General features: G+C 44.9%; 6 protein-coding genes and 1 pseudogene across 20 annotated transcripts; all 7 read left to right on the top strand.

Annotated features, from left to right (window-relative positions):
- The first annotated feature begins 57591 nt into the window (after positions 1-57591).
- Positions 57592-83460, top strand: LPL (lipoprotein lipase). Its single transcript, XM_074952154.1, has 10 exons — positions 57592-57820; positions 67101-67276; positions 68332-68511; positions 71504-71615; positions 74672-74905; positions 75432-75674; positions 77360-77480; positions 78250-78432; positions 80428-80529; positions 81301-83460. Exons 1-10 carry the CDS (start codon positions 57724-57726, stop codon positions 81317-81319), a joined length of 1467 nt encoding a protein of 488 aa, XP_074808255.1. The 5' UTR covers positions 57592-57723; the 3' UTR covers positions 81320-83460.
- Positions 83461-163985: 80525 nt separating this feature from the next.
- Positions 163986-168392, top strand: LOC141988017 (ameloblastin-like). Its single transcript, XM_074953837.1, is given in 5 exon segments — positions 163986-164192; positions 166299-166538; positions 167437-167475; positions 168046-168091; positions 168352-168392. Coding segments are annotated over 5 exon segments (573 nt in total).
- A 4733-nt stretch (positions 168393-173125) lies between these two features.
- Positions 173126-173774, top strand: LOC141988016 (ameloblastin-like). The gene is given in 4 exon segments (XM_074953836.1): positions 173126-173158; positions 173241-173681; positions 173683-173731; positions 173734-173774. Coding segments are annotated over 4 exon segments (564 nt in total).
- Positions 173775-189240: 15466 nt separating this feature from the next.
- On the top strand, positions 189241-190497 carry LOC141988015 (enamelin-like). The gene is given in 4 exon segments (XM_074953835.1): positions 189241-189251; positions 189636-189964; positions 189967-190397; positions 190399-190497. Coding segments are annotated over 4 exon segments (870 nt in total).
- Positions 190498-190657: 160 nt separating this feature from the next.
- On the top strand, positions 190658-191601 carry LOC141988014 (enamelin-like; annotated as a pseudogene).
- Positions 191602-342951: 151350 nt separating this feature from the next.
- Positions 342952-1090249, top strand: NRG1 (neuregulin 1). Of its 15 annotated transcripts, XM_074953642.1 has the most exons (15): positions 343440-343495; positions 672065-672139; positions 806155-806282; positions 900416-900593; positions 910388-910512; positions 921519-921569; positions 925442-925492; positions 1052036-1052165; positions 1060660-1060718; positions 1067370-1067393; positions 1073496-1073598; positions 1077280-1077406; positions 1077990-1078120; positions 1078924-1079127; positions 1085181-1090249. In XM_074953642.1, exons 3-15 carry the CDS (start codon positions 806159-806161, stop codon positions 1085830-1085832), a joined length of 1959 nt encoding a protein of 652 aa, XP_074809743.1. In that variant the 5' UTR covers positions 343440-343495; positions 672065-672139; positions 806155-806158; the 3' UTR covers positions 1085833-1090249. The 15 variants fall into 15 exon arrangements, with proteins under 15 accessions (XP_074809736.1, XP_074809741.1, XP_074809744.1 ...); XM_074953640.1 differs by lacking the exon at positions 806155-806282 and having other exon boundaries at positions 343270-343495; XM_074953646.1 differs by lacking the exon at positions 806155-806282 and having other exon boundaries at positions 343380-343495; positions 672069-672139.
- On the top strand, positions 961131-961535 carry LOC141987844 (uncharacterized). Its single transcript, XM_074953650.1, has one exon. It carries the CDS (start codon positions 961226-961228, stop codon positions 961397-961399), a length of 174 nt encoding a protein of 57 aa, XP_074809751.1. The 5' UTR covers positions 961131-961225; the 3' UTR covers positions 961400-961535.
- Positions 1090250-1099030: the final 8781 nt, after the last annotated feature.

Below are 1099030 nucleotides of genomic sequence, written 5' to 3'. Positions count from 1 at the left end.
GAGCCCCATTGTGGTAGGTGCTATACAGACGCAAAGCATATGACCATCCTTGCCCCAAAGATCTCACGATCTAAACTGAATGCTGTAGCAGGTGGATGAGACAACAAGGGGTCTGGAGTGGAGCAGGATGCACACAGTTCTTAGCCAGCTGGCAGCAGTAACCACAGTATTCACAACTCACCACCTTGCCTCTCGCTGATCAGTGGCATTGTTCCAGATGTACAGCCGCAAAGGTGAAGTTTGAGGGGTGACTTGAAGGAGAATACGATGGTGGCTTTACAGACTGGCACTGGGAGCTTTTCCCAGGCGTGAGGGGTGGCCTGGAAGAAGTGTGCAATCAAGGCTCGTGTCGTTGGCTCAGCAGAAAGGAGTGGTTTCAGAATTGCCTGGTCATTTTCTCTCTCAAAACACATTCTAACGTCCAAAGTCATGTGCAGCCACTGGCTGGGCTCGTAATCCCCGTCTACCTCATCCTTGTGAAGTGACAGCTATAGTAAACTGCTCTGCTGCTGGCTACACGTGCCTGCTGCTGCAGCTGTTGGGCAGAATTGAGGGCATGGGCAGGGAGGGTAGGAGGAAAGGGGGCAAACACAGAGGCCAGAGTGGGTAAGAAACTGGGAGGGGTATGGGCTGAGGTCAGGGGACACCAGAACCACATGGAGGGGGGCTGGCATTGTGCTCCCAGATCGTGGAATGGGAGAACCTCTTAGGGAAGAAAGAGGGGGGAGGTCACATGGAGTGGGGAAGGAGAGTGGTGGGGCATGCAGGAGGTATACAAGGAGGACATAAGGGGCACAGAGTATGCAGGGGTCCAGAACGGGTGCAGGAGGCATGGAGGACTCTTTAAATTAGGGGTGTGAAATGTGCAGAGGCAATAATAGCAAACATGCATGCCCTTTTTAAAAAACCACACCACTGTACTAGGAAGATTTCTCTGCATCTTTGTCCATGTTGAGGTTTTTGTCTGCGGGAATTCCCTCAAGCTAGAGATGAGGCACTTGTAGTTAGACAAGTAAGACCAGTCTTATTCAGTATTTGTATTAATGACCTTGCACAAAAACAGGAGTATACTAATGAAATGTGCTGATGATACAAAGTCGGGAGGCATTGTCAATACAGAGCAGGATTGGACTATCATACCAAAATATCTGGATAACCGTGAAGACTACAGTGACAGAAATGGCATGAAATTTAATAATACAAACTGCAAGATCATGCACTTAGGGTCTAATAATAAGAATTTCTGCTGCAAGCGGGGGGCTTATCCGCTGGAAGCAACAGGGGAGGAGAGAGACCTGGGTGTGTGGGTATGAGCCACCAAGGTAATGCAGTTGTGGAAAAGGGAAATGCAATCTTAGGATGTATTAGGTGAGGTATTTCCAGTAGAGATAGGGAAGTATTAAAGCCATTGTCCAAGGCATTGGTAAAACCTCATCTGGAATCTGTGTACAATTCTGGTCACCCATGTTAACAATTAATTTAAACTGGAACAGGTGCAGAGAAGAACTACTCGGATGATCAGAGGAACAGAAGGCCTATTTTATGAGACGAGAAGAGCTTGGCGTGTTTAGTCTAGCAAAAAGAAGGGGTTCTGATTACCTTCCTAATTTATTTATAGAGAGCAAATTCCCAGGAGGATGAAGAGCCGTTTAAGCTAAAGGACAATGCTGGTACAAGAACAAACAGATGACCTGGCCGTGAACAAATTCAGGTTGGAAATAAGGAGAAGCTTTCTAACCATCATAGGGGTGAGGTTCTGGAACAGCCTCTATGATGGGTTCGGTCACAGAGACCCCCTTGAGACTGTCACCTGATGTGCTGAAATTACCTGAGCCCCTTTTCTCTGCCAGTTTGGGCCTCCAGAACCCTGCCTTGTTGAGCCAGACATACCAGCCTGCTCCAACACAGAGCAGGGTCTGACCCACATGCCCCAAATCTGCAGACTTAACTGAAAACAGCTTAAGAAGTGTTCCTGTCTCCAGCACCCAGTATTCAGTCTTTCTGGGAGCCTAAACCCCAAATAAATCCGTTTTACTCTCTATAAAGCGTATACGGGGTAAACTCATAAATTGTCCGCTCTCAATAACACTGATAGAGAGAGATGCACAGCTGTTTGCTCCCCCAGGTATCAATTACTTACTCTAGGTCAATTAATAAGAAAAAGTGATTTTATCACGTATAAAAAGTAGGATTTAAGTGGTTCCAAGTAATAACAGACAGAAAAAAGTAAGTTACTAAACGAAATAAAAAAAATGTGCAAGTTTAAGCCTAATACAATAGGAAACTGAATATAGGTAAATCTCAGCCTCAGAGGTGTCCCAATAAGCTAGTCTGGGTCCAGCAATCACTCACACCACCGCAGTTACTGTCCTTTGTTCAAGTTACTTTCAGGCATCTCTTGGGGGTGGATAGGCCATCTCTTGAGCCAGCTGAAGACAAAATGGAGAGGTTTCCTGGGCCTTTTATATTCTTTCTCTTGTGGGCGGAAACCCCTTTGTTCTCCTGTGAAAAATCAAGCAACAAGATGGAGTTTGTAGCTACCTGGGCAAGTCACATGTCCATGAATGATTCAGCTTTTTGCAGGCTGATGGCATTGCTTACATGTTAGTTTGAACATTCCCAGGAAAGCTCAGATGTGGATTGACGTCTCTCAGAGTTCATTGTCAGTTAAGTGTTTCTTGATTGGGTACTTACTGAGAATAGTCCTTTCTCAAGGAGCTGACCAAATGCTTCACTGAGGCTAGTTAGAATCAAACACACTGAGATACAAGTACATAGCCAATATTCATAACTTCAAATACAAAAATGATACACACATACAGACAGCATAATCATAACCAGCAGACTGCAACCTTTCATAGACACCCCACTTGATCTCCTCTGTGCAAGATCTGGTGCAACCATAGGACCCTGGTTGCAACAATGATCTATATGGTCACAGTTCACGTCAATAACGTCACAGCCTCCCAATAGAAGTTGTGGGTGCAAACAACTTAATTAGTTGTAAGAGAGAGCTGGGTAAATTTATGAGTGCAATTGCATGATGAGGTTGCTTGTGATGGTAGGAGGCAGGGCTCAGCAGGCCTGGGGCTCACTTACAGTTTGTCTCTGATGTTCCTAAAGCTCATGTTTCAGGGTTTTAGCCTGCCACTATCAGGGATCAGGAAGGGATTTTCCCCCTGCAGTGTATTCTGGGAGGGGGTTTTTATGTCCTTCCTCTGAAACATCAGGGATGTCCACAACTGGAGATGAGATGTGGGGGAGGGCAAGGTGGGGCTCTGAGGTGGCACCGAGCATTCTCTCAGGTGCTTGGCTCGCTGGTTCTTGCTCACATGTCCAGGGTCTAAGCATCCTATGTGGGGTCGGGAAGAAATTTTCCCCCAGATCAGGCTGGCAGTGACCTGGGTGGGCGGGGTTTGCCTTCCTCTGCAGCGTGTGGATGTGGGTCACTTACCAGGGTCATCTGGGTATATCTCACTTGATCATTTCCCTGCCATTGTGGGGGCCTCAGGCACTGGTGCACCTCAGTCCGTCCTATTCCCTGCCTACGGCTGCCTTCCTCTAGTCTCCTTTGGGCTGTAATAGTTTGATCTCATTTTGATTGTTGGGTTTAGTGTGTTGGTGCTGGGTGGTATTGGTCTGACATACAGGAGATCAGACCAGAGGATCTAGTGCCCCCTCCAGGCCTTAAAGTCTACAACTCTGTAAGTATTACAGTTCAAATGGATGTTCACATTTTCTTAGGATCATCGTTAGTGTTCGGAATTGAGGACTGTTGCACTCTGCTACGATATTCCCAATTCCCATTCAGGGAGGAGCTGATGACTTGAAAATAAGCAGATTGTTAATTCTAGCACATGGTATGTTGATTTATTCTAATATAAAGGACCAAATATGGTGTGTATGCGGAAGCCCATAGAGAAAATCTATTAAGTGTCTCACATGAGCACAAGTTAATTTAACTCTGCCTGAAAATATTCTCCTCACTTATGAACGTTACTCTCAGGGCTATTCACAGCTCCTTTCATTTTGTTTTTCCTGCTGACGCAGGCTACTCTGATAAGCATTTTCAGTCCGTAATCAAAACACATGTTCACAATGCTTTAAACTATAACGAAATGTCAAAACAGCAGCTTCCACCTGCAAACTGGAAAACAGACGCATTTACATTCACTGGCATTGTCCTGAGACACACCACAGTAGGAGATGCTGGAAAGGGTTCGGTTGTGTATGCAGGTGGAAACCCAAAGGCCACTGCTGCATCGGGGCCCCAGTTGCTCCAGATCTGTTCAGCCCGTATATAAAGAATCCAGTGAGGGGGTGGTGATTTAAGCAGGAGGTGATCATATGCCTGCAGCTAAATCCATGTTATTATGTGTATTGTGCTTTAGCACCCAGGAGCTGTAGTTATGGACCATGTGACAGGGTGCTGGGCAAAGGGTTGCTGATTCAGCCCTCTGTCATGCCAGCACCCATTTAGGGGGATAGATTAGAGCTGGCTGGAGATTGCCTCCCCAATTAGGGCCAGGTTGAGACAGCTGCTGCACAATTAGCCTGGGGGGGTATAAAAGCCTCAGGGCAAAGAAGCTAGGGGAAGAGCAGAAAGAAAGGGAAAAGTCAGGGAGTGGAAGCAGGGAGGTAGCTCTTCTGTCCCTCCCTCCCTCCCTGCAGATGGTGAAGGGCCAACTGTGCATGGTGAGATGGCGATGAGAACAAGTCTGTGAATAAACTGCACCAGTGGATACTAACCCCAGGGTCTCAGAGTGACTTTGTGGACTTAGTAGAGGCAGGAGCCACGGGGGCTCTGCCATGCTCTGCTACAGACCAGGACTCCATTGTGCTAGGTGCTGTACAAACACAGGACAAAAAGATGGTCCATGCCCTAAAGAGCTTAAATCTCTAATGAAATAAGGTTAGTAACCACACAGAGGTACACAGGCCAACCTGGCATGGTGGTGTGTAATAGTATGTCCTCATCTAGCAACTCAAAGGTGGAAACAGCAGTTTGAGGTACTATAAAGTTCTACATGCAGGATGGCTGCTGCTAAGATTCACTGTCATTGTCATGTTTCCTTGCAGTTATCGCATGAGTTACTCCTGACCTCATTTTGGACCTGATCCAAAGCACACTGCAGTTAATGGAGAGACTCCCGTTGATTTTAATGGGCTTTGGTTCAGGTTCTTAACTGGTCATAAGACAAACTCCTTTTTGTGATGACCTCCAAAGCAGCCTTCCTCCTTAGCACCGAAATCATTGTTATTGCTGCTTTGCATGGGGAGACCGGCTCAACAGCAAGATAACTTCCATCCCTCTCCAGAGAAACTTAAGCAACAATAAGGTTAATGATGACCAGTAATGGAACATGCCTCAGGCCAACCACAAAAGGAGAATGTACCCATGTGCAGAAGCTAGAGACCACTGATCACAGGCTATAATAAAGGGATGAGTTTAGAGAATGCAAAAATAACAGGAAAGAAGACACTCTAGAAAAACAAGTATTGTGGAATTAGAATGCCAGGAGTAGTATTTTACAACGCACATGTGCAAAAGTGCTTGTGTATGCCCCTCACTAAGGGACAAAAATACCCAACCTGTTACATGCAGGCTGGGGTCTGCAAACGCATGTACCTATTCATGTGCATCCACGAGCTTGAATGCACATAGGGTATTTGGGCAACTAGGTCAGGCAGAGGGAAAAATGCATGAGTACTTCAGCATGCATGGATTTGAAAATGCAACCCTTCAGAGGATGTATTGAAATCCACTGGTATAGAAAGCCGGGGGATTCTAAAAGAAATCAGAAATATGGCTCAACATACTAGATTTCCTCTGCAAAAAAGACTGCAAGGAACAAGGCTCATTCCAATGTGAGTGCAATGAGGCTGGAGGAGAAGAAACACAACATAGCCATACTGTAAATGACAAGCATGGGAGACAAGTTACACAGTCAGTGAAGACTTGGAAAAAAACAGAATTAGTTAATGCTAGCCCAGGGGGAATCAGAAAGGCTTTTCGTAGGGGCAGGGGGCAGCAGCCAGCCTTGTCTGAAAGTTGCCTAGCGCTTTCTATTGTAAAAATTCTTCTGACCACATTTTGAAGATCTCTGATGCCTCCATGTTTTGCTGCAGAGCTTTGAAAATTGGCAGGGCAGACCTGAGGTCCGGGAGGTGCCTTTTGTTGGCCATTCAGATTGAGCCAAGTTAAGAGCAGTCCATTTTTCCCCTTATTTGTGTTGCATCTGAGCAGTGTTGTCTGGAAGAGTGAACTACCTGGAGCTGAGCATTGTCACCATAACATGGAGCAGTTTGTTCGGAAGGAAGTCTGTACAGTCCAAAGGGCTACAGATATCATTGAAAAAAACCTAAATCTCCATGTCTGAAGAAAATGTCATTCCCAGAAAACATCTTTTCAATCTCCCCCTGATGCTCAGAACTGCTGTACTAGCAGCATTCATCCCCCTTGTCCTCTGATGTTTTTCATGTTCGGTCTCCGCTGGAAGCTGAATATTTTTAGAACGATTGAGCCAATTCCACTGTTCAGAGGTTCGGCAAAGGTGCAAAGAGCACCCGTGTGCCTTTCACAACCATTCTAACGACGCTTTGTCAGAGAAAGCACAGCAAAGGCAGCTGACAGCTGTAACTGGAGACGCCGTGTAGATACAGCCCTTGAGGGAGATGAGCGCCTCTGCTATGAGAAGCATTGGTTTTGGTTTAGGTAAGTTAGGAGAGTAGGAAAGCTGCTGTCTGAGCACATGTAGAGAATATCGCTGTCAATCTGATAAGCGTGCAGATCACAAGCTACATGCTGAGCATGGCTCCTGGAATGGATTCCCCTTGTGTCTCATCTCAACGGCTGATCGCTGTTGGGCATCTTGGGACTGTACTGCCCTGATGCTGGGTAGATGGGGCCAGCTCCATCAGGTCTAGCTACTGCTTTCCCTCAGCCGCTTCCAAATGGATTTTCATGAAGGGAGGGAGGAGTGTTTCAGGGACACTGCCAGAGAGGAGGGCTTGGGCTAACTCATTAGCTAGGGCAGGGGGTTGGACTGTTCCCTGGAGGCTTGAACTTTGAAACTGGCTGATAGGAGGAAGGGTGAAGAAGTGAATGCCAGTTACCACAGCAATACCCACGTCACGTTTCTCGGGCAACTGAGATCCCTGAGGTGTGGGCGGCAGTTAGCGATTGTAATTGTTTCTGAAAAACAAAAAATGCTCTTTCTCTTGAGCTACCGTTTGCAACGACACTTAAGACAAACTGGCAGAGTCCAATTCCGGCTGGCAGGAAGCCGGGTGCTGTGGCAGGCTGATTAGGCTGTGGGCACAAAGAGGCGTGGGACTGAAATGCAGGTAGAGTGAAACCGCTTGGGGGCTGGTTTGCTTTGCTGCTTTTCTATAATTTCTCTTTAGACTGAGTGGAACGAGGCCCATGGTTGGGTCAACTGTGGGGACTGAACCTGCGACCTGTGGATTTAAACTCAGGAGTGGCTACTGCTTGAACTAAATGACCCAGCGCCGGGGGGAAGCGGGGGGGCTATAAGACAGCTGCTTGTTAGTCAGTCTGCCGTTGGAAGCATACAGAGACAAGGTGGGTGAGGTAATATCTTTTACTGGCCAACTTCAGTTGGTGAGAGAGACAAGCTTTTGAGCCACAAAGAGCTCTTCTGCAGGGCTGGGAAAGGCACTCGGAGTGGCACAGCTAAATAAAGGTGGAACAGATTGTTTAGCATAAGTATTTAACACATATTTCAAAGGGACCGTTCAAGGTGAAGTGGCCCATTAACCCCTCTCCAGTCATATTTCAGTCAAATACCCCCTGTTATTTGGGACAAATTGCCCTAGAGAACCTGCTTTGGTACAGAAATGCCCCCTGCCCCCCACCAATCGCCCACCCCTAGTTGTCCCCACATCGGAACCCGTATGGGGTATCATCAAACAATGGGGACCCCATCCTGAAAGAAATATTTCCTGAACCCCCTCTTCTGGCCTGCAAACAATCGCCCAGCCTCTCCAAGCTGATCATCAGAAGCAAGCTCCCCACAGACCAGGAAACACCAACTCAAAGAGGCACCAGATCTTGCCAGAAACAACAGATGCAAAACCTGGAGACAGATCTCCACTGCTACAACTATCAACACCCCCGCAACACACTCTTCAGGATCCATGGGTCCTACACATGCCTGTCACAACATGTGGTGTACCTCCTCCAGTGCACTAAATGCCCCAACAACAACCACGTGGGTGAAACGAGACATCACTACGCTCTCGAACGACCTCACACAGGAAAATGATAAAAGACAAAAACACCCTGTCACCTGGGGGGGAACACTTCTCACAAAGTGATCACTCTATGTCTGAGCTCTCAGTCCTCATCCTCAAAGGAACCCCACCCCCCGTTTCTTCCCCCCACCACTTCCTTCCTATGACTGGAGCGGGTTAACAGGCCACTTCACCTTGAATGGTCCTTTGAAATATGTTAACTACTTATACTAAACAATCTGATCTATCTTGTGTTTGGCTGACACTCTGGGGCCAGATCTACACCACCAATTTGCATCAGTATGACTATGCTGCTCAGGGGCATGAAAAATCCACATCCCTGAGCACCATAGTTAGACTGACCTAACCCCCAGTGTAGACTGTGCTATGCCAGTGGGAGAGCTCCTCCTGTCGACATAGCTACAACCTCTTGCAAAGTTGGATTAATTACATCGAGGGGAGAAGCTCTCCCCTCGATGTAGTAGCATTTTTCACTAAAGCGTAAGTGTAAACCTGCCCTCTGTAAGCTTCCTGCCCTGAAGAAGAGCTCTGTGCGGCTCGAACGCTCGTCTCTCTCACCAATATAAAAGATATTACCTCACTGTGATGAAATAGGCCCCTGTATTCACACCCTACCCACGATTGTAGTAATGTTTGTACAAAATATGCCTTGTAAGGTATCATCTGAAAACTAATAACTCACTGGTCAATAAGATCGTGGTGCAATGTATGTAATAACATTATATGTAAAGTTATGAACATAAGCTGACATCATGACTGAAGTCTGTTTACCAGGTAAGTCTGGGACGTGAGTAAACCTGTTTCTCAAAGACAAAGGACAAGTGGACGCCCCAGCCAGGTGTCATCAAAGCTGATGGGCCATCACCTATCAAGTGGCCATTCTTTGGCATGGAATGGGGAAAGCAAGAGATAAGGCATACACGGGTGAAAAAAACCAGCGTGAAACTTCTCTCCCACCAGACTCCATGTCTCCTTGTTCTTTCCATCTGAGAGCTTTATCTAGGGGTCACTCTCAGGAAAATGCCTTTCAAAGGGTGACTGAACTATAAAAGTGAGGGGCAAAAACACCCCAAGTTCTCTCTCCCTACCCGCCTCTCTCTTTTCACCTAAAAGGATGAAAGAAACAGCCATTTGACTTCAGGAGCAGATCCTGGCCTGAGAGTTTGGGCAGCAGTGTTGCTGAAAACATGTGGGAAGGGACTTCACCTTGAACCAATCCTAGTTTGTTAAGTTTAGAAAGTATTTTATATTTATTTTACTTGTAACCATTTCTGACTTCTGACCTCATTACTTCTACTCACTTGAAACCCACCTCTTTATAGTTAAATACATTTGTTTTATTCTGTAATCAAAACTAATCCAATGTTGTGAACTGTGTGGGTTAGTCCATTTAGGGTGGCAAATTGTTGCATCTTGAGCCCCTTAGTGGTGCAATGGACCTAATATATCTGGACTGTCCAGGAGAGGGCTGGACAGTGCAGAACACGATTTGGGGATAAGATCTGGGAGTGGGCTGGCGTCACCCTGCACGTAATAACTCAGGCTGGTGGAAGCCAGAGTGTGACTGGCGTGTTGCTGACAGGCTGATGGCCCATGGCTGGGGCTATACACAGACACTCAGGGTGACCTGCAGGCTGTTTGTGAGGGGCCCAGGTTGGGAGCTACAGCAGAAAACCATTGCGAGGCAACCAACGTCGCAGGGCAGGGGTGACCCAGCCCCTCACTGGTCTGGATTGCACCCCAGAATCTCGTACTCACCCACCTTGTCTCTAAAATATCCTGGGACCCACAGGGCTCCGACAACACTGCATAGAATTTGAAGCTTACAGCAATCTTTCTAGGGAAGCTTTCCCCCTCAGCCCCCATGAAGATATAGGGCAGTTGCTTCATTCTCAAGGCATGTACCTGCCCCTCAGTGTTGGCAGCAGTTGCTCTATAATGTCTGCGCATAGCTTGTTAATCTTTGCCCTTGTTTTTGTTAGGGCTTGTCTACATAGGGTTGCTCAGGGAAGTTAAGACAAATTAACGAAAGATGTAAAGTTACCCCTGTGTGAATGCTCTCATTCAGGAGCAAAGTGGTGTGACTTCACTTAAGCTTCCCAGTATGGGCTTGTCTTCAAGTATCAACGAGAGCTTAAGGCACAGCAACCTTAGGCCGCTCTACTTCTGAAGGAGAGCGTCCACATGGGTATGGTGTGCTTTAACTTTGCACCTTTAGCTCATTCATCTTCACTTCCCTGAGTGTGCTGGTGTAGATGAGCCCTTAGCGGAACCGGCTGCTTTCAGCCTCCACCCTGCCTGTGCTTCACCGGAGAGCGCTTGAGTGTCCCGAGTGTACCACGGGAAACAGCAGACCCCCTTTCCCACGGTCACCACACCATTGGCCTTGCTGATACTGGCTCCCCTGCCTCAGCCTAGCAGAAGGCTCTAGAAGTGGGACACCGGATGGCCATGACAGGCCATTGACCTCAAAAAGAGCCTGAGCACTTGGCCCAAGAAGGACGTGGGCGCTTTGGAGGGACAGGGAGCTGGGCCCTGACATTCAGCACGTGGGTGTTGGGTGGGAGGGCAGAATGGTACATGGAGAGCGGAGAATCGATTGATCTGTGCCGGGTAGGGGGAAGGAGCTCTGGCACCGGTGCCTGGCAGGCGCAGGTACTTCAGCACTGGCATTGGCATCCAGGGCTTGGGCCATTCACCTGCCTCCAAGGTCTGCTGCCTCAGCAAGGTGTGAAGCCTAGCAGTGTGGTGAATCTGTCTTGGCACTTAGTTGATCTCTAAAGCTAGTCACCCCAGAGCACTGGGCCCTTCCCAGATGAAGGTCATTACAAGTTCCAGGTGGGCTTTCCAACATAGCCAGAGTCGGCCTCTTTCTTTTCCCACTGAAGTCAGTGGGAGTTTTACTTTTGATTTCTTTGGGCTCGGAGTTAGGGCACCTTGAGTGTTTAGATTGTAAACTCTCCTGGGTAGGGACCTTGTCTACACATTCATCTGGATCAATTAAATAGTAATAAATAATAATCTGTGAGCTGCAGGGCTTTTGGGAACCAGTATCTTTTTCATGCAAAACATCAGGGCCTATTTTATGAGCCCTGGGGATGGCTTTACTTGCATTTGTACTTGGCTTTGAATCACAAATGTGATCAATTCAAGGAGTTGTGTCTGACTCATGAAAGCTGTCTAATGACTTGAAACTGACGGGTTTAAATATCAGCTTGAATTTCTATCTCTTGATTCAAGTATTTAGAAGTCTAAAAAAACCCTGAGACCAGGGTCTCAGCTGGTGTAAAAAACTCTCGCTCCAGTGGTCAGATGAAGGACATGAAAGTCAGTGGAGCTATGCCAGTTCATACCAGCTGATTAAGAATAGGCTCATTTCTGTGCCAGGTCTGGAAACACTCCCCAATATTTTTGTGCTGCTCCCCTTCTTTTCTAAGTGGATTGTATTTTGCAAGAGCCCCCAGAAAGGATTGCTGTCCAATTGCTAACAGGTCTGATTTTTCTGTAGGACGGATCTAACATAAATAATTCTTTCTCCTCTTTGTCCGTTCAGGTCGCTTCCAATTAAAGGGTAATCTTCCTTCTGTCTTTCCCCAGCAAGTACCCTTAGGCCCAAATGCATTTCTGCAATTCCAGACACATCACATCTCAAAGTAGAAGGCTGGCATCATTGTTATCATTCTTGCCAAGGTCTATGAGAGAGATGAAGAAATTGTAAAATTCTTTAGTTACTGGTATTTCTAGCTCATTGTTAGCAGGGTCATACTATCAGACCGTGGTGAGGTAGGAATCAATTATCTCACTTCACTTATCAGTAGTAATTACAGCCATCACTGTTGCTGTATCTGAATGCATAATGCTCCTCAGTGCTCCTAGCCTCCTAACGCTCTGTGCAGTAGGGAAGTGCTATTATTCCCATGGTACAACAGGGAAACTGAGGCACAGCTAGGCTAAGTCACTTGCCAATGGTAACATAGGAAGTCTGTCGCAGAGCAGAGAATTGACCCTCACCCTACCAAACCCCACGTTAACACCCTAATCACTGGACCATCCTTCCTCTTTAGCTGAAATTTTCAAAGCCACCTAACATAGCTGGGGGCCCACTTCTCACTGATAGATTGGGTATTCATAGATATTAAGGTCAGAAGGGACCATTATGATCATCTAGTCTGACCTCCTGCACAATGCAGGCCACTGAATCTCACCCACCCACCCCTGCAATAAACTTCTCACCTATGTCTGAGCTATTGAAGTCCTCAAATCATGGTTTAAAGACTTCAAGGTGCAGAGAATCCTCCAGCAAGTGACCCGTGCCCCATGCTGCAGAGGAAGGCGAAAACCCCCCAGGGCCTCTTCCAATCTGCCCTGGAGGAAAATTCCTTCCCAACCCCAAATATGGCGATCAGCTGAACCCTGAGCATGTGGGCAAGATTCACCAGCCAGATACCCAGGAATGAATTCTCTGTAGTAACTCAGATCCCACCCATCTAACATCCCATCACAGGCCATTGGGACTATTTACCATGAATAGTTAAAGATCAATTAATTGCCAAAATCATCTTATTCCATCATACCTTCTCCTCCATAAACTTATTGAGTTTAATCTTGAAGCCAGATAGGTCTTTTGCCCCCACTGCTTCCCTTGGAAGGCTGTTCCAGAACTTTACTCCTCTGATGGTTAGAAACCTTCATCGAATTTTCAAGTCTAAACTTCCTGATGGCCAGTTTATATCCATTTGTTTTTGTGTCCACATTGGTACTGAGTTTAAATAATTCCTCTCCCTCTCTGGTATTTATCTCTCTGATATATTTATAGAGAGCAATCATAGCTCCCTTCAACCTTCTTTCGGTTAGGCTAAACAAGCCAAGCTGTTTGAGTCTCCTTTCATAAGACAGGTTTTCCATTCCTGGGATCATCCTAGTAGCCCTTCTCTGTACCTGTTCCAGTTTGAATTCATCCTTCTTACACATGGGAGACCAGAACTGCGCCCAGTATTCCAGGTGAGGTCTCACCAGTGCCTTGTATAACGGTACTAAAACCTCCTTATCCCTACTGGAAATACCTCTCCTGATGCATCCCAAGACCGCCTTAACTTTTTTCACAGCCATATCACATTGGCGGCTCATAGTCATATTCAGATCCTCCAGGCAGTTTTGAATATCTCCGACTAAACTAACAACATTTGGTGTTTGAGCCATGGATTCCTGATTGGTGCCTGAGGCTTGCTGAGTTCTGAACGGTTACTAGCTGAGATATGTCGCGTGGCCGTCTCCGTGCAAAAATGACAAATGCATTTCACTGCAAGTGGCACACCAGTATTGTTCCATTATAATAGCGGTTTGTATTATGTATTGCTTAAAGGCGCAGCCAAGATCCAAGCCCCATTGTGCTAGACGCTGTGCAAACACACAGGGAGAGACAGCCCAGGCCCCAAAGAGCTTTCAGTCTGGACTCTGCTCAGTGAAGATTTAGGTATGTGCTTAACTTTATCCACGTGTTATGTCTCATCGGGTGAAATTCTGACCCCACTGAGATCAATGGGAGTTTTGCCATTGATTCCAATTTCACCCCTTGACTTCAGTGCGACTACTTGCAGTGCATAAAGTTAAGCATATGCACAAATCTTTGCAAGACCAGGACTAAATAGGCCGGACAGATAATGACAGGGAGGGGAAACAGGCACAGAGAATTAAAGTGATGCCTGAGCAGTATTATCTGTATTTCTTCAATCGTCTTTCTACTTGGACCAAGAGTTCTTCCCTCTAAATGCACTCCTGTATTGGGAAGGGGAGTTGGGCATAGCATGCCAAGCTTCTTACCCTGGCCAGCTGAGAACAGGGGAACATTGCTCAGGAGATGTGAGCACCAGCCCTGGTTTTTCCAGTGTAAATAATAGCTCGACATTTGCCAAACCTCCCTATTAATTTTACTTTGTATCCCCATTTGGTTTCAATATAAAATAGTGAAGTCATTCTGTGATGCATTTTGAAACTTTTATATATATGTTTAAAGATAAAAGTCATTAAGGATAGAGATACCCTGATTGTAAAATATCTAAAGAGGGGGGTTTCAGTGATAGAAGGAAACAAGTAGTAGTTACAGATTTTTAAAGCCAAAAGGGAGCAGTCTGGTCAGCAATTGGAAGCAGCATGGCCTACTGGATAGTGCTTGGAACTGGAACGTAGGAGCCGTGGGGCTCTATTCCCTCTGCTGCCACTGGCCTGCTGGGTGACTTTGTATGACTCATTTCACCTCTCTGTGCCTCAGTTTCTCCACCTGCAATATGGGAATAATGTTCCCGACCTCCTGGGTCAAGTGCTTGGAGGCCCCTAACTGGACAGTGCTGTGTAAGAGCTATGGAGGATTATCTAGTCTGACTTCCTCTTGGTGCAGGCTACAGAATTTTTACCTAGTGATTCCTCTGTCCAGCCTAGTAGCTTGTGCTTGACCTACAGCTTCTTTCAGAAATGCCTGAGCAATCTTGATTTGAAGGCTCCAAATGATGGAGAATCCACCACACTTCTAGGTAAGTTATTTCCATGGTTAATTATCCTTGCTGTTAAACATTCATGCTTTATTTCCAGCTACATTACATCTGCCAGCAATGTCCCAGTGAAGAAACGCCCATGATATAAATAAGCCATTAGTCCTGTTACCAAAACTAGCATCAGAATTCAAAACCAAATGGAAGTTTAGTGAAAGAGCCCAATGCCATGGCCCTGTAATTCATTCCGGGAAGAGCTGGGGTGAATCTAATGGTTCTCTATAAATATGTTTCAGAGTAGCAGCCGTGTTAGTCTGTATTCGCAAAAAGAAAAGGAGGACTTGTGGCACCTTAGAGACTAACCAATTTATTTGAGCATAAGCTTTCGTGAGCTACAGCTAAATAACTAGAGGGGGGCATCTTCTGGGTTTAGGACCTGGTCCTGCAAGCAGAAAGGCATGCACATGTGAGTAGTCCTGTTAGGTCCAAGAGGACAACCTTGCCTCAGTAAGCTGTGCACGTCCTTAAATGCTGCAGGGTTGGAGCCCTACTGTATGCTCCCGCCATGCTGGATCTTCCTTCTGGCTGGGCCCACTATCTGCAGTACTTCTGCTACAGCAGCCGTTTATGATCATTGTTATTTCTATTATAGCGGTGCCCTGAGGCCACAGACAGGGAGCAGGGCCCCCTTGGACAAACGTAGCCAAGAGCCCTGCCCTCAAAATCTTACTCTCCAGGTTGCAAGGCTGTGCTCCATTTAAGGGAGACTTGGAGGATGGTTTTCCTGCTTTAGGCCCCTCTTTTTGCAGAGCTTAGCCTCTCTGGGAGCCACGGATCTCTCTTCTACAGATGTCTGCCTTCTGTGGCTCTCGGTCCCACAATGCCTCTCTTGCCCCAGGGCTCAATTTGTGATTAGACTCAAGCTCTCCCCCCGTGAATTCTCGATGCAGGGTCCTACTGCCTACAACCTTCTAGCTGCTTTGTGGGTGTTAGTTTCCCAGTCAGGACCCCCTGCTTCTTGTCCCAGCTGTCCTGGAGGCAGAACCTGGCCTTGGTCCTTTTCCTGGCCTCTCACCGTCCAGTTTCTCCTGCCCACTGTAGCTGCTGTCCCCTAACCTATTCACGGGTATATATCTGGTTCTCCACTAATCTTCTGGCTCCTGCCCACAGCACAGTCCTGCCCTTTGGATTATTCCATTGGAGTACAGGTTGTTCAGGGATGAATCTCTTCCAGATTTGACTCCTTCCAAAACCCCATTCCTGATTCCCAGTTCCCTCCAAAATCCTGTTCCCCACCACCACACAGCTGCCTCAGCATCCCTTCCAACAGCTTGCTTCTGAGGAGGAGTATGAGAAATTCCCTCACTCCTGCTCCCACTGCTTGGGACTATTTCTTACTGTGTAGAAATGTCCCCCGCTGGAGCTGCTCAATCCTCTGCAGCTCTGCTCTACAGATCACACTGAATTCAGACCAGGCCTGGGAGAGTGAGTGAGAGGACTCTGAGTCCCAGGTCCCCAGAGGTATTTTGGCTCCTAACTCACATTGATTTCAATAGGAGTTAGGCACCTAAATAACCTGTGAAGCTCTGGGCCTGAGTGATCAAACGTAAGGGAGACAGTACAGGGGAGTGATGACTGAGCGGGGTGAATGGGCTGGTAGTGAGAAGAGTTGGGCTAGAATCAGGGGAATGGGGGCAGCAGGAGAATGCCAATGAGAACAAACGAGGGCCTCACCTGATAGCTGTTAAAAGTCTGTGACTCACCTTTCTGAGCCCATCGCAAATTACCAGCATCAGTAACACTAAAGCCGACGTCCTGGGAAATGCCATTCATGACAGAGAAATGAATCCCACAGCCTTATAAGTTTCCCACATTATTGTTTTAGTTTTATTGTGGAGTATTGAGGAGGAGAAGAAGCAGCCCGATGCAACTTGATGTTATTTTGGGGGAAATTGTGGCTTTTGTTGCTATCCAGCCACTGCTTTTGAGTCTGACCCGTCATTAGGCTTTGGGAGGTGTTGTAGGGTCAGATCTCAGACGTGCTTAGCACCACAGTCCGAGCCTGATTCTCCAAAGAGCTCAGCTCCCATTTAGGCACAGAAAGAAGACCCAGCAGTTCCCTTTATTCCCAATGGGAAGCAAGCACTTCCGGAAGAGTGGCCCATTGTTCCTTCCTTTGGATTGGAGATCTGCAGGTGGAGCCAGGACAGTGGCGGGAGCTGAGAACTCCCGTTATGCATTGGCTTTCACACGAGTTAGCAGCCGGCTCTGCTCAGGAGCACAGGGAGCCATTTTTGCCATGTGGCACAGCAGAGAAGAAAGACGGGTATATGTGGAGCTCCAAACTAACGTCAGCCGCTTCACATGAAATCTTAATTCCTTCTTCCCTGACAGGGTTTCTGTTTAAGGGGGAACTGAAAGAAATAGTGGCCACCTTGTATTAGGAATGCAATTCTTGATCTTGGAGGAAGGGGGGCCCCTTGTGAAATGGGTAGCATTCATGCCCTGTGTTTGCGCCACAGAAAAATTGAGAATTGAACATTCTTTCCAAGGAAATGAGTGGGGGGCGTGCGGGGAACCACAATGCATTTTACACCGTTCTAATCCTGAGCTGCAGCTTTAAGCTAAATACCTTGCTTCATCGCTATTTATTTTGTTAAGCAGTGAGCAAGCAAAAGTCTAACAGCTGAACTGATGTGCCTGAAAGACTCCTGGCAGGCAATCCATCAAGCAAGTATTGATTAGAGCTGCCGCAGCAGCCATTTTGCACAGTAAGCCCTTTATTCTTTACTCTGATAAATGCTCGCTCAGAGGTAAATTAGCTGAAGGTGTCCTTCCCTTCATGTGGTGGGGCTGAATGAGACTCTGATTCCCCAACAACAGAATTAAAGCCAATGAGTGGAACCACAGCCAAAGCTTCTAGTGCTCCAGAAAAGAGGAAGGGACCCAAGAAATAAAACCTACACAAATGCCTTGGCATTGTATGACTGAGCAATTCCCGGATGAGACTGAAAGCTCCTAAGGGGAATAGCCAAGGGATGCATTGATGGAGGTGGTTCTCTCCCAAGCTCCACAGACAAACCAATCCCCTTCCACTTTCATAGCTTCCTAGGTTTTAAGGCCAGCATGACCCATTCGCTCATGTAGTCTGACCTGCATAACACTGGCCATTACATTTCAATTACCCCTGTGCTGAGCCCAATAATGTGCGTTTGGCTAAAGAATATCTTCCCAAAAGACATCTAGTCTTGGATACCTCTGCTGGATTCCGGGAGCTTGGCTCCTCCTTAGTGGGCATGGATGGTCTATTTGGCTCACTGGGGTTGGCTTCTATCTCCCAATCACCACTCATCCCCCCCAACTCCTGGCACCAAAATGAGACATCGCTTGCAGTGGAGTGAGCGCATCTGCAAGCTGTGATACTTCCTCTCTTCCTTGCTTTTCTGAGCAGGGAACTAGGCAACATTTAAACTGTTATCACTGGACAGCTGACTTTTCACCTTGGTGACATGAATGAGGCACTCACATCCTCAAACTACATTTTCAGGCTCTCCACCGACCTGCACAACCGCGAAGGCTCAGATTCTGGAGGCCATGGCAGCTGCATGGAAGAGATGCTAGAGTGCTTTTTCACTACACATCCCCCAGTTACAGCCTCGGGGGCGGCTATGAGACGGTGGATACAAAAGAGTATTCTATTTTTATTAACATCCCCTGCAGATAGAGAAAAAGAAACCAACGTCAGGCCTGCTTTCTTCTTCTTCTTGTGGCCCTTCAATTGCAAAAGGGACCTCAGGCGAATGGGATTGGGAATACTGCCAAATTAATAACACACGGTCACTTCCCAGTGTCAATGAGTGGGAGAGCTGCATCTCGCTTTATTGTTGTCAGGTTTTCCTGGGTAGCTGGAGTTGGGGTTCCCTTATTTCCTCCAGGCCAGGGGGGCAAAGTGGGAAATTCTTTGTTGATGATTTGATCATTAAAAACAATGAGTTACGGGGCCGTAGGGGCAGGGGAGCGAGGGAACTAGCAGGGAAACATGAAGGGGGTTGTTTCGGTGAAACAAACAAGAGGTGGAAGCTAAGTACTCTACAATTAGTCTCCAGGGCCTACGTGGGATAGCTCAGATGGGAGTCCTGCTCAAAGTCAAGCCCTGTAATAAATCCGGCTGGTTGAAAAGAGTAATAATCATCTAACTTGGTATTGTCAAACTGTTAATGGGTTTTTCAGGAGAAGCGGCACCATGTGTTTGGATGCCTAAGAAGACGTCTGAGTTACTTCTGCCCTGCTTCATTTCGCTGAATGAAATGGGTTGATGGCCCTTATTTCCCGTGCTACAGTTGTCGCCACGGGACATGACCCATTGCCTCAGTGTCAACCCATGTCTAGTTACTTTTCTCAAGGTCCAGTGCTTGCACCAGAATTAAACCTTTTTTATGTCCCCTGTGGCACAAAATACCAAGCATGCGTGGTGGGAAATGATCAGTGGAGCTGACATTTGGTTATGTGCAATGGACAGGTGCGTTACTATCTAGTTGTATTACAGTGGCAGCCACAGGCCCCAACCAAAATCAGGTTATAATAGAAATATCTCTAGTGCGGCGGTTCTCAAACTGTGGGTCGTGACCCCATTTGAATGGGGTCACCAAGGTTGGCTTAGACTTGCTGGGGCCCAGGGCTGAAGCTCCAGGGGCTTCAGCCCTGGGTGGTGGGGCTCAGGCTACAGGCCCCTTGCCTGGGGCTGAAGCCCTTGGGCTTAATCTTTGCCCCCCTCACTCCCACCTGAAGTGGTGGAGCTTGGGCTTTGGCCCCTGCACCTGGGTTGGCGGGACTCAGGCGGTCTCAGGCTTTGGTTCTCCCTCCTGGGGTCGTACAGTAATTTTTGTTGTCATAAGGGGGTCACGATGCAATTAAGTTTGAGAACCCCTGCTCCTGTGTAAGGTCTGTCAGTGATAGAAGGAAGCAAGAATTATTCATTGATTTAAGGCCAGAAGGGACAATTCTGACGCAGTCTGAGAGGCAGTGTGGTCTAGTAGCTCTCTGGAAAGACACTCAGCAGACCTGGATTCTATTCCTAGCTCTGCCACTGGCCTGCTGGCCTACCTTGTGCAAGTTCTTTCACTGCTATGTTCCTCAGTTTCCCTATCTGTAAGACGGGGGAAATGATACGACCCTCCTCTGTAAAGCACTTTGAGCTCTATGAAAGAAAAGTGCTATTATAATTATTTATTACTGCGCTGGACAATGTATATACACGTAGTAAGAGACAGTCCCTGCCCCAGAGAAAGGGAGAAACTGAGGCACACAGAGGTGAAGTGACTTGCCCGATGTCACACAGCATGTCAGCGGCAGAGCTCTGAAAAGAACCAAAGTGACCTGAGTCCCAGTCCAGTGCCCTATTCACTGTCTTAGGCTTTTCTATTTATGGGCAGCATATCCTTGATATGTAGCAATTAATTCTTCCCCCGTCTCCATTAAAATTAGTTAAACGCTGGCAAATCAATAGCACGTTCCTAAACTGGGCAAGCTTATCAAGCGTTTCTCTATGTGCAGTGCTGTATTTGGCTATGTTGGAAGATGTAGCGATTCAACACACTAAGAGGCTACCAAATAAAGTGACACACCAAAAAACTTTCCCTATGGACCAGGGCCAGCTGTACTGTGACCAACTCATACTCTGAGCCAGTCGCAGGGAAGAATTGCCAACAGACGGCTGGCAGGAGGCATGGTTTAAAAGACACAGGAGAAGTTCTGCGCTTGAGCTAGACAGCAGCGTGGTCTTGGGGGTACAAATGGGCGGAATACAGCAAACAGTGCCATAAATATCCATGGCATATTGCAGAACACGGATAAGATTTATTCCCTGCCTTAAGGGACATACAAGCCAAATAAATCAACACCCAGCTTGGTTATTTATTCTGAATATCAGGACCTATTGTAATTCAGACAAATAGCCTCATTATGTTCTGATTAAAACATGTCCAGTGGAAAGCTGGTTCCTCCCAGCCTGCAGAAAGGTCCCTTATTACAACATGGGGAAATATATGACTCTTTCTAGAGCACGTCTCTGCCCATAGAAGCCTCAGTTTAGGAAGTGATCCAAGGTCCAAGTCTGGCCCTCACGACCATGTCTTTCATGTCACAGCAGCCCTGGGAGGTGGGGAAGTGCTGTTATCCCTGTTGTACAGATGGGGAACTGAGACACATGAAGGCAAAGTGACTTCCCCGACGAAGTCTGTGGCAGAGCAAAGAATTGAACCCAAATCTGCCAAGTCCTAGCCTCTCCCGCTCACCATTGGGCCAGCCTGCCTCTCTTTAAAAGCCCCCTTAAGCATGTGCTTCAGTTCCAGTGATGTCAATAAAATAAGTGCCACTGGCTTCAGTGGTTCTTGAGCCTCTGTTTAAGGCCGAGATCTGCCAAGATATTTGGTGCCTAACTCCCATTGCCTAAATGCATTTTGAGGATCTGCGTCGAAGTGCTGTCCTGCATCAAGGCCAGAATGAAATATAGTTTTACGGTTAGAAATGTCCACGCTTTCTTTTTGTTGTTGTTGTTTTTTCCTTCTGTAATTAATGATCCCAGGAACAGGGGGTGGAGAGAGTGCAAATGCACCTGTAAAGATGTTCTGAATCTCTGAGCCATTTAAAGTACCGATAACAGCAATCTCTCCTACCTTATTAATGTCTGCAGTGTCTGGTCTCACCAAATAGTAATGGGGACTTCACCTGTCTACGTTAATTGAATTAAATGGTCGGTTTACTAACCTGCAATGACGAATGCCTGAATTTAAAGGCTCTGGACCAGAACCTCAGCTGATGTAAGTCAGTGGCCCAAATGACTTTAATGCTGATTTACACCAGCTGAGGATCTGCCCCCTCCTTCCTTATCCTGTTATAAACTCCAGGATTGGCTTCATCTTTATCCAGTGAAGCAACATTTTGAGTGCACGCTCTGCGGGATACTTGTGCATTGAGACCTCTCAATAGGGCCAGATGAAGGAAACCCAGGACCTGGGACCCCAGGGCTCTGCCCAGTGCTGTGATCCCACCCCTGTGCCGTGGCCCTGCTTCTTTTTGGGGTGCTAGTTGGCAGGGGCGACCTACACATCAGCTGTTTGCTGGGCAGATTGGGGCCCACCACCACTGCTTTGTGGGCATGCTGGGACCCATCCTTCCTGCACCGACACCCCTGGCCTTTAGGCCGGGTCACAGTGGGTCCCAGAGGAGGGAAGCTTCACCACCCATCCACCCACATAGAGGACTCTGCCAGGGTGTGTGTGAGGGGGACTCTGCTGACCGCACCTGTGATAAATGATGGGGGCAGGTACCTCCCTTTTATGGACACCCAGCCAGCCAGTAGCTATAAAATCCCTCTTAGTAGCTGTTCTCTAATTGCTCTACCTGTGAAGGGTTAAAAAGTCTCACTGCTATCCACAGGTAAAAGGAAGTGAGTGGGCACCTGGCCAAAAGAGCCAATGGGAAGGCTAGAACTTTTTAAAATTGAAACAAGACTCCCCTTTTGTCTGTCTGTTATTGTTCTCTGGGGCGAGGTGGACAGGACAGAGCTATGCTGTAAGAGCTTGGGCCAGGTATGAAAAAATCATCAGTATGATACCTAGAAACTACTCATTTAAAACCCCAGATATGTAAGTAGTACAGGAAATGTCTAGAAAGATGCGATTAGCTTTATTCTTTTTATTTCTTTATGGCTTGTGGATTCCTCTGTGCTAACCCCAGGTGAAGGGTTCATGTAAAGTTCATGCACCTGAAAACATTCAGGGCACACCCTGAGTGTTGTGTAGGAGCAGTGCACACACTGCTCCATCCAAGGACATGGACTATGGGAAGTCGCCCAGAGGACATGAACCGTGGGAAGCTTCCTTGGACTGGGCTCAAGGCCTGAGAGCAAGGACGGTACTAAATAAAGGCTGGTAAATAAAAATATTAATCAAAGTCATATTATTTCCTTTGTTGTGTCCTTTTGCGGTTGAAGTATGTAATGCGCAGGGGGGAGAGAAATAAAAGGGGAAGGTGGAAAGCTGACAGGGAGAAGCCCGTTAGCAGACCAGCTTGCTTGCTTGCAGCTTTGTCCTGTCTTGTCATTGAACCGCAACACACAGGTGCTTTTGTTTTGCTTGTAACCTTTGAGCTGGACCTCAAGAAAGCTATTCAGGGTGCTTAATCCTTATAGTTGCTCTTTTAAAATCTAGCAATAGCCTGGATTCCCAGATATATTTTCTTTCTCTTTTTTTTAAATAAAATTTACCTTTTTTAAAGAACAGAATTGGATGTTTGTGTCTTAAGAGGTTTGTGCAGATGATGTTTAATTAGCTGGTAGCAACAGCTGAGTTCTTTCTTTTTTTTCCCCTTCTTCTTCTTTCTCAGCTCTCCCCTGGAGGGGTGGGGGGTGAGAGGGCTTGAGGGTGCCCCACAGGAAGGAATTCCCAAGTGTGCCTTCCTGGGCTCTCAAGGGGGTTCTGCACTTGGGTGGTGGCAGCATCTACCCATCCAAGGTCAGAGAGAAGCTGTAACCTTGGGAGTTTAATACCAGCCTGGCATGGCCAGAATTAATTTTTAGAATCCTTGCGGCCCCCATCTTCTGCACTCGAAGTGCCAGAGTGGGGAATCAGCCTGGACAGCGCCCCAGCAGGGTCACAAAAGGTAGGTGGCAGCAAGGGCCCTGCTGTGCCAGTTCAGGCCGTGCAATGAAAGTGGGTAAGAGGTGGCAAACGCTGAGGCAGCGGTTTACAAATTGGGCGATGAAAAGGCTGGCCCAGGCTGGGCTCTCCAGGAGTAAAGAGGCCTCCTGCTATGAGCTCCCTCTGCAAGGACTCCTGTGAAGTCACAGGCTGGCATAACAGTGAGCACAAACGTGGCCGTTCCCTGCCCAGTCTGAAACACTGGTGCCTTTGTAACCCGCATAGGAGTGTGTGTGTCAGGCCCACTCCGGGCGTCTGAGCTCAGGCAACGGCAGCTCATGCTTTTAGCCCTCAGTCAGTCCCTGCTGCATCAGCCACGATGGCGGCCATCACACCATCCCCAGGCTGGCCGCACATTATTACGTGCGCTGGAGAAAATCAACAGGTGGCTGGTAAGTACCTTACCAGCAGCCACAGGATACCAGCAGCATTCAGTGCCCTAACCCCATAAGTTTTCAGGGCTCATTGTGCCCAGGGTCTTTTCCTTTCTGAAGAGTCCATGGTCTCTTTAAGGAGGTAAGCCCCAGCCTGGGTGCCCAGCGTCTCAAATCCAGCACCTTCTCCCCAGCCCCCCTTCATACAGCCAGCATGCTCTGCCCAGGAGCTAGCACTCCTTGCGTGGCACAACTTTCCCTCACGCTGGCTGCGTTCCAAGAGCGTGTGTTTTATAAGGCTGCAGACTCCTCCCATTCCCAGCATGCTTTGCTAATGGATACTTACAGCCAGCACATCCCTCCCTGACTGCCAGTGCGATCAGCAGGATTATGCTCTACCCTGAAGCAGACACGCACACACTTTCTATGTGTCTATTTTCTGGTAAGTTCAGTTTCTCAAAGGGCTTGGGTTTTTCCTTTCTTTTCCCCAGGATCGTTCACTCTGTTACATCCTTTATTGGCTCCTCTTCAGACCCCTTGGAGACATGGCCCTAAAAGGAGACCGCAACGGTACCCCCACAAAGTGGGCTGGTCCTTGTGCACATTGCTCCCTTGGGCAGGTGATATGTTACCCACGGAGTGCCTCTCTATCAACCCATTTCTCCAGATACTGCATTGAAGCAGGTGCACGTGGCTGATTAGCATATGTTGATGGACAAGTGGGGGTTGAATGGGGTGGTTATTTGCAGAAAAACCTTCCCCAAAGCCTGTTGGTTTGTCTAACCCAGGAGGAAAGCAGCATCCCCAGCATACTAGCTGCAGCCTTCTGAGTATGGGACCCCAATGCGGAGGGAAGGTTGCAAGCCCAGACAGACTGACAAGCTCTCTGAATGGAAATTGAGCCAGCGAGGCGAGCTGCTGCTGCAGCACTGTGGTGCCTCTGGTTTCCATTGTTACCAGGTAATATCTGTGATCCAGAAACAACAGGCAGAGGGAGGTGAGTGTATCAGGATCCCTGTGGCGAACCAAAGGACATAATTAGGATGAGGAGCACTGGTGCTGTGTGGCAGTCACTGCTGAGCGTGTGGCTCTGTCCGAGACTGGAAAGAGACAAATCGGTGCAGCCTGTCCTTTTGGGTGGGGCAATGTCTTTGATTGGCTCTGGAACTGCCCCAAAAGTGTCCTGACACTCATATCACCCTCCTCTCCAGCCCTGTGTCTGGCACAGATGGGCCTCCTAGCAAGTAGGGGGAAAGCAGTGCTGGGCATCCTGAACTCCGAGTCTGCCATGGTGTGACAATATACGCCTATATGCCCAGCCGACATACTATTGTAATTATCTTTGTATGAAGTAGGCCTTGTAAGATATCATTTGAAAACTTGTAATTTGCTGATCATTATTGTCCTGGCAAAATATGTGTGGCAACAGTGTGTGTGACATTATACAGTAATAACCCTGTATGGTGGTGTTAACACATGTTCCAAACCCCACAGCCCTGCCCAAACAGAAGTTGTCAAACAGGTCTGTCCTAAACAAAGGAATGTGTGCTGTGCTTAGTTTGTATTTAAGCAGTAAACCGAGTCATGAATCAGGAAGGAAAGACAAAGGAAGTTCAAACAGGTGAAAAAACCAGCAGGGAGTATCCTTCCACAAAGACTCTCTGGCTCCTGGGTCTCAGATGGAAATGGTTTTCAAGAAGATGACTGAAAAGGATGGACATCACCCTCCAGGCACCTGCCTATTGCATTCCCTGCACCTGAAGAGACAAAGGAAGCAGCCATTGGACTCTAAGAGTATGGTCAGTAATCTGCTGGAGCATGTGGTGAGAAACTCTGCTTGAATCTAATATAATTTGTTAAGTTAGACATTAGTAAATGTTTTATCTTTATTTTTCTTTTATTTCTGACTTTTATGCCTTATTACTTGTACTCACTTAAAATTTCTCACTTTCTAGTTAATAAACTTGTTTTACTGTTTTATCTAATCCAGTGTGTTTAAATTGAAGTGTCTAAATAACTATTTGAGATAATAAACTGGCATCTTTTTCCCTTAAAGGAATAATGGACTTAAAATAGCTGTACTGTCCAGTAGAGGGCTGGGCAGTACAGGAGATACATTTCTTGGGGAAATCCAGGACTGGGAGTGTGTTGCAATCATCCTGCAGTGTAACCCAGGCTGGTAAGAGCCAGAGCATAACCCAGGCTGCAGTTAGACACAGACACTCAGGTGTGGCTTGCATGCTGGAAGGCTGTTTGTGAGCAGCCCAGGTGGGAGCTACTTCAGTAAGGCATTATAAGGCACTCAAGGGTGCAGGGCAGGGGTGACACAACCCCCCACTAGTCTGAACTGTGCATCCCTGAACTTCCAGTCTGCCAGAGTATGTGCTCGAATCCATTAGCAGGAGCAAAACTACTGCATAGTGACACAGAACACAGGAGGGCAAAGACCGAGGAGTGCGGCTTCTCCTGGGAGCTGAGGGGCGGCTCTTCCGGCAGCGAATAAGCTCTCTCCCCAGGGTTGGTGTTGGAAGAAGAAATTCATTTCCCACCTTATCTTCCTTGAATTTAAAATGGTTAAAAACCTACATTTCCTCACATAGCCACGTCAGCAGAGCTGATTTAATGAAAATTAGGAACATAGGAATTACCAGACTGGATCAAACCTCAGGTCCATCTAGCCCAGTATCTTGTCTCTGACAGTGGCCAGCACCAGATGCACCAGAGGAAGGTGTAAGGACCCTTCTGTAGGCAGAGGTAAGATAATTTGCCCCCAACATTAGAAATCAGGATGAGACCAAATAGTTAGAGATTGACTTAAGCCTTGAAGCACGAGCTTTAATAGCCCTTCCAAAATTTTGGTGTCATTAATTATAACTACGGATGGTTTTGTTATCCATATAAATGGCCAATCCCTTTTGTGACTCTTGCTGTTCTTGGCCTCAATGACTTCCTGTGGCAGTGAGTTCCACAGTCTAATTACATGTTGTGTGAAAAAGTATTGCCTTTTATCAATTTGGAATTTGCCCTCTTTTAATTAATTTCATTGACTGCCCCTTTGTTCTTGTGTTATGAGACAGGGCGAACAGAAGCTCCTGAGCTACCCTCTCTAGAACATTCATTATCTTATATACTTTTATCATATCCCTTCCTATTCTTCTCTTTTTAAAATTAAAATGTCCCAATCTTTTAATTCTCTCTTAAATAGTTTTTTTCCAGGCTCTTGATCATTGTCATTGCTCTTTTCTGAGCCCTACCATGGTTCTGTGGAAGACTTTTTGACCTCCCCTCCCTCCAGAAAAGCTTCTTGGGAGGGTAGAGGAGCCATCGATACCAACAGGTTTGGTGTAGCATCTACATGCCAGGTTTTGGGCTAATGAATGGTTCTGTTAGCCAGCTGGATAATGTTGATTAAAATATACCCCCCCACACACACAAAATTAACAGAAAATGTGGAGAAATGGGTCCTGCTTCAAACACTTTGAAATGAAAACACCAAAAATCAGCATTTTTCATGAAAATAGGTTTTCATTTTCTGAGCAGCTGTATTCTGAGCTAAATAGCAGATCCAGTATGCTGGCATGTCTGTACCGCAGGCACCGTGATGCCAGTCCAGGTGCAAGCCTGCCTCCAGAAGACACTTAGTAAAGACAGGACTGTGGCCGATGGGCGAGGACAAAGGCCTTCTGTGGAGAAGGGGCAAACAAAGCCTTCAAACCAGGCAAAACTCGACTGGCTTCTGACCTGGTTAGAAAGTTCCTGTGGCTTAACAAAATGTTGGCCGCACTTCAGTAACTTTCACTTAGCTCTGATGTGGTCCCATAAATCCCTGCTCCAACCAGTGCTGGAAAAAATACCACACAGCCAGCATCCTGACCTGCTTCCTCTAGAGTTAGGTTTGACAGAATTCAATTTTTATTTTATAATTTTGACAGACAATATCAACATTTAGTTTTAAGCACTTTTAAAAAAAAATCTATTTTAAATTTTCACAGTTGCACAAAATTATGGAGTTTCAGCATATTTTTCTATTTTTACCTATTTAAATTTTCATAGTTGCAGGAAATGATGAGGGGGTCAGATAATTATTTAACCATGGTGGATGCTGAGACTCAAAAAGTTAAAAGCTTTGTAAACTGTTAAACCACAAATTGTCAGCATCACATGTCAAAATATACAAAGTAAATATCCACAAAGTAAATATCTGCAATATCCATTTTTACTATTCATTTGCTCGTCTATTGGTAACAAGTCTGATTCAAAAATATACATCCCTGGATTTTGGCTCTAAGAAGTTTCCAGGCAGCATATTTCTTACTTTGCCTGTCTGTACATTTCAATTATTATCAGTAGAAATAGTTTTCCATTGGTTTGTGTGGGGTGAAACTGACATTTACTGATAAAAGCCTAATCCTTCTAAGCCTTTCTAAGCTTGTGGATCCTTTGGTGCGGCTTCCAAGGTCTTCAGCAACAACCATCCTTAACATAGTATTTATGTCCTTGATGTAGTACCATCTGCCACACTGAACTGGGCCAACGCACTATCCAATCTGGCACCCATTTGCACAGCCTGAACTGTACTGGATGCAGGCGATACAGCAAACACAGCCCAACCTGGCACACTTTGCAGGTCTATACCAAATGGAGGAATCTCTTTCTACGCGTAGCTGGTTGACCCCCTTGTGGCCTGAAGCATGAGAGCTCATAGGAGTCGGAGTTGGAAAAGCAAACTGTGCTAGCCTAGCTCTGCGCCTGTTGAAGTCAGTGGTAAAAAACTCCGAGCTAGACTAATGCTGAGTACCTTTGAAATCCTGCCTTTTGTGTTTTGCCCTGCCTAATGCAGGCACTGACCTCCTTTCACATAAATGTATCGTCTTTGGGGGACAAATGTACGGCGCTACTTGCCTCAATAATCTCCTGTAACTGCGACTTCCTGGCTTAGTTATACAGCTGATTAAAGTCTTCCTTGTATCCATCTTTAGTTTAGTGCTTGCAAATGAGTTAATTTATCCTGTCATCTGTGAACGGGCTAATAGAGTTACTCACCTGTACAGCTCCAGGCCTTTCATTATTTTATAGATGCCCATCAAACCTCTACTTCCGATTCCCCTTTCTAAAACAAAGGCCTGCTCCTGCAGTCACTTACTCACATGATGTGCTGGCTTTACTCAGGCTAGTTGTGTTTCTGAAGTGTAGGGGGCTGCCGGCATGAGTCAGGTTTACACACATGGGTAACATCTTCAGGGTCAGGCCCTCAGCCATCCTAATCTTTTGGTGTCCCCCTCCTAAGGAGGCCCCTCAAGTGGTTCTCATTACCAAATGCACTTTGGATGTCTGGGCTCTGAGTCTGTAGCTGATCGCCTGTATGTTCCTGCCATTCAGCATCCCTGCGGAAAAATGGGAAGGATGGTGCTGTGGGAGACCCGGGGTTAGTTCCCTGCTCTGCTGCACGCTTCCCAGGTGGCCATGGGCAAGTCACTGGCGTGGGGGTGCAGCAACGCTGCAGGGGGGAGGTTGCATCCGCAGAGCAGGTAGCCAGACATGAGCTAAATTAACTAGCAGTGTGGCTGCAGCAGCACCGACAGTGGCTCAGGCTAGCTGCTGAGACCAAACCTGCCTGCCCCCCTGGCTACATACGCGGGCGGCTAGCCCAAGACAATGTGGTCAGGCTATTTTTAGCGCATCTGTCCATCCACATTAAGGAAGCACCCTCCCCGCTGCTGTGCAGAGATACCCTTAGTCTGGCTGGGCCTCAGTTCCCTGTCTGTACAATGGGGATAATATCACTTCACACCTCACAGGGGTTGGTGAGAATAGGTACGTAACAGATCAGGCAGCACTCAGACACTACAGTAATGGCGGTTAGCTAAGTACCGCAGCAAGACTAAGGCCGTGTCTACACTAGCACTTATGTCAGGGGTGTGAAAAAAACACACATGCCCCTAGCGACATATGTTTTGCCAGCATACGCGCTTGTGGGCACAGTGCTATGTCGGCGGGAGACGCTCTCCCACTGACAGAGCTGCCGCTGCTCGTGAGCTGGTTTTATGATGTCGATGGGCGCGCGCTCTCCCATCAGCACAGCACGGCTGCCCGGGCGCTCTTACAGAAGGGCAGCCACCTTGTCACAGCTGTGCTGCTGTAAGTGTAGACATGGCCTAAGTCAATGCCAAGCCTTAAAGTGTTTCCAGTAAAGACAGCTTGAGCTGCTAATACTCACAAGGAGAGACAGCATTTACTTCCAAGGTGTTCGCATTTCACATAAAACACACTAGCATCATCTAAGAGCACGCTGACAGCATTTCCTTTGGGACCTTTATTAGTGAGTATCTGTTCAATGGTTTGTTGGAGCAGGCTAATAAAATATATAATCCTTCCCTTTGGTGCCAGCAGGTGGCACTGTTTACTCTTTTACTGCTGTGATGTTCTCTGTAGGAAGCTAGACCCCTCTCTGTCTAGCAAAGAGCATATTAAACGGTCTTACAAACTTCCCCAGGATTGCAGCTGTGTCCAGCTCACACACAGTATCTCAGCTACTATGATGAGACGTGCAGTATAAGAACCCTATATGTAACAGAACAGAATAACTCCGGTGATGCTGAGGAGCTGCATTGGGCTGGCGCAGAAGGTTGCGGTAATACCCTAAGCTGTGGGTGACAGAGAGCTGCCAAAGATGTTTACTGGAATAACCCTTCTTCACAGTTAACACTGTCTCCTCTCTGTGATATATTAAAAACAATGGACATGTAAGACCGTCCCCAGCTATAAGACATAAGAACGGCCATCCTGGGTCAGACCAATGGTCCATCTAGCCCAGTATCTTGTCTTCTGACGGTGGCCAATGCCAGGTGCTTCAGAGGGAATGAACAGAACAGGGCAATTATCATGCGATCTATCTCCTGTTGACTTCTCCCAGCTTCTGGCTAGGAACATCTAGAGCATGGGGTTATGTCCTTGATGATCTTGGCTAATGGCCATTGATGGACCTACCCTCCATTAAATTATCTAATTGTTTTTTGAACCCCATTATAGTCTTGGCCTTCACAACATCCCCTGGCAATGAGTGTCGCAGGTTGACTGTGTGTTGTGTGAAGAAATACTTTCTTTTCTTCGTTTTAAACCTGCAGCCTATTAACTTCATTGGGTGACTCCCCACCCGGTTCTTGTGTTATGTGAAGGGGTAAATAACACTTCCCTTTACACTTTCTCCACACCAGTCATAATTTTATAGACCTCTATCATATCCCCCCCTTAGTCATCTTCTTTCCAAGCTGGAAAAGCCCAGTTTTATTAATCTCCCCTCACATGGAATCTGTTTCATACTCTGAATCATATTTGTTGCCCCTTTCTGTACCTTTTCCAATTCTAATAGATCTTTTTGAGATGGGATGAGCAGAACTGCAAACAGAATTCAAGGTGTGCGTGTACCATGGACTTTTATATTGGCATGATAATATTTTCTGTCTTATTAGCTAGCCCTTTCCAAATGGTTCCAGATATACTGTTAGCTTTGTTGACTGCTGCTGCATATTGAGCGTATGTTTTCAGAGAACTATCCACAGTGACGCCAAGATCTCTTTCTTCAGTGTTAACAGTTAATTTAGAGCCCATCATTTTGTATGTATAGTTGTGTTTATGTTTTCCAGTATGCGTTACTTTGCATTTATCAACATTGAATTTCATTTGCCATTTGTTCTCCAGTCACCCAGTTTTGAGAGATTGCTTTGTAGCTCTTCGCAGTCTGCTTTGGATTTAACGATCTTGAATAACTTTGTATTGTCTGCAAATTTTATCACCTCACTCTTTACCCCTTTTCCCCCATCATTTATGAATAAGTTGAACAGAACAGAGCCCTGGGGGACACCACTATGTACCTCTCTCCGAAAACTGAGCATTTATTCTTATCCTTTGTTTCCTGTCTTTTTAACCAGTTACTGATCCATGAGAGAACCTTCCCGCTTATCCCATGACAGCTTACTTTGCTTAAGAGCCTTTGGTGAGGGACCTTGTCAACAGCTTTCTGAAAGTCCAAGTTCGCTATATCCACTGGATCACCCTTGTTCACATATTTGTTGACCCCCTCACAGAATTCTAATAGATTGGTGAGGCATGATTTCCCTTTACAAAACCCAGGTTGCCGCTTCCCCAACAAATCGTGTTCATAGAATCATAGAATATCAGGGCTGGAAGGGACGTCAGGAGGTCATCTAGTCCAACCCCCTGCTCAAAGCAGGACCAATTAAATCATCCCAGCCAGGGCTTTGTCAAGCCTGACCTTAAAAACTTCTAAGGAAGGAGATTCTACCACCTCCCTAGGTAACGCATTCCAGTGTTTCACCACCCTCCTAGTGAAAATATTTTTCCTAATATCCAACCTAAACCTCCCCCACTGCAACTTGAGACCATCACTCCTTGTCCTGTCCTCTTCTACCACTGAGAATAGTCTAGAACCATCCTCTCTGGAACCACCTCTCAGGTAGTTGAAAGCAGCTATCAAATCCCCCCTCATTCTTCTCTTCTGCAGACTAAACAATCCCAGTTCCCTCAGCCTCTCCTCATAAGTTATGTGTTCCAGACCCCTAATCATTTTTGTTGCCCTTCGCTGGACTCTCTCCAATTTATCCACATCCTTCTTGTAGTGTGGGGCCCAAAACTGGACACAGTACTCCAGATGAGGCCTCACCAATGTCGAATAGAGGGGGACGATCACATCCCTCGATCTGCTCGCTACGCCCCTACTTATACATCCCAAAATGCCATTGGCCTTCTTGGCAACAAGGGCACACTGCTGACTCATATCCAGCTTCTCGTCCACTGTCACCGCTAGGTCCTTTTCCGCAGAACTGCTGCCTAGCCATTCGGTCCCTAGTCTGTAGCGGTGCATTGGGTTCTTCTGTCCTAAGTGCAGGACCCTGCACTTATCCTTATTGAACCTCATCAGATTTCTTTTGGCCCAATCCTCCAATTTGTCTAGGTCCCTCTGTATCCTATCCCTACCCTCCAGCATATCTACCACTCCTCCCAGTTTAGTATCATCCACAAATTTGCTGAGAGTGCAATCCACACCATCCTCCAGATCATTTATGAAGATATTGAACAAAACTGGCCCCAGGACCGACCCCTGGGGCACTCCACTTGACACCGGCTGCCAACTAGACATGGAGCCATTGTGTGCTCATCTGTGTGTCTGAATGTTCTGTTCATTACTATAGTTTCAGATAATTTTCCTGGTACTGAAATTAGGCTTATCAGCCTGTAATTGCCAGGATCACCTCTGGAGCCTTTTTAAAAAATTGCATCACATTAGCTATCCTGCAGTCATCTGGTACAGAAGCTGATTTAAGTGATATGTTACATACCCCAGCTAGTAGGTCTGTGATTTCATATCTGAGTTCCTTCAAAACTCATGGGTGAATCCCATCTGGTCCTGGTGACTTATTACTGTTTATCAATTTGTTCCAAAACCTCCTCTACTGACACCTCCATCTGGCACAGTTCCTCAGATTTGTCACCTAAAAAGAATGGCTGAGGCGTGGGAATCTCCCTCATATCCTCTGCAATGAAGACTGATGCAAAGAATCCATTTAGCTTATCTGCAATGGCCTTGTCTTCTTTGAATGCGCCTTTAGCACCTCGATTGTCCAGTAACCCCGCTGATTGTTTGGCAGGCTTCCTGCTTCTTCTGTACTTAAACAAAGTATTGGTGTTAGTTTTTGACACTTTTGCTAGTTGCTCTTCAAATTCATTTTTGGCCTGCCTAATTATACTTTTACACTTGACATGGAGATATAGGAGACATTTCTCTAACAGACATTGAAAGCTTTTACTACTGGCATCTCAAATATATCTAAATTTATCTTGTTTACCTAGAATTAGTAAGTCCAGAATCTGAACTTGGCATGCTATATGCAATTGCCTTTCCACTGCTAATAATAGATGTTACATTTTTATTGACCTGTAACTGGGAGCAGAGGTAATCCTAAATATGAGAGCAAAGGTAAGCAGCACAAAGGTAAACCACAAATAAATATCTAAAACCTTTTCAACTGACATCATCAAATTGTATATAACAAATACAAATCAGAGCATTCTCAGGGAGACAGAAGGGAAAAGTCTTCTCTAATAGCACTGATGGGAGTCTCTGGATATACTTGTATAGCCCGCATTGTCATGCAGTCTGAGCTCTGAGACAGAGAATACTGCCCCCGTTTTACAGGTGTGACTTGGGAGGAAATCTGTAGTTGAGCCAGGAATTAAGCTCAGGTCTTCTGACTTCAAGTCCCAAGTGGCTTATCCACGAGACCATTCTTCGAACCCTAGATAGATGCAAATTCAGCTGTCTGAGCCAGTTATCTCTGCAACACCAAGGACACTTTATCTGTTTTGAGACACAATTCAGTTTTTATAAACCTGTTATTTTCAAGGGCTGGGTCTCTTCAGATGGGCTAATAGCATAGAATCATAGAAGATTAGGGTTGGAAGAGGCTTCAGGAGGTCATCTAGTCCAACCCCCTGCTCAAAGCAGGACCAACACCAACTAAATCATCCCAGCCAGGGCTCTGTCAAGCCAGGCCTTAAAAACCTCTAAGGATGCAGATTCCACCACCTCCCTAGGGAACCCATTCCAGTGCTTCACCAACCTCCTAGTGAAATAGTGTTTCCTAATATCCAACCTAGACCTCCCCCACTGCAACTTAAGACCATTGTTCCTTGTTCTGTCATCTGCCACCACTGAGAACAGCCGAGCTCCATCCTCTTTGGAACCCCCCTTCAGGTAGTTGAAGGCTGCTATCGAATCCCCCCTCACTCTTCTGCAGACTAAATAAGCCCAGTTCCCTCAGCCTCTCCTCATAAGTCATGTGCTCCAGCCCCCTGATCATTTTTGTTGCTCTCCACTGGACTCTCTCCAATTTGTCCACGTCCCTTCTGTAGTGGGGGGCCCAAAACTGGATGCAGTAATCCAGATGTGGCCTCACCAGTGCCGAATAGAGGGAAATAATCACTTCTCTCGATCTGCTGGCAATGCTCTTACTAATACAGGCCAATATGCTGTTAGCCTTCTTGGCAACAAGGGCACATTGATGACTCATATCCAGCTTCTCATCCACTGTAATCCCCAGGACCTTTTCTGCAGAACTGCTGCTTAGCCAGTCAGTCCCCAGCCTGTAGCGGTGCATGGGATTCTTCCTTCCTAAATGCAGGACTCTGCACTTGTCCTTGTTGAACCTCATCAGATTTCTTCTGGCCCAATCCTCCAATTTGTCTCTATCACGTTGGACCCTATCCCTACTCTCCAGCGTCTCTACCTCTCCGCCCAGCTTAGTGTCATCTGTGAATTTGCTGAGGGTGCAATCCATCCCATCATCCAGATCATTAATGAAGATGTTGAACAAAACTGGCCCCAGGACTGACTCCTGGGGCAGTCCACTTGATACCGGCTGCCAACTAGGCATTGAGCCGTTTATCACTGCCCGTTGAGCCCGACGATCTAGCTAGCTTTCTATCCACCTTATAGTCCATTCATCCAATCCATACTTTTTCAACCTGCTGGCAAGAATACTGTGGGAGACCGTATCAAAAGCTTTGCTAAAGTGAAGATATATCATGCCCACTGCTTTCCCCATATCCACAGAGACAGTTATCTCATCATAGAAGACAATCAGGTTGGTCAGGCATGACTTGCCCTTGGTGAATCCATGTTGACTGTTCCTGATAACCTTCCTCTCCTCCAAGTGCTTCAAAATGGTTTCCTTGAGGACCTGCACCATGATTTTTCCAGGGACTGAGGTGAGTTTGATGATCCAGAGTTTTTCACGTGAGATGACCCAAGGGACAAATGGCTGTTTTTTGAAGAAAGCTGAGCAGCTAACTAAAATTCAGCCCAGGAAAACTAGAGGCGAAGCTGGCAGGAGGAAAGGAAGTTGATCACAGGAGGATTTCATCCAATAGTAAGGATTGTTATTTGTTACCTGTGGTTCTGTCTCAGTACAGAGTATCAGGGACACATGCACTGCTAGAAAAATTCTCTCTCTTGTTTGTGGGGCATCTGCTTAGGTATGGTTAGAGTTCAAGTTCTAAGAACAATTGCAAGGATCCCTACGGCTCAGACTCTCTCTCCTTCTGCCTCCTCACAGTGTCTGCAGACAAACCAGTACGGGGGCCTGTAAAAATGAATGAGGAGCCTGAAATTTGCCTACTCACCTAGCCTGGTTACATGAAAGGTGCCAAGGACATAGTGAACTCACCACACACTGGGCCAACGGGGATGGACCAATCACTGTGAGTCCAAGAGACCGCGCCCCCTCACCCTTGCTGCGCATGCTACAAGTAGAAGGGACAGATAAAAGGAGGAAGCCCATCTCAGTGTTGGCTGGCTGAGGAGGAAGACGGATGTGTGTTGCAAGCTCCTGCAGAGATGCCTGAGACTCTCCAATTGGTGGGAATCGTCGACCCGGACTACGCTGGGGACGACCAGATGACTGCAGAGATTTATGGGGACGCCAAGCTGCTGCCAGCCAGGGAGATGCCTGAGATGCACCTTGCGGAAGGAAGTGACCCAGGGAATGTAGTAGAAGTCGGTGCTTAAAACCTGACTGGAGAATCCCCTGGCTTCATAGGGCCCTGGGTTTGAACCCAGTGGAGCAGGGTGGGCCTGGGTTCCCCTACCCCACCCTACTTGCTACTAGGTGTGGCTACTGTTTGTTTGCCTGCCCCAGCCAGGAGGCTGAGGGTCCATAGACTGTTTGTTTACTCTGCCCTGCCTGGGGGCTACAACTTGACCATTTGTTCTGCTCTGCCCAGAGGGTCAGAACCCCCTCCCCAGTTGTTGTTGCCTTCCCCAGCCATGAGGCTCGGGGGCCATAGTCAGCTTGTTTACCCAGCCCCACTCAGGGGGTGCAAACTGACTGTTGGTCCTGCCCTGCCCAGACCCACAACTGCTGTTGCTTGCCCCAACCAGGAGGCTTGGAGGCTACAAACTGATGGTTCTACCTTGCCTAGGGGCCACAGGTGGATTATTTGCTTGGCCCCACCAGTGGTCCTGAGACCACCTTGTTACAATTTTTTGATCCCACAGGGAGTCCAGATGACTGTGTGATGGGATGTACCAACCCTGCACTGGGCCCGGCCCCATTCAACAAACAGGGCCCTCGTCACAACCTCCTCATCCCTGCTTTTCTCTTGGGGCTCAGTTTCCTCGTGTTCTCCTCTCTGAACTCTCTCTCTCTTTCTGAGAGAGTGACATTCTGCTGCCATTTTACTGGTGGAAACACCACTAAGAGGCTGTAGGAAAAGTGTTTTAGTGTTGGCCTAGCTGCTCCTAAGCTCTCATTGACTTCAGTGAGAGCAGCGTTAGGCCAGTGCTGAGTGCTTTTGAAAAATCTTCCCCTTACTGGCCCAAAGCAGGAACAGAACCTGCACCTGTGGAACCAAAAGCATATGTACCACATTTAAGCTCAAGATATAAAGCGCTGATAAAATCTCCACCAAGACATGGCTACTAATGCTATGCTGGGACATTCCCAGAGTCCAGGGAAAAGGTGCCATCGGCTGAATTATCAAGGCTGCTTTTGGCACAAGCTCAGTTTTCCTTGGAGGTCTCTCAGTTAACTATTGAGTAAATCTAGCGCTACCTAATCTATGAAATCTGACAAAATTGCAGCCCAGGCTTGTTTGGCTGCCGGTGAAATATAATTTCACAACCATGTAACACCCACAGGCATCTTGGAATTGTTTTGTTGCAGCATAAGATGCCTTTTATTTGGGACTGAAACTCACTTGATTGCACTAGCAAAATGGGAGTGGACCTTCTTTAATCACTTTTGATGAAAGAGGGCAACAGACCAAATTTAGGGACAGCTTTTGGTCAAACACCATGTTTGCAAGAGCCAGGTTATGGTGCCATTCAATGTAACAAAATATTGGGAACAAATTCATCTGTAGCTACAGTGGCACCCCCTCGTGCTTTCTGTGCCCAGCATTCCAGGTGTTGCAACCCAAAGGCTGGTTCTCTTTATAAGACAGCAAAACTATCTAATAGTTGAGCAATTAATATACTATTAGGCCAAAGGACATTTCCCCCATGTTAGGAGAGGAAATTAGGGAGGGAATTAGGCTGATTTAGGGGTCTGTACTTTTTTTGATGCAAGCATGTGTAATGAGCTGTATCTGTAAACCTTTTGCGGGGGCTAGCCCCTGGAAGGAGACTGGCTCACATGCATTAAACCAGCATATTACATACATGTGAATGCAGCAGGGCTTGCAATGCATGTCATTCTCCAGTGAGAACGATCCCAAAGTAACAACTAGGGGCTGTAGCTCGGCAGTAACTCAGAAATGAGTACAAATAAAAATAAGGCACCAGAGAATTAAGCTACAATGGATGTGATGCTCCAACGTTCACAATTAACGAAGTCTGATCATTATCCGATGCCAATTGTATTCTTCATCCAAACGCCCTCAGTGGAGGACAAAAGAATATTAGGATACCGGTATTTAGTAACTGTCACCTGATCAAGCATCATCCAGCCGGGGCGATGTATATTCTTCAGCCCTCCCTCTAACTGCATGGGGTAAGGCTACAAGGCCCAGCACCTCCCCAGCCCTTCTCAGCAGGGGCACATCACCGGGCCACGCTGCTGTTGTCCCAGCACGAAGGTGTGCCCTCAAGGGGCTATGGTTGGAGCCCATTCTGAGGGGACGATTTGCTCATACGGAGGCCCTGCTGCCCAAAAGCCCCACTCCTACTCCCTGGGACCCTTGCCCTGTGCTCTATCTGCTGTAGAGCTCCCAGCTGTACAGACCAGAGACGCTCTGGGAGACAGACAAGGCCTGGGCCATTGAGGGCTTTGTGCATTAATCCCATGGTCCAGCTGCTGTCCTCACCCTGCACAGGAAGCCCCGTGGAACCCGCAGCAGCAGAGGAATGTAAGCGGGTTAGCCTTTCCCGCTTATAAGGTGGGCCACAGCACGCTGTGCGAGGTGTCCGGCCTTTGTAGCCCCAGGCACAGCAGGGCTGTTTGCTTAGCTTTCCCCACCAACTCCCCCCTCCCCCCCCCCCCCCCGGCGCCCCAGACCACCAAGTGCCCTTTGCGTACAGTTATAAACACAGCAAAGAAGAGCAGGGCCAGCTGGAGGAGGCAAGGCTAATCCAGCCTTTCCTGGCAGAAAGACTCAGGCACAAATCATTCTCCTCTTCAGCGCTACGATTTCATTTCAATAAGGAAAAAAATTAACAAGGACTTGAAATGTTGTTTAATACTGTACTGGGCTGTACTGGAGCCTTTCCACTATCTGTACACTAAGGATGAATGACACAGTTCTGCATCCTGTCTGGTTTCCTTAATTACATGATTAATACTGTTCCTTCCTGCATTTCCATAAAGCTTGATGCACCTTGCTAGCCCAGCATCTAGCTGCGGCATGGTTATTTTTTGTTTCTTCTTTTGTGATCTGCTGAGTTTCGCCAGCTCTCACCCATTGGTGCTGATGCTGTTGTTTATACAGGAATAACCAAGTCATCTGCATTTTGTACTTTCACCATCTCTCTGCAACAGCAGCAAGAAATTTGCTCCTTACCATATCAGAGAACCAGAGGGTTAGAAAGGCCCACAAAGGTCATCTTGTCTAACCCCCTGCCAAGATGCAGGGTTTGTTGTGTCTAAGCCATCCAAGACCAATGGCTATCCTGCCTTTGCTGCATCTCTGGTGATACATGGTTTTGTGCTGCAAAGACTTCTTTTCTTTGTCAGTGTTTACACCAGCCTCAGTCAAAGCAGCAGAGATGTCCTTGGGCTTCTTGCCTAGGGCATGCAATCGAATGTTCAAAACGGGGTGTCCTTTTAATGCCATGTACTTAGATCTTGCACAAGCTGGAGAATAAAAAACAACTTGTTGTGTGGCTCTGCTGCAGGAGACTCCAGCCAGTTCATGCTGAAATTTCTCTGCCATGCTGTCAGAGTGGCTCACAGCTGAGAGTGCCAACCTCAGGGCAGCCTGGCAAAAGCAAGGCAGACACCCCAAACTGGGGCTATATTCTATCATTCGATTTCACCAACCCAGCAACAAATGTGAACTCCTAGAACACTGTAACTGTCTTACCATGGAGTCACAGACAGTCCCCTTGGGCACACAGTCTAGCTTGCCACCCAGGCAAGCTGGACTTAGTCACTTACTCCAAAAATATTCAAGTTGCTGCCAGTCCAAAGAGACCAATCACTTACCCCAGATCAATTTGTATCTTAGATCGCATATCAGCGACAACGCCAGTAGCCAATCCTGTAATAAACTAACTAAAGGTTTATTAACCAGGAAAAGGAAATGTGAGTTATTTACAGGTTAAAGCAAGCAAGCATATATACACAAACGAGTTTCCATCTGTGATTCGAAGAGATGGAGTAATCTGTCAGCACTGAATGTCTTTTTAGGGCTTAACCCGGTCGGCCTGGGAATCTCTGTTTTTTTTGTTTCTTAGCGTTAGCCCTAGTGCAGGTCCAAACAGCAAAGAGATGAAAAAGCTTTATGTTAGCTATTTTTATTTCCCCCTTCCAGCATTTAAACTGGTGGGACAAGTCCTTCTGCCCATACTTCTCCTTTGGTGGATGGGGCAGCCAACAAAGCTTTTGTCTTACAATGGCCCATTTAATTTTTGATAGTACCCCTGGATAGCTGGGGAGCCACTCTTCCCATCTGGGTTCACAAGTTCAGAGCAGGTGTTTTTACGATTATAAAACAAACATATTTTACCAGGTGACATGGGCTACAGACATTACCAGTAAGATTAATGCAGGCAGCCACTTACATGTCTTTCACTGTGTAAACACTTAATACATTCTTATAAGACTGATAGTTTTGTTCAAAACAGGTAACATAGAGGTGAGCTGGTTTGGTTTCCAGCGATGAGTTTGTCAGTTCTTAGCTAATGCCTATGGCCCTGGCCCGAGCTGGCACTTGGTTTACCAGTGTCACAGTAACGTGTTGTGGAAGAGCAAGGCTTCGCTTTTCCAAGTTGCCTAAGGGATTTGGATGCTCAATCCCTATTCATTTGTGAGCTGGGCGTCCGATCGTGTCAGTTTTACTCAGGCAGCACTCAGGGGGTAGTCTGAGGGGCAGCCGCCCCATAATCATGCCGTCTATTTGATTGTTGCGCCATGCCACTTCATTAGATCCTGTTAGTTTTCCAAGGGAAACAACTGATCGTCTCTCTTGCAGTGTTAATTGGTGCACTATTTGAGTCTGCATTTGACGATGATTGAGGGCCAAATTCTGCCCTGGAGAGGAGGAACTATGCAAGTGCCTGCCAAAAGTTGCTGGTGTGTGGGTGGATGTGTGGGGGGATTGCATGGGTCTAGCATTCTCGTCTCCCCCCCGGAGAGCCGCAGCGGGATTTGCGGTGCTGAGCTTGGAGGTAGCAAGGCAGTGAAGCTTCTTGCTCTCCCTGGCACTGCCTGGCTCTGGAAGCTGCTGAGATTCCTGAGCACAAGTTCCCCAAGGAGGGGAGGGTGCAAGTCAGGGAGATTGCATGGCTCTCTCTTTGTGCTGGTCCCTTAATGAGCCCCAGCGTGCGTATAGTGTCTATGGCCTTGATTGAGCAACTCACTTTAAGCATCTGCTCAACTTTAAGTGAACAGATGTAGCCCATGCTCAAGTGCTTTGATGACTAGACCTAGGCTGAAGCATGTGCTTAGGTGTTGTGCGGCAGTGGGGGCCTTTCTTTGTAAGACCCTGATGCAGATCACAATGGTAGAGCTCAGCTTGGAGCCCTGGCTTTGAATCCAAAACACGGATTCGTGGGAAAGGATCAGATAAAGAGAGAGCTGCTTTCTTGTATAACATCCTCTTTATTGCTTTATATAATGGAGAACAAAAACAAAAAGTCCTGACCAAAATCAACAGTGCAAAGAGTCAGACTAATAAATAACAGGTCTCACAAGATGCTGGAAATGTACCACCCCCCTATTTAAGCACTTATTCCCCAACAGGGGGCTTAAATCACGGGCATGCACATAAATGAAGTGATGCTTGCTCGGAGCGGGGGAAAGACCTCACTGAATCAAGTAGCTAGGCCCAAAGCGCCAAACCCCGTGCTACATGGAAAAAACCCTTCTCCAGTCTTACTGCACTTCGCACTCACTGTGTCTGCTTGCCGAGGGAGTCCAGCCCGCACCCCACATCCCAGACCCACGTGCCCTCCGTGGGGCTGTGCCAGAAACACGACGCGTATTGTCGCGGTGTTTAATTAGGGCACCAGTGGGCTCCCAAAGAACTCAGGCGGGGCTGTTCTGCTTCTTCACTTGTGGAATAAGCGAAGGAACGCGAGCAAGGATGGTGCAAGGACTTGGGACAAAAAAATAGCTGCACTCCAAGAGCACACGCAGCTGAGGATGGAAGGGAAAGGGCCGTAGTCACCTCTCAGCTGCTGCAGCTTCACATGGCTTTAGCTCCATTGACTTTGATGGCATGATTCCCAACTACCTGCCCTGGAGCCAGCAAAGCACTTAAGGGCACATTCAGCTTGAAGTGTCTGAGTAGTCTCATTGTATTCAGTGTCTAACAGACAAAATACTGAGTCAGCAGAAAGGGGTGGGGAGAGCTGGGATCTTAGCACATCCTAGACAGACCAATAGGTGGTGGAAGGGAAAATGGGGGTGGGGGGGGGAGCGTGACTTACTGCATGAGATTTTGGTACTGTACAAAACCGAGCACCTTCAGTCTTAATTTAGTAGTACAGTTCGCCAGCACCGAGCCCACCGTGGGTAGCAGTGTGACAATAATACTACCATTAAAAATTAGAGCTGGTTGAAAAAAAAATTTAAATTTACGACAGCAATAGGGGCCACTGGGATTTTCAATTTTAACAGAAAGGGGAACAACATTTTCATGAAAACAAACCTTCCCTGGCCATCGCTGCTGAATGTTTTAATGGCTGGCAGCCTTTACATCTTGGTCTGTGCTCACGACAGATCACGGGAAGCTGCTTCAGGTTGTCTCGACTCTGCTGGCTGGAGCGCCTGCTGGGGCTGCGCGGGCGCTGCACGAGTTATTCACCACAGTAGGTAGTACTCCTTTATCTGACTCAGGTCTGCACCAAGGCCCCTGCACCACGTTAGCAGCCCCTGAGCTGCTCAAGCTGCCATGTCACAGCTGAGGTGCACAGTTCAACCCAAGATCTTGAGCCTGGCCCTGTTCGCACGGCTAGGGATTGGTGTCTTGGTTGAATTCCAGTTTGGGAGACATGGAATTAGGGGTGCCAACTTTCTAATTGCACAAAACTGAGCACCTTTGCCCCACCCCTTGCCCTGAGGGCCCCCCCCAACTCACTCGCTCTCCCCCACCCTCACTCACTTTCACTGGGCGGGGGCAGGGGATTGGGGTGTGAGGGGGAGGTGAGGGCTCCAGCTGGGGGTGTGGGCTCCGGGGTGGGGCTGGGGATGAGGGGTTTGGGCTGTGGAAGAGGGTTCAGGGCTTGGGTACGGGACTGGGGTGTGGAAGGGAGTGCAGGGTGTGGGCTCCGGGCGGGAGTTTGGATGCAGGAGGGGGTTCCGACCTGGGTTAGGGGGTTGGGGTGTGGGCTCTGGGAGGGAGTTAGGGTGCAGGAGGAGTTCCAACCTGGGTTAGGGGGTTGGGGTGTGGGCTCTGGGAGGGAGTTAGGGTGCAGGAGGAGTTCCAACCTGGGGTAGGGGGTTTGGGTGGGTGTGCGGGGTCTGGGAGGGAGTTTGGGTGCGGGAGGGGGTTCTGACCTGGGGCAGGGGGGTTGGGGTGCGGGAGGGGGTGTGGGGTTTGAGAGGGAGTTAGGGTGCAGGAGGGGGTTCCGACCTGGAGCAGGGGGTTTGGGGTGTGGGCTCCAGTGCTTACCTCAAGTGGCTCCTGGTCGGTGGCGCAGTAGGACTAAGGCAGGCTCCCTGCCTGCCCTGGCTCTGCGCTGTTTCCAGAAGCGACTGGCACGTCTGGCCCCTAGGCAGAGGTGCGTGGCCAGGCGCCTCTGCGTGGTATGTGCTGCCCATGCCCACAGGCACTGCCCCCACAGCTCCTATTGGCTGTGGTTCCCAGCCAATGGGAGCTGCGGAGCTGGCATTGGGGGCAGGGGCAGCACATGGAGCTTCCCTGATTGCCCCTGCCCTGGCCACTTATGGGGAGCTGTGCAAACCTAGGGCAGGCAGAGAGCTTGCCTTAGCCCTGCTGTGCCGCCCACTGGACTTTTAATGGCCCGGTCCACAGTGCTGACCAGAGCCGCCAGGGTCCCTTTTCGACTGGGCGTACCAGTCGAAAACTGGACGCCTGGCAACCCTACATGGAGTGCTCTATACAAGACCAGAGACCAGAACTGTGCATGTGTGTCTGTGTCCATAGTCAGATCACCATCTGCTGGCACAAAAGAATACGTAGTTTGTTCATAACAATAAAGTTGTTGTTCTACCGTGCAAGTGGCTTCCCGAGCCCACCTCTTATCGAGGTTCTACCTGTATAAATTCCACCTGCAGTTTCAGTTGGAGACAATATTCTCCTTCCTCTAAACTACTGAGTAGTGTTGTGTTCTACACCAGAGGTGGTTGCATTTCTCTAATGGGTGGAGTGACCCGTAGATATCCCTGACCTAACTCACGGCAGCATTTGAGGCTTAATTTGTGGTTGCAAAACACTTTTAGATCAGCAGAATGACAGCAGAACAGGCTAAAGCACTATGCTTGCTCCACAACCTGTTGCTCTCTGAACCAATGCCACAACCCTTGTGGAAAAGGGTATTGCTTACTGCATGTGAAAGCCCAGCATCATCTCTGGAGGTAGGCAGAGCTGTACAGCAACATACATGGTGACACAGACTGATTGGTCGCAGGGAGGAAGCTCACACTGGTGCCACTCAGGCCAGAACAACTAGTCCTTTACTTTTATGAGCATTAAAATTCATTTACAGACTTGGAGGAAATTGTGGGAGGAGCAATACAGTTCCCTTGAGTACTTAGCTGGATGGACAGTGAGTTTCTTCTACAAGGAAGTGTTGTTTTATTTTGTTGCCATACAAATTAACCCATCACTATAAAACGGGCTTCATTCCACTAGGAGAGGGGCCATCTGACAGCAGATTTCATTTTGTCTTAGGGCGTGTTGGCTCTTCACTGCTGCAGTTCCAAGGGGGGCACTGGCAGATGGTTAGAACTGATAGAAAAAAATTGGAATTAGAAGAGAAACTAGCCAAAGACTCAAAAACTATCAGCAAATTTCACTGAGCAGTAGGAAGCCTGCCAAACAATTAGTGGGGCCACTGGACGGCCGAGGTGGTAAATGAGAACTGAAGGACGATAAGGCCATTGTGGAGAAGTGAAATGAATTCTTTGCATCAGCCTTCACTGAAGAGGATGTGAGGGAGATTCCCCCACCTAAGCCATTTGTTTCCAGCGACAAATCTGAGGAACTGTCCCAGACTGAGGTGTCAGTAGAGGAGGTTTTGAAACAAACTGATAAATTAAACGGTAATAAGTCACCAGGACCAGATGGGATTCACCCAACAGTTCTGAAGGAAATCAGATATGAAATGGCAGAACTACTAACTGGTATGTATCTTAGCACTTAAATTAGCTTATGTACCAGATGACTGGAGGATAGCTAATGTGACAGAATATTTTAAAAAGTCTCCAGAGGTGATTCTGGCAATTACAGGCTGGTAAGCCTAACTTCAGTACCAGGCAAATTCGTTGAAACTATAGTAATGAACAGAATTATCAAACACATAGATGAACACGATTTATGGCTTCTGTAAAGGGAAATCATGCCCTACCAATCTACTAGATTTCTTTGATGGGGTCAACAAACATATGGACAATGCCGATCCTGTTGATATACTGTACTTGGACTTTCAGAAAACCTTTGACAAGGTCCCTCACCAAAGGCTCTTAAACAAAGTAAACTGTCATGGAATAAAAGGGAAAGTCCTCTCATGGATCATTACATGGTTAAAACAAGGAAACAAAGGATAGGAATAAACGCTCAGTTTTCAGAATGGAAAGAGGTAAATGGTGTCCCCACCAGGGATCTGTACTGGGACCAGTGCTATTCAACATATCCATAAATGATCTGGGAAAAGGGGTAAACAGTGAGGTGGCAAAATTTGCAGATGACACAAAACCATTGAAGGTAATTAAGTCCAGAGCAGACTGTAAAGTGTTACTAACGGATCTCACAAAACTGGGTGACTGGACAACAAAGTGGCCGATGAAATTCAATGTTGATAAATGCAAAGTAATGCACATTGGAAAACATAATCCCAGCTATACATACAAAATGATGGGGTCTAAATTACCACTCAAGAAAGAGATCTTAGAGTTGTGGGTAGTTCTCTGAAAACATCCACTCAATGTGCAGCAGCAGTCAAAAAAGCGAACAGAATGTTGGGAATCATTCGGAAAGGGCTAGCTAATAAGACGGAAAATATTATAATGCCACTCTATAAATCAATGGTTCACGCACACCTTGAATACTGTGTGCAGTTCTTCTCATCCCATCTCAAAAATTATCTATTAGAATTGTAAAAGGTTCAGAGAAGGGCAACAAAATTAATGCCGGGTATGGAAAAGCTTCAGTTTGAGGAGAAATTAAAAACACTGGGGCTTTTCAATGTGGAAAAGAGAGGACTAAGGGGTGATATGATAGAGGTCTATAAAATCATGACTGGTGTGGAGAAAGTGAATAAGGAAGTGTTATTTACCCTGTCATATAACACAAGAACCAGGGGTCACTCAATGAAATTAACAGGCAGCAGATTTGAAACAAACATAAAGAAGTACTTCTTCACACAATGCAGAGTCAACCTGTGGAACTCATTGCCAGGGGATGCTGTCAAGGCCAAAACTATAACAGGGTTCATAAAAGAACTAGATAAGTTGATGGAGGATAGGTCTGTCAATGGCTATTAGCCAAGATGGTCAGGGATGCAACCCCATGCTCTGGGTGTCCCTAGCCTCTGACTGCAAGAAGCTGGGAGTGGATCACTGTGGATGGATCACTTGATGATTGGCCTGTTCTGTTCATTCCCTCTGAAGCATCTGGCAATGGCCACTGTCGGAAGACAGGATACTGGGCTAGATGGACCCAATGGTCTGGCCTAGTATGGCCCCTCTTGTGTTCTTACAGAGCTGGAACAGAGCTAGTAGGCCCCATCCTGACACTCTCCTAGGAGCCGATGCACACGTGCTCTCCAAGGTACATTATCCAGGGTTTGTCCAGGCTAGATTGAAATATCCCAGGTGATGGTGCTCTCATCAGTCCCACGGGAGAGATGATTCAACAGATCTCACTGTCAGGGCGTTAACCTGATAATCAGCTTCTATTTTCCCATCTTTAACTCTTTCCCTTCACAGTTGGTTATGGCCCCTCATTCCACCCTAAACCATTCTTCTCCCTTCTTGTTTACGACCCAAGGCCTGGGCTCTTATCCTGTCTCACATCTCCTGAGGCGCCCCTTGGTCAAGCTAGACTTGTTTCCTGGAGCTCTTTTCATCTCCCCTGATGACTCAGTCCCTCTATTTCTGTTTCCCTTCTCTGGCCAGCCTCCAGTTTTCCCTGATCTTTCCCTCTGCCTAGCCCTGGGCTCAATAATTCAGGTGCTATAAACCCAGACTCTTGTAGCCAAGGCACTTCATATTTCAGAGAAAGCTGGAGCTGATTTCCCCCCATTCCCAGGCACTCGAGTGCAGCAGATGGAAGTGCATTTTAATTAAAAAAGCAGCAGGTTGAGGAATTCAATCTGATCATGACTAATACAATCAGTACAGTAGCTCCCTTTGCAATTTGTTATGCAGTAAATTCCTCTCTGAGGGGAAACTGAAATAGTTCAGCCAAAAACTGAACACTTTGGGGTTTTGGACATTTGGATTTTCGATGAAATATCGAAATTGGCTGCAAAATGCAGACACTTTTCTCACACACAAAAAAATTGTTCCATCAAAACCTCAATTTTCCATCGAAAACCAACTTGGAGGGGAAATTTCTAACCCGTCATAGTTTTCCGTTTGAGTTATCAGCTTGTATTTACAACCTGGACTCCATCTTAGTGCATTTGTTGTTTAGGGCTGGGAATTTCCTTAGTTCTTTGCTATAGACGTCAGGGAAAAAGCCTGGTTCCCACGCTGAGTCTGGCTCTCCTCTCTCAACTCCTCCACTGACCTGGCATGAGGGTGGGAGGGATGGCACACTCCTGCTACACACAGCAGCACTTGGGGGAATTGGCCTCTCTTGACCCCTCGGAGGTCTCAAAACCGGAGAGGAGTCAGATATTGTGGTTCTCCATGGCCTGGCGATGGGCAAGCATCTCTGCCCCCTGTACTGCTTGTCATGGTGCTCATCTTGTTCTTTCCTCTGTGGAAGATGCTAACAGACATTTGCCTTTCTTAGGTTTGGCTGCAGAAGGAGAGCCAATTGACAACAATATTTCTTGCATTTCTTCCGTTTCCTCCTCTAATCTTAACCCCTTGCAATCCTAAGGATGCTGCTTCTGCGAGAACAGAAATGGATGGTTCCTAACGCTGAAAAGGCTAGATTTGGCATCCATGCGTTGCTAGAAGCAACACTAAAATATTTGTTTGTTCTTTCTCTCACTCCCAATTCTATCAATCTGCAGAGGGAACAATTTAATGGCTGGTCGAGGGATGGCAGCCAAGCCATTTTGCCTTCCTGCTCCTTTTATGGAGATGTAAATTACAAAGTACATGTCGGCTTGATGGTTAGACTGATAGATTTTAAGGTCAGAAGGGACCATCATGATCATCTGGTCTGACCTAGTCCTTTTCCTGCTGGTAGAAAGAACCCTCTGTGGTAATAACTGGGTTTACGAATTGACCCTGATTGTAAGCTCAACTGTAAAAGTAAGTAAAAGTTTATAAAATGTTACCCTAACTGACAACAATAAATGTTGGAAAAAGGTACAAAAGGAAAACAAACAAACAAAAAAAGAGCCACTTATATAATTCAAGAACTGTATTAAAATCATGCCTGGTAAAGAAGGGACATATGAGAGCAGAAATCAATGGACCAAAATTGGTGTGGCAAAAATGAAGCCTAATTGGTAAACCAAATAATAAGGCGATTCCACCCATCACTCCCTTCTGGGGTCTTTAAAAGAAAAGACGTTGGGGGAAAAATGAGGGGGGAAATGAACGCAACAATTGCTGACTGAAAGAAGGGAAGGAATGAGATTAGCCATTATGACTGCCACCCCCACTGGGTCCTAGGTTCTACTATAACTCGGCCTTTGATCCCGAAAAATGTCCTGACCAGGCCAGGCCAAAAGAAGGGACCCAGATGACATCGCTACCTCCACCTGCTTTGACTAAATCCCAAGCATCACCTGGGACGTAACATTTTGTGTCCTTTTCCTTCCCTGCCTTATTTCTTCTCTTTCCTATCCCTCTCCTTTTTCCTTCTGTCTAATCAGAATCTGGCTTAGCCAGCCAAGACTGCCTCTCTGGTCACAGGCTTACATCAGTGTTGTAAAATATGCAAAGAAAAGTAATGACCAAAACAGCCCGATGCTGGTAGAAGGTTGCCAGGTCTTGGAGTGGCTGATAAGAAGGCGTGCTATGGCTGTGTTTTTCCAACACTGAGGTTGCAAGTAAAAATCAGCAAGAGACACAGAAGCTGCATTTTCTATCTTTGCAGTTCTTTTCTCTCCTCTCTTGTGTATGTATTGTTCTCTCTTCTAGAAAATGGGATCAGACTTGAACAGCAGCAGCAAGAATGACAGCTCCAGTCCAGTTCAATAATTTTTTTCTTTTCCACAAAAACCAACAGTTTTTACTTCCTAGTACCATCTCAAAGACTGTCAAATGGGGAAGGGGGGTTTCTTTTAAAAATTTTCTCTAGCTAAAGGGAAAAGGAACAAGAGATGTTGTTAAAACACTCAAATCTCACTTAATACTTTATATTTCAAATGCTTTAACTATTTTCCTTCATTTCTGTTTCTTTAATAAAAGGTTAAAAAACAATAAAGTATTTGCCATGGTATTAAGCAGGCTGAGGTCTCTGAATACCAAATCCTGAACCTTGCTTAAATCTGTTTAATGTTGGACAGTTTCAGAGTCATTTTAACACTCTTGGGGCCCATTTATTCCATCTAAATTAAAACACCACCACTACCCCTTTCAAATTGTCTCACTGCAATTTCAGCATATCCCACCCCTTGAAACAGTTCAAGAGCTAAAGGCTTTTTCCCCACTTTAGTCAGCTTTTATTTCCCTAAGATTTTTGGGTCAGAGACCATCTTTTTTGTTATATTCTTGTACAACCCCTATCACAATGGGGTGTTGGGACTCTAGGCGCCACTGTAATAAATATTAAAACTGCTCCATTGTCTTTATTAAAGATTATGATCCTGGAAAACTTTGGGGAAATATTTTTTAAAACAAAAACCTAGATTGCTTACGAAGCAGCTTTCCCAGAATTCTTATGACGTCAGAAAAACTAGAGTCAAACTCATGTGTCCCTGATTATCTAACTAGAATTCTTGAAATCCCCCCAGGAATAATAATTTGAAACAAACCAAACTATTTGCCTGTTTCCTCAGTCATATTTATGTCACAGTTTGGTTAGTTACAATGTTATCAGCCGCCACACAAACCAGACTACCCAAATACGACTATTATCTAACTCACTCCCGGAGTTTGAGCTTCACAGAATTCTAAGCCTCTTAGTGAGTCTTTGAATGGGCTCTTTATGAACACAGGGCCGGTTATTACCTTAGCTGCACTGGATATTAAGTAAACAGGAAGATTTGCAAGAATAGCCATTTTCATTCATCAACCTCCCATCTACGCAGCTTCAGATTCATGTATAAACACAAATGACGGACCCCTAGACACGTGAGCACAATTCCCATGGACTTTAAGCATGCAATAGGAGCTGTATACATGCAGGAGAAGGTAAAGTTGGGCACTATGAAATAAGCCTAAGACCACGGTCACTGCTACAAGATGACTGACAACCCTCAGTAGCAGAACTGAGCTCTCGGAGACTTAAAAATCAAGTGAAAGTTGCCAAAGATTTGGTGACTGCAGAGTGATGACAAAGATGCCTGAATCTGAACTCTCTACCAATAGAGTGCAGAGCGTACAGTCATACCTCTTACTTCAAATGCCCTTCCTGAACAGACTCATGACAAAAAAACATTTTTGATACATTTCTTTTCCATCTTAAGGATGCATTTGATGCAACCTATTTATTGTACATGTAGCCCTCCTGGCATAGGTTGAAATGAATCTGGTCAGTAGTTTTAAAGTTAGGAACACGTGAGTTCTCCCATCATGTGTATTTTGAATTGGGATAAATTTAGTAAACCGTGCAGTCTTATTACTGAAATTCTTGTCCATCCTCTTCCCTTCCCCTATGGTCTATGTATATTCCTCATTTGCTATCATCTCTGAATTTGGACAGCACTCTCTTTGGGGCAGGGTCTGTAACTTTAAGTGATCCCATTATGTGATCAAAACTGACACCTAATAATTATATTCATAATAAAACTGGACAGAAAAAATTCTACTGAACAAGTGCAAATGTTTCCATGATTATAGCTTTCAAACTGCTTGGCTGATTTAATTCAATCTTTGCTTGAACCTTAGATCTTAAGGGCTACAAGACAAGGTGGACATATCTGGCTTCATTCATGTTTTAGCTGTGGGCCAGACTGAGCTCGAGTTCTAAATCTTGAGTAAGGGTTGGCATATCATCATGCCAAGCTGGGAGGAGTCCAGAAAAGGAATAGCATAATAAGAGCACCCAGCTATTATCAAATGCTTTTCCATGAGCAGATCTCAAAGTACTTCATTTTACAGATGGGGAAACTGATGTACAGAGGGAAAGTGACATGCCCAAGGACACCCAGAGGCAGAGTCAGAAACAGAAGCCATGTCTCCTGCGCCCCAGCCTAGTGCTCTGTCTGCTAGCCACATTCCTCCCAAGCGTCACTATGCTCTCCTCCTTGCAGCTTAATTCTCTCCCTCAACTAATGCTGCTGGCTCAGCTCTGCTAGCCAACGCTTGGGGGTGGAGCACGTTCTGTTCACAACCTACTCTTCTCTCTCTGTCTCACCTTGACCATTTGTTTCGTAAAGAAGTATTGCAGAGGCAGCTGTTGCTGTTCCCTTTGTACCTGAACTGGGATGCAGGAAGCCCTAACATGGACAGCTGATTTAAGGCAAGTCTCTCTCTGGCTCTGTATGAGCACAATATGTCCACTCAAAACATGGGGGGCGGAGAAGGCTTTATTTCTGCTTGAATAACTCCAAAATGGCTGTGCCAACTTGGCCCAAAAGTCTTTAAAAACTCACCTTTGAGCTGAGTCCGAGTATAGAAAATGTCAGCCCAAGAGGTCTTTTTCAAGAAAGTCACAGACACTTGAAAGAAAGGTGTGTGTGTGTGTGTGTGTGTGTGTGGTGGGGGGGGGGGGGGAGAGGGACGGACACACACACACTAGGAGTTGAAATTCAGCCTGACCTGCAGCATGCACCACTCACCATCTGTTAGAATTTTACTGGAAAATAAAGGGTAAGCAGAATGTGCATGATTTCTGGCCCCAGCCGGAGAGCCCAAAGATGAAGGAATGTGGCTCATCTTTCTGGGGTGTTTCTTAATAAAGAAATGATAAATACATTTCCCCACATGCACTGCTCCGGCTCATCCTACTCCCTCTTTCCTTGGCAAGCAGGGATTCATATTGGCAAGCAGGACCCAGAGCACGGAGGCTCTGTTCCCATTGCTAAAATTATGCGTTTAATAAATATAGGAAGCAGACAAAAGGGAGTGGGAACCGCCTCATTTCCCTAGCTCTGATCCTGCTGGCATGATGAAGAAACTTGAAGCTCGTTGTAACTGCTAGGATGAAATTCTATCATTTAGACAAAGACCCCTCCTGCCTCACTCTTTCTCTTGCATATTTTCCTAACCTTGCACAAGTTTCAAACAGTGGCATCTTTGACCTACTGCAGCAATAAGGTAGGAATCTATCATCTGACTTCAACTTCAGCGGATCAGCACCTGATCATCATACCAGCAAAACAACCAATGGGAGAGGCGATTTGGCCTCCACACCCACCACCCACCCCCTCCAGAAGGGAGCCCTATCAGCAATGTCTGTGCTATTGCATTGCATTTTGAAAGCAGTGTCTGGCTGGAGGATTAGATAACTCCGGCGGGCAGTATCTGCAGCGTGATTATTAATTAGAGCACAGTTACCAACACCGCAGTGTAAGCTATTTTAAACCCAAAGCCTGCAGTTTACTGGTGCAGAGGAGAGTTTCTGTCTATTGTCCAATTCTATTTGCTTGAATAAACAAGAGGATCCCATTTAGCATTAAAAATAAGGCGGTGGGAGGGTGTGGGGGGGGCGAGGAAGAGTGAAGTGAAACTGTTGCAGGTATTTATTGGTGACAATCACAAAGACAGGATGTGGGCTGCAATGGGAGACTACAAAAGGAGAATCTCAGCACTGTAGCACAGGACTAATTTGAACAATATTTAATTTGAGTTTTACAGCAGCTATTTACTAAGGATCAGATCACGCATGCAGGGAAACAAGGGGACAAAAGGAGCCACATTACTCCTTTGTCATTGTTCCCCATACTGCAGGTAGCAGCATGAGTATAAGGGGGAAAATAGATTCCTGGGCTGCTACTGCCCCTATTGACAGGTGGGCAGGGAGTGGCTCTGCCCCTCATTATCTGCCAGTCTCCCCAATTTAGCTAGAATTTAGGATAAGTAGTGTGTGCTAGGAAAAGGGCTGGTGCAGATTACTTTCCCCATGGATCAAGCAGAGAGCTAAAGGACCACACGAATGGAATGATAATGTAGTCCCTTCCTTTGCTCCTGGGGCAGGCCAACAATGCGTTGCTCCTTACTCAGGGCAGATCACAAGGTTACAGTCCCTCTTTCCTTGGCAAGCAGGACCCAGAGCCAGGAGACTCTGTTCTAAGAAATCGAATTTGTATGATGCTGTTGCAGTAAAACAAATTTGGTACAGAACTAGGGACTAGGCTGGTAAAAATCTTTTAGCCAAAAAATGGAATTTCATTAAAAAAATTTTTTCAGGAAAAAAGATCAATTTCAATAAAAAATATGTTTTTGAACAAATTTCAAAATGAAAAATTTTGATTTTTTTAAATTGAAACTTTTGTCTTCAAATAGTGGGGGAAAAATTCCACTTTCTTTTCATTTCTTTTTTTTTAAACTACCCCCTCTTCCAGTGGACAAAAAGGAAAAAAGCTGGAGAAAGTGAAGAAAAACACTTCTTCTTTCATTTACTTTTTCTCAGTAGAAAAAGTTGGGGGAAAGTTTTGTTAAAAAGTGAGAGAAAGTGTGTGTATGAATGGGCAGCAGGGGGATAACACATTATGACACTTTCAAAATATTTCCCCTGGAAAAGTGTGAAAATATTAAAAAGTGAGAGTGTTACTTTTTCTCAATTTTTTAAACTTCACCGTTAGTGTCCCTGCTAGATCAGAGTACAAGTGAAATATTTGAATCTGATTCTCCCCTCAGTTGCAGTGGTGTAAATTAGGAGTACTGCTATTGGAGTTAATGTACTTACGCCAAAGTGAGGGGTGAATACAACCCTTTTGTCTTTGGGAACCATGACATTTCTGCTGGCTTGTTTTGACGTTAACCTTCTACATTGTCTTTTGGCGCAATTAACAGCATCATTTTGCAACTCCAGTGTCTGCTAAATTCCATTCCACTAGACTTTTTTTTTCTTGTTAGCAATAACATTATCTATATTTTGGAGAACTTTATTACCTTCCACCCATTTCTATCTTTGCCAGTACTATAAATCAGTTTGTGTTTTATTGATTTAACTATGCTTTCCCCCATAACATTATTTAAGAGGTTCCAAGATTCAAATCTGAATAATAGTTGGACTGAGTATATTTAGATCTACATATGAAGATTCTTCTCAATCTGATGACAATTATCTGCAGCTGAAAGGAAAACTTGGAAGTACTGGGAAACGTACACATTGAGAAGAGCACAACTGCAAACCATTAGAGTTAAGGGATTCATTCTTCCTTTATCACATCCCACATATCTCAGATTTTCTTGTAATTGGGTGACTCATTTGTTCAAGTTACAAGAAGCTGGTATTCTTCCCCCTTGAATTTCATAAGCAGGAGGGGATTTTGTATGGCATTGGAGGGGCTGCAGAAAAAGGGAGAATTGATTCCAGTAACAATTTCTTGGTAACACACTTGATTGTACTCAAGTTTGAGGAGCGACATCCTACCCCGTGCAACTGGTATTTACAAGATGTGCAAGCAAGTGACTGCACAAACCAGAGAGCCCCAGTATTAATTCTGTTCTGGAGATTGCTGCTTGTCTGTACAACACTTGCTGATGGTCTCTAAAGAGCTGGCTCATTACGCGGTACTGGCTCCGCCTCCTCATTTCTATTTGCTAAATCACATTAAAAGGCAGCTAAAATATATTAAACACCTTCCTTTACAACACAAGTAATTGCTGGAGTCACAGATGTGAGAAGAGGTAGGTGCCCATCAGACAAGCTCTCTGTTCTAGACGGAGCTGGTAGCACCACCTGTCGGATGACTGCCTGATGTTTTCCATGTGAACAGCTTTTTTAAGTTCCTTATCATTTTGCCAAGCTTTACCATTTGGGCTGAAATGTTCTGTGCCAGATATCTGCCTCAGGCTGACGTTTTTTGGCGGGGGAAAGTTGTATCTAAAACAGTTCAGCTCTTTGCAAGAATTAGATGAGGGACAAATATGTTGTTTTGTCCATATTACAAAAAATAATCATCTTACAATTGTTTTGCTGAGAAGCTCTAGCACCTCCTTGCTTTACAGCAGGGACTTGAAATTTGGCAGAGTGGTCACTCTGGTGCCAGGGATGCACCTTTGGCTGTTCCCGTTAAATGCCACTCAAATTTGGCCACCTTATGTAAGCCTTTGAAAAAATCTCAGTTTGCACATACTTGGTAAAGGCTATTTGGAGCTTAACAGCCAAATTCTCCAAAGATTCTGTCCACAATGAGCAAGCTGCAGCCGAGGACTGCAGGGACTGAGCAGGATTTTCCTTGCAATTGCTGTTGCAAGCTGCTGTAGTGCCAGGCACTGGAACTGAGAGCAGGGAGACCGTCTCTCCTATGTTCTCAGGGCTCCCCCTGAAGGCATCCAGGCAGCATTAAGGCCTTGGAGGAGAGCCCTCATTCATTGCAGAGGGGGCAAGGAATGGAGGCAAGAAAGGGACATCGGTGCTGGAACTAGGAAAGCACCCTCTGGCTTGAATGGTTTCCATTACATGCAGGGTTTACAATTTGGTTCAATGGCTCTCAGCACCCCCACTATAAAAATTGTTCCAGCACCCCTGGAAAGGGATGCAAAAGTATCACTAGGAAAAGGGAGCTTGACTAAAATGCCGAGGGGACAAGAGCTGGACCAAGAAGAGGGGGCAGAAGGAGTAGATTGAGACAATGTGCCGTCAGGGAAGACTGGTACTGGGCGCCAGGGATGGAGATGAGATTGGAATGAGGAGCCAGGGAAAGCTGGAGGAGACATGGACAGAAATTTGCCAGGCTTCAAGAAAGAGAGTCTGTGTTCATGAGAGAACACTCTCGTTTGGAACCCAAAATGGAATCCAAGGTTCCGGAGTCCCAGCAGTCCTCCTCTGTCAGCAAATATCTCTTGAAACCCACTGGCAAAGCGTGTCACTTTCCCCTCTGGTGCCTGGCCCACACAGAGGGTGACAACCTGCTACTACAGTCACTCTTTTAGCTCAAGGGGCGGAGGTCTGTGCAGAGGATCTAAAGATTCCAATCCTGCTGGTGGGCCAAGTGGGTATCAAAATGGTCCCACATGATGGGACTTCTGTTTTCCCAGTTTGCCTAGGAAATTACGCACAAACCTCCTACATTTAAGGTTGCAAACTCAAGCACTCAGAAGTTAGGAAATGCCAGCATTGGCCTTCACTCATACTCAGAGCACGGTCCAGCCCGTGCATTGAATGAGTCCGGCATCTTGGGGGAAAAAAAAAGAGTATGTGATTATGTAATTAAAGATTGCATCATAATGCACACACACAAGGAGGCTGAACAACGGTTTCACAGGCAACCTCAATTTTAACATTTCCTAATTTATGAGTCCTTGACTTTGCAACCTTAATGTTCTTTTCATGCAGTTTTGCATGTGTAAGGGCTTACCTACGCATGGAGTTATTCAGGAATAGCTATTTGAAAAAGCTTTGGAAGTGGATTAAACTACAGGAACACAGCACTCTTGTTCCAGAATAAGAATGTCCACACATGGCATTAATCAGGCATTATTAATCCAAATTAACTCAAGGGTAGACAAGCCCTAATTCTATATAGATTCTTATGCTGTACTGAGTGCTTTCCAGAAGTGCATGCCTGAGCTGGAGGATCCTTCTGTAAAGGTTTTTAAAACTGGGCTCCCTGGCTGACAGAAGAGCTCAATTAGAGGATCTGGGTTTACAAAATAAAGGTGCTGGAGGAGTAATCATCAGCCACTGCTCCTTGTGCAGGAGACTCCCCAGCAAACTGCTTAAGCAAAGGCAGAGCAAACTGCAGCTGAACTCCAGCTCTGTAAGGACGCTCATGCTTCCCACCTTCTTGCAGGGAGAGACTGAGCGCTGGTATTTGGAACTGAGCATGGGGCCCCTCCTCCGCCCTCACTTATGATTTTATAGCCAATAGGTGGTGAGGGTTATTTGCATATTTCCATTCACATAAGGAGCCTGAAGCAGTGACAGAAAAGGGTCCCTCCTACTCCAGGAGACCTGCTGGCACTTTTTGCACTTAACTTTAGGGAAACTTTGCACAGAGCTGCAGGCTGCACAAACTGCACTCACTTGATTTCCTCTGGACACTGGAAAAGGGAGACCTCTCCAGTGATGGCAAGGGGAGCACGGCTGGCAGCCCTGGGCCTGTGGATCCACTACCTCGCTGCTCTCTGCACAGCTACTGCCACGACACAAGCCACTGTCCCAAGTAAGTCTGCGTCCGTGGAGCGGGAGAAACCCTGGAAGCTGCAAGACAATATCGCTTGTGCAAACATCAACTGAACTTCTGTTTGTGACTTTATACTAAAGGGATGGGGGGGCTGCTGGGGATGTGCACAGGGGAAAGGGGGGCTGCTGGGGATGTGCACAGGGGAAAGGGGGGCTGCTGGGGACGTGCACAGGTGGGTATCAGAGCATGCATGGGGGAGACAAGATTGAGGTGATGGGGGCATGTACAGGTGGCTGTTGGGGATGTGCATGTCAGAAAGAGAGGCAGTGTTGGGGGCGCGCATAGTGGAGCCCAGGGATATGACTAGTGAGATGCAGGGTGATGTTGGGTGGATGCACAGGAAGGAAAAGAGGCATCGGGGCATGCACAGGGGAGATGTGTGGGGCATACATGGGGGAAGTTGTAGAGCGGGCAGGAGGCATGCACAGAGGAGGGTGTGGGGCAGGTAGGAGGCTGTTTGGGGGAGACACAGGGAAGGTTTTTGTGGGGCAGGCAGGGAAGGTTTTTGTGGGGCAGCCCCAGGAGGGGGCTGGGGCCATGCAGAGAGGAGGGTGTGGGGCAGGCAGGAGGTTGTTTGGGGGAGACTGTGGGGCAGGCAGGAGGGGGCTGGGGCCATGCACAGAGGAGGGTGTGGGGCAGGCAGGAGGGGGCTGGGCCCGTGCACAGAGGAGGGTGTGGGGCAGGCAGGAGGTTGTTTGGGGGAGACTGTGGGGCAGGCAGGAGGGGGCTGGGGGCATGCACAGAGGAGGGTGTGGGGCAGGCAGGAGGTTGTTTGGGGGAGACTGTGGGGCAGGCAGGAGGGGGCTGGGCCCGTGCACAGAGGAGGGTGTGGGGCAGGCAGGAGGTTGTCTGGGGGAGACTATGGGGCAGGCACAGGGGAGGTTGTAGGGCAGACAGGGGGCGGCTGTGGGGCGGGCCACGCACGGCGGTGGGGGCCGAAGAAGAGGGCCCCGGGGCTCGCAGGGGGCCGGTCGCTCCGCTCCCCAGCCGGCGGCGGGCGGCGCAGCCGGGCGCGGGGCGGGGCGGGGCGGGGGGCGCGCCGGGGGCGTGTGCGGGGCGGGGCGGGGCGGCCCGCCCGTGGCGCGCGGCGCGGCGCGCTGGAATGCCCGGCACGCGGGCCAAGGTCACCCGGGCGCGGGGCCGGGCGGGGAGTCCCTGCGGGCTGCTCCGCTCCTCCCCGCCCGGCGCTGCCGGCGTGCCCAGCCGCGTGCCGCGGGCCCGGCGCTGCCCCTGCCCCTGCCCCTCACCGCTCCTCGTCCCGGGCGCTGCGGAGCCGAGCCGCCGGCGCCGCGCTCTCCGGCCCTCCCGGCACCTCCCTGGTGGCGCTGGGGTCCCGCCTGCTCTGCCCCGGGGAGGCGAGGGTCAGGCCCCCAGCCCTGGGCAGGGCACCTGGCTACTGGCCCAAGTGGCTTCTCCATCGCTGAGGTGCGGGTACTGACTGCAAGGAGATGCCTCCAGGGAACAAGCCGGGGGGACTGGGTTATTTTTTGTCAGGAGCAATGTGGCATCTGACTGCCCCGTTAGTGATCATGGCATCTCCTGGGTGGCAGTCGGTGCTGGTTACCGCACAGGAGCTGGGCCCTAGTCGTGTGTACTATTTATTTTTGTGGGTCAAGTGGCCTGCCCAGTTGCACAATAGACGTAGCTGGAACATCTTGAGCATTCATGTAAAAACAAAACCTAGTTGCAACATGGATTGGTGTTGTAACGAATGCCTTTCAAGAAGATGAAGCAATTAGAGTAAAGTTGGAAGATGAATATTCTAATCCCACAGTGGATATACATATAGAGCACACACAGAACATGGAATAGAGGAATATATCACCTAGAGAATAGTCGACTTTCACTAATTTTCACTTTGCTAATCCACAAAACTAATACACTTTCAACAAAGAAACTTTCAACCGACTTTTCATCAAAGGTGGGAGAGAGACTAATGTTTTTAAAAGTCTGCACAGTTAGAAAAAAGTTTGGACACATCTGTTGCAAACCACCAAGTGAAACTAAGGTGGTAACTAACTATGGCCCAGATTCTTAGCGGTACTTAGATGCCTAACTGCCTTTGAGGATCTGGGTCTACATTTTTTTTTCTCATTATTTTTCTTATAGCTGGCCTGAGCCTTCCCACACATCTCCCACCCGCCGATCAGGTTGGCAAGAGCAAACAGGACAAATGCCCACTTTTGCCAAAAAAGTCGGGACGGCCGGGACAGGGCATAAAAAAGGGACTGTCCCGGCCGAAACATGACATATGGTCACCCTAGGCCACAGTGAAAGGAATATATTCTCACCTTTAATCTTATTCTATCAATGGTAATTCTAGAGCACCCATCACAATAATAGTTTAGTGGCATAAAATGAGAATTCTCTTCCCTCCCAGAGCAAACTTATAAACGTCGTTTTCATTCCTTGCTTTGAAGCCTTTCTACTTAATGTGTTAGTTCTCCCTAATAATAGATGATGTGGGAACCACCTGTAAGAACAACTCAGATCTAGCCATGCCATGAACTCTCACTGAAGTCAATGCGTGTTTTAGGAGCAGGGGAAAGCAGGATCTGGGCCGCAGGAAACAACGTCTGAATCCTTAATAAACAGTGCACGGTATAATCAAAGGAAGATTATATTTATAGGGCTAAATTCTCAGTTTAACCAGTGTAAATCTGGAGTAATTCCATCTAAATCAAAGGAGTTACACCAGTTTACATTAGTGTAAACGATTAAAAATTTGGCCCCCAGCTTTTAATATTCCTTGTAAATGCTGTGTTTGGGATAGCTCTGCCAGAGCTGCTACTGTAACAACTTTCCAACAGAATCTTTGGCACTTCTGAGAGGGTATATTGGAGAACTAACAGCATAGTGCAATCATAGGATCCTGCTGGATTTATAATGTGTGAGAAGATCTCGTATTTGGGAAACTGGCCTGTACATATACTCCCTTGGGCATCAATATAAAAAGGGACCTTGTATTTATTATTGTAGAAGTCGGCCCACAGCTGCACTTTATCATCTTAACACTGTTTTAAAGAGTGATTCTTTACAGTGTTTTAGGATGCTAGGACCACTGAGCTTTGTGGACGGTCCTAAAATGTAGGAGAGATTCTCCAGGGCGTCTAAAGGATGGGAAAGTACTCCCAGTGTATCATTTTACAAGCATACCAAATGCACTTGAGGGACGCAGTCATTCCGCAGGGAATGACTCAGGTTTGGAGCCAGCATGTGTGCCGACATTTGTGCCCACATGGAGTCCTGCTGAGTCCTGTGGAGCTCTGTGCAAGTGCAGCAGTTAGCCCCTGTAATATTTATTGCAGGATTAAGGCCACCGAGTTCTTTCCTCACGTGTGGGATAAACAAACTAAGTTGAAGCTCTTGCACAGAGTAGTTAAACAATAGCCTGCTTTATGGGTTGTGTTGTGGAGCTGTAACAAACAGTGTGATTTTATTGTATTGTTTAAACCACTCAAATCAAATCAAGATTGATTGTTTCTGTAATTTAGCCCTTGCAAAGGCATTTCACTTGTCTGAGTTACAAAACTTTACTTTGTTAGGGAACATGGGCTAATATAAGAAACTTGGTGGGGTATTCAAGGTGACTGATACGTGATGTTCTATTGCGCTTTATCAGCTGTAGGACTAGTTATCTCAACAGAACTCTCACTGTTGTTTGTGTAAATATTTGAGCATGTGTGTGTTGATTTCAGTGGAGCTGTGCCAGCTGAGGATCTATCCCATGATGTTTTTATGTATCTAACAATTTGAATTTCCACATCCGTGTACAAATGATGAAATTCTTGTTTATCCAAGATTCCTTCCTTAATCCACAGTTCAAATCCATTGATCCATAGTGAATAATTATTTAGATCTTATGATACTTTATATCCTGCACCTAGATGGGGTAGTTCAACTTGCTCAAAATTCAGTTCTCAACCCACCTGACAATAACGATAAATTCAATGAAGGGCACAGTCTTGCTGCATTGAAGTCAATGGTAATTTTGCCATTGACTTCAGTCGGAACAGGATCGGGTCCATAATGCTTGATTCTCCTCTTATTGATACTATCCTTCTACTTGAGTCAGGAGCCATTTCAATGTCTAGAGAAGTCAATGGGAGTCTTTTCATTGGCTTCAGTGGGCAACGGATCAGGCCGTAGCGGGACTGGAGTTCCTTCTGATTTTCACAGCTGCAGTACTGCCAACATCACGTGGTCAAAAATCACAAGTGAAGCCTCAAAAAATCATGAGAATGACTTAAAAATCACAAGGATTTTTTTAAAAAAATAAATATTTATTTTACTTATGGGTACTTATGGGCACACTTGTTTCACTTGTAGATTTCCCGCCCCCTTCCCTCCACCCTCCCAACCAAGAGGGCAAGAAAAGTTTCCTTTTTAACAAAAGGAAGGTGAAGATTCTCTTGTCGCCTCCTGATTCCAGCACCAGGGCTTTAAGAAAAACACCAAATACTGTGAGACTTGGGATGAAATCGCGAGAATGGGCAACATAGCTAGGGCAGGATCAGAAAAGCAAGTTCTTTCAGAGCAGAGTCTGTACTTGGCCTGTTACTCATAACTCTTCTACTTCCTTCAATTACAAAAATAAAATAAGCCAAGCATTGTAGATTGCATTATTTTGACTGGCTCCCAGACAAATATTATGGTTAAAATGTGTACAATAAAAAACCCAGAGTGAATTTCATGGCAAGAAAATGGAGTTTCTTTATAGTGCATCATCCCTACACAGATGACAAAGGCCAGAAAATTATACTTTGTATTTAAAAGTATGCATCTGAAAGGTATTGCAACACTGACTACAATGATATTATTCATGTGCTTAAAGCAACATACATGCTTTTGTACCTTGCTGAATCAGGACCAGAGCAAATACTAATTTTTAAAAAGGAATAATTTTGCTCTTAAAGAGCACTTAAGTCACCATTCTCTGAGGCTTTGTCTAAACACAAAGTTGCACCATCTTACCCAAAATTAGTTGAAAACCTCTGTGTGGATACTCTTCATTTGATTGAAACCTGACTTCTATCAATTTTAGCTTATGTCCATTCTGTGCCAAATTCAGCTAAATTAATACGAGCCATTTTAAATCAATAAATGATTAGAGGGGGGATGCAGCAGTTTCACTAAATTGTTTGTTTTTAAAACCCACCTTTAGTTAAACTGACGTGAGTTTGTGTATAGACCCTACATTTCTTTGGCTCTATGTAAGAACTCAACGGTTAAAACCCTGCATCAGAATTTCCTTGCAGCTAGTTTACAAATATTAAACTAAAGTTGTGTGATGAGATTTTCTTCTCATTATGGTCGCTACAATCATTATGCCTTCAGGAAAAGGTAGTATTATTCGAACTAATTTGTGCTGGTACAACAAAAGACATTGCGTTTATACTTTGAACAGGGGCACAAATTGAACTGGCAAATTTTAGTTTTCTGAGTGGCTGTACATGGCTGTTTAATAATGTGTCTTAGCTGGGCCTACTTTTAGCCCATAGAACCTCTTTGTTATTTTAAAGCAGTATGTAGTCCACATGTATGTAAGCACAGCTCACAGGGAGATCTAGGTTAGATATTAGAAAAGATTTTCCTAACTGTAAGGATAGTTAAGTACTGGAATAGGTCACCAAGGAAGGTTGGGGAATCCCCTTCATTGGAGGTTTTTAAGGATAAGTTAGACAAACACCTGTCAGAGATGGTCTAGATATACTTGGTCCTGTCTCAGTATGGGGTGAGGGACTAGATGACCTCTTGAGGTCCTTTGCAGCCTATATTCAGTGTGTGTGAGATATGTATACGAATGAATGTGTACGTACACACACACACACACACACATGCCCTCCCCCCCACTGAAATTGCAGATTCTAAATAGAAGGGGGAAAGAATTGTAATTGTAGTGAATTCTAGTTTTAAGATGTGAGATGCAGCCAAATCATCTTATTCTGTGATCTAATCAGATTTGGCATGCCAATGGGAGGTCAGGACAGTACTTGAGGAAGACCTCCAATGAACACCTCAGAACAGCAGGAAGTAATTATTGGTGACTCGCATATACATAATGTACTCTGAGTAAGTAACTACCTGGTGTACTTTGCTGCTGGAGATGCTGCCCTTCAGCTGAATCCCTGACCATTTGTGGCCACTGAAGAGTCCATGGCACTTATTGTAAGTATAGGGGTGCTAATCCTGGCAGTCTAGATGAATCGCTATTCATTTTGACCTCCTAGCTCTCCCCTGCGATTTCAGCTGGACACAGTAACCACCTTCGCTTCCTCTAACCATGCATGTGGCTTTGCATGGTTACATGATTGATGTGGTCGCAGAGGTGACTGCATTTCAGTGGTGGATGAAATGGTCCCTATGTATAAAGGTGTTTTATGAGGCTGAGTTAATGAATATTTGTAAAGCACTTTGAGCTCCTCCAGTGAAAAGTGCTGTAGAAATGCAAGCTCTTCTCGTTAATAATCACATACACTTCAACGTAAGAGCATCCCTGGGAGTTAAGTTATTACAAACTAGAGGGTCTATTCCATACAGTGCTGTAGCTGTGTCAGCCCCAACATATTAGAGAGAAGGTGGATGAGGTAATATCTTTATCTTTTAGAGGGTATACTCTCAGCTACTCAGAAATAATAGCCTATGTATTGGAATGGACACACTATTAAGCAGATGCCAGTTTAGTCTATATTTTGGATGATTATCAAATAGTTTTAATGCAGTGGGGAATTGCCATGTAGTAGCTAAATACAAAGAAAATAGTATAAAGGGAATGCAGGTGGAGTATTCTTGTTTGTCTTCCTGTATGAAAAAGGAACTTACATATGCAAAGTCTTTATGAGGTTCTGTGTATTTCATAGTTGAAAGCTGCTTTTATTCCTTTTTAAGACTTTATTGAGTCATCAGTGAGTGGAAAGTTTAACAGTTTGATGTTTAACTAAGAACTAGTCAGCCTCCAGGGCTTTCTTTTTCTGGGTGGAAGAAAAATGATCCTAGTTACACTCAGACCATTTTTCAGAAAGAAGGTAATGGACTGAAGAGATAATTAACACTTGTGGTGAGAGTGAGAAGTTCTGAATGGGTTGTACATGGTGGGGAGGGGGGGAAGGAAATCCCCAAAGGGGGTAATTTATAAGGAATAGATAAAAGCCAGGTCTACACTAGAAACTTTTACTGGCATTGCAATGTCAGTTAGGGGGTGTGACTTTTCTTTCTTGCCAGTATACAAATGCCCTAGTGTAGACAGTTCTATTGGCATGAAAGTGCTTTTGCATGTATAGCTAATATTGCTGTATCACTGTTTATTTGTGATGCTGGATGCTAACACCCCCAGTAACAGCAGTGTTTTGTTTCCAGGACTTCAGGGCACATGCAAATACTAACAGTTTAGGCCTCAGTTCAAGAAGGTAGTTTAAGCACAGGTATAACTGTAAGCACGTAAGGAATCCCATTAACTTCAGTGCAGCTACTCAAGTGCTTAAAGTTAGGCATTGCTTAATTACCTTGCTGAATAAGGCAATTTAACTGAACACAAAAGGTTGGGTTTTAAATCAATTAAGATATATAATACATGAAATTTACAGAATGACAGTATTGAAAAATATAGATACCAGGCAGGAAATATTCTCTCATTCTTAACATCTTCCTTCCAGAAAATCAACTTTTTGTCATGGAAAAAAATCAAGCAAAAATGGCTATTATTTGTGTGTCTCTTGCAAAAATGCCATACTTTGTATCTTTGTGTTCCCTGCTTTGGGTCTGAGCATTTAATAATTATATTTAGTGATGAGCTGCCAGAAGCTGAAGAACCGGTTCCTTCAGTTGCTCCGGGTCTTCGGCGGCACTGAAGGACCCACTGCTGAAGTGCCGCCGAAGGCCCGGAGCGAGTGAAGAACCTGCCGCTGAAGGCGCACAGTGCCACCAGGTGAGTAAAAATTCACAGGGGAGCCTCACCAACCAAGAGCTCAGGTGGGACAGGCAGGATGGATGGACAGGACAGGAGTTTGCCCACCCCTTTAACAACCGGTTCTAAACCAGCTGCAAAATTTAACAACCGGTTCGCGTGAACCAGTGCGAACCGGCTCCAGCCCACCACTGATTATATTCCCAGAACTCTGTGAAATCCTGCCGCAAATGGTGCCAATAAACATAACTGGTAAACAGAACTGAGAAGTATTGGCTTTTGCTGGGTGGAGAAGAGGAGAAATCAGTACTTGTTAAAAGGAAATCTGCCAACTAAGGCCCCAGTTCAGCAAAGCATTTATGCACATGTCTACATACATCTCCGTTCAGCAAAGCCTGTAGTTAATCACAAGCTGAAGTACTTTGCTGAGAGTAAGGATGGCCTGGATACATCAGGGCCTAAAAAGGGGGAGAAATATTGGTTTCCAGTTTTTAGGAGCGTATTCCAAACAACGGAGGAAATTACTGTTATAAAAGTGTATACTTTTTATACTGCACTGAGTGTGAAACCACTCTCCTCCTTCCTCTTGTCATAAAAATGAAAAGCAATTTATATTTTTATTTTGAAAGCAGAGAAATTTCTCCAAGGAAGAACTGCTCATTGCAGGCATAGCATACCACATGCGGTGTCATTACTAATATGCCCTTTCTCCTTCACTAGGATGGATAGAGAGCAGCTTTTCTTAGAAAGTTGGTTATCAGATCGTCTGACGCAATATTGCCTTTGAAACATGGGCTTCTGTTTTGTTAGCTCAGTTTTAATCCCCAAGGCTGGCTTTTGACCTTCCCACTTGCTTTTTTTTTTTTTTTTTTAGTCAGAACAAACCTAGACACCCACATTGCATAAAAGCAGGGATGAGTTTGCTGCTGCTAATGAATTACTGAAGAATCTGTTTGTTATTGCTTAAGTTATTTTCATTAAAGCTGAAATTATGGGGAAGACACCTCAATAATATGAAGCTTATCAGTGATTTCTCCCTCTTCCCCAACCCCCTAATTTGAAACACTTGGGCATTTCTCCACAATGCAGTGCTAATTGCTTTTCAGATGCACCAGTTTTATATCTTTTCCATTACCAGATTAAAATAAACGCCTAAAATAAACATACTCCTATAATTGGCCAGATTTTACTGTCCTTATTCTGGCAGGGAAATGGGCCTTAGAGCAGGGTGAAATTGATTTTACTTTGTCTTCTGACCTCTTTAGATCTGTGACTATCAAAATGCTTGGTTTTTTTATTATGCATCTTCCTAAACCTGTTTTAATACTTGTTTCCAATATGCTGCCTCTACTATAGAAAGCACCAGAGAAACAAAGAGAGACTTTGAGGGGATCGAGAGCAAATTTTCTTTAAGGACAGCTGACGAACCTGACGATGACATCTGCTACTTGGTCCCTGGTCAGGAAGACACCGTGGCACGATGCAACTTCAACCATACCAGTAAAACCTTTGTGGTGATCCATGGATGGACGGTAAGAGGAAACTTCTCCCGGAGCTGAGCTGCACCCAGAACTCCTATTGTTGTCAGTGGGAGCTCCACACACAACGAGCAATTGCAGTGTCCGGCCCTGCAGTGGGTTACTTAGAAGCATAGAAGATTAGGGCTGGAAGAGACCTCAGGAGGTCATCTAGTCCAACCCCCTGCTCAAAGCAGGACCAACCCCAACTAAATCATCCCAGCCAGGGCTTTGTCAAGCCAGGCCTTAAAAACCTCTAAAGAAGGAGATTCCACCACCTCCCTAGGTAACCCATTCCAGTTCTTCACCACCCTCCTAGTGAAATAGTGTTTCCTAATATCCAACCTAGACCTCCCCCACTGCAACTTGAGACCATTGCTGCTGCTTCTGTCATCTGCCACCACTGAGAACAGCCAAGCTCCATCCTCTTTGGAACCCCCCTTCAGGTAGTTGAAGGTTGCTATCAAATCCCCCCTCACTCTTCTCTTCTTCAGACTAAATAACCCCAGTTCCCCCAGCCTCTCCTCGTAAGTCATGTGCCCCAGCCCCCGGATCATTTTCATTGCCCTCCACTGGACTCTCTCCAATTTGTCCGCATCCCTTCTGTAGTCGAGGGACCAAAACTGGACGCAATACTCCAGGTGTGGACTCACCAGTGCCAAAATAGAGAGGAATAATCACTTCCCTCGATCTGCTGGCAATGCTCCTACTAATCCAGGCCAATATGCTGTTAGCCTTCTTGGCAACAAGGGCACTCTGCTGACTCATATCCAGCTTCTCATCCACTGTAATCCCTAGGTTCATTTCTGCAGAACTGCTGCATAAACCTGGTGCATTTCAGTGCCATCCAGTGAAATACATTACTGAAACTTGAGCCCATGACAGAAGTATGTTTACAGTAAAAAAGGTTTTACTTTCCTCATTATATGGCTCCTTCAGCATCTGGGGTGGGGGCGGTGACTCTCTCTCACGATGTGTCTGTGCAGCATCTAACCCAGTGAGGCTCCAATCTCAACCGAGGCTTCAGGGTGTTACTGCAATACAAATAATAATGCGAAATCTCTTTTCAGGTAACTGGAATGTATGAGAGCTGGGTCCCAAAGCTGGTGGATGCTCTGTATAAGAGAGAACCTGACTCTAATGTCGTCGTTGTAGATTGGCTAAGCCGTGCCCAGCAGCATTATCCAGTATCTGCTGCCTACACTAAACTGGTGGGAAAGGATGTAGCAGTATTTATTGACTGGATGGAGGTAAGCACTTGTACAGAGGGCTAGATGACATGGATTGTGTAGGTGCTCAGAGTTAGAATAGTTTAACAGTACAGTTTAGTTTGTTCTATCTCCATTCTAGATTTCTTTCAAGAGGAAGTTCAGGCCATTCAGAAAGTGTGTGTGTGTGTGTGAGTGATTTTTCTAGCCAAAGATTTAATAATAGAGGCAAAACTAGGTAAATGTTCTATGTGGCCCACACACACACATCTGAATTGCTTTGGAGAGATCACAACTGGAAGAGTTTGTGTTCATTTGTAGTCGTTTCAATAGCAGAAAGATTCTGATGAACCAGAGGGAATTCAGAGAGGAATGGAAAGGGATGGAGGGGTTGAATGATCAGGAAAAGTTAAAAGAATTGAAATATAGCTTTCCTTGAAGACAATGAAGGCCGGGCACATGGTAAGAGAAACTGACATTGAAGCAGACCAATGGTCTAAAGTTAGGTGCCTACATCTGTACTTAGGACTGATTTCATAGATGCTGAGCAACCCCAGTACACAACAAAGTCCACAAAGTTCGGCTGGTGCAAGAAGGAGAATGCTGTCCCTTTCGGGGGTGGTGGTGGGGAAACAGGACAAATTAGCCTCCCGCTAGTCTCCTTGCCATCTGCCCAGCCGCTGCTCACCTCCTCACGCCCTGTGCCGGCCCACCCGCTGCTCTCCTCCTCACCACTCTCCCACCCGCTGCTCGCCTCCCTGCTAGTCTCCTCGGTGTCCATCCGGTCCCGTCCCCCCGCAGCGTCTGCCCCCCACTCTCCTCCCTCCTCCTCGCCGTCTGCCTGCTCGCCTGCTCACCCCCTCCCGCCTGCCACTCGCCTTCCCGTTCGCCTCCTCATCCCGCTCGCCCTCCTGTCTCATCTCGCCGCCCACCTCCTCACCTGAATATCGGGACAAATATCAGGACCAATCGTACATCGGTCGGGTCACAGGACAAAGGGCTAGATATTGAGACAGTCCCAATTTTTATCAAAGCGTGGGGCCCAGGGCGGCTGCCCCGATTTGCCCTACCCAAGGGATGGCTCTGAATGGGGCACATTGATTCCCTGAGCAATATTGATCTACTGCTCAGCATCTTGTTTGATGGAGGCCAATACCACATGTCTCGGGAGAAGGTGAAAGAAACCCCATAGTTGGATAATTAAGGAATAACTTGCCCTTAGGAAAATCTCTTCCTAAATCCCATGTGTCAGTGATATGCTTCAGGACATACGTTCAAGTGTTTATATGCATAAAATGTCTTAATCCTCTCTGCAACTTTGGATGTTCTCATTATCTATCTAAATGTCTAAGGCCATGGCTTCACTGGGGAAAAGGGGTGTTCTTAAATCACATTATCTAACACAAGATAAAATCCTAGTAAAAAGGCAGTTCGGAGTCTTCACACGAGTTAGCAGGTCAGGTTCAGAACCCCGCGTCCCCGTAGGCTAATTCCACTCCTTGCAGGGAGGGGTTTCAGAAGCACTCAATGCTCAAAAGCTGGCCTGCTCTCCTCCCACTGATGTCAGTGGCCAATGCCAAGTGCTTTTGAAAATCCCCCCTACACCGTTTTTAAACCCCATTAAGAGCTTAGACTCAGCAATCCATTGTTCTTCTATTATAAGAATAGTCTACCAATATCTGAATGGCAGAAGGAGAGGGTTTTTTTTATTTTAGGGTGGTACTAGGGGACAAGGCTAAGAAAAGGAAGATACAGGCTAAAAAGCAGGAGACCTTTCTTAGTGGTGAAATCTCTTAAACCAGGGGTGGGCAAACTATGGTCCAGGGGCTGCATCCAGCCCTCCAGATGTTTTAATCCAGCCCTCGAGCTCCTGCCAGGGAGCGGGATCCGGGACTTGTTCTGCTTCGGCGCTCCAGCCAGGGAGCGGGGTCAGGGGCTTGCCCCACTCCGCATGGCTCCCGGAAGCAGCAGCATGTCCCCCCTCTGTCTCCTACATGTAGGGGCAGCCAGGGGGCTTTGTACACTGCCCCTGCCCCAAGCGCCAGAGGGCAGGGCAGCATACAGAGCCACCTGGCTGTGTGCATCCATGTAGGAGCCGGAGGGGGGACATGCCGCTGCTTCTGGGAGCTGCTTGAGCTAAGTGCCACCCAGAGCCTGCACCCCAACCCCCTGCCCCAGCCCTGATCCCCCTCCCACCCTCCAAACCCCTTGGTCCCAGTCTGGATCACCCTCCTGCACCCCCAACCCCTCATCCCCAGCCCCACCCCAGAGTCTGCCCCCTCCTGCACCCTGAACTCCTCATTTCTGGCCCCAGAGCCTGCACCCCCAGCCACACCCCAACCCCCAATATCGTGAGCATTCATGGCCCGCCATACAATTTCCATACCCAGATATGGCCCTTGGGCCACAAAGTTTGCCAACCCCTGTCTTAAAATGTGCAATAGCCTCCCAAGTGCCAAGTGGAAACCCCGTGCCTGGGACCCGTTAAACTTGACTGGACAAAGCACCAGAAAACATAGTACAGGGAACAATGTTTCTATGGTAGCAGGGTAGTGCTGTGATTGGTATGAAAATCAATGATGGGATATGTGCACAGCTCACCCCTCTCTGAGATGGGCAGTGATGAGAGCAGCATATATGAGGTCAGCCTATGATTCTATGATTCTATAGCCTTGCTTGACATTAATTTTCTTTAGGAGAAGATTTTCAAAAGCACAAATGGGAGTGAAGTGCCCAACTCCCAATGGCTTTCAGTGGGAGTCTATCTGCCCTTTGTGCCTTTGAACTATAGAACCACAGGGTTAGGAGGGATCGCAAGGGTCATCTTGTCAAGCCCCCCAAATCTGCCCTTAATCTTTTACATGGCACCTAATCCTGTCCCCACTGAAATAAACGTCAAACCCTATTGTCTTCAGTCAGGGACTGAGTGGGTTTACAGTAAATTGCAATTTTCCAGATACTTTTTTTGTCTTAATTGTTTTGGTTTTGCACCCTTGGAATTTAATTTTTTTTTTTTTTTTTAAATCTTCCATAGGAGCAATTCAATTACCCACTCGACAACCTCCATTTGCTGGGCTATAGTCTTGGTGCGCATGCTGCTGGGATTGCTGGAAGTCTGACCAAAAATAAGATTAACAGGATCACTGGTAAGAAACACCCTGCTGTTTATCTGTTTGTGTGCTCACAAAGAGAGAATGGGGGACTCTGTTTCTCCCCTGGCTTCTTTCTCTCCTACCTTCGTCTTGACATTTGGTTTGGTTTTAGTTAGGGCTGTTGATTAATCAAAGTTAACTCATGAGATTAACTCAAAAATTAATTGTGATTAATTGCAGTTTTAATCGCACTGTTTAACAATAGAATACCAATTGAAGTTTATTAAATATTTTGGATGTTTTTCTACATTTTCATATATATTGTGTTCTGTGTTGTAATTGAAATCAGTGTATATTTCTGATAAACAAAAGAAATAGTATTTTTCAGTTCACCTCATACAAGCACAAGTAGTGCAATCTCTTTGTCATGAAAGTGCAACTTACAAATGTAGATTTTTTTTTGTTACATAACTGCACTCAAAAACAAAACCATGTAAAACTTCAGAGCCTACAAGTCCACTCAGTCCTACTTCTTGTTCAGCCAATTGCTCAGGCAAACAAGTTTGTTTACATTTGCAGGAGATAATGCTGCCCATTTCTTATTTACAATGCCACCAGAAAGTGAGAACAGGCATTTTCATGGCACTTTTGTAGCTGGCGTTGCAAGGTATTTACGTGCCAGATATGCTAAACATTTGTATGCCCCTTTATTGTTCGGCACCATTCCAGAGGACATGCTTTCATGCTGATGACGGTCGTGAAAAAAATGTGTTAATTAAACTTGCGACTGACCTCCTTGGGGGAGAATTGTATGTCTCCTGCTCTGTTTTACCCACATTCTGCCATATATTTCATGCTATAGCAGTCTCTGATGATGACCCAGCACATGTTCATTTTAAGAACACTTCCACTCCAGATTTGACAAAATGCAAAGAAGGTGCCAATGTGAGATTTCTAAAGATAGCTACAGCACTCGACCCAGGTTTAAGAATCTGAAGTGCCTTCCAAAATCTGAGAGGGACGAGGTGTGGATCATGCTTTCAGAATTCTTAGAAGAGCAACACTCCGGTGTGGAAACTACAGAACCTGAACCACCAAAAAAGAAAATCAACCTTCTGCTGGTAGCATCTGACTCAGATAATGAAAATGAACATGCGTCGATCCGCACTGTTTGGGATTGTTGTTGAGCAGAATCTGTCATCAGCATGGACTCATGTCCCCTGGAATGGTGGTTGAAGCATGAAGGGACATGTGACTCTTTTGCGCATCTGGCACATAAATATCTTGCGACGCCAGCTACAACAGTGCCAGGAGAACGCCAGTTCTCACTTTCAGGTGACATTGTAAACAAGAAGCGGGCAGCATTATCTCCTGCAAATTGTAACCAAACTTGTTTGTCTGAGCAACTGGCTGAACAAGAAGTACGACTGAGTGGACTTCGAGGCTCTAAAATTTTACATTGTTTTGTTTTCAAATGCAGTTACTTTTTGTACATAATTCTACATTTGTAAGTTCAACTTTCATGATAAAGCGATTGCACTACAGTACTTTTTACAGTGCAAATACTTGTAATCAAAAATAAATATAAAGTGAGCACTGTACACTTTGTATTCAGTGTGGTAATTGAAATCAATATATTTTAAAATGTAGAAAACATCCACAAATATTTAAAGAAATGGTATTCTATTATTGTTTAACAGTGCGATTAATCACACAATTAATAGCGATTAATTTTTTTAATCTCTTGATAGCCCTAGTTTTAGCAATGGTGATTGTGCCTATGTTTTATGCCTTTTATTGTTGACTTGCTTGGCCTATTGTGATTATTGATTTGTGTGATGATGGGCCCTAGAGGTCTGAACCCACTGTGCTAGGCACGGTATGTTTGACCTATAAAGCAAGGAAAACCCCCAGTTTGTCTGTGGGTCTGTCTTCACTGCAGAGCTAGCTCAGGTTGTTACTCTGATATTGCCTCTAACCTCCTTCCTGTCCACCCGCAGAGTTTTGTGTTGCTTTAAACCCAGGTTGGTTGGCCCTGCTGGGGCTATTGGCTAGATCACAAGTGCTGCTTTGACTTGGGTTGGTAATCCATCCACTTTGCAGTGAGGACACAGGCTAACTCACTTGAGTGCTGATAGTCCTCCAGTTCCTTCCCACAATTTCGTTCCCCTCTTCCCCCACTTATGCCCAGAAAGACAGAACAAGACTTCACAATTCACTAGGACTTCTAGGAGAGAATTGTAGAGCAGCTCAATTCACTGCAACACAAGAGTCATGGATATGCCCCCAGAACCCCTAGTGTTCCCCCCAGATGAGTGCAGCACTGTACCAGTGAGGACAGAGTAACTTGGGTAGGGTATTGCAGTGTCGATGCTCACAACCAGGTGAAACTAACCCCGGTGTTCAAACCCAGGTGCTGAGCCCCTGAGTTAAACTTAGAACTGTCCTAGCAAGGTTAACAATCTGTTTTAGACCCGTTTTGCCATTTTGGTATGGGAATTTGCACAGTAAGGGAAGTGGATGCAAGTGCCACAATTGAAACTTTTATTTACTATTAGAGCAGGTCACTTTTTTGACTTTGATGCAATTTTGAAATTAGAACTTTCTTTAAAAATCAGGAACACTGACAATGATCTTTTTCCCCCATTATTCATCTCCCGTTCTCCCCCCCAACACACACACACACACACACACACACACACACACACACACACACACTTGTTTTTGTACCAGCAGTTGAGCTGGTTGAAATATTTCAATTTTTTGACATTTTGAATTTAAAAAACTTCAAATTTTCAAAATCGTGGAAAAATGGGAAAACATTTTGAGAAAAGTCATTTTTTTTCACTGGCTATAAATACTGCAAACATGTAAGAGTTAAACTGCCTCTTTTATGTACACCATATTCTGTGTATTAATAATAATAATTAATGAAGCTTTAATGTCTATTTAATGCTTTAGCATACATGAATGTGTGCTTTCATTAATGTATTTAAGGAGGTGACAATGCAAACAAAACAACTTTTAAACTAAGGCTCCCAAACTTGGGGCCTGTAGCACAGATTACATCAGTTTCATCTATTGATTTGGATTTTTTTACTCCCATGAAGGTTTAGATCCAGCTGGACCTAACTTTGAATATGCTGAAGCAACCACACGCCTCTCCCCAGATGATGCTGATTTTGTCGATGTCCTACACACCTACACCAGGGGGTCTCCAGATCGCAGCATTGGGATACAGAAGCCCGTTGGGCATATTGACATCTACCCAAATGGAGGAGGCTTCCAGCCAGGCTGTAATCTAGGTGAAGCTCTGCGCCTGATTGCAGAAAAAGGCCTTGGAGGTAAGGCTAGTTGGGAAAGAGAAGGCTAACACCTGCCCAAGTGATCGTGGGGTGGGGGGGGACTTTCAACAGCACCTAAGGGCTGGGCTACACTGCAGCTGGAAGTGAGTTCCAGCTCAGGTAGACGTACGTAGGCCAGCTTTGATTGAGCTAGCATGCTAAAAACAGCAGTGTAGCCATGTCTGTGTGGGCCCTGGGTGGTCTAGCTGGCCCAAGCAAGGACCTAGGGCCCTGGATGGGACTGTACTTGGGCACTCGTCTGTCCCGCCCCCTGCGCCGCTGCAGCTGTGCTGCTATTTTTATCGAGCAAGCTTAATCAAAGCTAGCATGCTGCATCTACCCAAGCTGCTCCTTGCTCCTCTAGCTCCAGCCGAGGTGGACCCTGGGCTACTTAGGAGCACTGCAAGTCAATGGGGCTGGTGCGCCCTAGGCACTTGTGACAATCTCCCCATAAAGCCCTCATCTCAAATGGATTGTTTTATCACTGATCACTCTGACTGGGGAATCTGATTATCTTCCTTCAAAGATGTGGATCAGCTGGTGAAGTGCTCTCACGAACGCTCCATCCACCTCTTCATCGACTCCCTCCTGTACGAAGACAAGCCAAGCCTGGCCTATCGCTGCAACACAAGGGAAACCTTTGAGAAGGGGCTGTGTCTGAGCTGCAGGAAGAACCGTTGCAACAATCTGGGCTATAAGGTCAACAAAGTGAGAGCCAAGAGAAACAGCAAAATGTATTTGAAGACTCGCTCTCAGATGCCCTATAAAGGTAGGTGGCAACCGTTTCATTGTGGAAAAGATATTTTGTTCACACTGCATTGTGTGGGAGGAGAATGATGATCTTGCCTCTCTGCAAACTGATGTCAGGAGACGCTGAGCTCCTGAAGATCTTGGAGGTTTTTCCGTTAAGGAGAAGAGGGTGGGGAAGTTGATGTAACAAAATGTTAAGAGATCCAAAGGGAAAAGGACCTATCTTGTCCAGTGTAGTCAGTAACTCTGCTTGGAATAGTCTGACTCTTTGAATTTTTCCATCTCTTTCTTTTCCAAACCAATTCTTACTGTTGCTGGAAAAACTAAAAGCAAACCCAAGTGTGGTGAGTGACTTATTCTGAGATGTGCAGTCATCAGACTCAAACTCGATACAGTAATGCCTGTGCCGGAGCCTGTCACTGCAAGACATACACTTTTTTTTCCTGATTGCCACAGTGGCTATTGGTCTGAAAGGAAAATTTCTGGAAAGAATCTGAAAGCTTTCAGCTAGGGAAGGAACTGTTAAGGTAGATGGCTGGCTAGGTCAGCCTAGTAGCATTGACAGTAACATATGAAGGACCCAATTATCCAATTATGGCTTTGCCACAAGCACTGAGTAAGGAGCAACAAGAAGCTGCACTACTCCAGAAGTAAGCCGAGGACAAGCAGTACTCCAAGTTTCTCTGGTGCGGCCAGTGTTGGAACAGTGGCCAGACTGGAGTTTGTGGGTGTTTACAGTGCAGTGGTGATTCGCTGAACCAGTTACAACAGGGGTGGGCAAACTTTTTGGCCCAAGGGCCATATCGGGGTTGCAAAACCGTATGGAGGGCCGGTAGGGAAGACTGTGCCTCTGCAAACAGCCTGGCCCCCGCCCCCTATCCACCCCCTGACTGGCCCCCTCAGAATCCCCGACCCATCCAACCCCCCCCGCTCCTTGTCCCCTGACTGGCCCGTCCTCGGACCCCCCCCCCCGCCCCTAACCGCCCCCTCTGGGACCCCACCCCCTATCCAACCCCCCTGCTCTCTGTCCCTGCCCCCCGTTCCCCCTGACTGCCCCCCAGGACCTCCTGCCCCTTAGCCAACCCCCCGCCACCATGCCGCTCAGAGCGGGAGGACAGGCTTATTGGAAAGCCTGGGAGGTGGGTGGGTGCAAGCCACACTACACGCGCAGCGGCGTCCCTGCTGGGGAGGGGGCACAGCTGTGGAGGGGCTGGGGGCTAGCTTCCCCAGCCAGGAGCTCAGGGGCCGGGCAGGATGGTCCCGCGGGCCAGATGTGCTCCATGGGCCGTCGTTTGCCCACCTCTGAGTTACAATCAACTTCACAGGGACTCTTTGCATGAGAAAGAACTACTCCTTTGAGTCTGGGTGTGCAAGGTTAGCCCCAGCACGGAGACACTTGAACCTTTCCCATGAAATGATACCAAGCCAGTACTGAAGCCCAAGCGAACAGTTTATATTGCCATTCCAATGCCAAGCGCAGATAACCCTGAAGTATTTGATTCGGCTATCCTTGCTCCTGTTAAGTAGTCCTTAACACACGAGAGTCCCCTTGATGTCTGTGGAACTACTCACATAACAAAGGGCTAGTCGGCTTGAGCAAGGGTGGCAGATCCAGGGTTGTCAGGTTTGCTAGTTTCTTTCTCTCTCTGTCTGCAGGCTGTTTGTAATGATGAATTTTCCTTTTCTGTTCCTTCCTCCACCCAGTCTTTCATTACCAGGTCAAGGTCCATTTTTTTGGCAAGGTGAATGTGACCAAGACAAATCAGCCGTTCCTGGTCTCTTTGTATGGCACGGCCGATGAGAGCAAGAACATTGCTTTGATACTGTGAGTATCAATGGAAATCCAGACAAGCACAAGTACAACCCACTGCTCACAGAGTCTCCTGCTAGGCCTCAGTCACAGAGAGTATGAATCTATTGCAGCCCCAACTAAAGAACCTGGCTCTCTAGCACAAACAGTAGAGACTTCTGCTTTGAGCTCTCGTGGTTCAAATGTGGCTAAGATAGCAGCTGTGAGCCGTGCAGTACTGAGGCTTAGCATATAGGCTCCCTAAGGGCCACTTTGATCCAACAGAGATTTGAAAAAGAAACATCAAGTCAGGCTTGTGGCTCGTCATAACCAAAATTCTCCAAGCCAAAAAAATTCAAGACCTTATTGTGTCCTCAGTCTCTTCAAGCAGAGCTCCCTGTTGAAAGCAGTGGAGAGTTCTGCTTACACTACGATAGCTTGGATTTGCTGTTATGCAAGAGTGGTGCTCTTCCCCCCACCCCGCCCACTGTAGAGCCTTAATGTCATGTTCCCATTGAGTTAAAGGCAAAGACTTACATGTAACTTAACATAGAGTTTTGTTCAACATGGGTCTGCCACAAGCCACACAGATGGGGGGAGAGGGGGAGGCGCGTAGGAGCTGACTAGCAACAGATTGACTCAGAGATGGGAGCTAGGGTGGGTTGTAAGGGCCTGAGCTGAAGTCAGTGGAAAGATGCCCATTAACTACAGTGGACCTTGGATCAGGCCTGGAGTGAGACACTTGCCCATCTCTGAAAATACACAAAGGCCCACTCACAGATTGTAACTTATTTTTTTTCCACAGACCTGAAATTTCCACAAACAAGACCTACTCCTTCTTGGTTTACACCGAAGTCAATATTGGAGACCTCCTCATGCTGACATTGCAGTGGGAGAAGGAATCCATTTTCAGCTGGTTGGACTGGTGGACCTCCTACGCTTTTGACATCCAGAGGGTCAGAGTGAAGGCAGGAGAAACTCAGAAAAAGTAATTCAGTTTAAATTGATTACAGTAAAAGTTGAAGATTGGATTTCATTGCCAGTGTGTCAGGACTCTCAAGATACCTGGTGGGGGTGGAAAGTGATTAGGAGCATTTGTTTGAATAAAAGCCAGGGGTCAGATTCAGGGATACATGCTGGTTGTTTTGTGCTGCTGTAGTGATGCAAAGAGCCATGAACCTGGCTCAAGCAGCTAATTAGGTTAGGTTTACAGATGTTTCACATCACCATAGCAGCTAGAGCATCTCCGTGATTCTGGTCCCATAAATTCCACTCAGCACCAGTCAGCCATGCACTTAAGTATGTGGCTAACATTAAGGATATGAATAATCCTGTGGACTTTAGTGGAACTATTCTTGTGCGTAAGAACCTTGCTGAATCAGCGACTTTGATCGTATTTGCAGCCCCTCTCACCTGCCTCCTTCTGAGCATTTGTGTAAATAACATTTTCATCACAAAGAATGCTCATGAGAAGGGAGGGATTCCTGAACACCGTTCCACATTTGTATTCCCACAGGAAGTGTGTGTGTGGCCATCTTGGAAGTTCTTTATCCGTTTGGGAATCCTCCAATCAGGAGGGCAGCAACGGCAGCATGTGACTTTGTTGCGCATGAATACCGCATACCCAAAGCAGCACTCATCAGTAGTTCAGAAACAGAAATACATTCACATAAACCAAATTTAGAACAGTGACCATATTCATAAAGCTTGAAATCTGTTGGCAGAAAATCTGAACTGAAAAAGGGACTTAAATCTGTCTAATTGTTTGTAGTGTAATACATCCAGCTCTGAATTTTGTACAGTAGTAAGTTTATCAAAATACACAGTAATGATAGCTGGACAAATATGGAAAATATAATCAACAAGTAGCTTTGGCCAATAAAAGCAGCTGCTGGATTTGGGTGAAATTGGCAGCATGCTCCCCTGAACCTTTGTGAATGAAGTAAGGTTTTTAACCAAGAATGTTCAGAGAAAGCAAAAGTCACATGAATATTCATGTGTGTAAACTCCTGGGCCAGAATTTGCACTTGAAGTGAGGTTCTTCCAGCCATTTAAAAAACATGTCATTAATCACAAAGGGTGAAATTTGGTGCAGAGGGCCTGCAAAAAGTCAAATTTACCTCCTTTCCCAAATTTCTTTCTGCTTGTATAGAAGTGCTTTCCTGAATCAGGTTCCAAGAGCCTGATTGCTCAGCACCTTGCACTATGACCCTTTAGGAGTTGAGGTCATTCAGCACTTTGCAGAATTGGGCCAATAAATGACAGTTTGGGAGCATGCAGAGTTGTCACTCTAAGTGGAGTAGCCATTTGTCCATAACAATGCACTGGAACAAGTCAGTGTCTTTTTAAAATCTCTTACCAATGAAGTTTCATTGTACCTAAGTTCACTAGAAACTGCCTGGGCTGTTTGAAATGTTACAAATGACACTACGGGAATGTTTAAAAACAAATACTGGTTTTATTTTTCAGATAGGGTATCTTAATGTTCTTTTTAGCACTGTATAAATAGGTTTTTTTGGTTTGTTGGCATTTTTAAAATTTTTTTAGTTTGGACAAAAATGTTTTGTTTTGGTAAAATAGTTTGTTTAGACTTTTAAAGGAAATTCTGAAATGGAAAGTTGTTGCAAAGCAAAATTTAAATATTTTGTTAAGAAAGTGTCAAAACAAAATTTTCAAAGTGTGTTCTTTTGGGGGGGGGGAGTGAGGGGGAAGCGTAGGGTTGAAACTAAAAACTTGGCCAAATTGACACAAATTGGTGAAATGTTTCAGTGTTGCCAAACCCACTTTTTTTGCTTGGAAAAAAATTTCAGCTGAAAAGTTTCTCCCAGCTCTAGCCGTTCCTTAGCCAATTGCTCCTGCATTTAAGAAAGAAACGATACCATCCTTGACAAAGGCACACTGGTTCTGGGCATTGATTGCTTTCTAAGAGCTAAAACGGCTGTCCCTGCTCAGCTGTGTGAACAGTCTTACGTTTGATCTGCAGGATGGTGTTCTGCTCTCAGGATGGGATCTCTCACCTCAGAAGAGGGAAGAAGGCTGTGATGTTTGTGAAATGTGCTGATAAGCCCAACAAAACAGACAAAGGGTAAGAGCTCTCCTGCAACATATGATGCCACACAGACAAATCAATGAATGTAGAACATTGCTTTAAGGATGTTCTCAGTATTGGCTGAAACCAGGCAGTACCAAAAGTCTGGTGAGAAAACTGACTTCCATGGTAACGCTGGTCAGTGCTTGGTGAGCTTTGGGGAAGCATATGAACTTTGCCAAGGTTATCAAAACTCAAGTGACTGAATATTTGGGCCTGGTTCTCTGCTACCCTGTATAGTCATTGACCCCTGTGCAAAGGGAGGGCAGAGGGGGCGTAAATCCCTACCAGCCTTACATCCATGCTTTGCACATGAGGGGCCAGGTCGGGTATAAAGTGATGCCTTCTAACTCATCAGGAAGCAAGCACACTTTTTTGTCTTCAGGACTGTTTGCGGTTTCTTTTAAAACATGTGCATCTTTGTTTGGGCTTTACAGCTAGGTTTCAGGCCATCAGTGGTGGGGCAGTATTTGATATAGTAGCTCTTTTTAGGTCTCATGGGTGCACCTGTCTATTTAGGTCTCAGTTCTGCATAGTGATGTACCAGACCCTCGCTCCAGGGCTAAATTCCAGTGAAGTCAGTGGGAACTGCTGGTGCTCAGGACTCCTCTAAAAATCAGGGGTGTGTGTGTGTGATAATTAGTGACCAACAGCCCTCAAAGAGTTGAGCAGCTAACATATTGTCCCACAAAACAATTGTTTAGACTTCTTACAAATCCCACAAATAAGGCTAATATAGGTTATAAACTGCTCCTATTTCTCTTTTAGAGACCAGTCAAGACCTTAAAGAAAGATCAGCTCTTGAATTTTCTGAAGAATGAAGTGAATGAAACATTTCTGCTTTGGATGGAAAAATAATCCCCATTATGCTGGGTGTTCAGAACTGAATGTATTGAAATATTTAGCAGCTGTAATATTGCTGGCCTTTTAGTCTGCTATTCCTAGCTATTCTAGGAGACGCTTTTGTTCAGTGTCTCAGAACACACAAAGTGGTTACTTAACTATAAAGAACACATTAGCCAAGTAGTTTAAAATACTTCTACAGAAAGTGTAACATCTTGATTACCGGGAAGAATTAAGAGTTATTTTGCCTCAAAATACCACCTTGTAACAAGGTTTCTTGATATAATGTACTGTATAGCAAATTCCTAGTATTTATTGAAAAGTCTCATTTCTGGGCCTGTATTTTGGCTTTTTTAATTTGATTTCTTAATTTTTAAAGACTTTTCTAAAACTGGACAGATGTCTGTTTTTGTGGTTGGGCAACTACCATTCAGCTAATTAATGAGTTTAAAGACCCTTCGCTGACCCTAGCTCAAGGTGGTCAAATACATATTTAGCATGTATTCCTCATTTAGCATTTCCTCATTCGGGAAAGCATACACCTGCTCTTGCTAAGGCTAGTACTCAAAAGATGCCCAGGACTGAATGAATATGGAAAGAGAAAATTCTGGATAATAACGAATCGTACTTGAGGTAAACTCCAGTGCTGTGAGTACCGATTTAGCCTTAGGTATGACCTGTTCATCTCTACTCTGTTAAATAGTTCATCCTGCAATACCTTTCCAATCATGGGAGATGCTGGCATTTTCTTTGTCCTGTGATGATATTTTAACATTAATGGGTAACCTCTTTTTCAAATAAAGCCATCTAAACTCTGACATTGCTCTAGGTTAGGGGCTTCAAAAGAAGCAACAAACTGGAAACTGCAGGAAACTTATTTTCATCACCTGTTTACAACAGCAATGCAAAATGAGGTGAAAACCAGGCCATTCTGCTCTGACGCGGAGTTTCAGTCATTCGAGCCACAGCTGTGCTAGCCTCGTGTTCACTTGTATTTTCCAGACATGAAAATGGATCGGCTGTGTGATCATCATTCCCTTTGCTGATAGTCTTGTTTCCAAAGACCACTGTCTATTTCTTGCCTATGACATAGGGGTAGAAGCTGTGAGCTGCAAGATTGTCTGTCTGAAATGTCACAAATTTCAGTAAGGTGCAGGATCTAGGCCATTTAAGGAGCCTGAGTGTATTGTTCACAAAACACAATGCTCTGAGATCACTTGAATTAGAAGTGTCACAAACACACACACAAGTACTGTAAAACCAAAGGGTTGGCTTTTTAAAAAAATAAATAATGTACATTTATTCTAATGCCATGAAAAGTTCAGTAGCTTTCTTTTATTAAATCATAAATCAAAAACTGGGGAGGAAATCCTGAGCTAGAATATGATTACATAGCCGTGTTTTATAATCCTTGCATTTATTACAAAGCATATGGTGAAGGTAGCATTTGTGCTAAGTCATCCAGAACAAAAACCTACGCCTGTCTGTATGTTGTTTTTTTCAGTCCGCATACCATTCATTAGCTGATGAGGTGAACAAAGAGCTAACCCAGTGCAATAGGTTGGAATGCCCACAATTCAAAAGGTGCTAAAAATGTGATGTCTTAACCCAGTGAAGTATGGCTGAGAGGATAAGAGAGCTGCTTGGGATTTGGAGCATGTCACTCAAGTCCTCTAAAAGTGACAAAACAAAGTGATTCATGTTTCCAGTTGACGTTGCTTTTACTTGCATTTTCCTGAAAGATGAGCTCTTTGGAAGGAAGACCTGTGAGGACATGTATACTTTTAATACAGGATGTAATAAAACACCTACAGCACTTGAATGCCCGATGGTGAAAGGTTTCTATACATGAGGACACATGATTTAGCTTGAAATGTTATTTATTACCTGTAAATATATATATTTTTATGTGTGTAAAGGTAGTTTGTATATATTGCTGAGATTATCAAGACTATCTCCATTTATACAGCTGTGTGCTATTAATCCTGTATATAGCTTTCAAAGACCTACTTAACCATGCTTATAAAATAATGCAGTGTAATATACATTTTCTAAAGAAAGCATCTCAATTTTGTACAGAATGGAAACCCTAGACTTTAATAAAATTGTCAAATTAATTCCCTAGTTAAACTAGTTTTGTTTTGCAGAAATAAGCATTGAAACATTAGTGGTATTTTAAAACTGACAAAATTTGCTGGACTCTGGGAACAGATAGAGGGAGACATATTTTCAAAAGCAGCTAGTGATTTTCAGTGCTTCCAGTTTTGGTTGCCCTGCTTGAGATGCCTTAAAGGGGCCTGATTTTAAGGAAAAGGCAGAAAAAATCAGAACCTTCTAAGATGGGCACCCCCAAATCAAGGCTCCTCAAATTGCTAGCCATTCCTGAAAATCTTGGCCCGAAGGAAAAAAGTAGTTAATCAAATATTGGGCCTTCCAAACTTGACACTGTCCATTTCTATAATGTTGAAAGTCTTCTTTCGTTTTTTTGCATATGGCATAATTACATTTCTAGGGCTACCAAACACATGACTAGAAACTTGCTTATGGCTGAGGTGTGCTTGGTGCAGCTAGAGGGATGGGTGGCTGTGTGGAGGACAAAGATAGATGTAATCCACTTCACTTTTCTATCACTACCTCCTGCTGTTGGGGTCGTTCTGCACCATAATAATTCACCCAGCACAAGCTAGAGCAGCCTGCAGGTGGCTGTAATTTTATGATGTATTGTACCACAATAGACAGTGATAGCTAGAAAGCAGAAGAGCCCTGGCTACACTCATCAAGTGAAGACAGAAGGGGTGATCTAGGAGCCATTAAAGCAGCCCTGGTTTAGCTGAGGCTCTCCTTGCACAGGGCAATGCTTGAGTGACTGAGCTGGGACACTGGTGGGGAATGAAGATAGGCTTATGGATGTAGAGGTAGGTGAACTTTTTCACAAATAGTTTATTCACTGAAAAATGCAGTTTTGGTGCAACTGAAGCTATTTGTGAATTCAGGCCTTGTCTACACTTGCAAGTTGGAGTGCATTAAATCAGCCCCGGGCGCCCTAACTCCTGAGGTGTCCACACTGGCAAGGCATGTAAAGTGCCCGGACTCCGCGGCTGGAGCTGCCTGGTAATCCACCTCCACAAGAAGCATAGAGCTTGCTGCACCCTGGCTGGAGCGCCGTGGTGCCAGTGTGGATGCCCTGGTCTATTAATGCGCTCTGATCGGCCTCCAGGAAGTGTCCCACAATGCCTGTTCTAGCCATTCTGGTCATCACTTTGAAGTCTACTGCCCTGCCCTCAGGTGACCACCTGTCAGACCCGCCCTTTAAATTCTCTGGGAATTTTGAAAGTCCCCTTCCTCTTTGCTCAGCCCAGCGTGGAGTGCTCTCAGCGAATCTTTCCAGGTGATCATGCCCCCCCGTGCCAGGCGATCCCCAGTACGGAACAATGGCGAGATGCTGGACTCATCCGTGTTTGGGGGGAGGAAGCTGTCCAGTCCCAGCTGCGCTCCAGCCCTAGGAATTACAGTACCTACAGGCAGATATCAAAGGACATGATGGAAAGGGGCCATGAGCGGGACGCAGTACAGTGCAGGGTTAAAGTGAAGGAGCTGCGGAATGCCTACCGCAAAGCCCGTGAGGCAAACAGCCACTCCGGTGCTGCCCCCGTGACCTGCCGTTTCTACAAAGAGCTGGATGTGATACTTGGGGGCGACCCCAACTCCACTCCGAAGACCAGATGGACACTTCAGAGGCCATGGCAGCCCAGAGTGCAACAAGGCAGCAGGAGAAGGAAAGCGGGAGCGAGGGTGCTGAGAAGGAGCGGGGGCCAGAGCCAGAGGACGGCCCAGCATCCCTAGATGCATGCAACCAGGAGCTGTTTTCAAGCCAGGAGGAAGGTAGTCAGATGCAGCAGACAGTGCTTGGGGAAGAACAAAGAGCAGATGAGGTGCCTGGTAAGCGGCTTTGATTTTGTGAAGGGAGTTGTTGGGTGCGGGCCGTCGGGGCGAGGAGGGTGACAGAAAGAAAGGTTAGGGCTGCATGCATGCCTAGATGCGGAATAGGGCTTTGATGTGTTCTCTCACATCGCGGTAATCGACCTCAGTGATCTCTTCAAAGGTCTCATGCAGAAGCTGGGCAAGCCACTTGCACAGGTTCCTTGGGAGAGCTACTGTGCTCCTTGTCCCAGTCAGGCTAACATGTCCGCGCCACCGTGCTGTGAGGTGCAGGGGGACCACTGCAGCACACAGGCAAGCTGCATAAGGGCCAGGGCAGAAGCCGCATTGTAGTAAAGACCTTCCCTTGCTTCCCAGGTCACCCTCAGCAGCGAGAGAGCTTCCAGGATGAACTCATCCTGTGGAAAATGAGGGGACAGTGTTGAGTATAGGGGCCCCAAGCAGCTGTTGGCTCTCCCCAAGGCACAAGATCCCAGAAGACAGTACGGCCCTGGAACAATCAGTCCCCCCTGCCCCTGTGGTTACTCATCATTTCAGGGTTCTTGTGGGTTATGCGCGTTCACTGTGGGACAGTTTGTTCTATTGTGTACACTGTGCTTGTCTATAAGTTCGGCCAAATCATTACTCTGTCTGGTGTGAACAATGCTGCCTCTGTTAAATGTTGCATTTTGGCTTTACAGATGCAACCTTGAGATCCCAGCTGTCCTTGTTATCAACGGCCAAAAGGCTGCACAGGCTCAGGAAGTGGCTGCGAAGAAGCAAAGAGGACATGCTACATGAAGTCATGCAGCAGTCTCTTTCTGAAAATCAAAAAGACAGAGCAGATCCGCGCCCACCCCCCCTGCAGCCCTTGTTCCAAAACTCTTTCCCTTGCGCCCCCATGTCACCACCAACCCACTTTCCCCACCATCCGGGTTCTTTTCGCCACCAGCTGCCTCCAACACCTTTAGCTTCATCACCCAGCCCTGCCAACTACGACCCTGACCCACTGCACTCAGCCCCCATCACCCTGCATTTTAGCCAGCCTGAAGTGCAGCATTCATTGCACAGCCCTCCAGACAGGAAGGCTGAATATGGTAACAGGACATATGCAAATCTGTGATTGTTCCATTTCCCCACCCCACCCCCTTCCTTCCTCCCATACAGCACAGATGTGTCATGCCATGTGCGTTTCCTCAGCAGTTGTGTTTCTTTTCAATAAATGAATTTTTTGGTTTTGGAACATTCTTTATTGCATTAAGTAAAAGATAGCATAGCCCAGGAAAGCAACAGGCACCGCTAGTCAGTGCATCATACGTAGCAAATACAGATGCCTGCTAGCATTAGAACCACTGCACTTCACTCCCGTGCAGGGCACCAGACGTTACTGGTGGCTTTCAGCATCAAATTGCTCCCTCAACGCATCCCAAATCCTTACAGCCCTGTGCTGGGCCCCTCACATAGCCCTGGTCTCTGGCTGTTCAAATTCAGCCTCCAGGTGTTGAACCTCCATGGTCCATGCCTGAGTGAAGCTTTCACCCTTCCCTTCACAAATGTTATGGAGGGTACAGCACGCGGCTATAACTATTGGGATGTTGTCATGGGCCAGGTCCAGCTTCCCATACAGACAGCACCAGCAGCCCTTTAAACAGCCAAAAGCACACTCAATGGGTATTCTGCATCGACTCAGCCTGTTGTTGAACTGCTTCTTGCTGCTGTCAAGGCTCCCTGTGTACGGTTTCATGAGCCATGGCATTAAGGGTTAGGTGGGGTCTCCAAGGATCACAATGGACATTTTGACTTCCCCTATGGCGATCTTCTGTCAGGGAAGAAAGTCCCGGCTTGTAACTTCCTGAACAGGCCTGTGTTCCGAAAGATGTGTGCGTCACGCACCTTTTCAGACCAGCCTGCGTTAATGTCCATGAAACGCCCATGGTGATCCACAGGCACCTGGAGAACCATTGAGAAATACCCCTACTGATTTATATACTCAGAGGCTAGGTGGTCTGGTGCCTGAATTGGAATATGCACGCCCCTCCACAGTTAGGGAAACCCATTTGTGCAAAGCCAGCCACAATGTCACGCACATTGCTCAGAGTCGTGGTTCTTCTGAGCAGGATGCGATTAATGGCCCTGCACACTTGCATCAACACGATTCCAACGGTCGACTTGCCCACTCTGAACTGGTTAGCGGCCGATCGGTAGCTGTCTGGAGTAGCCAGCTTCCAGATTGCAATAGCCACCCGCTTCTCTACCATCAGGGCAGCTCTCAGTCTCGTGTCCTTGCGCCACAGGGTGGGGCCGAGCTCTTCACACAGTCCCATGAAAGTGGTTTTCCTCATCCGAAAGTTCTGCAGCCACTGCTCGTCATCCCAGATGTGCCTGACGATGTGATCCCACCGCTCAGGGCTTGTTTCCTGAGCCCAAAAGCGGCGTTCCACGGTGGTGAGCATGTCCGTGAATGCCACAAGCAATCTCGTGTCGTATGCGTTACTCCAGTCGACATCATCGTCGGACTCCTCGCTGCCACTTTGTAGCTTAAGGAGTAACTTGACTGCAATTCGTGACATGCTGGCGAGACCCATTAGCATATTCCTCAGCAGTTCGGGATCCATTCCCGCAGACCGAAAGTACAAAAAACATTGAAAGATGGCGGCAAATGTGGACAGAAGCACAGGGATTGCTGGGATGCAAAGCGATGCATCACGGGGCATGAGGACAGGACCCAGGATACCCCGTGCCCCCCATCCTCCTTCCCACAAGCCTCAGCGCCAGAATGGGAAGAGGTGCTCTGTGGGATAGCTGCCCATAATGCACCGTTCCAAATGCCGCAGCAAGTGCCGCAAATGTGGCCACGCCACTGTGCTTGCACCTGACAGTGTGAACACACTCCAGCGCTTTCCCTACTGCGCTCTCCGAGGGCTGGTTTAACTCCCGGCGCTCTACATCTGCAAGTGTAGCCAAGCCCTCAGTGAATAGTTTCAGCCACATGCACCAGGGGAAAAAAATCAAAAGTTGAAATCAATTTCAACTTTCCATTTTGAAACAACGTTTCATTCTGAAATTTAGCTAAATTTGTTTAAAAAAATTAAGGGTGAAAATCCCCTGAAAATATGACAACTCTCCACAACAAAACTTCAAGTCAAGCAAAATGTTTTGTTCAAACCAAAACTATTTTTTTTTTCAGTTTGGCCAGTGAAGTGAAAAAAATTTATCCTCTCAGCTCTAGCTGGATGGTCAGAGGCACAAACTTAGGAACCAGGTCTGAAGTCCTGAGATGAGCCATAAGAGAGGTTTGGTTTGAGGGATGGGTTAAAGCTGACCTCACTCTTATTGTAGCTGACCCAGTTCTCCTTTCTTGATGGGGGAGAGGCTGCATTGGCTGTTCATATCAAACTTTTGCCATTTCATAGGAAAGTCACAGCAGGGCACATCTCCCTAATTCAGGGGTGGGCAAACTTTTTGTTTGTGGCCGAGGGCCACATCTGGGTGGGAAAATTGCATGCAGGGCCATGAATGTAGGGCTGGGGCAGAGGGTTGGGGTGTGGGAGGGAGTGTGGGTGGGTGGTGTACAGGAAGGGACTCAGGGCAGGGGGTTGGGGTGCAGGAAGGGTTCGTGGTGTGGCTCCAGGGTGGCAGCAGCACGCAGTGGGGCTAAGGAAGGCTCCCTGCCTCCCCTGGCCCCGCACTGCGCCATGCTGCTCCCAGAAGCAGCTGGCACCACGTCCCTGGGGCCCCTGAAGAAGGAGGGGGGCAGAGGGCTCCGTGCACTGCCCTTACCTGCAGGTACCTCCCCCGAAGTTCCCATTGGCCGCAGTTCCCCGTTCCCAGCCGGGGGTCGGGGCAGTGCTTACAGGTGAGGGCAGCGCGTGGAGCCCTCTGTTCCTCCCCACAACGGGCTGCAGGGCTGTGGTGCCAGCTGCTTCAGGGAGCGGTGCGGGGCCTGCAGCGCCACGGGGGTGGCAATCCCGTGGGCCAGATCCAAAGCCCTGATGGGCCAGATCTGGCCCATGGGCCGTAGTTTGCCCACCCCTGCCCTAATCTCATAGCAGTGCTTATCTGACCCTGTAATGCTCTCCAGAATGTTGCAAGAAGGAAAGGAGACAAGAGATTTCCAAAGAAAAGTGTGGAAGGGAAGATGGGAGAGGGTGGGTCAGCTGGGAAAGTGAAATGAGAAGTAGAGAAGGGGCAGGAGAGAAGGAGCATTTAATGTGAATATAGGATGCAAGAGAAAGTGATGACCTCAACATTTTTGTTGCAGTCCCTCTGTTGGATGTTTGTTTTTCCATCAGCACTAAGAGAATCTCACAAAACAAGAGCCAGGGGAGATTCTCCTGCCCATGTGTCTTACTTCTCCTCCCGCACACTGAAGGAACTCAGGGCTGCCAGCTTTCACTATAACTATATGAAATCTCACAAAATCTGGTGTAGTCTTAAAGCACCCAGGTCCTGGAGTCATGGATTAAGTGAGGCCCTGTTACTAAAATTAGTATGTAGCCCTCAACGTTGCAGAGAAAACCTCGGGAATGTGACACTGAAAGACTCAAAATCCCAGACCCACAAGTTAAAAGAAATGCACAATTTTAAGCCAATCTCATGAATTTTTGAGGTCCTCACTCTTGATTTCTGAATGTTTGGGATGGGCAATACTGAGAATTGAAATATCAGGAAAACCACAGGGCCAAATTCTGCCCTCTGATCCTATCCATCTAGCATCTGAGCACTTCACTGTAGCACGAGTGGAAATGGGTTTCAACCAACTTGGAGAAATAGTAGACAAGGTCCCACGGAGAGACCAGTTAGGAAGAAAAGGAGTCAAAGGGGGCTGGCAGTTCCTAAAAGATGTAATACTAGAGGCTTAAAATCAAACTATTCCGATGCAGAAGAACGATAAGAGCTGCCACAGGAGCTTTTTGGCTATCTGAAACCCAAAGGGGATACATACAGGAAATGGAACTAAGGAAGTACACATGGGAATAGCACGAGCGTGTAGGGACAGCCAGGAAAGCCAAGGCAAGGAATGAGCTACAACTGGCAAGAAATGTTAGAAAAAAAAGAAGGGGTTCTACAAATATGTCAGACAAAAAAAGAATGGCGTGGGTCTGCTGCTCAACGGAGAAGAGCTGATAACGAAAGATAGGAAGGCAGAGCTGCTCAATGCCTACTTTGCTTCAGTCTACGCACACAAAATAACATGTGACCGGATGACTACTGAGCTATGATAGACAAAGGGGAGGAATGCAGATGAGGATAAATAAAGAACACGTCAGAGATCCTGTGACTAATTTGAATGAATTCAAATCAGCAGGGCCTGATGCTAATTCACCGAAGGATACTGAAGGAATTAGCTGTAGAAATCTCAGAGCCACCTGCAATAATATTTGCAAACTCCCGGATGACAGGAGAAGTCCCAGAAGACTGGAGAAGGGCTAACATAGTGACCATCTTTACGAAGGGGCAAAAAGGAGAAAAAAAGCAACATATAAAATATTCAATTTGCAAATACCTGGGAGGATGAAGGGGTGATCCCTAGCAGCCAAGAATGTACCAAGAACAAGTCATGCCAAACCAGCCTGATTTCCTTCTTTGACAGGGTAAGTGGTTTGCTGGATAGGGGGAATGCAGTGGATGTCATATACCTGGACTTGAGCAAGGCTTTTGACACAGTTCCACATGAGAGTCTCATAGGTAAGCTGGAGAAATGCAGGCTCGGTAGAACTATCATTAAGTGGGTACATAATTGGTTTTGTGAAATACTGCACGCATTCTGCTGCTTTGGGTGAATGAGGCATTATCTGAATGGTATTGTTTCTGTAGACATGGATGACATCCAAAAATGTGGTCCAAATGTATTTTTAATAAAAAGAAAGACTGAAGAATAAGCTTAAATAAAATATTTATGCTTTTACATTTTAAGTAGAGACACCTATCTAAGGCTTTAGATGCCCTAACGTCATTAATTAATTAAACTAAACCTCAGCAGCATTAAAAATCATCTCTGCTCAGGAACTCAGCCAGCCATCTACATCTTTATCCTCTAGGAAGCTCGCCCACAGCCCTCTTCCCCAAACCCTCCAAACAGATGCCTTTTGCAGAAAGTCACAAATAAATGAAGGAGGGATTTTGAGTTCACAAGGTACACAAAGGGAACATGGGAATGGGAACTGGCAGGGGAGGGAGAATGTCTTTTGCCAGGGTCCAGTTCAGCAATGCTCTCAAGAACATGCTTAGCTTTGAGACTGTGCTTCTCACCACTATTCAGCAAACCTCACTGCTGAATAGGGACGCTTCCTTGAACGGAGGACATAGCGCTCTCAAAGTTAACCCAGCTAGAACAATGTGTACAAATCAGGAGAGCAGATGCTCCAGAACTGGATACAAACTTTGTTGGCTCCTTTAGATAATATAATCAAAAAGTCATTTGCGTCACATAAACTCTGCGTTCTTAGAATTTCACAGGAACTTCTCATATAACATGCAATTGTAACTTGATACCTTTTTCTTCCTTTACTCAGATTGACTCTGGATCAATTATTATTACTAGGGCCCTACCAAAGTCACGGTCCCCATTTTGGTCAATTTCATGGTCATAGGATTTAAAAAATAATAAATTTCACAATTTCAGATATTTAAATCTGAAATGCCAAGGTGTTGTAACCGTGGGGTTCCTGACCCAAACGGGAGTCCTGGGGGTGGGTGTCACAGTATCGCCACCCTTAATTCTGCGCTGCTGCTGGTGGCGGCGCTGCCTTCAGAGCTGGGCTCCTAGCCAGCAGCTGTGGAACTGCCTGCAGCTAGGGGAGGTTACTGAAGATGGGTCTGACCCAACCATAAGAGCGGCCCTTGCAGGGGAAGAGGAAGTCCCGTCCCGCCCCAACCCAGCTGGGACTAGCATCTGGAGACCAACACATGGTAAGAGCCCCCAGCGCTGCCTCTCCCCTACACTAGCCAGATTTCACGGGTGAGTCCGGATTTCATGGTCCATGACACGTTTTTCATCGCAGTGAATTTGGTAGGGCCCTAACTATCACCAACCCACCAAATCAAACCTGTCGCTGAGCAGCGAGGAAGCCTGGCTGGCTTGTGTGTCCATTCTCAACAAGCCACAGAAAGTTAGGAAGCAGCACCCCTGCTAAAGATAGTTACCCACAATTATCCTAGAACCCGAAACACTCTAAATAGGGGAGCTATGAAAACCACGAATGACATTGCTTAATGACAACCTTATTTCTACAAATGCAACCTGCCCAGAAGCTTCTAATGAGATTTAACTAGCTGGAAAGCATGAAAGCAGTCCTAGGGTGCATCAGGTGAGGTATTTCCAGTAGAGACAGGGAAGCGTTAGTACCATTGTACATGGCACGGGTGAGCTCTCATCTAGAATAGTGTGTGCAGTTCTGGCCTCCCATATTTAACAAAGATAAATTCAAACTGGAACCAGTGCAGAAAGGAGCTACTAGGATGGAATGGAGAACCTACCTTAAGGAGCTTGGTTTGTTCATCTTAACCAAACAAAGGGTGAGGGGAGATAGGATTGCTCTCTATAAATACATCAGAAGGATAAACAGCAGGGAGGGAGAGGAGGTAGTTAAGGACCAATGTTGGCCCAAAAACAGAGATATAAACTGGCCATCAACAAGTTTAGGCTTGAAGTTAGACAAAGGTTTCTAACCACCAGAGGAGTGAAGTTGAGGAACAGCCTTCCAAGGGGAGCAGTGGGGGCAGAAAACCTAACTGGTTTCAAGACTGAACTTGATAAGTTTCTTGAGGGGATGGGATGAGGAGACGGGCCATATTTTAGGCAATCCTCAACTGCTATTGGCAAATATCTCCAATGGCTGGTGCTCGGACACAGATGGGGAGGGCTCTTAGTTACTACAGAGAATTCTATCCCAAGTGTCTGGGGGGTGGGTCTTGTCCACATGATTGGGGTCTAATAATTGCCATATTTGGGGTCAGAAAGGAATTTCCCCCCAGGTCAGATCGGTAAAGACTCGGGGCGGGGGTGAGGGTTCACCTTCACATGCAGCATGGGGCACAGGTCACTTGCTGGTTTGAACTGGGGAATAAATGGTCGATCCTCTGTAACTTGAAGTCTTTAAATCAACCTCAGCCAGAGGTTATGGATAAGGCTCTGAGTTTGTCACGGAAATCATGGAAGTCATGGATTCCGTGACTTTTCGTGACCTCCGTGACTTCTGCAGCAGCCCAGGCAACCCCTGGGTCAGTTGCACCGGCTGCTGCTGGGGCAGTATCAGGTCCCGCCAGCCCCCAGCAGCAAGAGTTTTGGGGAGAGGGGGCTCAGGGCCGGGGATTGGGGTGCGGGACCTGGAGGAGGAGGGTGTTCCTGGAAGGGCGACAGGAACTCCCCTCCCTCAGCTTCTAGCTCCACGTGCTGCCTCCACCCGCAGGTACCGCCCCCGCAGCTCCCATTGGCCAATAGGAGCTGCAGAACCAGGGCTGGGGGCGGAGCAGAGGAAGCACTGGAGCTAGGAGCTGGAGGTCGCTGCACCCGCAACCCTCCCAGTACCCTTGGCACCCCCCAGACCGCCCCCCCCAGCACCCCCTGGGCCGCCCCCACCCCACAGGGTTTAGTCAGGGATATATAGTAAAGGTCACGGACAGGTCACTGGCCATGAATTTTTGTTTACTGCGTGTGACCTGTCCATGACTTTTACTAAAAATACTTGTGACTGAAATGTAGCCTTAGTTATGGGCCTACTACAGGAGTGGGTGCGTGAGGTTCTGTGGCCGGTGAAGTATAGGTCAGACTAGATCAGTGGTTCCCAAATTTTAACAACCAGTGAACCCCTTGTGAGGTTGCACTCCAGATGATTTTATGAAAATATGCTAATGAGTGTGAATATAATGTAACTGGAATATGCTTCATGCAAAAGGTCTCTTGTAAGTATCATTATAAAGCTTATAATCTACTGAGGGTGGTCATCCTATTTGTATAAATGTATCACTCTTGTATCTGAAACTAGAAATATGAAATATAACTCTGAGGTCCTATTGTAATTATGCAAAGTGTGGACCATTAATGGTCGTTTGGAATCTTGCTGGTTCCAATTAACCAGGACAATTGACTGTAGATGGCTCTGTTTACTTGCAAGCTGTCAGGATTCCTTTCCCACTCTGATCACTGGGGTACAGATGTAGGGACGCGCATGGAAGACCCCCTAAGGTTATTCTTACCAGCTTAGGTTAAAACTTCCCCAAGGCACAGATTCCCTTCTTGCCTTGGGATCGGTGCCACCACCAAGTGATTTAACAAACAATCAGAGAAAGGATCACTTGGAGTCTTATTCCCCTAAAATATTCCCTCAAGCCTATACACCCCCTTTCCTGGGGAGGCTTGAGAATAATATCCTAACCAATTGGTTACAAAATGATCAAAGACCCAAACCCCTAGGTCTTGAAACAGTGAAAAAATCAGTCAGGTTCTTAAAAAGAAGGATTTTATTTAAAGAGAAAGAGGTAAAAGAATCACCTCTGTAAACTTAGGCTGATAGTTAACCTTACAGAGTAGCAGAAAATTGAAAGAGCACAGAGGAACCCCCTCTAGCCTTAGATTCAAAGTTACAACAAAACAGGGATAAACCTCCCTCTAGCAAAGGGAAAATTCACAATTTGAGAAAACAAAGATAAACTAATATTCCTTGCCTGGCTATTACTTACAAGTGTGAAATATGAGAGACTTGTTCAGAAAGATTTGGAGAACATGGATTGATGTTCGGTCCCTCTTAGTCCCAAGAGCGAACGGCCACAGAAACAAAGAACCCAAAACAAAACCTCTCTCCCCTTCCAGATTGGAAAGTATCTTTTGTCCCCATTGGTTCCTTTGGCCAGGTGCCAACCAGGTTACTTGAGCTTCTTAACCCCTTACAGGTAAGGAGGAATTTAAGCTACCCCTATGGTTATGACACAAGCCTTCCTGTGAGTCAGGATGAATGAAGGGTTGGGGTTTCACAGGACTTGTGACCATGTCACCTGGTACTGGAATCCATCTTAAACCTGGTGCTTTTCCATTTAGAAGGAGGGGTGGGGACCCAGAGAGACAAAAGATTCCCGCCTTGTGCCAAAGCTATACAAGGGGGGTGGAACAGAACAAAGGAGGCTGCAGTCACTAGAAATCCCCTAGCTACCACCTGAGCTGGAACAAGGACTGTACCAGGGGAAAGGATTGGGCCCAGACTAGAAAGGAGTCTAGTCTGTGAAAGAAGCTTATTGGAACATCTCTGAGGGTGAGATTTCATCTGTAATCAGTTTCTTAATGTATTAGGCTTAGATTTGCGTGTTTTTGTTCTATTTTGCTTGGTAATTTACTTTGTTCTGTCTGTTATTACTTGGAACCACTTAAATCCTACTTTTTATATTTAATAAAATCACTTTTTGCTTATAAATTAACCCAGAGTAAGTAATTAATTCCTGGGGGAGCAAACAGCTGTGCATATCTCTCTATCAGTGTTATAGAGGGCAGACAATTTATGAGTTTACCCGGTACAAGCTTTATGCAGAGTAAAATGATTTATTTGGGGTTTGGATCCCATTGGAAACTGGGTATCTGGGTGCTAGAGACAAGAGCACTTTCTTAGCCATTTTCAGTTAAGTCTGCAGTTTTGGGGGGATGTGGTTCAGACCCTGGGTCTGTGTTGGAGCAGACTGGCATGTCTGGCTCAACAAGGCAGGGTTCTGAAGTTCCAAGCTGCCAGGGAAAATGGGCTCAGAGGTAGCCTCAGGACATCAGGTGGCAGTCCCAAGGGGGTCTCTGTGACCCAACCCATCACACCCCTTTCACTAGAATGTCAAGTCTCGTGAACCCCCTCCTAAAAATGAATATTTCCAGCGATTTTCTCCTTTACCTGAGTATAAATTATAAAAGCAGTGATCTTGGAAATATAAAGTTTGTTTTTATGACATGTTTATTACACACTATTTATTATTAATTATTATTTATCATTACAGTATTTTTATTACATCACGAAAATGGCAACACTTTTCCAAGATATACTTTTGTAGCTTGTATTACTTGGAATAAGCCTGTTACAAGACAAGGCTCCTCTGTTTCATCAAGGAGTATCAGATGTGAAACAGCATGAAGGTATTTAAGAAGCCAACTCAAAGAGTTCCTCCTACACAAGCATTCAGGTCTTGAGCAGTCCAGGCAAGCAACGCACATTACAACAAAGCTTAAACTTGTTCTTCATAATAATTTTAAAAACAATAAAGCTGCCTATTTAATTTTAAAAACAGCAAAAAATATCCACCTCTCTTTCCATTTCTTATAAGGAGTCTTGAAGTTTAAATCTCCTCAGTGTGATAGATATGCTTGCTTTGATCTGCTTAGCTCTTGGAAGTCCAAGGGCTCCGTGCTGCTGGCCCCATGCTGCCCAGTGTCCCTAGGGACAGCTCTGTCCACCATTAGGGAATTTTTTCCCGAGAACCCCCTGTAACATTTCATGAACCCCCAGGGGTTCACGAACCGCAGTTTGAGAACCACTGGACTAGATGATCCTGATGCTCACTTCTGGCCTTAAAGTCTAGGAGCCTATTTCAAAGCTAGTAATGAGCTATTTTTGAGCTAGAGAGAGCCCTGAAGAAATGTTAAGAGATCCCATCCATTTTAAAAAGAAGCAATTTTAATTCTTTAGAGCTCCTAGATATTTTGAAGTATTTCCTTGTAACTTTCCCCGAAATTCCATCTCTACCCTACCAGTGAACATGTGAATTTCAATTAGGCTGGGAGGTGGGGGTATTCCTTATTGAGGGACTGATCCAAAGCCCAGGGAGGTCAATGGGAGTCTTTTCATTGATTTCAGTGGATCAGGCCATAACAGACAGAATAGTATCCCACTTTAACAGGAAAACTCAACTCACCCTTACCTATGGCAAAAAAAAAGTATGCAGCTACTGAATTTGCTTCTCTCGCTCACAGGTATATTTTAGCAGGAAGTGGCTGTGAATGCTGTGGGACACCCACCCCTTAGGATCTAGATTCACAAATGTATTTAGGCACCAAACTCCCATTCAGAGGCCCCGGAGGTGGGGACTATCTGGGCCGTGGACTGATCACTTTTTGGCCAGGTCAAACCTGAGACCTGGTCTACACTGGGGGGGGGATCGATCTAAGTTACTCAACTTCAGCTACGAAAATAGCGTAGCTAAAGTCGACATACTTAGGGCTACTTACCACGGTGTCTTCACTGCGGTAGGTCGACTGCTGACACTCCCCCGTCAACTCTGCCTACATGTCTCACTCCGGTGGAGTACCGGAGTCAATGGGAGAGCGCTTGGGGGTTGATTTATCACGTCTTCACTAGACACGATAAATTGATCCCTGGTGGATCGATCACTATGGAGGTAAGTGTAGACATGCCCTGAGGGGCGTTACAACCCAGTGTGCCAGGTTGCAATGCCACTCACTCAGATTTGGAAGGAGTGGGTGTAGGGGTCAGGCTGATGGTGGGGGGGATGCCTGAGAGGGGGGAGAGGGGGGTCTGGCGGGGGGAGAAAATCTATAGTGCTCCCCTTTAAATGGTGTGCTGCAGCCCCCAGCTCCATTGAAAGTCAAGGAAGTTAAACACATGCTTAAGTTCCACTGACTTCAATGGTATTTAAGCCCACACTTAAACACATGCTTAAGCACTTTGCCAGATGGGGCCATATTGTGGTGAATTTTATTAATTATTGCAAAGCAAATAAATATATATATAAATACTAAGGAAAAGTGATGAGTCAAACTATTGTATAAAGATCACCCAGACGACACAATAACAGAGTAAGATACACATCAGATAGAAATAAAGAGTAAATGAGTAGAGGCTACATTTGCAGTTCATTAATTATTAGGTGTGTGAAATGAAGGTATGGGAAAGTAGAGAAGGAGTGTTTTGGATGAAATATTTTGCTAAGGCAGAACACCCACCCACATATTTTGGAATGTAATCAAAATTATTTATATATGCACTAATTTTTAAAAAATAATGTTTTTAGTCCAGACACAAAATTAAGCCAGATTTCCTCGTTAATTTTGGTAAAGTTCTGTCTGCAGTTTAAAGGAGTTTGGCTTATTTTCTTTGCCCTGCAATCTTAATTTCTTTGAAAAAAGGGACATAGGCCAAAGCTGGGCCCAGGAAAAACATGGCCCCATATCAATCCTATTTTAAGTTTTCAGAGCAGAGAGAAGTCATGGAATATGGTGGATGTAAAAATGTAAGCACAATGACTTGCTCAGGATTTGGGAGATAGCTTGCTTTTTCATTACACAACTTGGGCAGTAATTCTTTGTTTCTCTTTTTAACTTCAGCACATTAAAAGACCCACTGACACCTCATGAAGAACCAAAGTTTTACACAACATTTTTATATATTAATCATTTAGATTTAAATTTGAAAAAAAAGGGGACTTTTTGAGGCTGGCATTTAAAGAAGCTATGCACCCAAATCCCACTGAAATTCAATAAAAGTTGAGGGCTTGCTCTTTTGAAAACCCCACTCTGAATTTCCACTATGTGCTTCAGAACTGTTAGGTGTTACTCCTTTCTCACCAAGGTTTAACTAGTGTGGCGCACACCCTCATGTCCAGTATAGGATGACTACTATGTGAAAAAGTCTCTCCTTTTTCATTATATTTTTGTTGTCTCAGCAAATAGGAGAGACCTTGTAGTCAGACTCTTTCCTGCATTATTGGATGGCGTTTTCAGCAATTTTGACACAATGAATGTCCTGTGGTTTTCTTGTCTGACATCTTACTTAATGCTATTGAGCATAACACATTTTCCCCTGTATTGATGTATGCAGCTATTATTGGGTCATGTCTCTTATCTGACCAACCATCATGTATTAATATCAGGGTAGATACTTTTAGTTCTTCCTTGAATTTTTCCTCTCTTCCTTCATTTTCACCACCTAGAAATGGGCTTGTGAGATAGGCTATGTCCCTCCAGACAGATTTAGAGGGCTTCAATTGTTCCTTTAAATCACTCAGTGTGTGCTACATTGAAGGTAAGGTTGTTTGCAGAACAGAAGATTGAGACTTGTTCATCAAGTTCATGTCTCCCTTTCCATTGTTTTCATGGTCTCATTGCAGACTGGTTGTTGCCATTTTTTGGATGTTGAAGATGAATGGACTGTTTCCAAATGAAAATGATATGGAAGAGCAACTGGATGGTCTGGAACAAGGAATTAAGTCATCATGGCTTTATTAGATAATGATTATAAAACACTGAAAATGTCTCACTAACAGTACAGTCGTCAGAAGACTTATCAGTATTCTGCTCCTTCCACTTCAATGGACAAGGCTTCATTCAATGGCACATTTGATCTTGAAGAACCCAAAGAAATCAATTTTCTACATAAATCCTTTGCATATCATTGCTTAAATACATTTCACTTCAGAGGAATTATCTACTTTCATTTCTTCAGTCCCTTTGAGTTTGTCTCCTACCACTTCCTTCAGCGTCAGCTATGCTGGGTCCCAGATTCACACACCGAGGGTCAGTGATCTGTAAATATTAATCACACATTTGTGGTATTTATCAGCAGCTTTTACAGACAGAACGAGGAAAAAAAGCCTCCTAGTGAATTCAACATCCTGAAGACCGAAGCCTAGACATAAGCTAGTCATCTTCAAATATAACCAGGATATCACATGTCCTACTCACTCTCCAGGGGCGATTCCACAGTCTAGCCAATCAAGTCCTATTTATCACTTTCTGACTCCACCCACTCTCCTCTCCTACTACCAATGACAGTTCATACAACCTACCAGCCACACCCTTCCCTCCAATCACCAGCGTCTCCAACCATTCCCCTTCTCCTCTAGACGTCTAGAACCGTCTCATTCCCTCACAGGCCTGAAGGGAATAACAAGAACTGCAGTGGTCTCATCCTTTCCTGTTTAACTTTTCAGAACGTAGTTTTCATTCACAAACTGAAATCCGAGCTGAATGTTTCTAGCCTCGGAAACTTTTCATCTTTTTGTTTAAGTTCATTGTAAACACTACAGAACGACTTGAGAACTAAAAATTGAACAGATCTGGAAAAATCCTAAAATATCTTTTAAAAAATACAAAATACGATGTTGTTTTCTGTTCTGGAAAAAAGAGAAAAAACAGGCAGAAGGCAAGAGGTCATTCCACAACCCTGATTGCCAGTGTGACTGAGCCATCCTAAAAGACAACTTGTTAAGTAAGGGCTGGGAGGTGGTGGTGAAACCAACTGGCTCTTACCCACAGCACAGAGCACTCTGGCAGGTATAAATAGAGGACAACCCTTACTAGAAATCAGGAAAGCTGGCACTCACTCTTTCTTCCCCTCCCTATGAATTTGAGGGGAAATCTTGATTTATGGATTGCAGGCTCACAGCCTTTTGCTGGCTATCCTGTAGGCAGGGACTAGCTTCACGGGTTTGCCCACTGCATCGCTGCCGTATTTGCTACTGATTTTATTATAATTACTATTTTCTACCAGCTTTGAACAAAATGATTGTCCAGGAGTGCAACACCACTGCTCCATGCCATGCAGCGTGCTCCAGCTTCCACCTGAATCACTTCTCCTGGGCCAGCTCCTGTGCTCTCTCCTTCTCCCACTTCCCTGCAAGGAGGGGTTAGAGGCCTTGGAGGGAATATCTACACTGCAGTTAGACACCCTGGGCTGGCCTGTGCCAGCTGCCTCAGGTTTGTGGGGATCGGGCTGCAGGGTTGTTTAATTGCACTCTACACATTCTGCTGCAGCCGAGCTCTGGGACCCTCCCACCTTGCAGGGTCCTGCAGCCTGGGCTCCAACCTGAGCGTCTACACTGCAATTAAACAGCCCTGGAACCCTGCGAGCCTGAGTCAGCTGGCACGAGCCAGCCGTGGGTTTTTAATGGCAGGATAGACTGAGGGGGCTAATGGAGTGACCCAGGAGCCTTTGGTTGGTTTTGAGGGATGGCGTGGCTCCATCCTATATTGCTCACATGGAGCAAAGCAGGCTTTGAGTGGCCCTGTGATTTTCACAGGCAGGGTGTCGGGAGGGGAGCAGCGCCTCAGGCTGCCAGGCTTCATGCCTGACCCCACCAGATGTTAAACATGCAGTGGCTCTGCTCCCATCTCCAGAAAGCACTGCAGCTCTGAGGCCACAGACAGCTGCGGGGCTGAGGGCCTTCTGGGAACCACGAGGGGATCCGGGGCAGGACAGCAGTGAAGAAGCCCTGCATTGGTACAGCCAACACTAAACGATTTGACTGAGGAAAGCATCTACTGTACCTTGCGGCAGTGGATGGTTGGAGGGGGAGAGCAGCATACATTGCACTTTTGAGGGGAGGGAGAGCATTTTTACCTTTTTGTAAACATTTTAGATGACTTCTTCCACAACTGCCTCTGGTGAAACAGGGCTACTGCGCTGCGTGGTGCATTCCTATACATGTCTGAGGTCCCCATTACTGCCAGCCTCAAATGTTCAAAAATCAATGAGTCAGCTGCCTTCCCTCCCCACAAGACATTTTAAAGTAGTAATACACTATTGTTTGCTTCTAGTTTCTGAGCCTTTAGATGCCAGCAGGCAGGGAGGCAGGGGCAGGGAGTGAGTGGAATTCTGATTCTAGGGCTTAATTTGTAATGAAAGAGGTGCTGGGGCTCAAGCAATGTTTTTACTTTATAACTGACGCAGCAAGCTCAGAGGTGCCAGGGCTGTGAGCTGCCAAGCCTAGAGGTACCGGGACTCAGCCCTGGCAAGCCCTGGAACAAAGTAAGTACTGCTTGACTCCATCTTTCCAGTCCATTAGCCGGTGGAGCGGCTATAAAAAGGGATGCAATCTGCAACTGATATAGACCAGTAGCAGATGACATCCCACTGGAACAAGGTGGGAGAACTGGGAAATGAACTCTCAGCACCCCAGCTCATTCCTTGGCCCTCTCTGTGCCACCCCTTATCAGGGGGGTTGGTAAATCACAAACTAGCTGCAGCGTGGTGTGCAATTCCGTTCCCATGGGAACTTTCACAAAACAGAGGGTGTGGTCAGGGAAGTGCACAAGGGGGCAAGTACCCCCCCCCCCAGTAACCAGTGAGGGCACAGAACTCCTCCAGCCCCAGTGCTGTGGAGGGGGCACAGAACATGCCCCTCCAAAAGCAGTGAGATTTAAATTCCTGCACACCCCCCTGGGCATAGTAAATAGCAAAGAGAGGTACATGAAGGTGTACACCAAGGAACCCCGTTCAAGTCAACTCCTTAAAGAAAATTAAGGCTTCTGCTGCCTTAAGGAGAAAGCAGTGGCTGGTTAGCATGAAGCACTATTGATTTCTGAAAAAGGAATAATACCAACTTCCCTTACAAAAATAAATTAAGTTGTGTCGAAATACTGAGTTCCTTTTCCTACTTGATTTTTACTCGGGAATCGTCTGTCCTGACAGCTCACCATGATGTTAACTTTGAGATCTGCGTTAAAACAATCCGACTGCTTCAGGGAAGAAAGGTTACTATAGGGCAAATTCCTGCTGAGGCTGCAGGACTGTTACTCCCATGTGACTATTGCTGGCATGGGAACAAACATAAGGTCTGACATTTGGAAGGCCTCTGTGTACTTCTTTTTGCTATTTTTGCGATTTTATTTAAAGTGCACAGAGCCAGAAGTGCAGTGGATAGGCATAAAGAGTAGACGCCTTGAAAGACTCTTAGTCCTAGTCTCCAAGAAAATACCAGTGAGCATGGCTTGGAACTAGCATACTTAAAAAACAACTATTAGTATCCAGGTATTACATGGCACTTATCACCTTAGCACCTGATCACCTGGCAGTCATTCCTGGGTGGTGGGTGGCTTGAGAACACACTGTGAGATAGGGGGATATTATTCGTGCTCCTGGAGACGAGAGAAATACAGGGTAGATAAAATGACTCATCCAAAATCTGTGGCTGAACTCCTAAATCATAGCTCAGCACCCCATCTACTAGTTTATTCTCCCTCCCTAAGGGCTTCATACTTTCAGCCTAATTAAGAGCAGACCGGAGCCTGGTGGATCAAGGTGCAACGAAATTATGCCCTTGGGGGTCATAATGAGAAAGCAAGCACATGATCTGGGCTATAACAATTCATTAAGCAGGTATATTCCCAACTACACAACCACTGCAAACTAGAGTCATGAGCCACAGATTAGCAAAAACTGAGACCCTCAGTCCCTGGGTTGGAGCCTTAGTGACACAGGCCCAGATCTTCAAAGGTATTTAGGCACCCAACTCCCATTGATAGAGGTGCCTAAATGCCTTTGAGAATGTGGGCCACAGTCCATAGGCCCATGAACTTTGGAGGTCCAGTGCACATCCATCCCACCATCAACCTCAGCCTAGACCAATCCACACAAGCGGTCCATTTCCTGGACACTACTGTGCTAATAAGTGATGGTCACATAAACACCACCCTATACCGGAAACCTACTGACCACTATACTTACCTACATGCCTCCAGCTTCCATCCAGGACACACCACATGATCCATTGTCTACAGCCAAGCTCTAAGATACAACCGCATTTGCTCCAATCCCTCAGACAGAGACAAACACCTACAAGATCTCTATCAAGCATTCTTACAACTACAATACTCACCTGCTGAAGTGAAAAAAACAGATTGATAGAGCCAGAAGAGTACCCAGAAGTCACCTACTACAGGACAGGCCCAACAAAGAAAATAACAGAACGCCACTAGCTGTCACCTTCAGCCCCCAACTAAAACCTCTCCAGCGCATCATCAAAGATTTACAACCTATTCTGAAAAATGATCCCTCACTCTCACAGATCTTGGGAGACAGACCAGTCCTCGCTTACAGACAGCCCCTCCAACCTGAAGCAAATACTTACCAGCAACCACACACCACACAACAGAACCACTAACCCAGGAACCTACCCTTGCAACAAAGCCCGATGCCAACTGTGTCCAAATATTTATTCAAGTGACACCATCATAGGACCTAATCACATTAGCCACGCCATCAGGAGCTCGTTCACCTGCACATCTACCAATGTGATATATGCCATCATGTGCCAGCAATGCCCCTCTGGCATGTACATCGGCCAAACCAGACAGTCTCTACACAAAAGAATAAATGGACACAAATCTGATATCAGGAATCATAACATTCAAAAACCAGTAGGAGAACCCGTCAACCTCTCTGGCCACTCAGTAAAAGATTTAAGGGTGGCAATTTTGCAACAGAAAAGCTTCAAAAACAGACTCCAATGAGAAACTGCCGAGCTTGAATTAATATGCAAACTAGATACCATTAACTTGGGTTTGAATAGAGACTGGGAGTGGCTGGGTCATTACCCATATTGAATCTATTTCCCCTTGTTGAGTATCCTCACATCTTCTTGTCAACTGTCTAAATGGGCCATCTTGATTATCACGACAAAAGTTTTTTTCTCCTGCTGATAATAGCTCATCTTAACTAATTAGCCACTCACAGTCTGTATGGTAACTTCCAACTTATCTGTAGGCATATATCTATCTATCTATCTATCTTACTATATGTTCCATTCTATGCAGCCAATGAAGTGGGCTGTAGCCCACAAAAGCTTATGCTCTAATAAATTTGTTAGTCTCTAAGGTGCCACAAGTCCTCCTGTTCTTTTATCCTGAAGCTGCAGCTGGGCCTTTCCAGTGAGAGCCTTACTTCTTGATGCACCAACAACCAGACTGGTCAGCTAGACCCGTGATCAGTCCTCCCGCCGGAGGCAGGTGCTATAAAGCAGAACAGGTAGTTAGACTACTCCCTGCTCATGCCTGGCGTTCCTCCATATGGGATTCCAAGCCTTCCTTCCACCAGACTGCTAGGCTAATGGTAGAGCTCACTGAGGCCAACCCTCTGAGGGATGGCTCTCCCAGCCTTTCCCTGGCCCACGTGGGGACCTCAGCTTCTAACTCCAGCCGTGGTGGGGAGAGCGGGGGCTGCTCACTCATGTGCCCAAGTGGGTAGGGATGGGGCACAGACAGGAGGGGACCCCAGGCTCTAAAGCTAAATTGGTCTCATCACTCTGGGATGAGGAAATTAGAGACAGCTGCTTTGTAAGGGCTTTGGAATGCCTTGGTAGTCACAGCAATGTGACGTAAAATGAAGATCCTGAGGTTTCGCGGCTTGCGCCTGAGTGGGAGGACTTGCCAGCATGTCTGTCTGCATTAGGCTTGGAGAGGATGCCATGAGAAATGTCAGTTGCTCCTGAGGCAAATCCAACTTAGTATGAGAGCCTGGAAATAGCTGGCAAAGAAAAAAAATACTTCCAGAGCCAAATGATAGGTGCCGTAACGGGAAAGGTGCCACCAACTCCTGGGGCTAGATTACAGATTTGCCAATAGTCCCAAGTAAAGGCCAGTACATAGCTATGCTAGCCCAGCCACAGGGCAGGGACTGAATTGTGCCCCTGGCTCCCGAGGGACAGTAATCTGTACCAAAGCTTTTACCAGCTGTAGATTGCTCCTGGGACCGGGTATACCCTCTGCATGCACAGACAGCTTGGAGACGCACTGCTTGGAAACCCCGGGGGTGGGTTATTGACAGCGTTCCCCCCCGCCCCGTCACAGCATGCCCAGCACCTTGCTGACAACAACAGCACAGAGTTCCTCAGCCTTCTGTACCAAGGCTGGGAGGGGGAGAAGATCTCTCTTGGCTCTGGTTCACACAGCCTGGTTCGCTTTCTCTACTTCCCCGTCCCCCTTCCACTCCTTGCGCTCATGGGCTAATTAGGGCTTTAATGCTGCCCAGTCCCTTCGAATCTGCCCCTTAGGCAGAGCTCTGTCCCTCGGGCTTACTCCGCAGCAGTGTAGTTGGCCATACAGTGACCAGGGTGCGGATGCAGGTGTGATGCCCGGTGCCCTGGCACAGCAGCCAATGCACTGTGTGGGTGAGGAGTCAAGGCTGCACCCACTCCACACCCACCTGGGCGGGATGGGGAGTAGCAGCCCTGCAGAGAGCTCTCTCGCCTGGATTGTGACTCATGATACGGGTAGCCGGGTAAGAGGGCACCCAACCCCCACTCTCTCCCCTGAGCGGGCTCGCAGGGCAAGCCGTAGTCTTGTCCATAATTAACAGCCATAACGTGGAGTGATGCTTGCCGCTATCTCAGAGGAGGCACGTTAGTGCAAGCACATACCAGCAAATGCTGGCAGGGGTGCAAAGGCTACACCCACTGGGAGAGGCAGCCAGACTCAGTGTGCTCCCCCTAAGGCCCTTGGAGACATCACCTGGGCTCTTCAGCTGCTCCTTGCAAGTGTTCCAGAGAGGCTGCATTTGCAGAAGCCAGAGACAGCTGTCACAGAGCAAGTCAGAGAAAAGCTGTATGTTACTACATGGTTAACAGGGTTAAGGGAGCCGCCTGGGGAGGGAAGTGCACCACCGCCTCCTGCAGGGTGAGTTAGATTTCTAATGTACTCATTAGCCTTTCAGCCAGTGCTGCACTTTGACAGTTATACCCTGCCGGGACCTGATTCTGGCCCCTGCCAATCAGGAGTCACTCCACTGAAATCAGTGGAGTTCCAGCATGGAGAACCAGGCACCCATGGACCAGATCCACAAATGCGTCAGGGGAACCAAACGGAGGAAGTGAATAGTAAGACATCTCAGACGACATTAGGGATGAGAGAGTTGGGCTGTACATGCACGTCATAAAAGCCACCAGGGTGACCTCCAACAAGCCGCTGCTTGTTCACGTCATCTGGCCAAAGGTCCCTGGGTTCAGACGGAGCAGTCCCGATGATTACCCCTGTTACGTGTGTCACTGTGTACAAAAGAGGAGTGTGGGCACTTTGTTTTCTTTTTGCTCTCTCAGAGGTTTCTCTTGTGAGTTTTCGGATGTTTTTCCTTCCAACGGGTAAGGCGGTAAATGAGAAACTACTGCCTCTGGCAAAACTAAGAGAAGGCCTGACAAGGAGAGAAAGCTGTGGCTTGTACGTCCTCTTCTGTCTGGCTCCAGCAAACACCTTCTGAACGAATGGTTTTTCAGTGCGGTGATGCTATGGCAGATGAGTGGCCATATCAGCAAATATTTGCTTTGCTGATTGCAGGATCTTGGAACTGATTTGCAATAGAAGGCCAAGTAGGAGCAATGGTGATCTGTGAGAAAAAACAGACAGATTGCTTTGTCAGCCATCAGCTTTAGACTCAGACAGTCCCTTTCTTGTCGCTTCTATCTCATTAGACTCTGACCTGGATCACAATTTGTCCCTATCGGTTGTTGCCTCTTTCCCGCTGTGTCAGAGGCTGCCCCATTATTTCGTTCCTTCCTGACCTCAATCTGTCCCTCTCTCATTGGCTGCAACTTCAAGACATCTATGAAATGAGTGAAGACTCGGGCCATTGTCTGAACACGGCCTCTGAGCAGAGCAAACCACAGCATCACAGCCTCTCTGAGCAGAAGACTGGAAGAATGCGAGGGCAACTGGTGATTTGCACCCCGCCTCTGAACCGGTACTCAGAGGTTTGTGAGAAGGTCGCTAATCCTTCGGACAGCTCGTAGCAGGGAAGGTGGGAGATGGAGGCCACCTGCTCTATAAATGGCGTTGCTCCCGATCTCCAGATTCAAGCCCCTTAAATTGGTTTGCAGGCCAGTGGCACTGAGACAGCAAAGGGGGAAAGTGCCAGAGACCCCTTGAAGCCTACTAGGCTTTTCTATTGCCAATCTAATCACCGTGGCAAGTGCTCAAAGCTCTGAGGGCCAGACTGTGAGGCCCTTCCTTCCTAGTGGTGAATAGGATCTTACTCCATGGGCATGCTCATTGACCGGAATGGGACTAGCTATGGGTAAGGTGCCACTTGCGGGGAGTTAGGCTCCTAATAAAAGAGATGGCTGGACAGCACACTCCAGGGTGGTCTGTATTCCCCTCTCCCCACCCCCCATTCAGTATTCAGGACAAAGTAACATTTTCTTTTGGCTGCTGCCCGGCATGCCTGGTCCCACCATACAGAGAGCAGACCTTGAAGCGGGAGCCGGGGAGAGTTTATATGCGGAGGAGGGATGGGGTGCTAGTGAGCTGTCGATTTCACCTAATAAAGGCCTTGGCTGCAATGGCTGGTGTTAACCCAGCTCGCTGCGCCCTTCTCCCAAGCATGCCCACACAAATCTCCCAAAGACCCGGGTCCTTGGGGAGGGGACAGAAGGAACCATGGGGAAAGGTGAGGCTCTTGCCAAGGGAAGCTAACTACCCCAAAGCTGCGCCGGTTTTCTGTCTGGCAGAATGGATTGAAATTCTTCCCACCTCTGACCCAGTCAGTTGTATTAATCATCAGCAGAGTGATTTGAACAGCGTCGTGAGAGTTCCCTCTAGAGGAGCAAAGGGACAATCTACATGCCAATGTTTCCCTACTCTCCACCGGAGCCGTTATTCTGCACGTCTGGCAGCAGGCGCACGTGGCGAGGCTCAAGTGCTGACGGCCAGGCGTGGCGTGGCACGTGGAGCGGTGGGGCCGCTGGAGTCCCTCAGCAGCAGCGGTACAAAGGCACACCTCTTGGCGAAAGGAGCAACAGACAAGATGCTTCGGCCGACGCTGAGCTCAGCGTAACGTGGTCCTTCAGTTAGCGTAATCCACATACTGTACAGATGATTAATATCACAATCACACCGAGGGGCACAGCTGAGATCCTGACATCATTGCGCTAGGCACTGTACAGACACAGGGAGAGGCAGGCCCTCCCACAAAGCGTTTACCATCTAAATAGGCAGAGACTAGGCAGGGAAACAGAGGCACACAGAGGTGAAGTGACTTGCCTAGGGTCACACAGCAGGTCAGTGGCATGAACAGAACCCAAGTATGGCAGGGACCAGTCCAGTACAGTATCCACTAGCCCACGCTACCCCTCCTTTCCCCATAATTATATACTCAATCCAACTTCAAGGAGATACGCTACACACTCTGTAAATGTTGTACAAGTGTCAGTTTTTAAAAGAGGTGTATGCTACTATGTAAAGGCTGAAATACTATAAAATGCCTCTTATTTACTCACTTCTCCCTCAGATTCCTAACTGCGGTGGAAAGCTCTGACAGCAGAAGGTCTGTCACTCCTGCAGACAAGCACGAATGTTTCCTGTTTTAGTAATAGGTGTCAAGAAATCTCGACTCCCTAAGACAAAGGATTAAAATTGTCTGTAAAAACGCACATACACAAATACAGTGGGGACACTGAGCACACTAAATAGACTAGGTGTAGGGACCAAGAGGGCAATCAGTACAAGAACAGGAGGAAAAGGAATATTCCTAAAGGAATTTCACACTGTGACAGACTGCTTTACACAAAAACTGGGAGTTAGGTGCTAAAATCCCACTTCGTGCCTTTGGAAATTTCAGCCTTTTTTTAAAGCAAACTAAAGTTCAGTGGCTTCCCCCATGTGGAAATATCTTAAGTATAACAACTTGCATTCACATAGTGCTTTTCAACCCTCCCTCCCCCTCCCCAAATATCACAGCACTTTACACATGTGGGTAAACATTATGGTTGACATTTTACAGATGGGGAAACTGAGGCACAAAGAGATTCAGGGTAACACTGTCAAAAGCGCTAAAGGCACTGTGCTGCTTTCGAACATTTCACTCTTAGTAACTTGCCCATGGCCAAACAACATATCCAGGGCAGATCTGGGACTAGAATGCTATTGCGTTTGTGTGATAAAAGAAATGTTAATACATACACAGTATAGAGAAAAAGAAACCCACCAAAAAGGGAACTTCTGTTTCAGAACTTAAACCAAAAAAGTCAGTGGAAAATGTGAGACTTCACAGGAAACTCTTGAAGGATGATATTCTGGAATCCCTGGGAATCACTTTTCAGTTGTGAATGAGAAGATGCAGCAGCATGCAGAGCCCAGATGACCTTTCCGTCTGTTTATCAAAGTGCTTCCAGCTCCCTTGTCAAGGCAGGTGAAACAATAATAGATGTGAAAGCGAAGACAGTTCAGCTGCATCCAGAACACTTTGTTACATAAAAAACCCTCTCAAAAGGTCAGTGTGGACCTGATGGCTCCTGTCAACTCGTATTTGTTGTGGCTGTGAGTGCAGAACAGTGATAACCAATTTATGAATTAAGATAAGATGTTACAGTAGCACCAGAACCTGCCCCATCCAATCTGGGTTTTGGTGAATCAGTTCTAAGTGGTATTTAATTTCCTTACATAGAAAAGGAAAATATAAGGCAAGGTTGATCCTGACAATGAAAAGAGGATGGGAAAGCTGGTTAAGACCCTTGACTGGGCCTTATGAGATCTGGGTTCAGCTCTCTGCTCTGCTACAGACACTCCTTATGACCTTGGGCAAATCTTTGAATTTCTCTGTGCCTCAGGAAAAACAGGGTTAAATCTTGCCCCACTGGAGTGTGGTGAGGGTAAATTAATTCCTGGGAGGTGCTCAGATGTAATGACAACGGGGGCGATATAAAATCTAGCTAGAGAGAAAAGCCAAATACTGTGATTCTAAGCACAAAGAGGCCTCAGAAAAAAATGAACGCAAAATTATAACATCGGGCCAGCTTCTCAGCTGATGTAAATGGTGTCGCTCCATTGACTTCAGTGGAGCACTGTCTAGTTACACCGGCTGAGGATCTGGCCCACTCTTTTCCTCTTGCTGAATACATTACCTCTGTAGAATATATTTCATATTAGGCCAATTTACTGTTAAATTAGACAGTGAAGATCTTAAGAGATAATAATATTTGAAAGAAAGCCCACCCCTTTCTTACTCTAATACATCGAATTTATACTGTGCACGCCAAAGAAATCAGTCTTGTCTGGAGTACTCTAGTATTGTGAGCCTATGCACAAAATTAGGATGTTGCTAAGAAACCTGTTACTTTAGCAACATTATCCCTAGAACGATGGGAAAATGGCTAATTGTGAGAAACAAACATTGTTTCAGTCTATTGTATGTCGTTGAATTATTACTGTTGGATTGATCGCTAATTGTGGAAAATACTTAATATTTCAGATTGTTTCACTGTATTTGTCTACTTCTCCATGATTTCTTCTATGCTGCCCCTTATTGCATGAGAAAAGCTCCCCATCAATATTAATTAAGTAGGCACTTTATGTTTTAAATCCATCCTTAAAGCCTACCTCTGCCTAGACTTCTGTCTGGTATTTGTTAGGCAAGTGGCGAATTCTGATTTCTGCTTTTAATAGGTCCCAGCAGGAAGCAACTCTGCCTCAAGAACTGACTCGAATGAGAGCCCAAGGCAGAGAGCAAACCCTCCTGTTGCCTGCACAACTCCCTTTCAAGGACCACTGCCTCTACCAGAATACATTAAAACTCATAACACAGCATGTCTTCCCTAGGCTCAACATTTGCTGTCATGCCATGAATTTGGAAGACGCTGTAGCAACACCACCTGGCAATGCCTGTCAATGTCATGAATGCCTGTCATAACTAAATGCATTTTTTTTTTTGCATCGGTCTTCACTGCAGAGGATGTAAGGGAGATTCCCACATCTGAGCCATTCTTTTTAGGTGACAGATCTGAGGAATTATTCCAGATTGAGGTGTCAAGAGAGGAGGTTTTGGAACAAATTAATAAACTAAACAGTAATAAGTCACCAGGACAAGATGGGATTCACCCAAGAGACCTGAGGGAACTCAAATTTGAAAATGGAGAACTACTAACTATGGTATGTAACCTATTCCTTAAATCAGCTTCTGTATCAGATGACTGGAGGATAGCTTATGTAACACCAATTTTTTAAAAAGGCCCCAGAGGTGACCCTGGCAATTACAGGCCAGTAAGCCTGACTTCAGTACCAGGCAAATTGGTTGAAACTATCATAAAGAATAGAATTCTCAGATACATAGATGAACACGATTTGTTGAGGGAAGAGTCAACATGGCTTTTGTAAAGGGAAATCGTGCCTCACCAATCTACTAGAATTCTTTGAGGGGGACAACAAACGTGAACAAGGGTGATCCAGTGGATATAGTGTACTTGGACTTTCAGAAAGCCTTTGATGACGTCCCTCACCAAAAGCTCTTAAGCAAAGTAAGCTTTCATGGGATAAGAGGGAAGGTTTTCTCATGGGTCAGTAACTGGTTAAAAGACAGGAAACAAAGGGTAGGAATAAATGCTCAGTTTTAAGAATGGAGAGAGGTAAATAGTGGGGTCCCCCGGGGGTCTGTACTGGGACCGGTACTATTCAACATATTCATAAATGATCTGAGAAAAGGGGTACACATTGATATGGCAAAATTTGCAGATGCTACAAAACTATCCAGGCTAGTTAAGTCCAAAGCAGACTGTGATGAGTTACAACAGGGATCTCTCAAAACTGGGTGACTGGGCAACAAAATGGCCGATGAAATTCTGTGTTGATAAATGCAAAGTAATGCGCATTGGAAAACATCATCCCAACTCTACATCTAAAATGATGGGGTCTAAATTAGCTGTTACCACTCAAGAAAGAGATCTTGGAGTCATTGTGGATAGTACTCTGAAAATATCCCCTCTATGGGTAGTGGCAGTCAAAAAATCTAACAACGTTAGAAACCATTAGGAAAAGGATAGATAATAAGACAGAAAATATCAAAATGCCACTATATAAATCCATGGTATGCCCACACCTTGAATACTGTGTGCAGTTCTGGTCACCCCATCTAAAAAAAGATGTATTAGAATTGGAAAAGATACAGAGAAAGGCAACACAAATGATTAGGGGTATGGTACAACTTCCATATGAGGAGAGATTAAAAAGATGGGGATATTTGCACTTTGAAAAGACATGACTAAGGGGGGATATGATAGAGGTCTATAAAATTGTGACTGGTGTGGAGAAAGTGAATAAGGAAGTGTTTACTTACTACTTCACATACCACAAGAACCAGGGGTCATCCAATGAAATTAATAGGCAGCAGCTTTAAAACAAAACAAAAGGAAGTTCTACTTCACACAACACGTAGTCAACCTGTGGAACTCGTTGCCAGGGGATGTTGTGAAGGCCAAAACTATAACTGGGTTCAAAAAAGAACAATATAAATTCATGGAGGACAGGTCCATCAATGGGCATTAGCCAAGATGGTCAGGGATGCAACCCATGCTCTGAGTGTCCCTAGTCTCAGACTGCTAGGAGTTGGGAGTGGACATCAGGGGATGGATCCCTTAACGATTGCCTGGTCTGTTCATTCCCTTTGAAGCACCTGCATTGGCCACTGTTGGAAGACAGGATACTGAGCTACATGGACCATTGGTCTGACCCAGTGTGGCCGTTCTTATGTTCTTCTTATTATATGTACATAAAAGAAAGATAGCTATACAAGAGCTCTAGGAGCCTTGCCATGACATTTAACAAGCAGGGAGCGAGGACTGAGCTGTGCAGGATTTCACAAGTGTGTGAGAGCCTGTGTATGAAAAGGAACTGTCTGTTCGAAGTGCCACAGAGTTAGAAGCTTTCTGAACGCGGCAAGAGCCCCAAACTGGGTAGGAGGACGTATATCTGAAGACTCTCCAGTGAGTAATCTGAGAGTGTCAAGGGAGCCTGAATCAGCAGGAAGTGGTGGTGATGGTGGGGGTGGGGAGAGAATGAAGTTTGCGGGACAGTAAACAAAAAAGCGAAAAACAAGTAAAGTTGAACCTCAGACTTATGAACACCTCAGGAATGGAGCTTGTTCATAACTCTGAACAAAAAAATTATGGTTGTTCTTTCAAAAAAGGTCACAACTGAACATTGACTTAATACAGCTTTGAAACTTTACTACGCAGAAGAAAAATGCTGCTTTTAACCATCTTAATTTTTTTTTAAACTTCCCCCCTTTTTTTAGTAGTTTACATTTAACACAGTACTGTACTGGATTTGCTCCCCCCTCCACTCCCCATCTCTGCTGCTGCCTGATTGCACGCTTCTGGTTCCAAATGAGGTGTGGGGTTGACCGGTCAGTTTGTAACTCTGGTGTTCGTAACTCTGAGGTTCTGCTGTAACCTGCTCTCCAGCAAAGCACGCCTGGTCACGGAATAGCGTGCTTGGAAGTTTCCCAGAACGTTGGAGGTTTCCATTCTTAGACAATGACTGAAAAATATTAGGTGAGGTGTTTTTTTTTTTAAGCTACAGAACGTAAGCAGTGGGTCTCAACCACTTCCCAGGGCACCTTTTATTTACTGCAAACAATCATTTGCAGCCCCTCCCCCCTCCCCCTTTTCCAAGCACGATAAAAACAAATTATTAAAAGCATCTTGTAATAAGCTGTGATGAAGTCCTAGCTGACAAAGCTTGGTCCAGTCAGGATTCTGCCAAGTGAGAAAGGAGAGACTGGAGAATCCTGAGGGATACTTCAGTTCAGCCCCCTCACTTAGGCCAAGTGAGGTTTGGTTTCCTCTCCCAGCTTTTGCTGCAGAAGCCCCTTGGAGGCTGACTTATTGGGGTCCTCAGCCCCTGCTTTCCACACTGTGGAATTATTCCCTCTTGAGGGCACATCCCCTCTGCTTCTGGGCAATGGCATTACCTTCAGGGCAGCCGGCCTCAGGCTTTGAGCAAGAAGCATGGGTCTAGCAGATAGAGGTTACTTGGCTACAGGAACCCTTTCCCTCTGATATTGTTGATGCCGCAAAAGCCACACTCTTGCCCATAGCCCTGGGGCCATTTTCGAAGCAGTCGACGGCCATGAGGGAAGGTGCACCGAAGGGTTCTTGTTTGGCGGCCATTACTTTGGCCTTGGCAGTAGCTCCTCTTATAATACAATCCCCAGGCAAGGTGGTTTTTACACCTCACCCCAAATTCCTGTTTTGGGAGAAACATGGAGAGGTCAAGCCAGCTCATCTCACAAACTCAAGACCAGGTCCTCAGCCGCTTAAACGGATGGAACTGTGTCAACAGGGGAGCTCAGCCCCCCGGGCTTGTTCTCACAAGCCGAAGGGGTGGCTATAAAAGCAGTTATGAACTACGGATATTCCTGTGGCTGAACGCCTCAGGACCCTCTCAGAAAGGGGGTAACAGTGGCCTCTATGGCCTATTTCTGCACTACGCCAGTATCTGGAATCCGTAGGCATGTTCAGTGGCGCTCCCCCTCACAAATCATGGCTTGCTCAACACGGCACAGGGAGGGATGGCAGCGCTTCCGTCACTGGTCCCCTAGCAGGACCCTCAGTGTCAGCCCACCGCCCCAGGGAGTTCCCGCCTAGCTCCTCTCCCGCAGTGTGACCCCCTGGAGGCAGGGTCAGGAAGGGGAAGAGGGCATTCCTGGCAGTGGTGGGTATTTGTGTCATGTTACAGCAGCAGGGCTGCTCACTAGGCAGACAGCCAGAAACATCAAGAAACCCTTACATTAGAAAGCAAGGAAACATCTTAAGAGAGAGAGAGAGCGAGCGAGCAAGACCAGATGCAACCTCACAAAGGAGTCAGTAGGCTCAGAATACACACAGCCTACGAAACAATCCCCTCCCCACCGTCCCCACCCAGTTTGTCCTGCAGAAAGTCAGCCAGCGAGTCAGCTTTTCTTTTTTCAGTCTTTTCCCCATAAGCCCGGGGAGTGTTCTCTGCTGCCGGGTCAAAGAGCAAAGAGTGCCCTTCTTTTACTGCGTTTCTAAAAGCAAGCCACATTTGCAGCTCCAGATCTGCTTTGTCGATATTCACCATTCATTCTGAATGCAAGCTTTCCAGGCCTACACACAGCAAACTTGCTGATATGACTCAACAGCCATCCTGCTTCCAGGGAGAGGTTCTGCACTGAAGGGGGCCCTCAGAAAAAAAAAATCCTCCATATGTGAAATCAATGGCACCGCATTCAGGGGCAGCAGCCTCTGGCCCTATGCATTGAGTTGCTGGATTCGGGCCATGCAAGGGCAGAAAGCAATCATTCATTCATCGATAATTTGCCACATTGGTATCAGTGATGGGTTTTGTAAAGCACCTAAGGTATAGATGAGGCATAATAAATGCCATGGGCTTGGTTCTTATTGACACTCTGGCAATGTACAGGGGCCCTGAAATGGGTCTACATTTAATTCCTTTTTGCATACATTTACACTCTCTTAAAGGATCCTGTCCAGAGTGGTGTAAAGGGGCCTTAGCATCAACAACAATCAGAACCCACATCTTTTCCTCTTTTAAAATAAAGACCTGCATGTATATTTAATCTCAGAAATGTAAGGGAAGGCATTCACCTTTTTTTTTTTTTTTTTACAAGAGTTTTCTAGTCTTCACGATCAAGTTTCTCCTAACATAACCTGTTCCTGTGCTGGGCAGCACAGAGGCATGCCCAGAGAGTTGTCACCGGCAGTGCTGAATTGCAGCACGGAGATGTGGGAAGGCAAAGTTAAGGTCCACCATCGCTTCCTCCAAAGATGCACATGTTCAGAAGGGTGAAAAACTGGCACCAAAAACTGGAAAAAATAAGAAGCAAAATGTACAGGTTTTATTACTGACATGAAACCACCCAGTCTCACAACATGCCTTTGAATAGTGCTTTCAACTGGAGAAGCAGAGCAGAGACCCCATTTACTATCATTGCATGACCAAGAAACTTGATTAATATGGCTCTAAGAGTGCTGATTTGGTGGGCTATAGATGTCAGTGCCTATTAAAGAACAGTGGGGGATTCTTATTTTAAACTACAATTTTTCAATAATTTGATCTCTTCTTTTTCATTCACTCAAATCTAGGGTGGCCTTGTGGCCGGTTTTCGACAAGAAAGTCCGGTCAAAAAGGGGGTCTGACAGTGTCCAGTCAGATCTAGTGACCAGACACCCAAAGTCCAGGTGGAGAGGCGCTGGGTCATCATCACATGCACCAGCCCCTACTCAGCTTCCTACCTGCATGGGTGGCTGCAGCTCCAGCCCCGGCTCTGCAGGCAAGTCCCTCCTGACCTGGGGGGTGGGGGCGGGGGGAGAGGGGACAAAGCAGTTAGTGACAGGAGGAGGAGGGAAGAGGTGGGGCTGGGGCGGGGAGGTTCCGACACTCCTGCTGGAGCATCCAGTTTTTAAATATTACAAAGTTGGCAACCCTACAAATCAAGTGTATTAATTCAGATTTAAAACAAGTCCAGGAAATATCTGAAGAATTTCTATGGATTTCTATGAATTTCTAATGGATTCTGCCCCTCCACAACCCAAATTCTAATCTAGCCAATGCTGACCCTTGCACTTCCTCAACATCAAGACTTTCCAGAAATAAAGAGAGCAGATTTTTCTTTTTATTATATGGATTTTAACATTAACACTTCAGTAACTTTTTTGCCAACAGTAGTAGTTTTGATTGTCCTGGCCCCCCAGACTGGGATTTTCAAAGGAGTCTAAAGAGCCACAAATCTCACTCTGAATAGATACAGTCATATAATCTCCAATTACTTCTCTACCAGAAGCAAAAGAGAAATATAAGTTGGTTCCTATGCTGCAATCAGATAGTTCCATTCCCCAAACTGTAATTCCCCCTAGATAATAGAAGACCCAGGTCACTCTTTAAAAAAAACCCTCTGATTTATCACACATGCATTTATTGTTCAAAGATTGAAAAATCAGCGTTTCCTGATCTTCTTTATTCTCTCGTGAATCTCACTGCATTTCACTTCTGCTTAATTCAAAGCCTAATAAGAGGAAATTAAAAAAACCCCAAACTTAGGTCGCTTTCTCTCCTGCCGCTCTCCACCGACCAGGTCACAACCTGTTTGGATGTCTCTATAATCCCCAATTAAAGAGTTTTCTCGTGTGCTAAAAATTTAGGCCTCTGTTCAGCACAGTGTATAAATCACATGAGTAGGGCCCTGTGCAGATCACAATTTCTTTTTAGAAATTAGAATATTTTTTAGAACATTCATGACCATGTAATGGGCAAAACAGTTAATTTCAAGGAGTATGCATCGAAGTAATTTTAAAACTAAAAGCAGCAGTAATCAAGCATATGCAGTGTTCAGTTATTTGTTTATATTTTTAAATTAAAGTTAAGCCTCATTAGTTGGTTGGTTTGTTCTGGACCAGATCTGAGTAAGTTGCATTGCAACCTAGCACACAAGGTCGATGAACTACTCACCTTTGGCCCAGCTACCCTTCCGCCAGGGGCCGGGTCAAACCTTAGTGGTGCTGCTACCCTGTGTGTCAGGTTGCAACACCCAGAGTGGGGAGCCAGGCCCAGCCCTTAGACCGGAGCCACCTTTGTACAGTGAGCGCAAAATGGGCTCACTCTCCATCCCTGTCTGCACCACGCTGGGATTATGGTTAGGGTGCCAGGATGGAGGGTGTTGCTGTGAGTGGGTAGTGGCCCGTGGGCAATCTAGTGTAGTGCCCCCATTGAATCAGGAGGCTATATCTGCCCCCGGTAGTGGTATATGCTCTTTTAGGCCTCAACCCTGCAATACTTATACACGTGCTTAGTTTTACTACCATGAGCTAAGCACATGCAGAAGGTTTTGCAGGCTCAGGCCATACATGGTCAGACAAGTCTATAGGATGCTGCTTCTTGAGTGGTATGAAATCAGCAGTGGTTCTCAACCTGTGGCCCAATCACACACAGCTGCGGCCCACGTGACATCCTCAGGGCCATACAGGTAGTATTGGATGCGGCCCACAATGGTAAATATGTTGAGAACCACTGTGGTGGGGCCTTGAGGCCCCATTGGAGATCAGGGCCCCATTGTGCTAGGCGCTGTATAAACACACAGTAAGAGAGTCCCTACCCCAAAGTGCTCACAACCTACAAAGATAAGATAGACAACAGGTGGTAAGAGAAAAGGAGGCACAGTGAAGGGGAGTGAGTTGGTCAAGGTTACACAGTAGGTCAGTAGCAGAGGTAGGAACAAACTCCAGGTCCCCTGAGTCATGCCTTACCCACTGGACCACATTGCTTCTCAAGAATTATAGCGCTAATGTGTCAGCTAAGCAATATCTAAGTTCTGACCACATGCAGTTTACACTCAATTATCTCTAATTTATCTCCAGATTAAGTTATCTCCCATTATGACCTTTTTTTTTTTGCAGACAAATCCAAACAGACCTTGCCTATTATCAGGGCTATGCTCACAGATTCTTCTTTGTTCCCAAGAAGAAAAACATTTCAATTTGAATATCCCATCAGAGAAAAAAAAAAAGCTTTTAAGTAGGTGAAAAACTAATGAAAAATCATGCTAATTTAAGAATCACACAATCTGATTCACTAATATAAAGGATATTAACTCTTTGGATGTGGTGGTTCAAAGTGCATGCTGGAGTAGCACAAACCCCTGTTGTGCTGGCAGGCTGTCTCTTGCTTGACACATAGAATCAAAGTCCTGCTCTCTTGGGGTAACTGAAAATGCAATAGCTCTTTCTGTAAGCGGAACGTTTGTTAGTCCGAGAGTCTTGCCAGGAGCTATATGTCAACCGTAGTGGGTACACAAGTTTACTAGGAGATTTATAGATTCATAAGGTGTCTACATGGCAGCTGGGAGTGCGCTGCCCAGCTGCTTGGGTAGACAGACACATGATAGCTCTGGTCACCCAGCTATTCTTTTACTATGTTCTAGCTCAGCAGTTCTCAGCCGGCCCGTACAAAGCCCCTAGCTACCCCCTACCTGCGCCCTGACCTACCCCCTGCCCATACACAGAACATAGTTCCCCCCGCCTGCACCCTGAGCTCGCCCCTGCCTGCACACAGAACCTAGCTACCCCCTGCTTGCACCCTGAGCTCCCTCCTGCCCGCACCTTGAGCTACTCCCCTCACTTCACACAGCCCCTAGATACCCCCTGCCTGCACACAGACCTAACTACCCCCTTCCTCTACCCTGAGCAGTTTTCAAACTTTTTGAACTGAGTCCGCCCTTTGAGTTATATTTTTTGGTATATTTCAGACAGGCCGGGTGGCTCCAGAGTGAGTCAGAGGGTGGCTGTGGGGCTACCTCCATGGACCCCGCTGTGCGGCGCTGGCTCAAGTCCCACCAGCTCTTGCCCCCCTCAAAAATAGAAGTAAAACTACTCCTATGCCCAAGGGTCCCGCTCCGCCCTGGAGCCCCGAGCTCCCCCACCCCATTGGGCCCTGGCATTTTTGTAGCATGTTGAGGGGGCCTCAGCCAGAAAAAGATTGAGACCCCCTGCTCTAGCTCAACCAGAAATTAAGAGCTCTTTCTTAGCAAGTTACCCAGTCTCGATTTAAAGACTTCCAGTGATAGAGAATCCACCACACCCTAGATATAGTGTTCCAAAAGTTAATTATCCTCATTGTTAAAAATGTGCACCTTATTTCTAGTCTGAGTTATCTAGTGCCAGCTTCCAGCCATTGGATCTTGTTAGATCTTTGTCTGCTACGTTCAGAATCTCTTAGAGAGCTTTTCCCTCCTACAGGTACTTATAGACCTTGATAGTCACACCTTTAACCGTCCCTTCCTTAAGCTAAATAGACCAAGCTTCTACTATATATGGACAGTTTGAATTGGCAGCAACAGGCAGCTTTTGAGCTAAAGGGAGACAAACACACAGTTGATAAAAGTCAAAATATAAATGAAGGTAATTTCTTAATACCTGGTGACCCAAAAACTGTAGCTGAATCTTCTTCAAACTTCTCTGTTGCCTTCACAGTGAGCCTGGCATTTTTCAGACCATGTCAATTCTTCATACCAAAATTATAGGGTGTCTAAATAGAGCTTTACAGAGGAAGCCATTGGCAACCTGAACTTTGGAAGGGCACCGGCCTTTTCACAATATCGTTGGAGAGGAGCATGAGCTTTTCAGTAGTGAAGGACTTCGAGCCTTCATCTTGCACCAGGATTTAAAGTGACAGGTGGTTACCCAATAATGAAAATAATGGTGGCTTTATTGCTTCTTTGGAGATGCAATTATTGCTTCTAACACATGATGATATCATTACAAGTGAGAATTCACTTCCAAATCAAGAATCTTCCAGTTACCTGCACACTTGGGCTGAGATTCCTCAGACTGGTGCTCAGTCCAGAGACGACTAGTTTTTAAGTTTCACCACATTCTGTTATTATTTGAGACATCTGCGTGTCACAGACATAGTTTAACAGAGGGAATGACGGGAAAGCTAGGGCAGGAAGTGTTACTGACATTAAACTACACGTGGGTGATTTTTGGGTCAGTGCCCAAGACGTGATAGAGAGGCGAGGGAGTGCTGGCATCTCCATCAGGCAGACAAGTCCGCAAATTTTGCTGCAAAGACCATGGCCAGGATCCAACAGAAGCTGTTTGGATTTTTGCTTTGCAAGATTACAGAAGAAGAGGCTGAACTGACATTTTTCCCAGAAATGTTCAGATACTGTTCTATTCCATTGCCCATTTCTCCCTCAAGCTGGATTGTTATTTCTTGTACAACAATAGCACCCGGGGTTCCCAACAGAGACTAGGGCCCTGTGGTGGTCAGGGCTGTACATACACATAGTAAATGAATCATAGAATCATAAAATATCAGGGTTGGAAGGGACCCCAGAAGGTCATCTAGTCCAACCCCCTGCTCGAAGCAGGACCAATTCCCAGTTAAATCATCCCAGCCAGGCTTTGTCAAGCCTGACCTTAAAAACCTCTAAGGAAGGAGATTCTACCACCTCCCTAGGTAACGCATTCCAGTGTTTCACCACCCTCTTAGTGAAAAAGTTTTTCCTAATATCCAATCTAAACCTCCCCCATTGCAACTTGAGACCATTACTCCTCGTTCTGTCATCTGCTACCATTGAGAACAGTCTAGAGCCATCCTCTTTGGAACCCCCTTTCAGGTAGTTGAAAGCAGCTATCAAATCCCCCCTCATTCTTCTCTTCTGCAGACTAAACAATCCCAGCTCCCTCAGCCTCTCCTCATAAGTCATGTGCTCTAGACCCCTAATCATTTTTGTTGCCCTTCGCTGGACTCTCTCTAATTTATCCACATCCTTCTTGTAGTGTGGGGCCCAAAACTGGACACAGTACTCCAGATGAGGCCTCACCAATGTCGAATAGAGGGGAACGATCACGTCCCTCGATCTGCTCGCTATGCCCCTACTTATACATCCCAAAATGCCATTGCCCCTCTTGGCAACAAGGGCACACTGCTGACTCATATCCAGCTTCTCGTCCACTGTCACCCCTAGGTCCTTTTCCGCAGAACTGCTGCCTAGCCATTCGGTCCCTAGTCTGTAGCGGTGCATTGGATTCTTCCATCCTAAGTGTAGGACCCTGCACTTATCCTTATTGAACCTCATCAGATTTCTTTTGGCCCAATCCTCCAATTTGTCTAGGTCCTTCTGTATCCTATCCCTCCCCTCCAGCGTATCTACCACTCCTCCCAGTTTAGTATCATCCGCAAATTTGCTGAGAGTGCAATCCACACCATCCTCCAGATCATTTATGAAGATATTGAACAAAACCGGCCCCAGGACTGACCCCTGGGGCACTCCACTTGACACCGGCTGCCAACTAGACATGGAGCCATTGATCACTACCCGTTGAGCCCGACAATCTAGCCAGCTTTCTACCCACCTTATAGTGCATTCATCCAGCCCATACTTCCTTAACTTGCTGACAAGAATACTGTGGGAGACCGTGTCAAAAGCTTTGCTAAAGTCAAGAAACAATACATCCACTGCTTTCCCTTCATCCACAGAACAAGTAATCTCATCATAAAAGGCGATTAGATTAGTCAGGCATGACCTTCCCTTGGTGAATCCATGCTGACTGTTCCTGATCACTTTCCTCTCATGTAAGTGCTTCAGGATTGATTCTTTGAGGACCTGCTCCATGATTTTTCCAGGGACTGAGGTGAGGCTGAGTGGCCTGTAGTTCCCAGGATCCTCCTTCTTCCCTTTTTTAAAGATGGGCACTACATTAGCCTTTTTCCAGTCATCCGGGACTTCCCCCGTTCGCCACGAGTTTTCAAAGATAATGGCCAAGGGCTCTGCAATCACAGCCGCCAATTCCTTCAGCACTCTCGGATGCAACTCGTCCGGCCCCATGGACTTGTGCATGTCCAGCTTTTCTAAATAGTCCCTAACCACCTCTATCTCCACAGAGGGCTGGCCATCTCTTCCCCATTTTGTGATGCCCAGCGCAGCAGTCTGGGAGCTGACCTTGTTAGTGAAAACAGAGGCAAAAAAAGCATTGAGTACATTAGCTTTTTCCACATCCTCTGTCACTAGGCTGCCTCCCTCATTCAGTAAGGGGCCCACACTTTCCTTGGCTTTCTTCTTGTTGCCAATATACCTGAAGAAACCCTTCTTGTTACTCTTGACATCTCTTGCTAGCTGCAGCTCCAGGTGCGATTTGGCCCTCCTGATATCTTTCCTACATGCCCGAGCAATATTTTTATACTCTTCCCTGGTCATATGTCCGACCTTCCACTTCTTGTAAGCTTCTTTTTTATGTTTAAGATCCGCTAGGATTTCACCATTAAGCCAAGCTGGTTGCCTGCCATGTTTACTATTTTTTCGACTCATCGGGATGGTTTGTCCCTGTAACCTCAACAGGGATTCCTTGAAATACAGCCAGCTCTCCTGGACTCCCTTCCCCTTCATGTTAGTCCCCCAGGGGATCCTGGCCATCTGTTCCCTGAGGGAGTCGAAGTCTGCTTTCCTGAAGTACAGGGTCCATATCCTGCTGCTTACCTTTCTTCCCTGCGTCAGGATCCTGAACTCAACCAACTCATGGTCACTGCCTCCCAGATTCCCATCCACTTTTGCTTCCCCTACTAATTCTTCCTGGTTTGTGAGCAGCAGGTCAAGAAAAGCGCCCCCCCCTAGTTGGCTCCCCTAGCACTTGCGCCAGGAAATTGTCCCCTACGCTTTCCAAAAACTTCCTGGATTGTCTATGCACCGCTGTATTGCTCTCCCAGCAGATATCAGGAAAATTAAAGTCACCCATGAGAATCAGGGCATGCGATCTAGTAGCTTCCGTGAGTTGCCGGAAGAAAGCCTCATCCACCTCATCCCCCTGGTCCGGTGGTCTATAGCAGACTCCCACCACTACATCACTCTTGTTGCACACACTTCTAAACTTAATCCAGAGACACTCAGGTTTTTCCACAGTTTCGTACCGGAGCTCTGAGCAGTCATACTGCTCCCTTACATACAGTGCTACTCCCCCACCTTTTCTGCCCTGCCTGTCCTTCCTGAACAGTTTATAACCATCCATGACTGTACTCCAGTCATGTGAGTTATCCCACCAAGTCTCTGTTATTCCAATCACGTCATAGTTCCTTGACATCACCAGGACCTCCAGTTCTCCCTGCTTGTTTCCAAGGCTTTGTGCATTTGTATATAAGCACTTGAGATAACCTGTTGATCGCCCCTCATTCCCAGTATGAGGCAGGAGCCCTCCCCTCACAGACATTCCTGCCTGTGCTTCCTCCCGGTATCCCGCTTTCCCACTTACCTCAGGGCTTTTGTCTCCTTCCCCCGGTGAACCTAGTTTAAAGCCCTCCTCACTAGGTTAGCCAGCCTGCTGGCAAAGATGCTCTTCCCTCTCTTCGTAAGATGGAGCCCGTCTCTGCCCAGCACTCCTCCTTCATGGAACACCATCCCATGGTCAAAGAATCCAAAGCCTTCTCTCCGACACCACCTGCGTAGCCATTCGTTGACTTCCACGATTCGACAGTCCCTACCCAGAGACAATGAGACAATAGACAAGACTGACTCAGACTTTAAGGCCAGAAGGGACCATCAGGATCATCTAGTCTCACCTCCTGGCCATCGCAGGCCACAAAGGGTGGGAGAAAGGAAGCATTACTGAATAAAGACAATACCAATTTAGCAGATGGCAAGGGTATTATCATCAGTGGCCATCTTTAAACATTCACTCGAGCAGTCCATCCCTACTCAACAGAGCACTTAAGCATGTGCTTAACTTTAAGGATACACTTCAATGGGACTTACATGCGTGTGTGTGCTTAAGTGCTTTGCTTAAATGCCTTGCTGAATCAGCCCCTACACCAGTCCTTATCACTTCACTGGAAAGACCCACCACCACCATCGGCCATGCAGAAAAGAAAAATTTCCCATTTGCTTGTTATGAAGGTGGGGGGGAAAGTCACTCTTTCCATTAACCGGACTGCTTCCTGCGATAAGGAGAACAGATCTAACGACAGACAGCAGGATGGAATGAGCAGGTCCTTACGTAAACGTACCTTTGTGTGGATTGTGAGTACAAGTTCCAATTTATACTCCATCCCTGAAGATATTTCGCCACTAACCTTTCTGTCCCTGCCATTGTCTCTTGCTGCTGTCCTTATCTCATCAATTCTACCTTTATCGTTAAAGGTCTGAAATAGAACATTCAGACACCATCCCAGCCATGTCGAAGCCACAGACAAAGATCATCGTTATAAAGAAAAACTGTAAAGTTTTCATTTGTATTAATCTGCGCACATTGTGACATCGCTGATCTGTCATGAAAGATTGGACTCTTGCTTTGCTTTGCAGTGGTAACACGCTTATCTGAAAAAAGAAAAAGGGATGGATTTTCAGAAGTGCTCCGCTCCCAGGTAGGTACCTATTATTATTTATTTGTATTTCAGGAGCTAGGAGCTCTAGCCCTCCCCCCACCCACCCCACCGCCATGAAAATTCCTGCAAGAGCAAGTCCCTATTTTCTGACCAGCTCTAGTCTTCACTGACATATTTGAAGAAACCGATGGAGACCATGGCCTCTGTCTCCATCCCCAGTCAGTTGGCCTTATGAAGGAAAGGTGGGGGTGGGGGAGAATACAAAGTTAACAAGGAGCTGGTTCTATGGTTGTACGGTGTAACACTTAGAAGTAATTAATATAAGTCTAAGTGGACCTGCTGGTGGCTCCAGGCTGGGTTGAGCCACAGGCAAGGGGTGTGGATGTGGGCAAAGGGCCCACGAGAAATGGAGATGGCCACGAGGCATAGAAGGGGCACAAGGCTAAAGGCTTGTCTACACCTGAACTGCGACAACAGCATAGCCGCAGCTGCACTGCTTCAGTGTAGACATTGCCTAGACCAGTGGGAGGGGTTCTCCCGTCAGCCCAGGTAATCCGTCTCCCCAAGGTGCAGGAGCCAGGAAGACTGTGCACCTGCTCAAGGGAGCAAGAATCCCCTCTTACATCCTTACCCCTTGGTCCTGGACCCACAGGGGTAAGCAAGCCTCAGACAGTGCAAGGGGAGCAGAGACTGGCCACATTCCCCTCGTTGGGGAATCTTCTGACATGAGGCAGAGCCCTACACTGTCCTCCCTACACCCCCTGGCAGGAGGGAGTGGGTTGGGGGCTGGGAGAGGTGGGGAGGAGGTGTGGCCTGGGTGTGGTGCACTCCAGCAATCCTAAGGCAGCGGATGCTTTGTTGGGAACCATCGCCAGCTGGTGCAGGCTAGAGGAGCCCGTAGGGAGCTGTAATGTGTGCTTAGGCTGGGTAGAAAAACCAGAGAGCTGTAATAGCTCTGGGGCCTCCCATAACGTCTGTGAAGCAGTGGCCCCAAGGGACAGATTTTCCAGACAGCTCATTTTCTAGGGTGCTCAGATCTTTCGAAACTCCAGCCATGTGTCACAACAGGACCTGCTAGATGCTGAGCTCATTTGAAAAAAAACATGGGCCCAGCTGAGGGTATTGATGAACTGGAAACCTGGTCCTTGCGTGTCTGATGTGAGTGCCTAAATACAGTGTGCCCAGCTCTGGGAAACCCAGTTTAAAAACCCTGTCCACAGCAGCCTGTTGCTAACTTGAGGCACCACTGTCATTCAGCACCTTTTCATATTGTAAAATAAAGGATGGATCACTTGGTGGGCTGGGTCTGGCCTTGTCCTTTCCAGCAACGATATGTTTTCTTGGGCAAAACAAAAAGTACATGCTCTGACAGGAACTCGGGGGGGGGGGGGGAGGGAGAAAAGGGGAGGAGGAGAGGGGCGGGATACAAGCAAGGGAAATTCTCAGTTAAAGCTGCTGTAACCACCTTGGTTTACTGTAGCCAAGTTGTTCCTATGCATCCCAGACCAAGCCATCCATCTGGTGTTCTCACCCCATCTTCTGAGCTTTCTGGTTGCATGTGCAGCCTTAAAATTATGTTCTTCCTTCACCGAGTTTAGCTCAGGCTGACCGTTATTCTAACCAGGGGCTGGCAATTCGGTTTGAACAGCAAACAGGTTGGCAGGGACGTACAATGTCTGTGCTTATGTATCATGGGGTCCCTCCAGACCTGTATTGAAATGGGTAGAACGCTACTGTGTGTTATAACGAAGTTCCCCTTGGGGATTGGTTGGACCCATTTAGATGAAAATGAAATGAAATCTGAAATGTTCTTGGAGGTAGGGGAGAGCAAGAGTGCAATTGTTCTGCATCCTGCTGTCTCGCCGTGGCTGAAATGTGTGTGTGTGGGGGGGAGGCCAGTCTCCTGGCATTTCTCAGGCTGTGTCTACATTAAGGACATTCTCACCAGTATGATCAATACCAGCCCCATTAGAACGTGGTGCTCTGGCACGAAGCAGGGCTTACACAGCGCAGCTTCGTTGAACGGCATCCAGGACTCAGCAAAGCATTTCATCACGTGCTGAGTATGTTACTATTCAGCAAAGCACTTAAGCATGTGCTTAACTCCCACTGACTGCAGCCTGGACCGGTCCGGCCATCCTCATCACCTGAGCACCTCACAATCATTAGAGGGCCAGGGAAGTCTGATCCACCTTGGAAACGGAGGCACCAGGCGGATTAAGTGACTTTCCGAAGGTCACACGGGCAATCTGTGGCTGAGTTCAGGAACTGAACCCTGTCTACCATGTCCTAGGGAACACCGGCATGAATTTCTTCAATGTAGACAGGGCTTAAATGCAGCCATACCAGGAACTATTGCTAACCCGACCTCACAAGACATCGAGCTCTGTCTTTGCCTGTGTTTTAACACCAGCTTCTTGTCTCAGCCTCATCTCTGAGGAATGGGAGCAGAGGTGCTCTGGCAGCTGTGGGCGGTCGCCCGCCAGAGACACAGCAAGAGACCCTAGTAGCTGACTGAAAGGAACGCTCACCCGTAGACAGCTGTTCCACTTGAGCATGATTGTTTCAAAGCAACTGCTGCTCTAACAACAATGCCGTGGTGCTTCAATAATTACAGCCCGGCTCACTGTATTTAACATTTTGGGACAGCAAATTTGGCTGCCAATCATAAAATAAATACCTTCCCCTTTGCAGGAGCTCAAGAAACAATCAACTCAATTCAAAAGCTCGTTCCTCTCGCAAGTACTACCAAGATGGGCTCCGATGAAGCAGAATGACTGTAGTGACTATGTCCAGTGTGATTTGGGTCATATGCAGAATCCTCCAGGGCTACCTCTTTAGCTAAGGACGAGGACAAATTCCACTCTACCAATGTTGCTTACCAAGGTGAAAGAGAGGGGGGAGGAATCAAAGGAAGGGTGAAGAGACATGGTTGAGGGAAGGAAGAATGAAACTCCTGTAGGGAAGCAGGAGACTGGGGCAGAAGCGCTGAGAGAGATTGATGGGAGATTGAGGAGAAAGAGGAGGGATACAGATGGATTTTGGTAAGGGGGAGAGCAGAAGATGGAGGAACTATAGTGAAAGAGAGAAATGGGAGAGATCTAGAAAGGAGGAAATAGAAGGAAATGAGACCCAGGAATTGGAGAGGGAATAGTAAAGAGAAGAGGGAAAACAACAGAAAGAAAGTGGGGAAACAACAGCAGAAAGATGATAAGGTCAGATGGAGGAAGAGAGGATGAACTGGAGTGAGAGAAGCAAACTAAATGAGGAAATGGAACGAGAAACAGGCCCCTAAGTAGCTGAATAGTAGTAGCTAAACACATTCTTTACTTCAATTAAATTGGAAGGGCATAAATCTGAAACCGAGACCATTTCACACAATGACTAATGGGACTGTGGAATTCACGGCCACAAGATATCCTTGAGGCCAAGAACTCAGTAAGATTCAAAGAGGGACTGGGCATTTATATGGATCAAAGCATATCTAGAATTATCACAGGTCAAGGAAAATACAGTCTGAGGTTTAAGGCAATCTTTAACTGTTTTGGGTGAGATGAGTCCCCTAGCAGATTATCCCATCTTTACTTACTGTGGGGTTCTTGCTCCTTCCTCTGAAACAGCTTGTAATGGCCACTGCTGCAGTCAGGACAAGATGGACTACAGGTCTGAGCCATTATGGCAATTCCTATATAACGTTTGGTACATAGTTAAGTCCTGAGGACTTCAGTGCTTAAGTGCTTTGTGGAATTGGGGTCAGAGGAAGGACACGCACAGAGATACCCCTAACAGATAAATTCTTTTAGAGATTTTATTGTATTTCCCCTGGGAGGAGAAGCCCAGGTTAAATCTCCAGAGGTCAGGGACTCTTTGGGGAAACATCAGGTCTGGGGGAAAGAGGACATTTTCTGGTTGATGGGGCTTCAGGAACCATTTCAACAGCCTTCCCCCACCCCCATCCCCCTGCCACATACACTTTATTTGGCATGTTAATTTGACATACATCTGTAATGATTGCCACATCTATTTGTTCCCAGCATTTCTTGTTCCTGTAGTGATCGCTCTCTCGGGACATGTGATTATGGAGTTTTTCTCCCATTCAGGAGATTCCTATAAAATGATGTTTCTTCTGTGCATTCTTTTTTCTATGGACATCTGGAAATGCTCAGAGAAGTACATTCCCAGGAACAATGCCCCAGGAGTGTTATGACATATCTGCCTCTAGATGTATGGCTGTTCGGAGCCAATCCAACCTCCAGACTTTCCTGATAACATTTATTTGCAGGGCTCTGACCCAAAGATCTGTTTCAGGAGGCAGGGAAGAATCCACATTTCGAGCCCAGCTATGCAACTCTTTCGCATGTTGATAAGCTCCGATGCGTCCTCGTTAGCACTATTCAAGTCAGCTAGAGGCGAGTAGGGAACTAGTGTGTCAGTCAGTACAGCTGGGCTCTGTTCCCAGCTCCGCCCCTGACCTGCTGTGTGACCTAGGCAAGTCCCTTTCCCGCTCTCTATTAATATGATCATCATAGCCTCCAGGAGGCCTACTCATGGCCGAGGGCCCCATGGCGCTAGGTGCTGTGCAAACACAGAAGAAAAAGACAATCCCTCCTGCAAAGGGATTATTTCGTCTGCATGCTCTTCAGGACAGAGACTCTCTCTTACTGTGTGCATAGCCTGGGCCAGCCCTGACCCCCACACGCCCCACCCCCCAAGGGTGGTAGAGCCCCTTATTCCTCCTTCTTCAGGGATCTGGTGATCCACCTTCTGACCAATGGCTTCTGGGTTCTTTATGCACAGTGCTGCCACTAGGTGGCCAGGTGCATAAACTAATGCACAGCCCCTATGATCTCTTGGCAGTTACGTCAGGGAATCAAGGACCAACAACTCACAACACAAAACAGCATGGATTCACCAAGGGAAGGTCATGCCTGACTAATCTAATCACCTTCTATGATGAGATTACTGATTCTGTGGATGAAGGGAAAGCAGTGGATGTATTGTTTCTTGACTTTAGCAAAGCTTTTGACACGGTCTCCCACAGTATTCTTGTCAGCAAGTTAAAGAAGTATGGGCTGGATGAATGTACTATAAGGTGGGTAGAAAGTTGGCTAGATTGTCGGGCTCAACAGGTAGTGATCAATGGCTCCATGTCTAGTTGGCAGCCGGTGTCAAGTGGAGTGCCCCAAGGGTCGGTCCTGGGGCCGGTTTTGTTCAATATCTTCATAAATGATCTGGAGGATGGTGTGGATTGCGCTCTCAGCAAATTTGCGGATGATACTAAACTGGGAGGAGTGGTAGATACGTTGGAGGGCAGAGATAGGATACAGAGGGACCTAGACAAATTGGAGGATTGGGCCAAAAGAAACCTGATGAGGTTCAATAAGGATAAGTGCAGGGTCCTGCACTTAGGACGGAAGAACCCAATGCACAGCTACAGACTAGGGACCGAATGGCTAGGCAGCAGTTCTGCGGAAAAGGACCTAGGGGTTACAGTGGACGAGAAGCTAGATATGAGTCAGCAGTGTGCCCTTGTTGCCAAGAAGGCCAATGGCATTTTGGGATGTATAAGTAGGGGCATAGCGAGCAGATCGAGGGACGTGCTCGTTCCCCTCTATTCGACATTGGTGAGGCCTCATCTGGAGTACTGTGTCCAGTTTTGGGCCCCACACTACAAGAAGGATGTGGATAAATTGGAGAGAGTCCAGCGAAGGGCAACAAAAATGATTAGGGGTCTGGAACACATGACTTATGAGGAGAGGCTGAGGGAACTGGGATTGTTTAGTCTGCAGAAGAGAAGAATGAGGGGGGATTTGATAGCTGCTTTCAACTACCTGAGAGGTGGTTCCAAAGAGGATGGTTCTAGACTATTCTCAGTGGTAGAAGATGACAGGACAAGGAGTGATGGTCTCAAGTTGCAGTGGGGGAGGTTTAGGTTGGATATTAGGAAAAACTTTTTCACTAGGAGGGTGGTGAAACACTGGAATGCGTTACCTAGGGAGGTGGTAGAATCTCCTTCCTTAGAAGTTTTTAAGGTCAGGCTTGACAAAGCCCTGGCTGGGATGATTTAATTGGGGATAGGTCCTGCTTTGAGCAGGGGGTTGGACTAGATGACCTCCTGAGGTCCCTTCCAACCCTGATATTCTATGATTCTATGATTCTATGATTCTAACTCACAATAAACAGCATATGGGCCCCCCCACCCCCTGAAATGACAGCGGTACCCTGAACAAGGGAGAAGGGGACAGGCAAAGGAATCTCATCCTTATCGCACAGCAACAAACACTAGATGCCCATGAACTAAGTGACTATAATGGAAGCAACCCGCCAAACTCTCCCCCAAGGCCCTACCTGGGTGGTGGGGTTGGAGCTTGGTGTCAAGCACTGGTGTCTCTTGCTGGGAAGCCAACAGCTGTCTTTCGGCTACAGTGAGGTCAAGCCCTGGCTCCTGGTGCAAGGGAAGCACCACCTCCACCCCCAGCCCCAGCACTGCAGGCAGCCAGTCTTCCCTGGCCAAATGGAGTCTCCAGTCCTCTGCAACAGAGAGCAACTGCATCCTCTCCAGTTACTCTAACCCACCTCCCTATGGCCAGAGCTCTGTCTACACACACTGCTTCCACCTGGGCTCAGCTCACACCTCAGGGCAGTCCCAGCCACGGGCAGGCCCCCTGGGGCCTGAAGTAGGTCATCTTGACTGTCAGTCAGGCTCCTGGTCCAGCCCCTATAAGCTGGGTGTGTCCCTCAAGTACATGTGAGACAGGCAGACTCAGTGGCAGGTCTAGTCTCCGCCTCCAGGCAGAGACTGCATCTTGCTGCGAAGGGGGCTGTGTATATACAGAGCATAGCACAATGGGGTTTTGATCTAGGCTGGGGCTTCTGCACGAGGGATGCCAGCATCCCCAAGGAGCTACACTCTCAAAACTCACAAAACTGTTACCTGTAGAGAGTTTTCTAGGTGAGCTATTGTAGTGTCTTCAGTAACAGAAGAGAAATGGTATTTGTGGGTTTAAGGCCAGATTGAGTTATTGATTTTTCCTTTCAAAAGACTTTGTGCCTTTCTTTGCATCATTGAAAGATTTTTGTAAAGGGTTTCTTCAGTTTCTTTTTGTTAACCTTCAAAATATGAGGGATGTCCAGTCTGGTCTTCCCTAGTTTTGCACTTCTTGGGGATTTGAGAGCTGTGTATTGCAAACTCTCAGATATCCGTTGATATGAACTGTTAACAAAGACATTATTTCTCACAAGTGTTCTTCAGGCAATTGAGTTAAATAGGCATTAACAAACAACCAAGGATCAGGGACATGATCCAGCAAAGCTGCTTAAGCATCTCCCAGGAGAAGCAAGTGTGCTTGGCACAGTGCTTAATTAGCTCCTGCTCCTGCACAAGGCAGTACAGTTACGCAGCAACACCTTGCACAGCGACCCAGCGAATCTGCCGTTGCTAGCCCTGCTGCGAAAGTGACAGGGTACAAAACTCAGGGGAGCCAGTGTTACCGCAGCTCTACGCAGTCTACACAGTAACCTGAGATTTGTTTAGTGACACAATCTCTTGCATGCAGCTTGAATATTAACTGCAAGGAAAATTACAAGGGAAAATAATGCACTTTTGGAGATTGTGTCTGGTGTGATCTCAGCAGCCAGCCCCCGCTTTCACCGCACGTCTTACTAATCACACCCACAAACACCAGCAAACATACCCCTATATTCTGGGAGGCATTACACTGGTTAGCAGTGGGAATGGGTTATGTGCACTGTTTGCCTTGAGAAGTTGCAGCTGGCTTATCTTTCCCGAATGGCTACGTCCTACTGCTGAGACCATTTGCCTGAGAAGTTACACCCCCTTGGGGCCAGCAGTGACATTTTTTAATGGCAAAATGACATAAGCACCCTCTTTCTTTCCCTGTGGATTGTATGCATGAAGCACATGGAAACAAGGAGATTAGGATTCCTCCCCTCTGGTGCCCTACTGTGAGCGGAGTTAAACTTCCTCCTGCGTGTGCGGCTGCTTAGATTGAGATGGACCCATTCTAGGCACTCTGAAGTAGGAGTGGACTCTCAGACGAGGCTTGCCCCAGGTTCTGGTCTGCACATGTTATGCTCTGACTGTTACAGCAGAGTTATTATGGAAGATGGAAAATCATTAAGATTATTATTAGATCTCTAATTTCTGGACCCCTAATTTTTGTCAAGAAATCCCCCTTGGGCAAACAAACCAATTGCTTTGCATAAGCGGTAGCTCTGAAATGCTACAGTGGCACAGCGGGATGATTCCATGTTGGGATGTGGATCAGAGCGAGACAGGTTGGGGGGGTCACATGCCCCCCCCATATTTGTGGCTTGGCTTGTACTGAGTACAACATCTGCTGAAGCCACGGCCCTCACTCTGTCCCCCTACCCCCCCACTATGAGCAGGTAGGGGTCATCGCTGGTGTGGGAGGTCATGTGCTTACTTCCTCATCAACCCTAGCGTACGAGGTATAAGTAAAGAGTCTTTCCAATTCCCATCAAATGTGTCTCATTTTAAACAGGAGTTTGGTGCCCAACTTGGATACGTGCTCTTGAAAGTGCCACTACACACCTGTCTGCATGTTTAGACACCTTCTGAAATCTACCCTTTTGGGGCCTAAATCCCTTAGACACTTATGAACCTCAGTGTCTAAGCCATTTTTGAAAATGGCACTTAGGCCTTACAAACACTCAGCAGAGCAATGCCTAAAATACCTTTCAGAATATGGGTCTCAGCACACCATTTGAAAATGAGACAAAGGCTCCTAAATCCCTCAAGCACTATTGAAAATTTTAATCTACATGGGCTGTATGCAGTGGTGGGGTAGCCATGTCTTTTCCGGGATATTAGAGTGACAAGGTGGGTGAGGTCATATCTTTTATTGGACCAATTTCTGTTGGTTGGACAAACTTTCGGATGAAGAGCTCGGTGTAAGCTGGAAAGCTCGTCTCTCTCTCAGCAGCAGAAGCCGGTCCAATAAAAGATATGACCTCACCTCCCCTGTCGCTCCAATCTTCATGGAGTGAGTATTCAGGCCGTGCTTTGAGGGCAATTGTGAATGTCAGAAATTGGATCTCGACGGCTTTGGGCGAGACTTGAAAAGGCGAGAACTGTGAAGTTGCCAAGTCTGTGATGGTGTTTAGGGGTGAGGCATGAGAAATGAGGTGGGTGTGGACATTAATGTCAGCTTAACTGGTGCTTCCCTTGGTCCTCAGTGATTTGTTTGATAGGAAATACATTAGAGTAGCCTTAATTCGGAGTCAATAACAGTTTATGTGTGGGTGTAGAAGTGACGGTGTAAATCTGTCATTCCACTGAAGGCAAGAGGAGCTACCCCTGTTTGCACCAGCAGCGGATCTGGCCCCAAAAGCATGTTTCCTTTGTGAGAGCAAAGTGTTAGTGCAGCAAGATAATATTCAAGGTTTGTTTGAATTCTTCCCCAAACGAAGAGACACAGCACAACACGGCATACACTGTACTGGTGGTGATTTAAAGTTAACCTTAGAACATCAAATCACATCCCTCAAATAAACAGATTTTAAGATATAAAGTCAAAGTCCTGCCTGACCTGAAAGTTATTCTCATTGTTCCTCTTAATACAGCGCCTTTATCAGCCAGCTTGGAAAACGGCATCCTCTAGGCAATGTAATGGGTTGTGCCCACCTGCCGGCCTAGGTTCAGCTGCATTCATGAGTAAGGTTAAGATTTTCTCATGGGGCTTTTTATTAAAATTCACGGGCAGAATGTGGGCAATAAACAACAAATCACAGAAGCTCTAGCCCCACGCCGCAGGGCTGATGGCTGGAGCTCACTGCCTGAGGCTGACAGCCTGAGCCCCGCTCCTGCACGGGGCTGACTGCTGGGAGCCCTGCTGCTATGGTGGGCTGACTGCTCAAGCCCGAGCCCTGTCACCTAGGGCTGAAGCAGAATCTGGAAGTCACGGAGGTTTCCACAATTGTATCCTTAGTCATGAGTAATTCAACAGGCATTGAGCAGGCCATACAGCCGTACCGAACAGCTGATAGCAGAAGCCAGACACATTTATATTGAAATACACGTGAAACTGGCCAGCTTTACAACACTGATTTCTACTTGGTCACTCCCCGCTCCCAGTCTGGTGCCTGACCGCTAAAACTCTCCAGCAGGACAGGTGTGTGACCTTTATTCCTTATGAAATGGCAATGTACTCCTCTGAGCAGAATTCCCTTGCCCGCTGTCTCTGTTTCTTTCCCAGTCCCCCTCCCCACCATGCTCTAAGGCCATAATTCATTGCAATAACTCTCCAGGTCCTAATCCTGCTCCCACTGACGTCTGTGACTCAGCTCCCATTGATTCTGTCAGATCGGGACTGGACCTTTTGATTGTCACCCCCTCAAGGCAGGGACCTCCTTTTTCTATGGTTGTCTGACAAGCGCTATGCGCACCAGTCAAGCCCAGTGATATGCCAGGATAACTGAAGGGAGTTCAATGGGCTATGGGTGGGACTGGAGATGTAGGTAGAAGCACAGATGCACAGAGCTCCCCCTAGAGGTTTCTGATGCTACTGGCTATAAATCTACAGCTTTGCCTGGCCACCCCAGGCCCTTGGCATGGAGCAAAGTTCTGTTCCTATGAAATGTAAGAGCTCCATGGGTCTGGCACTAACTCCCAAGGGGCTCCAGGAGCAGAGCTCCCAGCTTCTCTGGTCATCTGAAGGTTTCAGGAGTCCACCCCAACCTTGGATGAGCTGGGGGTTAATCCAATGTTAATACACAGGAGCAGACTACCTGAGAGCAGGATGGGATGAACAGTACGAAAGAAGAAAATAGTTCCAAGGATGGGCTGGATTTGATGTAGTGACTTTTCCAGCACTCAGAGTTTTTAAATTGAGAATGAATCTCTTTCAAAAACACATGCCGTAACACAACCACCCCTATGGACTTGATGCACGAGTCACTGGGTGACAATGTCTGGCCTGTGATATGCAGGAGGTCACAAGAGATATGTCCATAAGGGTCCCTTCTGGCCTTAAAATCTCTTCAGGGAGGCTGCAAGGGGTGCTGGAGGAGCTCTGTGTCATGCTTTCCAATGCAGAAGACAGTGCAGGATTTTTGATCAAAGAAAGATGTATTGAGTTAGGGGACCTGTGGAGGTCACGAACATTCTGTCCCAAAATTCTGAGCTCATCCATTTGCACGCACAAATCAGACCCCATACATGGGCATCTAGCTGCCCAGTCTGCATGCACAGGTGTCTCATTTGAACGCACAAATACGGGTGGGCCCCGAATTCACAGATATGTCTGAGACAGTGTTTGAAACTTAAGTCCTCCCTGCCTGCCTCAGACAGTCATGCTGCTTAGGTGCTCTGTGCCAGTTACAGAAAACATGCACTTGTGTACTATATTTTAAATGGCACAACGAGTAGCTACAGTAGATTAGCCTTTCCCACAGCATGGCAGGCTCCCAAAATAAAGACTAGGCCTTGCTTTGTGCATTACAAAACCTCCTTCAATTGGAGGAGAAAACCTTTAAGCAGCATTGGCTGCTGTATACTGTGCTCCATAGGGTGAGGATTATGAAAGTGGAGATAGACATTTGGGAGTCTGGAAGCAGAGCAAAGGGTGTGAAGAAACTGACATGCAGTTTGTACCTCTTGTGCCATCTAGTGCCCAGTTACAGAACTGCGACAACGTTTATTTTCTACAGCAACATCTAAGTCAAAAGCCAAGTGCTCTCCAAAAACAAATGTGTTCAAACAAGGCTGTGAAACATAACGGAGGATTTGGGCTCTGCTGTACGCATTCTGCAGCCAGGGAGGACAAAGATTCAAGGCCACAGGGAGGCTACAGACATAAGGACAATCAAGGACAGGCACAGAACATAATCCTGCTATGTGCTCAACCGCTCACTCGTCACAAAAACGGTTCAGCCACTGACTCAGTAGTGACCAGGTGAGGTCAGCAACCTGACGGCCTGTGAAGCCACAAGATGTACCATCCAAAAATGTTCCTGCTACTTACTGCGTTGCCGCTGACTGTTTTTCATTGAGTTGTTAACGTCACATGGAGGGTTGCCAATTTTGGTTGGACGTATTACTGGAGGTTTTGTCACATGGCATAATCTTTAATTAAAGATTAATCTCTAATTCCTGGAGGCTCCAGGACAATTGGCAACCCTAGAGTCACATGTCCTGGCTTAGGGGTTATTTCCTCAGATTCACAGAGCCTGCTGTACACAGATTTCCACCAAGAGTGATTGTTAGGTGCTCTCCAAATACTCTAGAAAGAGCTCATAGTCTCAGGACAGACAAACAGACAGAGGTTAGCAGAGGTGAACAACAAATAGGCCATTTATATACATACCTATTCTCAGATAAACAAGGCTGGTGAAAAACATAACGTGGCCCTAATATTTTGCCCAAGCAACGGGTATATAATTCAACCCTAACATCTGAATGCTTTCCAGTGGGGAAAGTTCTGTTTTTAACCTCCTAGATGAGAAACAAACATTACCATGTTCAAATTCTGGACCCCATTACTTGCCTCCATCAGGAGTGTTGCCAATCCTCACGATTTTATTGGAAGTCTCATGATATTTGGTGGTGTTCTTTAAGCCCCCTCCCCCCCTCCTGGAATCAAGTGATTGTGTGAAAATCTCAGCTTTCATTAAGCCTTCGCCCCCGAGTTTCTAGCCCTGATGTCGTGTTTTCAAGCTTTTCTCTACAAACCCAAGTGCACCCTGAAGGCTCAGAAGCCAGAAGACAAATAAAAGGAAAGCCCATTTATTCTTTTGTAAAATCTCTTGATTTTGGTGGGCCTGGCTCATGATTTTTAAATGCTCAGGATGGGCAGTATGTCAGTTGTTTCAGGGAGTTTAATGTCATGACTTTGTGACAAGTCAAAGTCAGTGCGATTACCCAGACACCTTTCTGGGGCAACCTCCAGGGTTAAATAGGACAGTTGGCTAATCAGAGGGCCGCAGAATACTGTCACTCTGGCTCTGTTGGGCGGTACTTCCTGCAGCACCTCCGCTCCACAGTGCTCCCTGGCTGTAGCTCTGCATGACCTCCCAGAGGCACTGTGGGAACGTCAACCATCCCAGGTGCTAGTCCAGGGATGCTTACAGGGCCTTTTCCCCAGACTTAGGTGCCCATGCCTTGGGTTTGGGTACCTAAGTCCCAGTTTAGGTTTCACTGTGATCCATAAAACCTCTGCCAAACCCTGTAGGTGCCTAAATTCACTCAGTACCTAAGTTTTCAGGGTGAAAGTCCCCTTGGTGCCGACATTTCTACCTCTGAGCATGTGCACTGCTGCCTCCGCCGTGCGTCCGGACACCTGGTTCCCACCTGAGCCTCAGAGTGATTCACGAAGTAGGGGAAGACAGGTGTGTTCGTGTGCAGGACCCGATCCCATAGGCATGCTCAGAGGCTGCCTAATGGATTGGGTCCCATCCAAAATCTGGCTGGAGGAGGTGGGCGGTGCCACCCACTTTATAACTTTTAGCCCAGTGGTTAGACCCTCACTTGGGATGCAGGAGATGCAGGTTCAATCCCCCCTTTGCCAGAGGGGGAGATGTCCCACCTCCCCGGAGGGTGCCCTAAACGTTGAACTCGGGGATTGTGTGGCTTCCTCCGTCTCTCCTGTTGAAGCTGTTCCACTGTAAATAAATACTAAATAATACAGACAGCAGGAATGACTCTGCACTCCAGTGAGGAGGGCTCCCAATGGGGAGACCCAGAGCCCAGGCCCCCTGCTCCAGTCACTCCTTCATTAGCTATCCACAGTGAATCAGCTTCCACAGCAGAGCCCCAGGGAACCCCACAGCTGACTATCCCATAGCTCAGTGGTCAGAGCGCTCCCTCAGTGGTGGGAGAGCCCTGTCCAAACAATGGCAGAGGAAGGGATTGAACCTGGGTCTCTCGCATCCCAGGTGATTGCGCTAACCGCTGGGCTAAACATTATAAACTGGGCACCTCCCCCTCCCCTGGATGTTTTGTGTGGGCTGAGGCAGGATCCTAACTTGTTCCCACAAGACATGCCGTAGCTTCTAAGCCACCTGATTCCAGGCGACAGGTTCCCATTCACGGGTAGCCAGCAGAGATATGTGCCTCCCTGCAGCCTGGACTTAGGCGCTTACTTCCCAGAGAAGGGTGGTGCCTAGCACATGCCCCTCATGTAGGCAGCTCCCAATGGTTACCTTAGGCAGCTCCTCACCTAGCGTGCTGGCTTTTATGGATCACATTCTAAGGGCTTGTCTACAAAATTAAGTTAACTTAAGTTAAGTCGCCCTACAGCCAGTGCTGTAATTAAAGCGGTGGGTCATGTCCACACTATGCTCCTGTCAGCAGTGCGCATCCTCACCTGGAGCGCTTCCACTGACTGGAGTGAGTCACTGCCAAACACTGACAGCTGAAGCCCAGCAGCCCGAGCTGGCAGCCCTGCGCAGGGCTCACAGCTGAAGCCCACCCGCCCCCGCCTGGGGACTGACAACCCAGGCTGGCAGCCCTGGGGGCAACAGTGGGGCTCCAGCTGTCAGCCCCATGGGCTGACAGTCAACAGACACAGTGTCGCCCTAATTACTTTGACCTAAGCTCTGCGCCCCTCACGGCGGTGGAGTTATTAAGTCGATGTAGTGAGCGACTTACATTGGCAGGAGCACCATTGCAGCATAGACACCTAGAGAGTTAGGGTGATGTAAGCTGTAGCGCAGACCAGGCCTAAGATGCTTAGATTGTACAGGCACCTAACTGGGCTTTGCGGACCGCAGTGCTGTTCCTGTGATATTCTAGGCCCCTAAACATTAGACACTGTGCTGCTCAGCATTGTAACGCCTAATTCCCTGTAGGGATCCAGGCCCAAGTATTGAAATCTCTTCTGAAAATGAGAGAGGCTCCTAAATCACTTAAGCATTGCTGCACTCAGCGTTGCAACGCCCAACTACCTTTAAAAATCTGGGTCTAGATGATTTGCCCGACGTCACACAGGAAGTCTGTGGCACAGCAAGGAATCCAGCCTGGGTCCTAGGTTAACAGCCCAACCACTGGACCATTCTTCTTTGATGGCCACTATCTCGGTCTCACTGAAGAGTCATGCCTTTGACATATTTGAAAGAATTATGGTTAAAAATCACTGTCGTTGCTGTTTGAAAGCTGTACGTGGAGCATGTGCAGTACGTTAATTTCCAATCACTAACTCAAGTGGGTTTGGAAGAAATGTCCCCTCTGGGTGTTATTCCATAAGTGACCACCACAGGCTTCTTACCAAGGCATCTATTAATGGCCTTGCACAAGCTGGAGTAGATGCACCATTGGTTTAATTGGGTGTGGCCTTTCCTATGTTCCTTAACGTTTTATGCATGTGCTAAATACAGTACCTGACACATGTAGTTTGCACTAAACAGCACAGGATGGATAAAGTGGATCTTTCAGCCTTTACATGATTTCATTGTCCCAGATCTTAGCATGTCCTAGGACTGCTGTGAAGGGAACCCAAGACTCTGTGTTCTGGATCCCAAGGGTGGTACAGGTTCCTAGAGCCTCAGCAAGTTGCAGCACAGGTCCCTCCCTAGGCCCCTCTGGCACATTCCCTGGGCTCGGACTCTCAGCCTGTTACTTCCCAGCCCCAGTGCTGAGCCCCAACATATGCCCACCCCTCTCCTGAACTCCACCCCAAAGGTGTGATGCTTCTGGCAACAGTTGAATTCTCTCAGGGGCACGCAGCAGTTGTGAAGCGGACAACACACACACACTTGGCATAGTGTCTAAAACCTTCCCACTCTTATATATTTAATCACGTAAAGCCCAAGAGAGTACATCTCACACAAAACAACCGACACTAAACCTATGTCCCTGCCTCAGTTTCCTCACCACTCCCGTCAGATGAGTCAGCAAACTGGTTTGTGAAAAATCTTTTCTGCTGTGTTTGAGAGTTGGAAAACAATACCTTTGAGACCTGGTGTGCCTAGGGCAGCCCTTATTGGAAATGCCAAGATCAGAGCAGGCTGCAAAAGGGAGAGCAGATACCCACCAGTCTTGAGAGTAACACTGAAGTTAAACTCCCCAACCAGTCACAAACTGTGCCTCCGATCCCCCACACTCATTATCAAGAAGCAAAAAATTAAATACAAAAATTAAAACAAATCACACAAGCCCCCTCATTGCATTCCAGTTCTCTGGCTCCCAATCAGCACCTAGGTCCAGTACAGTGAGAACTTATTTTAAAACTCTGCTCACATATACAAAATGTTCTTCTGCCCAAAGGGTCAGCCATGTTACCAGGTCAATAGGAGTTTGTACCTAACCGAAAATACCACACTGCCAGCTAATCCTTTAGCATCTAAAACTAATGGTTTACTATAAAGAAAAAGAGAACAAACAAGAAGAGAGTTTGTTAAATGGTAAAGCAATCACAAACATACAAAGACTTCAAAGTCCATATATCAGGTTCTTAGCAGTATTGGTGAGTTTTCTGGCTTGAAAGTCCGTTTGAAATATATCCACAACTTTGATGGGTCATTCAGTCCTTTGTTCAGAGCTTCAGTTTGTAGCATAGTTCCTCCAGGGGTAAGAAGACAAAATGGAGACGATGCAGCTGGCCAATGCCAACCGATTTGGCTCACCAGGCTTGGGCTGCAGGGCTGTTTCTCTGCTGTGTAGACTTCCGGGCTCAGGCTCTAGGATCCTGTGGCATGGGAAGTCCCAGATCTGGCCTCCATATAACAGATGAGGCAAGGGGCCCTACAGAACCCTTGACGCTGGATGCACATCTCGCAGCACTGAAAACTTTGTATGCTGGGCACTTAAACTTTCTAGAAAACTCTCTGTACGTGCAACGTAACTGTTTCAGTGTTGCCAGCAAATGAGACAGATTCCACTTCCAGCAGACATGCCTAATCCTGCTTTACCAAGGTGAGCCCAGAGCTAAAAGCTGCCAGGGGCCTCTTGGATTAGTGTTGATTGTTATTTTCTGTAGTCATGAATATTGTGTCAATTTTAACCATAGGCGACAAACAAAAGACAGAAAAAGTCCGTTTACAGAGATATTCTAGCAGGAGGTAAACAGCTTTGCACTTGGAGACAAATACGCACTCTTGTCTCTATCCTCCACAACTTGTGCTTCTTACTATTGAAAAGATAAATGGGGAGGAAGGAAAGCTGCAGAAATTCAGATAATCACCTAGTGATAGTCAACTCCCTTTTTGTAACACAGACATCTGTTAATCCATTGATGAGAAGATTGGAATAGGAAGGCCCAGGTCTCACGGAGATCTTATCTAGTCATAAGCTTCTTCCTAGCGTAGACCAGTTTCTCCTCCCTCCATTTTTAATACTAGTTGTTACACTGAATGAAAAGCGATCGTTATGCTGGTTCATTGAATCACTGTCTTAGGGTAACTAAGAACATGATGGAGAAAGTGTGTAACCTGTTTTATTTGCACAGACCTATGGACCCATATTATTTGAGGTTGCCAGCGTTTTCTAGATCGCTATCCTTATGGCACGGTTTTGATTCCCATCTCTAAGCCCCTGATGACCACTACTACTGCATCTCCTACAGTGGCTGCAACTCGAGCAGCTGGTAGTGGAGGAGGAGGTGGTGGTAATGGAGAAGGAGAACCCACAAGATGACCAATCATAATGAGCCAGCTGTTCTGAGGATAATGAGGGTTTTAAGAGAAATGTAATGCAAAGCGCACTGGAAGTCAACAATGCTCTGAGATTTCACTCTACTCTGCCCCCCTCCCGCGACACGAACATTTGACAAAGCCAACCCGAATTGAGGAATGTTTTGATGCTGATGAGTACATATTTAAGTGAAAAAGTTTCAGACATATTTTACCCTGCTCTGGTGCAGAGCACTTTTGCAAGCCTGACCCTGTGTGTCAAATTGTACATGAAAAACAATACATTCCTCCCCACCCCCCAATTACTACTAGTTAACTTGGGTTTTTGCAGAGGACACAGATGACTGCAGCAAGACGACAAAACGCCTCCAGAAACATGGTCCATACTCTCTTCTGGTGCAACTCCACTGAAATCAAAGGAATTACGCTCATATGAGCAGTAATGTTGGCAACAGATGTCATTAAATAGCACTTGCTTTTCTGCCTGTGAACCTTTTCTGAAAAAAAAATTCAGAGCAGTTTAAATTCCATTCAATCAATCTTTTTGTGCATCATCATTTGCCAATAAGACTACAGGAGAGAACTGAAGATATTAGATATGGAAAGGTGCACTGAGCTCGCTAGCTGTGTACAGATTTCTATTGCACCCGTGTATTAGCTACCCCGAAAAATGCTGCATTGTTCCCTAGGGTATATTTGCCAAAGTATTGTCCAGTCTAATATTAAAATGGTTTCTTCAGATAAGGATTTACATGTAATCCAATCCAAAGTCTCATTTTAGTAACAAATTGTTATAGGCTCCCGGCTCCTCAGTCTTCTCTTCTCTTGGGTAGAGAACCAGGTCTATCTCTCCATCCTGACTGGGGATTTTTTCAGGCTGCACAATCCCCTGCCTACACTGTGATATCCCCAGCAAGCCAGACTGCCTAACATGGCCAGTGTCTGCACGTTGCTTTCTCCCCAGAGGCTATGAATAGCATTTTTGCCGACAGTTATGAGTTACCACACACCGCTTTCTAAGCGAGCACACCTACTCTGAAGCATTACAGAGAACACATATTCAAAACAGTTAAAGAACCCACACACATGCTAATAAAGCTTACCAGAGCGCACCCCAACTCCAACAAGGGCTCAGGTAGGAGTCAGTCCTTCAAATCCCACCAAGGGGGTTTTCTGGCCTCACAAGTTCAGAACAAGCACCCCCACACATAGTCTTTCCTTTATACAGCCGAGGCCTTTGATCTTCAGACTCTGAGAACAGCAGACAATGGTTCCCTCCCCAGGGAACCATCGTGGCAGATGTAGCGTCAGAAGGCTGGGCTTTTGCAGAACCTTTCCAAACGTTTCCTCAAAACCGGCATGTTCTCATGAAATATTTCAGTTCTGACAAATGAACCTTTTCTGGCAAAAAAAAAAATTGAATGACTAATAGCCAGCTTTTCAAAAGGGCTCAGTACCCTCACTGAGACCCTGATCTCTGCTGGGGCCTCTAATCGCTACTGTAACACAAATAATAAGTTTATGGCTGTGGTATGTTCCTCTTCCCTACTATTCTCCTTTGTAATAAAAATAATTTAAAGCAAAGCAGTCCAACAGTGTTTAAACACCACAGCTATATTGATTTTTCCCACACAAATATTTGCCCCAAATGAGGCCCAGGCTGCCATTATCACTGATTTTCATCATCATCATTTTCCCCGGTAAGTACTGTGAGCATTAAGTACCCTATAGAGGCCATTAAAGGTTCTACTACACTCTTGCTCGGAGATACAATGCCACCACCTGTGAAGTCCAATCCTCACTGCTTAAAAAAATTCTCCTTGGTGCTTGTAGGCTTGGGCTAAGATTTTGAGAAGCGTGGAATTCAAGTTAGGCTCCTAAATGCATAATTAGGTATCTAATTATTTGACCTAATGCCTGACAGAGGGGCACTCAGAGCTCAGAGAAGGGTCCAAAGTGCAGGTCGCCAAAGTATCGTCCAGTCTAATATTTAAATTGTTTCTTCAGATGAGGATTTACATGTAATCCAACCCAAAGTCTCATTTTAGTAATAAATCATTTGGGGCTAAATTCTTCACAAACATTGGAATTTCCTGAAATGTAGGGCTGGAAGGGACCTCGAGAAGTTATCAAGTCCAGCCCTGTGCACCAAGGCAGGACCAAATAAACCTAGACCATCCCTGACAGGTTTGTCCATCTAACCTCTTCTTAAAAGCCTCCAATGAGGGGGACTCCACAACCTCCCTTGGAAGCCTATTTCAGAATTTAACTGTTCTTACAGTTAGAAAGTTTTTCTTAATATCTAACCTAAATCTCCTTTGCTGCAGATTAAGCCCATTGCTTTGTCCTAAACTCAGTGGACATGGAGAATAATTGATCACCATCCTCTTTCTAACAGCCAATAACATATTTGAAGACTGTTATCAGGTCCCACCTCAGTCTTCTTTCCTCAAGACTAAACATGCCCAGTTTTTTAACCTTTCCTCATAGGTCAGGTTTTCTAAAACAGTTATTTTTGCTGCTCTCCTCTGAACTCTACAATTTATCCACATCTTACCTAAAGTAAAGTGTCCAGAACTGGACACAGTACACCAGCTGAGGCCTCAGCAGTGCCGAGTAGTGCAGGACAAGCACCTTCCATGTCTTACAGACAACACTCCTGTTAATATACCCCAGAGAAAAAAACAGTTTTAAGTAAAAACAAAAAACATTGATAACTATTTTGCTAAAAACTGATTATACATTTTTTTAAACAATTTTTCGTTATTTTTAGTTTTGATTATTTTTTAAAAGTTCTATTCACAAAAAAGAAGGGGACGGATATTACAGTTCTGCAATCACAGTGTAATAAAACACATCTGATAAACTGGAGAGATCTTGCGGTTTTACAGGTACAAGATGCGCCACTTCAGAACAGAAAGCAGGACTACTGATTACATTTTGCAAAACAGACAAAAGCCATAACCAAGATTTCCGGGGCTCTTTAAGCTGAGTGTAAAGGCAGTTATAACTATCCAGGTGAACAAAAAGAAGTGAAAGGAAAATGTCTCCTATAAAACGAGTATTGAGTGAAACAGTTTCAACTATTTTAGTGCCAAAAAGATAGAAAATCTCTAGATAGAACAGGTGGGATTTTCAAAGGTGGTCTAACTGTGCTCCCACTGAATTCAATGGTAAAACTCTGACCTCAGTGGGAGAAGAGTTGTGCCAATATTGAGTGCATTGGAAACTTCCAGCTAATTCAGATCATTTGGACGTGCAGCCAAGTGCTTGAATGCTTTTCTGCAGGGTCCTTCTCAGTCTTCTCAGATTTTTCTGTCAAACAAATGACCTAGCACTTGTTTATTTGGGATAGAATTTGTCAAGCTGTCTGGAGTGGATCACTACCGTGAGAGCCAACCTCAGGGAAGATTGTGCCCTGGTTTGTAACAAACGCCAAGCAGGTTATGAGTTCTATACTTAGATTTCTCCAACCAAGTATCAAGTGAGAGCTCCTTACTCACTGTAACTGATTTAACAGGGAGTCACAGACAGTCCCCTGGGTACTCTGGTCTATCTTACCACCCAGGCAAGCTTGCCTTTGTGATAAATAGTCCTTTAAATTAAAAAAAAAATCACAACATTCACAACAGACAGTTCCTTCTGGTCAGAGATTTTTATTCCCTTTCCCCAGAGTTGGAACTGATGGGACAAGTGTTGGCACCTGTGTCCTCTTCATGGTTGCGGGCAATCAAAGTCTTTGTCCTTTGAAGTTTCACAATGGCCCATTTGGATTCAATGGACATTCTTGTGTGCAGGCGCAGCACTTCACATTAATTAATGCCTGTTTCCTGTTGGTAAGTTACACAGTTACAGAGGTTTACAATGCAAACGCTCAGGCCTTGTCTACACTGCCACTTTACAGCATTGAAACTTTCTTGCTCAGGGATGTGAAAACACACACACCCCCGGAACGATGCAAGTTCAGCGCTGTAAAGTGGCCATGTAAACAGCGCTGGGAGCTACTCCCCTTGTGTGGGTGGAGTTTTTACAATGCTGGGTGTGCTGTCTCCCAGTGTTGGTGCCGCGACTACAAAGCCATGTTCAAATGCTGCTACGGCTGCGCTAGGGTGACCAGACAGCAAGTGTGAAAAATCGGGATGGGGGTGGGGGGTAATAGGAGCCTACATAAGAAAAAGACCCCAAAATCAGGACTGTCCCTATAAAATCGGGACAGCTGGTCACCCTAGGCAGTGCTTTAACATTGGTAGTGAAGACATATCCTAAGCATAACTTTATACCATGGGTTACAGATTGTATAAGTGAGATCAATACGTTCAGCTTCCTTTCAACTTTCTTATCAACTTAGGATCTATTTTAACCATGCTAACACACAGGTGAGCCAGCCTGGTTCCCAGATGTGAATTTGTCCGTGTTCAGTGAGGCCTGGGGCCTTGGCATGAGCTGGTGCCTGGTCTGCCAGCGTCGCAGAATTCTCAAAACTCCGTACTACAGCCAGATTTCTAACTCCCTTTAATTGCCACTGGGGGTATGTCTACACTACGAAATTAGCTCGAATTTATAGAAGTCGGTTTTTTAGAAATCGTTTTTATATAGTCGATTGTGTGTGTCCCCACACAAAATGCTCTAAGTGCATTAAGTGCATTAACTCGGCGGAGTGCTTCCACAGTACCGAGGCAAGCGTTGACTTCCGGAGCGTTGCACTGTGGGTAGCTATCCCACAGTTCCCGCAGTCTCCGCTGCCCATTGGAACTCTGGGTTGAGATCCCAATGCCTAATGGGGCAAAAACATTGTTGCGGGTGGTTCTGGGTACATGTCGTCAGGCCTCTCTCCCCCCCTCCCATGAAAGCAAGGGCAGACAATCGTTTCGTGCCTTTTTTTCTGAGTTACCTGTGCAGACGCCATACCACGGCAAGCATGGAGTCCACTCAGCTCACTGTCACCGTATGTCTCCTGGGTGCTGGCAGACGGGGTACTGCATTGCTACACAGCAGCAGCAACCCATTGCCTTGTGGCAGAAGATGGTGCAATAGGCCTGAAATCCATCGTCATCGAGTCTGAGGTGCTCCTGGCTGCCTCGGTAAGGTCGATCAGGAGCGTCTGGGCAGACATGGGCGCAGGGACTAAATTAGGAGTGACTCGACCAGGTCATTCTCTTTAGTCCTGCAGGCAATCCTATCATACCATCTTATGGTGAGCAGGCAGGAGATGAGGATGGCTTGCAGTCCTACTGCACCGTCTGCTGCCAGCCAAAGATGTAAAAGATAGATGGAGTGGATCAAAACAAGAAATAGACCAGATTTGTTTTGTATTCATTTGCTCCCCCCTCCCTCCCTTCATGAAATCAATGGCCGACAATCATTTTGGTGAGGTCTGTCAGGGGCACCTTGAAAACTTTAATGGAGATTCAGTCCTGCCTGAAATACCAGAGGGAGGGATAGTTTAGTGGGTTGAGCATTGGCCTGCTAACCTTAGGGTTTTGAGTTCAATCCTTGAGGGGGCCATTCTATGTGACAGTTGTTTTTGTTTCTCATTGATGTAAAGCCACCCCCTTTGTTGATTTTAATTCCCTGTAAGCCAACCCTGTAAGCCATGTCGTCTGTCGCCCCTCCCTCCGTCAGGGCAACGGCAGACAATCGTTCCGCGCCTTTTTTCTGTGCAGATGCCATATCACGGCAAGCATGGAGCCCACTCAGATCACTTCGGCAATTAGGAGCACATTAAACACCAAGCGCATTATCTAGCAGTATATGCAGCACCAGAATCTGGCAAAGCGAAACCGGGCGAATAGGCGACGTCAGCGCGGTGACGAGAGTGATGAGGATACGGACACAGACTTCTCTCAAAGCACGTGCCATGGCAATGCGGGCATCATGGTGCTAATGGGGCAGGTTCATGCGGTGGAACGCCGGTTCTGGGCCTGGGAAACAAGTACAGACTGGTGGGACCACATAATGTTGCAGGTCTGGGACGGTTCCCAATGGTTGCGAAACTTTCACATGCTTAAGGGCACTTTCATGGAACTTTGTGACTTGCTTTCTCCTGCCCTGAAGCGCACGAATACCAAGATGAGAGCAGCCCTCACAGTTGAGAAGCGAGTGGCAATAGCCCTGTGGAAGCTTGCAACACCAGACAGCTACCAGTCAGTCGGGAATCAATTTGGAGTGGGCAAATCTACTGTGAGGGCTGCTGTGATGCAAGTATCCAACGCAATCAAAGATCTGCTGATATCAAAGGTAGTGACCCTGGGAAATTTGCAGATTATAGTGGATGGCTTTGCTGCAATGGGATTCCCTAACTGTGGTGGGGCCATAGACGGAACCCATATCCCTATCTTGGCACCGGAGCACCAAGCCTGCGAGTACATAAACCGCAAGGGGTACTTTTCAATAGTGCTGCAAGCACTGGTGGATCACAAGGGACGTTTCACCAACATCAACGTGGGATGGCCGGGAAAGGTTCATGACGCTCACATCTTCAGGAACTCTGGTCTGTTTCAAAAGCTGAAGGAAGGGACTTTATTCCCAGACCATAAAATAACCATTGGGAATGTTGAAATGCCTATAGTTATCCTTGGGGACCCAGCCTACCCCTTAATGCCATGGCTCATGAAGCCATACACAGGCAGCCTGGACAGTAGTCAGGAGCTGTTCAACTGCAGGCTGAGCAAGTGCAGAATGGTGGTAGAATGTGTATTTGGATGTTTAAAAGTGCGCTGGTGCAGTTTACTGACTTGGTTAGACCTCAGTGATACCAATATTCCCACGTCTTCTGTATTTTCCACAGTATGCATCCGATGAAGTGAGCTGTAGCTCATGAAAGCTTATGCTCAAATAAATTGGTTAGTCTCTAAGGTGCCACAAGTACTCCTTTTCTTTTTGCAAATACAGACTAACACGGCTGTTACTCTGAAACCTGTCAATATTCCCACTGTTATTACTGCTTGCTGTGCGCTCCACAATATCTGTGAGAGTAAGGGGGAGACGTTTATGGCGGGGTGGGAGGTTGAGGCAAATCGCCTGGCCGCTGGTTACGTGCAGCCAGACACCAGGGCGGTTAGAAGAGCACAGGAGGGCGTGGTGCGCATCCAAGAAGCTTTGAAAACCAGTTTCATGACTGGCCAGGCTACGGTGTGAAAGTTCTGTTTGTTTCTCCTTGATGAAACCCCCCACCCCTTGGTTCACTCTACTTCCCTGTAAGCTAACCACCCTCCCCTCCTCCCTTCGATCACCACTTGCAGAGGCAATAAAGTCATTGTTGCTTCACATTCATGCATTCTTTATTAATTCATCACACAAATAGGGGGATAACTGCCAAGGTAGCCCAGGAGGGGTGGTGGAGGAGGGAAGGACAAGGCCACACAGCACTTTATTAGTTTAAAACTTTAAAACTTATTGAATGCCAGCCTTCTGTTGCTTGGGAAATCCTCTGGGGTGGAGTGGCTGCGTGGCCGGAGGCCCCCCCACCACGTTCTTGGGCATCTGAGTGAGGAGACTATGGAACTTGGGGAGGAGGCCAGTTGGTTACACAGGGGCTGTAGTGGCGGTCTGTGCTCCAGCTGCCTTTCCTGAAGCTCAGACATATGCTGGAGCATGTTAGTTCGATACTCCAGCAGCCTCAGCATTGAATCCTGTCTCCTCTCATCATGCTGCTGCCATCTTTCAACTTCAGCTCTCTCTTCAGCCCGCCACCTCTCCTCCCGGTCATTTTGTGCTAGCCCTCCCTCCTCCCCATGGCTAACAGCGGGGAACTTTTCTGTTCAGCCACAGGCAAACAGCCCAGCAGGAACGGGCACCTCTGAATGTCCCCTTAAGAAAAGCACCCTATTTCAACCAGGTGACCATGAATGATATCACTCTCCTGAGGATAACACAGAGAGATAAAAAACAGATGTTGTTTGAATGCCAGCAAACATACACTGCAATGCTTTGCTCTACAATGATTCCCGAGCATGTGCTACTGGCCTGGCGTCCTACCATGGTGGACGGAATAAGGCTGCTCTCCCCAGAGACCTTTTGCAAAGGCTTTGGGAGTACAGCCAGGGCAAATTAATCATTAAACATGCTTGCTTTTAAACCATGTATAGTATTTTAAAAGGTACACTCACCTTCTCCCTTCTCCACCTGGCGGGTCTGGGAGGCAGCCTTGGGCGGTTTCGGAGGGTACTGGCTCCAGGTCCAGGGTGAGAAACAGTTCCTGGCTGTTGGGAAAACCAGTTTCTCCGCTTGCTTGCTGTGAGCTATCTAAAACCTCCTCCTCATCATCTTCCTTGTCCCCAAAACCTGCTTCCATGTTGCCTCCATCTCCATTAAAGGAGTCAAACAACATGGCTGGGGTTGTGGTGGCTGAACTCCTTAAAATGGCATGCAGCTCATCATAGAAGCGGAATGTTTTGGGCTCTGACCCGGAGCAGCCGTTTGCCTCTCTGGTTTTCTGGTTGGCTTGCCTCAGTTCTTTAAGTTTCACATGGCACTGCTTTGGGTCCCTGTTATGGCCTCTGTCCTTCATGCCCTGGGAGATTTTGACAAATGTTTTGGCATTCTGAAAACTGGAACAGAGTTCTGATAGCACGGATTCCGCTCCCCATACAGTGATCAGATCCCGTACCTCCTGTTTGGTCCATGCTGGAGCTCTTTTGCGATTCTGGGACTCCATCATGGTCACCTCTGCTGATGAGCTCTGCATGGTCACCTCTGCTGATGAGCTCTGCACTCACCTGCAGCTTGCCACGCTGGCCAAACAGGAAATTGAAATTCAAAAGTTCATGGGCCTTTTCCTGTCTACCTGGCCAGTGCTTCTGAGTTGAGAGTGCTGTCCAGAGTGGTCACAATGGAGTACTCTGGGATAGCTCCTGGAGGCCAATACTGTCTAATTGCGTCCACAGTACCCCAAATTTGACCCAGCAAGGCTGATTTCAGTGCGAATCCCCTTGTCGGGGGTGGAGTAAGGAAATCGATTTTAAGAGGCCTTTAAGTCGAAAAAAGGGCTTTGTCGTCTGGATGGGTGCAGGGTTAAATCGATTTAACGCTGCTAAATTCAACCTCAACTCCTAGTGTAGACCAAGGCTGGGAGTTGTGTGGCTAACTCCCTTCAGCAGTTTTGAGAGTCCCATCATTGTTAAAAGGCTAATTTGTAGGGAAAAGAGGTAGCCTCATGGCCCCACAGTAAAGTTTCCATTGCATTTTCCATTTAAAACAGGGGCACATTCCCTTCAACACAAATCTTTCCCCAAATAATATCCCTTTCACGCTGAATTTTTCTAACTCAGTCTTGGACTCCAACCAGCCCTGGTTTTTAAAGAAGGAAGAATTTAAAAGTCAGTTGATTTTGAAATGTCTTATACACTTATTTTTTGATCCCCTCAACATTCATAATGGAAACATTTATGAATCTGACATTTCATACAATATTTTAGGCTGCAAGATGCAATATTAAAGCAGCTAGGAAGCATTTTAAAATTGGTGAGAGTTGTCTTCACCTTCCCCCTTTTCTTTTTGCTACAGAGGTCAGTAGAGCACTGCATCTTTACAGACGGCTTCTGCTCTCCCATGCTGCTTGCCCAACGCACTCTATCTCTGGCCCTGTATCACTCCAGACTCTTAGCGACAAATTCTCATGTTAGCGGCCTCTAGGCCTCCCCTATGGGACAAGGTATCAGATTGGCCCTTGGATGAGGCCCTAAAAGAAGGCTTCTGTCTGTAGAACTGCCAGTGATCCAAAGGTCCATTGACTTCAACAGGCGTTAGACTAGGCTCTTTGTGCTGCATAGGCACCAGCAATTGAAAATGTCCTTCACTACCCCACTGACGCACCTCAACCTTATTCCTGAAGATTGACCTGAACAGGCAAATTGAGCTGGGTTCAACCAGAACGTCTCATTTCTCACTGCATGGTACCACCCATAAGAGTTCCAAGCCAGGACTCTTTTAGGAGGTGCACGTAAGATACAGTCTCACCTTATGAATCAAAAGTATTTAGTGATTTTTGCCCTTTATTACAGAGTATCATGTGAATGTTATGTTACCTTATCAATTATTTCTACAGGACATACCCATGATACATGGTAAGCCACGACTCTGGTTCCTTTGCTCCCAGATAGCGTGACAAAATTGCTGGAGGTAGTTAATACAGTTAGACACAAACATTCAAATCCTCTTCTGAGTCATTACAAACTAATTAAATGAGTTTGCTGCTTTGCTGATGCTGTGGATTTTGTTTTAGTCTCCTGTTCTCCAGGCAGCTAATTACACTATTACAGCTGGTTAACTAATTCCAGAATTTGGTGGATTTTGTCTGACAAATGACTCATTTGCCTAAAAATCTCACTTGTTTATTGCAGCATGATCAATAGAGAGGACACTGAGCTGCAGGGAGTACTACATGGTGCCTGCAGATAGTTGAAGGAACATCAGCACAAAGTTAAACAAGTTCCTCCTTTAATTTTTAAAGTGAGTTAGTGCTCACGAAAAAGGCTGGCCTATCTGAGAAAGGGACAACTCATGAAGGTTACTGGCCCAAGAGATCTAGAGTGGTCCAATTCAGTTTGAGTAATGGTGGCAGAATCTACCTTATAATATTAGAAATGTTTCTATTGATCTGTGTATTTCTCGGATCCTTTTTAATCAGGCTGCAGAAAATTCAGGGTGTGTCATATTTTGACTATGAGGACTGGCTCCATGGATCACATTCTGGGCAGAACTGTTGTAAAGTGGAGCTGCTCAAAGCATGGCAAGATACTACAGAAATGACTTTCTACACCAAAGAGGAACAAAAAGTCACACGATCAAATTTTTTCATGAAACAAGTAATTCTGAAAAAATTCAAACTGGAAATGTTGAAAACAGAAATTTGACAGTTTTGACTGAAAGAAAACAATGCAGCATGTTAAAATGCCATTTCAAAAGAAAAATGTCGTATACATATATATGGATACTACAATTTATGTGAGATCATTCCAAAGCCTAATCTATAGACACAGATGTCACTTTTCATTTTGATTCTTCCAATCTGAAAATTGAATAATTTAATAAGCTGAACATTTTCCCACAGCAAGATTCAATTCTGCCTAACCCATGTATTCCAACAGGGAAAAAAGGTCTTGCAAAACTTTTTGCCCCGCTCTAGTGTAAGTGTGGGGTGAGTCTGGCCTTTCACAGTCTATCCCTTGTCAGTGCTGGGGGATGCAGGCTTGATTTTGTTTAGGTCATGATTTTTTTTTGGTCTGTTTCATTCAGAAGAGATTTTCCTAAATACCCACTGATGCTATGGGGCATAATGGCATCTGCGGCTAATAAGACAACTAATGAAGCATTTGGCAATGAATGAAACCCAAATGACTTCATGTGGGTTCCTCTCTTCTAACTGGTTTCTCAGAGCAGTGTTTAAATTGAAGTAGGAATCTCAAAGGCCCAGGGATATTGAGAGAAGCGCATCAGAAATCATTGGGGCCTGGTGAATCTGTTCATTGGTATGGTGCTGCTTGAGAACACAGAGGTTGAACTAAGTTTCTTCACCAAGGCAGAGATCACATTAGGCTACGTTATAGGCTATGTTATTCAGAAATCAAACAAGAGAGAAAGAGTAACACTGGTTTCTTGGCACAGGTATCAATTCTTAATACCGGTAAGTGTGTTTACTCTGTCTTCTTCGTTAACCATGGTAATCCACTTGCTTGATTTGGTAAGCAAAGCAAAATTTAGGTTGAGTATTTTTTTCAAAAAATCTCCCCAACAGTGAGAAGTGTTAGGCTTTGAAATAATCTCCCTAGGGAAGAGCTAAGGGCCTCAGCATTTGGCATAGTTAAAACCAGCTCACATGCAGCCACATAGTACTGTAGGAGCAATCGTACCTAGGCAGAGAGATGATCTGCTCATAGAACTCTACCATCCGTAAGCGCTGTGGTTCAGTAATGTGTCAGACAGCTGACAACTGAGAGGCAGAGCGGTGAAGTGGATAGAATAATGGACTGGAACTTAGATCTGGATTCTCCATTAACTTCCAGAAGAAGGATCCTGAACCTGATAGCTTAGCTGACATATTCATTGTAGCAACTACTGTGTTCCTAGCTGAATTACATAAGTGATGCTGTCTATTAGGTTTCAGAGTAGCAGCTGTGTTAGTCTGTATCTGCAAAAAGAAAAGGAGGACTTGTGGCACTTTAGAGACTAACAAATTTATTTGAGCATAAGCTTTCATGGGCTAAAACCCACTTCCTCGGATGCATGCAGTGGAAAATACAGTAGGAAGATATATATATATATACAGAGAGAACATGAAACAATGGGTGTTACCATACACACTATAACGAGAGGTTTCAGAGTAGCAGCTGTGTTAGTCTGTATTCGCAAAAAGAAAAGGAGGACTTGTGGCACCTTAGAGACTAACCAATTTATTTGAGCATGAGCTTTCGTGAGCTACAGCTCACTTCATCGGATGCATTCAGTGGAAAAAAAATGAATGCATCCAATGAAGTGAGCTGTAGCTCACGAAAGCTTATGCTCAAATAAATTGGTTAGTCTCTAAGGTGCCACAAGTACTCCTGTCCTTTTTACTATAACGAGAGTGATCAGTTAAGGTGAGCTATTACCAACAGGAGAGAAAAAAAAAACCCTTTTGCAGTGATAATGAAGATGGGCCATTTCCAGCAGTTGACAAGAACATGTGAGGAACAGTAGGGGGAAAAATAAATATGGGGAAATAGTTTTACTTTGTGTAATGACCCATCCACTCCCAGTCTTTATTCAAGCCTAAGTTAATGGTGTCCAGTTTGCAAATTAATTCCAATTCAGCAGTCTCTCGTTGGAGTCTGTTTTTGAAGTGTTTTTGCTGAAGAATTGCCACTTTTAGGTCTGTAATTGAGTGACTAGGGAGATTGAAGTGTTCTCCGACTGGTTTTTAAATGTTATAATTCTTGATGTCTGATTTGTGTCCATTTATTCTTTTACTCACTCCCAGTTAGGCTACAAAAATATGTCAGCTTTAGTTAAAATATATATTGTGTTTCATTGCTCGTCTGTGCTGTGGAAATTCAGTGTAATTTTGCAGTCTAAATTATACCCAAATGGGAGCTGTCTTTGAGTTGAAGCGTCTGTGTCATGAAAACAGCTCCAATAATGACACACATGAGAAGAAACTGACTGAGCCCGGAAAATACAGCCTACCTAAAACTATAGCTCTGGTTCAAGTGGATTGTTTCTTTTAATTCATGAGGAGTAGTTAGAGAATGTATCATAAAGCCATATTGTCTGAAAATCTCATCTCCAATTCCTAGATGCTGCAACTCTACAACATTCCCCAAACACAGGTATTGTGCACTAGCTCTATTTTGCATTGGAGTTCAATCGGATATAGAAGATTAGCTTCTGGTGCTCAGCACATGACAGGAGCCTTTAGCCAACAGCAGGATGAGAGAACAAGCCTCATCCTCCATCTGTTTATACTAGTTTTGTGCCACTATAATAGAGAGAAAATCAGAAAATGTCATATTTCCTTCTACAGTTCAGTTAGCTTATATTATAGCAGTCCCAGAGTCCCCAGCTGAGAGCAGGACCCTATTGTGCTAAGTGCCACACACACACACGCACCCACACCCACACACAGCGTAAGGTTCCTGACCCAGAGGGCTAACACGCAACACAGACATAGTGAAGGAGAAAGGAAATACCATAAAATCCTATTTTACAGAAAGGGAACTGAGTACTGCTCCGCCAAAACTGTATTTTATTTACAATGAAAAACAAAAAACTTTCCAAAATTTCTCACTGAATATTTCAGTGTTTTGACAAATACCTGAAAAATTTCAGCAAGACCAGCAATGTTTGAAAACCAAATCGAGAGAAACAAGGTGGGTGAGGTAATATCTTTTATTGGTCCAACTTCTATCGGTGAGAGAGACCAGCTTCCGAGCTCCATATCAGGTCTGATGAAGAGCTCTGTGGGGCCCAAAAGTTTGTCTCTTTCATGGACAGCAGTTGGTCCAGTAAAAGATATTACCTCATCCACCTTGTCTGTCTCCTTTCCTCGGACCAACACGGCTATAACAAGACTGCAAAAAAAAACCAAAAAAAACCCCCCAAAACCCCAGACCAACTCTATACATGAGACACAGAGAGGTTAGATGACTTGACCAAAATTTCACATCAAGCCTATGAGAGGTCCTGGGAATTGGACCCCAAAAGTCTATACTTTACTTCAGTGGTTTAACCACAATCCCTGGTGCTTACTGATACCTAGTGAAGTTTTCATCTGTAGATCAGAAAGCTCTTTACAAAGGAGGTCATATCATTATCTATTGTTTTACTGACGAGGAAGCGGGGCCCTGGGCGGGGAGCAGGGGAGGATGACTGGCCCAGGGGACCCCCGCAGGCCAATGTCATGCTGAGCATGGAACCCAAGTCTCCTGAGTCGCATCCTATCCACTACACGACACTGTCATCCACCCACCCCAGCCCCAGACCACCCTTCCTCGGCTACAGGCCAGGTGGAAGTCTGTCAATATAACGTTTATTCAAAATATCGCTAGCTGCAGACTAATGAAATGTGTCTTTAATTACTGCTTGTATTCCTTACGGACTCAGGAAGTGTGGGTGGCACTAGCTTAATTTTAGGAAGAAAGCATGTAATATAAAAATTCAAAGATGGGATTTTTTTCCCGCTTGCAGTCAATTTTTTTATTTTCATGTTCACTCATTTATTGCAAAAGGTTCAGTTAATAGCAGAGATACTGCTCCAGTTCCAGTGTACAATGAGCAAGACAAAGAATTATGCAACGTTCGGCATGTAAAAGGGAGTGTGTGTTCTACAGAAGGGTAAGGGTAACTGGCCTAGTCTTTCAGATTGCAAGCCTCTCATTTGTGTACTGGCAGGGGTGAATGAGATAACATGTTTTTTCCACCTGTAATTTCTGGGTCTGGGATTAAAACTCTAGGAATCTGGTTGGATTTTTAGCTGAAATTTAAACAAACTTCTACTTTGTGTAGCATGTGTTTCTTCACTTCTGCGTGAGGTTGCTTCTAACCGTTAGAAGCATCTCTTTCCCCATCACGTAGCTTATGGCTGCAACAGGAATGGTGCCAGTGACAGGCACCGCCGAGAGCAGGAAATGGGGTGAATGTGCAACAGCAGCTGCTGCCACAACAATCAGTAAGCTCAGTCACAATTTCCCTGACACCTTCACGAAGGCAGCTCTGTGTATTGCTCATGCTCAGGTCTATAATCACAGTCACACTGTGCTAACAGCCCTCCTGGCTGCTGACTGTGTACAGAAGATCTTGAGAACAGCCAGCCCCAGGAGTAAGAGTACTGCTGCTAGCCTGGCCCGCTAAGGCTCCTAGGCATGCATGAGCTAAGCATTGCAGTGAAAATCCACCCGGCACTCGAGCGGGGTAGGGTTGCCAGGCATCCATTTTTTGACTGGAACGCCCTGTCAAAAAGGGACCCTGGCGGCTCCAGTCAGCCGTTAAAAGTCCGGTCGGCAGTGCTGTGGGGTCTAAGGCAGGCTAGTCCCTATCTGTCCTGGCACTGCGCTGCACCCAGGAAGCGGCCAGCAGGTCCGGCTCCTAGGCGGAGAGGGGGTGTACCCACTGGGCTCTGTGCGCTGCCCCCGCCCCAAGCACCAGCTCCACACTCCCATTGGCCCAACCCTGAGCCCCTGCCCCAGCCCTGAGCCCCCTCCTGCACCCCCAACCCCTCATCCCTGGTCCTACCCCAGAGCCTGCACCCCCAGCCCAGAGCCCATACCCCCTCCTGTACCCCAATCCCCTGCCTCAACCTGCAGCCCCCTTCCACACTCCAAATCCCTCACCCCACCCCGCAGCCTGGAGCCCCCTCCTGCACCCCGAACCCCTCATCCCGGCCCCACCCCAGAGCTGGCACCCCCACTTAGAGTTCTCACCTCCTCCTGCACCCTAACCCCCTGCCCTAGCCCAGGGAAAGTGAGCCACTGAGTGACGGGGAATGCAGTGAGTGGGGGCGGGGCCTGGGGGAAGGGGCGTGGCTATGGTGTTCCGTTTTGTGCGATTAGAAAGTTGGCAGCCCTAGAGCTGGGCAATTTTTTCCCCAGCGAATAGTAAATTCACTGGTCGATGATTTTTTCAGGCCACCAAAACTATTTGCAAATTGAGAACAAATTCAGCCAATAGGTTTGGCTGAAAATTTTTTTTTTAGGAATTTGAAATGGTTCCTTTTGAAATGACTGGCTTGACTTTTCATTTTGAAATGATGCTTTGTTTTGCAATTGAATTATATTTATATTAAAAAAGGGTAAACGCTTCCCTCTCCCCCGCTCTGATATAATGAAACACTGAAAAAAAACTGCTTAGACCTAAAGCAAAATTTTGTTCTTTTGTTTCAGAAAAAAAAAATCAGTTTTGGTTCATTAAACTGAATTTTTTTTAATAGACTTTTCGGTTTGTCCCCGGGAAAAAAGCAAACCAAAAATTAAATCAATTATTAACTTGCACTAAAGAGCACTTTAAAAGTCAAGGGGTTCTGTTTCCTTGTCTCCCCAACAATGCTTTTTGCTGGTGGGGCAGGAATACTGAGAGAGAGAGAGAGAGATCAAAATTTCAGCCACGTTTTTTCTCTATTACAGTTTATCGTTGTTTTTTATATAATCAAAATATTGTGATGCCCTAAAAGTCCACATATGTTCACATGTTTTTACTGAGTCAATGAAATACTTTTCCTATTCCTTAGTCAAATACATTGCAGCCATGTGGCTAAATGAATGTGAAGTGCTTTGTCTACCCAGTCCGTCTCTCCACTCTTAGTCTTGTACAGATTTAACTGAATTTGGCTCAACAACCTCAGTTTAATTATTTATCTATTTTTATGCAGATGTTTCCAATTATAGTAGCACAAATGGGGCCACAGGTAAGGAGGATGCGTTATGTCCTATAATATAGAATATCCTTGTTGTTTGTGCTATTGAAATTGAGAGTGTGTGCTTTACCATCATTTCTAGTTCTTTACAACGTATGCTTGAAAGTTCCCATCTAAGAAACAGGCATCATGAGAATGGGCAAAGTAGCATGATTTCTAGGATAAAGATCAAATGACCTTTCCTGTGACATTCAGGTCCCAACAATCTCTGAACTGTGTGTGTGAGAACGCATCACGCACAGCACTTCTGGCAGAGTGCCCAGTAAACACCCATATTCATCAGATAACCTTGTTTGCACGAGAATACATGTATTTTCACAAACATCAGCCAATCCAGGTGTTTATACTGACAAAAACCTGCTTCAGGTAGATGTATGTAGCTGAGTAAACCAAGAGGAGCACGAAAGGAACAAGTCAGAGATGAACTGAGAAACTGCAATTAGTAGATCACTTTTCTGGCTGCTTGCCCAGCTCTAGTTTAAATATACAATTCTGCAGCGGTTCCGCTTTCTCCTAAAGATGGACAACGGATAATACCAGTAAGTTCCAGTAAGTTCCAAGGCTACTGAGAAGAGAGAATTCAGGGCTAACTAAATCTTCTGATGCCAATAAAGGCTTATCTGCTAGAAAAATTGCACCCCATTTAAAGATATTGATTTCAAAGTCAATCACGTTAAACCAGTACAAACCCCTAATGTAGATGCCATTAAACTGTTTTATCTCTTGTTGTAATTGATATAACATTTGCAGGAAAGTCACAGAATTAAGTTAAATTGATTTAATCAGTTTAAGTGCAGCAGCACTAGGGAGTTGCATTAGTTTAACAAGATCAATTTCAAACTGACGTAGTTAAACCAGTGCAATTTTTCTAATGTACACCTACCTCGTCCTAAGGTCCCGATTTTAATTCTGAATGTCTTTCTGGCCCATATGGTCAAAAGGAAGAATCCATTGCATCTCACTTAGTGGACCTGTTAAGATTTTCACGTCTTTTAAAGGTGAAAAGAAAATGTCTATACCTTAATCCCAATTTTTGCTAACTCCGATTTTGTGTTTCTTGGTTGGGTTCTAGGGAGCTGTGCCGGGCTCTGAGGACATGGTAAATAACCACTTTATTTTAGAATATGTGCTGATAAGAAAACTCAGTGCAGCATATAAACAGGGGAACTGCTGGACTGGATGACATGGCATCTTGTCTCGGACAGTGGCCAGCACGAGCTGCTTCAGAGAACTGCAAGAAGCTCCACAGCGGACAATAATGGAATAACCACAGAGGACATTTCTCTCTAGGCTTTAGAGATTGGATGCATAAGGGTTTGTCTCCCTTTTAAAAACAACTGGCATCCTCACAACTGGGGATGTTCTCAGTAGCCTTAGAATTGTTTCATCTTTTATAAAAGAGTCCTTTTAAACTTCAGTGATCTCTTATGGCTGAGAGTTCCAGAGGCTAGTTAGGTGTTGTAAAGAAGTATTGCTTTTCATCTGCTTTACATTAACTGCCTTGCAATTTCATTGAAAACCCCTGTGTTCTGCAACAAAACATGAAGTCTTTATCTCGTGAAGCTTTCTCTACTTCCATCACCAGATTCTGGAAAAGCAGTTCACGTACCATTCATCAGTGATGTTAACGTTCATTTTACTGACCTAGCGTAGACATGGTTGGATGTTGATTCATTAGGGCTACTGTTTTCACTTAGTGCACTAAGCTGGCCCAAACCGGCTTCTGCTGTCAGCAAATTTTCCCTCAGCTTGGGACATAACATCAGTGATCACCTCTCCTTTGGGGAATTAAAATTTGTGGGACTGCATGTCTACTGTTCACCAGATAGAGTAAACAAAAATAATCAGAGCCTTCATTTTGAAGGTACATAGGAAAACGATCACCATGAGTATAGATAGAGCTCTGGTTTACTTAGATAGTCTCCTTACTGTGAAAACCTGTAGCTATAATTGGATTAATCTGTACCTTCCATGACGCTTAAATGTTTGAAGACAAAAAAAGCAGAGTAGAGTATTAGTGATAAAAATAATTCTGTAAACAGCACATAGGCACATTTTATTATCAGTCAGCAAACACTGAAATTTCATGTTTTACCGTATGTTCCCTTGAGTGTTTCAGTATAAACCAAATTATACCTGCGTTCCCATAAAAAATGCATTACAGCTTGTAATCTCACAGTGTATTTCAGCACTCCACAGAATTTCAGTGATTGGAAATGAAGAGGATTTTCAAGGAATATGGCACTCATATTGAATATGTTGTTGATTCACTGCACACTATTTCATTTCCAGGAGCTAAAACTAATTAGCAATTCTCCCAACATATTTCTGTTCCAGATAGAGCTCTGAAATTTAAATGACTGGAGGCTGATTATATGCCTCCTAGACACAGATTTTGCTCTGCCAGTAAGTCATATCTGTCTATCAAACTATAAGTTGTTCATTAGCATAAGACATCAAAAAACAATCTGTCATTCTCTTTGGATTCCATGCATGGTATCCGGTGTGATTATGCTGCACAAGTTGTACAGCTGGGATTATACTGACAAGATAACAGCTGTCTACGGTCAAGATCTAGGACCAGATTTTCAGAAGTGCTCAGCATCCTGAAGCTCCTATTGTTCTCAGTAGGAGCTACCAGGTGCTGAACTGTTTGGCAAGTCTGGCTCCTCGTGGCTTTATTTCTCTAAAATTCAGATAATTTCAAGATATTGTATAGGTGGTATAGCAGTTTATTCCTTGTTAACAAAGTATGTTCATTTAAGAAATATATCTGTATCCTTTGCATTTTAAAAGTATATAACCCTCAGAAGAAAAATTGCAAGGATCGCAAGCGTTTCCTACACTAGTTGCATGTTTTTTTCCATTTTGTTTATCTAGTCACACCCATTCCGTTGAGTGAACAATATCTAAAGAGTCCAAAAGCTGAAACTGAAGAAATCAGTCAAACCACAGACACACTTTCCTGCAATGTACGTGTTCTTCATTACACAGATTGCGTGTGCGCTCTCTCTCATAGGACAATACCTTTAGTGGCATTTGATTGAGCAAATTAGCACAGGCTAGAGTAGCTATAACCACAGAAGTTCACAGGATCAACCACCATGCTGTTAAGACGTGTAGGGTGAGATCCAAGCCTCACTGAAGTCAATGGCAAAACTCCAATTGACTTCAGTGGAATGAGGCTTTCACCTGTAATTTTGCCATGACACACCTAAAACACAAAGGCATATAGAAAACACAGAAGCCACACTAAGTATTAATGACTATTATTGTTGTTTGAAATATATTACACACAAGGGGTGGGATTTTCAAAGGTACTCAGTGTTGGCCTAACTATTTCCATGGATATCAATGAAAGTTTTGCTTGTTATCTTGAGAGCCACAGCTGAAATCATTCACCACAGTGGTTCAGGGGCATTTTCAACAACCCAGGACCCAAATGACAGCAGTGCTGCCTTGACCCAACTTCCTTCATAAATCTTCCCCAGCAACAAATGAAGGCTATTGAGTAAGAGCTTAGCTGCTACCCAGCTAAGTGAAGAGAGCCTCCTGTACTCCTCTAAGGACTTCTCATTCTCCGTCATCAGTAGGTCTGATGATACACAATAGAGTCACCAATACAGACATACCTACTTATCTGGCCTCCACCTGAATAGTATCAAATGCTTCCCGAGCATCAGACAATAGACATAAGAATAGCAATCTCTCCATTCTTTCACAGCCAGCAGGATAATAAGTTTGATATTAGGGAGGATTTATTGTGTGCTTATGGTCTTGATGAAGGAAAACCAAGCCAAGGTGTCAGTACATTTTCTTACATTCCCTGATCCTTAAATTATTGATACATATTTGCAACCTGAACTCCATCAAGTTTTAGTCGAGGGGAATCATAACATGGTGCTGAGCATCACTTCTTACATAGATCTGTTAGTGTCAGAAATGAGCATAGTACTACAGAAAACAAATCCTCTGCTTTTGCTATTCACTGAGTATACTCGGTACAACTATGGTGAACCATGTAATTAATTTTGGCTGCCTGGGTTCCTGCCACCACACTCTTCGTCTCCGTGGTTGCAACGAAGACCACATGAGACCCAACAGGTGAGCTCTTCATGCCATTGCCATCTGGACAGGACTCCAGAAACTGTACTCAGTGACTCAACCAGGGCTCAGGAAGGTTAGGTGCATTATGGGCCTTACTTTGAAGCATCCAAAATGAGTCACTCACAGAGGCATGGTAGCACACATAAGGGACTAAAGGTGCGCTATGTTCCAATGAATGTCATTAAGTCACCCACAGGAAACTGACTATGAAGGCACATTTTAACAAGGATAGCTGGGATCTTCAAAAAATGCCTAAGGGAGTTAGGTGACCAAATCCCTTTGAACTGGACACCAAACTTCTCTGAGCCCTTTGAAAGATCCAGAAGATACTGGAGGGGAAGGAATATCCAGTGGCTAGAGTTAGTGGTTAGTCCAGTCCCTATTCTCAGACTCAGGGCACTCAGGTTCAATTCCCTGAACGACCTTGGCCGAGTCACTTAGCTGCTCTGTGCCTCAGTTTCCCATCTGTACAATAGGGATAATAGCACTGCCCTGCCTTAGAGGGGTGTTGTGAGGATAAATGCATTAAAGATTGTGAGGTGCTCAGATACTATGGTAATGGGCAGGCACAGAAATACCTCAGATGGATAAGACTTTTTATAGAGAAATAAGGATTTTTCTTTTCAATGTAATTGTAAAACAGGACATGTGAATTCAGTGTTAAGGATGCAGAATTAAACAGCTGAAATCAGGAAATGGGAAACTGGGGGCTGAACACGCAGTTCTGACTCTGCCATTATGTGTTCACAGTTTATCTTATATATAGGCTTGGCTGAATTGGATTTTTTAAAATCATTTTGGTGCATGCTATCTATGTTTATTTTTAAGCCATTTAGATTTGCACAGTTGTGGGAAATTGTGTGTGTGTGTGTGTGGGGGGGGAGACAATGGGGGATCAGATAATTATTTAATGACCCTAGATGTGAGACTCAAAAAGTTAAAGCTTTATAACCATGGAAACACAAAGTGCCACCATCACATCAACATATACAGCGTAAGTAGCCTTAAATCAAACGCTAATAAGTTTGCAAGCAGCATTTTGCTTACTTTGCCGATCTGTACATACCAACGATCATCTATGGAAATATTGATTTTATCCTGTGTAAAGTGAAATCGGCATTTACGGACAAAAGTCTAATCCTTCCAACCCTACTCATATATAAATGTGAATCTAAGATTGTAGAAAACAGTGATTACGTTCTGTCACATTATTTGACAGACAGGGTGTTATCACATAGACTCTGGAAGGGATCTTGTCAGGCCACCTAGTCCAACCCCCTGCGCTGAAGCAGGACCAAGACTTTAAAGTCTGCATTGTAATGATGCATGGGAATAGGGATTAGCGTAATTACTCTAATACAGAGTAAGTGTAGCACAATTCAATGCTATAAACCATAGATTGTCCATCTGTGGGCCTGTGACCACACATTTTCTCCGTGGCTAGTTGAGAGTGGGATCCTGAACTCTATAGCAAGAGAGGCCCAACATTGTACTCTGTTGTCATAAAGGATCACGGTATGGAGAAGCTAAGGACCACAGCTATAAACATTGAGAAATGCAATCAACGACCTTGGAAGAATTCTCGACATGACCACTCCAGGCAGCATTGCTGAGCTCTCATTTTTTCATATGCTGACGCCATGATATTTCTTTAATGATGCTCTTGATTTAGAAGAAAGAAAAGGAGTACTTGTGGCACCTTAGAGACTAACCAATTTATTTGAGCATAAGCTTTTGTGAGCTTATGTAAAGTGATCATTTTACATAAGCTATTACCAGCAGGAGAGTGGGGTGGGGGGAGAGAAAACCTTTTGTAGTGATAAACACCCATTTTTTCATGATTTGTGTGTATAAAAACAAACATCTTCTGTATTTTCCACAGTATGCATCCGATGAAGTGAGCTGTAGCTCACGAAAGCTTATGCTCAAATAAACTGGTTAGTCTCTAAGGTGCCGCAAGTACTCCTTTTCTTTTTGCGAATACAGACTAACACGGCTGTTACTCTGAAACTTGATTTAGAAGAATGCTCCATCTGTGACATAATTTATTAACACTCCCTCGTCCTTCCCAACATGGCTACATCTCCTTCCATCTCTCTGCAGTACTATGAATATGCCTTGCCCCTGCACCCTCCACCTCTGCTATCACAGCAGACGGCTCTTCAACTGCAACGACCTCGATTACAAGCACAAAATCCTTTCCCACAACCAACTCAGATGCCTGCAGGGCAAGGCCGCAGAATGAAGTGCACCAACCATGTCCAGCAGGGACAGCCATCACTGCAGTTAGGAGAACTGCTGGGAGTCCAAGAACAGCTGGTTCTAGCTAGCAGACAACAACAGGCCATTTCCATCTGCATCTACTCCCTGATCCAAAGCCTACTGAAGTCAACAGGAGTCTTTCCATTGACTGCAGTAGGCTTTGGATAGGGCCTGTACAGTATTTAATCATTTGGATGTACCTACATAAAATGAAACCAGTCAATATTTATTTCCAACTGTACGGGGAGCAGTTGGAGACTCAGCACCACTGAAAATCAGGCTACTTGTTATGTGCCTACATTGGGAGAGATAAAGTAGGCAGGCTGGGCATGAAGGGTATATGGGGGGACTGGAGGAATCCATTGGCATAACCTGATACAAAGGTGCCAGTCCCCTTCTTTGCGGGCAGAAGATTTGAAATGCTCTTCTACATAGCCTAATAAAAACACTTTACAGTCACTCAACTTTGGAAAAAATATGTGTGTCTATAACCGTAACAGGGCCGGCTTCTCAGCCACAGAACATCAGTGTGGCTCCATTGACTTTTATAGACCATGCTGACTTACACCAGCTCAGGTGGCAGCCTGTAAATTGGAGAAGGGCCAGATTGAAATTCCTGTTTCTCCAAAAGTCAGAGGTTTTTGCCTCCAGAGGACAGGACTTCTGATAATGACGTCACAGCACAGGCTGATCTCTTCCCAGGATATATTTCTGGAAATGACGTTATCACCTTATTTCAGGGAATAAAGGAATACAAGATGACAGAAGCTCATAGTGTGGAGGAAGGTCAGGTAGCAAAACTCCTATCCCTATAGGCAGAGGTTCTCTAGCCAGGCCAAACTTATTTGGCTGGTGTAATGTATAGTGGAAACCTTTCTTCTTTTTCATTGCCTTGGTCAGCTTAGTTCAATCCTTATTAGCTCTTAGCATTTAAGGTCTGTTTTATTTATTGTGCAATTTTTGTATTATTATATTGCAGTTACCAGCACTAGAGTATTCAGAGCAACTGGATCAGGCTGTAAGTAGAGATATTTATTTTATATCTTGCCTGTTAACCAGAACATGATTATCTATGTACCACAGACTTACAGTCAGACCCTTAACTGGTGTAAATTGCCATGCTGCTGTTTGGGAGCTATAACCAACTGGAGAGCTGCCTCTTTCTGTACTATATCTCTAACAGCAAAACAGAAATTCAAAAGAGCATGTGCAAAATATCCATTTTCAATGCGGGACATAAATTCCCTTCTGTTTGCTACAAGAGTCCGAATGTTTGTTTGTTTGTTACTAAGGTATCTATGATATATTCATCATTCTTTGTGTATCTTTCTTGCATTTATCAGAGCAATTGTGTTATCTACCATTTTGTCTTGTGTTGCACTGCAATATTGTTTCCCTTTTTTCGTTTCTAAATGTACCCAGGTATAGATCAAGTAGCTCAGCAAGACCCGATAGAACAGCCACCAAGAAGCTTCTTCCTATCGCCACCCCACAATTCATTCTTTGCTCTTGTGCCACTGTCTGATTTTAACATTTTTTTCTTAAAGCAGACAACTTTTTTTAAACGATTACTTTCTTTTATGTCCAGCTTTACCCTGGGCTGTATTATGCGCCCTCTATAGCAAACCAAGGAGCAAGTCTCTCTCTTTTTTTCCTCAATCCAAGAAAAATATTAATTGAACTATTACAGTTGAAACACATATAAATGAAAGGCTGAGATTTTCAAAGCCATTAAAGGGATCTGGGTCCCCAATTCCACCTAATATTTAACGGCAACTGGGCAGTTAACTCCCTTACGCAGCTTTGAAAATCTCAGCCAAAGTTTTAACAACAGCAGAGTATTGTGTGCACTAGTCTAGATTGATCCAGGCTTTGATATGTTTCCTGTAGGGTCCTCCTGTTAGACTTGGCATCACAAGCTCCGAAGAAATGTGATAAAAACGGGTTCACATTGATAAATCTATTGCCACTAATAGACACCACACTCTTCCTCCAAACCTTATAATAAAGTAGAATCATAGAATCATAGAATATCAGGGTTGGAAGGGACCTCAGAAGGTCATCTAGTCCAACCCCCTGCTCAAAGCAGGACCAATCCCCAATTAAATCATCCCAGCCAGGGCTTTGTCAAGCCTGACCTTAAAAACTTCTAAGGAAGGAGATTCTACCACCTCCCTAGGTAACGCATTCCAGTGTTTCACCACCCTCCTAGTGAAAAAGTTTTTCCTAATATCCAACCTAAACCTCCCCCACTGCAACTTGAGACCATTACTCCTTGTCCTGTCATCTTCTACCACTGAGAATAGTCTAGAACCATCCTCTTTGGAACCACCTCTCAGGTAGTTGAAAGCAGCTATCAAATCCCCCCTCATTCTTCTCTTCTGCAGACTAAACAATCCCAGTTCCCTCAGCCTCTCCTCATAAGTCATGTGTTCCAGACCCCTAATCATTTTTGTTGCCCTTCGCTGGACTCTCTCCAATTTATCCACATCCTTCTTGTAGTGTGGGGCCCAAAACTGGACACAGTACTCCAGATGAGGCCTCACCAATGTCGAATAGAGGGGAACGATCACGTCCCTCGATCTGCTCGCTATGCCCCTACTTATACATCCCAAAATGCCATTGGCCTTCTTGGCAACAAGGGCACACTGCTGACTCATATCCAGCTTCTCGTCCACTGTAACCCCTAGGTCCTTTTCCGCAGAACTGCTGCCTAGCCATTCGGTCCCTAGTCTGTAGCGGTGCATTGGGTTCTTCCGTCCTAAGTGCAGGACCCTGCATTTATCCTTATTGAAACTCATCAGGTTTCTTTTGGCCGAATCCTCCAATTTGTCCAGGTCCCTCTGTATCCTATCTCTGCCCTCCAACGTATCTACCACTCCTCCCAGTTTAGTATCATCCGCAAATTTGCTAAGAGTGCACACCATCCTCCAGATCATTTATGAAGATATTGAACAAAACCGGCCCCAGGACCGACCCTTGGGGCACTCCACTTGACACCGGCTAACAACTAGACATGGAGCCATTGATCACTACCTGTTGAGCCCGACAATCTAGCCAACTTTCTACCCACCTTATAGTACATTCATCCAGCCCATACTTCTTTAACTTGCTGACAAGAATACCGTGGGAGACAGTGTCAAAAGCTTTGCTAAAGTCAAGAAACAATACATCCACTGCTTTCCCTTCATCCACAGAATCAGTAATCTCATCATAGAAGGCGATTAGATTAGTCAGGCATGACTTTCCCTTGGTGAATCCATGCTGACTGTTCCTGATCACTTTCCTCTCGTGTAAGTGCTTCAGGATTGATTCCTTGAGGACCTGCTCCATGATTTTTCCGGGGACTGAGGTGAGGCTGACTGGCCTGTAGTTCCCAGGATCCTCCTTCTTCCCTTTTTTAAAGATTGGCACTACATTAGCCTTTTTCCAGTCATCTGGGACTTCCCCCGTTCGCCACGAGTTTTCAAAGATAATGGACAATGGCTCTGCAATCACATCCGCCAATTCCTTTAGCACTCTCGGATGCAACTCGTCCGGCCCCATGGACTTGTGCACGTCCAGCTTTTCTAAATAGTCCCTAACCACCTCTTTCTCCACAGAGGGCTGGCCATCTACTCCCCATGTTGCGATGCCCAGCGCAGCAGTCTGGGAGCTGTCCTTGTTAGTGAAGACAGAGGCAAAAAAAGCATTGAGCACATTAGCTTTTTCCACATCCTCTGTCACTAGGTTGCCTCCCTCATTCAGTAAGGGGCCCACACTTTCCTTGGCTTTCTTCTTGTGGCCAACATACCTGAAGAAACCCTTCTTGTTACTCTTGACATCTCTTGCTAGCTGCAGCTCCAGGTGCGATTTGGCCCTCCTGATTTCATTCCTACATGCCCGAGCAATATTTTTATACTCTTCCCTGGTCATATGTCCAACCTTCCACTTCTTGTAAGCTTCTTTTTTATGTTTAAGATCCGCTAGGATTTCACCATTAAGCCAAGCTGGTCGCCTGCCATATTTACTATTCTTTCGACTCATCGGGATGGTTTGTCCCTGTAACCTCAACAGGGATTCCTTGAAATACAGCCAGCTCTCCTGGACTCCTTTCCCCTTCATGTTAGTCCCCCAGGGGATCCTACCCATCTGCTCCCTGAGGGAGTCAAAGTCTGCTTTCCTGAAGTCCAGGGTCCGTATCCTGCTGTTTACCTTTCTTCCCTGTGTCAGGATCCTGAACTCGACCATCTCATGGTCACTGCCTCCCAGATTCCCATCCACTTTTGCTTCCCCCACTAATTCTTCCCTGTTTGTGAGCAGGAGGTCAAGAAAAGCTCCCCCCCTAGTTGGCTCGTCAAGCACTTGCACCAGGAAATTGTCCCCTACGCTTTCCAAAAACTTCCTGGATTGTCTATGCACCGCTGTATTGCTCTCCCAGCAAATATCAGGAAAATTAAAGTCACCCATGAGAACCAAGGCGTGCGATCTAGTAGCTTCTGCGAGTTGCCGGAAGAAAGCCTCATCCACCTCATCCCCCTGATCTGGTGGTCTATAGCAGACTCCCACCACTACATCACTCTTGTTGCTCACACTTCTAAACTTAGTCCAGAGACACTCAGGTTTTTCTGCAGTTTCGTACCGGAGCTCTGAGCAGTCATACTGCTCCCTTACATACAGTGCTACTCCCCCACCTTTTCTGCCCTGCCTGTCCTTCCTGAACAGTTTATAACCATCCATGACAGTACTCCAGTCATGTGAGTTATCCCACCAAGTCTCTGTTATTCCAATCACGTCATAATTCCCTGACATCACCAGGACCTCCAGTTCTCCCTGCTTGTTTCCAAGGCTTTGTGCATTCGTATATAAGCACTTGAGAGAACCTGCTGATCGCCCCTCATTCTCAGTATGAGGCAGGAGCCCTCCCCTCACAGACGTTCCTGCCTGTCCTTCCTCCCGGTATCCCGTTTTCCCACTTACCTCAGGGCTTTGGTCTCCTTCCCCCGGTGAACCTAGTTTAAAGCCCTCCTTACTAGGTTAGCCAGCCTGCTCGCAAAGATGCTCTTCCCTCTCTTCGTAAGATGGAGCCCGTCTCTGCCCAGCACTCCTCCTTCATGGAACACCATCCCATGGTCAAAGAATCCAAAGCCTTCTCTCCGACACCACCTGCGTAGCCATTCGTTGACTTCCACGATTCGACGGTCCCTGCCCTGGCCTTTTCCTTCCACGGGGAGGATGGACGAGAACACCACTTGTGCCTCAAACTCCTTTATCCTTCTTCCCAGAGCCACGTAGTCCTCAGTGATCCGCTCACGGTCATTCTTGGCAGTATCATTGGTGCCCACGTGGAGAAGCAGGAAGGGGTAGCAATCTGAGGGCTTGATGAGTCTCGGCAGTCTCTCCGTCACATCGCGAATCTTAGCCCCTGGCAAGCAGCAGACTTCTCGGTTTTCCCGGTCAGGGCGGCAGATAGATGACTCAGTCCCCCGGAGGAGAGAGTCCCCGACCAACACCACCCGCCTTCTCCTCTTGGGAGTGGTGGTCGTGGAACCCCCAACCTCAGGACATCGCATCTCATGCCTTCCAACCGTACTCATCTCCATTCCCGTTATAGCTTATGATCTCTTAGCAGATCGAACACCACAGGCCTCCCAGATTATCTGGGATTTTGAAGATGTATTTATGTGTATTTTGGGGGAAGAGTTACACATTTTCCCACCTGTCTTTTTAATCCAGTGTTAAGCAAAAGCTCCATGAACCTTGTGCCAAAAAGCTTGCTCTGCCAGAGTGTATATACAGGGCTTACTTCAAACTTTACACAACTTAAATTATTACAATTTATATGTCATTGACAGCCACTTTACACACCTGAGCAGTGTAAAGGGGCCTTAGTGTAAATGCGAATCAGGCTTTAAGGCCCAGATCCTCAAAGGTTGATCTCACAATGATTTCAAAGGGAATTTAGGCACCTAAATACCACTGATGATTTTGGCTCTGGTGTCCCATCAATGACAAAACCAGAGGTGAAAGTAAGCCCTTACAGTCTGGTGCGTTGTACCGGCAAGGGCCGGTACACAGCCGACCCTATTGGCAGGGGGCAGCTTCCCCAGGCCAGCAATTTAAAAGGGCCCTGGGCTCCGGCCGCTGCCCCGGGCCCTTTAAATCGCCGCCAGAGACCCAGGGCTCCCGGCCACCACCACAGCTACCACTACCATGGGATTCCAGTGGTGATTTAAAGGGCCCTGCCCCTTCTGGTTGAGGCCTCACCCCTTCCAGTTGCGGCCCCACCCCCCTGTTCAGGACCCCGGCCCTGCGTACCGGTAAGTCCCTTAGGTTACTTTCACCCCTGGACAAAACAGATAGGATGACCTGAAAACCCTGAATAGAATTTTAATGTCCTTCAATAGCTAAAGTAGTAGTTTGGGGTTTTTGGTTTTTTTTAAAGAAAAATGGAGCAAAAATCTGTAAACAGATCTGATTAGGAGTATAGGAAGATGGAAAATACTCCTTTCCCATACCTTAATGCAAAAGCCACAGAAACATTTTCTTTCATTAACAAGTGTGAAGAATTAGTAGACAGAAGACAGACAGACAGACAGATACCCCTGTGGCTGCGTGAGAAAGGTTTCTATTGCTTCTGCCTGCTCTGTGATTAGAGGGCTGTCAAGCCAGCAGCTTTCATCAATTGCATGAAAACCACAGATACCGAGGCTTTTGTCCAAGTACGGCTGCTTTCTGCACCGCTGGAGCAAGTCTGACTAACCAGGATGATGGGAATGTGGTGGAACAACATGGGTTTTTCAGAGAGGCGGAAGAGGCACTCCTGCCTATGGGGCCATGGCTCCTGGTTTTATAGGCATGGGCGCTGGATTTGGGGGGATGCCACAAAACCCAGCCCTGCAGGGAGATTTTACTGTTGAGGATGATTCACCAGCCACAGCACTCAAACCAGCAGTCCAAGGAGGGTTCAGCTTGGTTCCCCAAGGAGTCTCCCCACTTCCTGGAGTTAATCCATCAGGTCCTGGAACTGCTGTCATCCTTCCAGAGGGGACCCCGGTGGGCCAAGAAAACAACAACAATTTGCCAAGCCCGGGTGGTGAACCTGCAGCTCAGAGCAGAGGATCTTCAGGGGCTACTCCAGCGGCTGCCACCCCTGAATTAACTCAAGTGCTCTCTGATAGTTTCATGCCCTTTGGTGGCGAGAGCATGCTGCCTCTGGATGTCCAGCAAGGAGCTGCTGTGGATCCCTACCATGCCCCCTGATACTCAACATATGCTCGTGGCAGGGAATGAGGCCAACAGTTCATACAAGATGCCTGGCATTTCCAAGAGCCCTGAGTGTATTGAAGAAACACACCACTTCTGTAGTGTTCATGTATCTGCTATCCCTGACGCACTGGCAAAAAGATCTAGAGTCTGCTTCTGTGGAGTGAGGAACAGCGCATTAAATATGCTAATCAATGTAGACAGCCATGGAAATGCTGGTGCAACCTTTAGCTTTTTAATCTTAGCTGGAAAAAAACTCACCGACCTAAACAGGTTAATGGTCAATACACTAAATTCTGCTGTTCATTACTGTCAGTGTTCTTTTCTTTATATCAGCACAATTTCAGGTGCTAGGGGAGTGCTCATGTGTATAAAACCGACACGGTGTCTGTTAATCATTATTATTCATTAAACCCCCGACTTTAGAGAACGGAAAGGCATTCAGAACCACAAACTGTTTCATTAAAATTGTGAGTGTGTGTAACCCAGGCCCCAGCTCTCACTAGATGTCTTGGTCTATTCTATTGCATTGATAATTAGGTGGCGTGTAACAAACTTTTAATGAATCATGTAAGTGTTTGTTACTTTTTAAATAAAAATAACTCAAATAAAGCATTGTTCTCATGGACTGAAGGGATGGCATGTGGAGGGAGCTCCCTGTCATCCGAAATGCACCCAGCCAAACTCTCACCTTGCATCAGAAAGGTGCATAAAGACAATTTCAGCCTGGCCCTGACTAGGATAATAGAATTTCTGCCCTATGATTTTCATTTGCTGTTCAGGGTTGCAGTGTCACCAAACACGATCAGTGACTAATACAGTTACACACATGCGAATACACTTAAGAAAAGGCCACAACATAGTGAGATGTGTGCTGTATTTACAATCTGGCATCAAGTTCTAAAGAAATTGTAAAATGACTCCAGCGATGTCCCCAGTTTGAACTTTAATCCGTCACCCCAGGCGGCCAGCATCTCTTGAGGGCAGGCTGTGTCAAGAATTGGAGATTTAAAACTTTTCTGACACCCTGGTCAAACAATGTGTGTGTTGGGGGGGTACCATTGCCTGGGACCCCGCTCTATTTCTATTTACAGCTGTAACCTATCCCGTTGCAAGGAGCGCTGCTCTTGAGGTGTGTTATGTTAAGGAGTTGTGCTGGCTGGACGTTGCACTGGGGGACAGCAGATTCATTACACAGCTTAGACATTCAAATAAAGTTCCCAGAGGCAGTGATCTGTGCCCACCTAATCCCCATGCTCTGAGTGCACAGAGAATCTCCAGCAGAGACTGTCTCTCTCCATGCTGTCCCTGCACATGGCAGTATCTTGGGTTGGTAGAGTGGCAAGGAATCAAACGCAGGAGGATGATGTGGGTGAGGTAGAAAGAGGCTGAAAGTCGAGGGCTGCTGAGAGAGGCAGACAGAAAAAATGTCAATCAAAATGGAAAGGGAAATGGGGAGACTGTATTTAGAAAGAGAGACAAAAATGGTAAAGAGAACAGCAATGGGAAGGGGGCAGTAGGAGAGAACATGGATACAATCCTGAGCAGAGAGAGATGCCAGCCCTCATTATAGAAGCAGGGACATTGGGGTGGGGGGCCCTCAGGTACATCCCAAATGGAGAACTGATGCTTCCAACAGTAAAAGGTCTCCCACCCCTGCTTGGATCAAAAGAGACATTCAATCTGAGAGCAGTGCCTTGGGGATGCACTGTCACATTTTGAACAAAAGACTTGCTCCAAACTGTTCTGCCTCAGACAGTGATATGTGATATAGCCTTTGTACGACGTGCTTTCCCTACCCCTAAAATTCCACCAAATCCATCCAACCCCCCTGAAAAGCCATCCGTCCTTCCACACTCCCGCCCACACCCTTCAGACTTTCTACCCTTGCCTGAGTGAACACCCTCCAGCTCAGCCCCGCCTCAGAAAGGGCTGAAAATGCTAGGAAACAAAGCCAGCCCTAGCATTCTAGGGGTGCTTCTGCGAGGCATATTTTTGTTGCTGTCCTTCTCCCCTTTCTCAAAGAGAAACCAGTTCCTGTACCACACGATCATCCCATTAGGCACAGGCCCAGCCTAAGAGGCATGAGGAAGGTCAGCAAGAGAAGTGTTTGGGATTAGAAGTGCACAAAAATACTGTTGGTTTTTTTGGTTCGCTGGCTGTTCTTGAAAACGGGTAGGGGGGGCGACGGGACTCCTTGTGGGTCAACTTAAAAATGATTTTTTTCAGTATTTCTGGCAAATTGAAAAACCAGAAAAAAGTTCACTTGGGGTCAAATGAAGCATTCAGGACGTTTCACTTCAGAGGACTCCCCCAGCATTCCCCACTGTATTTTCCACTGTATTTTATTAAACCCAGTTTTTGCAATTTCTAACTGGGGTGGGGCAAGAAATCATGCATATCTCTCTTCACATTGAGGAAGAGGGCGGATTTACATAAGAACAAAAGAATGGCCCTACTGGGTCAGATCAAAGGTCCATCTAACCCAGTATCCTGTCTTCCGACAGTGGCCAATGCCAGGTGCCCCAGAGGGAATGAACAAAACAGGGAATCATCAAGTGATCCATCGCATGTCGTTCATTCCCAGCTTCTGGCAAAAAAATTATGAGCTTATGCTGTGCAGATTTTTCTCTGCAGCGCAAGACAGTATTATTCGGGGTTTACCTCCCAAAAGGGGTGTGCACGTGAGTGCTGGGGGAGTCCTCTGACACCGAGCTGACTTCAGTCTGTGTCTGCAGCGGGGTGTGGCCCCTACCTGCGTGTGTGCTGCAAGAGGCCGGAGAGCCTAATCCAGCAAAGTGGAGAGAGGGAACCCAGACTGGTTGAGCAGGAGAGACTCAGTGAAATCCCAGTAGATCAGGTGGCATCCCAGAAGGGGGGTCCAACCTGTTACAACATAGACTTGGGTGTTGCAAATTTGTGTCTATTTTGTCAAATTGTCTCATTTGAAGGAGAAAAACAAATTGGAAATGCTGAAATGGTTCATTTCAATATTTCTGAAGTGAAATGTCTTGAATGCTTCATTTGACCCAAAGTGAATTTTTTTCTGGTTTTTCAATTTGCCAGAAATACTGAAAAAAATCATTTTTAAATTGATTTATATAAATCTCTCCACTGTATTTTCCACTGAATGCATCCGATGAAGTGAGCTGTAGCTCACGAAAGCTTATGATCAAATAAATTTGTTAGTCTCTAAGGTGCCACACATACTCCTTTTCTTTTTGCAGATGCAGACTAACATGGCTGCTACTCTGAAACCTGTCATTATGCTTGTGTGCAATTCTTCAATAAGCCACTAACATTGTTTGGCATCATCTAATGTAGCTCATATGGTCAATATTCCCAGCTTCAGATACACAAATGATACATGCATACAAATTGGATATTCACATTCAGTAAAGCATAACCTTTCCAATGATACCTTACATGAGCCATCTTGAATAAAATACATCTCAGTTCTGTTATAAACATATTTCCATAAAGAATATGGAGTGTAATGTTACATATGGTTTTCAGCCAAAAAGAATTTCAGCACAAAAAGTTTCTCCCAGTTCCATTCAAGACATATCCCCAAATGTAACTGTCTCATTTACATTGCTGGTGTGGGTTCTTCATGTTCCATCCCAAAGCTGCCTGATGCAGAAATGGAACCCAGCTGCCAGTTCCCTTCAACCCCGAGCAGATACCCCCAAACTAATTATATTTTCTATAATTAGATCTCACCACTCCAGTAACAAATATGAATGCCCAAAGTACTACAATAGTCTTATAATGGAGTCACAGACAAGTCCCCTTCCACATGTCTATCTTGACAACCAGGCAAGTTGAACTATGTGATGAATGGTCACTTACACCAAAAATCACAAAATATTCAGGTTACACCCAGTCCCAAGAGACCAGTCACTCATCCAGGTCAATTTGCATCCTAGATCTCACACCAAAGACCATGCTGGTAGCCAATTCTATAGTAATCTAACTAAAGGTTTATTAGCTAGGAAAAAGGAATGAGAGATATTGAGAGGTTAAAGCAGATAAAAATATATGTACAGGCGAGTCACAGTCCATAATGTCAAAAAGTAGCAGAGAGGTAGTAATCTGCCAGTTTCCCAAAAGTCTTTTAGGGCTACCCAGAAAGATAATGGAACAAATAACTATGCAATCAATTTGCAAACATCTAGAAGATAATAACGTGATAAGTAACAGTCAGCATGGATTTGTCAAGAACAAATCGTGTCAAATCAACCTGATGGCTTTCTTTGACAGGGTAACAAGCCTTGCGGATGGGGGGAAGCAGTAGATGTGGTAGATTTTGACTTCAGTAAAGCTTTTGATACTGTCTTGCATGACCTTCTCATAAACGAACTCGGAAAATACAACCTAGAGCTACTATGGAGCTACTATGAGGTAGGTGCATAACTGGTTGGAAAACCGTTCCCAGAGAGTAGTTATCAGTAGATCACCGTCAGGCTGGAAGGGCATAATGAGTGGGGTCCCACAGGGATCAGATCTGGGTCCGGTTCTGTTCAATATCTTCATCAATGATTTAGATAATGACATAAAGAGTTTCGGACGATACCAAACTAGGAGGGGTTGCAAGTGCTTTGGAGGATAGGATTAAAATTCAAGATGATCTGGACAAACTGGAGAAATGATCTGAAGTAAATAGGATGAAATTCAATAAGGACAAATGCAAAGTACTTCACTTAGAAAGGAACAATCAGTTGCACACATATAAAATGGGAAACGACAGCCTAGGAAGGAGTACTGCGGAAAGGATCTGGGGGTCATAGTGGACCACACGCTAAATATGAGTCAACAGTGTAACGCTATTGCAAAAAAAGCGAATATAATTCTGGGATGTATTAGCAGGAGTGTTGTAAGCAAGACAAGAGAAGTAATTCTTCTGCTCTACTCCATGCTGATTAGGCCTCAACAGGAGTATTGCGTCCCGTTCTGGGCACCACATTTCAGGAAGGACGTGGACAAATTGGAGAAAATCCAGAGAAGAGCAACAAAAACAATTAAAGGTCTAGAAAACATGACCTACAAGGGAAGATTGAAAAAATTAGGTTTGTTTAGTCTGGAAAAGAGAGGACTGAGGGGGGACATGATAACAGTTTTCAAGTATGTAAAAGGTTGTTACAAGGACGAGGGAGAAAAATTGTTCTTCTTAACCTCTGAGGACAGGAAGCAATGGGCTTAAATTGCAGCAAGGGAGGTTTAGGTTGGACATTAGGAAAAACTTCCTAACTGTCAGGGTGGTTAAGCACTGGAATAAATTGCCTAGGGAGGTTGGGGAATCTCCATCATTGGAGGTTTTTAAGAGCAGGTTAGTCAAACCGCTGTCAGGGATGGTCTAGATAATACTTAGTTCTGTCATGCGTGCAGGGGACTGAATTAGATGCCCTCTCAAGGTTCCTTCCAGTCCTAATGATTCTGCAATTCTATGATGCTAAATCTGGGACTCCCCGCAGTGTTCCCTCCAATTTTTTACATCCATGTGCAGAATGAATTTTGTTATGTGCACCAATATGGAGGTGATGTGTGCTGGGTGTGGGGCTGAGGCGTTCGGCATGTGGGAGGGGGATCAGGCTGGAGCAGAGAGTTGGTGTGTGGGGGGGGTGAGGGCGCAGGCTCTGGGGTGCAGGCTCTGGGGTGGGGTGCAGGGGCTTGGGGTGCAGGCTGCCCCCGGACAGCTCGGGACTGGGTGAGAGCCACGACAGCTCCGGCAGGCCTGGGCTGGGTCAGGGGAGGGGCTTCTCTCTCTGGCAGCTCTGGCTGGGCTGCGCCAGGCTGTGCTGGGTGAGGGGCGCCTCTTCCTGGCAGCTCTGGTGGGGCTGGGCTGGGCCGGGCTGGGTGAGGGGCACCTCTCCCAACCTGCGTGGCCCTTGAGACCCTACTGCACAGCCACGCGGCCACATTGCTTACAGGGAACTTAGGCTCCCCGTCTTCTTGTTTAGTTATTCTAGGCTGTTAGAATCCAAACAGTCCAGGGATAAAGCATTTTTCCTCTTCTCCGTATTTATAGCTTCTTGTCACAGAAACCAAGCTGACAGCAGCAGTTCCCACACAGGTCCCTTCATGGAGTGCGGGGGGAGGAATGCGCGTAACAAAGTCTTTGATCCTTGATCTTCCACAATGGCCCATATGCATTTAACGAACAGGATTTAACATCTTCTGGTTAGAGCCCATTTGTAGTACACAAGGCTTTTCCCCTGCTTGATGAGTTACATAGTCACAGAGGTTTACAAAGCAAATGCTTTCTCTCGCTTTCTAACATGGGGTATAGCTGAATGAGAATAATACATGCAGCGTCCTACAGCCATATCTTAAAACACCAAACACATTCTTATCAGTTCAACATCTAGTATCTATTTTGATAATGCTAACACACAGGTAAGCCAGACTGGCTCCCAGCTAAGCATTTGTAAGCATTCAGTGAGGCCGGGGGCCTTGGCATGAGCTGGCGCCTAGTCTGCCAGCGTCACGGAGCAATTGCATAGAACATAAGGAGAGGTGTAAAGTTAGGGGATCCCCGGTGCTTAATTTGGGCCAGGGCAGAGCCCCCGCACTTCCAGGGTTGGCAGTTCATAGCCTCGGCACCTCTGGGCTTGCTGCATCAGTTATGAATGTAAAAAAAATTTCTTGACCCCTGGTACCTCTTTCATTACAAATTAAGTACCAGGGACCCCATACTGTGGTGAAGTGCATGGCATAAGGACCTGAATGGAACAGAAATGAGTTAGAGAACAGGAAAGGCAGTGTGGGCCAGGTGATTGGATTGGGAGTCATAGAATCATAGAATCATAGAATATCAGGGTTGGAAGGGACCTCAGGAGGTCATCTAGTCCAACCCCCTGCTCAAAGCAGGACGGATCCCCAATTAAATTGATCTATTACTGGATCTACTGTGGGATTTTGAGGAAGTCATTTGATTGGATTGGGAGTCAGGAGACTTGTAATCTATTACTGGATCTACCATAGGATCTACTGGATCGACTCTGATCTACTGTGGGATCTGCTGGTTCTACTGTGGGATCTTGGGCAAGTCATTTGCCACTGAGCATCCCTAGAACACCAGACATTCCGGTACTTCTGGGAACGGCATGGACTCCCCGCTGCCTGCGTGACCCTGCCCTCCCCAGCATGATCTTGCACGCCTGGTGCATATGAGCTCATGCTGCCTAGAGGATGCCATTGTGAAGAGCTCAGCAGTGCACTCTTCAAGATGGCATCCCATGTCCATGATGGCTGACAAAGCCACATCTAGTTTTCTCTCAGTACCAGACGGGGACAACCATAGACAAAGAGCTTAAACCAGACGAATGGCCTGCCTGGGTGCACTGTAAAAATAATACTATTCTGCACAGACTGGATTGAGCCATATGAGCAGAGAAGAAGAACTGGGCACAGATTGGCCCCTTTATTTATCGGAGGCATTACAGTAATGCAAGGAACGAACTGGGAGCTTCGTGCATGGTATCTGGAACTGCTGGGCTGTTCAGATGCTCCTTGTGGGGGCCAAGCATCCCGGAGAGATAGTGGCTATATAAGAACCTGTTCATCTGGGGACTTTAATAGTCTGTCTGAACTGGATTCAGAAAGATATAAAGTCAAATATACTGCAGTTGCATGAAAGTAGCTAGCAACTGTCTTATTCCTGGCCCTTCTTATTAGGCATGAGCGTGAGACACCTCCCTGATTGGTGCCTCTGTGATAGAGATGGGCCTCAACCACAGAATTCACACCAGCCTCTGGATCCAAAATTCATCACCGGAACTAGTCTTTTCAGAGTGTGAATCAAATTGCCAAACCCAAACAACATGTGACCCGGGTCATTGCACAGACCTGGCCAGTAGAGAAATTTGGATTCACACCCAGGTTTGGTTTCTGAATCTCTGCTATATTTGGGGTGTTAGGATCCTGGATTTTGATTTGCAACATTTACTGCAGAATTTCTGGTGTTCAGAAAGTAGCAACGAGAATGATCTAGGGTCTAGACAGCCTCTTACTATGAAGAGAGATTGAAAAGGTTGGAACTGTTTACCTTACAGCAGTGGTTTTCAATTTTTTTTTCATCTGCAAACCCCTAAAAATTTTCAAATGGAGGCGTGGCCCTCTTTGGAAATCTCAGCCATAGTCTGTGGACCCCCAGGGGTCCATGGACCACAAGTTGAAAATCACTGCCTTACAGGAGAGAAATAAGAGGGGACATATTAAAATTATATAAAGTAGTGAATGGTCTAGGAAAGGTAGATCAGGAGCTTCTATTTAACCTGTCTTGTAACACAGGAACAAAGGGATGTTCAAGGTGGGACATTTCTAACCCGATAAAAGGCAGGACTTTTTCACACAGTGTGTAATTAGACTGTGGACAATAGGGACCAGATCCCTGGGTCCAACCAAGCTGTACTTGCTGTGGGACCTGAGGTTGGGGAAGTAACCTTACCCTTGAGCCTGCTCTAAATTACCCCTGTTAATATAGTCCCTGGGAGATTGCACCCTCAGCTGGGGATAGCCAGAGCACATTGCCCTCTAGCTCCACACCAGCAACGCCTCCAGGTGTCTGGACATAGTGTCGGCGACGCAGCAGGAGGTAGACCCTTGGGGGGTCACCCTGCACACCAGGAACGCCCAGCAGATCTGTTAAAGCAGTTCTCCAGCCCACTGGGGAAGCACAAAGGGAACCGACCCCGGCAGGGCCACAGGCACGGGGCTACTCTGTGGGTTAGCTACATACCCAATGTATAAAGCTGCCGAGTGTACCAGGTGTCACCAGAAGTGCACTGAGCAGTTGCACAAATCGAATAATACTGCAGTACCACTGGTCCTGCCATATAGCTGGCCCAACAACACATGGGCTGTATGAGAAATTTCACCAGAAAGTCTGCTCTGCCTAAATTTGCAGCCCAGTTTGCAGCTTGAATGGAGGCATACATTTACCAGCCACACGGAAAACTGTGCTAATCTAGTCTGACTCTTGAATAAACACAGGCCACAGACTCTCACCAGGCCATTCCTGCACTGGTGAGAATTATTCTTCCCTATTAAATAAGTAAAAGAGTCCTCTTAGCATCCATAGATTATAAGGCCACAGGGAACAATTATGATAATTTATTCTGATCTCTTGCATAACACAGGCCACAGAACTCCCATAAATTCATGCTCTACTTTGAACAGGAATAGCTTTTAGGAAAACTTCTGACCCTAATTTTAAAGTAGCCAGCGATGGACAATCCACCAGAACGCTGGTGAATGGTTCCAATGGTTAATTACCCTCCCTGTTAAAAATCTGCCCCTGATTTCCAGTCTGAATTTGTCTAGCTTCAGTTTCCAGCCATTGGCTCTTGTTACACCCATGGACTTATCTGCATAGAATCAATCCTCTATCTTTGGAGGATAATTACCCGTAATTAATTAGGAGTATTAGCAAACTGTGTGCCGTGCTACCAGCTTACTAATAAATGTCGGTGTTTGTAAACTATATAACCAGCGCAGCTGTTTTACGGACTGATTAAATAAGGTCAGCTGCCATAAAAGCAGAGAGCTTTGCACTGTTACCTCTTTTAGCTAGAGGAGCAGCCTGAGAATGTTACTGTTCTAAGCTGATTTTTTTGAACTTGTTATTAAACCTAATAAGAGACTTTCATCTGGCAGTTCACATAACACCACATTCTAAACCATACACTGCCAGATGTTGGGTCGAAACCTCGAATGATAAGAGGATCATGTTCCTGACCGCTGATTGGTCCTGCAAATTTGGAACAGCATTTAAATGTTGCCCTGCTAATAGCTTTTAAACAGAAATAAAATTATCTCACCCATCCCAGCTACGGTCCCAAGAGAACTTTCTAAGATTTATAGGTGATTCATTTATTTTTCACAATTCCTTCAAACTTTTGAAATTTAGAAATCCGTTTTTCCCCAGGTCCAAAAGAAAATAGTTAATTATAGAACAATTAAAATTAAGGCATTATATATACTGCTAGTTCAGATTTGGGTTATTAGGCTTTACTGTGGAATGTCATTTAAGAGAAAATATGGGTTTAACTGAGAAATGAATATCCAATAACATTTTGGGATCCAGCTGAAATTTGGCAATTTTGGACGTAGAGGAGTACTGGTGAATTTGAAAGGAAAATCTCTCTTCTAGCAGTACAACTTGTGATTTTGTGTCCATTACAAACAGTGAAGACAGACAGATTGGAGATTCAGAAATTCCTGGAATGCCGGCAGGTAGTATTTGTCAAAATAAAAAAACTGCAAAATTGTCTCTGAAAATAAATTCTGTCCTGTTCACACCTCTCTGAATAAGTTTATTTAAACTCCACATTATCCTTAGTCAAAAACATACAGGTAGAATAATTCTTTAAAGAACACATAGATTCTAAGCAGTTTTTATTTGCTTGCTTTACTTACACTTTTTTGCTTATTAGGTCAATTGAAAGCTCAGTTGATTCCAGAGCCTTCCACAGCAGAAACAGACACTCTGTGCCACCACCGCACTGCAAACCCCCTTTCAAAGTTTATTTTAAAAAAAAAATCTTTCTTAGGTGTCCCACAGTTCTGAGCGAATGTGATTTTACCCCTTTTATTACTGAGGCTCTCTGGTAAAGGACCAATTGTCTAGAGTAACTAGGCATAGCCAGGTGAGTTGTGTCTAAATGACCATTTAAACCTGTCTCAGCTTCAGCCAATCTATCAGCCTGTTTTTCTACGTCTCATATAAATTTCCTGGAGGAGACTTGTGGAATGATGCCCTTCTAGATCTCAAAGCATGAAACTAAAGAACTACTCTATTAGCATGGGGCTGTGGGAGACTCAAAGTTCTTATTTGAGTCGGCCACTAGAGGGGGACAAAGAGCCTGCGGGGTTACAGTGAACCGTTCACTTTTGTCATTTCTTCCCAAGTGCAAAGGTGAAGGATGTTCTTCCAGTTCCTGTTCCTCTTGCTGTGCCGGTGAGAATTGCAGTGTTTCGCCCGCATGATGCTATTTTTCTTGATTTCTAGAGTTACTTGGATACGTTCAGCATTTCTCTCCCCCACCCTGATAGAAAATGTCTGATTTTTTTTCTTTTCAAAATGTTCCATTTTAGATGAAAATTTTCAAATGAAAAGTCTTTTTTAAATGCCGTTTCAGTGACGGGGGGGGAAGAGATTGTCTTGCATTTGTTTTATTCCCCCTTTTTACTTCCAATGGAAAAACAGTACAGCGAGAGAAAGTGGTTCTTATCCCACTGAAACAAAACACTTTTTGAACAAGATGTTTTTAATTTTTGTCAAAAAATGAAAAAAAATTGAGGAAAAATTTCAAATGGAATGAAAAATTTCTTTTGATTATTTTGCAAAATAGGTTTGTTTGTTTTTTCAACCAGCTCGAACAATTTTTTTTAAACAACCTGTTTGTGTTAATTCTGCAATGATGTATTTTTATTATCCTAGATGCGCCTGCCTCATAAGGCTGGATTTGGAAGCAAAAGAGAAGCGGTAACTACATGTCCCACTTTCTTTGGTCCTGCTTTGAGCAGGGGGTTGGACTAGGTGACCTCTTGAGGTCCCTTCCAACCCTGATATTCTATGATTCTTTCATTACAATTGCCTCCAATAAACACTGAGGGCAAATTAGAAGGCCTCATCCAAATCCCATTGTAATCGGTGGGTGTCTTTCCACTGACTTCATCAACCAGCTTTGGATCAGGCCCAGAGATCGGTGTAGTGAAGAATTTTGTTTCTTCAGATATACTGTTCAAGCTGAAGTACAGGGCTGGTGATGGCAGTGCTTATTCCTCAAGCCTACCCTGAAGGACAGGGGTCAAACTGGGAAAAAAGCGTGGCGGTACTCTTCTATGCTCCGCCTACAAAACCAAACTCCACCCACAAAAGCTCCACCCCTGTGAGTTGCAAAAAATGAGATTAGGTGATGCCAACAGTCAAATGAGGATTTCTCTCTGGGGTTGGCTCCCCTGGGGTTCAGCTCTGCTCATGAGGGTCTGCTGTTGGGTTTTAGTGCAGGGGTTCGCAAAGTGAAACACATGGTACGACCAGATTTCCATGCTAAGAGATGAAAATCGGACGGTGGCTTATTTTTAGGCAAAGGGGATCGGATGGAATTTTCAAAGGACCACACGTTTCATTGGAAGAGCGTTAGTGAATTAAGAGCAAGAGTCCCATCCATGGCCAGGGGATTTCTGCTGCTAAATGATCCTGCACCTTGGAAAGTCCCTCCCTTAATCAAAATACATATTTTACGTTTAAACTGGATTATTTTAAATCCCACTTGTTTAAAATTGTGAGGATGAAACCCTCGCTCCCACAGCATAAACTCACTATCAACTATCATGAATAATAAATTAGGGGGGGCAATTAGCTCAGCTGACAGTATTGGGTCACACGCCCTGTTGACGATTGCATAGCTATGCAGTGCACAACAGGACTCACGACACATGAAGTGATCCACACTACAGCCTTGTAGCTGGGCTGTTACCCTGCTCCTGGGATAAAAGGAGTGAGAGCAGCTGAGGGAGGCTGGCTGAGTAGCTGGCCCCAGGTGTGGCCAGCTCAATCAGGGCACAGCTGGCCCTGATAAGGGGGCTGTGAGTCAAGAGCTGGGACAGTCTCACTCCAGCTTGGAGTGGGAAGAACCTGGCTGCCTGGGAGCACAGGGTCCTTTGGGCAGAGCAGTGCTGGGGAAGGGCAAGAGGAGCTGGGGAGCTCCTGCCTGGCAACTCCCCAGGCTGAGGCCTTGTTAAAGGCCTAAGGAGGTACTGGGGCTGTAGAGGTGCGGCCCAGGGATAGGCAGAGGCAGCCGGTCCAACCCCTTTCCGATGATGAGTGGCCACTACAGACTGCAGTTTGCCCCAGAGAAAGGGGTCTAGATGAAGACTGGTAGTAGCCACTGAGTCAAAGTGGGTATGGGGGGGTTGGGGTTCCCCTGAGGAGGGGAGACCCTGAGTGTGGGGGCACTGCTGTTGGGCAGCACCCCAAGGTAAGGGGCACCGGGTGTGGGAGAGACACAGGGCCAGAGGTGGTGGAGACAACAGGGCTGGTAACCAAGGGAGAGAAACTGACCAGCTGGAGGTGCTCTGAGGCTGGAAGGAGCTAATTCTCGGACTGACCAGCAGGAGGCGCCATGGCGCTGAGTGCACACAGTGCTACAAGCCTATTAAACAGAATAAATAAAACTGGATTTAGAAATCTGGATTGTGGAGTAGTTATTAATGGAGCTGGTCAAATAGTTTTTTAAAAATAAATATTTTAGAAACAAGGGAAAGTTTGAACTGGAGCCTAAAGGGAAGAGAGAGCTAGTGGGACAGGGGGTGATGCAGTCAGAGTTCTTTGAACGTCAGACACCAAAGCACAATGTTCTGAACATGCTGGAGTCTGGAGAGGAGGGACGTGGTAGCCCACTGGGAAGCGAGATGCATTCAATGAGGAAGGCGAGACACACATGGAGGAGGCCTCTCGGCAGAAGTGGCCCTGAGAGGGTGGAGTGCAGATGCAATATGGCGCTGGGGATAATAGGCAGAGCTGTAGGAGATATGAGAGGAGCTGCAGAGTTCAAAGTCAACAATTACCAGAGCCAGATTAAAGCTATCCAAGTCTCTAGGCACACCCTCCAAAGGGGAACCCCAAGGCCCTGCCCCCACATGGGGTGGTAGCAGTACACACTGCTCCACATAACAGCCACCTGCAGGTCTGGTAGGAGTTCACCACCTCACCTCTCCTCCAGGATCACCAACCCAAAGCAACCTCCAGGACCACCTCTTCTTGTCTGAGACAGGCGTCAGGCTGCCCGGAAAGGAGAGAGGATTCAGCCCCCATTCACCTGACCAGAGGGCTGCGTGCGTGATGAATCCTGCCCACACCACACTGCATTCATGAGGGGATAGTGGCAGCAGGGGCCTACCACGTTCACAGTCTTCTCCTGGGGTGGTGTCAGTTCGGGAACCTTGTGCAGTGGGTCTTGGAGTAAAACACCCCTTTACAATGAACGGGGCAGCGCATACTTGACTAAGCTATTGTTTTAAGCTGTCTGCTTGGGTCATAAATGAGGACAAGAAACATAATATTTTTTAATAAGTGAAAGTTTCTGTTCTGCTGTCACGTGGGACACCAGGAGCAGCCCTAGGCTTGAGCTTCTAGTGGCCATGTCTGAATCTGGGCCTGATAATTAGAGGAAGCTTATGGAGAATGGATGAAAATGGAAGGCCAAAGTCAAGAAATTTGTTCTACTAGCCACACACTATGCTGTGAACATAGAAATGTAACCCCCATTTGGTGCTAGGTTAGTGCTTAATGGGCACATCTCAGTTAAACACAGAATTTATTTGATCCGGATGGTGCAGTGTGGCCAATCTGCCTAGCTGAACTCACCCCAAGTAAGTTTTTCCTTTACTTGGTTCTAATATTATTGCACATATCAAATTCTGAGGCATCTATTGTTCATCCTTGGTGTCACATAAGCTGCCAAATAGATGTCGAATGATAATGAATTTGGTCCCCACCAACCTGAGCTAGAGGCAGAAGATCTTATCTAATTACACCATGCAGTGCCCTCTGACAAGGAGTTAGTTATAAAGCAATTCATCTTCCTGGCAGAGACTGGTGGAATTCTGAAGGTTAACCCTGGAGTTTCTTCCTTTTCCATAATATCTATGGGGGCGGAGGGGTTCCTCAGGGCAAGTTAGTTCACTTTTGAATACATAGCACTAGGGCACTGCAGAAGAGCAATGCACCAGCCAGCATGCCCCCTCATGGCTGGTCGTGGCATAGCAGACTGTCCTTCTCCAGTACCTGGAGTGATCTGCTTCTTGCCAATTTGCACTTCGGACAGGTCCGCCACCCCTTTGTGGGGTAACAGAGCTCTGCCAAACAAATAATCCAGCAGCTTCACACCAAGTCTTGGGCCTGATTCTGGACTCAACACCCTCTGTATCAGGGAGTTTCATGCCATCCTCCTTGGGGTGTGGTTGGGGAACCCAGCCCCCCTCTCTGGGTTCCAGTTCAGGAACACTGGAGCAAGCCTCTAAGCAAGCCTTTACTTCCTCAGACTCCTGGCTGTCTTCTTGGACTACTTCCTAACTGATCCGGTCTCTAGGCCCTTTCCCTCAGCTCCTTCCTAGGCTCTTACAGGCCTCCAATAGCTTTGTCCGTGGCGATCCAACACTCCTCTGTCTCGCCTCAGGCTCTCTGTGTGTTTGTGTCTCTCTATTGACCCTTTGGTAGAACTTCTTTCTCAGGAGATCATCCCCAGGCCCTTCTGCCATGAAGTCCTTCCTATATCAGTCACGCAACTCCTCCCCAGTTGGGCCTAATACTAAATTAGGCCTGGCCCACCCTACGGGTGCAACCAGGTGCACTAACTGGTCTGCACCAGTTAACCCTTTGACTGCCAATGTGGGGGTATACACTCCACCACAGACACGACTAGCATGAAAGATAAATCCACACCAGTTTCCCCAAGTTTATACTGTATCATGTCTTCTTGCAAGAAATTAGACGTCGAAAACTGGTGTCAGTAGAAAGCATATACCAGGCATGGGCGGCACGTAATGGAGGCTGGGGGAGGGGCAATGGCGGATTACTGCATCGTCTCACGGGGCCCTTGCCCAGGGGCCCTGGCCACTTAGGGGCCCCCAGAAAAATCTCCCCCAGCCACGGCCCTGGGGCTGGAGGAGCTCTTGCTCCCCAATGCAGCCCCGGGGCCATGGTGGGGGCACAAAACTTGTCCGGTCTCAGGGCCACAGTGGAGTGGGGGAGGGCAGAAAGGAGTGAACAGGGGACCGGGCCTTGGGGGAAAGAGATGGAGTGGGGGCAGAAAAGGGGTGCTGAAGGGAGTTCTCCAGATCCCAGCTTTACTACCTTAGAGCAAACTGAAGTGAGCTGTAGCTCACGAAAGCTTATGCTCAAATAAAAATTTGTTAGTCTCTAAGGTGCGACAAGTACTCCTTTTCTTTTGACAACTTCTGTCATCCAAGGGAAGATACTGGTTGAATCCCAGGTTCTGGGACACAACTGACAAGCCAGCCGTCCCTTCAGGGTGCCTTTTTAGATACAAGGAGACATCTGTCTGAGCCGGTAACCAGTCAGCATGACTGGGAGAGACAGACAGTTAACCCTTCCTATCCTGAAAGAGAAGGTTTTCCCTGTCCAGAAGGTGAGGTGTGGCATCACCAGCAAAACTCCCTGGTCTTTGAAGCAGGCACAATGGGGCAGTGCGAAGGCTCGGTGTACCCATCAGGTACCTCGTTGGGCCAGAGGGGAGCATTTCCTACCCTGACAGTTATTCCTATGGTCAAAGGGGAGATGTGCTTTACTCTAGGGGCAGATTTTGGGATGGGAGAAAAAACTCTCCTGGCATCAGCCCAGGAGGGCAACTGGGAAATCCCTTATATCCTCCAGATTCTCCTTCAAGTCAGAGGCAAGGAAGCTGCTATTATCAAAGCGAACTCTTTGATCAGCTAGGGCATGAGTCTTACCCTGGACAAAGAAAATGGGGCCATGAGCAGCCCTTGCCTGAGGGCAGCCCAGCTGGACAACATGGGAACCCACAGTACATCCCATGTGATCTAACAGAGCAGCAGGTCTATTTCCAGTACTCTACAGACAATCCATCCAGCCTTGGGGGAGATTTACCGTATAATGAAATTAACCCCTGGGCTCCTGAAGAGAATTTTCCAGCTTATGACATGCCCCTCCCTCCCAAAGCAAACGGGAAATATTCCATTTCATTCTAGTGGTGTGTTTGGAAGGAGAGAGCACCCCCTTGGGCAATTCGTGGGACTAGGAGTATAATTCCCAGCTACAGAGCCTTCCGTCTCACCAAGGCAGATCGCGATATTCAGAATGATATTCCTGGGGCCCTGAAATAGGTTTATTAGGACAGACAGAGACTGCACTGTACCCCAATAGTTTCCCAGCTGGGTTTAGAGAGAACCCAAAGCATCTGGCTGGTATGGCCTCAAAGTACGGGTGTGTCCAGATGAGAGGGTTTGGTTCACTGGAGCAAGGACACCAGAACGTCACCATGTCAGTCCCAGATGGCAACCCAGCAGATCACAGAGGGAATGCAGCGTATCCTTCCTCTGGCCGTTTGTGCTGTGCAGGGAATTCTCCAGCACCAAAAGAAAATCCCTTTTTCCGCTAGACTTTCCCCCGGTCAGATTCTCTTCCTGGGAAGAAAGAGAAAGCTCACAATATCCTGAATGTAGTAACTCAGAGCATGCCAGGCATGTCTGATACCCAGCTGGTATTCAGACTAGTCAAAGGACCAGCTCACTGGTGCTTGGAAACCGCCCCCTCCCCCTCCCCCCGCACCTAGTCCACAAGAAAATGGAGATGGAACATCAGATCAGAAAAGGAATACGCCATACTCTAAAATCACATTAGGGCAGAAAGAGAGACATGGATTCTACCCTGGAGCAGGTGCAGATCCAATTAGAAATGCCGTAAAGGGGATGGACACAATGTCCTTGCACAAATCTTTGGAGCAAGTCAGTTCAGTAGGAAAAATGGTGAAGCGGTGCCTGAAAAGCTTGTGATGGGGCCATTAAATGTTCCCGAAGAAGGGCCATTGCAGGAAGGACTCCAAAGTGCAGCTCTGGGTAGCGAAGGTGATAGGAAACAAAACCATGCAGCACATGGCTTCGGAAGGATACCATGCTTGGGAAACAGGTTACCGGAGTATTTGGCCAGCACTGTAGCACCACCTGGTGACAAGACACGAGAACAAATAATGCCCCCTAGAAAAGCAAACACTTCGCTTTGGAAACCAAGGCACTGCTAAAGGCTGAGCTATCAAATGGAGAAGAAAATCCTTCTCCATCCATTTCTCTAACAGGAGATATGACAAATGATCCAGAGGAAAGGATGCCAGACTGTCTACTATTGCAAAACTAACAAGTGCAAACTGGCCTTTAAGATCAGAGAAATAAAACTGGAAGATACCTTTCTGCTGATGTTGCAATAAAAGTGATGCTATTATCTTTAATCTCATTAGAAACATACAGGCAGAGTGTGTGTGTGTGTGTGTAGTTTTCATGCATGCTCTTGTCTGCTAATTTTCAATACGTGTAAAATTTCATTAGTATAAATCTAATACCATCCTATCCCTTTAGAACGGATTTGTGCTTCGCACCAATTGCTTTTGGAACAACAGCAATGTCAGCTCTGCACCAAGGGTCCCCCTGGTTTTGAAATGTACATATTCTTTCCCTTGAGGGACCATGTGACACGAGCATACAACATGAATGGGATGAATTCTCAGCTCTGATACTTGGATCCTTCTCTGCTTGCACCAGATGCCAATGGTGCTGAGATGCAGTGTGTGGATCTGAGAGGGGAACCCTTAGGAGAGCAGAGCAGTAAAAGCATTGTCACTCTCCCTGGAAACAAATCTTTAGCATTCCTTGTGCTACACAATGGCATCCCTGAATGGAGGCCCTGACTCAGCAAAGCACTTACTGCACTGCATTAAAATCAATAGGACTTACGCACATGCTTAAAGTTAATCATATGCTTGACTGCTTGGCTGAGAGGGGCTGGTTTGCTGAATTAGGGCCACAGAGCAAGGGTCTGTGTTGTGCAGAAGGTCAGACGGGATAATTATAGTGGTCCCTTCTGGCCCTAAAATCTATTGAGTAACTTTCACATAGGACATCCAATAGTCGTGAGAGGATGATAGCTAGCAGCCGCTGGGCTTGACTTCACAGAACCTTGCTAATGAACATATTGCTAGCGGTACTATTGACACCATGGCACTGATCGGGATAATGCTTGGTAAGCATTCGTGGGATTAAGCCTCTGGGCTGGCTTGAAACAGGCAGTCTAGGGGGGAAATCTGTATGGCCAACTGACCTCCTTCTAATAATTCTACCTTCAGACAACCCAGAGAGTAGGTCAGAAACGCCCCAGTAACATCCCCAGACACTGCACCCTACAATAGTGTTTCTACAGGGGTTTGAGGCCAGCACTGTTGAATTGTTTTAATTAGAAAAGTAACAAGTTTAACAGAATTTGGAGTTTGACTAGATAAGCTAGATACTGCAAGGCGTTTTATTTCTATTAACCTACTGCCAGTGCTGCCTATTCCCAAACAAAAGTTGTCGAGACAAAAACCCTAAAAGGATGTCTGCTGCTAGGAATCAACGCTCCTTTTAAAACCAGTGCTTAACCCCCTGTGAAACAGGGCAACTTTGCATATCAGCTGCATTTGTTGCACTCAGCATAAGTGCAATCAGTCCTTTTGATAACGAATGGATTTTCTAGCACTTTCAGTGATATGCACTGTGGCTGCAGAAGCTAACAAGCTTGAAATACAATCAGTTAAAGGTTCACGGGAGGTTTTTTCCATTGATATACAACACAAAGACTTTCTCTTGCAAGAGAGCAGTTGATGCACTTGTAACAAGTGAATCCATAAAAGATATATACTAGAATAATGAGAATGGTTTGGAAGGATGGAGATAAAACTCTCTATTTCTGTTTGTAAAAGGCAGTTCCTCTACTACAGAGGTGGGCAAACTACGGTCCACGGGCCACATCCGGCCTGCGGGACCGTCCTGCCTGGCCCCACGAGCTCCCGGCCAGGGAGGCTGTCCCCAGCCCCTCCCCTGCAGCCGCAGCGTGACGTGAGGCCAGTGCTCTGCAGTGCTGGGCAGTGCGGCGGCAGCGTGACGGGCTCTGGCCAGGTGGCGGGGCTTTGCTGCTCTGAGCACCACGGTAAGGGGGGTATTGGATAAGGGGCAAGGGGTCCCCAGGGGCAGTCAGGGGACAGGGAGCCCGGGGGGGGGTTGGATAGGCATGGGAGTCCCGGGGGGGGCCTGTCTGGGGGCGGGGGTGTGAATGGGGGTTGGGGCAGTCGGGGACAGGGAGAAGAGGGGGTTGGATAGGGGGTGGGGTCCTGGGGGGTGGTTAGGGGCCGGGGTCCCGGGAGGGGGTGGACAGGGGACAAGGAGCGTTGGATGGGTCGGAGGTTCTGAAGGGGGAGGGAAGTGGGAGGGGACAGATGGGGGTGGGGGCCAGGCTCTTTGGAGAGGCAGAGCCTTCCCTACCCAACCCTCCATACAGTTTTGCAACCCTGATGTGGCCCTCGGGCCAAAAAGTTTGCCCACCCCTGCTCTATTATGATATCACCACACTACTGTTATACTTCTAGGGTGAAACTCACTCATATGCAGAGGATCAACACTGGACTATACCCCATTTAAGTCCCAATTAAAAGCCCTCGAGCTTATGCATCACTTAAATCCTATGTTAGCTTTGTGCTGGCCCACTGCACAGGGAGAATTTCACCCTCTGTCCTCCAGTGGAGCTAACGTGGAAGGATCAGTTAGATTGGATCGATTAGAGCTGGGCAAATGCAACAGAAGAAGCCGTAGTTTGTAACAGGAGTGGAAGGTGGCACTTCACCCACTGAGGAGATCTGTAATCTAGTCCCTCTCAGCAGAGGGGTAAGAGATGGCTCTTGACTCATTCTGACACGATTGCCAAAGCAATGCCATCCTCCCAGATACCCATAGCAATGGGCCTTTCACAAATCAAGCCATGAAGATATTGAAGGGAACATGCCTTCCCCCCCACACACACACAAAAAAACCCCCAACAGGTTGTAAAGTAAAACTACTGCAAAGAAAATCAAAACAGTTTAGGACTTCCAGCTATGGGGCTAGATTATGGTTTTACTGATATGATAGACATCATATCAGATGGTATGATCTGGCTCTCAGTATCTGAATGGGAGAGAATGCCCGGCACTGCCTTGGTCCATTAGATAGCAAATTCATATTTAATATAAAAATTACAGCTCACTTTTCAAAGCCGTTGCTAAGAGATTTGGATGCCCTTTCCCATTAAAATTAACGGGCATCAATGTTTGCTCTCCCCAGGAGAATGGCCGTGAGTTCCCGCCGCTCTTTGAAGTGCAGTGTGTGCATTTCTCTCTAATTTGCACACTGCCCACACGGGAGCTTCAGAAGTTCAAGGAAAACACTTCATTGCAAATGTCTGTGTTACCGCTGTGTCTCAGCGCTGCTTGCAGGAGAGGAAGCGGGGCTTCCCGACAGGTCTTCAGCCAAATCTGCAACGTTGCCAGGATCTGCAGATAAATAAAAGGAGAGGCAAGGGTTCTTGTTTGACCCTGTCAAATACTCACAGCACGGTTATGTGTTTCTCACAGAGGTCCGCATACAATAACTCCTGAACGGATCAAACAGATACTGCCATTCATTTCATTACAACAGTCTCCAGCATCCCCAACTAATCAGTGCTGATTCTACACACAGGGCAGGCTATTCGATAAGGTATTAGTAATCATAGTATTAGTTACAGTAGACACAATACTCAGTTGGGGTCAGGGCTTCATTATGCTGGGCACTCTACACACACTTTTCAGGAGGACTTCATCCCTGCCCCAAAGAACTTACAATTTAAAACAGAAATGATCCAAATTAAGTGCTCACTTTTTCCATTGGTGTTTGGTTTTTACCTGGCTCTTCGCATCCAAATGCTTGCGCTCCAGACAGGAGCAGTCCTTCTCCAAAAGGCCCAGGTTGTTTGCTAAGAGCTTCCAGTCTCTGTGCTTAAGGGACATCTCCACTGCAACCCTCAGGAGCTGCTTGTCATCCAACCCTGATCGGTCCTTGAAATCGACAGCTGCCTTCGAAAACAGTGGGAAAGAGGTTGCACCTTCTCGCTAACTGAAAGGGGTTGTCATAAAGTTAGCAGACCCCTTACAATGCACTTAGGGCCTCATCCAAACCCACTGAAGTCAATGGGGTTCTTTCCTGATGGACTTCAATGGACTATGGATCAGGTTCCTAGTCCGATGTGCACCATCCCTGCTGGGAGCACTGGCAAAGGTTCAGCAATGTGAGCTATTATAATTCCACATGTAATTCTTTTGAGACTCACCTTGGCTTGTAAAGAGGTTCTATAATGTACCCCAGCACTGAGTTCATGATTTGGCTGGAGGGCTAAATCATTTGGAGACCCTCAAATTGGCCTATGGAAGAGCAGGAGATGGAAGTGTCCAGAACCAGGAGAATGGGCACGGAGCACCAAGCAGGGTAAGGGGATCTCTTTCCAATCAACTCCCGGCTGCTCCCTGGGCAGCCACAGCTAGTTCTTAGCACTGCTTCTGCAGGAGGCAGACGATTTCCCTATTGCTAATACCCTTGTAAGCCCTCTGACAGGGCCAGGCTCATGTGGAGAGGGGGCACATGCGAGTTACTGTTTCCTGTCTCTGTAATTTGCTTGCGGTTGCCCCATGGATTTGGTAGGGCAGAGGAATTTGGCAGAAATTCTCTGGCACCGTAGCCTGGCTTCCCTCCCAGAAGCCTCTGTGAGGGTGGGGGAAGAGGGAAGTATGCCACAGAGTCAGTTGTAGGTCCTCTTGGCTCACAGCAAGTTAAGCATGTTTCCCTCGTTCTTTAATTTCACAGAGTGACAGAAACAGCATGGTAGATCTACTGCGGATTAAAGGTGGGATTTTCCAAGGGAATCAAGGAAGTTGGGGACTTAACTCCCGTTGGCTCCTTGTAGGTTTGATTTTTCTCAGGAAACCCCAACCCCAGAAAACGCTCCGTAAATCAGAGATGGCGATTAATGCTCTCATAATGCTACTGGGGTTCAGGGCCTACCCTTGCAAGGGCTGCTTTCTCTGATGAAAGAGAGGCTACTTCAGCAGTAAATCACAAGAGGCCGCCTCTTGTGGGGTGTTATATGGACGTTTATAGTTCCACAGTAATTCCCTTAGTGAAAACCCACATCAGTTATGAACTGACACCAAGGTTTTCAACCATGACTAGTGATTCAGGGGCATCCATCTCTGAGTGCACAACCTGCGACATCTGAACTGGCCCAGATTTTTCAGAAAGTGTCAAGCCCTCTGAGTCTGGCTCCTTTATGGTGCCTCAGGCTGGGTGCCTGAAATCACTAGTCACTTTTAAAAATCTTGGCCTGCTACTGTTGGGATTTCCCCCCCCAGAGCCAAAAGGTTAAAGTTTTATTTAAAATGAAACTTTTTGCATTAAAAATCTTGAATTTAGAGATCACAGAAATATAGGGATGGAAAAGGGATCTTGAGAGGTCATTGAGCTCATCCCCCCATCCTGAGGCAGGACCAAGTGAACCTAGAGCATCCCAGCCAGGTGTTGGGCCAATCTCTTCTTAAAAACGTCCAGTGAGGGGGATTCCACAACCTCCCTTGGAAGCCTATTCCAGAGCTAAACTATCTTCATAGTTAGAAAATTGTTCCCAATAGCTAACTTAAATCTCCCTTGCTGCAGACTAAGCTGTTACTTCTTGTCCTACCTTCAGTGGACATGGAGAATTGATCACTGTCCTCTTCCTGACAGCTCTTAACATATTTGAAGATTGTTATGTCTCCATTCAGCCTTCCCGTCTCTAGTTGAAACATGCCCAGTTCTTTCAACCTTTCCTCAGAGGCTATAGTTTTTAAACCTCTCATTTTTGTTGCTCTTCTCTTGATTTTCTCCTACTTGTCCATATCTTTCTTAAAGTGTTGTACCCAAAACTGGACACAACTCTTTAGCTGAGGCCTCACCAGTGCCAGGTAGAGTGGAACTTGTTTGCTGCCTTCTCTAACCTATCACATGGGTGTTGAAAAATTAAAAATTTACGTACAGGAGGAAAAGATGGCTGTGAGTCCTTAAGAAGAGCGATGTTTGATGGTATTACTGGAAAATGCATCGCTGATGTCAGCATATGTTGTGGAAGGATCCGCATCCAAGCAACAAACTGATCTTCATCAATATAACCTAATCACATATTAATACAATCTAAGAACACAGATATACGGTTTTTGTTCTTCAAGGTTGTATGCCGCCAACTGGAGGTATGCAAATTTCAGAGATAAACAATGCAATCCGAAAGCCATTATTCACTAGCAGTGGTCAAAATTGTTTGCTAAGTCAAACTTGGAATTACACTGCACTGTACAGTATTTGGATTTCATTTTCCCCCTTCATTCCCTGGGAAGTATCTTAAGCGATAGGACTATATCATGAAAAACTGTTCACATGACAGGTTTCAGAGTAACAGCCGTGTTAGTCTGTATTCGCAAAAAGAAAAGGAGTACTTGTGGCACCTTAGAGACTAACTAATTTATTTGAGCATAAGCTTTCGTGAGCTACAGTTGCATCTGATGAAGTGAGCTGTAGCTCACGAAAGCTTATGCTCAAATAAATTGGTTAGTCTCTAAGGTGCCACAAGTACTCCTTTTCTTTTTGTTCACATGACAATCTTTCCAGTTTCAAACATGACAGTATCACACTGTAAGAAAAAAAAAGATCAGTAAGTTTTGGCACTGCTTTGCTACTATTGAGGAATCATACACTTGCAGCCATAGTTAAGGTTGTACCTACTTTACATCATAAATGTAACTGTGACCCCAATACAGCATTCTCATTCTCTCGCTTTCAAAGGACAACGATGAATTTGACCCCGAAAGCTCATTATCAGAGTCCAACTCACACGTCCTTGACTCTCCATCTATTAGCATGCGAGATCCTGACTCCCTGCTGCTGTGCGCCGTGGGCAGTCACTTACACCTGCCCAGTGTGAAGGTAGCCAGGGGGTAAAATGCTTCCCAATCAGAACAGTATTTCTTGTATCATGCACGTTCTCACAGAGATAAGTGAACACACAAGGCTCAGAGCAATGGGGAATCAGGCATCTCTCCTCTGCTGCCTTCTACTCTGGCTCACCTCTGAACTGTGACGGTACTTTCAGAAAGTCCTCCTGCAGGGGAGAGGGTAATGTCAGTAATAGGAACCAGAGGGAGTCAGTGTGGTGACTGGCACCAGCTGGTGGAATTGACAGGCTGTAATTATGGGTTTCTTGTAATATGCACAGGGGAGGAGGGAGCTTCAGCTGTCAGTAAAATGTCTTGAGCTAACAATTACATCAGCAACATGGCTGGAACTAGGCCTCTGTCTTATCCAGGGAACCCCTAAATTCCATCTGCCTCAGTTTCTCTCAGGCCTGGATACCGGCAGGGTCCACAAGATAGCACTGTGCTATATCCCTGAGGGAACAACAGATGTTTTCTTCCAGTTTCCCAGGCTGTCCCATCTCTCTCATTCTCTGAAAGCAGACAGCTCCTGCAGCTGCTATCAAGCCAATAACTCTTCATAATCATGATGTATTCCCTCCCAAACATGGCAAATCATTAACTCAGCAGCTGCCAAATTACCTTGATTGCTTTTATCCACTTCACTGAGGTAAAGAGTGGCAAGTTCATGAATGGTCTTTGGGTCTTCTCTGGGGTACAGGTTCTGCAGCAGAGTCAGCAGCTGGTCCTTGCCGATGGTGCCAGAAGTTATGGTCTGAAATAATCCTGCATAAGAAGGATCAGAATAAAGCTGTCTGTTACATTCTGATTGGCTTAAACTATTAACAAGTTCTTGACATGGTGCTATGTAAAGTTGGTTTGTCCCATTGATTCTGCCTCTGTAACTGCCATGGGATGGGTTGAGGCTAATTCTTGCCAAATGGTTTGATCAGGAGACACAGGACACGGGAAAGCAGCCAGCATCAATGTTTCTCTAATTTCTGAGAAATACTTCTGATGTCCCCAGATTGTCTCAGAGTGCCCTCTCTGTTCCAGTGCACCCGGCTCTCCTGTGAGCAGCCAAGCTAAAGACACAGCATGCTTCTGGCCATTCATAACTCATGACACTCTTCCCAAAAGCAAGGGACATTAGCCCTGGAATCCTGGCTAAATATCTTGAGTCACTGCATTTTGCTTATCTAAATTACCTTGTGCTTCTAGCTGGACATGGTGTTTTCTTCCTGTCCTAAAACCATTTGTGTTGATGGTACTGTTATAACGGCTGATAAAAAACCCCTCCAGAGGTGGCTGCATTTTAATAAGGGATCAAATGAGGAGAGCCCTATAATAGCATTCTGAGTAGTGAATGCTGGGACTAAGATGGTCCACGAACTTCTGTTCTATAAATGCATGTTTGCATTTATCCAGCTCTCAGGACAAGCAAACTATCTGTGGTGAATAATGTATTTGGTGAATGACTCAAAATCTCTGGGGGAAAAGCTGATCTACAAGATCATAGAATATCAGGGTTGGAAGGGACCTCAGGAGGTCATCTAGTCCAACCCCCTGCTCAAAGCAAGACCAAGCCCCAATTTTTGCCCCAGATCCCTAAATGGCCCCCTCAAGGATTGAACTCACAACCCTGGGTTTAGCAGGCCAATGCTCAAACTACTGAGCTATCCCTCCCCCCAGTTTAATAACAGAGCCAAATGCAGTCTCTCGGGCAAACCCTTGGTCTGCAGGTGTTATAACTTTCTAAGCCCGATATTCTGATTTGAAAAAGGGAACACAGGAGGCCGTGCGGTCCAGGGGATAGAGCCCTGGATTGCAACTCAGGAGACTTGGGCTCTATTCCTGGCCCTTCTGTGTGAGCTCAGGCAAATCATTTCCTTCCCCCCTCCCCTTTGTCCTGTCCATTTAGACTGTAAACACTTCAAGGCAGGGCCTTTCCCCAGGTAGGTACAGACACACACATATCTCTGCGGGTCCTCCGGCTGCTACTGTAATACCTATAGAGGACCGAACGATAAACTAGCACAGAACTGCCTCACAGTGAATATAAACTGGCCTAATACACAGGGACCACTGCAGGGCACTAATGTTTCTGTCTCACTCATAATTCCCTTCTCAAAATCAAGTACCAGGCTTATTAATTATAACACCTGCAGGCAAATGATTTGCATGAGAGACTGAATTTGGCTCCATTACTAAACTGATCTCATAGCTCAGCTTTTTCCCCCCAGAGGCGGAGTCACTGAAGTTACATCTGTCTTACTTACATTGGATTAAACCATTTTTTTGCACTGACTCTGCGTTGGAGATACATCTTACAATACCATTATGATCTGTGGAATAGCTGTGGATGTAATGCCTGTATAAACAGCTCCGGAATACAGAGGAAATATTTTACTTAGATTGTAAACTCTTTTGTTCCCTGCTTGTACAGAGCTTAGCACAATGGGATGCTATTCCCTGAGTGGGGCTCACAGGCACCACAGCAATACAAATAATAATACTAGGTCTGAATGGACTTTGCTGTATTCTCAAGGAGACTCGGGTTCCAGCAACATGCCTTTATGTAACTATCACATCAGCAGCATAACAGATGTGTAATGTCACCAGTTTGGTATCAGACACTGAAGCAGCTAACAGACACAATGAAGGCGGCTCGAACGAACAGAGTTGTCATCTCCTGTCATCTCATCTTCATTGTCATCTCCTGGAGAACACACTGGCTATGCCCCAACTGAGTATTTCCATTAGCCATTTCACTTCCCGCAGCTCTCAAAGACCGATGGCACTACAGCTTGAAACTAGACTCAGGGCCGGACCCTCAGCTAGTGTAAGTCTACGTGGTTCCATTTAAGTGAATGGAGTTATACTGATATGTACCAGCTGAGGGTCTGGTCTGCAGGATCTGAAAGATTGTAGCCCAGATGGATGGGAGCTAATGGTGGCTTTTTAAGCACCTGCCAGATCCTGGACTGCAGAGGCCCAAGGCATAACTTAGACAGCTCTGAGGCCCGTCTACATTATAGCAACCTCCCAGGGTGATGGTGCTGCCCAGAATGTCAGCAGTGCTGTGTGCGGTAGCTCCACCCCCCAGTGCTCCCCTCCCAGGCTGGCCTAGCATGTCCCTGTGCTAGGACTTCTGATAGAATCCCTGGGCGGCAGCTTTAAACCTGGCTTCTGCACCACTGCACTTGGCTGGATGTAGAGTTTTTCAGGTCCTTTGACGCTGCCCTGGCTCTTCTATGTGGAATAAAGGGGCCAGAGTGCAGTGTGAGGCTCTCACCCTGTACATCTTCATCTCTCTCTCTAGTCTACATCCTCCTGCCTCTACACTTCCAAATAGGTGTTTGCTGTGTCCACAAGATGGCAGTACGCCACAATCCTCCCTTTGGTTTTATTTATCTCACATAAACATATCAATACATCTATTAGGTCTTCTGACAATTCTTCCATTTCTACTAATAGTGCGAACACAAGGATCTCCTGTATTTAGAACTCAAACCCTAGCTGCTGAATTCGAACGAGACAGAATTCCAGCCTGGCTGGGGATTCTCCTCTCCATTAGAATTAGAATCTGGAGCGGAGTCTGAAGCCACTTGTGAGGAGTCGTAAGCAAGGTCTGGCAGTGCTCATCTGAATACCTGGCATTGTGCCTCAAGGTGCATCCATCCTTTGTTCATCAGAAACAAGTGGTCTGACAAATTTCTAATGATGACACATTGCTCCAGTCTTTGAGGTCGATTCCAGATTTCCCAGCCCTGTTGCACTGCCAACATAAAACTCAATCTCCAAACTGGAAATCACAGCTCAGGAATTTAAAAAATGGTTAGTGATTTTAGGTGCCTCAATTTTGGGGTCTCCAACTTGAAGAGAATTTAAAGGTGCCTGACTTAATAGCCACCCCCTCTGAAAATTGGACCCCTTTAAGGTGTCTCATATTTAGCATGCAAACACAGAGCACTAGCCAAAATCACTAGCCACTTTCTGAAAAATGAAACCATGCTCTCTAGCCCTATGTATTTGATCAGCATCTTATGTTTTCTCTTTATACCCTTGCTGGAGTTCATGGACACGGCCCTTAGCTGCGCTATTGGACGTTGGGCAGGAAGGAGAGTGGGTTTCACCTGAGAAATAGCTGAGCAGGGGTTTCCTCTGACGCTCTATTTACAGTTGAGCCATGTGCCCCTGGGACTTTTGGCAGCTCTGTTTTCCGGACCTTTCCTTCACCGTTAGCTGCTTTGTACCATTCGCAGTGAAAAAGCTCCTTCCCTCAGGCTTCGGCTAGCGCGGGGCAGCTCTGATGTCTTGGAGCCCATAGTCTTTAAAGAATTTTCCCGTGAAGCCCCTCACGCCCTGCTGCTGCGACAGACACAGCTGGAGGTGATTAGTAAGGGGGAGATTAAAGCTGGCAGGCGGCTAGAGGTCAGTCAGACAGTTCTAGAGGCAGAGCGATACGCCGACCCCAGCCAAGCGGGCTCTGTAGTAAAGTGACTTGCTGCTGCGGGGTTCGATCTGGGGAGAGAGATGGCCTCTGCCTAATAGTGCGTCTAACACCCTTGCAAATAAAAACTTAGCTACTGCCGGGCCCAAGCAGTTTGACTGGCAAATCTTTCCTTCATTATTTTAAACGCATCGTTTTTGGACAAAGTGCACAAAGACTCAGCTGAGCTCTCCAAATATGCCGATAGTGAAGCATCTGGAACCCTTCTGCAGAAATATCCAACAGCTGGAATAAATGTTTAAGGAACTTGGATCAATTCTATTTTATAAACTCACCCTCCTTAACTAATTCACATGGCAGTTCAGAGGGCTAAAAGCATGACTCAGGCCACTTAGAATCATAGACACGTAGGTCTGGAAGGGACCTTGAGAGGTCATCCAGTCCAGTCCCCTGTGGTGTGACAGAACTAGGTATTAGCTAGACCATCTCTGATGGCTATTTGCCTAGCTTATTCTTAGAAACCTCCAATGACAGAGATTCCACAACCTCCCTAGGTAGTTTGTTTCAGGGCTTAACTATACTCACAATTAGGAAGTTTTTTTCAGAATGTCTAATCTAAATCTCCCTTGCTGCAATTTAAGCTTATTACTTCTTGACCCATCCTCAGCAGATAAGGAGAACAATTTACCACCCCCCTCTTTACAACAACCTTTTACATACTTGAAAACTGTTATCTTGTCCCCCCTCAGTCTTCTCTTCTTCAGAAGAAACAAACCCAATTTTTCCAATCTATCCTCATAAGTCACATTTTCTGGACCTTTAACCATTTTTGTTTTTCTGCTCTGGACTTTCTCCTAGGTGTCCACATCTTTCCCAATGTGTGGTGCCCAGAAATGGACACAATTCTCCTGTTGAGGCCTTATCAGTGCGGAGTAGAGTGGAACAATTACTTCTCGTGTCTTGCCTACAACACTCCTGCTAATACATCCCAGAATGATGTTTGGTTTTTTTGCAACAGAGTTACACTGTTGACTCTCATTTAGTTTGTGATCCATTATGAGACAGTCATGTGAAACTGTGTCAAAAGCCTTACTAAAAATCAAGATACATCATGTCTACAGCTTCGCTCCATCCACTAGGCCACTCACCATATCAAAGGCCCCTTAGGTCCCTCTGAAAATTCTGTATACAGGGGACCAGATTTAGAAGACATGACTGGAAAAAGAGCTTGTTAAAAGAGTCTAAGATTTCTACCAAATGAGGCAATTAGCAAGGATGGTGTCACTATGGCAGGGTCTTAAGTAAGGTAAACTGGTTTCTAAAGAAAGACAGGAATAGCTGCCTGTTAGGTAATGGTATAATTACAGAAGAGACTAAGCATTTAAAACACTATCACTTCCACAAAGCGAATACACCTTCTAGGCATGGAATCAATGCAAAAGTCCTGAGCACTTCTTGCATTTGCAATTATTAGCGCTCTTAAAAATAATCAGACATTTGGGAAATCAGTAAATCTTTAGCTGTACATCATTATCATTTTTATGAGGCGTTCGATGAAATCACAGATGCTCCACCCTGTTTGTTTAGCGTAATTGCACTGTTTGCATGCAGCCAGGAAATTGGAGCATAATAAGCCTAATTTATTGATTTTTAAAATGAAAGACTAGGGACTTGTGTGTTAAACGAGATTTTAAAAAATCAGCAGGTTGAACAGCCAGATGTGGCCAAAGCCCTTGTCAGTCACTGGATTTTGCTTTAGAACACTTAGATGGGAGTAAAAGTATTGATCTGCTAAAGTGGATATACTTTTCTAGGATTTTTTGTCCTATCTTTAGGGGAAAAAAATATAATCCTCCGTAGGGGTCTCGACGCTGAAAGGTTCTGAGCATGCTGGCACCAATCCAGCAAAGCACTTTAGGGCCAGGTTTTCAAAGGTATTTAGACCCAGAAGATGAGGACAGATGCCTAATGGGATTTTCGAAAGCACCCAAGCAATAGACCTTCCACAAATTAGGCACCTAAGCTGCTTAGGCACTTTTGAAAATCCTAGTTGGTGCCTATCTGCATCTTTAGGCACCTAAATACCTTTGAAAATCTGTCCCTTAACTCCTTGCCTAACGCTAAGCACAGAAAGTAACTGAAATCAATGGAACTACTCACGTGTGTAAAGTTGGCTGCTGCTGCTCCAGCCTGCGTCAGGGCCCTAAGGGTCGGTCTACACAGCATTCTGGAGCAGGCTAGCAGGGCTCACACTAGCGCGCTACAAATAGCTGTGTAAACAGTGCTTTGAAGTTGTGGCTTGGGCTGAAGCTTGGGCTCTGAAGCTGAGGGAGGTGGGTGGGCTTAAGATCCCGAGCCACAGAGTCAAAGTGCCACCAGCATGGCTATTTTTAGAGCACCAGGGCGGGTCCTGCTAACCCAAGTCTATCGATGCAGGCTGGGAGGCTCCCTCCAAAATGCCGATTAGACATCAGCGTCGTGTCCGCTGAGTCAGTGGGAGGGCCAGCAGAACGAGCAACCCACCCAGCAAGGATGCTCGTTTCACTCCCTTTTGCTAATTCTCTCCCATGTTTCCTTAAACTCAGCTGTAAGCAGAGTAGCCTAAGGTCTAGAGATGAGCAACTTCCACTGAACTTCTGCGGGAGCTGGCTGCTACCAACTCCATTGGGCTCCTTTGAAAAGGCCAGCCATGCCTGCTGGGACCATTACAATGAGCATATTTCCCTTTTCATAATACAACCAGCTTGAGCTAAGTCACAGAATAATAGCTTTTTTAGAATATTGCCGTGGAAAGATCCATCTCTTTGTGACATTTCTGGTCACCCCTGTTTTCTGTGAAGAGTGGCACCTACCGACCCATGAGAGTGTGGGCCAGTGTGCTGTAGCAGAGGGGGACAGCAGCATACTTCCCATTACCAAACTTACTTGGGACGGGGGGGCTGGCTTGTGTGGCTTTAATGATCTCCTCTCAAAGCTTTTTTGTCTTTTCTAACAGCAGGAGAGCTCAACTGAGTGCGCCTGTGTACTGAGCAAAACATGCAGCCGTGAATGCATCGACCAACCTGCATTCTTTCTATGCCTTGGAGAGGTGTACGCCATTTCATCTCCCACTTACTCCTCACTAGTGTCAGTCCACAAGACAAGGAACAGGAAAAGGCATGGTCATTGTTTTGCAATTTGGCCATATTGGGCACTAATTTCATTTTCACTGCACAACGTTACACACGCTTAACCAGCTGTTGAGGCGACATGGTAAATCTTTAAAAGCATTCTGTTCAGGGAACCTTTGCTAATGAGTGAGTCATGCTTTCTGTAGTCCTCTTCCCTTTTCAGCAAGCATATCTAGAGAGGAACAGGATAGCTGTGGATTTTTTGCCTTTCAATTAAAACCTCAAAAATTGCAGGATCACAAAGTAAATTCCAAATGCATAAGAAAGGAGGTGGCAATTACAAGGTTAGGGGACAAATATAAGAACAATTTAAGGTAAATTCTCAGGTTCCTGCAGCTGAAGGTAAAGGATAAACCTGCATTAGAGGGAAGAAAAGAATATAGACAACACTTTGCAGATCAATCTTGTCTAACAGGAAGACTTGATATAACATTCTAGATTCAAGCATAAATTATTAAATACACACAACCCCCACCTAACCTGAGGCTAGAAAGGCTGGGTGACAACCAGTTACTTCAAAGAGTCTCAGATAAGTGGAGACTGGATCACTTAAGGGTAACGGAATACAGAGCCTTTCCCGTCTGAGTCACAGCTTCATATCCAGCCCATAATTGGTAGTGACTGAAAAGTCATCACCGTCCCATGGATTATTCAGTAGTTTATGTAAAATATTGGCGATTTCAATCTAATGCTTAATAATACCTAGACAATCCTTTTCATCAGATCGCAAAGTGCCTTACCAACAAGGACAGTATCATTACTGCTATTGTACAGATGGTGAAACTGAGGCGCAGAGAGGCAAAGCGATGTGCCCAGAGTCACCCAACAGGCCAATGGCAGAGTGGGAATAGAACCCAGGGCTCCTGAGCCCCAGTCTAAGGCTCTGTCCACAGCCTCCTTAGAGACAAAGGTCTGCATTACAAGAGCTCCGGCTGTTTGGCTCCTTAGTGGAAGGTGGAGATGCCAAGAGCAGAATGGGCACAAGGACTGAACTACCCCCAAGGTGGGCCCACCAGGACAGCGTGGAGGTACGTCTGCAGGGCAGGGCATTGTCCCCACCACTCCGGTTGCACTTTCAGTGCTGTGATCAGCTTCCATGAGCACAGCTGGGATTGCTCTAGCTCAGGGGCTCCAGGCACAGCCCTGCGTATACTGCAGCAAATAAGACCTAAATGTTGGCCAAGACCCCCTCGACTGTGCAGCAGGCTGGAGAATATGTGGCACCTTCAAGGAAGAGGAGTAAAGCAATCAGCATGTTATTCTGATAACTAAAGCCAACTTACTCTGTTACCACATTTTCTGTTGTTAATTTTTCCACTGATCACACCAAATGGCGTCATTAGAAACCATCAGAGACCCAATGGAGGATTTGGCTGGGGGAAATTGGGGACATTAGCCCGCATGATGGTGTGACTTTGGCCTGTTCCCAAAGAAGTTAATAGCAATCATAGGACTCAATGAAAGCAGGGTTAAGCCATCTCTGAAGGCTTGATTCTCATTTTCCCAATTTACACTTTCGGAGTGGTGCAAAGGGGTCACAGTGTAAATGAGAATCAGACCAAAATGTTTTAGAAAATCCTACCCCGAAATTAGGTTTCAGATTTATCAACCCACTGAGATGAATGCGTCAATTTCCAGCTCTCAGAGCTCTAGTTTCAGGCAGGGCTATTAGGGCTTAAAATAAAGATAAAATAAAGAGTTAGATACTGGATCACAATGCTATGGGAAGGGGAATTTTGTGCCTGTCGATTCACAGAATAAGTGGGGCCCTGTCACCCTGATCACGGTTCTGCAGTCTTTGCTGTATAGCAGGTTTGTACCAGATGAAGTGAGAAGGAAGGTGGATATCATGTGAGGGACAGAGGTCTTCCATATGCCTCCTTGCAGTGCAAGGATCATTCAAAATCCTATGCTATGACCATTCAAGAGGCAAAGAAATCTCCTTTAGTATTGATAGAGTCTTGACTAGCAGAGCTGTGAACTGAAAACAGCCGGGTTATTCTGGCTCGTCTCCACTTGGCTACAAACTAGGACTCTTCTCGCGGAGAGCAATATTCAGCTCACTTTGCAGGTAATGGTGCAGCTGAGTGATATAGTCAGTGCCTGGTTGAGGCACCCAGAGCAGCTGACTGGAGCTATATTTGTCTCCCTGGATCCAGTTAGTCCTCTCAGTGCTATGGAATAAAGGAGTTAATAACCAAAGAGTTTGTGTATTTGAAACGTTAGAGGCCCACTGCTATGTCCTTGGTAAGAACAGTGGATGGGGGAAGGCTGCACTTGAATCTTTGGAGCCACCTTCAGCATCTCCTCTTCCCACTGTCCACACACGCCCTGCCAAAAACAGGTACAAAGGCTGCCTCACCTTGAAGATGTTTCCAGGCAGCGGGTGAAACCCTGGCCCCAGTGAAAATGACACAAGCTCCCATTGACTGCAATGGGGGCAGGATTTCACCCAGAGAGGAAGGAAGGCCCAGTAGTTAAGGGGTTAGCCTGGGCTGGGGGCTCTGGGTTCAAGTCCCAGTTTTGGCACAGACTTCCTGTGTGAAGTTACACAAGTCACTTTGGTTCAGATCCTCAAACATATTCAGGCTCCTAACTTCCACTGAAATTACCTACGGTTGGTCTACTCTGGCACAGACTAACGCACCATGCAGACATGCCTGAAGTGATTTTACTTAGGAGTTCCTTAGTGCACATTCACTAGCGCATGTTAATGTAGTCCCATTTCACACAGTACAACGATAATACACAGTAGGGGACTTTTAGTGCATGTCGCCAGGGTCCACGTGGGCCAGGTAGTATGTGACACATGGGGGCTAACTAAAGCTTACATCGCACCAGTACAGACTAACACAGTATGCAGGTGAGCCCCTGACTTTCTGTGCCTCGCTTCTCCACCTCTAAAAGGGAGATTGCACTTCCCTTCCACACAGGGGTGTTATGAGGATAAATACATTAACAGATGGTGAGGCCCCCACCTGCTATGGGCCATATAAGTATTTCGTCTAGATGGAGAAGTTTCAGATGGCCACTCAGTGCACTAATAGATGGGCAGAACTTCTTTGGTAGTTACAGTACTTCAGAGGAGACTTGTCATTGCACGTGTCCAGAGTGGGTTCTCATGGAGTAACGTGGACAGAGGACATAACAGGCAAAGGATAGGGTAAGCACTATCTGATGATCAGATGCCTTTAAAAGGCAGAGCACCAAAAAAGCTTGACACCTGATCATAACCCCCTAGAAGTCAATGGTAAGACTCCCATTGGCTTCTGAAGGGAGAGGGGGGAAGGGTTGATTCTGGCCACTTCAGCTAGGTTGTCAAGAGAACTCAGTCCCCATTTAGTTGCCTAAATAAGAACCAGAGCATCTCCAGTGCTCCACACCCAGCACTGCTGAGCTGTCTGGAAAATCTGGTTCTGATTTAGGTGATTTAAATGAGAGCTGAGCTCTCTTGTGGGTCCGGATCACATATGAAAATGTAGCCCTTAGCGTCCAAACCTCTAATCATCAGGTAGTAAGCAGGAAGAGGTGATATGTAGCGTTTCTTGCCTCAGTTACCCAATGTTTCAAGGGAACAGGATCAACCTAGACATGCTCCCTGTGGCCTTACTGATGGATCAGTGACTGGTTATTAACACTGATTAACTGATTAGCCTCTTTGACTGTAGTGGTCAATAAGGGTTCGGTGCCCTGCAGGCTATAGCATCAGGAATATCATCAGCAGTATCATTAGAATGAGAGACCTTAGATGCGTACGAGAAATAATTTCCATTTTTCTCAAGTCCCTTTATTAACAAATCCACTGATGATGGGTGATCACTCGTTACCGAGTATGATCATCTTCCATGGGAGTTATGGGTCCTCAGGTGGCTAATAAGGCCAATCCTTGAACCACAAGTTCTATTACAATGAGGGCAGATGTTTTCAGGCTCAGCAGGAGGGTGTTGACCATGACTGGAAGACAGTCTCTCCTTCCTCCTGCAACTCTTGTCCTCTTTGGCTTGTCAGCGAGCAAGTTTAAAATGCAGGGGACCATCACGTAGGACTTCACTCCATTTTAAACAATCCTGGGCAAGTGTCTCCCAAGTGTCAATGTCAATATTACACTTTTTTAGGTTGTCCTTCAGCAAGTCCTTATAACGCTTCTGTTGTCGACCCATGTTACGGTACCCTTCTTTCAGATGAGAGAACAGGACCTGTTTTGAGAGGCAATGGTCTGGCATCCGGACAACATGACCAGTCCAGCGGAATTGCTGACGGATGATCATTGCCTCGATACTGGTGGTCTTTGCCTCTTCCAGAACACTAATATTGGTGCTCCTGTCTTCCCATTTGATCTTCAGAATCTTACGAAGGCAGCATTGATGGTGCCTCTCAAGGACTTTCAAGTGGTGTCTATAGTTTTGTCCAAGTTTTGGACCCATACAACAGTGCTGGGAGCATAACGGCTTGATAAACGAGAAGCTTGGTGTCTGTTCGAATGTCGTGATCTTCAAAAACCCTGTGCCATGAACAAGACAAAGCTAGACTGGCACAGCTCAGGTGATGTTAAATTTCTGCATCAACATCTGCCTTGGATGAGAGATGACTTCCAAGGTAGAGGAAATGATCGACATTCTCCAGTGCCACACCCTTGATTTTGATAAATGGGGCATGTAATACCTCATTTGAAGAGGGTTGATAGAGCACTTTAGTCTTCTTGATATTAAGAGTGAAACCAAGACATGAGTAAGCATCGGCAAACACATTCAAGATAGTTTGAAGATCTTTCTCAGAGTGGGCAAAGATTGCGTTGTCATCAGCATACTGGGGTTCCACCAGAGATGTTGTGGAGATCTTACTCTTGGCTTTCAGCCTGCTAAACCTGAACAACTTTCCGTCCATTCTGTAAATGATTTCAACCCCAGCTGTAAACTTCCCAGCAATTAGGTAAAGAATGACGGCAATAAAAACCGCAAACATGGCTGGAGCAATGATATAGCCCCGTTTGACTCCTGTTTGTACTTTGAAAGGTTCACTCTGGGAGCCAGTGCTGCTCAGAACAGTCGCTTTCATGTTATCATGAAGCAATTTTAGTCGCTTCAGGACATCCAATCTTAAATTGATGTATTTATCAGGACACCCAATCTTAGAGAGTACAGTCCAGAGGGCACAGCAAGTCACTGAGTCAAAGGCTTCAGTTAGATCAATAAAAGCCATGTACAGGGGTTGGTTTTGCTCCTGACACTTTTCTTGCAGCTGCCGTGCTGTGAAGATCTTCACACATCCACTAAGCAGATAAACAATCCCACCCACACTGAAATACAATAGCAGATAGAGAGAGTATGCAAAGCATTCAGCCCTAGGACAGGCATCACTCACATCTCCTGCTGGGGGACCCTGGAGCATCAGTCATTCTCTTCCTCAGCACCATCGCCACCCATGGTTGTCACCTGGCGTCCCCCCGTGGGTCCCTGTGTCCCGCCCCCCAGCACACAGGCCAGGTAATACCTTTTTATCCTGAGTTATGCTTACATCTACTAAGGCTCATACATATGCATAAGTGTTCCAAGCCCTTTTTTCTTACCTGTACTTCCACACCCCACTAATGTAGGGGTGTCCCATTTCTCACTGGCTAACCCCTCAGTACCCATTAAGATCTACATCAATGAATTACCATAGCAACTTGAAGATATTACAAAATCCCTCGAAGTCATAAAAATGTAGGACTAGAAGGGACCTCGATAGGTCATCTTAGTCCAGTCCCCTACAATGAGGCAAGACTAAGGGCTTGTCTACGCCGGCACTTTACGGCACTGCAACTTTCTCGCTCAAGGGTATGAAAAAAACCACCCCCCTGAGCGCAGTAAGTTCCAGCGCTGTGAAGTGCCATGTACACAGTGCCCCAGCGCTGGGAGCTACGCCCCTCGTGGAGGTGGTTTCTTTAGAGCGCTGGGAGAGCTCTCCCCCAGTGCTGTGCCACGACTACACAGCGTTGCCAGTGTAGACAAGCCCTTAGTATTATCTGTGTGATGCTGGCAGACCAGCTGCCAACTCATGCTGAAGCCCCAGGACCATTCACTTGTGTATTAGTACAGATCAAAGTGATTGTTACATGTATCAGAGTGTATTAGGTATTTACACTTCATAAAAACTAGTGGGATGTTACTTGCATTGTTTTCACTTATCGGTATCCTATTATAACATAGTAGCAAACATTTACATTGTGAATACCCCGGTAATGAAATAACTCGCCAAAGGAGAAAGAAGCCTTGTGGAATGCAAATGAAGAGCTATCAGAAAAGTGCTAATTTCAAAGCAAACGATCATTGTGTGTGATGATCGGAGGCCAAAGACTCACAATGCGTTCCTCACGCTCTGTCATCAAAGGAAAAGCCGATGTGGGTAGTGACCCTGTCAGCTTGTTTTCTGTGAGAAGAAGCTATAAGTATGGATTCAAGGAAAGAGCCTTCATCTCTGGACTGTTTGAACTCTTACAGGGAAGTGTACCAAATGCAAAGTGGAGATTCCCAGAGACAAACTGAGTACCCTGAAAAAACTTCTGGGAAACTGGCAGTTTATTACATCACTGCCACCATTTGGAATTACAAAAACTGTGACTCACCTCTACATACATTTTATCTGCTGTAACCTCTCAATAACTTCCTTTTCCTTTTCTTAGCTAATAAACTTTCTGTTAGTTTACCATAGAATTGGTAAGATCTGGAGTACCAATTGATCTGGGGTAAGTGACTGGTCTCTTGGGACTGGAAGCAACCTAAATGTGGTGTGATTTTTGTGTGTGTAAGAGAGCATTTTATCACAAACTCCAGTTTGTCTAGGTGACAAGATAGACTGGAGAGTCTAAGGGGACTGCCTGTGACTCATGGTCAGACTGTTATAGTGATCCAGGAGTTCACATTTGTTACTGGCTTGGGGAAATCTAATTATAGAACATACCACCAGCTTGTGGCATCTGCGTTTTCTGACAGTCTGCCCTGAGGTAGGCACTCACAGCTGTGAGCCACTCTAGACGCTATGTCAATCTAAACCATACCTGACAGGTGTTTGTCTAACCTATTTTTAAAAATCTCCAATGACAGAGATCCCATGCATCCGATGAAGTGAGCTGTAGCTCACGAAAGCTTATGCTCAAATAAATTTGTTAGTCTCTAAGGTGCAACAAGTCCTCCTTTTCTTTTTTTAGAGATCCCTAGGTAATTTGTTCCAGTGCTTAACTACACTTTCAGTTAGGAAGGTTTTCCAAATGTCTAACCTAAATTTTCCTTGCTACAATTTAAGCCCATTGCTTCTTGTCCCATGCTCAGTGCATAAGGAGAGCAATTTATCACTCTCTTCTTTATAACAATCCCCCCCGCAAGCTTTTGTTCACCAGACTCAACAAACCCAATTTTTTCAATCGTTCCTCATAGGTCATTTTCTCAAGACCTTCAATCATTTTTTTGTTGCTCTTCTCTGGACTTTCTCCAATTTGTCCACATCCTTTTTCAACATGTGGTGCCCAGAACTGGACACAATACTCCAGATGAGGCCTTATCAGCACTGAGTAAAGTGAAGAATTACTTCTTGTGTCTTGCTTGCAACACTCATGCTAATACATCCCAGAATGATGTTTGCTTTTTTTTTGGCGACAGTATTCTATTATGGACTCATATTTAGCTTGTGATCCACTAGAACGCCCAGATCATTTTGAATTCTAATCCTGTCTTCCAAAGTGCTTGCAACCCATTCCAGCTTCGTATCATCCACAAACTTTATAAGTGGATACCTCTGCCATTATTCAAATCATTTATGAAGATATTGAATAGAACCAGATCCAGGACAGGTCTCTGTAGGATTCCCAGGGGGGAGGGATAGTTCAGTGGTTTGAGCATTGGCCTGCTAAACGCAGGGTTGTGAGCTCAATCCCTGAGGGGGCCATTTAGGGATCTGGGGCAAAAATTGGGGCTTGGTCCTGCTTTGAGCAGGGGGTTGGACTCGATGACCTCCTGAGGTCCCTTCCAACCCTGATAGTCTATGCCCTTCCAGTTTGATCGTGAACCATTGATAACTACTCTCCAAGTACCCTTTGTCAACCAATTGTGCACCCACCTCATAATAGGGTAATTTTAGGCTATATTTCTCTAGCTTGTTCAAGAGAAGGTCACGTGAGATAATATCAAAAGCCTTACTATTAGACATTTTACAGTATTAACTAGCATGTTGGAAAATATACTGCAATCTACTGCCGCATAGTTTCTGGAACGTAGGCACTTCACACATCTTTTACTGTAAAATGTAGCTTTAGAGATGCATGGTTCTCTTTTGGTCAACTAGTCACGCCAGCCTGTTTCAGGTCTAAGGCAGTGTGTGGCTAAGCTGAATATCATAGAGACTGTAGACCATGTGTTACAACATAATTCATACTTCTATTTCACCTCTTAACTTTTATTACATACCCTGCAACTCTCCTTTATTGCATAGTCTAGAAATAATGGGAGGGAAACCTATTCATGGGGGAAAAATTAGCACTCACAATTTTAATTGGAATGATGGGGAGATGACAACCTCACAGAGAATGTTGCAAAGCAAGAAAGGAATTGTGCTTGGCAGCTTTTATTTAATGGACAAACTCAACAACAAACTCATAAAAAATGGAGACTATTTTTCCTATGACATGCTCATGCAGGAAAGAAAATAGGACTTTTAATGCTTATTTTTTAAACAAAGAGGTTTAACAGCAACAGTAATTCCAGCAAAGCTTGGTTTGAAAAGCAGCTGGGATTAATAGTCTGAGATTTTTTTTTTCTGTGCCCATCAGCTTTCCCCATCTGGTCATTAGTGTGCAGGAAATGCACTATGCGCTGTAATTGTTTAATTAATCAAATGAACTCTGGACTTCAAAAATGGTATTGTTGGACTTCTCATTTCAGGCGGTTAATCCTACTGGGCATTTCAACAAAGCCTTTCTTACTTCAGTCCTTGCTAATTAAGCACTAATTTTGTTTTGACTTCAGTGAAGTAAGGTAGGTGATTGATTTACATCTACAGTTAAGTGATGCCTCAGCATAATGTTATCGAACACGTTTCTTGTATCTCTCAGTCACGCTAATCCAATACGATTTATAGTTTACCAATTACGGAACCAACCTGAATATAGAAATGTGTGATTTGATTTGAGAAACGACAAATTAGAAATAACATGCCTACACACGTATCATTCAGGGGGTGGTGAGGGTGTGATGTTGGCAGACCCAGTGCAGCTCTTGCCAAGGCGTTAGGCGTCAGCTGAGCACTGACAAATTCATTGCTGGAAACCAGTCTGTTAGTATGGTTCAGATGGGGACTGGGATTATAATAATGTGTTTATGACTTTATGAAATGCTTGTAAGTTGCTGCATGCATTAATCACATGTATAATTTCTTTATCATTTGCTATAGAGCAATATTTAAGTATTTGCTTTGTAACTGAAAAAAAAAAAAGTTTGCTCTGAAACTGTGAACCCGGTCAGGAGGGATCGTCTCCTGCCCCTCAAGAAGGCCTAATCAAAACTAAATGGACCACTGTGGAACATCACAATAGAAAGACTTTGTTAATTGCCTCCTTGGGCCCATGAAGACTCTACATGCAAAAGGGCTCATCCCATCAGCTTGAGTTCTGGAAGAAGGAAATAAAAATAACTGAGAAGAACATTTTTCATTTCTTTTGCTGTGTGCGCTCTCACAGGGCTCAAGCTAGGAAACAGAAGCAGAGATCTCCAGGGTCAACCTGGGTTAGCCCTGAAAGACATTCAGAGCTGACAGATTACTAGGACTGTCGCCTTTCGGAACCATGGACTGTAACTCATTTGTGCCTGTATGCTTGCCTGCTTTAGCCTCGTAATAACGTTCATTTCTTTTCTTAGCGAATAAATCCTTACATAGTTTACTATAGGACTGACTAAAACCATTGTCTGCGGTGTGAGATCTAAGGTGCAAACTGATCCAGAGTAAGTGACTGGTCCTCTGGGAGTGGGAGTAACCTGAAGATTGTTGCGATTTTTGGTGTAAGGGACTATCTATCACTAAGTCCAGCTTGCCTGATTGGTGAGAAAGACTGCAATGCCCAAGGGGCCTGCCTGTGATTTTATGGTAAAACAGTTTGGGGTCTCTGCCCTGCTTCTTGACAGGCTGCCTGAGGTTGCCACTCACTGCTGTGAGCCACTCCAGACAGCGTGACAGAGGGTACCAGAGCAACTCAGTCAGAACTAGATACGTCTTCTGCAGTGCCCGCTCTAACACTCCTCTTCCCGGCTGTTTCTCAATCTCCTGCTGAGGAGCAGAGGGAGAAAACGGCAGCTGCAGAAGCTAAAGAGAAGTCATGTCACTGCACAGGGCTTCAAGGAGTTCTCATGGTGAGCCACATTGAGCTGCTGCTTTTTCAAGGGTTGGAAGTGCTTTGGTGGATGCTGTGGGGCAAATTTATCACAAGGGTAAGTGGGCAGAACTGACACTGTCTTCAAAGGGAGTTGTGTCTTCCTATACCTGAGCTCAGTTTGGCCTAGTGATAGATCCTCACGTGATTACATTTGTTGCTAGGGGTAGGCAACTTGCATGACACTGGTATATTTGCCAAATATGAGCCATATTTGGTCATCCTAAGTTAGCTTACCATCCTAAGTTAGCTATCCTGGCTGCCAGCTGACATGCCCAATGTCAAGTCACTCCTATTGGAAGTGACTGTGCCATATCCCTGAAGCAGAGATGGAATTGGGGAGAGAGAGGGAAAAGTGAGTACTCTGCCAAGCCCTGCCCACAAAGAGTGCCCACCTCCTTGAGACTAAGTGAGACACCATTCACTGTAAACTGTGCAGTTCTTTGTAACACGGACCATCTCTATTCCATGCTTGGATCAGCAGTGAAATAGTTAATATTGACATTTTAACATGTCATGGAGACTGTGAGCTCCCTGGGAAGAATGGAGCAGGTCATACCTCCAGAGGCAGGAGTCACAGAGACATGTGGCAACAATCTAAGGGTTAATATGATCAGTTTTGTTTTCTACAACTCTAGGCTATTTTATAGTTAGGAAGTGAAGTCCACCTCTCTCTAGGTAACTCACTGATTGTATTCAAGAGTCCTGCTGTTACTGAACTTCACCAGCCTTCTCATTCAAAATTCAGCCAGACAGGGCAATTTCCTGTAATATTTTACTGTACAAGTTTATGTATCTGGGGGAAAGGGGGGTCCCGGGGATTGCATGTATGTGACCACAGTTCCTCCAGGAACTAAGAACAGAGAGGGTGATTAGGCAAATTCACTCAGGTTGTTTCACCTTCAGAAACATGCCCCCTCCTGGAGTCGCTTGCATATACTGGCTCAAAGTGGATGCCCCGGAGACCACCAGACAAAGAAAGGATTTTTGGATAAATAGCCTGAGTTTAAAGGGACTCAGGGCCTTCTTTCTGATCCACCAAATTGCCAGAGCCTTCTGTCCCAGGGGGTCCTCAATTCTTCCTGGGAAATAGTGGAAGGAATTTAGCCTAGTGGGACCCCACACAACTGAGAGTGGACCTTGAGTAAGCTTTTTAGCATGTGTATAGGAACTGTCAAAAACCGGTTCTCTCTCTATGCTTTCACCTTATAAGCAAGTCTCTTTAAGAATAAATATCTAGGGTCTCTGAGGAGCTGGGAGCCTAGAGTAGGTGTCCTCAAGGAACCCTGCCAGTGTGGATGCCCTGAACTGTGACAAATAGCTTAGTTCAAACCAAACCCACCACACTAATGGAAGACAGGCATTTAAAACAAACAGTGTTTGCAGTGTCTCTTCATTTTCCAATTTGATGTACTCAGCTGGGAATATAGTAAGAGCTGCTTCAAGCCTTCAGGTAGCTTTTATGACTGGTTTCCTTTCTGGCATTTTCCTAATTTCCCTGATGACACAGCTGTTTGGCAATATCCACAATACAGTACGGATGCCCCTCAACTCCATGCTAGCTCGCATTTTATTTTTCTGATTCCCAATACACTTCAAATAATTATGTAGGTTTCTGGAGAATTCTTAGATGATATCAGTGCTGTAGGACTCACACAGTCCCATTGCCATCATTGGCTCTCCAAGCACAGCTCAGCTAGAGAGAAGGTTCCCCATTCACAATGCAAATTTTCCTTCGGGGGTTTTAGCTACCATGGGTGGGGCAACCCCCTAGTCAACTTCAACTCCAGGCTGGCCTGTTTGAAAAACGAGACCAACTATTTGGCAAAGGTGGCACTTTCATTCTATCCCTCTTACTAAGGGCCACAGCTGTACAGGAGCAGGGGAGGAAAACAGGCCTCATACAAGCTGTCACAGGCCAGTATATATGGAAGGGGTGGGGCAGATGAGGCCGAGGGGAATCTCCCCTTCCCATCCAAAAATAGGGGCGGGTGGAGGTGGACATGGACCAGAGTCTGTGGCATTGTAACCTACTTCGTGTGGTGCTCTGTCCCCCTCTATTGGTAGCTGGGCCGGCTTTAGCTTTGACTAACGGAGCTGGGTCTTTTTTGCTTAGACAGAAGCTCGTGTAGAAGTCCCAGGTTCCATCCTTGCTACAGATGACCCACCACGTGTGTTGTGGTATTAAGCCAGAGGGGGCTACATGATACAAAGTGATGTTGAACTTCAGCATGATCACAGACTATCAGGGTTGGAAGGGACCTCAGGAGGTCATCTAGTCCAACCCCCTGCTCAAAGCAGGACCAAGCCCCAATTTTTGCCCCAAATCCCTAAATGGCCCCCTCAAGGATTGAACTCACAACCCTGGGTTTAGCAGGCCAATGCTCAAACCACTGAGTTTGCATGGAGCCTCGAGCCCTGCTTCTGGTGGTTCCGACTGCCTTGCTGCACCAGTATTACAGTGCCCTGCTCATGGGCTACTGCAGGATAGCTCCGATGCCAGCTTCGCCGCCCCGCACGTGTACAGATGAAAAGTCTGCTCTCTCTGACTGGATCTTTCCAAGAATGCTGTAGGCCTCCAGGGCCTGTTTTAAGCCACCTTGCCAGCACCCTCTGCAAGGGCTGTAACTCTGACTCAGTGATTCTCTACCTATTTATCATTGTGGGCTGCATATGCAGCTCTCTACGTGTTATGTGGGCCACATCCACACAATATATATTCTACCTGTATGGACCTGAGGATGTCACATGGGCCACAGCTGTGTGCTGATTGGGTCATGGGTTGAGAACCACTGCTCTGACTGGATGCGGCTGCAGAAACTGCACCGACTCAAAGTCAGCATTTTCCGCCTATCTTCCACTGTCCCCCAGTAATGCCGGAGGGCATGATTTATCCTCATCACACGCCATCTGGCAAAGGCCTTTGTTTAGTAATTAATGGGAAAGGAACTGATCCCCAACAGACAAGGAGAAGAACCTAAACAGTAGCTGTGTGAGGAGTGATTTACTTGGGTCACCCTGCCATTCCCCTTTCCAGGCTGTCACAATGCTTATTGCTGGACCTGGAAGGTGTAGTCCCAGCTGAGGCAACATGCCCTCACCTTTGCTAAATGTGCTTATGGCCTCACTGACTTTATCTGCAGTGCTAGGACTTATTGCAATAAAAACACATTCTCACCAGGAAGAAAAGGAGGACTTGTGGCACCTTAGAGACTAACCAATTTATTTGAGCTACACGAAAGCTTATGCTCAAATAAATTGGTTAGTCTCTAAGGTGCCACAAGTACTCCTTTTCTTTTTGCGGATACAGACTAACACGGCTGCTACTCTGAAATTCTCACCAGGATAGCCATAAAAACCAGACATGGCCGAAACTTGGCCCACAATGCAGAATACTCTTACCTGCCCCAGAATTGGAAGGAACCAGGCATACTGCTCTCCTTGCTGCAGCAGCAGAGGCTTATAATTAAGCATAGCATAAAAGGAATTCAAGCTGTTCTTAAAAAAAACCAAAAAGTAAGGCCACCAACTCCCACCAGTAAATTCAACACATGACTCATTAAACAGCAAGTGCACCCAGCAGGATCCTTTATTGCGTCACTGGCAGCAGCGGGTGGGGGAAGCAGCACTGCAGTCCCTCATAAAGGATAACAGCCTCAGCCTGGGAGCAAGTTCCCATCCAGCTCTTAGCTACCGGAGTTTAACTCTTGGGGTCTTCTACTACTCATGTCTAGCGTCAGTGTAACCACCACCACGACGCTAGTTCTCCCTCAGTGCTAGCTCGTATCCCACCAGATGCTTCACCTTCAGCAGTGGGCAGGGCAGGGACAGGCCTTCCCACGATTCATATTATGCCAGTCTCTGTTCTGACATCCCCGATAGAATTCAACTTGCACCAAGACAATAGCAGCTACCAGCACTTCCCATCTAGAACAATGCAGAATATCCTTCCCCCACTCCCTCAACCCCACTGAGAACAAAGGGAAGTGCTTGGCTCAAGCACTCTTGAAAATCTGTCATGTCATCTGGGTGCCTAAATAGGTGCTGAGCACTTGCTGCAAGTCAGTTGGGCCAGATCTGTAGCATAACAAAACTTTTTGCAAGGTCCCACTCAAAGGGGGGGAGGGATAGCTCAGTGGTTTGAGCATTGGCCTGCTAAACCCAGGGTTGTGAGTTCAATCCTTGAGGGGGCCATTTAGGGATCTGGGGCAAAAATTGGGGCTTGGTCTTGCTTTGAGCAGGGGGTTGGACTAGATGACCTCCTGAGGTCCCTTCCAATCCTGATATTCTATGATTCTAATTCTATAAAGTAAAAGTCAATCAGGAAGACACTCCACCATGAACAAAGTTACATTTTTGATGGAACATGTTTTTGGACATTTTGTCTGGAATGTCTTAGAAAACCATCCTTCTTTGAAATAAGGGACTGGAGTCACACTAATCTACCCCAGCAAAGGATATGAGCCAAGTCAGTGAAGCAGATCCCCCACGAGGATCTGACGTAACAATCCCACCCTTCTTTATATTTTTTAACTACAAAAAAATCCCTTTAAAATCATAATTCTTGGTGGCTATTCAACTAACCATGAGGTCATCCACATCAGATTGTGATTTAGGGTTAGGAATAAAGCTGCAGAAACCAAATCAGTTCTAAACAAAGGAATAGGGCCAGACCCACAGCTGGTGTCAACTGATAGAGCGCCGTTAACTTCAATGGAGCTATGCTGATTTGTACCAGCTGAGGATCTGACCCACACCAGAAGTGGGGAGGAGGATTCTGGGAATTGGGTCCAGCTCAATTTTTAGGAAAAGCTGCTGAGTATAATTCTGTGATGTGAATATCAAATTGCTCTTACCTGTGGGTGGACAGCCTGTGCCTTTATTCCACGCTACCTGCCATGGAACAAAGAATTCTACAACATAGGTTTCTGTCGAGGGTATTGGCGTTGCAGTGCGGTGAAGTCAGATAACACTGAGTGCAGATGTGTTATTGAAGGAACTAAAACACCTTTGTGTTACCTTTAAGCCTGGTTTCCAGAGGGCTCTTCGACAGCCAGCACACAGCATTGCAGTAGGCTTGGAATGTTACCTGGTCTTCATCTGCAAGAGGAATTTGATCCAGCAACTGAAATAAATAAGTAGCACCAGCCAATGAGCTGCAGGTAGGAACACTGAGGAGAGGCAAGACTTCCCCCTCAAATCTAACTTGCCTTTTCCAATCTAATCCAACCTCCCCCTCTTCCTTTCATCTCTATCCTTAGGCCTCAGGGATCCTTCCCATTTGCAAGAGGCTCTTCTGGGACTAGTGCCTGCCTGCATCTTCTGATGGTCTCTTAAACTGTCAGATTCACAGCCTGAATCTTCAAAACCATACCATTAGGGGTGAGCCAGCAGGAGAGTGGCCAGAAAAGACGTCTGAGTGCAGACACTAGAAAGGCTGCATTTCCATGTATCCACTTCATTTTGCACCTGGAACCAAAGTGCCATCTCCTCTAACTCGATCAGATTTTATCAACGAAGCAGCCGTGGGCCCAGATAGCTCTTGGCTAGGAAGCCTGTAAGAAAAACCCAGAATATGGTAGCTAATTAAGAAGCTCCCCCCCTCCCCCCACCCCAAAGCAGTGTCCTACCAGGGCACTGTTGTGTGGAAGGGACCATATTTTAGCTGAGGCATAAAAGAGAGGTGCTGATTGTGGCAAGAATGCTGTACAAAAGAGGTGCCTGTGTGCATGCCAAGAGAAGATTTGCCAGTAGATGGCATTCAAGGATATGCAACATTATTCAGAGGTTTTGTAGGACCGATAAGAGTTGCTGGGCACTGCACACAGATCTTCACGTGCACCTAACACTCATGACTTGTCATTAACGATCCTGTGGTAATTGGAGCACTAGTCTGAGTGTTAGCCAAGCTGACGGTTGCTCCAGAAAAGGAGGGCTAGCTACATTCTGCCTACCTAAACTGCCCATCATTCCAAATTAATGTGGTACTTTTAAAATCCCGCCTTAGCTGTTGACTAGAGCTGCTGTTCTAGGCTCTCAGAGAGCAGATTCCTGGCTACACAGGTACATGTGAGCAGTGGTTGAATTGGCTCATATGCTCATTCCCTGGAAGTAAGTCATGGGCAATCAAAAACAAAGCCTCTCTACCTAGGTGACAGGTGTGCACCCTCTGCTTTGTGCACAAGGGATTGCCCCTGATTTTAGGTGTCAGGTGAGCTACAAAACTACCTCTGCTAACTTAGTTGCCTCTGCTTAGGCTAATGGTCTCCAAGTACCCCAGTGTATAATCCACCTCTATGTGAAGGAGACTGTGTGCTTTTTAACACTAGTGCTTGCTGCTAAATGCCTGCAACACTTACGGGTCATATGAATAAACTGTGGTGCACTATAGGGTTATTAGGAGAGGAGGACTTGTGGCCCCTTAGAGACTAACAAATATATTTGAGCATAAGCTTTCGTGAGCTACAGCTCACTTCATCAGCTGCTGTAGGTCACGAAAGCTTATGCTCAAATAAATTTGTTAGTCTCTAAGGGGCCACAAGTCCTCCTTTTCTTTTTGCGGATACAGACTAACACGGCTGCTACTCTGAAACCTGTCATTATATAGGGTTATTGCAATTTTCCAAAATAAACCTGTTATCTCCAAGGGCTGTCGGGCCATAAATCTTGTTTGAGATGGAGAATCAGAGGGGCACGGACTACTCCAGCTGAAGTCAGCGGGAGCCGTGGGTACTAGCACCCCTGGAAGTCCTGCCCAGTTTTATTCCTCTTTATTTTTACAATCCTAAATTACTCTTAAGGGTTGGGCTATACAGAGGGCACAGAGAGGGGTTACCCACTAATCAGTGCACCCCCTTAGAGCAAGGCATCCCAGAAGCCACTCCAAGGCTGCAGTGATTTGCACCTTCTCATCACTCAGCCCTCCAGCCAGGTTGCCTATGGTCCCATCCCTCCCAGGGTGATAGAGGCCAACAAGGACCTTATGACCCATCTTCAGCCCCATGCTGGGCTCAATTGTCCCTATCTCTTGCATCAGGAGGGCTTTATATCCCCTTCCTTAGAGGCAGATATGGGAACCCAGACCCACCCATCCTCCTTCCCCTCCGGGTTCCATCCTAGGGACCCTGAATCAAGCAGCTAAGGTCAACTTTCTGCTACTTCCCCAGGCCACTTCCTACCTTCATCAACCTCCAGGCCCCCAGCTCCTTCCAGTGCTTGGTATTTCTAGTGCCTTACACCACTTCCTCCCAGCTTGCCGCCAATGCAAAGTCCTCCTCAGGTATCCCAGGAAGAACAGTCTCTGCCCTAACTGTTGCTGGTCAAATAATGAGCCACAGGTGGGGAAGTAGCAGCTCTGTCCATTAACCCCTTGGTGGCTGTTGAAACATAGGGTCTATATACCCCATCGCAGGGCATTGCAGTGTATGTTCCCTCTAATTGTTTACATCCATGTGCGGAATGAATTTTGTTATGTGCACCAACATGGAGGAGTTGTGTGGCGGGGGTGGGGCCGAGGGGTTCATTGTGTAGGAGGGGGCTCAGGGCTGGGGCACAGGGTTGGGGTGCGGGGGTGGGATCTGGCTGGGGATGCAGGCTCTGGGGTGGGGCCGGGGATGAGGGGATTGGGGTGTGGGAGGGGGCTCAGGGCTGGGGCAAAGGGTTGGGTGCAGGGGGTGAGGGCTCTGGCTTGGGGTGCGGGCTCTGGGGTGGAGCAAGGGATGAGGGGTTTGGGGTACAGGAGGGGGCTCAGGAGTGGGGCAGAGGGTTGGAGTGCAGGGGGTTAGGACTCTGGCTGGGGATGCAGGCTCTAGGGTGGGGCCGGGAATTAGAAGGTTGGGGTGTAGGCTGCCCCAGGGCTGCGGCAGGGAGAGAGGACTCCCCCCAGCCCTCTCTCGCCGCAGTAGCCCAGGGCTGGGGGAGAGGTGCCTCCCTCTGGCCGCGACAGCTCCGCGCCTCTCCCCGCCTGCACGGCCCTCGACAGCCTGCTGCACGGCCACACAGCTTAGAGGGCGTTTAGAGTGTTGTATGTTGCTGTCATTAGCTTTCCTGAGAGCTGGGATCAGAAATATTTTTATTTGTCTTGTCTGGGGCTTGTAACCATGACAGCAATTCAAATAATAAATCTTAAATTATGAGCACTAATCTGTCTGACTATTTGTTCCATAATTTTCTGAGAATAAATGGTGTTTCATCAAATTGCAGACTCTAAGACGGACACGTCACCAGATCTGCTCCATGCTGCTTTAACAGAGCTTCCTGCTGAGGAAGGAAACCTTTTCAGCTTTTCACCTCTTGCCTTTCCTGTGTCATTATGATTAAGTGAGGAGGAAGAGCAGAGTGACGAACCCTGGTTATGCAGCCTGCAAGCAGAGTGTGGAAGATTTCAACCTGGTGGGTGGGAGAGAGGAAGTAAGTGGCTGCAATAGCTACAAAGAAAGGAGAACCAAGCACCCTCAGAAAAAATCTAGGGCCAGATTCTGATGTAAATCAGTAGAGCTCTATTAAGTCAATGGATTGATTTATAGTATCTGGCAATTTGTTTTCAGGAGAGTTAATATGGACAGTACTCCTCTGATGCTGTATGACACCCATTAATAACACTTGTGGCACCTTAGAGACTAACCAATTTATTTGAGCATAAGCTTTCGTGAGCTACAGCCCACTTCATCGGATGCATACTGTGGAAAGTACAGAAGATCTTTTTATACACACAAACCATGAAAAAATGGGTGTTTACCACTACAAAATGTTTTCTCTCCCCCCACCCCACTCTCCTGCTGGTAATAGCTTATGTAAAGTGATCACTCTCCTTACAATGTGTATGATAATCAAGTTGGGCCATTTCCAGCACAAATCCAGGTTTTCTCCCCCCCCCACCCCCCCCAAACCCACTCTCCTGCTGGTAATAGCTTATCTAAAGTGATCACTCTCCTTACAATGTGTATGATAATCAAGGTGGGCCATTTCCAGCACAAATCCAGGTGAGCTGTAGCTCACGAAAGCTTATGCTCATATAAATTGGTTAGTCTCTAGGGTGCCACAAGTACTCCTTTTCTTTTTGCGAATACAGACTAACCCGGCTGTTACTCTGAAACCTGTCATTAATAACACTGAGTAGTGAAAACGTGAAATTGTGCTGTACATTGTGTTTTTCTCCTGAAACTATTGCTTTCAGTGATTGGTAAAAGCTTTATTTTATAAGGTGTTTTTTTAAAGGCTTTTAATATTCAGTCACCCCATATGATTCTGGTCACCATGCAGAATGTTTAATGAGTCTTTGTATCTGCCACAGTGGAAGAGGAATAGTACGACCCGTGTGTAACGCGTTGCTGCTTGTGGGGTGCTAGGATTGAACCTCGAATCTCTACATCAAAAGGCACACCACAATTGCATGAGCTAACAGACCGAGATCTAGACAAAGCTCAGCGTGGAAGACAGAGAGCCACACCATATGGGTTACATATATAATGATGATGATGCATGGCCACCCCTAATGTAACTGTACATTTACTTTTTCTCTCTGTAATGTTCTAGCAAAGCTGTACTGTCGGCAGAGGATAGATTCTCACTTTAGGTTTTATATTTATTCATTTTCTAACATACAAGCCTTGGAAGTTTTTGAAGTTTGAAATTCACTTGTTTTGTTTTTTGGGGGTTTTTGGTTTTTTGCAGGAAAATGCAACATCTATCAGTGTCCACGATTAAGACATTCTGACAGTCTGTGTTTGCTTCATCTTCTATTCCGCATAGAAAGAGCACTTCAGAAAGAATCTCATTAAAGGAGATGGAATAAATTGTCAATACAACACAGGTGGCCATATAGAATACCTGTAATAATATGTGCTAAGAGTGATTGTTTGACGTTATTTACATTGTTTCCAGCCTTGACTCCTTTGCATTGCACTGAAAGGGTAATGCAGCTTTCCAATGTAAAGCACCTCGCTGAATCAGGCTCTTACCTTTATCACGATTCCAGCCCACACACTCGTCTCCTTTCCAACAGATTGGTCGATTGTTCCCTGCAGCACTCGACCTGCCAGTGCCTGGGAACCACTAATAAAACTCCTTCTCTAGGCAACAGTCCAGCCATGTGCTATTTCCCCCATTTTCAAACTAATACAGAATCTATTAGAAGTGAATCTAATCATGTGCAGAAAATAGTTTTTTCCCCAATTCTAATTAATGTGATCCTCTGAGCTACCCCAAATGAGCACACTCTGCCTCGCTGTGTAAAGAAACTGCATCAGAATCCAGACCAAGAGGTTATTTACAAGCCCACACAGAGCAGCGGGAAAGTGGAGATGGTAACCTGGCAGGCAAACTAAGTGGTGCTGACAGATACAGACACAGCTGGACAGCAGAGAACACGAGCCAGAGGCATAAGTTGTCTTCTCATTTGCAATGCCTACAGCATGTGTCTTTGATTATGCTCCCGTTGACTTCAGTGGGAGCAAGATCAGGGATTACTCACATGCTTAAAGTTAGGTACGTGCTTACACACCTTGCTGAATCAGGGCCTTAATCAAGTACAGTGAGTCATCACCACTCATTGCCCACCTGAGTACTTTGATTACTTGACACAAAACTCCTTTAGCCCTAGGAACTGGTCTTCTTGTCTGGCTTCCTTGATTCCAGCACAAAAACTCATCTCCTTCCCAACAGATTGGTCTATTGTTCCGTGCAGCACTCGACCTGCCAGTGCCTGGGAAACACTAATAAAACACCTGTGCTAGACAACAGTCCAGTCATGTGATATTTCCCCTGTGATGAGAGTGCTGGAAACAATGACATAATGAAATATTTGTTCATCAAGGAAAGTAAATAGTAGAATGGTCTGTTAAATAATTTTCTAATCTATTGGACAGACTCATACAAGTAGACTGAGGAACATCAAACATTCAGCAAGTCCAGTAACCTGGGAATGGGTGACAGGGGATGGATCACTTGATGATTCCCTGTTCTGTTCATTCCCTCGGGGGCCCCTGGCACTGGCCACTGTCGGAAGACAGGACCCCGGGTTAGACGGACCTTTGGTCTGACCCAGTAGGGCTGTTCTTATGTTCTTATATTCTTAACTCTTTCATGAATGATTTTTGAAAGCTATGACATTTGGGGACTTAGTTTGATTTATGGCTAATTGTAATGTGAGTTCTTTAATTTTTGAACAGTACAATGTTCATTTTTCAGAAAAAAGGGAGGGGGCACCTTTCCCATGTGCCTCATGATACAAGGGTACAAATAATAGTATGGTACAAGAACTATCTATTCACCTCTTCTCAAAATCTATCAACAAGGGACAAATTCACGATGTATGGATGAACAAATGAAGGACAGCAAATTCAAATGACACTTTAGGAGTGTGAGTGTTCAGTGGAACAGGGGCTGGACGCTGCAGAGAACCCTGAGAGGACCAGGGCCGGATTAACTCTCCTGTGGGCCCAGAGCTATTAGATTTTGTGGGGCCCCTGTATACAAGTCTTTTTCCTGGGAGGGAGTTTGGTGCAGGAGGGGGCTAAGGGAGGGGATTGGGATGCAGGAGGGGCTGCAGGGTCTGGGAGGGAGTTTGGGTTCAGGAGGGGGATTCTGACCTGGGGCAGGGGGTTGCGGTGCAGGAATGAGGGGTGCAGGGTCTGGGAGGGAGTTTGGGTGCAGGAGGGGGCTCCGGGCTGGGGGGAGGGAGGGGATACGAGGTGTAGGCTCTGGCCAGGAGGCGCTTACCACAGGTGGCTCCTGGCCGGTGGTGCAGCAGGGCTCAGGCAGGCTTCCTGCATGCCGTGACCCACGCCGCTCCCAGAAGTGGCTGGCTGCTGGCGCATCTCTGTGTGCCCCTGGGGGAGGACAACGTGTCTCCGTGCATTGCCCGCGCCCGTAAGCGCCGCCCCCACAGCTCCCATTGGCCGGACTGCGAGGATGGTGCTGGGCCTGGGGGCAGTGTCCAGACCTACCTCTCCACCCCGCCAGGGGCCGCAAAGACATGCCAGCAGCCAGCTGCTTCCGGGGCAGGCAGGCAGTCTGAGCGCCCCTTTTAGCAGCCCAGGGATCACTGCCTCTGATCTATTTTTGCGGGGCCCCCCTTGTGCCGGGGCTCCAGGCTGCAGCTCCTAAAGCCCCTGCCTTCATCCAGCCCTGGTGAGGACTAGGGGGTTGATGTATGGCTATCACTACCTGTACAGAGAAAGGGAGGCCTGCAGAGGGCTGAAAGGCAGTGCTGGTGCAGCCAGAGGCTGGTGGTTTCAGGGATCTGATCCCAGCAGACACAGCCAAGACTTAATTTTCTAGCACAGACCAGGTCTAAGTGTCTAAAGTTCCTTTGTCCCCCTCTTTCTTCCCAGTGAAATTATATTGTGACACCATGTTGGAAACTCAGGGAGGTTTTGACAATGGCTCCAACAAGGGGCGCTCTTCAAGGTGCAGGAGTTTAAAACATTGGCATTATTTGAAAACTAGACAAGACTGTCTGTCAATTAAGCTGATGGAAGAAAAAACCTGGCCCCAGAGACTATCTTCATCATCTACCTTTGAACGGGCTGAGGAGGCTACATCTCAAAAATAAAAGGAAAGCCCAGGGCCTTGTAAAACTCCTCCTCTTGCATCCCTCACCAAAATGCCCCATGGCCTAGACCAGGGGTGGGCAAACTTTTTGGCCCTAGGGCCACATCGGGTACAGAAATTGTATGGAGGGCTGGGTAGGGAAGGCTGGGGGAGGCTATGCCTCCCAAAACAGTGAGGCGTGGCCTGGCCCCCGCCCCCATTCCAGCCCCCCGCAACTCCCACTCCTATCCAGCCCCCCCTGCTCCCCACCCAACTGCCCCCTGGGACTCCTGCATCCTATCCAATCCCCCCTGCTCCCCACCCCCTGACCACCCCTCCTGGGCCCCCCCCACCCCATCCAACGCTCCCTGCCCCACGTTACCTGTGGGGTGGGGACAAGGGGGGCTTAGTCCTTTCCCTGTGTGTTTCCCCTGCTCCTTTGGCTGCTCTCCCTGGCAGTCGGGCAGGGCTCGCTCCCTGTCTGGGCTTGGCTGACGGGGACAGGGGCCAAGCATGCTGGAGGTGGCTTGCTCTGCCCCTGTCCCCGGCAGCAGGGCCCAGGCCCCGCAACCCAACTCCCCCTGACTGCGCCGCCCTGGAGCACCAGGTCTGGTGGCGCTATAGCCGTGCCGCTTGGCCGGCGCTGCAGCCATGCTGCCCAGGTGCTGGGGGAACTGTGACTGCGAGAGAGGCAGGGAAGGAGGGAAGCAGAAGGGGAGGGGCCAGGGGTTAAGCTCCGCCCCGCTCACCGGTCTGTCGAGGAGTTGGGCTGGCTCCTCTGCAAGCCTGTCCTGACCCCGCACCCTGGCAGGAGCTCAGGGGCCAGAGGGAAGGGTCCTGCGGGTAGATGTGGCCCGCGGGCCGCAGTTTGCCCCCCTCTGGCCTAGACATTGGTGCACTGACCCATTTTCCAGACAGATGCCTGGACTTTGTGGCAAAGAATTCAAGTGCCAAGCTGAATAGTAAGGGGAGAGAGGGCATCTTCGTCTGGTGCCCTTCCCCAAGCAAAGGCAAAAGAATACTGGCTGTTGGCAGTAATAATCAGCGCTGGTTTAGTATACTGGGACACACTCCAGGGGTAGCCAGGGTTGGGAGGTACCTCCATCCTCAATGTACTGCTAAGCTGCTAATAGGTAGGTACTTTTCTGCTGCTTTAACTGGTTTTTTGTTTCTCCGGTGTTTGCTTTGCAGCTGTCCAACCCCCACATGCGCACTGTGCTTTCCTCCACAGGTGCTACACTTCAATTGTGTCCCATCCAAATAATTATCATAGGCGGGCTCCCCTCCACATTTCAGCATCTGATCTTCCCTTTCCATATATTCACCACACGTCTAAACCTTCGGCATCTGTAGCAAGTCACCGGGAATGGGACATATGGTTTTGTCCAAAAAATGTGGTATACTATTGTTACCCTATCCGGAAGGGTTTCTCCCTTAAATGCAATTAGCACAGGTGTTGGTAGCTTCCCCCCCGCCCCCACCTTTGCTAAATTAGCTGCTTAGCACAGAGTAGTAGCACATCACCCCTATGCCTTTATCTTTAGTCATGTGGATTGTAACCCCCTATACAACTTCTTTTGTCTCGGTTGGATACTTAGGCAGTTGGCAGCTTACTTTCAGTTTTCCTAATAATTTAATCTTTATCATTTCCCCACTTGTTTGTTGTTGTTACACTCAAAGCTCTTTCTAGGTCTCCAGCACTTTTTTAATCCACTCAGCCACTTTCAGAGGGTTTCTATCCCCTATCTCCACATCCTTAACTAGTGATTTTATGATGATTGCATTTATATTTTTTTCTTTATTCTTTTCTGTCTTTTGGCCTGTTGTTTCTTCTTCGAGCTCTGGCACGTCCACCCCTTTCTTTTTCCTAAGTTGTGGACCAGGCTTCTCCTCTGCTGTCTCCTTCAACTTTCAGTATTCTCCATTATGCCGTCCATCTCCCACAAAGAAGAGCTCAGCCAGCCAGGCCAGGCCAGGCCAGACCAGCCAGGCCAGGCCACCCAGTCAGCACCTGGAGAGACTGCAGCTTCCCTTGGGAGCCTAAATATACCTGCCTTTGGATCCCCTGGATGAGTCCTTGCCTATGGCTTGGCAAAACCCTGACTGAATGACATGGGGCCTATCACAAGCCCAGCAGGTAATTGCCTCTGAGGACTCTCACCAGAGATCCTAGAAATCTGTTTGCCCTGGAAAAACACGGAATTTGCTTTTTTACAAAGACTCTTTAGTTTTTACATTTTGCAAAAAAATAAAAACATATACAGTGGAACCCCAATTATCTGATCTAATTGGGACTAGAGCCAGATTGGATCATCAGAAGAATGGGCAGGGCTCGGGGCAGTGTCTGCTCAAAAATGGTAAACATCTCAGTAAAACATTGTGTTCCGCCGATACCTCTCTGTGGTGTGGCTAGAGAAACTAAAGGTCAGTGTTTCGTTTTAATTGTGGAAAAACGTGGCTTTGTATGTTTTTTCATCTGATCATTTGTGGTTTTTTATCACGGAAAACTAGGAACCCTGCTCATCACAATCTCTGGCTCAGGGATGACTCATCAGGCATAAACAGGCTCAGAAGTAAGTGGGATGACTCAGCACACAATGGGGCCTGGCGTGCAGGCACTACCACAGTATAAACAATAATAAGGTATCTCTCTATTCGTTATTACCTACAGAATGCCCCTTACCTCCTTTCTAAGTTACGAGCTGAGACAAGGTAACAGACACTCACACATAGTGCCTGATCCTTTCCTCGCCAACATCAAAGAGCAAATACTCCCACCGACACCAATGGGGAAAAGACTGGCCCCATCATTCCGACTGGAATCAGTGAGAGAGGATGTGGACCCAAAGACATATGCAAAATAACTCACAGTTTTGCTGAATTACAACTGATTTTCTTAAAAAACATGCATCCCCAGTCAGATTTATTTATATGGAAAGTTTGAAGAGGTCACAAGAAGTTGTGATTGAACTATGGAGATACAAAGCAGGTGTTGGACTCAAGAAGAGAAGCTATAGAGTTACGGGAGGCAAAAATATGTACTTAATGTAAGCTGGTCAGAGCTTTAGGCATGGAACAAGAGTAATCTCTTTATTTTTCTGTAAGAACACCACAGCCATTTGGACAGAAGCCAGCTCTTGTTTGATTTCCCCTAACAAACTGAAATTTACAGAGAGTAGTACCAATAACGGATACATCCTCTTGGTTACAATATCTTTAAAATAGTGTTTTCCATTGTTGCCATAGTTATGTTATATATTTACATGCACATGTCCCTTTGGCCACAGGAGGGGGTACTAGGACCAAATTTAAACCAAATGCTCCCTTCCTTAGTGAAAATGCAGCTACTGTAATTTAGAAGCACCATGTTAAATGTGTTAACTAATGCCGGGAAGCACCAAGAAGTGGGTATTAAATTATAACAAAGCATTCTAGCTTGATGGCTCACCGTTCATATTCTGGTACACACGCTCCTTTTTTTTTTTCTTTTTAAATGAGGATTTTGTTCTATTTCAATCAGCACCATGTTCCAACTTGGCTAATGCAATGCACTCACAAAAGGCAGCCCATTAAGCTAAATACAAATGTCTCTGAGTCACTCTAATTCCTTGGATCAGGGACTTTGTCTTGCTACATGCCTGTGAAACAATACGTAGTCCCCTGGTGCTAGATGAGTAACGAGGCCAAGATTTCCCTACGTTCACAATTGGGCACCTAAATAAGTGGAATGATTTTGAAAAGTGCTCAGAACCCCCCGCTGCCATTTCCGTGAGTGCCAGATGCTGGCTGCTCAGTGCCATGGACAATCAAGACACTTTACACAGGTGCATAAATAAGCTAACTTCCCACCTCCATTTTTTTAAAAAATGTAGGTGTAACTTTTTCTTCCCTTTTTTTTAGACCCAAATGTAATTCATGCCACTGCATCCTGCTTCCCAGGGAGCTCTGAACACAGCAACATTTCAACACAACTTTAGCACTGAAATAAGCCAACAAATTCTATTTCCCGGGCACTTGCAGCAAGAAGGGTTTGTTCCCAACTTGTGACTTACATTAATGTCGTGTAGCCGAACAGAAAAGCTAGGGGAGGCAGTGTGGTTTATTAGATAGGTTTCCTGACTTCCAGTCTTGTGCCCTGGGTTCTTGTTCCTTCCTTTGCTGTTTGACCTGGTGCAAGTTACTCCACTTCTGTTTCTCCTTGTATCCTTGATCTTCTCCATTTAGGATTCAAGCTCTTTGGGAGAGAGACTATTTTGCTAGGTGTTTATACACTGCCACATACAACACAGGCCAATCTTTGTTGGGGCATCCATATAAATGATAATAAATGACATGCTGTGACACATAGGGATAGAGGAATTTCAGCAAACATTTTGACCATCAACTTTCCTCGCTCAGCATGCACCCTATTTAGGCTGATGAGAAAACTACCCCGTTGGCGGCTAAGGTCCTGGCTATACTAGAAATTCCCTTTCCCATTCTTACCAAGTGGCAGCAGTTAAAATGATGGCATCTGGTCTACAGTAGCACTTCCAAAGGTGCTACAACCAGAGATTATCCCCTGGTAATAGTCAAACTTCTTCATTGGGCTGACACAGTTAAGGCACACAAGTTTTATAGCCGACGGCACACAGGGCATTGGCTAGCATCACACCTGATCACCTTTGACTGCCCTAACCCGACGGATCAGGTACCCAGTTTGCAGCTGGGTGAACTGGAAGTGGCCTCTCAGTTTGCGATCAAGTGAGATATACACTCGCAACTTTCAGGATTGTAGTCATGCACCTTAACCATTCAGCCACTGCACCTGGTAACGCTGGCCGAGATCATTTCTAGTGCTCTGTGCAGAAGAAGCCCTGCGGGGCTTGGAGGATGTGATTAGGGCAGGAGGGGAGAGGTGCTTTACAAAGGAGAGCAGTATCATCAACCCCATTTCACAGATGGGGAAACTGAGGCACAAAGCAGGGCCTGCCCAAGGTTACCCAGCAGGCCTTGACAGAGCCAAGAATAGAACTGAGGTCTCCTGAGTCCAAGGAGTGCTCAGGAGAAGTAGGCAACATTGCCTTGATTTTAACAATATATGACAAATATAGTTGGCAAATATGGCAGATGATACAAAACTACTCAAGATAGTTAAGTCCCAAGCAGACTGCGAAGAGCTATAGAAGGATCACTCAAAACTGGGCAACAAAATGGCAAATGAAATTCAGTGTTGATAAATGCAAAGTAATGCACATTGGAAAACACTGGGATCTAAATTAGCTGTTTCCACTCAAGAAGGAGATCTTGGAGTCATTGTGGATAGTTCTCTGAAAACATCCACTCAATGTGCAGCGGCAGTCAACAAAGCAAACTGAATATTGGGAATCGTTAAGAAAGGGATAGATAATAGGACAGAAAATATCATATTGCCTCTATATAAAGCCATGGTAGACCCACATCTTGAATACTGCGTGCAGATGTGGTCGCCCCATCTAAAAAAAGATATACATGTATTGGAATTGGAAAAGATTCAGAAAAGGGCAACAAAAATGATTAGGGGTATGGAATGGCTTCTGTATGAGGAGAGATTATAGGACTGGGACTTTTCAGCTTGGAAAAGAGCCGACTAAGGTGGGGATATGACAGAGGTCTATAAAATTATGACAGGTGTGGGGAAAGTAAATAAGGAAATGTTATTTACTCCTTCTCATAACACAAGAACTAGGGGTCACCAAATGAAATTAATAACAGCAGGTTTAAAACAAACAAAAGGAAGTATTTTTTCACACAATGCACAGTCAACCTGTGGAACTCTTTGCCAGAGGATGGTGTGAAGGCCAAGACTATAACAGGGTTCAAAAAAGAACTAGATAAGTTCATGGAGGATAGATCCATCAACGGCTATTAGCCAGGATGGGCAGGAATGGTGTCCCTAGCTTCTGTTTGCCAGAAGCTGGGAATGGGTGACAGGGGATGGATCACTTGATGATTACCTGTTCTGTTCATTCCCTCGGGGGCCCCTGGCACTGGCCACTGTTGGAAGACAGGATACTGGGCTAGATGGACCTTTGGTCTGACCCAGTATGGCCGTTCTTATGTTCTGGTTCACCTAAACAAGACCTCTGGCCTCCTGTGACTGAAACAAGTGCAGCGCCTCTGTGCCAGAACAGGTGTTCTCAGTTGAGCCAGTTAAGGGGACAGGGCTCCTCCTGAGCTATAAAGGGTCGGGGAAAATCAGTGAGGGCAGAGCTGGAAGGAGAACTGCAGAGTGAAGCTGCAGGGAGAGCTGACTGTTCAGATAGCAGGAAGGGCTGTGCCCAGCTTCAGGCTGGGTGGTAGATTTATTTCTGTTTGTACTTGTTTGGAACTTTCTGTTAATAAAGAAACCAGATTGAGAGTGGTGAGCAAGACTGAATGAAGCATGGTCTCAAGAACCCTGAAGAAGGGGAAAGCAGGGGCAGGGCACTGCAAAGGCAGCCCAGGCCACAGGGGGAGGCTTGGGTGGCAGCCATCGTGTTACATATCCCATGAAAATACAGATCTGACCCTTTCCAAAGATCTCATCCCCGAGAAATTCAATTCATTTCTCTGCAGTGCTGCTCGTGGAGATGACTCAGAAGCTGAGCAGTAGATCACGACTTCATCAGAAATGGCGCCTGTGAAACTCCACCCATTTTCTTCTTCGTACAGCAGCCCCAGGCCACTCACTATCATGGGTCTTTTCTTTCTCTCTAGAAAAAGAAGGCTGCTTGGCTCCACTGACAAGGAAGCAATTATGAATTCCTGAGACTCCAATTAAAAAGTGGATTGGTTTCCAAAACGCTATTAAAAACACACTGGGGGATAAGGATTTCAATTTATTGTCATGAAATATAAAGCTTGCCGCCTTATTAGCAGCAGAACAATGAAGAGTAAGTGTTACAGAGGCAAATCTTTCTCTTTAACAATGTAAACTAAAAGTACCCCCAAACTCCAAAATGGTGGTTGCAATTAAAGCTTTGTTTCACTTGTAATATATCTAGATGAAATGAATCAGCACTAAGGAGAAATGCGAACCAGCAGGAAATGTTATCTTCTTAACCAGCTAGCAAATTTCGCATACTGCTTTTGTTTGGATTGTTTAACTGGATTTCTGGGGCTTGATTTTTCAAAAAAGCCCAGCACCCAACTCCCCAATTAAATGGCTAGTTTTCCAGAAGTGCTCAGTAAACAGAAGCTCTCATTGTTCTCTATAGAAGCTACTCTTGAGAACATCCAGCCCTTGGTCAATTAAAAAAAATGTTTTTTTTAACACTTTTGAAAATCCCACCCTAAAGCCTCTTCCTTTCTTGGCTGTGAGTAGATGGGCCACGCCCTCTTCAGAAGGTCATGCAGAGAGGGATCCTGCTGGAGCAGCAGTGGTTCAAATAATAGCAACGTCCGCTTCTTCTTGCTGTTATTCATTAAGACCCCGATTCAGCAAAGCACTTCAATACATGCTTAAAGTTAAACACATACTTATGTGACTTGCTGAATCAGGGCCCAAGGCCCCAGACCGACCCCGGGATCCTATCATGTGGATCTTTAATCTGTATGGAGGTCAATAGGACTCCACACAGGGGTCCTGCTAGCAGATCCTCATGCATAACAGGGGCCCAAAGGTCCAACCTTGGTCCCCTGTACAAAACCTAAGTACAAAGACTTTGCATAAGGAATAGAATCCTCCTCCATTTGGCTCAAGGGCACAGTGCAAGGCAGCTGGTACGACAGCCCCTGGTGAATGGAAAGGCGAGAGGATAGTGAATAGGAACTACACTAACGTAAGGTCTGCTTCCTTGATTTCTCCCTACTGTGCACATCCTTTGCCAGCTAAGTGAACAGGGTGAAGTCCCAAAGTTCACACTAGAGTTTGGGCAGCCTCGTTCCAGAGACAGCTTCACAAAGAGCGAGGGATGGACTTGGTGCTTGTTCTCAGTCGTTATTTTACCTTGTGGCCAAATGCATCTGTCACATTGGCAAGCTGAGCTCGAGACAGGTTTCCCTTCAGATCCGGCCGCAGCATGAGGAATCGGCTCCAGCATCTCTGCACCTCTGGGACCGTCACTGGGCAGAAGGAAGGAAGGAGAACATACAGGGTTTCAGAATGGTCTGCAGCCAAAGGGGGGATGCTACATTGGGAGCTCAAAGCCATCATCTTTCGGTGTTCATGTTTTTATTAGAGGATTTTTGAGAGAATGAAGGAAGAGAATAGTTACTGAGGAACAAGACACCATATAAGGATCGGGCAAAGAGGAACGTGATCATTTGTGCATATACTAATAAAAACAGCGAAACTGGTATGATGAGTCAGTGTGAAAATCCCCATTGATTTTGATGGGTGCAGAGTTAAGCCAATGTTCAGTGCTTTGGAAGAATCTCCCCCTTCCACATACTGACTCCTAGAAGTAGGACTGGATGACAAGAATCCATCCAAGTCTCCACCACGCCACCTCTGCTGTGGAGAAGAGCAAAGCTCACAACAAGAAAACTATTAAATAGCAAAGGAAAACATTAGCATTTCCACGGCAACTGCTTGGATGATAAAGAGTTTTTTTTTAACAACAAATCTAACATGTCAGCACCATGGACATTTTGGTTAGACTGTCGAGGCCAGAAAAATTCTGACTCAGCTGTAAGAAGAAAATGACTTGTTCAAGAATCAGCTTAAAGAGGCAGTTCTGAGTCACTGAAGCTTTACCTATTACTTGTTTGAGAGCCTTCTAGTACAACCAAGAAAAAGAAGAGATCCTGTGCAGAACCGCATTGAGAAGAGCAAGCTAGGAAAGACAGATGCTGACTTCTCTTCCACCCGCAGGAATCCTACTGCCAGTTTTATTGCTGAATTCTGCCCATCTAAAACAGTATGTCAAAAGTGCTGACAGAAATTTCAACCCTGGGAGGCCTCTTAAAAATCTTCCTCTGTGAAACTGAATATACTTGGAAAGCAAAAAACACAATGTGGCAATCACTCACCGGGACCAGGCTGCCTTCTAGCTAGCTTTACCTTCCGTAGTCTCCAAACATTTGGAAAGAAAAGTGAGTGAGTTCAAGGTGTTGCCTGAACTGGCTCCAAAATGTAGACTGGACACCATGCCTTCCCATAGCGACCATGATTCCCCCAAAAGACAAAGCCAAGGTTTTCAAAAGCAAGGTGCCTCAGTGTTGAGATGCCTGACTTGAGACACGTTATAAGGTCTGACTTTCAGAAGGCAGGCGCTCAACACCTGCTGAAAATCTTAAATGGGGCAGCTAAACATTAAATGGCTAGTCACTTTTGAAAACCTTGGCCTTCATTTTTGGAGCATCCCACAGTGCAAAAGCCATGAGCACCCTGGAAGGGGCTTTTGGGGTACACAGGGAGCCCCTTGTTAAAATGTTGTCCCTAAATGGAAGAAGATCTGCGGTGATTTCCTTGATAATGATGTTCACCTGCCCTGCAGATGCTGCTAAATCATGCACGGCAGAAAGTATTCATCCTTTAGCTCCTAAATATACTTCCCAAGAGCTCCAGGTTGCACCAAATCTTGGGAATTGTCCCAGCAGAGGGCAATGCCAGGATCTCTTGCAACCTCTTTATCTCAGTGCATGTCTTATTGCATAAGCTGAGCACCATGCTAAGTAGTCAGTACATATTTCCAGGATCAAAGTATAAATCTTTCCAGCAACGTCCACATGATATGGTTTTCAATACATGATGGTTCCTCCTCTTTGTCCAGGGGAATGAGAAAGTACTGTGGTTGTAATGGGAAAACGAATGGAGAGAGTCCTCAGTTGCTCACCCCTCCTCTCCTCAAGCTCAAGCACACTGCGCATACACTTAGAAGACAGGCTCCAGGGACGAATTTTGGGGACCCCTTTATCAAAATGTTGGTGGCACATTGCTAGAACAACAGCAGCCACAGCAGCAATAATAAAAATGGTCAAGTATTTCCCCATAAGCTGAAATCTTCACAAACATTGCAGGAGAGACACCCTAAAAGAACACCCTAGAATCTGGAGAGCTTCCTTATTGGTCTGGAAGTGCTTGAGCAGAGCCTATGAACACAGGGAGACAGACGTTTTGTCACCAGCTCACAGAAGGGAAACAAATTCCAGTTACAACCCTATCTGTGACCATATTAAAAGCAGATTTTTCATGGAAGATCTGTAGGTATCCCTTCAGGGTGGGACCTTCAGCTGGCTCCCTGCCACACATAATTCCTTCCTGCATGCACTGGGAATTAAGAATTCAGTGACACCAATTTCTGCTTTATTCTACCCACTGGCCTGGGTGTACTCCAAGCTTGCATTCATTAGCAGTGGATTTAAACCATGGCATCTGGGGACAGAAGGCCAGGCTGGGGGGTCCTTGTTTGGGCCCAATTTAGAAAAGGGTTCTAGCAACAAAATTCAGATCCCAACCTGGAACCAGATCCAAAGCTCCCCAGAATTCAGACTGTTGGGATTTGTTCAGGCCCATTTCTGATACTCACAACATAATACAGAACATGAATGATGAGCTGATGCTTCCTCCATTACCACACCACACTCTTAACCTGTGCTCAGGTCAACCCTGCACATCTGCAGCTGTAGCTGGGGCTGTAGTTGCGGTTTTGCATTATATGTGTACCTTATTTTAGGAACTTGTACAATAGGGTTGCCAACCCTCTAGGATTGGCCTGTAGTCTTCTGGAATCAGCATCAATCTCCCGGTGACTACTGAAAGCAATCCAGGAGATTTTAATAGGCTATTTTAAGAAAATGACATTACATCATGTTGGGGAACAAAAATCTCCCAGAATAGCTTCAGTCAGAATTGGCAACTCTATTGTACAGGCCCCATCACCACAGTATCTGAGTACCTCCCAGTCTCTAATGCATTTATCCTCACAACACCCCTGCTGAAGTAGGGAAGTGCGATTATCCCATGGTACAGGTGGGGAACGGAGGCACACAGAAGCTAAGTGACTTGCCCAAGATCACAGAGAGAGTCAGAGGCAAAGCAGGGAAGTCAAATCACAGGCTAACACCCTAACTCATGGCAATCGGGGGAGGTCCCGGATGACTGGAAAAAGGCTAATGTAGTGCCCATCTTTAAAAAAGGGAAGAAGGAGGATCTGGGGAACTACAGGCCAGTCAGCCTCACCTCAGTCCCTGGAAATATCATAGAGCAGGTCTTCAAGGAATCAATTCTGAAGCACTTAGAGGAGAGGAAAGTGATCAGGAACAGTCAGCATGGATTCACCCAGGGCAAGTCATGCCTGACCAACCTGATTGCCTTCTATGACAAGATAACTGGCTCTGTGGATGAGGGGAAAGCAGTGGACATGTTATTCCATGACTTTAGCAAAGCTTTTGACACGGTCTCCCACAGTTTTCTTGCCAGCAAGTTAAAGAAGTATGGGCTGGATGAATGGACTATAAGGTGGATAGAAAGCCGGCTAGATTGTTGGGCTTGACGGGTAGTGATCAATGGCTCCATGTCTAGTTGGCAGCCCGTATCAAGCGGAGTGCCCCAAGGGTCGGTCCTCGGGCCAGTTTTGTTCAGTATCTTCATTAATGATCTGGAGGATGGTGTGGATTGCACCCTCAGCAAGTTTGCAGATAACATGAAACTGGGAGGAGAGGTAGATTCGCTGGAGGGTTGGGATAGGATACAGAGGGCCCTAGACAAATTAGAGGATTGGGCCAAAAGAAATCTGATGAGGTTCAACAAGGACAAGTGCAGAGTCCTGCACTTAAGACAGAAGAATCCCATGTAGCGCTACAGACTAGGGACCGAATGGCTTGGCAGCAGTTCTGCAGAAAAGGACCTAGGGGTTACAGTGGACGAGAAGCTGGATATGAGTCAATGGCATTTTGGGATGTATAAGTAGGGGCAGATCGAGGGACATGATCATTCCCCTCTATTCGACATTGGTGAGGCCTCTTCTGGAGTACTGTGTACAGTTTTGGGCCCCACACTACAAGAAGGATGTGGAAAAATTGGAAAGCGTCCAGCGGAGGGCAACAAAAATGATTAGGAGACTGGAACACATGACTTCTGAGAAGAGGCTGAGGGAACTGGGATTGTTTAGTCTGCGGAAGAGAAGAATGAGGGGGGATATGATAGCTGCTTTCAACTACCTAAAAGGGGGTTCCAAAGAGGATGGCTCTAGACTGTTCTCAGTGGTAGCAGATGACAGAACAAGGAGCAATGGTCTCAAGTTGCAGTGGGGGAGGTTTAGGTTGGATATTAGGAAAAACTTTTTCACTAGGAGGGTGGTGAAGCACTGGAATGCGTTACCTAGGGAGGTGGTGGAATCTCCTTCGTTTGAGGTTTTTAAGGTCAGGCTTGACAAAGTCCTGGCTGGGATGGTTTAGTTGGGAATTGGTCCTGCTTTGAGCAGGGGGTTGGACTAGATGACCTCCTCAGGTCCCTTCCAACCCTGAGATTCTATGATTCTAACCAATAGCTCATCCATCCAGGCACGTGAACACAATGCATGCAGTATATTTTCCTGTCTGCTGGATGGCAGAAGTAACTTGACATGGTGACATTAACATTGTGACATTGTGGAGGCATCATGACATTGTGAAGGCTATCACTGCCCGTGGAAACGTGCTGCATGGGCATTATAGGGCAAAGTTATGAGTCCTCATATAACTTGGTATTTGCTTGCTTTCTAGGGCTGTGTTGGCAGAAATGTCACTCTTAACCAAACTTGAGCCCTTTTCAGTGACAAGTTATAGAAATACAATTCTGTTTGATTTCATTGGTGCATCTCTTGTTAGAAGTGCAGCTCACATTCTGCATGGGAGCAGATTTTTTGATGCACCAATTAAGATAAATTTCTTGCCAGTTGAAGAACTGTTGATGATATTTTTATTAAACAAATCTGTTGAAGAGGTGACTTTCCCTCTGACATGGCTTTGCCATTTCATTGTGGTCAGACATATACAAGACCTTTTATAACCTTCACTGCTTACTGGTTCAAGATACTTATAATTTGATTCCAGTGAAGTGCATCACTAGAAAGCAGAGGCAAAGACATAAAACCATTGATTTACATCAGGCCATATGAACTGAGATTGTTTTCTCTATCCCTCTCCTTTCCTCTCATGAGCACGGATTGTGTGAGAACACCATCTGCTGTCTTTATGGCCTAAAATGCCTCATATACTTACAGGGATTTTGTGCTGTGTAAGTTCCACTGAATCACCTTCCATTCCTTTTAAAAAGGCACTTGTTTCCTTCAACAAAAACTGAATTTTCCAGAACAGATCAATTTAAGAAGGGGTTGGGTTACTTAACGTTTATGCACTGGGTACAGCTAGTTGAAATTTTTTGTTCCAGACATTTCTGATGAAAGAGACTTTCAGAAATTTCCATTAGAAAATGTCCATTTTTATTTGTTTCAGGTTTTCATGAAAAAATTGAATAATTGAGTCCAAAAGTTGATTCCTGCCCCCTGGTTTTTCGCAACTATAAATTAGAAAGTTTTAGCCAAAAACTGAAAAAAATCAGTTTTGTGGTTTTTCTTTTTTTTTAAAAATCCCAAAAAGTTTGAAGGAAAATGTTAATGAACACAAAACCAAATTTCTTTAGCAAACATTTTCACAGGGACAAAACACATTTTCCAAACAGCTAAAACATTCCAAACAGTTGAGAACTTGGTCAAAACTTTTGGTTAAAATGTTAATCCTTTCTTTTGTCAAAATTTGTGAAATGTCTATGAAACATCTGGTTGAATTTCAAACATTTTCAACCTGTCTCCACAGCCACACTGTTCACACCAGCATTTGGTATTTTGGGGATTTGCACGGCAGCCTATTCTTTGGTGCAGAAGTGCATTTGGAGCTGAAACAGACAAGCACCATTTGAGTAATGGGTAGCAAATTTCTTTGCTAACTAAAGCAAATTAAGGGTATTATTAAGGGATAAACATTGCTAAATAAATACAAATGCACATGAAGGGGAAGGATTATATCACAAGTAGCTTGTAGATTGATAGCCCAGGTGCAACAGAAACAAGCTTTGATGATGTCATTTGCTACTTTGTTCACTGATGGTTTGAAATATGTGCATATGTATGTCTGTGTTGTGCAGAATAATATTGTGGTGGATTTAATGCTTATAACACCATGGTCTACAGAGTGCAAATTATTCCCAAAACTCATCAGTCTGGAATGGGAACTTCAGAGTAAAGCTCTAAACTGAAGCATGATTCTGTAAAACTCACGTTGTGAGGCCCTCCTCATTCAGTGAGGTAATTAACTTTATGACTGTGAGTCTGAAGCAGACTCTGAAAGGTTACTGTATCTACTTCCCTGTCAGTCAATTCAAAAGAATTTGCCCCAAACAGTTCAATCAAGAAAACCACATTAACCTGAGATCTCAAGCCTTCATTGCAAGCTTTTTAGAGAATGCATTCCCTCCTTTAGTCATTTCCTTGTTGATGTGGAGAGGTTACATCACCAGCTATGAACATTCCAGCGCTGTACTTTTTCATGATCAGCAGGCCTAAAACAAAGGTGGGAGGAGAATGTGGCCTGTTTTTCCCTCCCTTCACAGATGCAGCAAGAGTTAAGCATGCCCATTCAAGGAGAACGGGCTTCTCTGTGTTTATAAGGCTACTGAGAACTCGTGTTTTAATCTCCTGTTGTTTCTCCTGAGCTGAAGAGTCACATTCAAGCTGCTGTTAGATAATGCTGCTCTTTGGCGGATTTGCTATTTATTTCGCTCTAGGAAGAACAATCAGTGGAATTCCACATTACGTACCCAGCGTATAGCGGTGGTCGATTACAGAGCACCCCCTCGTGGCCAGGGGTTGCTTTGCAGGCACACTGCCACTGTTAGCCCCCTCTTGTCTGGCACCCAGTCTCCCTTGTGGCTAACAGCACCCCCACCCGGCATCTGGGTTAATAACTCAAACAAGCCGCAGGGAGTCCCCCAGATAAGTCTGTAAAAATAACACTGAAGTTCACACTCAGCCCTCATTCTCCTGCCACATTGTGATGGGGTGCCTACCCCACACAAGGCCTGAAGGGGTGAATTAGGCCAGTTAACTTAAAGGCTGAACCTGGAGGAAAGCCAGGGAGTGCTAAGGCCTTATTTGCTGATGAAGTCCAGCTGAGGGAGTAGCTGGCTGGGCTTATACAGCCAGGAAGCTGGCAATAGAGAGGGACTGCATGGAAGTAGGCTGGGAGTAGGGAGTTTGAGCTGGGACACCCCGGGGGAAGGGGGGAGGTTGTGCGGGGACGATGACAACAGCTGTAGGATGAAGCCCAGAGAAGAAGCAGCAGGGTCTGAGCTAAAGTGGACCATGATTGCCAGATACAGGATCCCTGGACTGGAACCTGGAGTAGAGGCAGGCCTGAGTTCCCCTACCAGCCACTGGGGAAGTGGCACCATCAGGGCAGAGCTGGAAAAGATGGCCCAGACAGGTCGCGCAGAAGGTCTCTTGTCCCCCAGAAGGGGGAGTGACCTGTCTAGAGGGCCGAGTCACGAAGAGGAGGCTGCAGTCCCTGAAGCAAGAGGGGTCTGCAGGTCGAAAGAGACAGAGCGTGGTGGAGTGCAACCACAGGAAGGGGCGTTGGCTGCCCAGAGCTAATCCCCAGAACAGTCAAGACGGAGGGAAACGTGTGGTTAGTACAATGCCCTGTCACACATGCAGAACTCTTCCTTTGGGGGTCTGTTCCACCTGAGGCCACCAGTCCCTGCCCTTTCTGGTTGGAAATCAGCCCTCTGCCCCTGGCTTCTTTCTCCTGTCAGTGTCTCCCCTGTTCTGACTTGAGGGAGAAGGCTGTCTATATATTGCCCTCCTCCACAGGCTCCTCCTTATTGGCTGGAAGAAAAGGAGCCCCGCCCCACCCTACAGGGCTCTTGATCCTGGGCCCTTAAAGGAACAATGTCCTAGGGTTCCCCCCTGTACCTCATCCCACTCCTCATTCCCCGAGACTGTTCCCTCTCTTTTACTGCCTGGCCATTTCCTGAGTCTGTGTTCAATCCGACTCCCTGGAATGGGGCCCTCTGGCTCCCTCCACTCTTAAAGGGGCACTATACCTCATTGCAGATGGTCTACTATCTGTAGATGGACAGGAGTCACCACAAGCTCACACTATCCCAGTTCCTACGTACGCTTAGTTAGTGTGCCATTCTTCATGTTAAAGCCATGAGAGCTTGCACTGAACAATTCTATTATTTGTATTCAAGCATCACACCACGCGGAACCCAGAGTGTGCTGTAAGCTGCAACCTGCCGCTCTCAGATCTGCATTCTGCACCCAGAGCCCTGCCTCCCACAATGCCCTCTGCAAACGCACCCCACCTCCTTACACACCACAGCTGCTCCACCCAGGTAGATTACATTTTCCCATTTCCCCTGCTTGTCAGTTACGAAGCTGCCTGACTAGAGGAGAGCCTGCTCTGCGCTGTCAGTCAGGGAAACTTCTCAAGCTCTAGAGATGGACCATGGGTCCCTCTGGGACAAAAAAACCTCAGTAGATCTGCTTGCCAGTTACTCCCCAAGGCGATTCTGAGTGACAAAGAGAAGGAGGCTTATGTAAATTGAAGCGAGTCTCTCATCCGAATGATTGAAAAGGACAGTGGCACATTTTGCCCCTGCTGAGCATGGCATATCGTTTTGCAATTCTTTTCTTCATGGAGGTTTCTTTTTTACTGCTTTGTTGAAGTGACAAATTCGCTGCCTACCAAGGACATCAAGTGTCTTGCTGTTTCAGCCCACCCCAGGAATCTGCAGCAGGACTGTGGAGTGGCATGTGTGTCAGCCTGTCTCCAAGGCCACACTGTTCACACCAACATTTGGCATTTTGGGGATTTGCACGGCAGCCTGTTCTTTGGTGCGGAAGTGCATCTGGAGCTGAAACAGACGAGCACCATTTGAGTAACGGGTAGCAAATTGCTTTGCTAATGAAAGCAAATTAGGGATATTAAGGGATAAACATTGCTAAATAAATACAAATGCACATCAAAACAAAATGTTAGTTCCTTAATTACTGAAAACACATCCTGAAATGAGTGCACAGGCATAGAGTTATCAGTCTCCATGGAGACCATTGCAGTCTCTTCTAGTGATAATCCACACCCAATGCAACCTATCTTTCCATTTGCTCTCATCCCTCTTAAGGGCCTCCCTTCCCAAAGGCCACTTCTCCCCATGAGCAGGCCTAGAACCTGCTACAGCTAGAGCCCATCTTTGCTGATCCTAAGACAGCTAAAGTCGTCATAGGAGACAGATATAAGGTAGTCCCTCCACCCTGAGACTGAGATGCTGGCTTCCACAGCAAACTGCAAGAAAGATTAATTCATTTAACCAAGTAACATTTGAGGGGAGGTCTGGCCTTGTTGAAAGCACAGGACGGAGACTCTGGGGATCTGGGATGGGATTTTCAAATGCACCTACATCACTTAGGAGCCCATCAGTGGGTTCACGTCTCAGGAAGTTGTGATATTTTGTGGCACTTTGAGTATATCACTTAATCTTGCTGTGCCTCAGACCCCTTCTGTAAAATGGGAACAATACTTCCCTACCTCACAGAGTCAAGGTGGACGAGGCAATCTCTTTTATTGGACCAACGTCTGTTGGCAAAAGGGACAAGCTTTCAAGCTACACAGAGCTTTTCTTACCTGAAGATGATGTCACCTCACCCACCTCGTCTCCCTAATATCCTGGGACCAACCCAGCTACAACAATGCTCCTCACAGGGGCACTATGAAGCTAAATTCACGTTGAGAACTACGAGGCTATGCATCCATTTCAGAAGCCCCCCATTGAGATGCATGAGCAAAGTGCACCCCTCCTACATCTTTCATTTCCAGCTGTCTGGCTACTATAGATTTAACACACCATGTATTGGCACTTGGATCACATTTGGATGGACTTCTTCCAGAGGCATATTTGGTTTTTAAACTAAAGCTTCAACTTTACAAATGCTGTTCAATTTCACTGGGACATCCGCTACCCCCCTCTTTGGTAGGAGATAAATGGCATCCCATACCAGGAAAACGGGTCGATAATTTTGGAATCATTTCTTTCATCTCCCTGTTCATTCATTAGGCCCCAAATCAGAATCAGCTAGGTACCTGGCCAGATGCTTAACTTTAAGTATGTGAGCAACCCCACTGAAATCAAAGTGCTTAAAATTCATAGAATCACAGAATGCCAGGGACCTCAGGAGGTCATCTAGTCCAACCCCCTGCTCAAAGCAGGACGAATCCCCAATTTTTGCCCCAGATCACCCCCTCAAGGATTGAACTCACAACTCTGGGTTTAGCAGGCCAATGCTCAAACCACTGAGCTATCCCTCCCCCCAAAATTAGCCACATGCCTAAGTACTGTGCTCAATTGGCTCTTATATGGGCACACGCTATAGTGCTTTTTCCTACCTTTCCCACTGAGACCTGTCAAAGCCCATGTTTTTGAATTTACTCTGCCTCGTTTCTCCCCATTATCTTTCCCTGAAAGGCAACATCTGTATATTTTTGTATGGCTCCATTTTTGAGTACAGGTATCTACAGGGAGGTCAATGAGCACCAGACCAGAAGCCAGGAATACCTGACTCGGCCACTGACTCATAAGGAGGGACTCTGGCAAGTCCGTTATCTTTTCTGGGTCTCTGTTTCTAACCATCTGGAAAATGGGGCTAGAATATTTATCTAACTCAGATGTTGTAAACCTGAGTTAATATCTGTACATTTTTTAAAAGACATAATGCTCTGTAAAAGTGCTAAGTATTATTCAGGGACTGAATTGAAGTGACTCATGGTGGCTTAACAAGCTGGTATTTTTGGGAGACAGTTCCCATCTTGTACTCAAAAATCTAAGCTTTAGTTTTAAAAAACAACAACTCTAGTCCTTGTAGTAGCAAAGATAACCTTGGAAACATGAACCAAGTAGAAACTGATGCAGTGCTGACTCCCTGAGTCTGCAGACATCCTGAAATAATAACTGAAGTGGGAACTGCCTCCTTTCACCGCTGAGGCTGTTACTACTGAAGTCTAATGATGATCTCTTAAATGTCAACATTGTGAACTTTGCTGCTTTGAACAGCAGTGAAATACCAAGAAAAAAGAAGGGAAATCATGTTATGAAGATCTGTACAATCTACTTTGTGTGCCCTGTCATGTTGGGTGTGTGAAGCTTGGACTGTGAGCAGAAGACATTGCGAGGTGAGCCCCGCACAGGAGGCCCTTAGAATCAAGCTTAAAAAAAAATCATCTTACTTTTACAGGTCTCCGCATGTGCTGTAATCCAGTTTGCCTGAGAAGGATCTGTCAGGTCTATAAGCATTTGTCCTTCGCTCTTGTGGAAATAACTTGCATAGACACACATAGTCCAAACCTTGCAACCTGAAACACCCTTTGAAGACAAGAGACTGTTTCATTCTGGGACATGATTATTGAAAAGAAAAATAGCTTTAAATTGATTTAAAAGATTTAAACTGAATCTTTATTTAAAGATTTCCAGCCTTCATAGTGATTTTACAAAAATAATTCTGTAAATGAAATCACATCCAATTAGAGTTGGGAAGGTACTAAAATAAATGGCAATGTTTGATTTTGTTTTTTTATAGCTTCAAAGAAAACTTGATCCACTAGTTTGTTTCAATCACCCACTATGTCTAGTCTTTTGAACTGGAATATCTTTGGGGCAGGAACCGTAATTTACTATGTGCGTGTATAGCAGCCAGCAAAACATGGCCCTGAACTGTGTAAGGTCGATAGATGTTGATTTAGTATAAATGTTAAATAATAATAAGAATAAAATGAGTGATATTTCCATTCTCAGCATGGGGAATACCTTCTTATATCATTAATGCCTTGCATAATGATAAAAAGATTAAAGGAAACTTTTTAAAGATACACAGTGTAAGTCACGTATACAATTTTTTATATACAGGTCAGATGAAAGAATTTATATCTGGAGAAAACAAAAGGAAGGCAAAGTATCAAAGGAATCTTTCTTCCTGTAAAATCTGTTGTAATTAGTTTGATTTCAAATATTATTCAGGTGATATTGATGAAATAACATTATTTGGAATACAAAGTCGTGTTCTTTGTTTGACCTTTTTCAGAACTACAGCTGCTAATTCTGTAACGGTGATACATGGGCTCATTTACTATTGTGTGGGGAGTTTTCCCATTGCATTTTAAACTGGTCAGAGGACATTTACTGGATTTTTTTTAACCTTTATAGCTCTAACTACAGGGGCTGAAAAGTGAAAAAGCACAAGAAAAAACTTCTTCAAATTAACAAAAATTGTATATACAAGATTTTCAAAAATGGGTGCCTAAAGTTAGGGCTAAATATGGCTTTGGGAGACTAAATAAATGACTTGATTTTCAGAAATGCTGAACACTGAGCAACTAGCACTGAAGTCGATGCAATTAGTCTGGAGTTGCAACAGAGGCCCGGTTTACATGCTGAAATTGCACCAACTGAAATAAATCAATTTCTAAACTGATTAGTTAAGTCCCTGCAAGCCCCTCGTGTGGATATAGAATCTTTAGTTCAGTTTGTTACCAAGTTAAACTAAATCAAGATCACTCACTCTGACACTGATTTATGAGGTTACACAAGGGGGCACACTGATATAACTAAATCAATTAAGAAACTGATTTATCAAATGGGTGCAATTTGTGTGTGGACGCTAGCCCTAAGGTACGACATGGAGCCAGTATACAGTCGTCTCACTTTGGCCTCTAGAAAATGTCTCTTGCTGTTAATGGACTAAGCAAGTGCTGAAAAACATCCAGGAAGAAAAGAACTAGCCTTGCTTAGAAAGGCCACGGGCTCCGAAATCAAAACTGGTGAACAAGGGAAATGAGAAGATGATGGAAAGGCAATAAAACTCTTACCTTCCTCTCACTGTGTCTCTCTTGAGTCTGTGTGACAGACCTGGAGTGTGGTATCCAGGAAAAACAGCTCTCTGCTTCTCCATTGGACTGAAGTTGCCAAGACTTTACTCTGTCTAGGACAGTGGTGTGGGAGGGAAAGAGAAATCAGCATGTGACTAGAAGCTGCCTGAGCTCTCCCTTCTTTCTCCCACAGCCACCGGCACTGGTGGGGGAGGTTGAAAGGGAACTGTACTGCATGTGCTATACAGTGTTGTTGTAGCCATGTCGGTCGCAGGATGTTAGAAGGACAAAGACACAGAGCTCTTCAGGTCACCCCGAAAGCTTGTCTCTTTCACCAGCAGAAGTTGGTCCAGTACGAGATATTACCTCACGCACCGTGTCTCTCTTGCACAGCCGCCGACTTTCATTTTTTTGGGTGGGTGCTCCACCCTGAGGCCACAGCCCCACTCCACCCATTTCCCCAAGGCCTCACCCCTGCTCCACCTCTTCACACACCCCCATTCCACCCCCTCACCCAGCACCTCCTGCCCACTGCCAAACAGCTGATCAGCAGGTGGCTGGTGGGGGCTGAGCACCCACAATTTTTCTCCCATGGGTGCTCCAGCCCCGGCAAAGGCATGCTGGGTGCCTCAGACAGCAGAGAAACAGCACATGGTCCCTGCCCCACATTGCTTATCATCTAGGGGCCAGATTTGCCCAAAAAATAAATGCTCAGCACCCACCGATGGGGCTAAACTGGCAAAAAAAGCTCAGTTACCTCTTAGATGTCAACATAAATGACCAGAATTTGAAACGTGCTCATCATGTTGGACGCCAGGTTTAGAGACAGAAACAGAGCTTGGGAGATCCCAGGCACCCAAATCCACGTGAGAGGAAGGGGGGACTTGTGACGAAGGCGCTGGCCGGGAACTGGCCAAATGATGTATTTCTTTCAGTTTGCTGGAAATTCTGACTCTGCCATGCACTTCCTGCGTGAGCATGGACAAGTCCCTTAATCAATCTGCGCCTTAGTCCCTCTTCTTTAAAATGGGGACAGCAGCATTTTCCTACCTGACAGGAAGCTGTGAAGATGCAGTAATTGAGGTGAGTGAGGTGCTCAGATTGACTGCTGACCAAGGGCCATATAAGTACCTAGCTAGACCACCTCCCTCAGGAAGGGACCTGGGGGAGGGAAAAGGTGCAAAACAACTTGAGAGGCAACATTAACATTAAGGAGTGCTGCAAAGTGAATGAAAATAATGATGAAGAAAGGCAAATGTTCAGGAAGCTTCTCACAACAGCAGACTGAAGAGTAAGTACTCCAGGGGAATGCTGTCTGGTGCCTGACCCTGCCAATCCTCACCATTTTTGCTAGGAGGAGTCACTCATAGTAATCCTTGGGTAGCATTTTAAAAGCATAGCTGCCACTGATCTCAAGCACTGCTTTTCTAATGCCACACAGAGTTTTGTAACGGATTTCACTTGGATTTAGGCAATAGATGCATAATACACTGCCTCAAAGTCAACAATCATTTACATTAATCAATTATGTTAATTAATCAACACAGAGCAGCTTCGAGCTTATGCAGTTACAAGCTTGACCAGATGATGTCTTCCTTTTATTAGTCTGTGATTTATAGAACAGACAAGAATGTTGTGCTACAAGCAACTGAAAATGAGGGGAGGGATAGCTCAGTGCTTTGAGCATTGGCCTGTTAAACCCAGGGTTGTGAGTTCAATCCTTGAGGAGGCTATTTAGGGAGCTGGGGCAAAAATTGGGGAATGGTCTTGTTTTGAGCTGGGGGTTGGACTAGATGACCTCCTGAGGTCCCTTCCAACCCTGATAGTCTATGATTCTATGAAATAGCTCTGAGTTGCAAGGTATCTTTTCATTTGTTTAAGTGTATAATATAGTGTGCTAGCAGCAGGTCCTTAGAATGTGTGAGTGAAAACACTCTGTCTGGGATTCAAAGGAACCTAAGGAGATTAGGTACCCAAATTCCATTGATTTTTCAATATAATTTGGGCACTTAAATCCCATAGCCTCCTTTGCAAATCCCAGCCTTAAACACTCTCGACCAGATCCTTAGCTGGTGTAAATAAGCACAGCTCAGCGGAAGTCAATGGAACTATGAAGTTCATACCAGCTGAGAACCCGATCTTTAGAACCCGATTCTACTTCCACTGAAGTCAACATCAGCTGGCTCACCTTCAGTGGGAGAAAGCTTGGGCCCTTAATCTCTTGACTGCTCTTTTAATGTACCTGGTATGTCTTTGACTGAGGCTAAAGCTGTGCAAATTAACTGATTTTTAGTTTTCTGGCCACACAAGGAGGAAATAAAACTATTTTTGGGTCAACACCAAATGAACGTTTTATGCGTTTTTTGATGAATGACAAAGGTAAAAAAAGAGAAGCATTCATTGTAGATCAAACAAAATGTTTTGTTTGACCCCAAATGGACTGTTTTTATTTTAGAGAGGGGTTTTTCTTTTTTACTTTTATTTTTATAACATTGAAGTCAATTTTGAAATGGTTGTGAATCAAAAATTCAAAATGTTTCTTTTCAAAATGAAACAATTGGATTGTTTTTGATTGAAACAATTCAGTCAATTCCATACAAAATCATGTAAATGGTTCCATTTAATCCAAATCTGCATTTTTTCCATGAAAAAAAATTTAATTTGAAAAATTTCGCTCAACTTTCATTGCAGCACATCGCTGTGTTAATACACTAGCCACAGCCCTAGGTCCTTGCTTTATTGTGCTTCATTATCTTTTCCTTTATATTGCTTCCACTGGACTTCTTCAGCCACGATGGCCAGGGCCGTCCCTACCCATATGCAAAGTACGCAGCTGCGTAGGGCACCAGGAAATTTGGTGCCCCAAATTTCCTGATGCCCTGCACAGCTGCGTACTGCTCCAGCCCCTGCCCCGCTTCTTCCCCATGGCCCCCACCCCTGCTCTGCCCCAGCCCCACCTCTTCCCACTCCTGCTTTGCCCCAGCCCCACCCCACTCCTTTGAGGACTGAAGCAGGGCCGAGCCTGCACTCACTGGTGGCAGGAAGTGCAGCAACCCAGCTGCAGCTGCGGCACCGGTGAGTGTTGGGAGGTGGTTCCCCCCTGCCCCTCAAGCCAGCCCTGCCCCCCCACCCGCAGAGGCCTGGGGCCACACACAGCCCCCCGGTGGGGGGGGCTGCATAGGGCCCCAGAATAGCTAGGGACGGCCCTGATGACACCATCACAAACCTGTAAAGTCAATGGGCACTTGGATAACTGTTCATTTCTTTCTACTCCCCACATTATTTTGTTGTGCGTTCCAGAGAATTCTAGCAAGAATTTCTGTCCTAGTGACTCCTCTTGAGGGAAGAAGTCATTGTGTGTTACAGTGATAAGCGCAGCAAGAATGTGATGAGGCATCAGTAGTAGGAAAGCCTTTTGAATCTTGGCATGGTTGGCTGGTCCCAGTAATCTCTCAAGGGTATTAGTGTTTCTTCTTTTATGACAGCGGTTGGTGCCAATGCCACCACTGTTTGCAATGGAATAACAAACCCAACTAAATTACAAGCTTTGCAAGAACTGTACAGCTTGTATGGGATCCAAGAGCTTGTCCAGAAATGTCCCCTCACTGAACACCTGGTATAGAGTGACCACATTTCCCAATGCTGAATATGGGACGCCTGGTAAAATCACTCATGTTCAAGTGAGTTCAACGGCAATCAATCAGTACTATGTAGTACAAACGTTAAAATTAACATCAAGTTGAGTGAGCCCCCGTTAAAAAGAAATACTGCATAGCTGGATTCTTTTTATTTACTGTCTTATCTTCAAGGCTTTAGGGTTCAGACGGGGAGGGATGACAAACACAAGGAGAGATTACACACACACACTCCCATACACCTCTCTCATACATGGGGGGTGACCGACCGACTGGACCCTCCCTGCCTGGTGCTCTACGCCCTCCATGACTGGCTGGGCCCCTGGGACGGACCCGACTCTCCTGGTACCTTCCTGAGGCAACACGTGAGAGGGGCGCGCGGGGTCACATGTCCCCCCCACACAATTTCTGCCAGGGTTCACATCAGAATGTGGCCAGCAGCAGACTTTCGGCACTGTGTGGGAGGGAAGGGATGGGAGCTGGGGGTTGGGGAAGGGGTGACTTGGCTCATGTCTTTGCAGAGCTCATCTCTCTCCCTCTCCCCTCCCTCCCCCCCCCCCACTCCCCTGTGGGTGGAAGCAGCTTGTCCCTGTTGAAAGGCAGCTAACACCTCCAGGCTGCTGCTGGCCACTGACATAACCCAGCCACCTTCTGTTCCCTGGCTACAGCGGGGGCAGGAAGGGGTTAAGCCCCAAGGCTGCATTGTGCAGCAGGGCCCAGGGAACCGGACTGCAGGGGCTTCAGCGAACCTGGCCACAGAAGTGGCTCAGCAGGGGAGGGTGCCTAGGGGAAGGAGCAGCCCCACGCTCCCTGGGGGCAGGACGCAGGGTGGGGTGGGGGTGGGTGAGTGAAGAGGGTGCTAAGCCCCTGCCCGGGGGGCTGCTGTGGAGCCTGCAGGGTTGGGGTGTGAACAGGCTGGAAATCGCTTTCCCGCCGCCACTCCAGAGCTTAGCTGAGGGGCAGAGAGGCTTCCCCTGCCAGCGCTGTGCGGGGCTTTGGCACATGCAGGGTGGCTCCTCCTGGCCAGCGCCCCAGGCCGGAGGGTCTTGGGCTTTCCTGGGGCGCGGGCCCAGCCAGAGGCGGTGGGGGAAGGACGGAGCCTGCCGGCCAGGCTGTTGGTGAGATGAGCGCTCGGACCAGGGGCTGGTTCTCCGCACAGTGCTGGGAGCGGGACGTGCCCCGCCGGGGGGATATGGAGGAGCAGCGGGGCTGCGGGGCTCGGAGGGGGTGAAGGGGAAAAGCAGGGAGAGGACAGTGCTAGGGGGAGCATGTAAAGGGCAGACGGGTGGACAGCAGAGGTGACACTTAACCGGCTGCCGCCTGGCGCCTGCCCACACTCACCGGCCACCGCAGCTTGCAGCTCACAGCCAGTGCCGGCCAGAAACGGGATGGGGGCAGGGCCCGGCTGGTCGAGAGCCGGCACGTAGCAGGGGCTGCGCTGATGGACCAGCACGGGGAGCGGCCGGCCCTGAATGCTGCAGCTTGGCCCAGCCACCAGCCTTGCACACCCACCCCCATCATCGGCCACTGGACCCCTCCACTCACTGCCGATGGGTGGATGGATGGTGAGCAGGGTTCCCGCCAGCAGCAGGACCCACCAGTACCGATGTGGCGGGGGGGGGGGGGGGAGGAGTCAGAAAATATGGGACAATTTGCCCGTTTTTAAGAAAAAGTCGGGACACCTGCAGGAGGGCATAAACACAGGACTGTCCCTTTAAAACAGGTCGTCTGGTCACCCTAACCTGATGTAGAGATTGTTCTCCTCCTACCCCCATATGTCCACTAAGGAGACCAAAAGGCTAGTTTCTGCAGAAGATCATTTCTAAACTGTAGAGCCATAACACTGTGCATACAGCTTAACTCACCTGCTGTGACCCAGTTCTATTGGGGTCGGCTGAGTGAAGAAAACAAGCAGCAGTGCACTCCCTCATGTTTCCACCGGGGTCAAGCAGCTATAAATGTGTGGTTGATGCTCCTGTAATGGTTGTCACAGGTTGGCTGTCCCTTCAATTGGAGCTGGGCCTACCTAGCCTCCTCCTGTGACTAATCAGCTACCTTGCACCTGACGATGCGGGGCTAGGGATCAGGTAATAGCTTGAAGATCCCCTGGTCCTCATAGAAACCAGCATGAGCTCAGTTGCTGGGCAGGTAGACAGGCTCCTGTGGAAATCTCAGGGTCAGCAGAAAAAAACCCAGGCCCAGAAATTTAAGGCCAGATTTGTAAAGGTACATAGGTAACAAACTCCCATTAATTTTAATGGGAGTTAGTGCCTAAATATCTTTAAAAATCTGGAACTAGGCCTAACTTCTAGGCACAAGAATCCACAAACCTCGGCTCTCTATACAACCCCTGGGGAGTGAGAGGCACCTGAGAATGGGATGCACAAAAGGGAATCTGCCCGTAGTGGCTCATCTCTGAAAGCTTGTGTGACATGTGGGCTTTATTAACAGAGAGTGTTCGATTGCCATAATGTAACCCACACACCTGCTGGGTGTGGTGTTCTGTCCCATCTAGTGGCACCGACACCACTTACAGAGAGAGATAAAATGAGTTTGCTCTACAGCCTTAGCTAACAGCCAGTTGGCTTTTAGCTCATGCTGCAGAGGCTTATGTACTAAACTCTAGAGGTCCCTGGTTCAATCCTACCCTCCGAGGACTGGGGTCTGTCAGTGTTACAATGGCAACAGGAATCATGCGGTGATTTCCTGAATGGAATACAATGACATCACAGTGGTTGTTTGGGAGCAGCTTCTCTGTTGGGGGTTCAGTTCTAGGATTTCACCTGTGTGATGGAAGCTTGCCCTGATGTCTATCTTCTGACACTCTTCCAGAGATTATCCCATTCATCCGATTCTCTTGTTGGCTCTGGAGCAGAAATTGTGGCTGAAGTGAGTGGAATTTCCTGTTCCTAACTTGAAAGCTGCCATTATGACAATGAATCATACTGGCCCCTCTTCTGTTAGTGGTGAGACAGGAGGGCTGACATGGACCTAGTAACCCCCTCATGATAATGGTACAATGGGCTCCTGGGGGCAAGAGTGTTAGTGCAGGATGGTGCTTGTTGATACTCCCCTGTAGCTGGAAAGGACAGGAGTGCCCAGAGATGCGGGGGGGGGGGGGGGGCAGGGGGAATGAGGGGCAGGAGGAGAGGAACAGATAGAGAGATTGCTCAAGGGCTCCCAGAATACCAAGCTGCAGATGTGATATCTCAGTCTTACCCAGCTGGTTCCTGCTGTGCTGATGCCAAGTAACAAGCTTCACTGATGTTCTGACCTTATCCAGATTTACCCTACAGGACTTGCACCAAGCCATAGCCATTTCATAGAATCATAGAATATCAGGGTTGGAAGGGACCTCAGGAGGTCATCTAGTCCAACCCCCTGCTCAAAGCAGGACCAATCCTCAACTAAATCATCCCAGCCAGGGCTTTGTCAAGCCTGACCTTAAAAACTTCTAAGGAAGGAGATTCCACCACCTCCCTAGGTAACGCATTCCAGTGCTTCACCACCCTCCTAGTGAAAAAGTTTTTCCTAATATCCAACCTAAACCTCCCCCACTGCAACTTGAGACCATTACTTCTTGTTCTGTCATCAGCTACCACTGAAAACAGTGTAGATCCATCCCCTTTGGAACTCCCTTTCAAGTAGTTGAAAGCAGCTATCAAATCCCCCCTCATTCTTCTCTTCCGTAGACTAAACAATCCCAGTTCCCTCAGCCTCTCCTCATAAGTCATGTGCTCCAGTCCCCTAATCATTTTTGTTGCCCTCCGCTGGACTCTTTCCAATTTTTCCACATCCTTCTTGAAGTATGGGGCCCAAAACTGGACAGAGTACTCCAGATGAGGCCTCACCAATGTCGAATAGAGGGGAACCATCACGTCCCTCGATCTGCTGGCAATGCCCCTACATATACATCCCAAAAGGCCATTGGCATTCTTGGCAACAAGGGCACACTGTTGACTCATATCCAGCTTCTCTTCCACTGTAACCCCAGGTCCTTTTCTACAGAACTGCTGCCTAGCCATTCGGTCCCTACTCTGTAGCGGTGCATGGGATTCTTCCGTCCTAAGTGCAGGACTCTGCACTTGTCCTTGTTGAACCTCGTCAGATTTCTTTTGGCCCAATCCTGTAATTTGTCTAGGGCCCTCTGTATCCTATCCCTACCCTCCAGAGTATCTACCACTCTTCCCAGTTTAGTGTCATCTGCAAACTTGCTGAGGGTGCAATCCACACCATCCTCCAGATCATTTATGAAGATATTGAACAAAACCGGCCCCAGGACCGACCCTTGGGGCACTCCACTTGATACTGGCTGCCAACTAGACATGGAGCCATTGATCGCTACCTGTTGAGTCCGACAATCTAGACAACTTTCTATCCACCTTATAGTCCATTCATCCAGCCCATACTTCTTTAACTTGCTGGCAAGAATACTGTGGGAGACCATGTCAAAAGCTTTGCTAAAGTCAAGGAACAACACGTCCACCACTTTCGCCTCATCCACAGAGGCAGTTATATCGTCATAGAAGGCAATTAGATTAGTCAGGCATGACTTGCCCTTGGTGAATCCATGCTGACTGTTTCTGATCACTTTCCTCTCATGTAAGTGCTTCAGGATTGATTCTTTGAGGACCTGCTCCATGATTTTTTGGGGGACTGAGGTGAGGCTGACTGGCCTGTAGTTCCCAGGATCCTCCTTCTTCCCTTTTTTAAAAATTGGCACTACATTAGCCTTTTTCCAGTCATCTGGGACTTCCCCCGTTCGCCACGAGTTTTCAAAGATAATGGCCAATGGCTCTGCAATCACATCCACCAACTCCTTTAGCACTCTTGGATGCAGTGCATCCGGCCCCATGGACTTGTGCTCGTCCAGCTTTTCAAAATAGTCCCGAACCACTTCTCTCTCCACAGAGGGCTGGTCACCTCCTCCCCATGCTGTGCTGCCCAGTGCAGTAGCCTGGGAGCTGACCTTGTTCGTGAAGACAGAGGCACAAAAAGCATTGAGTACATTAGCTTTTTCCACATCCTCTGTCACTAGGTTGCCTCCCTCATTCAGTCAGGGGCCCACACTTTCCTTGACTTTCTTCTTGTTGCTAACATACCTGAAGAAACCCTTCTTGTTACTCTTAACATCTCTTGTTAGCTGCACCTCCAGGTGTGATTTGGCTTTCCTGATTTCACTCCTGCATCCCCGAGCAATATTTTTATACTCTTCCCTGGTCATTTGTCCAATCTTCCGCTTCTTGTAAACTTCTTTTTTGTGCTTAAGATCAGCAAGGATTTCACTGTTAAGCCAAGCTGGTCGCCTGCCATATTTACTATTCTTTCTACACATCGGGATGGTTTGTCCCTGTAACCTCAATAAGGATTCTTTAAAATACAGCCAGCTCTCCTGGACTCCTTTCCCCCTCATGTTATTCTCCCAGGGGATCCTGCCCATCAGTTCCCTGAGAGAGTCAAAGTCTGGTTTTCTGAAGTCCAGGGTCCGTATTCTGCTGCTCTCCTTTCTTCCCTGCGTCAGGATCCTGAACTCGACCATCTCATGGTCACTGCCTCCCAGGTTCCCATCCACTTTAGCTTCCCCTACTAATTCTTCCTGGTTTGTGAGTGGCAGGTCAAGAAGAGCTCTGCCCCTAGTTGGTTCCTCCAGCACTTGCACCAGGAAATTGTCCCCTACAGTTTCCAAAAACTTCCTGGATTGTCTGTGCACCGCTGTATTGCTCTCTCAGCAGATATCAGGGTGATTGAAGTCTCCCATGAGAACCAGGGCCTGCGATCTAGTAACTTCCGTGAGTTGCCGGAAGAAAGCCTCGTCCACCTCATCCCCCTGGTCCGGTGGTCTATAGCAGACTCCCACCACAACATCACCCTTGTTGCTCACACTTCTAAACTTAATCCGGAGACTCTCAGGTTTTTCTGCAGTTTCATACTTGAGCTCTGAGCAGTCATACTGCTCCCTTACATACAGTAAAAAGAAAAGGAGTACTTGTGGCACCTTAGAGACTAACCAATTTATTTGAGCATGAGCTTTCGTGAGCTACAGCTCACTTCATCGGATGCATCCGATGAAGTGAGCTGTAGCTCACGAAAGCTCATGCTCAAATAATTTGGTTAGTCTCTAAGGTGCCACAAGTACTCCTTTTCTTTTTGCGAATACAGACTAACACGGCTGTTACTCTGAAACCTTACATACAGTGCAACTCCCCCACCTTTTCTGCCCTGCCTGTCCTTCCTCAACAGTTTATATCCATCCATGACAGTACTCCAGTCATGTGAGTTATCCCACCAAGTCTCTGTTATTCCAATCACATCATAATTCCTTGACTGTGCCAGGACTTCCAGTTCTCCCTGCTTGTTTCCCAGGTTTCTTGGATTTGTGTATAGGCACTTGAGATAACTCGCTGATTGTCCCTCTTTCTCAGTATTAGGCAGGACCCGTGCCCTCTCGCGCCCTCCTGCTCGTGCTTCCTCCCGGTATCCCACTTCCCCACTTACCTCAGGGCTTTGGTCTCCTTCCCCCGGTGAACCTAGTTTAAATCCCTCCTCACTAGGTTAGCCAGCCTGCTTGTGAAGATGCTCTTCCCTCTCTTCGTTAGATGGAGCCCGTCTCTGCCTAGCACTCCTCCTTCTTGGAACACCATCCCATGGTCAAAGAATCCAAAGCCTTCTCTCCGACACCACCTGCATAGCCATTCGTTGACTTCCACGATTCGACGGTCTCTACCCAGGCCTTTTCATTCCACGGGGAGGATGGACGAGAACACCACATGCGCCTCAAACTCCTTTATCCTTCTTCCCAGAGCCACGTAGTCTGCAGTGATCTGCTCAGGGTCATTCTTGGCAGTATCATTGGTGCCCACATGGAGAAGCAGGAAGGGGTAGCGATCCGAGGGCTTGATGAGTCTCGGCAGTCTCTCCGTCACATCGTGAATCCTAGCTCCTGGCAAGCAGCAGACTTCTCGGTTTTCCCGGTCGGGGCGGCAGATAGATGACTCAGTCCCCCTGAGGAGAGAGTCCCCGACCACCACCACCCGCCTCCTTCTCTTGGGAGCGGTGGTTGTGGAACCCTCAACCCTAGGACAGTGCATCTCATGCCTTCCAATCAGCAGAGTCTCCTTCTGTTCCCTTCCTTCAGATGTATCATCTAGTCCACTCTCCGCATTAGTACCTGTGGAGAGAACATGAAAACGGTTACTTACCTGTATCTGCACTGCTGGTACATGGATGCTCCCCTTTCTTCTTCTGGAGGTCACATGCTGCCAAATTTCTTCACCATCCTCCTGTCCCCGCTGTGCAGCCTGCTCTGAATCTTCAGGACGTTGTGTCCGTAGAAGCATATCCTGACGTCTGTCCAGGAAATCTTCAGTTTCTCTTATGCAACGCAGGGTCGATACCTGTTTCTCCAGACCTTGAACCTTCTCTTCCAATATGGAGACCAGATTGCACTTTGTACAGACAAAGTCGCTTCTGTCCTGTGGAAGAAAGTCAAACATGCACAAACAGTGCAGGTCACAACAGCTGAACACTCCCCATCCATATTACCTTCCTCCTACGAGCTTCCTCAGGAGTTGTAGTAACTACTCAGAGAAGCCGACAAGATGTAAGCCTCAGCAGGCTCTCCCCAGGCGAACTCCCAGGCAAACTCCCTCTGTTAGCCGCTCTGCTGTTTGCTGCTCAGCTGGTTCGCAGCTGACTGGATTTTTATACAGTCAGGCCCACTCAAGGTTCACCAACACAGCCTCCTTAATGCAGCCCTTAGCATACCTCCTCTCATTTCTGATATCCCATCCTTACCCAGCTCTGGTAGACAGTCGCCATGTCAACCAAGAGGCCTCTGTGCTGTCCTTCCCTTGGTTAGCTGCGCCCGGTAGGACTGAAGTCACGTCACAGGTGTTTGCACTATTAACCACTGCATTACAGGGCTGGCATTATGCCTCTGTGATGTCCCAGCCATACTCACCTCTGCCCTGCACAGCCGATGTCTAACAATAAGCTTCTAATGCCCTGGCCTTGTCCATCTGCTCCCTGCAGAGCTAATGTCAAGCCCAGGCCCTTTTCCTCTGCCAACCTTATTCAGCTTGGCCCTGCAGTGCGGATGTTAACCAAGAGGCCTCTGAGTTCTTGGCCTCACACAGCTGTAACATAGCATGGATGTCAAACCACAGGGTTTGTAATGCATTTTTCTTACCTGTAGGTCTGATGTCAAGCCACAGCCTTTTGTGAGGTTCCAACTTTACCCAGCCATGCCTTGAGTATCTGGTGCAAATCAGCAGGCCTCGGTGATAGCCTAGGCTTACTCAGCTTTCCCATGCAGGGCTGATGTAAAGAAATAGGCCTTTGATGTCTTGGTCTTACCCAGATGTGTTCTGTAGGGCTTATGTCAAGCCAAAAGCATTTGTACTATTGCCTCAACGGCCTTACCATCTCTGCCCTGCAGTGCTGATGTCAAATAACAGGCCTCTTCAATGTCCTGGCTGTTCAGTGTTCAAGCATAAAGAGAGAAACTGCTTTATTCCTTCCTCTTTATATACCATCCTCCTTCATGAAGCACTTCCTCACAGCAGAGTTCTCTAACATCTTTTAATGCAATGGCTGATGTCAGGAACCAGGCCTTTGGGATGTCCTGCTTTGCCCCACAGGGCTGATGTAAGGCAACAAGCCTTGAATGTCCTATGGTTACCCACTACTGGTCTGCATGCCACATGTCAAGCAACAGGACTTTGATTCTCTGGCCTTCCCCATGTGTGGTCTGCAGGATGGATGTCCTCTCTCCGTAGCCAGGCCCCTACACACACCCTCGGCTAGCAGCTGTGAACCAAGTGTAGTTAAACCGGTTCTAGATTACAAGAGGATTTCCCTACACCAGTCAATACTCTCCTGGCAGGTTAGGTCAGCCTAGTGGCCCGTTTATATTGGCAGAACGACACAAAGCAGCTGGAATATCAGTCCTGTTGCCTCTTCCAGGCTCCTTCTCACAACTGCATGATCTCACCACTTAGCTGGGGGTTACCGTCTGTCACTCCCCTGTGCTATTCTCAGTGCAGTCAAAGGCTGCTGTCTTTACTGTTTTACCATTAAAAATTCTGCCCATGCCACCAGCACTTTCTTCCTTGTCCCCTTCCTGCCAGCCCAGTTACATGATTGACTCACTGGGTAGAAGGGAATATAGACTGTCACTCAAATCCCATTTGTCCTCACAACCCCACCTTTCTCCACTTTGAAGAGACAGCAAGATAAATTGACTCTTAACCTCCAAAGACTCATTTGCAATAGGTTGCAGCATCTTAATGGGTTTGAACATCTCCAAAAATTCAGTCTTTTGGCCAAGTCCTGTACAGTAAATAAATCTGTTGTACGTTTAGTGCTGCAGATAGAAGAAAGTCACCCAAATTACAGAAGAATGAAATGATCTTTCTCTCTCTGGGGAGGATTTTGCATTTCCTCTTTCTAGCGGCAGAACAAATTGCTTAGATGTATTTGTTGGGGTACTTGACTGAAGTACTGTAGGGTTGGTAATATAAGAGGAATAGAGAACATGCTAGTGACTTAACTCTTTGCCCTGAGGCTGGTTTTGCCTTTTGCACAATTAGATTGATCCCTGCTAGACACAAATGAACAGGGAAGGGGCTCTCAGAGGCTCAGGGAGCCCCTTGTTAAAATACTGTCAGCACAGGAAAGGCAAGGTTGGGGTGATTTCTCTGCCTCTGGTAGAATACTACCAACCAGCCAGACATTCAAGCTGTGGGGCTCATAAAAATACCAAAGAGCAATTTTTTGGTGTGGGTCTTTCCGCTAGGTCTCAGGTATTTTCAAAAGAGTTTCCCACCAGAAGGTAATCTCAGGACCCCTCTTATAAAGAGACCAGATCCTCAGCTACTGGAAACCAGCATAGCTCTGAAGTCAATGGAGCTACACTGATTTACACCAATTGAGGATCTGGCCCAGAGCCTATAATTGGCAAAGAATCAGGTCATAACCAAAAATCTCAGCTTTCCTAGACTGGCCCCATGAATCAGTATATAATGCAAAAGAAAAACAGCTGCTTTATAGCTGAGTCTTGAAAGGGGCTGAGCAATTAATGGAAGGTACAGGAGCAGAGGAACATTCAGGATTGTTCCCAATATAGTACGCTACTTCAGCACGTTCCTTCAGTAACGAAGCGCGTGGGTTCAGTGGAACTACTCACATGCTTGAAGTTAGGTATGTGTTTAAGAAGCTTGCTGAACTGATGTCTTAGGCTTTGCTGCTCACTACATCATATCAAGTAGCCTTGCAGGGCATTTCCTCTGATGACACAAATGATTAAAAGCCTCAGAACTAGATGCTTTGCAGTTTTGAAAACTATACAGAAGAGAGATTTCAAAGACTGTCCTCTGAGAAAAAAGGATAAAATGCATTTATTGGGCAGCTTCCATACTCGAAGGTGCTAAGTGTGACACTTCCTGATCTTTTGGGTCACATGAGTCCCCCAGTGGCAGCAAAGATGAAGTCCCAAAAGCTACAAGAAAAAGACATCTTCGTAGGGTAATCATATGTCCCATTTTGGCCGGGACGGTCCCTTTTTTAAGCCCTGACTTTCTTTTGGCAAAACTGGGCATTTGTCCCATTTGCTCTTGCCAACTGATCATCAGGGGCATGGAGGAATGTGTGTGTGTGTGGGGGGGGAGGCAACACCAGCCCCGCATGGGGGGAGGGCTCAGGAGAGCGGCTTGGGCTGGGCTGGCCATGAGCAGGCGGCAGGGGGACTCAGGCTGCCCCGTGCGTGGGGAGGTGAGGGGAGCCTCAGGCTGGCCCTGCGTGGGCAGGCGGTAGGGTGACCAGATAGCAAGTGTGAAAAATCGGGACGGGGGTAGGGGGTAGTAGGCACCCATTTAAGGAAAAGCCCCAAATATTGGGGCGGTCCCTATAAAATCAGGACATCTGGTCACCCTAGCAGGCAGCACGGAGGGCTGGGGCCGGCCCTGCGCTGGGAGGGGGGTATTGGACCGACTTCTGGGGTGTCCCGTTTTCCCTTGGGAAAATATGGTCACCTGATCTTTGAGGCACTGAAGTACTCTTTACTCATAAGTGACTTTCTCTTGATTATTCTGTTTTCAAGACATGCACAGGGCTTGCAATGATCTTGCTATGTCTATCTGTAATGACCTCACATACCTGCGTGATGCCACGTACTTTAACTGTTCATGTTTTTCCTTTTCAAATGGATTCTTTGGGGTTTTAATAATCAGGTAACTGCTTTTCAGGAAAAATGACTAGCATTGGAGCATGGCAAGTGGCTGCCTTGGAAACATTCAGCACTTATTGAAATACAGCAGCACACCAATACTTCAGTCACTTGGTTCCCCACTCGTTTGTTTTCTCCTTGGAGCGCCTCTGTCTTTACTGATTTCAACAACAAATTCTCTCTCTGTCTATTCTGCAGAGCATTCAATCAATCTGCCCACTCTCAGTGAGAGAGATGTTGCTCCCAACTTGTTTGCTTGGAAGGGAAGTAATGCTTTTAGAATCCCATTAAAATTTGGAATGCTGGGCTGTATCAGAAAACAAAACAGCCAAACTGATTATTTTCCTTGTGAAGTCTCTCGAGATTAAACATCTTGTTAGACAAAGAGGGAAATAATGAAACCTGAGTATTTAAAGAGCAGCACGCAGGATTAGGACTCACTTGTAAATCCTTTAATACAAGTCCTCTTTTCCTCCAGTCAATGACATTGGTAAGCAAAAGTCTTTTTAAATTATGTTGCAGCAGATCTGTTTTTTTGCTGTGCCTGCCCCCACAGCTGATGGAGAAATCGCTGAGCTAAGCTTGTGATTATGTTCTAAACCAGAGTCAGGGAGGAACCCTGCTGTAACTGCTGCTGTTTTAAAGGAATATTGGGTCACAAAAATATGATTTCCAGGTAGCAAATAGGCTTGTGCAGCTGCCTGCTGTGTGCAGACACACTCAGCAGGATTTCCCCGGCTGACATCATGCACAGAAGACCATCTGATTCCCTGGAATATTTACCAGTCTTCATTTTGCTGCAGATACTGAGCGGGTGAGGGGTTGTCCAATGTGTAACATTTTCTTACCTTACGTTCAAAGTTTAATAAAACAATCTACATCATCGTCTATTGATTAAATCTATCCACAGTCTGCATTTAAAGACACTTTATTTGAAGCACTCTCCTAGAACTTTCTCTGATTATTCTGTATATTACAGTAGCACTCAGACGTCTCTCAAGACCCAGCTGGGCTGGGCACTGAATGAACGCATCTGGTCTATACTTAAACGTTTCACTGAAGTAGCTATGCTGGTTAGGAGTGCAATTTTTTTTTTACCAAAATTGCTATGCCAGTGAGAGCCCTAGTGTAGATGCACTTATACCAGTATAACTGTGCTTATACAGGTAGAGTTTATGCCAGCTGGGGGGAATTAGCATAAGCTATAGTCCTGGTTTACACTTAAACGTTTTGCTGGCAGAGCTATGTCAGTTAGGAGTAAAAGAATCACAACACCCTCACTGACATAGTTATGCCAGTAAAAACCCTACGTTAGATACAGTGACCCCGGCAAAACAGTGCTTTTGCCCCTATGGCTTATTTTATTCAGCTAAAATAAAAGCTATACCAGCAAAAGGAGGTCTGCCAGCATAAGCTGTATCTCCACGAAGTGGGTGTACCAGTACAGTTATACCAGTGTCACTAGGTCAGCAAATCCTTTGTAATCTAGACAAGGCTGTACGGATATAAGCACTCCTACTCTACTATGTCTGCATTCACACTAGAGTGCTTTCCCAGTTTAACTGTGCTGGCAAAACTGTCCTCATGTAGACAAGGCCACAGTAAGTGACACTCACTGCCCCAAGGGGCTAACAATCTATACAGACAACAGATGGGACAGGAGAACAGGTTCAGAGAGGGGAAGTGACTTGCCTAAGATCACACAACAGGTCAACGAAAGAGCTCTGAGCAGAACCAAGGTCTCCTGACTCCCAGCCCATTGCACCACACTGCCTGTCTCTCTGACAAGAGTTTTAACCATATGGTTTTGATAACTTTCATGGTGTGATAGTTAGCAGTTTGTACTAGAGAACACACATCAGTTGATGCCATACATTTACCCTAAGCATTGAGACAGAAACACAAAAGTAAAGTAACTTCTCCAGTTTTAAATGCATAAGAACATCTTGGTTTTATTGATCAATGAGATTAGAAAGGCAACACGTGTTAACAGAGAGGCAATTAATCCTGACACATTTTTGAGGTAATTATTTTCTTTAAATTTAATTTAGAAATTTTGAGTGGCATTTTCAAAAATGTGCTCAGTATTACCTAACCCTGCTCTTATGGGAGTCAGTGGGAGTTTTACCACTGACTATCATGGAAACAACACGGAGCACTCAGGAAAATTCCACCTTTTCTGTGGAAAGCTGGGCTAAAATGTATAGGCTTGGATGCCTAAAGTTAGACAGCAAAATACAAGTAGCCTGTGTGACGGTGCCCCCAATAAGGCTTTATGGAAACATGCTTATGAATATATATGACATAACTGGAATATGTTCTGTGCTACATATGCCATGTAACATCTCTATGTAAAGGTTATGATCTACTGAATCTATTCATCCTATTTGTATGCATGCATCATTTTTGTATTTGAAGTTATGAATATTGGTCGTGTAGTGGCTTGATTTCTAAATAACCTTAGTAGAGCATTTGGTCAGTTCCTAGAGAAAGGAATTCGCAAAGTTAAGTGCCCAATCGAGAAGCACTTAAGGAACAATGCATCTTGGAAGGCTCCAGTCCACATAAGATGTCTTCCTGGAGACATTGAAAAATACCATGTGGGCAATGGCTTCCGCCTGTAAAAACTGTGTGTCATGCATGGACCTGTGACTGGCCCAGGTGACTCCAGAACTCCATCTTGGAGCTGGACTTTGCATAGGCGAGAGGAGGGGGTCTCCACCCACAAGAGAAAGTCTATTTAAGCCCGTGGGAGACCTTCCATTTTGTCTTCACCTGGCTAAAGAGAGAGCCTCTCCACCCGCAAGAAAGAAACTGGAACAAAGGACAATAACCCCAGGGGGTGTGAGTGATTGCTGGACCTGAACGAGAAGGAGATCAGTCTGTAAAAGGAAGCTTACTGGAACTTACTGGAAGCTTACTGGAACTGGTGAGGTTTTGTCTATATTCAGTTTTATTAGACATAGGCTTGTGGGTTTTATTTTATTTTGCTTGGTAATTCACTTTGTTCTATCTGTTACTACTTGGAACCACTTAAATCCTACTTTTTATTAAATACAGAATCACTTTTTATTTAGTAATTAACCCAGAGTATGTATTAATACTTGGAAGGGCAAACAGTTGTGCATCTCTCTCTATCAGTGTGGTAGAGAGTGAACAATGTATGAGTTTACCCCGTATAAGCTTTATACAGGGTAAAATGGATTTATTTGGGGTTTGGACCCCACTGGGAGTTGGGCATCTGAGTGTCAGGGACAGGAACACTTCTGTAAGTTGCTTTCAGTTAAGCCTACAGCTGTTAGGGGATGTGGTTCAGACCTAGGTCTGGGTTTGCAGCAGGCTAGTGGGTCTGGCTCAAACCAGGCAGGGCACTGAAGTCCTAAGCTGACTGGGCAGGAAAGCAGGAGCAGGAGCAGGAGTTGTCTTGGCACATCAGGTGGCAGCTCACAGGGGGTTTCTGTGATCCAACCCGTCACAGCCTGATCTTCAGAAGTGCTGAGCATCTGCCATTCCCGATTAAGTCAAGGGGAGTTGCAAGTACTCCGCAGTTCTAAGTATTAGGTTGCTTTTATTTCGGTATCTAACTGTGGATTTAGGTGCTTAACTTTAGGCCCCCAACTCTGAGCATTTTGGCATTGGGTTTCTGTGTATAGCAACACAATACTCTTTCACCCCACAGCTACAGTGAGTATTTATTTATTCACTCCTGCTGATATTTCCCAATTCCAAGGCCACACAACTCCCTTTGGAATCAATGGAAGTTATATGGCTAAATTACCAGAGTCACTCTAAAAATCTCAGCCTCTACTAGGACATTGTGGCTCAGGATTGCTGACAGTAGGGGAGGGTTTCTAAGCAAGACGAGTGAGTGGTAAACTACCATAAAACATTTCAAATCCACCCACAATGAACAATCAGTACTTGTACAGGGCTTTTTTTTTTTTAATTCAGAAGACAAATATTGCTTAAGGAAGAGGCAGAAAAAACTCAAGATTTGTCTGTGTGTGTGTGTGTGTGTGTGTGTGTGTGTGTGTGTGTGTGTGTGTGTGTATGCGTGTGTGTGTGTGTATACACGCATAATTTTTCATAGAATAGTAAAATTAATGCTGGAAAGACTCTTACCAGGTCATCCTCTCTTCCCTTGTGACAGTAAAGGTCTTTTCTAACAAACAGTAAATATCTATTTCAAGCCAATTATTTATTCTAAATCATTGCACTGAAAAACCTGCAGAACTGGAAAGATTTTTGCCCAAATAATTGTACAAGGACATTGATCCAACTCAAATTAATGTTTTATCAATAGCTCCCTGCGTATTTCAGATGTCACCAGTTATTAGCACCACATAATGGTTAATTAGACGATGCATTGTTTGCAATGGGGAGAAGTGAATATTGAAACTAGACTAACTCTGCTCCCGTAGAAGACAATGGGAAGTCTGAGCAAGAAGGCAGCTGATCTGGGTGTCAAGGAACATTCTAAGGCCTGATCTCTACCACAAAGTTAGGTTGACACAAGGCAACTTATGTCAACCAAGTTATGCATGTCTCTTCACTTCAACTGGGCTACCGCAGACATAAGTGCCCCATTATGCCAATTTACTAACACCACTTCCCCAAGCAGTGTAGAACCAAGGTTGGTGTGTTTAGGTCAACACAGTGCGAGTGTAGACACTGCATTATTTATGTCGACTGTTACTGACCTCCAGCAGTTGTCCCACAATGGCCCACACTGACCACTCTGGTCATCATTGTGAACTCTGCTGCCCAGGTCTCACCTAGACCGAAAGCCCCCCTTTCACCTATAAAGCCACATGAATTTTGAAATTCCTTTTCCTGCTTGCCCAGCTTGGCAAAAACACCTAGCAGCTCTCCACTGTTGAGTGCAACTGCCCAACTGACCATGCTAGCTACATGCTCCAGACACACTTCTGCCTGGAGTAGACAGGAGGGGGTGGCTCTCCTGGGCCTGTGTGAAAAGAGGGTTTGCAGACACAGCTCCAAACAGTCACAGAAACTTGAACATCTACAAGCAGATTGCTTGGGGGTTGCAGGAGAAGGGCTATGAGAGGGACCAACGGCAGTGCCGCGTGAAAGAAAAAGAGCTGTGGTGCGTGTACCAGAATGCCAGGGAGGCCAACAATCATAGAATATCAGGATTGGAAGGGACCTCAGGAGGTCATCTAGTCCAACCCCCTGCTCAAAGCAGGACCAATCCCCAATTTTTGCCCCAGATCCCTAAATGGCCCCCTCAAGGATTGAGCTCACAACCCTGGGGTTAGCAGGCCAATGCTCAAACCACTGAGCTATCCTTCTCCCCCCACACCCTAATTGATCTGGTACAGAACTGCAGACCTGCCACTTTTAGAAACAGCTGCATACTATCCTCAGCAGAGACCCCACCACCATCCCCAACAGCACCCTGGATACCTCCGAGAAGCCCGAGTCACTGGCCCCTGCCGTGAATAGCGAGGGGGAGGAGTATATGGGATAGGTGACCAGGGGATCCAGCTGCAGAGTGAACCAGGACCCTGTGGTTGATGCCACTGTGCTCCAGCCAGTCCTGCCAGTGGAGCACGGGTGAACCCAATGCAGGGGAGGAACGTCGGGTAAGTGTGCAGTATCATTTTCAATTACAGGGATGGCCCCCCCGAAGTAACAGGACACATCTTTTGACTTATCATTAATTGACGTGTGCTAGAAGAGGTGGTGGTACAACCAAGAGGGATAGCGTTGCTATCTGCTTTTCATTCCCCTCTAGAGTTAGGTAGTGGGGCGGCCACGGGGGCAGTTTGCTTATGTTCACAGGGATGTCTCGTGAATCCTCCTAAATAGCTCAATGCAACTTTCCATGCAGGTACTCTGCAATCCTCTGCTGAAGGTTTCTAGGGAGGGCTGCCTTATTTGATATGTGAAATTGGTTAATTAAAAGCATCTTAACTAGGCCTGTATTACCATATGTCCTCAATTCTTATAAGAGAAATGTACATATATAATGTAGTCAGCAGCACTGAGATTGTGCAGTATCTTCTCTGTTATGAGTCATCTCCAGTATACACTTGGTCGTTACACGTCATATACACATCTTAAAAATAGGAGCACAGATCCACTACTACACTGCGTACCACCCTAGTAATGCAAAGCCGCACTTAGCCAGCCAGCTAAGCCTCATTTATAGTTGTCTGGGGTCACCAGAACAGTGCAAAGCAAGGAGAACTTCTTGGTGGATGTGGGTAACATAACATTTTATTTTGCCATTAGCACTTCAAAGTTTGTGTTATTTGGGGAAAGATGCACTGACTTTGTCAAACAAGAGCAAGGCTGTTAAGCCAGGGAGTCCCACAAAGCCAACTGGCAGAGGGGCCACCATACTGTAAGACATATCAAACCTGACACACTCATTACCCCCAACACACTGATGTCATAATACGTAGCTGAAAGGTGTCTTGTAAGGTATTGGATGTAAACTGGTGACACCCTGATCCTGGAAATCAGTGCACGATGTATGTAGGGATTGTGTACAAAATTATAGATGGGTACTGGAAATATGTCCTTAGACTGTGTTTGGGGGGCAGTGCATGAATCTAGCCTGCCCTAGAGAAAGGAATGTAGATTTACCTGTCTGACTGGCTTGATTGCTAGCAAGAGGATAATGAAAGTACATTTACAGAAATGGTAAATAAAGCCATCAAGCTAACAAGCAGCAGCTTAGTGAGCACACTAGGGGACAGAGTTTGCACCCCAGGAATCATTCCTGGTTCTTGAGGCAGACACAATGGACTTTGGGTCATATAAGGGGAGCAAAAAGCCATTTTAGTTATCCATCACTTAGGGAACAAAGGGGACAGCAGCCTTGGATTCTGTGAACCTTGGGTACTAGCCTGGAGAGCTGGAGATGCCCGTAACTTGAGGTGAGTAAGAAAACTGCTTAGTCAGATTGCAACTTGCTAAGATTAAGTTTGAGTCACTAGAAAGTATGTTTTGTTTTGTTTGTGTCCATACCTGCCTCTTTCTTATTTAATATCACTTACATCTCTGTTCTTGGTTAATAAACTTATTCTTGTTTTATTACCAAACCATCTCAGTGCTGTGTATTAAAGTGAGTCTGAGTCTTCAGCTAACCTAATAGGCTGCTGTGGGCTCCATCTCTTTGGAGACAGCAAACCTAACTTCTGTGAGCATCCAGTGAGAGGGAGTGGACACTGCAGAGAGACGTCTTGGGGGAATTCAGGAACTGGGGTTCACTGATTGCCAGTCTAAACCTTGCTTGCAGGTAACAGGAGTTTGCAGGCAAGGCAGACAGGCTGGTGCATCAGGGAGCTGACACAGAGCTCAGCACAGCAAAGCTCTCACACAGGGGCTTACAGCTCTGGGTGCCTTGAGCAGGACCTGACAGTATTTTTGCACTTCTTAGAGTCCTTTCTAGAGAGCCACACTATTTATATATCTGCAGAAAGGCTATCACAGGGCGTCTGCTGTTCTAACCTTTTCTTTGTTATGCTGGGGCCACAGATACCATTTATTTATCCCCTCGTTGACGTGAAGCTGTTACCTCCTGGTGACTCAGTGCTGAAAGGTAGAAAAGAAAAGAATAAAAGCCATTCTGAAACATATCCCCTGATGCGTTTAGCTAGGGAATCAGGTGAAAAATATCAGACTGTGCTCTTCAAAACCACATTTTCCTGCACTCTACAGAAGATATTTTAGGAGGAGACTTTTAAAGGCACAGAGGGTAGTTCCCATTGGCTTTCAATGGGAGTTGGGCATTTAATATTCAGCTGTGCCTTTGGAAAATCTTCCTCTATTTTTTATTTTGAAATAAGCTCTTAAGTTTTAAACCAGCCCATTTGTCCTCTTCTGGACAGTTCCACCCACTTTTCTATGTAGCGTATGATCACAGCACCTGTTGGATTAGACTTTAAGGGTAGGGCCTATTTATCAGAATTTGACTTGTATAGGCCTATCATTTAGGTCTTCCCTGGGACTGGAAGTACAGGACAGCATTTCAAAAAGTATAAAGAAGAAGCTGGGTTTGAACAAGACTTGCAAACATGGATCCATGAAGAGACTTCCTTTTCTCTGCATAACGCTCCTGGATAAATGAAGCTGTGTGATAACTTGGTTAGCCCAAAGGAAGGTTCCTGATTTCTATCGCAGCTAAATCAATGCTCCCTTTTAATTCTATTAATCCCTTTGGAAAACTTCAGGAATCAGGACTCTCACTAAAAATCTGATGTGTCATCTGAGTTGAACGTGGTAACTCAGGAGTGTCAAGATCTAAAGATGGCCACATTTTGCATTATTGTCACGGTATATACATTTAGCACCACCCCTTTGACTCAGTCCACAGCAGACCTACGACTGCTGTCAAAGGGGAGGTTTGCACACAGATCAAGCTACAGAGTGGTCTTTATTTCATTAAAAACATGGCTTTAACCATCATCGCTATGCTGATGACTCACAAGTCTGAGTCTACTCCAGCTGTGTCTCCTTCCATCCAGACTAAAATCTCAGGCTCTCTTTGGTGGCTGGATGCCTAGGAGGAAACATTCCAGTTAACTCCATACATGGTCAAAATGGAGCTCCTGATCCTTTTCCCCTCCTTCCTTTCTTAGTCACTAAAGCTCTTCTTTTTCAGCTTTTATTTTTTATTTCCTGGGAATGTTTTGGATTTTACTTAAAAAACATTTAAAATGGGAGGAAATGGTAAAAACCAAAAATGAAGGGCAGCAGGCCAGGGGAGCGGGCTCGCTGGTACCCATGGGGATGGACGGATACCCACTGCATGGCAGTTGAAGAAGCCTTCCACTCCTTGCAGTGGTCAGGTGGTCTCTGCTGCCAGGACCCAACTTCCTGCCTCTCTCGCTTCCCCAATGTGCAGGGAAAGGAAACACGGCTGGGGTCAGAAGGGAAGTGGAAGGCTGCACCCCATGTGCACTGACCCCCTGACTGACAGAGCCCCCTCCTGACCCCATAAGCCCTTCAGGGCAGCCCTGTTTGCTTCCTCTGCAAAAGAAATTCCTCCATCTCGAGAAATCAAAATTTGGATGAAAAACGGATAAAACCCAAACACTGGCTTTTGTAAAAACCCAGGGACTTTGGGAGGAATACAAAACAACAAATACTGAGAATGATGGGCCTTAGTCACTGTGGACAGTATCCTGCTCCCTGTTGCTCAGGCCCATAAACTGGTTGTCATCTTTGATGCAGACCTCTCCCTAGACCCGCACATTCAAGGGGTATTGAAATCTGCCTGCTTCAGCGTTCATCCAGGCTCTCATCTCGTGTCCCAGTTTCTGCAACCTTCCTCCTCCCTAGCCTAGAGAAATGCCATTCTCACATCCCCTTTCAATCCATTCAAAATGCTGCTGTAAAGACTGGGCATCCCCACCTTGATGCTCCAGCCACCTCTCGGCATCCCTACACTAGCTCCCTCACTGCCACGATAGTCACCTCCTGGCGATGGGGGAGGTGGGGATGACTACTTGCCTTGCCTTTCAAAATCCTTCATGGCCTATGCCTGCTCCATTTTTCTCTTATACTCTGTCAAGCTGATGACTCTGGTTGCACTCTGTCCACAACACCAGGCTTTATTGCTCATGAGGCAAATGGAGAGGTTGGTTTGGGCTCTTCTGCTATCACACAGCTCAGGTTTTTGAATGCCAAGAAGGGCAACGTGAACATTAGATCACAAGAGGTACAGTTAAATGTATCAGGAAGATTTGCAAAGCAAGAGGTTACTGAGCCAATATCACAAATCAGAGCATGCTTGAGCAGAGGAATGGCAATCTCTTTAGGACCGAATCCAGCAAAGCACTGATTGGAGCATGTAGGGTTACCATACGTCCGTATTTTCCCGGACATGTCCGGCATTTTGGTTCTTAAATCACCGTCCGGTAGGAATTTTTAAATATCTAAAAACGTCCAGGATTTTGCCATTATTATTTTTCCCCAAAGAAGAGTTGATCATTCAAGAAAGAAAGTGAATGTTGATCACTCGAGAGAGTGCCCGTTTCCCCCGCCTAGCTCCCAGCGCTTGTGCTGCGAAACAGCTGTTTCGCGTGGCTGGGAGGGAGGAGGGAGAATGCGGCACACTCAGGGGAGGAGGTTGGGCCAGGGCAGGGATTTGGGGAAGGGGTCTGTGATGTTATGAGTGTAATACAATATATCATTGAAAGGTGACAGGGCCAGAAAGAGTTAATTAACTCACAGACTGACCTGACCCATGGCCGAACTTTAGAGACTGGTTAGGAAGATATGTAAATGAATAGAGCTTTGAAATGCAAGCCTGTATTATTAGCAATAGAAGAGTAGATGTTTGCTCAGGTCTTGTGATGTAAGCAAACAAGTCTTGTCTATTGCTATAGCTTTGATTCAAAGATCAAAAGAGGAATATTAACATTTAGGAAGACACTTGAGTGAAATAGTATTATTGTCAATATGTCTCTTTGAAGGTTGTGATAACCTGTAGCTAAACTGTTTAATGGATAAATTATCCTGTGCTAATTGCCAGGATGTTTAGGAGAAGGAAAGTTAAGCCTGTTATTTTCTCAGGCCAAAAGGCTGCTGGAAATGTATAAAAACCCTGGGATATGATCCTTCTTCATCTCAGATCTGCTTTGGGTTTCAAGGGAAAACCCTAAGCCATAAGGATTGAGATCCCCAGTCACTGACTGGAGTCACCCTGAATATGGACATTGGACTATAACCTATGGACTATTTGTAAAAGAACTTTTGGCAACTACAAGCTCATCTCTGCTGTGTATCTGAACCTCAAGAATTGAATTCAAGTCTGTCTGTATATTGATCTTTTAACCAACACTCTCTCTCTTTTCTTTTTTTAATAAATTTTAGTTTAGTTAATAAGAATGGACTATAAGTATGTATTTGGGATAAGATCTAAGTTATCATTTGACCTGGGTCTGGGGCTTGGTCCTTTGTGGTCAGGAGAACCTTTTCTTTTATAGGATGAAATAAGATCTTCAGAATTTATTGTCCTGTGTTTGACAGGTGTGTCTGGATGGAGGCCTGAGGGTGGGCACTTTAAGGGAACTGCATTATTTGGGCATCTGAGTACCCAGGGAGGTGCTGTAGAAGCTGCTTTGGGCTGGCTGGGTAAATCTAAGTATAGGAATATCCACCAGCGTGTGGGGTTTGTTTGCCCTGTTCTGTTTGCAGTTCACCCCGATTGAGTGATCTTCACTGGCTCCCACAGGCAGGGTCACAGGGTCCAATGGGGCAGAGAGGGGGCGGAGACTTTGGGGAAGGGGTTGGATCCAACTGCCCAAACTGCTACTTGCTGTAGTTCTTTAATCACTGCAACTAACCTAGCAATAGGACCGTTTAGGAAAGGAGGGCTATCCAGTAGCATGTTATGGGGAAGGATTGATTTTTATGCACATACAGCTCACACCGCTCAAATTTCCAAAACAAACAAGTCACCTCCAGGTTGAGGCCAAGCAAAGAGAATTTCAGATTTAAAGGAATTTGTCTGAGAAAGTTGGAAGGAAGTGGAAAAGGGAGGGCTGGAGTGGCAATTGGAACATCCCATTCTCTGTAGTTTGTGTTACTTTGACTGGCTGTAATAGTGTTTAACAGCCAGATGTTTTTAAAAGATCAGCACTGTTGACGTTTGATCCCAGACCTGATTGTGGGACGCATGTATTTATAAGCAGGCTATAGTTTATATAGTCCATATGCTAAGAAATGCTAAAACTATTGATAAGGAAACCAATTAAGCTGTAATCCAAGAAGGGGAAACAAATATTTATATTAATATTTAAGATAAGCTTTGCAACAAGTGTGAGGCCTAGTAAGGGCTGACAGGTTGCATGAGGTTAAGTAGCAGTTAGCATAAGTGTTCGACTTAGATTACAAAGTTACAGGGGCTTTTTGCCATATGTATCTTGTAAAAAACAAGCAAAACCACAAAAGAACTAAAACCGATTTCTAGGGGATTTTTGGTACATGTAACCATGAGGTTCATCACATTGACATGCTGGAAATATTGGGAAATGTACTAACCCAAATAACTTATGTCAACAAACAGAACCCCGCTTCTGGTTCTCTGGAATGCCACACATGGACAGAGGGCTGGTAGGCAATCTAAATATGGTCACGGGACATGTGTGGGTGTACGGGGGAAAATATGTATAAAAAGGGGTGTTATATCCAATCTCTAGGGGGCATATCAGAGTGACAGGATGGCAGAAGCCTGGGTCGCCACCTGCCACTTATGATGTTCTCCACTTTCTGTTTTCTTCTGTCTTTGTTTTCAACAGTCTCCATGGTGCCATGAGTCTGTCAGCACTGGGAGTTTTTACATTCTGGGTATCTGTTTTTTCTCAGCTAGTGGTCAAACTCGGGGTAGCCTGAGGTCTTGTCTCTCTCACCCTCAGAAGTTGGTCCAATAAAAGATATTACCTCACCCACCTTGTATGATGAAGTGGGGGATTTTCTTGGTTTTTTTCTTGGTTATTTTCAATGGTTTGCATGCAGAGGGGATGGGACTCAGTTTCCCTGTGTGTTACAGGTTTAACGAGGGGATGGGAGAGGGCATTTGTTGTTACAGAGGACCAGCGATGGAACTTGGGACCCTGGCCAATGGCCGGGAGAATGGAGACCCCAGTGACTGGTGACTTGGTGACCGGGAGGCCCAGCTCGGACGTCACAGCCAGTTCTGGCCAGTTGGAGGACAATGGGCTGCAGAGAGAGGATCCCAGTGACCTGACCAGCTGGACAGATGAGAGAAGAGGCTGAGAGGAGAGGAGGCCCAGGCAACGCTGTTTACCTAGGACAGAAGACAAAGGACAGAGGCAGGATTTGGGGGCAGGTGATATCGGATGCCCAGCTGGAAAGCGCGGGGTCTCTGGACTGGAGAAAGAGAGCAGGCAGCACCCATCTGGATGCAGGAGAGACTTAGATGTACTGTGCTGAGGGAGGACAGGCCTGAGGGCTCTGAGAGTTTCCTGTGCTGTGTTCAGATGCTCAATAAACCCTCCTGTTTTACGCTGGCCGAGAGTCGCTCGGGTCTAGAGATGAAGGTTGCATTATTCCCTCTAGGTGTGGAGGCCCCAGGGGTCCAGAGCGAGTGGACTCCCTGAGGGGACCCACAGCAGACAGGCGTGCTGAAGGCTCAGAGAGGTGCGGTTCCAGGAGGCAGAGGGGCCTATGGCTTAACCCCCGAGAGAGAGTGGACCCCCGAGAAGGGCTGTACGAAGCCAAGAGAGAGCATGAGTCCTGTGAGCCTGTGACACCTTGTCTCTCTAATATCCTGGGACCAGCACTGCTACAACACCACCACATAATGCTTATGTTTGGAACTATTTGGATGGTAAGTAAAGTTTTCATATTTCTATGTGTGACCCACCAATCTCAATCTTAATAATAAATGTACATAGCTGCCCGAGTAAAGAACCTGGAATCAATGATTTGTGCAATTGTCACTCAAAATTAATCAAAGGCTACAGCACCTAAATGAAACACCCAAGTTTTCAAAAGTGCAACAACATACTGCATGTGTGGCTAATCTCAATAAGAAGAAGAGGTGCGAGGAGAAGCAGTGATTCATGATCAGAAGATGGAGAGCTAATGGGAAAGAATTTCAAAATTGCTCAAGTGACTTAGGAGTCTAAGCCTCACTGAAAGTCAACAATACTTAGGACTCCAAGTCCCATCATTTCAAAGGAGTTAAGTACTTAAATACCTTTAAAGGATCTGGTTCTTAGGCAGTTTGAGAATTTTACCTAATGTCTCCTCACTGACAACACAGATGTCACTGCACCTTGGATGGGTCTCAAGAGTCTGACGCAAAATTAAACACACAAATATATCTATTTTTGTTTTTACTATTATGGAAGAGATAAGGCCCTCCCCAATGCACCATTATTTGGCCAGCAAGGATCAGAAGTCCCTTAGCAAATAACTATGGCTACTGGTCCTTCTTGCACTAATAAAGGACCAATGTGTCAGACCGTTTCCCATAATTATTTCTCTAGGACTTCCCTGCTTGTTAGATCCCAGAAGTTCAAGTTTCTTATTGTTTTGCATTTGTTATGATAACACAAGAGTTTCTGATTTGTTAAGATATACAACCTGTGTTTTCCAAGTGTCTAGTGATTTTGGGACCTTGAGACACTTTAAAGGCAACTGATTGCAGAGGGTAGGTGCTCAATGCTTTCCAAAAATCCAGAGTGGTGTCAGACATACTTATTTTTTAATTCTTATTCAACAAGTATTAAGATTTAAGTCAAATGTGGTTTCCCCCCTCCCTGCTTATGATCCCCTGCTTCAATTCCTTATTTGACTTTATCCAAGCTTAAACTCTGAAGTGCCAAGCAGTTAAAATGTGGGACCTACCAACCTGGATGGTGTTTCTTTAATATGTTGGGCATAAGGGCCCCACGTGGTATCTCAAATGATTTTTCCCACACAGTCTGTATTTCTAGTTGTTATCTGCTTTTCAAAGTGTTCATTAACCCTGAAAATGTTTTCCTTTAAATATACCAGTTATTAGAACCAGCAGAGGACAGACCAACATTTTGGCCTGAAATCTCACTTACCCGTAGTGTGTCTACACTGCAATCAGCTGGCATGACTGCAGCACATATAGACTTCTAGATTTAGCTAGACCAAAGCTAGCTTGTCTACACATGCGGTAATCGCACCCTCTGACTCCTTTTCACCATCCTGGCAATGCACAGGGGCCATAGTAGGGTAAATGAGATCAGGCTTCCACTGGATATACAGTGCTTGGTGAAGAACCTTTCAAGTTCTTTCCCAGATAGAGGCAAAACCTGAAGAAGCCTACATTCCAGCAGACAAAATACAAGCCAAGGTCCATGGATCTGGAAAGCACCCATTCCAATGCCTCGCTTTCTGAAGATATAAGGTACAGTTGCTCTATTATTAACAGGAAACCTCTGATTGATTGCCATGAGAATGGCAAAGATTGAATGATGCCAACTCTCCATTCTGCCTTGGGAAGTCCAAATGTCTGAAGCCAATAAGGTATCCCTTATCCTCTCCCACTGTATCTTATGGTGCCAAGGGCCAATTGCTTTAGCTCTTTCTGGACAGCTTGTATAGACCATGAGCCTGACTACCCTATGATGTATCGTATCTGCTGCCTTATGCTATAAAACTGCAGATGGAAGCTTCATGCAGCAAGAAGACTAACCGAATACTAAGGATGTGAGAAACAAAAGCAAGAATAATTCAATGGAGTGTCCTGCAGCTTAGCACACATGGAATCCCCAACTATATCCTTCCTTTCTGTACTCTGCTGTAGATAAGTACTTAGGGCAAGATTTTGATCTCTGCGACCTTTGTGTGAATCTAATAACACTCCAATGATTTTAATGATGTTACTCTTCATTGATAGTGGTGTAATTGAGATTAGGTTCAGGCCCCTAGTTCTATAATAATGTACATTTTCCCAGCATTGTGGATTTGCCTCAACATATGAAAAAAAGTTTCAGCATCATTTTTACTGAGTGAACTTCCTATTTTAATGACAATTTTAGTATATTTACACTAAGAAAGTGTGTCTGTTCACCATTAATTACAGTAAAGAGAAACATAGGACTTGCCAGACTGGATCAGACCAGCTGTTGGCTTCATCTAGCCCAGTATCGTGTCCCTGACAGCGTCCACTACTAGCTACTTTGGAGGAAGGTTCAAGAAACGACTGGACTTTTTTGAGTAACTTGCCCAGAGGGGAAGTTCCTTCTAACCCCCTCAGGTAAAAGGTTGGTGTAAAGGATTCAAGGAAGGGGAAGCTAAAATAAATACATCCTCTCAGGGAAGGAGCAATCTTAAGAAAGTTCATAAGGCCCTTAACTCAGGGCTCTGGTTCAGAACTCCTAACCTTAGCAAATAAAAGTATCTGGGGCCAGTCCCGCTGATCCCCTGGAGCCTCAGGCCAGCCTGCAGTGGTTCATTCCATGCTAGGCTCAGGCTCTCTCCCCTGATCAGCAGCCTCTTCCTGTTTAAGCAGCCCAGGGCAAGGGGATCCTTGACTGAACCCATTTATTTCAGATTCAAGCTCCAGACTGTTTTCTTAAATTCTTGCCATCAATGCTCTCTCTTCGCAATAAGTTCCCCAGGTTAATTGTGCATTGCGCAAGAAACGATTTCCTTTTACCAGCTTTACATTTACTGTCTTTACATTTGCTGTCTTTCAATTTCATTGAATAGCCCTTTGTTCTTCTATGATGAGAAAGGGCAAAGATGAGCCCTTGTTTTCCCTTGTCTATATCACTATTATCCTCTCTCTCTTTATTATATCCCCTCTTATTCATCTCCCCAAATTAAAACTTTACAATCCCTCTTTATAGTGAATCCTCTGGTCATCTCCATTGTCCTCTCTGAACTCCCCTCTACCTGAGAAAGGGTAAGGAGAACCCAGTACTCCAGGGCAGGGCTACTACCGTTCTCAGAATGTTTCCCCCCATTCTATTTGTTAGGCATCCTAACCTTGGGAAATCAAGGGTTTTTAGTGGTCCATCATTTCTCAGATTGCCTTTTCTCTATTCCACTAACTAATTCAGCTTCCTGCCCTCCCTCAGCACCAAACTTCCTGTCTATCTCCCTATGTATAAGGCCCTCATCACCATAGTGCCTGAGCACCTCATAATCAATTAGAGGGAAGGACCACCCACATTTTACAAAGGGGGGACTAAGACACAGATATGAGCATTAAACAATTTGCTCAATATGGCTGTACTAAAGCCAGGATTTGAACCCAGATCTCTAATCCCAAAACAGTACCCTAGCTACGAGGCTTCCCAAGACAGTACCCTACCCTAGCTACAAGACAGTACTGTAGCTTCCTCTGTAGCAGTCTTTGCAGGCCAGTAAGGACTGGCCATGTGTTAAACGACTGAGTTCAGACGGGGCTGATAATAGTTCGTTAGGGAAGGCCTTACAGCTATCATAGCAGTATTGCTTCATTGTCAACATTTTACCTTGAAGCAGGTGCTTTCTTTTTACGCCTTGTCTCCTGGACCTGGCGCAGCTGTGCACGCTGCAATTGTTGTACCTCAGAGCTTACAGCGCGTTTGAAATTGGGACTAGACAAAGTACACAAACCATCAGTAGTAAAAAGCATCAGAACAACTTCATCTATCGATATAACTTGCTATGTTTTCTTCTGCAACTTTACAAAACTGCAGCAGTCTTAATCACACAGGCACAGCCGCTCCATTTTAAAGAAATGCACGGGGAAGAGTTCTGAAGGATGGGAATGTCCACAAACAGCCTCCTATGGCAGGGGTGGGCAAACTATGGCCCGAGGGCTGCATCTGGCCCTCCAGATGTTTTAATCTGGCCCTCAAGCTCTCGCTGGGGAGTGGGGTCAGGGGCTTGCCCCGCTCTGGCGCTTCTACGCATAGGGGCAGCCGGGGGGTCCGCACACTGCCCCTGCACCAAGTGCTACCCCCGCAGCTCCCATTGGCCAGGAACCATGGCCAATGGGAGCTGCAAGGACAGCGTCTGCAGACAGGGCAGTGCGCAGAGGTGCCTGGCTGTGCCTCTGCATAGAAGCCAGATGGGGGACATGCCTCTGCTTCTGGGAGCTGCTTGAGGTAAGTGCCACCAGGAGCCTGCACCCCTGACCCTCTCCCATGCCCCAACTCCCTGCCCCAGCCCTGATCCCCTTCCCACCCTCCGAACCCCTCAGTCCCAGCCTGGAGCACCCTCTTGCACCCCCAACCTTTCATCCCCAGCCCCACCCCAGAGCCCACACCCTCAGCCAGAGCCCTCACCCCCTCGCACACCCCAACCCCTAATTTCGTGAGCATTCATGGCCCGTCATACAATTTCCATACCCAGATGTAACCCTTGGGCCAAAAAGTTTGTCCACCCCTACCCTATGGTGATATTCCTGGATTATTACATTGGTAGGGTTGGATTTGGATAGTATATTAGAATAGGGGAATATCCCTTTAAAGATTTTGTTAGCCTTCCAGAGATGCTTGCTGTGTTCAATGTTGTAGAAGCTGCCTGAAAGCAGCCAAGGCAGAAGTGCGTACATAACTTGGCCTTGCATGTTTCTTCCTGCTTAGTAAACATGGTGATTTGGGGCCCAACTGTACCAATGAGGTGTCTTTGTATTGTTTTTATTTTGCAAATAAAACTTTACTTTACTTTACACTTTACTCCCCTCCTCTTCCCTCCCTGGGTCTACCCCCTGTCGGGGATTCTGGCCTGCAGACAAAGATTAAAGCCATAGGTCTACTGACTAAATAAGTTCTGTGTTTAAACCATTTTCTCAGCTTGTTTGTGTCTCACCAAACTATGCCTTTCATCTTGCTAAAGACATTTGAAGATATACGTTGGCAACAAGGTTTGACTTTGAAAACACGGTCTGGGACAAGATGGACCCTGGAAACTGATGACACAAAAGCTCTAAGAAGGGAATATTGAGCAGCTCAAAATTCCTGACACTCCTGGCATCTGAAAGACACCAGCAGTCAGACTACAATCTGGGTCATTTCACTCAAAGTGGAGGAAACTGTAAGATAGGCGTGATGGTAGTTTTGTAGGATAAAATTCTGCAGAGCTATAAAAGGATCAGCAAAACGTTGCAAGCAAGTACTGGGACTCTCTCAACAGTCCCCTCAAACAGATCATTCAGCTGAACTGCGCTATATTACGGAGTTCATTAGGGCTGACATTGAAGCTGTAAATCCCCAAAAGAATTGCACAAAGGCATGGAATACTGGATAATTTTGTCGATATACAGCATAGGACAGATTTCCAGCACCCACAATTGGAGTGAGAGTTTCAAAAGAGCTTAGTTCTGGATCCTAAATCAAGGCCAGGTTTTCAAAGGTTTTGCTCATCTTCCAAAATGCCAAACAGCTGCAGAGAAACCCGCTCCCATAGAAGCATCCTGCTTCAGCTTTTACCTTCACAAAAATTGCACTACAGAGAGACGCAGGCTAAATTGCCCACAACTAGCACCAAAACAGCTTGTTGATCTAGAAGTGTGAACCTCATGTTGTGTGTGAGGGCAGCTGGGTTCAAAACCCAGACAAGCCCTACTTTCTGGGATGGACCTATTAGGACCATTCCATCTCTCACAACTTCCATGGCAATTTATTTGGAAACTGACTTTTTAGACTTTTTCCATCCCCATGCCAGCACTAGAGACCTGTAACCAGTGCAGTGGAAACACTAGGTAACAAGAGGAAGTTAATTTCGAACACCCCGGGCCAAATCCTCAAATGGTGAAAATTGCCATAGCTCCATCCACTCTCTTCTATACACCAGCTGAGGATCTGGCCAACTTCCTCAGATATAATGCTTTTTACATATCCTGTTACTTGACATAGACAATTGCACATGTAAACTTACATTTCTGTGTTAAAGTCACATAGTTCAGTGATAAATCAAAGGAAATCAGCAGCTCTGGTTGCTTGGTGCACCGAAGGAGAAATGACTGCAGCCTTGGCACATAAGAGTTTGATACTTTTGCTTCCGTACAAACCAGGAGAAAACCTCTTTAAATAACGTATTTCCCAGAATTGTCACCTTTCAATGCCAGATCAAGTCCAGTGGCTGTGTAACTTTGGGATAATTATTATTTGAATTTTCAAGTCACCTACAGCAGTGTGTCCTTCGAAGCGGGGTGGAGTCTAATGAGCCACAGCTGCCCTAATGAAGCAGAAGTAATTAGCCAGCATGATTCCATCACCTGGAGCAAGAGGTGACTCCTATCACTCCATTACAGGCATATGCCACTTGATCACAATGAGCTTAATCGGCAAATTTGCTTCACTGGGACATCTCCTAGGGAGCTAATTAAACCCAGTGATAATGAACAACTACTGTTTGACTGTGACAATATTAACAAAAGTTCTGCTAAGACACAGAGGAGAGAACACCCTCTAATGAACCACCAATAGCCATTTAGCAGCAGCATGCCTCCTAAAATCACAGTGGGATACTGGGAGCAGTGCACTTGTAGAGGGAATAGCTGCACAACTTCCTGCAGCCCCCTCCATGCTCCTTGGAGGTCTCCCATGCCGACACTGACCAAGCTTGACCATTCTTAGTTCTTGACAGGAGCATACTTAGAAACATTTTGAGATGCTGGCAAATGTCATGAGTGCCAGCAACTGGGACATGGGCAGTCTTACCTAGTGGTTAGAGCCAGAAACAGGACCCTAGAGTCAGAACTAAGAGTCAGGAACCAGGAGACAAGCACAGGATCACAGTCAGAAGCCAGCCAAGGGAGCAGGGCTAGTTATGTATTAATTACCAAAGGGAAAACGGCCACTTTGGAGCCTTGGTCTGTGGCATCCTCCAGGCTGCAGAGCAACGGCAACGGCAGTACTGAGTGCACTGCAAAGGCTGTGAACTATGTTCTGCTCTGGTTTTCTAACAGTTCAGCAAGCAGGAAAACATAGCGAACCAAAGGGCTCCATCCTCAGATTGCAGTAGAGCTCCACTTGCAGCTAGGGAGAGAGGTTGGGGCAGAGGACAGAAATCTTTGGGGTTCCCCAATCTTAGGATTGCCTGGAGAGTGACTCAGCCTCTGGTGCCACTTACAGCAGCCACATGGAAACTGAGCCAAGGGGCCTCGATGCCAGCCACAGTGGTGCTCCAGCCATGCTACTTTTCACTAGCCATACCCCTGATATGGCCTCTGTGCCAGGAGCTATGAAGCAGGGGCAATATAGAGCTGCCTACATCTTCTCAATACCAACCAGATATTCCCTTCCACCCACGGAAACTTCAGCTGCCTTGTTGGCCGGTCTGTATGGTCCCTTTGCATTGCTGGAGCAGCACAATGGGGAATTCGTTGTCCCAAGTGCCCAGACCCTCAAAAGGTATTGATTTCAATGGGAGTTAGGCGCCTGGAGACTTTTAAGGATCCAGAACACAATGGTTAATTTGTAGACAGTAAGGAGGTTCTCCATCCGTATGAGATCCATCCAAAAGCCACGGCATTCCCCAAACACCCCTGCCATTCTCCCCAAACAACCTAGTACAACCTGATATCACAAAACTGTCTCTGTCTAGCTCACTCACAAGAAAGGGCTAGATGTAGGAATTCCTGTGTAAAGTCCTATGGCCGGTGTCATGCAGGAGCTCAGACTAGATGCTCTGAATGGTCTCAGAAGTCTGAGAGTGTTGCAAGTGATTACAAACATTGGGCACTGCTGTAGTAGTCGCTTGTCAGAGGCTGAAATGGGGAGGAATGCAGGTAACCTAGTTAAACTAGACAGGTTTGCTTTGTAGGGTGCAGCACAGTAAGCAAAGGGGAGCTAATCCTCTTGAATGTTTCCCACTGCAGCCCTGTGAGCAGTGCCTGTTAGATTCCAGCCTGTCTCATGCCACCTCCAGTGGATAGCCTCTCCCCCTTGCAAGCCTTTTTTCCCTTCCAGGCTGAAGCTGGAGGAATAGTAAGTGCCATTTATTCAACTCTTAAGGGGATGGAATTCGAACGCGACTCCCTTGTGAATATATTTATACGTTCCATCATGGCTTTTATGCTCTGTGAATGGCTGGAGGAAAAGGATTCCCCCCCCCCAGTCTGAGTGAGTAAAGAGAATATAGGCTCTTAGCAAAGCACTTATGTTCAACTTAATTTTAAAAAGGGTTAATAAATGCAGCTGCTGTACGCTGCAGGCCTTGGCAGGAGTAGACTTACTTCAGCAGGGCTGCAAGTGCGGGAGGTAATCCCAGGTCTGGAAAGAGGAAAAAAATCTCCACTAATAAAGGATAATGGGGATAATATGCATGAACTATTTAAGGCACAATCCTACACCCTCAGGCAGGAGAGTAAGAGAGTGTAAAGCATCCCCCTACTCCCCTGCGTGGACTCCTGAGGGTATGTCTCCCCTAAGGTCAGAGGTGTAAGTACAGCACAGGGAGACATAATCCAGCTAGCTCATGTCCCACAGCAGGGAAGCCAGGGCAGCATGGGCTGGCCCCTGAGTAAGCACCCAGTGCCGCGGGCAGGCTTATATAGGCTGCACGGAGCCTGCGCTGCCATGCTACCATGCTGCCTACACGGGCTGCAGTCACACCTCTGATGGCAGCGTAGGCATCCCCTTTGTTTGTAACCTCTTCAGGACTGGGACGCTGTCTCACTGTGTGCTTGTCCAGTACCTCGCCCAATGGGTCCTTGACTCAAGGGCCCCCCCCACCTCCTTCAGAACTGACACATCTCACCCCTGGGAGCATCGCCTCACACGTGACAGATCTGCTCGGACCTTCCCTTCGCCTGGAAATACAGGGAGTCCATTGAGGAAACAAGTGGATAAAACCCCATGGATCAGTTCTGGCGGGAGAATCATTGACCTGCGTCCGCGCCTTACTCCAGAACTGCATGGGACCTCTCCCCTCCCCCACTTTGCGGTGTCTTTAGGAAACTCGCTTGCCATGTGCATACTATTTAGATCATGAGGTCCTCAGAGCAGTCACTTATTTCTGAGGCTCCTTTTGAGCTTCCATTGCTTCTTGTCCTTTCCTCATAGGTTAAAGAGAGCATTTTTTCTCCTTCCTCCTTGTAACAACTTTTTATGTACTTTCTTCTCTTCTCCAGACTAAACAAATCCAATTTTTTCAATCTTCCTTCATAAGTCATGTTTTCTAGACCTTGAATCATTTTAATTGCTCTCCTCTGGACTTTCTTTAATTTGTCCACATCTTTCCTGAAATGTGGCGCCCAGAGCTGGACACAATACTCCAGTTGAGGCCTAATCGGCGCAGAGTAGAGCAGAAGAATTCCTTCTCATGTCTTGCTTACAACACTCCTGCTAACACATCCCAGAATGTAGGCAGGCAGACCCTACTCCTTGGGAAAAGACACCTGGTTTCCAAAAATCACACCATTTTCCTGTTTTCTGTTGAGCATGAATTTCATTGACAAACCAGAGTCCGCTGGCCACACAGTCAGGATGACCCTCACCCAACACATAACCTCATAATAATAATCTCCTTTCACCCCTATAAAGGGAGCGGACAGCTCCAGCCCCCTGAGTCTTTTGGCCCTGCAGCTTATAAAACCAACAGGCTTGTGTGGTGTTCCGGCTTTAGCCCTGTGACCATAGGCACCCCTGCATTCACACCCTATACACTACCATGGAATCATAGGATATCAGGGTCGGAAGAGACCTCAGATGGTCATCTAGTCCAGCCCCCTGCTCAAAGCAGGACCAATCCCCAACTAAATCATCCCAGCCAGGGCTTTGTCAAGCCTGACCTTAAAAACCTCTAAGGAAGGAGATTCCACCACCTCCCCAGGTAAAGGTGATAAACAGTTCTATCCTAAACAAAGGAAAGTGGGTTTACTTCAATTTACATATTAGCTGCAAGCAAAGTCAAAGCCATCAGATTAAACCAGGAGGGGTTATACTGAGCTTGAACTCAGAGATTTAACAAGGCTCATGCAGTCCAGAGACACACAGGAGTTGCTAAGACTGTAATTTCATTACACCAGTATTACAGTTGTCATTAAATGAGTAAAATTATATTTATTACAGTAGTGCCTAAGGACTAGCCAAGAATGGGCCCCCATTGCGCCCTTCCCTGTACAAAAAGAGGAGCAGATGGTCCCTGCTCCAAGGAGCGTGCCATCTAAACAGACAAGACAAACGCAGGGCAGGGCGCAGGGTGTAACACACAGAGTACGCAGTGGGATGGTAGCAAGAATCATTTTAGTTCTGGGGGTGGTGGAAAGAAAAGTGCAGGGAGACGGGACATTGAAAGGAAGGCAGGCGAAGGGGGGAGGGCAGAAAGGGTAAAAAGGGCAGGTGTGCGGTGAAGCTGAAGTGAAGAGACCAGGGGAGAGGGAGGGTTGGAACAAACAGCCAATCAGCACAGGGCCGAGAAAGTCCAGTCAAAACTGCAGAAAGTTCTCTGAAGGTCTCTGCTCCTGTCCCTACTGGCTGGAATCTCCGCTCTCTGGCTGGTTCCTCCTTACACTTTTCCCTCAAGGCTATACGAAGGGGGCAGAACCCCCTGGGTCCTTGTGCCCCACAATGGGGAAGGTCTCCTCTCACAATTCTCATTCCAGAGGCTACTAGAAAGAGGGGTGGCCTCCCCCCAGTGCAGCAGTCCCTGCAATGGCTGCATCTGCAAAATAAATAAAGTAGTATTGGAAGGGTGGAGTTACGGCTGTACAATGCAGTGTGCGCTGTTGGTTTCTCTGATGTGTGCATTGAGGGGGGCTAGTAGCAGTGACTGGAAAGTGAGCATGATGTAGAATGTATTTAGTGCCCTAGTGCTGGTTTATTTCACAGTCAGTCCAGGTCAGGATATACATGCTGTTTCTTTATAATTGCAGCCAGAAGTCTGGCAAAGTGGGGGGTGGGGGGTGGGGAAGGTACTGGAGTAAAGCTCTGCAGTGAAACAGATAGCTTTACGGGTAATGCTTGTTTTTCCTTAGAGCGTCTCGTTCGTGTTAGAGGGAACTGACTCTTCGGTCTCTGGGGTTCTCTACCATTGTCATAACAGTGCCTGGAGACTGGTATTGCGTCGGGTGTGAATATTGCCTTCACTTATGCTTTAAAGTGTTTGCTGTGGTGTGGGGAAATAAAGTTTCCCCAGTGTAACGCCATATCAATTAAGTGTTTTGTGTGAGAACAGAAATTAGAAATGGAAGAGACCCCTTAGGCCACAACCCGCTTATTCACCTATCCGTTAAGTCTGGCTTCTTGCTGCTATTCTGCCAAGCTGAAATGTAAATTGGCAACAATTACCACAGGTAGGCTTGAAACATTCAGGCCCTGTTACTGTGCTGGGGGGAGTGTTTACCTCTGCAAACGTTTTGAATAAGTATCTAAGACCCCTTAAAGTGAACAGGGTGCTGCTTTTAATGGGACTTTTCCTAGTAGGTCCAAGCCATCGTGCTGTGTAGTATTGCCTGGAAAAGCATTTCAGTGCGGGAATCATGCCATTATGGTTGTGCCTTATGTCTGTAGGATAACAGACATAAGCAATGACTCCGTGGGTGCTCTGGGCCTAGAGCACCCAAATGGTAAAAAATGATGGGTGCTGAGCACCCACTGGCAGGCCCCCATCAGCACCAACCCCTCCCCCCAGTGCCTCCTGCCCATCATGATCAGCTGTTTTGCAGAATGCAGGAGGCTCTGGGGGGTATGAGGGAGGAGCAAGGATATGGCACACTCAGGGGAGGGGGCAGAACGGGGCAGGAAGAGGCAGGGCGGGGGTGGAGAGGGTGTGGGAAGAGGGGGTGGGGCCTTGGGGGAAGCGGTGGGGCCTGGGGCAGAGCCAAGTGTCAAGCACCCCCCGGCACATTGGAAACTTGGCGCCTGTGATAACAGGGCTTTTGGTTTAACAGTTTTGTGATTATTTTTATTTGGTGCAGTCTAATAAAGCCTTAGTAAGGATCAGGTACAGAAATATTATTGTGAAAGTAGCATCTAGAGGCCCCAGCTGGGATCAGAGTGCCATTGTGCTGAACACAGAGACAGTCCCAGCAGCACAGAGTTTACAATCGAATGAAACAAGATGGACAAAGAATAGGGAGGAGGGGAAACAGAGTGAAAGGACTTGCCTGGGGCTGAGCCAGAAAGAAGAATCCAGGTCTCCCAAGTCACAGCCCAGCGTCTTATCCACTACCTCCCACCTATGTAACACTGTCTAGAATACTACTGAATAGTAAGCAAAGTAAGAGCATGAGTCTGGTGGTTTGAATTGTGCCTGGCTTTGCACAGGTGCTCAGTGAAGGAAAGGGTGAAAGGAACCTCCTTCCAGACTCGTGGTGCTGCTAAGGGGACAGACACACTGACAGTACTTCTGTTCACGTGAGCAACGAGGACTGCTGCAGTTAGCATGGCCAGTTGTTGTCTATAATTCTACTAGATGATCTCTCATTCCTCTGTCCAGCTTGCAGGCCAATGCTGCAAAGCAACTGAGTTAAGAGGTTTTCTCATGCTGCTGCTGAGAAAGAGACCACGAATGAAACCTTTACTATGTTCACGGTTAGGGACTGTCCCATGCCAGTCCTGGTGAAGAGAGAAAGTCACGGAAAGGTAGTTTAAAAATTCAGCTGAAGGTCACAAGAATTGCTTTATACCCAAAATAACTTCTGTCTTTCCATAGCTGGTGATAACAGTGACCTATAAGGGTTGCTAGATCAGAGCCAATCCTTTACTATCTAACTGCATTGCATTCTCCCACTGTAATGATCTCTGTATATGTCTGGAGGAGGGGAGGAGATCTGAGTTCTAACCAGGAGGCCACAGGGTTGGTCCTTGCTATGGCTGCAGTTTTGTTCTTAAGTTGTTTTGTCCTGCTCGCTGTGCTTTCTGTGCAGTCCAGCTTTTAGGGAACCTCTCCTGAAGCTCACATGGCACACTCTTCAACCACTAGTGTCCTACCTATTCACAGCATGTCCCAAAAGTTTCATGTCATGGGGTGAAACCCTGGCCCTATCAAGCCAAGGGGAGTTTTGCCATTGACTTCAAACAGGGCCAAGCACTCTGTAGTGGTGTGGCCACTCATTGAGCATCCCCTTGTGGCCAGGGGTTGCTTTACAGGCCCCCTGCCCTAAAAACCTCTTCTTACAGGCCCCTTAAGCACTCCTGATGGTCACAGCACTCCTTCATCAGGGTGGTTTAATGGCAGACAAGGTTCACACAAACCTCAGTCCTTAATAGCAAAATCACCCAAATAGTGCTCAACACAAAGTCCAGCACCTTAAGCAGTTTTGCTAAGGTTGCCAACTTTCTAATTGCACAAAACCGAACACCCTTGCCCTGTCCCACTCCTTCCCCAAGGCCTCGCCTCTGCCTCGTCCCTTCTCTGAGGCTGTCAAGGCTGATTCCCCACTCTGGCACTTCGAGTGCAGAAGATGGGGGCCCACAAGGATTCTAAAAATTAATACTGGCCACTCCAGGCTGGTATTAAACTCCCAAGGTCACAGCTTTTCTCTGACCGTGGATGGACAGATGCTGCCACTACCCAAGTGCAAAAAACCCCTTTGGACCCAGGAAGGCAGATTTGGGAATTCCTCCCTGTGGGGTGCCCTCAAGCCCTTTCACCCCCGCCTCAGGGGAAGAGCTGAGAAAGAAAACAAATGAAATCAGCTCTTGCCGCCAGCTAATTAAACAACATCTGCACAAACCTTTAGGACAGAAAAAACCCAATCCTGTTCTTTAAAAAAAGGTACATTTTATTAAAAACAAAAAGAAAGAAAATACATCTGGAACTTAGGCTATTACTAGATTTAAAAAGAGGAAATATAATAATTAAGCATCAAGAATGGTTTTCTTGAGGTCCAGCTTAAAGGTTACAAGCAAAACAAAAGCATTTGGGCGTTAGCACAGGGGAGTCCACAAGCCCTAAAGAAATAAAAGAAATAACCCTAACCGTGTCTTTCTAGACATTTCCTGGTCTACTTGCATGTCTGGGGTTTCAAATAAGTCAGTTTTAATATGATTTAATGATTTTTCAGACCTGGCTTAAAGCTTTTTGCAGCATAGTTCCAGCCCGGTCCTGCCCTGTCCCCTCTCTCCAGAGAACAACAACAGACAGACCAAAGGGGAGTCTTGTTTCAATTTTAAAAAGTTCTAGCCTTCCCATTGGCTCTTTTGACCAGGTGCCCACTCAATTCCTTTTACCTATGCATGCAGTCAGACTTTTTAACCCTTTACAGTTAAAGGAAGTAGAGAACAGCTACCAAGAGGGATTTTCTAGCTAACTGGCTGTCTGGGTGTCCATAAAAGGGAGCTCCCCCCAGCCTTCAATTATCACAGAGTCCCTGCCTCCCACTCACTCCAGCCCCCTTCCCTCCATCACTCGCTCTGCCCCGCCCTCACTCACTTTCACTGGCGTGGGGCAGGGGGTTGGGATGCAAGAGGGGGTGAGGGGTCCAACGGGGGTGTGGGCTCTGCGGTGGGGCTGGGGATGAGGAGTTTGGGGTGTAGGAGGGGGCTCAGGGCTGGGGCAGAGGCTTGGGGTGCAGGTGGGGGTGCGGGGTCTGGGAGGGAGTTAGGGTGTGGGAGGGGGTTCTGACCTGGGGCAGGGGGTTGGGGTGCAGGTGGGGGTTCGAGCTCCGGCCAGGCAGCGCTTACCTCAGGAAGCTCCCAATCATTGGCACAGTGGGGCTAAAGCAGGCTCCCTGCCTGCCCTGGCTGCACACTGCTCCTAGAAACAGCTGGCATGTCTGGCCCTAGGCGGAGGCGCAGCCAGGTGGCTCTGCACTGTTCGCACTGCCCACACCCACAGGCGCTGCCCCCGCAGCTCCCATTGGCCACAGTTCCTGGCCAATGGGAGCTGCATTTCTGGCACTGGGGGCAGCACATGGAGCTACCCTGATCGACCCTGAACTTAGAGGCCGGACATGCTGTCCACTTCTATGGAGCTGCGCAGAGCCAGGGCAGGCAGGGAGACTGCCTTAGCACTGCTGCACTGCCAACTAGACTTCGAATAGCCCGGTCAGAGGTGCTGACTGGAGCCACCAGGGTCCTTTTTCGACCGGACATTCTGGTCAAAGAACAGACGCCTGGTGATCCTAAGCTCTGCCTGAAGCTGCCAGGCCACACCCCTCTCTGTGCTGCCATACACACTCTCCCCCTCAGCTAGACCCCCCACTTCCGCTTCCTGCTGCCTTTTATATTAGCTCACCTGATTCAACCCAGGTGTAGCTTGTCCTGCAGTCAGGGCTGGCTTAGCCCCAGGCTCTTCCACCCATGGGCAAACCACCCTGTTACACAAAGAAGCATGAGAGGTGTGCCATTTGTGATTGCCCTAATCATGAGAAGAGTCCAGACTTAGGTGCCAGTCCAACACCACACTTAAGGACATGCTTAAAGTTAACCCTGGGAATAGTCCCACTAGCTGTATGGCATCCAACATTTATACTTATATTAAGTTCAGTTGAAGTCATATGTGACAAATAATTTATAAAGAGAGGCCATGTTTCAAGAGAGAACAAGGGGGCCGAATTCAGGTTCAGCTTATAGCCTGCAATGAGCTTGATCCCTGACAGATGTGCTATACAAGGTCAAAGGTCCTACTGCACCAAACAAACAATTTTAACCAGAAAAACGAAAGGAATGATTTCTCTCTCTCCACTTTTATGGTGTTTGTCTAGTAACGTGTAGTTCATACATTAGCAATACTATTCTAGATACAAAATTACTAGTTTTCATATAATTACATTTTAAGATTAAAAAATATTCAAAAGCCACTTGCTGTTCCTATAAGCCTTTGACTATATTACAGCAGGCACAGAATCATTGTGACGTTACACTCCATATTCTTCATAGAAATATTGTTAGGATATGAATATGACACAACTCAGGTATGTTTTATGCAAGATTGGACATGAGATATCATTGGAAAGGTTATGATTTACTGAAAATGTTCATTCAATTTGTATACATGTATCATTTCTGTATCTGAAGTTAGGAATATTGTCTATGTAACAACTACAACTGTGTGGGTACGTGCTTGGGAAACGCCCATCAGACAGTAAGCAATCAGCCTTAATGGGCCATTAGGAAAAGACAATGAGTCTTCGAAGATGTGGATCTCCCATCTTCCCAGGAGTTCCTTCCTGTGGACCTTGCAAATAAACCTTGTTTCATGGTTGCCCTGACACTGCAAGATCATGTGATAATGTCACCTGGTACAAAATACCACCATGGACACTGCTGGTACTTTTCCACTGGAAACAAAGGCTTCCCACCTTATGTAAATTCTATTTAAGGCTGGTAAGGAAGGCATTCAGGACTTTCCTCCATTGCCTGTCCAGGAAGGAAGACTACTAAAAACACCTGAAGGGAAAGGCAGGATGGAGTCCAGGCTGAGACAGGGGTCCAGTCTCTAAAGAGAAATAACTGGAACTCTGAGCTACAGAAACTCTGCAACTTGCCTAAAACAACATCTAGGGTGAGAAATTAAATTTTGTAACCTGTTTCTTGAGTGTATTAAGCTTAGCTTGTGTGTTTTGTTTTATTTGCTCAGTAATCTGCTTTGTTCTGGTTGCTATCCCTTATAATCACTTAAAATTTACCTTTTGTAGTTAATAAACTTATTTCTTATAACACTAAGGCTGTTACTCCATTAAGGGAATAATATAAACATAACTTGCCACCCTACATGAAGTTACTCAGACACTTTAGCTTAAACACACTGGATTAGATAAAACAATAAAACAAATTTATTAACTACAAAGATAGATTTTAAGTGAGTACAAGCAATGTGGCATAAAAGTGAGAAGAAAAAAGTTAAAGAAAGTTACAAGAAAATAAAGACAAAAATGCTTTCTAGTGCCTCGTTTAACAAACTATATTAGATTCAAAGTAAAGTTTCTCAGCACATGCTTCCATCAGCATTACTGACCAAACTTTCAGGTCAGGACCCCTCCCACACAGTGCAGGGCTGCTTCCTTGGTCTTCTCAAGTGCAAGGAGTGAGAGAAAGAGAGAGAGCGAGAGGAGGGGTGTCTTGGGGTGTTTTCCCCTCCTTTTTTATAGTTTCAGTCCCTCTTTGAAAAGCATTTCCAGCTGAGAACCAAGAGACAGTGGGTCTGGAGGAGGAAGGAGACCTCATGCTGTTTCTTTGCTAACATGCAAATCTTTGTCCCTTCCCCTCTTCCATGCCAAAGAATGGCCACTAGGTAGGTGATGGCCCATCAACTTTGACACCTGGCTGGGGCATCAGCTTGCCCTTTGTCATTGAGAAACTGGTTTAGCCACTCCCCAGACTTGTCTGGTAAACACACTTCAGTCATGATTTCAGCTCATGTCCATAACTTTACCCCTAATGTTGCTACTTGCATTTTACCATGATATTACTGATCAGCAAGTTACAGGTTTTCAGATGGTACCGCACAAGGCATGCCTTGTACAACAATTACTACCATAGGGTGCGAATACAGGGTGCGTCACAGTATGTTTCCACTACAGGGACTATACCGGCATAGCTATGGCACCATATAGTTATGCCAGCATAACCCTGTCATGTAGCCACAGTCTACACCAACAAAAGGGGCTTTTCTGTCTGTGAAGGAACACCACCTCACTGAGCAAGAGTAGCTAGGTCACCAGAAGCATTCTTCCATTGAGCTAGCTGCAGCTATGATGGGGTTTAGGTTGTCATAGCTACAGTGCTCAAAAGTGGTGAATTTTGACACCTCAGTGATGTAGTCATGTCAACCTCAATTTTAAGTGTAGTCTAGGCCTTAGATCCAAAGCAGGGAGCATTAGTCAAGTCAAGCCAGAGGTATATGCAAACCCCATTTTTTGGTGGAATGTAATAAATGAGCAAAGAGAGCATGTGCATGGGTTTAAATAAGATTCTAAGAGGATGAGTGTGTGGCTCCATCATTGTACAAATTAGCCCATGATAACTTTGCTTTTGCTTGCATGGTCTGATTATAAAGCTTCCATGATTTTATCTCTGCACCAACCAATAAGGTAGCCATCCACCTTTAACAACTTCAGAAAAAAAAACAGTCTCCAGGAGGCATTCATACCCTCCTTATTATGTAAATACTGCACTTGGCTGAGACTTTGCTCCAGGGAAATTCATTCAGAATGAAGTGGTTCACAAAAGAGGATATGAGCTTGCAGAAGTATAAAAACACAATCACCAACATTTGCTTCCATATGTATTCAAACAGCAGCTGCAGATTTGTCATGGCACAAAACTATGCTACATATATCCGTCAACAATGGTTGCAAATTCTAATCTTTGCTGGCATATTCTAGTGATTGAAAACAAAAAGTTGTTTTAAATGGCTGAGATAAGACATAAAAATTGGAGCTCTCACTGACACATTCAGATCACAGAGGGATTATTACAAAGCCAAATTGTTCTTCCAAACCACCATTTCCTTACAAACAACACATTTGCAAATACGACACTTTTGTGCCTCGGCTTTAATGCTAAAAAAGGGTCTATTTCTGATTTCTTTTTCTTCTTCTACTTTAGATTGCTTCTTTAACAAAGCAGATTGTCTTGGATATAATTTTGCTACCTTTTCATCTGGTTATTTTAGAGCGTTACTGTCATTTTAGCTTTTCCTTACACGCTTATGTCATTTAATTCTTAGGTGTGTTAATGTAACATGTAACAGCCCTGAGGTTCGAGTACCATTGTCCATACCATAATATGTTTGGATTTCTTGTAAATATAACCTTAGACCTATGTTTCCTGAATGCTCGTATTTGGAATATTTTTTATCCTAATGTACTTAACATTAATAACTGTCTTAAGTTTCTGTCTGGCCCCTTAGATTTTTTAAATTATTACTGATTTCATACATGAACAAGAAACCCAAAGAGACTGTTTCTAATGCTCTGTAGATGTGAAAACATGTTAACTTGTAGTAGGGTCATATTCAGTGGTAGGCTATGGCTGCTTTCTGTCCCACTGCAGCAGGGCAAAGCAGCCGGAGCACACTGGCCAGTTAAGCTGGGTTTACTGCTACTTTACATTGCCAGATCAGTTTGAAGAGTCTATGCTATTCCATTACTGAGATTAGTCCAGACAAAAAGGTTTGGCACAGGGCAAAAGATCCCATTTTTAAAATTAATTTTAATGCATAAATCAGTTAATGGATTTACTTGTAAGCTTTCAGAGTGTTCATTCCAAGCCTAAAAAAAAAGGGCTGTAGTTTTGGGGAGGAGATGCCGTATTCTTTCTCCATAACCGTGAGATTGAATCTCTGCTTCAAGAGGGAGCTCCCTAAGCCACAAAGAGGAAGCACTGCAACTCCTAGAGCATGAGGGGCCACAGTGTGAACCAGAGACAGAAGGGGATGTCAAACTAGGTGGAGCTATTCCCCAGAGGCAGCCACAAGGCCATGCCCCAGCCGTGAGCTGTGACAGGTTCCCTAGCCTGCAATTTCCCAGATCACCCTTACAGCCTTTTTCAAAAGGCTAGAAAATTCTGTACAAAACTCCAGTTCTCTGGAATAGTGAGTGATTGTGTAACACCGACAGACCCCAGTCAGCAGCAGGTGGGATTGAACCTGGAACCTCAATGCATAGCCTCTACTGCATGAGCTAAAAGCCACGTGTCTCTTAGCTAAGGCTGTAGCAGACTCATTAATCTCTAAGTGGTCTCGGTGCCACTAGAGGGGCTGGAATACCACACCCAGGAGGTGTGGGGGTTACAATTACACAGCTCCTTCCACGAACACACGGCAACAACCTCACTCACTCAGAGGCAATAGCTGTGAATCCTCCCAGGGCCCTGGCTCATTCTCTAACCAAAGGGGTGGACTCACCCCTTGCCTTGTCTTGTGTTTGCCCTTTCATCTGGTGTTTTGCATCTACCCTCCCCTATTTCTTTTCCCCCTCCTTTCCCACTGTTTTCATTCCTCGTTTTTGTTTTTCTCTCCCCATCTTGGTACTTTTCTGCTCTGAGGCCTTGTGGGAACACCAAGCCTGGTTTCAAGACAACATTATCTCCTTGTTTCCAGAGGTGAAAGTAAGCCGGTACGCCCTGGTACGGTGTACCGGTAAGAGCTGGTGCGCCGTACCAGGACCGGCTTTCCCAGAGGGCAATTTAAAGCCCTGGGGTAGTGGTGGCAGGGCTGCGGCAGGGATTTAAAGGGCCCTGGAGCACCAGCCGCTGCTACTGCCCCAGCCTTTTAAATCTCCACCTGAGCCCTGCTGCCGAAGCCCTGGGGTAGTGGCGGCGGGGCTCTGGCGGGGATTTAAAGGGCCCTGGGGAAGTAGCAGCGGCTGGAGCTCCGGGGCCCTTTAAATCCCCGCCAGAGCCCCGCCGCCGCTATCCCAGGGCTCAGGCAGCAGGGCTCAGGCGGGGATTTAAAGGGCCATGGGAAAGTAGCAGCGGCTGGAGCTCCGGGGCCCTTTAAATCCCCGCCAGAGCCCCGCCACCACCACTACCCCAGGGCTCAGGCATCAGGGCTCAGGCAGGGATTTAAAGGGCCCCGGGGAGGTAGCGGTGGCTGGAGCTCCGGGGCCCTTTAAATCCCCGCCTGAGCCCTGCTGCCCGAACCCTGGGGTAGTGGTGGTGGCGGGGCTCTGGCAGGGATATAAAGGGCCCTGAAGCTCCAGCCCCCACTACCCCACCCCCGGGGCCCTTTAAATCCCCGCCTCAGCCCTGCTGCCGAAGCCCTGGGGCAGTGGTGGCGGGGATCCGGAGTGGATTTAAAGGGCCAGGACAGTAGCGGCGGCTGGAGACCCAGGGCCCTTTAAATCCCTGATGGAGCCCGGCTGCTGCTACCCCAGGGCTTGGGCAGCAGGGCTCAGGCAGGGATTTAAAGGGCTCGGGGCTCCGGCAGCCGCTACTACAGCTTAGCCCCAGGCCCTTTAAAGCTGTGCAAGAGCCCAGAGCCCCGGGGTAGCGGTGCAGCCGGGAGCCCCCAGGGCTCAGGGGTGATTTAAAGGGCCCAGGGCTCCGCTGCGGTAGCGGCAGCTGGAGCCCTGGGCCCTTTAAATCACCCCTGAGCCCTGAGGTTCCCAGCCACCTCTGCAGCTGGTAGCTCGGGGGTGATTTAAAGGGCCCCGAGTGCCCAGCTGCCACTACCGCAACTGGAGCCCTGGCCCTTTAAATCAAGATTTAAAGGGCCCAGGGATTTAAGGCCCTGCCTCTTCCGGTCACGCCACGCCTCTTCCGGTTGAGGCCACGCCCCCTGCTCAGGACTCCAGCGTACCGGTAAGTCCTCTAATTTACTTTCACCCTGCTTGTTTCCCACTTCCACACTTGTGACTTGGGCCAAAAGAGCATGAATTTGGACTATCACATTCCCAACAAATGCTGCAATACAACCAGCCAAAAACTATTCACAGAAACAAGTAGAGCTGTGTGAAGAATGGAAATTCCATTTCAGGATTCTGATTGGGAATGAAACCTGGAAACTTGGAAATTCTCCACGAAAGAAGATTCTGGAAAAAAATTCAGGTCAAAACCTTTTGTTTTCAAGTTTTATAAGAGTTAATACTTTTCAGTTTGCTTTTTACATTTTGTCATTCTGAAAGGAAAAAATAGAAACGTTTTGTTCCAACAATCTAAACTTCTTGTTTCAATAGGGTTGAACATTCATTCCCCTGCTTCCCCGCCACACACACACACTTTTCCCCTCTAAAACAAGATTTCAGTAAACTTGACATGAATTCACAAAGTGTTTCAATGTCGGTGGAGTTGCAGTCTGACAGAAAACGCCTGTTAACGTTTTTCCAACCAGCCCTAGAAATGAACTGGTAAATAACTAAGTCTTTAAAACAAAAATCATATTCTGTTTTGGATCACTTGTGAAGAGGAAAAAAAAGATACAGAATTCATCTGACAAACTGTTTATTATGAACCCTTCACCCAGACATACAGAGGGGAAATTACAAGGATATTGTGACTGGCAGGAGGGAGGAAAGAAGTGCACCTACTGGGCCCAAATGGGTAGTTATTCCCTGGTAGGTTATTGTTAAGGAGTGGTATAGATGAAACAATAGCAAGGAAGCAAAGTTCAACAGCTGCAATGGGGTTGGAAGAATTAGGACCAGGAGAATTGGAGAGTTACCTAGTGGCAGCAGCTGTTGTTCCCTACATGGTCTGTCATAAATATAAAGGGAAGGGTAAACACCTTTAAAATCCCTCCTGGCCAGAGGAAAAACCCTTTCACCTGTAAAGGGTTATGAAGCTAGGATAACCTTGCTGGCACCTGACCACAATGACCAATGAGGAGACAAGATACTTTCAAAGCTGGAGGGGGGGAAAAAAACCAAAGGGTCTGGGTCTGTCTGGGTGATGCTTTTGCCAGGGACAGAACAGGAATGGAGTCTTAGAACTTAGTAAATAATCTAGCTAGATATGCATTAGATTATGATTTCTTTAAATGGCTGAGAAAATAAGCTGTGCTGAAAGGAATGGATATTCCTGTCTTTGTGTCTTTTTGTAACTTAAGGTTTTGCCTAGAGGGATTCTCTATGTTTTGAATCTAATTACCCTGTAAGGTATTTACCAACCTGATTTTACAGAGGTGATTCTTTTTATTTCTATTAAAATTCTTCTTTTCAGGAACTGAATGCTTTTTCATTGTTCTTAAGATCCAAGGGTTTGGGTCTGTGGTCACCTATGCAAATTGGTGAGGATTTTTACCAAACCTTCCCCAGGACGTGGGGTGCAAGGGTTGGGAGGATTTTGGGGGGAAAGACGTTTCCAAACAACTCTTTCCCAGAAACCCGGTTAGACGTTTGGTGGTGGCAGGGAAAGTCCAAGGGCAAAGGGTAAAATAGTTTGTACCTTGGGGAAGTTTTAACCTAAGCTGGTAAAAGTGAGCTCAGGAGGTTTTCATGCAGGTCCCCACATCTGTACCCTAGAGTTCAGACTGGGGAAGGAACCTCCACCGCTGCCACCATGTTAAGGTTCCTTCCCCAGTTCCAAAGAGGATGGATCTAGACTGTTCTCAGTGGTAGCTGATGACAGAACAAGGAGTAATGGTCTCAAGTTGCAGTGGGGGAGGTTTAGGTTGGATAGTAGGAAAAACGTTTTCACTAGGAGGGTGGTGAAGCACTGGAATGCGTTACCTAGGGAGGTGGTGGAATCTCCTTCCTTAGAAGTTTTTAAGGTCAGGCTTGACAGAGCCCTGGCTGGGATGATTTAGTTGGGGATTGGTCCTGCTCTGGGCAGGGGGTTGGACTAGATGACCTCCTGAGGTCCCTTCCAACCCTGATATTCTATGATTCTATGATTCTATGAATGGAAGATAAGACAGCAGAGCTCCTCAATGCCTACTTTGCTTCAGTCTTCTCACAAAAAACGTGACTGGACGACTAGCAAAGTTACTATAGACAATGAAGGGGAGGGCCTGCTGATCAGGATAAGTAACGAACACGTCAGAGATCTTCTGACTAATTTGAATGAATTCAAGTCATCAGGGCCTGATGTTCTTCATCCTTGAGGGCTGAAGGAATCAGCTGAAGAAATAGCAGAGCCACTGGCAATAATATTTCCAAATTCATGGATGACAGGAGAGGTCCTAGAAGACTGGCAAAGAGCTCACATTATGCTCATCTTTAAAAAGAGGGGAAAGGAGGAGCCGGGGAACTCTAGACCAGTCAGCCTGAGCTTGATACCTGGGGAGCTACTAGAGCAATGTATAAAACATTCAGTTTGTGTATGCCTGGAGGCTGAAGGGGTGATCACTAGCATCCAGCATGGATTTACCAAGAACAAGTCGTGCCAGTCCAGCTTGATTTCCTTCTTTGACAAGGTAAGTGGTTTGGTGGATAGGGGGAATGCAGTGGACGTAATATACCTGGACTTGAGCAAGGCTTTTGACATAGTCCCACATGACATTCTGATAAGGAAGCTGGAGAAACGCAGGCTTAGAGAACTACGATTAAGTGGATACATAATTGGTTAAACAAACAACCACCAACAGAGAGTAACCATTAATGGAAAGATATCAGATTGGAAGGAGGTCTCAAGTGGGGTTCCACAGGGATTTGTTTTGGATCCGATGTCATTTAACATCTTCATAATTGACCTAGATGTAGGACTAGAGAGCATATTGATCAAATTTGCAGATGATCGGGGGTGGGGCGGGGTGGGGAGAGGCAGGGAGAGGTTGGATAGAGCGAAAATTCAAAGGGGTCTTGATAAATTGGAGAACTGGGCATAAACAACAAAATGAAATTCAAGAAAGACAAATGTGAGGTGCTACACTTAGGGAAAAAAAAACAAATGCACAAATACAGACCTGTCAGATCAACAAAAGGCTTAATGCTCAGCATTCTAACCTGTCCTGTTGCCCTAAAACACCTTTCCTCCCAGTGCACAGGAGCCTGGTCGCTTTCTGGGGCCCCTGTGCTAAACAAAGTAAGAGTAAAATAAGACGTTGGGCCTGAATCCCCTCTCACATACAACACAGTCAGTCACTGGGAAGTGCATTCAAGTTGATGGATTTCCATCAGTAAATTTACTAGCTTAAATCTTTTCTGGCAGCTGGTGGGATAATTTTATCAAAGTGGGAAAGAAAACAAATATCAGCCAGAGAGAATGTTTTACTTAATGCAATTGGTTTTCAGGCAAATTATTTCTCCTCTCTGGGGAAAATGCTTTATTGTTGATGGCATGAAGGAATCAAAACATCGCACAGGAAATAAGCTGAACTATATGTCAACATGGTGTGGAGACATGACAAATGATCAAGATTTATCTTCAGATATTGTATTTGTTGCTATATTGGGGGGGAGGGGAGGGCAGGGGATGAGAAGTAGCCTGAAGTGTCAATGGAAACCAAAGTGATTTCCAGCAAAAGTCAATTATGTTCTTATCGGACACCTCATCAATTCAGTTTTCTATATCAAGAAAACCACTGCTTGTGCAGTTTGTTTCTACAGCGTCTGTAGCGAATGGATTTCCAAACGTCAGTGTGACACAGGAGTGTTACGAAAGCCTCATGTTTCAGAAAGTGTCCTATGCACAGCAAGGTAGCACCTGAGCTAAGTGCAGAGACGTTTTTCAAAACTGGTTCTGCTGGTTCTGCTGATTGTACCTCTGATTTGTACTGTCTGCTTTGTACCTCTGGGTTCATGATGCTGGAGCTGCGTCCAAACGCCTGGCAGGGGTGCTGAAGTGGTCGCTCTGGTCTTGTGGTTGGCTGAGACGTTGAGGGAGATCCTATTTAACCGCTTTGACACATCTGATTTGATACAATCAGTTAAATTTGTTAGCACCTAGGGCCAGATTGTCACCCTGGTTACATGCCCATGCAGTGGCAGTAGGGAAAAAGCACGCCTTTGCTTAACTAGATCCCAGGTTGTGGGGAGGAGAGGACAGCATGATCTGTAGGGGCTGTTACACCCCTTCCTACACAGGTTGGCAGGAAGGGGAAGTAAGCAGAGACTTGGTATCACACTCCAGGGGATGTAGTCTGCACCAGGTATAGGACTGTGGAGTGGAGTGGTCGCCCTGCTCCGGCCCTGAAGAGGTTAAAACAGCCCTGGGAGAGGGCTGCCCTGGGGAGCCAATAGTTAAAGCAGCCCTGGAGAGGGCTGCGGCTGGGAAAAGGAGTTAAAACAGCCAAGCTAGGCTGATTGGAGTAGCAGCCACAGCTGTGGCCAGCTCAGTCAGGGCCCAGCTGACCCTTATAGGAGAGCTGGTGGGCCAGAAGTTAGAGGAGTCTCACTCTAGCCCTGGAGTGGGAAGGGCTAGCTATCTGGGAGCTGTGCCAGCAAAAAGGCAGCTCCAGCCCCAGCCTGGTGAAGGCCCAAAAAGATATTGGGGCAGCCTGGGGATAGGCAAAGGCAGCTGGTCCTAACCCCTTGCCAATGATGAGTGGCCATGACATTGCAGTCTGCCCCAGTGAGTGGGAGCTAGATGATGACTGGCAGTAGCCATTGAGGCAAGGTGGGTTTAGAGGGTTGGGGGTTCCCCTGGGAGGGGCTACCCAGAGCATGGGGGGTACTGCTGGGGCAGAACCCTGAGGTAAAGGGGCACCAGGGTCCAGGAGGGACATAGGGGCCAGTGGCAGGTGAGACGCTGGCCTGCAGAGGGTGCTCCGATGGCTGGAAAGAGCTAATTCCCAGACAACCAGCAGGAGGTGCTGTGCCGGTGAGTCTTTGCCTTGCTACAGGCTGGTACAGCTTGCTACCCACCTACAGCAAAGGAGTCTGCTCTGTGGCGAAATGCACTGCCACACTGCCCCTTGCTCAGGACTTGTGGCAACACCACCACTGAGAGATTACTGCTAGGTACAACAAATCACCATTAGTATACATACATACATATACATATACTACCACAGTTGGTCCACCAGTGCTATAAACACTAGGGTTGCCAGGTGTCTGGTCTTCAGCCAGAATACCAGGTTGAAAAGGGATCCTGGGGGGCTCTGGTCAGCACTGCTAACCAGGCCACTAAAAGTTCCATCAGCAGGGCTAAGTCATGGCTCCCAGAAGCAGCAGCATGTCCCGGCTCCTATGTGTAGGGACAGCCAGGGGTCTCTGCACACTGCCCCAAGCATGGGCTCCACAGCTCCCATTGGCTGGGAACCATGGCCAATGGGAGCTGCGGGGGCGGCACACAGCCACCTGCCCGTGCCTCTACATAGGCGCCAGAGGGGGTACATGCTGCTGCTTCTGGAAGCTGCTTGAGGTAAGCGCCATCTGCAGTCTAGACCCCTGATCCCCCCTCCCATGCTCCAGCCCCCTGCTGCATCCATGATCCTCCTCCAAACCCCTCAGGCTCAGCCTGGAGCACCCTCCTGCATGCCAAACCCCTCATCCCCAGTCCCATACCAGAGCCTGCACCCCCAGCCAGAGCCCTCTCCCTCCCCCTGCATTCCAACCCCCTGCCCCACCCGGAGCCACCTCCAGCACCCTGAACCCCTCATTTCTGGCCCCATCCCAGAGCCCAACCCCCTGCCTCAGCCCGAAGCCCCCTACCATACTCTGAATCCCTCAGCTCCACCCCCCAGCCTGGAGCCCTCTCCGGCACCCCAAATCCTTCATCCCTGCCATCCCTCCCACATCCCAACCCCTTGAGCCAGCCTGGTGAAAGTAAGTGAGTGAGAGTTGGGAGAGCGAGCGGCAGAGGAAGCAGGGATGGAGTGAGCAGGGGCGGGGCCTCGGAGAAGGGGCGGGGCAAGGGTGTTCAATTTTGTGCGAGTAGAAAGGCAACCCTAATAAACACACACAGATTTAAACCAAACGAAGCTTACAATGCAGCTGCTGGGGGATACTATACTTCTATTCTTTTACAATTCTCCCCCACCCAGCTCTGTGTGCACGACCCCCAAGAACCCTGGAAATACAATCTCTTACCCTACTACCTCTCCCATTCTGCTACAGCACAAGTCAGTGTGGCTTGCCTCCATTCATCTTTTTCTTGTCATCCATCTCGGGAGCCAGATTGTACCACATGTGGCTGGATTCTGACACCCCGACTCCTCAGCTCAGCAGTACTTTATCCCAGGGATGTCCCACTGAAGGCAACAGAATGCTCGTGGAGGCAGGTGCTCCTCTGAGTAAGGGTGTCGGAATCTGGCCCTTGGCGAACAGCTTTCGGTGGGCAGCTCCACGCTGCCCCCATCTCAGTGGGAGCACCAGGAGGCACTGTTCCTCTGGGAGGCACAGGCCTACCCCAGCATCCAGTGGGAATACCCCTGTTGTAAGCCCTTGGCAGGGCCCCAAATATGCTCCCCTCAGCAGCCAGCCTTCTCCACTGACCATTGTGGAAGAAGGCAGGGTCATGGCCCTGCCTCCTTCTTGCACCCCTATTCCTTTTAAGGTAACTTGCAAGCCTGGGGCTGCTACCAAGCAGCATGTAGGCTCTGGTATAGCAAGATACTTAACAGGAATAACTTCAAGCATTTGAGAGGTCCTACTGGCTTTGATAGGATTACACACCTGTTTAAAATAAAGCACATGCTTAAATATCTGGCTGAACCAGGACATTGGAACCTATTATGGAAATGTTTCTGTTGATGTGCTAAAGGTAATGTTAACATAATACTAAAGGCCTAGCTCCTCTGTACTGCTTTATAGCCATAGATCTCAAAGCACTTTACAAAGGAGGTCAGTATTTTACAGCTGTGGAAACTGAGGCATTGAGCAGTGACATGGCTTGCAAGCCGTTGAACCAATTGTATGTTTGTTACAGAGAAAACTATGGCATTTTTATAGCCCCTTTTGAAATTATTTAATAACAAATGGTAAGACTCCATTGTTCTGTCCACTTTAGTTCAATAGACAAATGGATAGTCTGGAAGAGCTATAATATCCTACAGGAACCTACTTCTCCATAATGAAAAAAACAATTGTTTTAATGGCTGTGTATGTATTTGATAATTATATAACGTGTATTGAACTATTTCATATACAGATAGAGTATTGCTAACAGTAAAATTTGCTTGCATTATAAACTGGTAAAACACTACTGAACCAAGGCCCCAATGCTGTAATGTCCTGCCTTCAAATGGACTGTTATGTGTGCACTAATCCCCATTGTCTTAAAAGTTTTGTCCGTCCTCATGTTTTCCATTTCAGTGAGAAGGGAGAAACAAAGGGGGAAAATCTGTTCTTACGCAATGTAACGGGTGCTTAAAAATGAATGTTTATAATGTTTGCATAATAATACATAGCACTTTTCATTCTCAAAGTACTTTGGAAACTTGAATTCATCTTTAACAACCCAGGGAGATAGCAAAGTATGTTGTATTATCCCCATTTTTGCAGATGGTGAAACAGAGGCAGCGAACTGCAGTATTAAAGCCAGCAGTGGGAGTCCGGTTGAGAACTAAGTTCTGATTCCTAGACTGTTACCTGCAAAAAAAATTCTGTTACTCACACACTGTAGGACACCCACCTTACCCAGTTCCTTGGGCTCCAGGCGAAAGGCACCTAACTTTACCCCTCCTTGGGCTCCAGGCTCTAGTCCTCCTTGGGCTCAGGGCAAACACCCTTTCCCTGTGGACTCAGGGCTTAATCTTTTGCGGGTTTATGGGGTCTTTTACCAGTGAAAGAGTCTTACATGGTAATATACTACGTAACCTCTATTTATTAACGATCTCCAAAAACCAGAAGGCACATGCTACACACAGGGCTGGCTCTACCGTTTTTGCCGCCCCAAGCAGTGAAAAAACCTGTCGCTGCCACGGATGGCAGAAGAGAGAGAAGCTGCTGCCGAATTGCCACCGTGGTTGACCGAACAGAGAAGCTGCCATCGAATTGCCGCCGCGGCGGAAACTCTTCCTCCGCGTTCTGACTGCCGCCTCAAGCATCTGCTTGGAACCTGGTGCCTGGAGCCGGTCCTGGCTACACATACGGTGCTCACCACTCCCAATAAGACAGATGAAATTTCCTTGATGGCCAGTCGGGATCAGGTCCATTTGGGGGACTCCAGTTTCTGCATGGTGTCATTGGCAGAGTGTTGAGGTCAGGCAGCTCTGATCTTGGAGCTGTGTCCTGCAGCTAGTTCCCAAAGAACTTCCTTTTGGACACCAATTTATATAGTGAAACTTGAGTCCTGATTAGCTATACCATAACCAATCATTCTACTAAAATTTTGCTAACGAATCCAACATATTGTAACAAAATTCTCTAACCAATCCTATCCCACCACCTTAATTAATTTTGCAAGGTGTAAATTAATTATGTAACTGACAGAAACAATCAAAGAACCAAACAGAGATCATACAAACAATAGGGAAGTGATGAAATCTGATGAGGTTCAACAAGGACAAGTGCAGAGTCCTGCACTTAGGACGGAAGAATCCCATGCACCGCTACAGACTAGGGACCGAATGGCTAGGCAACAGTTCTGCAGAAAAGGACCTAGGGCTTACAGTGGACGAGAAGCTGGATATGAGTCAACAGTGTGCCCTTGTTGCCAAGAATAGGGGCATTGCCAGCAGATCAAGGGACGTGATCGTTCCCCTCTATTCAACATTGGTGAGGCCTCATCTGGAGTACTGTGTCCAGTTTTGGGCCCCACACTACAAGAAGGATGTGAAAAAATTGGAAAGTGTCCAGTGGAGGGCAACAAAAATGATTAGGGGACTGGAACATATGACTTCTGAGGAGAGGCTGAGGGAACTGGGATTGTTTAGTCTGCAGAAGAGAAGAATGAGGGGGGATTTGATAGCTGCTTTCAACTACCTGAAAGGGGGTTCCAAAGAGGACGGATCTAGACTGTTCTTAGTGGTAGCAAATGACAGAACAAGGAGTAATGGTCTGAAGTTGCAGTGGGGGAGGTTTAGGTTGGATATTAGGAAAAACTTTTTCACTAGGAGGGTGGTGAAACACTGGAATGCATTACTTAGGGAGGTGGTGGAATCTCCATCCTTAGAGCATATTAAGGTCAGGCTTGACAAAGCCCTGGCTGGGATGATTTAGTTGGGGATTGGTCCTCCTTTGAGCAGGGGGTTGGACTAGATGACCTCCTGAGGTCCCTTCCAACCCTGATATTCTATCATCATCCAAAGAGGTTGCACAGAACGAGCACATGGCCGGTATGAAAATGCGTAGTAAACAATTGACATATGTCTCTCAGGAGGTGCAGTTACAGCTGGTCCCAGAGCCAGATGCTTGGATGGCCCTGGGGTCAGCCACACTGGCCGCTGCAGAAGTCACAGAAGTCGTGGATGTTGTTAGACAATTTTGTCACGTGTTGTCTTAACCATTTAACAGCCATGGTTATAGTTTGCAGTATTTACATTTTAAGGCCACAATTTTAGCTTTCAGAAAAGGAGTACTTGTAGCACCTTAGAGACTAACCAATTTATTTGAGCATAAGCTTTCGTGAGCTACAGCTCACTTCATCGGATGCATTCAGTGGAAAATACAGTGAGGAGATTTATATACACACAGACCATGTAAAAATGGATGTTTACCATACACATTGTAAGGAGAGTGATCACTTAAGATGAGCTATTACCAGCAGGAGAGTGGGGTGGGAGGCCTAATCACATCAGCCACGCTATCAGAGGCTTGTTCACCTGCACATCTACCAATGCAATATATGCCATAATGTGCCAGCAATGCCCCTCTGCCATGTACATTGGCCAAACTGGACAGTCTCTGCACAAAAGAATAAATGGACACAAATCAGACGTCAAGAATTGTAACATTCAAAAACCAGTCAGAGAACACTTCAGTCTCTTTGGTCACTCGATTACAGACCTAAAAGTGACTATTCTTCAACAAAAAAATTTCGAAAACAGACTCTAACGAGAGACTGCTGAATTGGAATTGATTTGCAAATTGGATACAATTAACTTAGGCTTGAATAGAGACTGGGAGTGGTTGAGTTATTATACAAAGTAAAACTATTTCCCCATGTTTATTCCTTCCCACCCCCCACCCCCGACTGTTCCTCAGACGTTCTTGTTAACTCCTGGAAATGGCCCACCTTGATTATCACTTCAAAAGGTTTTCTCTCCCCTCACCCCACTCTCCTGCTGGTAATAGCTCATCTTAAGTGATCACTCTCCTTACAATGTGTATGGTAAACATCCATTTTTACATGGTCTGTGTGTATATAAATCTCCTCACTGTATTTTCCACTGAATGCATCCGATGAAGTGAGCTGTAGCTCATGAAAGCTCATGCTCAAATAAATTGGTTAGTCTCTAAGGTGCCACAAGTCCTCCTTTTCTTTTTGCGAATACAGACTAACATGGCTGCTACTCTGAAACCTGTCAACTTTTGCTTTACAGATTTTATTTTATGGTGTTTTTATTATGTTTTTAATTTATATGGGCTCTTTTTGCTAGCAACACAGCTTGTTTATATTCTATTAAACTTTGTGGGGATTTACTGGGAGGAGTTAAGGGAGTTTTTCAGCTTGTGGTTTTTTGTTATGTTAGATCACGATTCCTACAGAGGACAGCTCATTTACTCACCAGATTAGTGGTGGGGATCACCGATATCATCAGATGTTCAGCTGCATGTGTATGTTCTCTCTATGTGCTGCACAGGCTCTGGCCAGATAGCCCATACAGCAGGCTCCGATCGAACTGCCCAGTAAGACCACAAGACTTGGTTTAGTAGCGAAGGCGCCCGGCCGGGTTTGTTGCTGACAAAGCACGGTAAGAGCCCCTGGCAGACTCTACGAGGAGACTAAGACATGTAGGCTCGTGACAATGGAGCTCAGTGAGTGGTGGGATTTTCCACTGCTCCCTAGGCTGGCCAAAGACACTTCCTCTGAGATACGTTTTTATACACCAATACAAAAAAGTGACATATCACCCTTGACATATCAGGGTGCCACCCTCTGATGTATTAGGGTGCCACCCATTACCTTGTACATGTTTCAATTAAAACGTTTTTATTCATTGTGCTGTCGTCCTGACCTTATCCTTAAGAGGGATCAGTGTGTTTCTGTTATTTTGGGGGAATGTGTTTAGTAGTAAGATGTTCTGGTACCACCTTTCTGGAATGTATTTGCGTGTATATTCTTATGCCTAGCACCACTTAGAAATGTGTGTTCTTGTCATATTCTGTGAGCAGGGCCTGCCTCTTGCTCACAGCTTCACTTTGCTTTATAGCAGCAGAGTTTTGACTACTTTAGCCCAGGCCTCAAGCCTCATACCAGGCCTCTAATCCGTGGGTTTATGTTTCAGGCCCTCTTCCTATTACTGTGGAAAGTCAAAGAATCCATGACTTCCGTGACCTCCGTTACAGACACTGAGCCCTACTAATAGCTAATTTAGACCCCATCATTTTGTATGTACAGTGGGATTGTTTTCCAATGCGCATTACTCTGCATTTATTAACATTGAATTTCATCTGCCATTTTGTTGCCCAGTCAACCAGTTTTGTGAGATCCCTTTGTAACTCTTCAGTCTCCTTCGGACTTAACTATCTTGAGTAATTTTGTGGTGTCTGCAAATTTTTCCACCTCTGTGTTTACCCCTTTTTTCCAGATCATTTATGAATATGTTGAATAGGACTGGTCCCAGTACAGACCCTTGGGGAAACCAGTATTTACCTCTCTCCATTCTGAAAACTGACCATTTATTCCTATCCTTTGTTTTCTGTCTTTTAACAAGTTACTGATTAGTGATGGGACCTTCCCTCTTATCCCATGACAGCTTACTTTGCTTAAAAACCTTTGGTGAGGGACCTTGTCAAAGGCTTTCTGAAATCCAAGTACACTATATCCACTGGATCCCCCTTGTTCACATGCTTGTTGACCCCCTCAAATAATTCTAGTAGATTGGTGAGGCATGATTTCCCTTTACAAAAACCATGTTGATTCTTCCCCAACAAATCGTGTTCATCTATGTGTTTGATAATGCTGTTCATTACTATAGTTCAGGGGTTCTCAAACTTCATTGCATCATAACCCTCTTCTGACAACAAACATTGCTACACGACCCCACAATGGGGGACCAAAGCCTGAGCACACCCAAGCCCTGCCACCCAAGCCCTGCCACCCAAGCAGGGGTGGGGACGGGGAAGGCAAAGCCCAAGGGCTTCAGCCCCAGGTAAGGGGCCTGTAACCTGAGCCCCACCACCCAAGGCTGAAGGCTTTGGGCTTTGGCTTCAGCCCCAGTCGGTGGGGCTCGGGCTTCGGCTTCAGCCCCCAGGCCACAGCAAATCTAATACCAGCCCTGGCAACTCCATTAAAACAGGGTCGTGACTCACTCTGGGGTCCCAACCCACAGTTTGAGATCTGCTGCTATAGTTTCAACCTTTTTGCCTGGTACTGAAGTTAGGCTTACCAGCCTGCAATTGCTGGGATCAATTCTGGAGCCTTTTTAAAAAATTGATGTCACATTAGCTATCCTCCAGTCATAGAATCATAGAATATCAGGGTTGGAAGGGACCTCAGGAGGTCATCTAGTCCAACCCCCTGCTCAAAGCAGAACCAACTAAATCATCCCAGCCAGGGCTTTGTCAAGCCTGACCTTAAAAACCTCTAAGGAAGGAGATTCCATCACCTCCCTAGGTAACCCATTCCAGTGCTTCACCACCCTCCTAGTGAAAAAGTTTTCCTAATATCCTACCTAAACCTCCCCCACTGCAACTTCAGACCATTACTCCTCGTTCTGTCATCTGCCACCCCTGAGAACAGTCTAGATCCATTCTCTTTGGAACCCCCTTTCAGGTAGTTGAAAGCAGCTATCAAATCTCCCCTCATTCGTCTCTTCTGAAGACTAAACATCTCCAGTTCCCTCAGCCTCTCCTCAGAACTCATGTGTTCCAGTCCCCTAATCATTTTTGTTGCCCTCTGCTGGACTCTTTCCAATTTTTCCACATCCTTCTTGTAGTGTGGGGCCCAAAACTGGACACAGCTCTCCATATGAGGCCTCACCAATGTCAAATAGAGGGGAACCATCATGTCCCTCGATCTGCTGGCAATGCCCCTACATATACATCCCAAAATGTCATTGGCCTTCTTGGCAACAAGGGCACACTGTTGACTCATATCCAGCTTCTCGTCCACTGTAACCCCTAGGTCCTTTTCTGCAGAACTGTTGCCTAGCCATTCGGTCCCTACTCTGTAGTGGTGCATGGGATTCTTCCGTCCTAAGTGCAGGACTCTGCACTTGTCCTTGTTGAACCTCATCAGATTTCTTTTGGCCCAATCCTCTAATTTGTCTCGGTCCCTCTGTATCCTATCCCTACCCTCCAGCGTATCTACCAGTCCTCCCAGTTTAGTGTCATCTGCAAACTTGCTGAGGGTGCAATCCACGCCATCCTCCAGATCATTAATGAAGATATTGAACAAAACCAGCCCCAGGACCAACCCTTGGGGCACTCCATTTGCTACCGGCTGCCAACTAGACATGGAGCCATTGATCACTACCCATTGAGCCCGACAATCTAGCCAGCTTTCTATCCACCTTATAGTCCATTCATCCAACCCATACTTCTTTAACTTGCTGGCAAGAATACTGTGGGAGACCGTGTCAAAAGCTTTGCTAAAGTCAAGGAACAACACGTCCACTGCTTTCCCCTCATCCACAGAACCAGTTATCTCATCATAGAAGGCAATTAGATTAGTCGGGCATGACTTGCCCTTGTTGAATCCATGCCGACTGTTCCTGATCACTTTCCTCTCCTCTAAGTGCTTCAGAATTGATTCCTTGAGGACCTGCTCCATGATTTTTCCAGGGACTGAGGTTAGGCTGACTGGCCTGTAGTTCCCAGGATCCTCCTCCTTCCCTCTTTTAAAATCACCAGGTACAGAAGCTGCTACAAGCAACAGATTACATACCACAGTTAGTAGTTCTGAAATTTCACAGCTCAGTTCCTCCAGTACTCTTGGGTGAATCTCATCAGGTTCAGGTGACTTATTACTGTTTAGTTTATGTCAAAGTCAGATTCAGGACTCACATCATTTGTTAGACCACTCTGTTTATTAGCAAAGTGCTTTGCCAATGCACCCAGATGTGAGCCCCTCTCTGAGGCTCATGATAACTTATTTATACAGCTAAGCCAAAGCCAATTTAACATAAGAGACAAGAGGAAGCAGAAACTGACAAATATACATCCATATCTTATTTGCATACTAACGTTTACCAATCTCCTCGCTCAGTAGGAGCTCTAAGTTAATTAGTTTGAGGACCCATTGTCTCACACTCCTTAACGTTTCTCTTCCTGACAACTATATTTCAACAAACCCTTCAAGTAATATTTCTTTAATGAATTATAATTTCAATATAATTCATTCTACTTTCACATTTATCAATTTGTTCTAAAACCTCCTCTAATGCCACCTCAGTCTGGGACAGTTCCTCAGATTTGTCACCTAAAAAGAATGTCTCCGGTGTGGGAATTGCTCCCACATCCTTTGCAGTGAAGACCGATACAAAGAATTAATTTAGTTTCTCCGCAATGGCCTTATCGTCCTTGAGTGCTCCTTTAGCATCTCAATCGCTCAATGGCCCCACTGGTTGTTTAGCAGGCTTCCTGATTCTGATGTACTTAAACATTTTTTTGCTGTTTTTGAGTCTTTGGCTAGCTGCTCTTCAAATTCTTTTTTGGCCTGTCTAATTATACTTTTACTTTGATTTGCCAGAGTTTATTACCTTTCTATTTTCCTCAGCAGGATTTAACTTCTAATTTTTAAAATGCCTTTTTCCCTCTAACTGCTTCTTTTACTTTGTTTAGCCATGGTGGCACTTTTTTGGGCCTCTTACTATGAATTTGGGGCATACATTTAATTTGAGCCTCTATTATGGTGTTTTTTAAAAGTTTCCATGCAGCTTGCAGGCTTTTCACTTTTGGAACTGTACCTTTTAATTTCCATTTAACTAGCTTCCTCATTTTTTGTGTAGTTCCATTTTCTGAAATTAAATGCTACTGTGGTGGGCTTCTTTGGTGTTTTTCCCCCCACAGGGATTTACATTTAATTATATTAAGGTAGATATTACCAAGCAGTTCAGCTATATTCACCTCTTGGACATGATCCTGTGCTCCACTTAGGACTAAATCAAGAACTGCCTCTTGCCTTGTGGGTTCTAGGACTAGTTGCTCCAAGAAGCAGTCATTTAAGGTGTCAAGAAACTTTATCTCTGCATCCCATCCTGAGGTGACATGTATCCAGTCAATAGGGTGATTGTTGAAATCTCCCACTATTATCGAGTTTTCTATTTTTATAGCCTCTGTAATCTCCCTGAGCATTTCAGTCACTATCACCACCCTGCTCAGGTAGTCAGTATACCCCTACCACTATATTCTTATTATTCAAGAATGGAATTTCTAGCTATAGAGATTCTGTGGTACAGTTTAGTTCATTGAAGATTTTTAGTATTTTTGACTGTATGCTTTCTTTCACATATTGGGCCACTGCCCCCTCAGCATGACCTGTTCTGTCCTTCTGATATATTTTGTACCCTGGTATTACTGTTGATTGTCCATTGATTATCCTCATTCCACCAAATTTCTATGATGCCTATTAGATCAATATCCTCACTTACTACAAGGCATTCAAGTTCATCCATTTTAGTATTTAAACTTTTGGCATTTTTATAGATCCACTTGTAAAATGTCCCTTTTTAGCTGTCTGCCATTGTGCCTTTCATTTAACTGCATCACGTCAGATTCTACCTGCACTTTATCATCTTCCAGTCTGTCCTCCCTACTAGGGTCCAGAGAATCCCCATTAACAGATTCTCCCCTGAGGGATGTCTCTGTCTGAGCCATGTGCTCCTCCACACCTGTCAGCTTTCCCCCAGCCCTTCATTGAAAAACTCATTTATGGCCTAAATGAAATCTGGTTCTGTTTTGCTTTAGGTGGAGCCCATCCTTCCTGTATAGGCTCCCCCTTTCCCAAAAGTTTCCCAGTTCCTAATAAATCTAAACCCCTGCTCCCTACACCATTGTCTCATCGACACATTGAAACCTTGCTTTTCTGCCTGTCTAACTAGCCCTGCACGTGGAACTGGAAGCATTTCAGAGAAGCTGCCATGGAGGTCCTGGACTTCAGTCTCTTACCTAGCAGCCTAAATTTGGCCTCAGAACCTCTCTCCTACCTTTCCTATGTCATTGGTACCTACATGTACCACAACCACTGGCTCCTCCCCTGCACTGTGCATAAGTCTGTCTAGATGTCCTGAGAGATCTGCAACTGTCACACCCAGCAGGCAATTCACCATGCGGTTCTCCCTCTTATCACACACCCAGCTGTCTATATTTCTAATGATCAAATCCCCCATTACTATTACCTGTTTCTTCCTAATAACTGGGGTTCCCTCTAACTTTTTACAAACGTGCAGACTGAATTTTATGTGCACCAATATGGAGGTGATGTGTGGCGGGGGTGGGGTTGGAGCGTAGGGGGCTCTGGACTGGGGATGAGGGGTTTGGGGTGCAGTGGGTGAGGGTTCCAGCTGGAGGTGTGGGCTCTGGGGTGGGGCAAGGGATGAGGGGCTTGGGGTGCAGACTACCCCAGGGCTGTGGCAGGGAGAGAGATCCTCAGTGTGAGAGGATACCATGATATCATCTGGAGGGAGGGTTCCTATTATGGGAGAGTTTCCCTCCACTACACTTTAATGGTCTCCTTCTCTGAGACTTTCTTCCTCCTCAACAGCAGAGAGGCTGTCAGACTGGGGGTGGGACCGCACTCCTGTCTCCCTTAGCTCCTCCAGTTCAGCCACTCTCATCTCCAGAGTATGTACTGTCTGAGGGCCATGAGCTCCTAGGTCTGAATATACACATACACCACCAGCCCATAAAGCAGGTAATCGTACATGCTGCGATCAGTACAACAACTGGATAGCCCCCTGCTCTGTTGCTGGACTTCTGCCAGCATTCTTTTTACTCCCGCAGCCTTGGTTGTAGTTGGGTTTTGTTTCTCTTTTTTTTTTTAAATGGGGGGCAGGGGTATTGCCTTAAATTTAGAGAATGTTTCTTTGTACAAAGAAACATTGTCATCAGAGTACACTCTGACTGTAGGTAGTGCTAACACTCACTAATCCAGTGGGTCTTTATCCTCTTCCATTGGTTGCACCATAAAGAGGTTAGTGAGCCTGCTACTGCCTTTAAACTGAGAGATGGCCTTTGTCTAGAGCCATGAAGTCTCATGCTTTTAGATTCAGAGGTTCAGTCTCCACAGATAATCCCATTTGTCTTTGTCCCCTGGTTGGGTTATCATAGCTGACATACTCTCACTGGCTGGGGAAGCTCCTCCTAATCATCAGTGACCCCCTGCAGTTCAAAACCCTCATATCTGTGGCTGCTTTTAACGATACCAGTAGCTGGGTCACCTTTAAGGACTGAACCCTCGAGAGCTGGTTCTGAAAGCACAAGTATCTGCTGATTAAGCTAAAGGGCCAGCTTTATTAGCTCAAGGGCAATTGTAGATCCATAAATTTGTATCTGTGGTCTAGCCACTATAGGGAGACAAAGTCATACAGGTTACAGTGGCATCTTCTGAGGTCCTTTAGGGCCATGGTACCCTGTATGTCTGCTGTGTTGTGTCAAAATAGTTCCTATGAAAAATCGTATTCTGTCATGATATAACATGTCATCAGTAAACATGGTTATTGAAATTTATGCATAGTTAACACATTTAATGTAGGTTGTAGATCCTATCCTGAAGGATGACCCAACACTCTCACAAATCTTGGGAGACAGGCCAGTCCTTGCCTACAGACAGCCCCCCAACCTGAAGCGAATACTCACCAGCAACCACATACCACACAACAGAACCACTAACCCAGGAACCTATCCTTGCAACAAAGCCCGTTGCCAACTGTGCCCACATATCTATTCAGGGGACACCATCACAGGGCCTAATAACATCAGCCACACTATCAAAGGCTCATTCACCTGCACATCCACCAATGTGATATATGCCATCATGTGCCAGCAATGCCCCTCTGCCATGTACATTGGTCAAACTGGACAGTCTCTACGTAACAGAATAAATGGACACAAATCAGATGTCAAGAATTATAACATTCATAAACCAGTCGGAGAACACTTCAATCTCTCTGGTCACTCGATTTCTGATCTCAAAGTGACCATCCTTCATTAAAAAACTTTGAAAACAGACTCCAGCGAGAGACTGCTGAATTGGAATTAATTTGCAAATTGGATACAATTAACTTAGGCTTGAATAGAGACTGGGAATGGTTGATTCATTACAAAAAGTAACCTATTTCCCCTTGTTTATTATTCCCCCCCACCGCACTGTTCCTCAGACGTTTTTGTTAAACCCTGGATTTGTGCTGGAATGGCCCACCTTGATTATCATACACATTGTAAGGAGAGTGATCACTTTAGATAAGCTATTACCAGCAGAAGAGTAGGGTGGGGGGAGAAAAAACCTTTTGTAGTGATAAACACCCATTTTTTCATGGTTTGTGTGTATAAAAACATCTTCTGTATTTTCCACAGTATGCATACGATGAAGTGAGCTGTAGCTCACGAAAGCTTATGCTCAAATAAATTGGTTAGTCTCTAAGGTGCCACACGTACTCCTTTTCTTTTTGCGAATATAAATAAACCAACTCAAACTGACTGGAGAAATGAAATTTCTGTCTCTGGAGAAATTCCTATATTTTGACATTTGTTTTCATCCCAAATCAGGATGAAATGTCAAAATAGCAAAGCTTTTTGTGGGACAAAGAGTTCAAAAAATCGATTCTAAAATGTTGAAATATTTTGTTTTTAACATTTCACATCAAAATTAAACATTTTGACATTCCTGAATCATAATGGTTCTTTTCAGGTGAGGTCAGCATTCATCTCTGCATTTGCCTGAACCACAGCAGTGTCCTGTGGGAGTTTTAGTTCCAGGTCCCCCCATTCTCCCCACTGGGGCCTGCTCCCTAGCTGGCCTACTTCTCCCATGACACATCACCATCTTTCCCTGTGGCAGAGGGAAGGCCTCCTGGAACTCCCGTTGGGAAGAATGAGCCATCAGAGGGCTGGAGCTAGAACTCTGGAGGCATGACAGCAGCTCAGATGGACACAGATCCATGTTGACCCAAAACACAGTACTGACTAGATTGTCCTGATGGAAAATTGAGCCAAAATATCTTTTTATATATATATATATATATATATATATATATAGCAGAAAATATTGTTTTGAAATATTAAAAGACCCTTTTTGTTCAAAAGGTTTTAGCTAGCACTAATAATAACCTTAGCTATGATAGTAGGCAGAATTTGTGAACTCCACACGTTTGGTGGAAGGTTTGTCTGACCAGTCCACTCAAACGTCAAGGAACCTGGGATTGCTCTGCAATGATACAAGCATTTGTAAACTAAGGAAGACGTTTAACAACATACAGAGTAGGGCAGCAGCGGGGCAGAATCCTACCTACCACTTTCCCTGAGCTCCATACATTTAAACATTGTTAGGAGGGACTGTCACAGGGCATGGCTCCTCTCCTGGTGAATATTACACAGATTCCAATGGTTGTGCCTTCACCATGCCTTTTTATTTCATGTTCCTGCCATCAGTCTCAAACAGTGCCTATGCAACTGCTTATTTAGAATATTCAGCTTGCTTTTGGCCCTCTCACCAGGGCCTGAGGATAACAGAGACCTCCCTGTTCCGTTCCGTTCCGAGCCGAGCCGAGCCCTGCCCTGCCCTCTCCCCTCCCTTCTTGTGCCACCTCTTATTAGCCCATGGCTGATGGGGTAATTGGCTCAGCTGGGCAGCCTGATTGGGTAGTTACCCCCATCAGCTTCCTCCTGGGGAACTAATTAACATTAGAGTGATCAGAGTATGGGGCTCACCTGTTTGCACTCTGTCACAGGGCCTCACAGATAAATTGTTGCTTTTCCTGGGGGTAACCTGGCCCTTCCCTTCCTTACTCATTTAATTTTTTCCAGCTGCTTTTCAAATTTCCCCAAGGGATTATGTGCTATTTGATCTCCTTTCATGCCATAGTTATGGCATGGCACACGCACTGAATGGGACAGTAATGTCACCTAGTTTTTTATTCCAGAAAAACCGCCAGCTTTTGTGCCACTTTTTAACCCTCATTCTAAATGGTGACCGATGGCATCAGTTTATTTTTCTTTCATGGCAGCGTGCATGAAACCGCCAGTTTTTGTGCCAGAGACATTTTAACTCCCAGCCCTGCCGGACATTAATCATATATTGTTGGAACTAGGCCTTCCCTTATTTTTCTTCAGCTGAGAAGTATTCCCGCTCATAAATGTCCTCAAATTAACATATATGCAATTTAGCTGTAGCCATGTCAGCCCCCGGATATTAGCGAGACCCGGGGGGGTGAGGTCATACCTTCATTCAATAAAATATATTATTTCATCCAGCTTGTCTGTCAAATCAACGTGCCACAGAGATCCAGACCAGAAGACGAAGATGCCACTGAACACAAGCTAGGGGCTAGATTTTGTCTGTACCCCCTGCTGCCAGCAGGCTTGCCCCAGAAAACCCCCTACACCAGGGCTTGCAGAAGGGAGGGGCAGGCACCCTAGGGCTGCTTAAATTGACTATGCTGAGACTGCACTAGTGGAGTTCTTCTCTGGCTCTTTGTGGATCCTGTGTGGCCCTTATACAGCTCCAGAGCAGCATATAGAGAATAGCATCAGACCCCTAATCTGTATGTAAGCAGTGTCAGGATGAGTTCCACCCTGACATCTGGTGGTGAGGTGTGGCAAGTTGTGGAAAAGAACTTCAGGGGCTGATCTCATTTGCATAGGCACACCCACCCCGCCTAGCATGAGGCCATAGCTGCCCAAATGGTCACTTTGGCTGCTGTGGGATCCCCAGTGTCTCTGTTATTGGGGCAGGAAGAATAAATTGTTATTACCCTGATTATGGGAACTGTGCTGGGAACTGTACTTGGCCTTTTGTTATGATGGAGGGACTACCCATCAACTAAGGAGCACTCGCTAGGCAAGGGTCATGGGTTCCAAAACCCTATGAATAGAGAGAGGCTGGGGACAAGTATTAATACTTGGTGTCATGGGCCCCTGGGTGAGGGCCTTACATGCTAATTGCACTTCCTCCTCTCTCCATTGTGGAATATCAGAGCTAATTTTGATTCTATTAGGAATCTAGTTACAGGCTGCTTGAGCTCACTTTGGGCTAATGTGCACCAGCACTGAGGCTTCCCTACTACAAGCTGAATTCACCAAAGAGCTGAACTGACTAAGAGCTGAAATCACCGAGCATTGTGTTAAGTAGTTGGGGAGCCTGAAGATATATTGTGGAGCAGTTTGTGGGATGGCTGGAGTGCCTTGTGGACAGACTGATGGAGCAGTTCATAGGATGGCAGGAGCTGCTTGTGGGACACGGAGCAGTTCGTGGACTGGCTGGTGGAGCAGTTTGTGGGACGGCGGGAGCTGCTTGTGGGGAGCGGAGCAGAGCGGAGCGAAGCAGTTTGTGGGATGGCTTGCGGAGCGGAGCGAAGGCCTGTGGAGCTGTGGAGCGGTCAGCTTCAGATCATGTAAGGTGCCCCTTACCTCTCTTCCCCCCCATCTCCACCCAGGTTGGGAGGTAAAGCTCTGCAGATAAACTTTCGAACTCTGGGGCTGCCCTGACTAGGGACAGAGACTTTTGGTCATTGGACTTTTGGGACTTTGGGTGATTTCAGGTTGCTGGACTCAAGAACCAAAGGGAAAGGGCATGCCCCAATTTGCTTGGGGTGGGTTTTTTGCTCATGGGTTGTGTTACGAATCCTGTTGGTGGTGTTTCCCCAACCTAATGCCCCATTGTTTCTCTCTGTTATTAAAAGGCTTTTTGCTACACTCAGACTATGTGCTTGCGAGAGGGGAAGTATTGCCTCTTGGAGGCGCCCAGCGCGGGTGGTATATATTTGTCCCAGGTCACTGGGTGGGGGCTTGAGCCGGTTTGCATTGTGTTATTGGAATGAATCCCCTAGATATTGAACCCGGCCCTTGTTGCTGCCAACTCTGATGGGCAGAAGGGTTACATTTTGATTTTGTCATATAACTATAAAGGTCATTAGCGGAGAGACTATATTCAAAACACAGGACATCCTTTAATGATGGCTCACATTCAATTAGAGGAGACAGTCATGAAGAAAAGTCATTGCTCCATATTTCTGCAACAGTCATGTCATTCACAAACACAAGGAAACATGAGGAAGATCTAGTACATGAGATTATTTGGGATAGTTTGTCTGATCCACATTGGCTGGCACACAATGCAGACAAACTTAAAGCGCGTTCTGCACACTACTTGAAGCAGTTTGAGGATTTTATAAAAGCCAAACCTGAGATCAAAGAATTCCCATTACATGATCCAAGTCACTTACTACATGTGCGTCCTGAAAGGAGCATTAAATTAAACCCAATAAGCATTTATATTCATGGTGCAAATGTGTTTGTTCTTCTCTTCTATCCCAGGGCATTTTTTAACTTTACTACTAAGATGAAATGCAAATAGTTTGCTTTTTGCTTCAGACTAAGGCCCTGAATCAGCAAAGCATTTAAGTGTATGCTTAATCTGAAGCACAGGTTTAGGATTTAAGACTATTTTTAAGTGCTTTGCTGAATTGGGCCTGAAAATATCATAATAAAAACCTAACTGCAACAGGAGGTCAATGGTATTCGGTATTGAATTAGTGAACACACGCTGGCAATGTGGAGCCAATTAACATACATTTTTAATGTAGATGAGACTGGGGGGGGAAATGTGGGAAATCTAGGAGCACATACTTATGTAAGTAGAGTCAGGATGAGCTCTAGCCTGACATCTGGTGGTGAGTTGTGGAAAAGAACTTCAGGGGCTGATCTCATTTGCATAGGCACATCCACCCAGCCTAGATGGTCACTTTGGCTGCTGTGGGATCCCCAGTTTCTCTGTTATTGGGGACGGAAGACTAAAGTGTTATTATCCTGATAATGTAAATCAAGGACACTGGAACTGTATTTGGCTTTTGTTATGATGGAGAGACTCACCATCAACTAAGTAGCACTTGCTAGGCAAGGGACATGGGTTCCAAAACTCAGTGAAAGGAGAGAGGCTGGGGATAGGCATTTGTACTTTGTGGTATGGGCCCTTTCTGAGTGGCTTAAATGCTAACTACACCTTCTCTTTTCACTGTGTAATGACAGAGCTAATTTTTATTTTACAAGGAGTCAGGTTACAGACTGCAGAGCTGAATTCACTTTGGGCTAATGGTGTACCAGTATGGGGGCTCCCCTACTATGAGCTGAAATCACTGAGTACTGGGTTAAGTAGTAGGGGGTCTGAAGATATATTGGTAAGCAGCTTGCAGGATGGCTAGTGAAGAGGAGCTGCTGGTGGAGTGGCTAGTGGCTGCAGAAACTCATGGAGAGATGGGGCAGTCAGCCATTGGAGCATGTAAGGTGCCCCTTTATCTCCTCCCCCCCCCCATTTCCACACAGGCTGGGGAGGGGGTTTAAAACTCTGCAGATGAACTTTTGAACTCTGGACTCATCAAGGACAGAGACAGAGACTTTTGGGTTGCTGGACTTTTGGGACTTTGGGTGACTTTTGGGTTGCTGGACTCAAGAACCAAAGGGAAAGGACATGGCCCAATTTGCTTGGGGTGGGTTTTTGCTCATGGTTTGTGTTATGCATCCTGTTGGTGGTGTTTCCCCAACATAATGCCACATTGTTTCTTTCTGGTTTCAGAGTAGCAGCGGTGTTAGTCTGTATCCGCAAAAAGAAAAGGAGTACTTGAGGCACCTTAGAGACTAACATTTATTTGGGCATAAGCTTTCGTGAGCTACAGCTCACTTCATGCATCTGATGAAAGCTCACGAAAGCTTATGCTCAAGTAAATTTGTTAGTCTCTAAGGTGCCACAAGTCCTCCTTTTCTTTTTATTGTTTCTTTCTGTTATTAAAAGGCTTTTGCTACACTCAGACTCTGTGCTTGCAAGAGAGGAAGTATTGCCTCTTAGAGGCACCTGGGGGGGTGGTATATATTTGTCCCAGGTCACTGGTGGGGGCTCGAGGCGGTTTTGCATTGCGTTATTGGAACGGAACCCCTAGATACTGAACCTAGCCCTTGTTGCTGAAAACTGTGACAGGCAGAAGGGTTACACTTATATCAAAGGAAAACTTCATGCATTGCATCTTGTGTACAGTCATTAAAATAAAGTGTACAGTCATTAAATAAATGAAAAGGCTGAAAATGGAAGACACCCAAATCTGAGGTCTGCAGCATTGTTGGTATAAAAGCCAGATTTCTGCATGAGTGTAAGATCGGCACAATTTCAGGGGATTTAGATCAGCACCACGTGAGCTGCTGGGGCAGTATGCCTGCCACATGAAAGGCAATGTGGCATAAAGGGAAGGTTTAGAGTTTTACTGTCTGCAAAGCAGAAAACAGGCAAGCTGTGCTGTCCAGAAACATTACCATCACTGTCACCACTCACAAAAAATTTCAGAGCGAATCAGACCTCATTGTGCTGCTCAAATCACAGAGTCATTTAGGTCATTGGACTTCTCAGCAGATTGCAAAGATTATTCATTTCTTCTTAATTGTTAAGGGCTCAGGTATGAGCCCAATCATGGGTCCATGCAGGGAATGGTGAGAGCATAAGGAGCTCCCTGACCCTAATAACATGGGCTATCCACACCGCCAGAGTCTGCACAGGAAGGATATCAGCCACTGCCAGGCAGGGAGTGATTGGGCAGGAGGGGGGAATGGGTGTAGCCCTGTGCCCTCCTCAAAGTCCTGGCCAGCACAGCTTAGCCAGCACACAGAAGGCAAAGGGCCATCCCTGCCCAACATACTTCCCCCATAGAGCAAGAGGGAAGCAGGGATGGACTTGTAAGAGTCACAGTTCAGTCCCTGATGCTGCTCTGGGGGCAGTGCAGCTAGATACTGCCCCATCCTCAGAATGGATTGGAAGGTGCCCATGCAGGTCTGAATGATTCTGTGCCCAATCCTGAAGTCCTTACTCCAGCAATGCTCCCACTAACTTCATTGTGTAAGGTCTGAGATCTTATACATCCAGTTCAAAAAATATGAACTGAGCCAATGTCAAGCATCAAGGCGTGAAAACTCTGCTCAGCTGGGAAAGATTCCTACTCCCCCAGGCCAAGTGCCATTGTCTTCTGCAGAATTCAAATTGGCTTTGCTTTGGTTTTTTAAACACAAAGTCCTAGTCTTCATGGTTGTGAGGACAACCTTCTAAATGTGAACGAAGTGTAAACAAAGCAGCTGTCTCTTGTAAGTCTGCAGGCAGATAGCAGCAGTGCCTCTGCTACAGCTCACAGCTTTGCTATGTTGGAGCAGAGTGAAAATCGGTCAGAATCTTAACAGTTTGCTCTGCTGCTATTTAAAATTCTGTTGGCAGCTAAGAGGCATATTCTACAGGCTGTTGGGTGCAGGATATATTTCACAAGCTTTATCAGCTTTGGAAAGAGAAGAGAATGGTGAGAGTCGTCCATGTGTTTTTTATATATTAGTTTTACTTGTAACAGGGGTAAACAATGAAAAGATGGCACAAATGTGAAAGCATGTGGAGGGAAGTAATGTGATTCTCCTTCCTTAGAAGTTTTTAAGGTCAGGCTTGACAAAGCCCTGGCTGGGATGATTTAATTGGGGATTGGTCCTGCTTTGAGTAGGGGGTTGGACTAGATGACCTCCTGAGGTCCCTTCCAACCCTGATATTCTATGATTCTATGATCTAGTGGGTGAGGCATTAGTGAGACATCCAGAGGCCTGGATTGTCTTCCCAGCTCTGCCATGGGCTTGCTTGTGTGATTGTGGGCAAGTTACTTCGCCTCTCTGTGATTCTGTTATCCTTTGCCTATGGTGTCTACTTAGATTGAAAACCCACTGGGAGAAACAGCTGTCTCTCGCAGTGTGCACACAGGCCGTCTCTAGGGCTTGCCAGAAAGTGATTCCATTAGGTGAAAAATTTAGAGATTCCAAATCTTTTATTCCAATGAGGAACAAAAATAAACCCTTTTGAATTTAAGGGGGAAAAAAAGAGAGTGCAAGCAAGAGCCCCACCCCAGAATAGCCTGGTGGTTAGGGCACTCACCTGGGATGTGGGAGACAAAGGTACAAGTCCCTGATTTGAACCAGGCAGAGCAGGGACTTAAACCTAGGTCTCCCAGGTCAGTGCTCTAACCACTGGGCTACTGGCTATTCTGGGGGGGGGGTTCTCTCCAGCAATTCCATTATGAACTGGAGAAACCTTCAACAAAAATTTTAATTCAAATGAATACATTTCCATTAAACATTTTGATTTCAACAAAAAGGAGTTTTCCTCATGGAAAAAAAAATACAGTTGAAAAATTTGACCATCTCTCTGTTTCTCATAACAGGACCTTGTGGTTGTGATCTCTAGGTGCTACTGAAATATAAATGATGTCATAGATGCATAGCATTTGAGGCCAGAAGGGACCATAGGAACATCTAGTCTGATCTAGCACATAACACTAGGCCAGAGATTTCATCCGACGCTTCAGGTAAAGCTACTGTTTAGTGAAACTTTTACAACGTATTCAAAGAGCCACTTTAACAGATTTGATTTATAAGCTTTGTCTAAGTCTATTTCTTTTAATTTCATTCAACCTCTATGAAAACAACAAGTTTACATTAAGTAAATATTACTTCAAGTGTGCTCTGTCTGAGCTATATCTTCTTGCATCAGGGGAATGAAGTCAAACAATATCTAATGCACTTGCACTTTAGACTGCTCAGGGTATTTGGATATCTGTCTGCGTTATTCAGAGAGTTTTACTTCTATTGCACTAAATAATCAATTTCTAAATGCAGGGTTGTTAAATGCAGAACTGTTACTTTAACATCATAAGAATGCAATTTTGTTTTGTTCTTTAAAAAGTCACAAAATGGAAAGTGTTTTTTTCCAGGGTGGCTCTGAGCCACATTCCATGTGTGTGCTATTTTTTATTCCTTGCTTTGCTCAGCCAATTAAATGACCCATAATATCAGGACTTGCAATCAACTTAATTGCATTCCTGCTTCTCTGTCTGTAGCACAATAACGGTTGACAAGGAGCTGGCTCCACAGATGAGGTTGTTTCCCTCCTCCTAAAAGCTCCCCCTTCCTCTCCCATAAAACTGTGTTCTGCACTTATACCATAAAAAGTGTGTGTGGAGGCATTTAAGGGCGTGTCTATATAGCAGTCACGGGGTGTGATTGCATCTTGGGTAGATATATCCTTGCTACCTTTAATGTAGGTAGCTCAGGTACCGGAGCAGTCAAGATGTGGCAGCATAGGCTGCAGTCTGGGCTAGCCAGCTGAGGTTACTCAGTGTGCTTGGCTGGCTTGTACAGTCTTCACTGAAGCCCATGCTGCTGGGTCTTCGCTGCTCCAGTACCTGAGCTAGCTAGATTAAAGCTAGCTCAGTTATGTCTACACGAGCAGCAATCACAGCTCATCATTGCAGCATAGACATACCCTATGTGTATGAACGTGATCATGTCAGTCTGTGTGTAGGTGTATAGCCTTCTGTGTCCCCTGATGCTGTTTCTCCCTGCATCAGCCATCCTCCCACCACTGCCATGTCTATTCAGCATAATGTACCCACAGCATCCACACTGTGCAATCCTCCCTCACCCACCCACCTCCTGGGTTCTGCACACAGCTGCCAAGTTTTGTGCAGCTCCATGCGTGACATTCCTGGATATCCTCTGAGGCACAAAGGCAATGGCTACCACTGGGAAAGCAGGAAAGAGCAAAGCCAACAAAACAGGAGTCCTAAAGGAGACAGGAGAACAATATGGCAAAGAATGGAATGGGTTATTAAGGGCTGTAGTAAGTGTGACAAGTTCAGTAATAGAGACTCCATTGGGACTGTCACCTGACATGCTGAGATTACCTCTGAGCCAGTTTTCCCTGCCAGATTGAGACTCCAGAACCCTGCCTTGGTGAGCCAGACATGATAGCCTGCTGCAACACAGACCCAGGTCTGGTCCACGCCCCAAAGTTAGCAGTTAACTAAAAACTGCTCAGCAAGTCACCTATCTCCAGCACCTAGACACCCAGCTCACAATGGGATCCAAACCCCAAATAAATCTGGTTTACTCTGTATAAGCTTATATAGGGTAAACTCAAATTGTCCGCCCTCTAACACTGATAGAGAGATATGCACAGCTGTTTAATACCTTGGGGGAGCAATCACTTACTCTGGGTCCATTAATAAACAAAAGTGATTTTATTAAGTATAAAAAGTAGGATTTAAGTGGTTTCAAGTAATAACAGACAGAAAAAAGTAAGTTACAAAGCAAAATAAAGTAAAAACACTCAAAGTCTAAGCCTAATACATTAAGAAACTGATTACAGGTAATATCTCACCCTCAGAGATGTTCCAATAAGCTTCTTTCACAGACTAGATTCCTTCCTAGTCTGGGCCCAATCCCTTAGAATCATAGAATATCAGGGTTGGAAGGGACCTCAGGAGGTCATCTAGTCCAACCCCCTGCTCAAAGCAGGACCAATCCCCAATTAAATCATCCCAGCCAGGGCTTTGTCAAGCCTGACCTTAAAAACTTCTAAGGAAGGAGATTCTACCACCTCCCTAGGTAACGCATTCCAGTGTTTCACCACCCTCCTAGTGAAAAAGTTTTTCCTAATATCCAACCTAAACCTCCCCCACTGCAACTTGAGACCATTACTCCTTGTCCTGTCATCTTCTACCACTGAGAATAGTCTAGAACCATCCTCTTTGGAACCACCTCTCAGGTAGTTGAAAGCAGCTATCAAATCCCCCCTCATTCTTCTCTTCTGCAGACTAAACAATCCCAGTTCCCTCAGCCTCTCCTCAGAAGTCATGTGTTCCAGACCCCTAATCATTTTTGTTGCCCTTCGCTGGACTTTATCCACATCCTTCTTGTAGTGTGGGGCCCAAAACTGGACACAGTACTCCAGAAGAGGCCTCACCAATGTCGAATAGAGGGGAATGATCACGTCCCTCGATCTGCTCGCTATGCCCCTATTTATACATCCCAAAATGCCATTGGCCTTCTTGGCAACAAGGGCACACTGTTGACTCATATCCAGCTTCTCGTCCACTGTAACCCCTAGGTCCTTTTCCGCAGAACTGCTGCCTAGCCATTCGGTCCCTAGTCTGTAGCTGTGCATTGGGTTCTTCTGTCCTAAGTGCAGGACCCTGCACTTATCCTTATTGAACCTCATCAGGTTTCTTTTGGCCCAATCCTCCAATTTGTCTAGGTCCCTCTGTATCCTATCTCTGCCCTCCAACGTATCTACCACTCCTCCCAGCTTAGTATCACCCGCAAATTTGCTGAGAGTGCAATCCACACCATCCTCCAGATCATTTATGAAGATATTGAACAAAACCGGCCCCAGGACCGACCCCTGGGGCACTCCACTTGACACCGGCTGCCAACTAGACATGGAGCCATTGATCACTACCCGTTGAGCCCGACAATCTAGCCAACTTTCTACCCACCTTATAGTACATTCATCCAGCCCATACTTCTTTAACTTGCTGACAAGAATACTGTGGGAGACCGTGTCAAAAGCTTTGCTAAAGTCAAGAAACAATACATCCACTGCTTTCCCTTCATCCACAGAATCCGTAATCTCATCATAGAAGGCGATTAGATTAGTCAGGCATGACCTTCCCTTGGTGAATCCATGCTGACTGTTCCTGATCACTTTCCTCTCGTGTAAGTGCTTCAGGATTGATTCCTTGAGGACTTGCTCCATGATTTTTCCGGGGACTGAGGTGAGGCTGAGTGGCCTGTAGTTCCCAGGATCCTCCTTCCCTTTTTTAAAGATTGGCACTACATTAGCCTTTTTCCAGTCATCTGGGACTTCCCCCGTTCGCCACGAGTTTTCAAAGAAAATGGCCAATGGCTCTGCAATCACATCCGCCAATTCCTTTAGCACTCTCGGATGCAACGCGTCCAGCCCCATGGACTTGTGCACATCCAGCTTTTCTAAATAGTCCCTAACCACCTCTTTCTCCACAGAGGGCTGGCCATCTACTCCCCATGTTGCGATGCCCAGCGCAGCAGTCTGGGAGCTGTCCTTGTTAGTGAAGACAGAGGCAAAAAAAGCATTGAGCACATTAGCTTTTTCCACATCCTCTGTCACTAGGTTGCCTCCCTCATTCAGTAAGGGGCCCACACTTTCCTTGGCTTTCTTCTTGTTGCCAACATACCTGAAGAAACCCTTCTTGTTACTCTTGACATCTCTTGCTAGCTGCAACTCCAGGTGCGATTTGGCCCTCCTGATTTCATTCCTACATGCCCGAGCAATATTTTTATACTCTTCCCTGGTCATATGTCCAACCTTCCACTTCTTGTGAGCTTCTTTTTTATGTTTAAGATCTGCTAGGATTTCACCATTAAGCCAAGCTGGTCGCCTGCCATATTTACTATTCTTTCGACTCATCGGGATGGTTTGTCCCTGTAACCTCAACAGGGATTCCTTGAAATACAGCCAGCTCTCCTGGGCTCCTTTCCCCTTCATGTTAGTCCCCCAGGGGATCCTGGCCATCTGTTCCCTGAGGGAGTCAAAGTCTGCTTTCCTGAAGTCCAGGGTCCGTATCCTGCTGCTTACCTTTCTTCCCTGTGTCAGGATCCTGAACTCGACCATCTCATGGTCACTGCCTCCCAGATTCCCATCCACTTTTGCTTCTCCCACTAATTCTTCCCTGTTTGTGAGCAGGAGGTCAAGAAAAGCTCCCCCCCTAGTTGGCTCGTCTAGCACTTGCACCAGGAAATTGTCCCCTACGCTTTCCAAAAACTTCCTGGATTGTCTATGCACCGCTGTATTGCTCTCCCAGCAAATATCAGGAAAATTAAAGTCACCCATGAGAACCAGGGCGTGCGATCTAGTAGCTTCTGCGAGTTGCCGGAAGAAAGCCTCATCCACCTCATCCCCCTGGTCCGGTGGTCTATAGCAGACTCCCACCTTCCCCCGGTACAGTGCTTGATAGTTCCCACAGACATCTTAGGTGTTAACTAGGGGTTTTCTCATGACTGGCAGCCCCCTTTGTTCTGTTCCACCCCCTTTTATATCTTTGGCACAAGGTGGGAAACTTTTGTCTCTCTGGGTCCCCAACCCTCCTTCTAAATGGAAATGCACCAGGTTTAAGATGGATTCCAGTATCAGGTGACATGTTCACATGTACTGTGAGACCCCAGCCTCCATTCTTCCAGGGCTGGCCCGCACATACACCAGAAGATTTGCAAGTAAACAGATCCATTTACAACCAATTGTACTAGTCAGTGGGAGCCATCAAGATTCTAAACCACCATTAGTGGCCCACACTTTGCATAATTACAATAGGACCTCAGAGTTATACTTCATATTTCTAGCTTCAGATACAAGAATGATACATGCACACAAATAGGATGAACACACTCAGTAGATTATAAGATTTGTAAGGATACCTTACAAGAGACCTTTTGCATAAAGCATATTCCAGTTACATTATATTCACACTCATAAGCATATTTCCATAAAACATTATGGAAGGCAATGTCACAGTAAAATTAGACTTCCTTTCGCACATTACTAAATTCCACCCATGCTTATGGTATTTAAGAACTTTAGTGTGAAAACAAAAGGAAGAAAACAGGGAGAGAGTCAATGGCAGGTCCCCCACTTGGAGTAGTAGCCATGTGCTCTTTGTGTACAAGTGGAAATGGAGACTGTAACTCCTATGCAGGCATCTCTAAGCGTACTCTGAGGCTTAGCTCCTGTTTGTACAGATACCCAGAGGGAAGGTGTTATTCAATCACCCACTTTCAGTATTATAAACTGTATTAAGGATTTCCCTCTTTTCAAACACAAACCCCAAGATCTGTGGAGGCAGAGTCTCAATGAATTTTTTGTTATTGTGCGTGCTCTGCAACAGTGGAGAACAGAGGAGAAGAGTGACAGAGAAAGATGAGACACCCTCTCACACACACAAAAAAGTTACACATTTCTTTAAAAACAGACAAACTCTACTTGAAAAGAATATTAAGACTGCAAAATCAAACACCCAGTAGTTGGAAAGTACCAGAACTAAGATTGCCTGCAAAACCTTAATTTGGCCTTTTGTGTATTTACATTATGTGACAGTCTTTAACTTCATATACATTTTTTCCACAGGACCCCTGTCTCATTCAATGCACAAGATAATCCGTGCTCACTGAATGGGTAGCTATTCCATATTTCTTTTTTAGCCTTGTGATTCAGTGAGTGGCCACATGCACTATTTGCTGTATACTATCCAAACCCAGGATAGAATTTCCTCATAGGCTTTTCTTCTCATGACAGTATCTTAGTCCCCAACAAACAGTAATGATTTAATCACATCACACCTGTGAGGTGTGGTAGTGCCATTCCTATCCCTGTTTTACACACGAGAATCTAAGCACAGAGATTAAAGCCAAGAACCTCAATTGGATACTGTAATGTGGGGCCTCTGTCTGTTAGCATCCCCTTGTGGCAACACATTTGCCCCTCTGGTCAGTTGGGCAGAGGAGGTGGAGGCCCAGGAGTTAGCCAGGGAGGCAGGAGCATATGGCAACCTTATTGCATCAATAGAGGCTTTGGAATCCGTGGTGGATAATGTGGGGGGAGAGGGAAATGTGGAGGTATTGGTGGGTCAGCAGGAGGGGAAGGGAAAAAGAGGATGAGAAGATGGGGGATGGTTGGGGGAAGGGACTGGAGGAGTTCACATGGGCATCTGGCTTGGCCATTGCAGATCAGTCATGTCCAGTAGTGGAAACGCACCTGTTGACTCTTAGTCCCCAGGTAGTTGTGTGTGTGTGGAAGGGGGAAGGCGTGTCCTGTATCACTGGCAGTCTTTCCCCTTGCACCCAGGTTATCCACAAGCTGTGGGGATGGGGAAAACAGTTGAGAAGCATGAATAAGAAAGCACAGGGTACGAAGGGGGCAAGTTTGGAGAGAACTGAAGGAGGAAGGATATTTGAGGCACTGAGGATGTGGATGTATAAGTGTCAGATTCCAAGGGGAGGCCTATCAAACATCCTGTAAGCGCTCCTGACAGCATCTTCTGACAGTGCAGGAGGACCCCATGAGCTGCAGAGGCACAATGGACAGGGGGTGGATGGGGAGCCAGACCCTCTGATGGTGGGGACGCTGGATATGAATAGTATTAGAGCACCAAGGGCACAGGTGTGGAAGGTGGCAGTGTTACTTGGAGGTGTTAATGATTCAGGAAACCAGATTACACTGTGACCCATTGCCTGTGAAAAGGCTAGATCTAGCTGGAGGGGGGCGGGGCTGGTGGTCTGTATGGTCAGTGGGTGACAGTGAAAATGCTGGTGTGGGTATATTATTCCACACCTTCAAAATCCCTCAGCTGGGCACTAAGGTAGACTTTGAGTATACAGATGGCACAAGGTAGAGGCTTATTAGTGTTTCTGGGCACCCTAGCTTTGGGAGGGAAAGAGCACCTTTCAACAATACTGTTACTCCTTATCTCTTCACTTCCTGGACCGTTATTTTTGGACGTAACTTTAACTTCCATGTTCAGGTACAGGAGAGAGTGTGAGCAGTGGGGCGGATCAGAAGGGGCATCAAAGGATCAGATGTTAAATAAATAGTTACATATGATAGTATGAAAAGCTGAATTGAAAGATTTTTTTATTTTTAAGAGGAGGATTCAGAGGACTCGACCCAGAAGCAGGAGGTGGGGAAGGGTGGTGGATGTACATTTTTAGAGGGGGAAAGGAAGCGTAGAAGTAATAGACTGTAATACATACAGAAGGGAGTGAACTGTGTAAGGTTTAGAACCATTGCACTGGAGGTTTCAGATCATTTCAGTGCAGGTCACTTTGCATTTGGAAGTTGAATCCCAGGCACTTGGAAGTAATGAGTGGCAGCGACCAGGTGAAGCAGGGGGGAAAGAACTGGGTTCCCCACTTCCTTGCTCAGTTTAAGGAATCCGAGACCATGACCAGGGTATAGCCGTCCGTGGTGAGTTCGTGGTTAAATAGGGAGGAGGAAATAAAGCATTTTTTCATGAGTCTTGCAAAGGACTGACAGATTCAGAAAATGGAGAGCCATTGGCTGTACAGGCAGAGGTTGACCTGTGTGGTGGAGCAGAGGCAGGAAGGTCAGGGGAGAAGGCAATGGCTAGAGAAGGAATTGGTCGAGTTAAAGAAGTGTTGTGTTTGTATCATCAAGAGAAGCTGCAGAGTCTCAAGCAGTCATGCTTTATGGGAAGGATCCCCTCACAGCCCCAGCCTTGACCACACCCTCTTCCCAGTCAGGAACGCAGGAGGTGGTAGGGCAGGAGCACCCTGACTTGGAAGTCAGGGGTAAGAGCGGTAATCGCAGGATGGGGAGGAGAATATAAGCAGCCTTCATGTCAGGGTTAAGAATAAAAGTAAAAGGAAAGTAGCTGCTGTTAGAGGAAGAGCAACCACCATTGTCACCAGCTTTTTCACCTATAAAAATGAGAGGAAGGAGACTAGGGACATGCTGGGTGTGAGAAATGCAGAAGGGAGGTATACTAGCGACCCTGAAGAGATGCTGGATGCGATCCAGGATTATTATGCCAATTATTTGATGCAGAAGAGCAACAGCAGCAGACATCAGTACAAAGGGATAGGAGAGCATAAGAACAGCCATATTGGGTCAGACCAAAGGTCCATCCAGCCCAGTATCCTGTCTCCTGACAGTGGCCAATGCCAGGTGCCCCAGAGGGAGTGAACCTAACAGGTAACGATAGAGTGATCTCTCTCCTGCCATCCATCTCCACCCTCTGACAAACAGAGGCTAGGGACACCATTCTTTATCCATCCTGGCTAATAGCCATTAATGGACTTAACCTCCATGAATTTATCTAGTTCTCTTTTAAACCATGTTATAGTCCAAGCCTTCACAACCTCCTCAGGCAAGGAGTTCCACAGGTTGACTGTGCACTGTGTGAAGAAGAACTTCCTTTTATTTGTTTTAAACCTGCTGCCCATTAATTTCATTTGGTGGCCCCTAGTTCTTATATTATGGGAACAAGTAAATAACTTTTCCTTATTCACTTTCTCCGCACCATTCATGATTTTATATACCTCTATCATATCCCCCCTTAGTCTCCTCTTTTTCAAGCTGAAAAGTCCTACCTTCTTTAATCTCTCCTCATAGGGGACCTGTTCCAAACCCCTAATCATTTTAGTTGCCCTTCTCTGAACCTTTTCTAATGCCAGTCTATCTTATTTGAGATGAGGAGACCACATCTGTACGCAGTATTCAAGATGTGGGCATACCATGGATTTATACAAGGGCAATAAGATATTCTCCGTCTTATTCTCTATCCTTTTTTAAATGATTCCTAACATCATAGAATATCAGGGTTGGAAGGGACCTCAGGAGGTCATCTAGTCCAACCCCCTGCTCAAAGGAGGACCAAGCCCCAACTAAATCATCCCAGCCAGGGCTTTGTCAAGCCTGACCTTAAAAACTTCTAAGGAAGGAGATTCCACCACCTCCCTAGGTAACGCATTCCAGTGTTTCACCACCCTCCTTGTGGATATTCCTAATATCCAATCTAAACTTCCCCCACTGCAACTTGAGACCATTACTCCTCGTTCTGTCATCCACTACCACTGAGAACAGTCTAGATCCATGCTCTTTGGAACCCCCTTTCAGGTAGTTGAAAGCAGCTATCAAATCCCCCCTCATTCTTCTCTTCCGCAGACTAAACAATCCCAGTTCCCTCAGCCTCTCCTCAGAAGTCATGTGTTCCAGTCCCCTAATCATTTTTGTTGCCCTCCGCTGGACTCTTTCCAATTTTTCCACATCCTTCTTGTAGTGTGGGGTCCAAAACTGGACACAGTACTCCAGAAGAGGCCTCACCAATGTTGAATAGAGGGGAACGATCACATCCCTCAATCTTCTGGCAATGCCCCTACATATACATGCCAAAATGCCATTGGCCTTCTTGGCAACAAGGGCACACTGTTGACTCATATCCAGCTTCTCGTCCACTGTAACCCCAGGTCCTTTTCTGCAGAACTGCTGCCGAGCCATTCAGTACCTAGTCTGTAGCGATGCATGGGATTCTTCCGTCCTAAGTGCAGGACTCTGCACTTGTCCTTGTTGAACCTCCATCACATTGCTTTTGCCCCAGTCCTCTAATTTGTCTAGGTCGCTTTATATCCTATCCCTACCTTCCAGCGTATCTACCAGTCCTCCTAGTTTAGTGTCATCTGCAAACTTGCTGAGGGTGCAATCCACGCCATCCTCCAGATCATTTATGGACTGACCTTGGGGCACTCTGCTTGATACCGGCTGCCAACTAGACATGGAGCCATTGATCACTACCCATTGAGCCCGACAATCTAGCCAACTTTCTACCCACCTTATAGTGCATTCATCCAGCCCATACTTCTTTAACTTGCTGACAAGAATACTGTGGGAGACCATGTCAAAAGCTTTGCTAAAGTCAAGAAACAATACATCCACTGCTTTCCCTTCATCTACAGAACCAGTAATCTCATCATAGAAGGCGATTAGATTAGTCAGGCATGACCTTCCCTTGGTGAATCCATGCTGACTCTTCCTGATCACTTTCCTCTCCTCTAAGTGCTTCAGAATTGATTCCTTGAGGACCTGCTCCATGATTTTTCCAGGGACTGAGGTGAGGCTGACTGGCCTGTAGTTCCCAGGATCCTCCTCCTTCCCTTTTTTAAAGATGGGCACTACATTAGCCTTTTTCCAGTCGTCCGGGACTTCCCCCAATCGCCATGAATTTTCAAAGATAATGGCCAATGGCTCTGCAGTCACATCTGCCAACTCCTTTAGCACTCTCGGATGCAGCGCATCCGGCCCCATGGACTTGTGCTCGTCCAGCTTTTCTAAATAGTCCGGAACCACTTCTTTCTCCACAGGGGGCTGGTAGTCTCCTCCCCATGCTGTGCTGCCCAGTGCAGTAGTCTGGGAGCTGACCTTGTTCGTGAAGACAGAAGCAAAAAAAGCATTGAGTACATTAGCTATTTCCACATCCTCTGTCACTAGGTTGCCTCCCTCATTCAGTAAGGGGCCCATGCTTTCCTTGACTTTCTTCTTGTTGCTAACATACCTGAAGAAACCCTTCTTGTTACTCTTAACATCTCTTGCTAGCTGCAACTCCAGGTGTGATTTGGCCTTCCTGATTTCACTCCTGCATCCCCGAGCAATATTTTTATACTCTTCCCTGGTCATTTTTCCAATCTTCCACTTCTTGGAAGCTTCTTTTTTGTGTTTAAGATCAGCAAGGATTTCCCTGTTAAGCCAAGCTGGTTGCCTGCCATATTTACTATTCTTTCTACACATCGGGATGGTTTGTCACTGTAATCTCAATAAGGATTCTTTAAAATACAGCCTGGTCTCCTGGACTCCTTTCCCCCTCATGTTATTCTCCCAGGGGATCCTTCCCATCAGTTCCTGGAGGGAGTCAAAGTCTGCTTTTCTGAAGTCCAGGGTCTGTATTCTGCTGCTTTCCTTTCTTCCCTGTGTCAGGATCCTGAACTCGACCATCTCATGGTCACTGCCTCCCAGGTTCCCATCCACTTTAGCTTCCCCTACTAATTCATCCCGTTTGCTTTTTTGACTGCTGCTGCACACTGCGTGGACGTCTTCAGAGAACTATCCATGATGACTCCAAGATCTCTTTCCTAATTGTAGCTAAATTAGCTCCCCCCACCCCATCATATATGTACAGTTGGGGTTATTTTTTCCAATGTGCATTACTTTACATTTATCCACATTAAATTTCATTTGTCATTTTGTTGCCCACTCATTTAGTTTTGTGAGATCTTTTTGAAGTTCTTCACAGTCTGCTTTGGTCTTAACCATCTTGAGCAGTTGAGTATTGTCTGCAGACTTTGCCACCTCACTGTTTACTCCTTTCTCCAGATCATTTATGAATAAGTTGAATAGGACTGGTCCTAGGACTGACCCTTGGGGAATACCACTCGTTACCCCACTCCATTCTGAAAATTTATCATTTATTTCTACCCTTTGTTCCCGGTCTTTTAACCAGTTCTCAATCCATGAAAGGATCTTCCCCCTTATCCGATGACAACTTAATTTACATAAGAACCTTTGGTGAGGGACCTTGCCAAAGGCTTTCTGGAAATCTAAGTACACTATGTCGACTGGATCCCCATTGTCCACATGTTTGTTGACCCCTTCAAAGAACTCTAATAGATTAGTAAGACATGATTTCCCTTTACAGAAACCATGTTGACTTTTGCCCAACAATTTATGTTCTTCTATGTGTCTGACAATTTTATTCTTTATTATTGTTTCAACTAATTTGCCCAGTACTGATGATAGACTTACTGGTCTGTAATTTCAGGGATCACCTTTAGAGCCATTTTTAAATATTGGTGTTACATTAGCTATCTTCCAGTCATTGGGTACAGAAGCCGATTTAAAGGACAGGTTTCAAACCATAGTTAATAGTTCCGCAATTTCACATTTGAGTTCTTTCAGAACTCTTGGGTGAATGCCATCTGGTCCCAGTGACTTGTTACTATTAAGTCCAAAACCCCCTCTAATGACACTTCCATCTGTGACAATTCCTCAGATTTGTCACCTACAAAGGGTGGCTAAGGTTTGGGCATTCTTGGATTCCACAGTAGTTCCCAAAATTACAGTAGAACAGGCAGAAGGTTTATGCTCCCCTGTTCAGTGTCAGGAAGTTTTAGAAGCAATTCAAGCTTTAAAGAAAGTTGTGGCCCCAGGTAGAAATGAGCTGACAAGTGAATTGCACCAGACTTTCCCAGAGGTTTTTGTATTGACAATCATGTTTCATCGGGCACTGGGTAGGAAGGAGTTGGAGAGATCACTTAATGAGGGCTTGTTGATGCTGCTAAGCAAAGCGGGGGACACATTGCTGTCAGAAAACTGGAGTTCTCTCACCCTCTTGAATACAGATAAGATTTTAGCAAAGGTGCTCCTGAAGCAGCTTGGCAAGGTGGCTCCAACGTTGATCCATCTGGCCCAGACCAGTGCAGCTAGTGGATTCATTGTGTGATCTTTGGGAGGCATTTGAGGCCTAGGCAGAAGGTGCCTGGTGAGGGTACCTGTATTCCCCTGGATCATGTTTCTCGAGACATTCCCTCCTCAGGGCCTTCGGCTTCTCCAAGGCTTACCATGTTCCAGGGGACTGGTTGTAATGATTGGTCCAGATCCTCACTTGCTACCCAGGCTCATGTGTTAATGACTTGTCAGAAAGAGGGCCAGTCTCAGCCTAGGATTATGGGGTATGCCAATTATTTGGTTAGTGCCACTGTTATCACTCCAGTATGTTCTTCTCTCATTTGTAAATGGTGGCTGGGGTATGTTTTGACATTGCCATGTATACTCTGGGGGTGGCTTGTATTCATAGGAGTGGCATCAACTCCCACCATGGAGGCCTGAACCACCATCTGGCTGCAGCCGGAGTCCAAGAGTCCTTGAAGCTTCTACCCTTGGACCATCCCTGGTACCATTAACTTTCCACACCCAGGTTTCTGCCATCCAGACCTGGGCATATTCACATTCTATAAGAAGGCACTCACCCTTTGTGTCCTGTCTGCCCATAGGAATAGGCTGTTAATGGGTTTGGGTCACGGCACCTTTCCAAGGTGCTGGTGAGGCTGGTTGTGGGGTAGTGGCAGGACCCTGGCCTGTGAGTCCTGCTTCGGTTGTTTCAGTCTCTGGCAGTCCCACTGATGGTGTTGTATCCATGCCCAACCCCTTTGGACTATCCTAAGGGGTGGTCTGATCATCTGGGAGGACTCCTTTGGGGTCAGGCCCCGCAGAGAGATTGTTACTGATTCTGGCTCATCCTCCCAGGTCTCTCACCATTCCATCACCTGCCCCCTGATGCCTTGAGGGATTCTCCTTCAGCTTCTACAAAATCCTCCCTTAGCCTCACCACCGCTGATAACATTCCCAGGCAGTGCTGTAGTACCCACCCCTTGCCTTTCACAGGTAACATCTTCATAAACCGGTCTGTCACAATGGCCTTGGCCACTTGGGCCCCTGATCATTCCTCCAGATAGAGCCACTTTCCTAAAGTGGTCCCTCAACCATTCCGCTACTATTCAGTGTCTCACCCCCTTGGGGCAGCTCTTGGCTCTAACTCATTGACAGTGGGTCTCTCTGGAAATATCACAAGAGTCCAAAATGACAGACTTTGTAGTCTTTTGTACCTTCCAGATCATGATGCGTCTAGCACAGGCAGCCTGTCAAGTATGGGCCAGAATCAAAGCCCATTATTCTGCTAGTGCCACGCTTTCAAATGTAACTAAAAAGGCTTCAGGGTCATCATCCAGTCCCATGTTGGTTAGTTTCCCTGGTAATGGCAGGGAAATCCCCTCAGCAGAAGCATGACTCACTGGAACTCCTTGGGAGCGTAGGGCTGGCACTATCTGCTGTATCATTTTTTCGAAACTCTTGATGCTGGGCCATCAGTTCTCTCAGCAGCTGTTGTTGTTGTGAACTTGGTGGTGGGTGGTCCACTGTTGCAGTAATTGATGCCAGAACTGCTGTTGCATCTCCACTAACCACTCATACTATCAATCCAGTTCCATCTTGCATGGAGCAGCAGAGATCTATCCCCTCTAAGGCTTTTATTTTTAAACCCCTTGTATCAGGTATAGTTATGCCCACATTCACCACCACCTGTGGGGCATAAGAGTTTCCCCAAGTCTTCTCCAGCCCCTACTTCAAGTCATTTGTAATGTCCTTTCCCCCCAGTGTGTAGGATAGGAGGGGTTCTCTAAGTAAAACAGACAGACAAAAGAAAGGTCATCTCCTCTTTTCTTCCCTCGTGACAGAGAAGAATCCAAGTGAAAGCAACGATGACCTGGCTCTCAGGCGGTCTTTCTGGATTCAGCTGTTAGGCTACGTCCAATCAGTGGGTCTATTGTCTTTTATTAGGGTCTACCTCCAAAGCCCCTCCCCTTGTAGGATCCTGCTTTGCAGCTGGTCCATGCAGCTTTGAGGGCAGTGAGGCCTGCTGCTGTCTCCTTCTTGGCTGATTTCTTTCTGTAGTCAGTGGACTCTGAGGTGGAACTGCCCTCCTCTTGTTCACTGTCCCTTCCAGTGTCAGTTTTCCCCTTTTTAAGCTCCCCCACTGCCTACAAGCAGAGCAAGCCTTACAGATGCACCTTGTTAGCTCTCAACAGACACAGAAGAGCTCATTAGTCTCCTCTCCTCCAGTGTGACTGTGTGAGTGCATTCCCCTTCTCTCTCTCTCTCTCTCTCACACACTCACACAGTGAGACGTGAAGGGGCTGGGTGACAGGAAGGGGATTCCTCCATGTGACAGGGGACACTCACCTTGCGTGAGCACCTCCTGTCAGTTGGGCGCAAACCTGCACACTGTCTCTCTGCTCCCACTGTCCCAGTCAGCTGTTAACCTCATCAGGTGGGTCTTCAGTGAACCAGCCTTCCAGCCAGGTCAAACACAGACAATATGTGAACAAACACACACACTCTTTCCAGGGTAACAAACAAGGCCTATCACTATGGTTTGGTTGGTATCAGCAGCCCTGTCTCTGAGATCAGTTCTCAGCCCCTTCTGGGCTAGCGTTAAGTCCATCCCTGCCCTAGTAGGGAGCAGTGCCCCCTGGCTTCCTCCCTGGAGACTCTTTGCCTTATCAGTTCTTCTTGCCCCAGCTCTCCAGCCTGGTTACTCCTTCAAGTTTGGTCCTCTTCCTGGGGTAACAAAGTTCAACAGATAGTTGGCCCCCTGCAAGGTTTTCAGGCCCATCCTAAAGCCATTTAAATTCCAGCCCTGTGTTGGGGCGTTTACACAAAACATATCCCACTTCTTAGGGCTTTGGCCATTCTGCCAGTGCCTGTTGCGGGGAACCCGGGCCTGCCCACTACTAAGGGTCCCAACCTAGGGAGCCTACAAATAGAAGCCCCATACTGCTTCCTTTAACTCTGTTGCTACTGCTGCTATTCTGCCACTTCCCATGTAGCCCCTTCCTCCTCACCCTTACCTCAGGGTTCTCTGGCTGTTTCCCACTGGAGCAGGGTCTCTCCCAAGCCTCTTTACCAGTGGAGTTTTGCAGCCTTCCAGTCCTTCTTCCTTCATCTGGTCCCAGCTAGCAACTGACCTACTCAGCCCCTGCAGCTCGTTTTATCTGAGACTGCTTCATTCTGATTGGCCACTTCCCTTTAGCTTCGCTAGGCAGGCCTGGAGGACCCAACTTCATTACTCCTTTTCCTGCGGTGGGATGTGGCAGGACCGCAAGGCCTTCAGCAGGGGGCATCAAAGGGCACGGTACACCTGGTCACAAAGCTCCCACACACGAAGGAGGAAGGGGCCAGGTGACAGTAGGAGGACACCGCTCCCCCCACACACAAGAGGAAGGGACCGGGTGACAGGAGGAGGACATCCCTCCCCACACACACTGTGGAGGCAGAGGCCAGGTGATGGGAGGAGGACACCCCTCCACATACACACTGTGGAGGAAGGGGCCGAGTGACAGGAGGAGGATGATCCTCCCCACACACACACTGAGGAGGAAGGGCCATGTGACACCCCAGGGATACACCCCTCCCCACACACACACACTGAGGAGGAAGGGGCTGGGTGACAGAAAAGGAGGACACCCCTCCCCACACACACTGAGGAGGAAGGGCCGGGTTACACCCCTCCTCACAAAGACACGGAGGAGGAAGGGGCCGGGTGACAGGAGGACACCCCTCCCCCCACACAGGCACGGAGGAGGAAGGGGCCGGGTGACAGGAGGAGGACACCCCTCCCCCCCCACACACACGGAGGGGGAAGGGGCCGGGTGACACCCCGGGGATACACCCCCCCTAACACACACACACAGGGAGGAGGAAGGGCCGGGTGACACCTCGGGGGATACAACCCCCACCCCCCAAAAAAACAGGGAAGAGGAAGGGCCGGGTGACACCCCGGGGATACACCCCCGCCCTACACACACACAGGGAGGAGGAAGGGCTGGGTGACACCCCGGGGATACACCCCCGCCCCCCCCCACACACACAGGGAGGAGAACGGGCCGGGTGACACCTCGGGGATACACCCCCGCCCCACACACACAGGGAGGAGGAAGGGCCGGGTGACACCCCGGGGATACACCCCCCCACACACACACACAGGGAGGAGGAAGGGCCGGGTGACACCCCGGGGATACACCCCCCCGCCCCACACACACACAGGGAGGAGGATGTGCCAGGTGACACCTCGGGGATACACCCCCCCACACACACACAGGGAGGAGAACGGGCCGGGTGCCACCCCGGGGATACACCCCCCCTCCCCCCACACACACAGGGAAGAGGACGGGCCGGTGACGAGCCAGGGCTACACCCCCGCCGATGACAGCCGGGCGGCGGGGGGCGCGCAGGGCGAGCGCGGGAGGTAAACAGAGCCCAGGGAACACATGGCCGCGGCTGCCGCTGGCGGCTCCGGCGACTCGGAGCCTCCCAACCCCGCCTCCCGGCCCCCCTCGGCCCCTGGCGCCGCAGCCTGGCTGGCAGAGGGGCTGGCGGAGCCCTGAGCGCTGGCGGGTCCCCACCTCCGCCGCCTCCCCAGCTCCATGCGGCAGCGCCGGGCTCGGGCAGCGGCGGCAGCAGCGCAGCCGGGCGGCCGCTCCCCGGCGTCTCCCGCCCGCCCCCTGCCCTAGCCCCCGGCGGCGCCCCCCGCCGCCGGGCCGGGCACCATGCGCTCGCCGCCCCGCGCCGCCGCCCGCCCGCTCCCGCTCCTGCTGCCGCTGCTGCTGCTGCTGGGCACCTCGGCCCTGGCGGCTGCCCCGCCGTGCTCCTCCGCGCCGCCCGGCGTGGGCTCGGTGCAGGAGCTGGCCCGGCGCGCCGCGGTGGTGATCGAGGGCAAGGTGCTGCCGGGGGAGGCGGCCCGCCGGGCAGGGCTGGGGGAAGCGGGGCCGCCCTCCGCCCCCGCGGCCGGGCCCGGGCCCCCCTCCCCGCCGCCGGCCGCCAGCCCCAGCCCGGCGCCCCCGCCCTGGGAGGCGCGGGTGCGGGTGCACCAGGTGTGGGCGGGGAAGGGCGGCGGGCTGCAGAAGGACTCGCTGCTCCGGGTGCGGGGCGAGCCCGGCTCCGCCTGCGGCCGGCTGAAGGAGGAGAGCCGCTACGTCTTCTTCATGGAGCCACTGGACGCCGGCGCCGCGCTCTTCCAGGCGTCCTCCCCGCCGCTGGAGACCGGCCGCAACCTCAAGCGGGAGGTCAGCCGGGCGCTGTGCCGGGGATGTGGTAAGTGAGCCGCGCCGTGCGCCGGGAGGGCGGGCTGGGGATGGGGGGTCTGCGCCCGCCTGTCCGCTCGGCCCCCGGGGGCTTCCCTGGCCGCTGCCCGGGGGCATGCCACGTTGCTGGGGCTGGCTGCAGAGAGCTGCGTGGGGAGGGCGAAACTTCGTAAGCCGGCCCCACGCCCACTCGTGCCATCCAGCGGGCTGGGCGGGAGTTGGGGGTGCTCGGCAGAGGCTGTGTGTGAGAGCTCTGTGCCAAGCAGCATGTGCTTTGTCTTTGCAAATCAGAGGTAGTTTGTGAGGAGAGGCTTCAAAGTGTCACCAAAGCCGGGGTGCTGGCGAGCGGTCGATTTCACCGAATAAAGGCCTTGGCTGCTCCCCTCTCCTCCCGAGAAATAGGGGTTTTTAGAGGTTTGGGGGAGTCAAAGCCTGGATGTCTTGCTTCTATTTGTACGTTGCGAGTTTGGTTAAACAGAGGCGATGACGGAGCTTTAGCCCTCGGGCCATGAAGAAGAATTAAAGAGGAGCCCAGTTACAAATCAAGGGGTCTGCAAGGTTGGCCCCCCGCCTCGGACTTGCTCCGCTCCGCTTTGACAGATCAGATAACTATCTTGGTTACGCTATGTGGGCAGCATGGCTATTTCGGTCCTTTCTGTTCTACTCCGATTGCAATCATCCTTGCAATCCGGTGATTACCTTTTCACAGAAAGGAGGCAAGATCTCTTCACAGCCCCTGTATTACCATGGCTGCACATGACAACACTCTCTAGACACAAATAAGCTCGCCTGGAGCCTATAGAATCCGGCCAGCCAATGTGAACTGTTTGGGTTAACTGGATTGTTTTCGACTCTCCACCTGGTCATGTTTCATAACGCCTGTAATTTACAGTCTGTCACTCCTCTTTAATTTGAATGTTTCAAGGTGATTCTATTGTGTGGCTGGGGTACGGATGGTTGCTAGAGCCCAAGCTGCTAGGATGAGGTGCTTATCAGCTTAGCTCCTGTATTTTTCAACTTTTTTTTTTAGTCAGACTTGGTTTTTTTCTCCTTCTCCCTTCCTTTCACCAGAGCAATGTAAAGCTGCCCCAGTGTGCAGAGGGGAGCTGTTCACACGCAGTGGTGCTGAGCAGGAGTGAGTGATGTTGGGATTCCCCAGCTCTGGCTGATAGATGTCACTGTAAAACAAGGGAAACACTCTTCAGGGGACCTGTCTTATTAGCTAGCATAAAAGCTGAATAATACTATACAGCAGCTTGTGTTCTCCTGTTGTAGAGTTTGAAGGCATGCCTGTTCAATCCGCCGTAATAACAACTCTGATATCATTAAATACATACAGAAAGGATTTTGTTTTAGCCACAGAATAGGCCCAGCTGAGAACTGCATGTAGAAAGTCAATACTGCTATGAACCTCGTGTGGTAAGAATCACTGTGTAAACCTTCACCCCCACGATCATTTTGATTCAGAACATTATAACAGTATCAATGTCTAAAGAGTTTCAAATTTTCATGTCAATTTTTTCTGCAAGCCTTCAATGGCTACTTGAAACATAGAACCCATATTATCTCTGCGAGCATGGTTTTATTATTGTACTCAGAATGGGAAATATTTAGTTGGGCATTGTTCTGTGCTTATGCTTTCTAATCATCGCAATTCTGTAGCTGCAGAATCCTTCAAGCAGCTAAAACTCTGAGCAATCAGTGAGAAAACAAGGTGATACAAACAGCAATTAACATAGTAGTTCAAAACAGGCAAGGATCTTGTTGTTGTTGCTGTTTCTAGTCTATACCCGTGCAATGTGTGTGTATATTTACAGTATTTGTTTGCAGCCTGCAATTTGGCAAATATAAAGTAAGTATAGGTTACCTTCTTGCTGCATTTGAACTTAAGAATATGCCTTGTGATGTCTGCTAATGCGTACACATACTGTTTTACATTTACTTAAGACCTAAACTGTGGAATGAATAAAGCTGCCACTTTGGAATCAAATGCTGCTTCAGTTACTCATGTAGGTAACCCAGTTCACTTCAGTGGAATTACTCCTAAGAGTAAAAAGATAGGGTTGTTCCTTTATTTTTGAAACCTTTCCTTTTCTCATGCATATTTACATGGTGCTGTTTCCCACAGTATCTAGGCACTGAAATCCAGAAGAAAGAAGGACACAGTATTCCATATAGAAGTGAGTTTAGATCTTGCCTTCCTAGGGTTTGGGTAATTGTCTTTGATTCTTAAAAAAAAACACACAATTTTCTCAGTTCTCTGGTGATGGATACAGTGCGCAGAAGGCACAGTCATGCAAGGGTCTCTACATCTGGCACTATCTTTAAGCAGAGGACTGGGGTAAATAGTGATAATATATTTGGTAAATAACAGTGCATAGCACAGAAATATAACGAAATCGAGGAGGTGGGGAATAAATTATCTGGCTAAGAAGTTACTGACTGATCAGCAAGATTAGCAGGGGATGGGAGGGATATTTCCAGGCTTTGTTCCCTATACAAATAAACCACAGGAAGTAATATACTGTAGTGATTGTATGGAAATGAAGATGATCTGTACTGGTTTAAAAATGTCAGGCTAATTTAACATTATTTGGGGGTATTATCTAAAGACATTTAACTTGCTTTTTGGAAGCAACAGAAGGCCAAATCTTGGCTCCACTGAACTCAGTGGCAAAACTCCCATCAAGTTCAACGGGGCCAGGATTTTTCCCAGAGTTTTTCAGTCTCTGGGTCAGATCCTCAGCTGATGTAAATTGTCATAGTTCCATTTTTTACTTTAGTGGTGCTATACTGTTTTATAACAGCTGAGGAACTGGCCCTCTGTCCTTTTCTTTTACTTCACTGCTTTCTCTCCCCCTGATCCTGTTCCCAATGAAATCAATAGCAGTTTTCCTATACTTCAGTGGAAGAAGGACTGAATGCCAAGTACTTTTGATTCTTGAAATATTTTGACATTTACTAATATGGGGCCAAACTCTGCTCTTTCTCATCCAAGTAGCCTTTGTTCATGTAAATGCTCCTATTGCATTCCAGTTGAACTACCCACATGGGTAATGTCTTCACGATTGGGCCTCCAGTCTCTAAGACTCAGATCCTCAAAGGTATTTAGGCACCTAATCCCCATGTACAGATTCTGTCAACTTTACTCATATGATTAATTATTACTCATACAAGCTGCACCATTGACTTCAAAGGTAAAGACTAACTCACATGAGTAAGGTGGCCACGTTGCCGTCTGTCATGGTAGAACATACTGTAGTGGGCTAAGCAGGGGAGGAAAGCTCAGTCAGGATCATTTTGTGGCATTCAGTTGGTCTACTTAGACCCTTGTGAAATGACAAGCCACATGGAGCCCCCTGGGTCTGTGCCGATCCCAAGGGATCAGCAGGAGACTAATGTCATCTGCATTGTGGCCCTGTGCCTTTGCCTTGGCTCTATACCCCCAATATACTCCCCACCCCCAACTCCCTGTCAACACGGCTTCAATAGGGCCTTGCTACCAGGGAATTCCCCGGACCATGGCTGGTCTCCTTACAGGGGTTTCCCCATCATAAGTTGTTTGATCTTTCCTAGATAACATGCCTGGGGCTTGTAGGGAATGAAGTGGCGCCTCCAACGTGGGTGGCTATCTATCCCTCATTCCTAGCCTCTGTCCCTTCCATGAAGATGCCATAGAATGTCTCCCCAGCTGGGTCTAGGAAAGGGGTGGGATTATGCTATACATTTATTATGGGGGTACAGACTGGCCCAGGGTTTGCAGGATTGGGCTACATATGATCTAAGGAATGTCTCTATATACTTCCTTTTTAAATGTATGCAGGATGATTTTCTCTTTGGCCAAATTTTATTAGTAAAGCTAGCATCTCTTCTTACATTTCATTTTTTATTTGTTTATTTATTTAGGAAGTTCTAAAGGTTTACAAATCATTGGCATGTAATTATCAGAGACAAAACAATAATAATTACAACAGTGAGCTTTTGTTTAGAGAAACTTTATGCATACAGTGTATTTTACTATCTTCAAATGGTGTCTACAGTATACAGGAGAAATTTTTTAGTATAATAAGAATGTGTATCAGCTTTGTATTCCTGTATGTCAGTTGTGTGTAGAACTGTTTTCTCATACATTCTGAGATACTGTATTCAATATTTATATAATATGTAGCATTCAGCACTTTATAAGTGTAATGGCATTTAAAGTATATTGACTATAAGGAGATATTCACATTAAAATACTGCTGTGGGGATTTTCTGTTCAGCATTAAAGAGATTTTTACAAAGCTATATTAAGTGATTAGCATTAAGAATAGCAACAGTTTATATATACGTATGCACAAATGTAATTTGCCCAAGTAATACGTTGGTCGTCACCAAAAATTATGTTTAAACACACAAATCATGATGTCTAAAATCCATCATGTGAGTGAAGCACTTAGTTTACTGAGAAGTGTAACTTTAGTATTTTTTATAGTGTGGATATTCAGTACACACCAAAATAATTTCTCATCCGTGTTCACTAAGTAAAACTGAAATATAGTCATATGGGAAAACCCCTTAGAATACAAACAATTTAAAAACACATTTGAAGCTGAGTTAAAAATTGTTGCTTTACTGTTTACTCACACATGGGAGTATATTTTCCTCTTTATATGTTAGGTTGCACACACACTATTCTAATGGACATTACATACATACTCTGCTATACACAGAGGTTAGATACAATCCCTAAGGCTATGAATCATTTCAGTGAGGTTAACAGCCCTGTCTAAAGAATCAAAATAATACACTGTACATCTCACTGGCCTATACATGTTTCTAATTAAATAAAGGAGCAAAGCATATGAATATCTGTCCTGTACTTTAAATATGTTGTCCACTTACTGTTTAAATTGATTCACATTATTGCAATGCCACTTACACAAATAGACTGAAGTTAAAAAAAAAATCAGATTTAAAATATAAATACCTGGCCCTCCCTGGTACTTATTATTGTTATTTAGCTATTCCTGGAATTACTGAAAATAAACTATATTAATAATTCATTTAAATGGGTATATGAATAAATATCAAATTGTGGCTGGATAATATTAATAATGTGTCTCTTTAAAGAAAGAAGATATACATCACTACCTGGAAATGATTGTTCAGAGTTCACATGCTTAAATTCTTTGCTGATTTGAGGCCATATTCATTTTTATATATTCAGTTTCTAATTTTTATGTATATATCAACATTATTCTTGTATAAAGATATATTTTATATCAGATGTACATATATAGACAGATGGACATATGCACACATCATATATATATGTACAAGAATAAATACAGGGGGAATCAGGTATTTCAAAGACATTTGAAATCTGATTTTTCTCTTCACTTCAGTCTGTTTGATTCACATTATTGCAATGACACTTTAAACAATCTAAATAGTATCATATGTAAAGTGTACGATAGACATTTCTCTCTCTCTCCCTCATATATGATTATAATTTATGGGCAAGTTACATAATAAATATTTAAAGTTAGGTCTTCACAGTGTATGTCTTCCCTAAATTTAGATTAAACTATAAAGAGTTAACTAGTGTAAACTCTTACTTTACTGGACAGACTTTAAGAGCCCCATCATTTCATTATGGAGACTGTGGAAAATTCTCTACACCTGTCTCATGATTGACTGTGCTTTATGCTCCAAAGGGTTACACCCACAGAAAAATTTAGCAACTTGTGTGAAAACCCGCTTCAAATCCTCTTTGCAAATTAATGTTTCCTACAGCAACCTATGACACAAAAGTGGTCCCATGCATAAGAACCTTGATCTGCAAACTCTAGAAAATAATATGTGATCTGGAGAAATGAGGGCAAAGTCAAAATACTATGGGCCAGATTGTTACCCCCCCCCCCACATCCATGGAGGAGACTATAAATAATGGGTTCTTTTGGTTATTTATTAATTGAGACATCAACTGGTCAAGCTCAAGTTTGGTTTATTAATCGAAGACTAGAAGCAGCATAAACAGAAAAGTACTGTACTGGGGCTCTGTCGCTCATCTTGTTCTGAATTATGATTCTTTCAGTGGACCTTTATAGCCAAGGTGGTTTTCCTATATTACAATTTGCGGTTTTAACTAGGTAGCTGAGGATCAGTCAGCCAACCGGAAATGTAGACAGTTACATTTCCATTCATATTATCCTTCGTATTACCAGTGACAAAGAATAAAAACAGCTTCAAGCTACTTTGACATGGGTTCAGAACAAGTCTTTAACCAATCGTTATTAAATGTCATATTCTGTCATGTTTGCCTTTCATTGTTTTTTCCTTTTATAATGTTCTTATCCACTTACTCTTTTCTTGTGGTTTTCATTACAGCTTTATAACTTGTTCTTCCAGTAGTCAGAGTCAATCACAACCACAGAAACAACTTTAAGCAGGCTGAAAAGATAGGTCACAGAAAGGTCAAGCATCTCCATTCTCTAAGCAACAGAAGTGTAACATACTCAAAGTCATATTCGCTTTTAGTTCCTGACATAAGCTGTGAGGGGTTCTGGGAGCTCTTAAGCCAATTAGGACTGTGTGAAATTTGGGGGGGGGAGGGCATCTGCCGATGTGGTTCAACGTGCCCTTTGTAACGTGCGGGGAAAGGGCAGGCCAGCGGCTTCAAAATATATGGTTCTTTTCAGTAACATGCATTAGAAAGTGTTCAGATCCTGAAGGCAAAGTTATGTTAAATGTATGCCTATGTTTTATTAGATATATTTGGTCCTCATTCTGCATTTTTTTCTCAGGCAAAATTCCTGCTGAAATCAAAGATGGTGTAATATACAGTCTGTATTTCTATTGCCTGGATTTTCAAAATGCGTGTCATCACACTATTTGTTTACTATTTTTAAACATATTTTTATGATGAGTTTTCAAAAACCTGTAAGAGTAATACATCTTTTTTATCATGATATCAACAAGTCTGTTTATGGCAACAGCTACGATTCCTTTATAAACCACCTACTTTCTATCAGGACCAGTTGTCTGTTTTTTAACAGTTATATGTATGTGTTTTTACTTCCTTTGTGCAAAAGAGCATTTGGTAGTATAGAAGAAGGGAATCAGATTCAGAGCAGTGAATATGGATTCAATTAATTTTTGCAACAGCTGTCTAAAACACATCCAGTCCTTTTGCAAGGCCATTCCTTCTCTTTCACATTTGTTATTTAACTATGCTAAGCTGTCTTCTTAGTAACTGCTGAAGAACAGTTAATTCTATTGTTCTCAGAGCTGAAAGATATATAATTATTGAAAATGTAGTGACGCTAGATTGCATCTACCAGTGGAACAAATCAGAATGTATTAATATCTGTCATTTAAAATATTTTGCAAAAGCAGCTGCCATAAGTGAGAAGCTTTCAATAACAGTTGTGGTTTTTTAATAATAATTTTTCACATATAAAATATTTTCTATAGTAATTTTGTAAAGGGGCAGATTTGTTACAAGCTGTATCAACCATTTAAATCTAGTAGTTTACATGCAGGATATTACCACTACACTAAAATGAAATATTTGGTACTCCTTGTGTAATTACTCCACTAGTAATTGCCCTAATCTCACAGCAGTGTGCAAATGAAGACAAAGGCAGAATTCTTCTCCCATTTCAAAAAACAAAAGAAAAAAAATCCATTATTTCTAGTGATCACCGTGGGCTCGGTTTTGCATCCCTTATTCAGTGAATTGACTCACATGAGGTCAGTAGGGCTCCTTGTGTGAGCAATAGTGAATCACATAAGTAAGGGTTACAGAGTTGGGGTCTTCAATGGACATTATTAACAAAGTTCTGGCATGTTAATTTTTTCCACCACTGGTGGGAATAACATTGAACATAGGTGTCACATTTTTGGCTAATTTTCAATAAACAATTTGATCAGATGAAGCAGCTCAATTTTGTAGCATTTAAAGCCTGATTCTACTGCCCTGGAATCAATAGGTGCTTTGCTTGATTACGCAAAGCACTTCAGCGCATGGTTGACTTTAATCATGTGAGTAGTCCCAGCAATGAGACTAAAATTAAGGTTAAGCATGTGAATAAATATTTTTCTGGATAGGGGCCTTAAGCACATTTTGAAGTGCTTTGTTCAATCAAGGACTTAAATAAACATGCATAAATCCCACTGAAAATCAGTGGAAGTTTTTTGGGCTTTACTAGATACATTGGTTGTGTTGCATTAGAACTCTAAAATATTTGGAACAAGCTGATCCTGAAAATATTGGGCAACATTATTTTTTTATCAGGTAGGATTTTGAAAGTGTTTGAACTTCCAATTTACATTAGGGTCTGCTTGTGTCTCCATTGATGTCAACAGCAAAACTTCCATTGACTTTCCCTGACAGCAGGAACAGCCCTTGAAGCTATAATTACAGTCCAGCACAAATTGGGTAAGAAAATGGAGTGGCCATTTGTGACATATTAATGAACATGATTCTGAAATTATTTTTCTCCCATCACATTTGGAACATTGAATTGCTGGATCTTTAGGCTTCTGTGTATATTAATTCAGGGACATTTTTACATTTTATTTTTTAGATCAAAGGTTTTTCACGATTTTTAATACATATATATATTTTAACAGGTGTATATATACAAAGCATAAAATAGCAGCAATAACAACGTATAGTTCCTGTAAGGTGAGATTATGTTTTACAATGAAACACTAGTCTTCAAAAGCAAAAACATAGTGCCTTTCTATTAATGGTAAGCTGAATGATTGTTAAGGTTACTGCAAGTCATCAGTTACCAACCTGCTAGTATACCGCCAGCTGGTGATGAGATCCTGTGATTGAGTTTCCTTTTATATCAATTTGAATAAAAGAAACATGGAGCAAAGATAGGTTAGAGAGTATTTTCCAGAGGCACAGAATGTTTATGACAAAGTTACTGTATCAGTGGAGCTGTTGTGAGGGTCTCAGATGATTAATATTTTCCAAAAGATTGATTAAATATGAAGAGTGATAGCTTTTTGCAAGGTGAACAGATCACTTGTTAAAGATTAGGTATTTGACATCACATTGATAAATACATGGTTCAAATGACCCTGGGTGTCATATTTAAGCAGACCTAAATCTTACTAAATGTATCAGCATCTGGGAAGCAAGATACTTTCTCTCAGACATTTTGAACCCTAGCAACATAAGGGGAATAAACACTTCAGAGGGCTGTTCTAAACATTTGTGCTGAGATTTTCAAAGCCACCTAGGGGATTTGCATTCTCAGTTTTCTTTAGGACTCCCAGTTCCTATTAAACGTTAATAGGAATTGGTAATCCTAATCCCCTAGGTATCTTTGAAAACCCCATCCTTATTTGCTAAAGCAGAGGAAAATGGGAGTGGCTTGCAGGTACATACTGGCCATGCAACACACTGTTATATAAACACCCCAGTATGGGTTTTGACCGGAGCTTGGTTGGATTGTGGGTGCCAAGGAAGAAAAGCTGGAAGGTGAATGTCTCGTATAAATCTCTTCTCATTACTAGCTGATATTAGTAGCCACTTTCAGCTGACCAGAAGGGACTTCACTGCTTCACAGGTCGTTTGTAAGAATTACAGAAACCAGTTCCTCAGCTGGCATACCTGGCAGAGCTCCAGAGACTTCAACAGAGCTATAGTAATTTACACCAGCACAGGATCTGGCCCAGGGAATCGTAGAAGGACATTGTCATCCCCCCGCCCCCCTCAAAATAAGTGGAAAAAGCATAAAGTACAGCAGAAAATAACTTGGCTCATGTTTTTCATCCAAGTATCTTTGTTCATCTTGTGTGAAAACCTTTCCCCATTGAGGTCAATGGGAGTTTTGCTTTTGACTTCAATGGAATCAGGATTTCAACCCTTCAGTTTATTTGGGATCTTCTGAAGGGTATTTTTCCACTATACAAATGTGAATATTTTCATTTATTGACAACAGTTAAAAAGATCAGGAGAAAAGTCCTGTCATTTGTACATGCAGAGAATTCCTCAAAGGAGTGACAATTGTAAGAAAGATAGGGAAAGGGAACAGGAATAATAAATTTAAGGGCAGCCTGCATCAGTGGAAACTGCCTTGAGTATTTTTAAATATAAAATTTTAAAAAAATTATACAGAAGACAGAACTGGTTTGTTTTTAATATGAGTTTTATCCATTCTAACTTATTTAGGTGCCTAATTATGATCCTAGGAGCAGGTTTGAAAATTGTGGCTATACTGCACTATAGCTGAATGTGCAGACTAAATCACTCTATTGACTAAATTTTCAAAAAGGCCTCCCTTTGGTGGGTGCAAGTAGCATCCACACCTTTGCTCCCCCGATTGCATTGCATGTGCCTATCAGAGTGCTCGTGCTACTAATTATCTGATTTCCATGGGACTTAAGTGCGTGCGAAAAATTAAGTACATTCTTAAATGCTTTTCTGACTATGGATGCTTGACTAAATCAGAGCCTTTGAGAGCATGTAGAGAAAGAAGTTTCCCTTGCCACACATGGCTAATTTTTTGTTTGCTTGTTTGTTTGTGACTCAACCTGGCTGATTATCTCAGGGGTGTGACTCATAGCAAACATTTATAAGAAAGATATTTATAGAAGGAGGACAATATATTTTTCTTGTCTTCCTCTTTTGTGCAGGGAATATTTGTTCTCATCACTTCTCTCAAGAAACTCAATATTTGCGCTAATAATACAGAATAACCATTGACTTCTGTGCAGAGGTATTGATTTCAGAAATCCCTTTGAAAAGTCATATTAATCTATTTAACTTCCAGACCTTGCTTTGGAGGCTCAAAAGAATCTCCTGACCATTCTCAGATGTGTGATCACCTTTTGTCTCTCTTAATTAAGGTTTCACAACTTCCTAGCTTTCCCCCGGATCCTGAGTGAATCAATCTACCATGGTGGTTTAACGGTCCCTGAACTTTAAAAATGACGATGTAGCTCCACTAGGTTGCACTTTGTTTCAACTAACACAACTCCAAGTGTATGGTTGTGTGTTCGATATCTTGAGCCTTGAATCTCAGTGAAGCTATTTAAAAATAAAAATCAAATACTAAATTTGTGTAGCGTGTGACTTTCCAACACTTCAGGCTTGATTTACAGTACTTCTTTTTGTTTGTACGGGTAACTATATACACGTAAAATACCCAGGTATGGACACAGGCTTTATTATTATATGCAGATAAGAACACAGATACTGTGTTTCCACATAAGAATATACAGAGGCAACTGATGCATATTTATTATACACAGCTATTTGGTGAAATATTGTTATAAATGGATGAATCTAGAAGAAGCTGAGGTAGAGTTTTTATACACATGTAGGTATATGGGTGTTTGGTGCAGCATGTAGACACTTGGGCAGGCAGGTATTATGGGAGATTAATTTCTTTCTAGATAGAGGACAGTGTAGCTGTAGCTCAAGGTCATTATATTTTGTTTTTGTTTCTTGCAGGTTATAACTAACTCACTGATTAAAGTCCAATGCTTTTCAAACCTGCTTTGTTTCTCTCTTACCAATATTTTGTTTTGCCAGATTGTAACGGTATGATTTTCTCTTGTGATATATTTTTCCTGCTGTTATTTAATATTCAGAATACATCTTTTCATTTATCGTTTGGTAGATTTTGGGGGAGAGTCTGCCAGAACATAACACACTGGATTTTTTTGTGTATGTCAAATGGTTTTTTGTAAGCTTCCATTAACGTATGACTAAAATGTTTGGCTTTGTGCACACTCTCTGAAAATGTCTGTGTTATGACCCAGTTGTCTTTATTCTCTCTAGCAAGGGCTTTGGCTACTTGAGTTTGTTTTGCTGATGTTGTAGAGTGTATTTACTTTCCATTAGAATTCATTCCATGATAGTGAGGAAGTGGTGGTGTGTGAATTCTGAAGCACGTTTATCTGAAGGACATCTTTTATGGTACCATGGAATTCTGCTTCCCATATTTTTTTTAATGTGCTGTGAGTTCTCTATTTCAGCATTAACCAAAGTTATGTACAAAGTGGTCTTAGATATTAGGTGTACTTGCTTTTCTAAGTTTTTGCACTTCACTTGCAAATTTGGATTCAGGTTGCTTTATACCTGCCCAGGCCATTCTGATATGCCGGTAATCTTGGACCTATTTATAAAAATCTGATCTTTGAAGGGTACATGGGATAACCTGGGAAATTACAGACTCGATTAGTCTAATTTTGATCCCAGGCAAAATAATTAAAAAGTTGATACAGGAATTGATCAGTAAAGAAATAAAGGATGGAAATATAATTAATGCCAGTCGGAATGGGTTCATGGAAAATAGGTTCTGTCGAATTAACCCAGTGTTGCTCTTTGATGAAGTTACAAGTTTGGTTGATAAAAGTAATTGTGTTGACATAATATTTTTAGACTTTTGTAAGGCATTTAACTTAACCTTTCATGACATTCTGTTAAAAATAGCACTACACTAAAGCAATGTAACACATAGTTTTTGATCCATTTAATATTTAACTGATAGATCTCAAACCCTACTTGTTCATGTGGGAATCATCAATAAATGGAGGGTGGAACTTCTCGTGGGGTTATAAAGCAATCAGTCCTCAGCCCAACATTTTTCAATATTTTTTATCAATAATCAGTAGGAAACAAAAAATCATTGCTGATAAATTTTGCAGATGACACAAATATTGGTGGAATGATAAATAATTACAAGGACAGATCACTGATACATAGGGACTTAGATCACTTTAAGCTGTTTGCAGCCAAACACTACGCATTTGAATACAGCCACATGCAAAGTCACATCTAGGAACAGAAAATGTAGGCTATATTTACAGGCAGGAGGGACTGTATTCAGGGGTCATAGTAGACAACCAATGAAACATGAGCTCCCGGTATGATGCTGTGACTAAAAGGGCTAATGTCATCCTAAAATGATGGTGATGATCATCATCATCATTGTAATGTCTGGGTGCCCCAGTCATGGGCCATGACCCGATTGTGCCAGGCACTGTATAAACACAGAACAAAAAGACAGTCCCTACCACAAAGAGATTTACAGTGGAAGTATAAATAGAGGAATATTGAGTAGGGGTAGGGAGTTGATATTACTTCTCCAGACAATATTGGTGAAACAAATACTGGAAAAATGTATCCAGTTCTGGTGTGAACACTTTAAAAAGGATGTTGAAAAATTGGAAGTAGCTACAAGAATGTCTTGAGGGCTGGAAACATGGTTTATAATGAGAGACTGAAGAACCTTAGTCTACTAACCTTCTCTTCTATAAGGCAAAGAAGTGATTTAATCATGATCTAAGAGTACTTTCACAGAGAGAAGATTTCTGGTAATAAAGGGCTCTTTAATCTAGAAATATTCAATCTAGGAGGTTGAAGCTAAAAAAGCTCAAAGTAAAAATAGCAGTAAGGATAATTAATCATTGCAACAAATTACTAGCAGATGTAATGGATTATCCATCACTTGAAGTCTTTAAATCAAGACTAAATGTCTTTCTAAAAGCTATGCTCTCATTTAACCACAAGTTATTGGGCTCAATGAGAAATCACTGGGTGAAGTTCTGTGGGATGTGCTATGCAGGAGCTCAGACTAGATTATCACAATTCCTCAAAAACTGTCAATCTACTGTTGAGTGCGTTGTTGAAGTGGCCTCAAATTTAAAATCTGAAAGAGTTGATTGAAGTGAGTGTATTCTGCTTGCATCCAGCTATTATCTCATGGATAAAACCAGACACGTACTCTAGGATGTTGACAATTTTTATGTTGTGAGTTTACTTGACAATGACATTTTTATGTGTTTCCAAATACTTAAGATCTGTGTGTGTAGGTCACATCCTTCCCTGTGGTGTTTGAGTGCTAGGCAAAATTAGAATGTCTAAACAGAGACCAGATATGTCTCTTCTATTGTTCTTCCCAGAGGTAGGAAAGATTGGTCAGAACTTCATTTAACTCTTCTTGTCCCTTTATGGTTTTTCTCCTCCATGTCTCCACAACTGTGAAAGCAGATAAAGTGGTGGGTGGGTATATTTGATGGGTGTCGGCGAGTGTGTATTATGGGAAGGCGATATATAAAGAGGTCTTGTATCTTGTCTTAAAGGTGTTCAGATCAAACTCGTCCTCAATTCTCCTGCCAGCTAGTTCCACATTCTGCCAAAAATTCTGTGTGTTTTACTTCTGACTATTGTGAGTTTCATTGATCCTGTAGGCCATGGCTACCTCTGGTGGCTCTGGAGGGAGAGGCAGTCTCTGAGGTAACTCAGTCCCAGCCCATGGAGAGCTTGGTCCAGGAGCTGATTGCCTTCAGGCATGGGGAAAGCTGGGGAATGGTGTGAATTGTACTTAAGGAGAAGGAGATGTATTGTTGGGGCCAGGATTTCAAAAGTGCTCCCCACACAGCAACCGCTGATGTTTTCCAGGGGACCTGCTGGGGCTCGTCACTTTTAAGTACGTGGCCCATGAGCATCATCTGTGTATTTGAGGCAATGGGCCAATATTTTCAAAGGTAGTAGCCTCAAGTTTAAAATGTGTAGTTGCTTAACCGGTTTGATTTTTCAGTGCTGCCTGCAGCTCCTGTGAACACCGTGAGTTTGAAGGGCTGGCATTTAGAAAATAGTACATTCTTGTTTTAAAGGGAAGAGACTTGGCATGGAATTGTACAGCACAATAAACATGGAGCCATACAATACCATTTTTTCAGGGAAGAATCTGACTTTTATTTAATTTAACCATCAGTTCTACACTGTTCCACTGAATGAGAAGTAAACTAAGAATGGATAAGGAAAATAAGAGGAGTGACCTTTTCCAACTCTCTTCCTTTCTATTGCCATGTTAGTGATCAGCACTAGCAGGGCTGCAGCGTAGCAAAGACTGCCACAGCACTGCAGGCTTTTGCCACTGAAAGTCTGTTGTAACCCAGACTAAAGAGAATCATTAAAAAAGGAAAACATTTAGCAGTGAAGAGATTCCTAGAAGCACAAACCTTTCACTTAAAATACAGCAGCATGATGAGCTTTTCTTTTCCCATTAGTATTATTTATCATGTAACTAGGCTCCTTGTTAATTTTGTAATTTTTTATCATAATTCTTTGGTATGACTGTTTGTCTGAGAAGCGTTAGAGGTTTCCAATTATATGACATCTGCCTAAATAAAATTGAAAACTGGGATATAGTTAGTAAATAACAAGGAGGTATTAGGTCAGATCTGTCTCAGTCATTACTTTTTTCCAGAGTGGATTATCTTAACCCTAGCTTTATCTCTCAAATACATAGATAGGGATTGTTGGGCTTTGCTGATTCTCTTGTTTCCACATTCTTCAGTTACCACCAGCAGCTTCCTCAGGGACTCTGGTTTTTTGTTGTAAATACCGATGAGTGATTAATGTACTGTTCTTGCCTTTAACTCCTTCACTGTAGCTCCATTAATTTAATGGCTTAATATGACCTATTGTTCCCTTCTGTTTAATTCTGTTAATTTGTTCCATTTTGAAATTAGGTTACTATGCAGCCAGATACCAAAAGCATCAATGGCAGGACATAACAAGCACTGCAAAAAGAACCTTGTTTTTTATTTACAGTGTTGTAGCCATGCTGGTCCCAGGATATTGGAGAGATGGGCGGGAGGGGTGTGTGTGAGGTAATATCTTTTATTGCACCAATTTCTGTGGGTGAAAGAGCTTGTTATCAAAAGATATTACCTCACCCACCTTGTCTCCCTTGTGCATTACTCACTTTGCTCTTTAACCTATTTCCCATAGTGTCCTCTTACAGTTTGGGGTCATGTTCATGTGGGGTGCAATTCATAGTTTGATTTTGAAAGATTACCACTCAAAAATATTTAATATATAGAAAGTCCCTCCCGTAGCAAAGAAAATGTCATCTGCTTTTCCAAAAGATACAGTAAATAGAAAATCTAGTCAATATTGTCTTGGTTGCATATGTCACAGGAGTACTCTAAAAATGAGAGATGTTTGGTATATACATAAATAGCGAGTTAATAGATCAGGTGCCCATAGATGGTGCTCAAGAATATGCAGCATTGTTCCTAGTTTTTTAGGACCAGTAAAACTTTCTTGTTACTGTGCACTGTAAATGGCTCCTTATGTAGTGAAGAGCTGCAGGTAAAGAGGGGCAATTGTAAGACAAACTGTGAAAGACATGCCTATAAACCACAGAGCAGTTTTATGTCATTTCGTTTCATGTGTTTATTGTCATAAGATAATTTACTGGTGATTCGATGACCAACCGTAGGCCATTAAAATGTTGCATGATGGAAGAGTGACAGCAATGCCATAGGTAAGGCTGGGCTCCGTTTTTGCATTTAAAGCAGGGATTCAAACTTTGTATTGCATGAAAAATGTGGTGTATCCTTCTCCATACATGCAGCACACAATCCGTGAGTAAAGATCGAATTTTCTGAGGGTTTTCCGGTAAATCTTTTAATCGGTTTATGAGTTCTAATGAGTTAAAAACGGTCCCTCAACGACAGTTGATATTTTAAGTCTCATGATTTTTCAGGCCCCTCAATCTTAAAAGCTAGAGACTGTAGAAGTCAGAAATGTATACAGAATGAAATGTAGGTTCTCTCTCTGGAAATACGTTAAAATGTTCTTAATTAATTACTCATTGGCTGCAGGATTGCCGCTAATGCTGCAGCGGCTTGGCCCCTTCATGTGCATTGCCATTGCAGCAGTTGAGGCGGAGGTGTGGGGACTGCAAGGAGTATATCGCATGTGCCCTAGCCTTGAGGCAATGGTGGCAGGTTACGGGGAGGTAGGTTTATCGTTACAGTGGCTGTGGTAATGGTGAGCATGCCCATGGCCTGAAGCTTTCTGAGTGAACCGCTGCCAGCTCCGTCCCAGTCTAAGGGCGGGCTGAATACGCTAACAAGCAAAGGCAGCCAGAGCATTTTTTGGTGGGCCGGCAAATTAAGTTTTTGTTGCTCCACCAACCTTAAACTTCACTAATTCCTGGCCATTATGATCACACCGCTGTGCATTTGGGCTGGTGCCAGGCAGCTGGGGAGAGTCATCAAGATGTCTCTTTAGGATGCACACCAACTGTAATTGATTCGGTTTAAGAGCAGTTTTGACAACTTTGAGTGTTCAAAGATCACAAGTCAGGCCTCCCCAATAATCAGAAGATTGGTTTAAAAGTCATGACATTTAAAAAAATAATAAATTGGGTTCTTTTTATCTGCCTTCTGAGCTTTTAGAGTCTTTATAGGTCATTTGTTCAAAATTTTCTTAGCAACTAAGAGGCCTAGAAACTTATTTTTTTAAAAACAAAAGCTAAGATTCTCATGTAATTACATGATAACAGGAGCTAGGCTTCTAAGAAAAACACAAAGATGGTCAAACTCACAATAAGATTGTGAGAGTTATCAGCACTGTTCCCCTATCTAGGAACAGAGAATCGTGATTTTAAACAGTCTATCAGTTTGACAAACAGGACAAGGTGAGATTTCCAGACAGGCTAGAGCATAGTCTTCACTAAGAGAAGACCATATAATCCAAGTACTCAATTAAAACACCTGCAGAATTATGGCACACTTCATTCCAGATATTTGGTACTTAATGTTTTTTTCTTAAATTCTCAGCTTCTGGAGTCATTCAGTATTGCAAGAGTCCTGATTTTGGTGCAAGCTGGTAATGCTGTATTAGTCTAACCCACCTGCTGCAGAAGCACAGCACAGCTGCACATTCCCTTCGTCCCTAAACAATTGGTTTATGTTGGTTTATGGTTTCAAGGTTCATTAAGGAAAGAAGCCAGAAATTGACTATTTTTTTAAATGAAAGCTGAGATTCAGTTTAAGGGGTGCCAAAGGCTGAGTCATTTAACCTGGTGCTTGCATGAGTCCCCATCTAGCATGCAGTACTTCTTCCTCCCCCTCTCCAATTTATGTTTCCCCAGAAGCCTTTCAGTATTAAAAAGTAAAAAACCTCTTTCTATTGTTGAGCCTTTCCATTTTTGTTTGTATCCTTGGTCTTATTGAAAGACATAAGATCACATTTGGCAGATTAGAATGTGTTTGCCTAAACCAGATGTCAGTTTTTGAAACGAAAGTCTAAATACAGTACTTTAAACATCACATACTTTGATTTTAAACTTGTTTTTAACCTTGTAATATACCTGATTGGCACATGTTGCAAAATATTTTTCTTGGAACAATTCCTGTTTATGTGAAAATAATTGAAGTAAAATATATTGATTTTTCTTAGAATACTTCAGAATTTCATCATGACTATTTTCAAGGCTACTGCAAACCTGGTGTTAGCATGTATTGTAGTTAAGGTTATCTGTGGGCTGGATTCTGCAAGTGAATGAGCACTCTGACCCTGATCTAGCCAAGCACTTAAACACATGCTTAATTTTAAGTCAATGGGGTTACTCACATGCTTAAAGTTAAGTACATATGTAAGTGCTTGGTTGGATTGGGGCAAAGTGCCAAGCACTTTGCAGGATCAAGACCTATCATGGTATGTTAACATTTTTCTATCTAGGACTGGCACCAGACTTGCACAGGAAGAATGGTTAGTTTGCATACAATTTCTACATAAGAATTTTCACTATGGCCCCACAACAGCACAGGGGGCATTTACCAAGATCCTCAGAGTGGTAACAGTGACTGTAAGATCACGGAGTGTAAATCTTTTTCCTTACTTAGACAGCATCTTGATAAGAACCAGCTCTAGGGAAACTTGCCATCAAAGCAACACATGAAAGAATCCTGGAGTTAAAGAATCCCAGATTTATTATCTACAAAAGCAAAAGTAACCTGATTGCATCGTAATGGAATACATCAAGTGTTCTGAAAGGCAATGGTCTAGAGGGCATGTCTTCCACAAGAAAGAGTTACAAATCTCCAAGATGTGACACCAGAGATACCCGTGCAAAGTCTGCTGTTTCCTGGAGTCATGGTAATCAGTCTGGATGTAGTACTATGAGCAAGAACATACATGTGCATCCTTCATATTTTGAAACACAATGGGCACCAAGGGTAATGACCTTGCAGTTCCAAACTCAGTGGCCCACTCATTGAATTGGCAGATAATAAGGACTGTATGATCAAATTCAGACACATGTAGCTTGTGTGTGCATCTTTCCCTGGAAGTCCATAAACCAAATTTGACAGTGATGTGTAAATGGTAATGTAAGCTACCTGGTGGGTGTAAATTTGTCATAAGAGGTTCAGTTATGTAAAATGAACCAATTTGGGATTCAGAGGGTGTGCAAAATTAGAGTAATTTATACACCAGTGGGGCCAGATTCTGTTCTCATTTACACCAGTATAAATCTGGAGTAATTACAATAAAGCAATAAGTTAGTCCAGATTTAACTGGTGCAAATGAGATCAGAAACTGGCCCCACGAAGGCAAAATGGAATGTGTAGCATGAAAATCATGTAGCAGGAGGATAAAAGTTAAAGGAGAGGGCCTTGTTTGCCTTAATCCCACTCTGTTCCCAAAACTGCCAGGGCCGAAGTTAGTTGTAGTATGAGCTGTAGCACCTGTTTGTGCCAGGGCTGAATTTTGCTGACACGGAATGACAAATGGTTCTAAATTGGGCTAATTTTTCACACCCACTGATCCAAATTAAGCCTGATATGTAGTTTACACCATCACTGCATCTGTCCCACCCTGCTAAAGGAGACCGCCTTTCAAGTTCCGTTACATACAGACAGCAGAGGCACTGATTAACATGTTGAGAGGATGAGTCCAAGCCACAAAAATTGGATCTAGATTTTTGAACCCTTCAAAATTCAGAGATGCTGAGATCTGGGATTTGATTCAGGCCCATTTCTGCTTGCAATATTTTTCATGAGATGGAATCAGGAGTCAAAAAGAAAAAGAAAATGAGCATCAGTAAATATGCACCTATTTCTTAGACCAAGACCACAGATCCCTTCAGAGCGAGTTGGAACAATACCATGGCTGCTGATGGCCTATAACACGACAAACTGATCATGGCCCACAGATGAACTAAGGAAAACTAGGGCACTGTCACTTCATCAGAAAGAAATGAAATTGTTTCTGTATGCAGTGAAACACCTTTAATTTGCTAAACGCCAGACATATAAAATGTGATGTTAATATGTAAATGGACTAGTTTTCATTAGGGAGGGTGGGCTCTGTACTAGGAGATGTTTGATTGGATCACACAGATGGAAGGACACCTATAAGTACATCTCTTTGAAATCGCTAGGAACACAAAAAGCATCTTTTTTTAGCATTCTAGAACAGTACAGCAGAAGTCTAGGGAGGAATGCCATGTTGCAGGTTAGGTCAAAACATTTAATATACACTTCTTCCCTCCCGCTGCTCCTTGTTCTGATGAGGACACTGCAGAAAATAAAAATGCAGGACACGTGTTATATTGAAAATGCCAAACTGTCCAGGCTGGCTCCTGTTTTCAACACCAATAGCAACATTAGCACTTCTTCCTCTTATGAAGAGACAAGATTGTCTGGGGCCCATAGCACTGAAAAATCTCCCAGCCTAAATATGTTAGCTTGGCTATTCAAAAGAAGAACCTTGTCAAAAGAAGATATTCTGAGCAGTGTTGTATTTCACAGCATACAAACAGAGAAGCTGGCTAATGTAGTGCCAATCTTTAAAAAAGGGAAGAAGGAGGATCCTGGGAACTACAGGCCAGTCAGCCTCACCTCAGTCCCTGGAAAAATCATGGAGCAGGTCCTCAAAGAATCAATCCTGAAGCACTTACATGAGAGGAAAGTGATCAGGAACAGTCAGCATGGATTCACCAAGGGAAGGTCATGCCTGACTAATCTAATCGCCTTTTATGATGAGATTACTGGTTCTGTGGATGAAGGGAAAGCAGTGGATGTATTGTTTCTTGACTTTAGCAAAGCTTTTGACACTGTCTCCCACAGTATTCTTGTCAGCAAGTTAAGGAAGTATGGGCTAGATGAATGCACTATAAGGTGTGTAGAAAGCTGGCTAGATTGTCGGGCTCAACGGGTAGTGATAAATGGCTCCATGTCTAGTTGGCAGCCGGTGTCAAGTGGAGTGCCCCAGGGGTCGGTCCTGGGGCCGGTTTTGTTCAATATCTTCATAAATGATCTGGAGGATGGTGTGGATTGCACTCTCAGCAAATTTGCAGATGATACTAAACTGGGAGGAGTGGTAGATACGCTGGAGGGGAGGGATAGGATACAGAAGGACCTAGACAAATTGGAGGATTGGGCCAAAAGAAATCTGATGAGGTTCAATAAGGATAAGTGCAGGGTCCTGCACTTAGGATGGAAGAATCCAATGCACCGCTACAGACTAGGGACCGAATGGCTAGGCAGCAGTTCTGCGGAAAAGGACCTAGGGGTGACAGTGGACGAGAAGCTGGATATGAGTCAACAGTGTGCCCTTGTTGCCAAGAAGGCCAATGGCATTTTGGGATGTATAAGTAGGGGCATAGCGAGCAGATCGAGGGACGTGATCGTTCCCCTCTATTCGACACTGGTGAGGCCTCATCTGGAGTACTGTGTCCAGTTTTGGGCCCCCCACTACAAGAAGGATGTGGATAAATTGGAGAGAGTCCAGCGAAGGGCAACAAAAATGATTAGGGGTCTAGAGCACATGACTTATGAGGAGAGGCTGAGGGAGCTGGGATTGTTTAGTCTGCAGAAGAGAAGAATGAGGGGGGATTTGATAGCTGCTTTCAACTACCTGAAAGGGGGTTCCAAAGAGGATGGCTCTAGACTGTTCTCAATGGTAGCAGATGACAGAACGAGGAGTAATGGTCTCAAGTTGCAATGGGGGAGGTTTAGATTGGATATTAGGAAAAACTTTTTCACTAAGAGGGTGGTGAAACACTGGAATGCGTTACCTAGGGAGGTGGTAGAATCTCCTTCCTTAGAGGTTTTTAAGGTCAGGCTTGACAAAGCCCTGGCTGGGATGATTTAACTGGGAATTGGTCCTGCTTCGAGCAGGGGGTTGGACTAGATGACCTTCTGGGGTCCCTTCCAACCCTGATATTCTATGATTCTATGATTCTAAGCTAGATACAACAAAAAATACTCTTTCTGGAAGTTAGCAGTGTACCACTACTTTATTTCTGAGAATTCAGAATGATAATACACAGAATCCCAAAACAGAGAGAGACAAAGCAGGCTGCTCCTTAAAAACAGCAATGCACAACTCACCCCTCCTTGCTCTAGGCTGTCTGTCTCCAGACCGCTATTCCTACCTACATGCCTCCAGCTTTCACCCTGACCACACCACACGATCCATTGTCTACAGCCAAGCTCTGCGATACAACTGCATTTGCTCCAACCCCTCAGACAGAAACAAACACCTACAAGATCTCTATCAAGCATTCTTACAACTACAGTACCCACCTGCGGAAGTGAAGAAACAGATTGATAGAGCCAGAAGAGTTCCCAGAAGTCACCTACTACAGGACAGGCCTAACAAAGAAAATAACAGAACGCCACTAGCCGTCACCTTCAGCCCCCAACTAAAACCCCTCCAACGCATCATCAAGGATCTACAACCTATCCTGAAGGACGACCCAACACTCTCAGAAATCTTCGGAGACAGGCTAGTCCTTGCCTACAGACAGCCCCCCAACCTGAAGCGAATACTCACCAGCAACCACATACCACACAACAGAACCACTAACCCAGGAACCTATCCTTGCAACAAAGCCCGTTGCCAACTGTGCCCACATATCTATTCAGGGGACACCATCACAGGGCCTAATAACATCAGCCACACTATCAAAGGCTCATTCACCTGCACATCCACCAATGTGATATATACCATCATGTGCCAGCAATGCCCCTCTGCCATGTACATTGGGCAAACTGGACAGTCTCTACATAAAAGAATAAATGGACACAAATCAGATGTCAAGAATTATAACATTCATAAACCAGTCGGAGAACACTTCAATCTCTCTGGTCACTCGATTTCTGATCTCAAAGTGACTATGCTTCAACAAAAAAACTTTGAAAACAGACTCCAGCGAGAGACTGCTGAATTGGAATTAATTTGCAAATTGGATACAATTAACTTAGGCTTGAATAGAGACTGGGAATCGTTGATTCATTATAAAAAGTAACCTATTTCCCCTTGTTTATTCCTCCCCCCGCCCCCCCCCCCCCCGTTCCTCAGACATTCTTGTTAAACCCTGGATTTGTGCTGGAAATGGCCCACCTTGATTATCATACACATTGTAAGGAGAGTGATCACTTTAGATAAGCTATTACCAGCAGGAGAGTGGGATGGGGGGAGAGAAAACCTTTTGTAGTGATAAACACCCATTTTTTCATGGTCTGTGTGTATAAAAACATCTTATGTATTTTCCACAGTATGCATCCAATGAAGTGAGCTGTAGCTCACGAAAGCTTATGTTCAAATAAATTGGTTAGTCTCTAAGGTGCCACAAGTACTCCTTTTCTTTTTGCGAATACAGACTAACACGGCTGTTACTCTGAAACCTGTCTCCAGACTGACTCTGATCCCATGCTACCCTATAGAGCCCCCTGCCTGCAGTCAGGACCAGGAAAATCCCTGCAATTTAAACTGATATATCACAATTTGAACTTATTTTCAACACACCATGTGACGGGTTGGACCCCTTAGGATGCCACCTGATTTGCTGAGATACCACTGAGCCTGTCACGCCACTCTGGGCACCCTTTCTACCTGTCTTGCTGAGCCAGGCTATTATGTCTCCTCCAGCAAACATACAGGCAAGGCCAAAGATTGATTTTTAAGTGAATATAAGAGATAACAGACAGAACATAGATTACTAAGCAAATGAAAGGTTTCAGAGTAGCAGCCGTGTTAGTCTGTATTCGCAAAAAGAAAAGGAGGACTTGTGGCACCTTAGAGACTAACCAATTTATTTGAGCATAAGCTTTCATGAGCTACAGCTCACTTCATCAGATGCATTCAGTGGAAAATACAGTGGGGAGATTTATATACATAGAGAACATGAAGCAATGGGTGTTACCATACACACTGTAATGAGAGTGATCACTTAAGGTGAGCTTTTACCAGCAGGAGAGCCGGGGGGTGGGGGAGGAGGGAGAACCTTTTGTAGTGATAATCAAGGTGGGCCATTTCCAGCAGTTGATGCAAACTAAGCTAGTTTCACTAAAGAAATTGGTTACAAATAGCATTTCTCACCCTAGAGATTGTTGGAAAGAGACTACATAAAGTCTTTTTTTGTTTTTGTTTTTTGGTTTTTTAATAAACATTTGTTGATGCAGCCATGTTACAAGTTTAGAATCGCAGCTTCTGGAAGAACCACTTATTCTTGCCAGTCTTGTATCTTTCCTCAAATTTCACCTTGGCTTCGCGCCTTGCCTTGCGTTTTAGTGCAGGGTACCTGAACACATCTTTATTGACAACGGTTTTGTCCAGAGGAATATCTTGAAAGGCAGATGCACTGGTCTCCAGCTTGAAACCTCAGTTAGTATTACTCACAAGCTGGATGTCCTTCCAGCTTGGGCTCAGTCCTTCCTCCCCAGTTCAGTTCTTCTTTTTCCAGGTGTATTTCAGTGTCTCTTTGGGTGGGGAGGCAGAGGAGCACCATGATGATGTCACTTCCCTGCCTTATATAGCTTTTGTGTAAGGCGGGAACCCTTTGTCTTCTAGTGGAAAACCACTGGCATTCCAAAAAGAGGAGGAGGAGTATCCAGTGCCAGGTGACTTGGACCCATGTCTCTGCATGGCTGTTGCAGCCATTGCTTGTAGGCTGTCTCCAGAGTCCACAGGAAGACTACGCTCTTTCACAGTCCATTGTTTCTGCTAATGGCCCATTAGCCCTGTCTGGCTTTTCCATTGTTGTACCTGAAAGGCTGGTTGGGGTTGACACCCAAAGTAACACATTTGAAATACAGATACGTAGTTAATATTCCTAACTTCAGATACAGAAATGATAAAGGCATACAGATTAGATAATCACATTCAGTAAATCACAAACTTTCCAATGGTATCTTACATGAGCCATCTTGCATAAAGTATGTCTCAGTTATGTCATATTCATATCATAAGCATATCTTCATAAAGAATATGGAGTGAAACATCATACACACAAGAAGAATATCTCTTCCAATCTATTTTATACTCTACTTTATAATTTATAATGAAGACACAGGTAATGGGAGAGGAAAGAGAGTGCCCCATGATGGAGAAAGATATGAATATTTCTACAAGAAAGCATGCAGATTTGCATGGAAATTATCATTCTCGAGATTTAAGTGGTGACCTTCTGCAACATACTTTGGAGCCAACAGGATTTCCTCTCATCTTACTCCAGACAATTCATTTTATGAAGCTTCATGGGCAACCTTAATTCTGACATTTTCTAACTGTTGAGTGTTGACTTTGAGTGTTGACTTGGTGTTATTTTAATGTAGTGTGTTTAATGTAGTAGTTTAATGGTATGTGATAAAATTCAAGCTAATAATGGAAGATGTAATTTTTACTTTCATATCCTTAACTGATCTTGGTTTATGTAGCTTAATTACTTGCCTCCCTGTGTATGTTGTTTTTTATACAGTGTTAGTCAGTAACAAGTCAGTTTTTACCCACCATTATTGTTCAAAGATATCCAAAACACTGTAGCTCTTTCCCGTTCTAATTATAACAACGCAATTGGGGTGTGTTGGAGTAAATGTTTACTTTTTAATGGTGTCTTCTGTTTTATTATTCCTTGCTGACTGATTAATGGACACACTGAAGGAGAAAAGAAAGTGTCTATTATGATGAGTTATAACACCAGAAATATTTTTTCTGGCAGGAATGTTGTAATGAGGGCCCTTTCATATGGGATGGCTGAGGCTGATAAGTGAAAATTGCCTCAGTCCCCACATAGCTCTGTCATGAAGGATTGGTGTACGTGCTACTACAGAGAAAATAAATGATCTGGTTAAGGCTAATTTGGGGATTTACTCCATGCAAAAACTTTTTAAATTTTCTCTTCCTTTCATCCAGAACTGGCATTATTGTTTCATTGATCACCAGTAAAATGGGATATGAGCATTTTTTAATAATGACAATTTTGAAACCTCAGATTTAGTTTTACCCGTGCTCCCTATTATTATCTCTATGTACAGCATAAGTGAATTGTTTTTGTATTTGAATTGGACACAGTTCGGCAACTGCTGCATAAAAACACCTTCCACTGCTGTTGTTTGTACTACGTTAGCACTAGAGGATCCAACTGGAACAAAATCGGATCTGTTCAAATGCAGGTGATATTTATACGCCAAATACTGTTTGTGAATATTCCCACTGAAGTCAATACCATTACTTGTGGGAATCATTTATTATTAACATTACAGTAGCACTTAGCAGCCTGAACTAAGACTTGGGCCCCAATGTGCTAGGTGCTGTACACACACATGGTAAGTGACAGCCCCAGTCTCAGAGAGCTTACAATCTGAATAAATAAGTCAGACAGAGGGTGGGAGGGAAAACGGAGATGAACTGATTTGCACACAGCAGGTGGGTGTCACAGCACCCAGCTGGCTTGGATGTTAGCCTATTGTTCTATCCACTGCACTACATCACCTCTCCCCAGCTCATGTGAGTTGCCTGTGTGGCTACACACGTAGGGCTCATTATCCATGTCTTGCAGGATATTATGACTTCTACTTTAATGAAATTAATGTTGATGACCTGACATAAAAGAATAGAAAGGAGGGGGGAAAGCTGTTCATCCTTCTCCTAATACAAAGAGATTACACTTGCATAGCCTGCTGTAAAGAAAGCTTTTCCAGTCCATCCTGTGTCTGAGATGGTTTGGAATGCTTTGCCAATTAAGCAATTATTTGGCTAGATACCTTTAAAAACTTCATAATGCAGTAATGGAAAAAGCCTTCCAAGCTAGCTTATTGAAGATATACCTTGGATCACAAGAACACTCTTACATAAAGAAGAGAAAAAATTGCCACCAGGGAGGTATATTTTGCTTAAAAGTGAAATAAATTTCAACTCTCACTCTCAATAAGGTAATATCAACATTATTTTTTTGTCAAGAATGGTGCTCAGTCAAAACACCTCTTCTCCAAGTATGCAGCTCAGGGAAAATTATCCTTAAAATACACGTCTTTGAAACCAGCAGCTTAGAGACCTGCTATTCTACATCACAATTTATCATCATTTATTGGAATTGTCAGATGCTTTTTGCCCTGACTGCCTTTATTGCTGCTTCTGTCGCTCAGCACTTATAACCAAACTAATTTTGCAGCGATACAAGCGAGTCCTGAAATTTTTGGGGCTGATTCTCATTTATGCTGTGGCCCCATTACACCATTCTGTGTACAGAGGCCTTACAATGGGTATAAATTACTTACTCTCATTTTAAAGTCTTTTCACACTGCCATAGTCATGTAAAGGAGCCTTAGTATAAATGAGGATAAGGCCCACTGAATCTATATGTTTTACTTTTTACTCTGCTCTTGACCCCTTCATGACTGCTTCTTGAAGCAGCTAGTCCTGGAACCCACAAGAGGAGCAGCAATTCTTGATTTAGTCTTACATGGAGCACAGGATCAGGTCCAAGAGGTGAATATAGCTGGACCGCTTGGTAATGGAGACCATAATATAATTAAATTAACATCCCTTTGGCAGGGAAAACATCGCAGCAGCCCAACACTGTAGCTTTTAATTTCAGAAGGGGACTACACAAAAATGAGGAAGCTAGTTAAACAGAAATTAAAAGGTACAGCGCAAAAAGTGAAATCCCTGCAAACAGCATGGAAACTTTTTAAAGATACCATAATAGAAGCTCAACTTAAATGTATACCCCAAATTAAAAAAACATAGAGAACCAAAAAAGTGTGACCGTGGCTAAACAAAGTAAAAGAAGCAGTGAGAGGCAAAAAGGTATCCTTTAAAAAGTGGAAATTAAATCCTAGTGAGGAAAATAGAAAGGAGCATAAACACTGGCAAATGAAGCGTAAGAATATAATTAGGAAGGCCAAAAAAGAATTTGAAGAACAGGTAGCCGAAGACTCAAAAAGTAATAGTAAAATTTCTTTTAAGTACATCAGAAGCAGGAAGCCTGCTAAACAACCAGTGGGGCCACTGGACGATCGAGATGCTAAAGGAGCACTCAAGGAAGATAACACCATTGTGAAGAAACAAAATGAACTCTTTGCATTGCTCTTCACGGCTGAGGATGTGAGGTAAATTCCCAAACCCGAGCCATTCTTTTTAGGGGACAAATCTGAGGAACTGTCTCAGATTGAAGTGTCATTAGTGGGGGTTTTTGGAACAAATTGATAAATTAAACAGTAATAAGTTACCAGGACCAGATGGGATTCACCCAAGAGTTCTGAAGGAACTCAGATGTGAAATTGCAGAACTACTAACTGTAGTCTGTAACCTATCATTTAAATCAGCTTCTGTACCAAACAACTGGAGGATAGCTAATGTGATGCCAATTTTTAAAAAGGGCTCCAGAGGTGATCCTGGCAATTACTGGCCAGTAAGCCCGACTTCAGTACCGGGCAATTTGGTTGAAACTATAGTAAAGAACAAAATTATCAGACACATAGATGAACATAATTTGTTGGGGAAGAGTCAACATGGTTTTTGTAAAGGGAAATCGTGTCTTACAATCTACTAGAATTCTCTGAGGGGGTCAACAAGCGCGATCCAGTGGATATAGTATACTTTGATTTTCAGAAAGCCTTTGACAAGGTCCATCACCAAAGTAAGCTGTCATGGGATAAGAGTGAAGATCCTGTCATGGATTGGTAACTGGTTAAAAGATAGGAAACAAAGGGTAAGAATAAATGGTAAGTTTTCAGAATGGAGAGAGGTAAATAGTGATGTCCCCCAGGGGTCTGTACTGGGACCAGTCCTATTCAACATATTCATAAATGATCTGGAAAAAGGGGTAAACAGTAAGGGTAAACAGTAAAATCTGCAGATGATACAAAACTACTCAAGATAGTTAAGTCCCAAGCAGACTGCAAAGAGCTACAAAAGGATCTCTCAATACTGGGTGACTGTGCAACAAAATGGCCGATGAAATTCAGTGTTGATAAATGAAAAGTAATGCACATTGGAAAACATAATCCCAACTATACATATAAAATGATGGGGTCTAAATTAGCTGTTACCACTCAAAAAAGAGATCTTGGAGTCATTGTGGACAGTTCTCTGAAAACATCCACTCAATGTGAAGCGACAATCAAAAATGTGTACGGAATGTTGGGAATCATTAAGAAAGAGATAGATAATAAGACAGATAATATCATATTGCTTCTATATAAATCTATGGTATGCCCACACCTTGAATACTGCATGCAGATGTGGTCGCCCCATCTCAAAAAAGATAAATTGGAATTGGAAAAGGATCAGAAAAGTGCAACACAAATGATTAGGGGTATGGAACGGCTTCCATATGAGGAGCGAATAATAAGACTGGGACTTTTCAGCGTGGAAAAGAGACAACTAAGGGGGGATATGATAGAGGTCTATAAAATTATAACTGTTGTGGAGAAAATTAAATAAGAAAGTGTTATTTATTCCTTCTCCTAACACAAGAACTAGGGGTCACCAAATTAAACTAATAGGCAGCAGGTTTAAAACAAACAAAAGGAAGTATTTTTTCACACAATGCACAGTCAGCCTGTGGAACACTTTGCCAGAGGGTGTTGTGAAGGCCAAGACTATAACAGGGTTCAAAAGAGAACTAGATAAGTTCAAGGAGGATAGGTCCATCAATGACTATTAGCCAGGATGGACAGTGATGCAAAACCATGCTCTGAAGTGTTCCTAGCCTCTGTTTGCCAGAGGTGGGAATGGGTGACAGGGGATGGATCACTTGGTGATTACCTGTTCTATTCGTTCCCTCTGGGGCACCTGGCAGTATTGGAAGGATACTGGGCTAGATGGACCTTTCGTCTAACCTTGTATGGCTGTTATGTTCTTACTGTTTCAAAATGATTGCTATATTGTAGATCGTCCATTTTTTCTTTGTAGATTGTGAAACTGAGATCTTGCTAATTCATTTTAAAATAAAGACACTTTACAAGAGTTTATTACATCTAGCATTGGTTACATGGTACTTACTGAAATGAATAATTTTACTATCATTGAAAAACACTAGTATAATGTGAACAAAGAAGATGAAAACTTGACTGTAGCAAAGTTGATGATAAAACTACCATTGATAGGATTTCGTTCTAAATGAACGTTTGACCACTGGAAGGCATTCAGTGACAGGACAGTTCTCATGGGATGGACTCCACCTGAGTAGGGAGGGAAACAGACTTCTGGGATGGAGGCTGACACAACTCTTTAAAAGAGCTTTAAACTAGGAACTCAGGGGAGATCATTGGAGATACTCATGTAATCTCCATGCCTGATTTTAACATTGAGAGGGAGGAAAATCAAGTAAGAATGGATACAGCAATGGAGAAAGGAACAGCAGTGGGTAGAAGAATGGACATTAAGAGGAAGGATAGTGCTGATACCAGTCAGATAGGCAATACTGACAGTAGAATGACTGTACTCAATCGGGTGAGGAATGTGGGCGAAGCCAGGCAACAACAGTTAAGATGTTTGTACACCTATGCAAGGAGCATGGGTAACAGAATGGAGGAATTAAAGCTACTGGTGCAGGAAGTGAAGCCAGATATTATAGGGATAACAGAAACATGGTAGAATAGTAGTCATGACTGGAGTACAGGTATTGAAGGGTATGTGCAGGTTCAGGAAAGACAGAAAGCAAAGCAAAGGTGGTAGAGTAGTATTGTGTATTGATGGTGTGGTAGACTGTAAAGAAATGAGAAGTGATGGAATGGATAAGACAGAGTCTGTTTGGGCCAAAATCACTTTGGGGAAGAAAGCTACTAGAGGTTCCCCTAATATAGTGCTTAGGGTGTGCTACAGACCACCAGGATCTGATTTGGATATGGAGAGAGACCTCTTACTGTTTTTAATTAAATACATAGTACTGGGAATTGTGTGATTATGGGAGACTTTAGCTTCTCAGCTGTAGATTGGAGGACAAGTGCTACTAATAATACGAGGGCCCAGATTTTCCTGGATGTGATAGGTGACAGATTTCCTCAACAAATAGTTGCTGAACCAACAAGAGGGGATGCCATTTTAGATTTGGTAGTGTTGAGTAGTGAGGATCTCATAGAAGAACTGGTTGTAGGGGACAACCTTGGTTCGAGTGATCATGGGTTAATTCAGCTTAAACTAAATGGAAGGATAAACAAAAATAGATTTGCAACAAGGGTCTCTGATTTCAAAATTGCTAACTTTAAAAATTAAGGGAATTAGTTTAGGAAGTGGCCTGGACCAAAGAACTCAAGGATCTGAATGTGGAGGAGGCTTGGAATTACTTTAAGTCAAAGTTGCAGAAGCTATCTGAAGCCTGCATCCCAAGCAATGAGAAAAAATTCATAGGGAAGGGTTGCAGACCAAGCTGGATGAGCAAACATCTCAAACAGGTGATTAAGAGAAAGCAGAATGCCTACACGGAATGGAAGATGGAAGGGATCAGAATGGAAAGCTGTCTCTTGGAGGACACAAAGTGTAGCGATAAAGTGAGACCTGCCAAAAGCCAAGTAGAGTCGGATCTTGCAAAAGGAATTAAAACCAATAGTAGAAGGTGCTATAGCCATATAAATAAGAAGAAAACAAGGAAAGAAGAAGTAGGACTGCTAAACACTGAGGATGGGGCAGAGATTAAGGATTATTTAGGCATGACCCAATACCTAAACAAATACTTTGCCTCAGTTTTCAATGAGCCTAATGAAGATCTTAGGAGTAGTAGCGGGGTGGCTAATGGGAAGGAAATTACCACATTTGAGGTGGAAGTCAAACTCAAACAGCTTAATGGGACTAAATCGGGAGGGTCCGGATAATCTCTATCCTAGAATATTAAAGGAACGGGCACATGAAATTGCAAGGCCAATAGCAAGGATTTTTAATGAATCTGTAAACTTGGGGGTTGTACCCTGTTACTGGAGAATTGCTAATATAGTTCCCATTTTTAAGAAAGGGAAACATGTGATCCAGGAAACTACAGGCCTGTTGGTTTGATGTCAATTGTGTGCAAGGTCTTGAACAAATTTTGAAAGAGAAAATTGTTAAGGACATAGAGGTGAATGGTAATTGGGATAAGATATAACATGGTTTTAAAAAAGGTAGATTGTGCCAGACCAACCTGATCTCCTTCAGTGGCATGTAACCCATTGGCAACTGCCAGTAGCAAATATCTCCAAAGGCCGGAGACAAGACACTAGATGGGGAGGGCTCTCAGTTACTCCTGAGACTGTTTTCCCAGGTGTCTGGCTGGTGGGTCATGCCCACATGCTCAGGGTCTAACCTGCCCACAAGCTAACATGCCCACATGCTCAGGTCAGATTGGCAGAGACCCTGGGGATTTTTTGCCTTCCCCTGCAACATGGGGAAGAGGTCACTTGCAGGTTTAAACTAGTGTAAATGGTGAATTCTCTGTAATGTGAAGTCTTTAAACCATGGTTTGAGGACTTCAGGAACTCAGCCAGAGGTTAGGGATCTATTTCAGGAGTGGGTGAGGTTCTGTAGCCTGCAATGTGCAGGAGGTCAGACTAGATGATTGCAACGGTCCCTTCTGACCTTAAAGTCTATTAGTCTGTGAGTCTATGAGTTTTTGCTTTGTGTAATATATACAGACTAATAGTATAGTCTGTGATCATTAAATTAGTGCTCTATTCCCTTGGATCAGAGATGCCATCTCTAATTCAGCTGGTGCTGTTTTCTGCCGTTTATCAAAAAGTCATCTTCAACTCTGGACAGCTCCTATGTTTGTATTGGTGGAACTTGCAAAAGGAATGAGCCTGGGCCCCGAATAGGCATGTTTAGCAAGATTAAGTGAGCAACATTCTACTTTGTAAAACAGTCAAACATGGAGTGAAGTTAATGAGAGTAAATCTGGGAGAATAATGTATGCTCTAGGAGCAAAATGCGGACATTGATCTGTACAGTCAGCTGTCACTAATAGAGTTGCACCTGTGCTTGGAGAGCCGTTTAATGAATATATAACTCCAGAATAGCTTCGAAAGGAAAAAGGTTGTTTCTCAAACCTGCCAGAGTGGTTTGCACAACTTAAAAGAGGAGCTAAAAGGGGTAAAGTGAATATAATTTAATCAAATTTTCAAAAATCAGGGTAAATGACAAAATATTCTCTTGGATTTAAACTGGTTCAGTGATGGGGGGAAAAAAGGTCATTGTCAATGGCTGCACCTCAAAGTGGAGAGGGGTTAAGGTAGGCTTAGAGTTATTGAATGTAGTGTATTCATGAATGATTTAGAGGAGGAAATGCAGAGCATGTTGGCAAAGTTTGCTGATGATCCTAAGCGGGGCTAGTAAAAATTATGGAGCATTTTGAGAAACTCTGGATAGCCTTAAATACCTTAGAGACATGGCATCAAAATGACAGATAAAATTCACCTGCAATAAGTGTAAGGGATGAACATTGTACAACTAGTCTCAGTTTCTTAAATATCCTGCTGGGCCTGAACTTGAGCGATCCGCTGGAGAAATCACTACGATGGGTAACTCAATGAAATGTCTTCCCAGTGAGCTACAGCAAACCTTAGTCAAGAAATAATATTTAAAAACAGCAAATAGAATGATTGGGTGTATTTAAAAAGGGATATTAATGAAGCCATTGCAATGACAATATACCAAACAAAGGTACACCTTCATGTGAAATACTTTACCCAGTCTTGGTCTCTACACCATAAGGAATATGTTGATACCAACAGTCAAATGGCCTGGAAAAGCAATAAAGATGGGCAAGATTTACTACTGATAAGAAATTGTTAGAACTAGGATTATTTAACCTGCAAAGAAGTTAGCGAGGACATGGGACCTGATCTTTATCTCACACTGGTGTAATTCCATTGAATTCACTGGAGTTACATCTGTGTAAACTGGTCTATGTGAGACCACTGATATTAAAAATTGTGAAAGATATTGTGAAAACTGATGAGTCCCTATTTGGTCTTATAAGAACAATGGATAGCATATAAAATTAATAGCTAGTAAATTTAGATCAGATAAAAGGGAAATACTGCTTCATAAAGCATGTAGTGGACCTTTATTGCTTAGAATCATCAAGTTAAATACTGTGTCTGGAACAGGAAGAGGACATGAACTAAGTTTAGAAGTGTGAGCAACAGGGGTGATGTCGTGGTGGGAGTCTGCTATAGACCACTGGACCAGGGGGATGAGGTGGACGAGCCTTTCTTCCGGCAACTCATGGAAATTACTAGATCGCAGGCCCTGGTTCTCATGGGACTTCAATCACCCTGATATCTGCTGGGAGAGCAATACAGCGGTGCACAGACAATCCAGGAAGTTTTTGGAAAGTGTAGGGGACAATTTCCTGGTGCAAGTGCTGGAGGAGCCAACTAGGGGCAGAGCTCTTCTTGACCTGCTGCTCACAAACCGGGAAGAATTAGTAGGGGACGCTAAAGTGGATGGGAACCTGGGAGGCAGTGACCATGAGATGGTTGAGTTCAGGATCCTGACACAGGGAAGAAAGGAGAGCAGCAGAATACGGACCCTGGACTTCAGAAAAGCAGACTTTGACTGCGGGAACTGATGGGCAGGATCCCCTGGGAGAATAACATGATGGGGAAAGGAGTCCAGGAGAGCTGGTTGTATTTTAAAGAATCCTTATTGAGGTTACAGGGACAAACCATCCCGATGTGTAGAAAGAATAGTAAATACGGCAGGCGACCAGCTTGGCTTAACAGTGAAATCCTAGTTGATCTTGAACATAAAAAAGAATCTTAAAAGAAGTGGAAGATTGGACAAATGACCAGGGAAGAGTATAAAAATATTGCTCGGGCATGCAGGAGTGAAATCAGGAAGGCCAAATCACAGCTGGAGTTGCAGCTAGCAAGAGATGTTAAGAGTAACAAGAAGGGTTTCTTCAGGTATGTCAGCACAAGAAGAAAGCCAAGGAAAGTGTGGGCCCCTGACTGAATGAGGGAGGCAACCTAGTGGCAGAGGATGTGGAAAAAGCTAATGTACTCAATGCTTTTTTTGCCTCTGTCTTCACGAACAAGGTCAGCTCCCAGACTACTGCACTGGGCAGCACAGCATGGGGAGGAGGTGACCAGCCCTCTGTGGAGAAGGAAGTGGTTCGGGACTATTTAGAAAAGCTGGACGAGCACTAGTCCATGGGGCCGGATGCGCTGCATCCGAGAGTGCTAAAGGAGTTGGCGGATGTGATTGCAGAGCCATTGGCCATTATCTTTGAAAACTCATAGCGATGGGGGGAAGTCCCGGACGACTGGAAAAAGGCTAATGTAGTGCCCATCTTTAAAAAAGGGAAGAAGGAGGATCCTGGGAACTACAGGCCAGTCAGCTTCACCTCAGTCCCTGGAAAAATCATGGAGCAGGTCCTCAAAGAATCAATTCTGAAGCACTTAGAGGAGAGGAAAGTGATCAGGAAGAGTCAGCATGGATTCACCAAGGGCAAGTCATGCCTGACCAACCTGATTGCCTTCTGTGACAAGATAACTGGCTCTGTGGATGAGGGGAAAGCAGTGGACGTGTTGTTCCTTGACTTTAGCAAAACTTTTGACACGGTCTCCCACAGTATTCTTCCCAGCAAGTTAAAGAAGTATGGGCTGGATGAATGGACTATAAGGTGGATAGAAAGTTGGCTAGATTGTCGGGCTCAATGAGTAGTGATCAATGGCTCCATGTCTAGTTGGCAGCCAGTATTAAGTGGAGTGCCCCAAGGGTCGGTCCTCGGGCCAGTTTTGTTCAATATCTTCATAAATGATCTGGAGGATGGAGTGGATTGCACCCTCAGCAAGTTTGCAGATGACACTAAACTGGGAGGAGAGGTAGATATGCTGGAGGGTAGAAATAGGATACAGAGGGTGTGACGATGTGACTCAGCAGGGAGGGGGGAGTGTTGACCTGGGAATGTGCCCTGGAGATGGGAGACCTGGGAGCCTGTAACCTGAGCCAGGAGGGGGCGGGGGAGGTAACACCTCTGCCCAGGAATGTGGACGGAGGCTGCAGCAGGGAACCTGCTGGGTGGGTTGAGTTTCAGTTTGGGGCTGGGTGGAGGAACACAGGGAACCCCAGGGCTGGGGTCTAAGCTCCCTGCTCCCCAAGAAGGACTTGACTGAGGGGTCCTGGGTGTACCCACAAGCTCTGTTTTGGACTGTGTTCCTGTTGTACAATAAACCTTCTGTTTTACTGGCTGGCTGAGAGTCTCAGTGAATCCCAGGAAGAGGGGTGCAGGGCCTGGACTCCCCCACACTCCGTGACAACTGGTGGCAGCGGTGGGATGTACTGCACCCCGTGAACGGCGCTTCCTGCAATAAGTGACTGGGGAACAGTAAAACGAAGGGGGATTGATGGGGACCAGGCATGCTGAAGAGTCAGAGAGAGACGGTTCCAGGGCACGGTTAACCCCTGGGAGTGTGTGACCAGAGAGAAGGACTTTTGCAGTAACAGGGTCCCCCGGGGGATTGCAGCGAGCGGTCCCAGGGGCGGAGGAGTCTGCAGATCGACCCTGGCAAAGAGGTGGTGACCTCAAGAAGGACTGGCACACTAGGGGCTTTTCCTGGAAACCGTGGAAAGCTGCCCGGCCTGCGAGTGGCCAGCAGGGAGATGTACGCTAAACGCCTTAAGAGCGACCTGGTGGAGCTGTGCAGGCAGAGGGGGCTGCGCATCAGGAGGTCCACCAAGGAACAGCTGATTGCCCAGTTGGAGGAGAGGGATTGCTTGGATGACCCGATCCCTGTCCCTGAGGGAAGCCGCCCGGTGGACGCAGCGTGGGCCCTGGGGCCTGACTGGGCTGGGAGGGGTCAGACTGCTGCCCAGAACATCCCGAGACCCTTCCTACCTAGGCCTGGGGGAGGGGTTGGGGGAAGCCCAGCGAATACCGAGGGCACCCTGACCCCGGCAGCCAGCAGGGGATCCTCCCGGCGGAGCTCCCCATCCCTGGAGCGGATGCGGCTGGAATGGGAGAGGGAGATGAAAATGAGGGAGCTGGAGGATCATGAAAAACAACGTCAACATGAGGAGAAACAATGTCAACATGAGGAGAAACGACGTCAACATGAGCAGGAGGAGAAGGAGAAACAACGTCAACATGAGCAGGAGGAGAAGGAGAGGGAGCGTCAGGAGAAGGAGAGGGAGCGTCAGGAGAAGGAGAAACAAAGACAGGATGAACTGGAGCTGGCCAGGCTGAGGAGCAGTGGGGCCCCGGCTGCGGTGAGTGCAGGGGGACCCAAGACTGCAAGGAGCTTTGATAAGTGCTTCCTGGCCCAGCATAAGGAGGGGGAGGACATAGATAGCTTCCTGACGGCCTTTGAGAATGCCTGCGAGATGCACAGGGTTGACCCTGCAGACAGGCTCCAGTTTCTCACCCCCTTACTGGACCCCAAAGCTGTGGAGGTGTACAGGCGAATGACAGGGGCGGAGGCAGGGGACTATGAACTGTTCAAACAGGCCCTGCTCCATGAGTTTGGGCTGACCCCCGAGATGTACCGGAGAAGGTTCCGGAGTCAGCGTAAAACGCCTGAGGTCACATACCTACAACTGGTCCACCGGATGCAGGGATATGCCTGCAAGTGGACAGCTGGGGCCCAAGCTAAAGAGGACCTGCTTGACCTAATCGTACTGGAGCAACTGTATGAACAGTGCCCTTCCGACCTGAGGCTATGGTTGGTGGACAAAAAGCTAGAGAACCCCCAGCACGCAGGGCAGCTGGCCGACGAGTTTGTGAAGAGTCGGTCAGGGGGTAGCCGGGAGGAGTCCCAAAAGAACAGGCCCCCCCCGATGCAGAGAGAGAGTCACCATGGGGCCTCCCAGCGGGGAAATAGGGAGAACCCCCTCCAAAGGGGAACGCCTGGCGTCGGGCCCCTCCGACCCGCTCGAGGGGACCAACGTGACCTGAGCTGCTATCACTGTGGCCAGAGAGGCCACGTACGGACCCAGTGCCCCGGGCTCAGGGACAAACTGAGCAGACCCAACCTACCCAGGGTTAACTGGGTAGGGACTCAGCTGGACGAGGGGCAGATGACCTAGGAAAGGGGGGCTACCAGTTTACCACCTGCGCAGGAGGAAAGAGTACCCCAGGCCAGCTCCGCCAGAGGGCTGGAGGCTCTGGACTCAGGGTGCTCGGTTTACAGGGTGGGCGTGGGGCTGTCCCTCCGGAGAGAGTGCCTTGTTCCCCTGGAGGTGGATGGGAGGAAGGTCAATGGATACTGGGATACGGGCGCAGAGGTGACGCTGGCCCGGCCCGAGGTGGTGGCCCCAGATCGGGTGGTGCCCAACACCTACCTGACCCTGACAGGGGTGGGCGGGACCCCATTTAAGGTGCCCGTGGCAAGGGTACACCTGAAATGGGGGGCCAAGGAGTGCCCCAAAGATGTGGGGGTACACCACCATTTGCCCACTGAAGTTTTGATGGGGGGAGACCTAGAGGACTGGCCAAGCAAGCCCCAGACCGCCCTGGTTGTGACCCGTAGCCAGAGCCGGCGAGGGGCACTGCGCCCTGACCTTGGGGAGGGTACCACACCGGAGGCGCAGGACCCTACCCTGGTGGGGAGGGAGCGCCAAGGGGCACGGCTCAGAGAGGCGGAGGCCTCAGACCTGGCCGCTGAGGGGGAACCGGACCCCATCCCTTCCCCAGCCGCTGAGTTCCAGGCCGAGTTGAGGAAAGATCCCTCCTTGCGGAAGCTCAGGGACCTGGCCGACCTCAGTGTGGGACGGACCATGAGGAAAGGTTGCCAGGAGAGGTTCCTGTGGGAGAAGGGGTTCCTGTACCGAGAATGGGCTCCCACAAGGGAAGTAGAGTCCTGTGGGATCAGGAGGCAGCAGGTGGTCCCCCAGAAATATCGCCGCAGGCTCCTGTACCTGGCCCATGACATCCCCCTCGCAGGGCACCAGGGAATCCGGCGCACCCGGCAGAGGTTGCTACAGAACTTTTACTGGCCCGGGGTCTTTACCACGGTCCGGCAGTATTGCCGATCCTGTGACCCCTGTCAGAGGGTGGGGAAGGCCCGGGACAAGGGGAAAGCGGCTTTGAGACCTTTGCCCATCATAGAGGAGCCTTTCCAGAAGGTGGCCATGGACATCGTGGGGCCTCTCAGCAAGACGACCCGGTCGGGGAAGAAATACATTCTGGTGGTGGTAGATTTTGCCACCCGCTACCCCGAGGCAGTGCCCTTAGCTTCCATTGAAGCAGACACCGTGGCAGATGCGCTCCTGACCATTTTCAGCCGAGTGGGGTTCCCCAAGGAAGTCTTGACAGACCAAGGCTCCAACTTCATGTCGGCCCTGCTCCGGTGCTTGTGGGAGAAATGTGGGGTCCGGCACGACTGGGCCTCAGCTTATCACGCCCAGTCCAATGGGCTGGTGGAGAGGTTTAACGGGACGCTAAAGATGATGCTGAAAACCTTTATGAACCAGCACCCGCAGGATTGGGACAAGTACTTACCTCACCTGCTGCTCGCGTACAGGGAGGTGCCCCAGGAGTCTACCGGATTTTCCCCTTTCGAACTGTTATATGGAAGGAGGGTGAGGGGCCCCCTGGACCTGATGAGAGATGAGTGGGAGGGGAAGGCCACTCCTGATGGAGAGTCAGTGGTGGAGTATGTCCTGATCTTCCAAGAGAGACTGGCTGAACTCATGGGCCTGGCCAGGGAGAATCTGGCCAGAGCCCAGAAGAAGCAGAAGGTCTGGTATGACCGCACGGCGCGGGCCCGTGCCTATGCCACCGGGGATCAGGTGATGGTTCTCATCCCTGTGAGAAAGAACAAACTACAGGCCGCCTGGGAGGGCCCTTTCAAGATCATTAAGCAGCTCAATGAGGTAAACTATGTGGTGGAGCTGTCGAACCGGGAGCACCACCGCCAGGTGTACCATGTGAATATGATGAAGCCATATTATGCCAGGGGGAATGTGGTGTTGGCCGTGTGTGGACAGTGGGAGGAGCAGGGAGATGACCCTTTAGTAGATCTATTCCCTGGGACCAGAGCTGGTTCCCCCCTGGAAACAATTCCCCTCTCGGATCAGCTCACCCCTGCCCAGCAAGCTGAGGTCAGGGGGGTGCTGCATCCGTACCGACAGCTGTTTTCCAACCAGCCTGGACGCACTAATCTGACTGTCCACCGGGTGCAGACGGGGTTGCACCCGCCGATAAGATGCTCCCCCTTCCGAGTCACAGGGAAAACTGCTCAGGACCTGGAAAGAGAGGTCTGGGACATGCTGGCTTTGGGGGTGATCCAGCCATCGGCCAGCCCTTGGGCCTCGCCGGTGGTGCTGGTCCCCAAAAAGGATGGGTCGGTCCGGTTCTGTGTGGACTATCGGAAGCTCAGTGCCATCACTGTATCTGATGCCTACCCCATGCCCAGGCCGGACGAGCTCCTAGACAAGCTGGGAAGAGCTCGGTACCTCACCACCATGGACCTTACAAAGGGCTACTGGTAAGTGCCGCTGGATGCAGATGCCCGGCTGAAATCGGCCTTTATCACCCCTCTGGGGCTCTATGAGTTCCTGACCCTGCCTTTCGGCCTCAAGGGAGTGCCGGCCACCTTCCAGCGCCTAGTGGACCAGCTCCTGAGGGGGATGGAGAGTTTTGCTGTGGTGTATATTGATGACATCTGTGTCTTTAGCCAGACCTGGGAGGACCACGTGTCCCAGGTTAGACAAGTGCTGGACCAACTCCAGGGGGCTGGGCTGACTGTAAAAGCGGAGAAGTGCAAGGTGGGGATGGCTGAAGTATCTTACTTGGGCCATCGGGTGGGGAGCAGCCGCCTAAAGCCGGAACCAGCCAAGGTGGAGGTGATCAGAGACTGGCCCGCTCCCCACACCAAAAAGCAGGTCCAAGCCTTTATTGGGATGGCAGGATACTACCGAAGATTTGTACCCCACTTTAGCGCCATAGCCACCCCCATCACTGAGCTATGCAAGAAGGGGAAGCCAGACAACGTGGTCTGGACCGAGCAGTGCCAGGAGGCTTTCCGGGCGCTGAAGGAGGCTCTGGTCAGTGGCCCAGTTCTGGCAAACCCAGACTTTGACAAGCCCTTTGTGGTGTTCACCGACGCCTCAGACACGGGACTGGGGGCGGTGTTAATGCAGGAGGATGAAAAGGGGGAGAGAAACCCCATCGTGTACCTGAGCAAGAAGTTGCTACCCCGGGAACAACACTACGCGGCCATCGAGAAGGAGTGCCTGGCCATGGTGTGGGCCCTCAAGAAACTAGAGCCCTATCTCTTCGGGCGACACTTCACCGTCTACACCGACCACTCTCCCCTGACCTGGCTGCACCAGATGAAAGGAGCCAACGCCAAACTCCTGAGATGGAGCCTGCTCCTGCAGGATTATGACATGGACGTGGTCCACGTGAAGGGAAGTGCCAACCTGATAGCGGATGCTCTGTCCCGGAGAGGGGGCCCCGAACTTCCCCAGGTCACTGGTCACAGTGACCCCGCTCAGTTCAGTCTCGAAGGGGGGAGAGATGTGACGATGTGACTCAGCAGGGAGGGGGGAGTGTTGACCTGGGAATGTGCCCTGGAGATGGGAGACCTGAGAGCCTGTAACCTGAGCCAGGAGGGGGAGGGAGAGGTAACACCTCTGCCCAGGAATGTGGACGGAGGCTGCAGCAGGGAACCTGCTGGGTGGGTTGAGTTTCAGTTTGGGGCTGGGTGGAGGAACACAGGGAACCCCAGGGCTGAGGTCTAAGCTCCCTGCTCCCCCAGAAGGACTTGACTGAGGGGTCCTGGGTGTACCCATAAGCTCTGTTTTGGACTGTGTTCCTGTTGTACAATAAACCTTCTGTTTTACTGGCTGGCTGAGAGTCTCAGTGAATCCCAGGAAGAGGGGTGCAGGGCCTGGACTCCCCCACACTCCGTGACAGAGGGCCCTAGACAAATTAGAGGATTGGGCCAAAAGAAATCTGATGAGGTTCAACAAGGACAAGTGCAGAGTCCTGCACTTAGGATGGAAGAATCCCATGCACCGCTACAGACTAGGGACAGAAAGGCTCGGCAGCAGTCCTGCAGAAAAGGACCTGGGGGTTACAGTGGACGAGAAGCTGGATATGAGTCAACAGTGTGCCCTTGTTGCCAAGAAGGCCAATGGCATTTTGGGATGTATATGTAGGGGCATTGCCAGCAGATGGAGGGACGTGATCGTTCCCCTCTATTCGACATTGGTGAGGCCTCCTCTGGAGTACTGTGTCCAGTTTTGGGCCCCACACTACAAGAAGGATGTGGAAAAATTGGAAAGAGTCCGGCAGAGGGCAACAAAAATGATTAGGGGTCTGGAACACATGACTTCTGAGGAGAGGCTGAGGGAACTGGGATTGTTTAGTCTGCGGAAGAGAAGAATGAGGGGGGATTTGATAGCTGCTTTCAACTACCTGAAAGGGGGTTCCAAAGAGGGTGGCTCTAGACTGTTCTAAGTGGTAGCTGATGACAGATCAAGGAGTAATGGTCTGAAGTTGCAGTGGGGGAGGTTTAGGCTGGATATTAGGAAAAACTTTTTCACTAGGAGGGTGGTGAAGCGCTGGAATGGGTTACCTAGGGAGGTGGTGGAATCTCCGTCCTTAGATATTTTTAAGGTCAGGCTTGACAAAGCCCTGGCTGGGATGATTTAGTTGGGGCTTGGTCCTGCTTTGAGCAGGGGGTTGGACTAGATGACCTCCTGAGATCCCTTCCAACGCTGATATTCTATGATTCTATGAAAATGTTATGACCACAAATAATATATTAATCATGTAAGCTAAAATAATAAATAATAAAATGTTTTTCATGCACAGCACTCAGAGTTCACAAGATGCATGATGAGTTGTTTCCTACCTTTCTCTCAGTCATCAGGCACTAGCCACTGTTAATAGTCTGACTGGAACGTATGCTGGTGTGTGTAGCAAAGAAGGAGTTGTTTTGCCACATAGTTTTTATGTATTTTCTTAACTGTAATGTAGGGTTTGCTTTTGGCCCCTCCAATTAGCATGACACACAACTCAAAGGTATATGGAAACGGATTGTATCACCCTTACTCACAGTGGTTCAGTGGGACTATTCATAAAGGAAGGTACTAATCAATAAGAGTAAAGGGGTTCCTTTCTGGCCACCTGGTGAGAATTTAGTTCTAAAGGAGCAGAGGCATGGAATCTTAGTCCATGCTAGCAACCCTGCCAAGTTGTGTCCTGGCATGGAAACCCCAACACCAGATGAGCATTATAACACAGCTGCTAGCATGACCAGAATATATGTTCCCAGGTCTCATTCCCATGCACGGTTTCTTGCAACTTCCTTCCCAACAACAATATTGAGCCATGGGCTGGGTAGGGAGAAGAATCCAGCCATGAAAGGGGAAACCATCTTACCCAATGTCCCACCAACTACACTCCGACATTGGGGAGCCTCACCCACATCCCCCACCACCCATTTATCTTGCCACGGAGAAGGGGGCATTCCCCTTCTCCTTTCCGCAGCTATACTAGGGTGTATGTCACACACGCAGGCTTTCCCCACAAATGTGACCAGCCAGAGGAGGGATACCCCACCTCTGTATCTCGTTGTGAAAGGAGACATTTTCACCTTCCTCAACTCTCCCAGCTGTATCCAGCTGCAGAGAGGACACCCACATGTCAACTGTTCAGTGCAGAGAACCCCGCCCCCTTCCTTCAACTATAGTCAAATCAAAATGAAAAAGTGAAAGATTGGCTCAAGTGGGCAACAAACCTGCAAGGTGCACAGTCAGGAGCCTGCACTCCAACAACCACTGCTACCATCTTGTCTGAAAATTGGTTTCTTCTAATTACAGAAGACTTGAGCAGTCCCACACATGCGAGTGTAAAGCAGGTTCAGTCTGGTTGGCAGAGCTGCTCTCATAGGTCTGTTTCCAAACATGTGCAAGGTCTACTTCACTATACAGGCAGCCCTGCCATCTTAGTGCTCTCTTGTTTACAGCTATGTTTCTGTCTGCACAGAATAAAATGGTTTGGATGTATATTGCAGAGAATGGACCAGACTGATTCTGATATGGTAACCATTGGCACTGCTATTCTGATACTGAGTCTATCAGACACAAACAGGAAGAATTAAAAAGCAGAACAGTAGATTGCAATAAAATTTAATTTTAAGAAAGGAACAAATGTTAATTTCAGCACTGCCTTTAGGGTACCAGTAGAACTGGCTTGGTCAATTTGGCAGTCATCCCTATCGATGATGACTTAATTGCTGGGCAAGATGGCAAAATAGTTTGCTCTACAGTTAAGCTCTTGGAAATATCAAGCTAATGTAAAATTGAATCAGGATCTTGGTCTATATTTAACTGTAATACATTGTCAAAACCACTCATGAAATTAGTTCTGTAAATTTTAGATCAAAGCTGTAACCCTGATCCCATTGGCTTTTCTTTCCCAAACACAATTTTGACTATTCTTCTCAGCCCTGGCAATCAATATTCAATATCCGAGCAGGCAATGCAGCCCGGTTCTTTCTCATCATTTTGTCTCAGATGGGAGGTTTCTGCATGAAACACAGAACAAAGCCGTAACGTGATCAGGTAGCAATTGCAAAGATGTTGACTGTAGTCACCAGAAAGGTGGGTTTAGGTAAATAATGGCAGCTTTTTGAAAATGGAGGTTTTATTTTGGGGACATCATAATATTAATTAATGATAATGGATCCTGAATCCTTTAGTATTTATACTGTGGCAGCACCTAGAGGCTCCAAACAAAGATCAGGGTCCTGTTGTGCTAAGTGCTGCATAAACATATAAATAACTCCATACCTGCCTGTGATGGGGTTTATCAACCCTGCTCTGGGCAAGTGGGGCTTAACCAGTCCCTTTGGGCCCAAGAGGCCACGCCCCCTTGCCTATGCTGCATGTGGAGAAAGCCGGTAAAAGGAAGCTGGTCAGCTCAGTCTGGGCTGACCGAGGAGGAGGATGGGTGTATGCTGCCAGCTCCTGCTAAAGAATGGTCAGCCGCCCAGACTGCTGAGGCAGGGATCCTGACCATGCTACAGAGGGCACACCAGCTGTGGAGACTGATGGGGATGCAAAGCCGCTGCCCAGAGAGCACAAGCCTGAAGTGGACTTAAGGATAGGAAATGACCCAGGGAATGTATTGTGAGCCAATACTTGAATCCTGGGAGGTTGCTGGCTCCACAGGGCCCTGGGTTGGAACCCGGTGGAGAAGGGTGGGCCCGGGTTCCCCTACCTTCCAACCCGCACTGGCAGGTGGGCATTACTGCTGGGGACCCTAGGTATAGACTGTCTGTTTGCTCTGCTGTGCCCCACCCAGGGGGCTGAAACCTCTATTTGCTATTGTTTACCCCAGACAGGAGATGAGGGCCTACAGATTGTTCCTTGGCTCTGACCGCTCAGAGGGTCAGAGTCCCTGATTGTGTTTGTCTGACCCAGCTGAGAATCTTGACGACTGTGTGATAGGGTGTATCAACCCTGCAGTGGTGAAGCAGGGGGGCCTTCTCCCCCCAGCAAATGCCCCCCAGCAAATGGACAGCACCCTGTGGCACTGCCCCAGAGAACTCACAGTGAAGGACTATGACAAGACACAAGAGATGAAAGTAAGAGCAAGGGATGAGGGAATGGGATAGTGGGATGAAGTAGCAGTAAAATAAAATTGAACATGTTATGTGTAATAAATAGCAAACATCTCACCACCTGCTTTGCTGTTTGTGGATGGCAGTTTTCTGATGCATCATGGCAGAGTTAAGTGTTAAGTGGATAATATGGTAGCTTCATGGATTTTGACAGGTTTCCCCAATGTATCAGAAGCAGCAGGGGAGACAGCTCAAAGGTGCTTGTGGGGAAAATGTGCAAGCAGGCAATAAAGGCTGGTATTGTTAGCAGAGAGAAGGTGGAGGTTGATATTGCGATTATGAAATCGTAGGTCTGATAGGCAGGGCAGGGCTAAATAGTGAAGAGTTGTAAAAGTGAAGACAAGAAGCCTGTGTTTGGTGTAGTGGACAAGGGGGAGCCAGTGGAGAAACATGAGTAGGAGAGTGATGTGGTTAGGTCACTGAGCCAGCAAGATAATCACACTGAAGGAGTTTTTTGAATCAATTTGAAGGGGGCAAGGTTGCAGGTACCAAGGTCAGAGAGGTGAAGATGATAATGTACAAGAGATAAAGGCATGGACCAAAAGATTTGGCAGTCAGGAGAGACAGAAAAAGCCTGATCTTTGAAAAGTGACAAGATTTAGACATTTTCCCTTATGCACTAATGCTCATATCTTTTGTCTTGGAAAAAATTGCTTTCAGTACTGTATGTTTTTACAGTAACAGCAAAATCATTGATCGATGATGAAGTTTTAGAAGTCAAGACACATTTATGTGTAAAGCAAGTTGACTTTAAGTCACAGCTAATCCCTATCCAGTGCTATGCAACACTATCCCACAGTATCAATTATGATGAAAATTCTTACTTTGAATCACTGTTATTTACCTTCCTTGTCTTGCAGTTGGTTGGACTGACCTGGGTTAGCAACACATTGGAACTATCTGTTAGTAGAGGTTTGGTTTTTTTAGTTCCTCTTTGAACTTGCCAGGTCACTAGAAGCAGAACATGCACATCTGAGCTCACAGTTTTGGCTCGTGATATTTGTTTTAGCTAAGTCTAAAGGAGCATACTTCCTCTGGAGAGAAAATAAAACCAACTCTTCCAGACTTGGAGGAAGTGTCGCCTGTTACTGTTTCACGTGCAGTAGACAGCTTCCCCGGGTCGAATGGGTATAGCAGACCCCCATGGCATGTTTTGTTACAGGTGCAACATTCTGCCTACTCTCTAATCTCGAAATTGGCTGAAGTGAAAGTTGTTGTGATCTTTTAAATCCTTAATCAATGCTGTGTGTGATTCTTCCATCCTCTCACATGTTCTTGGCTCCTGAATTTCAGCTGTTGGACCTACAAATGGGCCATGATTTGGCCAAAAGAGAGTATTTTCAACAAGCACCCCTCCACCTTATTCAGTATCTAGCATCTGAAAATCAACTGACTTGAATCCATTCCAGGAGGGCAAGTTATTTCATATGCTAGATAGACTATTTCTCCCTCTGTAGCCTTTGGTGATAGGGGTCTGGCAGACAACGTTTGTGTACAAATATATTTGCAACTGTAAAGAGAATCTGATCATCTAAAATCTTCCTGTTGACTAGATAACCTTTAGTGCTTTGGCTTCCATCACAAATAAAATTTGAAACAAATTTCACAGCGAAAGCCATATAATTCAAGTCCCTGTCAAGACATTGTGCTAAATAGAGATGGTCAGAATTTTTTTTTTCATTTGGAATATTTTAATATTTCATCAAAAAACGGAAAACCTCCCCAAATGGATTTTTTTCCCCAGTATCGGGCACCTGAAATGTTTGGCTGAAAAGTGCAGAAAGCCCAAATTTTCACCAAAATTTCTCCAAAGTTTTTCAGTTTGGGGATTTTTGACTTTCTGAAAAAAGTGAAAAATTTTGAGGAAGGCAACACTTTTAGCAAAAATGTTTGTTTAATCAAAAATCCATTTTTCCATGCAAAAATGTTTCAATGGAAATTTTTTGACCAGCCCTATTGCTAAGCCAATGTGAAAGAAAGAAGTAATAGAAGCAGGCTCTATCTCATGCCATCCACAAGTGCATTTATTAAACTAAAACCACCTTGCTCCTTTCCCGATTTTCAGTAAGTGTTATGCCAGTTTTGCTGCAATTTTGTCCTGATCTTGTGACTTTTGTGGTACCAAAAAAACTGGCCACACGTTAGAGTTATGTCTTATGTCTGCAATCACCAACTAGTCTGCCACTTGTGAAGCAGACCACTTCCATCATTTGCTATGAATGTTGCCTTCTGCAAATACTGTGTGTCGTGCAAGATGACAAGCCAGCCATATCTCCCGGGTGTGCTCATCAGTGCTCGTTACTAAGGCTAAGTTCTGTCACGGACATTTTTAGTAAAAGTCATGGACAGGTCACGGGGAATAACGAAAAATTCACCGAAGTCTGTGACCTATCCTTGACTTTTACTAAAAATACCCATGACAAAATGGATACCCGGTGCAGCTGTGGGAGCAGTGAGGAACCCCCCTGCCAACCACGGTAGCTGGGAGCAGTGGGGATCCCCCCCGCCACCAGGTTCCCTCTGCCCCACAGTGGCTGGTAGCCCTGATGCCTGCAGGGGCGGGGAGCAGCGGGGTTCCCCCTGGCTGCCTGTGGTGCCCGGGAGCGGCCGTGGGGAGCTGCAGGGCTCACCCCTGCCACCTGCGGTGGCCAGGAGTTGCGGTTGCAGACCCTGCTGCCCCTGAGACTGAATGGATCAGGTATAAAGCAGGGGTTACCAAAAGGAGTGGCTGGAGGCAGACCCTAACCCTGATCAAGGGCACTAGAATAGGCAGATGTGCTGAACCCCGGAGGGGTGGCTGCCTGGGAGACACCACCTTTGTCTTTTTCTCTTACTCTGATTCTCCCTCTTGCAGTGGAGGGAGAGGGGAAAAAATTAGTTTGTTTGTTTTGTTTAGAGAATCCCTTGTGAGCCACAAACGGGAAGGACTTTCCGAGCCACCCACATGGTCTGGTGGGGATTCAGGCAACCTCCACATGCCCTACTGGAACCTAAATATGCTCCTCTTAAGGATGACACTACTTCAGACATGAGTAATAGGTGGATCACTCATGAGACTCATGCTAAATGGTCAGGGATGACTTCAGAAGGGTGTACTGGGACAGAACACGTCACTCTACCTGTGTGTACTAGTGGGAGCTGAGGCTGTGGGGAGAGGAGCATCAGCAAGGAATAGCTGACAACAATAGCACAGCAGGGTCTGGAAATGGCCTAATGATCCAGTGTTCAGGAAGCAGGGCATAGGGTCTTGTTGCCCAGAGAGAGAGGGTGAATCTCTTCCTGAAAGAACTAGAATGTTCCAGGCTTCTCCTGCCTGGGAATCCTGTGGAGATAACATGGCTTTTTTTTTTTAATGCATTTTCCCTCAACCCCACCACATTTTCATGTCTGAGCTCCTTGCTTCCAGTGCTCACTGGAGACCCCATCAGTTTTTCAGTGACCAAAAACACTTAAATTCATAAACCCAAATGTTTAATTTAGCTTGTATTTATACATCAGTTTCACCAGGCACCTAAATGTCTAGTGAAATTATTATTGTTGCTGACTTTTATAGCATGTTTGCAACTGTAGCAAAGCAATTCATGATGTGCTGAGAGCTGGGAATAGGAGAAGAAGCCAAAACAACTTGCATAAAGACAGATATTCAAATGAGCTAAGCATAACAATTAAATATGAAATTCAATGCATCACTTCGCATAGAATCTCCGGATTTCTTGACTTTCAGCCTTAATAGGTATGTAAACAAGAATTTCCAGGTAAGGAACAAAGTTGTCCCATTTGTCAGGTCTTGGCAAACTGAAGCTGTTGACTTACTCATAGCTCTCGTTCCATGTGTTTACAAATAAATTACAGAAAATATATGGGAGGATCTTTTTTTGGGAGGTGGGGGGTGGAATTCTGCCCTCAGACAGGTATGTAGTTCCCAGTGACTTCACTTATTGATTCACTTGCACATCCAAATGCATAATTAGCCCTTAATAAATAGAACACTTAAAAAGCTATCAAGCCCCAATGCTCCTCTGCTGAAAGACATCATAGACCAAACTACTTTTTAATAACACCTGTCATGCCACTGTGAAGTCAGTGGAACTGGGGAGGCGGAATGGAAAGCAGAATGTAGCCCCATTTCTCTGTCTTGCATGTATAGTTATGCTCTTATTCCCAGTTGGTCCTTACAAAGAAGTGACGTTAGGTGTTGTGACAAAGTTCCTCCTCTGCCTTGGTGGGTCCTGCGCTTATTGGCGGATTTGCTTGCCTCAGAGATTCACGGCAGCCCTCAGTTTGGCCACTTTTGCTAGTGGCTCAAATCTGCCGTTCAGTCAGCTAACCTCATCACTGGCCAGCATGGGGAAAAGGAAGGAGAACAATCCCCTCAATCTCTGCTGGTCCACCAAGTGGGTCGGGGGACAGGCCAGGGACCTTTCCCTCTGGTGGGACCCACAGTCCAGGTCAACTCCTCCTGTATCCAATAGGGAGTCGGGGGGATGGGGGGAACCCAGGCCCGCCCTCTACTCCAGGTTCTGGCCCAGGGCCCTGTGCATCACAGCTGTCTATAGTGTTTCGTGTAACACCTGTATGACAGCTACAGCTCCCTGGGCTACTTCCCCATGGCCTCCTCCCAACACCTTCTGTATCCTCACCACAGGACCTTCCTCCTGATGCCAGATAGCATTTGTACTCCTCAGTCCTCCAGCAGCACACCCTCTCTCTCTCAGCTCCTTGCGCACTCCACCCTGACTGAAGTGAGGTCCTTTTTAAACCAGGTGCCCTGATTAGCCTGCCTTAATTGATTCTAACAGCTTCTTAATTGGCTCCAGGTGTCCTAATTAACCTGTCTGCCTTAATTGGTTCCAGCAAGTTCCTGATTGTTCTGGAACTGCCTCTGTTACCTTACCCAGGGAAAAGGGACCTGCTTGACCTGGGGCTAATATATCTGCCTTCGGTCACTCTCCTATAGCCATCTGGCCCGAGCCTATCACAGTGTCTAAATACCTTTGAGGATCTGAGCTTAAGTCCCCAGTCCTGAAAAGACTGATACAGATGCTTAATTTCCAGCACTGTGAATGGTCCCATTGAAGTCAATGAAATGACACACAATCTGCAGAGTTAAGCATGTGTGTAAGTGTCTGCAGGATCAGCTGATAAAGATTTGTCTTTGAACTGCTGTGAGAGCTATACAGATACTCTCCCTGTTTTTCTGTCCTTGAGTTCTTCTGTCCTTGAGTTTCACACGTAGATCAGATGGCGTGACTTGGCCTGTAGGTTGCTAAAATGTTAGCTATCTTGGCAATGCTGTTCATAGGACTCTCTGGGTTAGCTTGAACATTTGGTCCTATCAGTGTCTAAGGGTATATCCACAGTGATGTTGAGAGGTCTCTTCTAGCTTGCTCGAATAACAATAGCAGTGAAGCCACTGCAGCATGGGCTGTACAAGCCCTCTCAGGACCTTGGGTATGTACTCAGGTGGCTAGCCTGAGCTGCTCCCCAGACTGCCCTGGCTTCACTGCTAGATTAAAGCTAGCTCAGGTATGTCTATATGTGCTGCAGTCACATCTCTGATTGCAGTTTAGACAATGCCATAAGAGATGACACAGAACTGTGCTACCTCAGAAGGAGCCCAAGAAATGAAGTGTGGCTCACACAGGTTGCCTTCCCTACCCCCCCTTTACTCTGGGGAGTAGTATTGTGCTACTGCTTTCATCATCAACATAGATGAGTGTGGCCTGCATGTTGGGGAGGTGGAGCCATGGATCTGCCCATTTCTCCCTGTCCCCACTGCATAGGAGAAAGGGGGAAATACTGAGCATGCAACCCCTGATCTTACCACCAAGCTTGCAGTAGAAATGGAGGAGATCAAGCTGGTGTGTGTGTGTGTGTGTGTGTGGTGGGAGGGGAGGGAATGTTTGTCTCTGTGTGGGTTGTGTAGGCGGGGCCACAGTCTGGCCCTATAGGTATTGTGAGTAGAGCTGGCTGGATGATGAGTAGAGCTGGAATGTTTTCATTAAAATGTTTTTTGATGAAGAATGCCTTTGTTGTCAACATCGAAATGCCTCAATTTTGACAAAATTTTGTTTAACCCCGCCACCTCAAAATGAAAGAATTTCAGTAGTGCTGAATCATCCTATTTTGACATTTTGGTTTTGCTATGACTTTTTGAAAGAAAATGAATTGTTTTATAAATAAAACACTTTCATAAAGCAAAAAAAAAAAGAAGTAGTAAAAACTGGAACAGATTTTTCAATTTTATCTAAACAAATTATTTTGATTGACGCAAAATGAATTTATTTTTCAGAATATAATTTTGTGGAAAATTTTTGATTTTTGTTTTGTTCTATTCTGGAACAAAACATATGTCAAAATTGCAGAAATTCCTGCAAAATGGAAATTTCAGTTCCCATGCAGCTCTTGTTGTGAGTCAAAACACCTTCTGCTTACCTTTATGCAAGGTGAATTTTATATTAAATATTTTAAAATATATCAAAATGTTTGAGATGGCGTCATTCATTGGATCAGTCAATCACACATTTTGATTTTTTCCAGAAAAACAAAAGTTCATCTGGGCTGCAATATCAGTAATAGCATATTTCACTAGCATATAAAAAACCCCTACAAATCCATAACTCTCACTTTTTCATTAAGAGGAAATGGAATGTTGAGTTTGGTCCAGGAAATGCAGAACTAGCACTGCTGTGTTAAAGCAAAAGCTCTCTTGGAATATTAAAAGCAGTGCATTGGATTCAGATAGTGCAATGTTTAGAAGCGTCCACATTTATTACTGGTAATTTTCATTCACATCTATCTATCATTAATTCTGTAAAAATTGCATTTTTCAGAATGAACTTCGAAACCTTTCCCCCTCCAATGCATGCCATTGGATGAGGAAAGTGTGTGTACGTACATAAACATGGAATACTAGTCATACTTCCTACTCTCATCCTTTCATATGCTGTACTGTCACAGCTGCCCAAAGCAATCAAAGCGTTCAGTGTCTGTATTTAATGGGAGGGGGGAAATCCACCACCACAAATGTTGCAGCTTTAGAGAGTAAATATAAAATGTTTATCTCAAGATTGAGTCTTCTTAGGTATGTCCCAAATCTCTGTATTTCCATTTGACTTAAATATTGACATATCATATGCAATTATTTATCAAACCCTCTCTGTGCACAGAATAGAGGAGCAAACCTAGAAACAAGGTCAGATGAAATCAGTTTGAGGGCTAGGCACACTTCTGTGCTGGGGACCCGTATGATCCCACTTATAAGCATTGGCTCTGGTGTGCCTGGGTATCCTCTGATGGTTTTTAACTGTCGTTCTTTTTTTTTCTTTTTTTTTTAAAGTCTTATGCCAGACCAAATGCATCTTTAATCAAATTAGTTTTATTTTGGGGGATGCAGGCCTTATCTCAGACCTATATGTGTGCTGACAAAGAACAATTTAAAACACACATTGCATCCTCAATAACTTGCACATAGGGAGAAAAGCTGGCTTCTGGCATGGCCCTGGAACTGTTATAGTTAATTGCAATGGAATAGAAACCTCTCCAGATGGATATTCAGCTCATACCATTTATGCCCTGTTACGGGCAGCTCAACACAGGAGAAAACAGTATGTGTCTGAAGAGAATTCCACATGAAAAATTAAACATGTGCTTGTCTCCAAAAAAGAAAACAGAGTTATTTTCTGTTCTTTGATGCAGGTAAATGACATAAAATAATCTGCCTCTGATCACAGAAGCAAGCGGAAACCATGACAGCAAGTAACAGCAATGTTTCAAGTACTGTGGAAAGCTATTAAATGCTTAATCTCAGAGAATGAAAAAAGTAATTGGACCTGATTTTAGTGTCACTTACACTGGTGCAAATTGTGAGTAACTGCGCTGAAGTGAATGGAATTCAGCCAGTGTAAAAGTGAAGTCAATTCAGTATCGGCCCCATTTTGGTTTGGGGCGTGATCTCACAATCACTAGAACGTGTTCTCTCTCCACTTGTGCCTAGTCTAGCCCTGACATATCATAGACTCATGGAAATGTACCTCAAGAAGTCATCAAGTTGGCCTCTTGCACTGAAGCAGTAACCGTAGGCCATCCCTGACTGGTGTTCGCCCAACTTTTTCTTAAACACTTCCTGTGATGGGGGTCCTATAACCTCCCTGGGGAGCCTGTTCAGGGATTTAACTACCCTTATAGTCAGAGAGGTTTTCCTAATATCTCATCTAAATCTCTCTTGCTGCTGATTAAATCTCTTACCACTTGACCTACCTTCAGTGGTCATGGAGAACAACTGATCACGGTCTCTTCACAACAGCCCTTAACATATTTGAGGACTCTTCATAGATTCATAGATTACAAGGCCTGAAGGAACCATTGTGATCATCTAGTCTGATCTATGTTCTATAACACAGGCCATAGAACTTCCCCAAGATAATTCCTAATCCTGTCCTCCAAAGTACTTGCAACTCCTTCCAGCTTGGTGTCATGCACACATTTTATAAACATAATCTCCACTCCATAATGCAAGTCAGTAAAAAAAAATCTTGAATAGTACTGGACCCAGGACTGATTCTTGGGGGGAGAGATAGCTCAGTGGTTTGAGCATTGGCCTGCTAAACCCAGGGTTGTGAGTTCAATCCTTGAGGGGGCTATTTAGGGATCTGGGGCAAAAATTGGGGATTGGTCCTGCTTTGAGCAGGAGGTTGGACTAGATGACCTCCTGAGGTCCCTTCCGACCCTGATATTCTATGATACATCCTCCCAGTTTGACAGCAGATCATTGATAACTCAGTAACGCCTCACTTAACGTTGTAGTTATGTTCTTATGTGACTTTAAGCAAAACGATGTTAAGCAAATCCAATTTCCCCATAAGAATTAATGTAAATAGGGGGCAGAGGGGTTAGGTTCCAGGGAAATTTTTTTCACCAGACAAAAGACTATATTTTATATATATGTATATGTGTACGCAGTATAAGTTTTAAACAATTTAATAGTGTACACAGCGATGATGATTGTGAAGCTTAGTTGAGATGGTGAAGTCAAAGGGTGGAAGAGAGTGGGATATTTCCCAGGGAATGCCTTACTGCTAAATGATGAACTAGCACTCGGCTGAGCCCTCAAGGGCTAACACATTATTATTAATGTAGCCTCACACTCTACAAGACAGCACGAACGGAGGGAGGGGAGACAGCATGGCAGACAGAGACACACACCCTGTGTGTGTGAGAGAGAGATGCGCATTGCCCCTTTAAGTACACTGACTGCACTCTAAGTACATTGCCTTTTTAAATACATCAGAAAGTTGAGACAGTGGATGCTGCCTACAAGCTCCCTCTGTCCTAAGCCCTGTCTTGTCTCCCCCCACCGCTCTATGGAGATGGGGGAAGCAGGGTGCAGGAGCAGGGGGGAGGGGGATACCCTGACATTAGCTCCCCCCCACTTCTCCCCCCCACCCCCTGCACAGCAAGCAGGAGGCTCCTGGGAGCAGCTCCAAGGCAGAGGGCAGGAGCAGCACATGGCAGTGGGGGAAGGGACAGCTGAACTGCCGGCAATTTATAGCCTGCTGGGCAGCTGTTGTACAGGGAACTTAGGGGAGCTGATAGGGGGGCTGCTGGTCCACCCTGGTTCCAAGCCCTCCCAGCTAGCTCCAATGGGCTGCTCTTCCTGCAAGCAGTGGACAAAGCAGGTGGCTGCCAAACAACTTTATAAGGGAGCATGGCTCAACTTTAAATGAGCATGTTCCTTAATTGATCAGCAACGTAACAACAAAACAATGTTAACTGGGACGACTTTAAGTGAGGAGTTATTGTATTCTTTGAGTAGTCTTTCAACCAGTTGAGCACACACTTCACAGTAATTTCATCTAGACCATATTTCCCTCGTTTGCTCATGAGAATGTCATATGGGACTGTCAAAAGCCTTACTAAAATTAACATATATAATGTCTGCCACTTCCTCCCTATCCACTGGGTCAATAACCCTGCCAGAAAAGGAAATTATGTTTGGTTTGGCATGATTTGTTCTTGACAAATCCATGCTGGTTATTATAACCTTAGTCTTCTCTAGGTGGCTATAAATTGATTATTTAATAATTTTTTTCAGTATCTTTACAGGTATAGAAATTAGGTTGACTGGTATATAATTCCCCGGGTCCTCTTTGTTTCCCATTTTAAAAATAGCATTATGTTTGCCCTTCTCCAGCCATCTTGAGTATAAATAATATAAGGAATGGAATTTTCTGAACTGAGAAATAAGTATTTGTCATGTTCACTTACCTTTTTTCTTCTGTTTCTGAATATTTGTTTTCAATGACTTCAGTGGGACTTTAGCATAAGCTTTAAAGTTAAGCATGTACTTAAATGCCCTTCTTGAATAGAGCAGCTTTCCCGAATTGAGGCCTAAGTCTGTGATCTTAAAACCAGTAAATATGAAGAAGATCTGGCTGCTTACCACAGTCCTATTCCACTCAAGAAAGTTACAGGGAACATTCACTTTCTGAGTGCTGTTGGTGTAAAGATCACACTCCTAGAGTCCTAAATTCATAAATTAATTCAAGAACAGGCAGATTGATCAAATGTGCCAGATTAGTGCTGATGATTTCATGATGTGGCTCGCTCTACGCAGTGGACCAAGCTGAACTCGCCATACACATTTGCTTTAGAATCTTACTGCTCTGGAAACCTTAGCTTCAGGGTTCTGGGCATGATCCCACAGCAATAAAGACAATGGATATTTTTCCATTGACTTGAGCCCTCTATGAGGCCAATAAAAAAATTGACTCTTTATAGCCCCAATTATCATTATTTTGACCTTTTTCATTTCTCATGTTTACATGTTTTCTTTAATCTCCAAACCATAAACGTCATGTCTTGGCATTTGGGAAATAGCCATCATACAATTTGCCATCTGACTGATAGTCACCATCTAGTCTAATTTTAGGGTCTCATCTTGTTCCCATTTGGCTCAATGGGAGTTTTGGCACTTGTGTATTTCGGTGTAAGCAGGATCAGGTCCAAGACAGTAGGCACAAGGGTTATTTCCCCCCTACAGTACATGTATTCTAATTAGGGCTGTCAATTAATTGCAGTTAACTCATGCGATTAACTCAAAAAAATTAATTGCAATTAAAAAAAAATAATCACAATTAATCACACTGTTAAACAATTGACAATTATTAAATATTTTTGAATGTTTTCTGCATTTTCAAATATATTGATTTCAGTCACAACAGAGAATACAAAGTGTGCAGTGCTCACATTATATATATTTTATTACAAATATTTACACTGTACAAAAGAAATCGTATTTTTCAATTCACCTTATACAAGTACTGTAGTGCAATCTCATTTTCATGAAAGTTGAACTTACAAATGTAGAATTATGTACAAAAATAACTGCATTCAAAAATAAAACAATGTAAAACTTTAGAGCCTACAAGTCCAATCAGTCCTACTTCAGCCAATCGCTCAGACAAACAAGTTTGGTTAAAATTTGCAGGCGATAATGCTGCACGATTCTTGTTTACAATGTCACCTGAAAGTGAGAAGAGGTGTTCGCATGGCACTTTTGTAGCCGGTGTTGCAAGTTATTTACATGCCAGATATGCTAAACGTTTGTATGCCCCTTCATTCTTCGGCCACCATTCCAGAGGACATGCTTCCATGCTGATGATGCTCATTAAAAAAATAATGTGTTAATTACATTTGTGACTGAACTCCTTGCGGGAGAATTATATGTCTCCTGTTCTAATTTACCTGCATTCTGCCATATATTTCATGTCATAGCAGTCTCAGATGATGACCCAGCCCATGTTCGTTTTAAGAACACTTTCACAGCAGATTTGACAAAATGCAAAGAAGGTGCCAATGTGAGATTTCTAAAAATAGCTACAGCACTCGACCCAAGGTTTAAAAATCTGAAGTGGGACAAAAATCCAAAATCTGAGAGGGACGAGGTGTGGAGCATGCTTTCAGAAGACTTAAAAGAGCAACACTCAGATACGGAAACTACAGAACCCGAACCACCAAAAAAAAAAATCAACTTCTGACTCAGATGATGAAAATGATCATGCGTCCGTCCACTCTGCTTTGGATCGTTATCGAGTAGAACCCGTCATCAGCATGGATGCATGTCCTCTGGAATGGTGATTGAAGCATATGAATCTTTAGCGCATCTGGCACATAAACATCTTGCACCACCAACTACAACAGTGCCATGTGAATGACTGTTCTCACTTTCAGGTGACATTGTAAACAAGAAGTGGGCAGCATTATCTCCTGCAAGTTTTAACCAAACTTGTTTGTCTGAGCGATTGGCTGAAGTAGGACTGAGTGGACTTGCAGGCTCTAACATTTTACATTGTTTTATTTTTGAATGCAGTTATTTTTGTACATAATTCTACATTTGTAAGTTCAACTTTCATGATAAAGAGATTGCACTACAGTACTTATATTAGGTGAATTGAAAAATACTATTTCTTTTGTTTTTTTACAGTGCAAATACTTGTAATAAAAAATAAATATAAATTGAGCACTATACACTTTGTATTTTGTGTTGTAATTGAAATCAATTTATTTGAAAATGTAGAAAACATCCACAAGTATTTAAATAAATGGTATTCTATTATTGTTTAACAGTGCAATTAATCGCACGATCCATCACAATTAATATTTTTAGTCGCTTGACAGCCCTAATTCTAATTAATTTTTATTCTGGCTGTAACTAGAGACCTCAGCAACACTGTTGACTTGTATCCAGCTTCTCGTCCACTGTAACCCCTAGGTCCTTTTCTGCAGAACTGCTGCTTAGCCAGTCGATCCCCAGCCTGTAGCGGTGCATGGGAGTCTTCCTTCCTAAGTGCAGGACTCTGCACGTGTCATTGTTGAACCTCATCAGATTTCTTTTGGCCCAATCCTCCTATTTGTCTAGGTCACTCTGGACCCTATCCCTACTCTCCAGCATATCTGTCTCTCCCCCCAGCTTAGTGTCATCTGCGAACTGCTGAGGGTGCAATTAATCCCATCATCCAGATCATTAATGAAGACGTTGAACAAAACCGGCCCCAGGACTGACCCCGGGGTGCTCTGCTTGATACCGGCTACCAACTAGAGATCTAGCCAGCTTTCTGTCCACCTTATGGTCCATTCATCCAATCCATACTTCTTTAACTTACTGGCAAGAATACTGTGGGAGACCGCATCAAAAGCTGTGCTAAAGTCAAGATATATCACATCCACTGCTTTCCCCATATCCTGAGTGCTAGTTATCTCATCATAGAAGGCAATAAGGTGGTAATTCCCTTGGCATAGGCTTAGATCTTCCCATGCTGCCTTCCCCATAAGTTCCCAGCACAGGGTTTGTGCCGGGGTGGGCAGTGGCAGAAAGGAGGGGCTTGAATACAATGTACTACAGCTATGCTCAGCTAGTGGACAGTTCCAATGGGACTGTTGTCAGCAGGCACAAGCTACAGAAGCCCCCCAGCTATTCTAACTTGTTCCAGGGCCACAACTGGCTTCCTGCCACTTCTCCTCTGATTCACCAGGGCTAATCAAAGCCATATAAGGACCCAGATAGAAAGAGCAGCCTGAGTAACAATCATTTCCTTCTTAATTAATCAGGTTTCACTTTCATAAGTTCTCTGATATCATGATCCTATAAGTTCTCCAGTGGTCCATAGAATAGCCCAGGAAAAGCAAGATGGAGAAGACCTGCATTTCTAATATAAAAACCGAGGAGAATGAAAAAAATCCCAAACCCCTAACTTCTCAGACTTTCTTCATATGATCAACAATATTTTCAGAGCCAAACTGTGGCATTTAGTCATTGGTTTACAGTGATGCAAAGCTACCCAAGCCTAGGGGAACGTCTGTTTTTGGGGAGGGGCAAGAGGTTGTGACCTCAGGGAGGTACAGTTCTCTCATTTTGCAGTGTGGATGCAGCTTCAGCCACTGACCTGAGTCAGAAGGTCCGTGCAGTGCAGTACAAACATGTTAGTATGGTTGTGAGACCTAGGTCCAGCAATTGTATACCCAGCTCTACAGTGGAGTGTGGATGCTCAAGTGCAGGCTTGGAAACACCAAATCTACAAGCATAGGTCCCACAGACCCAGGTTTACAATGCAGTGTAGACATACCCAGTTGATATCCACCTAGAGAAGAGTGCTCAGCACCTTGCAGGATTGGGCCTTGACTGGTAGAAATGCTACAGTCTTCTTTTGAGAATCCTCTTCATCTCTTACAAAACATCTTCTCCATAAGATTTGAGTGAAATCTTTTCTAGAAAAACTGTTTAATAACTTTTGGGTATTGCAGTACAAGCCCAGAACCTGGAACCCTGGGTGTGTATTTGCGTTGCTAGCCTACACTGAGGCTGGGCCACTGGGGCTTCCGTGCTCTTTCTAGGTATGTTAGCTAGATGGCAACTAGCCTGGGTATGCCCGTCTGAGCTGCAGTCACACCTCTGATGGCAGTCTAGATGTACCCTCAGACAAGAGATGGCAAGTGCACATATTATGCTTTGTTACAGGTGCATAAAAGTCATAAAACAAAAGTTCTCCAGTTAGTTGTGACAGAAAGCAGAGGCTGAGCTTTTATAAAGAATAAATCTTGAAGCCACATGGGAATCTCGAGGCTTGATTTTTCTGCAGGATACACAGTTGTCTCCAAGGAGACTGAACTCGAGCACTTATTCAGAGAGAGATTGCCGCGATGGTTGCATAACATGTCATCGCAGATGTCTAACATACACGTATCACAAATATTTAAGACATTCATTAAATGACTGAGGATTAAAACGTATTTAAACCCACACCTTTTTGTTTCAGGTGGTTGTAGGTGTTAAAATGGCAATAGCAATCCCTTCCAGGAGAGTGAGAGGCAATCTGGGGTGAGATTTTCAAAGCTGTCTAAGGGATTTGGTAGCCTAATTCTCCTTAGAATTAATGAAACTGACTACATGGTTGGTTAAACGAGAGATGGGATATTTCAAAGAGCACCATTACAAACCATCCCCCCCAAAAATAAAAAGGAAAAACAGAAAACAACTCAGCAGATATTGTTAGCTAAATCAAAGGACCATGAATTCAGATAACTGCAGCAAGCTTCTGGCCTCTTCAGGTAAAGGTAGTGATGAGCACCAGTTACAACTCCATCGTGATCTCAGTAGTGCAGTCTCAGATCACCATGTATCTCATAAATTCAGTTACTGCACACAGATGTGCTGATTTTACAAGACATCATTCTGAAATGCACAAATGTTTCTGTTTTATACCAGTGCCCACCAGTTGGGCTAGTAGAGATCAGTGTCAGTCAGCATTTCCATTCAAACCACATTTGGGGGCTTGAAACCTCAGATCAGTCAGGTTTTTGGCACATGCGCTTGGGACACTTGGGACCAGACTCTGACCTGGTGTAAATTGCTATAGCTCCACTGAAGTCAGTGGAGTCAATGGAGCTACAGCAATTTACACCAGGTCAGTGGAGCTACACTGATTTAAACCTGCGGAGGAGCTGGCCCTTCTCTCCTTTCCTTCTTTCCTTTGTTCTTGTTTTGTTTTGCAAATTAAAAAAATCAGTTCAGCAATAAATATATAAAATAAATAAAAGTATCAAACTTTCAGCAACCTCCACTATTAGACTTCTTAATCATTAGACTTAAAATGTCTTCATTTGTATACCGTTTTGCTATTTTTAAGTCATGTAACTGCACAAAACCTTGTTTTCTCCTTTAATGCTTTCTGTAAAAAGAACTAGAGAATGCCTGCAGTCTTAATTTTAATAAAAGCCATAATAATATACAGGTATGTTGGATATGTGGTGTATTGAAGATTGTGTATGCATTGCAAGTTATCACTTTAAGAGCGGGGAAGTTTCCTGGTCCTGCTTGCAGACTTGGGGGCTATGTAGGGAAGTGTGTGATCAGAGTGGGTCTGGAAAACCAGTCTAGAACAGAGTGGGTTGTGTTGTGTCTATTTGCCTTGTGGAGCAGCCTGCTTTCTCTGTGTGTGTGTTTTTGGTTAATATGTGGTGATGTTCTGGATTGTAAGAAATAAAGTAGTGTTATGCTGCAACCTCCAGCAAGAGTATTTGATGGTTTTTTATCTAACTTCTCCGTGTGTATGACATAAAACATAACAGTATAGATGTATATTTTATAGTAATAATGTGCTGTTTAGGGGGAAAGCGGTGAGTGATTTGACCGTATTGCTCCTGCAGATAAATGCAAAGTAATGCATATTGGAAAACATAATCCCAACTATACATATAAAATTTTAGCTGTTTTCACTCAAGAAAGAGACCTTGGAGAAATTGTGGATAGTTCTCTGAAAACATCCACTCAATGTGCAGCGGCAGTCAAAAAAGCAAACAGAATGTTGGGAATCATTAAGAAAGGGATAGATAATAACACAGAAAATATCATATTGCCTCTATATAAATCCATGGTACGCCCACATCTTGAATACTGCATGCAGATGTGGTTGCTCCATCTCAAAAAAGATACATTGGAAAAGGTACAGAAAAGGGCAACAAAAATGATTAGCAGAATGGAATGGCTTCCATATGAGGAGCAATTAGTAAGACGGGGGCTTTTCAGCTTGGAAAAGAAGTGACTAAAGGGGGATATGCTAGAGGTCAGTAAAATCATGACCAGTGTGGAGAAAGTAAATAAGGAAGTGTTATTTACCCCTTCTCATGATACAAGAACTAGGGGTCACCCAATGAAATGAATAGGCAGCAGTTTTAAAATAAACAAAGGGAAGTATTTCTTCACACAACACACAGCCCACCTGTGGAACTCTTTGCCAGAGGATGTTGTGAAGGCCAAGACTATAACAGGGTTCAAAAAAGAACTAGATAAATTCAAGGAGGATAGGTCCATCAATGGCTATTAGCCAGAATGGGCAGAAATGCAAAAGCATCCTCTAAAGTGTCCCTAGCCTCTGTTTGCCAGAAGCTGGGAATGGGCGACAGGGAATGGATCACTTGATGATTCCCTGTTCTGTTCATTCCCTCTGGGGCACCTGGCATTGGCCACTGTCGGAAGACTGGATACTGGGCTAGATGGACCATTGGTCTGACCCAGTATGGCCGTTCTTATGTTCGTATGGCACACTAATAGCATGATTGCCAGCTGATGAAGCACCACTGTTATCACAGTGCACCACCAATTGCCATTGCCAGAGCGCCTGTTTCCACTGTGATGATGCAGCACATCATGATGACAGAATAAGGTATATCTTATTAGATATTTATGCTGATTTGCTTTAAATTTGTATTGTTAATTTCATTGGGGATCTGACCAGAGTTAGTGTATAAGGCCAGAAGGGACCACCAGATGTAGTCTGACCTCCTGTATATCACAGGCCACCAACACGACCCAGCCACCTGCACACCATCCCCAAAACCAGGATTAGACTAAAGTATTGCAGTCCATGGGAGACTAAAATAACGTGTGCCACAAGCAGAGAACAGGAGGGACTGAGATACACTAATGCTCGAAGCCCCTGCAATGGTAGGGCACTGAGATATACCCAGATGATCCTAGCAAGTGGCCTATGCTGCAGAAGAAGGTGAATAAGGGATGCAAGCTAAGTATTCTTAACTGAATGTCTGTAGTGCTAGAATATAGGGCAGTAATGATCAGCTTTTGTTACTGATTGCTACTGACCAGTGATCATCACTATTTCCCATCTGTGTTCATAGACTTGTGCAGTGCCTTTTCTCTTCTGCTACCCGGCGAGTGTTAATTATGGGATTAATAGGATTATGATATAGGAGGGTACACAGCCGAATGTCACAGCCTAGTTAACACATGCTCAAGTTCTAGCACTTAAGTGGTTTAAGGTCTTTTTATTATGAAATAAATGTCTCTTCTGAATTCCCTGGGGCACAACCCTGAATTGCTTTGAGTATGTCTGCCAATAAATGTGAGATTCTCAGTCGGTATAAATTAGTGTAGCTCCATTAGAGCCAGTGGTAGTATGTTGTTGACACCAATGAGAATTTTGACCCCTCATATTGCTAGTGCCCCAATCCTGTAGAGATTTACGTGTGTGCTTAACTTCTATGTGCTGCCAGTGTCCAGGATTCGCACAGTGTGTAAAGTTGGTCACACGCAGGGTCAGGACCTACATTTGTTAGCACTCCGGAAAAAACCCCCAGTGTTTTTCAGGAAATAATACCCAGCCAGGTGTGATACCTTTTAAAAACCAGTTTTCTCCAGGTATTTTTTCTTTTTTGAATTTCTAGGTCACTTTGAACTGTTTACATCAAATGTATTCAAAATATTTTGGATATTAGGAACATTAGGCTGTAATTTCATTCTGGGAATAAAATCTTTATTACAAAAATGTTAAAAGGGAAGAAATGAATCAAGTTTCTTGATACGGCTATGAGAGCAGTAAGGAGTCAAGCCAGTAAGGAGTCATGGAGCTGTCTAGTTCTGTTTGTTCTGTCTGTCACTAAATATGCTCCTACTGAAGTCACAATAAAAAAGCAAGAAATGTCAAATTTAAAATAGGAAAGCTTAGATTCTAGAGCAGAGGTGGGCAAACTACAGCCCGCAGGCCACATCCAGCCCGCGGGACCCTCCTGCCCAGCCCTAGACTCCTGGCCTGGGGGGCTCATCCCCAGCCCCTCCCCTGCTGTCCCCCCTCCCCCGCAGCCTCAGCTCACTGCGCTGCCGGCGCAAGGCTCTGGGCGGCCAGGCAGCGCAGTTGCAGAGCCGTGGCCTGACCCGGTGCTCTGGGCGGCGCGGTTGTAGAGCCTCCAGGCACCGGTGCTCCAGGCAGCGCGGTAAGGGGGCATGGGGGGTTGGATAGAGGGCAGGGGAGTTCAGGGGTGTGGTCAGGGGTTGGGGGTGTGGATAGGGGTCAGGGCAGTCAGAGGGCGGGGAACAGGGGGGTTGGATGGGACACAGGTCCCGGGGGGGGGCAGTCAGGAATGGTGGTGGGGGGGGGGGTTGGATGGGGCAGCAGGGGGCAGTCTGGGGTAGGGGGTCTGGGGGTGGTGGATGGGGCAGGAGTCCCGGGGGGAGCTGTCAGGAACAGGGGGGGCGGTGTTGGATGGGGCAGGGGGCCAGGCCACACCATCAGGGGGCGAGAAGCAGGATGGGGGGGTCGGATAGGAAGCGGGGGCCGGGCCACGCCTGGCTGTTTGGGGAGACACAGCCTCCCCTAACCAGCCCTCCATACAATTTTGGAAACCCAATGTGGCCCTCAGGCCAAAAAGTTTGCCCGCCCCTGTTCTAGAGCTTACATCAGAATTCAGGGATGCTTTGGGCGTGGGTATTTTCTGGAGCCATATGTTTCAGTTTTCCCAGGAAATGACTGTAAAACTGAATACATTCAATCCCAGATTCTCAGCTATGCCGAGAAGCTCTGGGTGTCAAGGAGACAAGTGCATCTCTCCAATCCTGCGTCTAGTTTAGAGTGCCCTAATTCATAGCATCATAGAATCATAGAATATCAGGGTTGGAAGGGACCTCAGGAGGTCATCTAGTCCAACCCCCTGCTCAAAGCAGGACCAATCCCCAATTAAATCATCCCAACCAGGGCTTTGTCAAGTCTGACCTTAAAAACTTCTAAGGAAGGAGATTCTGCCACCTCCCTAGGTAACGCATTCCAGTGTTTCACCACCCTCCTAGTGAAAAAGCTTTTCCTAATATCCAACCTAAGCCTTCCCCACTGCAACTTGAGACCGTTACTCCTTGTCCTGTCATCTTCTACCACTGAGAATAGTCTAGAACCATCCTCTTTGGAACCACCTCTCAGGTAGTTGAAAGCAGCTATCAAATCCCTCCTCATTCTTCTCTTCTGCAGACTAAACAATCCCAGTTCCCTCAGCCTCTCCTCAGAAGTCATGTGTTCTAGACCCCTAATCATTTTTGTTGCCCTTCGCTGGACTCTCTCCAATTTTTCCACATCCTTCTTGTAGTGTGGGGCCCAAAACTGGACACAGTACTCCAGATGAGGCCTCACCAATGTCGAATAGAAGGGAACGATCACGTCCCTCGATCTGCTGGCAATGCCCCTACTTATACATCCCAAAATGCCATTGGCCTTCTTGGCAACAAGGGCACACTGCTGACTCATATCCAGCTTCTCGTCCACTGTCACCCCTAGCTCCTTTTCCGCAGAATTGCTGCCTAGCCATTCGGTGCCTAGTCTGTAGCGGTGCATTGGATTCTTCCGTCCTAAGTGCAGGACCCTGCACTTATCCTTATTGAACCTCATCAGATTTCTTTTGGCCCAATCCTCCAATTTGTCTAGGTCCCTCTATATCCTATCCCTACCTGCCACTGTATCTACCACTCCTCCTAGTTTAGTATCATCCGCAAATTTGCTGAGAGTGCAATCCACACCATCCTCCAGATCATTTATGAAGATATTGAACAAAACCGGCCACAGGACCGATCCTTGGGGCACTCCACTTGATACCGGCTGCCAACTAGACATGGAGCCATTGATCACTACCCGTTGAGCCCGACAATCTAGCCAACTTTCTACCCACCTTATAGTGCATTCATCCAGCCCATACTTCTTTAACTTGCTGGCAAGAATACTGTGGGAGCCATGTCAAAAGCTTTGCTAAAGTCAAGAAACAATACATCCACTGCTTTCCCTTCATCTACAGAACCAGTAATCTCATCATAGAAGGCGATTAGATTAGTCAGGCATGACCTTCCCTTGGTGAATCCATGCTGACTGTTCCTGATCACTTTCCTCTCATGTAAGTGCTTCAGGATTGATTCCTTGAGGACCTGCTCCATGATTTTTCCAGGGACTGAGGTGAGGCTGACTGGCCTGTAGTTCCCAGGATCCTCCTTCTTCCCTTTTTTTAAAGATTGGCACTACATTAGCCTTTTTCCTGTCGTCCGGGACTTCCCCCGATCGCCACGAGTTTTCAAATATAATGGCCAATGGCTCTGCAATCACAGCCGCCAACTCCTTTAGCAATCTCGGATGCAACGCATCCGGCCCCATGGACTGGTGCACGTCCAACTTTTCTAAATAGTCCCGAACCACTTCCTTCTCCACAGAGGGCTGGCCACCTACTCCCCATGCTATGTTGCCCAGCACAGCAGTCTGGGAGCTGACCTTGTTTGTGAAGACAGAGGCAAAAAAAGCATTGAGTACATTAGCTTTTTCCACATCCTCTGTCACGAGGTTGCCTCCCTCATTCAGTCAGGGGCCCACACTTTCCTTGGCTTTCTTCTTGTTGCCAACATACCTGAAGAAACCCTTCTTGTTACTCTTAACATCTCTTGCTAGCTGCAGCTCCAGGTGCGATTTGGCCCTCCTGATTTCATTCCTACATGCCTGAGCAATATTATTATACTCTTCCCTGGTCATTTGTCCAATCTTCCACTTCTTGTAAGCTTCTTTTTTATGTTAAAGATCCGCAAGGATTTCACCATTAAGCCAAGCTGGTCACCTGCCATATTTACTATTCTTTCGACACATCAGGATGGTTTGTCCCTGTAACCTCAATAGGGATTCCTTGAAATACAGCCTGGTCTCCTGGACTCCTTTCCCCCTCATGTTATTCCCCCAGGGGATCCTACCCATCAGTTCCCTGAGGGAGTCGAAGTCTGCTTTCCTGAAGTCCAGGGTCCGTATTCTGCTGCTTACCTTTCTTCCCTGTGTCAGGATCCTGAACTCGACCATCTCATGGTCACTGCCTCCCAGATTCCCATCCACTTTTGCTTCCCCTACTAATTCTTCCCTAATTTATACTAATTTATACCACCCTGCGCTGTTCTGGCTGCTGAGGATTGCTGGAATGCAGGGGTGCTTTGATCTCACCTGGGCTCTTCTGGCAATGTTCCCTACACCAAGCATCGGGAGAGAGAGTGGCATGGAGCCAGCAGAGCTGCATCTATGCCACCTGGGAATTCCCCACTGGTGGAGATCCTATGCAAAGGGGCTTTCATCTGGCTGTTTACACATGCATTATACTAGCTCTGCCATACACTGTTCTCTGTGAAAAGTTATTAGTAACAAGTCAGTTAAAAGCGTAGCAGGGTTATGTGTTACTCTCCAAATGGAGGAGCCCAGTCCTGCCTTCTCTCAGCACTCCAAACTTCCATTGCCCTCTGAGGATTCTGGCTGCTTAAGGAATGCAAGGTCAAGCCCTACACTAATGATTGCTGGGTGGCTATCTGTTTTTCTGTATCATCAAAGCATCTTTACAGAAGAGAAGCATTTCAGATCACACACTAAAGTATTTTAATAAACAAAATCAAGTGTTTGCCCAAAACACGTTCTTGCTTGTAATGACAGACAGTGCAAAGAAAGTCAGTGTTTTCTTGAATTGCATATTTTTACCCTAAAGTCATTTCTGTAACTTGTGATCCGCTCCATAATGCCCAGAGATGAGGGCATGGATCAGCATTCATATTGCGCCCCCAGTCAGTGCCGAGCCCAGGCCAGGGAAGTTAATGATGCAACCAGCGGACCAAATTCAGTGGTGAACCTGGTCATGTGCCACCGGAGGCACATTGCGGGTACGCTAAGAAGTTGCCCAGAGAGTACGGGTTACAGAACACAAGCAGATTGGCCTGATTTTCAGAGGCATTGAACATTGACTTCAATAGGAGTGTTTCTGAATATCCAGTCCATGGCTAGTAGGCAAGATTTTCCAAACCACTAACCAAAGGGTAAAACTGCCACTGACTTCCATGGGAGCAGAATTAGGTCAATGAGTACTGTTGAAAATCCCACCCAGTATGTCGCAGGGCGGCTGATGTCTTTAGGATTCACTCTCCTGATGCCAAGGGAGGCTGTGGATGCCAAAGTCATGGATGTGGGTATCAGTGGAGACATTAAGTGGGATGTAGAGCTATAGAAGTATCATATTCTACATGGCAAAAATAGCCATTTGCACTGCAACTTACAAAGCTGTTAAATATTCATGTGCCATTATGCATGGTTGTTGTCTCCCAGCAGCAAATTATTATATGTTATGTAATTCAGAATGGTTTTCAGTAGCCCAGCAGTGAGCTTTGCAATGGTCAGGGAAAGAAGTTGGCTGGCTGGCTGGCTCATCACCCCAGGCCACATGTCGTTTTCGCTGTGTGAGCTTGTGTTTAGGGAAGGTTCATCTGGAAGCATCAGAGAAAATTAGAGAACTTCTCTGGCCCTGATCATGCAATCTAATCCACGCAGACAGAGCTCACTGACTTCAAAAGGGCCCTCTATAAATGTGGGGGTCTCTCCAATGGATATAATTACAGGACTAGGTGAAGACCTATGTTTGTTCTCTTTCTACCACAGTATTATTTATTTGTATTACAGTAGCAGCTTAAAAATCTCAACCAAGATTAGGGCCCCATCAAGTTTCAGACTGGAAATAAGGCATACATTTTTAATAGTAACAGTAAACACTGGAGCAACTTATAGAGCAACTTACAGAGGATCACAGGGGGGTTCTCAATCGCTGGGAATTTTTAAATCAAGATTGGATGTTTTTTTCTAAAAGATCTGTTCTAGGAATTATTTTGGGGAAGTTCTGTGGCCTGTATGGAAGTTCTACTGCTAGAAGCTGGGATCAAACAACAGAAGATTGGTCACTTGAAGTTGCCCTGTTGTATTCATTCCCTCTGAAGCATCTGGCACGGGCCACTGCTGGAAGACAGGATACTGGGCTAGATGGACCATTGGTCTGACCCAGTATGGCCATTCTTGTGTGTTATAAAGGAGGTCAGACTAATCACGATGATCCCTTCTGGCCTTGGAATCTATGAATTGTACATACAGATAGTAAGAGACAATCCCTGCCCTGAAGACCTTACCATCTAAATAGACCAGAGAGACAAAACAGGAGAGGGGAATGTGATGGGTTGGTAGAAGCAGAACCAGTTCTCTAGTGCCCTATCCCCTAGACCACACAGCTTCTTTACAGTACATGTGAAGGTAATTCCTTCACTTTGCCATCAATAATAATAAACTGCAAATGAGATTCACCTTCTGCTATTTATTTAATCTGTAATGTTATACAGCATTAGATTCATTTGACAAATACAATGATTCTCAGTCAGGAGGCTGGATGATTTTAGAAGTAAATATTTACTTTACATTTACTGAGATTCACATACCATGAAGTGCTGTGTACGCTAATTTTTAAAGAATCCCTCTAGTATTTGGTCAGCTTTAATTTACTTTCAAGTTTGTATATTCATGTTTGCATTGTGCATATGATCTTTTCTTGGGAGTCGTCTTCTGCTGTGTGAACTTTTTCTCTCTCTTAATACCACTAATTACTGTTTTGAATTATGGTAACACCTACAGGGCCCACTGTGCTAGGCACCCTGTAAGCATATAGCGAGCAGCTGTCCCTGCTCCTAATAGTTGGAGTCCAAATAGACAAGACAGGGAGTGGAAATGACTTGCCTAAGGTCACACAGCAGGTCAGTGGCAGAGCTGGAAATAGACCCCAGCTCCCCGTCTAGTACCCTATGCACTGGACCACGCTGTCTCTGGCTCGCGACCATCCCATCTTATTAGACACATCTTTGACGTGGGAAGACTTTAGAATGAATGCATGTACTAGATTCTAGGAATGTATAGTAAAGATTTGCCATCTATTTGTCTTCATGGAGAAATCAATTAGTTTCAACTATGGTCCTCTCCAGATGCCTGGTCCCCGCACAGCATGCTGTGTGACAAACTCAAATATGAAACAATGCTGATTTCAAAAAGTCTGTTGGGAAGAGTGTGAGTCTCCCCTTGATTTTATTCTGATTCCTTTCCTTTTCTCTTATTTGGATTTTGTTGCCTTTCAGGTCATTTCTACAGGTTGTAGTTAGCTAATTTTTCTATGTATTTAAAGCTTTTTGAGAGTCATGTTGCACTTCTAGCTACAGTTGTATAAATATTAATTGTGTGCTCATTGTGGTGAAATATTACTGAGAGGTTTGTACAAGCCATTTTATAATTTATAATTTCATGCAGAACTTGATCAATGAGAGAGAGAGGCATTTTTAGACCATAATAATGCAATGATATAGCCATGAAATGGACAGTAAAGTTACAAACATCTTAGCACTTAAACAGGGGTGCTTTCCCTTAGTGTTTTCATAGAGCACTTCCACTTCAGCATTACAGGTACTCCATTCAGTTGGCAGCACTGATTTTAAGTGATTGGAGACAGTTCATTTGAAATGAAAGAGAGGGGTCTGGATAGAACAGAGTTGTTCTTGTGTGCTCATCTTGCCTGAACTTTTCATCTGCTTTCCAAAAGTGTACCAGAATAAAATTCCAATTGAAAACAAAAGAAATGGGTGTTTACTGTGCTAAGATGTTCTGCACACATGAGCACTATAATTCCTAAGGAACGGATGGCCTGTCTCAGTAACACCTCATCAAATATTTAGCTAATCATACATTTTTAAGGCTGTTGCAGCTGAAATCCTTTTTTTTTTTTAGGAGCGTTTTTGTGTTTAAATGTTTTGCTGTTTCCCCCTTTGCTTTTTCTCTGCATGTTATAACTAAACGGTATTCCTCAGGTTGTCTCTGATCTCACTGGTCTTGGTGACTGAGGTGAGATTAAACCCCATAGAGTAAATTGGGAGGGGTGCTTTCCTTTTCCAGTGTAGAAGTTCATTTGATATTTTTACTGCCCTCACATTTATTGGGTTCTATCCTCTTCTTAAACCTACGGCTCAGTCCTGTGCTCTAGCTGGGGCTAGTGTGTGTGTGTGTGTGTGTGTGTGTGTGTTGGGGGCACAAATGAAAGGTTCCTGGGGGGTCATGTCCCCCCCCCGATTTCTCAGGATGCCTCTGGTGCAGACATTCAGTAGTGAGGAGGCAGCGTTCCCCCTGGCAGCAGTGCTCTGTGTGTCTGTGCAGCCCAGACACATTCCCATTCTCCATCCATTGTATTGTAATTTAAATAAATTACCAAAATAATTAAGACCTGTGTGATTATATTGCGTTATTTTGACAAATAAAATATGCAGAATTTTGCAGAATTAAAAAATATTGTACGCAGAATTTTTATTTTTTGGTGCAGAATTCCCCCAGGAGTATCCCATGCACCAGGTCTCAGCACTGTTTGACCCGGCCACCCCTATGTTTATATGAGGTGGCAGCCGGGCCAAACTTCAGCAGCATTGTGACCATGGAGCCAGAGCGACACTCTGGACTGCTCCAGCCGCAGCCCTGCTGATTTAGTTTGGGACCACTGCTTAAAAGTGGTCAGGCCATGACCCCCGCCCCAGCTTCATGGCCTATGGAACTCTGAGGAAGTGCAAAAACCTTGCTGCTCCCCTTCCCCCGCTCTCTTTAATTGGCACCACTGGAAGGGTGGCTGTTGAGGTACTGGCCCTCTGTGCAGATGGTCCTGTATTCCTGTGGATCTTGGGATATCCATGGAGTTTGTGGGCCAGATCTTTGCTTTCTTCTAAGGGGGCCTGATCCACTATGGAGGAACACAGAGGAAACTTCATAAGGGACACCTTACAGAATCTTCTGCTCACTGAGCTGTGAACAGAGGAGAAGCAAACAGAGGGAGTTTGCCTGGGAGTTCACCTGGGGGGAGTTCCCACAGAGTTTTTGCCTTTCAGGCTTCTGTGAGCAGTAAATACAACATCTGAAGAGGCTCTTAGAAGGAAGACAATATGGATAGTGAGCTATCAGCTGTTGTGATCTGCACAGGATGTGCCATGTTTGTCCTTCTCCCAGAGGATAGAAACAACTTCGTCTGTATGAAGCATAAGCTGGTCTCCATATTGGAAGAGAAGGTTAAAGAACTAGAGACCCAAGTATCACCACCTGCATTGCATCAGAGAAAATGAAGACTTTCTGGATAGAAGTCAGGATTTGTTTCTGCAGGCACCGCATGCTGAAGAATCAGAGAGGACAGTGCAGAACAGGGAACAAAACTGGCAGCATGTGACCTCCAGCAGAAGAAAGAGGAGAACCCATGTACCCCCAAAGCAGATAGAGGTAAGAAACCGTTTTCAGGCTCTATTCACTGGTACTATGGCGGAGAATGGTTTGGAAGAGTCATCTGAGGGAAGGGATCAGAAGGAGACCCCATCGACCGGAAGGCATTGGATGCATTGTCCTCGGGATGGGGGTTCCATGACCACCACTCCCAAGAGAAGGAGACAGGTGGTGGTGGTCAGGGACTGCCTCCTAAGGAGGATGGAGTCATTCATCTGCCGTCCAGACTGGGAAACTCGAGAAGTGTGCTGCTTGCCTGGAGCAACAGTTCAGGATGTGACAGAGTGTCTGCCAAGACGGATCAAGCCCTCGGACCCCTATCCCTTCCTACTTTTCCATGTAGGCACCCATGATAATGCCAAGAATGATCTTGAATGGGTCACTGCAGACTATGTGGCTCTGGGAAGAAGGATAAAGGAGTTTGAAGCACAAGTTGTGTTCTCGTCCATCCTCCCTGTTGAAGGATAAGGCCCAGGTAGGGATCATCGAATTGTGGAAGTAAATGCGTGGTTACGCAGCTGGTGTCGGAGAGAGGGCTTTGGATTCTTCGACCATGGGATGTTGTTCCAGAAAGAAGAATTGCCAGGGAGAGATGGGATCCACCTAACGAAGAGAGGGAAGAGCATCTTCGCAGGCTTGCTAACCTAACAAGGAGGGCTTTAAACTAGGTTCGCCGGTATGGAAACATAAACCCTGAAGTAAGTGGGGAAATGGGATACTGGGAGGAAACACAAGGAGGAAGGTGCAACAGGGGAGGTTTCCTGATTAATACTGAGAAATCAGGGCAATCGGCTAGTTATCTTAGGTGCCGGTACACAAACGCAAGAAACCTGGGAAACAAGCAGGAAAAATTGGAAGTCCTGGCACAGTCAAGGAACTATGCTGTGACTGGAATAACAGAGACTTGTTGGGAAAACTCACATTATTGGAGCACTGTCATGGATGGGTATAAACTGTTCAGGAAGGACTGGCAGGGGAGGAAAGGTGGAGGAGTTGTACTGTATGTAAGAGAACAGTATGATTGCTCAGAGCTCCAGTATGAAACTGGAGAAAAGCCTGTTGAGAGTCTTTGGGTTAAGTTTAGAGGTGAGAGCAACATGAGTGGTGTCACGGTGGGCATCTGCTATAGACCACTGGACCAGAAGAATGAGGTAGATGAGGCTTTCTTCGGACAATAACAGAAGTTTCCAGATCACAGGCCCTGGGTCTTACAAGGGACTTCAATCACCCTGACATCCGCTGGGAGAGCAATACAGCAGTGCACAGACAATCCAGGATGTTTTTGGAGAGTGTTGGGACAACTTCTTGGTACAAGTGCTGGGGGAACCAACTAGGGGCCATACTTCTCTTGACCCGCTGCTCACAAACAGGGAAGAACTGGTAGGGGAAGTAGAAGTGGGTGGCAACCTGTGCAGCAGTGACCATGAGATGGTTGAGTTCAGGATCCTGAAAAAAGGAAGAAAGGAGAGCAGCAGAATACAGACCCTGGACTTCAGAAAAGCAGACTTTGACTCTCTCAGGGAATTGATGGGCAGGATCTCCTGGGTGGCTAATATGAGGGGGAAAGGAGTCCAGGAGAGCTGGCTGTATTTTCAAGAAGCCTTATTGAGGGCGCAGGAACAAACCATCCTCATGTGCAGAAAGAATAGCAAATATGGCAGGCGACCAGCTTGGCTTAACAGTGAAACCTTTGGTGAGCTTAAACACAAAAAGGAAACTTACAAGAAGTGGAAATTTGGACAGATGGCTAGGCAGGAGTATAAAAATATTATTCGAGCATGCAGGAAGGAAGTGTAATCAGGAAGGCCAAAACACAACTGGAGTTGCACCTAGCAAAGGATGTGAAGGATAACAAGAAGGGTTTGTACAGGTATGTTAACAACAAGAAGGTGGTCAGGGAAAGTGTGGGACCCTTACTGAATGGAGGAGGCAACCTAGTGACAGATGATATGGAAAAAGCTGATGTACTCGATGCTTTTTTTGCCTCAGTCTTCACAGACAAGGTCAGCTCCCAGACTGCTGCACTGGGCAATACAGTATGGGAAGGAGGTGAGCAGCCCTCAATGGTGAAAGAACAGGTTCAGGACTATTTAGAAAAGCTGGACATGCACAAGTCCATGGGGCTGGATGCACTGCATCCTGAGGTGCTGAGGGAGTTGGCTGATGTCATTGCAGAGCCATTGGCCATTATCTTTGAAAACTCGTGGTGATCGGGGGAGGTCCCGGACAATTGGAAAAAGGCAAATATAGTGCCCATATTTAAAAAAGGGAAGAATGAGAATCTGGGGAACTACAGACCGGTCAGCCTCACCTCAGTCCCTGGAAAAATCATGGAGTAGGTCCTCAAGGAATCCATTTTGAAGCACTTGAAGGAGAGGAAGATGATCAGAAACAGTCAACATGGCTTCACCCAGGGCAAGTCATGACTGACCAACCTGATTGCCTCCTATGATGAGATAACTGGCTCTGTGGATACGGGGAAAGTGGTGGGCATGATATACCTTGAGATTAGCAAAGCTTTTGATACAGTCTCCCACAGTATTCTTTCCAGCAAGTTTAAAAAGTATGGATTGGATGAATGGACTATAAAGTGGATAGAAAGCTGGCTAGCTTGTTGGGCTCAATGGGTAGTGATCAACGGCTCGATGTCTAATCACCATCCGGTATCAAGCAGAATGCTCCAGGGGTCGGTCCTGGGGCTGTTTTTCTTCAACATCTTCATTAATGATCTGGATGATGGGATGGATTGCACCTTCAGCAAGTCCACCGATGACACTAAGCTGTGGGGAGAGGTAGATACGCTGGAGGGTAGGGATAGGGTCCAGAGTGACCTAGACAAATTGGAGGATTGGGACAAAAGAAATCTGATGAGGTTCAACAAGGACAAGTGCAGAGTACTGCACTTAGGACAGAAGAATCCCATGCACCGTTACAGGCTGGAGACCGACTGGCTAAGCAGCAGTTCTGCAGAAAAGGACTTGGGGATTACAGTGGCTGAAAAGCTGGATCTGAGTCAGCAGTGTGCCCTTATTGCCAAGAAGGCTAATGGCATATTGAGCTGCATTAATAGGAGCATTGTCAGCAGATCGAGGAAAGTGATTAATCCCCTCTATTCGGCACTGGTGAGGCCACATGTGGAGTATTGCGTCCAGTTTTGGTCCCCCCACTATAGAAAGGATGAGGACAAATTGGAGAGAGTCCAGCGGAGGGCAACAAAATTGATTAGGGGGCTGGGACAGATGACTTATGAGGAGAGGCTGAGGGAACTGGGCTTATTTAGTCTGCAGAAAAGACAAGTGAGGGGGGATTTGATAACAGCCTTCAACTTCCGGAAGTGGGGTTTCAAAGAGGATGGAGCTGGGCTGTTCTCAGTGGTGTCAGATGACAGAACAAGGAGCAATGGTCTCAAGTTGCAGTGGGGAGGTCTAGGTTGGATATTAGGAAACACTATTTCACTAGGAGGGTGGTGGAGCACTGGAATGCGTTACCTAGGGAGGTGGTGGAATCTCCATCCTTAGAGGTTTTTAAGGCCCGGCTTGACAAAACCCAGGCTGGGATGATTTAATTGGGGTTAGTCATGCTTTGAGCAGGGGGTTGGACTAGAGGGCCTCCTGAGGTCTCTTCCAACCCTAATCTTCTATGATTCTGTGTTTCACTACGCAGATAATACCATGTAGGGTAATGTTCTGATCCCATTCTTATGTCTCATATATGATGGATCTGTGTTTTCCTACAGCATTATTTTTATTCTGAGGAAATACAGCTGAGTACTAATTCCAGCCATTTCAGTGTCTTGGGCAGTTAAATAGAGAACTTGGGAGGTAAAATATTTTCCTGCAAAAGGTTTTAAATGCTCTTTTCTTAAGTCTCTCAATTTTCTTGCCTATAAAATAACGAGGAAGGTAAGACAAAAGATTGTAGAGCAGGCTGTGATGAAGAGCTGTGTATTTGTTGCCTCAGGAGATGACATTGATTAAGCTACCTGCAGGAGAGCCTATCAAATTCCATACTGTTGTTCTAAATCTGTACCACCTGTCAGAGGAATTAAACCTGATAGATTCTTTTAGCACCATGAGATGCCAATAGGAGATTAGCGCTGCACCTTCTCCCTTGCAAGAGCATCACAATGACAAATGTTTTCTTTTTAAAGTTGTTTTTTCAGCAGTGGAAATAAACAAAGCCTCCCCTTTGCTGGCATGCCATAGAGGTTCAGCAGAGATTGCCTGAAGAAGTTTAACAGTCATTTTGTGCAGGGTTCTATAACTAAGTAATGTAGTCAATCTTGTGCTGAAAACTGGATCGCTCACACTCAGTGGACCTGATTCAGCAAAGCACTTGAGCACATGATTAACTTTAAGCATATGCTTATATTGAAGCATGTCCTAGAATCATAGAATATTAGAGTTGGAAGAGACCTCATGAGGTCATTTAGTCCAATCCCCTGCTTAAAGCAGGACCAGTCCCCAACTAAATCATCCCAGCCAGGGCTTTGTCAAGCCGGGCCTTAAAAACTGCTAAGGATGGTGATTCCACCACCTCCCTAAGTAACCCATTCCAGTGCTTCACCACCCTCCTAGTGAAATAGTCCTATTGACTTCAGTGACACTTAAGCACAGCTTTAAGTGCTTTCCTGAATCAGAGCCTATTAGAACTGGATGGACCTGAGTTCAAAGTACTAAGGCACAGTGTTCTTGTTACAGGGTGGACTGGGCCTTTTAAAGCCTGCTTATGCCTCAGTAACAGCCTCTCGATGCGGCCTCATTGAGGGCAACTGGTCCCTAAAACATCAGCTGGGATCAGGGAATAGGAGGAGGAGGAAACCGTGGCAGAAGTTGCAGAGAGCAGGAAGTTTCTATAGGAGATCATTGACCAGGGGAGGGTTTGGGCCTGGGCCTGGAAGCTAGATCTGGAGAGCTGAAGAAGGTTGAGGGTGAGGGTCAGAAAGAGCATACTTCATGGGAGCAGAAAGACTCCAGAATGGTAGGGCTGCACATGGCCTACCAAGGTAGGGAAGACCTACAGAGAGTAGACTCCAGGGGGAAATGGGAGAAGAGAAGCCCCAAGACTGTGTTTGTTAGTCTCTAAGGTGCCACAAGTACTCCTTTTCTTTTTGCGAATACAGACTAACACGGCTGCTACTCTGAAACCTGTCATTTTGTTTTGAGTTTTATGTCAATAAATTAGGCCCTGGGAAAAGGGATGTGTCACAGGACAAAAAGCACGTGTGGAGCTTGTTTCTGGGGCCTGTGATGGGGTGTTCACCCCACACCAGTCCTAAAGGGGTTAAGATAGGCTAGATGGGCCAATTAACGGCATAGGCTGCATCTGGAGGGGAGCCAGGGATCAGTAATGCTTAATTAAGGATGAAGCTCACCTGAGCAGGAACAGGTGGGGCATCTAGGAGGCCAAGAAGCAGAGAACAGAAGGGGGTTGCAGGGGGAAATAGTCTGCGGTCACTTCCTGACAGAAGGGAGGTTTGTTAGAGATTACAGGGTCTGTCAAGAAGCTAAAGTGGGAAGTAGCTATGGGGACCGGAGGAAACTCGGATAAGCACTAAACCCAGGGGTGCTAGAGGACAGGAGGAAGTAGGACAAAACCTAGGGAAGTAGCAACCAGGTCTGGGAGTAAGTAGGCCATAGTTGGAGATCATAGGGTCCCCGGGCTGGAACCCAGACTAGAAGCCAAGGCCAGACCTGGATTTCCCTACCAGCCACTGGGGAAGGGGCACAGCTTTGGACATAGAAAGAGGACCACCTGGAACGGTAGAGGGACAGCTTGTCCAGAGAGACATTGACAGCCTCCCAGAAGGGGAGAACTAAGTGACCTGGCTGAAGGGCGGAGTCACAAAGAGGAAGACTACCCTGAGTACTGGACCTCAGCAATACAGCACCTTAGCAGGGAGCATTAAAGTGGTGGGAGGGAGGACATGAGGGCCTTGTGTAAATTAAAAACCTACATTATTATAATAAAAAAGTAAAGAAAATATCCCATTATATCTGGTGTGATGATATAAAACTTTTGGTCATATTTTTCAAAAGAGGAACCTCAATGGAGTGACCAAGTTTTCAACAGTAGGAACTGCTGGGGTTTGAGTACTTTGGAACCTGGCTTTTAAAGTCTTTTACCATCCAGATATTAACTAACTCAGCTCGTTACAGAGTTCTAGAGACAGATTCTCCTCTGTGCATGTGCAGTCATTTATACCAGTGCAAAATTGTTGCAAAAACATTGCCCAGTCAGAATGGTCACATCTTGCATCCAGTTTGTCCCAGTGTACGTGACTGCGCAAAGAAGAATATAAAGTCTATCGTCTTTGTAATCTAGGCTGTTCATTTTTTAACAGGAATGAATGTAATAGATTCAATATTTTATTTTTAGTCCTCTTGAAAATTGGAGGAATTTTTTAAATTGCCCTTTATCCACAGACACTTAATTCTTTGCATTATTAGATATATTGTTCTGAATATGTTCCTGAGGTAAATCCATGGAAGTCAAAGGAGTTACACCAGGGATGAATTTGTCCCATCCTGCTGATATTTTCTACTGAAAAATGTCTGCCTAGGAGCTGTACTTGTGTTATTTTCTATTCTTAGCAGCTTTTTCCTAGAGCAACATCCACAATAGTTGAAGCAAATTTCTCAGTAAGGAAAAGGGAGTGGGAGTGATAGATAAGTAGGGGCAAATCCTGCCCCCTCCCCATGGGCACAGGAACTTCCAGACATACTCTCTTTGCATTACAGAGCTCTGTTCTGGGTGGGGGTGTCTTGTCTCTAAAATGTGCTTCGGAGTCAGGGGAGGAGAGGGAGTGAGACTAGTGGGGCTGTGACGATACACATCAAACAGCTCTTCTCTCCCGTGGGTGCATTAGAGGCTAAAACGTGGGTCTGATACTGCTCTGCAGCTGGGGAGTGAGGGGAATCTCCCCATCACTCAGCCTGTTTAACCGGGCTGTTGAGACCTGGTGGTGAGACTAGGAACAGCTCCACAGAGAGCCAAGGCACAATGACCTTGTGTGTTGGTACTGGCACATGTCACTGGATCAATGAATTTCTGTAATAGAGCTCTGCTGGACTTGAGATTCTTGCAGCATTTTCAATCTCTTTTCATTCCTGCATAGTGACCTAGCAGTCCTTGTATCTGTGACAGGGGAAAGATCCGAATACTAGCAATATTCCTTTTTAACAGAGGTGGGTCAGAGATGGGAAAATGCAAGTGCTTCCCACTACTTCAGAAACAGTGGTATAAATGGATTAGGTGCTCAGAGAGAGAGACAAATGCCAGAGCAAGAGTGAGGGTGGGGATAGTGACCAAAGAAATTACAATTCAGTTTAGAAAGGGAAAAATGTATTCCCGCTACCTGAGCAAAGCTGGAGGAAGAGCATTCGACTGGAAAGAAGTGGAGATTAGTCTGTGGCCCAATTCAGAAAAAAAACACTTGATGTGCTTAACTTTATACATCTGCTTAAACCCCATGCATTAATGAGTTGTGGAAATTAAACTTATGCACAAGTGTTGTGCTGAACTGAGTTATATAGGCCCAGTCCTGTGACTCCTACTCATATCCCCAGTATTGCCAACCCCAAGCATTCAAAAATCATGAATCAGAACCACCCCGAGAAAAAAAAAATTGGCTTTAAAATCATGAGAATTTCAAAAAATATACATGTGGGGATTTTTATTTGTGTTCCGAAGTGTGTAGGTTATACTTGAGTCATGTGATCAAGCATTTAGCCACAACCACAATGGCTAGAAACGTATGCTTTTCATAGTGAAAGCTGAGATTCTCATGGAATCACTTGACTTCAGGAGCTGGGGCTTTAAGAAAAACAACTATCACAAGACTCACAATAAAATCATGAGAAATGGTGACTGTTTCCCAAGTAAGGAAAATTTACAAGTTGATATTTTTGTCTTTCACAGAAAGAAAGAGTTCTGCAACAAAGGAGATATATTTAAAAACAAAACAACCTTGTTTTAAAGGCAAACATTTCAAGTGTGTCTATTAATTTTGGCAACCTCAGCCCAGCTTGAGACTCCTAGGATTTGATCTCTAGAGATGCTGAGGTCCCACATCTCCAGTTTCAGTCAATGGAAGCTGGAGACCTTCAGCACCTCTGGGGATGAGGGTCTCTGTGTCATAAACAGGGCATCCAAAAATGGAGGCATCCAAAATTAGTGACCCTCTTGGTAGCTTAAACGCATTTCATATATCCCACAAATGCACCCAGTTCTGTTGATATTCTTTATTACTAACACTAATAACAGTGATTGTAGTTTGACCATTGGGAAGTATTTTAAAAATAACAAGGAAATGGACAGAAAAGTTCAATCTTTTGTTCTTTTTAATGTTAGCCATCAATGCTGGGATAAAGGGGGTCAGAAGGAGAAGAAAGGACTCCAACACCCATGCCCCTCAGTGGATAAATACCAAGGGGAAGGAATCCAGTAGCTGCCAATGAAATTATATGCAGGCCCAGCAGAACAGAATTAATTTATTCTATATCTTCTAAATGGTTAAGAAAACTGTTGTAATTTGCGGTTGTGAAAATATTAAACTGTCCCAAATCTTTGGCCACTGATCAAATGTACTCTGAATATTTGCTCAGGATTGGCCAGTCTGAATAACCGCTGCGAAAGCCTAACAGCTGCTTCCCAACTTTATTAAATACTCTTACTTACTCCAGATTAGAGGTGGGCAAAATTTTCCAGCCATTTTTCAGTGAAAAACGCAGATTCAGAGACACTGAAACATTTCACAATTCATGTTGTTTTGCTCAATAGTTTCACTGTAAAAAAAAAAAATTTGAAAAAATCTAAATGTTTTCTCTTTAGATATTTTTGGGTTAAAATGACTTTTCATTTAGAAATTTCTTTTATTTTAAAAATCAAGCAAAACCATTTCAAAATGGTTAACATTGAAACAAAATGTTTGGATCTTGTTGAAATGAAACATTTTGTTCAACCTGAAATGACTTTTTTTTTTACTTCTCAACTTGTTGAAAATTTTGAAAATTTTCTTTTAAGTTCATCCCAAAGAATTTTTTCCCAGAATTGCCAGCACATTGAAAATTCTTTGATTCACACAGCTCCACTCCCACCACTAGCTCCTGACTTCAAAGCAATACCCTCTGTGCTTTGTTTCTCCATACATTTTTCTTTTATTGCTCATATGGACTCATCCTCCCTTTGCAATATGAACAAAAATTACCAGATGTCAGATTTTTCTCCCTGTTTGTAGCAGAAAACCCCTCAAAGAAGCCTTTACACTTAACAGCCAATGTTATGGTGCCTTAAAGCCATAGCTATGCTAGCTAGTTAGATGAAGTTTAAAAAGTATGGATTGGATGAATGGACTATAAGGTGGATAGAAAGCTGGCTAGATTGTCGGGCTGAATGGGTAGTGATCAACAGCTCGATGTCTAGTTGGCAGCCGGTATAAAGCGGAGGACCCGAGGGGTCGGTCCTGGGGCCGGTTTTGTTCAACATCTTTATCAATGATCTGGATGATGGGATTGATTGCACCCTCAGCAAGTTTGCAGATGACACTAGGCTGGGGGGAGAAGTAGATACGCTGGAGGGTAGGGATAGGGTCCAGAGTGATCCAGACAAATTGGAGGATTGGGACAAAAGAAATCTGATGAGGTTCAACAAGGACAAGTGCAGAGTACTGCACTTAGGACAGAAGAATCCCATGCACCGCTACAGGCTGGGGACCGACTGGCTAAACAGCAGTTCTGCAGAAAAGGACCTGGGGATTATAGTGGCTGAGAAGCTGGCTATGAGTCAGCAGTGTGCCCTTGTTGCAAAGATGGCCAACGGCATATTGGGCTGTATTAGTAGGAGCATTGTAAGCAGATCGAGGGAAGTGATTATTCCCCTCTATTCGGCACTGGTGAGGCCACATCTGGAGTATTGGTCCCCCTACTACAGAAGGGATGTGGACAAATTGGAGAGAGTCAAACAGAGGGCAACAAAAATGATTAGGGGTCTGGGGCACATGATTTACGAGGAGAGGCTGAGGGAACTGGGCTTGTTTAGTCTGCAGTAGAGAAGCGTGAGGGGGGATTTGATAGCAGCCTTCAACTACCTGAAGGGGGGTTCCAAAGAGGATGGAGCTCGGCTGTTCTCAGTGGTGTCAGATGACAGAACAAGAAGCAATAGTCTCAAGTTGCAGGGGGGAGGTCTAGGTTGGATATTAAGAAACACTATTTCACTAGGAGGGTGGTGAAGCACTGGAATGGGTTACCTAGGGAGGTGGTGGAATCTCCATACTTAGAGGTTTTTAAGGCCCGTCTTGACAAAGCCTTGGCTGGGATGGTTTAGTTGGTTTTGTTTCTGCTTTGAGCAGGGGATTGGACTAGATGACCTCCTGAGGTCTATTCCAACCCTAATATTGTATGATTCTATGAAAGATGAGGTCAAAGTGCTCATGTTGCCACATTGGGGAGGGGAGACTTGGAAATAAAAAGCAATAAGAAATGGGGAAACCCGCTCTCCTAGCACAGGGACTGTTTGCTGGAGATGAACAAAATGGATGATTTTTTCAAAAGCATCTAAGTCCCAGTTGGAGAAGTAACGGGCACAGAGGTGCCTAAGTATCATCAAAAGTCAGTGGTGTAAAACTGGCGTTACCCGGAGGAAATCAGGCCTACTTTCTTTTATAATTCCTTTAATACTTCCAGATGATCCTACAGCATAAGAGAAACCATGAAGAAAAGAAGCAGGCCACGTATTTACTTCCCTACTTTATTTTCTTTCCCCCCATCCACTAGGATCTAACTCTAGCACAGATTAGTTGTAGGCACTCTCTTGGCTAAATAGCTTAAATAAACCTGGTTGTTTATTTCACTTCCGCTACTGGCTATTCTATTGACAAGGATATTCTAGGCACCCTCATTTCATGTTCTTTGGTGGCTCCTCTTTACTTTTTGTGTAGCCTTGAGGTTAACAATAACACTGCTGCTTCAGTTATTCATAGGGGTGCCTGGCCATTTTTCCTTTTTAGGTGGATGATCTTGTATCAGTGAAATTACTCATTTTTCACAAAGCCAACATGTGTTAGCTCAGAAGGACCTAGACAAATTGGAGGATTGGGCCAAAAGAAATCTGATGAGGTTCAATAAGGATAAGTGCAGGGTCCTGCACTTAGGATGGAAGAATCCAATGCACCGCTACAGACTAGGGACCGAATGGCTAGGCAGCAGTTCTGCAGAAAAGGACCTAGGGGTGACAGTGGACGAGAAGCTGGATATGAGTCAACAGTGTGCCCTTGTTGCCAAGAAGACCAATGGCATTTTGGGATGTATAAGTAGGGGCATAGCGAGCAGATCGAGGGACGTGATCGTTCCCCTCTATTCGACACTGGTGAGGCCTCATCTGGAATACTGTGTCCAGTTTTGGGCCCCACACTACAAGAAGGATGTGGATAAATTGGAGAGAGTCCAGCGAAGGGCAACAAAAATGATTAGGGGTCTAGAGCACATGACTTATGAAGAGAGGCTGAGGGAGCTGGGATTGTTTAGTCTGCGGAAGAGAAGAATGAGGGGGGATTTGATAGCTGCTTTCAACTACCTGAAAGGGGGTTCCAAAGAGGATGGCTCTAGACTGTTCTCAATGGTAGCAGATGACAGAACGAGGAGTAATGGTCTCAAGTTGCAATGGGGGAGGTTTAGATTGGATATTAGGAAAAACTTTTTCACTAAGAGGGTGGTGAAACACTGGAATGCGTTACCTAGGGAGGTGGTAGAATCTCCTTCCTTAGAGGTTTTTAAGGTCAGGCTTGACAAAGCCCTGGCTGGGATGATTTAACTGGGAATTGGTCCTGCTTCGAGCAGGGGGTTGGACTAGATGACCTTCTGGGGTCCCTTCCAACCCTGATATTCTATGATTCTATGATTCTATGCCTCAAAATATGGCGTTCATATGAGCTAGCCCTCTGCACAGGGGTGAATTTCACTCCAACTTAACATGGTTTGCATGTTGGCACATCACACAGAATCACAGAAATGTAGGGCTATTGATTAACCTCCATTTCAGAGGTGTTCTTTGCTTTTAGCAGAGTGTGGGAAAGGAATACTTCAAAGGAACAAAAACCCAATTAGCTTAAGTGACTAGAGAAGCCTTTTATTGTTATTTATTATTATATTATTGAAAAAACCATGAGGGTGCCTAGAATATCCGTGGCTTCAGGCAAGACAAGTGACCCGCTTGTGCCTCAATCAGTTCAGCTCCAAAGTTGGATAAAAAAGGCCCTTTCTGAAAAACAAAGGCTGTTTCTAAGTTGAGCTTGTTTAGAGTGGGAAAAAGCCCTTCCTATAAATGTGATATAGGTATAGACAATCTCTAGTGGAGAGACATTCCAGCATCCTGCACCGCTGATGTCCCTTCATGGTCTATTGGGTGCCCCTACTCATGTGCATCTGCTAGCGTGGCACAGTGCTTAATTCACAACTGTAATAGACCCTGACGTAAGGACATAGGTGCCAGAGAACTATGGATTGATATGTATTCATTCCGTGCAATGCTGCAAGCTGCAGCAGTTTATCAAGAAGCTGATCTTTGGTGTTAGCAATGAATCATGCTTTTACATTATTTATTCTCGGGGGGAGGGGAACACTAATGATAAATAGATGCTTAAATATTTATGACCCAAGGGACCTTTATGATCATCTGGGGTAAAACTTCCCAAAACACCTAAGTCCCTTCTATGTGCCTAAGTCACTTTTGGAAAGTGGGAGTTAGGCTCCTAAATCACTTAAGCCCTTTTGAAAATGTTAACCTTAGTCTGACCTCCTGCATAGCACAGGACATAGGATTTAATGCAGTGATTCCTGTGTTCGAGAGAATTATTCTTCCCTACTTCATAAATGATCACTATTGGGGTTGATTTAGAGTGCATCTTGTAGAGAGACATCCAATTTCAATTTAAAGACTCAAAGTGATGGAGATTCCGTCACATCCCTTGGCAAGCTGTTCTAAGGATGGGAGCTCACTTAAAATGCTGCAACTTATTTCTACATTTAGCGAGTTCTCTAGGATCAAATCACTTTTCCCTGTATAGCTACTTATTGTGATGTTACACTCCATATTCTTCATAGAAATATTGTTATGATATGAACATGGCATAATTAAGATAAGTTTTCTGCAAGATGGGATGTGAGATCATAGAATCATAGAATATCAGGGTTGGAAGGGACCTCAGGAGGTCACCTAGTTCAGCCCCCTGCTCAAAGCAGCACCAATCCCCAACTAAATCATCCCAGCCAGGGCTCTGTCAAGCCTGACCTTAAAAACTTCTAAGGAAGGAGATTCCACCACCTCCCTAGGTAACGCATTCCAGTGCTTCACCACCCTCCTAGTGAAAAAGTTTTTCCTAATAGCCAACCTAAACCTTCCCCACTGCAGCTTGAGACCATTACTCCTTGTTCTGTCATCAGCTACCACTGAGAACAGTCTAGATCCATCCTCTTTGGAACCCCCTTTCAGGTAGTTGAAAGCAGCTATCAAATCTCTCCTCATTCTTTTCTTCCGCAGACTAAACAATCCCAGTTCCCTCAGCGTCTGCTCATAAGTCATGTGCTCCAGTCCCCTAATAATTTTTGTTGCCCTCCGCTGGACTCTCTCCAATTTTTCCACATCCTTCTTGTAGTGTGGGGCCCAAAACTGGACACAGTACTCCAGATGAGGCCTCACCAATGTTGAATAGAGGGGAACGATCACATCCCTCGATCTGCTGGCAGTGCCCCTACTTATACATCCCAAAATGCCATTGGCCTTCTTGGCAACAAGGGCACACTGTTGACTCATATCCAGCTTCTCGTCCACTGTGACTCCTAGGTCCTTTTCTGCAGAACTGCTGCCGAGCCATTCAGTCCCTAGTCTGTAGCAGTGCATGGGATTCTTCCGTCCCAAGTGCAGGACTCTGCACTTGTCCTTGTTGAACCTCATCAGATTTTTTGCTCCAGGCCAATGGGAGTTGCTGGAAGCGGCGGTCAGTACGTCCCCCAGCCCGCACCGCTTCCAGCAGCTCCCATTGGCCTGGAGCAGTGAACCGCGGCCACTGGGAGCCGCGATCGCCCAAACCTGTGGATACGGCAGGTAAACAAACTGGCCCGGCCCGCCAGGGGCTTTCCCTGCACAAGTGGCAGAACAAGTTTGGGAACCACTGCTCTGTATAAATCCATGGTACACCTACATCTTGAATACTGCGTGCAGATGTGGTCGCCCCATCTCAAAAAAGATATATTAGACTTGGAAAAGGTTCAGAAAACGGCAACAAAAATGATTAGGGATATGGAATGTCTGCTGTATGAGGAGAGATTAATAAGATTGGGACTTTTCAACTTGGAAATGAGATGACCAAGGGGGGATATGATAGAGGTCTTTAAAATCATGACTGGTGTGAAGGAAGTGTTATTTACTCCTTCTTATAATGCAAGAACTAGGGGCTACCGAATGAAATTAATAACAGCAGGAAGTATTTTTTCACACAACGCCCAGTCAACCTGTGGAACTTCTTGCCAGAGGATGTTGTGAAGGCCATGACCATAACAGGGTTCAGAAAAGAACTAGATAAGTTCATGGAGGATAGGTCCATCAATGGCTATTAGCCAGGATGGGCAGGGATGGTGTCCTTAGCCTCTGTTTGCCAGAAGCTGGGAATGGGCGACGGGATGGATCACTTGATGATTACCTGTTCTGTTCATTCCCTCTGGGGTACCTGGCATTGGCCAGTGTTGGAAGACAGGATACTGGGCTAGATGGACCTTTGATCTGACCCAGTATGGCCGTTCTTATGTTAAAACATTTTTTGCATGAAACTTTTTGACCAGTTATGGAAAGGAAAACCATTTCCTTGGCAATATGTCCATTATATCATAATGCATTGTGCCTTACCCTCAGTAGAAATGCCTCTAATTCATAGAATCATAGAATATCAGGGTTGGAAGGGACCTCAGGAGGTCATCTAGTCCAACCCCCTGCTCAAAGCAGGACCAGTTCCCAACTAGCAGTATATAGCAAGCAGTACATAGCCCATTTCTAGCATTTGAACTGACATCTTTCTTACAATTTCCATATGACAATCTGAATAAAAACCTATGAAACTACATTAAACTAGTTATAAAACTGCTTTTTGAGAACCACACTGATTTCTTTTTAAATGTGAGGGGCGTGAACACCCCCTAAGATCTGACATGCAATTCCACCTGAATTAAACAGACAATTAGGCCTCAGGTAATATCTCTGAAGTCTTTGTACAAGCACCACTTCTTTCCATGAAAGAGAAATTTTATGTAACGTGACTGGGAGAAAACAATTTCTCAATATGAACAGGGAAAAATAAATCTGCCATCTTCCACAAACTCTCTCTGAGTCTGCCCAGCCCCACCCCTGTGACTGTGGTACACCTCACACATTTACACACTGTAAATTTCTGATAAAGGGCTTCATTTATAACTCAGTTTCTACTAGTGGAATGTGGACTGTAAGCCCCCAAAAGCAGAGCGGGGGAAGTGATGCACAAAGTTGATGAGGTCAGCTCACATAGGAGTAGAGCCAGGCTGGCTGGGAGACATTCTCATTCACTGTGTCTTCCAGGCAGTCTCCAGGGGCTAAACTCCACCCCTTCCATGAGGTGCATTCAGGGCCTCATGGAAGGGGTGGAGTGCCAGCTGGAATTTAAGCATCCACAGATCAGAATCCAGGGTGAAAAATGGCAGAACTTCCCTTTAGTTTTCCAGGACCTTTTCTAAGGCCTGGCTTGAGAAAGCCCTGGCCAGGATGATTTAGTTCAGGGATCTCAAACTCGAATCACCACAAGGGCCACATGAAGACTACATTGGCCTGACACCCCCCCTGCTGCCCCCGCCCCCACTCCACCCCTTCCATGAGGCCCTGTCCTTGCCCTGCCTCTTCCTAGCCCTTCCCTGCCCTTATTCCAACCCCTTCCCAAACTCCCCACCCCTGCCCTGCCTCTTCTCCGCTTCCTCCCCTGAGAGTGCAGCTCCCCGCTCCTCCCCCCTCCCTTCTGGAAAGCGCTATGCACCGCCAAACAGCTTTTTGGTGGCGGGAAGCGCCTGGAGGTAGACAGAGGAGCGGGGATGCGGCATGGTGGGGGGCGGTGGAGGCAAGCTTGGTGGCTCGTGGGAAATAACTCCAGCAGGGTGTGGGGGGAGGGCAGGGAGCTTGGCGGGCCGCAGGAAATAACCCTGCGGGCCGCATGTTTGAGACCCCTGATTTAATAGGGGATTGGTCCTGCTTTGAGCAGGGGGTTGGTCAAGATGACCTCATGAGGTCTCTTTCAGCCCTAATCTTCTATGATTCTATGACCTCATTTTCAAGCCTGCTGGACCCAGGGTGATCACAGAGGTTTCTAGAATTCATTCTCTTACCCACTGACTTTCATAAAAGCTTTTTGTTCAGTGATTCTGGTGTATTATTATAACACACAACCCCCATCTCTGTATCAAACAGTATCCCCTAGAGTTCTATGAAGCTACATACACACCACAGTTGTCTGTAAACCTCCCACCATCAAAAGTCATGGTGACTGAATTCCAACTTTCATATCCATTGTTCCTGACTATAGGTGTTAGCTCATTCTGTCTACACTCCTCAAAGCTGAAGATGGGATTTTTCTGTAAATTTCCTTTTACCAATCATCACCTGCTGTGAAATATGAGTTATTGACAAATACCAAATCCTCTGTCACAAATCACAAGCTGTTTTCATATGTGAGAACCTGTACAGAAAGCATCAGGTACCTAAAAATTACACAGACACATGTAATGGGTCACTCACCAGTTGAACAGCATTATTCATTTTTATCTTCCCGTTGAGCTAGAATCTTGAAATCTGGTTGAGTACAGAAAAAATAAAATCTCAAATGTGTCCTTTCCACCTGAGGTCACGGAAGGTTATTTTTGTCAGATCTCAGCTGTCTGATGTGGAGAAATGAAGGTCATCTGAGATCACTAGTTCTATTTATCATGTTTTTGCCAAGAGAATTGCTGTAGAGGAGTAAGTGTTCTGCAGGAGCCAATACTGGCAGCCACATCCATCCAAAGCGCATGCGGCTATCTGCTAGGACAAGATAAGAGAATACAGCAGAATGAGGCAGTCTGTGCAAGGCCCTTTGTTTTCAGGCTTTACTGATTTCCACTCAGAAGTCCGAGGTTTTACAATACATATACCTACTGTCACAGTAATTGATACAGGAATGTTTTTTTTTTAAATCTGCTCATCTGGTTTACATCATGTTTCCTCAGACAGTTTTGGTTGTTAACCTAATACAGACAGAAGGGCTTTTCACTTCAAATTATTTCATCCTTGTGAACCACATGCCTATAAGATACTATTTGTTTCTGCAGCCATAGCTCTGACCTTGCAGTTGGATCTGTGAGGATGGACTTCTGGGCCCTTGTTAGGTGCACAGCACTGCTCCCTAGACACCACAGATCTGACCTGGGCCTGTGTTCACAGCTTCTAAGGCCAGCAGGGACCACCGTGATCACCTAGTCTGACCTCCCGCATAACACAGGCCATAGGACTGCTTTAAAATAATTCCTGTTTCAGCAAATCTTTTAGAAAAACATCTAATCTTGTTTTAAAAAGGGCCAGTGGTGGAGAAAATCATCCCCTGCTCAGGAAGTGCGTTTAGGTGCATGCTTAATTTTAATCACGTACTTAATGTCATTGAGGGACCTAAGCACTGGTTTAAAGTTAAACACATGCTTAAGTGCTTTCCTTAACAGGGATGGACTATAAAGCGCATGTTTAAGTGTGATAGTGAAGGAATACTTCATGACTGTCGAAATTAATGTATTTGTTTCTGTTTAATTTAATTATATCTGGTATTTTCCTAACACAGCAAGAGCCGAATTTGAGAGGTATGTCTTTAAAATAGCTTGCGTCAAGTATCTGCCATTGCTTAGAAGTCTTTCAATTTTGTACTTTCCCAGGACTTGTGAGGATGTTGTATGACACCGTAGCATTCCCTTCTGCATTTACTTTGTGAATTTTGTGTGTATTCTATTTTGTAAAATCAGAGTGCAAAGATATCTAAGCATTTAGCATTGATATTCTCCCTGAGAAGAGGAACTTGTATTTAATAGCATGATATCATTCCAATCCTTGTCATTGTGCAATAGTATCTCACTGTCAATCAACTCCTATGTAACCAAGGGACATTGCTAATACCGTGTTTCCCCCTGCTGCCAGACTTGCAGAGGTCACCTTTAATAAGTCAGCATTAGGTGGCAGGTACCACAAAGTTACCCCTTTTGTCTCCTCTCTAAGGCTTTGTCTACACTACAGCATTATGTCAACGTAAGGCAGCTTACGTCAACCTAATTATGTCTGTGTACACACTACAGCGGATGTAAGTATCCTACTACACCAACATCGTAACTCCACCTCCACGGGAGGCAGAGGGCTTCTGTTGGTGCAGTTAGAGCAACGCTCCGCTGGAGCCGTGAAATTGACAAGAAAGCCGACTCCCACCTGGGCTGCTGCCTGGTCTCCGCTCCAAGCCAGGCTGCCACCCAAGCTCTCCACTCCCCACTTGGAGCCTTGCTGACCCCTGGGGTCCTGGCTCCCCACTCCGAGCTGGAGAACGGGGCAGCAGCACCGGGCTTCTCAGCTCCCCGCCAGGAGCATGGCAGCTGACCGTACTATGGGCGTGGATCTCCCTGATGGGATACCGGCTGCCCCCCTGGGCTCTCAGTTCCCTGCTCCCCACTGGGAGCATGGCTGTGCCAGGGGGGAGCTCCAGGGGGCAGCCAGGTTCCTGGCGGGGAGCTGCACGTGGGCTCTCAGCCCCCCACACTGCTGCTTTTAAGTCGGTGGAAGCACTTCTGGTGAGGATGCACACCACCAACACAAAAATGGCAATGTGGAGATGAACCACTGCGGTACTGCAGTGGTAGTAAGTTGACCTAATATAGGTCGACTTAAGCTTATAGTGTAGACATGCCCTAAGCCTTGCTTAAACCTAAGTTATCTCAGAAAACACCATCTGGTGACTGCTGACACATGCTGGATTTTTAACTGTCATAAATTAGTACACTTCCTACAAGTGCCAAGCCCAATTTTCAAATCCTTATAATTCATTATTTATTTAGATTTTCTTTACAAATAAAACCAGGACCTAATTCTTGCTGACAAGCAGACATGCTGACAATTCCATATTAGCCATTTTTGAGTTTGGTGTGACCAAAAGAGTATCTTAATATTTCCTTAACATCTTAACAGGGGAAGTGTATATTTTTCACTCTTAAATACTCGAGAATGGCAGAAGAGATCATTCCCAGACTTTGTCTTTCAGCAAGGAACAAACTGAAAGATTCAAGTCCAAAAGAGGATCTTTCTTAAAAATATAATCAGGAAAAACAAAGGGCGGCATCATAAGATAGTATGGCTGAGTAGCTAGGGTGCGAGCTCAGAACCTGGGTTCGATTCCTAGCTTTGCTACTAACTTACTGAATGACTTTAGGCATTTCCTCTGTGCCTATGTTTTTCCTCCCATCCTTTGTCTGTCTTGTCTATTTAGATTCTAAACTCTTCAAGGCAGGGGCTATCCCTCACTATATGTTTGTGAAGACCTAGCATAATGGGGTACTGATCTTGGTTGAGGCCTTCTGGGCACTATTGGAACACAAATAATAATAAGGGAAACCTCTTAACTCTAGCAGGAACTACCAGGCCCTCACTATAACAATATGCTCATCAGAGACCACCCCGCACATTCAGATATATGCTACTGTGTTAATTATACACAGTTTGAAAATGCTTCCAAATGAATCATGATTGTAAATCCAGGAGGAGGTTAGGAAATACATTTGTTCTGTTTCTTTTTTTTTAAGATCTTCCCCTCTTCTTTCTTTAATACATACTGCAGCCCTCCCCCATCATTGTACAACTTTTCCATGACCTTATCAGAAAGGTAAATTACTGCTTTCATCTGGAGCTGACACCATTGGTGTGAAGCTAACCCTCTTTCCTATAAAACTTCTCACCATCATAGGTCCATGTTCTGAAATTGATTTTTTTTAAGCAGAGCTCCCAGCTGAAATCAAGCAGATGTTCTGCTTAAAAATTGATTGCACTATGCGCTCTCCAGTCTTGGATCTGCTTCTGAATGCTGGTCTGCCAATTAGTGTTCTTTTGATACTGTCCAAAGAAAGTACTTCGTGTGTTTTCCAATATTTAATGATGTTAAACATCCTGCTGTAGAGAGAATAATAATAATAGCACTTAGCTTTCATGCAATGCTTTTTATCCATCAATATCCGAGCACTTTACAAGGGAAGGTAAATGCTATTATCCCTATTTTACAGATGAGAATCATAGAATCAAAAAAGATTAGGGTTGGAAGAGACCTCAGGAGGTCCTCTAGTCCAACCCCCAGCTCAAAGCAGGACCAACACCAGCTAAATCATCCCAGCCAGGGCTTTGTCAAGTGGGCCTTGAAAATCTCTAAGGATGGAGATTCCGCCTCCCTAGGTAACCCATTCCAGTGCTTCACCACCCTCCTAGTGAAATAGTGTTTCCTAATATCCAACCTAGACCTCCCCCACTGCAACTTGAGACCATTGCTCCTTGTTCTGTCATCTGACACCACTGAGAACAGCCCAGCTCCATCCCCTTTGGAACCCCCTTTCAGGTAGTTGAAGGCTGCTATCAAATCCCCCCTTACTCTTCTCTTCTGCAGACTAAATAACCCCAGTTCCCTCAGCCTCTCCTCATAAGTCATGTGCCCCAGCCCCCGGATCATTTTCGTTGCCTGCTGCTGGACTCTCTCCAATTTGTGCACACCCTTTCTGTAGGGGGCCCCAAAACTGGACACAGTACTCCAGATTTGGCCTCACCAGTGCCAAAGAGAGGGGAATAATCACTTCCCTCGTTCTGCTGGCAATGCTCCTACTAATGCAGCCCAATATGCCGTTAGCCTTCTTGGCAACAAGGGCACACTGCTGACTCATATCCAGCTTCTCAGCCACTGTAATCCCCAGGTCCTTTTCTGCAGAACTGCTGCCTAGCCACTCGGTTCCCAGCCTGTAGCGGTGCCTGGGATTCTTCCAATGCAGAAAAACCGAGGCAGAGACCATCAAAGTGACTCACCCAGTGTCACACAGCAAAGCTGGAAAAATAATCCAGATCTCCAGACTCCTAGTCCAGGGATATATTCCCTGACTGCACATCTCCTCAAATTAAAAGTTGTGGCTGTTCATTAGTACCCCTGAAAATCAGGCTAGTTAACCAACAAAATCTGGGCTTACATGCCTAACTTTAGGCATCCAGATTTGAAATTTTAGCCACCATGGGCTGTTTTTATTATATGAGGCTGTGCATCTTTGTAAGATATTGACAATACTGATGTTATTAGTGCAAAGATGGCTTGATGTAGAACACTTAAAAATAATGCCACGATTAACAATAGCAGTGATGATAATCACTACAAGTAGTCATTACAAAAAGAAACACTTTTGGCGAGAAGGGTTCATTCGTTGTTATCACTGTATAGTTTAAAAAAAACCTCATCCGTGCATTTGCTTTGAATTCCAAAATCTATTAACTTGCTGCTTTTTGGGTGCATCTGCTAAGCTTTTCCTTAACATCTTTTTTCTTTATTTCCTCCAAATGCAATTATAATGTATAGGCATGTGTGTATTGAAAGCACTGGGACTTGAGAATACGCTTAAGGCTAAAATATTTAGCTGAATCAGGGACTAGATGATTAACTACTATGCTGATTTACCATAGCTTGAACATCTTGCTAAATTTAAATGACAAATTTGCAGTTATATCTTACATTTAGGCCCATAGGATTCATGTTATGCACAATTTTCCCCTCCAGGCCTAGCAGAAACAACCGGATGAAAGGATTAATACAAAGTTGTGCTGCTTCATATAAGGACAAAATTCTTACTATAGTCTTGGAGAGCAGAGATCTTTCATGCTCAATAGATTTGATTTCTCCACTGTGCCTGTCTATATTCCCTGTTTTTTATTTGCAAATGTCATACAGTTCTATAATATTATAGGTAATCTCTGTCAGCACAGTCATTTATGTGGCTGTAAGGAAGTGATATAAAACTATGGTATAAAAGAGATCTTGTACTTCCATGAGAAAAATAAGACATCTTAGTGCAGTTCAATTAATATTATTCGTTATATAGACTTCCTTATATCTGAGTTTCAAAGTTATGAGGCCTGAGATGGGTTGAGGAGAAACATTTGCAGTTTAAGATATAGAAGAATGTTAGTTGTATTGGCTATGATATTAAACAACCACTGCTAACGTATGACTGATATTTGTCAGAACTCGAGCATTCTTTCTATCTAGCAAATGTTGTAAAAACTGGTTTATAACTTAATATATCCCTACTTATCAGTAGAAGGACTTTGTAATGAATTTTTTTTTAAAGTGAAGATGAATCATGTATTTAAAGATGTCAAATATAATACACCTGCTATAATAAGTCACTCAATGCTGATTCACCCAATTAATTTCAGTTTTCCTTTTGAGTGGAATATTGATTTTTGGCACACTCATATGCTATAGGCCACGGAGTGCAGGAAAAACAAACAAAAACAGATTTGAAGTTTGTCCTTTCAGCCAGGTGTCATCAGACCCCATTTTGTCTATTTCAGCCATGCAAGTGCCTTAACACGTATATTTTGGATAACATTTTTCAAAAATTATATTCATTTCTTCTGTGAGCCAGCCATGTTGGGCATGGGGTCTCTGGTTTGGAGAAATTAAAAGTAATTAGAATAAATTTAAGGAAAATCATTTTCACATTTCCATTTTCAAAAAACACCTCCAGAACCACTTGTTTTCAAGCCAAAATTTTTTACCATCTGTAGTCACAAGTCACCCAAAAACTCATCCGCCATATTTGGGTGATGGGTTCCCTCCAAGTTGTACTGTTTTGTTAGTAGAATAGGGACAATTCACAGTTATGAAAAGACTTCGAAATTGTTGCATACCAAATAGCATAATCATAGACACATCCATCCTGCGTGGGACAGGGGACCTACATACTGTGGTTCGATGCACAGGATACTTGGTCTGTTTAGGAATCAAAAATCCATACATGGCAAACACACTTGAGATCAGCACAGTCCTGTCTGTTCTACAGCTATTCAGAGACCTGGTATCCCTGGAATCCCTGTTCTGATTCCAATGAGCAATTAAGTCTTCTTCAACAAACAGACCATTTGCATGTGGAACTGGGCAGTATTTCAGAACATACACCTGACTGCCACTTACCGAGCATGGAAGGCAAATGTGGTTATAGACAAACAAAGCATATTTGTGCCCAGGTTGGCTCTCTTATATGTTCCCAGACTAGGTGGTGGTTTTGATTTTACTTTACTAAAAATCATCAAACAGATCTTGATTTCAACAGGCCCTATATTATTCAAGCCCTTTGAGTTCAGAGATTTGGGAAGTTTGGATAAATGTTCCAGTTCCCTCTGCATAGGAGCTCCTCCTCATTCAGTGCACATTGGCTTGTAGAGTACACAACTTTATGGGGGAAAGAAGGACACATTTTTGGGGCAGGTTGGTTTAAAATGAAAAAAGCGGCTTTTTGTAAAGCTGTTCAGAGGTTTGAAATGTTAGAATAACTCCTGTGGGAGGTGGATCAATGGGCAGAGGGCAAGTGCTGTGGTAAAAGGTGAAAAATAGCATTTATCACACATGGTTTTACACCACATTTGTGGTTTGGAAGACAGGTCTATAGATAGTCTGAGGTTAATAATATTAGTGCATAATAAATTGTATTACACCTCTCTAATTGTGAACAATTCTGTGTGTGTTGTGAGTTCTATAATATGTTACAGTGGCAATAACAGTCATTAACAAATATATTGGGATCATTAATGTGTTTAGTTTGTGAGGTGAGGAGGCCTTTTCTCTATTTAATGACAGAAATTATTTCAGGTAGTGTGTCATAATTGGATATGGCTCTGGAATGGGACTCAGGAGACTATTCTTGGCTCCAACACTGGCCTGCCGGGTGACCTTTGGAAAGTCATTTCATCTTCCTGTTCCTCAGTTTCTCCGTTTGTAAAATGTGGGTTTGTAAAGTGCTTTGAGATCTAAAGATTAAATGCTCTATTTAAGATCTTGTTATTATTTTATTATTAATACCCTAATTCATTTGGGTCCCAATTCAGCAGTCCAGTCCTGTTCAGCAAAACACTTAGACCTCACATCAGGAAAGTACTTAAGCACCTTCTGAAAGACTTAAGTAAGTGCTTAGAGTTAAGTAAGTGCTTACTTGCCTTTCTTGAATAGGAATGGTGTTTAAATATGTGCTTAAAGTTAAGCATATGCTTAAGTGCTTGGCTGAATTGAGACCTAAGGGAACTAGCTTTTGCAACACTTAAGTTGGTGAGTACTTACATAAGTAGATCCACTGAACTCTGTGGGAGTAGTTGGGCAACTAAGGGTTGCACAGTCTAACCTCAAATGATCAACTACAACACACCAGTCTGTATAATTTATTCCTCTACCCGCTATTCAACTTGCAATTAGGTTTCAACCACATGTCATCTCACACCATTCAGTATTCAGCTAAATGTAGATATTCAATACCCTCCTAGTTAGGGTATCATTAAAAGCAAAGTTAATGATAAAGTCTCTTCCATAGATTGTTGCACAATCACATGCTCTAAATAAGTGATTTATTTTCTCAGGCCCAGCTTTTGAAAGGTATTTAGGCATTGCTGTGCTCAGCATTACAACACCTAACTGATTTAGGAGTCTAAATCTCATTTGCAAAAGTGATTTAAGCACTTAGGAATCAATTGGATTTTGGCTCCCTATATTGCTAAATCACTTTTGAAAATAAAATGAAGGCTCCTAAATCAGTTAGGTTTTGCAACGCTGAGCACAGCAATGCCTAAATACCTTTCAAAATGTGAGTCTCAGTCACTTGGTTTAGTGCCATAGTTTTTAACAGAATGAAGGAACTAACTGATGTTCCATCTTTGTAGGAAGAGATGAGATGGTACAGAAATTCAGGAAAGTTTTTTTTCTGTAATTTCCTGCTCCCTAGCATATTATGGTACAAACTTGATTCCAAATTACTTAGGCAATAAGCTTGCTCTGGATGCCTGAAGTAGCCAAATCCCCAGGATCCTTATGAAACAGAAAATCTAGGGATTCAGGCCTATTATCCTGGTTTATTAAAGAGAAGGATTATTGTCTTTAACTAGATTTTCCGATTTACTGTAAGGATTACTACAGAAGTATTTGCAAAAAGAAAAGGAGTACTTTGTTAGTCTCTAAGGTGCCACAAGTACTCCTTTTCTTTTTGCGAATACAGATGAACACGGCTGCTACTCTGAGACCTGTCATTATACAGAGGTATTAATGCTGATGGGTTTCATGGGTCATTTCTGAATTTTAGAAATATGTATAAGAAGGCTTTTTTAAAACAAAAAAAAATCTCAGCATCAGCTGTCTACAGAGGTAGCTTCTTCCTTTACTGGGTGGCATTCTTTGGCCTGTGTTAAGAAGGAGGTCTGATTAGATGATCATAATGGTCCCTTTTGGCCTTAAAAGCTATACATTTAAGATGTTAATAATGATCTTTAGAAGAGCCATAATCTTTAAAAAGCAATCATGTAAACTCCTTTCGAAAATCAGGTAGCGGAACACCATATTGTTAGTAACGCTGGGAGCTGCAGTACCCTTTCAGTCACATCCCTGAAACGTGACGGTAATGCTTCAAAAGTCAGTATTGCTCCCTGATGATCGGCGCGCACAAGAAATGAAGCGGGCGATAATATTATGAAGATCTGCTGGGAGTGGAGTGTTGTTCTGGTGACTCAAATGGGTGGATCTTGATTTGTGGGTGAGGCTTGAGTAATTACTTTTGTCCCCCAGTTTGGTGCTAATCCTATGTGAATTAGACCCATAGGATGGAACCTAAAGAAGTTGTGTGCTTGGTTCAAATGGCATCCTTAGGGTCCTTTCAAAATCCTGTCTGAAGCTATCATATTATTTATATTAGCACAACTCTTAAAAGCCCAGTGGTGGACCAGGACCCCAATGCGCTATGCACTGTACAAACATGCAACAAACGGATGGTACCATATGGGATCTTCTTTTCTCACGCTGCGTGGGTTTGGGACCAAGGTGTAGGTCACAATGCTCCTATGTCATGGCATACGGGACAAACCTAGCACTTTTTAGCGAATATCATTCTGCCCACTGAAAGTAGTAACAATGCTTTTCTTTCTACCTAGGCTACAGGGTCAATGAATCACACTCAGATGCCTCATACACAAGAAACATAACTCACCCACGTATAATTCAAATAGCGTGTTAGGGGATGGGAAAGGGTCAACAAATGACCGTACACAACAATATGCATTTTACTTAAATAGACCCTTTCAAACAGATTGGCACTGATCAGCTCTCATTACATTCCTTACAGATCCAGATGCTTTTAATTTTTCGTTCCTTTCTGAGGTCACATTAAAATCCTTTGTTTCCTGCCAAGTCATGGCAGGTTGGCAGATGTAATTATCATTGAGAGCAAGCGCAAAGCAGAGGGCTACATCTCCCGGGGTGCTACAGCAGAGCTTGGTGCATCTGGGCATAGCGGGGACCGGGGCACAGATGTCTTTGCACCACCGTTTCACCTCCTCAGGGCTGCTGGGGACTAAATGGGCCCAGCATAATGTCAGGGCTGTTCTAACTTGTGCCAGCAGATAGTGGCTCCCAAAGAGCTATTTTGCTATGCAGGATTGCCAAGGGGCATTGCATTCTACTCCTGCTCCTTCCATCCCCTCCCCCATGCCTATGCTCTGGAACACCAATTTTCCTGGGGGAAGGCAGGGGGGAGTTGGGTGGCTTAGCACTGTTGTAGTCAGCCATATGCCTGCTGAAGATTCCCCTTCAACAGGGAAATCCACAGCTGAATTGTGTTGAAGCCTGAATTCAGTAAAACATTTTTGAATGCTTAATTTTAGCACATGCTCAACTCCCACTGTGATCAATGGGAGTTAAGCGTATGCTTTAAGTTAACTTTAAGTACTGGCTCACTTGGATAGATAAGGACAGGCTGCCAAACCAGGGCCTAAATTCGCTTTGTGCTTTGTGCTGTCTGAGAATCTGGCCATAAAGTTAACCCCAACCCCATGGGAATGCAGACCCGATAAAGCACTGTGGAGAAAACACATCAGGTGTTGTCTATACGTAATAATAAGCACATTAAGAATGTGTAAATAGATATGGTTTATATGATATGTGTTTTTATATTTATGTAAGCAGTGTCAGGATGAGCTCCACCCTGACATCTGGTGGTGAGGTGTGGCAAGTTGTGGAAAAGAACGTCAGGGGCCGATCTCATTTGCATAGGCACACCCACCCTGCCTAGAATGAGGCCATAGCTGCCCAAATGGTCACTTTGGCTGCTGTGGGATCCCCAGTGTCTCTGTTATTGGGGCAGGAAGAATAAATTATTATTACCCTGATTATGGGAACTGTGCTTGGAACTGTACTTGGCCTTTTGTTATGATGGAGGGACTCACCATCAACTAAGTAGCACTCACTAGGCAAGGGTCATAGGTTCCAAAACTCTGTGAATTGAGAGAGGCTGGGGACAAGTATTAATACTTGGTGGCATGGGCCTCTTGGTGAGGGCCTACATGCTAATTGCACTTCCTCCTCTCTCCATTGTGGAATATCAGAGCTAATTTTGATTTCATTAGAAGTCTAGTTACAGGCTGCTGAGCTCACTTTGGGCTAATGATGCACCAGCACTGAGGCTCACCTACTATAAGCTGAATTCACCAAAGAGCTGAACTGACTAAGAGCTGAAATCACTGAGCATTGTGTTAAGTAGGGGGGGAGCCTGAAGATATATTGCGGAGCAGTTTGCGGGACGGCTGGTGGAGCAGTTCATAGGACGGCGGGAGCTGCTGGTGGGACGCGGAGCAGTTTGTGGACCGGCTGGTGGAGCAGTTCGTGGGACGGCGGGAGCCGTTTGTGGGCCGCAGAGCGGAGCTGAGCGAAGCGGTTCGTGGGGTGGCTGGCAGAGCGGAGCGGAGCTGTGGGGCAGTCAGCTTCAGATCATGTAAGGTGCCTCTTACCCCCTGCCCCTATCTCCACCCAGGTTGGGAGGTAAAGCTCTGCAGATAAACTTTCGAACTCTGGGGCTGCCCTGACCAGGGACGGAGACTTTTGGGTCATTGGACTTTTGGGACTTTGGGTGATTTCGGGTTGCTGGACTCAAGAACCAAAGGGAAAGGGCATGCCCCAATTTGCTTGCTTTTTTGCTCATGGGTTGTGTTACGAATCCTGTTGGTGGTGTTTCCGCAACATAATGCCCCATTGTTTCTCTCTGTTATTAAAAGGCTTTTTGCTACACTCAGACTCTGTGCTTGCGAGAGGGGAAGTATTGCCTCTTGGAGGCGCCCAGCAGGGGTGGTATATATTTGTCCCAGGTCACTGGGTGGGGGCTCGAGCCGGTTTGCATTGTGTTATTGGAATGGATCCCCTAGATATTGAACCCGGCCCTTGTTGCTGCCAACTCTGACGGGCAGAAGGGTTACATTTATGTAGTGCTCAAAGGCCCCAATAGAGATTGGGATCCCATTGTGCTGGGCGTTGTACAAACATTAAGAAGAGACAATCCTTGCCCTGAAGATCACATGAGTCTATTATATTTTCCATTTAGGTCTTTTCTTACTCCTTCCTTTCTTTCTCTGTATAGTTTATGAAGAAATAAGTGAAACAGTGTACATATGAAATCTGTTCCTGATAGGTTTATAGACCACAGAGCAAGTACAAACTAAACATATTAATTACCCTATTTACAGCCCTAAAGCAGTATTCCTTGATCAAATTCATCTGTTTAGCAATGAAATAAGACAGTATAAAAAGATGGTTTCTTTTGAGGTTGTGTTTATATAGTGTGCAGTGATTATGTAATTGGTCAGAATAATGAACAGTGTATTAGTCGCTAATTAGCATCTCAAATCACCACAGAAACAGACTATACATTTATTTTCATTTTAAATTTTATTTTCTAGTGTGAATAAGTGGAAAACATCAGAAGAAATATAATAAACCCTTCTCTTACACCAAAAGGAGACTATAATATATTTAGATTGTCATTCCGTCAAATTAGAAAAATATGACTCAGAATATGGGACATGAAAGAAAACAAACTGGTGATATCAGAGAGAATTTTAAAACTGAATATCACTCCTGAGTGTTTGTCGGTACATTTCTTATACTGTATAGTGCTGAGTAACTAAAGTTGTTTGGACATTGAGAAAGTACTATGCCTGTTAATTATGCAAACAGCACAAAAACTAAGCCACCATACAGGAAGGATGGTCTTGTGGTTAATGCACTAACTTCTAGGACTCAAGAGACTTTAATTTTAATTCATGGATTTGCTAACTGTTTCTTGTGTGACTTTGGGCAAGTCACCTGGGTCCCAATCTCTCAAAGACTTATGCACAAGCTTAATTTTAAACATGTGACTTGTCCCATTGAATTCAATTATATTTTCCCACAAAGTATTTCAGTGACATTTTTTTCATTTCTGCCTAAACATTCTCCAGAATGTTTCAGGTTTTCATTGAAAAACCAAGGACACAAAAACTTTTGGTCTTTCTATGAAAATCTTTTTTTTTTTTTTGGTACAAAAACACCGTACTCTGTCAAAAAGATGTTTCATCAGAAAATTTTCCACCTGCTGTAGTTTAAGGGGCCTACAAATTGAAGGCTCTCAAAGTCCTGAACGTACGGGTGCAGCAGCCACTCCTACATTCCACGGGCCGTAACTGTGGCTGTGTTCGTGCTTTATCAGCACCGGGGAAAAGATTCTTCTTCCCCTTTCTCAAAGGGCTTCGTGCAGGGGAGCAGAGTGTTGCCCTGAACATAGCTCTGCTTTTAAATAGGGTCTCAGTCACGAAATGAGAAAAGGGCTAACCCTATCCCAGCTGTTGAAAACGACGAGAATGTTGTCAGGGCCTATTCCCTCTACCCCTTTCCACACAAATGCAGCAACAATGCATGTACGCGCACATAATCGCTGTCATCAGTTTGCTCTAACAAATAATTTGACTCCTGTATTTGTGAAAAAGCTGGGCTGGACGGAGAAGTTCTGTTGAAGATCTCCATTCACAGGAGATGCGTCTTGTTTACTCTCCGTTTGAGTGGTGAAGTGGAAATATTTTAAGAACTAGCTGACGCGGCACATTGCTTTGGTGCTGGTTTTTTGGGCAATGAATGATTTCAGTGTCGCCACGGCAAAGACAGGGTAAGATTAGAATGGGTTAGGTTATTCTGTGACCAAAGGTTAGACAAAGGAATATCAATAATTTAGGGTAGGTTTTTATGGGAAGTAGCACAGTTTCTCATACAGAATAATCATGATTTCACCACTTGGGACAACAGCAGAAATACAAATAGTTTGTTCTTTCCAACTAAAGCTGTGCAAAGCCTGCCTATTCCAGTTCCCCTGGGTTTCAGCACACAAGTTTAGCTCACATTTCACCCCACCAGTTTTGCATTACATTTTGTGTTGATGTATTCCCCAATTCAAGCAAAACTCAAACCAGCAGTTGCCTCCAAGTTTGGAGAAGTTCAGTAAGACAACAGTGGAACTCACTCTGATCTACCGGCTCCAAGAATGCACCTACTCCAACAAAGTCTGGATCCTGTCTTCCCTGGTTTGGTCCCCTGCAAGGGTGTCAACCAATATACAACATTCCCCTCCCCTCCTTTTCAGAACTCTGTAGAGGGCAGCTAGTTGGTTGGCTTCTCTCCCGCATCCTTCAACTGTAAAGAGCTATGCAGGAAACCCTCACTACCTTCCTCTCTGCACATCTGCCAGTATTTTCCTGGAGCGTGTGAACTGTCCACCAAGATGTTCCTCCAGCCTTAATTCTGCCTCTTATCTAGGATCTTCCATCAGTTTACGGTCCATGTGCCCCTGAATGCCCTACACCCATGGACAGGTGGATTCAGTAGTAAAGCTGAGGTAGTATGGAAGCAGAGTTGAAATACTAGGCAAAAATTATTCATTGTATGATAATGGAGTGGAGCAGGTGGCTCAAAGCCCTTCACCATGGAAAGCTTTATTCAGGAGAATTTGAGTACACAGGTTATAACACATACAAAAGAGGTTTTCTTACATAAAGAAACTCAAAGAGAAATGTTGCTCTGGCTATATCCCAGTTCAGTCTAAAATCCACTTCCCTCTGCACAGCACTTCCAGGGTGTGGAGGAGCTGCCTGAGTACTGGCAAGTGAAGAGTTAACTCCCTACTTAGCCCTCACGTAGGCTTGAGAGCATAAAGAGAAGCAGCTGGAGACTGAATACTCACTCAGGCTCTCAGAGGGAACAAAGAAAGCTCTGGGCCAAGTCCTAAATTGACATAGATCTTTCTGTTTTCTATTATGATTTATATGAAGGTGGTGCCTAGAGATTGTAACTGACATCATGGCCCCACTACACCAGGTGCTGGGCAAACACGTGGTAAGAAACAGTCCCTGTGCCAAAGAGCATAGACCCAGATCCTCGAATGTATTTAGGCTCCTAACTTCCATTGATTTGAATTGATTCATTCATTGATCCACAACAGTATTTAGGCACCAAGCATCCATTGATTTCATTGGTACCTAAATACCTTTGTGGATCTGTCCCTTACAGTCTAAACAGTCAAAGGGAAAGGAAACAAGCAGCGAGAGCACAACTGACTTGCCTGAGGTCACACAGCAGGTCAGTGGCAGAGCTGGGAATAGACCCCCTGTGCTCTTTAGTCACGGTGCAATGCCCTAGCCATAGGACCTCACTACGTCTACTAATCACCTTTCTAAACTCTGTCTCTTCACTCGCAAGCCATTCTCTCTGCTGTCAGGTCACTAATACTGCCCAGCCAATTTCTCTCCCACCTGTTTGGTGATACTGCTCACTCCAACCTGGCTTTACCAGATCATCTTTGATTCGTGCACCTCTAAAATGTTAAAAGATCTAGGTTTATAAATGGCCAGAACATTTTGGTTTCCTGTCTACATTCCAAACACACACATTTCAGCTATAACCTTCATGCATATGAATAGCGTCACCCTGGTACAACTCTAGCAGTTCAGATAATTGGTGGTTTGCAGATATAATTTGTCCACCATAATTGTGGGTATGCAAATTGTAAATACTCCACAAGAAAAAGACATTAGAAAGCAATTAGAAAGGCTGGGGCAGTATATTAGATCTGCTGTACTGCAGGATTGTAGAGCTCATGAAAAGTACGGTAGAGAAGAGGGAGAAAGAGCAGGAGATGCTTGTATTTTGTGACTGAGTTGTGTGTTTGAATATTGCTAAAAGACATTGACTAACAATCTTGAGGGAACAGAATGTACAAATAATAGATAATGCAAGAGTCCATTTGAACTACTGTATTCCTGATGACACATTGTTCCATTAGCCTGGAGATAGAGGTCTGCCAAAGAGTAGCCAGATCACTGCTGAAAACAGAGCTGTGTTGAGAATCTGCTAGAGAGGTGGGAAGTTGGAGAGACTGTACTTTGGTGTCTGGAGGTTTCAAATCTTCTTTCTGTGTTTAAATAAAATATAAGAATGTGTTAAGGAAATCCAAATGGCGACTTTGTAGCTCTTCTCTGTCTATTTATGTTTTGCAAATAATTATTTATCCAGTCATCAGATACAGGCACTTTGTCTGTCCGATCACCTGATCTAAGGAAAGACCACTGCAGTGAGAGGAAGCTTACGTTATGCTTGAAACAAGACAAGATGTAAGTGCATCCAGATCTCCTGCAGCAGGGCACCTTTCATAGAGAATGCGTTGTCTCCAGTTTCAGTGGGGTTTTGTTCTAGGTAGTGACTAGTGCATCATATCTGCCATCTAGGGAGGGAGAGGCAGTCTTTTGTGCACTTGGTCTCTGGCCCATTGAAAACTTTGAATTGGATCAGATACAGTATATAGTTTGCTGAGGACCAGTGTGATGTATTTGTGTTTACCTGTTTTCCTTTTAGGAGACACAGTGGTGGATTAGCCACTGGGCCAATGGTGCCCATGCCCAAGAGTCCCAGCCAATTGGGGGACCCTGGAAAAATGGGCACCCCCATGCCCCGAACCCACTCCCTGGGAGCGGCACCAGGCAGGGGGCTGGGCAAGCCTCCATGCCCCGGCCCCATTTCCCTGGGAAGAGCGCTGGGGTGGGGTTGGGGGTGGATTTAGGCAGAAGGGGTGTGGAGCATTCCCCACTTGCTCTGGCCCAGGCCCCCACAAATCCCTAATCCACGTCTAAGGACACAGACCACTGCAGTTTGGACCGGCTCCTGTTTCTGTGTGTCTTCCGTTGATTTAAATGCAGTGCTGCTGATTTACCCCAAAGTAAGCTCTAGCCAGATATGTTCTTTTGTAGATAATACGAAAAAAAGCAAAAAGGAAACAAACAAAATGATTTAAGCTAAATGTGTTCTCTTCTCGGGACTCAGAACAGTTTGGGATCCCCTCTAATGCAGGTCTAATTTCTGTAGATCTGGGAGTTTTGTGTAAATACATTAAACAGGATTTAGTCCAGGAAGCATATATGTTCTTCCCCTCTTCCCCTCCTCCAAATAAGAACTGTCCCCAATTCTGTCAACATCATTACGTTAGTGGAAATTTCTCAGAAGGAAGTTATCCTACAACTGCCAAAAACCCCTACCAACACAAGACATGCCACTGCACACGCTTCTCCCTCTGGGAAGAGGATGGAAGAACAAACAATATATGACAGATGTTAGTCATATTGTTTAATACACAGCTGGAAAGTGCTCAGATACTACGGTGATGAATCCTGTATAAGAATGCAGGAGAATAGAACTACGGGGTTCCTTAGACTTGCACTAGCTTCTGTCAGAGACGGCAGGCTACTAGAGTAGATGGATTCCTGGTCTGATCTGGTCTGGCAATTCCTGGTCTTAACCAACCAGTAAAACCAATTTATGGCTGTTTTTGTGGTGCTATTGCAACACAAAGCACCTGGAACCTATTGATGAATTTACCTCTCAGTTCTTCAGGGTCCCCATCAAGGCCTAGCACGTTATAGGTAGAGACCCGCTGTATGAGGCTTGGAGTTTGCTTAATTATCAAAAATGAATCTTTATCATAAGCTTCTCCAAAGCTATTTCATCATGGAATGCCTCTTCTGGCTTTTACTCTGTTATTTTTTAACTATATCATTTTCTGTATGTCGGTGTTTTGGACGTTACAGCAGAGGCAGGATGAAATATTATGTACCGCCCCTGTGTTTTATAAACTTCCGTGCTTGATTGTTATTAGTCTGAGCCCCCACAGCTGAGGGTGACTGATGCCAGCACTCCAAAGAAGCCGTTTCCCAATAATTGTCGCTGGCATCTTTCATTAGCTTGAGGTTGTTAAGGGTCACCTGAGGAGAATAAAATAAACTGCCTACTTTACATGATTAATTTCTACCCATTCCCATCTCCATTCAGAAGCTAGGGCTTACTTCGCAGTGGTGCTCAGAAGTCTGCAGCCCCGTAGCTTGCAAGCAGGGTATCTCAGGGCTTGTTAGAAGTGTTTGTTTCCATGCCTGGCAGTGAAGGAGTGTCTGCTGATGATTTTGGATGAGATCAAGATTTCCGTTGGTCCTTCAGTTAATTTTCTGTCCTAGACATTTTTAAAACAAAAGCATATTTATATTCCTGTTGTTGTGACTAAATTATGCTATTTGGGGAAAAAACAATTTTGAAAATGAGATGTGTGTGTGTATTACTGAAAATTTGTAACTCCTCCTTTAATCACCTTGGCAGTTATAAACACTCAACATTTATCCCTTTATGGAAGACTTGTAAAACCTCAGTGAGGTTAGGTGGGCAAGCCAGTCTACAAGAAGTTCTTTTCTTATTTATGAGACTAAGGAATGATGAAAAGACTCAAGACTTGGTCCTAAGCTCATTGAAGGCACTGGGAATCTTTCGATTGACTTTGCTGGTCTTTGGATTGGGCAATAACAACTTCTGCACTGAGCATCTGGACTGCAGAGAGCCATGTGGCATAGTAATAACACTGAGCATTTTACATTAATCTTGCCTCAGCATGAGGGCTGGACTAGATGACCTCTTGAGGTCCCTTCCACTTCTGCTGTTCTGTGATTTTTCAAAGTGTTGTGCACATCGACGTGTTGGTATTCTTCATGGTGCAGGTAGGCTCCAGGTGAGGAGCTGCTGGAGTCCTGTGGGACACCAGATCTTTGCAGATCTCTTGGTAGTGCGCCAGATGTACCATGAGCTCAGGGGCAAGCCCTGTAGGTACTGTCACAGGGCAGCTGCCCCTCACTGGTAGGTAAGGGGTTGAAGCCACCCTGGGGAAGTTGTGCGGGAGGCACCCATTGAGGAAAAGGCTTATATTGCCAGCCAATCAGGAGAAGCTTTATTGGAACAGCCAATCAGGGCCAGGCTGGCCCATATAAGAAGAAGCTGCTGAGCAGAGGAGGGGGCAGTCACTCCCTGAAAGGCAAGGGAGGAGGGCTGGATGCTTAGAGGGCGGGAGCATCATGGACAGAGCAGTGCTGGGCAGAGTCAGTAGAGTAGGAGAAAGCTCCAGGCTGATGACTGCCAAACTGAGATCTAGCACCTGGGTCGGGGGGAAAGGTGTCTCTCCCGGCCGCGGAAGCTCTGGGGTTGGGGCTGCAGGATAGGCACCCCTCCCCCAGCCCAGCAGGTCCGATCCAGGGGAGGGCCGCCCCAGCCATGCCTCGGTCTGGCCGGGGGGAGGGCTGCCCTGGCTGTGCCTGGATCCAGTCTGGGCTGTGCCACTCTGGCCATGGCAGGTCTGGGCCACAGGTGGATTTGGGGCCGGGGGAAGAGTGCCCCTCCCGCAGCAGGTTGGGGACCGGGCTAGGTGGGGCCCGGGGAGGGGCGCGCAGCTTACAGAGAACTTAGGCAGGTATACATACATGCATACATAGACAAAGCTTCTAATATCCAGATGGTCCGAATAATATCAGGATGTCTGGTCAAAGTAAATGTGCTATAGTAACATATGGACTGTCCTTGTAATGGAAACGCTTTCATACCAAGTACGCCCACAAGAGAGGCTAGGTATTTAGAAATTTGGTCACCCTTTAGTGCATATTTAAAGGAGGAGGGCTCTCTAGACAGCAAGCCAGAGTCTTTAGCCAGGTTCTTTGACTATGAACCTGATTCTGAATAAGTAATAAGTAATGAACAATGCAGCATTGTAATGTTTTATTGTAACTTTGCCTTAATAAAAGGGGGGGAGGGGATATGCAGCACTGTTCATAGGTTTGGAAGGACCAATAAATCATAGAATCATAGAATCATAGAACCATAGAATATCAGGGTTGGAAGGGACCCCAGAAGGTCATCTAGTCCAACCCCCTGCTCGAAGCAGGACCAATTCCCAGTTAAATCATCCCAGCCAGGGCTTTGTCAAGCCTGACCTTAAAAACCTCTAAGGAAGGAGATTCTACCACCTCCCTAGGTAACGCATTCCAGTGTTTCACCACCCTCTTAGTGAAAAAGTTTTTCCTAATATCCAATCTAAACCTCCCCCATTGCAACTTGAGACCGTTACTCCTCGTTCTGTCATCTGCTACCATTGAGAACAGTCTAGAGCCATCCTCTTTGGAACCCCCTTTCAGGTAGTTGAAAGCAGCTATCAAATCCCCCCTCATTCTTCTCTTCTGCAGACTAAACAATCCCAGCTCCCTCAGCCTCTCCTCATAAGTCATGTGCTCTAGACCCCTAATCATTTTTGTTGCCCTTCGCTGGACTCTCTCCAATTTATCCACATCCTTCTTGTAGTGTGGGGCCCAAAACTGGACACAGTACTCCAGATGAGGCCTCACCAGTGTCGAATAGAGGGGAACGATCACGTCCCTCGATCTGCTCGCTATGCCCCTACTTATACATCCCAAAATGCCATTGGCCTTCTTGGCAACAAGGGCACAGTGCTGACTCATATCCAGCTTCTCGTCCACTGTCACCCCTAGGTCCTTTTCCGCAGAACTGCTGCCTAGCCATTCGGTCCCTACTCTGTAGCGGTGCATTGGATTCTTCCATCCTAAGTGTAGGACCCTGCACTTATCCTTATTGAACCTCATCAGATTTCTTTTGGCCCAATCCTCCAATTTGTCTAGGTCCTTCTGTATCCTATCCCTCCCCTCCAGCGTATCTACCACTCCTCCCAGTTTAGTATCATCCGCAAATTTGCTGAGAGTGCAATCCACACCATCCTCCAGATCATTTATGAAGATATTGAACAAAACCGGCCCCAGGACTGACCCCTGGGGCACTCCACTTGACACCGGCTGCCAACTAGACATGGAGCCATTGATCACTACCCGTTGAGCCCGACAATCTAGCCAGCTTTCTACCCACCTTATAGTGCATTCATCCAGCCCATACTTCTTTAACTTGCTGACAAGAATGTTGTTGTGCAAGGTAATATGGTTCCCTAGGTACAGCTCTTTACATGCAGCTCTTAACAAGGGTGAAGAAGATTAAGAGGTATAAAAATATGATCACATTGTTACTCACTTTACACACATTTATAATTAAAATTAACCAATTTATTTGAGCATAAGCTTTCGTGAGCTACAGCTCACTTCATTGGATGAAGTGAGCTGTAGCCCACGAAAGCTTATGCTCAAATAAATTGGTGAGTCTCTAAGGTGCCACAAGTACTCCTTTTCTTTTTGCGGATACAGACTAACACGGCTGTTACTCTGAAACCTATAATTAAAATTGTTTTCTTTAAATGAAGATTATTATTATTTATAGCACAGAAGCATGCAGAGGCCCCAGCTGAGATCAGGTCTCCTGTACAAACACGAGAGACAGTCCCAGCCTTGAAGAACGTGCAATTTAAGAGACAAGACAGGCAAACGGAAGGAGGGGAAACAAAGGCATAGGAAGTCAAAGTGTTTTGCCAAAAGCCACAGGCAGAGCCAGTAACGGAACACACATCTCCAGAATCTGATGCCTTTGGCCTATCCATTGGGCAACACAGCCTCTCTATAATCATTAACTTACTTCCTATGGGCAACACAGAATAGGTGCTGTTCTGCAGCTGGTTTTTGTTGTTTAATTTATTTGGGAGTCTATTTAAATTCCTAATGTAACTGCGGTGTTGAGGATGACAAATCAACCTTGACTTCAGCATAAGGAAAACTGCCACAAGACAACTGGGAAGCTTATAGAGAAAGAGAGAGAACAACTGCAGGGTAAAGATTCAATTTCCTAGCTACAGAAGGATCTGGTAAGCCGAAACCAGTCTATTTGGCTGAACTATGTGTATTCCCAAAAGCCAGCCAGATGCTGGAATGAGAGAGAGAAGATCCCAAGAGAGAGAAGAAAGTTCTTAACAGGGGGAAGGAGTGTGTCAGTTGTAAACAATACAGAAAGAAAAAAAGAGATAAAAGCTGAAAGAGAAAAGTAGAACTGTCCATAGCAGTGCACAAGGAAACTCCATTGGGAGGCAGCTGAACAGACCTGAGAGGGAGCAGTAGAGACATGGAAGTGCTTTGAAGACACTGGTTTATTTAAATAAAATTCCCCAGGCTGGTGTCTGTAACAAGACCTGTGGGACAGTGGAGCTCCTGCACTGAACAATATGAGTGCTCTGTAGTTGCAAATGTCACACCAGAACACCAGCTCACACCCCCATTCCTGGGTTGACTGGGGAGTAAAATTTTTACTCTGTTGCACATTGTGATACAACTAGATAGATCTGGAACAAAAATCAATACAGATACTGGGCAAGAACTTAGTCACATTGCACTCTGAGACTGTGGGTAACTGCCAAGAGATTCTGTGTTCATAGAAGAAAACCAAGAAGAGAAGGGGAAGTGGTTTCACAGTTTGTGGCATTCTTAAGAGGAGCTTGCTAACAGCTGTGTTACATAACACCCTTTGCAGCATGCTAGTGCGTGGTTTACACAGTGCATGGTCTCCAAGCCGCTGCTCACAACCAAAGAGATGTGGAAACCACCATTTCTTTTACCATTGTTGCAAGGGGATTACAAATGTACTGAGTACATCTACAAAAGTGCACATGGAAACAAGACTTTCAAGCAAACAGGCAGGCAGGAGAGACTGCTAGTAATGTGGCAAGACCACATTACTTACTAGAAGCAGCCAGAGATCTCATAGACTCATAGATATTAAGGTCAGAAGGGACCATTATGATCATCTAGTCTGACCTCCTGCACAACGCAGGCCACAGAATCTCACCCACCCACTCCTGCAATAAACCTCTCACCTATGTCTGAGCTATTGAAGTCCTCAAATCATGGTTTAAAGACTTCAAGGTGCAGAGAATCCTCCAGCAAGTGATCCATGCCCCATGCTACAGAGGAAGGCGAAAACCCCCCAGGGCCTCTTCCAATCTGCCCTGGAGGAAAATTCCTTCCCAACCCCAAATATGGCGATCAGCTAAACCCTGAGCATATGGGCAAGACTCACCAGCCAGATACCCAGGAAAAAATTCTCTGTAGTAACTCAGATCCCACCCCATCTAACATCCTATCACAGGCCATTGGGCCTATTTACCATGAATAGTTAAAGATCAGTTAATTGCCAAAATCACGTTATCACATCATACCATCTCCTCCATAAACTTATTGAGTTTAATCTTGAAGGCAGATAGGTCTTGAAGCCAGATCTGCTGATGCCCACTACTGAATGTGCTATCTAGAGACTGTGTGCAACGCTCAGCCATTATGGTCCGTCAGACCACCTGATAAGTGACAATGAACCCTGTTTATAACTGATGAGTTCATACTTTTATGGAGATTAATGGTGAGCATCAGATCCAATCAGCATCATTCCATCCAGCCTCCAAGAGGTTAGAAGAGGCTCAATATTTTCCAATAGACCAATAGATTTTAAGAACAGACAGGACCATAATGATAACCTAGGCTTACCTGTATAACACAGGCCAGAGAATGTCATTCCTGTAGCTAGCCCATTAAGGTAGGGTTGAACATCTTTTTCAGTGAGCCATCTGATCTTGATTTAAAGACTCCAAGTGATAGAGAATCTAACACATTCACAGCTAATGTATTTGCAGAGTATCAGAGGGGTAGCCATGTTAGTCTGGATCTGTGAAAGCGGCAAAGAGTCCTGTGGCACCTTATAGACTAACAGACGTGTTGGAGCATAAGCTTTCGTGGGTGAATACCCATTTCTTTGGATGCAGACTATTTACAGAGTTAACTACCTTCATCATTATTCCAGTGCTGTACTTTGCTGACTTGAACTTGTGATCTTGTTAGGCCTTTGCTAAACTAAAAATTCCCTCTCAAACCAATATTGTCTCTTTGTGCAGGTACTTAGAGACAGTGATTAAGTTACTTCTTAATTTTCTCTTCAATAAGCTAAATAAATCAAGCTCCTTTATTCTCACAGTATAAGATATGTTTTCAAGACCATGAAGCTTTGATACATAGCTCTTCTCTGAACCTTTGACAATTTTTCTAAACATCCCTTTTTAAATGGACACCAGAACGAGGGTACTAGGCCCTGCTCTGCTCCTAACTTGCTGTGTGACTGTGGACAAATCATTTCTGCTCCTTTTATCTTATCTATTTAGACTGTAAGCAAAGACTGTTTCTTAGTCTTTGTTTTTACAGTGCCTGGCACTATGAGGAGCCTTCCAATGCTACTGTAATTCAATAATAAAAGTATCTTGTTAGTCCTTTTTGCCACAGGATCAAGTTGGGAACTCCCATTCACTTGGTTTACCATGACCCCTAAGTCCTTTTCAGAGTCACTATTTCCCAGAATATGTCCTGTAAGAATAAAATCCCTCATCTTGCAAGGTATAAATAAACAAGCTTTATTATTCTTCACAAGTAAAATAAGTAGTTCATAAATGCATGCTAGCTTATTATCTTATCAAAATAATAGCACCAGCCCCTGCAAAGGGCTTCATCACTTCTAGTATTTGGACAGCAGCTGGGTATCTGTTTTGACTTACTGAACCCCGAAAGATGGCATCAGAGCAAGAGGCACAAGTATAGTACATTGACAAGGAACAGGAGCCAGAAATGGAGTTTTCAAACCCGGCCAAGCAATCCTGGCTTGTAACTATGCTACAAGATATAAACCGGTTCCTTCTTTACCCTTCACCGGGGCAAAACATGTACAGTGGACACACAGTATTACTTGGTGAAGGCAGTTTGATCCCTTCATTGACTGAGTTAGATGAAAGTCGAGGAGTTACACGTCCAAAAGATGTGGAGGTTCTGTGCCATTGTATCAAAAGTTCTTTCATTCTGGAACCATCTCCATTATTGCTCTTTACTGATCATCTTGTATCATCTTTGTTTTCTGGGCTGTCTTTTGTGCCGTTATTCCTATTTCCTGTGCACTATGCACAGGCGACAGTTCCAGCTTCTTTCCACAACCGAGAAGCCAGTCAATAAAAATCAAATCCCATTCTCATTTGAATTTAGAATGTAAGTGAGAATGCCCTGCCACAGACTTCCTATGTGATCTTGGGACAGTCATGTAATCTGTCTGTGCTCCAGTTCCTTATCTGTAAATATAATAGTGCTTCCCCCACAACAGAGGATCTGTGAGGGTATAATTAAAGATTGTGAGGTGCTCAGATACTTTGGTAATGGGGCCGTAGAAATACCTAAGCTAGATAGCCTAAACTAGAATCCTAAATTGTCTAGCCTCACGGATCTTGAACACAAAAAAGAAGCCTACAAGAAGTGGAAGGTTGGACATATGACCAGGGAAGAGTATAAAAATATTGCTCGGGCATGTAGGAATGAAATCAGGAGGGCCAAATCGCACCTGGAGCTGCAGCTAGCAAGAGATGTCAAGAGTAACAAGAAGGGTTTCTTCAGGTATGTTGGCAACAAGAAGAAAGCCAAGGAAAGTGTGGGCCCCTTACTGAATGAGGGAGGCAACCTAGTGACAGAGGATGTGGAAAAAGCTAATGTGCTCAATGCTTTTTTTGCCTCTGTCTTCACTAACAAGGACAGCTCCCAGACTGCTGCGCTGGGCATCGCAACATGGGGAGTAGATGGCCAGCCCTCTGTGGAGAAAGAGGTGGTTAGGGACTATTTAGAAAAGCTGGACGTGCACAAGTCCATGGGCCCGGACGAGTTGCATCCGAGAGTGCTAAAGGAATTGGCGGATGTGATTGCAGAGCCATTGGCCATTATCTTTGAAAACTCGTGGCGAACGGGGGAAGTCCCGGATGACTGGAAAAAGGCTAATCTTTAAAAAAGGGAAGAAGGAGGATCCTGGGAACTACAGGCCAGTCAGCCTCACCTCAGTCCCCGGAAAAATCATGGAGCAGATCCTCAAGGAATCAATCCTGAAGCACTTACACAAGAGGAAAGTGATCAGGAACAGTCAGCATGGATTCACCAAGGGAAGGTCATGCCTGACTAATCTAATCGCCTTCTATGATGAGATTACTGATTCTGTGGATGAAGGGAAAGCAGTGGATGTATTGTTTCTTGACTTTTTTCTTGACTCTTAGCAAAGCTTTTGACACGGTCTCCCACAGTATTCTTGTCAGCAAGTTAAAGAAGTATGGGCTGGATGAATGTACTATAAGGTGGGTAGAAAGTTGGCTAGATTGTCGGGCTCAACGGGTAGTGATCAATGGCTCCATGTCTAGTTGGCAGCCGGTGTCAAGTGGAGTGCCCCAGGGGTCGGTCCTAGGGCCGGTTTTGTTCAATATCTTCATAAATGATCTGGAGGATGGTGTGGATTGCACTCTTAGCAAATTTGCGGATGATACTAAACTGGGAGGAGTGGTAGACACGTTGGAAGGCAGAGATAGGATACAGAGGGACCTAGACAAATTGAAGGATTGGGCCAAAAGAAACCTGATGAGGTTCAATAAGGATAAGTGCAGGGTCCTGCACTTAGGACGGAAGAACCCAATGCACAGCTACAGACTAGGGACCGAATGGCTAGGCAGCAGTTCTGCGGAAAAGGACCTAGGGGTTACAGTGGACGAGAAGCTGGATATGAGTCAGCAGTGTGCCCTTGTTGCCAAGAAGGCCAATGGCATTTTGGGATGTATAAGTAGGGGCATAGCGAGCAGATCGAGGGACGTGATCGTTCCCCTCTATTCGACATTGGTGAGGCCTCCTCTGGAGTACTGTGTCCAGTTTTGGGCCCCACACTACAAGAAGGATGTGGATAAATTGGAGAGAGTCCAGCGAAGGGCAACAAAAATGATTAGGGGTCTGGAACACATGACTTATGAGGAGAGGCTGAGGGAACTGGGATTGTTTAGTCTGCGGAAGAGAAGAATGAGGGGGAATTTGATAGCTGCTTTCAACTACCTGAGAGGTGGTTCCAAAGAGGATGGTTCTAGACTATTCTCAGTGGTAGAAGAGGACAGGACAAGGAGTAATGGTCTCAAGTTGCAGTGGGGGAGGTTTAGGTTGGATATTAGGAAAAACTTTTTCACTAGGAGGGTGGTGAAGCACTGGAATGCGTTACCTAGGGCGGTGGTGGAATCCCCTTCCTTAGAAGTTTTTAAGGTCAGGCTTGACAAAGCCCTGGCTGGGATGATTTAATTGGGGATTGGTCCTGCTTTGAGCAGGGGGTTGGACTAGATGACCTCCTGAGGTCCCTTCCAACCCTGATATTCTATGATTCTATGATTCTATATGTAGTATGAGTCTGCATTAACAATTAGGAGGGATACAGATTTTCCCCTTACATGCAAATACACATATATACTTGCTAAAAGCCATCTTATTTAGAGAAAAGACTGTAAACACACATAACCAAAGAAATGCTCACGGATCATTAAAAAGCTGCAGTCTATTGCTACCATTATCTTTAAAGGGATTCTGCTTAAAAGGCTGCCAAAAGTAAATCCTCAAACTAAAAGGAATATACCATACATGGGATGGGGCTAATGTTTTGTGGCAGCTTGTGGCCAATGGTGTCAAATGATTGAAATTTACTTGTTTAATTATAAGTCGAATTCTTGCACCGTAATTATAAGACTTGAAATCAATGGAGAGCAATTGGATTATCAAGGAATGTTGCCTTTATGGGATATAAATTATTGTCAGACTGAAACCATTTATAATCTAATATTCTACTGTCTAGCATTGTTTATTTTTTAACTATAATACAAGAAAGTTAATTCTCCAGTTACAATTCAATAGATTACCTGGAGTTTATTCTACTGTATGGGACAGATATTAGATTTAACAGTTACTTATTTGCCAGTGGAAGAAAGCTTACTCATCTTAACAGTGGGATATTTTAATTAATCTGGTTTCATGGAACAGACAGAGAATTATTCTGCTTTCAGTTACCCCTGTGTAAATCAGGAGTAACTCTGCTGAAATCACTGTATTTGTATGCATGTAAATCAGATCAGAATCATGCCCATTGATTTTTCTTCTTTATATGATTGTCTTCTGCTTTAATTATCACCCGGAAGAAGCCTCCAGTTAAATAACACAATTCTAATCATAGGGCTTGTAGTCTGAACGCTATATTTTGTTCAAATCTTGGAATGAGATGACCAGCTCATGATCTTGTCTGATTGCAATTGAAAACCAGTTATGTGCAAAATATTAATCTGACAGAGTTTTGGGGAATAGAAATTAAAATCAAGAAGCTTTTAAAGCAAAAAATAAAAATCACTCACCCCAGTTGGGTTAGTGATTGGCTTAAGACATAAAAAAGGGTTTTTTTTCTGAATCAGTGGGTGTTTTCATTATCCAGTTAAACATCTTTTGCCACTTTTTACCCCCTCCTTTACGAGACTCTTCCCTTTACTTTATTTTGAAAGTTGAACAGATACACGACTTGTTAGAACTGGGAACACAATATTTTTACCTGATAAAACAGTCCAAGTTTGGAGTTTCTCAGCATATTTCTAACCCAAAAACGTGTGTTACTCACTGGAGGCAAGAGAATTGAGGTATTTTTTAAAGAAAGACAAAAAGAAAAATAAAGAAAGAAAATCACTTTTCCGTGAGTGCTGCACTACCCTTGAACTCTACCTGCTAAAATATTGCATGCTTATGTATTCATTTTTCAGCTAAGCTCAACAGAAACTCTTTCACTTGTAACATGCCACAGGGAACATTTTTGAGGGGAAAAAAATCTTTCTAAACATATCACTTCCCAAGGTAGGATTCTTACTGCACAAATATCACTTGTTTATTGTTTTTCTCCCTATTAAAGTTAAAGAAAATAAATAAAAGTTGCCATTTTCAGTTGACTCAATTCTTTGTTCATATGGACTTCGCAATACATGGCATCAAAATAAAATTTTTGCGGTTGACTCTTATTTAATGTGTCATGATTTAGCGAGATGCCTTTTTTCTTCCCACATGGGAAGTGTCAGAGTGATAGAAAATAAACAATTTTCTTAACCATCTAACTACTCCTGAGAAAAATCATCGCTGACCATACAATTCACTCTTGAATTTTCAAAATTAACTCATGATTTTGGGTACCTAAATAGAAGCACCCTCAAGGGACCTGATTTGCAGAAAGTTCTGTGCAACCACCCTCTACAAATCAGCTCTCTTTAAGGGGTCTCAAGTTGAGCACAAACATTGAGACACCTAAAATCACTAATCGTTTCTGAAGCTCTTGGCTAGCACACAGTGAACTTTGAATACGTAGCTGTCATATTGTCTTAGAATATAATGAAGAATGATAGACAATTAATTTGCTTATTTGTATTTTGGTCAGATTTACAAATTCTCATTTATGTATTTAAAAAATCTTATTAGTGTTGTATGCCCTAAAATAATATGGACAGGAAGTCAAATTACTGCTTCTGCCACCAACTAGAGATGGAATACAGGTCCTCCCTGTTTAACTGAGGTCAGGTTCACTAAAGCTCTGGGTTAACCAAAGATGATTAAGCCCCCTGATGTACGTTGCTAAGTTCCTTAGGAACTTCCAAGTGAAGAGACAGAGTGTAAGAGTAACCTTTGGTATCAATGGATGTTGACTCTTGTAGTGTGCCTTTGGTAACCCTAATCCCGGTGACTAGGTCTTGGAAATAAACTTTACTGTAAACTCCCTAGGTTAGAGATCATCTTATTGTCCTGTGTTTGTACAGCACCTAACAATGGAGTCCTAACCCAGGACTAGGGCTCTACCAAATTCATGGTCCATTTTGGTCAATTTCATCATCATAGGACTTTAAAAATAATACATTTCATGATTTCAGATATTTAAATCTGAAATTTCACTGTGTCGTAACTGTAGGGGTCCTGACCCAAAAGGGAGCAGTGTGTGTGTGTGTGGGGGTCCTCAAGGTTATTGTAGGGGTGTCATGGTATTGCCACCCTTACTTCTGCGCTGCTGCTGGCGGTGGCACTGTCTCCAGAGTTGGGCAGCCGGAGAGCGGCGGTTGCTGGCCAGGATCCCAGCTGCGAAGGCAGCGCTCCCGCCAGCAGCAGCGCAGAAGTAAGGGTGGCCTGGTGCAGTATTGCTACCCTTACTTCTGCGCTGCTGCTTTCAGAGCTGGGCCATCATCAAGCAGCCGCCGCTCTCCAGCCGCATATTGCCATTCTTTCTTCTGCGCTGCTGCTGGCAATGCTGCCTTCACAGCTCGGTGCCTGGCCAGCAGCTGCGGCTTTTCAGCCACCCAGCTCTGACGGCAGTGCAGAAGTAAGGGTGGCAATACCATGACCCCTCTACAGTAATCTTGCAACTTCCTCCCTCCCCACACAACCCTCTTTTGAGTTGGGACCCCCAGTTTAAGAAATGCTGGTCTCCCCTCTGAAATCTGTATAGTATAGGGTAAAAGTACACAAAAGACCAGATTTCACGGTGGAGACCAGATTTCATGGTCCATGACACGTTTTTCACAGCTGTAGGTCTGTGGTAGGTCCCTACCCATGACTGAGACTCATATACAGTATGATTATACAAATAATAAATAATAACAATAATGACAACTGCTTTTAACTGGACTAGAGAATCAAATTATTTGAAGTATAACTAAAGATCAGATCAATGCAAAGTTATTCTGAGAAATGAATTTGACATTGTAAAGAATATTGGATATTTCTAGTGAAAAGCTTCTCAAATGAAAGTGTTAATAAGTAGAGAAAGAACTAAGATGAATCTAATTAAAATGCACAAACCATAAAGACAAAATTCAGTAGTAAACAAATGGCAGGGACCAATTTGTTTGCAATAAAATGTGCAGGCAAGTGCAACAAAATGTAAAGCACAAGGGCTGTCGTGTCATACAAATGATAAGGGCAAATATTTTGATTATACAGATGGAGGATAAATCTCTGAGGGGAATTTATAAAACAGGGGGTTTGGTTGGGTTCTTTAATAAATCTACAGAGAAAAGATCTGTAACAGGTTGGTTTGTGACATTGGAAATGAAGAAAAAGTGAATTTCAAAACAGATCCTGGAGCTGCATGCAATGTGAACACAGCAAACATATGGAAAATATTACTGAATGCCAGGTACCAAAATTCAAAACTAAGCTCATTTCATGTAGTGGACACAAAATGAGACCCTTGGGTAAAGCCCCTTTGTATGTCTGTATAAAGAACAAGTATCACTAAGAATTTGAAATAATGGAAGAGTAGGTTCCATTTGTACTTGCGTTGAATTGCAGTCTGTAAATGTGGATGCCCAAACACGTGTATTACTTGCCTATAAAACAGGTGTAAAAATACACCATGTACCATCCCATTGGACCTTGGAAACCAAGTGAAAAGTGAACTTGACTGGCTGGAGTAATTAGATGTTGTGCAAATTCAGACACCAATTGACAGGAATAACAGTATACTCACCATCAAAAAACCAAACAAGTTTAAGGTTTCTGTAGATCCTAAAGGAAGTGTTGCCCCAAGGTGGTCATGTCTAGGCTTCAAGATACAAGAGAAAAGGTTTAACATGCATCCTACAAGCTCTTAGTCATGTCCCAGCTACAACCCATGAGAAGATTAGTGCCTGGTGGCCTTCATTTCAACAAGCCTGACAAATAGGGAATGTCGATGTGGTCAGATAGAAAAGGATGTGTCTGGACTTTGCTATTAAGACTTACCACAAATCCTTGGTCTTCTTACTGGGATCCAGGTTACCATCTAAAAGCCTTGTGTGGTGGGGTATACAAACCTCACACTGGACCTGAAGTTACCCACACCCTTCAGAGCCTGCCGAGCATGTTCCAACTGGAGGAGCAGGTAAAAAGGGGCTCAGCAGCCCAGGCAAAGGGCAGTGGACAGGCTGCTGGAGAGAGGAACCCTTTGCCAGGAAGCCAGATGGAGGATTGAGCCAGAGAGAGGATCACAGAGCAGGTAAGGTGCCAGGCAGAGCCTTCTCCAACCATGCTTCTCCAGCTATAGAAAAGCAGACTTTGACTCCCTCAGGGAACTGATGGGTAGGATCCCGTGGGAGGTTAATATGAGGGGGAGAGGAGTCCAGGAGACCTGGCTGTATTTTAAAGAAGCCTTATTGAGGGCACAGGAAGAAACCATCCCGATGTGCAAAAAAGAATGGCAAATATGGCAGGTGACCAGCTTGGCTTAACAGAGAAATCTTTGGTGAGCTTAAACACAAAAAGGAAGCTTACAAGAAGTGGAAACTTGGACAGATGACTCGGGAGGAATATAAAAATATTGCTCGAGCATGCAGGGGTGTAATCAGGAAGGCCAAAGCACAACTGGATTTGCAGCTAGCAAGGGATGTGAAGGGTAACAAGAAGGGTTTGTACAGGTATGTTAGCAACAAGAAGAAGATCAGGGAAAGTGTGGGACCCTTACTGGATGGGGGAGGCAACCTAGTGACAGATGATGTAGGAAAAGCTGAAGTACTCAGTGGTTTTTTTTTGCCTCAGTCTTCACAGACAAAGTCAGCTCCCAGACTGCTGCACTGGGCAGCACAGTAGGGCAGAGTTGAGCATCCCTCAGTGGTGAAAGAACAGGTTAAGGACTATTTAGAAAAGCACAAGTCCATGGGGCTGGATGCACTGCATCCTAAGGTGCTGAGGGGGTTGGCTGATGTAATTGTGGAGCCATTGGCCATTATCTTTGAAAACTCATGGTGATTGGGGGAGGTCCCAGACGATTGGAAAAGGGCAAATATAGTACCCATCTTTTAAAAAGGGAAGAAGGAGAATCCAGGGAACTACAGACCGGTCAGCCTTACCATAGTCCCTGGAAAAATCATGGAGTAGGTCCTCAAGGAATCCATTTTGAAGCACTTGAAGGAGAGGAAGATGATCAGGAACCGTCAACATGGCTTCACCAAGGGCAAGTCATGACTGACCAAACTGATTGCCTCCTATGATGAGATAACTGGCTCGGTGGATATGGGGAAAGCAATGGATCTGATATACCTTGAGATTAGCAAAGCTTTTGATACGGTCTCCCACAGTATTCGTGCCAGCAAGTTAAAAAAGTTTGGATTGGATGAATGGACTATAAAGTGGATAGAAAGCTGGCTAGATTGTCGGGCTCAATGGGTAGTGATCAATGGCTCAATGTCTAATTGGCAGCCGGTATCAAGTGGAATGCCCCAGGGGTTGGTCCTGGGGCCAGTTTTGTTCAACATCTTCATAAATGATCTGGAGGATGGTGTGGATTGCACCCTCAGCAAGTTTGCAGATGACACTAAACTGGGGGAGAGGTAGATATGCTGGAGGGTAGGGATAGTGTCCAGAGTGACCTAGACAAATTGGAGGATTGGGCCAAAAGAAATCTGATGAGGTTCAACAAGGACAAGTGCAGACAAGGACAAGTGCAGAATCCTGCGCTTAGGATGGAAGAATCCCATGCACTGCTACAGGCTGGGGACTGGCTGGGTTTCTGCAGAAAAGGACCTAGGGGTTACATTGGACTAGAAGGTGGATATGAGTCAACAGTGTGTTCTTGTTGCCAAGAAGGCTAACGGCATATTGGGCTGCATTAGGAGGAGTATTGCCAGCAGCTCAAGGAAAGTGATTATTCCCTTCTATTCTGCACTGGTGAGGCCACACCTGGACTACCGTGTCCAGTTTTGGTCCCCCCACTACAGAAGGGATGTGGACAAATTGGAGAGAGTCAAGCGGAGGGCAACGAAAATTATTCAGGGGCTAGGGTACATGACTTATGAGGAGCGGCCGAGGGAACTGGGCTTATTTAGTCTGCAGAAGAGAGGAGTGAGGGGAGATTTGATAACAGACTTCAACTACCTGAAGTGGGGTTCCAAAGAGAATGGATCTAGGCTGTTCTCAGTGGTGGCAGATGACAGAACAAGGAGCAATGGTCTCAAGTTGCAGTGGGGGAGGTCTAGGTTGGATATTAGGAAACACTATTTTACTAGGAGGGTGGTGAAGCACTGGAATGGGTTACCTAGGGAGGTGGTGGAATCTCCTACCTTAGAGATTTTTAAGGCCTGGCTTGACAGAGCCCTGGCTGGGATGATTTAATTGGGGTTGGTCGTGTTTTGAGCAGGGGGTTGGACTAGATAACCTCCTGAGGTCTCTTCCAACTGTAATCTTCTATGATTCTATAGAAACATAGAATCATATTCTATGATTCATGCCCCACCTTCTGTCTTTGAGAACCTGCAGGGCCCTGCTCCTTTGGACTGTTTTTGCATTAAATGAGTGACTGTTTGGACTATAGGGGCCAGACCCCAAACTGAAGGGACATATAGGTAGGAAGTTGCCCAGTTCAGCAGATTTGGACTCACTGCAGAGAGAACCCTGCCAGTTTCACTTCCTACAGGACCCTGGGCTGGGACCTGGTGGAGGGGGAGGGCCTGGGTCCTCCTACTACACCCCCTTAAGGATAGAAGCCTAGGTGTGGGTGGAGAGCAGAAGATTCACAGTTTAGGATCAGGAACAGGCACCTCTACTGCCCTGGCAGAGAGGCACAGGGCCAGAATTCGGATGTGCGGACCACTAGGCTGCCCAGCCCCCATCACATCTTGTTTTAATAAATGCTTTCTCCATTGAAAAGGAAGAACAGCTAAGAGCAATTGAGATTAGGGATGCCAAGTTTACCAGCAACTCAGTCAAAACTTAAACAGATACAGCCAGCATGAAAAGGTGGTAGAACCTGCCAGCAATTTGGCAGAGACAGGTTAGCCAAGAGATGGAATGGTTCTTGAAGAGTTCCCAAACCAGTGGCAAATCAGTGGAGAGTCTGTTTTGAAAAGGTTGAAGGCTTGGTACATCAGAACAGTTGAGAGCTCAAATGCTTGGATCCATCCATCACAATCACTGAATAACAACAAACAGTAGAGGGAGAGCACAGCACAGCATGCGGAGTCCAGGACTATCTGAACAGATTCAGATCTTGATGACACGTGTAATTCTTGCAGAAGTAGTGTGGTGCCAGTTAGAGCCATTTAAAAACCATTCCACTTATTTAGGTGCCTGAATATGGCCTTGAGCCTAACTTTAGGCCTCTATTTTTAAAACATGTTAACCATGGAACATGAGTTATTAGACCCCATACAAGCTAAAAGATATACATGTCATGGAGAGTCAAATACAAGGATCAGTGCTTGGAGCAGCAAGATCTTATCTTATAGATACCCCAACAGTTTGCTTACACAGGCACAGGTCTCAGATTTGTCCCGTTCCTGAGATACCACTGCAAAGGACATCACCACTACACTGAGGGCTGCAGCATGGTCTGGAAGGGTATCAGTATCACCAGGCACAGTGAACCTTTTAGAGCATCATTTTTACAATGCATTCAAAGAGGACCATCTTAATATGAGGCATCAGGCCGCAATGGCCCCTTTTATAGTGGTACATGTTGGGAGCTGATAGCATACTTGAGTTAGAAAGCGTGCTTCTGCAGCTAATATAGTAGAGATATGAATGGAAGGGTTTGCAGTGAGCTGCCAACTCCAACCCCCTGAGACACGTAGAACATCAGAGCTACAAACACCTTGGGAATGGAGGTTGTTCGTAACTCTGAAATGTTCGTAACTCTGAACAAAACATTACGGATGTTCTTTCAAAAGTTTACAACTGAATATTGAGTTTATACAGTTTTGAAACTTTACTATGCAGAAGAAAAATGCTGCTTTTAGCCATCTTAATTGATAAGAAACAAGCACAGAAACAGGTTCCTTACCTTGTCAATTTTTTTTAAAAATCTCGTTTATGTTTTTAGTAGTTTACATTTAACAAAGTCCTGTACTGTATTTGCTTTTTTTTGTTTTTTTTGTCTCTGCTGCTGCCTGATTGCATATTTCCAGTTCCAAATGAGGTGTGTGGTTAGTTGACTGGTTAGTTTGTAACTCTGAAGTTTTACTGTCGTATAATATAGATTTTCCTCCCTCCTGCAGATTCTCACGTGAAAGGGCACAATCTAGTCTATTGTTCTGGGGAGTAGTTCATTCTCTTCTCATCTTTTTGTTGTATATATGCAGCTAAAGTTTTTACCTCATAGTAATGGAGTGGGAATGATTTAATATGAAGGGGGAGACTGCACTGGGGAGTAGATGCCCACTGGAGCGTAGGTACAAATGCGTTAAGCGGTGTATCTGGTATGTCCATGTGAGTGGATTATACAAGCCATTAACATTTATCTATGTTGTCCAACTTCTTTGGTTTGTCTTTAATTCTAATTTATTTGATATAATACTATTTGTAAGCTACCAGATCACGATTTCATAGCTCTGGTCTGTACTTTCCAGACAAACCATCTGCAGTTAGTTCTTTTTAGGCCAGATTAAAGCCATTCTGACTGTACAAGAGATTTATTTACAATTGCTTGCCTTTGTACTACACAAATAAGTAATGGAAGGACAATTGTAATATTTATTTCATAGAGTGCAGTATCAGACCAGGTTAGCTTATCGGATCCATGTTACATCTTTGCTGCAGGGCAGGCTCAGGGATGGAAATACGCACAATGACACAAAGAATGAAGAATCAGATTAGGGCATTAGGTTACAGTGTAGGTCACTCCTTAAAATACAAATCTGATTCCATGCACCGAAGCAATACAGATTTGGTTTTGTCCTAATATAACTAAAATATATATATATATTCTTTAACAAAGGTGTTCTGATATCTACTTTTTTAAAAAAAGAGGGGGTAGTAGATGATCTTGTGAAGTTATAAATTATAAACTAAACAGTAATAAGTCACCAGGACCAGATGGGATCCACACAAGGGGTCTGAAGGAACTCAAATATGAAACTGCAGAACTACCAACTCTGGTATGTAACCTATCATTTAAATCAACGTCTGTATCAGACGACTGGAGGATAGCTAATGCAATGCCAATTTTTTAAAAAGGCTCCAGATGCAATCATGTCACGTGCAGGCTGGTAAGCCTAACTTCAGTACCAGGCAAATTGGTTGAAACTCTATTAAAAAAAAAAACAGAATTATCAGACATATAACACAATATGTTGGGGAGGAGTCAACACGGATTTTGCAAAGGGAAATCATGCCTCACCAATCTATACAAATTCTCTGAGGATGTCAATAAGCATGTGGACAAGCATGATCCAGTTGATAGTGTACTTAGACTTTCAGAAAGCCTTTGATAAGGTCCCTCACTAAAGGCTCTTAAGGAAACTAAGCAGTCATGGGATAAGAGGGAATGTTTTCTCATCAGTAACTGTTAAAAGGTAGGAAACAAAGGGTAGGAATAAATGGTCAGTTTTTACAGTGGAGAGAGATAAACAGTGATGTCCCCCTAAGAATATATACAGGGTGCTGTTCAACAGATTCGTAAATGATGTGGAAGAAGGGGGAACAGTGAGGTGGAAAAGCTTGCAGACAATACAAAATTACTCAAGATCATTAAGTCCAAAGCGGACTGCAAAGAGTTACAAAGGAATCTCACAAAACTGGGTGACTGGGCAACAAAATGGCAGATGAAATTCAGTGTTGATAAATGCAAATTAATGCACATTGGAAAACAACTCCAACTGTGCATACAAAATGATGGGGTCTGACTTAGCTGTTACCACTCAAGAAAGAGATCTGGGAGTCATCATGGATAGTTCTCTGAAAAACATCAGCTCATTGTGCAGTGTCAGTCAAAAAAAGCGAACAATGTTAAAAGATTAAACAATAAAGATATATTAGAAGTAGGGAAAGTACAGAGAAGAGCAACAAAAATTATTAGGGGTATGGAACAGCTTTCATGTGAAGAGAGATTTAAAAGACTGGGACTGTTCAGTTTAGAACAGAGATAACTAAAGTGGGGATATGACAGAGTCTATAAAATCATGTCTGGTGTGGAGAAAGTGTATAGGGAAGTGTTATTTACCCCTTCACATAACACAAGAACCAGGGCAATCCAATGAAATTAATAGGCTGAAGGTTTAAAACAAACATAAGGAAGTACTGCTTCACATAACACACAGTCAACCTGTGGAACTCATTGCCAGGGGATATTGTGAAGGCCAAAAGTATAATGGCGTTCAAAAAAGAGTTAGATAAGTTGGAGTATAGGTCCATCAATGGCTATTAGCAAAGATGGTCAGGGACACATGTGTGCTCTGGGTGTCCCTAACTCTGTCAGAAGCAGGGACTGGACAACAGGGGATGGATCACTTGATAATTGTCCTGTTCTGTTTGTTCCCTCTGACGCATCTGGCATTGGGCACTATCAGAAGACAGGATACTGGGTTAAATGGACCTTTGGTCTGGCGCAGTGTGGGCATTCTTAGGTTCTTATAAGCACATTTTATCTATCAGAATAATGGATGATTTTCTTTTATGGTGAATGAGTCAAGAAAGCTTTAGTTGGTATGGTGGTCCTGCTGAAACTCCTCAGTCACATTCGTCACAAAGAAGACCTTAGAACCCACTGGCTAAATGATGGTAAGGGCAGTTAGGAAGAAAATCTCACCAAAGAAGAAATTAAGAATAAGATTCTTTTATCTTTAACTAAGTTTTTTATACCACCCTCATCAGTGTGGCATCTGCGTGCCCTACAAGTATTGACTACAATAGCTTCCTTTTTCCTTTCTCTCCCCATGGATTCTGTGTTGTTTTTAATATATTTAATACATTTTATGGGTATGCTATAGCTAAGATTTTTGAAGATATCAAGGGAATTTGGATGCCCGGTTTGCATTTGTTTTTTGGAAATTGGGTGTACAAAATCCCTTAGATAACGCTGCAGATCTCAGCTTGTGTATGTGTGTTAGCATTTGTTTAAACACTCAGAAATATTGACATTGCTCTTAAAATGACTGGCTACAAATACAAAAAATCAAGTTATTTGATTCCCTTCCCTCATGTTATTTTGCAGTGGTTAATATGAATGGCTCTACACAAATAACATAGCACCTTTCAGTAGCCACCACCTTCCCATATGGTCTGTCATTTTCTTTGGGCTACCTAGTAAAGAACTAGAGCTTTCCTTTTTTTACACTGCTGTAAAATGGAAATTCTTTACCCTCCCCACCCCATCAGAAGATGGAACAACCCCAAGTAATTTAAGTTCAAGGAAAAAAGTACTTGACATCAAATTAATATAATCTTTCCTATTCGCTAAGTCTCCATTCCTGAAAAGACTTAGGCCTAGTCTACACTACACAGTTAGGTCGACCAAAGGCAACTTGCTTTGATCTAGCTGTGGATGGGTCTACACTTAAATATTGTTCCTGCTGACATATCTGTCCCATTATGCCGACTTAAGAACACCACCTTTCCTAGTGTCATAGACTCAGGGTTGATGTAGTTAGGTCAACACAATATCAGTGCAGACACTGTGCTATTTATGTTGATTGTTACTGGCCTCCAGGAGCTATCCCACAATGCCTCACACTGACCACTCTGGTCACAGTTGTGAACTCTGCTGCACAGGGATAGGAAACTGCCCCTCCTCTTTAAAGCCCTGCAAATTTTTGAAATTCTTTTTGCATGGTGAACACACCTAGCAGCTCCCCATTGTTGAGTGTAACTGCCCAGCTGACCATGCCGGTTACATGTTCCAGGCGTGCTTCTGCCTGAAGTACACAGGAGGTGTTGGATCTCCTGATCCTGTGGGGAAAAGAGGAAGTGTAGGCACAGCTCCAATCCAGCCATAGAAAAGTGGACAGCTACAGGCAGATTGCTCAGGGGATGCAGGAGAAGGGCTACGACAGGGACCAGCGGAAAGAAAAAGAGCTGTGGCACGTGTACCAGAAGACCAGGGAGGCCAACAGTTGATGTGGTGTGGAGCCACAGGCCTGCTGCATTTACAAAGAGCTGCATGCCATCCTTGGTGAAGAGACCACCGCCACCCAAGAGCACCATTGATACTTCGGAGGAGCCTGAGTCACAGATCCCTGTTGTGAACAGGGAGAAGGAGGAGGTGGATGAGAAAGAGGAGGAGGAGTGTGGGGGACAGGTGACTGGGGGATCCAGTAAGCCCGGACATGTTTTGACCCCACTGCAGTCCATTCAGTCCCAACAGTCAAGGTCAAATGAGCCTAATGCAGGGGAAGGAATCTACCCACCATGGTAGGACACTTTCCCACATCACTCAGCAATTACTTCAGCAGGTACCATTGCAGTGCACAGGCTGGCAGCATATGGGCCCGGGCAGCATCGGGCCACTAGCAGCAGCTGTGCTCTCTTTTGCCTCTGTTACCTCAGGAGTGAGATATCAGCTAAAATCACCACAGCCGGTGGAAAATGGTGCCAATATTCAGTGCCATTGCCCTATCCGCATATACTCATGCCTGTGAGCTATTCCCCCCCTCATTTCCCCAACCCCCACCCGAGGGCCATACTCACCTGGCTGGTGTTGTGACTGCTACCGTGCTCTATCAGTCCCAAGGAGAAGTGAGGAAGTAGTGTTTACAACTTTTGGGCACCAAGGGGAGTGAGCTCACAATCCTAAGTTTCATTTCCGTTGTGAATACACTGACAGTGGTACCTCTGTGTGTTGTATCTACAGCTGCTGCCACTGTGGCCTTCAGGTTCTCCCCCTCGACACCCACAGAATGACTGGGCCAGATAAGAAGGAGAAAGAAGATTACTTGGGATGACATGTTCCAGGAGACCCTGCAAGCCAGTGTTGCATCAGAGAACAATACCAAGGCCTGGAGCAACACCCTCATGGATCGCCTGGCCAGGGATAGAGTGGAGAGGAAAAAGGCACCAGAAAAGGAGAATGATGTGCAACAGGAGATGCTTACACTTCTCAGACAGCAAACAAACATGCTGCAGACTCTGGTGGACCTGCAGGTTCAGCAATCCTGTGTTTCCCTCCTTCTGCAGCCCATAGAGAACTCAATATCCCAACCTTCCTTTGACACTGAACCCCATATTCTTCACAGTGATATTATTATGATATGATTATAGCATAATTGTGATGTATTTGATGCAAGATAAGCCATGTGAGCTGTCATTGGAAAGGTTCTGATTTACTAAATATGATTATCCTATTTGTATACATGTATCATTTTTGTATCTGAAATTAGGAATATTGACTATATATGTGTATTACAAATGTGTTCACACTTGGGGAACGCCCACTGGGCAAGATGCTTTCATTCTGAAAAGCTGGGTGGGGAAGGGCCATTAGAGAAAACAATAGGCCTTAGAAGAAGCTTATGTCACACATGGGGAGACGTCCTGAGGAAGTTGCAGACAACCTCCGAGTAATGGCTGCTATGACACTAGAGGGACATGTGACCAGGTCACCTGGTACTGGACTCCATCTTGGGATATCAGTATTTTTCCACTGGCTGGCGTGGGAACCAAGCTTTGAAAAAAGTATTCCTGCCATATGCAAAAGCTATATAAGGCAGCGGGAGTGACATCATCATGGTTCTTCACTGACTTCCCACCCAAAGAGACTCCTGGTAACACCTGAGGAACGAAGACTGAACTCCTTCTCCTCCAACAGCCGCAGCGGCACAGGAGCCAGCAAACAGAGCTGTAAACAGGGGAGTCTGAGTGGGAGTTTGAAAGGGGAGTTTGTATTGCGGTGCTGGTTTGGGGTTTGTTTTTGCTGTGGGTGCTGGTGTTTTGGAGTGGTTTGTTTCCCAGATTAACAGGGTTTAGGTGGGAAGGCTATGACAGATACAGAGGCAGCAGTGGGAGTGACCCAAGTAGTGGAAGACACAATGAAGATGACTGGATGTGGAAGCTCCGGGAAGTACATGATCCTGGAGGGGATACCTGGAAAGAATTTTGTCTGCGTGAAGTGCCGCCTGATAGAGCTGACGGAAGAAAAGATCCGAGGATTCTGCATTGGACTGAAGAACTTATGGATCTAAAGGCGGAGGAGGCCTGGGATTACTTCAAGTCAAAGCTGCAGAAGCTATCGGAAGCCTGCATCCCAAGAAAGGGGAAAAAATTCATAAGCAGGAGTTGTAGACCAAGCTGGATGAGCAAGCATCTCAGAGAGGTGATTAAGAAAAAGCAGAAAGCATACAGGGAGTGGAAGATGGGAAGGATCAGCAAGGAAAGCTACCTTATTGAGGTCAGAACATGTAGGGATAAAGTGAGATAGGCTAAAAGTCAAGTAGAGTTGGACCTTGCAAAGGGAATTAAAACCAATAGTAAAAGGTTCTATAGCCATATAAATAAGAAGAAAACAAAGAAAGAAGAAGGGGACCGCTAAACACTGAGAATGGAGTGGAGGTTAAGGATGATCTAGGCATGGCCCAATATCTAAACAAATACTTTGCCTCAGTCTTTAATGAGGCTAATAAGGATCTTAGGGATACTGGTGGCATGACAAATGGGAATGAGGATATGGAGGTAGATATTACCACATCCAAGGTAGAAGCGAAACTTGAACAGCTTAATGGGACTAAATCGGGGGGCCCAGATAATCTTCATCCAAGAATATTAAAGGAACTGGCACATGAAATTGCAAGCCCATTAGCAAGAATTTTTAATGAATCTGTAAACTCAGGGGTTGTACCGTATGACTGGAGAATTGCTAACATAGTTCCTATTTTTAAGAAAGGGAAAAAAAGGTGATCTGGGTAACTACCAGCCTGTTAGTTTGACATCTGTAGTATGCAAGGTCTTGGAAAAAATTTTGAATAAGAAAGTAGTTAAGGACATTGAGGTCAATGGTAAATGGGACAAAATACAACATGGTTTTACAAAAGGTAGATCGTGCCAAACCAACCTGATCTCCTTCTTTGAGAAAGTAACAGATTTTTTAGACAAAGGAAACACAGTGGATCTAATTTACCTAGATTTCAGTAAGGCTTTTCCCACATGAGGAATTATTAGTTAAATTGGATAAGATGGGAATCAATATGAAAATTGAAAGGTGGATAAGAAATTGGTTAAAGGGGAGACTACAGCGGGTCATACTGAAAGGTGAACTGTCAGGCTGGAGGGAGGTTACCAGTGGAGTTCCTCAGGGATCGGTTTGGGGACCAATCTTATTTAATCTTTTTATTACTGATCTTGGCACAAAAAGTGGGAGTGTGCTAATAAAGTCTGTGGATGATACAAAGCTGGGAGGTATTGCCAATTTAGAGAAGGACCAGGATATCATACAGGAGGATCTGGATGACCTTGTAAACTGGAGTAATAGTAATAGGATGAAATTTAATAGTGAGAAGAGTAAGGACATGCATTTAGGGATTAATAACAAGAATTTTAGTTATAAGCTGGGGACGCATCAATTAGAAGTAATGGAGGAGGAGAAGGATCTTGGAGTATTGGTTGACCACAGGATGACTGTAAGCTGCCAATGTGATATGGCTGTGAAAAAAGCTAATGTGGTCTTGGGATGCATCAGGCGAGGTATTTCCAGTAGAGATAAGAAGGTGTTAGTACCGTTATACAAGGCACTGGTGAGACCTCACCTGGAATACTGTGTGCAGTTCTGGTCTCCCATGTTTAAGAAGGATGAATCCAAACTGGAACAGGTACAGAGAAGGGCTATTAGGATGATCCGAGGAATGGAAAACCTGTCTTATGAAAGGAGACTCAAGGAGCTTGGCTTGTTTAGCCTAACCAAAAGAAGGCTGAGGGGAGATATGATTGCTCTCTATAAATATATCAGAGGGATAAATACCAGCGAGGGACAGGAATTATTTAAGCTCAGTACCAATGTGGACACAAGAACAAATGGATATAAACTGGCCATCAGGAAGTTTAGACTTGAAATTAGACAAAGGTTTCTAACCATCAGAGGAGTGAAGTTCTGGAACAGCCTTCCAAGAGAAGCAGTGGGGGCAAAAGACATATCTGGCTTCAAGATTAAACTTGATAAGTTTATGGAGGAGAAGGTATGATGGGATAACATGATTTTGGCAATTAATTGATCTTTAACTATTCATGGTAAATAGGCCCAATGGCCTGTGATGGAATTTTAGATGGGGTGGGATCTGAGTTACTACAGAGAATTCTTTCCTGGGTATCTGGCTGGTGAGTCTTGCCCACATGCTCAGGGTTCAGCTGATCGCCATATTTGGGGTCGGAAAAGAATTTTCCTCCAGGGCAGATTGGAAGAGGCCCTGGGGTTTTTTTGCCTTCTTCTGCAGCATGGGGCACGGGTCACTTGCTGGAGGATTCTCTGCACCTGGAAGTTTTTAAACCATGATTTGAGGACTTCTATAGCTCAGACATGGGTGAGATTCGGTGGCCTGCATTGTGCAGGAGGTCGGACTAGATGATCATAATGGTCCCTTCTGACCTTAATATCTATGAATCTATCTATGAAGTGCTGGACCCAGGCTAAAGGGATTTTTAACCTGTGAATGGAACACCTGGGGATTTCAAGCTGTAAGCAAGTGCAGCTTGCCCCTTAAGAATCTGCAGCCGGCTTGTACCATCAATTAGAGTGAGGATCTGCTATTCATATCCAATCTCTTTAGCCTATTAAGCTTAGATCGTGTTTTTGTTTATTTCCTAGGTAATCTGCTTTGATCAGTTTGCTATCCCTTATAATCACTTAAAATCTTTTTTTTTTGTAGTTAATAAACTTGTTTTTGCTTTGTTTAAAACCAGTGTGGGAGTCATAACTCGGGGCAGAAAGCTGTTGTGTATTCCCCTCCACATTGAGGGAGGGAGCGAATTTCATGCATTTATGCTATACAGTTCCCTGTGCAGTGCAAGATGGTGTAATTTGGGGGTTACACTCCAGAGGAGGTACGTGCCTGAGTAGCTGGGACATTCCCTAGCTGGAGCCTTCCCACACATGTAACTTCAGCTGGGTGTGTTTCTATCTATATGTGGGCTGGGCAACTTGTCACAGCAGTACAGTGTAAAGGGAGCCCAGGGTGGAAGGTCAGGGGGACTGAGTGGTACCCCAGTTCCAGGTGGCACCCTGGGGGGGGACCTGTCACACCGCCCGCAACATCCCACGTGGCATCAGGGGTCAGTGCACCTAGGGGGACATTAAAGACAATCACAGCTTCACATACAACTGACTTGTGAAAGCCCTGGTTGGTGTATGTGTACCTGAAATGAAAATGTGTGTTCTTTCCCCTTTATAACTTCTGTTCCTTTTCTTTATTAAGTTTTTAAATGGTTTTTTAATTGCCTGGTTCATATTACCGAATAAAATTCTATTTTTGGAACAAAATTCATCTTTATTAGTTCATAACATATGCTGTCTGATGCTGAGCAGTTACGATACCAACCGATTTCCTGTTACTTCATTTTGTCACAGAACCCATAACATCATTCACAGACAATATTTTTAAGTGCATTGACGATGTTGTATTCCTACAAACTCAGAACATACCACAAGATTCATACCGGGCTGCAAAAGAGCATGGCCATGTAGAACACACTATAGCAACATGCACTATTCTGTCTCACAATTAAAATGCTCTTTCAAAGCCTCCCTGAGCTGCATAGCTCTGAATTGAACTCTTCTAATAGACTTTGTATCTGGCTGTTCAAATTCATCAGACAGCCACACCACCTCTGCCCTCCATCCGGTCAGAAACCTTTCCCCCTTTGTATGGAGAACAGAGCGGGCAGTTATAACCACTGGGATATTTTTTTCACCGAGGTCTAATCTTGTAAGTAAACAACACCAGCGACCCTTCAAACGACCAAAGGCACATTCAAGTATAATTCTGAACCTGCTGAGACTGTAGTTGAACCGCTCCTTGGTGCTGTCGAGGTAGCCGATGCATGGCTTCATAGCCATGGGAGCAAGGGGTAGGCTGGATCTCTCAGGATCACTATTTGCATTTCAACATTCCCAGTGGTAATCTGCTGGTTGAGAAAGAAAGTCCCTGCTTGCAGCTTTCCAAACAGTCCTGTGTTCTTAAAGATTCATGTGTCATATACCTTCCCTGTCCAGCCCACATTGATGTTGGTAAAGCACTTGCATTACCATAGAAAAGTAGCCTTTTCTGTTGATGTACTCTGTGGCAAGATGACTGCTGCCAAAATAGGGATATATGTGCCATCTATTGCCCCACCTCAGTCTGGGAAACCCATTGCTGTAAAACCATCCACTATGTCCTGCACATTGCCCAGAATCACAGTCCTGCATAGCAGGAGGCAATTAATGGCCCTGCACACTTGCATGACAACAGGCCCTGAGGTAGATTTCCTGACTCCAAATTGATTCCTGACTGACCAGTAGCAATCTGACATTGCAGGTTTCCACAGTGCAATCACCACTCACTTCTCCACTATCAGTGCAGCTCTCATTTTGGTGTCCCTGCACTAGAGGGCTGGGGCGAGTTCGGCACACAGGTCCAGGAAGGTGGCCTTGCACATCCAAAAGTTCTGTAGCCACTGCTTGTCATCCCAAACCTGCATTACGATTAAGTGAGCTGTAGCTCACGAAAGCTTATGCTCAAATAAATTGGTTAGTCTCTAAGGTGCCACAAGTCCTCCTTTTCCTTCTGCATTACGATGTGATTCCACCAGTCAGTGCTTGTTTCTCAGGCCCAGAGCAAACACTCCACCATCTCTAGCTGCTCCTTGAACACCAACAACCTTAAATTGTTTCTTTCTATGTTCCACAGCAATCTAGCCTCCAAGGAATCATCATGGTCCACGCAGCTTCTCTTGTGGCTCTGCAAATACTGCAGGATCAGGTGCCCTATGCATGCAACCTCTTTGAAAAGAGGTGTGAAATATTATGGGATGCAGATGAAATTATGGGATGGAGAACACTGCATTACGGGAAGTTGACTCAATGCTCCCAGTCATCCCTGAGTGACTCATTTCAGCCCCATGAGGCATTGCCAAATCTTCCCAAAACACCCTGCACTGGATAGTGGCAAGTTGCACAGTGGGATACCTACCCACAGTGCACTGCATTCTGCATTGTATAAGTGCTCTTGGTGAGGACATGCACAACCAACACAAGGAGCGTACTGTACTCACACACACACATACACACACACAGGCATTGTAATAACTGCAGTGGCTGTATGCCAATAAAACTTAGGTCGACATAATTTTGTAGTGTAGACATGGCCTTATACACATGCTTAGCTTTACACACACACATAGTCTTATTGAGATCAATGGGACTAGTTACTGTGCATAAAGTTAAGCACATGCTTAAATATTTGTAAGATCAGTACTTTGGGTAAGGAAATACAACTGCGTCAAATTGTGCCTTTTATTGAAAGCAGAACATCCCACAGAGGTCAATGGGGTATTCTGCTTAAAAACTGATGCACAATATGACCTGTTATTTTTCTTATGCGAGTCCCCCATCTTGCAAAGATGTAAGCACACGCTTAACTTTATGCACTGAGACTAGTCCCTCTGACCCCAGTGAGACTGCTTGTGTGTGTAAACGTCACATTTTATTCCAGGCACAGACCATTTTTTAAGAGGAAGTTGACACTCGATATAAAAAAGCAGCACTTTGATTGAAAAGCCAATAGCTGGGGCAAAAGCTTTGAGTGCAACCAAAACTGAACTAGATTGTTCAATATTTTACTTTGCAAGTAAGATAAATTTACAAGAATTTGTGTCTGTAATTAATGAGATACACGATATTTTGGCAACTCTGTGTAGATTTTATAGCACACACAAGGCTTTAAGTTGTGAGGACACCTGCTGCTGTACAGTGTCTTACTTTTGTGGCAGCAGACTGAACTGGCGCCTGTACTTGATTTAGTCACATTAAAGGGTCAAAATTATTGCTGCACAGATCTAAGTTCATGACAGAACCAAATAGCTGTGGGCACAAATCTTCCTTTCGTGCTCTGCTGGGTTCAGTAATCCCCTAAGACTGTGGATTCTGATTGTGTTTCCAGATGGTCTACTTTGATATAAACACTAGTCATGCTCTGTCCAACAGCATCAGCTGCACTGGCAAAGAGCAAAGCCGTAGGTCACAATAGCACTAGAATTACATGGCAGATGCCACCTGCTGCAAAATCCAGGACCCTGGTATTTTCTGGTTGTTTCTCGGAACACTGTTGTTTATACTTCTGTTGAGTGACAGGAATTACAATACCAGGGTTGGGGGGGTAGTAATACTATCTCAGTGTGTTCTTTGTTTAAATGCTGCCAGTGTTCAGTATATGGGGCAGGAGGGCTAGTGATGCTTAGGTAACTTGGATCTCAAAATCAACACTTAGTTCCCTTATGTCCCAAGGACAGTGCAACCCACTAGTCAGTGTGTGTGGGTCAGTGCCCAATCCACTGAGAATGTGATTCTCTTTCACTTCTTAGTTTGAGATCCTGGCTCTTTAACAAACTATAGAGGTTCTGACAGTTTGTCTCATGTTGAATAGTACTTTGCCCCATGAGCAGTCTCATTGTAATTGACAGAACAACGCATAGAGTAAGCTGCTGCCATATTTCTCAAGCTGCTGAGGCCCAAATTTGGGATGCAATATGTGATGCAGACTCCCAGTGAGGGGGAAGCATACATTATTCCTACAGGGTGTGACAGGTTCGGTCACAGAGATCCCCTTGGGACTGTCACCTGATGTGCTGAAATTATATCTGAGCCCGTTTTCCCTGCCAGCTTGGGACTCCAGAACCCTGCCTTGTTGAGCCAGACATGCTAGCCTGCTGCAATATAGATCCAGGGTCCGGGCCATGCCCCCAGAGCTGCAGACTTTAAGCAAAAACAGCTCAGCAGGTTACCTCTCCAGCACCCAGACACCCAGTTCCCAATGGGATCCAAACCCCAAATAAATCTGTTTTACTCTGTATAAAGCTTATACTGGGTAAATTCATAAATTGTTCACCCTCTATATCACTGATAGAGTAATATGCACAGCTGCTTGCTCCCCCAGGTGTTGATCACTTACTCTAGGCTTATTAACGAACAGAAGTGATTTTATTAAGTATAAAAAATAGGATTTAAGTGGTTTCAAGTAATAACAGACAGAACAATGTCACCAAGCAAAATAAAACAAAACACACAAGTCTAAGCCTAAAACATTAAGAAACTGATTACAGGTAATATCTCACCCTCAAAGATGTTCCAATTAGCTTCTTTCACAGACTAGACTCCTTCCTAGTCTGGGCCCAATCCTTTCCCCTGGTACAGTCCTTGTTAGTTCCAGCAGCCATCTCAGGTGGTAAGCAGTGGCTTTCTCATGACTGGCCCCACTTTGTCCTGCTCCAACCCTTTATAGCTTTGGCACAAGGTGGGAATCTTTTGTCTCTCTGGGTCCCACTCCTCCTTCTAAATGGAAAAGTACCAGATTTAAGATGGATTCCAGTATCATGTGACATGGTCACATGTTCTGTGGGACCCCAGCCTCCTTTCTTCCTGGGCTGGCCCACACTTACACAGGAAGGTTTGCAGGTAAACAGAGCCATTGACAGCTCATTGATTCTGGAGCACCCTTAATAGCTTCCACTTAATATGTTTACATTAGTGATACAAGTTTATGTCTTATTCTCCTAACTCCAGACCTAGAAATGATACACGCAAACAAATGGGATGAACACAGTCAATAGATCATAAGCTTTGTAATGATACCTTACAAGAGACCTTTTGCATAAAGCATATCCCAGTTACATCACATTCACACTCATAAGCATATTTTCACAAAGCATGTGGAGTGCAACGTTACACAGGGAACTGAAGATGCTCTGGGATTGACTCCATCAGGGTGATTAACTTTAGGTCCTTAGCTTCAGGAAAAGACATTTTTGACAATAGACGTGAGGCCCCACCAAATTTGTGTGGAATATGGGTAATTTTGGGAGCAAAATGAGTGATGTCTCTCAAAACAAGGTACACTTGGGGGATGGGTACTATCCAACATGAGTAAGGGTGATAGAATCCAGCCTTGAATTCTTGTCTGAGGGATAAATTGTGTCTTTAGGATCAGCCATGGGAAGAGGCAGCAGGTAGCTACTTTGCCCCAGGAGGAGCCCTGGAGTAAAGTTATGATTCAGTTTCAGTTATTTCCATGATCGTAAAGGGAAGTAGCTTACTGCAGCCTTTGACAGAGAGCCTTGTATTCTCCGCCTCCTACTGACTTAGCAGTTCTGGCTGGCACATTGGGGTCGGGGTCTGCCTCCTGCCTGCCTTTCTCTGCCCCCTTCCTACCCACCTGCTAAGGTTGCGGAGTAATGGGCATGCAGCTGCAAATTAAAAATGGGGGAGCAAGGGGGAAGACAACAAAATGGCAGCCAGTTTTTCCAGGTTGGGTTTAAAACCTGTAAAGGACAAGAATCTAAGTTCTAAAAAACTACTTAGTTCCTATCACATGCCTCACACTAGACTACTGGAGCTATTATTGGAATTTTTTAAAAAAAGTTATACACACACAAACACATGCCCTTCATTTTCATAAAGTCACCTAATAGTAGTAGAATCCCAAACATTAGAGCTGGTTGAAATTTTATTACAAAAAGAAAAACCCCACTCAAAAATGAGAGTTCATTAAAAGATTATTTTTTCTTGGGACAAATGGTGTTTATAATGATGTTTTTCAGTGGGGAAATTCAAAATAAAATGAAAATTTTTGTTTATTTCAGGGGACATTTGTTTCAATTTTTTTAAATGTCAAAAAAAATTAGGATTTGTTTTCCCCCACCTCCTGTCTCCTTTACCATTAACTACAATGTAGTTAAGGATGTCTCTGTTTGTTTGGGGCTTTGGGCTTTTTTGTTGTTGATGGTGGTTTCTTAATTAAGTTTTCCTTTTGCCAACTGTATCTTTTCCAAAACTGGAGAAAAGTTTTAAAAAGACATTCATTTTAGTATGTAATTTTGTTGTAGCCATTTTGGGCTCGGGATATTGGAGAGACAAGGTAGAAATTCTCGTGGAATTAGTGGTTGAAAAGGGGAAACAATATTCAGGATTTCAAAAGTTTAAAAATTCTTGGTGTTTGAAAGTTGACTTTACAATTTCCATTTTGAATTGAAAGTTTTGTTTGAAATTTTCCTGTGCAAAAATTTGAAATTAAAATGTTTTGTTCATGTTTGTTTTCGGAAGAAAATACCTACTTTTCAATAATCTCTAACAATTATAAAAAATCTAGCATTGCATAGACCCACAGGGAGGATGCGAGGAGTTGTGCATGGATGGCGTATGTAGCTTTGATCGTTATAGCAAGAGCCCATCTTGGGCCATGCAGGCCCACAGAGATGGTGTGTAAAGGTGCAAGTGTTTGGTGTAGTGAAGATGATTGCACCATAAAGACCTACCACGGCAATATATGAAGAATTGATTGCATTTGTTTTACTCGTGAAGTACACGATCAGATTCAGTGCAGCGAGTCATTCAGGCGGAGTCTTCAGTCGATGCGGTTGATTCCGTACTTACGCACAGGAAAGTGGTTCAGTAAACGTTTAGTACAGTAAATGTTTAGTATTGCAGTGAAATTCTAGTGAGACATTTTGAAAAGTAGCACATTGTTGGATACTTGTCCCTTGCTACGGAAAGAGTGTCAGTAAAGTCCAATCCTTATATACGTTTTAAACATCCAGATGAGTCTGGTCTATTCAGGTTCTTATGCCTCTTCCATCGCCAGACTGTCGGAGCACCTTCCAAGAGTGCATTAAGCGACACAGCTAGCATTTGTCGTGTGCGGCACTCCTTTTCCCATTCAGAAGCTCTTGTTTCTGTGAAGATGTGCTTTTAACCTGCACAGGTAGGAAAATGGGTAACTCTGTTAACAAACCTCAGGTTGTGTCCACATCATTGACCGCTCGAAGAGCATTACAGATAAGTCTGGAGCTTCCCTGGCCTCCTGAGGTACAGGGCTCCCACGTGGTGTTAGACAGTGCAGGAATGCTACTGGGTATTGATTCCTGGTCCCAATGGTTGAATTTGCTTGACGTGTTGCCAGCTCCATCCTAAGTTTGTCCTCTCAGTTTTTCCAGCGGCAGATTCAGGTGTGAAGAACCACATCACAGCTACAATGGCCTGTCTTGTAGTAATAGGCTATTAGAACTAAAATACTCAATATCTAGAACATTATTTTCCAAAGAATGAGCAAGAAGTCAAGAGTGTAATACCCAATATAAACAAAATTAAGAAAAAGCAACAGAAATATGAGAGCGAAACTAATTAAAGCTATTTCTCCAGCACAGCCTGCATCAAAGATTCCCCCCACACATGTACAGAGCCCACTTCAAAGGTATTATCTGAGACTGTGTGGAGAGCATCAGAGAATAGCTTCATGTGTTCTTCAGAACTGGCATAATTAGTAGAATGGTGGTTCATTTATTTGTATCCACAAGCAGTCCACTCCCCAAACACAAACCTTCTTCCCTATCACTAACAACAATTCTTTTTGTGTGTAGTCACAAAAGGCAGCTATTCCAACTGGCTTAAGCACAAAGATAAACTGTGCATTGATTTCACTCTTTGGTGACTGTAGTTAAGTTAAAATGCCAAGTATAATTAAATAAATTGCTTGGGTATGTTTTCCAAAGCTCTTAATTTTCAAGCAATATAAGTCAAAAACATTTTAAAACCAGAGGTACCCCATAGGTAAGCTTTTAACCCAAGAAAGGATTATTCAACGCTTTATTAGAGTCTAACCCTCACACTGGTAAAAAAACCTGGCTATTATTCTCCGTCCATTATTTTTCTAGTCTTCTTGTTTCTCATTTAGCAGTCAGAGCCATTCCTAACAGATCTTTACATAGCACTGGATTCACATTTCCATTTCTACCGCATTCTGTTCATCACTGCCTCTCAAAGCCTTTTGCAGACGAGTCAATTATTTGCTGGAAAGTGAGGTCAGAGCAGGAATTCTGTTTAACACAACCAGATTTATTTCTTGTAGTTGTCAATTAGCTTCTAGGGAACCCTTAAAGTTCTCTTCAAACAGCAGAAAGAGACTGATGCTTTTCCAGTTTCACATAGAATCATAGAATATCAGGGTTGGAAGGGACCTCAGGAGGTCATCTACCCTGCTCAAAGCAGAGCCAATCCCCAATTTTTGGCCCAAATCCCTAAATGGCCCCCTCAAGGATTGAACTCACAACCCTGGGTTTAGCAGGCCAATGCTCAAACCACTGAGCTATCCTCCTTCCCAGATGTTATTTTCTGAGATGTATTTATGAGAAAGCATCTCTCTCTAGGCCTGGGCTGGCTAGGTGTCTTCATATCAGCCAATTTGATAATATAGGACTTTACCACTTGTTTTTATGCAGCTTTTTAAAAAGCCAGAATGAAAAAAAGAGAGAAGCTATTATATTTTTTATGAGACTTCAGAAAGAAAAGCCCATGTTTCTGGGACAGGCTTAACTAAAGATGAGACAAGTATAATTACATGAATTTTTAACTTAGTATTTTATACACTTCAACTCAAGGCTTGAGGCAATGATGAGACACACAGATAGTTCATTTAGCATCTTTGAAGTTGGTTCAAGTTACCCAGCACTTTGAGGAGGTCCCTGTGGCCACTCTCCCCACTCAGCCCTCTCCCCCTCTGTAACCCACCACCCCTCCCGTGCCCTGCCTCTTCTTCTTTCATGTCATCTTTCCATGCAGAGTGACTCCAGCATGTTCAGAGGCAGCCTGGTGTCCATGGGGTGGGGTGGTGGGGCTACTCCCAGCTATAGGACAGTCCGTTCCCCCTCCCCCCAGAGTGCCCTCCTGCAGCAGGCTGTGGCACGACAGGTGTGCCTGCTTCAGTTTCCCTTCTTCTGAGGAGAAGTCGTCCAAAGCATCTTCCCAAATATAAAGATAGCCCTTGTGGGGTTCATTTATTACAAAAGTCCCATTCACATAAATCATAACAAAGCCATCTCCAAACATTTCAGAAGCTCAGGAAAGATGCTGTTCTAATTCAGTTCTTTAAAATGAGCAGAGGTTTGGACAAAGAGGTAGGACTCCATTATTTTGACTTAAATCGTTTGCCCATTCCTACGGATAACTCACAATTTCATTCATTATCTCTTGGGTTAACGGCAAAGTAACCGGTGGCATCTCTGAATTGTACAATGTGTGAGAATTACAGGGGGGATTTTCAGAAGCACTAAGCATCAGCCTAGCTCTGCTCTCATTGGAGAGAATGGTTAAACTTCCACCAACTTCAGTGGGAGCTGAGTTAAGTCACCATTGCGCACTTCTGACAGTCCCATCCTACAACACACACAGTATTAAGTGCAAATTTCTGTCCTCAGATCACTCCAGTGAATCTCCATTCTTGCATGCAGCTCACCCTACATATACAGGATTACCACTGATGTCAAAATGTGCACTACAGATCTCAGATCAGAATTTTGGGTTCTGATGGGGCACACGCTCTCTTCAAATGGGGTTTTCTGCACTTTATAAAAGATTGTTTCTAAAAACTGATTTTTATTTATTAAGTTTTCAACTACCACTATAGAAATTGTGCCAACAAATATTGCTCAAAAACTTAAGAATAAGAAGCAGTATTGCACAGGAGAAAAATGAAATAAACCAGATTTAATGTCCAGAAAAAGAATTAACTCATTTAGTGAGTATGATTTTCACTGTTCAGTAATAATCTTTGGCAGCATTATTGAAAAGTCTGCGGAATGGACCAGGTAATTTTGCATACCAGAGCCTCCTGAGCACATAGTACTACAGTGATGAAATTTAAGCATCACAATAGTCATAGCAATCAAGCATGAGCAACACGGACATATTAAAACGCGGACAAGCGAGCCAATGGAGGGAATTACAATAGCCGCAGGATATGCGACTAACAAGACTCCCGTGTCATTTCTCCCTTTAATTTTAATGCATAGGGTCTTTTAAATTAACTAATCCCAAGAGAAAACCGTTTCAAAATACAGATTACAGAGACATGCCTCTAATAACCCTTTTGTGACTCAGGATAGGGGACCAGAGTTTATAGATCTGCATATAAAAGTAGCGTCCTCAGTGACTGGGTCTTATTACCAGCTCATGATCAATGAGGATTCAAAGGGTTTGTGTTTTTTGTTCATGCTTCTTTTTTGTTCTGTTTTAAGCCTCACAGAATTTTGTGTTCTTAGTGTAATTACAACAGTAAGAACAGTTGACAAGAGACATGCATGTCAGGTAATGGAAGGAAAGGGGTAATCCCAGACAGAGGGGAAAAGATGCGAGGGGAAAAAGCTGATTGCAGGGGCAGCTGTCGTTATGAAACCCAGGCCTCATTCCAAGACAAGAGGAGACCGTACCTAACGAGTGCAGTCTTAGGGATCTTAGAGATCCAGAGTCACATTCTCCTTTGGCACTGTTTTAAAATGGGTTTGACTCCATTTACTTCAGCAGTGTTTTGTTGTGGTGTTGGTGAGAGCTGGATCAGGCCCTCGTGTTTGAGCATTATTGACATGGCGTTGAGCCTATGGGAGATGAGTCTGTAATGTACAAAGTAGGACATCTCTGAATTCAGCGCCAAACCCACTACTATCTCCACAGAGTGCAAAGCAACCTTCTACCTATTTGCATCCACCTTGGGATTGATGCAGAGGTAAAAATTAGTAAAATGGCCCAACTCCTAATTGTGTTTATTCCAATGTACGAGGCACATGAAGTGCCGTTTGTCTTGTCTTTGTTCATCTGAACTAGATGACTCTGAAAAAGAGAGTCAGGTAGGAGGTGATCTTAAATACTAACACAAATGGCAATATTAATATTCCTTCCAAGAGAAAGTAAATAGTATTGGGGAAAAAACCCCACATTATTCAGTGTTTTCAGCAAGAGAGTATGAGACCATGCCATCAGGTCCTGCTCTGTCTCTTTCTTGCCATGCCCATTGCTGGATTAATTTAGCAGAAAGTCTGAGACTTTCAAAGCTGCCCCAGGGATTTGTCCCCTCCATTCCCCTTAAGATCAGCACAAGGGTTGCCCAGTGGTTGGGCTGGTAGTTAGGATTTGGGCAACCTGGGTTCAATTCCCTGCTGTACCACAAACTTCCTGAGAGACCTTAGTCTCTCTGTGCCTTAGGTCCCTATGTGTCATATGAGGAGAATAGCATTCCCCTGCCTCCCAGGAGTGTCATGAGACTAAATACATCGACGATTGTGTGCTGCTCAGATACCATGCTAGTGGGAGTCACATATATACCTGAGATAAACAGACTCTCCTGGTATTGGGAATATAAAACTTTGACCTTAATAAACAACTTTCAGTCTTGCTGGGAATAATATGAAATAAGCTTAGCCTGACAGCTTTCACTAAGGCTTGTCTTCTCTTTGCTAGAGCGAGGGTGTATTTGGAGAGTGTCTTATCTTGGGAGTTCTCAAAGAGTAAATTCCCAGTCTGCCTAGTCAGGTTAAGGATCTTATTTTGTATAGTTACTGGAGAGCAGGTTACCAGAATAATTACATGGGTTTCTTCAACAGCCTTATTTGTTTGTTTGTTTTTAGGGCAAAGCATTACACAGTCCTGTGAGTAACTGAAGCACGGACTGGGATCCCAAGGGAACAGAAAGTCAGTTCAAAACCAAATCTTTGTTTTACCCTCTGTCAAGGTTCCTTCCCCACTCTGAACTCTAGGGTACAGATGTGGGGACCTGCATGAAAACCCCCTAAGCTTATTTTTACTAGCTTAGGTTAAAACTTCCCCAAGGTACAAACTATTTTACCTTTAGCCCTTGGACTTTATTGCTGCCACCACCAAGCATCTAACAAATATATAACAGGGAAAGAGCCCGCTTGGAAACGTCTTTCCCCTCAAAATCCTCCCCAAACCCTACACCCCCTTTCCTGGGGAAGGCTTGATAAAAATCCTCACCAATTTGCATAGGTGAACACAGACCCAAACCCTTGGATCTTAAGAACAATGAAAAAGCAATCAGGTTCTTAAAAGAAGAATTTTAGTTGAAGAAAAAGTAAAAGAATCATCTCTGTAAAATCAGGATGGTAAATACCTTACAGGGTAATCAGACTGAAAACATAGAGAATCCGTCTAGGCAAAACCTTAAGTTACAAAAAGACACAACAACAGGAATCTACATTCCATTCAGCACAGCTTATTTTCTCAGCCATTTAAAGAAATCAAAATCTAACGCATATCTAGCTAGATTACTTACTAAGTTCTAAGACTCCATTCCTTTTCTGTTCCTGGCAAAAACAACACACAGACCGAGAGAGCCTTTGTTTCTCCCCCCCTCCAGCTTTGAAAGTATCTTGTCTCCTCATTGGTCATTTTGGTCAGGTGCCAGCGAGGTTATCCTAACTTCTTAACCCTTTACAGGTGAAGGGTTTTACAGGGTTTTTCCTCTGGCCAGGAGGGATTTTAAAGGTGTTTACCCTTTCCTTTATATTTATGACACCCTCTCTGGAGAACTCAGTGAACCTCTTTAGTTTCACGCCCCCCCCTTCCCTTTCCCTTTACAGCTTGTTCTTATTCAGGCCTGTTCTGTTCTGTAGGAATTTATTTTCTTAATCAATTTAAAGAGGATTGAGTTGTTGCCTTCCATCATAAAGTCAAGGTAATTAACCCTACTATTTATCTAATTACATTTGGCTCCAAATTACACACACTTGTTGTTGATGGTGGTAATAGATTCTTGGCAAGAGCATCAGAATATCAGGTACTCCAAGTGCTGCCAAGTTAGGCCATCAACAAGAAGAAATTAAACAAAGCCCACTGTGTGTGTGTGTGTGTGTGTGTGTGTATGTATGTGTATAAATAATTTTTTTTACGTTACACCAAAAAAGGCAGAACCACTAGTGGTTGATGGACCGAATAAGTGAGGAGGTTGCTGGTAGCAGTCTGCCTCCTCCTCCTCCTCCATCATTCCTCTACCCTGTGGATTGTGGACCCTACCCCTCCAGTCCCGGATGACTGGAAAAAGGCTAATGTAGTGCCAATCTTTAAAAAAGGGAAGAAGGAGGATCCTGGGAACTACAGGCCAGTCAGCCTCACCTCAGTCCCCAGAAAAATCATGGAGCAGGTCCTCAAGGAATCAATTCTGAAGCACTTAGAGGAGAGGAAAGTGACCAGGAACAGTCAGCATGGATTCACCAAGGGCAAGTCATGCCTGACTAATCTAATCGCCTTCTATGATGAGATTACTGGTTCTGTGGATGAAGGGAAAGCAGTGGATGTATTGTTTCTTGACTTTAGCAAAGCTTTTGACACGGTCTCCCACAGTATTCTTGTCAGCAAGTTAAAGAAGTATGGGCTGGATGAATGCACTATAAGGTGGGTAGAAAGTTGGCTAGATTGTCGGGCTCAACGGGTAGTGATCAATGGCTTCATGTCTAGTTGGCAGCCGGTATCAAGTGGAGTGCCCCAAGGGTCGGTCCTGGGGCCGGTTTTGTTCAAGATCTTCATAAATGATCTGGAGGATGGTGTGGATTGCACTCTCAGCAAATTTGCGGATGATACTAAACTAGGAGGAGTGGTAGATACGGTGGCAGGTAGGGATAGGATACAGAGGGACCTAGACAAATTGGAGGATTGGGCCAAAAGAAATCTGATGAGGTTCAACATGGATAAGTGCAGGGTCCTGCACTTAGGACGGAAGAATCCCATGCACCGCTACAGACTAGGGACCGAATGGCTAGGCAGCAGTTCTGCGGAAAAGGAGCTAGGGGTGACAGTGGACGAGAAGCTGGATATGAGTCAACAGTGTGCCCTTGTTGCCAAGAAGGCCAATGGCATTTTGGGATGTATAAGAAGGGGCATAGCCAGCAGATCGAGGGATGTGATCGTTCCCCTCTATTCGACATTGGTGAGTCCTCATCTGGAGTAGTGTGTCCAGTTTTCGGCCCCACACTACAAGAAGGATGTGGATAAATTGGAGAGAGTCCAGCGAAGGGCAACAAAAATGATTAGGGGTCTGGAACAAATGACTTATGAGGAGAGGCTGAGGGAACTGGGATTGTTTAGTCTGCAGAAGAGAAGAATGAGGGGGGATTTGATAGCTGCTTTCAACTACCTGAGAGGTGGTTCCAAAGAGGATGGTTCTAGACTGTTCTCAGTGGTAGCAGATGACAGAACAAGGAGTAATGGTCTCAAGTTGCAGTGGGGGAGGTTTAGGTTGGCTATTAGGAAAAACTTTTTCACTAGGAGGGTGGTGAAGCACTGGAATGCTTTACCTAGGGAGGTGGTAGAATCTCCTTCCTTAGAAGTTTTTAAGGTCAGGCTTGACAAAGCCCTGGCTGGGATGATTTAGCTGGGCTTGGTCCTGCTTTGAGCAGGGGGTTGGACTAGATGACCTCCTGAGGTCCCTTCCAACCCTAATATTCTATGATTCTATGATTCTATGATCACACTTTCAAGAGAATAACTGGGACATTGTGATCGGGGGTGTCACAATGTTTTGCTGGGAGATAAAGGAAATCGGCATGGAAATTCAAATGTCCTATTGCCTGTGTTATACAGGAGATCGGACTAGATGATCACAGTCGTCCCTGCTGGCCTTGTAATCTGTTAATCTATGGAACAGAAAGAGAAAGGGACATTCTCCTCCCTTTCTCCCACCACTCCTCCTTTCAGAATGAAAATCTGGGACACTTTACAATAAAGGGCAGGATGGGAAAAAACAATATTGATCGCTCTGTGACCCTTTCAGTGTTTTCGCCTAGTCCCAACCTTGCTGATCTAGGTCCCTCCCTGCCCCCACATCTTCATTCACCATTTGACTTCATTTCTCCTTGCATGCATCCCAACCCCAGCCTGCCCCACTCCTAGCTCAGAAATTCCACAGCCCCTCTCTATTCAGAAAAATCAACGTACGCTGGTGCCAGTTCTTATGGTTTTAGCTTGAATCTTGCAATAGTTGATGTTGTAGTTAAAGATTCAGCTTCTGGACACAAATGATGATGTGAGAATCTCTGCTGCAATTTTTTTTTTAAATAAGCAATTTTCTAGCTCTCGTGGTTATGTAGAAAAGCTTGAAAATGTGACCCCAGTGCATCCTAAAGACCAGAAAGCAAAATACATATAAAAAGAACCCCACCATTTTATGTAAAAGAAACTCATGATCTTAAGCCAATCTCCTTTCTCTATCGACAGAACGAGGAGTACTGGTCTCAAGTTGCAGTGGGGGAGGTTTAGGTTGGATATTAGGAAAAACTTTTTCACTAAGAGGGTGGTGAAGCACTGGAATGGGTTACTTAGGGAGCTGGTCCTGCTTTGAGCAGGGGGTTGGACTAGATGACCTCCTGAGGTCCCTTCCAACCCTGATATTCTATGATTCCTGAATTTGGGGGCCGGACTCAGGGTTTTTGCATGTTTGGGATTGGCAATACTGTTCACACACTCTCTGCGAGAGTAAGAACCCTGCAGTACTGAACCCTACCCCACTTGACACTCCCAGGGTCAGAAAGCGCGCACACACCTGCTCACCACTCCCTGCAGCTTCAGAAACCTCTGCTTCCCTTTCCTCCAGGATACCCACCACTACTGTCATGGTGCCTCTGATTCTGTGGGTTGAGCCCCACAGAACTCTGTATTCCCAGCTCTGCGCCTCCTGCCTCTGCCGCCTGCAGGGTCAGAATTCCCCATGGTGACAGCCAGATGTACTGCAGCAGCCATAGGGCTGGACCAGCTCCAGCCCCATGAGGGTCTTCCAGTCGCATCATGTAGTACTGCATCCTACGCGCAGCCCAACTCATTGGTGGGATTTAGCTCCACAAGTCCCAAATGCACAACTGGCCCTATAGAAGTCAATGTTTGCAAGCAGAATTATTATTTAACATATTGACAGATCCATGGAACATGAGGTACAAGTAAAAGAAAAATGTTTTACTATCAGACTGCCAGTTTACCGAACATTAAATAAAAACAATAATATGTAGCACTTATTAGTAGATCTCAAAGCCCTTTACAAAGGAGATCAGTATAGCTATCCCCATTTTACAGATGTGGAAACTGAGGCACACAGCAAGACTGATTTGCCCAACGTCATTCCTTTATCAAACCAGAAAGCTGAAACAATAGTGGCCTCCACCCCAAACAGAGACACATGTCACCACTACCTCCCCGCCCCCCAAAAGGCACATATAGGCAGATGGGTTCTCTGCCTATTGTTTTGTGAAGTTTTGTGTGTCTGTTAAAGAGAGGTTTCAGAGTAACAGCCGTGTTAGTCTGTATTCTCAAAAAGAAAAGGAGTACTTGTGGCACCTTAGAGACTAACCAATTTATTTGAGCATAAGCTTTCGTGAGCTACAGCTCACTTCATCGGAGGCATACTGTGGAAAATACAGAAGATGTTTATATACACACAAACCATGAAAAAATGGGTGTTTACCACTACAAAAGGTTTTCTCTCCCCCTACCCCACTCTCCTGCTGGTAATAGCTTATCTAAAGTGATCACTCTCCTTACAATGTGTATGATAATCAAGGTGGGCCATTTCCAGCACAAATCCAGGGTTTAACAAGAACATCAGAGGAAGGGGGGGTAGGAAAAAACAAGGGGAAATAGGTTACCTTGCAAAAAAAAAAAAGACGGGGGGGGAGAAAACCTGGTTTTGTGCTGGAAATGGCCCACCTTGATTATCATAAAATCTGACATAGCTTTTGGGCTGAGTGCTGGCTGGAAAGGGCAAAGACACTATCTCTTGTTGTCTGATTCCTCCTGTCTTCAGGGAGACAGGACTTCATACATTCTTTGTAAATAGACAGGGTTGCATCAAAGAAACACCTGACTCTATCATCAATTTCTCCTAATAGAAACAACATACAGGCCCCAAATTCTGGCTAACCATTTGAGTCAAAAGGGGAGATTTTTAACCTGTGTTGTTCCTTTTGACCTAAAAGGTTAACCAAGACTTGGGACATGTGGGTTGTTTCCATTTGGAGAAGAAATTGATGACAGAGTCCAATGTTTCTTTGATGCAATCCTGACTATTTACAAAGAATGTACAAAGTCCTCTTTTCCTGACGTGGTCTGAATTTATTGCTGTATAAATAAAATGATCAGTTCTGTTCACCTTTTCTGGGGTCTCTCCAACCCTCTGGATCTAATACCTCTGCTTCCTCTGACTGCCTTATCAGTGGAATTCACCCCGTTAGTCCCCATATTAACTAGCGGCCCCCAGGAAGATAAATTATTTTCCCCTCATGTAGCAAAATTTTAGGTGGTCTGACATTCTGATGCTTTTGTCAATGTGGCTGGGAACCCCTGTTCCCTGAGCAGCATATAGCTTATTTTTAAGCAGTACTATGGACCTCTCAGATCTATCTGCATATATGGATTGCTTTCTTTGGTCATAACCAATTCTTGCAAAATGCCCTGTCTTGTGGTGTGCAGTTAGCTTGTCTCATCTTTCCAGACAGGGATCCACACACACAATCCACCTCAGCTGCAAGGCTGGGCACGCCCTCTGCACCTGGAAAGAATCAGGCCCTGGCTCGTAATGCAGTATTTTTTCAGTTCATCTGTCTTGAGCTGCAAATCTCGTTCCAGTATCAATTTCTTATCCTTGTTCATGGTAAGTTGCCCATAAGGAACAATCATGAAGAAGTAAACAAACTGTAAGTGAGACTGCGCAAATGGCAGTGTCTCCACACTCTGCACTTACTGGGAGCTCAGCAGGAAACATACCAACCACCTACTGTGCGGCAACATCTCTCAGAGCTTTATGACCAAGAATTGACAGCATTACAATGTTACCTAACTCTTAGGAAGTTCATATTTTATTCCCCAACATAAATACCACTTTAAGATAGAATTAATGTGGAGAGTACATATCAGTAATTTAGGGGTAAAAACAGAACAGGAATATAAGATTTAGTTCCAGAATGCCATGCTGCTTTCTTATGTTAAACTCAAATTCTTTCCTTCCTTCCTAAAATATATTCCTCAAGTTTTAGGGTTCTTTTAAAAATCCTGATATTTGTAGATGGTCAATTATTAGTAGGAATATACTTTGAAGCCTGAAAAACAGCATGACTTCCCTTTCCAATTCCATTCCTTCACAAATTCTTTTTCCCCTTTGAATATGCCTGATATGGGACCAGATCCTCAGCTGGTGTAAATTGAGTTATGCCAGCTGAGGTTCTGGCCCATAACTGTCTGTCCTCATGGTCCTTGCATCCAGAGGCTAATTGATGTGACTTGATTCAATTTCATATTAGCCTGCCTGTCTTTCTGAGTAATGCAGCTTTTAAAAGGCTGTTGCCAGTGGGAAGTCTCTACGGTGGAGAACATGTTTGTATTAGAAAAGCCATTCTTACAGAAGCAGAGAAGTCTTTCATGCAACTAGTGTTTGAGGAAGCTTGTTATCTTTTGGTTCATGGGTAAAAAATTTGAACTATTTTTTCACAAACATGGCCAAAGCTTTTCCATCCATTCCTCTAAATTATCATTTTCCCTGACTGTTGTCAAACTGCAAAGTTAACATTTGGGCATCGTTTTTAATGGAATCAAGCAAATTACATGACCTTTTAAAATCAGATTTCAGTGAGCATGTTGCTTCCCTGGTGGAGAGCACTTTGGTTTCTCACTCAGCTGTCCTTTCCTGGCTTCAGAAAGAAAAGGTGAAATTAAGGGGGAAAGCTAATCAACACATTAACCTAAACTCAGAACAACAAATCACACCAATCTCACCCTGATGCTTCCCAGCTCGTTTACTTTAGTGCTGCTGTTCATCTTATCAAATCTGGTAAGGGCTGGGGTTTCTGAATTAAGGTATTCTCAAAACAAAACAAGAGATACAATCTATTATGGCAAAGAGTCCCGTGGCACCTTATAGACTAACAGACGTATTGGAGCATAAGCTTTCGTGGGTGAATACCCACTTCGTCGGATGCATGTAGTGGAAATTTCCAGAGGCAGGTATAAATATGCGAGCAAGAATCAGGCTAGGGATAATGAGGTTAGTGCAATCAGGGAGGAGGAGGCCCTCTTCTAGCAGATGAGGTGTGAACACCAAGGGAGGAGAAATGGCTTTTGTTGTTGGCGAGCCACTCACAGTCTGTTTAATCCTGAGCTGATGGGGTCAAATTTGCAAATGAACTGAAGCTCAGCAGTTTCTCTTTGAAGTCTGGTCCTGAAGGTTTTTGCTGCAGGATGGCTGCCTTTAAATCTGCTAGTGTGTGTCCAGGGAGGTTGAAGTGTTCTCCTACAGGTTTTTGTATATTGCCATTCCTAATATCTGATTTATGTCCATTTATCCTTTTATGTAGGGACTGTCCAGTTTGGCCAATGTACATAGCAGAGGGGCATTGCTGGCACATGATGGCATATATCACATTGGTGGATGTGCAGGTGAACGAGCCTCTGATAGTGTGGCTGATCTGGTTAGGTCCTGTGATGGTGTCGCTGGTGTAGATATGTGAGCAGAGTTGGCATCGAGATCTGTTGCATGGATTGGTTCCTGAGTTAGAGTTACTATGGTGTGGTTTGTAGTTGCTGGTGAGAATATGCTTCAGGTTGGCTGGTTGTCTGTGGGCGAGGACTGGCCTCCCTCCCAAGGCCTGTGAAAGTGAGGGATCATTGTCCAGGATGGGTTGTAGATCACTGATGATGCATTGCTGGGTTTTTTTCCTCCTTCAGTGTCCTGTCAAGTTATACATTAGCACTAGGATGCACAGGGAAGGATTCCGATAAAATACTTCTCAGCAGGACTGTGGTACTTCAGGAGTAGTCACATTAAAATCAGCAGATCGTCTCATGGAAAACTGGATTGTAAACATATAGTCCAGCCGGAGTAAGGGGTGTCACATAGCAAGCCCTCTGAGAGTCCCCATCTGGTACCCCTCCTCCCTCGCTTGGGAGTGTGGGAAGTAACCTGCACTGGTCCCTTTCCTGGCACAGATTACTTTCCATCGTAGGCTGGGGGCATTGTTGAGGGATGGAACCAAGGCTCTTCCCACTCCCCCATCCCTGCCTACAGGCTTTGGCAATGCGGGTAACCTGTGTAGGGGCATCTTTACCCCTCCATACTCCCCTGTGCAGGCATGCAGGATAGCTCATGACTGCATCCAGAGTAAAGTGCTACTCAGCCTACGTAAGGGTATCACAATCTCACCCAAAGCCTTTCCATTTGTTTTTTCTTTCTTGTTCTAGTTCTTAAATGAGAACAGGACTGGCATCCTACTTCCAGCAAAGGAAAATAAAAAAAGCTTCTTGCAAAAACAATTCACAGCAGATAGAGAAGGGAAGTGGCAGAACACAGATCGGGGCAAAATACCGCTTTGGTGTCATTAGTTGCTCTTGGTCTGTAGAATTTGAGCTGACACTTCTGCAAAGGGTCTTTTCAGCTGCAGAAACATTAAATGAATTTCAAGCAAAGATGAAACCTTTCTTGCTTTTGTTCAGGTTGTAAACTATTTGTAAAACCCAGGGTTGGTAATTGCTGTTGAGAAGAGATGTGGACATAGAGAGGCACTTTTTGTCACAATGACATTCCGACTGCTGCAGTCAAGGCTTCCATTTCTGAACTCCCTCTTTCGAGGATTTACAGCTCAGCTGGAGATTGTGCTGCTGCTGAAGCCTCCCAGATTAAAACCCATGTTGGCCATTTGTACTGGGGGTTTAAAATAAAGTTAGAGTAGCTCTTGCATTTGCATAAATGCAAGATCAGTTTAGTTTAAGAACATTAAGGGCCAGAGTGTCAGGTTGCATTTTGGTTTGAGGAAGAGACATCGTGTAGCTATGGAGCAGATCACAGAGGGGATTGTGGCTCAGAGTCAGACTAGAGGCCACAAATCTATGAATTCCCTCTCTCTCGCTCCCCTTAATCCATAGGGAAGTGATCTGTGCTGAGGCTTCTGACCAGTGCACTGGAGGAAGGAGGCAGTTAAGATTCCACCCACTTGTGCACTAAGTGAGTAGCAGCCCAGCAATGCTGATAAGCTGAGCGGAGTAGGAAGGTGGCACCTTCTAACTTCACTCACCCACCTGGGTGTATAAGGGCCATGATTCAACTAATCACGCACTTACATCCATTCCTCGCCTGAAGACCCCTCATTACGATGTAGTCGTGTGAAACAAACCATAAATGCTTAGTAGTGCTGCAGCTGCTGGAGGTCTGTAACCGAAGTAATTGCATGATGGCTGTTCTGCTTGCATGACGTAGCTTCTGATCGAATTCTCAGCTTTTGGAGAGAGATACTCAAAAACAAAAGGGGGAGGGAGAGCTCAGTGGTTTGAGCATTGGCCTGCTAAACCCAGGGTTGTGAGTTCAATCCTTGAGGAGGCCATTTAGGGATCTGGGGTAAAAATTGGGGATTGGTCCTGCTTTGAGCAGGGGGTGGACTAGATGACCTCCTGAGGTCCCTTCCAACCCTGGTATTCTATGATAATTTGGATTACTCTTAAAAACAGAGCTGCCAAAAAGGTTTCTCACCTGCAAATCCTTTTTGTCATCTGAAATTAGCTCTCTAGGGCAAGATTTTTTTTCATTCCTGAAAATGTTGGTAGAGAAGTCTCCTACAGCCTCATCTGCATGTTCACCTTTGCTCTGACCTAGAGTGAAAATAGATGTAATCTTGCTTTAAGATGGCCTGATAGGCTGGCAGATGTGTCGGCATCTTCCTATCAAACCTGACGTGAAGATTATCCATAGAACACACCTTCTGTTTTCTCTCATGTGCACAAACCTCTTCCTCACTTATAGCAATTAGAGAAGCCTCGGAACTGGTGATGGAGCTTGGAGGGTTCTAAAGTTAGTGGTGTCTTCTGCCCTACCATCCAGTGCCAATGAAGGAGGTGCCGTCTTTCAAGTAACATACCCTTTTTGGGTTATCAGGTTCATCATTTCCTATTCAGATTAGTGTGTGCTTGCAAGCCAAGAGTGTTCTCCCATCAAGCCCGGCCCCAACTTGGCCAGACAGGGGAGGAAGACACACTCGCCTTCATGGCCTCTTCACATTTCTGCTCTGAGCCCAGATTCTATTGTGCCACCCCCTGGGAGAAAATAGGGTGTGAAGTCTTGACACTACCTCCCCCACCCATGTGTTGGCTGGCGGTGTTGAACTGAGGCCAGGGGAGGAAGTAGGCTACACATGGCAAAGGGCCATAGCAAATGACTCCCCCATGGATCAATTGTGACTGTCACACCCCTTCCCCAGGGGTCAGTGCTACTACATGCGGCATCTGGGGCTGCATCTAAAGGGTCAGTCTGCCCAGAGTCTGTGGGGCAGTGGGCAGGCTGCTCATTTTGGATTTTGGGGAGAGGGAGAGCTCAGTGGTTTGAGCATTGGCCTGCCAAACCCAGGATTGTGACTTCAATCCTTGAGGGGGCCATTTAGGGATCTGGGGCAAAAATTGGGGATCGGTCCTGCTTTGAGCAGGGGATTGGACTAGATGACCTCCTGAGGTCCCTTCCAACCCTGATAGTCTGTGACTCTTACAGAATTTTGGATGGAATGGTTTTGTTTATGTAGTAGCTTAGGCCTGATGCTTCAGGAGAGCTGGTTTCTGATTTCTTACTCCTAACGAGAATGGCTTTACGCCACACGTAGCCCCCTTGAAATCAGTGAAACTACTGGTAAAGTGAAGTGTATCGAACATGTAGCAAGTGCAGCTTCCAAGGAATGACCCAGATCCCCAGCTGGTGCAAACTGGTGTGGCTCCATCAAACTGGGGTGGCTCCATCAACATAAATTGATCTACACTCGTTGGCAGTAATTAAGGATATAGCCCAACATGATTAATACTGCCTGTTAACCACAGAATTTGGGTAAGTTACCAGTTATTCACAATGTGTATTAATAAAACTAGTAAAAGAAACAACTAGCAGACACCTGACTGGTATTAATCGAGCTCCTACATATTGTTTTGTGTTTATTGTTACTAACTCATGATCGAAAATAATTTTATTTGCTCACCAGACTTTCCTCAGTCCGTGGAAAATGGAAAATATTGAATTGTAGGAAATAAAGTCAATAGCTCACATAGAGTGCAAAAAAAAAAGGAAGGAAGGAAGAGAAAATGGAAATGACTGATGGCAAGGGTTGGACTACATGCCGTGGAGGGTTAAAGGAACAGAGCCTAGTTACTCTATTACAGTTGTGATAACTCTAGGTAGCTATTATTATTTATTTGTATTATCGTTGCTAGAGTTAGCACTGAAAGTAGAAGGGTGATAACACATTTGTAAAGAGAAATAATGAGACTGGAACCATGTTTACATCTAAGAACCATGTGGCTAAGATTACATTCTCAGACCTAAAAATAAGCAGGTTTTTGGGGACATGTATCATTTCATACGGAAAGCTGTTGGTGCACTAACTGCACTTTGGACGTTTGTAGCTGGTGTGCAGAAATGCTGGTCTTGAACTCGTCCGTTTGTTTCCAGGGAAGACTTGTCACAGAAGTGATGAAAAGTGATCTGAAGAGCAGCGGGTCTGTCAGAATAATTTTAGCTACTGAGTCGGGCTGTCCGAGTCTGTCACCCTGCAGGAATCAGTTTCATGAACAGGTAGTGGGAAAGAGGGAAACACTGGGATGTGCAATGCCTGCGGAGGAGATTCCCTTGCAAGGGTACATAGGGTTGTATAGAAGATTTGTGTGGTGAGCTCAGTATCCTCTGTGTGCTTTTAAGAGTCACAAAACTGGCTGAGTTATAACTCAGTCTGGCTGCTTGTCATGGAAAATAATGTGGAAAGTCTTGACTTCATTAAAAGAAAAGTCAGGGCATACAGTGTTTTATCTGTGATGAGTTTTTTTTCCAATAGAGGAACGCTAAATGCCTTCCATAAGTTTTAAAGCATAAAGAGACAGCAGACATCAACTGAGGAGCTATATCTAAAAATTCATGAGACTTAGCAGCAGGCAAACCGATGCACAAGATACCATGGGCTAGCTCAGGGGTTCTCAAACTTCATTGCATTGTGACCCCCTTCTGACAACAAGCTACACGACCCCAGGAGGGGACTGAAGCCTGAGCCCGCCTGAACCTGCCCAGGCCCTGCCGCCCTGGGCAGGGGTGCCAGGTCCAAAACCAAAGCCAGAGCCCCACCGCTCTTCGGCGGGTGGGGCCTCCAAAGCTGAATCCCAAGTGCTTCCGCCCCAGACAGTGGGGCTCGGGCTTAGGCCCTGGGCCCCAGCAATGCTTATGCCAACCTTTGGGAACCCCATTAAAACAGGGTCGCGATCCACTTTGGGGTCCCAACCCACAGTTTGAGAACTACTGGGCTAGATCCACAAAGAAGACGTAAGCTCAGATTTTTAGCACCTCACTTTAGGCACCTTACCACCTAGAGGAAGCCACAGTCCTGCATTAGACGCCCAGGCTCCCTATACAATGCATGGAGAGAATTAGGTGCCTAAAAATGTAATCCACACAAGCCAGCACACTGAGCATGGAGCTGCCTACACTAGCCAATAGGAAATGCCACGGAGAGCGACGTGGTATAACTCTCTAGGCGCCTATCTCCACTTGTGATTCACAACTGTGAACCCTCTCCTAGAGTTAGATCGCTAAGTCCTTTCTTGCAACAAGCCAAGGAAGAACAACCACCATCACTATACCTTTTTACCAGTGATTAGAGCCCTCACCCAGGATGTGGAAGACCCAAGTTCAATTCCCCCTTCTGGTTGGTGGGGAGTAAGGATTTGAGCCCACCTCTTTCTCTTCTCCAATAAGTGCCCAGCCACTAGGGTAGGGTTCTGTCAATCTCTCCTGTACATTTCATTTTGTATACAAAATTAAGTGATCATTGGACTAGGGACTTGAACCTAAGTCTCCCGCATCCCAAGTAAGGTCACTAATTGTAACAATCTTGGAACTCATTAAATAACAAACCAAATGAATGAGAAAGGAATAAAACTGTTAATAAAACAAACTGGAGAGCTTCTGTAGTGAGCTGCTGCACACAGCCATGTGGTGTTCCCAACCTCCCACCTCCAGAGTGAATCCCCCAATTCCCACATTCACAACATTGTCACTTATGAGGGAGCATCTCCAAATCACAATCTTTAATAAACATATTTCTACATCTTCCTCTTAAAGAAAAATGAATTAACTTATATATATATATATAAACAGTTAATAACTATCTAATAACACATATATTAAATTCTCATCTCATCTAGTACATTTCCATAAACCCAATATATCAACTACCTAGAGAGAAGAGGTTACCAGCACATCACTCTCCAGTGAGTCTTTACCACTCACTTTCTTCAAATATGTCTTTTCCCAGGCAGGTTAGCAAGTCTCAGCAGGCATTGATCATGACATTGGAGGTGATGCAGAAGGGTGTGGCACACTCGTTCATCAGCTTGATCTTCTCATTGCTCTCAGCAGGCAGCTTGAGGGTCTCCACCGCGCTGAGGGAATGCTGCAGTGCCGTGCCGTGCTTGCCAGTCAGGTCATTGCATGTGCTCAGGTCCTCCACTTTGCTGGACGGAGTGTGCAGTGTGTTCTGCAGCTCTGTCTTGTCTGTCTGCGACATGAACTCTTCATCACCCAACTCATACGATTCCGCCAGCATCTCGATGGCCGTGAGTTTATCACAGAGTGCAAATGGCACCTCTCTACATGGATAGGTAAACTGGAGGGACCTGCTTGTTTATCTGGATTGTACGTTCCCCCTGCAAGCAACCCAACCCTCAAAACAGGTCATGATATTCCCCAAAGAGTGTCTCATAGCTAGGTTCAATGTGACCTTGTAGAGAGAGCACCCATTTTATCAGATTGAGTTTCTCACATGCAGCCAGGCCTAAAATTGGCATCACCTCCTTTGGCACTACATTGAACGGGACCGTGTACAAGGTGTTTTTATGATTAATGCTAGCAATGCCCCTTCCCTTCACTGGTATATTTGTTCCAGAATAACCAGTTACTTTATTTTTTGTTGGTCCCAGTTTTGGTCTTATTTTTAGTCTCTCATAATCTTGTTCAGACAGAATATTAACCTGAGTTCCTGTGTCCAGTTGCTGTAGAATAATTGTTCTACTCACAGTCATAGGCAGTATCCAGTCCTTCTCATCAGGCTTGCTAGATTCCAGTACATCAATGAAAAACTCCTCAGCCAGATTGTTTTTACCTGAATGCACTTGATTTTTCTGAATTTGGGATCTGCAGCATTTTGCAAAATGATTATTTTCCCCACATTTATGACAGAGTTTCCCAAAAGCAACACTATGTTTGGGGGCATGCTATGACCCACACCTTCCACATGACTGTGTGTACCCAGTCTTTCCCCTAGCAGAGGTGTTCATAGAGGTTTGCCAACCCTCCCCGTTTTGCTGGGAGTTTCCCGGAATCAGGCTCTATCTCGCTGAGGCTACTGCAGCCAAACTGGGAGAATTTAAGTGTTAAAAGTCCAGTGGCGCAGCGGGGCTAAGGCAGGCTCCCTACCTGCCCTGGCTCTGTGCTTCTCCTGGAAGTGTCCAATACATCTCTGCGCCAACTCCACAGCTCCCATTGGTCGGGAACTGCGGCAAATGGGAGCTGCGGGGGGGGAGGGTGGAACTGCAGGCATGGGCAGTGCACGGAGCCCCCTGCCCCCGCCAGGGGCTGCAGGGATGTGCACCAACTCTGCAGCTCCCATTGGCTGGGAACTGCAGCCAATGGGAGCTGCAGGGACGGTCCCCACGGATAGGGGCAGCGAGCTGAGACGCTCTGGCTCCCCCGTCTAGGAGTCACTGCCAGTCGCTTTCGGGAGCCACCTGAGGTAAGCGCCACCCCCTTTACTGCCTCCCGCACCCCAACCACCTGCCCCAGCCCTGAATCCACACCCAAACTCCTTCCCAGAGCCCGCATCCCCTCCTACACCCCAACCCTCTGCTCCAGGCTCAACCCGGAGGCACCACCCCCGCAACTCCCATTGGCCGGGAACCGCAGCCAGTGGGAGCTGTGGAGTCGGTGCTCAGTGCAAGGGCAGCGCACGGAGCCCCCTCACCACCACCCCCAGGGGCTGCAGAGATGTGCCAGCCACTTTCCGGGAGAGCATGGGGCCAGGGCAGGCAGGGAGCCTGCTTTAGCCCCACTGCGCTGCCAGACTTTTAGCGGCCTAAAAACTCACCGTTTGGCTTAAGTACCCTCTTGGAGATAGAGCCCGATTCCGGGAGACTCCTGGCGAAACCAGGAGGGTTGGCAACCCTAGCACTCAAAAACCCCCTCCCAGGAACCAAAATGGAGTCCAGCAGCCTCAGCAAAATGTTGTTCTCTCCTGGATCCAGGATCAATGTTGCCTTAAGGTATGACTGGCTGGGTCTCTTCTGTGAGCTAAGGACAATGGAAAGAGATTAACTCTGCTGTGTGCAGCCTGCAGCGGGGGGGTTGGTTTTCCTTGTGACTCCACCTATAAATCATTCTATGTGGATTTAGTGCAATTAATGCAGGCTTTTGAGTTAACCTTTCCCAAGATCTGTTTACTGGGCTTCTGCATCCTCTGGGGTAGCTTGCTCTGTTACAAGCACCTAGTGCTGTTGTTTATCAACATATCCGATTATCAAGCTTTTCCTTCTGGGCAAAATCGTTCCTGGTGCTCCTTGTAACTCATGTGGTGGTGGATCTGCTGAACAGCCACAGCGTGCAGCGCTCCTGAGTGCATCTCCTGGTCTCTCTCCTGGCTAGGGGATGAGGGGAAAGGCTCACAGGCCAGTAGGGGATACTGAGGCAGCCAGCTGGTCAGAGCCATTGTTGGAGGGCTTCAAGTTCTTGGGGACCCATTGGTTGCTAAAGCCACCTGCCCAGGCAGTGACAGTCACAGCAAAATTCCAGAGAAAGCGACGGTAAAAATGTAGACTATGCACAACAGTTACGCTGTCCGTTACGTTAAATCGTGAACTATTCATGCCATAATAAACCATCCAGCTTGATACTGCAGACTAGAGAATATGCTCCTGTATTCTCAATTATCCATATTTGCAAAGGTAAAAAGGCAAATAATGGCCTGGTGCAATTCACATTTGAAGTAAAAGGACCGCTTGCCACTGGCTTCCCTGGAAGTTTGGCTCAGGCCTTGAACGAATAGGGGTGGAATTGCAGTTGATTGGGTGCTGGTCACTGAGAAGTTTTCAGTTTAATGTTTCTTTGGCTTCATCTATACTGTGAGGTGGAGGTGTGATTCCCCTGCTCACTTATGCAGACTCGCACGAGCTCTCATCAAGCTGCTGTGAGGATAAACACCAGCGTCTCTGCAGCTGTACAGGTAAAGGCAGCAGAGGCGTGGCGAAGCCTGCCTGAAATGGGTAGGGACATACGCAGCATGGCTAACGGACTCCGTCTGCTACCACTGCTGCGGCTTTGCTGCGATCTATACTCATGCTAACTCCATGAGAGCTAGTGGGAGTAGGTGTAAACGAGCAGGGGACTCACACCCCCCGCTCCAAGTGTAGACACAGACTTTGTGAGATGCTGGGTGTTAGGATTTGGCGTCAGCAGTGTGTGGGAGCAGGGGGATCAGTGAAATGCTTTTATTTAACAATTACATCAACAACAAGGTGGATGAAAATGGCTTTAGTGTCTGAGTCAGGGAGGCAGTGTTGCCAGTTCTTGCACTTTCATCATGAGTCCCACAGTCGCTGATGTTTTTCTTAATACCCAGCTCTTGGAGTCATGTTACTTATGTGAGAATATTTGCTTTTTTTTTTTTTAAATAAAGTAAGTTTCTTGCCCTCCTGGTTGGGGAGAAACATTTGAAAACACGCACCTGAAGTTTCATGCATCAGAAGGCAAATGAAAAAGGACCCTACATTTATTATTTTAAAATAAAAGTATATTTTATTGTCCATCATCATGTCTGAGCACCTCGTATCATGTCAGAGTGGTCCAAACAGAGGCATGCTGCCGGCGTGTCAGTGGCATAATAGCATCATGTACAAATCAGGAAAGGAAAGGACTGTAGCGGTATATGATAGATTTAGTATATTGAACCAATGCACTTTTCAAAGTGCAGAAGGCATTAAATATCAAGACAAGAGAATGCTTGTTCCATTTAAACAAAGCTAGCCCCATTATTTGCTCATTTATAACCCTGAAGGGATGCTTTAGCAGCACGCCCAATGGGAAAACAGAATTCCCAGAGCTCCATTTGTCAAAGGATTTCTGCAGCCTGCAGCTACTTTTCAGCTCTAGCCCTTATCTCACGTCCTCGTCATTCTCCTTCTAGCATCTCTCTGTTCACCTCTTACAAGGAGTTCATCCATCCTCCCCTCTGGCTCTCTGTAGCTATTCCCAGCTAGATCCTCATTGTCATGCCCTATTTCACTCCCATGAGCACTGCAGCTGGTTGTGTGTCCTCTCCCATACCACTGTCCTTACATCCTCTTGCTTACCTTGCCCTTTTTTTGGTTTTTCTTTCTTACTTTCTTACCTTCCTTGCTGGCACTAACAGTCTTCTGGCTCCACAGAGGCCTGTAAACTCCCATTATAAGAAGCATAATTCAACTATTGGCAGGAGATACAATTTATTAAGAAAACAAAAGTGAATTGTTGGGCATTGATTATTAAATGGCCCTTTGGTAAGCCAGCTGGGGCCTTTTTATCATAATAAATATGGATAATTAAGTATACATGCATATTATTTAGTCCTCAGTATTAAGTTGGGTGGTTCATTATGGGAGGAATAGTTGCTGATTTAATGGTCTAGTGGAAAAGGTTTCACCCGAGGGAATAAAGAATTAATCTCCCATCATTCAGTAGGTATCACACCAGGGATACACAGCCTGTGGCCCTCTAAATTGTAGCCCTTGAGGACAACGGTATTAAGGTCAGTCTTTGATTATAATTGAACATGTGCCCCTCTGAGCAGCACCCTGAGTTATTTAAACTAAAGTGTATGAATTGGCCTCATTCCTATGGTCATCAGGTATGGAGCATGCCTGATGGGCTGGGGGAGCCACAGGAAGGGCAGGATAGGGACTTCAACTCAATCTGAGCCTATGGGAGACCCTAGCAAACTATGGCTCTTCTCCCTTGTGCAGACACCCAAGTCAGCACAGGAGAGAGGGAAAGGAGCACACACTGAGAACCAACAGCCAGTTATGGCTCTCTGAATCTCTGCCCTGGCCCCAGAGCAGCAGCCTGGGGGCTGCTCTAACTTGTGCCAGTTGCCTATCCCCATATGTCAGCTGGGGATAGCCAGAGTGCAACATACTCCAGCCAATTCCCCATGCCAGGGCTGTGAAGGAGGTGGTGTGGAAGCCACATATGTTAGCCTTAAGCCCAATGGAAACTCCCCACCCTCCAAGGGAATCCCAAGCAAGGGATTTGCATGGGGCTGGGAGGATGGAAAAAGTTGTGCTCCCTTTGCAATGTGCAAGCCCCAGAGAATCTCTCCCCAAGTATTGATTGTGGCCCATTATGTAATGTGGGTCAAGCTCAGGCTGGGAAGGTTGGACATCACTGTGCTAGACTAGGAAATATCAGCTGTAACTGTTGGAATGGGAGGTTATTGTTATAGAGACGTGAATGCACCCAGTAGATGTACAGCAAAATAGAGGATGAAGAGATACTTAGATATTTTGTTACCATTTAGTCAATATTTGCCCACACAAATTGCAATTGAGGATTTTTTAAAATATTGCTAAGTATAATGTACTGGCTTTGGTTAGGTAATTTGAATAAAGACAGAATTAGCTTTCAGTTTGACAAAATACCCAGCAACAGTTTGTCCTGGACTGTGTTGTTTTTAATGATTCTCCCAACAAAGAGTGCTGAGTTTTGTAAGGATTAACATTGTATTTTTGGTGTTTGTATGGTAAAGATTTGTAAAAATTGGCCATATTTGGAAAAAAAAAACCCAGCAACTTTAAAATAGCCTGCCAAAACTTCTTCTGATCCCTGGAAACTGACTTAGTCAGAGCACTGTGGTGTCATGACTAATCCAGGCATCTTGAATTAACAGAATCTTTTATTTCAACTAAATATATTTTTCACTAATACAGAAAGGAGGATGGGGGTCAGGAATTTTGGGTCCTATCCTTCGCTGTGCCACTGACCAGCGGGATGGCTTTGTACAAGTCATATAAAACCTCTCGGCCTGTGTTTTCCTGTTTGTAAAGTGGGTTTTCTACTTATTTACTTTAGAAGGGGAGTGCCAGGACTAATTAATTTTTGTGAAGTACTTTGAGATCCTCAGATGAAATTTGCTACCCCTCAGCCAAGGTATGATGCAATAATTATTTGATTGTACATGCTTGTTGACAATGCTAACCTGGTGTTTTCCTCTGACAGTCTCTGCATGTATACTGTGGCAGAGCTGCAGGGCCCCTGCAGTACAAAAGGGACAGCTACTTGCTGACAGGATGTCTTCAGTTAACATCCTTTACTTTGGAACATGCTTCCCTCTTGGTGTGCCAGAGCCCAGATTCAGGAAAATACTAATTGTCTGGCCAATTTTAAGCATATGGTTAAGTCCCATGGATTTCAGTGGGGCTTAAATACTGTCCTGAACAGGGATGATTTCCTGAATCAGAGCCTTAGTTAACTTCAGGGCATGCTGCAATGTGTCTATCCTACTAGGACTGCCCAGGGTAGGAAGAGGAAACTGAGTAGGGAAGAGTATTAAGTTGGGGTTGTTATTGCAATGAGATGGGTGGTGAGATCCTTTTGACACTTTTCTGAAATTTGTTTTTAGTTGATTTTGGACGTGGATTAGGGTCGTATCAAAAGCCCACTGAAGGGCTCCCATTGACTTGGATGGGCTTTGGATCAGGCCCTTAGAGATACTGTGAGCTGAGCAGTTTATCCACATATCTATTCAGGGGACACCATCACAGGGCCTAATAACATCAGCCACACTATCAGAGGCTCGTTCACCTGCACATCCACCAACGTGATATGTGCCAGCATTGCCCCTCTGCCATGTACATTGGTCAAACTGGACAGTCTCTACGTAAAAGAATAAATGGACACAAATCAGATGTCAAGAATTATAACATTCATAAACCAGTCGGAGAGCACTTCAATCTCTCTGGTCACACGATTGCAGACATGAAAGTTGCGATATTACAACAAAAAAACTTCAAAACCAGACTCCAGCGAGGGACTGTTGAATTGGAATTAATTTGCAAATTGGATACAATTAACTTAGGCTTGAATAGAGACTGGGAGTGGCTAAGTCATTATGCAAGGTAACCTATTTCCCCTTGTTTTTTCCTACCGCCCCCCCCCCCCAGACGTTCTTGTTAAACCCTGGATTTGTGCTGGAAATGGCCCAACTTGATTATCATACACATTGTAAGGAGAGTGATCACTTTAGATAAGTTATTACCAGCAGGAGAGTGGGGTGGGGGGAGAGAAAACCTTTTGTAGTGGTAAACACCCATTTTTTCATGGTTTGTGTGTATAAAAAGATCTTCTGTACTTTCCACAGTATGCATCCGATGAAGTGAGCTGTGGCTCACGAAAGCTTATGCTCAAATAAATTGGTTAGTCTCTAAGGTGCCACAAGTACTCCTTTTCTTTTTGCGAATACAGACTAACACGGCTGTTACTCTGAAACCTGAGTAGTTTAGACATTTGAATAAACAACATTTTAAAAAGCTATTGTGATTTGTAGTGTTAGGCAAGAGTTAAAAATGTAGTTAGCAGTGAGACAAAAACCCACGTAACTAACAAGCAGGAACACCGGAAGCTGAAGGACACTGTCAACTGTAAACGCTTGATAAACTTATATGGTCAAATGTCCGCCCAGTAACTCGGCTCTTAGAACAGAACAAGTCCTCCCTTCACAGCCCTCTGGATATCTGTAAATACTCGCCCCCACCCTACCCCTTCGCCTAAAGGGCAGTTATAGATAATCGATGTAATCAAAATAGTTTTGATGCGTATGTTCTGTTCCTGTCATTGTCATGTTCAGTGCGTTCTCTGTCTGTGAAACAATGTTTGTCTCTGTAAGAACAAGATAAATGCAAATTAAGTGATAAACGCAAATTAAGTGATAAGAGAAAGGTATATAATTGGTCACTGTAACCCCACACTTTTGAAGCTGTTTATCAGTCTTCCCAGTACCGTGAAATAAACCCCTTCAGTATTGTCTGTGCCTGCCTGATTCTTGGGGAGAAGAATCTCCTTGCTTCACAGTAGGCTGCAACTATTCCATTTACCTTACAACATTACAGCACACACAGCTGAGGAAGAACATATGTATGCCCCAGCCTTGCTTTGTGATCCAGACAGGAGGACACATGCAGCCACCATTGACTTGAGTGTCGCTCTGTACATACGTCGCAGTCCAGCGCACAGTATCATCACAGGATTGGAGCCTCCATTGGCAGTTGGTGGCTGGATCTTTGAGCGTTCTTGTTTCTCAGTTCTGCATGCCTTAATACTGTTACAGCAGCATGGCACATATTTCCGTTTCTGCACCTCGAGCTGTGAAAGCATGACACCTCCCTAGTGATTACTGAGTTGTCACAAAGGATTTCCCGTTTTTAGTTCTTGAGTCATTTGCACTTATGTCAGAGCTCAGCAAATGCTTTTATGGGATCAATGAAAAGACATGCTCTGCATAGACAGTTGTGCAGTAAGTCTGCTGAGCTCTTGAAAACCAGAGCGAAGCAGAGAACCTCTAGACCTTCAGTCACTTTACATTTAAGACCTTAAAAAGCTTCTTTGATTCACTTAACAGTGTGAAAGCAAATGGCTTTGCAGTAACTGATGCCCATTGGACCTGTAACTGGCTTGTGCTGAAAATGAATAACCTGAAATTCATGGGGGGTGGGGGAAGTATTCAGGATATAATTCAGGATTAATCTAATATGGAATAAAACACACTTATTCTGTAATAAGAGCGTCAATACATGAAGTTAATCAGGAATAGCTATCCTAGGGTAACTCCTCATGGAGACAGGCCCTCAGATTGTGTTGAAAATTGTAAATAAAAAACTAAAACCCACAACAGGGTAAAATTTTCTAAAGCACCCAGGTGACTTAAGACCCTAAATCAGTGGTTCTCAACCAGGGGCACGTGTACCCCTGGGGGTACGCAGAAGTCTTCCAAGGGGTACATCCACTCATCTAGATATTTGCCTAGTTTTACAAGAGGCTACATAAAAAGTACTAGCGAAGTCAGTACAAACTAAAATTTCATACTGACAATGACTTGTTTATGCTGCTGTGTGTACTATACACTGAAATGTAGGTACAATATATATATTCCAGTTGATTTATTTGATAATTATCTGGTAAAAATGAGAAAGCAAATCTTCAGTAATAGTGACACTTTTGTATTTTTATGCCTGATTTTGTAAGCAAGTAGTTTTTAAGTGAGGTGAAACTTGAGTGTACGCCAGACAAATCAGACTCCTGAAAGGGGTACAGTAGTCTAGAAAGGTTGCGAGCCACTGCCCTAAATCACACTGAAAGTCAATTGGGCACTTATGAAAATTTACCCACAGATACATGTTGAGGAGAACTTTTGAATAAAAATGCAGGTGGGTTTGGCAATTCTTTGGACTGAAAGAAGTATTGAAAGTTTTGCTGTCCCCTTCCCTGTTATAAGAATGAGTTTGTTACTTTGTTGCACGATACGTTTCTTTTTAACTCAGCTGCTCAAACCTACCCTGGTAAAAGCACACACAGCTGACTGTGATTTCAGTGAGATGTAATGGTGTATCTGAAGGGAGAACTGGACTGTGTCAGATCAGTGTTAATTGGTCAGTAATTCAGATTGGATACGGGGGAATGACAGGAAAAGAAAAGCACTGTCCTTTAAAGGCAGACAGTGAGTGGGATTCAGACTGACATCCCCCAGCCAGGATGCCTAACACGGAGAAGCATGGTGGACAGGTTACAGCAAAGAGCAGCTTTGGAGTGGAGCATACTTATTGGTAAATACATGTCGAAGGTGATGCTGGGAGACAACCAATGTGTGTATCAGCAAATCTGTATATCCAAAGTGGCAATTGCAATTGTGAATGATTGTGGAAAATATAAAGGGACCAACTGTGGCTTTACCTCTAGTCCTGAGCAAGCTAGACAACTCCCTCTCCCAGTGGAGAAATTTCTTAAAAACTCCACAGGATGAACCTCACAGGGTTTTCTTCCCCTTATGGTCCCTCCCAGCTGGTTTTACCGTGGCCAGGCACTTTCTGGGCTGGGGTACATTGTGCTGATCCAGTGACGTCAAAAAGTGCTGCAGGGTCTTACGCCATGGCTGAACTTGGCCATAAGAGTTAAATTGTACACTGATTTATGTCCTGTTTAATCCTATTGAACATAATGCAGTGGTGTGGGGTATACAGTAAACTGGGACTCAGTTTGGTCCCAGGCAGGTTAAATGTGCTTTTAAGCTTTCTTTTAACATATGAGGGTATGAGGGGTCCATCCTCACAAGCTGTGAATTGTCGCTATCACCGTTTATACCAGCTGAGGATCTTCCAGATCTCCCAGAGGGTCCAAAAGAATCTTTATAGCTTTCTTGCTGTTTCCATTACAAACTATGTTTGTGGGGATTAAAACTGAATCAAAGAGATGTGAATTCAGGCATAAAGAATTGTATTAAAATACTTGGGCAGATTTTCAAAAGGGGTGCACATTGGGTGCTGAGCTGTCTTGAAAATCTGGTCTTTATTTAGATGCTTAAATGGAAGCTGAGCATTGGGAAATTGAGCTCCACTTATGGGTGCTGAGCCCTTAAAAACTTAAGGCTTAAACCAGGCATCATTTTAGGGATTTTTAATTCAAAATTTCATTCAGATCAATTTGGCAAATTCATCTGTGACTGCAATAGCATCAGTGCCAGCGTTGTTCTGGGATTTGCACGGATATCTGCACATTATACCATTTGCTACGATTTTGTACTGCCTGTATGTTAATAGCTCTCAGGGACCAATAACACAATGATGTGACTCACAGTAAATGAAATTCCATTTCAACCTAGAGGACTTCTATAGTTTTCCTGATTATCCATGCAAGGCAGTGGCTTTAAAAATCTTTATGTAATGTACAAATTGTGACTATTCAGGAGCAGTTTTTTCAAATTGGACTGAATATTCTTAAAGCACCACAATCAGCAAAGTGAGCTGGATTGGTTTTCTAGGTTGTTAGTTGTAGGAGTGAAGAAAGCATCCAGAGCTAATGTAGCCTATGCTGACCAATGCGGTGGGGTTGCTACTTTTGCTCACAAGTAGAGCTAAGTGTTTTGAAATAGTGTGGTCTTGAATTCTGGCCCTAGTATTGCAGGGACTCGTAGGCTGGTGGCCTTGGTATTGGTATGTATCAATGGAACTTGGGAGAGAGAGAATTCCAACAGTCAAACTGATTTGAATGGTAAAATAATCTTATTTGGTCTGAGATATGCTCTGTCAGGTTTGCACCTGATGTGAGTATTTATCATCTGAACACTGAGGGGACCCCTAATTAAAGAGCATTGCTAATTTTATCTCATATTATGCAGCCAAACAATAGGACATCATTATTGAACAGCATGGCTTCTGACTGCACTAAGTCTTCAGGGTACAGTTTGCAAAGATGCACCTCTCTTGGCTGTAAGGTGGAAACACCTGCATGCTTCAGGGTTGCTAGTTTACGTGGTTGGCCAGTGACTTCCCAAGATTCTTTGTGTGAATGCACAGGTCAGGAGTGAACATATTGGAGCCTGTTTTAATGATTAAAGTTCAGATCTAGTGAAGTCAGGGTTAGAATGTTGAAAAATGTGAGGGTTTTAAATAAAACCCCTAATCCACAATATTACCTATCACACCTTCCCACTTCAAACTTTTCATATGCTTATAAAATTACATTTCACTTCTCCTACTTTAGAGGAGGTGTGAGGTCATTATTTGTTTGAATTGTAGTTGTGCCCAGATGTCCCATTGTGCTAGGTGCTGTACAAACACATAGCGAGAGGCTGTCCTGGTCCCAAAGAGTTTACACTATAAATAGACAAGACGGACAAAGGGTGGGAGGGGAAACAGAAGTGACCCAAGGTCACCGAGCAAGTCAGTGGCAGATTAAGGATCTGAACCCAGGTCTTCTGACTCCCATGCCAGTAGCCTATCTATAAGCGCCTTCGCTTTCAGTTTAAACCAAGTTTTACAGAAAATATCCCGAGTTTTACAAAAAGTATTACTCATTTTTTCCCGATTTTCATCTGACTTTTGTATCGTTCAAATGTATAAAAAATAACTTGTTTTATTAGGAAAATACAATTCATTGCAGGAGATACATGTATTACAATAATACCTTGGTCTGTGTGTTTATGCAAAGCTGCATGTTGAAGCAAGGCTATATATTAGTTTAGATAAGAGTCACACAATAAACAAACAGGCACGCAGACAAGCTCTGAAGTGCGTGCGGAACTGAACGTACTGATGAATCTCACGCCCACCACATATGCATTTCAAGTTGTTAGCTGATAACGTTTTAGAGATCTGACACACTAAAATAGGAAGAAAATGAAAATCTGAATCAGAATATGTTTCAGAACACAAGGAAGTATTACAAAAACAAAAACAGGAGAAAAGGAGGAAGCTGAGTGTATGCGCTGCAAATGGTGTGACCCAGTTATTAAATGTAAATATTTATAGGCTAATAGTTCTAAGTCTACAAGAGTAAACTCTTTATTTAAATGAAAAGTTTTTATTTGAGGATGAGAGACACATTGTTTTCTTAAACTGAGAGTTTGAGGCATTGTGTTTTGAGTTCTGTTTTAGTTCTGCAGCAAACCACATTGAATTAATCTACTGAATACTATTTCTAGTGCTCTAGGTGGAGCAAATTTAGTTCCAGACTGGTCTGCCTGGGTTGGGAGGGTCACTCCCAGCTGCAATGTAAACATACCAGGATGTTGAATGTGAGTTCTGTTTTCCATGCTTCTATGTCATGTGACGCAGGAGAGATGAGTCATGTAAACAGGGGAAATACCAGTATATGAACCTTTGCTGGGTAATTAGCTCACGTTTTAAGCATGCTTTATCTTAATCACCACAATGGCAATGTGCCATGTCCATGGATACAGTGACTCCAAGAAGCGGAGATGTGTACTGCATTAGTATCTGGAAGAGGAGAGAACACTAAAGAAAATAAAAGTACATGGAGTTTCATATGAAGAAAACATTTGGAATAAACCAGAAAAGCTCAGCTCTTGGGATTGATGCAGGAATCGCTGAGTGAAGCTCTCTGACTTATGTTACACAGGAGGTCAGACTAGATGAACAGAATGATCCTCCTTTACTTTGCAATCTATGAAAATTAAGTATTATAACCACAATAGTTCTTTGTTTTTATCCAGGTCAACATTCAGACTTTTGACTTTGCCTTCCGTTATGTGCTTCTACCTTCAGATCAGGATGCATATAACTCATGTTGTGTTCACTTATTTTTTGTTAGTGTAAGTAACGGTTGAAATTACTGCTTAGTTGAAAATCTTTCAGAGGGGACAAAAGTCCTTAACTGAAAAATGTAAAGTCTCTCTCTGATCATTGAACACTTTGATTTAATATAACTCCACAGTCTGTGCATCTCTCTTTCCATTCATGCATTCAAAGAATAAAATCTAACTCTTGTGATTATTTTAATATTCTTGTTGATTTTAAGATAAAACCAGCAAACCAGACCGAAAATCGAAGAATCAGTGATTTAGTCAATTCCAGCTTTTTACAGGGACGTAGGGTAGAGTTTAGTCAAACAAATGCTAGCAATTCTATTATTGATCACACATCATCAGTTTGCGGGGGAAGGAGCTTTAAGAAAGAATTTCACACTTAGAATATATTGGGTCAAATTTTGTCCTCAAGTCATGCATTAAATCCCACTTCTTTCAATAGTTTCACTATTGTATATTACTTTTATTTATTATTTGTACAGCCTAGAAGCTCAATGGCTGGTGCCCCATTGTGCTAAGGCACTGTATACACACACAAAACAAAGGTGGCTCCTTCCCCAAAGATTACAGTCTAGGCCAACATAGACTAGTTTAACGTTAACCATTGTTTCTAAATTTGGGTTGTCAACTGCTGTCTTTTCAGTGTCAGCTATGGCCCAAAAGACATCAGGGAGCTTAATTCTTCTCTTTTTATCTTTTGGTCATGGAAGGAAAAATACTTGGAAAGCAAAGATTCAGGCTAACGCACCGCATATGAAAGTAGAGAGGCAGTTAGCAGCAATGGCAACTCTCAAAATAGAAAACTTGGGGGCTTTGTAAGGGTCCCAGCTGGTTTTTTGTGTTTTGAACAGGTGACAATATTTTTTTTTATTTGGATATGCTTTCCAAAGTAGCAAAAATAATTTGTAATTTAAGTCCTTTCAGTATGACTAAATTGTACTGGTGTTCTTGGGCAAACAGGTCACCAGAGGAACCTTAGGAACCGGACCCAGCATAATCCTCTCTGGTTGCTGACTGTCTTTTAAGAAGAACATGATCCAGTGATGCCCAGCTAGACTTGTTTTCATGGAATATCATTAAAACTCATGACAATCGATGCAAGGCTAGAAGGAGAAAATCCTACAAATTAGAGGCCAAAAGTAGTTGCATTTGTTGAGGGTTGAAAAGCAAATCATTCCCAAAAGTATTCTGCTAGTGAGCTGGATTCATCCTGCAGACCCACTCCCATCCCCCATGCAAGCCACCACCCACAACGCACAAATGAGCTTCTAGTGCTCAGTCTTTATCAACCTGATGTCTTTGCACTGGTAGGTATTTTCAGATTGACATTCATTTTACCATTTCTCCAAGTAAAGGCACTGAAGGCCTTTATCTCTCAGGTGATTGATTATAGGAGAACCTGGAACTTCCAGCACTAAAGTGGGGTGTAGGGAGTGCCTTGATTCATTGGTATGCAGCCGTTTATTTTTACTTACCCCTTTACATGGCAGGGATAGCATGCAATCATACCAAGGCATGGTGAGATTCAGAAAAGGGATGAGCTGACAAATATTTAAACTTTAAGGACCAGAGATGGGGCTGCGCCAGCTTACACCAGCTGAGGAGCTGGCCCAGTGAAGCAACACAGAACATTTGGCATGTTAGGGCATGTCATCAGCAGGCCCCTGCACAAGGACAAGGGGCATTAGCAGTCTAGAACAGGGGCTGTTCCCTCCATGTGTCCCTGGAGGTGCACGTTCTCCTAAAGTGGAAAGGAAGGGGTAGGTAGGAGGCCATGGCCCCAGTCCTTACCTCTTTGCATTGCCTGGAATGGGTTAGGTACGCTAGTAAGGCTGGTCCAGTGATTAGGGTGGAGGGGCATGGCTTATATTGCCTGCTCTACCAGACTTCCTGTGTGACCTTGGGCAAGTCTCTCTGTGCCTCAGCTTCTTGCCTGTACAATGAGTTTAATAGCACTGCCCTGCCTCACAGGGGCGTTGTGAAGATAAATACACTAAAGATTGTGAGGGTCTCGAATACAACAGTAAGTTGGGGCTAGAGAAATCCCCAGATAGGCTGCAGCCCATGCATCCCCTGCGTGCACGGGGAAGCATGTGATGGGATTTTGCCCCCCAAGACCCAGTCCCTCTAGCATATCCCTATGGTGGTATGGCTTCATAGTGCCTCCAGTGCAGGACTACTCACATGATTAAAGTTAAGCACATGCCGCCTGAGTGCTGTGCTTGGTAAAGGTCTGAGCGCTCAACGCCTTGCACGATCTAACCCTACAAGGCACAGTCTTGCCCTTAATGTCCAGGGCCCCAATCCTGAAGGGACTGGAGCTGGGCAGGGGTGCAATAACCTGTTTGCTTGGGTCCAAGTACAGGGCAGGGGCCCAAAATAGGTGCTCCACCTTCACATAACATTGTCTTCAGATGTGGAGTTGATGCTTTTCTAAACGGAATTTGTATTACAGTGGCATTGCTAAATGGACAAATGCTTTCTGTTTCCAACCCCTGACATGCTATTGCCCAAGCAGTTCTGCCACTGCACTAGGCACATTTTAGGGCTTGCAGCAGAGTGTTAAATCTCGCAAAGAAATAATGCTTGGTTTCCCACATAATCTTGTGCAACTTGGGTACAGTTCCATATGTGCCATGCAGTTTCTAGAGTTGATGTAATCTGCCACCTGCTGTAGATTATGATAATGGCCTTTGAACAAAAATTCTCCTGTCTGACATGGTATCAATTTAAAGTGTTGCTCAACTGCTCTTGGCTTCACTTGTCTATTTAAAAATTAAGATCCACTGTCCTGAGATGCTTCTCACATCTAGGGGGCTGGGGCACATGGCTTACGAGGAGAGGCTGAGGGAACTGGGGTTATTTAGTCTGCAGAAGAGAAGAGTGAGGGTGGATTTGAAAGCAGCCTTCAACTTGAAGTCTTTAAACCATGATTTGAGGACTTCAATAGCTCAGACATAGGTGAGAGGTTATTGCAGGAGTGGGTGGATGAGATTCTCTGGCCTTAATTGTGCAGGAGGTCAGACTAGATGATCATAATGGTCCCTTCTGACCTTAATGTCTATGAGTCTATGAGTCTATAACTATCTGAAGAGGGAAAGAGGATGGAGCTAGTTCTCAGTGGTGACAGATGACCAAACAAGGAGCAATGGTCTCAAATTGCAGTGCAGGAGGTCTAGGTTGGATATTAGGAAACACTATTTCACTAGGAGGGTGGTGAAGCACTGGAATGGGTTACATAGGGAGGTGGTGGAATCTCCATCCTTAGAGGTTTTTAGGGCCCGGCTTGACAAAGCCTTGGCTGAGATGATTTAGTTGGTGTTGCTCCTGCTTTGAGCAGGGGATTGGACTAGATGACCTCCTGAGGTCCCGTCCAACCCTAATATTCTATGATTCTATGATCTGCTAAAAAATCATTTTGAATTTTTTCTCTCCCTTTTAATAATTTTTTTGTCATTGCTTCAGATAAATAATATTTCATACCTTTTAGAAACAGGTCAGGTTAACCATTGTGACAGGGTCGGGCCAGATGGCTACAGGAGAGTGATAGAAGGCAGATATATTAGCCCCAGGTTAAACAGGTCCCTTTTCCCTAGGTAAGGTAACAGGGGCAGTTCCAGAACAATCAGGAACTTGCTGGAACCAATTAAGGCAGACAGGCTAATTAGGACACCTGAAGCCAATTAAGAAACTGCTAGAATCAATTAAGACAGGCTAATCAGGGCACCTGGTTTAAAAAGGACCTCACTTCAGTCAGTGAGGGGTGCGCAAGGAGCTGAGAGTGAGAGGGCGTGCTGCTGGAGGACTGAGGAGTACAAGCGCTATCTGGCATCAGGAGGAAGGTCCTGTGGTGAGGATACAGAAGGTGTTGGGAGGAGGCCATGGGGAAGTAGCCCAGGGAGTTGTAGCTGTCACACAGGTGTTACACAAAACACTATAGACAGCTGTGATGCACAGGGCCCTGGGCTGGAACCTGGAGTAGAGAGCAGGCCTGGGTTCCCCCCATTCCTCCAACTCCCTATTGGATACAGGAGGAGTTGACCTGGACTGTGGGTCCCACCAGAGGAGAAGGTCCCTGGCCTGTCCCCCGACCCACTAGGTGGACCAGCAGAGACTGTGGGGATTGTTCTCCTTCCTTTTCCCCATGCTGGCCAGTGATGAGGTTAGCTGAGTGAATGGCAGTTTTGAGCCACTAGCAAAAGTGGCCAAACTGAGGGCTGCCGTGAATCTCTGAGGCAAGCAAATCCTCCAATAAGCGCAGGGCCCACCAAGGCAGAGGAGGAACTTTGTCACACCATGTACCTAGACCAACCCAGTTAACCTGGGTATAGAGTTGGTCAACATTTTCGTAATCGTTTTTTTGGCTGAAAATGGGGGTTTTAATCACAACACATTTTTTTTGCAAAAAATAATTTTCATTTTATTTTTTCTATCCAACAAAATTTCTCAATAAAAATTTCCTCAAACATTTTTGGAAATGTTTATTTCCAAATTGTGGGGGAAAATCCCACTTACCCTTTTTTTCAAATCTCCCTCCTAGAAAAGTGAGGAAAAGGTAAAGGGGGTTCTTTTCATCACACTTTCACTTTTACTCCAACCTCCTTTCCCCTGCTTTTTCCCACCAGAAAAAAATTAAAATCCTAGAAAGTGGGATTTCTCCCATAAAAATGAAATAAGAATGTGTAGTTAGAAATTTTTCATTGCAAAACTAGAAGCTTTGTGCAAAATGTTGAAGGAAACAAAAAACTTTTCATTTTTACCAATTTTTTTACTAAGTATGCTTAGCATTTTTTGTCCAATTCTGCCAAAAAGAGCTGCAATCAGTTTAATCCCTTGGGAAAGACTGGGACTGGTGCTCCATCACCAACCCTAGCCCTACCTGTTCGGTTCAGACGTGTAGCTCTTCCACATGTGCGTCATTCACTGAATGCACTGTCCGTTCTGTATGGAGAAGGGCTACAGGATTGGGGCCTAAAAGCACATTTTACACAGCATGGGAGGGAAGCGAAGAGCCACATTTAATTATTATTTGGCTGAACTGCGGCTTTGCCACTAGCCTTGAGTTTACAGGTAACATGGAAGCTAGAGTTCCCTTTGAGGAAACATTCCAATTTGTAACCACAAACATTTCTGGAGCTTTTTGAGACCATTGTATAAAAAGCCCTATAGTAAGCGCAAAGGGTTAGATAATTATTTATGAGGCAAGTTTAAACCCTACACACATGTTAGTTTCTGTACACAGTTTAGCATTAGCAGGGGGAGGGATAGCTCAGTGGTTTGAGCAGTGGCCTGCTAAACCCAGGGTTGTGAGTTCAATCCATGGGGGGGCCATTTAGGGATCTGGGGCCAAAAATGGGGATTGGTCCTGCTTTGAGCAGGGGGGTGAACTAAGATGACCTCTTGAGGTCCCTTCCAACTCTGATGTTCTATGACTGGTGCCTACTGGTCATGTGAAATGAGTGATGGAGAGCCTGAGCCAGCAGCTCAAGACTTTTGCCTCTCAGACTGCAGTCGTTTTGGTTTTACGGGGGGAACAGTGACAAATCATGGGTGAAGCAAGGTATTAGGCCCTGATTCTGCAAATATTTAGGCACATGAATAAGTTAGCTCATGAAAGCAGACCCAGTGAAAGCAGCAATACTAATTGCCATTTTCATTTCATTTTTTCTTCCAGTGAAATTTTTCAACAAAAATTTCTACAAACATTTTTGAAAATATGTAACCCGCACACCTCCTGGGTGTGATGTTCAGTCCCATCTAGCAGCACGGAGACCACTTGGAGAGAGATTAATGAGTCTACCCTATAGCATTAGCTAATAGGTATGTGGCTTTTAGCTCATGCAGTAGAGGCTCATGCATTTAGCTTCAAAGGTCCCAGGTTCAATCCTGCCCACCGACAACCTGGGTCTGTTGCTGTTACAAATGCTTATGTCAAAATTTTGGGGAAGACCCACTTAAACTTTCCCCCCATTGGAAAAATGGGGGAAAGGTGAAAATGTTTTGTTTCCTCACACTTTCTGTCACTTTGAGTCCCACCTCTTCCCCATCCCCTTTTTTCCCCACCAGAAAAAAAATTAAAATGAGAGAAAGTGGGATTTCTTCCCTCAAAACAAACAAACATTTGCAAGTAGCCTCTGTGAAATCAGTACTACTAATTACCCGAGTAAAATTCTTTAGCAAGGAAGAATGGCCCAGTGGCTAGGGTATTAGCTTGGGCTATAGGAGAACCAGGTTCAATTCCCTGGCCTGTTATAGGCTTCCTGTGTGACCTTGGGGCAGTCACTTAGTCTCCCTGTAGAATGGGGATAATAGCACTGCTCTGCGTCACGGGGTGTTGGCAGAGTAAATACATTAAAAATGGCAAGGTGCTTTGATACCTGAAATAAGGGAAGTATTTGAACGTAAAAGTGTTTGCAGGTTCAGTGTGTTAAATCCTATTGTTCAGCTCTGAAAATGTTTCACAATGGCAGTGTATTAACATTACCTTCTATTTATGCACTTTTAATACCAGCCCACTGAAAACAAGTAGGCGGCTAGAGATAGAATTTACTCTCCAGTATCGGATCTCTTTTCTTGTCAGGTGTGTGTTTAACATCACGCAGGTTCTGTACAAATGTTTATGAGGCCTCACTTTCATTTGATTCTCATTTTGTAATAATTGTCTTTCTATTTTTATTTCATATTTCTTTATACGATGAGTACCATTTAAAGTGGATGTTGATAATGCTGTTTTGGTGTAATTCCCTGTATTTACTACAAAAATTGCGATGAACTCGATTGTTGCAGGTGGAAAAATGTCCAGTGCCTGATTTCACCACTCATTACTCCAATTTTATACTTGTGTAATTCCATTGAAATCAATGGAGTTACGTCATTGCAAATTTGGAGTAACACAGTGGTGAACAGATGGTGCTTTCTCGAGTAATTCATGGAATCACTACAGCTCTCTTACGTTGTTACAAAAGTTTAGGTACAGTGAAAATGTGTTAACTTACCACCATGTGCCACTGTACTAATCAGAGCGCATGGCCCTGTGCGCTCAGATATGCCAGATCAGTCACCAGGCTTGCTGGCCAGTAATAGCATTGGTAGGTGAACAGCTGTGAAGGTACATTTCCAGGCTGGTGTATGGTGTATCTGTAGTAAACTTGGAGAAAGGTACCAGATTCCACATCCAGCATGCTGAAAATGTATTCCTCAATTGGAAAAGTGACTTTAGGAGCCGATTTCTTTATCCTCTGTAGTGTGTCAGGGAATTTGGGAACTGGGCCATGTGCAAAGAATGAAAGCTGACACTCAGTTTATGAATCAAAAACTCTGACTGGGTATTGCTAAAATATCAGCAATTAATGTGATCAGAATCAAGTACTGGAGATTTGGACAAGTCTGCCAGTCCAGCTAAAATTGGTGCCCCTTTCAGGGTGTCCTCTTCAGTAATTCTGTGAGCAGCACAGGAGTAAAACACAAGAAATACAGCAGTCGGACCAGAGCTTGTTCACTAATGGATTTTCAATCATTGCTTTAGTAATCAAGGATTTACTGCCACAAGTAAATCTCTTATCTTTGAATGCTTGTGTCTGTTCAGCCGATTAAAGATAAGCAAACTGGTGGTGAAATGTCCTCGATGAACAATCAAGGTCAAAAACCTTAGCCACTGAATCTTGTGTAAATATTTCCTGATGCAATTAAACTCTTTGCTGTGTTCACCTTTAAAATGGATTGACTCTTGTTTTTTAGATAAAAAAAAAGCTGTTGACTGATTTAGTGTAAGGAGACGTGGGACATGCTCTAGTTCAGCCATAAATTATTGGATTCAATGAGGAATCCCTGTGTAAAAGTCTACGGCCTGTGTTATCCAGGAAATGAGATGAGATGATCATAGATGCCTGTCTTGGCCTTAAAATCTAATAATAGCCTTTCCGAAAGGAACCATCTGATGATGATGATGGTGACCCATCTGCATGTGCAGCTTTGCTAATACATTAGTTTGAGAAAAAGATTTGGCTTGTCCCTTTGGGATTGGCAAAACCCACAAGCATCATGAAGACTGTGATGATAACTTTCCAGTAGTACTGGCGCTTCTGACAGTAGTCATTTTCCTTCAGATTTTGGAAAAAGAATCTTTCTGGTCTGTCATTTACTCCTGTGCTGTTGACAATGTTCAAAACTAACGAGTTCAGCTGCAGGGCGCAGGGTACGTGCAAGCGGAGCAAAGGTAGCTCATGAAGCCTTACTCTAAGACTCAGAAATACCTCCCTGTGTTAAAGCCGAGTCGTGGAAACGGTTTACATGTGTTACAAAGCTGAAAAAGAGCAGCAGGGCCACCCTGAGGATTCGGGGAAGCCTGATTGATTGGGTGAACCAAAAAGTCTTGGGATCAATGGCCCAAGCTTTTCCAGTGTGACTAGTTGTTTTAGGTGCCCAACTTGACGCACTTTAAAGGGAGGAAGTTGACTTTCATGAAGTGCTGAGAACTTGCCCTCTGAAAATGAGGGCCCTTTCGATCTTGAATATCAATTCAAATATATTTTACATAATATAGTATTTATTGTGTGTTCTCTCCTGCATTTCCTCGGTCAGAATACATAAGGTTCTCTTCATTTTTTCCATAAACTATGCCTATCTGTGATATCAGCAGGATGAAGGATGTCTTTTGTTTAATTAATTAGATGGTGTTTGTAAAGTGCTTTGAACATGTAAAGCACTCTATAAATGCTAAGTATTATAATCATGTTGTCTTTCCTACCAAGTATATTGCTAGGTGAAAATATAATGCGGCTATAATTAATCAGCTATGGTAACAGATGGAAGCTGCATGGCACTGGGATAGTGCGGGGATTGCAAGCTGCAAAAGCCTCATTAGCTCCCCATGAGGAAAGCACTTTATATGGAGTGGGTAACAATGATAAAAAAGCAGCAAATAGAAGCACAAAGGCACTCACATGGAATGTATACAGATCTCTGGTGTGCGTATGTGTGATTGCAAGCGTTTCCCTGTACTAGCACAAAGCATGAGAAATAATAAACTTGCCACGGAAAGCTGTGGGGCTGGTCCTACAGTCCTTACCCAGGCATAGCTCCCTTTCCATAGGGGCTGCAGCTGTTTAGAAGCTCTCAGGATCAGGCCCTGGTGGTAGTCTACACGTAATTTTTCAAATGTGTCATCGCTGAATGTTATCTTTGTAAAACTACTGAATAGTTCGACACAATGTGCGGTAAAGCTCTGTGTCTCAGGTGCTCCGGTCCTGAGGCTGAAACTTGTGCCCAGCTGTCTGTGGCCACAAGGGGCTATTCTGGAAGCTTGCCTGAGTGCTTGGGCACCTTGGCCGGAGCCTCCTTCCTCAGTCATGCCCTCTAGAAAGGGGTGAGTGTGGAGCTACTACCTGGAGGAATCATCGGAGGGCCAGTCCCATGCCATCTCTGGATGCTTTACACAGCTGGAGCAATGCAAAACCTCATACACAGAGCTCATTAAAGCTAAATGGAGAAAATAATGTCCTTAGGAAAGACAAAACTTGAGAAGTGTCATCCTCATCAGTACCTTGCTCTTTCCCCTCACTTTAGTATTGCTGTGACTTTATTGACCAATATCTCATGAACTGCTAGCATAAGAGTAAATGAAAACCCATTTGAAAAGCAGCATACCAGCTCTTTTAGATAAATAATAACAAAAAAGGTTAGATTTTAGCTTTTTTGGTTCTAAGTGAGTAGTCATTAAACCAAGTTGGAACTGAAGCGATGGGTGGTAAAAAGACCAGCTGGTAATCTGAGTCAGTTGGATGCTTTTAAAGTCTGATATCTCACTTCCCATCAGAACTAGAAATATCATTGGGTAGCTCACACCTGATGTGTTAGCAATGTAAAGGTCAGCTCCACAGGGCCTCATTCTGCCATAGAATTTCACCTGAGGAAGAACTGCGCACAGTGAATAAGCACATGCCAGCATGGTTCTTAAGAAGATGTAGGACCCATGTTCGATTTTATACTGGACAGAATTTCTTTTGTAAATAGCTCATTTATAAGGCACGTTAAAACATTTCCATCAAAGCTTCTTTTTGATGGACAATTGGGTTTGAACTAAATTAAAAATTTCACAGAAATTGTCTGCTTTTCTCAAACAGTTTTGATTTTTTTTACTGGAAAGTTGAAAACAGAAGTTTTGGTTTTTTACAGGTCTACTTTTTCTAAAGGAATTTTCAATTGCGTAGACTGTCGGTCTTTCATCAGTTGAGACTGAGCCGATCACAACATGTCTTCCAATCTTCTCTCGCTTTGGACCATCCTTCGCCATGCTTGTCCATATCTCCTTGTTAGGAAATCATCCCACCTCTCTGAAGGCTGACTGCGTGGCTGTTTCTGTTTTCGCGGATACCACTCGGATATAGCTGCAGTCCCTCTGTTGTTGCTGAGTTGGGCCACATGTCCCATCCACCGCATATTGCTGAGCCTGCTTTCAACAACAACGTCTCGCACTCCAGACTGCTGCCTAATTATTTCGTTGGGGATGTGATCACAGAGTGAAATGCCAAAAACGTTCGTTCCATCGCCCTCTGTGTGACATACAGTTGATATTCTTCCATCTTTGTCAGCAACCATGTTTCGCTGCCATATAACATTGCAGGAAGCATGGTTGAGTTAAAAAGATTCACACAAGTTGTTTTGCTGATCTTTCTTTGGAGGATGTCCTTGATGTAATTAAATGCGCACCATCCAGCTTTTTTTCTGCACAACAGTTTGCCTTTCTGATCGTGGCGCGTGTTGACTTCCTGGCCCAAATAAACGTATTTATCAACCTCTTGGATCTGTTCTCGTCCAAGAGTTATTTGGGTTCTTGGCAGAACATCTGATCTCATGTATTTTGTTTTCGACCGGTTCATTTTTAATCCAACTTGACTACTTTTCGCGTTCAGTTCTTTAAGCATTCTCTCAAGCTGGGCTGTATTTTTGGCTATCCGCACTATATCATCTGTGAACTTGAGATGGTTTAGCCACTTGCCTTTGATATTAATCCCACCTTTCAAGTCTGCTTATTGAAAAACCAATTCAAGACAGGCTGTGAATAATTTTGGTGAAACTGTATCTCCTTGTTTCACACCTTTCTTGATGGGGATTCGGAGGGGAGTATCGAACAGCGATATGTCTGTGCTGCAGCCAGAGTTCGCTTCCTTTAGTAATGTGATATATTTCACGCGGATGCCCTGTTCTGAAAGAGCTTCAAGGACAGTGTTCGTCTCTACGCTGTCGAACGCCTTCCCGTAGTCCATGAAGGCAATGCACAAAGGCAACTTGTATTCCCGTGAACGCTCTAGTAGTTGGTTTAGAGTGAAGATGTGTTTTAATTTTCAATTAAAACTAAAATATTTTTGTTTTAGTAAAAATTTCCTGCTGGGTAAAAAAACATTTTCCAACCAGCTCTTTTTGTTTATTATAACTTCCCTAGAGTAGCTCTTTGTAGGGTTTTTACCTGATTCCCCTGAGTCTGAATATTTCTAGTGAGTTTCATACCGTATCTGTGTTTATACATACTTCTATAAGCTGTTTTCTGAATTTGCTTCATATTGTTGGTTAAAAAGACAAATCAATAATAAAATTCATTATGGGGGCCTCCTCCCTCACCATCACATGCTTATCACCTGCTCCTCATGTACTATATACCGCTCCACTCCTACATAGACTGCTGTTCCATTTGTACACAGCATCTACTCCCCCACCTCTGCACTCTTCCCTGCCCCACGCAGGGCCCGGTCTGGAGAGCCTGACTTTGGACTCAGTCCTTATTCAGCAAACATCTACTGCTGCCATTCAGATCTGAGGGCTACACTGGAACCTGCCAGTCTGCTCTGAGTAAGGAGTAATGCATAGCTGCCCTACCTTGCGGAGCAAACCAGAGAGCAGATTGTGGCTCCGAATCCTAATTCCTCCCTAAAATGGAGTAAGTAACTTCTCACTTCTCTTGGAGCAGCTTGTGTGCTCAGTGAACTACTCCAACCGAACAGCGGGGGTGGGAGGAGCAGACCCGAAGCTCCTCCCACTCCCCACCCTTTCCCTGACAACTTGATTGTGATGAGGCTTGTCAGGCAATGGCCCTACTCTACCTTTCAGAGCTGTAATCTAAACCAGGCAGTAATGGGGGCCTTAGCCTATCTCCCCTCCCTCCACCACATGGCAGAGTGAGGTCTGTGACAATCTAGCTCTAAGTGGTTATTGAGTGAGGTGATGGAGGGGATGGTATGGTGACGAAAAAGTTGTTTCAAAAGGAAAAAGTCAAAATGGATCATTTTGAGTTTTGTCTACATGAAATTTTATCAAAATCAATACTTTCCGCAGCGTATTTTGATTTTGTTGAATGCACATTATCCAACAAAAAACTGTGTTCCCTCTGAAAAATTTTTGACCAGCTCTAAGTATTATTATTATTATAGAAAGGGTAATGACCGATCAAGTTGTCTTCAACGTATGATGCCTTCTTTAAAACTTAACATCAGTCTATCATTAAAACCCCATGTTTCTACTCCAGATATGCTCTTCTGCCCTAACTATACCTGCCTGCCTTTCAGCATATTTTTCAAGGATAACGGTAAAATGGCTAAAAATATAAATTATGATGACATACAAAGGGTTTACTGACACAGATTTATTTGTGTAAAATACGATTTTCATTGTAATATCACCTATAGTTAGTACATCCATCACTACCTTAAAGCATGGTCCCGTCCCGTTTCCACCATAACCCCCCCCCCCCCCCCCGTTTTTGGATTATAGTTGTCAAAAAAAAAAAGGTCTTATTTTACTGAACACTTTCAGTCTACCCTTTTCTTGCTGGCCACATCCCTTCTGTGAAGATAGGCGCATAAATTCTGAATTCTGCCTGAGCTGCAGATGGAGAAGCCATGGGAAAAATAGTGAAAACATGAATGGTAATAGTGGAAGTCTGTTTCAGTTTAAATGGAAAATGTTCGAAGATTCTATGCCATATTATTGCTAGATAGCTGTAAAGAATGCAAAATCCATAGAGTATCTGCAAATGAACCAGGCTCAGATATGTTAATTTAAGTCTGTTTCCTAGCTTCCAAATTCAAGAAGACTAATGACACAATGCCAAGATCTGAAATGGGGCAAGATTATTTAACATGTTTTGGACTTGGCAGATCAAGGCTCCATTGTGCTAGGAACTGTACAGACACAGAGTAAGAGAGAGGCTCTGCCCCGAAGAGCTTACGGTCTAAATAGACAAGATGGACAAAGGGTGGGAGGGGAAACAGGCACAGAGAGGTGAATTGACTTGCCCAAGGTCGCACACCAGGACATCGGCAGAGCTGGGAATAAAACCGACGTCCCCTAAATCCAGTGCAATGCTTGCCCGATCCAGTGGAGCTCACTGTGCCTCAGCATATGTTGACATGCATGGTATATTTTGAAGAGTTGTTAATTATAGGTCTGTTTGTCTCACTTTAGATAAGAATTTATGGTTACAGTGACAGATTTCTGATGCCATGTTTTGATTTCAGACACAATATGTTTTAAACTGATGAACACTCATATTAAAACCATGATAAACAGAGCAGCTGATGCGAGTAGATACGTATGGAATGAAGTTGCCTTCCTGGAACATATGACATTTTCTTAGGTAAAATCCAAAAATAGAACCAGTTACATTAAATTACCATCATTTCTCCAAATTGGAGGCCTCATACTCATGTGAGTGTGTGTATATGTGTAGAGACGTGTGTGTATATATATATATATATATATGTGTGTGTGTGTGTATATATTTCCTTTAAGTCCAATGTGGAGGTGAAGTGTTCAGGAATAAGATAGTATCCCTTTAAATATTTTGTGAGTCCTCTAGTGGTGCTCACTGTGTTCTGTATGTTAGAAGCCACAAGAAACCAGTCAGAGCAGCAGTCTGTGTATGGCTAGGCCTGGCATGTCTGTGTATATTTAGTAGACATGGTTATTTGGCACCCAACTTTGCCCATGTAGTTACTTCATATTGGTTTTGCAATTTAAAGAGCAAAAGACACAATACAAAGCATATGAAAATGGTATCCAGACAATATTAAAAACGCTGCATCAGAAAAGGTTAGAAAGGGGAAATATGGACACACTGGGGAGAGTCCAAAGGAAAGCAACAACAAGAACAAAAAAAGATGAAAGGTTTAGAAATCTGAACTATGAGGAAGGGGTAAAAAAAACCTGATCATTTTTAATCCTGAGAAAAGAAGACTGAGGGAGGACCTGATGTTAGTCTTCAGATATACTAAGGGCTTTTAGAAAGAGGACTGTGATCAATTGTTCTCCATGAACACTGAAGGTAGGATAAGAAATAATTGGCTTAATCTGCAGCAAGGGAGATTTAGGTTAGATATGAGGAAAAAACTTTCTAACTACAAGGATAGTTAAGCACAGGAATAGGCTTCCAAGGGTGGTTATGGAATCTCCCTCATTGGAGATTTTTAAGTGCAGGTTAGACAAACACCTGTCACGGATTGTCTAGGTTTACTCAGTCCTGTCTCAGTGCAGGGGGCTGGACTACATGACCTCTCAAAGTCCCTTCCAGCCCTATATTTCTGTGATTCTATGATTTCTAAAATAGCTTTTCTGTAAAATATGTGGCATCTAAGGGATACATTGATGGGCTACTGTGAACTAAGAGTTTGACTGGGACATGTTTGTGATGCAGCTACCCCAAGCTTTTTTAACATTTATAACACACCATCACACATTGTCTCCCTCTCCTGATTATCACTGTTTGGATCATTATAGTTATAAATTAGAAATTTATCATTATAGTTAGAAATTATAGAAACCTCTAAAATAGCTCTTCCTCCAATAATGCCACAGTATCAGATGTTGATATTTCCAGATCATCAAGGGCTTTGAAGCAAGAATTAGAAATTCCCCCTTTCCATTAGTATAAAGTGCCCATTTCTATGTGTGAATATTTTGAAGCTATGGGACCATAAATTGGGCACTGGTCTAGGATAGACTGCTCATTCTATGCTTCGGGCTGTTGTAATTTGGGGTGGGGGTGTAGAAATTCCTAGTTTTTTAGGTGGGAAGGAAACAATATTATGGCTGGTGGTTTGATTAAGAAATAGTGGCTATTTGCAGCTGCTCAGAGGCTTGGAATGTTGGAAGTAATCCTGGTGGAGGAGGGGAAGCAGTTGAGACCATCAAAGGGGCAGTCTATCACATGGCCATGCAATTTATAACATAGATACCCCCACAGCATGTGTCAGCATCACAGATAGACACTGCATAGTTGAGAAGGAACACTGGAGAAACAGGAGACTGCACTGATTGCTGTTGTCTGCAAACATACATTGATATATACAAATACATATGACTGGTAGAAATCATTAATTGCCATGAATAGTCCCAAAAGTACCAGTGGAACAAGTGTTTCTAGTAAGTACTGCACATGATATAAGGGTTTGCCGGACAAGGTTCTATTTTTTTGTTACATAGGTAATTTACATATTTCCCTTCCTGGTATGGATGAAAGGAAGCGCCACATACCCTGAATAAAAACCTTCCGTGCTACATGCAGTGTCATTCAACAGACATGAGCCTCTGCATCTTGCAGATTTAATCATGTGAAAGAAGCAACGGCTCTGAAATCTGGAATATTGGATTAGTCATTAGTTCATCATAGCATGCTGTGACAAATACATTCCGACTCATTAACAGCTGAAGTGCTGAGCACTAAAATATGATTGGCGCACACTCAACATTTTATGTCTTGGTACTGTTTGCAATTATGGAAATGGTAATGGATCAATTTCAAAAGCTTCAAGTTTCATAGTAAAAACTAAAGTAGTCCGTAATTAGCATGTCCCAGCTAGCTGTAATTTTCGATTTTTCATTTTTAAAATGTGTTTTATTCATATTATAAAATAGTATGAAATACTACATATATGAAGCATAATACATGTAAAAAGTAAACACTTCACTCGTGCTACATATCATCGCTAAAATGTAACTTATGTAAGTAAGGCTGCTATAGAAGTGCTCAAACACTAAGTATTGGGGGCCGTATAAGCACTGACCTAGACTGATAGGTGCAACTCAAGTAGTTGTGAGTTGTGTGTAGAGAGCAGGAAAGAGGCAATGTCCCTTGTGATTTGCAGAGACACTTTCGGGTGATATTAGCAGGAAGGCTGGTCACACACCTAACCAGAAGCATGGCAAGAAGCAGGACAGTGAGGAGTCAAATGAGCTCAGGACCGATGCAGCACAGTACAGTGGTTCTGCAGAACCTGCCGAGCATACGTCCCAGTTGGAAACCATCTGTCCTGAAACATAAATAGTCGCTCTCAGAAATCTGGACACTCCACACCTTGACCCAATCTCCATTGTCACCACATAATAATCCAGAGACTAGAACAGAAGAGGAGAAAAAGAAAATCAGCAGACAGCACCCAGGGAGAGCAAAGGCATAAATACAAGGGAAGGGCAGCCAGTCCCGCTATCGCAGAACTTGCAGGGGACAGTGAACGTTGCAGACTAACGCAGACGTTTGAGTTCTTCATGTTGCGCGTGTTACTTCTAACTCTTGTCTGTTGGAAAGGTAATTGGTGATATGGTGAAAAATACGTCTCGCTCTTTTGGATGCTCTTCCACTGGTATGACTGTTTGTGTCAGAATCTGCACGAAGAGGCACCTATTTCAGTGGGTACATTACACACAGTAGGGTTTGGGTCTGCAGTCCTTGCATCTCATTGACTAACCCAATATCACATGGAAAGAGAGTTTAAGGGTACACAAAAACTGCCCCAAGCTGAGACGCCACCCCCACTCCCACATCTTTGTGATCTGGAACGTAGTGTATTGGCAAATTACTTGTTTATGTTCTTTCCCTGCATGCACATAACTCATTGTCCATTGAGATTTGGGCCAAAGTGGCATTGTTGGGAATCTGTGGGAAATATTTGAAGGTGATGACTAGGAAAATAGCCCTCAGAATACCTGTACCTCCAAAGTTGTGTGTTATCCCAGGCAATGTTGCAGTACTATAAGAATCTGGAACTCAAAAGAGCAGCAGCTTTCCCCTGATCATTTGCTCAGTTACTCCCGTGAAAGCTTGGGCCTTGCTCTGAATACTTTATGAGTCTCAGTGGCCATGTTCCATCAATGTTTTATGTGCAGAGGCACTGCTCTAAAATACAGTCTGAGAAAAGAAGATGATTGCTAGAGCTGTCAGTCTAAACTATCCAGCTAAGCTGTGGGAATCGAAATACTGGACGGTGGAGCTGCTACTGAAAACCACATGGTGCTCAATAGCAATTGTTGAGATTGATACTTGTCGGTGGCTGCAGTGAGATGAAGGGACAGATTCACCCCTGTGGGCACCATGGTGGGGGATTCACTGCAAGGGAGAGCAGACCTGTGTGTTTCAATAGAGGATGGTCAGTGCATTCGCTGGATGCCTTGAGCCTATTGGCGCCAGGGCTGCCCCCTCCCAACTTTTGGGACTACACCAGCAGCTGGGTATATCAGAGACTGCAGGCTATTCTTTGTAATTGTTTTCATATTCGAAGGCAATCTCTGTGATGAAATGATATAATGGCCCCATATGGGACTCAGATAGGCAAGTTTGTGCTTGCCATTAATTAGCTGGTTTTAGTTCTTGATTTTGAGCCATTAAAAATAATTAAGTTCATATAACGTCTAATAGAAAATAACCGTAATCTTCCACCTGCTCATGGCAGTGAAACTCCCGCTGTGCATACTACTTCCTTTAATTTTCCTGATATCTGCTGGGAGAGCAATACAGCGGTGCATAGACAATCCAGGAAGTTTTTGGAAAGCGTAGGGGACAATTTCCTGGCGCAAGTGCTAGGGGAGCCAACTAGGGGGGGCGCTTTTCTTGACCTGCTGCTCACAAACCGGGTAGAATTAGTGGGGGAAGCAAAAGTGGATGGGAATCTGGGAGGCAGTGACCATGAGTTGGTTGAGTTCAGGATCCTGACGCAGGGAAGAAAGGTAAGCAGCAGGATACGGACCCTGGACTTCAGGAAAGCAGACTTCGACTCCCTCAGGGAACAGATGGCCAGGATCCCCTGGGGGACTAACATGAAGGGGAAGGGAGTCCAGGAGAGCTGGCTGTATTTCAAGGAATCCCTGTTGAGGTTACAGGGACAAACCATCCCGATGAGTCGAAAGAATAGTAAACATGGCAGGCGACCAGCTTGGCTTAATGGTGAAATCCTAGCGGATCTTAAACATAAAAAAGAAGCTTACAAGAAGTGGAAGGTTGGACATATGACCAGGGAAGAGTATAAAAATATTGCTCGGGCATGTAGGAAAGATATCAGGAGGGCCAAATCGCACCTGGAGCTGCAGCTAGCAAGAGATGTCAAGAGTAACAAGAAGGGTTTCTTCAGGTATGTTGGCAACAAGAAGAAAGCCAAGGAAAGTGTGGGCCCCTTACTGAATGAGGGAGGCAACCTAGTGACAGAGGATGTGGAAAAAGCTAATGTACTCAATGCTTTTTTTGCCTCTGTTTTCACTAACAAGGTCAGCTCCCAGACTGCTGCGCTGGGCATCACAGAATGGGGAAGAGATGGCCAGCCCTCTGTGGAGATAGAGGTGGTTAGGGACTATTTAGAAAAGCTGGACATGCACAAGTCCATGGGGCCGGACGAGTTACATCCGAGAGTGCTGAAGGAATTGGCGGCTGTGATTGCAGAGCCCTTGGCCATTATCTTTGAAAACTCGTGGCGAACGGGGGAAGTCCCGGATGACTGGAAAAAGGCTAATGTAGTGCCAATCTTTAAAAAAGGGAAGAAGGAGGATCCTGGGAACTACAGGCCAGTCAGCCTCACCTCAGTCCCTGGAAAAATCATGGAGCAGGTCCTCAAAGAATCAATCCTGAAGCACTTACATGAGAGGAAAGTGATCAGGAACAGTCAGCATGGATTCACCAAGGGAAGGTCATGCCTGACTAATCTAATCGCCTTTTATGATGAGATTACTGGTTCTGTGGATGAAGGGAAAGCAGTGGATGTATTGTTTCTTGACTTTAGCAAAGCTTTTGACACGGTCTCCCACAGTATTCTTGTCAGCAAGTTAAGGAAGTATGGGCTGGATGAATGCACTATAAGGTGGGTAGAAAGCTGGCTAGATTGTCGGGCTCAACGGGTAGTGATCAATGGCTCCATGTCTAGTTGGCAGCCGGTGTCAAGTGGAGTGCCCCAGGGGTCGGTCCTGGGGCCGGTTTTGTTCAATATCTTCATAAATGATCTGGAGGATGGTGTGGATTGCACTCTCAGCAAATTTGCAGATGATACTAAACTGGGAGGAGTGGTAGATACGCTGGAGGGGAGGGATAGGATACAGAAGGACCTAGACAAATTGGAGGATTGGGCCAAAAGAAATCTGATGAGGTTCAATAAGGATAAGTGCAGGGTCCTGCACTTAGGATGGAAGAATCCAATGCACCGCTACAGACTAGGGACCGAATGGCTAGGCAGCAGTTCTGCGGAAAAGGACCTAGGGGTGACAGTGGACGAGAAGCTGGATATGAGTCAACAGTGTGCCCTTGTTGCCAAGAAGGCCAATGGCATTTTGGGATGTATAAGTAGGGGCATAGCGAGCAGATCGAGGGACGTGATCGTTCCCCTCTATTCGACACTGGTGAGGCCTCATCTGGAGTACTGTGTCCAGTTTTGAGCCCCACACTACAAGAAGGATGTGGATAAATTGGAGAGAGTCCAGCGAAGGGCAACAAAAATGATTAGGGGTCTAGAGCACATGACTTATGAAGAGCGGCTGAGGGAGCTGGGATTGTTTAGTCTGCAGAAGAGAAGAATGAGGGGGGATTTGATAGCTGCTTTCAACTACCTGAAAGGGGGTTCCAAAGAGGATGGCTCTAGACTGTTCTCAATGGTAGCAGATGACAGAACGAGGAGTAATGGTCTCAAGTTGCAATGGGGGAGGTTTAGATTGGATATTAGGAAAAACTTTTTCACTAAGAGGGTGGTGAAACACTGGAATGCGTTACCTAGGGAGGTGGTAGAATCTCCTTCCTTAGAGGTTTTTAAGGTCAGGCTTGACAAAGCCCTGGCTGGGATGATTTAACTGGGAATTGGTCCTGCTTCAAGCAGGGGGTTGGACTAGATGACCTTCTGGGGTCCCTTCCAACCCTGATATTCTATGATTCTATGATTCTATGATTCCTGTTGGGATATTCCAGCCACTTCTGAATTTGAATTGGGGTGAGACCTTCATATCACCGAACTGAGCCATGATGAAAACAGAGAGCTAATTGTAACAAAAAAATGAAGATCACATGAATATGGGACCTAATTGATGCTGGCTTGGATCTATTTTTTTCTCATTAGAGCATTTTAGACACACTTTTGTTATAAAATCCAATTACCAGATGTTTATAACATTAAAAAAATTGCCCTTTTGGTCTGGAATTTTAAGCATGTGCTTAAATCCTAGCTGAACAGGCATGGTGTCATGGGGTATACGAACCCCACACTGGGACGGAAAGGGTTAAAGGACAGTACTGGGCCCGGCAGGCTCCTGCCAAAAGGGGCTGGAGGTGCCTCCCTGAAGGAACAGGACTGTATGCAGAGCCCAGCCAGGGCTAGCAGTTTGGTTTCCTGATCTTTTTTCTTTTCCCCTTGTCTGGGACCAGAAGCTGAGGGAGGGAAGCCGTGGTAGAAAGCAATCCAGGGAAGGTAGCTCAGAGGGCCCCTCCTGGAGGCCATACGCTGCTGACCTTCCTAGGGCTTGGGGTCGGAGACTGGTGGAGTGGGCAGGCCCGGGTTCTCCTACCACTGCCTCATGACCAAGTGGGCGCTAACCGTTAGGCTCCTCAGCCCACTGAGGACCCCATCACACGTGGGCTTAAATACATGTTTAAAGTTAAGGCTTTGCCTGTGCCCCAATACTTTGCTGAATTTGTGCCGAATGAACATGGACAATAGCAGTCTGCCTGCTGTAATGACATTGTAAGAGGCTTTCTCCCTCTCAGAAAACTCAAAGGATTCCAGTGAAAAAAGGCAGCAAACCTGTGAATGAACTTAATCCTGAATAAGGATGATTTTCACTGAGACTTAAGTTCAATTTTTCAAAAGCACCTCAGTGGCATTTTCAAAAGAAATGCAGGGGTTGTCGACACAGGGGTGTTAGTGCATGGTGAGCCAGGGTGTGAACGTATAGCACACAAGCGTGTCGGGCAGTAATGTCCCGTGTGGACACTGCCACAGCACGCTAAAAGTGCCATAGTGTGATTTAACGTTCCTGTTGTTTGAAATGGAAGTATATCAAAGCACACGCTAGGGCTTTGGATTAGTCTACACTTGAGCACCGGAGCTACGTTGACCTAAATCCCCAGTGTAGACACAACTAGGTCAACGGACAAAGGCTTCCATCAACCTAGCTATTGTTGCTTGGGGAAGTGGAGTTACTGTGATGGAAAAAGCCCTTTAGTTGCTGTAGCATGCGTTTATGCTACAGCACCACAGCGGCACTGCTGAAATGAAGATGTGGCCTTGCACTGCGCTGCAGCCGTGACCACAATGGGACATTACTGCGCAGCAAGTTAGTGCACTGTCGATTCCCATCCTGGCTTGCTTTGCACTAACATCCTGTGTTGGCAAGCCGTTAGGCACTTTTGAATTTTTTCCCCATAGTACACTGGGCCTAAGCCTGTTTCCATTAAATTCTGTGCCATAATTCCCACTGCTTTTAATGGAGGCAGGAGCAGGCCCATTGTGGACAAGTCTGCTCAGTTATGGTGGCACTGAGAAATGTAACAATTTCCTGAATTGTGCCTTAAAACATCAACCATAATGGTGTATTAACATCTGTCATAAAAATAAAGGGAAGGGTAACCACCTTTCTGTATACAGTGCTATAAAATCCCTCCTGGCCAGAGGCAAAACCCTTTCACCTGTAAAGGGTTAAGAAGCTAAAGATAACCTTGCTGGCACCTGACCAAAATGACCAATGAGGGGACAAGATACTTTCAAAGCTGGAGGAGGGGAAACAAAGGGTCTGTCTGTCTGTGTGATGCTTTTGCCGGGAACAGGTCAGGAATGCAGTCTCAGAACTTCTGTTAGTTAGTAAGTAATCTAGCTAGAAATGCGTTAGATTTCCTTTTGTTTAATCGCTGGTAAAATAAGCTGTGCTGGGTGGAATGTATATTCCTGTTTTTATGTCTTTTTGTAACTTAAGGTTTTGCCTAGAGGGATTCTCTATGTTTTGAATCTGATTACCCTGTAAGGTATTTACCATCCTGATTTTACAGAGGTGATTCTTTTATCTTTTCTTTAATTAAAATTCTTCTTTTAAGAGCCTGATTGCTTTTTCAATGTTCTTAAGATCCAAGGGTTTGGGTCTGTGTTCACCTGTATAAATTGGTGAGGATTTTTATCAAGCCTTCCCCAGGAAAGGGGGTGTAGGGCTTGGGGGGATATTTTGGGGGAAGACGTCTCCAAGTGGGCTCTTTCCCTGTTCTTTGTTTAACATGCTTGGTGGTGGCAGCATATGGTTCAAGGACAAAGCAAAGTTTGTACCTTGGGGAAGTTTTTAACCTAAGCTGGTAAGAATAAGTGTAGGGGGTCTTTCATGCAGGTCCCCACATCTGTACCCTAGAGTTCAGAGTGTGGAAGGAACCTTGACAACATCTTTTTTATGTAGTTTATAGTCAAGTTCCTAAATGTTTTGTCTTTCAGTAAGTTTTGTTTAGGTATAATGCTGCTGGGGAGAGGAAAGTAATAAAAATAATGGCAGCACCAAGGAGTAGGGTCGGGTTCTCAATTAACTGCACCTGCTCAGAAAAAAAGACCCTGGTAGTCCTTGTGGACAACTCAATGTGCAGCGATAGTCCAACAAAGTAAACAAAATGTTAAGACACGTAAGGAATGGGAGAGAAATAATACTGAAAATATAATAATGTCTTTATATAAAGCTATGAGTCACCCTCTTCTTGAATACGTTAAAGATTGTGAAGCATTTTGAGATCTACTGATGAAAACTAAGTTGTGTTATTATATTGTTGTTGAGTTCTGGTCAGCCCATCTCATAAATGATATAGCAAAGGAACAGGGTGGTTCAGAGACAGGCAACAAAAATGGTTAGAGGCTTGAAGAGATATATGTGAAGAGAGACCAAAAGGATTGTGACTGTTTTGTTTAGAGAGAAGATGAGAAGCAGGGGCCATGTTAGAGGTATCTAAAGAAAGGTATTGAGAAAGCAAGTCAGGCTCCCCTGTCAATCACTTTTCAGAATACAAGAACAAGGGGACCATCAACAAAACTGAAAGGCAAAAAGGCAAAATGATAAAAATGATTTTGTGCAATGCATAATTCATTTGTGGAACTCATTGCCACATGATATTGATGTCAGCAGTTAGCAGGGTTCCATGAAGGACTGAAACATAAGAACATCCACAGGTACGTGAAATATAGAAAATAGATATAAAAATGAGACGTAAAACTGATCTTCAGGACATACATCAAACACAAACAGATGGAATTAGGAAATGATTTCTCTTTTTGGCAATTCTATTGTCCACTAAAGGGTCTCCCTGTTTTGTTTGACCCGAAATGAAACATTTTGTTTCCAATTTTGACTTTTTAAAATGTTTTTAATAAAACTGAAGGGAATTTCTAATCTAAAAGTCATTTCAAATCAAAAATGGAAATAACTTGTTTTGAAAATGTCAAAATGAAATTTTTGGGTGTTTTATTTACACAGTGGGGTGAAACAGACATAAATTCACGAAGCACTTCTGTGTTACCAAATCTGCATTTTTTTTGTCGAAAAGTGTTTCAGATGAAAAATTTCACCCAGCTCTATCTAGTATGACAATTTCTCTATTCCTAATAACAGAGGGTATGATTGTACAGCCCTTCCATGTGTGCAAGTTTAGTAAATGTGAATAAAGACACTCTTAACTTTCATTTCATTTAAATAGGCATAGCTGATATACCAAATGGATATACCAAATTTGGTATGCCAAATTGAATGGATTTAGAAAAGGGCATGTATTTTAAAAATGATGTCACATGTTAATTACAGTGTAAATATGATTCAAGTCCTGTGACCCTTTTAATTTACGTGACTATATGCATTTGACCTTTATACCTCTCTAATAAGTTCTGACAATTATTTTGCTACATGACATTATCTCTGCGGCTACAGATGAGATTTAACTGCATTGCTGAAGATGCAGAAACAATTCAAATACTGTCAAAAATATCAGAAAAACCCAGGGAATAAAAAAATGTGTGCCTTTGCTTTTGAAACAAGTGTTGGGGTGGATAAATGATGTACTCTAATTATCACCTCAACTTCTGACACAATACACATTTTATTCAGGATTTCCTGAATTATGTGCTGCATCACTTCAAAGCTTCCATACGTTTTAACTTCCTACCTTTGTAGAAAGAATGTGGTATGCATTGATAAGCGCTTAAGCAGTTGTCAGAATGCAATTAGTTCATTTTGTCAGCATCTGGATGGGTCTTTTTTGAGCTTCAATATCTTTCCTACCTCCCACCCCACTCTCAAAAGTATTTATGCTTTCTGTTACTTGACAATTTGGTTCCTGTGTTCTTAGTGTGTGGCTGTTTGCTGAGGGAGGGAAATTATTTCCTAAAAAGTCCTTTTCCTCCAAGTTTCAATGAATCTCTTTTGGTTACATGATGTGTTCATATCAATGGTATCTTATCTACATCATGACATGTGGCTTTCCAGAGTCCACTTCGGGCATGTATGAATGCTCTGGGCTCCCCAGTATCTCGCTGCCTATTTTACCTTACTAATGAGGCTTTAGTTTGCTATCCTTTTGATTCCTCTGAATCCCCTTGAGAATCCCTTGACAAGGGAGGGGGGACTAACTTAAGGACAACAGGGATTTAAAAAGCCAGTTGCTAAGTGGCTAGAGGAGCTAGCAAACAGGGGAGTTTTTCAAAGGGCGTTTAGAGAGGGAATGTGAGGGGCAGATACACCTAACAAATATATCCTAAACTTAGGCGTGTCCCCCCCCCCCGCCCCCCAACCCTGCAGGAGTAAAAATGATGCAGGCAGAAGTCCAGCAGCAGAGGGGAGGCTCTCCAGCACATTGCAGGTGGACAGGTGGCATGTCTGTGCATGCGTGGAAGCAGCTGATGGCCCTCAGAGATGCAGTGCTGGCTCTTGAGGTCAGAGTGGCTGAACTGGAGGAGCTAAGGGAGACAGACACAGGAGAGCAGCCAAAGAATGACAGCCTGAGTGCTGGTGAGGAGGATGAACGTCTTGGGGAAGGAGAACATCAATCTTTGGTGTAGGGAAACAATCCCATAGTTTGTACCCTCCCCCCAGATCATGTCATGGAATCCTCTTGCATGGAGGGTACCACTCCGTGGGAGGGGGTCCTTGTTATTAGGAAGGGACAGGTAATAGTAATGAGGGATTTGAGCATTAGAAATATAGAGAGTTGGGTTTGTGATGACTGGAGAACCACATGGTAAATTACTTGCCTGGTGCAAGATTGCAGATCTCATGAGACATGTAGACAGACTTATGCACAGTGCTGGGGAGGAGCCAGTGGTCGTGGTACATGTAGGTACCGATGACATAGGGAAAGGTAGGAGAGAGGTCCTGGAGGCCAAATGTATCGTGCTAGGTAAGAGATTAAAGTCCAGGACCTCCATGGCAGCATTCTTTGAAATGCTTCCAGTTCCACGTGCAGGGCCAGAAAGACAGGCAGAACTGCAGAGTCTCAATGTGTGGATGAGAGAGACGAAGGTATAGGGAGAAATGTTTCAGGTTTATTGGGAACTGGGGAGCCTTTGGGGAAGCATATACAGGAAGGCCGGAACCAAAATGGAACCAGACCAAAACAGAACCAGACTAATGGCGTGTAAAATTTAAAAGGTTGTAGAAGATTTTTTTAAACTAAGGATTGGGGGAGAGCCAGCAGGTGTGGAGGAGCACCCGATTTGGATGGAAACATCTCTTAGGGATGAATTTATTAAAGGGAAATTCTATATCCTATTAAAGAGAATAGAGAAGAATTTGGTAAACTACAGGGAGGAGCTATTGAGGTCAAACATATGAATCTCATTTAAATATAACATATGAAGGCAAGCAACTGAATATTGACAAAATATGCAAGTGCTTATATACAAATGTCAGAAGTCTCAATACTAAGATGGGTGAACTAGAGTGGCTGGCACTGCATGAGAATATTGATGCAATAGGCATCACGGAAACTTGTAGAATGAGGATAATCAATGGAACACAGTAATATCTGGGTATAAAGTGTATAGGAATGATAGAGTAGGTCACACTGGTCAGGGAGAGCATAGAGTCAAATATAATAAAGAATCTTAAATGAATCAAAGAGTATAGCAGAAGGAATATACTGTATGAGCAGGATGGTGACAGGAATTGTGAAATGCTCAGGGAGATTAGAGCGGCTGCAAAGGCAGAAAATGCCATAATAATGGGGGATTTCAACTATCCCCGTATTGACTGGGTGTATGTCCCCTCAGGAAGGGATGCAGAGATGAAAATTTCTAGACAAGATAAATGATTGCTGTCAGGAGCGACAGAAGCTTCCTAAAAGTGGGGAGGTCACCGGCGTCCGAACCATAGCCCCACCCTCCCGCGCTGCCCCTTGACCCTGAGGCCCTGCCCCTGCTCGCTCCTCTCTGTTCCCTTCCGCTCTCGCTTTCCAGGGGTGTTGTTGGTAATTGCAGGCTGGTAAGCCTAACTTCAGTACCAGGTAAATTGGTTGAAGCTATAGTAAAGAACAGAATGATCAGACATAGATAAACACAATATGTTGGGTAAGAGTCAACCCAATGATGATGATGTGTCACCAATCTAGTAGAATTATTTGAGGGAGTCTAGAATCATCATAGAATCATAGAATATCAGGGTTGGAAGGGACCTCAGGAGGTCATCTAGTCCAACCCCCTGCTCAAAGCAGGACCAATCCCCAATTAAATCATCCCAGCCAGGGCTTTGTCAAGCCTGACCTTAAAAACTTCTAAGGAAGGAGATTCTACCACCTCCCTAGGTAACGCATTCCAGTGTTTCACCACCCTCCTAGTGAAAAAGTTTTTCCTAATATCCAACCTAAACCTCCCCCACTGCAACTTGAGACCATTACTCCTTGTCCTGTCATCTTCTACCACTGAGAATAGTCTAGAACCATCCTCTTTGGAACCACCTCTCAGGTAGTTGAAAGCAGCTATCAAATCCCCCCTCATTCTTCTCTTCTGCAGACTAAACAATCCCAGTTCCCTCAGCCTCTCCTCATAAGTCATGTGTTCCAGACCCCTAATCATTTTTGTTGCCCTTCGCTGGACTCTCTCCAATTTATCCACATCCTTCTTGTAGTGTGGGGCCCAAAACTGGACACAGTACTCCAGAGGAGGCCTCACCAATGTCGAATAGAGGGGAACGATCACGTCCCTCGATCTGCTCGCTATGCCCCTACTTATACATCCCAAAATGCCATTGGCCTTCTTGGCAACAAGGGCACACTGCTGACTCATATCCAGCTTCTCGTCCACTGTCACCCCTAGGTCCTTTTCCGCAGAACTGCTGCCTAGCCATTCGGTCCCTAGTCTGTAGCTGTGCATTGGGTTCTTCCGTCCTAAGTGCAGGACCCTGCATTTATCCTTATTGAACCTCATCAGGTTTCTTTTGGCCCAATCCTCCAATTTGTCTAGGTCCCTCTGTATCCTATCTCTGCCCTCCAACGTATCTACCACTCCTCCCAGTTTAGTATCATCCGCAAATTTGCTGAGAGTGCAATCCACACCATCCTCCAGATCATTTATGAAGATATTGAACAAAACCGGCCCCAGGACCGACCCCTGGGGCACTCCACTTGACACCGGCTGCCAACTAGACATGGAGCCATTGATCACTACCCGTTGAGCCCGACAATCTAGCCAACTTTCTACCCACCTTATAGCACATTCATCCAGCCCATACTTCTTTAACTTGCTGACAAGAATACTGTGGGAGACAGTGTCAAAAGCTTTGCTAAAGTCAAGAAACAATACATTCACTGCTTTCCCTTCATCCACAGAATCAGTAATCTCATCATAGAAGGCGATTAGATTAGTCAGGCATGACCTTCCCTTGGTGAATCCATGCTGACTGTTCCTGATCACTTTCCTCTCGTGTAAGTGCTTCAGGATTGATTCCTTGAGGACCTGCTCCATGATTTTTCCGGGGACTGAGGTGAGGCTGACCGGCCTGTAGTTCCCAGGATCCTCCTTCTTCCCTTTTTTAAAGTTTGGCACTACATTAGCCTTTTTCCAGTCATCAGGGACTTCCCCCGTTCGTCACATCCGCCAATTCCTTTAGCACTCTCAGATGCAACTCGTCCGGCCCCATGGACTTGTGCACGTCCAGCTTTTCTAAATAGTCCCTAACCACCTCTTTCTCCACAGAGGGCTGGCCATCTACTCCCCATGTTGCGATGCCCAGCGCAGCAGTCTGGGAGCTGTCCTTGTTAGTGAAGACAGAGGCAAAAAAAGCATTGAGCACATTAGCTTTTTCCACATCCTCTGTCACTAGGTTGCCTCCCTCATTCAGTAAGGGGCCCACACTTTCCTTGGCTTTCTTCTTGTTGCCAACATACCTGAAGAAACCCTTCTTGTTACTCTTGACATCTCTTGCTAGCTGCAGCTCCAGGTGCGATTTGGCCCTCCTGATTTCATTCCTACATGCCCGAGCAATATTTTTATACTCTTCCCTGGTCATATGTCCAACCTTCCACTTCTTGTAAGCTTCTTTTTTATGTTTAAGATCCGCTAGGATTTCACCATTAAGCCAAGCTGGTCGCCTGCCATATTTACTATTCTTTCGACTCATCGGGATGGTTTGTCCCTGTAACCTCAACAGGGATTCCTTGAAATACAGCCAGCTCTCCTGGACTCCTTTCCCCTTCATGTTAGTCCCCCAGGGGATCTTACCCATCTGCTCCCTGAGGGAGTCAAAGTCTGCTTTCCTGAAGTCCAGGGTCCGTATCCTGCTGCTTACCTTTCTTCCCTGTGTCAGGATCCTGAACTCGACCATCTCATGGTCACTGCCTCCCAGATTCCCATCCACTTTTGCTTCCCCCACTAATTCTTCCCTGTTTTTGAGCAGGAGGTCAAGAAAAGCTCCCCCCCTAGTTGGCTCGTCTAGCACTTGCACCAGGAAATTGTCCCCTACGCTTTCCAAAAACTTCCTGGATTGTCTATGCACCGCTGTATTGCTCTCCCAGCAAATATCAGGAAAATTAAAGTCACCCATGAGAACCAGGGCGTGCGATCTAGTAGCTTCTGCGAGTTGCCGGAAGAAAGCCTCATCCACCTCATCCCCCTGATCCGGTGGTCTATAGCAGACTCCCACCACTACATCACTCTTGTTGCTCACACTTCTAAACTTAATCCAGAGACACTCAGGTTTTTCTGCAGTTTCGTACCGGAGCTCTGAGCAGTCATACTGCTCCCTTACATACAGTGCTACTCCCCCACCTTTTCTGCCCTGCCTGTCCTTCCTGAACAGTTTATAACCATCCATGACAGTACTCCAGTCATGTGAGTTATCCCACCAAGTCTCTGTTATTCCAATCACGTCATAATTCCCTGACATCACCAGGACCTCCAGTTCTCCCTGCTTGTTTCCAAGGCTTTGTGCATTCGTATATAAGCACTTGAGAGAACCTGCTGATCGCCCCTCATTCTCAGTATGAGGCAGGAGCCCTCCCCTCACAGACGTTCCTGCCTGTCCTTCCTCCCGGTATCCCGTTTTCCCACTTACCTCAGGGCTTTGGTCTCCTTCCCCCGGTGAACCTAGTTTAAAGCCCTCCTTACTAGGTTAGCCAGCCTGCTCGCAAAGATGCTCTTCCCTCTCTTCGTAAGATGGAGCCCGTCTCTGCCCAGCACTACAACCATGTGGACAAAGGTGATCCAATGGATAGAGTATACTTGGACTTTCAAGAAAGCCTTTGACAAAGTCCCTTACCAAAGGTCCTAAAGCAAAGTAATCTGTCATAGGATAAGAGGGAAGGTACTCTCATGGATCAATAACAGGTTAAAATGTAGGAAATAAAGTATATGAATAAATGCTCAGTTTTCACAATGAAGAGAGGTAAATAGTGGGGACATCTGCTGTTCAACATATTCATAAATGATCTGGGAAAAGGGGTGAATGGTGAGGTGGCCAAGTTAGCAGATGGTACAAAATTAGTCAAGATAGTTAAGTCCAAAGTTTACTGTAAAGAGTTACAAAGGGATTTCACTAAACTGGGTGACTGGGCAACAAAATGACAGATGAAATTCAATGCATCCGATGAAGTGAGCTGTAGCTCACGAAAGCTTATGCTCAAATAAATTGGTTAGTCTCTAAGGTGCCACAAGTACTCCTTTTCTTTTTGCGAATACAGACTAACACGGCTGTTACTCTGAAAAATGCAAAGTGATACACATTGGAACACATAATCCCAACTATACATACAAAATGATGGGATCTAACTTAGCTGTTACCACTCAAGAAAGAGATCTTGGAGTCATTGTGGATAGTTCTCTGAACACATCCACTCAATGTGCAGCGGCAGTCAAAAAGCGATCAGAATGCTGGGAACCATTAGGAAATGGAGAAATGATAAAACAGAAGATACTATAATGTCACTGTATAAACCCATGATACACCCACACCTTGAATACTGATCTGGTCATCCCATCTCAAAAAAGATCAATTAGAGTTGAAAAAGATGCAGAGAAGGGCAACAAAAATGATTAGGGGTATGGAACAGCTTCTGTATGAGGAGAGATTAAGAAGACTGGGACCGTTCAGCTTAGAAAAGAGACAACTAAGGGGAGTGGTAGGAAATGATTGAGGTCTGTAAAATCATGACTGGTGTGGAGAAAGCAAATAAGGAAGTGTTATTTACTCCTTCACATAACACAAGAACTAGGGTTCACCTGATGAAATTAATAGGCAGCAGATTTAAAATAAACTAAGGGAAGTACTACTTCACACAATGCACAGTCACTGTGGAACTCATTGCCAGAGGATGCTGTGAAGGATAAAATTATAATTGGTTCTTTAAAAAATGAGATATGTTCATGGAGGATAGGTCCATCAATGGCTATTAGCCAAGAAGGGCAGGGCTGCAGATCCCTAAACCTCCAACTCCTGGAAGCTGGGACTAGGTGATAGGGATGAATGACTCAATAATCTCCCTGTTCTATTTATTCCCTCCGGGGCACCTGGCACTGGCCACTGTCAGAGGCAGGGTACTGGGCTAGATGGACCATTGGTCTGACCCAGGATGCCTGTTCTTATACTCTTATGTAATGTAAAGATTGGCAATGTCATTATTACTATTTACTTGTATTACAGAAGCATCAAAGGCCCCACCCAAGATCATGGTCCCATTACGCTAGACCAGGGGTGGGCAAACTTTTTGGCCTGAGGGCCACGTCGGGGTTGCGAAAATATATGGAGGGCTGGGTAGGGAAGGCTGTGTCCCCCAAATAGACTGGCCCCTGCCCCCTGACTGCCCCCCTCAGAACCCCCGACCCATCCAACCCTCCCCACTCCTTGTCCCCTGACTGCCCCCTCCCGGGACCCCTGCCCCTAACCGCGCCCCTGGGACCCCACCCTTTATCCAACCCCCCTGCTCCCTGTCCCCTGACTGCCCCAATCCCTATCCACACCCCCGCCCCCTGACAGCCCCCCCCCCGATTCCCACGCCTATCTACCCCCCCTGCTCCCTGTCCCCTGACCGCCGCCGCCCCCCGGAACTCCCATGCCTATCCAACTGCCCCCTGTCCCCTGAATGCCCCCAGGAACCCCCTGCCCCTTATCCAACCCCCCCGCTCCCCACCCCTTTACCGTGCCGCTCAGAGCAACAGGAGCTTGTAGCTGCGCGGCCTGGCCAGAGACAGCCACGCCGCCCAGAGCGCTGGCGGCACGGTGAGCTGCGGTGAGCTGAGGCTGCGGGGGGGGGCCGGAGGCGAGCCTCCCTGGCCGGGAGCTCAAGGGCCAGGGCAGGACGGTTCTGCGGGCCGGACGTGGCCTGTGGGCCATAGTTTGCCCACCTCTGCCCTAGACACTCTACTTGCACACAGTGAGAGAAGTCTTTACCCTAAATGGCCTTCAGTCTAAATAGACATGACCGAGAAAGAGCGAGAGAGGAAACAGACAGAGAGGAGTAGTGACTTGCTCAAGGTCAGACAGCAGGTCAGTGGCAGAGAACAGAATAGAGCCCAACTCTTGAGTCATTCGTTTGTGATGACCTGCATAGCTCAGTCATTCACAAGAGAGTCACACATGTCATCCCAAAGGAGTGCCAATCATACCTCTTCTACCACCCCGGCCTGTCTTGAATTCCGGATACATCACATGATATTCAGTAAAACTGTATCTTTGAAATGTCTTGGAGAGATCACCCCTACAGTGAGGCTCTCTTATCTGAGCCCATGTGTTCCCTGAGGGGAACTGGATAGGATTTAGAGGGAAAGGGGGAATAAACATACATTTTAGGCCTTGTCTATGTGGGAAAGTCATACCAGGGTAAGGTAAGGTGGGAATTTAAACCAATATTCTAGTATAACCCTTCGTGTGAACACTCTTATTCCACTATAAAAATAACTTTTTACGTGGTTTAGCTCCTATCACTTGGGAAGAGGTTTAACCAAAGTGAAAAAAACCTACTTTTTTACCAGAACTAGAGAGCCCAAATGGGGTTATACTGGTATAACTATACCAATATAATGAGTAAAACTTCCCCACGTAGACAAGGCTCTACAAACTCCCAAAGAGTTTCACTAAGCATTGTAATGTGGCTTTTTCAAAATTCTGGTGCCTCAAGACTTTTCAGGGCAGGAAGCACATCCCCCAATGGAAACATATGACTCTGTCCTTTCCAGCAGTCTGGGCGCAGATGGATTAATGGTGAGATGGCCAAAGGTGCATGATAAATGCACGGTGGCTCTGAGTTTCATCTCAGGGATGGGAACGCCAGATGTAGACTCATGTAAGACATTTGCCTTAATACCATATAACATTCCACTGCGGAGTTAAAACTCTACAAAACCCACTATGCTGGTTTGCCAGCAGCTTCTAGGCTTGATTCTCTTTTCACTCACACCCACTTTATACTAGGATAATTGTCCATTTCAGATGCCACTCCTGATTCCAGCTGCTGAGAAAATCCATGATGTGTCGGGAGGGAAGGCATTTTCCAATTATTTTGTGAAAATCTTGTGGTGGGAAATTTTTTTTCAAATAGCTCCACTGAAATCTAACGGTGCAAGATCTGAATCAGGCCCTTAAGGGCTTATTTGCAGAGGTGCTGAGCTCCGACGTTAATAAAAATGGTATAAATTGGGCCCTTAATCTCCACTAGCCTTAGACATTAGAGCTCGCTGCTGAATAAGGAACTCAACAGGCATCCTTTGTGTGCACTGAATACATAGCATTTATCTCTGCCTGGAAGAATGAGAGTTTAAATAGACTCACCAGGAATGTTTTGTAATCTGTCCTTCTCTCAAACTAAAATATTTCTTTGGGGTATTTTTTTTTTCATCGTGTAAAAAAGGGTGTGTTTATATTTACAGACGTGCTAAATCTTCTTCCTTCTTCCCAATGTTTTTTCTTTAGAAATTTCTTACAATGACCTGCATTGTACTCTGTCTTACATTACACTTCAGTTTTCTTGCAAATCTGTCCCCAGTGCAGGATGCATTTCCTTTGCTGAACAACTCACATTCAGTCAATGAAGGGGAACCGGATGCCAGTAGTGTGTGTTCATAACGCAACGTTGCTACCCAGAAATCTGTGCAGATGATCTGCTGGGAAGGCTTCAGCCCCCCGTGGAACACAGGCACCCTGCATTGATTTACAGCACCTGCGGCAGCTGCTCAGCACACACATCATTGCCAAATGTTGCATTTGCTGAACCAGATCAGATGGCGGGAGCATTTACTGGACACTTTTATAACTCAGAGTGATACAGACCTTGATTTGATAAGTGCCTTAAGAATTATAGCTGTGGAGATGGGATGGAAATTACTTTTACGCTCTATGGTTCTGAATTCCAGCTGGATACGTTGACACTGTGAGATGATAAGCAGCATCCCTGAATTCACAGCAGACTAGTCAAATCAGACAAAGTGCTTTAAGCTGTCGAAAGGTGTGAGTAGCAAAATACCGTGCACTTTGTATTTAACGGACATTGAGTCCACTGGAAGATCAGAGTGCATAAGAGCTGGTTTTGCCGTGAAAATGTGGCACTTACTATTGGCTATGCCAGAATGATACTGAACTGACACTTCATTCACTTTATTATCGGCTGAGAACAGACAAAACAGACCTCCACTGGTCTCCTGTTAGTGGTTTGCAGCCTACCTGCTTGCACTTACAAGTGCTGTTCCTAGACTCAGACCCAGCCATCATGGAGAATCCAGCCCACCAATTTGCCAGTGACAACTGTACTGAAGGTACATTGGAGGGCTGGGATTGTCCAAAGCACTCAACATTGACCTAACATTATTGACATCACTGGTAAAACTCTCACTTCAGTGGGAGTGGAGTTTGGCTAATGCTAAGTGTTTTGGAAAATCCCATGCCATATGTACATCACAAATCCAGAAAGGCTATGTTTGCTATCTGGGCTAAGCCAGGTCATTGTGCCCCAAATGTTTCTATAGTTAGTGGGTAACAGGGGCAAAATCTGTCTTTGTGGTAGCTTGGCTCTCCCCATGATCTGAGCTGCAGGATCTGAATCATTATTGGTATATCTAGCTTCCCTGTTCTGTTCTGTGTCAGAGTAACACGGTATGGTCTCATACAAGTGCCAACGTCAGGGCTTGATCCAAAGCCCTCTGGAGTCGATGAAAATACTCTCATTGACTTCAATAGGCTTTCCAATCAGGCCCTTGAGAGCAAAGGGTGAAACTAATTTAACCTTTGATACAAAGTGGTCCACAGAACTGAATCTGTTAATTGTAGGCCTGTATGGGCCCCGGAGTGGAAGTGCAGAGAAATTGACCAAGAAATACTTGTGAGAAAACTGTCTGCTGTGACTTGGATTGGGATAGGGTTGGACCTTCTGAGTACTGAAAAGTTGTAGTGATTAGTGACCCTTTTATACAGTATCCTCTAGCTGCAGTTAATTCTCCTGCTAAGAATCATCCACCTGTCAAACTTTAAGGATCCCGAAGGGAATTTATTATTATTGTTATTATTATTATTATTATTATTCCTCCTCCTTGTGGAAATGGGGAAATTTTAAGAAAAGATTATCCTGGTTTGCAGTGTCCCAAGGACGATTTATTTCTTTTGAACATTATTTTTATAGCTGAAGGTCAACTCCTGTTTATGTCCTCTGGGTGGGTTTTCCTGGGCCTTTTGCAGCCTCCGCCTCTCTTCTTCATGGGGTTTCTTCTTAACCTAATACACTAGCATCAATCAGACAAAGGTTAGTGTGCTGGCAGATGTGTAACACATCTCACTACCAAGTGAGAGGCCTGAGCCGACTAAGGATTTCTGGCCATGGCCCAGTGGAGGCGATTCTCTCTCTGGGACGAGGTACTGCTTATATGAACACTTCACTTCCTTTGCTGGGGCGACTCACATGGTAGTTCTGACAGTGAACGTTGAGAGCTGCTTTCTCTACAATCCAGCTAAAGATACTAAAATTCAGTGTTATAATGGCAGCGACCGATGAATCTGCCGCAGCTAGGCAAGTATTGTAAGGCTAGAGCTTTGTTGTTTTGCAGAACAAATAGTTTAGTGTAACACTGCGGTGCTATGGGAAGGTGAGATCTTTGAATGGAGATGAAATGGAAACACTAACCCTGCAATGAAACCTCCTCTTCCTGCAAACATAGCACCAGAATCTGCTGCATTTACACTGTGTTCCTGCTACCCAGCATGAGTCAGGAGCTCAGCATCTGGCCCACAATTTGTAAAAAGATACAAACAGAAACCAACAGTTTCTCTGTTTCCATACCCTGGCTCTTAGAAGGATATTGGCTTTCTACTTAGGCTCATGCAATTTAGAAAGTTACCTAAGCTCCTCATTTCCTTCAAGGATAGATCCAAGGCGTCCACGATCTCTGATAGAGACTATTGAGATGGATATCTGGATGTATTATCACTTACAATGCTACATTTACTCTCCCCCAACCCCCAAAAGACTGCTAGCACATTCAACCAAATCACAGGCAACATCTATGGCATTGCTTAAGAATGTGCCAGTATCTGACATATGTAGGGCTGCTGCATGGGCTTCAATACATACATTTAGGAGGAGGGAGAGCTCAGTGGTTTGAGCGTTGGCCTGCTAAACCCAGGGTTGTGAGTTCAATCTTTGAGGGGGCTATTTAGGGATCTGGGGCAAAAATTGGGGATTGGTCCTGCTTTGGGCAGGGGGTTGGACTAGGTGACCTCCTGAGGTCCCTTCCAACCCTGATATTCTATGATTTTTGAAACATTATGCCCTGATCCATGTAGTCAGATCCGATGCCACACTTGGTTCCGCAGTACTATTTTTGGTTCTGGACTCTGGAAACTCCCTCCTCCTTGGAAGCCACTTGAAGAGAAGCACCCATAGGCACACACATCTCAAAGAACTGCAATTACTGCTCCAAGTGAGGAACCTCATCTTTGTTGTAATTTGTTCCTGTCTTGCTACAGTTCCAGTATCCTCCAGTAATCAGAGAAGCTACAAAATTACCAAATGGATAAGTTTGCCAGGTTAACCCATAGGTTAATGAAGGCTTTTTGTGTGGGAATAATGAGTAGTAGTATTTGTGTCATTCCGTTATACGCTGTGATTGCAAGGGATGGTTTTCTGTGAAATGTTGAGTACCGCTGTGTGGCATTGATTCATGCTGAGGTTGAGAAATACTGTCTCTGTGCAGCAGTGTTTTAAGTTTCTGAGATACAAAGTACCCATAGGGTTTTGGGGCATTGAACTGGCATCCATTTAGTGCTGGAGACCAGGGTTTGAATCCTGGTTTAGACCACAAATCAAAATGAGTTTGGTGACCTCATGCTTAAACCCTTCTGTCTACATAGAAAAACATTAACACACAATTTATTGCCAGTTCTGCGTGGGAGAGGCTCAGGGCTGGCCCCAGCAAAGGTCTTGCGGCAGGGGTTTGAGTTGGACAGGCAAAGATGTGCATGGAACGTCTGAGCAGTGCCTAACCATACTATGCCCTAGGCAGCCATTGTCCCTTTTAATGAGAGAGAGGCTCACTAGTAAGTGGCATAAAATAAATGTATAAAAAGTCTCAATTACCTAGAGGGTAAACATAGGGAAACATAGGAATAGAGAGTGAGATGCTTGGCATTGGCCTGATTCTGCTTCCATTGACTTCAGGGAGAACAGAGTTAGGCCAGCACAGAGCACTACTGGATTTCACACCCATGTTGCTCAGAGAACCAGTACAGTTGACAGTACTGGATCACCAATGAGAATTGGTATAGAATTGGAGAAATGACTGTATTTGGAGAGACTGCTGATAGACAGCTATTGCAGATCTCAGATGGTTGGTATGTTTCTACTATTTGTCTAACTGAGTTTTGGGAGCAACTCTTCCTAGAGGGCATTAAGGGCATGACAACATCATTAACAAGAGAGAAGGTAACCAGCGTGCAGTGAAGCCACCAAATGAAATGATCTGTCAGCTCTGGCAAGCTAAGCAAGGTGAGACTGGGTCAGTGTTTGGATGATGGCCTTCTGGTGTCTGGAGAGGTGTGGCGAGTGGCCAGACGGGCAGCTGGTGGAGAGGAGCAGCCAGCAGGGCAGCGAGTGAATGCCCAAGCAGTAAGGTGCGAGTAAGGTGCCTCTTTACCACCACCACCCCTCCACCCAGGATGGGAGGTGAACTCTGCAGATGCACCTCTGAACTCTGGGTCTGCACTGACCAAGGACAGCAACTGTGAGTGGTGTGCAGAGAAGGGTCAGGCACGTGAAAGGGATTTTTGGGTTGCCGGACTTAAGAACCTAAGGGGAAAAGGACGTTGCCCAACCTACTTGGGAGGGGTCTTTTGCTCATGGTTTGTGTTTATGAACCCTGTTTGTGGTGTTTTCCCAAATTAATGCCGAGTTACTTCCCTTCTTGTATTAAAAGTTTCTTTTCTACACTCAGACTCCGTGCTTGCAAGTGGGGAAGTATTGCCTCTCAGAGGGGCCCAGGGGTGGTTTGTAATTTTCCCAGGTTACTGGGTGGGGGCTCAAGCTGGTTCTGTGTTGTATCAATGGAAAGGAACCCCTAGATATTGAACCCGGCCCTGGTTGCTGCTGGCTCCACCTGGCAGAACGGTTACAATTATGTTTCTCATCCCCTTACAACTGGAAACAAAGAATGTCATTTTACCACCATAAATGGAAAAGGTGAAATCCTGGCCCCACTGAAGTCAGCAGAAGCTTTGCCATTGACTTCAGTGAAGCCAGGTTTTCAAACAAACAGATTCGCTTCTGCTTTGTACAGGAGTTGTCATTTTACAACTGTTCAAAGTGCTGCCATTCTGATTTAGCAGGGTTTACACGCTATTTGGCACAAGTCTAAATGATGACACAAGGGGAGAGGGGGTGCCAAAGCAGGAGAATATTTTCAAGCTGTCCTGCATTGGCTCAAGAGCATGAATACCAACCTCAGGGGAGACTGTTAAGAACAAAGGCACAAACCCCTCCAGTTTGGCTGTAAGTTCTATACTTAGATTTCACCAACCAGTTATCAAGTGTAAACTGCTCAAGCAGTGTAAAAGCCTTAAGATGGCATCACAGACCATCCCCTTGGGTACTGCGCTCTGTCTTGCCACCCAGGTAAGTTTTCCTTTGTGCAAAATTGCAATATTCAGGTTACTCCCAGTCCAAAAGGACCAGTCACTTACCCCAGGTCAGTTGCAATTTAGATGTCACACCAAAGATCACGCTTGTAGCCAATCGTACAATAAACTATCTAAGGATTACCTTATGTAGGCAAAGTAAATGAGAGTTATTCACAAGGTTAAAGCAGGTAACATATGTACACATATGAAACCCAGCCCTGAACTGCGAAAAAGTAGAAGCTTCTGTAATAAGCGAGCTCTATGTGCCCTTTTGGGCTAACCCCGGCTACGCACTAGGGATCTTTTGCTTAGGCCTGGTAACCCTTGCCCCCCAGAGTCCAGCCAACATAAGATACAGTTCCTTCTTGGTAAAGGTTTTATTCTCTTCTCCCTTGCGCTTTGAGCTGCAAACTCAGCGGATCGGAGGAATTCACTTGCACGTCTCATCATCCTGGGGTGTGGGGAGAGCAATCAACAAAGTGGTTTTTGTTCTGTCTGTCTGTCTGTCTAAAGTCTGCTATACAGAAATTAAGTCTAGGCCGTTAGAAAGAGTGTGGCTAAGTATGAAGTAAGGTTGTTTGAATAAAATAGAAAAATGAAAACCTTGAGGCTGTACGGTGTATTGAAGCTGTGTGGAATGTTTTCCTCACCTACTTATGACAGGCTTCTTAGTGCCGCTTGTGAGCGATAGGGTCACACCTGTAGTGTGCATATAAATTACACATCCTTGTTACCATTTTGACATTTTTGTGTGTAAGCAGGCAGATACTGAAAGCTACACGAGATTCTCCAATGTGTAGCTGGCATAGATCTCAGAATGCAGTATACTGAAACTTCTGATTTAAAGTAAGAGACACTTGGAAAGAATTGTCCAGTAAACTATCCCCCTGTTTATAAATTACAGTGAAAGTTTATTTAAAACTATAGCTAGAGTTAAATATAATAAAAAGACACCAATAAAGCTGAAATCCTAGATGAGAGCATTTACTACTGCCTGTAGCATTAATCAGCCATTTTTAATATTACTGAGTAAAATGTTGAGAGTTGAAAAAATAATCAGCAACCATTAGTTCAGATTCAAAATGAATTTTGATTCAGCCGAATAGGTGACCCTCTTCCTGCAAATATCTGTACGCTCTAGACTAGTGGTGCGCAAACTTTTTCGTGGAATTTGTTGTGCCCTCCCTCCAGTCGCTCCCCATTGCCAAGCTTACTTCTGCGCTGCTGCTCGTGGCAGCGCTGCCTTCAGAGCTGGAGAGCCAGAGAGTGGCAGCTGCTGGTCGGGACATTCATGATGTTTGCAGAGTAGAAGGACTTTTTTTTTTAATCATTGCTCCCATCCCGCCCTGTAATACCCACTCCCACCCGCTCCCGCATTGTTTGTTGAATTTGTATCCCGCTTCTGCTATAATGGCAGCAGGCCCTGCAGGACCCAGGCAATTCCAGTCCCACTGCAGCGTAGAGCCTGCTCAAAACCTGATCACGTTTTAAGCATCTGTTGTCCCCCAGTGTGCATCTACCCCCGAGTTCTGCCTCCTGAGCTCTCCCATGTGCCCCTGGGAGAGCTCTCCCATGTGCCTCCCACTCTCCCATGTGCCTCACGCACCTCGAACACCCGATGTGCCCCCATCCCAGGAGGTAGGTGGGTGAATGGGGAAGGAGAGCCAATGAGAGAGGATTTCCCCATAGATTAGCATTTTACCCCATAGAAAGGTCTGAAAATCCCATAGAGTTGGCAGGCATCAGGGCAGACTAGAGTTTGAAGGAGGGATTTGAAAGTGACCACGGTTTCCAGTGTAACTAGAGCTCTAACATTAAAAGATGTATGTGTTTCAGTATCTGACGCTGAAGAAAAGAAGGTCACTTAATGTGCTATGCAAATTATCTGCCTATTTCAAACTCTGGCGGGTAAATTTGCTGCTGGTTGATATTTGCTTACTTCATTGCGGTGCTGGGCGTTCTAAGTCAATGCTGAGTGCCGAGCGTAGAGCACTGTGTGCGTTCCATGACAGACCTGGGATTCTACAGTCCTGCGCTGCGTCTCCTGTCTGCGGAGCCTTGTAGTGAGATGAACTATCGTCGGAGCTCTCTTTTAAGTGGAACTGGACTTCCTAAGAGTTCTCTGGATTGAAAGTCCCTTGGTAGTTGAGCTACTGAGCTCCTATCCATTCAAAATTATGCATTATTCCAAACTGGCCAATCAGAGAGTGAGAACTGAGCCCATTGTTCACAGAACCTAAAGTTGAAAGATTTAAGAGGATCAAAGCAAACCACTCCTCCTCCTCCTCCTCCTCCTTGGCAAACCGTTCAGCACTCACCATTGAAGAACTATTGAACCAAATTTATCCATCCTGGCATATTGCTTAAATGATCTCTACAAAGCAAGCCTGTTGTGAACAAAGTAGGTTCAGACGTTATTGAGTTGGGTGCATGAAATTCCAGGTGAGAACACATGGGGCACAGGTAGTTTTTGTTCAGAAACCAAAGCCTCAAAAATATAGCTGGATGGATTTTGATCAAACTCTCCAAAAGAGAGAGAATAAGCTTGGGAAACTTCAGCCCTAAAGCATTTTTGAGACGGTTATCAGCCACTGGAAAAGGCAGGGTGTCACGTAAGTTGCATTTCAGCCTTAACTACAGTGTTCGTTGCTGAGGTCTTTAGGATAAAGAAAAGAGTCTGACATGAGGGTTGCACACTTTGTAGCTTCTGCAGGCTGAGTGCATTGCAGCCGCCAGTGTTTCCGTCCATCCGTCCACAAACTCCCTGTATGTCACTCTCCCCTCTCCAACATTTCAGGGACTTCTTGCAACTCCCCCTCCCCTTCCTTATGGTAGGGACTCTGTTTCCCAAGTTATCCTCTCCCCAATATCACCAACCCTCATTGCCACATGGCACATGCTCTGTGTGCATCACAACCCCTCATTCCAGGTTCCTGCTTCCCCCACCACCATTGGCCCTCAGTCCTCTTTGGGATCCTCCCTCCTCTCCCCTACTCCCCCACTTTGGGTACCTGTTTCCACCCCCTATCCCTGCTGTTCCCTCCTTCCACTCCCTCCAGCTCTCCAATCCCCGCCACATACCCCGCTGTCTCTCAGTCCCTATAAACCCTTCCTGTAAGGCTCTCTTAAAATTATTTCTGTTAGGGTCTGTCTACACTGCAATGTTAGCCCCGGGCTAGTAGAACCTGAGTTATCAGACTCCAGGTTTGTAAATCTAGGGTTGAGTGTCTACACTCATTTGTGACCCAGATTTAGGGACTGTTGAACCCTGGTCCCAACCTGGGGCTACAGCATCTACGCTGCATTATGCAGGCCTGAGTCCAACCACTGATATCCCAGACTTCCTAGCGCCCTCTCAAAATGTGCTGCCCTAAGCCGTTGTTCGTGGTGCAGTGTGGGAAAACTTGACTGCTGCCAAACTTTACTGTTCAGGGGACAAAGAAAGTTGGCTGTAGTATTGTGGAATACTTTTGGCAGACTCCCAGAGCACACATCAGTGGGGCTGCATCTACACTGCAAAGCAATAGGGTTTTAACCCTGGGTCCTGGCTTGATTCAGGCTCAGACTCTCCACCCCTATTGCTCCTGGGTCCTTGAGTCTGAGCCCTGTGTTCAGGTGATTCAGGTGTAGAGGGAGGGGGGTTAGGCTTGAGCCTGAGTTCAAACGCCGGGCTTACAGTGCAGTGAAGGTAGAATGCGTTAGGGCATGTCTACACTGCAGTCAAACACCCCCAGCTGGCCCATGGGACTCTTACCCCCTTACAAGGTCCCAGAGCCTGAGCTCCAGCCTGAACCCGAACATCTACACTGCAGCTTTATAGCCCTGCAGCCCAAGTCTGAGTGAGCTGACATGGGCCAGCCATGGATATTTTATTGCGGGGGAGACCGCAAGGCCACAGCAGAACCTAGGCCAGGATATTGCGACACCGAAAGAATTCCTCACAGGCCAACTGGATTCCATCTCAAAAGATTTTTGTGGCCTCTCTAAAGATGTATGTGATATAAAATCCTGACTGGCTCACTTGGAGAATGAGCTACAAAAGGCTGCTATTGAAACCAAAGAAATTAAAGAAGAAACTGCCTCCTTAAAGCTTAGAAAAGTCAAACTAGAAGAAAAACAGGATGACTTTGAAAAGAGATATTGAAGAAACACCCTTCGCCTCTTGGGCATTGCTGAGGGTCTAGACGGGGAGGATTGTATCAGCTTTCCTCAGAAGCTGCTCGCTACATACTTCAATTGGATCCTGAGCTGCCCCCATTAGATATTGAAAGGGCTCATTGGATGCCTGGTACTAGAAGGCAGGAGTCTGGCAAGCCCAGCCCCATCAGCTCAAGCTGCTGAAGTTCAATGATAAAGAATGCTGCCATAAAACCTGATACCCTGATGTCCAAAGCCCACAACATTTCTCTTTTTCCTGACTTCTCAACTGAGCTTAGCAAAAATAGGGCTGCATTCAATGATATAAAGCAAATCTTGAGGGGGACCAACATGACAGCATCAAGTACCCATCCACCTTCACTGTGGATTTAGCAGGCTCCACAAGATTTTGCAAGACCCCCTCTCAAGCTTGGTAGACACTTAAAAGACTGAGACCAGATTTGACCAAAATTAGAATGTTTTTTTCATCATGAAAAGCATAAAGTTTAAAAATCAGTTTGTTTCCTATGTATCCTTGTAGAGATGGTAACGTTCACTTATAGAAGTCTCCGAGCAGATAACCAGCTGAGCTGAACTCTGCTGTTGATCGCCTTTGGAACTGAGCAGTGACAACAACTGTAAAGGACTGCAATGCATAGAGCAGTGATCCTCAGACCCCAGTGGCTCGGGAGCCAAGTTAGCGATCAGCATTCCCCAAAGGAGCCGCGGGAGCGTGAATTCATTGTTTCATGGACTCTAGTACTAGATATGCATGTAATCCTTCTGCCCATCAGAGTTGGCAGCAACAAGGGCCGGGTTCAATATCTAGGGGATCCATTCCAATAACACAATGCAAACCGGCTCGAGCCCCCACCCAGTGACCTGGGACAAATATATACCACCCCCACTGGGCACCTCCAAGAGGCAATACTTCCCCTCTCGCAAGCACATAGTCTGAGTGTAGCAAAAAGCCTTTTAATAACAGAGAGAAACAATGTGGCATTATGTTGGGGAAACACCACCAACAGGATTCATAACACAACCCATGAGCAAAAAAACCACCCCAAGCAAATTGGGGCATGCCCCTTTCCCTCGGGTTCTTGAGTCCCAGCACCCAAACGTCTCTTGAGTCCAGCAATCCACAAATCACCCAAAGTCCAAAAAGTCCAGCCCCAGAGTTCAAAAGTTCATCTGCATAGTGTTACTCCCCAGTCTGGCTAAAATGTGCCTGTGTGTGGGGAAAAGGGGCAAGGGGCACCTTACGTGTCCTGAAGCTGGCTGCCCCACAGGGCTCTGCTCTGCTACGCTGTCTCACGAACGGCTCCACTCCACACAGCTCGCCGTCTCACAAACACACCGCTGCACTCTAGATCTTCCGGCTCCCCACTACTTGACACAGTGCTCAGTGATTTCAGCTCATAGTAGTGGGGGCCTTAGTGCTGGTGCACCTTAAGGCCAAAGTGAATGCAGCATAGTACCTGTAGCAAGACTCTTAATAGACCCAAAATTAGCTCTGACATTCCACAGTGGAGAGAGACAGAGGTGCAATTGGTGCTTCAGGCCCTCACAAAGGGGCCCACACCACCAGGTACTAATACCTGTCTCAAGTCTCTCTCAATTCACACAGTTTTGGAACCCATGACCCTTGCCTAGCGAGTGCTACTTAGTTGATGGTGAGTCCCTCCATCATAGCAAAAGGCCAAGTACAGTTCCAAGCACAGTTCCCATAATCAGGGTAATAACAATTTATTCTTCCTGCCCCAATAACAGAGACACTGGAGATCCCACAGCAGCCGAAGTGACCATTTGGGCAGCTATGGCCTCAGTCTAGGCGGCGTGGGTGTGCCTATGCAAATGAGATCAGCCCCTGAAGTTTTTTTTTCCACAACTTGCCACACCTCACCACCAGATGTCAGGGTGGAGCTCATCCTGACACTGCTTACATCCATATTTAAATAGCATGACAGGGAAATATTTAGTATGTATCTATATCTATATTTAGTTATTCTCACAGCAAAATGATTGGCCAGGTGTTATTATTTTATCAACTACAATTGGTTAATAACATAGTAACAGCCTCCGGATGGGTTAATAACTTACACTGGGTAATTAAATCACACCGTCTTTTTATATCATGTGCTGCCAAGAGCCACAGGAGACACTTAAAGAGCCACTTGTGCCATCCTCTTCCTGGTGGGGAGGCTAAGGTGGGCTAGACAGAAAACTGGGGGGCTGCCCCCCTCACCATGAGGTTCTTCCTTTCTCCGTGGCCCCACCTGCTGCTCCTCTTCAGGTAAGTGCCAGCCGCGCCTCCTCCTCTCTGCCCCCAAAGCCCTACCCTCTGGCCAGGTTGGAGGCAGAAGCTGGAGCCGGGCAGTGCAGGGCAGCTGCTGCACTGGCAGGTGTCATGGTGCGGGCAGCTGCGATGCTCCCCCGTCTCCTCCGGCAGGTGCCCAGGGCCCAAGGGCTGAGGCTGCTCTCAGCTCCCCGACACCATTCGACTGTTCACAGATGGTAACAGCTGCCCAGCCAGGGGGACTCAGCTCCGGGGCCAGCAGAGCCCTCGGAGAGCAGCGACTGTGAGGGTGGGGCCCAGTTGCCCAGGCTGGAGCAGGTCAGTCCAGGCCACTGTGGGGAGCCTCTGGTCTCTCCACCTGCCCTGGGCAGTACGCCCCGGTGGGTGGGGATATGAGCCAGGGGCTTCTCTTTGGCCCCCTAGTTCCCTGGTGGTGGCAGTGCGGCCTTCAGAGCTGGGTGCTCAGCCAGCAGCTGCCACTCTCTCCACTCTGCCTTCAGAGCTGTAAGTTCTACAGAGGGGCTAAGAGGCTGGCATTGGTGTAATTGGAACAAATTGTCAGCAGCCTTGTGTCCGAACCAGTAAAGAGCAATATGCATTTGTATTCACAGGGCATGCATAATCAAGGATATCAGGGCATCCAATAGTTTGTTGCCTTTCAAGGTCTCTCCTTTGCTCTTTGCTCAAATAAATAGGCTTATCATACAATTTATATGTGATAAAAAATACCCTCACTTGTCACACAAAAGCCTTAAAAGTCCTGGGCAGCTGGAGGCATGGGGTTGCCGTTATTATTTAGCATTCCAAGTTCATCCTACTTGCTCTGTATGCACCCCAGCCTGGTTTGAGTTTGAAAAAAGCTTAGCTGCATCATTTGGTTCTCTCTCTCTTCTTTTATATACCTTACATACAGGACAAGTGCAGAGTCCTGCACTTAGGACGGAAGAATCCCATGTACTGCTATAGCCTAGGGACCGAACAGCTAGGCAGCAGTTCTGCAGAAAAGGACCTAGGGGTTACAGTGGACGAGAAGCTGGACATGAGTCAACAGTGTACCCTTGTTGCCAAGAAGGCTAACAGCATTTTGGGCTGTATAAGTAGGAGCATTGCCAGCAGATGAAGGGACGTGATCATTCTCCTCCCTTCGGCATTGGTGAGGCCTCATCTGGAGTACCATGTCCAGTTTTGGGCCCCACACTACAAGAAGGATGTGGAAAAATTGGAAAGAGTCCAGCCGAGGGCAACAAAAATGATTAGGGGACTGGAACACATGACTTATGAGGAGAGGCTGAGGAAATTGGGATTATTTAGTCTGCAGAAGAGAAGAATGAGGGGGGATTTGATAGCTGCTTTCAGCTACCTGAAAGGGGGTTCCAAAGAGGACGGATCTAGACTGTTCTCGGTGGTAGCGGATGACAGAACGAGGAGTAATGGTCTCAAGTTGCAGTGGGGGAGGTTTAGGTTGGATATTAGGAAAAACTTTTTCACTAGGAGGGTGGTGAAGCACGGGAATGTGTTACCTTGGGAGGTGGTGGAATCTCCATCCTTAGAGGTTTTTAAGGTCAGGCTTGACAAAGCCCCGGCTGGGATGATTTAGTTGGGGATTGGTCCTGCTTTGAGCAGGGGGTTGGACTAGATGACCTCCAGAGGTCCCTTCCCACCCTGAGATTCTACGATTCTATGATCTACCCACACTCTTTAAGGAAAAATCCAATCTTTGTATCTACATAAGTCATCCTGCAATGTGTTAAGACAATTACAGCATCCAATCTTACTAATTCTCTTCTCGTACCACCATGGGATAACCTGGGCCTCAGGGTCAAGGCCAGCTCCATACATAAGACAATTTGGATAGAAAAAGGATTAACAAAAATTACAGCAATCGTACAGGTATCGTATTACAGCGATCGAACAGGTATCGTATTACAGCGATCGAACAGGGTGCGAGACTGGCCTCCTTCAGGCACATGTCTCATGTCAGCTGCGGCTGTCTCCGAGTTGTTGCTGCACTTAGTTGAAAAGCTGCCTGGCACACGGGGCAGCGGGGAAGGGGGACAAGGGCGATGAGCTGATGTTACTTGTAAACGTTTTATACTCAACGTGTCTTTGATCAGAAATATATGTTTACAACTTGGGTTGTGATGGACCTGTGAGACAATCAAATGCCTCCTCCTCCCCTGCTCCTCCAAAAAACAGGAGATTAACTTAACCATTGGGAGAGGAGATCAGACAGCCTAGGTCGGATTTTCAAAGAGCTCAGCATGTTTGGATCTATGCTGGGCTGAACTCTTCTGAAGCTCTGGCTCTTATCAATGGATGCTAAATTCTTTTGAAAACTACTCCCCCTCCCCATCAGTAGTTATATGTGCATATGCATGTTGGTCAGAATTCATCCCTGGAGTAAACACAAGCATGGATTTGTCTCAATGCGTTTAAACTCCCTGACACCAGATCCCCAGCTGACGTAAACTGTAGCTCTATTGAAGCTGTTGGAACTTATGCCAGTTCATACGAGCTGAAGATCTGGTGTCAGATGTGAATAGCTCACTGTCCTTTGTATTGGTCTGTTTATAAGCTATAAGGACCCTTTTTCTGCATTGAACATTAAAAATCATTAAGCACAGTTTTTGAAAGTGGGTAGTTTTATTTTTGCAATAGCACCTAGACACTCTGTTGTGCTAGGCACATATTGTAAAATAAACTGACCCTGCCCTGAAGAAGTTACATAGACAAAGGCTGGGGGAGAAACAGTTACGGAGCGGTGAAGGGATTTGCCCAAGGTCACACAGTAGGTCAGTGCCAGAACTAGGAATAGATCCCAGAACTCCAAACCAGCACCCTAGCCACACTGCCATAGTCCCCATTTGAAGAGCATTGCGCCACATCAATAAAAACTGCTCCATCCATTCAGTGATCTCTTCAAGGTCTGCTACATCATCTAACTGCCAGTCGTAATACGTGTGCCTGCCCAGCAATAAAACTTGCACTACAGCACCCTGAATAATGAATGAAACTGTCCTGATGGCTTAAATGACTCTGTGTTGAATTAATAAACACCAGTCTTCCCACAGATCACTCCTGAATTCTCCCTGGGCCCTCAGAGAATCCTGATCCTGCTGGTGAGGATTCTCACCCCACTTCAGGCCCCTGACTGGTGCCTTGATATGACTGTGCTTTTCCTTTAAACTGCCACCAGCCATGTATTTTATACAAACCTGTTCCCCAGCTATAAGATGGTCCCTCGCACCTTTCAGGTCACTGCATTTTTAGCCTTGCTTTTGGTGTGCGTAGGTAGTTTTACTTCAAAAGCACATCACTCCTGTGGCATTCACTTTGCTGCAGGGAAACGCTGGCTGCAAATTCCAAATGTAAGCAAAGGGGTTGTTCCCGGAGTATTACAGTACGTGTGAAAGGTAACCTACAAAGCCCCTTTGGGAGCAACTCACAGTAAAGGGGGAAGGGCAGCAAGTGGGTAGAGTCATTGCTCTGTCATATCCTCCTCCCCCTCCTCTGTTTAGGAGCAGTCTGTTGCATCCATTTAATGGAGTGTAGCAAATTTATTCTCCCTGCAGTGTCTTGGGTGAGCGCTGGTAGGGCTCATATCTTCCTGAGGCTCTGCTCTGCCCCCAGTGCCAAGCTGAGGCTAAAAGCCACAATCTATTGCTGAGAAAGGAACTGAATTAACCTAACACCAGTTAGGGCATTTTCCATGAATTCTATTGTCATTCAGGGCTAGTTACTGCATTCAAGGAGTGTGGGTTATGGATGGATATACTCATTTGTTTCTTGGACCATTTTGTAAAATATGCCATATATATTTTACAAAGTGTTGATGAATAAATACCACCATAACTAGAGCTGTATTTCAGTAGCTGTCATTTATTCTCACCAAGTTACATGACGGATCGGGTTGCTCCCCCAAGATTCTAGGTGGGTGGAATACATAGTGCATTGTACAAAGCAAGAGGCATGTGCCAGTGGCAAAAACTACCAGTAGCTACCTATTGTCCAGTGAACGCACTTTTGATTTTTACTGTCAACATTTAAAGTCTTAAATAACGTAGGACTGAACTGCCTGGGAATAGGTTTCAGAGTAACAGCCGTGTTAGTCTGTATTCGCAAAAAGAAAAGGAGGACTTGTGGCACCTTAGAGACTAACCAATTTATTTGAGCATGAGCTTTCGTGAGCTACAGCTCACTTCATCGGATGCAACAATGCTCATGAAAGCTCATGCTCAAATAAATTGGTTAGTCTCTAAGGTGCCACAAGTACTCCTTTTCTTTTTGCCTGGGAATAATTTTCTGCCTTATGTCCTGTTGTGGTGGTTAGAACTGCTGATCTTTCTCTCCCTATAATAATCTTGAGAAGGGGAGAAGCTACCTGGTGTCATCTGCAGACTGGTAGAGGGCTGTCTAGTACTGGGAACTGGACACAGAAAGGTCACTGGGCTTTAAGACAGCTAAGTAATGAAGGGCCCAAGAGAGGGCCTTCCCTGTCAAGGATCAGTCAGCTGGGTGGTCTCCTGCTTCGCACATTGCAGGGTACACCTCTGGCATCCTTTGCATCGGAGCTACAGGCTCTTAGTTTCCTTTTTAATTTCTGCTTTGCTTCATTTGAGCTCTTGGGTTCTTTCTCCTACCCTAAAGTACTGATGCAGTGCCCAATGGCCTCAAGGGAGCTCTCTAATTGACTTCAATGGGATTTGGATCAGGCCCTAATTCATTCTTTCATTAGGCCTTGTTGACTTTTAAAACTTAGGATATGTTTATAGTTATATTTTATTGAATGACCTGCTATCCTTGATTATGGGTGCCCTGTGACTACAAAGGTATATTGTTCTTTACTGGCTGAGACACAAGGCTGCTGACAATTTGTGCCAATTAAGCCAATGCCAGCCACTTACAACAAATAAATTTGGCAAGATCTTTTCAGGGAAAGAAATGGGATATTCTTAATATCAGACTGAGCCTGCAGTGTCATAGTTTTACATGATTATTCTCCTTCTAAAATGTCTACTTATTGTCCTCACTCCTTGAGTCGTCCCGACAAGGCTGAATAAAGAAACACATCTAGACCACTTCTTTTCTCCCAAAGCGGGAAGAAATCTTGATTTGATGGCTCCTGAATATCAGTTTACTTACTTCCAATTATTGCAAGGGTGCCTACTGGGCAAGGCCAGCACATGGAAGGAGAATGGGTTTTAAACAGTCCATAAAACCTGGGCTTTGATACTGTTTTCAGCCAGGAATGGAAGCAAGAAAAGGCTAACCGACGATTGATAGATCTGTCCTATGTGGTTCCATTTAGTGGTCTAGTGGGCATCAGGCACTTCACTTTCGTGTATCTTTGATCATGAAGCATGAAGGTGATTCCTGACACCTTGCATCATAAGTACATAATATATTAGGTTCTAGAACTGTTCGATTCTTGCTGCTCTTTCAACTATTCAGCAGTGAAATTAACTGTTAAAATGCACTTGCACTGGAGGTCATTTCAAGTCAGGAAAGAGTTTTGTCTTCAATTATTTGTGGAACTTAAGGAAGGGGGACTATGAAAGCCCATTTCTAATAATAAAATACAATGCCACTTAAAATAATGCTGGGAAGCATTCTTAGCTGGTGTAAATCAGCCAACTTACGCCAGCTTAGCATCTTGGCTATAAGTACTGTAGAAAAGAAGTGAATAGACTTGTTAATATTAGAATTATTAAAAGCATTGTGTTATCTTTTATTGTGAATCTTTGTGTTATCTATTTATTGCAATCTATAGGTATCCATCCTATGCTCTGAGCACCCATTACATGATTTAAAATGCATGATATCAATAATGATACAATATAAAGGACTGCTCAGTCCATCTTTTTACCCCCAGGAAATACAGTGCACATAATAATAATATGGGTTTATTTAATTTGTATTCTGGTAGTGCATAGGCCCAACCGGGATCAGTGCTTAATGCTGTACAAATACATAATAGGAGTCAGTCCCAGCCTGGAAGTGGTTACATGATAAACATGCAAGACAAAGGGTGAGAGAAAGGAGGTAGAAGTGTCCCCATTTTACAGATGAGGAACTGAGTCCCAGAGAAACTAAGGTCACACCAGAAGTCCATGGCAGAGCCTGAAATCTCCTGAGTCCCACCTGATGCCTTAGCCAAAAGACTACCCATTCTCTCAAACCCAAACCTTAGCCCAACCCTTCCCCACAATCCTGCAAAATGAGATGGGCTTTGCAGCATGCCTTGAAAGGTCACAAAGAAGGCTCTGGTGGGCCCGGGGGGAAGCAATCTACCCTACTACAACTGGTGTAATTTGTTCAGACATGTCAGCTGAAGGTCACTTGCTGCAGACCGGGGGAATCTGCTGTGCAGGGCATCCTCCCTGAGGGGCAAATAATTTTCTATAGCTTTGTGTCACAGCTAATTAATAATAAATTAATTAACAACGGTGTAGAGTTGTACATATAGGGCACCAATAGTCAGGGCTAGCTAGGCTTCCAGTAAAATATAACTGGAAAAAAGAAACAAGGTCCAATTAATGAATGAATGGGGGCCTTATCCAAAGCTCATTGAAGTCAATGCAAAAATGAATCAAGGCCCAATTCATGCATTAATTGGATCTTCTTGTCTTTTTATATTGGAAGTCTAACAGGTCACATCAGTTGTATTATGGTACTGCAAGACTGGCCAGTCTCTTGGGTAACTAGTCCTAAACCATCGAAGGCTCTGCTCTATAGATGAATAACACCTTGAATTCCATGTGGAAAGTCCTTGGCAGCCAGGGGAGATCCTGGAACCCGGGCAGAGATGAAACCAGAATCACAGAACAAAGACCTTGGGTGAACATTTTCAAAAGTCCCATTTTCCAGAGTGACTTAGGAACTTGAGTTCTATTGCACTTCTGTGAAACAGGCTCTTAAGTGCCTGCCACTTCTGAAGATGGAATGGATGCTCCTAAGCCGCTTAGGGTTTTTTGCAAATTGTAGCCAATACGACTAACAAACATTAGGGAGAAATGTTCAGAAAATCATAGTAAACACCCCGTGTAGCTGCCAGATCTTCTCTTTACTTCTTGATAGCTCTTCAAATATTTCTTTGTCAAGCTATCTAGGCTTTGCATTTGGCTAAGCAGCTTCAGAGGCACTACAGCACTGAAAAGACAGTGATGTCTTAAGCCAAGATCACGTGCTGGTCCATTTCTCCCTCCCCCACCATCCCCTTTTCTGGCACAGTTCCCATGGTGAGCTCTCCATGGAATGACTTCAAGGTGATACAATGCTGCTCATTACCATTTGTGATCTCTTTTAGCCGTCAGGAAAGGCTTCGGTATAAGGCCAAGGCCATTTTGAGTGACTGAGTTTTGCAGATCAGTAAAAGTATGAAAAAAGCTGTACAGAATCATGGTTAGCCTTGTCTCACACATGCATTCAGTACTGTCTAACACAGGCAGCTGATTCATAGGATTTGCATCACCAGAGCTGTTAAATCCCCCACACAACTTCTAGCCACCAGTGTGAATTTACTCTGCAAATATATATTGTAAATACTCCTGGCTTGTTTATCAGCATGTCTAAGGGTTATTGGTTTTTTTTCAGTCCAGAGAGCACATCTGAGTATAACCAATGTTCAAAGACTTTTCACAATGAAAATGTGCATTTCACTTTCAACTTGGAGATGGGCACTGTGCAAGGTGGATTGACTTAAATCAAAGTGATTTAAATCACTGATTTCAGTCATGGTTTAAATCAGCAAGCATGAAACCTTGATTTAAATTGCCTATTTTATTTTTTTGTCTTTTTACTTCTTATGTTCCTAAAGAGGAGTTGATTGTCATTGATTGGTACCAGTTAAAATATCTTGATTTGCAACTAAATATAGCCTTTACACTAGATTTGGTACTTTTTTTTTGCTAACCTGGACGACACACTATATATCTAATTACATTTATGTAAGCAGTGATATATAGCTTAACTTACATTTACTCAAACTCTTAATTTTTACATTTTTATTATGTTAGGAAATGGTCATTTCTTACTTTCCAGATGATTAATTTTTAGGTGTGATTTGTGTCATGTTACATTTAGAATAGAAACTGGAATTCAATTAAAAAGCACAAACCCAGCATTTTAATTTTTTTTTTATTAGTTGAATAAAACTACCATAAATGTGCTGGATACATAAGAACAAAAGCTTATCAAAATATATTTTTTAAAAAATGATTTATTAAACAAAGGAATTATATTAATGAATTGAACAGATTCGTTCTGCTTTTGACATCCTTCAAGATTTTAGAACTAGTAGATCTCATCCTCTCACGCCTCCATTTTTATTCATAAATTTTAAGATGAAAACAAGCTCTCCTGCTTTTTCAGCTCCCAGTTGGTTTCTCGTCTTTGAATGAACTACTCATCGAACTGAACTAGTTGAATAAACTGAAAAGAAAAAAATATTTGGTCTGCACCTGCAGACAGTTCAAAAGCTATGTTAAGACTTGAATAAACTATGATTCCAGGTGCTTAGCCTGTGACTTCTACAAATTCGGTGGTTTGAGTTTCTTTAAAACTTGGCAGCAAATATGTACTGCTTACTATTATTTTTTAAATTAATTTAAATTATTTTAGTAGATTGTAGTAAATTTAGGCCTTACCAGAGGTTGTCATAATTTCAAATTTAATTTTAAATAGGTTTATTTAAAAAAAACTGTATTTTAAATTTTAAAAATCCAGTTAATTTTTTTTTAAACTGCCCATTTTAAAAACATCAATGATTTTTATCTGTCTTGGTGCTGTGTGTATAGGCTACTGGATCTTCACTAGCTGCTTCTAAACAGCTAGCTAGCCTAGCAAGCTCCATTGTGGACTTCTCCATGTATCATCAAAAGAAGTCTAGTACATGTTTCAGCCAGCAGATGGCACTAGTGGTATAGACAGTCAACAAGGAACCATGCTCAACTTTTTTCGCTGGTTTCCGTTTTCTTGCAAATCTGAAACTTAACTCAGATTCACTCAGTTTCATGAAACTTTCCAGTAAACCCTGGGCAGCATTTCAGGCAAACCTAGGCCAAGTTTCAAGCAATGTCTGCATCTGCACAGATTCCTGAGAAGAATTTATGGGCTTAGGCTGAGAACCTGTGAACCTTCTTAACAGTTTTGCTTGGTTGGTCCTGAGCCCAGGAAAATAAAGCAGGTTTGGCTGAGTTTCATTTTGAGCATGGGTGGTTGTTTTGAATCTAAAATTCAGAACATAACTTTGAAGGGAGTGAAAGTGCACGTAGATTGAAACAGTAGCCAAGAAAATAAAATCAAGGTAAAGGGATCAATTAGCTGGTGGTCTGAGAACAGAATAGGCCTGTTCCTCAGGCCATAAGGCTAGCATAGGCTTATATACTTTAACATACGTGTCATCTGCAAGCCTCACCATACCACCAAAAAAACTTAACATGGTAAAGTTAACATTGATTTGGGGATCTTAACCTTTGCATTTCTACTTAATTTTATAGAAAAACAACTTCTGGTGCAGAAAAATTACAACCACCTATTGTGTGTTCTAGTATTTTTATTGCATTTTAATCTGTTTTTGCTTGTTGTACAGGGTCCTGGTCACCTTCATAGAGTGGGTTGGCTGAGATTATTATTATTTATTATTGCAGTGCGGCCCAGGAGTCCATTGTGCTAGTTGCCATGTAAACAGAACAAAAAGATGGTCCAACCCACAAAGAGATTACAGTCTACGCATAAGGCAAGAGACAAGTGGATACAAACAGATGGGGAAGCACAAAGAGCAGCGTGTTTCCTTTTACTTCAGTGGAATTACACCAGGGTTGAATTTGGCCCATCCTTTGTAAGGGTATGTCTACACTACGAAATTAGGTGAAATTTATAGAAGTCGTTTTTTTAGAAATCGTTTTTATATAGTCGATTGTGTGTGTCCCCACACAAAATGCTCTAAGTGCATTAAGTGCATTAACTCGGCGGAGTGCTTCCACAGTACCGAGGCTAGCATCGACTTCCGGAGTGTTGCACTGTGGGTAGCTATCCCACAGTTCCTGCAGTCTCCACCGCCCACTGGAATTCTGGGTTGAGATCCCAATGCCTAATGGGGCAAAAACATTGTCTCAGGTGGTTCTGGGTACATGTCGTCATGCCCTCCCTCCCTCCGTGAAAGCAATGGCAGACAATCGTTTTGTTCCTTTTTTCCTGAGTTACCTGTGCCGATGCCATACCATGGCAAGCATGGAGCCCGCTCAGCTCACTGTCACGGTACATGTCCTGGGTGCTGGCAGACGCGGTACTGCATTGCTACACAGCAGCAACACATTGTCTTGTGACAGCAGATGGCGCAATAGGCCTGATAACCATCATCATCCTGCCCAAGGTGCTCCTGGCCACCTCGGTAAGGTTGGTCAGGAGCGCCTGGGCAGACATGGGTGCAGGGACTAAAATAGGAGTGACTCGACCAGGTCATTCTCTTTAGTCCTGCCGGCAGTCCTATTGCACCATTTTATGGTGAGCAGACAGGAGATGAGGATGGCTAGCAGTCCTACTGCACCGTCTGCTGCCAGCCAAAGATGTAAAAGATAGATGGTGTGGATCAAAACAAGAAATACACCAGATTTGTTTGGTATTCATTTGCTCCCCTCTCCCTCCCTCCATGAAATCAATGGGCAACAATCATTTCAGTGAAGTCTGTCAGGGGCACCTTGAAAAGTTTAATGGAGAATCAGTCCTGCGTGAAATACTGGGGGGAGGGATAGCTCAGTGGGTTGACCATTGGGTTGAGCATTGGCCTGCTAAACCCAGGGTTTTGAGTTCAATCCTTGAGGGGAACATTCTGTGTGACAGTTGTTTTTGTTTCTCTTTGATGTAAAGCCACCCCCTTTGTTGATTTTAATTCCCTGTAAGCCAACCCTGTAAGACATGTCATCAGTCGCCCCTCCCTCCATCAGAGCAACGGCAGACAATTGCTCCTTTTTTCTGTGCAGATGCCATACCACAGCAAGCATGGAGTCTGCTCATATCACTTTTGCAATCAGGAGCACATTAAACACCACATGCATTATCCAGCAGTATATGCAGCATCAGAACCTGGCAAAGCGAAACCGGACAAGTAGGCGACATCAGCACGGTGACGAGAGCGATGAGGACATGGACACAGACTTCTCTCAAAGCACAGGCCCTGGCAACGTGGACATCATGGTGCTACTGGGGCAGGTTCATGCGGTGGAACACCGATTCTGGGCCCGGGAAACAAGCACAGACTGGTGGGACGGCATAGTGTTGCAGGTCTGGGACGATTCCCAGTGGCTGCGAAACTTTCGCATTTGTAAGGGCACTTTCATGGAACTTTGTGACTTGCTTTCCCCTGCCCTGAGGTGCAAGAATACCAAGATGAAAGCAGCCCTCACACTTCACAAGCGAGTGGCAATAGCCCTATGGAAGCTTGCAACGCCAGACAGCTACCGGTCAGTTGGTACTCAATTTGAAGTGGGCAAATCTGCTGTGGGGGTTGCTGTGATGCAAGTAGCCAACACAATCAAAGATCTGCTGATATCAAGGGTAGTGACCCTGGGAAATGTGCAGGTCATAGTGGATGGCTTTCCTGCAATGAGATTCCCTAACTGTGGTGGGGCCATAGACGGAACCCATATCCCTATCTTGGCACCGGAGCACCATGCCGGCGAGTACATAAACCGCAAGGGGTACTTTTCAATAGTGCTGCAAGCACTGGTGGATCTCAAGGGACGTTTCACCAACATCAACGTGGGATGGCCGGGAAAGGTACATGACGCTCGCATCTTCAGGAACTCTAGTCTGTTTCAAAAGCTGCAGGAGGGGACTTTATTCCCAGACCAGAAAATAACCGTTGGGGATGTTGAAATGCCTATAGTTATCCTTGGGGACCCAGCCTACCCCTTAATGCCGTGGCTCATGAAGCCGTACACAGGCAGCCTGGACAGTAGTCAGGAGCTGTTCAACTGCAGGCTGAGCAAGTGCAGAATGGTGGTAGAATGTGCATTTGGACGTTTAAAAGTGCACTGGCGCAGTTTACTGACTCGGTTAGACCTTAGCGAAACCAATATTCCCTCTGTTATTACTGCTTGCTGTGCGCTCCACAATATTTGTGAGAGTAAGGGGGAGACGTTTATGGCGGGGTGGGAGGTTGAGGCAAATTGCCTGGCTGCTGGTTACGCGCAGCCAGACACCCGGGCAGTTAGAAGAGCACAGGAGAGCGCGGTGTGCATCAGAGAAGCTTTGAAAACCAGTTTAATGACTGGCCAGGCTATGGTGTGAAAGTTCTGTTTGTTTCTCCTTGATGAACCCGTGCCTTGGTTCACTTTACTTCCCTGTAAGCTAACCACCCTCCCCTCCTCCCTTCAATCACCACTTGCAGAGGCAATAAAGTCATTGTTGCTTCACATTCATGCATTCTTTATTAATTCATTACACAAATAGGGGGATAACTGCCAAGGTAGCCCAGGAGGGGTGGTGGAGGAGGGAAGCACCGGGAAGGGTGGTGGAGGAGGGAAGGACAAGGCAAAACAGCACTTTAAAAGTTTAAAACTTATTGACTGCAAGCTTTCTGTTGCTTGGGCAGTCCTCTGGGGTGGAGCGGCTGGGAGGCTGGAGGCCCCCCCACCGCATTCTTGGGCGTCTGGGTGAGGAGGCTATGGAACTTGGGGAGGAAGGCGGTTGGTTACACAGGGGCTGTAGCGGCGGTCTGTGCTCCTGCTGCCTTTCCTGCAGCTCAACCATATGCTGGAGCATATTAGTTTGATCCTCCAGCAGCCTCAGCGTTGAATCCTGCCTCCTCTCATCACTCTGCCGCCACCTTTCAGCTTCAGCCCTCTCTTCAGCCCGCCACCTCTCCTCCCGGTCATTTTGTGCTTTCCTGCACTCTGACATTGTCTGCCTCCACGCATTCGTGTGTGCTCTGTCAGTGTGGGAGGACAGCATGAGCTCAGAGAACATTTCATCACGAGTGTGGTATTTTTGCCTTCTAATCTTCACTAGCCTCTGGGAAGGAGAAGATCCTGTGATCCTTGAAACACATGCAGCTGGTGGAGGAAAAAAAAGGGACAGTGGTATTTAAAAAGACATTTTATAGAACAATGGGTACACTCTTTCATGGTAAACCTTACTGTTAACATTACATACATAGCACATGTGCTTTCGTTAAAAGGTCGCATTTTGCCTCCCCCCACCACATGGCTAACCCCTCACCCCTCTCTCCTCCCCATGGCTAACAGCGGGGAACATTTCTGTTCAGCCACAGGCAAACAGCCCAGCAGGAATGGCCACCTCTGAATGTCCCCTTAAGAAAAGCACCCTATTTCAACCAGGTGACCATGAATGATATCACTCTCCTGAGGATAACACAGAGAGATAAAGGATGGATGTTGTTTGAATGCCAGCAAACATACACTGCAATGCTTTGTTCTGCAGTGATTCCCGACTATGTGCTACTGCCCTGGCGTGGTAAAGTGTCCTACCCTGGTGGACGGAATAAGGCTGCCCTCCCCAGAAACCTTTTGCAAAGGCTTTGGGAGTACATCCAGGAGAGCTTTATGGAGATGTCCCTGGAGGATTTCCGCTCCATCCCCAGACACGTTAACAGACTTTTCCAGTAGCTGTACTGGCCGCAAATGCCAGGGCAAATTAATCATTAAACATGCTTGCTTTTAAACCATGTATACTATTTAAAAAGGTACACTCACCAGAGTTCCCTTCTCCGCCTGGCAGGTCTGGGAGGCAGCCTTGGGTGGGTTTGGGGGGTACTGGCTCCAGGTCCAGGGTGAGAAACAGTTCCTGACTGTTGGAAAAACCGGTTTCTCCGCTTGCTTGCGGTGAGCTATCTTCCTCGTCCCCAAAACCTGCTTCCGTGTTGCCTTCATCTCCATTGAAGGAGTCAAACAACACGGCTGGGGTAGTGGTGGCTGAACCCCCTAAAATGGCATGCAGCTCATCATAGAAGCGGCATGTTTGGGGCTCTGACCCGGAGCAGCCGTTCACCTCTCTGGTTTTCTGGTAGGCTTGCCTCAGCTCCTTAAGTTTCACGGGGCACTGCTTCGGGTCCCTGTTATGGCCTCTGTCCTTCATGCCCTGGGAGATTTTGACAACTGTTTTGGCATTTGGAAAACTGGAACGGAGTTCTGATAGCATGGATTCCTCTCCCCATACAGCGATCAGATCCCGTACCTCCTGTTCGGTCCATGCTGGTGCTCTTTTGCGATTCTGGGACTCCATCATGGTCACCTCTGCTGATAAGCTCTGCACTCACCTGCAGCTTGCCACGCTGGCCAAATAGGAAATGATATTCAAAAGTTCGCGGGCCTTTTCCTGTCTACCTGGCCAGTGCATCTGAGTTGAGAGTGCTGTCCAGAGCGGTCACAGTGGAGCACTCTGGGATATGTCCCAGAGGCCAGTACCAACTAATTGCATCCACAGTACCCCAAATGCGACCCAGCAAGGCTGATTTCAGCGCTAATCCTCTTGTCGGGGGTGGAGTAAGGAAATCGATTTTAGGAGGCCTTTAAGTCAAAAAAAAGGGCTTCGTCGTGTGGATGGGTGCCGGGTTAAATCAATTTAACGCTGCTAAATTCGACCTCAACTTGTAGTGTAGACCAGGGCTAAGTGTAGTTGAAGGTGGTAGGGGAGGTGGCAGAAGTTTTTAATGTACGACAGAAAAATCCAAGCAATCTTTTTTTGAGATAGGCTGCAAATGATAACTGTGACCTGAATTCCGTGTATTAATGTATTAGTCTTTCCTTACTATGTTGAGCTTGTCCCGGCCAATTGGAGCTGCAGGAGGCCGTGCCTGCGGATGGTCAACGGAAACAAAATGTCTCGAGGGCCGCCAGCAGATTACCCTGACGGGCTGTGTGCTGAAGGTTGCCAACCCCTGATATAAGTGCACTGAGGTAATTTGATTGGTACTGACTTGCAGTGTTAGCCAACCCCAAGCCTTCAGAAATCATGAATCAGGCCACCAAAATCATGAGATTTAAAATAATAATAATAATAAGGGGTGGGGGTCTTCTGGTTGATGAGTCTTTAGGGTGCATTCACTTCAACCTTTGCTCCGCAGCCACAAAAACTAGAAACTTTTTTACAAACAAAGGCTGAAATTCTCCTGTAATCTCTTGGGGCTTTAACAAGAGCACCCAGTACTATGAGACTTACGATGCAATCATGAGAATTGGCAACGCTGTTATAGACTTACCTTGTTAAGTCAGACTGATGCTATCCCCATCTTATCCTAGTGCTACCCATGGACCCTCGGGGGTTGCATTGATGCAAGTGTAACAGTGTAGACAGACAGGTGCAACACCTTCCCCACTCACACTGAAAAGCTATGGTCCTATCTACAACCAGGCTTTTTTGTCATTTGGTTTGGGGTTTTTTTTATTTGGAGAATGCAGGAGCTCTTGGTCTCCTTTCACACTGTTGAGGAGCTGTCCTAAAACCAGATGATGGTTCCAAAAATAGAGACAGAAGCAGGTATTAAGAGAGACTTAAGAGCCAACAGTCTCTGAGCTGTCAGCTGAATGACAGACTGAAATCAGTGGTAAACGATGACACGGTAATCTAGGACATAAACACAATGGGAAGAGTCTTCAGGGATAGCTGCATGACTCTTATCAGTGTTTGTAGGAGCTCTTACCTAAATAACTGTGCTGAGCGTTTTCTGTGAGATAGCTGTGTTCTAATGAGCTGCATATTTCTGAAGGATTATTTTACAGTCGAGCTGGACTATTCCCCATGAGCTCTTGCTGGAATACCAAAGTAGTCCTTAAGCAAGAGTTCTTTTCTTCAAGGCTTTTTTAAAGTTCCAGAATAAGCATCTCAGGCTAACACAAAGGCTGAAATTAGAAGCAAACAGACCCAAAAGCGCAAAGAACTCAAGTTCCCAGCCCTTTTCAAGATTCCTCAAAAGTGTGTTAAGCCTAGTGCCAGCTGAGATTCACTGGGTTTTTTAAATATCTCCAGAAATTTCTCAGGAGTGTTAGGAATAGAAGATGTACTCTGTGTTGGATCTTAACACAGGGGTTGATCCTGGGACCAGTTTCGTTCAACATCCTCATTAATGATCTGGATGATGGGATGGATTGCACCCTCAGAAAGTTTGCAGATGACACTAAGCTGGGGGGAGAGACAGATACGCTGGGGAGTAGGAATAGGGTCCAGAGTGACCTAGACAAATTAGAGGATTGGACCAAAAGAAATCTGATGAGGTTCAACAAGGACAAGTGCAGAGTCCTGCACTTAGGACGGAAGAATCCCATGCACTGCTGTAGGCTGGGGACCGACTGGCTAAGCGGCAGTTCTGCAGAAAAGGGCCTGGGGATTACAGTGAATGAGAAGCCGGACATGAGTCAACAGTGTGCCCTTGTTGCTAAGAAGGCTAGAGGCATATTGGGCTGCATTAGTAGGAGCATTGCCAGCAGATGGAGGAAAGTGATTATTGCCCTCTGTTCAGCACTGGTGAGGCCACATCTGGAGTATTGCATCCAGTTTTGGGCCCCCCCCCACTACAGAAAAGATGTGGACAAATTGGAAAGAGTCCAGTGGAGGGCAATGAAAATGATTGAGGGGCTGGGGCACATGACTTATGAGGGGAGGCTTTTCTCCACACTAGGAAGGCTAGACACTTTTTTTTTTTAAATGAAAGCTGGGCTTCTCACCTGATCACATGCCCCCAAGAGCTGTGGCTTTAAGAAACACATCAAATATCACAGCTTCGCAATGAGAGCCTGAGAGTTGGCAATGTTGTTTTCCAGCTAGTGTGAAAGTCCTAGGTTTAAGCATTCATCATTGTTTGTGTTTTCATTATGATGGTTGTCAGCTGAGGCATAACTAAGAAGGATCTAATAAAGATATTTTTCTATTGATTGTAGAAATGGGACAGCTAAGCACTGGGGATGGGGTGGAGATCTAAAATAATCTAGGCATGGCCTAACATCTAAACAAATACTTTGGTTCAGTTTTTAATGTTTAATCAGGAAAATATCAAGTACCTTCTGGGGATGGAGGAATAAAGGAATTCCCCAGTATTCTTTTTTCGATCGTGTACAACTGGGGCTTAGCTTGAAAAGCACTGTGATCTAGGGCAGTGGCTCACAACGTTTCCAGACGACTGTACCCCTTTCAGGAGTCTGATTTGCTTGGCGTACCCTCAAGTTTCACCTCACATGAAAACTACTTGCTTACAAAATCAGACAAACATAAAAAAGTGTCACAGTGCATTGTTATTTAAAAGTTGCTTAACTTTCTCATTTTTACCATATAAATATTGTACCTACATTTCAGTGTATAGTATATAGAGCAGTATAAACAAATTATTGTCTCTATGAAATTTTAGTTGGTACTGACTTCACTAGTGCTTTTTATGTAGCCTGTTGTAAAACTAGGCAAGTAGCTAGATGAGTCGATGTACCCCCGGAAAACCTCTGGATACCCCCGGGGTATACATACCTCTGGTTGAGAACCACTGATTTAGGGGCTAGTGTGATCTAGGAGTTCAGAGAGCTAAGTTCTATTTACTGCCTGCTATATGTGCTTGGGTCATTTCCCCGCTCTGTGCCTCAGTTTCCCCTTTTATCCTATGTCTGCCGTGTCTGTTTAGATGGTTAGCTTTTCAGAGCAGGGGCTGTCTCTTGCTATGTGCTTGTACAGCATCTAAGCACAATGGGACCCTACTCAATTCAGGTTGCTAGGTGCTGAAACGAAAAACAAATAATAATAGCTTCCCTTTAAAGTCAGGCTGCCATCACCTGTCTGCCAGCTCTAGTGTTTGCTAGTGAAGAGTGAAATAGAACCAACAAAGTGCATGGTGGAGGGTCTGCACTGGGCTTTCCTTGGGACCTCTGAAAAAAGGGGAACTATTAAATCCAAGTTATTTGTTGCTGAATAACCCCTTCATATTTTTATTTGCAGAATTTGCTGTGTACTACGGCGATTTTTAACTTATCTCCTGCAAGACAGTATGTGTCCTCTGCCATGACTAGTGAGTCAGGCTGAGCACAGAGTACTTGATGTGAAACTCCAGGAGAATAGAATAGAATTAAGCTAAGAAGTTGGTTGTGTTCTGTACAAAGGGAGCAGCAGTTACATGGGCTTAAGAACCGGCTTTGGCAGACTCTGATTTTATGCTGGCATAATGCTCAGGGAATAGGAGTTATTAGGAGTTAATAGGAGTTAAACCATCCCGATGAGTCGAAAGAATAGTAAACATGGCAAGCGACCAGCTTGGCTTAATGGTGAAATCCTAGCGGATCTTAAACATAAAAAAGAAGCTTACAAGAAGTGGAAGGTTGGACATATGACCAGGGAAGAGTATAAAAATATTGCTCGGGCATGTAGGAAAGATATAAGGAGGGCCAAATCGCACCTGGAGCTGCAGCTAGCAAGAGATGTCAAGAGTAACAAGAAGGGTTTCTTCAGGTATGTTGGCAACAAGAAGAAAGCCAAGGAAAGTGTGGGCCCCTTACTGAATGAGGGAGGCAACCTAGTGACAGAGGATGTGGAAAAAGCTAATGTACTCAATGCTTTTTTTGCCTCTGTTTTCACTAACAAGGTCAGCTCCCAGACTGCTGCGCTGGGCATCACAGAATGGGGAAGAGATGGCCAGCCCTCTGTGGAGATAGAGGTGGTTAGGGACTATTTAGAAAAGCTGGACGTGCACAAGTCCATGGGGCCGGACGAGTTACATCCGAGAGTGCTGAAGGAATTGGCGGCTGTGATTGCAGAGCCCTTGGCCATTATCTTTGAAAACTCGTGGCGAACGGGGGAAGTCCCGGATGACTGGAAAAAGGCTAATGTAGTGCCAATCTTTAAAAAAGGGAAGAAGGAGGATCCTGGGAACTACAGGCCAGTCAGCCTCACCTCAGTCCCTGGAAAAATCATGGAGCAGGTCCTCAAGGAATCAATCCTGAAGCACTTACATGAGAGGAAAGTGATCAGGAACAGTCAGCATGGATTCACCAAGGGAAGGTCATGCCTGACTAATCTAATCGCCTTTTATGATGAGATTACTGGTTCTGTGGATGAAGGGAAAGCAGTGGATGTATTGTTTCTTGACTTTAGCAAAGCTTTTGACACGGTCTCCCACAGTATTCTTGTCAGCAAGTTAAGGAAGTATGGGCTGGATGAATGCACTATAAGGTGGGTAGAAAGCTGGCTAGATTGTCGGGCTCAACGGGTAGTGATCAATGGCTCCATGTCTAGTTGGCAGCCGGTGTCAAGTGGAGTGCCCCAGGGGTCGGTCCTGGGGCCGGTTTTGTTCAATATCTTCATAAATGATCTGGAGGATGGTGTGGATTGCACTCTCAGCAAATTTGCAGATGATACTAAACTGGGAGGAGTGGTAGATACGCTGGAGGGGAGGGATAGGATACAGAAGGACCTAGACAAATTGGAGGATTGGGCCAAAAGAAATCTGATGAGGTTCAATAAGGATAAGTGCAGGGTCCTGCACTTAGGATGGAAGAATCCAATGCACCGCTACAGACTAGGGACCGAATGGCTAGGCAGCAGTTCTGCGGAAAAGGACCTAGGGGTGACAGTGGACGAGAAGCTGGATATGAGTCAGCAGTGTGCCCTTGTTGCCAAGAAGGCCAATGGCATTTTGGGATGTATAAGTAGGGGCATAGCGAGCAGATCGAGGGATGTGATCGTTCCCCTCTATTCGACACTGGTGAGGCCTCATCTGGAGTACTGTGTCCAGTTTTGGGCCCCCCACTACAAGAAGGATGTGGATAAATTGGAGAGAGTCCAGCGAAGGGCAACAAAAATGATTAGGGGTCTAGAGCACATGACTTATGAAGAGAGGCTGAGGGAGCTGGGATTGTTTAGTCTGCGGAAGAGAAGAATGAGGGGGGATTTGATAGCTGCTTTCAACTACCTGAAAGGGGGTTCCAAAGAGGATGGCTCTAGACTGTTCTCAATGGTAGCAGATGACAGAACGAGGAGTAATGGTCTCAAGTTGCAATGGGGGAGGTTTAGATTGGATATTAGGAAAAACTTTTTCACTAAGAGGGTGGTGAAACACTGGAATGCGTTACCTAGGGAGGTGGTAGAATCTCCTTCCTTAGAGGTTTTTAAGGTCAGGCTTGACAAAGCCCTGGCTGGGATGATTTAACTGGGAATTGGTCCTGCTTCGAGCAGGGGGTTGGACTAGATGACCTTCTGGGGTCCCTTCCAACCCTGATATTCTATGATTCTATGATTCTATGAAATAAAAATAAATCTCATGGTACTGTACTACCCTATGAAAGATCCATAATATAACCCAATCAGCCACCACATTTTCCCTGTGGGGCAATATGATAAATATGGAACAATGGCTTCATAATGATATTGTAGCTGCTAATTAGAAAACTTGGGCAGTGAACTTTTGAGGCTGAGCACATTTATTGGGTGGAATCTCTGGCCTGTTTTATGCAGAAGGTCAAACTAGATGATCATATTGAGGGTCCCTTCTGGCTTTAAAATCTATAAATGACCTAGGGTGATGCTGTGTGCGAGGGCATGACGTGTAGTATGGAGATGTAAAGTAATCTTGCATACAGGCAGCCCGCAGTTGTTTCCCTAGTGGTAATGGCAGAGTTATTTGATAAGCTTCCTGATAACCAACAGCTTGTGTATGTACCACAGGTGTGCAGTATAGGACATATAGGGCCAGATTTTCAAAAGTGCTCTGTGCCAGGTAGTTCCCATTGGAAATATGGGCCTGAAGAGCTTACAGTATACGAGCCGACTGCACTGAAACTTTTCTTCCTAAAGTTATTCCCCTCGGACTGTACAGTCCTGAAGCTGTAACAGTCCATTTGTCCTGGAGGAAGTGCATGCTGTTTTAACCAATTCCTGGTCGTTCAGTTAAAGAGCTAGAGACCTATTAAAGCCACTGTACAAGACACTGGTCAGACCTCATCTGGGAGACTGTGTACAGTTCTGCTCACCCATGTTCAAGAAAGATGAATTTAAACTGGAACAGGTGCAGGGAAGACTTACTTGAATAATCTGGGGGAAGAGAGGAAGAATTTTGGATAATCTTGGAAGACCAGAAGAACTTTGCTTGTTTAGTCTAGCAAAAAGAAGGCTGAGGGGGCATCTGACTGCTGTCTATAAATACATGAAGGGGGCAAATACCCAAGAAGGTGAAGAGCTCTTTAAGCTAAAGGAGGATGTTGGTATAAGAACAAACCGATATGAACTGGCCATGAACAAATTCAGGCTGGAAATAAGGAGGTTTCTAATCCTCGGAGGGCTGAGGTTCTGGAACAGCCTCCCAACAGGAGGTGTGAGGGCAAACAATTAGTTTTGAGAGAATGCTGGACACGTTTGAGTGTGATGGTAGGACAGGGTCACTTGTGATGGTAGGGGACAGGTGCTGCAGCCCTGGGGCTCACTTCTGGTTCCTTTTACATTCCTAAAAGCTCATACTTTTGAGTTTTGGCAGCCACCTGCCGGGGTCAGGAAGGGATTCCCACTCTCCATGTGTTCTGGGGCTTGAGAGGTTTCTATCTCCTTCCTCTGAAGCATCAGGGACGTTCACAGCTGGAGATGAGACACTGGGGAGAGCGGGCCGGGATTCTGAGGTGGCACTGAGCATTCTCTCAGGTGCTTGGCTGGCTGGTTCTTCCCTCACGCCACGTGTCCCAGCTCAGGTTGGCAGTGACCTCAGGGGGTTTTTGCCTTCCTCTGCAGCATGAGGAGGTGGGTCACTTATGAGGTTTATTTGGGTATATCTCACTTAATCATTTCCCTCCCCCTGTGGGGGCCTTGGGCTTTGGTGCACCACGGTCTCTCCTGTTCTCTGCCTTCAGGACCCAATAGTCCAGTCTTCCAGGAGCTGTAATTGTTTGGTCCTATTTCAATTGGTGGGCTTTGGTGCACCACAGTCTCTCCTGTTCTCTGCCTTCAGGACCCAATAGTCCAGTCTTCCAGGAGCTGTAATTGTTTGGTCCTATTTCAATTGGTGGGATTAGTGTGTGAGTGCTTGGCGGTGTTGGTGGCCTGTGCTGTACAGGAGGTCAGACCAGGTGATCTTGTGCTCCGTTCTGGCCTTAAACTCTATGACTCTAAATTCACCCCAACACCCAGGGAATTCCCAGGAGCAGTAGTTGAATGTTTAGGTTTCTGTCAAGAAAGGACTATAACAAAACTAATCAAACAAAAAAAGCCCTGCTAAGACTTGAAGATTTCAATAAACACTACGGTTTTCAAATGGCTAGTTACAGAACGAAAATCTACACGGGGCTAGATTATAACAAAGCAATGACCAAAAATCCAGAGTTATGGAGGTTCCCTCCCCACCACTTTCCTGATTTCTCTGTGAACTTTCATTAAATTGCTACTCTCAGATCTCTGTAGAAAAGATCTGGAGAGGTACGATGACATCGCCTGACAAGTGCTGTCTCCAGAACCATGTAGCTGTCAAAATCTGTGATGAAGTCAAATAGCCTCAAAGATGGAAGATGTCATTCGATTGTCACCATGACAAATGATACCTCTGAGCTAGTGTAATGGATAAAAGTTTCTCTCAAGAATCAAGGAACTTACTTTAAAGATTGCACTGCTTTGTTCTCCTACCCACTCCCCAGAATGTCTTCCTTCTTTCTGCTTAGTTTTTCCACCCAGGAGGTGTGTCTGTGCTTCCCTCAGCCTGCACAGATTTCATGCCTCCACCCACATCAGATTTCTGTCCGAGACAATACTACATGTGCTCATCGCCAAGTTGTTTTGAAAGCAGCGTCTGTGACTTCTGCAGAGAGATTCTCAGTGGCAAAGTTGTCTCCTCAGAAATGTCTCTTGGAACAAGCTGTATGAAAGAGGGTTCTCGTCATCTCAGTAAAGGCTGAAGACGACCCAGTAAGAAATCATCCGAAGCACCAGGAGTGGGGGGAGGGCAAAGGGCCATTGTCCGCTCACTTTTGAGAGCCTGAACTCAGCAGGGGCACAAAGAAGGGGGGAGGCAAAGTTCCCCCCCTTTGGTCCCTGACTAGAGCTGGGTGGCATAACCGTGAAGCCCCTTCTCTGCTATCATGATGGGGGGCGGTGAGGAGGGCAGGCCAATATGGGAGACATGGTGACCCCCGTGTGCTAGGTCGCAACACCATTCACTCAGATTTGGCCTGTCTGCCCTTCCGTCATGACTGGCTGAATTTGAGCGAGTGGCATTGTAACCTGGCACATGGGGTCACAATGCCATTTCCCTCCTCCTCCCCACATTGGCACTCCTTCCACTGCTCCCGGAAATCATCCTTGTTCAGTCATTCTGCTTCCTATGAAGAATGTAGTAGAACATGGTCGCCATTACTGTCAGTGTCTGAGCGCCTCCCACTCTATAATATATTCACCCTCACAACACACTTGGGAGGGAGGGAAGGGCATGATCCCCTTTGCACAGATCGAGGCACACAGAGGCTAAGTGACTTTCCCAAGGTCACACTAAGGAGTCTGTAGCAGAGTGAGGACTTGATCTCCAGTCTCCCAAGCCCCAGACTAGTGCTGTAACAATTGGCCCCACAATACCCTCAACACAATGTTCATAGACTGTGATAGACCACTACACTTTAAGAGATCTGCTCTTCTTCATTCACTAGAAGGCTCTTTTTCCCTCCTGCATTACGCGAGGAGAATGTTGACTGTTCTCTACAGATCTGCTTAAGATTTTATTTCACATGAAAAACTTTAAGCAAATTGAAGTCGTCCACTTACGTAGTTTGCTGAACTGGAACCTTAAACTTGTGCATTCAAGGAATCTAAATTGTAAAGCTGAATTTTAGGACTCTGTGCTATCCCTGCAGGCTGGAAAGGAGTCTTCTGTAGCGTCAACATTAGTTTCTGGTGTAATAGAAGAACAACATTCTATTATAGTCCCATGGCTTACAGCGGGGAGAAAAGATGCACTGAGGCCCTGATTGCTTCACATACAGCAACAGTGTCACCTCCTGCGGCTGGTCAGACATGCAGTCGGTAACTGCGATCTTGGCAGACGGCGTCCTTTAGTGTAGATTCTGTCAACACCCCTATGTGTTAAGCACAATCAAACCTCCAGCTACTAAGGTGCTGGACTGGGACTCAAGAGGCTGAGGTTCTATTCCCAGCTCTGCTACTGACCTGCTGCATGTCCTCAGACAAATCACTTATCTCTCTCTGCCTCTTTGGCCTACTCCTCCGTCCATCTTGCCTGCTTAGAACGTACAGGCTCTCGCTATGTGTTTGCGCAGAGCCTAGCATAATGGGGCCCTGATCTCAGTGCGGGTCTCTAGGTGCTAGTTATACAAATAACTATTACACTGTCAGCAGCAGTTGATTCCTGCATTTATATTAGATAAGGAGATTAGCACTAGGACAGTATGCCTTTGTCAGTGCTGATCAATCTCTGTTTTATTCAGCATGCCATATTATGTGGATTTAAAACCAAAACACTGCATTCTGGTCCCTCAGGAGATGGTTGTTAATATTATTTTATTATTTGTATTACCATAGTGATTCAGAGCCCCAGCACAGCCCAGATCCCAATGTGCTGGGTTGCTGTACTAATGTGTTTTGAGTCAACTGCCTTTGTTAGGCTGGAAACCAGAATGGGAACTTAGTGCTCCTGCATTGTACAAACTTAGGAATGTCAGACCTGATTATTGGCTTTCCTTGCACTGTCAGTACTATAATGCTTTCATCAGGGTAGGAAAAAAGAAACCAATGAACTCACTGCTGGCCTGATGAAGGGAATCTCTGCCTTCATCAGCATCTTGCATGCACTGCAGGGAGAAATGATCTTTATGCCCATGGCATGCCTTCTTCCTCCCGCCTCCCAAGGGAGGAGCGTCAAGTTTGACTGGACAGGTCTATAAAATGTAAGCATTATGGATGGTGAAATAGAAAACAAGCTCACACTGCTCCTGTTGACAGTGGTGTCAATCCAGAGTTACTCCTCTGAAGAAACTGGACTATTCCAGTTTTACATGGGTATAAAGGAGAGCAGAATTTAGCTCCAGATTCTGAGCTATCAATTGTAAATGGTCCTGGCAATAACCTATCCTGTTACCCTCTCACCTGCTGCTGGCCCCTGTGTCCCTCCCAGACCCCGGTGCCCCTTTGCCTTGGGGTGCTGCCCCCTGGCAGTGTCCCCCACTCTGGGTCTCCTTTCCCAGGGGAACCCCCAACCCTCTATCCCCAACTTGCCTCAGTGGCTACTGCCAGTCAGCATCTAGCCCCTGCTCACTGGGGCAGACTGCAGTTTGTAAACCACTCATCAGCAAGGAGGGTTTGGACCTGCTGCCTTTGCCTAACCCCGGGCTACACCACTGTAGCCTCAATACCTGCTTTGGCCTTTCTATCAGGCTGCGGCCTGGGAGGTCGCCAGGCCTGAGCTCCCCAGCACTGCTCCATTCCCTGAGCTCCCAGGCAGCCAGGTCCACCTCTCTCCACAGCTAGAAAAAGATTGCCTGAGGGCCTAGCTAGCAGCCCTTTTCTAAGGCCAGCTGTGGCCTGATTGGGGCATGGCCCCAGCTGTGGCTACTTCCCCAGTCAGCCTAGCCTTCTCTCTTAGGAGCGGGGTAACTGCCCCACTACAGGGTCCCTTCTGGCCTTAAACTCTGAGTCTATGCATCCCCTAAGTGGTTGGGAATGGTGTGGTTTGTCTCTGGTTTCACACAATGGCTTGTGGTGATTGAATTTGAGTACACTTTAATAAAACCAGTCTGGTAATGGAGCCAAGTGGTTTGGGGCAAGACTCAGCAGCCAGACACCTGGGAAAGAATTTTCTGTAGTAACTCAGAACCCTCTGCATCTGGTGCCCCATCTCCCTGCACTCTCTAAAAGGTGCCTAATGCACATTAATGTGGTATTGTTTGAAACAGAACTACAGTAATGTGCACTAGTGAGCTCTTAGTGAGCACCAGCAAGGTCCATGCAGGCCCCAGCATGTTAGTGCACCTTAGAATTTACACCCAGCTGGTGCAGACTAAGGCACCATGTAGACAAGCCTTTAGACTCCCAAGTGCTTAAGTCCCTTGTGAAAATGGAATTTACGCTCCTAAGTCACTTAGAGGCTTTTGAATATTTTACACATTGCCTTAATCTGAGGGTAATGTGTTCTGCGTGAGGTAATGTATTTTGGTTTCCTAAAATAAAATGAAAAGCAGATGGTATCACTGAGATGCTGTTATGCACACTGGGCATTGCACGTATAGAGGGAAGTTGGATGATCGCATAGTCAATCGGAGACGTGCAGAAAAGCTGATTTTCCAAACAAAGTGTCTTTATTGTGGTTTGTGTTATTGGTTATGCCAGACAGAAAATTGATTTTGCCTGACATGCATGACTCTTTGCTGACAGTTTCCATTGGGAAGTGTAGCTGACATCAGCCTAGTTCCAAAAATTCAAAGGAATTGGTACATTTTTTGTACTGTACAAGAGCACTTCAGTTTGCTTCCAGTCACCTTCACACCTTTCCCCACTGATATGCTTTTCTGTGCACTTCACCTTTTTGCATCAAGGTCTGTGACATGGGTTGAAAGCTAACTTAAGGTTTAAAAAAAATCTCCCATTGAGATCTTGCATGCTGCAAAGGTCCTTGCACCCTGATAGTAGGTCAACGGAATTATTAATAGAGTTCTGGGTGCATCGGATTTTTTATTATTATTATTATTGTGGTAGTGTCTAGAGTGCCCCAACTCAGATCAGTGCCCTGTTGTGCTAGATGCTATACCAATGCATCTCTCCCCCAAAGAGCTTCTGGTGTAAGCAGACAAAGAGTAGAAGGGGAAGCAGAACCAAGAGAGGGGGAATGTCTGAGTCAAGCACACGGCAGATTAAAACCAGAGCCAGGACTAGAGCCCAGGTTGCCTTGATTCCCCATTCCCTATGCTGTCCACTAGATCAGAACTCCAGCATTCCCTTACAAACATTCAAAATGATCTGCTGTTATAATGCTAGTGAGTTCAATGGAGTTACATCAGCAGAGAATTTGATCCATAAAAGGGGCGGGGGAAGGGTCATGGTGGATTCTCCATCACTGGCAATTTTAAAATCAAGGCTGGATGTTTTTCTAAAAGATCTGCTCTAGGTCAAACAGGAATTGTTTTGGGAATGTCCTGGTGCAGCGGTGGCCAACTTGTGGCTCCGGAGCCTCATGCGGCTCTTCAGAAGTTAAGATGCGGCTCCTTGTCTAGGCACCGACTCCAGGGCTGGCGCTACAGGTGCCAACTTTCCAGTGTGCCGGGGGGTGCTCACTGCTCAACCCCTGGCTCTGCCACAGGCCCTGCCCCCACTCCACCCCTTCCCGCCCCCTCCCCTGAGCCTGCCGTGCTCTTGCTCCTCCTCCTCCTCCCCCCCCCCAGAGCCTCCTGCACGCCACGAAACAGCTGATTGGGAGGTGCAGGGAGGTAGGGGGAGGCACTGATCAGCGGGGCTGCCGGTGGGTGGCAGGCGCTGGGAGCAGGGTGCGGGGAGCTGATGGGGGGCTGCTGACGTATTACTGTGGCTCTTTGGCAATGTCCATTGGTAAATTCTGGCTCCTTCTCAGGCTCTGGTTGGCCACCCCTGTCCTATTGCCTGTGTGGTCCAGCAGGTCAGACTAGCTGATCACAATGGGCCCTTCCGGCCTTGGAATCTCTGAATGGAACCTGCTCTGTGAAGCTTGTTCAGTTCCTGTTTGCAAAGAGCCACGAGACCCTCCGGCGGCGTCTCTGTCAGTGCAGTGTCTTAGCATTAACTGTTGCACAATGAGCACCGTAATTTAGCAGTCAACTGAGTACTAAATGTCAAGGCTTTATAACGTATGTAGATTTACAATAACAGCTGCTTGTTTGTTCCCATCCCCTGCCCCAAGTGTATGCACCTGCCCATGTTCAGTAGTTCCTTTGCACGCCACTTTGTGGCAGCTAGGCAGTAAAGTTGCAATAAACTTAAATTATGTCTCTGAGTAATGGGTCTTCTGTACCAACTCACTAAGTTAGGTGTCAAGTGCTGCCGTAGTTTTGATTTAGCTGGCTATTAATGGCTACATGTGGCTTGACACAATCGAAGCATTAAGTGTGGCTAAGCTCCCAGAAGAATTATTCTCAGAAGACCTCCAGGTGTGTAAGTGTTTGTGTGAAGAAACAGAGCAGTATCTCAGCAATTTACCACCCAGGAACTTAAACGAGACAGATTCATTGTGGCAGTTCTGCCTTTTCCCAGATTGTCCTCTCAGTATAAACCAGCACAGGTGCTGCCAGATTTCCTTCTGGGTAAGGAATCAGTTTGCATTAGAGCCAGATCAGCTGGTCATGAGAAGCCAGAGGTATGGAAATCTGGTGAGATGGAGAGCTGGGCTGGTCCTCGGGAGTTGGGAAGGAGAGGGGTAGTGCTGTTAGGACAGGAGAACATTCTGGTATCTGTTAGTAAAGCAATGAGGTTACCCAGTAATGGAATCAAATCTATTTGAATAACTTTTCGAAAGATTGGGGTAAAATGTCTGTAGGTGCCCTGGAGGTGTGTGTTAAAAGCATTGAGCAGTGGAGGAGGCCGGGAGTTGCAGTGAAAGGGCAGTTAGGACATGGAAGATAACTGTCCTGGGAGACTTAACTACCTGAGTGAGAGACTAATTTCTCCAGCAGATTGGGTGCTACTAAGCAGAGGGCTCACAGCTTCATAGGAATTCATTAGCTATCTGAGGGGTTGAGAGCCTCTTGGCAGCACAATATGATTCTTTAATAAGAACATAAGAGGGGCCATGCTGGGTCAGACATAAGGTCCATCTAGCCCAGTATCCTGTCTTCTGACAGTGGCCAATGCCATGTGCCCCAGAGGGAATCAACAGAACAGGTAATCATCAAGTGACCCATTCCCTGTTGCCCATTCCCAGCTTCTGGCAAACAGAGGCTAAGGACACCATCCCTGCCCATCCTGGCTAATAGCCATTGATGGACCTATCCTCCATGAGATATCTCAGGAGAGATTACCGGGGAAATATACATGGGATATATGGAAAGTAAATGTAAAGGGGGTTTACAGCAATTTTATTGGTCAGGGTGTAACCCGATGTGGGTGTATCTTGGTTCTCAAGAAATAAGTAGGGCCAAAACCCAGTCGCCCTATGTTATGAGCAAAGACAAGTCTTCATGAGGTACACAGGTGAGGAAGGGATGGAGACCAGTAAGGGGAGTAAATAATTGCTGCTGAAGTGTGAGGAGGGAAGATGTTGGCTGTACACCATGAGAGAGAAAAGTAAATTATTTGTGACTGTATTAAAGGGGAAAGCTAACAGCAGAAGCATGGGAAACCGTAGCAGAGGAACCAAACCAAGCTTCCTCAAAGTATCAGTGTTTCAGGATGATGAATGTGTCATGAGGGTTTGGGAAGAAGGCTCTGTGGGTGGAGCTACCTGAACTTATTGTCTTATCCTGAGTGCTATACTAGTCCATTCAGACTGTTAAACGTTGTAATCATGGACTCTGAAGTATTGAGAAGTAGAATGAATGACCACAGAGGCAGGTTTAGTACCTTATGCTGCTTTTCACTCTTTTGTCCAGTTGAACTATATTTCAAGTTGATGTTGTCACTTTCATGATAACAATCTCCATTTTTAAAGATGGGTAAACTGAGTTAGAGGGATATTAAGAGAAGTCTGTGTCAGATCTGGGGAAATAACCATAGAGCGATCCATATCTGAGTATTATAGATTTGGTTTGGACTGCTGTACAGTTTACACTGTTTTAACAGGTGTTTCTGCAATTTAAATGTTACAGTTCATCTGGGTTTCACCTTAGCAAAACTACTGTGTTCCAACACATTTAAAAGCAAAACAAACCCAACAAGACCTAAAGATTGTAGGGCTCAAAGATAAAGCCAAGATGTTTGAAAGTGACCAGTGATTTCAGGTACCTCAATTATTAGTTGCCAAACTTATAACAATTTAAAGGGGGTCTGATTTTCAGAAGGCAAGTGCTCAGACTTTCTGAAAATCAGGCCCCTTAAAGATGTCTCAAACTGGGCATCCAAAGCCACTAATCACTCTTGTAGTATCATGACTCTAGATGTTAATAAACGTATACACAAAACACCTTCATCTTTGGTTAAAATTCTGAGCCTGGTGAGCTCTTGTAGGTTCTGAGAGAGCCACATGTCTTGCAACATTCACAAAGATGGACTGCCATGTGGTTGCTATTTTGAACACCAAAGAAGCTGTTTTCTTAGTAGCAGATGCCCTTAGAATATTCTCAGAATATTTTCTTCCCTAATGTTTTCATCTTGTGTTTATTGGTTTGTACCCGTGAGTTAGCTTCTGGATTTAATTTTTCAAGTAAAATGAGGAAAATTAAAAAACAGAACGGGAGGCTAACGGCTCAAATGGTCAACAAGAAATACACTGGAAGATTTCTAGTTTGTTGTAATGGGATAAGCAGCCACTGAAGATGAATATTAGTATCATCAAGCTCGTCAGAGCTGAAGATCCTCTTTGCCGTGTTGGGCCAATCCTTGTGCTTGCTGAACCTCTCTTTCCAGGATGCCTGGAGCCTTTCCCTGCAGTGTCAACTTCTCCATCTCCCCTTAGTACCTCAGTGCTCCAAGCTTCTTCCTTTTGATGGTTTTCTAGTTTCTTCATGTCACGTTGCACTACTCAGTATTTGTCATCTTCACTCCAAAGATACTCCCAAATTCACCAACTCTAATGAGTGTAAGGTGTCTTGGAGCTGTCAGATGCTATGTAGGCTACCCCAAGAGGCCTGTGCTCAGACAGCACAGTGGACTTTTCTGTCATGCATAATGGGTGCATAGGAATCCTCTCAGTGAGTCCTCCCAGGAGGTATCCCCGTAATATAGCCCTTATGGAGAGCTTAAGGTGTGCAGATAGATAGCTTTGGACTGGCCCTTCCTGACCAGGGTGAATTTCACCCAGAGGAGCTGTCTGCCTGCAAATTGCTCTCTATGCTAAAGATAACTAAAAATAAATTGCTGGGGAGAAATGTTTACAGCAACATTTAAGCCTGATATTCTTCCTGCATTTCCAAATTGAAAAGCCTGTCATCCCAGGGAGCTGGCATAATTGCTGTCTTAAAGCGCAGATATTACCCAAAACAAATCCAGTAATGTCACTTACCAGGCATTCAGAGCCTTTTCAGCCAGGAAAGACATTTTGATTTCATTCCCTTTCTGCACCCCCCTCCCCCTCCCTCAATAATTCACATTCTGAGCTGATGCTGCAGACACTTGAGCGACAGTAAATGATTTGAGGTTGATCCCTAGCCTGGGGAAGTATGGACTGCATCTGAATTGTTAAATTACAGTTATTTTTAAGGGAAAAGGCTTGAAATGTTTGCATCTGTGTCATAGCACAGTGACAATGCATGTGAGATCATCCTTACTAAATGTACTGACAATCTCATTTCCAAAGCTTATGGTAATTCGAATGGAGTGGTATTATAAATGTGCACATTAACAGTGGCTGCCATCCAAATGTGTCTCTTCTGTGCACTGACAATTTCACTTTCTAGAACACACTTGTTTGGTATAGGTTGAGGTTTTCAAAGCTGCCCAGAGACACCCAGTTCCCACTGAAATTGATGAAAATCAGGCTCCATATCTGCTGAGCAGCTTTGAAAATCTCAGCCCCACTATCCACAGTCCTTTGTAAAGCATCCTGTGTAATATCCCAAATTCTATACCCTTCAATCAACTGTTTCTCTGCAGTCTTACACGGAGACTGTCGTTCTCCAGTAGCATTCCAGTGAAATCAGAATCACGGCCCCTGGTAAAACCAATGGCTGGAAGGGGAAATCAGAAACAAGGAAACTGGAGTTAAGGGCTTATCTACAAGGAGAAATTGACGAGAAGAGCTATTGCAGAATAGAGTCGCATGTAGACATTCTTACACCAAAATAAGCGTGTCCAGATGGGGAGTTATTCTGCAATAGCTGTAGCATTGTAAATTCACACACACCCGACCTTACTGAAGAATAACTTCTCCATGTTGGCAGGCCCTAAGATTCAGATGTGTAAAAGTGAGGGTAATGAACCCTTGGAACAGATTGCCAAGGCTGTGATGGAGTCTCCATCTCTTGGAGCCTTTAAATTGAGACTGAATGTCTTTGCAAGAGACGTGCTCTAGTTCAGCCATGAGTTGGGCTTGATGCAGGAATCACTGGGTGACATTACAAGGCCTGTGTTATGCAGGAGATGGTAAAAGGATCATACTGGTCCCTTCTGGCCTTAAATTGTGTGACCCCTTTTGGCATCATAAAAGCTTAAGGTAATCTTTGCCATTCCCTCCCACACACACTGGTGCAGGGGGCATTCAGGGATGGGGAAGGGAGGGACAGAGTGTGGAAGAGCTGTCCAGTGTATCCCAAAATTAATGCTCCCTGCAAAAAAACAAAAAACCCCACCAAACTTGTGATCATTGATAGGACTACAACCCGCACTGCACAGCAGCAGCTTGAAAATATCAGTGAGCAAACTTACTCATGTGTTCCAAACGAGACTGTAACTAAAGGCACAACCATGACAGTGCGCTGTGTCTGTGTCATTGTGACCAGCTCTGCCACCTTCCAGTATTTTCAACCCCCACAATCACAATTACTGGCCCCAGTTCAGCTGGATACTTGTGCACGTGACTGTGAAAAGTCAGCGGCTAGTAACATAGCTAGCATCAGATCCTTAATAATAATAGCTCTTATTTAGTGCTCTTGATCCATAGATCTCAAAGCACTTTACAAAGGAGGTCAGTGTCATTGTCCCCATTTTACAGATGGGAGAACTGAGGCACAAGGAGGAGATGTTACTTGCTCAAGGTCACCCAGCAGGCCAGTGGCAGAGCTGGGACTTGAACACATATTTCTTGAGTCCCAGTCCAGTGCTCGGTTTATTAGGACACACCGCCTCCCTTAAAACTTGTGTAAACTGGCATCATGTCACTGAAGCCAGTGGAGAGAGACATACCAATGTACAGCTGAGGATCTGTCCCTCAATATCAAAAATTGCTTAGAAAAGTCATATTAATTCCTTCCCTTCTTTCAGGGAGCTCTGAGCCACCACAGGCTGCCTTTACCCCTTCGCATCCAAGCAGTCTCCTAGTCAGTCCAAAACATGGGTTGGGCAGGGAAGACTTTGTTTGATGTAGGATGAGCACCCCACCCCCACCCCCAGGAGATTTCTCTTTTCCTGAATTAATATTCTTCCTAAAACACATTGTTCCAGATTTCTAATTTCTGTCTTTGATCAGGCATCACTTTACAATGCACCCAGGGAAATACCTCGTTTTGATCAGCTCCACAAAGAACAGAGATGCAGGCAGTGTGTTGGACTTCTGTAGTGCATTCCACTCTGGGGAGTTGGGGGCAATACGCAGTTTGGGGGCCCGACTCCCTTTTCCTTGTTCCAGGGTGGGCGAGTAATTCTCCACTACGCCATCTGACCAAATGAACTCGGAAAATCTCTGCAGTGAGCCTCCCCTTTCTGAGAGGAAGGTGAGCTCGCCTTTGATTCCAAATTAGCTGTACAATTATACATGGGAAAGCAAGATTGGTTGGAGGTTGTTCAAAACCTTCAAAGCTTTTCAAATAGGCAATGCTCAATTTGACACCCTCCCCATCTCTGTTATATCATAATGAATATTTCAGCACTTACTGCTCCAAGACCAGCAGTGAGCTCATCATTACATATTAAATAAAAATAAACCCAGCCCAGAAAATGTTCATGCACCTTCCTGCAGGCAGACAACAGATTCTTTATGAGGGAGCTGTGTACACACAAATGTCTTTCTTCAGCCGCAATATACAACTGCAAATAAAAGCTTATAACCATCTACTAAAATCTGTAAAATGTCTGTGCTCTAGTTTACTGGCAACCACATTTCGGAGACTCTCAGGGTGGTGTTTTGCAGACTACTGCATCATTTGCAGACTAGCTCTCACGTCATTAAAAATTCCCAAATTTAACTCAGGCAGGGGAACTCTGTATGGGACATAATATGACGAGATTGTAATTTTGCAGCATAATCCAGTGCTGCCATGCTGTGATGCAACTTTGTTTTGAATCCCATAGGACAAGTCTCTCTAAAGCTGGCAATCCTTAAATGTCAGCACTGTGGGCCAGATTTGCAAAAGAGCTTAGCTTCCATTAGGCACCAAAAGACAAGCCTGAGTTCTCAAAAGAGCTCAGTGAACCGGATGCTGAGCCAGAGGAAAAGAGTCCCAGTGGGAACTGCTGGGTGCTGAGCGCTCTTAAAAATCATTTCCTGCTTGCAGCAGTGTCTGAGATGATCCCGGAGCACAAACCTCTACATTACCATTAAAGAACCATATGCCCCCAGCCACCAATACATCAATTGGTAAAGTAACCTTCTTCCATTAGAACTGGGGGGAGCTGCAGGCTTTGGTGCGGCAAGGGCCTGTTGGAATATACTCAGGCTGGGTTTGTGCTCCCATGTTTTGCTCCAAGTGCAAACCAACCACGCGTCAAATTCAGACAAGCCTGCAAATTTTACATGATTCGGATGCTGTTGAAATGGATCTTTAAAGGCCCACAGCTGGGCAGATTGTTACCGGCACCAGTGAAAATTCAGATTCAATTTGCTCAGCAGTTTATTTGAGAAAGAATCACACATCTCCCTAATAAGCCTCAATTCCCCAGGCATAAACCCTCAGTAACTATGTTGGCCTTATACAGTATCCTGATTGGCAAACAAAGCAGGTATAGCTACCGGTTCTTGACGGAAACTTCTTTTCTTCTCTTCTTTTCCCCTCTCAGGTACTTGGTCTGTCAAATGAAAAAAGAAAAAGAGTACTTGTGGCACCTTAGAGACTAACCAATTTATAAGCTTCATCGGAATGCATCCGATGAAGTGAGCTGTAGCTCATGAAAGCTTATGCTCAAATAAATTGGTTAGTCTCTAAGGTACCACAAGTCCTCCTTTTCTTTTTTCATTTTGCGAATACAGACTAACATGGCTGCTACTCTGAAAATTGGTCTGTCAAATGTCATCTGAAGCAGAGTCTCGGTTATCTTAAGGCCCTCTGGTTCAAAAGTCCTACAAAAGTCCCTCGTAGCAGGGTCTTGGCTACCCTGAAACCCTTTGTCTTACAGCATCAGAGACCTCTTCAGATGTTAATTGGGGAACTAACTAACTAACTTTGTTTAGCATTTATACCTTTTGTCCTCAAAGGAGTCACATATCCCAGAAATATGCAGTGTGGGCATTCATTACTGGTTTTCTTTAATTAATATTTCAGAAGGGACTGCAAAACGGAGACAGTCCAAAGGTCAGTTGATGTTTATCCTCTCATCAACCATTCACTTGAGCTCTTAGCGTTGTATCATCCAAAAGGGGTTATTTTGACCCGGGCCAGTCTGTACCAAGCCCATTGATCACGAGTTTTTTGCGTTTTCTTTACTTTGTGAGCTGGTCAGTTGGCTGACATGTTTCAAAGTCTCATGTTGAAACACACACACAGATAGAGCCTCAGTTAACCATTCAAGTTCACTGGCAGCGCTCTCAGTAAATTTCCACGCCAACTGTCTGATGCTAAGAAAATCCTGCTCCCGGAATCCTCTACCAAGTTTTGACATCCCAAGCCACACCAAACCACGCTTACTACATTCATTCATATTAGTCACTGTAATTCATAATAATTTGGCACTGTCCCAACAGATGCCAACCCAGAAAGCATCTTGACACTGGGCCCATGTTTATTTGAAAGGCCTGCAAACCAGAGGGAAGCTTTCAGCTCACACAGTTGGAGTTTTGAGCTTGTAACCCAATTTGAAGCTATGCTAATATCTTGTAGCTTCAAGTTTCTTTGCGAACGTTTCTCTCGGCCCTAGTTAAAATGTTTGTGGTGGTGTTGGAGCATTGTGTGGCTCTCAAGCTTGTATCTCCCACCCACAGAAGTTGGCCCAGTATAAGATATTACCTCACCTACCTGGTCTCTGTAGGTAAAGTAGGCATTTGAACTTAAGAACAAAGGACATGCTGAAACCCTGGAATGAAACTGGATGCTAGTTGTTACAGTGCTGCCTCCAAACGTATATTTGTTGGCCAAGAGCTTTGTTCAGTATTGAAAGTAGTGTGGCTGCAGACGGCGATAAGGAGCTTAGCTGAGCAACTTATCAAACACCTATCCGCAAGTAATATCTGTCAGTGGGACGCGCATAATTATAGTGATACGCTACCTTATAGCTGAGGGGATGTCAACTGTCCCTTTTGTAAACCCCTCGTTTCAGGGTTTATCAGCTCACTTGGGCCATAACAACTTGGCCATAACAACGTGCACAGTGTGTGACGGGGCTCAGCTCTGAAACTGTCGTGGTTCCACAACTTCACCTATCATGGATGTTTTAAAGTGAAAATACTGCAAAGACAAATCCAGTCGAGGCTGGGATTGCACTTTGGCAAAGCATTTAAGCACATCCTTAACTTCAAGCATTTTCTTAGCTTCAATGGGAGTTAAGCAAGTGCTTAAGTACTTCTCTGAACTGGGGACATTGTGCCTCTCAGAGTACATCTACACTTCGAGCTGGAAGTATAAACAAGGAGAGATTAATGAGACTGGGACTTTTCAGCTTGGAAAAGAAACAACTGAGGGGGGATATGATAGAGGTCTATAAAATCATGACTGGTGTGGAGAAAGTAAATAAGGAAGTGTTATTTACTCCTTCCATAACACACAAACTAGGGGTCACCAAATGAAATTAATAGGCAGCAGGTTTAAAACAAATAAAAGGAAGTATTTCGTCACACAACGCACAGTCAACCTGTGGAACTCCATGCCAGGGGATGTTGTGAAGGCCAAGATAATAACAGGTTCAAAAAAGAACTAGATAAATTTCATGGAGCATAGGTCCATCAATGGCTATTAGCCAGGATGGGCAGGGATGGTGTCCGTACCCTGTTTGCCAGAAGCTGGGAATGGGCGACAGGGAATGGGGCACTTGATGATTACCTGTTCTATTCATTCCCTCTGGGGCACCTGGCATTGGCCACTGTCGGAAGACAGGATACTGGGCTAGATAGACCATTGGTCTGACCCCGTATGGCCGTTCCTATGTTCTTATGTTCTAAATTCCAGCTTGAGAAGACATACCCACTCTAGCTCTAATTGAGCTACCATGCTAAAAATAGAACGAAGCCATGGCTGTGTGATTGGCAGCTGAGGCTAGCCACCCCGAATACATGCCTGGCAGCTTGATCAGAGCTAGCATGGGTATGTCTCCTTGAGCTGGAAGTTGCACCTCCAGCTCGAGATATAGACATACCTTAAATCGCAAAATAACCCAAACTTAGTAATGTGATCAAGTGAAAACATGAGCTTCTTCCTTTAGTACCAGGAGCCACATTAAAACCTCCCCTGGAGGCAATAACTGGGGATAAATAGCAGTCTTCAAATACTGGAAAGGCTGCCATAAAAAAGATGGAGACACATTTTTCTCTCTTGCCACAGGGGGATGGCTTCAAACTACAGCACAGCAGATTTATATGATATCTCAGGAAAAACTTCCTAACTGTAAGAACAGTGGGAGAGTGGAACAGACTGTCTAGGGAGGTCATGGGATCTCCTTCGCTGGAGGTTTTCAAAAGGAGGCTGGATAGCCATCTGTCTGGGAGGTTTAGACCTTGGCAGGGGGCTAGACTAGATGCCCCTTGCAGTCCCTTCTAACCCTCTTGTGCCATAGTTCTGTGATAAGAAAGGGGAGGGTGAAAGAGGAGGCAGCAGCAGTAGTCAGAGGGCGATGGCTGGGAGTGCAGTATTTTAGGACTCAGGGCTTGATCCAGATTGGTTGAAGTCAGTGAAGGTCTTTCCATTGATTTCAGTGGTGGGTAGATAAGGCCTTGAGAGAGCAAAGGCCACAACTGGAAGGACCCGGTGGCCACCAAGGAAAAGGGATGCCTGGGGAGAAGATCTATACCTTTATCCCAGGAAATGAAGCAGGCAGGCACAGGAAAAATATATGCTGTAGTCACAGAGGGCCAGATTTTGACACCCTCCCTCACACTGATTTCAGGGGGACTGCTTGTGAAGTAAGGGGCTGTTCAGTGACTGTAATGATATCAGAATTTGGCCCTGGGGAGCAACTAATACCAAACACAGGGGAATAGGCAGTGCCTTGGCTCCACTCCCCTAGCACAGTACCTCGTGTAGATGAACCAATGCAGTGGCATGTGTGGCACACATTGCTCTTGGGATTGGCTAGCAGCAAATCGCTAACCCTTGGAACAAGGGGAAAGCAGGGAAGGGATTGTGTGTGACTCAGAGCCATGTCTCTGCACGGTGCCTCCTTACGCACCACCCCTTGTTCAGGATGTGCCTGAGCACACTACCAGTATTATTGATATTCCCCTGGTGCCTAGGAGCCCAACTCCTGGACTAGGACCCCATTGTGCGAGGTGCTGAACAAACACAGAGCACAGAGACAGTCCCTGTGCTTCTTTCACCAATCAGACTGAATCTCACATCCAGACTGCTATACAAGTAGTTAGTTTGTACTTTATAAGTTTCGGTTTGATCACAGTAGCTGGCTTCACGTTTAAGGGACCAATCGGACAATCAAAGGATTGTCAGGAAGTCTTGCTTTCAAGTTTCCAGAATAGCCATCTTACCTCACTCTGGTTTTGTTGCAACTCTAGTTACTACACATCCTAAATATTGCAAAGAGGTCTTTGTGGTGCACACGGTGGTTTTCTGTTAACGAGAGCCTCAGGGCTAGTCACTAGAATGACTGCATCTTTTGAAATTCAAAAGGAGACTCGGCAAACAACAAGAATGTCATTTACTCAGTCATATCCAAACGCTGAAAAATTCACACCACGTATCACTGTGACTGATCTGCCCCCTCAGCCCTTTCCTGAGCCCTGACAGGTTGAGGACTCTATTTTTCTCTCTCTTACAGTACATTCTTTTATAACCACAATAGTGATAGCTTTGATGAATGCCATGTGTGCAGTAAACGGTGCACTCGTGTGTCTGTCCACACCTATGTGTACCGCCGTCTCCACCCTGTCGTATTCTAGACATAGTACTACTACTTCATAAGGACGAATGCTATTTATATTATGGTAGGATTTACAGCCTCTTCTGAGATTGGGGTCTCATTGTGCTAAGCATGGTACAAATATACAGAAAGTGACTGCCCTGAAGAGCTTACACCTAAGTAGGCAAAGATGTATACAGCAGATCAGTGGTAGAGCCAATAATAGAATACTTGTCTGTTAGTCCAATGCACTATCCACTAGGTGACACTACCTCCCTATCTTCACATGTTAAGGGTGTTATCTATGCACCTAGTTTGTGAAACACAACAGGAGGTGTTGAGACAAAGATGAGATTACAGCAAAGTCCCCTACTATCTCCCATAGGAAAACTAGGTCGTCACTTTTCATCCACTTTTCCATAGTCTCTGAGGAAGGATAACAAGTATTGTAATATGTTGAATAGCGGGTCTGTATCATAATAGTTTTTTTAAAAAAGGAAGGGGAAATGGTTAGCTATTTTAATGGCTGGAACAACCGGGAATGCATGATAAAATATTCAGAAAAAGTTAGGAAATACAGTGTTTGGGAAATCTCTACACACAGAGTAGCTCATTCATGCTGGTTTGATGCAATACCTTGTGGTGTGTGATTACTTTAAAAGAAGAACTCAGGAAAACAGTGTCTTATTTCATGCGGGTGAAAGAGGAAATGAGGAAAGCTGAAGAAGTGATGGGTTTTCAGGGGCGTTTTGTGAATCTTTGATATCTGAATCTGGTTAACAGCAGATTTCCTGTCATCTGAAAATCTCCCAGTGCAGATTAGACAGGAGCTGTGGTCACTACTGATCAGTGTCCAGAGGAATTCTTGTCATTGCATCTTCCTTATTGTTCAGACATTCCAGTTCGTATATGTGATGAAACTTCCTGATGGAGGGGCTCCTTGCTGGGGTTGGTGCAGTTGGACTCACACCGGTTTTCCCTTTGTAGTGAGTGAGGAGCATAATGACTTTGTATTTATACAGTGCCTTTCGTTCATACACTCCCCAAAGTACATGATACACTTATTAACAGACTGTATACAAACTGAAAAGGAGGACTTGTGGCACCTTAAAGACTAACAAATGCATTTGAGCATAAGCTTTCGTAACTGTTACTGCAACATTAAAGGTTTCAGAGTAACAGCCGTGTTAGTCTGTATTCGCAAAAAGAAAAGGAGGACTTGTGGCACCTTAGAGACTAACCAATTTATTTGAGCATGAGCTTTCGTGAGCTACAGCTCACTTCACTGTATGCTGTATACTGTATGCATCCGATGAAGTGAGCTGTAGCTCACGAAAGCTCATGCTCAAATAAATTGGTTAGTCTCTAAGGTGCCACAAGTCCTCCTTTTCTTTTTGCAACATTAAAGTCGAGAAATCCTGGAGATAAAGATGAAGAGCAAGTTACATTTCTAACGCATCATCAGCCTGGCCATGTGGCATGTCTTTAACATTTTTAAAAGACTAAAACCATGTTCCTATGCTTCTACCACCCGATGCACTACCCAATATGTGGTTGTGCTCAAATTTCCAAAGGGGCTCAGCACCCAACTATGATGCTGGTTAAACCAAGTACCAGCTCTGGTGAAGGCCTTAGGCCTTAGCTAAGAACTGACCAACTTCTACCTGGAACCCAAACCAGGTCACCTGTATATTAGTGTTGTTCAAATAGGTATCAGTTTTATAAGAATCTATTTAGTGTTTAGACTCTATGGAATGCTTGTAAGTTGCTGCCTGCATTAAGCTCATTTGTAAGGTCTGTATTCCAGGCTACAAGGAAATATATACATTTTGCTTTATAACTTTGAAAATGTTTGCTCTGAGCTTGTGAACCCAGGCATAGGAATTGTCCTTGCCTGTCCATCCAGGAGGACTATCAAAAATTAAGTGGGCCATTATAAGACAAAAGTTTTGCTAATTGCCCCATTCACCCATGGAGAAGTATGTGCAGAAGGCCTCATCCCATCCTGTCTGAATACTGAAAGAGGGAAATAAAAATAGTTGATGTGAAAATTTTACATCTCTTTGCTATTTGAACTCTCACAGGGCTAAAGACATTAAACGAAGGCAGAGATCCCCAGGGGTTACCTCGGGTTCAGCTGAAAGACATCTGCTGAAAGACATTTTGAATTGACAGATCACTACAACTCTGTCACTCTTAGGATTTAGATTGCAACTCATTTGTTGTGTATATGTTTGCTTGCTTTAAGCTGTAAATAATACTCTTATTCCTTTTTCCTAGTTAATAAACCTTTAGTTAGTTTATTACAGAATTGGCTACAGACATCGTCTTTGGTGTAAGATCTAGGGTACCAATCGATCTGGGGTAAGTGACTGGTCTTGTGGGACTGGCAGCAACCTGAATATTTTGTGATTTTTGGTGTAAGTGACCATTTATTTCTAAGGCCAGCTTGCGTGGGTGGCAAGATAGACTGGCAAGTCCAAGGGAACTGTCTGTGACTCCATGGTAAGACTGGTTTCAGAGTAACAGCCGTGTTAGTCTGTATTCGCAAAAAGAAAAGGAGTACTTGTGGCACCTTAGAGACTAACTATTAATTTATTTGAGCATAAGCTTTCGTGAGCCACAGCTCACTTCATCGGATGCATACTGTGGAAAGTGTAGAAGATCTTTTTTTTCATGCTTTTTGTGTATAAAAAGATCTACACTTTCCACAGTATGCATCCGATGAAGTGAGCTGTAGCTCACGAAAGCTTATGCTCAAATAAATTGGTTAGTCTCTAAGGTGCCACAAGTCCTCCTTTTCTTCATGGTAAGACTCTTATAGTGATCCAGGAGTTCATATTTGTCACTGGTTTGGTGAAATCTAATTATAGAACATACTACCAGTTTGGGGTGTCTGCCTTGTTTGTAACAGTCTGCCCTGAGGTAGGTACTTATGGTCATAAGCCACTCCAAACACCGTGACACCAACCACACTGAAATCAGGCTCCTAAATAAATGGCCAGATTTTTTTCAGCAGTGCTCAGCACTTGAGAGCTCCCATTGAGAACAGATGTTGGTAGATAAGTAAGCGATTATCACACATTGAGGAAAGACATTCTCTTTATACTTTTTTGTCCACCAGCAGCCAGGGAGTGGTCGCCCTTAAACATTATATGTTCATTCTAAACTTAAAAGAGCATCAAGTTTTTAAAATGTAAACATTTCATTAAAATACCGGAATGGTTCAAATAGCAACCAATTTTCTTAGGAATTTCTCAGTCATCCACTGTCTCCTACAAGACATGAAACTATCACTTTTACAACTCCCTACTACTGGGGGCAAGTTTAGGGAGTGTTATAAAGGTTTAGTTCCTGAAATGCCGTCTGCCAGGGTAGAACTATATTTTTGGGGCAGTTGTCCTGCATGGTGCTCAAACTAGGCAAGTCTGTGTCTCTCAGATTATAAGGCCACAAGGGATCATTGTGGTCATCTAGGCTGACCTCCTGTATGACACGGGCCATAGGACTTTCCTGCATTAATTTCTGTTTGAACTAGAGCACACCTTTTAGAAAACCCTCCAATCTTGATCCTTTTCATACCCCCAGCCAGAGCTCTCGTGAGACTTGAAGGTACTGCAAGTGGGAGCTGGTCCTCTTAGCCACCTCTTGAGTGTGAATATAGAGAGCTGGTGGAGAGACACATGCCCTTATCTCATTGGCTCTGTGTTAACAATTCTGGGAAGCGCTACAGTCCTGCTAATGTAAAATATCGTAATTGCTCTATGACTGTATCTGTCACTCGTGCCGTATGTCCCCGGAACCTGCTGTTCCACCTTTTAGTAGTAGGACACCTTCAGAAAGGATTATGAGCAGACATGCTGTACTTTGGCAGCACTGGTTTGCAGTATAGATTTCATTGCTTCTTTTTGTTTTCTGGTGCACTGAGTACTAATAGGGTATTGACTGTGCGCAGATTTACCAGGCAGGGAAAATGCTTAGCAACAGTGACTAGCCCAGCAGGTTTATCTTGATATAGACAAGATGAAGTATTCAACATTAGAATAATGCAGAGCTGGTAGCAATCAATGCCGAGTAATAATAATATAATAAACCGCGAGGATGGCCCATCTTATAAATCACTAGCCATCGAAGTTGGTCCAATAAAAGGTATTACATCGCCCACCTTGTCTCTCTAATATCCTGGGACTGATACAACTATACTGCATAGCCATCATTCTGTGACTTTGAATGCCAGCTGAGCTCCACAATAAAATATACTGTATGCCTTCGGCTCAGTAATAGTGACTCCACATCACTTGTGTATTTTAGCAAGTAGGGTCTGCTAAGTGTGTCTGCATTGCTAAATTAACACTTGATTGGAAATAGCCCATCTGGCAAGAGCCCTTGATGCCAAGAGCTATTGTAACTAAACCAACAAAGGTTCTATCGGATCTGTGACATCTCTGAATGGCCCTTTTTACTTACCTCCATGGTGAACTATCAAGCACTGATCTATTCCAGCTCAGAATGCATATAATATATGCTGGACAGACATTTGTTCCATTTCCAGGTTGAATCTCAAGCTCTTTTGCATAATGAAGATGTAGTTAGCTGTGTCAATTGTCTTAAGAAACTCAAGTTTCCATTCTGGCTCTGTGTGCAGCAAGGGGTAAAGAATGTTTGCAAGGCTGGTCCCTAAATTAGACTGATCACTTTAGACTTTCCAAAGAGCTCAAAGCCAGGTTCCAAGGGCTTAGCTTCCAAGTAGGCACCAAAACAAGTGGCCAGATTTTCCAGTGCTCAGCACCTAATGCAGGTATCACGTTGAGAGGTAAAAATGCATATTCAGCACCTTTAGGTTAGTTTGCATAGCAAACGCAGTTCTTTTATAACAACTTTGTTATAAAATCATTATTTGTGCATTTCATACAGTTTCATCAGTCCAAAAATATGGTAATCCACCAGGTGCTCTGTGAAGTGATTTTGTTCTGTAGAAACTTTGCAAAATTTCCCCAAAAATCTTACAAAACCCAACAGGATCTTGCAAAATCCTGAAATTTACACCTCAGGGTTGCAACCTTTTTCAGCTGACAGCATAGTAAATAAGTTCTGATCCTTATTAACAATGAAATGTCCTAATTGTGACATGAACAAGATGCTTGGCAGAAAACCCCTCTGTTTGACCCCACTGTCTTTGAAATATATGATCAGTCACTTCTCCTTGGGCAGGCAAGGCACAGAGATGTGTTTAAACTGACAGTTTATGCTGTATTCCAGTACTGCTTGATACACGGCTTTCAAGCATCAGAGGAATAGTTTGGTAAAAGTCCTTGGCCAAATTAGGACAACGGTCTAATAAAATAAACCAAGGAGACTGGATTTTCTGAATTAAAATTCCAGGCTGGGATTTTCAGAGGCATCCAAAGGAATAAGGAATCTGTTGTCAGTCACTCTCAGCCTTCCCGGTGTGTACATGGAAAACCTTCAGATGTGCATCAAACTGCTAACCAGATGAGAAATCCTATTGGGGCTAGAAGAGCACAGATATCGGAGGAACCAAGGAACCCTAAAGCCAATGGAAGTTTGATACCTAATTCCTTTAGGCTTCTTTGAAAATCCAACCCTTAAAATCCATTTCAGTTTTCTTGCCCCCATCCACAGATCAGTACTTTGTCCATCGCTCCAGGACTTCCAGCCGTTACTGCCATCCTAGGCTGCTTGTCTCCTGGCCATCACAACTAGCTGTGCATGCTAGCCTTGGTTCCCCTATGGCCTGCTCAAGTTTTATCAGTTCTTCTGACATTTGTGCTCTCCCACCTCTAGTTAACGGGGAGGGATAGCTCAGTGGTTTGAGCATTGGCCTGCTAAACCCAGGGTTGTGAGTTCAATCCTTGAGGGGGCCATTTAGGGATCTGGGACAAAAAAAATTGGGGGATCGTGCCTGCTTTGAGCAGGCGGTTGGACAAGATGACCTCCTGAGGTCCCTTCCAACCCTGATATTCTATGATTCTAGCTGGATTTCTCATCTGGTGATCAGTTCAGGATCTTAAGGCATCTGACATATGTACCAGGAAGGCTGAGAACAACGGCCACACCTTCCTTATTCTTCCGAGTACTCTCTCTTCACCTGTCTGGACTTGTTTCAGCTTCACTTACATCTCTGGTCCCTTAGCACTCAGAACACTTCCTCATCCCTTCAGTGATGTGTCAGCCTCACTCCTTTGAAGTCACCGATGACTCAGTCCCGATTTAATATTGCTGGGACATAGTATTTCCTCCCCCCCCTCCCCCCCCAGACAGCAGTAACAGAAGGGAGAAAATGCAGGGAGTGCAGTTTATACAGCCTCCAGTTCCTCATTATGGGGCTGATACTTTTCCATGAGGTCACGCTATATATGTGCCTGAAATCCTGAAAGTCCCTGAGGCATGTACTGGGACATTCTCTTCTCTCATTCTAATGTAGAGAGGTTCCCTACACTCTCTGAAAGCTCTGTTTTCCATCCCCGTCTTTAGCTAACTGGAGTACATTAATGCATTTTCTGTTTAAAGAAGGGACACTGTGCAGTGTGAACACGGTGTAAAGGCCATGTTACTGAGCGTGCCCCTGTCTGTCCCACTTCCTCCCCTACTGGCTCTTGTTGCTGAAACAGGCAAGGTAAGACTGATCCAGGGGCAGGGTGCTAGCCTGAGACTCTGGAAACCCAGTGTCAGGTTTTGTTTCACCAGACACGCCCAGGCAGGCTCTCCGGGCACCAGTTCCCCATCTGCAAAGTGGGGATAATGACACTTCCCTACCACACAGGGGGGGCTGTGAAGAGGAATAGATTGTGAGGCACTCAGGTACTACAGTAAAGGGGCCTCGTACATACTGTACTTCAACAGACAGAAGAAAGGAGATTAGGTCTAATGAGCACACTTTGATTGGCTGCCTTACGTCCAGGTGTCAAGTCGATAGTATCCCTTCAGGCCATCAAATCAGCACTCATAACTTACTCATTTTACTCTTGGGTTGGAAGTCGGAAGGAGGAAAATGAAGACTGGCTTTTACACCAGGCATTTATTTTTTGAGCCCAAATGGTGAGGTGTCTTGGAGGAGGGAGAGCGGGCACAAGTCCCCCAGCGTGGCACAATTAAGGGAAAAACATGGGTGGGAAAGTCGGCATGTCCCTAAACCTGTGCATCAGCCCCAAAAACCCCCTGCAAAGTTTTCTTCAGTGTAGTCGCTTTGACAACGGGCAGAAGGAAGAGCTGCGGCTCTGCTCACAGCGGTACCTGGTGTGGTGTGTGTTTTGATAAACTCTCTTTGGCTCCTCCTCGTCTATGATGTGTGCAGCTGTGTTGCAAGAAGCACACATCGCTCTCTGAAGGCACTGATAGTGACAGACACTGCTTGCCGTGTACATCGGGAGCGGTGGGGTGAATTAGTGATCAGCTTCAGTGATTGCCAGGTTTCAGAGTAACAGCCATGTTAGTCTGTATTCGCAAAAAGAAAAGGAGTACTTGTGGCACCTTAGAGACTAACCAATTTATTTGAGCATGAGCTTTCCTGAGCTACAGCTCACTTCATCGGATGCATACTGTGGAAACTGCAGAAGACATTATATACACAGAGACCATGAAACAATACCTCCTCCCACCCCACTCTCCTGCTGGTAATAGCTTATCTAAAATGATCATCAAATTGGGCCATTTCCAGCACAAATCCAGGTTTTCTCACCCTCCGCCCCCCCCCCCACACACACACAAACTCACTCTCCTGCTGGTAATAGCCCATCCAAAGTGACCACTCTCTTCACAATGCGTATGATAATCAAGGTGGGCCATTTCCTGCACAAATCCAGGTTCTCTCACCCCCTCACCCCCCTCCAAAAACCACACACACAAACTCACTCTCCTGCTGGTAATAGCCTATCCAAAGTGACCACTCTCCTTACAACGTGCATGAAAATCAAGGTGGGCCATTTCCAGCACAAATACAGGTTTTCTCACCCCCCCCCTTTTTTTTTCCCAAAAAAGCATACACACACAAACTCACTCTCCTGCTGGTAATAGCTTATCCAAAGTGACCACTCTACCTACAACGTGCATGATAATCAAGGTGGGCCATTTCCAGCACAAATCCAGGTTTTCTCACCCTCCCCCCCACACACACAAACTCACTCTCCTGCTGGCAATAGCTCATCCAAAGTGACCACTCTCCCCACAATGTGCATGACAATCAAGGTGGGCCATTTCCAGCATAAATCCAAGTTTAACCAGAACAAACACCTACAAGATCTCTATCAAGCATTCTTACAACTACAATACCCACCTGCGGAAGTGAAGAAACAGATTGATAGAGCCAGAAGAGTTCCCAGAAGTCACCTACCACAGGACAGGCCTAACAAAGAAAATAACAGAACGCCACTAGCCGTCACCCTCAGCCCCAACTAAAACCCCTCCAACGCATTATTAAGGATTTACAACCTATCCTGAAGGATGACCCAACACTCTCACAAATCTTGGGAGACAGGCCAGTCCTTGCCTACAGACAGCCCCCCAACCTGAAGCGAATACTCACCAGCAACCACATACCACACAACAGAACCACTAACCCAGGAACCTATCCTTACAACAAAGCCCGTTGCCAGCTGTGCCCACATATCTATTCAGGGGACACCATCACAGGGCCTAATAACATCAGCCACACTATCAGAGGCTCATTCACCTGCACATCCACCAATGTGATATATGCCATCATGTGCCAGCAATGCCCCTCTGCCATGTACAGTGGTCAAACTGGACAGTCTCTACATAAAAGAATAAATGGACACAAATCAGATGTCAAGAATTATAACATTCATAAACCAGTCGGAGAACACTTCAATCTCTCTGGTCACACAATCACAGACATGAAGGTCGCTATCTTACAACAAAAAAACTTCAAATCCAGACTCCAGCGAGAAACTGCTGAATTGGAATTCATTTGCAAATTAGATACTATTAATTTAGGCTTAAATAGAGACTGGGAGTGGCTAAGTCATTATGCAAGGTAGCCTATTTCCCCTTGTTTTTTCCTACCCCCTCCCCCCCCAGACGTTCTGGTTAAACTTGGATTTATGCTGGAAATGGCCCACCTTGATTGTCATGCACATTGTGGGGAGAGTGGTCACTTTGAATGAGCTATTACCAGCAGGAGAGTGAGTTTGTGTGTGTATGGGGGTGGGGGGGTGAGAAAACCTGGATTTGTGCTGGAAATGGCCCACCTTGATTATCATGCACATTGTAGGTAGAGTGGTCACTTTGGATAAGCTATTACCAGCAGGAGAGTGAGTTTGTGTGTATGTGTTTTTTTGGAAAAAAAAAAGGGGGGGGGTGAGAAAACCTGTATTTGTGCTGGAAATGGCCCACCTTGATTATCATACGCATTGTGAAGAGAGTGGTCACTTTGGATGGGCTATTACCAGCAGGAGAGTGAGTTTGTGTGTGGGGGGCGGAGGGTGAGAAAACCTGGATTTGTGCTGGAAATGGCCCAACTTGATGATCACTTTAGATAAGCTATTACCAGCAGGAGAGTGGGGTGGGAGGAGGTATTGTTTCATGGTCTCTGTGTATATAATGTCTTCTGCAGTTTCCACAGTATGCATCCGATGAAGTGAGCTGTAGCTCAGGAAAGCTCATGCTCAAATAAATTGGTTAGTCTCTAAGGTGCCACAAGTACTCCTTTTCTTTCAGTGATTGAGTCATCCTTCCCCCTCTGCCACGGGAGGCTTGTAAGAGTAGCCAGGAAATGCTCCGTAACGCTCACAGGCCCAGACTGAATGGACAGGAACTGTCAGGAACTGGAAAGGGACAAAACCTAATGGGAGCTATGGGGTGCCGGTGTTCATGCTGCAGCAGGAGAAGGAAAAAATTGAAAGTGTTTCATAACTTCACTGCAGGAAGGCTGACTTGATCATGGTGATAACATTCTGCACTGATAGGACGCTGCACAGGTTCCAACGGGAGAGGCAGTCCAGATGGTAGCGCACTGGGCTGGGAATCAGGAGGTCTGGATTGTATTTTCTGCTTGGCCACTAACCTGCAAAAGTCTCAGATTGCTGAACAAATGTCAGGCCTGGTCTACACTTAAAAAGTTTTGCCGTCTTAGCTACATCAGTTAGAAAAAAATCACACCCCTAACTGACACCTCCCCTGGGAAAAGCCCTAGTGTAGACACAGCTATACTGGCAAAAGCAGCTGTAGCTTATTCTGTTTGGGGAACCAGAATAAGCTATACCAGGAAGCGAGTTCTTTTGCTGGTATAAGCTGTATCTACTCTAGCGGGGTTTCCTGGGATAGCTATGCTGGCAAACCCTAGTGTAGACAAGGGTTTGATTACAATGATATAAATCATATAACTGATCTAGGCACCTGAAAGTGTGTGCAAAGTAGAAACAACTCATCCTGGGTGAAACTAACTGAATTACAGAGTTTAACAATTCTTTGGTTTCTTTAACATTTTTTCTTCTGGCAGCTCAGCATAGACACGTGGTCCTGTACTCCCATGTAATGACACAAGGGTGTGTGTAACTCGTGTAAGACAACACAATGGATATTCCCTTCGGATCGTCCAATAGAGGCTCTGATTGTGTGTGTGAGCATATATATGTTGTGGCAGAGCTCTGGCCTTGTCCCCGTGGGTCCCGCGCTTCCAGGCAGTTTATGCTAGCTTCAGAGGCTCACTGCAACCCTCCACGTAGCCCGTCTCTCTCTAGGGCCAGGGATACAGTCTGCTGAGCCCTTTTCATCATAAGCCAGCAATGGAGGTTGGTGAGAGAATTCCCACAGTCTTTGTTGCTCCTACGGCCTCATACCAAAACAGTTTAGCCTCCTATCCTAACAGGGGCCTGTTTTCCCCTTCCAGGAGGTTTTTCTGTAGTGGTGGGTTGGGGGGAACCCAGGCCCACCCTCTACTCCGGGTTCCGGCCCAGGGACCCTAATGGTAGCAGCTGTTGGCAGCCAACCTTTCACTGCCAGAGTTGCTACATTTCCCTGGGCCACTTCCCCACAGCTCTCCTGCTTCTCCCTTCTTCACCCTTACCTTAGGGCTCCCTTACTAATGACTTGAGGGTGTCTTCATTAACCAGCCCTTCAGCTGCATTTCCAGTCCTCTCTGCCTGACTGGAGTGAGCCTTTTTATATTATTAGAGGGGCCTTAATTAGAGTCAGGTGGTCACATTAGTTTAATGGCCTCACTTGACTCTTTGCAGGTTAATTGGAGTCAGGTGTTCTCATTAGCCTGGAGCAGCCCCTGCTCTGGTCAATCAGGGAACAGAAAATTGTTAATCCAGTGGCCAGTATATCTGCCTTCTGCTACTCTGCTCACCAGAGTCGGAAACCTCCTGGACTGCGACCGGGGAGACTGGCTGGATCCCCTGACGCTCGCTCAGCGCATGGGGCTCTCCAGACCTCATACTCCCCTGCGTGTACTTCAGGAGGTGAGGGCCGCTTTGCTGCCTGCTGCTCGGGTTTACCTCGACCGGGTCCTGCGAGAGGGCATGCCCCGCCCACCCTCCACCCTGGCCCTCCGGACCTTTTCATCGGGGCCCTGCCCCGTGGACCCGACCAACCCCCCCCCCCCTTCACTGTGAGCCGGCTACGCGAGCTGCAGCTGGTCCGGTTCCAGACCGCGCCAAAACAACATCTCTACACGCTCGTGCTCCACACCCTTCATGTCCTCACCCTCGCGTCCCGCCCTGACACAAAGTGGCGGGACCTCCTGCCACCTCTAGAGGGTGAGGAGCCCTGGTGGGCCAGCCTCTATTCCGCCTTAGTCCCGAGGCCCGCCGGGGATATCAGTTGGCGGCTCCTTCACGGGGCCGTGAGCACGGGCGTGTACTTGGCGCGGTTCACCCCAATCCCAGACACCTGCCCCTTTTGCGGCGTGAGGGAAACCCTGGCGCACGTCTATCTGGAGTGCGCCAGGTTACAGCCCCTATTCCGGCTCCTCACGAATATTTTGTTAAGGTTTTGGTTGCACTTTTCTCCTCACCTCCTTATCTATGCACTCCCTGTCTGTGGCCCCACTAAGTCGCTGGACCTCCTGGTCAACCTCCTCCTGGCCCTGGCTGAAGTGGCCATCTATAAAACCAGGGTGAGGAGGTTGGCCGATGGAGTCTCCTGCGACTGCGGGGCCTATTTCCGATCCTCTGTCCATTCACGCCTCCGGGCAGAGTTCCTCTGGGCAGCATCCACTGACTCCCTTGACACCTTTGAGGAGCGGTGGGCGCTGTCCGGGGCTCTCTGCTTGATGTCCCCGTCCGGTTCCCTTCATTTGACCCTTTGACCGCACTCCCGTCCCTGTTGTTCATTAGTTGTCCCCCGTAATTATTTGGTTTCCCAGGTCCTGTGGATCCCCCGCTTAGGCTGGGGGGGGGATCCTTTAGCAGTGGGCGAGCTTCGCCCGCCCACTTCCTGGATCCCAATAAGGCTACTCTGCTCACCAGAGTCGGAGACCTCCTGGACTACGACCGGGGAGACTGGCTGGATCCCCTGATGCTCGCTCAGCACATGGGGCTCTCCAGACCTCATACTCCCCTGCGCATACTTCAGGAGGTGAGGGCCGCTTTGCCGCTCGCTGCTTGGGTTTACCTCGACCAGTTCCTAAGAGAGGGTATGCCTCGCCCACCCTCCACCCCAGGCCCTCCGGACTTTTTCATCGGGCCCCTACCCTGTGGACCCGACCGACCCCCCCGCCCCTTCACCGTGAGCCGGCTATGTGAGCTGCAGCCGGTCCAGTTCCAGACCGCGCCAAGGAAACTTCTATACATGCTCGTGCTCCCCACCCTTCACATCCTCACCCTCGCGTCCCGCCCCGACAGAAAGTGGCGGGACCTCCTGCCACCTCTAGAGGGTGAGGAGCCCCGGTGGGCCAGCCTATATTCCACCCTGGTCCCGAGGCCCGCCGGGGATATCAGTTGGTGGCTCCTTCACGGGGCCGTGAGCACGGGCGTGTACTTGGCGCGGTTCACCCCAATCCCAGACACCTGCCCCTTTTGTGGCGTGAGGGAAACCCTGGCGCACGTCTATCTGGAGTGCGCCAGATTACAGCCCCTATTCCGGCTCCTCACGAATATTTTGTTAAGATTTTGGTTGCACTTTTCCCCTCACCCCCTTATTTATGCACTCCCTATCCGTGACCCCACTAAGTCATGGGACCTCCTGGTCAACCTCCTCCTGGCCCTGGCTAAAGTGGCCATCTATAAAACCAGGGTGAGGAGGTTGGCCCATGGAGTCTCCTGTGACTGTGGGGCCTATTTCCGATCCTCCGTCCGTTCACACCTCCAGGCAGAGTTCCTCTGGGCAGCGTCCACTGACTCCTTTGACGCCTTCGAGGAGCAGTGGGCGCTGTCAGGGTCCTCTGCTCGGTGTCCCCGTCCGGTTCCCTTCGTTTGACCCTTTGACCGCACTCTTGTCCCTGTTGTTCATTAGTTGTCCCCCGTAATTATTTGGTTTTCCAGGTCCTGTGGACCCCCTTCTTAGGCTGGGGGGGGGGAATCCTTTATCAGTGGATCCCAATAAGGCTACTCTGCTGTACCCAACTGGCCTGGGTCTATCACAACGTATAGAACTATACATAATGTTGTCTTGTATTAAATGGTTAAATTAACTAGGAACACTGTTAATCTTATCGTGAACTGTGCCTTTTATACTGATGAGACGTTAGCAGAGTGTTGTCCATTTCGATATTTCTGTGCGGTTTCTCTGGGACTGCCCACCCCAAGCACAGCGGAGGCAGTTGTGACCTACAGAGGCAGCTCTGACTGCATTCTTGGAGGCAGGCAGAAGGTCACTCTTAATGGGCGATCTCAGCTCTGGAACTTGCCATCTGGTAGTTTGCATAGGCCAATGCCCACCCTCTTCCACGTGCCATGCAAAACCCATGTTTTCCCTTTCCTTTCAGCGACAGAGGTTTGGGCCTCAGCTAATGGGCTGCAGCAGCTTCTTCCCCATTTGGGCTAATATTAGTATCTGTTTTAAATGATGGGCTTGGGGAACAGAATACATTCATAGCTTTACTGGTGTTGGGGAGGGATTGATTGAGAAGGACAACATGATGCTGAGTTTGAAAAGCTTTGGTAGGATTTAAACATATTTAGTGTGTAGAGAAAAGCCAAGGATGAAACTGTTGCCTGTTTCTCTGTGTGGACTGGCACAGAGCTCAGTTGTGAGGGGCCATGCTGCCTGCATGTATTATATGCTATATATTCTATCTGCTGCAAAGAAAACTAGCTCCCCTTGTTATTCAGATCCTTCTGGATAGTAGCGGATGATAAGAAACAAATCAAAGCGTGTTGCTTCTCGGGCTGATTTTTCTTTTGTTCTTGGCAACATCATAAAACGAGTTGTGTAATGAGCGATCAAGAACAATGCCATTTGTAAACATGCAAAATTCCAGAGCATTGACCCAGCGAGTTATCTCGTGTAGGTGTAATTATTTGTAAAATAAACCAGGCCTCGGTTGTGAAATATTTGCTCTGGTGATTTTCTTGAAAAGGAAGGGTGTAGAGCTAGATTTGCTTGACCTTTCACAGTCATCCCTTTAGCGCTCTCAGTGGGTGGAGGAAATGTGGAGATGTTCTTTCTATCACTGTAAGCAGGAGAGGAAACCAAACTGATAACCCTCCCCCACCCCACCCCCACCCCGCTAGGAATGTCAGGAGAGTGGAAGACTTTACACAGTGCAGGGCAGAGCATCATGGGGCTGACTGGGTGCAAAAGCCGCATCAGCTACTGACTGTGCAAGTAGGGATTCTGCCCTTGTTCCGGTATTCGACATTCAGTGTGCATTACACACAGACATTCAGGAATGCAGCGCCTCTACTCTGGGGGTGAGGGGAAAAGTGCAACCTACTCTGTAAGCCTGTGTGCTAGGGTTGCCACCTTTCTAATTGCTGATAACCAGACCCCTAAGGCCCCACCCCCACTCTGCCTCTTCCCACAGACTCTGCCCCTTCTCCACCTTTTCTGCCCAAGGCCGCCCCCATCGCTTGCTGCTATCCCCCCATTACTCTCTGGATCCTATCCAGCTCTCGCCTCCCCCACCAGCTGGGCTCCCTCTGCTCTGGGGCTGGGACAGGACCTGCTGCTGCCTGACAAGGAGCCTGCCTGCAGGTAGAAGGCGGCCCCAGTTGAGTAGGGACTGGTGCGGGTTAATGACCTGATGCCTCCCCCTACCCTGCAGTAACCAGGCTTTTGGTGTCCAGTCAGTACATCTGATCAGACACGACCAGGTCCCCCTTTCAACAGGACTTTCCGGTTGAAAACCGGGCACCTGGCAACCCTAAATGGCACCCGGATACAGAAGCCGCCAGCAACCCTACTGTGTGCTGGGGAGGGTTTGTGGAAGTTGTGTGTATGTGCGTAGGGGTCCCCTCCTAAAGGTCACAGAGTGGCCAGGGAGCTGCTTCACAGTCAGGACAGCAGTAACCACCTTGGTTGCTGACCCCTTTCTTGAGAGGGTATGGTTGGGGTATATGCCACATAATAGCAGATTTACAAGGGCTGCTCCTCACCCTCCCGTTCTGCCGCTGCACCACCTCTGCACACACAGGGAATACGGGGCACCGCACCGTGGAAATTCACCAGCTCTGCTGCTTTTGGCACTCCCAGAAGAATCTCCTTATATGGTCTCTAGGATTTTGTCCAGAATGTCTGAAGAGGAAATATAGTATTTAGAACAGCTAGTTAGTGCCCCGTATATTCCATGATTTGCAGCTATGAAACTTACCACAGAATCCACTGTAGGTGCAGAATTATCCTTCCAGAATCTAAGTTCAGATTTCTTTTTTAAAACTATGTTTCTAGCCCTTTTGATTGTGAAGACAACCTTAGCAACATGAACCAAGCATAAACATGGTGACGTCTGCCTGAGTCTGCATACAGACGGAATCAATAGAGCTGAGCAGTGTGAACTACTCCCATTCTCCTTAATGAAGTGCTGTCTTTGAAAAGGAACAATTACCATTTCAATGGCATGTCAGGGAGGATTGTTTTATCAGAGACATTGAGCTAATATGTTGTTTATCCCACAGTTGCAAATTACCTCCCACACTGACCAAGGTGCTAGCAGCCCAAGCAGCTTCCTAGCCGGCTGCCACAACCTCTGAGTCTCTCCCAGTAATTCTACAGAGCAGAACACACAACTCTGCAGCACGTTGATCATGAGGCATTCTAGGGCATTGTAAAATAAAGAGAATGAAGTATCCAGTTCCACAGCACAGGGGATGATGGACTGACTATATCATATGATTTCACATTTAATTAAGTGAAAACCCTCCATTTTTCTAAATGTACCTAAGGCCAAACTGGGAGTAATTAAATCCCTAGGTGACTGGCTGGCAGCTAATGAGACTGATAGAGAGTTCCCAAGGCTCAGCTGAGGTGGTTCCTAGACCTGGGAGTTCCCACCAGAGCAGGGGGCCTGGAAGTTTTGCTCTGAGAGTCTGGGAATTCCCAGAGAGTGATAGGAAGCCCAGCGTGCCAGGAACTGCATGCTGCCCTAGAGAAGAGCTGCAATTGATAGGTTTCAGAGTAGCAGCCATGTTTGTCTGTATCCGCAAAAAGAACAGGAGTACTTGTGGCACCTTAGAGACTAACAAATTTATTAGAGCATAAGCTTTCATGCAGCCCACTTCATCGGATGCATAGAATGGAACATATAGTAAGAAGATATATATATATATACACACACACACACACATACAGAGAAGTTGGAAGTTGCCATACAAACTAAGAGGCTAATTAATTAAGATGAGCTATTATCAACAGGAGAAAAAAAAACTTTTGTAGTGATAATCAAGATGGCCCATTTAGACAGTTGGCAAGAAGATGTGAGGATACTTAACATGGGGAAATAGATTTAATATGTGTAATGACCCAGCCACTCCCAGAGATTTTAAACACTCCATCACATTCACAAACTATCAGATTTCTATTTGGATTAGACCAGGAGTAGGCAACCTATGGCACACGTGCCAAAGGAGGCACGTGAGCTGATTTTCAGTGGCACTCACACTGCCTGGGTCCTTAACACCGGTCCACAGGCTCCGCTGCTGGCCTGGGGTACCGGCCGCCGGCCCCCTGCCAGCTGGGGTTCCGTCTGCCGGCCCTGCTCAGCCTGCTACCGGCCTCGGATCCCGGCCACCGGTCCGGGGGGCTCTGCTGCCGGCCTGGGGTCCTGGCCACTGGTCCGGGGGCTCTGCATTTTAATTTAATTTTAAATGAAGTTTCTTAAACATTTTAAAAATCTTATTTACTTTACATACAACAATAGTTTAGTTATACATTATAGACTTATAGAAAGAGACTATCTAAAAAGGTTAAAATGTATTACTGGCACACGAAACCTTAAATTAGAATGAATAAATGAAGACTCGGCACACCACTTCTGAAAGGTTGCCGACCCCTGGATTAGACCATTATTTTTGCTGAGAGAAGTCTGTGTAATCCAAGGGCTTGATTTAAAAAGTTAAAATGTCTGCAAAACTGTAATAAACTTCATTCCAAGTGTCTGATATATGGGTGTCCTCCAGGAACAGCGATGGAATGCTGGGCCATATGGGCTGTTTCTGCCGATCCTTCTGGCTGATGTCAGCAGTTCTATTGTATTGCATAGGCTGCCTGTTAGAAAGTCATAAATGCTCGTCAGTTATCTATTTTTCCCAGACACACAGCACTACAATATTTATAATGTGTAGACTCCTGTATAGACTCCTCCTACAGGTAATGTAACACAGGTCATTTTCAGAAGATACCTATTGTCAGGGATGCCAAGTTCCCTACTTATAATACTAGGGAGATTTCCACTAGGCCCAGTGTTCATATATGACCTCCTGAGGTCTCTCCCAACCATAATATTCTATGATTGAGCTGTTAGGTTTGAATTATAACAATGTACCAATTTTTTTTCAGTTTTGCAAACAAACCATTTAATTCTGTTTCTTCATGCCTAACTAATGCTGAATGAAGACTGAGCTCACCCTCAGTGTAGGGGATCTCCCCAAAGCCTGCAGTGTTATCAACCCTTGTGATATTATCATGCTTTCTCTGGAAGCTTCAAATTGAAACACTGTGATTGCATGAGGATAGGCTGTTGGCCTAGCTCAACACCCAACCTGGAGTACTAGTGGGCTGCTTTTCATCTGGTCTCTACCCTTTGACCCATTGGGCTCTGGTGGCCCTACCAGGGTCTTTGCCTTTCCAACCCATCCAGGTGCAGTCCCCAGGAAAGGATGGGGTGAGTGAGCAAGCGAGCGAAAGTATGCGCCAGGTTTATTGTTACCATATTTGAACATTCAAAAAAGAGGACACTCCATGGGGGAAGGTATTTGCTCGCGCCCCACCCCGCCCCAAATCCACCCCTTCCCCACCCCCATTCCAACCCCGTCCCCAAAGTCCCCTCCCAACTCCGCCCCCTCCCTGCCCCATTGGATCCCACCTGCTGCTGCTGGCTCCCTCGCCGCTCTCCTCTTCACGCCCCCCCCCCCCGGCTCGGCTACTCATCCCTCCTGCCGCAGGTCCCTCTGGCTCCTAGGATCAGAGGCAGCTGAGGGGTCTCCACGTGCTGCACCCACCACAAGTGCGAGCTCCGTGACTCCCATTGGCTGGGAAAAGTGCCAATGGGAGCTGCCAGAGCCATGGAGCGGGGCTTGCGGGCGCCGGCAGCTCGCAGGGAGCCCTCCGCCTCCCCTGCAACCCGACCCTAAGAGCCTGGGGGACCTGCTGGGGGGCAAGATGGGGAGTTCCTGCGGTGCTTACCTGGGGCGGCTCCCGGGAGCCATCAGGCAGGTCCCTCTGGCTTCTGGTCAGGTTGGCCGAGGGCCCTCTGCCCGCTGCCGGTGCCTGCATGCCCCGCCCTGACAGCTCTGATTTGGCAGGAGGGAGCCAGTGCAGCATGCGGAGACCCCCTCTGCCTCTGTGCCTAGGGGCCGCCCACACTGCAGGCTCCTGCCGGCGGGCGGGCGCCAGGAGCTGCCCCAGGAAGCGCCGCCAGCCCAGGGACTTTGGTGCGTGCGGTGAGGTGAGCGGTCCCCGATATTGAGGGTATTGAGATTGGGCCCTACGAAAGCAAAATGTTCTCTTTGCCATTCTGTGCTCAGTGAACTCAGAGAGCATTGTATATGAGGCCCAAAGCTGCAAACCCAATGTCCAGAGGGCTGGCAGGAGTCAGGACTGAGGGCACGGTTGAACAGATGCCAATATCTAAAGAGTTTCTAAAAAGAACGTTGAAACATTCTTGCGTTAGATATCTTTGTTTTATCTCTGGTAATGATCTACTAGATCACTCAGCCCCTGATTCAGCAGTCCATTCCTATTCAGAAAATCACCTGGACTTCATTAAGACTTAAGCACATGTTTTGCTGAATAAGGATGGACATAAGAACAGATGGGCCTAAGAGATGGCTTGAGGAAAAATTATGTAATAATTCAGAGCTGCGGTAACTTCCAAAAGCTTATGGAAACCCAGAAAATTGAACATCACGGTAAATGGACAGGATTTTTATTCAAATGCTCTTGAACTGTAGTATTCTATGTAGCTATTGTCTTTGTAGTCTAGTGATTCAAGGCTATCCGTGAAGAAATATGGTGAAGCCTAAAATATTTCACATTTTTATCAAGCCCCTGGCTATAGAGGTCACCAGGTTTAATCTATTTCACTGCATATGGCAATTTGAATACGCAGTCCCTCCTCTTTTGATCAGCATAAGAGAGAAGCTTTTAAAACAAGACTAAACACATTTTTAACAAGATGAACACACACGCACACACACAGACTTATAGGCTTGTACACATTTTTTACATTTGACCTATTCTTGAAAATCCTGCACCAGTCTGGTCCCCTAGTGCCACTTACAGCAGCCTCATGGCTGCTCTAAGTCAGTGGCCCTTAAAGCTTTTACCTTCAGGCCCTACCTTTATCAAAGCACCTGGGCTCAAGCTCCATTTTCCTATTTGCTAGAGACAATATTCATACGTGTGTGTGTGTGTGTGTGTGTGTGTGTGTGTGTGTGTGTGTGTGTGTGTTTAATACCAACTACTAGTGAAACCCAAGAATGCTTTACATAAACAGGCAAAGAAAAAACTATTGTAAGACAATAAAGTTTGCAAAGCCATGCACTGAAAAGTCAGGAAACGCCAGAATTAGTGTTGCCCATTTATCGTCGTCGTCATCTATTTGGTCCCAAATGTCTCAGTAATATCTATTATGGGACCAACTTCCATTGGTGAGCGAGACAAGTTTTTGAGCTTGCCAAAAATAAAAAAGTTGAAAAGATTCTGAATTTTTTCTTATTAAAGTATGATCTGACATCAGCTGTTTGAGCTAGGAGAGAGTATGACGCTCCACCCCCTTTTTGACACAACTGCATTCGGCAGGGAACTCAGGCAGGCTGTGGGACTGGGACCGTGGAAACTGTAATTCCCTCAATGGAACACACAGCAAAATTCTCCAAAAAAGGCCTGTACATCAACAGGAAAAAATTACATGTGCTAAGAAAACCAGCAAGTCCCATGGAGTAAAGGTCTACAATTTTTGCTGTATTTTTCAACATTCTGCAATTTCTATGCTTTCATTTGGAAACAAAATGAAGTTTCTGCTTTCCCTGGTGAAGGCGTAGCTATCTCCAATGTGCTGGTGAGGCACAGAGAGACTTAACATAGCATTATTGTTGTTTATTCCATTTCATGTAATTTGGCCTTTCAATGACGAGAGGGCCACCTCATCAGGCTGGATGGCAGTAACATTGAAATCACCAAATCCAACATGAAAACAAGTCCCGACTAACTCGGGTCTAGGAACCACCTCAGCTGAGCTTTGGCATGCACTGTATGCCTCAGGACTGGCTGTGCCCATGTGATGATTCCATCCAGCCCCCAAATGCACACAGAGGATGCCATTTTGGAGAATGAAAAGGGATCCTCTGCACAGCTTGACCTCACAACCACATACGGCATGTAAGTGTAGAATTGCAGGCCTTACTAAAATGTCACAGCACACCACTGCTTTCCCAGAAATACTGTAAATATGAGTAGGAGTGTGTATCTGGAGAGCTTGACATTTTAAGGACCTCTTAAGCAGGTATGGTACAAGAGACCCCGTCTGTTCATACACTTCTGAAGTACATCAATAGGAAGTATAGCGTGCCAGATTAGACAGTTGATTGTATTTCACCTTTTAAAAGTTGCCCATTCTCAGATCTTTCATGTCCAGGCATGCACCTGGCATGGCATTCAAATAATGGGAGAGTGTGTGAATGTTATGGCTCAACATTTGTAAGAATAGATCCTGTTTAGCTGTAAATGGAACAGTGGTTTCCCACTCTTTCAGAAATACCTGTACAAGCTTTTAGATTTACACTCCCTGCTGTGTAAAAAGGTCTGGGATAGGCCAGGGGCATGGGTGCTGTTCTGGGTCTCCAGAGTCTGGGTTCAATTCTCTGTTCACCCATAGACTTCTTGTGTGTGTGTGTGATGTCCCAGGTCTTTCAGCCAGGCCTGGGAGTTCCCAGACATCTACGGCATCCTGGCCTCCACCCAATGTCTGCTGAAACCTGGGGGCGGAAAAACTAGTAGGAGGACAGCCTCAACCAAGGCCCCACGCAGGGGAGCCCGCATTGGAGGATGGCCCAGGCTCCACTGATTGGTCCGGCCATGCCACTGAAGCCAGAAGGAGGCACGGGAAGTTGGCTGAGCAACAAGGTTGTTTCCTGTTGTGGCTGCATTGGACTCTACTTGTGCTGCCTCCTGCACCCACCCCTGTTCCTAATTCCTGCTCTGCTCCTCCTGTTCCCACTGTGCTCCTGCTCCGTGCTTGATCCTGGCCTCTCCTCCAGCTCCTGCCCTTACCAGTCCTGTTTCCAACCCTGGCCTCTGACTTTGGCTTGACCCCAGGGTCTGGTAACTGGCAGTTGATTCTGATGCTGACTCTCAGCTTTGTTCCCCAACCTAGATGCCTGCTTTGCCCACTAGACCTGACTCCTGCCCTGTCTACTAGGCCAGACTGCCAACATCCCAGTCCACAATAGTGTGACCCTGGGCAAGTCACTTTGCCTCTCTGTGCTTCAGTTTCCCCTCTGTACAATGGTGATAACAGCAGTTTCCTCCCTTGAAGGGGTGCTGTGAAGATAAATATGTTAAGGATTGTGAGGTGGTCAGGTAATGGTTGTTTTAGGAGTGTTGAAGAGAGAGATTTTAGATTGCACCCTTTGCAGCCTGGCACACAATCACATTTCATTAACAAGGAAGCAAGAACATGTCCATTTTTAGCAACTGAATATTAGCATAAGAACATCTTCAAAACTAGGCTGTTTGAAATGAATAAGGAAGTAAATTTGCTGAGATGAGTTAATGTGCCTGTATAGCTGTACACCAGCTCTGTCTCGCAGGAGACAACATAGCGTGAACTCCTGCAGCTCCCTTTGACTTCAGCTGAAGCTGTGAGGGCTTCGCACCTGTGAAAACCAGGGCCACGCTGAATGAACACTTGCTATCATCATACCCTTCTACTCTGGAAGACTAGACCCACCAGTAGAACCAAAGCGGTCAGGTTCTCAGCTCCAGTCCAGATGGCCCTTTGCCACGATTGGAGCTTAGTTGTCATCGTTTCTTGCATTAATTTGCTTTTTCCTACAAAAGACAAAGTGTTTGAAGCTTCAGACATTGCTGCAAGGGCTTTTCCTTTCTGAGGGTGATCCTCCAATATGGCTGATGTCGTTGCCGCTTTCATTGTCTCAAAAATGTGTCCCCTAGTAGCAATAAAGATGTTAAGCTGAAAACTAGAAATAGTTTACCCGTACACGAGTATAAGCATTTACAACAGTTGTTACCCTTGCCTATTAAATATAGATAATAAAACTCAAGGGACACTAGACTAGACAGACATATCAATCTTCGATAAGGCAAATGGACATCTCAAATTACAATTCAGCCGCATAGGAGGGAGGTCTAGCCAAAGTGGCCCTTTTGAGATGCTCCCCAACACTGGAGATGAACTAAAGGGGAGAGTTGCTGCAGGTACCCTCCTCCTACCCAGCCATATGGAGCTGATACCCCACTAGCTCCTTGAGGAGCAGCCCTGGTTGGCCTCATGTCTCCCTGGGAGGCACAGACCAGCCAGCCAAAGAGGTAGTAGCTGGGAACAGATTATGGATAGATGCAACAAACAAATACTGATCCTGCTCCCATTGAAGACCCCGGCAAAACACCTATTGACCTAGGTCTGATTCTGCTGAAGTCAATAGCAAAACTCTCACTGACCTAACTGTGCTGACATTAAAGTCCCCTGGACTTCTGTGATGCAGGATCAAGCCCTAAATACCCAGAAGTAGAAGCCTCAGTCTAGCTCTGCGTATACACTGACCCCAGCCTGCAGGGGGCAGGAGAGAAGTCCCTGCACCTTGTTCCTGTGAGCAAACCTTTTACTAGTGCTTTAGTTCGCAATTAAGAAATTGCCCCTTAGAAAGTTTTTTTTTAAACAATACTACCATGTTAAAAGCAATAGATATTCTTCAAACAATGCAAATCATGGAAAGCATGATTTATACATTAAGGCAAAATCCTGCCCAGACAAATGTTTTTGTAATTATGTATAACTGAGAATTTACTACTCTGTTTAAATATTTATGTATGATTTCAGGTCATAATTAGTAAAAGATGTATCAGTACTATAGTTTGGAGATCTGACTGATTTTCTTTAAACCTGTTCTCCTTTATGAACTGCTCTTGTCAGTTATAGCTGAAATATCTGACTAGAGATGGTTAAAATTTTTCAGATTCACTCGGCTACTAAAGGATACAAAAAATTCTGTTCTACAGCTTATTCAGTCGCCTCTGACTTCATACAAGAAAATAAGCCCCCAGTTACCTTATGTAAGCAGGGGAATAGTCCCGCTCTTGTGGGAAACTTTCCTGGTTTCTGCACTACCCCGGTGAAGTGGGCTAGCAAAAGGATCTGAGTCCTCACTCCCACTTCCTTTACCCAGTGGCCTCCCTGCCCTTGAGGACTCCCCTTCCACTCTCCTGTCTGGCAGAGTCCTCATAACCCCAACAAGGCTGGGCCCAGGATTCCTGTGGGGCTCGACCCCCAACCCTGCTGGGGTCACCTAGGACAGGGGCTAGGGTGTCCCCACTCCGGGGTACTCTCTCTGCACTGGGCACTTCTCTGACCCACTGACCATTACATACAAGTTAAAGCAAATGCAAGTTATTTAATCAACAATTAATTTTAAAAAGAATAAGGAAAAATGGGAAAGGAAACACATCAACCCGCTTTGTGGCAGGGAACATCACAAACAGTGTCTCTGGAACGTCAGGGCAGTTCACAGTCTGTTCCCTGTAAGTCCCAGGCCTTCTTCTCAGGCCCTGGCTGTGCTGTAGGGATGCTGTGGGTTGGACACTTGCTCTGGTGGTGGCCATACGCTCTCAGGCTCTAAGTGGTAGGACCCTTCTTCCCAGTATCGCCCATGCCCTGTTGGGGTTATGATCCAAGCTTGACCTGCAGAGCCCCTTGGCTGAGGCGTCTCCCTGTGCTGGGCCTGCTGCCCAGGGTCCCCCTCGCTCTCCCCAGCTGCTCACTGCACCCAGCTCCAGACAGCTCCCGCCCCAGCTCCACCACTCGGTCTCTGCACCGCTGCTGCTCTGCCTCCAGCTCCCTGGGCTGCTTCTCTGGCCCCTCTGGCTCTGGTTGCTGCAGCTCTGCTCCCAGAACATGTCTGCTCTGCAGGCTGCTCCTGTGACTCTGCTCCCAGCACTGACCTGCTTCCTGGGCTGCTTTTCTGGCCCCTCTGTCTCTGGTTGCTGCAGCTCTCCTCCCAGGGCACGTCTGCTCTCTCTGGGCTGTGCCTCTGGCTTTGGGGCTACAGCTCTGCTCCTCAGCACAGCTTGGGCCCCTGCTTTCTCCTTAGCCTGGCCCCACTCTGTCTGACCCAGGCAAATCCAGCTCACGTGGAGGACAGGACCTCCCTGGCCCCCTGACTCCCTGATTAGCCTGCTCGCCCTGTCATTCAGGCTGACCTGGAGCATTTGCCTCTCCCCATTGTTCCTGGGGGCTGTCAGTCTCAGGGTCCTGATTCCCCATCGACCCTTCCCCCTTTTTAGTACTGGGAGCTAGCCAACCAAAACACCCCCACTGAATGTTAGTAAGGGGCCAACAGTCCCCTTACACTTATATGGCACCTCCTGGGAAGCTCTGCAAGCTACTGTAAGGGGTGAATTCATAAAGTATACCTCCCAAAAGAAGAGACAGAGACTCAAGTTACTAGCCTGTCTGGCCAAGGAAACACGAGTTACAGAGAACACACAGACTAACCCAAATAATGAAAACCTCTTACATTCTCTAATCAATACCAAATGCTTATCCAGCCAAGTCAAAATTACAGTCAACAGGGTCAAACAAAGATATTATGAATGTGGAGATAAAGCAGGTGAACTGCTTGCCAGGAGACTTAAGATGGAACTAGCCAACAACAATATATCTTCCTTATTACAAGATGACGGGAGTGCTATCCGTGAACCAATAGATATAAATAATTAGTGTAAGCAGTTCTATCAAGATTTATATAAATCAGACAACCCACTTGGCTCTAATACATTTGAGCATTTTGTCGAAGGCCTACGTTTTAATACTCTGACTTCAGAGCAAGTGATGTTTATGGACAACACTTTCACAACACAAGAGATTGTACAGGCTGTAAAACATATGGATTCCAGAAGACTGCAACAAAAGACTTTATAATCAGCTGTCTTCTATTCTTTCAAAGGTCTTCACTGAAACATTCCAAAAAAGAGACATCTTGTGACAAGAGAACTACTGTAATTTCTTTATTATTCAAGAAGAACAAAGATGGTCGCAATTGTGGTGACTTCCGCCCTATCTCTCTATTGAACCCAGATTACAAAAATTTTAGTGACCGGACTGAACACCATCATCCCAACAATTATACACATAAATCAGTTGGTTTCATTAAAGGAAGACTGGCAGCTAATAATACAAGAAAAATCGCTCACTCGCAGGGCTGGCCTTATCATGAGGCGAACTGAGGTGGCCGCCTCAGGTGCCAGACTGTGGGGGGGGGTGGGGGGCGCCACTAGGACCCAGAGTGTAGAAAATTGTGTCTGCTGCTGGTGCATCTGGATTCTCTCTGCTCGAGATGCACAGAGATGGTGGAGTGTAGTGCTGCAGGAAGGAGGGCACAAGAGACAGAACAGGCAGGCAGGAGAAAAGGGGAGAGGGAATAACAGAAAGCAGCAGGAGCTGCAGGGAGAGAGAGGAAGAGGAGCCTCTTATGTACCTCTCTAGCACCCCCAGGAGCTGGACTGATTAACACCAGCTTCTCAGGGAGCTTCCTCTTTCCTGCTGCTTCCCTGAACCCACTTGAGGAGAACAGGCAGTCTACTGAAGTAGTAGGAGCCAGTTAGGCCCTTAAAAAGAAAAGGAGGACTTGTGGCACCTTAGAGACTAACAAATTTATGCTCAAATAAATTTGTTAGTCTCTAAGGTGCCACAAGTCCTCCTTTTCTTTTTGCGGATACAGACTAACACGGCTGCTACTCTTAGACCCTTAAGACGCTGATATCTTCCCTCACTCAGGCCCTGCTACCAGCCTGCTTATTTGTCCCCTTCAATTGAGTATTCAGAGCCACTATAGCTGGCACAGAACAGCAGTCATGAGTGAAAGAAGAAAACGCCCCTCTGGGGCAGCATTCAGAAAAAGAAAGAAAGCAAAGGAAGCTTTTCTATCTAAGCAGGAAGGAGCTCTCCTGAGATACATAGACACAAATGTTCACAGTGAGTCTTCTGGCCCCAGTGAGGATGTGAGTGGTGAGGAGATGCCTGATCTTCCAGTTATTCAGAGTGCAGGTGACTTGGCAGCTACTGCAGCATCCATATTTCCATCTCAAATGGATGTAACCATGCACATTCCTGAAGAAAAGTGTAGATCAGAGAAGACTGTGGTGGAGCTGCAAGAAACAGCTGCTGCTGAGTTTAGTTCCTTAAGTCTAGATGATCCAGGACTGTGGACCCACTTGAGCAGTAGCCTGAGGGACTTCCTTGTACAAGCAAGTGAAAAACTTCATGTTCTCCAAAGACAATGAAAATAGAAGTTTCCATCCAGCACATTACTGGCGTGAAATCCCCAATGGTGACAAAGTCAAGAGGCCATGACTTATTTACTCAAAAACCCAGAATGCTGCATACTGTTTTTGTTGCAAACTCTTCCAGTCTAATGTTCAAGCCACATTGGGTTCTACAGGAACAAAGGACTGGAAAAATCTGGCTAGATATCTGGCATGCCATGAAAAGACAGCAAATCACCAGAGAGCATCCCATAGGTGGAAAGAGCTTGAGATGAGACTAAGGTTAAAAGCCACCATAGATGATCAACATCAAGAGAAGATTGCATCAGAGTCTCTTTACTGGCAAAATGTTCTGAAAAGGCTCATTGCCATTGTGAGAATGCTTGCTACCCAAAACCTAGCACTGCGTGGCACTTCAGATCAGCTGTATGTGCCAAACAATGGCAACACCCTTAAAATTGTGGAGCTGATGGCTGAGTTTGATGCTGTACTCCAGGAGCATCTAAGAAGAGTCACCACCCAAGAAATGTACACACACCACTACCTTGGAAGAACAATTCAAAATGAGATCATTGTTCCTCAGACGTTCTTGTTAACTGCTGGAAATGGCCCACCTTGATTATCACTACAAAAGGTTTTCTCCCCCCTCCCCGCCCCGCTCTCCTGCTGGTTAAAGCTCATCTTAAGTGATCACTCTCCTTACAGTGTGTATGATAACACCCATTTTTTCATGTTCTGTGTGTATATAAATCTCCTCACTGTATTTTCCACTGAATGCATCCGATGAAGTGAGCTGTAGCTCATGAAAGCTCATGCTCAAATAAATTGGTTAGTCTCTAAGGTGCCACAAGTCCTCCTTTTCTTTTTGCGAATACAGACTAACATGGCTGCTACTTTGAAACCAAACAGAAGGTTGTGGCAGATCTGAAGTCAGCAAGATATTACTCTGTTATTCTGGACTGCGCACCTGACATCAGCCATAGGGAACAAATGACTTTAAAGGTGCGTTTTTTAACAGAACATAGTGAAAATGTCCCTGCAATGGTGACTGTCAGAGAGCATTTTCTAGAATGTATTAACATTGATGATACTACAGGAGCTTGTATGACAAATGTGCTTCTTAAAAAGCTGGAAGATACGGGAATTGCGGTAGCTGACATGAGAGGTCAGGGTACAATAATGGTGCCAACATGAGAAGAACGAACAGAGGAGCCGAGAGTTAAACCCTCGAGCTTTTTTTGTCCCATGCAGTTCTCATTCATTGAACTTGGTGGTCAGTGATGCAGCATCAGCTTCTAGTGAGGGTGCTGAATTTTTTAATGCAATTCAAAGCATCTATGTATTTTTCTCTGCATCAACTCATCGATGGCAAATTTTGAAGCAACATCTGGGAACATCCTCCTTGACACTGAAACCACTGAGTGCCACACGATGGGAAAGTCGAGTGGAGGCGATAAAGCCTATCACACACCAAATTGGGAAGATAGATGATGCCATAGTTGCCATTATGGAGGATAATGCTATGACAGGAACTGTTCGTGGGAGAACAGTGGCAGAGGGAAATGGAATCACCAGAAACATACATCACTTCACATTTCTGTGTGGCTTAGTGTTGTGGCATTTCATACAGTTGGAAATAAAAGTTGTAAGCAAGAGACTCCAAGGTGTTGACCTTGATATATCTGGAGCAATGAACAACTGGACAAAGCAAAGTCAGACCTACAGTCTTACCGGTCAGATGAGGGATTTCAAAACGTTCTGAAGAGTGCACGTAAGTTGGCAGAGGAACTTCACACTGAAGCTGTTTTCCCACCCATTCAAGAATACAAGAGTCACCGAAGAAGAAGATATTTTGATTACGAGGCACGGGATAATCCTATAAGAGACCCCAAACAATTCAAAGTTGAATTCTTTAATCAGGTGCTAGATTGTGCAATACAGTCAGTTGAAGAACGTTTCATGCAGCTCAAGGAACACGGCAGTATATTTGGGATGTTGTATGATATTCCAAAACTCCTCACTATACCTGAAGAAGACCTACACCAGCAATGCAGGGCACTAGAGACAGTGTTGACACATGATGACATGTGCGATATTGATGCAAGTGATTTAGGTGATGAACTGAAAGCCCTTTCAAGATACATTTCGCTCAGCAGGATCAACTCCAAAGGCTGTTCTGGAATATATGTGCACAAATAAGATGACCACCCTCTTTCCAAATGCTTTTGTTGCTCTGCACATACTTCTAACACTTCCTGTAACAGTTGCCAGTGGAGAATGCAGCTTCTCTAAGCTGAAGTTAATAAAAACACATCTACTCTCCACAATGACACAGGAGAGGCTGGTTAGCCTAGCAGCCATCGCAATAGAGCATGAGCTGGCCCAGACTGTGGACCTTCAGGAAGCAGTTAAAATCTTTGCAACCAAGAAGGCACAGAAAACACCACTTTGATTATTCAAACAGATAAAAATGCCCGTGTTTACTATGCAGACAAGAAAAGTTACATTTGCTGTTCAGGTGTTTGAAAGTTAAGTTTTACTTAAAAGTTTTGAACAAGGTATTTTAAGTTGTTAGTTCTCCTTTATTGGGGTAGGCAGCAGAGCAGTACCATGAGAGGAGTAGAACAGGAAGAAGGCAGAATTCAGACCTTTCAAAGTTTTGGCCCAAGCGAGGGGGCATGGGGGCGTCATTTGAGCTCCCCCCCTCTGGTACCAAAATGTTGTGGGCTGGCCCTGCTCACTCGATCCAGCAAGCTCAGATGTTCCCTCCATAGCTAGATGTAGAGAAAGCCTTTGATAGGATTGTATTTCCTTGTCTAATGGCAGTCCTAAGAGAAGTTGATTTGAACCAATATTTCTGAATAGGTCAGTGTATTATACAACTCTCCCCTTGCTTCACTATCAACTAAAGGAATTATTTCTCCCCCATTTCAACAAGAAAGAGGGATTCAACAGGGCTGTCCCCTCTCGCCCCTCATTTTTAATCTCTCATGACCCACTGGCAATGTGCATACGTCAGCAAGTCAGCCATTGAAGGTGTAGCTATAAACAGGGAAGAACAGAAAATCAGTTTATATGCTGATGGCATTTTTGTACTGTTGAAGAATCTATCCTCAATCCCATCCTTATTGAATGTAGCTGATATTTTTGGGAAATTTCTGGGTTTTGTATTAACAGGAATAAATCACAAGCAGTGGATGTATCCAAAAGATCAGATCCTTCTCAGTTCCCACATTTTCCATTTCAGATATGCTAGGAAATAACTTATTTAGCTGTTGAGATTTGTCCTAATCTTCCCAAAATAGTTTCTATAAATATGCACTTATTTCTTAAAAGATATTTCCAAGAATGTATCCTAACTGTGAAGACTAGAAATAGCCAAAATGACTATCTACCAGAGACTGACTTATACCATTAGCCTGTTGCCTTTCAAGGTCTCTCCTTTGCTCTTTGTTCAAATAAATACACTTATCATGCAATTTATGTGTGATAAAAAACAACCTCACTTGTCACACAAGACCCTTAAAAATCCTGGGCAACTGGAGGTCTGAGGTTTCAAAATTAGTATCATCATCATCTAGCATTCCAAATGCATCCTACTTGCTCTGTGTGCACACCAGCTTGATTTGAGATTGAAAAAAGCTTAGCTATGCCATTTGGTTCTCTCTCTTCTTTTATATACCTTAAGAGGCTACCCACATCCTTAAGGAAAAATCCAATCTTTGCATCGACATGGGTCATCCTGCAACCCATTAAGACAATTACTAATTCTTTTCTCATACCACTGTGGGATAACCCATGCCTCAGGATCAAGGCCAACTTCTTGTGTAAAACAATTTGGCTAGAAAACTGATTAACAAAAATTAAAGATATAATACAGGATGATAGACTGGCCTCCTTCAGTTACATGTTTAATATCAGCTACTGCTGTCTCAGAGTTCTCTTTTTCAGCGGCTATGCTCACGGATTCATGTGAGGATAGGGGACAACTTATCCATTTCATCTTTTTCACTTCTTGGAGACCATGTTAAGAAATATGGAAACAAAAGTCATTTTGTAGAAAGTACTTACAGGTGGCTTAATGCTTTGTGGTACCCTTTCAATCTCAGTCTTAAAGAAAATGGGGAAAAGGAGTTAGCCTTACTGTGACAGAAACCTGAGAGGATATCTGGCTTAATGTAAGATACTTCAAGTTCCTTATCCTTGCGATTCTTCCAGAACAAGATATTAAACAGGTACTCCTGGACTTTGTTTAAATCTAGATTGGCAACATCCAGCAAATGTTGGATATACAAAGAGCCACATGCCAACCTGTTGCACATCCTCTGTACCTGTCCAAAAATACATGTGTTCTGGAACACCATATTTGGGGCTCTCTCAAAAATGGTGTGTCACTATCATTCCTTCTCCAAACTTGTGTATTTGAGGGATGCCGGATGAGTTGGTCTTACAAGTTAATATTAAGAAATGGATTGCAGTAACCATGTTAGTCACCAAAAGAGTTATTTTGAGACAATGGGAATCTGCAATTCTTCCCTCTCACACATGCAGGCTTAGTGAGCTTTCTGCTACTGCATTAATGGAAAAAAAAGACTAATAGAAATGGTTGGAAAAAATGATTGTCTGGTCATATATGAAACTATTGCATACTTTTATCGCTTAATATATATTAGTCCCTAATACTCATAGGTTATGTTCTCACTTATTTATCTATTTAATCACTTTAATTAATAACTGATTCCCTGCATGACCTGTACAGGTTTAGGGTTTGTTTTTCCTCCAGGTTTTGCAAATAATGAATGCTGAATTTGTTATTTATAGATATTTTCATCTTGTGCATGTCGTTATGTTTTGTTTCATTGTTTTAATTTTTTTTATTTTTTTGTTTAATTTTTTTTCCCCCCCGATATATTTTTTGTCAAAATATACAGCCTATTTTCAAGACCTACCATTTTTTCAAAAACTGTCAACACTATAAACATTTTTTACAAAGTTTTTCATATTTTTTTGTTGAAATCTATTTCAAAATAGTTATGGAAATAGTTATCAATGTTTTTTGTTTACAGAAAATCAAGATTTTGGTGAACAAAAAAATATCACAAATTATTTTGCTGTCAACTTTGATAAAGAGTATGATTTAATAAATGGTGAAAAGTGTTGCAAGCAACAGGTTCACTCTGAAATTAAAACAAATTCAAAATTTCACATTTTTAAATATTCAACCAGCTCAAATTACATTGTTCATATGATGCCTTTTAAACACAAAATATGTCCGAGTTACAAGACCTTTTTCTTGTGACTTTCAAATTAAGTATTGTTAGTTCCCAAATCACCTGGTGCCTAGTACAGTGGGGCTATGATCCACGGTGAGGGCCCTTAAGTGCTACTGTAATACAAACAATAATCCAGGATGATCTTTTCTGTCATCTAAAGCACTGAACAGTTGCTTTGATCTGCTGCTCAAGCCCTTTCATAGTGAGGCAGAGTCTCAATTGGTATAAGTCAGTGTAGTGCACCAGTTCACACCATCAGATGATTCTCAGCCTCCTTTCCTTTCCACGGAGGTAGTGCTCACTCTGTGCCTCTGGGTGCTCACAATTCTGACATGTTGCAATTCAAGTTGCAGTGGGGGATTCAAGTTGCAGTGGGGGAGGTTTAGGTTGGATATTAGGAAAAACTTTTTCACTAGGAGGGTGGTGAAACACTGGAATGTGTTACCTAGGGAGGTGGTGGAATCTCCTTCCTTAAAAGTTAAGGTCAGGCTTGACAAAGCCCTGGTTGGGATGATTTAGTTGGGGCTTGGTCCTGCTTTGAGCAGGGGGTTGGACTAGATGACCTCCTGAGGTCCCTTCCAACCCTGATATTCTATGATTCTATGTTTGCTTCCCAGCAGCACAAGGAAATCCAGTCTGTAGGGGTACCATTGGCTTTCGGCTTTGTCTCTTGACAGGGCCGGCTCCAGGCACCAGCTTTCCAAGCAGGTGCTTGAGGCGGCATTCAGAATGAGGCGACAGTCCGTGTCCCACAACGGCAAGTCGGCAGCAGCTCCGCCGCTCTTCCGGGCGCGGCGGCAATTCGGCAGCAACTGCTTGGGGCAGCAAAATTGGTAGAGCCGCCCCTGTCTCCTGATTATGGTGCTGTTACAACCGCTGGCCAGAATGGATTTTTGTTTTTAACAGGAACAAAAACAAGCAGTCTGAACACATTATCTGGCACTTTGGTCTATACTTATTTTCCTGCAGTTTTAAACCTTTAACACTCTTTTGTTTACAACAGTACCCTGGCACGTAAAACTGTCCTCCTCTATTGTACCACTGGTGTATTATTACAGCAATATCTGACTTTCCGTTTCTTGGACCTGTTAAACTTCAGCATATGTATGTCATCTGGAGCAGAGAAATTTTTAATTTGAAAGCTTCAAATGTATTTTTAGCTTAATGCTGCTTCCTTTGAAGCCAATGGCAAACCATAAATTGATTCCAATGGGAGCACGAGCCCATACTCTTCCATACGAGATTTAAACAACATCCTGGTTTATTTCCTCTGTGGACCCTTAATTTGTTATTAGTTTTACACTGTGAAGCAATGGGAGACCTTAGGCTGTCCTCCAGAGGGGAGGGGAAAAAACACATGAAAATATTGCTAAATCCAAATTTCCTCCAGTTTACTGAGGTGTTAGTTAAAATCAGCAACTTAAGAATACAGAAACAGATGTTAGTAAACTGTAGGCTGGCCTGTTTTATTGAAAGTGGGACAAAAATGACATACTTTCAGAACTTAGTCAGCGGGAGAGTGGGCAAATGCAGAGAAGAATGTAGTGATGCTTTAAACTGAATTGTGTTCCCTGCTCATATTTAATTTAGGTTCAGCAGGACACTGGGTCGCACATTGTTACAATTCCATTTAAAAATCATTTAAAAGGAGTTAATAAATGATTAATAGACATTTTTAATAAACGGTTAATTAATTAATTGAGCCCAGCAGGTCAATAGGTTGCTTATGATCCTATATATCACCTTCTAGCACTGTGTGTTATAACCATCTGTAACCTACTAATATCTGTAGTATGCTTATAACATCTATTAATCATTTATTAACCTTTTATAAGCCATTTATTAAAAGAACTTTAAATAAATGTGACCAGATTCTGATTGTATTGTGTGTTGATAAAATGACTGCTAATAAAAAAACATAGCTTTAGAGGTTAAGCAAGATTTATGGCACTTTTAAAAACAAACCAGTATTTATTTAGGGCTATTAATGTATTGACCCTTCTCTGTCTTAAGCAGATTGCAGTCCTGAGTTTCAGGATGTGCTGTGGCTCCTCTGTATGTGGATCCATGGGTCCTGAACCCAGGTACACAGATCCCCAGGCAACCTTTGCATCCTGCTTATTACTAACTAGTGGGCTGAATAGCTAATGGAGTCCTGGCCCTACCAGAGACACTGCCCATGATTGTCCTGGCTGGAGGAACACTTGGGCCTAATGATTGATCCAGCTGTGCTACTTAATACAGAAGGAGGTACAGGAAGTTGTCTCTGCTACCTGGTGAATTTGTCGCTGGCTATTTCATCAGACTGACTTCTCATCTGACACCTGAGCCCTGCTCTCCTGACTTGTCCCTGGTTTCTGCTTCCATGCATGGTTCCTGAACTCTGCCCTGAACTCCAACTCTGGCTCTGACCCTTGGCTTGACTCTGTGATGCTGACTCTGGCTCCAACCACAGCCCAAGTCCTGGTTGTGATGCTCCAGCACTATTCCTTATCTCTCTTCCCCCCACCTCACCTCTTGAGGCACATAGTATCCCAAAGAGGATGAGAAGAGCTCAAGAATACCCTAGTCCCTGTAGTGGGGTAGGTATACCTCGTCACAGAGACTGGGTCACGTATGGGGTGAAGAAGGGAAAAAGAACTGAATAGCAGTTTGTCAGGTCCTATGTTTGTGACACTGACTACAAACGTGGTAGTATGGCCTAGTGAGCAGAGTCTGTAAGCGGCCCTTCCTGTCAGGGCAGCACGGCCCAGTGGCCAGGGTCGGTAAGCGGCCCTTCCACACAGGGCAGCGCGCCCCAGTGGCCGGGGTCGGGAAGCGGCCCTTCCACACAGGGCAGCGCGCCCCAGTGGCCGGGGTCGGGAAGCGGCCCTTCCACACAGGGCAGCGCGCCCCAGTGGCCGGGGTCACTGGGGTAGCCCACCTCTGTGGGGTCTATTGGCCCATTGGGGTAGTGGGACACCATTGAGGGGAGTGTGGTGCCCAGGGGAGGGGAACTTGGGCCCTCCCTGCTCCTCTGAGTCCCAGCCCAGGGCCCTGGCAGTTGTGGGGGTGCTCACCACCGAGTCAGCAGGGATCCTCCCAAAACACACGGACCGGTTCCCCCTTTCACTCACCAGAGAAGATTCTAAGTCCCCTGGGCTGCTTCCTCCCCTTTCTCCCTCAGCAAAGCACCACGTTTCCCCCAGGTCTCTGGGGTCCTCCAGTAGCCTAGCTCCCACCGGCACAGTCTCTCCCCGGGGCTCATCAGGCAGTCTGGTGTCCACCTGGGCCGCTGTGTGCCTTGCTCCTGGGGTCAGGGCCTGCAGCCACTCCCTGGGGACAGTCTGTGTCCTCTCCCTTCAGCAGACCACCTACACTGAGCTGGGCTGCTTCCTTTTATACTCCGCCTCCAGGCTGAGCATGCCCAGCATGGTCGGAGGGGCGGGGCTTCCTCAGCCCGCAAAGCACGGTTAACCCTACTGGTGCGGCATAGGTACACCCTGTCACAGTCCCCCTCAAAGGAGTGTATTATTATTATATATTCATTTGCATTACAGTAGCACATGGGGTCTCAATCGTGGATCAGAGCCCCATTGCGGTAGCTGTAAAACACATAACAAAAGAGAGACCCTGCCCCAAAGAGCTCACAATCAAAGCAGCAGTAGACATGCCGCCTCTGTGTACTGAGGAGCTCTGGGAGGCATTCACTCCGAGGCAGACTTCTTCCTGGTCTGCTGCCTGGGTTGGTGTAGCTCTGTTCCAACGTTAATGCAGGACTGTGTCTGAAGCGCACAACCTAGCCCTAAATGGCGAGTGACTGTTCTCTGAAATCTTCCATTACACTAGTGAAAGGCATACGAATCAGTGACGTGAGATGTGTGCCAGAGGGAGGGACACAAATTATTCATGCAGGCATCTGAAAATAATGTGGAATTCCTTCCTTCCATATCAATAGCTCTCCCGTAACACCCCCTGTTACAGGATCCTGAATTTCTGATATGAACAAATTTCATCAGTAAAAGTTGAGAGGGCCCCGTATTTATGTTGAACAGAGGTAGCTTTGGGACCAAAATGAGAGACGTCCTTCAAACAGAGGTACATTTGTAAGGTGTATGCTTGCTGAAGAAACTTTACACTGAAGAGGTACTTTCATATTGTATGAAACTTTCAAATTTAGGTTTCAGCATTTTTCAGTATGCTTCTTATTGGGTGAGTTTCTCTGAGTTGTCTTATGCAGGAGGTCAGACTAGATGATCATAATAGTCCCTTCTGGCCTTAAGTCTATGAATGGCAGCCCCAACTACATACTGCAGTTAAAGTCACAAAGGTGTTATTACTATCTTTGTGTTCATGCACGTGTACTTTACCAAACTATCCATTTTTGGCTGAAATTACCCAGGCCCGCAGGGTCTCTGCTAGAAAGTCCCCCCTTTTTTAAGGATTGAGTGAAGTCATTTCACACATTTCCAAATCCATCAGCTGGCTGGGGGAAAAGGTACATTTTTTTTTTACTGGAAAAAATGACAGGGTTTTTTTTAGACAGGGCTACAGAAAAAAATGTCTCAAACTTGCCATGGTCCTAATAGACTTCAGAATGACTGAGTTTGAAAAGCAAAGCTGGTTTTGATTCAAGATAGATAATGACCTTTTAAAATTGCACTTTGAGCGTGTGCAGTTGGTGTTTCCATTTCTAAGTCTGTAGGTGAGCACTTCGACAACACCGTTGCAAACACGTGTGCAAACAACATTATTCACCAGGTTAGTCCCATTGAGCTCCTTGTGACTCCTCCTGTACCTAGAGTTACTTCCTTGCATAAGTGTGTGCAGGAAAGGGGCCTAAAAGCCCGATCCTTCTCTCTTTGACAACAGCAAAGCTCCCATTGACTGGGCCCATGAAGAGGGATGTAAACGGGTGTGCATGGCGTAGGTACTATGGTTATGAATACAGTATAAGAATCAGTATATAGAAGACACACAGCTAGTTAAGGGCTGGATCCTGTCGCTGCTCCACCCGCACAACTCCCATTGAACTCAACACCAACGCTGAGCCACTTCTCTGCCAACAAAACCTGAGACCATCCCTATTCACACACCACCAGGAAAGTCTGGGGTTGCTATGTGACTTGATGCTTAGCAGTCACCACTTGTATAGCTATAAATAGCTATAAGTATTTGGGGCATGTGAAAAGGGAGAGGTTAAATAATTAATCCCATTCTGATGATGTAATGTTCCCTTCTGGCGTTAAAATTGATTAATTTTAGGATGATCATTTCATTGTCACGTGAAAAAAAATAACTTTTTTGAAGTATTATGGGAGATTTGATGCAAATCAGTAATAGAATATTAAAAGCTCTAGTTTACAATGTGTTCCTTGAAGTATATTCCTTCTCCTATGACACTTAGTATCACTTGTACCAACATGTTTACATCTGTTAGCGGGAAAACCAAGATGTAAATTATTTATATGGTTCCAGGATGTATTAAATCAACCATCACCAATATTGGCAAACAAGATTATTTTTATGAGTGTCCTGCCTCAAAGTACAAAATTATGCATTGATTTCCCAATAATGTAACTGGGAAGAAGGATTATGTACATCCAATTAACCTGGTCAGTTTAGTGGCAAAGGACATTTTTGGTTATATAGTAACATAGCACATGGCTAAACTGTGGTTCAATCAAGGTTTAAAACAAAAGTTATCAGATGGAGCATTAGTGAAAAATCTTGCCATGGTAAGGGTGCCCCTGGTTTCTTAACTCAGGTCTGGCAATTAAACTACTGGTCAATCTCTCCACCCCCTTTGTGTGTCCTGTTAAATTTGCTTTTATTCCTTGTATGCCGTTCTAGTGACTGCTGGCAAATTCAGTCCTGGAATTGGCCTCCTTCAGAGCCAATCCTATTCGTTAGATCACTTGGCCAATTGATTGTAAAGAGATGATGCCTAAAACCTGTTCAAAGTGCTTTAGAGCAGGTTCCAAGAGTGTTTTTTTGTCCATGAAGCCAAATTCTAAGTCAAATGCCTTACAACCCCTCACAACGCAGTGCAAGGAATTGCTCTTCCTGATGCTACATCTGTGAACACTGTGGAGCCCAATAGCATGGGATTGAATTTACAGCATATCTTTAAGAGAGAGATCCAGATTACTGAGAAAAGATTTATTTCTTTGAACCAAATCTCAGTTTTGTTCAGAAATTCACACATACACCAAAACCTGATATTTAGAAAGATATTTGACAAGTCATCATAAACAGGCAGGATTTAAGATGGCAAGCCTGTACTTAATGCCACCATTATTATTTGTATTATGGAAGCACCTAGGTGCCTCAACTGAGATCAGACCCTACTGTGCTAGTCTCTGTACAGACACACAGTAAGAGACGAGCCCCAAAGAATGTACAGCCTCAACACACAAGATAGATTAAGTGGGGAAGGGGAAGCAGAGGCACAGAGAAGGGAAGTGACTTGCCCCAGGTCACACAGCAAGTCAGTGGCAGAGACAGGAATAGCATAGGTCCCAGTCCAGTGTCCTGTCCACTGGATAACCCTACTTAGGACCCAATTCATGAAGTTTAAGGCCAGGAGGCATCATCTAGTCTGACCTCCCCTGTGTCACAGGCCACCAGCACCTGCACACTAAACCCAACAACTGAAGTTAGACCAAAGTATTACAGTCCACATGAGACTAAGAATATAAGAATGGGTCAGCTCAATGGACCATCTAGCCCAGTATCCTGTCTTCCGACAGTGGTCGTTGTGAGATGCTTCAGAGGGTGTGAACAGAACAGGGCAATTATTGAGTGATCCATCCCCTGTCATCCAGTCTCAGCTTCTAGCAGCCACAGGTTTAGGAACACCCAGAGCACGCAGTTGCATCCCTGACCATCTTGACTAATAGTCATTAATGGGCCTATCCTCCATGAACTTATCTAGTTCTTTTTTGAACCCTGTTATACTTGTGGGCTTCACAACATCCCCAGCAATGAGTTCCACAGTTTGATGTTGCGTTATGTGAAGAAGTACTTCTTTCTGTTTGTTTTAAACCTGCTGCCTATTAATTTTCTTGAGTGACCCTGGTCCTTGTGTTACGTGAAGGAGTAAATAACACTTCCCTATTCACTTTATCCTTTCCATTCATGATTTTATAGACCTCTGTCTAAACTATTATGTGCTGAGAGATGGGTGTCATCAACTCTTACTGAAGTTAATGGGAGTTTAGGGCACTCAGTATCTCCTATGATCAGTCTGTTAAACTGATGATGTGATAATAGCAAGTTGCCAGATCATACCTGTGATCATGTTAGCAATGTGGAGATGTTGCCATAGCCAGCCCACAAGACAAAAAAATATCATCTTGGCACCGTTGATCCCAGGCATCTTGTTAATCGAGAAGACACATTGACCAAGGCGTGTTGAGTGCCTTGCCCTTAGCCACATAGTAAGTCAGTGGCAGAGCTGGAACTTGACCCTAAGTCTCCTAATGTTCAGTTCCGTGCTCTGGACAGCAGACAATGCTGCTTCCCATTAAGTATCTTAATTTTTTAAAAAATCTGACTAGCTAACGACTTTGTGAAATGGTCAACCGAGAAGAGCTCTGTCATTTGATTTACAGCTAGCTGATAAACAGCAGCATGTGGGTGAATATGTGCAAAAGGAGGAAACCATCCTCCTGGTACACTTCCCACTAGTCTTTGTAGTTCATTGCCTGTACTACAACTCTGATTTGAATTTCTCCTAGCCAGCTAATCTGCTGAAACCTTAATAATCTTCCCACAAGAGGGGGGAAAACCCCTCTGTGTGGCTCCTGTCCTCCATAAGATGACATCTAAGCAGTAGAAAGTCCAACAGTCTTCTCATCCCCTTGAAAGGTTCATGTCTCCAAAGGAACTTATGGAGAACTTGGTGATGGAACATTTGAAAGAGACCTTTTGCTATTCTGCAACTTCTTCAACCATTTCCATGCCCTTTCAATATTCCACTTGGACATCGATCCAAGAGTTTTAAGATGAGTTTTGCTTTGTTTTTCAGTAACTGGCTCCAGATTTAAGCATGCTTAAAAGACATTAGCTCACTGTACTTTAGGTTCCAGCCTGCTCCGTGATGCAGTACTCAGGGCTTCAGACAAAAGGGGTCGTAGCATCATGTCCTGTTTAACCTCATGTTAGTTAACACCTTAAGGTCATGTTCTAACAATGCCTAATTTTTTAGTGAGGACAAGCTTAGGACCAACAAAATGCATCCTGGCTGAGATGCTGGTACAGTAGCAGAGAGCAATGATTAACCATATGATAGTGGGATGTAGAGAACTCTGCTATAAACATCCAGGTCACAATCCAGGAAAGCACTTAAGCATTTACTTAACTCTAAGCACATGACTTAGCATATGCTTAAATGATTTCCTGAATTGGGGCCCTAGCTACAAGATCATACAGCAAACAGTCATAGCTGGAAAGAAAATATTTTTGCTGTTGGTCTGAATTTTCTCTGTGAAAAACAAGCTTCTACTTTTCTAAGTTGGATAGATTGCAAACTTCTGGAAATTCTCTCCTCCTCTTCCCGCACTGCCCTGAAGACTGCAACGTTCAGGACCTTGATACAGCCCTGTGATTCTGGTTATCATTGATAACAGCATCTGTGGTCATGTGGAGGAAAACAGACAGTAGACAAATGGAAGCAGTGTAGCTGTTGACCTAAGCAAAGGCCCTGACATCAGTCTTTTAGTAAGGTGGAAAAGAAGACACCGCTGATATTTTTAGAAAGCAGGATGCTGGGGGAAGTTACCTCATGCTCAAAGTCTCTGGTTTTCATCATTTTATAATGTGCAGGTTTTAAAAAAATATCAGAATTGCATCTTCTTAATTCTCTCCATTTCCTTGTTTATCTCCTGGCCCTTTCCCCATCCTGTTTTCAGAACATTATTACTCAGGAGCTTTAAACAGAAGCTAGCTCAATAACCTTTCGCTTGTTTTACCCTGCAAGGCAGCTGTCGCACTTGGGGATAGAGTTGGGATAGAATTTCAGGTTAACGAATGGAAATCAGACGGAGACGAAAGATGAAGGGTGAGATTTTCACAAGCACTCAGCATTCATCTAACTCTGCTCTCATTGAAGTCAGTAGTAAAACTCCTATTAGCCTAATTCTCCTCCCTTGAAATCAATAGCAAAATGGCCAATAGATTCAAGGGGAGTAGAGTTAGACCAGTGCTGAGTGAACAATTTACCACATGGGCCTGATTCAAAGCACACTGAAATCAATAGACCTTTATTTACTCCAATTGGCTTTAGATCAAGCCCTGGGAGCTCACAAGTATTTGTTTTTAACAGGGTCCAATTTAGACTGGAAATGATGGATGCCACTGAATCTGCAAATACTATTCTCCTTGTTTCTACAGTGGTAGTGCCAAAGGCTAGTGCTGATCAGTGATGGGGGCCAGTGTACCAGGCACTGTACAAACACTACACAAAGACAGCCCCTGCCACAGAGAGCTCAGAGTCAAAATGCTCCACCCAGCTGCTTTCCTTACCAAGTGAAAACTGTCATCCCAAATTCTGCTTGGCCACAAGATTCTCTCCATCTCCAAAAGGGAACAAATCATTCTGTGATTGTTTGTCTTTCATAATTAACTCAATTTTTTACAGCATTTCCATAGAGCATCTCCGCATGGCCATTCAGTATTTATTATTTGTGTTATGGTAGCACGAAGACACCCCAATAATATCCGGGGCCCATTGTGCTAGGCATCACGCAAACTGTCAAACACAGTTCCTGTGCCAAAGAGGCTATAATCTAAATAGACAAGACAGACAAAGGAAGGGAGAGGAAACAGAGGTAGAGAGAAATATGAAATGACCTGCCTAAGGGCACACAGTAGCTCTGTGATAGAGTGCAGAACAGAACGAGGGTCTTCTGCATCCTACTCCAGTATCTTACCCTCAAGGCCACCTAACAATTTAGCATTAACACTGATAAGATGAATGGGGATGGGGTGAGGGAGTTCACCTGTCTCAGTCATTTTTTCCAGCTGTCTGCAGACTCAGGAAGACAAGACTAAATTGGTAATACTCTGTTTTTGTTTTCATTTGCAATCATGAGGGCCAGAAATATCCTTTTTTTCTCTTTTTTTAAGAAAATGAAAGCTTAGGGCACATCTACACATCCAGTGACCCTCCCCACCCAGGCTGACAGGCTCTGGCTCTTGCGGCTTGCATTACCGCCCTAAGAGTAGTTGTGCAGACAGCACTTTGAAGTTGTGGCTGGAGTTCTGAAGCCTAGGGAGTGGGGTGAGCTTCATTGTCCAAGGTCCAGCCTGAGCTGCAACATCGACACAGCTATTTTTAGTGTGGTGGGACAAGACCTGCTTTCCCAAGTCTGTCGACCCAGTCCTGGAGGCGCACTGCTGTGAGCTGTATAGACATGCCTTTAGTCTGCAGATTCTGAGTGTGCTGTCTGGGCCAAAGCAGGCTGGCATTGGCTCATGGACCAGGTGTTTGACACCTGAAAGCCTGCATAGAGAATTCACTGAGCTGTGTGCCGCTATATGACACTGGTATTTACAACTGATTCAAAAATAACAAGGAACTCGCACAGTACTTCTTATGCAGGCTGAGCTGTCTGAAAACCGGCTGTGAATTGGCAGGGCTTCCACTCACTCCACAAAGTGCAGTTTGAGCCCGGCTTTTGGCATTAGCATCACAAGTAAATTAAACCCCGACATTTATCATTACAATTCAGTGCTATCTGTTTGGCACTTAAACCCCCTTGTGAATGACTGTGTGATCAGTTTATATCGCAGCTTAACTACTTACCATTATCCAGTCACAAATTTTGAAAGTAATTCTTCTGCTACCAGGGGAGTTTTGGTGTTGGAGATAAACAGCTGTTGCTTACAACTGTGATTAATTGGCATATAGACATCTCCAGTAACTATAACCTCTCCTGTGCAAAATGAATGTATCTGAAAGCCTTAGGGTTTGTCTACACTGCAGTTAAACCCCCACGGCTGGCCTGTGTCACCTGACTCGGGCTGAAGGGCTATAAAATAGCAGTGTAGACAGCCAGCCCCTGGGACCTTCCTCCCCCACTGGGTCTCAGAGCTTGGGGTCCAGCTAGGGTTGCCAACTTTGGTTGGATGTATTCCTGGAGGTTTCATCAGACGAGAGACGCCGGGACAATGCTGGAGGGTTGGCAACCCTAGCTACAGCCCAAGCCCCGACGTCTACACTGCAGTTTTATAGCCCTGCAGTCCAAGCTCCAGGAGCTCAAGTCAGCTGACACGGGCCAGCTGCAGGTGTTTAACTGTAGTGTAGACATACCCTTAGAGTACAATCCCTGCACAAAGTATCTGTAACTAGAGCGCCAAATTTGTCCTTTTCTTCACATCCATGGGTTCCACTGACTTCAGTGATGGCTGCAAACTTTGGTCCTACATTGGGTATGTTATGTCATCTTTAAGGCTCCAGTACAGGAAAGCACTTAAGCACATGCTTAACTTTAAGCACAGGAGTAGTTCTGTTAACTACTGTAGTGACTAAAATTAAGGATGTGCTTTGTTGAATTGGGACCAAATTCCTGTCCACTATAAAATGTGCAGTAACTATTCATGTGCCCCTTTGAGCCACTATATTTTAAGGGTCGAAATGTCTAGTCGGTTAAATTGAATGCCATGTATACAAACAAAATTGAGGAATCTCAGTCATTCCTTGAAAAAGAGGAAACGCTTGAAAAAGAGGAAACGCTCCCTTTGCATAATGGCTGACAGAGCTTTCTAAGGGGGGCAGGGGAGGAGATGAAAAATAAAATCTCCCAGAGAGCAGCCAGCAGCAGGAAAAATCATGGGGTTTATTTGGCTTGATTCTTAGAGTGAGGAGCAAATTAGAGCTTTAAAGTCCAAATTTTGTCGAGCATTAAAGTACATGCCTACATGCTTTTTGCTGAATAGGAATGGACTGCTGCATTGAGGCCTATGCAAAGAACCCCTAGAAACCATGTCACTCCTGCAGCTGCCCTACTGATGTTTCGGGTGTCGCATATAAATAAAAGAAATTGGCTATTCGGATGAGTTCTTGCTGGAGGGGTATCATGTAAATCATTTAGCTGGCTGTGGCCCAGAGGCTTCATTTCCTCCCGTACTGGGGAGCTGTGCAGTTCTATAGGTATAATTTGTACCTGTCTGTCAATAGATAAGAGAAGCAGTGCTTGAGGAAAGGATTTGCACAACAGCACACAGCCCGCGGGCTGGAGGAGGGGATGGTTTGGCTTCAGACGCACACTGCCAGGCAGTTTTTTCTAGGCATCTGCATGGATGGGTGCAAATGTTCCTTCATCATTTGCTCCTGTGCTTTTGTTTAGTTAATTGTGTCCTCTCAACCACACTGCTGTCCCTGAGGTGAGCTATGCAAAACCAGTCAACTATGTGTGCAATTATCATCTCATTTCATTCGTTCTAATGTTAGTTGATTAAACCCAATTTTTCAACTCAGTCCTGTTTGTCTGTTAAATTGCTGAAACCAGAGTTCAGAACAATCCTGTGCTGTGTGGCTGATTTTTTTTATAGCCCTGTTAGTTGTAGCACTGTTGTATTAGGGGGGAGGGATAGCTCAGTGGTTTGAGCATTGGCCTGCTAAACCCAGGGTTGTGAGTTCAAAAATTGGGGATTGGTCCTGCTTTGAGCAGGGGGTTGGACTAGATGACCTCCAGAGGTCCCTTCCGACCCTGATATTCTATGATTAACCATCAAATGACTATTAAACTTTACAAACTTCTCTAAAAAGAACAGGAGGACTTGTGGCACCTTAGAGACAAATAAATTTATTTGAGCATAAGCTTTCGTGAGCTACAGCTCACTTCATCGGATGCATGCCGTGGAAAATGCAGTGGGGAGATTTTATATACACAGACAACATGAAACAATGGGTGTTACCATACACACTGTAACGAGAGTGATCAGGTAAGGTGAGCTATTACCAGCAGGAGAGAAAAAAAACCTTTTGTAGTGATAATCAAGGTGGGCCATTTCCAGCAGTTGACAAGAACCGGTGAGGAACAATGGGGGGAGGGGGGACGGGAAATAGTTTTACTTTGTGTAATGACCCATCCACTCCCAGTCTTTATTCAAGCCTAAGTGAATTGTATCCAGTTTGCAAATTAATTCCAATTCAACAGTCTCTCATTGGAGTCTGTTTCTGAAGTTTTTTTGTTGAAGAATTGCCACTTTCAGGTCTGTAATCGAGTGACCAGAGACATTGAAGTGTTCTCTGACTGGTTTTTGAATGTTATAATTCCTGACGTCTGATTTGTGTCCATTTATTCTTTTGTGTAGAGACTGTCGGGTTTGGCCAATGTACATGGCAGAGGGACATTGCTGGCACATGATATCACATTGGTAGATGTGCAGGTGAACGAGCCTCTGATAGTATAGCTGATGTGATTAGACCCTATGATGGTGGCTCCTGAATAGATATGTGGACACAGTTGGCAACGGGCTTTGTTGCAAGGATAGGTTCCTGGGTTAGTGGTTCCGTTGTGTGGTGTGTGGTTGCTGGTGAGTATTTGCTTCAGGTTGGGGGGCTGTCTGTAAGCAAGGACTGGCCTGTCTCCCAAGATCTGTGAGAGTGATGGGTCGTCCTTCAGGATAGGTTGTAGATCCTTGATGATGCGTTGGAGAGGTTTTAGTTGGGGGCTGAAGGTGATGGCTAGTGGCGTTCTGTTATTTTCTTTGTTGGGCCTGTCCTGTAGTAGGTAACTTCTGGGGACTCTTCTGGCTCTGTCAATCTGTTTCTTCACTTCAGCAGGTAGGTATTGTAGTTGTAAGAACACTTGATAGAGATCTTGTAGGTGTTTGTCTCTGTCTGAGGGGTTGGAGCAAATGCAGTTGTATCGTAGAGCTTGGCTATAGACAACGGATCATGTGGTGTTGTCTGGATGAAAGATGGAGGCATGTAGGTAAGTATAGCGGTCAGTAGATTTCCAGTATAGGGTGGTGTTTATGTGACCATCGCTTATTAGCACTGTAGTGTCCAGGAACTGGATCTCTTGTGTGGACTGGTCCAGTCTGAGGTTGATGGTGGGATGGAAATTGTTGAAATCATGGTGGAATTCCTCAAGGGCTTCTTTTCCATGGGTCCAGATGATGAAGATATCATCAATGTAGTGCAAGTAGAGTAGGGGCATTAGGGGACGAGAGCTGAGGAAGCGTTGTTCTAAATCAGCCATAAAAATGTTGGCATACTGACGGGCCATGCGGGTACCTGTAGCAGTGCCACTGATTCGAAGGTACACATTCTCCCCAAATGTGAAATAGTTATGGGTGAGGACAAAGTCACAAAGTTCAGCCACCAGGTTTGCCGTGACATTATCGGGGATACTGTTCCTGACGGCTTGTAGTCCATCTTTGTGTGGAATGTTGGTGTAGAGGGCTTCTGCATCCATAGTGGCTAGGATGGTGTTTTCAGGAAGATCACTGATGGATTGTAGTTTCCTCAGGAAGTCAGTGGTGTCTCGAAGATAGCTAGGAGTGCTGGTAGCATAGGTCCTGAGGAGGGAGTCAGACAATCCTGCTGTCAGGGTGCCAATGCCTGAGATGATGGGGCGTCCAGGATTTCCAGGTTTATGGATCTTGGGTAGCAGATAGAATACCCCTGGTCGGGATTCTAGGGGTGTGTCTGTGCGGATTTGTTCTTGTGCTTTTTCAGGGAGTTTCTTGAGCAGATAGTGTAGTTTCTTTTGGTAACCCTCAGTGGGATCAGAGGGTAATGGCTTGTAGAAAGTGGTCTTGGAGAGCTGCCTAGCAGCCTCTTGTTCATATCCTGACCTATTCATGATGATGACAGCACCTCCTTTGTCAGCCTTTTTGATTATGATGTCAGAGTTGTTTCTGAGGCTGTGGATGGCATTGTGTTCTGCATGGCTGAGGTTATGGGGCAAGTGATGCTGCTTTTCCACAATTTCAGCCTATGCACGTCAGCGGAAGCACTCTATGTAGAAGTCCAGTCTGTTGTTTCGACCTTCAGGAGGAGCCCACCCAGAATCCTTCTTTTTGTAGTCTTGGTAGGAAGGTCTCTGTGGGTCAGTATGTTGTTCAGAGGTGTGTTGGAAATATTCCTTGAGTCGGAGATGTCGAAAGTAGGATTCTAGGTCACCGCAGACCGCAATATCTTATAGGGAACTGTATCATGTTCGTGGGGGTGGAGGGGCAGAAGGAGAGGCCCCGAGATAGGACAGATTCTTCTGCTGGGCTAAGAATATAGCTAGATAGATTAACAATGTTGCTGGGAGAGTTAAGGGAACCACTGTTGTGGGCTCCTTGTGGCATATAGTAGTTTAGATAGTTTAGTGTCCTTTTTCTTTTGTAGAGAAGCAAAGTGTGTGTTGTAAATGGCTTGTCTAGTTTTTGTAAAGTCCAGCCATGAGGAAGTTTGTGTGGAAGGTTGGTTCTTTATGAGAGTATCCAGTTTTGAGAGCTCATTCTTAATCTTTCCCTGTTTGCTGTATAGGATGTTGATCAGGTGGTTCTGGCAACCTTCCAGCCAGAGTATTTATGTTTTTATCTAACTTTTATCTAACCGTATGTGTGCCATGTGTTGCCTGATCCTTTTGAATGGTTAATAATAATTGTATCAATTGCCAATTTATACTAATTTAATGAGCTGGAGGTACTAGGGTTCTTGTCCCTGAATCAGGCTCCACAGAATTAAAACTAACAAGTTCAATATCTTATAGGGAGCCCCGGGCTGTCTGGCAAAGACACTCACACTGAGGGCAAAGCCAAGCCTTAGCCACTATTATTAACACAATTAATAAACACAAGACAACTCCAGACCACATAAACAAATAGCAGTAATGCAGTATTAGGGATATCTTTGGTGTCATCCTCTCCATATGCTCATATACTTACATTTACTCACACCCTTCCTTTGGGACCTGGTGGTGAGAGACATGCGTGTTTCTGGCATGCCAAATGAGTCTGATGGTCCAGAACCCCAACACCCAAAGGTTGGTGGTAGATAACAATGAAGATCTGACGGGTCAATGATGGAAAGCTATTCCACGCCACATGGTGGTTCGGCCTATGATAGTGCCTGGGCACTATCATGAGTAATTCAGAGGCCCAGCCTTCCATGTGCAAATCTAATTTCCTCTCCCTCATAATATTGGGGTGCACTTATCCTATAGGTTAACATATTAGTGCCTGTTTGCCCATTATCATATACATCACCTGTTGCTAAAGCAAGTTTATGATTAAACCTCTATCAATGATTCTATCGTAAAATATCCAAGCCCAGTATCAGTTCAGTGTTCCTGTGGTTACATACCAGTTCCCATTCTTGAGCAAGCTATTCCCAGTTCCCCAAAATCTAGGATAACTGTCGAGCCATTTTATTATGTTAAGGGTGATAGGCCTATTTTACTTATGCTATCATGAATAAGCCAATGTCTTACAGGATACCGGCCTGTAGGTTCCTTGCGTTACTGCTGAATATAGTAAAAGGCTGAGCTAGCTCTGTGGGTACACATGAAACATAACACTTCCCCTGTGTGTACCAGGGACCTGATTATCTCACCTGATCCATGCACAACCGGCAGAGAACAACGAGAAATCAAATTAAAACACCTTTCGTTCCCATGCTGTTCCTAAAAGGCTCTCAGGTTTTGGATATGGGAGGATTTCGGGGGGGGGGGGGGGGAGGGGAGGCTCATACCAAAACAATCATACAAAGATTAGTATTAGAGGCTTTGTGTTATCTTGCTAATTATATGGATTTTTAAGCAACTGAACTGTATTTAACACCTTTTAAGGGCTGTTCAAGTTTGGAGGCTGGTATAAATTCTGTGGAGCAGGTGGCACTTTTCTTGGAGGTAGGGAGAACAGGTACAGAAGTTATGACTACTTCAAGCCCTGCTGTGCTTAAGAGCCCAAGGCTCTTTAGAAAGGTTAGTTTCCCCAACAGAGAACTTGTTAAGAATCTTTGATTTCAAGGAAACTGGAATCTGTGCAAGCCAAGGTGAAGTTGTGATGTCTCTTTAAGAGGTTCCCTACCCAAAAAGCCTGGGAGAAGAGCAGCAGTATGGGCCTGAGTCCAACATGGGTACTGGCTTATTGTTTGGGGATCACAGAAGGGCCCGCCTTCATTTCCTGTATCCAAAGGAAAGGGCTGCCGGCACACAGGCAAGAGGATTGCGGCTTGGGGAGGGCAAAGGTGTCATTGTGTTTTGTTTGGACTTTCCCTTATCCTACAGGGAGAGGACATTCCTAAGCTGGCCAGAGGGTGCAATTAATCTTCCCTACCAGCTCAGGAGGAAATTGAAGCATAGGTAGGCAGAGAAACTGAGGTAGCGGCTGCCTCTCACCACAGGATGAGGGGATAGCTCCGGGACAGGGAGGAACTGTTCAGTGCCGCTTTAGTGAGAAACATTGGGTTCTCCAAGGAGGGGGTAGGCTAGAAGGAACAAAGTCAGTCATGACCTAAGAGGGAATACACTGAGGTGCTAGCACAGGAGGGCTCTGGTTGGAAAGGGCAGACGAAATGGAAGACAACAAAAGAGAAGGCACTGTGACACCATGGTGACTGGTGCAATATGAATCTATACGTGGATTGAATTTGTAGGAAAACCTCTGTTGGGTGAGTGATACTTACAGACTCTTTCTTTGAAGAGCAAAGAAAGTTGTTCAGGGAACCTTCCAGGCCCGTATCCATATCTTTATTTGAGAGAACAATGAATGGTGCAAACTGTGGACTTTTGACATGTCAGTTTACTGCAGGCATCCTTTCCCCTTGCCACCCATTGACTCTTGTTATGTTTATGGTTATGGTTTTGTATGCAAGACTAAAGAGCCCCTTAATATCATAGACCATCTCCCTGCATTGGTACTTCCAGACTGTTGTCAAGTTACCTCTTAACCTTTCTCTTCAATGAGCTAAATAGATGGAGCCCCTGCATTCTCTCCATTGGAAGATGTGTTTTCCAGACCTCCGATCTTTTTAATAGCACAAAAGGCCATTCTGGCAGCTGGGGATCTGCACAATATCATTTCTCTGACCACGCCCCTATGTTTTATGGAGGTGTCACTATACCTCTGGGAGTTTACACTGGCTTTATGGAGTGTTTGTGTCACTGGAGTGCTGCAGAATGGCCAGATCGCAATGGAAAGTCAGGCCCCAGGAGTTCATGTGGACTGCAAAGTATCTGAGAACTGTAGTCACACCAGTGAGACAGCATGGCCAATGTGTTTAAAATTAGTATGTTCTTTGGTTAAAGAAAAAGGTTTGGGTCTTGAAATAGTTGAAAATAAAATATTCAGAAGTAATAATGTAATTAAAGCTTTGGTGCGCAAAGGGACCTTTTTCATTTAGTTAAATGCATCTGGAATTTGAGTGAGAAGTTATTTTTCAACAGATACCTAATTTTTCTTTTCAACAGTAAGAAGGGGAAATGACACTATTCTTTAGTCATTCAGAGTGCAAGCAGCACCAGGCATAGTCCAGTAAGTTTGGAGCCTGGTATGGAGAGCCTAACTTTACCAAGACATGTTTCCAAGTGTCATAAATATAAAGGGAAGGGTAACCACCTTTGTATACAGTGCTATAAAATCCCTCCTAGCCAGAGGCAACATCCTGTTACCTGTAAAGGGTTAAGAAGCTCAGCTAACCTGGCTGGCACCTGACCCAAAGGACCAATAAGGGGACAAGATACTTTCAAATCTGGGGGGCGGGAAGGGTTTTGTTTGTGCTCTTTGCTTACGTGGTTGTTCTCTCTTGGGACTGAGAGAGGCCAGACAGAAATCCATCTTCTCCAACCCATCCTAATCCAAGTCTCCAATATTGCAACCAGTCTAGGTAAGCCAGGCAAGGTGGATTAGTTTATCTTTTGTTTTATGTGAATTTTCCCTGTGTTAAAAGGGAGGTTTATTCCTGTTTTCTGTAACTTTAAGGTTTTGCCCAGAGGGGGATCCTCTGTGTTTTGAATCTGAATACCCTGTAAAGTATTTTCCATCCTGATTTTACAGAGATGATTTTTACCTTTTTTTTTTTTAAATGAAATCCTTCTTTTAAGAACCTGACTGATTTTTCCATTGTTCCAAGATCCAGGAGTTTGGGTCTTTGATGATTTTGTAACCAATTGGTTAGGATATTATTCTCAAGCCTCCCCAGGAAAGGGGGTGTGTAGGGCTTGGGGGGATATTTTGGGGTTAGACATCTCCAAGTGGTCTCTTTCCCTGTTCTTTGTCTAAAACGTTTGGTGGTGGCAGCATACTGTTCGAGGACAAGGCAAAGTTTGTACCTTGGGGAAGATTTTAACCTAAGCTGGTAAGGATAAGCTTAGGGGGTCTTTCATGGGGGTTCCCACATCTGTACCCTAGAGTTTAGAGTGGGGAAGGAACCCTGACACCAAGGCATGTGTTTCTCCAGTTAATTTGCTGAGCCCCTCACAGTCATTCCTTGAGGGCCCTAGAGAGGGCACATAGCTGTATTCCCTGAATGGTCTTTTTCTTCTCCTTCCTTTAAGTGATGGGAACCAGTTCTCCCAGCAGGATGCCTCCGATGGCTGAATTCCATTGCTGCACTGGGGCCCCCTTCTGACACAAAGGAGCTGCAGAGGAGGCCTGTGGCCCTCCCCAGGAATACCCACAGTGGACGGAGCCACAATTCTAGACGCAGAGCTAGATCTGCCCTGCTTCCCCAGTAGCCCCAGATGCCAGGGACATTCTACTGTGGGTCAGGAGTGTGCTGAAGGAGGCAGAGGTGTGGCTGGGGCAGAGTTTTCCAGGGGTGATTCCAGTGCCCCTCTAAAGCCCCACGGGTGCCATTGCAACAGGGCTACATGCCACTTAGGGCAGCAAGCTTCTCCTTTCTGTTCCTGAGCTGGCAAAGGAAGGCTGTATGGTTATAGCAGGCAACTGAGAGTGTGGACTCCTAGGTTTTATTCTTGGTTTTGACATGCTACATGACATTGGTCAAGGGACTTAGGTTTTCCAAATCCTCAAAGGTAGTGTCCCAAGTTACACAGATTTCAGAGGAAGTTAGGAGCCTGAATACTTTTGAGAATGTGGGCCCCTGTGCCTCAGGGTAGGCAGCTGTAAAGTGGATATATAATGCTTTCCGCCCTGTCTGGACATTGAAGAGCATAGTTAATTAACATTTGTGAAGTGTTCTGAGAGTCTCCTTTGAGAGCCATTATCAAGTAGTAGTGAAAAAACCTGCAAACTCAGATTAGCACAACGTTGATGTAGGTGAGAGAGGGCGACACTCGCTTTACCTTGGGATAGTCTCACGTTATTTCAAGCTCTGTTTTCCTCTCTGCCCCTGGTGGATTTCTGTGCTATTTTTAAAATGCTAATGCCAACTAAAAATATAAGTCTGATTGTCAGGCTTCGTACAATAGCACTAATCCATGTTTCATCCTCTGCATATCTGTCCAGGTTAAGCACTCTTTGTGGACAGCTGAGTGTATTTAAGAACATTCCAACACAGTAGGAAGTTGCTATGAAAACACCTGTGTTGTGTAGACTAGAGCTGGTTGGGCATTTTTGTTGAAACATTTTTTTCATCGGAAAATGCAGATTCATCTACATTTCACAGGTTTCAGAGTAACAGCCGTGTTAGTCTGTATTCGCAAAAAGAAAAGGAGTACTTGTGGCACCTTAGAGACTAACCAATTTATTTGAGCATGAGCTTTCATGAGCTACAGCTCACTGTAAATAAAGCTCATGCTCAAATAAATTGGTTAGTCTCTAAGGTGCCACAAGTACTCCTTTTCTTTCTACATTTCACAGAAATGTATCATTTTTATGAGCCTTTCATCAGGAAAATTTCTCAGGTGCAGGATATGTGGGGGTGGAGGGAAGGGGTTGAAGAGAATGAAAGAGAGAGAGACCCCCTGTGACCAGAGTCCCGGGGGGGCGCCATCTGAGGTCCTCAATTAGAGTGAACTGCAGAGTATGGGGCAGACAATCCCCGAAGCTGGTGGATATTTTCAATACTTAGATTTACTAAGCCAGCACAAAACAGCTTCTTTATTACCTCACTGGTTGCACAGAAGCCAACAACACAGTTCCCTTAAAGTAACCCAGCCTCAAGCCTCCACCCAGATACCCATGTCAAGAATGATGAAGATTACTGAAAATCTTATTTCATCATATAAAAGAAAAGGTTCTACCAATCACAAAGGATCGGACACATTACCGCCCAGGTTAATGAATATTCCAGATCTCTCCCAAATCCACGCTCTCAGCCAATTCTTATTAACTAAACTAAAATTTATTAAAAAAAGAAAAGAGAGAAAGCATGGTTAAAAGATCAGTATACCTACAGATATGAGTTAAATTCTTGAGGTTCAGATTCATAGCAGAGATGGTGAGCTTTGTAGTTGCAAAGAGTTCTTTCAGAAATAGTCATAGAATCATAGAATATCAGGGTTGGAAGGGACCCCAGAAGGTCATCTAGTCCAACCCCCTGCTCGAAGCAGGACCAATTCCCAGTTAAATCATCCCAGCCAGGGCTTTGTCAAGCCTGACCTTAAAAACCTCTAAGGAAGGAGATTCTACCACCTCCCTAGGTAACGCATTCCAGTGTTTCACCTCCCTCTTAGTGAAAAAGTTTTTCCTAATATCCAATCTAAACCTCCCCCATTGCAACTTGAGACCATTACTCCTCGTTCTGTCATCTGCTACCATTGAGAACAGTCTAGAGCCATCCTCTTTGGAACCCCCTTTCAGGTAGTTGAAAGCAGCTATCAAATCCCCCCTCATTCTTCTCTTCTGCAGACTAAACAATCCCAGCTCCCTCAGCCTCTCCTCATAAGTCATGTGCTCTAGACCCCTAATCATTTTTGTTGCCCTTCGCTGGACTCTCTCCAATTTATCCACATCCTTCTTGTAGTGTGGGGCCCAAAACTGGACACAGTACTCCAGATGAGGCCTCACCAATGTCGAATAGAGGGGAACGATCACGTCCCTCGATCTGCTCGCTATGCCCCTACTTATACATCCCAAAATGCCATTGGCCTTCTTGGCAACAAGGGCACACTGCTGACTCATATCCAGCTTCTCGTCCACTGTCACCCCTAGGTCCTTTTCCGCAGAACTGCTGCCTAGCCATTCGGTCCCTAGTCTGTAGCGGTTCATTGGATTCTTCCGTCCTAAGTGCAGGACCCTGCACTTATCCTTATTGAACCTCATCAGGTTTCTTTTGGCCCAATCCTCCAATTTGTCTAGGTCCTTCTGTATCCTATCCCTCTCCTCCAGCGTATCTACCACTCCTCCCAGTTTAGTATCATCCGCAAACTTGCCGAGGGTGCAATCCACACCATCCTCCAGATCATTTATGAAGATATTGAACAAAACCGGCCCCAGGACTGACCCCTGGGGCACTCCACTTGACACCGGCTGCCAACTAGACATGGAGCCATTGATCACTACCCGTTGAGCCCGACAATCTAGCCAGCTTTCTACCCACGTTATAGTGCATTCATCCAGCCCATACTTCCTTAACTTGCTGACAAGAATACTGTGGGAGACCGTGTCAAAAGCTTTGCTAAAGTCAAGAAACAATACATCCACTGCTTTCCCTTCATCCACAGAACCAGTAATCTCATCATAAAAGGCGATTAGATTAGTCAGGCATGACCTTCCCTTGGTGAATCCATGCTGACTGTTCCTGATCACTTTCCTCTCATGTAAGTGCTTCAGGATTGATTCCTTGAGGACCTGCTCCATGATTTTTCCAGGGACTGAGGTGAGGCTGACTGGCCTGTAGTTCCCAGGATCCTCCTTCTTCCCTTTTTTAAAGATTGGCACTACATTAGCCTTTTTCCAGTCATCCGGGACTTCCCCCGTTCGCCACGAGTTTTCAAAGATAATGGCCAAGGGCTCTGCAATCACAGCCGCCAATTCCTTCAGCACTCTCGGATGCAACTCGTCCGGCCCCATGGACTTGTGCACGTCCAGCTTTTCTAAATAGTCCCTAACCACCTCTATCTCCACAGAGGGCTGGCCATCTCTTCCCCATTTTGTGATGCCCAGCGCAGCAGTCTGGGAGCTGACCTTGTTAGTGAAAACAGAGGCAAAAAAAGCATTGAGTACATTAGCTTTTTCCACATCCTCTGTCACTAGGTTGCCTCCCTCATTCAGTAAGGGGCCCACACTTTCCTTGGCTTTCTTCGTGTTGCCAACATACCTGAAGAAACCCTTTTTGTTACTCTTGACATCTCTTGCTAGCTGCAGCTCCAGGTGCGATTTGGCCCTCCTGATATCTTTCCTACATGCCCGAGCAATATTTTTATACTCTTCCCTGGTCATATGTCCAACCTTCCACTTCTTGTAAGCTTCTTTTTTATCTTTAAGATCCGCTAGGATTTCACCATTAAGCCAAGCTGGTCGCCTGCCATGTTTACTATTCTTTCGACTCATCGGGATGGTTTGTCCCTGTAACCTCAACAGGGATTCCTTGAAATACAGCCAGCTCTCCTGGACTCCCTTCCCCTTCATGTTAGTCCCCCAGGGGATCCTGGCCATCTGTTCCCTGAGGGAGTCGAAGTCTGCTTTCCTGAAGTCCAGGGTCCGTATCCTGCTGCTTACCTTTCTTCCCTGCGTCAGGATCCTGAACTCAACCAACTCATGGTCACTGCCTCCCAGATTCCCATCCACTTTTGCTTCCCCCACTAATTCTACCCGGTTTGTGAGCAGCAGGTCAAGAAAAGCTCCCCCCCTAGTTGGCTCCCCTAGCACTTGCGCCAGGAAATTGTCCCCTACGCTTTCCAAAAACTTCCTGGATTGTCTATGCACCGCTGTATTGCTCTCCCAGCAGATATCAGGAAAATTAAAGTCACCCATGAGAATCAGGGCATGCGATCTAGTAGCTTCCGTGAGTTGCCGGAAGAAAACCTCATCCACCTCATCCTCCTGGTCCGGTGGTCTATAGCAGACTCCCACCACTACTAGTCCACAGGCTATAGTCCAATGTTTATATTTCTGGGCAGTCCAGTCAGAACTGGGATCTCAGTCCTTGTGGCTTAGGCTTCCCCTGCATGAAACCTCAAGCAGATCTGAGATAAAAAGGGTTGGGACCCAAGGATCTTTTATACAATTTCAAGCCCCCTTTGACAACTCGGAGTCCCTTGGCTTACAATAGGTAATTAGGGTGATTTTGAAGTAAGTCCATCACCAGTACTTAGCTATATGAATTAACATAAGGCAATTGCCTGTTCCACTACCATTCACAGATGATTTGCTATACGTTTCAAAAAGGGAGGAATATAGTGTTTACAATTCATTTAAATGCTCGGATGTTCTTTTGATCTCTGAATTAACAGAATACAGCATAGAGAGGGACTGTTGATTACATTGTTGACCACTACCCATATGTATGTAAATACACAAACACAAACATTGTCTGCTCATATGTCTTTAAGGGTTGAATTTGAGTTATTTATCCTGCAGGATGTTTAACCCTTTGTGGGCACGCGTCACATCCCCCCACCACAGCCAGTAGCCCAGTGGTTACAGCGCTCACTTGGCATGTGGAAAACCTAGATTCATGTCCCTGCTCCAAATCAAGAAGAGCAGGATTTAAATGTGTGTCTCCATGGGTCAGTTTTATACTGGGCTATTGGCTATTGTGGCTGAGTCTCTCCACTGTATTTTGTCATAACAATTTTCAGAAGATCTCAGTATGATTCCGAGGCAGAATAAAAACCAAATTCCCAAATCTCAACATTCTTTGCAAAACGTAGCTTTTGTTCTCCGGCCAGCCCTAGCATTATACCCGCTTCCTAGCCAGACTGGCTGTTTCTCTAGGCCTGGTTGTCCAAAGCTGGCAAGTTTTGTACAGCGCCAACTGTGATTCTCAGAAGAAGAGAGCCACTGATTTTTCTACCCCATGTACTCTTCCCCAAGCAGCGGTGGGGGCAGGGCTGGGAGCTGCATAAACCTTGGCAGCTGTGGCAGGCCTAGGTGGCTGCTGCCCATGGATTTTACTCATATGCCACAGTGTGAGAACTGCTGACCCCAGGCTCAAATTCATCCAGAGCTGTCCAGAGCGGAGCTCCAGTAAATAGTTTCAAACGCCTCAGGGCGGAGGGCGTGAGAGTAGGGTTGCCAGGCATCTGGTTTTTGATCGGAATGCCTGGTCAAAAAGGGACCCTGGTGGCTCTGTCAGCACCGCCAACCGGGCCGTTAAAAGTCCGGTCGGCAGCGCCGCGGGGCTAAGGCAGGCTCCCTGCCTGCCCTGGCTCTGCACAGCTCCCAGAAGTGGCTGGCATGTCCCTGTGGCCCCTAGGCACATGGATGGCCAGGGAGGCTCCACACTCTGTCCCCACACCACGCCTCTGCCTATGAACCGGACATGTTGGTCGCTTCCCAGGATTCACCTGAGGTAAGCGCCACCTGGCCAGAGCCCGCACCTCAAACCTCCTCCTGCGCCCCAACCCCCTGACTCAGCCTGGAGTCCCCTCCCATACTCTGAACCCCTCGCCACTACCCCCCAGCCCAGAGCCCATCCTGCACCCCAAATCCCTCATCTCTGGCCCCACCCCAGAGCCTGCACCCCCAGCTGGAGCCCTCACCCCCTCCCAAACCCCAACCTCCTGCCCCAGCCTGGTGAGAGTGAGCGAGGGTGGGGGAGAGTGAGTGCTGAGGGGGGATGAAGTGAGTAGGGGGCCTTGGGGAAGGGGCAGGGCAGGGGGTGGGGCAAGGTTTTCTGCAATCACAAAGTTGGCAACCCTAGGCGAGAGCCAGTTTCAGGGGTCTGCAGGGCCCCATGGCTGAAGCTCTGAGCCTTGGCACCCACGCTCCCCCAATGGGCTGAAGCCCAGAGTGCCGGTGTGACCCCAACCCCTGTGGGGCTAAAGCCCTGAGACCTCCAGCCACAGCTGAAGCTCAGAGCCCTGAATGGGGTGCATACAGGACTCCGGGAAATAATCTAGGAGAATTTAAGCCCTGTGGTGACCTAACCTATCATTCATTGGTCCATTGTGTTACAGTGAAGTTTGTGCTCTCAGCTGACAGCTCAGCTCTACTATTGTGACTCTGAATAACACCTTGTCTAGTTCTAGTTATTGTATTTTTACAGCTGGGCACTGTGGGCCAACCTCTCACTCCTGCTGTGCAAAGGGGGCTTTAAATCCATCTAAATCAGAGGACTCTCCCCACCACTCCTGGACTCCAGCACAGAGGACATTTCTGGTGGAAAAGCCCAGAGGCTGCTCCAAATTAAACCAAGGAAATGACCTCAAGCCAGCCTCGGTTTTAACCGCACCACACACACACACCAAATTGTAGGATTGGCACCTAAAGAACAACTCTGATGCCACCCCTTCTCGTTACCAGGTTTAGTTACTGTTCTGCGTTCCTCACTGGGTTGTGCATTGGACGCTACACAGTTAATACAAAGACCTACCTGTTTTGAGAAGCAGAGCGAGGTACTGAAATTTGCACTTGTGATACTTTGGCAGAAATGAAATAATTCTACCCATGTGGCACCCAAGTGGTTGCTCCCAGTGTGTACCTGTCTATAAAACACAGACTGTACAGTGGTGCTGTGAAACTAATAAAAGAGTGTCCAAATATGCAGAAGAAGCTGGTGTCTTTGCAGTAGCTTGTGTATGATTTCCCTTTGTTTTCAGGTGAAATCTAATCTGAGGCATGACAAAAAAGAGTGATCTAAAATAGGGTTTTCTCTTTGATCCGATCTATAAGTAATTTATCTTGAATTAGCTTTTCTGTTATTGGTACTTAATGATAAAAGCTGTGCTGATTACATGTACAAGTAAAGGCAACAGCTACATGGTGTGGTGCATAGATTAGGATGAGAAAGGATTAAAAAAATAGCACATTAGTTGCCAAAAAGTGAGGTCCTAAAGCTTAGCAGTCTCTGATCGTGCTGTTTACTGGCGAGTGTTCAGGGAAGAAAATATAACTGTTACCGTGCAGAAAATTACAAATTATCCAGTGCAAGTTTCTCACTCCAGGTCTTACTGAAGTTTTAAATTCTTTAATTCAACTGATATGGGACTGTAACAGATGTGATCTTATGAGATGTTCCCAGTATTAGAGGCAGAAGGAATAAATTGGCTGTCAGGATATGTACAGGAAGACCGAGAGAATGCATTGCATTTCAATTATCTAGTTAAAGCAAAGGGCATTTTGAAAGAAGAGTTTTTTCATTAAAGAGTTGAGGAGAACTTATATGCAGGAGCAGCGCACACAGATTGAACAAAAAGGGAGGGTATAGATTGCCTCACCAAGAGCAACAACCTCAGTCATGAGACCCTTCTCCTCTTAAAATTAATTCTGAAGCAAAATGGTGTCTGGTCCATTTGGGCAGAGCCATCCCTCACCTGCACACTGCCTCCTCTTCATCTTTTAGGGTGGGACACAGTCTGGGAAATGATTTCCCTCCCTTCTCAGGGTAATTTCTGCTGTGGAATAGAGATTTGTATTAGCTGATTGGCTTTGCCACAGCCAAAGGAAACAGGAGAATAATAATAATCATGGAGATGAGTCTAGATGTGTGAGGGGGAGGTGGGCATGGGGGGAATTGCTGGGGCACCCAAGTGCCTTTGAAAAGCTCCCCGTATAAGCACCTGCAGGAAATTGTTACATATTAAAAGCATACGCTAGTTTTTTTAAAAGTGACTAGCGATTTCAGCAGACTAAATTTTTGGGTGCCCAAGTTGACACACCTTTGAGGAGCCTGATTTTCAGGGAGTGCAAAGGGGCTATGCCGGGGCTCGACCCTCTCCGGGGCGGCGGGGAGCCACACCGGCTCGCTACACGCAGTTAACTTTGGGGAATTTGTCCAGCCACCGGAGTCTCCCTCGGCAGCCCTTGCGGTAACTGGAATGAGCACCGTAGGTCTCGGCCCTGAGTCAGGGCGGAGCACCAAATAGTCAGTAGCTCAGGCCCTCAGGCAGGGGCTGAGCAACACAGCATGTTTGAATTAGCCCAGGCCTCCAAGGACCTGGAAGAGGGGGAGACTGCCACCCATGAGTTGGGTGGCAGGGGGGACACAGGCCCACCCACTCCACTGCGTCCCAGCCCGGAGCCCTAGCAGCAGCAAACGACCCGCTGCTGGGTCAGTGGGGATCTTGACCACAACACACTGACATGGGTTCTGGCAGAGTTACAGCCAGACTAGGGTTGCTGTCCCCAGGCTACTTCCTAACTCTCCTCCTTCTGGTGCCTGGCTCCCGGCAGTGTTCTCTGGGGGGTCCAGCACCATGGGTTCCTCGGGGCAGCTGGCGCGGGGCCCGGCCGGCCGCTCCCCCGGGCAGCTGGCGCGGGGCCCGGCCGGCCGCTCCCCCGGGCAGCTGGCGCGGGGCCCGGCCGGCCGCTCCCCCGGGCAGCTGGCGCGGGCCCCGGCCGGCCGCTCCCCCGGGCAGCTGGCGCGGGGCCCGGCCGGCCAGTCTTGGTGTGGACCTGGGGCTGTGGGGTTTTTCCAGTCACGGGCTAGGCTGGCTACGTCGGGCCTCCCCGGTGGCTGGTCCTCTAGTGAGCTCTGTGGGCCTGCCTTTATACTTCCAGGTCATGCCTTTCTACTTCCGGGTCGCTGTCTGTCCCTCTGAGGGGCGAGCTCAGAGCTCCCTGGCTCCGCCCACTCTGGTGTCTGGAGGGGCTCAACCCTCTCCGGGGCGGCGGGGAGCCACACTGCCTCGCTACAGGGAGTGTGTGCGCTCAGCACAAAACCAGGCCTCAAATTAGGCACCCAAAACTTAAGGCTGCCAAAATTGCTAGTCACTTTTGAAAATCTTAGTCATTGTGTGTATACCAGGATTCGCTTGTCCACTGTAAATACTGTAAGAACATACTTTTCCCCACAGAATGACTGGGTTGGGAGTGAGCAGACATCATCCAAGTAGCCTGGAAAAGCAAAACCCCTAGAGCAACAGGCCACATTGTCATTGAACGGAGCTATAAACGAATCTATTGCAATGGACTTATTTCCATCATGATGTGTGTCATCGTGTCACATTGTGTGGATGTGAAGGCAACCATGAGGAAAACAACATCACATCAATAAGATGGAATTATTTTTGGCTTCCTGCATCCTGTTTCCTCCCCCTTCTGGCCTCCAGTCTTTCCGTGCCTCCTCTCCCTTTCCTGGCTATTGGGGGAGGTCTCTCCATCTCTCCCTCCCTCCCTGTGTCCTAGGTGTAGTCCTAGGGAGCCACTATTTTCATTTTGTTGTGGACCCTGCCCTCAGCCTGCTCCACAGACTTGTGGAAGAACTGAAGAGGAGCTATGATCAATCAGCCAGATGTGGGGGGCCTGAAGAGTTTCCTGAAGCTCCAGGCTGAGTATCACTTCCCTAGAGCCAGGCTCCTAACTTCCATGGATTTCACTTGAAGAATTAAATCACTGGCTATTAGGAGCCTAAGTATGTTTGAGGATCTGGGCCTTAGTCTCTCTGTGCCTCAGTTCTCCATCCGTACAATGGGGATAACAGCACAGCCCTACCTTACAGGGGTGTTGGAAAGTGCTCAGATACCACAGTGATTGGAAGCCATAGAAGAACCTAAAATAGATGGCAAACCCCATGCACCTGATAGAATGATCTTGGGGAAAGGCATTTTGCAGAGATTTCCTTCCCTTTAGTGTTTCTGGCAAGGAAGGTGGTGTTTGGGTCTGTGCTTTCAGGGCACATGAAATTCAATCTTAATTAAAGTGTATTAAAACTATTATTTTGGGCCAATGCCAAGGTGAATTCATCATGCGCCCTGGTAAGGAATTCTGTAAACAGTTTAGCTCTGTGGTTCCTTAGGTGATGTCAGATGCTTTCTCCTCCGTTTTGGCTTTCCGTTTAATTTACTATAGAAATGACAGCTCTTTAAAGCACAAAAACAGGGAGCACAACACAGCTCTGCCTCAGAGAGTTTTCACAGGGAAAATCGGCAGATTGCTTTTTACTGACCTAATGCATTGATTTCTGGCTGCAGCTGCCACGCAGCCATTAGGCCCTGGAGTTAATCAGTCTTGATTTTTATTGTCAGTCAGTTCCCATGTTCATAATGCTGAATAATATCAATGCTACTTGCTGCAGTTTTATTTATAGCCACATTCACTGCAGTTGCATAAGATCTGCTGAATTGCCTTGTAAGTGACATGGGAAGTTTAGACTCCAGACCAAGCAAGTAATAAATGTGGTAACAGGGAATTATTATTATTATTTATTATTTATTATCCACACACACAAAAACTATGTTAAAAGAGCATTCTTTTGTCAAGCACTCAAATATTAGGACATGCCAGAATTAAGGCTGCTTCTGCAATCTCAGTTCAGCCCCCTTGTGCAGAGGCATTGTGATACGTAATGTCGCATACTTATCATCACATGCTGTTTTTTTCTGTAGGACCCCTGCCTCATTCAATGCACCAGGATGGATGGTACTCAATCAATGAGCATCTATTCAATATTTTGCCTAGCACGTTGGGGTCCTGGCCTATGACGGGGGCTCATAGGTGCTGCCATAATACAAATAAATAATAATAATAAAAATGTCAACGTGTGTTTCCTGAACTGTTTAAAGGCTCCCACCGTTATTCATTCTAGTCTGATACCACACTCATCACTGCAAGATCTGAGCACTTTCCAGGGATGCATTAAGTGACATGACTAACATCTGTTTCATGTGGTTCTTTTCTTCTTCTCCCCAGGGGAAAAATTGCGTGTGTACTTTTAAAAATATTATTTATACGTGCTGTAGTTAAGGGAACTGCAACTTGTACCCGGAGAAGAAAGTAGTGTTATGTCTTGGTGTTTCTTAGATCCTGTGGGCATTTGTTCTACCTGTGGTACTTATCTGACCCCAACTACCTGAGTGTTTCACTCTCGTTCATGTATTTATTCTCACAGCACACCTGTGAGGTAGGGCAGTGCTACTGTCCCCATTGTACAGATGAGGTAAGCTAACTTGCCAAGAGAATACAGGAAGTCTGTGGCAGAGCAGGGACTTGAATGCAGGTCTCCCAAATCCTAGTCTGGTGTGCTAACCACTGAACCATCCTTCCTTTCTTGGGCCATAATTTTGGACTGGTCCTGGTGAAAGTGTGGTCTCCTGCACAGGCAAGCTGTGCCTTTGCTGTACCCAGTTCCTTTATATCCATATGCATATATTTCCACATTTTTCTTACAGTCACATTCTGCAAAGGTACTATTCAAATCTTGCTGTGCTTGCAAGATATGACTTTGGAGAATGGCTCTCTCAAACCAGTGGCTGTTGTAGCAAGAAGGCCTTTGAAAATAAATTTCATTCCATTTTTAATTGACTGAATTTGTTGGAGAGCAGCCTGTCCTTGTGTTAGAGGATGCAAGTTGTGGGATTCCCTCATGTTATGATGCCAGTAGGTTGCTTGATATAATTCCCATAACTCTGACTGCAATATATGGTAATGAAACTTGATGTCATGCCGGCAAAGGATATCCCTCTCTCAGGGGGCCTGATTCAGGTCAGAGATGGGGCCTCAATTAGTCAGAACCTCCATAGCTGTGTAAGATAGGAAGGTCCCTCATCCTGTGTGGGCCAACAGCCAGCGAGGCAGTTAGCCCTTGGATTGAGCCCTTCCAAAGAACTGTTTTAAAATATCTGATATTTTAATTTCAGAAAAGACATTCAGCTCAGTTAGATGTCTTTAAAGAGTACAAGTTTCCTGTTTCTCCAACTTATTGTAGCAGGTCATTTGGAGGAATCTTCAGGAAGGTTTCTTTTCGAACATCAGTCTAGTGGGAGACAAATGCTGCTACGCGTGGCTGATTTCTGCCATTTTGACAATAACTGGAAAAGTGAGAATGGGCAGCTTTGTTAATAACATTTTTAACTGTATTGACTAAGGGTAAAAATTTCAGAAGCACCTAAATGTCTGAGAAGCTTTTGAAAATCGTATCCCAAGACAGCTGTTAGTCGTGTTGCTTAATGAACACCTGGAACGTGCTCTGATACTTCAGTGACGAGCACAGTATACAAACCTATGTAGAATAGAATCCACTCTTATGCCATCTGGCTGTAACAATGAATGGTTTCCCTGATCCAAGTTGGCAACTCTGTCCCGGTCAAGTTGAATTCTAGTGGTGTCAAGCAGTCAGTCACAGCATCCAATCATGCAAAGAATGAGAACAGAGGGAATTCACTGTTGACTAGCAGCAGGAAGCAGCACAAAATGCTAGTTGTTAGCAATATTTTTGACTCTCCTGCAATTTTAAATATAAGCTTCCTTGCTTCCTTGGGTGCAGGCTGTAGCTGGCTCTGATAGAATAGCTGGTGAAGGAAACCCGTTCGGAAGACGTGTTATCCACACTGGTATATAGCTGGCATGTTGCTTGCTGGAGTTTCTTTCGGTATAGAACAAAATATCTCGGTCCATTAACTTTTAGTGCTGATTGTGTCACAGGGGGCTGAGGGATGCAGAGGTTATAAATTGCTGTAATTAGATACTCATTTGTTTTGTCTATTGCTTGAAAACATGCAAACACTACAGCATGTTAGAAAGTTCCCTGAGATTGCCAGAATAACATTTGTAAATGCATTCTGCAACCCAATATTAACTATTCTTCCCCTCTGGGGATGATCTTGCTGGGCTGCCATGTACAGAGCTTCCCTTCAATGGGAGTTTATTTATGTACAACTTGTATTACAGTAGGGCCTAATGGCCCCAGTCAAGAATTGGGATCCCATTGTGCTAAGTACTGTAAAAACAAGTGAAAAAAAATCCCCAGTCTCTGCCCTCAACAACTCCTGATCTTGGCTCATGACAAGATGCACAGCTGGTGCCTTTTGGTACTGTAATAATATACGAAATATACTGTAATGTACTATAGGAAGAATTGGTGTGAGTGGCTGGAGATCAGAAGGATTTGCCAAGGGAAGATGCAGTTTGCATTCTGAGCCTAAATGATAGGCGGGGTAAGAGAAAGAAGGAGTTGAATGTAGAGTTTGTGCTGCAAGTGCAAAAAGAGTATTTTCCATCTAGGCTGGAAACAGAACAAAAAGGACTCAGTCTTGTTTCAACTGAGTGATCCCACAGAATTCACATATACTTATTTTAAACCAGTGTGACTCCAATTAAATCAGTGGAGTTGTTCCTGATTGACACCAGTGCAGGTGAGGGGAGGATCTGGTCTAGTGGTATAAATAAATATTACTCATGTGATTTTTGGGGAAAGTCCTATGGAATTTGATAGTGATGAAATATGATAGGCTTCTATAAAAACTGAATGCAGTAGGGTTTATAGATGTTTTTCTAGAAATGTATAGCTTTTAATAGAAAATTTTATCCTTTCTGTATAATTTTAAGCTATTCTATACAATTTAACAGAACATTCTGTCCCTGTTATGGAATTCCATGGATTAGTTTAAAAATTCTCTTAGAATGTTTTCATTTTCTAGTAAAACCTATGGGATTTTTCCATAAGAGTAAAGGTTGTAGGATGGTTGGCTACATTTCAACATGTGGGTCAGATTCTGCCATCAGACACAGGCACTTAGCACTTGTGGATTTCAGTGAACGCTTCATGCATCCATCCAAGGACAGAATTTGGACCTTAACGAATCAATTACTTTAGTCCGCTTCACACAAAAAAACCCAGTTATCCCCAAGATTAGACTGAGTTAAATTACAGCTTTTCTGCTCTTACATAAGAGCAGTTTGGAGTCTGGAGAGTGACTCTGAACTGCTTCTCTCAGATTATTTCCCCCTCCATTGCATAAAATTCGATCACAGCTAAAAGGCATGAAAAGTGAGCTCAGTGTGTGTTGTTTAAAACTGTTTGAAGAAATCTGCTTTTTGTGGATGTAAATGTTTAGGACACCCAGAAATGATTTATTTACTAGCTTTCAAAAGGCTGAATTACCCTTATCCATCACTGTATAAACTCTGTGCTGCTACTATCATTGAAAATATTTAAGAACTCCACAGGTAGGCTGAGGGCCCTTTTATCCATGAAATACAGCAGATTTACTGCATTACTCATCCAGAGACTACACATCAAAGGGGATTCCTGGGGGTAGGAAATGCCCATTCCTCCATTTTCTTTGTCTTTACAGCTACCAACAGTCACTCACAATTTTGCACGCTTTGGTTTAGGGCTGGTCTACACTGCCAAGTTTTTTCACCAAACGGCAGCTGTTGGTGATGAAACAAAGCCACTTTTTGTGACAAACCTCCTCAGCTGCAAATGGCAGCGCTTTAATAAAACCACCTCGAGGAAAGGGATCCGGCTTACTGGACAAAGGTTTTATCACCAGAGTACCAGTGTAAACACCTTGCTTGCTTTTCTTGCTGTAATTGGCCTCTGGAGGTGTCCCACAATGCCTGAAGTGACCGCCCTGCTCAGTGTTTTGAACTCAGCGGCCCTGCAGGCCTGCGCCCCGTCCCTTTCAAAGCTCGGTTCTGACAGCCACCGTGCTGTGCTGCTCTGCTCCGGGAACCAAAGACCAAATCATTCACCTGGAATGCTCCTGCTGTTTCCCATACTAGGAACTGAGAGGCAGGCAGGGGTGGATGTCTGTGTGTGTGTGTGTGTGTGTGTGTGTGAGAGAGAGAGAGAGAGAGAGGGAGAGAGAGAGAGAGTCTGTGCTGTGCAGAGCCAGGGAGGGAGGTGGGGGCTGATGTCCCCCTTCCCCTGCCTCAGGACTGGTTGCTTCTGGCACTGTCTGAACTTACCAGACAGTGTGCCAACACACTCACTCTCCCCCAACACACACTGTCTGTCTCCCCCCCACTTCCTGTCACACACTCTCCCCTGCTATGCCCCACACTTCAGTTGAAAAGTGGCTGGCAATCTATTAGGATGCCCATGGAACAATGGGATTGAGAAACCTGCATCAGGTGACGCTGTACCTGCCCCAGGAGGCATTGTAAACCCTTCCCAAAGCACCCTGAGGCCAGTTGCACAGTGGGATAACTACCCACAGTGCACTGCTCTCTTGTCAATGCAAGAGCTGCTGGTGTGGATGTGCTCCAGTGACACAAGGAGCGCAGTGTGGACATGCAACAGCGGTTTAATTAAAGCACTTTAATAAAAGTGGTCTAACTTTGGGCGAAAAAGCTTGGCACTGTAGACATAGCCTTTGTCTATGATTCCCTCTTAATCTGACACATGGTGTTTGCGCCGGTTCTCTTGGTTGAGTTGCAAACGGGATCTGGAGTGAAACCAGAGAGACAATTTGATGGATGCCTGCAAAAGCCGAGTGAAAGAGAAGCTTGTTAGTTTGTTTCTCTTTTTAAGGCATCACTGGCAGCTGTAGGTTGGGAGTTTCAAAATTGCTGAGCGTTGGACACCCTCACTCCTGCTAAACCAATGGGAGCAGAGTTAGGCCAATGGGAGATTTACCACGAGCTTCAAAGAAAGCAGAGTTAAGCCAGTGTTGAGAGCTATTGAAAATCCAATCCATACTGCTGCCTAGAAACAAATTGTAAGGTAGTGATGAATGGGGCTTCAGCAAGGTTTGGGGTTTCTGACAAGAGATGAGCCCAAGCCAAAATCCCATGATTTAAATATGCCTGTGCTTCAGGGAAGTTCAGATCTGAACCTCAACCTCATACCTGTGGGCCATTTCTGTTTAGGGTAGCACGACAGTGTGCATGTAATAGCATCGTCCGCAAGATAAAATATCTTGCATCGAATTTTTTTCCTCCAGAGATAACAAGAACTGGAAAAAACAGCAAGCCATAATCTTCTGTAGGTCATTTCATTTCAAATCTAGTGTGCAGCTCAGTATATGAAGTGGTTTTACTTGTAGGGTATAGGTCATAAGCATGGAAAAGAAAGTCCACCCATGGGTCAAGAAGACTGTGAAATAGTTCCTCGTAAAGCTTGTATGTATGTGAGAATATGTCACAATTAACGAACTTACCAATGCAGTGCTAAGTAGCATGCCCTTTATACTTACACAAATGCCGTATTTATACCAACCCTAAATATTCCAAAATCACGAACCAAACTCCCAACCCCCGAAATCAGAAGATTGACTTAAAAATCATTAGGTTTTAAAAATAATACATTTGGGCGGGGGGGTTAATTTGCCATCTGGTTTTTTGAGAATTCAGGGGTCACGTTTTCAAGCTTTTCTCCACAATCACGAGGGCTAGAAACGTTTTGAATGAAAGTTGAAAATCTGACATTAACACTCGACTCCAGGAGCTCTGGCTTTACGTAAAACACCAGATATCGCAATACCTGTGATAAAATGTGACTTTAGTCAAAGACTTTTTTTTGTAAAGGGTAGATGAACACATAGAGTATGTCCACGCAGCAAGCAGAAGCCTGTGGCAGCCAGTCTCAAAGCCTGGGTCTACAGATTCGGGCTCACACTGTGGTGCTAAAAGTAGTTACCGTGTAGACATTTGGGCTCAGGCTGGGGGTTGGGCTCTGAAGCCTAGGAAGGCGGGTGTGCATCAGAGCCCGAACTCCAGACTGAGCCTGAACACCCTACCCATTTTAGCACCGTATCACAAGCCTCGTGAGCATGAGGCTGTCAACTTGGGCTTTGAGCCTCACTGCTGCGGAATGCTGCTAGCTGTGTAAACACACCTTTCGGGGCTCATTATCAGCCCAGTGTGTCTGTATTTAGGGATGTGCACTGCTGACTGGGCATTGACTGTCTGATTGGCGGCACCGCACAGCAGGACTGGCAGGCTCCCCTCTGCGGCATGTTCCCTCTCCGGGTCCTACACATAGGGGCAACCAGGGTGCTCCGCACGCTGCCCCAGACCCAAATGCTGCCCCTGCAGCTCCATTGACTGGGAACCGTGGCCAATGGGAGCTGTGGGGGCGGTGCTTGCAGATGGGGCAGCATGCAGAACCACCTGGCCGCACCTCTGCTTAGGAGCCGTAGAGAGGACATGTTGCTGCTTCCAGGAGCTGCCTGAGGTAAGCACAGCCCAGAGCCTGCACCACTGAGCACCCCCCCACCTGCACTGCACCCCCCTTCTCCAGCGCTGATCCCCCTCCCACCCTCTGAACCCCTCAATCCCAACCCAGAGCACCCTCCTGCACCCCAAACCCTTCATCCCCAGCCCCACCCCAGAGCCTGCATCCCCAGCTGGAGCCCTCACCCCCTCTCGTACCCCAGCCCCCTGAGCCAGCCTGGTGAAAATGAGCAAGTGAGTGAGGGTGAGGAGAGTGGGGGGACGGGACCTCGGAGAAGGGGCAGGACATGGGCGGGCCGTGGAGGAGGGGCAGGGCAAGGGTGTTTGGTTTTGTGCGAATAGAAACTTGGCAACCCTACAGCTGAGAGAAAGGCAGACTGCTGACGCACATTAGTCTTAGCAGCTGGGCAAATTGGCCATAACGGGTCTGATCCAATGCCAAATGAAGTCAAGGCCCATAGTTGTGAGATGTACAATGGTTGCTGACTCTTATGATTTTATTGTGAGTCTCGTGATATTTGGAGGTTTTTCTTAAAGCCATAGCTGCTGGATTCATGTGATTCAGGGAGAGTCTACACTATAGCTGGGAGGGTGCTTCGCATACTAAAAATAGCATACTAAAAATAGCAGTGCAGCCGTGGTGGCTCAGGCTAGCCATCCAAGTACGTTCCCAGGGGTATTGTACTGCGGGCAGCTAGCCCGAGCCACCATCCATGTTACCTTGGCCACATTGCTATTTTCAGCACACTAGCTCAAGCAAAGCTAGCGCATTTCTGTCTACCCATGCAGGGAAGCACCCTCCCAGCTATTGTGTAGACATACCCTTTTGTGAGAATCTGTTTTCATTAAAAAAAAAGAAATATATAAATAAGATATAGAAATAAAAAGACATAATAGAAACAACATATGCCTATGGAATGACATAAGTTAAAATGGATTTGTAGGGGAGGAAAGACTTTAAAGAGTTGGAGTGTAGGCAAAGGAGAAAAGACAGGTTTTCAGGTAGATGAGACTGGTAGAAAAGAGATGAAACTGCAGAGGAGAAGGCTCTTGCACAAACAGTGGTGAGACTGCAGGAAGAGACGGGAGGGAGGGAGGTGATAGTACTAAAGCAAATGGACCAGTGACAGAACGAGGGAAAGATTAAAGTTGGAGCAAGTTCAAGAAGAATCTTTATAAACAACAAGGGCTATTTGGAAATGGGCTCTGAGCTGAATGGGAAGCCAGTGAAGGACTTCGAAGGTTTGCTTCTTATTATATGTTAGAAGGAACCTCAGCAAAGAGACAAAGGGAGAAAAATAACACAGAATAAAGAGTAGCTTAATGTAAAATATATGATTTTTTTTTAAAAGTCCAGCCAAGAGAACAAATTAGTCCCTCTGTGCTTGCCTGGCTAGATAACACAAAGAAGAACTAACGCTATTTCTTTCTTTACCTGCTTTAAACCAGCACCCATGGGAGCCATGCCCCAAAGTGGGAGATTTTTCATAAGCACCCAAAGTGTTATAGGAGCCACGCACTGAGGGGGGAGATTTACAGAAGCAATGAGACTTGTGCTTCTAACTCGCTTGGGTGCTTTTGAAAATCTCCTCCCTTCCGTGTTATAAAGGGAATTTAGTCTGAAAGACTTCCAAAAGTTGTGTTTTGTTTTTTTAAATGAAAAAGTAATGACAAGTCGGCATGGCAAGGGGCAGGAATAAATTTTTTATTTACTTTTACTTTTTACACAAAGATGGGGGGAAAGTGAATGCATTCTTCACTAAACTCTAGTTTATAAAAAGGATTTCCCAGTTCATCTGCTTCGTCAGGACCTGAATCCAGTGAGGCGGGATTGTGGTCTTGAGCATGAATTGTCTCTTTAGTCTCTGCTTATCACAAGACAGAAATGACTTTAATGGGGAACAGTTGCACTTGTGTCAGCAATAATGCAGCATTTGCTGCTTCTATATGAGTGAAATGGGCAAGTTTTTGACAGTAGAATGCTCAAATGCATGTTTCAGCAATTTCTCAAATGGAGAATTAGCTTCCCATCTTCGCTTTAAAATATCTTTTATTTTAATTAACACAAATGCTGTTTTATCAACCACGTACATTGCTTAAGTGATGCTTAAGAGTGTGGACTCCCATCAAGTTCTAGAAGAATAAGTGGAAAAGGGAGAGCATTTAAAGAGAAACCAGTGCTTAAAAAAGAGATGGTTCATATTTACAGAGTAAGCTTGACTCTGTTCATTACGAGGACTGCATACCAGGAAAACTCCCAAACTCAGATGCAGACTAAGGAACTAATGCCAAGCTCATCACTCCACAGTTAGGAAAAATTAGCTACTATGTATGTGTGTGTGCCTCCTCAGTAGCTGCTAATTTTATAACCGTGGGGCCTGATCCTACACTCCTCTACATAAGTGTAACTCTATGGAAAACAGTGACACTATTCCTGATTTACACTGGTGTAAGCAAGAGGACAATCAGGCTGTGAAATGAGTAATGGATCCTATGCATGGTAAATATCATCTCCAACATTAAAATGTGCAGTCCTCTCAACCCAGCAGGCTTTAAGGTCCTGTGAATTGCCTCTTTGTTTTAAAACGCAATATCTTTGAGAGTAATTACATGAGAGGATTATAAAGCACCTATCTGTAAATTTTGCACAGGCAGATTCCTTACAAGATTATGTAGCAAGTACAGTTTGTGAAAGAAAAGCAGACCCCGTAGATGACAACGGTTTCACCAACATGAATTAAACACATTCGTAACACAAAAGAGGAGTTTGGTGTTTTTAAGGGCTGTTGGATGGAATGTTGAAAGATGATCCAAGCATGCTGATAGAGAGATGTACAGAATGCCCTGGACATGCCTGTTGGGACTGCTTGGCGTGTGTAAAAAACGAACAGCCCATTACTTTCTTTCTTCATACGTGTATTGATCTCAGTACAGTGCAAAGCATTTCTTGGGGACTGATGCTTAGCAAGGGCTAATGGTCCTCTGGCTGGACTTCAGGCCATCAGCTTTTCCAAGCCAACCTTGAGCAGACAGCCCGACATCTCCATTGCTATTGTCTACAGTAGGTGCATGGGAGGGCGGGGTAGGGCATTGCAATACAAACTGGCATGCAAATAGCATTAAACAGTTGAAGTGTTTGCTGTTTGGTCAGTGAGATTATCTAAATATCCCCTTCCCTTCTCTTTCTTTCCCCCTCCCCGCCTCCCCTCTCTTCTCCCATTTACTGTCAGGAAGGGCCACTTCTGAAGGGCCAATTCAGCACAGCCTGGCACCGACAGAGACTAACAACAACAGCAGCTACAACAGTGAGTGGATTTAAAATCAAGGAACCGTTTGAAAGATGTGACTTTGTGTACATGGAACGTGCAGTAACTGTACTGAGGACTGGGGATGTGTTTGTACTCAGCAGAAGTCCTCTGCCTGGGCCATCCTCAGAGCTTCTGACACCCCCTCACCCCCGATCCCCAAAGCAAGGTCCATTACAGGAGCCATGGGAGATCTGACCTGAGAGCCAGTAGCTGGGAATGTCACTAACGAAATGAGTTTTAGAAATTCCCTGAATTTCGGAGAAACTTATTGCAGTGCTGGATATAGGCATATTAATGATGTAAGCAAGCCCAGGAAACCAGAGGCCAGAAGCCAGACACAGACTGAGCTATCAGGCAAACAGTCATTTGCTCATTCCCTGGCATGCTCCAGTGGACTGGTGCCCATCCTAGTTTGGTGCTGAGTAGGAGCATTGATCTATGTTACATTAGCTCTGCCTGATCTATTCTTAGAGCAGCAGAGATCCGGCCTGCTGGCTTGCGGCAATTCAGCTGCTGTCAGCCTGGGCCTCTCCACTCCTCCCTGTGCTCCCCAGCATGGGAGGGAAAAGGAGCATTGACTCTTCAGCTGTAACACCCCCCACCCAGTCACTCAGGATCCTGAAAAAAGGAGGACTTGTGGCACCTTAGAGACTAACACATTTATTTGAGCATAAGCTTTCGTGAGCTACAGCTCACTTCATCGGATGCATAAGCTCACAAAAGCTTATGCTCAAATAAATGTGTTAGTCTCTAAGGTGCCACGAGTACTCCTTTCCTTTTTGCGGATACAGACTAACACGGCTGCTACTCTGAAACCTGTCAGGATCCTGAGTTTGAACAGCCCTCTTCCCTGCCCTGGCAGTGGGGAAAGAGCTCTGGAAGGGAAAGATAAGAATGTACGACCCTTCTACAAGGTCCAGGGGAGAAACAGCTCCCCTTTCTGTTCCCCGTAGAGGAGTGAACAACAGACTTCTGCTGGCTCCCTTCCCGGCTGGGGATGCTACTGAGACCTCAGCCCCAGCATCGTTCGGCAGGTGGATTGGGCTGGTGTGGGGGATGGAAGGAGTTAGCTGATTGGAGGAGGAGAAGGGCAAGGATGGGGTGGTGAGAGCGGGGAGATAGTCTAAGTGAAGTGTGCACATGCACAGACTGAAGGAGACTATGGAGCAGAATGGGGAGTAATGAGTGAATTGGGGAAGGGGGCATGACAGGTGGAGAGTAGTGAATGGATTTGGGGCTCATAGGCATAAGAGACTTGAGACACATTCCAAGGTGATGGAAGTGATGCCAAGAACATGCTATGGGTAAGCTGGCCATCAGAAAACCTGGAATCCTAGCTCCCTATTGTGAAATGGTCCCTCCCATGGCAGAAAGGGAGAGATCCCTGACCTCAGCCTGTCACCAGTTCAGGACTCACCACAGGTACAATATAATTTCTAGCGCCTTATACTGCCTATTGCACTGTGTGTTTATGAAAATCTAATGTTCCCCTCTAGGGCAGAGGAAAAATACAGCCTTAGTGATGGGGTTGCCTCTCTTTTACGAAAGGAAACTCTGTTGTCCTCAGCATAGTTCTAACATTTTCCATGTGTTAGATAGATACTGCACACTTAGTACATTATGGACATAGTTTGCTAGAGTGATATTTGTTAAATTTTTGCTCATGAACCATAAATAAAACTGAAATAATGTTATAATGGCCTAAACCGAAATCTGATCGTATTATGCTGCATGGTGAACAATGGGAGAGTTACAGCACAAAACCAATAGCTCACTGCTCTTTGATTGTAAAAATGAGAATTGTTTGTTTTCTTGCCATATTTAGCTGGTTCTTCCATGATCTGAGAGATTTGTACTGGTTTTTCCCCTGTAAATTGTTCTCTGTTAGTTTGCTCAAGTTCCACAGTACCTGTAATCTGTGATTTGCCTGTGTCAATTGTTGTTCACAAGTGTCAATATCCTGGGTAATCAAATCAGCTGTTTCGGCAGTCCTAGCCCTAATCCTGCAGTATATGGAAGTGAACTTTGAATTCAATGAGGCTACTCACATGCAAAGTTATTCATGTGCATTTGCAGAATCTGGGCCTGTGTTTGTACCACAGGGAAATGAATTTTAAAACTGAATGGTGCCCCTAGAGTATGTGTATAGGACACCTGGGGATTTAGGGCTTTTGCTGACCCTGAGCATGTCATCAGGGAAACTGGATATGATGCATACATTGTGCAATGAGGATGTATGACATTCAGCATAGTGTTTACATGTTTAGGGATCTCTTACAGGAGTGGGTGGGTGCGGTTCTGTGGCCTGCCCTGGGCAGGAGATCAGACCAGATGATCATTGATAGTCCCTCTATAAATTACTGGCTCCTCTTTAAAAAAGAAAAAAACTTGGTGATGGTATTATCACTTGTGAGGGTGCCCTGCAGAGCAATTAATTTTGTAATTAAAAGCTACTGTTTGTCTCTTGAGTGTCCCTCAGCCACTCTGTGTCTTCCACATGCTTTGCCTTTTTTAAAGTCCCATTGCCATAGTTCCTCTCTGTCTTACTTTGTCTCACTGCACAACTTTACATTTTTGATTCATGAGTACTGCACGTAATCAGATTGTAACAAATCCTGGGATTAGATCTGAAAGCTAGGAATTGTTGTTGATTGTATTATGCCTGTTATGCGGCCTCATCCAAAAGAGAAACAGCTTGAGGCTGCTTAGTGTTCTGTGAGTCTGGTGCTTGTGAAATGCAGGTGATAACTGCACTGGTTAAAGCCATGCAGTAATGCAGGCAGTTATTGTGCAGGGCTCTCAATAGAGCTGTCAATGCCCTTCAGTCCTGGTTTGCCATACCTTGGATATTCAAAACCTCGTTCTCTCCTGAGCAGACACTCCCATCTGTCAGCAAATGTATTAAACACCACACATCTGGAGACAGGGAGGAGACCACCAGACAGTACCTCCAAAAGTTATTAGTGTTTGTATTACAGTAATGCCTGCAGCCTCCAGCCGAGATCAGGGCTCCATTGCACTGTAAAGATGCATAGTGAGAGACAGTCTCTGCCCCAGAGAGCTTACAGTCTAAACAGATAGGACAAAAGGTGGGAGAAAGGAAGGGGTGTTATTCCCATGCCACAGATGAGGAGCTGAGGGTACATCTACACAGGGAAAAAAAAACCCGCAGCAGCAGGTCTCAGAGCCCAGGTCAGCTGACTTGGGCTCACTCTCTGGAGCTAAAAACAGCAGGATACCTGTTCCCCTTTGGGCTGGAGCCTGGGCTCTGAGACCAGCAAGTGGGGAGAGTCTCAGAGCCTGGGCTCCAGCCCTGCATATAATTGCCCCACCCAGATGTGGCCCACCCCTGTACTGGAGCATACCCAAAGCTTCTGGATGTGGAGTGCTTAATCTACCTAGCAACAATGACCCAGACACAACTCACTCCTACCTCCTCCCAATGAGTCTCTTAAAGAGATATTTCCCTATTAGGCACATGGGTTACAGAGTTATAGAGGAAAAGAGCATGGTGGAATGTTATGTATTAAATCAGAATTAAATCTGCGACATGCTCAGAGCAGCCAGGAAGTGAAGAAACAAGGACTGAAGGGTGGCTTAGAAGTATTGAAAAGAGCAAACAAAGCCCAATCCCCCACAAACCTCGAGCTGACACTGATCGACACTTCGGTGAGTTGTCTCAGGGGCATGGAGACTGAAGTACCCCCTCACAGAGGTCAGCGATGAGGCATATCGGTAAGAACTGGAAGAAGCTTGCACTGCCTGCCTTGTTCCTGTGCTGTGGGTGAGCGCTCAGGTTCCATGTCTGTCAACGCAGCTAAAGTTTTCACAAGCACTAATCTCACTTCATTGCATGGTCTGTAAGGGAGCGGATGCTCTCTGAGGGCTTAATGCCAGCCACACTTTGCCGCTAGAGTGTGAGGTAAGGCTGGGTTCTTTTCATGGGAAGAAGGCATGTTGTATTATTACATGATGACTTGTGACGTGGTTTTTATTGGTCTCTTTTTGTATGTTGTCAAAGGCTGAATCTGTTTGGTTTTGACGGATTTTTGATTCCCTTCTTTGAGCACTGTTTTTTATCTGTTTGTTGTGACTGGTGTTTAATCTGATAGAAGGGTTCAGCATAAATTTCTGCTTTGTATGCAGAGTTCGTAAGTATTACCCATCATTCTGGGGTCCTTGGCTGTTGTATTCAGTTCACTAAGGTCCTTATCCAAACTCCAAGTTTGTGGAAAGACTCCGATTGGTTTTAATGGGCTTTGGAGCAGATTCTAAACGGGCCAAATGAATTACTGTAATAGAATTGATGGTGTTTTCCCTACTGGTAGCTCTGACATTACCGGTTATTTATGCCCTATCAAATGGCAAACTAACGGGCAACCTGGGACGTAGCAAATTTAGGCTGCAACCAGCAAAAGATTATCAGCTTTGATACAAGAGCTGTAGAAGGAAGTCTAGTGAACTACTAGAACATAGAGTAACTTAGTTGTGTTACAGCAAGTTAGCAGTGGGCTACTGGAAGCTGATGTTTGTTACTGCAAAACTTTTATACTTATGTCTTTCTGAATGCTCTGTGGCACTAACTTGTACCTCAGGGTGCCCTGATATTTGTGGCAACCTGAAATTTTTGTCAGCATGTAAAATGGATGGAAAAATTCCAAGGTAGTGCTTTGTACTGATTTGAAGATTAAAATGTATAATGAGTTGCTCTTCACTGTAACACTTCGCTTCCTTTTTTGCCTCCATATACACACTCTTCTCCCTGCTCAAGCCACTGGCCTGCCATTTTTTTAAGATTACCTTTTCCTTCTCAACAGTCTTGAATTGGAGGATTCCCCCATCAAGTTTCCATTCTTATCTTTTTCAACACTGGTTTCATCATTCCTCAGACTTCATGTACCTTATCCAGCAGCATTAATTTTGGTTTGTATGAATTATCCTCCATACATCCCTGTGTGTAGTCAAGAAGTTTACGCATTATGTCCTGTTTAAAGATTTCTTTTTATTCCCATAAGTTTTATTCCTTTAAGTTTCCATCACTTAGGCTTTTGCAGTGTCCAGGGCTTCACTGCTTCCAAGGTCTCTGCATTCTGAAGTCCATAAGGAAAAGCCTGTGCTGGTTCACAATGCACTTGCCAGGTATTACTGTACAATTGATTATTGGTGATTGATCACTTCTTGTTAAAAATAAATCCATTTGGGACTTTTGTCTTCCACCGGCTATGAGGTGACTTTCCCTCTTCTGAACATTTGTGTTTGCAATCACCATGTCCCGTGCCAGACAAGTCTGTGGGACCGTTGCCCGCTCAGAGTTTCTGGTTCCAGTGCCATGCCCTCCATGGAATACTTCATACACAGCCTTCTCAGTGCTAACATGTGCACTTGGATTTGCTCTGAGAATTATCTTCTCATTGGGTGGTATGTTTCCAGTGAAACACAATAACCCACTGAAAAACTCACAATAACCCACAATAACCCACTGAAAAATTCGTTTACCTTTTCATCTTCTCCTAACTGTAGCGCATACCCACTTACTATATGGATTGTTACCTCTTCCCAACACTCATCCCTCTGTTGTCCGATGTTCTGGTAATCTCTATCACGTGCCTCTTCGTGGTTTCATCCAGAATAACTCTGATACCATTTCAGGATTTTGTAGCCCTCCACCTAGGGTGACCAGATGTCCTGATTTTATAGGACAGTCCTGATTTTGGGGGCTTTTTCTTATATAGGCGCCTATTACCCCCTACCCCCTGTCCCGATTTTTCACACTTGCTATCGGGTCACCCTACCTCCACCAGCGTCTTAGCTTTACAACCTTTCTATTTTGTCTCTTGTACACATGCTGCATTTTCTCTTCTCCCCTTTGAGACCTCACACAGCTCCAAACTTCTTCCAGTCAGTGTTCTTATGTCCCAACTGGCATATCTCAGCTCAATCCACCTGCTCACTTCTTTAACTTTAGTAGCCCTTGCCCTTGAATGTAGACAGGAAGAGGATTCACCTCCTTTAAAAGCTTTGTGCAAGGGTTAATATAGACTGAGCGCTAAGGCCCAGATCCTCAGCTGGTGTCGACTGCCATAATGCCGTTGACTTCAGTTGAGCAATAATGATTTACACAGGTTGAGGATCAGGCTCTAAGTATTATGCTGCAAAAGAAAAGCAGCTTGCGTCAGCCCATAGTGGCTGCATCTGGGTGTTTTCCAGGGGGTAGCCTGGCAAGTTGCCGCTATACATTCCGCTTATGCTGATCCTACTCTACTGCTACTGTTCCTGGTTAATGCAAAGATTCACATCCTATCCTGTGAATGTGCCTGCCCACTCTTGACCTTTGAGACAAATGGGGAACTGTGGATATTTGCCTGTCCAATAAGGAAAATCATTGACAAAACTCCAAAAGCAAAAACAGGTGTGCTATGCAAATGGGACTTTGAGATGGACTCTCGAGCTAGACATGGGTATGTCACCTGATGTTTTACTCCATGAAGCCAGATCCTCAGCTGGTGTAAATTGACATTGCTTCATTGCCACCGTTGCCGATGTACACCAGCTGAGGATCTGGCCCACAGGAGAACAGAAACAATGCAGAGTGTTAATGTTCTTGTATTAACCATAATTCATAAATTAAACAAAGGAAGGTGGAATTATATGATTTATGGAAGTACCAGTTGTTTGTAGGAAGTTAAAGCGTCCCCTGCTTTTCCAGTTGTGTTTGAATTTCAGGGTCATCTCTTTAGAAATCAATATTCTTGTGTCTCTTTGCTTCTTTTGCAAATAAAATGAATAAGAAGGGACATGATAAAAATATATAAAATAATGAGTAGAGAGGTAGATCAGGAACTTCTGTTCTCCTTGTCTCAAAACACAGGAATAAAAAGATGTTCAAAGAAATTGAAAAGTGGAGAATTCAAAATTGATAAATGGCAATCCTTTTTCACACAATGTGTAATTAGGCTGTGGAACTCCTTGTCAAATGAAGTTATCGAGGCCAGGAATTTAGCAGGATTTAAAGAGGGATTGGATATTTTTATGGATAGCAAGAATATCCAAATATCAAAATTTATGATGATGATTTTGGAAGCGATATTAAACATAGTGCTTCTGAGCTTAAATCAGTCTCTAGCTATTAGAGATCAGTATGACACATAATATTCAGGGTAGACTGTCTTCCTACTGCGAGGTTCTTACACCTTCCTTTGAAGCATATAGTGCTGACCAATGTCAGAGGCAGGATATTGGACTATATCGACTTTGGGTCTGATCCAGTCTGGCAGTTCCTATATACCTTTTTTACTCCTTCTCCACCCTGATTTTGGCAGTGACTGTCAAATATCCAATTGCTGGTGATTATACTGATTTATTGATTATACTCAGTCATAGGTTATGAGTCAGGATATACGATTTTTTTGTGAAATTCACAAGTACGTTGTGCTGAATGTACTCAGAGCTTGAATATAAAAATAAATATTGCTGAAAAAACAGAACAGAAATATTTCGGAGTCTGAAGCAAAGCCAATAATCAAGATTTGTAGGGTGGACCTGTTTCAGTATTTTCACAGCAGTGATGTCGAAGATTATTCTCTATATTTGCAGTAAAAGAGTAAGCTATGGCAAACCGACAGTCCACAGAGGTATATTTACTCCTAGGGACCTCCAGAAGCATAACATCCATGTTCAACTCCATAGAGAAACACACCAGACTAACAGCTAACCTGAGAGAACTAGCAGTGAGATGTTGGTGAACACTGTGAAATGCCTACCACCACCTCGTCCTCCATTAAACATACAAGGTGGAGACCAAAACCAACAGTTATTTGTACAGAGAGACCAAGAATTGAAAACTGGGGTATTGCACGTGCCTGTCAAATTCCAGTCCAAACAGTCTCCTCCACAGAGTCCTTAACAGACTCTGTTAAGGACAGAAGAGTGGCATTTAAGAGTGAGTCAGAGTCAGCAGAGGTTGTGTCAGAGGAGTGTTGGTGGGTTTATCTACAGGGGAAGGTTATACCAGTGTAAAGTAGGGTGTGAATTTAAAGCGCTTATACTGGTATCACTCCCAGTGGGGACACTCTTATTCCAGCATTATAAGAGGACCTTTTTTCAGTATAGTTTGTCCCTTTAGAAGCAGTTTAAATGGAGCCAAAAAAGTCACTCTTATTCCAGAATAAGTGTGTCTACATGGGGAGTTATACCAATATAGTTGGAAAAATTTCCAGTGTAGACAAGCCCTTTGACCAATACACACAATGTATTGGATCCAAGAGCAGCAGCTGAGCAATTAGGTGAAATCTCTGCAATAATACGGCTTTGACATTCTGAATAAGTGATTTAAAACCCCTTTCAAGCTAACCCAAATACGTAGTTTTGAATCACTGCCCTGATTCTGAATGGCCAGTATTTTTGTAGAGATTGCACATAAGTACCCTGCTGGACAATACATTAGTTTCTACCCTTTCTTTGCAGACACCAAATATAATTTCTCCACAATGGATTTAGGCTCTGGAATAATTGTCTCACTTCAAACCAAATGATTTGCCACAGCTCCTTACCCTGCCCAGCCTTTGAGAGAAGAGTCAAAGAAGGAAGCCTTTTGCTTGCTCCCACTTTCACACAGAGTTTTTAATTGCACAAGAAATTAAGAGAAAAACATTAAAATGACTGAAAAAATGTAGCAGAAAAGTTCTCCTGTCCCAGTGATGCTGGTGTAGCTCTATCTGTGTGTGACGTGGACAGGTATTGTCCATTTAAATTTGCAGTCATGCATTTTCCCCCTTTGCACCCTAGCTGAATGCTAATATTTCCCAAGTCTTGAGAAATGAGCATGGAGAGGAAAAGTTGGCTTACGATATGACACCCCAGTTACACGGTTGAATTATTGCATCTACAGCCTTAGCATGAAAGGGGAGAGAAACATCTCCGATGACAACTAGTACTGACAGCAGCAGGAATTAATCAATGTAGAAGATTATCTATATCCAATAGGTAATGTAGGCTCAACTGGCATGAAAATGAGAGCAATATTCAGAGCTATTAAATTAATAGCTCATGAAGCAGTATGTTGTATCTGGTGAAATAACAGAAAGGACAGGTCATATACGGTTCATGGAAGCATGCCTTCTGCGCTGGGAATGAAAATGAGGCAAATTGCTTTGTCCTCCTCTCTTTCCCATTGTCACGATGCAGATCAGTGCTGGGGCTGCTCAGAGCCTGTGGTAACGACTCGCTCCCTGGGTAACGTCTGATTGTGCTTTTCGTCAGTTAGTCTGAGCGGCCAAGGATTTTTATTAGCTGTGGTTCTAAAAAATGAATTGGTCATTGGTATAAAAGGGAAAGCTCTCCTAAGGATAAACAGATAAGCTGGTCAGGAGCAACCACAGCCTTTAATGCCATTGAGCTATGGATGAAGACTTCGTCCTGGATCTTGATGCAGGCAGTCTTGCTTCATTTATCATGCAGTTTTCCTGTAGGAAAAAGAAGAGGAAAAGGAGGATTCTTAGCAGTCACAGCGATGGCCTCCATGTATCCAACAGTGTCCTTGTGTGGCTTCCGTCCTCTCGCTGCATGACTGTCTAAGTGGAGGGGTGGTGGATTCTATGCTACTGGCCTAAGCAGCCTCTGGACAGAGCAAGGATCCTGACACTGGAGCCACTCTCGGGACACAGACCTGAGGGTCCTCGCACTGCTGTGGAGCAGGATTAAGTCCACTGAAGCCCATAGGGCTATGCTGGTGTAAGTGAGAGTGGAATCAGGCTTACCGTCAGGTGGCAAATCAAAACAGCCCCAAATGTCTCCTTTTAAACCTCTTGTGATTTTTAAGTCAATCTCATGATTTTTGAACCCTGGAGGTTGTCAATTCTGTGTGCCATACAGTTCTTTGTTATGATGGGATCTCAAAGGGATGCAGAACTCCTTCGCACTGCTTCCGCAGGCCATCAGCTAGCTGCACCTGCTGGCACAGGCCTTCGGAGGGTTTTCGCCTCAAGGCTAGAGCCGCAGTTGTGTCAGAGCTGTGGGCAGCAGGCAGTTCAGTTCAGGGGCGAATAGGAAAGCAGACTGCTCAGTCCCTTCCCAACTCACTGCAGGGGCTGCTGTTTGCAGGGGATCAGGTGTAACTCAGCTGTTCCTTTCCACATCTCCCTCCTTCCCCATCTGGCTAGTACCTGCAGTCTCTTCTCCTGCCCCTCTTCTGGGGATCTCTATGAGGCTGAGAAGGCTGGCTTCTCTCTGGATGCATGCAGAGCACCCTGAGTGCCCTCACCTTTGCTCAGGTGGAGCTTCTCTCTACCCTGGTGTTTCCTGCCAGAGAAAGGAGACTTACTGGTGTCTCCTCTACCAGTCACACCTATGAGGTCCCAGGAGATTCCATGGGTCAACAGCCACAAGAGACCAGGGGAGGGAGAGGTGGGAGGGCCCTCTCTCAATGTGTCCCTTACACAGAACTGGTGCTGGCTGTGCCATGCACAGGTTTAGATGACAGTGAGAAATGGGAGACTGGTGTGTGAAAATTAACAGGCTATTTGGGCCATGACTTGAAAACCCTTCTCTTTAAAGGCTTGGGCACCATATGCATGTACAGAATAAACCAAAGTGGACCCTGATGGTAGAGGTTGGGATAAATTCAAACCATAAGGCCCTGATTCAGCAGAGCATTTAGGGGTCTGCTAAACTTTGAGCATGTGCTTAAATCCATTCCTATTCAGCGGAACATGTAAACCTGTACTTAACGCCCACTGAGTTTAATGGCAACCCAAGCACATGCTTCATGCTTTGCTGATCCGGGACCTGGAGGCTGGATTTTCAATAATACCTAATGAATTAGGAGCACAAGTCTCACTAACTTTAGGACTTGTGTTTCTTAATCCCTTATGCACCTTTTGAAAATCCCACCCTTAAATGAATCTGAGAAAAAAAGAAAGCCCTCTTAAAAATTAAAGACAGTCCCTGGGAAATATCGCCCTGGGGCCAGATACACAAAGGTATTTAGGTGCCAAAAGATGCAGGTTTTAGAAAAATGCCTAAGCAAGTTAAGTGCCTAACTCTGATTGAAACTTAACCTGCTTATGCGCTTTTGAAAATCCCACTAGGCATCAGTCTGCATCTTTAGGCGCTTAAAAGTATTTGCCCCAGGTCATTTGAGCCCCTCTCTTTTACACAGTAGTTGAAATCAGGAGGAATAAATGGGAATGGTTTAGAATAGTAGTGATCCCTGGTATTCACACCTGTGCATGCATTTTACTCTCTGCTTGGGAATTCCGTCAGTTCGAAATGTGCCGTTCTCCCCTGCTTTGTCACCTCACTTCAAAGTGCCGTCTCCTTTCTTTCTTGTCGCGCTGACAAGAGCAATAACTCATCGTGCCGCTCAGATGAAAAACGAATAATGTGCCAGTGGAGCTTCAGCACCTTGGCGTGTAATGGAAATGGAGTCGGCTGAAAGCAGCAGCTGATCTTTGGGGTGGAACCTCTAGTGCCATAAATCCCCGTGAGCAAGTGCAGGCACCAGGTAAATGACACAGAAGCCTTACAGGATTTCTCCCTGCAGAGTGCCGGGGCAGCCTTCTCCCAGCTTCAAAACGGTCCAAAACGCAAATAAGACTCTGACTGAGTTGACCCTGTCTGTGTTACATATAAAACAAAGCTGTGCTTAAATGCTTTGTGACATTGTGCACGACTTAAGCAGTGTCAGTAGCCCTCTTTTTTTTGCCCTGGTATAAACAGCAACAACAATCAGACTCCTTACTAGATAGGGCTGGCATAAATGAACATCCAGCAAACCCCTCTAGTCTACTCTGTTCTCAAAGGCCCCTGATAATGAGTGTACAACAGAGAGATTACAGAAAGCCAAGACACCATGGTCAAGTACCTAGCTAGTATAGAATCATAGAATCATAGAATATCAGGGTTGGAAGGGACCCCAGAAGGTCATCTAGTCCAACCCCCTGCTCAAAGCAGGACCAATTCCCAGTTAAATCATCCCAGCCAGGGCTTTGTCAAGCCTGACCTTAAAAACCTCTAAGGAAGGAGATTCTACCACCTCCCTAGGTAACGCATTCCAGTGTTTCACCACCCTCTTAGTGAAAAAGTTTTTCCTAATATCCAATCTAAACTTCCCCCATTGCAACTTGAGACCATTACTCCTCGTTCTGTCATCTGCTACCATTGAGAACAGTCTAGAGCCATCCTCTTTGGAACCCCCTTTCAGGTAGTTGAAAGCAGCTATCAAATCCCCCCTCATTCTTCTCTTCTGCAGACTAAACAATCCCAGCTCCCTCAGCCTCTCTTCATAAGTCATGTGCTCTAGACCCCTAATCATTTTTGTTGCCCTTCGCTGGACTCTCTCCAATTTATCCACATCCTTCTTGTAGTGGGGGGCCCAAAACTGGACACAGTACTCCAGATGAGGCCTCACCAGTGTCGAATAGAGGGGAACGATCACATCCCTCGATCTGCTCGCTATGCCCCTACTTATACATCCCAAAATGCCATTGGCCTTCTTGGCAACAAGGGCACACTGTTGACTCATATCCAGCTTCTCGTCCACTGTCACCCCTAGGTCCTTTTCCGCAGAACTGCTGCCTAGCCATTCGGTCCCTAGTCTGTAGCGGTGCATTGGATTCTTCCATCCTAAGTGCAGGACCCTGCACTTATCCTTATTGAACCTCATCAGATTTCTTTTGGCCCAATCCTCCAATTTGTCTAGGTCCTTCTGTATCCTATCCCTCCCCTCCAGCGTATCTACCACTCCTCCCAGTTTAGTATCATCTGCAAATTTGCTGAGAGTGCAATCCACACCATCCTCCAGATCATTTATGAAGATATTGAACAAAACCGGCCCCAGGACCGACCCCTGGGGCACTCCACTTGACACCGGCTGCCAACTAGACATGGTGACTGGCACTTTATAAATGCTGATAGGTTCTTCCCCATTTTTAAAATGAGGAATTCCAGAGAACTGCTGAACCTCTTTACAGCGGTGAATTTTTTCAAGGTTCCCTCTACAGATATTTTTCTCTTCTTTCTGCCACTTGCACTGGTTGCCACGACAGCTCTTGTTCCTGGAGGAAGGCTTGTGTGGAATGGGCTCAGTCGGATTTCTCCTGGCATGACTGCCATGTAGAGAATGCCTTCCCAGTTCACTCTGGACTGCCTCAGATACAAGCTTTCTCTCCTCCCTGGTTCCTCTAAGACGCAAGTCTCCCCTGGTCACTACTGACAACTTGATTTCACGCCTAGCAGCACAATTTTCAATCCGGAGCGACACAAGACCTGCCACAAAATGAAGGTAATTAATCCCTGGGACTTCCCTAGCGACATGGTGATTCTCCACCACGCTCAGTCTTTAACTTGAGACTGGATGCCTTTCTGCAAGAGATGCTCTATCTCAAACAGAAGTTATGGGCTTCATGCAGGAATCACTGGATGAAATTGGCTCATGTTATGCAGGAGGTCAGACTAGATCAGGGATAGTCAATAGGCAGACCTGCAGCCAAGTCTAGACCGCCAGACCGCAAAATAGTTTTATTTATTTATTATCATTATTGTTATTATTTTTGTACTATTTTCTCTGGAGTCTGGACCTTGACTATATCTTGACAAAGAAATTTGGACCTTGACAAAAAATAATTGATTACTCCTGAACTAGGTGATCATAAGGGTTACTTCTGGTCTTAAAATATATGAATCTATGAAAATCTGTTTTGTTTTGTTTTCCCTCATGCATTGGCAGTACGGACTCTCCATCTGTTTTTTAAAAAGCTTCAAATAGGATTTTGTTATTCATGGAAGATTTTATGTGCCTTCTGTTATCTGCTCCTGCTACTGAAGTGAGTAACACAGTCTGTGCTCTGTATGTTCATACAGTTATCTATCAGGCTGTATTGGTGTTACACTCGGCCAGTGTGTCTCCTGATCCCACATGGAACTCTATTACAAATACTTGTATGGTAGCCATTTTGTGATAACACACAAAATAAGACCTTCCCAGAACAGATGTATAGAAAGCATTTGAATTATTCTCTTGACTCTCCTTCCTCGCATTTTAGAGGTGGCCCGTATAGATCACAGCTAAAGGAATAACCATTTCTTTTGTCACCTCCCTTTTTTTTACCTGCCTCTTGAATCTTGCACACCTTTTTCACTCTAGCTTGCTCTAAATCACCTTGTCCACCTCACTCAGAGTCACATTCCCTCGTCTGCTCCTGTTCATATTTCCTTTAAGAACCAGATTTTGCTCTCACTTATACTGGGTAAATGCAAAGTAATTCCATTTGGTTTAACGTACCTCACGTAGAGCTGCAGTTGTGCACCTCGGTGGAGTTACTTCAGGTTTGCAACAGTATCGCTGAAATGAGACTCTGACCCTAAACCACTTTGATGGAGGCAAGCACAGACTGAGAGTATAAAACATTCGCACTACATGCTCCCATTAAAAGATATTCTCAAACCTTTTCACAGTGGGGATGACGTTGGCAACAGGGAGCAATTTCTGAAGGGTTGAAAGATCTTGTACTGCAACCTCGCCACCATCTTCCTGCCAAGTGGGTGGGGAAGGCTTGCATTGGCTCCAGGTAGCTGTCTTGACCCAATCCTGCTCCTGATTGTCCAGTTGGGTCCCCGCTGTTCCTGTCTGACGGCTCCATTTCAGAGCCCTCAGCTGCCTCTGGTGTCTCTAGGGAAAGGGGTATTCACACCATCTATCAGTCAACCTGAGAAAGCCCCTTTGCCCTATGCAGGCACCTCAGGGGAGGCACTGCCTCTCCATGGCAGCAGTCCCTGGCATTCCCGATGGTGAGGGAGAAGACACAACATGGGTGCCCTCTTGTACAGTGTAAATTGGCAATAACAGCAATGAAGTTCACAAGGCTGTTCCAGGATAAAACTGGCATGAGTGAGAGGAGACCCTGGCTCACAGCCCCTGCTTCCAGGGGGGCTGAGCAGTCAGGAATCAGCTCACCCTCTGCTTCTGAATCGGCCTTCACCCTCAGAATGCCGTTGGCCCCCTGCAGGCACGAAGCTTAGCTACACTGAGCAGTGTCCGGACACTGCACCCACAGAGCCGCAGGGGCAGGAACTGGCCCCATACGTGCTGGAGCTGGGGGTGCTGGGCATGCTGCTGCACCCTCTGGCTTGAAGTGGTTTCCATTATATACAGGGTGTACAGTTTGGTTCAGTGGCTCTCAGCACCCCCATTATACAATTGCATCCCTGTCTGGCCCTGCTTGTCCTTCTGGTGGTATGTCTTCTCTGCACCGTTAACTGGCACTGGTGCTGAGCACTGGGGCTAGCCCAGCCTGGGTGAGCCTCCCCACTGGAAGGCCCTGGCCACATTGCTGTGCCCTCAGTGTTTCTTAACTCACCCCCATGTGTCTGGGGGCGTATCCTATGGATCTTTGTGCTGAGATGCTCCAGGAGCCTTCCCCAGTTAGTTGTGGGAGAACCTGTCTGTCCTTCCGGGGGAATTGTGGGAAGGGCATTGGAGGACTGTTAGCACTTGAGCGGTTTTGCCTTCATCCTCACAGCATAGTGGGTGGGTTCCAGTCTGAGTGAAAGCAGAAACTGGACTCTAACCCATGTTCCCAGCTGGCTAAGCTGTCCTGGGCTGAAAGCACCCCCAAGCCCGGGTCAGAGGGTTTTCTGTGTGAGTGCTAGGGGACAAACCCGGGAAATAACTTGGGTTCACTCTGCAATGAAGACATACCCTGAGAGAGTGGAGATCACAGCACATCTGGCTCTGACTCTTACTAAGAACAGGTGCAGAAGCCCAGGGTGTGGTCTCAGCTGCCAAATTCCTCTAAAACCCCACAATCAAAGGCAGCTCATAGCTGCAGAGCAGGCCCTGTGTTTATGTACATCTTCTGATCTGTGTACAACAGTTAAATGTTCACCTGAACAAGGCATCTTTTCTGAGCTCACTAATCCCGTTCATGTTGAGGTTCATTTTCCTCTCTGATACAAAAGGTTCCCAGCGTGTTCCTGCCCTGCAGGCATCAATTGGCATTTGTTCATAAATTCAGAGCTTTCTTGGTGCTGTGCCCTCAGTTTTCATCTTTCTGGAAACCCAAGTATAATCTGACTAGCATAAAATACATAAAGATGCTCGACAATAAAAGGGACGGGGTGAGCTGTACTAATTGTAAACCACACTGGGTGGGCTTCGTCCCCCTCTAGTGACCGCTCAGTGTTAATTGGAAGGGAGGCATAATGCTTCCTTCGGCTGGCTTCTAGTAGAGGACTGACCTCTCCTGCAGCTGCATGCCCGTCCTCCTCATTGACTATGAAATCCCAAATAGTGAACTCCAGCTGAGTGGTTTTCCTTACTTCAGTTTCTCTGAGCACATTACGAGGCCCACAATTAGAAGTGAGGGAAACAGATATTTTAAAAACACACCCAATCCTCTCCCCCTTGTGGCTGAGGCTGCCAGAGCTAGACCTGTAGTTGTTGAGGTGCTAATAAATCTGAACGAGGCACTCTGAGATCATGAACAGTTTGAGTACGCTGGCAGAGCAGGAAGAGGCCGAGGCGTTCATTCGACGTGGCACACAAGACTCTTGCTATGCTATCGGCGCAGGAGTCATTAGCATCCATTGCTGCGTGGAGAGTGCAAGCTTTTCAGTGAAGATCGCATGGGTCAGGTGGAGCACAGTGGGTGCTGGGACATGCAGCATGGAAGGTGGAGGCCGGTGGAAGGGGTGGGCAAAGATGGTAGGGTTGCCAACCTTCTAAAGGCGCAAAACCAAACACCCTTGCCCTGCCCCCTGCCCCACCCCTTTCCTGAGGCCCCACCCCCACTCATTCCAGCTCCCCTCCTTCCATCATTCGCTCTCCCCCACCCTCACCCATTTTCACTAGGCTGGGACAGGGGGTTGGGGTGCGGGAGGGGGTGAGGGCTCCAGCTGGGGGTGCAGGCTCTGGGGTGGGGCTGGGGATGAGAAGTTTGGGGTACAGGAGGGGGCTCTGAGCTGGGGACAAGGGGTTTGGAGTTAGTTGGGGATTGTTCCTGCTTTGAGCAGGGGGTTGGATTAGATGACCTCCTGAGGTCCCTTCCAACCCTGATATTCTATGAGGGGGTTCAGGGTATGGGCTCCAGGAGGGGGCTTAGGGCTGGGGTAGGGGGTTGAGGTGTGGGATGGGGTGTGGGCTCTGGGAGGGAGTTGGATGTGGGAAGGGGTTCCTACCCGGGGCAGGACATTGGGGTGTGGGAGGGGGCTCAAGGCTGGGGCAGGGGGTTGGGGTACAGGAGGAGGTACAGGGTGCAGGCTCTGGGAGGGGGTTCAGGGCAGGGGGTTGAGGTGTGGGAGAGGGTTGGGGTGCAGGCTATGGGAGGGAGTTAGGGCACGGGAAGAGGTGTGGGGTCCAGGCTCCAGGAGGGAGTTAGTATGCGGAAGGGGATTCCGACCTGGTGCAGGAGGGAGTGAGGGCTCCGGCTGGGGGTGCAGGGTCTGGGATTGGGCTGGGCATGAGGGGTTTGGGGTACATGAGGGGGCTCTGGGCTGGGGCCAAGGGGTTTGGGGTACAGGAGGGTGCTCTGGGCTGGGGCCAAGGGGTTTGGAGTGCTGGAGCGGGCTCGGGGTTGGGGTGTGGGAGGGGGCATGGGGTTTGGGCTCCTAGAGGGACTCAGAGCTGGGGTTGGGGTGTGAGCTCTGGGAGGGAGTTTGGGTGTGGGAGGGGGTTCTGGCAGGGGGTTGGGGTGTGAGTGAGGGTGCATGGTCTGGGAGGGAGTTAGGGAGGGGGGTCTAACATGGGGCAAGGGGTTGGGTTGCAGGAGGGGGCTCAAGGCTGGGGCAGGGTGCGGGAGGGAGTTCAGGGTGCAGGCTCCAGCCAGGTGGCGCTTATCTCAGGTGGCTCCCGGTCAGCGGCACAGTCGGGCTAAGACAGGCTCCCTGGGTCTGCGCTGCTCCCAGAAGCGGCCGGCATGTCTGGCTCCTAAGCATGCTGCCCATGCCCACAGGCACCACCCCCACAGTTCCCATTGGCTGCATTTCCCAGCCAATGGGAGCTGTGGAGCCAGCGCTGAGGGTGGGGGCAGCATGCGGAGCTTCCCTGCTGACCCCTGTGACTAGGGGACGAACATGCCGGCCTCTTCTGGAGTGCTGCACAGAGCCAGAGCAGGCAGGGAGCCTGCCTTAGCCCCGCTGCACTGCTGACTGAACTTTCAATGGCTCGGTCAGCAGTGCTGACCGGAGCCGCCAGTGTCCCTTTTCGACCGGGCATTCTGAAAACCGGATGACTGGCAAACCTAAAAGATGGTGGTATGCCATCCCAACTCTGGGCTGCTGCAGTGGTGGAGATAGCAATACAGCTTCTCCCCTCTCTCTTGTGCCCCAACATGCCCCCATCCTGCCAACAAGCACACTTCCTATTTCAGATCTTGCAAGAGGAGCAGCATAGGGAAATTTACGTCAGCCGTATGCTGCTCTGCACTGGCAGACTTATCTCCAACCCTTTGCGGCTCATTTGCAGCGCTTATATTCCACTACAGATGCCAGAGGGGCGGCCAGAACTGACCCTTACATCCACTGGAATTCTTTTATCTGTGTAGAGTGAAACTAAAGCCTAAGTTTCTTTCTGTTATGCTGTTTGCACTTTATTGAAATTGAATTGGCCTCGATAGCACTGACCCCCCACTTGGTAAGGCAACTCCCATCTTTTCATGGGCTGTTTATTTATACCTGTCTACTGTAGTTTTCACTCCATGCATCTGATGAAGTGGGTTGTAGCCCATGAAAGCTTATGCCCAAATAAATCTGTTAGTCTCTAAGGTGCCACAAGGACTCCTCATTGTTTTAACCCAAAGCCGACCGTTAAAGATATGTTAGAAACGTATGTGAATGATAATTAGGGCCATTGCATGCTAAATAGGCTAGAACTTTGAAATACAAACTGATGTTATTAGAAGTAATATTAATTGTATGTATCTTTGATGCTATCTGTGTAAACAGACAGTTCTTGTCTGTCACTATAGCTTTAATTCAGAGATCAAAAGGGAATGTTAACATTTAGATGAATCTTGGATGAAATAATGTCATTGTCTATGTCTCTTTGAAGTTTGTAATAGACTGCCTAATGGAAAAATTGTCCAATGTTAATTTGTGTAACTAATTACTGGTGGTGCTTAGGAAGCAGAAGGTTACATCAAAAGCCTATTGGGTACCCAGGACTATATGGTCAAGTGGCTGATAGAAAACTGTATAAAAGACAGTTGGGTCCTGATCCTGTTTATCTCAGATCTGCTTGATGCTTCAATGCAGGGGAAGCTTAAGCCACAAGACTGGGAACCCAATGCTAACTGGTCTGCCCTGCATATGATATTGGACATTGGACTATAACCTATGAACTAAATTCTAAAAGAACTCTTTGCAACTACAAAACTCACCATATCTGCTATGTATCTGTACCTCAAGAACTGAACTCATGTCTGTCTGTATATTGATCTTTTAACCATACGCTCTCTCTTTTCTTTTTAAATAAATTTTAGTTTAGTTAATAAGAATTGGCTATAGCGTGTATTTGGGAGAGATCTGGAATATTCATTAACCTGGGCGGTAATGTGTCTGATCCTTTGGGATTGATAGAACCTTTTCTTTTATATGACGAAATATGATTTTCAGAAATCTTCATCATATTTGCCTTGGGTACCTGGATGGAGGCCTGAGGCTGGGTTGCTTTAAGAACTGTGCTATTGGTTTTTGGGCAACCAGCGAGGTAATAAAGAAGCTGTTTTGTGCTGGCTTGGTAAATTTAAGTATTGAATTTCCACCAGCCTTGGGAAAAAGAAAAGGAGGACTTGTGGCACCTTAGAGACTAACAAATTTATTTGAGCATAAGCTTTCGTGAGCTACATCGCATCCGATGAAGTGAGCTGTAGCTCATGAAAGCTTATGCTCAAATAAATTTGTTAGTGTCTAAGGTGCCACAAGTCCTCCTTTTCTTTTTTGCGGATACAGACGAACACGGCTGCTACTCTGAAACCAGCCTTAGGGTTTGTCTGCCCCATTCTTTGCAGTTCACCCTAACTGAGTGACCTCAGCTGGCCCACACTGGGACCTCGGCCATAGGGTGTATCACAGTAAAATGAGGTGCTCCTCTTCCTGCACCCCAAATACCAGAGTTTCTGCAAATTATCCCTGCAAAATTAAGGGGTCAAGACAAAGGAGCCTGATTCTTTTCTCACCTAACAACAGTATAAATCAGGAGTAACTGTGGCCACTGGTTTGAAACTGGTGCGCATGGAGAATCAGGCTCAAAGCCTGAAGCTTAACAGTTATCCAGTCATTTAGACGATTCGGGTGCACTCATCACTGTGGTATTTGAGACTTTTTCTTTGTGTTCTGAATGTGGAAAAAGCCTCACTTATTCTTCACTCATTCAAAATGAAGTCTCCTGAGCACAGCCTGGCTCCGCTGAGCATTCTGGCCCTGGCAGCCTAGCGGTGGACAGTTCAACAATCACTGTGCCTGCCGAGTGCAGTTATTCAAGCTTAACTTGATGTAAGAGTGAGCTGTTACGATGGGGAGCTCTGAATACAGAAAAACATGTGGAGACAGAAGACTTCTCTCTGGGTTGGTATAAGCATAGGGGCAACCAACAGATGCAACCCAGAAGGTCCCAACAAACAGACATAAATTGCAGCTTTGTCAGAGATCATTCTGCCCGTTACACAGCTGGATCCAGCCGATTCCACGTCCTAGTGAGAGCCACTCTCCATTCCCTTAAAGGTGCAGTCCACTGCAATGCTTGTGGTTAAGTACAAACTGACCTATTGTAGATCTTGAAAGTAGTTGACACTGTAGCAATAGAGCAGCGACTTTTCTTCATTATATTAAATGTTTGAATCCTGTGTTAGAGCCCTGCTCTTAGGACGGAAGAATCCCATACACTGCTACAGACTAGGCGATCTGCTACAGTGCCTAGGCAGCAGTTCTGCAGAAAAGGACCTAGGGGTTACAGTGGACGAAAAGCTGGATATGAGTCAGCAGTGTGCCCTTGTTGCCAAGAAGGCTAACAGCATTTTGGGCTGTATAAGTAGGAGCATTGCCAGCAGATCGAGGGACGTTATCATTCCCCTCTATTCAGCATTGGTGAGGCCTCATCTGGAGTACTGTGTCCAGTTTTGGGCCCCACACTACAAGAAGGATGTGGAAAAATTGGAAAGAGTCCAGCGAAAGGCAACAAAAATTATTAGAGGCCTGAAGCACATGACTTATGAGGAGAGGCTGATGGAACTGAGATTACTTAGTCTGCAGAAGAGAAGAATGAGGGGGGATTTGATCGCTGCTTTCAACTATCTGAAAGGGGGTTCCAAAGAGGATGGATCTAGACTGTTCTTAGTGGTAGCAGATGACAGAACGAGGAGCAATGGTCTCAAGTTGCAATGGGGGAGGTCTAGGTTGGCTATTAGGAAACACTATTTCACTAGGAGGGTAGTAAAGCACTGGAATGGGTTACCTAGGGAGGTGGTGGAATCTCCTTCCTTAGAAATTTTTAAGGCCTGGCTTGACAAAGCCCTGGCTGGGATGATTTAGTTGGGGATTGGTCCTGTTTTTAGCAGGGGGTTGGACTAGATGACCTCCTGACATCCCTTCCAACCCTGATATTCTATGATTCTGTGATTCTGTGTTGAGAACAAAAGTTTGCTGTAAGCAAAATAAATGTGGCCAGGGCTGTGTTTATAGCAAACACATCTGGTTTTTCAAATACAGTTATTTCATACTGAGTCAGATTTCCAGCACACATTTAGCACCATGCATAGTTTGCTTTTCCTAATGCTTTCAATTATCACAGTTACACCACTGCTTGATAGATGGCATTCTGTAAAGACAAGCAGAAATGACCTCATAGCTGGGAGGAAAATAATATTGTGCAGTATATTAAAGAAGAAATCACCACGACCACCGTGCCTTTGCTGTGAGCACGTGAATGTTACTGAAAATGGGAAGTAATAAAACGAAGGCATACTTGTTATGTGATGCTTAGCACTGAAATCTCTTGAATTTTGTGCCTTTAACAAAGAAATCAACAACAAGGATACACAGGGTGGGATTCTCAGAAATGCTCAGTATTGATCTAATTCTGCCCTCATTGAAGTCAGGGCGTAAACCACTTCAGTGGTAGCAGAGTTGTGCCAGTGCTGAGCACTTTTGAAAATCTCACCCATCAAGTTCAACCTAAACCTTCTTCCCAATATGGGATGCTCCAAAGGTTCCTCCCTCAAGATTGATCAACTCAGACCCTAGGTCCTCTTTCCCCAAAGAGCCCCACCCCCTCCCTTATTTCCAGGTGGAGTTATGAGCCACTACTCTCCGTGAGTTATCAGAACTCACGTAATCCTTTCCCAACAGAGTCAATACTTGCTAACACTCCCCTCTCCTTTAAAATGTCTCGATGTAAGAGTAGTGGTTTAAAATGCATATCTATGTGCATTGTGGCTGGGATGTAGTTTCATGGGAACTATAAATGTCCCGAGTTCTTTAAAATCTGATCCATATTTGGTGCATTCTTGAAGTTCCTCTTGCTAGCAGCTTCAGTCTCCACTGCAGCTAGATGGTTCTGGCCCCAATTCTGATCCCTCCCCTTGTAAAGCTGGTTTACAAGGTGTGGACTATATAGTATTGCTGTGGAGAAACTCACCAACTGAAATTGCAATAAAAGCATACAGCATTTTCAACTAGAGCATCTCTTTATAAAGGGCACTGGAACCCAAGAAAGAGACCATTAGTTCCTAATATTGGATATCCTTTATACTAGAGACATACAAGGGGTTGGGCTGTTGGAACTTCTTCCCTAAATGCTTCAAATACATACTAGATAACCTTAAAACTTTATTACTCATTGTGTACCAATGACAAACTGCTCTGGGTTCAGATAATCCTGGTTTATGCCTAGCTGAGGAGTTCCACACTGCGACTGTTACAATCACATCACTGTAGAGCCCCAGCCTAAGATGGAAACATCCATTCAGAAATCAGGACATTCCAAAGTGCAAGGTTTCTCCTGCAATGTTAAGCTGGCCATGTGGGAATTTGACTTTCAGGTGCTTGATTCTATAGCCTTACCATAGTCTTGATGCTAGTTTCTATATAGTATGTAAAATACATAGCCTTGCCTCGTGCCAGCTGCATGGATTTGTTAGTTTTCACCAGCCATGCTGCATAGTTGTTGTTTTTAAACCTGGCAGGATAGAACGGTGAATTTTCTAAGTTTGATGTTGACTCTGTATAAGTAGTGCCATTAAAAACTCAGCTATTTCCCCCAAACCAAGTACTCATTTCCTAAGTACAGGGAGTAGCTATAGTATCTCCGTTAGTACCATGTTGCAAAGGTCGGCAGTTATTGATTTCTAAAGGGCAACCTGTGTATTCTATCGTTCTGGTCACATTAGCTGTACTTTATGTATTGGTTTGTATGTGTGGCAGTAATCCTCATTTTCAAAAGCCCCTCAAAGATGTTCTAAATTGACATTTTATTAAAAATGGACAACTTCCAAAAGGTCTTGAAAGATTATATCTTAGATTATATCAAAATGGATAAAAAGCAAAAATATTTTTAGGAGCTCAGAACTTCTTTTAAAATCTGTTTACTATTTCATGGCTTCTGCACCTGGCTCAAGTTTCTCCTAGTCATTTTTGGTGGTGATTTACTTTTTTGCTCTTTTTTTTTCTTTTTTACAGTGCTACAAATGACAGGTTTCATAGTATGATGCTATCACTGTCAGACATTCGCCAATCTATCCTTTTCCCTGAGTTGTATTTCATAAGGCTTTCACAGAAAGCTTAGCATACCCAAGAGCGGACAAAACAAGACTTACACAGAAATGAGATGAGAAGATATTTTATCCCCCTTGGATTCTGCTGTAGGATCCTGACTCAGTAAAGCTCTTAAACATGTGCTTGCGCCCTTTTCAGCAAAGCTTTTAAGTGACTGATGCAAAAAGCTAACACCATTTCAAGCTGAGTCTCAAGGAAGGCCATTCTCTTGACATACACAAATAGAGCAGTTAGAGACAGAATATATTAAAGCCTGGCCCGTCAGAGAATTGGATTGATAACAATCAAGATTTAACAGGCTTAAAATTTAAGGATTCTTTTACTGCAACATGCAAAGAGGAGAAGCAAATATACTGGGGGATAAATTATGGCTCGGAAAGCCAGTGGAGGTGAGCAGCTGCAGCATGTGAGTGGTGATCTGTCATTCCTACAGCAGGCGTAGTACACACTTGCCAACTTTACTGCTCTTCCATGTAGACCACTGATTATTGGCCCTTTATATGGGGAAACTCAAGCAATCCCCTGTTTTTTTTCATATGGATTTCATATGCAGAGAGTGACTTGGGTATGTACGAAATAGCCCTGATACCACAATGTTTCAAATGCTTCCAAATCCCTGACTTCTTCCATAATTCAGATGATCTATGTTCAGATTGCTTCTATTCTCTCATGAGACAGAATTCCAAGCAACCACTTTCTCTTTTAAAGAAAAATAAAAGGAATGTCCAACTTTCTCAGATTTCTCATTTCCTGCTAATCAAGTTTGAAACTTACTAAGAGAATTTCCTTGAGGATTTTTCAGGTTGTTCCCAGGAATCAGAGAGTAAAAACATGGGAATGAATTTTCTGAGTTCTCAACAAGCCAGGGCATGGCCATACACTACCACCCCTCCAAGAAAATCACTATGGAGTTGATCAAAATAGCATGCCCTTCTGATTGATGTTTTTGGGTTGTTTTAGGTTAACACCAATAAGCATTCTCTCTCCCCTTCGCATCTCCTTGTCACCATGGAAGGGGAGGAGGAACTTCATTAGAAATACTGTGTGGGAGTTTATTTATTTATGTATTCACCTTTCAGGCGTTTTTATAGTTGATATCTACAAAGCCTGTAGCTCCATATGAATACATGTAGTTACCTCCCCACACTAGGGTTTTGTTGCAGCATAAGTTCAAAATAGGAAGGCAAGCATTTCTGATGGTTTATGCCTGAATATATGCAAATATATTCAAAGTTATGCAAGTTTTCAATATCATTTTGTGGGGGCACACGTCAGAGCAGAGCTCTTCTAAAAATTCTGCTCTGTGGGTCCAGCTATGAGCATGGTGGGCATTCAGTGAATGGACTTTAAGGGCAGAAGGGATCATTAAGATCTTCTAGTCAGACCTCCTGCATAGCAGAGGCCAGAGAACCTCACCCAGTAATTCCTTCATCAAGCCCATGACTTGTGGTAGATCTTGGGCTGGTTTGTCAAAGGAATATCTGGGTGAGTGTTGGAATCACCCAGTGTGAGTTGTCTTGGGGATGCTAGTGTAACCCACACACCTCCTGGATGTGGTGCTCTGTCCCATCTAGTGGCACTGAGACCACTTAAAGAGAGAGATTAAATGAGTCTGCTCTGCAGCCTGAATCATGCAGTAGAGGCTCATGCATTTAGCTCTAGAGATCCCAGGTTCACTCCCACCTGCTGAGGACTGGGGTCTGTCAGTGTTACATTAGTACTAGGTTTGATAACAGCACTCTTACATGTGATCAGATACAAAGGGACTTGAGCCTAGAACTAGGAGCTGTCCGTTGCCTTACAGAATGCACTACCTGAAGTTACCAAGCCCCTGAAGGATCAGGTCACATAATTAGACTCTTTCTTTTATGTTCTCGCTGTGTTAAGTTTTGTAACAGTCCTTCAATTCTGCCTAAGTAAAAATGCTGCGGGGATTAGAGAGATGAAGCCAATAAGCCACATTGGCAGTGACAGCCAGTAAAAACATACACATTTCTACAAGCAAAAGTTCAGCATTGTGTCTCATGTCTTTGGGACGTTGCATTCCCTGATCTAGGAATCTCATAAAAGACCAACAGCTCAGAAACTGCTAGTTAATAAGCTTGATTAAAGTTTCCACTGACGATGAAGTTTTAACATCAATGAGCCTACCATTTTCCAAGATATTTCTGCAGTGCAAAGCTGGAAAACTTTCCACTCATTGCTAAGAACTAGTCAGTTACACCTCATTTGTGCATTTTCCCAGTGAAAAGATCATGCCTATGAGTAGCATTAAAAGCTTAATTATAATAATGTATTTTATCATGTATGGGGTCAATAAACTCTTGCAGCTGCAGGCAGAGGTGTACCATAGTGGGGATTCACCCACAGGGACTGTTAGATGGTGTTTTCACCACGCTGGGAACTGCACTGGGAAAGGGCAACTTTGACTTGTAGCTCCGGCTCTGCTGTACACTGACTTAACAGTTCTTCTGGATACCCTGGCTATGCCCCGTTTCTGGCCAGATCCACCCACTTTTGGGACAGAACTAGCCAACTGTGGGACAATCTCTGGAACACAGTTTTTACTTTTCACAACTGCAATTCCCCGTCTAGGCATTATTTCCACCTTTGAGGGCACTCTGTCCTGAGTTACACCAGCATAACCCTGGTTTCAGTACAGCTCTATGTGGCTTAGCCCTTCTCTAAATGAAGGATTGGCATTCTCTACTCCTGGGGGAATTCTGCGTCACTGCATGTGCACAGAATTCATGTCCCATGCAGATTTCTTTGTTTCCCAGTAGAAAAATGGGGACGCAAAGAAATCTGTGGAGGATGCATGCCCCTTCCCCGGCAGACCGGACATGTCTGTTTGAGCAGCCAGACAGCTAGCTGAGACGTAAATCAGTGTCGGGGTGGAGGACCTACCTAGGTGTGTGTGCAGAGAGATCAGTCACCACCAGGGGGTGGGGTTGGGCAAGCCAGTGTGTGTGCAAGCGAGTGAGACTCAGTTGCTCTCGAGGACAAATCAGAGTCAAAGTCCAGAGTCTAGGGTCTATCATAAGCAGGGTCTAGAGCAGAAGCAGGCAGACAGTTTGTGCTGCTGCTCAGACAGTTCCTCATGATGGCTTCCTGGTTTAAGCACCAGTACTGGACAATGAAGGGGCTGTGAAGGGCTACCAATCAGGCCCTACTGGGTGGTACTTCCTGCCAAGCCTCACAGGTTCCTCCCTTTGGAGTCCAGCTTAAGTCTACAGTGGCAGTGTGGAGGCATCAGCAGCACACAAGTCCATAGGTTCTAGCCCTGCAGATTCTCACATACAGGTTTAAGAGCCGAATTCTAGTCACCCAAGTTTGAACATTTCAGTCACATTTTAGCATTAGCTAGGAATTCATTTGTTAAACTTTGCGGGTAATATTTGCTTATTTCTCAATTCTGGATTTGTTTCACTCACATGAATAGAAAACGTTGGACACATCTCATGGACAAAGTGGTACCAAAGGTATGCAAAATGTTCATGCGAGGGTGTTGAGTGTTGACTGCACATCACAAAAGGTTTGCGTTCAACTACTGTTAAAGTTGTAGCGTAATCAACATTTCCTTCAACTTGGATTCATTACTGAGATTATAATTAACTGTCTACGGGATTTACTATCCCTATCTCTTTACTGTCTTACTATCATTTACTCACTTTCTCAATGTATTGGTATTTGGCCGATCCTGGTAAACAGTGAATCTGAGTATTCTGTTTTGCTGCAGCGTATTATTCTCTGAAGCTCAGTAACAGCTCCAATATACCCCTCTGACTGCCTCGCCACGAGGTATCTTGAAGCCTATCAATTCACCCCATGTATTAGCAGGCAGTTGTTAAAATGGAGGGGAATTGACAATATTGGAATTATGCCACCACTTCAGAGGTTGTCATTAATCCAAATGCCTGCTGGAGGATGGGTTGTGGGCACGTTACAATGTGTGCAGTATTCCCACAGTCTGTAAATTCTTGTCTTCCACTAGAAAAGCTAATTGTTTCTCACTCTAACCCATCTTCTGGGGTTTAAAACCTGACCTTCCACTGAGATAGGTTTGTCTTTTCTCTGACTTCCTGTGAATGGTCTCTGATCGCAGGTTCTGGGGACAAGCTCTCGAACTTCACAATGTAATCCATGCAGAGAGGAGGGAACGTTAAAAGAGAGGGGCTTAAAAAAGGCATTTTCTCATTGTGCATGAACATTTTTTCTGACCCACAGGACATCTGATTGCATTTAGTTGTCATATATTGGTTGGAATGAAAGATCATAGAATTACCGAATGATTTTTCACTAATTAAAACGATGCCGACACTTTCAAAGGCTGTTACCGGCCTTTATGAGCAGTCTCTGGGGCAAAGAAAGATTCCTGGCATTTTAATTGTGATTTCAATATCCCCATGTTACCCAAAAGGAAAAGTGATCAAACCAATTAAAAGTTCACAAGACATTAGTCCTGAGACAAAAAAGACTAAGGCCCCAGTCACGCGGTTCATGTGCTGTGTAGAGCACTTGAAGATACACTGACGAGAAGCGCTAGAGAAGGGCCAAGTAGGAGTAGTAGCAGGTCAAACTCTCATGGATTTTAATGGGAGACTAGTCCCAGGAAGCTCTGAGGATTTAGGCCTCAAAATAGTACTTTCCAGCCCTGAATCCCATCTCTGATCACATTGCAGGGTCCTACCATATCTGACTGGTTAAGAGACTGGGTCTCCCCACCTTGGGGATGAAGACCTGCCCTGCATCATACATGCTTTAGTTGGCGCCTGGCGGGACTACAGCAACGCAAGCTGAGTGTGAATCTGCCAGTCCTGTGAACACAGCTGTGCCCCTCCTCAGCAACACAGATTTGATGCCCTCACAGAGGGCACAGCTGGCACAAAAGTGAAATGGGCCTTGCATCTTTCTGTCTTCCAGCTGGCAAATATCTGTTTGTGCTTTCCCTGTATTACTGAGGAGATGGGGGCATTCTCCCTGGGGTCCTGGGACCACTGTCAGGATCAGGGGTTGGGGATTGTACATTGACTGGAGAACAGACCCTAAGTCCTACAAGGCTGCTTCGAAGAGAGAAGTTCCTTCACAGTAAGAAGCTGAGGAAGCGAATTCGGGCATGCTAGGGCTCCAGGCTAGGCTCTAGTTCTCTGGGTACAGCGTGGTATATAATCCACCCTGATGGAAAGGGCTAGGGCTAGGTCATGTTATTTATGAATACAAGCTCTGAATTTTATTTGAAGAATAATTTTGATCACAATTGTAAAAATTCCCCTTTAAAATGTGATATTGAGCTACTCAGGGTTACACAGGGTACTATGGAGGTTAAAGATGAGTGTAGTAATGGACTCAGCATTCCCCAGTGGCTACTCCGTTCTGGACTTTCATGCTAATTTTTGTGTCATAGAAAATAGATTGTTAAAACCCCTTGGTGAGCCCTATTAACATGAACCCATGTTGACTTTATAGCTGAATGTTAAAGAGAAGTCATTTCCAGTTCAGATACCTTGTGTTTTTCCATTAAGATTGATATGGGGAAGTTCAGATTGTTGTAAGGCTGACTGTCGGCTGCAGTGTCCAATTCATCGCTTCACTTAGGACCTTTCAGGATTCAAGGATCTTTTCCATTATGAAAATACATTCCCAGCTCTGTGAGAAAATGTCCAGGGCAACCACACAGAGCTGCTGTGCCCCAGACTCAGTTGGGTTCTTCTGAGTAAGCAGGAATTGCCTTCCCCTTCCTCACAAACAGCATCAGGATCAAGATGGAACTCGTCCTGCTGTTGCAGTAAGTCTTAGTGCAGTAGTCAGGGAACCTAGAGAGCTGTCCACTGAAAACTGCTCGGCGTGAAATGGCTTTCCTGTCCTGTAAGGATTTTCAAGATTTTGAAAAATTTTCCTGTCACAAATTGGGACAAAAAGTAAAAATATCCAATTTTTGCAAACCGACAAGCTGGGGGGGAAATTCAGATCAGGTCAATCAAACTGTTTTGTTTAGATTTGACTTTTCTCTAAAAAAAAAAAATCTCTTTTAGTATAAGTTAACTAAAATTTCTAACTGAACAATCATTTCAAACGGAGAAAATGAAACTTTTTGTTTTGGAAATGTCAAAATGGGATGTTTTGACAGTTTCTAAACTTTTCAATTTTTTGTAACAGATTCAGCAAAACAGATCCTTTCCCAGGAACAGTTTCAACTAATTTTTAAACAATAAAAGTTTCACTGGAAAATTCCTGATCAGCTATATTTGTCACCCCCTGTTTGTCTTTTAAAAACACATCATAACCTGAGGATGAGAGTGAAGGTTCTGAGGAAGTTCCAACTGGTTCAGACCCTCTACTAAGGAGCACAGGCCAATGGAAACACAGCACTTCACATGGACTTTGATGTCATCCTTACTGCACTGGCTCCCTTTCCAATACTGGATCCACTTACAGATTCTGGTCTTAATTTTTTGTAACTACTTTTTATTTGTAAAACAAAAAAAAATAAACAAAAATAAACAAAAACAAGTAAATTGGTCAAATCTTCCAAACTAGAATATTTAGTTTGGAATCAGTTTTGTGTTACTTAATTAAATCATCTAGTACAACAAACAAGTCCACTAGGATATAAGTCTTGGTACACAGCTGTGAGTTCAGACACTGAAAATAAAAGCCCGATTTTATCCCTATAGAAGTGCTGAGCTCAGTGCAGGAGCCAAGCGAATCAGGAACCAATTGGTTTATTCTCTCCAGTCGGATACAGGGAACCAATGTCCTAAACAATCTTATTATCTCTGTTACAGTAGTGCTTAGAGGCCCTGACCAAATTGGGGTCCCATTGTGCTAGGGGTTGTACATACACATAATAGATAGTCCTGCCCTGAAGAGTTTAGAGACTAAATGGACAAGGGAAGGGGTGGGAGAAAGAAGTATCGTTATTATCACCGTTATACACATCGAGAGAGAAATTAAGTAATTTGCCCAAGAAAGTCTATGGTAGAGCCAATAACTGAATCCTGATCTCATGAGTCCGAGCTCAAAAACCATCCTGCTTCTTTTCTAAATTCCTCTCTCCCGGGCAAACGGCATGTGCGGTAGCTCTCTCCCATGTAGAGTTTATAAAATCTGCAGCCTTCTGACTCCATTGGCCATCACTACCTCATCCATCCTTAAGTAACCTTGTAAGATACGGCGCTCTTTAGCCTGCCAGTCATCCTTAGTGATGGAGTCCTCGATTTAAAAAAACGTCTTTAACTGGGGTGTTCTTAACAACCTCATTAAAAATCTGTTAGAAAAAACGGATAGAAAATTTCAAATTCTGCTGTTCTCACAACCTGTCTTACTCTTCAATGCCAAAACTAAAACAACAAAACTGAAACATCCCACATGCTAAGTGTCCACCTCCAGCCATGTCTGAGTTCTCCAAGTGAAACGTGTGATGGGAACATTCAGGAAAAGTGTGTATTTTTCATTCTCAAATGGTTTGGTTGATTTCACTGGGACTTAGAATCATAGAGTCTGGAAGAGATGTCAGGAGGTCGTTTAGTCCAATTCCCTGCTCAAAACAGGATCAACACTAACTAAATCATCCCAGCCAGGGCTTTGTCAAGCTGAGCCTTAAAAACCTCTAAGGATGGAGATTCCACCACCTCCCTAGGGAACCCATTCCAGCGCTTCACCACCCTCCTAGTGAAATAGTGTTTCCTACTATCCAACTTAGGCCTCCCCCACTGCAACTTGAGACCATTGCTTCTTGTTCTGTCACCTGTCACCACTGAGAACAGCTGAGCTCCATCCTCTTTGGAACCCCCCTTCAGGTAATTGAAGGCTGCTATCAAATCCCCCCTCACTTTTCTCTTCTGCAGACTAAATAAGCCCAGTTCCCTCAGCCTCTCCTCGTAAGTCATGTGCCCCATCCCCCTAATCATTTTCGTTGCCCGCCGCTGGACTCTCTCCAATTTGTCCACATCCCTTCTGTAGTGGGGGGACCAAAACTGGACGCAATACTCCAGGTGTGGCCTCACTAGTGCCAAATAGAGGGGAATAATCACTTCCATCAATCTGCTGGCAATGCTTTTGAAATAAAGAATTTTCCTTTGAGCTGAGACCAAGTATAAGGCGCAGAGGGTGATGTGATGGAGTTAGTACATACTGCCCCCTGCTGGACAAGCTGATCCTGCATATCTGAGGCCCACAGGAATTCAACTAGCCATCTGCCAATTAGTAATAAATAATGGCTGCACTACTACTCAATGGCGATCCTATTGGAACCCTTCAGAACTAAGGTCCCAGTTCAGCAAAGTACTTGAGTGTGTGTTCATTGATCTCAATCGACTTAAATCTGAGCGCATGTTTGAATGCTATGCTGAATAGGGATGGTGAGTCAATTAACTGCAAGTAATGAGCAAGACTTCTTTCCAGAGTCAGCCACTAGGTGAAGATATGATCACATGCCCAGAGCCAATGAATCACATAAGCATGAGAAACAAACTAAAAAGGAATTTGTCTGAGGAAACTGATCTACTAAAAAAGACAGTTTTGGAGCCAAAGTAGCTGCCTCCAACTTATTGTGCGTGCTGCCTGCAAATGCTGTCATTCTCCAAAAATGCCAGTATTAATGTGCACAGCAAGTCAAAAAGAAAATATTAATCATGTCAGTGCATGTGGGTGTATATTCAGCAAAAGTTTGGGCCCACATGACAAGTGCTGGAACAGAAGGCTTTAGGTTTTTGCTGAGCCAGTTCAAGGCACACTTGGCAGTATTCAGAGTTTAGCAAATTACAGCTGTAAATTAGAATGTATATAACTCTTTATTTCTGTAACTTATGCAAGAATTGTCCAATGCCAACCAGAGCTAGCTACAGCTGTGTGAGGTACGTGGGAAAGGCAATATGTTAGGAAGAGCTGGGATGCACCAACTGTATTAAGAGGACAGATCATTGGAGCTGTGCATGATTTTGCGGGGGTGGGGAAGAGACATGGATGTTGCCTTGGTGAATGGGGAAATGATGCAGCTGTGGTGCCTGGTGTTGGCAAAAAAGAAAGACGCTATTGGGTAGGAAGAGAAAACTCTATTGAAAGTGCATTGAAAAGCCTAGTACCACAAGGAGGAAAGATGCAGATTGTTTAATTAACACCTATATTTATATATGTCACAACAGCACTATTTAATAAAGCCCTAGGTGAAATCAGGGGAGAGCAAAGGATGAACTCTACCTGGTTAAGGTTTGACTATGCTGTCTGTAGTGCGTACATCTTAACATGCTTCTGCCATTCAGTCTGCCATTCAGGTTATTTACTAATGCTCTCTTAAAATTGCTACTGAGACTCCTGGTTGGTAAGGCTAATGCAGCATCCATAAGAGAGAGATGACGGTTAAATCGGCGGGGGGGAATGAAACTTGGATATATATACTCTGGAATAGGTTTCAGAGTAACAGCCGTGTTGGTCTGTATTCGCAAAAAGAAAAGGAGTACTTGTGGCACCTTAGAGACTAACCAATTTAATTGAGCATAAGCTTTCGTGAGCTACAGCATCCGATGAAGTGAGCTGTAGCTCACGAAAGCTTATGCTCAAATAAATTGGTTAGTCTCTAAGGTGCCACAAGTACTCCTTTTCTTTATACTCTGGAATAGAGAGGGAATGTGTCTGGTTCCTGCTAGTTACGTTATCTGGTGGTGATATGTTTGAATCCATCAGATTTGTGCCCATTCCATTAAAAACATGTCACTTTTAAATGTCAAGGTTCCTCCCCCACTCTGAACTCTAGGGTACAGATGTGGGGACCTGCATGAAAACCTCCTAAGCTTACTTTTACCAGCTTAGGTTAAAACTTCCCCAAGGTACAAATTAATTTTATCCTTTGTCCTTGGAATATCCACTGCCACCACCAAACTCTAACTGGGTTTACTGGGAAACGTAGTTTGGACACGTCTTACCCTCCAAAATCCTCCCAACCCTTACACCCCACTTCCTGGGAAAGGTTTGGTAAAAATCCTCACCAATTTGCATAGGTGACCACAGACCCAAACCCTTGGATCTGAGTTTTCTTACAAGAAGACTTTTAATAGAAATAGAAGTAAATAGAAGTAAAGGAATCACCCCTGTAAAATCAGGATGGTAGATACCTTACAGGGTAATTAGATTCAAAACATAGAGAATCCCTCTAGGCAAAACCTTAAGTTACAAAAAAGACACACAGACAGAAATAGTCATTCTATTCAGCACAATTCTTTTCTCAGCCATTTAAAGAAATCATAATCTAACACATACGTAGCTAGATTACTTACTAAAGTTCTAAGACTCCATTCCTGGTCTATCCCCAGCAAAAGCAGCATATAGACAGACCCCTCTGTTTCTCTCCCTCCTCCCAGCTTTTGAAAGTATCTTGTCTCCTCATTGGTCATTTTGGTCAGGTGCCAGCGAGGTTACCTTTAGCTTCTTAACCCTTTACAGGTGAGAGGATTTTTCCTCTGGCCAGGAGGGATTTTAAAGGGGTTTACCCTTCCCTTTATATTTATGACACCATTCCATTAAAAACGTGTCACTTTTAAATGGAAAAAAATTGTGCCACATTTCTACTCTAAATGTGTCCAACTTTAGCTTCCAGTGATTGAATGTTGCTATGCCTTAGTCTGCTAGATTGAAGAGCCCTTTATTGTCAGAAATCTTCTCCCTCTGCAGGTACCTATAGACCATGATCACGCCACCAGGTAACCTTCTCTTTGACCAACTAAATAGATGGAGCTTTGAGTTTCACCCCTGTGAACAAGAAGAGGGAACTCAATGAGAGTTAAAGATGATCACGTGAAAACATACAATATGAGCCTCTATGCAAATACAAACTTGCCATGCACTTTATCGTGAACCAAAAATAAATCACTCCTATGCAGAAAACGTACAATAGAGGCCTAGCATGCATTCAGAGCAAATGTCCAGTTTGTTATGCAAATACTGTTTTGCAATATGAGCCCAGTTTTAGTTAGACATTATCCAGGTTGGGCAACACACTTACAAGCAAGCTATGCACAACAGGTTCATTGAGTTACCATTCCATCATTAATAACAAAATTCTACACGCCCCTCCACTCTTTCATAGGAAGTATAGCTAAAAAGCAACCATTCTCTTTTCACGGTAAGATTTCTGTAAGATTACGGAGCAGGAATAACGAGGGGACGGGGTTTAGAATCTTTATGAAAAGAGAAAATCTTTTTGTATAATTTGTGTGCTCTTATTTGCTGTCACTACATTCTATGTGACAACACTGTGTTATTTTGGACTTGATTCTCCACTGCCTTGCACTTAGTGCAGTCATTTACACCAGTGCCAAGGGAGTGTGAAATGCTCCCATTCAGATTTAGCAGCATTTTCACCCATTTTGAACTGGTGTAAATGACTGCACACAGTGCAGGGCCATGGAGGATCAGGCCCATTGTCTGTACCTTTGTACGTGCAGTCCAAAGAGCTCTGAGCTATTTGAAGGACCATTTCTGCAGCAGCTGCAGGTGTAACTTGTGGGATAACAACTGGGAAAAGAGCCACAATCAGCTGCTGCCTTCTTCTATGTCTGCTGCTAAGGAGGAGCCTATGGCCATGGGGGATACTATAGATTCAAAGAAACCTGTTGCCAGGCAGAGAATCACTCCTGTAATGTTATTTTGGTGAAAACTGTAATGACTGAAAGTGTACATAATACTGTCTACGGAACAGATACCTATATTGAACCAAGTTCATTTTTCAGATGCACCAGTACAACCCCAATGGTGTAATGACAGGAGATGATTTGGTCCAATATGCATATTAAAAAGTGACACGTTTTGACTTTACTTGCAGTAAATATTGCCTTAGGGGATAGCATATTTGCCATGATCATACATAATTCCAGAAGCTGAAGGCATTGTTTTCCAATCTTTTCCAGTAAAGCAGTTTTTCTCTCTCCACGGCAACATTTTATTCGGCTGCCACCACACTTCGTCATTTCGCTTCTAGTTTTAAAACGTTAAATAAAAAGCAGCTTAGGGTTTTACTTTGAGAGTTCTGCAAAATGGAAGCTGTTTTGGCCATGTTCTCTTTCGAAAGCAGAGTGCATCTGACTACGTGCAGTGATCTTTCACCTGCCCTTCTGAACTATCACTTGCTTTCCCCAATGCAAACTCTGGGGTGGGGACCATCTTTTTGTTCTGTGTTTGTACAGCACCTAACACAATAGAGTGTTGGTCCATGACTGCAGCTTTTAGATGCTACACTAATACAAACAAATAATAATAATTCTGATTCAGCCAGTCAGAATCTAAGGAACAAATAGAGTATCTGAGCCTGTTTCAAACGTGTATGAAAACACAATTTTGCATATGCCTAGCTGAAGCATATACCTAGAGTTGTTTGAAATTTTCTGACCCCAAAATTGTCCTGTTAGGAAATAGAGATTTGTTGAAATCTAATTTTTTCCATGGGAAAATGTCAATTTGTTGATTTTTTTCTTAAATTATTTTCCATTGGAAAAAATCAAAGCAAAATTTTCTTTCAAATTGACTTTTCAAAACAAACGGGAATTTTGTTTTCAAAATGTTGATTTGAATGAAAATTTTTTATTCAAATTGTAATGTCAACTTAAAACATCATCTTAACGTCATTTCTGACCAAAACTTTTCACTTTGAATTGACATTTAAATGTAGACATTTCAATTTGAAGTGTGAAATTTTTTGTTTTGATATTTATTAATGGAATTGTTTTTAAATTATTCATTCAATGAATTGTTTTTGTACTTTGCCTTTTCGTCCCAGTTCAGGATGAAAACAAATGAAATATTTCTTGTGGCGTGAAAATTCCATTATCTCGCTGGTTGTAATGATACCATGCTGTGTGCATGCAGGTTGGAATTGAGCATGTTTGTTGGTTTTTTACACAAGGGTATGGCATGTTCAAATATTCACACAAATGTGAGTGCATGAGCTGGAAAATATGGCCCATTATCTACAATATCTAAGTCTGATTCTCCACTCCCCTGTGCCTTATGTAGCCATTTACACTCATGCAAAGTGAGTGTGATATGCTACCAGGTCAGAATGGTGTCCTTTTAGATGTACTTTGCGCAGATGTAAGTGATTACACAAGATGCCAGGCAGTGAAAAATAGGGCCTTCTCTCTATATAACCAAAATAGAATGTGAGTCTTTAGCCATGTGCTTGGAACTCTGATTAGTGCTGTTGCCTTGTTGCCTTAGAAACTAGGACTGGAATGACTAGATGTGTTTTTACACCCTTGCCTAGCTGCTGGGTTTCCGTTGAAGATTGCCCTCGGGCTGAAAGGGCGTGCGTCAAATCACTGTGGCTGCTGGAAGGGTTTTGTGTGGGAGGAACTTGCACTGCTCTGTCCGTCCCTGAGAAAGGATGGGCAGAGTCCCATGGTGCACAAATCTGCCTATGATCTCATGAAAAGGGAAATTACTGTCAAGATGCAAGCCAGCCAAGCAAGCCTGGCAGACGACTGAGTATTTGGTATCCCAATCACGGGCTAGTCATGGCTACACTCTAGCTGCTCTGTACTTGGCCAGTTACACAAAGCAGCCACGCACCTGGTTTAACTGCCTAGTAAAACCAGAGATACAGTAGTTTTGTATTACTTGAGTAGCACATAACCTCTGGAGCATACCAGTGAATGTGAATATATGTAGACTCACTGGAGTGTGGGCTGAGATAGTGTTTAAGTCTGCTCACACTGTAGTTTAATTGTAGCTAAGGGGCAATACGTTATATATTTATAACTGGCATTTTCATTGTTTTCGCTGCGTATCAAACTATTATTTGGTTCTGAAATAGCTTCATAGATTGTTATGGCCAGAAGGGACCATTATGATCATCTAGTCTGGTCTCCTGTACAACACCAGCCAGAGAATTTCACCCTGTTATTCCTGCAGCTAGTCCGATCATTTGCTGATGAGTTAGAGAGTATCTTTTAGAAAGACATAAAAGTGCATGGCATTCCTGTTCTTATTCCCATAATATACATGATGTACATTAGCAGGTCGTTCGGTTAGAAAACAGTAAGAAGTCCTTTCATTCCCTTGCACCTGGTTATTTATTTATATTTGTACAGGATTATAGTGCCCAAAAGTCAGCAACCCCTGATAACATGCTACTGTGTCATCTAATACAGAGGGAAGAGGGAGACAATGCTTTGACCTAAGTAACTTATGGAAACAAAGTAAGGGTTGGCAGGTAGGGTGGCCACTCACACATCCCCAAATACTAGATATTCCAGTACTTCCAGGACCAATGTGACCCTACCCGCACCAGCATGGCCTTGCATGCATGGTGCGTGCAAGGGGACGCCACGCAGGGGACGCCATTTTGAAGAGCGCACTGCCCCTTGCCAGTGTGACCTCACACCGCACACTTAGTGCATGCGAGGTCATGCTGGTGAGGGAAGGGTGGCGTGCTCTTCAAAATGGCATCCCCCCTCCAATTCTGGACAAAACCACATCCAATTTAGTTTCAGTACCAGACAGGGGACAAACCTTAGAACTTAAAACCAGATGAATGGCCTGCCTAGTTGCAGGAAATACAAAAAAATCTATGAATCTGCATCATCTTCCCTCCATTTGTCCATTAAAAAGAGAGATATTGCATTTTTATGGGCCCAGTGGCAAATCACTAAGACACTGATTGCTCTGTCATCCTGTTCTAACAGGACGGTGGCATGGAGCATGCCTGTCAATAGCTGTGTGAAGCTGTGGTAAACATGTTATGAGTGGTTCTTGCCAGGAGGTCGATCGGAGGACTGGGGCAACCCTGGAGATTGCAGTGCAATCAACAGGCACTACAGGTAGAGAAATTGTGTCCACCCTTGTTCTGCCACACTGGAGTCAATGGGCCGGATTCTTCATTGTCCTTCTTTACCAGTGCAAAGTGGGTATAAAACATTACCATTTGGATGTCGTAGCATGTTACAATAAATTACTATAAGGGGTGCAGGGCAATGGAAAATCTGGCCCAATTTTTTTCCACAGTTGCTATATAATTGAGACCCAGAAGCCCTGAACTAATGGGATCTTCATGTTGACATGTGAAAAACTAGAGAAGCAGTGGGAGGCAGTGTTGTCTTATAGTAAAGCAATAGGGCATGGTCATTTTAAATTGCAGTATTTCAGAGTAACGTGCAGCATTAATTGGACACATCGCAAGACGCATGGGATTGTCAAAGTTCTGTTGGATGTACGGCTATCCGCAGAAGAGCTCCGAGCCTCATTGCCTTGTTGCTGCCTTGGGAAGGGTTATGAGTATGTTGTTGAAGAAAATAAATAATAATCCCAATGCCAGGAGTTTGGCTACTCCGGGATTCCTGTTATTCAACAATGCTTCTGCCAATGTTGATATCGCTGCACAGAGAAAGATTAGGTTGATAATTTAAAAATGGCAGAGAAGAGCCATTGGAAAGACAGGTTTCAGAGTGTTGACAGTTGCTGCTCCAGGACCAGTTCCTAAGTGGCTTCCTTAGAGATGGTCATATTTTAAGATAAACAGAGACGGAATTTATCTGAAAGCCTTTGATGGATTGTGGGTGGGATTTTCAGAAAGTGATAGACCTCAGAGTAGAACCCACACGTCCTGATTCCCACACCAGGCCCTGTGCTCTAAACTGTCACATGGAACTCCTGCAGCAGCGTGTAGAGTCTGACATAGAATCTCTGTAAGCAGTTGGGGAAAAGGTGGGTATCATATATTACTTGGGAGAGTTTGAAAGTTTAAAGGAAATAAGACCCAACTGCGTACGTCTGTTACTTCAGATGAAGCTGTGTATGAAAGTATAAATGTCACTCAGCAGAATGGACAACACTGAGAATGGCTGTGAATTAATAATTCACACATTTTCCTTATATCGGGTGAATTTGTGTAAGGTGAGCTGTGACAGTGTTTCTGAATAATTGGCTGTCAGGCCCGTCAGGGAATTCAACTTTTACTCCTTCAGTGGAATGCCTTTCCCGCTGCCCTCCTCAGATCCAGGTCCAAGAAGAATACCTGCAACATGTGAATCTCTCAGCCTGAGAAATATCAACCTAAAAAATAGCCTGGCCCAATGGGGTACGGAAATAAGTTCCATCATATGTTACCACCTGTCCAACCATGGCCTTAGAAGCTAAGTTCCATTTTCAAAAATGACTTAAACACTTAGGAGCCTAAGTCTCAAATGGCTCCGAATTGCCAAAGTCGCTTTTGAAATTGAGATTTAGGCTCTTAAGCACTCTCTTTCCCCAGTTCAGCAGCCCTTTCCTATTCAGCAAAGCATTTACAGACATTTCCTAGCTGGAAATGGTAGAATTATCACTAAGAATGGAGAAAAGGCAGAAACATTCAGTAAATATTTCTGTTCTGTATCTGGGGAAAAACAGATAATGTAGTTATATCATCTCATTATGAAAACACTCTTTCCATTCTACTGGTATCATGGGAGAATGTTAAACAGCGGCTACTAAAGTTAGATATTTTTAAAATCAGCAGATCCAGATAACTTGCACCCAAGAGTTTTAAAAGAGCTGGCTGAGGAGCTCACTGAACCATTACATTTGATTTTGAATAATGCTGTGGAATGCTGTGGAAGTTGCAGAAGACTGGAAGAAAGCTAATGTTGTGCCAATATTTTATAAAGGATAAACAGCATGATCCAGGTAATGATAGGCTTGTCGGTTTGACATCGATCCCAGACAAGTTAATGGGGCAGCTGATAGGAGACTCAATTAGTAAAGAATTAAAGGAGGGTAATATAACTAATGCCAAGCAACACAGGTGTATGGAAAACAGATCCTGTCAAACTAACTTATCTTTTTTGATTAGATTAAAAGTTTGGTTGACAAAGGTAATAGTGTTGACGTAACATACTTAGACTTCTGTAAGGCATTGGATTTGGTACTGCATGAAATGTTGATTTAAAAAGTAGAATGATAACATTAATAGGGCTCACATTAAATGGATTAAAAACTGGTTAAATGTTAGGTCCCAACATGTAATTGTAAATGGGGAATCATCATTGAGCATGTGTGATTCTAGAAGGGCCCTGCAGGGATCAGTTCTTGGCCTGGAAAAAAACATAAAATCATTGCTGATAAAGTTTGCAGATGACACAAACATTGGGGGAGTGAGTAAATAATGAAGGAGACAGGTCACTGATACAAAACAACCTGGATCACGTGATAAACTGGGCCCATGCAATCAATATACATTTTATTACGGCTAAATGTAAATGTATACATCTTGCAATAAAGAATGAAGGCCACACTTACAGGATCGGGGACTACCCTGGGAAGCAGTGATTCTGATTTGAGGGTGTGGAGGATAATCATTGGAACCTGAGGCCAAAACAGTTAATGTGATGGATAAGCAGGGGAGTCTCAAGATGGAGAAGAGACATTATTTTACCTCTGTATTTGGCACTGGCGCGACTGTTGCTGGAATACTGTGTCCAGTTACGGTGTTCACAGTTCAAGAAGGATGTTGATAAATTGGAAAGGGTTCAGAGAAGAGCCAAAAGATTGATTAAAGGCTTGGCAAACATGGCTTATGGTAATACACTCAAAATGTTCTGTCTACTTAGTGTAACAAAGAGAAGGTTAAGGGGTGACTTGATTGTAATCTATAAGTACCTATATATGTGATAATGGGCTCTTCAATCTAGCAGAGAAAGGTATAACATGATCCAATGGCCAAAAGTTGAAGCTAGGCAAGTTCAGACTGGAAAAAAGGAGTACATGTTTAACAGTGAGAGTAATTAAGCCTTGGAACAATTTACCAAGGGCCATGGTGGATTCTCCATCACTGGCAATTTTTACATTAAGATTGGATGTTTCTCTAAAAGATCTGCTCTACGAATTATTTTATGGAAGTTCTGTAGCCCGTCAGGATGTCTACACTGCAAAAAAAAAAAAAAAAAACATCTAGGGCAGTAAACCGCAGAGCTGGTTCAATTGACTTGGGCTCAAGTGGCTTGTGCTACAGGGCCACAAATATCAGTGAACCCTCATCAGGTTTCAGAGCCTCGGCTCCAGCTCAAGCCCAAACGTCTACACTAGTAGTTTTAGCCCCATAAGTGCGAGCACCGCAAGCCTGATTCAGAGTAACAGCCGTGTTAGTCTGTATTCGCAAAAAGAAAAGGAGTACTTGTGGCACCTTAGAGACTAACCAATTTATTTGAGCATGAGCTTTCGTGAGCTACAGAGATTCACTGCTGTGGGTCTTTTTTGGCAGTGTAGATGCACCCTGTGTTATACAGCATTTTTGCTTGTGCTCTTGTATCAAGCAGCCCCTCTACAAACAGGCTTTGTTTTCAGTTCACTCTGTTAATTTAAATGCTAGTTTTATAGAGAGATTTTTAAGAGCAAAGAAATAATAAAAAAGGCCTAGACTTTCGGAAGGCAAGCTGCACTGGCAAAACTTTGTGCAACTAATGAATTATAGATACAAAAAACACAAACACACACAACACAGGTGCAATTTTTGCAGCTCGAAATTGCACTGGCAAAAAGGAATATCCAGCTGAAATCTAGCTAAAAATCAGAGCCTCTGCTGCTAGAAATAATCTTTCTTCTCACTCACGGCAAAACACAACTCTCTGCTTAGAGAAACATGTCCTCCTACAGAAAAATGAATAGAAGCATAAAAGCCACCATAGGGCCTCATAGGAAGGGCTAAGTTTGCAGTACAGTGCAAGCTTAGACCTGCCTTCTGCAAAGACTTTACGCACATGTGTAATTTCAAACCCGTGGAGGTTCATTGACTCCAGTGGTAGTGCTCACACGCTTAAAGTTAAAGACAGGCATAAGGCTTTGCTGCAATGCGCCCGTAGTTCCAGACTGCTATACAAACAAGTACATGATGACAGTGTATCACACATATTTCTATGGAGTGCCACCACTTTGTGAATTTAGAGTGGGATTTTCAAAACAGCCCATGCGACTTGGGCCAGTCATTTCACTACTTGTGCCTCTGTTTCCATTCCCACTTTCTGCCTTGTCTAGTTGATTTCAATGTGAATCCTCACATGCGTAGGGATTTCAAAGAGCCGGTTTGGGATGTCAAACACAAAAAGCAAAGAGTGGATTTCACTGGAGAAGCAGAACAGCTGTGTGCATCTAAGTGGCACGGCTTAAAAGAGGCCAGCCTCTGTGCTCCTCGGCCATAGGTTCATCTCACTCTTGGGAACATTGCTACGCAGCTCATTTATGCCTTGGTGCCGGGGTGGGGCCGAGCAGGGAGATCTGCTGTAACACCGAGGGGCTGAGCTCCATAGAGAGCTGCTTTTAAAGGGGCAACTGTGGGGACTGGGTTTTGTCAAAGAAATCCAAACACAGTTTGTGTTTCCCTTTCACCCATCTCAGCAACCTAGGCTCATGCATTCTGAGCCCAGTCTTGCCTAGTGCAAGGTGCTTTGTATCCTCAGCTGCCAGGAGTGGAGGTAACTCAGAATTGGGCTCTTTACCAGAAGGATTTTAAAAGCTCTTTAAACAAGAGCTCAGCCACCTGTGGATTTGCGAAGGGAGAAGCTCTCTTTGCCCAAGGACACCCAGAATTTGGCTGGGCAGACACCATACAAAGGCAAAGAGTGAAAATGAAATAAAAATAATGAAACAATAAAACCGCAGGCACTGTTCAAAATGCCTGCACAGACTCATTAGTAACAGGGGCTTACATTAATTAGGTTGCGGTTGCAGCTTTGCCACATGCCCTGTGGACGGGGTGGCACGAGCTGGGGTGGCCCTAGAGCAGAACAGGGAAGGAACTGTGTGGCAGCAGGTTCATTGGGGAGAGGGAGGAGCAGAATCTTGGCTCCACCTGTTCCCTAACTACTCACTACCTGCTTCCAGGTAAGCACACTGCATTGGCTTTCACCTACACAGGTAGAAGGGATGTAATGGAAGAATTTTACTCCTCTTAACCCACCTGTGCAGCCACATAGGTCACTACCTAGCCCTTCGTGAGGAGTGTTTTCCCATCTAGCCAGACCATTGTGTAAACTACGCTATGTGCAAAATTAATAGAGAATGGCATTTTATTTTTATTCTGACAAAGTACGGGGGAGTATGCTAAAACGTATGCCTTGTTATTTACAGACAGGCATGGCTGGATCTTATCAGGGGCTTCTCATTTAAATGGTGCAAAACTGACACCGTAGGTTACAAAGTATCTGTTGAAAAAGGGATGCCTTTCATTCTTGTTGCCTTGGCAACATTTGCTCTTTTATTCAGCACCATCCTAGGAGCCCATAGAGCTTAATTAGATGCAGAGGGGGTGGTGGGGCTAGAGAATGGCATAAATAGAGAATTTAAATGGCATTGCTGGGGAGGATGTGCTTGCAATCTAAGCTGCAAAGCCTCATTTCCTAGGGAAAGGTGACAGTAAAAAGGAGGGTAGCTAGCAGAGAAAAACACTAGCCAGACGTAGGAGAGCAGAGATTTCTAAAAATACCCTTTCCACTGGTCGAGCTGCAGCTGTGTCACTGTTTATCAGCAGTCCAGGTCATCTGCTACAGTGTTTCCCGGGAAACTCCCTGCATTCCCCATCCTCCGTCCTTTGCTATCAAAGATGGCGAGTGCCCTCCCCTGCACAAACCATGGAAGTGAAATGAAAATCTCCCAGTGATGTCACTGGCTTTCTCTCACAGGGAATCCCTGAGCGAAAAACCATCTCAGGCATAAGCCAGTTGCTCATGGCTGTGCCCTTTCTAAAGGAGGAAGCCACCAGCCGTAAAGAATTATGGAGAGAAATGGAATTGCCGCAGTCTGCGTGGCACACTTCTTAATGGTTTTTTTCTGAAAAGCATTTCTAGGAAGGAAACAAACCCACAGCTGTCTGTAAAAGATTGCTAGCTGGCCATGGCAGACCTGTACTAGATTATGGCAAGGAGCTTTCCTTAATCTGAATCAAAGAGGGTGTAATGAAAAATGGAATGGCTTCTGAACCACTTCAGGCCCAGTTCTGCTGGCCTTACTTACAGTAAGTAGTGTGTTACTTCAAGAGTAGCACTATTGAAGTCAGTGGGCTATTCATAAAGTACTATTCAACAAAAGCCAGGGTGGCAGAATGGAGCCCTGTGTATGAAATTAAGGGTATGCAGTTAAATTGTCATTGATATTTGTAAAGCACATTGTTAGTTCTGGTATGATTTAGTTGGTGTTGGTCCTGCTTTGAGCAGGGGATTGGACTAGATGACCTCCTGAGGTCCCTTCCAGCCCTAACCTTCTGTGATTCTAGTAAGTGACTTGCAAAGGATTTTTTAAAAATTAACCTTGTGCCCTTTTATACTTCTTCATGCTAGATAGAGGGTCTGAGTGTTTTATATATACACACACTCATGTATGAAGACTTCATTAGTACTGAATAATGTGACCGTAAAGGAGCAAGCCTCCATGGCATGGTCTCTTGAGATGCGCCTGCACACAGTGGCAATTGCTGGATCCTCATGATGAGCTTTTAGCTTGCTGTGTGTGTGTGTGTGTGTCTGTCTGTCTGTTTGTGAAATGCAAGGTGGGGAGGGCAGCCGGTCACCACAAGTACAGTGAGTCCTGGTTATTTGCAATTGGCTCTGCCTTCAAACCTCGTTGATAGAAAGAAAAGAAGCAGGAAAATCCCTGTAGCAGGCAACACTATGTTGTTGAAGAATCAAAGACATTTCAGTAACAGATACAAATCTAGGTTTCAGAGTAACAGCCGTGTTAGTCTATATTCGCAAAAAGAAAAGGAGTACTTGTGGCACCTTAGAGACTAACCAATTTATTTGAGCATAAGCTTACGTGAGCTACAGCTCACTTCATCGGATGCATACTGTGGAAAGATACAAATCTAAAAGCTCTCAGGGCCAGACCCTGAGCTGGTATAAATCAGTGCAGTTCCAATGAAGTCCGTACACATCAGCAGAGCAGCTGGGCCTTTGAGGTGCATACTGCTCTCTGTTAGACCTCTGTTAACTTCTGGAAGGTTGAACAGCTGTAACTGGGGGGAGAATTTGGTCTCCAAACAATATGTTGTGGCCCCACTGACCTCCTGCGCAACCCCGCTGAGCAGGACTGGTGCAATGGATGGAGTAAGCGGCTTCTCCTGGAGAGGCGCCGCGGTGAGCCTGGGCATTCTCTCACACTGAAGGTGACATTCTACCCACTTGAAGCAGACTGTCTCCCAGTGCTTCCCTGGGGCTGGAGCAGCTCTGCACCATCCCCTGTTGCAGGGCTGTGTCTAGAGTCATGATCAAGCCCCGGATTTGTAATTTGCATCATCAGTGGGTCTATAGACCAAACTTGCAGTGACTGAAAAGCATTAAGGAGACTTGAGTGTGGTAAGAACAAAATCCTGTTCTTACTGCAACCTGCCAGTTTCTGGAGCTCATACCCTGTCCTGGTACTGACTCCTGACTCTGAGATTTTAACAGGGCAGCAGGAAATCAGACCCTGTTGGGAACAGCCCCAGGATTAGTCCCTGAAGAAATTCACAGACAACTGTGAACAGTGAATAAAACTGTGACGTTCATCCTTTGTGTGCAAGCAATTCATAGACTGGAAGACAGGAGATTCATCGAATAAAGACCCTACAAGTGACAATGTGTGGGTGGCTGTCTGCACCCACACAGAATCGCATTGAGTCAGAGGGGGTCCACATGGGACCAGCAGTCTGCCTCCATGCTATCAATTATAGGATTGGGGCTTTAACTAATAATTATTTCCCCAGTTCTACTCCTCATCAGCAGGACTGAGCCCTTAGGCATGTAGCCATGACAACCTAGGAGCAAGATTCCTCCCTGCTCCCCTTTTACTCTGGGAGGGGAAACAAATTTCTCCTCCCCAAACACTTGACCCACAACTCTGGATGGCAAGGAGAAGGTGGAGCCAGGGTTCCTCCCACTCCCCATACCTCTTTCCCACCCACCTGTTGACAGTGGGGAGTATCAGTGAGTATAAAATCATAGAATCATAGAAGATTAGGGTTGGAAGAGACCTCAGGAGGTCATCTAGTCCAACCCCCTGCTCAAAGCAGGACCAACCCCAACTAAATCATCCCAGCCAGGGCTTTGTGAAGCCGGACCTTAAAAACCTCTAAGGATGGAGATTCCACCACCTCCCTAGGTAACCCATTCCAGTGCTTCACCACCCTCCTAGTGAAATAGTTTTTCCTAATATCCGACTTAGACCTCCCCCACTGCAACTTGAGACCATTGCTCCTTGTTCTGTCATCTGCCACCACTGAGAACAGCCCAGCTCCATCCTCTTTGGAACCCCCCTTCAGGTAGTTGAAGGCTGCTATCAAATCCCCCCTCACTCTTCTCTTCTGCAGACTAAATAACCCCAGTTCCCTCAGCCTCTCCTCATAAGTCATGTGCTCCAGCCCCCTGATCATTTTCATTGCCCTCCGCTGGACTCTCTCCAATTTGTCCACATCCTTTCTATAGTGGGGGGTCCAAAACTGGATGCAGTACTCCAGATGTGGCCTCACCAGTGCCAAATAGAGGGGAATAGCCGTGTAGCCGGGGGTAACACAGGCGGACTTGGGATAGCTGTCCCAATACGTATGCTCCCTTGTGCTGCTTAACACAGCTCCCTTTGTTTCTCAGGCCTCTGGCTTCTCCCTTCTCTGGAGCTTTTCTCCCACCCTTCTGGGCCCCCACTCAAGTGCTTTCACTAACCCTCTCTCAGGGCCTCCCCCACAGGAGCCTAACCTGCTCACTATGGACCTCGTACTTGGCTTCTTGCCAGATTGAGCCCTATCTCAAGGCTCTCCGTCCACCGGGTATAACTGCGTTGCTCAGTTGTGTGGTGTGGACGTAGTTATACCGACATAAGGCTGATGTAGCCATTTTGGTCCCAGGATATTAGAAAGACAAGGTGGGTGAGGTCTTTACCTGAAGACCTGCAGAAGAATTCTGTGTAGCTCGAAAGCTCAGTCCAACAACATATGTTACCTCACGCACCTTGTCTCTCTTGTCTAAGCTTGTGCTTCGCTCATTAAGTGCAGAATAGGGAAATATTCTATGTACTGAAACATAAGCAGGACTGTTCTTCCTGTATCTAGTTCTCCATTAGACATTCCAGTGAAAACATTTTCAGATTTATGCAGAAGGTTTTACTTGCCCATCTTCCTTCAATATTAATGCAAATGTTGTGGATAACTCCCAATGTTTCAGACTAAAAATGGATGCCTGTATTCCATAGACTCATAGACTTTAAGGTCAGAAGGGACCATCATGGTCATCTGGTCTGACCTCCTGCACATTGCAGGTCACACAACCTCATCCACCCACTCGTATAATCGACCCACAACCTCTAGCTGAGTTACTGAAGTCCTCAAATCATGATTTTAAGACTTCAAGTTACACAGACTCCACAATTTACACAAGTTTAAACCTACAAGTGACCCATGCCACATGGTACAGAGAAAAGCCAAAAAAACAAAACAAAACAGAGTCTCTGCCAATCTGACCTGGGGAAAAATTCCCAGATGACCTGCAAAACCATTTGTGGAAAAGGCCCACAAAGTCTCAGCAACCACCTCTCCTTCCAGAACCTGTCACAACAGCTAGAAGTGTCCAGCATGTGGTGACTAATGGAGCTCTGGGATAAACTTTAGCAAGCCAGTGGGAGAGCCTTCTGGATGGTGGTCCCCAGTGCACCTTTTGGCAGGAGCTCAGGAGAAGGCCTGACCTCGCTAGCTGAAGGTCACTCTGCAAGATTCACCTCATTCCCAGACCATTCCCTCAGGAATCAGAACAGCAGGAAAACTTGGAATGCAGTCCAAGGTAGAGGGGAATTAACAGTGAAGCGAAAGACCAGGGCAAAGAGCCACCTGTCCCTCTAATATTCCTCTATGCAGATATCACTTTGTTTTTGTAATTTGTGCATGTGGAGCCTTCATGCCACGGTAATAACTGCTTTGGAAATGTTGATAGTTAGAAATAAGCCACTGTTTTCAGTATATGGAATTGCACAGGTCAAGATAGTCTGCTCACTGAAGGCCAAATTCTGCATTGCTCTGTGTAGGTGGACTGGGATGAGAAGACAATACAGGGAAGCTTCTCTCCACTGCCAGCCCTAGCACAGCTGTGCAGGAGACTGGCCGGACTCATATCTAGCTCTTCCCAAATTCTAGAGAGAGGACACTGGCAATGTGCCCAGCAGTGCGCCATAACCCCAAGTTGGGATGGTCTGCCAGGGAGATGGTGTGACCAATCTCCTGACTCCCTCCACCTCCCCAGTCTGAAAGCTGGCCTCTAGCAGCAGGCAGAGGGAAGCACATGCCGCACATAGCAGGAGTAAGGACTGGTGCTGGTGCCGACCCTTTGACCATTCTGCTGCCATATGTTCCGTGCAATGGCTCAGGAAATTCCTGCTTCGTCATTCTAGCTCAGCTCCCTTCCTAACCACTCACTGAGGGCAAGCCATGAATTGGCCTTAGTTGCCCAAAGAGTGTTTTGTATGTTCCTAAAGGATTTAGGCTCCAAAGTGGAATGAAAAGATGTGTTAGCAGCCTGGTGCTACTGTCCTTGGAAACGGATTTTGTTCTGTCCTTCCTTTCAGTTTTCCTTTAGGCCGTTCTTTGTTTCATCTTCATGTCTTCGTTAGTTTAGATCAGCAAGGTTTTCCTGAAACATTAACATTTCTCATCTCCAAGAGTGACTCTGTGTAAGCACGTTGGCAGCACACATGCCAAGACCGTCATCTGGTTCTCATGGGAGACTTCAATCAGCCTGATATCTGCTGGGAGAGCAATACAGCGGTGCACAGACAATCCAGGAAGTTTTTGGAAAATGTAGGGGACAATTTCCTGGTGCAAGTGCTGGAGGAACCAACTAGGGGCAGAGCTCTTCTTGACCTGCTGCTCACAAACTGGGAAGAATTAGTAGGGGAAGCAAAAGTGGATGGGAACCTGGGAGGCAGTGACCATGAGATGGTCGAGTTCAGGATCCTGACACAAGGAAGAAAGGAAATCAGCAGAATACAGACCCTGGACTTCAGAAAAGCAGACTTTGACTCCCTCAGGGAACTGATGGGCAAGATCCCCTGGGAGAATAACATGAGGGGGAAAGGAGTCCAGGAGAGCTGGCTGTATTTTAAAGAATCCTTATTGAGGTTACAGGGACAAACCATCCCGCTGTGTAGAAGAATAGTAAATATGGCAGGCAACCAGCTTGGCTTAACAGTGAAATCCTTGCTGATCTTAAATACAAAAAAGAAGCTTACAAGAAGTGGAAGATTGGACAAATGACCAGGGATGAGTATAAAAATATTGCTCGGGCATGCAGGAGTGAAATCAGGAAGGCCAAATCACACCTGGAGTTGCAGCTAGCAAAAGATGTTAAGAGTAACAAGAAGGGTTTCTTCAGGTATGTTAGCAACATGAAGAAAGCCAAGGAAAGTGTGGACCCCTTACTGAATGAGGAGGCAACCTCGTGACAGAGGATGTGGAAAAAGCTAATGTACTCAATGCTTTTTTTGCCTCTGTCTTCACGAACAAGGTCAGCTCCCAGACTACTGCACTGGGCAGCACAGCATGGGGAGGAGGTGACCAGCCCTCTGTGGAGAAAGAAGTGGTTTGGGACTATTTCGAAAAGCTGGACGTGCTCAAGTCCATGGGGCCGGATGCGTTGCATCTGAGAGTGCTAAAGGAGTTGGCGGATGTGATTGCAGAGCCATTGGCCATTATCTTTGAAAACTCATGGCAATCGGGGGAAGTCCCGGACGACTGGAAAAAGGCTAATGTAGTGCCAATCTTTAAAAAAGGGAAGAAGGAGGATCCTGGGAACTACAGACCAGTCAGCCTCACCTCAGTTCCTGGAAAAATCATGGAGCAGGTCCTCAAGGAATCAATTCTGAAGCACTTAGAGGAGAGGAAAGTGATCAGGAACAGTCAGCATGGATTCACCAAGGGCAAGTCATGCCTGACAGATCTAATTGCCTTCTATGATGAGATAACTGCCTCTGTGGATGAGGGGAAAGCAGTGGACGTGTTGTTCCTTGACTTTAGCAAAGCTTTTGACACTGTCTCCCACAGTATTCTTGCCAGCAAGTTAAAGTAGTATGGGCTGGATGAATGGACTATAAGGTGGATAGAAAGCTGGCTAGATTGTTGGGCTCAACGGGTAGTGATCAATGGCTCCATGTCTAGTTGGCAGCCGGTATCAAGTGGAGTGCCCCAAGGGTCGGTTTTGTTCAATATCTTCATAAATGATCTGGAGGATGGTGTGGATTGCACCCTCAGGAAGTTGCAGATGACACTAAACTGGGAGGAGAGGTAGATACGCTGGAGGGTAGGGATAGGATACAGAGGGACCTAGACAAATTGGAGGATTGGGCCAAAAGAAATCTGATGAGGTTCAACAAGGACAAGTGCAGAGTCCTGCACTTAGGACGGAAGAATCCCATGCACCGCTACAGACTAAGGACCGAATGGCTAGGCAGCAGTTCTGCAGAAAAGGACCTAGGGGTTACAGAGGATGAGAAGCTGGATATGAGTCAACAGTGTACCCTTGTTGCGAGGAAGGCCAATGGCATTTTGGGATGTATAAGTAGGGGCATTGCCAGCAGATCGAGGGATGTGATCGTTCCCCTCTATTCGACACTGGTGAGGCCTCATCTGGAGTACTGTGTCCAGTTTTGGGCCCCACACTACAAGAAGAAAAATTGGAAAGCGTCCAGCGGAGGGCAACAAAAATGATTAGGGGACTGGAACACATGAGTTCTGAGGAGAGACTGAGGGAACTGGGGATGTTTAGTCTGCGGAAGAGAAGAATGAGGGGGGATTTGATAGCTGCTTTCAACTACCTGAAAGGGGGTTCCAAAGAGGATGGATCTAGACTGTTCTCAGTGGTAGCTGATGACAGAACAAGGAGTAATGGTCTCAAGTTGCAGTGGAGGAGATTTAGGTTGTATATTAGGAAAAAAATTTTCACTAGGAGGGTGGTGAAGCACTGGAATGCGTTACCTAGGGAGGTGGTGGAATCTCCTTCCTTAGAAGTTTTTAGGGTCAGGCTTGACAAAGCCCTGGCTGGGATGATTTAATTGGGGATCGGTCCTGCTTTGAGCAGGGGGTTGGACTAGATGACCTCCTGAGGTCCCTTCCAACCCTGATATTCTATGATTCTATGATCTGTCATTTCCCGCCCTGCGTTGTTGAGGAATGTGCTCCAAACCCACAGCATTCCTAGCAGAAACGTTTTAATTCCATGACTAGTAGGTGTTTTAAGAAATTGCTTTGTACTATAATAGCCTCATTGCTTGACTGGAAATCAGCACTGACATGCAAATTCATCACAGTGGCACACCTGCAGACGTATGCTACCAGATGCAAAAGGAGGGTAAAGGTAACAATCAGCAAATGTATCATAACTACATAGCTCTGCCTTTGGCTTCTTTTGGTGTGAAATGTTCACCCTTCTCATGATAGTTCCGGTCTCTCTAGCATGTAGAACTGTGATCTAGATTTTCAGAAGTGACTTGTGAATTTGGGTGGTTCAGTTTCTGGGGTTCCTAGCCAAAGGTCACAATTTAAACACTAGGAACTGGTAACTAATGAAGTAGACACATGCACTATGTTACATAAAAAACGCAGTCTTGCTCTCACTGAACTCAGTTGGAGTTTCACTTTGAGCAAATCAGACAAGCAGTAGTGAATGTGTGTTCAAGTAAACCCACTCAAATAAACCACGTCAGTGAGACTAAAATACAGTTTAATATTATAGGCTAGATCTTTAGCTAGTGTAAATTGGCAAAAGCTCCACAGACCACTGAAAAAGGATTCAGGATCTGGTCCTTTATGTATAATGAGGAGACAGAAAAAACACAGAGACAAAGCAATGAAATTTGCTTGATAGAAACGTAAAAGCTTCAGGTTTCAAAGATGGACAAATTTAATGCCCAGAAGGAACCGTTAGATATGTAGTCCAGGGGTGGGCAAACTACAGCCCACGGGCCGGATCCGGCCTGCCAGCCATTTTAATCCGGCCCTCGAGCTCCCGCTGGGGAATGGGGTCTGGGGCTTGCCCCGCTCCAGCCAGGGAGCAGGGTCAGGGGCTGCTCCATGCCGCTGCCCAAAGCAGTGGTGTGGCCCTGCTCCGGGGGCAGCAGCCAGGGGGTTCCATTCTGCATGCTGCCCCTGCCCCACAGCTCCCATTGGCTGGGAACCACAGCCAATGGGAGCTGCTGGGGCAGTGCCTGGAGACAGGGCAACGTGCAGAACCGCCTGGCTGCGCCTCTGCATAGGAGCCAGAGAAGGGACGTGCTGCTGCTTCTGGAAGCCGCTTGAGGTAAGCACCATCCAGAACCTGCACCCCTGAGCCGGTCTCGGCACCCCAACCCCCTGCCCCAGCCCTGATCCCCCTCTTGCCCTCCAAACTCCTCGATCCCAGCCCAGAGCACCCTCCTACACCCCAAAGTCTTCATCTGCAGCCCCACCCCAGAGCCCACACCCCCAGCCGGACCCCTCACCCACCCCATCCCCACACCCAACTCCCTCGCCACAGCCCGGAGCCCCCTCCTGCACCCTAAACTCCTCATTTCTGGCCCCACCCCAGAGCCCACACCCCCAACCAGAGCCTTCACCCCCTCCCTCACCCCAGAGCCCTCACCCCAGCCCCAGTTTTTTGAGCATTCATGGCCCCCCATTCAATTTCTATTCCCAGATGTGGCCCTCGGGCCAAAAAGTTTGCCCACCCCTGAGCTAGTCTACACAGCTAGCTACACAGCTAGCTACACAGCACAGACCATAGAATTTCACAGCGTGGTTGCTCCAGCAAGCCCATAACTTTTGACTGAGCTAGAGTGTCTCGTTAGTAAGACTTCTAGTTTTGATTTAAAAATTCCAAGTGATAGAGAATCCACCACATCCCCACGTAAGCTGCTCCAATGACCAATCACCTTGACTATTAAAAATTGCACCTCGTTTCTAGTCTGAATTTGTCTAACTTCAGCTTCCAGCCACTGGCTCTTGGCCTTTTGTCTGCTAGATTAAAGAGCCATCAACTATCAGAAATTGTCTCGCCATGTAGTTGGTCTGCGCACTGCATGGAAAAAGGGTTTAACCAAGCTGCAACTTTATTAGTCAAATTACATCCAAGTTTCCCTTTGGGGGACAGCCCAGTGCAGTCACTTGCACCCCACTGACCCTTTGCCAATTCTTGAGGGTGCTCTCATTGCAGGGGGAGCCAATCATTGTACTAGGAGGTTCTCTGGGTGCCTCTACCTGCCTGCTAGCGTCCCTTCCTCTTTTGGGGGTTGAGGCGAGAGACGAGAGACCTGCAACAGCACTACTATAAGGTGCATTGGCGCAGGCAGTCCCCCCAGGTAGTGTCCCAGCCCCTGGTTTGTCCGAAAGGGATTAGACACCATGCCCCCATCTCATAAGGAGATGCTCTCCAGATGCCCACTATGTTACCTTCTTTTTTTAGATCTGGAGCCTAAATCAACGAGTTCCTGCACTGGGAACCTGCAAGAAGTAATGACCACTCAACGACTCTCCCATAGGTCTAGACTTTGCCCTCCAGGAGGAGGAGAATCCCAACCCTCTAGTTACTCAGAACCAAACTCCTTGCTGTGAGGAAGGCAAAAAACCCAACCAGACTTGGGGGGAGGGATAGCTCAGTGGTTTGAGCATTGGCCTGCTAAACCCAGGGTTGTTCAATCCTTGAGGGGGCCATTTAGGGATCTGGGGAGTTGGGGATTGGCCCTGCTTTGAGCAGGGGGTTGGACTAGATGACCTTCCAAACCTGATATATTCTATGAATCTGGAGGTATGGGGGAAAATGCTTGCCAGCCCCAAAGCAGTGACTCACACAGCCCACAGTGACCTAGATAAGGGAAGGAAGGTGGGGGTCAACTGCTGGTCAAACTGGCAAACAGGAAGTGGCCCAGAGCACAGGGCTCCTTCACTGCTCCAAATTTCATGACAAATGCCATGAGATCACCAGCCCAGAAGTCTTGTGGGAGCTAGAAATCTTGCGAGGCCTGGCCCTTCCTGTCAGTTAAGATTTCTCCTGTCACAGGAGCCACCAAACGCACCATTTGCTAGGCTCAGGGCCCTCTTATAGACTGTAAACAAGTCATCTTTCAACCTTCTCTTTGTTAAGCTAAATAGATGGAGTTTCTTTAGTTTTTCTCTGGAAGGCAGGTTTTCCAGACATCAAATCATTTTTGTGGCTCTCTGCTGAACTCTTTCCTATTTCTTAGCATCCTAAGTGCAGACACCAGAACTGGACCCAGTATTCTGGTAATGCCATATATAGAAATAATACCTTCTCACTACTTCTGTCTATAGACCCCTGCTTATATTGTATACCCAAGGGTGGCATTTGCTTTCTTAGCCTCCAGAGCACACTGAGAGTTCGTGTTCAGGTTTGCTGGGTGACTGGTGTTTTGCTGACTAGCAATCCCTTCTGTCAGTTGAAAAGTCAGACGGACGTTATCTCTTTAATGCTGTTTATTCCAAAATATTTCTATAGCCCTCTCTGATGTCAGTCTCCTTCACCTCACTTTCTTTCCCCATCGTCTTCCTGAAGTCTCTCATTTGAACCTTAGAACTGGACAATCTCCTAAACTGGAGGGTTAGTGATTTGTTTCAGTGGGTTTTATTTTCTCTTCTACTCATTCTGGGGCTTGGCAGTACGTTAGCTCTTGAACTTTATAATTACAGCAGTTAGTAACAGCAAAGCATGTCCTAACAGCCAGGTCAGACCCATTTGCAGTTCTCTGCCCTGACTTGACAGAATGAGTGATGCTCGGACCCCATTGTGATTTTTTCCAGCAGGGTGTGTCATACTGGTCTGCCTGAACTTGCTAAGGTGAGGGTTGCCTTGCTACACATTCATCACAACCTCAGCCTGTTTTATTCTAAAGGGAGTGCCAGAAAGAGAAACAGGGGAACACACCAGTGAAATATGGAAAAGCAAACATCTCCCTGAGGTAGCAGATGGTGTTGGCTTCCTGCTGAGACTTAATTAGTTTATTTCCATGCATAAAGTCTCAGCGATTCCCCTGAATTTGGGGTGTTGTGTAAGCATGCAGCACAGAAGAAGCTGTTAAAAAGTCAGTGCAATGTTTACCAATCATTACCCTACAGACACACAGACAATAAGAAAAAGAATTGTGTTGTTATTTGCCTACCTGTAACAGTGTGATAAGTGATTTATGGACAGGTATAAAGACACAGGGACTGATTCTGTTCTCACTTACATACGTTTTCCAGCACTGTAACCCTACTGACAATGGATTTCCACTGGCATATATGAGAGCGGAGTCCTACCGTGCCCTGAGGAGCATACTGTCTTCTGTGCTAAGCGTCGGGGAAAAGCGCAGAAAAGTGAGATGACACTGAACAGTTGGCAAACAGTAACTTTTTAATCTCATTGGTGCCAACATCTGTTCTACTGGAGTGATTTCCCGTTTTAGAACATTTCTGCAGGCTGTGTTTGAGAAGAGTATAACAAAGCGTTAGCATTTATATCTGTGCAAGGCAAGAAATGTACATTACAGAAAACTGTAACTTAAAAATGAATGGCAAATCTTATATCCATCCAACTTTCTCAGGTTGCGCTCCTGACTTCTCAACACCTCACACACACACACACACACGCACACACACACACAGTCTGACCTGTTGAACACATTTCGCCTTGTTTAGGACTGCGCATGGCCAAGTTTATAGCATTATGTTCAGTCCAGCATTATAGGAGGGATTTTCAGAAGTATTCAGAGTTGGCCAAACTATGCCCCCATTGATGCAAATGGTAAAACGCTCACTGTGTTTGTTGGGCCTTTGCTGAGGCCTTTGGAAACTCCCAAGAAAACCCTAGAAAGCCTGTGAAATCCCACTGAAGTTTTACAGGATCAGGGCCTAGGCTTGGAAAATTCTGGTTTGACCTTGTGAGGTGCAGAACATCTCCTGGGGAAAGCTGAGCACCCTCAGCTCCAGCTGTCTTCCATGGGAGTTGAATGCCTGTAGCACCTTGCAGAGGATACTCATCATTTATCTGGCTCACACCCCTGGAAGAGAAATGGTCCATTTCACATTACTGTCCATGCCATCTGCTTGGGTTTTGTTCTTAATATTTTATTTTAATACATACAGAGCAATCTTACCCATCAACTTTGCAATTCAAGGCCTTGAGCTTGCTGCCATAAATGAGAATGTGGCATAGTGCCATCTTGTGGACCCTGTTGGTTTCCAACCAGAAGTAGGCTAGAGAGAGACATGGAAACAGATGGAGGTTAAGATATTGAATCTGGTTTCATCCATTGTGGTGAATGTAATAGTAAATCACATAAAAGCATTTCACTGAAACCGAAGACTGCTTCCTCACAGATACTACAGTGGGGTTTGCCACTGACTCCAGTGGGAGCAGGAGCAGGTCCTGAGTGACTAGATCTCGGGATGATTGTCATGGTTATCCATATTTACAGAAGATCAGTAGACCAAAGAGCAATACTCCATAGGTATGCACTAGTTTTCTATTCATCTAGACATTTTGTCAGGACATATTCTGTAATTCACCCAAACTTAGATATGTGGAGGGAGTGTGTTATAGGGCTTATAACCTTTACAAATCAGTTTTCTTTTCCAGTCTGACAGTGCCAAATTCCCAAACATTTCTGCTCATAAATAATGCCAAGAAAAGCTAAAAATAAAAGTGCTACCGGAGATCTTGTTTTCTTTCTTCCGCTTTGAGCTGGCAGTGAGGTTTGCAGCACCATTGTTCTGCCATATGGAATGAAGACTTGATTAGCGACACCAGCTATTTTTCAATATGCCAGTACAAAGTAGCCAAATTGAGCATGTTTTGATATGGGGATTCAGCAATAATCTGGAAGGGAAGCCCGAGCATCAGAAATAGCACAGATCATGGCTATGGGTGGGAGTGAAGCATGCAAAATTTTCCCTGGAGGAAGGGGTGGGGGTGGGGGGAAGAGGAAGGCTGTAAGAAGCATTTAGAAACATTCTGTGAAAATGAGGGAATAACTAGGAAAGCTACAAATTTTAATTCTTTTGAATTAACAGTATATGTTTCAGTGCAAATGCACTGCAGTTTTACACCAGAAAAAAGTAATCAGTCTAATAAATACAGCTTAAAGAAAATAATGGAAATAACAGTATAATAATGACGAGAGAGGGTAGATCCTGCTGTTAACAGCCCCAGTAGTAGGGCATTTAGATGGAATGAGAACATAGCCATGCATCCCACTTCCGGACCCTTCTGTTCTCTCCCCCTCCCACTGATCACCCGAATGTCCAGGCAAAGCAGTGCTGGGGAAGGGGAGGATACACAGAGTGGCCCATACAGTGGTAGCTGAATTTGAGGTCTGTGTAAGGCCCAGTTTTTCAGAAACGATGAAGGATTTTGGGTGCCTTCATCGTTGGGTGTTCAACTTGGGACACTTTGGAGGGGCCTAATTTTCATAGTGTTGAGCATGCATGCCCTGAAAACCAGCAGCAGAACTAATGTGTTGATTACATTGAGAAGCATTATACAAAAAAAAAATGTTTGTTTTTTTTAAATCATTCACATATGTTTATGACTGGCCACAGTAAAAAGGAAAAGGAGGCACAGAGAGTGAATAATAAATGTTTGAATGGAAAGCTATCTCCTGTCTGAAGGCTATACACAAAACATACAGAAGGGGACAAACTATTGCCAGAGCCACACACAACTGTGAAATTCAGCCATTTGGGCACATTCTTCCCCCTCAACACTGGGCCCAAGGGGATATGGAATAGCCAGGAGACAGCAGGGGACAACCCAACAGAAACATGTGCTGAAAGCCAGGGTTTCTCATGGTTTTTTCAGCAAGACACATGGAAGGTCTTTTCTTCTGTGCATGTTGCAGCCACTCCTCTGACGGTGCTGCCATCCATTCTGCCATCGGCTCTTGGGGTGCGCTCAGTGGCAGGATGCGTGGAGTCTGAAGGAGGATTTGGTGCGTGGGAAGGAAGGGAGAAAAGGGGGTGATTTAGGGTTTAATAGTTTGCTTTCTGAGAAAAAGTGCAGGCTCATTTGTGACTTTGCGACATGGAAACCTGTTTAACAGCAAAATTCCCGAAATGTTATGGTCCCAGTCTAGCACAAGACGATAAAATGCCTCTGTGAGAGTTGTTGATGTATGAGAATTAATAACACATAGCATTTTGAAATAGCAGCTAATAATTCCTTCTCTTTGCCCTGTGAGATAGGTGAACACTACTGACTTCTTATTTAGTTATGTATTTTACAGGTTTCAGAGTAACAGCCGTGTTAGTCTGTATTCGCAAAAAGAAAAGGAGTACTTGTGGCACCTTAGAGACTAACTATTAATTTATTTGAGCATAAGCTTTCGTGAGCTACAGCTCACTTCATCGGATGCATACTGTGGAAACTGCAGAATACATTATTATATACACAGACACCATGAAACAATACCTCCTCCCACCCCACTCTCCTGCTGGTAATAGCTTATCTAAAGTGATCATCAAGATGGGCCATTTCCAGCACAAATCCAGGTTTTCTCACCCTCCGCCCCCCCACAGACAAACTCACTCTCTTGCTGGTAATAGCCCATCCAAAGTGACCACTCTCTTCACAATGTGTATGATAATCAAGGTGGGCCATTTCCTGCAGGAATCCAGGTTCTCTCACCCCCTCACCCCCCTCCAAAAACCACACACACAAACTCTCCTTACAACGTGCATGAAAATCAAGGTGGGCCATTTCCAGCACAAATACAGGTTTTCTCACCCCCCCACCCCCACATCCACCAATGTGATATATGCCATCATGTGCCAGCAATGCCCCTCTGCCATGTACATTGGTCAAACTGGACAGTCTCTACGTAAAAGAATAAATGGACACAAATCAGATGTCAAGAATTATAACATTCATAAGCCAGTCGGAGAACACTTCAATCTCTCTGGTCACGCAATCAGAGACATGAAGGTCGCTATCTTACAACAAAAAAACTTCAAATCCAGAGTCCAGCGAGAAACTGCTGAATTGGAATTCATTTGCAAATTGGATACTATTAATTTAGGCTTAAATAGAGACTGGGAGTGGCTAAGTCATTATGCAAGGTAGCCTATTTCCCCTTGTTTTTTCCTACCCCCCTTCCCCCCCCGGCCTTCTGGTTAAACTTGGATTTATGCTGGAAGTGGCCCACCTTGATTGTCATGCACATTGTGGGGAGAGTGGTCAGTTTGGATGAGCTATTGCCAGCAGGAGAGTGAGTTTGTGGGGGGGGGGCGGGGGGGGGGGTTAAAAAACCTGGATTTGTGCTGGAAATGGCCCACCTTGATTTCATGCACGTTGTAAGGAGAGTGGTCACTTTGGATAGGCTATTACCAGCAGGAGAGTGAGTTTGTGTGTGTATGGGGGTGGGGGGGTGAGAAATCCTGTATTTGTGCTGGAAATGGCCCACCTTGATTTTCATGCACGTTGTAAGGAGAGTTTGTGTGTGTGGTTTTTGGAGGGGGGTGAGAGGGTGAGAGAACCTGGATTCCTGCAGGAAATGGCCCACCTTGATTATCATACACATTGTGAAGAGAGTGCTCACTTTGGATGGGCTATTACCAGCAAGAGAGTGAGTTTGTCTGTGGGGGGGCGGAGGGTGAGAAAACCTGGATTTGTGCTGGAAATGGCCCATCTTGATGATCACTTTAGATAAGCTATTACCAGCAGGAGAGTGGGGTGGGAGGAGGTATTGTTTCATGGTGTCTGTGTATATAATAATGTATTCTGCAATTTCCACAGTATGCATCCGATGAAGTGAGCTGTAGCTCACGAAAGCTCATGCTCAAATAAATTGGTTAGTCTCTAAGGTGCCACAAGTACTCCTTTTCTTTTTATGTATTTTACAGTCACACCTAGAGGCCTCAGTCAGAATCCGTGCCCCACTGAGCTAAGCATTGTACAAATACCAAGTGACACGCTATGTCTGCCCCCAAGAGCTTACAAGCAAAATAGACACGATAGACAAGTAGTGAGGGAGAGATAGGGACAGAGAGGGGAACTGACTTGCCCCAGAAAGGCCATACTGAAAATCAGTGGCAAACCCAGGATTAGAACACGGGCTCCGAATGCTGTGCTGCCCCAAATGGCAAACATAAACACAGATATTGCCTTATGAGGACAGACCTCAGGTCAGTCTTGGCTTGGCTGGTCAGCAATCCCAGGGGTTTCAGAGGAAGGAGTGAAATGCCCAAGCTCCATCTATTTGTCCAATGCTATATCTGGGAGTCTGTTTTTCCCCCTTTCCCAAGGTGATAATCAGTGTCCGCCCTGAAGCATAAGGTTATATTTGCCTTGATTTTGATAAATGAAAGCAATATGGTCACTTGTCAAGTAATCTTATCCTGCAAATATGGAAGTCTGTTGGGGGTAGGAGGGGAACTGAGCAGCAGAGGACAGTAAAGAATTTTCTGAGGTACCACTAATTACTTGTGAGTGGGTATTGGCTTGCCAATTACCCTGAGCAAAGTCATCTTGTTTCTGTTGGTAGCAGCCCTACCTCAGGAAACCTTCCGTAAAATTCTTAGCATAACATTAAACAATTGTTTATGACAACATCTTCGAGCTCATGCCAGCTTCTGTAACAGCTAGATACAAATGGCCAAAGTGTTATCCCCTCTAGAAAAAGACTGCAGTGGATGTAACACTAAACCTCACTTATTCAATGGGTGTGTATTTTGGAAACAAATTTGAGTTACAAAGGATTTATTTGTGTTGGTTGTGGTGTGTTTTCCTTCAGGACTTGTGCATTTCCTAATATATATGCTACAAATGATAATTCTTCTCCTAATAGAGTGTTATTTCACCTACTACTTCTATTATTATTAATTATTTGCATTAGGGTAGTGCATTGAGGTCCCAACATGCTATACACTGTACAGACATCCAGTATGAGACAGTCCCTTCTCAAATCATATAATCATAGAAGATTAGGGTTGGAAGAGACCTCAGGAGGTCACCTAGTCCAACCCCCTGCTAAAAGCAGCACCAACACCAACTAAATTATCCCAGCCAGGGTTTTGTCAAGCCAGGCCTTAAAAACCTCTACAGATGGAGTTTCCACCACCTCCCTACATAACTCATTCCAGTGCTTCACCACCCTCCTAGTAAAATAGTTTTTCCTAATATCCAACCTAGACCTCCCACACTGCAACTTGAGACCGTTGCTCCTTGTTCTGTCATCTGTCACGACTGAGAACAGCTGAGCTCCATCCTCTTTGGAACCCCTCATTCAGGTCGTTGAAGGGTGCTAACAAGTCCCCCCTCACTCTTCTCTTCTGCAGACTAAATAAGCCCAGTTCCCTCAGCCTCTTCTCATAAATCATGTTCCCCATCCCCCTAATCATTTTTGTTGCCCTCCGCTGGACTCTCCAATTTGTCCACATCTTTCTGTAGTGGGTGGCCAAAATTGGATGCAATACTCCAGATGTGGACTCACCAGTGCCGAATAGAGGGGAATAATCACTTCCCTCGATCTGCTGGCAATGCTCATACTAATGCAGCCCAATATGCCATAAGCCTTCTTGGCAGCAAGAGCGCTCTGTTGGCTCATATCGAGCTTCTTGTCCACTGTAATTCCCAGGTCCTTTTCTGCGGAACTTCTCCTGAGATTCTTCAGTGATTGGGGGAACATGTAAATACCAGCCTACGCCAGGCATTGACACGGAGTAGGCTTCCTGAAGCAGATCTCCAGCCTGGTGAATGGATTCCTTCCCCAGGTCGCATTTACCCAGCTGACTGGTATGGGTGCTGGTTCTGCTGCATGCACGGAAACCATTCACATATGATTCCTGCGTCTGCTCACCTATTTCCCATTCGGTAATATGGGTGAAGTTAAAAATGTACAGATGGAAACGGGTATCTTGGAGACTATCACATCATTAATCCTCCTATTCCAGAGAGCTGTCTGTATGTGACTAACATGAATTGCAGGTAACAGTGAAACTGAAACACTTGCAAAAAAGCAGATTATAAAAACCTCCATACTTGTTTTGTGCTGTCACATGAGCAGTTGCACATAATAAGGATGTGAAAATACCTACCCTATATGACTTTAAATTAAAATGTCACACATGACAGGCTGTGCTTTGATCTTATTTTGGAACTGGTGCCGGCACATAGACCCTACTAGTTGCCAACAACAGCCCAGTTACAATTATTAGGATTAGGGTGTATAATGTTCATCTGGGTATAGCTCATCAAATCAGTTTGGCAACGGGCATTGGCGCACCTTGGTCCTCCCTGGGGCAAATAATAGTTTAGTCTCTGGAAGGCTGTAATACTTTAATCTATTCCAGATTAGTGGGCTCAATGGGCAGGGGAGGGAGGAGGGTAACTGGATGGGGTTTAGTGCCTCTGATATGCAGGAGGTCAGACTAGATGATCTGGGTGGGTGCTGCCTTCTGGCCTTGAACTATATGGCTTTATAATGTGATCATGAACTAATTCTAATTCAACTCAATGGAAGGATATACAAAAATAGATCTGCAACAAGGATCTTTGATTTCAAAAGGGCAAAGTTTAAAAAAGTACGGGAATTAGTTAGGGAAGTGGACAGGACTGAAGAACTCAAGGATCTGAATGTGGAAGAGGCTTGGAATTACTTAAGTCAAAGTTGCAGCAGCTATCTGAAGCCTGCATCCCAAGCCAGGAGAAAAAAATCATAGGGAAGGCTTGCAGACCAAGCTGGATGAGCAAGCCTCTCAAACAGGTGATTAAGAGAAAGCAGAAAGCCTACACAGAATGGACGATGGGAAGGTTCAGCAAGGAAAGCGACCTCTTGGAGGTCAGAAAGTGAAGGGATAAATGAAAACTGCCAAAAGCCAAGTAGAGTTGGACCTTGCAAAGAAAATTAAAACTAATAGTAAAAAGTTCTATAGACATATAAATAAGAAGAAAACAAGGAAAAAGAAGTGGCGCTGCTAAACACTGTGGATGGGGTGGAGATTAAAGATAATCTAGGCATGGCCCAACACCTAAATAAATACTTTGCCTCCATTTTTACTGAAGTTAATGAAGATCTTAGAGATAGTGGCAGGGTGGCTAATGGGAATGAGGATCTGGAGGTAGAAATGACCACATCTGAGGTGGAAGTCAAACTCAAGCAGCTTAATGGGCTAAACTGGGGGGCCTGAATAATTTCCCTCCAAGAATATTAAAGGAACTGGCACATGAAATCGAAAGCCCAATAGCAAGGATTTTTAATAAATCTGCTCAGTCGGGGGTCATATCCTATGATTGGTGAATTGCTAATATAGTTCCTATTTTTTAAAAAGGGGGGAAATTGATCCAGGAAACTACAGGCCTGTTAGTTTGACCTCAATTGTATGCAAGGACTCAGAACAAATTTTGAAAGAGAAAGTAGTTATGGACATAGAGGTTAATGGTAATTGGGATAAAATACAGCATGATTTTACAAATGGTAGATCATGCCAGATGAACCTGATCTACTTCTTTGAGAAGATAACTGATTTTTTAGACAAAGGAAATGCCGTAGATCTAATCTACCTGGATTTCAGTAAAGTATTTGATACAGGTCCACATGGGAAATTATTATTTAAATTGGAGAAGATGGGAATTAATATGAGAATTGCAAAGTGGATAAGGAAGTGGTTAAAGGGGAGATTACAATGGGTCATACTGAAAGGTGAACTATCAGGCTGGAGGGAGATTACTAGTGAAGTTCCTCCAGAATCAGTCTTGGGACCAACCTTATTTAACATTTTTATTACTGACCTTGGCACAAAAAGCGGGATTGGGCTAATAAAAATTGTGGGTGACACAAAGTTGGGAGGTATTGCCAATACGGAGGAGGACTGGAATAGCATACAAGAAGATCTGGACAATCTTGTAAACTGTAGTAATAGAAATGGGGTGAAGTTTAATAGTGCAAAGTACAAGGTCATGCATTTAGGGACTAACAACAATAATTTTTGCTATAAGATGGGGACATATCAGTTGGAAATGACAGATGAAGAGAAAGACTTAGGTGTATTGGTTGATCACAGGATGACTATGAGCCGCCAATGTGATGCAGCTGTGAAAAAGGCTAATGCAATCCTAGGATGCATCAGGTGAGGTATTTCCAGCAGAGATAAGGAAGTGTTATTACCATTATACAAGACACTGGTGAGAGTTCATCTGGGAATACTGTGTGCAGTTCTGGTCTCCCATGTTTAAGAAAGATGAATTCAAACAGGAAGAGGTGCAAAGAAGAGCTACAAAGATAATCCGAGGAATGGAAAACCTACCTTATGAGAAGAGACTAAAAGAGCTTCTCTTGTTTAGCCTAACCAAAAGAAGGCTGAGGGGAGATATGATTGCTCTCTATAAATACATCAAAGAGATAAATACCAGGGAGGGAGAGGAGTTAAGGGCCAGTGCTGATACAAGAACAAATGGCTATAAACTGGCTACCAAGAAGTTTAGACTTGAAATTAGATGAAGGTTTCTGATCATCAGAGGAGTAAAGTTCAGGAACAGCCTTCCAAGGGGAGCAGTAGGGGGCAAAAACCTAACTGGCTTCAAGACTGAGTTTGATAAGATTTTGGAGGGGACGGTATGATGGGACTGCCTACAATGGCATGTAGCTGATCTGCAACTGCTCGCAGCAAATATTTCCAATAGCCAGTGATCGGACACAAGACGTGGAAGGCTCTGAGTTACTACAGGTTTCAGAGTAGCAGCCGATGTAGTGAGCTGTAGCTCATGAAAGCTTATGCTCAAATAAATTGGTTAGTCTCTAAGGTGCCACTAGTACTCCTTTTCTTTCTGAGTTACTACAGAGAATTCTTTCCCAGGTGTCTGCCTAGAGGGACTTGCCCACTTGATCAGGGTCTAACTGATCACCATATTTGGGTCAGGAAGGAATTTTCCCCTGGGTCAGATTGGCGGAGACCCTGGGGGGTTTTCACCTTCCTCTGCAGCATGGGGCATGGGTCACTTGCAGGTTTTAACTAGTGTAAATGGTGGAGTCTTTAAATCATGATGTGAGGACTTCTGTAACTCAGCCAGAGGTTAGGGGTCTATTACAGGAGTGGGTGGGTGAGTTTTGTGGCCTACAATGTGCAGGAGGTCAGACTAGACGATCATGATGGTCCCTTCTGACCTTAAAGTCTGTGAGTCAATGGGTATGTCTACACTACGAAATTAGGCCAAATTTATAGAAGTCGGTTTTTTAGGAAGAGTTTTTATACAGTCGATTGTGTGTGTCCCCACACAAATGCTCTAAGTGCATGTAGTCGGCGGAGTGTGTCCACAGTACCAAGGCAACCGTCGACTTCCAGAGCATTGCACTGTGGGTAGCTATCCCACAGTTCCTGCAGTCTCCGCCGCCCATTTGAATTCTGGGTAGAAATCCCAGTGCCTGATGGGGCTAAAACATTGTCACGGGTGGTTCTGGGTACATATCGTCAGGCCCCTCTTCCCTCCCTCCTTCCGTGAAAGCAAGGGCAGACAATCGTTTTGCGCCTTTTTTCTTGAGTTTCCTGTGTGGACGCCATACCACGGCAAGCATGGAGCCTGCTCAGCTCACTGTCACCGTATGTCTCCTGGGTGCTGGCAGACGTGGTACTGCATTGCTACACAGCAGCAGTTTATTGCCTTTTGGCAGCAGACAGTGCAGTATGACTGGTAGCCGTCGTCGACATAGTCCTGGGTGCTCTTTTAACTGACCTCGATGAGGTCAGGGGGGCCTGGGAAAACATGGGAGTGACTCAGCCAGGTCATTTCCCTTTTAAGTTTCATCTCATGGTGATTGAGTCCTACTGGCAGTGCGCTGTCTTTTAATCAGCAGCCAGCAGAAGATGATGGCCAGCAGTCATACTGCACAGTCTTCTGCCGAGCACCCAGGAGATGACGATGGCTAACGGTCATACTGCACAGTCTGCTGCCAGCAAGATGTATAAAGATAGATAAAAAAAGAAAAGGAGTACTTGTGGCACCTTAGAGACTAACCAATTTATTTGAGCATAAGCTTTCGTGAGCTACAGCTCACTTCATCGGATGCATAAACCCTGGATTTATGCTGGAAATGGCCCACCTTGATTATCATACACATTGTAAGGAGAGTGATCACTTTAGATAAGCTATTACCAGCAGGAGAGTGGGGTGGGGGCAGAGAAAACCTTTTGAAGTGATAAACACCCATTTTTTCATGGTCCGTGTGTATAAAAATATCCTCACTGCATTTTCCACTTTTATGCATCCGATGAAGTGAGCTGTAGCTCACGAAAGCTCATGCTCAAATAAATTGGTTAGTCTCTAAGGTGCCACAAGTACTCCTTTTCTTTTTGCGAATACAGACTAACACGACTGCCACTCTGAAAGATAGATGAAGTGGCTCAAAACAAGAAATAGACCAGATTTGTTTTGTATTCATTTTCTCCTCCCTCCCTCCGTGAAATCAACGGCCTGCTAAACCCAGTTTTGTGTTCTATCCTTGAGGTTTTGAGTTCTATCCTTGAAGGGGCCATTCAGTTTCTCACAAAGCCACCCCCTTTGTTGATTTTAATTCCCTGTAAGCCATCCTTGTAAGCCATGTCATCAGTCGCCCCTCCCTCCGTCAGGGCAACGGCAGACAATCATTCTGCACCTTTTTTCTGTGCAGACGCCATACCACGGCAAGCACGGAGCCCGCTCAGATCACTTTGGCAATTAGGAGCACATTAAACACCACATGCATTATCCAGCAGTATATGCAGCACCAGAACCTGGCAAAGCGAAACCAGGTGAGTAGGCGACGTCAGCGCGGTGACGAGAGTGATGAGGACATGGACACAGACTTCTCTCAAAGCATGGGCCCTGGCAATGTGGGCATCATGGTGCTAATGGGGCAGGTTCATGCGGTGGAACGCTGATTCTGGGCTCGGGAAACAAGCACAGAGTGGTGGGACCGCATAGTATTGCAGGTCTGGGATGATTCCCAGTGGCTGCGAAACTTTCACATGCGTAAGGGCACTTTCATGGAACTTTGTGACTTGCTTTCCCCTGCCCTGAGGCGCAATAATACCAAGATGAGAGCAGCCCTCACAGTTGAGAAGTGAGTGGCAATAGCCCTGTGGCAGCTTGCAACACCAGACAGCTACCGGTCAGTCGGGAATCAATTTGGAGTGGGCAAATCTACTGTGGGGGCTGCTGTGATGCAAGTAGCGAACACAATCAAATATCTGCTGATATCAAGGGTAGTGACCGTGGGAAAACTGCAGGTCATAGTGGATGGCTTTGCTGCAATGGGATTCCCTAACTGTGGTGGGGCCACAGATGGAACCCATATCCCTATCTTGGCACCGGAGCACCAAGCCGGCAAGTACATAAACCGCAAGGAGTACTTTTCAATAGTGCTGCAAGCACTGGTGGATCACAGGGGACGTTTCATCAACATCAATGTGGGATGGCTGGGAAAGGTACATGACGCTCACATCTACAGGAACTCTAGTCTGTTTCAAAAGCTGCAGGAAGGGACTTTATTCCCAGACCAGAAAATAACCATTGGGGATGTTGAAATGCCTATAGTTATCCTTGGGGACCCAGCCTACTCCTTAATGCCATGACTTATGAAGCCATATACAGGCAGCCTGGACAGTAGTCAGGAGCTGTTCAACTACAGGCTGAGCAAGTGCAGAATGGTGGTAGAATGTGCATTTGGACGTTTAAAAGCGCTCTGGCGCAGTTTCCTGACTTGGTTAGACCTCAGCGAAACCAATATTCCCACTGTTATTACTGCTTGCTGTGCGCTCCACAATATCTGTGAGAGTAAGGGGGAGACATTTACAGTGGTGTGGGAGGTTGAAGCAAATTGCCCGGCTGCTGGTTTCGCACAGCCAGACACCAGGGCGGTTAGAAGAGCACAGGAGGGCGTGGTGCGCATCAGAGAAACTTTGAAAACCAGTTTCATGGCTGGCCATGCTACGGTGTGAAAGTTCTGTTTGTTTCTCCTTGATGAAACCCCCCGCCCCTTGGTTCACTCTACTTCCCTGTAAGCTAACCACCCTCCCCTCCTCCCTTCGATCACCACTTGCAGAGGCAATAAAGTCATTGTGGCTTCACATTCATGCATTCTTTATTAATTCATCACAGATAGGGGGATAACTACCAAGGTAGCCCAGGAGGGGTGGTGGAGGAGAGAAGCATCAGGAGGGGTGGTGGAGGAGGGAAGGACAAGGCCACACAGCACTTTAAAAGTTTAAAATTTTAAAACTTCTTGAATGCCAGCCTTCTATTGCTTGGGCAATCCTCTGGGGTGGAGCGGCTGGGTGGCCGGAGGCCCCCGCACCGCATTCTTGGGCATCTGGGTGAGGAGGCTATGGAACTTGGGGAGGAGGGCGGTTGGTTACACAGGGGCTGTAGCAGCGGTCTGTGCTCCTGCTGCCTTTTCTGCAGCTCAGCCATATGCTGGAGCATGTTAGTTTGATACTCCAGCAGCCTCAGCATTGAATCCTGCCTCCTCTCATCACGCTGCTGCCACCTTTCAGCTTCAGCCCTCTCTTCAGCCCACCACTTACTCTCTTCAGCCTGCCACCTCTCCTCCCGGTCATTTAGTGCTTTCCTGCACTCTGACATTGTCTGCCTCCACGCGTTCGTCTGTGCTCTGTCAGTGTGGGAGGACAGCATGATCTCAGAGAACATTTCATCGCGAGTGCGTTTTTTTCGCCTTCTAATCTTCGCTAGCCTCTGGGAAGGAGAGGATCCTGTGATCCTTGAAACACATGCAGCTGGTGGAGAAAAAAAAAGAGACAGTGGCATTTAAAAAGACACATTTTATAGAACAATGGGTACATTCTTTCACTGTAAACCTTGCTATTAACATTACAAACGTAGCACATGTGCTTTCGTTCCAAGGTTGCATTTTGCCTCCTCCCAGCGCGTGGCTAACCCCTCCCCACCCACCGCGTGTCTAGCCCCTTCCCCCTCCCCGTGGCTAACAGCAGGGAACATTTCTGTTCAGCCTCAGGCAAACAGCCCAGCAGGAATGGGCACCTCTGAATGTCCCCTTAAGAAAAGCACCCTATTTCAACCAGGTGACCATGAATGATATCACTCTCCTGAGGATAACACAGAGAGATAAAGAACGGATGTTGTTTGAACGCCAGCAAACACACACTGCAATGCTTTGTTCTACAATGATTCCCCAGTATGTGCTACTGGCCTGGAGTGGTAAAGTGTCCTACCATGGTGGACGGAATAAGGCTGCCCTCCCCAGAAACCTTTTGCAAAGGCTTTGGGAGTACATCCAGGAGAGCCGCAAATGCCAGGGCAAATTAATCATTAAACATGCTTGCTTTTAAACCATGTATAGTATTTTAAAAGGTACACTCACCAGAGGTCCCTTCTCTGCCTGGCGGGTCCGGGAGGCAGCCTTGGGTGGGTTCGGGGGGTACTGGCTCCAGGTCCAGGGTGAGAAACAGTTCCTGGCTGTCGGGAAAACCGGTTTCTCCACTTGCTTGCTGTGAGCTATCTACAACCTCATCATCATCATCATCTTCTTCGTCCCCAAAACCTGCTTCCGTGTTGCCTCCATCTCCATTGAAGGAGTCAAACAACACGGCTGGGGTAGTGGTGGCTGAACCCCCTAAAATGGCATGCAGCTCATCATAGAAGCGGCATGTTTGGGGCTCTGACCCGGAGCAGCCGTTCACCTCTCTGGTTTTCTGGAGGCTTGCCTCAGCTCCTCTGGTTTCATGCGGCACTGCTTCGGGTCCCTGTTATGGCCTCTGTCCTTCATGCCCTGGGAGATTTTGACAAAGGTTTTGGCATTTCGAAAACTGGAACGGAGTTCTGATAGCACGGATTCCTCTCCCCATACAGCGATCAGATCCCGTACCTCCCGTTCAGTCCATGCTGGAGCTCTTTTGCGATTCTGGGACTCCATCATGGTCACCTCTGCTGATGAGCTCTGCATGGTCACCTGCAGCTTGCCACGCTGGCCAAACAGGAAATGAGATTCAAAAGTTCGCAGTTCTTTTCCTGTCTACCTGGCCAGTGCATCTGAGTTGAGAGTACTGTCCAGAGCGGTCACAATGGAGCACTCTGGGATAGCTCCCGGAGGCCAATACCATCGAATTGTGTCCACAGTACCCCAAATTCAACCCGGCAAGGCCGATTTAAGCACTAATCCACTTGTCAGGGGTGGAGTAAGGAAATCGATTTTAAGAGCCCTTTAAGTCGAAATAAAGGGCTTCATCGTGTGGACGGGTGTAGGTTTACATCGATTTAACCCTGCTAAATTCGACCTAAAGTCCTAGTGTAGACCAGGGCTCAGTGACTCCTGCAGAGAACTTTGAACATCAGCCCCAATAGTGAAGATTAAAAAAGCTAGTTGTGTTTTCTTCCCTTCTGTTTCCATCGAATACATTTATGATATAATAATACCTGCATCTGTCTCTATTCAGCCTATGGCTTGTCAGTCTCTGTAGCTGGTGGAGCTGTTAACTTGCTCTGAGGAGATACAGTTCCCTGGAATTTCACTGTATAAAGCCAAGTCCTTCACTCCATATGACCTAGGAGAGGATGAATGGAAGAGATGAAGACTGAGTTTTGTGAATTACTGAGCATCCTATGGGATAGAATCTTGGAATAGTATGGCCAGTTCTGGTGTCCACACATCAAAAAGGTTGATGAAAAATTGAAAAGGTTTCAGAGAAGAGCTACAAGAATGATTTGAGGTCTGGAAAACATGGTTTAATGAGAGAGACTAAAGAAACTCATCTATTTAGCTTACCCAAGGGAAGGTTAAGAGATTACTTGATCGCAGTCTACAAGTACCTATATGGGGTAGAGATTTCTGATTGCAGCTAGCTCTTCACTTTAACAGAAAAAGGCATAATAAGATGCAGTGATTGGAAACTGAAGCTAGACAAATTCATACTAGAAATAAGGTGCAAAATTTTAACGCTGAGGATAACTAACCATTGCAGCAACTTACTTAGGGACTTGATGGATTCTCCATTGCTTGCAGTCTTTAAAGCAAGACCGTATGCCTTCCTAAAAGAGATACATTAGCTCAGTAAGAAGTTATGGGCATGATACAGGAATCTCTGGATGAAATGTGTTGGCCTGTGCTATGCAAGAGGTCAGACTAGCTGATTGCCAATGCAATGGTGTACTCTTCCTTTTAAATCTATGAACAACTGGTTCTAATTGGTTACATTAAGGGTATGTCTACACTTAAAACTTTACACCTGTGCCACTGTTGTGCTCCAGTGTAGACACACTACGTTGAGGGGAGGGTTTCTCCCCTCAGCATAGGTTATCCACCTCCCAGAGAGGTGGTAGCTGGGTCAACAGGAGAATTCTTCCATCAACCTAGCACTGTCTACACTGGAGGGTTAGGTTGGTAGAGCTGCATCTCTCAAGGGTGTGGATTTTTCACACCGCTGAGAAAGATATCTCCACCGATGTGAGTTCCTAGTGTGGACCAGCCATCAGTAAGTATTTTCTTCAGTAAGTTGCTGATTAATAGTTTCTGCATCCACGTAGAAATAATAATAATAATAATAATACCTAGTTCTTGTATAGCACTTTTCATCAATAGATCTCAAAGTGCCTCACAATCTTTAATGTATTTATCCTCACAACACCCGGTGCTATAATCCCCATGGAGCACAGAGAGGCTATGTGACTTGGCCAGGATCCCACAGAAATTCGGTTTGTCTATTAAGTGCAAATTTCATACAAATCTACTGCAGCTGGCCAGCTCCCTTATCAAATAATGTCTGTCTGCTGGAATAAACAAATACAATGAAAAGGAAAATTATACAACTGGGAAGACCTGAAAAAGAAAAGCATGTAGCAGAAATTATACTAAGACCCCCCGGATCAAGGCTTGAATGCGTTTTGGCAGAAAGAACAATCTAATTCTTGATAAAAATCACTTAAGTGCTGTTGTCAGGAAGAAAAAAGAAAAGGAGTACTTGTGGCACCTTAGAGACTAACCAGTTTATTTGAGCATGAGCTTTCGTGAGCTACAGCTCACTTCATCGGATGCATAGCATATCGTGGAAACTGCAGAAGACATTATATACACACAGAGACCATGAAACAAAACTTCCTCCCACCCTACTCTCCTGCTGGTAACAGCTTATCTAAAGTGATCATCAAGTAGGACCATAAGCCTTTGAGTTAAAAAGCAAAGGTGTTACTTTTCTATGAAGTCTTTTTATTACTGTTGTAGCATTTGACTGTGTTGTATTATACACTGAAGGCACATATAAAAGATTCCAACACTAGTAATGGAAGGAAAGGAATTCATTAGATATTTTAGGTGGCAGAAAGCCAACATATTTCTCCTTTGCATCACGACAGAAAGTTGTACAGTAGTAACCTGTGTATTGTGATTCACTCAGGATGAAGGTGGAGAGAATGGGCTGGATATTTCGAAAGCAAACATGCCTGGAAAATGTGCTGTGTAGAGAAACTACGCGCACAGAGGCTAAGATTTTCAAAAGTAACTAGTGATTTTGGGTGCACTATTGTCAACCCCAAATGTTCAAAATCATGAGTCAGGCTCACCAAGAATCATGAGATTGGCTTTAAAATCATGAGATTATGTAAAAAATAATATATTTGTTGTTTTTTTTTTATTTTCCTTCTGCTTTTTGAGCCTTTGGGGTACACTAGGGTCACATTTTGAAGCTTTCTCCACAGCCACGGGGGCTAGAAGCTTACTTTTTCTTTAAGAATGAAGGCTGAAATCATCACATATCCACTTGACTCCAGGAGCTGGGGCTTGAAGGAAAACAATACTTATCATGAGAGTTGGCAACACTGTGGGTACCCAACCTCAGACACCTTGAAAGGTCCTGATTTTGGGACAGGGGGAGGGGGCTGGGCTCAGTGCTTTCTGAAAACCATACAGCTTACAGGTGTCTCAAGTTGGGCACCCAAAAACCTGGGCCTCCAAACTCACTAGTCACTTGTGGAAATGCATGGCTAGCCTGTATACAAAAATCTCAGCCCAGAATCATATTACTCTTTTACTGATTTTTTTTAAAAAAGCAGTTTGCCCCTCTGTAAAGTATGTGCAAAATATCTGCTAGTTTCAGATGACTCTTGCTGTTTGTGTTACTCCAAAAGGGGTCCAGTAAAATACATTTTAATTGCTTTTGGTAGTTTGGAAATTGGTAAAATGCAGACATAGAATACCAGGGTTGGAAGGGACCTCAGGAGGTCATCTAGTCCAACTCCTTGCTCAAAGCGGGACCAATCCCCAATTTTTGCCCCAGATCCCAAATGGCCCCCTCAAGGATTAAACTCAGAACCCTGGGTTTAGCAGGCCAATGCTCAAACCCTCCCCCCAACATATGTAACATGTATATGCTGAAGTAAAATCTAACTTTCCCCTACAGTCACATTTTTTAGTAATAAAAATCCATGAGGGTTTTTACGACTAGGAGTGGATGGGGCTTAATGATTAGGGAACACAGGATCTATACGAGCTATCATCTGTCTGTCTAAATCATTGTGGTAGCTGGGTACTACAAGACACCATCATGGATCTGAGAGAGGCATTACAGTTTACCCTTAAACCTGGCCAGTGGTCAAACCGTTGGAAATAGGGGGTGAATTCCTTGCTCCAGAGGTCAGTAGAAAAACTGGCATTGCAAAAAAAATCCCCCATTACAACTGGCCTGGTGACTAGAGCACTGACCAGAGAGACAGAGGTTTCTATTTCTCTGCAACCTTGGGTGAATCATGTTACCTTTCTGTGCCTCAGTTTCTCCAACAGTAAAATGGACATACTGACCTCCTCTCTAAAGTGCTTTGAGATCTACTGATGATGTGCTCTATATTATTAGTATTAACATTCATTTAATTGGATTGCTTTTGGAATCAGATATGTGAAGAGGGCTTGGAGGAGGAGACCAATGGGACCACTTGCATGAGCTGAAGGATCACCCATTTGGGATTAACCCTAACTCTATGTTAGTAGGTAAGGTGGGGGGTTCTATCTCATTTATCACCTAAGGGGCTGGACAAAAGCCCAATGAAGGCAATAGAAAAGAGTCTTGTTGATTTCAGTGGGCTCTGGATGAGACCCTATGTTGGTGAAGTATCTTCTCCCCACTAGATTCACAGACTCCTCCAGCTTTGCAGCTCTGCAGACAAACTTGTACAAGAGAGTTGTCAGAACCACCTCTCTTCCCACTCCTGGCTTCCCAAGTAATTTCATTCCTCAGAGTTGGAACAGTCCCCACTGCCTTTGCTGGGGCTGGTCCAGTTTACACCAGCTGAGGGTCTGGCCCAAGTTATCTGTACTTCTGTGATAATGATGGGTTCAGTTTTGCAGTTTGCAGAGAGCCACAAGCAGGGGGCGGTGCAGAGCTTCCCTGGTCTTGGGGGAGCACCAGGACAGGCATCTCTCCCTGGGCGGCTGGCTACACATACCCGTTCTGCACCATCCATTAGATGGTGCAGGATGCTCCCTCCACTGGAGGCTGTTCTTTGCCTCTTTGGGGGTGATTGCTTTGCCGGGGAGGAAGAGGGCAAGGACACAGATGGACTGATATTGCAAGTACATGTGCAGAAAGGGGAGCTGTGCAGAAGCTCTGCCTGCCTTGTGCTACCCCCAGCTCCCCATTGCAGATTGCAGTCTAGCCCTGTATTAACCATCTGGTCAGCCCAGTCCCGCTCTAGTGAAGGGGCCGCTCCATTACTGTTGGCAGTGTGGTACTGTTATGTAAAATCAGGAATGTTGTGCTGAATTTCTGCTGCCTCAGGCATGTTACTGATGGGTGCACCCTGTGCCACTCAGAAGAGAGATCAGGCACAGCCACACGGCCTCCAGGACAATGTACAGAAGGGATGGTCAGTTCTTTTGTCAAAATGCTTTTTCAAAGAAAAGGTTGAAATCCATGGGAGTTAGACACCTAGCATGTCTGAAAATCCCATTAGGTGCCTATCTGCATCTTTAGGCACCTCAAATCTGCCTCCAAGGGTCCATTTGGGGTATTCCATTCACAATGAGGCCCTACATTTTCAAAAGTGGCTAGTGATTTTGGGTGTCCAGCTTGAGACATCTTAACAAGACTTGGTTTTCAGAAAATGAAGAGTACCCACTCTCTAAAAACCAGGCCTATTTAAGGTCTCACAAGTAGGGCACCCAAAAAGAGCGGCAACCCCAAATCACTAGTCACTCTTTAAAAAATTGGCCAATTTTTTCTCTGCTATTTGTGAAGGACTTTGTTGCCTGAGTAGTATATGAATGCTGTAATGGTGTAAATCCGCATGCTCACTGGGTAAATCGCATGCATGGCTGTTGCCTCGAGTTAATAACTATATTGTAGTAAGGCCTTCACATTTTTGCTGAGACACTCTTTTCACAGAGGTTGTGTACGTTTGAATGTGCTTCAGGGCAATGACAATGAACAGTAGATCTCGCTATATGTGACACTGAAAGAGAGACTCCTGTCAAAATACGTTCCACACTTTGGTGCCCTTGATTTCGGAACAAAGTACTTGAGAAGGTTTCAATGTCAGACTGTCGTTCTCTTGGTATGGTTTTTAGCACTGCCCCATGTTTTCATGAGCCCTTTCAAACAAGTCAGAACTCATCAGCGGCATCTATGTCCCCAAGCATTGGGTATATAAATATTGACAGGCATTCTCTGTTTACAGTACAGTATTCCTGAGAATTGAACTACTGCTGTTAAACTTTGGTCTAATCAACTTGCATTATGCCTTTGGTCACAGAGAAGGGACATTGTCTTGCTGCTTGAAAATCCCCTTCATTTACACTCTTCTGCAAAATTATGCCATTCCAAGCAAACTCACTTTCTGACCAAAAGGGAAAAAATGACAACTCTGCTCTGGTTTTGTCCAGACAAGTAAAAGCAGAGGCGTGTTGACTTTTTTTTTCCCTCCCAAGTTTTGCTTAATGAACTTGTTTGACTTTTTCAAACAATATTGTCACAGGGTAAGTATCCATGCCAGGTAGGTGGGTGGGGGCTGCTGCTGCACATTCAGCATAACTCTGGCGTGAATCACCCTTCTTATGAATGAAAGCCCCTTCCCTACCCTTCCCTCCCCCCCAAAAAAGGACAAGGAGCTTGTTGCTGCTTCCTCTAATGCTGGAAACGTCTCATTAATGATTTTAAAGACTATATTGTTGGGTTTTTGCTTTTCTTTTTAATGAAAGTCAGAGAAAAGGGGACTTTTGGGGCAGAGGATTTTTCTGTTATTCCACTCACATTCCTCGTTTTCCAAAGGCTGCCTTGGGACACAGACGGCACAACACAAGAGCAAGCTACTGCTAAGTTCCTAAAAGGCTGAATGGGAGACTTTTATGGAAGTTGTTGCTGCTGCTCCATTAATAAACTTTTTTAAAAAAAAAAAATAATAATCAGTTAAGGAGATGCCTAGAGAATTGCTGAGGAGGTTCTTTTCCAGATTGAATGTAGAATCTGCTTAAAATTTGCCCCCTCTCTGGGAGGTATAAGAACCTATGTTGCATAGACTGGACCAGAGGTGGCCAAGGGGAAATTAGGAGGAAGTGCAAAGCATGCTGTGCTCTACATTGAATCATAGAATATCAGGGTTGGAAGGGACCTCAGGAGGTCATCTAGTCCAACCCCCTGCTCAAAGCAGGACCAATCCCCAATTTTTGCCCCAGCTCCCTAACTGGCCCCCTCAAGGATTGAACTCACAACCCCGGGTTTAGCAGGCCAATGCTCAAACCACTGAGCTATTCCTCCCCCCTTAAAGCAAAATGGCTTGTGCAAGGTCAGCTAGCAGGCCAGTGGCAGAGCTGGGAATAGAACTCAGGTATCTTGATTCCCACCCAACTGCTTTATCCACTAAACCACACTGCCCCAAGCAATCCCAAACAAAATGAAAACTGGTGCCATGTACCTTGTGCCCATGCTCTGGGTGCACAGTGTGGGCTAGATCCTCAGCTGGTATCAATGGCCATCGTTCCATTGATGTCAGTGGAGCAGTGCCGGGTTAGGCCAGCTGAGGATCTGGCCCCATATTTACAAACGAAGCGCCTTTCTTGGATCAAGGTTATATTCCAGTGGAACTTTCCATCTAGCTTTCCCTCTCCATGGGGCTTCATCACACAGAGATGGACTCTCCTTGACTCCAGCTCGGAGGCATGCTAACGGGGATCGCTCCTGAGGTTCTTACTTAGACTGGGCCAGATCCTCAGCTCTGATAAGTGGCATAGCTCCACTGAAGTCGCCTACTGAGGAGCTGCCCCAGTAGACATCAATAGTACTTTTGCTTTAGTAAGGTCTGAGTAGAAACCTCAGCATCTGGCCCTTTATGTTAAGACTTAATTGGAACGTAACATGAATCCCTCTGAGATACTAACACTACTGCTGCTTTAGCCATGGGCTTCCTCCCCACCATACCGCCAGCCATTGTATTTGTAGAAGTCCCCGGTTAGCAGGGAGCCCTGGTTTGCCATTATCTGCTAAGCAGACATGGCCCCCAATGTTTGTTTTTTTCCTCCACACCCATAAAGTTGTGAGGTAGAGAATGCTACCTGGCCACCCTGTAGAGCTTGTTAAACTCTTCTGGCCGCCTGTTCCTTGATATTAGTGTGTAACTGGTGGCTTGCCCTTGGGCTGGAGAGCCTGGAGCCAGGCCAACCCTGCTGACAGACGAGCCCCACCTGAGGGGAATCAGGCAATTTCCTATCATGGATACAAGGTGGCAGCAGTCAGGGGAAACTCAGGAGGCTGTCCTGAGACCGCAGAAAGTGAGAGAGGCTCCTGTGGAGCAGACCCTGAGACCAAGGGAGTTGCTCCTGCTGGGAGAGGCAGGGGGTAGCCAGCTAGGCCGGAAGGGCTGTGATGGCACCAGGGGAGTTGGGGCTGTGTTTAGCTTTGAACTTTACGTTAATAAATCAGACCCTGGTGTGATTGGACTGGAAAACCCTGTGTGGGATTTATTTGGGGATCCAAGCAGGGAAACTGAGGTGAAGTGCTGTAGGCAGGGCTGCCCTTGGGTCAGCAGGGGTGCTGGGTGTTGGCCACTCTGCTACAAGGCACTAAAGGCTTCCCTGCAGCTGGATCCTGCTGCATCTGTTCTTAATCCGTGGCACAGAGGTAATTTGTTTCGCGGAATTACAGACCCCCAGGAAGTAACCTTAGTAATGTGTTCTTCCTTCCTCTCCTTTGGGGCAGCTGCTACTGCTTGTCACCGGGAAAGAGACTCTGTGCCCTTTGCATTGCCTGTAGGAAGTAGTCCCTTGAAATGCTACAGTGCAGACTTCCCAGGGTGGCAGTGATACAGGTCACCCCCAGACTGATAACTGGGCTGGAAAAGTTCAAATTTGTTCATTGAGCTAGGAGCTCACTTGTTTTACCTCTTCCCTTCCCACTGAATATCGTGTTCACCTTGCCTGCCTTTTAGCCATCCAAACAGGTCCAAGAATGAGTCCAAACACCATTGTTAAGGACAGCAGCCGCATCAAAGATGTCTGGAAACAGCATTGACCAGTTTCCTGCACGTGCCACTGATGCATCCCCATTGTAGTGTTGCCAACTCTCATGATCTTATTGGGAGGCTTCTGGTATCTGGTGCTTTTCCTTATAGTCCCCAGCTGGAGTCAGGCAATCGTGTGAGACTCAAGTTTTGTTTTGTTAAAAAGTAAGTTTCTAGCACTCATGGTGAAAGCTTAGTAATGTGAACCTGAATGGCTCAAATACCAAAAGGCAAAGAAAAAGACACCCCTTCCCACAAATATATTATTTGCTTTTTTTTACTCTCTTGATTTTAAAGCCATTTTCATGATTCTGGGGACTTGACTCATGATTTCTGAAGACATGGGCTCTACTGTGCTGTCTGTAATTATCATGGTACCAGTAGCAAACTAAGCTGCCTCTCTCATGCTGCTCATTCAGTTCCTGCTTGGGACAAATGGTAAGAGTTTGAATGTTAATTTTCTCCCCATGCTGGGTTTCCCCAGAGTAATTAGAAAGAGGGGACAGTTGTGGGAATTTTCTCTTGCTGCATTCAGAGCAAGGAGACAGTTAAGTTCTTCCTCAAACAGAAAAAGGAGCAACTGGGGACCAAGGACAGTCAGGTGAGGTCAGAGGCTGGCAGTGCTGCTTTGACCGAGGCTGGTTTTCCAAGCTGGCTGCTGGAAGTTGATAGCACAGAACTACTGGGTCCGTAGGGGCAGACTACCCTGTCTTTGGTAAGTAGCAAGGGCCAGATCCTGAGGACTGGCTGTTCAACAATCTGCAGAGCTCACGGTGGGAGAGGTCACTGAGAAGGCTGTTAGACTCCCTGACCCTTGGAGCACATCTGGTTCTGCGGAGCTGCTTCAATGGACTCAGGGTGCAATAGTCCCCCCGGGATCTTTCTAGAAGCCTTCTGGACACCCCCCTTTTCCTAGCCCTGTCTTCTACAGGCTGCCAGTCAAAGCAGGTAATGGCTGCTTTGGAGCACTGGAAAAGTGCAAAGGCTGAGTGTGCCAATGAATCTGCCTGATTCTCCACTTTCCTGTAGCAGGGGCAGCCGTTTACACCTGTCAAAAATGGGTGTAAAATGCTACCGAATCAAAACGGCAGTGTTTGACACCTGCTTGGCCCAAGTGCGAAGGCCTGCCCACGTTCCAAGCCAGTGAAGACGCCAGTTCAGAGAAGCCATTGACATTCAACAAGTTCAAGCTGGCGCTGCTCTTTGGCATAGTGTAGGAAGGGAGAAAGGATGGTCCAGTAGTTAGGGCACTTGCCTGGGACTCCAATTCCATTCCCTCCTTTGCCACAGACTCCCTGTGTGAACATGTTACTTAGGGCTTGTCTACACCGCTGTATCTGTGCCTCTGTAGTGCTGCAGTGTAGATGCTACCTATGCCGACAGGAAGGATTCTCCCACTGGCATAGGACAGTGTTTCTCGAACTGAGGGTTCTGCAGGGGGTCCGTGATCCCCGCTGATCAACTCCTGCCCCTCCCTCCCAGGGCCTCCTGCACGCCGGGGAGCAGCTGTTCAGCGGCGTGCGGGAGGCGCTGGGAGGGAGGGGGAGGAGCGGGGACAGGGTGATATTCAAGGTGAAGTGGCCTGTTAACACCCCTTGTAGAGTCTTGAATGGTCTCAAATTTGTCTCTGAAATGAATATTAGCAGATTAGCATAAACCACTTGTACAAAGATTTATGTATAATAAGTGGAGGAAAAGCAATTAGAATTCCAAAAATGCCAGCTAGAAATAGACAGTTTTATGGTGACTTGGAAATCAGGTAATCTTTCAATTAAGATAGTTTATTCCGTGTATATTAGTTTGTTATTGATATCTAGTACGAGTACAAAATGCAGCTGCATTTGATCAATATGTGTGTACATACCAACATACAGCACACAGGACAAGTTAAAACAAAGGTTATAATCATAATCAAACTCCCAGTCCACTTATGAGAGAGGAGAGGGAAGCGGAGTAAGGCTACTACAGTTTTACCAAAGAAATTAAATTAAAAGAAAAAATGATGGAATTACCGGAGGAGTTGAGTATGTATCCTCAAGCACTCAGGAAGATACAGTAGATGCTATGAGGCTCAGATTCAACAAAGCATTTAAGCACATAATTAACTTTAGGCATGTGCTGAAATTCATCCCTATTCTGCAAAGCACGTATGCATGTGCCTAAGGCCCACTGACGTCAAAGGGACATAAGCATGTGCTTCAATTTAAGCACGTGTCAGTGCTTTGCTGAGTCAGGCCCTAAGAGAGCAGAGCATGTGGAGTATTTTACGCAGATTAAGATAATACGTCATTCGTATTATCTGTGGAGCACTGACAATGTGCATAGCTCTGTGCAAGACCCATGTCATACCAGTGTCATCCAAAGTGCTTTGCTCACCTGAGAGTAAAATTTTGTTCTGCTAGGTCTATTATGGCATATCTCATTGTGAAGTAATTACATATTGGCCAACATTTTCAAAAGCACCCAGGTCATTTAGGAGCCTCTGTCTTTCAATGGGACTCTGACTACTAAATCAGTTGGGTGCTTTTGAAAAATGTACCCAATATGCACCGTTGAAACTGAATAATCCCAGAGATGCCATTACTGAAACTGTTATTTAAGTTTCAGAGAGCAGCCGTGTTAGTCTGTATCCGCAAAAAGAAAAGGAGTACTTGTGGCATCTTAGAGACTAACAAATTTATTTGAGTGTAAGCTTTCGTGAGCTACAGCTCACTTCATCGGATGCATTCAGTGGAAAATACAGTGGGGAGATTTATATACATAGAGAACATGAAACAATGGGTGTTACCATACACACTGTAAGGAGAGTGATCAGGTAAGGTGAGCTATTACCAGCAGGAGAGCGGGGGTGGAGGGGGAAACCTTTTGTAGTGATAATCAAGTGATAATCAACCTTTTGTATTGATAATCATTTCCAGCTGTTGACAAGAATGTCCGAGGAACAGTGTGGGGTGGGGGGGGGAAATAAACATGGGGAAATAGTTTTACTTTGTGTAATGACCCATCCACTCCCAGTCTCTATTCAAGCCTAAGTTAATTGTATCCAGTTTGCAAATTAATTCCAATTCAGCAGTCGCTCGTTGGGGTCTGTTTTTGAAGTTTTTTGTTGAAGAATTGCAACTTTTAGGTCTGTAATCGAGTGACCAGAGAGATTGAAGTGTTCTCCAACTGGTTTTTGAATGTTACAATTCTTGACGTCTGATTTGTGTCCATTTATTCTTTTACGTAGAGACTGTCCAGTTTGACCAATGTACATGGCAGAGGGGCATTGCTGGCACATGATGGCATATATCACACTGGTAGATGTGCAGGTGAACGAGCCTCTGATAGTGTGGCTGATGTGATTAGGCCCTATGATGGTGTCCCCTGAATAGATATGTGGACAGAGTTGGCAACGGGCTTTGTTGCAAGGATAGGTTCCTTTTCTTTTTGCGAATACAGACTAACACGGTTGCTACTCTGAAACAAGTGCTCCTGCTATTTAAGTGTTTCTTTGCTTTAGTCTAACCAAGCTGAAGATGCTGTGTTTGCCCCAAGCTTCCTCCAAGCTAGTTCAGACCCAGACAAAATAGATCAGACACAGATCAGTGAGTGCTTGTGTGCAGACATCTGGGTGTGTAACAACAATCATTGAAAAGGCTTTGTGGGAGAAATGTGAGTTAAAGGGGAGGGGAATGTTCAGTGTAGGAGATGTGGGGGGAGGTTAGGAGTATAAAGAGCAGATAAGAAGGCATGATGAAGTTAAGTGTGGAAGAAGGATAGAAACAGAGACTCCAATACAGTCTCCACTGAAGCCAATAAGATCTCTAGTCCTACTGACTTCAATGGGTGTTGGATCAAGCCCAGAGTGCTTCCTCTGGAGGTGTGGATTGACCAAAGGGAGTGATGGAATAAAATAGCCAGGATCCAGGTGTGTTGCATGTAACATACCCTATAGGCACCTTGTAGACCATTTTGACAACATTCTATATATTGGTATGTATAATGTATAACACTTCCTTGGAGACTTGGTGTGTGATAACGAATGCATGCACTGGGAATGTTATAGAAGCAGACTGCCACACAGCCCTCAGAAGATAAAGACAGACCACACTCCCCTCTGTTGTTCTTTCAACTATTTCTGTAGTCTTTCCTCGCTTGCAAGAAGCCTGTTTCTAAGAAGAAAGTCATTGAGGTCAGAGGTGTGTATGGAAAGAACCTCAAGATTCTTCTTTGTGTGTCTTTGTCAAAACACACCTGTACAATATGTTGTGCGGGGGTGAAATGAAACCTTTGCTTCACTGGGGTTGACTTTGGATGTTTATCTTGAAAGAATACAGTTGAGAAAATTCCTGAGCATGTTTTATTACTCACTCCTATAATAACTGATTGGCAGCTTGAAATCTGTTGGTTTAATTAACAAGGTGCTTTTGTTTTATCACCTACACAGAGTAAGTTATTGTTGTTAGGTTGCTTTTCACACTTGATGGCACTGGGTTTGGAGGTGGTTTTTTATTTTTACAAAAGGATAATTGAAACATTTGTTATGAAAAGTCAGCTCAGTCATGTGGACCGTGCTTGGCAAACCTCTCAGGAAAAAAAGTCAAGCCACATGTTGGGTTGCCCCTTTAAGAAAGGAAAGCTGAAGAGAGAAGAGATTTCTCTTGTAAATCATCTGAGTTGCCTCTTTTTGCAACAACGCATGTGGTGAAGGTTAAATCAGCTCCGAAGCTTTTTGTCCTGAAGCAGTAGAGGGTGCTATGGGGACATACTTGAGCCATTGTTGCTATGGAGCTTCTGTAATTACAAAAGGAGACTTCTGCATGCTGCACATCTTTCCTGGCTTTTGCAAAGAGATGGAAGCATCAGAAATATACTTAACTGTGACAGCGGCATCAGGGGAAAAGGTGGGATGGGTGCCTGAAAAGTGATAGAAAAGGTCAGAAATTAGACAGAAAGTAAATTGTCAACAGTGCCTGTGTCACTTAGGACGCTACATTGTATTCAAAGTCAATGGGACTCAAACTCTTAAACCACGTAGGTGCTTTTGAAAATGTATTTATAATCCAAGGACTATGGGGGAGTCTAGTTATCCCTCTTGGAGATCTGAGGATTTTCTCCTGTTTTCAACCTTTATGGTCCCTGTGAGGAAGGGTGTGTCTACACTGGAAAAGCTGTGCCATACCAGTGAGATATTTATAGCAGGCACGGTGTACCGGAAAGACAGAGGAGGAACCCACCCCCAGCCCTGCCTTTCCACAGACCTGCGTCTCCTCTGTCCGTACAGCAGCCCCACCGGAGGACAGGGCTGGGGCCGGTACAGCCGCCGGAGGACCTGGCAGAGTTCTGCTCCTTTCCCCGCTGGGGAGGTCCCATGCCCCTCCTTCGTGTCCCTCCAGTGAGTGCAGCATACCAGCAAGAAATGATTTCTACTTGCACCACTGCCCTGGTTTAGCAGAGTTCTTAAGTACATGCTTACCTTTCAGTGTGTGCTTAAGTTCTACTGAAGTCAAAGTGGTTTAAGCATGCATTTAACGTAAAACACACTTTTGCTGAATTAGGGATAGACTGCAGCGTGTGCTTAAAGGTAAGCATGTACTTAGGTGCTTTGCTGAATTAGGGCCTATTCGCCAGGCCACTGAGCTGTGGAATTGATTCCCTTGATGCCGGTTAATACCAAATATTAAAATTAAAATCCATTAAAGGGCTGAAGATCTGGAATAGGGAAGATTTTCTGAACACAGTGTTTTCAATTTTTCTCCCTTTTAGAAACCTTCCAGCCTTAGCAACTTCCCAGAAAAGCCAAGCTGTTTCCTCAATGTGTTTCATTCAGTTACTACTGAATATATTGTAAACGAATGAAAACAAATGACTGAAAAGTTATTTTACAGTCCGCATAGTCGTGTTTAACCTACTCTCCTTTTATCACAATTTGAGCACAGAGACCAGGAGAAACCGCATGTAAATTATACTCGGCAACCTTGATTGATTTTCTGATAAATTTACACATTAAGAACAGTTTTTTAGAAGCTGCCATGGCTTTGTCCATGTGTCCATTTTGGGGAATGAGCCTCTGTAAGACAAGGCAAAAGTAGCAGTAAAGTAAGACCTCATTGCAGCTACCCACTTGACTTTTTTCCCAGTATTTCCCACCCAAGCATTCAAAGATCACGTGTTAGAAACCTGCCAGCATGATCATGATTAGGGGGCTGGAGCACATGACTTATGAGGAGAGGCTGAGGGAATTGGGCTTATTTAGTCTGCAGAAGAGAAGAGTGAGGGGGGATTTGATAAGAACATAAGAATAGCCCTACTGGGTCAGGCCCTACTGGGTCCATCTAGCCCAGTATCCCGTCCTCCGACAGCAGCAAGTGCCAGGTGCCCCAGAAGGAATGAACAGAACAGGTAATCATCAAGTGATTCATCCCCTGTCACTCATTCCCAGCTTCTGGCAAACAGAGGCTAGGGACACCATTCCTGCCCATCCTGGCTAATAGCCATTGATGAACCTATCCTCCATGAATTTATCTAGTTCTTTTTTGAACCCTGTTATGGTCTGAGCCTTCACAACATCCTCTGGCAAGGAGTTCCACAGGTTGACTGTGCATTGTGTGAAGAAATACTTCCTTTTATTTGTTTTAAACCTGCTGCCTATTAATTTCATGTGGTGACCCCTAGTTCTTGTATTATGAGAAATGGTAAACAACACTTCCTTATCTACTTTCTCTACACCAGTCATGATTTTATAGACTTTAATCATATCTCCCCTTAGCCATCTCTTTTCCAAGCTGAAAAGTCCCAGTCTTATTAATCTCTCCTCATACGGCAGCCATTCCATACCCCTAATCATTTTTGTTGCCCTTTTCTGAACCTTTTCCAATTCCAGTATATCTTTTTTGAGATGGGGTGACCACATCTGCACACAGTATTCAAGATGGTGGGCGTACCATGGATTTATATAGAGGCAACATGATATTTTCTGTCCTATTATCTGTCCCTTTCTTAATTATTCCCAGTATTCTGTTTGCTTTTTTGACTACCGCTGCACATAGCAGCCTTCAACTACCTGAAGGGGGGTTCCAAAGAGGATGGAGCTCGGCTGTTCTCAGTGATGGCAGATGGCAGAACAAGGAGCAATGGTCTCAAGTTGCAGTGGGGGAGGTCTAGGTTGGATATTAGGAAAAACTGATTCACTAGGAGCATGGTGAAGAACTGGAATGGGTTACCTAGGGAGGTGCTGGAATCTCCATCCTTAGAGGTTTTTAAGGTCCTGCTTGAGAAAGCCCTGGCTGAGATGATTTAGTTGGTGTTGGTCCTGCTTTGAGCAGGGGGTTGGACTAGATGACCTCCTGAGGTCTCTTCCAACTCTAATCTTCTATGATTCTATACTCACCTGATACTCCCCGCTGTCAGCAGGTGGGTGGGAAAGAAGTATGGGGAGCAGGAGGAGCCCTGGCTCCACCTTCTCCTTGCCATCCAGAGTTGTGGGTCAGCTTGTATGGGGAGGAGAAACTTGTTTCCCCTCCCAGAATAAAGAGGGAGCAGGGGAGGAATCTTCCTCCTAGGTTGTCATGGCTACATGTCTGAGGGTTTTTAAGGCCCTGCTTGACAAAGCCCTGGATGGGTTGATTTAGTTGGGGTTGGTCCTGCTTTGAGCAGGGGGTTTGACTAGATGACCTCATGAAATCTCTTCCAGCCCTAATCTTCTATGATTCTATAAGTTACATTTAAACATTAATTATTCTGTAAAGCTAATTCATTGGAGGTTCTTTTTATTTGCCTTGGTTTTGAGCCTTTATAGTTCATTCGCTCTTGTTTTTCACTGCAACCATGAAGGCTAGATTAGAAATTTACTTGAAAACAAAATGAGAGCTGAGATTCTCCCATAATTACTGGATTACAGAAACTGGGGCTATTAGGAAAAAAAAACATAAAATATCATAAGATTCATGACAGATTCACCAGAGTTGGCAATATTGTTTCCCCCTAAAGCCTAGGGGAAATGGGGTTAAGAGGGTTTGTACCCTGAGCTGATGGAGGTCTGACTTTGACAGTGTATCAGGTGGCTTCTTTGTAGCTTCCAGTCTACCATAAAACCTGGATCACCCCTGTACTGGCTGAATCCCAAAGTTCAGGGGTCTTCAGATCCAGACTTTGGCTTCAGGCCACCTATAGTTTCTACTGATTCTCAGTGCTGATGTCTGCAGGTAAAAGACGTGATTAAACAACTCTTGCCTTTGCTCAGCTTAACGGTTTTAGATTTAGAGGCTGTTAAATGACTGGTCTGGTAGGACACTCCTTCATTCTGTGTTTATCCAGGAGTACTCCAGACACCTTTACAATTATTGGTGTTTGCTTGTGTCCAAGAGTGGGGCTCAGAGGAGACAAATTAGGTTTTAACCCTTAGTGAACACGTATTTAATACTCCATTGGTAAGACATTAATGTGCAATAAGTGTTGTTATCTGTAAAGAGAGATCTAGGTGTAACACAGTATGGTTAAGTGCCAGACAGACGTGAAAAAATCATGCTAAATAAAAAATACAAGATATGTCTCATTCAGTGGAGATCAACGAAGTGCTTGAGCATATTAATTTCAATTGCTTCACCAAAAAGAGAAGAAATCAGTACGTTTTTTCATACTCTACAACCACCATTTATTTGCTGTTTTACTCCTGTGACGCATGATAATTGTAGAACCATTTATTCAAAATGGCCAGAGTTACATTGTAGAAATTAGAGACAGACGAAGGTTCTCTAGCCTGTTGTGCTGTAAGGGTGGGGATTTTCCAACCGCCCCGCCCCTGCCCCCACCCCCCCACTGTGGCCTCCCTTTTCTGCCACTGAAGTCTTAGAGTCATACAGCTGAAGCCTGAAGGGAACATCGGATCACCTCGTCTGACATCCTGTATATCACGGGCCACCAACACTACCCAGCACTCGCAAACTAAACCCAACAACCAAAATGAGACCAAACTATTACAGCCCAAAGGAGACTAGATTATTATGGGCCACAGGCAGGGAATAAAAGGAACTGAGGTGCCCTAGAGCCCAAGGCCCCCACAGGGGCAGGGAAATGCTTTAGTGAAAGACGCCCAGATAAACCTGGCAAGAGAGCCACACCCACACGCTGCAGAGGAAGGCGAAAAACCACTGAGGTCACTGCCAATCTGAGCTGGGGGAAATTCCTTCCTGACCCCACATATGACCGTGAGCAAGAACCAGCCAGCCAAGCATCTGAGAGAAAGAATGGGAGGATGGCTGGGGGAGAGAAAGTCTGGGGGAAGGGCACTGACTACACCCCCTTTGCCCTGGCTCAGCTGTGTTGGCCAGTGCATTGGGGAAGGTTGGAGTCAAGGCTCCATCCATCCAAGGCTCCACACCCACCTGCACTAGTGGGAGAATAGTGGGTCAGAGGCTGCTGTCCCTCCTGTGCTGCACCCGGTGATATCAGACGTCTGGGCAAGAGAACAAGGGTGCCCCTTAGCCAGGGCCACAGCTGTGCTCTTCATTTAGAAATCAAGGACTGCTTGCCAGTTTGCTCGCTTTTGTCGGCTGCTTTACTCTTTTTTCTGCACGAGGCTAAAGAAAACCATGGTCCGGTCTGTCTACATTGGGCCAGCCTGGCAAATTTTTATATTTAATTATATTAATTATACTCCTCAGCAACTGATTTATGCAGTTTCCTTCTGTAGTGAGTAATCTAGTGTATGCTGGTTTGAGGATGTATTGGAAATTGATCCCTTTAATAGGAAATAATATTTCACAATCTCCTTGGATGAAATCGCCCTGGGCAGAGGCCTGAGTGTCACTTAAGTCACACTTAAGCCCTTGTTTTGAAGGTTTAGATGGAATTTAAGTGGGGCATAAGATGTGTGCCAGCACCTTGTACTGTAGCTATTTGACACTTGCATATAATTTTGCAAATTTTAGATGTCAGTGGTGTAGATCAGGTGGGATGAGAATAAAGGATGGAGGATTCTGTCAGTGAGGAACTGGCTGGGTCCTTTAACATTTCCAGACATTCTCACATTTGTTTTTTTTTTTTTTTTTAAAGAAGAGTTGAATTTTTGCAAAGAAAGGGTCCTAGTTTGCTAGCTGAACTCCGCTGAAACACCCTCTCAACCTCAACTCTTTTTAACAAAGTTTTGCTTATGAATTTTCCAGCTGTTTGAATGAGCATAAATAGTTTATATGCCAAGGAGATTAAACAATCCAGCTTCTGTTCAAAAATATATTCTGCTACTCCATCAAAATATCACGCTTTGAGAAAATGCATAGAACCCTGACTAGGCTGACCAGACAGCAAGTGCGAAAAACTGGGACATGGGGTGGGGGGTAATAGGAGCCTATGTAAGAAAAAGCTCCAGATATTGGGACTGTCCCTATAAAATCGGGACATCTAGTCACCCTAGCCCTGACATAGGATTAGGGATTAGATCTGGAATTATGTTCCGTTCAAAGTCTTTGCAATACATTCAGTAAACAGTAGATAAACCCAACAGCAAGCACCCAACAGTGTATTTCTATTACAGAACAAGTTTCCCCCATGTGTGTACAGCACCTAGCACGATGGGATCCTGGTCCATGACAGGGGCTCCTACACATTACAATAATACCAATAATAAATAATAACAACAACAAATGAGCAAAATTGAGGTTGACTGATCTATGTAAATCAGAGGGGTTAACAGTAAGTGATAAAGGAGTATAGAGCTGTGGTGAACTGGCTAGATGCTTTCACTGTTTATTTCTAGACATTTTGCCTAGAGCTGGTCAGGAAATAAGATTATTTCCCCTGTGAGAAATGTCAGTGAAAACAAAATTATCTCATTTTTGTCAGTAATATTCAGATTTTTGTTGGAAAACTGAAAATGTTTGTTTTCAGTTTAGATGCAAATTAAACATATTCTACTAAAAATTCCATTTAGTTGAGAACATAATTTTTGATTAAAAAAAAATTTTGGTGGGAAATTTCCCCCCAGTTCTATCTCCAACATTTGGACTGCTTCCAAAGACAGGATATTTGTACCTGCAGTGTTGCTGTTTGGCGTCCACTGGTTTCCATTCAAACTCACTTTCAACCTTGACTCTCTTTTATGCCAATTTGTCTTGGTGAATAGAGCTATCTAACGCTATGTATTTGAAAAGACCCTTACAGCAATGAGGGGAGATCATGAAGATTAGGTTTTAGCTGCTAGGTTATTATTTATGTTAATGATTCAGCAAAGAGATGTTTCTATTTGTATTACTGGTGCCCCAAATGAGATCAGGGTCCTGAGGAGTTTATGATCTAAACAGACTGCGGGGAGGCGGGCAGGGAAAACAAGAACACAGAAGTAAAGTGACTTGCCCAAAGTCACACAGCAGGTCAGCGCCAAGGGGGGGGGGGGACAGAACCCACATCACCTGGCACCTATGACAGCACCCTGTCCACCAGACTATGCAGCCTTTCTTTTTTTGCGAAGCTTAGTTGTGCTTGATCCTTTATTAAGTACCAGTTATGAAGCCGTAGTTTGGCAGCATTATGAACAGGAAGCTCTCTTAATGAGCCTCGCATTTTAAAGCATTTTCCAGGACCCATGAGGGCTAGAAACTTGCTTTTTAGGTAAGTGAAAGCTGAGATTCTCTGGTAATAACCTAATTCTAGAAGTTGGATCTTTAGGAAAAACATAAAAATATCACGAGACTCACGATAAAAGTGGGAGTGTTGGCAACACTCTTCTTGTGGAGAGCTTAGAGCAAAAGATAGGTGCTCCTTTAATGAAATGTGTGTATAAATTGAGTGTAAAACAATTTCCTTTCCAACCAGAAAGGAGCAAGTGGCCTGAAGAGTAAGGTTAATAAGATTAGACACTGATACGAATATCACAAGTGAGGCCTGGTTCATAAACATAAGTTGATCCGTTTCCTAGTAATGAGCATCGACATTGGGAACCAGTGACCAAACAGCCTCCTCAGAGCAAAGTATCATTTATTTAGAACAAAGCATTTCAGAGAAAAGAGTTATTTAAAATGATAAAACAGACGACATGCATACCTACCTTACCAGGTATCTAACCATATTCCACATGGGGGACGTCTAACGTCCTACCTATAAAAAGAAAAGGAGTACTTGTGGCACCTTAGAGACTAACCAATTTATTTGAGCATAAGCTTTCATGAGCTACAGCTCACTTCATCGGATGCATGAGCTGTAGCTCACGAAAGCTTATGCTCAAATAAATTGGTTAGTCTCTAAGGTGCCACAAGTACTCCTTTTCTTTTTGCGAATACAGACTAACACGGCTGTTACTCTGAAACCTGTCCTACCTATAGGCTCTTCTGCAGAGCCTCGCTGTCTGTCAGCTTGTCTTCCTGTTAGAGCTCACTCCTTAACTCTCAGCCCACTGCTTTTATCACCCTCCTTCACAGCAATCGAGTCACTTTTCAACTGTTTATTCCATTTTGTGCTGGTATCTCCTCGCTTTGGCAAAACAAAGTTTGTCATTTGTTGGAGACAGGATCCTTGAAGCTAACAGCTTGCCCCATTGCCTTTCAAGTGCTTGGTTGGATTTTCTTATCTGGGAAGCCACTAATGAACACATCCCACGAACGCATGCATTATTGACATATAATAAACACTCCACTACTGAAGTTTAAATTAGATAGATACAGAACAATCGAATTACCCAGTATATCACAACTTTGCCTCACTGACCTGATCATAAACCTGTTGCATCTCAGTGTTCATAATATCATTACATATCAGCTCCTCGTGTCATAACAGGCACCTGAGATGGTACAAATGGGAAGGCTGTGATATATGGGTGTTCCAAAGATCAGCTCGAACATCCTCTACCTGATAGATGGAGACTGTGGATTTTGTCCATATACTAATGGTGAAGATGTGACTGTGGGAAGAGGATGAAAAACAGTCAAAAGCAAATACAGAATAGTCCAATATATTACAAACACTTGGGATTCAATTAGGCTGAGTCATGCCATGGATTATTTTCCTTTCTTCTAAATATTTGATGAGCATGTAACTTAAAGCACATGAGAACTCCCATGGAAGTCACTCATGCTTACAGTTACATATGTGCTTAAATGCTTTGCTGGATCAGGGCCTTAATCGCCTTTGAAGAAACTGTTCTGTTTTTTCCTTCTTTTTGCATTTGCATTTTAAGCAGAGTGCTATTTACAGTGCAAACAAGACAGACAAAGGAAGAAAAGGAAATAAAAAAGCGCCGGGGTTAAAGGAAGAGCTACTCTGAGGAGGGATAACCTGTCTTTAATCTGTCAGTGCATGTGGCAGGGCGTTGCTCTTCTGCTGTCACAGGTACAAAGAACACACCTGTTTCCAGGAGCAAATCTCTGTGTGTGTTTGTATGTATGCGCACACAACACATGCGTATGTTTCAAAATTAAGCAAGAAAATGAAATGGAGAAGAATCCACCTCACAAGCTGAGAACATCAGGGCAAAAAGCTTCATATCACTGTCCAAAAGAAGGAAAAGGAAAGGAAGGCTTGATTCTGATCTCACTTATCCTGGCTTTCTACCAGAGTCATTATTCCTTATTTACACTGCTGCACATGAGATAATAGGCAGGTCCCATGAGCTTAACCTGCAGTCATTATTGCCAAGAATATAATGCCAGGTGACTTCATAAGATTTTCTGTTCTGACACATCTGCAAAATCATACCCTCTGTGACCTCAGAACATTTGGTTTCCTGGAAAAGTGCATGTCAATAGAGCTGGCTGGAAAATGGAAATCCCTTCCTGAGAAAAATATCACTGTTTCAGGGGAAAAAAAATTGCTCCCAATTCAGGGGACACATTTTTTTTCCAGGAAGGATTTTCAGAAAAATTCCGTCTTGGGATGAACCAAAATGGAACTTTTTGGCTTCTTGACTACCCTCCTGGAAGGCTCTTGTCAATTTCACTTTCTCCCAGCCAGCCTAGGAGAGGCGCTGTGGGGAGGCCAGCATTCTCTGCCTCTCCTGCAGCCAGAGCTGGGGAAGGCAGAGAGAGAGAGAGAGAGAGAGTGTTCAGGGGCTTAGCCTGAGGTAGGCAGAAAGTGGCCCTGACAAAAGCTTTCTCGGCAGGGAGCCATCCATTCAGTTTTTGCAATAGAAAATTGAAAATTTTTCAGCAAACTTGAAATTTTCCAATGGAAAATTCCGATTTTGTATAAAGGACATTTTCTGTTGGAAAATCATTGCAACAGAAAATTCCTGACCAGCTTTAGGTGTCAGAGACAACATTTATTTTTAAAGAGCTGAAATAAAGGTTATAATGAGTAATTGTCCCAGATACCCCACAATCTACACTTGAACCAGCCAAATTTGAGTTTCACTAACAACTGTGCTCGTCAGCTACAGCATAAGCATGTGTGATAAAACAGCTGAGAGGCACATCCAAGCATCACCGTTTTCTAGTTTAGTAAACAATTGCATCCTGAGGCTTAAGAGCAAAGGTCCAGCATGAGAGTAGAAGTCTGAAGTTCTGTAATAGAACACCCCAATGCTGTGCTGACAAATTGAGCCCAGCCATTAAGGTGAACCTTACGCTAGCGCAGAAGTTAGTGCAAGCAGTAGCTGTGATTGGAAAAAACAAAGGGATCAGGTAGTTTTGGATAAACAAAAAACATGTCATCTTTTATAAAAGATGGAAGTGAGAAGGACAAACAAAGGATGAAGTGAGCTGTGGCTCATGAAAGCTTATGCTCAAATAAATTTGTTAGTCTCTAAGGTGCCACAAGTCCTCCTTTTCTTTTTACGGATACAGACTAACACGGCTGCTACTCTGAAACCTGTCAACAAAGGATAGTTATTACAAAAAATATTACCCAAGGCAGCTCCATTCTGTTTGTTTATATGCTGTAAGAGCTACTTAGCATGGTTGTTTTTTAAACATCATGCTTAATAGGTCAAAATTGTATTTAGAGTCATTAACACTGTGGCCCAAGAACCTCATAATGCCAATCGGCAAAGGGGTGCAGAGTAGGTACAGACACCACACGGGCCTGGTCTGTACATTCCAGTTTACCGAAGAATGTTATGTGAGATCTTAAATGAAAGCCAGTGTCACTCTGTAATCACAATCATTGCAACATGTATGTACAATACCGTGTAAGGAATTGTGTGATTGTTCTACATACATATATTCTTAAGGAGTGTGGGTATGACAATATTGCCAATTTCAAGAGATCAATAATCATGAGTCGGATCCCCAAAATACATGAGATTGGCCCCAAAATCATGACATTTTAAAAGAAGATTACATTGCGTTTTTTAGCTCAGTCTCTTGGTTTTTGAACTCCCCCTACCCATCCTCAGGGTGTGTGCATGTGACAGCAGGCAGAGCGTCAGAGGCAGCATGACACTGGGTGGTCTGGCTCCTTTAGGGAGGAGGGGGGTTGGGGCCAGCCCACCCTGTTCTATGACTTGGCCCCTTAAAGAAACAGGTGTTTAAGGGAGCAGCAGACAAGCTGGTGAATGGGGACCTCCTGAGCAGCTGTGAGGTGACTCTGGGGAGAGGGTAGCTAGCTCGGAAAGGAGAATGTTTGTGTAAGAAGGAGGGCTGGGGGGGCCCCTGAACCAAAGGGCAGATGGGAAGAGAGGATCTGTGAAGCAAGGCTGGAACCTGGCTATTGGTAGGCTGGGGAAGCTGACCTTAACCATTGCACAACCTCAGAAGGGTGGACTGTGGAATTTCTTAACCAGTTCAAAGGATTTGGGCCTGAAGGATCAAAGGAAGCTGTATATTTATCAATACTTAATAAATTGGACCCTAGCTAGAGGGAATGTTTTGTTAAGTACTTTGAGCTGTGAATGGGTTATTTTGGAAAACCCAGGGGGAACTGAGGGTGGTGCCACCAGTGCCATGCTGTGTCATGAGTGGGTGTGATCCAGTGACAACACCCCACCATACAGTCTAACCCTTCTGCCTGGTGGAGCCAGCAGCAACAAGGGCCGGGTTCAGTATCCAGGGGTTCCTTTTCAACAATACAACACAAAACTGGCTCGAGCCCCACCCAGTGACCTGGGACAATTACACACCACCCTGGGCACTTCTAAGAGGCAATACTTCCCCTCTCGCAAGCACAGAGTCTGAGTGCAGCAAAAACTTTTAATAAGAGGAGAGAAGTAACTCAGCATTAATTTGGGGAAATGCTGCAATTAATTTGATTCATAAACACCAACCATGAGCAAAAGACCCACCCCCAAGTAAGTTGGGCAGTGTCCTTTTCCCCTCAAGTTCTTAAGTCCAGCAACCCAAAAGTCCCTTTAATGTGCCCATCCCTAATTTGTACCCCACTCACAGTTGCTGTCCTTGGCCAGTGCAGCCCCAGAGTTCAGAGGGTCATCCACACAGTTCATCTCCCACCCTGTGTGGAAAGCAGGGGAGAGCAGTAAGGAGGCACCTTTACCACTGCACTGCTCAGGCACGCACTTGTCACACCTCTCCACCAGCTACCCTGCTGGCCATGCCACTCCACCAGCTGGTCATGCTCCAAGATGTCTTCAGGGCCCCCACACTTAACACAGCTCTCAGTGATTTCAGCTGCTAGGGGGAAGAGCCCCACTGCTGGTGCACACTGAGGAGTCTCTTACAATAGAGACACTTTCCCAAAGTAGGTTTAATACTTAGACCTAGGTATCAGTGATTTCAGCTCTGCAGCGTGTAACAAGACTCTTAATTGAATCTAAATTAGTTTTCTTATTATACCATGAAGAGAGACAGAGTCAAACAACTTCTAAGACCCTTAAACAGAACCAACACAACCAAACACACACTTATACTCACCCTCTCCCAACTCCTTGGGCTTTGGAACCCATGTCCCCTGCCTAATGAGTGCCATTCAGTTGAGGGTGAGTCCCTCCATTGGGGTGTGCCAGGTACAGTTCTGCTGCCCTCAGTTCACACAACAAGGGTAACAACGCTTTATTACTCCCGTCCCAATAACAAGGAGACTAGGAATCCAACACCAGCTATAGGTGATCATTTGGGCAAGCAATCCCATCATGCTGAGCACCTAGGCAGGGTGGGTGTGTCCATGCAAACGAGATCAGCTTCTGAAGTCTTTTTCCACAGTTCACCACTAGATGTCAGGGGAAAGCTCATTCAGACTCTGCTTACACAGTGTCAGTTTAAGATGAAGCTGGAAAGACTGCAACAGCAATGGCTGGATGGGTTGGTAGGTTCGGACTGAAATGCCTCCTCTACTAATGCTCCACAAATGTGGATGTAGTTATACCAGCTTTCAGCTTGGGGGTGCCTTTCCCTCCCCCAACTTCTAGCTGGCTTGGAGGGGAGGCAGAAGATGGTGTGGAGAAGAGACCTTGGGGATTCTTGGAGCTGAAGTGCTCAGCACACTTCCAGGCCCGACAAACTGTGTAGTGCAATCTCCTGTCAGCTGGTGCATTTGTGACTTCCTGGTGGGCAGGTAGAAGAACTGTGGTTAGCTCACGTCCACCTTGTGTAGTTCCTCCCACACCAGCTCAATGGCCTCTTTTCCTCCCTCTCACTCCACCACACACTTGAGGGACATGGGCACAAGGTTAGCTATGAAGAGGAATTGGCAGGGCTTCACCAAGAGGGAAGCAAGATTGGGGGCTGGGGCTGAGAGGAGAGATGCCTCCATTCCCATAGTTTCACATTTCCAAATTGCAGTTCTCACACCCGGTTACCTTGAGGGTTCTTGTCGTCCCTCACCCCAGCATGTGGCTTTCATTCCCATGGTGGGTGTTCTCCAGCTCACCGTTCCTTATCATTGCTCTCTTTACACCTGCACCTGCTGCAGCTTCCCCCCTTATTTGTGATTCCTGCTCCAATTCCCCAGATCCACCCTGACTACTTTCCCAACAGATCTCTCTATTTTCCTCAGTCCCCAACAGCAAATGTATTAGAGCAGGGGTGGGCAAACTATGCCCCGGGGGCCGCATCTGGCCCTCCAGATGTTTTAATCTGGCCCTCAAGCTCCCGCTGGGGAGTGGGGTCCGGGACTTGCCCCGCTCTGGCACTCCAGCCAGGAGTGGGGTTGAGGGCTTGCCCCACTCTGCACAGCTACCAGAAGCAGTGGCATGTCCCCCTCTCCGTCTCCTACGCATAGGGACAGCCAAGGGGCTCTGCACGCTGCCCCTGCCTCTCCCATTGGCTGGGAACCGTGGCCCATGACAGCTGCAGGAGTGGTGCCTGCAGACAGGGCAGTGTGCAGAGCTGCCTGGCCGCGCCTCCATGTAGAAGCTGGAGAGGGGACATGCCGCTGCTTCTGGGAGCTGCTTGAGGTAAGCGCCGCCTGGAGCCTCCACCCCAATCCCCTCCTGCACCCTAACCCGCTGCCTCAGCCCTGATCCCCCTCCCTCCCTCCTAATGCCTCGGTCCCAGCCTGGAGCACCCTTCTGCACCCCCAACCCCTCATCCCCAGCCCCAGCCCCAGCCCTCACTCCCCTGCACCCCAACCCCCAACTTAATGAGCATTCATGGCCCGCCATAGAATTTCCATACCCAGCCCTGTCTTAGAGGCACCCAACTGTTGCCGGGTGAAACCATTCAGATGGTTTCCATTCTCTACTACTGCAGAACGTGTGCCGCCCCTGGTCCTGGGGCTGCCAGCAGGAGCTCCACGGAGTTTGGGGCTGACAGTGATTGTTAATAAATATTAAGCCTCCCTTATCTCGATAGAACTCTCAAATGTCAGGATTATTTTTAGCCCCTGCTGAAAAAAAATCTTGATATTTCAGAGTTCTATCATGACATCATGAATGAGGCTTCATTTTAGTTAAAAATCACATCTCTCAATTTAGAGACTAACCAATTTATTTGAGCATAAGCTTTCGTGAGCTACATTAGCTCACTTCATCGGATGTAGCTGTAGCTCATGAAAGCTTATGCTCAAATAAATTGGTTAGTCTCTAAGGTGCCACAAGTCCGCCTTTTCTTTTTGCGAATACAAACTAACACGGCTGCTACTCTGAAATCTCTCAATTTGTGAGAGTTGGTGTGTCTTGTACTAGTCACCAGCAAAAGTGAAAACCAGGTTCTCTGCCAGATAAGAGATGTCTATTCATCTGTCTGTTTACATGTGTACCGAATATTGTTTCATTTACAATGGACCACAGATGATCAGTCTGAACTGAATGCAAATGAAGGATTGTGAGGACTTCAGAGACAAAATCTAACAGGAAGAGAAAAAGTTGTGCTGGAGCAGGGGGGAAGAAATCCTACCTGGCGGGTGCACTCCAGAGTTTGGCTCCACTGTGCTTGGGAGATGAAGACACCCTGGCAACCTTCACTGAGGAGCCCAAAGGACAATGAAAGGGTCTTAGCCAAGCTCGCTTGCAAACACTGAAGAGAACTTTGGGTGAGCTAAAATTCTGCTCTATTCAGGGGACACCATCACAGGGCCTAATCACATCAGCCACACTATCAGAGGCTCGTTCACCTGCACATCCACCAATGTGATATATGCCATCATGTGCCAGCAATGCCCCTCTGCCATGTACATTGGTCAAACTGGACAGTCTCTACGTAAAAGAATAAATGGACACAAATCAGATGTCAAGAATTAGAACATTCATAAACCAGTCGGAGAACACTTCAATCTCTCTGGTCACGCGATTACAGACATGAAAGTTGCGATATTACAACAAAAAAACTTCAAATCCAGACTCCAGCGAGAAACTGTTGAATTGGAATTCATTTGCAAATTGGATACAATTAACTTAGGCTTGAATAGAGACTGGGAGTGGCTAAGTCATTATGCAAGGTAACCTATTTCCCCTTGTTTTTTCCACCCCCCCCCCCCCCAGACGTTCTTGTTAAACCCTGGATTTGTGCTGGAAATGGCCCACCTTGATTATCATACACATTGTAAGGAGAGTGGTCACTTTAGATAAGCTATTACCAGCAGGAGAGTGGGGTGGGGGGAGGTATTTTTTCATGCTTTGTGCGTATAAAAAGATCTTCTACACTTTCCACAGTATGCATCCGATGAAGTGAGCTGTAGCTCACGAAAGCTTATGCTCAAATAAATTGGTTAGTCTCTAAGGTGCCACAAGTACTCCTTTTCTTTTTGCGAATAAGACTAACACGGCTGTTACTCTGAAACCTGTAGGCAAGAGGTAACTTGTTAGTTAAATTTAGTCTCTAGAAATTATGTTATGATTTTGTTTAACATGTAATCATTTGTTTCCAATATTCTTGCTCACTATCACTAGAGTCTCTATTCTTTGATCATTAATTTATTTTTGATTTCACTATAAACATATTGCAGTGCTGTGGTGTTAAGCAAAGTGCTGGCCCCAAGCTAACTCTTACAGACTGGTGTGTATTGTTCCTTTGGGAATAGCAGGCCTGGTAATTCTATGAGTAAGGGGCTAGACTCTACAGGAAATGCTTGGAGAGGGCTCAGATTTTGGGCTTGAAAGGTAGTGCTTATGTTGCCAGAGGCTGGTGAAGTCAGGAAGCTCAGTCACAGCAGACACAAACAAGATCTCCTCACACTAAGGGCAGGTGGTGATGAGGTGCCACACAACCCTGGTACCCCTGGGGAGCATCACAATCACATCACACCAAAGAGATCTGATTTTGTGTGTTTATCAAATTCCCTGTAAACAGCCAGGAGTCAGCTTTCCTTACCCTTTCCCACAAATAAATGTGACTCTGCCCCTCACCACATTCCATATGTACCTAAATATTTTCAAATGGCACCTACTTGGTTATTTTACATGTGTGTTTTATTATGGGGAGGGCTCGTCGTGCTCCCTATTATCAAGGTTGCTCAGCACTTCCCATTTAAAGACCCCCTTTTCAGTTGCTTATAACTTTGCCAAACCTGAACCATTTGAGCTGCAATTTTCCATGCCAGATGTCTGCCTGGAGATGAATCTTTCTTGAAAATTCAGGCAAAATGATTCAGCCATTTCTGAGACTGAGGCTAGGGAAAACACATTGTTTTGAAATATTAAAAAAAATTCTTGTGACTTTTTTCTTTGAGAAGGTTTAGTATCCCCTTGCTTTGGAGCAAAGGCTAGAAATTGGGCTGGGGGATCTCCATTGTGGCAGGGATGTGCTGATTGCTGTTCCTGTGAAAATCAATCCAAATTAGGCCAATTTATAAGCTTCTGAAAAATCATAGTTTGCTTATCCTCAGTAGAAACTTGTTAGAATTTCAGAGTAACAGCCGTGTTAGTCTGTATTCGCAAAAAGAAAAGGAGTACTTGTGGCACCTTAGAGACTAACCAATTTATTTGAGCATAAGCTTTCGTGAGCTACAGCTCATTTCATCGGATGCATACTGTGGAAAGTGTAGAAGATCTTTTTATACACAGAAAGCATGAAAAAATACCTCCCCCAACCCCACTCTCCTGCTGGTAATAGCTTATCTAAAGTGATCACTCTCCTTACAATGTGTATGATAATCAAGGTGGGCCATTTCCAGCAAAAATCCAGGGTTTAACAAGAACGTCTGAGGGCGGGGGGGGGGGGGAACAAGGGGAAATAGGTCACCTTGCATAATGACTTAGCCACTCCCAGTCTCTATTCAAGCCTAAGTTCATTGTATCCAATTTGCAAATGAATTCCAATTCAACAGTCTCTCGCTGGAGTCTGGTTTTGAAGTTTTTTTGTTGTAATATCGCAACTTTCATGTCTGTAATCGCGTGACCAGAGAGATTGAAGTGTTCTCCGACTGGTTTATGAATGTTCTAATTCTTGACATCTGATTTGTGTCCATTTATTCTTTTACGTAGAGACTGTCCAGTTTGACCAATATACATGGCAGAGGGGCATTGCTGGCACATGATGGCATATATCACATTGGTAGATGTGCAGGTGAACGAGCCTCTGATAGTGTGTCTGATGTTATTAGGCCCTGTGATGGTGTCCCCTGAATAGATATGTGGGCACAGTTGGCAACGGGCTTTGTTGCAAGGATAGGTTCCTGGGTTAGTGGTTCTGTTGTGTGGTATGTGGTTGCTGGTGAGTATTCGCTTCAGGTTGGGGGGCTGTCTGTAGGCAAGGACTGGCCTGTCTCCCAAGATTTGTGAGAGTGTTGGGTCATCCTTCAGGATAGGTTGTAGGTCCTTAATAATGCGTTGGAGGGGTTTTAGTTGGGGGCTGAAGGTGATGGCTAGTGGCGTTCTGTTATTTTCTTTGTTAGGCCTGTCCTGTAGTAGGTGGCTTCTGGGAACTCTTCTGGCTCTATCAATCTGTTTCTTCACTTCCGCAGGTGGGTATTGTAGTTGTAAGAATGCTTGATAGAGATCTTGTAGGTGTTTGTCTCTGTCTGAGGGGTTAGAGCAAATGCGGTTGTATCGCGGAGCTTGGCTGTAGACAATGGATCGTGTGGTGTGGTCAGGGTGAAAGCTGGAGGCATATAGGTAGGAATAGCGTTCAGTAGGTTTCCTGTGTAGGGTGGTGTTTATGTGACCATCGTTTATTAGCACTGTAGTGTCCAGGAAGTGGATCTCTTGTGTGGACTGGACCAGGCTGAGGTTGATGGTGGGATGGAAATTGTTGAAATCATGGTGGAATTCCTCAAGGGCTTCTTTTCCATGGGTCCAGATGATGAAGATGTCATCAATATAGCGCAAGTAGAGTAGAGGCGTTAGGGGATGAGAGCTGAGGAAGCGTTGTTCTAAGTCAGCCATAAAAATGTTGGCATACTGTGGGGCCATGCAGGTACCCATAGCAGTGCCGCTGATTTGAAGGTATACATTGTCCCCAAATGTAAAATGGTTATGGGTAAGGACAAAGTCACAAAGTTCAGCCACCAGGTTAGCCGTGACATTATCGGGGATAGTGTTCTTGACGGCTTGTAGTCCATCTTTGTGTGGAATGTTGGTGTAGAGGGCTTCTACATCCATAGTGGCCAGGATGGTGTTATCAGGAAGATCATCGATGGATTGTAGTTTCCTCAGGAAGTCAGTGGTGTCTCAAAGGTAGCTGGGAGTGCTGGTAGCATAGGGCCTGAGGAGGGAGTCTACATAGCCAGACAATCCTGCTGTCAGGGTGCCAATGCCTGAGATGATGGGGCGTCCAGGATTTCCAGGTTTATGGATCTTGGGTAGTAGATAGAATATCCCAGGTCGGGGTTCCAGGGGTGTGTCTGTGCGGATTTGATCTTGTGCTTTTTCAGGGAGTTTCTTGAGCAAATGCTGTAGTTTCTTTTGGTAACTCTCAGTGGGATCAGAGGGTAATGGCTTGTCGAAAGTGGTGTTGGAGAGCTGCCGAGCAGCCTCTTGTTCATATTCCGACCTATTCATGATGACGACAGCACCTCCTTTGTCAGCCTTTTTGATTATGATGTCAGAGTTGTTTCTGAGGCTGTGGATGGCATTGTGTTCCGCACGGCTGAGGTTATGGGGCAAGTGATGCTGCTTTTCCACAATTTCAGCCCATGCACGTCGGCGGAAGCACTCTATGTAGAAGTCCAGTCTGCTGTCTCAACCTTCAGGAGGAGTCCACCTAGAATCCTTCTTTTTGCAGTGTTAGTAGGGAGGTCTCTGTGGATTAGTATGTTGTTCAGAGGTGTGTTGGAAATATTCCTTGAGTTGGAGATGTCGAAAATAGGATTCTAGGTCACCACAGAACTGTATCATGTTCGTGGGGGTGGAGGGGCAGAAGGAGAGGCCCCGAGATAGGACAGCTGCTTCTGCTAAGAGTATAATTGGATAGGTTAACAATATTGCTGGGTGGGTTGAGGGAACCATTGCTGTGGCCCCTTGTGGCATGTAGTAGTTTAGAAAGTTTAGTGTCCTTTTTCTTTTGTAGAGAAGCAAAGTGTGTGTTGTAAATGGCTTGTCTAGTTTTAGTAAAGTCCAGCCACGAGGAAGTTTGTGTGGAAGGCTGGTTATTCATACACATTGTAAGGAGAGTGATCACTTTAGATAAGCTATTACCAGCAGGAGAGTGGGTTTGGGGGGGGGGGCGGGGGAGAAAACCTGGATTTGTGCTGGAAATGGCCCAACTTGATTATCATACACAGTGTAAGGAGAGTGATCACTTTAGATAAGCTATTACCAATAGGAGAGTGGGGTGGGGGGAGGTATTTTTTCATGCTTTGTGTGTTTAAAAAGATCTTCTACACTTTCCACAGTATGCATCCGATGAAGTGAGCTGTGGCTCACAAAAGCTTATGCTCAAATAAATTGGTTAGTCTCTAAGGTGCCACAAGTACTCCTTTTCTTTTTGTTAGAATTTGGCGGCTAAAATCTCTGAAGATTTGTTACACTGAGCATGGTCCATGCCCTCATAGCTTCTGGTGCCACCCGGACTGCACATGTGCCATCTCCATGGAACTGCATCCTCTGTACACTCAGTGCGAGAGGATACCATGGCATCATCTGGAAGGAGAGTCCCAACTATGGGATTGTTTCCCTCTGCTCCAGCTTGGTGTTCTCCTTCCCCAAGATCTTCATCCTCCTCAATAGCACAGAGGTTGTCAGACTGGGGATGGGACCACTCTACTGTGTCCCTCTCTGTCTCCCTTAGCTCCTCCAGTTCAACCACTCTGGTCTCAAGAATCCACAATTGGTCCCTGAGCGTCATCAGCTGCTTGCATCGCATGCACACACATGCCACCTGCCCACAAGGCAGGTAATCATCTATGCTGCATTCAGTGCAGTAAACAGGATAGCCCCCACTCTGTTACTGGACTTCTGCCTGCATTATTTTCATTCTTGCAGGGATTTTTGTTTGTCTGTTTGTTTTGTGGGGCAATTGGCCTGTGTTTAGGGAATGTTTGTTAGATGTAGCTGCCTCTCCCACTCCTTCTCTAAACCCCCTCAAGAAACTCCCCTCTTGGCTAGCTCCTCTGGTTGCTTAGGAGCTAGCTTTATAAACCCCGTCCTCCTCGAGTTAGCCTTTGCCCCTTGTCAAGGGAACCTAAAGGGTGTAGGGATTAAAGGATGGCAAGCAAGAGCCTCCCTAGTAAGCTTTCAGCCTAGCTTAGCAGACAGTATGGCTCAGCAAACAGCCCTCACAACAGACCCTACTATACTCTTTAGTCAAGCAAGCACACAAGACAAATTAACAGACAACAAACTGACCCCAGGGGTCACATAGTCTCTCCTTCTTCACCTGGAGAATGCCCTAGCAAAACTCTCCCGTTTGCTGCTCCTGTTTGCTAGTCAGAACTGTATTGAAGAAACATATGTAATTTTGTTTGAGTTCCTGAAGGTTGCTGACTAGATCACAGTTTCTCAGGTAGACATTAGTATAGCTTGAAAACTTAATTTTTTTTAAAAAAATGGGTGCCACTGACTTCTTTAGGCGCTACTGGGTGCTCAGCACATTTGAAAATCAGGCCACTTATTTAGCTGCTCGGTATGGACTAAAGAGCCTAACTTCTGAAGTACCCATTTTTTAATTGCTGGCAAAGAAGGAATGGAAATTTGCCATCGTCTGCCCAGTTTTTCAAAGAGCCGTGAATAAGTATCAGAACCTCTGGGTGCTTATTTGTACTGAAACTCTGACCTGTCTGTGGATCCCCACTGCTGTTACAAACCAGTACTTGGGGAAGTTTACAACTCAAAGAAGTTCACCCTTGGATCTTCCTGTTTAATTGCTTTCAAATGCCGCCCCCATCGGAATGTACCTAGTCTGAGAGATACTCCATTTGCTGGATGACGGTAAGGTTTTTCCCATAGGACCCATGTACGTAAGGAAGAAGTGACCGCTTCTAGGGAATTTACAGTCTAATTTGATGAGTCATAAACTAGTGTCTAACATTGATTAATCATCAGTGACTGACAAGTAAACAGTAGTGCCCCACTCTGGGACAGTATCCTTCTAAGGATTACAAAGGGTCATGTTATCCTAAAATTTTGTTTTAATAGTTTAGTTTGCTCATGATGAGTAATAATATGACTCACAGAGTGTTGTGACTCGGAGATCCTGATATATGCCGTGACTACTAGCCTTATCTTTTGATCTCCCTCATACCATAAGTAGGTCCACTACCCCCCGGCACATTATGTTTGTTGAGTTAGAGGCTAGAAAGCATCCTGAACCATCCTTTTCCTATGTGGGCAACAGAAAAGATAGCAAGAGACTTAGTTGTCTGTTGCAGCTGCTTCTGCACATGCGTTTAACTGCAGCCACTGTGTTATGTGTACAGCATACAAACGGGAAAGTTTGCTAAAAACATAAATCCCAGTTCTGTAGGATTGCAACACAACACTACTTTATTTCGTAGAAGTCAGACTAATAACACATAAGAACCCAAAACAGAGAGAGACAAAGCAGGCTGCTCCCTGATACAAAGAGGCACAACCTGCCCCACCTTATTGTAGGCTATCTGCAGACTGATGCTCATTGCACGCTTCCCTACAGAGCCCTTAGACCACAAGCAGGAACAGGAATCCCCTGCAAACACACATTTTTAAAGTGATAGCTTGCAATTCCAACACAGACTTCAATATACCACACACTAGAGTTAGTAGATGTTGACCCTTGACACATGGCAGTGGTATTTAACCTTTGTAACCCGGCCCAGAAATAAAGTTCAGTCTCTTCTCTGCTCTCCTGTTTCTGACACCCTCTCCCCAGTATCACCCAATAAGGCATATTGTTAAGGAATCCAAGTGCATTAGCAGGTCTGACATTCTGTGCAGCACAGACACTCTCACTCCAACATTGCACTACACAGCTCTGGAGGCTGCTCATGTTTCACAGTGGGGAAATGCACATTCACTAGCAGGCACAAACCTGAGCATCTTCTTCCAAAGGACGGAGCAGCCACTACTTCCCCAGCTGTCTCCACATCCTAAGATTGGGGTGGGGGAGCTCTTCGCAAGCCAGTTGACATTCATTCAAGTAGGAGAAAATTGTAAAGTTCTTCAGGCCTTAGTCCAGCAGGATCTGAGAATGGAAATGTCAGCCAAGGAGAGGAGAGGCATTTTTAGCTAACAGCCACACGTCACATGCTGAGGTGCAATCCATACCAGTGAGGGGTTGTGTCACTGTAATTCTAATCACTCCAAAGGCTCTTCTGCCATAGTGTCCTTTGTCTGGATGCTCCCAGCCAGCATACAAGCCTGCTCTGTGTGTTAAGCAGCTGTGATTCTGCAATTCTCATTCCAGCAGCCTTCTTGTTACATCCCAGCCACACTCTGGTTACACCTGGCAAGATGATCCCAACCTCTCCCCAGTACTGTACTTTCCCCCAAACTGTGTGCTCTGCAATGTCCAGCCCTCTCCTGGACAATTCAGAGCGATATTAAGATTTGTTTGTTCCTTTAAATGTATAATCCCCAGCAGTCTGCCAACATTAACTGGACGTAGCATGCACTTGAAATCAAACATGGCACTCAACTGGTTTAGATTAAAAGTAAAACAAGTTTATTAACAAACTGAGGTAGAATTTTGAGTGAGTTCAAGTACAAAGGATAGAGTTAAAAATGGTTACAAGCAAACAAAAGTGAAAAACACTTTCTAGAGTCTAAGATGTAACAAAGAATGCTACAGCCTTTGTTCAAGGCAGTTTCCTTGCCAATCTACCTTTCAGCAAGATGTCTGACCAACCCCTCTGATCAAAGCCTCTGATCTCCTGCAAAGTCCAGAGTGCTCAGTTCCTTTGATGTCTTAGGTGAAAGATCAGTTGGTGTTCTCTGCCCCTCTGTTTATATGCCAGTGAACATTGGTAATGGATTCTTCTGAAGGTTACCCCTCCCCCCGCCCCAAATAAAGTTAATTCAAGCTGTGAGGAAGATGACATGCAGCCTGGTGGTGAAGAAAGTTTCATGCTGGTATATTCCCTTCTGATATTTGCTAAACTGCAAATAGATCTATTTCCCGCAATCTCCTCCCCTTGTTGGCTTGACGGTCCTATTTGCCTTCTGGGTAAATTGCATTCCCATTGTTTCTTAATGTATCTCTTCAAGGTGGCCGCACCACATTCCTTTGTCTACCTTGGGGTAACTTTACCCCTGCCTGGCAGACTCTTTTTGATAACATCATTTCCAATATGTTTGTAATTTTGAATTTGTCCTCTGTGCATACACCACACAATAATATGAATGATCAGTGTATTAGCTTTCTATTGATATCTTAGATAACACCCTCTCGATACAGGTTAGTGAGCTGGGGTACATACAACTGGTCAGGCCAGCTGAAACTTATTGCCCTCTTGTACTGGGATGCTGTTAGGGTCACACTACCCCTGTCTCGCCACAACAGCACTGGGACAAGGGCGGTGAGTTGTATGGGCGCGTGGTGCCCGGGCTCCAGGAATATTCAGGGCTGGGGACCCTGCTCCACCAATGTTTGGAGCTGGGTCTGTCCCCCGGCCCTGCCTGGAGCGGCCCCCAGCCCGCGTCTGCCCTGCGCTCCTCACCCAGAGTGTCACCCGGCGCGTCCCTGCCTGAATGAAAGCAGCATGGCTCTCCCTCGCCTGCCGGCGCCGGCTGCTGCTGCTGGCTAAGGCTACAGCACTTGGCAGCCCTCCCCTCCCCCTGCACCCACCAGGAGGAGACGCCGAGGGGGCTTCTGGCGGGAGACATCTGGAGTGGACCTCACTCACCTGAGCAGCTGCTGGGGCTTTGGTGAGTGTTTGACCCTGTGATCCGCCCCTTCCCCCCTTCCCTCCCTGCAGCCACCACTCCTGCCCAATGCTGGGCAAGGGACAGCCCCCACCCCCAGTGAGGCTATGGTGAGGGGCAGCAGGGGATGAAGGAAGCCAGATGTGATGGCAGTCCCCTCTCTGTAAGTGCCGCACCCCCCACCCCCTCTCAGAGCCTGCACCCTCACCCCTTTCCCACACACCCCCTCCAGCCCCCAAACTCCCTCTCAGAGCCTGTACCCCCTTCCCACACACCCCTCCCACCCCCAAACTCCCTCCCAGAGCCTGCACCCCCAGCCCAGAGCCTGCACCCAAACTCTGTCCCAGAGCCCAACCTCTCAACTGTCCTACACCCCAATCCCCTGCCCCAGCCCAGGGCCTGCAGCTCAGACCTCCTCCCGCAACCCTAACTCTCTCGCAGAGCCTTAGGCAGGTGGGGGTGGAGTTCGTGGAGTGGGGCAGGCTCTGGGCGTTCTGGGCACCACCAAAATTTCTACAAACCTGCTGCCCCTTCACTGGGACCACTATCCCACTGAGCTTTGTTTGTAAGGTTCCGTGCCTTATGCAGTCGGGGTTGTCAATTTCCCCAGGCAAAGAGCCTCAGGGGTTAGTTTCCGCATAATGCACTAACTCCACACAGGAGGCTGAGCCCCAGTGACAAGGGGACACTGAAGGACCAGGAGAGGGAGCAGTAAAGTAGGAGAGGGCTTCCATGGGCCCAGCTGATACTCATTCACCTAGTAAGAGACTGGTGACTGTACACAGGCTGGGTTTGCTGAGAAAAGGCATATATTATTACAGGTTTTCATACTGAAAAGATTGACTCTCTTGCTGAAATGTTTGGTGAGGAGCAAATCCCAGGCTCCATGGAAAGCAGGTGCCTGTTCCTGGGTTTAGATTTACCATCAGGTGGATCGTTCTTGTGAATAGGTTAGCCTGCCCTAGAACCAAAGTGCCAGATCCTCAGCTGGTGTAAGCTGCTCCATCTCCACTGATGTCAGTGGTGCTTGGCCAAATTACATAAGCTAAGTATCTATCCCAATATCCACGGCTTTCTATCACACATGCAGCTCAAAAGGCCTTGTCTACATTGTGCTGGGATCAGGGCCCCAAACATCTGCTGTATATTTCCAATAGTAAGGAAATAAATCCTTTCCACCTACTACATCCATCCTGGATCGATGAGCTTGTCCAGCCACTCTGGCAATGAGCTTATTTCCTTTTCACAATGATGACAGTGTCTGCAGGATAGTACAAAATCAAAGGGATGGCTGGATCCCATGCTTGACATCTGAAGTGTCTCCACCAGAAACTTCTCAAACGTGCTTAATTCCTGTTAGTGAAAGCATCACTCTCTATCTGCTTTCTGATAGCTCAGGATAAGCTGAGATAAGGGCACAGATAGTGAGAGGCTGCTCTTGGCCACTTGTGCTAAGACAGCAGCTGTCAGCATCAGTGGGTTTCTTTCAATGTTATGTAGATCTTCGAATGGCTGGGATTAGGTAGCCACCTGCCTACTCCACTTTGTTCCTAGTCCCACATTTGAAGAAACAGGCTGTCTGATGAGGATTTGAACATCATGCTGTAGCCAGAGCCAGATATGCAACCTGAATAAGTGATGTCAAACATAAGCTTCCCATTAGAATTTGCATTAGCCAAAGCCTGACCCTGACTTCCCCAGACTATTAGCTCATGCATGTTGAGATATTAGATACTCCAGTTTTCTTTTCTTGCATTAGTGATGCAACAACCTTTTAAAACAACCCAGCCGTGCCCATTAGGATGCTAAAAATAAGAAAGAGGATTTCCAAAGGCGTGTACAGACCGTGAAGAGAAGGATTCAATTCCTTATTTAAACAGGCTGCTGTTGAGTGATATCCATCTGTTTCACACTTACTATTTTATTTGTGCACATTTAGCTGACCTTGCTTGGGCTGCCAGTGAGGTTTGAACACTTGATGTTCTGAACTAAAAGCCTATGCTCCTAGCAGGTGAGCTAAAGCACTAACATAGATCATTGAAGTGGCAGGGCCTCATGCTTGTGGCTTGCTTTTGGTGTTCCTGAAGGCAAGGGACCAGTTAAAGAGACTTCAGGTTAAGACGTTTTAAGGCAGGCAGGATTAGTACAGATTCCCCTCACTCCTCAGCTCTGCCAAGGCACATCAGCTCTTAAATATACAGCTCATCTAGGAGTAATGGCCAAGTAAAATCCAGCAAATTGTTGCTTTGTGGGAAGTGTGAAAATCAGTCCCACGCATTCAACTGTATTTGATATTCAAAAAATATTGGAAGGATATCACAAACTAAGAAAGGACACCCTAGATATTATTCAAAAAGAACCCGGGGCTGCTATTCAGTTTCTTATAAACAAACTAGGGAAATGCAACCTAGATGGAACTACTATAAGGTGGGTGCGTAACTGGTTGGAAAAACGTTCCCAGAGAGTAGTTATCAATGGTTCACCGTCATGCTGGAAGGGCATAACGAGTGAGGTCCTGTAGGGATCAGTTCTGAGTCCGGTTCTGTTCAGTATGTTCATCAATGATTTAGATAATGGTATAGAGAGTACACTTATAAAGTTTGTGGATGATACCAAGCTGGGAGGGATTACAAGGACTTTGGAGGATAGGTTATAATTCAAAATGATCTGGACAAACTGGAAAAATGGTCTGAAGTAAATAGGATGAAATTCAATAAGGACAGATGCAAAGTACTCCACTTAGGAAGGAATAATCAGTTGCACACATACAAAATGGGAAATGACTGCCTAGGAAGGAGTACTGCGGAAAGGGATCTGGGAGTCATAGTAGACCACAAGTTAAATATGAGTCAACACTGTAACACCGTTGCAGAAAAAAAAAAAAACCATCATTCTGGGATGTATTAGCAGAAGTGTTGTAAGCAAGACACAAGAAGTAATTCTGCCACTCTACTCCACATTAATTAGGCCTCAACTGGAGTACTGTGTCCAATTCCGGGTGCCACATTTCAGGAAAGATGTGGACAAATTGGAGAAAATCCAGAGAAGAGCAACAAAAATGATTCAAGATCTAGAAAGCATGACCTAAGAGGGAAGATTGAAAAAAATTGGTTTGTTTAGTCTGGAAAAGAGAAGACTGAGAGGGGACGTGATAACAGTTTTCAAGTACATAAAAGGTTGTTACAAGGAGGAGGGAGAAAAATTGTTCTTCTTAACCTCTGAGGATAGGACAAGAAGCAGTGGGCTTAAATTGCAGCAAGGGAGGTTTAGGTTGGACATTAGGAAAAACTTCCTAACTGTCAGGGTGGTTAAGCACTGGAATAAATTGCCTAGGGAGGTTGTGGAATCTCCATCACTGGAGATTTTTAAGAGTAGGTTAGACAAACACCTGTCAGGTATGGTCTAGATAATACTTAGCCTGTCATGAGTGCAGGGGACTGGACTAGATGACCTCTGTGACAGGGTCGATCACAGAGATCCCCTTGGGACTGTCACCTGATGTGCTGAAATTACCGCTGAGCCCGTTTTCCCTGCCAATTTGGGACTCCAGAACCCTGCCATGTTGATCCAGACACACTAGCCTGCTGCAACACAGACCCAGGGTCTGGGCCATGCCCCCAAAGCTACAGATTTTAACTACAAACAGCTCAGCAGGTTACCTGTCTCCAGCACTCAGACAACCAGCTCCCAGTGGGATCCAAACCCCAAATAAATCCGTTTTACTCTGTATAAAGCTTATACAGGGTAAATTTGTAAATTGTTCACCCTCTATATCACTGGTAGAGAGATATGCACAGCTGTTTGCTCCCCCAGGTATTAATCACGTACTCTGGGTTTATTAATAAACAAAAGTGATTTTATTAAGTATGAAAAGTAGGATTTAAGTGGTTTCAAATAATAACAGCCAGAACAAAGTAAGTCACAAAGCAAAATAAAACAAAACACGCAAGTCTAAGCCTAATACATTAAAAAACTGATTACAGGTAATATCTCACCCTCAAAGATGTTCCAATAAGCTTCTTTCACAGACTAGACTCCTTCCTAGTCTGGGCCCAAACCTTTTCCCTGGTACAGTCTTTGTTAGATTCAGCAGATACCTTAGGTGGTAAGCAGGGGTTTTCTCATGACTGGCAGCCCCTTTTGTCCTGCTCCACCCCCTTTTATAGCTTTGGCACAAGGTGGGAATCTTTTGTCTGTGCTTGTCCCCATCCCCACGTCATCAATGGAAAAGTACAAGGATTAAGATGGATTCCAGTATCATGTGACTTGGTCACATGTCACTGTAAGACCCCTAGTCTCCATGCATCCTGGGTTGGCGCACACCTACACAGGAAAGCTTGCAGGTAAATAAACCATTTACAACCAATTGTCCTAGTCAATGGGAGCCATCAAGATTCTAAACCACCATTAGTGGCCCACACTTTGCATAATTACAATAGGACCTCAGAGTTATACTTCATATTTCTAGCTTCAGATACAAGAACGTTACATGCATACAAATAGGAAGAATATATTCAGTAGTTTATAACCTTTGTTATGATACCTTACAAGAGACCTTTTGCAAGAGCATATTCCAGTTACATCACATTCACACTCATAAGCATATTTCCATAAAATATATAGAGTGCAACGTCACAAGCTCTTGAGGTCCCTTCCAGTCCTGTGATTCTATGATTTAAACTAAACAACTGGTCACCCATTGTTCTGGCTGGGCGTGTAATAAAGGGGTGACACCCAGAAGTGCTGATAAGAAACTAGACTGTATTTCCTGGCTCCAGTCACATGGCATGGATCAGGGCTATAAAAGACTCTACCTCTCTCTCCTGGCATGAGAGAGTATCTATTGACTCCAGTGGTTATTGTTACAAATAAGAATTTGAAATTTTTTGGGGGGGAAAGCTTTTTTTAATTATCTCAGTGCAAAAAAACCTTGGGTGAAATCCTGGCTCCATTGAAGTCAATGGGAGTTTTGCCACTGATTTCATAGCAGTCTGGGATTTCATGCTTGTTGCATTTCCTAACACCTGAAAGATGACTGTATTTTTCTTCTTCTGATTAACTCAGAAACAGTCCAGTGGATGTGAAGGAGACTTTCCAAAAAGTGCTTTGAGATCAAACATGAAACACATCTCTCCAAAAAGTAATGTTTAGCGAAAGATATAGGCTGCTGAAAATAGGTGTTTAGAATGCAAATGACATCTCACTCTGATAACAGCACTAGCAAAAGGCTTTGATATGGAAGAATGTATCATAGAATCATAGAATATCAGGGTTGGAAGGGACCTCAGGAGGTCATCTAGTCCAACCCCCTGCTCAAAGCAGGACCAATCCCCAATCAAATCATCCCAGCCAGGGCTTTGTCAAGCCTGACCTTAAAAACTTCCAAGGAAGGAGATTCTACCACCTCCCTAGGTAACGCATTCCAGTGTTTCACCACGCTCCTAGTGAAAAAGTTTTTCCTAATATCCAACCTAAACCTCCCCCACTGCAACTTGAGACCATTACTCCTTGTCCTGTCCTCTTCTACCACTGAGAATAGTCTAGAACCATCCTCTCTGGAACCACCTCTCAGGTAGTTGAAAGCAGCTATCAAATCCCCCCTCATTCTTCTCTTCCGTAGACTAAACATTCCCAGTTCCCTCAGCCTCTCCTCATAAGTCATGTGTTCCAGACCCCTAATCATTTTTGTTGCCCTCCGCTGGACTCTCTCCAATTTATCCACATCCTTCTTGTAGTGTGGGGCCCAAAACTGGACACAGTACTCCAGATGAGGCCTCACCAATGTCGAATAGAGGGGAACGATCACATCCCTCGATCTGCTCGCTATGCCCCTACTTATACATCCCAAAATGCCATTGGCCTTCTTGGCAACAAGGGCACACTGCTGACTCATATCCAGCTTCTCGTCCACTGTCACCCCTAGGTCCTTTTCCGCAGAACTGCTGCCTAACCATTCGGTCCCTAGTCTGTAGCTGTGCATTGGGTTCTTCCGTCCTAAGTGCAGGACCCTGCACTTATCCTTATTGAACCTCATCAGGTTTCTTTTGGCCCAATCCTCCAATTTGTCTAGGTCCCTCTGTATCCTATCCCTGCCCTCCAGTGTATCTACCACTCCTCCCAGTTTAGTATCATCCGCAAATTTGCTGAGAGTGCAATCCACACCATCCTCCAGATCATTTATGAAGATATTGAACAAAACCAGCCCCAGGACCGACCCCTGGGGCACTCCACTTGACACCGGCTGCCAACTAGACATGGAGCCATTGATCACTACCCGTTGAGCCCGACAATCTAGCCAACTTTCTACCCACCTTATAGTGCATTCATCCAGCCCATACTTCTTTAACTTGCTGACAAGAATACTGTGGGAGACCGTGTCAAAAGCTTTGCTAAAGTCAAGAAACAATACATCCACTGCTTTCCCTTCATCCACAGAATCAGTAATCTCATCATAGAAGGCGATTAGATTAGTCAGGCATGACCTACCCTTGGTGAATCCATGCTGACTGTTCCTGATCACTTTCCTCTCGTGTAAGTGCTTCAGGATTGATTCCTTGAGGACCTGCTCCATGATTTTTCCGGGGACTGAGGTGAGGCTGACTGGCCTGTAGTTCCCAGGATCCTCCTTCTTCCCTTTTTTAAAGATTGGCACTACATTAGCCTTTTTCCAGTCATCTGGGACTTCCCCCGTTCGCCACGAGTTTTCAAAGATAATGGCCAATGGCTCTGCAATCACAGCCGCCAATTCCTTTAGCACTCTCGGATGCAACTCGTCCGGCCCCATGGACTTGTGCACGTCCAGCTTTTCTAAATAGTCCCTAACCACCTCTTTCTCCACTGAGGGCTGGCCATCTACTCCCCATGTTGTGATGCCCAGCGCAGCAGTCTGGGAGCTGACCTTGTTCGTGAAGACAGAGGCAAAGAAAGCATTGAGTACATTAGCTTTTTCCACATCCTCTGTCACTAGGTTGCCTCCCTCATTCAGTAAGGGGCCCACACTTTCCTTGGCTTTCTTCTTGTTGCCAACATACCTGAAGAAACCCTTCTTGTTACTCTTGACATCTCTTGCTAGCTGCAGCTCCAGGTGTGATTTGGCCCTCCTGATTTCATTCCTACATGTCCGAGCAATATTTTTATACTCATCCCTGGTCATATGTCCAACCTTCCACTTCTTGTAAGCTTCTTTTTTATGTTTAAGATCCGCTAGGATTTCACCGTTAAGCCAAGCTGGTCGCCTGCCATATTTACTATTCTTTCGACTCATCGGGATGGTTTGTCCCTGTAACCTCAACAGGGATTCCTTGAAATAATGTAATCTCATTATACTATGGATGTGAGATCCCGCTTATGCAGGTCTCAGCTCCATATATAGAGCTGTGCAAATAACTGATTTTTTGGCTTGCTGACTGAACCAAAAAATTGAAAAAACACAATTTGGGGTCAAATGAAACATTTCATTTTGTTTTTGAGAGTTTTTTAACCCTTTAAAATAAAATTGAAGTAAAATTCAAACTGAAAAGTTCTGAATCAAAATGGAAACATTTTGTTTCAAAAACATTGAAATGAAACATTTTTTTAAATTTATTTTTGGTTGATTTTTCTGCTGAAACAATTTTTGAAATTCATCATGAATTCAGGAACATTTTCAGTAGACCCAAATGGGCAATTTTTATTGAAAACATTTCAGCTGAAAAAATTCTTCCAGCTGGATCCACATATCCACGAGCTCTATGTTTTATGTTTCAATAGCTGAGTTAGGTGGAAGATGAATAAAAATATCTCAAATGTCCTGTGCCCTTGGCAATGGGTCCTTACATCTGCTCTGCATCAATCTAATGAATTGCAAAATAACACATTTGATATGTGTGACCAGTTCCCTGCTGACTCTGCTGCTGAGGAGGTTCATGGGTGTTGTTTATTCCACCATGCGGTTGGACTAATTTACACTGAACAATTTCCTTTCTTCGGCTGTTGCTACCTGAATAAAGGCAGGACCACATCCCGTGTTTGGCACAAGTGTGGAAATGTGCTTAGCTCTGCTGCTGCACAACATCTAGGTTTTCAGGATAGTGCAGAGCTAGAGTTTAGCCAAGCCAAGGAGCCCCTCTCAGGCACACAGATTACACACAGATTAGTCTGCACATTCTCTTCACATCCCTGAGTGTAGGGAGGGTCCCTGAAGCACAAATCCCACCCCTTCTGCAGCCACAGAGGCTCCCTGGTAGCTGAACTGGGGAGTGGTTCTGATGAACAAGGGGGTAGGGGAATAGGATAAGTAGGGAATCTCAGGGTGGGTGGACATCCTGTGTCTTGCAGTGAACTCTGCTCCACAGGGGAGCCCTATATGGCATCATACAGGGAGTGGGTGGACTGGAGAAGGGTAGGCTCAGAGGATCTGCAGTGGAGTCACTAAGGCACGAATAATATGAGGACATAAACACAAAGAGCCATGCTTTATTCAGCAGCTAGAGCGTTCCCTAACCAGGAAGTTCCTACCTTTATTAAGTTTCTCAGTGCAACACATCCTGGTACTCTCTGGTAACTGTGGAGGACCAGGACCTCTATAACCACTGCACAGCTCCCTTTCTATATAGTAAAAGATTAAATCTTACATTATAAACCATAAACAGGGGATGAATCACTTGATGATTACCTGTTCTGTTCATTCCTTCTGAAGCACCTGGTATTGGCCACTTTCAGAAGACAGGATACTGGGCTAGATAGACCTTTGGTCTGACCCAATATGGCCCCTCTTGTTCTTAAGTAAATACACACAACAATCCAGAAGACACTTGAAATTCCTTGAAACTATTTACCCTGTGATGTTCTCTTATCAATTGCATTGAAATAGTCCTGAGCTGTATTCTAAAGTCCAAGTTTCTGAGGGGGTCTGATCAGTCTTCAAGACCCTGTTCTCACTTCTGTTGAGATTGTGTGTAGGGTTCCCTGTGTTGGGGGCTCTCTACCTGACACACTACCTGTGGGTCCCAAATCCTCTCTTTGTTGTGTTGGGAAGTAGTGGAGATTAACCTGATTCCTCGGGAGAAGTCTTTTTGGAGTCTCCACTAAGTAGGATAGACTGAAACAGTCAACATACAGCAGATCTGTAGCTTGGGGGCAGGGCATTCTTCCTCCTCCAGACTCCCTTCACCCTCTGGCTAGTGCTCAGACTGAGCATCAGCCTAAAGATTTGTGCCTTAAGCCGTGCTCCAAAGCTCTCTAAAGTCAACGGAAAGACTCTTGTTGACTTCAGTTAGATTTAGATCAAGTCTTTATTGAGCACTTATTTTCAGAGACAATAAGCAAACAATAGGCAAGGGAACTTTGCAGGCCCCATCATCCTGTATTGTTACCATTTTTCCCTTTTCCTGTCCCCTGCCTTATACTACAGGCTACATTAAAATGCAAATAACAAGAATTGAATCTCCCTTTTTGCAAACCCTGGAAATTAAGGCCACTATTTTCAAAAAATGGGGCCTAAAATTTGAACAGCTGAATTACTTAACTTTGCAAAGTGGCCAATATTAGCCTTACTATTAATAGTCCGAACAGTCCAAGAGCGTGTTCATTGAAATTCAGGGCAGCAATAAAATGTCAAGTAAACAGCAATTATCCCGCAAACATTCATCATGTAATCACAGATAACAGTGTTTAGGAGTGCTGGGGATTACATCTAAGCACAGAGTTTTCAAAAACAGAGGCCTAAAGTTAGGAGCCTAACTCCATATTTAGACATAGAAATAAGTGGCTTGATTTTCAAAGGTGCTGAGAACCCATTAGCTCCTATAAAGATCAGTGAGAGGTGCTGGGGGTTCAACGCCTTTGAAAATCAGGCCACTTATTTAGCTGCCCAAATATTAATTTAGGCTCCTAACTTTAGGCCTCTGTTTTTGAAAACTCTGTGCTTAGATGTAATCCCCAGCACTCCTAAACACTGTTATCTGTGATTACGTGATGAATGTTTGCGGGATAATTGCTGTTTACTTGACATTTTATTGCTGCCCTGAATTTCAATGAACATGCTCTTGGACTGTTCGGACTATTAATAGTAAGGCTAATATTGGCCACTTTGCAAAGTTAAGTAATTCACCTGTTTAAATTTTCCTTTTAATTGCTAAGAGTGGCTGTCCATGCAAAGGACTAAGTGACTGAAAAATGAGACTATTATTTCGCCGGAGGAGGTCAGAAAATGATATTTGGAGCTTCTAGACATAGCATCTCTGAAAGCAAATTAATGGATCTCAGCAAGTTACAAAAAATTGCGTGCAGGCCCATGTGTCCACTTTCAGCTTGAAGTGTCCTAAACTTTAGAAAGCCATTTTATAATGGAAGCAGCAACTGGCCCTTCACTCCCATATGTCCCTACAATGAAATATTATGTTAACACCGGGATAAAACAGTCCCTTAAAAAAATAAACAAACCAGCAGTTTACAAAGGATCTGAAAGCTGGCTGCGAGTGTTAATGAAGACAGCAGACTCTGCCATGATTTGGGGTGCTGAAAACAAGACAGCAGTATATAACCAAATGAAGACTTTATGAGTCGTAAATCTGTCCTGTGATAGCGGCTTGAAACTAGAATTACATTCTCCCCCTAAGTAGTTTGAATTTAGAGGAGCTTTTTACTGAAATTTTTACAAGCAATTGTGAGCTTGTAAAAGCTTTCCTTTCTGTCACAACAATAACTCCAACCTACAGTTCATCAATAAGAAATCAGGGAAAACATCTCAAGGCAATAATTTTTCAGCATTCTGTTCAATCTGACTAATCTGATATGTATACCTCAAGGGTTCTTTGCCTGGTTAAATAAATACAGATTTTTTTCTAACTTTTTGTATTTGTTGTCGTGCCAATGAGACTGACACCCTAATTTAGTTACAGAAATAATCATATTTTAATAGCCTTAACATCCCAAATTATATCTTTGTCTCAGTACAAGCATCCATTTCTTTTTTAAAACTTCCACAAATATTATTAGCATTAAGGTGTCTAGAAAATAATATGCCTCTAAAAGAACCAGGTAGCTTCACATAGCACCAGAATAGCTATGTCTGATGGTATTATAGGCTATAGAAAGCCCAATTCAGCAAAGCACTGATTCTGATATTTACTGTAGTAGCAGTTGCTTAAGGCCTACATGCTCTCATTGTTTCATAGAAAAGTCTGCAAATGATTTTGTCTCTTGCTGTGAGCAGTCTTGGAAGACTATTATCTCTGGGTTATTATATATTATAATGAATCTGCTTTTTGTAACCTGTCTGCAACCGTTCTCAAGAGTCATTGTAGTTATGAAGCTAGACGAAGTATGGTCCAGTTGTCTGTGTACTAGCCTGGGACTCCAGAGACCTGAATTCAATTCGCTGCTTCCCCACAGATTTCCTGTGTGACCTTGGACACATCACTTATTCTGCCTGTGCTTCTGTTCCCCATCTGCAAAAGGGGGATAATAGCACTGCCCTGCCTTAGAGGATAAATATATGAAAGATCTAGGGAGTGCTCAGATACTATGGTAATGGGGACCAGATAAGGACCATAGAGAGACTATCAATGGTGCTGAAGTACTCTATGTAGCTTGAAAGCTCGTGAAATGACTTGTCTTGATTGCAATTGAATTTCTTCAAAAGTAGCCTACGCATGAGCTTTCAATGAGTTTTAACTATGAGGAAAGTTTGAAGAGTTGGTAACAAGCTATTTGTTAGCTAGAGTGAAGCCAAGAAACAAAATATGGTGCAATACTCAGAAAGAGCTCCTGCTTAATTCATTTTAACTCAGAAACTAACAGATTGACTTGCAAACTCTCAGACAATCTGTTGCGTAAGGAGCATGGACTGGAGAAGATGCATTATATTAGTCATACAAAACAAATAGGTAAAAAGTAACATTTTCAAAAGCATCTGTATGACTTGGGCATTTAGGAGCCTAAATTGTATTGACTTTCAGTGACACCCCATTGACTCATAGACTTTAAGGCCAGAAGGGACCGTCATGATCATCTTGTCTGGCCTTTTGCACAGTGCAAGCCACAGAACCTCACCCACCCACTTCTGTAATAGACTCCTAACCTCTGGATGAGTTACTGAAGTCCTCAAATCTTGATTTAAAGAGTTCAAGTTTCAGAGAATCCACCATTTACACTAATTTAAACCTGCAGTGACCCATGCCCCATGCTGCAGAGGAAGGCAAAAAAAACCCAAACCCCAAATATGGTGCTCAGTTAGATCCTGAGCATATGGGAAAGACCCACCAGCCAGACACCAGGGAAAGAATTCTCTGTAGTAACTCAGAGCCCTCCCCATCTAGTGCTTAAGTCATTTTTGAAAATGGGATTTAGCTGCTTTGAAATTTTGTTCTTAATCCCTGCTGCCAGTGAAAAACTCATTCTTAACTATAGAGTCACAACCAACGCTCCCATGATAGTGTCAGTTGTGGACCATCACATTGATACGGTGATTGTTGCTTGCCATTCTGCAGTACAACTACCCAGCCAAGATTTGACACTTTTCTTCTTTCATTCCTTGCTCTGCCATTGGCTTGTTGTGTGGATTTGGGCAACTGACTTCACAACTCTGAGCCTCAGCTTCCCTATCGGTAAAATGGGGATAATGATTCTGACCTCCTTTGTAAAATGCTTTGAGATTGGAAAGTATTACATAAGAGCTAGATATTATTATTACCATCGCTAGATAACATCCCAATGAATCCCAATATCTATGGACTGTAACCCCGGTATAATTATTTCTTGGCTTATGGATAGTCAGTCAACTGGGGAAGAACCCATTCCTCTAGTAAGACATGCTCACTTAGTCCTTTGTGTCATTCCCATGAACATGATCACCACTAGCTAGAGTCACAAAAGGAAAAGAATATACCTGTTGCACTACTGCATTGCTACTGTCCTTTCTGAATAGGCAAATAGCCTTCATGTCTTCGTAGCTTAGGAGGCCTGTGGAGCTTCTGGGGTCCAGCAAATGCAGAAGCTCACTTTCTGCTTGTTAGACTCTAAGAATTTCTCTAACTTACACCAGTTTTACTCTTTGTAACTCCACCCTGTTCCAACTCAGTAGAGATGCTAGTGTTCAATCTGGATTAATAAACCAAGGTGTCCCTGGAATTGGGTTAAAAGAAAAGGAGTACTTGTGGCACCTTAGAGACTAACCAATTTATTTGAGCATGAGCTTTCGTGAGCTACAGCGCACTTCATCGGATGCATACTGTGGAAACTGCAGAAGACATTATATACACAGAGACCATGAAACAATACCTCCTCCCACCCCACTCTCCTGCTGGTAATAGCTTATCTAAAGTGATCATCAAGTTGGGCCATTTCCAGCACCAATCCAGGTTTTCTCACCCTCCGCCCCCCTACACACAAACTCACTCTCCTGCTGGTAATAGCCCATCCAAAGTGACCACTCTCTTTACAATGTGTATGATAATCAAGGTGGGCCATTTCCAGCACAAATCCAGGTTCTCTCACCCCCTCACCCCCCTCCAAAAACCACACACACAAACTCACTCTCCTGCTGGTAATAGCTTATCCAAAGTGACCACTCTCCTTACGATGTGTATGAAAATCAAGGTGGGCTATTTCCAGCACAAATCCAGGTTTTCTCACCCCCCCCCACCCCCATACACACACAAACTCACTCTCCTGCTGGTAATAGCTCATCCAAAGTGACCACTCTCCCTACAATGTGCATGATAATCAAGGTGGGCCATTTCCAGCACAAATCCAGGTTTTCTCACACCCCCCCCACACACACAAACTCACTCTCCTGCTGGTAATAGCTCATCCAAACTGACCACTCTCCTTGCAATGTGTATGATAATCAAGGTGGGCCATTTCCAGCATGCATCCGATGAAGTGAGCTGTAGCTCACGAAAGCTTATGCTCAAATAAATTGGTTAGTCTCTAAGGTGCCACAAGTACTCCTTTTCTTTTTGTGAATACAGATTAACACGGCTGTTACTCTGAAACCTGGAATTGGGTTGTTTTTGGAGAGGAAAAAATGTGAAATAAACTCTTCACTTTGAGTACCAAGAAAGCTAATAAATAATGCAGAGGAACTTGTATTAAGGTAAACTGAAATGAACCCACAGAAACAACTTTGTGGGCGAGACCTTTTCCTCATAATAATTTCATCAGTAATATTCACAATGGTAATTAATCAACGGAATATGAGAAGTTTGATATCCATGATGTTTCGTATTTTACTTATCTTCATCTACATCAAAGGCAAACCTTCAGAACTCAGTCAACCATGCAAAAATTGTGAGTGTTTGCTGCAAGAGGCCATGGGATATAATTGACTTAGCAGGTGGACTCTGAATTCTTTGATAGGTCTTTGCAGGCCAAAGCTGATATGTATTTTATAAAGCACAGTGGGAAAGTTCTCACTTCCTTTGCTGCAGTTCTAAATGGTGCGCCCAGCCCCTCAGAGTGAAGTGTCACGTATATCACCGGGTGTTTTTTATTTTATAAAGAAAACGGACAAAGGTGAAATATACAATGGCAGTCATCTCATCCTGACATACAACGCTCCAATTCACTGTCACTTGAATCATCAGCTTTTTTTCTTGTTAATGAATCATGTTGCTTAACAACTGACAGAACCTCACATCCCATGTTTGTTTTATGTGACGCATGGTAGTAGCTCCAAACATGAGAACAAGTCACAGAGACAGTTGAGCACATTTCAGAATCAAGAAAAGCTATTTTTAGTGTAAAGTGCTAGCAAATTATCTATCACAGCTTCACCTTTCTTTCTTTCTTTCTTTCTTTCTTTCTTTCTTTCTTTCTTTCTTTCTTTCTTTCTTTCTCTCTTTGTATCTGCAAGACTGGCAGGGTATATTGTGACATACCAGGGCACAATCCAGGCTAATAAGTGGCTGTGTCACTCCTGCCATGGAACCTGGGGTGTCCTTTACAATGCCTCACTGCTCCAGCCTCCAGCCTGGACTGTTCACAAACAGCCTTCAGCATGTAAGTCACTCCCAGCTACATCGGTGTGTGTGCGGCAGGCAGCCAGCCAGCCACACCTTGGCTCTTACCAGCCTTGGTTATGCTGCAGGGTGACCCCAACGCTCCTCCAGTCCTGGATTCACCCAGAAATGTATGTCCTGTACCGCCAAGCCCTCTCCTGGGCAGTACAGATATATCGAGTCCATTATTCCTTGAAGGGAATAATATACACACAACTTGTTACCCCAAATGGAGTTACCCAGATACTTAAACTTGAACACACTGGATTAGATAAAACAATACAATTACTCAACTAACTACACAGAGAGATTGTAAGTAAGTACAAGTAATGAGGCATAACAGTCATAAATGATTACAAGAAAAATAAAGATAAAATGTTTACTGGTGTCTAACTTAACAAATTATATTAGATTCAAAGCAAAGTTTTCTCACCACATGCTTTCAGCGGTTTTACTGACGGAACTCTTTAGGCCAGGGCCCCTCCCCCAGCATCCAATGGCTACTTCCTTTGTGTCTTCAAGTGCAGTGAATGTGATGAGCAAGGAGAGAGGAGATAGGTGCCTTGGAGTGTTTGCCCCTCCTTTTTTATAGTTTCCATCTCCCACTTGAAAACTATTTCCAGGTGCGAGCCAGGAGGCACAGAGTCTGTGTAGAAGGATACTCCTTGCTGGTTTTTTCACCTGTTTAACTTTCTTCATCTTTCCTTCCTGCTTGATGACTCTGTTTACTGCTTAAATACAAATTATGGTAAGCACACATTCCTTTGTTAAGGACAGACCAGTTTGCCAACGTCTGTCTGGGCAGGCCTGTGGGGTTTGGAACCTGTGTTAATAAAATCGTATGGAGTCTTATAACTTTACATACAATGTTGGCACACATATTTTACCAGGACAATAATGATCAGTAAATTGTGAGATTTTTAAATTATACCTCACAAGGCATACCTTGTGCAAACATTGGTGCATAAGGTATGAACAAAACTGATCTGTATTTGCAAGACTGGAAGGATATATGTTATGCAGATACAACAGATTGTCTTACAGTTGAAGTCTTGCTGGCTCCATTTAACACTAGAATGAGAATTACAGATTATCTCCTAGCTGCATTTTATTTTAGTCTGGCTGCATATATTAAAATCCACAACTCCACTGAGCTGTTCATGTTTGACCCATTCGGTTGGCACCCCAGCTAGTGCTGTTGGCGAACTGCACTAAGCAAGTTAACAGCAGTGCAGTGTCTGGGGTCCAAAACATTTCCCTTTTTGAAAGGCTGGCTTTGGACAGTCATAAACATTGATCTTTCTGCCCTCAGTGGAATGAAGCTGTTTGGAAGCTGCTGATTTAGTGGGGGATTGGTCCTGCCTGGAGCAGGGGGTTGGACTAGATGACCTCCTGAGGTCCCTTCCAACCCTGAGATTCTGTGATTCTATGATTCAGAGCCATAAAAAGGCAGGAGAGTGGCTAACCCAGGTAAGGCTGTTCACTGGAGAGGTAGTCTGGCAATCAGAGAGGGGATGAGAAAAATGATGCATTCATTCAGAAGCCAACTGACACAGCAGCCATGTGTGATAGGGTGGTGTACTCAAAGTCTGATACTAGGCATTATTCTACGGATAACTCATACCATTAAGCGATGTGGAGAGTACTGGCAACTGATACTTTTAAGCATTTTATGGTGCAGGCTTTAATAACAAATTTTCAGGGCCTGTAAAAGGCTCAGCATCTATTGTTGGGCCTTCAAAGCTAAGACAAATGGAATAGTCAAGTCAGGTGAACGCACCTTAGAAATTTAAAGCACAAAATCAGTTTAAAGAGGATGGCCAGCCCCCCTGTGATGCTGAAGCAGACGGACCTCATGTCTGATCCAGTTTGACAATTCCTATGATCCTAAATTAGAAGGAAGGTGTTTTTAAAAATATTCAATAATATGCCGAGTGGATCCAAACAAAACCCTTTGAATTGTGGAAGAGTTCTGAGCTGGAACTGGACTTTGAGGCCCTAGCTGAGAGCCTTTCATAGTTTCATGGAGTTACCTAGTTTTATCTAAACCATCAAATGACTGAAACAGAAGTTTTGGGGTAAACTTAAAACGTCTGTGATTATCATTGTGGTATCTGTCTGAAAAAGAAGGCACAACTCCGTTCCTTTGGTAAATGCAGTTCACATTTTTTAAAAAACGGATGTGTTCTAATGATTTTACCAAGAAAAGCTCCTTCCCTGATGCTCCCCAAGGTCTGGAATTGCCTGATATTCTGCACACACACTGCCAAGCCCCATCAGTTTGCGCATGTACCAGCAGACAGCTGAGATAGTGATGGGTGGGATTTCTCTCTTAGGTTATGTCTGCACTGTCATCAGTAGATGTGATTGCAGCATGTATAGACAGACCTCAGCTAGCTTGGATCAAAGCTAGCTTGAGTAACAATAGCGATGACGTGGCAGTGGCACGGGCTCGCTCTGCCTGTCCAAGACCCTGGGTATGTTCTCAAGTGGCTAGCCTCTGCTGCCACGGTGTCACTGCTATTGTTACTTGAGTGAGTTTTGATTTCATTAGCTCAGTGATACTCAGACTGTGGCTCAAGAGCTGCAAGTGGCTCTTTGATGTGTCTCTCTTGGCAGCACATGAGATTAAAACACTGTGTGATTTAATTATTAACCAATCTAAGCCATTAACCAATCAGGATGCTTTTACTATGTTATTAACCAGTCGTAGCTGATAAAATAATAATACTTGGTCAGTCATTTTGCTGGGAGAATTATATATATATATGAAACAATGAATTTACACTACTCTGGCTCTTTTGGGGAATGTTGATCGCTAATTTGGCTCCTGAACCACTGAAGTCTGAGTATCACTGCCTTAGATCAAAGTTAGCTCAGGTGTGTCTACACGTGTTGCAATCACATCTCCAGAGAAGTAAGAGGTGAGAGGTGTTTTGGTCACATGACTGGTTACCAAATGATGTGCGTTTGGATGGGAGGAGGAAGTTCTGTGCCTTGCTCAATCCCTACTTTCTATCTCCAATGTTCTTGTGCAATAAACGTATGTGGAGGATTCCCCAGAGCTTTGGCCAGGAAAGCGGGGGTTGTCTAAAACTGAAATCTAAATAAATATTGAAAGCATAAAAGCCTAATCCTCCACTTCGTTACAGCAGTTCTATACCTTGTAATTCTGCATGGCATGAAACCAGTGTCCCGGAGTGGGGAATCCCAGCCTAAGGCTGAGATTTTCCAAAGGATGTTAAGAAAGTCCCATTGAAAACCACCTAGCTCCTCTGTAAATCCCACCCTCAGTCCCTATATAGAGTATACTGCCCAAATAGGCTTGGGGGTGGGGGGACAGATTTTATTTGGCTAATGGGGAATTTGGATAGTCAAGAGGACAGGAGCCAGTGAGTAGCGGAGTGGCCTCCCCTGTGGCCGGGCGCTCATCTTTCTCCTTGCAGTGGCCAGGGGTCTGTGCTCTGCCCTGCTTACTTGCTCCCAGGACAGCGGGGCTGTAAAGGACTCCATGCCTGCCAGAGGATCCATTCAGCAGCAGGATGGTCTCCTCTATAGCCACAGGCTCATCTTCTTCCTCCTTCTCAGAGTCCTGGCTGGGGATCTATTATCCGAACCTCTGCATTATTCAAATCCCTTCCTTGTCCCCCAGCATGAGATACATGGATAACACGGAGGTTCAGATGATAAGGGTTTTGGATAAATGGGGATAATACTGTAGCCTGTTTGTAAAACTGCCACACAGACCCATAATATCCATAAATACAATTGGTTATTTCTTCAGTGACATTCACTCTCCAGTCTTTAACTAACAGCACAGTGAAATAGTGAAACTGCTCCATCAATTTTTTAATTACATCTGTTGGAAACCAATCCATTATTCTTAATTCTGTGAAACTGCTCGTAAAAGAAAATTACACTACTGCTTCGTGGGTGACTAATGCTGCTAATTAGAATAAATCAGTAGAGCCGCCTCTACAGTGCAGCCTGCATTTAAGTTAAGTTAACCCGGGTAAAGGAGACGTGGCTACATCAGCTTGAGCTTTTCTGTTTTCAATTGAGTCATGGCTGGATCTGCCTTCTAATGGTTTATCATTGAAATCAACTGCCAGGTGTTTGGGGGTTTTCTTCCATTTACTTTTATTTTTTGTACGTGATGAAGAAAGCGAGGCTAAAAGTAAAGAAGAATAAACAAATGAATTAAGAAAATGTTTTTCTTAGATAAACACAAGCATGAAATATGTTGCACAGATTCTTGTTTCAGCTTGTCCTCAACCACAAAGGACAAGAGTGTATTTAGTTTCCCGTGGTCATTTAGATCTCAGCTTGTTTGTCTTAAAATCATAAAAGAACAAACAAAGGCCCATCTTGCCAAAGGCTTACGCCTGTTCTTCATTTTACACATAGACTTCAGTGGGGTGACTTGTGGGGTTTGAGTCTATGCCCACTGAAGTCAATCGCAAAGCTTCTGTTGGCTTCCGTAGTGTGAAATTGGGTCCACCGTGTGTAAAGTTAAGCATGTGTAAATCTTTGCAAGATCGGGGTCTAAATCTGCAAGGATGCTATTAAGAAGCTTCGGTACAAAAACTACCTAAAAATTGTCCTGAGCTAGTCTCTTACTCTGCAAAGCAAATAGGCACATGCTTAACTTCAAGCATCCAGAAAAGTGCTTAGCTGGATAGGGATGGATTTAATCACATCCTTAAATACTTTTGCTGAATTGGGGCCATGGCAAAGAATATCCTCCAGATTCTAAATGTATCATTTTTTTAGGATTTTTTTTAATCTACTCTTTTCTTGATGTTTAATGGAAATAGAACCCACAGAAACAACTTGAACATAACAGCAAACTGTTTTGCAGGAACGTTATGACCCACCCATATTAAGTCTGACTATACTTATATAGAAATGAAAGATGGCTGTATACAGCAGAATTGAGCTTCAGGTCAAGATTTTGACTACCCCAAAGTCTGGGGATATTTGGATCCATGGTTTTGGTTCTGGCTCACCTCCATCTTTCAGAGGGACAATGTTATTTTTTTCTCAAAGTGCAGAAGATCAGTGTTTGCAAACAGAAAAGATTGAAATAAACAGAGAAATGACGACGAGAACTTCCCTTCCAAGTTTATAAGAGTTATGAACATTGAAGAGTAAATTAAATAAAAACGGTAATAATGTGTCTTTGTAAGTGACAGTTAAGTAGTTGCACAAATGGCTAGGAAATTCCAGCCTAAAAGAAGAGAGTCTATCCTTAACTCAGCCCGTTGTACATCTTCATTGCCACACGTAGGGTACAGGTAACATTACAGAGTCATCCCAGACAGCTGGCGTAACAAGGCACAGCTGCAGCATTGCCAATTCTCATGATATTTGGTGTGTTTCTTAAAGCTTTGTCTCCTGAGGCTTGGGTTGATGTGAGAAATCTCGCTTTCATTTGACATAAAAAATTTCTAACTTTCATGGTAGTGGAGAAAAGTTTGAAAACTTGGCCTGAAGGCATCCTATAGGCTCAAAAACCAGAAGGCAAATAAAACGGAACCCTGGGTGTATTTTATTATTATTATTGTTATTACTATTATTATTATTATTTATTTCAGGATTTTTAAGTCAGTCTCATGATTTTGGACCATCTGATTCATGTTCTGGTTTTTTGAACTTTAGGGATTGGCAATACTGCAGAAGGACTCTAAGACGGATTTTCCAAAGAGCTCAGCACCCATTTATGCACACACCACTCCCAAAAAGGAGAGGGGGCGGTGTCAGATTTTCCAATGGGCCCAGCATTTCCACTGTTATCAATAGCGGAAGGAAGTGGGGAATTCTCCACTGTTCTCAGTTGGGGCTGCTGAGTGCTGGCCGTTTTATGAATCTGAGCCCTTTATATAGATGTCTGAGTGGGGACTGAGCTCTTTTTGAAAGTTTGTATTATCTTGTCTCATTTTTTATTTCCATTGCCTTGCGATGCATAAAATGGCACAAGAACTATGATCCCTGACTATGAGAAGTAGATTCCTCTTTGGGAGTCTTCTCCTGTTTATTCTCTTCCAGCAGTTTGCTTCCACTTAGTTGAAAATGTTCCCAGCACTGTTGTAATTCTACACAAGTTTCATCACGTAAACTGGTGTTTTCCTCTGCTCCACCATCAGGGCTTGCTTGTCTCTGATCTGTTTCTGTTTCAGTTTTCTGGGAATCCACTAAAGTTCAGAAATCAGGAAACAATGGTGTACCTTCCATTCTGTAGTTCATTGAGTTCTCCTCTTCTTCTCATTCACTATTGTGGACAATTTTAAGTAATAAGCCCTACATGCTTTCATAGAAGTCCAGTCCCTAGAACTCATCCTCCTTGTGATGAAAGCCTTCGCCCAGCTCCACTAGGAATTTCTTGGCAGCCCACACTTCTAACTGATATGACTTGACCAGTGATAAGGCTGGGGAAAGTGTTCAACAGCTCCCAGTTTAGCTTTTTCCACAGACGTTGTGGCAGACTGCCAGGGAAGCCAGGTTAGAGATGGGCAGAGGAAAGGACAATGGGCAATGTCCTGGAATGTAATGTTCAGAGCCAAGTGCATTTCCTTGGAGTTTGCCATTAAAATCCGCTCATGACTACTTCCCTTAATAGCAGCTTGCTGGTAGCTTAGAGGTGAGCTATAGTCCACTGTGGAGCTAAGGAACCCAATGATATTGTTCTAACAGAGTTCAATGCCCTGAGGCTCTACTTTCAAAGCACTCTCCCAGCCTAGCTTCCTCAGCAGGCAGGTTTAAAGCTAGTTGTATTCGATCAGTCGGATCAAATGGGACAATTCTTTAGCAAAGGAACTTTCTACCCCCTGTGCACCGTGAGATATCTATACAATGCTACTCAGAGCCTACGGGACCACGCCTGTACCTTTGTAATATGAATCCCAAGGACATCTTACTCCAAGCCATCTCCAGGACAGCTCTATGGAAATAGCAGAGCACCCCCTGCTGGCCTGGAACAGTGCCCGCTGATGACTGACTGCTATTGTCAGTGTTTCACCTGCCTTGCGACTGCCCCTTAGTCTGCAATTGGGCACCATTCCCCAAACTTCTGCAGTGAATGTGTGACCCAATGCCCAGTTTCAGTGAAGCATTTAAATGTGTGCTTAAAATTAAGCATCTGCTTAAGTGCTTTGCTGAATTGGGACCTAAGGTGCAGACTGTATGTACTTTCAGTCCCCATAGGTCAATAAATCCTAATTATTGCAAAGTTTAAATCCCCAATTTAGCCTTTGTGAACAACACCCTGAGAGCAGCTGCACCATCCGGGGTAGTTGCTGAGAAAATGCAGATTGGACTGGGCCATGGAAAATGGGGGAGGAACGGTGGTGCAGAAGTAAATGGAGGAAGAGGCAAAAAAGTTAAATCCAATAATATTTGAAAAAAGTAAATAGAAACATGTTCTTCCTGTTCTTCCCTCCTTTCATTGCAAATGCAGGAACACAGGGGCTGTTAAGAGCTGGGATCTACATGAGCAGGGGCCCAGAGGAAGAGTGAGCCACCTGCCATGTTGGAATTGGATGAATATGGCTCCAAACCTAGTAGCCATATGGATAACAGCTTCCTAAAACGTTTTGTAGGCATATACGTTGAAACATCTCCCAAAGCATCAATGTTGCATACCAAAAATGGTGGCTGCTGCCTGGCACCAGCTATTGATTATGGTCCTCCTTCCCCTCGTACTGGCGGTTGAGTACATAGGCCCTCTACAGGCACCACCCATTGGGTACCCGTACCCCTTACAGACGCTGGTCGTAGGGTACCCGGGCCCCTTCCAGGCACTGGCCATTGGGTACGTGGGCCCACTCCAGATGCCAGCTGTTGGGATGCTGTGGTACAATCCACAGCTCCTTTCCCCTAGCCAGGATCCTTCCCAACACTGGCATGCCCCCACACCCCCGGTGCTTGCCCTGCCTACTGGCCCTGTTCCCTCACTCCATATTGGCTCTCACTGTATTGTCTTCATATCCACTCTGTGTCAGGCACTGCTAGCCACTCTTTGGCACCTCTCAGTTCCAAAGAGAGATGCATTTCCCCATCCCCACTGGCTTACAACACTCACCTAGGGGAGGGGGGAACCCACAAAGGCTTTTATCAAAGGCTTGCTGTTTGACTGGAATTTGTCCCTTTGGATTCAGCATTGACCATGTGCACCAAACGGCAGAATGACTTGTGTCATGTTTGTTTGTGGCAGAGGAGGGAAGTACAGTGGTCTTTGGGCCAAGAGCTGTGTGGTTCTATGTGTCAGCACAAAGGTGCCTCTGACTAGGGCCTCTGGGTATGACCTTTCCATAAATATTAATTAATCCTAATACTTGGAGGGAAAAGGGAATTAGTAGCATACATTAAACCCTGACTAACTGTGTTTCAATAGAAATAATTTCTCTTGAATTTCCCCCGGCAGAGTGGGAGGATGTAGTTAAAGCACTGGACTAAGAGGTGGGAAATCTGAGGTCAGTTCCTGGCTCTGCCCCAGACTTTCCTATGTGACCTTAAGCGAGTCAGTTAATCTTTGTGGGCCTCAGATCCCCATCTGTAAAATGGGGATAAATATATTACTTTTCTGCCGCTCGTTGTCTCGTCTCTGTTTAGATTGTTAGCTCACTGAGGCAGGGACTGTCTCTCACTGTGTGTTTGTGCAGCTCCTAGCACAGGGGGGGCCCGATCTTGGCTAGGGCCTAGGTGCTATTGTAATGCAAATACATGAATTACTAAGAACAAATTCAAATTCTTCCATGCCAAGGTAAAACATTCCCTGGAAACAGAAACTTCAACATTCATTAGCTGTATTTGTATAAAAACGAATGTGCAACTGCTGACATGTTGTTCTACCAGGTTATGTTTATAGGACTCTCTTGCTTTGCAGCTTTATTTTTACTGTGAACTTTATTCATGTTGTGACTTCGCTTTGTGAAAATCAAGAGGAGAACTAACGGCATGGATCCCTGTCGCCCAGGTTCATGCTATCCCCAGGCTACAGGAAGCCATGTGTCTTTCTCCTCCACTCCATATCGTGTTTTCAGCATGTGCTTTGAAAAGATAATGACATTGTCATGCCCTTAAAGTCAGCATAAGAATCTGCCCCACAGCTCAATAGTAGAAGCAAAGTGGAAGATTCTACTGTCTGATAAAGATCATCTGCTGTTTCCTGTGCTAAGGACGAAAAGTTGAGCAAATATAAAGGTCATCTGTGTTTATATTAACAATACAACAGTTACACTATGTTTCGTAACAAAGTTGGGTCATTATTTATCCACTTGTCCTTTATATCATTGCTTTGAACTGTCTGGATTTGCTTATCGTGATATTTCTAAAATCTGTAAACAGCCAAAGAGAAGAATTTCTGTTTCTCTAAATAGAGTGTTAGGTCATTTTATTATCAGAGCCTTAGAAAGCTGCCCATCTGTTGTTCTTTCACATCTGGAATAGCATATGCAACCTCCTCCTAACTGTTAATTATTTCAAGGAAATTACTACAGTAACTGTGCCATGTATACACTGTATCATTGCTTCTCTTCATCTTGCCTTTCTCACCGTTAGCAATGAATCACAGACAACTTTCCTAAAACAAACCAAGAAACCAACCATCTTCGACACACCTCGCTACAGTAATTTTTCTTTTATATTATTAAAGCAAATGTAATGTTTTCATTTTCACTTGCTAGCTCCTCTGTTTAAAACTACTTATGCATGTTCCTTGGTCCCTACGTTGATAATTAGGTTACCTGTGGGTAGTGTTGAACATGATTATACAATCAGCTTTCAATTTAGTTTCATACAACAGAGCCATTTAACTTTAGGTGTGGAAACGAGTAATTAAATAGGTCTAGAGTACACTGACCTCTTCACATCTCATTGAAAGCATATTTGTTCATGATAGAAGACCCTGGGAAGCACTGAAGTCAAATAGTTCAGTCCCCAGGAAAACGGGAAGCCGCTCTAATTTTAAGCTCTTTGGGGTAGACTTTCCTAGTGCAGTGAGGCCCGGACCCCCTGACTGGGACCGCTAGCCACTACTGCAGTAGAAATAAAAATAATCCTAGAAGCTAAAGATACTTGAAGATTAAATGATCCCTGTTCAAGTATATAGAGTAGCATGATTTGCCTTCAAACACGTGTATCATTTCAACACACAGCATACTGTGTGCATGAGCGCATTTCTTCACTGCCACGGATCTTTCGTCCAGACATGGCCCTTGTACGCGGGAATCATCCTCATCAGTTCTAGAATGACGGTGTGGAGAAATACACCGAGGGCGGACTTGCGTGTGGATTTTCAGCAGTTGGGGGAATCGCTTCCTTTTAACCGCTTTAGGGGTGTGTGCCGAGGATTCGCACAATGCTGTGTGAAATGAGGTACGCAGGAAAACACACACCTAGAATATAGCAGGCGCTGTCACTTTACCTCAGCTGTATCAGCTAGCAATCCAGCATGCAAGCACCCATGCGCGCCATGGCATCCTGATCTCACTCGATGAGCATCACACTTCTGACGAAAACACATCACTGAAGAAAAAGGCTTTGCTGCAGCAGTAGGGTTTCCACATGCCCCCGTCTTCTCCCCAGGATGGCCCAGGGGTGGTATGCACAGCGGCTGTCATGGGCTAGTGTGACGACCTTGGGGAGGCGGTAGGGGGCGCTGTGAAAGCCCTGCAGCCTCTCACACTTGGTAAGTTTGGTTTTTTTTGTTTTTTCTTTTTTCGGTGGTTGGGGCTGGCGGTGTGCACCTGTTGTCATTAAATGCAGTCTCTACGGGAGTAGCCCAGTGTCACATATAGCACACTGCATATTGCTCTGCACACTGCAGCAGGACAGGGGTCCTCAGATTTTTTCATAGCATGGACCACATGCTCAGGGACACCTCCCCTTCCCATTCACAAGTGCACAGATCCGCTGCCCGCCCCATCCATGACCACGCAGCCATCTCATCTACTCTCTGTGATCACGTAATGTCCCTGCGGCATCTATGGCAATTGGTTTTGGGGAAGAGTAAGACCAAGGAAGTACCAAGTGTGTTTTAGATATCTATCTATTTAGCAGCTGGAAATAAGGAGAATGGCCAGCCAGGCCACCTCCATCAAGCGCTCCATGGGCAGCAGCAATCCACAGAGTAGGTTTGGATGGCTCTTAGGGGGATAGTTGAAAAGGCAACAGAATAACTACCCAGTAGGGTTAGGACATGTAGGATAACACTGCTTTCAGGACCAGGGAGATGGGAGCGTAAGGAAGTGAATATTCTCAGCTCAGTGCGAAGGCTTTGCCATAGCTATACATTATGATATGTGTCAGCAGTGCCTTGGGTATGTTCATCCAGTCAGTATTCCTCTCTTCCTTGTTTCACAGACCAATGGGATCCAAACAGGAAAATGAACGAGAAGAAGCAGCAGGAGACAGCACTCGCCAATCCAATGGACCAAGCCAGAACCCAAAGCCTCTCAGAAGGACAAGGGGAAAAAGCCTGAAATACGAAGGTAGGTGCCTGTGGATTCACTCCGCAGCATACGGAGTCTTCCTGGAAATGGAGGTGCCAGCCACCCCTTCCTGCAAAGGCACAAGGGTGTCCATAGCTGGAGGGAAGGGAACGAAAGGCAAAGGATGTGAGCTACACTAAGAATGTCAGCCAGATCCTCCCCTGCTATAAACTGGTGTTGCTCCATTGAAATTAATCTTCTGTTGAAACCAACAGCTACTGGTCGCTAGCTGAGGAGCTGAGATTGTGTTTTTGCTTTTGGGAAACCATTGATTAGATACTATAGATTCTTTATTATTATTTAATATTCCTATTGTGGTAACAACCAGGGTCTCCAATCACGGCCAGAGTCCCACTGTGGTGGGTGCTGCTAAAACCTAGTGCCTGCCCCAAAGAGCTGACAATCTAAGGGCCGACCGTGAGGAGAAAACAACCAGTCTCCATGTGTTTTTGGCTTAGCTGAGGCTTCATATACAATTGTTCATGCACAATGTCATGAGTTAACTTGTCATGTGATTTTCAGTGGGCAGCAGTGTTGTTATATACATTTCCTAGTGAACAGATATATTGTATTCACAGCCTTGTTTAACTTCCAGTAGTTCAGAATCTAGTGCTCTTTAATGGCCACACTGGTCAGTAAAAAGACAATGCAACTGTATTGCAATTATACTTAAATATATATTTTATTATTTCTTTGCATATTTGTCTAGTGTTTTTTTTCTGTCTGAATGGTTGCAGTGTGCATGTGGCTGTATGTGTGTGGATGTACACGGATGCCTATGTATGTACCAGGATGAGTTGTGTGTGTAGGATGAGTTTAAGTGTTGTTCTGCATTAGTAAATATGCGTAGGCCCTCATTAGTGACCGATGTGTATCTAACACAGTGGGGGTGGTTCAACTTCTTTCTTTCTTTCTTTCTTTCTTTCTTTCTTTCTTTCTTTCTTTCTTTCTTCTCCCATTGTGGTTTGTGCACATCTCATCCAAAGGATTTGTTACATGTAGAGAGAGCCCCATTTGCTATTTATGTTACTTGTCTGAAAGCTGTATGCGCTGCGATTGTTCCATGTAGGTGAGCCAAAGAGTGCATTAAGTAATTTAATAAGTAAATTCTGTGCTACAAACCACACCACAGATCTCACGGGAGACTCTGGTCTCTAGTAATTGTGGGGCTGACAGCTGCTTCTGTACCAATCAGTAGATGTGAATCCACAGGCACCTCTTTCCAGAAAACCAACAGGTTGATGCTATAAACTCCCCCCACCCACCCCAGGGGGCATGGTTGAGGGCAAGAGTAGCTACGGTTGAAACACTGACCCTGTATTCCACCAGAACACATCTGTCTAAACCCTTACCTCGGCCAGCTCCACTAATACAGATTTCCAAGTCAGCATCAGTGTAACTTGCAAGAACAATGACGCTATTTAGGGAGCATTTACCCCTGTGGATCTTTCAAAGGGTAGATGTTAGCCCTAAGTATAAAATAACAATAGCAATAATAATGTAAATTATGGCTAGGCTGGGTATATAAATAAGGCCTCAAGACAAGCAAAGAAATTGTAAAATGACCTGAAGAGATCTGTCTAAGCTCTGTGTAAACTCAAAAGCTTCTCTCTCTCACCAACAGACGTTGGCCCAATAAAAGATATCACCTCCCCCACCTTGTCTCTCTCATATCCTGGGACCGACACATCTACAACACCACTGTAAAAATGAAGGAAGAGAACGAAAGTCACCTGTTTTCTATCAAAATTCAAATTTAGAACTCTCCAAACATTACCTCAAGGGACAGGAAGATGTGTCTGACACACGAGGAAATTAACACTCCACTACATGCCAGAGGAGTGCCCTAGGAGGCAGACATTTTGGAAAGAGGTGATAAAGGCCAGAAAGGGCGGCAGATAGATTGTGGAACTCCTTCTGTATGCGGGGCTGGAAAAAAAAGATACATTCAAAAACAAAAACCCATGGAAAATACTAGTAGCTGGGCTAATTGCAGACAGTTTAGTAACACTGGGGAAATGGAAAGACACTTCCCTTCTTTAATGTGCACTTCTGTGATCTGGCTTCTGTTCAGGACCTGAGGAAAAATGTGTCTCAATTCCTGCTTCTTTGTTACATGCACTCTTCACAGTCACTGTCTGCAAACCTGACTAAGAATAATTAGCAATTAAATAAACCCAAAGAAACAAGCACTATAGTTACTACACTGTTAAGTATTAGAGGGGTAGCCGTGTTAGTCTGTATGCACAAACACAACGAGGAGTCCGGTGGCACCTTAAAGACTAACAGATTTATTTGGGCATAAGCTTTCGTGGGTAAAAAACCCACTTCTTCAGATGCATGGAGTGAAAATGACAGATGCATCTGAAGAAGTGGGTTTTTTACCCACGAAAGCTTATGCCCAAATAAATCTGTTAGTCTTTAAGGTGCCACCGGCCTCCTCGTTGTTTTTGTACACTGTTAAGTCGGCCTCGGAAATGCTGTGTTTTCATAAACATTCCTTTTGCAGCTAGTAGATTCACTGATGCACCTAGTGTTGGTTCCATGTAGTGACTCCCTGAGAAATGGCACCATTTATGCTCCCCTTCTATTTGTACCAATGGAAATTCAAAATCTAAATGATAAGAATTTAGGGGGAGACTTTCAAAGGCAGAATGGATAGTTGAGGTACCTAACTCCTTTGATTTCCAGTGGGAGTTTGGCACCTAATTGCCATTTGTGCCTTTGAAAATTTCCTCCTTACTGCCTACTAACATTTGGGCAAATTATCTGAGGCCAGATCCAAACCCCATTGACGTCAAAGGGAGTCTTGCTGTTGACCTCAGTTGGCACAGGTTCAGGCCCATAATGAACAGCTTTTTCTTCTGCACCAGGATCTATCAGGTATTTGCCGATGTCTTAGCTGATCTTCTACTGTTTGTGTGGTAGCAGCCTGGCCCTGACTTGCCCGCCTTTGTCACACCAATCCAAATGCCTCCTGAAACCTGACCCTCTTTCTCCAGTTACAGCAACAACTTCCCAAAATATTATTGTGTATGGTAGCTTTTAGAGGGAGTAGTTCTTTAATACAGTCAAGTACCAGGAGCTGCTCTTTGGTTCAAGAGGATTTTAGAGCTGAAACTGCTTGCATCTATGAAGACTGTGGCCCTTCAGAGGAGGCCGTGTTGTTGCTGTTGTCCACCCACTGGAGTGGAATGTAGGGCCATAATATGTGGCTCTTAATAAACCATCTTCATGAAGTTGAGCTGGCCTCCTGGCTAGTAAGAATTAGGCCTTACTAGACCTATGGGAGGAAGCTTGTGGCGTCGGGTGGCAATGAGATTTGTTGACGTGCTTGAGCTGGGATCCCTTCCCCCTTGGTATAATAATGAGGCTGCTGGCAGTGTTCTCCATAAGGGCCCCTGGGGTCTCTTCCCTTTGGAAGGCACCCCCATCCTGGTCTGAAATATCCAGAATCTGCTGGCAACAAGGGCCAGCTGCAAGGGCTATCTTCTTAGCAGGGCTGCTGAAGAAGCAGAGATTGTTTGGGGGGGAGGCGAGGAGAGAGAATGTTTAGGGAAAAAATTGAGACTATGATTTCTTTTTGCACTGCCTGGTTACTTGCATTATCCTCTGTCATGGGGCTTCTGCATGCTTTGGGATTTATTGTATTCTTACATGGGTGTCAGATATGGCTAGGGTGCTCTGGCATGGGCCCCTTCTCATTGTTATTTCATAAATCTCAAGAATAAATAAATAATTGCATCCCACTAGGATGTAGTAATATTCTAGCCTGGTTCTTCCCAGGCATCCTACTGTATCTGTTGCTAAATGATGGAGAATTACAGTTTTGGCACGGAAGAGGTAGCACAGATAGCAGGGCTCCTGCCCAGTCTAATCGGTAAAGTAGAGATCGGAGGTGAATTCTGGCAAATCTCTTTTCCTGCCTAAAGGCCCAGCCCGTGGGATTATGTAGCCTACACTCATCAGCTCCAGGTTTGCTGTTACCACAGATGATTTGCTCGCCTGAGGTGCCTCCTGGTGCAATATGTCATTACACTTAATAGAGCTTCACTTGTGGGTCCTGGGAGCACTCTATGACCACCCCGCCCCCATCACATTGATTGCTAGGAGCACCAGTTGTGTTCATCACCGAGTAGAAGATGCCTCCCAGCATGCCATCTAGAGGTTGCTCCTCTGGTTGTATCCTGGAGGATCTAGTCCTCACATACTGTTTTCTTCTTCCACTGATGATGGCCTTTCTGAGGTCAGCTATCAGTCAGGGGGTGGGGAGAAACTACACAGAGATGAAACCCTTCAGGATAGATCTGCAACATTAGGGCCTCCATCTGTTTTTTCAACCAACCGTACAAAATGCTGGAGTTTAGTACACAGGAGCTCCTGCAAGGTTGTGTTGGTGTAGAAAACCAAATCCATTATGTCTCTTCCTCAGTGTAAACCAAGAATTAATCATGGCACAAGAGGTAAATGTGTGGGGGTTTCCTGTGTAAACTGCTCTGCTGGACTGGTAAATATTTCTAGTATTGTCACAAATAGTCAACACAAATGTAACGAATGCAAGTTTAGCTTTAGCTCTGCGTGTTTACCATTACGACTTTAAACTGTTTATAGGAAGGGGAGCACTATAAAGGTCCCTGAGGAGGTGGGCAAAACCACATGGATAGTCAGGGCTTACTGCAATGAAGTGTTTGGTTAATATTCAAAGAACACATGGTCACTTTGCAGCAGCTATTTGTCATTTAAAACATTGTTGTTGATACTTGACAGTGACACCAACCTAAACCATTCATAACAACTCCAGAAATGAGGTGTATTAACAACTGGTAGGATCCAGCTGGATTCTTTCTTATCTGTGTGTTGTCAAACAGGGCTACCACAAGCTTGCTTTGTCCATCGCAAATACTGACGCAATGGCCAATACGAAAGACGTGTCTTAATGTTTCTAATCAACATAATCAGCTGTCATTTTTTACATCCTTTTTCTTAAAGCCCTAGCTTCTGGAGGCATGTCACTAGGTGAGAATCTCAGCTTTCATTTAAAAAACAAGGAATTGTGTAGTCTCCGTGGTTGCACAGGAAAGCCTGAACTCACGAATGAGAGGAAGGATGGGCCAGTTGTCACGGCGCTAGCCTAGGCTTGGGAGACTGGGGTTCAAGTCCTTGCTCTGCCATGGAGTTCCTGTGCAATCTTGGGCAGATCACACAGCCTGTCTGGGCCACAGTTCCCCACCGGCAGCACTGCCCTGCCTCCCAGGGGTGTTGTGAGGGTGCATACGTTAAAGATTGCGAGGTGCAATAGATACTACAGTGATGAAGGCCAGATAAGTACCAGAACCTGAATGGTTACAGCATGAGAAGAGAGGTAAAAAGGCCCCAAGAGATACTGTTTTTAAAAATCTCCTGATTTGGGGGGTGAGGGGAGCTGAGGCGGGCTGACTCATGACTTTGAATGCCAGGGGCTAGCAATACGGTAGCTACATTTATTAGTAAGAAACAAAACCATCCCAGCTAGTACAGATGGGAAAGCAAGTAAAAGAGAGGAGGAGGGCTGGGCTTTTCAGAAGTTCTCAGCATTAGCCTGACTCTGCTCCCATTGAAGCCAACAGTAAAACGACCGACTTCAATGAGTACTTTAAAAAAACCCAACTTCTGTTTCCTAAAGGGATACTCTTAGTCCCGATACTAAATATCATCTCACTCCCACATTTTGGTCAGTAACTACGTCAATCTTCTGGGTAGGGGATTGGGGCCAGCTGTTGGGAAAAGGCATTCTCCAAGCTATTCAAACGCAGTTGCTTGCTAGAGACATCACACTGTTTAACACATCGGGAGTAGCTTTGCAGAGACACTGAGTGTGGTACTGTACTACCAGCCCTCGGTGTGGTGCTTTTCCTGCAGTCCTGGAGCTCGTGTAGATTGTGAGCTGTGTACAATGGACTAATCAGGCAAAGCCTCATGTTTCTCCATTATTGGAGGCCCGCTCTAAGGAGATGTTGAATTAGATCCAGACTGATGTAAATCCATGACCATGGTGGAGCTATGCCAGCTGAGGATCTGACCTCACTGAGCTTTCTCAAGAGGGGGAAGTGGAGAGGAAATCCTCCTAGGGGACAGAGAGATGTTGGGTAAATGTGTAGGAAGGCAGTAGGTCCAGGTACACAGTAAGTAGTCATCAGGTCATCAGTGGGAAGAGTTGGGGCTGGAAGGCTGAGAGCTAAGGAGTGAGATGGAGAGAAGAGAATTAGAGGTCTGATCCAAAGCCCATTGCAGCCAATGAGAATCCTTCAGTGGGCTTTGGATCAGGCCCAGGGTGTAGAAAGAGCAGAGAGGATGAAGGGAGATGACAAGGATGGAAGAGAAGATGCAGAGAGATATCAGAAACAAGGGTTACAACAGGTGCAGGGGACCTGCGGGGACGGAGGGGTCCCATACTTCTTTCCAGGAAAAACTGTTTGTTGTGACTGAAACATCTAGGGTGCTGCTTGCCATGTGCCTTTTTAATTAGGCAGCCATTCGGTGCCATTGCACTGCACTGTGGCTCTCTCGTGTTGATCATTGACGGACGCTATTCCTCATGATATCTGCTGTCATCCCATTAGCAATTATCTGGCATTTGATGTTTCAACTTTAATACAAAGATATAAAATCATAGAAATGTAGGGCTGGAAGGGACTTCATGAGGTCATCTAGTTCATCACCCCGCATTAAGGAAGGTCCATCCCTGTATACATAGGTGACACTATACCTAGACCATCCTGGAGATGTGTTTGTCTAACCTATTCTTAAAATTCTCCAGTAACTGAGATATGGATTGGCTAAGGGTAGAACTTTGATCATACACATCACCCAATATTTTATAGTGGGACAACTATTTATTTTTACAACATTTAGGCCCCAATTTAGCAAAGCACCCCTGTTTAGCAAGCCACTTGAGCATGTTACATTTAAGCATGTGTTTAAATCTCATTGACTTCAGTGGGATGTAAGTACATGCTGAAAGTTAAGCATGTGCTTACGTACTTTGCTGAATCAGGACCTTAAATGACAGACAAAATAATGTATAGCTAAGTGATAAAATATAAATCTATATTTATACCTTGGGGTTCTGATGAGGTGACAAAACTGCATTATAAGATCCCCACTGGAATGATAACTTTGCCATGCTAGTGTAAAAGGAGTTCAGGGAATAGATACGGATATGGCCTTGCTATCCGAGGGATACTACGGATTTTGCTATCATTGTAGACAATACGCCCCCTGGTGTTTATTGGGAGAACCACCTTACCAACCACTTTTTGCAATGAAAATGAGGGGAATTTACTTGATCATCATACAGGAAGAACATGCCACCTGTGAAACTGGTTGTTTTTTCCCCTAGTGCTGGCTGCATCATGCACCGTACAACAAGGCCAGTCTGAGAGAGGTTTCACAGCAGTTCGTCAGAGCACCGGTGCAGCCATTTTAAAATGTTACTTACCTTAGGAGATATCTTTGACACTGAAACCATCAGGGCAGAGGGACAATTTATAACTTAACACTTCAAAACTTAGAAAAATATGAATTGTTCAAAGCAAATTTTAAGCTGACATTTTTACTCACTAGCTGCGGTACGTGCAGGGAACAGGCAGGGGTGTTGCCATCATGTTAGCTCTCTCGGTCTCCATCTTCCTCGCTATGAATTCATTTTGCCATAACAGCACTTTGGGGTCCCAGATGAACTCAGGGCCCCATTGTGCTCGTCATTGTACGGACAGTAAGACTCGGTCGCTCCTGAAGAGCTGACAAGTCAAAGGGTGGGTTGGAGGCACCATTATCCTTTCTGTTCCATTTCACCTCTCTAAGCAACATCAACCCCTGCGGTATTGCTAACCTGGACTGGACTGTCTTTTTGCTGTCTATGGATGCCACAAAGATGAGGGCACATAATTCTTTCCAGTCTCCCTCTCTTATTCAAATACTGCCAATTGGCCTCCGCTCGATGGGAATACTGAGCTTTGCCCGTTTTTACCAGCTCTAACCCCAATGGTGCATCACCCATGTTATAGCAGAGCAGTTACAGTTGACTTGTCTATTGTACTTATCTAGGCCCCTTGGCTATAGTACCTGAGCCCCTCTCCAAAGCCCCCTGTGAGGGAGAACAGAGCTGTTATCCCCATTGTACATATGGGACACTGAGGCACAGGGCGATTTGCCCAAGAGGCACAGGCAGCCTATGGCAGAGCAAGGAGCTGAACCCCGGGGGGCTCTCATGTCCCCACCTAGCACCCCAACCACTGGACCATTCTTCCTCTCTACATGGGCCCAGTACGATAGTATTGAAACACTGTCTATAAACCCGTATGCTACTCTCATCTCACAGCATTTGCCTTTACAGCATGTTGTGCCTAGTGTTTTATTTTGTTTACTCTGTTGCCTTTTTAATAAAATTAAAATGAAACCTCCAGCTTTGCAAACTTCCTCCTCCTATCACCTTAAAATAGTACCCCATCTGCAAACTCTTGCTCACGCGAGCAGTCCTGCCAACAGCAGTAAGACTGCTTCCATAAGGACTATTCCCAAAGGAAAAGTTTTGCAGGCCTTTACTTTTTGTTCAAAGTCTTCAGCACGTTGTTTTAGGCTATCATAATATATCATTCTTGACTAAGGCCCAGATCCAGCTAATGCCAACCCTACGTATTCAAGAATCATGAGTCGTGGCCCAAAAGATCATGGGATTGACTTAAAAATCATGACATTTTCAAAATAATAAGTGTGGAGATTTTCTGTGTGCCTCCTGGCTTTTTTGAACCTTTAGGGGTCATATTTTCAAGCTTTTCTCCCCAACCATAAGGGCTAGAAATGGGCTTTTGATTTGTAAATGAAAGCTGAGATTCTGGTGTATTCACATGATTCCAGGGCCTGGGGCTTTAAGAACAATACCAAATATCATGAGACTTGGGATAAAATCTGAGGGCTGGCAACACTGCACCCTTCAGTAACTTTATACCTATGCGTCGTCCAAGTGAGTTCAATGGGATTAGATAAATGCCTAAAGTTACACACTGTCAAGGTTCCTCCCCCACTCTGAATGCTAGGGTACAGATGTGGGGACCTGCATGAAAAACCTCCTAAGCTTATCTTTACCAGCTTAGGTCAAAACTTCCCCAAGGTACAAAATATTCCACCCTTTGTCCTTGGATTGGCCGCTACCACCACCAAACAAATACTGGTTACTGGGGAAGAGCTGTTTGGAAACGTCTTTCCCCCCAAAATACTTCCCAAAACCTTGCACGCCACTTCCTGGACAAGGTTTGGTAAAAAGCCTCACCAATTTGCCTAGGTGACTATAGACCCAGACCCTTGGATCTTAAGAACAATGAACAATCCTCCCAACACTTGCACCCCCCCTTTCCTGGGAAATGTTGGATAAAAAGCCTCACCAATTTGCATAGGTGACCACAGACCCAAACCCTTGGATCTGAGAACAATGAAAAAGCATTCAGTTTTCTTACAAGAAGACTTTTAATAGAAATAGAAGTAAATAGAAGTAAAGAAATCACCTCTGTAAAATCAGGATGGTAGATACCTTACAGGGTAATTAGATTCAAAACATAGAGAACCCCTCTAGGCAAAACCTTAAGTTACAAAAAAGATACACACACAGAAATAGTTATTCTATTCAGCACAATTCTTTTCTCAGCCATTTAAAGAAATCATAATCTAACACATACCTAGCTAGATTACTTACTAAAAGTTCTAAGACTCCATTCCTGGTCTATCCCCGGCAGAAACAGCATATAGACAGACTGAGACCCTTTGTTTCTCTCCCTCCTCCCAGCTTTTGAAAGTATCTTGTCTCCTCATTGGTCATTTTGGTCAGGTGCCAGCGAGGTTACCTTTAGCTTCTTAACCCTTTACAGGTGAGAGGAGTTTTTTCCTCTGGCCAGGAGGGATTTCAAAGGGGTTTACCCTTCCCTTTATATTTATGACACACACAAACATAAGTTTGTGCAGAATCAGGTTCTGTATTTATACTCCCTGGTATCTGCAGAATAAAAAGACTGTTAACAAAGAAAGCTAACATGGTGGTGTGAAAAGCATGTGAAAGCCATGGCAATCTGTACTTGCCCTTTAACAATCAGAATTTTTGTTAACAGGTATCTGTATGGCTTCTCTCCTGATTCTCCATGATGTACATCACTTTCACCATGTTCTTAAAGGTTGGGCGCATTGGGCTTTTGTCTTTGTTTTGGTTTAAGGTTAAGGAAGACTTTGGAATGAAGCATATTTAATATATGCAGCCAACCCAAGCCAATTATACTGACATCTCAGTGTGGATTGCCTTTGCCATTCAAATAATAACAAAACCTAGGCTTGAGCTGGTTAGCAGTTGGGTGGCAAGGCAAAGGCAATTAATCACACACTGACATGCTCAATCAGCAGAAATAGAATGTGCCTCTTTAAACACAGATAAAGGCCTAGTTAATTATCTATGGTGGATAGGGTACCTGCTCATGTCTAATCAGCCTTTGGTCTCTCTTCCTTGGGGAGGCAGTTTATTATTTGCTAACTCCAGATCTGAAAGTGCCAAGAAACTGGGTTGTTGGGTTTTTTTTAGAATCCTTTTTTTATGGAAACATCCTGGCATATTTAATCAGACCATTGTTTCTCACACCTTCTCCCAAAGGTCAGGTAGAGAAAACCTGCCTTTGATCAGAACATTTCTGTACTTGGTTCTTTGTTGATCAGAGAAGAGTAATATTTTATTGTGGTCTGGAAAGAAAGCGTTCAAATATGTCACACCCACTCGCTCCCTTACTCAGAGGACTCTGCTCCAACTGTATCCGAAGGAATTAGTACAATGGTTCTCGTCAACTGACATTTCAGCTGGCAAACCTGATACCTTTGGCACACTACCGTGGAGGTTTAAAAGGAAGGGGGACCGCCACTTTAGTTGCTTTGTGTGGTGTATTGAAACCTCTGTGAAAATTGTAGGCTGTCACTTCAAATTTCAAGGGTTTTTCATGGTCCTGCCAGCAGGTGAATGTGTTCTGTAGGGAAGAGTCCGATCTGGGCCTAATAGAAGTCAGCCTGCAGCCAACCAGCCTAGAGCAAGGTGAGTTGAGTTGTACCTCTCTGTTTTAGGGAGCCAGCCCGCTTTGTCTCTCTGGTTTGAGGATTCTTGTGTGTTATTGTTGTGACTTCTAAAAAATAAAGTCGTGTTATGTTGTGACCTTCCAGCCAGAATATTTGTTTTTATCTAACATCTACGCTGCTGCTGGGAGTGAGCGTCCCAGTCTGGGTGGACAGACACCCCTCGCTAGCACACTCAGAACAGAGTGTGGCCATTGCGGCACGGGTAGTACCCAAGCCCACCCAGCCCCCTGGGTCCACACACACTTGTGCCGCCATGTCCACACTGCTATTTCTAGCACGCTAGCTCAAAGCTCCCACGTACACATACCCTGTGTATGCGGGGAACACTGCACTTGGTTGATGGCCAGTTGCAGCAGGTCTTGTGCGGCAAAGACGTCACCTGTATGCCCTTCCCCCCTCATCCGCCCACTCTCCCTGATCTCCAGAGCAAGGGCACAAGTGACAGCGGCAGCAGTGCAGAAATTGAAGAGGCAGCAGGCAGGGCCATGAAGAGGAAGGAGAGGAGGAAAGGTAGCACCTTGTTGCTCACGGTAGGGAAGCAGAAAAACCCTTAGGTTTGTTTTTTTTAATGTCATGAAATAATAAAAAGATAAATAGTAAGTCTATGGAGAGTTCATGAGACTGGTCACTTTAGACTTCTAGTGAGTGCTTGTAATGTAACGACTGTGCAAACCAGGCTTAGGAATGAGGGATGAGTCGGCACAGTGTTCTCTCCAGATCGGTGCTGCGTATGAGAGAAACGAAATTTGTAATATTCACCAGCCATTGAGGCCAAAATTTTCAAACTTGGTTGCCTACACTAGATTGCACCCTCAGCAACTTCGCAGATGACACTAAGCTTGGGGGAGAGGTAGATACGCTGGAGGGTAGGGATCGGGTCCAGAGCGACCTAGACAAATTGGAGGATTGGGCTAAAAGAAACCTGATGAGGTTCAACAAGGACAAGTGCAGAGTCCTGCACTTAGGACGGAAGAATCCCATGACAGCTATAGGCTGGGGATCGACTGGCTAAACTGTAGTTCTGCGGAAAAGGACCTGGGGATTACAGTGGATGAGAAGCTGGATCTGAGTCAGCAGCGTGCCCTTGTTGCCAAGAAGGCTAACGGCATATTGGGCTGCATTAGTAGGAGCATTGCCAGCAGATCAAGGGAAGTGATTATTCCCCTCTATTCGGCACTGGTGAGGCCACATCTGGAGTATTTAACTATTCATGGGTCAACCATGGATTAATGAATAATCAGATACATTAGAATAACAAGTAAATTGGATTCTGCTTGAACATATTCTATTAAGTATGGCTACATTCATGGAATAAATTACTCATTTTGAATTATTCACTCAGCTCTAATAGAGAATAATTTTCACCAGAAATGAAGATTAGTTTATTTGGCAGAATTATAAACTGATTGGATGGATGGCAGGCAGTAGATGTGAAATACTTAGATTTTATGAAAGCACTTGATATTGCATTGAAAAATGTATCCAGATTGTATTAGGTGTTAAGCACCATCAACAAAGTCCTGAATTGAGTTAGGAGAGATGTACTCCTAACTGGTATCTAGACATGTACTCTTAGTACCAGATTTAATTAATCTCCTCGTAAATGTTCTGGAAGAAGGTGCAAACAACACACAAATTCACAGACTATGAGGTTGAGAAAAGCTGAGACCACTGATGAGGACAAAAGGGACATGAGGATTGAGAAATGTATCTGGAGAGGAAACAGAATGAAAACGATGAATTAAATTAAATCTTTCAAAGCACAAGGGTCCCCAGTCACTGCCCAAATGCCAATTTCGCAAATGGACTTGCCTCTGCAATATTAGGAATTGGGTAGTAGCCAAACCTGTGGGTAAAATATTTCTTAGAGTGGGCATCCTTGGAGAAATATAGTTCTTAATTGCATTTGACTTTTTAAAATGTGCTTATCCATGCACATGTACCATAAGGTGCTGTGGGCTAAGCCAGCCCCGATTACAAGATGAGCCCTGCCAGAGGGGAAGAATTCCCAATATAAAAGGCACCAGGAATCTGCATGGCAGAGGGCTATGGCTGAGAGAAGTAGCTGGGACTGCCAGGAAACTGGAGCTGGAACTGATGAAAGACTTTGTGTTTGTTTGGGACTTTGGAGTTCTGTTTCTGACAAACTCTGCTGGCAGCTGCCTGGTGAAGACTGAATTAAAAGGCTTGGGGCTGAGAATGCAACTGGAAAAGGGGTGAGTTTTAAAGAAGCCTTAAGTCAAAGGAAAATAGAGTTGGGTGGTGGCCATGGTGCGACAGGCCCTGATTCAACAAAGCATGTGTTTAGCTTTAAGCCCAAGTTTATTCTGCAAAACACTTAGGCCCTGATCCAGCAAAGGACTTAAACATGCCCATAACTTAAAGCATGGAAGTAGCCCCATAGAATTCCATGGGATCAATCACATACCTTAACTTAAGCATGTGCTCAAGTGCTCTCCTGGATCAGGGCCTTTGGTCCCAGTTCTGAAAAGCTCTTAAGCACATGCTTAAGGTCTGTTGATTTCAATGGGACCCAAAAGGTGGATTTCATTACAACATAATGACTTAGGACATGCAAAGAAGATAACAATTCCACTGCAACATGTGTTGATTCTGAACATATTTCTTTCTCTTTAAACATCAGGAAATGTAAGCTGAGATTTTTCAAGTTAGCATTTTTACAATTCATGGTCTCATTAGTCATCATTTTTAATGCACAAAAAAAATAGGTAGGAGGTGTATATGACTTTAGCAGAACTAATCACATAGCGAAGTATTTAGTGTGACTCACGGTGGCAGAATCTTCCCCTTCCTCACTGTAGAAAATGTGCACAAAGGGATTGAGTTGGAAGGAAAAAAAGTGCTACTCTTCCCAGCTCCACTCACAAAACAAGCTCCGCCCACTAGAGACGCACATTTTGCTGCTTTGATTTTAGATTGGTTTTCAGTGACCCGGTGACTGCCTCTTAGCTCATTACTAGCCAATCAGACTGCAAACAAGTTAAGTGCGAATGTAGGAATGTTCTCACTTGGGAGAATTGTTTCTTGTTTGCACTGCGGAGTTTTCAGAGTTTAGTGCTGGGGATTTTCAAACCTGCCTGGGAGATGCAGGTGTACAAGTCCCACTGAAATGAATGGCACCTAATTGCCAAAGTTCCCTGAAGATCTCAGCTTGAAAGTGTATCATCAAGTAGTTTCAAGGCATATAGTGTGTAAATATAGCCAGGAACACAGACTGCTACAAGGAGCATGTACTTCTACAATACACTAGGCAGGAACTTCAAACAAGTATTTATTTTTTTATTTATCTACAGATGAAGAGTGCCTATCCCAGAGTGTTCGATATGTGTATTTCTGTAAACATAATGAACGTAGTAGGTCCCTGATCCTGCACAAGGATCATCTTCTCTGAGCCTTCAGATGAGTCAAGGAGGATGGTTCCTCCACCTGTCACTGGATGGAGTCAAACAGGAGGAATGTCTTCTGAGAACCAAGCCTCTAAAAGGTACCAGAGCTTCCACACAGCTGGCTTTCCGTTGGCCAGGCCAGCTCTCTTTCACCGTAACATGTGACTCATTTATGGCTCTAAGGAAAGCAGTAAATCTAATATATCAGTATTGAGTCTGGGATCACACAACTTCGACTCAGACTCAAAGTTAGACTGCATTATTTATTAGCTATCTGCACTGGCTTCTGTAAGGTGGTCGGCCATGCAGATTCCTTGTTCTGTGTGATTTTTATTTAATAGATAAACTCTAACCTTGATGAGCAGTTTGATTTCTTGAAAGCCTTCTACTGATTCCCCCCGGCTAGTATTCACTGTTATGACTATGCTGTAATGTAAAATGATGGGTTGATGCAAGTGCTTGGTCATGTTAGAATAGAATAAGCAGCTGTATAGCACCGTTCAGCTTTTCAAATAGTAACGAATTCATTCTCACAGCACCCCTGTTCGGCATTTTTTGTGATTTTTTATTTTATTTTACAGTCTGTTGCTTAATCAAATTTTGGTCACTGAGATACAGTGGTGAGGTGTGGCATTGACACTTAGACCAGCTGACACATTAGGCCTGATTCTCATTTACGCTAAATCCCCTTATGTGACACTGGCAGTGTAAAGAAGCCTTAAAGTGGGCATTAATTATATTTACATTAATACTAGAATGGTGTAAATTGGCCTTAGTGTGAACGAGAATAAGGTTTGATAAGAATAGTGCTTGGTTTTTACAGATGCAAGTGGCAAACTATCACTGCAGCAAGTCAAATGACACTTCTCTTTCTAATGGATCTGGGATGAGGCTGTAGGATGATGGATAAGGAAACTGAGAAACGTGTTAAGCAAATGGGCATGATGTTGTGTGGTGGATTTTAAGGGAGTTTGGTTTTTTTAAGTTTGTTGAATCTCCAAAATATTTCCCACGTTTGACCATTAAAACGAGACTTGCTTTGCTTTCAAGGTGCATTCTACATGGTTGCATTGGTCTCCTCAAGACCCTTAAATCTGTTGTAAATACCTGCAGCCCTGATGTCAGAAAGAATAGCATATAGTCCTCTTTCTAAAACCCATGGTCTGTTCAAGTGGATAATTGATTGGACAGCTGACTAAGCACTCTGACCTCTCCAGTATCCAGCAAGATTGATGGCTCTTCCCTTCTTTCCTGGTGAACTGAAGCGTGCAAGCCTACCTTTTGTTGTTGTGGAAACACTGAGTGCTTAGATGGCCCTTTATTTAGGTGGCATCAGTGAGATAACCTGTGAGGCAGGGAAACACAGGGCAGTGGGAAGACAATGGATGAGGATCAAAGCAAACAGGAGGCAAAGTGTTCATAAAGTGGGAAGTGGATGAAGAGGAGGATAGATGACCACAGAAGCAGAAAGTCAATCAAGTGGAGTATTCATTATTTTCCGGCATTGAGTCAGAACTAGACCCGTGTCAATAATAATGGCTGAACCAAAAACTTCATGCTGGTCTAGGAAGGAGGCGCACTGTGTGGATGACAGGCCCCAGCAAGATTTTGTGGTGAGTAAACTAAGAGATCCTCCTTCTTTAAACTTATCAAACGGTGTATCCACCCCATCTTGACATGCTCCTTCTAGCATGTGCTCTCCATACCACCATCCTGTCCACTGGACAATGGAACTCCAATGCTGTGGCAAGAAGAAGTCTCTCTATGCTTTTCACGCAATCAAGGCAATTAGCATTTAGTCACTTGTTTGCTGTTGAGCAGCACACCTCACATTTTATCAAGCAAAACACGATTGCAATTGGGAAGCATCTGATGATGATGATTTTGCACTAATTTTTTTTTAAGGAGAAAGTAGGAGGAAGAAACTGAAAGTGAAGCCTGGGAACAGCTGGCCTCGCATTTGGGTCACCCAGTTATCCAAACCCAGATTTGTAAAGCTAACAACGTGGGTGTCCATAATCCACCGTATACTTCGGATTTCATCTGACGCCCACACGCTGAAACTGCCTCTTTGGGGCATGCGTACCCTGCTTCAGGAAGCAACGCTGAACTTGAGCATCACTTCCCGAGCTGCTCATCTGAACTTGCTGTTACTTGTCCGCACAAAAGGGTCTCAGTGAACTCCACTGAGTAGCTTTAGCACAATGACGTCAGTTTACTATGAGAGGAAGTTCCCGCCTGCTCAAGCATGACTGCAGTCAACAGAAAATCCAGCCACAGGGAGCCTCTATAAAGGATTTGTATTTTTATGGATAGGCGTTAGCAGGCATAGATGTGTGGTGGGAGGACCAGCATATGTCCTGCTATATATTTCCATGCACAAAGCCCTACCACTTTCAGGCAGATTGACCTCTGGTTTAGATTAATAAGGCTGCAAAATCCAGAAAGGAAATTCTGCTCAAGCGAGTACAAACTGTGTGTGTCTCTCTCTGTAGCAGGCTGCATCTGAGCATGAAATGACAGCTGCCTCTACAGCAGGACAGCTGCCTCTCTCCATTTCAGTGTGCACTACAGAGAACATAAGCTGTGCCAGATGCAAGCTGCCTCCACCACGTGCGCTACAATGCCGCATTATTTTGTGTGTCATGCTGCTTCCCGTTTTCGTAGCTATTTTTCCTTTAATTTCCTAGTTATTACTGACCATGTATATTACAATAGTGCACAGGGGCCAACCAGTCCAGGGCCACATTGTGCTACGTTCTGTACAAACATATATAGGGGAGAAGCTTCAGAAGCGCCAAAGGGAATTAGAGGCATAAGTTCTACTGATGTTCCACTGGGTGCCTATCTCTGTTCAGTTCCTTTGAAAATCTCCTTCATTGGAAACAGTGCTCCCTGCCCCAAAGAGCCTACAGTCTAAAAGATACAACATAACAGATGGCCAGGCATACAAATGGGCAGGGAAGGAGTGGTAATAAAAAAATAAATGGAAGTTTTAGCACAGGCTGGCTGTGTGCACAGTTTATTTCATTTTATGTTTCTTCTCTTTTTAAAGAAGAGAACCATAAACAGTAAGAAAAAATGGCTTCCAATACATTTTCAGTAGTCAAGAGCTTCTCATGTCTGTTTTCAGGGTCACACCTGTTGTTAACATATCATCCTGTGTTCAATAAATAACTCTTCTTTAAACTTATTTGCGAGGGGTGGGGAGGGGAGAGGAAGGGGGAAACCCTCTGGCATTGTGTAGTTTTCATTTCCAATCCTGAGAAGATCAGCAGGAGCTTCAGTGTTAAAAGAGCTCTCCATCTCTCTCTGTGCTCAATTCTTTTTATAGAACTAGTAACTTGACACAAAAGTATCTTCGCAGAAAAACCATCACATGTTAATAAGGTCACTTTACGTACGAAGATGAAGGTGATGGGGAAAACTGATGTTTTCAGTTAATTCAGCACCTTTCCTAAGCCAACAAAGACTTGTTTATACTTCCATTGCTTTTTACGCCGTATATTAGTATCAGACCATTAATATGAAGGTGCAAGCCACAAAAAACTTTTTATTTCTACTATAACAGAATGCTAGGCCTAACACACAAGCACACTGCAATGGCTTTTTAAGTCTGCATATGCAACCTTACTCCAGGCTAAAAGTTGACCTTTTCTCGAAAATGTTTTTTTTTAATTGCTAATTCAAAAATGTTCTTTGTATGTAACTAATATAAGGGGAGGGTTTTTTTAAAGGTGCCTAGCAGATTTGGGAGCACAAGTCTCATTGAATTACAGTGAGACTTGTGCTCTTAAACCCCTTAGGCACTTTAGAAAATTTCCCCTTAATTCATAAATAAAATTTAACCATTAAAAGTGCAAATATGTGAGGCGTTTCACACAGAAGGAGTATTGCAGTAGCACACATTTGTGTCCTTGTAACTCAAAAAATACTGCTGTAACAATAGCTGATTATTGACTGGCAGATAAAAAAATTCCCTTTCATATGACACCTATCATGGAAGGCAAAAGTAAGAAAGGACAGAATATCTGGAGCACTTGGCCCATTTGGCATTGGTGAAACAAATGATAGAGGAGAAAGATTCATAGAATTTTGCAAGAAACATGACTTCATTATCAGCAGTGCTTATTCTGAACAAAAAGTGCAAGGTGTATATGAGACTCACTGAGAGGGACATATAAAAACCAAATTGATTTTATCACGATTAACCATAGATACAGAAATAGTGTTAGGAAGGTTAAGGTAATGCCAAGTGCAGATTGTGGATCAGATCATAGATTCGTTTTAATAAGACCAAATATCAAACTGAAAAAGTTACAGAAAGCCAAACACTATCTAGGATGGAACCTTGGAGGTCTGAGGTCTGAATCATGAGATACAAAATCACTACCAAGAAGACGTGATGCAGATCATTAATGCGAACAAAGACCAAGTCACTTGGGAATGTCTGAAAGATGCTATCAAAGAAGCTGCAGATAAATAAGTAGGGAAGAAGTTAATAGCTAAGAAAGTCCCATGGATAACGTCACTGCTGTAATGGACAAAAGAAGGAAAGTAAAGGCACAAAGACCAACAACAGAAAAAAAGGAATACTGAAGATTAAAAATGATAAAGAATAAATGCAGATTAGTAAAGTCTGAATGAATGACTGGATCAGCAATTGGATAAAGCAAACAAACAAAGTGAGATGTATCAAAAGGTAAGTGCCATAAATTATAGAAGAAGGGTAACCCTTAAGGACAAAAATGGACAATATGTGGCAGACCCTAAAGACAAGAAGAACAAGCGATGACAAGAATATACCAATTAGTAAAAGGCCTGATAAACCTCAACTAGAGATCAATCAAGTCAGCCCACCAATAATGGATGAAGAATCATGGCAGCAATAAAAAGACTTTTGAATGGAGAAGCACTGGGATGTGATGAAATACCAGCTGAATTGTTAAAAAAAAAATAGGGGCCAAAGGCTTAAAAGCCCTTTGAGAGGTAATGAAGAATCGGTTTGAGCCAGGAGAATTGCCAGAAGACTTTACAAACTTCATTGTGTTTCCAAATCTCCAAAAAGAACAACACTATGGATTGTCAAGATTACAAACAAACAGCCTATTATCCCATGCCTGTAAGATACTTTTGCAAGTTGTTCAAGACCAAATACAAGGAAGGATTGACAAGGAAATAAGCAAACAACAATACAGCTTCAAATGTGGAAAGGGCATGATAGTCACCATTGTGAACTTGAAGCTTATATTACAAACATCAATTGAAAGAGAGAAAACAGTATACTTGTGTTTTATTGACTCCCAAAAATTATTTGACAAGCACTACCACTTGAAATTGCTCAACATATTATAAACTGTAGGGATTGATGGATATGAACTCCAAGTAATAAAACAATTATACTGAAATCAGAAGGAGACTATAATGGGAGATGAAAATACAGAACAGAGATCAAGAGAGAAGGAGTGAGACAAGTTTGTATAAGTTTGTATAATGTCAGCAGAGGATCATACAGAATGGACTGCCATGGTTGCAAATGTCCAGTAATGGGGATGCCATATAAGATGATGATCATGATTTATTTGTGTAAGCAGTTTCCTTTTATGATCAAACAAAAAATAAAGTTGCTTTCCAGTTTCGTCAAACCAAGAGAGAATAATATTTTATGCAGGTAGCTTTTGAAATTTCATTTAGTTCCAAATCGGGATGAAGTCAATGTTGGAATTTTTCATGAAACAAAATATCCTGAAATTATAAATTTTGACCTCTATATTATACTATAACATTACATAAAAGTCAAAATGATAAAGTCCAAACAAAACATTTTGGCCGTATCAGAACGAAAAGTTTTGGTCATTTCCTGTTGAAAACTTTGACAAAATTGCTACACTTTTATTTTGTTGAATCAGGATTTCCCAGTGGAAGACTGTTCCTGCAGAAAATTCAGTTCTGAAACATGACTGCTTATAGCCTTCCACCACTTTTAAAGTATTTCATATAACAACTCTGGAAATTCTTGTTCTCCATCTAAATGTCTTTGGACATTTGAATCCTCCTAAGTTTGTAGCCTCAATATCCTGTGGCAATGAGTTCCACCAGCTAATTATATGTTGTATGGTGAAATATTTCCTTTTGTCCATTTTGACTTATCCTACCCCTGAAGAAGTAACACTGAAGACCAAAGAGAGGGGCCTTTCCTAAAGATTATCTGAACTGGCCAAAGGAAATAATGGGAATCTTATGGCAGAACCTATTCTTCTGCAATATCTAGACCAAAGAGTTCTGCGTAGGCTTTTCTGAAGCACCCAGAGTCTCTGAATCCTTTTGAAATATTCACCCACCACCAATAAACTATGAAGAAACTTCTATAGTAGAAGTTCAGTTATTATAACCAGTAGTACCTATAGTAATACCTCTATCCAGCAAAGCCCTGAAGCATATATGTAATGTTAAAGCACAAGTGGTCCCATTGACTTCAGTGGGATGAGACGAGTCCCATGCTTAAAGTTACACACGCACTTCACCGTTAGTGTATATTTGTACAACAGAAAATATCCAAGGTACAAAATAGTTAAGTGCAGCTGTTGGAAGCCTGCATGTGAAGGGCATTGTAGAATTAAGAGATACGAGGCCTTTTTCCAATGCAATTCTTTTTCAAGTACACTACGCTGGGGAAGACATTGTTCAGCTGCAGTTTGACATTGTACTGTTTTTGTTGTGATTCAACTGGCCAGTTCATCCTTAAACTATGCAAAACGCTTGTTAGTGGAGGCTGTGAGTGTGCATACTTTGCTTGCCATCTGGTGACCAAGTAAGAGGTAGGGACCTTGCAGAAAACAGCTCCTGCAGGACATTCCGTCAATGTCATTGTCTGGTTCTTTCATGTGCATGCAGCAGTGTAGTTCCTAGGAGTCTGGGCTGTCCTGGGGCTGGTCTGGTCTGTTTCCTGAGTTCTTCTGAGCTGGGCAGGAGGTGTGTCCTGGTCCCTTGCAGTAAACACAGAGGTTCAGCTGTTGTTGACATGCTCTCTCCTCCGGGTTCCGACGTTGGTGACCCAGCCTGACCTGCATGGGTTCAGAACTCAGTTGTACAGGTCTCAATGTGGAGGGTGGGCATGGGGGTGTTGAGCCAACTCTCCTTTCCTCCTTCTGTTCATGAAGACAAGAGTCAGTGCACAGGGCGAAGTCAATAAATATGGCTAGATGGGGGGGGTTTTGACCCGGGCTAGTTCGTCTTGTAGCTCAACATTGAGCCCCCACCAGAACGGGTAAAGTTGGGCTGCCTCATTCCATTCAGCATCAACCACGAGCCGTCGGAAATGTGCGGCATAGGAGGTGGCTGGCTCTTGCCCCTGGCAAAGCTTCCAGAAGGCAGCCTCTGTCGAGTGGATGCGGTGTGGGTCATTGAAGATTGTCATGAAGGCATCCCAGTTGGAGAGCACAGGGCTGCTCTGCTCCAACAGTGGGGGAGACCCAATTGAACGCTTCGCTGGAGAGCAGGCTGAGTGCTAGTCCCACCTCAGTCTGGTCTGTGGGGTACACTAAGGGGTGGAGCAGGAAGAGCAGCCGGCATTGGTTTAGGAAACCTCAGAATTTCCAATCATCCAGCTGGGCAGTGGCACTGCAGGGGGTAGTGCAGGTGATGCACAGTCTATTTGGACACGTAGTGTCGCAGCTTTTCCCTGTGAGCGTGTGAGCTGCCTGCATAGGGGCTGGGCCTCGGCAGTGACCTGTGCCATCTGAGCCTGCAACCGGTCTATTTGTTCACGCAGGGCCTGTGCTTCGGGTCCACACTGTGTAGCATGGTTCTCCGCCTGCAGACAGGTGACCTTAGGGAGCCACTGGTTGGAGGACAGCCCGTCCCTTCTATCATCTGTGGAGGGGTTGGATGGATTGAGGAGGATGCAGATAGTCTGAGCAAACTGTCCTGACAGGGACAAGAGTAGTCAGACCGAGTGGTCGTAGCAGGAGTCGGGCTGAGTCAGGTACTGGGGTCAGAGTCTGAGAGGTGCCTTTTGGGTGAATTGACAGTTAGGCGTCAGGAGGCAGGCAGAGGCAGGTTACCAGGAGATTGGGGACAGGCACCACATTACAGATAGCAATTGAATAACAAAGCTGAGGACAAACCAGGGTCAGAAACCAGAGTCTAGGGTCTATCACAAGCAGAGTCTAGAGCAGAGACAGACAGGCAGTCTGTGTTCTTGATCAGACAGCTCCCCTTCATGGCTTCCTGGTTTATATACTGGTATCAGCCAATCAGGTGGCTGTGAGGGGCTGCCACTCTGGTCCTGCTGGGCAGAACTTCCTGCCAAGCCCAGCCTCACAAGGTCCTCCCATGGGAGCCCAGCCTAAGCCTCCGGTGATGATGCAGAAGTGTCAGCAGCCCAGAGCCCCCCTGAATCCAGCTTTCAGCCCTGCAGGTTCTAACACTGGCTGTTTCTAAACCTTGGTTTTCATTCTTGGCAGTCATCACATTAGCTAGAGAACACCATTAATCTGCTTCCACTTTATATAAACGACTCTGTGTAACAAGAAGAAAAAGTGAAGGGTATTCTGGGAATTCTGTTCTCTTTCCCATAGCCTTCTTCCCCATCACAAAATTAACTGCCCTCTGGCACCAGCAATCAGCACGCCTGGCGTGAGTCTTTCCGCAAATGGTGTGGAGGTCAACCTGCCGCTAAATCGCTGCAGTTGTGAATCAGTGCCAAACATCTCTTTGCTCATTTGCAATGACGTGTCTCCACCGGTTGCACTTCTTTTAAATACAGTCCAAAGACCAAATAGGAAAGCCTTGTTCTGTCAGATGAGGATATGATGGAGGAAGAGACAGGGGTTGGTGAATAATCTAAAGGGGGCTCAGCAAACCTTTAAGTTACTGTTATTTCTTTCTATTACAGTAGTGCCTAGAGCTGCCAAAAGAGATCAGGGCCTCCTTGTGCTAGGTTCTGTACATGCAGGTAGTGAGAGGCAGTCCCTGCCCCAAACTGCTTACACTCTGAAGAGACAAGACAGATGAAGGGTGGGAGGAAGGATTGTTACGGGGCACTGAAATGCAGAGGAAGTAAACGATTTGCTTGAGGTCACACAAGGCATCTGTGGCAGCACTGGGAACTGAATACAGATTTTCTCTCTAGACGTGCTTTACACAGGTCAGATCCAGGGCTGATTGAAGGCAGTGGGAATCTTTCCATTGACTTCAGCAAGTTTTTGATCAGGCCCCATCTGAGGAACTCAAAACACTTTCCAAAGAAAGGAAATATTAGAGGGGTAGGCAACCTATGGTACACGTGACAAAGGCACTGACACTGCCCAGGTCCTGGCCACCGGTCCAGAGGCTCCGCTGCTGGCCTGGGGTACCAGCCGATGGCCCCCTGCCAGCTGGGGTTCCGTCTGCCGGCCCTGCTCAGCCCGCTGCCAGCCCTGGGTCCCAGCCACCGGTCCGGGGGGCTCTGCTGCTGGCCTGGGGTCCTGGCCACAGGCCCGGGGCTCTGCAGACACCCCCAGCTGTGGTCCACTGGCCCCAGCCTAGGGCAGTGCGGGGTGCAGACAGCGGCAAGAGGGTGCACAGCTCAGCACCCCCAACTTAAAAATTGTTCCAGCACCACTGTAGTGGGATATTTTAGAGTCCTGATTTGCTGCTTACATCACTCTCACGCCACGTGGAACACCGCACTGCGTTTGACATTGAGATTAGAAAGTACATGCAAGAACTGGAATCAGAATTTTCTGACAGGTTTCAGAGTAACAGCCGTGTTAGTCTGTATTCGCAAAAAGAAAAGGAGTACTTGTGGCACCTTAGAGACTAACCAATTTATTTGAGCATGAGCTTTCGTGAGCTACAGCTCACTTCATCGGATGCATACTGTGGAAACTGCAGAAGACATTATATACACAGAGACCATGAAACAATACCTCCTCCCACCCCACTCTCCTGCTGGTAATAGCTTATCTAAAGTGATCATCAAGTTGGGCCATTTCCAGCACAAATCCAGGTTTTCTCACCCTCTGCCCCCCCCCCCCCACAAACTCACCCTTTTGCTGGTAATAGCCCATCCAAAGTGACCACTCTCTTCACAATGTGTATGATAATCAAGGTGGGCCATTTCCTGCACAAATCCAGGTTCTCTCACCCCCTCACCCCCCTCCAAAAACCACACACACAAACTCACTCTCCTGCTGGTAATAGCCTATCGAAAGTGACCACTCTCCTTACAACGTGCATGAAAATCAAGGTGGGCCTGACAGATTTCCAGCGATTTGGCCCAGTGCTTTCTTTTCTAATTAAACTTGAAAAGTTCAATGAAAGCAACTTGGATTTATCTGTATTTCAGTGGATAGGTGTTGAAGATTTCGAAATGCAGCTCATTCAGTTAAAAAGCTCAGAATTGTGGGCATCAAAGTTTGAAGATCTGCGGAGTGCACTTGAAGCTACTGAGAGAAATCATGGGCATCTATTCTGACCTGCTGGACGTCCCTGCCAGTGAAATTTAACTGTTTGAAGAAAATTGCGTTTGCAATGCTTTCAGCATTTCGATCCACATACCTTTGTGAACAGGTATTTTCACACATGATATCTGTCCTCTGTCCCTCTCGGAGCCGGTTAACAACTGATCGCTCAGAAGCCTGTGTGCAGCTTAAAGTATCCAAATACCTGCCAGACGTTGGAAAACTCAGCAAGGAAAAGCAAAGGCAAGGATCACACTAAACTGATAAGATCTGCATTTTAATTTAATTTTAAATGAAGCTTCTTAAACATTTTAAAAACCTTATTTACTTTACATACAACAATAGTTTAGTTATGTATTATAGACTTAGAGAAAGAGACCTTCTAAAAACGTTAATATGTATGACTGGCAGGCGAAACCTTAAATTAGAGGGAATGAATGAAGACTCAGCACCCCACTTCTGCAAGGTTGCTGACCCCTGGAATATTATTATCCCCAAAGGCTTGGAGGATAAAGCACAATTTTTAAAAGGGCACCCAAAATATGGCACTTAAAATTGGGGTCCACTTTTAATATTTGTGCTTAAGTGACTGGTGCAAGGTCACACAGGAAGTTTTTGTCAACACCAGGAAAACAAACCGGGGCTCTAGGCTGCCATTCCTTTACCTTACTATATACAGTGGTTCGCTGGACCCGGTTTGCACCGGTTCGCTGGAACCGGTTGTTAAATTTAGAAGCCTTTTAGAACCGGTCGTTCTGCGAGGCACAACCAGTTCTAAAAGGGCTTCTAAATTTAACCAGCCAAAAGTGGCACCTTAGGCGCCGACTCCATGGGTGCTCTGGGGCTGGAGCAGCCACGGGGAAAATTTGATGGGTGCAGAGCCCCCACCGGCAACTCCCCTACCAGTCCCCGGCCCCAGCTCACCTCCGCTCCGCCTCCGCCCTTGAGTTATGCTCTGCCCCGCGAATCAGCTGTTTGCGCGGGAAGCCGGGGCGGGCTGAGAAGCAGGCGGCGGCTTCGCACTCAGGCCCAGGGAGACGGAGGTGAGCTGGGGCCGCGGGGGCGCGAGGAGGGCCACCCGCGCTGCAGCAGGTAACCCGGGGGGGGGGCGCAGGGGAACCGCTCCCCACCCCAGCTCACCTCCGCCTCCCTGGGCCTGAGCGCAAAGCCGCCGCCTGCTTCTCAGCCCTCCCAGGCTTCCTGCTGAACAGCTGATTCGCGGGAAGCCACGGGGGGGGGTGCGAAGCAGAGCAGCGCTTTCAGGGGAGGAGCTGGAGGCGGAGCGGGGGTGAGCTGGGGCTGGGCAGGGGGCGGGGAGCTGCCGTTGGGGGCTCTGCACCCATCAAATTTTCCCTGTGGGTGCTCCAGGGTTGGAGCACCCACGGAGTCGGCACCTAAGGCTCCACTTTTGATGTGATCAGTGGGTGGAGCGGCTGCTCTCCCTGCTCCCCCCCAGCTAGGCCACCCCACCCCTAGGAGCCAGAGGGACCTGCCGGATGCTTCCTGGGAGCCGTCCCACGTAAGCACCGCCGGGACTCCCCACCTCGCCCCCCGGCAGGTCCCTCTGGCTCTTGGGGGCGGGGTGGGGTGGGCACCCACTATGGTGGCCCACGAGACCCTCCTGCCCGGTTCCAGGGGCAGTCAGGGGACAGGGGAGGCAGGTGGATGGGGCAGGAGTCCCAGGGGGCGGGGACGGGCCACGACCCCCTCGTGGGGTGAGGAGGGAACCGGTTGTTAAGATTTTGGCAGCTCATCACTGACTATATATATATCCTTCCTCCCCTGGTTGGAAACAACCAGAAACACAAAGCAAATAGAAGGATCCAATTGATGAGGTACTGCTGAGAACTTTGAAATGACATGTCTGATCAATTCTTTTGGTATGAAGAATAATCTCTCTAACCTTGGTTTCGTTATGCTGATTTGCTGATGTAAATCATTTTCAGTAATCAAATGGCGTGGAACAAAGACATGACGAGAGCGAATGGCTGGAAGTTGAAGTTAGAAACATTCAAATTGGAAATAAAATGCAACTTGCCAACCCTCCGGATCACTAATCATTAGAACAGCTAGTCAAGGAACATGGTAAATTTATTATCTGGAGCACTTTTTGGGTGTCTTCTTGATATACCTTATCAGGGCCTGATTTCCTGAAAGTGCTGAGTACCGCCACCCACTCTCAGAGAATCAGGCCCGTTTATGTGGTCTCAAGTTGGGCACCCAAAGTCAGTTTAGAAAATGCAGTTCTAAATTGAGATGAGATGTCTTTCTAAAAGATATGCTCTAATTCAACCACAAATTACCTGGCCCAGTAGTACTCACTCACGTAGGAGAGAAGAATAATTCCTTCCACTGCTGGAATTGCTGCATGGAGTGTAATAGCCTACATTATACAGGAGATCAGACGATGATGAAATCTATGAACAGAGCTTCTAGGGTGGCACATGAGTCTGTTGATCAACTAACATGAAGGGTGTCTTAGGCTCTCACAGATGAGTGTCCTGCCATCCATGACAGTTGCTGCTAATTACCTTGATCTTGCCTTCCTTCCCATTCTGGCAGCAGGCCCATTAAGCATGGTCCTCATGGGAGATGAGATGGTTTTATGGTAAGACCTAAGCAGATCTTGTGCTGGTGGACAGAGGGGAATTCTAGCTCTTAGCATACTGATGATAAAATTGGGCCGGTCATTTTAATTCTGCACTTGAGGTGCTCTCAGTAGCCATATGCTGAAATGATAAATACAGCCGTTCCTGTCAACAACCAGCCGTCTGAAAGACACAGTATGACAGAGTCTTCAGACTGACTGATGGTAAAATATAGACCACCGGGATCTAATTTGGATATGGATAGAGCCCTTTTTAATGTTTTTAATAAAGTAAATACTAATGGAAACTGTGTGATCATGGGAGACTTTAACTTCCCAGATGTAGACTGGAGGACGAGTGCTAGTAATAATAATAGGGCTCAGATTTTCCTAGATGCGATAGCTGATGGATTCCTTCATCAAGTAGTTGATGAACCAACTAGAGGGGATGCCATTTTAGATTTGGTTTTGGTGAGTAGTGAGACATGGTTGTAGGGGATAATCTTGGCTCAAGTGATCATGAGCTAATTCAGTTCAAACTGAACGGAAGGATTAATAAAAATAAATCTGCAGCTAGGGTTTTTGACTTCAAAAGGGCTGACTTTCAAAAATTAAGGAAATTAGTTAGGGAAGTGGATTGGACTGAAGAATGTATGGATCTAAAGGTAGAGGAGGCCTGGGATTATTTTAAATCAAAGCTGTAGAAGCTATCGGAAGCCTGCATCCCAAGTAAGGGGGAAAAATTCATAGGCAGGAGTTGTAGACCAAGCTGGATGAGCAAGCATCTCAGAGAGGTGATTAAGAAAAAGCAGACAGCATATAGGGAGTGGAAGAAGGGAGCAATCAGCAAGGAAAGCTACCTTATTGAGGTCAAAACATGTAGGGATAAAGTGAGACAGGCTAAAAGTCAAGTAGAGTTGGACCTTGCAAAGGGAATTAAAACCAATAGTAAAAGGTTCTATAGTCATATAAATAAGAAGAAAACAAAGAAAGAAGTGGGACCGCTAAACACTGGGGATGGAGTGGAGGTCAGGATAATCTAGGCATGGCCCAATATCTAAACAAATACTTTGCCTCAGTCTTTAATAAGACTAAAGAGGATCTTAGGGATAATGGTAGCATGACAAATGGGAATGAGGATATGGAGGTAGACATTATCATATTTGAGGTAGAAGCGAAACTCAAACAGCTTAATGGGACTAAATCGGGGGGCCCAGATAATCTTCATCCAAGAATATTAAAGGAATTGGCACAGGAAATTGCAAGCCCATTAGCAAGAATTTTTAATGAATCTGTAAACTCAGGGGTTGTACCGTATGATTGGAGAATTGCTAACATAGTTCCTATTTTTCAGAAAGGGAAAAAAGTGATCTGGGTAATTATAGGCCTGTTAGTTTGACATCTGTAGTATGCAAGGTCTTGGAAAAAATTTTGAAGGAGAAGGTAGTTAAGGACATTGAAGTCAATGGTAAATGGGACAAAATACAACATGGTTTTACAAAAGGTAGATCATGCCAAACCAACCTGATCTCCTTTTTTGAGAAAGTAACAGATTTTTTAGACAAAGGAAACGCAGTGGATCTAATTTACCTAGATTTTAGTAAGGCATTTGATACCGTGCCACATGGGGAATTATTAGTTAAATTGGATAAGATGGGGATCAATATGAAAATTGAAAGGTGGATAAGGAATTGGTTAAAGGGGAGACTACAATGGGTCCTACTGAAAGGTGAACTGTCAGGCTGGAGGGAGGTTACCAGTGGAGTTCCTCAGGGATCGGTTTTGGGACCAGTCTTATTTAATCTTTTTATTACTGACCTTGGCACAAAAAGTGGGAGTGTGCTAATAAAGTTTGTGGATGATACAAAGCTGGGAGGTATTGTCAATTTAGAGAAGGATAGGGATACCCTACAGGAGGATCTGGATGACCTTGTAAACTGGAGTAATAGTAATAGGATGAAATTTAATAGTGAGAAGTATAAGGTCATGCATTTAGGGATTAATAACAAGAATTTTAGTTATAACCTAGGGACGCATCAATTAGAAGTAATGGAGGAGGAAAAGGACCTTGGAATATTGGTTGATCATAGGATGACTATGAGCCGCCAATGTGATATGGCTGTGAAAAAAGCTAATGCGGTCTTCGGATGCATCAGGAGAGGTATTTCCAGAAGGGATAAGGAGGTTTTAGTACCGTTATACAAGGCACTGGTGAGACCTCACCTGGAATACTGTGTGCAGTTCTGGTCTCCCATGTTTAAGAAGGATGAATTCAAACTGGAACAGGTACAGAGAAGGGATACTAGGATGATCCGAGGAATGGAAAACTTGTCTTATGAAAGGAGACTCAGGGAGCTTGGCTTGTTTAGCCTAACTAAAAGAAGGTTGAGGGGAGATATGATTGCTCTCTATAAATATATCAGAGGGATAAATACTGGAGAGGGAGAGGAATTATTTAAGCTCAGTACCAATGTGGACACAAGAACAAATGGATATAAACTGGCCACTAGGAAATTTAGACTAGAAATTAGACAAAGGTTTTTAACCATCAGAGGAGTGAAGTTTTGGAATAGCCTTCCGAGGGAAGCAGTGGGGGCAAAAGATCTATCTGGCTTAAGATTAAACTCGATAAGTTTATGGAGGAGATGGTATGATGGGATAACATGGTTTTGGTAATTAAATATTCATGGTAAATAGGCCCAATGGCCTGTGATGGGCTAGTAGATGGGGTGAGAGCCGAGTTACCCAGGAAAGAATTTTCTGTAGGATCTGGCTGATGAATCTTGCCCATATGCTCAGGGTTTAGCTGATCGCCATATTTGGGGTCGGGAAGGAATTTTCCTCCAGGGCAGATTGGAAGAGGCCCTGGAGGTTTTTCGCCTTCCTCTGTAGCATGGGGCACGGGTCACTTGCTGGAGGATTCTCTGCTCCTTGAAGTCTTTAAACTACGATTTGAGGACTTCAATAGCACAGCTATAGGTGTGAGGTTTTTTGTAGGAGTGGTGGGTGAAATTCTGTGGCCTGCGTTGTGCAGGAGGTCAGACTAGATGATCCTAATAGTCCCTTCTGACCTAAATATCTATGAGTCTATGAATCTATGAACCTTAATGAATCAGCATGTGGAGCCTGGGGCTGCAATAACTCCACTGACAAATATAAGTACATGTTGCATAAAAAATACTTTCCAGGCTCTGGGAGGAGTGTGTCTTGATTGGTTGCTTACTAATCCAACCTGTGTTATTCATATAATACCATTAGCATGATTTGGAGATGATTAACTTGATTTTTGAATTACTGACTTACTCCCATTGCCTGTCATACATTTTACAATGTAAAAAGGAAAGGAGGACTAGTGGCACCTTAGAGACTAACCAATTTATTTGAGCACAAGCTTTCGTGAGCTACAGCTCACTTCATCGGATCCATTCACTGTATTTTCCACTGAATGCATCCGATGAAGTGAGCTGTAGCTCACGAAAACTTATGCTCAAATAAATTGGTTAGTCTCTAAGGTGCCACAAGTCCTCCTTTTCTTTTTGCGAATACAGACTTACACGGCTGCTACTCTGAAACCTGTGATGTAATGGAGACCATGGTGAAGTTCACGTTTCTGTCTATCAAGAGATGGATGTATAGCATTTTCCAGCATGGTCTCGAAACTCCCCTTATGACTGATGAACTAGTTTTGATTACATTTTAGCAACCTATATTAACAACACACATACACAAACCCAAATGTTAAAGGAACATTAAGGTTGCAAAGTCAAGCACTCAGAAGTTAAGAAATGGCAGTATTAAGGTTTCCTATGCCAGCGGCTCTCAACCTTCCAGGTGACTGTCCCCTTTCAGGAGTCTGATGTGTCTGGCATACCCCCAAGTTTCAGCTCACTTAAAAACTACAAAATCAGACATAAAAGTGCAGAGGTGTCACAGCACGCTATTACTGACAAACGGCTGACTCTCTCATTTTTACCATATAGTTATAAAATAAATCAGTTGGAATATAAATATAGGACCTGCCTTGCAGTGTCTAGTACATAGAGCAGTGTAAACAAGTCACTGTCTGTATGAATATGTAGTTGGTACTGACTTCGCCAGCGCTTTTTATGTAACCTGTTGTAAAACTAGGCAAATATCTAAATGAGTTGATGTGCCCCCTGGAAGACCTCTGAGTACCCCCGGGTACCCGTAGCCCTGTTTGAGAACTACAGCCCTATGCAACCCTACTTCTGCTGCCTTGTGCGTTTGCACTAGACTTTAATTACACAATCACATAGTATTTTTTTTTTGCAGGACCTTGCCTCATTCAGTGTCACTCCTGAACATCAGGCAGACTCTTTAGGTGCATGAATATGGGGTCTAATTTTATCTACCCAAGTTTGAAAAATGTGATGATGTTTTCCCAGCTGGGAATATTAAGGGTTTGTCCTAGTTCAGGCTGCCTAGGTTTGCCAGTGGTGTCTGGTTCACATTGATTAGAGAGGGGAAGATAAGCCTGAAAAACAGGGGATTCAGGCAGCTTGACTTTGGGCATAAAAATGGACTTCACTCGGCTGATGTCATTTAAAGGGCGTAGACAAGGTTCTGTCCTCAGGTAAACAGATCTGCTTGCTCTTCAAATCAAAGGTTAGCTCTAATGAGCCAAGGACAGTGTTAATGCAAGATATAGCAGAAGATATACAAGGAAAATAAACTGTGGAATCCTGTGCTCTAGCCATGGCTCACAGAGAGGGACATAGCACTTATTCTACGATACTTCTTCCCCCAAAATGGTAACGAAAACATTAATGTTGATTTTCTTTATTTGACGTGTTTTAGAGGAAGTTGTAGTATTTTTGCTTAAGTATTAAAAGTTCTGCATGCCTTCAGCTAATCAAAATCCAGGAACCATGATGCACTGTAGAATGTTGGAAATGGAAGCGATTTGTTAAACCAATTAAAATTCAGGATTTAAAAAAATACTTTGATTATCGCTTAGCTGCAGGAAAGAGAATGCAAAATTTCACATAAGGCCTGAGCCGGGGTGTACTGCAGTCAAGGGAAAGACTCCCATTGACTTCCTAGGCTTTCGATTGGGTCCACAGTCAGGTGCACAAAATAGTCAGTGATATAAATTCTACATGGGTCTGCTACAGAAGCAGACAGAATGGGTTTAATCAGAGATTGTTTATTTTAAAACTAAAAATGAGAAAGGGAAGAGCTGATGTTGCATGGATTATATTGTAGAGATCCTCTGCCCAGATACTGAGCTCCTCTCCGCAATGGACATGCAAGTGATCAGGGAGCAAGTTACACTTCCCTGATTCTCATGGTGCATTTGTGTCAGCCTGGTCCCATTATTGTAAGTTAGCGCCCCTAGGCTGCTCTAACTCATGCCAGCCAGCAAAGACCCCTATGGAACCATGCATCAGCTTAGAATTGGTGAAGTTTTGATGCACTTTGCCCTACTCCTTCCCACTTACAACACCCCTCCCCCACAATGTACTTCTTCCTACTCCAGTGGTGTTGGAGGCAATTGGCATAGGAGCCAGCTATTCCACTTTATGCCACATCCCAGAGCTTCCCTGCACGGGGGTATTCTCAGTTAGACAGTGAGGACTGAGTTTCATTGCTGGAGCAACACAAAGTTCCTGGAAGAGCAGGAGAGACTCTGGCCTTCTTCTCTATTCTCAGGACAAAGTTAGCAAGGCTCCCAAAGCCCATCAAATCATTTCACCCTTCTTCTGTTGACCTACCACCTTGAATTACAGAGTAAACATTTTCAGCAGAAATGCCTTATCCTGGCGTGGGAGATACAGAGTTAGCTGCCAGAGTGTTCTTTTAGACATTCTCTCTCAGAGTTAAACAGAGCAAAACAAGGATTTTCCCCTAAACAAGTATCAGTTTGCAAAGGGAACAAAACATGCTCCCAGCAGCTAAAAGGCAAAGGTTTAAAGGGCACATGTAACAAGCCAATCACAAAGATACACTGGTGACAGCCAGCTCTTTGATCTACTTACCAAGCCCAGACAAAACTGTTGGCCTGATGCCCACTTTGTAGCCAACATAGGAGCCTAGATAAAAATGCCAGTAGCAGAATTAGGTTCCATCGGCATCAGACAGAAGGGATGTCCGTTGGCAAGGAGAAGTATTTTGCTGAAGCAGCAGGGCTTGTTACTTTGCCCTCAGCTGTGTTAAGATGCGGCATGTTCTCAGTCTGACTGTCCTCAGCCCGGCTCCTAGAGAGCAGGAGAGACCAGCAAGGCGTTTTTCACCCACAGCTGGCCAGGGTATTGCATTCTTTCCTCCTAGCTGCGGATCTAGAGACTGTTGTCCATGCCTTCACACCTTCAGTTTAGAGTAATGTGTTATGCTCAGCTGGCTTGATTTAGGGCTCCCCAGAAGCTGCAGCTAGTATAGAATGCTGCAGGACACTTTCTAAGGAGGCACGCGATTCTGAGGCTGCTGCCAAGCTCATTTCCAGGGGCAATTCAAAGGTCTTCTGTAAAGTCGCAGCATTTGAAATGAATGAGGACACTTTGGCTTTTAGTGCAGGTTGAACTCTGGGCATCTGGAATCAGGGTGCTCTTCAGCAGAGGGCACTTGGCTGTGAACATACATACGAACATAAGAACGGCCATACTGGGTCAGACCGAAAGTCCATCCAGCCCAGTATCCTGTCTTCTGACAGTGGCCAATGCCAGGTGCTTCAGAGGGAATGAACAGAACAAGTAATTATCAAGTGATCCATCCACTGTGGAATTAACTACTGACAGATCCGCCAGGACCTTTTTGTAACATTTGTCTAGGTTGTCAGGCCTGTAAAGTCTCATTGAGTTGAAATAAATCAGATTTAGTGTGTCCTTTCAGAAAGCAGTTGAGATGAAATGATGGAAAGCTCTCTTCCCTAGCTGGGGGAAATGTTCTTCCTCAGTTACGTGTAGTATGAAGGGTGCCCAGGTACCATAGCAATGGGCATCTTAGAAATAGGTTTAATAAATAAAAAAGTACCTAATCCAGTAACACTGAAGTAGTGTCCTCTGGAATGGAGGGCAGTCATGAAGTGGCACAGAGTATAGTGCACAGCTGTGTTTCTGTGGGTGTGTGCGCCTGTAGGAGTTTTGTGGGAAAACACCTACTCTCACAAGAAAGGCCACAGGATATTTACCGTCCTTAGAGCAAACACCAGACCTTGATTTGCAATGTCTCACCTGAATGATCCACACTTAGTAACCTGCAGGGGAAACAATTTGTCTCCTTTGGAATGATGAAATGCTGAATCTGCCCTGCTGAAACTTGAAACATGTGGATATGAGCTTCATATTTCTACAGTGGTTGTATAGAGACAACAAGGCTTATTACTCCATTTGGGTATCAGAAAGGTACTTGGCAAGAGTGTTCCACAGAAATAGCAGAATGGCATACCAGTAAAGTTAGGGGTGTGGTATTTTAAATAGACTGATATCCGGTAAACATCCAGTAACACTCCATAAATAAAGCCACTTCACTGATCATTCTGCAGCTTTTACTCTAGTTAGTTCAATAAAGGGTGAAATGCTGGTCCCATTGAAGGCAATGGGCATTTTGTCATTAACAGGACTTCACCCAAAGCCTCTATTTTGCTTGATGCAAAGGAAACAATTGTCAATTCCTGAATGAGGTAGCAATATTACGTGCATAGTAGATTGGTCCAATGCTATGGGCTATTTCATTGGCTCCACTTTCTGTACTAAGGAATTCAGTCACTGATTCTTTTTGCACTTCTGAAAGTCATACATTATGTATAAAGCTTTGATTCTTCCTTCTGCAAGCAATGGGCTAGCTGAGAAAATTAAATATTGCACACTTGGGACTCAGATGTTCAATTTTTCTTAACGTCTTTCTTGGTTCAAATGCAGTGCTTCTTTGTCTCCCTTTTACCGCCCCTCCCCACCCTTTTAGAAATTGATGACAAAGGCTTAGGGTCCGGACACCTTTTATTCCCCAGACTCCCATGGAAGGCAGTGGGAGTTGGGGGGCGGGGGTGGCTCATGCCAGGATTACAGCATCAGGCTCTAAATTCAGTTATGCACAAATGTTGGAATGCTCAGTTATCTGGGGCCTGATTGTAGAAGGCTTTTTCGTGATGAGCAGTCCCAGGGATGGCAGTGGGAACACGTAAGTAATATGCAGTGTAGGTGAGGGGTTGCAGAATTTAGACCGTAATGTATGTGCATACACTGAAGTGTTTCTCCCATGTTCCTGTGCAGAGTGATCACTATTAAAATCAGCGTGTGCCCACAGACATCACAGAGGGGGAGCTGAGATTCTGCAGTGAGTCTCCATTGTGAGAACAGAGAAGTCCTGCAGTGACTTGGATACCACTCTGTGGCAGCTGCGGGTAAATGTTGGCATTTTAAACTGGGATTTTTGAAAGGGCCTAAAGGGATTCCCTTTGAAATTGAGTGGGAGTCAGTCACCTAGCTCCCTTACTCCTCTGAAAATTTCAGCCATAATGGTGAACCTCGTGCTAGCCAAAGAAATCAAGAGTCAGTGAAAAACCACTCAGACACCATTACCCTGTTATGGAGAGGACTCCGTTGTGCAAGGTGTTGTAGAAACATGGTTGCATGAATCCATTGTGTAGATTGTTGTTGTGGAGAATCAGTGTGTCAGCTCTGTGACAACTGGGAGCTCAGTAATGCTGGGGCAATTCTTAGCTGGCCAAATCCATGTGTTTTCCAGCCCCTGTGTGTCAGCAGCATGTCACTGAGAACTGGACTCATGTAATCAAAAAATCCCTGGTCATGAAAGAAGTAACTTGTTAATAATCTCTCATACCAGCTCATACTGAGATCAGAAAGACAGAAATGCTGTACAGTCTGCTCTGGATGATGTGTACTCGCTGAGTGCAGATATTTTTTGGGCGCACAGAAAGAGAGGAAGTAGCTAACATAATGTTTGTTTTCCAAAGGCCTTTTTTTTAAACACGAGTCATAAGTGGAGTTTATAAACTGATTCACACTGACTGGGTCTGGATATAGGGCAGAGAGTCCATCCTACGGTAATGGGCCCTAGCACACAGCAATCTTATCTGGTATCCCAAAACTATTGTCAAATCACAGCTATTACGGTATAATAGATGAATGAGGCAGAATATTCCCATTTCACAGACGGGGAAACCTCAGGCAGTGTGTTGAAAGGGCCCCTCCAAGGTCATAGCACAAGACAGCGTCAGAGGCAGGATCAGAACTTAAGAGTATTAGGACTCTGAAGCACGTGTGCACTCCTGTAGACTGCACTGCCTCTTCTGAAGGAAAATGCTTTAGAAAAATGAACCTCTGTAGCTGCCACTGTTGTCAGTTGGAGCGGGAGAGACTTTGGAGGACGATTTCCTGGCTCCTGCCATTAGAGGTCCTGCCACCCTTCAGCTGATAGGCCTGTGCCTGCACATTCCCAGCATTCCAACCGGCATCTGGAAAGGAAAGGAAAGGAAAGGAAAGGAAAGGAAAGGAAAGGAAAGCTTTTACAGCTTTGCTAGAGGAAAAGGAAGCCCCCCCAAATGTCATCCCCACTGAGTGTGTGTGAGACATAGCTCTTGCAAGTCTCCCTACTGCATGAGAGTGATTGTATGACCTGTGGGTTCCCCCACGCCCTCATCATGACGCTGCTGCAAGAATAGACTGGAAGCACAAATTCACTTTTGTCTGACTGCATGGTGACTTCAGTGCCAATCATCTGTCACACTGGCTCTGCTGAGGTGTTGCACCCCTGCGGCTTTTTTTGACAGCAGTCTGTGATACAGGAAAAAACCCAGGCAGAAAATGTATATGATACTCAGCTGGTGGTAATCTGCACAGCTCTGACTGCTGATGTATGCCAGATGAAAAACTAACCTTGTTTGATTCCTGCTCGAGTTTTTCTTTCATGCTTTACATGGAGCATATGAGCTATGGATTGGTATTATTTTATTTTATAATTGTATTATTATTCAGTAGAAGCTTGAGAACTTATTGTCCATGTTCTAAATGCACTGTATGTAAATGAAAAGGAGGACCTGTGGCACCTTAGAGACTAACCAAGTTATTTGAGCATGAGCTTTCGTGAGCTACAGCTCACTTCATCAAATGCATACTGTGGAAAATACAGAAGATAACATCTTTTCCTAACCTCCCCTCACCCCCAGAGGTTCTTGTTAAACCCTGGATTTGTGCTGGAAATGGCCCACCTTGATTATCATACACATTGTAAGGAGAGTGATCACTTTAGATAAGCTATTACCAGCAGGAGAGTGGGGTGGGGGGAGAGAAAACCTTTTGTAGTGGTAAACACCCATTTTTTCATGCTTTGTGTGTATAAAAAGATCTTCTATACTTTCCACAGTATGCATCCGATGAAATGAGCTGTAGCTCATGAAAGCTTATGCTCAAATAAATTGGTTAGTCTCTAAGGTGCCACAAGTACTCCTTTTCTTTTTGCGAATACAGTCTAACACGGCTGTTACTCTGAAACCTGTCACTTAAGATGAGCTATTACCAGCAGGAGAGCGGGGGGGGGGGAGAAAACCTTTTGTAGTGATAATCAAGGTGGGCCATTTCCAGCAGTTGACAAGAACGTCTGAGGAACTGTGCGGGGTTGGGGGGGAATAAACATGGGGAAATCGTTTTACTTTGTGTAATGACCCATCCACTCCCAGTCTCTATTCAAGCCTAAGTTAATTGTATCCAGTTTGCAAATTAATTCCAATTCAGCAGTCCCTCATTGGAGTCTGTTTTTGAAGTTTTTTTGTTGAAGAATTGTCACTTTTAGGTCTCTAATCGAGTGACCAGAGAGATTGAAGTGTTCTCCGACTGGTTTTTGAATGTTATAATTCTTGACGTCTGATTTGTGTCCATTTATTCTTTTACGTAGAGACTGTCCAGTTTGACCAATGTACATGGCAGAGGGGCATTGCTGGCACATGATGGCATATATCACATTGGTGGATGTGCAGGTGAACGACCCTCTGATAGCGTGGCTGATGTGATTAGGCCCTATGATGGTGTCCCCTGAATAGATATGTGGACACAGTTGGCAGCAGGCTTTGTTGCATGGATAGGTTCCTGGGTTAGTGGTTCTGTTGTGTGGTGTGTGGTTGCTGGTGAGTATTTGCTTCAGGTTGGGGGGCAGGCAAGGACTGGCCTGTCTCCCAAGATCTGTGAGAGTGATGGGTCGTCCTTCAGGATAGGTTGTAGATCCTTGATGATGCGTTGGAGAGGTTTTAGTTGGGGGCTGAAGGTGATGGCTAGTGGCGTTCTGTTATTTTCTTTGTTGGGCCTGTCCTATAGCAGGTGACTTCTGGGAACTCTTCTGGCTCTGTCAATCTGTTTCTTCACTTCCGCAGGTGGGTATTGTAGTTGTAAGAATGCTTGATAAAGATCTTGTAGGTGTTTGTCTCTGTCTGAGGGGTTAGAGCAAATGCGGTTGTATCGTACGGCTTGGCTGTAAGACAATGGATCGTGTGGTGTGGTCTGGATGAAAGCTGGAGGCATGTAGGTAGGAATAGCTGTCAGTAGGTTTCCGGTATAGGGTGGTGTTTATGTGACCATCGTTTATTAGCACTGTAGTGTCCAGGAAGTGGATCTCTTGTGTGGACTGGTCCAGGCTGAGGTTGATGGTGGGATGGAAATTGTTAAAATCATGGTGGAATTGCTCAAGGGCTTCTTTTCCATGGGTCCAGATGATGAAGATGTCATCAATGTAGCGCAAGTAGAGTAGGGGCATTAGGGGACGAGAGCTGAGGAAGCGTTGTTCTAAGTCAGCCATAAAAATGTTGGCATACTGTGGGGCCATGCGGGTACCCGTAGCAGTGCCGCTGATTTGAAGGTATACATTGTCCCCAAATGTATTACAGTATTGACTAGAGCCGTGGTTCCCAAACTTGTTCCACCAGTTGTGCAGGGAAAGCCCCTGGCCGGACGGGCCGGTACCGCGCCGCTTCCAGCAGCTCCCATTGGCCTGGAGCAGTGAACCGCGGCCACTGGGAGCCGCGATCGGCCAAACCTGTGGACGCGGCCGGTAAACAAACTGGCCCGGCCCGCCTGGGGCTTTCCCTGCACAAGCGGCAGAACAAGTTTGGGAACCACTGGACTAGAGGCCTAACTGACGAAGGGGCCCAGTTGTGCAAGGCTCTGTACATCTACAGGTCCCTGCCTCCAAGTGCTTACTAACTCAACAGAGAAGACAGACAAAGGCCATGAGGCGAAACAGAAACAGAGAAAGTTGAAGTAACTTGCCCATTTCTGCATTCATACTGATTCCTTTTATCCTCACATTTTCAAGTGGCCAAGTTTAAGCTGTTTAAGCAGCCAAGCAACTTTTGCCCCTTCAAGATCATAAAAGGGGAAGAGTCAATAAAGGGCTGTAAGAAAGCATGACAAAAAGGCAACGTAGCCTGTCTGAGCAAGCGAAGAAGAGGGGGCAGGAAACATACACACACTTCCAACTATGCTGCAGCCTGGAGTTACCATGGTGAGGGGGTACCTTGTCAGCTGCCACGGTAGCACTTCAGAGTTGTAACGTAGAAATAACAGAGGCCATAAGCCCATCCTTCAGGAACCCAGATTTCAGTGCAGTTACTCTGGACATACCAGTGCTGCTGAGAGTTTATCAATGACTGGGTAAGCTCATGTGGGACTGCAAATCAAACTGAAGCAATGTTCAGCTCAGGGGGTGGAGGGGATCCTCACAGTTTTACCTGTCACGGTGAGTACAGAATATTGACGTCTCTGAAGGAAAATCTGATTCCATATAAAACCCCACACCAGCACCATTTCCCAGCTTGTTTCTGCGTTGGCATTGTGGGCCTGGGCCAATGACGATGCTAGTCAATGGAAAGGCTCCAACTGATCCTAGGGTAATTGGATCAGGCCTTAAGTAAGGGTTTAAGGCTTGTACTGTTAAGTGGCCGCACGTTTCAGTTTGAACAATTTTACCAGTCTGAGAGATGTTACCTATCAGGCAACAGTGTGGTCAAGCGGATGGGGCATAGAATTGGCACATAAAAGACCTGAGCTCTATTTCTGCTTCTGTCACCGGTGTGCTGGGTGACCTTGAGCAAGTCACGTCATTGCCCCGTGCCTCAGTTTCCCCATCTGTAAAATGGGGATAATGATACTGACCTCCTTTGCAAAGCACTTTGAGAGCTGTGGATGAAAAGTGCTGTATAAGACCTAGGAATGATTATAATTAAACCTGGAAAATACGGCCAGAATCAGTAGTCTCTCTCAGAACGGAAGAAACTTTTTAAGAAGAACCATACTAGTTCAAACAGTGGTTATTGGGATGTATCCAAGGATGTCTGATGTTATAAAAATTAATCGGCTATATAAGCCAAACAAAGGCTGATTCAGGCTGTAGCTCTTTGCTAGGACTTGTCGGCAAATTCTTCACATTTTCTGTTTGCTCAGAACAAAGAAAAATGGTTTGAAATACAACCACTATTGTAACATCTGAAGACGGGGCCTGATTTTCTGCTGGCGTAACTGGGTGCAGCTCAGTAACTTCAGCAGAGAATTTGGTCCAATATTTTCAAAGCTGCAATACGTGACAGAGAAAAGAGTTTTACTGTGCAATGAAGAAGAGAAAAAAGGGTGCCCTTTACAGAAGGAATGGGCTGATGGATTGGAAGAGCTGAGACAGGACTGATGGAGGGTGACAGGCAAGTCTATTGGGAACTGAAAGACCAGCAGGGAGTTTTACCATTGATTTCAGAGGGGAACAGATTTAGGGCTTGTCTACACGGCCCCACAGTCTATAGGGGTTTGAATTGTAAAGTGCTCTAACATGTGTGACCATCTGCATTTGCATACTGTAGTTCAAGCCAAGCACACATGAGACTTCCTCATCCAATATTTCAGTCTCTGCTCAGTGGTATCTGTCCTTATGCAGAGGTGCCAGTAAGGCTTTGCCAAAGGGCTCATCTTCTGCTTCGTATATGAAACAAGGGCATTTTTTTACAGTAACATTTGGCGGTCACTTATCTTTTTCTAAGTACTTGCTGTACTTAATTATGTTGCACTCAGCTCCAGTGTCTATCTGGAATTCACTTTTTGTCCGTTTATTTCCAGTGGTGCAAATCAATCTGTTGTGGAACATTGTTTTGTAAATGTATTCGAAGATCCGACAAAGAGCTCCCTTTTCCGCAGCGTCATCAGAGCCTTGGCCTCCAGCTGTATGTTCACGCATGGGTTTTCCTTTGGTAATTCTTTGCAGTTTGTGCTGAGACTAACACATTTTTGCCAAATGGTTGCTTTTATTGCATGCATGACGCTGCATCCATGGAGCCTGAACATCTGTCATGTTGCGATTGCCTCCCTCTTTATTGCAAACAGATCTGGATGATACCATTTGTTTAGCCCTGTACTCTGTCTCTGTGCCTTGGGTGTACATTTTTTAATTAGATGCACTTTGGTTCATTAGTTGCTAACACTGGACTTGATCAACTATCAACTGAAGTGAGGGGAAAGCCTTTCACTGGCTGCAGTGGGCTTCGGGTCGGAACCTACTTCATTTGGCAAACACAGTGTCTCCTGGTCCTGTATATAGCCATGCATTTTTGCAAAGTCAAGTCCATTTTCTCACAATAACCTCACTTTGACCTACTTATCAGTTATACCTCAAATTGTTTGTTCTCTGATTAGCCTGTTAACTGTGCATATTCACAGGCCTTTACTTATTACCTGGGACTGTAACACAATAGTCAATGGTCCCATCTGGCAGCTGGTTTCTCCAAGGAAGATTTGTCATTGACAAGTGACATTCTTGCATAGATCAAAGTGTTCTTCAAATTTCTGAATGGTTTCATTCTCCGACCTGTTCCCATTGGAATGTATTGTAGTTCTCCAGTGTCTCTGTGCATGCGACAAGTAGCAGTATGGAGAATTTCACCCTCTTCAGTTTCACGGCCTCCAGGAACTTTTGATAGTTCTGCCTTCATCTCCTCCCGTTCTCTGGCAGGTTCCCTTCAAAACTAAGGGATTCGGGTGCCTTCATTTACTCCCTTTTTGCCAGAGATTTAATTTTCTTCTGACACCATGCAGTAAAAGTGAGACGCATGAGTGCTAGTAAGACGCTAGTCTTTATTACCTCACCACAAATACCTAACAGGGACCGGGTCACAAAAGGTTAATACTCCTAGTCACATGATAGGGGTCAGTATGCACTGACTCTGGCAGCTACCCTTACAGCCCCATTGTTTTGTTCGGGCCCTGCTCCTAGTTATAAATGTTCAGTCCTCCAATCCGGGCACACGAACAATCACACAGCTGGAACAGTGAATCATGAATCCAGAATAGCTGCAATGAACAGTTTCCTAGTAATTCATAGGCTGAAATTTGTTTGGATAAAACATTCAGCAAACAATTATGTGTAGCAGTCACATTAATAAATATTACAGTCTGTCCGGGGATAGTTCATGAGCATAAAGAAGGGCTAAAGATGTTGAATAATGTATTCATTGGAAATTGGATGCTCAGTTCTAATTTTAACTCACAAGCCAATCTGGAGAATCTATCTGCCATTAAAATGGATTCTTCTTCCCTCTCAGTGAGATAAGCCAACCGCTTCCAGTATTTTACTAGAAAATTGCATAGAACTAGTACATTTAGAGTAATTGGAGTCTTGGCATTGGCTCATTTCTGAATGTTTTATGATCCAATTAAAACTACTCGTTAGAAGTTAGTGGTGCTGGGCTAGGATTAATGGGGGGTTACAGCAAACCTTGCCCTAAAAGGAAGTATCCAGATCCCAGCTATCTTTATTTTAAACAATCAAAATTTGGCAAACATGGCAGAGCTGTAAGAAGTTTTTAGTGATCCAAAGGAAGCGGCAAACAGATGTGTGCGTGTTCCTAATGTTACGTAGATTGGGCTCTGCATGCAGAGTATGCTCTAAATCATATTTATTGAAGGCTGTTTTAAGTGTGTGTGTGTGTGCGCACGCACAAGTGTCTGAGGATCTAATGTTCTGGTAAAGAGTTTCTTGTGCAGGGCTTGTCCACATGGGACATTATATTAGGATAGTTAACCCACTGCAGTAATACCGGCGTAACTCCCCATGTGGACACTTTAAGCCTTGTCTATATGGGGAAATTTACATAACTATTCCAGAATAATTTAGCTTTTCCAGAATGACTCCCCTGTGTGGACACTATTCCAGATTAAAAGTGATTTTATAACGGAATTACTCTGCTTTCTGATTGGGTTTATTAATCCAGGATGAAGTCACTTTTATTCCCCACATGGGGAGTTATTGAGGAATAACTCATTTCCCAGCAACTATGCTGGTCAATTTCCCTGTCTAGAAGAGCTTTTAATTGGAATAAAAGTATCCACATAGTAGGGAGTTATATCAGTATAACTACAGCACTTTATATTCACTCCCCACCTTACACCCATATTACTTCCCTATGTAGACAAGCCCTACAGACACGTGCACACACGATTAACTTGACTGCACTGGATTACTTAAGTGTTTAAAGTTAAGAATGTGCATAAGTGTTTGCAGAATCAGGGCCCAAATAATTGTGCTGTTTTGTCCAAAGTTATCATCAGATGTGATTTGCTTGTATCGTGATGATTCACGTTATTTTTTAATTCATGGCTGAAATACTAAAGGCCAGGTGGATAAAAATCAATATGAAAAAATCAGATTTTTATATTTAAATCAGATATTTCAATTTAAATTAATATATTTTTCTTTTTAAAGATAAACCTATTTGAAATTATGGCAGTTTACATTCAGTCCTAAACTTACTATTTGCTACTAAAATCATTTAATTAAATAAAAAAATTGAAGTAGTACATGGTGTTTGCTACCGAAGCACTGAGCTGGTGGAAGTAACTAGCTAAGCCCCTTGAAGCAGAGTTTGTTGACATACTAAACCAGATTTAGTGCAGAGGGAATATTTTCTTCATTTCAATTTATTCAGCTAGTTCAGTTCAATGATTAGTTCATTCAAAGATGAGAGGCCGATTGGGAGGTGAAAAACCAGGAAAGCTTGTTTTCCTCTTCCAGGCCATGAATAAAAACAAGGTGTGAGAAGGTGAGATCTACTAGCTTTAAAATCTTGAAGGATGTGGTAACTGGAAACAGTCAATTCAATTCATTAACTACAGATTGTATTTCCTCTGTTTAATAAATCAGTTAGTTAAAAAACAAAATAAAAACATGTTGTGATAAACTTTGTTTCTTATGTATCCAGCACATTTAAGGTAGTATTATTTAACTGTGAAAACAATTTTTAAATGCTGGTTTTGTGCATTTTAGTTGAATTTCAATTTCCATCTAAATGTGACATGTCACAAATCACAAGTAAAATATTATTCATTGTCTGGTAAATAAGAGCTGAATCAAACAGCATTTTCTAACATAATAAAAAGTAATTAAGAATCTGAACAAATGTAAATTAAGCTATATAATTGCTTAAATATGTATAGATAAAGTGCATTCTCCTGGTTAGCAAAAAGAAATGTCAAATCTAGGGTAAAGGCTATCTTTAGTTGCAAATCAACATGTTTTAATGGTTATCAGTCAATGAGAATCCACCTCTCTTAGGAATAAAACTAAAAAGTACAAATACAAATAAGAGTACAACTGATGCTTTAAGGGAAGGTTTCCCACTTGCTGATTTGAATTATGATTAAAATCAGTGATTTGAATCACTTTGTTTGAATCCCTGCAAAAGGCATGTAAGCCTCCAGTTCTGCAAACGTGCATGTGAGTAACTTTACAGATGAGTACTCCTATTGTGGTAAACAGGCCTTCTTATATGATTAAAGTTCAGCTTGTGAATAAGTGTTTGCGGTATCAGGGCGTGAATATGCAGTGGATCAATTATCTTTGATTAAACATGTCTTTTATATACTGGAGCCTAAATGAACAAGGAGAACTTGTGGCATCTTAGAGACTAACAAATTTATTTGGGCATAAGCTTTCATGGGCTAAAACCCACTTCATCAAATGCATGGAGTGGAAAATACAGTTGGAAGATATATATATATATATATATATATATATATACACAGAGAACATGAAAAGATGGGGGTTGCCATACCAACTCTAACGAGACAAATCAATTAATGTGGGCTATTATCAGCAAGAGAAAAAAAACTTTTGTAGTGATAATCAGGATGGCTCATTTCAAACAGTTGGCAAGAAGGTGTGAGTAACAGGAGGGGGAAAAATTAGCATGGGGAAATAGTTTTTAGTTTGTGTAATGACCCATCCACTCCCATTCTTTATTCAAACCTAATTTGATGGTGTCCAGTTTGCAAATTAATTCCAGTTCTGTAGTTTCTCGTTGGAGTCTGTTTTTGAAGTTTTTTTGTTGAAGAATTACCACTTTTAGGTCTGTAATTGAGTGTCCAGGGAGGTTGAAGTGTTCTCCAACTTGTTTTTGAATGTTATAATTCTTGGCATCTGATTTGTGTCCATTTATTCTTTTGTGTAGAGACTGTCCGGTTTGGCCAATGTACACGGCAGAGGGGCACTGCTGGCACATGATGGCATATATCACATTGGTAGATGTGCAGGTGAATGAGCCCCTGATGGTGTGGCTGATGTGATTAGGTCCTATGATGGTGTCCCTTGAATAGATATGTGGACAGAGTTGGTAACGGGGTTTGTTGCAAGGATAGGTTCCTGGGTTAGTGTTTTCGTTGTGTGGTGTGTGGTTGTTGGTGAGTATTTGCTTCAGGTTGGGGGGCTGTCTGTGAGCGAGGACTGGCCTGAATGGAGCCTAAATGGAACATCTAAATTAGTACTGGATTGGAAATATTCATGGTACATTAGGGCCAGATTCTCAACTGGGCTAAATCAGTTTTCCATCCAGCTGACCTATGGGGGAGAAGAATCTCATCCTTTTTCTTGTCGGAAAGTTTATCCAGTAATAACAGAGAAGAATCTAAATGAAATTGTCTGATTTACATTTCTTTCCCTCCCCCATACGCACTGTAGTTTTTTGTTCGTTTGTTTTACTTCTTGTAAATGATCACTGTGCTTCAGAAGTGACAAATTCCTGACGAATTACACAGGATATTAAGTATCACCAGGAAAAACGTACTTGCTTTTCATGACTTTGGTAGAGAGTTGCTCAATTTAATGCATTGTGTGATTCAAATAATTGTTAACTGACAACTAGAATTTGGAACAGAGCTGGAGTGGCCATAATGCTCTTTGCTTGGGGAAAATTTCAGGTAGAAGTTTCACTCTCCCTGGTCCCACAAAGATCTGTAGGGGACATGGCATCAGTACAATCCACATGATACAGGGAAGAAAGGAAGGATGGCCTGGTGGTTAGGACAGTAGCCTAGGACTTGAGACCTATGTTCCAGTCTCTGCTCTGGAGTAAACTTCCTGTGTGACCTTAGGCTAAGTGACTTGCCCTACTGTAAAAAAGGGGAACGTAGCACTTCTCTACTGCATGGGATGGAGAAATACAAAAAAGATTGGAAGACTCGCAGATACTGTGGACAGTGGGGGCTGTAGAAGTACTTTAGATCGGTGGTTCAGGAAAAACCCCTCGCTGGCCGGGCCGGTTTGTTTACCTGCTGCGTCCGCAGATTCGGCCGATCGTGACTCCCACTGCCCATGCTTCGCCGCTCCAGGCCAATGGGGGCTGCGGGAAGCGGCATGGGCCGAGGGATGTGCTGGCCGCCCTTCCTGCAGCCCCCATTGGCCTGGAGCAGCGAACCGCAGCCACTGGGAGCCACGATCGGCCGAACCTGTGGACGCGGCAGGTAAACAAACCGGCCTGGCCCGCTGCGGCTTTCCCTGCACAAGTGGCGCCCCTAGTTTGAGAACCACTGCTTTAGATAACTAGTACGGGCAAAATGCCACTCCAGTTTGATTGAATTGTGTTGGCTGATTCCAAAGAGAAGCAATTCTCTTCAGATAGCTGGTGATTCAAAGCAGGGTAGGAGTAGCAAAGTGAGCCCTAAGGGACCCAAAAGAGTTTGAAAAAACTAGCCCTGTGGTTTAGTTGGAGATTTGGGAATAATCATTCATTCTTGGATAAAAGCATAGCATTTATGAGGTAATGCATCCGGCCCTGTTAGTTGGTTTTGCCTTAGACCTGTCTTAAAAATTCATTTTGCTGCCCATGGCCCTGTTTCAAAACCTCTGGTGCCTGGAGCTGTGTGCAAAAATGTCTGCAAAGTTCTCCTGGCTGCCCGCGCAAGCCCGGTATTTTAGATATAAAATTGGTGCTGGGAATCCAAAGGCCAATTTCTGGAAATTATGCAAATATGAGACTGCCCGGTAGCTGTGCATTTTCGCATGCAGCCGCAAATGCCTGATAGATGGGGAAAATGATCCCTTTGGGGACGGTCACATGCGTGCACACAAACGAATGATTTCACATGCTAGTGTTAAAAAACTGTATTGAGAACAATTCAACCTTTCTCCATGCTGCCAGTTTGTAATAATTTTCTGTGTGATGGTGTGGCCTGGTGAAGTTTATATGAGACCTTAACAGAGTGGTGCGATATCAATAAAACCTATGTGCTGTCACGTGGCAAAACACCAGATTGTGGGTTTGGACATATGACACTAAATTCAGCCAGTAATAAGCACATGCAACTTCATTCGAAAGCCCTGGGCCAAATTCAGTAGCTCTGTATACTTTAGTGTAGGTTACCCATCAGAAGTAAGTTGACTGTAACGTTGGTGTGAACGTAAAAGGCAAAGTAGTGTAACCCACATTGATTTGTTATTCAGTAGGGACTAGATTCTCTTTTCACTTAGTCTGATGTAAATCAAGAGTAACCATGGATTTACTCTTGACTTGCATCAGTGTCAGTGAGAGGCGACCCTGAGCCCGACTGAATATACTTCTTCTTCTTAGCATATGCTCAATGTGGCTCAGGTGGCATGTGACCAGGATTCATCACTGAATGTGGGCTGCTGGTTGGATCATTAGCTTCCCCGTCTTGGGCCAGGTCCTGACGGGGAGTGCGGCGTGAACTGAATCAATGTGGATTATGCTACTTTGCCATTTCAGTCACGGGAGTTACACCAATATAAATGAGAGACCCCGCAGCCCCAGGTCTCAGTGCAGAGCCTGCGTTGCAGAGTGTTACTGTTTTGTGGATCTGGATGTAGTGGACATTGAGATAAAGTAATTAAACTGGAGGTTGCCAAAATCATTCCTTAAAATAGAACTTTACTTTCTGTGCCCTTTCTCCCTCATTTGTCATTTAGAAAAGGCCAAATTCTGCTGTCAGCTATATGGGTGAAGTTCTCATCGACTGCAATAGGAGTTGCACTTCTATAAATGAGAGGAGAATTTAAGCACAATATATTTGAAGGAGACTAAAATTTGTCCTCAATAAATCCATGTAATTGCCACAGACTCATACCAGACCTCTCACTGTGTCAGTTTCCTGCCTGTTAATCTGACTAGCAGTTGCTGATTTAAAGCCCCTGAAAGCTCAGAAATAATAAATATTAAAACTCTGATTCCCACATTGTGACATTTTCTGAACTTTCACAGATCAGGTCCATAAAATCGATGATAAATCAGATGCTGTCGGATCCTTTTTCGTGGCAGTGTATATACAAACACATACACAAACAACTCACAAATTTGCCATTTCCAGAAAAAAGACGCTAAAGAAACGTCATCCCCTGCCACAAGCATTACTGTTGCCAAAGGCATTGGTCTGTAGCAGTGACCCTTAAACCACGGCTTGGAGACTTTATGTAACCAGGGTCTGTGTCTTTGTAAAGGTCAATAAAATAAAAGCTACTGCTGTACCGATTCAGCGGAGTCCGTGTCCAGGAGTTTTATGAAGCTTACAAATGTTTAACTACTGACAAAATCTCAAGAATAGTCAGAGATGAGGTGGTTTATTCCCATTTAGAAGTTATGGGCCTGATTTTTGTTTATGCTACATTTATACTGAATACATTACATATGTGGTCACCTTAAGCCCCCTTTCTTTATACTGTCAGAGCAGCAGAAAGGGGCCTTACTGTGTATGAAAATTCAGGCTTATGCGTCTGAAATTCCTCTCACTTACAGGGGTTTTAAAGTAGTGTCAATCGAGATCAGTCATTGATTGGGTCTGTCTGCACTTTTTGTGATTCCCAGCTCAAGGAGACATACCTGTGCTAGCTCTGATCAAGCCAGTGTGCTAAAAACAGAATGTAGCCACAGTGGCGCAAGCAGTGGGAAGGTTTAGCTGCCCTAGAACACACTTAGCGTCTCAGAGGAGATCGTATGCAGGGCGGTTCACCTGTCCCATCACTCACTCTACTACTACATTCTAGTTTTAGGGTGCTAGCTTGATGAGAGTTAACGGAGTTAAGAGTGTCCACACAAGGGGACTCTATGTAACTAAATCAACTGAGGCTGTGTCTACACTGCCACTTTCAGCAAAAAACTTTAGTCGTTCAGGGGTGTGAAAAAACACCCCCCTGAGCGACTAAAGTGTTAGTGCTGAAAAGCGCCCGTATAAACAGCGCTTTATCGCCAGAATCCGCGCGCCCAGCGATAAAGTTACCACCACTCGTTCGGGGTGGTTATTTTTTATCGCTGGGAGAGCTCCCCGCCCCTGGCGATAAAGCGTGACAACACTGCCCATCTTAGAAACCAACTTAGTTAAATTGGTGTAGCGGAGACCAGGCCTAATGCCCCTTTATATCACTCTGCCAATGTAAAGGAGCCTTAAAGTGGATGTAAATTATGGGTCTGTCCAGACTGCAACCATTGGGAGTAACTGTGGCTTCAGCTGACATATCTGAGCTAGCCACAGCTAGGCTAGCCCTGTAAATCCCAGAAGAGTGAAGTCACAGCTTTACTAGCCCTGTGAGTAATTACTCAGAGGGCTTGTACAGCTCATGTTGCCGTGGCTTCACTGGTCTGGGACCCGATCTAGTGAAATTAAGGCCAGCTCAAGTGCATTTACACAAGTGTCAATTGCACCCAATGACTGCAGTCTAGACAGACCCTAAGTGTAAATGAGAATCGGCCCTTAGCGTTTTAGTCGCAGAGCTGTTTATGTCACTGGAGCACTCTATTTATTTTTCGTTTAGTACGAGGCTCTGTTGCCCTACACGTTGCAGTCATTTCCACAAGTGCAAAGTGGGTATTTTAGTAGGATTTTGCACTCACTTTGCACTGGTGTAAATAGCTGCACAAGGTGCAGGGCAGTGGAGAATCAAGCCCTATGTATCCAATCTACCACATGTGGGATAGTCTTGTGGTTAAAAGATAGGGATGGAAGCCCAGAGATCTGGGTTGTCAGTCTGGCTGTTCCTCAGGTTTCTGTGTAACACATAACAAGTCTGTGCCTTGGTTTCCCCATCTGTAAATAGAGATGATACTTGTCTGCCTCACAGAGTTATTTCACTCACATCGATGAAGTGCTTTGTCTTCAGATGGAATGTGCTACAGGATTACCACGTATTAATGTATGTGCTTAGCAATGTAAGGCCTGGTCTACAAACAGTTTTTGTACTACTATGTCAATTACGGGCATGATTTTTACCAGTGAAGTTGCACCAGTACAAAACCTAGTGTGGACGCAGTTATATCAGTATAAAGGTGCCTTCTTCCAGTATAGCTTACTCCACTTCCTGTATGGGACTAAGCTGTGCAGGTAGAAGCTGTCCCTTTATGCTGGGATGAAATCCCTCTATCCTGAGGCCATGTCTACACTACAGGGTCTATAGCGGCAGAGCTATGGCACCTTAGCTATGCTGCCATAATCCCAGTGTAGACAGCATTGGAGGATTTTTTCTATTGCTGTAAGAACACCGCCTCTCTGAGCACCAGTAGCTAGATTGATGGAAACATTCTTCCATCAACCGAGCTGCGACTACACCAGGCGTGAGGTTGGCATAGTTGCAGCATCTAGGGGTGTGTCAAGTTAGTGATGCAACTTCTGTGTGTAGACACAGCTATCGCCAACAAAGCTCTATAATTCCTGTGTAGTATCCAGGACACGAACATTTTACTATCGCTACTACAACTAATTTAACAAGTACAGACAGTGCATTAAAAACATCAGACCCAATCCTACACTTCTCACTCAGACAAAAGTCCCATTGAAGGCAGTAAGAGCTTTGCCTGTGTAAGGACTGCAGGGTCAGCCTTATGATTTGCAGTGATGATTGATTTAAAAAAAAATCTTGTCTATTTAAACTTTGAAACTGTTGAAGAGCTGTGGAAAATGTTAACAAAAAACTAAATTTGGGGGCATTTTCAGCATAATTGTCCATCGGTTGTATGTATGTGTGTGTGTGTGGGGGGGGGAGTGAACATTTTCTAGCCAATTGTATTGGAAACCTATATTCTACCAACATGCTGCCATTGGTCAGTTCCAGTGCTTCCTGCAAATGGTGATACAGCCGCTGTTACCGGTTATGCCACGGTGCTTGGAAGCTGGCACCAAGAAGATGCTGAGGGAGAAGGGTAAAGTACCAGGAGCTGCCCTTGCCACCTTCTCACTTTTTATCTAGAAGTAATCTCTTCTGCAAACCACTACAGACCGACACATGTCTCAAGGGAATGAATTCCCTCTGTGAGAGCAGATTCTGATATCCATCCTCATGCCAAGCAGTCCCTTACCATGCAAGTAGCCCTGTTTATTTCAATGACACTGTGAGGAGTAAGTAAGAGCACCCGAATCCGACCCTCTGTTTTTAGCCCATGATCCTGCGGATCTTCAGTCATCAACTTGCAGTATTGGAACCTAACAAGGAAAGCCCCTGGTTGGGGGCTGTGTCTAAGCATACAGTTCGCTGTCTGCACTTGAAAAATAATAATACAATTAATTCACAATAATTAGTATAATACTATCCGTTAATAAATAGTGGGGTAAAACTTTACCTTGAGCATGTAAACTTAAGTATGTAGAAGATTAGAAGAAAAGTGTTTGAAAGTACAGTACGTTTCTCCACATTGATTTTTCTTTCCACATTTTGCCAGATTATGCTCCCTCCTTGCTAAGTAGTGACCCCTTCAGGAAAAACAGAGCTACTGCATCCAATAACATTTTTTCAATCGCAAATTGTGCAGAGACCTGCTTTCCTTTTCCGGGCTTTAGATTAATCCCTGTCTGGCCTGTTCACATGTCAGAACACTTTGTATCAAGAATTCAAGTGCAGTTTGAATGCATTGAACACTGGAAAAATAGACACTGATAGTGACTTTGTCTATTAAAAATTTACGCATGTTATTCTTTCATACACTGATGATGCATATTTCAGATAGGGCTCAGTCTTGCAACTCACTGGATTTTCATTAACATCAGTAAGTGCAGAATCAGACCCAGTTTTGATGGTCACTGCAGTATTGTCAACTCTTACGCTTTTATCACATGTGTCTCAAAATTTGGTATGTTTCTTAAAACCCCAGATGCTGGAATCATGGTCCCTGACAATCACAGTTTTTATTTAAAGAAAAGTAAGTTTCTAGCCTGTGTGAGTGTGGAGAAAAGCTTGAAAATATGAACCCTAAAGGCTACAACCCTAGACAACAAATAAAAGGAACCTAAAATGTATACTTCTAAATTCACATGATTTTCTTGAAATTTAATTCATATTTTTTCAACAGTTGTAGTTGGCAATATTAGAAATTATTATCACACCATTTGTGCACGTGGTGATTATTTTAAATACTTTGACTCCTAGGGACATTAAAAATAACATAGCATTCTCTGTTATCCACTAAATGTTGATAAATATTAAGGGAAAATTCAGCAATCCCAATTTTAGGCACCAATGCTGCCTGTTATTCCACACAGGTCAGCTCTGCAGGGTCCCATTATAATGTAGGTCTGGTTTCAAACAAGAAAAATGTTTTATTAAACATTAAACATTACTAAAGCGTCCAGGTTTTTGGGTGACTGTCACTTGGGTGCAAATGTTTACAGGCTCAGGTCCTCAATGAGATAAGAAGAATTCAGCTGGGGGCCTACAGACTGCATAGTCCACTTTAATATAGTATTTGTTCCTACCAGAATCTGAGCATCACGTGCACTTTACATGGACTTGACACCCCTGATAGGGCTCCACACAGGGACAAGGATCCACTTTCAAAGAACAGCTTGTAGGATTGAGGTTTGAAAGCCCAAACCCCCCGACACAAGTAACCTGACCCCTATTTAAACTGCAAGACTAGTTTCCACTGTACAAAAAGGTCCCATATTCAGCAAAATATTTAAGAAGGTGCTTAAATCCATCCCTGTTCAGCAAAGGACATATGGATAGGTATGGACTTCTGAACTGGGGTGATAAGAAAGAGGCTTATTAGCCATGTCAGCCACATGTATTGTTAAACATTTATGCACTTCGCTTACCAGTCCTTCATGAAGGAATCAAAGCATGAGGCCTGGATCTGGTGGGTAGCTCAGCATGCAGAACAGGGCCTCGAACTCCATAAGAGTCCCCGCAGTATGAAAATGTGGCAGACAAATATGGGGGCCTGTTTTGCTTTGACAGTACAAGGGGAAATCATTAAAGTGAAAGGAAACAATGAGGGGGTTTTTTTGTTTGTTTTTAAACAAGGCGAGACTTTAACTTCCACCATGCAAATAGCCACAACACTCTTTACACTTCTTTGGGGCCTTCTTTCAGGGGAGGCTCTCCAAGAGTTTGGGACTGAACCTAGCCTTGCCCCGGGGGAGGAGGGAAGTGGCCTGGGGTCAGATCTCAGAATGCCACATGGCTCTCAAATTGGGCTCCCCAGTGCTGTCCCTCCTTTGGGGGACTTTCTCCCCTCTGTGCTAGAGCTTTGGCAGGGGGACAGGGTCCCAGGCGCGCAAAGCTCCCCGCGGGGCAAGGAGGCGCTTGCAGCCGGGGGCGGTAAAAGCAGCAAGCAGCTGCCGCAGCTCGGGCCAAGGTGCGTGTCCCTGCTCACCAGGCGTGCGCACAGTGATTTCCCAGCCGCTGGAGCGACCTCTGTCGGGTTCTCGCCGCCGCAGCCGCTCCTGCTCCTCCCCACCCACCCACAGCCCTGTGCCCCGGACCTGTACAGGCTCCTCCCGGAGCAGCGTGCGGTGCCCGGGGCGGGTATTAGTGAAGAGGGGGCAAAGCAACATAGCAGAGCGGAGTTTCCCAAAACTTCCAGGAAGTCCTGGCGCCTTGTCCCAGGTGGCAGCAGCAGCAGCTGCAGCGGCGGGCAGAGAGCAGAGCGGGACCCCGCAGCCGGGACAAGGGGGAGGGGGGCGGCAGAGGGAGAGGCGAACTTCCCCCGCCAGCCGGCTCGCTCGCTGCTCCAGCCGGCGCGCCCGGGGCAGGCAGAGAGCGGGGCCTGGAGCTCAGCAGCGGAGAGGGGCGCAGCGTCCCCGGGCGCTAGGGCAGCACCGGCCGGGATGTCCGAGAAGAAGCGAGACGGCAAAGGGAGGAAAGGCAAGAAGGGCGGCAAAGGGGCTGGCAGGAAAGCGAATCCCCAGGAGGGGGGCGCTGCGGCCGAACCTGTGGCAGGTAAGTGCCCCCCTCTCTCTCCTGCTTCTCGGGGCTTGGCGGAGTCCGTGGCTCGCTGCGCGCCCTGTTCCCTTTGCGCTCCCCAGGGCGAGCCCTGCGTCCTCTCCCCAGGTGACCCGCCGCCGCCGCCGCCGGGCACAGGTGCCCCTGGGGGGCAGGAGGAGCCCCGCCGTCTGACCCAGCGCGGATGCTGCGGGAGCCGGGCCCCGAGAGAGCCGGGAAGGGGGACGCGCGGGGCTGCTGCTTCCCCATCTCTGCGCGCTCCGCGCTGCGCCCAGCGCTAGGGGTGCGCTGCTCCCTCCTGCCTGACAGCGCCGCTGGGATCCGCCGAGCCGGGGTTCCTCGGGGCCGGCCAAGCAGCTCGGGACCAGCCTGTGAGACCCCCCTGGCACCAGCGGTCTCCTTAGTGCTTTCCCTCGGCTTTCCCCATGCCCATGACACTTCTCTTGCGGCGACCCTCGTGAGATAACCCATGTGAACTAGGAATAGTCTGTAATAATGGGCTTACTTTGTACAGAGCCTTAAGCTGACACTAGTGTATGTGTGTGAGAGAGAGAAAGGGAAAGCCCACTGTCAGCCACATGTCATTCAAGTTTTTAAGGTAAGCCCTTGGCAAGTAGATTTTTGTTTATTTTTTTACTCCGGTGTGGTCCTGGCATCTGTGATAAACCACAGAGCCATCTGATGAGCTGCATTTATGTTGTCCTTTGGCCACCTTGCATGCGCTTTGCCCGCTAATTCATCTCCAATGGGACTGTGTCTGAGTCCAAACTTTGTCCAAACTTTTGAGCTGCTTTCAACTTTTGATTTTAACAAAAAGAACATACTGTTAAAAAATGTCCCCTGTCCATCTCCACTGTCCCCAAATTAGTCTGGTCTGATAAACCAGACCCCTGGTACTTTAAGGTCAGGTGCTTTGTGAGCTGTCTGGGCTAGAAACAGCTGTAGGTACCTGCCTATTTGGATCAGCTTGCTAGATCAGAGCCTAGGATATTGGGCCTTATTACTAATTAATGTTATGTATTATTTTTATTGTAGTATTTCTCAATCACTGCAGTCAGGATCAGGGTCCTGTTGTGCTAGGCACTACAGAAACATAGGAAGACAGGACCTTGCCCTCAAGACCTTATATTATGTCACCGTGATTTATCAACAAGCTATTTTATACACATTTCAAATGTAAGCTGTTTGGGGCAGGGACTGTTTCTTACTATGTGTTTGTGCAGTGCTTAGCACAATGAGGCACTGACCTCGGTTGGGGTGTGTCTACAATGGACGGTCATATAAATAAAACAAATCTAGAATTTGATTTCCCCATGGCCCTGTGTAGTGGTTTACAACAGTGCAAAATGAGTTTAAAATGTTGAAATTCAGATTTGGTAGCAATTTAGAGTCATCCTCACTTTGTGGGGTGCAGGGTAGCAGAGAATCAGCCCTCTATAGCCTAGAGATCTCTTTTATTTTAAATCTCTTGCCTTTCATTGGTACAGCTGGAATATTGTTAGATAAGGCGCCTTGCTTTACAAGGAGCAGCAGCGGAAAATGTGAAAATGCTTTAAAATGCCGAAATTAATGTTTCTTTTAATGCGCTGTGACCCACAGGATGCTGTCACACAATATAGAGGTTTAATAATCAGCCATTGGAGATGACTTGTGTAATTCACTAGTCGCAGCTATCCCAGTCTCATGCCGATAAACCGCACCACCGCCATGTATGTCCTCTCTCGCTCTGTCTTGCTCAGTGAGAGACAGATTGCACGGCTTGCACTTATTAATGAGTGTGAATAAGAGTTTTAGATACGTCAGGGGAGACTTCCCTTACGATGCAAAACCAGGTACAAATAGTCCTTTGACCTTTTCATTATCTATCTCTCGATCCATCTAGGTTCTATAAAGTTGCTTGTTATCACTGTAATATCTGGGTGGCTTCCAAAAAAAAGGAAGCGCCAAAATGTCTCTCCCTTCCAGCCCTGCCGACCGGAACAAGCTTGCAGCTCCCTGTGGGGGAGGAGATGGGTGATATAAGTTTATAGTGTGGGAATGGAGATGTGTTTGAAAGGGTGGTTACAGGTAAGCAACGTTAAAGAAATGGCTTTGCAGTTGGCTCTGAATGCGGAGATGGCGGCGGTCATGCTAACTGTGTCTGGTGGTGAGTTCCATTGTCTCAGTCCAGTTTTCATGGAGCTTCTATCTCCTGCGGAGATTACTCTTCTCTGGGCTGTTGACAACTTAATTTTTCCAGCCGAGCAAAGTTGTTATGTGAGGTCATCATTGTGTGAGGAGAGAGATGGTCTCTCCCGGAGTAGGGCCAATTCTAAGCAGGGCCATGAAAATCAGTACAGAGACCTTGAACTGTGTCCAATGGGGAGCCCGTGTAGGGAGCACCAAATGGGGGGATTTATGTCCCCAAACCCTGTGTGTGTCAGATGAGCTGCTGAATCAGGTGTAGCTTCCTATAGGCTCATTCTCCGGTGTAGGGAAATTCCAAACACATGGGTCCAGATCAGGATGCAATAGGATGGGGGCATTGTCCTCTGACCAACTGCAGAGGGAAGTGGAAATTCTTTGTCAGCAAGGGTATTTGGGTATGTAACTGCATTTAATGACTCAATGACAACCCCAATGATGCTGTCTGATCTTAGAATCCAAGGGCAGGTGCTGTCAAGGGCAGGGGTTGCAATGGAGCAGGTGAGTTGTTGGAAGTATGTCTTTCTTCCTAGCAGCATCACATCAATCTTATCAGGATTCAGCTCCAGCCAGCTGCTCGTCAGCCAGGTGCTGTGAGGCCTTGCCGACATTAGACAGGGATTGCTGGTATTGCTATCCTGGCAAACCCTCCGAATAGAAATGTACCTTTTACTCGCAAAAGAGTGCTTTTGCTAGTATTAGCTTATACCAGTGCCCCAAACACAATAAGCTATACCAGCAAAAGTACTTTTTCGCCAGTATTACTGCGTCTATGCTAGGTATAAGAAATATTGTGAAAAAAAATCACATCCCTAAGTGACACTGCTGTAGCTGCAAAAGTTTCTAGTCAGGCCTAAGTATCATTTCATTTTATGTAATTAAATTCCGGGTCCTTCAAACACATGTGCATGTGACGAGACGACTCATGTAGAGTCATTCCCACATGTAAGTGTTTGTAGGCTTGAGACCTGAATGTACAATTTAAACTTTCATGTGAAACACAATGCACCTTTATGCGTTAGTTCTGTCACTGAACACTTTCAAACAGCTGGTCTTAGGTTTGTGAGTTATGTCTTTTACCTGTTAAGAACCTTCTTTTTTCTTTTTTGATAGTAAGTAACATTAAAAATCAAAGCACAGCATTTCAACCTATTAATGAAAACTGCTATTCCAAAGTGGGAAGAACAAAAAATTAAACATATGGGGCAGAGAAGCAGATACTAGTTTTATGCTTTAGGCTTTCATTCTTTATCTCCTTTAAGGTGTCTCTGTCTGTTGGTTTTCTGGGATATGAAATGTGGCAGTTAAGCTAAGGAATTATTCCTAAAATTCTCTGTACCACTAGAGATAAACTTAGTAAATAAATTCTAGCTTTTCTCAATCCTTTTTTCTATTTTTGCTGTCAAAGTAATTCAGATCCTTTCAATCTGGGGGCTGGAAGCATTGTTTTAATTTGTAACTTGTCATTAGCTTCAGAATCAGCTTTATTATTTAAACAAATCACACAGGGAGGTTTTCCTTTTAACTGAATTGTCTTCTAAAGTTACTCTAGGTAACTGCAGAACATCCGTCAAAGAAGACAGAGATGCAAATTTAAAAAGGCTTTCAGATAAAACAGAAACAAAGAAAAAGAAAAACCCAAACTTTTTAACACTTTTCATTGCACAGAGTAGAATAGGGGCTAAGTGCCAATATTAAAAAGGATCATTTGAGGGATTGTTTGTTGCCATAGTTTCTTCATCCCTAAAATTGTGCAAAGGAACAATATTATTCTCGCTTTCAAATGGTCTTGAACAAATCAATTTTATCTGGCTTGTCCTAACTCCAGAACTATTGTGTCTTTATTCAGTGGGGCACGTCAGGCTCTTGTGAGTACAGGTGGTGGAAAAACTGAGAAACTTAGTATTACAAATGGATGGAAGCTGACAGCTTCTCTCCAAATGACATCATTGACCTGCTATGCTAACTAAGTTTGCAAATAGGCTGAACAGTTCTGTTGGCGGGCATTCTGGGACACCAACGGAATACCCCAGGGCATCCCGCAGAGAAGCACTCACTCCCTGGCAGAAGGGGAAACTGACATTAGAAAGCTGTGACTTTTTGTCAGTTTCAGATGCTTCCTCCAAAAGCCACAGCAAGTGGATGCTGAAGCTTACAATATTGTTGTTATTACTCATATTGCAGTATCTTCCAGTCAGGACCCCATTGTACGCACCTGTCAAATAAAGACCATCCCTGCCTCAAAGAGCTGACAATGTTAGCACGTGAAAAGAGTACAGAAGGGGAGAACAAACGGGAGGGGAGAGGGCTGGACAAAATCACAGTGAAATGACTGTGTCTGGTAAAATAAGCACATCAACTGCTGGGTCACAAGCATCGCCGCTCAGGTGAGTTTTTTATGGAGAGTTTGGGAGGAGGATAAGGTAGTGGCTTTGCAGATATGAGCAGGGAACTCCTGCTAGATGGAAAGGGTGGGAAAGGAGAAAGCATGAAGGTGCTTGCAAGAAAATTGGATTAATGGGCAACAAAGTGTGGCATCATTGGCAGAGCAGAGGTCATTGGGGGATGGAGTCAGACTGTGTGAGTGGGTTAGATCAACAGCTCGATACCTTACTAGAGTCGACAGGAAGGGCAGGTGTGATGGGGTATACAAACCCCACACTGGACTACAAGGGGTTAAAAGGCAATACTGGGCCCTGGTCACCCCACTCCTCCGGGCCTGTTGAGCATGCTGGTGAAAAGGGGCAGTGGACAGACTACAGGAGAGAGGGATCCTTCTCCGGGAAGCCTGACAGAAGGTGGAGCCTGAGAGGAGGCCGTAGAGCAGACCCTTCCGCAGCCACCACCCACTTTAAGAAGCAGCAGGTCTTGCAGGGACTTTGTCTGTGAAGCTAGTGATTGTTTGGACCATAGGAGCCATGCCCCAAACTGAAGGGGCCCATAGGTAGGAAGTAGTCCATGTCGGTGGATTTAGGCTCGCTTCGGCTCCCACAGGGCCCCACTTACGGGCAAAAGGCCCAGATGCATCGGGGAGACCCACATGCTCCTGGCCTGGGGGCAGGGACCAGGCACTGTTACCACCCCTTCCCCCGACAGCAGGACAAGGAGGTCAGGTTCACTAGCCACCAAGCCCTCTGAGCACCCTATCACAGTGGGGCTAAGCTGTGAAGGGTCTTCTAGGTAGAGACAAGTTTGTTATGGTGGAGAAGGCAAGAAGCAAAGATGGAGGGAGTGATTTCAGAACAAAGAACCAGGGGATACAACCTTAGCAGCACCATACTGTCTCGTATGACTTCCTCATAAACAGACTAGGGAAATACAGCCTCGAGGGTGCTACTGTACAGTTGGAAAACCGTTCCCAGAGAGTAGTTATCAGTGGTTCACAGCCAAACTGGAAGGGCATATTGAGTGGGGTCCCTCATGGATCAGTCCTGGGACTGGTTCTGTTCAATATCTTCATCAATGATCTAGATAATAGCAAAGAGAGAACACCTACAAAGTTTGTAGATGATACCAAGCTGGGAGGGGTTGCAAGTGCTTTGGAGGATAGGATTAAAATTCAAAATGATCTGGACAAACTGGAGAAATGGTCTGAAGTAAATAGGATGAAATTCAATAAGGACAAATGCAAAATACTCAACTTAGGAAGGGAACAATCAGTTGCACACATACAAAATGGGAAGTGACAGCCTAGGAAGGAGTACTGCGGAAAGGGATTTGGGGATCATAGTGGACCACAAGCTAAATATGAGTCAACAGTTTAACACTATTGAAAAATAGCGAACATAATTCTGGGATGTATTACCAGGAGTGTTGTAAGCAAGACACAAGAAGTAATTCTTCCTCTCTACTCCGCGCTGATTAGGCCTCAACTGGAGAACTCCCCAGTTCTGGGAGCAGCATTTCAGGAAAGATGTGGATAAATTGGAGAAAATCCAAAGGAGAACAACAAAAATGATTAAGGGTCTAGAACAGCATTTTTCAAATGCAGCCACCAGGGACTTTTCTTGCGGCCACAGCCTCCTGGGCTGTGATGGTGAGGGGGAGGGTGAAGTAGTGATATTCGTATGTTTGTTAATATCACTTTTCACAACGGACTTACTAGCTAGCAATACATAAATTACAAAGATTTGGACGTGTATATGTGCATATTTATTTGGTTTTCCTAAAACTAATTAAGTATTTTAGGAAAAAGTGTGAGAGTGGCCACCAGCAAGAGTTGGTGGCCGCACTCTGAGGCCACCAAAAATTTGTCATGAGAACCCCTGGAAACATGATCTATGAGGGAAGATTGAAAGAATTGGGTTTGTTATTAGTCTAGAAAAGAGAAGACTGAGAGGGGACATGATAACAGTTTTCAAGTACATAAAAGGCTGTTACAACAAGAAGGGTGAATAACTGTTCTTGTTAACCTCTGAGGGTAGGAGGAAATGGGCTTAAATTGCAGCAAGGGCAGTTTAGGTTGGACATTAGGAAAAGCTTCCTAAGTGTCCGGGTAGTTAAACACTGCAATAAACTACCTAGGGAGGTTGTTGAATCTCCGTCATTGGAGTTTTTAAAGAACAGGTCAGACAAATACCTGTCAGGAATGATCTAGTTATTACTTAGTCCTGCCCTGAGTGCAGGGGACTGGACTAGATGACCTGTTGAGGTCCCTTGCAGTCCTACACTTCTATGATTTTGTGATTTTTGAATGGACTTGAGGGGAGGAAAATTGCATTCACTGAAGCCAGAGGGCTTGAATGATGGGAGGAGGTGGTGCTGACCACAGTAACAGAGAAAGGCAGAACCAAGGGCTTGGTGGGGAAGATTAAGAGCTCAGTTTTGGGCATGTTAAGTTTAAATAGATAATCATGCACATTTCTGAGGAGAGATCTGAAGGGCGGGCCAAGATCTGGATGGAAGAAGGCAGGTTTGGAGGAGCGATGAAGATCTGTGAATCCTTTGAGGTGCTAGCCAAAGCTGTTTTCAAATTAATGTTTGACCAGTTTTAGGGGAAAATAATCTTGCAGAATAAGTGACAAATTTATGTTATTGTTTCCAACCCAAAATATTTAAATACTCCTGGTATGACTGGGAAGGAAAAGCCCTTTACCTCTATGCAACGTGTGAATGATTCCAAACATACCAGACCATTTTCAGAACAATTTGATAATGAATCTTGTTTAAAGCATGTAAGTATCTTCATGGTTTGTGTACTATGTGAGATCAGTCACTATTCAATTGCCTTTGACGTAACACAGCAAGAGCTACTCCAGGATAGCCACTGGAATGCAAATAAAATTGTAAGTACATACCAGTATAGCTACAGTATGATTATCCAATAACTATTGGCTGTGTATAGAAAGGTATTCCCCTGAAATAAGTAAAGAAACTCTCCTAAACTTTGTGCAAATATTGGTAGTTGGGGAAGGCTGAACGTATTTGTCTCTGGTATAATATTGTTCAGATTTGTTTAGTGATGTAAGGATTTTAAAACATTAACCCCTGGCAAAGCTTGTGAGCTAACACTTAAATCTCAGTTTGTCTCACTTGTCTTCCCTCCTGAGACTACTGCAAATGCACTAGTTGAGACAGAAAGAAAACATAAATTGGTGTGAAACAGAACCCGCCCAAACAACTATGAATGCTAACTGGGATGGTAAGGGGTTGAACTCAACACTCTCAGTCTGGGATCAGCTGAGCTCCCCATCTAGGCCCCAAAATATGTGGCCAAATTTCAAAAGGTGCTGAGCCCTTCTGAAAATCTGGTCACAAGTGTCACAGTAGGAGCTGCTGAATGCTGAGCACATTGGAAAATCTGAGCATTATTTAGGTGCCTAAATGGGAACTGCACTGTCTTGAAAATCAGGACCCACTAGCTGAGGTTGCTGAGTCCTGGAAAATCTAGTCTTGAGCTCTTTTTAAAATCTAGCCCTAAATGTCCAATAGTAGTTTGGGGCAGGTGCTTACAATCGAGAGTCAAACAACGAAGAACAATCATGTCGCAAAGTGTTAGAAGTTCTGGAAATGCTATGAATTCTTACCAAATCAGTGTTTTGTTAACATTCCAAAAGTAACAAGAGTGAATGCAACTTTAACAGCACTGATAGTTTATCATGTTCCGTTATGATACAAGAAAACAAACCAAGTGTCAATATTTTGTGTGAGTCATTCAAGCTGTACAAAGAACCACATGAATGCACTTCAAGTGTTTCAGTTAACCCTAAATTACTCCCTTCTCCAGTTCAGAATTCTCTGTGGGCAACTCTGAATTCATTTGTTCCAGCCTGAGAAAATCTAAGCTAAACATGGTTTTAATGTGAGGATTGCAATTGAAAAATACAAGGAACGTAGTTTAAGCACAAGCATAAGTGACTTTTAGCTCTTTTGGGCAGGGATCCTCTTTTAGTTCTGTGTCTATAGAGTGCCAAGGACAGTGGGGTCCTGGTCTGTGAGTGAGTGGGGCTCTTAGATGCTGTGACAGTACAAATTAATAATAATTTAACATTTCATTAAAATTAGGTGCTACCATAACACTAACAGAGCTTGCTATGGAAAAATATGAAATGTAAAAAAAAAAGAAAAAAATGGTCAATCTTTATTAACTGGTCATGTTAACAGGAAAGAGAGTTGTATCAATACATTTCAAAAGTGTAGAGTATGTTTGCAATGTTTAAACCTTATCTGAATGAAAAGTATTCTCCAGAAGTTTCCTTTTACCTGATTGTAAGCAAAAGACATTGGGAAATAATGTTTTCAGAAAGAACGTACCTAAAAGGACTTCCAACATAGATGTGTGTAAATTAGAAGTCGTTTTTCTGTCAAGGGAGAAGAGAGGATATTTGTTCATTCTTTTGCGGGGTACAATTACTCAGAGCCATGCCAGCTCTGTAATTTCTGTTTTAAAACATCAGCCGTCCCCTCACTTATCCAACCCCTCTTAGTCAGTATTTGCCACGGGGACTATAACCTGATATACTGATGTGATGATGATTTTAGATGAAGGCTGGTTCAAGTGAGGTCTTGGGATTTTTTTTTCCAGTACGTCCTTGGATGCCATTAATCCTGAATTTTTATACTCCTCTAATTTAGCTACTCCCATGGTGCCCCTCTCTGGCCACTAGAGGGTGCTCTGAGAGCACCACTCACAAATCCAAATGTCTCACTTCTGTGTTACTCTCAGCTTCCTGAAGGCCAGCCCTAGACTTGAGGCTTCCACTGTATTTTGGGGGGCAGAATAATGGTTTGGAATAAATCACCAGTCTTTGGCTTCAGAAATGTAATTCTAGTTTTGCGCGGGGTAGGGGTGTGAGAGTTTCATAATCTTGGCCCATTCCCCAGGAGTCTCTCTTCCTGTTGTGTTAGGCTTTGTGATGTGGGGATATAACGTATATCTAACTTTGCTCAGATCCCCAGCACGACATGAGTAGAGAATGGTGAAGACTAGACTTCAATTGAGGTCATTCCCCCAAGTCATGGCTCAGCTGGGTGGGGTTTTATGCTGGGAAAATTCACCTTCCTTTCTATCCAAAATTCACCTGCCTTGCAGTTTAATCAGTTGTCAGCTTGTGCCCTGTGGCATGAGAGAGATCCATCCTGTCGTCTCATGTCTCCCCTCCCTAGCCCCAGCGAAGTGCAGAGAGTGGTGACAATCGCTGATTCTGTGTGTCAGAAATATTTCTGTGAGCAAGGAAGGCCTGGCAATTGGTGGCAGAAGTCACGCAGGGCCTCCACTTAGACTTAACTCCCCTTGTGGTCAGTGGGAGCATGGCTTGAGAAGGACTGCAGGATTTGGCTCTGAATATGTTTGCCAAAACATCCCAAACCTTTCATTTCACAGCTTCAGCAAGCAGGCAGCTGCCTACCCCAGACAGCTGTTGAGCTTTCAGTGTAGTTGTGTGGGAGGCAGGGCATGTTTTATTAAGATCTTTCAGTGCTTTGACTTTATTTGTATTTTATGAGCGTCTTAACATGGCAGGAAGCCGTGCAAAAGTGGCAGCTTGGATCGAGCAGCCCTCTAAGAGTTCGGAAGTGCAGCAGTGTCAAAGCTATGCACGCAGGTGAACTGGGAGAGGGAAGCACAGGTCCTGGCATGTACTCTGCCCTGGTCCCATGTGATCTGAATATGAAAAGTTCAGTGTGAGGTCATAGAGATGTAAATGAACATACTGTACTGTCCTTTTCTCATTCCCACCTTTCATTTCCCCTCTGGTATTTGGAGCCGCTTTATTTCTGCTAAGGGGAAAAAACAATTAGGGAATGCTTTGAATATAGCGACAAATTTTCTTAGAATGAATGGGGAACTTTTTGGTAAACCCACTATCTTGAACATTTGTGTTTCTCTGGTACGTCAACTCGTGGATCCTGTGAGATAATTACTTCTGCTTCACTTGTGGCATTCAGTGCACGAAATCCTGTTGGCACCCATTTGCTCATTGATACGGGCATAACTCTCATGGGAGTGTGGGAGTTCCCCAGGTGGATTTCTGGGAAAACAGACACTCTGGGTACATCTGCACAGCCTGCAGGAGGTAGCCTGTCAGCCAGGGTTAACAGACGTGGGCTAGCAGGTCTCGCACTAGTGCTCTAAAAGTAGGTTCCGGAGCCCGAGCTCCTTCTGCTACACAGCTATTAATAGGACACAAGCCTGAGTCTGTGGACCCAGGCTGGGAGGCTGGCTTCTGCGGGCTGTGTAAACAAACCCCATTATGCGGATTGGTCAGCTGAGGCCAAATTAAGCAATCCTAATTCTGGCAAGGCTGAGAAAGAGTTACAGAATTTGGCCCTATATATGGGCCAACTAGATATTGAGCCAGGTCCCCATAGGACTAAACAAAGTAAGCACAATTCAGTGTTGAGATTGTTTGTTTGGGGTCATTTCTTTAATGCCTTGTCTGCCTCTGTCAGCCCCGCTGGGTTGATTGTCCCTTTCATCTCCATAAGAAGAGGCAATCCAGATCAGGCAGATCTAGGTTTGGCGTTTGGGACTTTTATTCATGTTCAGCCCCACTTAACAGCTTGTTCTTGTGGCAGTAGCCCTCATCTTGTCTACTGATTACCTGCACAGCAGTTTAGATTATTGTACACCTAATGGTTGAGATCCCCCATGAAGAATAATGTTACAGCGTCATGTATAGATTTTGCAATGAGTAAACTGAGAGTCTTGGTAAAATACAGTTGCAGGGATGCTTGAAAGAGGATTTCATGGGTGCGGCTAATGACAGAAAAGCTCGATTTTAAATCAAGTACTGCAGGAAGCAATCTCATAAATTGGTATTTTAGGAGAAATCTAACAATTCTATTGGCCACTACAAGTCAGTGGTAGGCTACTTAGTGTTTCTTAATGGTAGTGTATTGGGTGTTCTGTCCCCTGTGTATTGAAATATCACTGAATGCAGCTTTCAGTCCTAGTCTTTGTATTATATTTGGGACATGTGTATTGGTTATTTGGGAAATGTATATTGGTTATTAATGCCACAATATAAAATATGACCTCTTCTTGTGCAAATGGAATTTGCCTGTAGGTTGGAACTGCATTGAGTATATTGCTCTTATGTGCATTATGGCAGCACCTAGAATCTCAGCTGAGAGTAATGTTCCATACTGCTAGACAGCTTCTGTCCCAAAGAGCTTACAGTCTACATAGATAAAGGCAGCGAAAAACAAGAGGGAAAACGATTCGCACAGGATCTTGTGGCAGGTCAGTGGCAGAGCCTGGATAGAATCCAGGGTTCCTGACTCCTGAGCCAGTGCTCTATCCACTAGACCACACTGCCTTCCCAATATATGGAGATTGCTTTAGAGACCCGGAAGTAACATAGGTCCAAATCAAGCCCTAAACATTAGCACATGGAAGGATCCTCTAAACATGGAGCTCCCCCTCCTTGCTCAGAAAGGGGTGTTGCAGGGCTCTCTCCGATTCTGGGGATTCATGGGGAGGAGGTGAGAAAAGAGGTAGGTGTGTCAGGTAGAATGCACGTTTTTCTCTCACCCAATTCTGTGACGGGAACTCCTCGCTGAGGGAGGCTCTGGGGGCAGCAGCAGACAGAGGAGATCCTGGCAGTGCGACTGCATTGGACCTGCACTACCAGGGAGCGTCAGTGTGGTGCCAGAGACCTGCAAAGGCACAGATGTTTCTGGCTTCCTGCCATTTCCCCCAGTGGTCTAGGTCCAAACGACAGCAACTCCCACCCACCCGGACGGAGAGGAGCTCCATGAGTTTTCCTCCCCTGGCAGGTTTTGCCACGGGGGAGTTAGCACGGCTGACGGAGACGGAAAGCAGAACATTGTCATATTCCATATTCTAGCCGTACCAGCGTCGGCTTTTCACCACTGTTCTCGGCTGTACCGTTGCAAATGAACAGTGGCAACCAGACATCTGCAGCTTGGTCAGCCGCTGAAGTGTCGATCTGGTCTATAGAGATGAACCAGGCTATTGAAAATCAGACACCAGACTCTGAAAGCTGCTAGTCATACCTGTTCTTGGAAACGGCAGACTGCCAATGAACCATGGACAAAACACTCCATCCAGGCGGGAGCTCCAGAGGATGCAGGAAATGACTGGTAACTAGATCAGACTAGAAAAAAGGTACAGCATGTTTATCAGTGAGGGTAATTAACCATTGGAACCACTTACAAGGGATGTGGTGGGTTCTCCACCACTTGAAGTCTTTAGATAAACTGGATGGATTTTTGGAAGATACACTATTGCTCAAAGAGAAGTTATGGGCATGACGCCGTAATTAGTGGCTTGTGGTGTAGAGGTTGGCCTAGTGATCATAATGGCCCCTTCTGGCCTTAAACCCTATGAACCACTGCCAGATTGAATTCTGGGGCTCCAGCAGCTCTGGCCTCTCCAGTTGTTTCTGTTCCTAGATACATTTTGATTTAGGAATTATTTTTGTCTACATTAATTGCATTGAAGCATATGAGGGAGTAAATACAAACACTGGTGTGTTGTGCTAAAGGAGGAGAACCCCAGAGTCACACTGGCTAACACAGTTTCCTTGCCCAGGCTATGAGACATGCCAGGAGCATATAGCAACTGGATAATTTCTTTGGGTTTAAGAATGTTGCTCATTAAAACGAATTTTAAAAATATATTCTTTTAACTCAACATTGCATCTTTTCTTATTTGAGTTTTCTGTTCCTGTTGAACATTGGTCCTGGCTAAGCACAGTGAGGGGGCTTAGCGGAGGAGGTGTGGAAAATCCGTGTGGCCCAGCCCCTAGCCAAGAGGATTCCCAGAGATTCATGCTGATCCCAAGGGTTCTGAGAAAAGTCCGGGACATTCATGCAGAGACACTGTGCCTTCTGACCAGCTCTGGCCCTTCGCAGCTTCATTGCTATGTGTTCAATCTCTTCCCCTTTCCCTGAAGCTCCTGTCGAGTTCCCTCCATTGGAGGCAGGGAAGGGGAATAGCGTTAGAGAGGCAACTGAATGCCACCTTCAGTGCATGGATGGCGGGAACCACATGTGGAATGTCTCCTTTGTTAGTGGATCTAAGGGGGACCATCTGGTCACTCGTGCTTGAAATTAGGCATTGCTCCAAATGAATTACCTCTTGGTCATTACACATGCCTCCTGCCTATGGGCCCAGTCAGCCAGTCCCGATTCAGGGAAAACACTCCCCAGCTTTCCCTGACTGTGTGCTGGAAGTTCAGACCCTAATGCTAAGTAAAGTATGTTCTCCAGCTTTCAGAGAGAGAGAGAGAGAGAGAGAGATATTATCATTTTAAATAAGTGTCTTGAGCACAGTTTAGGCATTTTATCCTGTGGATGTTGGAGTAAATACATCAGTGCTGTGATTGATTTCTTTCCCTCTCTTCTTTTCTCTGAGCACCGACTAAATTAAAAAAAAGTTAGGGAGAGATTCCCCTGACTTTCAGTGGGTATTGTGGGCTGGATCCTGCACCCCTGCTGTTAATGGCAGCTCTGCCATTGTCTTCAGTAGGCATAGAATCAGGCAACGTATGCGCTCCTTCCACTGATTCCTTTGGAAATCTCCTGAATGAACGCTTATGGAAGTGAGCAGCTTGACAGTGCTGGAGACTTAGGTTCTCTGTCTCCTCAGCATCTCCATTTTGCCCCCAGAAGAGGTACAGAACCCTCCCGCTGCATGGCAAATCCATCTCAGCCCTGTCCTAGGCGGATGACCTTTAGGGGAGATTGGGCAGGGAGAGTGCAGTACCCTTTCAGTCATTGGACTCTCTGCCAATTGGGTTGCCGCCTATAGTGTTTTGGGCGATTTTTCATCTAAAGTGGACACGGACCCCCAATTGATTTGACACAGATCTCCTAAAAGCTGTCGATTGAAATGCCTTTGGGCCTGATTTAGCAAACATGTGAGCACTGAGTAACTTTACTCACGTGAATTGTTCCATTAAGATCCATGATAATACTCACATAAGTAAGTTACTCACATGCTTATGTGTTTGCAGGATTAGCCCATTTTTCACTCCTACTATTGGGTCAAGGCCTTGTTTCCATGGGAAAGTTGCACTGGGTTACCTTAAATCAGGTTTTAACCCAATTTAGCTAAACCAGTGAAAATCCCTGTGTGGGCACTCTTATTTTGATTTATCTTAAATTTATTCCCAATCGACTTAAACTGAATCAAAATAAGATACTCTTAAATTGAAATTGAAGTGTCTACTCTAGGATTTGCACTGGTGTAACTAACCTGGCTTAAATTCAGATCTGAGGTGAAACTGGTGCAATTTTCCCACGTAGATCAGCCTCAATTATCAGGAGGTTCCTACTTCCATTCACTACCAACCTTCTGTGTGCCCCTTCCCAATCCAGTGTGTGAGCCATCTAGTCCTCATCATGAAAATGATATTTGAATGGTCTCTTTGGCTTTGGTATTGAATGTAACAACAAACAAACCTGCATCTTTCCCAAATCTCCCCTGCCCCCTCCTTCTTTCTACTTTCTTTTGTCCTTTGGAAGACCCTCATTAATCATCACTAGTGCACATTAAGAATATCTTCAAAATGCTGAAAAGAAGCAGCAATCAGGGACAGAGAAAGGCAGTTAAATCCTGATGAAGCTTTATAAAACTCTTTATGACCAGCTCTGATTTCTGTAGCTGCTCCTTCAGTGCACTTCATTGGCAATAGCTGCAACATTGAAGTCAGTTACCAGCTCTGGATAAAGGAGGAAAGTGTCGATGTTTACTGTTAAATCCCAGGTTGGATTTTTTTAATTTACCCAAAGCTAGTCTCTGTTAATTCTTGCTGTGTGTGTTAAGGTTTCCTGTTGAGTTGTCATGCAGGTTAAATCTGACACCCTGAGTTGTAGCATTGGTTAAGGAAAGGCAGCACATTACTTAGATGAAAACCCATGAGTACCTTCATGCTTCTTGGGTGTTTTTATTTGGTAAGTACTGCGATGCTTGCAATAGCCAAAAAGCGTCTTGATGCCTCCTCTTCTCATGCTGCTCTGTTTATGGTACTTAGTTCTGAACTCATATTCCTAAGGTGCCCGGGGTCTTTGGATGCCAAAAATTAAAATGATTAGTTCAGACTCTCTCCTGCATCAAGACCTGTTCAAAGGGGAGGTGGGTGAGCACCAGTAACAGCTCCTTCTTTCTCAAACTGCCCAAGTCTCCACATGAGTTAGAGCAGCCTCGGTTGCTTTAACTTAATGCCAGCTTGCCCTGGCCCCATCAGTGGAGAGCTGATGGAGCTTGGGTGCGCTGACACACCACCTCCTGCCCACTGTGCCAGGATGAGGCAGTTGGCGAGGACCCGGCTCTGCTGCTTTACACCAGCGGAGCTGCTCCTCTGCCCCAGGGGAGATCTCCACTGACCTGTGACGCTAGTGACCGGGTTCTGAGCAGCACAAAGAGGCCAGATGAGGAGGGTAAAATTGAACCTGTTCTCATTGTCCCCATCTCTTCCTGAGCAAAAGGCCGGCCACAGGGAAAAGCTCTGTACTGCTTCCAGAAGTGGCAAAGAATGGATTGTGATGCTAATTAGCTCCAGTGCCGTTCACTTGGCCCACAGTTATGTATGCTTCCCGGGGGCCTTCCTGCCCACTGTAGCAAAGGAATGTGCTATTGCTGATTATGGGAGGTGGGAAGCCCCCATCAAAGATTTTCTCAGTGAGCTGCGGGGTTGGAATGTTCAGCCCCAGTTCGGCACGCTGTCGGTGCAGCTGGACCAGTGCCACCAGTACAGAGCATAGGGAGAGCACTGGGCCCAGCTCACTCCTCCCCTCTGCAGAGAATTTTGATCCATTGCAATTGCACAGTCCCACGTTTCCCTCCTCATCCCCCTGCCGGAGAAGCGCAGAGGTCTCAAGACTGGATCCTGCGAAGAGCAAAGCACTTAGGCACACATTTAACTGTAAGGAACGTGAATAATCCCATTAGCTTCAATGGGACTACTCACATGCTTAAAGTTAAGCACGTGCTTAACTGCCCTGCTAGACAGACCACAGTGTTCAGCATTTCGCAGGATTGAGTCCTTAGTTCACAGAAGCTGGAGATGGAGTGGAGTCCTGTTGAAAGAGGTCTGCACTGCTTCCACCCTCTGTAAGTGACCCACTGCTTTCAAACATGTGTCTGCGGGTGACCTCAGCACCTAACTCTAAAAGAGCCAGGGAACAAGAAAAAAGATAATTAGCCATTTAAACTAAAACAGTGAATAAACTTCTGTGTTTCAAGCATAACATTTGAAAGAAATTAGGTCGGACTTCATGCTTTTGGTTTGAGGCTCTGTGTGTGGTCTCCAGTAGGGCAACAGCTGATAAGGAAGAGAAAGAGAAACAGTAATGTTGATACTTATTTTATTATGTTAATAGTTAACCTGACTTACAGGTGGAATTTGTGTATATCTGGTGGTTTTAGATATGCAGGTGTTTTCAGCACCTTTGTCATCTTATTCTCAGGTTCTGCAAAGTAAGAAACTGCAGTTTCTCATTCTACCTTCTTGTTTTTAGGAGTTGCAAAGAAATGGCAAAATGTTTCACCTTTTCAGAGTTGTTAGTGCAGATTTAAGGCATGCGCAAACGGACGCAAAAACTTGCCCCTCACAATTACAGCAAGAAGACGAGTTCAGTTGTAAATGCCCCTGGCCTTTAAGCCCTCCTAGAATGTTATTACATCATAGAATTCCTCCACCAGGGATGTGTCAGGAAAAAGTACATCTTTTTGTTTAAGCCGTATTTAATTTTTGGTTACATAAAAATGCTGGAGCTTTTATGGACAAAGCCCCCTTAGGGAGTGGTTCTGTGAAATTTCCTAACAGCTGGATGGCACAGATTTGGAAAGCGCTGCTGTCCGTAAGTAAGAAAAATAAAGATTGCTGCGAGAGACCAGTGTATTTTTTCCCAAATAACCCCTTTATTTCCGTATTAATAACTCTTAGCGAGGAACAAATCTTCGACGAATGTAGGTTCTTTTGATAGTCTTAGGAAGTCAATTCTCTCTAGAAAAGCGGAAATCAGCCCCCAGCAGGGGAGCGTTTGAATGTTATGAATAGATAGTTTCCTTTTTTTAAAACTTCAGTTGGTACAGAGCTCCCTTGACAGATTAACAGGACGCCAGGCATCGCTGGATTGCCTTGTTTCATGGTGAATTTGTAACTAAAGGCTTCTTCTCTAACCAGGCACTGTCAATTTCCTGGAAAAAGTCAGAGTCCATTTCTGATCAGTCCCAAAGAGGCACAGAACAAACAAGACCAGTAAAATGCTTTGAAGTTGTTGTAGGATAAGTAACAACTTGAGGCACCAAGTGCTTGGAATATGGTTATCAGGCCAATTACATTCATAAAACTGCTTTGCACCCATTTATGTTGATTCCATAAACTTTGAGCAGATAAGATAAAAACCAACAACCCAGGCAAAGGAATATACTTACAGAATATGAATGCAGGGCTGTTCTCCCGTCAGTTAGCCGGGGATTCATGTTTGTTCTGTAGCACTAGCACTGATCTCCCCTTTTCCTCCTCCTCCCCAGTTCTCTCACACAAGATAGAAAAGACCCTTTCCCTCCACTGGTCTAGACCCTCTTCCTGCAAGCCAGGGAGGACTCCCTCCCTCCCCTGACCCAGCGAGGGGAGACAAGGTCAGGCTGACCCACTCACTACAAGCAGCAAATATTCCCAAACCCCCACCCAGCCCATCATTATCAGAGGGGACCTGCTTCTCACCCATCTCAGCCATCCTATAGCTAGAGGCTACAGAATGACCCAACAGCTGCCTCTGTGAGACACAGCTGATAGATGGGACTGCCTAGAGAAGCTCATAAGGGGGTGGGGGAGAGTGGATAGGTGGGCAGATCCGAGGTGTGGGGAGTTTTGGATGGATCTGGGGTGTGATTTGATTGATTTTTTTTTTTGAGGTGAGAAAGGAAAGTGAAGCACTGAAGGATTTTTTGAGTTGGGAGAGAAGGGAATGAGCTACAGAGGAAATGGCATATGTGTCACTCATTGAGGGAGCCGCTTGTTAAAATGCTGCCAATTTAGGGCTGGGTTAGTATCTGGGTGCTTACTGTGTCTTTTTCACCAGCACTAGTATCTACATTTCTCATAAAGCCTCTAGTGTGGAGCACGCCACATGTAAAAGTTCCAGCCAGGAGTAATGGGGGAAGGGAAAATGCATGACCTCATAAAGTTTTTGTGGAGACACACTATAATCCAAAACCAGAATTGCCAGGTGCTTCTTCAGAGAGGGATCGGGGTTATATTTAAATCATCATCTAGATATCCCCTTAATACCAGCAGAGAATCAATTTCATTTATTCTCTAAATGCACATTTCTTTCACCATGGCATAACTCCAAGAAGACGTTTCAATTGATCGGCAGGCTGAATTTAACACACACACACAGAAAAAAGTGAAAGTAAGTATCATTACTTTTAACACAGAGGTTTTGCCAAGCTATTGAGAAATGGAACTTTTGAAAAGCAAGACACTTCAGGCTTATTTTTAGAAATTCACTTCTCCAAATTATCCTGCAGGACAAATTGGACAGAATACTGTAACCAGCAAAGGTTCAAGTGGTCCACCACCAAAATGAAGATAGCACTTAATCAATGCACTTTAATCTAGGAGGGAAAGCTGAAGGACAGTGACGATGTAATATTGCTAGAACAGTTCGCCCAAATACCTGTTTGGGAGTGGGAATATTCAGAATGGAGGGGGACTGCCTCAGTTCCCGTAAAGTAAGCAGGGGTAAATCTGGTCATAGCTTGAAAGTGAACATCCCAACTTTGCCCCCACCCCATCTTTCATTTGGCTGGGGCAGGCTGCTGAGTGGGGATCAGAGGGAGGTTTCTGTAGCTGCTTTAAACGGCAAAGCTCACCTGAACTCTCCTGCCAGCTGGGCTCATCTGGAGAAGGCAGCTACATTGCAACCTCTTGACACTAGGAGCTGCTCTCCCTCCTGCTGGGCATGAGTAATGCTTAGGGGCGAAGGGAGGACTCTGTCCAGAGAGGAAGGAGTGATTGGGATTTGGAAGGAAGAGTCACTGGAGGTGTGTAGAGCCACATGAGGACTGGGGGCATAAGGGAGAAGGAGGGGATTTACACTGCGGGGCTCTTTGATGGGGAGACAAGACTCTAGTAGCACTATGGGGCTCTGTGTGTCTTTCGCCTGCCCCCAGCATTGCTGGCAAAATGACTCCACTGATCATGCTTGTGATCCTATCTTTTAGCTCCATGCAGTGACCATGGCAACCAAAGTTCTTGATTGGTTGCTATAGGATAGTAGCTCTAATGTCTGTTGACGGGAGTGGGGGAAGGAGAGCAGCTGTGGAGCATGGGGAAGTTGCTTGACTGTGGTAATCGTGTTTGGCAGGTCAAGGGTGAGCATCGGCCTGCAGGGATTAGTACAATGCCCTGGACTAGCAAAGTGGTGTTATAATAAACCCCAGATGTTTCTGCTATTTTCAATGTATATGTTATGCTTAAACCTTAAAATGTATCCTAGGATATGGTGGGTAGGGAAAGGTTATTAGCTGCTTGGAAATTCCTTATTTGTAATATATCTATTCCCTCTTGATATTAGCTGCTGCCTGTTTAAAGCATAAATCTTTGATTCTGTATTGTAACAGCGACATTTCCTCCAAATCAGCGGTTCCATTTGACTTCATGAGAACACAAACGCAGTTCTCATGTGAGAATTCAGACCTCGTGCTTCAGAAACTGGGAACTGCAGTAACAGGTTTTGTGTAATGGTGTGGGATGGAGAAACAGCACACAAGAGATGTAAGGAAGTCACAGGTGCATGGAAAACACAGTTTCATTCCCCCAGGCTAATGGTTTTAGAATTTGGAGCCATGACCCTTGGAGTATGTCATTGGCCCCAGCAGAGCCATAGCACCATTGTGTGAGCTCTTAAGTCTAATAAATGTTTAGACAAATCAAAGTCTAGGAGTCTCCCGTACTTAGCGTCTCTGAACAGAGGGAAGAGGAGTAACGCAGAAGTAACATAAGTAACCATGTTTGTTGTGGGCATTTAAACTTTGTTCCATACGGCTGGGATGACTCAAGAGTTTGGTAAAGACGGGGAGGCTGTCTGTCACCTCTAAGTTACTAATTCTAAGTTAGGCTAGGCTGGAAGTGATTGGAAGATGTTACCATGTGATGACTAAAATTGGTGGTCTCAGTCTCCTGGGCAGTGGGCAGGTGTGCACATCACAAAAACTGCCTTCACCAAGAGGAATCCTCCAGTTTTAACCCTCCAGGGCAGGAGTGGGATGAGGATACACAGAGGAAGGTGTGAGTGGAAGAGGAATCTGTTTATCAGTGCTGTCATGTTAGCACCCCTTATAAGAACTTTAAAAATCTTTGCAACATTCCTGCTCCTCAAGGATTGGTGGAGAAGGAAGAGGAGCTGGTCACAAAGCTCTGTCTGCAGCACTTGGCACAGAATTGTAGAGTCCTAGATGTCAAATCCAGTGCCAATCTGTGTACCCATTCCAGCCTTGGCAACTCTGCCAAGGCTGCCAACTGAGATGCTGGATAGTGTCAAGTTGGATGATTATTGTAGATGGATTTTATGTTCTGTGTAACTGTCCAGTTAGATTGAGACTTCCCCTCTCACAACTCACTTCACAGTCATCTCGTGGGAACAGCCATTGGCCATTTGTACCCATCTCTGTGCAAGTTTATTAAGGATTGTACATTCTTCCTGTTCCCTGATGAATAGCCAATTTGCTCTTTCAGAGATTCCAGCAAAAAAATACTTTGAAATTAGTTTTATTTAATCACTGGTGTACTTATGTACTATAAAGATATTGGATATTCATAAAGCTGATGAGATAAAACACTTTGCAAAGAGAACTGTGTGAATGGAACTAATAACTTCTGAAATGTGTTTTAAGTTCCTGCTCGAAGAAATAAAACACGAATAAAAGGCAGAAATAGAGTGGGGGATCAATTTAATCATTTTGATTTTTTTCATTATTCTCTCCTGTCAGGTTGTTTTATTAACTCTCCCTACAGACGGGCAGAGATTCAGAGTAAGGCAAAGCTGAGTGAAGGAGTTTGTCCATATTCTACAGGACATTTTTTGTGTCTGTTTTTTGCATTTCCCTGAGCAATGATGGTGTCCTCTTTGGTCAGTTACTACCTAAGAATTCCCCATACAACCAGCAGGGGGACCTAGGATATTAGATTTTCTCACAGATCATTAAAAAATGGCCTGTGCTTTTTCTTTTGAATGTTCCCTAGGGTGACCAGATGTCCCGTTTTTACAGGGACAGTCCCAGTTTTGGGGACTTTTTCTTATATAGGCGCCTATTACCCCCCACCCGCTGTCCTGGTTTTTCACAGTTGCTATCTGGTCACCCTTATGTCCCCTCTCTTTGTTTTTTTACTGCTTTACCTTCTTCTTCCCCCAGCTGTTTGCAGCGTTCACTACCATGGGTCTAATCTGCCTATTGCCGTGGTTCTCAAACTCTTCCAAATCAGGCCTTCCTTCCTTAGCAATGTGGGAAGGGCAGGGTACTCGTGACTTCTGGACATCTGGAAGAGGGGTTGTGCTACCCTAGTAGAGAACTGCCTATCCATTATGTTTATAAGCATCTTGTCACCATACCAACTTCTGGTTAGCCCGTTTTGTTCTCATTTCCTTTCTTAAACACAGTTGCTGCTGTTGTTGCAGGATCATGAGAGCAAGGTGCCAGCTTTAAGAGACAAGTCAATAGTTTCTTGCCCGAAAACATTATATCGTCTTAATAATGGGCTCATTTTTTATCGCAATGGGGAAATAGCTCTCTTAAATCCTGCCTGAGATTGGGTTTGTCACATGGCAGTGCTCTGTGCTGCCTTTATGCTGTATCTGGTGATAGACATAGTATACATGACGTGTGTGCTAGGTCATGCCTGCTGTAGTTATGGTTACAAAGCAATTTACGTCCCAACCCCCTGTTTTCACACATTTTAAGGTTAATTTTTTGATGCTCAGTTTCTGTTTGGAGTCGAATTCCCCCTCCCGCATCCTGCCCCCCAAAGTTCAAGCAAAATACCTTCAGCCATTTTGAGCCCAGCAAGGGTGGAGAACAAAATGAGACTTTCCTCCCATTAAATTCTAGTGGCACTGTTTCAGAAAAGCCAGAAAACACCTTCCGGATGGACATACGTTTCACTGACAAAAGCAGCAGGGTGGACAGTGTTATGTTGGTGGGAGAGCATCTCCCATCGGTATAGCTACCGTCACTCATCGGGAGGGGTTTAATTATGCCGTCAGGAAAGCGCTTTCCCGCCAGCATAGAGCAGGTACACAGGAGACCTTGCAGCGGTATAACTGTGCCACTGTAAAGTCCATAGTGTAGACATAGAGTTAATAAGGCTTTTGATGCTGTCTCACATGACCTTCTTATAAACAAACTAGAAGCCTTGGTGAACCTATTATAAGATGGGTAGAAAACCATACTCAAAGTAGTTATCAATATTTTACAGTCAAGCTGGAAGGGTATACTGAGTGGGGCCCTGCAGGGATCTGCTCTGTGTCTGGTTCTATTCAATATCTTCAGAAATGATTTGGACAATGGCATAAGAGTACAGTTAAAAAGTTTGTGGATGCTACCAGGCTGGGAGTGGTTGTAAAGAGCTTTGGATGTTTAGAATTCAGAATGATCTTGACAAAAATTAGGAAAAAGGTCTGAAATAGATGGGATGAAATTCAATAAGAACAAAAGCAAAATACTCCACTTAGGGAGGAATAGTCAATTGCACACATACAAAATGGGAAATAACAAGAGGCAAGAGGCAGTATTGCATAAAAAGAATTTGAGGGTTATAGTAGATCACAAACTAAATATGAGTCAACAATCCAATGCTATTGCAAAAAAGAAACATCATTCTGGGATGTATTATCAGGAGTGTTGTAAGCAAAACATGATAAGGCCTCAACTGGAATACTGTGTCAAGTTCTGGGTGCCACAGTTCAGGAAAGATATAGAGAAATTGGAGAAAGTCCAGAGGAGAGCAACAAAAATTATTAAAGGTCTAGAAAACATGACCTAGGAGGAAAATTGAAAAAAATTGGGTTTATTTTGTCTGGAGAAGAGAAGGCTGAGGAGTGAGGGACGTAACAGATTGTTATACAGAAGAAGGTGATAAATTATTCTCCTTAATCACTGAGGACAGGACAAGAAATAATGGGCTTAAGTTGCAGCAAGGCAGATTTAGGTTAGGCATTAGGAAAAACTTCCTAACTGTGAGGGTAGTTAACCACTGGGACAAGTTACCTGGGGAGGTTGTGGAATCTCTGCCATTTGAGGTTTTTAAGAACAGGTTAGTCTAACATCCATAAGGGATGGTCTGGATAATACTTAGTCCTACCTCAGTGCGGGGGACTGGACTAGATGACCTATTAAGGTCCCTTCCAGACCTACATTTCAGTAGTTCTGTGAAATTGTGTTAATTCTTCCAAAACATGATATTTTTGAGAAATTGCAGAACATATATATGGGTATGTCTGCATTGTAGCTGGAAGAAAGCCAGAGGGCAGCTGACTCTGGTGACTAGCTGCTAACCTCCCCCAAAACCGCAAGGTCCACACTGCTATTTTTAGAGCTCTAGCTTGAATAGAGGTAGCACGGGTCTGTTGAGCCAGGCTGGGAGGCACGTTCTCAGCTGCGCTGTAAACATGCCGTATGTGCCCTCAGCTGAATGAAAACATCATCAACTTAGAACAGAATCCTTCCAAAACATACCTCTTGCACAGTGACTGAGATAGATGGTCATGCTTTTACAGTGGTTTGATACTTACTGTCTTTTCTTTCTGTATCCTCCAGGACCCTCAGGAGCATATGGCATCACCAGTTCTCGCCATTTGTTTTGGTCTTGTCCTGGTCTGTTTGGCCTTCTGAGTGTGATGTTGCTGTGTTATATAATTACTCATTATTATTATTATTTTGTATTTAACTCCAATTATATTATTTTTCACAGATTCATAGATTTTTTAAGGCCAGAAGGGGCCATTAGGATCATCTAGTTCAACCTATGCATAGAATCACAGACGTGTAGGGCTGGAAGTGACCTCAAGAGGTCATCAAGTCCAGCCCCCTGCACTGAGGCAGGACCAAGTAAACCTAGACCATCCCTGACAGATGTTTGTCCAACTTGTTCTTAAAACCCTCCCATGACGGGGATTCCACAACTGCCCTTCGAAGCCTATTCCAGAGCGTAATGGCCCTTTCCCCTTATAAGCTAAATCTCCCTTGCTACAGATTAAGTCCATTGCTTCTTGTCCTACCTTCAGTGGACACCAAAAACAATTGATCTTTGTCCTTTTTATAACATCCATTAACATACTTGAAGACTTATCAGTCCCTCCCCCCCAACTCTTCTTTTCTCAAGACTAAAGGTGCCCAGTTTTTCTAGCCTTTCCTCATAGGTCAGGTTTTCTAAACTTTTTATCATAGAATCATAGAATCATAGAATATCAGGGTTGGAAAGGACCCCAGAAGGTCATCTAGTCCAACCCCCTGCTCGAAGCAGGACCAATTCCCAGTTAAATCATCCCAGCCAGGGCTTTGTCAAGCCTGACCTTAAAAACCTCTAAGGAAGGAGATTCTACCACCTCCCTAGGTAATGCATTCCAGTGTTTCACCACCCTCTTAGTGAAAAAGTTTTTCCTAATATCCAATCTAAACCTCCCCCATTGCAACTTGAGACCATTACTCCTCGTTCTATCACTTTTGTTGCTCTCTCTGGACTCTCTCCAATTTGCCCACCTCTTTCCTAAAGTGTGGCACCCAGAATTGACCAGAATTCCTAAAGTGTGGCACCCAGTATTCCAGCCGAGGCCTCACCAGTGCCAAATAGAGTGGGACAATTACCTCCCAAGTCTTACATACAACACCTGTTAATACATGCCGGGATTGTATTAGCCTTTTTTCCAACTGCATCACATTATTGACTTTTATTCCATTTGTGATCCATTATAACCCCCAGATCCTTTTCAGCAGTATTAGCCCCTACCCAGTGGTTCCACATTTTGTAGTGGTACATTTGATTTTTCCTTCCTAAGTGAAGTACTTTGCGCTTGTCTGTATTGAATTTCATCTTGTTGATTTCAGACCAATTCTCCAATTTGTTAAGTTTGTTTGGAATTCTAATCCTGTCCTCCAAAGTGCTTTCAACTCCTCCCAGCTTGGTGTCATTTGGGAAATTTTATAAACCTACTCTCCACTCCATTATCCAAGTCTTTAATGAAAATATTGACTAGTATTGGACCCAAGACTGACCCCTGCATGACCCCACTAGATACACCCTCCCAGTTTGACAGCAAACTATTGATAACTTCTCTTTGGGTACAGTCTTTCAGCCATTTCTGCACCCACCCTTTAGTAATTTCAGCTAGACTTCATTTCCATAGTTTGCTTATGAAAATATCGTGTGGGACTGTGCCAAAAACCTTACTAAAATCAAGTTATCTCATGTCTTCTGCTTCCCACTATCCACTAGGTCAGTAACTCTGTCAAAGAATGAAATTAGGTTGGTTTGGCATGACTTGTTTTTGACAAATCCATGCTGGCTATTCCTTTATAACCCTATTATCCTCTAGGTGGTTACAAACTGATTGTTTAATAATTTGTTCCAGTATCTTTCCAGGTATCAAAGTTAGGCTGACTGGTCAATAATTCCCTAGGTCTTCTTTGTTCCCCCTTTTAAAGATAGGTACTGTGTTTGCCCTTCTCCTGTCCCCTGGGACTTCACCCGTCCTCCAGGATTTCTGGAAAGATAATTGCTAATGGTTCCAAGATTGCTTCAGCTAGTTTCTTAAGTACCCTAGGATGAGTTCCATCAGGCCCTGCCGATTTGAATACATCTAACTTATCTAAATATTCTTTAACCTTTTCTTTCCGTATTTTGGCTTGTATTCCTTCCCCCTTCTAGTTAAACCTTTTCAGCGAAGACTGAAACAAAATAAGCATTAAACACCTCAGCCGTCTTGATGTTATCAATTATTAGCTATCATTCCCGCTTAGTAGAGGACCTACTCCTTCCTTCATCTTTCTCTTGCTCCTAATGTATTTAAAGAACCACTGCTTGTTGCCTTTTATGTCCCTTTCTATGTGTAAGTCATTTTGTGCATAACACAGGCTATAGTTTTGACCTAGTGTTTCCATCACCTACCCCAATAACTGTGGTTGGTCTAGACTCAGAGCATGTCTTGTAGAAAGACTTTCAGTTTTGCCACTCATCATTTTTGGAGCTTTTGCCTAAAAGTGACCATTTCTGTTTTGCATAAACCATCTCTATGTGCCTCTTCTAGTGAAACAGAGACTATATTGAAGTTCTGAACCCTTTAGCTGTACACTTGATCCCAGGTTATAGATTTTGGAGGGTGACCCTTCAAAAAAAAATCAAGTCTTGAATAATAATGTAGCATGGGAAGTATAGTATTAGGCATATAAGGTAGTGAATATAGACTATGATGAATCCCAGAAAAGGAATTGGGGGAGCATCCTGTGACCCCCATTTTCCTCATTTATATATAATTATGATCTTGCATATAAAGCAGGCCATGTGAGGTATCGGGGAAAAGGTTTTGATCAGCTGAAAGTCATTGTTCTGTATAAATATGTATATCTTTAGTGCATATTAAGTTATGAGATTGTGTTGTATGGTTGTCATTAAAATATGCTGTAAATTGGGGAATCAGCCAGATATTATTAGCTCCCCAGAGACAACAGCAAAGAGAGTAACCAACACCCAGGTGGGGTGTCAAACAACCAACAGTCATGTCCAGCAAGGGAGCTACAATTCAATGACTCACCTGCATGAGGCCACAGCAGGGGAATTTCTCAACCTTGCCTAAGGACTCAGCAATGCCCCCAGACATGCCTGGACTTGTGTGTTCCCCAAGCACATGGACTGAGGGTATAAAACAGAACAGAGCAGGCCCATGCTTGGCCTTTCTCCTGCCCCCACCTATGCTGCAAGCAACAAAGACACTCAGATGACTGAAGACTCCAACAGAAAGGACTGGCCCAGGTTTCAAGGGTGAAATCTGTGTACTATGAACTGCAGTATCCAGTGGGGTGAGAAAAACTGCTTAATCTAGTTGTTGCCCAGTCTAATAGTGTTGATAGTTTAGACTGCATGCTTATATTTTGTTTCTTTTGGTAACTCACTCTGACTTTTTGCCTGTCACTTAAAATCTATCTTTTGTGGTCAATACATTTGTTTTACTGCTATCTTTACCAGTGAGTTTGCCTGACGTGTGTGGTAAATCTGCTCATGTTTGTAAAGACTGGTGTATGTCCATTTTCCATTGGTGAAGTGGTGAACCAATTAATAAACTTGCACTGCTTGTCTTCCTGAGGTACAAGGCTGGGAGCTGGGGGGATTTGCCTGGTGCCTTTCTCTGTGTGATTCATGAGTGGCTCTGGCAGCATTCATGCAAACTAGCTGGGTGTGCTGAGTGATCACAGCTCCTGAAAGGGTTTTCTGCTTGTCACTAGCAAAGTGTTGTGAGACACAGCCGGGCAGGAGAGTTTAGGGGGCATAGCAGTCCCATGGTCCCAGGCTGCACCCTGGGGATCCCGTCACAAAAATATCACACCTGAGAAGCACTATAAGGGATTAAAAAAGGGACCACATTAGACTCCATTGAATTAGGAGCCCAAATCCATAGTTTAAGAATTGCCTTCTGCATTAGCAAATCAATGACTTAAAAGCTTTAAAGTTCTTCATGTCGCTGTTAATATTTTATACCACCTGTACTCTAACAGCAACTTTATGCTTTCGATGCTTAAATTAATCTTGTTTTCTCCAAAGGTTTGTACTTTTTAACCTCAGTTCTGCTAATGGAAAAAGAAATCAGAAATCTTCCAAAATCAGTTCAGTTTTTCTTTCCTTACACGCCAATACCTTAATGGAGATAAGTGATTATTTTTGGAAAATATTATATAACCCACTGAGGTAGTCCACTGCTCAGACTGTCCTCATTAAAATATTTAAATTGTGTTTTGAACATGCACAGAGTCTATTGGGCTATCATTCTGACATCATTATTATTAATTATTTTGATTAGAAACATAAGAACTGACATACCAGAACAGACCAATGGTCCATCTAGTGTGTTATCTTACCTCTCTGATATTAGCCACTACCAGATGCTCCAAAGGAAGAGATAACACCTGCACAGAGGGCAACCCTACAATAACACGCCTTAAGGAGATCATAGAATATGAGGGTTGGAAGGGACCTCAGGAGGTCATCTAGTCCAACCCTCTGCTCAAAGCAGGACCAACCCCACTAAATAAGCCCAGCCAGGGCTTTGTCAAGCCGGGCCTTAAAAACCTCTAAGGAGGGAGATTCCACCACCTCCCTAGGTAACCCATTCCAGTGCTTCACCACCCTCCTAGTGAAATAGTTTCTCCTAATATCCAACCTAGACCTCCCCCACTGCAACTTGAGACTGTCATCTGCTCCTTGTTCTGTCATCTGCCACAACTGAGAACAGCCGAGCTCCATCCTCTTTGGAACCCCCCATTCAGGTCGTTGAAGGGTGCTATCAAGTCCCCTCTCACTCTTCTCTTCTGCAGACTAAATAAGCCCAGTTCCCTCAGCCTCTCCTCATAAATCATGTGCCCCAGCCCCCTAATCATTTTTGTTGTGGACTCTCTCCAATTTGTCCACATCCTTTCTGTAGTGGGGGGCCCAAAACTGGACGCAGTGTTCCAGATGAGGCCTCACCAGTGCCGAATAGAGGGGAATAATCACTTCCCTCGATCTGCTGGCAATACTCCTACTAATGCAGCCCAATATGCCATTAGCCTTCTTGGCAACAAAGACGTACTGATGACCCATATCCAGCTTCTCATCCACTGTAATCCCCAGGTATTCTGCAGAAGAGATATCTCTTCCCATTTGCAGGTACCTAGTGGTTGGCTTATGTCTTGAAGGATGAGGGTTGGTATCTTGTAAATATTTCTGTCCTGTCTTATGGACTTGTGAATATTGTTGAGATTGGTGCAGGGTCCGTCTTTTTGTTCTGTGTCCCTCATGCCTAGCACACTGGAGTCCTGGTCCGTGAGTGAGGCTCCTAGGCACTATCGCAATACAAATAATAAAAAATTATATTAATGACAAAACTCTTCTGAATATCCTACTAAGCTACTTGCTTCAGTAATATCTTCTGAATCTGAATCTTTGCCAATGTCACTAAGGGCTCAAACAAGGCTATCTTGTGTTGCTATAAGATCCCTCTTTTTATAAGGAGAGCTTGTTGGCTAATTGCTCAACCCCCAACTGGTCCCTCTCCTTTTATCTGTCCAGCTTGGCTGGCCTTACCAGAAGTTATAGGTCTTGCTGGCATAGCTCTCAGGGTTATTGGAGCACACAAGCTTTCCCACCACATCAAAGTGCATCCACAGGGAAGGTTGAGTAGTATCTTGCAGCAGTGAATTCCACAGGTTGTGTGTTACCAAAAAAAAATCACCTGGACAATCAGGCCACGTATTTTTGGTGCCTAAATATGGATTTAGGAGCCTAACTTTTGGCTCCTGTTTTTGAAAATCATGTCTCAACTCTTTTTCCTGAGTGGTTACAGTTAATTTAGCGCTCTCAATGGGGTATATAAATAGTTCAGGTTATTTCTTCCGGCGTGTATTACCTTGCATTGAATTTCATCTACCATCCTGCTTACTCATTCACCTGGCTTTGTTAGGTCCCTCTGAAGTGCCTCACAATCCTTTGGTTATTTGACCGATCTAGATAATTTTGTGCCAACTGCAGATTTTGCCACTTCACTGTTCACCGCTCCAACATACTTTTCCATGTCATTAGTACATAGTTAGTAGTACCTTGTTACATGATATACAATATCATTACATACAAAAATATGTTAAAGAATGTTGTTGAGGTTGCAAAGTCAAGCATTCAAAAGTTAGGAAATGCCAGAATTATGAACAGTTTTTAGAGTGGGGGAGCTGTGCCCCCCCTTACCCCTGTCTGCACCCCCTGCCGCCCCTTAGAGCTGGGGCTGGGAGCAGGGCTGTGGCTCCGAGAGCTGGGGAATGCAGATGGGGTAAGGGGGCCAAGGCTGGGGCCACAGCAAGGGCCGGGTGCAGGGACAGCAGCTGGGACCCCGGGTGCGGGGCCGGCAACCAGGACCCTGGGTAAAACCTGGGGGCGTACAGCATCCCCTGTACCCATAGTTCCCATGCCTGTGAAAGGGGAGACATTTTTTCATTTTTAATTCTCCAGACACAGGGCAGGAATTGCTGGGAGGGAACGTTACCAGGGAAGAAAAGACTCCCCTGTCCCCACAGCTTGTGGCTGTGGTTCTCTGTTTCAGTAGAGAGACACTGGGGGGCATACTTGGTGCACATGGGACATGTGAGGGGGGCTTAGTGAGGCAGGCAGAATGTTCCCAGTTTGAGGCAGTGAGCTGATAGCAAACTCTCTGGAGCATTATGCTGATCAAATGGTGATTTTTGAACATGTAACTTGGCCGATGGATGGATTTCCATGAGGACAGCCAAAGGGTGCTCTCTGACCGACAGCTATCCTCTGTTACATTTCAAATTCCTGCTGCAAACCCAAGGAGGCCTTAGCATCGACACTGCTCCCCCTGAAACACATATGCTGTGTAGTCATGTAGAGTGATGCTCGCTGCTTTGCAGTGGCCCAGGGCAAAATCTAGGCAAGACTTAAGTGGGATCGAAGTGGTTGTTGTAGTCCATGGGATGTCCTTCCACAGAGGGGTGAGTTTCACCCAGACCTTCCAGCACTGTAGACAGGCAAGGAGATGTAAGAGTTGACAGCCCAAGCACTGGCATTCATTTTACAGTCAGAACATACCTAACAAGGTATGTAATATAGGTAAACTTGCCACGGATGGCAATATGCCCTCCAAAGTTGCTTCTTAGGACAGCAGAAGTATTTTAGTGCCCCGTGAAACTTGCTTACATTCTCTGTTTAATGATGAATGATGCCATTTTAATTCAGTGCATTGCTTCTGCAGAACAGAAATGGCAGCCTGTTCCATGCATGTGTTGTGTAGATCTCACTGGAACGAGGCCCAGCTGCGGCCATGACAAGTTTAATTAGGCAGATGTGTTGAACAGGCACCTAAAGAAAACTGCTGGCAATAGCACTATGATTTATGGTGTCATTCATTGTCCTAAGGCATGGCGCCTTTGTGCACTCAAAAGATTGAGGCAGGATGGCACCGCTCTGTCAGCACTGCTCCCGCACAGGGATAATCAAGGGTTGAGTGTTATAGGAGTGAGTCCTATTAAGGTAAACCCATGTTGTGTAATTTACTGACCAGCCAGTGCATTTTGCATCTTTTTACTATATGGTGTACTTAATACACAGTGTCATAAAATGCTTGAGAATCAGCACAACAGAGTAGGAAAGAGAAAGAAAGATAGTTTTACTGAAAATGTTAAGGAAAGGAAGTGAGTCATTGACTGAGTTGGGGGGTAAGAATTCCAGACGGGTGGGACAGCGTAAATCAAAGGACGACTGCGTTCATGGGGTGTGACTGAAATTCATGTAGCTATGTAGCTGGCTTTTATTTAGCTGTTTCACTACTGTGGTACCTGGATTAAAGCTAGCTCAGACATATCTACACAAGTGGCAGTCAGACCCCATGATTGTCATGTGGACACAGAGTTGTTAATGTAGGTTCTATCAGAACACAGGGCCCATTCCCAACAGTTGACAAGAGAGTGTTGAGACTTCAACGAGAAACTGCAGAACTGGAATCAATTTGCAAACTTGACACCATCAAATTAGGCCCGAATAAAGACTGGGAGTGGCTGGGTCACTACAAAAAGTAATTTTCCCTCGGTTGATACTCACACCTTCTTGTCAACTGTTGGGAATGGGCCGCATCTACCCTAATTGAATTGGCCTCCTTAGCACTGACCCCCCCCCGCCACCTGGTAAGACAACCCCTATCTTTTCATGTGCTGTATTTTTCACTCCATGCATCCGATGAAGTGGGTTGTAGCCCACAAAAGCTTATGCCCAGATACATGTGTTAGTCTCTAAGGTGCCCCAAGGACTCCTCGTTGTTTTTTAGTAGAATTGTGGCTGCTCAGCATCAGGCCATTTTTATTTAAATACTTAAACATGGATTTAGGAGGCTCCTAGGTTTGCAACATCAGCCTTAAGCGCTTTTTATGGACTTAAATGTGAATAATAGCCCCTGGATTGTTTATTTTGATATTAACTGCATTTATTTTATGCTATCCCTGCGTTTTCAGCCTGCTGGGTCAGATTTTTGTATTGACAATGTTTAACAGCATCATGAAAGTTGATCGGGGAAGCAGGAGATTTTGGCAACTGGGTAGGAGTCAGCGGAGGCATTTGGTAGCTGATGAGATTGGGGTGAAGGGGTAAGCTGAATGTTTCTGCAGAAATGATCAGCAGCAAGTTAATTAAATTATAATCTGTAAGTTAGGCACTTTCCCTCCTTCCCTCCCTCATTCATTTTCATTACCTCTGAATTCAGCTTGCTCTCTCGACAGCATTCTCTTGCCTTGCAGTGCAGAAATCTGGTGACTAAGCTTACAAGCTGATGCCCTGTGTGGCTGCGTTACCTTGTCGAGGCTACCCAAGGGACACTGTCAGCCTTTTCATGATGAGCCTGATTCTGCCTTCAGCCACACAGGTTTGGCCTGAACATCATCCCATGACTTTGGCAGGGTTACTCTCCCTTTACACACTGTAACAGAGAGGAACAGGCTTTCCCCATGTATGCAGCGTTTTTAGTTTTTGCTTTATTATTGTTTTCAGAGAGTGAACATAGATGCTCGGATTAATGCTCTGCTTTCACTTTCTGGTTCCTCATTGTGACACCATCTTGCACCAGCTTCTGGGGAAATGTTAATTGACTCTATCTCCATGCTTTAGACAAGATGATTAATAATAGCTCTCCGAAAGTCATTTCAAGGAAAGAGCTACAACTTCAATGACTGCTTTCGGAGGGGATTACTGTACTTATAAAGGAAGGAATAGGAAGGAGGCACTAATCCAAGTTCAAAGAGCAGCTCCACTTTTCTAGGTAAACATCTATGCCGGTTGGGTGACATGCCACATATTCGAGTTGAAAATTTCACCAAAAAATAAACCAAGCTGTTTAATGAGAGCTCTTGAGACTGCAGGGTGGCAGCACTGCTTTGAAAGTTTCAGCTGAAATGCTAGTGATGGTGCATCTACAGCTCAAACTTTTGCAGAAATGTCCTTGTGGCTTCACTAAGAAGCATGGCATTCGGAGAGTCTTAGTTGTACTTGTCGCGTGCGTATCTCCTGTTTACAGCGCCAAGGTTGGGCGGGCTGACTTCCGTTGGTTTCTTGGTTTTGGTACCTATACTGCTAGACAGCTCAGGTCTAATAACTACTTACTGGTTTGCCTGTTTCCTTTTTGTTTGTCTTTGCAAATGACAGTGCACAGTAATATTAAGTCACAGAATCTGAAACATATAGGGCCAGATTTTCCAAAGAGCTCAGTGCCTATGTAGTAATTTCTGTACTCTGGAGGGTTTGGCAACACAGGATTATGTCCTATCATCACTCTCAGTGTTTGGTTGTGTAGAGAATCTGCATGGAGCCTCAATACCTTGAAATGGAGTAGCCAGCTTTTAAAAAGTGCCCAGCCCCCTGCACCTCCCTTTGGGCATTGTAGGAGCACTTTGGAAAATCTGGTCTGGAGTTTGTAAACTGGAGCTTGGTTGTAATCTTGTCAGCAAGGTGGATGTGGCGCAGAGGGGATTTGGGAAGTAGATGTATTCTGTCTTAAGTGACAGGTTTCAGAGTAGCAACCGTGTTAGTCTATATCCGCAAAAAGAAAAGGAGGACTTGTGGCCCCTTAGAGACTAACAAATTTATTTGAGCTTAAGCTTTCGTGAGCTACAGCTCACTTCATCGAATGCATCCGATGAAGTGAGCTGTAGCTCACGAAAGCTTATGCTCAAATAAATTTGTTAGTCTCTAAGGTGCCACAAGTCCTCTTTTTCTTTTTGACTTAAGTGACTCTCTCTCCTTCCTTGAGCATAAGTTATTTTGTATTATGTGTATTATTGAATTGCCTGGGAACCCGAATCATGAACCCCATTTGCTAGGTCCTGTACAAACACAGAACAAAAAAACCATGCACCATGTCCCAAGTTGCTCACAATGTAAGACAAGAGACAACAGATGGATACAGACAGGGGAGTACAAGGAAACAATGAGACAATATTGGTCAGCATGGTAAGCACACCAGCAGCCCGAAGAACCGATAGAGGTTACTCCTGTGGCTTCCATTTATTAACATAACTGTCAATCACAATTTTTCACACCAAATAATACACATGTGTGATGGCAAGCGTGTCTAATATGTTCCTGTGTTCACCCTCTTAAAAGGTTTTGTACTCTTCTAGAAAGACTCCATGGAATTTCAGCTGCAAGTGTGCTGCTGCGGGATGATATTTTGCAGGTTTGCTGTTTAATTTCTTCCGTGTGTTGAGGCTCCATGCAGATTAACTAAACAATCAAATATTGAAGGTGATGAGAACTCAATGCTCCCAAACTCTCCGAAGTCCAGTAATGACAGATTACCTCAGGTTTTATATTATCAACAGGGCTTAGCAGAGTAAATGTAGAAAAGTTTGTTCCTTGTCCTTAACATTATACACTGAGTCTTTCAAAGTAACACTTTGAATACTTTCAAAAGTAACAGCGCCCCCCAGAGAGAAAAATTAACAAAAAACCCAATAGTCAGTCCGCGTTAATAAGCGAAGGTTTAACATCTCGTGTTCTGCTGCCTGCTAAATTTTCCCCGAGCCCATTAGCAGTGCTGGGTCTTTTGCTGACACAAGGGCCTTTTGGTTCTACTTGTCGAGACTTCTCACAGTGTTTTCTCTCTCTCATCATGATATCCTGTGTTGCTTTTGGGGGGCGGGGGAGGTGTGAAGTTTGTCATGTCAGTGGAGGTCTGCAGATGGTAGAGAGTGATCCTTCGTGGGGAGTGTGGAAGGCTCAGGGTTAAATATGGATGCCTTTCTGTGTGTCTAATTTAATGTTTAAAACATGAGACCCCCTAGTATTTCAATGAGTTTCTCAGCCAAAGAATGCTTGTAAAGTATACCCCAGTGCACCTTAATATGGGCGTTGCTTCGTTGGGGATTTTCCCATTGTTACTTTTAAACGTTTCTCTCTTTTTTTTTTAATGTGTGGCCTTGTTGTCATTTTTCTACTGGTGTCATGTGTACAACCACTTCTGTTGCGATACTGAAATCCCTGGAAGAGCTCTGACCAAAGTTTGATCCGCCTTAACTATTGGAGGGCTATACTTCTCAGTGTTAAATATGTATGTTGTACAAATCATTCTGCCACCAACAATTGTTTAATAGGCACTATTTTGTATTACCGACAGAAAAGGTTTAAGGTCTTGGGCTCACGTGCTCTAGCCCTGTAACAGCAAACTTCATCCTTACCATTTGGCAAATGTTTGCTGGTCACATCCGTGATGCTGGTTGGCATACACAGGAACAAATGAAGCACAGTCATGCTGGCATGAACTCCCTAGAGATAAAGCCATGGAAGTAATCAGTGCTTACCGAATGGAAATGGGCCAAAACTAACAGAGAAATAAATAATATTTTCAAGCTTTTAAGGGGCTATTAAAGCAATGGACAGTAAAAGATAAGCATTAAAGATACTAGTATCTCTAAAAGTCACTTTCCTTCCAAACCAATGCATGTCCCACAGAGACTGCACCAAAAGCAGTGATAGGTCTGGAGTGAAGGACAGCTGCAGTTATAATCTGTGTAGCTGCATTTCTACTAAATGTCAAAGTGTAAAGCATTCTATGCTGTAATTTATCAGTAAGTTCATTGTCATATGCCTGACAGGTATGTGGTTAACTTTACAAAAGCATGGATGAAGGGAAACACAAACAAACATACTGGAAATGAAAAAAGACACTCCTTTTTCCGTCATATCTGTGTGCAAATCGTACCGCTTTCCGTGGAGGGCCTGTAGACAATGAGTGACCATGAATTAGTTGCATCTACTTTTATGTTTCCTGGTAACTCCTGAGTTATGGGAAGAGAGGAGCTGTAAGCGTGCGGGACTCACCCCTGCGGCGCCTCCTGCTGGTGTCCTGGGAATTAGCTCTACTTCCAGCCTTGGAGCGCCCTCTGCAGGCCGGTGTCCCACTTACGCCGGGCCCCCATGTCCCTCCCAAACCCGGTGCCCCTTGTATGCCAGGGTGCTGCCCCCTGGCAGTAACCCCTCACTTGCAGGGTCTCCCCTCCCCAGGGAACCCCCAGCCCCTACCCCTCCCTCGCCTCAGTCGTAGGCTCCTGCCAGTCACCAGCTAGCCCCGCGCGCTGGGGCAGGCTGCAGTCTGAGCCACTCATCCCAGGCAAGGTTGGGTTTGGACCTGCTGCCTCTGTCCAACCTTGGGCTGTCCCCTGCCACCCCAGTACCATTGGGCCTAATACTAGGCCGCAGCCTGGGGCTTTCCTGGCTGGAGCTCCCCAGCTCCTCAGGCCCTTCCCCAGCCCTGCTCCAATCCAGGTACTCTGCTTAGGTCCCTGCAGCCAGGTCCCTCCCTCTCAGAGCTAGAGAGAGTCTCCTGAGCTACAGCCCAGCAGCCCCTTCATAGGGCCAGCCGAGTCTGTTTGGGGCATGGCCACAGCTGAGGCTGCCTCCCGATCAGCCCAGCCTAAGGCTCCCAGCCCCGGCCCTCTCCCAGGGCTGGCTTTTAACTCCTTTGGGCCGGGAGCAGGTGACCATCCCGCTACAGGAGCATATTCATTTAACACTGTTTTCCATTGACAGCTCTGATGGGAAAAAGTTCTGCAAGCCATTTTGTGCAGAAACTGTTGAATTAAAATAAGATCCAAAACATTAGCTCTTATTTCTTACTGAGCTTGACAGTTCAACCAATACAAAAACCTGGGACCCTATAGTTGATGTTGCTTCCCTGCTTAATATAACCCTTATACGGACTATATAATGGGAACACTTAATGCTGTCTACCCTGGGGGTTCGGTTGGTTTAATGGCATTGCTCAGGGGTGTGGATTTTTCACATCCTTGAGTGACGTAGCTGGGTCAACTTAAGATTTTAGTGTAGACCTGACCTGGGACTCTGGAATTCAGTCCCACTCCCTCAATCCAATATGGCCCTAATCTGCTGATCCCCAAGGTATGCTTCAAAGCCTGCCTCTTTTCTATGGCCTTGGGAAAGAAGGGGCTAGTTCAGGTTGAGCTCAGTGTAATGTGGGTTGGAATTATCGTCCGGAGTGAGTGTCTTCTCCCCGCGGTGGTCTGGGAAGCTGCTATGCTTATATTTGTTCTTTAAGCCGTCTGTCATATCAGAGGTACCTGGAGCCTTTGGATAGGCAGTGTCTGATAGCCAAATAAATAACATGTTTTACACTGTTTATTCTATTGCCTTCAGCATGGCCCCTGGAGATGATGGGTATGCGATTAAAAAACCCGTGGCACTGAGCCTCAGAGCCCAGGACAGCTGACTCTGGCTCGCAGGGCTCTGGCTGCGGGAGTATATCAAACTGCAGCGTAGATGTCTGGGCTTGGGCTGAAGCCTGGAGTTCGGGACCTCGCGACAGGGGTGGGTCTCAGAGCCCGGGCTCCAGCCTGAGCTCAAATGTCTACATTGCAATTTTACAACCCTGCAGCCTAACCCCCAACGAACCCAAGTCAGCTGACCAAGGCCAGTCACGGCCATGCCACTGGTCTTTTATTGCAGTGTAGGCATACCCAAACCAGGGCTCTGACTCAGGTTTGGTGTGTGGATGGAAGGGAAGCTTGGGCTCCGTCAGTTTGACTTGGGTCAGCAAGCACTCAGGACCCAAGTCCTAGGTCCCTGTTAGGGGAGTGGGTCAGAGCCTAAATCTTGCGTGACTCAGATTCAAGCCCTATCATTTTGCAGTGTGGATGCAGCTCAAGCCACAAATTGGAGACAGAAGGTCTGCATAGAGCACTATGGACATATTAGCATCTCTGTGAGACACGGGTCCAGTAACTGTAAACCCAGGTTTACAATGCAGTATGGACGCTCAAGCACAGGCTTGGAAACACCAAGCCCGGGTCCCACAGATCTGGGCTCAGTGTACAATGTAGACATACCCTACAGGTCCCAGCATGAAGTCTTGCTTCAAGAGGCCTGGCCTGCCACATAGATCATTACTCAACTGCAGATCCCAGTATTCATTGGCTGCATCTCTGTATTGACTATAGGAGCATCATTTTAGTTCTGCATAGGTTGTGATGTCTTGTGTCTGGGAAGTCACAGAAGTCTTGTTTCCTTCCAGGGTAAACACACCAATATAACCAATTCATATCTTCTCTTTTTCATATATTTTAAGTATAATTCATGCAAATGAGAGATTTTTTGGTTTAGAAATCATTTAGTCTGGTTCTGTCTGTAAATGTTCTGGCTTGCCTAGGTCTACTTCAATTAGCATGGTTTTCTCTTTTGAAAGCAGCCTAATCACCAGTGCTTTCTTTTCTCTCTTTAGCTGTGCCTCCCAAATTGAAGGAGCTGAAAAACCAGGAGTCCGCTGTGGGTCAGAAGCTAGTGCTCAGGTGTGAAGCCAATTCCGAATACCCTGCTCTCAGATTCAAATGGCTAAAGAATGGAAAAGAAATAACCAAAAAAAACAAACCAGAAAATGTCAAGATCTCCAAAAAACAAAAGTAAGTACAGGTTTCAGAGTAACAGCCATGTCAGTCTGTATTCGTAAAAAGAAAAAAGAAAAGGAGTACTTGTGGCACCTTAGAGACTAACCAGTTTATTTGAGCATGAGCTTTCGTGAGCTACAGCTCACTTCATCGGATGCATCCGATGAAGTGAGCTGTAGCTCACGAAAGCTCATGCTCAAATAAACTGGTTAGTCTCTAAGGTGCCACAAGTACTCCTTTTCTTTTTTCTTTTTAAAAGTAAGTACAGTGATACATCTTGCAAGCTGGGCTCGGGGGAGAAAGTGGAATTATTCACCCAAGCACTGGGAGTATTAATGATCTCAGCATTCACAACTGAGTGCTGTGAAATAAGGAAAGAGAATTAATGGAAATAGGTTATCTCTTTATTTTCACTAGGACTTATATATTGTTGTCAAGTAATAACAAAAATGGAATATCTCATAACGAATACTCTATTTTTTATTCCGATTGTTGTTTTTTATAGTAAAGTGCAGACATTTTTTTAAACTAGTAAATCTTGGGTGCAGGCCATTGATAAAATCTCATGTTTGTTGTTGAAGTCCCAGATTGTTTGAAACTATCAAAAGGAATAACGTTGAGTCTTGCATTGGAAGTTGCTAAGTGTCTCCCGTGTGGTTCTGAGAGGCTTCAATTACCATTGGCTTTACTGGGGCACTCCAAACTAGAGCTGTGTGGCTAATAGATTTTTTCGGTTTCTTGTGAATTCTGAAAAATCAAAAGAAAAATGAATTTTGGATCGATCCAAAAATGAAAAGTTTAGGTATTTTTGTCCAATTGAAAAGTCAAAAAGAATTGTTTTGGGTCGAACAAAACGTTTAGTTCAACCGAAAATGAAACACTTCATTTAGATATCAAGATTTTTTTAATATTCTATAAATTTTAAAAATAAAATGTAAGGACATTTCTAAACAGAAAGTCATTTGGAATAAAAAAAATAGATCAGATCATTTCATTTAAAAAAGGTCAACATGGACTGTTTGATTTTTTTCATATTTTTTTTAGTTCAACTGAAACAATTTGCCAGAATGGACAGAAATTTGCAAAATGTTTCAGTTGACCCAAATCTGCATTTTCACTGAAAAAAAAAGTTTTGATCAAAAAAACGTTACGGCGCTCCAGTGAGAACCTTACAAGATTGGGCACTCCTCTGAGAGCTGTCAGAAATTCATGCTCCTGATGGAGGAAAATGTCCTTACCAGGTGGCTGATGAAGCATGTGCAGGAAGAATCTGGAGCACTGTTTCTGTGTAAAAGGCAGTCAAAGAGAGAGAGAGAGAAGTTAAGTAATACCTTATTCTCTCATCTATGGAGGAGGGTTTGACATTCTATTCCCACAAGAATGTTTTGGTTTCAAAGAGCTGGTTTGCACCTTGTCCCTCTTACATAGAAGGGTGTATTAAAGGTACAGTAGAACCTCAGAGTTACGAACGCCTCGGGAATGCAGGTTGTTCATAACTCTGCAATCTTTGTAACTCTGAACAAAATGTTATGGTTGTTCTTTCAAAAGTTTGCAGCTGAACTTTGACTTAATACAGCTTTGAAACTTTACTATGCAGAAGAAGAAAAGCTACTTTCCCTTTATTTTTTTAGTAGTTTACATTTAAAACAGTACTATACTGTGTTTGCTTTGGGGGGGAGTTCCAGTTCCAAATGAGGTGTGTGGTTGACTGCTCAGTTTGTAATTCTGGTGTTCATAATTCTGAGGTCCTACTGTGTGCATTTAAGACACTTGGGGCCCAATCCTGCACTCCTTGCTCAGGCTAAAGTGCTATTAACTTTACAGGATCAGATCTGAAGACACACTTTTCTGTAGAACAAATCACAACTGGTTTTGGTGTTTTGCTCTAAGGTGGGGGATTTTGTTGCATTTTCCTCTGAGGGGGTGAACACTTATTGTTGTGTGTCAAATCCTCCACCCAAATAGCAGCACTTAACCTTTTTGTGTTACACCAAGCATATCTGTTCTCGCTATCAAATGAATGAGACTGAAAAGATACATTCTCTCCTCTCTTCCCCGGCATTGTCCTTGCAGTGCACTGCAGTATAGTCAGTGACAGAGGAAGCAGGAAGGGAGTCAGCTAGAGTAGCCACCCCTTGAGTCTGTCTGACTGTGACATAAAGAATTTTTGAAGTTTCTTGGCATGATAAAGAAAGGGCCCTTGCCCTCCGTACTTTGCACCTGTGAAGTCCTGGTAAGAGGAACTGTTCCAGGTGATAAATAGCCCAGTGAATCCTGATCTAGACCTATTTGCAGAGTCAAGTGTTTCTTGCAGTGTAGTAATTTCAGTCTGTATTGTGGAGAAACCTGACCCTTGGCTGCCTATATGTGACAAATGCCATTTTTTCTTCTGTTTTGGCCAATGTTGTTCACCCTACATTATTTGATGTGCTTGAGGAGCTTTGTTGTATGACCATTGGAGAACATTGGACTAATGACTCTCTTAACTCACCAAATTTTGCAGGGAGATGTTGAGACCATTAGTGGAGGAGAGTATCAATGCTACCTTTTAGAAAGGGTGTAGAAGCAAAATCTCATAAAGAAGCAATTGTTAGGCCTTGACCCAAGAAACTGTATCTGGATTCTGAGGAACTTGATCTCTGACCCTGTCACAGAGGATTTATTGGGAAGGACTAATGAGGCAACTCTGGTAATACTTGGAATTCTCTGATTTCCCTGACACGCCCCCCCCAGTCTGCTTTTAGGCTAGGATACGGTACAGAGACTTACTTAGTTGGTCTGTTTGGCTACTGACCTTCTGGAAGTGGAAGCAAATCAAGTGCCTGTGCTGATTCTTTCAGATCTATCAGCTGCCTTCAGTACCACTGCCCACAAGATATTTGGGGATATGCCTGTGGAAACTGGCAGAGAGAGCTGAAATTGCTCGAGTGGCTCTGTGCTTTTACCGAAAAGGTGATGAAGTTGTGACAAACTGCACAGGTGTTGTCTGTGAGGGTATATCTACCCTGCAATTAAAAACCCACGTGGCTGACCCATGCCAGCTGGCTGTGGCTAAGGGGCTGTTTAATTGCCCTGTAGCCATTCCAGCTCCAGCTGGAATCCAGGTTCTAGGACCCTGTGAGGTGGGAGGGTCCCAGACCTCAGGCTGCTGCCCAAGCCAGAACGTCTACACAGCAATTAAACAGCCCCTTAGCCTGAGCCCTGCAAGCCCAAGTCAGCTAGTACAGGCCAGCCCCAGGTGTCTAATTGCAATGTAGACATACCCTGAGAGTCCTAACAGGTTAGCACTGACAGCTCCTCTGCCCTGACATCACTCCCATACTCTGTACCACAGGAGTCCGTTTGTCTGCCTTCCTGGTCCATATGTAGGTGAGGTGCTGTGAGTGAAGAGTGTCTAGCTGAGATTCGGAGATAGTCGCCTGTGGTGTGTCCCCAACTGAAGGAATTTGTCATTCAGTATTGTAACTTGGGGAGAGAATGGGGTTTTGTTATTGCTTTGGCTGCTACCACTCCAGGCCTGCGAAGAGATATGTATTGTTTTGGTGGAAGATCATGAACATAGCCCTTGGCTTAGTTGAAATTCATTTTTAGATTATATTGTACACATACATAGGACAGGAACATATTATAAAGCTAAATAAATAAGTGGAAAAATAATACAGTGCAGGTGAATGCAGTAAAGATCAGAATTATATTATGTGCAAATTGGATTAATGAAGGAGCACAAGAAATCTCCCATACCAAGCTAAATGAATTTAAATGGTTAATATTTCTCTATTTTTAGTGTTTTTATGATACAAGATAATTGAGCAGGCAAATATTTCTTATTCTTGGGCTGCTATATTGTTATATGGACAGTCAGTTTTAATATGGAATTTTTATAATAATGATCTATAGAAAGGTGTAGAGAGTCATCTGAGCTGACTAGAATTAATATTTATTTTACAGACAAATGGCTACTTAAAGAGTGAGTTATATTGTGCTGCAGAAGACACACACTAGCATCATCAGGATTCAAGGCAGCCTAATGTTATTGGCTTCACCAATCCAGACAGTTCAGAAGAACAGTTTATACATATTAATAAAATCCCATTAAGGTTGAAAGTAGTGTCCAACCATCAAAAGTGACTTTTGTTAATTTCAGATTTTACACACAAACTCTTTGCTCATTGTGTGGCTGCATAATAGAAAGCGCAAAGTCATTTCAAGAAAGAAACTTTTTTTTTAATTCCAACAAATTAGATGTAAAATTTTAGACAAAATGTAAAAATATCTGATAGGCAAAATAAGTGGCCAACTACTGAAACAGAAATGGAGTAGCTTTGCAGCTTCCTTTAAAAAGACAGGGACAGTATGACCAACAGACACCAGAACCAACAGATTTTGGTGTGGAGGAGATGAAATTGCTGACTGTTATTTACTGGTGCAATATCCTGATGCATATTGTTAGCTAATGACATCTGCAGAAGTGTCACAGATGCAGTATTTCCTTGGCCTATTAGCTTGCTTGAATGGGTTTATGATCTAATGCTGTTCACCTTGGGATAATCACAGGTAAATCCCATATTGACATTTTGAACCCATTTTTTCATCTACAATGGACTTCAGGAATACCCCTGACATGAGTGGTCTCTGTCCAAGCCTGCTTGAAAGCCAGTGGGCTGGCTGATACAAAAGACTAAACATTTCCTTTGTATCAGTCGACATACCAGGTAATGCCATTCAGAGAAGTCTGGCACCAGTCCATGTCTTCTCACCCGTTAGTAAAATATTCACTCAGTTGCCCACTTCTAATGGCAACATTTCAGTTCTTCATCTTCTTTCTGTGCATTTCAAATCTTTCTGGCACCTGTGTCTAAATAATTTGCGCTTGTTGTTTCACCTGGCTGTTGATATTAGAAATGAAACCACTCATGAAATGCTGCATGCAAATGCACCAGCAGTTTGGGCTGCCATATCAGCTTCATTTGAATATTTGCTTACAGATAGCTATTCTGGATGACAGACAGAGAAAGTGTCATAGACCGGGACGTAGGCAGTTAGACCTAGTGGCTAGAACGGTGGTGGTCAGGTTTAGTGGACAGAGCCGGAGTCAAGCCAAGGGTCAGAGCCTGAGTAGCTGGGACAGTACATAGAAGCACAGATCTGGAACAAGGCAGGAGGACAGGGACAGGACAGGAAGGCAGCTTCGAGACCCTCAGTCTATGACACTGAGCACTCCTGTAGTCTGGGCTTTGATGCGTTCTTGGTGGGGTTTTCTTCCTTCCATGTATGCATATAAGCCCAGGATTTTTTGGCTGCTTCTTCATTTAAAGTGATTAATGAGTTTGGGTGTGCATGCAGTTATTTGAATTGTAGCATTAGCTAACAATAAGTGCCTATAATACCACTGATGCTATGAATATTCAATTTCTTTCTCAGATTTGGAACCACTGCTATGGATTTTGCACCTAGGAAAAATAACAAAATGCCAGGCTTGTTAGACTTCCACAACTAATTTGACTAATTTGACTCCTAACTTCCTTTTTCTATTCTAAAATTAAAAGTTTAGACCTCACTGTTTTTTCTAAGTTAACGTAATGACCTGTGCAGAGTGGAGGGTTTGTTCCTCTGCTACAAGTGCCACATAGATGGCTCTCATAGATCTTGATACGTGAGATAGAGAGAGGAAAGTAGACCCCTCAACGTGAACTGAAATGTGGTAGGAGTCCAAAATACGAGAGACTGTTGAAACTGTGCTTTTAATTATTGTGGACACGATACACCTGAATGTTGGTCTTGCACAAGACTGTAAACTAAATATGCAGTACCTTGAATCATAGAATGTCACGGTTGGAAGAGACCTCAGGAGGTCATCTAGTCCAACCCCCTGCTCAAAGCAGGACCAATCCCCAATTTTTGCCCCAGATCCCACATGGCCCCCTCAAGGATTGAACTCACAACGCTGGGTTTAGCAGGCCACTGCTCAAACCACTGAGCTATCCCTCCCCGTTGCATTCTCCAGTTATCAGAATTTTATCCCCATTTCATGGGATAAGAGGGAAGGTCCTCTCATGGATCAGCAACTGCTTTAAAAGACAGGAAATAAAGGGTAGGAATAAATGGTCGGCTTTCAGAATGGAGAGAGATAAATAGTGATGTCCCCCAGAGATCTGAACTAGGACCAGTCCTATTCAACACATTCATAAATGATCTGGAAAAAGAGGTAAGCAGCGAGGTGTCAAAATTTGCAGACAATACAAAATTACTCAAGACAATTAAGTCCAAAGCTGACTGTGGGGACTCACAAAACCGGGTTATTGGGCAACAAATGGCCGATGAAACTCTACGTTGATGAATGCAAAGTCATGCACATCGGAAAACATAAGCCAACTTACACATACAAAATTATGGGGTATGAATTAGCTGTTACCACAGAAGAAAGAGATCTTGGAGTCGTGGATAGTTCTCTGAAAACATCCACTCAATATGCAGCAGCAGCCAAAAAAGCAAATATTTGGAAAGGGATAGATAATAAGACAGAAAATGTAATACCACAATGTAAATCCGTGGTATGCCCCACCTTGAATACTGAATGCAGTTCTGATTGCCCCATCTCAAAAAAGATCTATTAGAATTGGAAAAGGTACAGAGAAGGGCAACAAAAATGATTAAGAGTTTGGAACAGCTTCCATATGAGAAGAGATTAAAAAGACTGAGACTTTTCAGCTTGGAAAAGAGACGACTAAGGAGGGGATATGATAGAAGTCTGTAAAATCATGAATGGTGTGGAGGAAGTGAATTAATAAGGAAGTGTTCTTTACTCCTTCACATGACATAAAACCAGGGGTAACCCAATGAAATTAATATGCAACAGGTTTAAAACAACCAACATAATGCACAGTCAAGCAGGGCCGGATTTAGGGGCAGGTGACCCAGGCAACCAGGTGGGCACCGGGCTTGGGGTGCTGTTTTTGTTGTTAGTGACAAAAGGTCAAATAGGATGTTTGAAGTAACGTTTCAAGTATTCCGTATGTGGATTCATTTTTCACTAACCACCTAGAATGTTCTGGATCTTTATAGGATCTCATAAGGTATTCAAACATTTAACAAATGGAGGGGGAGCGCCAAAGATGTTCCTCGCTTGCTGAGCCATTTGGTCGAGACTGGCCCTGCAGTCAACTTGTGGAACTCGTTGCCAGGGGATGTTGTGAAGGCCAAAACTATAACCGGGTTCAAAAAACTAACTAGATAAGTTCATGGAGGATAGGTCTGTTAGCTGTTAGCCAAGATGGTCAGGGATGCAATCCTATGCTCTGGGTGTCTCTAGCCCCTGACTGCCAGAAGCTGGGAGTAGACAACAGGGGATGGACCACTCGATTGCCTATTCTGTTCATTACCTCTGAAGCACCTGGCATTGACCACTGTTGGAAAATAGGACACTGGGCTAGATGGACCATTGGTCTGACCCAGTATGGCCGTTCTTATGTTCTTACATATTCTTATCCCACATCATCCACAAGCAGCTAGCATCATGCCACCTGAACTCCAGCCAGGAAGGTGGATCAATGAATACTATTCCATGGATTGGCTCCACAACGTTAGCGGGCCCCCTCTCAGCCTATCAGTGGGGTGATGTTGCATCCTGAGTTAGCCGGCCTAGGCTCTGCCAGCCTCTGGTTTGTCTAGTGGCCTACTCCTTCTTCCAGTGGTGCTGGAACATTTTTAGTAGTGGGGATGCTGAAAGCCAGCCCCCTTAACCCTGTCCACCTCCCCCTGCCCCTGAGGCAGGGAGCAGGGCTGTGTCTCCAGAAGTGGGGGGACCTGGACAGGGGTAAGGGGGCCGAGGCCACAGCTGGGGGTGGGCATGGGGCCAGGAATGGAGCCCAGGGTTGGGGGTGGCGGTCGGGACCCCACGTGCAGGGCCAAGAGCAGAGCCTTGGCTGTGGGACCATGCGCGGGGCCCTGGGTGTGGAGCCGTGGGAGCGTGGAGCCTGGCGTGGGGCCTTGGGCATGGGGCCAGCGGCTGGGGAGCATGGCTGGCGGCCGGGGCTCCAGGAGCAGAGCCCCGGGTGCGGGGTCGGAAGTGAGGTAGGCCCCAGGAGAGGAGGCCTGGGAGCAGGGGGTGGGGCTGGTGGCTGGGACCCAAGCCCCAGGTGAGGTGAGGGGTTGTGGAGTGGAGGGCTGGGAACAGGGCATAGGCGTGGGAAGCACCCCCAGATTTAATGCATGGAGCCAGCGGCTGGGGACTGGGGCACAAGGCTGGTGGCCCCCATAAAACCTGGGGTGCTACAGCACCCTACTTCCCGCGCCTATGCCGCCTTCTCCCTCTGATAATGGCCTGCGGGTCTACAGCCCTCTGTCTCCCCAGTGGCTTGAGTCTACAGCTCCCCGCCCCCAGCATCTGTTCTGATTCATCTCCTCCGCAGTTGTGCCTTCGTGTGAAAACAGGAAACCTTAAGCTACTTTGCAACAGCTGCTCCATACTGTTGCAGGACCAATAGGCACAAGGAAGAGCTGAGAAGGGGCACTGGCTGGCTCTGGGGATTGGTACTAGGGTAGATAGGGCCTTTGACCTCTAGGTTGCCACCTCCAATTTGAATCCAGCCCAGCCCATCCATTCCTGACCATCATTTCAGTTGGAGGAGCGCTTGGCACCCGGCGTGCAGAGAGCTAAGCGTCTCAGGCTGTGGCCACACGCCAAGCATTGCAGTGGCCCAGCTGCAGTGCTGCAGCTGTGTTGCTGTAGTGTGCGTACTTGCCACAGCGAAAGAAGGGTTTTCCATCGCGGTAGTAATCAAACCCTTGATTCTTCCGTCCACCTACCAGTGTCTACAGCAGGGCTTAGGCTGGCTTAAAGACTTCTCTCAAGGGTGGGAATTTTTCACACCCCCTGAGCAATGTCGCCCTGTTGCCCTACAGTTGAGGTGTCGAACAGGCCTTAGTTCTGCTAGGAGTTCACAAGTGTCCACAATATAACAACCACCCCTTCATGTAGCCTCAAATTCCTACCATATTGGCACTCTCAGAGTGAATTACCCTCTCCTCCTTAGAGATGGTCTGCCCCGGGCAGGGCTAAACCAGATTGGCCTGGCAGCGTGAGGAAGCCTGTGTCTAAACCGCTTGTGCTGTACCTGTTCTGTGGCCATACAGAGAGCTGAGAATGACAGGTCCAGGTAATGGAATTACTGAGGTTACTTGTGGTCAGGGCCCTGCTGAGAGACACTAGAATGTGCTCCTACCAAATAAATGGGCAGGCAGGAGTTCTGCATTTTAAAATCTAATCTTAAAACCTTGGAGACTGATTAAATTACATCTCCTTGCCAGGAACAAAATGTAGCCTCATGCAGATTAACTGCTGTCCACAATTTTTTGTTTGCGCTGGACAGTGATTTTCTAGTGGGGTTTCAAAGGTTGCTTAAAGAGCTTCTTGCTATCTCATGGTTATTTATTCAGATGCTAGAAACTACACTACTTGCACAGAACTCTGCTACTCGCAGCATGAACCCCAATGACAGGAGAATCTATCTATATTTTGTACAGGCACCCATCTCCGTGGTGTCGGAGTACCTCCTGAAGGGAGAAGGCTGGTTTTTGTAGATTTCCCTTAATAACAAAGAGAACTCTCAAGCAGAAAAGTATAAACAAACAAATGTATTTATTTCAGCTCTTTCATGTGCCTATTCTGCAGAGTTCTCCAAACTCTGGTTGGGGTAAACTGGTGTAGTCAGAGGATGGAAGATGAATTTCTTCATTGGATAAATGCATTAGCTGCTTGTCATGATTATTACGCCAATAAAAGATGTAACGTGTTTCTCCTGATTCCACAGGAAGTACTCGGAACTTCACATTTCGAAAGCATCGCTGGCGGACGCTGGGGAATACACATGCAAAGTGAGCAACAAACTAGGGAATGACAGCACCAAAGCCAGCATCACCATCACGGACACCAATGGTAAGACATGGCTATTTGTTTAACTGAGGTTTAAAAGTTCTTGCATTAAAAGAGCCATCCGGCCAAAAGGGTCTGTAGGTGAATGAGAACCTTGCAAGCATTGCAAGAGGTGCATCCCCACTAGACCACAGTGGAAGCAAAATAGAGATGAAAACACGTGAGTCTATTGTGGTGTAAATAAAATAAATTAAAAAACATTAGGCCTGATGTAGGTACAACGTATTTAGATTAAATTGGTCCTCCTTATGCAAACAAGCGGAGTCAGCATTGCAATAGCACCCTGAAGATTCCACAGAGATTGACACCCCATTGTGCTAGGCGCTGTACAAACACATAGTGAGACTCAGCCCCGGCACCAAAGACCTTATAATCTAAACAGACAACACCGACAAAGGGTGTAAGAAAGAGGGTAATACTGTTTCCATTATACAAAAGAGTAACTGAGGCACGTAGAGATTAAGTCTGTGGCAGCGCAGGCAATTGAACCCAGATCTCCTGAGTCCCAGTCCAGTGCCTTTCCTCAAAACCAGCCCACATCTCTAGGTAATATTCGTATGGCTACGGAATGTGACCACCTCTCTTTTCACATATGTCGATAGTTGTCCTGATAGCTGGCACGTGAGAGAAATGTTTTCATGCAAGCTACGTGATCAACATATGAAGTCATTCACAGACATAAGCCTGTCTCATATACTGTCATTTAGACTTGTGATTTGAGGAATGGAGGGTCTGAGCAAGCAGAGCTCTCAAGCTTATTCAAAGTCATTTGAAGCTACAAAATTATATTTTTCAAGGCTTCTTTCTGTTTCACTGATAGGAATTGTGACATATGCTTCTAGCAAAATTTAGTTTGTATCACTGTATATAAACCTTTCTGGTTATGACCAGTTGGCAGGTATATGCTTAAACTCTGTTTCTTGGACTTGTTGTTGAGTAATTAAATCGTATTAACAGTTGAAATTCAAGTAGGAGGCCTGTGGGGGTGGGGGGGATCATACACCTGATTAGATCAATACAGCAACTAAAAGACAACTTTTGTCTCTTAATGTGATGGAATTTGAAAACATCATTACAATGCAATGCACGTTTGTTGCACACTGTGCCCTGAACTAGGAGGTAGGTACCATGCTAATTGGAAAATGAAACTATAATCTTTATTTGTCATCAGTGTAAGTCTTTGGGCTTTTTTGTTAGTGTATGGTTGTGCAATGACTCTTAGTGTGGGTGTATAGAATAGAATAGAATAGAATATCTCAAATACTCCTGAACTTAAGGAAAGTTTGGTCCTGATCTAAACTTTGCAGCTGGCCCTTGTCTCTCTAAAGAGGCTGAACCCTAGATCTAAACTAAATCTGATAAGCCGATATCAAACACCAATCCATACTGTGTAGTAATACTCGATTTGATAAATAAATTCAGCATACATATGTGATGGCCTCACTGACACTGCCCATCTCAGCTGGTTCTACTAGCAAACCAAACCTCTGAGCAGCTGCTATTGTTGGCGGAATTTTCCATCCAAAATTCAGGGCAGCATGGGTAACATCTGGTGACTACAAAAGCACTGGTTCCCCACTGTCTCAGAGAGCTGTATCCATTCACCAGATTCTGACACCCACTGTACCAGTGACCTTCTCACCCCTTGTTCCTCTGCTGCCAGTGACCTCTTCCCCTTTCGACCTTAATGATAGATTTGGGATCCAACCTCTGTCATGAGGCCTGAAGTGTAGACATTATGTGGCTCCCATTCACATGTGTGGTCTGTAACTTGCCATAATAATAAAAACTCATTCAGCTCTTCTGTATCAGCTTCCACTTCCATCTCACAGTCACTGAAGGAGCCTGGAAACAGCCAGGTGCTGTGGCTGGCTGAGGTCTGGAGCAGTCCAAGTGCTGTTGTGGAATGTTAGCACATGTAGAGTAGAATGGAAGCCAAGCGCAGTGGTGCAGTAGAGAGGTGGGATCCCAAGTTCATCCCTGGTTGTGGGGGTTACCACCTGATGGCAGGATGGCGAGCCAGCTATAAGTGACAAAGTCTCGGTTTGCTTGTGCTGGCACATGTATCAGTGGCTGAGAACCATTGCCTTTAACATCCATTTAATTAAAGAAAGTGATCACTGCTAGAATTTGTGTGTTTATACAGTCGCAGTGTCGTAACCCCATATTTTCTTCATTACATTCTAAATGCAATAATAAAGAATAGTCGTTTGTATGTAGTAGTATTAATTATTTGAGTTCTGGTAGCACCTAGAGGCTCCAGTCCTGTTGTGCTAGTTGCTGTACAAACATAAATTCGGTGGAGGTGGTAGCAGCCCCTATAGTTAATGTTCTGCACTTTCCGTTATAAGATCCTGTTTTCAGTGCTGGCTAACATTATCAGACTTCACTTGTTTGGGCTGAAATTTGTCACGTGTCTGATCTGGGCTGAATTTATGTATTTATTTGTTTAAATTTCAGCTAAAATGGTTCAGATGTTTCTGGGAATGAGATTATATTAAAAGATTGTGACATTCCCCAGGGTACAATCTGGACTGTTGAGCAGCTGTGACCCCTCAGTTCTGGAGTGCCTTTTACACTGCTTTGCTGTGGGAGCAACCACTCCTGGTCTGCTCACACCCACCCTCCAGCATGTAAGTTACTCCCAGCTATACTGTATGAGTGGTACGGGCAGCCACTCTTGAATTATACTGCAGGACAACAGCAGCAAATTCCCAGTCCCAGACTGTCCCCCAGAAATGTGCGTCTTGCACTGCCAAGCCCTCTCCTGGACAACACAAGCTCACATAAAGGCCATCATTTTATTAATAGAAAATGATATGCACAAATCCTGTTATCTCAAATGGAGTTTCCCAAACACTTCAGTCCAAGCACATACTGGCTTAGATAAAACAATAAAACAAGTTTATTAACTATGGAAGGATAGATTTTAAGTGATTATAAGTAATGAGGCATAAAAATCAGAGTTGGTTACAAGAAAATAAAAGTGAAACGCTACTGCAGGGGTCGGCAACCTTTCAGAAGTGGTGTGCTGAGTCTTCATTTATTCACTTTAATTTAAGGTTTCGCGTGACCGTAATACATTTTAACGTTTTTTAGAAGGTCTCTCTCTATAAGTCCATATATTATATAACTAAACTATTGTCGTATGTAAAGTAAACAAGATTTTCAAAATATTTAAGAAGCTTCATTTAAAATTAAATTAAAATGCTGATCTTACGCCATTGGCCTGCTCAGCCCACTGCCAGCCTGGGGTTCTGTTCACCTAGGCCGGCAGCAGGCTGAGCGGGGCCTGCGGTGGGGACCCTGGCGGGCAAGGGGCCGGCAGCCAGAACCCCAGACTGGCAGTGGCTCAGCCCGCTGCCGGTCTGGGGTTCCATCCGCTGGCTCCTGCCAGCTAGGGTCCCGGCTGCCGGCCCCTCTCAGCCCACTGCTGGCCTGGGATCCTGGCCCTGCCCACATAGAGTGGGTACCTACCTTCTCCCTGGTTCTAGCCCATTCTCTTCCTCTCTCTCTGCACTGAGCTGAGGGTGGGAGTGCACTGAGCACAGGCCTGGGGGCGAAGGAGCAGGCTGGGGGTTGGGGTGTAGGGTCTGGCCAGGAGCTAGAATGAGGGAGGGGGCCCAGGGTTGGGGCAGAAGGTTTGGGTGTGGAGTGCTTACCCGGGAAGCTCCCATTTGGTGCAAGGGATGCAGGTGGGAATGTGGCGGGGAGGGTGCAGGAGCTCCCATTTGGTGCTCAGGGTGGGGGTGGGAATGTGGGGGTGCAAGAGTTAGGGCATGGGGTCTGGGGGGTGCAGGAGTCAGGGCAGGGGGCTGCGGGTGTGTGAGGAGGGTGCAGGAGTCAGGGCAGGGGGTTGGGGGCATGTGAGGGGGGTGCAGGAGTCAGGGCATGGGGTGTGGGGGGCTGGGTATGTGTGGGGGGTGCTGGAGTCAGGGCTGGGGTCGTGGGGGGTGCAGGGGTCAGGGCAGAGGGCTGGGAGTGTGGGGGGGGGTGTAGGGGTCAGGGCAGAGGGCTGGGAGTGTGGGCTAGGGTCGTGGGGGTGCTCCCAGCCCCCTGCCTAGAGCAGCTCACAGCAGGGGGCTGGAGGGGATCTGCCCTGATTCCACCCCCCTTCCCCAAGACCCCGTCCCCACCTCTTCTCCGCCTCCTCCCCGGAGCAGCGAGCTTGCTGCGGCTCCACTTCTCCCCCTCCCTCGCAAGGGCCATCAGCTGATGGGCAGCAGGGAGGGAGAGGAGGAGGGGCAGGAACCCAGCATGCCGGGGGAAGAGGCGGGGGAGGGGGAGCTCGCCTGCCCTGCAGCAGCAGCCGGCAGGACCAAGCTTCTTCATCCTTCCCCCGCTAGGGGGTGGGTGGAGAAGAGCGGGCCAGGGCGGGCAGGATTTTGAATGGCTCGCTGCTGCCTGCCGGGGTCCCGGCCTGAGTTCGGCAGCGGGCTGAGTGTGGCGGGTGGCTGGGACCCAGCAGGCAGCAGCGGGCCATTAAAAATCGGCTTGCGTGCCGTCTTTGGCATGTGTGCCATAGGTTGCCAACCCCTGGTCTAATGTAAAAGATAAAACTCCAAGCAGGATTCTTTATAGGAACCCCAGAACTTCCACCCCTTCTCAGCAGCTGGGAATTGCTCTTGGACAGTAAGTCCTCCTACCTATTGTAGTGTCACCTGGTTAGGTGAAGCCTTTTGGTTGTGGAACGTGTTCTGAGGCCCCTTCTGGGAATACATGTGCTCATTTTGCAGGGACTGCACTAACTGGTGAGTGTTTAGGAGTAGCTTTTATCTGGAAAACTTTCCCATATCTATCAGACATGGGTCCCCACTGCTGGCATGCATACTTTTCAGTCCATTTATTTCCTTATTTAAAGGCTTAAAATATCCCTCTCCAAAGCACCAAGGCATGCATACAAATCCATCTGAAAACACATTCAGAAATCCTAATGGTTGACGCAACTGCCGTGTTCTTTTGTCATCTCTAAGATAATTAATTACTGTAATGCACTCCTAACTGAGCGTCCCTTGAAATTAATCTGGAGCTTGAAGTGTATGGGTGTTTGCTTCCTTCATGAGACAGGAGTGAATGAATCAAAGCCCACCTTCCATGATCTGTTGAAGCATCTCACCATGAGTCCATGCTCAGTAGATAAGGCTGGGTGGGTCATGTCTGCTCTTCGTTCCCAGGTTCACTCAGCAACAAGATGGTGTATGTCTTGTTCACTTGTGGAACTCCATTCCCAAGGAGATCCATCAGAAGTCTCTCACTGGCTGCTATTTGAGTGTTTCAGAAGCCCTTTTTGTTCTAGTCAGCTACTTTTAATTGATCTTGGGTCTACTCATCGTGTTTTAACAACTGTTTTTTGTTTTCCCTATTCTCCTTCCAAGTCCGAAGTAGTCCCCTTGTGTTGGGAATGCGGGCCTGAAAACTGTCAGGTTTGCCCTAATGCTGCGGGTTTTTTTTCTTCCTGCCAGGCTATGCGCTGTATTTGGCTGGACAGATCTTTTCGTAGAATTTGTTGGGAGATGAAAGGAACTTGAATTTCTCACGTAGAGTGCCTTATTAATAGATTTTTTTTAATTTAAAAAATACAACTAAAATCAAATTATAAGAATATTCTAAAAATTACAATTTCTAGTTTCTAGCAGTCTTAATGGTATGCGGAAGTTCTTCTGTCCTCTTTTCATTTATAATGAGCGTAACTTGCCCACGGGGTACAAACTGCTTTCTTATTTGGCCTCCTTCCTTTTCACATTTGCTTCCCTAAGAAGGACTGTAACTGAGGTCAGAAAAGATGCACAAAACTCTTTTGGAGATCTATAAATAGAGAGCACTGGGATTTGGGTGCATTGTGCTAATTGCTTTTCACATACTAATTTGTCACTTTTCCTATGCAAAGGGGTTCTTGCAGCACACTTTTTACTTACTTTTATTATTTTTAAGGATCATTTTAACTGTACTAAATGAGCATTGATACAGTAATATAAACTAAGGCCAGAGTTTTCAAATGTGTCTTCCAAAAGTATGTAGACACCGAAGGAAGTAACTGTATTTTCAAAGGTACTGAACACCCTGCATTGATTTCAACTTTACGCATCCCAGTTTGGAAATGGTGATGTACAGCCACCATTTCGTTAATGCGTGGACTTCTTTACAGTGTAACACAATAGTGTTGGTACTATAACACCATTCAGCGTGTCAAATGGAGACAGTTAAGAATTCAGGATTTCTCATGCCACCATACTGGTCCATGGAATCCACTATCCTGCCTCTGGAGGTAGCCAATGTCTGATGCTTAAGAGGAAGGCAAATAAAATCATAAATGAAACCCAGCCTTACAAACATTAAATCCTATAATGCACCTGGCCAACTGTGCAATGCATTTCATGAAAGAAAAATCCCTTTGTGGCCCTATATTGATCAGTCTGAGGTTTGATTAGAGCAAGAGACCAGACTACCCCTCTCTTGTGTGTTTGACGAGGCCAGGCTAGAAATTGTGGGCCAGATTCTCAGCTGGTGTAAATCAGCATCGCTCCATTGCAGCCAGTGGAATCCAGCTGAGGATCTGGACCTAGTTGCATTTGTTTTAATGGTGCAATTGAGTAGGAAGAACAATGTCACCACTTCAGCACCCCTCAAGAATGGATGAGGAGGGAAGGAGCTATGAACATAGCTGTGCAGGGCGAAAAGATGTATGTGGGCAACTTCCATTCCTTTGGACAGCTTTCAGTGATTAAAAGATTAAATGACAGCAGCAACCACTGAGATCAGATCAGACAGAAATATCCCTAAGAGTTTGGATTAGGGGTAGAGCTCTCGCAAGCACCAGGAAGCATGACCTCAAAGGAGCCATGAGAAAAAACAGGGGTATCTGAGTAGCAGCCGTGTTAGTCTGTATCCACAAAAAGAAAAGGAGGACTTGTGGCACCTTAGAGACTAACAAATTTATTTGAGCATAAGCTTTTGTGAGCTACATTGCATCTGATGAAGTGAGCTGTAGCTCACGAAAGCTTATGCTCAAATAAATTTGTTAGTCTCTAAGGTGCCACAAGGTGCCTTTTCTTTTTACAGGGGTATCTGTTCCGTTCGGAACTTTCTACAGGAATATGAGTCACATAAAAATGACCAGTCTATCAATTCCAAGGAGCTAGAGGGGAAACCCATAGGGATAACTAGCTCAGCTTTTCAATGATAAATAAATAACATGAAGATATGAATGGACAGATCGTCCTTTTGGTATGTCAGCAACATAACCCTAATTAATCATTTGAAATAAAATGTTTAATAACAATCTTGCTTGGTACTCTACAGGAGCTACATGAAAGCCAACACTTGGAAAGTGAATGAAACATGCTAAAAGCAATTCCTCCATGTCTGATTATATTTTCATACATACACTATATTGCTAAACATAAATGGGTATCTCACCAAACTCCTCCATAGACTGCATACTCGCCATAAAACACTGCAGAAAGGGAGCGCAGAGATGCGCCAGTGGCTTCTATATGAGACGAGGGCACCAGGAGTTATCCCTGGCGAAAGGCACTCTCTGTTCTTAACATGATTAGGATCCCTTCCTGGAGCTTTGGATCATCACAATCTCTCTGCCAGGCTCTGGAGGAGGAAAGTCCCTCTACTCCAGCAGGACCCTTTGCCAGTGAGGGAGACGGGGTGTGCCTTTTATTCCAGGGATCCTCCTCTTTCTTGGAGTCCCTGAGGGGAACACTGCTTAGGAGTGGATTTCTCTGCTCCTTGCTTTGCCTTCCTGTCTGTTTCCCCATTTATCTGTGAAGCCCCTCCTCCTCCAGGCATGGCTAGCTGACTGTGCCAGAGGGGCCTGGGTTCACAGGGCAGAGCGTTGCTGACCTGGTTTGTGCGGTCATCTGTTTAATGTCAGCTGGATCAGGTATAATCCCTTAGTGGTGTCAAATCTGTGCCTCCAGCTCTTTTGAAGGCATGGACACAATGGGTGTCAGCCCACCTTTGGGAATGATTTGAAAGGGTGGCATGTCAGGTCAGCCTCCAGCAAGTGGACCATTCAGCTGAGTTCACATAGCACTCGTTGTCTGAGCGGTTAGCCCGTCTTTCTCAGCAATCCCGGCACAGCTTTCATGGATGAGAACAATGGATCAGAGTGAGGACGCAGCAGGCAGTTTGTGCTGATGAGCGCTTCCTGGTCTTTGCCTTCTCTTCAGTCACCTGCCAGGGAGAGAGCGCAGCCTGGGTCTGGCTGGGGGGACCGGGACAGTGGGAGTGAGGTGCCACAGAGAACTCCTTCCATGTTACCTCAAAAAAACCCAACATTTCACTTGCCTCTCCCTCTGCAGTTTTTGCCTAGGGAAGTGGAGGAGCAACAGGCAAATGTTTCCATTTTCAGAGAAGAGTTTGTGTCTTTTGTTTAAGCCCTGACAGTGCCACGCCTCTCACAGACCTTAGATGTGCCCCAAGAGGAAGGGGATATGTGCATAGGTGCTGGAACTAGGGGTGCTTCCCCACCCCCTGGCTCGGATTGGTTTCCATCATATACAGGGTTTACAGTTTGTTTCAATAGCTCTCAGCACTCCCACTACAGAAATTGTTGCAGAACCCCTGAATATGTGTGTGTGTGGAATGGACAGGGCTATTCACATTGTTGCTGTTGATGGAGACCAAGACGTGAAGATGAAGAGAGGGCCAGAAGCCACTCTCCAGATCACCAGCTCCTCACAGTGCTGAAGACACCACTACTGAAAACCACCTACGGCTTTTCTGCCTCTGCGAGCGCTGGAGGCCACCTTCAGGCCTCCTTCCTCTTTCTCCTCAGCCTGTTTTCTACAGGTGTTGCGCAGAGTGGAATGCATCGCAGCCGTGGTGCAGCACGCAGTCCTCGATAAGCAATAATGAGCGGCTGTTGTGTTTTACACCTTCAGCTGTTAATGTTACGAACTGCGCTTGATGCTATGTGACTGTGCCACCTGTTTTCTGAATATGGTTCTTCTGGAAGTCCTGTTGGTGCCGAGCTTCTGGTCATACCTCCCGCTACAAATGCAACTCGCTGTCTGTCTTTGTGGAAACATGGGCTAAGCTTTGACTGATACTGGTCAGCCTGTATTGAGAACGATGAGAGAGGCTCCACCAGCTCAGCACAGGCACTGAATGGAACACTGTTTCTTTAAGAAGAAAAGAAAATGTTGCTCCAATACGGCCTGATGCAGAGATGTCTGAAGTGCCAGACCTGCCATGTCCCCTCTCATTTTTAACAAGGGTTAATTGTTTGGGCAGCTCAAATTATATATCAGTGCACTGTCTCCATCTCTGACAAGCTGCATAGATCCTTACTGGTGCCCAGCCATGCACCCTCATGTGCTATGACCTTGTGTGACAAGATTTTGACCCTAGTATTTTATATGCATATGTACACTATTCATTTGCAGAGCACCCACCGCAGAGTAGTGGGGGAGCACTTCATAACAATTTTTCCAGCATCATGAGATAATCGTGGACCAAGTGTTCCAGAGAAACAGTAAATTTGCCAAAGGAAACTGGGCCACAAGGGAAAAAATCCAAACAGAAGAGCTAGTGAAAAAGGGAGGCCAGAAAGGTGAACAGATCCTAATACAAAGGCCTTACATCAAGCTTTGATTGTAGCTACATTGAGTGAAATTACATAGACTGGTTCTTGATCTTGGTCATGTCCATGTGCAACCTCAGGATCAAGAACAGAGAACAACCTAGTAGTCTTATTTGCCTTGAAAGAAAATCGCGGACAGATGTCCCTCCACTAACTCATGCCTCGATAAGGGATTTCTGTATCTTTGTAGTACTACAGAAAATGGGAACAATCTGAATGTTCCAGGGAGTTGGAATATTTTGAACAATGTGACAGGGCTGAACAGTTGGGCGCAGACCACAGTTGTTCAGGAAGATCTAACACTATACTATGGCTAGTGGCTATCCGAGTTCTTTTCCCAAGTGTCTTCTGCGTTCTTCTTTTGTATTCCTTTTGTCTGATCTTCTGGAAGCTCTCATGCTTAAAATTCTAAGCAGGATGTTCCCGACACTTCTTGAAATGGTGGCATCCATGACCCTTCTCGTTCTCCAGCCAAGCATGAGGATATTGTACTACCAATGGAGTTGTAACTTGTGCAGCAATAAAGAACTTTACCACCTCAGTGCTTGATAACTGTCTAGACAACTTCAGAAAATGTACAGTCCAGGAACATGTGCTGAAGAGCGTTCTACTCAGCCAGACAACACAGTAGCAGATTGTGATATGGATGTTCAGTGCTCTGGGTCCCCACAGAAACCCGCTCTAACGGAAAGCCATCCATCTACGTATTAGACACTCTGCTAATCATTTAGCAAGGAGCTAAGCGCTGGTGCTATCATGTACCATTGCCGCCAATTTTTAAATCAACAAGCGAAGTGGGAGCAGCCTATGGCATTATGCCAAGAGCAGTCGTTCCCTGGGACTTTTGTATAGCAACAACTTGACTCCACTTTTGTGCAGCATGAATGCTGGCTTCCAAAGCAGAGTCTTCCGCCTCCACCATGAGTGGGAGCTGGCTGTGCATGTGAGTTAGAAGATTTCCATGAAGTAGAGGAGGATACCATTGGATATATTCATGAACAAGTAAAATAGGATGACCAGAAATCTTTCTTTGCAAAATCCAACTGCTTAGAAGCACACGGACTCAATACACTCATTGAACTGCTCCATAAATACAGCCATTTGTGTGCTTTTCCTCAGTTGCCATGGATCCATTATTCCCAGATGAGAGTGAGAGACTTGAACAGGGTCATTCTAGCCATAGATCATCCTGTGTTTCCCCCCAGGAAGCTATTTTGCTAGTAGACAGTCAACGGCCGTAGGCATCCTTGCCCCCCTGAGGCTGAAGTCTGAGCTTGCTTTTTAGAGCTTTAATTTTTTTCTTGAGCCAGTCCTTTCTTAACAGATAAGCTGGCTTTTAGTGCTAAGAATGATGAGTTCAGGATCTTCTGAAACCATATTGTAACCTCCTGTTACCTTTTATGTTTTACAGAGCAGTCCAGCAAGACACCCGTATCAACAGAAGGAGCAAAAACTTCCTCACGTAAGTCAAATTAAGTGGTCTCGTCTCTCTCCAATTAGTTCTTCAGACCTAGGTCTGCTCTCTCTAGCTCATTCTGCATATAACAATTTGCCTGGAGCCAGAGCTCCATTATGTGGGAGTGAGAGTGACTTGAATACTGGCCCTGGATTGGTGACTTTAAAATAGGCGTGAACTACTTTTTAATCCTTTAACATGGAGTTGCTCTTTAGCAAACAATTAAAGAAGGGGCTAAGCATAACTTCCAGTGTCTCTGAGCTGTATACGTTGTCCTGCGTCGTTCACTGCAACCCTCAGTGTGCTGCGGCTCACCTGACCTCTTCTTGGGTTATAGGTTGCTAGTAACACTTCAGCTGCTGGAACACATCTTTACACTTGGTCCATAACAGAATCTTTCTAACTGGCAAGTAGCTGTGTCTGACTCTCTGCCTGTGCATGTGCATTTTGTAGGATGGCAGTGTCACATATGTTCATGTTTCCTTGCAGGCTACACGATGATTATCTCACATTCATGTAAGAGTGGGTCCTCGGTGGCTATGTGGCCCACTTAGGTTCCCGGCTAGCTCATAGTGACACTTTCTTGTCCCTTAGTGATTCCATACGACCTGTGTGATCACGTCACCAGCACCTCATTTATCTTTCTCCTATGGGTGGCTTAACCTGACTGGATCTGCAGTCTGGTACTGCCCTTGTGCAGGTTTCATGAATACAGGTCGTATTCTTGGTCTGTGCTTTTACTACCTTTGAGGCTGTTTCAGTCTGGTCTGAACTTTTCTGTGTGTAGCCCAATTGGTGTGAGTGTCCCTCTCAGCATTCTGCCCTTGAACAGCTCTGCTGTTAAGTGTTCCATGCGTATGAGGGGCGTGTTTCTAGGCTCCAGGGGCACTCAGGCTGGACTGTCTTTCTTTAAAAAAAAATTTAAAAATTAGTGTTACTTTACAAATGGTCCCTGTATGGTAGATGGTCAATATAACACTGTAGTGATACTTTATAAATGGTCATGTCTCTCCTACCATGTCTGGCTGAGGAAGTTGTAGACTGGGGTGGATAAGACATACATCCCACGGATTTGCGAAATTGCACAGATCCGGGCTGGCAAAGGGACTGTGGTCTCTCGCTAGCTCTTCTGGAATGCCGTATCTGGTAGGGTTACCATATGTCCATATTTTCGCGGACATGTCCAGCTTTTTGGTTCTTAAATCGCCATCCGGGAGGAATTTTTAAATATCTAAAAACGTCTGGGATTTTGCCATTATTATTTTTCCCCAAAGAAGAGTTGAGCATTCAAGAAAGAGAGTGAATGTTGATTATTTGAGAAAGAAAGTGAATGTTGATCACTTGAGAGAGTGTCTGCTTTTTCCCCCTAGCTCCCAGCACTTGCGCCCCGAAACAGCTGTTTTGCGCGGCTGCGAGGGAGGGGGAGGAAAGCGGCGCGCTCAGGGGAGGAGGCAGGGCTGGTGCGGGGATTTGGGGAAGGGGTCCAGTGGGACAGGGAGGGGGCGGAGTTGGGGCGGGGACTTTGGAGAAGGGGTTGGAATGAGGGTGGGAAAGGGGTGGAGTTGGGGCGGGGTAGGGGGGGCGTGAGCAAATCTCCCTCTCCCCCCGTGCAGTGTCCTCTTTTTTGAATGTTCAAATATGGTAAACCTAGTATATGGCAAAGGCTGCTTTTAGTCTGAGATGACAACATTTATAGGCTAGATCAAGGAGAAAAGTGTGACCACAAGAATTTGCATTGAGCATGCTTGCAGCCTGTCCTTTGATGCATCTCTGTGTGTGGTAGCTTGGGAAATCTTGGCACTGGGGTCTAACAAATGCCCATCAGATGATCCAGGATTCGCTCATGTTCTCAGTGTGGCTGTCAGTATTGCTTCACTTGAGACATGTTAGACCAAACAGTTAACAGCAAGGGGTCCTGTAAGCACTGGAGCCAGTTTTGTCCAGAGGAGTGTCATGCTGGCCCTTGCCTGCACTTCACTTTCATTTCCTCACCCCCTGTGAGGTAAGAACAAAACCTGTACACAGCGCTTCTTTCTTCACATAAACTGCGGTTTTGCTACTTGTGTTCTTCCCACTGCCTGCTTCTGCACAGGAATATTCTCCTCTTTGCTGTGACTGGGCCAGAGGCTATGATGTGGTCTCTGAGGTGTTCAAAAGGACATTTGCTGCTAAAATACTGCACTTGCAGATTTAATGCCAAATAGTAAATATCAAAACTACTTTCCACCAATGGGAGTATTAAAGTGCATAAATCTGATGACTACTTATCAAGGGACTGTTTCCAGCCACTGTCTCTCTAGAATTCTGAATAGAGTGTTGGCCACTTAGCATAGGAGATCATCTTACGTTGGTATGGAGTCGGGATGGGTCGGGATGACTCTATTCAGCTCTTGTACATCCAAACATACCCACAAAGCTGTTCATCCTGGATCTATGCTACTTCTGCTCTGTAAATCATTACAGAATCCTCTAGCTGTTTCAGAATAATTGGGATTTCATACACCCTGCAATACAGATGAGCACATTAGATCTTCTTTGTTGATTGGAGATGGACTAGTGTACAGTGCTCTGTTTAGACTGCCACCATCCAGTTGCCTAGGAGTGTTGCTTTTGTATCTTTGGAGCTGAAGGAACTTGCAGAGTCACCTTAACTTCAGGTGTGGTTTCCCTCTACATGATTATTCCTTTTGGGCCTTATTCTCGAACCCCAATGGGCTACAAATATCCCATTCATCTGGTGTACCTACTGTGACCCACTCTGTGACCCTGTGATCTCTACTAGGAATATGGCAGTGTGTTTAACCTCTGCCCAATGGTCTATCAAAAACCTCACTATACATTCTTGGCGTTGTTGTTCAATGCTGGGCATTCCTTGGCTCTGTCTTCCTCTCACTGGTTGCATGGTATTCTACTGCTACCACAAGTAAAGTCCTCTTTCTGCATGGGTTCTGTATTGTTGCTTTCTAGCTGAGATGCTGTCCTGCACACCTTTGCATATGACTACTATACTCGTGTGTTACACTATATATTGCCAGACCCTCGATGGGTAGATCTTTTGCAACTCCTAAATGCATCCTCTGGTTTTGTTGCATGCGTTTGGGCCTCGTACCTTTTGTCTCAGAAGGTCTGGGCCTGGTTTGATTGACCCATTAGCCTGCTTCCGTACACTAATTGCTTCCAGTAATTTTTCTGAAGTCTACCCCATCATTATATGTCTCCCAGAACTGGTTGCTTCACCTGCCCTACAGATTGTGATTCACTCCTGCCCGCTTAAGTCTGCTTTCCTTCAGTCTTTCTTTTTTACCACATTGTGCTGCCATGACGTGCAGTTTTGTTCTTGAACATATCCTCCTTGCGCAGGTCTGTGTCCGTGCCCCCTTCCGGCTATGGATATGGCCAGACCTCGTGGCTTTCATAGGCGCTGCTCTCTTTTTAGTCACAGCAGTCCCTAAGCACAGCTGTTATTACATGTAGCCTTGATGACCCATTTGGTGTTGTTCTAGAGAGTTACTTGCTCTTGGCACTTCCTTGCTCAATACGCAGAAGAGAATGGCCACTTTCAGGCCCTCTGCTTTGAGGCTGGCCCCTGATTCTGTCACAGGCAGCTGAAAATGTTGATCCTATCACTGCCAATTTTTTCTTATGTTTCCCTCCAAGGACAATGGATCATTTTTGCATTAATTGTTTATTCATGGTGTGTCCCTTGCTGTAGTGACTTCGAAGTGCCTCACTTTCTGGAGTTGTTTTTCTTTTTTCTTTCCTTTGGTGGTTTTCTTTATTTTTTTTCTGGGGAAGATAAGTTCAAGATCTTCCAATACAATGTGATGGTTTTTTTGTTATCTCCTTATGACCTTGTTGTTACCTTCTGTGTGTTGCAGAGCCCGTGTTTGGGATACAAGCATCAACAGAAGGGACTAATGCCTCCTCCTGTAAGTACATACAAACAGTTCAAGTCTTTAAGAACTAGCTCTCCAGACACACATTTTCCTCTCTAGCTCCATGAGTGGATAATGAAGTTATCCCAGAGATACAGTAAGTGACAGGGAGCAACCATTTGCATATTGGGACTAGCAATATATTTTTAAGTGTCAGTGTTCGTGAATGCCATTGTATCAGTCTTTGAGCTTCAGAGCCTGAGCCAGAGAGGGTCCAACCTTTACAGCCTGAGGGCGAAACGTATTATTTCAGAAAGGTCGAGGGGCCATACTCAGGCAGTGCAGAGGGAGAGGAAACCACCAAAGTCCCCTACTGGGAATTTCCCCATTGTGGGGGAGTCCCCAGCAAGCCCTCTGGCTCCTACCTCCCTTTCCTCAGCACATGGTACTGGAATGTGCTATGCTCCAGCTACCCCCATCTGGAGCATGGCCCCTGAGGGTCCTTCCAAGTCTGTTGTCAGCTGGCTCATGTTAAAGCTTCGCCGTTTCTTCTCTGTTTCCCCTGTCCTGGGCTGCCCTGGGTGGCTGTGTGGGGGAGGGGAGACATTTTTGCTGAGTGCTCCGTTAGGTTCAGGCAGAGCCTGCTGAGCTCCTACCCTGCTCTTCGTGGGGCTCCGGCAGCAACGTGGACAATGGAGCAGCAAGAGCTACTCTTCTCCCTCCTCTGCAGTGCAGAGGCAGCCAGCCGGGGGGAGGTGCTGAGCAGATGCATCAGGGAAGGGACAGCAACTGCTGTGACTGCTCCCAGGAGAGCTCCTGGGGCTGCAGGAGAAGCAGTGTGAAGCAGCTGTGGAAGTGGCTCTCCTACATCCTCCATGTCGTGATGGGGCTGATTCAGACCCTTCAGTTTGACCATCGTAGGTTGCAGCTCAGGGAGTCACTTTTCAATTCCTGACAACGTGCACATAATCGTCATACCACAAGCACCCTGGAGGGCCACAGTTGAGAAGCCCATACGTCCACTGGACACCCCTGGCCCAAACAGCTAGCTTTTGAGCATCGGGAAGGCATCACTGTATAACTGATAGGACGATTGGTGGGGCGGGGCTCATCTTCCTCTGAACCACTAGGAACTGACTACTGCCAAGGTAAGTGGACCATTGGTCTGATGATCCCTCATGACAGTTCAAGTGTTTCTATAAAATGTATTCTGCACGGTATAGCAAACTATATATAGATGCCCTTAGTTCATGTTTAATAGCTACTGTAGGAGCATAATATGGCATTGTCAAAGCCAAATGCCTGGACGTGGAACTCAGAATATTCTCCGTACTTAAAATGAGAAATAAGATTAATGCCTGCAGATTTTTTTCTAGCTATTGGATTGATTGGTGCTTTTAACTGTGTGTCGAGGGAAAATAAGAAATTAGGGGCTGGCAAAAATCTTTCAGCCTGCAAGGTCAGAGTAATAAATGGAATCTTACCTTTTTGAGGCATAATAGCAGGGCAAAAAGACAACCCACCTGAAAGGCATCCTCAGGACTGGGTATTTAAAATAGCGTCTTAGACTTCCGCAACCTAATTCTGCTCTCACACTGATGTAAATGAGGAGTCACTCCATTCAAGTCAGTAGAATTAAACAGGAAAACTGTTGAGAGAGCACAAGTAGACCCTACAGCCTTGCCCCTCGGGTAGAAAAAACGCTCCCAAAGCAGAATGGTCGTGTTTTACGTTCGTTTTGCACATGGGTAGACACTGACACACAAGGCATGGCAAGGCGAGATGTTTGACGTTTAGGCCCCCATATATGGTATGAAGTTGTTTAGGGTTTTTTCCTGATTTGACTGGGTCATGCCCATTTCACAGTAGTTGTTTTGAATCTTGTAACAGCCACAGGAGGTAAAATAAACTCTTTCCTTCCACCACATTGAGAAGATTAGATCATAGAATCATAGAATATCAGGGTTGGAAGGGACCCCAGAAGGTCATCTAGTCCAACCCCCTGCTCGAAGCAGGACCAATTCCCAGTTAAATCATCCCAGCCAGGGCTTTGTCACTGATGTTGTTTCAGAAAACATACCAGCAGTGTCGCCATCAGCCAAACACAAGAAAGAATCTCAGAACATTGCCCTGGCCTAAATTTTCTTAAGTGACCAGTGATTTAGGTTTCAGAGTAACAGCCGTGTTAGTCTGTATGCGCAAGATTTTAGGTGCCTCATTTTTGCAGGGACCCAACTTGAAACATCTTAAGGGTGCCTGGTTTTCAGTGGGCAGGTGCTCACCACTTTCTAAGATCATGTCCCTTTAAGGTGTGTCAAGTTTGGCACCCAAAAATTGAGGTGCCCTCCTCAAAATCACTAGTCCCTTTTAAAATGTAGGTATTGGTGCTTGTAATTATCCAACAATTCATCTGGATCAGTAGAAAAGAATTCAGGTCAAAGCCTGTTCATATCTTCTTTCATCATGCAAGGATCTATGGATGATACTAACTTACCAGTGATAGTGCTGTCAGGTGGTTTGTTTTCCAAATTCAAAGTAAATTACACTTGCAGGATAGTATCCATTAAGTTTATTTTTTATTATTCAATACTGAAAACTAAATTATAGCTTTTATTTTTCTTGTCACTGTAGTTCTGTGTGATAGAATTTCCGCTGCAGGATTGGATGAGCTAAGTGAGCAAATCACTAGTAACTGGAGCCCTTTGCACTATCATTAGCAAGGGCTGCTGAGGTCATCTGAGCAGTTAGGGAATGGAAGTCATTTTTCTTCTGTTTTTAGGGCTGCAGTGACCTGAAACAAATCCCTCACAACCTATAGCTCTTTTCTGTATGATGCTGGTAAGGGAGAAGTAATTCTGAAACTTTACCCTCAAGACAACTCAGTGCCTTGGTATCACGTGCTTTTAGTTAACTGCATGCTTAAGACCAGAAAGGAAAATTTGGTTGGCTTTGCAGTGTTAAGAGAATTGCTGTAAAAATGCACTGCTTCATCGCCATGACAGTCAAATATTGTGTTGCATGGCCTTGCTCTTATTTTACAAAGTGTCCCTAAAGATGTATTCTTGCTTGTAAAATTATAATGTGGTGAGATTCTAAAGTGACCATGTGCAATGATAATGCATCGGACAATTAGTGGAGTACCAGTCATAATCAGAACCTTGCACAGGAAGGAGCTCTGCAGCAAACTCTCTGCATGGGGAGAAGTGGGTGGGTGATCTCTGTGTAACGGATGTTCCACAGAGTGTTTTGCTGGGCACTGTTTCTGTGTATGCTGTATTAGCACAAGGAAGAGTTTCCGAGCACTTTTGACCTGCTGGTAATCCAGAGGCTGGGATCAAGAAGGGGAAGCTAGTCATGTTGGGATCTCAGCCGGGATCAGCGTGGGGGAACTGTTTGCAGGACAGAAGAGTCAGATGGGCTTGCGGCTGAGGGGAGAGGAAAATCAGACCTGGGAAGGGCTTAGGTGGTTCTGCTTCATGAGGGTGGCAGGGAGTTGTCCAAGGGTTTATGGAAATGTGAGGGGCCTTGAAGTGTTGTGGAGAGACAGTGGGAGGGTGTGGTGGCTGTCATGAAGCCAGGGCGCCTGTTGGTTGGGAGAAGGAGAAGAAACTGAAGAGGAGTTTTCTCTTTTTCATTCTTCCACACAGAACAAGTGCCATCCTTGATGTTCTAGGGGTAAAACTAGTTCAAACTAATGAGCAATAGCAGTGGGAAACGTTGGACTTGAAAAGAGTCAAAACCTGTAAGAGAGTCAAAGGAAAGATCGAAACCTCAGGGGAGAATATTTGTCTGAAAGGGTACTGCTGAATAATGAGGATTCCTCACTCACAGGGACGCCTGTACTTATGCAGTGGAATTATTTCCATATGGCCTTGATTCCACAAAAGCCCCAACTTTATTTTTCCTAAAATAGATCCTCGACAGTCCTGTTCGGGAAGTCCTGGTTCAGAAAACCCATGTGAGCTACTTAACCGGGTGTTTGACCATCTTTATTCTTGAAAAATAAAAAAAGAGAGAGGAAAACCCCACGCCTTTTTGGAATAAACTCTAGCCTTATCATTCATTAAAGACCAAACCCATGCAATGTGTGAGAAGGCAGAGTATTTGGGCTCTAGGTGGATGCAGTGTGAGGGGGGTTAGAAAGGTGAAATCCGCCACCTCCAACCTGGAGAAAGGATCTGGCAGCAATGCAGCTCTCGCCATAAGTGCTGGTGCTGAGGCTGCAGCTGCACCCCGTGGCTTGAAGTGGTTTCCATCATATACAGGGTTTACAGTTTGGTTTATATTGTTTCAGCACCACTGGCTTCCTCGTCGTTGAGTGCCACTGTGTGGATTGAAATAGCAGCTGTGGTTCTCCACTGCCAATTGTGTCCACGCGTCCGCATGCATCACTGCCCGCTGTGCAAGCCTGTGACGAGCCAGGCCAGAGAACTCTTCCAGGGGGTGCAGGAACTTCCGCACATCTGCTCCTCCCATGGCCCTGCTGTGTGGCCTCTGTTCAGATCTGACGTGGAGGGCAGCACCTGGTGTTAACCCTCTGCTCTCTGGATGAATTTCACTTTATTTTCTCCGAAACCTAAATGACAAGAACGGCCATGCTGGGTCACACCAATGGTCCATCTAGCCCAGTATACTGTCTTCCGACTGTGGCCAATGCCAGGTCCTTCAGAGAACAGGGCAATTATCGAGTGATCCATTCCCTGTGTCCACTCCCAGCTTCTGACAGTCAGAGGCTAAGGACATCCAGAGCATGGGGTTGCATCCCTGACTATCTTGGCTAATAGCCATTGACAGACCTATCTTCCATCAACTTATCTAATTCTTTCTTGAACCCAGTTATAGTCTTCACAACATCCCCTGGCAATGAGTTCCATAGGTTGACTGTGCACTGTATGAAGAAGTAGTTCCTTGTGTTTTTTTTAAACCTGTTGCCTATTAATTTCATTGGGTGACCCTTGGTTCTTGTGTTATGTGAATGGGTAAATAACACGTCCTTATTCACTTTCTCCACACCAGTCAAGATTTTATAGACCTCTCTCATATCCCCCCTTAGTCGTCTGTTCCAAGATGAACAGTCCCAGTCTTTTTCAATCTCTCCTCATATGGAAGCCGTTCCCTACCCCGATCATGTCTGTTGCCGTTCTCTGGACCTTTTCCCATTCTAATATGTCTTTCTGAGATGTAGCAACCAGAAGTGCAAGTAGTATTCAAGATGTGGGTGTACCCTGGATTTACATAGTGGCATTATGTTATTTACTGTCTTATTATCTATCCTTTTTCTAATGAGTCCTAATGTTCTGTTCACTTTTTTGACTGCTGCTGCACACTGAATGGATGTTCTGAGAGAACCATCCACAATGATTCCACAAGATGCATCCAAGAGCGTGCACAACTGGAAAAAAAAGAAAGCCAGCTAGCTCTAATAGTCAGTTTAGAGATGTGACATGTCAGCTAGCAGTGCTCATCTCTTCTATCCATAGATAATAATTTGTTCAATCCATCCCAGACATAGCTAGATATCTTCACAACTTTCCAGTTTTTCACAGTGCAATAATGCATTTTCCAACCTGCATATTAAGCGGAGCAGATTCAGACAGACACAGCAAAGATCACGCAAAGGCATTCTGGCTGTCACACTATCTCAGGTTCAAAATTGTGCTTCCATTAAAATATATACACATTAAACAGCAAAAACTATATTGATTGTATTAGGAGATTGTAGTTTTAGAGTGTGTTAATATGAACTTACACTGTCAAAGATCACTGTCTCACTAGTCAGTAGCCTGCATATTAAAATGTTGTAAATGAACTCACATGCTTTTTGCTAGTGATGGGTGAACTGCTTCAGGCAAATAAGAATAGGCCCAAATCTTCCTCCATCTCCCAAATTGTACTCAACCCCTCCATAAAGATTAGTAAAAAGTGTGTGATAAGAACCTCCCCTGCACACTTGCTAATTATTTCTGTCCAGATAGATGCTCAATTAGGACAACCCTCTCCTGAACTATAATCCTTCTTCTGAGCCCCACTGCCTTCTAAGTTAGCAGCAACCTCAGGTGGCCCTAGGATCTACAGCACAGAATGCACTGCCCTTTGGATACTCTTAATCATGCAGTCTTCCTTGTGAGATTTAGGAGCTGGAGATGAAGCCTCCTGCAAAGAGCTGGACAGATCCCTGTTATCACAGGTGGGCACTGAGTTTTGGGATGGGAAAGAGAAGACTTTTCTGAGATAAAGCCAGGAGGTTTATGGAGAGCTCTCCGAGTCTGGGGGCATCCTTACAATAGGGATCTACCCTTTAAAAATTACATTGTGGGGTTCCATGTACCCTGCTTCTCAGTGACTTTTCATTCCAGTTTCCTCCATTTACAAATAGAGTTGTTTTCTCTCTGCTACTCCTTCAAACTAGAGTCAGGCTGGGTTCTCTCCTGGTATCATCACCAGTAATAAAAAATCAGGAAGCCAGCTCAGGCTCTCCATAACTCCTGTGCCAGCCTTCTAGCCTTCAGAACAGTTGCCCGGGTATAAGTGAGGATGTAGTTTGATCTGCAGAACTTTATGATTGGTGAAAAGATGCAAGAGGGAAATTATAATTTATTACAATAGAACCCTGAGGCCTCAATCCAAAATTTGGGCCCCATTGTGCTAAGTGATGGATAAACACATAGTGAGAGACAGTCTCTGCCCCAAATAGATGAAAATCTAAATAGACATGTGTGGGAGGGGAAAACAAGGCATGGAGAGGGGAGTGACTTACCTAAGGTGGCAGAACTGGGAATAAAACCCAGGTCTGCTGACTTCCTGATCAGGGCTTGATCCACCGAACCACACTGCCTCCCTAATGCTAGTAAGGAAAGAACCCAACAGAAATATGAACACACTGAGTTTGCAGCACTTGCAGTAAGAAAAAGCATTTTTTGTTTGTGAAGGGAGCAAGCTAGAGCTGGTCTCTCGGGGAGGGGGAGGTAGAAGGAGAGGAAAGGGGAGGGTGGAAACAATAAACCTGGAATCTAATTTTACAGTAACTTTTCAGTGTTGACACCCACTTTGAGAGCTTTGGAGGCTTGCAAAGCTTTTGGCTAAGCCTTCTGATTTCTGGATGCTTACCCAACCCTCCGAATGGATTAAGGCTTGCTCGCTGTTAGTTTTTCTGTAATTCAGGGAATAGATCATTTTTGGATTGAAATGAACCATTAAGGCCAATAGAGTTACCCTGCTGTCTAGTTTTCAGAGATTCTACTTGTTCTGTTTTTTTTTTTTAATGCTACTAGCAAGAAAAGCAAAGGAAATTGCATTACAGCGAGGGGACCCAACAGTTACCCACCACTGATCATAGATCCATAAAAATATAGGTCTGGAAGGGACCTCAGTAAGTCATCTAGTCCAGTCCCCTGCACCCAAGGCAGGACTAAGGAATAATTAGACCATTGTTGCAGGTGTTTGATGATAAAGGTCTGACTAAAATCTACACAAGCAATAAAATGCAAAGCTGAGAGTGAAACTCAATTCTAAACTCTCTCTCTCTCGTTATGTCTAATTATTGCAGCACATAGTGTATGTAAGATGACCTGCTATCTGGAGACCCTGTAACATACAGGCTTATTCGGGTGTGTTAAGATTTTGAGATGGAGTTTCTGTCTTAATTCTGAGTTCCCTTAGTTTTATTTGACTCCAATGTATTCTGAGTTTAACAGATGTTCACTTTTAATACTCTCTCTACATTAGAAATACAAAGAAGATGGTGCAGTGGCTCCTGCATCAGTGTATATGTGCTCAGAATAAAGAATTGGAGGACAAGCAGAATAGAATAATAATAATCTATCATTTATTTACCATCTTTTATCCCAAAGGAGCTCACACTGCTTTACCGTACCAACAAAATATATTGCTATCACGTCACTTACCACTGAAATACAGACACCTCTGGGTGAAACGACACAACTGTTTTAACAGTGCCTAGCAACACTGCACAGTCATTTAGTCCAGAGCAGGAAGTGAAGAATACTGTATCCAATTGAAATAGCTGAGGGAATTTAGATAGGCAGAAGGCAGTTACTCATATTGCAGTTTTGCTAGCATAGTGGGACTAACAACCCCAGTTCTTGTCAAAAGTACTACAGGATCTCTGACCACAAGTATTCAGGACATAATTAAGAACATAAGAACATAAGAATGGCCATACTGGGTCATACCAAAGATCCATCGAGCCCAGTATCCTGTCTGCAGACAGTGACCAATGCCAGGTGCCCCAGAGGGAGTGAACCTAACAGGTAATGATCAAGTGATCTCTCTCCTGCCATCCAGCTCCACCCTCTGACAAACCGAGGGTAGGGACACCGTTCCTTACCCATCCTGGCTAATAGCCATTAATGGACTTAACCTCCATGAATTTATCCAGTTCTCTTTTAAACCCTGTTATAGTCCTAGCCTTCACAACCTCCTCAGGCAAGGAGTTCCACAGGTTGACTGTGCGCTGGGTGAAGAAGAACTTCCTTTTATTTGTTTTAAACCTGCTGCACATTAATTTCATTTGGTGGCCCCTGGTTCTTATATTATGGGAAAAAGTAAATAACTTTTCCTTATTCACTTTCTCCACACCACTCATGACTTTATATACCTCTATCATATCCCCCCTTAGTCGCCTCTTTTCCAAGATGAAAAGTCCCAGCCTCTTTAATCTCTCCTCATATGGGACCCGTTCCACATCTGAAAGACAGCACCTCTCCAGTAGCTCAGTGCCCCTAATATCAATGCAGGGGCATTGAGTCAGGGAAATACTCTGCTGCATTGTTCATTTCAGAATCAGCTCCCAAGAGTTTATTGTCATCTCTGCTTTAGGGATTTTACAAGTGACACTGGACAGGTTGAGATAATTAATATGAATGAATCTTACATTTCCGATTTAAGGGCAAAAGCTGGTTGCAGAAGGGATCACAAAGGAAACAGTTACAATCAAATAGTTAACATTTCTCAGACCTCTAGGAGACGCACAATCTTCAGTCGCCCTCTGGTTCTCAGTCCTTGTGTGGTATTAAGTATCTGCCTCTAACTACTTAATCTCACAGCGTTTTCTTTAGCTATAATCTTTGGTTCTCCTTTCATTCCATGGGAGTTAGGTTAGCACTGCAGGTCTGAGCTGAATTAGCCAGTTCCATGAGAAAGTTTGTACACATCATCCTTTGGCTCACAGACAATTAATACAAAGCCAATTCTCTCCTGTGCCGCTCTTTCCAGTGGAGGTCAAAGAGGTAAAAAGCAGTGATTGGTCTGAGTGCTATTAAAGTTGGAAGAAGCTGACACTGCAGGAGCAGAGGAATAAGTGGAAGAGTTTATAATGCTTAAATACAGCTGGCAGCTTGGAAAGGGTATTAAAGAACATTAGCTTTATCCATCTGCATGTTTTTTCTGTGTGAGGAATAAATCCATGAGGCTGGCACTTGACTCATCAGTTGAATACGATTAGATGATATTCAGGGTCTTAGAACAGTCCCCCCCCCATATTTATTTCCCCCTCAGGGTGAAGGCTATGACCACTTATTCCAAACGGAGTGCTTTTCGAAGGTCACTGCTGATTCATAGTGCTGAAATGCACCGTAGGATGTCTCATGGCCTGTTCCCTTGACAGAACTCTAATGCCAGGGCCCTGTGAAATAAATATCCATGCAGTCTAATGCCAGAAGGAGCCACCACTGTGATCATCCAGTCTGACTTCCTGCATAATACAGGCCATAGCACCTCAAGCGATATGGATCTAAGTGCCTCGCGATAGGAGCCATTTCTGAGAATTTGAGATCTTTGCAGATCTGGGCCTGTGCCTCTAAATCAGTAGGTAAAACTCTAAAAGCTTGGAGGCTCTGTTTAGATGCCAGGTTCCAAACTGAATAAATGTCTCACTAGGAAATTGGTCGGAGGTATCAACACTCTTTGTGATATCATTGTTCTGTTACCTTGTTTTGTGTGGAAACTGGCTGATTAACTGATTACAGGCCTGTACTAACCTTCTTTAACTGCTGGATTAATTGGGAAATTCTGTAGTCTTCCCCATTTTATATACAGTGAACGAGGCAAAGTAAGGTCGTGAATTGGGCTGAATGACTCTTGTCTTGTTCACTTCATTAGTTGTGTAGTGTGGTGTGCTGTGACTGATGCTGGCATGTGTAACTGAGCTGGCAAGAGCAAACGGGACAAATGCCCACTTTTGTCCAAAAGGTGGGGTGTGGAGGAACGTGTGGGAGGCGAGCGGTGATGCCAGCCCTGCTCGGGGGGAGGCAGGGCTCCGGTGAGCAGCTTGGGCCAGCCCCGCACACTGTCCCATTTTCCCTTTGGGAAATATGGTCACCCTACCAAAACCCATGGAAGTGGATGGAAAACTCATATTGGCTTCAGGGGGCTTTTGATCAGGCTCTTAACCTCTCAGGGTGGGATCGTCATAAAGCTCAGCATTGGCCCCCCTCTGCTTCAAGGGTAAAAACTTCAGTTGGAGCAGAGATAGGCCAAGACTGAACACATTTGAAAATCCCAGCAGGTGGAAAATGGGAATAATCACACCTCCCTAGCTCCCAAGGGTGAGGTGCTCCTGTACCGTGGGGATGGTTTGCACCTATGTAACTCCTTTCACTTCACTAGAGTTATGCTTGATTTATACCAGCACGACCAAAACTGGGCCAGCAGCGTCTGTGCTGATCGCGTAATTATAGACACCCTGTCGCAGAGGGATATGTTGTCAGGCTTGACCTTAGCATTTCTATTGCTACATTATGGATTCCACAGGAGGAAAAAATCTAAAGCTGTCACTGTTACAATAACAAATAGTCAAGGTCTTAGGCTTCCCTCTGGCTATCATCTTTTGGACAGCAGTTATTATAATATCTAGTAGTACTGGGGCAGCCTTCTCTGAATTATCCCCCTTTTTAATTTTATTTTCAAGGCATAACGATAATATAGATGGAATAAAGTTCCATCGGAGCCAATGGTGTTAGCCAACCAGAGATGCACTGAATTACAGCGAAAGATATGACCTTGACAGGATACAAGCAATTCAGACATTCTGGTGCATCAAGATATGTCATTATGCTGAAATCAAGAATGTTTCTGCACTCTAAAAAAGCATAACAGAGCCAAAACGCTCAATTAAAGACTGAAAACGGATCCTCGTAGAAGTCAAAACTTAGTGTGGAAATGCTGTGCATGAAGAACAATATTTGTGTTTTAATTAAGTAATTATAAATTGCCCTAAAATTTAGGAGACTGACACAATGGAATTCTAGCTACTATATATCTATCTCTATCTCCTTCCCTCCCTCCCTCTGGGTTTTGTATAGGTGCTCATCACTCTTATGAACCCCTACCATCTATGATTGGAAAAGCAAGGTTCCCAGGGGACTTCATGAAGTCTTCTTTCTTTCTTTTCTGTTCAGAGGAGGCTCTATTTGTCAATATCATTCTGATTCTGGTAGGAAATCCTTATCAAAGAGGAAGGTCTTGCAATGTTTCCTGAAGGTGGTCTGGCTCTGAGTTACTCCACTCTCCCTGAAAGTTTGTACCACAGCTGTGTTCCCTTTGATTCAGAAGCTTGGATCTCCATCTGTCATGTGGTCCATCCTGGGCTTTCTGATCTTCACTGTCCCAAAGGAATGCAACTGTATTGGCAGTCCATGAAGAAGCAATCTCTAGTGTAGCTGGGAGATGATCCATTAATGATTTTGTGGGATTAGCATCAAGTGGCAGTGGAAGAAGATTCAGATCGAGGGATTGGAGCATAAGGTTGATATGCTGACGGCAGCCTAACCTGTGTGGGAGGCGGGTACCTGCATTCTGCACAAACTGGAGCCTTTGCTTAGCTTCAGATAGAGTGAATTATAGTCATCCAGTCTGGAAGTGATAAATGCATGGATCACTGGCCAGGCCATTGCCTGAGAGGAAGGGGCAAAGTTTATTAGTGAGCAGTAGGTGAAAGAGGTTATTTTTGGTCATTAACATTTAACACTACCTCATCACCTAAGCTTTGTAATGTGTCAAACAGGATTCAGAGGTATCAGAGGGTTAGTTTGTATCCACAAAAACAATGAGGAGTCCAATGGCACCTTAAAGACTAACAGATTTATTTTATTTGTAGATGCAAATAAATCTATTAGTCTTTAAGGTGCCACCAGACTCCTTGTTGTTTTTTGAGGATTTAGAGAATTTGCACCACTTTGCCTTCAATGAAAATGTCCTAGCTAGTTCTTCAAAGTGTTTCCTCTGCTAACCAGCATCAATTTGGATTTGTTCTTTGAAAGATAAATTAAAAGATACTCATTAATAGAGAAAGATAACGAGATACACTGCTAGGTTTGGAATAATTTGTAAAGTTCATCGTTCTAAACAAATGTTTGTTTTAAAAGCAACTCATTGAAATACTACCTTTTGCTTAAAAAAAATTGAGTTACACACTCTGGGTTATGATTTCAAAGCCACATATATAGAGAACTAGATACACAAATATTTTTAATTGGCTCAAGGGGCACTGCTTTGGAAATGAACCTATACAATATGCGTACTCTGTCACCAATATCATGGGGATACCAAACATTGCAATTGAGACATGACCTGGATCTCCATTGGGCCATATATATAGCAGCTCTAATCATGGGAATTAATAGGAACCTTGTTCCCATGCACTTCTGTTCTTACAATGCAATGAGAACTATACTAAACTCTCCTCCAATAGATATTACCCTTCACACACTTTGCATCTTTTTCCTTCGTAAATTGTGAAATCAGCTGCCTTTTGGTAACCTCTTCTAATTAGATGCAAATGAGAAAAGTTACATCTCCGGTGACTTTCATTTTCAAAATGTTATTGGAGATTGTTTGCAGTTAATGTATTTTTATAATTCATGTTATGGCTTTTCATGAAACTCTACCTTTTACACAGAGTAGAGAGAAACAACTGTACTTTATGTAGCAATTAAAGCACAATCACTTAAAAATACTATTGTTTGTCATAATGTATGTCCCTCTGAATACATAAAGGTAGTTGACTAGTTGGTAATTAAGTGGCATATCTGCAGTATCTTAGAAATGCATGGCAAGTTGGCACATACAACCCATTCAGATGGTCAGGAAATAAGCTACTACCCTGGATCAATTGTGATTTATGTATCATGGATGTATGCGTCTGAGCGGGTGTCAATGTTTTTCTTCAATACATATATAAATATATAATATCTTGCATGTTCCTTCCTATGATTTTTTCTTCTTCTGACTCAGTGCTTTTTAGGTTAGACATTTCCCCTTTGTTAGGGATCTACAGATAAGCAAATCTAAGGAGCTGGTATAGACCTCATTAGTAATTAAGTAAATCTAAAAGTTTAGTTATCAAAGTTGCCCTTTCACATCACCATTATAGTATAGGGCCGGATTCTCTTCTGCACCTAGACCTTCTTGCTCCAGGGGAGGGGAGCTTTTTATGGCCCCTGATTTTCAAACTGCCCTGGCCCTCGTGTGAGTTAGAGCAGCATAGGGGTCTCTCTAATTTCTGACAGCAGGTGTGGTATCTACGTGACCAGATGAGCACGGGCCCCCGTCATGGCCCATCCCTCCCCTGATATGCCACCTACATCAGGGTGAGGGGTAGTTGGCTTTATACCAAGGGAATTCTAACCTTGGCCGCTGTCACCAGATTCTGGATTCTTTATGATGCTCAGGGGCAGAGAATCTGGACCATGGTTTATATTCCTGATCCCAAGCCAGCTGGGGTTATGAAGAGTTTTTCCAGACCTGAGAACTTGTCTTCCAAGATTTAGCATGGAAAAGTTTTTTTACCATAAAGTCTTAAAACTCAGAGTAGAGGTTGAATGTGGAAGTGTTTGGCTGGGCACAGGACTGGATCTGCAAGCATCCTGTGTCTGAGGTTATGTTCTCATAATGCATTTCTACGTGGAGTGGTATTAGCATCAGAAATGAAGCTCAGATAATAAAGTCATGATCATGACAAGTTCTGAAGTGCAGAGGATGGAACAGACCACACATTGACTTTTATTAGTGACATTTACTCTGTTAGTATTCAAAGTTACATGAACTGAAATTATTAATAATATGTTCAAATTTTTGACAAGGTATTTTGGAGATTCTGTCTTTGGCGTCTAAAAATGTGAGCACGTTTGTTGGCGTGAATTACTGTAATGGTTGATTTTTTAATAGAAAAAGATAAAGCAGCATTCTGGGGAAGATATTTAACTTCCTACAATAAACCAGAAGGTATGTTTTTTTTTAACAGGACAGTTACACTGATTGATATGTCTTGTCTCCACACAGACTTGGAGAACACAGAAATTCCCATATTGGATCAGACCCATGGTCCCTATAGTCCGTGTCCTGTCTCTGACAATGGCCAACCCTAGGTTGTTCCTTCTGAATGTCTTTAATGCTAAGTAACATAGCCAGGGATGTTCTCATTATCCATGTCTAATATGTCATTGAATTCTACTGAGCACTTACCCACAAGGATATTTAGTGGCAATAAGTTCCACAAGCTGGTTCTGAGTTGAGTTAAAAACATTCAGATTTAAATGCTTTGTATATTAGTATAATTGAATGTCATCTCTTCTTCTTCCATTATAAGAAAGTAAATAGGAGTGCCTGATTTTACCTTTTCTCTACCATTCATTATTTTGTATTCCTTTAACATGTTTTTATTATTTAAACCCATGTAAATCTGGAGTAACTCCACTGAACTCATTTAGATGAGATCAGAATCTAACCCATGAGCCCTTTCTTAAAATGTTCAGTAACAGCTCTCTCCCTCCATTCCTTCTGATAGCTTTCTTTCCCTTAAAATATGTTCTAGAACATGCAAAGCACTTGGATAAATCATTTTGTGCTGCTTATTATGTACAGGTAATTGTGCGTATTAATTGCCAGGTGCTGAAATAGCACTCTTTTTAGTATTGCTTGGTCTGCTAAAGGTCAGAAGAATCTTTAAAGACTAATTACACAGTTAAATATATCTAATATGCCCTCAGGCTACAGTCCTCTTCATTCAAATGCACAACGATATTTTGTGGCATAGAATTAGTGTTTAGGTTCTCCTGCCCAATGGGATCTGAATCCAAAGCCCATCTCTGATGTCTAGGCTTACTCAAGGGTTGTATTTATCTATTTATTATTATTTTCTGTTTGTCGTTTGGGGGGTTAAGAAGCTTCAGAAGGAGAAATGTTGCAAATATGGATTCCACATGTTTTTGCAGTGTTAGACAAATAAGTAGTTGAAAAAATTTAACAGACAGCCCTAATTGCTGTATGTCAACCCCAGGCTTCATGGGAGGCTAGAGGGTGAAATCCGCTCCACCTGTGTACAGCCAGAATATTTGGGCTCTATGTAGGTGAAGTGCAGAGGTGAAATTAAACCTCACACTGGGACTAGGGGAATGAAGTGCCGGACAGCCTGTGGCCCTTTCTTTTGGCCCACCCCCCATTATGCCTTTCTGTGACATGTAGAAAGCTAACAGGCCTTTCCCCACAATCCCTCTCTGCAGCACCTCCTCAGGGCGTGGGTGGTTACTTGAAATAGGAGTACATCCCAGTGCACTATGGAATTGTTAGTGCATGGTAGCAGGGTCTACACAGCCAGTTAGCAGGCTAGTGCACTGAAGATTCACACCCTGGCTTGCTGAGCTTTAAGTCACTGTGTAGACAAGACCTTGCACTGGCCCTCAACAGAATAAGTGAATTTCACCATAGAAGACAGGAGCTGAGCAAGAGCACTGTGGTGACACAGTGGACCAGAGCACGACTCTTATCGCTTGGCTACACTGCAAAAAGAAAAGAAAAAACCATGGCCACAAGTCTCAGAGCCTGGGTCAACTGACTCCAGTTTACACTACAGGCCTAAACAGAGCAGTGTAGACTTTCCTGCTAGCGCTGGAGCCCAGGCTCTGAGACCCTCCCCGCTCCCTGGGTTTCAGCCCAAGTCAGAGCATCTACACTGCTATTTTTAGCCTCATAGTGTGATTCCTGTGAGCCCAAGTCAGTTGACCCGGGCTCTGAGACTCACTGTTGTGGCATTTTTTGCTGTGAAGCTGTACCCTTAAGGCTGATTTCTTCTTTTTTTAATGTCTGAGTTATGCATGTAAAATATGCCATAAAATTGTGGGTAATTGGATATGAATTGTGCATGCAATGACATAGTCCTACGAGGTAATACTTATGCATTCATGACCCATTACTCCCCCAACAAGAGCGCAGTGATAGTGAACAGGCTTGGAGGCAAAGACTTCAATTCACATATGCCAGTGAGTTTTCAACATATGGGCCCAAACAGCACTCCTCCATTCAAGGAAGGGATTTGCATATTGGAGTGATTATTAATTATTACCAAGCAGCCTGCTTTCCCTTTCATTCTTTACGAATCTGTTACTTGGGATGATATGTGATCTTGGCTAATTTTATTGTTCTTAAATGTCTTGTTAACATTAAACTGTCATTCACCGAAACCCGCAACCAGCTGTGATAAAAGACAAACATTAAAAAAAGTAGAAAATAAGCCCTCCCTACACTGCAGAACAGCACATCGGGAAAAACCAGCTCTCATTGAAACCCCTTAGCTATGCGCTAACAGCTTTATTCAAATAAAAAAACTAATTCTTTTTAAAACTTGTTTTAGAAAAACAGCAACTCTTCACTAACACTTCTGAGGAGTTAAATCATAGAATCATAGAATATCAGAGTTGGAAGGGACCTCAGGAGGTCATCTAGTCCAACCCCCTGCTCAAAGCAGGACCAATCCCCAATCAAATCATCCCAGCCAGGGCTTTGTCAAGCCTGACCTTAAAAACTTCCAAGGAAGGAGATTCTACCACCTCCCTAGGTAACGCATTCCAGTGTTTCACCACCCTCCTAGTGAAAAAGTTTTTCCTAATATCCAACCTAAACCTCCCCCACTGCAACTTGAGACCAATAATTCAGACAAACATTTGATTTCTCCATCATAAAAAACTAGCATTCACCTGTTTTATTTTTTTTTCATTCATTTTCTTTTTCGTTACAAACTATCAAAGGCAACAATTTGGTTGCACAAAATGGCACATGCAGTTTTTACAAAGTACTAAGAGCCAGATTTTACAAAGGTATTTAGGCACTTAGAGAGGCAAGTAAGCTCCTAGTGGAATTTACGAAGCACCTGAGCAAGTTAGGTGCCTAATGCCCACTGAAAGTCAAAGGGGTTTAGGTGGCCTTGCTCATGGAGCACATTTGTAAATTCCACTAGGTTCCTACATTCATCTTTAGGTGCCTAAATACCTTTGTAAATCTCACTCCAAGTACCTACATTTTTGAAAAGACATTTAAGATTTGGTATGCCGATTAAATGTGGTTTTGGTGCTAAATAATGCCTGGGACTTTCAAGGGGGCAGACATTGTACCACTTTTCCCTTTTTCATCCTGACCAGCTTCATGATCTTTCATAAACTTTCCAAGATAAAATTGTAGCTTTGCTACGACTGAGTGTGCACAGGAACACAAGTAAGAAAACTCAGCAGTTTATCTAATGATAAAAGCTGAGTAATATACCAAAGAGCAGAACAGAAGAGTGACTGTTCTTTTTGGACAGACGTAATTGCTCTCAGGGTCACATTCAGTGCCCATCTGCTGTGATGGTCAGGCGTTCTAGGAACGATGTGAGAGAGGTGTAAAGCATCATGCACACAACTGTAACATTGTAAACACAGGAAACACAGTTAGGATAGCAGTGATAGTAATAAAAGAAAGAAGAGTATTTCCATCCATGAACAATTACATACATGGTGATGGTGATGGGGGGGCAGAAACAGAGGAAAATGATTCCCCCCAAAGAGGTTGAAATATTAGTGGATTAAAAATTAAACTTCCATCTCCTTAGCTCTATACCAGCCAGTCACTGATCACATGTACATCAACCTCCCACAAACCAGTCTTGCTGTTCATCCCTTTGTTGATCTGGCTGGAGAAGAAAGTGAAATTGACCAGCTGTACAAATGGTGTATGTGAATTCTGACATCAGACAAAAATAGTCAAAGAAAGATAAAACTTAGGAATTGCCAGACTGGATCAGATGCTTTGTTCATCTTGTTCGGCTGATTCTTCAGAGGCAGGTGCAAGAACCCCATGCAGTAGGAAGATGTTGGAATAATCTGCCCACCAGAGGATTCTTTGGCTAACCCCTAATAATTAGAGATTGGTGTAATCTTTGAAGCACAAGGTTTTATATCCTTCTACAACTTTTCTTCTAATTATAACTATCAATATACCGTTTAGCCATTTATATATCCAGTTTCTCTTAGAATGTTTTAAATTCTTGACCTCTACAGCAGCCTGTGGCAATGAGTTCCACAGTCTAATTATATAGTGTGTGAAGTTGCTCATAATGAGCCCTGTCCTGTATGAGGTCAGTTATACCCTCAATTCCCATTGACTTCAGCGGGAGTTGAGGGCCTCAGTACTGTGTCATGCCTAATATAAACAAAGGGGTTGGGGAGGTGGTCCGCACTAAGCAGAAAGTGACCAACTGAAGTTTTTGTCTTTCCTTTGGCTCCTAGCTCTCCTAACTCATCATTTACCCTGACTAGAAGGAACCATAGCCATGGCATATGATCATATATTGTGGCTGAAATCATGTGTCATTTTCAAAAGTCATGAAACTGGATCATCCATGACTGATACAGGAGCAAAGGAATTGCCATACCACATGAGAGCAGTGATCCATTGATTCCAGTATCCTGTCTCTGCCTAGATGATTTAGAGGAAGGTGCAAAAAAAAACCCTAATAGGCAATTTAGGAAAACCTATTCGTCTGGAAATTTCTTCCTAGTCCCCCCTTGGTTCATGCTTGGCTTATGCCCTGAAGCATGAATGTCTATATTCCTTCTATAAATCGTTCGTATGCTATCTGATGCCACTTGTAGACTTTTCATTTTCCATACCAATATTTAATTCATTTCTGAATCCTACTAAGATTGTGGCCTCAATGGCTCTAAATGAACAGGTATTTTCAATGACACTCCCCCCTAAAAAAGTTTTTTTCTACCTCCATCTTGCTAGGAAACTTTGGCCATTTCTCCTTGGCCACAATGATCCATGAAGAATTCTAGAAGTATAGAGGGGCACAATTTTCCTATACTGCCAGCAGCCAACAGAGATTCTTCCTTAGCTCAAGTGGTAGGGGGTTTTGCTTTCCAAGCAAGAGGCATTTGGCTACTAGGGTGTTAGATGTGATGTGAGAACATAGACAATAGAGGACGGGAATTCTAATCCCACAGTCCTTATGGAGTGCTGAGTGACTGGTGTGCATCACAGTAATTGTAAGGTTCCTAGGTGACTGTTGACTGGCTACAAGGTAATCTGTATGATATATGTATGAATTCTGTGTGTGTCTTTGTACATACAGTAAATATGTACAGGCACATAGCAGGAGAAATTCACCTCTGTGCAGAGGGCCAGCACCACTAAGCTCTGGCTTATCCATAATAATTTGGAAGGTATCAAATGTGTCTTCAGAATTTGCATGCTTAGTTTGCCTTGGGGAAGGGGATTGTCTTGGTGCAGATAGAGCTTAGATAGCAATTTATTCGTCATCAGGGCAAGACAGTAAACCCGACTCTTCATTTCAGGGAAGGGTGAATAAGGAAGGATGCATTTTCTGGCAAACCAGGGGATCATGAGCCTTGCTCGTTTCCAGATGGGATTTCCATAATTATGTCTATTTCACGCATGATGCATACTTTTACTGTGAGGAAATGTACAGGTTTAAGGTGGAACGTTTGTGGAGAGGGAGGGGAATCATCTATACGGATGCAATTTTTTGTCTCTGACAGTCGTTTGGGCTGTACCAGTCAGGTCTGAAGATCTAAGTTAATTACCTGGGTTTTATAACTCACATATGAATCATTGACAACAGCAATTTGTTTCTGAGATGATTGTAACTTTGGAATTGATATTCTCTCTTCCCTCACCACAAACCTAAATATTCCCCTTTGTTTTTGTTGCGTGGGAGGCTGTGAAGAGAGCTTGCAGCTACTTGCACTTGGTAGGTGAATGAAAGAAGCGTTTTATAAGGTCCCACAATGAATTTGCATACCTTCTGTGATCTTCCACACGTCTGCTCCCGGTAAGCATGTCACTCTTGTTTACTTCAAGTACAGCCCCACCTTAGATTTTCCAGAAATGCTCCTTTGCTTAAAAATTCCTAAATCCTTCAATAACATGAAATCTGACTAAGCAAATGCAGAGGTGAATAAACAACGTTAGCACAAGAATGCGTTTAATAGGTGTTCAGCTAAGACAGAGGACTGGATGGTCCAGTGGTTAGGCCTGGGGTTTGGGAGACCCAGGTCCCTGCTCTGGCAAAGACTTTGTGTGAACTTGAGCAATGGGAGTTAGGCACCTAAATACCTTTGAGGATCTGGGGCTTCACCTCTCTGGGCCTCAGTTCCCCATCTGCACAATGGGGATAATAGCACCGCCCTACTTCACAGGGGTGTTGCCAGGATATGTTAAAGAATGTGGAGTACTTAGTTACCACAGAAACAAGGGCCAGATAAATATGACAGAGAAACCAAATTATGATCCCATTCTAATCAAGAGGAGTTTGGGCTCTGATTTCAGTGGGACCAGGATTTGGCTAAGCATGTGACAGAGTAGGTGCATGGGACCCAAATACACAACAATGGCATAAGTGGTAGTTTAACCATTGATGTCAATGGGAGCAGGCTTATGGGGAGGCAGGTATGTCATTCAGCAACAGACAGATGTTTTCAGAAGTAATTTAAATGCTCTTTATTACACAGCTAAGGAGCATTTTTTCTTAAATTATCTGATGGTCTTAAAGACCTTGCTGTTTGTGTGATGCTTAAAGAAGATGCTCTAAATCCACATTCCCTATTACAGAATTAAAGGTTTGGCTCATGGCTTTATAGAAAGAATGTTGTTTATTGCTCAATAAATCGGGTTACTATAATTATAAAACTTCTACCTGCATTTCTGATCAGCATTTGAAATAGCTAATTCCTGCAATCGAGAACATAGAAACCAGTATAACATTATTGCAGCATTAAATTAACGGCAACTTTGTCAACCACAAATGTGATCCTATATGAATATTTTGCAATACAAAAATCCCTGTGAAACAGTGCATATGCTGTAAAGAGTTGCCTCTTTGGCTTGGCTGGTATACATCTTCAACAATGTAACGGCTTCTTCAGATTGTTTTCACTTGTATAACGAGTGCAGAATTGTAGTTTCAAAATTTGCCGCCATTTAATAACACCTTTCCTTTTAATTTTGTTTTAATATTAAACAGCCTTTGATCTAACATACAGCATTTCACACACACAATAAGTGTCATGTTGTTTGAGATTTTGTTTTGTTTTTATTTTAAATGCAGGGGGTTGCTTCTAGGAAAGGTATTTGTTACATTAGCAAATGAAAGCCTTCCTTCTCCTAATAGGATTAGACCAAATAATTACAAGAGGCTCTCTATGCCATCCCAGCGCTGTTCCCCACAGTAGTGCTGAAGGGCCTCTCTAGGACACACGGAGGTTCAATGTCAGAGTATGGCTGAAAAGGTTACATTTAATTCATGGCCACTTGGGAGAGATGGAGTCACCTTCAGATGGAGGGCTACAGTTCTTCCTGCCATGAGCCCCAGTGCACCTAGCCAATAGGAACAGGAGACAACTACTGAAGCCTCAAAAATACCACCAGCCACTAAAGGTGGAACTAAGGCACTGTTGCTAAGGGACTGTAATTAGCAGGGAGCAGGAAGAAATTGGGAGTTTAACCTCGTGCAACACCATCATCTCACCATGTAGTAAGGTTCACTTTGCGAGACCTGGAGGGTTTGTGTAGGGTTCCATGGAAGCGTTCTGCAAGTTACTGCAATGTTTGTGACATACTTCAGCAGATGGCCCAGGGAGAATCCCTAAACCCAAAGACTGCATTATGACACTGGGTATACTAGAATAGGAAGCTCCTGCAAGTGCCATCTATCCCAGGTACTGAGCGCCTCACACTCATTAGCGTATTTGTATTCCCATCACCCCACGTGAGGTAGGAAAGTCTGTTATCCACCTTGTACAGATGGGGACCTGAGACACACAGAGATTAAGGCCCAGATCCTCAAAGGTATTTAGATGCCTAATGGGAGTGAGGCACCTAAATACATTTTGAGGATCTGGACCCGAGTGACTTGTGCAGGATCAAGTCTGTGGCAGAGCAGGAAATTGAACCAACATCCCCCAGGACCCAGGCTGCACCCTAATACTGGACCCCTGGATCCTACCATGAACCTAATGGATCTATTTTATGGTCTCTCGGCAAGGACCCATTGTGAGCACATGTGGCATCCCCCTGAAATCAGTAAGGCTCTTCAAGGTCCATGTGAGGAGTATTGGGGAGCCTTCAGCATTAGACCAGCATCACACATTCGCCTGCTGCTGTTTATAGATTTCACAGCTAAGCACTTGTGTCAAGAAGTCACAAGTTCCCTGCAGAAATCAGCTGCCTGAAAAAAGGTGAAGTTCGTTTTGGGAAGAACAAATGCAGCCTATCAGGAGAGGACTGATTTCCTTTTTATTATTTTAATTAGTTTGTACCATCTGCAACCTTATTACTTGTTTAAGTCTCATGTCCCTCCCCCCCCCCACTTTGTTACTTAGCCTTCATTTCAGGGACTCAGCCTCTGTGTGGCAGATCTATGTGGCATGATCTGTTGCCCATGATCAGCTTGGAAATGAAATCTGAAAGGCATTATTTCAGAATGTGTGCACAGATGTCAACTTGACAGATACACGTCTGCAATGGTAGGTCATTGCTTAGCATGCCAGGAAATGAGCATTTCTGGCTTGCCTGACTACCCGTTTGATATTCCTTGAAATCCTGGACAAACACAATGATTTTTCTGAATAAAAAGCGCATTGTTTTAATGGGAGAGGGGCAAGAGTGAAATGCCTCACTAAAGGCCGTCATTTACTTTTCATCTTGGCCACTAAATTAAGTGGTGCCATCTGCAGTTGTTTTCCCCACACACCCTCTGGAGATCCCTAGCTTGAGTAAATACATTTGAACATAATCATATTACTAGATCAAAGGCAATATACAATCTTATTGTCACAGGTTAATTGTTACTGGATCATTCTTCCTGTTGATGGTCTACTGTACTCTGTCTCAGTAGCGAATTCAGACCGGCCTTCTATTCCTAGCGCTGTTTTTTGTTGTTGTTTTAATATTTGTTATTACTTAGCTATTTAGTTTGGCAAGGTTGAAATCTGTCCACAGCACCTAATGCACAAGCAAGCTTTCTATTGCCAATAGCTGTAACTTACCACTATAGTGGTAGGTAGCATGCCTGGACTTTCTCGACTCTGCATCCACATAAATAATGCATTCAGCTTCCTGTAACTACAAGAATCCACAGTTTTTATTGCGGGAGAGGGGAGGAGATAGGGGATGGACAGTGGTAGAAACAGCTGCAAGTAATTATTATTACTGATTAGACTCCAGCTGCATGGGGTTTTTTAATTAGCCAGTGTCTAACCCTAATGGATACATTGTGATATTTGTTAATGTTTGTTAAGTATGGAAGGTTAAGGAATGAATTTTATTCTCTTCTGGCACACACACATGCACAAAATCCCCTGCGTTCTTTTAGCAGAGCTAGTTATCGAAATTCTGGCAAGGAACACTCATCCAGCAGCATAGCTCCAAACTTTGTATCTGATTGTTTCTTAATTATCTTGGTTAAATGCAGGTCATCTTAGAAAAGCAGCTTCAGTGACTGTTTTATGTACTGAAAAAGCTTAGCAGCGTTGCTTTCCTGTTCAACCCACTAACCAACATGGTAAAGGGATAGAAATGTAAATGCAGTAAGCACATTATCCAGGTGCTGGTAACTGTCCCTTTCCTCTCTCTAGCTCAATACCAGCCAACCACGTAGTAATGTGAATGTCATGCCTTTTTCGTACTGATGCTGTAAACTGTGACATGCTAGTCCCTGTGCCAGACTGTGGAATGATATGTGTAACGTATACAATACCAAAGATATAGCAGAGGGGAGATACAGCGGAAAACACCGTTTAGCTATTCAGATGAAGGTTTCAGATTAGAAACATAACTATAGTATGCAACAAGTCAAAATTGGTTAAAACACAGAGTGCTGACTAAGCATAAAATTCCCCTTTGTCATTCTTACTTGACTGAATTTTAATTACTTGCTGGAAATCCACAACGTTTTCCATCCAATGCCAAAAGAGTGATTCATTCATTTCTTGGCTTTGTGGGTAAAGTAGGAGACAAGTATTAAATATTAAATCTCCTTGATGATGCTGAGATTATGAGACATGGAACGGCGAACTGCAGCCAGTGGGAGCTGCAATCGGCCGAACAAACCATCCCAGTCCGCCAGCAGCTTTCCCTGACAAGCCACGTGCAAAGGTTGCCAATCCCTACTCTAATAATAAAAATATAGCAGTAGAGATATATTACCGACCACCTGACCAGGATGGTGATGGTGACTGTGATATGCTCAGGGAGATTAGAAAGGCTATTAAAATAAAAAACTCAATAATAATGGGGGATTTCAACTATCCCCATATTGACTGGGTACATGTCACCTCAGGATGGGATGCAGAGATAAAGTTTCTTGACACCTTAAATGACTGCTTCTTGGAGCAGCTGGTCCTGGAACCCACAAGAGGAGAGGCAATTCTTAATTTATTCCTAAGTGGAGCACAGGATAAGGTCCAAGAGGTGAATATAGCTGGACGCTTAGTAATAGTGACCATAATATAATTAAATTTGTTGTGGAGAACACTGTAGAATTTAATTTCAGAAAGGGGAACTACTCAAAAATGAGGAGGTTAGTTAAACAGAAATTAAAAGGTACAGCACCAAAAGTACAAGCTGCATGGAAACTTTTTAAAGACACCATAATAGAGGCTCAACTTAAATGTATACCCCAAATTAAGAAACATAGTAAGAGAACCAAAAAAGAGCCACTGTGGCTAAACAACGAAGCAAAAGAAGCAGTGAGAGGCAAAAAGGCATCCTTTAAAAAGTAGAAGTTAAGTCCTAGTGAGTAAAATAGAAAGGAGCATAAACTCTGGCAAATGAAACATAAAAATATAATTAGAAAGACCAAAAAAGAATTTGAAGTACAGCTAGCCAAAGACACAAAAAGTAATAGCAAAAAAATTTTTTAACTACATCAGGAGCAGGAAGCCTGCTGAACAACCAGTGGGGCCTCTGGATGATCGAGATGCTAAAAGGAGCACTCAAGGACGATAAGGCCATTGCGGAGAAACTAAATGAATTCTTTGCATCGGTCTTCACGGTTGAGTACATGTCCCAAACCTGAGCCATTTTTTTTAGGTGACAAATCTGAGGAACTGTCCCAGATTGAGGTGTCCCAGATAGAGGAAGTTTTGGAACAAATTAATAAGCTAAACAGTAATAAGTCACCAGGACCAGGTGGTACTCACCCAAGAAAACTGAAGGAACTCAAATGTGAAATTGCAGGACTACTAACTGTAGTCTGTAACCTATCATTTAAATCAGCTTCTGTACCAAACGACTGGAGGATAGCTAATGTGAAGCCAATTTTTAAAAAGAGCTCCAGAGGTGACCCTGGCATTTACAGGCTGGTAACCCTGACTTCAATACCAGGCAAACTGGTTGAAACTATAGTAAAGAAAAAATTGTCAGACACATAGATGAACATAATTTGTTGGGGAAGAGTCAACATGGTTTTTGTAAAGGAAAATCATGCCTCACCAATCTACTAGAATTCTTTGAGGGGGTCAACAAGCATGGGGACAAGGAGGATCCAGTGGATATTGTGTATTTAGATTTTCAGAAAGCCTTTGACAAAGTCCTTCACCAAAGGCTCTTAAGCAAAGTAAGCTGTCGTGGGATAACAGAGAAGGTTCTCTCATGGATTGGTAACTGGTTAAAAGATAGGAAACAAAGGGTAGGAACAAATGGCCTGTTTTCAGAATGGAGAGAGGTAAATAGTGGTGTCCCCCCAGGGTCTGTACTGGGCCCAGTCCTATTTAACATATTCATAAATGATCTGGAAAAAGGGGTAAACAGTGAGGTGGCAAAATTTGCAGATGATACAAAACTACTCAAGATAGTTAAGTCCCAGGAAGACTGTGAAGAGCTGCAAAAGGATCTCTCAAAACTGGGTGACTGGGCAACAAAATGGCCGATTAAATTCAGTGTTGATAAATGCAAAGTAATGCACATTGGAAAACATAATCCCAACTATACATATAAAATGATGGGATCTAAATTAGCTGTTACCACTCAAGAAAGAGATCTTGGAGTCATTGTGGATAGTCCTCTGAAAACATCCACTCAATGTGCAGCGGCAGTCAAAAATGCGAACAGAATGTTGGGCGTCATTAAGAAAGAGATAGATAATAAGACAGAAAATATCATATTGCCTCTATATAAAACCATGGTACACCCACATCTTGAATACTGTGTACAGATGTCATCGCCCCATCTCAAAAAAGATATATTGGAATTGGAAAAGGTTCAGAAAAGGGCAACAAAAATGATTAGGGGTATGGAACGGCTGCCGTATGAGGGGAGATTAATAAGACTGGGACTTTTCAGTTTAGAAAAGAGACGAGTGGGGGGGATATGATAGAGATCTATAAAATCATGACCAGTGTGGGGAAAGTAAATAAGAAAGTGTTATTCACTTCTTCTCATAACACAAGAACTAGGGGCCACCAAGTGAAATTAATAGGCAGTCCGTTTAAAACAAACAAAAGGAAGTATTTTTTCACATAACACACAGTCAGCCTGTGAAATTCTTTGCCAGAGGGTGTTGTGAAGGCCAAGACTATAACAGGGTTCAAAAAAGAACTAGATAAATTCATCAATGGCTATTAGCCCGGATGGGCAGGGATGGTGTCCCTAGCCTCTGTTTGCCAGAACCTGAGAATAAGCAACTGGGGATGGATCACTTGATGATTATCTGTTCTGTTCATTCCCTCTGGGGCAGCTGGCATTGGCCACTGTTAAGAGACAGGATACTGGGCTAGATGGACCTTTGGTCTGACCCAGTATGGCCATTCTTATGTTCTTAAGTTGTAAAAATGCTTCCATCTAGCACTGGCTGCAAAGCCTTGATTTTCTTTTTTAAGCTTCCCCATGGAATAATTATGTAGTATGTATATCATATATCCCCATGCAGGGTTGAGTCCCTTTACCCTATTTACATCTATTTTCCAAGGAATCTCTAAATTGAGCTGGGGGGAGGGTGGTAAATCAGCCCCTAAATATGGTGGGGGAGGAGCAGAAAAACACTTTTGCCCTCATCCTCGGGTTCTTTGTTAAGAACTCTACTTGGTGCAGAGCCTGCTGAATGAACTATAGGTGCTGCTTGTGTCATCTTTTTCTGAGGTTTGGCAGAGGGGAAGGAAGGCCCAGTGGTTAGAGCACTGGCCTGGAACTCTGGAGACCTAGGTTCAAATTCCTGCTCTGCCACAGGCTTCCTGTATGGTCTTGGGTGAGCCACTTAGTGTCTTTCTGTGCCTGAGCTGTAGAATGGGGATCACCGCACTTTGCTAACTCATAGAGCTGTGTTGTGAGGATAAAAACATTAAAGACTGTGAGCCACTCAGATGCTACAGCACTGGGGGAGATGAGAAGAATACTGTTCTCAAGTAAAACACACGCTGTGTACTCGTCTCTTCCCCACTGCTTACTCTCCTAGGCAGGAGGAATAAGTTGGGTGCTTTCTATTTCTTGTATTAAACTGTCTGCTCATTTCCTGAATGCTACTTTACCATATAATTCCCCTGATTATCTTTTCCATTGGACAGTTCCAGTATTCAACATAGTCTGAGCCTGTGTATACATCAGCTGAGCAATTTATTGCCATTGATTAAAGCTCCTGAAATTCATGTTTCATGTCATAGTCCTGCATCACAGGGAGTGCCACAAACTCTGCTTCTGATTAGGATGAAAGAGACGCAGTGTCTCACATTTCACTGGAGGCTGAAAAGAGTCAGAAGACCCTTTTGTTCCCATTAAACAACAGCCTATCTTATTGTATCTTTACATTACAATTACTTGCAGCAAAGATTGAAACGATTCACATTTCTTGGGAGAACCCGTCGTTTTTAGTGAAGCACGTTTCTGTAAACCGCAGTGATTGCCCTTAAAGAGTCTGCATCCTGCCAATAGATAGTATATGTGTATACGCTGTACATATAGATGATTCCACGGGAAAGTCAAAATGCATGCTGGGATGAGCATTAACCTTTCAAGTGCACTGACATTCCTAATGACTGGTCTGCAGGTTTCTGATAAATATATGTTGTTGTGATTGCCCCCAGCTGACACACTTCCGGGTACATGTTCGAGAAGGCTTGTTGAAGATTGCGTCCTATCTTTTATTGTGCACATCACAAGGGAATGTATTAGTCTTCACAAAGGGATCCCACTGAAGTTGAGCGCATGCTGAAGTGCTGTGTCAGATTAGGGCCTATATGTATTTAGCACTGAAGCTTTCCTGCCTTTTCCTTAAAGGAGACGCACGTACCAAAAACCATAGGTGAGAAAAAAAAGTACAGATTTCCAGCACAGCTGTTCTCCCAATGACATGGGGATATGGCAGAGGGAGGGGGAGGGTCTGCTATGTGTGCATGGGAGAAAGCAGGATTCATGGGACATCTGCTTCTCTCTCTCTTTCTCTCTCTCTCTCTCACACACACACACACACTCTCTCTCTCTCTTTCTCTCTCACTCCCTCTCTCTCTCTCTCTCTAGTTGGTCAGGAAGTAGACAGAACCTTCACTCCACCCCCGAGCATGCACTGCCCAGAAGTCATCTGCACCTGCAAAAGGGCTGTCATGAATTCCTTCCCCTGTCCCCTTCTTAGAGCAAGGGGGGAGCAGGGAAGGAATTGTGACTCCCTGTAGATAGATGAAGCCCAGCTCCCTGGACCAGAGCCCAATCCAGCCATTTAAAAGAGGGGTGGACCACACCTGGGCCTATACAGGGCTGCTAGTAGGCAACTGGAGAGGGAGGACTGTAACAGGCAGAGCCTCAGAGGGGAAGTCACAGTGGAGTGGAGCTAGCACCTGTGGTGGGTCCCAGGAGCAAAGGGCTCAGGGGAGCGGCGCTGTGACTGCTGCTCCAGGAGGGGAGCAGAGCTGGCCAAGGCTGGGAAGCCTGCAGGAGCTGGAGGGCCAGAGACCCCTTGGAGGGGTGGCCCTGAAGCCTGTCACTGAGGATTGAGTTCCGACTGTGTTCTGCCTGTCTGATAACCTCTGTTGTGAAAATAAACCTCGTTGAAAAGCCGAGCGTGGCAGCACATGGTTTGGAGCCAGGGAGACGCGACAGCCCTGGTGACACTCCCATTCAGAAAAATTATGTCTTCTGTACGTGACAGCGAGGCTCAGGTTGGTCTCGCTTTTAGCTTTTGCCGTTCCAGTGAAGGACTTACAGAGAAATAGGATTTCTCCTTAAGCATTTTTTGTGTGAGAGTGTTTCATGGGAGCTCTTTGAAATTCTCAGAGGTTCAGATGGCTGGAATTAGTCCCTGGGGAGATGGATTAGTGGGCAGAGGGCAGGTGAGTCCTCAAAGGTGCATGATAAATGGATCTACCATGTGGTTCCCCAATTTATGACATGGATATCTCCTTATGTATACATATCGATACACACACGTCGATACACTTCGGGGAGAGGGGGTAACTGCTGTCAGTGTCGATACGCATTGGGCACACTTGGTGGTTTTTGATGACCTTCGTCTTCTAAATGCTGCATTTATTTAATTGGAAGAAAGTGGCCCATAATCAATAAGCGGGATCCTTTTAACCTTAATCATCAATCCCGTATTAATGAATGTGCAGCTTTTTAATCCTCCTAGTTACACTGTTTTCAATTTCTCAGTGTATGGCAAAAATGGAATGAAATGCAAATTGATAGAGTGGTTCCCTGTATTAATACCACAAGAGCATATTGTTGCTGGTGTCTGTTTGAAAGTTCCGAGAGTGCAATGCACGGAATGTAGTCACTTTGCCAGTACCAGTATTTTGCTACTAACCATCATCCATTCTCAACCTGTGACTCAACGTGTCAAAGTGTAACGTACAATACATCTGCCCATGAGCACATACTTTGTCTCTTCGGGTCCTGATGCTTCCCAGAATGTAGTGTACTCTTAGGGAATCCAGGTAGGGAATATTTTGAGTTAAAGTGAGGTTGTAGCAGCTGGATATTTCAAATCAGATTACCCTCATGCTAAGAGTAATAAAGCTTATCAGGCCTAATTTATAAACCCATAAGCAGGTTTGGGCCTGGTTAGTACATGGACGAGTGACCACCTGAGAATAATGTTACTCGTTGCTTTACTTTGCTGGCAGTGGATATTCTTCATGGTGATTATATATTTATTTATTCTTTATTTTGAGAAATGTTTTATGTATATTTGTGGCTTGCTGGAGGATGGTTCTCTATAGTGTTACATTCTGTGGCTTGTGCTATGCAGGAAGTCAGACTAAAAGGGTGACTTCTATCCTTAAAATGTGTGAAAACCACGTTAGACACTATTCAGTCAGAAGGACTGATACAGCCTCTACCAACTCCTCTGCTCACTTCCCCCCATCTCAGTCTTGAGAATAATTATTTTTTCTCTCTTCTTCTTGAGAACTTACAGCAGTGAAGGGATGTATATTAAATTTACTGGCAAAGTGCACCACCCAATACAAAAACATTTTGCAAACTTCTAAGTCCAAGTCCACCATTTATTATATGGCAGGAGTCCGGTCACAGTCACACAGCAGCTTCATTGACATGGAATCTGCACCACCTTTTCCTCTTGGCCAAAGAGGCCCAAGTCATGTACGTACACAGACATACTGCTGTACACTGGGAGTTCACCTACGGAGACCCTTGCCTAGCCTACTCTTATGATTTGTTACCAGTGGGTTAGTTTGGTTAACTTCTGCACCGGCAAGCTATAGACAAGTCACCCAGACTCACTTCCCTTTCAGGGTCTCCATTCCCATTAACCCATTGTTGGTTTGACTCCCAGCTGCTCATCTTCTCTAGCCTGCAACAGAACCATGTTAAAGCAATATACATCTTTCCTACTATGGTAATGCAGGAATGAAAAGCCAAACCTTGCAGCTGCCGGTCCTCGGGGAGGTGGTTAGGGACGGGGGTCCAAGGAGCGGGTGGTCAGGGTACAAGGAGCAGGGGGGGTTTGAGGGTTGAGGGTTCTGAGGGGGGCAGTCGGGGGGCGGGAAGTGGGAAGGGGCAGGGGCCAGGCTGTTTGGGGAGGCACAGCCTTCCCTACCCTGCCCTCCATACAGTTTCGCAACCTTGATGTGGCCCTAGGGCCAAAAAGTTTGCCCACCCCCGCTATAGGTAGAAAGCACCAAACGGCAAGAAATTCCCCCCCACTCCCCAGGTGAAGCGAGATAAGGTGTACTAGCGCGCCTCCTCTTCCAGTGCCTTCCTTTTTCACACCCCGTGCTTTGCAGCACGTTGGGCTACCCCCATTTGCCATCGTTGCCTATCAACTGCCCTTCTCTCCACGTCTTCCCATTTCATGTTGAGGTGCTTGATGTTGTTCAGAACTGATTGTTTCCATGTTATTCGCGGTCTTCCTCTCTTTCTTCTTGCGTTTTCTGGCTTTGGTTCAAGGGCGGTATTTGGTAAGCATTCTTTTTCCATTCTCAGCACATGTCCTAGCCACGGATGTCTTCTTTTGTAGATTATGTGTGAGAGGGTGCCTTGACCAGCAATTTTTCTGGCCCAGACGAATCGCTTCTCAGAGCTAGAATTACAGCACTCGGGCAGATTGTCCCCCTGGCCCCGGTTCCATGTGTGGAGCAGGGCCAGAAACGCAGGGTGGGAGAGGATGCAGACTTTGCTCCCTGCGCTCCAATTCCCATGCAGAAGCTTGTTGGCACAGAAGAAGTGAATGGAGCCCTGATGGTCCACAACAAGGGTGTGGCCCCACCCACCCCGTGGTGAGGGAGGGCAGTGGGGTTTGTTAAACCTCGGGGGTGTGGGCGGGCTAGGGGGGTTGAGTGGGTGATGAGAGCAGCAGTGCAGCTGGCTAGGCGGGAAGGGGATCATGGGGAGGGGGGAGTGAGACCTGTGTGAGGGAGGATAGGAACTGAGTGCTAATGCTGAGGAGACAGAGAGTGAGCCAGGCCTAGTGGTGCTGTGGTGTAAGGGACCTGCAGTCAAGAGCAGGGAGAAGCTGGACCGATGGAGGGGGTTACTGCAGCTTGGAGGGGAGCCAGGCCTGTTGTGATGCTGCTGAAGCAGGCAGCAGGAGGGGTTTGCGTCCTAGACGAGCGAAGTGCTGAGACAGTGCAGACGGGCAGGGCCTTGGCATGTGGAGGAGTAGCTGAAACAAATGAGGAGCTACAGTAAGTTACTCTGGTTTTTGCCAGTCATGTTCAGCAGCTGCAGTGATGCGATGCATGCTGAGTTTTTATCACAGCTCCCTCCCTCCTGCCCCACCCCACCTTCGCATAACCCTGCTCCCAGTGACATGGGACAGGCAGTCCCCCAGCAGGGGCAGTCCGCCTAGCGAGCTGGAGAGAGCTGCGTGCGCTGCGTGTGGTTGTGGCACCCGTCTGTGCCGTGGTGTGCCACTCTTCAGCAGAGGGTGGCAGCTGAGGTGGGCAGTGGGGATTCACCTACCGTGTGTAAGGGAGCTTGTTCTAACTGATATGTGTGAGACTCCCACAAAGCACGGCCTGAGCAACAATTTCAAATGAGTGTGGACATGTTACACAGATTGAAAACCCAGTGGAAGGGCTGAAAGTAAATGGCCAGGCCAAGTGCACAGAATTAGAGCTTGACGTACAGTGGGGCCCTAGTGGTCTTCAGCTTGCAGTGTGGTGGTAAAGGAAGAACAGCAGGTTCTTGGTCTGCACACACAGAGGTGTCACAGCATGAGCGAAGGAGGTGATCGTCCCTTTCTACACCCTCCATAGAACTAGACATTATTTATTAATTACATGGGACTTGTGAGCCTGCCCCTACCACATTCACATCTGTTCATCTCCGCACCAGAAAGATGTCAACAAAGAGGAGAAAACTGAGAGAAGGGCAATGGAAATGATGAATAGGGTAGAGGGACTGAGCTACAGAGAAAGATTCAGAGAACTAAATATATGTAGTTTTCCTAAAAGGCAGCTCCATGTGGGGGAATATGGTAATGGGTTACCCGTATTTGGAGGGATCCAGGTGTGCGAAAGGGTCATAGTTAGGGGTAATAAAAAAGCAAGATCTGGAAAATAGTTAGGCTGAATAAAAAAAAATCCAGTGGTGAAATGCATTAGAACAGTGGTTCGCAAACTAGGCCTGCCACTTGTTCAGGGAAAGCCCCTGACGGGACAGGCCGGTTTGTTTACCTGCCGTGTCCGCACCATGTTCCCTGGATAAGCAGCAGGCCTAGTTTGAGAACCACTGCATTAGAAGATGTGTATAAGACACTCAAACGTTGTGATCCTCATCTGTAGAAAGAGTATAAAACTCCCTACCTTGCAGTGGCAATGTAATGTGTGTGATTCATTGCCATTTGGGAAGTATTTTGCTATATTTGCCGAAAGATGCAGTATGATCATCTAGCTAATGCAAAGGTAAAAAGATAAGCAACTCTATGTGATCAAAGGCAATCATTCTGGCAGAGATTTCTGATCACATCATAAACCTTAAGACCAGATCCCACAATGGAATTACAGCCTTAGATTGTTGATTATATTTTTATAAAGAATGTTGCTATCAGCTGTGGATTTTTTTTTTAATGTAACCATGGGTCTCTCCCCAGACTCTCACATGTTGTTCTGCCATGTACTATTGTGTAGTTCAGTGGTTCTCAGCCCGTGGGTCACTTGCAGCCCAGTCAGTACAGAGCTGTGGCCCATGTGTCATCCTCAGGGCCACACAGGTAGTATATATATTGTGTGGATGCCACCCACATAACACAGAGAGAGCTGCATATGCAGCCTGCAGTGGTAAATAGGTTGAGAACCGCTGCTATAGTTGGCCAAGCAAAGATACTCTGCATGGATGTGTTTCTGGAAGGTGCTGAGTACCTTGGACTCCCGTTGTCTACTGCTGCAACATTTTGGCATTGTCTAGCTTATGAGAGCTTGACTTCTGAGCCTTAATGCTCAATTTGTTTTCATTTAAGAGGAAGTATTTGATAAACATAGCTGAGCGCAGACCCCTATTGGTTTAATTTAATATAATGGGACAAAGTCATTCCTGGTATAATTCCTTTGACACCAGTTGATTTTCACCAGGTATAAATGTGTCCCAGTGGCACCAAAGAAACTGGTGGTGGTGTTCACTCTCGATAAACAGCAGATCACCCGTGGAACTACCTCAGTGCCAATAACCCTGGTTTATACAAAGATTACTCCCCCTTACACTGCGGTCCCGGAGGGAGTTAGTTATTTTCAACTACCATGAATAAATAAAAAGGAAACTAGTCACTAAGTATCATTCGAAACAAGAAACAAAACCAGGACAATTCAGAGGGAATGGTTCTTTGTTTCCTTGCGCCTTGTGCCGTCATTCGTACCAGTATAAAATGGGTGTAAAACGCTGCCAATTCCCTGGTGGAAATGATGGCACAAGGCGGAGGAGAGGAGCTGAGAATCAGAGCCCCTTTTCTCATTGTATATGTTAATATTATGCCAATGTATTCTAACACATAAAGGGCCTGATTCTGATCTCCATTACACCATTATAGCTCTTTTGACTTCAGTGAAGCTGCTCCTTGATTTATGCTAATTTAAGTGAGGCATGAATAAGCACCATAGGATGTAACAGATCTTTGCAATACAGAGAAACAATGGACCAAGTTAAGGACAGAGCAGAAGCTTTATTAATGCTGGATTTCCTTGATCTTTGTCAATTTCAAGCAGGACCTAAACATTGTATTTTCTGTATCAGTTACAAACTAGCTCTTGAGAGATGGATTTTCTTTTAAGAATGTTAAATTTATTTCCAAAACAGAATTTAAAAAGCTGGTGCAATCCCCCTCTCCATAACAACTTACAGGCAAATTTGTCAAAGATTAAAATGACTTTTTTAAAATATTCGTTTCCCTAAGATGCATCACCCCATTGTTAGAGAGTTAAACTTATTAGAGTGATTGAGAAGGAATGCTATCTCTACCCGACAGGCAGGAAGAAACTGCAGTAGAAAAGCCTACTTCCCTTGGGAGAGATCAGATATCAGACTTGCTGAGCATCAGGTCTAACCCATAAGCCTACTATCTACACCCCATCTCAGCTTTGTTAGATTGCTGTAATCGATTACCATCTTCTTCTGACCAAACAGTGGAAGGAAGAGACAGAGAGAGAGAGCGCATAACTGCTGCCTGCCTGCCTCCCTTTGATTTGATGGCCTTTATTCCTTCTAATTGGATAAAATAGGAAGTCACTAGCAGTCCTGTGTTGCTGGGTGTACTGATTTCACTCAGAGCCGTCCTGCAGAGGGGTGGGGGTGGGGAGACAAAGGAGAGAGGGTGTCCGTATATCAGAGAAACAGACTGTGAGGGAGGAGAGGGGGGAAAAAAGAGGAGGAAAGTGAGCGAGTGCTCAAGAAGGACAAAGAGGAAGGGGTGGGGGGAAGAAGGGAGTTACCACCCTCCTGGCATTGCGCTTCCTTTCAAACCTCTGTGCAATGATATTGTTTGCAGGGATGCTCAGGGAGCAGGCACCTGCTGCTCTGTAATGATTCAGCCTCTTCCAGCCGCGGCTTTAACACAGCAGGATGCTGTTGCTACTGGCACTGTTACCTCTGCCGCTGCTGCCACCGTTGCTGCTGTGCCTCATTTTGCTTTTGCTTCTGCTGCATGACGGTTGTTTTCTTCGTCTCAGCAGACACCAGCCTCAGACGCTCAAGGTGAGGAGCCAGCCTTTCGCCCTGGGCTATTGGTTCACTTAATCTAACAATTTGTGCTTTGTTTGGTGCGGTGTCCCCCCCCACACACCACCACCACCAGCCCCCTCGGAAGAGCTGGGATGGCTTGAGAGGCGTTGAAGGAATTATAAAAGTGGCCAGGAAATGGGAGCTAAGTAATTACTAAGCAACTCTATTTCTTGTTTAATAGGAGAGGGTTTTTTTTTATTTTTTCCCTCTCCCAGTTCAGATGCTGTTCTTGAACTTGGACTCTCTACTGACTCCCACTGTATGACTTTTTCCAGAGTTGGGCGATTTGATTTTTGCCTGTCTCATAGTAATGGACTGTGATAGAGTTAAGGCCTTTTGGAGGTGAGCTGGTTGAGATTTTTATGCTTAAATATGTCTGAAGTATCTGCAGAGACTTTTCCCCACTCCTCGACTCAGCTGAACCCTGCTGCGTCTCTTGAAGGGCTCCCCGCTGAGGACAACATGTCAGGGGTGCAAACGGAGGACGGGAGGGTCCAGGGAATAGCAGGCCTTGCCGCTACTTGCTGCGTGTGCCTGGAGGCAGAGCGACTGAGGGGCTGCCTCAACTCTGAAAAGATCTGCATCGTCCCTATCCTGGCTTGCCTGCTCAGCCTCTGCCTCTGCATTGCTGGCCTCAAGTGGGTGTTTGTAGACAAAATTTTTGAGTATGACTCTCCTACCCACCTAGACCCTGGGAGGATAGGGCAAGACCCGGTGATTTCAGTGGAACCTACTGCTCTGTCTGCTTGGGTGCCTTCGGTAGTGCATACCTCACCTTTCCCAGTACCGAGCCCTGAAACCAAGGTTGAAATTACAGTGCAAGCTGATAGTTCACTAGTGCCCTCCGAGCCTTTCCTCTTGCCTTCTCCGCATAACCGTGTCTTAGATTTTTCATTGTTGCCCTCCGCCGCACCTTCCTTCCCTCCGCCCACGCTGGAGCCTGAGGTGAGAGAGGCTACCACCGTGTCTCAGGCACAAACAACAGAAACTAATCTCCAAATTGCACCAAAACTTTGTAAGTAGCAGCTAATTTTTTTCTTCCACAAAGGACTTTGATTGTTCTGTATCTTTTCCTTGCATCTGACATTGCATGTTAGGTTGGAATAAACTGAGTGAGGTTCAGGGGTGGATCACAAGCTCTCTGAAACTGTTGCTAAATAGACATGGTGGTTGTACCAGAAAGGATATTTTGTAAAGACATATATCCTGGCCAGTTATCAAGAGGCAAGTCTTCACAAGTTATTTCATTGCATACATTATACAAAAGGCTGAATCAGTTTAATTACATTTGATTGGTATCTTTTCATGTAATTTAGCATGCCATTTCAGTGATCAATTTGATTTGCATATTGCTTTGAGTCCCCTATATTTGTTAATATCATTGTCCTGTCTCTAAAGCACGTCTATTTCCTCTTTCCTGTCTTGCATTGCTGATAAATGCCCCTGCCATCTTCCTGAAGCAGTCAGTGAGTGCAGTGGGAAAGGGCGACAGTACATTTGTAGCAGCTCTAAAAATTCCAGAGTTGTTAATGTAGCAATTACAATTATGGCTATTTTTTCATTCAGGGCTCATTACAGGTTGTTGGGGGTTTTTTTCCTCCTCAGGGGTTTAACGCTGCAAAACCTTACTCATGAATGCATCCGATGAAGTGAGCTGTAACTCACGAAAGCTCATGCTCAAATAAATTTGTTAATCTCTAAGGTGCCACAAGTACTCCTTTTCTTTTTGCGAATATAGACTAACACGGCTGCTACTCTGAAACCAATTACTCATGAGTGTTGTCTCATCGATTTAGCTCGGATGATTTGGTTAAGAAGCTCATACATGTAGAATTGGGCCCCGAGTTAGCCTTTTACAAATCAAGCTTCTGGAGAAATTTCTCCGTGCTCATTGTAAAACATCTATGTAAAACACTGTAAAACATATGATCTATTCAACGTTTCATTGTAACCTGTCAGATGGGAGCAGGTTAGGCCGGACGGCCTGTGATCTCTGTAACTCTTGTAAGTGAAAAGACAGCTGTGCTAAAGACCAGGCCGGGTATCCACAATCAAGGTCTCCAGTGGTTAAAACTGGCAACAAATTTTGTTGTAAGCTTGCTTAGGCGACCCTCTAGTCTCCTTCGTTTGTGCCCTTCCTAAACCACTGCAGGCTGATGACTTGGTGATTCATACGTACCTGGCCTCATCCTGTTTCCATTGAAATCAATGAGAGTTTTGCCACTGAATCCAGCTTTGAAGCATGCTCAGACTCAATGTAGGATCAGGAGCACCGTTTACTCTTTCAGTAATCATCTTGGGCTAGTTATGTTTTATATTAGAAAATGTCATGAGCCAGATCCTCAGCTAGTGTACGTAGGTATACCTTCATTGACTTGACCCATGGCCCAGTTAGCATAATGTCAAATGAAGTTCCAACGATATTGAAAGGAAAATGTAAAGATAAAAATGTATAACCCTATGTAGCCTTTTGCTTCAATAATGTATGATGGCTTGCTGTTAGATGGAGAGTAAGTTTTCTGAGGAGAAGAGTCTGATAAGAAGACACGGGTGTGCAGTCAAACAAAAGCATTATTTGCCTAGTTTACAATCAGTTGGGAGACTCTGGATTAAGTTATTGAGACCAGCTTTTGCCATGATGACAAAGGGTTTTTTCCTCCCAGAAGTAATTAGCACAGCAACTCCTTTTTGTAGCAGTATCATCGACAAACCTCAGAAGTATCATTAAAGGTGTGACAGATGTCACTGCAATCCCCACCTCTTTGCACCTGGCAAAGTGACCTAAGAACACCATCCCACTGAAATGGCTTGCGGGCTGGGGGTGGGAGGAATCAAGAGCAGCTTCTGCAATAACAGCAACGTACCACCCTGCAAAATTCAACATGGAACAGCTGGTTTGCTCTCACTTGATCACTCAGAGTCTGAAGTAAATGACTAGCTGGTGAGCAGCCACAGGCAACAAGCCATTATCTGCATTCAGATCCACTCACATCTGGGAAATAAACGGCTGTCCGGGAATTAATTTTTTTAGATAAATATCTACTAAGTGTGTTAAGGGATCTGACTTCCACATAGATCTTGATAGAAAGAAAAGAGGGGGTTGGCAATTGATTTTGTTTGGTTTGCACAGAGTGAGAAAGATTTACTGCTGCCTAAAAGCGTAAGTGTAGCAAGTTCTGAAGCTTCAAGCAGCTGCAGTTCCTTGAATCCCTGTGGAAATAAGGGTGGAAAGGCAGATTGTACAATATCTACCACAGAGTTCAAAGAGGCATTTGGTCCTGAGGTATTTTAAACTGGATTGCGAACATAGTCTATGTTATGCCAGCAAAAGTTAGAGGGATAAACAAGAAACTGCACTGAAACTTTATTATTTATGAACAGTTGTGTCAAGTGTAAAATTCTGGGAATGGTGTCTCAGGAAGTAACATCTGTAAGTTGGATTGGCTTTATGGCATCTCACCCTCTCTCCTTTTTCCAGCATGACTAGGTAATTTATTCAGAAAAAGCATGTGAGCTTTCTCTTTGCATTGATAATTTTCCATCGAGGACTAAATAAGAGCTGTCGTGGCTCCTATTGAGTGACTGACATATCATTTCTGAACCAGACCCTTCAGTGCACTTTAGAATCCGTTTCTCCTCTTCTCTTTTCTATCTAACTCAGCATATTCCATTTAGAGCTCTACCCTTCAAGGTCATAGTCTGTTGAGGGCTAATTGATTCTTCTTTATCCTGGAATCTGGGAGAGAGCAGGAGAGAGACAATCCTAGTAATTGTGTCAGCTGTGTTAGTCCCAAGACCGGTCTACCTGTTATTATTATACTTCGTGTTCTCTCAGTACAGAAATAATGTCTTTCCTTCCTTGGTGGCTCCCCATTTTAAATGGTCATTTTTCCTTTGCTGAAACAGAAAACAGAAGCAAACATTTCTAAGTGTCCACATGTGTGAGGCATGTCAGTTTCTGCTAAATTATATGTGTGAATGTTTCATTTAGGTGGGGTCTATAGAATATTATGTCTAAGACATGTAGATCTTATGAATAGGAATACAGTGCAGGAACTAAATTCTATTTTTTCTCATTAAGTGCAATCCTGCAGCAAGGCATCACGTACTCTAATGATTATGTTTCCATAGTCCTCTAATGGGTATGTTTTCATAATAATTGTTTTGTTTATAGCTGCATAATATCTAAACTATTCCTCCCTCCTGATAGATCTTTAAGCTGCTTTCACTTTCCATTTAAAGGGATTGTGCCCAAACCAATTAAGTTCTTAAACCTATTCATGTGAGCAAAATTGATAATATGCAAGTGAAGGTAGAGGATAAATTGTAGCTAGATAGCTGTGGTGCTAGCCTTAAGATCTCAGTAACTTTTGAGTTAGAGCCATGGGTTTTATAGCTCCTCTGGACAGCCACAGGGTCCGATTCACCACTTCCTTACACCTTGGCCTGAGTCTTCGTAGCCCTGCATTTTGCGTAGTCAATTGCATCAGTGCAAAGTAACCGTAAAACACTCAAATTCGGACGTTGCACTAGTGAAAAGGACAGTATTAGGTGCAAGGCAACAGCGAAATGGGCCCCAGCACTCTGCACTCCCCTTGCATAGGTGTAATTGACTGCACAAGGTGGGTCAAATTCTGCTCTCAGGTTGCATCACTTTAAATCAGAAGTAAATCCATTTTGCTGGAGTAGCTTAGATGAATAGATCAGCATAGCTGAGCACATCATTTAGTACAAGATGTGGAACCTGCCGGCAGGCATCTTGCATGGCACTGCAGAGCTGCTTCAGCTCGGCCCAGGCAGGCCCCGCCTACACGGCTCCTTTGTCTTTTTATCTTTTCATTTTTATTCTCCTCCGTCAGCTCAGGTGATTTAGTCTCTTCTGACATTTCTGCCACTTGCGATGCCTGGTTTGACATTTCTGGATGAAGTGGTGCCTCACTGTGCCTAAAAACCTGGGCTCTTCATGGCAGAAGGGCTCTTCTTTGTGTCTCCACTCTTCTACACACTGAGCTGGCGTAGCCAAGTGGTCAGCCTATTGATTCCAATGAATTCTACTGCTAGCTCTGCCAGTGACTGTCGCTGTGAGCACATGACCCCTCGCTTCCTCAGTTTCTCCGTGTGTAAAATGAGGATGATAATATGTCCCTATCTCCCAGGGGTTAGCTATCGCTTGCACTGTGCATTAAAGATGGAAAGCTGTAAGTATTGTTGTTACTTGTCTGCCCTTGGCTTAGACAGCTCTTCTGGTTTTTATTTCTCTGATTTCTGCCTCATATTTTACTTGTCTCCCCTTTTTGTTCCTTTCCTCAGGAGAAGTGTCAGCAAAATGATTATTTTTGGTGTTCAGGCCATTAAAAAAGCCATCTCAGACTTGAGAACAGGACCATTTAGCTCAAAAACCATCCTCTTTCCACTCAAAATAATCGATGCACCATGGCATAATTGCTGATCTAAATGGGCCTATTTTAGGGTTTGGAAAAAAAGTAAGGGTAAACTTGACTTTTAAGTGGCTTTACATCACATTGTCGATATTGTCCACATTTCTGCTCCTTACCCTGGGTTCTGTCCCCTTAACTCTTCTGGTTTTGCTGCTTCCTTCACCTCTTCTCGTTTTCCAGATTGGCTCTTATACCTCTGCTTTTGATTTTTCTTCTTCACCTGCCCTCAACTCTCCATCTCAACCCACCACCCCTCCCCACAGACACATACCACCACCACTTCTTGCTTCCCTTATGCAATGGTTTTCACCGGGCAGGGATTATGTAATCTGACAGACCTGGGTGTGCTATTCCTTTCTCTTTCTCTGGTAGTACAAGTTGGGGGATGCTTTTTAGGGTATATCTACGTTGCAGTTGGACACCCACAGCTGAATCGGGCTCGCAGAGTTTGGACAAAGGGGCTATTTAATTGCAGTGTAGACCAGGGGTGGGCAAACTTTTTGGCTCAAGTGCCACATCTGGCTATGGAAATTGTATGGCGGGCCATGAATGCTCAAAAAAGTGGGGATTGCAGTGCAGGGGGGTGGGGTGAGTGTTCCGTCTGGGGATGATGGGTTGCGAGTGCAGGAAGGTGCTCCAGGGTGGGACCGAGGGGTTCGGAGGAAGGGGGGACAGGAGGGAGTCAGGGGTGCAGGTTCTGGGTGGCGCTTACCTCAAGCAGCTCCCAAAAGCAGCGGCATGCCCCCCTCCGGCTTCTACGCATAGGCGCGGCCAGGCAACTCTGCATGCCTCCCTGTCCGCAGGCGCCGCCCCTGCAGCTCCCATGGGCCACGGTTCCCGACCAATGGGAGCTGTGGGGGGCAGCGTGCAGAGCCTCTTGGCTGCCCCTACAAGTAGGAGCTGAAGGGGGGACATTCCACTGCAAGCCCCAGACCCCACTCCCTGGCAGGAGCTCAAGGGAAGGATTAAAACGTCTGGAGGGCCGGATGCAGCCCCTGGGCCGTAGTTTGCCTACCCCTGGTGTAGAGTTTCAGGTTTGGGCTGCAGCCCCAGCTCTGGGACCCTCCCTCCTTGCAGGGCCCTACAGCCAGAGCTCCAGCCCGATCTCGAACATCTACATTGCAATTAAACAGCCCCTTAGCCCGAGCCCCACGAGCCTGAGACAGCTAGCATGGACAGGCCAGTCCTGGGTTTTTAATTGCAGTGTAGACATACCCTCAGAGGTCGTGCACAGAGCTGTTTTCAGCAAGGGGGCAGGAAGCCAGAGCTGATAAACAGCCTAGGGGTTTATTTCATGAAGGTTAAACATATAGGAGGAGAGCTCAAGAGATGGCCTCCGATTCCCAAAGCATGGATCTTGAAACAGCTGGGGCCTGATCTCATGCCCATTGAAGTCAATGGCAAGGCTCCCATTGACTCTGAAGATGCCTGCTCAAACATGGCCTGTTCTGTTGACTGGCCTCCATTACTCCAGCTACTACTGATAATAGAGGGCGGGTTTTGGTATGTCCGTGTGTATGTATATGCTTGACTACCCCATTTATCTACAACAGGTTACACCCTACCCTCTGGAAAAATGAGGCTTCATATGGCCAAGGGTCCCAGTGAAAAAGCATGCAAAAGGGTCCCCAAACCCACCAACCCACCGTACAATATAGAGATGCTGGCTGGCTGCCTAGCATTGTAAATCCTGAGAGATGTAGCTGGGCCTCTGTTAAGCAGGTTTGGTTAAGGATATTCCCGGATACTGAGCCCTCCAATCTCTGTGTATTCCTAAAGCCCTGTCACTGTAGGATCCAAGTGCTGAGAGGAGCTTTAGATGTGTGTAATCAAGGTAACAATACGCAGAATACAAGAGGGCTGTAACGTATAAGCACACATGCGTGTGTGTTAAACAGGGGTGGAGAGCCATAAATGTGGATCGTTCATATTAGCTACAAGTAGCAAACCCATTCAGATTTCCGAAACATGTCATAATAACGTGTTTATAGCACCAGAGAGGATCACGCATTTTATTCGTTTTGTGTAGTTTGGGTTCTTTTTTCTCGCTCCCATTTTCCCCCTTTTCATGAAATTAATTAATTGAAAAACAATTATTCAGTTTGTATGTGCAGCAGGCTAAATTGATCTAAAACCAGTGGGCCACATTCTGTGCTCGCTCGCATTGGTGCAAAAGCCCCCAAGTCACTGGCCTGTACCTGTAGTAACTTAGTGCAGTGCTTGACTCAATATTTGGTTATATAAAGCTGATAGCATTAAAATGCGTTGCCTCTAGTCATTTCTAAAGCCTTTGCTTCTAAAGATGCTCTAGTTTTTTCAGAGTGAAGTGATTGCAATTACCCAGGTTTTAGTTTGTTGGGGCGGCTTTTGTTTATAATTGCTTGATCTGAACATTTTTTTGTAAGCCTCTTTTGTAATGGACAATTAGGTATTTGCTCTTACAGTGGAGAACTTCAATAACCTTTGTCTCTTTATATATGCATATAGCCATTTGTATTTGTTATATTAATGCGTATATAAATGTATAATCTGTAAGTATATACGTAAGTATATATTCATCATGACTTCCTTATTAAAAATGGTGTCTGGGGCCATAGCACGTCATTAGTTTTTGATCAGTGGGGAGAACTGCTTAAAAATTGGTGGCATGATAAGGCCCTAAATTTGGATTGTCACTGCAGGGGACTTGAATTCCTATCTTTCTGCACCTATTGAACTTTTAAGTTCACTATTATATTTGCAGTTTGCATTGCAGATGATAGTCTTTGGTTCTAAAAAGGGATCTGCTACTTTCCCAACAGGAGACAAGAAGGCATAATTTGGCTCAGATCACATTAATATGTATTTGTGCATTTACTCTGCGACATGGAGCTGGAATGATGTAAATGAAGCCTTCTGCATTTGATCATTTGCAGTCCTGCTAATGGAAATGCAACAGATTTGCTGCAGAAAGTCTGAATCAATATCGATTCAATGAGGCAGCTGGTTCAGGGAAAGATCATATGATAGCAATCTACAGCAGACAGCCACTCTGGCTGGATGGCGGAAAAGGGCAGACAGGCCTGATAAAATAGCATGGCAGGTGATGAAGGGCTTCCTGTACGAAAAGCATATTTCATCAAGGTCACAGAGGTGTTAGGAGAAAAGGCTTCATAGATTTATTGGTTGTGATTGTAGGTACTGTACTGTTTCTGGGTGCAGGTAAAATATTTCTTTGGGGAGTTCCGGTCAGTTTATGGAAGCTGTATCTATTCTAAGAAGAAACTACGCAAAGTGAAGAAGGGAGCATTTGGGCTCAGTCCTCAGCAACCAGAAAGCTCCCCAGAGGTGCAAATGAGAAATCCGTCTGACACAGGAGATTCCGTGGGTAGCACAAAGTTGATGTAACCGACCTGTGCTCACTGCCCTCCCTGCTCCATGCAGGAGCTGTGTCAGAGACACAAGGGGGTTATCAGGAGCAGATTGGGACAGAATTGATTGTGTGGCATAGTGGCTGACTGCCTCTGACATAATTTAGAGCAGCCCAGAGGGTTACAGTTACACTAGATGTAATTTCAATGCCCCGGCCAGCCCAGAATAAGGGAAGAGGAAAGGTGGCATAAAGCTCCTCTTTGAGTTCTAATTTTATATTATTACATCAACTATTTCATTGTATTTCCTATTTAAATGAAATAAAACTTTTTCATGTATGATTCTTTTTCTTAATATACTCCATTCTGGAACAGGCTGGCAGAGGGTTCTGAAGACTCAGATGGGTTTTGTCTTTTTGGCAGTTCATGTTTTTCTTCGGTTTTCAAGATGAAAAGAAATCAGTCATGGCTTGGTAGTTGCATGATGCCAGGTAATGCACATGAAGCTATGATCTTCAGTATGATTAGTGACATGATTCAGTTTTGCTCTGGAGTTCCCCCAAAAGGTTGGAATTTTATACTTTTACCAGTCAATTAATTCTTAAGATTAGACACAACAAAGGGGGAAAAGACATCAGGGACATTCAAAAGCCTCTCTGAATGCAAAAGAAACCACCAGCCTTATAAAAAGAAATGACTTGACTCTTTTAAGGTGTTGATTAAAGTCATCATGAAGGTGCCAGAATTAAATTCAGTAAGAGAGCTTCAAGTGCATTTGTTGTTTTGGCTATGGTAATTCAGTGTCTGCAGCCTTAGTAGACACACTGGCCTGAATTCAGTAATACTAAAAGCCCTTTTCTGCCATTCTGGCAAAAATAATGTAACACCCTCTCTAAGGCCCATGAACATCGCCAGAACTATATGAAGGGGCCTTTGTGTAGCTAAGAATTGGGCCCTAATACTCATAGCCCTCTGTGTGCTCTGCCTATTCCAGGAAGTGGTACCACTTCGCTCACAGATGCAGCTTTTGTTTATGTCAGTGGAATTTTTTGAAGGCATCCACCATAGGAAAGGCAGGATTGTTCGCTACAGTATAATGTGTAGGGATCTGACCAATCTAGCTTTAACTGTCCCGAACAAGGGGTCTTCCATCAGCTCCCTTGGGAGATTATTACTCACATCTCACATTCTAGGCTTTCTTGCTGTACTTTTATTTGCTGCAGTTCATATAAAATACCACAGCACGCTTCAAGGATTGTTAGAGATGCTTCCAATACCGTTAAACAATGTAAGTTGCGGGTAGCTTGTGTAGTTGTAGCATGGGAGGGATGGAAGGCATTGTAGTTTCTGGGTGACGAATGGGTTTCCTATGTGAATATTTTGTTAGGGAGAGGATTAGAAATAAAAGAGGAGGGCCTGGGAAGGACTGAAAGAAGCTTGGGGTCACTTAGGCACAGAGAGGACAGCAGGAGAGAAGTCTCCTTCTGCCTGCTGTGGATGGACCAGGGAGAGATGAACAGGAAAAGCTTTGGCATTTTAAGATGTTGGCGAATAGAGAAGAGACAATGTGCGTGGGAGAAGTGAGGGAAGACTGGTTTGTCCTCTCTCCCTTGTAGAAGAAAGCAGGGAGGATCTGGCCCTTGGTGCCACGGATACCCTGAGATCAGTGCAGGGCTCTTTGCCCCTGCATCAGCCTCGGACCCACTCCTTAGGATTCCCATGGTCACAGCTGGCTCCAGGACGTTCTGCAAAGGGGCACAGGTGTAAAAGCAATACATTCTCTGGCTGTACTGTGAGTCTGAGAGACTCTCTGCTGGGCACCCTCGAAATGAAGGGAAAGAGGCCCAACCTCTCCGGCCTCTGCTACCGCATGCCCCCCCGCCACTGTGGGGACTACGTGGATCCTGAGACCCATGGACAGCACCTCCACCATAGAAGAAAGTGACTCCAGAGTGGCCCCTTCTGCCGGCAGATCAGAGCACGAGGTGGCTCTTCATTATTAACCCCTTCCTGTCCTTTCATTTGAAAGTCGTCATGCTTTCTGGATGCCACCTCAACAAGTTTCACAAATCCAACCACTCTTTTGTGTCCAGACCTGCTTCGATTCACTTACGGTGCGAATAGATGTTTTCAGGTTACCAATAACAGTAGTCTCAATTTGTAGCTGCTTCAGCCATGTAATTTTAGTGATATATGGCTGTGTACATATCGTCTGTTATTGCAAAGAAAGGCCATATTTCAGGTTCAAAGAGACAATCAATATGGTAGTGCACAGAGTCTATTTTTCAAAGCTAGTTAACTGAAAGATACCGTATAATTCCCCCTTTGCTTTATAAAACAGTCTGTGGCCAATAAAGCCAATATATGGGCTGTTGAACAAACAGGTCCTAGTATATGGCTGGCAACTTCTCCAGCTATTCTTTCTTGCTGGCTTCAAGCTTTTAAATTGACCCTGCCATGGAGATTAATGGAGGTTTCTTTGGATCGGTAGGTTGCTCAGTAACTTTATAATTTTACTACTTGCCGGTAATCGGCAGTTTTCCATTTGCCGCATTCCCCTTATGCCACTGTGAAATCTGAAAGCAGTATTTTCTTTTTTGTCTGCTGTGAGTGGAGGCAGACCAGTGGTAGCAAGCTCGGGAAGTAGAACGCTGTCGTAGTAGCTGTGGTTTCAGATGAAATATAAAAGCACTTACGTTGCTAAGTGGGGAGGTTAGCTGGTCAAAGAGGGACTTGGTAACATGAGGGCAGAGGAGAAAGAAAAGAAACATTTATTTTCCTTATGTTCTGTGCTGAGATTTGACAAATGTGGAGTCTCAATAAGTTACGGTTCAAAAAGCCATGTAGAATGTAAATAGAGTTGTCGCCGTTCGAAAGTTAGCATGTGCCAACCATCCAGGTATATCCTCTCCTTAGAACGGAAAATAATGGCGGCATCTCAGGTACCTCATTGTGGTGACTGTCAGTGAATTCTGACCCGTTCTGGATGTTGGTAAATATTGACTCATTAATGCTAACAGCCCTATATACCTGCCATTCTGTTGTTGATTTAATTTCCTATATTTTATTTTTTCCTGTAATATTCTCCACTTTAATTGGATAGTAATCTATATTCTATTGGCCATTATCCCGCCAATGATCTTATTTTAATTGGGTGAACTTTTTGTATTGAATACCCAACTGGGGGCCCAGCGTTGCTTTTGTGTGACAACTGCATGGTGCTGAACTCAAGTTCATTACAGAAAGGTACAATGGATATTTGCTGAGTGATTTTTTTTATTAACAAGGATCACATGAGGACAGGGTAATAGTGCTAGCCGAAAAATTAGAAAGGGATCAGAAGAGAGCCACAAGAATAATTCAAGGCCTGGAAAACCTACTTGGGAAAGACTTGAGAAGTTCAATCTAGTTTATCCAAGAGAAGGTTAAGAGGTGACTTGATTACAATCCAAAAGTACCTACATGAAGAGAAGATTTCAAACAGTATAACAAGAACCAGTGGCTGGAAGCTGAAGCTAGAAATGCATGCTAGAAATAAGTCATAAACTTTTAACGGTGAGGGTAATTAACTCATGGAATAATTTACCAAGGGATGTGGTAGACTCTCTAGCACTTGGAATATTTAAAACAAGACTGGATGTCTTTCTAAAAGGGATGATGTACTTCAACCATAAAATATGTAATTGATGTGGGAATCACTGCGTGAAATTCTCTGGCCTCTGTTGTGCAGGAGGTCAGACTAGATGATTATTGTTGTCGGTAGCTACCAGTGTGGTGCTCTGCTCTTGTTCCATGATGATAGCTGCGTGCGTGTTCCCTCTGTGTGCTTCCCCAGCTCTGCACAGATCGCTAACACAACAGACCCCAAGAGAACCCCCAAAAACCACAGACTCTAGTAAGGTACGAAGGATCCCGAGCCAGGTTTATTGTCAAACGAAGCACAGTAATAGTTCCCTATAGACTCTACAGGGCATACTACAAATATGTGCCCCCTGGCAATGGACACAGCTCAGTCAGTGGCGGGACACTCCACTGTCCCCTAGGCTGGACAAAGATGTGCGCTCCGGGAAGCTACTTTTATACAGTTGCAGGACAGATTACTCGTCATAGTTCAAACGAATCTATCCATCATGTTGTCCTTTTGACCCTGTCTTTAAAGATGCACCTGCCAATTCCACGTTATGTCTGTGGAGTGTTCTGATGCCGTCTTGGCGCAAGTTCCTCTCATTAGCCCTTATGTGTGTGTGTGCACGGGCCTCTAACAACCTTTTCTTGCCAACTTCTGTGAGTGGGGCCTGCCTCTGGCTCACAGTCCAGCTTTGCTTAACACTTCCTGCAAGTACTTTGGTTCAGGCTTCAGGCCTCAGACTGGGCCTCTGATACAAGAATTTATGTTTCTAGGCCTCCTCTTACTACAATTATAATAGTCCCATCTGGCCTTGAAAATTATGACTCTACAGTGGTCTTTTGGGAGTTGACGTCTCTCCTTTGCTCTGATATTTCAGACCATGTAGATATGATGACAGTGTCTGGGGACACTTTTCATTTGTTAGTAACAGTAAACATAAACCAAACCATGAGAGCAATGTTTTCCAAATGTAAGTGGACGATAGTAGCTGCTTGGTTTGGGACTGAATGTGATCCACTGATCGGTGTTAAGTTGTTAAGGTAGAATAAAGGCAGAATTCGAACGGAAGCATGTGGAGAATGGGTGGAGCAGAGAAACAATTTCCCTCTTAATGCTAGTAATGTTAGTATTAGTAACACAGTAGCACCTTGAGGTGGCACCGGAAGCTCTATCTTGTTCGGCTCGGTATACATAAGCCAGCTCTCATATAGCTTATGTAATAAGAGAGACTCCCTGACCCAAAGAGCTTTTGATCTAAATAAACAAGCTGCACAAACAGGTGGGAGGGGAAGCAGGTGACACAATTTGCCCAAGGTCACCCAGTACATCATTGTCAGAGATGGGACTAGAGCCCAGGTCTCCTGACTCCTAATCCAGTGCCCTATCCCTTGGACCAAACCTTTCCTTCTCTTGCTTTTTATTATTAGTGAAATTTTGCATGCGAACAGGCTCTTTTTGTCTTCAGCATCATTGGCTTCTCATTCCTGGCCTGAAGTACCCATTCTCTTCCTGTGAATGGCAGTTGCGTGCTGCGGCCATGATTGCGAGGTAACCACTGGAGAACTATGGCCACGTGAGGAGTGAGAACCACGTCATCCACATACAGCCTGATTGCTGGGGCGCTATGTGGGTGAAGTGAAGGGATGAGGAGAAAGTGAAATTCACCACTCCCAGGTTTGGCACAGAGCATGGGATGGTAGCGCAGCTCATCTGCGGTCACGGCTCCAGCCTTTAGCTCTATGTCAGTGGGGATCCTGGAGTCTCTCTCCTCATTTACACCTCTGATGGTCTTTGTGGAGGGAGCATGCAGACCCTTTCTGGTTCCTTGCACCATCTGGCCCTGTGTGCAGTGTTTAGATCAGTGTTTCTCAAATGCGGCCACCAGAGGCTTTTCTTGCAGCCACAGCCTCCTGGGCAGTGATGGTGGGGAGGAAGCTGCCAGCAGGGATTGGGGCCTGCCCTCTTCTGCAGCCACAAATGCCAGAGGAGCAGGCAGCTGATGTGAGTTCCCCATCTTCCCAGGGGTGCTGGGGCTTGGGCTTCCGGCTTAGCCCTGGGCTGGCAAGTGCCAGGCTCTGGCCACAGGGCTTCAGGCTCCATCCCCCAGTCAGGAGGCTTCGGGCTCCAGTCCCGGGCTCACCTGTCCCCTCCCGCCCCCCCGCCCCCATCGCCCCGGCTTCCCTACCCACTTCTTCATCCACAGCTTAATTTGTCCCCCGGCTTGCCAGGGCTGTGTAAGTCTGCTGTGAAAAGCAATATTTGTATGTTTGTTAATATCACTTTTCACTGCCTCCCAGCTAGCTGGTAAGTCTCCTGTGAAAAGTGCTACATACAAATATACATGTATCAGTTTTCACAGCAGCAGCCTTACAAGCTAGCAAGTCTTTAAAAAAAAGCAACTGAAAAGGCAAAAGAAACAACAACAAAATAGACAAGAATGTGCAAAGCATCTTATTTTATTTCTATTCAGCAAGATTTGGTGGCCACACTCTAGGCCACCGAAAAATTCCTTGTGATAACCCCTGATTTAGATGTTGTGGAGGGTGCTGTACAGCCTTCTATGCCACACGTGAATTTTGCCCATCACTATCTCCAGGGAAGGAGATCGATACATCATTGACTCAACAATGAACGTGGTTCAGTGTTTTCCACATGGCATCAGTGAAGCAGTACTAGCACTTTGTGAAATGGAAAGACATGTACAGCTGGGGGCTTTGAGGATCACTTTTAACAGTCTGTTGGACAATGCCGTTTTCTCGCTGGAGGGGGAAAGATGGATGATCAGTAGGGCCCTACCAAATTCAGAGCCATGAAATCTGGTCTCCCTCCATGAAATCTGGTCTTTTGTGGCCTTTTATCCTACACTATACAGATTTCACGGGGGGAGACCAGCCTTTCTCAAATTGGGGGGTCCCAACCCAAAAGGGAGTTGCAGGGGGGTCACAAGGTTATTTTACGGGGGAGTCGCAGTATTGCCACCCTTACCTCTGCGCTGCCTTCAGAGCTGGGCGGCTGGAGAGCTGTGACTGTTGGCCAGGCACCCAGCTCTGAAGGCAGCGCCCCACCAGCTGCAGCGCGGAAATACGGGTGGCAATACCCTGCCATCCCACTCTTACTTCTGCGCTGCTGCCTGCAGAGCTGGGTGGCTGGAGGGTGGTGGCTGCTGACTGAGGGCCCAGCTCTGCAGGCAGCAGCGCAGAAGTAAGGTTGGTAACAACACACCAGGCCCTCCTTACGTCTGTGCTGATGGCGACGACTCTGCCTTCAGAGCTGGGCTCCCGGCCAGCAGCCGCCGCTCTCCAGCAGCCCAGCTCTGAAGGCAGCGCCGCCGCCAGCAGCAGCGCAGAAGTCAGGGTTGCAGTACTTGCAACTACCCCCACAATAACCTTGCAACCCCCCCACACACACACACACAACACCTTTTTTGGCCAGGACCCCGACAACTACAACACCATGGAATTTCAGATTTAAATAGCTGAAATCATGAAATTTATTATTTTTAAAATCCTATGACTATAAAATTGACCAAAATGGACCATGAATTTGGTAGGGCTATCCAAATTTTGGTAATGGATATCCAAATGGTCCTTTAATTATCATGGATAAAATGGCCCACAGTTCCTACTCCTGTAAAGTTTATCTCCTTGTAATGGGTGGATTAATGCATTAATATAACTTAGAAGAAGCCATTGAAAAATCAGAATTTGTTAACTGTCACCACACGGGTACCACACATTTTCTATTCCAAGTAAAGTTGTGGTAAATTCCAACCACGCTGTCTGATAACTGAAGGCAAATGGAGACCTTTTAATTCTGAATAACGTAAACTGCTCTTTATTTCAATGCTGACTCCAGTTTGCATTGTAAAATAATGCACTTCATCTGTAAACTAGGCAGTTTTCATAATAGAGCTCAGCATTCAAAGTGTCCTCCACCTTTCCAGTTATAGCTGGGCCTCGGATGTTAGGGAACAAGCAGAACCTCCATAACACCATCCAGAGTCTAATATTTGTTTTGCTAATGTAAAGTACAGTGAGTTTCTTTCAGATCAGTGGTTTGCATGGTGAATGTACATGACGTATCATAGGGGTGCTCAGAAGAGGGGCCGATCTAAGGAATGGCATTTTGCGATGAGTGCAATGGGAGACTGTGGCTTAGATTTTTGCATTTTAGAATCTCCCTCTGCTTTTCTTCCTGTCCCCTATTAGCTTAACAAATGGAAAGTAGGAGAAAAACTGGTTGCCTTTTAAAATTCTGTAACTGTTCTGAGACCAGCCTGTGGTGAAGGCAATGGGCAATGTGAAAGATTGGCTTTTGACCCATTTCTTGTTCAATGAAGGAAAAAAAAAAACTTTAGTTAAAGGGGAGCTAAGAAATGGCCCAATACCTCTGTTAATTTGCAAGCAAAGCTTTAGAGCAATCTATCCCTTTGCGAGCTTCTATTCTGATCACACAAATTATCTCAGCCCAGAGGGATCAGTACAGCCAGTGCTTCATTTTCTTGCACTGAACTAGTCCATGCTCTTAGCTTCAGACACATGCCACTTGATATTCTCAGTGTACACAGACCTGGTGATCGGCTCTTCCGTACAGTTGAATACAGTACAGGATTTTTGAATTATGCATAAGCCCATAATATAGAGGACAGCACTCCATAGCTACTATTTGGGGTGATGATGGGCGGAAGGGGGAGGCAAAGTAATATACTGCCACTTTTCATTTTTTATGTGTTAGCTGGGTTAAAAGCAATCCTTGAATTGTACCATTTTTTTCCCCTGCCTGACTATTTAATCACCTGAGAGAGCACCAGCTAGAGTTTTGTGGTAAGATTTATTAGGCTCCGAACTGTCAGCAAAGTGCTTCCTTCAGTCGACCATTGGGAAGGAGCCCAGATTAGACTGTTAATGGGCTTCAGTCTGGAAAAAATTAGTGACTGATTGAAATGTCACAGTAGCGTTGGCCCTTTGGGCTTGTGCGCTAAATGGTACTGAGTTCCTGGAGAGATTGTTTTTGCTCGGGATGTTCTTGAGCTGCTCACTGCCTGCCCCAGATGCAGGATGATACAAGTGCTTTTTCTTTTTCCTTGCAAACAGTGGAGACAATGCTAAGGCTTGTCGCGTTTGCTTTGGGCAGGTGGAGGATCTTGCTGCAGCTTTTATGAAGCTTTATCCTGCATCTCAGCTTTGACAGTTCTTTTGGTGTTATAGTGTTTGTGGCATTATTTTATTATTTATTATTTGTACTGTGGTAGCAACTAGGAGCCTACTCATGGACCAGGACCTGATGGTGCCAGGTGCTGTGCAAACTGAACAAAAAGACAGTCCTCACCTCACAGAGCTTGCTTTATGTTGCTGGCTAATGTTCAAATTTGAAAACAAATAACTACAATTTTTTAATTAAAATGACAAATTACCAGTGAATTCTATTATAGTGTTAATAAGAACCTGCTGCTGAATCTTTGTTTAAAGGAACCACATGCCACATTCCAGTCTCTGACCGCTTTTCTTGTCAGTTTCATACCAAGAAAGAGGGTAGGACTGGTGGGGGGGGGGGTGGGGGGGGTGTAGGATGAAAAATAGTTTTTAAGCAGTGCACGAAATTTGACATTAAATAATACTACTTTGTGCTTCCATCCAAGGAGTTTAAACAGTTACACTATTATTAGTGAGGTGACCCTCATAACAACCCGATGAGGTGGGTAAGCGTTGTTATCACCTTCCCTGTGTTACAGATCGGGAACATGAGGCACAGAGAGATTGTGCCTAACATATGCAAAAGTTTCCCCTCATGTTGGGTGGCCAGACTGAGATACATAGGGCCTGGTTTTCAGGTTTGCTGAGCAGAAACAAGTCTAATTGCCCAAGTCTATAAAAAGTGTCAACCAAGTGACTTGGCCATAGGTACCCTGGAAGTCTGTAGCAGAGCTGGGAACAAACCCAAGGTCTCTTGGCTCACAGTTCTATACCTCAACCATAAGACCAGCCTTCTTCCCTTTACAACATGCCATTTATGAGCTGAAAACACAAAATAAATGGCCAAAACAATCGCCAGTCTTAAATACTCGTTATGGTTGCCAAAAGCACTCAGAAATTTGGAAAAATCATAAATTTTTTCTGAATCCAGAAATTTTCTCTGTTGGTAGAAAATTGTTAATTTTTAGTAACTAGCTAGGAAGTAGGGCTTCGCTATATTGTTAGGGAATGTTTTGAGAGCCCAAATGACTCAAAAATGGACTAAATGAATGACAGGAAAATCAGACCCTGACATTTTGAGTTAAGCTGTTTTCTATTGCTGCCTCATTGGCTTTTTAAGGCAATAGATTGTTTGCTAACAGCTTCCTTCAGGAAAAAAAAAGTTTCAGTCCACTGACATTTTGTAAAGATTCATCTAAGGCCCATGTAAGGGACAATTTTTCCTCCAGAGTCCCTGCAGAGCCTTTCAGAGCCCGGCTCAGCTGGTAGGGGATGTGCTAGGGGAAGGTCTTAGCCCAGGCTGGTGAGGAGTCGCATGCAGGAGAAGAGAGTCAGGGAGATTTTGAAAGCCATAAATGCCCTCTGGGGATCAAGGAGACAGGGAAGGGGAACTGACTGGTTGAGCTTTATAATCCTCATAGCTGCTTCTCAGCCCTGACCTAGAAAATCCTTTAGCTTTACCCTTGACTGTTGTCATTATGCTAATCAATTGCAGGTCATTGCTAGGCTCCAACCATGCTGCCCTCTGGCATGTAGGTGGGGAAAGCGGGCCAGAACCAATCCTTTTGTCTCGTGCCTCCATCTGCATCCTCCCACTTCAGTACTGCTGCTGTTGTTGTTGGCAGAAAGCGACACAAACACTGCCTCAGCTGGACACTCAGCACTGGCTGGGTTAGGCTGCTCCTTCTTGGTGTCCTGCACCAGACTGAGTCTTGGCAGATTAGTTAGATTGCTTCAGAGCTGACCGACAAAACTTCAGGTCCCGTGCAAGGTCCTCCGGGGTCCATATGGAATGAGATGGCTCAGCACTGAACAATGAGTGAGAGCATCTCCAGGCCAAGCCCTTTAGGAGGACAGAAGAGGTTTAAGTGTGGGCATTTAAGAAGAAACCCAATGCCCAAACTGCGCATGTGACCAATTGCTGGGACACACTCAAGTCCTGTTTAGATTGCGTGTAAGGGCTGAATGAGGATTCTCATGATCATATTGTGAAGTGTGATCCAGATTGCTCGCAGGGGCACAGTGAGGGCAGGGCACAGTGACACACACCCCTCATTTCAAACCTGTGCAGCTCTCTTATGGGATTCCTGGGATGCAAGACAAGCCTTAGGCGGTGGGGAGGGATGGGAGCAGAGCAGTGCGGGCATTCAGTGAGGAGCACGTGATGCCCACTGAACAGGTGGAGCAGCTCTTCCCCTCCCCCTACAGGTGCTAGGTAGCTTTGGGAGGTGGGGTCCCCGCCTCTCTCGTTCCGTTGTTCCATGCTGCCTCAGGGCAATGCAGTTCCGAACCACCCCAATAGAGGGCGATGTCTAAATGGCACAGCTTTACTGTACAGTACTAGTAAAAACATAAACATGCCAAGTTCATGGCTCAGTTTTGACTCTGAAAACCCTACTCCCATTAATGAACTCTATCGTTATCATCAGCTATTCGCCCGAACAATAGCGACGTTACCTACAGCCTGTACAGACTGCCTGCTCTGCGGCCTGGAGGGGCGCATGAGGCCACCAGTGGTGCAGGCTGAGATGCGCCGAGTGGGGGCCGTGCAGAGTGGAAGGACGGCTGCCCACCGTGCCCTCCTATACACTGCAGGGTGGCAAACCCATCTTATTGCTGAGGGTGGAGGTGGATTCACTACTCCCATCATGACCTGCAGCTACTTGAGCAGCAAACCATCCATAAGCTAATGCTGTGTGTCCCTTCCATGTAGTGTTGGAGGGGGTGGGAGTGCAGGTTGCTGTGTGGGAGCTGGGGAGCAAGTGAGATGGCCATGCTAGCATGTCTGGAAACTGTCAAGACAAACAGGTGAGCACCTATGGACCACGAAGCACTAAGGGCTAGTCTACACTGCCACTTAAGTTAATGTAAATGATGTCGCTCAGGGGTGTGAAAACAACAGCCCTTCCACCCCCTCCCCCGAGCAACGTAAGTTACAGTGACTTAAAGCCGTGTCCACACCATGCTTTGTGGGCAGGAGACACTCTCCTGTCGGCATAGCACGTCTGGGGAAGATACAGCACGGTCGTGTAGACTTGCCCTCATTTAATGCAGTTTTTACTCATGGGTGTCCTAGCTGATGTGCCATTACCAGGTCACACCCTATGTCCACACTGTGCCCTGGGACTGCTGGAAGAATAAACCAGGTTTCTAGGGAAAGAAAACAGGAGATTTTTGCCAAAACATCTCCCCTTGTGCAGGAAGGGAGCAATGGAACTCAGTGCTGCATGTTTTGTACAGTGCTGTCATATCTAAGATACGAAGCAAAACATCGTATCCATTTAAAAAGCAAAACAACAAAGAACAGCTTCGCTTGCTCCCCTTAGAAGCAAACCATTGCTCTGTAATCCCACACATCTGGTTTGGATTCAGATCACACTGAAACAAAACTCTATCTGGACCTTTAACTTTTCAGATGAATTTGCGGTGTGTTTTGGTGGGGAGATAATACAGAGGAAGGAATACGTAACAGAACAATAAAAAAAAGTTAGGCTTTAGAGGCTACTTGTTTGGGTTTATTAGTAGCAGTGTCCCCATAGGATAATGCCCCTCTAATGTAACCACAGTTGTAGACCAGAATGCAAAACTATTAGCGCATACTCTGGACATCCAAGCACCAGCTGCTGTTTGGTCATTACTCGTGTGATCTTCCAGACTGGTGTGATGTTTTACAGATATTAAATCTTAATATCAGAAAGATAGTGAGAAAGCTGTAGACTGAATGTTGAGTGCGGTAGCTCCGTTTTCTCTCTGCTTCCCACATGCCCAGCCTCTGCCTGGAGATCTGGCAACCATAACCTAAAACATCTGTAGTAAACACCAGTTTATCGTCCTGCTGCTGTTGCTGATATTTGTGATTGATAGACTGTCTCTCTACTTAGTATATTGACAGCTTTTTTTAAGAGGTTCCCCACAACATGAAATGTAGTGGAGGTATATTGTTTCGTAATCTGGATGCCTTATATCATGGCCTGGTTATCTGACACTTTCACAGAAGAGACTGAAGCTAGAGACTTGTTATCTACTGCCAGGGGATGTGGAGAAGGCCTCCTTTCATGTACAGATTTAAGGTCTTCTGTGCAAAAAAAGCTGTCAGTGCTTTTTACAAGGCTAAAATTACCGTATCACTATGAAGATAAAATAGAATAATCTTCACTACACTTAATGTATTGCCCTTGCCTGATTTCCACTAAGAGTGAACAGAATAGTATTTCCAAGGGAACATCTATTATTCATCTGTTTCTTCCGCTAAATGAAAGACCATAGATACTGAATGTGACTCGTTTTACTTTTGCTTCAAAAAATTCTGTGCTGTTTCATGTTTTACAGTGTAATTCAGTTAAACTTTTTAGAGAACTAGAAGACAATCTTTCTCCATTGTGCTGGGCTTGGAAAAGGCATGCCATTGCTCATTCTAACCACAAATGGCCAATCCAAAAGTATAAGACATTAGCAGAGAGCAAGCCATAAGGTTTAATAAATCTCCAGGGATAGCTGGAGAGCTCTCTGGTAAATGAGAATTCTGCTACCCCCGCTTTATTTTTTCCAGTTGATTGCCAGTTTTAGGAAAAATTAAACAAACTGGCAGAGGCAGAAAAACTGCCATTTATTTCAAAACTTCAATTTTAACAGGCCTCCATTATTAATGTTTTACTCAACTCATATCCTACAGATTTGTACGGCTTTATAATTGCACAGAATAAAACGCAGTTACGCGTATAACTCCTGCTTTGGCATTCCTGCCATGCTGGGTCTCATTAGGGCTAATTGCGGAGCTGCCACAAGCCCTTAGTAGCAATGTCCCAGAAGCTCAAAAGAATCACAATTTAATTTCCTGGCTCTCCCTCCCTCCACCCCATCCCCGTCTCTGCCAGCAGGCCTGAACTGGCTGACAGGTTGGGAAAGAGGTGGAGTTAAAGTTCCACCTACCCACCCACATGTGCAGGAAGTGGAGTAGTGCAGAAATCCAAGACCCGGGGGGAAATTACCTGTGTACTACCTCTCACAATTTGGCCCTTAGCGATGATCCTTATGGAGGTATGGCGAGGCGCTCACACTGTCCAAAAGTACTGAAGGGGCTCTCAAGTGAAAGTTCTCTCTAGTGACCAAGATCCCATGCAACTGCCACTAAAGTCAATGCAAATCTTTCCAATGGCAGTAGAAACCTGGCCCTACATCCTTGTCCCATGTAAACCTTTGGAAATGTCAACTTCACTGGGACCAGGATTTGGAACAGTAGACATGAGTGCTGTGGTTTTTAGCTTCTGTTACAAAACAATTTAATATTTTCAGGCCCCGTTAATAATCCACTAGCGAGTGTTTATTATTATTTATTATTAGCATTACAATCATGCCCAGAATCTTCAACCGGCCGTACAAACACACAGAGACAAGACACAAGCCCTGCCCTAAGGCGCTTGTACTCTAAAGAGATGAGAGAGACAAAAGGTGGAAGCGATTTCTTAAAGGTCCCACAGCAGGTCAAGGGCAGAACCAGGACAACAACCAGGTTTCGAGAGTCCTAGGCCATGGGACTGTGCTGCTGCTTATTCCTCCAAGTCCTTAAAGCATCGATTTGCCAAGGCGATTGCTTCCATAGCAAAAACTCTCACTTCCTGCATACTGTTAGAACAAGCCCCTTTGAAGAGGCTGCCCTCTGGGTTTCCTCAGAGTTGTACACTGATTCTGGACCATCGAGTTTTAAAGGGACCATGCTCCTGAGTACGTTGAAGCCTGCCGCTTGTCCTTAATTGTAAAGGGGGGCGGGGGGAGAAATGGTAGTGATTCACTTGTGAGCTTTTCAAACATTTCTTTAGAAAAATCAGTGGAGTTGAACCAATATTAATCGTTTTTTTCTGATGTTAAAAGCTGAGAGAGAAACTTAACAAAACAAATATCTTAAGAGAGCATGTAAAAGACACTTACCATGGGGTACTAATTCTCTAAGGGCCAGGCTGTGACGTGGACTCCAAGCCATGAAGGAGAGAAAAGGAGGGTAGTAGCTCCTGGCAGACCACTTGGCGCTTGTGTGTGCAGCAGTAAGCCGGCACTAGCTAGCTTGTACATGCAGAGGTTGTTGTATTCAGAACGTGCTATCACTGTGGGCGACAAAGTGATTAAACCTGAGGTACAAGGGCTAGATTGTGAGTGGCCCCTATGCAAATGCGTGCAAGGAATAGAGAGGGCTCGGTGCTGCGAGAAGAATGTTATACGCCTACAGCATCAGGTGAACTGCCCCGGGGATAGAATGGCTCAGAGCGACCTCCAGCCCAGGGCTCCGCAGATAATGTGCCACTGAGCCATATACCCGGATAATCCCATACAGAACAGAGGCATAGCTGCAAATTCATTTTGCATGGCAACTGTTAGTTAAGGCTACATAACATAGAAAATTCTCAGCACTACCACCCGTCCTCTGCGTATCTGCCCAGACTCAGAGCCTGCATTACAGGACTTCGGGGGGACATAGGGTCAGCTTCAGCCTGGGTATAAATGAGTGTTTCTTGGGGTGGAGAGCAGAGGCCGAATTCTGCTCTGAGCAATGCCGATGTAGATGTCCAGGGTTATTCCATTTCCTTATGTGGCTTTCTCACAGCGTGTCCTGCTAGATGACCTTGGGCCTGAAGATCAGAACAACAAATGAATCTCTACTCAGGTGTGAAATCTTCTCTCAAATAGTCATCAAATAGGAAGGGGTTTTCCCCCAGAATTTTAAATGCATGGGTCCAAATCCTTTGCTGGCAAGGGGTGGTGAGAACCAGTAGAACTGGCTTCAGGGGCATGGTATTCAGGTGAGCAGTGGCTTCTGAGGCAAGCTGCTGGGTTTTGTCTCCGGGGCATAGCAGTGCAGGGAACTGGTGCATCAGTCCGTGCATGTAGCATGCTACCGTCTGTGACCAGCGGATTTCAGAGTGGAAATTCCTTGTGAATAGTACTGCTTCAAGCAGCATGAACGCTCGCTCTCTGCACCTTCTACCCCTTCAGAGTGGTGCTGGGGGGCAAGGGCAGATTATTAAAGGTATATTTTTAAACACCAAAGGGAGTTAGGTGTCTAGGCAATTTTAAAAATCGCACTACCTGCCTATCTGCATCCTTAGACACCTCAAACCTTTAAAAATTTGGCCCTTAATCCATGGTGGAAAGGGCCAGTTCTTGCATTGTTCCTGTAGTATCCATGCGGTAAGGGAGGGGGGCTGTGCCCCCCTGCCCACAAAAGCCCTCTCCGTTTTGAGAAGAAGTAAGTCAAGGGAACCTCCTATTGTTTCCCAGCAAACTTTTCCCTTTCCTGCAGGTTCCTTTCTCCCTGCAGCAGCTCTTCCCTCAGAAGCAAGTCACTGCATTTTTCCCATATCATCTCATCAGCATTTTGGGCCCAGTTGGGCAGAGTACCTGGGCAGAGTACCTCAGCTTTCCTGGACTGCAGTGGGAATTGAAAGCAGTTTGGCCCTTTGTACAGTCGGGCTCACGATTTGTTCAGCTATGCTCAAAAACTACTAATGACTATTGATTAACTGTCCTCCTCAGACATTTAATTAAGATAGTTCTTCTTAGAAGCTATCTGTTTTGTGTATGTTTTAAAAAAAAGCCATTAAAAAATAAATGGTCTGATGAATGATCATGAAAATCTTTTATAGCCAAATCAGGTTTTTGTTTCTAGCAGCCCTTTAAGAGTAAGCAATGAAAAGTGGATCCTAAATTCTGTCCAGCTTTAGCTTCAAAACTTGCAATCTGGACAACTCTCACAATTTTATCATGACTTTCAGAATATTTATTGTTTTTTTCCTAAAGCCCCAGCACCTGGAATCCTGTTATTATGTGAAAATCTGAACTTTCATTTAAAAATAAAAGTTAGTGTCTAGCCCTCAGGCTTGCTGACAAAAGCTTGAAAATGTGAGGCTCAAAAAAACCAATAGCAAATAAAAAGATCTTAAATGTTTTTTTTAATCTCATGATGTTTATGCTAATATCATGATTTTTAAATGTTAATTTCAGTAAGAGATATTTACTGATTTCATTGTATAGAAAGTTCCTCAGGCCTGATTATTTTTTTCTTTAAATATCCCTCCTTATTTCTAGGAAGCCTCTACTTTGCTTGTAGGAAAATATAAAAATCCATAGATATTACACACAAACATCCCTGGTACTGATGGAAGATCTGGGCAATGTTACAAATGTCTAAAAAAACCCTCTAGAACATTTCCAAAACACTTAAGATAATTCAAAAATTATCACAACCTTCTGGAGCTTTTCCAAAATGAGATTTTTCCCATGGGAAATTACTATTACATCCCTGGCAATAAACAGCCCACAAAATGACCCAAAGTTGCTGACTTGCGCATTTTGTTTCCCCTCTCTCTCTCTCTCTCTCTCTCTCTCTCTCTCTCTCTCACACACACACACACACACACACACACACACACACACACACGATGTGCCAGATCTCAGAGAGATTTCTCTCTCCTCCTAAATCCCTCTGTTTCAAGAGGTGTCTGGCCTATTCTATGCAGGTCAGGGTAGATTGTCAGAATGGTTCCTTCTGGCTTTAATGATCCAAACAAAGAGCTTTATTAGCTCTACCTGTTAAACATTGTGTGGTGGTCATTTTGATGAAAATTAAGCCAAGCTCTCATGATAAATATACTCTTAAAAATAAGCTCCTTCTGATCAATTGCTTCACCTTCAGTTCTTCTAGCATGAGAGTTAAAAGCTTTCCTAGGGCTGCTGGGTCTTGACTCAGTTAAGTAATCTCTCTCCTCCAGAAGGGACATGAAGCAGATCACCCACATTAATAAAACTTTCAAAATGAAAAGGAGTGTTGTGAGTGGTAAGGGGAATTATATCCAGTTAACTTCACTCCTCCCTTCTGAGTCAGATTCAAATGTGAATTATATTTGTGTAAATCCAGAGGAACCCCATTGATGTCAGTGGAGTGATTCCATATGTACACCAGATTGGCCCTTAGTAACCATTACAATAATGAAAGATACAGATGTCCGTAAAGCAAGAGTGGGGAGCTAAAATTTAACTACAAGTTATTATGTTGTTGGGTGTAAGTGCTTCTGGTGGTCAAACTGCAATGCCGCGTGAATGAGAAAACAGAGGTTCTCAACATTTCATAGTGTAGACCGCATCTTCCCATTCACAGTCACACAGCCCATAACCAGGGTTCTCAACATTCAAGCCTGCCAGCGTGTGACAAATAACAGACATGTGGAACACCTGTGTCTTGTTGCACATCGTGCCATCATTGACAGGTTATATTAAACCTGTTTTAAGGATGTTTTCACGCAGTGTGTGAATCAGATAAACCTGTTTTGTGATCTGTTTGCAGTTATTGGGATTGGAGGTAGAGGTCCCTGCCCAGACTATTTGAGGGCTGGGTCTTCATCTGGGCCTCTCAAACAGTACCTATGCAGAACGGGGAATTGAGAGCTAGGACCTGATTTTTCAGGTATAATGAGCATCCATCGCTCCCATTGACTTCGGTCGTGGGTTACACTGAACACTCACAACTACACTAACATATTCTTTGACCCCCATCTAGTGTCTAGAACATGTGATCACAGTCACAAGACCGTCTGTTCTCTTCCTGCAGGTCCCTGTCTCATTCACTGCTTACCTTATAACTTCTTTACTAGTGAGTTACACAGCTTTCTGCTGGACAGCAGAGGAATGTTGGATACGAAAATTCCTGGGTTCTGATCAGGCTGTAGGAGCAAAGTGTAGCCTAATGGTTAGAGCAGTGGTTACAGCCAGGATAGTGAAACTCACAGCTACAGCAACGACATGGAAAAGTTTAGCAAAGTGCTTTAATGTATTTTTACCTTTCTTTTAATGTGCATTCATCGCTGGAAATGAGGAGGAGAAGCAGCATTAAGTGATCAGGTAGCTTTCTGTACATCATCACCATGAACCACCCAGGTTTGAAACTCTCCAGATCAGAACATATATACTTGGAAGAGTGTTAATTGGGTTTACATAAAGAGATTCCAAAAACAGCAGCAATCCGCATCCCGCAACCTAACAAGACACTTGCAAATCCAGTGAGTGATTCTCTTATACGGGGCTAATAATATGCAGCACAAATAGTCCAACACCCATCTGAATTAAAAGCTCCCCACATTCCAATTCAGACTTAAGATGGGGATCTTTGGTAAAAGATGTTCTTCCCAATTAAGACCTTACAGAAAATGTGATACCTCTTTTTTAGAAATGAAAACATTGCCACATTATCCTTGTATTCTGAATACATTGATTTTATTGGAACTTTCCCATTTAGCCCAAGAGGAAAGTATGAAGAGCTGTCTTTGGTTTTACCAAGAATGATTGCATTGATTTGTATTGGCAAATTAAACAACACATGCTGACACCAACATCAAATGATTATAAGTTTGCGTTCTGTTTGGTTGCCTGGAAACTCCGCTGTAATGATGCAGTGTCCTGATTCTCCGTTCCCCAAACACAGGAGTTACTCTTCTGTTTAAAGTCATGAGCAATGATGCCCAAGGAGGAAAGAGATTCCCAAAATAGACTCTGCAAAATTTGACCTCTCTACCCCCTGCTTTGTCTTGGAATTTTTATTCATCATCATTAAATGCGTAGAAGCTGCATAGGAGTCCTGACCTGATTGCACCAGCAGGAGACTCTGGGTGTGGAAACATACGGCATGATGGTTCACAATGCAACTGAAGGGCAAGAAAAGGAGGCAAAGCATATTTACGTCTTTAGGAAACCAAATAAATTTGCACGTAAAGTGTGGAGATCTGCAGCTAATCTGTGCAAAGACTAATAAAGAATCTAGTGCTGAAAGACTCCCAGAATAGGGCCATGAACTGCTTCTAGAGCAGTAGGTCTTATATCTGTGTTTGCAGCACTCAGTATGGAATGACAGAAATGGAGGGCAGGTATACTTGGTCCTGCCTCAGCGCATGAGGCTGGACTAGATGACCTCAGGAGGTCCCTGCCAGCCCTGCATTTCTGTGATTCTGAAGTAGCTGCTGCAACACACATGTAGGACCGACTGCTCCAGAAAGCCATTAATGGCCTGATTCTGAGAGCCTAATGCATCATAACTTCAGCACAACATCCTCTCATTAGGGTGACCAAATGTCCCGATTTTATAGGGACAGTCCCGATTTTGGGGTTTTTTTCTTATATAGACTCCTATTACCCCCCACCCCTTGTCCTGATTTTTCACATTTGCTGTCTGGTCACCCTACCTCTCATAGAAATTCTACAATCAGGCAAATGTTTGATAACTTTTCAGAGCCTGGTAATTCTAAGGACATAAGTATTTCACAGGCAAGAGACATGGAATCAAACAGAGATGTTCTCATTAATGTTAACAAACAGTTCATTATTCCTGTGGCAAAGCCTTCCTCATTCATCTAGGCTTAAAATTCTTGCTGTTGCCTTTATAAGTTTTGCATATTAGTTTGCTTGCACTAAAAGGCAAGTACCAAAGAGGCCTGTCAAATTAGCTGACCCTTTCCATGCTCTAATCCTTCCATGCCTGTTTGCCCAGCAGTGAATCACTCCTGCTGTGTGTTAGGTGTTGCATCTTTAAAGAACTCCACCATTAAGGGAAAGGAGAGGTCTTTAAAAAGAATAAGGATGGCAAGGACAAAGTAGATGTACGAACCCAGCTGGGGGAGAGAGAGAACAAAAATGTTTGACACTGAAAAACTCAGTCTTTAATGGACATGCGTGACTGCGCAAAGGCTGTGTGATTTGAGACCCCAACTTGTCTCTTCCTCAGGACCTTTACTGGCTCTATCGGGAAGGGATGCATTTAAGGAAATGTCTGCATGAATAGAGCTGTTCCTTGATGTGTTTCAATCTCCAAAGTGAATTCAGTAAGAGTGATAACTAATCCAGCCTCTAGGCGAACAGGGCCATTGCTCTCAGGACACCCCACCTGGTCCGAATCTAGGACACGGCAGCTCAGAGCGGGATTGTGCATTGCAGTAAATAGCCCTTTTTCATAGGGAGAAATGTTGCACCGAGATATCTACCCTTTGCCTCTCCTGTCTGTTCATACTGTAGGCTCTTCAGGGCAATGTCTGTCTCTCAGTCTGTGTTTGTACAGCACCTGGCACAATGGGGCCATGATCTCAGGCGAAGCCTGCAGGCTGTGTTGTAATCAAAATAATAATAATTGTGGGTATCTAGAAGGAGAAATGATCTGGAGGTAGTTGCACTTATATTCAGGGAACCTCTCAGTGTGGTATGAATCATGTAGGATGACTGTGCTCTTGTCAGTTTGATGATGAACACTGTTGGTTGCTAGCACCATGAAGCATACAGCCTTGAGTTCCTAGCCCCTCTCTGTGAAAAGCTCATGTTTGCAACTCCCATAAATAAATCCCATGATCATTATGGAGTTGCTTGGAGGGGCTGAGTTTTTTGCCAATACCATATACTGTTGCAAATGCAATAGTTCAACATACAAGCCCGGATCCTCCAAGGTACACAGGCACCTAGCTCTCACTGAGGATCTGGGCCAAAGGGTCTGATTCTCATGTATGCGGAAGGGCCTTTACGCTGCTCTGCCCGCATAAAGGAGCTTTAGTGTAAATGCAGATTCAGGCCAGATGATGTGAATCTGGGGCTGATGGAACAGCTCACCATTTGGTTAAAACTTATACAGAATATATTTAGATTCTTCCCTTTTGTATTTAGTTCTGTGACTCAGGACCTCTGAGGAAAGGACACTGTAGTCTCTGATCTCAATCCAAGAGATTAGAGCCCTTGGTCCTGAAAATTGCCACCATCTCTCCCTTCAGTGGGCAGCTGCACAGGAAACTACCTGCAGGCCTGCAGTAAGAGTCAAGCTGAAGAAGAAACATTAAGCAGGACTGCTCACAACTGAGAAATTCACTCACTGCTTAAGAAATTCCTCCTCCCCCTCTTTGCGTCCTGCTGTGTTCCCTTCGTCGCTATTCCACATTGCTCTGAGTCATCTGCCCTGAGCCTAATGAAGCTAAGAAATTAGTGTGCAGTGTCAAATGCAATTAAAGCACTTTTGCAATGCGGCTCCACTCCGTTATTTTTGGCTACATGTACGTAGCAGGGGCTCCTGCTACATCACCAATCAAAGACTCTCTTCAAATGTAGACTTATGCTGGGGAATTAGTCCACTGGCTTTACAAAAATGCCTTTGTTTTTGCACCAGCTGACTGGCCAGAGTTGGATTCAGGCATAGGCTTTATTGGCCAATGCCTAGCGCCCCTCAGCTGCTGGAGTCATGTGATTACATCAGAATCCCAGCTTTCATTCAGACAAAAAGGTAGGTTTCTAGTCCTCATGGTTGTGAAGAAAAACTTGTAAATGTGACCTGAGTGGAACTGCTGTAGTGATGTCTGCAGAGAACCTGGAAAAACAGCTCTGAGAGGGTGAAGTGCCTCATGACTCTCAATGGGGTGTTAACTCCAAGACCCGCTGCTCTGTGGCAGCTTCACCAACTGCACCCCAGCAGAGGACTCTGTGTATGGCAAGTGAAGAGTGCAGGGTGCTCAGCCCAAGCACCCTGGCTGCTGTGTTAACTATGGGAATGCTGTTCCCAAGAAGTCACTCCTGGTGGAGGAAATGGGCCTTATGCTGCTGTCCCAGGCTTTCAAGGAAGGGAGAGAGGTTGGCCTGCCACCACCACCCCAAATGGGGTGGAGCTATAGCACCAGATTGGGGCCATGTGTTGTGGCGTTGTCTAGGACTCCGACTTGCCTTAATCTACCCCAGAGACTGGCCAGCTGAGCTGATGATGCTGGCTACATGCTGGTCCCAAAGGCTGCACCACAGATGGTGGCGGGAGAGGATAAATGCGTAGAAAACACTAGAACAGCCTTCCCAGGAGTAAATGTCAAGAGAGGAGGAGAAGACCAAGGAATAAGGTAGCAATAACTTGAGCAGTAGAGATTTAAGTACCATCTTCCACTCTCTTAGTATCCCCTGGCTTTCATTTTGAAGGGGGGAGGTGTGAGGCGGGGAGTTGCAGGGCTGTGACTTCATCTTAAGGCTTGGGCTTTTTGCTGACACTCTGTGCTGGGTGTCTCCTGGCAGTCAATGTAATGAAGACTCATGAGCAAGGGAAGGGCAGGGGTGTGAGGAGGCATTGAGAGTACTTGGGAATTGCACAGTAATGCTTCCTGCAAAAGATTTTGCTGCGAAAGATTTTGTGCTATTTAGAAACAAGCCCACCTGCCTGCAAAATAAAGTCTTCGAGAAAGTGCAACTGGGCTGTCTTGTTTTGCAGTTCATTTTATTCTAGGACGAAGGCGACCATATGAGGTCGTTGATGTCTCCATGATATTTAGAGAGAATTTGTCTTTATTTCAGTGCTTCAGCACATTACATAGCTTGAACCCCCCCTCCCCCCCCCTTCATGGCAGGTTAACGTTTTGGGTAAAGACAACAGGACAGAGCCTGTATGTATTCCCGCAGCCCTACCAGTGGTCTACTAGTCGTAGGATGAGTTGTAGTTGCTCATTTCAGGATGGAATTTCTACTCCTTTCTGCAGTGGGCAAAACACAGGCTCCAATTAAAAGGAAACTGGGAAAATGAACAGCAATATTACTAATAAAAATCAAATGCCATAATCATGTTATTGTATGTTCTTCACTGATGCCGTTTGTGGCATTGCATTTTGGAACATAGTGACTTAACTCCCAGCATGAATGAAGAAATATTTCATGAATATTTATGGGAAAGTGTTTGAAAGACCAAGTAAGTCAAAACCAGCTTAGTCATGAGTGAAATAATCTTGTAACACTCCATTAGCTGTCTAATGTCCTGTTTCTGGTGTGCAACTCTATTCTTTCCTGTTGTGTGCTTGGTTTTTTTTTAAACAGAAGCTGATACACGGCAGAGATACCTACTGCAGAAGGGCGTGTTGTCACTTGGAATTTTTCAATGACAGTTGTTGTGGGGAGACAGCAAGTGCTGTCTCCCTGGTGTGTACCACTTTTGTTGTTAGACCAGCGAAATAAGATGATATAAATTCTGCATTGCTGCAATGCCTGCAGAAAACTTGGCAATGGCTAGGCAGTGGGTGTGCTGAAATCACTGCTTATTATATTGACCAGTATTGTCGCATTGTTTCCTTGGGGTCCAATGTCAGTCTGTCACCCACTGTTGTCTCTTGTCTTATTCTTAGATTGTAAGCACTTTGGGGCAGGAACTGTCTTTTTGTCTGTACAGTGCCTAGCACAGTAGAGTCCTGTCCATGCCTAAAGCTCTTCGATGCTACTCTAATGCAAATAAATAATAGAAGAATATTTTTGGAACTTTGCGATATAGTTTTGGTCAAATATGCACTGAAATTAAGAAGCAATTGGGCACATCCTCAGCTGTCGTAAATTTTCATCACTCCATCAATGGAGCAATGACAGTTTATATCAGCTGAGGATCTGCGCCATCTGAAACTAAAATGCACCACAGTGGGCCATACTCTCCTCTCCCAGCACTGTAAATCCGGAGTAACGCCATGGAAGTCAGTGGAGCAACACCATTGTAATTGAGGAGTAAGTGAGATTAGAGTCAGAGCCATTGTCTTCACCCACTGTGGTGACAACAGAATTCTATGCAAGAGGAAATGTCTTACTTGTTAACTTTTGGAGGGCTTGGGTTGAAGACAAGTCTGATTTAAAGGTTCAATGTTTAGATAGTAAAAATAATGCTGTTTATGTGCATTTTAGCATTTCTGGGCAATATCTATATACAGAATCCTATTTTATATAATTTCTCAATTATTCTGACCACTTAACTACATCTGTTCAGAAGAGCACAATATCCATTTTCATACTAGTTCACTGACCTTTTCACTGCTTTCTGCCAATTTGCATAACACTGAAGTATGTGTGTTGATATAAACTGCCATAAAACAAAGTACAGTACACTTTTGGTATACTGTGCCTGTGTTATAATGTTAGCATTTAGGTCATTGGACATTAGTTCCAGCTAGAGGAGTTAGTTCTCATCCGTTCATCCCAGGTTGTATCACTTGTGAATATTATGATGTCCCTTTTTTAAAAAACCCTTTCTGGTCTGTAACATCATTTTAGCACTGGGTATCATGCAGCATATATGTCTATTGGGTGTTTTTGTTAATAAAGTACTGTCAGTGTTTTACATATGATTGTTGAGCATCACGTGACATGTAACATAGGATGGCATTACCAGCAACAGTTGTCATTGTATTGTACAACTGTGCAAGCATTTTTCCTGGCTTTAAAAAATTATATAATTATTTTTAGCACAGCCCCCAGAGCCATGACACAGTGAGGTCTTGCTGTTATATGATTATGGAATTGTCAGTGGGTTTCAATGTTGTGAAATATCACAACATAAGAAAAAATATCATTGGGTGAGTCAGTGCCAGACTGAATCTAATTGCAGACTTCACTGCATTTCTCCCAGTTTCTCTAAGGAGGGGGAGGCAGATGGGGGGGACGAAGGCATTTGTGTGGGGGAGAAGAAAATCACAACGATTGTCTCGAACTTTGAACACTACACTGAGAGATACAGCGTGACCAAGAATTCCTGGTGACCAAGAATTTGTATGCACATAATGGATATTCAGTCTGTTTCAAAACTAGGCTGTGTGCAGGTTTTACAAAAACCTGCTTTTCACCAAGAGAAGAGAAGCCTGCTTGTCTCGTCCACTGAGATGTGTCCCCCTCTGTTCCCACCTGTCCTGTCCCGTCCTCCCCCTACACACGCATTCTTCTGGCTTTTGTTTGCCTCTGATTAGACTGTGACAGAAGCAACCTCCAATCTAAGAGCCTGGTTCTCATGTACATTGAGGCCCCCTCATGGTACTCTGGCCATGTAAAGAGGCCTATGGGTAAATGAGAATCAGCCCCTCAGTCTTTATAGTAAGGTACCTGACTTGAGTTGATACAGCGCTGTCATGTCTCAATAGCCAGAGATTTACAGTGTTACATTCCCTTCCTCCCCCTCTCCCCCCCCCGCCCCATGAAAGTTAATGGAGCTGTGCTGACTGACATCGGCTGAGAATCTGGGCCATATTGTCTGCTGCTGACTCACCGCTTGCTGCAGCAGTGAGAGTGGGAGAATGTGTAATTTGAAAATATACTGACATCTAATATTTCCTCCAAAAAAAGTCTTCTATTAAAATGTGGACTGAATAGGGATGAGGCAGAAGAACCTGGCTGCCTCACCAATCTGTAACTGATGGCTTTCACGCAGGTAACCTGCTGCAAAAGCTGGGTACCCTAAGACACTGGTGGGGGGGAGCGATTTTTTTTAGTCTTGAGTATCATCGATTTAATTGCCTGTTTCTTTTCTTTTAAGCTTTGACAGAACACCCCCCGCCACTTGTTTTACAGAGAGGTGGTTTTTCTCTACCGAAAAAAGCAGCTTTGTCCAGAGACTCTGCTTTTGTTGGGTCACTTGTAATAGCACCCGCAACGTCTCAGAGCAGCTCTGTACCAACAGCTGTTGTGCTGTACTCCCAAACCGCTGCAAACACCTGAGCCTTGGTCATTGTCGTGTGCCTTAATTTCGGCCCCACGCTCACTTGGTGAAAAGCAGAAAAGATGTATTACTGTGGCTTCCAAACTGCAGTCATGCTGCTCTGTGATTGAAGCTTTGCTCCCCCTGCGTGGCGTGGTCAGTCGTGCTCATCCCCTGTTGGAGCAGACATTGCACGCTTTTCCCGTGCGTTGCCCCTGGAAACATTGCAGTGGGAGTTCAGCACCTTGGAGCATCTGGGCTACTGTGCCTGTCTGAGTGCACGGCCCCTCACTGCAGGTTCGGTGGCAATAACACAACTTAGTCCTGAGTCAGCAAAGTGAGATTTTTTTTTTTATTTCCTGCTATGGTCAATTTGAGTCTAAGATAAGAAAAAGGAAGCCCCAGTATTGATTCTTCTCTTGTCAGCTCAGATCAGTTGTGAACATTTTCCTCTGAGGGGAAACCTAATAAATGTTTTGTGTACAATGGGCAGCTGCTTTTGACACCGTAGAGACTAACAAATTTATTTGAGCATAAGCTTTCGTGGGCTACAGCTCACTTCATCGGATGCATAGAATGGAACATATAGTAAGAAGATATATATACATACAGAGAACATGAAAAGGTGGAAGTTGCCATACCAACTTTAAGAGGTTAATTAATTAAGATGAGCTCACACCTTCTTGTCAACTGTCTGAAATGGGCCATCTTTATTATCACTACAAAAGTACAAAAAAAATTTCTCCTGCTGATAATAGCCCCTCTTAATTAATTAGCCTCTTACAGTTAGTATGGGTACTTCCACCTTTTCATGTTCTCTGTATGTATAAATATCTTCTTACTACATGTTCCATTCTATGCATCCGATGAAGTGGGCTGTAGCTCACAAAAGCTTATGCTCAAATAAATCTGTTAGTCTCTAAGGTGCCACACGTACTCCTGTTCTTTTTGCGGGTACAGACTAACACGGCTGCTACTCTGAAACCTGCTTTTGACAGTGATCAGTCAGTCAAAGCTGCTTTTCCTAAAGGGACCCTCAGTTGGAGAACCACTGGCTTAGAGAAAAATGGGAGATAGGGCACTTTGTCCTTCTCTGGGCACTCACAGAATAATAGGAACAAGGAACTGGCAGCAAAGACTGTCAAAATGTAAATTAGAAAGCTTACAAAAATCAAGACAGGGTTCCCTGTTTGGTTGTGATGGTAACACATTCGCAAGGGCAGCATCCTAGTAGAAAAGCTGGTAATAAAGAGAGAGAGAGAGAGAATGCTATTCCCAGTGGTGAGTGACTGTTTGCAACCACCTAGGGAATAATGCGGGGGAAAAAGGCAGCAGGTGATCCACTTTCAGCAAAAGTCAAAGGAATTTATACCAATTAAAAACGGAGGAATAGACCTGTTCTCATGGTGAAAAATGGCAATAGTCCAAGATCAGAAAGGACACAAGACATGAGGTAATTCTGCAATCTTGGGAGCTGTGGAGATGAAACTGAATGTACCATGCACCTGTGAAGCAGTGTCAGATAGCTTCAGCGCATGGTTCGGAAAGATTGATGACAGGACGTGGCCGAATGGGAATACACCAGTGATGTGGAAGTGCAGGAAAAGGCCTGATGCAATGTCCATTGAAGCCAGTGGAAAGACTCCCGTTGACTTCAATGAGCATTGGATCAGGTCCTAAGGTAGGAGAGAGGACTGCAAGGAAATGTGTGGGTGGGAAGAAGGCAGTGAGTATCACGGTAAAGAGGAGATTGTCGCCAAATGTGGAAAAGAAAACAAGAACAGAAACTTGAGCTGGAGACTGGCTATTTAGGGTCCCATACAACAATGGACTGACAATAAAGCCCAACATCCAGCACTATGCCATGTGTTAGACAACTCTTTCTCTTCCCATAACCCTTCACTGCCACAAGCTCATACAGAGGCTGTAAAGGGAAAACCATGAATGTTTATGGCTCACAAAGGGAAGTAAATGTTTCAAAGAAACACCAAAAAGTGAAAATAGGTTAGAGGGGAGGTTGCAGGTCAGAGGAAGGGAGAACATGGAAGATCTGACTTGAGTTATGTGCAGCCACGTAGCATTATGCTGGACACATTGTAACAATACACTGTGGTTACTGACCTGCTTAAGTTTAGAATTTATATATATCCTTGGATTTTGGTATACTAAAAAGAATGATTATCCATATGCTCTAAATGTTTGGGTCTCTATTGCGACGCGACACAAAGTACAAAAATAATAATAAGTTGTTTGTTTACCAACTAATTGTCCTGACAGAAAGGCTCCACTGCTTTTTACTTCGTTCGTAGTTTATTGTCTTTAAACCACATTCACCATTGCAGGGTTATAAGGCCCGAATCCGAAACACAACATATGCGTTGTGTCCCAGATGTCTTCTAAGAAAGCATTCTGCAGCCAAAGAAAGCAAGACAGCATATTGAATACACACAGGGACCTGATATTACTGAAAACATCTGCACAGCCAGTCCAACAAAATGTGAACATGCTATTTGTAAAGTGGTTCTTTTTAACCAAACTGTAGTGTTTTTAAATACTTCTCTGTGATAAGATCTTTCACCTCCCTGACTTTTTTAAATGGTTCCATTTCTTGTTGGTTTTCTCATTTTGCAGATAAACCTTATTTTAGGGGAAGAAAAAGGGACTAGGGTGTTCATGGTCTGTTCTCTTTATTGGTTGCATCAACTCGATGAAATGTAAATTACATTTGGTTTCTGCCTGGAAACAGCACAAAATCTGAACAGCAACTACGTCTAGGTTTGGTCTTAGTATTAGACAGCTCTTGAGCCATTCCTCTTTCTGTTAACACTGCATGTGTGTTTAGTGCAGTAAGAAAAATCCCATAATTATCTTTTGTACTATCTTACACTGGCTAAACTATTATTCAACTATATGCCTAAACTCATATGTTACTGTAGAACTGTAAAACATGTAAGTAGAACTATGACTATAACCATGTGTACTTTCTCTCCCAACTCCAAGGTTGCCAAAATTGGAAATATAATGGTAAATTACAATATAGAGATATTAATTATTTAAATTTATTTACTTTATATGTGTCACCCACTGTATTATTGCGGTGACCCTAGGATCATAGGCCATAGCTCCAATTAAAAGCTTGGCAGTCAATAAGAGAGAGTGCTGAGGTTTCTGCCTAAATTTTCAAAAGTGGCTTGTGATTTTTGGTGCCCAACTTGAGATGCCTCTAAGGGCCCTGATTTTCAGAGTACGTGTGCTCAGTGCTGTTTGAAATTCAGGCCCCTTCAACCTTCGCAGGCTGGGTGGTCATTGAGAAAAACAGTTTTGCAAATGTAAGCACCTGTTTCTAAATATTCTATTGTAAAGATAGCAGCCATCTAAAGGATAAAGGTGTGCCCCAATAACTATAGGAACACCTGACATAGCGGTGGAGTGAGGTGGATGCTAACCTGGCTAAAGGGAGGCCACACACTTGTCCTATCCTTCCCCTTGTGCTGCCTTCACCTTTCATCTATCTAGACCAGCACAGGGACTAGCTGCCTCGGGGGGGAGTTTACTAACATCCTTCTTAGACACTACAGCATTCAAGTAAAATAAACTTTATTTAAACACTTGATTAGAGATTAGGTGCAAAATTATTTTTTCCTGCCAAGATCTAAGCTCAGAGCTCTCTATTTCCTCTGCAGTGGTGGATGACATCATTAACACTTGCTGACACTATATTAAGTGTTAGAGAAGCCATCCAGTGTTGCAGCAGCAACACAATACACTGACTACAAGTCCTGGGATGTGAATAAAGATGGAAATGATTTTTTTAACTATTTAATTTTCAAAATGAACTATAGGTAGAGCCGGTAACAATTTTTGTAGTTAAGGTTGTGTAACATTTTCCATTATAAGCCCCGCTTTCAGCTGCTTATAACTTATATAAACTGTAGCCATTCAGGCTGAAATTTTCCATGCCAGGTATCTACCCCAGGCTAAATTTGTCTAGAAAGTTTCAGACAAAAAGTTTAGCCATTTCCAAGAACAAGGTTAGGAGAAAATAGGTAGTTTTGCTAATGTTAAAAGAGAGAGAGAGTGTATCTGTATACACTTACATATCTATTTTGATTCATCTTTAGAATATAGTGTGTTTTGGTTAATGGAAATTGTGCATCTGCAATATAACTGGAAGTTATATTGTTTGTACATGTAGTGTGCAGCCTAAAGCCTAATCTAGTTGTCCTTGCTAGATAGTGTATGTGGGTGGTTAATATTAATATACATTATATTTTCATATTCATATTAAAAAACTGGCCCTTTAATTCTAATGTGAATGTGAACGTCTTACCTCTGGTCTTTCTATTGCCTTTTTTAGTTTGTTTTTTAAACTTTTAGTAGACTGAGGCAATCCGGCATGTAGCCCAGTGTTGGAGCCTTCTGTATGACATCATTGGCCTCAGACAGTGGTCCTGAGGACCTGTTCTGTGTAGCTATTTACTAGCCAGTTGGATTCCTGCCAGCTGCCTAATGGTCATGAGTGAGTCAGTTTCATTCAGCCTCTTAGCAAGGTCAGTTTGTCCAACAGCAGAACAATTTGCTTTCATGCGGGTGGCACTGCCGTGACAAGCATATTCCAAAAGCCTTTGCACCCATAGGTCACAAGTGAGTTTCAAGGCTTTGGGGGACAGTATCTGATTGTCGGGGGGGGGGGGGGGCAGAAGCAGAAGGAATGTGTTAGTGACTGCCTACTAGGAAAATTAGACATTACGCTCACTTACAGGACTGCTGTCCTCTCCACATGGTTCAAACAATACAGCCAGTAGCAATAGATAATAGGAATGTTTGAGGAAAACATTGGAGGCACATCTGGCTTTTGATTCAATGCTAATGGTATTTGATGGGGAAAATACAAGAGGGGTGGGTGTGCACTGACTCCTGGAGTGAGTCACAGCTGTACAGTCAGCTGGGAGATGAGTTCCTTATCGTTTGGATGAATAACCAACTCAGATTGTGTCTGGGTACCATGTTGCCCTGAAGCATTGTGTTTTTATGAATGATCTGTTTTACATTTAGATGAAAGATACATGTTGGCTGACTCACTTAGGGGTTTAAATTGCAAAAGGATGGGCAATTAAAAATTAACAGTAGCACCAAAAAGCAATCAGGAACAACAGCCAACATGAGCACAGATCCTTCCAGCTGCGTTGAGGAGATGCAATGCAGGCCGTGTTCCTGTTTTCCCCTTTGCTTTGCTCTGGGAGGATGTGGGAAATGCTAAATAGTTTATGCTGCTTCTCTTCCCACAGATGCCACTGCATTCCTTGGCCATCCTCAATGACACTCCAGCAGACACAGATCACTTTGGCTTTGTTGGAGACTTTCTTCCAGCTGCTACTCCTCAAACTTATTTAGGCTGGTCTATGCTCGTCTTCTAAACGAAGAGTCTCCCACACTGTTGAATTTTGACCCATATCTGCACCTCCTCTGTCCCCCTCTTTATCAACTCATGTGCAGGTTTTTTTCTAATAACAGACACTCAGTACCAGGCTCAATAATAGTTTGTGTTACAATTAATATTCCAGGATTTCATCCTGGCCAGTATTTTAATGAGTGTACCGTGGTTTTGGCATTAGCTGCTATTTCTCGATTTAATCTTTGCGTTGCTTTGGTTTTGTGCTGTTGTTTCTGTAGCTGCAGAATTAGGATATAACTTGCTCTGCTGAGACTAAAGGGCTAGACTTTACATTTGACCTCAGTTAGGACTTGTTCCTTTAGTTAATTGCATCCTGGCTGCTATTTTTTAAAGCCTGTAACTTAAAAGACAAAACAACGTAACACAGGCATCCTCTCCTGGCATCAGCGTAAGGAAAAAGATGCTGTCCTCTGCTTATATCTCTTTTGCTACTCAAAATCTAGGCAGCCCAAATGTTCAAGGCCTGCCTCATGCACTTAAACCCAGTGCCCTGGTGGACTGGCAACATTCCAAGACCTGCATCCCCAGGCTGCTGCACTGGGAGCTAAGGGTCCTGCAACAAGAGCTTGGTAGCTCCTGTGGACCCATCCTCCATCATCATGATAGTTGGGTTGATGCCTAATCCATAGGAAAGCATGTCTCCCAACCTCTGTGGGGCTGGGAGACCACAGTAATCCTAACCCACCAAGGGGAGGCTTGCCCCTGCTCTCTGCACAAGGCGCCTAAAGTTGCCACCCTTTGAAAGCCATAAATCAGTTTAAATCACAATGTCCATATCTGTACGTCATAAATTCTGAGGCTGCACAACTCACCTCACGCAGTGGCTTCCAAACCCAGACAACCCCAGGCAAACCACACAAACTGCACCAGCCCCACAATTATCTGAGGCCAGATAACCCACAAGCAAAAGAAAATATTTGAACTTGACATTGTGCCATGTAACCATTAACTTATAAGAAAGAGGAGTGTGGGATCTTTTGCAGACAGAAGTGACAGACGCCTATTGATTTGCTAATGATGGAATACGCCACTAGGAGCAGGAATCAGGAGTTTAACAAGGGGGGGGGGCCCAGGGTTCATTGTCTGCTGCCTGGAGCTGGTCTCACACTCCCAGAACATCCTGGCCCCCTCGTGGGGATGGTACTCTTTTGCCTGACCGCCTCCTTGGGTAAGAGCCCAGGCTGGGTGTGGGACAGGCAGACCATGGGACTTAGTAGGGGGGGATGGGGGAGAGCTTGGACCTGGATACAGAGTAATATGTGGGGAATAGTGTGAGCCCAGGTATGGGGCACCAGGAGGGGAATGTGTGTGGAACTGTGTGCAGGGGGGAATGTGTAGATTTGGGTACCAAAGTAGTGTGGGAGAGCTCAGGACTGGGTATGAGGGAGTGGTGTGGGAGAGCTCAAGGCTGCATCCAGGGTTTGCTAGGAGGAATGTGTGGGGCAGGGTGCAGGGGAGGGAGAGCTCTGGACCCCCTCCTTATGGAAAATTCTGGCAGCACCCCTGGCAGTCATCACAGGCTCCAGGTGGCAGAAGGAACTGCTTTGAGAACAAGAAGTGTGTGATCAGAAAGCCATTGAGAGTCCGAGACAGTAGTTATTGGCAGACGTGCCATCCCCTAAAGCCCACTTGAGATGTCTCCAATTGTCTGCGTTTGTTAACTGAAGGGGAGATTTTCAAAGGAAGAAATGGGAATTAAATGCCCAACTCCCCTTGCAAGTCAGTAGAACTAGGCACCTAAATGCCCTTTGTACCTGTAGAAATGACCCCTGGGCCATTTAGGGTTTTAATTTAGCTGGTGTTCTGCTGTAGTTGCATTTAATTTTCTGAAAAAGGGACAGTGTAGCAATAGCCCCTAGGATCAGTGTCAATTAATCTTTTGTATCCCTGATGCATTTCAGGTGACTAGGGGTAGGAAATATAGTTGGGTCCCTGAGCAGTACTCCCACGTGACACACCTCAACTATAAATGGGGTTTCATATGTAGTAAGGTCCTACGTAATTTGAGTAAAGGAGGCGGAGATAGGCCCATAGGTTGTAAACTTCTGGGGTCAAAGATCATGTTTCTCTTTGTGCCTGGTACAATGCTAAACACATTGTCAAATTACTGAATAACAATTAGTGATAAAAAATTATATTTTCTTTCTGATCAAAATATTATAGCTCCTCAGTCAAAAATCCCATTTTCTGCACCTTCCCCGTAACCTGAACCTTCCTGCAGAAGTTCCTTTTCAGTGGCATACATCTCCTGACTGCAGAGTCCTTGGGTATGGTGTTATAATGTTTTAATACATGAGAAATGTCTCAGTCCTTAAAGAGGTAGGCATTTCAGAAATGCCATCAATGCTAAACGTCAGTTTAAACACTGCACTCTTGCAACGGATTCTTTTTTCCCTCTGAGACGGCTTCAGACTCTGTGTGTGAGATGCATGCAGTATGCATGACCGCAGACAATGAAATTGAGGCTTTGCTCTTTCAGGAGCACACATTAGGAAGAGTCAGGAGTCTTCCATAGTTAAGGCTGTAACTAGCTTTCCATTATAAACTTGATTATAATCCTCCACCCCACTCAAACTAAATCAGTCTATGATTCATGTCTAGTCCTCTGCTGGAGAATAATTGGTTTAGAAAGTAAGTGGGTAATTGGATGGGGGAACTAGCCAAATATAAAAACCAGAAGATTTCACTTTTGTATAAGTCTCCCAATTATTATTTGGTTTGGGGTTTGGAGTTTGGTGTTTTTTGTTTTTTTTGTTTTTTTATTTATTTAGTATCCTACAGTTAACTTACAACCAACTTGAACTAGAAACTCTGAATGTGGCTTATTCTGTTGTCCTTCTCCAACACTGCAGCATCCCGAGGCACAATGTATAATCCAGATAAACTCCACAGGCTCCCTGGTCTGGGACTAAAGTAAGGTTGATAAACTGTGCAGGAAAAGAGAGACCCACTAGCTCTGTATAACCACAGGACCATGTAAAGTCTGAAGAATGAGAAAAGCCTAAGAGCCTCTGTGGTCCTACAGCATTTAGAAATTTATTATAAAACTGTCTAGTCTCAGCTATTCTCATTGGGCTTGTGGGTTTTATATGATCTGCAGGACCAGAAATAACTGCCCAGGCTAACCTAGGACAGGGAGCATGCAGAGCGCACAACCTTTCCCGGGCTAAAGAGGGCCACCCTCACAGTCAGATCCTGTAATATCCACTGGAGTGGGGCTGGAGTTGAATCTTCTGCCTGTCATTGTTTCTGAGCTCCACAAGAAACTACATGCTCTCCAGTATGAAGTATATAACTCCTCTTTGCCTAGGCAGAACTTTTAGCTGCTCCTCAGCTGTTTCTCAGTATTTCTAACTATACACACACAGTTGGGTTTTGCCCAGCTCTTGGGCAAGAGGTGGGGGGGGGGTGTATATGTGTTTAAGAAACCTCTCCTCCTACTTGTACCTCTGTCCCCATGTTCCCCGGGGTAGAAGGACTTTCCTGGTGGTTGCCACTACAATACTCACTGCCCCTCTGAATGAGGGGGATGGAGAGAATGTAGGACCACAAATATGGCAGTCGTTTTAAATGGTCAGGAAATTGTAAGCTTAGATTAAAAAGGAAACTTCTGAGAGTCAGAAAACTAGGAGGGTCGTTGGTAGGTGAAACAACCTAAACCTCTGAAAGTCTGGAAATTCTCAGATAAGGCTCCAATGCTGACCTTAACTTTACTCTCGACCAGCATCCCCTCTCTAACGTTCAACTATCACCCCAGACCTCCACTATCCTGAATCTTGCACACAGCACTCCCCAGGTGGTCCACATAGGACACTGCCTTTTCGAGCACCCTCCTATGATCTGGATAAACCACTCTGCACTGCTTTATCACACTCATCCTCCCAACATTGGTTAGAGACCATACACTGCAGACCTTAGCCAGAGACAAACTTCTTCCACATCCATGCTGAGCATACAGGCTGCAGACTCCAGCACCCTATGTGTGAAACGGGCCTGCGATATCCCCTGTGTCTAATCTAGAGCAGAAGGATGGCAGCAGGTGAGCTCAGTGACCATAAGATTATAATTCATAAACACAGCAGGCAAAAGAAAATCCTTTTGTGTTGTCACTAGTGGGGCTTTCCCACCAGTAAGTGGAAGATACTCATGGCAACATGTCCAAGTTAAGGTGGGCCTGGGAAACCAGTACTGGACATTCAGGTTTGTTGTAATTACATGAAACTAAGCCTACATTGTAGTCTCCTGACTTTGTGGTTTATTTTCATGTAATTACAACGCTTCAATAATGCTGTTTCACATTAGTAGAGACCTATTTACAAACTGAACAGCATCTTACTATTCTTTCTCTGGACATTTTACATTCTCCAGGATTTTTATTTGTGTGACAGGTAGTAAAAAGGGGCTGCCTCCAACTTCAGTATAATTTTAACTTGTTATAGGTGTAAGGAGGAGAACAAAGAAGGTGGCTCATCCCCTCTGACCTTTGTAAGCCTGCAGCCATACGCAGACATAAATCCTTACCCAGTCGCCACCTCTTGTACCTGAACAGCAGGCATTTCATGGTTTATCGCAGAAGACTTTCCATCCTTCCATGGGCTCAGTCTAGTGCCAGCGCCAGGAGCACAAGGATGATTGCCTTGCATGCCCCTGCAGAAGTGGGTTTCCTCTACATGCCTGCTTAAATAATTGTAAGGAATGTCAATAAATTCATACTAGGTTAAAGCGAGAACTCGGGGACTTCTTCAAAGGAAACATGATTGGCTGAGTATAGATCTAACTCCACTGCTCTGTGTCCAAAATCAGCTGCTAAAGTCATCTTCCTGAAAGTCCCTCCCCCTTAGCCACTGTGTGTTATTATTTATTTCTATTACAGTAGTGACTAAAAGTCACAGTCAGGGACCGGACCAGTCACAGAACAGGATGGTGCTGCCCCAAAGAGTTTGCCATCTAAATACTGAATTTTAAACTTCTCATCTTTGCCTTCAAGGCACTGCACAACTCTATCCCAACCTCACCACCGATCTCATTTCTTAGGGTGTCTCCATTCACATAGCCCTTCTTGCTGCCCAGTTTGCTGGTCTCCTTCCAAGGATAATGTAAGCTCCCTGGAGCATGGTGTCTCTTGTTTTGTGAAGCACCTAACACACTTTTGGCCCCGTATAAACAGTCACTGCCTTCTTTGTTTGCAAATGGAGATTTTGGGGAGGGCTGTTCTCATTAAGGGTTGTCAGACATACAGTCGTCAGAACAGCTGATGGGAGCATGCGGTAATAGTTAAGGCTCAGTGGGAGATAGTTTTGGTTTTTTTGCAGTAGTGCACATGATGTTCCAACCTCTCTCCAGACATTCAATAAAGGGTGGTGGTCCCTGTCGGAAGAGCTCAGACTCTAGAGAGGTCCTGAAGGTGTACTACTGAAGTCAATAGCAAAGCTTCCATTGATTGAAGGGGGTGCATTAGCCATGGGAAAACAGGGGGTGTAGAGGGGGTGTATGCTTGTGACACTCAGACCCACTTTGCTATCCCTTCAGACCCATCCAGGGCCTTTGATGAAGTCAGTGGATGAGGACAAGCTGGCTCAGGGTTAATTCAGACAAGATCAAAGAGGTGTTAGTGGGTCGGGGGGAAGTACTCAAAAGAGTGGACAAGGATGATAGCTGCCCCCTCATTCAGAGAGTGTGTCTGCCATGTGTGACTCATCAAATAGTAATAATAGCCAAACAGGCAGTTCTTCATCTACATCTGGCCGGCTGGTCTTCAGCTTCTCTGCAGATATTGCTACTGTCATTCATGCCTTTGTCATCTTGAGACTAGACTGCTGTGTGACGTCCTTTTCAGCGATCTTCTCCCATCCCCTCCCCATAGCACCCGCAGAAGTTGTTCACATAGGATATGTCTACACAGCAACCACGGGGTGCGGTTGCGGTTCGTGTAGACATATCTGAGCTGGCTATAATCTAGCTAGCTCGAGTACTGGAGCAGGGAAGCCACAGCAGGGCGAGCTTCAGCACAGGCTAACCATCTGAGCAATTACCCATAGTCACATGGGCTTTCCAGCCCACGCTGTCATAGCTTCATTACTCCAGTATCTAGCTGAATTCAAACTAGCTTGGGTATGTCTGAAGAAGCTGCAATCCCACCCATGATTCAGTGTAGGCATGCCCATAGGATAGTCATATTTGGGTAGTGTGTAATGTATTTTGAGCTGTCCTTTAATGCAGGCTGACAGCTGATAATAAGGAGGAAGAGCCAAAGTTGTGTGGCTGGCCACTCTCCGTGAGTACCCATGCACCATACTTTGAGATCCAACGCTTTAGAAAATGTAGCTGTGTGCATCCCTCTTCCTCTTAGTACCCATTTTTAGTGCCCTCTATAGCTGTCACTCAGTCCATGGAACCCACTCATCTCATCTCCTACTCCCCTGCATGTCAGCCACCAATCTTATAGTGAAGAACCTCTGGTTAGAATTCCCTCAGAATGTGTGCCAATGCCATTCCTGAATCCCCCTGATGGTAATGATTGAGTGATGCAAGCCACTTCTGCCTTCCCCTCCTACAAGGGCTGAATGTACAGCCTCCAACTCAGCTAATCTTACAGAATTTTTGTTCATGTGATCTGTCTCGCAGGGCTTGTCTCCACTTACCAGGAGATAAACGTGTGGCGATCGATCCACTGGGGGTTCACTAGACCCACTAAATCGACTGCCAATCACTTTCCCATCAAATCCAGTACTCCACCGGAACAAGAAGCATAAAGACCCAGCACCGTGTAGACACTGCAGTAAGTCGACCTAAGGTATGTCAATTCTAGCTACATTATTCACGTAGCTGGAGTTGCGTAACTTATGTCAACTTAGCCCTGTAGTGTAGACCTGCCCTCAGAGAAAAAAAAATGATTGGATTGGCCAAGAATAATTTACAAGTTGCCCACTTTTTATCTTCATACACTCACTTCTGACCTGTAATCTCCCAGACAACAGAGATAGAAGCCCCACTATTATCAAGTACAGGGACGTCCCTTGCTAAGTAACACAGGCTACTGCTCTGATAAATAGTTTGCAATATTTTCCCATTAGGTTACTTGGCATAGCATCTGCATACTGCCTTTGTTCGGTGATTCACCAAAGGCAATCTCTTTAGTGCTGAAAATGGTTCCTTTGTGTGCAAGGCAATCTGTTCAGCACTGGTGCAGTAAAGACAACAGTAATTGTAAACAATGAAGCACATCAGAAAAGCACTTTTTTCCCCTTCCAAGTGTAATTGCATTTTTTGTCTGGAGTTCAAAAAAGAGCTATAACACAGGAGAGACAGTAAGAATTGAGATCACTGAAAACAGTGTTTGTAATTAATTTGGGACCAAAGTTCAGTGCAGAAAAATGCCAGTGTGTGTGTGTGAGTGTGTGTATACACACAATGTTAATATGGCAGGCATCCATCTTGAAAGATGATGATATAAGCATCAAAACCGTTCTGTTACTGTGTGTCATGCTGTAGCAGTGTGAGTGGCTAAAAAGTCCAGTCATAGAGCGACAGTCTTTGCCATAGATAATGCAGGCATGAGGTGTGGGGACAGAGGATGAAGCTGACCCACTGTTAGCGCTTGAGGCCTGCTGTGTTTTCTTCTTCTCTCGCTTCGCTTTCCCATCTCACTCATCCCCCTCCCCTCAGCCTCTTTGGTGTAACACATCTCTCCACTGTGAGCTGTAGCTAAATGCATCTTCCTCGCTTGCGGTGTCAACATTGAATCATAGAAGATTAGGGTTGGAAGAGACCTCAGGAGGTCATCTAGTCCAACCCCCTGCTCAAAGCAGGACCAACACCAACTAAATTGAAAGTATTCTAGTCCCGCTTGCAAACATCTTTGGACCTGAGCCTTGGTCAATCCAGTGGCCTTTAATTCTCCATACAGGAGATCCTTTGTATGTATTTTAGGTTGAGAGATGCAGTAAAATGCAAGTGTTTTCAATATGGCTGGTCTCAGCAGAGGAATGATTAGTGTTTCTTCTCTTAACTTACAGTTCCTGGTGCAGCGAGGAGATGGTTGGGATGTTGGTTGTGATTAAGGGATGCTTTGCTATCTTTTTATTTCTTGTTCTTTAGGCTCATAGGGTCTGGGAACATAACTGAGACATCTAACTCAGCCTGCGTTGGGACGGGGGTATGCCTCCAGTTTTTCTTCAGTGATCTCACTGGCCGATTTAAAGCCTTGATCCTGTAAGCAACTCTCCGCAGCTGCCCAGTCAATGGGGCTCTGTTCACATACTGGAACCAGCTCACCCAGAGTTGCTCGCAGGATTGGGGCCTAGGAGAGGTGACATTCCTTGGCCAAAGAATGTTTATGTCAAGTAAACATTAAGACACTACAGTACACTGAAAGGCACAGAGCTTGATAGGCTTTTTAAAGGGGAATGTATGGATTCAATTTGTCCTCTGCTAAAGGGAGAACAGGAATTTCATACAGGAATACATTTGAAAAAAGAAGAGTCGCAAAAAAGTCAATTTGCCTTTCTTGTAGTTTATCTGTAGCATCCTGGCGGTCATTAAATATGATTAAGGATCTGAAGAAGAGCTTTCTTCATCACACCTTCTCCACTTACACTTGTTTGTGTCATTTTTATTTTGACTGCTTAGTAACACCCGTCTCTGAGAAATCCATGCAGATCTTTTGTTCGATCGTGCAGCGAAGTCAAGCAATACCTGTTTATGCTATCGTAGACTGTTGCCATTGTCACAGAAAAACACAGTTCTCACTCTCAGGTTGGGTGCAGCAAGTCAGATACACTTTATTATCTCAAGCAATTTCACAGAGGGAGAGAGTGCACTAGGACACAGGGTTTCCCGCACCTAGGCGGGTCTCTCTGAAGATAAACAATTAGCTCAAGCATTTATACCTTTATTTGCAGACAATAATAAGCAACAGCTGCATATTGTTTATACATATTCCTTCATGATATCTTATTTTCCTCACCAATTTCTCTTACAGTCTACATTCTATTCTTATCTCATACAAGGTCACAACAGCCTCTTTCACAGTTCTTTTCCACTCATTTTGCACTATCCCTGCTTCTACAAATCTCACATTATTAAAGTTATTATTCTACAAATCTCACGTTATTAAAGAGTTAGCCTGACTCCTGCTCATTTCAGAAGTCTGCATCCAAATTCCCTTTATCTACTTCCATAGCATGGAAGTAAGTGGGATGTCAGAAGTTCAGCATTAGAACTTCACTGGGGGTCAGTTCAGCTGAGTGGATGGGAACTGCGTGAGAGAGAATGCTGCTTGGAAATGCAGTGATATTTAACCACTGCTGCACGCTGAACAGAAGTTTTCAGAGTCATCCCATCTCCTCCTTGGGTGGTGACAGCTAGTTTAGAACCCATCATTGTACATGTATATTGGGATTATGCTTTCCAATGTGCATTACTTTCCACTGATCAGTGTTGAATTTCATATGCCATTTTGTTGCTCAGTCACCCAGGTTTGTGAGATCTCTCTGTACCAAGGTACTCGTAGGCCCCTGAGTGATGTGGCTGCGCATGAATGGAACTGCCATGCCGTTGCTACTCTGCCTTTAATTAAGTAGTCATTAAAAATGAAACTGTTTCACTTCCTCCTGTTCAATAGGTGACAGTGATTGAAGGGCCCTGTATGCCCATGATGGTAGAGAAATTGAATCATTAAATTAGAGCAGTTGTAAGACCCCAGATTCTGATTAGCTAAACAGCTTGCTTTGGTTAGTGATTAATGTGGTTGCAAGAGTCAAATCTGTTTGCCTAGAAGATAAAGAAGACAACTTCTTATGAAATACAGTCTTTGGCACACATCCAGGTATTGGAACAGTGAGCAAAGTAGTTGTTAGATGTAACACAATATTGCGATTTTAAGTCCTATTTTGGAATGACTGCTACAAAAGGTGTGAAGGGAAACCTCTGATTTCTGTTTAACCAACAGTCAGGAACATGTCCATGTTGTGGTTCACATTTTTGTAAACTCATTCCCGCCGCCTCTCATAATATTCTGGAAGCTGGTTTGTTTTTTTGGGGAGGGGGGATTGCACCCTGCCCTGTACCACTTCTTCCAATTCCCCCAATTTTTTTTGTATTACAAGGTTTGGGTTTATTTTTTCCCTGTTAGAACTCAGTTGAGGCATTCCGGAAGCCTGAGATTATGCTGGCGTTGGCCAGCAGTAACCTGCCTGCTTGACTTTCAGTCTGCATGGTGGGAGGTTGCAACAGAAGAAAATAATTTCAACTTCCCCTTTTCTCTGTGGGATAAGAGGGCCAGTACCACCTGAAAAGTAGGCATCTGGAAAAGGCAACAGGGGGACTGGTAATTCAGCCTTTCCCTGGTGGGTTCATGTAAAGATCTGCTCTTAATTTAACGATGCTTTGCCCCATCAAAAAATCCTGCCAAAAATGTAATGCTGTCTTCTCTTGGAATAAATTCCCCTGGAGCACAAGGGGGAAGACTGGCATCTAAAGGTGTATTTCACACCTGTCGGTGCCAGCTCTAATGAATCTGGCCCTGAGGATCGCAGGTATCTAATAGAACAATGAATAAATGATTTAAACAAATGAAACAAATTATTGGGTTAAGGCGTCCGTAACAAGCATGTTTTCAAACAGGCCCAGAATAATAAGCAGCCCAGATTCTGTTCCAAGCTGAGATGAAAGCGGAGAAATCTATCCTTTGCACTCAGTTTTTCCCTGCATTCAAAAGTTGAAACTTCACAGGTGCTTTAAAATGAACCACTCTCAACCATTAAGCAACACTTGATCCCCATGTTAAAAGCATTTGAATTGTTGGCACCCGTTATGCTTAAAATATAGGCCTGTGCCTTCTGCTGCAGTTCTGAGTTGGAGATCTGTCTAGTGCTGAAAACGGGAGAGGAGTTAAAATAGCAAAAGGATTTATATTAAGACACTCCCCCACAAAAAATACAACTAATAAATGGAAGTACTGTTTCACACAATGCACAATTAGCTGATAGAACTCCCTGCCAAAGGATATTATGGAAGCCAATAGTTTAGGAGAATTCAATAAAGGATTAGATATTACATGGACAGCAACAATATCCAGAGGAGTTATAATAGTTAGGACTTAAAAATAAATGAGAGGTTTTGGAAGAAATATAAACCCTCAAGCTTCAGGGCATAAGTCAAACTCTAGCAAGAAAATTTCTCTGGGGGCAGTTTATTCCATCACTGAGCTTTAACAGAGTTTCCTGCACCTTCCTCTGAAGCATCTGCTGTTGGCCCACTGCAAAAGACAGGATACAGGTCTAGATGGATCTTGGGTCTGATCCAGTCTGTCAGTTCCTGTATTCCTAAGTAAATGTGGATTCAGAAGTAAAACAATCAAACACCTTGGTGAAAAATCAAGTTTTGGTGTATCTGAAATTATTAGCAACAATATTAGAGTTAGGCTATCCCCTCTTACAGAGAAATTCCCTCAGGGCTCATTTCTGCCCTCAAATGTTCACACAATTCTGGTGACTTGAGTGGGATCTATCAACATGCATCTGAAGGCTGAACAAGGCAGTATTAAGAACCGTTATAACTTTCTGTTCGCTGGGCCAAAACCATTCTTTCCATGTGCAATATGGAAGAGAAGGGCCAAAATAGCCTGCAGTTTTCCATGCAAGGTGTTTCCATGGGATCATCCTTCCCAGGATAAGAGCAGTGGCAATTGTGCATCCTGCCTACTAAGCAGACAGGAGTTACCCCCCCCCTCCCCCCGCCCCAGCCCTTCCCCCCCAAAAAAACCCTGTGGTCTGTTTCCGAAGACATCCACAAATGCCTAGGATATTTGTGTTGAAGTCATAGGATATTACTGAGGATAATAGGATATAGGTGCTGGAACTAGGGGTGCTGCATCACCTCCTGGCTTGAAGTGTTTTCCATTTTTTACAAAGTTTACAGTTTGGTGCAAGGGCTCTCAGCACCTCCACTATAAAAATTGGTCCAGCACCTTAGGTAGAGGTATTGTTTCTTTTACTTTACTCCCGCAGGGGAGGTAGGGTGTTCACAGCATGGATGGACAGTCAGTTAAGATCACAGTGATGGGATGATGGAGTTAAGGAGAGGGATGAAGAACTAGAAGAACACATGAAAATTCAGACATACCAGAAAGCCCAGAAGAGGCCGGACCAAGAAGGAGGGTAGATTTGAGTCATCAGTGTAGAGAGACCAAGGAAGTGGATGAGATTACGCAAGAGTAATCATTAATGACATAATCTGAAGAGCCTGACCTATTGTAGAATTAGGCCAAATGTGTAGAGGTTAAATGATTGTGAATTACAGAAATGATTGATTAGCAGGATGAATTGAAGAAAATGTAAGGATCAGCTGGTGACTGTGACTGAATGTAGCGGAAGGGAGAGTCGAGCTATCAGTATGCCTTTTTATTTTTCAAGCTCTGATATTTTTCCTGCCCAACCAAATCAGACATGCTATTCACTTACTTTCTAACGGTTATTCTATAGAGAAGACGTAACCATCGTTATAACCCCCAATATTCAAAGCAATATGCTCTGGCTGCCTGAAATACCACTCAAACGCCCTGACAATGAAAAGCTCTCCAACCTTTCATTCAAGGCTCAGCTCAGCAAGCAGCTTTTGAAACATGCCCAGCACTTTCAGTCTGAGCCCGAGCCTCCAAAGAGCTCAGTGCCTATTTAGGTGCTGAAGTAACTGATGGGGTTTTCAAAAGAACTCAGCATGTTGGGTGCTGGGCTCTTTTGAAGATCTGGCCCTAAGCACCGCACTGGGAGCGAACACTTTATAAACAATGGCTCTTATTTAGGTACATAAATGGGAGCTGAGCTCTTTTGAAAACCCGCACCCAGGTGCGGATGTTGAATACTTAAACATCTGACCCAGAGATCTTTAGAAAATCTACCTGTTTGTTTTGTAAACGCCTTTTATATATTCTTCCCACCCCCCGAATTTGAACCAATCTTCTCGGCCTGCTATTCCCATTTTCTCAGCCTATCGTACTATCTGCAGTTGCTACTGAATGGCAACACAATCGGCTGACAAACTCAGAGAGAGGATGATGTGGATACCGGAAACTTTTCACCCTGAAATGAGGCATGACGTTGAAAATAAATCAGAAAAATCAATAAGGAAAACGGAGAGTCTATTCTTCATTTAATGTCTGGTGAGAATCAACAACATGGGATTGATTACTGGGAAATTGTCATGCCAGTTAGGAAGTTCACTAAAGCATGTACAATATGTCTTTGTCCAGTCGCCCCTCTTACACCAGATACGTGTCAATAAGAAAATGATAGGGGATAGAGCTGCCAATATTTATATTTTGGAACAGCTGTAGGATTAAAGACTCCTGATACTAAATATTCGTAATACTTGAAGGTGGGGCTGAAAGTGGAGTTCCTTTGCTGCCCCTCCCTCCCACCCCTGACACCCTTAAAAAAAAGATACCCTCATCTATGTTATGTCTTTCAAGGGTGACTAGATGGCTTTCATCTTTGGTTTTCTCCTGTTTCCTTCTTGAAATGTTTGGATCAAAAGCATTTCTTATTTCCTTGTTGAAAGTTAAACTTTGGTTAAAACTGGGTCAGTCAAAGTTTCACTGTCTCCTGGGCGAATATATCTGCACACATTTGTAAGAATACAGACAGTGGAGTGGAATTGCTTCTCATGCTTCATATTAACCAACTGGAGAGTAATAAACAGTGCAAAAAATAACAGGGGAGCAATAGAATAGGGGCTTGACAAAAGGAAATAGATCACAAGGTTTTTGATGGTTTCATTTCTTTTTATGTGATTTGTTGGGCTTGATACAGGGAACGGCCTCATTATCTCAATGGTTTATATTTTAGATAGTGCCAGAGTCTAGCTCCCCATACACAGAAGCATAAGATAGGGCAATTGCCACTAATGTGCTACGTGACCTTAGGCGAGCCACTTCCTATCTCGGTTTCCCGTCTCACCCTTTGTCTGTCTATCTATTTTGATCATAAGCTCTTTGGGGTAGGCACAGTCTCTGACTATGTGTTGTACAGTGGGTTCCTGATCTGAATTGGAGCCTATCGATACTACCATAATACAAGTAAAGAAGAGTCCAGAGAGCCCTTCCCTTCTCTTCCCCCCCATCCCCACCTCCAACACACACCAGCAGGCAGGCAGCATCTCAGGGAGCAGGAAGCCATAGGGATTGCCAGCTGGAAAAGCCAAAGAAGACATGGCACATCGACAGGCAGACTAAGGCCAGTGTGGCAATTGCCACTGTAGTGTGCGCTACTCCTAGTGATCTTGGAGATTTGAATTGTTTCTATGTCTCCATCACATGCAGTATGGCTCCAGGAGCTGCCAACGGTATGGTGATCTTCTGCGCCCCCTACAGTATAGATGTGACTTTTTAAAAAAACATCATTTGTCCATGATGTTATGTTAAACTCAAGAATTGTCACCAGGAAAGCAAAAATAGTTGTTTTTTCTCACTAGAGGGTGTGGTTCTTTAGTCACATTGAGAAAGCTCAAGAAAAGGACCTGCGTATCATTGTAGACAACTCAATGAAGATCTCTGCTCAATGCGCAGCTGTGGTCAAAAATGCAAACTAGAGGTTAAGATGCATAAAGAATGGGGATGGTGAATAATATGGAAAATATTGCAGTTCATTTATATAAATGACTGGTGAGATGTCCTCTGGAATGCTGCACTCAGTACTGGTCACCTCATCTCAAAAAAGATATTGTAGGACTGGAAGGAATTCAGGGACAAATGACAAAAATGATCAAGGGCTGGAAAAACTCTCATATGAAGAGAGATTGAAAAGATTGGAATTGTTACCTTAGAAAGGATACAAATACAAGTGGACATGATAAAAGTATATAAAATAATGAATATTCTAAACAGGTAGGTCAGGAGCCTCTGCCTCTTAACACAAGAACAAGGGGTCATTGAATAAATTAAAAGGTGGGAAATTCAAAGCCAATGCAAAGAAATTCTCTTTCCAACCACACATAATTAGACTGTGAGACTCCTTGCCACAGGAAGTTATTGAGGCCAAGAATTTAACAAGATTCAAAAAGAGATTGGACATTTATATGGATGACAAGAACATACAGAGTTATCATAACTAATGACAACAGAAATATTGGAAGGGATATTAAACTTCATGCTTCAGGGCTTAAGCCGATATCTGACTGTGAGATCAAGATGAGACCTAATGTATGAGGAAGATTATCCCACATCTCCCTACGGTAGGGTTTTTACACCTTCCTCTGTAGCAGCTGATGCTGACCACTGTCAGAGACAGGATGTTGGGCGAGATGGTCCTTTGGTCTGATCCAGGATGGCGATTCCTGCCTTCCTAGAAATGTTCTGCAAGATCAAACTACACTTGAAGATGGATCTGATTAAGTAAAATTATTACAGACTTTTCATAAACAGGACGTAAGGGCAGCCATTGGTCTTCATGAGGCAGAGAAATTAGGAGAATGGGGAACTGGCTCCGTTAGACAGTATTCACGTGTAATACATTAGATCAAAAGAACTTCCATGCAAAAGAATTGTTACAAGTGTGTTAAGTTTGCAGAGTGATGCACTGAAAAGTCCTGAATTTTTTCCACTGGAGCTACTTGGCGAATAACGGCACTACACATCGTGACTAAGGGTGGCAGTACCTGGACAGATAATATCAGCATACAAATACCTGGCCAAAATAGAGACATAGCTAGAAAGCAAACTGCACTGGCTCAATCCAGGGAAAGCAGAGATGATAATGGTTGGCAGAAGAAAATACATAAAACTGAGGATCTACTGACTGCATCTTGCCCCTGAGTTATCAAGGTGGTGTGCAGCCTGGGTGTCTTAGAGCAACAAGGGGCAAAATTGTCTTTTTCCACCTACAGCCGTCCAGGACTCTGCATCCTTTCCTGGCAGATGAAGATATGCCACGATGGTGCAGGCTTCTGCCACCTTCAGGCTAGACTATTACAATGTGCTATTGTACTGGGGAATGGCCATAACGACCATCTTAAACTTACAGTTGGTGCAACATTTAGCGACTGACCTACAAAGCAGGACAAACAAAGAGGAGCAAGTTCTAGTAGGGCTGGTGATCAGACAAACTATCCCGTCACTTGTAAACTGAACCAAGATGAGATGGGAGTCGCTGAGACCCTCGATGGACTGCCACAAAGCCAATTTTTACAGAATCACATTTCAGAGCAGAACCACATTTCCAAGAGACAAATCCCAAAGTCACTTAAAATGTGATTCTGCTCTGCAAAGTGGCAGTCTTACTCAGATGTGTCTTCCTATGTGTTTTCAGCCACTTCAGCTCACTCTGCTGATTAACATAAGGCTTTGTTGCTTTTACCCTTGTTAATGCTAAGGAGCCAACCCAGCTATGGAAGAGTGAGCTGGATTTTGGCTGATGCATGAACAAAATTGTAAACTAAAACCAGACTGCAGGATTTTAATTAATGGTGATGAACCTACCTTGACTTTCAGCCTAGACCTACGCTATAACGTTTTGTTGGTACAGCTGTGTCGGTCAGGAGCTTAAGAAAACCACAACCCCTAGTGACGTAGCTATGCCAGGAAAACCCGCATTATAGATGCAGCTACGCCAACAGAAGAGTGCTTCTGTCAACTTAGCTAATGTTGTTCAGGGAGGTAGTGTTACTATGCCAACAGAAAAACTCCTGTCGACATAAGCTGACTTGGGATTCTCCCAGTATAGCTATACCGGCAAAACATTTGTAGTGTAGACAAGGCCTCAGACTCTAAATGTGAGTTTGAAGGACTGGCAGTTAGACAAATATCTTGTAAGCCAATCAGATTTGATTTGGGCATAACTGAGAGACAATAACTGTAGAACCCCACAACACCAGCTTTACACTCACTGCTCCAAGAAGAGCTGCACTTTCAATTATTGTTCTTGCTTACCATTATGCAAATCTCTCCAGGAATCTTTTCTGATTCTCTCTAGAAGAGTATGTCCTGGTCCATACTGACAAAATGAGCAGATTTGCGCCCATTAGCTGATGATGAATTTGACAGGGCAGCGGAGGGACACATCTACATTTTCATTTGCAAACAGTTTTGGCCAGAATTTAAAACTGAAGTCAAGCACCTAATTCCTTACTGAGATATCTAAATAAAAAAGCCTGCAGCTCCCATGGAAGCTAATGGGAATAGCAGCTGTTCGCACTTTGTAAATGAGGCCACCTTTACGTAGATGCTTTGTTGTGGATTTAGAAACCTGACTTTAGGCACATAGATTTGCAAATCTTGGCCTCAGATTTTTAAAATTGTTCTTTTTACTCATTTTAGGACCCTTGGGCCAACCTTATCCCTCGTGTAACTCCCACTAGTATCAGCTCATTCTGTGTATGCTGGAGGATGGGAAAAGAGGAGATTTCACTTAATACCAAGCTGTTTTTCCTCATGGTTTTTAATGGGGTTGTCAGATCAAACTGGGGGCTCTGATGTGACCATAAACTTTATGGGAAACATCTGATCTGGATACGTCAAGTAAAGAGATTAAGAGAGGAAAATAAATATGATGTGAAGGTCATTATAGATACAGGATGTTTTCTATCTTATTAGACCTAATTTTCTGATGTAAACAAGCGAGGTGCTGTAGAACATAACAGGACAGCAGGGTGAGTGGTGGGTGAGACAGGGACACACAAGTCTTCTCATTTGCAAGCAGTTAACTGCACAGCAAACTCAGTGCATTTGTTTCTTCTCTCAGTACATCTGCAGATGGCCAGTAAAAGCCATAGGAAGCATCCTCAATGAAATTAGTAATCTGTCTTGTCTTCTGGTGGGGATGAGACGCAGTTAATACCAGTCAATGCAGATTTGTGGTACTCATGCTACCTTCCTCATTAAGATTTATTGATGCGTGTGTGCGTTAATGTAGCTGTGCTCTTGTAACAACAACAACAAAAACCTGTCATCATACAGACACTTCCATATGCTGGAGGAGAGACACTATTCCTCAGGCACTGAGCAGAATTAAGAGGACAGTCAAATCTCCAGTACCAGTTTGTGACACAACAGATCAGTTACAGAATTCACACCCAGAGGCACTACCGTTTGTTTTTTGTAGCAAAAAGGCTGGTCTTTTTTTATATCTATAGCTTTTTAAATTACTCAAGCTTGTCCTAGAAAAAAAAATCAAACCATGACTAAGAGTTGCTACAAAATTATTTTGCTTCAGTTACTCTCATAAGACAATAGCCCATGTTTTCACATTCACACTGTATCCTGTATTCTGTCTACCATTAGCTGACGTTGTTGTCCAGGTGTTTCAATTCTCTGCTGTTCCTTGCCTGTCCTTGACAGGCTGGTGGAGTGAGAGTTCAGAGTGCTCCCTGATGGTCACTAGCAGCAGAATCAGGTTGATCATAATCTTAGGGAGAAGAAAAGATGTCATTTCAGGCACCATGACTTCAGTCATGTTACATAAAATTAAAGTCAGGAGCCTGAGGGAGCTAGCGGCCATTGAAGTTGGGCACCTAACTCTCTTGAAGCGACTTTAAAAATCCCGGCTAAAGCTGATTGAAGCTACTGAAAGAAGAAGCTGCTGCTTCTCTGAGGCCTTCACCATTGACCCATCCTCCTGGAGCTGACATCAGGAGGATAGGTGGTTTTAAAAGCCTCTCCTTCTCGAGCAGCCACTCTTGCTGTTGTTGATCGTGACCACTAACCGTCGCCTTCCCCGAGCGCACCTGGTGTATGGCCCTTATTTTAGTCCCAAAGTTACCCACACAAATTGGCATCCCCCTCATTTTTATTGTCAAAGTGCTGAAGGTTGTGACCTAGGTTCCAGACTCTCACACTCCAACATAAGGAATCTCACAACGTTTTTTAATTTCCTGTGAGAAAAATGTTTGTGTGTCCTTTCTTTTGGGTCTTTATTGCATGTTGGGCCTTCACCGGTTGAGTGCTGGCCTGGTGGATGGCGTATAGGGAACCGAATACCCCTCTCGTACCCAGACAATACTGATGCCTGGGCTCCTGGAGCCCTACCATTGATTTCCCCAAGAGTTGGGGGCAGGGTTGGACATATATTTTCTCCATATGACACATCAGACCCCACTATGGACAAAGATGTTTGCTTTTCATTTTTGCTGAGTGATTAGGCAAGTTGCTTATCTGCACTTAAAAGAGGCCTAATTTCTATATCCTTTCCTCCTCCTCCTTGTTTATTTAGCACTTAGGGTGTCTCCAAAGAGAAAATGTGGAGGCAAGGGAGGAAAAGTGTTGTTTCATCTGTCCCTTCTATTTAAAGGAGAGTCTGGTTCTCCTTTCTCCTGTCACGTTCTCCTTAGGCCCTAGCAGAGTCACATTAGTAAGTGTGGCAGGCAAGTTGTCGGCTTCCCATCAGACTCCAGTCTGTTCAAAGATCTCTTTTGTCGCAGTGTTTTCTGCAATATCAGACTTCAAGTCCTGATTTGATTTAATCTTAATTAGACTCATTCAGCCATGAGGAGGGTTCTATAGAAGAGTCTATTAAAAAATTAGAAGAAGAAACTTCTGATTGCAATCACAGCTGGAATGCCGTGTCTGTAACATCCTCTCCCTTTGCGCACACAAATGGCCCTCCGCTGGAGCTCTGCACATCTCAAACGCCATAGAGTTCAAAGGGAGAGCATAAAGCTGAGGAGATACCACTCCATCCAGCACTTAAAGGGGCCTGATTTTCAGAAAATGCTGAGCATACACCCTTTAAAAATCAGGGCCCTTTTGAAATGTCTCACGTGAGATGACCAAAATGTGTGGCATCCAAAATCTTTGGCCACCTTTGAAAACGTAGGCCTTAGATGTGTTAATTCTATTATCTGAACACATACAGCAGAAAGCTATCAGAACGCCCTGTCTCATGAACCACGGGAGAGTCTCAGGAAGCAGTCTCCATCCGGCATCGTTGGGAGATATTCTTGGTGTAGGGTATGTCTACACAAGAGCTGAGTGACATATCTAGGTCAATCTAAGTTTTAAGAGTAGACCAGGCCGCAGTCTCCTTTTTTTGAGAATTTTTGAAGTGCTTCCAGCAGATTAATTAAACTGAGATTTTTGAGCTCCAGCAAATCCCATCAACTTCTATGGAAGCAGCACATGTTCAGCACCTTTAAAAGTCAAGGCCATGGGATTATATTTTAATGAAAAAAAATATCCAGGCTCAGTCAGTGTTAAGGACAACCCTCAGTTCTACCATGTGCACATCAACTGCTTAATTCTTGCCCAGACCTTTTTCATCCAGTGCACTGATTCCAAGGAGAAACGGGACTGATCCATAGACATGAGCAGGGGGATGTGAAGGAAGAGACTTTGTAATTAGGTATGTCTGACTGGTAATCATGTGTATTTAAAAGTGCACCTTGAAGTGTGGTCTTCCACTTTAATAAAAGATACTGTTGCATATAGTGGGCAATAGACCTTGCACTTAGAAATTTTAACTTAAATGCTCCAGTGGAAAAATGTAATGGCCATACATAAAGGATCTAAAGATCTTCTTGTAGTCTTGATGCCTGTATATAGAACAGAGACAGCATTTTCCTTTTCCTGGCTCATTAGCCTTCCAGAACACTAGTAGCTAGAGTACTCCAGTCTTTATTTCATATCAGCTGCAAGATTTTATGGCAGAACAATGCTTCTTAGGAAGGATCAAAAAAAGACTTAGAGACATCATGTCACAAATGGCAAAGAAGGATGTATGTTCTACTTTTTAGATTTGATATTGTGACTTGATGGGGGTATTTTTACACTTGATTCTATCAAAAAGTAATTTTAAAAGAGCCCTTCACTCATATAGGGCCTGCTTTTCCACTGCCCTGCACCTTGTGCAATTACACCCATTCACTCACTCACTCCAATGGTTGCATTTAACGCCTACTTTGTACACATTTTGCAAGATGAAAGACAATGGAAGATCCTAATCCTTAGGCCATGTCTACACTAGCGATCTTACAGCTGCACAGATTCAGCTGTGCCACGGTAAGATTGCTCATGTAGCCACTCTGTGCCAATGGGAGAGAGCTCTCCTGTGGACATAATTAAACCACCTCCAATGAGCGGCGACAGCTATGTTGGCTGGAGCGTGTCTCCCGCCGACACTGCGCTGTCCACACCGGTGCTTCTGTCGGTGTAATTTATGTTGCTCATAGGGGTAGTTTTTTTCCACACCCCTGAGTGACATAAATTATACTGACAAAAGTGCTAGTGCGTACCATCACCTTAGTTTCATTTATACACACACATATTTCTTGTATTGTATATTTTAAATAACTGTGCACAAAGAAAAGACATTGTCCCAAGAAAGAAAAGGAAGAAAATTAATTGACTTGCGCATATCAAAGACCTAAATCCTCCTGAGGCAGAGAGATAGGGGCCACCCCAAATTAATTTAGAAGGGATCTCAAAGGATATATGGGCACCTAAAGAAGTGGATTGTTCTGTGAAGACCTTCTGTGGAGAGATACATGAATACAAGAAGTTTGTCAGGCATAATAATCTGGATTAATTTGTGCAGTTTGTGACTGGGTAAAGGTTTTTATTTCTTTCAAAAGAAGTAAGTATAGCAGCTAAGGCTGGGAAAACTCTATTACCAGAAGTCCAGGGCAAGTAGCAGTGTTATTTGGGCAAGTAAAAGCATCATGTTTCCTGCCGTCAAGAGAAGAACAATAGGTTGAGTGATATCCAGCCGAGCAGTAATGAGCTACCTGTCACAGGGGAAGGTGGCTGAGAGACAAAGTGGGAATGGAGCAAAGGGAACTGAGCTGCCTCAGAGGTGTTTAGGGACAAGGGAGTGTGCAGAGCATTAGAATTTAGCTCTCAGTGAGAGGGGCGGGGCCAAAGGGAGGAGTGGCTTAGCAGAGCAGTGGAATTAAGCCGTCAGTCAGAGGGGTGGTGCCAGAAGGAGAAGTGGCTCAGCAGAGCAGTAGAACTGAGCAGTGACATTTTAATTTATATAAAAGCAAGGACCCAAGCTAAACACATAATTTAAGCAGCCAGTTAAGCCAGTTTTATGGGGACTTTGCATTGTGAGAGCAGCACAAAGCAGCAGGAGTGTAGCAGCAAATGTGGCCCTGGGTTTATAGAAAAATTCCATTTTAAATGGCCATAGACTGGAAATTTCCCATGGTAAAGTTCACTGTTGATTTTCTGTCAGAATATTTATCTGTAGCATTGCTGATAGCAATTTGTTTCTGAATATGCGGGCAAGGGTTCCCTGATTCTACACAGATTTTCATTAGAGTACAGCTATAGCACTCTAAAAACTGAGTTTTTCAAAGGAGCCTATAGGAATTGAATTTCAGAAGGGGTTGAGTGCCTGGCCCTTTGAAAATTCCACCTGCCGCCTGTATCTCTTTGTGCAGACACTACTTGAATGCAATACATACTCATTACAACAAGTTGTAACTTGTGTGTTGAAAGCCATTTTACTATTTAACATAATATGAAAGAGGTTTTCCTACTTGAGCATCATTCTCATATCTTCGTTGGCTGGAATTAGCGGAGCTAATTTCCACACTTTTTATCCTTTCATTGCTTGGTAGTTACTCTTCATATGGGCCTCTCACCTGTTCCTAATTAACTTTGTACTAATAATCCAGAAAGCCCATTGACCTAATTGTTGCGTGTGGAAAAATAAAAAGGTGGGTTCTCTTTAACATCAGGTATTAGGAATTAAACTGTGTATATGAAGCTAGAGTTGCTAAAATCATAGTCCTCCATAGCTCCCCAGATGTTTGTAAAGACTTACAGTGGGATACATTTGTAGAGGGTGAAAGCACTGTATTTGTAACTGTTATGATTTTATTTATTAGTTGTTTATCACCAACACTGTATTCTGTATCAAGATACAAACAGGCTCGCAAACCAAAGAGTTTGCAGTCTAAAAGAAAAGGCTAAGAGCACTAGAATATGCACAGGACACAGTCACTGATGAGTTTGGCTATTGCATTGAGAGCCACGTGGACACACACTTGCAAGATCAGGACCTTTATTATGGGCAGGATTACCCACTTGTGACAGGATCCCTGGGGTACAACCTGGAACTATGGGACCTGTTGTAACTTTCCTCCCTGGGTAACTCTTACAATGCCATGCTAGTGAAAAGCAGCAAACCCCTCCAGGTGCTATGATCACTCAGCCAACAACATGCAGGGACACACCCAGCTAAATTGCATGAATGTGCTCTAAGCCTCTCATGAACTATACAGAGGGAGACACCAGCAAATCCCCACCAGCACCTGAGAAATATTCCATTTTATACTGCTCAAGACCTTCTTTTGAACAATGCAAACTCATTAATTAGTTTGTCACTTTGTCAAAGGATAGTGGACATGCACCAGCCTTTATAATCTGAGCAGATTCCCCAAGCACTTTAGACAAACTCACTGGTAAGGATAAAACATTAAAATAAGTTTCTTAACTACAGAAAGAAAGATTTTAAGTGATTATAAATGTTAGACATAGAGGTCAAAGTTGGTTATGTAGATATGTAAATAAAAATAAAATCGCAGTCTAAATTCTACACTTTATCAGACTAAGCAAGATTTGAATCAAGCAGTTTTTCTCACCCCACTAGGCGTTGTAAGCAGTTCACAGTTCTTAATACACAGGCTGAATTCTTTGCTCAGTCTGGGACCAATCACCCTAGTTCAAAGTCTTTTCTTCTTGTTGCCTTCAGAGTATATGAGGGAGGAGAGAGGCCCGAGGTGATGTCACAGACTCCAGTTTATACCCCCAAAAATCCATGGGCATAGAAAGATACTGTCTCAAACATGGAGTCAGGGATCACATGTTCTACGTCCCCTGCTGAGTCACTGGGTTAAGCAATTCCAGTTGTCTACCTGCTTCAGGAAAGGCCCACTGGGACAGTGGATTCTCCTTAAAAGGCCATCAGCGGGCAGCTAGTCCTAATGTAAATCTGTCTTGGGGGTGTTAGTTGCTCCTTTCAAAAGGCTTTGGGTAAGTTTGAAAGCTCATCTCTCTCATCAGCAGAAGTTGGTCCAATAAAAGATATCACCTCCCCCACCTTGTCTCTAATATTCTGGGACTGACACAGCTAGAACAACTCTGCCTACCTAGAATAAGGTCATGGATAAAATCTCTGTGACTTGCTTTTTCCTACTGTATCTCAAAGAGATAATCCCCTTTGATGTATTTCTGTGATGTGCCACCCTCCACCTGATCACACAGAATATGTGTGAATGATGGAAGGCAATAAACAGCATCCTGTTCTAGCTCATTTATAAAATGTGTCCTCTATTGACTCCAGGCAAGATTCTGATCTCAGTTACTGGAAGACAGATCAGGGGTAATTCCACTGAAGCTAGGGGAATTACTGTAAATTACAGTGTTCTGACTAAATTTTCAAAGGAGATGCATGATTTTGGATTCTTCCATTTTGGGTGCTACCTTCAGATACGTCATAGGGGCCTGATTTCAGAGTATGGGTCCTTAGCATTTTCTGAAAATCAGACCCTTTAAGGTGTGTCAAATTGGCCCTCCAAAATCAGCCATCACTTCTGAAATAACTAAGGCCTGTTATCTTTAGGGAAAGCCACTCTCTTATCATCCCAGTCACTGTTGGATGCAATGCTTTAGAGCAGTGGTTCCCAAATTTGTTCCACCGCTTGTGCAGGGAAAGCCCCTGGCAGGCCGGGCCGGTTTGTTTACCTGCCGTGTCCGCAGGTTCAACCGATTGCAACTCCCAGTCTCCGCGGTTCGCTGCTCCAGGCCAATGGGAGCTGCTGGAAGCGGCAGCCAGTATGTCCCTCGGCCCGCGCCGCTTCCAGCAGCTCCCATTGACGTGGAGCAGCGAACCGCGGCCACTGGGAGCCGCGATCGGCTGAACCTGCGGACACGGCAGGTAAACAAACCAGCCCGGCCCACCAGGGGCTTTCCCTGCACAAGCGGCAGAACAAGTTTGGGAACCAGTGGACTAGAGGCCTGTAGATAAAAGGATGGAGTGAAAAGGATTTATCAAGTAGTTTCTCTTTTGGAGAATTAGTGTCATCATTCTTCACATTAGAAACATTTTTCTGTCTCCTAATTAGAAAAGAGAATTGATGACAAATACACAGTGTTCTATAGAGGTAATAGATTAATAAAGGATATGCGGAAGGCAAGAACCATTAGTTGAAAAATAGCAAGTGGGTTTTGGTGGTAATTCATCTCCAAATCCATTTCTTTTGTTTTCTCATGTTTAATAATTTAAATACATTTAACCACAATTTTGGGCAAAAATTATGTGTTACTGTTTCCTTAAATGGAAAACATTTTGGTAGCTATGCTGATCTATCCTTTTTTTTTTTCCTGCTACTTTTCCTTCAAACCCTTCTCAAGGGCATTAAACACTCTTCTTAATTACTTTTTATTGATCTCCTGACATTTCTGTCTAGCTTTGACTACTTGTTTTTAGGAAACAAAAGATGTTAAGCTAAAAATGTTAATGGTGCTTTTGAAGGCACAAAGTTGTTCAATATTTTAGTCATGCTTCTTGAACTCATTTCTGGCTCGATAAAATGTGTGACAGATTTTTCATTTCATTTACTATAACTGTTGGGGGGGTGGGTTACCCTCCTTTCTTTTTTATCAACATCAGAAATGTAAGCAAAGTACCTCTTTAGTGACACATTTCTGAAAGGCTGAGCAAAGCCAACAGAGCAAAAAATATAATAATCTGGAGAGCACAAGATCTTGCTGCTAGAAATTAAGCAAATAAATTCTGTGTTATACATTCTTATTCCAATTTTATCAGAGAAGCCATTTTGCCATTAGTAAACACTTTAATCAGAGCTGTCATCTGCTGATTTAGATCATTATTTCCCCCTCATCTGAATATTTTAAGCAAGTCTGATTAAATGATCTTTGTTTACAACCCTAACCAGAAGGGAGTAGCTTTATATAGCTGCTTGAAACAGTTCATTTACATATGGTCATTCAAACTGTTTAGCTCCAGAATCTGACTTCAGCCTTAGGGACATTATCAGCATCCATTTCTGAACTCCATTGTGGGGATTACTTGCCAGTGGTGCATGCAAATGAAGGCAAATAGGATGTGCTCAAATGCCAGACAGGAGAAGAACACTCTCCATCTCTCTCTCTCTGGGATCAGTTTTTCATTTGAGTCTATTCATATGTGACTCTAGCAGATAAATCCTTTGTGCCCATATGCCCCTTTCTCTCATCGCTACCTTATCACACCATACCACACAGTAGCATCCTACTCAGTGAGTTTCAAAAAGTCCAGAGAAATTAATTGTACATTGTGGTCTATTTCTAAGACACCACAGAAAGTAAAGTATGACCCAGTCACTATAACTTAACTTGCTGTTGGCATATTGCTGACCGATGGCCATACTTTGTCATCAATTTTAAGCCAAACTCCCCATTGATTTCTGCTGGAAAATTAATGGCATGATATGTCCATAAGTTTTTGTCCTATTTAATGTTTTATTATCATTCAACCGAGATTTTCAAAGGTTAGCATAAGAAATCATTCGTTCTGTAGTATTTGGGGTGGGGGGTTACTTTTTTTTACAAAGATGTAGTTTAGGTGACAATTCATTTTATTTCTCTGAATGTTATAAATAGAAACTTTAAAAATAACATTGGCTGGAACAAGCAGGCAAAGTCAGGTAAGTGGAGGAAGAGAACAGAGAGTTCTCTCCAAACAGAACAGAAATGCAAAGAAAGCCAGTGACACAGCAGTATTCCGGTGGCCATGTCATTGAGATGTCCCATCCTTCTAGTCTAGGGTATAAGATACACATGATTGATCTAGATCTCTGAGTCCCAGGAAAGACTGAAAAAGTCCTGAAGTCAGCTCTGCTTGACTGTAACTGAATAGCCTGAGGAAAGGCATATTCATTTCTGGTTTTGCCCTTAGTTAGTCAAAGTCAGTCTTGTCTTAGTTGACCTTGAAATATTTAACCCTGGAGAAATACATTCTTTGGAGCCTTTGTGAGTCTACAGATATGTTGTAGTTTAGACCTGAATCAGTGCTATTATTCTATATTCACATGGGGATTAACCTTACAAACTGGATTCACACGAGTAGACCTTACACAGATGATTTCAGTGGAACAGCTGATTAAGGGATTATTTAGGGGAGTTAAGGTTTGCAGGGCTAAATTCCTTAGTTTAATGTTACACTAAATGTAATACAAATACATTTGGGGAAAATGTTCAAAAGCACACGTGGGCGTGAGGCACACAGTTCTCACTGACCTGCAGTGGGAGTGGTGTGGTTATGTGCCTTTTGGTCATTTAAAAATCTGCCCCTTAATTCTTACTTACCTCCATTACTGAAAATAACATAGGACTTTAGGACTCTTGTGCAGAGGAGACCCCTGTATGTATATCTCCCGCTCCCCACACCATGACACAGGCCCCTCTTCCCTTGGAGGGCTCTCCATTGGGCAAAGGATCTGCAGGTGAGTAGGGGGCTTTGAAAGGGCACACTTTCCCCTCCGCTGCCCAAATACCAGTACCAAGTGACATAAGAAAAGGAAAGGTCATGCTGGTATTCACTTTCCTGTGGAGCTGCCTCCACGCTGAGGAGCCTCCTTAAAGGGACATCCCAGGGCAAGTAGCCATGCTGTCAGTAAGGTTGCCAAGTCTCACACATCTCATGTGATGGTCACACCTGCAGCCCCCTGCCATGCTTTGCTACAACCCCACTGGAATGCTGTGTGTTAATCCAAGTTAATCCAATTCTCTACAATCCCTGCTCCTGGCCACTGGGGGCCAGTTGCCAGGCACCACGCCGTGACCACCGGGGTGCAATGCTGCAAGGCAGGGATGGAGTCCCAGCCCTAGCACTCCGGGTCTGCCTACTGCAGCCCCAAGGCACCTGCTAAATACACCTCCTCACCGCCCTGCAGCCCCAGCATCCAGCAGTACTCCCTGCCACCATCACACACACATTTACCCCCACCCAGCAGCCCCTGGCATCTTCAGCCCTACTCACTCACTCACCCCATGACCTCCTCCGTGCTTTCTGGGGACAGGGTCTCTGTGGGGATAGGCAGCCAGTCTTCATCTCATCCTCCCTTCGCACCACACCACGCTGGCTAGCAGTGACAAAGAGCCAGCAGCCAGGAAGGATAAAGAGGGGGCAGCTGACACTCACTGCGGGCATATTACAGAGGAGAATGGGGCAGCAAATCGGCAGGGGGAGGCAGAATGTGAGAGACAGGGGAGCCGAAATGAAGGGTGCACAACGGAGTGGGAACACAAAACCACAGTTTTCCCCCAAGGAGTTATCCCCCATAATAGAAACCCCCATCCTGTACTGAATGTCACTCAAGGAGCTCCTCAAAACATGGCAGCTCTGAGTCAGCAAGTTGGGACAGAGGCTCACATTTGGTGGGACAGACACCCATTCTCTTTTGTGCATGAGGGGAGATTGAGAAAACTGACAGAAGGATTCAGAGGCATTCAGCTTGGAAACTTCAGGCTGTTGTTTCCGCACACAGACACAGTCTGGTCCAAACATTTCTAGGACTAAAAGAAATTATCTCATCTAATGTCCTTCTCACCATTTAAGCTGTTAGTTTCCTTTTTTGCATTTCACACCATTTGGGCAGTGCACATAGGCTCTTTGCTTTCACTTTAGCTTCTAGGCAGCTTCTAGGCAGTTTCAGTTCTGGTTCCCAAGCACTAGTAACAGGGTTGTTGCGGCATTGCCAACTCTCAGGATTTTATTGCTAATCTTGCAATATTCAGTATCTTTCTTAAAGCCCCTGTCCTGTTGTTGCAGGGAAATCCCGGCTTTCATTTAAAAGAAAAAGAAAGTTGCTAGCCCTCATGGTTGTGGAAGAAAGCTTGGAAAATGTCAATCTTAAGGGCTCAAAAGCAGCAGACAAAATAAAAACTCCAAATTTATTATTTTTTAAAATCCTGTGATTCTTAAGCCGATCACACGATTTTTTGGCCTGACTCATGGTTTTGGAGCTCTTGGGTTTGGCAATACTGCTGTTGTTTTTTTAGGTCACATTCTAGGCGAATACTCGTGTTTTTAAAAAGCCAAACACACACAAAAACATTTCTAATCTATAAGTTTTTGTAAATTCCCCACTATTTTGCTTTAATCGAATATTTGGAAGTAAAACTACTGATGTCGTTCCTTTCCCTGGTTTATTTTGAACTCTCATCTTCTTGTGTCGATCTTCAGAAATCTTTGTTTCCAACTTTACAGTGAACATGAAAAAGATCAAAATCTATCTAATAATTACTGTATGTGAGACAAATTCAGCATTTGGACCAAGGCCAGGACTAGCATAGCTGAGCTAAAATGTACAATTCTCATCCAGCCTTTGCATTGTCATTTGGGCTTTATTAAATTACTAACTGAAGCTCAGGAAATAACATTATCTGGCTAGAAATATCATTTGGCCAAGCTCCATGAGCAGCTTTACAGGGTGGTGGAAAATCAGTTGCTAGGTCACCTTCAAGAAGTGTTGATACATCAAGATGCAAGGTGCTCATTGGTGCAAGTATTTGCCTCAGGGCACATCCAGGGGCACTCTAAGACTGATTCAGTGATTGAGAGACCGTCTGAAATCAGCCTGTGGCCAGAAAGATGGAAAACAACCCATTAAAAGGCTTAATGATGTAAATGCTGGTTTATTTGTTACAGGGAAATAAAGATTTTGGAGGAAGTGGAGAGTTTAAAAAGACACTGGTCTATTGTCACTTGAATTAATGGTTCTTGGCCATGAAAGCCAAAAATATTGGCCTTATCTACAGGAACAAGTTGCACCAGTTTAATCTAAGGTGTGATTTTAAACCGATTTAGTTAAGCCATGCAAAAGGCAGTGTGGACACTGTTATTTCTGTTTACAACAGGTTTATTCTTGTTTAAATTGGCTGAGAATAGGTTTAAGATGAAGTGTAAAGTCCTCCTATCTCCCTAATCGCTCGTTCATCATGCCCATTAGAGGATCCTCCTAATACCACCTCCAGCTTCCTGTGGGGTTTTGTAACAGCCGCTTAGGGTATGTAGGGAGCACAACACACCAGGTCTGTTCTCTACAATTGCTTCTTTATTACCTTCCAAAATGGCCCCCAGGGCCCAGGCAAAACTCCTATATATATATATATATATATATATATACACACACACACACGCCAAACATATGTTTAGGGACTATCCTAAACCCCAAGGATACAATATCCCTCCCCCTCAAAGTTCAAAAAACTTCGTTGAGAGGAAAATCAACAGCTCAGTATAGTAACTGGAACTCTAACTAGAGGTGCAGCGTAGACGACCCAACGTCATGTGGTAATAAGGAAAAAGGGGATTATTCTGCCCCAGTTCACCCCCACTCTACAGATTCTTCCACAAGTCACCCAAACACTAGATTCAAGCAGGGGTTGTGTTGTCTCATGGCAAAGCAGAACTGGTGTAGATGTTCCCAGCGTAGCCAGGATTGGCAATAAGTCCACAAGCATCCCAGTACTAAGGAGACTGAGACCTCCTTCCAGAGGGCCATTCTAGTACCTGCACCAACAGGAGCAAACTCTACCTCCCCAGACTCTGAACTTGGGTTTGTTACAGGAACAGTAGCATCCACTGATCCATCACCGCCAGATGGAGACAGTGAGTCCTGTGAACCTGACTCAGGTTCCTCACCTCTTCCTTGGGCAAGTAGATGACCTATGTGCTATCTCATCAGGAATTCTCCTACAGCAGGAATTCTCATCAGGAATTCTCCTACCTGATAGGAAAGTGGTCCTGTAGCTTTTACAGTTGTGCAGGGAACCACCTGGGCTCTGAACTCAAATGAGTACTCCAGGAGACACAAAGCAAGTGCTCTGCTGATGGTCACGATAGTGTTTCATATTTTCTTGATGTTGATGCACCTGTTTCTCCAGACAAGGTTTCAAGAAACTCCAGCGGATATGTATCCGCTGCCTTATCAGTAGTTCCACAGGCAACACCCCTGTTGTAGCATGAGAGGTTGTTCTGTAATTACACAAGAACTGAGACAGCCTGGTCTGCAGCGACCCCTCTGTAACCTTCCTGAGTCCATTCTTAAAGGCCTGAACAGCTCTCTCTACCAGCCCATGTGTGGATGGGTGGTAGGAAGCGGATGTTATCTGTTTGATCTCATTAGCCCTCAAGAAGGCCTGGAATTCCTCACTGGTAAAGACATTAGCATTGTCGAAGACCTCGGTCTCAGGCAGTTCATGTGCGCTAAACAAGAAGCAAAGCTCCTCAGTTGTTGCAGATGAGGTAGCTACTCTGGCTGGAATGACTTCCATCCATTTAGAATGTGCATCCACCACAACAAGGAACATTGACCCAAGGAAGGGACCAACATAGTTGAGGTGTAATCTGATCTAAGGCCTTCCTGGCTATTCCCTTGGTGATAGGTCTGCTACTGGAAGCAATTTTCTTAACTGTTGGGATGTGGCATGGCACAGTACTACTTACTCCATCTCTCTATCTAGGCTTGGCCACCAGACATAACTTCCGGATAGAGTTTTTATTTGGGTCATCCCAGGGTGTGTTCTGTGCAGTTTCTCCAGGATTAACCTTCTTGCCTTGGGATGTATTATAACTCGTGATCCCCAGAGGAGAATTCTGCTTTGGAGACTTAGTTCACAACACCTGTGAAAATACAGATGTGTGTCCAAAGATACTATCAACTTGGGCCACCAATGCTATACTAAATGAGAGACCTGGGGCAGAACAGAGCCACTCCAGGTTTATCAATCGGCTGCTATTGGTAGACAGTTAGCAGTAATGCCCAACATTGCAGGCATGGCGGCCATATGAGGAATAGCTTTGACTTCGTCCAGAAGTCCCAAAAGTGGCTTGTGGTCAGTTGTTATAGTGAATTGTCACCCATAGAGATATTGATGGAACTTCTTGACAGCAAAGACAATAGCCAATCTTTCATTATCTAACTGGGGATACCATTGTTCTGCTGACGATAAGGAGCGTGAGGCGTAGCAGAGTGGCCTGTCAGTCCTATATTCCAGTGTGAAAGTACAGCACCTGCACCACAGAGTGAAGCATTGCAAGTAAGTAACAGGTCACACTTGGGGTCAAAATGCATTTGGAGTTTGGCTGACTTCAGAAGCCCTTTGGCTTCTTTGAAGGTGATCTCCTGATCATTACCCCAGTGTCACGCTGCGCCATTTTCTAGCGATGCATGAAGGCAGGCAAGCATCATTGACAGATTTGCTAAGAATCATCCATAATAGTTTAAAAGGCGAAGGGACGTCTGCCTTGAGCTCACTTGCAATTTTTGGAACTGGAGCTTTTTTGATGTCTTTAACCTTCTCTTCCAATAGTTGCAGTTCTTTTCCTGAAACACTATGTCCTAAATAAACCACCTCCTAAGCCATTAAAATGCACTTTGAGCACTTGAGTCACAACGCCACCTCCCTTAACTTTTGTAGGACTGTTCTAAGTTCCATAGATGGTCCACTTTTGTCTCTCCTGTAATAAGAACATTGTCTAGGTATACCTTGACATTGCGCAATCCAACCAGTAACTCTTCCATGACTCTTTGGAATATAGCGCAAGCAGAGGAAATCCCAAACAGTAAGCAGGTATACCTATAGAGTCTCTTATGTGTATTGACAGTGATCACAGCCTGTGAGTCTTCATCCAGGACTACCTGTTGGCATATCTAGCTTGGTAAACAAGACTCCACCCACCCACTTGTTGTAAAGCTCTTCTGTGCAAGGAATGGGAGAGTGTTCCAAGTGGGTAGCCTGGTTTGCAGTTTGTTTGTAATCACCACACATACATATGGAACCGTCAGCTTTTGCTACCGGCACTACCAGAGCAGCCCACTTAGAGGATTTCACTGTTTAGCTAATCCCTGCCGTCCCTAAACGTCAGAGTTCCTCTTCTACCCCGGCTTGTAGAGCACAAGGAAAAGGGTGGGCCTTGCAAAATCAGGGGTGTGGAATGGGATCTGCATATTTTTTTCACCTTGAGATTCTGGAGTTCTTCTAGCTCCTCTCTAAATACTTACTCATATTTTTTCAAAAGGTCATTGATTGATCTTGTGCTTATGTGATACAATGGTCCCAGGAGTCTTTTCCAGTCTAGCTTCAAGGTGAAGAGCCAGTACTATCCAAAAAGGTTTGGCCCTGCCCCAGCTACCACAAAGAGAGGGAGACGAGCCCCCTGGATTGATACCTCGCCTCGACTTCCACCCTCCATAATATGGGAATTTTCTCTGCAGTGCAGGATTTGAGTATAGCTCAAGTAGGGGATAAAGTCAAGCTGGGGAACGCATCAGCGATATCTTTATAGGTCTCTTGCACCAACACTATAGCTGCTTCCTCTGTATCAAGCTCCATTTTTCACATTCTGCCCATTCAACTGTATCTTGACTAGGATTGGTGCCTAACAAGAGTTCATTTGATTCATGAGAGCATGCAACTCATCTGCTTCCTCCTCCTCTGGTTCAAGGTCCCCAGCTGATGCTCCTTCCACATGGTGCATCCTATTCCCCTTCATCTTTCAGGTATCCCTGCATTCCCTGACTCTCATTCTGCAGCACCTAGCCAAATGTCCCTTCTTTTTACAATAATGACACTCTGAGTCTTTATGCCTGCACTCTGTGTGAGAATGATTCCCCCCCACATCGGTAGCCCACTCTTTTTCCCTCTAGCATTAGAAGATCGGGAGATAGGACCTTCCTAGTGTGGCTTGACCATCCCTTTCCTATCCCTCATCTTGTGGATCCACTTGGTGGGGATCTAGAAAAGATGGCAGATGCCTCTGGCAGCCATCTCCAGCACCACAGAAATATCCATGGCCTTTTGGAGTGTTAGAGTGGGCTCTGCCAGAATCATTCCCTGCATAGCTTCATTATTTATGCCATTATTGATGGTCATGCAGCATATCCTCCCAACCGTTTCCAAATTCACACCTGGCTGTCAGCTGGCATAGTTATACCACGAACTGTGAGGCAGATTCATTAGGCACCCTGATGCAGAAGTAAAATTTAAACCACAGGACACAAACAGGTGGTTTTGGTTCATAATGATCCTTCTCTGCTTTTAATTATAGCCTCCAATGTCACCATTTCAGGAGTTCTTGGCCCCAGGAGATCATAAATCAGTCCATAGGTCTTGCAACCCACAACACTGAGGAGGATAAAACTTTCATTTTGTCTCGTCCATTACACCGTTAGCCAATAGATAATAGTAGGCGTGTTCTACATAACGTGTCTATGTTTCTTTCTGAGGCTCGAATTCATCTTCCCTGCTGTAGCGCATCCTTCCCCAGTGTGACTGAAGAACCCAGAGTCTGCACCTCCATGCTTCTCCTGCAAATCATTCTGGCTTTTCAGGGCTCCTAGGACCCTTCTCCTCTCTCAGGAAACCAGCCAGTCCCAGGAAGCAGCTCCTCGGAGTACCACAGCACTGCATCCACCTATAATGCCTTGCACACATCAGCCAGCACACCTCCTCGCCAGTATGTTACAGCTGTGTAGAGTATTTAGGCAGCAAATCACACTAGCTCTGATCTCAACAACTGCTTCTTTATTAACTTCCAGAATGGTCCCCAGGGACCAGGCAAAACTCTCCATCCCGGAATACGTGTTTAAAGACTATTCTGAAACAAGTATCCTAAACCTTCAGGATACAAGGTTCCGTAGGCTTCTGTCCTTGGTCACCTTCACTTCCCCCTCTGCATCTTATTTCTGGGTAATCTCATCTGCAAACACAAATTCAGCTACCATCTCTGTGCTCACTTCTCTACTCCAGACCTGTCACTTCCTGTCCAAACTCAAATCTCAGCCTGTTTCTCTGACATCTCCTCATAGGTGTCAAGTTGACAGCTGATGCTCAACATGGTTAAAACAGAGCTCCTAATCTCCCTTCCCACACCACCCCAACTCTTCCCACTACCTCTTTTCTCATTCACGGTGGACAACACCACTGTCACTCAGGACTGTAACCTGGGCCTTATTTTCAACTCAGACCTCATTCTAGGTCCTCACATCCAGGCTGGATCTAAATCTTGTTGATTCTGTCTGCATAACATCTCTAAGATATGGCCTTTCCTATCTGTCCACCCAACTAAAACTCTCCTCCATCTTATGTCTCAATTAATGCATCTCTTTGGCCTTCACAAATGCAATCTTGCCCCATTCAGAGCCATTCAGAATGCTGCTGTGAAGATCATTCTCCAAGCCTGTCATTTTGACTGCGTCGCCCTTCTCTTTGCATTCCTCCGCAGGTCTCAGACTCAAGCTGCTTGTCTTCACTTTCAAGGCCCATCATGCTCTATCCCTACCCTGCCTATCATCTCTCATTCACTATTAAGGTGTCGACTCCGGTCTCTGATCTGCCCATGATGCAAGCCTCCATCTTGTTACATTTTCAAACAAGCATCTTCATGCTTTGTCACATGCTGCCCCGCATACATGGGACGTGTTCCCCGTGAACATCCACAAAGCTACCTTATTATCTTACTTCAAAACCCTCTTTAAAATTCCCCTTTGCTGTGATCTCACCAAAACACTTGACAGGGGTTAGGCCATTGATGTGCTGAAATCTCAGTCTATTAAGCTGACCAATATCGGCTTGTTGTTTCCTTGTATGCCCATTCCATCTGTTTGTATCCATCTGTTGTTTCTTATCTTATATTTAGATTGTGAGCTCTTTGGGTCAGGAACTGTCCGTGTTCATAGAGCACCTAGCTCAAGGGGTCCTTGCTCCATGACTTGGGCTCCTAGGTGCGACAGTAATACAAATAATAAGTTATAATTAATAATCCATTCAAACTGAAATCAGAGTGCCCACGTAAGGGTTTACATCAGTTTAGCTAAACCAGTTTAAGTTAAACTGCTGCCGCTTCTGTGTGTGCACATGGTTTTATTTTGCCACCAATTTTTATCATGTGGCTTTGTGAATGAATAGTCAGAGATGTCTGCTCTGTCTCCATGTGACAGTGATCTCATTTTTACCATTGGGAAACATGGGGGCAGAGGTTCACCATCATTTCATGTGCCCCCACAAAAAGACATCATCCCCACTCAGACCCCTGGAGCTTCCTTCCTCCCACAGTCCCTCTCCTAAAGACAGAGCGACATTGTGACTGGCCTTGCTCTATTGCAGAATGGGATGGGGAGCGGGGAAAGCCCTAATCCCCAGTGTTAGACTGTGAGCCCAATGTCCAGTGGAGATTAGAGCTGTCACTGGTGCTAGATCCCCCTTCCATGTCTGCTGTCAGGGTAGGGCTGCTGGGAGGAGCATGTGCTGCATCTGTGTATATGGTGGCTTCGCTCCTGCTCTGATGTATGCTCCATCGGGCTGCTGAAGGAGTTTTGCCTGAATTGGCAAAAACTAGTTCAGGGGCTCCTGTGGTGACTCAGTCCCGCTGCACCCCTCCTAGAAATATGTATGTAGCATTTTAAATTAACTTCCTGAGCCCTGCAGTATGGCTGTTGTGAGAGGGCATGTTTGGAACATTCTTCCACAGGACTACTGGGCTTTAATTGTAAGGGATCCTTGAATGTGGGCTGGGTGTTAAAAGTCACAGTGACTGCTTCTTTAATTGGCAGTCCCCCTATTGGACTCCCTCCCGGCTCTTATCATTCATACTCATTTTCTCTGCAGTGTCCTCTCCCTTTGGACCACTGAGTCTGGATACTAAGGGTCCTCTCTTAATCTGGACCAGAAAGGAAACATTCACAGGGATAGCTACAGTCTCTAGGTTAGCAAGATTATAGAGCTGAAGTTTAGCTGATGTTATTTGTTAGTGATTTATGTACTAGGGAGGTGGATTTATGGATAGAGACGCGTGTATTACAGTGGGGCCATTAGCACAGCTATAGTTAGGAGCCTGTCAGCATTTCATTGTAAATCACCTTTTTGACGGGTTTAGAACGAGACTGTAGAAATTATCAGCTGGCTGAAATGTGCCATTGAGTCTCAGCCTGAGCACATTTTATTCTTCTACCGCGTTGCATTTTCTCATTGACAGACATTAGATCACTTTTTTAGAGGCAAGGAAAGGCTGGTATTGTGGAGCCTTTATTGTACTTTCTAACCACACACACACATTTCAGAAGTGCCAGGCACAGTAATGTGTGTGTTGAATTGGTTTGCTCTAACACACTTTGCTGCAGGTACTGATTAAATCCAAATTACTGTCAGGCTGCATTAATAATATAATTGTCAGTGAGGAAATAGCAGGTGAATGAGACAGCCTACTTGGAGGACAAGGACAATTAAATTCTCTCCTTCCCCATGACCAGAAATACTCCACTCTTTGTCTTTAGAACAGCGAAACTGACAACAGGAACCGACATTTACGCATTAAGGGCCAAATCCCATTCACACTGGAGTTTTGCCCTTGGCTTCCATGGGCCCTAAATAAAGACTCTGCAGTACTGAAATAAGATGAGCAATCATTCTCTATCACCTTCTCACTGAAAGGCCGTGTCTACACTAGGACACATAGGGCATGACACATAAGCCATGCCTACACGACACTATTGCTGTAGGAATACCAGTATACTGTATTGTCAAAGAGCTCCTACTATGAACACAGCAATCCTGGAAAAGCTGCGCTTTATACCGGTTTAGTAAAACCACCAACCATGACCAAAACAAGCTATAGTGTAAAAACACTTCCCCTAAACTAGGGACTTTGAGCAGCTCTGTTGTTCAGAGATCACATCTTTTCACACCTCTGACTGACGTAGCTCTGCTGGCAGAAGCCTGGGGTGTAGATCAGGCATCAGAAATTTACATCTAATTAAAATGAAAAACATGTATTAAACACTAGCAAATTCTACTGCCACTTGTTAAAGTTGATTCCTCTTACCCTGTATGGAACAAAAAATCTTTGAGGGTACAAATCTCTGAACAGCCCTTGAGAACCGCTGGCTATTATGTTTTCAACTAATGTGGTTTAAAATCAGCAGGGTTTATCTCCGAAAGTAGTCAAGTAAAAAGGGAAAACTAGGAAGGAATATGTTGCTTTGTGTAAAAAATTGCTCTGAAGTCACCTTTTTCCTGGCAGGAGCACATTTGATGGTGTATCATTTCACACACACACACATTCATTTTTAAATGGTATTATACCATTGGGCTGGAAATTAAGTGGGAGGGGAAAAAGAAAAGTCTCCCTGATATATAAAGCACGCTGCTTGATGGCAGTTTCAAGTGCCTTGACAGTTCTCTATAAAAAGACCTTGCACACAAGAGCTCTAGGATTTGGCTAAAAGCAAAACACCTACTAATGTCATTCTCCACTACTCTCTTCTGCTGTGATAAGTTCTCAGAAGGAAAACGGAAATGAATGTCTGCATTTTTCAGAAGAACAGCTGACCTGAAGAAGAGCTCTGTGTAAGCTTGAAAGCTTGTCTCTCACACCAACAGAAGGTGGTCCAATAAAAGATACTACCTCACCTACCTTGTCTCTCTTTTTCAGAAGAGGCATATCAAAGGGCTGCTTTGATGGAGTATTGGAGTGGAATTTTCCATGTGTACCCACCCAGAAAAGATTGTCGCTCTGTGGCTGGATGAGCAGCTCTCAGGCAAGGCTGGAGGGTGGCTCCCCTAGCAGAAGCCACATGCCAGATCCAATAGCTTTATTAGGTGCTATGATCTGTTTGTCAGACTCTAAGAACCTTTTCCATGGAGAACAGTGCATGGCTGGCATGAAGAATTGGGATACAACTGTCAAGCAATTAATAGCTCTTCCTTTCTGTGGGTTATTTCTCAAAGACTTGTTTTAAATTGCAATGTGCTTCATAAAAATGTTCTGAGGCCTTGAAGAATGTCAGTGAGAACATGAATATCAAAGTAAGTTGGCAAATAAATTCAGACTTCAGTGCATTAAGAAGGAAGCTGTCTCTAGCAACAATCCTCGGACAACGATCTTTAGGAGACCTTTCCAAGTGCCACTGTCTTATCCTAGTTATCAAGGAGACACCTGACAGCTTGCGAGTCATCTTTTTTGCTTTCTGGGTGAAATTCTTTGTGCAATAAATTCCACTAGGGATCTGGGGGATCATTCTGCACTGGTTTGTGATTTACATAGAAACTCCATGGGCTAGGAGCACAAACTGGGAGCCAGACTTTGCTGTGCACCACAGAGGGGCCCAGGAGTTGTCTGAGGGATGAGAAAAGCCATAATGCCTCACCATTGGCATGTCCCCTTCCGTGCCCAAGCATCCATAGGGCACTGCTCCTTTGCACCCATGTTAGGGTGGAGAGGGAGCATGAGTAATTGTCTTTATTTTAGAAAACCTTTGTACCCTCGATACACTGAATAACTTTCAGAAGCATTTTTATTTTATTTTATTTTCAGGTATTTATATTTCCCGACAGAGTTAGAGAATATTTCTCATTGTAGCAAACCTTGAACAGAAGGCAGATTTGGGACATTTCAGCTAAATCCAATCTGCTAACTGTAAAACCCCTTTTCCTCTCACTCCTCCATTGCTTGGGCCCCAGTACATAAAGCATTTCAGCAAGTGCTTAACTTTAAGCACGTCCCCTGGCTTAAGAGCCTGAGCTCCAACCTGAGTCACAACATCAGAGCAACACACAACTGCGAGCCCTGCAAGCTCCCTGGATGGGGAGGCTTGCTCTCAGATGCAGTGTAGACATACCCATTGATTCATACTGAGCAGCACTAGAGATTGGACATTTTAGAATGTATAGGGGAGGATTGGACATTGGTCACTCACGCAAGCAGATTTAACCTGGGACCCTGACTTAGGCCCCGAGTCAGCAATGCACTTAAGCATGTGCTTAAATCCATCCTTCTTCAACAAAGCTCTTAAGGATGTACAGAAGACTCACCGAAGTCAATGGGACTTAAGAATGGAAAGTTAAACATGTGCTTTCTTGGGTGGGGATGAACTTAGGATCATGCTTAAAGTTAAGTGCATGCTGAAGTGGTTTGCTGTATTGGGGCCCTAGCAATGGAGAAGTGAGAGGAGAAGGGGACGTTACAGTTATCAGGTTGGATTTAGCTGACATGTCCTTTATAATGAAAAGCTTGCATGTCATTTTAGGAAGCTGGTGAATGGACTTTATTACCTAGCATTCAAAGACACTTTGTCTCTATCACCATCAGCAGATTGCATTAATCTTAAAGAGTTAAAAGATTAAACTGAAATTAGGAGTGGACCAATAGAAATTAGTAGAGTTAGTACATTTCTGTTTATCTACAGAATTTGAGTGCACACCTGGGACTAATAAGAAAAATTCTACAGCTAAAAGGGGAAGAAAACCAGACTTTGAATCACACATCTCTATGGGATGGAAGTATTTCATTAGTCCATCTCATAAGCAAATAGGTAGATATCATCAGCATATAAATCAAGACTAAAGCATTAATTTATTGAACTTATAATGTAGCACTTACTACAATAGCATGCAGGAGCAGTAAAAGCTTGGCAGACTGAGCAATAACACTGACCTAGATGGCATGTTTTATGAAGCACTTCACTACCTTATTTCAGTTTAACTCAAGCCACAATGGTTAGGCGTAGGGGTTTTTTGTAATTGAATGTGTTGTTTAAAATAGGTGAGACACACAAATAGCAAAACATTTCACGTAGGACGACAAAACCATAGATCTGAGAGGAAAAAGAGCCTGTAACCAAGAATAAGAACTCTAGTATGTGTACTTACATACTTGCTGGCTCAGCAAACTACTACAGCACCAGTCCTGCAATCAGATCCAGGCAAGCAGACCTTAGCAGTCAGCAGCTGCAAGGGTTTGCCTCTGCAGACCTAGCTGCAGGATTGGGACCTATGTGTGTTAGTGTTTCCCCTTTGGGGGAATTGTTATTGCAGAAACCAAACAAGAACAGGGGTTTATTAATGCCTTTGGAATTAAAATCATTGTGTACATTTATTTACTGTACACTACATCTGTGGGATAGAAATGATGACGACGTTACTGGTTATATTACAATCAGACCCAGAGACTTGAGTCAGGATCAGGGCACCATTGTGCTAGGCACCACAGCTTGATAAAGAGCGAGGCTAGACCCTTTTCATGTCTAGTTGGCTGGTTCAAATCCAGGTCAGCTTTGTAGATACCTCTGTAGCAGTGTGTGCCTCTGATGTCTGTTCATTGGCATGTATGAAATAGGGCTCCTGGTGCTCTGGGGGTGTCAGCCCGCTTCCTAATAGGCAAGTGTCCTAATTACAAAAACATCACTCCAGTTGCCTCTTACTGACAATCTTATTGGCAGCCAAGGGAGATCTGGGTGTGGTTCTGTGGAGAGAATTCAGGGAACAGTGAATTCCTGTGTAAATGGAGAAACCTAAAATGTAGCCTTGCTGGGGCTGTAATGAAAGGGAGCCATCTTGTTTCTCCAAACTCCTCAGGGTCTAGTTGCTATAGAGCTCTCGCTCCATGTGCAGTCACATCCCTCTTATCATTTCCACCTGGCCCTGTTGGGGCGGGAATCCCCATGACTCAGAGGCCCACTGTGGACGCACTTTTGGCTCCATTTCCTGAACTAGCTCCGTTATCCTATTTCATATTATCTGTCTCTTTTTCTGAGTATCATTAGAAACCTTCCCCTGATGCTTCCAGGCTTGTCTTCTCTTTGGGGCAGCTGAAACTTGTCAGCGTGTTACATTAAGCTGTATAAGCAGTGCCTAGGACACTCACAAGGGATCATTTCCTTTTCATAGAGGCCAACCAGTATTATGAAAGTGTGTTGATCAGGAATAAAAATGTAAGAGTGATACTAGCACTTGAGTATGCCAGGAAAGTTCCTGGCATTTGCCTTCAAGGTTTCCTGCCCGCATCTATGCTGCATATGTAGTGTGTCTGATTCATTTCCCACTAGGTATCAATCTGCCGTACACCTGAGAAAGCTCTACTAAGAAAAAGAAGGGGTATATATGTCCACTTTATTTCTAGAACTGTATTACTGACATGAGCATCTCTGAGCAACTAGATTGATAACGGGACCATATCTATTTTCTTAGGTTCTCAGGGTCTGGTTTTCATTTACACAAGGACCCCTGTAGGCATTGTGAAGAGGCCTCAGAGTATAAATTACATTCACGCCCACTTTAAAATGCCTTTGCACTGCCAGAGCTGGGCAAAGGGACCTACTGTAAATGAGAATACGGCCCTCTGTATAGGAGACCATTCTTATCAAATGCATTGCAGACTTCCAGGATTCTTTGCACATTTATATTGTGAATTTGCAGCTGAGTAAATCATTTGCATTGGCCTCCTGTCTGCAAAGGCTTTAAATGAATGGGTTGTGATGAGCCACAAACTCCCTACCCCGGTTGACTTGGCCACCCAGATTGTTCAGGATAACGTGTATTCTCCAGCTCGGGGTGGAAGTCAGCTTTTGGAATGTCCCTTCTATAATAGCAGCCACAATTGCCTCCTTGTCAGTCCCCCCCTCCAAATGCGAACGTTTTCTCCGATGCTTGACACAGGACCCAAACATAAGGCACTTACCTATTCGACTGTTGGTTTCCCATGCATGTTTTCAGAGCCTACTTTCCTAGACACATGACCTTTTGGCCATACCTTGTGCATTTTTTCTATCTGTACCATGTACCCCAACATGACCATCTATTTTGCTGTTCTTCTGTCCTCCGATTGGATTGGGGGCATTTAAACCCCCCATTACCAGTGAATTTGCCATCTCTTGCTGCATTGTTTAGCCTCTTCCGATTTCCCTGAAGTGAGAGCTGACCTCATTTGTAGCGTTGTAAAGAGTTGCTTGTCTGAAATCCCAATTGCAAGCCAGGTCTCTCTGTGCTCATCTCGCCTAATCACAGATTTCCCCAAGTTTCTAATTTCCCCTGTGTTATGTGCAGTTGGGGCTCACGTCTCATCTCGTGTTTTCATATGAAACACTAATCAGACTTCCTTAAAAACAGCCTCTAAATTTCCCTCCCTATCTCAAAAGTAAACAAAACAAAAATGTTCCTGGTCATGCTGCCTGGTGCATACGTCTCCTCTCAGCCCTCCGCGGTGAGCTGAGATGCTGTGCAGATCCTGCCGGACTGCTGCTGCCAACTGGGTCAGTCTGTCGGCCTATCAGGGAGGAAGTGATCTGGCACAAGGAACTGAAGACTTAGTCTTTAGTTTTCTGCTTTTCTTTTCTTGGTTTGCACTCTTGAAGGGAAATTGCTTCTGACTCTGTGTCATGGAGGCGAGCGGGACAAACTGCGTTGGTTCAACAACAGTTTACATTCTCTCAAGCTTTCCTGAAGTTTCTATCTCCCAGACCCAGTGATTTCCTGTTTCCTCTTAGCTGGCCCTGATCTTCAAAGAGATAATGCCACTGTAAGAGAGCTATAGAATCGTTCCCTGACTGTTAAGGTGCTTGATTCTGGCTTCTAAAGGCAGAACTGGCTCCTTAAAAGATCTTCTGTGAACTTACACAGAATATCAGCCACACTGTGACTAATATAATAGACCTTCTTGAAGATTAAGGCTAAATATAAATATTTTAAAAGGTTATTTCCTATGGATTAGCCCAGACAGTGTGTTCTCGAAATGTGCCATTCAACAACAAAAGCCAAAGATCTTGTAACTCTTCTGCTAGAACCTGTGAAGAGGATCACGGTGTGAGCTCAAAAGCTTGTCCCTTTCACCAGCAGAAGTTGGTCCAATAAAAGATATTACTTCCCCTACCTTGTCTCTCTAAGGCAGGGGTGGCCAACCTGGGGCTCCGGAGCCACATGCGGCTCTTCAGAAGTTCAGATGCGGCTCCTTGTCTAGGCACCGACTCCGGGGCTGGCGCTACAGGTGCCAACTTTCCAGGTGCTCACTGCTCAACCCCTGGCTCTGCCCCAGGCCCTGCCCCCACTCCACTAATTATAGAACATACTGCCAGTTTGGGGTATCTGCCCTGTTTTTGACAGTCTGCCCTGAGGTAGGCACTCACGGTCATGAACCACTCCAGACAGAGTGACATGCTTGTTGGAGAAGTGAAAGGCATGACACACACCTGATTTTCAGTTGTGAGGCGCTACCTCACATTGTATTGATGTTGCACACTAGCTTAGAAATGTTTGTGCTATGTCTGTGGCTTCACAGGTATGTCACAAAAAGCTGAGACAACCTCCCCCGACCCCCTCACATTTTGGATAGACGTTTTCTATGCTATGGTGGTACAGTAGGTGGCAAGCACTTCTGAGTCAGTAGGAATTGATGCCCCAACATGGAGTCATGTTACTGGAGTTGTCAACCTTCTGACAAAATGGACAACCTGGCCATTCAGGGCCACTTTCTCCCACCCTACCTCACATTGAGTAGCATCTTATTTTACAAATAACCACCTGGAAAGATACTCTTCAACATTCACAAGGTGGCAGAATCTAGTCCTAAAGATCCTATGGCATTCTTCACAAGGGTAGGAGCATTGACCCCTGTGTTATGGCCAGATTCCAACTCACCATACATAATTGCATTCTGCCAACCTAAAATTTTCCCTGCAGTTTTAATTGGGTAATTTAGTCTTTGCTTCCTGTGCTAAAATAATATGTAGATTTGCAGTGTACTATTACAAACAGTGGTCATCTTTCACCTCAGAGGTGGCTGCATTTCACTGATGGATGAAGGTTATGGTCTTTCTATTGGTTCAGTTTGTAAAATGCTTTGGGAGCCATCCGAATAAAAGGTTCTGGATAAATGTAAGCTGATAAATCTACCCATTTTCTCTCTCCAGAAGTCTGCGGCTTCACACTATGATGACAAAGGCATTTGGTGAAACTTGTGATTTTGTGATTCTTTGTGTCTTCCTCTGTTTGTTTTATATTTTGGCCTGCAGTGGTGTGTATTCTACCCATTGTAGGGATCCTTGTATTTTTTGTCCCAGATTTTCTCACAAACGTGTGCACACAATACTGATTTGTGCATGAATATTATGAGGTTTTAAAGCTTGGGCAATCACAAATTGCTCATTTGAAAAGTTACTTCTATATGTGCTTCAGTTTTGCAATTGACTAGAACAGGCCAAATTCATGAGTATGCTCTGGCTGCTTTATGCCATGCCTGTGATGCAAACCTGGCTCTTTAAAGCCCTTACTATCATAGTAATTTGCCAGCCAAACGGGACTTTTGGCTACACTGCATCACCAGAGTGATGCAAAGCAGCCAGAATATACTGATGAATCTGGTCCTTTGACCCAAAATGCCTATTTATAATACACCAAACATTTTTCTAGCAGTTTTTTCTTGCCCAGTGGTCAATCTTATATTTTGAAATTTCAGTGTGAAGTTTTAAGCATGGCTAGAGTTTCCTTTTTAAAAGCATGAAATGTAAAGAAGCTGGAACATATCCATCCATATTTCTGGTGAAACTGAATTTCTCCTGTGTGTTCCAAAATCACAGAGTTTGGAATTTTCAAAAGCAGTTGGTATCGGCCTAACTCTGTTCCCATTGAAGTCAGTGGAAGAGCTTCTGTTGACTTCAGTGGAAAACCTACCCAGCGAGTTTCTGTTTGTGTAGTGTTTGTATTGGGAACTTTACCCATTAGCAGCTGTCTGCAAATACCTCTTCAGAGGATCTATATAAACATAAAGGAGTCTTACAGCATGTCTTGGAGTTGGGCAGATAATTAAATATTATTAACTCTGTTTTATGAGGATCACTCTTGGGAGGTGCCAAACAAGGAAGTCAATGGGAGTTGAGGATGCCCATTACTTAGCAGGATAAGCCTTCCGATGGTTAATCTGAAACATACAAGGATGAAGTGACTTGTCCAAGGCCATATGGGAAATTAATCCACCCTGCAGATCTTTCAGGGGCTAATATTCAGGTCAGCAGGGAGTTGGGTTTGTGCATAGAATAGGGTACTTGAGCTCCAATTGGGAGAATGTGGGGACAGTAAGGCTGATTCCATTTAGGGATATGTGGTGTCATCGTTTCAGAATATGTTGTCTCAGAGTTGTCTCTTTTTTCATCTCTGTCCCTGTCTCTCTCGCTGGAGTGAGTTATAGCTAGGCTGCGGTTGATAGTGGTGTTTAGTCATAGAAACGTATGATATACTGAGCTTTCTCTCTCATCTCGTCTCACAAAAGGAGACAAGGCTGTCTACTTACAATTCAGCAACTAATCTTATTCATGACCTATAAGCTGCCTTCAGACAGAATGATGATCCTTTCTGTGCACTGAGGCTGGCACTTTATTTTCTCTTCACTTGAGCATTGACATCTTACCTGTCACCTTGGGTGGCTGAGAGTGTGTCTTCTGATGTTACACCGATGTCTGCAGAAACTAGATTAAAATAGGCATAGGCTTCTATTGTGCTTAGATCGCACAGATGTTCACTCGCAATGAGAACACGGAGCCTTCTTAGAACTCTGTCAGTGGTAGCAGATGGAGTCATAGGCACTTATAAAGGATCCGTGTGTCCTAAAGCTGTAGCAACATTATTTACTGTAGAGTTCCATTTTGGAAAAAGGGGAGAGAGAGAGAATCCAAACGAGCATGCATTTCCATGTTTCAAGACACAGAAAGGTTAGAGATCTCCCAGGTAAGCAAAAAATTGCCATGACTTTGCAATGACTGTCTGACGTGAAGTTGTGCTAAGGCTGAATTAAGAGATTGGGCTTCCCTGAGGCTTTTGGGTGGAGTGTGAAGCATTTTTTAGAGAACAGTTATTAAATGTGTCTAAAACGTCTACGATTTTGAGAAAGATAGTATCTAGGATACCTCTCTAGTCTTCTATTTGTGCTTGAGTAGTTCCCTCAGGAGGGAAGAGGTTTCATTGTCTTTCATTGCCTTGTGAATATTTGCATTAGTGAGAATGTTACGTGTCATTTATGCTGCGTCCAGTTGTTTAGTAAAGAAAATGTTGCTCGCAGTCATGAAAAAAGAAAATGGAACACCCAGTATTTTTAAATGTCTGCATATGCCTGATGTTTACAAATTGTTTTATGATTTGTGGTTTATCCTTTAAGGAAATTAAGACAATGAATTAGGGAAAGTGGATCATGCAAATAGATATACATATCAGTCGTGCCTATTTAATATGGGCTTGTAAAATAGAAATGAAATTAGGGTAAAAATTTTGACTAGATGATTAAGTACGTAACAGAGAAATATGTTAGCTACTTCTGTGCTATGCCTTTCCGCTGCAGCTCATTGTCAATACATTGTAAAATAACTCAGGCCCTCAGGGCCCCCTCTGAGAACTTTATGAGTTACGGAAGGCAAGAGCTATGGGGCTTGTTATGGATTGAGTGAAATCTGCTCTGAGGACCACCTGCTCCAGAACTCAACATTTCTTCCGCCATGTGGGTTTAAGGGAAACCGAACACCACGATTTTGGTGCTTTTTAAATTTAATTTGCAAAATAGACATGCAGCGGATAGAGTTAATACTGGTTTATCCACCAAAAATTATGCATCAAAGACAAGCTGTCTCCAGAACTAACTGACTGAGGACAGAGGTGGATTGAGACTGCAGTGCTAGTCTATCAGAAAGACAAGAAAAAAACGTGCATAAGATTTATAAGACACACAATGACAAACTTAAGAGTGAGGGGAGAAAAAAACTCCTGGCAAAACTATGTAAATCCCTTCTATCCTGGGGTTTGTCTGAGAATGACAATGTATTCCCATCTCTCACAATTTGTTCAGAGCCACTGCAGCCATCCAAAGTTCACTTTACATCAGCAGGGCACTAACGGTTACTTCCAAACTCCACGATGATCAATTTTGATCTAGCTGTTGCTTAAAGAAAAAGTGCCGAGCAGGATGACCGGAGCAATTATAGATAGCTACAGGCTCTTTCCGTACAACTATCCTTATAATTCAATTTCAAACATTCCATTAGTCTTCGTGGTAGTAATAAGCTTTGCCGGCGGGAGTTCAGGCAGACAGTATTGCTTTTCATTTCAAATTAATGCATTAGATTTTTGAACCATAGGATGTCTTCAGAACAATGGTCTTACTTTCAAGAAGAAATGTTTTAAAGGGGCTAAAAGGAGGGCAATACGCAGTCAAGCTTCATAGGTTGAACTAAATTCAGAAGGGAGTCTAAGCTAGTGTAAGTTACACCTTCCAGTCCTATCCAGTCTAAAATGTGTCACCTACTGAGACCCACATTCACTTCAACGTAGGCTTGGTCTGCACATAAAACTTACACCAGTGTATCTATTTCAGTTAGGGATGTAAAATGTTAACCGGTTAACCGATTAGTCTTACCGGTTAACCGCCTTCACCATTAACCTCAGAGGCCCCACACCAGCGGGAGTGGGCCCAGCCATGGCCCCCAGCCGAAGCAACCAGAGCAGCACCACCTGGCCAGAGCGGGCCCAGCTGCTTACTCTGTTAACCGTTTAAACATAATATTTTAATCGTTTAAATGGTTAACTTATTAAACGGTATTTACATCCCTAATTTCGGTCAGGGATGTGAGTGTTTCTGTCAGTATAGCTAATGTCATTTGGGGAGCTGGTGTTCCTACATGAGCGGAAGAACTCCCATTGGCATGTGCTGCATCTATACTAGGTGGCTATGCTGACCTAGGCTGTGCAATGTAGACATAACCTCACACTTGACAGAGTCTTTGGACTACTACAGCCATGCTTAGACTAGGTTTCCTCATAGGGTTGACCACAACCAGCCGACATGACGCACTCTCTACAGTAGGTGAAACATCATGTTAAAACATGTTAGCCCAGGCTTTTAAAGCATGGTGTATTGACCTAGACTAGATATGGCCTTCATTTAACTGAGCCTACCTGAGGGGCAAGGGGAAAGGAATGGATTGTTATCAGGATTTATTATTAATTGTTCACATTTCATTAGCACCTCGGGGCCCCAATCAGGATCAGGACCCAAGATGTAACAAGTGGGTGCAAACAAATAGAAGGAAGGAAGGAGGGAGGCCCTGGAAAACAGCATTAGGAACTCAGGTTTATACGAATGAGCAAGCTATATGCACAGCTGGATGGTTTTGGATCAGTTAACTTTAAAACAAAATTACAAAATATAAACAAATTAATAAGATAAACCTTAGAAATCCTGCCTACTTAGCGGCTCCCAAAGTCTAAACAGCTCGTAGACTCTGGGAGCTGGGCCTGACCTGGGAGTTTGGTCAGCAGTGTTATGGGACTTCACTAGTCTAGTTTTTCTTTATTTCTCTTGTAACCATTTCTGACTTTAATGCCTTATACTTGTACTCACTTGAAACATCTCTCCTTGTAGGTAAATAAACTTGTTTTATTCTTCAATCAAAACTAATCCAGTGTTGTGAGCTATGTGGGTAACTCCATTTAAGGTGGCAAACTGTTGTATATTGAGCCTCTTAGAGAGGCAACGGACCTAATATATCTGGACTGTCCAGGAAAGGGTAGGAGAGTGCAGAACACTTGGTTTTGGAGGAAATTCCAGGACTGGAAGCATGTTGCAGTCACCCTGCAAGTGGTAGCCAGGTGGTAGAAGTCAGAATGTGACTTATGTGTGGCTGGCAGGCACTCGGGGCGGGGGCCGGGGGGGGTGACCTGCATGCTTGAAGGCAGTTTGTGAGCGGCCCACTGGGAGCTATATCAGCAAAGCATTATAAGGCACCCAAGGGTGCAGGGCAGAGGTGACCCAGCCCCTCACTAGTTTGGATTGTATCCCGGAATGTCATAATATCACATTATATAGTATTATTAATATTTATTATTTAACATGTATATTGTGGTAGCACCTAGAGGACAACCAATCGAGGGCCTCACAAACCTATAGTGACTGACAATCCTTGCTCTGAAGATCTTATCACAATAGGCTTACTGCAATTGAAGTAATTTCATAGATAAATTACACAGTCCTTTTAATGAAATGTCCTTGAGCTCTGATGGAATTTACAGGTGCTTGATGGGTTGCAGTATGGAATTTTAAACTCTCCCAGTTTATGTGCATGGAGCATGTCTAAGAATTGTAAACCTCTTTGTGCTCTTTAAGTTGGTCAGCACAATACTGCCCCTGCTAACTATTGTTTTCCATGACTCAGATTATTTCTAGGAGGCCACATGCAGATAGCTCACAAGAATGACCAATTCTTCCCTACCCCATGTCTCTTCCACACACATGCCTAAATTGTATTCAAATCCAAAGACTGTTCAGTAAAGAACCAAACCATCCTGAATTGTATTTTCTCTCTTCTCTCTTCCAGCCACTTCTACATCGACGACTGGGACAAGTCATCTCACAAAATGTGACATAAAGCAGAAAGCCTTCTGTGTCAATGGGGGAGAGTGTTACATGGTCAAAGACCTTCCAAATCCCCCCAGATATTTGTGCAGGTAAGAAGCCTTTGGCTTATTTCAGTGGAGCCACCATGTTTCTCATGTAATTTTTCTCAAAGTAATTGCTTTAATATCTGAACAGTTCTCTCTCCCACAAACGGCCCAGCAGATATTTAACAGAAGCATTAGATGCATCTTCACCTTTGTGTGGCAGAGTTGGTATGAAAACTCTCTAGCTATTGAGAATGACCCCTGTGTAACAGGGCTCATGTTCATTGCAAGGTTAACTCAAGGTATAACTTGAGTTTTGCCCCTAACCTGACTCCCATTTCTACACAGAATCTTTAGCTCAAGTTAAGTGGTGCTCTATACTCGAGCTAGCTAGCTTATTTGGGGGGGGGGGAATGAGGGAAGGGGTTGAAACCTGAGTGATGCTGACACTTGGGGTTTGTCGATACTACAATCACAGTGTGTGATTGCAGCTCATGTAAACATACCCAAACTAGCTTTAATCTCTCTAACTCTGGCCCAGAGCAGAGAAGCCACTTGACACCCTTGAGCTAATAATGCAGTGGGGATGCAATAGCTCGAGTTACAACAACTCATCAACTGCTAATCCAATCACTGTGCTGCTAATCCCATCACTCTGTGTAGCTGGAGTGTTGTTTCATAGTGTGGTTGGTCTCACTTGAGAGGCTAGTTTAGACTAGTGGAATAACTCAAGTGTACTCACTGTTGCAATGAAGCCAAGCCTATAGATAGCTCACACAATAGTTATTAAAACTCCACAGATGGTTTCATAATACAGATAGTGCTATGTGCCCAGCTGGCATTTGGATACCCTGAGATAACTATTATTTGAAATCATGGCTGTTAGATCTTAGAGGACAGGTATCACTGATTAAATATACCCCAGATAATGAAAAGATTCATTGTGGAATAACTATGTCCGATATAGCACACGCATACAGTATAGCACATACAGTAGTTAATTTTTATTAACATGTTGTAGTAAAACAAATGACTTATTAAAGATCAATTAAAATATTATTTAGAAAACTTAGTGCCGCCAGAAGATGTTTTGTTTTGAAGTTAGGGGACTACAAAATCGCCGGGTCTAATGAGGTCAAATTAATAACAGGAGTTATTACTTTGTTAAATGCACATTTCGTAATAAGCAATGTAGATTGCCATCTGAACTCATCAGTGGATGTCAGTGTTTTAGACGCAGAGCCTTGATTCGGGAAAGCACTTAAGGATGTGCTAACATTGATCCGTATTCAGGAATTCACTCAAGCACATTCTTAGCTTGAAATGCGTGCCTGAGCACCCTTCTTGAATCGAGGCCTAGTTTCGCTGTCACAAACAAATCCAAATTATAGCCTCCACCAGCCCATTATTCTGCAGAAGACCCAGGATAAATACAAACAACGAGGAGCAGACTTACACGGCTACCCCTCTGAAAAGTATAAATTCAGTTGCTGTGGCTGAAGCTTTGCATCTTGCCATAGCACATTGTACAACAGGTACCTTTGGATGCTGCGGTGGTGCTGATCACAGACCAGAGCCAGATGCAACTGGGTGCTCTAAATTCTCACTGACTTCAACACGTGGCGTTCAGTATCCTGAAGAACTGAACCTTAAGGGAACTTTTCTCTGTAAGAATATTGGCATTTTCAAGAGAGGCAGCAGAAGCTAGTCAGTAAGATACACAATCTGGTGTAATCACATGAATTTTCAGTCTTATAAAGGCTAAAAATCAAAACCCAATAATTGCTCTTCTGCAACTTCATGTAAAGTGCGGTTGGAGAGATACTTTGCTTTCACATGGAAAGGAGAAGATAGAAATTGCTTCTAGGAAATACTGGCTGCACTCTAGTGAAACACTTTCTGTTCACTTCAGTTTTGCCTTTTTCTGTGGATCTTACCTGCAATTAACCAGATTTGTTTTGTCACGAATTCCCCAGCTGCTGGAATCATGACTATTTATTCTATCGCTGTTTATAACCATTTTCTTTAAAGTAAAAGTACCAACTTTATTTTGGGACAATTGCACTGAAATTACATGATCATCGTAACCGAGCAGTGCAGGATGACCCAATTTTAATACTACACCCTTGGGAACCTACCAGAAACCAGCTCCAGTGCTTCCACTTCTTCATTTCCTCCTCGTACCCCATTCAGAACATTTCATAGCAGCCCCAAATGGCTGTGCGCATAACACATTTGCTGTGTGCAGAACATTTTTACTATTCGTTGGTATTGCTCTGTTGAATTTAGAGTCACCTCTTTTTCACTGTATCTCAGGACACTTTTTGAAATAGCCAGATCTGACAGTGTTTGCACTTTATTATTGTAATTTTATTTTATGTTAAATGTACCAGGCCCTCTTAAATGATTTTTTCTGATGTAGAAAAGAAATAAGTGTTAAGTCTAGAATCAGAGTGAAAACAAAAATAACTCCCTAAAATTTGTGCAGGGCACTTTTCTGGGTGGCACAAGAAATATCTGGAGAAGTCATTACAATGTAAAATCACAGGGTCTGATTTTTATTTATACTAAAGCAGTGGAAAGGGAGCTCACTGTAAAGGAGAGCTAAGCTCACAACTAGTTTGCAATGCTTCTGCTATGTCTCTTTGATATTTACCAGCCCTGAAGCTGTTTATACTGTAACAAAACAAGACAAATGTCTCTGCGATACAGTGACATGAGAATCTGAATTGTGTTTTATTGGGTACATACTGCAAATCTGAAGAAACAAAATAGCATTATTTTCTTGCATGGTTAAAGATACGGATGTCTATTTTTAAATGTCTGTTAAAACAAATATCTGTCAAGGACACATTGCTTCCTTCTACTGTGATAACAAATCTTTTTCCAGAATGTGCCCATGGAATCAGAAAACTTGAAAGATGGTACTTGCTCTTCATGTTTCTGCCTTGGTAGCAAGTTCACATTTTCCATATGCTCCATCTGTTGAGAGCAAAAACAAAATTTTTAAAGCATGAGCCTCATTGTTCTAAATTGTTTTTATCACGAATCAAGAAATGTGACTCAGATGCACAACAACCATGGAATTTTCCAGGCAATGTCTCTGGTCATGTAAGCCCCCCGTGAATCTGTCTCCTATTGCTAAAGTCAGAAGTTGTGTAATCAAAAGTGATTTCCAAAAAACTGAAGGTATAATAATTAACACTGTGTCACATTTTGTTTTCACTAATACTAGTATAAATTTTGAGCAAATTAATTCTTTGTTAGTTACCTGGATTTATTTCTGAGATGTGTATGTATCTACAATGTACTGTACCTGAAATGTTGCCTATAGCAACATCTACAGTGGCACAGTGTTGTATACATTTCTCTTTTGTGTAATCTAATTACAATCCTGGACTAAACAGAATAATCTCAGTCAAAAAAAGAGGGTTTTTTTAATGAGACATTGGGTAAAACTTTTTAAAGTGCCTAAATGAGAAAGGAGTCATTTTGAAAAGTGATTTAGGCACCTGGACCCAGGGCCTCAGAGGTATTTAGGTGCATAACTCCCATGGGAGCTAGACGCCTACATACCTTTGAGTATCTGGGCCTTGGAAGCCTACACCTCATTGGATATATCTACACAGCAATTGAACACCCATGGCTGGCCAGGGCCACCTGGTTTGAGTTCACCGGGCTCAGGCTGGAGCCCAGCTCTGAGACTCCACAAGGGGAAAAGGTCCCAAAGCCCAGGCTCCAGCCCAAGCCCAAATATCTACACAGCAATTTTTAGCCCCACAGCCTGAGCCCTGTGAGCCTGAGCCAGCCATGTCCATGCCATGGGTCTTTTCTTCCACTATAGACGTACCCATTTGCTTTCAGTAAGACTTAGGGTATGCCTACTGTGCAATCGGAGATGTGATTGCAGCTTGAGTAGGCATACCCACACTAGCTTTCAGCTAGGTAGCCTGGCTAACTATAGCAGTGAAGACAGGGTGGCACAGACCCTGGCGTGGGCTAGCAACGCGAGTACACACCTGCAGTCCCAGGCAGCCTTGTGCATCCCAGGCTGAAGCTGTGCCACCAGGTCTTCGCCGCTATTTTTAGCCTACTAGCTAGACTAAAGCTAGGCTGGTATGTCTACAAGCGGCAGTCACACCTCTGACGGCAGTGCAGGCATAAACGTAGGCTTCTAAGTGCCTACATCACTTCTGAAAATGGGACTCATGTTTATACTACAGTATCACAGCGACAGGGCGTGCTGCTGTCGCGCCTTACCTTGGATGCGTCCTTCATCGAGGAAACAGGTTTTTCCATCGCTGTAGTTACTCCACCTCTCCGAGAGGCAGTAGCTAGGGTGATGGAAGAATTCTTCCACTGACCGAACCTTCTCCATAATGGAGGTTAGTTCAACCTGACTGTGTTGCACAGGGCGCGACATTTTGTGCAGCCCCGGGCAATGTAACGAAGGCAATATAATTTTTAGGTGTAGCCCACGCCTTAGGCTTCTCAGTCACGGAGGTGCTTTTGAAAATTTTACCCGAAGTCTAACAGTGCCAGTCCATGTGGTATTTTAACCGTGTTGTGAAAAGGAGAGTGGTTAGCAGCTCTCTTTTATTTGGAGAAGACTCTATATAGTATTCTTCGTGTCTTTTCAAGCCCTGTTTTGAACAGTCTTTCCAAAACCCATTTTTGATTACGCTAATTTGATAACACACCACACAATTTGTGTTGCCTTTGCTGCTGTTATTCCCTCAACGTGTGCTACAGCTTCGGTGGTTGAAAACAGTGCTTCTTTCTAGCAGAGAGACATTACTTGACCTTGCTTAACAACAAAAGAATGAATTTCTTATTTTTATAATTGTCTGTATCCTTGTTTGCAAATGGAATGGGTTGAGTAGGAATTAATTAACATGATGATCCAGAAAACTGTTAATTGAGGGGAAAAAAGGGAAGCTTATTACAGTGCTAACTGAAAGGTTTGCCAAGTCTGAGTGGGTCAAGAGGCAGGATAGTGTTAACAGTTCTGAACTAAGCAATTAAAGGCACAGTTCTTACAGCGATTCATGTAAATGTTGATAACATATTCCTGTGCTACCTACCTGTACTGCATATTAGCTTATAGTAAAGAGACTTGTTCTTGATCTTTTCTATTAATATGTACAGTTAGTCAAAACATGGAGACTAGTCGTTTTACAAACTTAAAAACCACTAAACACAGAAATCATCAGGGATTAGAAAAAACTTTTAGACATTATTCTTTTATCGGATCAAGGAAAAGGCTGTGGTCCTGATGATTTAAGCCATCCAATTTCTTTAATAAATAGTTGGTATAGCCTCTAATTAGCCAGTAGAGAAGATACAGGCCCAGAGTAATTTCTCGGTTATACCAGTGTAAATCCAGAGCAGCTCTTATCTTCATTGGCCTTATTCTGATTTACACTGGTGTAACTGAGCGTGGACACTGGCCCATATATAGAAAAGGAAAGAATTGAAAATGCTATGTGGGTAACCAAAAAAGAATGTGATGACTAGTGACAGTGTTGGAGAAATTACAATATAAGAAGGTGCTTTCAAATATTGCCTGTTCATACATGTATAATCCAGAGGAGACAGTTGGACAAGCAGAATTGTAATCTGCACTGAATTTCGGTTGTCTGCAATAAAATGCCTTTCACATGCACGAATAATCAGAAGTGGAAATGGTCATCCGACCCTCTGTCCACACTGGGCCAGTCTTTATCCCTTGTTTGCAATGGTTGGCAACTGCACCAGTGTTGACAACAGTTTAAGTGTCAGTATAAACACAGCTAAATTGTTTTCCAGCGCTGTGTCAAGAAGCCTGACCCCGATCAGACTGGAAATGCACTAGCATGTAAATTATTGCCAACACCAATGCAGCTGCACCCATTGCTGACAACAGGAACAGAACAAGGAGCAAGCGGACCCCAGAGGCCAGTGACTGTGGGCCTGATCCTAAGCCTTTTAATCAGCAAAATGCTCATAGACATCATTTGAAGTTTGGCCTGAGTCAGGAGATGGGAATCCAGAGTAGGCATGAATGGCCCTTAGTCTGAGATTTAGTGATAAAAAGCACTGTAGAAGCACACGGTATCATTATTACTACTACGAGGATGGGTACTTAACAGTAAAAGCCTAGTGTAAAATAAGAATTAAATTAACAGGATAAAACACTCTATTGCAGTTTTGTTTCTTCCAGTTTGCTAATACAAATCCAAATTCAACCTACTTCCCTGCCCCGTGGCATAACCTTCCTCTGTCTTTATTATTTCATTCTTTATTGTATTTATCTATGGTAGTGCTCAAGGATCCCTGTTGGGATCAGGGTCCTAATGTGCTACGGCTATACAAACACATCAGAAGACAGGATCCTTGCTTTGAAAAGCTTAAAATCTGTTCCTTTGATAAACAGATTCATCTCTACAGCAATCGGTTTAGAAAAAACCTCTTCAGACTCAAAATGTACCTGTATTGAAAGAAAGTAAATCTTGTGCAATGCATCTGGACAAAGATGCATCCATTTGTATTTAACACTGCTTATCTTGTATAGTATGTTCTGTATAAAATTCCAAAACACTTTACGAGGTTAAAAAATACAACTACTATGTAAGTGCAGTGTGTTAATATCCTTATTGTTAATTAATGCCACAGATAATAGTGAGCAGAGGGAGAGAGAACTTTAAAAAGCCAGGCAAGGGAGAAATGAGATTTCAGTGCAACTGAAAATCTGATATGGGTTGAAGAGGTACAGGAAGACTGTTCTAGATGAATGCAGCTGCAGAGCAGAATGCTCTTGAATTTAGATTGCAAGAAGGTACAAACGGGAGGCCAGAATTAGAGAGAGAGAGACCAGAAGCAGGCTGGAGCAAGTTCATGAAGTGCTTTAGAAACAAACAGAATAAAGCATAACTTGACATAAATATAACTTAATTTAAATGTGTCAACATAACTTGATTTAGCATGAAGGTAAAAGGCAGATAACTTAGTAGAACACTGAGAATGGAGTGGGTAGGTAGGAGAAAAGCAGATGGTCCTGTGGGACTCCGTAAGAGGACCATCAGAATCATGTTCTAAGGAAACCAGAGAAGCCTGCGTAGCTATGCCGGCCTTACAGAATGAAGTCCCACACAATATCAAAAGCTGCACTGAGGTCCAGGAGAATGAGGAAGAAGGAAAAGCTGGCCGCAGCTTCGGAAAGGAGGTCATGGACAACATGGGGGAGAGACGTTCCTCGTTACAACCAAAGTCGAATTCATGTTGCATTTTTCCAAGGCTTATGATGTGTGCTCCGTGTGCCTGAAGAGATGAGAGGAAGCTACTTATATCTACCTCCCTGCTTGTTGTTTTTTGGTCTACCTCTTTTCCATTTCTCAAATACGTTTAACCATAACTGCTGCCTTGAACAAAGCTGTGTTTAAAAAAAAAGAAAGAAAAGCATGAGCTTGAAGGTAGAACGTGCTATTAAAGAAACAGCAAAGTCTGTAGACTTTCCATAGGTTCTGCAATATACATGATTGTTGAAGGCAAGGATGTAAAATTATTGTCCAACACCATGTCGTTAATTGGGAAAACTTGGTGTGGTTCCATAATCAGTGTCTCAGGAAGGAACAAAGAGCAGTCCATTTGTACTAGAGCTGACTTTTTTTAAAACTGCACAGATTTTCTTGAATAAAATTTTTTTTTTAATTTTACACAATGATAATTCTCCGAGGACACATTTTTTCTTTCATTATATATTTTCATTAGTTTCTGGCCCCCACGCCCCTGAAGTCACTTAGAGACTTTCCATGTTCCATAGGGAAAAAAATTATCAGTCTGATAGTTCAGTGGTTGTGGTGTTCTATTGCTTATCACATTTTTGCCCTCTAGGTGCCAACCTGGATTCACTGGAGCAAGATGTACTGACACTCTGCCCATGAAAATCCAAAACCAAGAAAGTATGTTAAAATAATCTGAACTTTGCTTTCTCCCCAACTACAGCCACACAATCACTATTACTTGGTGTTTTCACAGTTCAGCTGGAATTGGCATCCTTTGATTCTGATTATGGCTTGAATCTCTTAGTTATTAATCTGTACACCATGGCATTATCGCATCAAAAATGTTCCTAGTTTGTGTGACTTTTTTTTTTAACTGGATCCTTTTCATCCTCTGCAGAATTTTGTTGCTGTTGTTTCACTCTGCCAACTTTCTTGGTTGGTGAAATGCTGCAAATTGTTACCCTAAAGGAATATGTAGACTGAGATGAATGTTGTACAGATTTCATTTCCTAGCTGCCTTGCGAACACTACTTTACAAAAGCGATTTGGAAATTTGGAATGGTGAATTTTTTGCATCCTGAAATATACTGTGATCTCGATTGGTTTGGGGCTTCTGCAAAGCAAGTGGGCTGCTCTCAACATCTTGAGCCATTTTGACATGCTAAACCAAGATTCAGTTTCTGAAGGTGAACTCACCAAGTCAAATCAGTTCACACTGAAGGAGCTTCTTTCTTAGTGTATATTCACCTCTTCTCTTTTCTCTGTTTTCTCTACCATTTTTTTGTTTTTCCTCTCAGGTGCCCAAATGAATTTACTGGTGATCGCTGCCAAAACTACGTAATGGCCAGCTTCTACAGTACGTCCACTTCCTTTCTGTCTCTGCCTCAATAGGAGCATGCTTAGTCAGTGCTGCTTCTTTGTCGCTGCATCTTTCCTCCGATTTTTTTTTACCTGTAACTAGATTTATTGCCTTAGGCCTAATATTGATTGCCTCTGCCTGTTGCATGAAAATGATAACAAAAGCAATTGCAGTACTCTGTTGGATTTGTTGGCATTGATGTTTGGGCATTTGAGACTTAGGAGCGTTCTGAAATTAATATTGAATGATGTCCTACGGAGTTGTAGCTGACAAGTACAAAGATACATTTAAAAGTCTCAAAAAAAGAAAAGGAAGACTTGTGGCACCTTAGAGACTAAACAAATTTATTTGAGCATAAGCTTTCGTGAGCTACAGCTCACTTGCTCACGAAAGCTTATGCTCAAATAAATTGGTTAGTCTCTAAGGTGCCACAAGTCTTCCTTTTCTTTTTGCGGCTACAGACTAACACGGCTGCTACTCTGAAAGCTGTCATTTAAAAGTCTCGCTTTTTATTTGCTAAAAGAAATAAATCCCAGCACTAAAACAGCAATCGCTTTATAAAATCTTTATAAAGATAGTAACCTTCCAAACAAAAGGGATATACATAAATTGCCTTGGAAAATAAAAGTTTACATGCTGCAGGTGTATCGAATGAACACACTCAAACAGGAGTGAGGGCTTTTTTTCCTTTATTATCCAAACATTTTACATTTCAGTAGGAAGAAAATTACATGAAGAAAGAGAAGGGGGGAAGGGGACATAAATGATGCTGATTGACATTTCTTATTTATGGGAGACAGGTGCAAAAGATCAAATATTTCAGAGCCAGATTAAATGGCTGAAGAAATGTGCCATGTAGACTCCTTTGGACACACACACACACACACTGTAGGACTGGGGCCTTAGAGACATAGTTTCATAAACTTCCTCTTGGATGGTCTTGTTAACTATTAATTATTATTTAATAGTGAGAAAGTGCGAAGTACGTTGCATATTTATTTTGTGCCTTCAGATATAACCAAGTCAGATGTAAAATGGAGGGAAATTGCCTGGGGTTTACATTTTTAATGCACGTTCGCTATTCATAATTAATTTTTGCTGGCGTCCCACTGCATTATGATGTAAGGGCAGTTCTATATGAACTATTTTTGATGGATCACTCACTAGCATTGAAAGATTTCAGAGACTGCATGATTGCGCAGTTTAGATTTCCATTAGTACATAGGCTAAAAAGCTGTTAGCACACACTGGACATTTTGGAGCCCTGATAGAGACATAGGTCTTCTCTTACATCAGTGAACAAAGAATGTACATACATAATTCATATTGTCTATCATGGGAGTTACCCTGGCAAATCCCCAGGACAATGGCAGGCGATTCGACTGCACAGCATTCTAGTATTTATTTTACACTGCATTTTAAAAGGTTTATTAGTGTGAGTTATTTTTAAAATGCCTCTTACGTGTATCAACCAAAAGGCTAAAATACCTTTCTAGGCTGTGCAGTCCTTTTGTACCTGAGTATTAGATTTGTAATTATGAACATTAATTTATTATTTTGAAAACCAAATTTTCTGTGCTTTTAACAAGTGTTAGAACATTTATTTTTAAAAAAAGTAGTGCAAAGGCTAAATTACACTTTTCCAAAATTAATTCAAATGGAGACTCAGACATGAACCACAAGTTCATTTTTTCCACACAGAAAAATAATATATTTAGGGTTTTTTCTCATTTGTTTTTAATTTTTCTAACTATGCTTGGGATTTTTAAACAAGTCGTTGGGTTTTTCAAAAAGGCCATGATTTTCAAAAGCACCTAAGATCCAGATCCTCAAGACTCCCTTGGGGGGTTAGGCAGCTGCAGGTATGATATGTCTACACTGCAAAAAAAAAAAAAAAAACAGAGGCCGCGAGTCTCAGAGCCCAGGTAAGCTGACTCGGGCTGTTGGGTCTTGCGCTCCAGTGCTGAAAATAGCAATGTTGACTTCCCACTTGGACTGGAGCTCTGAAATCCGGCAATGGAGGAGGATCTCGGAGCCCTGCGTCCAAACGTCTACACTGCAATTTTTAGCCCCCACAACAGAAGCCCAAGAGTCACCCAGACTCTGAGACTCACTGTTGTGGGGCTTTTTGTTGTGCAGAAATACTCCGAGGGACTGAGGAGCACAAGCCTATGGAACGCCTGTCTTTAAATCACTGAGGTATTTTTCACAACCCCATTGAAATTCAGTGGGTGTAGAGCACCTATCTACCTACCTTGGGCTACTTTGAAAATCTAGCCTATTTATTTTATTCTACCATTTTCTATATACAGTAGATCTGAAGCATAAAGTGGCATTTCTTAAGATGCTACAAATCTTAAAATGACACTTCTGGAAGTAGACCAGGGAGAGCCCATTTCAATGTAGCCAGAAAAATCAATAAAGAAGCATTTCTATTACATTTGTTTTACAGCCAAGTATAGGTCAAGCCATACAATTAAAAAGAGAACTTTGCCTGATCCGAAGAATCATTCTAACATTATATCTGGGGCTGAAAGGCAAGAGCTTATGCTGTATCCCACATACTGAGCAATTGATTTAATTAAGTTTAGTCAGGTAAGCACATAGAGCAAATCAGATGTTAAACAAAGCAAGCACCAATAGAAAAAGAAAAAAATGGAAGCTAGATTGCGCCATCCAATTTCAAGCAGAACTCCTCATTGATTTCAAGGGGCACGTTTGCTTTGAAGCGGATGGTTCAATGTGGCTCCATACAAAGACCTATGGATTAAAATCCTAATGTCATTTTTCTGTTGTTAATATTCAGCTTAAAAGGTGGGATATTTAAAAGCATTGGCCTCGTTCCACTGTGGCTGCAGTCAGAAGGAGTTTGACTGTCAGCGGGAGCAGAGTGAAGCCAATGCTGAGTGCTTTTGAAAATCCCATCCTTAGCATACACCACATACCCCAGTAAGAGGTTGTCTAGGTAAGGATCCCTGGACTGGACTCAACATATGCAGGTGTTCAAACAAAAAGATATCTCTAAGAATATTGCACTCCTCATACTGCACTGAAAAGAGAGGTATTTTTCATAGGTATCTTACTTAAGGCACCTTCCCCCATAGAAATAGTTTTTCCTTCCTTTAAGTAGAGGAGGAAACATTGTAGAAGCATTTTACACCACGGACGTTGGCAAGGTCATTCGCTTCCAGCTTCATGAGCATGCTCTATCGTGGTTAAAGGGCCTTGCACTGCAACATGACAATTGACAGGTTTCGTGTATTGCAAAATTTACCATCAGGATTGCAAGTGGACAAAATTTCCTACCATCGTGAGGGAAGGGGAATAAGATGCACAATTTTTTATAAAACTGACTGGTGCAAGATCTGGTTCAAGCAGAGACTGGCTGTTTTTTCTAAAAGATCTGCTCCAGGGATTAGTTTGGAGAAGTTCTGTGGCCAGGAGGTCAGACTAGATTATCACATTGGTCCCTTCTGGCCTTGGAATCTATGAACCTGTGAAAAATCTGGGAGTCCCTACAGCATCCTTTAATTGAGACCCTAGTGGCAAAACCCAAGTACAATCTACTGTCTTCATCTGCCATGCCAGGTGGGGAGGGGATTCATTCCTGGAGGTCAGGAGAAGGTCTAAAGGGAATGTATGCAGAACTAGTGAAAATATTTTCCCCAGGGATTCAGGTTACATCCACAGTGCTCAGTCAGCATGGAACAGGTAGCTCTAGAGCATAAGCACAGGTAAACATCTTCTCCTTTTATCCTGTCCCTGGTGGCCTGAGCACCCCTTGCATGGCTGTAAGTTTAATTGTGAGTCTCTCAGTAGATTGTATGGTACATCTGCGTGGGGGGTATGTATGATTTGTGTGTATGTGCACATATACACACGCACACACTCACATAAAATGCATTAGAGTGGCAGAAGGGACTAAATGTGGGAAAGAAACCTGTATTCCTGAAGGTAAGACCTGCAATACACATCACTTATTAAATTTGGTCAATTTTAGCCTTATCAGGCTTCGTGATCATTTTTTTTCATGGTTGAATAATTTATTGTGAAAATTATGAGACTCTTCTGTCATGTAACCTTGAGATTTGTCTGGCCAATAAATTACAGGGGATGATGGGCAAGGTTTGATTAAGTTCTGACATAGTGTAGTGACAACTCCAGCTCTCACTGGAATTGCTGATTGCTGTACGGTAACTCCCTCACTTTTCAGTTTTTACACATAAATTATATTTTAGGTTTTGAAATTTACAGTTGGCAGATTTGCTCTAAGATCATACAAATTTCCAAAATAGACCCCTGGCTACCGAGGTATTAGAAGTTTTCAGGTAAAATTTTCAAAAGTGGTTAGGTTATGTAGGCACCTAGGTCCTACTGACATTTCGTGGAACTCAGGCTCCTAAGTTAGGCACGTTTGAAAATTTTATCCTTCATCTCACCCCAAGATGAAAGTCAAAGGCCGCATTTTTTTTTTCAATCTAAATTGCCTAACCAATGCTCTGGAGCGTAGCAAACTATTTGACGTTTATATGATGGGCAGGATCACTCAAAAATGAACATTTACTGTCTTCTCAAATTTAAATTAGACTTGGGGGTCACATTTTCAAAAATGCCTTCAGAACACAAATTTTCAAAAGCAATTTAGTAGAGATTCAATGGGACCGAGGCTACTAAGTTCCTGTGGCCCAGATTTGTAAAGGTATTTAGGCACCTAACTCCCATTAAAATCCATGGGAGCTAGGCACTTAAATACCTATAATAATCTGGCCCTAAGTCACTTTTGAAAATGGGTCTTACCCTCCTAAGTCACTTTTGAAAATTTTACCCTTAAACTATGTGTTTTAAAGTTTGCCCAACATGAAATCCCATTTACAATGGAACTTAATTATTTAAAATAATCTTTGTGTTTCTTTTTAAAACACGTGGGCAGAAATTCAACAGGAAGCATATTGCATCTGGTGAATATGAGACAACAACATGAAATGGGAATGGATACAATGTAATAAGCGCTTTATAAAATTAAGTGTTGGGGTACTCTGCTTTCTTTTAATCAAAAAAAGAGACTGAAGCTCCGAATAGCAAAGATAAATTATGCTGTCTAGGATCAGAATGAGCGCTGCATGTTTCCTCAGCATGGTTTCTTTTTAGGACTTATGGCCAGAGTATGTTCCCGTTTTAAGGACCAATTTCCAATGAATTATTTGAAAAAGAAGCTGCATGATATGAATGACTTCTGTTCAAATTAAATTAGAACCGGACTAGCAGTCTTACCTATAAAACAACATAAATGCAGTAATATATATGCATGAGCATGTCACTAATTTTATTGAAGATTTAACCAAGCTTTCTATGCAACTAATGTGTATTGTTAGCAGTGTTCACCTCGGCATGTAGTACCGGCTCCTAAGAAAGAAATCTGGATGGATTCCAATTTAGTTAACCCTTAAAGTGTTACTGATAGGCAAGGAAAGAATTGTGCGCTTCACTCTCCCCAATCTGTGTAAGCTAATTGAATATCTACTTCCATAGAAAATTAGGGTCAGGTTCTAAACTTCATAATAAACAAAAAATTTAGGAAGCGAAAGCTAATCTGGTTGAAGTGTCACCCAATGGGAAGAGAAACCTATATTTGTTGGATTTTGATGGATAACTTTGTTATGCAACTCAGTTAGCCAAAGCACAGAGTAGTGATATCCTGGTCCCATTGAAGCCCATTGGAATTTTGCCATTGATGCCAGTGGAGCTAGGATTTTATCCAGCATTTTTTAGTTCTACAAAAGGAACAAGAAAACAACCTCCTCCACCCATGGAAATTACATGCAGCCACAGAGAAATTTGCATTCCCCACTGGTGCTGACTGTGGAATGCCAGATTAGACTATTGATTTTATCAGAGCGACAGCTCCCCCACCCCACACACAAACATCCTCCCACAAGTCTGGGTTTTTCCTTTGGACGCATGGCTGGCCACCAAGGGAGGATTCTGCAGGGGCTGCGTGGCCTAAGGACACGGGATCAGATCCTCAGCTAGTGTAAGTGGGTGTGGAACGCCCTTGCAGTCACTGGAGCTGTGCTGATTCAAGCCATCTGAGAAGCTGACGAGGGCCCGTTCTGTGGCAGATATCTGTTCCCATCAAACAAAATAGTAGTGGTCAGGATGAAGTTGCCCCTAAACAACAAGAATGGTAGTGTCTCCCACCAGAATCACCGTTTTCAGGAACTGGGGGTAAGCACCCCCTAAATCCTCTCTCCGGCAGGGGTAATTCAGCTCAATGTAAGGACTCCATAGACTATAATTGTCAGTGATTAAAAATAAACTATTTCAAGCGTCACCCCCTAGCCACACTTCCATTACCTCTCAGTAAGATCTTTAAGGGTTAACTGCTGTGTTCACTGCATTGTGCCAGTGCAAATGCCATATTCCTATTCTGGTGTGTAACACCTTTGATACAACCGTTATTGACCCGCAAGCTTACAGGCGCTTATCTGAGCACTGCCCCGTTAACCACACGCCACTCGTCCTGTTTCAGTGTGCAGACACAGAACAGCCGTAATATTCATGTGTAATTTGTTTTTGAGTACAGTGTATTGCTCTTTTCTGAAACTTTTTCCCTTTTCTTTCTTTTTTGTCAACTTTCTGCATTGGCAGAGCATCTTGGGATTGAATTTATGGGTATGGACCAATCATTCCTTTTAGCCTGCAGATTTTAGAGCCTGAGAGATTAAAACCTTTTTTCCCCCTCCTTCAATTTCTAACCAATTTCTTTACGCTTTAGAAGGGATCATACAGCTATAACAATAACCTTTGTCGACTTCCTAGTTGTGATTAACTCACTAGAATGTTAATTAACATAGGATACTTTAAATCTCCAGACTTCATATACATTAGCCTTGAAGTCTTCATACTTGACTTTTCTGTCAGATGGCCTTGAACACTTGTTACATTAGCATTAGTTATGATCTTTTGGTGTGGCTGGGTTTTGGAAAAGCCAACTAAATTAATTAAGCAAAGTGGCTAATGGACTGTCTTTAAAAAAAGTCAAGAAGATAATGTAGCCACTTAAATTCTGCAACAAAATAAGCAATATTGAGCTCAGTTTTCAAAGTAAAATTGAGTGACTAAATCCATATTTAGGTGCCTAAATCAGCACTTAATTGCCTGCAGTAGGTATTTAGATACTTGAGTAAGAGTTTACAAGCCTCCCTTCAGATACTCAAGTTTACAAAATGGGCTCAATCTATCCAATAATAAATCCAAACTATGCAAAGGCAAAAGCACTGACAATAGGTACCATTTTCACCATGGTGCAGTAAATATAAGGATTAGAGCCTGATCTTACAAACCCTTTAAATGAGTAGTCCTTGCTCATATGACTAATGTTTTGCAGGAGGTGAAACGTCTCTTGAACTGGCTGAATTATTAAAATGAAGCTAAATTTGATTTAATTCATTATAATTTGGAATTTCCTAAAATTCTTTACAAAAATATGAAGTAGACAAATTGTTTTTTTCATTATTTGCAAAAGAGAATTAATTTTGATTCCTATTAAAATTGCCTGGATATATAATTAATTCATAGCCACGGAAATTGTGTGTGGAGTGCTGACCATTATAAATTTGAAGAAAAAAATCACAAGCAAAATATTCTGCAAGGGCCAGATTTTTAAGGTATTTAGGTGCCTACCCCTTATTGGCACCTAAATACTTTTAAAAGTCTGGCACTAGGTCACATAGTACTGTGCTGTAATAGAAGAAACTCTATTACTAAAATAATGTCTGGTGAATTATTTGCTATAATCCCACGCAGACTTTAGCTCATATACAAACCTCTGTCAGGAAAGAGCATTTTAAAGCACTTCAAACTACCGCTTGAGATATGATTCTTTCTTTTAAAATTTCACAAATGTCTGTTAGAGGACAAACTTAAAATAAATCCATATACATTAGTAATTACAAGTAGTTTAGGGTAATTTGTAATTAATGGTGCCTTTGTGACATACACATATTTCACTATTATGATTTAAGGCTAATGGTGATTTGCATTATCCTAGCATTCTTGAGGAAGAACTAACAAATCTATAAAGGATTTTTTAACAGTCAGTAGAAAAAACCATCTGTAAATTCACATTGCACATATATCTCTCTAACGACTTTTCCCAAGGCTGTTTTGAACTTCCACGTTATTTTAAAAAAACACTTCAACATTGTAGTTATTGTTCTGCAAAATATTATTAAATGAATCTGTAAATGTTACACCGATCAAACTAATGAATATGAAAGGCAGGTCAGTGTCTCACTGTCACTCCGTTCAAGTCAGTGGAGCTACACCAGTTTAAGGATCTGGCCTGTGTTTGGTCAATCTTCACCTGGTTTATTTGACCAAGAAAGATCTCGGTTGTCCCACACCCTCTCTCTGAGTGTGACACTGAGCACTGGCTTGAATATGCATGGATTGTGTTTCAGAACATTCACAGCTGGTTCATGCAGCCTGTTTTCCCAGCTCTACCTGTGCCATTCTGCAGGCTGGCATTGGGGAAACAGGCTTGTGACCTGACCTTTCCCACCCACCCCCTTGGGTGCAGAGACTACAGTTGTGATGGGCCACCACTAGTGGGTAGGAAGTCTTTGTGACCTGCATTGCTGTGAAGAGCCAGGCGCTGTCTCTCTCTTCCCTTCTGCAGTATTTCATTTCCCAACCATACGGGGCATCGGGAGAGGGCACTGGCCCCATCTGTGCTGCTGCCTGGAAGCACAGCACACTGGGCTGGACTCCCTCATTGTAGCTGCATGCTGTGGCCAGGGTGGATAGAAGCCAAAAAAGGGGGTGTTAATCCTGGCCCATCAGATCCTCCCAGCTGCAAGCCATGCAGAGTAAGTGCTCCTGGTTCTCCTAGCCCATGCTTCTTGGCAGCAATGGGGTTCATCGGGGCCTGCCAATAAACGTCTGGGTGGGAATCACGGCCAGGCTTAGCCATGTTGGTCTCAGGATAGGAGAGAGACAAGGTAGGGGAGGTAATATCCTGGACCAGCTTCTGTTGGTGAGAGAGACGAGCTACACAGAGCTCTTCCTCAGGCCTGGGAAGGGTACTCAGAGCACCACAGCTAACTACACGATCAAACCGCTCGTTTACCACGAGTAGTTAGCACATATTCGAAGGGGCTATTCCCGGTGAAGTGGCCCAGATCAAAAGGGAAATTAGTTCACTAGGCAAGAACCCTGTCACTAAACTAAAGGAGCAGCTCTGCTGTGAGCACCCCGGCCATCATACCCGCTTCTGCTGCCGTCCTTCAGTCTCCTCCACTTTTAAATTAGGGCCTGGTTCTCACTTACCCTAAGGCCCCTTTACACCACTCGGAATCAGGCTCGTAGAGCTTGTCCTGTAGTATCCACAACACATTGTGCTCCACACCCATGAGGAGGTGGTGGACTATCGGTGCAAGATTCTCTTCATAAACACACACAAACCACCATGTCTATTTATATGTCACACATGACAGACACCACATGACCACCACGGAACACACCAACGTACCTATAACAAGCCTCAACGTCTCTAACACTGTTAGCAAAGCTATCACAGTGCAGAATGTAGTTTCCATTACCTCAGTGTCTGGTGTAACCTCAGTGACGCCTCTGGAGTTAATAGGATTTACACTGATATAACTGAGAGCAGGACTTTTCCAGAGTTATTTAAAATAAAATATATGCTAACATAATAACATGAAACCAGACTTCCAGTTCAAATCATTTTGAATTTACATGTAATATGTTGTATTTAACACAGTTCTCCTATATGTTGGTTTATTGTGCCCTCAAAATGCACCATTTGCTTGGCTAACCAATAAGTACTTTCACGGAAGCGTCTAACTAGCCTAGGCTAGGAGTTATGCTGTATGAGAAATCCCTTCGGACTCTGCTTAAACCTTTTTTTCAAGCATTTCTTCACTCTGTTTTTTCTAGTATCAAGCATGCTGTGCCAGGCCTGCAGTTGACTCCTCAACTTATAACCTTGTCTTTCCCTGTATTTCACCTTCTGTCTTTTCCTGTCTGTCATGTTTGTTTTGGGCTTTTTTTTCCCCTTTTGACTTCCTGTTCTTGGATTTTGAGTTGTTTAATAAATTTTGCAGCATTCTAGTTTTACCACACTGACTTCTTCTTCCCCTCTGTTAATACTCAGTGCTATTAATTTTGTCTGACGGTGTTCATGATCTCTTTACCGGTGTTTTGATTTACAATGGGGTTGGCTTGCAGGAAGTATTCATTTCATGATAAGGTGCATTGTATCATAGAAACTAAGATACTTTTTTTTTTTGGGGGGGGGGGGGGGGAGAAGAGAATCTCCATTGACGCTGAAACTTGTTACCTTAGACAATTAGTTTCTGCAAGAGTGGCAGGCCTTAAAGGACATACAATATCTGAGCAGCTTTTGTGTACTCCCTTGCATAGCCACTGCCATTCTGCAGTGGGCAGTACATACACAGATACAGGGTTATGCCTCATCAACCAACCACAACATTTCTTAAATTAATTAACAGGTTCTCAGGAAATTATTATTTATTTGTATTACCGTAGCACCTAGGATTGCTACCTAGATGTCAACTAAATTCTCGAAAGTCCCTTTTCCATTTCTAAATAGTAGCCTAACTGGCTCACCATATGTTATGAGTATGATGTATCTTTATTACCAGGAAGTTCAGTCTCCCAACCAAAACTCCTGAATTGGCCCTTTCGCAACATGAAGAATCAGGACCTTCATGGAGACATGACTGTAAGGCCAATCCCCACATCCAATCTCACTCACCATCCCCTGACGCCTCACTTTCCCCCTTTACTCAGATCATATGACATAGAAATGGAACCAACCAATACCCTTAAGCCACATGGATCTACTGCCAATCACTATAACACTTAGCCTAGAAATAGACACCAACTCACCCATGTTGGTTCCTAAAGCCTTTCTGACAAACCTGACCTTGTTTCCGAGAGTCTCAGTACAATCAGCTAATGTAAAACTATACCAAGCCACCTCTATAGACCACTCAGTGTTTCTTCCAAATTTCCACACTGGGTACCAGAGGCAGCCCACGGTATGCCAGAGCATGTTGCTAATCCTTTGCTTTAGCCATGTGATAACCAAAGGATATGCTGGGGGCAGTTCTTCACTGTCTCACATTGCCTGCAGCTCCGTTGACATCGGTGGGTATGCAAGGGACATAAGACAGTGAAGCATTTAGCTCCTGGGTTTAAAGAGACACTAATGGAGACCTGTATTGCCATAAACCTGTATGAAGGGATCAGAGGGCAGGTCAGGGTCAGGTCAACAGTAAGTGTATCTCTGTGCCTAGCAGTGACCTTCCATGCCCCTAGGTTACTCCTGTGTGGTCAGAGGCAGACTGACAGGTCAAGAGCACACCAATTAGAACTGCCCCCTAGGAAACAGGCCAGCAGATTTCAAATCCTGTGCCCATTCCGCCAGGACTCAGTCCCCACCATGGTGGGGAGCTGCATTTCTTTTTGTTTGTAAATCTCTCTTATGGCTGTTTCACCATTGGTGTCAAGATGATGCCCTGCCAGATTTAAGGCCAAGTTCCTACTGGCGCCACATCACTGTTAAGGCTACATTTCTCGATTGCCATGGGGAATTCTGGCTAGTTCATCCAGCAGTGCCAAATTTTTTCTAAAAGCCCAACCATGGTGACCATTTCAGTCCCAAAGAGAGGGAAACAGGCCAGATTCGCAATGCCGTGTCTTGAGTCAACCCTCAGTTGGGCCCAGATCTACTCAGTAGGAGTGAGGCACTTAAACGCCTATGAGGATCTGGGTCTACGTGTCTCCAGTTCAAAGTTCGAAGCGTAACATTTCCGTACTGCAACATACAATGATGCTTTCGCCAAGTGTGACCGATGACGGAATGTGAAGGCTGAGCCAACCCAAACATCGCTGGTGCTAATGATTTCTTTAGAATGGTGAAATATCTCTGCGAATGAGATCAGTGAAGTAGAACAGGTTTTCTTCAGAGGGCAAGGCTACTCTCTAGCTAGAACCATTCCTTTAATTCAAATCTGGACATGTAAGTAATCATACAGTGTTTCTTTGATACAATGCATCACTAATAATTGCTCTTGCCATATTTGGGGGCGAAAGGCTCAACTGCTGAGCGTTATTAGCGACCTCTGACCATTTGTCTCATTTTCATTGGTGATACAATTACAAGCCAACCTCATGTTACGAATGTAAAAAGATACTCTGAAATTTCTCCTGTAAAGACCACTGAGATATAAATTTGATTTTTGGGGGGGGGGGTGCTGCAGGAAGGGACGACATTGAATGTTAAAACAAAATAAGAGAAGAAGAAACAAGCTAAATTTGTTTTCTGAGACTGGGAATTAACCTTTATCCCAGCTGTCTTTGCAAGAGCAAAACATCCAAAGCATTTTCAAATCACATTATTACCTTAGTGCATTGTGTTTTTATTTTCAGCAAATGCTGATATTTTGTCAGTTTTAAAAGTCATATTTTGGATATTGTTCTAGTTAACAATATAAGTATCTTTTTTATTTTACTTGTTATGGTTTTTTTGGCACCCACTAGCCGCTGATATTGTGTTAAGAGATTAAGTTCTGATCCTGCAAAAGAGTTTTGCCCAAAGTGCACGGTGATCATGGGTTTGTTTTACTGTGTGGTCCTGTATCGTGGTGTGTAGCATGTCCACTGTCATCTGCTTGAATCGTCAGCCTACATCTTGTAATCTTCTCTGTTTTTGTCCCTTTCTAGAAGCAGAGGAACTATACCAGAAAAGGGTCTTGACCATAACTGGCATCTGCATTGCCCTCCTTGTAGTTGGCATCATGTGTGTTGTGGCCTACTGCAAAACCAAGTAAACTTTTCTCTTCCTTTTTATCTCTGTGATTATCCCTAAGGGCTTTATACCACAAACCCGCACAGCTGAACATAACGCTAACTGCCCAGGAGTAGTCCCATTGGACAGTTGTGGGGTGATAGTCAGTGCCTGATTGAAACCTGTCATAGGCTTGCATTGTTGATTCACACCATTGCTATGTGATGGCCATGTATGTAAGCATGATGATTTCATCATGCAAAGTCAATGTGTGTTTATCTAAATTCAAATGTAAGTGACAAAATTGGAATCGGTACACTCAGATTAAATACTGGCAGATACAAATCTCACTCAATAGCGGGTGAAAGTATACTAATATCACAATAAAATTAGAAGTACAATTATATATAATTGTATTTCTAATATCACACCTGGGATGATATCAAAGGGCTTTGCAAACATTAATTTATTAACTAATCCTCCCAATTAGAATGTGATTCAAACTAACTTTACTGATCTGTTCATTCCTTTTTTGTCACATATTCATAATTCCCATGGGAATCATGATGGGACAACAGAGCCCAGCTTTTTAACACTGTAATGTGGGTTTTAGGGACTAGAAGTAAAAAGATCAGACTAGTTTGTAAGTATCTGAGAACAAGATCAGCGGCTGTAGGAACTTGGAAATCCAAAAGACTAAAGGATTGAATTTGATATATAGACATGTGCTGTTAAATTCTGTAATGTCTCTGTAAATTATGGGGCTAATGTAAAAAATTTAGGAGCAAATCCCAGTGAAAGTCAATAGGACTTGTGCTGTCAAATTATTTTGCTGCTTTTATAAAACTCTTCTAATTGTACCTACCAAACACTAAAATAAAGTATTGTACGTCTACCACATTTGCACAAAGCAGATGTTCCATTAGATTTGCTCTTCTAGGACTTGATCCAAAGCTCACTGAAACCAATGGACAGTGGGGTTTGGATCAGGCTTCTAACCTACAGCTTTTTAAATATACACATCCTAAAATACCTCTCTAGAGCAGCCTGGAATCCAAACCAGCCCTTGATAATCAGGAGGGGCAGGAGATATCGGGAATTGCTGTCAGCGGCCTGCGAAATATTTTTAAAGCACTTGATGAGTGTGAAAAGGGGACTGATAGGTTAAGCCCTCCAAATGTGGCAGTGGAGTCATGCTAGCATTTGGAGATGCTCAGTGTGCTCCCCCCTCCCACATCCTGTCTTTAGGAAAACCCCACATGGGTTTAAAAAGAATACATAAAAAAAGAAAGATCTAGAAATGCCTGGGCATCTTTGCAAATGACACTGCTGATGGAGTGTGAAGACGACATCTAACAGCGAATCTTTAATTCCAAAGTGTTCTATCTACACAGCAATTAAATTAATGAAGAGATGTCGCAGAACGAAGGATGTGCACATTAGGTTTCCCATTACTCTTTCCTCTCAGCTTCCTTTTGCAATTTCTTTTTAGTTAATGTCCTTTAAATGCAAGAAGAATGACACATTTGCAAAATGCGCCCAGCTATATTTCTGAAGGTGAAAAGTAGCATAGACTCATAGGGCCATATTCTCACATGGTGCAAATTGGCAGAATTCCATTGACTTTAGTGGAGCTATGCCATTTATACCAGCTAAGAATCTGACCCCTAAATTATGAATCTAAGCCTGTTTAGGACCCGCCTACACACAAATACAGCTGAGTCAGGTGTCCTAGTTACCATACAGCTATCCACTAACACGGTTCCAGGTTCTAGCGTAGATGCGACCTGAATCATGTTCCCTAACTTGCCTAAAGTCGTGTGCATTGGAATTGTGTAGTAATCATATCTCCTGACTCTGCTGTATTTGTAGTGCATCCAGGAAACCTATGCTACATCTTGCCCTCATCAGTGCAGGAGGAGTGGAAATCAGTGGTTTTCAACCTGTGGTCCGCGGACCCCTATGTTTAAGATTTCCAAAGGGGTCTGCACGTCCACTGGAAATTTTTTAGGGGTCCGCAAATGACAAAAAGGTTGAAAACCACTGCACTAAATTATAACAAAAACCAAAATGTGCCTCCAGTAATTCATGCAAAAATATTAAAATGCACAGTGTACAGTAACTCATTCTTTGCATTCAAGCTGCCTTGATCGCAGCATCTTTTAAGAAGCTTCAGCTTCTTATTTTCCTTTTTTGGCAAGCCTGGAATATCCTCCCTTGATTTCTGAAAAGGGTTGAAAATAACATGGTTATATCCTGCAGTATCTTATCCTGCTAAAATATCTACACTTCTGTAGACAGCTTTGGGAACTGTAGGCAAAACCCTATATACTCTGCAGTAAACTGGACCTAAATTTTACACTCAATTCCCTGGGTTCTGCAGCACTATCATGGAAATTCTGCAGTACCTTCAAACAAATTTGGAGGATACTTATAAATTAAGTATGAAATTGAATAACAGTTGTAATACTGTAGTCCTGATATACTTTATACTACAGTTTCATTTTTTGGTGTGCTATAGATTTTGTACTGGCAGCTTGTTATTAGCCCATAGAAGTGTTCATAGACGGTTTAGCAGCTGAGCAGGGGACATCAAGGTTGTGGTCTACGAAAAGGAGTCCGAGGCATTTTGAGATAGTGGCAGAAACACAAAAGTTGGATGTTTTTGTCAAAATAGCAGTGAACCTATTAACAGTGTTGACATCAATGTGACAATCACTAGGTTTCAGAGTTAACGTTCCATTTACATAAATGAGGCAGTTCACACCTCTCAGAGCTGTCAGGGTGTCTACATACTTAGGCCAACCTTACTTCATCAGTTAGCACTTCATTAATATTTTCAAGATTTCCTCTGCAACCATAAAGACTCTAAATATATTTTTACATGAAAGCTTGAATTGTAGAGCACAGTTCTGTGGTAGGGGGGAGAATTCCATGGCAAATTCTGTAGATGCACTGTCCCAGAACACACAGTATGAAACATTGGGCTACCTCCTGTCTTGACTGAGAAAAGTCATCATAGTAACACATTGCTAGCTGCAAGGCTTGCGGAAGAGGTACAGGACTGGAGGGCTCACGGTGAACAGCCACTGCAGGATGCATGTTGCTGCTCTTCTGAGCAGGGTGGTATTTGAACAGGATCTGCTGCTGCCAGTGCAAAGCATTAGCTGTTGTTTGTAACATGGGTGCTCCCTGGCTCGGATCCTAGACCCATAGGAAGTGTTATAGATGAATTGTTTCCAGCATGTCCATCCAGCCCATGCTATCAAACACGTAAGCAGCCTGCATGGTACCATATTGCATTTACATGTACAAGCAAAGGCAGAAGTACATCCACTGTGTTTTGTGGTTTGATTGCATAGTTATGAGGAGTGGCAGCTCAGTACAGTAGAAGGGAACCAAGCTATATATAAGTCAGTGGATTGTAAAATCCAGAATGTCACCTAGTCAATCTGATCTTCAGAAGAGAACTGCTTCTGAAATGGCGTAAGTTTTGGAAGTGGATCTCCTCCTCTCCCACCTTTCCCTGTCCTTCTGCAACTTCCTTCACTCCCACACACACCTTCCCCAGCTCTGCCAGTGCTTTTCACCCTGGTGTTAGGAATTGCTCGGAGACCCTCAACAATGGGCATGGGCTGACAATAAAGTGCTTCCATCATGCTGGGTGGCTCAGCTGCCTCTCTTTCATCTATTAAAACCATTTCCCTCTTTCCCACACAGGAAGCAACGGAAAAAGTTGCATGAGCGTCTTAGGCAGAGCCTTCGCTCTGAGCAGAACAACATGGTGAACATGGCCAATGGGCCCCACCGTCCCAATCCACCGCCCGAAAACGTCCAGCTGGTCAATGTAGGTAGCCGCTGCATTTATCTGAGGGTCTTTCAACTGCTGGCTGCTAAAAATGAATGATCAGGGTTTCCAGGAATGTGGGATTTCTCCACCAAGAAATGATTAGACACTTTTTAAGAAATGATTCTAATGTACAGTAAATTCAGAGCATTTTCATGTACAGCCATTTCAGAAGAACATTGGATGTCAGTCACTAGATCGCTCTGTGTCGGAGGCTGAGATGTTAGAATACCCAGCCTTAGCAGAAGAAACTCAGAGCTCATAGCAACGGTACTGTAAGGAAGTATGTCTTTGGAGAGGTTTCTCTACAAATAATGTACCAAGTGGATATTTAATCTTCCTGGTGTGGACTAGCCTAACTGCCAGTTGGTAGATCGTGATGCTTTTTGTTTTGTAGTCACCAGGTTACGATCAAACCCATTTTCTTGTTCCTCAAGCCACCAAAGGCTGGTGAATGTTGCAGGGGTAATGCTCACCCGGGGCCCAAAATAAATATCTGAAAAAATGTATGTGTGTGTGTGTGCGCGTGTGCAGATGTGCTGTACGTTCCCCGTGTAAACCTGAGATACGTCTGTTTCTTCAGCAGTATGTATCTAAAAATGTAATATCCAGCGAACACATCATTGAGAGAGAGACAGAGACGTCATTTTCCACAAGTCACTACACCTCGACAACGCATCACTCCACCACTGTCACCCAGACGCCCAGCCATAGGTACCAGAATGAGAAAACAAACCTCCCTGCCTAAGGAGAAACTGGTGTTGGATGTCAGTTCTGCCACCATTGCATAAAGCAGATGCATAAAAATGCACTGGTCACGGGGTTTTAATCTAAAGATGTATGAGACTTAACATCCTGCCACCAAAACTAATTATCTTCCTCGGAGTTTACTAAGACTAATGATTGTGTGGAGTTCCATTACTGGTACTGTGAATTTTAATATACACAAATTGCTGAATCGGGGCGATACTGTGTATTCTTGGAGATACTGTGAGATCACTTAGTATGGCTCTAGCTCAGGGGTTCTCAAACTTCATTACTACATGACCCCAGAAGGGAAGACCAAAGCCTGAGCCTAACCGAGGCCCTCTGCCCCAGCCCAAGGGGACCTGTATCCTGAGCCCCACCACTCAGGGCTGAAGCCAAAGCCTGAGCCCCACAATGCACAGTCCCCAGCAAGTCTAACACCAGCCCTGGCAACCCCATTAAAACGGGTCCCGCTGGGGTCCCAATCCACAGTTTGAGAAGCTAATGACTGGAAAAGTCTTTTCCCCCCCCTAACTTAACCACCCACTGGTATTCACAGAAATAAAACCATCTTGTCATTTGTAGGATGGCAGAATTCACACCAACTAGGGTCTTCGATTGCCATAAACTGGTATGGAGTTTAACAGGCATATCCCAAGCTGCATGTAGCCCTTGCTTTCCCATTGTTAAACTTCCATTAGCTTGCTTTCTCCTGTTCTGAATTTAAAATAAAAGCTCTTTCTCTCCTCTTTCCCCCTCCCCTCCATCAGTTGGAGTAACGGTCAGACGGAAAGCATTATCTCGGAAAGCCACTCGGTGCTTGTGAGTTCTTCCGTAGAGAACAGCAGGCACACGAGCCCAGCAGGACCCAGAGGACGCCTCAGCGGCATAGGAGGTCCACGAGATTGCAACAGCTTCCTGAGGCATGCAAGAGAGACTCCTGACTCCTACCGAGATTCACCTCACAGCGAAAGGTACTACAAGAAATTAATTTTGCTTCCTCTAGCTGCCAGGGCAAGATAGGCTTGAAGAGATTCAGAGGGAATCCTCGTGCCTGAGGACCACAAAGAAAATTCCGTTTCTTTAGAAAATGTTCCTCCTTATTCATAAATGTGCTGAGCAGTGCCCCATTAATCTTCCTTCTTCTTCTGGTCCTGGCTCATGGCTACTGGGCAGTAGTTCGCATACATACAAGACCTAATTGGCCAGAGGTTTTCCCTGCATATGAAGCTAGGAAAAGAGATCAAAGGGGAGACTTTTACTTAGTTCTGTTTCTCGGTTGCTTCCTGCACTCAAGTAAGGCAGCCTATGGAGTTTGAGAGACAAAAGAGGAAGATAAAGAGGATTGGTTGATTGATCCACTGGGGGAGAGATTTTTCAAAAGCACCTGTGTACCTTAGGAGCACAAGCCCCTTTGTCTTTCAGTGGGATTTCTGCTCCTAAACCCCTTAGGTGCTTTGGAACAACCCCCCCGGTGTGTTTGTAAGTGAAAGCAGGGCTAGAACTGAAACCGGGTAGGGTGACTGACACTACTGGAGTGTCAGTACAGATAGTGGCAGCCTATGTGCACAGGAGAGAGAGAGGCAAAAGGGAAAAATGAAAGAATATTTACAATGCCTGTGAAGCGCTGTCGTTCTCGTCATTATAGGAGCACAGGAGAGCCCCGCTTAGGATCTTTTGTGTGAGGAATTGCACTGTACAGACATGTACAGAGACAGAGTCCCTGCCTCCAGGAGCTTACAATTGGAAAGGACGAGTGGCATATGAAGGAGTGGGGGAGGGGCATACTGTCAAATACAAACCATTTCTTTATACACTGTTGTGTTTGCAACTTTTAAAAATAATTATAAAGACATTAATTTAGCACCAGCTAGCCCCGTCTGCCCTTTAAGCCCTCATAGGCAGCCCTAACTTAACACTGAGTGTGGTCATACAGTTCTATGGGTTAGGATATAAGAAAAATTAGAACAAACCGTTGCTAGACCAGCTCTGAGTGTTGTGAATTCACAGGGGCGGTTTAACTGCCTGTCTGTGGTAGCATTAATACTGCCAAATAAGCATAATCAAAGAAGTTCTTGAGTTGTGCAGGAGACACTTTCATGAGTCAAAAAGTAGCATGTGCAAATGACAGCAGAAGCCATACATCCTGCACTGGTTCTTACAGAGAGAGGAGCTGGCTAAGGTAGGGAAGCGTGAATAATGGACATGAGCTCTATGAATGTAGCATGTAGGAAGGCAAAACATAGCTAATGCTGGGTCATTACTCGCTGTCGCATTATTGTGAAAAAACTGCCTGTAATTTTACTCTGGAATTTAGCTTTCAATAAATGCAGCATCTAGCAACCTCAAAATCAGGGAACCAGCTATGGCCCTGATCCAGCAGAGCACTTAAGCACATGCTTAACTTTAATCATGTGAGTAGTCCTGTTAATATTGATGGGCTCACTCGAGTGTAAAATTAAGCATGTTGTGATGGGTTCAACTCACCACTGTGGCGCCACCTGCTGGCCATCCTGGGAATTAGCTCAGGGTTGCCAGTGCGCCATTCTCAGATGGTGTCTCGCCCATCGTCACTCCTGTCTCTGCATCCAGGACCCACATCACTCCCCAGATCACGTCATCCTCTTCTGGACACAGCCCTCCAGCTGTGCCCCACTCGGTTCTTTTCCCCCTTCCAGGGGACCAACAGTTCTTCAACCAACCACTTGCCTCAGTGGCAGTCTGCAGTCCAGGTTCTAGACACTCATCTCAGTGGCAGATTGCAGTCCATGCACTGGTCACTTTGCTCATGGGCCAGTGTGGGAAATAGGGGGAAGCGTGGCCCTGCCCACTGACCCAGGGACCCTATAGCTGGCAGCCACATTCTGCCCCTCCTCCAGCTCTGCCATCTCCTTCCCTGGGCTACTTCCCCATAGCCCTAGCACCTCCTCTGCACTTGTATCAGGGCCCCAGTTTGGCAGCTGTCAGCCTAGAGCTTCCTCCTACTCCGCTGACCCTGCCCAGCACTGCTCTGTCCATGGTACTCCAGCCTTCTAAGCAGCCAGTCCTCCTCCCTCAAACTCCAGGGAGTGACTGCCTCTGCTCTGCTCAGCAGCCCCTTCTTATATGGGCCAGCCCAGCCCTCATTGGCTGTTCCAGTAAAGTTTCTCCTGATTGGCTGTCTCTACAAGCCTTTTCCTTATTGGCTGCCTCCTGTGCAGCCTCCCCAGGTTGGCTTTAACCCCTTACATACCAGTGAGGGGCAGCCACCCCATCAAACATGTGCTTAAGTGCTTTACTGGATTAGGGCCTATAGCAGCAAATGTATTCTGTACCGTCTACGGGCCATATGGATTGTACTCCCAAGTTCGTGCAGATAAAATATATCATTAAGTATAGCATATTTGATCTTCTGGGTGAGAAGAGAGGATGTTGTTTGCACTGCCCTTCTGGAGTGTCTAGGTTACCCTGGGCAGCATTTTGACACATTAGCAAGCTTTTTGGGTATATATCGCTTCATTCTAACGAGGAGAAAGAGGGCACCACATCTCCAAACATTGCATTTCCTGCAAATAACATTCCAGGGGGAAATACAGGGTGCATTTTTACAATAAATCACCAGTCAGCAGTGGCCCAAACCTGTGCCTGATGTGACCATGAACCCTGGGTGTTAAACTAGGCCTCATCTATCTTCAGCCTGCAGGAAATAAATGGCAAATTATTTCTGGGAGATGGGTGGGGGAGAGAGAGAGAGACTCTAAATTAAAGCTGAATTGGAACCATAAAAGAACCGGTTAAAATAAAAATGAAGATTCCCTTCTCCTCTAAGACTTTGCTGCGCAGGGAGTTAATGAGTCAAGAATATATTCCTTCCACGCTCTGATCTCTAAGGTAAACCTGAGTCACATCTTAATTTTACTTTAAAAGCTAAATGAAGGTTGAGGACCAGCTCCTCAGCTAATGCATGTTGGCCTGGCTCCATTGAAGTCCATGGAGCGACACCAGTTTACACCTGCTGGGCACCCACCTAGTATTCAGTCAACATATTTGCTGCATCTCACACCAGAGAAGCTTGTAGAAACCATCTCTGTGGCTGACCTAAGACCTGGTCTACACACTGTGATACAGCAGGGCCAGAGAGCAGCAGGAGTGGTGGATGGGAGGTATATAAACCCTAGGCTGATCAAGGCCTTATTCCCTGTGGACTACGGAAAGGTTACTACAGGGTAATTGGAGCACCTGGAGCCAATTAAGGCCCCACCCAAGACCTAATAAAAAAACCCTGCTTCAGTCAGACAGAGAGAAGGAAGAAGAGCTGATTAGAGTTTGGAGGAGTATTGCTATTAGCCAGAGGTCCAGGGGAAGGGAAACCCTGCCCAAGCAGAGCAGAGGGACTCCTCTGGCACAGAGGACTGAGGGAAACCCTACCCAAGGGGAGAGAGGGAAAGCAGCCCACAAAGCTGAAAGGGCTGGGACCCAGGATAGGAGAGCGGACGTGGGTCCCTTCCCCGCTCCCCTCTCTCTCCCACCGAGGCACTAGCGGAGCCCACAACACCCAAGAATAGGGGCAAGGGGTGGCGCCCTGATCCACCACACCAAGAAAAAGTGCGGGACCCATCACGGTAGCACTGGCCATTTTCCACAACTCAAAGTGATTTGTGTTGATTTCGTTAAACCACTGCATCTCTGTGTGTGGATCCTCTTATATAGGTTTAAACCTGGATTCTATCCATTTAGTTCATGTCGGTAAATTTACAGGCACACGCTAAACTGATACACCCAGTTTTAAACCCGTATAATTGTCATGGGAACATATAACATAGGGCTGGAAAGGACCTCCTGGGTCATCTAGACCAGTCCCCTCCTGTGACAGGAAACTCCATCATATAATCCCATTCACAAACATATCACACGCCATCCAGGTGTATCTCTATCCGTGCGTCAATACACAACGTTGGACCAGTTTAACTAAACCAAATGAAGTGAAACTTCCTGTCAGCAGCACTTGTTGGGTGGAAGGTTCTATCCCTTCAGCACCAGTTATAGAAAGATTTGAATAGAACAGAGAGCTCCTGAATATAAGGAAAAAGAGGGAATGATTTAATTCTGTTATTTGACACACACACCTATTCGTTCCTCTCTGGTTTCATGGTGGCCAACTTGATTCATTGCCACAAACGGTTACAGCTGTCGTTTTTTCCCTAGAAACAAAGGGCAGATGTAAATCAGCAGAGCACCACTGAAATCCATGGAACTATACCCGTTTACTACAGCTGAGAGTCTAACCCAATTTCCCCTCCTTCCAATTAACCTGCTGTGTTTAATCAAGGGGAATAAGCAGAACTGAGTCATGCTTTGGATGACAGTTTTGGATTTAGACTGATTTTGACAATTTCAGACTCAGATAACTATTCACCAATTAAAAATAAAATGCACTTATCAGCAGTAGGCCTGTGACTTGTAAAGACGAGGGTATGTCTTAAATTTGGATACAACTGAAATTCAAGCTGGTGAAGTTCAGGGAAAGGAAAAACAGGCAAAACCAAACAAGGTTAAATGTCATGGTGGGCACTGTGCCTTTGATCAGACATTTTGAGCCAGATCCTCAGCTGGGGTGAATTAGCCTGGCTTCCCTGAGTGCAGGGGAACGACACTGATTTACACCAACAGAGGATCTGGCCCTTTGTCTTTCTTGTTTGAACGTTAGTAGGACTTTTGTTTTAAGGGACAGCTGCCTACCTGGCAGCTTAGCTCCATTTATAAAAATCACCTTCAACTGCTAACCTTCCCCAGAAGGATACCAAGGGACACTGAGTACATTCTCTAGAGGGGCCATTAACACTGAGCCAAACCGTCCTTTGTGTCGGCTCTTGTTTCCACACAGGGGACAGGAAATGCTATGTGTTTTGATTTCTGAAGCTGTTGCTGGGTCATTCTGTCAAGGGGCTGGCTCCTCATGCCCCCACAGAACTGGCAAGGAGATTGTGTGCAGCGGGGGGAAGCTGTGTCCTGAAAAAAGACCTTACACGGATCATATTCCACGTAAGGAACAGCTGCCATTTTAAAACGCTATTTTACGCAGTTAAAAGCCAGCTCAGTGCTCTAAGACAGGATGGTTTCTCCAGGCGTCAGCACCCAGATGCTTCCACTGAACAAGTTGGAGATTCCAGTTCATTTTGGAAACTCAGGCCCGATATGTTCTAACATTAGGGGTCCACCTAAGTACTCTGGTTCCAATTCTGATGGAACTACTGTCACAGTAAAGAACTACTTAATCAACATGAGTAAAGGTGGCAAAATCTGCCCCTCTGTTTTTACCAGAGGTATGCAGGCTCAAGCTTCAGATAGCCTCAGCTCTGCTCATTTTAGTTCTTTTTCCCTGCTCATTCCCTCAAGTCCCAGACATGGGGCAAATGTTTCCTGGAACAACAAACACTATAGTTTTTATAAACTACTTGCAACTGCATTGTGTTTCTTTCATCTCCTGCTCCCTCACTCCTGTCGCTGGACTCGCCAAAGAACTGAAAATACTTCCCCTGCTCTTCCAATAACCTTGCACCTCTGGTTTCATCAAATTCATCTCCTCTCTCACTTTTCCCCATAAGCACAAAAGCATTCTAAGCTAACACACCATGTGGCTAATAACATTGGGAATGTCTGTCTGTCAGGTGCATTGATTATGGGAGCTCTGACAGAGACTGCTGCATTTTTCAGTGATGGCCTAAATGAAAAGCAGAATGCATGCCCTACGGCCGGGATTATCCCTGCACGCAGCTACGTGCACATGTCAGATCCACTGCTCGCATGCATGCATGCAACATCCAGTGGGCAGGTGCAAGACAAGCGCATGCAAAAATACATCTTGACAATTGCATGCATTAGAAAATGAATTCCTTTATTCCCAAGGGTATCTCACGTGACATCACAAACGTGGGACATGGATAATATGGCAATGATTTGTTCCTCAAAAGTGGCCTTTCTTATGTTTTCTCTTATGTTTATTCCTTCTCCACCTTTATGGGGCCTTTTTGTATGTGTTCTTATTCAGGTATGTATCAGCTATGACCACACCGGCTCGCATGTCACCTGTTGATTTCCACACTCCAAGTTCTCCAAAGTCCCCCCTTTCAGAAATGTCTCCACCGGTGTCCAGCTTAACTGTATCTGTCCCTTCTGTGGCGGTCAGTCCCTTTATGGAAGAGGAGAGGCCTCTGCTCCTGGTGACGCCACCTCGGTTACGGGAGAAGTATGACCATCACATTCAGCAGTTCAACTCCTTCCACCACAATCCCGCCCATGAGAGCAACAGTCCGCCACCTAGTCCTCTGAGGATAGTAGAGGACGAGGAATATGAAACCACACAGGAGTATGAGCCAGCACAGGAGCCCCCAAAGAAACTAGTCAACAGCCGGAGGGCAAAAAGAACAAAGCCCAACGGCCACATTTCCAACAGATTAGAAGTGGACACCGACACAAGCTCTGAGAGCAGTAGCTCTGAGAGTGAAACAGAAGATGAAAGAATAGGTGAGGATACACCTTTCCTGAGCATACAGAACCCCATGGCAACCAGCCTAGAGCCAGCCACTGCATACCGACTGGCTGACAGCAGGACTAACCCAACTAGCCGGTTCTCCACACAGGAAGAATTACAAGCAAGGTTGTCCAGTGTAATAGCTAATCAAGACCCTATTGCTGTATAAAACATAAACAAAATGCATAGATTCACATGTAAAACTTTATTTTATATAATGAAGTATTCCACCTTTAAATTAAACAATTTATTTTATTTTAGCAAATTCCACTAATAGAAAACAGGAGGGGGAAAAAAACTTTTATAAATTAAATATATGTATGTACAAAGGTGTTATGTGCCATATGTAGCAATTTTTTACAGTATTTCAAAAATGAGAAAGATATCAATGGTGCCTTTATGTTATGTTATGTTGAGAGCAAGTTTTGTACTGTTACAGTAATTGCTGTTCCACGGTATTTTGCAGAACCTTCCGACCTTCAATTCTCCTGGCTTTTTTGTGCATTGCATTATGGTAACTGGATGTATGATTGGCAAGAATTGCAAAAGTCCCTATGTTTGCTTGTAGTAGATCCCCGCCCCCAATCACAATACCCTATAATGGCATACCCACCAACAAAACAATACTGTTTTCTTCTATAAGAGGTTTTATTTGCTTTCCGTATCTGAAAGGAGTTGTGTCTGCTCTCTTCCAGCCAACAGGTTTGCTTCATTGGGCACTGGAATAATAGTACATCAAACAGCGTGCTACTGTTAATGACAGCAGGATAACAAAAATTGCATTAAATAATGTTACATATTGGAAAGAGAGTAATGCTGTGATTTTAAACTGAGTATATTATTAATCAGAAATCAGCTTGTACTCACTAGGAACTGTCATTACATTTTTTCCAGATATTAATTGTCCTAGTTATCCCTTAGAAAATGGGCTCAGAGTAGCAAAGGCTGTGAACCCAGGACTTGACAAAAGAACAAGATTTCTATTCGCTTAAGTTACTGGGAAAAATACACCCGGTGTCTGTAACCAGACAAGGAAAAGAACTAGCTGGGGGAAAAAGCCACTAATAAAAGTGCAGCCATTTTTACTTGTATTTTTAATGTTGATTTTTAATAGACAAGTGAGTCTTTGTCTCCAAGGGGACACAGTGAGAAAAAAACAACAGCAAACCTGTAACAATGTCTACTCTGTGACTCGCTGGAGCTGCTATTAGAGTGAGAGTCATCCTTCCACATAGAAAGGACGTGCAGCCAAATCAATTTGCTGAATAGCTAAACGGAGCCCTGGTGGGAAAGGCACAGCAGAAGAATCACTGAGTTCATATCTGGTGACCTGATTTTTTTAATAGTTCTATGAAAAAGCCCATTTCTATAGACAAACAGGCTGCGCCGATTAGCCCCACAATGTGCACGGGTGTTTGTGCATTAGAATCTTTGACTGGTCATAGGCAAGTGTGGGATCGATACTGGAGTTATTGCACCCTTTCAGACAGAAGCAAATTGCCTCTTTTGCACCGAATTCTGATCAGTTTAGTGGGGTGACCCCCTCTCATTTGATTTTGATTTTACATTCAGCTGGCACAATGCAGACTCAGGACTGATGTAAATAGCAAGCGTTCTGCATGGACCTCTGGGAGTACGAATAGGAGAACATCAGTGCTGTGAGCATTACTGATCCTCAATAGGAGCCATTTCAGGACAACAAAAATTTCAGCCGTGATTTACTCTTGGGGCCACATTCCGATCCCACTTGCACTGGTGTAAATCAGAATATATCAAGGCAATTATGCCAGATATACACCAGTGGAACTAAGGTCGCAATTCAGCAAACCTCTAAGCACATGCTTATCTTTAGCATTTGCTCAAGTCCCATTGACATCAGTAAGACATGAGTAAAGTTAAGCAGACGCTGAAGTGCTTTGCTGAACAGGTTGGACAGCTCATTCAGGGTCTAAAAGCAGCATCTGGCCTATTGTGGTAAATGAAGCTGCTCAGTACTCTGGATGAAGGCGGGGAGTTACAGTACTGTGTTATCAAAGCAGACAACATCAGCTTCACTTTTGCTTTGAGATGAGAGTACTTAGCCGTCTGATCAAGCAGCCTGAGATCTTAGGACAGCAGGGAAATGGTGACAAGATTAAAGGGAGAATCTTTCTGATGGAAGGGAAAGCAAGGGCAGGTGATTTTCAGTGAAAGAGCTCAGGCAGTGGGCTCAGTCGTACTTGCATATCGCTGCGCATTTAAAAAGCATATGGGTGACTGCAGAGTTTTTAATTAATGTGTTACCAAGACTCATATTCCTTCCCAGTTTTCCCTCTTCTTTTGTATGCATTGCTGTATTTTCACTGTGCTTAACCACTGTCTTTGTATTGCATCTACACACAGCCAGGGCCCTGTGTAAATTCTGGATGCCGTGCGCTCATTTCATATGTTAGTCATTATTACTGTTGGCAGTGTGGGAGTGCTAGTGGTCTCAGCAGAGACCATGGCCCCATTTTGCTAGGAACTATACAAACACATAGTAAGAAGAAGTGGCTGGGGTTTTCAAAGAGGCCTAAGTGGTTTAGGAACAAAAGTCTTATTGACTGTCAATGGGACTTGTGCTCCCAAGTCACTTAGGTGCTTTTGAAAATCCAACCCAGTCCTGCCCCAATGAGCTTACTGAATAGACTAGATGGCCAAAGGGTGGGAGGGGAACGAGAGGGAAAGTGACCTGCCCAAGGCTGCACCACTGGGAATAGAGCCCCAATCTCCTGGGTCCGCATTCAGTGCCCCATCCACTGAATCACGCCATGTCTTGGTGACCTCTGTGGCTTTTCACAGATTAATCGGGGGGGGGGGGCTGATCACATGAAAGCAGAGTAAATTACTTGTAACACTGAAAGTATTATCAAAGATTACAGAAGAGCACTACAAAATGGAAGTCCGTGCCTTGTGCATGTGGGACACCTGGGGAAATCTGTTATATTCTTCTGATTGCATTGTCAAGCTCTCAAGCCAAAGGAGCTGCCCCAGTGTACAGGCGGAGTGACGCACAACAGAGCATGAGCCCTGAGAGCTTTAAGCTGGGGTTTTCAGAGATGCGTGTGCTCAATGAGTGTCAATGGGAGTTGGCTGCCTAACTCCCTTAGACGCCTTTGGAAATCCCAGCAAAAACCAAACCTGTGTTAAGTCAGTAGAGTTACCCTGGTTTTGCACCAGTGTAACATAGCAGAATTTGGCCCCTTGCATGAGCCGTATTAGAAATATGCACTGAGAATGGTAGGACCCAGCTCTGCACAGTCTGAGATGAGGTTAACGAACCAGTAACCTGGCTAGCCCTGACACTGTTGCAGCCTGTTGCCTCCTGGAGATGGGCTTCAGCCTGCAAGAGGTGCTGAGCAATCCCTGGACCTGCTGCTCACCTCGCAGGACTGTGGGGGAGGAAACTCAACTCTCAGCATTAGAGCAAACATGTTTTCTGGTGACAGGCCAAGTCATCTCTTGGGGCCGTTTGCTGCACTCTTTGTACTATTGGGGTCCCTTTAACAATGTGCAACCCCCTGGCAGCCTCACTGTCCCTCTGCTAAAACTCACAGTAAGTGCAACAGCAGTCCGAGGGGGAATGAAGACTCGGTGGCTGTAAAATGACCCCGAGTTCCATGACCATGACATTTACCCCAGCAGGACATATTTATACTAAGCAGTTTTGCATTTTGGGAAATTCTGCATGATTAGAGGATCCCGTCGGGGTGAACAATGGCAAGTGGTGCGTAAAACGTGGGGGCCTGATCCTCAGCTGGTATAAATCAGTGCAGTACCATAGCTGCTGATTTACACTAGCTGAGAATCTGGCCCTGTATCCTCACATTTGTGTTTTCCCCCATCTCCCACCTCATCCGGCAAAATTTCTCCCTGGGTGTGAAAGGACCATCATTTCGCTTTGCTTTGCCATGGAAACAATAAAACTTTCTTTCCTTGCTCTTGTTTCATGACAATGAAGCATCGTCTCCTGTTTTCATCCAGCGACTATATCTTTGTACAGATTACAAACCATTACTCGTGCATTCAGAATAGCAAACTTGTACCTGCTAAAAGGGCATGTCGCCCACTGGCAAACATAAGCAAAGCCTGTTCTCTGTCTTCGATACTGGCTAGATTCCATCAGCCACACTGACTTCCAGTGAGAAGAGCACCTATGAAATGCTGCAGAGAAATGCAGACAAAGAAAATGGCCACATATCATTATTTTAATGATATATTCTGTTGTAAATACATCTTGTACATACTTGAATGTTTTCCTCCATCATTTATTGTCTTTCTGAGTTACGTGTCAATGATGCTCTCTCAATTCCTTGTGTAACACTGTAAATACCATAATGTCCTTTATTATTTATACTTAGGCATTTAACACAGAGAGAGTTGGCTTCATATTATTTTAAGATATATGTCAAAAATAGGTTTTGTTTTCCTTTTGCTTTAAAATTGTCATGTATCCTCTTGTTTCTCTTTTCCTTTAAAAAAAAATAATTTATTGTTGAGAAGAGAGGATTGTATCTGTAATGAAACTGTTCAAAGAATGCACCCTGGAAGGCCATAAGGTACTGATAAACTAAAGAATTTATTATCCCAATTTTGAAGCAATAAGCAATTGTTGATTTATTTAAGGTTTTATTGTTCAGTTTCAGTAAAAGAGGTGCTGGAATAAACTGCTACTGTGTAGTACTGGCACAGTTGCTCAGCAGACTCCTTCAGTCCATTAGACCTCCCCTGTCTGGCTCCCTAGTCCAGATACTACACTACAGTTACAAAGTTGTCTAGCACCAATATTTGTTTTGGTGAGTTACGTTGTCATTTTTGCCTGATTTTTCTCTCGTGTCCTAATTTCTGGAGTCGAGTTTGCCATCCAGTCCTCTGACTCCTTTGTCCCTAGAGATTGCAGGTCTAATTGCTGCTGAGCAGTTTGGCATAGACCAGGCTTCAATAATGATTTTAAAAGAAAGTAAAAAAGAAAGAAAGAAATTCTCCAGTGTCATGTCTCACGTGTCCTTAATGGCTCAACTGAAAGATGAACAGGTGCATTGGAGTGGAGCAGCAAAATAATATAGACGGAAAGATTTTTGGATATGAAATTTAAGACACTCCCGCATCAATACGTTGCTCGTTTAATAGCAATTCCTGGTCCAGTTTTGTCAATCTTTCTTCCAAGGAAAGTGTCCCAATTTTTGTGTTGGGCTCCTTCTCTACTTTGTTTCTTTGTGGCTGTGTTGCTGTCAGCTGGAGCATTCAAGCCAAGGTTTAAAAGTGCTCACAGTCGGGGCTGGATTTTCTAAAGACCTGATTTTTGTTTGTTGTTTTACGTATTGTTGTAGCACCTAAGAGCCCCAGCACGGATCAGGACTCTAGAGAGCAGTGATACTCAGACCTTAGTGGGTCAGGAGCCAAATTAACGATCCACATTCCCCAAAGGAGCCACAGGAGTGTAAATTCATTATTTCATTTATATATATATATTTCATTTATATATATATAATTCTCCCAGCAAAATGACTGACCAAGTATTTTTATTTTATTAACTACAATTGGTTAATAACATAGTAACAGCCTCCTGATTGGTTAATAGCTTAGATTGGTTAATAATTAACCACATGGTGTTTTAACATCCCATTGTTCTTCTAAGTGAGAGCTGAGTTCTTTTGACACTGGGGATCACCCCAGAAGTGGGGCTTGGGCCGAGCGCTCAGGCTTGCTCCTTTCACAGCTCGACATGGTTGAGTTCTAGTCTCTGTAAGTCTCCAGTGGGTGAGGCAGCAGATGGACAGAAAGACCTTCAGAGCAAAGGAGGAGGGGCGCCTGCCTGTGTGGTTTGCAGCAGGGGAAAGGGCTTACTGCAAGTGGAGTTCCACAGGGCCGCAACGTCTGGGCTTGGGCGGGGGACTCCCGGACCTAATTTGCTTTGTCTCAGGTGCAGCTGAGCGAGCGCAGAAGAAGAAGGTTTAAAATGCCCAGCCGGCTCCTGGCTGAGCCTTGCGTCTCGGCGCATGCCAAGCCGTACGGGCTGCCCTCATTTCCACTTGGGGGAAGCAGGCCCAGAAATGGCGATTCCTGTGAGCACTCTGTCAACAGGCTCTTCTGCCTGCTTTTGTGAACTCCTTGGGCCCCAGTCCCATTTCCACCCAGGCCCTTTTACACCTCATTAACAGAGTAAAGGGGAAGTGTGCAAAGGAGAATCAGGCCCAAGTCTCACCCAGGTGGTTAGACAGCCTGGTATTCTGCTGGACCCATGTGTTTGCCACAGGAGTACCATTGTCGGTATTATTGGCTTTTATCGGGCTTACCTGATTTGCTGCCAAACTCTTTCCTGCCACTCACGGTCAATTGAACGCATGTGGGAGGAGAGACAGTAGTAGAACCCCAATAGGTCTATGGCACTGTGAATTCTCTTTGCCTTTGGAGAATTTATTTTCCAAGGTCTCCTTTGGCCTATCACCCTTCTGTAGCTCTCTGGGCAGAATTGCTATTTTAAAGACACTGCTCCCTGGTAGCCCTTTGCAGCGCATCCTGGGAAGCATCGGCAGGCCTGTTTGCCGTATTCCTGGCCAGAGTGCACTGCCGGGAGAGAGGGTGAGGGCTGCACAATTTGCTCATGATGGGTAACAAGAAGTGGAGAGTTTTAGAGAGTTATGGGAATTCGTCTGTGCCTGACTCGAATTTGGCCAAAGTCTGATGGCAAACAGAGGCAAAACTGCCAAAACCGGTCTGCTCAGCTACTTTATAATACCACACTGCCTTTCCCAGCACATTGCAGACACATCCGTGCTTCACAGGAATGAGCTGAGATCCATATTTTTTCATATCACTCTTCTGGTCCATCAACATGTTGACTTGGAGAGGATTCATATACAAACCAAATCTGAACGGGCCATTCCTCACACCCCAAATCCTGTCAAAGAGACAAGCCCAGCACCACCATCACACTGGAGCTGCTAGCTGGCACACCTCCACGATGTAACACGCACAAGGGCTGTGCCTAAAAAGAACAGGAGGACTTGTGGCCCCTTAGAGCCTAACAAATTTATTTGAGGATAAGCTTTCGGGGGCTACAGCCCACTTCATCGGATGCATAGAATGGAACATAGAATAAGAAGATCTGTACGTGCCTGTGCACTGTGGAGGCTGCCCAGTAAAGCTGAACAGCTCCCCTGGAAGTCACACCCTTTGAGCAGCGTGGAGTAACTGCTCCAGCAGCAGCATGGGAGAGGCACCCCCAGGCAGGAACAATCTCTCCTGGGGCTACTTGTCTGGGATGGATAAGGTTGCTTTGTTGGGTGAGTGTTGAGGGGGAGGGAGAAGCATGCCTCTCTCTCTCATCAGTCCACCCCCTTTTTGGAGTCCTACGGGGTAACAAGGAGGAAGGATGGTCCAGTGGTCAGGGCACAAGCCTAGGACTTAGGAGACCCAGCCTCAGTTCTCAGCTCTGCCACAGAGTGCCCGTTTGACCTTGAGAATGTCACTTAGCCTCTCTGCGCCTCCTTTCCAAGCAGTGCAATGGGGATAATAGCAGCAGGTGTTGCAAGGATTAATACATTAAAACCATGAGGCAATCAGCTGCTGCAGAGAGGGGAGCCCACTACATACTTTAGATTGAGTGAGCAGCCCCCTGCTTGCAGAGTGCTGGGAGCACAGACTGCTGCTGTGGCAGGCACTTGAGCCAGGGCACAGCAACTTCGTGCAACCCCCTAGACACCGGTGCAAGGGCCGCCCACAGGAAATGCCAAGGTTCGTGTGCCCACATCCCCTTGGGCCAGGCAGCATGTGTGCTGAACTTGGCTGTGTTCGTCTGACACAGTCACGCTGAGTTATACATTGAACAAGGTGGACAACACTAGAAAACATCTCCTACAGTGGGCTAGGAGACAGCTCCCCACTGGAGGTGCAGTAGAGTTTAGGGCCCTGGGAGCGCCGTGTCCCACTATATCTGCAAGGGGAATAGATGTAGGCTTGATCCAGTCCTCAAGGAAGGTGTTTATGAGTGAGGCCTAGGCAGGGATACTTGCCTTGGGAGGAGCGACTGTTTAAAGCTGTAATCATCCCTCCTACATGACCCCACTGGTGCTAAGTTAGTATGTCTCCTTCCCGCAATAGTTCAACACCATGCCTGGAGAGGCGTTAACGAGTCCTCAATATGCAGCATGGCTCCTGCTCTAGGTTCCTTCGCTGACATTGACATGGTGGGACCTGAATGGAGCATGAATGGATTATTTTGCAAATCATTTACTTCATTTCCCACTGGGGCAGTTATTTTCAGTGCCCTGTGTTCTTTTCCTCCGCTGTACCATTCGCACACGTCCCCCTAATGGGGAACACATCACAGGGGCCTCAGTGCAGCTCTGCGTCATGGCCAGGGCCAATCATCTATGACAGAACTGGAAACCTGCTCCCTAGTCAGGGAGGACAGGCCGCAGCTGAGTCTTGGGAGCAAAGCCCCCACTCAGCCATGCCCAGCTACCAAGGTCCTTGCAGTACACCAGTGTACTCCAAAGCCCAAGCACTTGGGAACAGGGTGCGTGATCCTGTGACGGGGTATACCAGACCCTCTGAGGCCCCCTGCTGGAGGCTCTGCCACATTCTGCCCCAAAAAGGGCAGTGGAGAGGGGCCGCCAAGCTGCCTGGAGTGGCTGTGTGGGACGCAGCCAATCAGGGCCAAGCAGCCTAGTATAAGACGAGCTGCAGGGCCAGAGGGAGTTTGGTTCCTTGTTGGAGCTGTAGGAGTGTGGCTGGCAGATGAAGCGATGGAACCCCAGATAGGGCAGAGCTGCCAGAAGCCAGGGACAGCCATGAGTGAGGTTGATGGGACTCCATTAGGACAAGGCCCTGAGCTAAGGGTGAAAACGCTGCAGGGAAGTGACCCAGGGAATTAGAGAAGCCATGTGACATAGTTAAAGGGACACTGCAGTCGGCTGCTCTCTACAGGGTCCCTGGGCTGAGACCTAGAGTAGTGGGCAGGCCTGGGTCCCCCTCACCCCCTATTAGCGACTGGGGGACTGTAGCCTGGACATTCAGGCACCCCAAAGAGGGAACTGAACTATAGTGGCCCAGCTGGAGAGCTGTAGCCAGGAAGCCCCAAGAGGGTGAAGACACTGTCCCAGCTCTGGGATCGAGCAGTGCCCCAGGGCGCCCTCTCCAGAGACAACTGGAGAGAGAGAGAGTGTGCAGGCACATGACTCGGTCAAGGGGGCACTCACGAGAGGTGAGTGCCCCCCATTACCCATCCCGATGAGAATAACACTAGGGCTGAGGACAATGAGGCTCAGTGGGTCTGAGGGGTCCAGGCTGGGGTGGGGGGTCATCTGTTGCTCAACTGCTGAATCCGTATTGTTGAGTTTAAGCGCACACCGCTGTGCCGGCATGGTGCATCGCTCCTGACCTGCCTCGGAGGGTAACGAGACCCCGCCCATTGCGAGGAGCACCAGTTTGGGGATGGAATTCAGTGCCTCCATGCAGCAGGGGGTAGCCTTGCATCCTTTGCCTCGCTGTGCTGCAAGGATTTGAGGATAAGAGCAATGGCTCTGCCTCTAGGAGTACCCCTGAATGTGGTGTGGGAGGCCTGCTGCCTTGCCAAGACTTGGGGGGCAGATTTCTTGCCTTTTATCCCAGGAGCTCTGCCGGTACCTTGCTCTGGTCTATGGGCTGGCAGGTAACCCAGGCACACACCTTCTGACTTAACATTTTCTGCTATGTTTGTGATTTGCAAATGTTTTTAAAAACAAACAAAGCCCGCAGGCTCCTTGCCTGACTGAGGAATCAGTCAGAGGCCAAGTTTCATGTTTCAAACTTCGGCTGTTTTGGGCGGAGGCCTCTCTCTCGCTCTCTCTCTCTCTCAAAAAAGTTGTTTTTTAAAAAAACAAAACAGAAAAATGCATGTTTGTTCCATCTTAATCTGCCTAAATCATGGGAGGTGGGATTTTGCTCTAACTTTAAAAATAAAAACACTTTTTGGCTCGAAACCAAGTATGGAAAAATATCATCCAGATGGGTGAAAAGCAATGAACAAATGAAAAAACAAACAACTTAAGCACTGGAGCCATGTTGCAGCCTTAACCATAGCTTTCACTCACAAGCGAATAATGTTATCCCCTTTTCACCTGAGCTGTTGGCCAGTTTTTGGTGGGGGGTTATCAGGTTGTTTCGTATCATCATTTTCGCCTCCTAATGGAATCAGGTAGTTCACTGATGCAATCTTATTTATTTATCCATAAGGTACAAAGTCCCGTTTTCCTGGATCCCAACAGGACTCAAACAACAGGGGAGAGTTTCTTTGCTCATAGTTCCAAGCCTCTTTCAGCCAGCACTCAGCCCAAAAGCCCAGTATAATGTTATCTCTAGCTAATCTGGTTCACACAGCAAAACTGCATCAAAAGAACATTATTGAGGTTGCAAAGTCAAGCACGTTAAAGTTAGGCGATGCCAGAATTGCTCGTGCATCATTAGCACTGTCCTGCTGTGCTTATGCATTATGACACAGGGTCAGAATCTCATTTACATGAGGCTTCCTTTCACCACGCTCACAGTGTAAAAGGGCTGTGAAGTGAGTATAAAGGCCCACATTACGGCCCTTTTACACTGACAGCGTGGTGCGAAGGGAATTTGAAGCCAATCCTCATTTACCCTGAGGGTAAAATCCTGGCCCCCCCATAAAACGTCCATTTACTTCCGCAGGGTCACCCTAACGCTTTCCATCCAAGCTGCTAGGCTGTGGGGTGGCAGCTTTGCCTCTTCTCTGGCTTTGTTTTTAAGTGAAACCTTTAACGTTAATGGCAAACGGGTGTCCCTCCCCGCACCCAGATAACTCCCTTTATGGATAGCAAGGGACTTCCTTGTATAGAGAGGGCTGCATGGGGAAATCAGAGGAAAACACTGAAAGAACTTCCCTGAGCAAAGACAGGTCTTCTGATAGTAACAGAAGCTGTGACAAAAAGTCGTTCTGTGGCTGAGCATTGATCAGATCGCAGGTAATACACTGACTGTTAATTGCTAATTAAATCTTTACTGATTTGGAACCAAGTTATGGAACGTGCAAAAAAGAGTATCTCGGAGGAATGCTGACTACCCTAGGGATTGCTTTTGCTGCAGACTGTTGGACGTACTGGTTTCCTGGTGTGCAAGCGTCTAACATGCCCAGTTGACAGAGGGCCGTTGCGCCAGCCAGAGTGACCACGGTTGATGGAGTCGCACCAGGCGTCATGTAGCAAAATTCCTAGGTCTGGGTCAATCCTGCCAATCCACAAATCTCTGGAGCGGCCCTACAGGGGACGCCAGGTTGGGGGGCAGGATGTTGATGGAGCATATGAGAGCAGTGTGTGTCGGGGTGTTTTCCATCCTGATGATGTGGCCAAAGACCATGCAACACCGCCATTGATTATAACGAGCACCAGACGGAAGGCCAGATCTCTGCGAGACGAAGACATTTCACATTAGGTCAAACCACTTTATGCTCAGGATTTGGCACTGCCAACACGTATGGAATGCCTCTAGCCCCCACATCTGCCAGTAAGAGGGCTCAGGTTTCAGCAATACAGAAAGTACACAGGTACATAGATCTCATGTGCAATGCACGCTAAATAGCAGTAAGGAATGATGTGGCTACAAATTGAGCCCCCTGCTCCTCTTCCCACCCAGGTGAGCAGGGAATGGGTTGCTGCTTGACTCTTCCCCCATCCAGCTACGACAACATGCCAGCCAGTGTGGAGTAGGGGAGTCGTCTGCACCAGGGAGAGGGGCTGGCACAGAATACCTCCTTGACTGGAGCAGGTCAGGGAGCAAGCAGCCAGATTGTAATGCTTCAAGTCACAGTCTTGTTTCTGCTCTTCTCCAGAGGTAGCGCAGCTCTGCACTGCTCCCTGCTCAGGCCTTGGGGCAGAGCCACCACTGAGCCTCAACTCTGAGCTAAACTATCGTACCTCCGCTAAACTAACACAGGATCGGTAACAGTTTGGTAAAATGGAACTCAGGAAGCGCTCCCTGAGAATGCCCTGCAACTTTACGTGCCGGCCCTCAGCCTGCAGGGGCACTCAGCTGCTGGGCTAGACACCTCTATTCATGGAGCCTGCCATGAAAATGCCAACACACCCTTAACTTCTTAATGCTGCCAGGTGTCAAGCTAATTAAATTGTCTACTAGACACAGCCATAGCCTCAGTTCAGAGCATATGGTTTAAGTAAGCGCAGGACATACCACTGTGGGTGTCAGCTGGCATAACAAATTGCTGTTCTGGGCAAATAAAAAGGCCTTTTTTCAAATCCCCAAGTCTGCAACCTGAGCTGCCAAAGTGAAATGTCAGAGCCTGGAAGTGAGTGACCCCCCTCACTACACAAAGAGCAGTATGCAGTAGGAGGGTGGACTTCTGCCTGGGTTTTCAATCTGGGGGTCACAACCTCTGAGGGGGTGCCACAAATAGATGTCAAGGGGTCATGACCACCCTGCCCTTTCCACATGGCTAAATGGCAGGTGACACCAGCTAGGTGGGTTTGTGGGGGGGAAGGGGCAGAAAACAGCCGCATGGAAAATGTTGAGGACCACACTACTGGTTAGAGTTAGCATGACACCTAATGTGATGCCCTGGCCAGGCCTGGCCTTCTGACCAGGAACCCACCCCTCACACTGATCGTTCTGAGGTGCTCTCAGAAATGCTAGTTGCCTAATGTCATCTGAGTAGCTGGTCTGCGTGTCACTTGTGCAGCCAGATGGAAAAGCAGGGCCTGCCCAGCAGCCAGGATGCCAACTGCCATGGGAAGCAGTAGGGGCATGCGGCACAGACATGTATAGGCATGGGTGGGATTTTCAAAAGAATTCTGCATTGGCTGCCACTGAAATGAATGGAAAGACAAAGCCCATCGACTTCAGTGGAGCAGAGCTAGGCCAGTGCTGACTGCTGGCCAAAATCCCACACTAAGTGTGTAGTCCTTACATGTGTACGATGGAGGTGTCACATGTAATTGGAAGCCTCAGCAAGAAAGTAACTCCTCTCAGGTGTCTACCAGATGGCCAACAAGTTTCCCAAAAGGAAAAGAGGAGCCAAAGGGGTTCAATATTTCACTAGTGCAATATTTCCATGATCTCTAACGGCCCATAAAATAAAGTGATAAGTGCTTTAAAACTTTAGCACAAGAGCTGGCCAGGCCACAGCGAACTTATTTCTAAGGGTGGCTGTAAATCGCTGTATTCAGTGGCTTGGTTGCTGTGGTACTAAATCAGTGCCCCTAATCTAGTTGATGGAACTACCAGAAGAGCGTCCCTCTCACTTTAGTTATGAGAGAACACGCTCATTTAGAGGGGGCTGACTAGTAGAAACCAGCTTTACAAACTCCAAATTGGAAATTATGATCACTTAA

The sequence above is a fragment of the Natator depressus genome, chromosome 5 (assembly GCF_965152275.1).
Source record: "Natator depressus isolate rNatDep1 chromosome 5, rNatDep2.hap1, whole genome shotgun sequence".
Classification (NCBI taxonomy): Eukaryota; Metazoa; Chordata; order Testudines; family Cheloniidae; genus Natator; species Natator depressus.
This window is presented reverse-complemented; position numbering and strand designations above follow the sequence as displayed.

Coding starts and splice junctions, on each gene's coding strand:
- LPL (XM_074952154.1), top strand. CDS start 57,724: ATGGCAAGGGGAGCACGGCTGGCAGCCCTGGGCCTGTGGATCCACTAC. Junction 57,821..67,100: donor GACACAAGCCACTGTCCCAA/GTAAGTCTGCGT, acceptor CCTCTACTATAG/AAAGCACCAGAGAAACAAAG. Junction 75,675..77,359: donor CTCTCAGATGCCCTATAAAG/GTAGGTGGCAAC, acceptor TCCTCCACCCAG/TCTTTCATTACCAGGTCAAG.
- NRG1 (XM_074953635.1), top strand. CDS start 342,952: ATGCGCTCGCCGCCCCGCGCCGCCGCCCGCCCGCTCCCGCTCCTGCTG. Junction 1,052,166..1,060,659: donor CCCCCCAGATATTTGTGCAG/GTAAGAAGCCTT, acceptor TTTTCCTCTCAG/GTGCCCAAATGAATTTACTG. Junction 1,079,128..1,085,180: donor GATTCACCTCACAGCGAAAG/GTACTACAAGAA, acceptor GTTCTTATTCAG/GTATGTATCAGCTATGACCA.
- LOC141987844 (XM_074953650.1), top strand. CDS start 961,226: ATGCTGTTGCTACTGGCACTGTTACCTCTGCCGCTGCTGCCACCGTTG.